The 1,153,433-nt window shown below is 42.0% G+C and overlaps 3 protein-coding genes and 1 pseudogene across 13 annotated transcripts; 1 reads left to right on the top strand and 3 right to left on the bottom strand.

Annotated features, from left to right (window-relative positions):
* The first annotated feature begins 19,243 nt into the window (after positions 1-19,243).
* ZCCHC24 (zinc finger CCHC-type containing 24) lies at positions 19,244-172,271 on the top strand. Its single transcript, XM_074958678.1, has 4 exons — positions 19,244-19,801; positions 44,256-44,456; positions 151,275-151,439; positions 165,003-172,271. Exons 1-4 carry the CDS (start codon positions 19,562-19,564, stop codon positions 165,114-165,116), a joined length of 720 nt encoding a protein of 239 aa, XP_074814779.1. The 5' UTR covers positions 19,244-19,561; the 3' UTR covers positions 165,117-172,271.
* Positions 172,272-211,175: 38,904 nt separating this feature from the next.
* Positions 211,176-227,595, bottom strand: PPIF (peptidylprolyl isomerase F). The gene is made up of 6 exons (XM_074958677.1): positions 227,428-227,595; positions 223,651-223,681; positions 221,597-221,685; positions 217,620-217,716; positions 215,539-215,614; positions 211,176-213,373 (listed from the first exon to the last, which is right to left on the bottom strand). Exons 1-6 carry the CDS (start codon positions 227,593-227,595, stop codon positions 213,238-213,240), a joined length of 597 nt encoding a protein of 198 aa, XP_074814778.1. The 3' UTR covers positions 211,176-213,237.
* Positions 227,596-259,717: 32,122 nt separating this feature from the next.
* Positions 259,718-737,903, bottom strand: ZMIZ1 (zinc finger MIZ-type containing 1). 11 transcript variants are annotated; one of them, XM_074958666.1, is made up of 26 exons: positions 737,692-737,900; positions 665,436-665,564; positions 661,480-661,516; positions 622,663-622,787; positions 579,278-579,357; positions 467,279-467,389; positions 444,276-444,389; positions 424,980-425,085; positions 321,903-322,047; positions 298,166-298,280; positions 296,222-296,439; positions 294,227-294,425; positions 292,899-293,189; positions 288,633-288,815; positions 286,786-286,960; positions 285,040-285,226; positions 280,952-281,162; positions 279,606-279,711; positions 278,291-278,451; positions 277,168-277,235; positions 276,184-276,252; positions 275,262-275,509; positions 274,783-274,863; positions 271,635-271,798; positions 265,280-265,528; positions 259,718-261,465 (listed from the first exon to the last, which is right to left on the bottom strand). In XM_074958666.1, exons 6-26 carry the CDS (start codon positions 467,336-467,338, stop codon positions 261,358-261,360), a joined length of 3,258 nt encoding a protein of 1,085 aa, XP_074814767.1. In that variant the 5' UTR covers positions 467,339-467,389; positions 579,278-579,357; positions 622,663-622,787; positions 661,480-661,516; positions 665,436-665,564; positions 737,692-737,900; the 3' UTR covers positions 259,718-261,357. The 11 variants fall into 11 exon arrangements, with proteins under 11 accessions (XP_074814767.1, XP_074814771.1, XP_074814766.1 ...); XM_074958670.1 differs by lacking the exon at positions 661,480-661,516 and having other exon boundaries at positions 285,040-285,181; positions 737,692-737,902; XM_074958665.1 differs by lacking the exon at positions 661,480-661,516.
* On the bottom strand, positions 655,318-655,458 carry LOC141991760 (U2 spliceosomal RNA; annotated as a pseudogene).
* Positions 737,904-1,153,433: the final 415,530 nt, after the last annotated feature.

The following is a 1,153,433-nucleotide window of genomic DNA, read 5'->3' as shown; positions in this document are numbered from 1 at the left end:
GTTGCTCAGGCCATTACACCAGATGAAGTCACTGGCCTAACAAACAGGGAAGGAGCAGTCATCTACTGCAAACTGGTACCAGCCTAAACATTATTGCAAACCCTTGTCATGGTCCTGTTAAAAGTCTGGACTAAAAACAAGTCAAAATAATGGATAAGGTTGCTACGGGAGAAAGATTTTCAGAAGAAGCGAAGTAAAGCAAAACATTCAGGTTTTACACCAGGACACTGAGGTGTATTTTTCCTTACATCAGAACTACAAATATCGCTCTGGTTCATTTAGTTATAGCAGGGGTTCTCAAACTTCAATGTACCCCGACCCCCTTTTGACAACAAAAATTACTACATGACCCCAGGAGAAGGGGCCAAAACCTGAGCCTGCCTGAGCCCCACTGCCCCGGGAGGAGGGGGAAAGCCAAAGCCCAAGGGCACCAGCCCCAGGCTGGGGGACTTGTAACCTGAACCCTGCCGACCAGGGCTGGAGCCCTCTGCCTTTGGCTTTGGCCCCAGGCAATGGGGCTCAGGCTTTGGCTTCGACCCCAGGCCCCAGCAAGTCTAATGCTAGCCCTGGCGACCCCATTAAAATGGGGTCCCAGCCCACAGTTTGAGAACCGCCGAGTTATAGTAATCCCCTGTGTAGATTTAATTTTTCCTTTTAGGGCTCATATGAAAAGATACAGGAAACCTGCCTTGCTAACAGTTCTCTGTTTTGCCTATGGCAGGATAAAACAGGATACTCATGCTGATGCAAACACAGATTTCATCAGACACAAGAAACCTGGCACAGGAGAATGCTTTGGAATAGCACCTTCAGAGCCTTTATCCAGTTATAGGATGGCATTTGCTTTCACAAAGCCTAGTCCACGCTTACGGGCCAGCACTGTGTAGGGTACGTGTAGCTACACACCACAGTGAAAAGCTGACTGCGTCCACACTGTCGTATGTAGCTACACACAGCAGTGAAAGGCCGTGGGACACTACGCTGCTAAGAATAACAGGGTAGAGGTGGGTGGCACTGCTTGGAAGTCTAGAGAGCCACGTAAATAGGGTATATACCCTCAGGTTCTGGCATGTCTTTACTCATCCTAGCAGTGCCTAACTGTCTACCCTGGTATTTATACCTGTGTAGTGTATGTACTCTACATGGCGCTGTAAGCATAGACACAGCCAGGGTACATTACCACAGAGAAAAGAATGGTGTTTTTCAATCAAGTTACCTCAGCTGACTTAACTTAACTTGGTCTAAGTTAACAACATGAGAGACAGAGTTTATCACTTTCTGGCCCTTGTCTATATACAAGAGCTGTACTGTTTTAACTATACCAGTACAGTTACGTGGTGTGATGTCCCCTAGGGTAGACAGTTATACTAGTATAGACGTGCTTATACTGGAATAGCTTATTCCACTATGGGAAGGAAAATAAGATATACTGGTGTAAGGCACTTTTACACCTGTATAACCACATCCATACTAGGGGTTGTACCAGGATAATTATTTTGGTAAAATAAATACATACTTTTTAAAAAATATCACACCCCTAGCCAAAATAGTTATATTGGTACAAAAAACCAACCAACCAACCAAACCTCACACGCATGTAGGCCAGGCCTAAGATCATTTTAGATGATTGTGCTGTAGGCTAGGCCAAGGGTGTTCAGGTGGGTTTTCAACTGAGTTAAGCTAATCCAATTGAAACATTTTTTTGCTGATGTATACATGGCCTCAGTGGGGTGATTAACATCTCCTACTTCAGGAATAAGAGGACAAAGACAATGCCATTAAGAAACCCTTAATTTTAGTTTCCCTTTTAAAATAATAATTAAAAAACCCAAGTGAGCCAGTAATTCAGAGCACCTCAGGAATACTGAACTAGACTGAATGGAGTATTCACCAAAACTGGAAGGTTTCCATTCCACTCCACTTCCTCACAAACATCAACATTCTCTGGCGGCCAAACGTCTTTCACTAAAAACATCCATTTTCTGTCCGAAGAGCCTTTAAATAATAACCCCTCAATTTTATCTTTTAAAATTCCTTTAGAAAAGTTTTCTACTCCTGTGCTGATATTTGGGAGCGGGTTGAGGGCTGATCTGAGAGCATCAAACCTGATAGGAACCACCCCTTCTGCCCAACTTCTTTTTCTCTCTGTGCACATAACTACCTGCTGCCCGTCAGGTTCAGCTTTGCTACTTCTGAGTACCCTTTTGCAGAGCCTGGTCAAGCCCATGCCAATGGGCTCCCACTAGACCACGGTGTGAGAGTGATGTCATTGTGCTAGGCATGAGACAGGAAGCCCATGTGACCATTTAAAGTACTGTCAAATGCACACAGTAAACACTGAAAAATTATCTTCCCCTCTGATCTCTCTTATGTATAGTAACTTTGGATGTTACTTGTGACAATAACAGGAACAAAATTTTAAGATGAAAATGGGATTTTTCAAGTTCATTTGGTTCCCCTAAATAACTTTTCCTGAGCAGCTGGAAATTTTGCAGTAATTGTTATAGCTACCAAAGCTTATGGTTTCTGGGTCCTACACGTGTGAAACCTGGGACAGTACTGGGCAAGGAGGGGCTGTTGGAAGGTATGCCTGCTACTGGCTAGCCAGAGATGTAGAATGGGATGGGTTAGTGGTGCTTGCTGGCCACTCCACCCCCTCTACCAAGGGACTTGTAACAGGAAGTGGCAAAGAGTCACTAGTTACACATGAACCCAGTAAATTTGACAAGCAGCGATAAGGGAGTAGAGCACGGATAAAGGAGAGACAATAGAGAACTGAGGGGGAGGGAATCAAATCAGCATCTTAGATGTCTGTGTACTAATGCGAGAAGTATGGGGAAAGAGCAGGAAGAACTTGAAATGCTAGTAAATAAACACAACTATGACATAGTTGGCATCACAGAACTTGGTGGGATAATATGCATGACTGGAGTATTGGTATAGAAGGGTACAGCTTGCTCAGGAAGGACAGGCAGGGGAAAAAGGGAGGAGGTGTTGCCTTATATATTAAAAATGTATACGCTTGGACTGAGGTTGATATGGAAATAGGAGACAGACTTGTTGGAAGTCTCTGGGTAAGGATAAAAGGGGTAAAAAACAAGGGTGATGTCATGGTAGGGGTCTACTACAGACCACCTAACCAGGAAGAAGAGGTGGACGAAGCTTTTTATAAGCAACTAACAAAATCATCCAAAGGACAGGACTAGGTGGTAGTGGGGGACTTTAAACCACCCAGACATCTGTTGGGAAAATAACACAGCAGGGCACAGATTATCCAACAAGTTCTTGGAATGTATTGGAGACAATTTTTTATTTCAGAAGGTGGAGAAAGCTACTAGGGGAAAGACCGTTCTAGATTTGATTTTGACAAATAGGAAGGAACTGGTTGAGAGTTTGAAAGTAGAAGGCAGCTTGAGTGGAAGTGATCATGAAATGATAGCGTTCATGATTCTAAGGAATGGTAGGAGGGAAAACAGCAAAATAAAGACAATGGATTTCAAGAAGGCAGACTTTAGCAAACTCAGGGAGTTTGTAGGTAATATCCCATGGGAAGCAAGTCTAAGGGGAAAAACAATTGAAGACAGTTGGCAGTTTTTCAGAGAGACATTATTAAGGGCACAAGAGCAAATTATCCCACTGCGTAGGAAAGGTAGGAAGACCACCCTGGCTAAACCAGGAGATCTTCAATGACGGGAAACTCAAAAAAGAGAGTCCTACAAAAAGTGGAAACTAGGTCAAATTACAAAGGATGAATATAAACAAATAACACAAGCATGTAGGGACAAAATTAGAAAGGCTGACGCACAAAACGAGATCAAACTAGTTAGAGAGACATAAAGGGTAACAATAAAACATTCTACACATACATTAGAAGCAAGAAGACAACAAAGGACAGGGTAGGTCCATTATTCAATGAGGGGGAAAAAAATTACTGAAAATGTGGAAATGCTTAAAGACTTCTACGTTTCGGTTTTCACTGAGAAGGTTGGTGATGATTGGACGTCTAACATAGTGAATGCCAGTGAAAATGAGGTGAAATCAGAGGCTAAAATAGGGAAAGAACAAGTTAAAATTACTTAGACAAGTTAGCTGTCTTCAAGTCACTAGGGCCTGATTAAATGCATCCTAGAATACCCAAGGAGCTGACTGAGGAGATATCTGAGCCATTAGCGATTATCTTTGAAAAGTCATGGAAGACAAGAGAGATTCTGGAAGACTGGAAAAGGGCAAATATAGTGCCAATCTATAAAAAGGGAAAAAAGGACCACCTGGGGAATTATAGACCAGTCAGCTTAACTTCTGTACCTGGAAAGATAATGAGCAAATAATAAAGCAATCAATTTTCAAACATCTAGAAGATAATAAGGTGGTAAGTAACAGTCAGCATGGATTTGTCAAGAACAAATTGTGTCCAACCAACCTGATAGTTTTCTTTGACAGGGTAACAAGCTTTGTGTATAGGGGGGAAGCAGTAGATGTGATATATCTTGACTTTAGTAAAGCTTTTGATACTGTCTCTCATGACCTTCTCAAACAAACTAGGGAAATGCAACCTAGATTGAGCTATTATAACTGGTTGGAAAAACATACCCAGAGAGTAGTTATCAGTGGTTCACAGTCAAGTTGGAAAGGCATAACTAGTGAGGTCCAACAGCGATCAGTTCTGGGTCCAGTTCTGTTCAATATCTTCATCAATGATTTAGATAATGGTATAGAGAGTACACTTATGAAGTTTGCAGATGATACCAACCTGGGAGGCGTTGCAAGTGCTTTGGAGGATAGGATTATAATTCAAAATGATCTGGGCAAACTGGAGAAATGGTCTAAAGTAAATAGGATAAAATTAAATATGGACAAATGCAAAATACTCCACGTAGGAAGGAAAACTCAGATGCACACATACAAAATGGGAAATGACTGCCTAGGAAGGAGTACTGTGGAAAGGATCTGGGGGTTATAGTGGACCACAAGCTAAATGTGAGTCAACAGTGAAATGCTGTTGCAAAAAAAGCAAACATCATTCTGGAAATGTTGTAAGCAAGACACAAGAAGTAATTCTTCTGCTCTATTCCACACTGATTAGGCCTCAACTGGCATATAGTGTCCAGTTCTGGGCACCACATTTCAGGAAAGATTTGGACAAATTGGAGTAAGTCCACAGAAGAGCAACAAACATGATTCAAGGTCTAGAAAACATGACCTATGAGAGAATATTGAAAAAATTGGGGTTGTTTAGTCTGGAAAAGAGAAGACTGAGAGGGGAAATAATAGTTTTCAAGTACATAAAAGGGTGTTACAAGGAGGAGGGAGAAGAATTGTTCTTCTTAACCTCTGAGGATAGGACAAGAAGCAATGGGCTTAAACTGTAGCAAGGGAGGTTTACGTTGGACATTACGAAAAACTTCCTATCAGGGTCATTAAAGCACTGGAATAAATTGCCTAGGGAGGTTGTGGAATCTCCATCACTGGAGATTTTTAAGAGCCAGTTTGACAACAACCTGTCAGGAATGGCCTAGATAATACTTAGTCCTGCCATGAGTGCAGGGGACTGGACGAGATGACCTCTCGAGGTTCCTTCCAGTCATATGATTCTAAGCATCTCTCTCAAGCTGCCAAGGCCCAAATATGGGACCCTGTGTGAGACAAAGACCCAAAATTAGGGACATAAAAAAAACCCATTGATGTAAGGAGTGGAGGAGCACACAGTTTGGACAGAGGCATCCTTTAGAGGAAGATCTATTAATGGGGCTTCTCTATATCCAATAAAGAAGAAAGGATAGAAGTTGATAAAGTACAGGTAGGAACTGAAGAGAAACAGTCAAACAAAAAAGAGTCCCATTCAATTACATCACATGAAGGCAAATGACAAAACAGTGACAAATTTGACAAGTGCTTGAATATAAATGCTAGAAGACTAAATACTATGACGCATGAACTTGAATGCCTCGTATTGATATAACAGGTATCACAGAAATTTGGTGGAACGACGATAATCGATGGAACATGGTAATAAAGGGTACAAAACGTATAGGAATGACAGAGTAGGTTGCACTATTTGGGGAGATGCACTATATGTGAAAGAAAAGCACAGAGTCAAACACAGTAAAAACCTTAAATGAATCAAACTATACCATAAAATCTCTATAGACTTAAATTTCATGCTTGAATAATAAAAGCAAAGCAATAGGTACTACCAACCACCTGGCCAGGACGGTGACAGAGACTCAAATGCTCAGGGAGGTTAGAGAGGCTACAAAACAAAAAACCCAATAATAATAATAATAGGGAATTTCAGCTATCCCCATTTTGATATGTATATGACTCATTCCCATATGCATAGGTAGACAAAATTTCTAGACACTATTAACAACTGCTTCTTGGAACAGCTAGTCCTGGAACCCAAAAGGGAAGAGAGAGTTCTTGATTTAGTCCTAAATGGAGTACAGGATCTGGTCCCAAGAGGTGAATATAGTTGACCCACTCAGTAATAGCAACCATACTATAATTAAATGTAACATCCTTGTGGGGAGGAAAATACCAAAGAAACCCAGCATAGTAGTATTTAACTTGATAAAGGTGAATTATCAAAAATTAGGAAGCTAGTTCGATGGAAATTAAAAGGAACAGTCACAAGAGCATAGAAACTTTTTTAAAACACCACAATAGAGGCTCGAACTAAATATATACCCCCAAATTAAAAACAAAAAACAAAAACAACCAAACAAACAAACCAAAAACAACCAGTAAGAGAACCAAAAAAAAAAAAAATGCCACCATAGATAAACAGGAGAGTAAAAAGGCAGTTTGAGGCAAAAAAGCATCCTTTAAAAATTGGAAGTCAAATCCTACTGAGGAAACTAGCAAGGAGCATAAACTATGTCAAGTCAAGTATAATTAGGCACACCAAAAAGAATTTGAAGAACAACTAGCAGAAGAACTCAAAAACTAAGAGCAATTTTTTTTTAAAATTACATCAGAAGCAGGAAGCCTGCTAAACAATCATTGGGGCTACTAAATGATCAAGGTGCTGAAGAAGCACTCAAAAAAGACCAGGCCGTTGCAGAGAAGCTAAATGAATTCTTTGCATCCCTCTCCACTGGAGAGGACGTGAGGAAGATACTCACACCTGAGCATTCTTTTTAGGTGACAGATCTGAGGAGCTGTCCCAAATGGAGGTGTCAATAGAGGTGGTTTTGGAACGAATTGATGAATTAAACAGTAATATGTCACGTGGACCAGAGGATATTCACTCAAGAGTTTGAAAGAAAGAAAGAGTTTGAAAGAACCAAAAAAGAGCCACCGTGGCTAAACAACGAAGTAAAAGAAGCAGTGAGAGGCAAAAAGGCATTCTTTAAAAAGCAGAAGTTAAATCCTAGTGAGGAAAATAGAAAGGAGCATAAACACTGGCAAATTAAGTGTAAAAATACAATTAGGAAGGCCAAAAAAGAATTTGAGGAACAGTTAGCCAAAGACTCAAAAAGTAATAGCAATTTTTTTTAAGTACATTAGAAGCAGGAAGCCTGCTAAACAACCAGTGGGGCCACTGGACGATCAAGATGCTAAAGAAGCACTCAAGGACAATAAGGCCATTGCGAAGAAACTAAATGAATTCTTTGCATCGGTCTTCATGGCTGAGGATGTGAGGGAGTTTCCCAAACCTGAGCCATTCTTTTTAGGTGAAAGATCTGGGGAACTGTCCCAGACTGAGGTATCATTAGAGGAGGTTTTGGAACAAATTGATAAACAGCAATAAGTCACCAGGACCAAATGGTATTCACCCAAGAGTTCTGAAAGAACTCAAATGAGAAACTGCAGAACTACTAACAGTAGTCTGTAACCTATCATTTAAATCAGCTTATGTACCAGATGACTGGAGGATAGCTAATGTGACATCAATTTTTAAAAAGGGCTCCAGAGGTGACGGTGGCAATTACAGGCCAGTAAGCCTGACTTCAGTACAGGGCAAACTGGTTGAAACTATAAGAAAGAACAATATTATCAGACATATAATAAATGAACATAATTTGTTGAGGAAGAGACAACATGGTTTTAGTAAAGGGAAATCATGCCTCACCAATCTACTAGAATTCTTTGAGGGAGTCAACAAGCATGTGGACCAAGGAGATAGAGTGTACTTAGATTTTCAGAAAGTCTTTGACAAGGTCCCTCACCAAAGGCTCTTACGCAAAGTAAGCTGTCACAGGATAAGAGGGAAGGTGCTCTCGTGGACTGGTAACTGGTTAAAAGATAGGAAACAAAAGGTAGGAATAAAATGGTCAGTTTTCAGAATGGAGAGAGGTTAAATAGTGGTGTCCCCCAGCGGTCTGTTCTGGGACCAGTCCTATTCAACATATTCATAAATGATCTGGAAAAAGGGGTAAACAGTGAGGTGGCAAAATTTGCAGATGATACAAAATTACTAAAAAGATAGTTAAGACCCAGGGAGACTGCAAAGAGCTACAAAAGGATCTCTCAAAACTGGGTGACTGGGCAACAAAATAGCAGATGACATTTAAATAAATGCAAAGTAATGTACATTGGAAAGCATAATCCCAACTATACATATAAAATGATGGGGTCTAAATTAGCTGTTACCATTCAAGAAAGAGATCTTGGAGTCATTTTGGATAGTTCTCTGAAAACATCCACTCAATGTGCAGCGGCAGTCAAAAAAGCGAACAGAATGCTCAGAATAATTAAGAAAGGGATAGATAATAGGATAGAAAATATCACGTTGCCTCTATATAAATCCATAGTACGCCCACATCTTGAATACTGTGTGCAGATGTGGTCGTCCCATCTCAAAAAAGATATATTGGAAAAGGTTCAGAAAAGGGCAAAAAAATGATGAGGGGTATGGAACAGCTTCCGTATGAGGAGAGATTAATAAGACTGGGACTTTTCAGCTTGGAAAAGAGACGGCTAAGGAGAGATATGATTGAGGTCTATAAAGTCATGACTGGTGTAGAGAAAGTAGATAAGGAAGTGTTGTTTACTACTTCTCATAACACAAGAACTATAGGTCACCAAATGACATTAATAAGCAGCAGGTTTAAAACAAATAAAAGGAAGTATTTCTTCACACTACGTACAGTCAACTTGTGGAACTCCTTGCCAGAGGATGTTGTGAAGGCCAAGATGATAACAGGGTTCGAAAAAGACCTAGATAAATTCATGGAGGATAGGTCCATCAATGGCTATTAGGCAGGATGAGCAGGAATGGTGTCCCTAGCCTCTGTTTGCCAGAAGCTGGGAATGAGTGACAAGGATGGATCACTTGATGATTACTTGTTCTGTTCATTCCCTCTGGGCAGCTGGCACTGGCCACTGTCGGAAGAGAGGATACTGGGCTAGATGGACCTTTGGTCTGACCCAGTATGGCTATTCTTATGTTCTTAAAGATGAAATTGCAGAACTACCAACCGTGGCATGTAACCTACTGCTTAAATCAGCCTCTGTACCAGATGACTGGAGGCACCAGAGGCGATCCTGGCAATTACAGGTCAGTAAGACGAACTTAAGTACCAAGCAAATTGGTTAAAACTATAGTAAAAAACACAATTAACAGATACATAATGGAACATGATGTGTTGGTAAAGCATTAACACACCTTTTGTAAAGGGAAATCCTGCCTCACCAATCTATTGGAATTATTTGAGGGAGTCAACAAACATGTGGACAAGAGTGATACAGTGGATATAATGTACTTGGACTTTAAGAGCCTTTGGTGAGGGACCTCATCAAAGTAAGCAATCATAGGATAAGAGGAAAGGTCATCTCATGGATCACTAACTGGTCAAAAGACAAGAAACAAAGGATAGGAATAAATGGTGAGTTTCAGCAATGGAAAGAGGTAAATGACGGGGTCCTGCAAGAATCTGTACTGGGACCTGTGCTGTTCCACATACAGTAACTCCTCACTTAAAGTCATCCCAGTTAATGTTGTTTCGTTGTTATGTTGCTGATCAATTAGGGAACACGTTTGTTTAAAGTTGCGCAATGCTCCCTTATAATGCTTGCTTTGTCCATTGCTTGCAGGAAGAGCAGCCCGTTGCAGCTAGCTGGTGGGGGCTTGGAACCAGGGTGGACCGGCAGCCCCCCATCAGCTCTCCGCTCCCCTAAGTTCCCTGTGCAGCAGGCTAACAATTGTTAGCAGTTCAGCTGTCCCTCCCCCCAGTGCCATGTGCTGCTCCTGCCCTCTGTCTTGGAGCTGCTCCCGGGAGCCACCTGCTTGCTGTGCAGGGGCGGCGGGTAAGAGGGAGCAGGGCCGTCCTTACCCAAATGCAAAGTACGCAGCTGCGTAGAGCACCAGAAAATTTAGGGCACCAAATTTCCTGGTGCCCTGCGCAGCTGTGTGCTGCTCCAGCCCCTGCTCTGCCTCTTCTCCATGGCCTATGCCCCAGCCCCACCTCTTCCTGCCCCTGCCCCACCCCTACTCAACCCTTCCCCAAAGCCCCCACCCCTGCTCCGCCCCGCCCCTTCCCCACCCCTGCTCCACCCCAGGCCCACCCCCACTCCCCTGAGGAGTACAACAGAGCTGGGCCTGCACTCACCAGCAGCAGGAAGTGCAGTGGCCCAGCCCTGACATATAGGGCTGCCGGTGAGTGTCGGGGAGTGGTTCCCCCTAGCCCCCCAAGGCACACCCCCCCCGCAGAGGCCTGGGGCCAGCCCCTACACCCCCACAGAGGCCTGCCCCTCCCACGGGGGGCTGCATAGGGCCCCAGAATAGCTAGGGATGGCCCTGAGAGAGGGCCTAATGTCAGGGTGTCCCCCTCCCCCCTACTCCTGCCCCCCTCTTACCCTATTTCCATTTAGAGCAGGGTGGGGACATGACAGGGCTCAGGATGGAGAGAGCTTGCTGGCCACAGCTGCGGTCTCAATTTCCTGATCTTTTTAAAGGCAGTGTACTTAGAGTGGGGTCAGCGTACTTAAAGGGGCAATGTGCATCTCTCTCTCTCTCTCCCACACACAGGGTGTGTGTCTCTATCTGCCATGCTGTCTCCCCTTCCTCCATTTGTGCTGCCTTGTACAGTGTGAGGCTACATTAACAACAATGCCAGAGTAGTGTAGTTAAATAGAGTAGCACTGTTTCAAAGAGGTTTATAAAGCCGATTAAAAGTCAATGCATAGGCCAGTGAGTATAGAACCAACATGTTTACGTTTTCATTACACAACCAAATGAAGGAGGGGAGAGGTGTCTAGGGGCCTATAAGGAATTAAAGTGTCAGGGATACAAAGCTGATTCTGAGAACCTGAGGGGAAGGGGCAGGAGGAAATGTTAGCATCAGTCATATCATTTAGGCAAAACCTTGTATTGATGCAGCGCAAAGTGACAGAATTCTTCCCAGAGCTTCCCAGTTCCCAGGATGAGTGAACCATCTTGATTTACCATTCCAGAGAGAGCAGCAAATTCGCCCATTCCCTGAGGAGGAGAGAGGCCATAGCAGTGCCTCATCCCCACACCTCAAGGCCCCTGCTCCGCTGTCTTGCTCCCCAGAAGAGGCAGAGGCACATAGGGAGCAGTCCCTATAATCCAGGGAGCGCAGGGGTTGTAATTTTATACCTCGCTTCTATTTAGGAGTGCAAGGCAGGAGTGCATCCTCCCCTCCTTGAGCACCTGGACACAATCTAGTCCTTATGCACCTGCAGCAAACAGTTTATAATATGCTAAATTAAATGCATTTCTTTCCAGATAAGGAGTATGTCTGACCTGCCTTCAGTTCTTGAGGCGAAAGAACTGCTGTATCTACATATCCAGGACACATGCCACTTGTATATCAGGCACTCCAAAAGCCACATATGAATTCGTTTTAAGGACTTAGATGTGTTTTGGAGAAGTCTTCTTATAATTTCAAGAATTTTATATGCACTTCCAATAGCATAATTAAATAATTTCATAATAAAATGAGAACTCCCCGGTCATGTGAAACCCATTCGCTTGGAACACTGCATGTACATTTTGGCTGCAGAGCCCAGGAGATGTTTATAAAGTCATATTATATATATAAGTCCACAAACCAGAGAATTACTTTGTATCTTGTTTATGTATTAGCACTGTTACGCTCACTTGCACATTTCAGGGTGCTTTATCCCTACCCCATTTTGAGACTCTGGTCTAATCTGGAGCCACATTAGAAATATAAATTGTGCATAATACATTTGGATGACCAGCTCTTGTAAAGAGACTATAAGAATACTGCAAATGGTCCATCTAGAGATGCAGATTTTTATCTATCATTTGTCAAAGCACATAGGCTAATCCTCTTGTAACATTTGTAACATCACAGTTTTTTATAACAGGCTGCTTAGGGTTCAGAGACCAGGATTAGAAGTCCCCAAATCCTATTCCTGGCTCTGCCACTGACTTGTTTTAAGATGTGGATCATGTCACTTAAGCGCTCTGCTCATGCTTTGATTTCAGTGGGACTACTCAGGAGAAAGGTAAGCAGGATTTGTCCCTAAAGGGTACTTAACTATCTCCGTGCAGTAAGGCTACATTAACGTTTGTTAAATTATTGCAATCCAAGGATCAGACACTGCTTTCAGTCCATAGAATCACAGAATCATAGAAGATTAGGGTTAAAGGAGACCTCAGAAAGTCATCTAGTCCAACCTCCTGCTCAAAGCAGGACCAACCCCAACTAAATTATTCCAGCCAGGGCTTTGTCACACTGGGCTCTAGAAATCTCTAAGGATGGAGATTCCACCACCTCCCTAGGTAACCCATTCCAGTGCTTCACCACCTCCTAGTGAAATAGTTTCTCCAAATAGCCAACCTAGACATCCCCCACTGCAACTTGAGACCATTACTCCTTGTTCTGTCATCTGCCACCACTGAGAACCACTGAGCTGCATCCTCTTTGGAACCCCCCTTCAGGTAGTTGAAGGCTGCTATCAAATTCCCCCTCACTCTTCTTTTCTGCAGACTAAATAAGACCAGTTCCCTCAGCCTCTCCTCATAAGTCATGTGCCCCAGCCCCCTAATCATTTTTGTTGCCCTCCACTGTACTCTCTCCAATTTGCCCACATCCTTTCTGTAGTAGGGGCCCAAACCTGGACTCAATACTCCAGATGTGGCCTTACCAGTGCCGATTAGAGGGGAATAATCACTTCCCTTGATCTGCTGGCAATGGTCCTACTAATGCAGCCCAATATGCCCTTAGCCTTCTTGGCAACAAGGACACACGGTTGACTCATATCCAGCTTCTCATCCACTGTAATCCCCAGGTCCTTTTCTGCAGAACTGCCACTTAGCGAGTTGGTCCTCAGCCTGTAACAGTGCATAGGATTCTTCCATCCTCAGTGCAGGACTCTACACTTGTCCTTGTTGAACCTCATCAGATTTCTTTTGGCCCAATACTCCAATTTGTATAGGTCACTCTGGACTGTGTCCCTACCCTCCAGCGTACCTACCTCTCCCCCCAGCTTGGTGTCAACCACAAACTTGCTGAGGGTGCAATCCGTCCATCATCCAGATCATTAATGAAGATGTTGAAAAAAACTGGCCCCAGACCCAACCTCATGGGCACTCCACTTGATACCGTCTGCCAACTAGACATCAAGCCATTGATCACTACCCGTTGAGCCCAATGATCTAGCCAGCTTTCTATCCACCTTAGAGTCCATTCATCCAATCCATACTACTTTAACTTGCTGGCAAGAATACCGTGGGAGACTGTATCAAAAGCTTTGTTAATGTCAAGCTACATGATGTCCACCACTTTCCCCATATCCACAGAGGCAGTTATCTCATCACAGAAGGCAATAAGGTTGGTCAGGCATGACTTGCCCTTGGTGAATCCATGTTGACAGTTCCTGATCACCTTCCTCTCCTCCAAATGCTTCAAAATAGATTCCTTGAGGACCTGCTCCATGATTTTTCCGGGGACTGAGGTGAGGCTGACCAGTCTGTAGTTTCCAGGATTCTCTTTCTTCCCTTTTTAAAAGATGGGCACTCTATATGCCTTTTTCCAATCGTCCAGGACCTCCCCTGATCACCACGAGTTTTCAAAGATAATGGTCAATGGCTCTTCAATCACATCAGCCAACTCCCTCAGTACACTTGGATGCATTGGACTTGTCCATGTCCAGCTTTTCTACATAGTCCTTAACCTGTTCGTTCACCACTGAGGGCTGCTCACCTCCTCCCCACACTGTGCTGCCCAGTGCAGCAATCTGGGAGCTGACCTTGTCTGTGAAGACCAAGGCAAAAAAAGCATTGAGTCCATATGCATAACTCCCAGGGGGAATTGTGCACATGGGTTGAAGGCAGTCCCTTTCTACAGTACTTTGTAGCAAAGATTGGGAGTTCCATTTTGAAGGGTCATGGAAGCCATTGCTCTTATTAATGAAACGTTGTTCTCTTTGATACTCCCTTTGTCTCCTCCTCCCACTTGTGATCAGGGAAGATTTATTTAAATCAAGGCAATTTAAATCACCAAGTGGAAATCCTCGATTTCAATCAATCATTGATTTAAAATCAACTTTTCCATTTGCACTTCAGTTATTCCTAAACAAAAGGTACATTCTCATTAGTTGATATAACTTTTAAAACACGTTGATTTACAGCTAAATAGAGCCTTTACACTAGATGTGGTGCATCTTTTTGCTAGCTAGGAGTGTATACTATATATACACACATTTTAGCAATTATATAGCTTAATATTTTCAGATTCTTATTATTGTATATTTTTAGTATGTTAGAAAATGGCGCATGATATATTGCTTATTTACGAGATAATTTTTTGCTCATGATTTGTATCAAGCTGCATTAGGGATGGTAACTGGAATTCAGTTAATTAAGGTAAATGTTACGTGCTGTTGGATGTGGTTTAAACAAAACAACCTTAAGTGTTTTGGATACATAAACTTCTATCAAAGCATGTTGCACATTTACAACTAGATGATTTAGTAAAGGAACAGAGGGATTAACTGTAGTCAATGAATTAAACTGATTATTTCAGGTCAGAGTAGAAAACTTTTCAAATATGCCTAAGTGAAAGTGACTGAAGCTTAAGTGCCTATTCACCTAAGTCTCTTGAAAATGAGACAAGAGTCGCCTAAGTCAGTGGTTCTCAAAGCCGGTCTACTGCTTGTTCAGGGAAAGCCCCTAGCGGGCAGGACCGGTTTGTTTACCTGCCGCGTCTGCAGTTTTGGCCAATCGCAGCTCCCACTGGCTGCGGTTTGCTGCTCCAGGCCAATGGGGGCTGTGGAAAGCGGCGGCCAGCACGTCCCTCGGCCTGTGCCGCTTCCCGCAGCCCCCATTGGGTCTGGAGCAGCGCACCGCAGCCAGTGGGAGCCGCGATCGGCCCAACCTGCAGATGCGGCAGGTAAACAAACCGATCCGGCCCGCCAGGGGCTTTCCTGAACAAGCGGTGGACAGCCTTTGAGAATCACTGTCCTAAGTTACTTCGTCTGCCTTCTGAGGAGCATTTTTCATAAGGTTGTTTCACTCTGACAACCAGGCCTTGCATCTCTTTTTTATACAATTTGCATTTGGCATGGGTTCCTTTTTACCCAGGGGTACAGGAATTTGCAAATATTTCCAAATAGGGTCTTTTATGACCTGCGCCCATGTCAGTTTCTTTCTCCTGTTCCCAGGTGTTGAACTGAACACTAGAAGCAGCACTCTGAAAAATGTGGTCCCTTCTTCCCACCAGCTTCTGCTTTGCCACAGAGGCACTCCTCTCTCGTGGCACATTCTGCTCCTTCTCCCTTATTACATACCTCCCCCACCATCCCACTCTACCCCAATTTCCTTCCCACCACCCCGCCCCCACAAAGAACAAATCAACTATCCAAGACTTCTGTTCATGAAACCCACATGTCTTTTGGCACTGCACTGTTGAGAAATCAATGGATTCCAGGTGGTTTGTATCTCTGCATACACAAGCAAAGAGAGAGCAAGGCCATTTACTTCAAGTGCCCAGAACCATCCACAAGGAAGGACTGGTATTTAGTGGGCCGATCAGTATTTCCCTGTGATCTGGAGAGTAAATTTCCACTGTGAGTGGAGTTACAAATATTCATAATTTGAGAACTGTGCCAATCAGAGCTCAGGTAGGGAGAAGCTATAAAACAGGAGTATGAGACCACCCCGGTGGACTCAGTGGATGATCCTGAGGATGCTGTATCTTTCCTCATGCTGCTGTGTAATCCTGGAATAGTCTCCTTCCTATATACCAGGAACTCCTCCCGCCCTCATGAAATACTCCTTCTATTTTCCTTGGAGAGCTTTGTGCATGTACTCTGGACAGCCACTTGGGTGCCAAAGACCAGCATTCTGAACAAGCCAGAAAAAAAGAAGCCCTAAAAAGCCAGAAGATGACTACAATTGCATCTGTGTGTCATGGGGTTGACTTGCGGTGCCTCTCCTGGCCACTCTGGAGATTAGCTCCTTCCAGGTCTGCATCCCCCTTCTGCTCCAAGTTCAATGCAGGGAATGAGTGAAGAATGCACAAGGAGATGCAGGGGGGAAAGGGGCTGGGAATGATGAGAGAAAAGATCCAGAACGCTGATATGAAGGGAAGATAGTGATCATGGTGTGTATTGCACTTGCTGGCAGAATAAGGATAGTGCCCACTGGTTAGGATACTAGGCTGTGATCTCCAAGATCCAGGTTCATGTCTCAGCTCTGCCACAGGCTTCTTGTTTGACCTTGGGCAAGTCACTTAGTCTCTCAGTGCCTCAGCTTCCCCTCCATACAATGGGGATAATAGCACTGCCTTACCGTAGTGGGGTGTTGTGAGGATATATACATTAAAGATTGTCTGGGGCTCATACATTACAATAATAGGGAATGCCTAAGCGCCAAAGACAACAAATAAGTTTCCAATTGGCTCACTGTATACCCCAGTGTATAATGTTATTCCATTATTCAGTTTAAAAAACAAGTCACCAGAGTTAGTGCAATGTTAAGTTTGACAACCCGGTCAGAACACAACAAAAATTAAACAAGTGCAACATTAAATCAGCCACACACTCTATATTTTTGATACTCATCACACAAGCCATGTCGTATCCATTTTTGTTAAGGACTCTCATTACCTTCAGTGAGAGGTCAAGATGCCAAATGAGGGCTGGATCTGACCCATGAACAAGACCTGACACCTTTTATTTATCCAGGAAAACTGGGACAGAAAATACTCCGTGTGTGACATGGTAATTAACATGCACAAAAAAAGGGAGTCCATTATACCAAAGACACAATTTCAAGCGCTCATCTGGGCTTCCGAGTGCACCGCTCTGCCTGCCTGTTGAAGTGTGAGCTCTTGAGGCAGGGACAGTATTTTGTGTCTCATTCACCCTTATCAGCAGATCTCAGTAATTCCTTATTCCAGAGATAATGGGCTTGCAGAACCACTAAGGCCTGCTTTTGTACTGGCATAACTATATTGGTTAAAGAGTGGTGTTATTTATCAGTACAACCACTTGTGTGAACAGCTATACTGGTATAAACGGTCCTTTCACCAGTATAGCTTATTGCTCTTCCTATACTGGAAACAGTTATACTGATATAAACCATTTTATACCAGTACAACTGCATCCCAACTGTGTGTCTGTGTGTGTGTGGGGGGGGTATTGTTTTAAATATACCAGTATACAAAACTGATCCAGCTTCTCAGCAGATAAGGCCTTTAGCATCTTGCTTCATTTTACAAACTCCACCATCCCTTGCTCCAAGCCTCTGGACTTTACAAGCTCCATCTTCAGCAACTGAGTTTATAAATTCCTGTAACCAGATAGCTGTGCAGTTAACTAGCTACTCCCATATGCAAAACACATCCATCTTTTGAGTTTTTAGCTGACAGCTTAATGGTATTTTCTACTGTGCACACTCAGCCCTGCATTTCCAAAACATTTGTAACTTTGCTTTTTCAGAACAACATTTTTCTTCCATGTGAATAGCACACATAGCACTCGTTAAGGCCGACTCATAAGCCAAGTCTGAAGGGTCAAAGTGTTGATGTTTTTCAGTTATCTAAGCAAAGAAAATGATGGGATTCTTAAAACCAAAACAAAGCAAATACATTCTGGGAAGGTGGTTGTGTTTTTAGCCTCTGATAACTCAAGGGGTTTTGCTCAAATGTAAATCGTTACCTTCACGCAGAGACTCTAGCTTTGAAAAAAGTCTTGGTTTCATTGCCATGGGATTTGTAGTGAGAAATGGCTACTCTGCCACAATCTTCAGACAGTACAGAGAAGGCAGGATGGAAAAGCTTTTGGAGCAGTAATTACCCCACTCAGGCACTTTCCCAAAAGAAGAATAACCCCTCTTCCGCTTTTCTGCTGTTGACTCCTTAAAAGGCCTAGGTAGTTATCCCTTCATTGTATGCTAACTGCACCATGGCTCCTCAAGAAGCCAATCCCAGTCTACCTAGCTGGCTTTCCGAGCTCACACCACTCTCCTGCCTTATTTGGGAAACCTTCACTCTGCAAGGTCTTGGCACAGCCTCAATAGCCAAGGAACCTTTTGCGGACCTGGCGTTTTGACAAAAATTGAATGAGACAGGCCCACCAATAATGAGTCCTTAGCTCTGGTGAGAAACAGAAATGAAGAGAAAAGGAGTACTTGTGGCACCTTAGAGACTAACCAATTTATTTGAGCACAAGTAGCTCACGAAAGCTTATGCTCAGATAAATTGGTTAGTCTCTAAGGTGCCACAAGTACTCCTTTTCTTTTTGCGAATACAGACTAACACGGCTGCTACTCTGAAACCTGAGAAATGAAGAGGGGACTGCAAGCTACCACGGCACCATGAAAACACCCTCACGGGACTGGAGTCCCGGCTGGTAGGCGAGCCCTTCTCCAGGAAGATCACAAAGGAAACCCACGCAGCGAGAGACAGACCCACAAACGCACGGTAAAAGTTTGCACATAAGATGCACGGACAAACACCCACACTTCGGAGCCAAGCCGCGCTGCGTTCCATTCCCTTCCGCCGCCACTCGTCTCGCGTCCGCCCCCCGCAGGGAGGGAAGGAGGCGGCACCGTCCACTGATTGGCCTGTAGCCTCATACATATTCAAATTAGCCAGTCCATTCAGCTTTCCAGGCAGCGCCGGACTTCCATCTCCCCGCCCCGGCGCTCCATATGCAGCGAGATGACCCGCGGACTGGATCGGCTGCTGTTGCATAGTCAATCAGCCCCGCCCCTCCAGGGCTGCCTGGGGGAGTGGGAATAAAGTCAGATAGCGGATCTGGCAGCAAAAGGAAAACGAGGGGGAAAAAAACCCACACAAGAAAGTTTCCTGCTAACTTTGCAGCCGCGGCAGCAGCTATGCCCGTGCGGTGCAGTGCCTCGGGGCTCGGGGGGCTCGGATCGCCTTAGGAAGGGGAGGGAGGGGGAGAGACGAAAGTGTGGGGCTGGCCGGATTAAAGCAAAATAAAGAGCAGCACCCCTCCCCCTAAGCGAGAAGGACCCAGCAGAAGCGCGTGGGGTGGAGAAAACATCCCGGGGAGAGCTGACCGGAGGCAGTGAGCGAGGAGAGGAGAGGAGAGGAGAGGAGAGGAGGGAGGGGGAACACAGAGACCCAGGCAGGCGGCAGAGTTTTGGGGAAAGATGAGCTTGTTGTCAGCCATAGACACCAGTGCTGCTTCTGTCTACCAGCCTGCCCAGCTCCTCAACTGGGTCTATCTGTCGCTGCAAGACACCCACCAGGCCAGCGCCTTTGATGCCTTCAGACCCGAGCCCTCTTCTTCCCAGCACCCCGATCTCAGCTACACCAAGAACAGCCCGGAGCTGGGCTCGTCCCTCAATTCCAGCTATCTGAACAGCTTCTTCCAGCTCCAGAGGAACGAGGTAGGTGCCTTTCCCCCTGTGGCTGCCGAGTGGGCTCGCTAGGCTGGGTGCAATCGTTTCGCACGCCGTCTGAGCCGAGCCGGGAGGGGGGACAGTGTCTCTGCTGCCAGAGGAGCCGACCTGCAATCTGTGATCGCTTTGCAAAAGAATCGCAGAAAGTTCACTCTGAAATTTAGCCCCAACCGCCATGATGTTTGAGAAGTTTCTCCCGTTTTTCTAGAGTTGGATTCCTGCTTTTTTAAACAAAAGCTGTCCGGACCAAAGGGAGCCTTTGCTTTTAATCGTTTTTGTAAAGTACAGGGGGAGGACTTAAGCGCTGGAGAAAGACTTCCCTGCTTCTAAATCGGTGAAAAATAACCAGTGCAGGATATTTAACCAGTGATCCTGGTTTGTCTCTCCAATTTCGGATCTTGCCCTAAAGCCCTCAGTTTTGTTGGAAATGGCTTTTTATTTTTTCCAACCAGTAAAAATGCAGCTTTAGCTGTAACTTTCTGCTGTTGCTGATGTTGCCAAGTCTGCGCAAATGAATTGCGCTCAGCATTGTGTTCAGATGGGAATGCAACCAACGTTGTAACAAAGTTTATTTCACTTTCAGGTTGGGGGTGGGTGGGGAATTACCGTTGGCTTCTGTGCGGGAGGTATGGCCTGTATTTAAATTATATATTTTCAAACCCCCTCCCCCCGGAGTGTGCGAGGCACACAACTTCTGTTGACAATCTGGTAAACGATTACACTGATTTATTTGCATTGCTATCCCGGAGCTGAACCAGATAGGGTATAACTACTAATAACAGGAGGGGGAGGAGGGGAAGGACAACAAATACATTATAACATTTTAAGTCAGTGAAATTACTGAAGTTTAAAACATCCCTCTCATGCTTAAAATTAGAACTGGAAATACAGGATACCATTGTTAGATACAGATCTTACTTAAATAAATAGCATGCAGGTGGTAGAACTGAAGCTGAACATTTTAATCAGTAATGATGGGAGACTGAAAACATTGGGATTGTTTACTTTAGAAAAGAGGTGATGAAGGGATGTGATAAAAGTACATAAAATAATGGTCTACAGCAGAATCTTCTGTTCTCCCTGTCTCATACCACAAGAAAAAGGGAACAGTCAATGACATTAAAAACTGATACAGGAAATCTGTTGTGTGGGGAAGTATTTAAACTGTGGAACTCACTGACCCATGGAATTCCAGAGGCCAAGAACTTAATATTTAAAAAGGGTTTGGAAATTTAAATGGGTATCAAGAATATGGCAAAAATTGTAAAAGAGATATAAAACCTCCTGGTTCGGGTTTTAAGACCCTCTCTAACTACTAGCGATCAGGACAAGACCTAATGTGGTGTCATTCTTTCACTTTCACCTGATGCTGCCCACTGTAGAAGATAGGATACTGGAATAGATGGATGTTGAGTCCAATGCAGTATGGCAATTCTTAGGTAATGGAGTTTCAGAACATTCCTGAAGCCTATTTAAACTAAGGAACAGCTTAAAAGGAGCTTCCACTTTAAAGTATAGGACTCTTTATTCTTTTATTATTATTTTGGCAGAGGAACCAAAGCTAAGGAATCTTCAGTTAAAATCAGCAGCCAAATTTTTGGCATAATTTTATTAATGGGTTACTAGTGATGCGATTAGGAAGAACCACCAAGGAAACAAGTTTAAAATTCAGTTAGACTTCATTTAATAATGGAATGTTTTGCAGAAGCAAATGTAGCCCCAAATGGACAAGTCTGCTATTTTTTAAAAGGAAGTTATTCAACATTGAGAAGTTCCATGTCCAAATTCTTACTCAGTGTAATTCCTTTAAAAAGGTGAAAAATGCAGAATTCAAAAGCAGTGTTCTTTTAGCAAAGTCAGCAGGCAGTGGGAGTCAAACACAGAACTGCACACCTGTCAGTTCCAAGTTGACTGATATTGTCATTTTGCATTTGAGTTGCACACATTCTGGTTTCGAGACAGAGTTGAGAATCCAGAGTTTCAGTCTTCGTAGTCTTTCTCATTAGGGGGTTGAGAACACTGTGCAGCTCAGCATTTGCTAATGTTAGAATCCATTCTGTTCAGAGTGAAGTGTTTTCCCCCTAATGTAAAACTAGCCAAAAGTAATGTGTGGCTGCAGCTAGGGAAGCTGGGAAATTGTGTCCCAGGAACAGAGCTCTTGGTAGAGATTTTTGGTCTTTGTAAGGTTCCTTCTTTCTGTGCCCACTGTACAATTTGTAACTAGGGTGTCATCCTTCTTTCCATCAGAAACATCACCCTCTGGGAAACATTTCTCTCTAGTTCTTTCTCTATGTCCAAAACCTATTCTCACCATCTCTACTTCAAGGCTCAGTCCCTGGGTTTACTAGGCCACTTCCAGATGGCTGCTTCTGTTGTATGTTGCAAACTACAGCTTTATCAACCCCATCCTCACCAAGCACTCATGGTGAGTCTGACTGCTAAATTTACCTGTGCTACATGTCTGCTAGGGCCCCCACTCAGGTAGGGAGCATGCAGATGCAACTGTGTTTTACTCCTTTCACTCTTGTAACAACTTCATAAAGCACTTCATTCACATCAGCTGAGAATGCGAACACTGTACAAAGTCTGTAGGATTCAATATCCAGGAAACATGGAGTCATGATTCCATGAGGATACTTCATATTTACAGAGGATCAGGCTTGTTTGCAATTTTCACAAATGCATTCTCCTGCTTCTGACAGCAATTGACCAGAGCATGCAATTGATCTGAGGCACTTTTTTAATTTCACATTAGTGTGTCTATTGTACTTGTTAATCAAGAATTTGCTCTTCTACAGCATCTTTCATTTAAGAATCACCAAAAATTTAGACATGCTGTAGCTCAAAAAAGCTCAAGCTGATACACTTCTCCACTCTGTCCAGAAGTTGGAAGCTTGAACGTTTCTTGGCAGGAAAAACCTCAAGAGGATTTCTTCCAATGTCATATTCTTAATTCTTGAAATTCTAATGTCTGTTTTTGTCAACAGTTTCAAATGCCATTAAGTACATACCTAGTAGTTAGACTGTGTACAATTATTTTCGGGAGCAATGGTGCCATATATTTCTTTTACATCAAGTGGGTTTGTGTGATGCCTTTGGAACACAAATAGCTTTCCAAAGTTAAACTGTTAACTGTTTTCAATATAGTGCTTACTTTGGTTGGCGATTTTTCCTCCTAGTTTTGAACTGGCTTGCTTAGCTTCAGGCTGAGCTGTGACAATGATTGACGCATAGCTTGTACACAATATTTGGAGAGTGACTTAATGAGAGGCCAAAATAGCAACAGATTGAGAAATGATAGGATCATAGGGAATATAATAAGCATGTGTACAGCATGTTGTCGTGCAGCTGAAAAAATTTTCAGAGGCGATCGCTTGGAAAAGTAGACAGTTCATGAAAAGTTGCTATTATACAGGACTTGCAAGTCTGCATGGTAGTGCCTGTGTATGTGACTTGCATGCTGACCAAAGGAACTGGACAGAAAAAAATGCCGGCATCCACAAAGTACTTGTGCACTTAACCAAGATTTTTGTCCTCCAGACTTTTTTCCACTACACTGGATGCCTTCTAGATAAACATGATGAATACAGCTGTTTGGTGCATAAAAGCTCCTTGTACCAACAAAAAGGCAACAATAAAGGTTTAAACAGTACATTGACAATGAATGTTTTGTTCCATCTGTGAGACTCATTTCACAAAACAGACCTGATTTTAAATAAAATTTTACTGGAGTAGTTATTGCCCAAGATATGAAATGAAGGCATTTTGGAACAGCAACGATGCTATTTAACTCAACTTAACTTTCATTATAACCTGGTTCTTTGGAGGCAAGTATTTGAGGTTTGTTGTAGGGTTGCTTACAAGAGATTTAATGTAGTTGAGAGTCAGCCGGGTAACTGTGTCAGTAATTGAGAGACCTGGGATAATGGTGTGGCCGATTTGTATGTTGTTTTCCATACTCACTTTCAACAGGCTGCCTACCAAATTGGTACAGAATGTGGTCCTGTAGAGAGAGCCACCATTACATAGGGACATGGGGTTTACCACACCATAACAGATTTGGCTTATCAAGTTCAGTGTCCTAACTCCAGCAGAGGCCAATCCTATACTTGAGAGGAAGCACCATGTCTTTATGATACACAACCATTTGTGCAGTGCTGTACATGGCACTGGAGAGAGGGGAAATCCTTCCTCTGCAACAGCCCTGCTACATCTGGTCTATTTACCATTATTTTAACATGCATAACTGCAAGTATTTACTGATTATAAAAGCGTAACTAGAAGATAACTTGGTACCCTGTGACCTCCCAGATCAACTTCTTACAGACAAGGAAGAACTAATTGGTAATGAGAAAACATGAGCTACATGAATTCACCATTGTAAGGAATGGATTCACCAGTTTAGAAAGGCAATTTATTTGGCAGGTGGCAGGGGGAATTAAAAAATCTAATGGATGTCCAGTGGGAAGTAGTACTAACACCTATTGTAATGGAAGAATGCTAGGTAGCTGAAGACCACCAGCCCATCCTCACATTAGTGAGGTTCCAAAGAGAAAAGGGTTAATGTTAATTAAATTAACAGGTATTATTAAACTGGGAAATGTGAATGCCAGTGAGGAGAGAGACAATACAAAGATACTTGAGGCCCTATTTGCTTAAAATCTCTCTATTTTTTTTCTACCTAAACATCAACTTTACTTGCCTCAAATCAGCCTGTATGTGCCTAAACAGAGATTCATGTGCCTAAGTGTGGCTAACAATATGAGCAGAAAGTAACAAAATGAAATTAACTATAGTAAAAGGTAAGTACATATACACCGGGAAAAGATACTCCCATGCACTGATATTCAGTGGGAGGAAGAAATATAGGTGTGATGGGGACAGTAGATCAGATGCAAACTGAAAATGTTACATGGCAACAACAACAAAAAAGTCCTTTGTAATTTTGACTGCATACAGACAAACTTTAATTACCTGAGGGAGTAGGAAATAGTCCTGTATATCTGTAGCTCAACTTGATTGTAAAATCTTTGGGGCCTTTGATTACATGTTTGTACAATGGGGCTTGGGCCTCTAGGCATTGCTATTATACAGATAATAAACTGTGTGTATGGTAACACCCATTGTTTCATGTTCTCTGTGTATATAAATCTCCCCACTGTATTTTCCACTGCATGCATCCGATGAAGTGAGCTGTAGTTCACGAAAGCTTATGCTCAAATAAATTGGTTAGTCTCTAAGGTGCCGCAAGTCCTCCTTTCCTTTTTGCAGATACAGACTAACACGGCTGCTACTCTGAAACCAGATAATAAACTGTAGCAGAAGTGTTGCATTTGCTGTAGTTAGGTGGCTCTGAGCACCTCATTCATTACCAGACAGAGAGCCAAAGTGGAATATGTGCAGATGATCAGAATGACTAATTATACTTTTAGCAAAGCAATGATTAAAAGTCTGGAGGAATATTACTGTATATTAATATGTGAAAGATGTAAATAGTAAGTATTGAGAGGAATTACTTATGGTGGTGCACATAAGAAAGTGGGATGAAATCAAAAAAGGGAAATCAAGGCAAAATATCAAGAATGGCTTCCCCAAAGTAAAGTCTAAAAGCTGGTGGATTTTCCCTTTGAAGGGAAGTGATGGGAGTCCCGTAGGTTCGGACTCTTCAAATTAAACTGAGCACTAGTAAAAACAGTGTAGGGACCTAACTTGTACTTGCAGGGGAATGGATCAGGTGACTTGTTATCCATCTCTCATTTCTAGGAACACCACACACTAACTTCATACTTTGTGAAGAGAGAGTTCCTTTTCTTCTAAACTTATCAGTTTTGAGGGAGATGGTAAGAAAAGAGACTGATGAGTTTTCACTACACTTTGTATTTTCTGAACATAGAAACTGCCATACACGATCATACCACTGGTCCAGTAAGTTCAGTATCCTGTCACTGACAGCAGATGCCTCAGATCAAGATGCTAGAAACCCTTCAATAGGCAGTTCTGGGATAACCTGTCCCTAGGGCAAGTTTCCTCCTGTTCCCCATAGAAGTTAGCTTATGCTCTGCAGCATGGGAGTTTATATCCCTTCCAGATCTCTTGTTTATTTAAAATTTTTACTATTCTCAATCTGAATATTTTCATCATCCATACTAATGTATAATCCCTTAAATATTTCAGTCAGATGTTTCCTAACGTCTCCATTTCAGGATAAATAAGTTCAGTTACGAGCCAACTTTTATTTAAAATCTGTTGTGGGAAAGGTGAATTGATAGCCACAGCCATGAAATTTAAAAAGGTTGTTTTCAGTACCGTAAAGGTGTGTTTTAAGATGACAAAAATAAGTATTTTTATTCATGCCAAAATCTTGTCATCCTTGAAGCAAATGCAAGAATTACCATTAGAGCAATGTCTTCAAGGCCCTAACCATAACGTACCAAATGGACTTCAGTAGGGCTACTCATGCGAGTAATGATTACTTACATAAATGAAGACAGCAGGACTATGCCTTGTGTTGGGCCACGGCAATAAGCCTCCTTGACGGCTCTTCTCTGGAGAGCTTTTCAGTTTCAGCTATGCCCATAACCTGTCTGTCGAGCCAGAGTAGTTTACCTCTTCTCTGTAGAAAAATAAATTTAAACAGCTGTAAAAAAACAAAACAAAACATGTTTTTCACCTATTTCCTCTTTAATCAAAGATTTGCTGGAATTTCCAGGTCAGTGGAAAAATAATTGTGGATATATTATGTTTATAACCCCAAAGATATCAATAACATTTGTAACACATTAAAAAGGCATTTAACGCTTGAAACAGTCTATAGACTGACACAGTGTTAAACATACGAACAGGCCTATGGGCCCAAAATTATAACAAAACATGCTGTAACGATGATGGTCTGTTTCTTATGCTTAATTAATTTCCTCATTGTCATTTTTCTCACTATTGTTCATTAATTACTGGCACTTGTGAACTGCACACTTGACATGATAGGCAAAAGCTCAACAATCCTCTGCCCTCTGATTCCTTTCAGAATAATAGGAGATGACTAACCATCACTTTTTTTGTAAATTACAAGTAGCTTATGACCATTTAAAGTAACAGTGAACTTTAATTCTAGCCAATTAAAAAAAAGTTAAAAATAGTTTCATGTACACCCCTCCAGCTACTATTGCCTGCTATTTTCTATTTCCCCACACAAACAGGGGAACCTGACAACACAGGTGAAAGAGTGAACCTTACTAGACACACAAAATATTGTCAAATAGACAAAGCAATCAAACTGGAACAAAATAACTTTTTGACCCTAACTTTTCAGTTCTATCATTTTTATCTGTTACTTGAAACAATAGGTAAAAAATTCCAGAGGGAAGAGAGATTGTTTTATGCTGACTGTGTCCCTTTAAATCTTTCCTTTCAGTAACCCTAGAAATACTGAATTCAAGCCCCCCCCCCCCCCCCCCCCAAAAAAAAAAAAAAACTTTTGAGATTTCAAGATACCAATCCCAATAACGTAATTGGGGCCCGGTATTAAGTTTATTTTTACATTTTCTTCATTAATGCTTGTGAAAGATTCCATTTTCCACCTGAAATCCTCCCTTTATTCACAGGCATTATGGGGAAGCAGCCAGGAGCAGTGCAAGCTTCCTCCCTGTTGCCCAGCCAGCATGCCCCAATACTCTTTAGGAGAAATTACCCCTAAGGGCGAGGAGGTCAGATTTCACAGTCTGTTCAGTGCTTAGTATCTCCGTTGAGATTTTGAACGAAACTGCCAATTAGTGCCAAATGCAGTTGTAACTTCTGTGGTGTAATGTAAACCTGAACAGGACTACAGGGGGTTGGACTAGATGATCTCCTGAGGTCCCTTCCAACCCTGATATTCTATGATTCTACTTATGCCACTGCATAAGATTTTGGATGGAAAAGGATTTTGGTCATTACCAACTCAGAGCAGATTTAAAACAACAGTCTCGATATAGAAGGCTCCAGAGCCCATTAACAGTTGCTTTATTTCGAACTCCTGTGTTGCTATGTATTTTTTGTTGTTGTTGTGTAGTCTCCTATGAGATGCACCATCCAGCTGTGTTAGAGGGAGGCAGTCAACTTCACTTACCAAAAAAAGAGAGACTGAATGAGTACGTCCTGATTTTTTAAAAAAAATCCTCTAAGAGATTTATAAGGGGGTTTCTGTTCCTCTGTTGATTTTCAGAAGGGTCTTTAGGATGGTGGGGCAAAAGCCACAGCACCAAACCTGCTCTCCATCATACCTCACCCGTCTCTTCATATGTCTGCTGCTGTCAGTTCAGTTTCAGTTTTGCTACTGCTGTCCTGGTAAACACCATCTTACAGAGTCTGGGAAAGAGCATGCATGCAAGTACCCTAAGGAATAGTGCATCGGATTGAGGCCATCATGCTACTGCATGAAACAAGAAGTGCAAGTGACCAAATTACACATTATGACACATGCCAACTCTTTCTTATTCTTAAAGCAGAGCCAGGATTAACCAGCAGAGCAGTTTGGCTACTAAAGGGAAATCCTGCTTGTTTTACTTAGTGGAGTTATCCCATTGAATACAATTGGATTCCTCTCCTGAGTAAGGACAGCAGGACTCAGCCCTAAATTGGTCCCAATGATTGTGAAGTAGCTTCAGCTGCAAAAGCCTTTCCTCTGTTGCTCCTTTACCCTCCCAGTTTCTGAAATTAACGCTGCTGAGTTAAGCAGTGCATATGCTTTTGCTTCATTATCTAAGCAGTTAAAGTTTATGTACACTTGGGCATTTACATCATGGCAACAAAGGAGACCTCCACACGGTGTTCCATAGCCACTTAATGTCATATCAAAGGCTGAACCACATTTGGAAAACTGGCAAGGGCATGAGAGAGCAGAATTAATTAATTGCAAAACCTAATTCAGCTCCCAGGAGAATTACATGGAACCAATAATTTATAGTTAAGTTCTTATTAATTAGTTTTTGAAAAGTCAGCAGCAGAGAAGAGCCCAGTTACATGTATTTTCATTCTGACAGCCAATGATCTTTCCACCCATCTCATATAAACAATTTGGAATTTTGCATTCCCAGAAACCCCTAATTGATGGCAGACTTAGCACTCATTTTCTGTCCCAACCCAGACTCCCCAAGATAAACCACATAAGACTTTTTAGTTAGGTTTTTCACACAGAATATGTAACACTGCAGTATTTATCTTACCTTGCATTCCAAAGGACCTGAACAAGCTGTTACTGTAGCTAAGTACCATGGAGTGATCTTTCATTCATTCTTCCTACAGAGATCCTCGTGGGGCGGAACAGTCCACAGGAAAACCACTCAGCTGTTTAGAACAGCAAGCAAAAAACAAGTTTGCTGATGAAATAGCACAGGTAATGTGGGTAGGGAGGTAGGAATTTGACCAGGACACTTGTTAACATGCCTGTTCTTGTGAAAAGTGACATGGATCTTAAATCCTCAAAACCAGATATAAAACCAAGTTCTCTTCCAAGATATGAAAACTTCCCCCCTGTTATTGTAAATTTTTTTTTGGGGGGGGGGAGTGAATGAAGGGAGGGGTAAGCATGGCTAATATTCAACAACTATCAGTAGTTGTACTGGTCCTCTGGAAGGAAAATGGACTTTAAAAAAATCACCATGTTGTCTCTGCTTACTAGGCCAGGAATAGTGCTAAAAAAAAGAAAATGTTTTCTAGTTCAAAGTTTCTGGGCAGTGAAGCCAAGAGGACACTTGATTTAAGACAAGTACAATGATATTGGATGTTTCCTTAAAACTGCTGCATCGTTCCAGAAGATATAAGAGTTAATATTTGCACTTCCCTCTTTATGTGAAATCTGAGACGCAATTTGATGCCCATTTTGCCACACTCAGGCAGTTCTATTTTAAGAGGACCTACAATGAAATGCTTACATTAGGCAGAGAATATTAGGCTTTGCTCCTTTGACACTATATGAAGGAAACTTCATTCAGCCATCGTAGCTCCTCTTGAACCTGAAAGTATTTTGAAAGTTTTGCAAAACTATTGAGATTCAAAAAATCTAGAAAGACAGGATTTCACTAAAATCTGATAGGACTTAAGCAGATAATGTTTCATGAGTGGCATGAGTTAGATAATGCTTTGACATGTGAGGTCAGTCTAATCTTTCATGTGACACAAAATATTGATATCTAGTTACAGAGGAAACTAACATAGATTCACCTGGGGAAGATAAGATGAGATACAGAACTAAGAGTTTATGCATTTTTATTTTTAATCCCCTAACCTATCAGGTCTGGAAGCAGATGTTTTATACACTTGGGAAGCCAAGATTATCAGCTTTCCAAGGATATGACAGTTGTTTCTAGCCTTGGTGGCTTGTGAGATATCACACTTTAAAACGGTCACCGATCTATCATGGACTTTTTGGCATTGGTTGAGTCTGAATATGTATTAACAAGTCCCAGATTTAGAACCAGAGAAATCTGAAATCCCTGCATATTGTAGATGTCTCATTCTGCAGCTCTTCAGGTCCCACTGAACTGCTGAAACTTACTGCATGCTCTTTACAACTAAGGAATTACGTTCTGCATTTCTTGAGACTGATCGTGAGTGAGGTAAAAGCTTTCTGCATGGCTCACAAAAGCGCTGCAGTCTCTTTGACTCCTGCAGCCTATTCTGAGGGCTGCTTCAGCCTTGTAGCAGCTGCATAATGCTTCTTTAGTCATTGCATGACCACCTGCATCCATTACCTTCAAAGGGCAAGAATCTGTGGCTCTGCCCCATCTGACAACCACATAACAGAGCAACATCTTAAGAGGATGTGGAGGCTGGTTCTATCTCAGCTACCTGCCAGCCAGCAAAGCATTTTAGAGAGGTACATAGTTCAGGGAAGGTTTTCCCCCAAGCTAACAGCTCCCACCTCCCAAACTTACCAGAGGGTGGGTGGGTGGGTGTGTTTGCAGGGGGAGTCCACATTTCTTCAGGCTAGATCAACAGCTAGACAACCAGGGTACATGTCTCAGAGCTATGGACCCCTTGGGCTGGATAGATCCAAAGCAGCAAAAGTTACTCTGTAGTTATCAGAAAGTTATTTTATTGATTGCATCTTAAATTGTGGGAAGCCAAACAAGTAAATGAAAGCTTAAACAAAAAACAGAACATGATTAAGATGTAAATGTGTACTTTCATCCATCCTTCCTCCCCCGCCACCCCTGTTAATTAGTTTCCATTTAACAGGGCAGACTTCGTACCTCCAACCGATATCATGGAAAATAAGCCTAGATTAAAAAAATCTTTAAAACTGACTTGAAAAGGAGACTGTTTCTTTATTAACGTGTAAATTAAGTGTTTGAGAGAGATCATATGGTAAAGGACTAGCTAACTTGGACTATAATCTGAGCAGAACTGCAGCCAATTAGAAGAGTCGTTGTAGACACAAACTATGCAAAACCTGGAGTTACCAACTTACAATTCCAGCCTACAGCTTCATAAACAGTTCTCTTTCTATTTGTGTTAATACAACATTTGTCTTACTCAAGAACTGGCGTTAAACCCCAAACATATTGTGAAGCTCAATCTGGCTGGACGATTTATTGTTTTCTACTGCTGACAGTGACCTGAGGTTTGTCTCTTAAACTTTGGCAGCCATTGTACAGGTTGCTGTGCCAAGAAGGCATTATTAAATCAAAAGTATATAAACAAAACTGTCTGAGATTTATGGGTTAAATTGAACTATAGCAAAATGTTTAACCATCAGATAACTGCACAGGAGGTAAATGCCTTCTTTAGTGTGTTTTAAACAGGAATTATTTTTCATGCATTTGGAGTGTCAGAAGACCCACCAAATAAAAGGAAACCTGACCCTTGTTTTTTTTCACTCGATAGGTCAAACTGAGACAAAATCTCCTGTAGGAAGGAGAGACGTTAATAGAATGTGACCATAGGTATTAAAGTGCAAAAATTAGAATATGTCCATCCGCTCCCCATATTGCTTTTTAACCTCACATCTTTGAACAACCTGCCCTGATGCCCATAAAACTCTGTGCTTATTTTTAACAGAGTAAGGAGGCACTTTTGAATCGAGCTATTGGCCAGAGATCTAATATGTTGCAATCCCTCTCCCCGCCTCAGAAGGTAAGGAAGATTAGTGGTCTGTAACTTGGGGAGATTCAGCTGCATGCAGTCCAGAGACAGAGGGAATGAAAGCTCCTGTGGGGATGTATAGCAGTAATTTGCAGTGTGAATGGTCTCTCTTGTCCCTAATATAGTGCTCATGTGTTAGAACATCTCTTTAGTATAAGTGGGCAGTTGTTTAGCATTCAGAAGATGAAAAGGCTCCCTGCAGAGCTTGGTACAAGAATTAGAAAGCTCCTTCAAGACTGTATGTCTGACCAGTGGAAATCTTTATAGTTGCCTTCTCATCCCTTACTCCCACCCTGAGGGCTTTTCCCGGGGTCACTGCTACACTATCATGGTGATTTGGGGCTCAGTGCTGCTCCCACTGACTGCGAAGGGTGCAGGAGCAGGCCTTTAGGTAGCAAGGGGCAGGGGAAGCTACTTGGACTTGGGAGTCATTTTGAGTACAACAAAATTTGTCACAAGAGCCCCATGTAGTTTTGTGGACTACTAGGCTGCGCATTTCAGTAGGCAGTCTGGGGCTTCTCCCCCGACCTCCCCAGCTGTTCTCTAGCCACTGGCACAGACTTAGGGGAGTTGGGTGATGAAATCTGATGGAGCTCTTTGCATGCCTGTTTCACAGGAAGCATAGAAGTGACCAGTCTCGGGTAGACTTTTTAGCTAATCCTCGCCAAACCAAGAATATCACCCCTTCTAATTTACAGATGAGGAAACTGAGGCACAGAGGGATTGGGTGGCTTCCCTAAGGTTGCACAGTGAATTATCGGCAAATATAAGACTAACTTCCATGCCCTTGCTCAGTGCACTAAGCTATACTACCCCTCTAGCTCCAGATCTCTGTGTCTGAAAGCACCATCCCTCTGGAGAATTCTTGCAATTCCTCTCCTCAAGAAAGGCATATCTAATTATACAGTGGTCTAGAATTCCTTTCCCCTCACGCTGAGAAGCTAAGGGAAGGAACAGCTGTCATAGTTTGGGGTCAGACACTGGTGCACCAGGTTTGATAAAATAAGCATCTGCCAGAATCTGACGGTAGGCAAGGCGTCTTCCTTTCACCCAGTTAAATTCACATCCTTATTCGCTTCTGCATTTCAGAATTCTGGAAGAGAGAAACTATGGGAAAGGCTATTGTCACGAGAGGCATAGCTCACTAAAGAGGTCCAGATCCAGATATTGAGGTGCTTCTCTGAATCCAGACCTGGCAGCTTTCTGATAGACACCCCTTGGGATCTACAATTTTTATGCAAAACTGTTTGCCTGAAAAGGGCCTAATATATCATTTAACAAGGATTTTTAATACCAGCACACCAGCATTACAGCAAAGACAGGAGTTTACACTTCACTCTCCCTCTCCCCCATCAAGGCAGCTGGAGCAAGCTGCAAAGAGTAGTCATCATCCTTCCCTGTGCCAAGGTGAAGGCTTATTTGGGGTGTAGAATTGTTCATTCAACAACAGTTCCCCTCCCCAACCTGCCTCCTATATTCATACTGACTATTTAAACTAAGTATTAGCTTCAAAAGTTTCTGGAGGTAACAGACCACCAGTGCATACTTTTTTAAAGGGACACCAACTCTTCATTTTAGTGCTGTGTACATCTTGGTTTTGCATGTAGAGCTTGTCAGGGATCAGGAAATGGAAATCATACCTAGTGATCAGAGCAGAGGTTGGGGGCAGATGCCAGAGCCAAGGATCAGAACCAAAGTCAGGAATCAGAGGTGAGGGTCTGATGAGCTGGAGTCAGAGCCTGAGGTCAGAGCTGGAGTTAGAGCCAGGTTACCTGGAGTGAGTGAAAACAAGAGCTGGGCTGGGAACAAAGGGCTGGGAACAAACAAGCACAGACACTATCAGAGCCTTAGAGGAATGTTTTGAGTAGCCAGTGCCTTGCTCCTGCTGCTGGTTTTAAGAGCAGGTCTGCTGATTCCCTCAGCTAATCAGGCAGCTTGGCCAATCAGGTATCTCAATTGGGGTCCAGCTGTTCTCATTGGGGTGCCTGGGCATTAAGCTAGCAAGTAAGCAGGCTAGCTGTGGTCTGTTATTCCTGAGAGAGCTTGATTTCTGTCTCATTCTCATATTTATCAAACCGATCATGTAAGGTGTAGGAGCTAGTTTAACAGGACAAATATAACCCCACGGAAGTCAATAGGGTCAGACTAGGAATGAAGTTGTCCTTGTCTTATTTTGTTATCTTTGTTTCTGTTGCTTAGATGCACAAACAACAATCACATGTAAGTTTAATCATGTTAAGTTATGAAGAGTGGGGTTTTTTTGTGACCATTGATTCTGGGACAGGAAATTCCTCAACGTTTAATTGACCCGCACAGAATAAAGGAATATTATTTTTCATTCCAGACAGAATTCCAGCTGAAATCATGTTCATTAAATTACAGCCACAGAAAAATATACTTGAGTGATTGATATAGCCAGAGCCAGCAGCCAAAGAGAAATGGTGCAACTCCTTTAAAATGTCTCCCCGGCTCTCTTCTCACCACTCCTCCAGTACCATCGGGTTGGACAGCCTCTTAATATGTCATTACTCAGCTATTAGTATGTAGGTATGGGGTAGTAAGCAGCTCTCCTTCCACAGCATAAAGAGTAGTTTCTTTGGCTATGCAGCCCAGGGTACCTGGGTAAATTCTATATGGCATTAGCCATAGAGGTGAATTTCTTCTGGATCAAAGCCTTAAAGGTCAGTTAATCTAAAATGAGAGTATAAAATCTAGCAGATAGGACACCAGACTAGGATTTATGAGAGCTGGATTCTGTCCCTGCCATTGTCTGGCTTTGTGACCACAGACAAGTCACTTTACCTCTCTCAATTGCTCCCATGTGTAAAAGGAGCTAATGATATTTACCTTCTTTTCTTTGTAAAGGGATTTGAGACCTACAGGTGAAGAGCCACATAAGAGATGGATATTTTTATGGATAATTATTAGTGAATTACCTCAATCACATCTTGAAATCTTCCAGGAGTGGCCCAGTGATTTAGGTGTAATTCTTCACGAATCTGGTCACTCACTTGAAGCCTATTCACTGTGTCCATCTGCCCGCTCTGTTAATATGTATAGTGTTCTATGTTTTTACCAAGTAATGGAGTAACATTCGGTGAGTAATTAGAAAGGCTGCTGTCTTGAAGCCCATGCTGGAGAGCCAGATCAAGCAATAAATCAGGCCACACAGTGCTCATTGCATGATGGAGGCCTGAATCTTCATTCAGGTGCAAACATTCCTCCTGAAGTCAATGGGAGTTGTGTACGCTTATCTGGGGGCAGAATCTGGCTAAACCAAACTACGTGCTTTCAGCTCACGTATTTCCAAATGTTTATTGCTACTTCTGAATTAGAGATCTTCTAAAAAAAGCTCTATCCTGACACTTTCTTGGCCTTGATAGCTAACATATCCTATTTTATTATTCGAGCCTGTTTGAACTGCTGTAGTTAAAGTGATGTCACAATTTCCATTAAAACCCCTATGTTCAGGGGTTTATTACTCAGCTAGAAAAATTCACTCTCCACTGAAAATTGGCATAGGAAAATGGAATCATCTCAGCTCTTTAGAGATAGCAGGAGCACAAAGTCACAGGTTTGAGGTGCTGTTCCCCACATACCGGTATTTCCAAAATAGCTCTTTTATTTATTGTTGTTAAAAACAAGTTCTTTTGGCTGTTAGTCCTTGTTGTGAGCAGGTGTTTTTAGGTGAAGGTGAGGACAGTTATAACTGGTGAGTTAGTTCATTCCCAAGAGGCCACTTGCACGCACAATCCTTCCCATCAACAAGAAAATTCAAGCCAATTTATTATGACTTGAGCATCTTTTGGCATTTCATTGCAAGACCCGTTAGTATAATCATTCTAACTTCTGTGACATGTTATTTGTCAGTTTGTGGTGTTTATCATTTCCAGTGTATAAGAAGAGGACAAGTGACAGGGAGAAACTTAAAGCTCTTTATTCAGCCAACCCCGAGCATCAAATAATCCAAGTGATTTAAAGTCATTGGGACAACTTGCTGCTTGAAATTAAGCATGTGGTTTAGTATCTTGCTGAATCAGGACAAGGATAACATCAGACAAGTGTTCTTTGCTGATTGCTTTTCAATTATAGTTTATTTTTGTTGTAGGTGGCATGTTGGACTATATTTTGTAGGAAAGTTAGTCATGATACCTCACTACGGCAATTCAATCAAGACTACAAAGAGATTGCCAGTATAGGTTTTAAAATGGGTCATTTAGTTAGGTGCTACTGCAGTTCCTTGTCAGCCTGCACAGCATAAATCAATGGTTTTTAATTTTCACCCCTAAGATTTCAAACTGGCCCAGTGCATTTGTAGTCAAATATACCAAGATATGGGAACTTTAATCCCATCCTTCAGGGCATAAGGTGAGCAATGCAGGAGTCAAGAGGCATTTCACTCTACCCCCATCTATTTATAGCACCGCACATATATCTTACTTTGATGGATGAGGGAGATCACGGGATTCTCTGACACAAGGTTTGTCCCACTGCTGGAAGCAGGATGCTGACTTAATGGGGTCACTAGCCCAATGGAATAGGGAAAATCCTATCTTCCCGAGTGCTTTTTTTTTTATTTTGAGGAAGCCACCCAAGCATGAGGGAACTGCCTCTCTCCATGCTGCTGAGAAGATGTTGGTGCTTCTCTCCAATGTCAGCTGAGGAATCAGCAGTAGCGGTTTTCAATAAAGGTAATGGTAAAGCCTGGGGACAGAGCTTTTAACCTTGCAGCAGCGCTTCCACAGTGCAGTGTCCAGTTTCACTTCTGTCTCTTTCTGTATAATCAGATCATTGCCCTGTGGAAACTGTATTCTTACGGTGTTGCACTGTACCTTGCCAAGAGCCCCCTTTTCCTCAGCACTGTTTCATTTTCACTGAAAGATCCTGCTCTCACGCCCTCTCTGCTACCTTGGCTGTCAGAGAGCAGCTCCGATGATCTCGCAGCAGTGCCAGTTCCAAAGAGAGTTTTCTCATGCTCAGTGACCTAACAACATAAATGGAATTGTAGGCAAAGTTATTTGGTCATCTAAGTGCAGTTCTTCATGGACAGTAGTTCACAGCACAAAAGCCACCATCCCAACTGGCCCTAATTGGACCCTTGCTTGCAGTCTTGGAAGATAATTGAATGTACATGGAAACTGAACTGCAATCTCATTCCTGGAAATCTCTCTCTAGGTCCGATTTAAGAGATATTCATGGAGAAGGGGAGGGGATGTTTGCATGACCACCTGCCTGTGCTGAACCTGTTCGGCAGGAAAAGTACTTTCCCTATCTGTGGAGCCATGAATCCAGAAGCACTCTCAACAGCTACAAAATATGATACTATTGTTCGAAGATTTCATTTAAGAAAAATAAATACTATACCAAAGAGAGAGAGAGAGAGACACACACTCTGGCAATGCGTCACTGATTAGAGAGAATACCTTCACTAGCCTTAGATCTATTTGCTGCTCTTCAAACTTATCAGTACTTGAGGGAAACACAGTAGTAGTAGACAAGTCTTCTGTTTAGTGGATATGGTTAAGATGTCCAGATTTAAACTTTTCACAACATCCACAGTTCTATTTCAAGAACTAGTATTGGTGGTTTCTCAGGCAGTTTCGGTGACTCAGCCCTCCAGCCAAGTCACACACACAGTTTGAGGGCTTTCAGCAAAACAAAACCTCTTCCAGGATAAACAGTAAAGTCTCGGTCCGCAGTCTTTAAACAGTCCTGGTGTTGGTATCGAGCCGTACTCCCCAGGCTTGCTCTCTGGAGGCAATTGCCCTTTCTGGCCCCAGCTCTCCAGTTGAGACACTAAATAGATTAGGTCCCCTTCCTGGGTTGTATCACAGTTCCATATTCAGTAAATTGATGACCCTTTTCAGGGTCTTCAGTCCTCTTTCTGGGGTTAGGTTCAATGCTCTCCTCAGGGAGTAATTTATTTCACCTGTGGCTGGTGGGGGGATCCGGGCCCACTCACTACTCTGGGTCCTGACCCAGGGACCCTATGAATAGCAGCAATGGGCCACTGCATACCTTTCAACTGCTCAAAATGCTGCTATGATTCCCTGGGCTACTTTCCTGTGGCCTCAGCAACTTCACCAACGCTTCACCCTTATTATAGGGCTGAAGTTTTTTACTTTGTATTTTATTCTATGCTTTCTTTCATATATAGTGCATCTCCCCCATCAGCTCCACCTATTCTGTCATTCCTGTGTTTTGTACCCTGGTATTACCATGTCTCCTTGATTGTCCTCATTCCACCATGTTTCTGTGATGCCTGTTATATCAATATCCTCATTTAATACGAGGCACTCAGGTTCACTCATAGTATTTAGGCTTCTAGCATTGTATATAAGCACTTCTGTCACTTTTTAGTTGTCTGCCTTCATGTTATGTAATTGAATGGAACTCTTTTTCAGTTAACTTTCTCTTCAGTTCCTACCTGTACTTTTCTCAACTTCTGTTCTCTGCTCTTTACTAGCATATAGAGAATCCCTGTTAATAGATCCTCCCCAAAGAGATGGCTGTGTCTGAACCATGTGTTCCTCTGCACCTGTTCCACCAGACCTTTAGTGTAAAAACTCCTCTGTGACTTCTTTAATTATACATACCAGGAATCTGGTTCTAGTGTGGTTGAGGTGGAGCCCATCCTTCCATCCTTCCTCTGTAGGCTCCTCCTTCTCCAAAAAGTTCCCCAGTTCCTAATAAACCTAAATCCCTCCTCCCTACACCATCATCTCATCCACACATTGAGATCCTGCAGTTCTGCCAATCTAACTGGCCTTGAGTGTGGAACTGGAAGCATTTCGAAGAATGCTACCATGGAGGTCCTGGACTTTAATGTCTTGCCTAGCAGCCTAAATTTGGCCTCGAGAACCTCTCTCCTACCACAACCACTGGCTCCTCCCCAGCACTGCAGATAAGTCTGACTACAAGTCTCGAGAAATCTGCAATCTTTGCACCCAGCCGGCAACTGACTGTGTGATTGTCCCGGTCATCACAAACCCAGCTATCCATATTTCTAATGATCGAATCCCCCATTACTGTTACTGTTTCTTCCTAATAACTGGGATTCTCTCCCCCAGACAGGTATCCTCATTGCAAGAGGATACCACAGCATCATCTGGAAGGAGGGTTCCAACTATAGGATCGTTTCCCTTCATTCCAGTTTGATGATGTCCTTCCCCAAGACTTTCATCCTCTTCAGCAGCACAAAAGCAGTCAGACTACGGGTGGGACCACACTGTGTCCCAGAAAGTCTCATCTTGTACCTCTCTGTCTCCCTTAGCTCCTCCAGTTCAGCTACTCTGGTCTTAAGAGCCCATACTTGGTCTCTGAGGGCCAGGAGCTCCTTGCACTGAATGCACACATATGCCACCTGGCCCACCAGGCAAGTAATCATACATGATTAGGGTTAGGCTATCTCTCCCATCTCTGCTGCTGGACTTCTGCCTATATTATTTTTATTCCTTCAGCTTTTTTGTGGGGAGGTGTTGTTTTTTTTGGCAGGGGGTGGTGTGGGAGTTGTTTATTGTCTGAATGTTAGGTGTATCTGGTTCTCATGCTCCCGCTCTAAACCCCCTCACAAAAAACTCTCCTGTTTGGTAGCTCCTCTGGTCACTTAGAAGCTGGCTTTTTAAACCCCGGTTCTCCCTGAGTAGCCCTGCCCCTGGTTAATGGATCCTAAAGGATGAGGGATCAAAGCTTCATCAAGAAGCCGTCAGCCTTGCCTAGCGGGCTGCTAGGTGCAGGCACTGCCCCCCAAACAGGCCACACTATATGCTAAAATCAAACAGCGAGCACACAACACACAAACAAACTCACCTCAAAGGTCACGTAGTCATTCCTCCTTCACCTGGAAAACTCTCTCGCAAAACTCCCCGGCTTGCCCCTCTTGTTCACTAACTCCTCTGGTCGTATAGGAGCTGGCTTTTTAAAGTTAAACAGGGAGCTGCTCCGGGGAACTCTGACTCCTGTTGTTTCATCTGCCTGGCTGTTTTGGTCCCCAACCCTGGGAGGCCTTGACAACAGTAGGTTCTTCTCCCATGGCATCTCCCATTGTTACTAGAACTGGTTCAACTCCACGAACAGATGACAGGGCACTACCAGCACTTTAGCAACTGTTGTCAAGGTCTGTTCTGAGCAGGACTCATCATGATACAAACACCAGAGCCTTGTCTATGCTAGCATTCCCATCTTTGCTCACTACCTTTAGACCTTTTGGTGCTAGCACCAGCTCAGGAAGTTTTAGAGGGAAAGTGCAGCATAGACACTCCGAGCTAAGGGCCTATTTTATTTTTATTATATATAAACATAAATTGTGGTGGTGTTTCATCTTGTTCTTATTGCTGCCCTGGTCTCCATTTTAAGTAACTGGAGAAGCAAATTCAGATTTCGTGGTTCTCTAGTCTTCCTTTTGGCATGGGAGTCCTGAAAAGAGCATAGGAGGTGGTCTCTGCCAAGGAAGGAGCAACCCAGATAAGATTTTCAAGGGTGTCCAAGTGACTTAGTAGCCCAAATCTCATTTTCAAAAGAGACTTTGGCTCTTAACACCTAAATCACTTAGGCATCCTTGAAAATGTTACCCAACATGCCTGTGTAGGCTTGAATAAGGAGGCTGGATAGGACTACAGCCATCCCTCTCACACATGGGGTCACCAAATATACAGAGTTAACCCTGCTTCTTACAGCTGAGCTAATGTACTCAGTTAACGAGCACTTTACAAAATAAGTGTATGTGAGTTCTCTGACTAGTGAAAAAGCCGCATACCCAGACAGAACCAGGACACAAGGGACTTGAAATCTGATTGGATGGTGCATCCACACTCTGAACATAGACAAACTTTTCTACAATAGGGGACTTAAACTGAGATTTCCAAATGCTTCCTTCAGCTTAGATCCCCATGATTCAACTAAAGCAAGTCAAAGCTTTGCACAGTCATTGGGGGAAAGAGACAGACAGGCTTTGCCAACTAGCATTTTCATCCTCTCCCAACCAGAAGACACTAATTCCTAACACCAGTTAACCCACATCCCTGATTCAGCCTGATAGGGAACTCCTTAATTCACCACAGCTGGCCCAGCCCTCCTACCCTCACAATCCTTGTAATTAGGACATGTGGCTGTGGTCTTTCCTCTGCGTGGGGAGTGAGAGTTAACCCTCTCACTGCCAACATCTGATGGATTCTATACATCTCGGCACAGCTCAAAGGGAATTTTCCAGTGATAGGTAGTGTTTGGTGATTACAAAGTATGGTGGTCAGTATTAGACCACTGACTCACTGTGGGACAAATTGTGTGCTCTCTCAGTGATATTCACTGCTGCAGGAGAGGGTACAATGTGGTGCTAGTGGAATGGCCAAGTAGGCTCCCTCTGCAAGCCCTAGGGTAGCACCTGCCTACACCAACATAAAACACAGTCATGAGGCTCCAGTAGCTCATGGATGGGGAATGGAAAGTGGCCACCTTTGGAATCTACAGGCCCAATCAAGTGCCCATGGGAGTCAAATGAAGGACTCCTCTTGTCAAGAATGGGCATTGGATTGGGTCCTATGAGAAGAAAAAGCACCCATGTGCGGATTGTACTGTAGCCTCGTGTCCTCCCCATGAGTTGCAGAGGACTTGCATGTGACCCAACCCAAGGAAGATCTGTGGATTTCTGCTGGTGGTGGAGGGAGTGGAATTTCTCACTCGCTGTACGTAAAGTCACTGATCTGTAAAATGGGAATAATATAGCTATTTCACAGGGCAGCTGAGGAGCTTAATTATTTAATGCACATGAAACACTTGGAGAGTCCTCAGTCAAAATGTGCTATTAAAAACATTTCATATTATTCCAAGTGTGTGTAAGTGAAAGTGGCTACTTGGGAGAGAAGAACTTCTTGAAGTCTCTTAATTAACAACAGTCTGGGTTCCATGGCACTTCTCCTTCCTCTTACCAATTTGTTGCCAAGATTTTCTCATTCCTACGGAATTCCATAATCCTAGAAAATAAGTGCTGATGACTGTTATAGTATCTTTAGTCACTTGACAACTGAAGCAGTTAGAACTTTTCAGTCACTTGCTGGGATAATTTTCATTTTCAAAATGTACAGAATTAACCCCGAAGACAGAGGTCCCAAATCTTCGCTCACCAAATTTATGCCATGTGCTATTATACTAATGTAGCTCCTCCTGGGTTACACTGGTGTAAAATGAGGGGAGAATCAGGTCCACCAGGTAAGTATAGATAGCGACCCCCAACGGAGATTAGGACTCTTTGTGCAGGGCACTGTGCAAACACACAGTACAGACTGTGCCACCCCAAAAAGCTTCCAATGCAATTGGACAAGACAAAGGATAAGAGGGAAACTGAGGCAGAGAGTGTTGCAATGACTTTCCCAGGGTCACAGAGCAAGTCACTGGTAAAGTCAGGAACAGAATGCAAGTCTTCTGACTCCCAGTCCAGTGCCCTATCTACTAGACCCTTCATCAGTTGTGTAACAGGTCACTTTTGCCTCTGGTGTGGCTAAAGGAGATTGCAAAGTGTAGCTTGCACCTAATTTTCACTTGCATATCCAAAGCCACTGTCCTAGGATGTAGCGATAGCTTCAAATTATGCAGAGATCCATGTTTGAGTCTCCATTATTCAGCTATCCCTATGTGACTCCTTTATTATTTGAGCATCACATCAGATGGACAGAAATCATGAATATCTGAGGTTTTCAAAGATTAGTGAATTAATTTCACAAACTCACTAAATCTCAGCTTCTAGCATCTATTTATATAAAGGATTTTTTAATTCATTTTTTTGGCCCTCATTAAAAGTTTCTGATTGACAGCGCTGAAAAAAATATGGTCACAGAACAGGTCTGATTCTAGTTGCATATCAGTGTAAATTAGGAGTAACTGCACTGAATCAGTGAAGTTACAATAGTGTGAGAGGAGAACCATGCCTAATAAGTACAAGTGCAAATTCCTTACGTTACCCTGGCAAATGTGTCCTCCCCAAACATTGGGTGGGAACAACTGTCCATGCTGTGGTCCTGTCTGCACAACTTCCATGTTGCAAAACCCAGAGAAAAAGCTATTCTTTACGTTTTAAAGCCCCTATCAACCAGTTACTATTCTGTTGTGCCCCAGGGCATTAAAGAGAATGAATACTTGTTATCACTTTTCAGAGTAGCAGCCATGTTAGTCTGTATCCGTAAAAAGAAAAGGAGGACTTGTGGCGCCTTAGAGACTAACCAATTTATTTGAGCATAAGCTTTCGTGAGCTACAGCTCACTTCACCGGATGCATGCAGTGGAAAATCTCCCCACTGTATTTTCCACTGCATGCATCCGATGAAGTGAGCTGTAGCTCACGAAAGCTTATGCTCAAATAAATTGGTTAGTCTCTAAGGTGCCACAAGTACTCCTTTTCTTTTTGTTGTCACTTAATTTCTATGTAGACGATTATGAGTTTCCTGCTGTTTTGAAGCTTCAGAATGGCAAATTGGGCTTCCTTTAGTTTTGATTTGCTGGTTGAAGAAAGTGAAGATCCCTTGCAGGTGAAAGATAAAACTGGGTATTTTCTATTTATGAGGAAATAGTTAAATCACAGCAGTTTCCCCCGGATCTGAGCACTTCTTATTGTTTGACTTTAAAACTCAGGACACTGTGTTTATTGTCTCATCAAGCGGCCTGCAAATGAACATTTACATTTTTATTGGTGTTCTTTTCATTTCTCTGGTTTCAATATTGTCCCTTCAAATAGTTGTGGACACCAGAAATGTTCCTTTTTGTGGGTCACTCTTCAGCACTTTGCTTGGAAGCTCTAACCACTCCATGGCTGTGGTAGGGTATCACATAAGAAAGCAATCATTGTTTCGTGGCCAGGCTGGGAGGAGTGAACTGTGGTGAGCTCAGGTTTCAGAGTAACAGCCGTGTTAGTCTGTATTCGCAAAAAGAAAAGGAGTACTTGTGGCACCTTAGAGACTAACCAATTTATTTGAGCATAAGCTTTCGTGAGCTACAGCTCATTTCATCCGATGCATCTGTAGCTCACGAAAGCTTATGCTCAAATAAATTGGTTAGTCTCTAAGGTGCCACAAGTACTCCTTTTCTTTTTGTGGTGAGCTCAGTACTTTCTCCACCAATGGGATAACCTGATCCATCGTGCTATCTTTAGGCTTACAACCAAGAGGCCTCTGTATTAATGACCCATATATTGCTTTCACAAAGTATGCAGCCCTGTTCTTAATGAAAAGACTCTCTCCAAGTTCCTGCTGCTATTTTTAGCCTGCTGCTGTTCAGCTCACTCTTAGAAGAACCTTTAGTACAATACTATCTTTCTTTCTTTCTTTCTTTTTTTGCAGGCGCTGAGTAGCAGTCTGTATAAGAGCGCTTCTCCCTATGGCTCTCTTAACAACATAGTGGATGGGTTAAGCTCACTCACTGAGCATTTCTCTGACCTATCCCTCTCCTCGGAAGCCAGAAAACCCAGCAAGAGGCCACCTCCTAACTACCTATGTCACCTCTGTTTTAACAAGGGACACTACATCAAAGACTGTCCACAGGTAAGTGATGTGTGATGGTCTGTAAGAGTCTTCACCTCACCACTCATCTAATGAGACAATTTCCTGAACTTGACTCACTTTTTTTTTTCAGAGCAGCTTTGCAGAAATGTCTTGACAGTTTTACCAGGCCAGACCAAGGTTCTTTTCATCCACCTGTTATCATGGGGCCTGTTACCATGACATTTTACTTGTGTGTCGGCCCCACCTACCCATAGGTGCTGGAACTAGGGGTGTGGGGGATGTCGCCTCACCCCCTGGCTCGAAGTGGTTTCCATCATATACTGGGTTTGCAGTTTGATTTAATGACTCTCAGCACCCCTGCACCTACCCAAATGCGCCTACCTCCCCTAAAAAACACCTCACTCCAGGCAAGTGAGTGAGTAGATTTTGGCAATGGTAAAGGTTATTACTGTGTAATTTTCCATTTTGAAGATTATGCTAAATTCATTTTAAAGCTGCACATTTCTTAGTTATTTTGGATATAACATTTAATAAAAAATATAGCAAGTAATGGAAGTACCCAGCACTAAACACTGTAAGGAAGGAGAAAATGCTATATCAGATGAAAACCTTAAGACACTGTTGCAGGAACCCAAGCTCCAGGTATAGCTAGTGCAAAATGTTCCTTGCTTGATATAGAAGAGGTTTATGCTACTTGACTAGAGTTCTTGATGGTTCTTGGCTTAGCAGATTGCCTTTGTAATAGCAAAACTGGTAACATTATTTCCTTAAAGATGTGGGGTACCATAATGTGCACTAAAACCATATACTAATTTGCATTTCTCCTCTGAAGAGCCAAAACCCAGCGTGCCAGGTTTTCCCATCTTCTCAGGTTTCAGCTTGGCATTGCTAAGGTGCTCTGGTTCCCATAGAAGTAGAGACGGTTCAAACTTTCACAGCTCCAACAAGCAATGTACTTAGAGTCCCGAGGCAAAAAAAATGCTGATGGCGTTCCAAAAATACAGAAGTGCACGTTTAGTGGCATCCTCTAGATCAGTTTTCAACTCCGCTTCTTAACATGTAACCTTTGTTCTCTCAGTAAACTTGACTACAGTCCATGGCAGCTAGGGGTGTCAGACATATAAAAGCCAGAATTGCAGGCAGAAGGAATGTCTGCCTGCTAAGCAAGGTCCGCATGAAACTGAGTCTAAAGTCAGATGAGCTTTAACTGAGTGTGTTCCTGTTGCAGTTGGTCACAGAGGTGTGAACCAAAGAGGGGGTTATCTCCATGAAGTTTTAGCTGCATATCTCCTTCTGATTTTAAGGGAAGTTGTGGGACAAAAATGCCCCATGCAGCTCGGCAAACGCACTTCAAAATATTGTACATTGTATTGTTTCAGAATACACTGAATGGAGCGTTTTGTTCAGGAATGAGATAAAAATTATTTAGAAATGTGTTTTAATTTTTAATTGACTCAGTTTAGCATGTACTTGCAAAATACACAGAAATGATCGTGTGATAACATACATTGTTCAATACTAGGATAGAAATATACTATCTGTAACTGTACTGAATATACCCAGCAGTGGACTCCAATGCAATATTGTGTGAGATAACAGTGCAGCTCTGGGTATGTATGAGAGAAATGCAACAGGTTCCCTAACAATCAGTACATTTCGGGCAGTGGCTTGTGTAGATTGTCCCCAGCGAATGATCAGCAATATCTTGAATGGAGATTCAGGGTTAGTTAAGGAAAATAACTTAAAAAAAAAAAAAAAGAAAATCAGTTAATGCCAATTAAAGCACAGCACATGCAAAAGTTAAGGTTCCTACAGCAAGGTTAACTTGACTGTGTTGTACACTCTATCCAATTTTTGTATGCATGTTGGCCCAGATCCTCAAAGGTATTTAGGCATCTAACTCCCATTGAAATACTATTGAGGATCTGAGTTATTATGATTTAAGCAATAATATATTAAGCTATCCGTTGAACCAAAACAGGAATGGAGAATGCTACCTATAGTATGTGCTCTGTGGCTGAGTTGTAATATTATATAAACAAATATATCTATGTGCCTGTGTGTTTGTATATCAGTGTATACTTTCAGATCATATTTAGGGGAGGTGGTATGAAATTAGGTCAGTATTGTGTGTAATATCAAAAATAAACCCTGATTCAGGAAAGCACTTAAACACAAGCACTTTACTGGGACTCAAGCCTGCAGTTGAGTGCTTTGTTGAATAGTGATGTACTTAAACCTGTGCTTAAAGTTAAGCATGTACTTAAGTGCTTTGTAGAATCAGGGTCTTATTTTCAAATGCCTTGAATCTGGTATCGGATCCACATGGGCCCATATGGCACCCCACTGACTTCAGTGGGACTCAGTGCAAACTTACGGGTCCAACAGCATGGATCCAGTTGCAGGATCGGGGTCCATGTTATAAAACACCTTCATTTTACCAATCCCTCTAACTGTAACTGATTTTGGTTTTTAAAATGATTAATATACTGTGTAATAGCTGTAGGGTTTGGTGGTTAATTCCTCCCAGTGTCATCGAAAACAAAAGCTATTTTGAATATGGTACAATGGTTAAAAATATTACTCCGTATTTTAAAATATGTTTTAATTTGGACAGGGGGAAAGATAAAATAATCAGACTTGGACAATATGCAAACCAGTAAATCACATGGTATTTATATTCTTGTTCTTTCTTTTTTATATAATTGCCTAATAAGAAACAGATTTTGTCATGGAGTTTCTTCTACATAATAAAAAAATTACCTAACTTCAGGACTTTTTAATCCTCCCTTATTCTCCTTATTGCAAACATAACAACATACTGTTTGCTTTTCCTACTGCCATATGAGTTGACGTTATACCATTCTGACAGAAATATAAGTACTTATTTCAGATTACACCTTGAGAGATGACCCAGTCCAGAAGCATAAATCACAACAGGTAAAATCTGATTTTCTAGCACCTCAGATATCCAAAGCTTCTTTTCATTTGAAATTCCATCTCAATGCATTTGTATCAAACCTGAAATATGATTTTACAAAGGTTTTTGGGATCCCTAAAGACTGTTGTAAGATCATGGTTACTGTCACTTTTTTGGAGTATGTAGAAATAGGGTAATATACCTTTAAATAGTTTGTGAGCCATCTAGTGGTGCTCAATGTATTCTATGTTTTAGAAGCTCCCTGAAACCAGGAAGAGCAGTAGTATGTATGTAGCTAGTCACTGTAGGTTTGTGTACATTTAGTAAACCCAATTATTTGGGACCCAGCTGTTTCCGTGTGGTTTCGTCACATTGTAATTGTGCCAAGAGGACAACACTTTCAACTAATCACTTTTTCCCATCTGTTCCTAGACTTGCTCTGAACTAATTTTTTGACTCCAAGTAGCCAAAACAGCTAAACTTCCACTCCAGTCAGGCATCTACTATTCTTTCAAATGCAAAATTCTCACTGATTTCAACAGGACTTTCAATCATAGAATGACTACAGGATTGAGGCCAAAAGCATCACACCTCAATTTAATTTGGATCTCTGTAATTATATCTAACAATGGCAAACATTCAACATAATTAATTTAAAATGATAGGTAATGTGAGAACTTTTTTCTTTTTTCACAGATGGGCATATGCACACACATATTAATTTGTGTAGAAGCGTCTTGTCCTTGTTATCAAGGTCCTACACAATTCCACCCTAACCTAAATCTCAGATCTTGCCTCTGACCTCACCCTCTACATCTTCCCCAAGACAGGTAATATTCAGTCTTGGGCCAGTAACAGCTATCATATAGATAAAATGTCATGATTTTCTAGTCAGATATCTCTCAGCCCTGCAAGGCTAGAAGTGGGAGACAATACTCACTTTCCAACAGGAAAGATCCAGAAATATTGAAGCTGAAAATCAGTCTGGGGGGATGGGGATGTGTAGAAAATCTATTTTAGGTCATTTTTAGAAGGTTTTACTGCTTCCCAGGTGTTATAGTTGGAGTCTCAATTTTTTTTGAAAAATCTACAATATTTGTAAAATGGTATTCCTCCCCAGAGATATAGATGGCATATACAAAATACATGATGGCACGTTGTGATATAAATATCTTACTGGCATCCATTTGGGATAATCTGGGTAACTCACTCACTGCTTTACCACTCTGGACTTATACAGCTATCCCAAACTCAAGCCAATGAAACCGTAAAATCTCTTTACCACATCACACTATCATGTATTAACTGTACTAGTTTTACGTGTACTTTTAAACACACACACTCTCGCTCTCTCTCCCTCCATCCCCCTCCTCCCCCACCCCCCAACTTCCGGGAAGTCACAAAATGCTTGGGCTCCTGGACTGTTTTAATTCCTTGTTGGGAGAGGAATGAGTGGACGCAGATTCAGGATAGTCTTTCCTAGGCTATATTTATAATTTGCATAGTTCCCTTTATTGCTTTGAGCAAGGGTGGATTAACAGCAAAGGCAGTAACAAAGCTAACAGAGATACAGTTCAATCTCAGGGCTCCAGCAAAACAGGTCTGTGTTCAAAACTTCCAGCCAAACCCCTTCTCTGTCTGCTGCTTCTGCCAAGCACTGATTCCAGCTGCTCGGTCTCTGTGTCCCATCACTACCCAAATGCCTGCAAGACCTGTTGTAAGACTACATGCATGGCCTGTGAGGCAAACATCATCCCACGTTTATGGCCTCAGCCATGTGGTTCTGAATGCTGGCCAAAGAGTTCTTCTGACCCCTTAGTCGTTGCCAAGCTGTCTAGAACGGTCTTGTCAACAAAGAGGGAACCATTTGAACTCACTACGTTGGAAAGGAACTCTCATCATGGAGACACTATGTAAGACGCCCTGGAAAATATAGGTGGTGGTCTTAATTCCGCGCTCAGGTACTGTAAACACTGAATGCATTAATCCCACCCAAGGAGAGTTGAAAGGTACATAAACTTGTGTTTGAATATCTTCCACCACCTTGTTTATATTTTGTGAATATATATGTACGTATATGTAGATGATAGCTATATACATACAGAGGTGTATATATATATTTACATAAATATATATGTACCAGTATAGACACAGGCATAGTGAATAATGACACTTGCAAAGCATTTTGAGATCTATGGATGAAAATCACTATATCGGCATGATTCAAAGTCATTGCAACTAATAAGAGGAGTATTTCCATGGGCTTTGAATCAGACCCTATAAAAGCTATATACATATTCAGGTCAATGAGAGTGACACTCAGCATATCTGGACTGAAATGCCTAATTTCAGGCACTCAAGTTTAGACATTTTTTCCATATGGACTGACCCAGATATAGACCACATCAGTTATAAACTGAGCTTAATCCCACACTCTGTCCATTACTTAGTCCACAAGACCATGCTGCCTCATGCTATTGAGCTGTCTCTCCTTGTGATCAGAGATCAAGCTGGCTGCTCTGCAGCAGAGTTGGGTCAGGAGGCAGCCCTCTGGTTGGGAGCTTGTAGTGACCCTCGGACCATAAGTGGTAACCTGAGCGGTACTGCTCCCTACAACAGTCAACTGATCTGAAGCGTGCCCAAGATTCAAAGGATGTGTGGCTTTTGTTTTTTAACAGACATCAAAGGGCAGCCCTGGGTAGCTGTGATAGGGATGGTGAAGAATCTAATCTTTACAAAAAAGTGACAAGCTGTCAACCCCAGTGGTTGGCGTGTGTCAAGGCTCTTCATAAAAAGAAGAGAAACTTACTTTTGTTTTTAAGTGAAAGATGAGATCCTCCTTTACCTTTATGGTTCCCCAGAATCAGGTCAGGAAGTCAGAGACTGTGAGACCTTAAAACCAGCTCTAGGTCATGGAAACATCAGCTAATTTAAGGTTACAATCATCCACACATACCCTGAAGAAATCCTAAACAAATACATAGACTCAAAGAATCGCAAATTTTTTAAGGCCAGAGGGGACCATCATGATCACCTAGTTTGACCTTCTGCACATGGCAGGCCACAGAACCTCACCCACCCACTCCAGTAATAGACCCCTAACCTCTGGCCAAGTTACTGAAGTACATGATGACAATGCATTGGGGTATTTTTAGGAATGATCACAGAAGGATCTCCTTTTGACTTGGTGAATATATCTGTGGCTTACAAACAAATGCACACGTTCTTTCTGGCAAATCAGGGATTGCAGCCCTGGGACTGTTATTCAGTCAGAGGATTTGGGGATCAGATACATTATCCCCATGATTCTGCAAACCCTCAAATGCAGAGCAAGGGCTTTCAAAGCTAGCTGGCATAACTCCCCCATCTTCTTGGGTTGGAGACCATACGTATGGGCATTTGTTGTTACATATGTCTGGATTTCACAAGCTGCAGTCCCCAGAATTTGTGAATCTCTTAGGATCTGGATCATGCAAGTTCTAGTTAGAAACAAATGGCATTTGAACCACCAGCCCACGTAGTATTTTACTTACATTGGGTAAGTGGACATTCTGTGATATACATTCTACAGGAAGACAACAGACCAAATTCAACCTGGCTGTAACACTATTGACTTCTTTCAGACCAGGGATGATTCTGATCCAGTGCATCTCTATCCAGAAATGAGAGCGCTCTTCACCTGTACTGTATGGGAGTATATTAGCATTCTGGTAGAAATTAAAAAGGATTCTCCAGATCTGGTTCTCTCCTCCACACAAGTCTCTGCTATCAAACCTCTATCTTTCTGAGTCTTACATATGGAAAGTTGGGATATTTAAATGTCCTACATGTGTTTGTATATAATGTGAAACAAATATCTGGTTTGTAACAAAGAAATTAGCCCCCTTTTACATCATATAATATCTGAGAGAGGCAAGGTGGATGAGGTAATATATTTTATTGGACCAATTTAGTGATAGAAACAAATTTTTGAGTTTCACAGAGCACTTCTTCAGATCTGGAAAAGGTAAAAAAGAGCTCTGTGAAGCTCAAAAGCTTGTCTCTTCAACGAACAGCCATTGGTCCAATAAAAGATATTACCTCACCCACCTTTCATATCCAGGGACCAACATGGCTACAACAACACTGCAAACAACATATATGGTAAGAAAAAATAACATACACTTTTAATAAAGTGAATTAATTTGTTTTAGTTGTATATGTTATGGACCAGATTCCCAGCTTGTATAAATCAGTGTAGCTTCACTGAGTTAAACATAACGAAGACAATTCACATCCGCCGAGGATCTGGCCTTATATCTTTAAAATATACTGTAAGCAACCATTTACGTAAGACATTTTTTCCCACATACGTACGTCTCTGGAAGCAGAGATTAATTCTCAGTTTGTGATCTTGAAAACGCTTATGCACATGTTTAACTAAATACTGTGTTTACAATATCATATCCTAAGTTTGCACATTTTAATGCACTGAAACAATATGCAGTTTTCAACCTTAAATTTCATTATTGCATATTAACTCTGTTCCTCTTTCTATCTCAATCATACTGTTTTTGTTTTATGTGATTTGAAACTGGTTCGGGTTTTTTCACATGTATTTGTTTAAATTCTCTGCTTGAAAAAAGTAAATCTTAGTTGATTTGTTTTTTCTCATGGGCTGTTTAACTTTGCACTGTGGGTTTTAGAACTGTTTTCAGATTGTTACAAGTTTTGTTATGAAAACGTGCAGATGTCTTGTGTACAATAACTCAGTGCAGTGGTCTGTGATTTTGTAACATCCCTTTCAACACTGGAAACTTAAGCTGGTTGAGGGTCTGAGATATCGAAGAACACTCACTGATGTCTGCATTTTGAAATTCTGAATAACCTGTGTGTGTTGTGCCTTCAAATCATTTAGCAGCGCAGCACGTAACTCAGACTTCTGTATGCAAGCAGAGAAGGGCCTATCGTGGCCACATTTGATAGCACATTAGTCCAAACAGTCTGTGCTTTCATAGTAAGCTCACGGAGTTCCAGTTTGAAAATTCTATCTGTAGCAGGGTCCTTGAAATTTGGATTAAATGTTTGATATTGTTTTGAGAAAGGATAATGGATCCTAATCCAAGCACATGAGAGTGACTACACAAAGAGAGAGAAAATAAAGAAATCTCCAATCGACCCCTTTGATTTTTATTATGCCACTTTCCTGTGTAACATACTTTTTGATTCTGCGTATGGGTTCCAAAAAGTGCACCAAACCAGCCGAAAACAAACACTTCCTGATGTGCTGTCTCTCAGACAGCCACCTTACTTTTGCTCTGCTAGTGCTATGAACGTTCTTAGTTTGGGGAAATGGAATGTAAACAGATATTAGAAAGGGAAATGGTCTAAAAATAACATACGCTGCTATTTTAGAATTCTATTTTAGAATTCTACGACAGGTCGTTCTAGATCTTCCATTGTTGGTTATGGTGCCTTTTGACTGGAGCTTTAGCCTTACATGTTAGTCTGTTTTTATTATACCATACTAGATTAGAGCAAGAGGCTACTTCACAGGCCCATTGTCACTGCCCCAGGATTTCCTTGGGATTGGTACTGTGGCATCACCCTTCATGGAACTCCCATTCATGTCAGTGGAATAGTGAGTTCTGTAATCACAATTTCATTTCAAAGCCTGTTGCCCATTGACTGAGATCAAGTGGGATGGAGATAGGGTGACCATCCGTCCGTTTTTTAAAGGGACAGTCCCGTTTTTGGGTTTTTTTTCTTAGATAGGTGCCTGTTACTTCCCACCCCCGTCCCATTTTTTCACAGTTGCTTTCTGGTAACCCTAGATGGAGAGAAAAGGACAGTGTTAAACATAGGCCCTAATATATGCATCATATTTCAATTGATTAAGAGTGTCAGCATATGTTAATAAAATACTTGGTTACTATAAACATGCCAAATTAGATTTTAAAAAATCGTATACCACAGGCCTGATCCAAATCCCATTGAAGTCAATGGGAGGATTGCCACTGACCTCAGTGAGCTACAGAGCAAGCCACAGGTGCATATCCATTGCACAATTCCTAACACTGTTTACTAACAAAATGATATTTGCTCAGTGTGCAATAAATGTCTTAATAAACCTGAATTAAATACCCAGCTGGGAACTTAAATGTAAGCATTCCCTCTGAGAGGCACAGGGTTTTATTTGGTAGAACTGAGAAGTATCTGTTTTCTCACTCTCCCATAAGGTGACCTATAGACAAAGCAGGAGGAATATTAGGGCAAAACTATAGCTTTTATAAGTTCCTTATTAATGTTAATAAGAGAGAGGTCAATATGAGCAAGGTGGAATAGATCATGCCCTCCCACTGAAAAGCCTGTGGGATGGGGCTGGAAAGAAAAGCAACTCCTCCAAGCAGACTGTTGTTTCATGATGGGGAGAAGGGTTGGGGGGTATTGAATTCATTATCAGTATGAACTAATCTATTTCAAATTAATCACAGCAACATAAAACAAGCACCTTCTATGCAACACGGGCAGGATAAAACATAACACAACTAGCTGCCAGCACCAGAGGAAAAAAATTCCATGGGCTTTTCACCAAATAAGCAGAGGCTTTCTATGTATTTGTATGGACAGTGTGATGTATTTTGGGTTACTTTTATATTTAAATAACTACATTTTCATACCTCCGTACTGATAGTGTATTGACTCTTTTTCAAGATCTCCTCCTCTATCAGATCAAACTGCCACCAGAGCCGGATTACACCATGACCGTGCCTTTATATATAATAATTAATTACAGTGCAATATTGCAAAAACATAAAAGAGCAGCAAAACCCCATATGCATTATAGCAAAAATGCATATACAGTAAAACCTGCAAAAAAGTGGGTTGAAATTTTTGAGACAAAATATTTTTCCATTGGAAAATGTAGTTTCATTGACATCAACATTTTAAATGTCAATGAAATTTTCCAACAGGAATTTTCCATGGGAAAATGATGACTTCAGCAACATTTTTCAATTTTCCAATTGTGATAGCAAAATGAAAAGTTTTTGTTTTAAATTGACGTTTTTTGGGGAGGGGGAGGAATAACACTTTTCATTTGAAAACAAAGTATCATTTTGACATGACAAATTGTTTTGTTTCAATCGAAAATGGCAACATTTTTGTTTTGATGGTTCAGATTAGAAACTTTCTGGAATTTTTCGTTCCATGAAATTTATCAGTATTTTGACACTCTTCTGATTCGGAATGGAAACTAATTTCAGCATTTCTTATTGGATGAAAATTCCAGTTCTACCCACAAATAAAGAACCCCAATGAGGCTTGGGCTTGGTTCAGATTAGCGTCCTACAGCCTGGCTGTTTAAAAGGCAGGGTTGCCTTTTTAGGGGTGCCAGGTTTGTTCTCTCCCCCCTTTTCAGACTCACCACCCTTCCCAGCATCTTCCTTCTCTCTTCCTCTTCCGTAGTCACTCCCTGTACTGTGCCCTCTGTTTCCTCACTTCACCAGCTATAGTGTCTCTCCCCTTTCTTCCCTCTACCCGAGAATCTCCCATCTGCATGGTCCTTCTTTCCCTATTGAGTGACATCACCAGGATTTCAAACCCCCCACCCCCCCACCCCGTGCCTCCTTATCTCTTCCCCTGCAGGCTGGAGCTGCTGCCAAAGCTGAGGGGATGGGGGCGGAATGGACTGGCGCCTTCTCTGCTTCCCTCCTCCTAATGCATAGAGCAGGGAGCTGGGAAACGGGTAGGGAGAGAACAACAAGGAAGCAGCAGAGGAGGCAACACCCCTCTACTTGTCAGCCGTGGAACCAGCAGCTTCTAGTGGCTAGAGCTGACAGCTATTGCCCAAACCTTTTGCTTCCTTTCTGATTTGCCCAGGACAGTCTGGGAGATTCTGGGGACAGAGACAAAACCCAAACATTCCTCTCTTTCCAGTTATCATCCCATCCCAGTGGGAGTAGACAGCAAAATAAATGAGTCAGTCATACCCCTCCCTCCTGTTGCCCTATCCTCCCTAAGCAATTCAGACTTTAAAGGTAATTCAATCAACCACTTACCTCCCTCCTGATGTCCAATCTATTCAACTAGATTTTGAAATCAGAGGTAGACAGACACTCATCCACCACTCTCCTGATGTTCTGCCACTCTACCTGCATTGTGCCATTGGGAGCCACGGACAATCATTCCCGTCTTGTTTGTCTGGAGCTGCACCACCCCGTCTGGATTATGCCATTAGAGATAAAAGGAGCCACATATCTTTGGATAACCACCACTTTAGCTGTAGCTGTAAAATCCCTGTTAACGATGGACATCAAGCGCTAGTACATTAAGTACGAGCTGCATCACGTAATATACGCCATCAATGAAGTATTCCAGGCGATGCTGTCTGGAGTAGAGGTATTACCTGTGCAGTGCGTGTTTGCTTACATGCCAGTCAGCCTTCTTGTAGTTCCAGAGGGAGACTCAGGGATTAAAAGATTTTGTTTTAGAGATCATTGTGCATATTAGAAAATAAAGTGTTGGCTCTTGGCTGTGGCACTTCAAGGGCTTGTTTAACGTTCATAGTTTATCATCTTAAAAAGTCACTGTACATACAAAAAAAAAAAAAACCTGGTCATTAGTCCTTGGAACAAGTTTGATTTGGCTGCAGTTTGCTTCTTGCACTGTGAAAGTCACACTTTATAACTTTAAATTAATAGTGTTCCAGAGCAAAGAACTGATTGAAGGTTCTTGGTGCAGCAGCACCACTCAGTGCATACCTTTGAAAAGGACAGTGCCTCTGTACACTTGCTGAAATACATCCTTGAAGACCTGTCAGCCCAGCCATGCTAATCTTCTTGTAAATCCAAGGGCAATAATTTCATGAGAGCAGCTCCTTTGCTTGCTCTGACTGATTTTCAACAGAGGCCATTCTTAGTGCTCTGATCTTTCTTACTAAAATATTTGACACCCTCTTAATAGTATTAAAGAGTCACTTGTGCCATATTTTTGCTTATGGAGGGTCATTGTGCATAGAGAAGACGGAGTTCTATTTTGTACATAACACAGGGATTCATCCGCTTTGTTTTGTATGAAAAATACAATGCATCTTCCCCAAACTTACAGCACTTACTCTTTGAGTACAGAATGAATTCTGTGCAAATTGACCACTCTGTTAATTGGTTTGAGCTAATTAATGATCTGTCTTCCATCCAAGGATCTCACAAGAATTAATTAATTAATGTAACTTCACAGCACTCCTATGGACGAGAGATGTATGGTTATCCTTATTTTACAGATAGGTAAACTGAGGCACAGAACGGTTTAGTGATTTGTCTACTCACGAAATGAAAGAGCTTGGAATAGAATACTGATTCCAGTCCTGTGCTTTAACTACTGGACTATGTTTCCTGTTTGCATATTTAGTGAATGAAACTTTGGCAACAGGTCTGTCTGTATCTTCAAATTCCAGAAAGCAATGCTTAATATTCTCATAAACATCCTTTCCTGGATCCCTAGTAGCAAAAGTACACTAAGCAAAGCTACTAATCAAGCTTAAATTATAATCATACTGAGAAGTTATATAATCTTTTCATTAGCCTTTAATACTAGGTACTGGAATCAAAACTGATGTATTGTTAATGAAATATTGTAGTTTAAAAAGCTATTACCAAGGTTCATAGGTCCAAAACTGGGCCTATCTTTTCTTTCCAGATCTAGTATTTCCTTCTATACTTCTCCCCCGCCCTTCCAGAAGAGAGAAGCTACAGTGTTCTTTTGGTAATTAAAGAAAAGAAGGAAAGAATTTTATACTAGACACTAATCAATGCCAGTTTAATAGCTAACACACCAGAAACTTGGGATGGACTACCGATTAAAATGTTAGGGAGTTTTACCATCGTTATTGAACATTCTGGGGGTAACTCTTTCTTGATTCATGAATCAATTCTTAAGCTATGGTTCTTGATTTTCTATTAAACTGTTACGCACATTTGTTTCTACTCACTTTCTGACTAGCGAAATCTGAATAAGAGTTTGGAAAATTCTGCTGAGATCTTCATCTCCATTAAACAGAATTCAGTAGAAGATAGACTTTTTTAAAAAACACATTACAGGTTATAGACTTGGACCTTTGGATCTCAGCTGGGTTCAGAGCGGAATCAGAATTTTCCCCAGGTTCAGGGGCTTCAGATGCAAAGCATCAGTTTGAAGCTCACTGTTAATTTTAACCCATGTTGCAGGTGTCCCTACAAAGAAATCGATGAAACTCAGCAATGGCCCAGCCAGTCAATATTGCCACTTTAGCATGTGTATCTACCCACTTATGCAACAGTTCAAATGGTGCAATGTCAGGCAGCAAAGTAAGAGGCCCAAACTCAAGCCGCGATTCAGTCTTTCACCCTCACAAATATTTGTAGCATGGGTTTCTAATCCTGCCACAGCACAGGGAGATGGACTACACAACCTCAAGGTCCTTTCCAGCCCTACATTTCTATGATTCTGTGATCTGCTCAGTCTGCTTTGCATGGGTAGGTGACGGTTGAAATGGTCATATAAAAGTCATATACATATTCCTGTCCCATGCAATCACTACATGGGTTGGGAAGATCGGTGAAACAGTCAGGCTGATTCTTGGTAATCACATACATCGATGCAAAGTGGGCATAAAAATGCAACCATTTTGATTCGGTAGCATTTTACTCTCACTTTGCACTGTTGCAAATGACTACACAAGGCACATGACAATGGAGAATCAGGCCCGGTATTTTTCACTTTGTCTTACTACATGTTACATAGCATTGCTGTGTAATAGCTTCTTCATTTCAGCCCGGAGGTGGTCACATGGATGTGACAAGTGAAGTGTTCTCTGTGTGTATGTATGTAAAATAGCATGTCATGAGTTTTTAAAAATTGGCTTTTTGGAATCTGTGATTGAAAGGTTCTGTCTATTTTTTGTTAGCATTATTATTGATACGCCTGGCCTTGATATGATGGACTGTAGTGGTTTCCTCTGCTCCCATGGGTACAACTGCCATGGATGAATGCACACTATGCTGAGGTGCAGATCTTTGGGAAATGCTTCCTTCTGAAATGCATAGTGTAAAGAGTTGTTAGGCCTGAACCCCACACTGAGCTTTTCTCCAATATCTATCATTTGACCTGGTTTCTTTGGTGGGGCTTTTTGATTTGGGGTTTTGGTTCCTTATTCTAGACCTGTTTCACCTTTTAAATCTGGAGTGAAGTTTTTGTTCTTTCCTCTTTCTCAGTGTGCTTCAGCTTGTGGCTCAGTCAGAAGCACACCCAAATCTCCCCCCCACAGGCTGACACGTGTCTTTAGAAAATGGATCTCTCTTGAGAAATGTCATAGTCAAAGGTGATGTGTTTGTTTGGGGGGGAGGGACAGATGAATGTTGTACATCTGCAAGCATCAAAGTGGTTGACTAATTAACAAAAGATAAGATATAACAAAAGACAAGAAGGATTGCACAGAGGGAATGTTTGCATAGCATCACATATAGGCCTGACACAAAGCCCCTGTTTATATTGACATTTCTGTTATTCAGTAACTAGAAGGTTATGGTGATTAGCAATACTGTGACTAAAACAGCCACTCATGCTGCTGCCCATGACACTTTTAATTGCACAAATCCACCCTATTTATGATACCCATTGGTATCATTAACATCCAACTCCGAGGCAGCAAGCTATAGCCCTAGTTTGGCGGATTAGTTCCTTTCATACTGTATTGAATCCATTTCTGTAGGAGACGGGAGTTTGTAGCTTCAGACTTGAAAGGTGCTGCTATTAATGTGAAACTGTGGCAAAGGCTTTTTAACAGTGACGATAATAAATAAATAATGTAATCTGCTTTGGAGCAATCTGGGGGACTGTATCCAAAACGGGCATAAATGGGAGCAGCTATGAGGACGATTAGCAGGACCTGCATCACTTTATGGCTGGGCTGAATTTGGCCCATACTTTTATGGCTGTGTTTGCTGACTGGGTGGGGGTAAGGAGGGGATAAGGCAGTTTCTTCAGTGCTAAAAGACTTAATTCTCATCTGCTCTGGTCTGAGCTCCCATTCCTGATTCAGCACGCATGAGACTGCTAATGAAATCCAGATGTCAGACAAAAAACCCAATAAGCTCTCCCACCCATCTGGTGGCTCAGGTTTCTTGGAGATTGAGGCATGGGGCGGGGGGGGGGAGGAGAGATTCAGGAGAGATTCCTAGAACAGCTGAAACTTTAGATTCCAGTATTCAAATAGTTTTCAAGGAGAAGGAGCAGCTGGGGGAGGGGGCGGAGATAGGCTGACAGCAAATCAAGATTTCCCCACAAGGCAGGGGGACAGGAAACAGAAGGGGGATGGTCTTAGTTCATGTTATGAACCCTAACAGGCACACAGTGCCCACTCCTTTTTGTTACTTAGTTTCTCTTGGGAAAGGGAAGTTTGGAAGTGTTGTAGCTTGTTAGTTGCCAGAGTCCTGGAAAATTATAGTGAGCATCACAGATGGCAATTTTGAGTCAGAAATAAAGGCGCAACATGAAGTAAACTAGTCCAACTATAAAACTGGCAGCATGGCTCTTTTCTTCCTTCATTTTGCTGGATGTGGGCCTGGATGCACAAACATGCTTTATACTCTACTATATTTCATTCCTGGAATGTTTGAAACTGTCACATCTTAAGCACAGCTGTGAGAAAAGTCCAGAAAATGTTGTACCAAAACTTTGGTAATGAAGTGAGGGGAAAGAATGGGGGAATTTTCTTCCATTTTGGGGAAGGAGGGGAAGAATGAAGAAAAATACATTTTACTTTAGTCTGGTGTGAGGCCACCACTTAACACAAAGGAAGTGGGAGAAGACACCTTTTAGGAGGGGGCAGCAACTTCACACAGACAGTAGGTGGGTAATTAAAACAGAAAGCTTTGCTTTTGACTTTGTGCTGACGTTGGGATGGATTTCCAAACAGGTTCCAACAGAACTTCAAGATGCAGATCTTCATAGGTATACCTCCGGCACATGGGGCCTGATTCTTTATTTCAGTGGAGCTCTACTCGCTGCAGAAACATGCCAAAAGTTACTTTATGCTGCCTTTAGAGTCCCTGTACTCTGGAGCTAGTGAGAGGCTGATTCATATCCTGATGCAATTGAAAGATGTCTCAGGGCTGCTTGGACTTCAGCCTGGCTTCCCAAAGCCACCATTCTGATAGCTGAGAATAGCCAGAGTGCAGCAGAGCTCTGACCAACCCGATGGCCTCTTACTGGGTGAGATTGGGAGAGAGGTTGGCAGAGTTATTCCAGGTCTTTCCTGGCTGGAGAATCCTCCTCTACAAGGACATTTCCCAGAAAGCCGGGTAAGCCAGCCTTATGGTGCCTTTGCTTCAGGAGGAGAATTGTATATATAGCGTCGTATTTTTTTGTGGGGTGTATTTTTTTTAGTGTGAGAAAAGGCGGGTCAAAGAAATGCCCTTTGCACATGGCGTGGAAAATGTTGATGTTCATGACAGTCCACAGTTCATTCCCCAGTCTTGACCAGCCCCCAGCTAAACTTAGTCTCCTATACCAATGAGCTTTACCCTGCTGGTAGAAAGTTCCATTGTGCCTGAGGAGCAGAGTTGTTGACCACTGTGCGCTCCCCTTTAGCTGTGTTAGGCCCAGGGCCTTGAAGCTAAGGACCAAGACTTTGAACTTGATTCTGTGGGAAGCCAGTGTAAAGATCAGAGGCCAGGTCTGATGTGTTCATGGTAGACCATGTTGCTGAGGAGATGCACCGCAGCATTCTGTAGTAGCTGGAGTTTCTGAGGGCTGATGGCTTCCTGCCCAGGTATATTACATTGCTGCAGTTCAGAGAGAACATAACAGTGTATAAGGCCAGGTCACCGACTGCAGGGATGGGACAGAGTCTCTTACCCCATTAGAGGTGGTAGAAAGTGTTACTTGTGAATGCTGCTAGATGAGAGCTTAGGGTTGGGGAGAAATCCAGGAGCACTTTCAAAACTATGGACTTGAATTGACCAATGGTGGGGGGTGTACCTTCAATCAAAGGAGACTGCACTGGGGCTGCAGTCTCTTCAAAGCGCCTTTCTCTGCCCACCAGCATCATCTCTGACTTGCTTGGGTTTAGCTTCAATCAGCCGTTCTTCATCTGAGCTGGTAGTTTATGGTGAAGAAGAGGTAGATTTGGGTCTCATCTGCATATTGGTGGCACTTGAGTCCATGTTGTCTGACCGGTCTGTCTAGTGGTTTCATGCCAATGTTAAATCCTTCAGGGACTCTGCAAGTGATGGGGCTAGTGGCGGAGGTGTGATTTCCTGTCATTACTTGTTGGGTGTATGACTCGGACCATTTCAGTACGTTCCCTTGGAACACTGCCACCTCTCTCAGGAGGAACAGCAGTATCTCATGAGTATCTCTCTCACAAGCACTTCTTGGGTGTCTTCTCCCTCTGCTCCCAAACCTCCTCCCACGTACACCCCGTATACGTTTGGTTGTTGTGTAGGTTCAAGATCAGAAGCTGGTGGAGATAAGAGTGAGAGAAGTGTGAGGAATGAGGGGAGACAGAGATGCTGAGAGAAAGCTGCTGCTGACCAATGGCTCGGCACTAGTGTTAATTCTGTGTGTGCCTGAAGCCAGAAGATGCAGACAGGTCTGTGTGTAACATTCATTCCCCTGCCCTACACAGCTACTTTTAGAGCAGTAGTTCGAGTGCACAAGCTTAAGTCCATTGACTGGGGCTGGGAAGCTCACTCCCGTGGGCTCAAAAATGCTCTTTAGACATACCCTAAATGTACTGCAAAGCAGGAAAAAAAACATGACTCACATTACCAGATAGATGGCAACTCTTTCTCCTGGAACAGGGTAGGGCCTGGGGGAGACGGTCTCCAGGTCAAGCCAAGGGGCTGGCAGAATTCAGCCTCTTTATATAGCTGATATGGGAACTTTACTCAAGGCATCTAGTGAATCTTAGATCTTCTGGGAGATGCTCCTGACATGTTGGATATAACCTGAGGAAATACACAACTGACCTTGGGTAAAGTTATTACCCAAGGGGAAGTTTGGCTACCACAAATTTCACTTTCCCTGTCTCCCATGTGGATTAAAAAATGCCACGACCACTCAGTTTTAACTTTTAAGTCATAACAGCTGCACTGGGGTTTGCATTTTAACAGCCTTCCTGTCTATTCGACTCCTGCCAGAAAAAAGTGCTTATGCTGCAGTTTTCACATTGCAGGCACCCAGTTTTCGACTAGTTCTTCATTTTAAATGGAATCGCAGGGTTAGGATTTCTGAAGTCTACTCCTCCATCACATCTGCTTCTCCTCCCTTTCGTCTGCCTTCTACTGGTGTTACCTCAGAACCTTCCCCACTGCCGGAGTTTTCACAAAGCTGTCTCTGTTCAGCCTTGACGTGGTAGACTGACAGATCTCACAGCTGTTTCACGGGATAGTGTATATAGGGACAGTTTTATTTTAGTCAATGAAGGTGCATCTGTTTACACCACCTGAGGATCTTGCCCACAATAACTATTTGCATTACAAATAGAAAGAAAGTTCCAGGTGACTCCTTCACTGAATGGGAGTCCTTAGCTAGCATGATGTTTTGCCTTTATTTTTTATTGTGGTTTAGCCATTACCCAGCTTCACCACTGCACAGAGGGCTATGTCCTAGTGGTGCTGTATGTATATCGTTTGTGAAGTGCTTTGAGATTACATTTATACAGAGCTTTCCACATGCAAAGTATGAATACTACTTCTATGAATCAAGCCTTCTACAAAATTGTGCAACTAATATGTTAATTTTATATCAGTTAAAAATGGCTACTTAAAATCAAATCTATTTTATTTTTTGGGTGGGGCAAAAAAGCCTTACTTTGTCTTGTGCATTCTGACCCATTGCTACATGAAGCATAGCCATGGCAACACCGTTGTGGCTGACACCAGGGATCAAAACGGGGGGACCTCCACAGCTACAAAAGCATAAGTTGCTACAGCTTGAGCTAAAGAGCCAGACTCCTAACCTGAGAGCTGGAACTGACTCCTATTTTCTGTTGATGTGACCCAGAGAAGGATGTCTACCGCATACTGAGTGCATTACAGGAGCAGGGTCAGTGATTGATGCTCTATCCCTTTTCAGACATTTCCCCACCCATTCTATTTGTGATTTATATTTTACTTAAGCAGAGGTGGCAGGCTCAGTGTGAATTAATTGAGAGTGTTTTCTCTAGCCAGTAGTCTGCTAACAGGACTGGTTTGTGCCTTACTGTGGCTGCTGCTCAGTATCATCTTTCCATAGGAAGCTAATGATCCAAGCAGCGGACCAAATTCGGTGATGAACCCTGGTCTCGTGCTGAAATTCGGTGATGAACCTGAGGCATGCTGCACATATGCCAAATAGTAGTGAAATAAAGAAAAAATGTTGCCTCAACGCTAAAATGTTCTGAACCGTGTTAAATTTCTGCTTTAGGATTTGCTAGCCCCCCCAAAATCTTCTTTGGGGAGCAAGAAAGGCATCCATTACATCCAGTTCTGGTCTGTGTATGAATCAGGGAACGGTTAATATTTGGCGCTGAACAAATCATCATTGACAAAACTTAAAATTGCCTGTTACAGGATCTTTTAAAGATGCAGTATCTTAAAGTTACGATGAGAAAGGTTCAAAGGTGTTCTGGCTCTTTTCTTTTCAAAAGTTATGAATGTTAAGTTGTGATTTACAGTAACATCAGTAAACCTCTTTGCACTCCATTATTTAAAATGCTGATAACCTGCCCTTGGTGATAGGACTCCGGCTTATATAAGCTGCTAGTAACAATATACCCCCGCAAGGTTTAACCAGGAGAGTCAGTGAAAAAATGTATTTTCCACAGAAGAGTTTGAATGAGACATTGTAAATCACTACTTAACATTCACACCTTTTGAAAAGAGCCAGAACACCTTTGAACCTTTCTCATCATAACTTTAAGATACTGCATCTTTAAAAAATCCTGCAACAGGCAATTTTAGGATTTGTCAATGATGATGTAATGCTCGTAACTTGATAGTCCAAGGAAGAGTGTTGGTGGGTTGAGTTTCTCTGGAATTAGAATTCTCTCTTCCCCACACACACCCGTCTTGCTAATGCAGTTTCAATCAAGTTGAGTAGACTTAGGGGGAAATCCTGGCCCCTCTGAAGTCAAAGGCAAAGCTCCCATTAACTTCGATGGAGCCAGGATTTCCTAGGGCCTGATCCTGCAAACACTTACACACCTGAGTAACTTCAATCACATGAGTAGCCTCAATGAACTAAATGTCAACACACACTGGTGTTATTTTTCTAACTTGCCTCTGGTCTCTAAAATATTCCTTTCAACTTTGTATCTTAATGAATGGTAGTTTAAAGGGAGTCAAAAGTTCTGAGGAGTGGGCATCGGGGAGTGGTTACAGTAATTGTATTTTGAGTGTTGCTTTTCTTTTCCATCCTCCTTTTGGTTACAAAGTGCTATTTGACTTCTCTCCCTTCTCATTTCTCCTCCCACTTCCCAACTTCTCTTTTAACTAACACTGTTCTACCATACAGAAAAATGCCAAGAGAAAGAGTAAAGAAGAAATCTCAGAAAGAGCCCACCTGGAGCTCAACTGCAAGGAAGAAGTATAACTCAATTCAGTGCTTGGCATGAACCATTACAAACTGGGCATCTCCTCCCAGCATGAATCTGGATGCGTGCTGCGTGGAAGCCTTTTCATTCCTGGAGTTTTTTCTCACCCCTCATTCAAGTCAGCTCTTCAATCTCAAGTTGCTAGCCCAGTCCAGCTGAAGAACATTATGCAATCTTAGAGCCTCTTTGTGGCTTATATAGATCTGGTTCTCTCGGTGTGGTTAAGCCTGAAGCCTCTACAGGGATTCCTCTCACAATTTCTCCTTCCTGGAGGACTGCCTCTTTGTGCCCAAAATAGTCATGGACTCTGGAGTCATGACTTCAGCTACTGTGTGTGGGATTACAATTCCCTGTGGTGTGTCACTGACTAGGCCAGTCTCGGGGGTGGGAGGCACATTTTGGGAATTCCTGCCTGCAGGAACACGGGTCAGTTGCAGAATGTGCTCTCCCCATCAACCTGTGCAGTTGGCCGAATGTGCTCCCCCATCAACAAAAAGGCAAGTGTCAACAAACAGGGGGGACGACCCACAGTAGCTAGCCCCTGACAAAGCTATGCAGTTCTGCTTGTGTTTGAAATCACACTGGCTCTCTCTGTGAGCTATGTACCTTTAGAGGACAGCTCTTGGGCAGCTAGGCTTGGTCTTCAGAAACTCTTGCCTGGAGAAAGGAGTCTGAAGCCTTCAATATTTCCTTACCTGGGAGTGCGCTCACTTGGTTTTCCCCTACAATAACTGGTTTGCAAAGGGATGGTTGATTAAAGCATTTGCAGTTATGTGCCATCATCTGGCACTTGTTCTGTTCACTCTCCAGGCAGGCAGAGACAGGTCATCCAGATTCTTGATTAGGAGCAGATCCTGGTAAAAGAGATACACACACAGACAGGGAGACTCCCAAGGATCCTGTGGTCTGGAAGCATGGGGTATTGGGTCAGACAGGAGATTGTAAATCACCTCCACCTTATCCTCACCCGTCTTTTTCAGTGTTCTCATCAGTAGGGGAACATCATGTACACCACTTGTCTTTCCCTGGGTGGCCTGTCTCTGTCTGCCTAGAGAGTGAAAGGGACAAGTTAATAGCTAACTAGTTTTCCTAGAAGTGGAAGCTCTTAACAAACCACATACCTGTCCTACAAGGCTCATTTTTTTCAGGGTGCTCTGACCATCTCTTCTTGTCGAAAAAGGCTGAATACTGAGGTCATTTGCTACAGGGCAGCCATGTTTTATCTATTTAAAGCTTTGTTTCCTATCACAAGACGGGCCTCTTTCCCATCTTTTCCTTTACAGTCAGATCCTTCTGAATTCTGCCACGGCTGCAGTAGCTTTTGCCAGATGCATTGTACAAGCAGCTGGGTATGGTAAATCCTTTTCCTTTTGTGGTTTTCTGCTTTTCCCACCCTGCGTCTCTTCCGTCCCTCCCTCATAGTGGGGTGTCACCGAGGGAGTATTTTTCTGTATTACTTTTCTGGAGTTGAGGCTGCTGGGGGAGTACTCAGATTGCAGGGCATTGGATGGAGCATGACCTAATGTAAACCGGAGTGACTGACAAGTCTTTTGCTTCCTGGAAGGAGGAGTCATAGCAGCACGCTGTAAGTAACAGGAAAGATGGAGAAGAGGAGAAAATAACAGCAACAAAATTCACCAGTAAGTTACTCACCCTCCTTGGAGAAAACTACTCCAAGTCTCTTTTGAAACCCTGTCTCCCATGTGGCTCAACAATTTGCTAATGGCTCATGGAACTGGACCCTTGTGTGCAGCTGTAGGCTCCCCTGCTGGTGAACTTTTTGAAAGCTACAGCAGCCCTTCTGTTTTGTAGGCTAAATACATTTATTAGCCATCTTTATAAAATACAGTCTCTGTCTGTCTCTCCCCCTCTCCCTGCTCCAAAGTAATCTCCTATTTAAGATCTGCACCACTTCCTGTTTTGATGATCCACCCTCAGAAGTTAATGGGACCGGACTACCGGAGCACTTCTAGAGAGCTTGGGCGGGCGGAGATATACTGTCCCTCACACAGACCATTCCATCAGTGAGTCAATAGGAATTTAAAATAATTCTGGGTCCTCAGCTCTCAATGAAGTGGACCCTAGGTGTCTTCCTCTCCTCCCCTTAGTTTGGAGGTGTTCTACCAGCAACAAAACAAGATGGGAGATGAGTGCAGCTCTAGAGACAGGAGTCTTAGAATAAGATTGCACTACAGAGAATTGTTGAAGACTTTGGTGCCCTGCATAGTGAGCACAGTATTTCAGGCGATTTGGCAAAGCTGTGTCACCAAGTTCGTTAACTTGTGATTAAACTACTCATGTGGTCTTACAACAACAAAAAAGATGATTTCATTATGATTACCTGCCTTTAATGACATGTTTCTATATTTCGTTACTCTCTGGAATATTAAATATCAGAAACAGAGCAGGCAGAGTTCCTTCTTAGTCCACTTTAAAGAAATAAGTATCCTAAGAAAATATAATTGTTTCAAAAGCACACATTTTCATAAATCCTGCATGATTTTTGACTGTTAGGATTAGGATCGGTCATTGTTAAAGTAAACAAAAACTTTAATAGCCGTATGACATCAGAATTTCAACTTCAACTGCACTATCTTACAGCCCAGGTCTGTTTATACTTCCAGTGACAGGCCCAAGTGGTTAAAATCTAAATTAAGAAAATAGACGACACCCAAGGAAAAGGGGAGGGGGGGGAAGGGAGGAAAAGGCAAGGGTGGGGGTGGGGAGAGAGCATATTGACTAAACTTCCTTAAAAAGGAAATCAAAAGTTAAGAGTAAGAGAGGGGTTTCCTGCCAGCTGTGGTGATTTATATAAAGGGGATGTAGCCTTCCTTGCAGTTTGCTGATCTAAGAGTCAGAGAACTTCCCTTTGGTCTAGTTCGCCAGCCGAGATAGGTCAAATTTGTATGCAGGTCAATCTCCCCCTGAGGTACTTCCGTACAAAACGCAAAATTTCAGTGGAAGTGAAATTTGATTATAAAACTTTTGTTTGATATTGAAAAAAAGTGCTCTCTGGTGGCCAGGGGAAATAAGATGATGGTCTCAGTCCAGTTCCTAGTGGGCAGGTGTCCACATCACAGATGCCACTCTCATGATTGGCACAAACTGATACCCTTATTGGCAGCCTCAATAGAGAGCCAAGCATGGAACTGGGTCACAGAGACCCTCGCACTTATAAGGGATGTCCAGCCAAGCCAACAGGCTGGTGTGGGGAAGTTTGCACTACCACAACCTGGGCTGTACCTGTTATGTGGATCAAGACAGAGCTTTACATCATTCCTGCACGTACCAGTCTCTAATTGGCAGCACAGCTGGGTATCATGTTACATTGTTGGAGGATGAAGGATTGATGCTATCACATCTTTCTGGAAGGTGTATCTGAAATCTCAGGTACATTAGACATGAGGTCAGAGCATAGCAGCAGCACTACCAGGAAGGTGGACTCCTAAGTGCACTGGATATTTTGGGATAGCAGTGGGTGTCCAAAAGGATGGGTAAGTTCGATATTTGACCATCTAGTTTGTTATCACTGGAAAGGAAATCCACTTGGTTCACAGATAACAGTGCGACAGGCCCATTGAAACAATCTCTCCATCCAAACGATGCTAGCTCAACCAGTACATCCCTCCCATACTTGTGGCATCCAGCCACAGGGCTTGATAGCAAGAATAAGTCCAATAGCAGCTGAGAGGAGAGAGATTATGAAAGACATAACTGTGTTCTGTTTAGTCCATCAAAGGGAAATCTTATTTGTTACTGGCTTGGAGAAACTCTGCAGCTTTTTAGCAGGATCTAATGAAAAACATGGAGGTAACTGGGTGCCACATTGGCAAACTGAAGGAAACGAAGGATCACACATAATTTGTATCCTGTTGCAGGGAAACTCCTCGTTATGTGGAAGTGCATCTTCGGGAGACTATTACGATGATTATTTATTTGTATACAGTAGCACTTAGAGTCCTGAACCAAGATCTAGGACCCATTGTACTAAACATAGTCAATATACATACTTACGAAAGTCCTAGCCCTAAAGCATTTATAATCTAAATAAGCTAGACAAATAAAGGATGGGAGAGCAGGTCCCTATTTTACATAATGGGAACTGAGACACACAGCAATTAAATACTTGCCCATGATACCATGAGACATCTGCAGCAAAGCCAAGGGATTGAACCCAGATCTCAGGAGTCCTAGTCTTAGCCTTAACCACAAGATCATCCTTCCCATCGACAGATCCCTGTCAACAATGCTTTAGCTAGCTACTTGAATAAAAGTGGAACTTTACATCCTTGGGTCTATCTGGGCTGCCCCTCTGTTGAGGGGATCTGCAGGCCACAGAATAGAACTCCTTCTGGCTGCCTTTAGCCCTCTAACTGATCTTTGAATTCCACTCACATATCAAAGCGTAGATAGTTGGGTTTTACTGCAGTAGTTGTGGGACAGATATACACCTAAGGAAGATAATCCCATTTACTATTCAGTGAAGATAGTTCCAGTTGTGTCCCATTCAGCTATTGTTTCTTGCAATGTCACATATTTGCCATAGTAACACAACAGAGACATTGTGTGGGGGCCTCTCTGATTTAGCTGCAGTGTGCAGTATACTAAGGAATTTGTCACAAAGAGCATCCTTTTTTTTTTATTTATTTACAAGAAGGCGGTAATGTAACCGTAGAATCCAGCCACATCACGTGAAACAGAGCTGTGTTTGTTCTGACTCATGGACTTTGTATGGGCATCTTTCTAGTGCTCAGAAATATATTCCCTGGCTCTCCCAGTTCGCCCGGAGGTGTTGTAGTGCCCCGTACATTCTCCCTAGGGAGCACATGCTTTTCAAAACTGTAGCCAGCTCCTCCTTGGTAAATACTAGTGCCCATGGAACTTCAGTCTACCCCGTTGCTACTGGCTACAAGTCCTAGCTATAAAATATATAGTGGAAACAGCATGGGCTTTTTGAGTTGTTTCATTAATGTAAAGATTCACTGGACTGTGTTTCTGCAGTTCACTCAAGACGGTCATCTTTGTTTGCTCCTTTGGGGACTCCCAAGGGGAAGAGGCCTTTAAAGGGAATCACATTAGACTGCAGCAGTTCGGTATAGCTGTCTCCTAAAAGGAGCAGAACATGGGTTTCAGAAACTGACAGTGAAGTTATGGACAAATTCCTGTCCTCAGCCCCTGAAGAACTGAAGAAAATGACTTATATTGCTGAGTCAGCAAGCTGTTCTTTTTCTTTCCCTTTTTTGCAGCTCCAGTAGAAATTTGCAGTCTGACACTTTACAGAACTACAAATCCTGGAAGGTAAAAACCATGTCCCCCTCCCCCGCCCCTCCTCTGCAGGTCAGGTGCAGCCTTAGCAGTTTTTGGACCTGAAAGTGGCATTTTTTGACTTCTCATAAGAACTAATGTGGGTTTTGCTTACTGTCCACCAGAGAGAAAACTTGAGAGCAGCAAGCTTAAGTTGTTGAAAGGAGCAGGGTTAAACGTGAGCTCAGTGGTAAGAGGCTGGAGCCCAATCTGACTCCCTCAGAACTGGGTTTTTAAAGGTGTTTCCAGTTCACTGTTAGACATCGCACAATGTCTGGGTTATCTGTTTTGAGAAAAAGGATGGTCTTGGGTTAAGGCACCAGACCGGGACTCAGGCAATTTGGTTCAATTCATGTCTCTGTCACCGACTTCCTGTGTGACCTTGGGCAAGTCATGTAATCTCTTTGTCAATTTTTTTTCCATCTATAAAATTAAGGTAAATACCACCTTTTCCCCACCTCTTGTCTATTTAGATTAAGTTCTTAGCAGCAGGGAGTGTCTCTTCTGAGTTGAGTGTACAGCCGCTGGCACAAGGGGACCCCATCTTTGGAATTCTGTGCACTACTCTAATATAATGATAATTTTGGGACAAAGGGAGAAATAGCTTCCTCACTCCCTGATTTTCATGCATTTGGGGACAGCAAGACGTTAGTACATTTCACATCTCACCGATTTGCAGCAAGCTGACTGTTTACAGGAGTGATGGTGAACCGAAGAAAAGTTCAGTTCAGGTTCAAAACTTCCACACAGAACCTCTCTCAACCTTTTGGGGTTGCCAAGCAGGGCTGGAAGGCAAACAGGAACAGATTTTTCCATGTGATTTTCCTACATCTGGTCAGGCCAGAAATTTTGCAAGAGCTGCTATTCTCATGGTATTTTGACACCTCTGCTTCTGCTCCCGGCTGGAACCCAGAGGAGCGGAGCCATGAGAAACTAAAAACTCACTGAGGAAGCAAATTAGCCAAAGTTTTTTGATCTTCAGCTACAGGCAGCAAAGTTCATACTAGTTCATATATTTTATTTATACCCAGCCCTCATTTGCAGGCTCAAGTTTTTACATTCATGCACCCTCTCTTACAACTGGGATTATGGTACCTCACTGGGGGCTTGATCCTGCCCCACTGAAATCCGTCAGGGTTTCACCATTAACGTCAATCAGAGTAGGATGAGGCCTAAGGCAAAACCTTAATCTTAAGAAAGGTGCCTGCCTTTGGAGAACTGAATAGTGCTGGCTGTTCAGCTAGCACTAAAGCCCTCCTGCTAGTGTAGTGCCAGGGGAAGAAAGAGCTGGCAGAAATACTGCTTTGAAAACCAGTAGTGTGCAATCCGGCTAGTGCATATTGCCAGACCACAACATAGGCTTCATGCACCTATTGCAGTCAATGAGAGCATTGCCATTGACTTAAATGAGCAGAGGATCAGACCCCAAATGTACGAGTCAGCAGACTTCTAAAAAGTGGATACTGCGACTTCCTTTTTCCCCACCCTTCGTCCATCTTGTCTATCTAGCACAGCAGGGAGTGTCCCTCAATATGTGTTTGTACAGTGCCTAGCACATTGGAGCCCTGATTGCATGTGGGATCCCTAGGCATTACAGTAATACAAACAGTAAACAATGATGGTAATATCATTACTTTGTCCCTTTGGCAATGCAGTGGCTGGTCACCCTGCCTAGTCCTGTCAAATGATAGGTAGGAATACTGTTCTGCTTCTGCATGGGTGAGCTAATGCAGGAAATAACAATTCCCCTATCCCAGCGCATCCACTTTACAAAGGACAGGATCTGGCCCCTGGTTAGCAAGGCCAAACAAGATAATTTAGACCAGTCTGATCCTACTCCCCTCAGTCTTTTCTTAGGAGTACTAAATAGACCATCCCCATGAGCATCTTATCTAACCTGCTCATGATTATCTGTAGTGTTGCCGTAAATGCAGTGATGTTTGTGCCAGCGTGCCTGCCTTATTTCTCTCTCTCACCCCGTCCATCTGCAAACGCTCCTTTCTGTGCAATAATCTGTTAAAAACAAAAGTTGCAGCATATTGAGTTTGATGGTGAGCTGCCTTTGAGTTGATCCCTTTTTTTTCCTCCACAGTCATTCTGTCTTTTTTTCGGTGTAGCACAGAGGGTTGTCCTCACCTGGTTAGATTCACCCAGGAACATATGTGCACATATCTGGACCCACCACAGAGACTCTGAGTGCACTCTGGAGGCAGGCGACGGTCCGATACCAGGCTACTGAAATTTCATTTGGTCTGTACTTTTTCGTAACTACCGCTGTTTCTCAGACTGTAAAAATAGGCTGCTACTAATGCTGCCTCGGTTATCTCTTTATTAAAACAAGACGCAAAAACTGAGCCCTCTGCTCAGCTGTGATATCCAGCGGCGGGGAAACCAAAGCTTTTTTCCTTCACAATTATTTGTTTAAAATGTAAGCACAAAGCTCAAACCAGCAAACCCTTTCACGGACTTATCTAGATGTGTGCTCTCTGGCTGGGACCAGAACACAGTGCAACATGCTGACGTTTACACAAGGCTCTCGTTTCTCTGAGATGTTTAAATGAAAGAACAATTCGTTCAGTTCAAGAAATCTGTGTCTTAATGGGAAGAACAACAAAATGGTGGCTTCTTTGCAGTCCTTGATGACACATGCCAGGCAACCATTGCACAGTTCTGTATGATTGCCAGTTTGCTAAAGGGGAGGTATAATAAGTTGCAGAGTAGCAGCTGTGTTAGTCTGTATCCGCAAAAGAAAAGGAGGACTTGTGGCACCTTAGAGACTAACCAATTTATTTGAGCATAAGCTTTCGTGAGCTGTAGCTCACTTTGAGCTGCAGCTCACGACAGCTTATGCTCACGACAGCTTATGCTCAAATAAATTGGTTAGTCTCTAAGGTGCCACAAGTCCTCCTTTTCTTTTTACTGGAATAAGTGTTGATGCTGTGATAGCTTTGTAGAGTGGTGTTTACACAACATATTCACTGTCCTGGGCTCTCAAAGGGAATCACACTGATTTTTGCTATTTTTTTTATTCCTTTATTTTAAGTAGGCTTGGCAGGACCACATTTTTATCAGTATACATTAATTTCACTGTACGCAAAAACCGATAAAAAAATATTTCCATTGATAACAGATGGACACACTTATGTACAGATAAGTGAAATAAGAAAAATGCTTCTTGAGAATTTATTTGGGCTTGATTTAAGAATATTATTTTGTATATTTTGACATGCAGTGTTGACAAATTGTGTTTTAACAGCTATAGAGCTTTAACTTTTTGAATCTCAGCACTTTACTGTCACTAGTTCTTTCAGTGGCATTCACGTTTCCTTAGTATAGTGAGCATCCTTTAGGGTTATTTTGCATTATTATGGGGGCTTTATAGAAAGGAAGGGGTTAAAGTTCTGTTTTAGACTGGCAATGAGAGTGTGTCCCACAACTGCAGATATTTCTGGGGACTTTAAGACAATATTTTTGTCTGTCCCAAATATCACTAGTTGGCATGAGAAATTCTTCTTTTAAATTGGCTGCTGCCATGATTGAGGACCATGCCAGGGATCAAGGCTCAGGGGAGAGTTCGGGGGCTGGAAGCACTGAGGAATCTCTTGCTTTTCCAGATTGCGAGGGTGGTGCAGCTCATGCCGGTTCCTTGCATCGCTAGAAGATGGCTGTGGAAGAATTTCTTGCAGCAAGATGAGCCACAGGAATGAGTGTAGCTATTAGGAGTTGGGAATGGTTGATGAACAAAATTAGGTAAAATAGGAATGTTTCTTCAAAATTTCTGTCTGAACCAAATCCCAACTGACCTTTTATTGAGGATTGAAAGTTTGGGTACTTGGCTTTTTCTCATCGTGTTTCATCATATACACCTCTGCTGTATTGTTCCAGCAAGAATAAGAAGCAGACCTGCTGAGTACAGGAAAAGTTATTATGGTATAACCATCCCAGAAGGCAGGAGGTACTGAAAATCTGAAGAGAGTCCATCATCTAGACATCTCCATCTTACTTTCACATATTTAAGGGGTTTGGATAGGAATCCAGACTTGGAGGTGTTAATCTAAACCCAACCTCTGAAACTTTTTTGAATTTTGCTCATCATCAAATGGGAATAGATGAGGGAAACAGGTCAGCCCAGACTAAAATAGCGGGTGGCAGTCTCATTACTAACCCCTGTCCGAGCTGGGCCAAATTCCTTCAGTCATTACCCTAGGGAAGAGAGTATCTTGGATGGCTTGGAAGTGAGTTTATACTCAAATACTACAGCCTCTTGGCAAGACACAGTAGAAAAAAGGTGAACTGTTTTCTATAGACACTACACACATTTGATGTAACTGGAGCTCTTTTATCAGGAGGTACTCCCTGACCCTGGAATCTGGATTAGTACTAAATGTGTAATGTTGGAAAGAACAGAATGCATTTTTAAAATGTATGATCTGTGTGATGAAATTTGGTAGTTCACCCACCTGCACTGTCTTTTGCCATAGGACAGGTCTACACTATAAACTTACATGGGTATAACTACATCACTCAGGGGGTGTGAAAAATCCACATCTCTGAGCAATGCAGTTATACCGATCTAACCCCTGGTGTAGACAGTGCTATGTCAATAGGTGGAGGGGGGTGCTTCTCCTGTCAACATAGCTACCGCCTCTCGTGGAAGTGGATTAATTTAGCTGATGGGACAAGCTTTGGAGCAGCTGCACCACTGCAGCATTTTAAGTATAGACCTGCCCTTAGTCTGGCACAATTTTATCTAAAAACAAAGGTGTTAAAACTGCCATCAATGTGTGCACACTTGTGATGTCATGTCCCAGGCTGTAACAATACCTTCATCATGTGACATGGCCTATATCCATCCTCTTGGATCACTGAGATCTCCTCTTGGGTCATCAGTAATGTGGAAAAGTTCTTCACTACACACTGGAATGTTTTGTTTCACTTTGAGTCTACAGACAGCTTTGGCAAGTTTATGGAATCTGTTTTAGAAGCTAATGGTCTTGCAGAGTTACAAGTAAGCTGATCAAGAACCCTGGATAAAGTGTGTATTTACAGAAGGCTGCATTTAAGGATACTCTGGAAAAGGCTATAGTCCCAGTCAGTGAAAACAGAGATCATGCATGCTCATTACAGCTTTGGAAAGGAGAAGTTTCCGCTTTACACCTTTTCTTTCCATTCTGAGTCTAAGTTACTTGCAGATAAATTCCAATTACCTCCGTCAGCTCAAATTCTCTATTAAACTTTGTTTTAATGCCTTTTGGGGTTTTTTTGGCTGTTGTTTAGGAGTTCCAGAGTCTGCTGTTCAAATTCTCTGCTGTCATAACTCCCCTGAATTCATTAGAGTTACCCCAGCAGTGAATTGCCACTTCAGTTTATACTGAAGTCTTTTATTATTTAAGCGCTGCTGTCTTGTGTTTGGTGATGTATACTACCAGAATATAAATACAGTCCCTGTCCAGAAGAGCTTACATTAGAAAAGAGAAATATAACAAGACACCTGAGGAAACTGAGAAATCTTTCTAACCAATCAAATGTCCTTTCCTGGGTTGTGAATGAGGGTACAGTCCCTTTCATGTTATTTCACATATCCTCTTGCAAGGTGAGACAACAGTAACTATGGCTGGAAACAGCAAGCTACAGAAACGGTTTCTCCAGGGCTAATTTAATACCAGTCAGCGTTGCTTGGCTGTCTTTCTCATTAGTTGATACACGAACATGAAATTCCCATTAGAGAATTACTCAATGGTTCAAAAATGCACCATTTTGGGAGGATGATCCACTTTGAAGTCTTCATGCTATTCTTTAAACTCTCAGGTAGTAAAACAGATTCCTGAGTTTGTCACCATTTCAGTGAATCATAGATTCCTCGAAATTCTAAATGGAACATACTTATTGGGTCATCTAGTCCATAGTACTGCCAGTAGTAGATTTTTCCCTGAACTACATTCTTTAATAATGTCCAGTTTAAAATGGATCATTGACAAGGCTTCCACAACTTCATTTTAAATCAGTTCCACAGACTAATTAATTTATCTTTCTTGCTTTGGGCTTTCTACTGCTGAAAGAGAACTGCTTTTGTAAACCATAGCACAGAGCAACTGCACTATTCTGGCACGGAGAGATGGAAACATTTCTTTCATAACCTCTCTCTGGCTGCGGAGGTCTTTGATCCTATAACACTTGCACTGTAATAAAAATAAAAGCAGAGGCAGGTTCAAACCATTAGGCACCAATACAACTCAGTAAATCCAATCACGCAAATCTATGTGACCTCAAAGAGAGAGAAATTTTGATATTTGTACCAACAAACTTTTTAAAAAAAGATCAGTAGAAAAATTTCCTTGGTTTTGTTTTTGGCTGCGTTATGAACTTGAAACACAATGCCATTGTGTAGTGTAGTGCAGAAGAATCTGAAAGTGTAATTGTCTAGAACCGAGGGTGAAACTGACTAGTCTATATTCCATGTCCAAGGCCCCATTTCAGCAAGGTACTTAACCATGTGTCTGAACTACTCATTTGCTAAAAGTTTGGCACTTGCTGAAGTTGGACCAAAGCTGAGAGAAAGGCAAAAAGTAAAGAAATGGCATAAACAATGAGAAAGTAGAAGAAATCTTTTCAAAATCCTTTCTGGTTTGTATCTTAAAGTGTCAGTAGTATAGGTAAGGAAAAATGTATTTCCTCATAAAAGACCGGAATCTCCATTACCCCCCACACCTTGTTGTAGTCATTAACACCAGTGCCAAGTGAGTTCTTTCCTCTCAAGTACTGAGTCTGGTGTCTTGGAAGTTGAAGCGTGATCCCTAGTTTCTCTTGTCAGATTAAGTGCCATTTTTGGCAGCTCTTTATCTCTCTGCACTCATTGTGATATGGGGAAGCAAGGGGAAAACAAAGTATCTACAAAGAATTTCATGTCACTTAGCCAAAGTAGTGGTTTAGCCGCAACTTATCTTTTCAGCCAATGGTGTGGTGAATGTCTGACCAATATGGCAGGGAAGGGTGCAAAGAAGGAAGAGGAGAAAGAGCAATCACAGTCAGAAATAGAAAGGGCCTACTAAGTTATTTTGACATCCTCTTGCTGCTGCCAGACTATTCCACACTTACTCTTAAGTCCCTTGTCCAGTATAGTTTCAGATATCATAAGCAGTGGTGATTCTACCACTTCCTCTGGGAGATTATTACCCTAATAGACCTCAGTTATGATGAAATTGAGCAAAGGGAAATTTAGGTTGAACATCAGGAGGGAAAAATCCTATTACTCACATTTGTAACCCTGGGATTGCCTTAAACAACTCCTCGACCTCCTTGGAGTTTATACCTATAAATATATGTATAAGGGTATCGTACCACCTCCTACATCCACTTAGTCTTTGTTTAGCTAATCAGTACATATTTAGACGGGAATTTTTGTAGCATCCTAAGGGAGCTAGGTGTCCAGTTCAGTTAGTCACCTCCTAGGTCCATCAATGGCTATTAGCCAGGATGGGCAGGAATGGTGTCCCTAGCCTCTGTTTGCCAGAAGCTGGGATTGGGTGACAGGGCATGGATCACTTGACAATAACCTGTTCGGTTCATTCCCTTTGGGGGATCTGCCGTTGGCCACTCTCAGAGGACAGGATACTGGGCTTGATGGACCTTTGGTCTGACCCAGTATGGCAATTCTTATGTTCCTTTAGGCTCTCTTAAAGGCCCAGCCATAGTTCTTTTAATTTTTCCTCTTTGGTCAGTTTTCCAGCTCTTTTGTTTTATCATGTTGTTGCTTGCAGCTAGCTTCCCTCTAATATGGCAATAAAAGAGGTTCTAACCAATAGACATCTCTTGTGGCAACAAATCTCATCATAGCCAAATTCCCATCATCCCAAATAGTGATCACCAAGATATTTTTTAACCAGCTGATCCAATAAAGTCACATGGCATTCCACTGTTTTGATGATGCTTTGGGACTCCATTGCTTTTGTGACTGCAAGCTACAAAATTCCTATTTCAGTATTTATTTATATCCCCCATTTCAACAGTGTCCTTTCCCAGTAAGCTTTGTTTCTTAAATGATTAAACAGTCTTTATAGTGTTTGTTAAATCTCTGGCACAGAACAAGCAGACATGGTCTATAGTCTAACATTTTACAGACAATTGCAAGCTTTCCCCACCTAGGGTGACCAGATAGCAAGTATAAAAACAAATCAGAACACTTTTCCCCCCCAGGAGGGTTGGGGGAGGGGTGGAATAGTTGCATATATAAGACAAAGCCCCTAATATCGGGACAGTCCCAATAATACCGAGACATCGGATCACCCTGTCCCCATCCCATTGGGTGAGCCTAGATACAGAGGAGACTGGAGAAGGGTGAGAACAAAGAAGTAGTGGGAGAACTTACTCTTAAAACACAGCTGCATGTGCCGGGTTCTGAAATCACCAGTGATGTAGACAATAATAAAAAAATAATTATGAAAGCTCTTGCTGTGAAACCTCTTGTCCCCATGTGTTTCTAAGAGTATATTCAGCTCTGAAATATTTGTGTGATGGCCAGTGGTAGGCTGCATAGCTCCATGAGCCTGCCAGAATATGCAACTCTGTATAAAGACTTTTGTGTTTATTTCAGGGCAGTCTTTGGGGTCAGGGAGCCATGTTTACTCATGGGGGTGCTGGCGGCTGCTCCTTATTAGGGCCCCTGTCTCTAAAGGCATATTTTTTCAGTACAGTCAGCGCAAACATTTTTTAACTATTACTTACAAAACAGCAGTGACTTCCTCAAGGCCAGATCTTTGTTTCTTTGTACAATGCTTTGATTGTGTAAATGTTCTTGTGTAAGCACTTTGGCCCACACTGGAATTCATTTATTCTCCTTTATAGCCTTTCGCTGTTGTTCTTGTATGGCGTATTTGTCCCTTCACTGGCTTGTCAGAAATCCATTTCTGTTGCAGGAGAGAACATGGTTTTCCTGTTCTGCTGACAGGAGAGAATATGGTTAAGTCTGGCCTTCAAGTTTGCAGGGGATCTAGACTGGTGATTAGTTTCTTCTCTTCTTGGTGCTACTGCCAGAGACAGAGAGGTGGACAGCCTGTTTCTCAGTAGTGTTACAGAACTGCAGGGCTCCCAAATGCATGTGGTTTAAAGCGATTGCTTGCACATGTTGTGTCTTAAGAGTAGCCCTGGATGTGCCTTATGGCTGAACAAACTATCCTCCAGATTTCTTTGCAATAATGCCATTGTGAGATGAGTCGTCATTAGTTAATCCAGTGTATAGCACAGAGCTCTGCTGCATTATCTATGCTTCTCTCTGTGTTATTTTTCATAATACAATTGCATTTGCCACATCAGCACAGAACCAAAATGATGACATTTAACTCATGACCTTAGATCACAATGTCTTATGGTTGGAGTTTGGATTGGCTGAGCTCTGCAACTAGAGCTCGAGCCCAAACTTCAGGTTTCCTTGCCACTTACAGGCTACCGATCTGAATATAGCACCAGAGCCTTCACACCTCATTTTGCAATTGCAGGATTATCGCTAAGACTGCAAATCTTTCACGGAGGTCACGGATTCTGTGACTTTCCAGGACCTCCATGACTTCCACAGCTGCAGCGGCTGACCCGGCGGCCTAGACAACTGGTGCTGGGCACTGCCCTGGAGCAGCAGTCCAGGAGCAGCAGTGGCTGCGCCTTCCCTCCCCCTCCCCGCCCCACTCCCCCGGGGCATCAGTGGTAGGGCCCCAGGCTGTCCCCTACCCCCAGAAGCAGCAGCAGCTGCTGGAGCACTGCCCCCCTCCCGCAGCAGGTAAGATTTAGTTAGGGGTATTTTTAGTAAAAGTCATGGACAGGTCACTGGCAGTAACTTTTTGGTTATTGCCCCATGACCTGTCCGTGACTTTTACGAAAAATACTGGTGATTAGATCATAGCTTTAATTATCACCAATAATAAAGATTCTTCAGCCTGATTCTTCCATGAATTACCCTTCAGCAACTCCATTGTTTTCAGTGGCATTGCAGAGAACTAACGAGGAGCCAGATTTGGCTCTGCATTAGTATCAGTTCTGTTGCTGCTTTGCCAGCAGGAATATAATCCAGTTCACTCTCCCTGTAGGTGTGTTGGTTCTATATTACAAACAGTAGCAAAAAGAAGTAAAATCCTATTGCTGTCACTCAGTAAACCAGGCATGCCTCTGAATACACCCATAAGGTGTGATCCAAAGCACATGGGAAGTCAGTAGACTCCCATTGGCTTTAACGGACTTTGGATCAAGCCGATGGAGGGCAGATCTGCTGAGTAAGGTGCTATTTGTACATAGTAGAATCACCTTAACTATTGCAGCTACCATCCAAGAAACAGTCTATTCTGTGTAAATACAATAAATTAATTTTAAATTTTATATTAAATTTTAAATTTTATAAATAAATGAGTTCTACTAATTAAGTTTAATCTACAGCATTTTGGCCAACCTACAAAGAAAATCATACATAAAGGGTATGAATGTTCAGAGTACAGGTCAAATGTCAAGATCAAATCATAGACCTTACTGAAACTATATGGAAAATGAGCTTTCCATCGACATATGGCATGATCTTTGACTCTGAGTAATTTAGGAACCCTTTGCATCTTAATATTCATAAACTATATAATATGATTTTCAACAACAGCGCCCAGACTGGCTGATGGTGCCAAACCAATGTCAGGCTATGTTGATCTTGTCAAATGCAGAGGCATTAAGAAGCCTGAAGTGGGATGGAAATATTTTTCTTCTCTTTGAATGAGGTCACCCTGATTTCATCACTAATTCTCACACCTTTTTTTGGAAATCAAATCAAAGTGGTCAGTTTAAAGCACAAATACTGGAAATAAAAGTAGGACCCGCTGTTAGTAACAGTTGCCGAAGGTGGGTTTTTTCAGGTTTTGGCTTTGGTTTTTAATTATACAAAAAATTGCTTTGTATTTGTTTCTGATGTGCTGAAAGAGCAACAATTAGCATTTCCCAAAATGCTTAGTGAGACTCATAGTGAGAAATCCTCTTGCCAATAGAATTAAAACCGAGAAGAAATACACTGACTGGCTCTTCTGGCATATGTCAACTTGATTGACCTTGAATAAATAGCCAAGCTAAATGTTTCTGGTTCAGAACAGAATCTGAAATCCAACACGACGGCACGTCCCATAAAGGTACCTTTGACAACATGCTATTACTGACCCCCAGTCTAGGTTAGTGTTTGGCACTGCTACATGGGAGAGCTGAGTTCCGTCACCAATATGTGGGACTTAACTAGGTGGGAGAAAATGTCTCATGCTGTTTATTGACAACCTTTCAGCACATCAATTCACTGAACGTTATATAATACTTGGCTCTTCACTGACCGAATCATTACCTTAATCATGACGAGTGCCCTCCTCAGCCACTGCCAACTAGCAAAATTTTCTCAGCCCACATAAGCACCATGATGACAACTTTCCTTCACAACTGCTGGGCTTTTCTGCTAACAACAGAACAGCAGCAGCTGTGGTTATAAAACACTGAGATTTGTATTTCTCTATCTTTGTTTGAAGCTTGGCCTCCTGTGATTCCCTAGTAGAGATTCTCACCTCCACAAGTGGGGAGAGGGGGAGGGATTGGAACCTCTTTGTGGGAACTAGGGGGTGGAGAGAATTGGAAAAGCACCTATTTGGTCCTACTAGGTTCTCCACAATTGTGAGAAGTTTGGAAATCTTCACTCTGTATATAAAAAGACTCAAGCTACAGTAAAAATTGTAGCTTATGGCGTTCATCCTGGACTAAGTGCACAGTGAAGGCAGGAATGAATTTAAGGAAGTAGAAGATCTCGAGTATACACAAGAATGGGGGGCCACCAGGGTTAGAATGATACCGAGGCTTTTGAGAAAATGTGAGGTGCCTATAACTAACTAGTGAAGCGATCCCAAGACATGACATGAGGAAGGCCCATGGAAGACAGAAATGGTAGGAGGATTGGTCCTCACTGCAGTTGCAGGAACTGGATACCATTTGATAATCAGTGGTTCTCAAACTTTTGTACTGGTGACCCCTTTCACATAACAATCCTCTGAGTGCAACCCCCCCCACCTTATAAATTAAAAACACTTTTAAATATATTTAACGCCATAATAAATGCTGGAGGCAAAGTGGGGTTTAGGATGGAGGCTGACAGCTCGCGACCCCCTATTTAATACGCTTGTGACCCCCTGAGGGGTCCCGACCCCCAGTTTGAGAACCCCTGTGATACATCCACTGAATCCTAATGGGTGATATACAAGTTGGAGAAAGCAAATGCAAGTTGCACTGTCTCAGTAGTGCATTCCCCCTACAACCAGTCTAGTTCGGCACAGAATGGAACTTGGGTAGCCTGAAACCCTCACTTGCTTGGCATGCCGTGAGTGCAGTGTACCCATGTACTAAATAGCTGAGCTAAAACGTGCAAGTGCAGTTTGCAAGCAAGGGTTTTTGAGCTGCTACTTAGGAGTTAAAAACACACATCCAAGTAAATGTACAGAGCTGATTCCTGTGTGTAACTCTGAAAGGAGGAGCCTGGAATCAGGGAACTGAACAAAATTTCTTATCAACTTAACAGTCAAGGTTTTTTGGATTGAGCTCAATTTGTGGATAAAGATGTAGCTGTGAAAGAGGTGTTAGCACTTTTGATTTCTAGGTTGACGACTTTGCAGGTCTGTATTACAGAAGGGAGCTAATGGAACGCTGACATCCGAGAGATTTAAAAGGAAAATGCATGCAGTAATTCGGTGGTTTGAAGCTTTTTTCTGAGGTATCTAGCACATAGTTTACCTAATCAATTGCTGAATAGTTAATGTGGCAGGTCACTAAGCGAATTCTCCAAGCAGCAGAAAGTTGAGGAGTTAGACCCACATTTGTGACAAAGAGTAGAAACAGATCGCGTGTTTCTTTTTGGTAAAATTAGAAACTAAGTTAACCCTAAAACAGATCTAAGTTTTCCAGGGTTCTTTGTCAGAGTGGTGTCCTGGAAGCTCTTGTAAAGAAATGGGAAGATTTTTCAATTTATGGGCACGAGTGGAAATTTAGAAACTGGGATTTAACGTGATGTGAAAGTAGCCTGGTATAGAAGAACTCTGCACTGATTTCAAATACACATGGCACTTTTTTTTTTAAACAGTCTAGTGAGACTGACTGTAGAAATTCTGACTCATTTATTGTGAATAATTGAACTTGGAAAAAAATAAGAACACTGCAAACCGATGTAGCAAGCAGTATGGTCACGATAACTTCGGCAGCTAGACTTCTGTACCACTGAACTTGTTTAGAATCCTACTGCATCTTTAATCATTTTATACATTTTACTTATACACTGTAATGTTAAGTCAAGATTTTTGGAGGTCTGAGGTTCTCTTTAACCCTTAGGCCCTTCCAAAATATCTCGAGTGTGAGAGAGCTGAAAAATCACTGCTTTCTGTTAGGAAATACAAACTAGAACCAGAGCTGATTCATGAGCCACCAGGTCAATCGCCAGTCACAGTGAGTACACTTGCAGGGAACTTCAAGCTCAGCATTTGTTTAATGTTTGGGGCAATGGTGAGGGCGAAGAAGCTGCAGATGCATGTATGCGTACATACATGCCTAAGCCTAAATTTCCAACAAGGGTTGCTGATTTTGGGTGCTCACCCCTGGGATACCTGGGCCCTGGTCTTCAGCTGAGCTCCCATAGTCCTCCACTGTGTTGTGGCAGTTTAGCACTTCGGTGGAGACAGAAACATAGCAGACAATGTGTCAAGTTGGGCTCTGAAAAAAAACCACTTGCCACTTTTGAAAATTAGGGGGCATTTAAAGTTGGTTTGGTGTAAAGACATTGGCTGAATGGCGTTTGGGAGGGGTCTTGAAATACAAAGGGCACAAACCCCATATGAAGTGAATGATTCATGCAGATGCCTGCAAACTGAACCCGGTGAACTTTGCAAAGCTCTCATTCTTTACTGCCTCTGAAATGGCCCATCTCATTTGCGAGAGAGTGGCTAAAGGGACAACCTGCCAGCCTAAGCAATACAGAGACGGATGGACATTTTCACACGTTAAATCCTCATTCTTAGAAACCCTGTAGCAATGCAATGGGTGGCACAGTTATCACTCAGTGTGCATCACCACTGCTTTGAATTGAGCATCAGTTCTTAGAAATGGTTGGTGATTAAATTTAATCAGTTCCTGCATGTGTGCATATACGCGAAACAGAGTTGCCAATTCCCACACCATTCCCTCCATGCCCACTGTGTCCACTTTATATAGGTGTGATTCCAAAAGGTGTCAAACCCAGGAGCTGCACCTTCTGTCCAGATGCAGAGGAGGAGAATTGCTAGCTATCCCTTTCTCCTTGCCCAAGTCTGATGTAATAGTCTCTACACGTTTTGCTTCTTCTCTAACATCTGACTGAAACATCCAGATGTCAGCAAAACCCACAGACCAAGCCGGGCTCAGAGCTGCACCTAGGATGACTCCAACCCTCCAGGGAGCTTTCATTTCCCAAGACACAAATCTCTGTGTCTGGCCGGAGTCCAAAGGAGGGGTTTGGGAGGAACATAAACAGCATGCAGGCGGCTCAGCAGGCCTGGGGAAATGGTGGTGTCCTAACAATCTGTCTTAGTTGTGAGTAGAGGGCTACTCCCTAGAAAGACAAATAAGGTGACTTGGAGATCATGACCTATCAGCTCTTTTCTCCACTCTCTCTCTTTCCAAGCAGAGACTTCCTTTTAATAACATTTCACCTTCCAAAAGAAACAGTCCAAACATCCAGACTCTTCAAAAGTAATTTCATTATTACATTGCCTGAGGTCTGGAAGAATACAGAGTAGGCAAAGGTTTATAATCCAAGGGGAAAGTGGGTAATGAGATCATTTTAATTAAAGGGATTAACTTGATGATGTCAAACATCTGTAAAATAAGTTAAGTGCTTTGGGGAATCAGGGCCTAAACTTTAGGCACACAGACTTCAGCTGACTCGGGGCCTTCCGTCTGAGGACCTGAAAGCACTACGTGGACATGAATGAATTAATCCTCACAACATCTATGTGAGGCCAGGGAAGTATTATCCCTGTTTTACAGATGGGTTAACTAAGGCATAGAGAGGTAGTCTCTTGCCTGAGGTCATACAGGAAGTGTATTCCAGAGAGGGGATCGGAAACCAGCACTCCCATGCCTTAACCGTAAGCCCATTCTTTCCCCCCAAAGGGGTTTTCCCCTCATAATATATAAGTTTTATATATTTTTATATATTTTTATAGTCTGTCCTTTATAAATTATTGCACTTGTCTATTTTGCCCTTGTCTAAATTATTGCACCTGCTGGCAAACTGAACAAAACAATGAGGCCGGTAGGACAGGGCTGTGAATTTCCACAAGGACACAACAGAGAAACTGTTGTTGTTAGACTGGGTGTTCTGGCTTTAAACTTTTCTTGAATGCCAAAAACATTGATAGCAGACCCTTGAGCGAGAACCACAAAGGTGGCAGTAAACTAAAGAGCCTCCAGTCCCTTTTTCTGCCTTTTCTACCGGGACTCTAAAATATCTGCTTAGAAACTGCCGCATGCCAGAGTTAAGAGGGTGAGGGGACATGCATGTTCGTAGATACCTGCCTACCAAAAGAATGTCTAGTACACAGAGGAAATACATCCCCATTCCTTATTAAAGTCATAATGCTAGACACTGTGGCGTGCAAGAGCTTTTTGTACTATATTTTGAGCCTATCCCATGGCTTTTCTATAAAGGATCCTCTCACTCTGGCATTGGCAGGTGGCCATGTAGGGATTCTTAGGGCTTCACAGATGAGTTAAGCTTACAAAGCGCTTCCTTGTGAGTCCTCTTCCCAGTCTGGAAAGAGGACAGATTTCTCTTTTTGTTTTGTTCTCAAGCCCAGGAGCCCCACCTGCTCCTGCAGCTCACATCCCCTGAAACCAGACCCCCGTCCGGCAGCTGCATAAATCATTAAAAACAGGCCTGTACTGGGGTGTCAGGCTGTTAGCAAAACATGGGGGAGGTTACACCCTTCTCCCCTGTACTCCCCCATCTTTCCCCAGAATAAACAACTGCAGTCCCTGTGAACTTTTAGCATTGTGACACTGCACAGTGCTGGGCTGCAGCTGTGCAGTGGGAGCCTTGCAGAGGTCTCACACGTGAGAATATCTAGCATTTTCTCTTCTCCCTTCCGAGTCTCCAGTAACAGAATTCTTCACGCAGGTCACGTGTCCAGACTAGGAAAAACGTCATGTTAACTAACATGATGTTAAACGCTGCTTAGCACTTACTGTAGAGATGGCCACATTGTGTGTGGAAATGCGTTTACCATGAGCTAACACATTTTTAAACATGACTGCCCTTGTCAACACTAGCACATTTACTAGAGTTGTTAAAATGTGTGAGTTAACACAACTTAAAACATGTTTTGGGGGTGGTGGTGGTGTAGTTTTTATTTTAGCACAGCAAGCCCTTAACAGTAAACAAAATGCAAAAAGAAGCACCAATCAGTCAAGCTGCAAAGCTCAAATCTGGATCACTCTTAACTTCCCCATAGTTTAGTGATGTGGACAAAAATTTTCAGGTCCAGCCTATTTCTAAACAACATGTTTTAGGGTTTGATGTTATCAAGGGCTACCCTTTGTCACATCTGAGGAAACCATTCCCTTAGTGAAGAAATGATCGCACAGCATAAAAAAATAAAAAGAACTGGTGGTCGAGAGATCCACGCTGAATCTGTCCATTACTACCCTGCAGACTCTTCACAATCCCAGTCATGATTAGAGGAATTCTTCATGTCTCACCCACACAAGAAATCCTGGGACAAAGCCAGCTCCAGGAAACAGCACTGCAATATTTCTTTCACATAATGGAAGGCTTCCCCCGTCCCCTTTCATTATAATGATTTTTGTAGCCAGAGAGAGGACCAGAAGCCAGCTCTCCTAGCCTGATGCCTTAACCACAAACCCATCCCTTTCTCTCAAAGCTTCCCCCCATCGCTGTTGGCATGTTTAATAAGCATTGAAGTTTGTTGCACATTAATTTCTTAGTCCATGATCAGAAATTAGCCTGCCCTGGTGGGTTTTTAAACTCTATACAGGCCTGAGCCTCCGCAGAGTGAGATGGGCACCAATAGGAACACTCCATCTGGAACTCCTCCATTCCCAAAGTCTGAATCTAGATCTAGACTTCTCAGCTCAGGTGTATCATTATAATAGGCTGAAACAAAACATCCCAGATTGGGGGAAGTTTGGCTCTGAATCCAGATCTGAAGTTCATCACTTGGGCTTCTTCCTAATCTATGTCTAGAGCTGAATATCTCTGCATTCCCAGGCTCTAAACAACTAAAACTAATGTGTGTGTCAAGGAACAGAACCTGGCAGGAAGAGCAAAAGAAGTCAAGCAGAGCTTGGAACAGAAAATGTAGTAACAGGAGAAGAATAACATCCTATAACAATGCAAGTGTGAGCTCTCAGGAAAGTGAAGCAGTTCTAGTGGAATTTAAAATTTTACTGGTGTCTGAAGTACAGACTCTGTGTACTGGTAAATTCCACTATGAATTACAAGGTCTCTGAATTTGAGCTTTGGTAGGTTAGAAAGCTCAGTAGTTGCAGGGTGTTCTGTTGACAGTGTCCTTTGGGCTCTGTGGAGGAAAATCTCTGTTTAATTTTTGTTAATTGTAAGTGTCTAGACATTTTCCTGATATAAACTGATTGCAAAAGTGGATTGAGCAAGAGCTAAATATTCCACCCCCACACATATACATGCAAACATGCTTTCAGGTAACTATGGGTTTGTGATTCACCCCCAAAAGAACCATCTCACTAACCCCCTCCCACATGCTAAATGTGTACTGCATGTGTGCATGCACACACAAAAATTGTTTTGCAGGCCCACTCCAAAATGCCAGCTGTTAAATTGTTAAAATGTCCAGCCCTCTTTGAAGGTGGAATTAAGCCAGCTGCTGCTCACTAATTCCCCGCAACCACCACCATGTTACTTTACCAGCAAAAGTCTGCCTTCCCCATTTACTGGCGACTTCAGTAGTGCAAGAGGAGAGGAAGAGGCAGGGTCAAGCTGCTGTTGCACTGAGTGGAAGCTCTGCTCACCCCGACACCTTCCACCTCCATCTAGGGAAACAACCCCACTAAATCCACCCCCTCCTCCAGACAAGAACAGTGGTGCCCTCACTGTCCAGGAGAGCTACTCCTTAACCGACCCCATCAGAGAGGGAGGAGAATAGAACTGAGAGATCTTTTTCCCCCCACTCAGGGAATTTCACCTTCACTGCCAGCCAAGAGGGACAGTTTTTGAGGCAGCCCTTCTTAAAATGTTGGCAGCACCTTGCCAAATAGCACTCACCAGCTGTGCAGTCATTCGTTCTGTCATTGTGACGCTATGAGATCCTTGGCTAAAAGTCACTATACAAAACCCGAATATTGTCTTTATGGCATGTGTTACTCATGCACTTTCTTTGATCAAAGCAATCTCATTGAAGGGCACTCCCCTCCTTGAGTCCAGTATAAAGCCCGACTGGCCACAATGGCTATGCGCCTCCAAGGCATGACCTCCCGCTTGCTTCTAGTATATCATTCAAGGACTTCAGCTATTTTTGAAGCATAACCTAGTATCAAAGATTACAGGGTACTCTAGCAAGTAGGCCGAAATGATCCTCTCACACTTTGTTTTCCTCAAGGAGTTGTGGTTTCCATGTAAATGCTTCTGTGAATAGGCCTCTTGAGATGGGCCTGGAAGAATATATGTTCGGCTAGGACATATCCACGGTGTTTTAGCAGTCTGGAAACCAAATTCTGCAGCCAAACTGAACTTCACCTCCATCACCTCAGCCTGACTGATTTGATCATGAGAATAAAGAACAAGGAAGTGTGTGTGCTGGGGGAGGTGGTGGCTGATACAGAAATAACAAAGGTTTGAAGGTATCCCTTCCCCACCTGCCCTCAAGGTTAGTCTTTTAGCTTTAGAAAATGCTGTGGTAAATGAGGCAGGAGATATCATAACTCCTTATGGTGCTGTTGCATTGCAGTGGGCATCTCATAGTCCTGGCTGAAGTTTGAAAGCAAAGAACAGTTAAAAAGAAGAATAGAGAAAGGTTGCATAACTCTCCCACTGCATTCTCAGGTGCTAGACATGCTCTTGTTCATGAATTGTTCTTCCTGCAGTGAGTAATGTGTTTCATGAGTGTCAGGCATCTCTTTCACTCTTGCCTGTGTGTGAAACAGTATTTTCTTGATTGTACAGCACACACTGTAGATCAAATTTTTCACATTCCAGGCTCAAGATGCCTCTGTCACCTGACGTGTTCCACACTTGAGACAGGCTACAGTGCCCCAAAACAATGGAGCAACATCTAATATGCATGCCATGCTCTGAAGTGACATGCGTTAACCTACGGATTGATGCAATTGATTTATAGAGAAGGAGCCTCCCCACATCTGCTGAGTACTTGAGTCAGATATCTGTATCACTGTGTACTGTACAAGACCATTAGTGCTTATGCCAGCATCTGTAAGCATTAACTGCCATGACAGAGCTTGTACCTTGTCTTTGATTATACTTATTCTGATAGTCATGAAAAGCATTTCCCAATGCACTGTTCTCCTATCCTTAAGACTGTCTTTATGCATGCCTGTACATGATGTTTCAGCTAAAATGATCAGCAGTGACACATTTAATGTTGACATTTAAATTATCATTAGGTTTCAAAATCAACAACCCGTAGAAACGAATGGGGCAGTTTTCACCTCCCTGTGCTATTGTTTCAGGAGATCTGCACGTTCAGGCAGTTGACACGGCACCATTTGACATTAGTTTCCTGTTTGACAAGTTACCTTTGCAGTCAGAAGGACTGTACAGCTCTTCTCCCTTTTAATTTGAAGCTTAGATTCTGCAGCAGAATTCTGCAGCAGAAGGCAGGTTCAATACAATATTCTGCAGCACAGTGAAAATTCAGGGGCAGCATAAAATCAAATTGTTGAATAATACAGGCGATATTGTCCTGGTTATATAATTCATTTTCATACTTAATTCAACACAAATCTGCAATTTTAAATTGTATCAGAAGCCAGTCTGCAGCACTAGAGTACTGCACAAACCAGAGCACTTGCGGCAGAATTTAGGCAATCATCCCACAATTTATGCAGGGCTTTGTTCCTACACGTACATTTCTTACCAGACATGACCTCCTTTGAAGCCCATTGGTGGTTCATATGCCGGAGCAATACAATCAGGCCTATAGAGGATGAAAGGTGAAATCTAAATGCAAGCTATTGTCAGAGATGATTTTGACGCAAAATCCCTGATTTGAACATCTCTGAACTTTGGCAGGGTGAGGGGTTCAGAATCAGAGCCTTAACTCAGGTCTGAATTTCACAGCTGGCCCTGTCTATCTAATGGTCTGAATCTAAACCCTGGATCTGAATGCCCATGCGTTTTGGAGCACTCAAAATCTCAGGATTTGAATTCTGTAGCCTAGGCCCACTTCTAATCATTTTACTGTTATTCATACAATTCATGTCACTAAATCTGTTAGTTGAGTTTTTTCTCATGTGCACTAGGTCATAATCTCAGCATGCTATTAAATATTAGTAATGCTTATTAAGCTAACCGGCCAGCTGTACATAGCTCCCATGACGAGTCTGGAGGAAAGCACTGAGCTCCCATCCAGAAACTCCCAACTGCGGCACAAGGGAAAAAAGGCAACCCTGGGATTTACAATTGCAGGATGTTTGTCTTTAAGGTGTGCTCCTGCAGCAGGCAGGTTCTGAATTCATCTTGCACATAACCATTGACGTTCTTCCCTCAAAACAGAATAGCCATTTCTTGTGCCAGTTGCACAAAGGGGGAGACATATAGGGCGGAAGATAGTGGGAAAACGTGTGTGCTCGCAGTGGGACCCTGAAAATGCTCACACTCTGGTCATCAAGAGACACAGGGACTGCAGAGGAGAAGCTGAAGCCTAGCACTACGTTCCCACTGTGATGGGATTCACTTTTGAGAGGGCAACATTTTGAAGATGAAATTGTTGTCCAGACAATGGCCTTTTGGCAAGCGACTGGGAAAGTTCATTTCCGGAGTGGAAGTACAAGCCCTGGTGCAGCTCAAATGGTCTATATTTCTTTTCTCTCTCGCGCTCTCTCTCTCTCCTGTTGGCCTCTGCTTTGACGCTTCCTGGCAACAGGCATCTCCAAGCAGGAAGCTGCACTAACTGTACAGGGCAGAGGCAGGGTTTCCAAAAGAAAACTCACTAAGGCCATTTTAGGGTTTGGTTGTTTTTAAAACAATGAGAATGAGAAGCTAATCCTGGGCCAAATGCTGAAACCCACTCAGCCCTTGGGCCAATGAGCACTGCTCATTCCTCCTGCAGGCTGTGGAGGATGCAGGAACTGAGAATCTCTCAGGACTTGGCCCATGAGCTCCAAAGAAAGCTAAAGAAAGACTAAGATCCTGAAAGGGGTTGAGCACACACAAACCCCAATGAAATCAACTGGAGGTGTATGTGATCATTGTGGTGTTTAGATGTTGCTTGTAATTATTAGAATTGGGAGCACTGGCTGTTGGGAGTCTGAAAGGACAGGGAACAGGAAGGAGGGGGAGGAGTTGAAGAGGCTGAGGGAGAGCTACTGAGGGTGCAGCAGCAGCTTGGAAAAGACGTTTCCACTTTAAAAAATAAAGTCCTGTTGAAGTTTGTTAGTACCTTGCCTTACTACTACAACAATCACCATCTCTCATTACCAGGCCATGAGCAAGGACTTCAGGGTTTGTCCCTCCTCCTTACGTTGTTTCTCTGATAGCGATTATGTGCTTGGAAAGCTGGTGGGACGTCACAGGCACTGACTTAATAGACTGAGCGGAGATTTTCAAAGGAACCTGAGGGAATTAGGCACCCAAGTCCCCCTGAATTTCCCACATTCCTTTTGCCTCCAGTTTGCCATTCTTGTGATTGATATGCCCCCCATATCTGTGTTGTACTCTGCCTGGGGCTCTGGGCATTTCAAGTAGCATACATCCTGCTGTGTAACTACCCTTTTGATACTAAAGATATTTCCTGTCATATTTTCTTCACTGCCAAGTGTTGATTGTTGACATAAGTGTTTCATTTATAAATATTGCTAGTGTGTGTGTGTAGGGTGTGTGTGCGTGTGCGGGGATGATTCAGCAGTGTCAGGGGGGCATATGGCACCAGTCCTAACAGGAAGAAAAAAGTGACTGCTTCATAACAAATAAATCAGTTGCCACATCTAGAGGAACAAGGGAAACTTTTTTCTCACAAGGTTTTTTTGCCTTGGCTAAGTATAACTCAGGATCACACACGTAGAAAAGAAACCATTTTTCAGGTGAGGCTACAGTCCTGTTAACTTCTGGGCTTGTTTCTTAAACAAACTCTAGACTGCTGTAAGTGATAGTGTAGAGATGGCCTCCTCCCCAGAGCTGAAGCTTAAGCTGTTTTAGTTCATTTTAGTCTCATTTCCACTTTACTGCACATGATGGCATCGAGTCCGACAGGAGAGCAAAATCCTTGTGGGTAATGGGTATCTTTGCTTCCATTGCAGATGCAGCACTGAGAGAAAGTCACAGCAGTGGCAATCTTCAGCCTCTGTAACCTACGTACAACATTCACACAAGATAGCCTAGTCAGAGACCCATGGCCAATTCTGTCTGATGTGAGCGGCAAATCATGAATTCTATAGCTGCCTGCAAAGTTTCACTTTCGGACCAGGCACTTGCTTATGGCCAACTTTTAGCTGGCACTAAAAGCTACACAAGTTAGAGGGTTTGCTACATCTTAAGGGAGGTCACAGGCAGGTGGGAAGGGGCCCGGAATGTGTGGGCACATGGAGTTGGGGGAAAACCTGTCATATATGGGTAACAAGCTAGAGAAAATCACGCTTCTTTTATTTTGCACAGGGAGTCATGAAGCCATTTCTACCCTTCCCTTCCCTACCCTCCCCCCCTCCACACACACAGAGCAGTGGGAGTCGTAAGCACTACCCAGCTATTGAAAGAATTCATTCCGGAGGATCTTCTTCATGTAGGTTTACTCCCCACAAAAGTTAGGTTTAAAGCACCAAAAAAAAAAAAAATCTACTTCTGCAAAGCCTAGGAACAGGCCCACAGATAAAAATTCATCAAGGAACCTTCTGGAATTCACTAAGGAATGAACATGTATTGAGCACAAAGGTTTTCTAGTCATTTTTTTTCATTCTGTCAACTATAATTACTAGGGTTGCCAATTTTGGTGGGATGTATTCCTGGAGATTTAATCACATGACATAATCTTTAATTAAAGATTAGTCTTTAATTCCTGGAGACTCTAGGTCAATCCTGGAGGGTTGGCAACCCTAATAATTACCAATGTTACTAGTGCTTTTTCTTCCATTGGCCACAATCATAGTAAAAATTTTAAAAATCTTTATTTACCAGAGAAATTGGCCTATGCACAGTCCATGAGGTGCCACAGAGGCGGTTTGTTTTTAAATCATTCCCTACAGTTAAGGGTGACAGGAGCCAGTTTAATTGAGACCAAGACTGATGTGGCCTTTCAGACATAAGGAAACATGCTGGGCATGTGGCCCACAAATTCCTGGGCCTGTTGCTTTCAGGCGCCTGTTGGGTCGGTATTGCTTCGTTTTAAATAAAGAAAATTAAGAACAGGCTACCACTGTTAGAGAAATGGGGGAGGCTGTCAGAGAGAGGGTTACTTGAAACTTACTCATCCTGATAGCTATATACCAAAAGGGGAATTAAACATGGGAAAACAAGTGTGAAGATGAGGCTACCCAAATATATTTAATACTCCTGAGTTCTGTCCCTTATTCTGACACCTGCAATCCTAGGGAAGTCACTTAATTTCTCTTCCTCCATTTCCTCGGCGGCAGGAGAGGGATAATAATATTTACCTAACCCACAGGGGTATTATAAGGAATAAAGAATCAGTTGTGAGGTTCTGTGGAGATGAAAACAACTATGCAGGTGCCTTAGGATAAATTATATGAACGGCCAGGTTGTGAGCCCCTTACCCTGGAGAGCTGGCGCTCACACCAATAATCCCATTGACATCCTGGGAGTAAATGCTCACTAAGAGGGAGGTGTTCACAAACTGACCCTAAATGAATCCCAACATTTAAAAATGAATGTAGATTGCAAGCTCCAAATGCGTCACAGAGTCTAAGACCAGAAAGGCCCACCAAATCATCTTGTCCGACCTGTGTGTCACAGGCCACCCTGCACCACCACCCAGGATCTGCACACTAATGAGATAAAATACGTTTGTAATAAGGGTTTATTTCAAACTCATGTAAGGTAATTTTGCTACATTAACGTGGATTAAAGTTCCATGAAATCCCAACTGGAAAGTGGCTGAAGAATTAAACATTGTTTTTATTAGACAAATATCTGGATAAATATATAGCTGAAATCCTAACTGGTCACATTACCATTCCTCTCTTTGGTTCTTTCTTGGCATAGCTGGGTTATATTTGCAGTGGTGTTTCATGATTTAAGATGTGTTAGCTACCAGGAACAAATGTGTATTATTCTGGTAAGCGCTCAGAAAAGCTGCAGAGCATCCATATTTGTTACCTGATGGAATTTCTGAAGCACCAGGGACTTTCTGGTCCAGCTTATTGTCCCGGAGGCTTAAAACATTGAAATATGTTTTTTCAAATTGCATTCCCGCCCCCAACAGTGGAGCCAAGTTGGACCTCTAGGATTACTCTGTGCTCTTACTGGATGAAAGTTCTGTTTTTTTAATTGATTTAGATGTAAATATTTAGCTACAGGCTTTTGAGAGTCTTCATTTGTTTGGGTTTGTCTCTTACTCCACCGCGTCACAGTGTTTGGCAATTCTCATCCCTTGGGGGTATCTTCCTACTTACAGTATTACACAAAGAATGCATTTTCAGGCTGGATTTCCAGTAAATTATCCTGTGGTTCCAGGATATGGACTAAAACAGAAGCATGCATGCAGTACAATGCCCCTCTAGTTGAGTTCAAATCTTTCATGCAACCATTACTCTCTTTCACTATTCTGGCCACATCACCCTCCTCTTCCCCTCCCCCACAACATTTGAATCTTTGCTGGCTTCCTTTTCCTTCAAGCATAAAAGGTAGAGCTCCTTGTGCTCACGTTCTGGGAGCTGCACAACCCCATCCTTGCTGACAGCTCTGCTCTCATTTTACACCCAATCTTGCTTCTAATGTTCTTCCAGCTGTTTCCAAAGTCACCTTTCTCCCACGCTCACCTTTACATCTTCCATGTTGGCCCCTGTGTTTTGGACATCCTCTCACTTCAGTCCTGTCAAACATCTTCTTTCAGGGATTTTCCTTAGAGAAAGCCTTGTTTAACATGGAAACATGGGAATTGCCCTGCAGGATCAGACCAGTTTTCCTTCTAGTCTAGTACCCGACAGTGGCCACTCCCAAATCATTCGGAGGAAAATGCAAGAAACCACCTAATGATCAATTATGGGATAATCTGAATATAGAATAAGTTTCTTTCTAATTCCCCATCAATTAGTGGTTGACTTATGTCCTGAAGCATGACAGCTTGCATCTAAAAATGTTTTTATCTTGTCTAATATAACAGCCTGTTCTCACTATTATAAAAGTCAGATCCTGTTTTAAATCCTACTAAGCTGTTGGCCTCAGTGATGTCTTGTAGCAATGAGTTCCACTGGTTAACTATGTAGCGTATAAAAATATATTTCCCTTTATAAATTGAAAAGCAACACATTTAGAATTTAATTGAATGTCTCCATGTTCTTATGTTTAAAAGGGCCAGCTGAAGCTTGTGATTCATCTTCTCTGCATTATTTTATGTACTTCTCTCATATACCATCTTATCTGTCATGTCTCAAAGAAGTTCCAGTTACTTAAATCTCTTTAAAGTCATTCCAAGCCTCTAACCCTTTTTGTTGCATCTCTCTGGAGATGTATTTCTGGATGACCAAAACTGAACACCATAACCCATGTGAGCGAATCCCATTGATTTATACAATGACCTAGTCTCAGTTATTTTCTAGCCCACATTTTATACATCCTATCATTTGGTTTACTTTTTGCAGAAGTTTTCATTGATCTGTCCACAATGATGTACAGATGTTTTGTTCCCTGAGGTGTTACAGTTAGTTTGGACTCAGGCAATGCGTTCGAATAGCTCAAACCAGTCTTTTCCATGGACATTACCTAGCATCTTAATTAATGCCGAGAAGAGGGAGTAGTTAGCAGGCTAATGAACTCTAGAGGATAATAAATTTGGCCACATTGTTAGCACCCAGTAAAGACAAAAATATCAGAAGTGGACCTCAAGAAGTTAAAACGTTGGTAGAAAATAACAAAATGAAAATCAGCTTGGAAAAATGGAAGCTAATAAGTCTAGGGAAAAGCAATCCACAGCACATAAACTGGTGGTCTAGAGGATCTGGTGGTCCATTCTGGCCTTAAACTCTGTGACTCAATGGGAGGCAAAAGCCTCAGTACCAGTATAGTACCAAGTTGCGGAGGGATGTTAAAAGGTGAGTGCCCCACTACACGTGCCTCTGAGCAGCTAGGTTTGGTATCACAGTCCTTTTCTCACCCCTGATGTCTGCTGTAGGTTGCCAGCCAACCTTGGTGAGTCTTTAGTGACTTGGTCATCCAGCCAAGTCACAAAATCCAAGTGATTCCCTTCCAGGGCAGTCAAGAATCCAATAATGGACCCTTTAAATTCAGACCTTTGTTTGGGCTCTCAAATAAGCCCTGTCCCCTTCTTGGGGTTTATGCCACTGTGGCTGAACGCAGTAGTGGGAGGGCCTCAGTTCCCTTTTTTCCAACCCAGGGACCCTGTAAACAGCAGCTACACACTACACAATTTCAGTGTGTTGCTGCTTCTTCCCTAGGCCTCTTCCTGCCTGGTTCCTTTTAGCTTCACCCTTAGTTCAGGGTTAAGGTTCTCAGGTCTTCTCTCTCCCAGCTTAAGCAAATGCAGCCAGAATCAAACCCTGGTTTTTCCTCAAGCTCCTTTGGCCAGAGAGAGACACCCTTCCTCACCCCTCTGGTCCCAGACAGGCACTGCTCTGCTAAGGCCCTTCAGCTCCTTTTATCTGAGCCTGCTTGGCTCAGATTTGCGTCTTCCATGAGGCCTCTCTAGGCATGCTTGGAGAACCCACCTTCTCTGATTCTTTCCCTTCACTTCGTGTTTCCCAGGATCGTAGGACCATGGGGTTTTCTGTAGGGAGCCAGAAAGGCCAGGTACACCCCATCGCAGATGGTAGCAGATAATAATGAGGCTGCAGATCAAATACTAGAGGAAGGAAATCTGCATAGCCAAAACAAGATGACTGTAGGCTGTTATCTGAAAGGTTATTTTCATTGATCAGCAATGGGCAGATTGTCAGCTGGTATAAATTGGTGTAGCTCTTTGACATCAGTGAAGCTATACTGATTTGCACTGGGGATCTGACCCATCAGATTTTTTTTTAAACTCCTGAATTTTGAATTTAATGAAATAAAATGACCCCTCATCCCAAGAGAAGTCTTGGTCATGGTCAGTCTTTCTATGAGGGGGGAACATTTAAACTCCCCTTGCTTTGTGTTTATTTCCTTTGTCTCTGTCTCCTCCCTTTTTTTTCCCACCACTGCCACATGAATGAATACTACTGTTTAAAGAGAGTAGAAGAACTGAGTTTGAAAAAACAGTTAGAAGAGAAAAGAGACATTACACAGATATTCCTGCCTAGCCCCACTAGCCACCATTCACTGAGTCCCTCCACTCAAACTGTAGCATAAATCTTTTCACATCTAGTTGTAACGCAGGGAATGACATTGTACTGCTCCATTCTAAATGAAAGAATGTCACTGAGACAGTCTGCTCTTGCCGTTACCTTAGTCCCAGAGGTATGAAAAGAGAAGGAAGGGTCAAGAGAGAAATTGATTGGATTGCTACACACATTGCTGATGAAGAGCAGTAGAACCGAATGTGAATTGCTTTTACCACTGCCCATAAAGGAGACATGACGGCAGCAGGGCTGGGTGATCCACGGGCATCGCACCTGCCCTGGACAGACCAGAATGCCGGTTAAAATGGGATACTCGGCTGTTCTCAAAGCCAAAGTGAGAACAAGGCCACTCGCTGTACAGCTAGACGGGCCATCCAGCCCAAAATTTCCATGATGGTCATGAATGTCTGCCTCACATCAGTAACACTACAGGATCCTGTATGATCCATCTCACTAGCTGTTACAGCTCTGTTTTTAATTGCACCCCAAGTTTAGTCAGCAGAAAAGTCTCTTATCTGAATGTCTAGCCAATCACATCACAACAGGGCCAGGACAGCTCCTATCTGATACCAGCAAGTCTTGTCTCATGGTGTTGCTAGCTCATCCGGAAGCAAGACTTACAAGTTCGTTTCTCGCAGGCTCCCAATCTCGATGACCCCAACTCAATACCATGAGATACCTGGATACATTTAAGGTAGGCAGCCACATTTTTGTGGTTCTCAGAACCATAGAATCAAAATGTTTGCCTACTAATAGCATCCATTTGACTTTAGGGGATAACCTGACATGAAATATAAAAGCAGGCTTATCTGCAGTTAAATTCCTAGCACAATTTATCTCAGACACATTTATGGACTCTCTGTAGCATTTTATAAACTTGGCAGCTGTGCTGTCTTCTTAAATGGGAACATAGATGCACATTTGTCTTGGAAGCTCCCAACTCCCCACATGCTGCACAGGAAAGAATGGGACAGGAAATATCAGGGTTACTGGGCTCTTTGGCTGCAGCTGTCCTTTTTTTTTTTTTTGGCTTTCACACATACTTTTATAGCAAGACTAGAGCCATTTTGAGTAACAGAAACAGAGCCCCATTCACTTCTGATTCTTTTCTCTCTTGTCTGATAAAAAACAGAGAAAGTATTAGGAAACGTAACAAATGCTGACTCTCTCCACACACACACACACACACACACAGAGAGAGAGAGAGAGAGAGAGAGAGGAGGAGTAAAACAGAGCTTAGATAAGGCTGTTTTCTTTTTTTTCCCCCTATGTGGGGAAAAAAAGTTATAGTTAAAATTCCTTAAAATCAAATCTCCCTTCACAGCACTAAGGATGTGAGCCAGGAAAGCACATAAGCGTGTGCTTAACTTTGACATCAGAGGGACTTCTCATGTGCTTAAAGTTAAGCATATATGTTTAACTGCTTTGCTGGACTGGGATCTATGGTAGAATGGATGGTTGAACTAGTTATACTAGATCCATGCATGCAAACTCCAAGTTGCTTTTTAGTTCACATGGCTATAAAGTGGCCTAAGCAGGGCTATGTGTGTGTAATTCATTTTCACTTTCCAGAAGAATCATAGGTACAAATAAGATACACAGCCAAATTCTGTGGTCCTTAAATCAGCACCATGGGAGCTTTGCTTGGACAAAAGCACATACTTGGGCCCAGTTCTGTTAATGGTCTTGGGTGGGTATGAACTCAGTGTGGCTAGCCCCTCCTGCAGCTTGCACCACTGCAGCTACACTCCATTTTAGCACACTAGCTCAATCACCATGGTATTTAGCACCTCACAATGATGAATACAGTTCTCCTTATAACTGTTTCTGTTAGGCTGTACTGTTATCTCCATAGGCAGTGGCGGCATGTGCTAGCAGCCTCAAATATGTACCCCCAGGCTTTAGGCGGGTTTTTAGTCGGGATGGCTAACATCATACAACCACTCCTACGGCCCATGCGACGACATTACTGGTTTTAGCATGCTAGCTCAGATGAGAGCTTGTATGAGTGTGTTACATGAGCTGGGAATTGCACCCCTAGCTTGTAGCATAGACATAGGCTAATGGTGCCCAAGAAGGCAAACTTGAGTATTGAACCGAGATCTGTTAAGTCCCAATACAGTGTCAGTGATGTCAGTTTGCCTGGTTCATGATCCCCCACTAAAATATGTTGTACCGTGCATCCAAAATAGATTGTAAATGGTTAATATGAGAAGTGGCAGATTATGGCACATACCGAGATGGACATAAGTCATTAGCTTTGGGCTTCATTCTCACAGTAAAAGAAATATATCATGTTGCAGTAACTGTTCGTACTTTAAATGTGCGATATGTCCTGGGGACAGACCTGGCTTGTAAGTCTGGAAAAGGATAAAGATAAGTGTTTACCATAAGAAAAAACAAAATTCAGTAGCAATGATGCAATGACAAAACATACACAAAATGACTAAGATTTCCAGAAGTGATCAGTGGTTCTGGCATCTCTAAGGTATCTAAAACTGTACACTCATAAATAAAGGTCCTGATATTCAGAGGGGCAGTGCTCCATATTTTCACAAGAAAACAGACCTTTCTGAGACCTCTGAAATAAGATATCCAAAATCTGAGGCACTCAAATCACTAGCCACTTTTGAAAATTTTGACCATTAGTCAAACTTATTCAAATATTTTGTTAGTGACTCAAAAATATTTATGAATGGATTGTGATATTTGTACAATGATTCAAAAAGTACCATGATAAGAAGTGCAAAGCATTATTATTGTTTATAATATCAAAGTCAGTTCCCAAATCCACCCTGGGAAGAAAAATGTAGAGACCCTAGGCATTTATGGACCTATTTTCAGCTCCCCTCCAAACAGACCCTGATTGTGAGCTGAAAAATTTGTTTCCATTTGCACACACATAAGGGATGAAATCTTGGCCCTACTGAAGCCAACAGCAAAACCCACATTGACTTCAGTGAAGCCAGGATTTCACCCAATCCTGGTGGGTAGTTTGATGATGCTCCCTTTCCTGTTTGTTCATGCACTTAATTTGATGCTCAGATAGATGATTTGCATGCACAATGACCGGTTTGCACATCTAAAATAGGTAAATGCACACTTCTGTAGATGCAAAATCAAGGCCACAGTTGAAATCAACAGGACTTTTGTGCAAGACCAGGCTCTTATTGTGTTTGTGTGTTGTGAAACTACTAATGTTTGCAGTAAACAAATTAACTTGATAAATATGTCAAAATTAATAGGTGAAAATTGCTGGTATTCTGATGACATTTTGACATTTGATCCAAGGATTGTGTCATATTGTGTAAAAATGTTTAGAGCCAAAAGGACAGAAGACTCCTCAGAAACCGTGGCACTGTTACAGAAGAACATGCATTGTAGAAATCTGCTGCAAATCCTCCTCTAAATTTATGCTTGCAGCCAAATCCACTTCACTTCCTATGATACTGAACATGCCGCAGCCCTCTGAGGTCCACCACTAGCCATAAATCCTAGAGAGGAAACAGTTCTGAGGCCTAGGAGGAAAGACAGCATTTCATTTTCTAAAGACAGCCCAGAGCAGCGGGGTCAAGCAGAGCTTGGCCTTGAAGCTCTCGAAACGCAGGATATAATTTTGGATGTTTTTGTATTTGTTTTGTTACCGGTGAACCATATGCAACAACTGAAACAATTTTCCATTCGTCTTCTCCTTCTGTAACTGTCTCTTTGGGAGCTGATCCTTCTATAAACTATAGCTCCCTAACGTGAAGATATCTGCTACGTCACTTGTATTTGAAGGGAGTCAGATGCTTGTGAACAAGCACAGTTCCAGCAGACTGAAGTCATAGACCAGTGCTGAAGATAACCTCTCCCATTCACTGCCTGTCACAGTGAAGCTGCCCTCATATGCACCCTCACTTAATCAGACCTTGCTATTGAGAATGGACCCAGAGACCTATCTTTTGCAGCTATAGGGCTGGATATGTGGTGTTGTTCGGCAATTGGCTGCTTGCAGATTTAAAATGTTTAATCAGTGCACTACTATATAGGGTTACCATACGTTCGTATTTTCCTGGACATATCTGGCTTTTTGGTTCTTAACTTGCCATCCGGGAGGAATTTTTAAATATCTAAAAACGTCCGGGATTTTGCCATTATTATTTTTCCCCAAAGAAGAGTTGATCATTCAAGAAAGAGAGTGAATGTTGATCATTCGAGAGAGTGCCCGCTCCCAGCACATGCGCTGCAAAACAGCTGTTTCACGTGGCTGGGAGGGAGGGGAGAGGAGGGGGAACATGGTGCGCTCAGGGGAGGAAGCGAGGCTGGGGTGGGGATTTGGGGAAGGGGTCCAATGGGGCAGGGAGGGGGTGGAGTTGGGGCGGGGACTTTGGGGAAGGGGTTGGAATGGGGGCAGAGAAGGGGTGGAGTTGGGGCGGGGGGGCAACGAGCAAATATCCCCCACCCCCGTGGAGTGTCCTCTTTTTTGAATGTTCAAATATGGTAACCCTACTACTATAGATGTTTAAGTTGTAAACTATGATAATTGCAGGAAAGTTGATGCAAGATAAAATGCTAGTTTCACATTAAAGGGATTGGGTCTCAAATGTGGCCGCCCCCCCCACCCCCCCTTGTCATATGGCCCAGATTTTCAAAAATGAGTGATTTTGGGTACCCAACATTTAATGAGGGATAGGTGCTCAGCAATCCCTGGAAATCAGGCCCCTTTAAGATGTCTCAGTTTGGGCACCCAAAAACTGACACCCAGAATCGCTAGTCCCGTTTGAGAACTTCGGATGGAGAACTTTCTTTCCATGTTTTTTTTCTAAACAGATCAAATGTTTTGGTGCTATGTGTATTAAAAAAACCTTAATGCCAGCATTCACACGCAACCCTCCAATAACGAAGCAGTGTGTATAGGTAACAGAAGAAAAACATTTTTGGTAAAGAGACATATCTTGCTTTCAAATCTCCTTTGGGTTGTTCTATACTGAACAGTGAGAAACAACCCTTCTAGACACCCTTTTAAGTAGCAAAAAGGAAATGTTCGTTTGAAATAGCACCAGAAGAGCAGTGAATTTTTACAGTAAGGAAAATCTTCATGGAAGAACCGCACAGTTCAGAATTCAAACTTTGCACACATGAATGCCAGCTTGGCAGCTGTTAAAAGTGCAATGGAATTGAAAAGTTTCCACACTGCCTTTAAGCTTTTCCATGCTGTGTTTTAAATGTTTCTTATTAGGCTGTCAAAGACAAGCAGCACCAAGCATACCATTCATTAGAGCCAGAGGGGGATGACCCTTATTCTGGTACATGGAGGTGTAGAGGGCACATGCGACTTTCCACCATGTCTGGCACAGTGCACATAAAGGCCAGCCATGACTGCAGTCCCTGCACTTACAGTAGCTCTGGAACTTCTCCCACCGTGCATCTACTCCACTGTCTCTAGCTTCCGTTTTAAACTTCCTTGGTCAGAAGGGTCACCAGATGTCCTGATTTTATAGGGACAGTCCCGATTTTGGGGTCTTTTTCTTATATAGGCTCCTATTACCCCCCACTGCCTCTCCTGATTTTTCACATTTGCTGTCTGGTCACCCTATTGGTCAGATCCTCAGCTGAGAACCAGGCCCCAAACATTTCTCCCTCTTCTTCTGAGCTTCTCACATGCCGACAATACCTTATATTAAATATCCTTTTACATCTTGTGTCCATTTTATCCCCTATCCCCCCATTTGCTTTACTGATTCTCTTACACGTGTACCAAACTCCATTTTGAGTTATATACCTAGTTCATTTCAAAACTGCCAGAGAAAACAGAAAACATTAAGGAGGCTAGTTCAAAAACTCTCCAATCTGCCCTGTGTCCCAGTGGGGCTATAAGTCTGTCTGTAACCATGTTTACTGCAGTAAACAAAGTTTAAAAGAAAGAAGAAAGAAATGCTTAAACAGGTTTGCTGTGTTAATTAAAGCATGAATTACAGTCTCATTTCCAGAGTATTTTCCTGCATCGTACTTTATGTCAAGCTACCAAGTCCAAGTACTTTCTCTCAATTTTCTTTTAAGTGCTGGTGAAAGATGTCGGCTTGACAGCCCTGGAGAATGAAGTCTTCTGTTTATCCACAGAGAAGGTATAACATAGGTAGCAGCTTTTCAAGTTTCCCCACTTCTCATGTCTGACCTGAAGAGACCCACTATAGGTGTCTCAGTCTCCATTCCCATTCTATCCTTGGCCCCTGTATTAAGACCAGCACAAAGGGAGATATTTATGGTAGTGGCTTTTGCCTTGGGAATGCTTGTCCTCTGGGAATTGGACAGAAACCACAATACAACAGGCCACGAAACCAAGCAGTATATTTAAACCAAGAAACAACCTGGTTGAACCTTTGTAGAGAAAAATAGATGCCTCTGTAAACAAATTAGTGCTAAGCTGTGATCAAAAATACCTCTTGATCCTACTAACGCACAAGTCTAAGTAGAAAAACCTTTCTCCCCTGACTCCAAATAAGACACATTCGGATTTGATCTGCATCCTACTGTGTTAGAGGGAGATGAGATGAAGGAAAGAGATAATGATTGCAGTGCAGTGTTTTCCCCTGGAATTGAAATTAGGGGGGGTGTTAGGGCCAATGAGGGGTGAGACCAGGAGGGTGAAGGTGGCTCTATGGCACCATAGTAAAAACTGAAAAAATGTTTCATGACCCTTTAATTAGATTTAACTCCTGTTTTAAAATCATCACAAAAATTAAAGTTGGCTACTCAAGCCTTCTATGAAGCACTACATCTTTATCCTTCTTGTTTTCTTGTTATAATTTTGCACAACTCTGTTAATGAACTTCTTGAATGCAATGCGTTAATCTTTGATGGCTTCTCGTGTGTCCGGTACTTCCATTCCTTCAATTGATATGCTCATTAGATCATTCACATGATCAGGCAGAAGGCCACTTCTTTCAGAACACAAAATTCTATTCAATGAGGCAAAAGAACGCTCAACTGTAGCTGTTGTGACTGGGAGTAACAAGAGATGAATTCCTACTTCTTTCATCCCAGGAAACACAGCACAAAGATTGGGTCAAGCCACTAGTTACGATAAAAAAGAAGTAAAATCTTCGTTCATTCGTCATATGATATTCTACTGGGTGTTCAAATTCTCTATTCTGTCCTGAGCACATGGCAGCCCCATTGCTGGTAGTGCCTCACTCCACTCAACTGTTGGTGTTTTATAAGACAGGGATCTGTAAAAGCTACGCAGAGGTTGAGTAGAATCTGTAAGTTGCTGTTGTAGATTTTTAAGAATAAAGTCTGTGTACTTTTTCAGTTGTCTTAACAAACACTTCTTGTCCTCTTCACTTAAGGATTCAATATAAATGCCTTCATTACTCAACTTCTGGACTGAAGTCTTTGCTTCTTGCAGTACTTTTTCAAGGTAAAGCTCTCTGATTGATCCAAATGTAGCTTCTATTGCTGGACAAAGATCTACTACTGTTGCAGCAGATGCCTGGATGGCATTGTTTAATGACCCAAGTGGTTTCAACAGTAGACTTACAAAGGAGAGAATGGCAATAGTCTTCTGTGAACGTAGTAGCAAAAGCAATCCACCTGCCTCACTACTTAGATCCATCCCATCTTGGTAGATACTTTCCAAAGCCGGTAATAATGGCTGGAGTAATTTTAAGACAACAGCCAAGGATCACTCATGAGAAAGCGAGAGGGTTTTCCCAGGTTGGACTAATTTGAACTTCAGTCCCAGTGTATCTTCTAAATTTTCCAAGATATTCAGTCTTTTTTGACTCTTTCTGAAAAAAGTATATAATGAAGACATTAAATTTATAGCTTTTTAAAATGTCTTTTGAAGAGTCTGCAGCCTCGTACTAGCGCTAGTTGGAGTAGAGGGCCTCTGCAGTGTGTATAGGAGAGATAAGGGTTATACTTTTCTCTGAGCAAAGCTTGTACTCCACCATGTCTTCTAGAGAAGTTTGCAGCTCCATCAAATGCACAAGCAGCCATGTTTGGGGTCCAATTGACAAGCATTTAACTCTTCTAAGATGGATTGTCACAGATGCAGCCGATGTGTCTTCTATATCTCGAACATCTAGAAATGCATCTACTGGCCTACCACTGACATCAAGATAACGTACACAATGACTTAATACTTGATGCCCATTTGCATAGGTGCATTCATCAGCCATGTATGCAAAAAAATTTTGTGGTGAGAGTGTTCTTCACTTTTTCAACTGTTGAGTCTTTCACTGTTGCACCACATGCTTCTAGCCAGTCATTTGAGTTTCTTGCAGAAAGATAGTGAGCATTTGCTGGTCATGTTCAGAACCAGTGTTCAACTTCAGGATGAACAAGTGACAATGTACTTAACATTGGCCTCCAGTTGTAGTGTGCGGTATCTCTTGCTTAAATAGAAAGTAGGATGCCACAGCCATGTTTGTTCTCATGAACTGTATTGTGTCTCCAGCATTCTTAACAGCCTCATTAATACTCACTAGTGTTGTCCTTAGTCAGTGGAGACTCAGAGTTCAGAGGTGGTTTCACATGAGTTCACCTCCCAGGTGGGGGGCAAGAAGGCACCTTGCTCGTTCCTCCAGCTGCTCACTGTTCGCTCTGGCTATTGTTGTTCGTTGTGCCGCTGTTCACTCCATCGCTCTGTTGCCAATGGCCCTGCGCCGTCACCTTCTGCTGCCACCTGCCACTGTGACCTTTGCTAGTTGGTCTCTTGAGGTTCCACCCAGCTCTCAGTGGGAGAACCTCGCTGCTAGTGCAGGCGGGGTCGTCTCTTCCACAGAAACACTGTCCCACAGTAGGTCTAAGCACTTAGACCTGATTTCAGCTCTAGTGGTCACTTAAAAGACTATCTATGGAGCCTAATCAGCTCTGTCTTTAAATAGTGGAGCGGGGCAGGTCAGATAGTATTTGTGACTCAGGCAGACCATCAAGCGAAACACCTGTCCCCACCCTCTCTCTTGATGCCCTCAATCAGCACAGGCTAAGTACAATTCTACTGCCCTTTACTCATACAATAAGAACAGCAGCATTTCATTCCTCCCTCCCCCGCCCGCATTCAAGTGATTTGTAACCCAACCCCAGCCAAAATCTGTCACTTGGGCAACACAGCTCTGTTTGCTGGATACCTAGGTAGATTAGGTGTGAGTGTAAATACAATCTAGTCCTGAAGCCTTTCCCCCCAGCCCCTAGGTCATCACTAGCTGTCAGGGAGAGCTCATTTAGGCTTTGCTTACAAATCATAATTTGAAATTATTAGGTTGGCCAACATCACTGAAATGAATGCACGGACATTGTCATAAATACAACAGCTGTATAAGGAAACTAATCTAAGTTTATACTTTTCAATTCTATTATACTTTTTCAGGTAACACGTATTTTATCATACACTGTGTATGCTTTTATAGTGTGTATTAATGTTTCAATTTCAATTCAAATTTCCAAACAATCACTAAATAGGCAACACTACATGTAACTAGTTCACAAAACAGGAGGGGTGTGGGGAAATCCCTCGGTGTTTTGCTAATTGTTTGGTACTTAGCTTTCTCATTAACTGCTAGCATTGGAGCAGGAAAGACTTGTTGTTTGGTTGTGCCTTTTTTTGCATACATCTGAACCATGACTAAATGCTGCCATTTAGTCAGTGTATTTTTAACACCACTATTTACTCACTCGTTTCTTTATAATTTGTGCTCTCTGCCACCAGCACTCTTGGATGATTTGCTCCTGTGCAGCATTCTGGAATAGCATTTGCATATGTACAAAATGAAGTTATAGGGCCAAATTACTGCTGTCTGTTACACTGGAGTAAATCAGGAGCAACTCCGGTGGAGTTACTGGATTTATAGCCGAGTAACTGAGAACAGAATTTGGCCTGTATTATATTGTGAAGTTGAAACCATATTAATGATTTTAAACTCTTTGGGGCAGCGTAAGAGTGGACTCACTGCTAGCATGTCCCCTCGCGGCTTCACGGCATAGCATCCTCTCCTTTTCAAGTGCCCCCTGCCGACAGCCACTCCCACCCTGCAGCAGTCTGCCTCTTCTCTCTGGCCAGGTGGCTCAGTCCCACCCCTTCCAGGTAAGCAAAGGGTCTAATACTCAAACTCCTCCCTCCCTACGTCGGCTCACTCCTCCACAGACTCTTGATCCCTTCCTAGGCTCTGCAGGGTTGTTCTCCCGCTCTCATACGGAGCAATGCCTCCCAGGGCTTTCTCCCGAGAGGCCGGGCTCCAAACTCAATAGCCCTCCTCCGCGTGTATCAGGGTGTTTCTGCACCGCCTTTTCCAATGGACCAGTGGGGGAACCAAAGCCCTTCATCATCCAGTCCAGGGATTGTGTGGCAAGCAGCTACTGTCTGCTCCCTCACACTCCTCACTGCCTTGGATTTCCTTCAGACCCTTTTCCACAGGCCCTCCCTGGGCTTACTATACAACTGCCTCTCTCTTGGCCTCTCTAGCAACTGCCGCCTCCTTCTTCCCTTTATGCTCACCACCCAACTCCTTTCCCATCTTCACCTTCACTTGGGCCTAGCCCACCCTCCAGGTATAACTAGGCACACTAATTGCTCTCTAATTGTGTGGGGGTAGATGGTCCCTGCCTGCAATGGGCTATCTTCTTGTTATATGTTTGAACAGCATCCAGCACGGTAAGAATCTGATCTCTGATTGGGGGGAGGGATGTCTTTACTGTACTACAGAAAATAATAATAGATTTACTCCACAGCTTGGGTGCAGAGCAGTAAATTACCAGTTCATTTACTAAATATTGTTTGAGCACCAAGAAAGAGTCAAATATAAACCACAGAAAACTCCCTACTTTTGAATATGGTTAAGGATTAATGTAACACACAGAGTAAAAAAATTCAAGGCTGTGGCTGCCTCTCTTTGCCTTTTTTAACTCGCCCTGTTGGGTATTGCCATTTCAATATGTGATGTTCCTTCTCTCATATCTTGTACTGGCATGTAATTTTCTTAGTATGAAATGCTCATTAGCTTCAGTGAGGCCACCCTTAGCGTGCTAGTGTTAGCATACTTGAAGTAAGGAAGAATAATTCTCGTTTCATTGGAGGAATGAGTGGATGAAATTCTATGGCCTGTTCAGCAGGAGGTCAGAAGAGGTGAAGATAATGGTTCCTTTTGGCCTTAAAAATCTATGAAATCTAAATGACAAACAAATAGAAAATCCTCAGAGGTTAATGTGTTTACATTAGCTCTTCTCCCCTTGGAAATTTGTCTCCTGCAATGAACCACTCATCTGAATTTCTGAGGGATCGACTGAATGAAAATCAATTTTAAACGGAAAACTCTCAAATTCCAGTAGGAACAGACCTTGGGTCCATTCTTAAATGCTATATATCCATGAACTGTGACGCAAAAAGAAGATCATTCATACTCTTACTGCACTTCAGTTCTTGACTTCCTTGTTTTTACTAAAAGACTCTTTTAGTTTTTACTAAAAGACTCTTTTGAGAACTGAATGACTAGAGTAGGACGGAGGTATCACAATAGGCTGAAATCTGTTTTCCCAGACTTCAGATGACGGGGGAAATGAATATTGAGTCAAGAGGTTGCTTTTACACAGGTGATTTTACTCACATGAGTGAGTCTAGATTCAGGCTACAACACTCTGGTTAAAATGCTTTATTCCATTTTGGAGGGTGGCTTTTATTAGAGCCTGTTTAATGGAGACTCCTGACAATGAATGCTTGCAGAAAGAGATTTTCTCCCAAAAGACACAACACTCCCTCTGTCTCAGCTGAGGGCTGGGAGAACTGTAGCTATGATGTCACTATAGCCGTTCTCCAAAGAGGTCCTTTCAGTATAACAAAAGAAAGGTCAAGGCCTGATATTCCCATTGAGTTCCACCGGCTTTGCCTCAGGCCCCAAGTCACACACACAATGTAGAGTCTTATACATCATGAAGAATAGTCAGCTGCAGGAATCAAACCAAAAAATCCCCCTTTCCTTTTTTGGTAATTTTTCAGGCCCTGAGCCTGTAATCAGTTACCAAGGAATAACTTTACTTCAGTTCACATGTTTGGTTGCAGGGTAAGGGCATTCAGGTGTCAAACTTAAAGGTTTGTTTCAAGATAGTAGAGGTGGAAGACACCCTTTTACAGGTCTCTCTCAGTAACCATGTAATGAGTTGAAACAGTTATTTACCAAAAATTGAGAAGGCAAGGCTACGTGAAGTCCACACTGCCTTGTCTCCAAACAAAATCAAAAATATGTTAAGCACATTTAATAAAGTGGGGATCGGGAAATTGTTATTGCATGTTACAGGGCTTCATGAAAACCTGATGGTGTCTGAATGATACTTTGTGCTGGGGTTTGTGCATTTCTTTTCAAAGCCATTGCAATATAAGCTGCAAAGGCAGATAAATAATAATACGCATTCTGCATGTTCGTAATATGGGTTGTGTTTGGTGTACTAATTTTAATATATATTCAACAGCACACAGTACATTGTCAGGGGGGTGGTGCTCTGAATACATATTTATCAAGGCTACATGTCTTTGTGGGGCCATAGTTCGGCATTCACAAGTATCATGGGTACAGAATGCTGAAGGCACAAAATCAGCATCCAACAAAGTCACTGCAGAAACTGTGATCGATGCTTTTGGCAATGCACTTTGTAAAATCAGTTTTATATAAGTGAGACTCACTTCCCCCATGGAAACGTGCCCAAGGAGGTGGACATCCTCTTGAAGGAGAAGGGTCACAGCAGAACAAGGTGTCTGTAATTGCTCTATAATCAGGAGCTCATAGCCAGCCAGGGCAATCCGAAGGGTGAGTAGGGCGTGACTGATTCACAGGCTCTCCTGGGCAGACTCCAACAATTGGGCTATCATAGAGCCCTGATGGGCCATTTAAAGCTGCCCCCACCACTTTCCCATGACACAGCAGGGCTCACTTCAGCGGGAAAGGGTGCACTGAGGTGCAAATGGTACATCAGGTCCCATTAATCTACATATTGGACTGATGGTAATTTTCATTTGCAAAAACTGTGCTCTTATTTAGCTTCAGAACATGCATTGTGGTCTACCAGTCAGTGCAGGGGACTAGGAGACCATGTTCCTGGTTCTGTTCCCTGCTCCACTAATAACTATTATGTGACTCTGAGCAAGCCACTTACTGTAGCCTGTCCATGTACCCCTTTGTAAAATGGATGTAATAATATTTGCCTACCTTTTGGGGATATTGTGAGGTTAACTTGAGATTCCTTGAGATCCTAACAATATAAGTGGAAGATATTACAGTCTAAAATTAGATTATGAACTTTTCAGGGTGTCTTTCTGTCTGTTCCGTAAAGCACCTAGCACACTTCTGCATGGTGTAAAAAGAAAAAATGATAATACATGGGGAAAATATTTGAAATGGGTAACTGTTTCTTTCTTCCTGGACTCATGTAAGTTAAAAATGGCTACATTAATTTTTCAATAATAGAAATAATAATAAAATACACATTACCCTAGGTTGAGACCTTCCCTTCTGTCCTCCTCCTGAAGAGAGATTTTGTAATGTTTACTGTAAAAATCTTGCTTTGTGACATAAATCCATAACAACAGCATGCTACTGGCCATTTCTATAAAATCAAAGTACCTAAGTGAGGGCAGTATTGATTGTACTGGGAAGATCTTTTATTGGTAGCCACATAAAATTCCAGCTTACAGATGGAGATCCATAATTAACATTTGTTTTATGTTTAAGAAGAATAAAGGATTTATCAGTCCCTCCTTACTCAGGTGACAACTGTCATTGAAGTTAGTGAAGTGTGATCGGATTGTAAGTGCTTGTCTACATTCAGAAGTTGCACTGGTTTAACTAAAGGTATGTTAAATTGATTTAGGGAAACTGGTGCAGCTTGGTCTGCAGACACTTTTACATTGATTTAAACCTGGCTTATAGCAATTTAGCTCACACTTTATAAATTACAGGAGCAAGATGAACTGCTGTAAGCCAGATTTAAATCCATTTAAGAATGTCCCCCATACAGAGTCGCACTAGTATAAATCAGTTTAACATCACACTTTTAATTAAACAAGGACAACTTGTGTATAGGTCATGCCTATGACCATGGTGCAGACTAACTAAAGCAAGTAAAACCAGAGTTACAGTTGATAAACTGGGAAATGTGAAATAAATATTAAAGTAAAATATTTTGGTTAAAATTAAAATAAAATACAAAAATGTTGCCCTTCGATAGCCGCTTAATCAGAGGTCGTCAAAGCCTTTACCAAACATCAATTAAGTCTCACAATTTCCGACACTATGAGAAAAGGAAATATTATTCCTGTTTTACATCGAGGAAACTGAGGCACAGAAAGGTTAAGTGATTAACATAGGAAGTCAGTGGCAGAGCTAGAAATACAACATAGGGTTCCTAACTGCTAGAGTCCTGCTGTAGTCAAAAGACTTCCTTCTCTGACTCTTCAGTATTCTGGGGCTTATGAAATATTCACCTAATTGTTCTCTGCCCCATTTTTTTTGCTGTTTCACTTCTATCCTTCCTAGCTGTGCCTGGACCAGACGTGAAAGTGCCTGAAATCATGTGGGGGGAAAACAAACCCTTTGGTCTGATGAGATTTCAAGCCTCCCCCGCCTCACCCTCCCCAATTAAATGTTTGGACAAGCTTTCATAAGTATCTGAACTTCTGAGAGCTTTGCCAACCAAACTCAAACTCACAGCCTACGGAGGCTTTCCCATCACTTTTAATAGCCTGACAGAGACGTGTCTGCCTCAGTGTTTTACTGAGATTTTCAGTTCTCCACGATGTCGCACATACATGATGCTACAATACACACATGCAACAGGATGAGCTAGGGAAACACCGCAAACACTTTGCATTGTCTTGGTTAGCTGCATTACAACTTTAACTACACAGCTACTTAAGCACAGAGGTAGCGTGCATGTGTCTGTTTGAGAGAGAGGTCTATAAATGAAGCCGTTTTTACTGAAGTACTGTCTCTTTAAACATAAAAATAAAAAATCCTCAATGTTTTCTTTAGTCTTTGCCATTCTTTGGCAGAGTCCCAAAGATTTCACTGTCGTTGTCTCCAGCATCTGGAAACCATCAGTGTAAACAATAGAGTGCTAGGAACTGGAACCCCTGCTTCAGCTCCCAGGGGACTTCACTCCAGAGAACATGAGAACACAAACCATTGGACACCATGTGGTCAATTACTTCAAACTAACAAATCTGTGCGCCTTCCTATTTTCTGTTTTGCTTGGCACCACATGACCCTTTCACAATGGAACCCAGCTGCTGGAAAAGCCAGCCGTTTTCTGTGTTAACCTCTTGTGCTTTCTGTCCATCGCAAACTGAGGATTAGCATGTGCCCGAAGTAAAAGTGTCCCATTTGTTAAAATTCTGGCTGGGCAGTAATGTTTGGCTGTATTAGTCAGTAGAAAGGTTGACAGCATTAATGTAAGAGGACACTGAAACTATGTTACTCTAGAGCAGTGGCTCTTAACCTGGGGTGCACGCACACCCTGGGGGTGCGAGAGGCCCTTTCTGGGGGTGCGAGACACGCCAGATTTTTTTCGAAGGTAAATCATCAAAAACACAAATTAAGCACAGGCATGTAAGTACAATTACTTTGTTTCATCAAACCTATGTACTGTTTTAACATTATACATTTTTTAACGACTACTGTAATACACAAACAAAAAATATATCTAGGTTTAAAGAACTGACCTACTTCAACGATTTTTGATAAGGGATGCGAGAACATATTTTGAGAACCAAAGGGGTGCAGGCTGCAGTAAAGGTTAAGAACCACTGCTCTAGAGCAGTGTTTCCCAAACTTGGGACACCACTTGTGCAGGGAAAGCCCCTGGCGGGCCGGGCTGGTTTGTTTACCTGCCGCGTCCGCAGGTTTGGCCGATCACGGCTCCCACTGGCCGTGATCCAGCTCCGAAACCTACTAGATTATTGTTCAGCATTAGGCTAGTTTATGAGTAGGTCACCTTGACAAATTTCATTATGACACATGATGCGTTATTTACATAAAGTTCATGTGGACCTATATTAATACAATTGTGCAATAAAAATCGGTGTATTATAGAGATTAATGTTACAGAGGAGCCAACCATAAAATAGGTGAGTGCCATACAAGTATAATAATCCACACTTACGCAGCATGGCTCTCTGTTCTCCCCTAGTGGCTGGAGCGCAAAGATTTATGTCTGCTTTAAGATAACAGAGTAGGATCTTTCAGCTCATGCAGTAGAGGCTCACGGTTTTAGAGTCAGCGGTCCCAAGTTTGATCGCTGCTGACCCACTCAGGCATGTGGTCTGACCGAAATTCTGTCAGACAACTCTATCAGGTGTGATCAACTAGTGCCTCCATAGTGACCCTCTTGTGCTAGTCTTCTGCGAAAAGGCGGCCAATTGTGCCAGTCTGGGCAGGACCTGGTGTTGGTGCTGCTGTGAGGAGCACAGCTGTCCTCCAGGGATTTGATCGAGGCAAATATAGTCACATTATTTGTGTATTAAACCTAGTTTACACCCAACTCTCTAAACAAGAAGAGCTATTTAATTAACTGCTCTATCAATTATATTAGCTGAATTCTTACCTTCGATGGGGGCTCACCGTAAATTATATAATGCATTAGAGGGTAGGGAAGTCCTTATTTTTGCATGTTTATTTCAGCGGTACAAAGTGTTCCCAAGGTGGGTGGGTCTCGAAAAAAATCACCAAAAAATGTATTATGTAATTTATGGACAGCCCCAGAAGTTCAGGAAGACCAGCAAACCTGATCTCCAGGAAGCAATGTTTGAGTTTTGTTGATATTGCATCACAACCCTGCACCCGTGTCACTTTAATCCATCATTGTTCCCACCAAGAGAATCGCCTTTCGTTGCTCTTTACCCAGAGTTTAAACAACTTCTTACAATAGCGATTTTTCCCCTCAATTAAAACTATAATTTGTGATTTTTTTAACAAGCATCCTGAATACACTGGGAAGAACAGTTTTGATACAGGTTTCAGAGTAGCAGTTGTGTTAGTCTGTATCCACAAAAAGAAAAGGAGTACTTGTGGCACCTTAGCATTCTTACAACTACAATACACACCTGCTGAAGAGAAGAAAAAGCTTGACAGAGCCAGAAGAGTACCCAGAAGTCACCTACTACAGGACAGGCCCAACAAAGAAAATAACAGAACACCACTAGCCATCAATTTCAGCCCCCAACTAAAACCTCTCCAGCGCATCATCAAGGATCTACAACCTATCCTGAAGGATGACCCATCATTCTCACAGATCTTGGGAGACAGGCCAGTCCTTGCTTACAGACAGCCCCCCAACCTGAAGCAAATACTCACCAGCAACCACACACCACACAACAAAAACACTAACCCAGGAACCTATCCTTGCAACAAAGCCCGTTGCCAACTGTGTCCACATATCTATTCAGGGGACACCATCATAGGGCCTAACCACATCAGCCACACTATCAGAGGCTCGTTCACCTGCACATCTACCAATGTGATATATGCCTACAGTTAACATTAGCAAATCCTGTGATTTGTGTTGTTTTCATTAATGCTCCCACCCTGCAAGCTTTGGGTAAGGCATTGTAAGAAAACAGTGAGCTGAAGTTCTAATGGGGGCCCAATACTCCTCTCACAGCCCAAAACACTATGCAGCAAAGGGGCTTGAGAATTTCTTGCTTTGTAGGAGGCTTATGTTCTCTTAGTGCTATACAACACTAAATACACTGGGCCAGATTTTTGGCTGCCATTAGTGAGCATAGTTCCATTGACTAATGGTGCTACATCAGTTTGCAGCAGCTGAGGATCTGGCCCATCATTGCAGCACTCAACAAACAGTACAGATTTTCTTCCTCTTTCTTTCTTTCCTTAGTAAACCATCAAGAACCTCTCCAAGGCTCTAGGCACCTTGGCCATACATTAAAAATACAATCCAGCTAACACAAACAAATGAAACACAGCAATAATGTAATATACACACACACGCTGTATGAACTGCAGCTGTTAACTACAATCAAAAATGGGGGTAAGTCCAAGTTTAAAGAGACAAAGAAAACAAACGAACAGTTCTCTTTGGGAGACTGAAATAAATAGGGACAGTCGCGGTGTTACCTCGGATTTTGTGAGACCGAGACACAACACTGACTGTGGTGGCAGCTGCTATCTGGATATAGCCCGTGCGGCTAGCCTGCTATATTACAGTGGTGGCCAAACCAGCTCGTGAGCCACAAGTGGCTTTTTTACAGTTCAAGTGTGGCTCATGAAGCCCCTCAACCACCCACCTATTCTCTGGGGGGAGCTCAGGGCTTCTGCCCTGCGGCAGGGTGGTGGGGTTAGGTGTTTCTGCCCAGCAGGGAGGGGGGTCTAGAGGCTTCAGCACTGCAGGAGGCACCAGCCGAGGCTTGGGGCTTCAGTCTTTGGTAAGAGCAGGGTTGTAGCCCCTAACCCCACCACCCTGCCACAGGGCAGAAGCTCTGAGCCCTGGCAGGTGCTCCTGGCTCTCAAACTTCTGAAGATTATTGTATTCAGCTCAGTGGATCAGTAAGTTTGGCCACCCCTGCTATATTATATAATCTGTTTTCTTGGTTGGATCATGTTCCCCCTCAAAATGAAGTGCAAAGTGGTGTTTACAGACTTATTTTTATATATAGTTATGTTTCCTTTTAAGAGAGAGAGAGATTTAGATAGACCATTAAATGTGTTTGCTGGAGGAACTCTTACTCCAGGAGCTAGGCTTTGAGCCATTTTGTTTGTATCTAATAACAATTATTCAAGATGCTGTTTGCAGTTCAGCAGTAATACTAAGGATGCTTTCTTCCTTTTACTGCCAGAAGTTGTTTATTCCCAAATGTCTGTAGAACTGATTAGGATGACACCGAGGCAGGTTGAAAGAATGCAGTAGCAACTTAAAATGATAAAATGCATATTTAATCTTTTAATAATTATGGAAGAGTTGTTAAATCTATGGTATAATTCAGCCTGATCAAACGTTTACAGGTGTACACCATGGATTGGACAGATTGAGGTCAGGCTGACAGATTTCAAGTGCTCCACAAACATGCATAGATCAAAAATGTAATTGCTCAAGGGAACATTTTGTCCATGGCAATGTGTAATTCTCACAAGAGTTAAGGCTCTGCCCCTTTATTTGACTAACATTCTAGATCCAGCATAATCGGGATTCAGGGCAAGACACAGAACTGAAACCGCCTTAGTGGCACTCACAGACTTTAAGGCCAGAAATGACCTCCTGCACATCGCAGGACACAGAATCCCTCCCTCCCACCCCTGCAATAGGCCCATAACCTTTGGCTGAATTATGGAAATCCTCAAATCTTGATTTAAAGATTTCAAGTTAGAGAATCCACTGTTTACTCTAGTTCAGACCAGCACTGATGGATGATCTCCATCCAGTGGATAAAGGCAACCATCCATTCTCATCCTCCTGGAACTTTCTGAAACATTCCATACTATCTGCCACAAGGCACAGCTCTCTTACCTGACAGAGGTGGAAGGGGTCCAGGGTGTTGCAGTACAATGGTTTGAGTCATGCTTGGAGGGATGCACACAACAAGTAGTGATCGGAAACTGCGTGTGGAGTCCCACAAGGATCAATTTTCTCTACAGTCCTTTTCAACATCTAAATGAAGCCAGTAGGTGAACTGGTTAGATGACATTGACTCAAGTGCCAGCAATAAGCAGAAAACACACTGCTCTACATATCCTTCACTGCATACAACCCTACCATTACCACCAAGATGGCCCAGTGCTTGAATGAGATCAGCTTTTGGATAAAGAAGAGCTGGCTGAAGCTGCGCAAGATAAAGGTGATGCTCCTGGGCAGAAGAAAACATCCTGAAGAGCTGAAGGTACAAACCCACAAGTGTTCAATTCAGTCCATAGCCTAAGAATATTCTTGGGGTATGTCTACGCAGCCCATGGGAGCAAGCCCTCTCACCAGTCTGGGTGAATAGAGTTGGGCTCACACTAGTGCTGTAAAAAGTAGCTCTGTAGACAGCACTTTGACATTGCAGCTCGGGCTGGAGCTTGGGCTCTGAACCCCAGGGATGGGGAGTGGGCTTCAGTTATTGCCTTTAACACCTCTTAGCTGGACTACAGCAATATACCTAGGCTTGGAGCCTTCAGCACTTAGGTAATTTCAGCTAGTAGAGAACATTGCCATGCATCGCCTCAGCAACATAGGCTCCCACACGCACATGTTTTCTGCTCTCTACACTGGCTTCCCACGTAATATTCAAGTGATTCAAGGTCTGACTCCTGATCTTCCAGCGCTCCATGCCCTGGGCCCAGGATATCTAAAAGACTGCCTAAAGCTCCGAAGTGAAGACCTTGGTCAACAACTGTGCTTCTCTGGCACAATGGCACTCTCTGCAATGAGAATAAAGCTCATCTGGGCGGTAGACAGAACTTTCTCAGGAGTCTGTCTGCGACTGTGGAATCAACTCCCCCAGGAAGTGAGGTGCATCGCAGACCTTACCACCACCTTCCACTCCAAGTGCAAAGCACATTTCTTTGACCTGCCTTCTCGCCCAGAAATACGTAGCAACATGTATATTTATAAAAGGAAGAAAAAGGCGACCAAAATATGATACTCCACTGCACTTAGTTCTTTCCCTGGGGAGAGAATGAGGGAACAAACCACATGTGACAGATGTTAGTCATGTTGTTTCATGCACTACTGAAAGGTGCTCGGATACGACAGTGATGAGTGTGGTGCAAAAACCTATATAGTACAGAATATGTAAGTGTTTTTGTCCTATTCCTGCTTCTGAACAGTAATGGTTCGCAAGACGCCTCCAGCTTGCATACTACTTTATACTGTGTATTTTAAAATGTGTGTTACATTGACATATGTCTTAGCTGAATAGATACACAGGCATTTGTGTCACCAACCTGCTCTGAAGGAGATGCTTCTTTTCCATAAACTGAGAGCACAGTTGCCTCTCCAGCCAGGCATAGGGAAAAGCTTGCAACTAGGCTATTACAGAAGGAGAAAAGCCGGTTCCCTTTTCAAGTTCCCTGCAGGATGTTTTTATTATAAACAAGGCTTCTGTCTACACTCGTTTAAGGACTGAAGTTCAAAAAACCCAAAGCCGCTGCCACTGTGTTTGTACAATATTTCTCCTACTACTTCAGTTTCTGATTTCAATGGGAATCTCCTGATAAGTACTTAGTGGAACTGGGTGAACTATTCAGAGCAAACAGCTTACTCATTGGGTTTTGGCTTATTTTTTCCCCTATTTGCAAATTGTGCGATTTCTTTTGTGGATTTATTCATTATTCATAACTATTAGTCTACCTGTGTATGCAAACAAATTCCAGTTAATGGGTTGTTGGTGAACTACTTTACTTGTATGTACTCAAAGCTCATCCTTAGTAATCACCAATCTGTGATTGGTTACTATAGCTTCTGTTTCTTAACTGGATGAATGTAATTGTAACAAAGAGAATGGCATATGATCAAGTCACTGGAGTTTTGATTCTTTCAAGGGCAGACTGGGAGCAGCACAGAGTTAAGTTGACAGAACATGGGGATTTAAGGAAATGTTTAGTCTTTTTTCTTTTCTGGGCCACTTGAGTCAGGCCTTGTGTGTGACAACACTGCTACAGAAATATTAGGGTATGCTGATGGCAGAGTCTGGAGCCACATTCGTGCAAATTAATTGCAAGTGCATGCCTGGTCCCAGCCATTGTCACCAGTTCCTTCCCTGGCTTATTTAGTCACCTCTGACTTGGGGAGGTAGTACTAGCTGTGAAGTGTGCAATTGCATACTCTGGTTAGTCATACTTACCTACCGGAATCCCAGTGCTCTGACCTCGGTTGTGGGAGCAGAGTCCCCAGAGTGCTGTGTTGGTGCTAACCACTGTGTCCTGTAGATAGCAGAAATATTGCTGAAGGGAATTGATTGAATTCACCCATCTGCAGTTTCCTGCCCCTGATGCCCAGTCACCACAGCCATTGTCCCAGACTAATGAATAATTGCACCATGGCTGTCTGTACATGTGTAGTCCAAGTTGGTGGGATCACATTCCTCCAACAGCCTACATATCAGGACTCTGGCCAAGAGGTTGAGGAATATTTTAAACAGTCCATCCTCCTGTTGTATTAATTCCTCATTGTCCCGTCGTAACAGCTTTTGCTGGTCATTACACAAGCAGTGAACAAGAGCATTGGCTGTGGAGGGAAAGAGAGGTCTCCTCAAAGGACACGTTTAGGTCCTGTCCAGAGACCAAGTGACAGTCTAAGCATCAGCACTAGCAGCCTCGTGTCACCCTCTCAGCTGGCACTGTTAGTGCCACACCACAGCAGTGAGCTGCCCGGGAATCTGTCTAGCACAGTCAGACTCAGACTGAGACTGGCAAGTAGTCAGAGATGGGGGTTCCCCAGCTGAGTACACAAGATGTGATGCTGATGTTTAACTGGAGAGAAGGTTTCATTGCATGAGACATATGTCATAGTTTTTCCACAGAGTAGAGCTGGTCAAAAAAGAGGGGGAGATATTTCACTCTTTTTTTCCTCCTTTTTAAAAAAAATTATATTTGAAACATTTCAACCAGCTCTACTGCTGAAGAGGAGAAAGAAAAGGGGAGGAAGGACTGTGAGCATCACAGCAGGAAAGAACTGGACCCAGAATAGGTGCTGCCGGCCCCCTTGGCTTGAAGTGGTTTCCATGATATACAGGGTTTACAGTTTGGTTCAATGGCTCTCAGCACCCCCCACTATACATATTGTTCCAGCACCCAGCCCAGAGGAGGAGAATAACTTGGAGAGGCTCAGTGAGCACTAATATATGCTTTATTTTCTGGAAATTATTTACTTTTGGTTTGGGGACAGTATGGGTGTCCTTACTCAGACATTAGCACTTGGCAGACTGATAGCACAGAGTTCAACCTAGCACCAGAGCCAATGAACAGGTCAGAATTTTCTGTTTCTTTCTCAATGTGTATGTGAATTTTTGTTGTTGGTTTGTTTTTCCTTAACCACACAAAAATTGCATTCATCTTCACGTATGAATGCTCAGAAGATCTGCAAGCAGTTTAGTTTATGACCCGTAGTACAAGATTGAAATGTATTCCATTGGAAGATCTGCAGTCTGCTGTAGAAGTGTATTTGCCTGGCTTAACAGGCCATACCACACTGGAGCTAGGAGGGCACCAGACCTTGAAGAAAAAAGGGGTTTGTAATTGACACCTTCCCTGTATGAGGAGGAAAAAAAGGATGTTTGTGCTGCTGTTCCTGCTGTCACATAGTTAGGGCTGTACCAAATTCACAGTCATGAAAAATGCATCAAGGACCATTAAATCTGGCCTCCCCCTGTGAAATCTGGTCTTCTGTGTGCTTTTACCCTGTGCTATACAGAGTTCACGGGCGAGACCCGTGTTTCTCCAGTTGGGGGTCCTGACACAAAAGAGAATTTTGGGTGGGGGGCACAAGGTTATTTTAGGGGGCATCACGGTATTGCCACCCTTACTTCTGCACTGCCTTCAGAGCTGGGCGACCGGAGAGTGGCGGCTGGTGGCCAGGTGCCCAGCTCTGAAGGCAATGCCCCACCAGCGGCAGCACAGAAGTAAGGGTGGCAATACCATACCATGCCCTCCTTACTTCTGCTGGCAGTGATGCTGCCTTCAGAGCTGGGCTCCCAGCCAACAGCTGCTGCTCTCCAGCGCCCAGTTCTGAAGGCAGTGCTGCTGTCAGCAGCAGCACAGAAGTAAGGGTAGCAATACCGCAACCTTCCCCCCCTCAACTCCTTTTTGGGTCAGGACCCCTACAATTACAACACTGAAATTTCAGATTTAAATAGCTGAAATCATGACATTTAAGATTTTTAAAATCCTATGACAATGAAATTGACCAAAATGGACTGTGAATTTGGTAGGGCCCTACACATAGTATGGTGGAATGTAATTTACAGGCCTTGCCTTACATGGCAGTCTACTTCCACCTGAAATGATCTTTACGTAATTGCAAAATGAAGTGCAGCTCGGGGCCCAAAAATCACAAACATTCATCAAAAATCTTGCTCACAAAAATCGGATACACAACCGAGGCAGATATTGCAAAGTGGAATTCAGTGTCAAGTTGGCTGAAATGGTAATGGGTCATAACCCTTCACTATTTGCCCAGCTCTTGTACTGACACACTCAGGGTAGGGCTTTCCAAGGGAGTAAATGAAAGTCTCTGGGACTTGGGTGCTTAATTCCATTTGAATATCCCATCCTCTGTCTTCATTATAAGGTTCTGTGTTGAATCTGTCTGTCACTTGGGTGTAGGTGTCACCCCTTTGCTTATAATTATATTAAAACCCCATCTGAACACCCTAAAAATTCTACCACCTCATTCAAATACTTGAAATGCTCTGTGCTCCCCAAGAATGAGGAAACAAAAGGTTTGGGAATGTCAAGTGTCTATTTCCTAGAGAGAAAAATCCTTTGTCTGCTATTTATATGCTTTTTACTGGCAATGTCCCATTCTTCCCTTTCATCCTCCCCATTCACTGATGCAAAGGCTAAAATGATCTACTCACAGCTGTTATAATCACCAAACTGCTCCCAGCCTGATCCACCCCAGGATAGCTTCTACCAGGCATGACGCAGCCATTGCAGCCTGAATTCCAAGCAATCTTAGTCATTGCTTTTCTTGGGATCAGCTTTAAACTGTTTTTGAAAGAGCTCTGTATTGCTACCCAGGAGCTGTGTATATATTTCTACTTTTGTTCTTTGTGCTAACCGTGAGATGAGTTAGCCAAAAGAGATCTTTCTTGTTGGTTGTTCGTTAATTGTAGCTTAACTCGCTTTTTGTGACCTCTTGATATAGCAAAACTCTGTTTATAGTGAAGCAGAATGCAAATCCCACATTGCACAAGTGCATTTCAGCAGGCCAATCACAATTCCAGTTAGAGCCAACTTGCACTTAGAGGGAAACTGTTAGGTGAGGAGAAAAATAAATGACTTCAGTGTAACAGAGTTGCCTTGAACATAAGGCCCAGACCTCCCTAAACCATGTTTAACATGATTGTGGCACAGTTCTCCATCTCCCTCAACAGGGATTTTTTCCTAGCCAAATAATGTTACACTGTAGCCCTACGTGGTAGTTTGCAGAATGGATCTATCCATCTATTCTGTAACATCGACTGTGTCAGGGTGGAAACTGATTTATAATACAAGTGTACCCCTAACACAGCTAAAATAAGGTTTGGTCTTGTAGTCAAGGTTTGGTCTTGGACTCAATACAAAGTTTAACAGTTGGGTTTAAACACTGGTCCATGTTGGTCAAGGAAGCCAAACTCCTGCTGCATCCAAATACAGTTATGCCTAGCGCAGTTACCACCTTTCTGTGGACAGAGCATGCTATGTATTTGCTCTAGGGATAGAAATGATCTGCTTGTTTGGAGGCTGTCATAAATATAAAGGGAAGGGTAAACCCCTTTAAAATCCCTCCTGGCCAGAGGAAATCTCCTCTCACCTGTAAAGGGTTAAGAAGCTAAAGGTAACCTCGCTGGCACCTGACCAAAATGACCAATGAGGAGACAAGATACTTTCAAAAGCTGGGAGGAGGGAGAGAAACAAAGAGTATGTGTGTCTGTCTATATTCTGTCTTTGCCGGGGATAGACCAGGAATGAAGCCTTAGAACTTTTAGTAAGTAATCTAGCTAGGTACGTGTTAGATTATGATTTCTTTAAATGGCTGAGAAAAGAATTGTGCTGAATAGAATAACTATTTCTGTCTGTGTATCTTTTTTGTAACTTAAGGTTTTTGCCTAGAGGGGTTCTCTATGTTTTGAATCTAATTACCCTGTAAGGTATCTACCATCCTGATTTTACAGGGGGGATTTTTTTTTATTTCTATTTACTTCTATTTCTATTAAAAGTTTTTGTAAGAAAACTGAATGCTTTTTCATTGTTCTCAGATCCAAGGGTTTGGGTCTGTGGTCACCTATGCAAATTGGTGAGGCTTTTTATCCAACATTTCCCTGGGAAGGGGGGGTGCAAGTGTTGGGAGGATTGTTCATTGTTCTTAAGATCCAAGGGTCTGGGTCTGTAGTCACCTAGGCAAATTGGTGAGGCTTTTTACCAAACCTTGTGGTTTTGGGAAGTATTTTGGGGGGAAAGACGTGTCCAAACAGCTCTTCCCCAGTAACCAGTATTTGTTTGGTGGTGGTAGCGGCCAATCCAAGGACAAAGGGTGGAATATTTTGTACCTTGGGGAAGTTTTGACCTAAGCTGGTAAAGATAAGCCTAGGAGGTTTTTTTCATGCAGGTCCCCACATCTGTACCCTAGAGTTCAGAGTAGGGGAGGAACCTTGACAGAGGCAGCATGATACAATGGGTTTTGTTTTAAAACTGGAAATCAAACAAGCACAGAAGAGAACAGCTGCCCTGATCCTTTTCCTTGGTATTTGCTGTGCGGATGTTCTCTTTATGGAGCATTTTTATTTATTTTGCTGTTGCTTCAAAAATATTTTGTTGTCAGAACCTTCCAGCCAAATATCATTGCATCTCTGCCCCCCACCACAGCAAAAAAAGTTTTCATTTCTAACACACTTCCCATAGCACTCTAATGATTTGGTGCAAGTGACATGCTCAGTTGTTCACACCAATCTGTGAGCGAATCCAATGATCTTGGCTTTCTGTACCTGGGGTAATCAAATATCTTGTTTGGAACAAGACAGTTCTCTTGTGTTGTTACAGCTTTCTGGCATCATAATTAGCTTTTCTCCAGTATGATAAAATCCGTCACAGTAGAAGGCTCTTGACTGGCACAGATCCCCAGGAGGTAAGAGAAACAAACCAATTAAGTGGTCATCTTGACTTAATCAGGAACTCCCAGGAATTTACCAGTCTGGGAGATGTGCACTTTATTCCACTAGCCTTATTCAGAGCCTGAAAACATTTAAGAAGTATAATACAGTAAGATCAGTCTGTTTAGTAACTCCAGTAAAGCATAGAAGCAGCCCAAAGAGAACAAAGAGGGGCATGGTGGGAAATTCATTCTAGTAAACTCCAGTTCACATGGTTACCTATGATTTGGTGCATACACAGTCTGATCAGATCATTTAAAAGGGACTACACGCAGGCTGTTTATCCATTATTTAGTGCCAAGGAAATGTTTTTATACCAATCTACAGCAATCAATGTAAATAAACAGATGTGTTGTTTATCAGGGGTGAATTCATGCTGGACTCCAACCTTGCCAGCTCCTTACCATCTATCTTAGAAACATATTTGGCTCTTGTTACCTTAGTATCTGAGCATCTCACAGTCTTTAATGTATTGATCCTCACGGTCACTGTCATTAGCTTCAGTGGGAGTAGGATTGGGCCCTTAATCCTTTGTTGTTAATACTTTTAATTGTCTAGTTTTCTCTGTCTGTTCTTCTTAAATCTCTCTCTTCTCTTCAAAGCACTATTTTCTGATACTATCATTGTTCATTTTCCCCATAAATATATTCCCTTCTCTCACTCCCGTTCCCTATCCCCCCCCCCTTTTTTTTTCTTTCCTTGTCTTTTTTGCCTTCTTTCCAAATGTTCTCTTTCCTTCATCCACCCCGTGCAGAGCTTAGAATGCTTAAGCACCAGGCTGAGAATGCATAAACTTCCACAAACACAGGTTCAAATCTGATTAGGGTTAACTCAGTCGTGCATCTTTTTCAAGCAGATAACAGAATATCAGGCATATCAATAGGGATGTATGTATTCTGCATAGTTTGCGAAGCGCTTTGGGAGGAAGTGGCTATATAAGCCTGAAATATTACTGTTATTATCTCAAAGTGTTTTATTACTAAAATAAGAATCATTTGATCTTTCACTGAAATGCAGCCACCTCTGGAGCCAGCCAAGGCGCCTGTTTAACAGAACACAGCACCACTACACAACCATTTAGAACAGGAAGTCGAGAATACCTTAACCAGCTGAACCTGCAAGGGGAACACAGTTTGCAACATTGACTACTTTATACAAAATCTCCATTGTAGCAACTCTAATTATACCATCCCCACCTCAGGATAACGCACCCAAGTGACTGGCCTCCCGAGGGTGGTGATTTCAAAGAGGACACGGTATATTATTGTACCCACTCCACTCATGTCTCAGTTTGAGCATTTTAAATTCCTGTCATCTGCTTGTAATACAACAGAATACTGCTGCTAAAATATAATGCTAGCCTGGGTCATTTACTGTGATTCACAAGCAGCTCTCAACACTGCGTGAGAAACATCTGATACTTTTTGTTAGAAGGAGGTCTGCTGATGTACGGAGAAAAGCTGTAAGAGGGCCTACATCTCTCTCTCTCCCCTCTCAGCTTCAGGTTGATGCCTATGCAGTGGGAGCTCTGCACTGAAGTTCCAGCTGTGCACGTGCTTTAAAAGCACTCTTGAAAGTATCTTGGCAGTGATTGCCAGGTTGTTCAAAAAGTGCAGGCAATTCTCCTTCAAGTCCTGCTCCCCATCACGGAAGCGTGGCCTAGCCCTAGCCATTCTGCTTGGACCCCTCGTTGGGGAAATGCAAGCAGCGTCAGTGTGAATAGAATAGGGTTGATGGTAAATCCATTTTACATTGCTTTAATTTTGTAGAGTGAACTAGTGCCGTGGGTGCACAAATGGTGGAACCCCTGCTGTGCGTGTGATTTCCCAAAATCTCTTTCCCAAAGAGAGCCACTTTGCCCTGTGAAAAGAGAGACTTTGTTGCCAGTACTGACTATCTGAAGGACTTAAACCTCCGTTAGTCTTCCTGAAAACACGGTCTGAATGAGGCACCACACTGTCTTCAGTTCAATCAAGCTTCAACACAAATGGCAGCTCCTTTGGAGTTCAGAGTTTGATAGAAGAACTTTTTTTTCTTTCCCCTTGCAGGGTATTTCCTGAAGCCCTTTGTCTGTCTCCTGGCTAAATGAATACTCTCGTTGTTCTCATCAACTTGACAAACACCAGTCTTGCAGAATAATGATGACATTTCTGCTGTGACATTAGGTTTTGAGAGAGGGGATTATTCTGACCAGAGCTGGCTGAGAGACAGTGCAGAAAGGGAGACTACAGGATGAGATTATTTGTGCTATGACAAGGAGGCCCTTGGATGAAGCCAAACACAAAACCTGAGTGTGGGGAGATGCTCGCCCACCACCACCCCACACACACACAGGCATTGTCTGAGGCCAAGTTTCTTACTTCATGGCACACCTGACATTTTGACAGTTTCCTTCTGAGCCCTTTTTATTACATCCTAGCCTATAAAGAGACAGCTGCACTTGTGATCAAGGAGCCCAGAATGCTGGCTCAGCTAAAGACCGGAAACCAAGACCGGCTTCTCCTTTTGTTTTGTTTTTTTAGTCAAGGGCTAGAGTTGAGTCTCTACTGGATAATGAGCCACTCGCTAAACACAAGTGAACTGCGCACCACACTGAAACCTGCAGGGCGGATCAAGCTAACCAGTCCTCAGAAACACAGAAATGGAAGGGATTTTTTAAAAAGCATGAGTGCTAGTGACAAGCCAGAAGTCTGGACTTCTCAGTGTGGATGCAGAACAAGTTCAGCCCCCAGGAATGTTAGCACAGTTTTCACCACGTCGCCCTGTTTGGGGGGGGATCACCCTTATGACTGAGAAAGTATTTCCCTGTCCCTGAACAAAGACATGTGGGCTTCACCGATTGCCATTCATCCCATGGCACCCTCTCAACACGTTTCCTTGGATATGAAATGGTTTGGATTCCGTGGGGCTTTAGGGCAGCCTCCTCTCCTGCCGGTAATAGGAGGCATGTGTGATGCCAGAAGCCTCGGAGGATAGCATCAGGCCCTGAAAACATTTTTCTCTGGTATGAGCGTAACAGTCGGAGAATAACTGTGTTGCACAGTGCTTAAACGAAATCATGAAGGTACTTTTTTCAGACTATACCTCCTATGCAAACAGAACAGAAGGAGGTGTAAAACCTAAGACATCAGGCTCCAATGCTGTGACGTTGCTGAATGAAGTGCCCCAGTGCTGCAGATAGAAGGAAAGGGGGGCCCTTAATGTGAAAGGTGTGATCGAGGGAGGGTGGACTCCTGCTTTAGCAAGGAGAAGGCTCGCCCAATGTCAAAGATGGTTCTGGAGGAGGTGTTTATCAAAGATTTAAAGACAAATTCATTCCTGGAGTTACCACGGAGGCCAATGGAATTATTTCAGGGATGAATTTCTCCCTTGTTTGGCATTGTTATAAAACCAGGATGTCTGAGTGAGACAGAGAAGGGAAGAAAAGTAGGGAAAGGCTAGAGGGGCTGGGGACCATAACTCCTTTCTGCCCGCATCTTCACCCTGACTTCCCAATGTTGTTTTGTTTTCCTGTACCATCGCTCTGACCAACATTTCAGATTTCTCCAGCTGAAGTCCTGTGCAATTTCATTTTCTGGTATATGTGCTGGCATTAAAAAGAGAAATAGCATCTAGTGTAGACAATTTGCAGTGGTCTGTTCAGCGTCTCTCTCAGGAATAAATGGCATTTACTTCAGAGAAGCTGGACTTGTTCTTGCTCAAAAACTTGTACCCGTGTAAGTGCTGAACAACAACAAATGGCCTTGTCATACCTCCAGAGCCCTGCAGTCCTCTACTAGGGTCCTCCGTTTTCTTATTAAAAACATTGATTCATCTTTTCCATTGTTTAATAATGAAGTGTGCCACGTTCCCTGCTGACTGCTCGTGGGCGATAGTGCTGTGGCACGGTCCGTAAATACAGCAGAGCGAGGATGGAATCAGATGTTCCAAACAGGGACAAGTGGATGAAGTATAATTAGCTGCTCTGAAACAAAACGAACGCCTCTGGAGAATTTATGATGGCCGACTACAGCAGCTGTCCCTTGAGCTTTTTCAGTGCAAGATGTTCTCAGCTAGCAAGACCAGTACAAAGTTGTATGTCATTTTGTTCCTTAATACATAGTGTGTTCTTCCTAGTCCGTACGGCAGATTTACCTCCACGGTTTGCAGGGTGCAGAATAGATGCATGAAAGTTGTGATTGTCTTGAATTTTGGGGCATTTGGCAACTCTAACACACAACTGCTCTTGAATGCCTGGGGTGTTCTCACAACGTGGCATAGCCTCGGGTCAAGCTCAGAGGGGATGGGCACAAAACAGGAGCAGCTTCCTGGCATCAAACAGGTCTTTCTTTCTGGCCTCCATTAATCTCTGCTTTTGACTGTGCTGGGCTGTAGAAGTGACTCGAGTGGAGTGTGTGTGATAGGATAGCTGAAATCAGGGGTAAGGCAGAACCACACAAGAATTGTGGATGGTCACTTCCAAATCTCATGAAGTGTGCTTAGGAGACAGAGCTACAGCAGGATCAGCGTAAATCAGATCAGCTTCCCCCTCCTGTGGCCTGAATCACCAGAGGAAGCCATGTAGCCTGAGGGAGCCCCCGCTTTTGAGTCTGTGGTCACCAGCCAAGTTTGTAGTCTTTGCTTAAGTAATGTAATGAATATGGGGGCCAAAATCATCGTTCCTATTTTCACCGATCTTAGGTCCTTAAAATGAAGGAAGTGAGGAGACCCAGTCTCTCACTGCTCTATCAGAAAGACTTTAGTGCTTGCAAAGGATGCCTGATCACCACTGCTGGAGAACAAAGTCTTCTGGGTATCTATAGAACAGGTACAGCCACACAGCCGCACTGCAAGCTGGCCCACAGCTCTGACACGGAGGGGTGCCTCTTGGGACAACAAGGCTAGTTCATTCCCTATGGCCCATTCAGTTCTCGGCTTCAGTGTGTTTGGAACTAGACAAAGGTATTCCATGAAGTACCACTACCAACTGGCCTAAGACTAGTGGCCCATTTTCACATAGGCCACCAAACAGTCATCAGCTGGCAATAACTATGGGTCACTGCCACCAACGAGGAAGATTCAGAAGAATGACCGAGTGGGTGACAGGCTTCCAATAAAAATGTCTGCATCGGTTTTGAAAGAAATCACATACCTATGCGTAGATGCAAAGTGGGGACTCTCATGTGGTCAGATTCTAGGTATCAATGGCAAGGAAACTGTGTGTGTCTTTGATGGGAAAAATGTTTGTTTAACACAGGAAGAGCAATCTGGGCTACTGTCCAAATACATTTTGAAAAGTTAAGAGGTGCTGAAGTGGAGGGGGTTTTTTTAAAGGAGGAGTAGGGAGAATAGCAGATGAATAAAAGTACTAATGAGGAAATCTCAGCCCACTTGCTGCCAGGGTCTACAACTCAAACCTTTGTCCAGGAGATTGAAGGCTGGTCATTAGTGGAAAGATTTAATACAAAAATGGTTCATCCCTACTGTTTAATTCCTTTTCTGTTCCTTGGCCATCTCTCACCCCCATTCCTGCAAACTCTGGCCTCCTCACTTCTCACCTTGCTCCCTTTCACTCCATCCAGAATGCTGTTGTAATCATCTTCTTTGCCTGCCATTTTGATCATGTTGCCCCACTCACTACAGATCCTACTAGCTTCTCTCCCCCTCCCCCCATCCACATCAGCTTCAGCTTCCTTATCCTCAGCTTCAAGGCTCTCCATATGTCTGAATGTGACAGTGTGTGGAGTTACACTGGGAATTAAATTTGACCCATCACCTTTTGACAAGTCCTTTATTTAAATTTTAAGAGTTCCCAAAATACTATGGAGATCAACAAATTTTGATTATCAGAAAGCTTGATTAGTTTATGCAGCTGCCAGTGGACTCTAGTAGCCTGACACAGACAGCTCCTCAAATGATGCAGGCTAGTTTTGTATCCATGCTGTGGTAAACTGTAGTAGAACTTTTAACCGCAATAGGAGGAAAGGATGGGACAGCAGGGGATTGCAAACTCTCCCAGCACTATGCTTGCACGCCTAGATAAGGGCAAGTTTTGAAGGCAGGCAAGCTTTTGAGACAGGGTGGTCTTCTATCTAGTGCTGATGCCTGTTGCTCCAAGCCTTTCTCTCAACTAATGAGACAGTTAAAACCTGCACTCGCCCAACAGAGCAGTACAAGGGAATGAAGAGTGGAGAGTTGCCGAGCCAGCTAGCAACTATATGAAAGATGGTTCAGATGGGCTGGGGGCAACATGCACTGCAGTGCATCTTGTTGCTACTCCAACAAGGAGCTCCTTCCTCACATCTGCACCAGAAGGAAACGTGCACTGGAGTCCAGGTCCACCAAGCCAGTAAGCCATGCCCATTAGTGTTGTCATGCATGCTAGCCCTGACCAGCTACTAGGACTCAAGGAAACTTGAGTTGGATTGTAATCATGCCTGGCAGCTGCACAGAGGGGTTGAGTTGTGAAGGGAAGGGGCTTCCGCTCTGCAGCACACTGTTGCATGACAGGGCAAGGTTTTTCCAGAAGAAAGCGGTTAAGGGCAGAGGAAGATATGGAAGAAGTACTTGACTTGCATTGTTAAATGCCATAAACATTTACTCATCTCAGGATGATGGCAGCAGCCAAAGTCAAGGTTCATATACTTGGGGTGCGCATAGCGTGTATTTTTCCAGGCTCAGAAAGAATGCTGTAATTTAAAGCAGGCTGACTGACTCAACTGGTGTTTTCATGTATCATCTCAGGGAAGGGGGGAAAAAAGAAGGGAGGGATGGAGGTTACTCATCTGGTCTTTATTTCCTTTCCCTTTTCTTAATAGTTCAGAGCAAAGGGCCCATTCCAGCTGGAAACAATGAGTCTCTTGCTCATTTCATCCTAGAGAAGGACAGGCTGCAGCATGAGTACGAGTGTCCCAGCATGCACTGAGCCTCTGTTACATTTCCTTAGGAAGTGGAGACTAGGTGGGAGTTGGAAGTCTTTGTACTGATTTTGGGGGAAGTAAGTGTGAGGAAAGAGATGATACTCTGTCTTTAACATGAAGGACTCATGAGTAGAAATCCTTCAAAGTGACCATGTATCTACATATCCCATCTTCTAAAATGGGAATGCTTGTTGAAGTGCTGCCATGGTGGACCTCAGGTCCTAGGATTTACAAAGAGAGAGAGAGAAATTGAGAGAGAGAGGCATCAGTGGAGATGGCACAGATGGTTTTGAGGAAAATGAGAGCCCCAGCTACTCCAATCAATTAGTTGTAAGGAAAAGAGAAAACGTATGAAAAAGAAAATATAGGTGCACCAGACGCTTAAAATAATGCAATATCAAGAAGTGAGGTCAAATTCACTGGTATCAACCCTTGGCTAGCATTCATTTAAAAAAAAATACCTGCCAGAACTTTACATAACTCAACAGTCTCTTCCATACTGCTCAGCTCCATAATATCAGAGCACCTAGCGCACATCAGTGAATATATTTTCACAACATGAAATAGAGAGACATGCTATTGTTACCCATTTTACAGATAAGGAACTGAGGCACAGAGAAATTAAGTGATTTGCCCACAAGCTCACACAGGAAGTCAGTGGTCAAGCTAGGATTTAAAACCAGATCTCCAGAGGCTCAGTCCAGGGCCTTAACCTCAAGACTACTCTTCCTGTTGGCTGCTTTTCTTGCTAAAACTCTACCCTTTCGTATCCTAAGTACCCAAGTTACACCAACTTCCACTCATCTATATCAATTTACCAATATAATTTAAGTCAACATTTATGTAACTTTTGAATCTGGTCCAGAATTCTAAACCCAGGACTTGGCAGATAAGAGGAAAAGCCCATTTAAAAAGCCTAGGAAGGAAGAAGGCAGAACTCTTTTAGCGACATCCTTTCCTCTGAAATCCACCTGGCCCGTATCACATTAGCAGTGTTTTCCTTTGCTTTCCAAGATTTGTTTTGAAGAGATAAAAACCTTTAAAAGAATTTGAAAATGTTTCTAATTCTAAATGGAAAGTAATCCTTGTAATAGTTCAAACAGATTTCTAGCCAAATGCATAGGACAAAAAGCAGCATTAGCCAGTGTTGCCATCAGACTCAATCATCCTGTAATGTGCAAATCTCATTGACCCTCCATCTCAATTAGAGGGTCCACATACCACCCCTCCACATTTTCTGGAGGTTTCCTGCAACCAACCAGAAGCCCATCCATCTTGCCTGGCTTGGATCTTCAGCAACCTCATTCTTCATCCATCACCTAGTCTCCTAGTCCAGGCACTTAATAAAGAAAGAAACTGAACTGTTTGGGTCTAATGGAGACAAAGATGTGTCATATGCTGTTATATGCTGTTGATAAATTCCAACCCAAACGGTCTTCCCCTGGCCGGTGCTTTACATATACATTCTCTGGAGCAATGGCAGAGGAGAAGAAACTTCCCCTTTTTTCCCCTGTATAGGAGCATTATGACCTGCACTCATGTCTGGCTTCCTTCCTATCTGCTTTACCTCTGGGAGGGATCTGTGACCTGTAAGAAGGTTGTGACTGAGCTTCTATATTGCTAGTTAAATGAAAAAAGATAGTCCTCATTACACCTGCCAAGTGATCATAAGAGCAGTGCCCCAGCTGCACCATATTAGCCCTTGGGGAAATCTGAAACACAACCTGAGGCCACCATTCTCCAAGCATAGCCCAATTAAACAGGTCCTATAAGACCAAAAACGTGAGCCTTGATCTCAGTCTGGAGGAGGTCAACTCTGATTACAAGTTAGATTACAGCAAGGATGTGGTCCTCGCCACTCCCAAACTCTGATGCCAACCATAAAGTCCCAGTATGTTTACCATAGCGTACGTGTGGGGTGAGGGATTGCCACTGTAAGTATTCAAGCACCATATGAAGAGGGAGAGAAAAAACCACACATCAGGAAGCTATTAAGGGGAATGCATTCCTAGTTTCTTCATAATTAACTCGGTATGGGCCGTTTTGTATCAGAGATGGGGAAAGACTTCAGCTACTTACTTTTATCTCAAGCTATTTGGAACAATATGATTTTGTAACACCGAGGGCCCCATTAAAAAAATAAGAATATGCCTGACTTCACCCTAGTGTGCAAATACAGTGTTAGCTGTTGCATATGCTAACCCGATACACAAGTCCCCATGTTTTATAGGACACATTAGACCTAAATTATATGGCAGGACCCAGATTTATGTAAGCACCACGTCTTCCTCCCAGCCTCTCCCCCCGCACGAAGCTTTCCTTGTGAATTAAATATGAAAATAAATAGCACAATCAATACAGTATTTATTTTCCCTCAAAGCTGTTTTTTCAGTTGTCTGTTTGCTTCACTGTGTCAGCTAAATTTTGGTTCATAGTTTGATGGTTATCTTCACATCCATAAGGGCCAGAGGTCTACTTTTTATATTATTGAAAATTTAGATTCTGGATTAGGTTCAGTTATATATTTTCAAAAAGGAGGGAAGTTAGGCAGCCAGTTACATTCCTGGATATACATAGGGTCCTGCTGGTATGTGTGCTAGACAAAAGCCAGTTGTGCATGCAACTGGCTATTTGAAGGCACACATAGCTGATTTGGGTGTTCATTTATAGTAACTGCACATGCAAATTATATGTGGAGTTGCATACACACAGTTTTGTATATCAGGTCCTAAATGTCAGCACTTAATTAGATCAAATGCAGTGGTTTCACATACAGCGGCACTCATTCAGTGTTATTGATATGGTATTAGAGGAAAAAATCAATTTGAGCTTTTATGCAACCAACCAAAGTGGTTCCTTTGTCGCAGAGTGCATGTCACTAGAGGAAAGAACATGTGCAGAGAGTCAAAAACCATTCCTTCTGGACATATGGTTCCTTTAGCTTATTGTACTATGCAGGTTGTGGTCTGAAGAAACCTTAATAGAGAAACTCCTTGGAAAAGGTGTTTCCTCTGGCTCAGAATACAAGTCATTGCCTAAAGCATCTCCTGGACAGAGTGAGTCACCCTCTCCAACCTCCTTTTAGCTCATCCTCTCATGAGACTGAGAGAGAAATTCTGCAAAGTAACACAAAGCCCACAAATTAACGCAGATCACCACTGTATACTGGGTATTGCCGCTCTCGGTTCTGACGACAGTTTGATGCCAAACACTATATTTTTGTTCTTCGTTCTTAATTTGCTTACTTTAGTTACCTAACTTTGTTGCTTTACGTGCACTTCGCCAAGACAATTCATGCTCAGCTTTCCTCAATGTAGTGTCATTCCTTAATAGAAAGGCTTGATGAGAGGAGTAGGGAAAGTCTAGCAAGACAGGTTTCAGAATAGCAGCCGTGTTAGTCTGTATTCGCAAAAAGAAAAGGAGTACTTGTGGCACCTTAGAGACTCTAAGGTCTCTAAAATGCCACAAATACTCCTTTTCTTCTAGCAAGACATTAATTCTGAGGGAAATTTTCGAAGGCACAGGGGGACTCAGCCACCTCCCCTTTGTGCCTTTGAGAAACTTGCTCTTTGTCTACCATGGTAACAGCTCTCAGCCTTTGCCTGGACTGTATATGCCATAAATATAAGCATAACATCTGAGCTTCCAAATGAGAAGCACCAGGCACCATTCCTGAGAATGCAATCAAACCTGAAGTAAGATAAACTCTCTTTGAGGTTAGTTCATATTGTGAACCTTTGAGGTTAGTTAATATTGAGAAGTTTCATCGGCAAGCCCCATCCAAAGAGATTGACTTTTCTGCTCTGTACACAACAGAGACAGGATTTCATTTAGTAGTGATAGGTTTGATTAATAATTTAGTAGTATTTATTGTGTGTATTCCAGTAGCACCTATGTGACCCAATGAAGGCTGAGGTCCCATTGTGCTAAGGATAAGACACAGTATTGCGGATAGTTGGAATTCAGCAAATGCCGCTCAGAAGTCTTATGAAAAAGGAAGAATTGACTTGCAGGGCACATTTTAAGGGGTTCAGTGGGCAGTGCAGGTTTATGGGCACTGGAAGGGAAAGATAATGGAAGAAGAACACAAGGCAGAGAAACAAGATCTTAGATGGATGATGTGGTAGCCTACGTGGATCATAAGGACTATTCATCTACTAAGAGATAAGCAGCGAATCAGAATGGGCTACTATGCTTGTACACATCCTGTAATAGAGATAGGCACAGAAGAAGAGAGAAACCCTGCCCTGAAATGCCTATAGTCCAAATAGAGGAGACACAAAAGCGAGGGAAAGGAAGTAACATCATCCTTATTTCACAGATGGGGAACTGAGACACAGAGTGATTATGTGACATGCCCACAGTCACACAGGAAGTCTGGGGTAAAGCAGGGCATTGAACTTAGGTCTCAAAAGACTGGCCTTCTTTTCAAATAATTGTCCATCTGTATTCATTGTGCAGTGCTTCCGTTGTAAGAGTACCTCCAGCTTTTCTTCATTATGACGGCAGAGGCCTGTGAAAATAGCTTACCACTGTACCATGGAGAAAATATTTAACCATTCTTCCTGGGGATTTTATAGTAAATTAGCAAACTACATGCCTCTCTCCCCTCCATCAAGATGTGGTGGGTGGGATTAATGCTGAACATCAACAGAAAAAACAGTATCCACACTCCTGACTTCTCCTGGCACTAGTGACATTTGTTAGTTGAGACATCAGACAGTAACAAATATTTGGCAGCCCAGCTGCTGCAGTGCTTAGAACTGAACACTGTCTGAAGGTTGCTTGTATACCTTTCACCCTGGGATGGCTCTAATGATCAGCTCAACTGAAGAAAAATCTCTGTTCCAAAAGCCTGGCTAGGATTTTGAAAGATCTGCTGCACAGATTTGATTTAAACAATAGAGCGTTTGTCAAGCCAGCTTCTTGGATTTCTAGACTTTGATCAGCTCATCTGTCACAACCATGCCTATCATTTTAATCAGCATGAGAAAACATGTGTGTTCTATTACTGATGAATGCTGCTAAATCTTACCTAGGGTTTATCATTGTGGAAACCAGATCCAAATTTCAGTTGTGATTACGGTAGGTTGGTGATTGATTTTCTAAGCAGCCGGCACTGCAAAGAGACATGCTTACTCACACATCGAAGTGACCTATGGTAAAATAAGTCTTCTGACATTTCAAAACTACCTGTAAAAGGTCCATTGACACTGCTTAATAAATGTAATTTTCAATTCAATCCTAAAGATTAAGTCTATTTGGGCACTCGTAGTATATTTGCAAGAGAGCATGGATAGGAAACTTGTAGAAGGAAAATAAAAAGGGAGTGCAGTTTTGGGTTGCATGATGGGTAAGTATCACATCCCACTCTCTAAGGCTTTGCTCCTGGAACACTGCATTCTGTTCTGAGCACTACCTTATTAGAAAGACATTGACCAAGAGGAGGGATACCCTAGAAGAACAATAGAAACCAACAGGGACTGGGGGGAATTACTGTCATAAGAGGAAAGATTAAAAGAACTAAGTATGCATGCCTTGGGTAGGGCAAAGCTCAAATTGGGGATTTTGTGGAGGATGTGATAAGAGTCTGTAGCAAGGCCGAGACTCACCGGTGCAGCGCCTCCCGCTGGTTATCCTGGGAATTAGCTCTCCTGCCTCCAGAGCGTTCCCTGCAGGCCAGTGTCCCACTTGCCTCAGGCCCCTGTGTCCCTCCCAGACCCCGGTGCCCATTCCCTCAGGGTTCTGCCCTTTGCAGTCCCCCCGCAGTCTCTGGGTCTCCCCACCTTGCCTCAGCAGCTACTTCCAGTCCTCGTCTAGCCCCCGCACACTGGGCGGACTACAGTCTGTACCACTCATCATCGGCAAGGAGGGTTTGTACCTGTTGCCTTTGCCTAACCTTGGGCTACCCCTCTGCAACCCCAATACCTGCTTTAAGCCTTCAGCAAGGCCTGCAGGCTGGGGGTTTTCCAACCTGGAACTCCCCAGCTCCTCTGGCCTTTCCCCAGGCCTTTCACTCTAGGTACCCTGCTGAGCCCACGCAGCCAGGCCCATCTCTCTCTCCACAGCTAGAGAGAGACTGCCTGAGCTCCTGGCTTACAGCCTTTTATAGGGCCAGCTGTGGCTTGCTTGGGGCATGGCCCCAGCTGTGGCTGCCTTCCCCATTAGCCTAGCCTTTGGCTTGCAGCCCCAGCCCTCTCCCAGGGCTGGCTGTAACCCTTTCAGGCCTGGAGTGGGTGACCACCCTGCTACACAGTCTAAACCTTTTTGTAGGGTGCAAGCATGGGAAAGGAATTACTTACAGTGTCACATGGAGGTATAACTATGAGTACTGGGATGAAATTAAGGAAGAGATGATTTAGGTCAACACTTCCTTGCATATTGGGCCATGGAAACATTTCTCAAAGGGAAAAGTAGACTCCTCATTGCATGAGACAACGGAAAAACTCGATGGAACAACGTGCTCGTAAGCGTACTGTAGGCCAGGGGTTTTCAAACTTTTTTTCTGGCGACCCAATTGAAGAAAATTGTTGATGCCCGCGACCCAACGGAACTGGGGATGAGAAGTTTGGGGCATGGGAGGGGTTCAGGGCTGGGGAGTGGTAGGGGGTCAGGGCTCTGGGGTGGGGCTGGGGATGAGGGGTTTGGGGTACAGGTCTCGCCTGGAGACACCGCCCCCCCGCCAGCTCCTGGCCAATGGGAGTGAAAAGCTGGTACTCGGGTAGCATGTGGAGCCCCCTGGCTCCTGCTGATGGCCGCTTCCAGGGTGTCAGAACAGGTAGAGACTAGCCTGCCTTAGCCAGGCAGCACCGCCGATGGGAATTTTAATGGCCCGGTCAGCGGTGCTGACCAGAGCTGCTGCGACCCAGTGCCTTACATTCCGTGACCCAGTACTGGGCACGACGCACAGTTTGAAAACCACTGCTTTAGGCAACAATCCTGCACTGACAAGGAAATGGACTAGAATGATGGCTTAATATGTCTTTTCTACCTCTAATGTATATGATTCTGCGTGAGGGCCATGCAGCACCTTCAGCCACTCATTCCCCATTTTCCTATCCTGACCCCTCGTCATCAGGACTGGAAGAGGTGGTCCTGCTGGACTGTGTGTAATATGCACTCAGCCTCCTACTCACCACTGCAGCAGGACTGGAGGCAAAAGCCCTGCTTGTTTTATGGGGTGCCTGCCCTAGCTTCATTATTTGGGACCCAACAAATCAGAAGATTGTTGCCTGGACAGGTCAGATTATAAGAATGGTAATGGTAACTGGGGTGACATGAGGAGAGCAGGAAACTGAGAGCAACATATCCAAAACAAGTTCCATGTCAACGATAACTAACAAAGTCAACTCTATCAAGTGCAATAACTTCAGTGCATTTAACAAACTGGATCTAGAAGATACGCAGAAAGGGCAATAAGCTTGTGTTATTAATGTGATTCTATAAGATCTCACACACATCCAGGGATGTCAAGAGCATACACCCGAACCAGTGATCACAGAATCAGAAATGGCACCACCCCACGGTGTCATATATGGGATGAGAGCTGAATGGGTCTCCTCTATTTTACCCCCACAAAATACCTGAGGCCTCTCCTGTAACATTCCCTTTGTTTGTCACTCACATGTTGCCCACATATTGTGATTTAGTGTGTCAAACTCATAACTCCTTTGACCAGCAATATCTGGATAGCTCACACTATGTGTTGTCCAATGAATAGGATAATAGATGTTTGCCATTTGAATAGCAAAGCTTTGGTTAACCGTTTGGTTTCTAACACTTACCCCTCCTTTCCCATAACATTCCCATATCAAATAATAAGAATACTCATTATGCTACTGCTTACTAGCTATGCCAGAAACTAGGATGCTCACAGCAGTAGCCTCAAATTGGTTTCTGTAGCATGTCTCTTGTGTTATATACATCATTAAAAAGATATGGGTATATAACTCAGTTAAATACTTCAAAAGCAACAATGTCATCCAACACAGACCTCACATAGCCACAGAAAATAGATAGATTATATCAGGGACATTTCTGAAAGGCACAATCTGTGCATCAGACTATTTGTAACCTAGATTTAAAATAGCGAGAGAATCAGGTAAGTATGAGGAAAAGCATTTGACAAACTCATGAGCTAGGCTCATCTGCCAGCTTGGCATTACTCTTGCCGAGCATGGCCATGGGTCTGGGACTACAACCAGACTCCTCGCAGAAGCTCTATCATGAGATGACCCTAATGGATAGCATTAGCGCTGAAAGGTCATGTCCCATCCCAAAAGATTGTGCAGAGAAAAGTCAACGAGAAGTTCAGTGAAACGTCCACGGTCACGCAGGAAATTGGGAACAGGACCCCTGGATTCCTGCTTCCCAATGCTGCAGTTTAATCACAGGACCATCCTTCCTCCATTTTCAATCCAATTGCCTCTGTATGTTCTATACCATGGTAGTTTCTGAACATGAGCAAGACCACTCTGCACTTCCTCTTTTCCAAAACTACTCAAAGGAGTGCAAAGCAGAGATTTTTGGTGGTTTTACCCCCCCACCCTTTTTATAATAATGTTGGCTTTATAGGTTGTAGAGAGCTCAAATTCCAAGATAAAGCTCTGCCTCTACCCCCACTTCACAAAACACTGGTTCTCTTGGGAGTTAGTCAGTGGATCAAGTTAGTGGTTTTTGTTATTACTCTTATATCACAAGGAGAGGAATTTATTTGATCAAGGGACCCCTACACACAAACGCTTAAGAAGCCCTCTGGGTAAGTCACACATCCAGTATCAGGCTGACTTTCTTTTGCTGCATTCTGTACCTTTTGGATATGTAACAAACTGCTGGTCCCTGGAGCACATGGCGTGGGGGGAGAGGGAAGCAGAGGGGGAAGGAGTTTAATAAATTGCTCCCTTTACATTTTCTTTTGAGACAACTTTCTGCAAGTTGTTTATAATGAATCCAGTCTCAGAGCTGGGCATTGGAGCTGGATGTTTTGTTCTTTGCTGAGTGTGCAAACTGATACTTTGGCAGAATTGTCCAGGGGAAGCAAAGAGACCTTTATTATGTCCATCATTGCCAAGCAATTTGGCAGGTTCTTCCATGAGATGCATGATCTGATCGGTCCTGTTAGAGCTCTGCTGGCCAGTTACCAACAGAAAAGATTAACTTAAACACTTTTAAAATCTCATTATGGGCAATTTGTGGTTTTGGCTGAAGAAAGGAAAGGGATAAAAAAAGAAAATGTGGAGGAATGCCGCGGGGAGGGGTTCTGAAATATCGATGCCATTTTTGTTGCTTATGCTGCACAGAATAAGAGGCCATGGATCTGTGCATATGCTAGATCTCGCTAAAGGAAAGACATCCATTGGATTTTAAAAGCCAACATTTGAACCAGACAGATAAGAGAATTTAGTTGGTTTCCGCATTTCTGTATGTGTCCTAAATAAAACATTATTGTTAAAAGTCAGCTGATGGGAAGTGTCAGGAGTCTGTGGGCCAGATCCTTGGGCCAGACTAAGCTCTACTTGGCACAGGACCAGGTGTGGAGCAGGTGGTTTTGTGACAGTTTTGCTATTCCCTGATCCCAGGGCCAGCTATGGTCCCGTTCAGCCCTGGCAGTAGTGAGACCAGCTTGACAGCTGCTCTAACTTGTGCCCTGTTCTGTCAGCAACCAAAGGAGCCCACTGGCAGGCAGGAATCATCCCCTCCACTGGGGGCTGTGAAGGTGGTGACGACGCAGGGCCGGCATGGCAACTGTGCTACCTGGGGACTCCTTTGTTTGAGGGGAATTCCCAGGAAACTCCTTAAGCCAGAGCAGCACAAAGGGGCCACGGTGGGGTGGCAGGATCTGGATCCCTAACTGGAATGGTGACAACACACGAAGGTCAACAGAAGCAAATTGTTGCTACTTGTTAATCAGAGGTTGGATCCAAATGTATGCGGCCAAGCCCTGTGGGCAACATTAGATAATATTTGAAATGTTGGCATGGTGGTGTATTTAGACCCTGTACGGGGAAAAAGTCAGATACTGGGGGAAAGACTTGGAGATTTAGGAGGGAGTAGGTCTGTTTATCAAATTCAGGGTTTAAAGCCTGGGACAAGCTTCCCAGCTACCCAGATGGGAGACAGCTGAAAATACTCAGGCCTTGTCCATGCTATGGCTTCAATTATTTTCAAATACAGTTATAGTCTAACAGCTGTAGCACGGATTGGATTCCACACTTACCATTTACAACTAAACGCAGAAACCATGCTACAGACTACCTGGGAGAAAGGGGAGAAGAGTGTGTGTCTAGCGCAGTTAACAACACAATCCACCTCCATAATGGGCAGGGGCACTGTGCTAGCTACACTTAGCCAGGTTAAGCCAGGGGCCGTGTTTTAGCACAAAACTGTCTGCAATAATAGACAAAAAGCAGAAAGAGGAGAAGGTAAAGTTTACTGAACGAACCACAGGATGGAAAGAGCAAAGTCCAAGTGGATGATCATTGTGCTTAACTTCACACTATTATGTGCCTAGATGTAACAGTTGTTGGTGCCCTATAAATGCCACAGGATGGGGCAAATGCTGTTCAAACCATTGCGTAACAGGAAACTAGCGTGAGGGGGAAACGAACTGGAGGCCAGCTGTCTAGGGAAGTCAAACCCTGCTGTTTGAACGGTGGAAGGGGGCTTTGGGCTCGAAAAGCCAAGAAGGTCCAATGAGGAGAAGCACATAAGTGTGTTTCTTCTTGCTCTTTCTTAGTACTTGGCTAAGGAAAAGCTGTGGAATCTGTTTGAGTAGAGCCATTTACATGTTACCTTTGGACTGTGGCTGAGAGACTCCTCTGGTCTGGAAGGGTGAGGAGCTTGCAAGCCCCTTGGACATGAGGGAGCATTCAATTTCTTGGAACCTCCTGTTTGACTCAATTGTCCTGCTCCCAGCGCAACCCATAGACAAGAAATGTGTGTACTAACAAGCAAGAGGGCCTGGAAGTGACTGTCCCAGGCTCTCTCTCTTGGTGGTTAGCATCCCATCAAGATCATCACATTTGGGTTTTGCCTCCACACAAGTGCATGTTTGTGAGCATTTGCATATTTGTTTTGTCAACCTCTTCAGCTTGGCTTGGGCAGAACTGAAGGCCAGAGAGTGTTCGAATGGAGCCTCTGCTGCTGTCACAACTGCTTAAGTCTATTTCTAACTAGAGAAAACTGGCTTGTTTGTTTGAACATCCAGATTTCCTTTGATGCAGCGTTTAGGAAACTGAAGATACGGGGAGGAAAATAATATCTGTGACAGCATCAAACTATAAACATCCATAAAAAACAATATCAAAATGCCTGCAGCGAATGCTGCAGTTTTGCCAGCAAACTAATTGAAATTACTGACAGAGAGGAGTTGTGATGGCTTAAAGGTTAAAATAAAAATAAAACAAATGTAAATGTAGTCTAGCAATTAAAGCAGGAAATTACCACCAGAGTCAAGACTCCTGGGTTCATTTCCTGGTTCTGTTTCTGATTTGGGTGACCTTGAATAAGTCACGGAGGCCAAATTTTCAAAGTAGACTCTAAATTGGAGTGCCTCCGTGTTTTGGGTGCCCAGCGATGGACACAGAAGTCCTGATTTTCCAAGGGACTGATTATCTGTAGGCCCCGCAGGATTTTCAGGAATGCTGAGCCCTCACTCCTACAGCTGAAGTGTGTCTAAAATTGGCTACCTAAAATATGAACAACCCTTCATTAGAAGCTCCTTTTGAAGTTAACATTTTGATCTCTCATGTTTCCCAGTCTATAAATGTAGATACTACCATACATTGCAAGGGTGTCATGAGGCTTAGTTAATTATTGTTCATAAAGTGCCGTATTAATTTTAGAGTCAATGGACCCCATTACCTGCACCTTACTGCCACAATTACATCCATACTATAGTTCCTCATGAGCAGTATATCCAGGTCTACGTGTAGTAAGATTCTCTGGCTAAGTAGAGATGCCACTGAAATTCAATGAAAGTTAGCTCTGCCTGACTTCCTTAAGTTCCTTTGAAAATCCCAACCTCAAAAACTAGCCCAGATTTTAAAAAAATAGCATATGGTTTGTTATTAAAGTACGTTAAGAAATTAGAAGAAAATTCACTTGGGTTTCTAATGTTCAATAAAAAAGGCCTGGCTGAGTCTACAAAGAAATGATTTATGAAACCTCTAGATCAGAAGAGATCTCACAAGATACCCTAGGCCCATCCCAAAAGAGTTCTACACAAAGGACTCCTTTTGACTTCCATGAGGAATTTTGAGTGCACTGAGCCTGCAGATTCACAGCAATCTATTGACTTGAACTGTACTATGAAGTCCTCTGGACCCAACCAATTAAGTGTCCCAAATAAAGATGTTCAAACAAACTGACCCAAAAAATGGTAGCTGCTTTTGTTTTGTCAGAATCATTTTCTTGCCCCTCATTTAATTTTCATCTTCCTTCTTTATCAGAGGAGACTGTGAATCAGAGGATTAAATTTTGGGTGCATGCCAGTACCCATTTACACTTGGATGTCCAGTGATTTCTCATTACACACACAGCTTCTCTGTACAATACTGCTGCAAATTTACTATTCTGGTGTAGTGTCAATTTCAGGTTTTTTTCCTGTTACAGTTGCCAGTCAGATTTCAGGGAAGCCCTGTAAACTGATTATTTTAACAGCTTGGCTGTCAGTCAGTTCAGTTCATTCAGGTTACCTTTGTTGTCTGATCTCAGAAGCAAAAAATTATTGCAACACCAAAGAATAGAAATGTGTAAAAAGCAGTCAAGGTTGTTCACTGATAATCTTCTCTTCATAGATATTACAGGTAGAAAAGGTCAGGCTAGTTATGTGGTCCGTCTGTTCCCCTACCTGTCTTTCTGCACTATGCAGGATGGAATATGCTGAATGTACTGTTCCCAACTGCTCACACGTGCAACCATTGAAATAAAACAGCACTCACAATCTCCATCAGCCATGGGAGTTGGAGTCCCAAAGTTGTTGCCAAGTTCAGGTTTTCTGCCAAGCACCTGCTTTTTCTACATACAATTATACATGCAGAGCAACTTGGACCTGCACACTGAGAAACTGTACAAGCAAAACAAACCCTTTCCCAGAGTGATGGACCCATTTTAATTCTGTAAACTTAATTTGGGAACTTTGTAAAATGTCTCAGGAGGGTAACAGAATGTCTATCACATGAATGGATAACAAAGAACAGCAGCCCAGGAAAACCTCAGTGCCGCTCCTCAGTCTCTCTCAGGCCCTTCCCTCGGGGCAGATTTTATTAATTCAAACACAAAACTCACTAAGTAACACAAAACAAAGCCATTCCCCATGCCACGCAGACTGTAAGGGCTTAGAGGCCTTTCACTCTATATCTCCCTTGATGTTCCAGGGCCAGGCCTAGGAGCCAGCTCCCCTCCAGATGAACTCTTTGAGCCCTTTAAAGGCAGCCCTACCCCTTCCTGAATGGGACTGGTAATCAAACAGGGCCTTAAATGGGCAGATTGCCCTATTACAGCAACCCTTTGATAGGTCACTATGCCCTTCTGACAGGGTATGACAGAAAAGTCACTCCCATTAGGCAACAGTGGACAAAAGTTAGTGGCTACACAGGAAATATGCAAGTGTTTCCACACCTGTTTGAATCGCCTCTGGGAATGAAACTATCATCTTTGGAGAATTTGACCGTATATTTTCAAAGCATGTATATCCAATCTTTTCATCTTTGCCTTAACATGCACACATTATATGCTACTGTCCTTAAAGTTAAATACATGTTTGTATTTTGTACTGAGTGTACTTCGGGGAAAAAAAACCTAATACTCAACCAAGACCATTCCCCAACTCTCAAATAGCTGCCCTCCCACAATTGTCCTGTGGAGCCATTTGACCAAGGGAACTTCTCTCTGGAAATGTTTAACTTTCACACGTCAGGACAGTCCATGATATTTCATTATCCCTTCTTATCACATCTCTCTTTCTAGATGCAAAGTATACATGTATGCAGTAAGTAACAGATACCTCACAAGTTAACCCCTTCACAAAACCCACATTATTCCACCAATCAAAACCTTGGCTTCCCACCTCTTCCATGCCAAATTTGCATTCTTAGAACATAAAATATTTGCCCCCATCTCTCTTCATTCCCCCGTAGTATCTCAGGATGCTGGGAAATATTTTGTTTGGTTGTATTAATTCTGGTGCCTGCTCCAGAAGTAGTCCTCAAAAACAAAGTAAAATTATAAATACATCTATAGGAGCAGATCTTTCACACAGGCAATGGGGTCACTGATGCCTTAATTTAGCCCACAGAACCTTTATAACACGTGATAATGCATGAGAAGGATAGAACAAAACTTCCCTGAGCCCACGGTAAAGTTTGCAGGAATGGCAGTCAGAAGAAGCCTCTGTTTACTTGCAATATGAGTATTTTGCCATGAAAATCACTGAGACATAATAAACATGCTACCCCACAACGAAATTTTTTGCAAAGTTGCTTTTCAGCACAGAGCTGCATTTTAAGCTTTCTGTATTAGTTAGAATATTCATTGTGTGTGTTATCTTCCATCATGAGCCTGGATTTAAATATAGTTAAGGATTTACTGGCATTACTACAACATATACTTGAAAGTTGAGGAAACACAAAAACATCAGATGTCAATGCATAACTGAATACATCTAGCAGGATAGTCCAGTACTAGTTTTGACACAAGCACCATGCAGACATGCTATTTAAAGATTGCTTTGGTTTGTCTGTTGAGTTTGTAATTTAATGAAACCCTATGTTGGGAGAGGCAGATGTTGTAAATTTCCCACACAGCCTGTCCAAAAATGACAGACAAAATTGCTCTCTCTAGTCTTCAGCCTTTCAAAACTAGAAAAACACTATTGCTATCATTCCTGAATTGTTGCTTTAGCCTCTAATTCTTTACCGTCCTGAGAGTCTCAATACCGTGGCTTTCTGGCATTAGGAACAATACAGGTGAAGGCCATATAGTCATGGCCTGTGATACTATTTTCAAACCTAGTTACAGTCTAACGCTGTTGTTGTCACACAGTTTGTAACTGTACTGATCATGGATTCAAACCATTAGGAAACATTCTGCACAAGCCAGTGAGTAACTTAAAAAAAAGTTGATTAAAAAATATCCATCTTGGCACCATTCATAATTATTGTACATAGAAACCATCCTTGCAGGACCATACTGGACAACAGCTAGCATCATTCTGTTCTGATTGAGGAGATGGCCTTATGCTACTGTATTTATTCTGACACACTACAGACTGTGCCATATTCAACATAAGTTATCAAACACTGTTGCATCCTCATTCCCAACCCCTCAAACTGGGTTGTGCTGAACTTAACATGGGTGTGATGTTGCAGTCCATAATGTTTTATAGAAATATGCTTATGAGTGTAAATATGATGTAACTGGAATATGCTTTATGCAAAAGGTCTCTTGTAAGGTATCATTACAAAGCTTATAATCTACTGAGTGTGTTCATCCTATTTGTATGTGTGTATCATTCTTGTATCTGAAGTTAGAAATATAAAGTATAACGCTGAAATACTATTGTAATTATGCAAAGTGTGAGCCATTGATGATTGATGACTCCCACTGACTAGGACAATTGGTTGTAAATGGCTCTGTTGACTTGCAAGCCTTCCACTGTTCATGTAAACCAGCCCAGGAAGAATGGTGAAATCCATCTGAAACCTGGTGCTTTTCCATTTAGAAGGAGGAGTGGGGATCCAGAGAGACAAAAGATTCCCGCCTTGTGCCAAAGCTATAAAAAGGGGGTGGAAGAGAAAAAGGGGGGTCCCAGTCATGAGAAAGCTCCTGCTTTTCACCTAAGATGCCTGCTGGAACTAACAAGGACTGTACCAGGGGAAAGGATTGGGCCCAGACTAGGAAGGAGTCTAGTCTGTGAAAGAAGCTTATTGGAACATCGCTGAGGGTGAGATTTACCTGTATTCAGTTTCTTAATGTATTAGGCCTAGACTTGTGTGTTTTGTTTTATTTTGCTTGGTAACTTACTTTGTTCTGTCTGTTATTACTTGGAACCACTTAAATCCTACTTTTTATATTTAATAAAATCACTTTTGTTTATTAATTAACCCAGAGTTAATACCTGGGGGAGCAAACAGCTGTGCATATCTCTCTATCAGTGTTATAGAGGGCAGACAATTTATGAGTTTACCCTTTATAAGCTTTATACAGAATAAAAAAGATTTATTTGGAGTTTGGATCCCATTGGGAACTGAAGATAGGTGAGCTGCTGAGCAGTTTTTGGTTAAAGTCTGCAGCTTTGGGGGCATGGACCAGACCTGGGTCTGTGTTGCAGCAGCCTAGCATGTCTGGCTCAACAAGGCAGGGTTCTGGAGTCCCAAGCTGGCAGGGAAAACGGGCTCAGAGGTAATTCCAGCATGTCAGGTGACAGTCCCAAGGGGGGTCTCTGTGACCGAACCTGTCACCTGGGTATATCTAGGACTTGGTAATTGGTGTGGGGAGGTCCAAACTGTGTTCAGTACCTCCCATCAGATGTGTGATTAACTCCTGTTAGCATGTGGGGTTGAACGAACTTTCTTACAGCAGATGCAGACCAGCAGGACAACCATTTACAACACCAGCTTGAAGGTGGGGAGCCCAGCTGCATATGACACTTAATACCAAGCAGGGTAACTGTGGTAAAGTGTAGACAGCCTCTGATTCTTCCCTAATACAATGAAGGTTTGCTGGAGATTGCAAGGTTTGAAGCAGCAGAGTTCCCTTTTGGACACTTGCACTGAGCACAGCTTCCTTCTCCTGTTTAAACTGGTATGATTTGAATTGTAGTGCTTCTCAGAATAAAAAACAACTACTAATGGAACTGACTTGACCCAGCCACAACGCAGACAAGTGTTGTTCAGGGTTCCCCACACACCAATACATGTCCATCCTAATCTTCAAGACCATCTACGGTTCTAGTCCTGGACCTTGCTGTAACAGCAATTATGAAATGCACTAGAGTGAATGGTGGTTTCATGATAAGAATAAACAGGCATTTAGGATGAGACCATCATATTTTTATATTGTGATCTACCGTACTACTTTATTGGATTACATATAAATTAAGTGTAGTTTTCACTTGTAAATTGCAACAATGGACATAAATAGATTATAATAAAATAGAAAGAATGCTGCACTACATGAAACCTGCAATTGAAAGTTTTCTGTAAATATTTGCAGCATATCAATCACATAGATTCTAGCTACTGGACATTATATATGCATGGTTTGGATACTTAAGGTTATGAATCCCAAGTTTCAGTACGTTTTTAAACTAGAATCTCCATCCATCCATCCAACAATGATATAACAAATTAATGTATTTAGTGAAGGAACAGTTTAGGAGGAGGAAAAAAAAGCCATGGAATCCTATAGAGTATTGATCATATGGATGTACTCTAGTGTGCATGCATTTTTATACTCCTAAATCTTGCTGAGAATACTTAAAACCATCCTAAGTAATAGCGTATTTAACATTGTCACATTTTCGCAATATTGTAACATACAAGAAGGCTTAATATTCAGTCATGTGGAAGAAAACCCACACCAGATCAGAGTTCATCAGCATCTAAGTTCTGCAGGATTTCTACTGATGAGACCAGAAGCAAACAGATTCTGTACACAGCTGAAGTTTTATTTTTACTAAGTACAAATTTTCTTTACTGGGATGTGTGTTGCCTAAAAGCATTCAAGTTACTCTGTGGCTGTTAGAATCCATCAGAGGATGTTAAGCAACCTTAAAAGGTTACGCAAAAGAGTAAACATTATTATGAGAGGCAATGATGTAGTTATCAGGCTACACAGAGAAAAAACATGTCAGTCCCACAGAGAAAAACATGATTCACTGTTTCCAGGATTTGGGGTAGGAGAATGAAAATCTAAAATGGAAACCATGTGGATCTCAATACTTTCTAGATGATGGGCATTTCAATCATTACTTTCTGCCCTTCCTTGTGAGTCATGAAATGAAGGAAATATACTCAGGAGGGTAATCAAGGGAAATAATGACAGGTTTCACAGTATGCATCCGATGAAGTGAGCTGTAGCTCACGAAAGCTCATGCTCAAATAAATTGGTTAGTCTCTAAGGTGCCACAAGTACTCCTTTTCTTTTTAAGGGAAATAATGTAATTTATGACCTAACATATTAACAGTTATCAGAGAATCCCCCTACGATGCTTTACGCCACTAATTATATTATTTAGAGTGATCTGCCATTGAACAAATCCTAACCAATTTAGCAACTTATTGTGAGAGCCAATTAATTACCTAAAGGATTTCCTTTAGGGGCACTGTAAGACAGACTTACAAACGAATACAGACTATCAAACAAAATTGAAAAACTTTCCTAACTACAGCTAGCAAATAAATACAGCAATGGGGAATGGACCAGGGTTTAATAATGGGATATGGAGCCTTTCACTGCTAGGTCTTATTGGAAAATCCCGGGAAGTGGGTGGGCAAGCCCACCAACTGCTAAAGGCCCCTCCCCCAGCCTAGCGGGAGGGACCTTTCACTGCTAGGTCCCTCCCGCTTTCACTGCTAGGTCACCTATCCGAATCCCATCTATGGCTCGTAGTAAGTTCAGATTACCCACTGCTGACAATTTGCTGGCTAGTATGAAATAAGTCCCAATCCAGTTCCTCATAGATAAATTATGCATTTCAATGTAATAATTGACACCCTTGTTCTTAGAGTCAGAAGAGAGGTCATGAGTCAAATAGGAATGGAAGCCCAGCAGCCCTCTGAAGATTGAAGCCCATTTAGGGCACCATCCGTAAGAGCTGCTGGGTGCTCAGTGCTTTTGAAAAAAATAAGGCAATTTATTTAGGTGCCAAAGTTAGGAGCCTAAGTTTAGGCACTCATTTTTGAAACTTCTGTGACAGGTACTGTGTAAGCGCTTAAGATATATGACATACTTTGAATAAACAATGCTGACTAGCAGTTAAGAGCAGCTATCTGGGAGTTCAGATTCATGGAGCTTCAGCTTTGCTATGGTCTCATTGCATGAATTTGGGTGATTCACTTAGCTTTTGTGCCTCAGTTTACCTGTCAATAAAATGGGAGCAATCCTCTCTCTCTCTCTCTCTCAATTGTTTTGGAAGTGCTCTGGTATCTGTGGATGCAAGGTGCTGAGGCTATGCAAAGTATTATTATTATCGTAACATGGAGGATGCACTGTACAGAAGAATCATAAGTGTGGTTTGGTTTGATTTATTGTGTTTCCTAAGAGAAAACTGAAGATTGGATTGAAAAGTTGATGGAGTATCATCAGACACTATCCTGCTGTAATGGGATAGATATTGATATCAGAGCAGTAACTGCAGAAGATGCTGTACACAGAATTCTAAATGTCCTTTTAATGTCATTTTGGAGCTATCTGGTGAGCCCTGCATCTCTATTAGCTCCCTCAAAACTGGTGAAATTGAAGTTTTGTGTATCACTAACCATTTGTGGGGGTGGGGAGGACTGGGTCCAACTTATATGAACTTCCTGGTTAAATGTTATTTTCTATTGATTTGTTCTCCCATCATTACTACTTATTTTTCCTTTTTGTAATTTAGGCTCGTCCAAAAGGAGAGGGTCTGACCCCGTACCAAGGCAAGAAACGCTGCTTTGGTGAATACAAGTGCCCTAAGTGCAAGAGAAAATGGATGAGTGGAAACTCCTGGGCTAACATGGGACAAGAATGTATCAAGTGTCACATCAATGTTTATCCTCACAAACAGGTAGGGTAGCGTGGGCAGCGTGCCACTGGAGATACAGGCATGAAATCAAGAGAATTTCAATCTGACTTTTAAATCAGGGTAGGCCCAAAATGTAACTTGGGGTAACAGTGTACAGACAAGTCTGATCAGCTGCAGGTTTCTGTTCCTAGTGAACACAAACAAGCGATTTCTATTCATCTAGGAAAGGATTTGCAGCACAAGTGTAAGCAAATATTATCGTGGGTTTTATGCCAAGTTCTATCAAGCAAGATTCTGTGTCATAGAGTTTAAGGCCAGAGGGGACCACCGGACCATCTAGTCTGACATCCTTTGCTCGCGGTCTTGACTAGCTTGCCTATCATTGTCTCAGGGTTTCAAAATTTGGGTACCCTTCTTTTCATTGGAAAATGTCTCCAGATCAGAAGTACAGGTCTGTCTCTGTACAGCAACCAGCACAATGGGGTCCCAACCCTGAGTAGGACCTTTAGATGCTATGGTAAAGCATAAAGTTTAACAATAACAGGCCTCCTAATATTAGTGATTCTCCACTCTCTTACACCAATTTTATTCCTGTTTAACTTCACTGACACCAGTGAAGTTATTCCTGATTTACACCATCGTTAAGGAACATGACATTCTCATTTCCATGTCAATTCATCTGGACAATGTTTTAAGATTAGTGAAGGAGACAAACACAGAGATGAGCCCAACATACTATACCCTGGGGTTAACACAGTGACAGTGACACAGTAAAGCAACACAGCCTGGGTGTAAAGAAAAAGGTGTCTTGCTTTGGTATTAATAAGTGATGCGGCAAGCAAGCAGAGTTGTAGGAAAGAGAGCTTTAGTAAAAGATGCTGAGATTCTAGAGACAGCAATAGCAGCCTGGTCCCAACTCATATTTGTGAGCCCCCAGCATCCCATCAAAATAGCATCCCATGAAAGCCTCCTGAAATGTTACTCTCCTTCACTTCCACTCATCACACTACACTTCCATCCTGTACGAATGCTAGGAGTATGCAACACATAGTCCACTGACAGAGAATTACAGTTTTCAAGTGTGATTAGACACAGATCTAATTTAGAGAAGGGTTGAGAAAATGGAGCTGCAGTGGCAGTGAGATTATATCAAAGCTGCAGAAAGAAATGCTATGAATATTTTCTGATGAAACTTGCGTATGTAGGAAAACCACTCGCCGGACTTGGAAATTAAATTTGCTTGACCCAGTAGAAACGAACACTTAAGTTGGTTAGGGGAGACTGGAAATTCTATATTGTACCTCCCACATTTGAGAATTCAGTTCACACAGGTCTCTTACATGTAAAATCATTTCCTCATGAGCCCAAAACATTGATATTAGAAGATTCTGATTACTTTGATATCGAATAGGATACTGACTATGTAAAAAATACATTGCTAGTGTTCGTGCAGAATTGTTTCCTTATGCAGCCAGACAGAATCCGAGGCTACTCCTGGCCTCATTCTTGGAAGTAAGTCAAGTATGAAAACCACAGTTGACACTGATCAAGATCTAGGATCTAGTTATTCCAATATAATTAGACGTGAAATACTTATTAGAGCAAGTATCCAAAGACGCAACACCACAGTTTCTTACTTTAAGATAGCCAATTTGGAGTAAATGCAAGATACCTCAAGGGGAAACGTGATGGAGATTTTATAATTTTGGGGAACATTTTTGTAAATGGAAAAATGGCAATTATTTAACACACTCCCAGGGAGGTGGTTTGCTGCAGATGTAATTCACATCTTGGCCGAGTCTAAACAAGGCATAGAGCACTGTGTGATACGAAGAGCTATATAAGGTTTAGGCAGAATGTGGAACTATCTAGTGAGGAGAGAAGACATTTCTGTAAAAGAAGTAGAACAAGCTAATGACTGTGAATCCGTAAAATTTGAAGAGCAAATCAAATTACCAGCTGTCCAACCATAGTAGAATTGTTCAGACATATGATATATGCAATAGGTAAAAAGGAAAACTGATCCAATACAAATGAGGTTAGACACTCCACCGTTAGCAGCCTGTGATGTCATGGAAGAGACTCAGGCCCAGTTACACAGGCACAGTCTCTTTGGGCCAGATTTTTAATGGTATTTAGGCATCCAAAGATGCATCTAGGCACCTAATTGGATTTTCAAATCCAAGTTGAGCCTCAGAATTGTTTGAACAAAAATAGGGAGAGCTCTGGTTCCTAACAAGAGGTTATAAATGACTCGTATGTAAGTGTTTTAAACGCAGAACAAGCAGCAAAAGACAGCTCACATGGACTGCATCCGTTCAACATGCTTCCTACTATCATCCCCATACATGACTTAGAGTAGTCAGTTGTCAAAGGGGCATCCAGGATATGTGGCAGACTACACATCAGGAAGGGTAATAGGGATCTGAAGCTGTGTAGTGGGTCCTTGATTAAGGTCCTTAATACTTTGTGGACAACAACGTATATCCAGTTACTAATCCTCTGATCCAAATAATCCAATAGTTTTCAAGAGGTTCGTAAACAATTTGTTGTTTTATTTTTTTAATTAAAAAATTAGTAAATCTAAACATTTAGGACCTGATTTTTTTAAAAAACCCATATTCCAAGGCTGTGATCTAAATGTGCATTCTATCTGCACACACAGTTACAGTTACAGTTACTATGTTCGAACGTACAAATCAGCAGTTTGCAAATGGTCAGTCAGTCACCTAAAAGGCAAATGTGAGTACACTTGTGACTGGCTCTGGGCTGTTGAAAATTGAACCCTAAGAATTTTAACACATTTCCATACAAGTAGATACTGAACAGGCCATGAAATACAGACAGTAAAATGTTTTTATGGCTGTAGGACTATTCAGTTGCTTTTTATTATTTAATTGCTTGCATACACACACACACACACACTCTAAAATACCACTGTTATAAATAGTTTCACATTATTAAACCCATCTTAAGTTTGGTCTGCTGATTCAAAAACCAGGACTGGGAGCTAGTATTTTGGAATTGCATTGTTGGCTCAGACACCAATCTACTGCGTGACTTTGGGCAAGGAACTAAAACTTTTTTGTGCCTCAGTTTCCTGATCTGCTTACCTCCTACAAATGTTGTTAGGCTTAAATTAATTAAATATTGGCAAAGTGCATTAAGATCTGTGGACTACATGGGATACATAGAACAACTTGTAGGATACATAGAAGATGCAAGCAATACATAGAACACCGGACCCTGAAGCCAGGTTTTGTCCTTTTCTTCCTTCCTGGTCCAGTTCTTGTTTTTAAAATAGCGTGAGATTTATAAATCACCATATTTGATGGAGTTGAAGAAGCCTCCCCTCATGCCGAAGCATATGGACCTGTAATCACAGCTGTCATTTTTTAATCTTTGCTATGCCATTCTGATAGAGGGGTCATCATCTTAATAAAATTGTGAAGGGATTAAAGTGATCTGCAGTTTCAGTAGCTTTGCAAGTGCTTTCAGTCTTCATGCTGACAAGCTTCATGCTTCATTCAAGACATAAGCAGATAGAGTGAGGATGAAATCTGTTCCTCCTCCCATGGGGCAATTAGGTTCAGTGGGCCTGAACCTGTGCTCATTGAAGTCAGTGAGAAAATTCCTATTGACTTCAACAGTGTAGGATCAGAGTAATATAAGGGATTTGTGCGGTGCTCTGAATCATTTAACATTGGCCATGTCTACACTGAAGTAAAACGCCCACAGCTGACCCTGTGTTGGCTAACTCAGGCTCGCAAGGCTTGGGCTGTGGGGCTATAAAATTGCAATGTAGGCATTTGGGCTCAGACTGGAGCCTGGACTCTTGGACCCCAAGAGTGGGGAGGGTCCCCGAGCCGAGCGCCTACACTGCAATGTTATAACCCCACAGCCCTAGCCCAAGTCAGCTGGCATGGCAGTGTAGACATACTCTACAAGACACAGACTACTGGGCTGAACTACTTGGGAAATTCTCTTGTGAAATTAGAGCTGGATGGATAACGGATTTTTCAGTTCACTGGCAATTTCAAAAAATCATTTGGGTCAAACCAAAAATGATTTTTGTCTAATGTTTCAGCTAATCAAAAGGGCAAAAAATATCATTTCAGGTCAAACAAAACATTTTGTTCCACCCAAAATCAAATGTCTCATTTCAATTTAAAGCAAGTTATTACATTTTAAATTTTTTAAAAATAAATCGAAAGGAAATTTGAAAATCAAAAATAATTTTGAATGCTAAAATCAAAAATGTTTCTTCTGGAAAATGTCAGAACAAAATGTTTCTTTTTTTTGGAGGGGGGGCACTTTGACTGAAACAATTCACTAAAATTAATACAAATTCGTGAAATGTTTCAGTGTCACTGAAGCTGCATTTTTTGCTGGAAAATGTTTCAGTTGAAAAAATTTCACTCAGTTCTAGTCCAAGTACTTTGTGGTATTACTGGGTACGTCCCCTATTCAAAGTGTGCTGTGCAAATGCTAGTTTATTCAAGTAGAGGAACCAAATTTACTATACTCCAGCGTCTGTTCTTTCACTGAAAAGTCACCACACTTCAAAATGTCATTCGAGGGATACATCCCTATCACTCAGAATTCCCTTTTTTAAGAAGAAGGTATGCAGCAAGCCTTAATAGCACCAGCTGTTTGGAATCAACATCCAGAGGTACTGGCCCATAAAGGAAAAATAATGGCCAGTGCTCTGCTTCAGTCAGTATTTGTCTTTTAAAAAAAATAAATTGTTGTTGTTGTTGACAAGATTGTTGATGATGCAAAAATCTCAGTATCTGTTCAGTGCTTCTTATCTGCAGTATGGGTTTAGCATCCTAACCCCCTGCTCATTCCTATCACTACCACTTGTTAAATGTTTGATTGTGACCTATAATGGAAAAGGGCATCTTGACATGAACATAATTAAAAGCTCAAAGGGCCATATCTTCAACTGGTGATATAGCCATATTAGCATAGTCTCATTAAAATAAGAGCATAGTCTCATTAATCAATGTACACCAGCTGAGGACCTGGCCTGAAAGTAGTTACACAAAATCACTCCTAACTTCCATTAGTTGGAACAGAAGAACGCTATACTGGGTCAGACAGTGTCCTGTCTTCTGACAGTGGCCGGTGCCAGATGCTTCAGAGGGAATGAAAAGAACAGGGCATTTTCGAGTGATCCATCCCATTGTCCAGTATACCAGCTTCTGCCAGTCAGAGATTTATGGGTTGAATCCCTGACCACCTTGGTGAACAGCCACTGATGGACCTATCCTCCATAAACTTACCTAGCTCTTTTTTTAACTCAGTTGTAGTTTTGTCCTTCACAACATCCACTGGTAGCAAGTTCCAAAGATTGACTATGCATTGTATGAAGAAGCACTTTCTTTTGTTTGCAAAAAGAAAAGGAGTACTTGTGGCACCTTAGAGACTAACCAATTTATTTGAGCATAAGCTCCTTTCTTTTGTTTGTTTTAAACCTGATGCCTACTCTTTTCATCGGGTCACCCCTAGTTCTTGTGTTATGTGAAGTGTAAATAACACTTCCTTATACACTTTCTCCACACCATTCATGATTTTATAGACCTCCATCATATCTTCTGTTAGTTGTCTCTTTTCTAAGATGAGCAGTTCTAGTCTTTTTAATCTCTCCTTATATGGAAGTTGTTCATTTTGTTGCCTTTTTCTTTACCTTTTCCATTACGAATGTATCTGTTTTGTGATGGAAAGATGAGAACTGCTTGCAGAATTCAAGGTATGGAGGTACCCTGGATTTATATAGTGGCACTGTGAAATTGTGTCTTATTTTCTATCCCTTTCCTAGTGTCAAATACAAACTAGTTGTTCTCAACTTCAAAGCTTGTTACGACTGTTCCCACCTACCTTTCTCTTCTTCCATCCCCTCTGCTCCAGTGCCGCTGCTTGTTTCATATGCTCCGAAGTCTCTTTTTGTCTTCTCCCATGCACACGTTTCAGCATTTGGTCCTTTCTGCTTGGAACAGCCACAATTCCACGGGTTGGCCACCTGCTCTTTGTTTCTTACAATCCATTGAGTTCCAATGCCAGCTGCCCACAGAGAAGGTCTCCATTCAGTCTTGCACTGTTATTTCACATACCTATCTGTCCCAATTAGATTTGAATCTCTTTGGGGCAGGATAAGTCTTCTCAATGTTTTTATATCACTGTGTACAAATAAGGCATTCGAGCTCTGTAAAAGAACAGATGGAAGAATTTGTGTAGTAAAAGGTGTTGCCGATGCTCCCCAAATAAAAATTATAATGAATTATCACACACAGTTTGGTTGGATCTAGGCAGTGTCAAAGCTTGTCACAGGTGATGTCGCTTCTTTTGATGGTTTCTTTTTGCTTTGTGTGAAGCTCCCCATGTCTTAGGATTTTCACTCCTCGATTGTTTCACTGCTGGTCCTCCACTCCTCCTTCCTGTGCTGCTGCCATGAAATCCCTATGGACCATCACAGGAGAGCTGGGACATGGGGCAGCATGAGAGGCTTGTGTGGCGCAAACCTCACCACGGAAAATCAATACAACGTATCACACTGACAGAACCCACCCTGACACTGCTCCAGAGGATTTCCTGGACTGTCACTCGAATTCTGTTTTTGAAAAAATATTAAAATTGCCTTTTTACATAAGAAGGTAGTTGTAAAGCAAATTTCCCAGAGGCACTTGATCCTACCTTCTCTTCTTGCTAGTGCATTGGATTTTGCTGCCATTTATGTTGCTTGTCCTAGTGCTCCAGCAGTAGATCCAGTCCTCACAGCCGCTCATTTGGCATTCTTGGCAGCATCACAGTCCAGATGCCAAGCTCTGAATATTCATTTTCTCCCCTTATCCTCTTGTAGTGGCATCTGTGTCCATGGTTTCTTCCTGGTTGGCCTCCTATCAAGCCATGTCTTTGACCTTCTGGCTTGTTCCATTGCTGTCTATGACAGCTGTTGCACTGGTACAGAATCAGCCAGCTGGTTACTGACTCGTCTTGTTGGATACCATTTTCTTCCAGATGTTAGGAATTTACTCCCTTGGACCGAAAATAAATTTATTGTGTAAACAAATTCTCCATGGAATCCAGGCTATTGCTTGTATGGATCACCCAAAAAAAGGTAATTTTGTCAGTGGGGTTAACTTTACTCTTTACTCTAAGGGCATGAAGTCAGGAGTAAAATTGCTCATGAGTAAGCTGCCTTGATCTAGCTGAAAAGAAATGTAGGAAGCTGGAAAAAAGTACCATCAAATGACATTTTGAACCAGAATTACTTTTCTGACCATAGCAGCACCTTAATTCCACAGTTGTCAGGAGATAGCAGTGGAATAACATTAATCAACATATAGCCATACTGACCCAATAGGGCATTAACAGCCAGAACCACATCTCACCTTAGTTGTGCTAACATATGGCCTAACAGCATACTAATGTTCTGTTTTCCATACACAAAGAGTAACCAGATACTTCCAAACTGAATGACTTATTTCAGCAAGGAACAAGAACAAGAATTAAAGTAACCATCAGAGAGCACAGTGTGTGTATATATCACTCCAAATTAACAGGCTACATCAGCTCTGCCTCACAAAATGCCATTTCGGTTTTGCACACAGCAGTCTTTTGTTATTGTTTAACATTTTTATTGTGGTACTTCCTAAAGGACACAACTAAGTTGGGCTCCATTTGCTAGGCACTGTACAAACTGTACAAACATACAATCGCCTCAAAGAGTTTACTTCTACTAACGTAATGGTGCAATCCAGTGAAAATAAGACTATTATTCCAAATCTACTTAGAACATAAGAAAGGCCATACTGGGTCAGACCAAAGGTCCATCCAGCCCAGTATCCTGTCTACCAACAGTGGCCAATGCCAGGTGCTCCAGAGGGAGTGAATCTAACAAGTAATGATCAGTGATCTCTCTCCTGCCATCCGTCTCCACCATCTGACAAACAGAGGCTAGGGACACCATTCCTTACCCATCCTGGCTAATAGCCATTAGTGGACTTAACCTCCATGAATTTATCCAGTTCTCTTTTAAACCCTGTTATAGTCCTAGCCTTCACAGCCTCCTCAGGCAAGGAGTTCCACAGGTTGATTGTGCGCTGAGAGAAGAAGAACTTCCTTTTATTTGTTTTAAACCTGCTGTCCATTAATTTCATTACTTGTACCATTAAAAATGTGTCACCCTAATGGGAATGCATAATTAAACACAGGAGAACATTTTTTATCTGTTAGTAGAAATGCAGAATTATGTCAGCTATATACAAACTGCCGTTCTCATTAATATTACTTAAACTTCTGATACGATTGATCATTCTTATTTCCTTTTGGTTTAGCACAACACTTCATAATTTCATTCTCGGGGCTAAATTCATTACTGCATAACAAGACTGATAGAGATGTACCACATGGGCAAAATGTAGACTGACACCACAGACACAGTGTGTATACTCTGCATAAGATTATTAATTGCATTTAAAGTTCGCCTAGGAACTGCTGTCTTTGAACAGGCCAATGATCTGACAATGGCTAATGCTGGATCCTTCAGAGAAAAGCAAGAACAAAACCTATAATTAATTATATACTTGTAATACCAGTGTCATGGGGGAAATTTCTGACCACTTGAGGATCGCAAACCCTTGTAATTGTTATCCTATCTGATGTAATTTTAGCGTCTATTTTAATTCATACATGTCTAATCCTTTATTTAAACCATAATAATCTATTTACCTCATTAAGACCTTGAAACAATCCCATGGGTTAATTACATGCTGTTTGTTCACTTGCATTTGAATTTCATTAAATTCCCCTTTATTATGAGCCAGGCCCTGGCTGGCCTTCTCTCTCTGTCCTCTTATTATTTCACAGCTCTCCTCCGCATATCAGCTTGTTCTCCCTTCCAAACAAGGTAATTTTAGGCTTAAAAATACAACTCTAAGAACAGGGCAGATCATTCCAGTCCATGGTACAACTTATGAGGGGGGAAGTGAACTTCCATGAGGACCCTCATGTGGAGATTCCCTCACGCTATCCCATGGGAATGACCTTGAAGCATGCCTCCAGACAGGAAGAATCTCTCTGGATCTGCAAGAGACATTTTGTCTCCACACTGGCTCTGCACCTTAATGCTCCTATCAACCCCATATCCTTGGGGGTACAGCTCCAATTGGAAAGGAGCTGAATTATCTCTCCTAAGTACATTTCATTCTTCTGGACCAGCTCTTCCTTTCTCCTGCATGTGCGGTCTCCAGCCCTCCTACAAACACAGACTTAGGGACCCATTGAGAAGCCTCCACAGGTAGGGGCTGAGGGGGAGGGCCTCTCTTTCCATACAGACAGGGAAAGATCCACAAACAGAGGGCTGTGAATCTCAAAAGGGATGATCAAAGCCAGGATATGAACTCTGTACCATATCTTTGAGACATAGCACAGAAAGCTTAGATCCATTACAGTATGTACATCTGTGACTGTAAATTACGATGGACAGTGGTGCATTGTCCCTGGTATTACTTCCATTGCTCATGCAGACTCACCTTATTTTTCTAACAACTCATAAGGTTTCATTTGGGGTTTTTGGGGGGGTTTTGTTTTGTTATTTATTTATTTAGCGGGGTGGGGATTATAATCAGAAAAATGCTGAATGTGGGTTAGCAAAAGGCTTCAATTAAAAGTTAATTTGGGAAGCAGGCCTTGCTGTTTAACTATAGAATCATTTCATCTTTATTCCATGCAGGCAACAGGATAGTCACTGCAGCCAAATGCCTTCTCAGTAGAGATAGTCAGAATTTTTTTTCCCACTCCCCCATTCCACACACACAAAGAAAACTTTATGTGAAAAACCAGATATTTTTCAATTTTTATCACTTACAGAAATGGGTTTTCACTGAAAAAACAAAACACCCAAAACCTATTTTGTTTCCGTTTAAAACAGTTTCCGTTTTTCAATAAAAACTTGAAAAATTTCAGTGAAAAATGGATATTTTTTCCATGAAACCATTCATAAACTGAAAAGCAATTTTCCCAATGGAAATTTGTTGACAGTTGTTTTTTTTTTTGCTTTACCATCTCTACTTCTCAGTTTCTTATTTTTCCAGCAACCAGCACCTGTGACCAAAGAAACATAAGTGCGATTCCCTGATGGGCCTCTCAGAGGTGCGTCACAGAGCTTGCAGCCCAGGGAAGAGGGCTGTGGTGTCTTTAAGCCACCTTTGTGCCCTCCAGATTTTGGGGTGTTGAAGAGGCTCTTGACATAATTTAGGCCTGATCTACACCTAAAACCTAGGTCGACCTAGCAACATCACTCAGGGCTGTAAAAAATGTCATGCTGTGTGCAACGTAGTTAGGTCGAGCTAACCGCACTGTAGATGCACCTAGATCGATGGAAGAATTCTTCCACTGACCTAGGTACCATCTCTCAAGCGGGTGGATTTACTCCAATGACAGAAAAACTCCTTCCATTGCTGTAGTGTTTATATTACAGCACTATGACAGTATCGCTGTAGCACTTGTACTGTAGACATACCCTTAGATAGCCCTGTGGGCCTGTCTGCGGTACAGCAGCTAGCTCAGAGTCTCTGCAGCCTGCCCTCAATACATCCCTCCTGCCATCAACCCCTTGTCCCCGCGGTACACCTCCCAGAACCTCAGGAGGCAGCCTTATAGCTGTCCTGCACCATGCCTGTGCTAGGGGAATTCTGCTACAGCTGGACACGGGGCTTTTAGGGCCTCTTTACACCACTCTGGGCCTTTCACATGGTGTAAGAAGGGTGGAGCAGGAATGCTGTTCTCATCCTATAACTCTCCACGTTGTTTTTTTATTATGAAATATTTGTTTTATCATTACTAATGATAAAGGAATAATAGGAATGGGGCAGATTAATTTTTACAGCAGATAACTTAGCTACACGCCAAAGCCAAGCCCTTCAGTGCATTTAAATATTGAAGCAACACTTCTTTTTTTTTTTTTTGATGCAACCTCTCGATACACAGTGTAGTTTCTGGAGATGTAGCTCTCTAGCCTCATCAAAAAAGCAGCCCTAACACTGCTTTGTGCCTTCCAGCTGGCCCCAAGCAACCTGGTTTCCTGTGTTCATAACCCTTCTCTCCCCAGCCTGTATGTCGTAACGTGCTGGTAACAATAACATTTCTGAAATCTAAGTGGCTCCCAGGCCAAAAAAGCTGAGCTCAGTCATCACAGGGGGAACGCAAACCATGGAGAGGTATTGTTTCTGACAGCAGTCCAAGAAACTCTTGGCACTCCGAGGCATTCCCAACGTCCTTTGCACTATTTCCAGGAAAAACGATTCCCGAGGCCTTGTGTTTAAAAAAAAACAAAAAACCCTGGCTTATTTCAATAAACATGATAACTGTTGTATTTTTCTCTTTAATCAGAGCACAGCTAGTATATAGAAGCAATCAGAGCTGTGCCGAATGGCTGCTCTGTTTTAAGTGTATCATTTCAAAGCTTCCAGGAGCTCTCCTCTTGGAGCACAAATTAACTCTTGTAGTGCCTGAACCTCAACTTAGACTGTATTGCAGACGGGGGTCAAACTTCAGGGAAAACACGTGTTATCCAACACATCTCCTTGGGTGACATAGGAAGGAAATATTTGCAGGGGTGGGTAAGGGGAGTGTGGAGGGGGAGTTGACAGTTTTTCCCAATTGAAAACAGACCTTACATTGCTTATTCATCTTGGTAACTTGGTTGGTTATATATATAAACTATCCATTACTAGACTGGCAGAACTACTGTGTGGCCTAGTGGAATGAGCACGGGGCTGGAATCCCAGTTCCGGAGTTCTAATCCCAAATTCTAATGCTCTGTTTTTAAGGAACTCATTAATAGCCTGATCCAAAGCTCTTTGAAATCAGTGGGAATCTTTCACAGGCTTTGGATGCTGGGAACGCTGTACTTGATCCAGCTAAGTACTGAAGTTTGTGATTAAGTTTAATCATGTGCTAGTCCCTTGAAGTAAACTGAACTATGCGCATTTACACCAGTTCAGAATCTGGTGAACAAAGCATTGGGCCATGTACTGTAGAGAAAGGGATGAACAAACTATTGGCAATCTCCACAGAATTAATTCCATTTTGCTATTATTACTATCTGTGAAAGGCAATAAGTGAAAATGTTCATCTCAGGAGTCAGAAACAAGAATGAACACAGCAAGAAGTTGCAGGTATCCTTTCTTGGGCTAAGTAGAATATATTAGATTTTGGCTTATTTTATTCTTCTTTTAGAATGCAGTAAAATGTACCCCTTCAACTCTGGGTTGTTACTACCTGCTCTAAAAGTTTCAAATGGCCTTTTCGTTTTGATGCTCAGTATTTTAAGAGGGTTACCCTGGAATGAAGAGCAGACATTTAAATTCATAAACTCATAGACTTTAAACCAGAAGGGACCATTGTGATTATCTAGTCAATTGTTGTTAATTTAGAAATCTTGATAATTTAGAACATCGAATGCTCTTAACATTTTATCACTTCAGGCAAGATTGGAGCGAGGGTTTGGGAATGGGAAGTGAACAGGGTTAAATGTCTACTTTATATTTCTCCACTTCCCTCCCCAAGAACAATATTTTGAGATGATCAGCAAGAAGCTACTATTCCTCAAACAGTGGAAAATCTTCGGCTTGTTTTCAGATTTCACCCAATTCGCTGTCATTATCCACAGTACAGTTGAACACTCACAGCCACCTTTATTGCAAATCATCGAGCAACCAGACTGCCTTTTAAGTGCACTCTTAGAAAGCCAGAGAAGTTATACATTTTCATGATTCCACTATAAAGTGCACATTGTATTGTTTCATCTTTATGTCTCTGTCACCTTTGTACCCATCAGACCTTTCAAACAGGCAGTCTTGCTTTGATATACAGTATGGGTGATTTATTTTTTAAATGAATGTGAAAGCTTTTAGATGTCAGGGAAATTTAAAGTACAAGATCTAGTAAATCTGAGGAATTTTCACTCCCTGTTTTACTGATTCCCTCCTCTGTCCCCCCGCCATATCTTACCCAACTGCTATTACAAATACTTAACCACATAACTAGTTGAGCAGTTTTCTTCCCCCACTTTGCAGCTGCTGTGTTCGGGAAATTCCAGCTCTCCAAATATGGAGGTGCGTGTCAGGCAAACCTCTGTCACTTGTTTCATAACCGTACATTGGCAAGATGGCTTGTTGGTATTAGCACTGAATCCTAATAGTGTTAACCCCCCTGGCATGCCTGGGGCAATGGGATGCCTATGTTCTAAGTGCTAATGTCCTTTGGGATATAATCACTGGGGGCAAGTCAATAAATGGGGCTGTTTTATAGCATGAGGTTATAAATTAAGTCTTTTTTCCGCAGTACAGCTAGAATAAGGGTTTACAAGACCTTGTGTGAAAGGGAATGACATTCATGCTGTCGAGACAGTTCCCACCATTGCAGAGCCAGGTGGTTGGCAACATGTTTTGGCTTTTCAGGGAAAAAATATAGCACCATTAGCTGCACTGGGAGAAAGCCTAGCAAAATAACCTAAAAAGCTGGGTTTTGTAGGCCTAGACACAATCGATTGTCAGTGACATTTACTAGAGCATACTCTATTCCCTTTCTTCCCTGCAGAGACCCCTGGAAAAGCCGGATGGCCTGGATGTTTCAGATCAGAGCAAAGAGCATCCTCAGCATCTGTGTGAGAAGTGCAAAGTTTTGGGCTACTACTGCCGTCGTGTGCAATAAACCTTCAAGGGTGGCCTCTTCCGTCCCCATCATCCTGCGAGATCCTTTGGCAGCACGCGGTCAACAGCGACTCAGAATCCAAGACAAAAAAAAAACTAAAAAGATTGCCAATTTTGCCTATCTTTAAACTAATAATATGCCTTACCATTAATAGAATGTAACACTTTTCCTGTGTATGTGTATACGTGCAAGATATATTTATAGGACTATGGTGTGTTTTATATATCGATCTATCTATATATCTATCAAACAGTGTTACTGATAGTGTTCACAATGGAACCACTGCTGTGGTTTCTGTTGATTGTTTACACAGTTCCTATATCATGGCCAGGTGAAATGAAGAGAAGTGCTGTTTGTTAGGCAAGGTATAATGTTCACTGGGGAGTAAACATTATGAATGGCTTTTGCAGGACTTAGGTAACCTGCAAGGCCACTAATTGGGAGTGCTTGCTAACCCCATGAACATTATTCCTGCTGTACGACAAGACAAGGGAAGATTCAACAAGCCACAGCATTAAAGAAAGGAAACTGTCATATTTTCCTTGCTTTGGAAGATTTGAAAGTTCCATGCTGCTGCTTTCTTGGACTTCCATTGCTTAATGTAACTTGGGTAGGGCGTAGGTGGACTCAGTGAGGGTAAAACCAAGTGTATAATTGTTTGAGGGAGTGGTTTTTTGGTATGGAAATGGAGAATAGCAACTGGACAGATTGTCAGTAAGGATTCCAGCATCTTTTGGGAGAGAATAGTGTTTTTGCTTTCTTTGGGCTGTGATTGACTGAAATCCTTCTCTTGTCATATAATTTCTTTTAAATGGGCCCTTTATGTGTATTTGCTATTCATTAGGCCACAAGCACACTAAATTTACTGTGAATAATGGGGAATGAGAATGATTAAATTTGTCCCCAAACCCTAATTGAGTGAGTAGCCAGACTTAATATTTATACTAGTTCGAAAGCCACTTTCTGGAAATATTTTTATGTCCTGTTTTCTACTGTGCAAATTTATTAATATAAAAGTATATACGTATGTAGCCAAAGGGGTTGTATGGGGCATGAAGAACATAACCTACCCTCTTCTCTGTCTTTCTAAAACACCTATATAGGTTAGGAGAAATGTAGTAATTGTATGTGGTTGTCCTATTTCAGGTAGAAGGAACTTTGTGCAGAAGGATCCTGTTACAAAGGAATATATATTATCAGAGATTGGGGAATGTCATGAAATGAAAGTACCTCAAGACAGTATTCTGGTTTTGTATGTATTTTTAAGAGTACATTGGCAAAAGGACAGAATGAATAAGACTTGTATGTGTCATCCACTTCTATAGAAAACTACAGGAGAGTGTTTTTTTAAAATCAACCATTTTTTATTTTCATGAAATTTTCTTTAAGAAATGGTTGTGTGTGTTATTGTTATGTAGTGATGTTTTAAATTGGAAACACTCATAGTAAGTTAAAGCTGTTTCAAAGTTAAATTTGATAGATACAATCCAGAGTTATCGCATACCAAGGTAGGATGAGGTGGTACCAGTACAACCAGTCAGAGTCTTGTAAAGCAGATTAAAAACTTGTAGTAAGCATTCCCACGTGAAATGTGAAAATCTTCACAAAGTTGATCCAGAGTGAAACTTTTGCCATTTCCATGCTTGTCTGTGAACAGGGCAAAATGTCGACAGGGCAAAAATGATTTGTTTAGAAACTTCACACAAAATTCAATCTTCACAATTTATGGGGAACCCAAAAATTCAAGTAGGAAGTAATGTGGTCTACTAGTTAGAGTAGTGTACTGGGAGACAGGACACATGGATTCTGTCCTGGGTTCTGCCAGTGGGCTGCTGTTTGACATTGGGCAACTGTCTGAACCTCTCCATGCCTCAGTTTCCCCATCTGCAAAATGGGGATAATAATACTTAACATACCTACCTCACAAGGGTGTTGTGAGGTTTATTTAATGTCTAAAGGCATTTTGACATTGTTGGATGAAAACTGCTATATAATTACAAAATAATATTAAGTTAAACACTCTGAGACTAATTTTGCCCAGTTAGCAGTACCATAATTTAAAATAAAAATATGACTGAAATTTAACACTAATCACAGATTTTGATTGCCTCCATCAAGTGAGACAGTTAGCGTCTTCAAGTGGGAATGCATTCTTAGCTGAAGACTGAAAAGTACATTTAGGGACAGATTTTCTAAACAAAGCTTCTTAATTTGCCCATAAAATAATAACATTTCTGCATGCCAGTTTAGAGGTGGGTTTTTAAAACTTGGCATCAGTGTTAATTTTGACCCATTGTTTAGTGTGTCAGTAATTCAAAGGGAAAGACTGCAAGAAGGCCATACAATAAACGGGCTATAATTTTTTCCCTTGAGCACTTAATGGTATATTAGCAGCAATTTCTTTGACACTTAATATCCAGCTAAAGGAAAAGCTAAGAAATAGCACCAAACAAAAGCTAAGAGAAAAGCCATTTTCTTCATAAAGCTAAGAAAGTAGCAACCAACCTACCCCTCCATTTCAAAATAATTTCAAATTTGTGGCAACCAAGACGACATACTGTTGCTGAACATCAGCACTACAAAATATGTAGCTAGATGTAGCTATAATTATATGCTATAATTAAGCCACTGCAGGATCTTAACATAGACCAGTTGAAGGACATTATTAAACAAAATTGTTGCCTTTTTCACATTAGTACCATTTTAAATGTTATTTGTTCAGGTTCACTATTGCATTACGGTGCTTTTAGCTTATAGATTTCTAGGGAATGCTTTAAACCAAGGTTCCCAAATATACATCCCGTGTGGCTTTAATGCAACTACCATTTGCATATGCATAGAATAACCTTTTTTTTTTTAAACACATACTTGTTGGAGGTTAAATACTCATGTCATTATATTATCCTACATGTTAGAAATGTCAACATATTAACTGAAGACACAAATCAAATGCATTTGGGTCCTGGTCCAACTCCAGATGAAGTCAATGGAAAGACTCCCATTGACCTCTCTGGGCTTTGGAGTTTCCCCTCCCCACCCCACCCCATTTTAGTTAGTGACTTGAACGCTCTTGAAAGGAAAGGATGAATATTGCTTGCTGGAACCAGGCAAGGACTATGCAAGCTTCCCTACACATCTCTATCAGTGAACCCCTTTCATGACCAATAGCATCCCCCTCTTATTGTAGTCTTCCGCCAGTGGTGATTAAGCAGTTACCACTTAAACTTGCACAATATACCCAAATGAGGTGTAGAATGAAACACACCAAATGTACTGACACTGGTGACCTAGTAAGTACATCTTTAATTAATACTTAGTAAGCACATTTGAAATAAACAAGGGGTGAATGGGATCCTCCTCTCCACTTATGCTGGAGAAGAGGGGCCCAGAAGCAGGCAGCGAAGGAGCTAAGACTGTGGGACAGCAGGAAGCAACACTCCCTGGGCCTTCTCCCCTCTCCCCAGAGTCCACAAAAACCACTCCAGATGATGGGGGCGCCACAGATATATAAGCCAGGAAGAGGGGGCAGAAAGGGAAGCAGCATGCTCTTCTCTGAGCCTGGTAGGGGTAGGTTGTTGCTTCATGCAGAATTTATTCTTGCCATGCTTTCCATCTGTATCAACGAAGCAAGATATACGGTGCAGTCCATGGGGTGTGGAGGAAGAGTGAATAGCATGAAATGCCAGAGAGCTGGAGAAGTCAGCTCACAATGCTTATTGCCCCTACTTCCACAGGGATGAAATTTGGCTTCCCTCTGGGTTTTTTGGGCCATCCAGACTCACTGTGCGTTATCAAAAACCCCATCCCCCCAAGGGGTGGATCTGGGGAAAAGTCCACATGGCCAGAGTTTCAAGTGAACTCCTTCCCCCTCCTGACGGGATTATTAGGACTGGAATGTTGAGCTCTTGGTATTTATCCTTATTGGTAATATCCTATTTGTATATGGATTTATACATCAGTAGCGGAACATATTTCACTGTTAATCTAAAGTAGTTCACAGTTGTTAGTCTTTAGTAAGGGTACAGTGTTTAGTAAAGGTTTAAATTTTCTGAATTTCAGATTTACGCATTTCTTTATAAAAAAAATTAATTTTGACTAAGACAACATGATTTTTGCTTTTTTTTTTTTGATAAAAATTCATCCCATTTTTGACCAGCTGAAATTTTCCAGATTTGAAAATTTTCATCAAAATTTCTGATTTTGACCCAGAAAATATGGGATTATTTTTTCCTCAAATTTTCATGACAAATTTCTACCATTTTTTCTTTGATCAGCTCTAGTTTTTTAACTCATCAACTGATATTCCCTGAATTGGTTTTAGCTGTTTTACTGAAAGTCAAAAGCAAGTCTTAGTGAAAACATTTGTAATTCAGTGAAAATTAATTCAGTCTGAATTAATTAATTCTGCCTGAAGGAACACACACTAGTTGCTTCACTGAGTCTGCTGATAGCAGCACACATGAAAGCAGGATTTGACCCTCTGGATATGTTTGGGAAACTTAATTATAAACATTAGAATGTTATCTACCTGTGAACTGAACTGTGCACCACACCCTATTCCTTGTTTCTTCTGGAGACTTTTAGCATTCATTTTTTTCCATGTAAGCCATAATTCTTCCTTCCTTTAGTCAATCAGAACCTTCATGTATAACCTATCTTCGGGATCACTATTGCTCAGGAAGAAAAAAAAAAGTTGACAGGGCTACATCAGTTTGCACCAGCTGAGGATACTTCCCCCACAATAATTTAAATCTTGGCCCCAGGTTACCCAGTTTCTGCTGCTGCTTCCCCATAATACATTATGATGCCACCTGAGCAAAATCCAAGGCCTTGGTGTCTCAAAATTGCTTTTTAATTGCAAATAAATACACAAAAGGTAAATATTATTTCTGCAAATAAGTGTATTTTAAAGTTCCCCATTATATGGGACCTAGTCTGTAAACGATAATGTGAAGTTATGTATATCGGAGGAGGCCATTTATAGAAGGATCCTCTATATTTTACCTTTTTGTACAACATGGAATTTAGACTAGACATGAATTGCAGACTCTTGAAGCTATAGCCATTATTCCAAAATGAAACTACTTAAACCAGTAGATGAAAACTAAGACCATTTGAAAGTATTAGAAATAAATAGATTAGTTCTCTATGGCTTGCAGTTAAATCGTGTGTGTGTCCAGTACATATTCCAAGTGCTCGTCAGTGAATAGCATGCAATAATTCATCAACATACAAGCATTGTTAAAATGAAGTCACTCAGCATGTTTCTCTCACTTGCTTCTGCCAACATAATTAGAAGTTTGATGGAATTTTAGCCCCTCACAATGTTGTTTTTTAAGACATCACTCCACTCCTGATTGGATATCAGTGCATATCAGTTTTACATCTGCAAAAACCACTGCTGTCCATTTATATTGCTTAAGTGCTCAGAGGGCTGATAGAGATATTAGATGTATGGATGACGGTTTGCGTTTTTAGGATGAATTTCAAAGGGACAATCGTGTGCAGTTACTAGATGTAGTTGATTGATATTAATGTTTACCCCCCTGTATGAAGTATTTTACAGTTTTACTTGCAGATGTGTATTTATCTTGAGTTATACTTGACGGAGTTCATTTCAGTTTTTGTTTTGTTTTAATACTATGTGTGTATTTTGGAAACCTTTTTAGATGTTAAAATTTTTGAATGGTTACAAATATTTCTTGTAATACTGAATTATCTTATCTGGAAACTCTTTGCAGTAACTTTTTTGTATATATTTGAGGGCCTTTTAAAAAAAAGAAAAATAGTATTGTTTGTTTGTTTTTTTAAAAAAGTGTTTTTACAACTTGGAAGCTTTCAAAAGGGCCTTGCTCTCAACTAGAATACTAACAGAGGTAAGAGTTTTCTTAAGTATTTTGCAAAACTAAGGGTATATCCTCAAGAAAATATTTATGGAAGTAATTTACATTTTTGTTTTTTTACAATGCTTTTGTTTGTATAAAGTATGCAACAGAACTACATTAAGAAGGAAATATTGTCTACATAGAATATTATATGAAAGTTGGTACATAATTCTGACAAAAAACCCTTGCAATTCTTTAAGCCATATTGTTTTTGTTTCCTTGGATGAAAATATCAGTATTAAGTAACCAATGTATTATTCAAGTGCATAGACTTCTATTAATGAGCTTATGCAGTTTATTTATATGTGTATTTTGGGAAGTATTGCCTCTTTAGGAAAAGCTATAACTAGATGTATTCGTGAGTAAGGATCAGATAATATTATACTATCACTTTATGTCTTGTGAGAGACACAGTAAATGCTGAAAGCACAGTAACTATTCAGCTTTCAGAAATTATGGAACACAGATATCCAATTTTTGTATTGTAGGGTTTTTGTTTTCATAAAGCGAGGGTGGGTGTGTGTGAAGGTTTGGTTGGGGGGGCATCATTTGACAAACTGACATTCATGGCAGTTTGCAGACAATAAACTGAGAGCTGCTACGCAATACTGGCTAAAGCAATATTGTCAATCAAAGGACATAATGGAAAAGGATCAAGGTAGATTGTTGTAGGGATTTGTGTCTATTTTAATTAGAATTCATAGTGTGATAGAATATGCATGTGCATGTATTTGAAGCATTTTTACACTTTACGTTTCATGTAGCTTGATTATGTAATGGATTTTGTTTTTAAACCATGCTTAAATGGAACGTTTGCCTAATCCTGTACTGGACTTTTGTTTCCTTTAAAAGGTTATTTAGTACAGCAGTCACTACATTGTATAATAGTGCTAAAACTGTATCTTCTGAATTTCTGCAGCTTTAAAAATTAGCTTAATTATTATGACTTTTGTTTGTTTTTAACCAGCTGTACCCACGGACCTTGTCAATTTTAGTTGCCAATTTGTATGATTTTCTTTTCTGTAATTGTTAATAAACTTGTACAGCTTAAAAACAAAAACGTATGGACACAGGCCTCAGAGGGACCAGTCCTTCCTCAGCAACCAAGATGACAACTCACTCAACTAGTGACTGTGTTGCTGAAAAGACTGTAAAGCCTCTGTTGTGGATTGTCCATAAAATGGCATTCCGACATGTGCCTTATTAGCTGGATAGTATACAGCTTTCCTCTAGTATCATAGCATTTTAATGCTGTATTAAAATATTGCAACAACACAGTGAGAGAGTTGTGTGCTTTTGTTGAGAGTTGTTTGTTTCAGGGTTTTAACATAACTTGTGTTGGTTTCTTGGTAATAATGCACAGACCGTGTGCTGGCAGTCGTAGCGTGAGCTTGTCCCAACAACCCAGACCTTAGAATGAGCAGATCACCACGCCAGTTCTGTCCTTCAGCCCTCTGCTAGTTTGGTCACATTGCAATTTAGCAGGGTTTCTGTTGTGAGCAAGTCTTCTCTGTTGGGGACAGAGTTACGACAGTGCATCCAGTACTCGCAGTTGTATCGCCAATGTCACAGTCTCTATTGCTTTTCTTAAAGCCCTCTAGGGTGACCAGATAGCAAGTGTGAAAAATTGGGATGGGGTGGGGGAGTAATAGGTTCCTATATAAGAAAAAGCCCCCAAAATCGGGACTGTCCCTATAAAATCGGGACATCTAGTCATCCTAAAGCCCTCGGAATCATATTCGTACCCGAGAATCTTCACATTCTTTAAAAAACAGAAAGGGTACGTTTCTAGCCCTCAAGGTTGCAGAGAAAAGCTGGAAAATGTGAACCCTAAAACCTCCAATGCCAGAAGGCAAATTAAAAAAACAAAAACATTATTTTAAAAAGTCTTACGACTGTTAAGTCAATCTCGTGATTGCGTGGGGGACAAACTAATGATTTGTAAATATGTAGGGTTCCAAAGCTGAGATCCATTCAATTCACTGCTCATAAATAAGGCTACAATTTGGTCATGGAGGTCACGGAAGTCAGGGAATCCATAACTTCTGCAGACCTCTGTGACTTCAGCCCGCAGCCGCTGGGAGCTGCAGGGTACTCCACCTCCCGTGGTGGCTGGGAGCTGCGGGGTACCCTTGTCACCACCGGCGAGGGGGAATCCCCCAGCAGCCCCCCAGCTGCCACTGCAGGCGGTGTGGGAGAATCCCCTGGCAGCTCCCCAGTCCCCGCGAGCGGGTGTCCCTCCCAGCCACAGCAGGGCAGGGTGCTGGACCCTCCTCCCTGCCAGTTTTGTCATGAACATTTTTAGTAAAAGTCAGGGACAGGTCACGGCTTCTGTGAATTTTTGTTAATTGCCCATGACCTGGTCATGACTTTTACTAAAAGTGTCCATGACAAAATCGTAGCCTTACTCATAAAGCCACAAGCCATTCTTGCAACCTCAGCCAAAGTTGATTTCTCTATTAGAGTGATTTTCAACCTTTTTTCATTTGTGGACTCTTAAAAAATTTCAAACAGAGGTGCAGACCCCTTTGGAAATCAGATAGTCTGCGGACTGCCAGGGGTCCATGGACCACAGGTTGAAAACCCCTGCTCTATTAAGCCTGTCAGAGATACCTTAGAGGTATGAAGTGTTAAAAATATAAATGGATCATTAAAATTAATTCTGTTAATTAAATATGCTGCTTCTAAAATAAAACCTTCCCTTTATTTTTAATTCCAATTCATATTATTTGAAAAACATGTAATACCTTATAGATGCATATACTTGCCCTAAGAAACATGGTGCAGATTTGATATCCACAGTATTATCATTAGGAGATGCAATGTATACTGTAGGTGTAGCTTGATCTCCGTGGAAAGGCGTGTGCAGCTATCCTCATTCAGTGACTTTGAACTCCTCAAACTTTAAATTGTAAGGAGTTTTTGACTGGCTAAGTAATTTCTACCGTCATTTGGAAAACCAAGTGGCTTCTTCATTTTAAATGAAAGTTATAAAATAGTGCTGCTACCCCACAAAAGTGGCTACAAAATTGCCTGCTAATCTATAATCCCAAGGAGAGTTTTGCCCTTTGATAGAAAACTTACTCCTCGTACTCATAATGTGCTACACGACAAAAACTCAGAGGTGAAATAAACTGCATAGTAACCCAGCCCTCGATTTATACTCAGGAATTATGTAGAATCCTGCACCTTAAATGGCCAACATGTCCTTTAAACCAAAAAGCAGAAGATAAACTACGTAGAGTAGACAAACCATGCTGTTATATACTTCCCTCTTACAATGCCTCATTATAGAAATGGCTTCCTATGTTTAGTACACTAAACACTAATACAAACAATATTTACCGTTGCGTTAACAAAATGAACACCGACTACATTTTCCAGAAGACTGCAGGATTGAGGTCACACGTCAAAGTAACCCACCCCCAAAGTAGTACCTCTGTAGCCCAAACAAACAGGTAAGTAATAGGCTCTTCATATTAATTGTCCATACTTTAGATAAGCAGCACAAATATATGAGAAAGAGAGAGAAGAAATGTTTAAACAACATTGAAGTCTTACAATATTTGTTGTTACCGAAGCCCTTTGATTTTTAAATTCAGTTTTAGTACGCAGAGGTCAAAAGCTCAAAAACACCCTTTCAAAACACAGTGAGATCACATTTTAATAAGTTTTTTCACTATTACAGTGGTTTATTCTATTTCACTATGGGGTTAAGTATAAACTATATGATGTATGCCTAAATCTGCTGTCCAGCAAGAGAAATGCATATTCAAGCTTGTGCATCCCTGTGCATAGCAAACACATACAAGCCATCTAAGATTATTACTACCTCCAGTATTGCATTGTACATCCAGTAAATCAGCAAGTAAAAAGTCTCCTTTTTATCTCTATCCCCAGATATAGGGAAGGCAAAGCAAAGGGTAGAGAGGAAAATGAACCACCAGATCCCAGAATGTTGGTAATGCTTAGAGTATGTTGTGTTGATTCATAGCAGCAACTCATAAAAAGTATCACATAAAGAACATATAAATATAACAAACGAGTAACTTGCAATACATGTCCAATTCCATTGTTTGCTAGCATACAGTTCTGGGTGAATATAAACAGATATCTTTTGGCCCAACATATTGATAATCTCAGGGATCAGATTCACAATTGACCCCATAGTGTTTAGCGTCTTGAAAATTAACACAATTATCTTCACTTATTATCTTTGCCTCAAACCCATCTTAAACAAAGGTTTTGATGCTTGGCACAGCCTTCTTAGAAAGGACAGACCCTAAAAACCATAATTAAAACAAAATTCCCCTTCAAAACATCATAAAATCTAAAAGGTTGTTGGTGGTGATGTAATGCAATGGGAAAACCTACCTCAATCAGTACTGTTTAGTTCTTTCTTTAATGAGCTGAAATGCAAGTCTCAGCAATCAGATTAATGGATGTCAGAACCTCCCTGAGTTACACGCCAGGTCCATTGCTTCTCTGCAAGAAACAAAAAATGATTGACCACCTTAACTGTTTAAGCACAATTCAGAAATATAACAAACCCAAACTGGCAGATGAGCAGACCATGGGAACAGCCATGACCTTGGTCATTCTCTGTAGACACTCTGTGACCCATGCTGGGAAACAATGCAGTAATCATGGACTTAAAACGATTGAGATTGCCTACCCGTCAAACATGGCCCTACTTTGGAAAACTTAGATTTATTTGGCTTCCGCTCTCCTTAGACTAAACCTTCATAGTTTCATCCAGATTTTGTTAAAGCATCATGACTTCTTTAAGAATGGGTGAGCTGAAATGGCTTTTAAAAAGCCCAACCCAATAATCAAAGAAAACCAGAGCCAAGCCTTTTTAGAGGTTTTCAAAAGTTTGGCTTGCACCATTCACCAACTATTTTTCATTTTTCCTCTGCCCTTTCTGATTCCAGCTGAGATGAAAAACAAAAATGTTGATATACCACAAGGAACTGTTCCCTAGTGTTATTTCTGGCCTGACCTAGAGTGGCAGGTACCAGCAGTCCAATATTAGCCAGTTTTCATAGGTTTCCAGTCCAATTTTGCAAACTTAATGGGCAAAATCCAGATGTAACATAAGCAAGTGCAACTCAGATGACTTCAGTAGAATTGGACATAACTTACACTGTGTCTGAATTTGGCCTACTGCCGTTGGGAAATATGTGAGTACACTTCTGAACTTTGGCATAGTACTGTAGTTTGAATCAAAGCCTTGAAATAAATTGGTTTATTGGTGTCAGACCAAATAGCTGGGCTGGCTTCTCGTAAAGTACAAATAAAACGTGCTGTATCAAAGTAGGGAAAATTGCATATATTTGTCCTTCCCACCTTGGGGAAAAAACTTCCAAAACACCACACAGCCTAGATAATCAATACCAGCACAAAGACCCTGGCTTAGCAGTCAGAACTAGATACATGCTACTGTGAGCTTTCTATCTTTCTTAACATTCCCTACTGCTAACTTATTGCATCTGACTCTTCCAGACACTGGAAGCCATCATCTGCATTAACTTGTCCACAGGTGTGTGTGTTTAATTTGCATATTTGTCCTTTGCTGCTTTTCTTAGAAGGATAGAAAATACTGCAGTAAGAACAAAGACAACTACTATTTTTCACACTTCATTTATATCCCACTTATTCACATATACAAAACAAAAAAACCCAGAACAGCAAACCTGAGTGCTTAAGAGAAAAGTGAGGTGAGACAGATCACTCTGTTGTAATTAGGAAATATTGCTCAGAAGCTTTCATTTTCACCATAATTAAAAGCAACACAGAACAGTCTTGGTCAGCTATAGAATTTTCATCACAGGAAATATGCAAAAGTAAGATTTTTTTTAAAAAGAAGTTTTAGTGTAAATACTTTTTAAAATGAACAGAATCAAACTGCATCTAAACTCTCTTGTGCATTTCCCCCCATAAGTACAAAATTGGGTAGTTAATGTTTTCCACATTTATTGGGTCTGAGGTCTGCATGTGCTTTGTTTAACTTATGCCTTTTTGCACAGGTTTAACTATGTAGTTAGCCAACATAATTAAATCAGTGCAACAAATGCAAAGGCAGTTTCACCACCAGAAAAGTGTCATATACCCTTTTATTTCAATATAGCTCCATGCACACTAGGGAATTGCACCACTTTAATTAAGCCAATTTTTCCTACAGAGTTAATTAAATCCTTGCAAAAACTGGCATGCTCTTAGACTCGCAACAGCCTTACAGATGAGGAAACCGAGGCACAGATTTAGGGGATGCACAGGATCCATCTACACTGCAATAAAAAAACCAATGGCACCGAGTCTCAGAGGCCAGGTCAGCTGACTCAGGCTCACAGGGCTTGAGCTGTGAGATTAAAAATTGCAGCGTCGATGTTTGGACTCGGGCTAGGGCCTAGGCTCTGAGACCCAACCCCCTCACCAGGATCCAGAGCCCAGACTCCAGCCCAAGGCCCAATTTACACTACAATTTTTTGCCCTGCAGCACAAGCCCAAGTCAGCCTGGGCCAGCCACAGGTCTTTTATTGCAGTGTAGACATACTCTCAGGTGCTTAACTCTCATTAATTTTCAATGGGAATCAGGCATTCCACTGTCATTTGAAACTAAAAGTGTCCCCCCCTAAAACGGACTTGCCCAAGGTCACACAATAAAGGTGTCTAGTTAGAGTCTGTGGTGTGATTTTAACTCAAGTTATTAAATGCTCATCTAGATACTTTACAAACATTTGTGTATTGCAACAAACTTCTGTGGAGTGTCCAGATTAGTATTTAAATTGAGTCAGTGAGCAAATAACTAATTAAAATAGCACTGTAAACTGTAGTCTAGAAAAAAATGTTGCACCAGTTTAACTAAAGTCAGAGTTTAAAAATCAGTGCAAGACCTTGTGCAGACATTCTTATTTGAAAAATGAATCAGTTTAAGCTTAATCAATACAAACCACGTTTATATTGATTGAAGAGTGTCCACACAGCCTTTTGCTCTGGTTTAACTCAACGCTCCTTCTCAGGCATGGGAAGGGTGAATAATCAGACTGGCTGGGGAAAAGACAAGCTAGCCTTTAAGGTGCTACTACAGGGAAGGTGAGTGTCTTCTTTTGACCACCCCTCCCTTTCCTGTGCCTCTTTGCACATGGGGGTTGGGTGAAGACAGGATGAGTGGCAGGGAGCTCCACCTCTTCTAGCCATCCAATTGCTAATTCAAAGAGGGTTGGGGAGCTGACTGGCTCCACTAAACCCCCTTTCCTGGGTGTTTAAGCATTGCTGGGCACACGACGGCAGAAAACTGCCTTACCCTATAGGGGTCAGCGTAGGATTTCCAGGGTCACCTTTTGTAGTCAGGAAGGAATTTTGCCCTCTAGGGAAAGTGTCAGGTGGAGTTTTATGCCTTCCTCACTGCATGCGGGAGACCTGGTAGGTGGGGTTAAGAAGGAAGAGATGTTACATCTTAAAAAATAAGAGGAAGCATGTACAAATCTCAAATATTGTCACAGCTGGCATCCCGTGTAAGAGGCTTCAAAGGGCCCGTTCCTGAGGTAAACCTGTGCACAGGCCCTACGTTGCACTCTGTGCACTGAGAGGTGCTCTTAAAGTTCCCTCAGACAGAATTCCCCTCATCTGTACTTTCATTCCCCTTCATTGGCCAGGAGGCTCATTAGTGGAGTACTAGGAGGGTTGGGTTAAGTGAGCCAACCCTCCTTCCTTGGTTGTATGGCTTGAGGCCATTCAGTCCTGCTCTGGACCTGATTAATGCCAAGTTGTTAGAGGGAGGGGGTTAGACCCCTCCCTTTCAAGGTTAAAGTTTAATAAAGTTGTGGTCTGCCGCTTTAAATTCACTCACATGAGTGCCAGCAATCTCCTGATGAACTGATCTTAAATCACACCTTTAGTTAAGCTCGTGGTGGAACAGTGGGTGTAAACAAGTCTTTAATCTGCAGTAGAGGCGGTAATGGGATCTGTCTCTCCCAGGCCTATGCCTCTTTTGTAAAGGCAAAAATGTACAGTAAACATGAAAAAACATACATGCCTGATACTGCAAAGGCTGGATTAAGAAACCATTTAAAATGCGGCCTCTTCCTCTTCACAAATCTCTGTTCATCTCACTCCTATGAAAGGAAGTGTCAGCCTGAGCCAGATAGAAGCGTTCAGACACAAGGAGTTACATCTGGAGGCTTTTGTAAAATAAACTTAGCCACGAGAAGAACTTGAACTTTTTATCCCCTACCACTTTCCTTCCTACATTCAGAGTCTGTATGCTTTCTCCTTAGAATTTAGCACAATTGCAGGAGAAGTAGACATTCAAATCAAGATTTATAAACGGTGAAGTTCAGTCTGGTATGTGTGGTTTTGTCCCCTCAAGGACTATACATGTGAAATACAATTTAAAGATTTTAAAATAACAATTTAATGTGTTCCATAAACTCAGTCTTCCTCTTTAACACCTTACCAGAAAAACCTGGTAGTCTTTAAACAGCTTTCTAAATATTGCAAAGCTTGTGAAACAGGAGAAATTTGTCAGCTGAGATCATTCTGTAAGCAGAGAGAATACAGCTGGTATCATTTTAACTTTACAACAATGGGTATAAAAATGCAATTTATCCTATGGAAGGTATTTTTGTTTTCTTAGGAGGTAAAGCTCCCCTCCCTGTGGTCATATTCCTTAAAATTATTAGCAATTCCTTTCAGGAAAATTTAATGGTCAAATAAATAAATAATCTGGTATTAATTCCTTCAATTCCTCTCTCCCCCAAGCGAGGTTTCTCTGTAGCTAAAGTTTTAAGTGAACATCTGGCTAAAATCTTCCTAACCACAGTAATGAGACAGGTAAATTTAGATTACAAAGTTTATCAATTCTGATGGAGGTTCCTTTCTCTACAGACTTGCTGGTGTGGGTGTGTGTTTACTGAAACTGTAAACTCTTAAAAGTCTATAGATGCCTCCTACCCATTTTCTCCCTGTATCCCCAAAATAATATGTGCTTTGTTATAGCTGGCATACTAACTTGTCTCTTGTGGGCCTCTGTACTTTAAATCTGGGTTAGTTACACTCTCTACCCTGCAGTTTCCTTGATTTAAGGCTGAAGCCACAGCATTATTATTTGTATTGCAGTAGTGCCCTGATAGGCGCCCCCATTGTGCTTAGCACTGTACATACATCAACCTAAGTTAGACCCTGCTGCAAATCGCTTATAATTTAAGTAATACAGTAGGCCTTCCTAGTATCATGCTGAATGTGCTGTTACTTTTCATAAATTGTTTATTCTGCTGTATTTAAGTTATTTTAACAGGGTTTTTTTGTAAGTAATAAAAATAAATCAATATATTGCTATTTATCTGAAGAGAACTGAAAGTGCCATGTTTCTTACAATTTACATGTAGTTACAGAAGAATGACTTTAATCTATTACTGAAATGCAGCCACCTCCTAGGTGTAGCTGTTTAACTGTACATTACAAAAATAGACAATATTTTAGGTCAGGAAATAAATTGTTCTGTATCCAATGCAAGCAGCAGAAAGGAGAAATGTAGGTACATAATGTTATTCCCCAGGTTGGAATTTTACCAGGTTAATGCTATGGCTCTTGCATAAAATCTCATGATCATAAGTTATTGGCGGTTCTGGTGCATGTTAAAAACCAAACAATCATTCCTCCGGCTGCACCATGGCCTTCAACGCTATGCTGGTCATTGGTACAGAACAAAGAAGAGGCCACCCGTTGAATCACTAACACTACTACTTTTTCTGTGTGATTAATGCGTTATTGATTTCCTAAAGACACAGACACTGAAAAGTACAAAAAGGTAAAGACTTACAGCTTGTATACCACGCGCTTTATGGGATCTCCAATAGAAAGATGGAATTCTACAACTAGTCAAAGCTGCAAGACAAGATAATACACAACCAGACAATACTACATAGACGTGACATTTTAGGGTGGCGTAACAGTAATAAAATAGGAGAAGACAGACATGAATAGGAAAAGGAAAGTGGAAGGGGACCGAGGACGAGCAAAAAGGATCAGTTAGGAGGAAGGGAGGTCTGGCATTGAGTAGGTCTGGTGAAGCATGTTCCACACGTGCTGTAAATGACAGAAGAGATCCTTGCTCATGATGGATCCTAGATTTTTCCATTGAACAAATAGAAGTCAGTTTTGCCAGTTGAGTATAGCGATTAAAGACCAACTGGCTGCAGCCTGCACTCTTTGTGAGAGCTCTTGATCTAATTTCAATCGCAGTGATTGGGATGATATAATTCGAAAGCCAGCTCAACAGAGAAAATCTGCATGTAGCCACATAATATAGTATTGTGGTCCCATGTCCCAAACATATCAATATTATGAGGTACTTGCTACAGGAACACAACACCAGAATGGGGGGGGGGCAATAGAAAAAAACCCATCTAGAAAGTGGTTCAATAAGACCTCCCTATACCAGTAAGTGATCTGCAAGATAAGACCTTCTGCGTCATCTCTGTAATCAGTCATCTGTAAAACCCAAAGCTCTAGAAAGGGGTTGAAGTTCATAAAGGTTTGTACTGAATGGTCAAACCTGAACTTCTTAGGCTTCTCTGCCCCCTACAACAGTTTCCCAAGTAGTGGTAAGTTGTTTGGAAAACCCCCTGCAGTTTGGGTGGGAGTTGGAGACATGTTACAACATCTGGGAATAGTTTCTGCCTTTTTCACTAATCCCCATCCCAATGTCCACCACTGCCTGCTATGGTGGTACGAGTGTTCAAAAAATGCATATCTTTTTATAAGAAGAAAAATGCACTGTTCAGCCAGTTATGTTCAAATTCTTCCCATTTACAAGACTATACATGGAAAATTTCAGAAAATTATGAGCAACACCATGAGCAAAAGTGGGTTTAGCATAGAAATGCTTAAGCAACCTCTAGCTTTTAGTAATACTACAGCTATAATCAGTTTTTTTAGAATGTTGTCCTCAATGCACCAGGCGATACAATGGTAGGTGGCACACACTGTGAAAATTAAACATACAAAATCAAAACATGAGTGAGTTGCTAATGGAGGACAAAATCCATGAATCGGAGAGGTGGGGAGCTGGAAAAATGATACAAGGAGCCGAGAAAATATTCATACTAGGTTGCCTTACTCAGTTTAGTTGCAAAAAGAAAAGGAGGACTTGTGGCACCTTAGAGACTAACAAATTTATCTGAACATAAGCTTCCGTGAGCTACAGCTCACTTCATCGGATGCATTCAGTGGAAAATACAGTGGGGAGATATTTTCCACTGAATGCATCCGATGAAGTGAGCTGTAGCTCACAAAAGCTTATGCTCAGATAAATTTGTTAGTCTCTAAGGTGCCACAAGTCCTCCTTTTCTTTTTGCGAATACAGACTAACACGGCTGCTACTCTGAAACCTATCAGTTTAGTTGGTCCCTTTGATCATCCCTTAAACTTTGCCACTCATCATTCCCTCCTCACCTGTGGAACTAAGGATACAAAGTCAGGTCTTTATACACTGCCCTCTCACCTAGAACATAAGAATGGCCATACTGGATCAGACCAATGGTGCATCTAGCCCAGTATCCCGTCTTCCAACAGTGGCCAATGCCAGGTGCTTCAGAGGGAATGAACAAAACAGGCAATCATTGAGTGATCCATTCCCTGTCATCCATTCCCAGCTTCTGGCAAATAGAGGCTAGGGACACCCAGACCATGGGGTCACATCCCTGACTATCGTAGCTAATAGCCATTGATGGACCTATCCTCCATAAACTTATCTAGTTCTTTTTTGAACCCAATTATAGTTTTGACCTTCACAACATCCCTGGCAACAGATTGACTGTGCGTTGTGTGGAAGTACTTCCTTATTCACTTTCTCCACATCATTCATGATTTTATAGACCTCTATAATATCCCCTCTTAGTCACCTCTTTTCCACACTGAAAAGTTCCAGTCTATTAATCTCTTCTCCTATGGAAGCTGTTCCATACCCATAATTATTTTTGTTGCCTTTCTCTGTGCCTTTTCCAATTCTAATATATCTTTTTTGAGATGGGCGACCAGAACTGTGCAGAGTATTTAAGGTGTGGAGGGTACCATGGATTTATACAGTGGCATTATGATATTTCTGTTTTATCATCTATCCCTTTGCTAATGATTTCCAACATTCTGTTCACTTTTTTGGCTGCCATTGCACATTGAGTGGATGTTTTCAAAGAACTAGCCACAATGACTCCAAGATCTCTTTGAGTGTTATCAGCTAATTTAGATCTCATCATTTTGTGTGTATAGTTGGGATAATGTTTTCCAATACTCATTAATTTGCATTTATCAACACTGAATTTTATCTGCCATTTTGTTGCCCAGTCACCCAGTTTTGTGAGATCCCCTTTGTAACTCTTCTCAGTCTGCTTTGGACTTAACTATCTTGAGCAACTTTGTATGGTCTGCAAATTTTGCCACCTCACTGTTTACTCCTTTTTCCAGATCAGTTGTGTGTAAATCAGGTGTAATTTCACTGAAGTCAAAGAACAAGTAAAGCAAGAATTGAGCCCCCGGCTGGTGCCTGCTACCTCACTTCTGCTTTGTCCCCAGCTTCACCTAGACTGCAGTGCTTTCCAAACACTTTATGCTTGAAGCCAAGCTATTTAGGGCTTTCATATTTTATTATGAAAGACAGCTTGGGAACATTTTCCTCATTACTTGGAAGCAGCAATTGCTACAGTACATTCTGCACCCCTTATTGCAATGCTTGATTCATTACACCATGTATTACGTTGCAATGCTAACAATGTGCCTTTAAAAATATGCGCTTTCTGGGGCCTGTTATAGTTACCCTCACAAGTCTTTTTTTTTGTAAATCAAACATCTTGATAGCTCCAGTGCCATGTTATTACCTGCTCAAGGCTACATCAGCACAGTAGTGCTGTAATGTTTCTCTAGGAGACTTTTGCCAGACCACCCCAGTCATGGTGTTATTCTAAAAGCCAAATGCAGTCCTGACAGGTACATTTACTTACAATGTTCATGTATTTAGCTTGCCAGAATAAAATGGTTTTCTTGTTGAGGTTGAGTTTTGAAGCAAGTTTAGATTTTTATTTAAGAGCCTGGAAGAATCCCTTGGAGGAGCACTTATTGTTCACACCCTGCACTGCTATTGCATTGAGAAGCTTTCCTGGTCATAGCAGGAGAGATCTATCTCTCCAGGACAAGTGACCAACTGGATTTACCAGAGAGAGAGAGAATACTGCAGCACCGGGACAGGTCAAGATTCAGCATGCAACTTTCCAAACCCCTCCTCTTTCTCAAACTGCCTGAGGACAGGAGTCCGGCTGGAAAGAGTAGTAGATGTGTCTAAAAGTGCTCTGTGCCTATGGTGAGGCGGAGAGACAGGTGTTATGGAACTTTTTATGCTGGGGATACCAGAGGGATACCACTGCAGACTAGAGAAGTCTCAGGGGCTGCTTTGACTTGTGCATGGCTGCCCCTGGCCCTTATGGGTTGTTGCAACAGCCAGGAATAGCCTGAGCATAGACCCTCCTCCAGCTTCTGCTGGGATAGCATAGCTCCAGTTCCACTGATTTTATGCCTGGCAAGTACTCCCTATAAATCAAGGAAATTCATCAGGTAGCCCTTACAGCTCTTTACATCAGGGTAGCCAGGGCGCACTGGCAAATCAAGCCCACTGGGCACAATTTCCTCCTATTGCAGCTGATGGTGTGAAAATAGTATCCATGGAAGAGGATCAGGCGAATGGCATTTAAGTGGGTGTAAGGTTCTTCCAGTTGTGTTCCTCCTGTTCTTACTACGTTTTGTAGATTATTCAGTCTTCAGTCACATACCTCATGATGCACAAGGGACCATTTCTTCTGTGACCTAGCGACTGCTGCATTGAGCTGTTGTTACCACTGTTATTTTTAAGTACAAGGGAAAACTTTAGTATCAACGCAATATTCTGTGGAAACGATTGACAAACGCTGATTTCTTAATGGCAACGACTGTAGGCTAATTGCACCTGAGATCCACGTCTAGCTGTTATACTAATTTTGCCTGTTGGTTGGTTATGAAACAATGTATTTATAGTCTGAGTAATATGGGTGTTTTGAGGAGAGCTGCTTCATAAATAACCACTGGACCAGATGTTGACATCAGTTCTCTGGCTGCTACCTAGTTCCCAGAGCTAAGGGATGAGATCAAAACAGTGAGTGAGACTTACTCGCTGGCAGGCTACTTGAGTAACAAAAAAATTAACATCTTTGGACATCTCCAGGAGCAATGAAAACTAATAATTCTTCTGGACAGGATGGATTTCCTGTTGACCTTCATAACAAAAGTTGGAGACCACAGTCTGGATACTTGCTGCTTTGAGATAACCAGCCAGTAAAACAGCATTGATAATTTTCACTGCAGAAAATTCATACTTGACAGCAGACATTTATTCTCTAGCTTCTAATTATTGTTTTTCTTTTTGCAAATATTTATAGGGCACCCATCACCATGGTATTTCGGCTTGGAGAATATTAATTAAAGATAAAAACACTATAGTGGCATAGCTACAAAACCATACCTGTGCCAGCATAACCCCATAGCGTAGACACAGCCTACAGGGAGGAAAGGGTTTTTCCATCACTGTAGAAACAGACCTCCCTGAGCGATGGCAGCTGTGTCTACACCGGGGATTAGGTTGACATAGTTACAGCACTCAGGGGTATGAAAAATACTGCCAGATTTTAAGTGTAGCCCATACCTTATTCCTTTGCCAAGGGACATTGTCAGAGTCACAGTGTAGTCCTTAGTGTCAGATCCTGTCTTGTATTTGGAGTAAAGGGTGTGTGGGAGGTGCAATTCTCATTGGGATCTACATAGATAGAGAAAAGCAGAAAGAAAACCTGCTGGAAGGGTGGCAAGTGTAAGCTCTTTAAAACCGTGTTTCTTCTCATACAGCCCTCAGTCTACCTGGTAATGGGAAGACAGTCAACACAATATGCTGTGAGGCAGCTGAAGATGAACTGAAGCTTCATAGAGAAGATTTTAAAAACACATTGTACTGGGAGGAATGGATGACTCAAAGAAATATAAATTAGATTCCAACCTACTTCTAGAACAGTTGAATAGTCCAAAGAAAAACTGCCTAATTTTAAAAGATTAGAAGCATTTCTGATTACTGAAGCAGACTCAATTCGCTCACTGTCAGGACCATCCCCAGGGGGGTGCAGGGCCCAGGGCAGAAGTGACGGATTAGTCTCTTCCGGGACCAACCGCACCGGCCAATTGCACCGGCCTGCGGAGCCCCCCAAAGTGTGGGGCCCAGAGTGGTCACCCCAATTTGCCCTACCCAAGGGGCGGCTCTGCTCTCTGTCACACCTCTGGAATCACAAATGACATCTCTTTTCCAGCACTGGGGTCAGAAATGCCAATTGCTATTTAAAAAAAAAACAGCATAAACAAATGGGTTTCACAGTTAATTCATTTTGACAAGGGCTTCTTACCCTTTGACCCTTCCTATGACTGGTGGGAAAAAACAACCCACGGTTCTCCTTAAAGTCCAAGGACTTCTGCCAGCCTATTCAGTGAAGCCCTCTCCAAGTCTCCATCTCCTGAGCAATCTGCTATGCCCACAAAAGAAAGCACTCTGGGACAGATCTTCAGCTGCTACACCCTGGCATTGCACCACTGAAGTCAGTCGAGCTATGCCACTTTACAGCAGCGGAGGAGCTAGCATTGCATGTTTACTTTTCATCATCTAGGATTTTCCCCCTTTTCAAAATCCATGCAATTAGTTTGTCATGCCCATCTGTAGTAACCTCCAATCAAAATCATTGACTGTCCTTGCCAACAGACTCTAAACAATCCCAGAAACCTTCTCTGCAAGAGTATTGCATTTGCTAGTGATCAACTCAGTGGTGCTTTCCAGAGGCTCATCTCTACTGAGGGAGACTAAATGAGGTGGGGATGAAGGACTAACAACTCTTTTCCATCTTGAGTCTGGGTCGCCCCAGGCTAAAATTAGCCCTTTGATTTAGATGAACTGATCTCACTTTCTGCCATGTTATAATTGGTGAAAAATACATAAATAGAGGGCAATTTTGCCGATCTGTAAATAAAAGTTCGGTGGTGTAGCAACAAACACCAATCATCTTTAGGCCTTCCCAAATCTAATAATTACCATGAAATGGAACTGGCATGATGCAAACAATCATCTTGTGTGAACTCTTCCTCTTCCACTCCCTTTGCCTGATGGTATCCTCCCCCAGCGTCACATCAGATTGCATCCAAACAACAGTAGATATTCAGTGTCTAGGGGCAAAGGTGGTACCTTTTATGTTCTCTGTACAGCTCCGTGCACGTCTGTGGCACTATGCAAGTGGTAACTAACTATGATAATAATTCATGATAAAGTTCCCCACAAGCTGAATCAAGCAGCAGAGAATCTTTTTTGAATAGCTACGGTACCTTTTACTAAATAAAACCCCAATCCTGCACACTGGTTTGCACAGACAGACCCATGTACATGAGCAGATCCCTAGTGAGGTCAATGGGAAATCTGTGCATGCACAAGGGGCTGCTCATGTTGATCATTTTGCAGGATCAGGGCCTTAGTAACCATTAGCAACTAATATAGAAAGAAAAAATAAGTCAGTGATCTTGTTATCAGTGTAGACTGAAAAACCGTAATATCTGGATAAGCTGGGAGCATTTCCCACTACAGAGCTACCATCAGGCCTTTATTTATGACTGTCTTAAAAAAATATTGCATTTCAAGCTGTCAGCTTTTTTTTTTAAGCTATCTCAGTTTTGTTACCAAAAAAATCTAGGCAGGACTGCTGAATATTAAAAAGCAGTGCCAATAAAAATTAGCCAGAAGACCAAAATTCCTTAAAGAATCCACAGTAAAAATAGTTGGAGATGAATATGACATTTTGGAGCATGGGCACGGGAAATTAATACTTTCAGTGTAAATTATTTTTTCAGACAGAACAAAACATCAATGAATTATAAAAAATTAAAATCACTGATCCCTGCCTGGTCTGGGAGGAGTTTAAAAGGAACCACAAAACTAGAACAGCTTCAGACTCCACTCTCCACAGCAGGAGTTTTGCCATTTACTTCAATGGGCTAGGATTTCACACACAAGCTTTACAGCAATGATGTTTATGAGTGCCTTTAAAAAAAAACATTGACGCATATTTTAAACAAGCTGCAAAGTCCACATATAGATCTACCCTTTCCAAAGTTCAGGGATGTTCAGATCCAGTGGTTTGATCTAGGCCCATTTCTATTTTTAATAGGCTAGTGCTTAAAGCACAGGAAGGGGAGATGTAGAACATGGGAAACTAAAGTATACCATTGTATAGTTTATAGTATACCTGCAAGGTAGATAACTGGTGTGCCACTGGTGAGTATTAGTAGTTGCTGGGATCAGAGGTGGAGAGAGTAAGGGGTTCAGTTTATTTTTGGTTTTTATTCTTTTCAATTCCATTTTAAGGCATCTTTGCACTGCATCTTGTGGCGGCATTTGCACCAGTACAAAGTGGTTATAAACCACTACTAATCTGGTAGCGTTTTTACACCCACTTTGCACTAACCTTGTGCTGGTGTAAATGACTACACACAGGACCTGCCTTTACACTGGTGAACATCATTGACTTCCATGGAGTTACTCCTGATTTACTGGTATGAGAACAGAATCAGGCCCAAAGTGCAGATCAGTGGGAAGCGGGTGTCTTAATTGCCTTTCTTGTTTCCATTTAGTGTAATTAGTTTATCATCCAGACACATTTTTTTTTCTCCCAGCGCTATTGAGGGCTTGACTGACTGAAGGATATATGTTGAAGCCATGGTTTTAGAGACAAGAGAAGTCAAATAATTAAAACACAGGATAACAAATGACATCACTGGAAGATGAACAATTTGGGATCTTGTTAAACCTAGGGCCTTAGTCAGCAATTTCATGCTGTGGCAATATTGTTATAAGCTGTTTGACTCCTTGATATAGTATTCAGTCTATTTTTTTTAGGCGCCTACTCTCAAAAGAGTGACATGGAGTAAGTTGATGTATCTGCAGGGCTGCTAACAGCCATTGCAAACCTGCCTGCTTCATTGCTGGGAAATCGAGACATGACTTTCTGGAGGTTGACTAAGCCAGCAAGGAATGGTGCTTCAATTCCTTTGCAATGTGAAAAGAAGGAACTGAATCACTCTTAGTTGATGACACACAATAATGGTTGCAACTGAGAATCCTCAGTGATATAAAGGAATAGCCGTTATGCTGTAAATGTAAGATACATCTAAAGGATTAAAGGGCAATTCTGCAAGCTATTCATTATTTCTCATGCCTGTGGAAGGGATCAGGCTGACATTCCTGATATGTGAAAGAACACAAATTGTAAAGGCAGAAGGTGTTCAAGTTTCCCCAGCTATGTATCTCAACCCTGAATTGAGAAACACTTCCAAGGATGAGAAGATAGTTTCATGGCCATTCAATCCACAGCTTCTCAGCTGGGACTGCCAACAAGGGGACAGATATTTGTGATGTGGACCACATCCAATAGGAACTAGACTGAGATCAGCATCACCACGGAGTTCTCACTTACAAGACATGACAGTGCTGTACGGCACTAGCATTTGTGCCGAGTTCCAATTCGCTGGAGGCACATTCAGTTCAGATGTCAGGGCAAACTTTGATAGGAGAAAAAAAGCATATTACAATAAATATTTAAAAATACAGTGGACCCACCTTAAATGGCCCCATTGGTGCATGTCTGTACCAAGGCTCTGCTCCTGCATTGAAATCAATGGAACATCAGGGGGCCACCGATATAGAATTCATTACAGGAGCAGGGCCTAAGTAAGGAAGCCAGAATGGTCTACTGGTTACATGTTATACATTGCTTGTACTTGCCATGGTTTAGGGGGCCTTTTAAGATGCACTGTGCCATGCCATCATCTCAATGTGTAAACTACTATGCCACAAACCATAGGGGAAACAGCCTCCCCCCCCCCAAGTACACCGATCCAAAACACATGGGAAATGTCCACATAGCAATCATCTCGAGGAGACAAGGAATAGGAATATCCCCCTAGGAGTCATGAACTCACTGTACCCCACATATCCACGTGGTCTGTCTACATTTCTTGTCTGCCTGCAGACTCAAACATGTATCCTGTTTAACCACCGAGAAGAATTACCAGCCAACTTCAATTCATTTCTGTCATCTTTTTTGCCTACTAAGATACACAGCAAGAGACCAAGTTAAAGTATATCTTGTGTTACTGTTGGCCCCTCCTCTTTAGCCAGGACCACATCCACTACTATCTCTTCCGTCTGTTTAGCGTTACTTGTAATCCAGCAGCAGATTTGGCATATAATAATAAAACCTAACTCTTCTGTAGCACATTTCATCAGTAGATATCAAAGCGCTTTACAAAGGGTCAGTCTCATTATCCCTCCTTTTACAGATAAGAAAACAGTGGCACAGAGAGGGGAAGCGACTTGCCCAAGATCACCCAGCGTTAGAGCTGGGACTAAAACGCAGGTCTTAGGAGTCCCAGACCAGCATACTATCTTCTAGGCCACGTTGCCTCCGGAGTTCTAGCACAGCTTGCATCAGCACCCTTCCATTTGTACCGTGCTGCTCATGGGAACATTTGTGCATGCAAAATATAAATGACAAAGAATATACGAGTCTTCCCTCCCCTATAGTCTCAAGTGCTATTGAAATAGTTTATATTTTTCATTAACAACAAAGGATAGAGTTTAGATTACATTTTCAGTCTGTGATTAGATTGATGGAATGCATCCTGTGACCCCTATTCTTCTGAGTCATTCAGAGGCTGGTGTAAGTGAGCAGCAGTGAGAAGATGTAATTGGCCTCGATTAAAATTTTACACGGATGACTGGGCTGCAAAATTGAGAACCAAATTTTGAAACCCCCGAAGTTCGAGTCTGTTCAGATCTGGTCTTTGGTTCACCCATTATAGAAATAGGAGCTAGCTACAAATTTTGGGATTTGGATTTGAATATTTAAACACCCGCAGACCAAAAGACATTCAGCTCTAGGGTTCCAGTTAGGGCTCCATCTTTACTGTATTACATTAAGTTCAAATAAGTGACATCAGAAATATACACAGTATCTATAATAGATGGGGTGGGGGCGGTGTACATTTTTTACCAAATTCTTTCATGTCATTATAAGGGTATAAAATATTTTCTTCCAATCATTCTGAAGCCAGAATGGTGTGGGGAAATAAGACTTGGAGAGCAAGTTAAAAATAGTGTGCACTTTCCTTTAATCAATGTTAGGCTAAATCCCAATCAAAATCAAAAATATCTTCACACCAGTTCCAAATCAATTTTCACGCATCCATAATAAAACAAAACATAATCCCCCAATTTATGCCAGAAATGAGGTCTTCATTCCATTTAAAGGAAACATCTTGTTTTCTTTCATTATGTCCTGCTGCATATGTGTGCATGAATACTATTTTCCAAAGCTTAGAAGCATCATGATGACACAATACTTGGAAATGAAACAGAATTAAGACAACTGGAAAATGAACTGCTATGTCTTGACCCAATATGACTCAGTTCATTCCAATGAACTATTGGTAGAAACATCCACTTCAAAATAAAAGGTAAATAGTCCAACAGTTATGTCTCTGCTTGGTATAAGACAAGACAGCCTGCTTTTCTGCTCCCACTGAAGTCAATAGGATATTTGCCACTGAGTGAAATGGGTGCAGGAAGAGGCCTTGCATTATAGGGCCAGTTCCTCAGATGGTATAAATCAGTGCAGCTCCATTGACTTCAGTGACTTGGAACAATGACCTCCATTGAGCCATGTAGATTTACACCAAGTGAAGATTTAGCCCCATATTAGCTCTGGTGGGACTCTGATTGAAAGATGGTCCTAAGCTACAGAGACATTCACGTCTAAGTCCCCTGTCCAAAGATACTTCAATGACATAGGTGGCACGGATTGGTTGTCTCTGTCCTATTCCTAGTGGACCCACGTGCATAGCACACACCTGCCACCACAGCTGGCACCCTTATTGGCAAACACCATTGAGGTGCCAAGGTCTGAAGGAGCTCAGATACTGAACCCCACCCCTTTCCCTCCTAGCAGCAGGCCTTCTGAATTAAAGGGTGACGTTCTGGGAGGAAGCTTGCTCAGTAATTTGTTACCCATGAAGATCCTGTGCTATGGTTAAACAGAGGATTTCGGTTTCCAGCATTGCCAATCCAACAGTTTCCAGGTGCACTAGATTTGCTTTAAAAAATTTAAATGAACTAATAATGGTAGCGTTGACCTGAGGACAGTGAATCACAGGAAGTCCAAGAATCTGTACTGCCCTTTGTCTTTGTGAAAGTAAGGAATTTACTTTAAAACAAAAGACTCTCATTAAGATTCAACTGGAAGTTTCACTGAATCGAGTGGATTTGAAGTCACCACAATTAATTGCATGTTTACTTAAAAAAAAACAAACCATTGCTTTTAATTGACTTGTCCTATATCTAACTGTGAAGCTGCATCTGTTCCTGGCTAATCAAGCTGCAATGGGAACATTCTGTACACTAGCAGCTGAGGGCAAGGATTTTTGCCAAACAGGTGGGTGTCTTCTCCCATCATGATGTGCTGCCCTTGCTGACCAGTACATGTAACTGCCTGCAAAGGAAAGACAGGACTAGCTACGGTCTACTACACCTTCCATTATGAGATGACAGGGAACCACACCTGCCTAGCCCGGAGTCTTTGGCCTTGGACTCAGGCCTCCTGGGGATTCCTTAGGCCTCTCTCCAAACTCTCAGGGCTTTTGGCACTGCAGCTGTGAAAATGATGTTGAATAGATGAGAGGCTTAATAGAGAGAGAGATGGCATTAGAGTACATCCAAGCTTTAAATAACACAGTTCCTGAAACTCTCCATTGCCCTTCCTTCTCAAGGCTAGGCCGGGCATGTATCTAAGGCCAGATACAGAGCTGTGATGTGGCTAGCTTCTGGTGCCCTGTTAGTGTAGAGACGCCCAAAAGCCAGCTCTCAGAGAACGATCCCAGTGCTGGAGGATCCTCTGGGCGTATAAAACTGGGGTAGCAGTGTCTACCACATTTCACCTCCCTGCAGCCAGTGTAGAGAGCATGGGCGTTCCTGCACCCCAGTGATTATTGGCTTCCATATCCACCTACTGGGACTATTGGCAAGTGGTCCAAGTTAGAGCTACCCTCAGGCTGCCTGCTTGGTCTCCTCCCTCAGAGGACTGGCCCAGCCCATAACCAGCCCAGGATCAAGATTTTTGCTGTCCCCTTCCTGATTTGTTCTGTGCACTCATTGACCCCTGACAATGATCTGAGCCATTATTGTCCAGATTTTTAAAAATGTTTTATCTTCTTCTTCCCATATGAGAGAGAAACGGTGTGTGTTGGCGTGAGAAAGAGAGAGAAATAACAGTGGGCTTTTGGGTAAGCCACAGAGAAATCTGCTGGGTACTTTTTCATTCCTCCTTGTAATGGGATACTGAAGAGAATTCAAAACAACTATTGTGGAAGAATTGTTGCCATTAATGATCCCATGACTTTTTTCACTGATGGGCTGTTAGCATCAGTGCCTGGATCAAATTCCAATCTAAGTTATAACCAACTATTTGAAATACTGTACTGCTTTGGATATACATTACAGTTCCTATACAATACCATTATGTTTTATTGCTCTGTACTGTAGGACTCAATCCAATGTCTGCTGAAGTGAATGGAAGCATTTCATTGACTTCAGTGGTCATAGAATCAAAAGATTAGTTCATAAATGGCTGCCGTGTTCCACCACAGAAGCAGCTGTAATTTAGTGGTGGCAATTCCTGTATAACTTAAGCTACAATTAGCTGTTCATTCAGGTGCACCAAGTAGATAATGCCTGTTACCAAAAGTGGAATAATGTGTGGGTCTTGGTGCCAACTCAAGCTTTAATGTACATAATTTAAGGACTCCAGAAAGACAAGGATGGTCTCGCTGTTAAGACACTGGGTTTGATCTCAGTGAAATCTGGGTTTAATTCTGAGCTCTGCCACTGGCTTGCTATGTGACCTTGGACAAAACCTTTAACCTCTCTGTGTCTAATTTCCCCATCTATGAAATGGGGATAATAAGACCTCCATTCTCCCACTCGTTGTCTACTTAGATTGTAAGCTCTTTGGGATAGGGGGCTATCTCTCACCATGCATAAATACAGAGTCCAGTATACTGGCGCCCCGGTTCCAATGAGGGTCTCTAGGTGCTACTGTAATTTAAATAATAAGTGAAACGGACTGCATGATCATAAAGAGTAATAAATGCACACACCGTTGTGTGCATGATGTAACAATATGCATTGTTTTTACAGCATTGAACATGTGTTTAGTGTTCGCGAACACAAGGGAGTCAACAGTGGGTGAAGACATGCATAATATCATTTCATTTCACACTTAGGGTGTGGAATATAGGGTGTAACTGTGAGCGTTGGGTGTAACTTGAATGCTGGATCCAAGTTACATCTTCTTCACCTCTTTATAGCCAGCCCTCCCCCACCCAGCTAACACACATAACCATCCAAGTGTGGCTGCACAGCCCTTGACGTGCTCAAGAAAAACAGATCAGAAAATATTTCACTCATGCAGTTTGAACAAGAACATTGGTAATACAAAAAGGAAGCACTGAAAGCTTTCTGAGAGTTTGGCAGTATGGCCCTGTCCTGTGACAGTCTGCAGCAGCGTGGTTATGTGCTGGCATCCCGTGACTCTTAACGTACAGAGTTACACAGTTCTTTTAGAGGACTCTGCACTTTATTTGGCCTTAGCAATCATCAATCTAACAGCAACATCGCTTCCAAAAAAATAAAACCCTAACCACATACTGACTTTTGGCAGAAAAAAAATATCCAAGACACTGTCGCATTTGGACCCTGTGCTGGTTAGCACGAATGTACAATTTATTACTCCAGCAAACCCTAAACATTAGCAGCTGCCTCCTCATCGCACTCCTCCGTCTCTCAAAGGACCCCCTTACATCAGCTGTGCCAGTGGTGGGGCTGGATTAGTGACTCCTCTGAGGTCCATGCTAGGCCTTGTCCAGAGCCCCTCCTATGGGCTGAGGTCCCACTGGAGGCTCATGTTCCAGCTGACACACATCACAAACAGATTACGTCTGGCTCTTCCAGTGGCTGTTATTAGAGAGACACCAGTGACTCTACAGCTTCTCTGGAGGATACTGCAGTGAGTAGGGGATGAGGCAGAGGTGGATAGAGAGAGCAGGAACACCACAAAACACTTGCGCCTGCTAAAAATGATTTCCGCTTGGTAATTTTAGCCGCTGTTGTGTCCTTCTGCCCACCCTGCTGGATACGTTTTAAGTAAGAGGTAAGTGAAAATGAGAATTGTGACAGGGGTTTTTCCCTCAACCTCTGTCTCCACACATTGCAGTTTCTCAGTGACCTCTTCTCAAAGACACACACCCATTTTTCCCAGCCACATATTTTTGGTCCAGGTGGGTGAAAATAGCTGGATATTCAAACTCCTGTGTCTCAAGTGTGTTGAAAACAATGACACTTGAGCGCTAGAATGAGCTGAACAGCTGCTCTTGGCTTGTCCTGTCTCCCCTCCCTCCCCCGACTTAACAGGAAATTTCAGTTTTAGGTGTTAAGACTGGATACAAATGAACAAATCTGGAGCTTTTTAAACAAGGGAATGAGTAAGTGCAAGCTAAATATATAGCATCACATCCTGTTGTGGTCCTTAATAATGGAATCAGTCTTCAAAATAAACAACACAGAACCATCTAGGTCAATGCACTTGGATTTATTTTCTGCTGGTAACCAATGCTAGCTTTAATAGCTAGCTCCAGGCTTATTGCTTTTGTCTCTTATCTGCTCTCTCTCAAATCCATAATATTTCACAGAAGTGAGGAAGATTCCATGACATGTCTGTTATCAATTATGAACAGCTATATGTAAATGTAGATTGAGCCTACATGGCAAGTATATAGCAAGAAATCCAAGATATAGTCCCCTATGATACAAAGACTAACATGCTTGCTTAACTTTGTTCACTGACATCAAGGCTTCCACACAGCTCAAGTTCCAGCTTCATTTACTTGATTTGCCAGGGAGCATGTCATGCCCAGCACGCTGCACAGCTCCCAGGGACCTCTAGCAGCTAAACGATACGCTACATGTAAACATCATTACCAGTCTGTCGGGAGCCAGAGGGTAAAGAGCCACCCCCTCAGCCTGAGTGGGCGGGGCCAGACCAAGCTTACACCAATCCCCAGAAGGGGAGGGGTGGGACAGGAAGTACAAAGGGCGGGGCCCTTTACCCAGTGAGGGAGGGAGACACAGGCTGCTCCCTCAGACCCTGCTGCTGACCCAGGAGGAACCTGACCTGGGGGAAGGACTGAGGCAACCAGGACTGCCAGCCGCCGAGTACCTGGAGGGGCCAGGCTGTAGCCAGGGCCAGCGTGAGCCCGACACGGAGGGGGAGCTGGAGCTGCCAGCAGCTGAATACCCGGACGAGCTGGAGGGACCGGGTAGGAAGTAGCCCAGGGGCAGAACTGCACCGTGTGGCGGGTGTATTTGGTCAGCGGGGCGCGGATGGTTCTCTGCTGACCCAGCGGCGGGACCCTCTCCTCCCGCCACTGTCAGGGCCCTGGGCTGGAACGCAGTGGAGTTGGGTGGGCCTGCGTTCCCCTACCCTGGCCAACCCGCCTTGGGTAGCAGAATCCCGAGCGCTGCAGACCCATGCTGGCGCTCCCCCTGCCTGAAGGGCGCGCTGCAGAGTCTGGCCGGCACACCTTCTCTGCTAATTCCCCAGTGCCTGAAAGGTGTGACTAAGGCCTGCCAGTGGGACAGTAGCTCTCCATCACCCCCTAGAGGCTGGGTGGACCAATTTAAACCTGTCACACAGTCTCTTCTTGTTCAAGTCATTGTATCCAAGGGAACTTATCTGTTTTCATCTACCATTCTGAACAAAAGGGGAATGGGGGCTGGTGCTGAATCATTAGGTTGAGTGCTCCTATAGGAATCAGGTGGTTCCTGTTCATTCCCCTGAGGGTTGGGCATCCTGCTTGGGACAGGTATCTCCTTGGAAGTGGTGGTGGTCTCCCTCTCCAGTGAGGACTGGATACCTGAGCAGAGATTGACTTGCATATAAGCCAACTCTTCAAAAACAGGTGTATATTTTCAACCAAAAAGCTGGTTTAAGCAGAGCATATACAGTATGTAAAATAGTTTTCTACTAAGGATAATAACTGAGCCTAGTATTCACCTATTCAACAAGGAAGAACTGGCAACAGGGGCCAAAAGAGCGCTGTTTTCAATGCCCTTTGGACAACAAGGTACTGAAATCCTAATGCATAGCTACACTTCAGCTTTGCTACCTCTAGAACTGCACACCTCAACCCTCAGGCTGCTGGTGTGTTTTAGACTGACCCCCCTAATGAGTGTATATGTGCATAGGGGCATACCTTGTGTATTTACACGCGTGCGCACACACACACAGAAATTGAAAAGCCAGAGATTTTCCTCCTAGATGTTTCTTGCACCTTTTCCCCAAAAGGTTCTGTTTGATGTAAATTATATCAAATCTCAATAACCTATTCCCCCACTTTAGGGTGAGTGTGGACCTACGTCTCAGAGCTCAGAACTGTCTCCTTGGTATTCTGCCTTAACAGGATTTGTTTGTCTATCCCTCCTCTGCTCTGTTCAATGTCACTTTCACAGCTGTAGCACCAAGACTCCTGAGATTTTGAGAGACAGAATGGAGAGACCTCTACAAGAGCCTGAATCTTGGACTGAAAGCCTAGCATTATGCAAGTGTGGGGCTTAAAGGCACACACATTAACACAATCACAGCACATGCTACAGTTCAGATTGTGATGTGATTTCTACTTTAACCACTCCTTTGCGCACTACAAACTGTGCATCTATTTGTAATCCCCAACAAGGCTACACAGTGCAGCTCGGCTTGTGTGAGTAAAACAAAATGCATTGCACATTGCTAGTGGAGAGGAAGTACTACCTCTTGAATGGATTATGCTGAGGGATGGGATGCAGTTAATTTTGTCTACATTCAGTTTATCATCTTGGATTTGTTGCACTTTCAAAACAAACAGTTGAGACCTGGGACTTTTCCTAGAGCCTTATTGACTGACCAGGAGCACTGATAACAAGCAGCTTTGCTTCAGTCAGTTTGAGCTAAAGCCTCCATGATCAGCTGCTTGAGTTTTCTTTCAATCAAACAATAATGTGGGAGCAGATTCATCCCTGAAGTAATGCCCCTGAAATCAGGTCCAAGACACAAAAACCATTTTGTTTCCAATATCAAGAATGGCCCAGGAGCTCTCCTGCTTCAGCCCAGATACATTAGCTACTAACACTCTAAAATCAGGCCCCACACAGTCCTTTTCCACCCGGTCATGTGATATGACCTCATCCTACCCCTTTCACCCACTCGTCTGTGACAGAGAATTTCCAATCCCCCATTTCCTGTTCTTTACAATGTCCACAATAAGCTTTCTAATCACACCTGACGCTTCTCCAAAGCCTCTGCCCCATCCAAAGCCTAAAGATCACTCCCAGTTAGGCTCTCCTGGGCCCTCCCCGACCCTGCCAAATTCCAGAGGCTCATCTTTAGCCCCTTACTTCTAAATCACATTTCTTCCAGTAGATTCTCCTTCCTAGAGGCTGTTTTTTTTGTTTTTGCCAGAGTTGTGGTCAATCCACTTACCTTCTTGCTGCCACTCCCCATACCACCTTCTGCTTTTTCCATCGTGCTGGACCTTCTCCATCCACAAAGCATTGCAGTCATCCAGGCCTGCGTCTCTGCCAGCTCCCACTGTTGGTGGCATCATGAGGCAATATGGGGAGGAGACATCTTGTACAATAAGAGCATACTGAACACCACTAAGACATGAAGGTGGGAGTGCCCCTTTCTCTAGGAGTTGGGCGTGAGGTAAAGCCCCATTTGGGGGGCATGTCAGAAAAGGGAATAACCAGTTTGAATACCACATTTCCTGTCAGTACTTTTTTTTTTTTTTTTTTTTTTTTTTCAGTTGGCTGAGAAACCTCTCTGCCTTTACTCTTCTCCATGTTCCTGGAGGTAGGAGCTGCTAGACTGTACCTCCCCTATGCATCAACTGAATAGCATCACTGTTGTAATTGCTTTTTGTTAAGCTCTCTGGTTGTATCCATGGCACTATATAAAACAGGGTCTCTCCCCTGAAAAGAGTTCTCCTGATATGCTGAGGCTATGTTATGATATGCTGAGGCTACACTAACTGCATTGGAGAGGGGTAGCATGACTGGTGTGGGAGGTTGTCCTGGCCTTTGGTCTGCAGGAGACTTACAGAAGAGACAAGAAGAAGAAGAAATCCTTCAAGAATGAGGGATTTGACAGAACAGGTGCAGAACATGAAAGCCTAACATAGCTGCTCTTAAGCACTTGGGTGTCTGGAGCTGAGGTTTGGTCAGGTAACGAATATGTGGAACGGCTACCCCGAAGGGAGCTCTCAGCCCTAACAAAAAAAGGACTGTATGCTGGCTCATGGTAATTGGTGCCTGAGGTGAGTGTAGCTATGTCACTTCTCTCTCCCCCCCGTGCCCTCCCTCACCCCGATGGCCTTCCCTCTTTCCAATCATACCTTGGCGCTCCCCTTCTAATCCAGCTGTCCACTTGTTCCTGTGGCACGAGAGAGAAACCCACGTTAACAGCTGGATGGGTGTCTGTCTAGTGGTTAGACCAAATAGTAAGGTTTGAGAGACTGTTACTGCCTCTGAACTAATGTACCTGGTGGGTCCTTTAGCTCAAACACTAGACACTCATGCTTTTGATCCAGAGGACCCATGTCCAATTCTCACTGTTGATCCACACAGGAGGTGGTTACATGAGCAATGTTTATGCTGCTGTCAGTGCATCTGATTTATTCGGCTCCTGCTGATTGGCTCTACAGCTATTGGTAAGGGGGGAGGGGAGCATGAAATGGACCTCATGTTGTAGAAGAATCTTGTGCAGTCTTTTCCAGAGGACTTAATGACAGCATGATATCAGGACACCCTTAGTATACTATCTCACAGTAAGTGTACTAGAAAATGGAGGGTATTCTCAGAAATGTCAGTTTAAAATTAGAGAAGGCTGAAGAGGTGGTTTTCACTAGGACGTTTTAAGATTTTCAGCTGGGTTCCGGTTTGGATTTGACAGTGCCAAAATGCTGTGGGATCTTCTAAAGATTTTGGCCCAAAGTTGCATAAATCTTCTGAGATCAATTGATCTCATAAGACTTCTGCCATCATGAATGGTGAAAATCTCATAAATTCACCTATATTGACATGGTGCCTTCCTTGAACTGGAACTGGGAATTAGGCTCTTTCTTGTTTTGGATCAAACTCCAAACAGGTGGATTGAGATCTGGCGATTTCAACTTCAACTCTTTCAAGATTCAAAGGGTTGCAGATTTGAGGCTCCAGTCTGAACCCATCTAGTTTTAATCTGCGGAGAAGTGCTTCTTACACTGGGAATTTTCATAATGTGGAACTGAGCAAAGTGGGTTCTCTTTTAAAATCAAATAAAGTGATCATTGCAAATTTGTATAAATACACTTTGCTGAAAGTCCTTAAATACTGAAGTTCTGTCACCTGCTGAAATCCAACAGGATCATGAGAGAACAATATTTGCGTTGTGGGTGCCTCTTCTCCAAGTATTTTAATTTTTCCAAACAAGAGGACAGATCCTGAGTGTCGCAACAGTAAAATCAATTTACATCAGCTGTGGGTCAGGAACAAAAAATTACATCACAAGGCTAAACAAAAAGGCTTGCTGAACAGCTGGAACAACTTTAAAATCTGATCTTATTTTAGCGGGGAATATTTGGTAATACTAAAAAAAAAAAAAAAAAAAAAAAAGGTTTCAGAGTAGCAGCCGTGTAAGTCTGTATCCGCAAAAAGAAAAGGAGTACTTGTGGCACCTTAAAGACTAACAAATTTATTTGAGCATAAGCTTTCGTGAGCTACAGCTCACTTCGTCGGATGCATAGTAAAAAAATAGAATCCTTAAAGGATGTTTAACACACGTGTATTGCATTTGGAATTACATCCACATTAACAAATAACACTGCCCCTTGTATTCTTTTGTTGCGTTCATATCTCATGCCAGAAGAATTCAGCGTTGGCTACAGAGGGCATAATAAAATATTCTTTCAGTGTGAAAATCCTCACCATAAATATCAAGGTATAAACTTCTGTCCTTAAGAGCATGGAGAACCTTTCTTAGCACAGTTTATTAACAAAACTATCTACAATGTCTTTTAGAAGCACTCTTATCCTTTTTGAACAAGGAAAATTAGAATTGCTCAAGGCTTTTAGAAGATGAGTCAAATCAAAAAGACTCTTAGCACATGTATTTCCACTGTTATAACATCTTCCATATCATCTTTACGTTAGATTATGATAATGTAGTGGTGCAATTGCACTTAGTAAAATTTTATTAGATTAATAACACTGTCTGACCCCTGCAATGCCAAAACACTAAACTAATCTACACCTCTTCTTAGCAAGTCATGCAAATCAAAATGCAGACGCTTTTAGTACCTCCGAAGACTATACCAGTGGGATGAGATGAATGCAATGTAACTGAAGGAGAACTAAGAGCATTACATAGAAAGAGTATTAGAATTTTACTTAGAATTCAGATGCATTTAATAAAAGCTGTATACTGTGACTTCAGGGTTTCTGCTCTGAATGTTAATGAAAATGCATTTCATTGGGACTTGCTCTAAGCAGCTGTCAACTGAGCAAGGGACAATCCTTTGGTGCCACCTAGTGGTACAATAAGACTAAATAAAACCTCCCTTTGCTGGCAAAGCCTATAGATTTAGGATCATAAGGCATTAATGGGAGCTCATTGCAAAGGCCTTGGGTAGTAAGCATCACCTCTTGAAAGAGTTATATGAAATGTGCTATGGGACAGCTCAATAAAAAGTAGGAGGGAAAATTAGTTTATATTTATGAAACTGATCATTAAGATACAAGTTCTATACAAGATATTTTAGATAATTTTAGTCTTCTGCTAAAGCAATATTGTACCAGCCCACAATCAGTTCATAAATAAAAATGCATCATTGTATAACAATCAGCAAGTTGAACACAGCATTGCAAGACTATCAAATGCACCACAGCCACAGAACATACTACATCTACAGCAGAATTGAAACCCCAACTCAAATCCCCATCTTTACAATGATGCAATTGTGAAGAAAATTCCAAGCCAAGACTCAAAATTTTAACTTGACTACTAAAATCTAAATACATGAAAAAAATTACCATATCTGAACTAGTCACTAAATCCAAAGTAATTGCGCTCCTGTTATTTTGTGGAGTATTTAGTATTCCACTCTGTTCCCAGTTCTGCTGCAGGATTCCTGTATGACATTGCACAAGCCACAGTGTTGGGAGCTGTAGCTCCTTTGAAAAATATATCACACTTCAGCTCTACTCTTGCAAGTTGTCACATGCCTAATTTAGGTGAGAAGGCTAATTAACTTCTATGAGACTACACATGTGCTTAAAGTTAAGCACCTGCTTAAGTGTTTTGGGGATCAAGGTATTTTTCAGGTACTTGAGACCCAATTCAGGACCGCATGCCTATCCGGGACAAAACTTAAGGACATGCTTGACTCCCATAGCTGTCCCGAATACAAAGGGGCTTAAACACATTCTTAAATGTTATCCTGAACTGGGCCTAAATATTGATTTAATACTTAAACGTTGCACACCCAAGTTTAAAGTTTCTGTCCCTAAGCTTCCCCCTCCCTTTCCCTATTTGTAAAATAGGTGCAATACTAGTTATCTACCTGAGAGGAGAATTGAGACCCCTCTATTCATTGTCTGTAAAATGCTTTGAGATCCTCAGGTATATCTTTAATTCTCACCATATCACCACACCCAATATGCTTTCCAATTAGGGATTTTACCTTCTACGTGCATTTGGACAAATGCATGAGGTAGGGTTTTAAATCTCACAATTTAAATTAATATCCATGTTGCACATTGGGGTACTTTATTACGGTAACAACCATTTAAATATCCAAAATTACTTTTATTTAAAGCTCCGCAACAGCTTCAGTGACTGATATCCTCTAAGCACATAATAGATCTACCAGAAAGGGCTCGGCCACACAAGAAAGTTACACTGGTTTATCCTAAGGTGTGAAATTAAACTAATGTGGTGAACCTGGGGTATGGACAGTCTTGTTTCAGTTTAAATCCACTGGGAACAAGTTTAAGCTAAATGAAAATCAGAGCATATACACAGGAATCTGCACCAGTTTAACTGTAAACGATTAAGCTGCTTGTTGGTACTCTACACATCTGAAAATAAAGCAACTTTTATTTAGGTGCGTAAATTTAGGTAGCTGTTTGAAAGTTTTGGCACCAATGTTTTGTCTTCTACCATGCTAATTTCCTATGTAAGGCTAAGTTTGTAGATAAAAATCAGAACATGATGACTGCATTAATCGCCTGGAACAGATCATATTTTTCTTTGAATTTACGTAATCATCCCTTTGTTTTCCAATAATTTACACGTGCAGAGCTGAACTAATCTTGCCACATCTATTCATACCACAAGGAGGCCTTGACAGAGTAATGAATATTTGTTAAGCACTGAGCTTCTCAACTGAAATATACATTCCTTAGTAATTGGCATTCTTTATTAATGACACCATTACCTGTTTTAAAATTATTAATAACTCAACCACAGCACCATCCATGAATAGGGATCAAAGTGCTACTGAACTAAGCCAGAAGGGGCCTAGAAGTCTGTTCCAGACCCCTGACTCAAACCATGGAACAGAATGAGTTACCCCTTGAACACGGGTCTGTGTGGAAAGAAATACTGTAGCGTATTATAGGGGATTTCATTATCGGAGACATACCCTGGAGGTCTCATGCATCCAGTTGTAATTCATTAGAGTTTCTAAAAATAACTGAAAGTTTCTTACATAAATGGTATTGAGCCCAACCCATGGTAACTGTTTTGAACCTCATTATCACACATGAAGATGAGCTAATCACTGGACTGGAAGGTGATAGTTGTCTAGGGACAAGGGATCATGACCTGATTACATTCAGTCTGGGCAAACAGAGGACTGCATCCATCAGTATTACATATACTTGGTGCTTCCAAAAGGACTAATATCTCAAAGCTGGGAAAAATTATGAGTGAAATTGACTGCGAGTAAAAATGTAGACCAAAAAATGTGAATAAAAATTGGGAGTTCATTAGGTTGCCAAAAAAGCCATGATTCCACAATCCAGAAAGAGCTCTTTGGCAAAAAGCCCATGCTGATTCAGTGGCATAGTGAAAGTAACAATTTAGAAATAAAGAAGCAATATAAATAAATGAGGGAAAGTGGAAATCGATAGTAATCAATATAAATTAGAAATTATGAAGCACAGAAAATTGATAAGGGAAGCTGAAGATATGTGGGGGGGGGGGAAATATCCATGGCTACGAGGGCTGAGCACAAGAAAGAAGAAGTTTATGTATATTAGGTACAAAAGAAATCTTAGCAATGGTATAGGCCTATTACTAGATAAAGATAGTAAAACTGTTAACTATGTAGAACAGCAGTTCTCAAACTTCATTGCAACATTCTGACAACAAAAAGTACTACACGACCCCAGGAGTGGGGACTGGAGCCTGACCCTATCTTTGCCCCGCTGCCCAGGGCTGAAGCCACAGCCTGAGCCCTGCCACCCAGGGCTGAAGGCTTTGGCCCGGGAAGTGGGGCTTGGCATTCAGCTTCTGCCCTGGACGCCAACAAGTCCTAACTGCCAGCCCTGGTGACCACATTAAAATGTGGTCCCGACCCACTGTCTGAGAACCACTAATATAGAAGAGAGAAGTGTTCAATAAATATTTGTTCTGTTGTGACAGGTTCGGTCACAGAGACCCCCTTGGGACTGTCACCCATGCTGAAGTTACCTCTGACCCCATTTTCCCTACCAGCTTGGGACTCCAGAACCCTGCCTTGCTGAGCCAGACACACTAGCCTGCTGCAACACAGACCCAGGATCTGGGCCATACCCCCAAAGCTGCAGCCTTTCACCAAAAACTGCTCTTCAGGTTACCTGACTCCAGCATCCGGCCACCCAGTTCCCAATGGGAGCCAAACCCCAAATAAATCTGTTTTACTCTGTATAAAGCTTATACAGGGTAAACTCATAAATTGTCCGCCCTCTATAACACTGATTGAGAGATATGCACAGCTGTTTGCTCCCCCAGATATTAATCACTTACTCTGGGTTAATTAATAAACAAAAGTGATTTTATTAAGTATAAAAAGCAGTATTTAAGTGGTTGCAAGTAATGACAGACAGAACAAAGTCATCAAGCAAAATAAAACAAAATATGCAAGTCTAAGCCGAATACATTAAGAAACTGTTTACAGGTAAAATCTCCCCTTCAGAGATGTTCCAATAAGCTCCTTTCACAGATTAGACTCCTTCCTAATCTGGGCCCAATCCTTTCCCTGGTACAGTTCTTGTTAGTTCCAGCAAACATCTTAGGTGGAAAGCAGGGGTGTTCTCATGACTGGCAGCCCCCTTTGTTCTGTTCCACCCTTTTATAGCTTTAGCACAAGGCAGGAATCTTGTGTCTCTCTGGGTCCCGCCCCTCCTTCTAAATGAAAAAGTACCAGATTTAAGATGGATTCCAGTGACATGGCCCCATGTCTTGTGAGACCCCAGCCTCCATTCTTCCAGGGCTGGCCCACACTCACCCAGGAAGGTTTGCAAGTAAACAGACCATTTACAACCAATTGTCCTAGTCAATGGGAGTCATCGAGATTCTAAACCAGCATCAATGCACACTTTGCATAATTACAATAGGACTTCAGAGTTATACTTTATATTTCTAGCTTCAGATACAAGAATAATTCCTACATACAAATAGGATGAGCACAGTCAGTAGATTATAAGATTTGTAATGATACCTCACAGAGACCTTTTGCATAAAGCATATACCAGTTACATTATATTCATACTCAAGCATATTTCCATAAAACATTATGGAGTGCAGCATCACATCTGTATTTGGAAAGAAACAGAATGATGCACTTGTATGCGGATGAAGTACTTTCCCATCCATTAGGAACAGAAGATGATGTATATCAAATAGGGATAAATATTTTAATTTCAGCAAGCCGAAAAAGCTTGCACCCAAGATTCTTAAAAGAACTGGTTGAGAAGATCAGTGGTCCACTGATTTTTTTTTTTTTTTAAATAAATCTTGGATTACTAGGGAAATGCCAGAAGACTGGAAGAGGGATAATGTTGTGTCAATATTCTCAAAGGGTAAGTGGGATAACCTGGTAATTATAGGCTAGTTCAGTAGTTCTCAAACAGTGGGTTGGGACCCCAAAGTGGATCACGACCCTGTTTTAATGGGGTTGCCAGGGCTGGCATTAGACTTACTGGGCCCGAGGCCGAAGCCTGAGCCCCAGCACCCGGGGCCGAAGCCAAAGCCCAGGGGCTGCTGCCCTGGGACGCGGGGCTCAGGTTACAGGTCCCCTGCCCAGGGCTGAAGTCCTTGGGCTTCGGCTTTGGGCCCCCCGTACAGAGTGGTAGGGCTGGGGTAGGCTCAGTCTTTGGCCCCCCTCTCCTGAGGTCGTGTAGTCATTTTTGTTGTTAGAAAAGGGTCGTAGCGCAATGAAGTTTGAGAACTGCTAGTTAGCCTGATATCAATTCCAGGCAAAGTAATTCTTTATCAGTTGAATCATGTATCAGCTTTTCCATTAAAGGATAGGAACAGAACAATGTTAGTCAATATGGGTTTTGAAAAAGAGATCTTGTCAAACCAGATTTCATTCTCTGAGATTAAAAGTTTGGCAGATAAAGGTAACCATGTAGACTTTTGTAACGTGTTTGACTTAGTACCACATGATGGATTTAAAAATGAGCACTACATCAATAAAGCACATGGATTTCAAGAAGGCAGACTTTAGCAAACTCAGGAAGTTCGTAGGTAAGATCCCATGAGAAGCAAGTCTAAGGAGAAAAACAGTTCAAAGGAGTTGGCAGTTTTTCCAAAGAGACGTTATCAAGAGCAAACTATCCCTGTGTAGGAATGATAGGAAGTATGGCAAGAGACCACGATGGCTTGACCAGGAGATCTTCAATGATGTGAAACTCCAAAGAGTCCTACAAAAAGTGGAAACTAGGTCAAATTACAAAGAATAAATATAAACAAAGAACATAAGCATGTAGGGACAAAATTAGAAAGGGCAAGGCAAAAAACAAGATCAAACTAGCTCGAGACATACAAGGGTAACAAGAAAACATTCTACAAATACATTAGAAGAAAGAGGACGACCAAGGACAGGGTAGGCCCCGTTTCTCAATGAGGGGGGGAAGCAAACAGAAAATGAGGAAATGGCAGAAGTGCTAAATGGCATTTTTGTTTCAGTTTTCACCAAAAGGGTTACAAGTGATTAGATGATGTCAAATATAAAGGGAAGGGTAACCACCTTTCTGTATAAAGAACTATAAAATCCCTCCTGGCCAGAGGCAAAACCTCTTCACCTATAAAGGGTTAAGAAGCTAAGATAACCTCGCTGGCACCTGACCAAAATGACCAATGAGCAGACCAGATACTTTCAAAGCTGGGGGGCGGGACAAAGGGTCTGTCTCTCTGTGTGATGCTTTTGCCGGGAACAGATCAGGAATGTTCTTCAGAACTTCTATTAAGTTAGTAAGTAATCTAGGTAGAAATGCGATAGATTTCTTTTGTTTAATGGCTGGTAAAATAGCTGTGCTGAATGAAACGTATATTCCTGTTTGTGTGTCTTTTTGTAACTTAAGGTTTTGCCTAGAGGGATTCTCTATGTTTTGAATCCGATTACCCTGCAAGGTATTTGCCATCCTGATTTTACAGAGGTGATTCTTTTACTTTTTCTTTCATTAAAATTCTTCTTTTAAGAACCTGATTGCTTTTTCATTGTTCTTCAGTTCCAAGGGTTTGGGTCTGTGTTCACCTATGCCAATTGGTGAGGATTTTTATCAAGCCTTCCCCAGGAAAGGGGGTGTAGGGCTTGGAGGGATATTTTGGGGGGGAAGACATCTCCAAGTGGGCTCTTTCCCTGTTCTTTAACACGCTTGGTGGTGGCAGCACAGGGTTCAAGGACAAGGCAAAGTTTGTACCTTGAGGAAATCTTTAACCTAAGCTGGTAAGAATAAGCTTAGGGGGTCTTTCATGCAGGTCCCCACGTCTGTACGCTAGAGTTTAGAGTGGGGAAGGAACCTTGACAGATGTCTAACAGTGATGTGGTATATCTTGACTTTAGTAAGGCTTCTGATACTATCTTGCATGACCTCATAAACAAACTAGGGAAATACAACCTAGATGGAGCTACTATAAAGTGGGGGCATAACTGATTGGAAAACCATTCCCAGAGAGTAATCATCAGTGGTTCACAGTCAAACTGGAAGGGCATGTCAGGTGGGGACCTGCAGGAATCAGTTCTGGGTGTATTTCTGTTCATTACCTTCATCGATGATTTAGATAATGGCATAGAGACTACACTTAAAGTTTTCAGATGAAACCAAGCTGGGAGGGGTTTGGAGGATAGGATTGAAACAATGTGGCCAAATTGGAGAAATGGTCCTAAGTAAATAGGATGAAATTCAATAAGGACAAATGCAAAGTACTCTACTTAAGAAGGAACAATCAGTTGCCTGCATACAAAATAGGAAATGACTGCCTAGGAAGGAGTACTGCAGAAAGGGAACTCAGGATCATAGTGGATCACAAGCTAAATATGAGTCAACAGTGTAACACTGTTGCAAAAAAAGCAAACATCATTCTGGGATCTATTAGCAGGAGTGTTGTAAGCAAGACACAAAGTATTTCTTCCTCAACTGAAGGACTGTGACCAGTTCTACGCGCCACATTTCAGGAAAGATGTGGACAAATGGGAAAAAGTCCAGAGAAGAAAAACCATTATTAAAGGTCTACAAAATATGACCTGTGAGGGAAGATTTCTCCAGACCAAACAAACCCAATTTTTGCAGAGAAGACAGGGGGGACATGAGAACAATTTCCATGTATATAAAAGGTTGTTACAAGGAGAAAAATTGTTCTCAAACACTGAGGATAGGACAATGGGCTTAAATGGCAGCCAGGGTGGTTAAGCACCGGAATAAATTGCCTAGGGAGGTTGTGGAGTTTCCATCATTGGAGATTTTTAAGAGCAGATTAGACAAACACCTGTCAGGAATGGTCGAGATAATACTTAGTCCTGCCACAAGTGCGGGGGACTGGACAAAATGACCTCTCGAGGTCCCTTGCAGTCCTACGATTCTATGATTCCACGTTAAAAGGATTAAGAACTGGCTAACTGACAAATCACAAAAAGGTAGTGGCAGACAATGGGGAATCATCACTGAATAATCGTTTCTAGTGGATTCAGCAGAGATTAGTACTAGGCCTGACCCGATTTGACATTTGGGATTCAGAAGTAAACATATAATCACTGCTGATAAAATTTGAAGATGACACAAAGATTGGGAAAATGATAAATAATGAGGACAGGGCAGTCATACAGTGATCGCTTGGTAAGGTAGGCCCTTTCAAACAAAATGTGTTTTAATGCAGCCAAATGCAAAGTTATTCCTCTAGGAACAAGAAATGTAGCTCATACTTACAGGAAGGGTAACTTTATCCTGGGAAGCAGTGACTCCAAAAAGGATTAGGGGGTCATAATAGACAAGCAACTCCCCCATGACCTTCCAGTGGAGTACTGTGGCAAAAAGGGCTAATGCAATCTGTGGATGTATAAACAGAAGTAGTGAGTAGGACCAGGAGGGTGCTTTTACCTCTTCATATGACAGTAGTGAGAGAGAGATAGTGGAATACTGCATCCAGTTCTGGAGTCCATATTTTAAAGAGGATGTTGAAAAATTGAACGCTGCAAGAAAAACAAATCATTTGAAGGCTAGGGAAAATTCCCTCCATTAAGATAAACTGAACAAGATTGAGCTCTGTATCAAAAAAACAGAGAGGCGTATAAGTATCTTCACAGTGTAGAAGTGTATTACAGAGTATAAGTACCTTCACAGGGAAAAAAAGATACTAGATCTCTTTAATCTAGCGGAGACAGGGATAGCAAAGAACCACTGACTGGAAGCTAAATCAGACAAATTTCAAATTAGAAAGAAAGCACTTGTTTAACAAAAAAAACAAAAAATTGTGAGTGATTAATTACTGGAACAAATTGCCAGGGGAAGTTATGGATTTTTTATCTCTTGATATTTTCAAATCAATATTGGAGGCCTTTCTGGAAGTTATGCTTTAGTCAAACAGAAGTTACTGAGCTCAGTACAGGGATAACAGTGAAATTTTATGTCTTGTGTTATCCATATCAGGCCAGATGATCAAATGATCCCTTCTGGCATTAATCTCCCCATGCACACATTAACCCATTTTAGAAGAGCTCTCTCTCCAGTGTAAGACAATCATGAAAGTTTGACTTGCTGACTACAACGAGTTTTGTGGTTCTGAGTATCTACTAAATGAAGAAGTGGCAGCTCTGAGGACCATTGATATAGACCGGGGTGGCCCACATGTGGCTCTTCAGAGGTTAATATGCAACTTCTGGCATAGATACCAACACCAGGGCTGGAGCTACAGATTCCAACTTTCCAGTGTGCTACAGGGTGCTCACTGCTCAACCCCTGGCTCTGCCCCAGGTCCCACTCCACCCCTTCCCCAAGGCTCCCACCCCTTCCCCGGAGTCTGCTGCACACCACAAAACAGCTGATCGCAGCAGGCGGGAGGCGCAGGGATGGAGGGTTAGGTGCTAATCGGCAGTGCAGCTGTCAGGTGGGAGACACTGGGGGCGGGGGGGAAGCGGGCTGAGGGGAAGCTGACGTGTTATTGTTGCTCTTTGGCAATGCACACTGGCTCCTTCTCAGGCGCAGGTTGGCCACCCTTGATATAGACCATATGACAAGGGGGAATTTCAGAGAATAGCGCAGCTCGAGTGAAACACAACCAATGCTGTGATATTTCAGCTGTTCACATGCCAGTTTTAAATCAGTGGGCAACATTAAACTCACATAAGAAACAGACTTCTTTTTTAACCAAAAAATGTATTTAATGATTTTCCACACACAAATGAAGAGAACATAAAATATTTTATATCAACATTCAACATTAGCTAAAATATTTTTTAAATATTTCAAAAGAAATCAATAGTGGAACTATAATAAAAAGCGGTTCAGTCCTATTTTCTGTGATATTATACTTGAAATTCCATCACACACATACACAAATGTATGTAATCTTCAATTAGCTAAAAAGACATCCATCTAGTGCAAGATGCATTTTAAACTTGCATACTGTTGTTCTATATGATGGACATTAACTCACACTTGGAAAGAGCCTTCACATTTTATTTTTATTTCCTGAATAATTACTGTACCAGCCACCAAGACACTTCCTCCACCACTTATATATAAATATATATATTTAGCAGCTTAAGTGACTCTAGAAATGTCATTGTAAGGTTTTATTACCATTATTTCTCAATGCTTCCCTATCAGATGCACACAGTTTACGAGTGAAAAGATGTATTTTCTAACTGCCAGCCCTGAAAACTCTTGATGGACTCCCATCAGTCCATCTGGATTCCTTCCCTCTCACTGAAGTAACCAATTTTAAATTAGTAATTCTGTTGATGCACCAGAAGAAATGGAATCCAGCTAATCCCCAAGATAAGTTGGCTCTGACAGGCTAACAGAAACAAAAAGCAGTAAAACTTATTTGTCATTTGGGATAGCATTCTGAATACACACAGAAAACGGATCTGCTGCTATTTTTACCTAGTCAGGTTTCAGAGTAGAGCTGCACTGCCGGTTAGTTAGCAGTTGCACTACAAAGAAGGTCACTTGATCAGTTCTGGTTATCTCTTGACTCTATCAAGTAAATGACTGGAGCTGTGGTAGCATGCCCACCAACTCAGTTTAATATAACTGAAAGCAAAAAGTTAATTTGATCAATTAATTTAGATACAAGATACTTTGTGGGTACGTCTACACTACCTGCCGGACTGGCAGGTAGTGATCGATCCCCGATCACTCTGCCGTCGACTCCTGTACTCCACCGTGGCAAGAGGCGGAAGCGGAGTCGACAGGGGAGCGGGGGCAGTCAACCGTGAGGACGCGAGGTAAGTCGACCTAAGATACGTTGACTTCAGCTATGCTATTCTCATAGCTGAAGTTGCGTATCTCAGGTCGATCCCCCCTCCCAGTGTAGACCAAGCCTTAGTCTTAGTTTTCCCCCTTTGTTAAAGAATTAGCAATGGTCCAAGACAATAGAAATCCATGGATTTAAGTTGCATTGTAAGTTTTGTCATCTTTTGCAGAAAGAAGATTCTAGCCCTTCTGGTTGCAGAGATAGCCTTGAGAGCATTAACTAATTTGCTTTATCAGTACAACTTCAAGTCCGCAACCAGACGGGAATGAAACATAGTACCAAAGGAAATGCAGCATTCTTTATTTCATCTTAATGAAGCATTTTAACCCCAATTACAAAAGTTTAAATGCAACATCCTTAATTACTTCACTGTTGATCCTACTGCCTGAAACATCCAGCTAATGAATTTATCCACTGAACCTGGATGGATTTTTGTCAAACACTAACTTTACATTCATTTGAAATAGAGAAGGGTGCAAACTCTGACTAGCCAAGTCGACAACAGGATAATCTTTCAAATATTCTGATAAGGCTCACAATGTTCTTTGTAATTTATGACAAAATTAATATTCATATTGCTGCCCAATACAGTGTTGAATGACTGCACTTCAGCTTGCAGGATACTATGGGGTTCTCGGTCAAGCTTGGCCTGACAGCCTCTATTTTGATAGTTCAGTTTAACACGCTAATACATATTTTAAGAATATTCTCATTGTTGTGAGTAAATAATATTATACAACAATGTAAAAGTAGAGCCAAGTTAGATAGAAAATGTGGACTCTCTAGACCCTACCCACAATAAAATGGAGATTTTTAACTAAAATTCCTCACATTTCTACTGTCCCTGATCATAGCATCTTCAATGAATTATCTTGAACAGACAAATATATTTTCACATCAGCAATTAACAACCCTAAAAGTGAAATCAGACATGCTTCTTCCTCATTTTTCTTTGTCACAGCACCTAAGTTCTCCTGAGTTACAGGCAGTGGGTTACGACAGCTGACCACAGTCAGTAATGACAATCTTTTTGGATGTCTTTCCATTCTTGGAACCAAAGCTCTCGATTTTTTTCACAACTTCCATTCCTTCCTTTACGTGGCCAAACACAACATGTTTTCCATCTAGCCTGTGATATGAATAATAAATAAGTATAAGTAAAAGCAATATTAAACTAAATACACACTGAAAGTAAGGGGGATGCTGAATATGAATGAATATTCAGACTAGCTGATGACATTCTGATCAACTCTACTTACTGAAAAAGTAAAAATACAATACAGCTTTAGGACCTGATCCTACAGGCCCTTCCTCACATGAATAAACGTTAGCAGGATAATGGCCTTATCTTGCGTAGTGCCCATTACTTAAGAACGTAAAGCGTTTCAGGTTGCAAGCCTTAAGTAACAATAGCAGAAGGAGATGGAGATAGAAGGGAAGTGGTATAGTTGGGGAGGGAGGGCAAGGGGAACGTCTTAAATATGGGAGCAAAATGTACTGACATGATGAGGCAGAGAGCTACAGAAAAGGTATTCCAAATGACAGGAGCAGTAGAGAGAGAGATGTGAATAGCAAAGGCTGTTCTAAGTGGGGCTAATCCAAAGCTCACTGAAGTCAATATAAGTCTCTCGAGTACAATTGCATCTGGGTCAGGCCTTTCGGGACTGTAAGGCAGCATGGTGTCTAGTGAAGCAACCTGACCTGGGAGACTGGAAGCCCCAGGATTGACCAAATCACTTAACCTTTCTATCTCCACTTGTCAGTAAGCATTCTACACATCCTGGGGCTACAGTGAGAATTTGTTCGTAGAATCTTTTTGCATGGAGGGGAGGGGAAAGCATACATTGCATTCATTACTGTCCTGCAGTTTTGTAGGAGGTCTCAATACACTTACAAGATTGTTGTAATTGGGGGGAAGAGGAGGAGGAACGGGGAGGAAGAGATGCATGAATCTTCAGCTAACCCAAGGTTTTATATTTTTCTAACTCACATAATGCTTAGTGAAGTAGTCCCAGTGTCCAGACTCACTTGTAATTTCTTTAGAAGTTAAAAAAAGTAAACTTTTTAAACATGCAAGGGAGAGCAGTCCTCCACCCATGTTCATCCTATTAACTTATGTTTAGAGCTTCTGGCTCAAACAGATTATTTCCTAGGAAGTGATGGAGAAATTTAAAGTCACAACTCACAGGGCAAATATTTGGTTAAGGCTGACTCCTTTTTCTTAATTTCCACTCCTGACCTATGGCTTCACCCTGCGCTACCAATGCTAATCAACTTTGGACTTGGAAGAAGCAAAGGCTTGTTCCAGCAATGATGAAGGTATTACTGAAGTATGCTGGGAACAGCAAGAGGTACATTACTGCATCCAAAGAAAATGAGAATAAAAATAAAAGTGATGCCTTCATTTTATAATAGGAAAATGAAACCACTTATTGGATCCATTCAAATGCACAGCGCAACATCAACTGTTTGATTTATCTCCCTTATGTCCTCATTTCCTCCAACCTCCCCAAATCATAGAAGATTACGGTTGGAAGAGACCTCAGGAGGTCATCTAGCCCAACCCCTGCTCAAAGCAGGACAAACACCAACTAAATCATCCCAGCCAGGGCTTTGTCAAGCTGGGCCTTAAAAACCTCGATGGATGGAGATTCCACCACCTCCCTAGGTAACCCATTTCAGTGCTTCACCACCCTCCTAGTGAAATAGTGTTTTCTAATACCCAACCTAGACCTCCTGCACCGCAACTTGAGACCCTGCTTCTTGTTCTGTCATCAGCCGCCGCTGAGAACAGCCGAGCTCCATCCTCTTTGGAACCCCCCTTCAGGTAGTTGAAGACTGCTATCAGACCCTTCACTCTTCTCTTCTGCAGACTAAATAAGCCCAGTTCTCTCAGCCTCTCCTCCTAAGTCATGTGCTCCAGCCCCCTAATCATTTTCATTGCTCTCCACTGGACTCTCTCCAAATTGTCCACATCCTTTCTGTAGTGGGGGGGCCCAAAACTGGACGCAATACTCCAGATGTGGCCTCACCGGTGCCCAATAAAGGGGAATAATCACTTCCCTCGATCTGCTGGCAATGCTCCTACTAATGCAGCCCAATAGGCCATTAGCCTTCCTGGCAACAAGGGCACACTGCTGACTCAAATCCAGCTTTTCATCCACTGTAATCCCCAGGTCCTTTTCTGCAGAACTTCAAGACTTGTAATGACAAAGGAATTAATGTAGATACATTTTTAAAAACTGCAGAGCCATGGGGTAAGTGTTACCATATGTATTTCTACGGAAAACTTACCAGTCAGTTTTGGCAGTGCAAATGAAGAACTGAGACCCATTTGTATTGGGTCCTGCATTGGCCATTGAGAGTATACCTGCAAAAACATGAACATATTAGCGATGTATTCATCTGAAAAATGTGCTGTAGAGAAAATGCACTTTTCCTTTGCATACATAAGGCTAGTAGAGATGCGGAATAGGGCGGAAGGCATGTTGCTTCAACGTGGCTGCTCACGTCCCACCCTTTCTTTCTCCTGTCCTCTCTCCTCCAGCAATGGTAGTATTGGGATAGTTCATCTGCCATTGGGACCAGTGATGAGCTGCCAAAATCTTAACAACTGGTTCCCTCCTCACCCCACAAGGGGGTCGTGGCCCACCCCCTGGGACTCCTGCCCCATCCAACCCCCCACATTCCTTGACACCCCTCCCAACCTTGCCCCATCCACCCCCCTCCCCTGTCCCCTGACCGCCCCCGGAACCAGGCAGGAGGGTCTCGTGGGCTACCGTAGTGGGTGCCCACCGTGCCCCGGCCTTAAGAGCCAGAGGGACCTGCCGGGGGGCGAGGTGGGGAGTCCCGGCGGTGCTTACCTGGGGCAGCTCCCGGCAAGCATCCGTCAGGTCCCTCTGGCTCCTAAGTGCGGAGTAGCATAGCTGGGGAGGATCAGGGGGAGCGGCTGCTCCCAACATTGATCACATCAAAAGTGGCACCTTAGGCGCAGACTCCATGGGTGCTCTGGGGTTGGAGCAGCCACGGGGAAAATTTGGCGGGTGCCCCACCGGCAGCTCCCTGCCCGGCCCCAGCACACCTACACTCCACCTCCTCCTCTGAATGTGCCACCCCACTCTGCTTCTCCACACCCCTGGCTTCCCGCAAATCAGCTGTTTGTGTAGGAAGCCTGGGAGGGCTGAGAAGCAGGCAGCGGCTTCGCGCTCAGGCCCAGGGAGGCGGAGGCGAGCTGGGGCAGGGAGCGGTTCCCCTGCGTGTCCCGCCCCCCCCCAAGGTTACCTGCTGCGGTGCGGGCGGCCCTCCTTGTGCCCCCCCACCCCAGCTCACTTCCGCTCTGCCTCCTTGGGCCTAAGCACGAAGCAGCTGCTTGCGTCTCAGCCCTCCCAGGCTTCCCGTGCGAACAGCTGATTCGCGGGAAACTGGGGGGGGGGGGGGAGGGGACGGAGAACCAGAATGGGGTGGAGCATAACTCAGGGGCAGAAGTGGAGCAGAGGTAGCTGGGGGCGGGGAGGGGAGCTGCTGGTGGGTGCTCTGCACCCACCAAATTTTCCCCATGGGTGCTCCAGCCCCAGAGCACCTACGGAGTCAGCGCCTAAGGTGCCACTTTTGGCCGGTTGTTAAATTTAGAAGCCCTTTTAGAACTGGCTCCAGCTCACCACTGATTGGGACCCTGGAGGTGGCTCCTACCTTGTAATGTCTATTGTGGCTTGCATGGTAAAATAGGGAAAACCAACTGACTTGGTCCCCATGATAAATGGAAGTGTCTGATATGTTAGAATTACATAGACATTTCCTAAGTATATGTTCCTAGATGACTGGGTTCTTCCCCCTCACCCCTGCATCCACCTGCTCTTTTGACTATAGTTGGTTATAATTGGTCTGTTGGTATAACCGATCTTTTGGCTAAAAGCTTTTGTGCTCCCTTCCACACCATCTAGCTGGTGGACAGCCAACACCATGGTGACCAGTCAGATAGAGTGAAATGAAGTGGTCATGGGTCTGAGTAAAAATTCAAGTCAGGAGATTCAGGAAACAGAAAATGTAGCCAAATTCCATTCCATTACAAAAAGTTGTTCCACGTTTGGGACAGTTTGTAAACATAAAATAGAACAAACATGTTAGGCTATGATAATTTGCATAGCATCCACTTAAAGCAAACTGCAATAGGTGTGATGATCTGACTGTCACCCATCATAGGCTGTCTACATGATGTGTATACTAGCACAGCTGAACTAGTAACACCTCAATGGACCTTTTTGTAATGATCAAGTACCTCACCCACCTCAAATATGTGCTCCTTAAAATGACATTTTCTACAGGTACCAATCATTACAAATTACTCAGCAGAAGGGAAGAGGAATAAGTTTATTTACCAGGTCCAACATGCTTAAGTATGAAATTTTCATCTGGAAATCGACTGCCATAAATGGATTTTCCTCCTGTGCCATTGTGGTTGGTAAAGTCCCCAGCCTGAAACATAAGTGGTTTTTAACTTTACTAATGTACAGGTTGCATTTTATACTAAAACAGGTGCTATTAAAAATATACACACTGTTGTAATTAATTTACATGGAATATACGGGCCCAAAGGAGTTAATATGACCCTGTCACCATCCAACATTAAACAACATTAAGCAAGGTTCAGGCTTTGGTATACAGAGACTTCAGCCTGCTTAGTACTACAGCAAACACATGATTAAAAATTTTAAACCTTTTCTTAAAGATATAGAAATGAAGGAAAAACAATTAATACTTTATATTTCAAATGCGTTAAGTTGAACTTTCATTTTAACATCGTGTTCCCTTTAGCTGTAGAGAGTCCTTAAATGGAAAAAACCCAAAGCCATCGTTCAACAGTCTTTTAGATAGTATTAAAGATGGAAATAACTTCTCTTTTTCCCCAAAAAAGACAGTTAATTAAGATAGGCTGGTGCTGTTTTTGTTAAAATCCCAATCCTGATTCCTAGAAGACAAAATAAGACAAATACACACAAGACGGGAGAGAAAAGAATAGCAAAGATACAAAACACAGCTTCTATCTTGGGTCAATGTTTACTTGCCACCTCACTGCTGGAAAAACAAATACATGGCACTTGGTCTTATTAGCCACTCTGAGACCTGGGAAACTCATACCAGCATCGACCCTTATTAGACAGAAGGCAAAAGGAGAGGGTTAGGAAAGAGAAGAAATAAAGTGGGGAAGAAAAAGGACACGTGGGTGGGAGTGGGGATCGGTGGGAAAGTCTCACATCCTAGTTAGCCAGAGCCACTGAAGGTGACTATGTCATCTGGGTCCCCCTCTCTCTGGCCTGGTCAGGTCAGGATTAGGATGATGAAGGCTCAACAGTGATGTGGTGGATCCCAGGGTACCAGGAAATGATGGGGGTGACAGCAAGGATCATATACCTTGCTCCTGTCCTGTCTGCCCATTTCTCAGTCTGCAGTTGTCAGACAGCTTCTTCTGATAATTTTCCCAGAAAGTCTTCTCATCATTTGTTATAGGTTCTTGTAATAATTTTATAAACTTTCACTCACTTTTTCCAGTTGAGCTCACAATTAGGATAACTTTGCAGGAAAGGTCCCCAATGGATACTTTATTCACCACTTCAATACAGAGGTACTGAAGACTCACCTGGTGATTATGCAGTACTGGCAGACTTCCTACCCTCAATGGAAGAGATTCCGATACTGTGGGAGTCTTAATCCAAACATTTTGATTTTGTAGTTTTAAATTTGGAAAGAAGATCTGATTCTAGTCACACTCAGAGCTGAATGGGAGTTTTCGCAGAGGCAGCAGGATCATGCCCCCGATAGTTTTTCTTTTACAGGACAAAAATTGTTAGGCAATTAATCCTAATTCATAGGATCACCTGATGTGTCGTATGTCCGACCTGTTTTATCTGCCTTGTAACTACCATAGGCTGAACGTTCCTCGGGACACAGACAGAGTTCTTATGTATGTACAGTGCCAAGCACACTGCTGCAAACGAAAGCTAATCCTTGCAAACAGAATGTTAGGGACAATTAGGAAAGGGATAGAATATAAGACAGAAAATACCATAATGCCACTATATAAATCCATGGTGCGCCAACTGTATCCAGTACTTCAAAACCCATCTCAAAAAGGATACGGTAGAACTGGACAAGGGTCAGAGAAGGGCAAAGGTGATCACAGGTATGGAACAGCTTCCATATGAGCAGAGACTTAAAAAGATTAGAGCACTTCATTTTAGAAGAGGGATGACATGATGGGGTCTATAAAATTATGAAAAGTGTGGAAAAAATGAATAGAGAAGTGTTATTTACCAGGGGTTACTTGATAAAATTAAAAGTTGGCAGGTTTAATACACGTAAGAGGAGGTAATTTTTTACACAACAACTAACCCATAGAACTCGTTGCCACAGGATGTTGTGATGGCCATAAGTATAACTGGATTCAAAAAAGGACTGGAAAAGTCCATGGAGAAATAGGTCCATCAATTGCTATTAGCCAAGATGGTCAGATGCCACTCCATGCTCGGGGTAGGTCTAAAACTTCTGACTACCAGAAGCCGGGGAGTGGAAGACAAGGGTGTATCACTTTATAATTGCTCTGCATATCTCCCCAAAAGCTCTGGCCCAGGACACTATTGGAGATACAATACTGGGCAAGACGGACCATAGTCTAACCCAGTATGGCAGCTCTTATGTTCTTTGGAATCATAAGATATTGTGTATGACATTCACATTTTCAAGATTGCCTTGAGCTGCCCAAAGTTGTGCTTTACATAATAGTGTGGCAATTCTTGTGTAATCCCAGAAGCATGCTTTATGTGCTGTGTGTCATCAAGAGGCATCTGAATTGCAAAGTAAAGTACATGACAACCTTTAATTAGGTGTATTCGTCAGGCTGCATCACACTAACATTGCACCTCCTACAAGTGGAATGGCTTTCACTATTTCCACCAGCTTTAGAATGTTAAAAGAAAAATTGTCCTAGAATTATTATATGGTCCTTGAAGCATATAGTAGCAGTTACACATCTGCAAATACAGAGCACTTTACAAACACTAACTCATCATCTTAACACTTCTGAGAGACAGGCAACTAATTTTGGATAGAACTATGTAAGTTAGTGGTGGAGCAGCAATCAATATTTTCAAGTTCCTGACCCCCAGATCATAGTCTAGACCTTGCTTCTTTTCCACCACCACCAAAAGATCCAACGCGTATTTTCAAAATAAAGTCAGTCTACTGCAGCATATTTGTCCGCTTTCCCTTATCAAAAGTAGGACAACATGAGAACATTTGATTTTTGGTATTTTTTAAATTTTAAATGCAGTTTTTTGCTCAAGATGCAAGTGCCTCCAAGGTTATTGATTAAAAACAGCATTTACATGTTTATAAAGCCTTTCACCTCAAATAAATCACAAAGCCATTCAAAAACTCTATAAATACGCTACTGTTGAAATGCAGCCTTCACTGGGGTGAGAGAAAGCAACCAATTATCATGCAGTCCAGTACACTGCAGCAATTGGGGGTGGGGGGGAATTGTGTCCAATGGAACACACTCCTTCTGTCATGCAGAGCATCATGGAATGTTAATACAGCATCCACACAAAACAGGTAGGCTATTAATTTCTCTTCCAAAGTGTATATACACTTTATTTTAAACAGGATCACTGTCATGTTTGTGTATTATTTATAGCAGTTTAGAACGCTTCAGTCTTCAAATTAGAAGTAATTGCCACATTCAGAATCTCTTAAGACACCAAGTATTCTTTTGGTGAGTCAGCCTATTTACTTGGAAAACACAGTGAGTATTCTTTTTTTCCCAGGTGAGGAGCTCATATGAAATCTCCGATTGTTTTCTTTTAAATGCCTGTATATCAACAGCAAACATAATATAGCTTAACAAGATGTTGTCAGCAAAGAAAGATTGGGTACATTGTTCTCTTATGTGCTACATTGCACTGATTATAATTCTACACACAGACTGTTTTCCTTACCAACAGCCATTTTACTGAGCACGCCACTTGTTAAAATACATCACTACACAAAAGCACAGCTCCCAAAGTCAGGATTTCTAAAAGCAGTCTGGAGTGGCATTTGCATTTACTTGTACAAACTGATATGCTACACAACAGCCATAGCAACAGGATCAGAAATGCAAGGCACATTGTCATATCTTCCTTCTGCTGTTAAGAGGTTACAACAGCAAAACTATTTAAAAGTCAGTGTTAAACTTGTGTTCTAATATTGTACAAATAAAAATCATTCTTAAATCAGATATCAGAATTCAGTATAATAGATCCGCCATAATATGTTTCCCAAAATAAAAGTTTGGTGAAAATACTGAAGGTTACATTACCTGGCACATAAATAAAGGAATCACTCTGTGAAAGGTGGATCCTTTATACCCGAAACCCTTTTCACCGGTACAAAGAGCTCTGAAATTTTCTGGTAAAACAAAAACATATATGAACTACTACCATGTAACATCATTATACAGTACCCTACAACCAAATTAAAATAAATGGCAGGTAATTTAGGTCCCACATCAGTTTTTTTTAAAAAAAGTTTAAAGCACATTCTTTAAAAAAAGTTTAGTCTCCAACAGTGATATAAAGTCCTATTAATTGTTTTTAATTCTTCTATTGTGCATGCTTGAGAGCTTTGTATTAGTGAAAGGTACTAATAAGAGAGCCCCAAAGACAGAGTTTGTTTACCCCCACTACCGTGCAGTATTATAGGTAGCCACAATGCAACGTTTGTCATTTCACTTGCATTCTTTTAGCCTAGTCTACGTTACAGTTAAGTTCCATCTAAGCTGCCTATTAAGCCCCATGGTCAGGGGAGAGGCACCTCTCCCGCTCCCAGCCTAGGTGCTGCTGCGGGTGGAGAGAAATCTGTGGGGAGTCCTCTCTCCCTGCCCACCATAGCCCCCAGGCAAGCCTGCACCCCAAACCCCTCATCCCTGGCTCCACCCCAGAGCCTGCACCCCCAGCCAAAGCCCTCAACCCCCCATGCCCCAGCCCTGAGCCCCTCATCCGTGGCCCCACCGCAGATCCCTCACCTCCCCAGCACACCCCAATCCTTTGCCCCAGCCCTGAGCACCCCTCCCACACTACAAACCCCTCGGCCCCACCCCCACCACATGAATTTTGTTATGTGCACCAATATGGAGGGGTTGCCTCACACCTCCTCCACATTGGTGCACATAACAAAATTCATTCCACTTATGCGTGGGAAAAATTAGAGGGAACACTGCACTACAGTTAGGTCGACATAAAGCAGCTTCCTTCGACCAAACTCTGCAAGGGCCTGCACTAAAACATAGCTCCCACCAATGTAACCCACCAACTACAGTGACTTAACTCCACCTCCGTGAGTGATGTTGCGCTGAGGACTACATAGTTAGGTCAATGCAGTGTCAGCACAGACACTGTGTTGTTTACATTGACTATTGTTGCCTTTCAGAAGCCATCCCACAATGCCCCACACTGACAGTTAAATCAGTGCAAGGGGTCCTGGTGAGGACACACACTTCTGACACAAGGAGAGTAGTTTGGACATGCAAAAGCAATTCAATCACTGTGGTGGCTGTACATCAAAATTAGGTTGACTTAATTTTGTAGTATAGATTTGCCCTTAATCTCAGTTTGAAATAACACCTCTAGGAGTGAGATTTCAGTCTCCATGCCTTTTAAACCTTTGCTCTTGCTTCATTTGTGAAAGCGGTATTTTTCCCATGGACACTTGTCTACTAGGAATGAGACCAAGACAACCAACTCAGACTCATAGACTAAGGTTAGAAGGGACCATCATGATCATCCAGTCTGACCTCCTACACACTGCAGGCCACAGACCCTCATCCAGTCCTGTAACAGACCTATAACCTCTGGCTGAGTTACTCAAGTCCTCAAATCATGCTTTAAAGTCTTCAAGTTCACTTGGGTCAACGAAGAGCCCTCAAAGAAAAACTTTTGATCACTAACAGGGTAGGAGGATTAAAACCATCTTAGAGGTGAAAGGGAGAAAATCTATGTCCCATTACCAATCTCCCAAACCACACTGTCCCCACTCCACAATTCCTCCAATTTGCTGTTGCTTTGGATTTCAGTGAAAGAAGTGTATCTTTTATATTTGTTAAACATTTTTGTCCAGCGTCGGTAACCAAAACACATAACTTTCATGCACAGGCAAGGTAGTGAACTCAACTTTGTCAGGAAAAAAATTAGAAAAATTGGTGACAAAACATAATGAATATTGTCCTATTTTTCAATCAACTATTGAGCTAGTTAAAGTTTTTGTGAAGCTTTAATTTTGAATGAAATTGGAGGGGAAAATGCAATCCCCCCCCCCGCCCCATCTAATCTAAATCTTAAAATCACAAAGTATGAAACTTTCAAGACACTTTCTTACCAGCGGTCTTTGGAACCACATCAGCTTTTAGCTGTGAAAGAGAGAGAAAAAGAGAGCACAAAAAGTGAGCTTTTACATAACAAAATACACACATGAAAAAAGTTAAAAAGATACCTACATTGGTTTCATGAACTAAGCCAATCCAAAGGGGGGGGGAAGACCTGTACTAAGGATGACCTTGTATATAAAATAAGCAACCCCATGTCCTAAACAACCATTTTAACATAGCCTAATAGTTTAATGTGGTTTGTCTGTAATTAAAGACCACCTCTTTGAAGCAACTCTTTCTTGTTGGGCCTCTGGTCTGTCACTTAAGACTGACTGTAGTTGTATTTAAGAACTAAAATTAACAATACAACATGAGATTCAGGAAGAATTTGAAATTTGACTGGAAAGACTCAGGATCATTGACCAAAAGTATTTTGGACTATCGTTGCAATTAAATTACTTCCAGCAAAGACTAATCTTTGAAGCCTGCTTAAAAATAGTTATATTACGGAAACTGAGGTAGCAGGAACAGAAAGAAGAGCGTACATTGCACACCTAAAATTGATTCCCAAAGTCACACAGTGTCAAATTATTAAGTCTTCATTTCTGAAGATTTCACAGGAAGTTACTTTTGTAGACCCTACAAATCTCTTCATAACAGCCAGCGTGGATTTTTTAGACTAGTGACCATCTGCAAAAAAGTGTACATGATTGTTCTCAGGTACATATTGCCCCTCAATCAACTTAGACCACAAATTAGAGCAGAGAGATATCCTTGTGAAGATGCAGGCATTGCCAGATCCACGAAGGGAGTGTATCGGATCTGTAAGTGCCATGGCAGTTATCTTGGCTGACATACTGAACTGGGAGCCTTTAGAGCTAAAAGCATGACCAAAGCTCTCTAGCTGGGGCTTTAACAGACTCATATCCTATGCAGTTCAGCACAGAGGGGGACCCTGTAATATGATCTCAACAGTTACTCACAAGGATAACACTATTGCCGCACAAGTACAGTCACTGGAAGACCATGCAACCATGAACATGCTACAGCCAAGCATGTTGCCTTCCTCCTGTTGCCCTAACATTCAGTCACAAGAAGGTGTGACCTTTATAATCCCATTAATTTTATAGGAATGATTTTATGATACCAAAGAGAAGACTATCTGGTAATGAACTCCTTGCACAATGGTATTTTTACCAGAAGTCCCTCAAACAGTTCAAGACAACGTGAAGACTATTTGGTTTTGGTTAGTTTTCACAGCAATACTTTCAACAAAGGTTTTGGCCGCATGAAACCCTTCTCAGAGCACATTTGAGCCTTCATGTGCTACATCAAAAGAGTCCTAAGGATGGGTGGGCAAGAAAGAAGCTGTGATGAACTTTCTATCAATATCAATCAGAATGGAACATGACAGTCTTTCTTGTCTTCATATTCTGAAACAAACATTTCAGTCCTTCTCCTACACAGTGTGTTCACAAACAGGTACTAAAGATACAAGGGACATATCGCTATTATAGATTCAGCATTTGTCATGACTATCACAGGAGTAATACATGGCATGATTTTTCTGTTTCTGTTTTTCTGTTTCTATAATGGCAAAGATTTTTCAGTATTTGAATCATTATGAACTAGCAAGCAACCAGTTGGGTGGTTGAGTGGATGTGAAAGACAGCAGCTGCACAAACTTGTGGAGAGTGATCCTGCAGGAACCTAATGGAAAGCATAGGAACTGGGACAAAACCTCCAGGAAACAAGATAAGGAACCAGAATGGAGAACTCTGTCCCCTTAGCCAGAGTACAAAACAAACAAAATAAAGGAAAACAGGCAACCCTAAAACTTTATGGAAGTATTTTTAACAAATAAAGAAACTGAAAACTCAGAAGCCTAGGATAAAGAAAGAGACATTAGCTACATACCCAAAAGTCTCAAGTGTGTTTACATAAGCTATACTGAGGATTGCAGCTAGAAAGGTAGTTTTGGACAACTGAAATAGAGTTTCCAAAATAATCAACACCAGAAACACTTTGCTTATTTTACGCAATTTAAGCATAATTTTCTAGAGACATTTTGTTTTTAATCAATTTAAAAATTCAGAGTTTTTCTTCAAAGCATTTTAGTCCAAACTTGCCTCTTAGTTCAAAGATTAACAGTTGAAGCAAACCAGTATTACTCATTTCTCTCCATCTCTGAATGCATTATTTAACTTCTCAACAGAAAAGTGAGAAAGCAAAAACAGATGGATCATTTTCTGTGTGTATTACAAACACGTACTCATTCCCAGGACCTTTCATAATTGTCCATCTCCCCACAATTTCTATGACTCTTTTACAGGTATTTTTCATACTTCACCTTAACAAAGCTCTTTAGCTGTAAGAAGACAACCACCACATATATTGCTAGAAGCCTAGCACTGAAAAGTTCTCAACTGCCCCATCCGGAAGTTAAATAATAATAGCCACATACAGGAAGTGGGCTGTTTCACTTTCATAACGATTTTGGGAGGAGTAGGAGAGGATCCAAAGTCTGTGGAAGTTACTAAAACTGTACAGCTTGAATTTCAGTAGTTTGAGTGATTCTACAAAGGAGAATTTTACAGTCTTAACTACTCCATTGTATCAGTATTTATGTACTTTCATAGCTGAGTTCCTGAAGACAAAGTAACAGTTCTTTGAGTGCTCAATATGTACCCAACCAACACCAGCTGAGGGTTTTGCTGTTTGAGTTTGGCTATGGAGTGTACACTTGCAATCCCCTACTCAGTAACATTTCCTGTTCATTACATTTTGCTGCTCTCCCTTGGTAAATGACAGTTCTGCTCATGTGGTAAAGTCTGCTCCTCTGCCAGTCCTGACCTTGCCTGTGTCACTTTCAAAACCAGGCATTCATTTCCTCTAGGACAGGACTTTTTTCCGCCGCATCATCAATTTAGAGTAAATCAACATACAAATAAGTCTGGATACCCAGCTTTGTCTGAGCCACTTTATACACTAAACATGAAACCAATTCCTCCTAGAGTTCCTTCTGGCGCTGCCTAAAAAAGGCATTCAGCAGCGGGAAAGGGGACTGGAGGGGACATATTATATTGAAAGGATGCATGGTCTAGCAATTAAGGCACAGGACTGGGAGTCAGGATATCTGGGATGCATTCCCAGCTCTGGCCGGACTTACTGTGTGACCTTGGTAGGTGCAAAGTAAATAATAAGAACTCAGTCTGCCAGTGATCTCTAAAGGGCAGTGATGGGGACTGTCCTGTTGCATAATTTGATACTCGACAATGTCCCTACCACACACTCTCCTTGTGCGTGCGAGACACAGGCCTGGAGATTTCAAAGGCGATCGGGAAGAGTTTTTAGATGGCTATTTATAAGGCAAATATTCCTGTAGCAGCTCGGTACGATCCAGGTGGTTCAGATCTAGAGCAAGCACTATTTCCAGATAACAATCCTCACTGAATCCCGATTGCCAAAGGGCTTTCCACAGCTGCCCCCGTCCCCCTTCTGAGCTCCTTGGCCAGGCGCAGCGAGGGGGGCGCGCTCAGGGAGCAGCCGGGACTCGCCCAAGGTCACACCGCCAGCCAGTGGCAAAGCCAGGAACCACCCCTCCCCCCCGCGGCTTCCCAGGCTGCTTCGGCCACCATCACCCCGAGCCGGGGTCTCCCTCACCCTGCGCACCGCCCCAGCCCGCTGCCGGAGCCTGGCTCGGGGCTGGGGGCTGCTCCGGCTGACCCCCAGCCTGGGGCCAGCAGAGCCTCGCCGGCCGGGAACAGGGGACCCCAGGGGGCGGCTACCTCCAACACGACGCGCCCCAGGGGCTGGTTGTCGGCTCCCACGTCCAGGTAGACTAGCGGGTTGGGCGGGCTGGCGCTGCTGCAGCCCCGGCTCCGGGCGGCGCGCGGGCAGGCGAGCCGCGGCGGGCGCAGCAGGAGCAGGCGGCGGGCGGAGCTCAGCGCTGACATGCTGGCGCGGCGGAGCAGTGCGCACGCGGCCGGCTCTCTGCGCTGCGAAAGGGGGCGGGCGGGGCCGCAAAACACTGCGGGGCCGCCGCCGCTGCGGCGCTTTTTATGGCCTCCGCCGGGAGCCTCCGCAGCGCCCCTAGAGGCGGAAAGCGCCGGGAGGCGGCGGCCAGGTGAGAGGGCCCGGGCCAGGCACGTGCTGCCGGGAGGCGGAAGCAGGAAGAAGCAGGTAGGAAAAAGGTTTGAGGGGAGCCAGGGAGAGATGGGCAGCCGGGGGAGCTGGGCTGAAGGGCAGGGAAAAAAACACTGTGACCGCCTTTGCTTTGCTGCCTCAGCACCGGCTGGCCCAGCACCCAGCCTGACCAATAGCCCTACCCCACCCACAGCCCTGAGACCCTGCGCTAGTAACGAATACGGCATCCTTCAGACTTGACAACGCAACGGTTTAGATCTGAGGTTCCCACACAGGGGGCTGTAGCAGGCTGGCGGGTGCCATGGTGCTGCCCACGTCTGCCTCCATCTTTCCAGCTGTGAAATCACCTCAGACAGTTAAAACACATTAAATACTTTCCGAATGCTACTTTTCTATGGAAGCAAATGCTAGAGTTGCCACTGCATTTGTGACTAGGAAAGACTAGGAAACCTTTGTGACTAGGAAAGGCGGCTGCGATGAGACAGTCTAGGTAGTGAGGCCTGGGTCATGCTATAAAAAAAAAAGTTTAAGAACCTCAGACTGAGACCATCAGTGTTTTGGAACAAAGAATATGTCCGAACTGGGAGTAGAACGCAGGACCATAAACCAACCATAATTCACCTCCGGAAAGAGAACCAGCACCACTTAAAGTGTTCAAAATAGGTTGCGTTTCTGGCTGGTTTCCACATAAAGGGACATTGCCAAACTGAAATTTAGGGCCTGATTCTCATTGCCGTACACCTCTTTCTTGACCATTTCTGTCATGATCACAGGAGATGTTTAATTTCTTAACATACATACATAACTACATTCTTAAGAGTTGCCACTTAGAGGTACAAAAACTTTTAGAAGGGCGATTCATCTTATTAGTTCACAAAACTGAATAGTCATCACCATTAAGTGTTAAGAAGGGAATGTATATACTCTGCCAACTAAAACCCCAATTCTGCAATTGACAGCCCACCAGCATGCAGGGTCAGGGCCTAAACTAGTTTAGCTGACCAATATGTTTATAATAATAATTACTTTTAGTGTGCCCAAAAGTGAGATAGGCACTCAGCTATTTATTTTTTTTTGTTGTTTTGTAAACTTCCCCAGGAGGTGCTTTAACTTTGGCATGCAATGACCATCTCAAAGACAGGGTACTCCTTCTGAGCCTATGCACAAGGGTGAAAGTGGATTTTGAGAGAGTTGGCAATCTACCCTCTGGGAGCTAAAGAGAAGCCATCAACTAATTTCACGAGGCCCAGAACAACCATGGGATGAGACACACACTTGGAGCACTAAGATGTGAAATGCAATTAAATTGGTTATTACCACATGCATTGGGTAGTGTGATGAGCCACAAGGTCAGAGAAGAAAAGTAATTAGCTACCCATGCTGTACAGCAACCCTTTAGAAATGCATTGACTGGAACATATTATTACCTATTATGAAATAGTATTTATAAATAGAAATAAGTAAAACAGTCACACACAGGTGTGTGATGTGACTGTGACATCACAGATATCCAGAAGGCTCCACAGGTGCCCAGGATACTAAAGTGCTTTCCTAATCCTATGTAGTTTCCTGTTGTTACCTGAGAGACTATTACAACGATACAGTATGTCATTGTACCATGTCGTGGTGTTCCAGGTTCTGCTGGTTTATAAAGGAAAGTTGTGTTTCTGTTTAGTAAGATTAACAGTTTACAAAATAACAAAAAGCTACCGTCTGGCAGCTTAGTTGCAGTTCCTCACCCTAAATTAGTAAAATTTAGTTCAACAATATTTACTAACACATTACTAACTTTTTTTTAGCAAATTTCAGCCATTATTTTAGAATTATTGCCATTGAGTTTCCATATTCTGTTCATTTGCCAAAATTTTCAAAATCTCCTGCTACTACAAGCCCTCTTGGGACTCTGTTGTACTCTGTTGAAATCAAAGGCAACATTTCCAGTAATTCTCACTGGTAGCAGCATGCAGTCTCTAGTAAATCTTTCTTTTTCTGTTTTTTAAAAACATTGCAGTGCAGTTTCCATAAGGGGAAACAGTAATTCTCAGACCGGCTAAAGTTCTCTGAAATAATTAATAAAGTAACCGCTAAAGATGACTTGATTGACATAATGTACCTGAATTTTCAAAAAGCTGTCAACAAAGTTTCTTCCAAAGTCACTCTGAAGAAAAATATAACTATGGGATAAGTGGCAAGGATACAGTATAAAACTATGAAGGATTATGAGAAATCCTCTATGGACTCGAGCACATTAGGTCAAATTTGTCCCTGGTTCACTGCCCATTTCTTCAAGACATGTATTCCCAGGTACCATCATATAATGTAAAGTAAGTGAAGGGGCACCAGAGTGAAATGAGTCAAATGCAGTGTTGTATGCTAAGTCAACAGTTGACTTCCTGTTGCAATGGCAGGTAAGTAAACTCCATATTCATCCTCCATAAGACAAGCCATACTGGGCTAGACCAATTTTTCCTTCTAGCCCAATATCCTGTCTTCCAGTAGTGGCCAATACCAGATGCTTCAAAGAGAATGAAAAGAACAGGTCAATTATCAAGTGACAGTCAGAAGCTTACGGACACCCAGATCATGGGACTGCGTCCCTGACCATTTTATAGTGTTGGCCATCAGAGCATCCCCTGGTAAGGAGTTCCACAGGTTGACTGTGTGTTGTGTGAATAAGTACTGTCTTTTGTTAGTTTTAAACCTGCTGCTTATTAATTTCATGGGGTGACCCCTGTTTCTTATGTTATGTAAAGGGGTAAACAGCACTTCCTTGTTCATTTTCTCCACACAATTCATCATTTTATAGACCTCTGTCATATCCCCCCTCATTCATTTCTTTTCTAAGCAGAACAGGCCCAGTCTGTTTAATCTCTTTTCCGATTGAAGCCGTTCCATACCCTAAATCATTTTTTCCATTTCTGTATCATTTCCATTTCTAAAATATCTTTTTTGTGAGGGGGCGACCAGAAGTGCATGCAATATTCCGGATATGGTCGTACCATGTGGTAGCATTATGACATTTTCTGTCTTCTTATCTATCCCTTTCCAATGTGCATCACTTTGCCTTTATCATCACTGAATTTCATCTGTCATAGAATCATAGAATATTAGGGTGAGAAGAGACCTCAGGAAGTCATCTAGTCCAATCCCCTGTTCAAAGCAGGACCAACACCAACTAAATCATTCCAGCCAGGGCTTTGTCAAGCCAGGCCTTAAAAACCTCTAAGGATGAAGATTCCACCACCTTCCTAGGTAACCCAATTCCAGTGCTTCACCACCCTCCTAGTGAAATAGTGTTTCCTAATATCCAACCTAGACCTCACTCACTTCAACTTGAGACCATTGCTTCTTGTTCTGTCATCTGCCACCACTGAGAACAGCCTAACTCCATCCTCTTTGGAACCCCCCTTCAGGTAGTTGAAGGCTGCTATCAAATCCTCCCTCACTCTTCTCTTCTGCAGACTAAATAACCCCGATTCCCTCAGCCTCTCCTGGTAAGTCATGTGCCCCAGCCCCCTAATAATTTCCGTTGCTCGCCGCTGGACTCTCTCCAATTTGTCCACTTCCCTTCTGTAGTGCGGGAACCAAAATTGGACACAATACTCCAGGTGTGGCCTCACCAGTGCTGAATGGAGGGGAATAATCACCTCCCTCAATCTGCTGGCAATGCTCCTAGTAATGCAGCCCAATATGCTGTTAGCCTTCTTGGCAACAAGGGCACACTGCTGACTCAAATCCAGCTTCTCATCCACTGTAATCCCCAGGTCCTTTTCTGCGGAACTGCTGCGTAGCCAGTTGGTCCCCAGACTGTAGCGGTGTATGGGATTCTTCCTTCCTAAGTGCACAACTCTGCACTTGTCCTTGTTGAACCTCATCAGATTTCTTTTAGTCCAGTCCTCCAATTTGTCTAGGTCACTCTGGACCCTATCCCTACCCCAGCGTATCTACCTCTCTCCCGAGCTTAGTGTCATCCATGAACTTGCTGAGGGTACAATTCATCCCATCATCCAGATCATTAATAAAGATGTTGAATAAAACCGGCCCCAGGACCTACCCACTGGGGACTCCACTTGATACCTGCTGCCAAGTTTTGCTGTCCTTTTGTTGTCCAGTCACCCAATTTTGTGAGATCCCTTTGTAATCTTCACAGTCTGCCTTGGACTTTACTATCTTAAGTAAAAAGGTCGTAGAGCATTAAAAAGGTCATAGAGCAATTTTTAAACTAAGGGCTGGAGGAAAGCTGACAGGTGTGGAGGACCACATGGTTTGGTAAGAGACATCCCTTAGGGGAGGATCTATTAATGGAGAATCTCTATGTTCTAGTGAGGACAAGAGGATGGAAAATCATAAAATACAGGCGGGGTCTGATGAGAAATGGGCAAATAAAAAAGAGTCCCATTCAATTACATCATGTAATGGCAGACAGCTAAAAGGAGACAAGTTTTTAAAGTGCTTATATACCAACGCTAGAAGTCTAAATGGGTAAACTAGAGTGCCTCATATTAAATGAGAATATTGATATAATCAGCATCACAGAAACTTGGTGGAATGAGGATAATCAATCGGATACAGTAATACCAGGGTACAAAATATATCAGAAGGATAGAACAGGTTGTGCTGGTGGGGGAGTGGCATTATATATGAAAGAAAGTGGAGAAGTAAATGAATCAAACTGTACCACAGAATCTCCATGGATAGAAATTCCATGCTCTAATAATAAGAATATAGCAGTTGGGATATATTACCGACCACCTGACCAGGATGGTGGATAGTGACTGTGAAATGCTCAGGAACATTAGAGAGGCTATTAAAATAAAAAACTCAATAATAATAATGGGGGATTTCAGTTATCCACATATTGACTGGGTACATGTCACCTCAGGATGGGATGCAGAGATAAAGTTTCTTGACAACTTAAATGACTGCTTCTTGGAGCAGCTGGTCCTGGAACCCACCAGAGGAGAGGCAGTTCTTGATCTAGTCCTAAGTGGAGCACAGGATCTGGTCCAAAAGGTGAATATAGCTGAATATATTAAATGTAGGTGAATATATTAAATTTAATATATAGGTGAATATAGTCAATTTAATAGCCCTGTGGCAGGAAAAACACCACAGCGGCCCAACATTGTAGCATTTAATTTCAGAAAGGGGAACCACACAAAAATGAGGAGGTTATTTAAACAGAATTAAAGGGTACAGTGCCAAAAGTAAAATCTCTGCAAGCTGCATGGAAACTTTTTAAAGACACCATACTAGAGGCTCAACTTAAATGTATATCCCAAATTTAAAAACATAGCAAGAGAACCAAAAAAAAGCCACCTTGGCTAAACAACAAAGTAAAAGAAGGAGTGAGAGGCAAAAAGGCATCCTTTAAAAAGTGGAAGTTAAATCGTAGTGAGGAAAATAGAAAGGAGCATAAACACTAGCAAATGAAGTGTAAAAATACAATTAGAAGGCCAAAAAAGAATTTGAGGAACAGTTAGCCAAAGACTCAAAAAGTAATAGCAATTTTTTTTTAAGTGCATCAGAAGCAGGAAGCCTGCTAAACAACCAGTGGGGACACTGGATGATCGAGGTGCGAAAGGAGCACTCAAGGACGATAAGGCCATTGCGGAGAAACTAAATGAATTCTTTGCATCGGTCTTCACGGCTGAGGATGTGAGGGAGATTCCCAAACCTGAGCCATTCTTTTTAGGTGACAGATCTGAGGAACTGTCCCAGATTGAGGAGGAGGAGGTTTTGGAACAAATTGATAAATTAAACAGTAATAAGTCACTAGGACCCAATGGTATTCACCCAAGAGTTCTGAAGGAACTCAAATGTGAAATTGCAGAACTACTAACTGTAGTCTGTAACCTATTATTTAAATCAGCTTATGTACCAGATGACTGGAGGATAGCTAATGTGACGCCAAGTTTTAAATTATAGGCCTGTAAGCCTGACTTCAGTACAGGGCAAACTGGTTGAAACTACAATAAAGAACAATATTGTCAGACATATAGATGAACATAATTTGTTGAGGAAGAGTCAACATGGTTTTAGTAAAGGGAAATCATGCCTCACCAATCTACTAGAATTGTTTGAGGGAGTCAACAAGCATGTGGACCAAGGGGATCCAGTGGATAGAGTTTACTTAGATTTTCAGAAAGTCTTTGACAAGGTCCCTCACCAAAGGCTCTTACGCAAAGTAAGCTGTCACAGGATAAGAGGGAAGGTGCTGTCATGGACTGGTAACTGGTTAAAAGATAGGAAACAAAGGGTAGGAATAAAATGGTCAGTTTTCAGAATGGAGAGAGGTAAATAGTGGTGTCCCCCAGTGGTCTGTTCTGGGACCACTCATATTCAACATATTCATAAATGATCTGGAAAAAGGGATAAACAGTGAGGTTGCAAAATTTGCAGATGATACAAAATTACAAAAAAGATAGTTAAGACCCAGGGAGACTGCAAAGAGCTACAAAAGGATCTCTCAAAACTGGATGACTGGGCAACACAATAGCAGATGACATTTAAATAAATGCAAAGTAATGTACATTGGAAAGCATAATCCCAACTATCCATATAAAATGATGGGTTCTAAATTAGCTGTTACCATTCAAGAAAGAGATCTTGGAGTCATTGTGGATAGTTCTCTGAAAACATCCACTCAATGTGCAGCGGCAGTCAAAAAAGCGAACAGAATGCTCAGAATAATTAAGAAAGGAATAGATAATCGGACAGAAAATATCATGTTGCCTCTACATAAATCCATGGTACGCCCACATCTTGAATACTGTGTGCAGATGTGGTCGTCCCACGTCAAAAAGATATATTGGAATTGGAAAAGGTTCAGAAAAGGGCAACAAAAATGATTAGGGGTATGGAACGGCTTCCGTCTGAGGAGAAATTAATAAGACTGGGACTTTTCAGCTTGGAAAAGAGACAGCTAATGAAGGTATGATTGAGGTCTATAAAATCATGACCGGTGTAGATAAGGAAGTGTTGTTTACTACTTCTCATAACACAAGAACTATAGGTCACCAAATGAAATTAATAGGCAGCAGGTTTAAAACAAATAAAAGGAAGTATTTCTTCACATGACGCACAGTCAATCTGTGGAACACCTTGTCAGAGGATGTTGTGAAGGCCAAGACCATAACAGGGTTCAAAAAAGAACTAGATAGATTCATGGAGGATAGGTCCATCAATGGCTATTAGCCAGGATGGGCAGGAATGGTGTCCCTAGCCTCTGTTTGCCAGAAACTGGGAATGAGTGACAGGGGATGGATCACTTGATGATTACCTGTTCTGTTCATTCCTTCTGGGGAACCTGGCACTGGCCACTGTCGTAAGACAGGATACTGGGCTAGACGACCCTTTGGTCTGACCCAGTAGGGCCATTCTTTTGTTCTTATGAGTAATTTTGTATCTGCCTTTTCCACCCCACTGTTTGCAACTTTTTTCAGATCAATTCTGAATATGTTAAACAGCACTGATCCTCGTGGGACCGTGCTATTCACCTCTCTCCACACTGAAAATTGAGCATTTATTCCTCTCCTTTGCTTCATATGTTTTAACCAGTTACTGATCCATGAGAGGACTTTCTCTTACTCTATGACTGCTCAGTTTGCCTAAGAGCCTTTTGAATGGGACCTTGTCAAAGGCTTTCTGAAAGGCCAAGTATACTATATCCACTGGATCACTCTTGTCCACATGTTTGTTGACCCCCCTCAGAGAATTCTAATTGATGGGTGAGGCATGATTTCCCTTTACAAAAGCTGTGTTGACTCTTCCCTAACAAATCATGTTCATCTAGGTGGCTGATAATTCTGTTCTTTATTATGGTTTCAACCAATTTGCCTGTTACTGCTGTTAGATTTACCAGCCTGTAATTTCCCAGATTGCCTCTGGAGCCTTTGTTTAAAATTGACATCACATTAGCTATTTCCAGTCATCTGGTACAGAAGCTGATTTAAGTGATAGGTTACAGAGCACAGTTAGTCGTTCTGCAATATCATATTCGAGTTCTGTTAGAACTCTTGGATGAATACCATCTGGTCCTGGTGACTTTATTGTTCAACTTATCAGTTTGCTCCAAAACCTCCTCTATTGATACCTCAGACTGGGACAGTTCCTCAGATTTGTCACCTCCCTTACTAGAAACACAGCAGATGCTTGCAGGCGGCATCAGGTCTGGTTATGAGAGGTTCTGGGTGCTAGCCCCAACAGCTATTATATACAGTAATTGGACCACACACCATTTGGACTTAGTCTACCACCCCAGACCCATTTTTGACACTAAGATGTAACTCATCAGCAAAAATTTTTTAATTGTTGCCACATGTTAGGCATATGTGTGGTGGTTATCACCAAGGTGGATGAAGATCTGGAAATGATGCAGTTTTTCTTTATCACTTAATGTTTAAACATTATTGAGCACCAAGTCTGAAAAAATCATAAAAATCACACAAAGGGCCATAACTCATAAAAACATAGTTTAATGTTGGCCAAAATTGGCAGATAGCTTCTAAATACAATCTATAATGCAACTACGTACTCAAAATAGTACTGTTTTGGAAAGGTTGAGAAATATTTAGCCCCAGGTAATATATTTTGTCCATTTTCCCATACTTCTTTCTGTCCAGTTAAAGCAAAAGTCTGTAGTCATACCACAGTGTGAGCTTGTTTGTACCAAGCAATGCATCAAAATATTTGTCATTATTTGTAGAATGGACTTATTTGAGAACAGTTTTTTCATCTGCTATTTTTAATGAAGTTATGTAGATAAGACTCCTGCCCCCTAATTATAGAACTTTTTTATGTTATCTGTTCAGCTGGAGTCATAACGCTAAAGCATACATAGTACACCTATAATTATTTTCTTTGTATTACTGAATAAAATGAAAATACATGTAAACTACTTATGTAACAGTAAAGACTCTTAGTGGAAGGGCTATAGAATGTCTTGTATGAATAGGTCACGTGAATAACAAAGTGTAACCATGTGTGGTTATGTAACCCCTGTTGGCATGGTGCCGAATTGATGTGGCCATACTGAATGAATGGTCAGAACATGGCTTGACATGACTGAACACCAAAAGAGGATTCTGGGAGCAGAATCCTTCTCTTAGGATCAGGCAGATGGCGGAGGTGAAACTGACTGGCTCCATGCTGCGGATATGATCAATACGGATCTTTGGGTCAGCAGATATGTCCACTTGAAAGCAAGCAACACGTGTGGAACATCCTGAGTGGACTATAGGCTGACCGGGGCATCTCGACCCTGTTGAAAGACATCATGCAGGGGGCTGAAGTGAATGATTGATAAGGGAGTGAATGTGGGGTAATGTTCAGTTGGCACCACTCTGCAGTCTCCTCCTAAAGTATTAATTAGGCAAAAATGAGTAGCCACACACCCACTGGGCATGCTTGTAAGACATGTGACTCCTTTGAGGAAAAAAGAAGATAAAAATCAAGCAAATTAAATTACTGTTGGGAATTCCTTAATTAACACTTAAAGAAGCAACACTGCTCGGCAGAGTAGCCAAAACTCTGCTCCGTGGGCTCGAGAAGGACTGTGAGCCTGAGGGGTTTCCAGGTAGCCAAGGCCTTGTCTCGAGGGAATCCGAGACAAACCAGAGGGCTGAGGAGACCAGACCTGGAGGGAAGAAATCTTCCATAGAATTGGTAACCACCTTCTCTGTTTGCCAAGCAGGAACTGTGTGAGGCTAGCACAGGGCCTGTGTGTGTATGTTTGTGAAAGAGAGGCTCACTAAGAAGAATGTATATGTAAGGGGACTGTTGCCCCCTTACTAACATTCAGTGGGAGTGTTTTAGTTGCTAGCTCCCAGTGCTAAAAGGGGAAGGGTCCATGGGGAATCAGGACCCTGAGACTGATCGTCCCCAGAAACAATGGGGAGAGGCCAATGCTCCAGGTCAGCCTGAATGACAGGGCGGGCAGACTAATCAGGGAGTCAGGAGGCCAGGGAGGTCCCATCCTCCGTGTGAGCTGGAATTGCCTGGGTCAGACATAGTGGGGCCAAGCTAAGGAGAAAGCAGGGGCACAAGCTGAGCTGGGGAGCAGAGCTGTGCCAGATCCAGAGGGAGCAGACCCTGTCCTGGGAGCAGAGCTGCAGTCCCAAAGCCAGAGGCACAGCCCAGAGAGAGGAAATTGACCTGGGAGGAGAGCTGCAGCAACCAGAGCCAGAGGGGCCAGAAAAGCAGCCCACGAAGCAGGTCAGTGCTGGGAGCAGAGTCATAGAAGCAGCCTGCAGAGCAGACCTGTCCTGGGAGCAGAGCTGTAGCAACCAGAAGCAAAGGGGCCAAAGAAGCAGCCCAGGGAGCTGGAGGCAGAGCAGCAGCAGTGCTGATGTTGGATCATATTAAAGAAGTTCTGTATTAAAATCACAAATGAGTTTGATTCCCCATAGTTTAAATTCCAGGGTATTACTAATTAAGAGGTCTCTTGGTTTTTGGTACCGTTTCTCTCCCTGTGTGTGTGAAACTTGCAAGCTGCTAATTGTGTTAGTACATTCTAAGACAGAGTCTGTTCTCAAAGCAATTCTTTGTAACAACTACTCACACAGAGAGAGACTCAAAGCAATACTCTGTAACAACAGAAACAGCACCCAGAGACTCCCCGCCCTTTTGTTGTATTCATCTTGCTTTGTTAACAATTGTGATTAACATAGAGATAGAGGATGTATGTGGATGGATGCTTGGTGTGGATAATAACTGAATGATCAGGGAGGTGCCAGCCTAAGAATCCAGTGTCCATCAGCTGAAGAAGGCTGTCCTAAAAATAAAGGGAAAATCCCTTTAAAATCCCTCCTGGCCAGAGGAAAAAGCCTCTCACCTGTAAAGGGTTAAGAAGCTAAAGGTAACCTCGCTGGCACCTGACCAAAATGACCAATGAGGAGACAAGATACTTTCAAAAGCTGGGAGGAGGGAGAGAAACAAAGGGTCTGGGCCTGTCGGTATGCTGCTTTTGCTGGGGATAGAACAGGAATGGAGTCTTAGAACTTTTAGTAAGTAATCTAGCTAGGTATGTGTTAGATTATGATTTCTTTAAATGGCTGAGAAAGGAACTGTGCTGAATAGAATGACTATTTCTGTCTGTGTGTCCTTTTTGTAACTTAAGGTTTTGCCTAGAGGGATTCTCTATGTTTTGAATCTAATTACCCTGTAAGGTGTCTACCATCCTGATTTTACAGAGGTGATTCCTTTACTTCTATTTCTATTAAAAGTCTTCTTGTAAGAAAACTGAATGCTTTTTCATTGTTCTCAGATCCAAGGGTTTGGGTCTGTGGTCACCTATGCAAATTGGTGAGGATTTTTACCAAACCTTTCCCAGGAAGTGGGGTGCAAGGGTTGGGAGGATTTGGGGGGGGGGAAGACATGTCCAAACTACGTTTCCCAGTAAACCCAGTTAGAGTTTGGTGGTGGCAGTGGATATGCCAAGGACAAAGGATAAAATTAATTTGTACCTTGGGGAAGTTTTAACCTAAGCTGGTAAAAGTAAGCTTAGGAGGTTTTCATGCAGGTCCCCACATCTGTACCCTAGAGTTCAGAGTGGGGGAGGAACCTTGACAAAGGCGTCAAGTGGAAATAACCAGAGGACCCCCAGAGGGCAGACTGGAATCCACCCAACAGCCTCAAGGATGGAAGAACCAAAGAACAAGATAACATCCGGCAGCACGGAGCTGTCAGGAATGTGCCATCTGCTGATTGATTCAGCAACAGCATGATGAAGCAATTCCCACAGACTGGCATAGGAAGAAATTCCTATAAAAATGGACTCTAAAAAGTGAGAACTTTGGGGTCTGATTCTGCAAACCAACTTCCAGGAGCATCAGATGTGCATCTGACAAGGCCCTGCTCCCTCCTCATGTCCAGGCCACCTGGCCAGTGGCTTGGCATGAGCAACTCTAAGCCTGGTAACTATGATAACAACCTTGCAGAACCTGTGTGTGTGTGTGTGAATGAATAAATATGAAATTGAATGGAATGTTATAGCTATAAATAACTGCTTACTATGATTCTTTCTGTATTCACAATAAATGTGGTATTTTGCCTTTTCCCCTTTAATAAGATCCTGCTGGTTTTTATTTTATTGGTATAACACTGAGACCGAGTGGTGGAGCTGGGGCTGGAGCAGTCTGAAGCTGGGTGCAGTGAGCAGCTTGGGAGAGAGAGGGAGACCTTGGGCAGCGGGCCCAGCACAGGGAGACGCCTCAGCCAAGAGGTTCTGCAGGCCAGGCTTGGATCGTAACCCCGACAGGGCAGGGGCGACACTGGGAAGAAGGGTCCTACCACTTAGAGCCTGAGAGCATGTGGCCACCACCAGAGCAAGTGTCCAACCCACAGATCCCTGCAGCACAGCCAGGGCCTGAGAAGGAGGCCTGGGACTTACAAGGAACAGACTGTGAACTGCCCGGACATTCCAGAGACACTGTTTGTGATGTTCCCAGCCACAGAGCGGGTTGATGTGTTTCCTTTAATCTTTCCCATTTTTCCTTATTCTTTTTAAAATTACTTGTTGATTAAATAACTTGCATTTACTTTAACTTGTATGTAATGGTCAGTGGGTCAGAGAAGTGCCCAGTGCAGAGAGAGTATGCCGGAGTGGGGACACCCTAGCCCCTGTCCTAGGTGACCACAGCAGGGTTGTGGGTCGAGCCCCCCAGGAATCGTGGGCCCAGCCTTGTTGGGGTTACGAGGACTCTGCGAGACAGGAGAGTGGAAGGGGAGTCCTCAAGGGCAGGGAGGCCACTGGATAAAGGAAGTGGGAGCAAGGACTCAGTTCCTTTCGCTAGCCCACTTCACTGGGGTAGTGCAGAAGCCAGGAAAGTTCCCCACAATAGCGGGACTATTCCCCCGCTTAGATATAGCTCTTACTGTATAGTTCTTTAATATCTAACATAGGAGTTATATGCTTAATGTAACCCTTTACCATTTGTGTAATTCCTTCTTAAATAAACTGCATTGTATGCAAGTTAATTACTGTGGACCTTTTTCACTGGTATGACAGTAATCTACTCTTCTGGGAGCCATTACTGATCCAATCAGGGGTAGTAGCCCCTGGTTTCACAACCCCTACATATAACTATGAGCTACTGAATGTCTAATGCAACACCTCTTCAAGCTGTGTTTACTCACAAAAATATCACAGTAATTTGCAGATAGTTGAAACATTTCTACTCGCCCTCCGAACCTGTGTCTCATGAGTACAGTTCTCTGTTGCTATACTTGTCACTGTCACAACTGCATGCATCAGAATACACCAAATCTTCTCTGTGACATTTGCATCTCCTTGCTGCACAGGTACTCACAGTGCCACACCGCACAGAGGTGGGGATGGCTTCTGGAACAGGTGGCAGCACCATTATTTTAGGAACAAGATGCCCTGGGCTATGTACCACCCATCCAGTGTTCACAGGGGACACTTGAAAATACTGAACTGTTGCACGAGTCTATATGTATGACTGATAATTTGCACGTTTCAGGTACTGCCTGAAGGAGTCCATTGTTGATGGAAGTTTCTCACTTGTTTTGTTTTTCTTAGCAAACAACTCATAGTACACATTATCCAGAGATGTGTGTTTCTTACCACAGTATAATAAAGATACCAGTGAGACAGAGAGAGGAATAGACAGAATTAGTCTGAGATGCACTGCTCCCAAGATCCTTCAAACCCTCCTTTAGCTCTGGGTGTTCATCTGCTGTCTTCAGTCATCGTTTTTCCCATGCCACTGAAAGCTGAAGTAGAGTCAGAGCCATTGACTGTATGAATGTTTGGAAGAATAAGACACGTCCATTCTTAGCTCTGTAGCCACTCCATGCATGGGAATGAATCTCTTCTTTTGGCCAAAACCTTTTTTGAATAGTTACCCCAGAAACGGAGAAATATCTTGGGCAGATAGATGCACCACCTGTGTCCAGTCTCCACATTAGCACCCTGTTTATTCTGACAGTTTGCTTTGTGTGAACATGCAAAAACATGCATGAATCTGCTTCCTCGTGAACTGCCTCGAGTTCTCCTATTGCAGAATGGTTGCCAGGCACTATTTTCACTGCTCATGCAATGTCGTGAAAGCCAACAGCAAGGTATACTTCACGATGAGGTGACAATCTCCATTCACACTCCGTGACCCAGTCACTGAGGAGAAAGTTTGCAATATTTGGTTTATTCTTTGAATTTGATATCTTTAAGCATTGCTTTGATATGACGTAAACAAAGTGGGGTTCTGAACTTCTTGCAGTTGGACAATGCAGGCTCTCTCACTAGATTTGATTGATTCATCATTGGCATAATTGTCACCACCCAACAGCAGTGTATTGACATTTTAGTCCAAGGATAATGGTCAGCAGCTGATCGGACAGCTCCCCAAAAGTTTTACATATTACACTATTAGTGCACATCATCTGCAGAAGATCTTGAGGTCAATAATAGCTAATGTTGGCTCATTGGATGGTGGTAGCTCAAACATTGACAGATTTTTCTCCTGCTAAGACTGTGTTGCTTTTTTGAGTCTTTCTTAGAGATCCATTCAAGTTGAAAAGGAAAAGGTGCCAACTTATATTTTGGCTGTCAACCTCTCAGCACTGGGAAATAACTGTCAGCTTGCTGAATAGCTAGCGATCAGTAGTTATTTCTTGTGCTGTCTACTTCAACTTTTGTTTGATTATTTTGTTGAGATTTCCAAATGATTTGAGATTATGCCTTTTTATGGAATCAAAGACCTCTTCCTCACCCCTTTGCAGCCTACTGGTTAAGAACTACTTCATTTCTTGTGTGCCATTCTCTCTTATGTACAAACTTTCTGCAATTTCAGGTGTGGTCACAGTAGATGATGCAGTGTCCGCAAGTGGCATTCTGTTGTCTGGGATTGTTCCAGGTTCAATGCTAAAAGGATTTGTCATTCTTTTAGTCACAGCGTTTACGATCTCTTGGATAGGAGTTTCATCTGCAGCAATGCACTTTGTGGTAGCTTCTTTGGTACTGAAGGCTGCATTCTGCACATTTGTTAAGTCATAGCTGTTACAGCTGGTTTAAAATGCGCAGTCTGGTAATACTTGGTCAGAGGTTTATCTTTCATGCAAAGATGTTGATGAGTCTCACAGTCCTTGTTCAGAAATTGCTTGATGGCCACATCATGCCGTACACCACTGAAGGGTCTGGCAATTCAGTATGCTTCTCCTTGACCATCAGCTAGAGCATGATTTTTATCCATCTTCTGCTACATTTATACAATTCACATGACCATACGGGAAGTCAAATGGAATAATCTCTGCAAATGTCTCACGCTCCACAGACTTGTTTTTATCTCTCTTTGCTACCATGTAATCCATCAGTAGTTGGGAGAAACCCATTCGATAGTTTTTCCAGAACAGAAGTGTATCTGAATAGTTTTTTCCCTTGGGAAATTTAAATGTCCATGAGCTGCTGGAGTGATTGGGTATTGTTCATGAAGTTTGCCAGAGCATTTTAAACATAAAAAACATTTTATAATTAGGGGTTAAGGATCTTAGTTGCATTGTGACAGATTTTCATTACCAATCTGCCTGGGCCACAGTTGATCAGGCTGGGGCCACAGGATCTTTTTTGGGGAGGAGATGATGAGGCATACTAAGTGTCTACATTTTAAAGCTCTATTGATAAAATAATAAAATAGCAGAGAGTGCTGGGAACGCTCCCATGTCACTCAGGGGAAGAAAGAAAGCGTTAATGCCCCAAGCTCTAACCCACTTTCATACTCACACACGCACGACCCAGACTGGCCAAGTCTGGGTGTAATGTCAGAAGAAGGGGGGGAGAGGGTGGGGAAGGTGTACGGGAGTGCTGTCCTGGGCCCAGGGCGTCCAAGGATCTGCTGTGCTCTCCAACTTGCTTTGACTCTCGGGAGGGTTATAAGTCCTGGGTTCCTTTGGGGGTGTTTTCATCCAGGGCCTTCTGTTCCTGGTGCTCTTTGTACCAGTCCAAACAGGCTTGCTGTGGCCTTCCCGGTTTCCCAAAACATGCCGGCTCCGGAGATTGTTTTCCCTTCTGTTTTTGCCTTTGCTGTTGCTGTTTCATTCGCTCTCACTGTTCTCGCTGTTATCTCTGCAGCTTTGTTCCACTAAGTTCTTCTTTTTACACGGCTGGTTGGGGTGGAGGGTGGCGAGGGGTTGGACTTCCCCTCTTCTGTCTTGGCAGGTAGCAGCTGGCCTTGGGCTGGAATTAGCTTCTTATCTTCAGACTGAGCCTGCAAGCTGCAGTGTTGAATTAACCCATTCTCTGCTTTCTTCTTTTCCACCGCCCCCCCTCGGCCTCTCGTACTCCTGCAAAGGAATCTTCCACTCTCCACTCACAAACCTTTAGCCCTTCCCAAAATACTTCGTGATGCTTGCAACAGCATTAGCAATATACAGTGCTGATCTACCTTCCCAGGGGACTCCATAAGGGGAGGGGGCTATTGGGTTGTGCCAGCATAACTTCATGAAAAAGAAAAACTTCTCAGATCGGTCCATTCTTCAAATAATGACAGATATTTTGATGTTTGCCAGAAGTTGGGAATGGGCGACAGGGGATGGATCACTTGATGATTACCTGTTCTGTTCATTCCCTCTGAAACATCTGGCATTGACCACTGTCGGAAGACAGGATACTGGGCTAGATGGCCCATTGGTGTGATCCAGTATGGCCATTCTTATGTTCTTACGATATATTACCTGGTACAAACAAGCTCATACTGTTGTGTGACTACAGACTTTTGCTTTAATTAAAAATATTTAATTTAAAAATATAATCTCGCCATAGCTTATTTAGGTGCAGTGTGTAAGGTTACATCTTCAGTGCAGTGACCCATATGGGCACCACAGCACTTCACCAGACAGTGATGTAGCAGTTACTTGTAGATTTTTGCCAATATAGCCTTCCCCAAACACACAGCAGCTTGCTGCACTACTGTATTTTAACAGTCAGGTAAATCTGATGCCTGCATAGGACTGGGAATTCACTCTACAGAGCTGGGGTGGGGAGATTTGAGGGGTTGGAAGCTCTTCAAGTAGGTACTGATTTTTCCTCTGTCCTCCAACATAACTGGGTCTGCAGCCCAGTCTTTCACAAAGCTTTAGCATAGCAAAGCTCCCAAGCTTCACCAAAGCAGAACTTCTCCTTACCCCAAAACTGAATAATGTGTTAGGCCTACACAGCAAAAGATGTGCACGGGCTGGACTACCCACCCTCGCTTGAATTCAGCTTGCATGTATAACACTATGAGCAAAGATAGAGCAGCGTGGGCTTCAGAACAGGCTAGTGGTCTGAGCATGTACCTATGGTCCGTGCCAGGCTTGTACTACCAGTGCTGGAGGCCATGTTGCACTGTCTTCATGGCTATTGTTACCCACACTAGCTAGATTCAAAGTAGCCCAGGTAGGCCAGTCCGTGCACAACTAGGACTCTGAAAAGATACCGTGCCCAAATGGCATCTCTGAGTTTCGTATTTAACATCTCCATGTTTTCTATATCACATTTACCAGAAAGGAATTAATCTCAGTCTCTCCCAGTTGTGTTGGCTCTGCAGTACTAAAAACTTAGCTTTGTCACTCAAGGGGATAAATCTGGTTTTGAATGCAGAGGGAGCAGACCTGCCCCTAAATGGACACTGGGACGCTGTTGAGTGAGAAGGCACTATTTCTGCACAGTCTATTTAAAGCATGGGCCACACCTTAAACATTCCTTTCCCCCTTACAATATGATTCTTCTTTAGCTGTGCTTTTTGCCAGTATGTTAATTGGGTGTTTTCTCCTACACTAACCTTACACTGTAACTCTCATTCCTTTCCCTCAACAGGAAGCAGTTATGCAGACAGTCAGAAATTACAATTATCTAACGAATAGTTTGGCTCAAAAAATCTGATGCAGACCGATAAACTCTACCGCCAGCCACGCTGACTGTCACAGCCCTGCAGGGTTCTGTAAAGGCAGTCAGCTATTCAAAATGTATACACATACCCTCGCTCCCCAACCACCACATATACCCATCATCTTATGAAGTGAACCTGCCACGATCCAAAATACAATCTGTTACAGTCAGATGGAGAGATTCAACAGTTGTTAAAATGCCTGATCCTTTGGGGAATGGAAGGGAAGCTTGTAAGAAATATTGTGCTTAGGAAATAAAAATGACTTTCCATGGTATATCCCTTTGTACGTGTATATCCAGAAGATTAAAAATCTAGCAATGTGTATGTTACAGAGGATTTAAACATACCATTCAGTACATTTGAAGGAAAATATTTGGAGAACATTTCTGTATATTTTCCTTGAAGCAAAACACTATGTCTTCATATATTTAAACAGCACAAACAAATGCTGTTACTGCAAGAAACCAGCTAATTAAATATGCCAGATAGCTGATTTTACACTAATTGCTGGAATAATTGCTACCATTGTTCTGAAGCAAAATTAGAACATTTTGTGTATGTAACCATATAGCCAACTCAGTATTTACCAAATTAATCCTTGTTCTTGGCTCATCTATATTTAATAAGAAGACTATTATAAAGACTATTATACTAACCTCTAAAAGATCATATAGATACGTACTACACCAAGCTAATTGGCTCACTCAGCCATATAGGAAAGATGGTGTGACCTCTATTATGCTAACATGTTTATTCATAAATATAAGGTCCGTTTTGTTTTGTTCTAATCGCACTCCGTTGTGCCTCACTGTGTTAGCCGGGCTCTTGAATGACTATGGACAGGATACAGGAGAGACAGTGTCTATCAATAAGGCAGTGGACTGCGAAGCGAGAGCTAGGTTCTCTTCCTTCCTCCGCACTGACCTGCTGTGCAGTCACGTCACTTCACCCCTTTCCACTCCCACCCTTTGACCATTTAAATTGTAAGCTCCCCAGGGCTTAATGAGCATCTTAATGTCTCTTAAAGAGCAACTGTACAGGGTCTAGCGAAATGGGACCCTGATTTTGGCTGGGGCCTGTGGCAGGGCACCATACGCTGTGTGCCCCCTCATGGAATGGCTCAGGTACCTCCTAGTTCTCCCAATAACTTACTTGTGCCCCAAAGTACTTTCCTTTTCTAGGGATCTAATTATAAAAATAGAGTCCCCCTTTGGCCCCTCAGACGCAAACCCTTCCCTCTTGGGGATTCCAGTTCACTGTTGTTCCAAGGCTTCAGGCGCACAGTACCCATACAGTTCCTCTGAACAAGGAAGCTCTCCCAGTCCCAGGACAGCCCCTGGCTTCTCTGAAGAGGCTTTCCTGCTGGCATCCTTATGCCCTGGTCCCTGAGCTCTCAAGTGTAATTTTTAGAAATATAGAATATGTACCAGTCAACGTACCTTCTTCTCAACGGATAGAAGGACACATGACTATGTGGTAAGATATGCTGTATTTATACTTATTTACTTCAGTTTCCCTTGTTTTCTGATTTGTCTCAGATCCAAAGTAGTATTTTCTTTCAGAAAAATCAATCTGATTCAGAAGTATGTACTTCAAGTGATCTGCCCTACTTCTCAAGGGGAATCAAAATACAGGTTAAGGAATTCCAGAGCCCTTTTCTTGATGGGGTTATGCAGGCTTCCTGTAGGGAGCCAGGGTGGCTCCCCTCCGAACCAGAGGGTAAAGAACCACCCTCTGGGTCTGAGTGGGCGGGGCCAGGCCAAGCTTCCGCCAATCCCCGGAAGGGGAAGGGTGGGACAGGAAGTACAAAGGGCGGGGCCCTCTGCCCAGTGAGGAGAGCACCAGGGAGGGAGACAGACACAGGTGGCTGGCTGCTCCCTCGCGATCCTGCTGCTGACCCAGGCGAAGCCCTGGGCAAGGAGGAGCCTTACCGGGGGGAAGGTCTGTGGCAACCAGGGCTGCCGGCCACTGAATACCCAGAGGACCTGGAGGGGCCTGACTGCAGCCCGGGCCAGCGTGAGTCCGAGACCGAGGGGGAGCGGGGGTGGCCCGCAGCGGAATACCCGGAGGAACCGGAGCTGCCCGCGGCGGATTACCCGGAGGAGATGGAGGTTCCGGAGCTGCCTGCAGCGGAATACCCGGAGGAGATGGAGGGACCGTAGCGACGTGCCTGAGAGAGACCGGGTAGGAAGTAGCCCAGGGGCACAACTACACCATGGGGTGGGTGTGTTTGGTCAGCAGGTGCGGATTGCCCCGCTGACCCAGCGGCGGGACCTTCGCCTCCCGCCACTGTCAGGGCCCTGGGCTGGAACACAATGGAGTTGGGTGGGCCTGCGTTCCCCTACCCCGGCATTCCCCTGCCGGAGGGGTGCGCTACTGACTCTTGCCGGCGCTCCCCTGCCTGAGGGGGTGCACCTCCCCGCTAATTCCCCAACGCCCGGGAGGTGGGGCCGAGGCCTGCCACGGAGACCATTGCTCTCCATCGCCCCTAGGGGCTCGGAGGACCGACCGACACCTGTCACACTTCCCCAGCTCACCAGGATCTGGGTTCCAGCCCCACTACATGGGGGTGCCCTTTGTCTAACACACTTCTTCCCTTTGGTTCAGTGCCCTCACACCCCTCCTTCTAGGGCTATGCTACAGTTCAGGCAGGCTTCCCCATCCCTTTCATTCCCACCCCAGGGAGCCTAGCTGACTCAGTGTTCCCAACTCAGCGTTCTTCAGGCTATCTGCCCTCTCTTACCTCTTCCTAGCATCAGCTAACCTCTGGGCTTTATCATGTTCAAGAAGCAGCTCCCTGATTAACACCAGTCCCCTAGTCCCCAGTTTGTCTGCTGTTCCCTTGAACACCTGTTTCCTTAAAGGGGCCATGTCATGAAACAGGGTTTGGCTGGTCCTGAGTTCCACTCTCTCTTAATGAGGACACACCATGCTGTTACAGGGCATTTAGGTGCTGCCATAATGTAAAGAATAAATGACATGTCCCAGAGGTTCACAGGGGCCAAAGGGAGGTAGAGAAGGGCTGGGGGGGGGGAATGGATATGAGCTTGAAATGTTATTTATCACCTAAAAGGAAATGGATATTTGGATTTCATTTAGTTCCATTTCAGTCTAAAAGGAACTCCACACCAAAAGGCACTCAGCCAAAGCTCTTGGGGCCCTTGACATGCCTTTAATAACACAATCATACTGGTGTCACACAACATAAAATGGAGCAGGACTTTTCTTCCCTCCTACCATGTATCTTTTAATTACCAGTCATGAGAACCATACAGCTAATGAAGAAGTATTAATGAACATTTGATTTCAGTGCAAGATAGAGACAGAGAGTAGACAGTTGGATATTTGGAAAGGACATCTGAAAAAGCAGCGTACAACCTGTGTATAACTTCTAACATCAGCAGATCAAAGGAAAGGAGAAGGCTCCTGAACAGCTGGCTGAGGTGAGCCTACTGAAAGGGTTGACATCTTTACTTCAAAGTTGGGAGGAATTATAGAAGGGGTTGTGTGACTGAGCAAATGTGACATGCTCCTTACAGCTCTGAGAAAGTGCCAAGGCTTTTACCATGTATGGGATAAGGCAAACAATCCACTCAGTCTCTAACGATAATTAGCAACTAGGCAGAAGGTGCTTTTCACAGTAGCTGGAGCAGGTGTGTATTATCTGCAGTGATAAAAAGTGGAATGAGAAGGCTTGGTTACAAGTCAGGACAGGTAAGTTGGCAGAGTTATTAAGGAACTTTATATAAGCACTAGAAATTCCATCTATTCAATGGGATCGTGTCTAGTCCTGGCACATGGGCACAAGGTGGGAAGTAAGAGGGTGGAAGGAGCCTTACTTGCACAAGGTCGGACACATTTGGCCAGCAATGCCCCTCTGCCATGTACATTGGCCAAATCGGACAATCTCTACACAAAAGAATAAATGGACATAAATCAGACATCAAGAATTATAACATTCAAAAAACCAGTCGGAGAACACTTCAACCTCCATAGTCACTCAATTTCAGATCTAAAAGTCGCAATCCTCCAACAAAAAAACTTCAAAAACAGACTCCAATGAGAAACTGCAGAATTGGAATTAATTTGCAAACCGGACACCATTAAGTTAGGCTTGAATAAAGACTGGGAGTGGATGGGTCAGTTTTACTTTGTGTAATATTTCCCCATACTAATTTTTCCCCCTACAGTTACTCACACCTTCTTGGGCCGTCCTGATTATCACTACAAAAGTTTTTTTTCTCCTGCTGATAATAGCTTACCTTAATTGATTACTCTCATTACAGTTGGTATGGCAACCCCCATTTTTTCATGTTCTCTGTGTGTGTCTATATATCTTCCTACTGTATTTTCCACTGCATGCATCCGATGAAGTGGGTTTTAGCCCACGAAAGCTTATGCCCAAATAAATTTGTTAGTCTCTAAGGTGCCACATACTCCTCGGTTTTATTTGGCCTTAAGTGACTTGCCCCAGATCACAGAAAGTGTCTTTGGCAGGGTGGTTATTAAAACCTAGGAGGAGTCCCAGATGCCTGCTTCCTGCTCTACTCACTAGCCTACACTGTATTTACACACATTCTGCTTATGAGATGGGATCTTAAGTTATTTTAAAAAATTACTTAAAAATTCAATTCCCCTTTTAAAGTCTGCTTTCTCCTTCTTTGATACTTCCTCCTCTGTGGCACAGCCAGAAAAGTGTGTGCCCTTGAGAAAAAGGCAAAGTGAAGTGAACAAATGACAACTACTTTCAGAAAAAAGAGACATATTTTTCCAGCACGATAAAACAAACCACAAAAGCCATCCATTTAACAAGACTTGTCCCAGAGATTTTTAGTTAGTTCCAAGCCTCTGTCCCCCAAAAGGCAATACAAAATTATATGAGTAAACAACATAAGAAACCAACAGGAAGGCCTTACAGAGGGGGCTTATAAATGGACCCTGGATAAGACATATTAAAAAAAATCCCACAGGGAAAAGAAATCAATGTAGGGGGTTTCCAGTTTTTTCATATGGTAATATCAGTATTTAGTATTTATACAGTGCTTTTTGAATTCCAGGCTCTTTACCCATGTGAGGTAGGTCAGGAAATAGTACCCCCATTTCACAGGTTAAGTGACTTGCTCAAAGCTACAGAGGGGGTAAATGCAGGAGCCAGGATGAAAAATCAGGAGTTCTAGTCTCCAGGGACTTAGAAGTGGCAGATAGTCCAGTAGACAGGGCACTGGACCGGTAAAGGAAGGAGATCTGGATTCTGTTCCTGACACTGGCACTGACAAGCTCAAAAGCTTGTCTCTCTCACCAACAAAATTTGGTCCAATAAAAGATATTGCCTCTCTCAGCTGATCTCTCAATATTGTGGGACCGACATGACTACCACTGCACTGCATGCAGACCTGGTGTGTGACCTGGGTCAATTCACTTCATCTCTCTTTGCCCAAGTTTCCCCTCCCACACTTTGTCTCTAGTTTAGGTAGAATTTGTGCATTTCGGGGTAGGGACAATCACTCACTAGGAGTGAATGCCTCACCCTATTGAAGTCAAGGGGAGTTTGGCCTTGAGAATATCAAATCTAGATCCAGACTCAGATTCAGACTAAGAACTAAATCTACTGAGAATTTATTGAGATGTTTAGCTAGGAGAAGAGTAGATGACAGCATTTTAGTGAACTTCTAAACAATGGGTTTGGCTAAGAAACTCTACTTTGCTCCCTCATTTAAAGTGACACATCCACTGAGGCGGTTGTCCTATGAGGTAGTGGATGAGTACAGATGGTTGCTCAACACCACATCATCTACTTTCTTCTCTAAAGCTCCAATTGCAGAGAAGACATGCTCTCAACTGAAAGGCCATGCATTCTTAGCAATGACTGAGCAAGTAGAAAGGATTTTCTGGTATGGAATCCAGAGCCAGAATGAGTGGCACTGAGTGAAAAAATTTTGACAAATAGATGGGCTGACTCAAAAGAAACCAAGAAAAAAAATAATTTTGCATCAACCTGAAATATTTTGGTCAATTTGAAATGAATTTCTTTTTTAGTTCTTCAACTTTTATTTATTTATATATATAAAGGTGGCTTTGGTTCAAATCAAACTGGATTTTTTTCTTTTAGTTTTTGATTCAGTTCCTGAAGGCTCTGCCTGACCCAAACTCAATATCTAGATGAATTTGGGGCTTTGACAAGAGCTAGCTGGCTGCAACTTGGTACAGCTAAGCCTAAAGAAATGTTGGTGGGTTGATGAAGCATGCACAAGTATCGAAGTTACGAAAACAAGAACTGCTGTATTGGGTTAGATCATGGTCAGCCTTGCCCAATATAGCATCTCCAAAGGTGGCCTATACTAGAGCTTCAGGCGTGAACAGAACACGGCAATTATGGAGTGATCCATCCCTGTCTTCCATGTCTGGCTTCTGATGGTCAGAGGATTAGGGTCACCCCGAGAATGAGGTTGCGTCCCTAACCGTCTTGGCTAATAGCCATTGATAGAGCTATCGTCCATGAAATTACCCAGTTCTTTTCTGTACCCGGTTATGCTTTTGGCCATCACAACATCCCACGGCAATGAGTTCAATAGGTTAGCTGTATGTTTTATGAAAAAGTACCTCCTCTTGTTTGTGTTAAACCTGCTGCCTATTAATGTCATTGGGTGACCCCTGGAATTTGTATTGTGTGGAAAGGTAAATAATAATTTTCTGTTAATTTTTTCCACACAGTGCGCGATTTTATAGACTATCATCTATATGATAGATGTCTCAAGACATCGAGATAGACTTATGTGCAGTGCTGGGGAGGTTGTGGTACTTGTAGGTACCAGTGATATAGGGAAAAATAGGAGAGAGGTTCTGGAGGCCAAATTTAGGCTGTTAGGTCAAAGGTTAAAGTTCAGGACATCCATGGTAGCATTCTCTGAAATGATTCCAGTTTACATGCAGGTCCAGTTAAACAAGGTCTCAATGTGTGGATAAGACTATGATGTTGGGAAGAGGAATTTAGGTTTATTAGGATCTAGAAAACCTTTTTGGAAAGGAGGAGCCTATAGAGGAAGAATGGGCTCCACCTAAACCAAAAAGGAGTCAGATTGCTGGCATGTCAAAGTAAAAAGTTCATGCAGGAGTTTTTAAACTAAGGGCTGGGGGAATGCCAGCAGGTGCAGAGGAGCACACAGTTTAAACAAAGACATCCCCTAGGGGAGGATCTATTAAAGGGGATACTCTATATCATAGTAAAGAGGAGAAGATAGAAGTTGGTGGAGTCTCAATTACATCACACAATGGCAGACAGCTAACTTGACAAATTTTGTAAGTCCTTAAATGCTAGAAGTTTAAATACTAAGATGAGTGAATTTGAGTGCCTCGTATCAAATGAGGATATTGTTATAACAGGCATCACATCTTTCTTGGGTGGTAATAGCTAGTTTAGAGTTTTTTGTAGGTGTAGAGTTGGGGTATTTCTCTCCTTCCCCACAGTGTATATTAGTTTTCAGTTCTCAATATTGAGCTATACTGGCACTCCTAATACAGAGAGTCCATCTGCTCTTTTATAATGCAAATGCATATGTTAGGTATATTAATAGATCTTGGGTCATTCCCAGTAGCAGCTGTGTCCAGAAGCACGTTCTTCCACCTCTAGTTGGTGATAAGAGTATGACCATTTATCTCTGACGTGGATCTAGCCCCAGTTATCCACGCCTTTGGCACTCTGAGATGAGATTGCTGTGACGTGCTCTACCTTGGCCTACACATTTGAGACTCCACAGGAAAGAACCCTAATGCAGACTGCAGAGATCTGTTTATCAAGCACCATTTCACATGAGAAGCACATGACCCCTGTGACTTACGGCCTGCACTGCCAGGAAGTAGGTTTCCAATGTGTTGGTTTTAACATATGTCTTGGGACCTCCAGAAACTGTGTCAAGGTCATGGCAAGTTTTAAAGGGAGTTGGCTGTTGGCAGGACATTACCATTAAAAGGTTCTCAGCTTTGCAATTATCCCTTCTTCCACCCTTAATCTGCCAGAGCCTGGAACTGTTATCCTGCGGGGCATACTATAAGGGTCATTTTTCTCCCAATGGTTTGAGGAGGATTGGCTGAGAGTGGGTGTGGTATTAATGTCTGCTATCTAGAGCTTTTATTAGCTGGTGTGTATTTTGTTCATTAGTTGGTTTGGCATGGGAAAAGAGGGTGAAATAGTGGTCCATCACATTCAGAGATTGTGAAATTAAACGATGTAAGAGCCCCCAGCGCATGAAATGGGACACACGTGTGTTTATAGATTGAAAGAAATACTAATAAATATTTGCTCTGATTAATAGGTCTATTCCTCGACTTCCTCTTACAAACATGCAGTGACCTGTCTTGCCTGACAAACCTTCTCTCGGTCACACACTGTCCAGAAAGAATGGAGTTCCCCACATCATATTAATTACCTGCAAAAAAGTATGAGAAAAACCTCATCCTCCTACTCATGCTTCTTATTACCATGATTAGGCAGTTTGGTTTCAAGTGTACTGAATGACGTTGTGGGCCTGGAATTCATTAGTCGACCTGCACTATGTATCATTTTATATAATGCCTTTAGCTAACCCCAGAATGTCTTACAGGGGTGCTTCCCAAACGGTGGTCAATGGAACATGTGGTCTATAAAGCAGTTACTAGTGGTCCAAATGAGTTGTCTGGTCACAACGGGCCAGTTTTTAAAAAGGTTCTTCATTGCCTAAAGATGCAGATAGGTGCCCAGTGGGATTTACAAATACCCATTAACACCTACCTCCTGTTAAAAATCAATGAGTTCCAGGAGCACTTGTGGGAGGGGAAGAGGTCTGCACAATTGTTAATGAGAAGATCCAGGAGATGATCTCTATTAAGACGAGGCCCCATTCTGTGAAAACATTTGGGAATCCCTGCATTATTGAATTAAAAACTCTACATGTCAAGGGATCCATTCACTTTACCAACTGTAAAATACCACTTCTGACGTGAGAAGCAGCTACCATTATGATAGAACCAGCCACACTAATTCTGGAACAGGATATGAACATTGCCTTATCCAGTTGAAGCAAGAGGGGAATTGGGGGGTCAGGAGGCAGAACGCAGTTAATCAAAATGGAAGTGGCCCAGGACTTTTACAGAAGGACAAAGAGCTCTTTAATGATCATGAAGACTCAGTTTCCATCCCACAGGATGGCAGAGCCAGCACTACATTGCCCCCCAGCACCATACTAGGACATTACTACACGACTGACTCAAATGGAAATGTGCCAGCTATTGCAATACTACTTCTTGCTGCACCTGTTTTTCCCGTCTGTCTCATCCAGCAGCTCTACTGACCGCGTCTCAACTTGATTATATAAGGATACCTGATGACATCACAACCGGATGCTTGTCAACACCACATGCTATATTAGTATCTACTGTCAGAAACATATGCGTTAAGATAAAAAGTGCCAATATATTTTGAATATATTAAGATTGTCAGAGTGGGGCTGTAAAATTGCAGATTATGGCAGCTGTAAGGGGCTAATCTTGTTTGCAATTTAAATAGACAAGACAGAGAAAAGGTAGGAAGGGAAACAGAGGCACACAAAGATGAAGTTATTTGCCCAAAGTCACACAAGTTTGGAGCAGAGCCGGAAATGGAACCCAGGACTCCTGAGTCGCAGTAGAGTGCCCTACCCACTAGATAACACGACCTTTTGCTCGATGTTGCCCTATGGAATCTCTGTCCCACGGGAAATTCCAACATTATGAAATTGTCTCATCCCAAACCAGGACAAAAAGTTGAAATCTTGGAATTTTTTGCCAAATGAAATGTCATATTTTATCTTGATCTTATTGAAAAGTTTTGTGTTGATAGGATCAAAACATTTTGTTTCTAGGTGATTGTTTCACCTGTTTATTATATTATAGATTGTATTACAATATAAATCAAAACAATGTCAAAATGAAATATTTTGATAGTTTCCCATTGACAAGGTAATGAAATTGATATTTGCTCATACAATGTTTGATTTAATCAAATCAGCATTTTCCAGTGGAAAATTTCTGATCAGCTCTACTAGATATCCAGACAATATAATTAAATCCTTTGTGGGATGGGTTTTGATACTACCTTCCCCAGCATATTAGTCACCCACCCTCTTTCCTCTCTGATCCCTTCTCAAATCTCACTTGGCCCCACAAATATTTCATAAAAATATCAACCACCCATCTAAACAAAACCAAACCTTTCAAGACAGACACTTCCTCTGAGCCTCTCAGTGCATTTTGCATGGTGGCTACTTCGACTGTAAGCTCTTTGAAGCAATTCTTCCACTGTGTCTTGTACAGCACCAGGCAGCCTAGCAATAATAATAGTTTTGAGGCAACTGCTCTTGATCCCACGGAATTACAGCAGAAATCTATGAGCTAACAATGGCTAGTAGAATTAGGTACTAGTTCGGAGCAGAGTCAATTAATCCTGGGGAAACCTACCTGTAATTTATTATTATTATTATTATTATAAAAAGGCAGCTCCATTAGTCTTGCAACAAGACTTTAAAATTCCAACTAATTCTTTTAACATTGAAGTCCATCCTAGAACGACATATCATGATAATGTCTCTGCTTCCTCTGTTCTTAGCTCCACTTTTTGCTATATAAAAGGACTACCTTTCAGTGTTTAACCATGTTAGCCTGCTTGCCAATGCACTGCTTTACGACATACCTCGATGACAACCGCATGAGGCAATTCACTGGATGCGTAACTCCTCACCTGTTGTTCTGGTATAATTGTCAAGAGTACATTAGTATCTGTGCCACATGTATAATTTCACAACAGGTGATAAACAAGATTTTACAATGAAACGTTAAATAGAATATTTAAAAGCACAGGGTAAAACTTTAATGTGTGTGTGACTTAGGAGCCTAAAACCTTTTGACTCAATGTTTTTCAATGACACTTTTATCCTCAGTCATGAAATAGGAATCTGAAAATACTGTTTTTTCCACACGAGGACTGAAGTTCGTAATTTATACGGCCAGTGGAAAAAATTAAGTTTTGTAAGCATTTATTCAAAACAAAAATTTTCCATTAAAAATATCATTTCTTTCAAAACTTCCAGTTTTACTTTGAAAAACCTCAAACTGAATATTTTTTTGTTTTTTCCATTGAAAAACAGAAAAATTCCATTGAACATTTTGAAAAAAAGACTATTTTGTTTCTTTCAAAAATGTTCACGGAGAATATTGGCCCTCCCTGTTCTCACTTTTCCTCCCACAAAAATCCCATAATAGAGTTACTTTTAAATTAACATACAAACTGGGTTTTGTTTGTTTAAAAAAGAAACTTCAAATTTACAAAACAGCTGCCAATTAGCCAAACCTTAACTTTGTAAATTTATTTCGGAAACAAATTAACATGAACAAATGAGAATCTTTCAGTGTTACAATAGAATATATAAGTGTCTAGCAATTGTCAAATAATTTGATTTTTAAATACAAAATAACCACATGAACACTTAATATACAGGTTTCATCTGAATACATATTTATTAGATAAATATTAGGTTGTCACATCATCTAACTACATACAGTTCTGCAAGACTAAAAATCACAATTATTTTTTCTGACCAGTTTAAAGTATGAAATGATTGCATTGTACTGTACATACAATGTACAAACAAAGACAATGGCCATTTTTGCATGTTACTTCAGATTGTACTTTTTTTTAAATTCTCCTCTGATCATGATATCAAAAATTGTACAAAGTATGAATTTGGTTACAATTTTTTTAAATCCCCTTATTTTCTTCATTATTTCTGTAGCACCCTAAAAATACACAGGTGATAGACTAGTACACTTAAGCTAATTATTACATGTAGGTAAAACAAAAACAAACAAAACAAAAAATTCTTTCCACAAAGGGTCAGAGTATATTACAGAAGTGAAAGTGAAACAAATGCTGAGACTTCACAAATGCTAACGAACAGGATTCATTTTCCACATAAGATGGAGCTTCAAGCTTTTTTTTTTTTTTTTCCTGCAAAATAAAAACAATGCACATTCCAAGGAAAATGAATGCGTTTCTGTTAACATGTCTCTATTCATCATTTACATATGTACAGATGTCCCTTGAGTCTCCACTGCAGACATCGGTGTGTATCGGTCAGTCCTATAATAACGTCTTGGCAGCAGAACTGTAGATTGTTGTGGGTTCTTTCCCAGATGAGCTTCCATAAGGAAACAATTTTTAAAAACCAAAAAACAGATTAAAACACTACTGGGAATTTGATATAATAATTAAGCTTTAAAGGAAGATAACTGTGATTATCCTATTTGGTAGGTCTTTCCCTACATTTTAAAATTATGGCAGTGAACAGATTAAGAATTATCCATGTTTTCATTTAGAAGTTTTTTCATACTGAATCTATTGTACAGTACCTGACGTCAGCTGACGAACAGTTTTGAAACTGTCTCAAATTTCTGACAGTTTGACGATGGCTAAAAATCCTAGTGTCACTTTTGCTTAGGAACCAAGTGTTTCTTTAGGCTTAAAATGTTCATTTAATTCTCTGTTATTAATGTACAACGTAGAAAACCACCCCACCCACGTTGCTGTTCTCTGTGGGTTTTTCTGTTTATGTTTCCCAACAGGTACCTCTACACGATACAGTTAGACGACTACCAATTAGCAATAGATTGATTCTTAACATATCTGGTTTGAAAAGCATAGGCTCATTTTAATAGACGAATCATTTCAGGTGACTAATTTAGCCAGCTGCTCGAGCAACAATGGGGTAGAGCAATTAAATAATCATTAACAGAATCAATTACAGAATCCGAGCAACCAATTCCAACTCAGAGTGAGAAGTGTTCTTTATTCCAAGATCTATGACTAAAAACCCCCAAATACCTAAAGGCAATACAAAGTCAGTTTATCATTATCCGCCCATGCAAATGACTTCAACACCTACATAAATGATGCAGCAAAAATACAGGGGGAAAACTACTACAGTAAAACCGGCTACAAAACACATTGGTAACTGAAGGATGGTCTTTCCTACTAATTGCGTGAGAGTGGCACTACACCACAACCACGTCACCATGTATTATACCAAGATATCTTTAACATTCTGCAGAGATCCTCTACAGGTGGTCAAGTCTAGAGAAGAAAAAGACAGTTCTAAGCAGAATAAAACATACTGTACTGTTTCCCTGTCCCACCCACCAACACCCTTAAGTGTTAGCTCCAGTCTCAAAGGCTGGAGGACCAGAAAATGATATACATATTGTATCTTATATACTTCCTGCTTGCCTTAGGGCAAGTTTACTTGTTTTCAGGGCTGGCTCTTTGGGTTCTGCTGATTTAGGCAAAATGTCTGCCGCTAACCAGCCCATAATCACCCACACAGACAATGAAGATTATTTTTTGCCCCAAGAAATTATTATTCAGTTTGCATGACAGAGCTGGAACCTGATTGCCCAGGTACTGCCTGATGTATCAAGTCATTTGAGAAATGGATATGAAAATTGGGCTAATTTATTAAAGAAAAAAATGCTCCCTCATTCTGTTAAAGAACCCTACTTTTTTTTTTAAAGGACCCCCCCCTTTTCCCCCCCAGACAAGGTATTTAAAAACACCAGCAAAAGGATAACCAGATGATGAAAATGTTGAATATAATCAAAGACGATCCTAAAATATTCACAAAGATATTTACAATAGCAATTCTTAAAATAATTGATTTTGCATAATGAACAGCGCCTTTAAAAAAACCCATAAAACAGGAAAAATATAAGCGTGGAAACACCTCTACATAAAATGTTTGACAAATTCAATACGCCTATTGCAAAATAAAAGAACTAAACCGCCATTTCCTTTAATATCTACAGCAAGGTGCTGCGGACTAGCATATATATATATCACGATGCATGTACAGCAGTAGTGGGAAATGTTAACAAAAAATACGCAAAGAATTTACAAATATTGACTTTGGTGAGGAAAGCAAATCCAGAACTGTAAGCATGTGTCATGCCATTTACAGCGTTGCAAACTAAAAGAGAAATGGGGGGGGGGGGGGAAAGCAGGGGAGAGGGAGGGTGAGAGATTACATATTCAAACGGACAAAAAAAAATCCTAACAAAATTCCATCTGGCAGTTAAGTTTAAAACATATTGTTCAGAACAGCTACGGGACTATTTGATGGGATGTGGGATGGGATGGTGGTGGTCAAATTTGCTTTTGTAATAAAGAAAGCAATAACTGTACAGTGGGCAAAAGCTGAAATGTCGCACCACGAGGGCAAAGTTGGCACACATGCACTTTTTACACGGCTACTGTACATAATTTATGAGAGCGCGAGAGCGCGCGCACAAAAATGGGCACCGAAGCAATAGGAAGCTCATGCAGGAGAAGCAACCACACAAGAAGCACAGATCACAAGGGCAAGACAGTGATTGTGGCAGCAGGGTCTCTTGAGGGCAGTAGTAACCTACCAACAATTACTTATTCTCCCCAGGCCCATCCTTCTTGAAAAATAAAACATCCTGGGCTGCTAAAGAGTTAAAAAAACAGGGCGGAAAAAGGCTTAATTACTTGTAACAGTCTTGTAAACAAAACACAAAGCAAAACAAAAGAGAAGCTCTAAGGTGTCTGTCCAATTTCAATGCTCCTTTCAAGCTCTTAAAAAAAAAAAAATGCCAAGAGTGATGTCACTCTCCCCATCCGGCAGTGAGCTCTTCCCCACCTTCATCCAGCTTGTCCTGCTATGTATTGTGCAGTACAGAGGATCTAATGACACAGAGATGGAACACACTGAAGGCTCTGGGAGACAGAAAACTTTTTACACTCCCTCCCCGCTCTTTTTCTGCTTTGAATGGATATATGGGATAAAAATAATCATGGCAACAATTGGATAACAACACAGTCACAAATGGTAGTGATTGGAAACCAAAACCCCCACAAAAAACCCCAAAACAAATTTAAAGTTTTTTTTTCCGAGTCTGTATGTCTAAGCAGAGGGATCCCTTGCAAACAGGTGTCGCAGATTCCTACGCTTTATAAACACAAACACACATTGTCTGCAGCCTGGAGATTCTCAGGGCTCCTCTACTGAAGACAAACATTAGTTATGCAGATGTCTCCCTTTGATTCATTTCTTCCAGACTTTTGATTTTTATTGTATTATTTGTGCTTTTTGGTGATTAAGATGTTTGTTTGTTTTCTTTTAAGTGTGTGGCCAATACAATTTGTCCAACACAAATCTGCAGTTGAGGGGGGGAAAGAGGGAAAGTGGGGGAAGGGTTTCAAAAAAATGGAAGAACACTCGTTGGAAGGACATTCTGAGACCGGTCAATTAGGACAGTTCCATTCTTTTGCCTTTTGTTTCCTTGCCAAGATTGGTTCTTGCCAGTATACTTCACACTATGTTTATCACAGAACTCTCTCTCTATAGATTAACAATGAATGGGGTTTCCATTAGCTGCACTATTGTCTATGCTTCGTTGTGAGATCATTGCATTTCTTTCTTTTTTCCCCCTCCCATTGCTTTCACAGTCAGTGAAGCTGACAAAACCAGTTCTGAGATGAGGAAAGCAGGGAGTGCACCATTCGATCAAGTCTGAGTTTGTTGGTTTTTCTGTGGGAGTGTGAAGATTCTTCTTTGTGCAGCTACCCACGTGTGGACAAGTGAGGGAGTGGGGAAAATACATAGGGTTTCAGTTGTTCTCAAAGAGAGAGAGAAGGTCATCATTGCTATTGCTTGGCAGGTCGGGAGGATCTAGGTATGAAAGCAGCTCATCTGGATTTGTGAGTTCTGGAAGCAGCTACAAAATATAAAGTTAAAAGGAAAATTAAAGGTAATGGAAACAGATTGGCAGAACAAGGGATTAAAAACTGCACATACCTGGAAACTGACTGTAATGTATCTACATCAAAACAAATCCAAAGCATAAACAAGACAAATTAAGATGGTGTAATATCAAGATTTTTTGGCCACTTCATACAGTATAAGGCTAGAAGGAACCACTGTGATCATCTAGTCTGAACTCTTGACTGGGCAAGTCTGTATAACCCACTTTTGGCATGAGAATTGCAGTCATCCCAGTATTGTGGCAATTACAGTCTCAAGGCCAACATCCTTAACATGAATCACTTTTGTGTAGGGCAAAGTGAGTTTATTCCATGGGTTACAATTAATTCCCTGGCTGGTAATATTTGCAAAGGTTTTTCTTGCCCATGTATACGACTTTCTTATAGGGAGCACTCATAAAAGTTATACGCAAATACATACTCTAAATATGCACTAAGTTTGATCAATAATTACCTTTCATCTTTAAGTAGGTAAAGTAGGATTATGCATATCTGCATGGAAAGATGAATCGGCAGCAGTATCTTATGGGTGACCCAAGCTGGCTTAATGACTCAGAGGCACTATACCCCTGTCTGACAGCAGATTGCACTCACTATTCACTACAGCTCTTGAAGAGTAACAGCAGAAATATTTTGAGATATATTTACACTGACATAATGCTTCAAACAGGGAAAATTATTTCTTCTTCAAAATTCCATTCAGATCCCTTTTTGGTCTGACATATACCCAGGAATCCTAACTATTCCGTTTCACAATCAGGGACATTTTACAGTTTATTCTGCTCCTAACAGTTTCTTGGTAAAAAGCAAAAATGACAAATTTAAAGTGTGGCAGTGAAAAGGAGTATGTAATAAGCCCTTTTTATATTCAAAATTCTTTTAGTGCCAAGATAAAAAATATGGATTACTTTAACAAATGGAATAGCAGCTCAGATGCACACGTGTAGTTGCTATGTGTTTATCCGATGCTGTAAAACTAAAAGCTAGACTTTAATATATTACACTTTGTATATTAATATTACACTAATATATTTTTAGTATTCTTATACAAATATAGTTTCATTCCCTAACTTTAAACAGGTACATTGATCTTGCGATATTTTAAAAATGAAATGTAAATGTAATCTCTAAGTTTTATGAGAAACACAAAGATTGTACTTTTTTTATTTGCTGTTTAAAAGTATGATTGCAATGATTAAAAAAGTTACATCTCCCAGAGGAAATAATTGTTGTTGTTCTTAAAATATCTACCTTCTGTTCAGGAACATGCATTAAATGTAAAAAAAAGCATGGTCACCAAGGGCCCTGTTCAGAACTGCAGCCCCACCGTGCAAAGTGCTGTTCAGAATACAAGGCAGCCCCCACTCTCAAGACCTTACAATTAATTAATGCTAAAGAATTAACGGAATGTTGTTGAGGCTCACTGTTTGCATTTTTTGGAAGGGTGGATTTAAACAATCTCTCTCTCCCCTATCCTGCAAGCCATACTTTTCCAAGTTTGGGGGTGCATTTAAAAAAAAAAGGCAGTTGTAAAAGATCAGGGAGTCATTGGCTGAAGCCAAGCAGTTATACGTGTGTGGCCCACAGTGAATTATTGTGTAAACATAATCTTTGTTTGGTTATTTGTGCCAGTTATTTGGTATCTTTGCACACTGTCTGAGCTTGTAAAAAGAAGACTTCTGAAAACTAGAGTGTCTTGAATTGCTGTATAAACACAAAAACAGATCTACATCTATATCTGGATAATGTAGATCTTTGTACAGAAGAGAAATTCTCATGTCATGGGAAACATCATATTGAGCCACACTGAAGCAGATTATTCTGCCCAACAATGAGTACACCATGCTAGATTACTAGCCATTGCATATTTTGAAATTATCTTTTAGTTCACTGATAACAAACACTAAATGGCATTTTTATCCAATCGTTACTTCATAACATGTTCACTGAAGACTAAAGGAATCAACTAATGAATTTCTACCTATGTTTCAAAGAACTCCCACTGCACATTCTGCAGTATTTGTCTCATTACCTAGGTAAAGCAATTTCAGGGCCTCTTCAAGAATCCAACATGATTCTATCGGTGATAACCATCTCTATCCAGATTTTTATACTCTGATTATCCCCAAAGAAAGAGTGCCTAGTGCCTCAACCAAAAGAGCATTCTCTATGTTACCTAAACATTTGTATGAGAAGGAGCCTAGCTGTTTATGCGACCCATTCACACTATTTGAATGTGGTTTTTAATGGCTTTGTTCAGTAGCTGTCCCTCAAAGTGCATCCCCCAATGGCTTCAGTGTGAGCTTGCTATGAATGGCAGCAGAATCTGGCTCACAGTAAGGCCATGTCTATACTAGCACTTATATGGACAAAACTTTTGTCGCTCAGGGTGTGAAAAAACACCCCCCAGAGCGACATACATTTTGCCAGCATAAGTGCTCGTGTGCACAGCGCTATGTCAGCAGGAGACGCTCTCCCACTGACCTAGCTACCGCCGCTCGTTGAGCTGGTTTTATTATGTCAATGGCAGAGCTCCCTCCCGTCAGCATAATGGGTTACAGGAGCGCTCTCACCATAGCACACATGTATCAGTACAGCTGTGCTGCTGGAAGCTTGTAAGTGTAGACATGGCCTTAGAAACTGACCCGCCTAGAACTTTCATCGTTACTAGAGGAGGAACGACCAGAATGACGTGGGTCATCCTGTCTCCCCTACTTCCACCCTTCCTCCTTTAGTATGGCTACTTAAAGACACGGTGCTGTTCTGTGACATTTAAAAGCATGAGCAATAAATACGTGTGCAAGAATGCAGCACAACAGTAAGCACTTCTTTGGAAGTTATAATCACACCATGTATTGAGTTCACACTAGAGACTGCAAATATGAGGACAGGAGCAAGGTATTCAAAACCAAACCAAACAACCAAACCCTAGCGTTAAGAAATGTATGTTTGAAGAAGTGCTTGGCTGACCAAAAGGATTCCTGGAGACAGATAAACTAACTCCTTAACCTTGTTTGAAAGAGAGGATTACGATTTGCTTTGAAACGGATACAGCAGTAACTCAGGATTCAGTCATGAGCTGCCTTAAGCAACCAAACAGGGGAGTAAAGGGACAAAAGGCATTCTCTTAGCTTGCTCCCCTGCAGTGGCTACCCTCAGGGCTGGTCAGTGCATGGTGAGGGAGACCAGCCATTGCAGGGCTGCTATTGCACAGGTGGGTGTGGGTGGAGAAAAGCTTTCACCCAGACACCAGTTAGCATGGAAAGGGATGATAAGTGATGCCAGGCTGGCGCAGATTACTATGTCCTAGGAGCAAGGGGGGAAGCAGGCTCTGAACTGTGACTTTCTCAGTACAATTCAGTCCATGCACCTGGGGCAGGGCAACTGTGCCCTGCCCCTTACTCAGGGCCTGTGGAAACTTCAGGATCTAGCCCTTAATATGCAGGCTCACCAGTCCAAAGAAGAAAAACAAATCAGATGCTTAAATGATCTATTGTCTTGAGAAAAGCTTGGCCCCATGGAAACACCCTCACTAGAACGAAGATATGGCTTGTGTGTCATGCAGCTGCTTACAACAGAAAGGTTTTCTCAGCAAGCCAAGAGCGCCTGCCATCTCAGCTTCAGTGATTACGTTCATGTAACAATGCATGAAACGATGATGTGCTGTGAAAGCTGTTTCCCCTTCCCTCTCCCTGCCCTCCCCCGCCATCTCTCAGAAATGTAAAGCACATTCCAAGGCAGGCAGATGATAGTATGACACAAACTTACATCCAGTGAGGGCTCCGGCATGTCAGATGCTCCCTGTCCACCAGCCTGACCTTCTAAGGCTGAGGAGGGGTTAAAAGTCAGGTCACTGTGTGGATGGTTGCTAGAAGCGGCCTGTGGCGGCTGCCGGGACTGCTGGGTAGGAGGACCACTGTGATGTAATGGCTGCCCTGACTGGCTGCTGGGGTGAGGTACGTGCAAACCTTGCTGCATGGAACTATGGGATTGATCAGTGCTGCCAGGATGAGGGATCTGCGAAGGAGGAAAAAAGCAGGAAAAGAAAGTGAGGCCACAAGGTACAGTGCTCAAGGTGTTTGAAGAAAATGAAATTCCTCAACTGAATGTTAAAACAAACAAACAAAAAAAAGCCATCAGAAAAGAGAATCCCATATCCCAATATCAGAGGAAATGTTTGTCTCTTTAAAGGTTTTCCGCAAAGTGGGAAGGGCACTGGATTTGTGCTATTTATTTGCTTCTTCATGATGAGCAAACAAAGCCTTAAAGGTGAGAAAAGAGCAGGGTGGGAAGGTTCTGCTTATTTCTTTGCATTAATAATCCAGGTATGGATGACCATGTTTTTCCTGGAAGGGTCTATGGATGTCTGGAGAAATAGTAGGATGGTGACATCAAAGAAGGTAGTCAAGGGAAACCTGCTTAACTGAGAAGACAAGTGATCGTTATTCAGACTATTTTGGTTAAGTAGGCAATATTAACAACACTCTACTCCATTCTGGTTATTACTTAATTAAATACACCTGACAGAAAACCTTTCTTTGTCAGGGATCTCTGTCCTTCAGTTAAAGGCTGAGAAAGTTCCCAGTCCACCTCTGAGTCATCCAAGAAGTCCTCTTTCAAAATCCGAGAAGGTGAGGACTTGCCAGTCCTGACATTTCGATGTGCAAAAAAATTCCAACCCCCCAAATTAAACAAATCTTCAAAACTCTGTTATTGGGGTTTTGGGGAATGGTCTTCTGTTCTTCTATTCACATCATAAAGAAGCAATCAAAGGGCACAAGCCCTATTTTTCCCCCTTCCTTTCCATGCTACCTTTAATGTTGGAGTGTTCCTGTGAATTTGACCTTGGTGCCATGAGAAAAAAAGTGCATGAATGTTCATGGAACCACTATGTTCACGTCAATTGGGTAGATGGATAAGCAAATGTGAACATTTTTTGAGGAATGCTACATATTGCCACAAAGTAGAGCTGAAATAAAAGAGCAAATGCAAACAACAGCATGAAAACAATCCAACACAAACCAACAAAAGCCAGCAAAACTCTGTCAGAATTGACCCTTTCACTTCAAAGGGAATTGTCAGGTTATTTAGCTGGAACATTTTAATTTTGGAAAGTAAAAGGGAGGTTTATTATAAAAGCCTATGTTAATAGAAATATTTTACAACAGTCAAAAACCAGTCATTTTTATTCACATATTTGTCTACAATTCTGTATTTTAATTTCCAGTGGGCCTGACTGTCATTTACACAGAGGTCCCTTTACAATATTCTGGCTATGTAAATGGTGCTGAAAGTGGGTGTAACTGTAATTTAGGTCTCTTTATACTGCCAGAATAGTGCAAAGAAGCCTCAGGCCTTGTCAACACAACACTGCACTCCTTTACTTATACTGGTATAGTTAAAGTGGTGTAACCCACTCTAGTGTGGGCTTTTGTTATGCCAGTATAATTATTCCCATACAGGAAGAGGAATAAGCTCTATACTAGTATAAAGCACCTTTATGCTAGTATAATTGTGTCCACAGTAAGGGTTCTACTGGTATAACTAGATCAGTTAAAAAAAAAAAAGAAAAAAGAAAAAAAATTCATACCCCTCACTGATGTAGTGGTACCAGTACAGGCCCTACTGTAAATGAGTGTCAAAGCTAGTAACGTTATGAAATGCAAGAGAAATTGGACAGTCACTGTCTATCTAACAAAGTGAATAAATGTACACCAGATGTCTGGGAAAGTAAGCTAGATTTTTTAAAAATATATTTATTTTTAATAATTCAAAGTAGTGTTGATAAAATGGGAACTTTTTTTTTAAAATATGATTATCTTGGACTCCGGTTTAATTTATGCCATTTAAAGCCCACAGGCACAACAGTATGAGCATGCTGGAATAACTGCAAGAAATTTATAAAACCAATTCTTTAAACCAAGAGCCATTCTTATGTTCTCAGATAGACACACTTCAAAGCAGAGAAATATTTTAGGCAATATGTGAACACCACTGTTGACAAATGATATTTCTGACTAGTCAGATAAATATTTTGGTGACTGAGCTATTTGCTGGATGGACAATGATTGTTCAGAACAACATCAAAGGACAGGGAATCCAAAAAGGCTGCATTACAGACCAATGTCTAACTCTACATTTGAGTGTTGTTTATAAGGTGAACTTGTGTCTCAGACAGACATTTTGGGCTTTAAATTCACCTTATTTAATGTATTATTTACTCAAGACCATAAAACCCCATAAAATCTACCAGTGAAAAAAAGCCCATGAGGATGCAAAAGCAGGATGCAGCATTTCTAAACATCACTCAGACATCTTTAATTTCTTCATGTCCCTATCCTTTTATCTTAAAAACACTAATCCACATTATAAAAAAGCAGGCTGCACAGTCTAACAAAACTGCTTTTGTTTTACAGCGTGGCATGCACACCAAAGACTTCTAAGACCACAAACTTTTCTGGGTTTTTGTACTCCTATAACTTCAGCTGGAGATGTACACAATCTATACAATAGCAGTTTATCCACAAATAGGGATGCAAGCCCCTTCTCCAATTTAATGTCACAAAACAGCACTGACCACATTTATAAGACTGACACTAAGTTCTAGGAATTTTGATGTGAAGTACACCTGTATAGCTATTTTGAAAATGCCAGCCAAAACCTAATACTCCTTTGACCTCAATAGAAAATTGACGGTGGGAAAAGGACTAAGATGTAAATTCAGCAGCCCATCTTTGGATCTCACCACAGAGAGTCACAGTGCTACTGAACGTACGTTATTATTCTGGGTACCATGTTCATATGGAATTCTTCTCCTCCTCTGCTTTTCAGAGTAATAGGCTTGAAATTAGTCTGAAATAACCTTCTCCTTAAAACTTATTTGCAACCGCTGAAATGTTATGAAAACATATAAATATGAAGGAATTGCGCTTACTATGTTGCAGTCTTATCTTACATTTGTAAAGAGCCTTTCCCACCACAGAGTACCAAAACTCTTTATAATCTAGGAGCTTATTTCTCCCCTTGTAGCCTCAGGCTGGATTGGGGATTGATTTTCTCTTCTTGCTACATAGGTGGAACACCCCTGTTGACAAATGATATTTCTGATGATCGAATTCACGGTTACAAGAACCTATGTCTCACCACACTGTATCTCCATTTCCTGGAGTGATCTACATGATCTGTGAAGAAGGATCAAGTTTCACTAGCTTCCCCTCTATGCAGGCTACTCTATACAGTCCATTAAGGGATTACTTGCAACTTCCTCTGAAGTATCCAGCATTCATTGGTCAATGTTAGTTAGATACAGGACACTGGCCTAGATGGCCATTGGTATGGCAATTTTATATTTCTATATTCAGTGAGCAGCAGAATAATAAACAAGCTATCTGTATAGAGCTAAAGGTAAACAGCATACACAAACTACTCAATGACCATTTTTTATGTTAATACATCTCTTATCATGCAGTGTGTTACTTAGTTATTTTAATGTATTTATGTCCAGTTCAGGTATGCACTTTATGAGTCTGTGCAATGAAATGCAGGTACTGAAAAGCTGTGGGTTTAAAGTAATCTTTCCTGAATGCTTGCTATAGTCAAGTCAAGATTTATCATTTTAAGGGAGGGAAGAGAAAGAAAGACAAAGGGATAAAAATGGATACTTTATAATACTCAAATAGCTAAATTAGAATCCTAACATACCGTATATACTCGTTCATTAGCCCATTCGTTTATAAGCCGACCCCCCAAGATGGTTAGGTAAAAACTGTATGACCCTTTCATAAGCCGACCCTGTATTTCAGGGGTTGGCAAACTTTGGCTCCTGGCCCATTACGGTAAGCCGCTAGCGGGCCTGGACATTTTGTTTACCTGGAGCGTTCACAGGCATGGAGCCCCTCAGATCCCAGTGGGCGCGGTTCGCCGTTCCCAGCCAATGGGAGCTGCGAACCGTGGCCAAAGGGAGCTGAAGGGCTCCATGCCTGCAGACGCTCCAGGGAAACAAAATGACAATGTATTAGATAGTCAATTCAATGATTCCATAGAGTTTAAAATCATCAAATTTTGGTGTAGACTTGTTTATAAGCCGACTCCCGCTCTTTGATGCATCACTTTTTTACCAAAAATATTCAGCTTATGAACGAGTATATACAGTAACCTCTTCTACAGGAAATAGCTGAAGATTGAGGGAAAGATTCTCTAATCCAATCTCATTTCCTTGTGCTATTCAAGCAGCGCAAGGGAGATGGAATCTGGCCATAACTTGTCAGCTGAGAATCCCCCTCCTGTGCAGGAAGGAACTATCAGCTGATATAGACCTGATGGAGCCTACTTTAGTGCCATCTCCCCTCCACTAGCATAGGGTGCATGTCACGGTGAGGAGGAAGCGAACCAAAGCAAAGCTCTGTTCCATCCGTTACCAACTAGTATGAGTAACTAGCTCACAAACTGACCACAGTATCAAGGAGCCATAAATAGCTCCCTAATTGCCCCTTCAGTCTCCTGCACCAAGTGAAGGCCAGAGACTGGAGAGAATTTTGCCCTTCATATTTTCTCTTAGCTTACCGAAGGCCACACACCTCCTCAAGCTCTGCATTCTAATATCAAGCCACTTGCCTTTTGAATCTTCCGCCACTTGTCATGTGAAATGTCACTGGGTCAACTAGAGGAGCAGTGACATTGCTTAACTCTGATGAACTGGCTGGCTTAGGACTCTTGTTCGAAGAGTTGCATAGCTGGAGGCAAAGCAGAAGTCCTTGCAGCCTTTATACAAAGGGATAGTTGCTTTGCATGGAAAGTTCTTGCTGGTAGCAAATCCTCTCTGTATTATATTTTAGGGCTATTTCAGTTGACTCTGATACAGATAGTCTGGATGGTTCAACAAGCTGATTTCCCAAGGCTTGTACATATGCCTTGCACTATTGCTTGTTTAACCTACAATTCATGAAGTTGCTATGGTTTCTGGACTTTTCCTCTGCTGCCAGCCTTCTGTTGGGGCACTTGGACCTGTTCTAACTTCCCTTTTCTCTGCTCCCTTTATTACTGTCTTCCTAATTCCCCACCATCCTCTTTCAGAAAAACCTGCTGCCATCTAGAAGAGACCTGACCTAAGCTGCTGCCACCACATGTCCACGTTACACACAGTAAATGTGCTTCACAACACTCACTAAAAAAGCAGCACATCTGACATGTCAAGTTTTGCGTTCTTCCGTTGCATGTAACACAGTGCCAGATGATATACAGCCCCTACCCTGTTACTTACACAAATACAGAGGGGGATATATATACATACATTAAATTTTACTGCTCTGCTTAAAACAGATGATTAGCCAAGCCTAAAAGCTCAGTGTTGCTGGTAGGTTTTGTACTGCTACTGTTGCTGAAGTGCTGTATTTTCTGGATATAAAGTTCGGTACATGAAATAATCACAATCCAGTGTTCTGAAATGAACAAACTCTGTTCCTAACCTGCAGTCTTGTGTCTCCATCTGAGATATGAGCATCCTCTGTTTTTTTCTCTCCTCAACAACTGATGTCCTTTCAGAGCAGAGTTGGCATCTATCCTTGAAATCCACAGGTCTACCTCTCCTCATCCAAGGTACTCTCCTATGTCCTGCCAGACCAGTTTACAGGCTGTTTACCCTCCTCCCCCCTCAGTTAACCTTGGGAAGGATACAGTGTTATAATGCTGTGATGCAAAATTCTGTTCCAAAGGACAAAGGCAGACAAGATAGCACCAGTGCCATGCTTTAACAGGCTCTCTGCTGAGCATGAGTATTTACAGACCCTGCTGCCTAGGGAATGAAACACTAGAATGAAATCTATATTTTCCATGTGCCAGTGCAAACCACTACGACTAACATACTGGACCAGGCTGTCTCTTTCAGATAGACAAGCTTAACTGACAGCTCAAAAAGCTCAGAACTGCTGCTTCACAGGCCCCAAACCAGACACTAAAAGTGGCACTTCTGACTCTATTACCAGGACATATCTTTTTTAAGAATTGACAAGGGGGAATCCACTAAGAGCTAAGAACAGCTCACAGTCCAATACAGACTCCTCTAGTGCTGCAAGACCCGCAACCTGCATAAGGAAAAATCGGAAAGATCTGGTGTAAGGTTACTTACTGATTCTTGCATGGGGTGACTGAGGGGTTTGTCAAGAGCTGCCATGCTGCTGGGCATGTCTGGAGGGTGAGACAGCTGTGGCCCATGCATGAAGTCATTCATAGAAGTTCCACCAGGATTCCCATGAGGGAAATCAAAATTGCCATGACCTTGGTAACTGTTGCCTAAAAAAAGCCAAAAAAGAATTACCATGAAAGAGACTCTTAGCTTTCTCACACTGCTCCCTCAACAGTGCAATGCAGTGATTTGGACTCTTACTGTGGAATTTTGTTCTGTGTACTAGAGCAAAGTAGAGGAAGAGAAACAAATACCAAACCAGCCTCTTATATGTCGTCTTCCACAGAAAGGTAACCATTCACCGATTGATAGCACATAGTTCCTATTCTATGAATAAGGGGAAACTGGAGCAGTTCAGATACATTCATGTAGTAACTCGGCAAATGCTGGTATTTTAAATGGCAACCACTTCAACTTAGCACATTCATTTAAGAAAGGAGAAAAACAATACACAATAGTGAAGACATAAAATCCTGGAGGACATTCCACTTCTGGGGACATGGGTTCAAATTTGACTGATGTCCAAGTCCAAAAGTATGTGGTGGTCTTTGTTCCTAAAGATTATTGTCTAACTAGGATTACACGCTTGTTGCAATTCATCTGGTATCTTATTGGCAGAACTGCATAAGGAAGTTACTGCAGTGCGTGCTCACAGTTGGCATCTATTTTACTGCCCCCTCTTTGGAATAAACATATAGCTTCCTTTAAGATTAATACAGAAGAGGCCTCAAGGCTCAAGCCTGTGCTATCATATTCCTTGTTTTCACAAAACTTAATAAAATTCACTCAGTCATTTGGAAAATTGAACATTAATGATTTACCGTTTTAGGCATTCATTCTTTTAATTTGCAGTGTTACAATCTGACTGTGGCCAACATTTTAAAACACAAAGTGCACATTCTGAATGGAAGATTAATGAATTTCCAAAACTAAACTGAGGTTGGTTTGAGTCTGAGTTCCTTGAAGCACAGAAGTTCCAGGGGTTTTCAAAATAAATCGGTTTTAGCCCTCACTCACCTAGTTTTCGGTTTTAGCCCTCACTCACCTAGTTTTAAATGAAGTTAGAGCTGGTGCGGGATGGGGAATTGCCATATCTAGAGAATAAAATCCTCTATTTGTCTGCAAAAAGAACAGGAGTACTTGTGGCACCTTAAAGACTAACAAATTTATTAGAGCATCAGCTTTTGTGGGCTACAGCCCACTTCATTGGATGCATAGAATGGACCATATAGTAAGAAAATATATATATACACACACACACACAGAGAAGGTGGAAGTTGCCATACAAACTGTAGGAGGCTAATTAATTAAGATGTGCTATTATCAGCCAGAGAAAAAAACTTTTGTCGTGATAATCAAGATGGCCCATTTAGACAGTTGACAAGAAGGTGTGAGGATATTATCACTACAAAAGTTTTTTTCTCCGGCTGATAATAGCTCATCTTAATTAATTAGCCTCTTACAGTTTGTATGGCAACTTCCACCTTCTCTCTGTGTCTATATATATATCTTCTTACTATATGTTCCATTCTATGCATCCAATGAAGTGGGCTGTAACCCCCGAAAGCTTATGCTCTAATAAATTTGTTATTAAGGTGCCACAAGTACTCCTGTTCTTTTTGCGGATACAGACTAACACGGCTGCTACTCTGAAATTTGTCTGCAGATAAAGTACTGTATGGTCAGGACCAGTGTGTTTTGCTCCATTCCATTCCAGCCACTGTGCTCCAACTCTCTTCTGAACTGATCCTCTATAGGTGTACAGATAAGTTCACCCTCCATATCCTTTTCTATCCTGGGTGTCTCTGTTAAGACTTCCAGCTGGGCTGCCAACTCTGGTGGTTTACTTGATATGAACAGTCGAAACTGAACTAAAGCTACCAAGCTATCATATAAACCACTGAATGGGATCATATTGAGCTCTGAAATAATACAACGGCTTTGGAGCTTGTTTGCAGTTTGTCAGCTGAAGTAGAGCAGCTTTAAATGTTCAAGTCAAGCAGGTAGTTTGACAAACTGAAGTATCTGCATCATTTGCTTCTCAGCACAGCTCATTTTAAGCAGAAGTTTAATCTCAGAGGAATAGAAGTCATTAGCCATGTAAGAGTATTTCTCAAAGAAGCTGGGACTTTGATCTATCATGTAAATGCTGTAGAGCCTTGCTAATTCTCACTTTGCTAATCTGCAAACCGGATAAGTCTCACAGTACACAGCTGGTCTCACCCCACTTCTCAGGAAAGATTTAGTAGCAGGGAGCTGGAGTGAGGTCTCATACTGCGGTGTGTTTACTGCTATACTGGAAAATATTGCAATAAATAACTACAACTAAGCTACGAACATCAAAGAAGTACTATTACTACGACTTTGTCCTTCTACAGTGCCTTTCACCAGAGGACATTAAATGCTTTTAAGCACTCAGCCTCACTGCACGGCTATTGTAATGAGAGGAAAAGAGGTAATTTGCCCCACGTGTCACAGTCAGTGGGAAGAGCAGGGAGCAAAACCCAAATTAAGTGACTCCTGGTCTCATGCTCTAACTACGCTTCCTCCCTATTGACTGAGTGAAACACACTTTGTGATGGAGTACCCATTATATTGTAATAGTGTTTGTTCACCTACTTGATAATTCAAAAAGCTGGATAATCTGTTGTTGGTCTCACAATCATTGGAGCAAATTATATATATACTCTCTCCAAAATGCCTGAAAGAAGCACAACTCGTCTTGTAATGACATTTTCTGAAACTATTGAGAGTTGTACTGAGAGTCATATCATACCACTGCAAAGATAATTGTCTCTAGTTTACAACAATATCATGAGAATTTGAGCTACTACCTGCTCCTGTAATCTAGTCATTCCCAATATACCAGGTCCTTGAACAGATACCTCCACTGCCTGCATTTAGTCCAGTGTTTTCCAACCTTGGGGCATGTGGTGGCGGAGAAATTTGCATGACTCTAAATCTGACTTCCTAATGCAAAAACACTCCTGTGCTTCTCAGCAAAGTGGTGTATGGTTCTTTAAAAGTTGCCCACCTTCTGTCCCTACACCCACAGTGGCCCTTAATGAAGCTGGCCAATGGAGAAGCTTACATGTACAGGACTGCAGGCTCAGACGGCAGCCCACTGGCCCAAGCTTCTCCATGGTTATCACCCTCAGCAGTATGTGGCCTTCTGTAGAGCGGGAACAGGGAAAGGAAGTCACCAAAGGGAGGGATGGAGGAAATGGACAGAAAGCAAGATGAAGGGGACTGTGTTGGGGCATGACACAAGCAGACATGGGAGCAGCCGCTGCCCATCCATTGTAGGGGGGATAGAGGTGCTTTATCATAAAATGGGTGAGAATAATTGATTTACTTCATTAAAGATTTTTGCCTAAATACATTCTAAAGTGAAAGGGCTGCTTTAGTGTTTCTTATCAGTAGCTGTATATTTTCTTACTTGCTCAAACAATCTTCCATGCAAGGGCATTCATAGATTACACTGCTACGCACATGGATCACAAAAACTGACTGAATCACTCAACCATTTTTGGGATATGTTTTCTATACTCTTGAAACAATAAAACCAACCTTGGTTACCATACTCAGTGGAGTTATTGCCCCCTGGTGGAGGTGGAAGGGATGGGTAAGGTGACGGGCCAGGACCCAAAGCTGCAATCATCTCCATCACATTTGGCATGATCATCTGGCTGGGACTCATGGTTTTAAATCTCTTGGAAGGAATGCCATCTGGATCATCTTTGATGTGAATATCTGACTTTATAGGGACTGGCCTCCAACTGCATGTTGGGTCGATTGTAACTTCTTCAAACTCAGAGCTGTAAGACAGAAACAACTTACAATATCACTGGCTCTTGCTTTGCTATCAGTTCTCTTGAACTTCCCACAAAAAGCTGCATTGTAACTTGTGAATTCCATTTGCCCCAAAGACAATACAATCTCAAAGTGTTTCCTTTGCAAAGAGCGTGTAGGCAGCACTCTTAAAAGGTGATAGTTTCAGAGCCCTTGAAAAATGAACTCCTCCCTTTGTCCACAAGTGGGTACAGTAGGACTGCAGCATTGCAAACATCTCTGTACGGTCCTGCTTAAAGTGGCACCAACCCGAGTTAGATGGATCACTTCTAGGAGCGAGAAAATAGTTCATTCCCCATTCCATCTTTTGCCTCTCTGATGAGTCTGCCATCAAGAGTGCCAATTAGGAACCAGGTCCATTAGCAACCAGACTGAGACCAAGTTACTTCTCCTAAGCTACCAAAGAACCATCAGATTTATAATGAATTTAATTTACTGCTAACCTGCCCTGGAATTGAACAGGTGACAAGCTTCACACTCAGTAACCCAAGCTATTCAGTCTCCCCCTTGCAACTTTCAGAGCTAATACTTTTAAACAGCCCTAATCATTACATACAACTGGGGAAAGTCTTTTTAACCCAAGCAGAGAACTGAAGCAGCTGGTCAAAACCAAAACCGGAAACAAAAAGAGTTCACTTACTTTTGTATAGCATTCAGAATACCCCACATATACTGGTCGACCTCCAAGCCCTCCAGTAGAGCAGTTTTACTAGAAAGGAAGAACCCTAAATTGTAATAGCTGCATGTATGTATATAGAGCGGAAGGATGGTTTAGGGGGTAAATCACCAAACTGGGACCTGTTCAGTTCCCGGATGTGCCACACACTTTCTTCAGGATCTTGGGTTTTGTGACTAGCCCATCCCCAGGTTAAAATATTACAAGGAGCAGTGCATTACTGTTTCAAGCTCAGTGTAGATTTCCTCCCCCACTCTACAGTAGATTGATTCCCACCTCTAAAACGTGACCTTGCCTATATTTCCCCAGTGGGGGTACTGAATGGGAGCACTTTAATATCTATTCATCTGAAGTTCAGTCATTTGTGAATTACAACATAGAAGAACAGAAATGCAATCTCAGAACAGACCAGAAGACCTTCTACTCTGATATCTTGTCTCTGATTGTGGCTTACGCTTGATGATCCAGAGGAAGGCAATGAACCCACAATTCAATTGTCCAATGCCACCACTGCTTGGTAGAGAGTTTCTTCCTTAATTTACTTGGAGTTCATGCTGTGGTGCATAAGGAATGACAGCCTTAGTAACTATTATCCTAGCTGAAATAACCCGGTAGGTACCAATCTTATCAATATAAAGGTTCAAACCTCTTCTGAATCCTGCACAACTCCTTGCCTCATTAATATCCTGAATCAGTGATCCACAGGTTATGAATTGCAGGGGAAAATATTTTCTTTCATTCATTTTAATTTTGTTGCCTTTTAAATATCATGGAACGTCCCCATATTTGTATAACATGGAACAAGATAAACCAAACATTTTTAGTGGCCTTCTCCATTCTTTTCAACAATTTTAAACATATCTATCCTATTGCCTCTTATTGTTTGTTCTGGAAGATAACTTAGGACAAATTCTATGCAACTTGCATTTGACATAATATTTCACTTACTTGCATACAGGACACCTCCAAGTTCCTCGTTCACAGTTCAGTTGCAAGTAAGATTCCAGATCAAAGCACTGCAAGTCAGACACACACACACACACACACACAAAGAGACCATATTAACTGAGCCAACTGAGCAAAAATAAAACTGCAGACAGTGGAGAAACAAGACTGCAAGCACTGAGACATAAATCTACAGAAGCGAGAAGGTGGCTTACGGGAAATATCCTTTCCCCTGCTGCATAAAGGCACATAAGACTTTCTAACATTTCTCCCCTTGGTAAAAAAATGAAGACAAAGAAGGGGGATCGTTTTCTTGGATAGTGATTGATAAGAGGAATTGTTCAAAACAAGCAGATGCATTATGTTTGTTTATTTATTTACATTTACAAAATGCTAAAGCCAAGTGCTGACCATCTTTTCTGTGGCTTAAAAATACATCACAAATAATTCCTTGAGTGCAGCAGTACAATTCAAGAGGACCCACAACCAATAAAACTGGGTAACTTAAAAACTCAGTCCCCAGCTGATCCCTCCAATAATTCCTCACCCCATTTTCAAATGCCTGGGAATAAAGATGAGCCAAGCCACCAGAGACTGGACACAGAGCATTTTGGGCCAAATCTGGAAGGCCTTACTTTTTTAATTGATGTCCTTACTTAGTTTTTACTCTGTCAATGAAGTCAGTAGCAGCTTGCCTGTTTGCCTACGTAAGGACTCAGGCGCTGTTCCTCCAAACACATACATGAGTAGTTCCACTGAGTTCAATGGGATTACTGACATGTGTAAGTGTTTCAGGACTGGAGTCTCAGTAGCAACCTCAGGATCTGGCCAATGATGGTATTATTCACGATTACAAGTGAAATGTTATGTGACATTTCTTATTTCATTCATCTCACTCCATGTGATTTTGCAATAGGATAAGAGGAATTAAAGCTTTCATCATCAGTTGAACAACTTAGCATTTATTTAAAAAACAGTCACGCCCTTTGGTTGAAATTAGACAAATTTAAAATATAATCTTGAACCACAAAATCTATATGAAAAACAGACAAATTCACAAAACCACTCAAAAGACATTGTGATGCACAGCATAGGGAAAAATGTCAGGACACTGCAATGCACTCACTTGTACATGCTTGCAATCATGGCCTCTTGCTGGGAGCTGGATTCGCCGGAATGTGATTGGACATTTCAGAGACACTTTAATAGCTGTCTGCTCCACTCCATCCTCACCATTTAGTGTTGCGTTGCCAGAGGAGGCTGCCACGCTGCTGAAGTTCCTCTTGACTGTTTAGGAAGATGGTATATGTATGCGAAAGAAACCACACATGCACTATGGTTTCTAATGTAGCTGCTCGAACTCTAGCTGTGCAAATAGTGCCTTCCCCTGCCCTGATAAACTGCTCTCATGAGATGGCATAGAATCCTATATACTTAAGTTAGGTATTGTGTGCACAACTGAATATGAGCATAGGTGTGATAAAAATCAAATTTAGAGAAACCATCACATACTGAAAAGTTACAGGGCTGGGCGCTCAGCCCCAGTTTGTCCAATTTGTGCTGCAAAGGGGATAGAAAGCAGCCCTAAATGGACAGCTAGGGATTCCCCCAGCTTGGGAGGATCTCTGAGTGATAAAAAGCTGACATGGCTAGGGATTCCCCCAGCCTGACAGAGTTCTTCAGTTGTGTAAAGCGGACATCATTGGTTGCTCTGCCCCATTTCCCACTCTAGAATCAGAGTATGCCAGGGAGGTAGCCAAACAGCATGATGCTCTGGCAAACCCAGGCCCGTGTTATTAAAAGTTTCAACAGGTGAGTAAAAATGGTGTAGGAATAAAATATTATAACTGAGTATAAGGCACTCTGGATAGTCTTGGTTAATACAATTAATACAGTTAATACAGTCATTGTTTGCAGTGTTGTAGCCGGGTAGGTCCCGGGATATTATAAAGACAAGATGGGTGAGGTAATATCCTTTATTGAACCAACTACTGTTGGTGAGAGAGACAAGCTTTCGAGCTTACACAGAGCTCTCCTGAAGCTGGGAGCATGAGGCAGGGAGAGAGGAAGCTGCTGGACTGTAATCCTGTTCTATGTTTTCTTACAGAATACAACTTTGTTCCTGGTGGTTTGTCTGAGTGGGTCTGGTCTGAGTTCAATACACAATGGCACACAAAGCAGAGTACACTGAGGAACCTCAGGCCCAGACCCCCAAAGCTGTGTAAAAAGCCACAAGGCAGACTTATCCTGCCTTGAACAACTCCACGCTGGCATGGTGGACAGGAGGGGGTTACATTTTTTTTAGCTGAAGAAGAGCTCTGTGTAGATTGAAAGCTTGTCTCTCTCACCAATAGAAGCTGGTCCAATAAAAGATAATCCCTCATCCACCTCGTCTCTCTCTCTCTCTCTCTCACACACACACACACACACACAAAACTCACTCTTAGTGATACAATGTTCCGCGGGGAGAAGACGTTTCTTTAGCAAGCCTTGAAGCACAGAACGAACTGATGGCCGGTGCACTAACTGCAACACGAACAAGTGTGACTGCAAAAAAAAATCACTGAGTTATTAACAGAACCAAGCACGTTATGTTGTTATAGACCACTGGGTGGCGCAGAGTTCTGCCCTTGGATGGCAGGTGTGCAGCTCTGCACTGACTCCAATGGAAACCCTGCAAATACATGCTAGAGCTGGTTTTGCTCATCTGAGTTAACACACTCCCTTTAAGGGTATTCTGAAGTTGCAGTCTAGGATTGCGTAACACCTATCACCTGGCCACACTGCTGTTAAGAAAAAGTAGCATTTGCGGCACCATTTTCCCCTTTAAAGTCCAAGATGTGTTGTGATAATCTGTTATTTATGGGGTATGTCACAGTGACCTCTGGATTTTCTACCCCTGCCCTATTGCCCACTTGCCCTGCACTCAGAATAGCAAGGAGGGTTGCTGAGATGACCTCTCCTCCTAGCCATTGGATAAGTGGTCCACCACTACACTGTGGGGCAGAAAACAAGGCATGTGAGATTGTGCAAGGAAGAAGTCGTCTGAAGTAAAACAATGGGCATAAGCTTGAGGTCTCTCTTCAGATTGTCTCAGACTCTGACTCTGGGAAAGCTGTCCCCAGACTCTCTGCCCTTGCCAATGGCAATTAAATGGCATAAAGCCCTGACTACGAAGTGTGCAGGCCCTCTCCATTAAAAGTACAATCTATGCTAATTGTAATTGAGAGCTATCAGTGGGAGGCAAGTTGCATGGCTCAGTGGACTGAGTAATGGGATAGGAGCCTTTCACCTTTATCTCACTGGTTTAAACCCAGTTCAGAGTCACGGTGGCAAACGAATGGCAATTTGATGCTCTGTGTGAAGTAAGTTTTTGGCCTCAGTCCAATTCCCAGTGGACAAGTGTCCACAGCAAGAAAACCATCCACCATCACATTACTTGCCTTGCTATCAGAATTGTTAGATAGGCAAGTACTGAACGGGCACAGACATCTGATGCACTCTCCCCTTCAGAAGTGGGTCCTTCTAGACACATTGGCAAAGTAGCTGCTCTGCCCATGCTGCCCTAGTTCTACAGCAAAATATGACATGGTCAAAATATGATCTGGTCTTTAGCACTATCACTCTCGCCCTGTCCTGTCACCAGCGCTACAATCAGTGACACCTCCCTGCCACCAACAATGAAAATTTAAAAAAAAGTAAAAGTGAGAGAGGTAAGAACTGCTGGCCTAAGTGAACATTTCCAAACCTGTAGAGTCAGTGGCAGCAGCAAGCCTCATGTACTTACACAACAACATGCTGTGACTGTAATTTGAATTGTGTTTCTTCCCGGCTGACAGACGTGCTTTAGGTGCAGAGGTTTATGAGATGTCTTGTTGTCGCCACGTTCAATGGTAAGAGGGGTTGCATTAACGCTGACCTGGACCGATGCTGGCCAGTTTGTGTTCATTTGTCTGTCTTCGTGGTGGTAGCACTTGAACTGCAGCTCCAAGTCAGACCTGTAGCGCAAGGCAAAACCTGGCTTAAACTCAGTTTTCATATGACTAAAGAATCCTTTTTGGATGCTAGAAATTCTATGCCATCCCACCCCCTTCACTTTTACTCTGCTTTGCTTAAGTCTGATTTTTTTTTCTGGAAATGCCTCACAAATAATAAATGCGTAACACATGTTCTCCTCATAAAAGCCACTAACAGAAACAAGACAGGATGGCTTACACATCTGAAATTTGAGAGAATAATAATAATAATACTTTACACTTATACATGACTTTTCATGTGAAGATCTCAAAGTGCTTTACAAAGGTGGGTTGTAAGTCGGTGGAATGACTCAGCAGAAAGGAAAAAGTTGCAGTCAGGTAGGTCTTTCCTCAAGCATTAGTGTTTATAACAAGAAAATAAAGCACGTTAACACATTCAGAGAGTAAGCAGAACTCACCCAGCCTGGGTATCACCTCAGTAGCAGAATCTAAAAACATATGTCCCACTCTATCTCCAAAGCAACCACTCTTGATCTACCACAATGATAGATAATACCAAGCTGAGCTGACGTTAAGTCTTGAGTAACTGAGGGTATGTCTAGGCTACAGTAGCTACAGTGACATAGCTAGAGCTCTGCAATAGTGTCATAGCGTAGACAAGTCCTACATTGATGGAAGTTGTTTTTGTAATTCATCTCTCTCATTTTCCATTAACCTAGCTGCATCTACTGTGGGGGTTAGGTCGACCTAACCATGTCGCACAGAGCACAAAATTTTTCACAGCCCTGAATGATGTATCTAGGTCAACCTAAATCTTAGGTGTAGACCAGGCCTCAGTAGATAGTAGCGCACTTGCACCCCATCACATTGGTATTAATCTCATTTTACAAATGGGTAAACTGAAGTACAGAGAGGTTAAAGGTGGACTGGAAAGTTAAACTGAAATTTTGGGGTTTTGTCCTTCACTGTTTGTTTACTATGAACAATGACTGCCACAAAGTCCATCGCTGACCATCTTTTACATAAGAAACATCAGGTGCTCATTCCCTTCTCTTTGCTGGACTCTCCTGTAAGACCTTTGAAGGACATGAAGAGTGATGTCATATGAGACCATAATCCGAGATGCAGCAGGTGTGAAGAGGATCCAGTTGGTTAGAGTCTGAGAATGGAGGCCTTGTGCTGAGGCTGTTTCTTAGTATTGGATAATTAAAAAAAAAAAAAAACCAACGGGCAGCCTCATGTTTAGACTGCTTTTACTGAAAGCTCAGATAATTTGTACTCAGTTTTCCCTCTGTAAAGGTCATGTTTTATGTCCTGTACTGGTGGTGTGGTCATGTTAAGAAATTCAGGAGATTTAGGTCAGAATCACAATCTCTATTTTTGGGGAAGGAAAGCAACTCAGGTGAAGATCTCAAGTGACATCGCTATTCAGGGCCTATGGAAATCTAGTTAGCACAAAAAATAAAAAGCGGGAAGCAGGGACCTGATATCTCTAACCTAAAAACAAGTAGATTAAAAAAAACAGAGAGAGTCTTTATACATTACACAGACACTGTAAAGGACAAAACTGCCTCCCTGACCCCTCTTAAAAAGTTTGTCCAAGGTCACATAGGGAGGAATGGAAATATGGAGAATCTCGTGTTCTGGCCATGCTGCCCCACAATGATAGATAATACATAAATTGTGGTGAGCAAAGACTGATCCACTGTTAAGGCAAAATTCTCCTGGTTGATTTTGTCTCCATTCTTTTGCTTTGTAAAAGCATGGAGTTCCCAGTAGGGAGAAGAATATTTGTGTCGCCATCAGCTGTGTGATTATGAGAGGGATGTTTTACTCAATATTTTAACTAGCATAAAAATAATCTAAAGATTTGGTCTAGAATTCACGTGACTAATACGTGTATTGGAATCCATGCAGTCCAAGGTAAACGTCATATTACTTCATTATAATTTCAACGTGCAAAATATCTTAATGCCATCTAATATCTATTCTCTTTTAGCTGAGCTGTTGTACAACAAATGCTGAAACAACCGATGCGCCACACACAGCTCACAGGGCAAGAAAAACAGTATGGGCATTTTCTATGTGGGTGTAACTGTGTGATCAAGGAGAGAAAAATGAGCAAGATAAGGATGACAGACACAAGACTCAGTTTTCTGAGTGTTCAGGCTGCCCCTGCCCTCCCATCACTAACAAGTTTTTCAAGGTGGCAAACCTGAGCACAAATTACCGATAAGTCTTCATTAAAATGAATTTAAATACAAGTCCAAGTCAGTGTGCTAAAGAATTTTTTTTTTTAAAAAAAAAGATCAGGTATTAAGAAACAGCTTTATGCCTCAGTGCAGCTCTATAAATCAACAGAACTAGCCTGCACAATCCCCAACGGTGATTACTTATTAATAAGAACCAGCAAATAACTGCCAAAACTCCCTCTTGCTGTGAGTACTCCAGGATAATGAAATGCAAGTAAGCAATAACTGACCTCAAAGTTAGGCATTAATTATTGGATGTCGCCTATTTGAAATCTCTCACATTTCTCATTCCTAGGCTTGAGACTACCAACACCATGCAGACAAATAAGTATCTGTATCCTAGGTCAAATCTCAACCAGGAGTTGTGATGCCCAGGAGGTTACAACCACCCACCCTTCCCACTTTACAAAATTGGTGGGTGATCACAGCTTGTTGGAAGGAAGGTCCCAGTATGGAAAATGTTGAGGTCATAACATTATTAATCCAATGATCCACCTAGCCCAGGCTTGAAGGATGACTTAGAGAAACTGGAAGAAGGGGAATTCTGGGCACACTGGAAAGTGTGTTGCCAAGAAGAGGTTTCATTTGCTCAGCTATTTCATGTGTAACAAAGAAAAGCTCCATACAATAAGACAAGATAATGAGAAACTAAATTCTCCAAGGCACACAAGCACAGATTCAAAACAAGTCCACCCTACAGTATTTGGAAACGTAAACAAATCAAGGCTTTGGTTTTGATTTAATTTCATGCCATTTCATTCCTTGTCCATATATCAAAACCGGTACAGAATCTGGAATCATTTTATGCAAGTTTGAGTTACAGAGCTGCAGAATATAATCCAGAGGGACTATTCTCTCTCGCTCTGATGAAAAGTAATATATACTGTAGGTGAAAGAGCTTTGTTGTGTGGGGAAAGCTGCACTTCAGCCGCTTGGCTCATTTCTGTTCTGGGTAAGTTAGAACAGCTCTCTAAAATCCACCTTCTCTCTGAAATTTGGGCCTTAACCTGAGAGGGGCTTAGCACCTATAACTGCCACTGAATTTACCATCTCTCTGAATCAGGTCCTTAATTTGCTTACTATTTTTATTTTCAGATACCTTTACACCTCTGTGTTCCAGCTGAAAATAGAAGCAACCTTGCCAAGGTATTGCGAGAAAGCTTATCACAGATTGTCCAGGCCAAGTACCAACACAGGACCAAAATATCACCTCTGGATGATGCAAGGAGTATGCCTAGGTCAGAAATATTCCATGAATGATCCTTGCATGCTGGTCTCAGCTACGCATGCTCCTAGCACTTTTACTGGAATGAGTAGAAGCAAGTCAAAAGGTACATTTAAATAATTATTTTCCAGACATTGCCCCTTGCCCCATTCACATTGATTCCATCAGGTTTGCTTGGAAGGATGGCATACAACTTGGCGCCAGCAAACGGCTTGGGAGCTGAATCAAGAAGTATATTATTGCACTTTACTCTCTGAAAGTTGAGGGTTATTCACATATATGTGAGCTAAAGGGATGTTTTTTCCTATCCAGACCATATTTCCTAATGTCAAAATCCATGACTGACCCAAAGAAAGCTCATCTGACCCACCATTTTGCTTTCAGTCACACAAGATTGCCTCAGAACACTGCTCAAACCTACCTCCACATCAGCGTCTGATGGACGGTTGGCCGTAGGTGAAAGACATGGTTACTGACTGCCAGGTTGTGCTCCAGCCGAAAGGGCTCCAACACCACCCCATCTCTCACAGGGAATGTCAGACGCAGCTCATCGTTGTGGTTGGCTGGGATCGAAGAGGGAGAGAAAGTGTGAACTTTCCCTTTAGCATCTGCAGTGCAATAACAATGTGTATATTTATACAGAATAATGACAAATGATACAGTGATCTATTGCTGGGGTTAACCTAGTAAAGTCACATATAGAAAAGAAAATGACAAATAACTGTATAAGTGGATTTCGTGCAGGTGATAGGGCACAGACTGACAGCTCTGGAGACTGATGTCTTCTATTTATATCCACAGATAAGGTTTATGAAAGGAGCAGCAAAAGTGCCTCTCACCACAGACGTGCCTTACACCTGATGTGGGGGGGACCATTTTTCATTGTGAGAGATTAGTTCAGTCACCATACTCATTCAATCACCCTGCTGAGACTGCCAATTAGTGCCAGTTGTGGTTGTGCATTGCTATTTGTTTTTCTGTGATGTGGCTATTTTCCCCCTAGAAACTGGGATTGAGATTATCCAACTCATTTCAAGTGTGCCAGTAGATGGTAATGACTCTCGGTTCTAATGGTGATCTGCAGATGGAAGGCTCAGGTATTCTATTACCAGTTCCACAAGCCATTCAGTCTCCCATCATGAACAGCTTTGCTGCTTGTTATGCACAATTTATGATGGCCAGCCATTTTCAGCAGATATGTTCTGGCTGAAAAAACAGGTTTGTTTGAAGTGATTCTGAAGCAGGAAGACCTGGAGTATGAAAAGGTTACTGCTGTCCATTGTAATCACTGGATTTAAGATTGTGTTTCTTCTTCACTCATCAGAAACAGAAGCTGCTGTTCAACTCTTACTTAAAATACTCTCCTTCCTCTGAAGCTGCTGAAGCTAAAACAGTACCAATAACCTTAATCTTTCAGATCTCCATGAACCCTAAAATGCTGGTTGAAAAGAGCTAACACAACAGAGGTCTTTCTATAGAGAACATACTCCTTCTTCCAGTGCCTAACTTTTGATTACTCTTTAGTCACTTTTAGACCCTAGACAAATTGTATGAGTACACAGCCACTGAGATGGTGTTATTCCTGACTCGCTCTCAGCCAAACATAGCTGTGAGGTTGAGTGGCTTTGAAAGGAGTATACATTATTTTTATGGCACACTACTGAATATTTTTAAGAGGTCTGCATGGACATAATAGGAGTACCATTATAAATATTCACCCTTTAAGCTATTCTTCCGTAGTATTCAATAGCTTTGCCCTTGACCAAAACACACCACATTACTATTGATGGAGTTTCTATGCAATAAACAAACCTAACAACATGAAACAGTTGAAAATTAAGCGTTTCATTCTGAGAAATCAACTACAGGAATATTTAAGGGGCAAAATCCTTAAGAGTTTAACTTTGGAGAGAGTTTTCCATTTGCCATTTTCCAATATTTTGTTTGGAAACAAATATTCTTCTTTCCTGTTTCCTTCCTCTCTGAGTAGCTTGCATAATGTGGTTGGTCGACGCCATATATCAACTGGCAATCAAAATTTCTCTCCATGTCAAAAAATAGCCATCAAGATGCTATTTTTAAAGCATCACTTCTGGGTTGTGTGATATGCATGGCAAAGGAAGGAGAGACAGTAAAAGACTGAGGGACCGCTCCATTTGCTACTCACTTGGCGGTGGCGGTAAAGCATTGATATTTGGCTTAATGTCAGGTGGGAATGGTGGTTTGACATCCTGGTTAGGTGACAGGTATGGTGGAATACTGCTCCCTGGAGTCATGGGTGGTGTGGGGTTTCCTGGAACCGGTGAGTGAGGGTAATTTGCCACAGGTACAGGCCTTGATGGCTAGAAAATAAATAATACCAAGCTGTTATTGAATTTTGAAAAAAAAAAAAAAAAAAAAAAAAAAAAAAAGAAGCCCTAATCATATGTATTGCTATTAAAGACTGAATCTATGTATCGGTACTGTGGCTTGGGCCTGGCACTATTTAAAACGAAATGAGTAGGAGAGCTAAAACTGAAAACCTTAATTATTTTTTTCTTTGCATTTACTTCTCATTTTTAAAACATACAGTAGTTTAGATTTGAGGCAAGGAGTTGCAAGCCTCAGAAACTGCAGATGCTACACTTTTTCATTCTTCCCTGCCTCTCTATCCGGTTTTCCACCTTTGAGCTCTCCTACTTTTGCCCTAATTTTCTTACTCTTCTCCTCTCCTCTTGATGTAGCAGTAAATAATATAGCACCTCATCTTTGGCTGAGAACATTTTATCTTTGGTCACTGAGCAATCACAGGTTGAAAGGCACTACAGACTATACCCATTCCTGTCTTCGCTGAGACCAAAGTTCCTCACAGTTCTCAATTCATCAAGTCTCTAGTCTCCACAGTCTTCAAACTCCAAAGACCAGGTCATCTATATTACAACTCAGAGCCCTGCCCCTTAGCTGGGAGAACTGCCTTTCTCCATGAGCTCATCTTGTCTATTCACCCTGTCACCACATCAATCTACATTTCCATGAAAAACATGCAACACAGTTCAATAGACCAAGGGTTGGTTCCCCTTTCAAATTTTGTTATTATTTTCTTCTCAAACCAAACTAAGATTCCCTTGTACATAGCCCTGGATCACTCCCAGGAAAGGCTATTTTGTTCCTTAAACTGCTTTGGCTATAAAACAAAACAAAATTTTAAAAACCCCAACAAAAATAAACAGGATAAAAATATATATAAAATCCTTCACCTTTAAAACACTCGTGACTGATCCTCAGCTGGCATAAATCGTTGTAGCTTCAGTCACTGCAATGGAGCTACACTGATTTACACCAGCTGAGCATCTAGCCCCTTGATGCATTCATCTTGACAATGTGGGACAGAAGCTGCCACAGTATAATAAAAATTGCTTTAGAAAAAGCAATGTTTCTAGACATCCCACATCAGGCAATAAGTGACCTGACCTGTATACAGATGTTCTGTGGGAAATGATTCCTTATTCTTTTCCAATAGTGCTGTCATCTCAAACAGTACCCACCTTCCATGCAAATAATGACAAAATAACCCCATTTCCAGAACCATCTTAATGGCCCTAAGATTCTTCTGGCTCAGAATCCAACACCAGAAATGACTTGACTACTCTAATCTTAAAGCAGATCTGATCTACCAGCTTTACTGCAATTTTCTCAATTAATCCAAGAACCGTGCAGTGTGTGCCCTCATTTTGCTTTGCCACAACTAGAAATGTCAAACCTCAAAGGTGGGCTCAATTTGGCATTCACTTTTACTTCTGGCCCACCATTTAGCTAAAGTGCCCCCAAATTATGATGTGGCATAGCTTACTGTACTATGGGCTTGATTCTGACTCATCAAAGGCAATGGCATAACTTCCATTGCCTTTAATGGTGTTTTATCAGGCCCTATCTAGGGATCCTATGATATTGCCGGAGTTTCATTTTATCCACTAACACAGAAGAAAGAACTTTCACCGGCACCAGATGAGATAACTAATGAACCCAAGGTCTCACCTTGTAATACTGTCCCATGTTGACTGTTGGAGGTGGGTACTGCCCTGTATTTTGCTGGGTAGGCATCCTCTGTCCAGGATAATTAGGAGACGTAAGAGGTCTTGGAGGGTTGGGAGTTGGATACTGACCAGGCTGGGTAGGAAACTGGCTATTTGGTCCATACTGCTGGTTTCCGTAATTTGGCTATTTTACAACAGAGATGAAACAAAACAAGAAATAATTTTGAACTGAACTTTGAAATATAGAATTAAAATGAAAATAAAATCAGGCTGATGTCCCCGTCTCATGAACGCTTTGCCCAGCATTTTCAAACCTGGGTGCCTGGAGTTGGGCCTCTGAGGGACCGGGGATTGCGGACATTCAAAGGTGCTCAAATCTTATTAATATTCAGTCTGGGGCACTCAACCATTTGTGCCTTTGAAAATCTCCACTCCAGGATGCCTAACTTTAGGCCCTTAAATAAGTAGCCATATTTTTGGAGGAGTTGAGCACCTGCATCCATCCATCTAAAGTACTTTTATGGTCCCATAACCACAGTATCTGAGGGCCTTACCATCTCATGTGTGTAATGTTCACAACACCCCTGGGAGACAGGGAAGGGCTATTAACTACATGTTTTACAGGTGGGGAACTGAGGCATAGGGATATTAAGTCACAGAGCCATAGAGCTTAAGGCCAGAAGGGACGACCAAATCATCTAGTCTGATCTCCTGTGTACCACAAACCACCATCCAACATACACACTAAACGAAACAACCAAAATGAGACGAAAATTATTACACCCCCCAGGAGATAGACTATTATGTCCCACAGGCAAAAAACAGGAGGAACTGAGGAGCACCAGTGCCTGAGGCCACTTCAATGGCAGGGAAAGGATTAAGTGAGATATACCCAGATAATCCTTGCAAGGACCCACACCCACATGCTATCAGAATTCTTTGAGTGGGGGTCAACAAACACATGGACAAGAGTGATTCAGTGGATATAGTGTACTTGGACTTTCAGAGAGTTTATGACAAGGTTCTTCACCAAAGGCTCTTAAGCAAACTCAGCAGTCATGGGATAAGAGGGATGGTCTTCTCATGGATCAGTAACTGGTTAAAAGACAGGAAACAAAGGGTAGGAATAAATGGTCGATCTTCAGAATGGAGAGAGGTAAATAATGGGATCCCCCAGGGATCTGTACTGGGACCATTGCTGTTCAACATATTCATAAATGATCTGGAAAAAGGGGTAAATGGTGAGATGGCAAAGTTTGCAGACCATACAAAATTACTCAGGATAGTTAAGTTCAAAGCAGACTGTGAAGAATTACAAAGGGTGACTGGGCAACAAAACGGCTGATGAAATTCAATGCTGATTAATGCAAAGTAATGCATATTGGAAAACATAATCCCAACTATATATACAAAATGATGGTATCTAAATTAGCCATTACCACTCAAGAAAAAGATCTTGGAGTCACTGTGGATAGTTCCCTGAAAACATCTGCTCACTGTGCAGAAACAGTCATAAAAGCGAACAGAATGTTAGGCACCATTAGGAAAGGGATAGATGATAAGAGAGAAAATATCATAATGCCACTATATACATCCAGAGTAGGTTCACAACTTGAATACTGCATGCAGTTCTGGAAACCCACCTCAAAAAAGATGCATTAGAAATGGAAAAGGTATAGAGAAGGGCAAAGAAAAACAATTAAGGGTATGGAACAGCTTCCATATGAGGAGAGATTAAAAAGAATAGGGCTGGTCAACTTGGAAAAGAGATGACTAAGGAGGGAATAAAAAATGATGAATGGTATGGACCAAAAAAAAGAGGAAGTGTTATTTACCCCTTCACGTAGCACATAAACAAGCAGGGTGTGTGTGTCGCCCAATGACATTAATAGGTAGCAGGTTTAAAATAAACAAAAGGAAGTACTTCTTCACACAACACACAGTCAACCTGTGGAACTCGTTACTAGGGGATGTTGTGAAGGTCAAAGCTATAACTGGATTCAAAAAAGAACTAGATAAGTTCATGGAGAACAGGTCCATCAATGGCTATTAGCCAAGATGGTCAGGGATGCAACCCCATGCTCTGGGTGTCCCTAAGCCTCTGACTGCCAAGTGCTGGGACTAGATGACAGGGGATGGACCACTTGATAATTGCTCTGTTCTGTTCATTCCCTCTGAAGCATCTGGCATTGACCACTCTCAGAAGACAGGATATAAAGCTAGATGGACTATTGGTCTGGCCCAGTATGGCCGGACTTATGTTCTTTTGCTGCAAAGAAAGGCTAAAACCCCCCAAGATCACTGCCAATATGACCTAGGGAAAAATTCCTTCCTGACCCCATGGATCAGTTAGACCCTGAGCATGTGATTAAAAATCAGCCAGCCAAGCACCCGAGAGAGAGAATGCTTCATACCACATCAGAACCTTGGCCCTTTCTGGCCAATTTTCCATCCCCAGCTGTGGCCATCCTGGATGAAATAACCTTCCCCAAAACTAGAATACATTGTGGAGGAAAAATCCTTATAGGTGGCTGGCTGAAACGCTGAAGCAAGTGACTTGCCCAAGTCACAAAAGAAGTCGGTGCAGAGTAGATGACTGAACCCAGGCCTCTTAAATCCTAGGCTAGTGCCCTAACTCCTGGACCTAAGTTCCTCCCCATTTTCCCTGCAGTGGTCCAACAGGAAGTCAATGGGCATGGTTATTGCTCAGCACCTTTAGGGCGAGGTCAAGAATATTACTGTTCTGATGGCAAATCTATTTATGAATATTGATTACTTACAACAAAAACAAAATAATTCTGGAGCAAGCTGATTTATAACAAATATCCCCTTTATGAAATTTTCATAAATCAATAAATAAATAGCATCTACTAAACTTACACAGCACCCTTACAACAAGCATATGATTTTATAGCACTGTAAAATGCATGTTACTTGAGAACATTCTCGTATTCACTTGTGATGAAAAACATGCTATTGAAACAGCGAGGAGGGATTCCCAATCTTCCACAAAGGTGTGAAATATGAAATATAATGATACAAATAATCATCTGAACTATGCATTTTTTGCTCAATTGGAAAGGAGTGATAGCATTTACAGAGTAGAAAAGCCTTGTTAGATAAGCAACTCCTGCAGCAGATAAGTCATTTTTGATGCATAAGGTAACAACAACAACAGAATTCATTTACAGACCAGGAAACGTTGCATTTAGAAAAACTGCAAGAAACTCAATAAATATTTGTTAAATGTTGGATATCAGTGTATATTTTCTGTAAACTTACATTGCCACTATTATATTTTGGCCAATAAAATGCTAGTGTAAACTCTACTGACTAATAGCATAGCATCAGTTTAGTATATGTTGTGATTCTATCTACAGTTACAGACTAAGGGCTAGATTTATAAAGGTATATAGGCCCCTAAAGATGAAGATGGGTGACTAGTGGGATTTTCAAAAGCATCTCAGTGCCTAACTCCCATTGATTTCAATAGAACTTGCCTGAAGTCATACAGCAAGCCAATGGCTGTGTGATTTTGATTACTACGTCTTGGGAAATGCTCACATCCTATGCTAATCTTATAAAAACCTGGAGAGACAAACAGATATAGACAGACAAACAGGAAAAGAACTCAGATAATCTTCACCCCAGACCAAAAGAAAATTACCTAAATGACAACGTGGGAATTTTCAGAGATGCTGAGCTCAACAGGAGTTTTGAGTATTAGCACCTATGAAAATCAAGCCATAGGAGGTTTGGAAAGCAATGGGATTTTTAAAAGTTTCACATGCTTTTTGTGTTTATGCAAGGTGCTGCCCCATATTTCTTTCAAACAATAAAAAACCCAGAATAAATAAAGCATATGGTCTGCCCATGACAAATTTATTTTAAGCATTCAGATTGAAATTAATCTCTGCGCAGAGAGTCTGTATAAGACCTATGAACTTAAACTCTATTATGAGGGCTTCAAAGTGATATTTTGAGGGCTCAAGAACTTCACAGGGCAGTTTGGGCTTGGTGGCGGCCATCTTGGCTGACACACCAGGGACTGAACTCTGGGGACCTCCAGAGCTAAAAAGCACAAGCAGCTACAGCTTGAGCTAAAGTTCCCTAGGCAGGGCTACTATTTGTGGGCTAAGCACAGAGGTGACCTGCTACACACACTCACCAGGGTATTATACAGGTTTTCTGCACAGGGTGAATTTCATCTGTAGCATAACTGGTATCGTTTGTAAGACAAAAGGAATAAAGAAGCGAGAATACTCACCTCTCCTGGGTACGGTCTCTTCATGCCCTGTATAGGCAAAGACTGGGGGCGTGGACCTGGGTAAGCTTGCTGCGGCATCCTCTGCCCATGGCTGCTGAAGGGGCTTATCCCAGGGGGCCTCGGCTGGCTCATACCCATAGGTGGCCCGCTCATGCTGGAAGGCGTCATTCCGGCTCCCATGCTCGCTGGGTTCATGCTGCCTGGCATAGAAGCAGGGCCGCGAGGGCCAGGCTGATTCATGAACTGGCTGTTGTAAGCCTGAGTTGGACCCATCTGGAAAGAGGAACAAACCTTCAACGGAAGAAAAAAAGAAAAGAAAAGAAAAAAAAAGAATAAAATGCGACATGCATTTAAAATGGGAGTGGGGAGCTTAACATGTTTGTTAGCAGGGGTTGGGGGTGGGATTATGTCGCATTTTCTTTTTATGTTCTGTAACCTTCTGTGAGGGGTTTTGGGGTTTTTTTGGCATAATAATAATTCAACTGCAATTCTAAAAGCAACAGGAGAGAAAAATAATAGTTTAGTAAGAGAAAAACGGCTTTAATATGAGCAAATAAAAATCCACTGACGTGACCAGTCATCTTCCCCAAGGTAATGGGCCAGGATCCTCAGCTGGTGTAATTCAGCACCCCTTTATTGACTTCAAAGAAGCTTTGCTTATTTACGCCAGCTGAGGTTCTGCATGTGCCCCACCCTTAACCCCGATGCTTAGAAACACTACACGGAATGGAAGCGGTGAGAAAAGCAGCTGCCACAGATGAAACACTCATTCCTTTTTCATTAATAGTTAGTACAGGAAATAATTGTGTGTTGAGCTTAGGGTCACCAAAAATGGATGCTTCAAATTGCTATTCTCACAGATAATACCTTAAAAGGTGGGGTTTTTTTTTACTGTATTTAGAAAAACTAAACTGAGTTGATCAACATAATTAATTAGAGAAACAGCATAGGCCCTAAAATAAAGCTTTAGAACACTTACCTGTGTGCTAAAGTTTGGGGAAGGGGAAGTACTAATGCATCCCATTAGAAGTGGGTATAAAACTTTGCATACCATTTTTTTTTTTAACTAAGGGATGACCTCTTTGCAATACAAATGCACGACTAGTGCAGGTAACAGGGATTCATAAAGATAATGTATTGGCCACTCTATGTCATTATCATATACATACATATCCCTGCTACAAGAGATCGCTTGGTCTCCGTCTCTTGTGCAAACAGACACACAATACAGCTGATACCCGAATATCTTACATACTAAATAGGGGCACTCACTTCTCTCTAAAGGCAGAAGTCAGAAGGATACACGTTTGCAAGATCTACTCTCTTACCGGTCCATACTGGTTCATGTCCTTGTTCTGGGTTTCCTGAAGGGCTGCTACAGTGGCTGTAGCTGTAGCTGTTGCTGTGGCAGCTGCAGCTGCAACTGCAGCTGCGGCGGCAGCTGCAGCCGGCTGAGTGAAATCTGCAGGCGGCCTCGTGTGTGGAGGGATCCCCATTCCCGCAGGAGTATTTGGGCCACCAGGGTAACTATCAGGTGAAGAAAGAAAGGAATATTAAAATGGGCCGAGTGTTTTGAGCCTAGATTTGGGGCCTCAGTCTGATGTCATTTGGAACAGTTCCAAAACCATGTATAAGTTTCTCTTGAAAACAAGCACTCTGACAGAAAGAGAGAAGCAGGCATGTCAATGAGGATACAAGAGCAGCTCTGGCATAGAGGGAAGATAACGGCAGCACTTTTCAATGGAGTTAGAAACTACAGTTTTCAGGAGTTTCTAACTCATGTTTAATACTCTGTTCTACCACGCTGCTGGACTCAGAGGCTGTAAACGGACGTGTGCACTGATTATCCACAATTTAGGGGCAGCATGGACAGTAGCATCCATTGTGAGCTTCCTCCACAATGAGCCATCTATGTGCCTCAACAGTGGAATGCATCAGCTTTTCCAGGAGTAGAAAAGGAAATCTGTCCCCACTGAGATCTCAGGAAAGAGGCCGACAGGGGCTATTTGTTATCGACAGTGACCGACAGCTGTCATTTGGTGGCTCTTCAGAGTTCTGCATGAAGCAAGTTGGCTGTGCCTGCATACTTCAGGTACTAATCACAAAACTACCACTAAGTAAGTAAGTAAATAAATAAATAATCTAGAGTACTTCACACCTGTAGATCTCAAAGGTCTTTAAAAAGGTGGGTCAACATTATGCCCATTTTACAGGTGAACTGTACGGAAGTACAGAAAGTTTAAGTGAGTGGTACAAATTCATGTACAGTGGCAGAGACAGTGGCAGAGATGAAAACAGAGGCTAGGTCTCCCATTTTCCAGGATAGTGCTGTTTCAGTCTACCATGTTGGTACCCTTTGCGGCAGTAACAACAAAGGAACCCAGAGATTGACTAGGTCCGGAGACAGAGCTACACTATCACCACAGAAGTGCATTCAGGAAAAGCATTAGGAGCGTGGGAAGCTTGCATGCTTACTGCCTGTGTTTACCTTTTAACGGCCCACGCCTGTGTTTTGTAGATAATCTGGGCTATTAATTTGGCACATTTCACAAGAACTGCACTTACCCCACAAAAATAAACACATAACTTAAAATTTAAGACCAAAGCCCTGTCCCTCATTCATACAAAGTGCTTTATAAATTCCTGCAGTAAGGGGTCTGCCTATTAGCTTTGTAGTGCTGTACCCTTACTAATATTTGAGGTAATTTCCTCATATAGACTGATGGAAGTTGTATCACTGATACTTCTCACATACTAGCCCTACTGAATGTTAATCATTCCTAGGACCTTGGTTTGTGTCTTGTATTTGTGGTAATTAAAACTTTATTTCTGGTGTTTGTCAGGGGTAATTGATTGACCTAATTTGCAGATACAGTGATGAATGTCCTGCTCTTTGAGTAGCCAATTTTTCGAGCAATGGACCCAGTATGCAATTTAGCTAGGCCTGATGAAATAACCACCAAGACTTGGGGTATTTCTAAGCACTCGCTGGGAGATGTGATTACCAGAGCAAGTAAACATACATGTGCTAGCCCTGCTCAAGCTAATAGCAGCGTGGCTGCAGTGGCCTGAGTATGTACCCAGGAAGTTGGGTGGCTTGCCAGAGCAGCTGCAGCCATGCTGCTATTTTTAGTACACTAGCTTGAGCAGAACTAGCCCATGTTTGTCTACCCAAGCTGGGAATCACACCATCCGGCTGGTGTGTAGACTTACCCTTTAAATAACCAAAGGGAACCTATGACACATCCAGTAGATTGCTATGCAAAGCTAGAACACCTTGAACTATTCACATCCAATTGCCATCCCATACAGACTCGTCTTACCTCCCGCCAAAGCCTCCACTTCCGGGATAGTTGGGTCTCCCGTACATGCCCTGCTGCATATAGGGTTGAGCGGAGCCTGCCTTGGCTGAAAACTGCTGCTGCTGCCCAGCAAACTGAGGGGAATTAATGCCAGGGTTGCTTGTAGTCATCCCAGAAGCCATGGGGTTTCCTGCTGGGTTCATAGGGTTATTGGCATTTGCCATTGGGTTTCCCAGCACCTGTGAGGAGAAATATTCAAAATAAGGAAAAAGCCCTTAAAGCTATGGCTGTAAACAATGTTAGTTTGCTACAGACATTAAAGTACAATCAACTAACTTATATACTTGCACTCAAATGAGTCTTGGGTTCATTATGCTGTATGCACCTAGGTATGTTAATTTCTTATGATCTCTCCCTTGCCATTTTCTGATCCCTACCATAAGATTAGTCTCTCACTGAAGCTTCTGAAAAGTTATAATAAGGAACAGCAGACATCACATTTTTTTTTGTCATGTGGAGAATCCATCTGATTAAGTGAAGAAGCAAGAAACAACTGTGTTATTTGACAATTTGTTGGTCTGCAAGATGACAATTTGATTTAAAAAAAATTTTTTCCCCCCAACATAATGTCTTTGATGTAGGACCTCAAAATGACGTACAAATACTCATTAAGCCTCACAACATTACTATAAAGACGTATCTCCATTTTACCGATGACCAAACCAAAGCTGTCTGCACTATGAGCTGTGGTGTGATTCTCTTGCCCATGTAACGTGTACTTGTGTTAAGTCTCTTCGAGCTATCATGAGTGCTGCTGTGGCTACAGAACTATTAATACTCGTGCTAGGTCGATGAGACTAACACAAGTATGCTCACACGAGATGGGGAATCACACCCGTAGCCCATAGGGTAGACATAGCCTAAGGCATAAAGCGGTTCAGTGACTTGACTAATGTTCTTGGATCCAGCTCCTTTTCAAGTAAAGGGAAGTCTTTCCACTGGCTTGAACATCAGTTGGATGGAGACTTGAGTCCTTCACATAGAGAACTGGTTGGGAATTTGCCATCTGAATGATTTTCCAACAGAAAATGGAGTTTTCACAAAACTGAAATTTTCTGTGGCAAAATTTCAATTTCTCTGAAAAATATCAATTTTCCACTGAAAAAAATTGAAATGACAGCTCTCCAGCTATCTGCATGGAAAGTTCATGTCAATTTTGCCTTCAAGAGAAAGCAAAATGGACAAGAACATTCCAGTCAGGCAGCCAGACAAATGTAGCTGGGCTGGGGGAGAGGTGGAGAGCCAGGTGCTTGGCCTCTGGCATTTTGTTTGGAAGGTTCTGGTCCATTTCACTTTCTGCCTGCAGGGAAAAAGTGAAATTGACAAGAACTGTCCAGGCTGGCTGCCTCCAAGCTAAAAAATTCCATTTCAGTTCTCCTGAAACCAAATTTTGTGGAAGTCCCTTCCTGTAAAAAGTTTTGCATTTTGGACTTTTCATCACAATATGAGATGACATTTTGTTCAAAAATACAAAATTTTTCATGGGAACAGATTTCCATTTTCTGGACAGTTATACCCTGGCACTAACCACTTAGCTCTTGCCTCTGTCCCAATGCTTCAGAACATTGCACCAGGCTAAATGAGAAAAGTTTTCCATTAAGGACTCAAGAAAAATGCTGTGATAAACATGTTAGGTCTGATAATCACCCCTCTCCTGTATAGAAAGTAAGTGATGCTTGCAACTGCCACCAATATAATCTGACACTTCCACCCATGTGTTACCAACTCAAAATAAGTGAAACCCTAATATGTAGCCATTGTGCTGCCAGAAGAAGAAAATAAGCAGGGAAAAATACAGTTTTATGACAGTCCTTTCCCCTCTTTTCTCTATTTTTTTTTTATTTTACTGACAAACATTTAACCAAAATGCATAACTCAGGGTAGGGAGCATAAAATGAAGCTTACCTGGCTTTGGGAGGTATTAGTCACACCCCATACTGTAGTGACCACTGATAAAGAACCTGGTGGTTGGTTGGTGTTTTGCTGCCAAGGAACAGAGTCATAGGGGAAAGACCCATCACTGTAAAATACAAACACACCAGAGAGTCATGGTTTGGAACAGTTTAAATGAATGATGGTTGGGGAAGCGGGGATTGATCTCTTAACTGACAAAGGCAGATGGAGTAACCTTAACTCTTCTCCAACTCATCAGCTTTATAAGTATCTTAGTATGTTTAAGAAGTGGGCAGTTTCTGTTTGGTTACAAGCAGAGCGATCACCACAGCATCAAAGCAGAAGGGAAATTAAGTTAATTCATGACACATAAACCCATGTGGTGATGGATGAAATGAAGAGTTCACCCCTAAAACTCTGCCACCTGCAGAAGTAAAAATAAACTCTCGGCCACAGCTTTCAACAAGAACATTAAGCTATCTGGATGTTTGGAGGCATTCATTTTGCAAAAGTCATCCATCTCAAGCTCTTCAACAATCATTGCTTCAGCTGTCTCATTCCAATTCAATTAGGTTTTGAGACTAGACTGCAGCCCCATTGTCTGCAGTTGGAACCAGCATAACCAGAAGAGCCTTTAAAGGAATAGCAGCCCAACAATAATTTTCAAAAAGTGAATTAAAATCCAGATGGCGTCCTACCGCACGATGGATGAGCTGTATGCCAAAAAGTATTAGCTAATCAGTATTCTAGAAAATCAGCTGCTGAAACTAAAAATGCATCCTTTCAGATAACTAAGTGGGGAAGAGCATTGGGTTTTTCCATAAACTAAACAGATACAAGCAAGAAGCCTGTCACATACAAGTCTTGGTGCATACAATACAGAGAAGGAATATGTATATGTATATATGCAATATAATTACCGAATACATCAAACTCAGTTAAATAACCAGAGGTATAAATACAGTATTTTTTCCCCACATATCTTATTTAACATTATTTGGTTCATGTGTTATTATTTATCACTTTTTAAAGTTGATTTTACGTTTATGATTTTTTCCATGTATATACAAACTATTTAAGGAACACATATATAGTCCTTTTATTTTAAAGAGATACTGGCAAGCGGTTTAGGCCATGAATTCATTTTTAAACTAAATTACAAATCTGACCCTGCAAATGCTTATCTAGCTATCTAAGGAACTCATACAACTCCCATTATCATAGAATCTGAGTTCCTCAAAATCTTTATCCTGCAAGGCAGGGAAGTTTTCCAGCTGAGACACAGTGGGGCATCTGTGCTGAACAGGGAATTGAACACGGGTATCCAGCTATCACTCTAACCACTGGACAATCTTTCCGTTCCCCTGGGTCACAGGACTACTCAAGTGTAAAAGTGAGCTAATATGTATGTACTTGAAGGATCAAAAGATATAAATATTTTCCTTTTCAAAACTTGGGGTCTGGGATGCCCTTGTGTTAAGTAGTGTGCATGCATGCTCCTTGCTCCCAAAGAGACTACAATCTATTAACAATAAAATTAATAATATAAATTAAAATTAAGTAATTAACATACATTTTAAAAAGGGGGAAAAAAATCTTTAAAACTGTGATTATCCAATGTTTTTAAAAAACTTTCTCTTGGCCAGTCTGGAAGTCCACCACCAAATCTACATTTTCTGTCTCCATACAGTACATCACAATGTTGCCTCACTGCACAATGTTTCAGCATGATGCAATATTTCAAATACATGCAGCAGCAACATCCCTCCATCAACACTGCAAAAAGCATATACGGCCAGGGATGGGAGATCTTCAGGGTCTGGAATTAGGGGCTGATTTGGACTTCTGTTGTAATGCCTTCCACTTTTTTCCCCTCTACCCATGTGATATTTGCCACTTTTACTTCTTTCCTTTCTCCTTTTGGTGGATGTCTGCACTGGCCTTCTGTAGTCATCCTAATATTTGAAGAGAAATCCTCCCCACAACATTGTTCTTGTTGAACAGCACAAGGGTAATTAAGTCTTTTCATTGCACCCTGGAGGGCAGTGAGTCAGCTGGAGTCCACTAAAAGAGTACTGACTAATTTAAAACAATGTTAATGAACCACCACATGCTAGGGGTCAGCACTGAGGCGGACCAAGCAGCAGAGGAAGCCATCAAATGAAAAAGAAGAGAAGGAGGGATATTACTTCTCAGGCTATGATGTAGTGATGCTGCAACCATTCAACACAGTGCAAAGAAGAAAGATATAAAAAAAGATTTCCTAGCTGCTAACGCATATTGAAGCCAATGGTTAGTCAACGCTGATGTCAAAGAGGTAAGTGAGGCTTTAGGTCTAAATAACTTTTTTAAAATAGTGGGATTCAAAGAACAAACAGACAAACTAACACCATGAGTTGGTTTCAGATTTCCATATCAGACCCTGATTCACTTCTCTTCTCGACTCCTCTTCCCGGTTGACCCAGGGTCGCAGGTTCCCATGATTCTTCACCACGCTTTCCAGTCCATGGCACAGGTTCATAGGTCTTGGAGTTCCAGTCCTTTTCTCTCGACAGTCTTTCCATCGAACCTTTGGTCTTCCATGTCCTTTCTTGCAGCCCTCTTCCTCCTATGTTTTCTTTGCTGGTCATTCTTCTCCCAATCTTATCACACCCAGCCCACCTCAGATGTGCGCTCTCGGCCTATTGCGTAGATTCCCAAGTCCATCTATCCCCTAATTTCTCCCTGGCACGTGCTCTACCCTCCTCTTGCCTGCCATTCTCCTCAGTATATTATTTTCTACTACCTGTATCTTCTTTTCTTCCAACTCCATAAGGCCCACTGTTTCCAAACCATAGAGCAGGCAGGGACAAACACATGCAGCATATATCTTTTCTTTCAGTTTGTTACTTAATTGCCAGTCCTGCAATACTCCTACCACCTTTTTCACTGCCTCCCACGCACACTGGGTGCTTATTTTCAGTTCTCCAGATCTCCGTCTGATGGCACGAAGTGTACTTCCCAAGTACACTAATTCTTTCTTATGATTCAGCTTCTCTCCTGAAATTTCCATCAATAGCTCTTCTTCCACTTCTTCAGTTTTCTTTGTGTTTACCTTCAGAGTATGATCTTCAAACACAGATGCCCACTTTGATACCAATTTATCAATTCCTCTTTGCCGTCCGCAAAAAGGGCTAGATTGTCAACATGCATTAGTTTTTTCTGTCTCTCCACAGGCTCGGTTCTCCTACTAGTTGTCTCCATAACTAGGATGAAGTGAAGTGGACTCAGCACACTGCCATGTCTCAATCCCACCATCACCTCAAAATGCTTCAAAATTCCAAGTGCTATTCACCACATTTCCTGACCCTCAATACAACTCCTTATTATCTCCACTTCTTGAAGTCCCCCTGCCATCCATCTCAATGCTCCAAATACCAACTCCTGCAGAACCAAGGCATAGGCTTTCTCAAGATCAATAAATGCAACACAGCAATTACACCCTCCATTTGTCATTCTTTCAAACTTCTGTCTCATTGCAAATATCCTTCCCTTCCAAAAAACATGTTGCTCCTCTCCTACATTTTCCTCCACCTTACCCCTCAAACTTGCCTCCAAAACTCTCTCAAGGAATTTGAGGGTTGACTTAACAAAGTGATGCCCCAATAGGCATTGGTATCATTTACATCACCCTTACTCTTCTAAAGAGCCACAATCAATCCTGTTCTCCAGTCTGGTGTCCTTACTTGATCACAGTAAACACACAGTAATCTGTGAAAGCTCTTTACTGCAGTACTTCCAACTACCTTGCTCATATCAACAATTATGTCATCCTCACATCTGCTTTACCATTCTTCATCTTATTCAGTGCTGCTCTACTTCATGTACAGAGATTGATGTCTTTTGAAACATCCCCATAATTGCTGACAGTGTTTGTGCTTGCAAATCTTTCTTCTCATTTAACAACCTTTGAAAATATGTTTTCCATACCTCTACTAACTCTTTAGACTAAGTCACTTATTTCTTCATCTGTTGTGCTTCATTGTTTCTTTTTTGCCAACCCAAAACCCAACTTCCTGCCATCATCTTCCTCCAGCTTTCTGTACAAATTCCTCTTCAACCTCCAATCTTGCCTTAGCAACTTCCTTTTTTTCCTGTTTGAATTTTTGATTGTTTCATTATCAAAACCTGCTTCCTCAAACTTTTTGAATAATACTTTTATTCTTTTTAACTTCTCTGGTACATCACATTCTATCACCACCTTGTTCTCCGAAAGCACACCATCTTTCTACTCATTCTGCCACATATTATCTCCATGAAAAATTCCTCTGTTCTTCCCCCACTTACTCACTGCCGTTGGCAATGCATGAAAGCCTTCACTGACTTTTTAGTAAAACTTTTCCTTTCTCCCCTCCCTTACATAGCCACCAATGCAATTTCTTCCTCAATTTCATCTTCTTTCCTCAGGTTGCAGTCAGATTCCAGCTATTAATAATTTATGTTGTTCTGCTACATATTTACTTTATATTTTTAACCATTTTCATATATTCTCTTCTTATCAAAGTACAGTCTACACAGGCTTTACTTTTTCCACTGTAGTATGTTACCAGGCAGGATTCTCCTTTTTCAATCCATGTAGTCACCACTGAAAACCCATTAAACAAGCACTAGTCAATTCACTTCTCTTCTTCTGCATTTCTTTTACCAAAGCCAAATTTACCCACTTCTCCTTCTACTGGGCTCCCTTCACCAAAATTACAGTTAAATCTTCACCAACCACTAACAAATTATTACTCTCAACCACACCAGTCATCATGTCTGACATGGATTGTTTGTAAATTCGCTATGAGAAGTCACTGCATGAAAAATGAGGTTTACGTGGTGAATAGAAACTAGTGACTTGCAAAAAGAAAAGGAGTACTTGTGGCACCTTAGAGACTAACCAATTTATATGAGCATCAGCTTTCGTGAGCTACAGCTCACTTCATCGGATGCATACTGTGAATACTTTGTATTATATGAATTATATTGTATTATATGAATAATTGCATACTTGCAATGATTCACACATGATTTGTGGCATTTATTTGGAAATACTGTGTGTATGTGTAAATTAAGATTTATTTTTAAAAAAAGTTTACACAACTGAAACTAATTTGTTAGTTCGCTTGTTAATGCAAATGTGTGTGTGTATCGGACACTCCGTTTACACACGTCCACTTACTGAGAGAAAAGCGATTCACATTGCTTTTTGTGCACGGGGAGGTTTGTTTAGACAATTACTTTATGTTCATAAACTATTTACCTTAATAAAAACAGTCAGTTTAAACATAGCAAATACATTAGCTACAGTATGTAAATGGACAGCTTTGTTCATGAGGTAATAAACATATGATTTACATCATCAAGGATTTGCAAAAGGTAATCTAACAAAGAATAATAATGAAGATGTATGAAAGATTTTTTGTTAGGTATTTGTTTTAGCATAAAGGACAACTAGTGATATACAGATGTAATACAAATCTCACAGCAAAGTTAAAGTGAAGGAAGGGGAAAGGACAGAGTAACTAACCTTTAAAATGTTTCCAGTCCATGCATATGCTGTGAGGAACATACTTCTCATTACCTTTTTCCCGTTTTACAGTTCTGGGGTTCCCCACAAAGCCCTAAAGGCTGATGGACACACAACCCACATGTACTTTATAGCACTAGGCATTAGCTTTCCTGAAAAAATTTCACCACTTTCGCTTCAAAGTTAGGCTAAGGTTATGAATAAACCCAGCTATTTCATGCAATTAGGCTCCCAGCAATTTCTTTCCATTGTTTTCCCCCATGTCTGCTCTCTAGTTTTGGTGGAATCTCTGTCATTTGAGGTGTAGGTGCTCTTCTTGGCTTAACTACAGTATCTGCAAAACTGCTAATACATAAAAACAGTCCTTTAAGTATACTGCCTGCACCAGTGATCCTTGGAATGACAGTGATGTGGATAGATAACAGCCATCACAACACTCACTGTCATTTCTCCCATTTCCTTGTCTGTTAGTCACCTATGGACACCTACAGAAACACTTGGTTGCAGGCAGTGAAATTCCAGAGTTCAAAACTAGACCAACTCTCTTGGCTCCTTTTCACTATCATTTAAATGAAAGCAGTGTGCTCTAGTAGATAGTATGCTGGACTGGGACTCAACAGATTTGGGTTCTATTCCTGGATTTGCTGTTTGACAGTGGGCAAGTCACTTTGCCTCTCTATGCTTTTGTTCTGCCTTTTGGCTGTCTTATAGTTAGATTATAGCTCCTTGGAGCAGAATCTGCCTCTTATTATGTGTATGTATAGTCCGTAGCACAATAATGATCTCAACCTTGGTTATGACCCCGGCATGCTATTACTGTAATACAAATTAAATAATAATTATTAATAATAAATATCCTCCCCCCCAAAACCCATAAAACAAAAAAAAAACCCATTACACCTACAATGGATAAATACAAGAAGTCAAGAGTGAGAAAACTAAATAAACCCTCAAGCCTCTCTTGTACCAATCAAAGGATTTCTTATTATATGCCTATAAATTTAATAGCTTTTTGACTTTCTACTTTATTTTATTTAATGTTTACACGAGATTCTCTGTAACTGCTATATAAGTTAACTAATGACATATTGCCGGCAGTGAGCCCTCTTAGTCAAGTCACCATTGTAAACTTAGTGTCAACTTATTTCAACGGTTTCTTATTGTAGAAGATATGTTATATTACTAAACACACACAAACACACACTGAATTCCAACATTCTTTAGATTTTTCAGTGTGCTCACCGCATACTGTGGATGTTAGTGTCATTAGGCTTCTCTGCTTCGTTCCTTTTGCCAACATGAATAGAATCGTCTTTAATAAAAATGAAATTACAAAACTGGACAGAACTCCATTAATACCTTAGTTTTGATAACAGTAGAAGGCTTCAGAAAGGAACTCAGGTTGTATCTCACCACAGCTCTGAAACTGGAAGTTCCTGGTAACCTTTTTAATATATACTACAGGGAGGCAAAAATTTTCTTCAGAAATTATTTTTGGATGAAGAATGGCTTTTGTAGTGGTCAACACAGAAATTCCCATGTAAAATAGCTGATTGTGAGAAAATTTTGGGAACCCCAAACTTGAAAATCAAGGTGCTTCTGCTTTTGGCAATCAAAAGCAAAACATTCTCAGGTTTCAGTTTTTCAACAACCCCCTCTCCCCCAAAACATCTGAAGAAACTTTTGACATTTTCCATTTTGTTGAAATTATTCACAGGAACAAAAACAAACTCCCAAGTAGCTGGAACACACACGTGTGGTATGTATACAGTGCACCGTTCATTCAGCAGAATGTAGAGTACATACCTGCAAAGTCCCCCTAGCACAGGTATAAACAGCACTGTAGCTGAAGGGGCATGGCTGAGGCAAGGAAAGACACACCTGAAGGGTGTGGGTATGTATGCAAGCACATATCATGCATGCTCTCTACTCGCCCAAACCATGTCTTCCTGTCTCCTCTGTAGCAGTGTGGTGTCCTCCTGCCTCCCTCCTTCTGGACCCTTTCCCCGCTACAAGGAAAGACTCCCACACTAGGGAAAGGATCTGGTTGGGGGAAGGCAATGGAGAAAGGCTTAGGCAGCTCCTTGCCCTGGAGCCTTTCCATGCTGCAGGAAGAGGCTCTGCCACAGCCTTTCCCCCCCACAAGGAAAGTCTCCAGCTGCGGGGAGCTGCTGAAGCTTTCCTCCATTGCCAGAGCCTTTCACTGACAGATGCAGCTACACACTACAGTGTGGACACAGCCTGCTTTTCCCTGCAGTGTGTAGCTACACATATGCTGTATGCCACTGCCAGTTGGGTGCAGTGAAGATGTAGGCCCTCCAAAACCCCCACAGATGGAGTGTCCCAATTTGGAGCTTTTTTGGTTTAGATTCAACTTTTTTTTTTTTTTTAAATAAAGCATTATTATTAACAACATTTTATCAAAAGTTACATGTAGTGAAGTTGTCACATGTCCTTTTAGGCTATCTTTTATGTGGATTTTAAAAAACACTGCATAGCATACATAAACACACAAATACATATTTACATATAAGCATATATAGTCTTAACTTTGAAGACCGATGCATTTGAAGCTTGCCACAATGAATGAGGAGAGTTGTAATCAGATGCCTTTCTGTACGGGGCTGGCCAGACTCTGAATATATTCAAGGTAGGGACCAGCATGCAAGCAGTGGCATGGGAATGGGCATGAGGACCACAAACATTTGATTAATTCATTTTTTATTTAGGGTTTAGCCTGGGTGGCTATAAACGATTTAGGGTTTTTAGCCTGGGTGGTCCAAGCCAACAGGGACATCTAAGGAGTCATTGTAAGGACAACAAATAATATCTCAATTTATGTAATATCCTCCAAAAAATGGTTTTACTTGTGTATATATATGATAGAGAGAGAAAGAAAAGAACCCAAGCATGATGGTGTTGTGGTGTAAAGTTTTGTATTAGCATAAGTTTGGGGTGGCTACAATACTTTTGACTATTGAAGCGATAGTGAATTCTGCAGCTCTTCCTAAAATAAGAGTCAATATTTACTTAATATTGTCATTTGTATTATGGTCGTTCTTAGTGGCCCTTATCATGAATTTGGACCTCACTGTGCATACAAATATATAACAAAGAGATGGTCTCTGCCCCAAGCACCATAAAAACTTTATCTCATGCCACATCACTGACTATTCTGAATATGCCACATGTTATAGAAAAGCTATTTTAGAAATGTTTCAAAAGGTTCTTGTTAGAATATTTTTTGTATAATCTCCACCAGACTTTCTTAGTAGCATGAGTATAAATGCACAAACCACAGAGGGCAAGACAAAATATAATTTTTTAAACTTCAAAAAATGACCCCAAGATGTTTTCTATACATAAAAACGTCTAGTCTGATATCTCTCAAACTTCTCAACAAGATGCATGTGTTGTGTCTCTCTTTGGAAGGCCCTGAATCTCCCATTTCCAATGGCATTAAAGCAGGCATTTCTAGCTCTGCCTGGTTGACAAAGATCTGCCTGAACCCCACTGTTCCAGGACTGAATGTTGCCTATATTGGGCCACGGACCAGTGTAAATTGGAAGGGAAGGGGGTTAGGAATTCCACTTTTGAGTGGAAAACAAGGAAGAGTTTTTCTGGCTGGTTGTTTGTGGGGGAAAAAGAGTAGCTGATCGAAACTGCTCTAGGCAGACCATTCATCCGGTTTTAAGCGGGACAGGTCTGTTTTTAAAATGGTTTGTCCCCTGGCCAGTTCTGAGACAAAACCAGATGTGGTTTTGTAAGGTATCACAGATGAGGGCTGCCAATTTCAAGAGTGTGCTGCTCTGCCCCCATTGTGACCTTGTATACATGATGTGTGCAAGGTCACACCGGTTGGGGCTTGGTGTGCTCTTCACAATCGTGTCCTCCATGCATGCAAGGTCATGCCAGTGTGGATGGACCCACCCATGCTGTTCCAGGAAGTACTGGAATGTCTGGTATTCTGGGAATGCAAGAGTGGCCACCCTAAAACTGCTCTGAGGTTTGGAATGTCACTCCCAATACAGATTAGTCAGTAGGCAGAAGGCAGGTGACATGTGCATGATAAATGCAGTTCATAACATGGCTCTGTAATTTAGCACATGGCTAACACCACCACGTGCACACAGATGTTCATTAGCCACCATCGCTCCTGAACTTCAGCTATTCTTTGGGTGGAATCTGGTGGATGTTTAACACCGCAAAATTAAACCTGGAGGTCGGGGGAGGATAGCATCTCTGGATGCGGTGTGACTTGAACATTTTTTCTTTGAGATGTGCAATGGCCCGAGCCTGTGAGGCCTACACAGCTTATGTATCGCATTGGGTGGGAAAACCGCCTTCCATTTCACATTTGGCTTTCTACAGGGCAGACAGGGATACACTTACTCATGCTGAGTTGCATCTTACACCACAAGCAGTCTCATTGTGGTTACTTGCATAGTAAGACACTACTCAATTTGAGTTAGGGCATTGGGATCTGACTCTCTATATCTGAATATGAATCAGGCCCGAGTAGTTCCCTTATAAATAAATTCACGTTTCTCAGCCTGAGTACAAACTACATACAGAGTCCTGTTATATTAAATATTCCACATGTCTAGACACATGTGCATGCAAACATACACAGCTATATGCAACTTATTTCTGGTTGTGTAGAACAAATTACATCAAAGCTATGCAGCTAAGAAACAAACACACTCCCTGCATCAAAAAGAAGCTGGATGGGGTTATCACCATATGACATTGTGGGACTACAGCATTCATTCTGATTAAAGAAGAAAGATTAAAGCATCACATCCAATTCTGTCTATTGTTATACAAGTAGACCATGCAATGTGCTATCACAGTCACAGATTACAGTTACAAATTCCACCACTAATGGCCCTGTTATTAACATGCCACCTGTTACCTTTTCTAAGATGTTGAAAAATATCTTAAGAACATTTTCAGCTTGACAAATGCAGTTTAATTTTTATTGCCTTTCATAGTACAGCCAGACCCATGTCTCATTTATCTCACATGTGACAGAATGCAAAACCAATTCCTCAGTTTCCCCCCCAGTCAGTTGCAAGGCATTCATTTTGCTCTGGTTTATCAATATACCTGGGATTCCATATCCGATTGCTCCTTTGCAATAAAAAAAAAAAAAAAAAAAACAACAACACACCCACCCAGTATTCTACCATTGCCTGTTGCCTTGGTAATCCAAATGCCTGGGTACTCGCTGATTATCGGAGAACGAGACTCGCATTGTTCACACCGCAGCGCGTCTGCTATGTTAATGTGAGATAATGGCAGCCAGAAGACTCCTTTTGTTCCCAGCTTTGCTGTTTATTCATAATGCCTGGAGGTCAGCGACTGCTACAACAACCCAGGAAGGAACCGCTGAAAGCGTGAGCAGATTCCACTTCTGCTTTTGCCTCTGAGACAGCGGGTGGGGGGGATGCACAGAAATAAGACTACTGGAAGATCTGCAGAGAGTCTGACTCAGAGAGAAGGTGCAGCAGCAACCAGGAGGGTTTGATGGAATTGCATTTCTGAGATTACAGATGAAGCTAATTTACTCTCCCCAAAAAAGCAGAAAAATTGCTTTCTTTAAAAACAAAAAACAAAACCCTACTGGAACTGATGAATTATTTTCGATGGAAAAGTCACAATGAGATTAGCTTGGTTTTGAATTTGAATTTCAGACGCGAGTTCAGGGGCTGATCGATTTGCAGTTCAGATACCTGAACACGTCTGATTAGAAGGAAATTACTGAATGAGCAGCTTGTGCCTTTTGATCGGAACCACTGAATGATTTTTTTTTTTAATTTCAATTTCTAGGACAGAACAAATTGGTCCATGCCCAGTGGAAGAGACTGAGCTTTTAGAATGAAGCAAAGTAATTAAGTAAAATGTGTGGATGGATTTTCCTTTGTTTTACCCTGAGATGCAGTCTGTGGACTAATTCCTTAGTAGTCTTGCAAGACAAACACAGCATAGTGTTTCCACAGTGATCAGGGATGTGTGTATGTTGCGTTAATACAGAGGTTCAGATTAGCCAGGGTGACTGTACTGGGGTGGTTCAAAGGCGGGTGAGGGGGAAGGGGGTTGTGGGGGAAAGCCTTCCCTATGCAAATACAACTTCACTGTTCTGGTGTGACTAAACTTCATGGCATGTAAAGGACATGTCTGAGAAATGTTCACAGAAGTATTTAATACTTTGCCTGTCAAAATTATTTGGAAAATGCTATTGCTTTGAAACAATGACAGTGGCAAACAAACTATCACATCATATCTCCTTTGACATGGTAAATGGTAAATAAGAGCATGAACAGGATTACTGCACCTTCCCTGAATTCTTTACTTAGAATGGTGGGATATGAGCAAATTGAAGCAGCTCCCTTGGCTAATGAGTTTTTCCTCACTCTTTTAACAGCCTCTTTATTTGAAGAAATAACCAATGCCCATTAAAGGCATTGTCAGTATCTAATTAATTTCACAGATACATCTGTACAGGTTATTGATGTGCTCTGTCTATTGAACAGAGTCTTTGTTGTTATCACTAATGAAACACAGGCAGTGATTTTAGCTAGAGTTCCTACCCACTTTAATTTAGGGGAACCATTAGAAACACTTTCCATCACTTCAATTACTAGTGACTACTTCCTTTTCTTCCCACTGTGAAATTTACTGAAACTTGAGACCCAAGTGTATGAGAATGTTCAAAAATTAGAGTCATAGATCAGGAATTTACTCCTTTTATAATTTCCACCTTAACTGAGTTAACTTATTAGACAGGGTCATTGAGGAGATTCATATTTTCATCAAAGGGAATTAATTACAGGTATTTTTTAAAGAGAAGGTGTCAGGATAAAAATCATTAAAATTCTCATAGGTGTTACTACTAACATTAGAGCAGGGGGTCTCAAACTGAGGGTTGGGACCACTCAGGGGGTCATGAGGTTATTACATGGGGGGGGGGGTGTCACGAGCTGTCAGCCCCCACCCCAGACCCCGCTTTGCCCCCAGCATTTATAATGGTGTTAAATATATTAAAAAGAGTTGTTAATTTATAAGGGGGGGGGTCGCACTCAGAGGATTACTATGTGAAAGGGGTGACCAGTACAAAAATTTGAGAACCACTTCATTAGAGTATTAACAAAGAATTCTAAGAAACAAATGTACTTTCTACTATTTATGTTTTTTTTTAAATTTTATTTTATTTTTTTTTAAACTTTTTGCACTTCACTTAGATTTGAAAATGAAGCTAGATTGGAAAATTCACTTTCCATTCAGAGTCCTGTCACTTCCGGGTTTTCAAGCAAGAATGTGATGCTAATCAAGTGTCTGGGTTTCCATCACTTCAAACAGATCTTTAAATAACTATCAAAGCAACAACCATTTCTATCAGTAACACCTCATTTAGAGAGCAGCATGTTGAGCAAAGGGAAGGCTGCACAGAACATTTGGGGAAATCATTTCCTAACAATCACATCACAACCTTTTCTGTACAAAGTTTTCAGGCACGAGTGGCCACTTTTACCACAGTTTTAAGCAAACAAACTCTAGGCACCGCAATGCTTTCCCAAAGTCTTACTACTCAATCAAGGATTTATCATACAGAACCCAACAGATTTTGGACTCTGAACTTTTCTTTAATCTATTTCCTTCTGATGGTGCATTCCACCACCTCCCCACATGATAACACCCCTCCCTCCCCCCAGTTCTTGCAGAATCAGGAGTAGCATAGGTTGCCTTACTGGACATATTCCTTTAAATTAAGCATTCACCATCTGTTAGTCCTGTTCACATTTTCCTCACAAAAAGATGGAAATGCTTTGAAAGTCTGCAGATGTTTTCTCTTAACAATGCCGCATTTGTGTAGATTTTCCCCATGTTTCAAGCCCAAGCTAGGTGTGGAAAGTACCCAAACTCTCAGAACAGAGGTTTACATAATATAGAAAGGTTTGTTTTCACCAAAAAATGGCCTCTGTTCCACTGCTTCTACTTTTAAAATTACTGGACTTGGAAAGTGATTAAAGCAGCTATCTTCATTGTTAGTCAAAACTGCCAGAGATAGTGATGGAGGCAGGCTCTCCAGTTGCTTCAGAAATGACTCCATCAATACTCTGGAACTGGATGACATCTAACCTTAATGAACCATGCACAGGGCAGGACCCTAAGTGCACACAAAAAATTTAGCTGCAGAATTATCTCCAACAAGCCACAAACACCTCCCTACAAAATACTTCCATTACTGGCTACATTTAAAATGGAAAAAACCACCACCACGCTACCTACCTTAAAACAATTTTGAACAATATCGCAAGTGCTATTTTGGAGCTATGGCTTAGACAAAAAATAATAATGATAATTAAGAAATAAAGTGCCTAAAACCTAACTGAATTACTGGTTAATCTGAATGTCAGTTTAATTTTATCACAACCTCCAGAACCAAATCATTTGTATTAAAAAATAGCTGTATCCCTTTATTTCAATCAATTTTGATTGCTCTAAGCAGGCATTATTATAATCCAATCCCTGGCTATAAGAAAGCTGCCATTTAATTAATATGGAAGGCCAAAATTCAAAATGAGATAGAAGATAAAAAGAACCAAAGGAAGATTCATGGTAACATATGAGACTACAGCAGCCAGCTGTGTGTTTTCAGACATTGTTATTGACAGTGTAATCATAGATATGCACTGTACAATCTGTAATATGCACCCTGGCACTTGTACAGAGTCAAACTCGTCACAAGCAGCAGTAACATGTAGTCCCACACACTTCGAAGAAAGCTGTGCCCATTTAAAGCTGGGCTTAATAAGGTCCATGTAGAACAAGGTAAACCACTTAATTCAATAAATGCGGTAAGTATAGACTTGATCAAAATAAGAGGAAGATACTGTAATAATAATAATTTGTATTTACACAGCACCATTCCCCCAGGATCTTTAAGTACTCTACAAATATTAATTAAAACTCAACTACCTTGTGTGATAAGTATGTGTTGTTATACATGTTAGCACAGATTGGGAAATTATAGTGTATGTCACTTGCCCACAGTCACACAGTACGAAATTTACCCTATACTGAGGGCCAACCCCAGGATTATGTGCTAAATCCCACTTAAACTCTCACAGGAGGGCTAATTTGGGACTTAAGTGATGGACAGGTCTCATGTTGGTGCTCTGCTCAGGGGTGGATTTTCATTAACCATTAATAGTGTTGGGAACAAAATTCATGTGTTTATTATCCAGTCTTGCACTAACTACCGCACCACACTGTGTTTACTGAAATATTAAATGAGTTATTTAAGAGCCAACAGATATCTCAGTCCTCCATAAAACACAGATGACAATTCCTGCCACAAGGAACTTACAATCTAACCACATTTCCATGTTAAACCAAAAGCATGTCTTTTTTCAAATTGAAGTCTTTATTTTATTGAACTGTTTGGCTTGCATGCAACGGACTTAGCACATAATCGCCTCTAATCTTTAAAAGACAACATTCTGTATTTATGAAAAACCCAAGCATAGAGGGATTTTCGGGATCTGTGTGCTCAGAACCACACAACCAGAAGCCAATGCTAAAACCATCCAAATATATACCTTTTAACATAAGAAACTTTCAGCCTTGCTTTCTCCTTCCCTTTGCCCTATGTTTGACCTGAAATATTACTGCCAGAGCTCTCTTGGCCTAGTCATTTCAACTCTTCACCAACCCAGCTTAAGCTTTCAAAAAACAGTTGGACTATACACTAGGAATCGGACAAACCTGGAATCTTGCCCCTGAGTTCCTTTGACATTCATGTGCATGTATAAGTCACTGATAATTCAGATGAAAATTATCTTGAATGTTTTGATTCAACATCTTAACAGATAAAAACACAAGATGGGGTATTAGTTGGCATATGCTACAGACCACAAAATCACACTAGAGAACAGGATGATTGCTTCCTTATGCATCTATAAGGTACAGGGCAAAAAAAAAAAAGCTGTATGATAATGGGAGATTTAAATTTGAGTGACATAGGCTGGAGGTCTCATGATGCCAGTATTAAAACATCCTTGGAATTCCTAAACATTATAGATGACAATCTCCTAACTCAAAAGCGTTGCAGCCAACATGGAAGAATTCTTTATTAGAGCTTGTCTAAAAGAGGAACAGATCACACAACTAAAAAATAATGGTAGCTTAGGTACAAGAGATCATGACTTGATCATATTTATAATGAGCAAGCAGAATAAATTCCAGACCAGTATATACTTGGTGCTTTAACAGGGCTAATTTCCCAAAGCTGAAAACAATTGAGCCAGATCAGCTGGAAGGAAGAATTTAATCAAAAAAATGTGAATGATCATTGGGACTCGTTTAAGAAAGCTTTATTATATCTCCAAAACCCCAAAATCCCAGAAGAAGGCTGTACTAGTTAAAAAACCAACCTGGTTTAGAGGGGAAGCAAAGGCAAATTTAAGGAATAAAATATATTACAAATGGAAGAATGGGGAAGTTGATAGCTCTGAATATAAATCAGAAGTTAGGAATTGTAGAAAATTGATAAGGGAAGCCAAGGGACACAAGGAGAAATCTATGACCAGCATAGTTAAGGAATGAGAAGGAGTTTTTAAAACATATTAGGAACGAAAAGAACCGTGACAATGGTATTGGTCGATTAGTAGACGTAAGTGGTAGAATTATCAATAATAATGCAGAAAAGGCTAAGTGTTCAATAAATATTTTTGTCATGTATTTGGGGAAAAACATGATATAGTCTCATCATATAGTGATAACACTCTTTCTATTCCACTAGTATCTCTGGAGGTTGTTAAACAGAAGCTATTAAAGTTAGACTTTTTAAAATCAGTAGGTGAATATGACTTGCATTCAAGAGTTTTAAAAGAAGAGCTTCCTGGACCATTAAGGTTAATTTTCAATAAGTCTTGGAGCACTGGGAAAGTTCCAGAAGACTGGAAGAAAACTAATGTTGTGGAAATTTTTTTAAAGGGTAAATGGAATGACCTATTTATAGGCCTGTCAATCTGACATCAAGCCCAGGCAAGATAATGGAGCGGCTGATATGGGACTCTATTAATAAAGAATTAAAGGAGGGGAACGTAATTAATTCAAATCAACATGGGTTCACGGAAAACAGATCCTGTCAGACTAACTTGATATTTTTTAATGAGATCACAAGTTTGGTTGATGAAGATGATAGTGTTGACGTAATATAGTTAGACTTCTGTAAAGCATTTGGACTTGGTACCATGCATTTTGATTAAAAAACTATGGCACACATTAAATGGATTAAAAACTGGATAACTGATAGGTCTCAAAATATAATTGTAAATGGGGAATAGTCATTGAACAGCTGTGTTTTCAGTGGGGTCCTGGATGGGACTGGTTCTTGGCTCTACACTGTAACATTTGTATCAATGACCTGGAAGAAAACATAAAATCACCACAGATAAAGTTTGTAGATGACACAAAATTTGGAGGAATGGTAAATAATGAAGAGGACAGGTCAAACCGATATGGATCGCATGGTAAACTGGGCTCAGACAAACATTATGTGCTTTAATATGGCTAAATGTAAATGTGTACAACTAGGAACAAAGAATGAAGGCCATACTTACATGATGGGGGACTCTATCCTGGGAAACAGTGACTCTGAAAAAGATTTGGGGATTGTGGTGGATAGCCAGCTACCAGTGTGATGCTGTGGCCAAAAGGGCTACTGTGATCCTGAGATGCATAAAAAGGGGAATCTCGAATAGGAGTAGAGAAGTTATTTTACCTCTGTGTTTGATACTTGTGCTACTGCTGCTGGAATACTGTGTCCAGTTCTGATACCCCAAATTCAAGAAGGATGTGGATAAATTTGAAAGGGTTCAGAGAAGAGCCGTGAGAATGATTAAAAGATTAGAAAACATACCTAATAGTGATAGAATCAGGGAGCTCAATCAATTTAGTTTCATGACAAGAAGGTTAAGGGATGACTTGGTTACAGTCTGTGAGTATCTACATGGGAAACAAATATTTAATAATGGGCTCTTCAATCTAGCAGAGAAAGGTATCACACAATCCAATGAATGGAAGGTAAAGCTAGACAAATTCAGACTGGAAATAAGATGTAAATTTTTAACACAGAGGGTAATCAAACAAAGGGACAATTTACCAAGGGTCGTGGTGTATTCTCCATCACTGATGATTTTTAAATCAAGATTGAATGTTTTTCTAAAAGAATTAGGAATTATTTGGGGAAGTTCTATGGGCTGTGTTATACAGGACTAGATGATTGCAATGGTTCCTTCTGGCCTTGGGATCTATGAATCTGTATATGTAAGGTGCTTCAGATAGGAATCCTTGGAACCAGACTCTCATGGATATAGCCCATTTTCCAGTTGAAAGAACATAGGAACATAGGAACTGCCATATTAAATCTTGTCTGTCTGAGACCTGTATCAAATATTAGACAGTGGCCAACCCAAGATGCTAAAGAAGAAGGTTCAAGAAGGTCCATAATGAATAATTTGTGATAACCTACCTATAGAAAACGTTTCTTCTTGATCAGAAACAATTTAGTAGTTGGTTTATGCCCTGAAGCATGAAGATTAGCATTCCTTTTTAAATCCTAAATAATGTAACTGTGGGTGCTCTCATTATGCAAGTAAATATCTAATACTTTTATGAACCTTACGAAGCACTTGGATCCATTAATTTCTTGTGGCATTAAGTCCCAAAGCTTGAACAAGCATTATTCTGGTTTGGATGCAGACAAAATCTCATAAAAATGGCTTGTGAGATTTTGGCACCGAGTCAAGTTTTTTCAACGTTAGCATCTATGTAACCTCAAATCCAAACCAGAACCTAATCAGGATCCAAAAACTGCCTCCTCAACCCAGTTTGACTTTGTATCCGTGAGGGAGAACTTCATGGTTGCCGTTGGGCCTCTTTTTTAAAAGGCCAAAAAAACCCCAACCCCCAAAAACCCCCAAACCAAAAAACAACCCAGTAAATCCCCACTCTATACTTAATTTCTGTTTTATGAGTTCACTGAAGAACAATCATGGAAATGTACAGCCTCAGCAAGGACTGCAAGGCAGTTGCAAATCAGCTATATCTGTCCTGCCATCTGACATATAATTTACAGTGGTCAGATTAGGGTCCAATTTAGAGCTGAAACGAATGCACATTCTGAAGTGATTATACAAATACCCAATGGGCCTCAAAGACTGCTGCATGCCATTTTGTTAAATTGCACTCGTACAAGAAGATATGCCACAGAAGTGTTGTTTCCAGAGGGACATCACAGCATTGGACTACTCTGATTTGGGATTTACCTCATAGTACCAGCCAAAGTAAAGCTTTTTTTTTTCCAAGGCTGTATTCCAGGCAAAAGAGAGAGAAACGTGGGGTTCAACTGAAATTGGATATGCCCACTTGTGAACATAACTGGAGGGTATGTGTTAGCCCAGGCAGTGACCTATTATGGGTACATGGAATACCCAAAGACTACAGTATTGATTTTATAAAGAGAAAAGGAGTACTTGTGGCATCTTAGAGACTAACCAATTTATTTGAGCATGAGCTTTCGTGAGCTACAGCTCACTTCATCGGATGCATACTGTGGAAACTGCAGAAGACATTATATACACAGAGACCATGAAACAATACCTCCTCCCACCCCACTCTCCTGCTGGTAATAGCTTATCTAAAGTGATCATCAAGTTGGGCCATTTCCAGCACAAATCCAGGTTTTCTCACCCTCCCTCCCCCACAAACTCACTCTCCTGCTGGTAATAGCCCATCCAAAGTGACCACTCTCTTCACAATGTGTATGATAATCAAGGTGGGCCATTTCCAGCACAAATCCAGGTTGTCTCACCCCCCCACCCCCCTCCAAAAACCACACACACAAACTCACTCTCCTGCTGGTAATAGCCTATCCAAAGTGACCACTCTAAACATTAGATGTATCAGTATGGGTTAGGGATTGTATTCTAGCCCCATGGAGGAGTTACAGGACTTTCCTAGGGGAACAAAAAATCACTGCCGGGAGGGGGAGGGGGGTAATACAAATTCCTAGGACAGTAACCTCAACCCCTGGGGGAAACTGCATATACTAGTGTAGTCTGGTTTAAAAGACCTGACACACAAAGAAAGGAGAACTGTGTAAAGTCACCAGCCTGACATAGAGAGGGTGGTCACTCTCACCCAATATAAGAACTGACATGCTGAGACCAACAGGGACAGACCCTGTGGAAGGGGTCTGAAGGACTCTGAACCCTGCCAGGGTCTCCAGGTGGGAGAGGGATGTCTGCCTGGTAAGCTGTTTACGGGTTTTAAGATAAGTTTTCTCTGTAATGCTTATGTTAGGAACAAATAATAGTTGCTTTATAAAGCACTGGATAACCCTGGTCATTGCCTCTGAGAGAACAGGACGGGAGATGCTGAACTGAAGTCAGACTTGCTAAGGTGTTCACTGTGAATTGCAGAAGGAATTATAGACTAACTCCGTGGTCTACAGGGAGAGTGTTGCAGGACTTTGCCTGAGAAAGGTGACAGCTAGAGGCCTAAGACTTAAGTGGGATGCCCTCAGAGAGGCCACAAAGGGGTCAGAGGTGCAATTAACTCAGGAACTGTGACACAAGTCAGTCAGGTATTTCAAGACCTAACAATCTTAGAATCTAAATTTAGCCTTTGACAGGATATATTATTTACACTGATACATAATGGGCTGGTTCACTAGACAACAGCCATAAAAGATTATTGTTGATTGCCTTTGCTATCTCTCTTAGCTACTCATATGGTCTCCATTACTGTACTATTTGAGATCGTCACAAGATTTAACGTATTTATCCTCACAACACTCCTGGGAGGTAGGGCAGTGCTATTATCTTCATTTTACAGATGGGGAACTGAGTCACAGAAAAATATTTTTTCCATTAATGAAACAGAAATATACCAAAACAAAAACAAAAGAAAAACACAGAAACCCAAACCTCAAAATACAGAGCCAAACACACTAGCATAAAGTGGAGTCAACTCCAGGTACTCTCGCAAAACAGATCATAGTCTGACCCAAAGTTCAGAATGTATTGTGTAGGTCTTACCACGGTGTAAGGACATGAAGAATTTAAATGGCAATTTGACTTAGCGTACAGTGTTATAATGGTTTAATAATAAAAGTTTCCTACATTTTGGTTATAAACTGAGCAGCTGTAGAAATTATTTTTGGTTTGTGATGTTAAAAATAAATAAAAACAGAAATATAAGGGATGCAGTTCCAATGCCTGATGTTGCCTACACGAATTCTCCTAATCTCTCATTGACCTGAAGTAATGCCACTGCTCTTCCCCTAGCTAGCTGGGAACTAGAGGTTTCAAATCCTGCATGCTTTAGTCTCTTCTCAGACAATCCTTGGGGCTCACTTTTCCACTCAAATGTGATAACTGTTTTATGAATTTCTCCTGACTGATGACATTAGAGTGCAGTGAAGGTTCTCATTTCCCTGATTAACCCCATAAATATTACCATCTTGATGCAACATCCAATCTACTCTAATCTATACAGATATTTCTAATGTAACCATCACCATGGAACCTAAAAGAAAAAAGCTTCAATAAAATGTTTGCAGGCCAGAGAAAACGCAGTGTTCTTTAAATATTCCATGGGAAAAAATCTGATGAGTGATGCACAGCAGTGTTGTTTTAATTAATGTCAGTACAGTTTGCCTCCTTAGGGTGGGGCTTAAGGCTTGATGTCTCAGGGGGCCAATTACACACTGCTTTGCTAAACCTGATCTCAAGTTGGGAAATAGAAAAGTCACATCACCACATACTGGGTAGTTAGCAATACTGAAAATTTAGCTTATTTAGTATGTGCTGGTGTCTCTAGTTCCAATCGGTGAATGAACCAATCTAGCTATTCTTCGTTACAGAATCATAAAAGTGGAGGACTGGAATGGACCTCAATAGGTGATCTAGTCCAGACCCCAGCGCTCAAGGCAGGACTATGTAACAACTAGACCATTCCCAAGAGGTGTTTGTCTAACCTGTTCTTAAAAACCCCCAATGATGGAGATTCCACAATCTGCTAGGAAATTTTTTCCTGTGCTTAACTACCGTGATAAAAATTTAAACCCATTGCTTTTTGTCCTATCCTCAGACGTTAAGGACAACAACTTTTTACCCTCCTCCTTGTGGCAACCTTTTATGTACTTGAAAACTGTTACGTCCTCCCTCAGTCTTCTCTTCTCCAGACTAAACAAACCCAAGTTTTTCAATCTTCCCTCATAGGTTATGTTTTCTAGACCTTTAATCATTGTTGTTGCTCTCTTCTGGACTTTCTCCAATTTGTCCACATCTTTCCTGAAATGTGGCCCAGAACTGGACACAATACTCCAGTTGAGGCCTTTTCAGTGCGGAGTAGAGCTGAATTACTTCTTGTGTCTTGCTTACAACACTCCTGCTGATAAATCACAGTATGATGTTTGCCTTTTTTGCAACAGAGTTAAACTGCTGACTCATATTTAGCTTGTGATCCACTATGACTTCCAGATCCCTTTCCACAGTACTCCCTCCTAGGCAGTCATTTCCCATTTTGTATGTGTGCAATTGATTGTTCCTTCTTAAGTGTAGCATTTTGCATATGTCCTGATTGAAGTTAATCCTATTTACTTCAGACCATTTCTTCAATTTGTCCTGATCATTTTGAATTTTAATCCTATTCTCGAAACTACTTGCAACCCCTCCCAGCTTGGTATCATCCACAAACTTTGTAAGTGTACTTTCTCCGCTATTATCGAAGTCATTTATGAAGATATTGAACAGAACTGGACCCAGGACTGATCCCTGAGGGAACCCACTCAATATGCCCTTCCAGGTTGACCATGAACCACTGATAACTACTCTCTGGGAATGGTTTTACAACCAGTTAGGCACCCACCTTATAGTAGCTCCATCTAGGTTGCATTTTCCTAGTTTGTTTATGAGAAGGTCATGCAAGACAGTATCAAAAGCCTTACTAAAGTCAAGATATACCACATCTACCGCTTTCCCCCAACCACAAGGCTTGTTACCCTGTCAAAGAAAGCTGTTAGCTTGGTTTGACATGATTTGTTCTTGACAAATCCATGTTGACTGCTACTTATCATCTTGCTTGCTTGCTTATTTGCTCCATTATCTTTCCGGGGACTGAAGGTAAGCTGACTGGTCTGTAATTCCCTGGGTTGTCCTTATTCCCCTTTATATAGATTGGCACTATATTTTCCCTCTTACAGTCCCCTGGAATCTCTCCACCCTTCCAAGAATTTTCAAAGATAATTGCTAATGGCTCAGATATCTCCCGAGTCAGCTCCTTGAGTATTCTAGGATTTTATCAGGCCCTAGCAACTCAAAGACAGCTAACTTGTCTAAATAATTTTTAGCTTGTTCTTTCCCTGTTTTAGACTCAGATGTGACTTCATTTTCCCTAGTGTTTACTATGTTAGACGTCTGATCTCTACTAACCTTTTTGGTTAAAACTGAAACAAGAACGGCATTTGGCACTTCCGCAATTTCCATATTTTATATTATTGTCTTTCCCCGCTCATTGAGTAATGGGCCTACCTTGTCCTTGGTCTTCCTCCTGCTTCTAACGTATTTGTAGAATGTTTTCTTACCCTTTGTTACCCTTTATGTCTCTAGCTAGTTTAATCTCGTTTGGTGCCTTGCCTTTTCTAATTTTGTCCCTGCATGCTTTTGTTCTTTGTAATCTGACCTAGTTTCCACTTTTTGTAGAACTCTTCAGATAATTGAAGCTCTCCTGGTTAAGCCATACTTCCTATTTTTCCTATGCAGTGGGATAGTTTGCTTTTGTGTCCTTAATAATATCTCTTTGAAAAACTGCCAACTCTCTCAAATTGTTTTTCCGCTTCGACTTGCTTCCCATAGGATCTTTCCTACCAACTCCCTGAATTTGGCCAAGTCTGCCTTCTTGAAATCCATTATCTTTATTCTGCTATCTTCCCTCCTACCAGTTGTTAGAATCATGAACTCTACCATCACATTATCACTTTCACGGAAGCTGCCTTCCACTTGCAAATTCTCAACTAGTTCCTCCCAGTTTGTCATGGCAATAAGCATTTCAGTTAAAAGATTTCTCACTGTCATGAATTTGTATATGCATCTACTCTCGTAATAGCAGGCTTGTGTGACTCACCTATGAGAGAGCGTGGGTTTCATGGAGCTCATAGAGTTCATGGGGGGTTGCATGGGTAGCTTCCCGGGAGGATCGTTTTGCCGGCTTTTCTGGTGACGAAGCAGCAAGAGCCGTCCCAACTCCTCACACCACGACGAAAGCAGCGCTGTGCAAACAGAACAAAATGAAGGTGTACAACTCAATGAAGAGTGTAGCTGTGTTGAGATAAAGGATATTTTAACCACATTAGTCACTAACTGAATGGACACACCCCAGTTCTGAAAACTTTCCCCATGAGCCACTACCATCATATGAAGAATATGTTGTTACACTAAAAGGGGGAAAACCATGGGAAGAAACAGGGACGAGATCATTGGTAGATAAGAAGAGAGGGGAGCAAGAGAAATCAAGATCTCTTTCTAGTCTCCCACATCCCCTTCCATCGCTAATGTTAATAGGCAGCGGATGATAGTTTTAGTTCTGCTAGTTATTCTAGTTTGGATTTAGTTTATTAGAGATACTCGTCACAATCAGCATTTCTTAATTTAGCCAGTCTTATATATGATTTATTGTGATGGCTGTTCTTTGCCTTCTTGCATAACTAAAATAGTATCATTCCGTACAATTGACAATATTGCAATTCCTTTGTATTACATTTTATTGCAGAAGACACAGATTACAAAAGAAAAATCAGGTGTTGGATTAAATTTGCAACATTATATTACCTACCCCAACTGTGAATGAGCTTACGAAACAGAATGGCCAAGATATTCAAACTTTGGTGCTTAAAGTTAGACACCTGGATCCATATTTGGGGCCTAATCCAGCAAAACACCTAAACATATGCCAAACTTTAAGTATGTAAATATTCCTTTGGTCAATGGGACTACTCATATATTCACACATCAGCACATGCTTACACACTTGGATAAATTGGGGCCGTGGGCACCTAAATAAGTGGCCTGATTTTCAGAGGCACTAAACATCTGCAACTGCCACAGAAATAATGGGACAGGTCATTTAAAAGGGACCTCACCTTCTTCCATTATACACTCAAAAGTGGTGTAATTGATAATTATCGGAACCATTTCAAAGGATGTAATTGGAAAGTTACACTGTGAAAAGTGTAAGATTACCAGATTTTGACAGGAACACAGAAAAATATGTCTCTATATAAAAACACTAGAAATGAAAAAAAAAATCAACTGGCCATACCAGAGAAATATTTAATAAAACCAATACTATTAAAGAAAAGTAAACACACATCAGGGTATTGAGGATGTAGTAATTTCTTTGTATTTACCACATGCAAGGTCAATAATGGTACTTTGGGAGGTGCTTTAGAGTCCTTCTGTGACAAGAAGGGGATACTGCTTCTTTATATAACTAAATATGGTTACTCTGAAATTGTTAGTATCACATCTAGCCTATAGAAAGCATTCTCACTGAGCTCCGTGCCAAAATGTTCTAGCAATGAGTGTCATTCTAAGCTGCTTCTCTATTAGCCAAGGAATCTGTCAACAAGCATTTGATCAAATTATACTCAGCTTTTATCCCTGGCATATCATTACTTATGTGCCAGTGACAAAGGGTCTTCCCCCCACCCCTTTTTCATGCTGCCTGCAGATAAAAATCACTGCCTAACATAGTTTCCTCATGCACACTATGGCTACTTGAGTTCTGAGAAAAATGAACAAAGTGTTCTGCCGAGCTGTAAATGCAGCCATGTCAGAATAATAGCGGATGCTGAGCACTTCCACAGCTGATTGTAATTACTATGGTGTCGAATGGAAACCGTCCATCTTAAATGTGGCTTTGATGTGAGGAGGAAGCTGTTCCTAGTGCACACATATAAGCGCTTGACAAATAAAGATAAAAAGCAGCCGCCTAATGGATTTGAGGACATGAATTTGCAAACAAAAGCCAGTACCTGCTTTGAAAAAAACAGAGTTAACTCCTGGCCAAATAATTTGCAATGGAAATGAGATAACATCGCATTGAGTAGGGAGGGAAGGTAAGATATTAATGAGTTATTATTATTATTACTAATATCAAATGCACACATTTGTAAAGGTGAAATGTAAATGTCAGATAATGGCCAGGCTTTTGAGATAAGGGAGACAGTTACATGCTACAAATTATCAGGAAATGACTCACATTTTTGGAAAGTAAGAATTTGAAGGTATAAAACATAACAAATATACTCATCCCCATCTCACTGCTCATTATTGAGAGGTTTAACCTTTCCTCTCCTGGGACATTTCCCAGTCATGTACCATGTATAATAATTATTTGTGTTCGTGCACTGAATGAAAACATACCGGTTCAGAACTGTCTCTAAAAATGTCAAATCACCGTTATCTCCATCAAAGCGAGGGAGACAAAACACCCTGGGTATGCCTACACTGCAATGTAAGCCCTGGGTAATTGGAACTTGAGGTAGCCGATCCTGGATTTGTTAACCTTGGTACTTGAGCATCTACATTCAAACCCTAGATTAGGAACTGCAGAACCCTTGGGTCCCAGCCTGAGGATCTACATTGCATTAGGCAGGCCTGAGTCCAACCACCTGTATCCCAGACTCCCAAGCACTCTCCCAAAATGTGGTCACTCTAGCCTTGTGTTTGTGATGCAGTGTGGGAAAACTTTACTGTCCAGAGGACAAAGAAAGTCGGCTGGTGGAGTTCTTTTGTTGGACTCCCAGATCATGAGTCCAATGGGGTTGTGTCTTCACAGCAAAACAATTGGTCTTGAACTCTGGGTCCCGGTTTGACTCAGGTTCGGACCCTCCAACACAGTGGGATCCTTGGACCTGGGGTCCGAGCCCGGGGTTAGTGCAATTTTTGTGTAGACTGAAGAGGGCTTAGGCTTCAGCCTGAGTTCAGATCCTGGGCTTACATTGCAGTGTAGACATACCCTCAGCGATTTTACCATTGTCTGTCTCAAATGTTGCAACTTCCCCCCACCCCCCTCTTATACTGGTTTGCACTTAGTATGGTGAGATGAAATGCGCCATACAAGCATCTGGTACAGCTGGATTCTGAAGAACATTACTTCCTGTGACTATTCAAGTAAGATGAAAATGAATTTACAGATTACACTATTCATCTTTAGTGTACGTAGTTTCAGCTTTTTGTGCTGACAGTATTAGGCACATCTCAACTCATTTAAACTCAAAGCAAGAGAAATTCAGCATCACTATAATGAACAGATAAAGAAGCAAGCACAAAGGACAGCTACAGATGGTGTCAACAGTCAGTCTCTCCCTCTCAGAGAACAGCCAAGCAGCTGCTTTTTCTCTCCCCCCGCCCTCTAACCCCTCCTCCTTGTAATACGGAACACAGATTTTGCAGATGGACCATCCACACTACCTCTCACAGCCTCTTTCTGCTGCAGTTTAATGATTGATTTAAATTGTGTTCCTATGCTGCATTGCTACAATGCCCCTTGAATATAATAATGTAGCTTGCTTGTTAAAATAAAAAGTCAATGTTTGCAAGGGTAGAATAGGAATTCTTTATACCTCCACATCCCCACTCCCAACCCAAATATAAAGGATATTCTGGTTAAAATACTAAAATTGACATTTCCCCCCAATACTCAGTCACACAGGCTTTGCCAGCTCATACCAAAGCAGCATATACAGGCAACCAAATGACGGTTTTAGTGTATTCCCCATTTCTTTTGCTTAAAGGGACAGTCTCACGGTTGATTGGCACAATATTTGACCTGCTTCTCTTTTGTAAAACCTGTATAATTCTTCATGTGATTATTTTATTTTAAGGATTTCAGTATTTTTATTAAAACAAATTAATGCTAGCTTGCTAAATTGGATGACAGGAGCAACCCAACACCAAACCCCACAGCAACAGGCCTGTATGTTTGTGAAATGGAGAAAAATGGAATCAGTTTTAAAAAAAAGGGAGCGGTTTTATTTACAAGCAGCCAAGGAGTTGTTGAAAAAGTGAGAAAAATATATCTGAAAGTTAGGAAAGGTACTTTCAATAGTGTCAGCTCCTGCCATCTAGCCCTATTGTCTTACTTTCATTCTTCCGGGGGGGCTTACAAATATAGTGCCACATGATGCCCTCACATGTGCATACCTGAAGGCAGAGTTTGACCCATATCTCCTCAATATTAAAATCACGTCCTATTACATCCATTTTATAGCCTTTTGCATATTTAAGATCCATTATTGCCAAACCCTCATATTTAAATGAGTTAAGCCTCAAAAAATCATGAAGAATGTTTTAAAAACATTATATATATATAGACACACGTGGTGTTCTTTTAATCTTTTAATTTCCTTCTGACTTTTAAGAGACACTAGAATAACATCTCTCTGCAGTCATGTGGGCTACAAACTTACAAAAACACTGAGATTTTTGTACAATCACTTGAGTCTAGAATCTGGGGCTTTGAAGAAAAACACTCGATATCTCAAGACTTGTGATAAAAAAATCTTGAGCGTTGGCAACATCCCTTAATGTTGTTCCTATCTTCTTAGGCCCCCTTTATACTGATAAGTTGCCCACACTGTGCAATATTGTTTCCACCAAACATACTCCGGTGTATTTGATCAAAGTATTGCATAATTATAAGTGATCAATCATTGTCTTGAAATTAAAAACATGTTTTTCAAAAGTATTTTAATAAAATATTGATAACTATGATCTTAGAAAGTGCTATGCAAGTTCATGTGGACCCAGGATGTAGCACAGTCATTGCAAGTGCCTATATATGCGCTGACATGACCAAAAAAAGACAGTCACGTTCCTGACCGGTCACTAGGTGGTGCAGGAGAAATGGGAAAAGGAAGCAGCCTGTTTGGAAAGAACAGAGAAATTATTCGAGGAATGACAGAACAGGAAGGGCTCATGGGTAAAATGTATGCTTCCGCATCAGTGCTCAAAGGTTGAAAGACTAGTACAATTTAATTAGTAAAACGAGTTTAGTGGTCCTGACTCAGCCCAGAGCGATCACCTGTTACACAGACAAGGGATGCTCCAGACTGAAGAACACATCACTATCTGCCCTGAGGGCAGCCTTGGCTTAGGTCATTAACACAGAACAGATAAACAATACTTTTGGCTAATTAAAGATCCATAGTCTCCAGAAAAGCCAGACTCTTAAGAATGTAAAAGTAATTAATCCAAGATGGGGAATCCATGGATGAAATCCAGAATGCATATTCGGTTTTTAACACCTTGCTGCAAATGATCCAACTGTACTTCAGATCATTCAAAACCACAAAACAAAATGATGATGCATTTCAAAATACATAATCATGGTACTGAATAATGGATTCTGCCCATTATAACCCTTTTATTGGGGAGAGATGTTGAGGGAGAAAAGAAGAGATCCTAAACAATAAATGCTATCCGATAGATTCACTAATGCATTTCATTAGCTTTATACATACAACCATCAATAGCTACAATCCTGGAACTGATTTAACTCGATGTATTGCAAAGTGCTGTAGTAAGCATCTACAATGAATGAATGAGCCAGTGGACTCCCTGGAAAGCAAAATACAGAGAAGCACTGTGCTAATCTATTTACCTATTATGATACCCTAGTATTAGTTACAGCTTATCACCTCAGTAAATCACCTCCTCTTGTTAGGGAACATGCTTAAAGGTGCAGCAAACTGTTATTTATAGGCAGAAACTATATTTACAGCTACAAAGGCAGGTGAGGAAGGGACAAGACAACTGCTCAGTAATTTCAATGCCTTCTGCTTCCCAGGAGACTGCTGTAGGAGCACAATAGGATTACTGTTTTCTTGCTGCAGTTAAGCTGCAGCAGATAGTTCAACAGGCAGCTTGGCAGACTCATATTTCTTACTCAATGAAAATTGAGTGCAACGAAAATTGTGAAGAAATATCTGTTGAGCACCATCCCCCAGTTTGTTTTGTTTTTTAATCTCAGCAAGAAATGCAGCAAGGTGCTCAGGCTTTTGTGGCAGATGCAAGAAAATCCAACGTCTTTCACAGATCTACACCAATAAATCACACATGTAGCTTTTAAAGGAAAATTCACATTTTCTGTATGCAGAATTTTTTAGACCTTTTAGGTGGTGTTGTATCTTCTGCTACACAAGCAGAGTCTGCAACACTCCTTTTGACAAATCATCCTGGCAGATAATTTGTGGCACTGGGGGAGAAAGAATACTGTGCTGGCTATTTATTTATTTCATTTCTCTCCTCACAAGGGACAAATAGGATGCAGAAGATACAGTCACATCTCTGTCTATATGAATGCTAGATAGATTTCAAATCAATATTTAATTGTCACATACCAAACATAGATTAAAGTCTGATGATCATCTTCAGTCATGATTTTGGAATACAGCAAAATTGAGTGTTCTCTCTCTTACTTAAAAGGGTGGCAGGGTTTGGGGAGCTGGAGAAGGGAGGGGCAAGTGTGTGGCCCAAACTACTCAATTCACTGATTAAAGACCTATTCTTCCAGCTCACCACTATGGTCTGGAAATCACTTTCACTCACTTAACAAACCTGGCTAGGTTCAAATCAGTGACCCAAAGATGAGAAGCCGTGTTTCCCATTATCAATCCTCTAAGCTAGCCAAGTACCACAACAGCATCTTCTGAGAAGCATTTTTGTTTATGCTAGTAAGTATTAGGAAAGGTGTTTGATGCTTATTGTCTAGCATATGGGAAATCTATGCTCTGTCACATTACTATACACAGCTATTCAAAACAAAGATTTTGCATTTGAGCAAAGTTTAAGTTTGAATTCCTTGTTGTCTTTTGTTTTTTTTCAGAATAATAATTTTACTTGAAATCTATAACATTTCAGTTATAGAATAAACAGCGCTCTACAAAGATCAGTAAACTAAGCCACCCAACAAACCATTGGTGACTAAATTTTAAAGATGGAGAAACTACAGCATAGACAAGAGAGGGGAATTCCTCAAGGTCACATTGTTAGTGGCAGAATCAAGAGGAGAACCCAGGAGTCCAGATGCCTAGGAGACCACACTCCCTCCTCTCAGTGGAAGGAAAAACCACACCAACCACATCAAGGTTAATTTTCTAACCCCATATTTTCATACAACAACCACAGAACATCTGTACATGCTTTCAAAAAGGGAGAAAAAATATGAAAACAATGCAGCCAAAATTTATGGCACAAATGTATTTCCTAACTTAACATCATGCTGCCAGATTCCCGCAGAAGACCCAAAAGCTATTTTTGGAACTTTTGCTCTGAGGTTTTGCTTAAGGCTCAGCTTAACTTGAATTTTACACTTTTACCTTCTGTGTAAAAAAAAAAAAAAGTTTTATTATTAGATAGCTACAGAAAATATTATTTTTGAGCAGAGAAGGATAAGATCATTTGGTCCCAGACGATTTTACTGAAATTGTTAAAAAAATCAGTCTTGAAATCTGTCGGGTGTGACATGGACACCTGACTACCTGAACTGAGACATCCACCCAGTTCACTGGGGACACCTGATTTGACCATCACATCCCAGTTTCCCCTTGTCTTTCATATGCAAATAACTGCAGAAGACTATTTAGCCTAAAAGAGATTTGAAGTTAATCATAATCCTAATGATGCAAGGTAGCTAGAATGATGCAGAACATGTGTAAGGGATATATAGAACAGATATGCCTTGATTGATTAATAACTACTGATTCCTTAGGCCCTTAAAAATTAGAAGAGCTATTCAAAGCTTCTGTTTATTCCTAAAATACGATCCACCTACAAAGAGAAGAAAATGGCATGCATCACATGAGACACTTTGTCGAAGGACCCACAGATCAACCAAAGTCAGGAGTTCTCCCCAAGAATAGAAACTAAAATGGCTAAATGAGAGTATCATTAATCACCTAGGCAGGAATCTCAGAATTTGCATATGGATAAAAGCTCTCTCTCTCTCCCAATCTAGCTAAAAAGAACTCCAAGTCTTTCACCCCAAATTAGAATCTGCACATTTGTTTCCCTTGTGAGTCAGATCTACATCCTTCTACATGTGGGAAATGTCTATTGTAAGTCCTAAATAAGGTGAACTGCTTATGTACTTGTCTTAATATAAGAATGGCCATGCTGGGTCAGACCAATGGTCCATATAGTTCAGTATCCGGTCTTCGGCAGTGGCCAATGCCAGTGCTTCATCTCCTGTCGTCCAGTCCCAGCATCTGGCAGGCAGAGGTTTAGGGACACCCAGAGTATGGGGTTGCACCCCTGACCATATTGGCTAATAGCCAATGATGGACCTATCCCCCATGAACTTCTCTCATTCTTTTTTGAACCCAGTTATAGTTTTGGCCTTCACAACACCCTCTGGCAACAAGCCTTCCAAATATAGAAGATTATAAGGATTGTGTTGGTTATCACTGTAAATAATTGCACTGTAGAAGTAATAGGAATTGTCTGGCACTGGCACAAGGAAAAAGAAATGTTAAAACATATAAATTAAGGTATAAACTTTGGGATATTAAGATTAATTGCTTAAAAGGAGGGATCCCAACTGATAGTAGTGGCTAATAATGAAATAGAATCCTTGAAATGGATCAGACTTTAAAAGCCTCCGATAAGAAAAGGATTGAAAAAATCTGTTATACACAATCACCATCTACTGGATAACAATGGAAGCTGCAAAGCAACTGAAACTCTAAAACCTGAGAGAAGCAGTACTTGTGGCACCTTAGAGACTAACAAATTTATAAGAGCATAAGCTTTCGTGAGCTACAGCTCACTTCATTAAAACCTGAGCACTCTCTCGGCATGTTTCCAGTAGCAATGGGGGTAGGGTGGGTAGGTGATGGGAGTCCCTCCTACAAGACCTGAAACCAGGTTATATAAACTGAAGTCACCATGTGCTCAAGAGAGTTGACTGCGAACAATGCCTGTGGGAAAGGTCCCTTCCCCCATCCCAGGGTGAACAGGATAAGAAGTGGCGAGATTTCATTTCAAAGACTATACTCGCTCCTCTCCTTTTTTATATAAATAACTAAACATTATCTTGCTGAGTTTACATTCTCTAGTGATACCTCAAGTAACCGTATTTTAGATTTAAACTCCTTTATAAGTCCAAGCAAACTGGCCTAAGAAAAACTGAAAACAATAACTTTAAGCAATTTGTTTTAATATTCTAAACTTGTCCCTTTGGGATTCATCTAGTCAAAGAGACACAACCACATGCTTCAAAGCTCCTTAAAGACAGGTATACCCATGGAAGTGTGATAAATGTGTTAGGTTTCACAGTAGCAGCCGTGTTAGTCTGTATTCGCAAAAAGAAAAGGAGTGCTTGTGGCACCTTAGCGACTAACCAATTTATTTGAGCATGAGCTTTCGTGAGCTACAGCTCACTTCATCGGATGCAACTGTAGCTGTAGCTCACGAAAGCTTATGCCCAAATAAATTGGTTAGTCGCTAAGGTGCCACAAGCACTCCTTTTCTTTTTATAAATGTGTTAGGTACTAAAGAACTGGGAACTCATGATCATATATACGTGTAATAAGAAATCTTGGTAATTTGCATTGTTTCTTGATATAACTGCTGAGCCTCAACTCCAGTCTGTGATAATTGCTCTCAAAACTGAATTGTGCGTGTAGTACACACAGTTGGCTGCATTTACTTTTGAGTGGTGACCTGGTGATTGTATATTAATGCGGTTCTGGGTGAATTAATAAATTGTTGATTGGTTAAGAATAAACAAGTGTCCTGATTTAAGAAATACTGTTCGAGTTAGAAGTTGACCTGAAAAAACCTAAGCATTAAAACTATTAAGGCTAACCACTCCCTAGACTCAATAAAGAAGTGTCATCCTATTGGATTCGATTACATATTGCCAAACCGAGTTTGCTAGATTTCATCTATAAAATCTAAATGACATCTTGGCAAATTCATAAATTGACCCCCTTTTCATGCTTACACATGCATTCATCGTGTTTATCTACTGCAATTCAACAACTTCTGTGTTTCACCTCAGAGGTGGCTGCATTATACTTCTGGGGTATTGAAAATGGAATATATGATTTGTTATATATTCCAAAGCTTATTTTCCACAAATATGGCAAAGAAAATAAAGGTATTTTCTTCTATTTAGGCTTAAGCTTTCAAACCTGGGACCTAAAAGAAGGAACCAAAAACCTAAATACACACCAACTGATTTTCACAGATCCTAAGTGAGCACACACAAGCCTGAGTGAAATCATTGGGAGCTACACATACTCAGAACTTTGGAATATCAGACAGTTATTATTTGGGAGCCTAACTTTAGATAGCCTGATTTGGAAAAAGTTGGTCTTTGTCTTCAGTGGAACACTTATTTTTTCCCCCCAGGTTACAACAGGTTGTATGGGGAAATGGAAGAGAAGAGAAAAGAATGATCATTTAAGGATGAGGTGATTACATTTTGTTATGCACATCCAGAGAAGAAGCCAGCGACAATCACAGCCCATTCTAATTTTTTACAATACCCTTTATTTCCTGCCTTTACAAATAAAAAGGTGGGGAAGGCTATTCTGCAATCATCTGATAGTTGGAACATTTACAAAACGAGCCATCGATCTGAATTCTTGTGGAGGGCATCTGGCCCTGTATCGCTGCAGAAGAACACTATAATTTCAGCTCTGAACAGTGCTAAAAGATAATGCCATCACTACCCCTACCATCTATAAATAACAGCTGCACTGGATTCAGCAGGGTCACGTGGAAAAGCTGACTAAGGATATATGTATGTGTGTGGGAGCACACATTTGGAAACCAAGCTTTAGCGTTCCAAATTTAGCTCTGGTCCCTTCACTCCCTCTGGTCTGCAGAGAAGTACCGTTATTTATTTATTTTCCAATTCAGCTCTGCCCTAGGAAGCTGCTGAGTAGGATATTAACAGGGTATTGTGTAAAATCATATCATGTGCTGCTGTGCACAAGACCGCTCAGAAAGGCAGACAAGAACCAATTCCTGAGGCAGCTCTGTTAACCCTCCCTCCCCTCTAATTGACACAGTATCTCAACCACTGAAAAGGCAAATCGGCCTGAGAGACGCAGATGAAGGAAAGGGGTGGGTGGCATAAAAGAGCAAGCATGCACAAGACAGCGCAGAATGGATGCCACACAGTAAAACAGTTTTGCAGTCTTGCACTGAACTGCAGAGTGTCTCCCCGCTCCCTCCTGTGAATATTTCAGAAGCAGGATTAGGACAACACAGAAATGAATAAAATCTGAATGAGTCAAGAAATCAGATCTTAAGACCAATTTTATCTGGCAAAACTGGTTGTAGAAATGCAGAAGAACCAAATGATTTCATCTGCTTTGACTGCTTAAGTAATTCTACGGTATTAGTAACAAAGGTAGATAGGAAACCATTTCAAACAAGTTATACATGACTCCTCAGGGTTTCTCTTCGAAAATGTTTGGAATAGAAGTTGACATGGTCAATGCAGAATGAAAAAGATGTTTTGTTTATCTATCTGTAATAACCCCAAGTCATTAACAGGGGATAGATTTTGATATTTGGAAGAAAATTCGGGGCAGGGGGGACAACAACAAAATAGGATGTTCCCAAGGCTTCAGTTCTGTTATTTCTACAGAGCTGTTGTTGTGTGTGGAGGTGTGGGATTTTTTGTTTTTGTTTTTAACATAAACACGGACAATCTTTCTGATATCTTATTCTGCAGGAAATCAACAGCTCACATCACCACTGATCATTCTCTCGGACTAGAAACTAAATATGTGAGACAATTCAATGGCATCTGGAGAAAGAGAAACAGAGGGGATATCAGAACACCAAGTATTACTACATGACAATTTGGAGGATGCTATCCAAGAACATAAGATGGTGAATAACAGTTCCAGTTTCTTCTTGATCAGCACAATTCTGGATTTGATCCTGCTCCTAGTAAAGTCAGTGGAAGTTCTGCAATTGACTTCAAGGGTAGCAGGACCAAGCCTTCTGTTACCTCTGTATAATGCTGACAGTTCTGATCCTTCTATGGGGACATACAGTCAGACGTCATGTTGCAAAAGGCATTTCTATTCTTCAAATCAGAGAAAACTGTAATCTGCTGGTCTGACATTTTAAAACTTTAGTGACAAGATCATATAGCTTATGGAAAAAATGACTGAAATGGGGATGGGAAAAGAAGAGAAGAGAGAGCAGAAGGTAAGAGCTCTATAAAAGTGGAGAAATACAGATTTTCACCAGTGTTTGGAGATAGCACTCCAGTGAAGTTATCAACTGTCTTTGGACTGTTGTGCGCATACATGGCCCTTTACAAATACAAAAGACTTGGTCCCTATTCTGTTGAACTTGAAACAAACACAATACGTGGGATAATAATTCAAAACAAGATGGCTTGGACAAGGAATTCTCAAGGAGTCTAATGTAGGAAAGTTTCCTGGGGCAGTGTGTGGGGGCGGGGGGTTATAAAAGGATTGAAAGGGAAGAGGGCTTTGGAGACAGGAAGTGGAAAACTCTTCCAAGGGTAACAGCTTTGAAAGGAGTGAAACAGGAGAAAGAAATGAAGAAAGCCCTAAAGAGCAGAGAGGAAAATAGGGAATGAGAGTAGCAGGAAAGTAAAGGCACTGGTAAAGGCAAATGAAGGATGTGTAACTAAGCCTGTTAAAGTAAAAAGAAATTAAAAGATTTCCCCCAGTTTTGGGTTTGCATTTTGTTTTGACAACTAGCTAGAGAGGGCAGGGACAGGTGTTCCTACATGTTAGAGTGGGCTCTGCCTCAGGAGACCGAGACACCATTTGACCTTCCCTTCTTCACTGTTTAAAGACAGAGCTGATTAGGCTCAGTTGAGATGTCCTGTTCTGAGCCATTCACCTAAGCTGATAAGTTTCCTTACTCATGGAATAGAGGCCAGTAGTAAACATTAAATCTGCCAAAATGCAGCCATTGAGATAATAAAGGCATGAACCCCATTCTGTTCTCATCTTTTACAACGTAAACACACCTATACCATGAACCTGAAGTTTGGAGCTCCCAAATGTCTGGAATAATGCCCAGAAGCTGGATACTGCAGCCACTTGCAAAAGAAAGCGGGAGAAACCACTTCAAATATCTTGTGATTGACCTGGGGAAAGTGTTGCACAATAGAATTACACCTGCTCTTATTCCAGATGATTGTTCATTTTCAAAATAGCCAAGAATAAACTATACACAGGGAATCTGGCCAAGCTCCCATATTGGTGTAGTCCCACTAAAAGAGAAGAGCAGGGTTGATGCCTAGATTCTTCTTGATGAGGATATCAGGAACATGGATCTGCACATGTACAAGCATCTACTACATGTGGGTGGAATGGGATCAATGCAGAATACTGGCTCAAGTTCAAGTGCCTGCCATCCAAAGTCTAAAAATTAAAATGAGAAAAGCTGCTATTATGGTATGGTCACTGTGGTTCAAGTGTTGCAATGGCCAGAAGACTAGTATCAAGATTACCCTGCACAACATACCTTCTTCTCCCTGAGTCTTCTGAGTCATATCCACTCATGCGACTGACAAAAGCCTTGCAGGGTCAAAACCATTATGGAAGAACAAGATACATGTTGTGCTCTCTCCTGCATTATCAACAAAATTATCAACTATGTTATAGCTGCAAAATCTGTATTGCTAGAAATGATAGAAGAAGCAGAAGGAACATCTTCATTTCAGGTTCCGGTGTGACTTTGCAGGACTGGACAGCTGGGAAAAAATAACTTCTGACTTGTAAACAAGGGACAATTGATGTGGAAGATACTGAGGACAATAAGGTGCCTATCTAACTCCTTTTTGAGCTGATCAACACTTCAGCAAGGCAGGGACGGTGTCCACTTCTACTTTTGCACATCACTCATCGTAGTGGGACCAGAATCCTAACTGAGGCTCCTGGTATTATCATCATAAAAATATTAAATTTCAATAATAATGTGGAATATTTTCAAACTAGGAAAAATATCAGGATTAAGAGGGCCGTATTCAATTCTGCTAATACTCAGCATTTCTTTTATTGTTTTGTAATATTTACACTGCAGCAGCATCCCAAAATAGTTACTTTCCAAACAGAGGAATGAGCAGTACCTCTGTCAAAGATCATGTAGTACAACAGAAATACATGTACATAAAAGCACTTTTCATCTTTAAGTCACCTGATGAACACTCGCAAAGCTGCACCTAACCTGTGAAGCGTGCAGCACCCTAATTTTACAAAGGGAGAAACTGAGACAGCGAGGTTATCCCTTAGGAAAATGGCCAGATGGATGTGCTGTAGGGACTAGTTAATTTCATGGCGGGGTCTGGTGAGAACCCCATAGTGGACACAGCACCAGGGAGAAACAGCAGCCTGTGGCTGCTGGGTGGTGGTTCTGGGGCAGGACTCCTGCCTACAGTCTGTTTGGTCACATTTCTGCTATTGTATTTCTTCTATTGGTCACATTTCTTCTATTGTATTTCGGTCTCCCTTGTTGGGTAAGAGTGGACATGAGGAGTACAAGGGAGACATAGAGCTTGGCCATGCATATAGGGGAGGACTCTTCAAATTTGGAAAGAAGGGAGGGAACTGTGCTGGAGGATGAATATGCTTCAAACTCAGTATCTCAGTGTCAGTTCCTGAGGACAAGCATACTTGACCATAGCATCCTAAAAGGCAAGGACATTGCTTAAATCAGCATCAGAGCTGGAATAAAGACTCAAACTCCTTTCAGGTCTGTGCTCAGCTCACTAGACCATACAAAATTGTTTTTAATGTCTTGCACTATCACTGGGAGAGATCCTCAGCTGGTTGAAATGGGCATAGCTCCATCAACTTCAATGCCATTCCATTTGACTTCAGTAGAGCAATCCAGCTGAGAATCTGGACCCTCTGTTTCTTTGGGGCAATTTAAAATATATGAACTAATAATTATATGGGATAAAAGGGAAAGATACAAAAGAAACTGAACCCTGCATGTCACAATGAGTTCTGCAAAGACAGATGGAAGAGTCACAAATGTAATATTTCTATTTCATAAAGGAATAATTGTAAAAATGTTCCTAGCGTGATGAGCACACCAATGAAGACTTGTAAAGAAGTAAAGGCTGGAACACTAATCTTTCTTAATGGGTGGGATTCCAGGAATACCCTGAAATTAACGGAGGTTAGTGCATGTTCTTGGTATAATGTATAGATTTAGTTATACATTTTGATCAACACCAATAAAGATCAAAGGCTATTCTGGTTTTAGTTCTAGAAAGTAAGTCAGGTACATTAAAAAAAAGGAGTAGAGGCTGAGGAACAGGATCTTGCAATCAACAATATAAAATGAAGTAGGCTAGTTCACTGAAGTATACATGAAAGGCAGCACCTCAAGAGGCCTGGACTTAAAGCTTTCAGAAAGTACAGAATAAGCTCATGCTATTAAAGTCTGGAATAAACTAATATAGAAAAGTAGGATATGTTTAAGGAAGCATTAGAATGGCAGTAGTGTAAATTCATCCAGGTAAAATCTAGGAATCAAAAAGGATAGCAGGACGCAACATGGCTAAGCCAAGATAAACCGTATGTAAGATAAAAGGAATGCATAGAAAAGGTACAAAGGACTTGGTATAAGGGAAGACTGGAAGAATTATATGGTCTACAGCCCATAAAACTGAAGATGACATGATGAAATAAACTTAACATTCTGAATAAGAGAACATCTTAACTAACTAAATGGTTCCTCATGAACAAACAATAGATGATTTTTTTTTTTTTAAAGAGGACTAAGATGAGGAAGAAACTGAAGATATGAAGAATAGTCACTAAGCAAGAACAGTGACTCTCTTTATAAATGGAGAACACTTGCCTAAGTCAAGGGTAAGATGTTTAGGCAAGGAGATGAGAAACTATTATAACAAGAGATGATAGAGCAATTAACAAACAAAGCTGGAAGTTTTTAAAACTGATAAAACAATGTTTATAGCACTGACGTTGCACACAGCAGTTTGCAAGACATGACATCACTACTAGAGAAATCTTTGCTCATATGGGAAGCTATAGTGAATCAGCCAATTGGTTCAATAAGCCCAGTTTTCTTCATCGATAAGTGGCCAAACTTGATGCTTTAGAGGAAGGAGAAAATATTTCCAAGACGTTTACTTATTCAGTTGTGTTTTCCAGGAATTCCCAACTCCCGCGGTGCACAGTTGAAGCCCAGACACATGAGCTTTGACTACAATTTTCTATGCCCACAGAACTAGAAATATAACTGGTCACAAAATCATGCTCAGGTAAGTTAAACCTAAATTCTGAATAGAGTCTTGAAATATATTAAAAATTCCTTTTTAAGTGGGTCATGCAGCAGTTGCTTCTAGAATTATTTTATCAGTGAATGAATTTTATCAATGTAATTGTGTTCCTGTTTGACAGTGTACTGGAATCTTTTTGATCTACTAGAGTTTATATATTCCATCCAGGCAAAAACCAGATAAATAAAAAGTGTTACTATAACTACAAAAATGCACAAGTGATCTATCAGATAATCAGAAATGAGTGGTGAAAAGAAATCACTATAAGTAAGTGAAAGGACTAAATTAGAAATCTGCTTAGCTCTTTGGAGCAGGGAACGTGCTACGTACGGTGATAAGGAAGGAGTGTGGATCCTTAATGTGCTATCAGCTAAAAAACGAGGTGATCTTGCATAAATCATGAGAGTTCACAATGCAGTCTACATTGCTACAGAAAACTTGTAAAATCCAAAGGTGCCCTGAATGAGCTCACAAACTGCACAATGGGAACCCAGCAATTTTGGCATGGCATGCTGAATAGTGTCTGAAGCCTTATATAAGTCGATATTTAACTCTTAATATCACAAAAAGGTGAAAAATTAAAATCAAAAGCAAGTCAAAAGTGGCAAGGGGCACAAGACACAAGCCACAAACAGTTTAAGCAGGAAAGAGCCGACAAGAACGCATCAGGTGCATCAGTTCTGAGAGCCAGTCCCATTCTTCTACGTGAAACCATGTGGCCGCTGGCTACACAAGTTTGGCATTTGACTGCAGTTAACTTAGTGTCCCGAGTCGAAACAAGCCATGCTGTATATTTAAATAAGTTGTTTAGCTGCTGGCAACAAAAGGAGAATACATATCAAAGTTTCAAAAGAACATTTATTAATTGGGAGGCAAAGAAAGTAATGAGAAACAATCTAGTCAGCTACAGGAGAACTTTAGATAATTATGTCTTCTAGCCCAGATGGTACATGCAATTGGAGAAGGTAGATAGATATATATCTGCGAACTATATGCCAAAAGAGAAAACAGGTCAGTGGACAAAGTGCTAACAAAAAATGACCTGTAAGCATAGTGGGTAAAAAATGTGATTTACATGTGCTTAAAACATATTGTGACAAAGTACAAGTAACAGAAGGGCAATGTTCAGTTTATGCTTGCAAGGTTATTGTCACACCTAAGGGCTAAAAATATACTTAAATCAAAGCTTATATTTTGCGAACACTGATAACACTTGCTTGGGAAACTTTCCTTTTTACCCCTACAAAGGAGGAATGTTCAAGCCCTGCAGCAGGAGTTCATTACTACGCTGTATAAAAAACTCCTTAGACATTCAGTTCTACAGGACACTGTTGATTAGTATGTTAGACACTTTGAGGCAATGTAACGATTAGGAAAACAGCTCAAATATTTCAGAAGAGAAATGCTGCCATTGCTTCTAGAGTTGTTTCTCAGTGAAAAGAAATGAGTTAGGGGAACTAAATACTTCTGCTTTCTACTACTGAAGATAATGAATGTGATCTAGGCAAACATTTTATATTGCAAAACCTGCTTCCCAAACAAATTGGGAGACGTTGACCAATTAGAACCCTATAAGCAAACAAGATTTCTGTATAGCTCATTCACAAAAATGAGAGAAAGTCACCACAAGGGGCTACTGAAGCACCAATATCAGTCTATCAGTTCATGAGACCTACAGTAGATGTGTTTCGAGACAAACTAGCCTTCCCTTCCAAAACCTCCTACCCTTGCCACTTCCTCTCCCCCAGACTCCCAGTCCCAGATTCTCCTCCTTGTCCCTCTTTACTCCTTTTCCTTCCCCCAGTCTGGCTTTTGTCCCCGCTGTGTCCAAATCAAGTGGCTTCCTTCTGCATGCTGCCTGAGTGCCAGCAGGGGGAGTTTTGAGACCACAGGAGAGACAAGCTCCCTGCTCTCAGCTGTGGTTGGTACCTGTCCCCAGGCCCAGAGTAGCAGGGACCCTTCAGCTTTGCCTGCACAGGAGGGAGCACGCTTTGTCACTCTGTCACATCTGTGGGGATGACACATGCAAAGTCCTGTTACACACAGGAGCTGTGAAGCGATGGAGCAGGCAGAGGGTTTGTCTACACTGGCACTTTACAGTGCTGCAACTTTCTTGCTCAGGGGTGTGAAAAAACACACCCAAGTGCTGCAAGTTTCAGCGCTGTAACGTGCCAGTGTAGACAGTGCACCAGCGCTGGTAGCTATGCCCCTCATGGAGGTATGCCCCTCGCTGTGCTGCGACTACACAAGCCATGTTAAAGCGCTGTCACGGCAGCGCCTTAACGTTGCCAGTGTAGACAAGCCCTAAGTCACTCTGTGGGGAAGAGTCATGTGTTGTCTGGTCAACACTAGGAGCCAAGAGAGGCTTGACATGCTCAGGTGAGGCCAGAATCTTTGGCGATTTAGCTGCTAAAATCGAAGAAGTTGCTACTGAGCCTCTGCAAACTACATTTTTCCAAAGGCTTATGATTGGCCAAATTTGGGGAGATTTTCAAGGGGATGGCCAAACGCGCATACCTCTCACAAAGGCCACCTCCTGCTGAATTTCAAGTCCCTGATTCAAAGCATGGGGCGTTAGAGCTGTTCAAAAAAAAAAGTCACCAGTTTTTGTTTTTTTAACAAAACACATGTATTTTCGTCCTAGCTTTGTTCACAGAAATGGCTGTACCATTTTGGCTAAAATTCGTGTACAAGACTGAGGTAGACACTCATCATATAAAATTTCAATCCTAATGGTTAAAGTTTGGCAAAATTATAATAAACTAAAATTAGGGTCTAATAATAGGTAGTGACAGGCTACCTTAACAACAGGCAGGGCCTACCAGCCCTACCTGCAAAATAAATATACGAATTGAATGCTCAGAGTTTACCACTGTGCCACACAAGACTAAAATGATGCCAACGATCCTTTGTCAAAAGCTTTAAACCAAAGAAAGCTTGATGAAATTTCCCTCTGTAACTGCTAATGTCATTTGGGTATTAACATGCAGCCTAAAGCGTATGGCATAAAGCACTGATACAGTTTACAATATGATGATTTATTTTGGTCAGGTCAGCCTTTTCCTGCCTACATGAAAAAATGGTCGATGAACAGTGTATAGGAAGCGCGCACACACACACACACGCACACACACACATACAGAAGATTTAGTTTCCTAAGCAATGAAACTCTTCTACTATAGAATGATTTTTTAACAAGGTGAAGTTATTATACCAAAAAACCCTTAAAATATGTTCTTTCTAGCCTCATTCCCCCCCCCTTCCCCGCACTGGTGAAATGTAGAATAACTTGAATTCAGGCAGTCTAAAAGCCTCATTTTTCTTACAGGCTATGACATTTAGTGCCACTATCAGCTACCCTCAAGGGTGCCAGAGTCACTGAACTTTTTCTTAATGTGAATTTAGGGGCACATGAAAGGTTCTGGAGTGACAATCTTGGGAGACTAAGGCCCTCTATTTAACCACAGAAAAGTTATAACACAGAGAACACACATGAGCTTTTCTACATGGCCCACCAATATCCCCTTACCTGGAAGAACACTGCATTTTGGGAGGGAGGGCACTTCAGTCCAATACCCATTTAATCACTGGTCTCTTTATTGAGACTACAACATGAGTGCCAATTGTAATGGTAATTTAGGAGGTGCAGACACCTGTTCACTAGCAACTGGAGTGAGATCAATGGCTTATTTGAAAGAAAGCATCAAATCGCTGTCAGAGGTCAGCTACTTGAATTAACTCTCTCCTTTATGAGAGAAGGGAGAGAAACTTAACATTGCTTGGTGGGTTTTTTGTTTTTTGATCAGGAGCTCAGATGCTCCAGAGAAGAGTGGATATAAGTAACACGATAGATTAGAGATCTTAAAGTTACAGATAATGATGTTAAAGGTGTCTTTTTTTCTTGTACAACAGCTCATTCTTTTTTAAGTGGCATAAACTGTTTAGGTGCAATTTTTTCAGCTTTAACAAATACTTTTATTTTTTCATTTTTCAAGAAGTTCTTTCTAATCTTCATATATCTTCACAACTGTACTTTGCAAATGAATAGGATACTGAAAACCAGTTCGCCCAAGCGTACAAAACTGCAACAGTCAATAAATACATTGACCCCTCCCCTACCCAACAAATCAGCACTCACTGGAAGCATCATTTAAGTGCTTCCCCATGTAGTTAGAGATTGTGGTAAAAGTTAGCAAATGGTATCTTTTAATGGATTATGTTGCACAAGTTTCTTTAAATGAAAAATAATTAATTCCCATCCAGATGAGGCAAGAAAGTCTTTTTTGCATTCCCATTTTAAAGCTGGGAAAGCTAAAATGCAGAAAAACAAATTCAAACTTGGAATAAGCAGGAAGGTGCAATTACACTGAAGTCGGTAGGGTTGTACCTGCTTACCCCAGGTATGAATTTGCCCCACAGTCTAAAAATCAACATTTTCTAAAGTGGCCTCTGATTTTTAGGTATCCAAGCTGAGATGCATAGGGCCATATTTTCAGAGGCACTAAATACCTATAGCAAATTAACTGACTTCTGTTAATTCTAGATGGAATCAGAAGAGGACACAACAACATTTTGTGAGAAAAGGCTGTTCTTGCATTATTTACAACTCTGCCAAGAGGCAGCAATAACTGGGGAACAATAGTCTGGAGACCTGAATTCTATTCCCAATTGCCTCTGACTTCCTGTGCAATCATGAGCCAGCCACTTGGCCTCACTATGCCATAGTTTCTCTGTCTGAAATAGACAGATATTTGAAATTTACTCTGATTCAAAGTGCAATACAAGAATAACTAGCATTATCATAGCTGTGAAGCACTAACCATCTCATTATGGGAGACAAGCTATTCTCACGAGGTACGACATTCCAGGATGCCAACCAGACCAGTAAGCGGCTATGTCATGTTTGCCTTGCAACCTGGGGTGCTTCACTTGGCTTTGCTGCTGTAGCTCCCACCTGGGCCTCTCACAAATAGTCTGCCAGCATGCAGGTCACATCCCTGGTCCAGCAGCTCTGACCCCTGCAACCTGTCAGCAAACATCAGCCACACTCTGGCTTCCAGCTGTCTTGGTTACTGTTTGCAGGGTGATCCCAACACACAACTCCAGTCTCAAATTTTCCCCAAAAAACATGTGTTCTGCACCGTCCAGCTGTCTCCTGGACAGTTTAGATATATTAGGTCTGTTGCCCCTCTAATGGGATCAATATACTACAGTCTGCTACCGTAAACGGAGTTACCCAAAATTCACAACACTGGATAAGTTTTAATTAAAGAATAAAACAAGTTTATTTAACTACAAGGAGATAAGTTTTAAGTGAGTACAAGTAAAAGGCATGAAAGTCAGAAATGCTTACAAGAGAAATAAAGTAGGACTGTCAATTAACTGGAGTTAACTCATGCGATTAACTAAAAAAAAAACTAATCATGATTTAAAAAATTAATCGCGATTAATATCACTGTTAAACAACAGAATACCAATTGAAATTTATTAACTATTTTGGAAGTTATTCTACATTTTCACATATTGTATTCTGTGTTTCAACTGAAATCAAAGTGTATATTATTTTTGATTACAAATATTTTCACTATAAAAATGATAAAAGAAATAGTATTTTTCAATTCACCTCATACAAGTATTGTAGTGCAATCAATTTGTCGTGAAAGTGCAACTTTCAAATGTAGATTTTTTTTGTTACGTAACTGCACTCACAAATAAGACAATGTAAAACTTCAGAGCTTACAAGTCTATTGAGTCCTACTTGTTGTTCATCCAATCACTAAGACAAACACATGTGTTTACATTTACATGAAGTGAGAACAGGCATTTGCATGGCACATTTGTACCTGGCATTGCAAGGTATTTACCTGCCAGATATGCTAAACATTCGTATGACCCTTCGTGCGTCGACCACCATTCCAGATGACATGCTTCCATGCTGATGACGCTTGTTAAAAAAATAATGTGTTAATTAAATTTGTGACTGAACTCCTTGGGGGAGAATTGTATGTCCTCTGCTCTGTTTTACCTGCATTCTGCCATATATTTCATGTTATAGCAGTCTCAGATGATGACCCAGCACATGTTGTTCATTTTAAGAACACTTTCACTGCAGAATTCACAAAACGCAAAGACAATGTGAGATTTCTAAAGATAGCTACAGCACTCGACCCAAGCTTTAAGAATCTGAAGTGCCTTCCCAAATCTGAGAGGGACGGGGTGTGGAGCATGCGTTCAGAAGTCTTAAAAGAGCAACACTCCAGTGTGGAAACTACAGAACCCGAACCATCAAAAAAGGAAGTCAGCCTTCTGCTGGTGGCATCTGACTCAGATAATGAAAATGAACATGCATTGGTCCACACTCCTTCGGATTGTTATTGAGCAGCACCAGTCATCAGCATGGACACGTGTCTCCTGGAATGGTGGTTCAAGTATGAAGGGACATATGAATCTTTAGTGCATCTGGCACATAAATATCTAGTGACGCCAGCTACAACAGTGCCATGCGAACGCCTGTTCTCACTTTCAGGTGACATTGTAAACAAGAAGCGGGCAGCATTATCTCCTGCAAATGTAAACAAACTTGTTTTTCTGTGGGATTAGCTGAACAGGAAGTAGGACTGAGTGGACTTGCAGGCTCTAAACTTTTACATTGTTTTATTTTTGAATGCAGTTTTTTTACATAATTCTACATTTGTAAGTTCAACTTTCATGATAAAGAGACTGCACTACAGTACTTGTACTAGGTGAATTGAAAAATACTATTTATTTTGTTTTTTACACTGCAAATACATGTAATCAAAAATAAATGTAAAGTGAGCACTGTGCACTTTGTATTCTGTGTTGTAATTGAAATCAATAGATTTGAAAATGTAGAAAACACCCACAAATATTTAAATAAATGGTATTCTATTATTAATTTTTTAATCGCTTGACAGCCCTAAAATAAAGATAAAATGCTCCCTAGGACTAAAACTTAAGAAGCTAAACAAGATAAAATTCTTACCACATGCTCCCAAATTTCAGGTCAGGATCTCTCCCAAAGTCAAATGGGCTGGTTTCTTTTGTGTTCTTGGGTGAAAGAGCGAGAGCTGGTGTTTTTGTCCCTCACTTTTATAGTTCAGTCACTCTTTAAAATGCATTTTCCTGAAGGTTACCCTCAGATAAAGTTCATTCATGCTATGAGGTTGAAGATGAGGAGTCTGGTGGTAAAAGAGGTTTCATGCTGTTGTTAGCTAAAATACAGATGTTTGCTCTTGCCCTCCTTCCTTGCCATAGAATGGACACTTGACAGGTGATTTTGTCCCATTGACTTTGAGGACACCTGGCTACAGGCATCGGCTACAGGCATCAGCTTGTCCTTTGTCTTTGAGAAACTGGTCTACCCACTGCCCAGACTTCTCTGGTAAATATATTCATTTTCAAATGATACTTTCAAGGCTTATTTTGTACAAAGATTATTACAATCATCAGTGTGTGGGGTGTGAATACAGAGGTGCATTCAGTCTCACCAAATACCTGTCAGGATCTCAGCTGCCTCCGGGCAGAGTCACCTAGCAACTCAATGAGCTCATCTGAACGCAGTAAACCCTCATGAAGTGACTGTGCTCCCTGACTGAGCACAGAAGAGACAACAATGATCACTGTTTAAGCCCTGTTGCAACAGCAGCACAGCGGCTGGTCAATGCGTTCCACACCCATAATTGTGCCAGACCTGCTTCCTGTCTGGCCCTTGCTCCAACCTTTGCCTGCTCTGCTCCAGCCCTAGTCCCTACCTACCTCTGAACTCCTGATTCCCGGCTCTGACCACTGGCTTGTCTCCTAACCATGACTCTGGTTCTGCCCTTTGGTTCTGTTCAGGCTCCTGGCTCCAATCACTGGCTTATGTCCTGACCCCGCCTCTGGTTCCGCCCTCTGATTCTGCTTCGACCATGAGGCCAGACTCCTGCTCTGACCATTAGGTCACACTGTGATGTGTGACAGTATGCACCTCAAAAGAGGATAATCCAAGTAGTTGGTTCGCAGCTAGGGGGTCACATGCTGGCATGGCAACCATCCATCTCAAAAGATATGGTGTAAGCACCAAAGCAATTCAGACACTATGTGTCATGTTGCAGGATCATGAATGGCTAAAAAGCCCAATTCTTGAGCAATAATCCTTGTCACAAATAGTGCAGGCATAAGGCACAGGGTCAGCGGATGAAGCCACCACACTATGAGAGTTTGAGGCCTGCTGAGCTTTCCTCTTGCTTTCCTCTCCCTCAAGCACCTCTCTTCATCCTCTGACTCCCTGACACACTGCACTTTCCAGCGTGACCTGTTGCTACCCATATCTTTCCAGCTTCTGGTGTCTATGTTGGAAGTTTTCAAGTGCCTCTTCCAAAATGTCCTTGAACCTGAAACCCTGAACTTGGGGTCACATCCCACAGAAAGGGGTTTCCCCTACTGCTAAATGGGAGATGAATACCAGGTAGATCCTAGCTCTATGGGAGGATGGTCCCAGTATGGGAAAGCTTGAGAGTCAATGATCTAAGATAAAGATAAACATAAAATCAACTGGACACTTACCCTGTTGAATCCTCAGACCTATTTAAGTCCATCTGTTATTATGAAAACAAGTTTTGTAAGTGTACCTGGGGAGAAAAGTCCTAGCTATATAACTTTGTCTGATTGTCCAGAAATACAACCTAGTTTGCTCACAAGAGAAACTATTCATGGATAGAAAAGGCAGTGCATAATTTGTAAGTCTTTGCAGGGTGTTTTTCCCCCAAGGTTCCCTTGTCCTAGAAACAGCATGAGCGACACAGAGCTTTGCTCCCCCTACTAGTCTTGAATGAGTGAATCGTAAAGAACTCTAGACACAAAGTTCAGTATAAGTAACTCCCAAGACGGAAAGCACTCATTACTAATTTAAAAGCACCCTTTGTGTGAATGACTACAGTAGGGAATGTTGAATTAAAAAAAAACAAAAAAACTACACATGCAAAATGAACAGAGTCCATCTATCCAACACAGCATAAACAGCAGTCAGACACTACTTTCTCCTTTATCTTTTTTCTCAAGCTGACCTTGTCGATCCACTAGACCGTGAGTCAGTGCACTGTATTTATAATAACAGAGAGCGCCAGCAGACAGCTGACTTCCACTAGAACGTCAGCAAAACGCCAGCTTTTTCCTTTGCCTTCAAGACTCCCTTCTGACCGCCATGCAATTAGAGCTTCAGGAATAAAACATTTTAAAAGTTTGCTCAAGGAGTGCCTATCAATTAATACTTAGTACTACAGACAATTACAGTATCATAGAATAGCTCCAGGAAGTAAAGGAAGGGTTTTTATTGCAGTTCGAACCCAGTGACAGCCATCAGTTTACAATTATATACTATAAATCATTAACATTCTGTATTGGCAACAATTTATTATGCTTTAGACTGAAATGCAGTATCAACAAATTTTCCCCTTCTCCTCATGTAGAGTCTGTTACATACACTTTGCAGGACATTTGATCTAAATCCGCCCTTTAAAAAGAAAAAGCAGCAGAGGTATTAGGGGTCATCCTGGGAATTTCAGAGCAGTAGACCTTGCTTCAGTGCCAGGGAAACCAGTTGAAATGGTAATTAAAAATACAAGAATAAAACAACCAGATGAGAGAGGTAAACTACTAGAATTCTTTGAGTATGTCAACAAAATAACACGTCAAACAGAACATGCTCAGATAATTTGGGTTGGGACTATTTAGTTTAGAAAGCAGATGAATAAGAGGGGACAGAGAGGTATACAAAATAATGAATTGTCCAGAAAAAGGAAGTTAGGCACTCCTGTTTCTCCTTTCACATAATCCAAAATGCTAGTGTATGGAACTAACATATCACTGACGCCAAGAGCACAGCAAAATTCAAAAGGTGATTAAGTGCTTATGTGAATAATGAGCATGTCTACAGTGATGTTAGAAAGGATAAAAAAATTGGGACACAAAGGGACCGTTGGCATTGGTATTAGCCAACCACTAACTTGCTTGGGGCCCTTATAGCTATCCAGTGTGTGTGCATTTGTGCACACATTCTGACTGTGTAGTGATGTTTGTAGTTTTTAAGAACTTAAAGCACAGAAGAGAATAAATCATACCATTTCATCTATTTGCGGAAACATGGAATACCATGGAAGTTCAGACCCATCAAATTAATGTTACTTAATATTCTACTTTGATTTTCACCTCCACAATGAAAGTAGCATGTCTAAATCTCTTGTATGACTAATAGCTATAAAGGACAACAAATCAAATCAAAGGATCAGAAAACAAAGGTTAGCAAATCAAGGGTCAGAAAAAAGAACTGCATTATATAAAACCGTTGCCTATACAGTGTGCTGGACTGGTGCATTTCAAAGCAAGCTTTTCATTCCAGGCAGCATGTACATCAAGACAATTATTTGTTTTCATGTCTCCAGTGTTTAATCACCACAAAAATGTAACTCTGCGCCTTACATTTCTGATGAAGCTCATAAAAAATTAATAGAAAGAGACGAAGGAAACATGATGTGAGGTGATATTACGTCCAGATGACAAGACGACAATTGCAAGCCTTGTATGCCCACCACAAATAGTAAAGCTTGCTTCGTTTCTAAAGGGAAATTGGGTATCATTTTGAAACTACAAACTGAATTATAAAATACACAGCAAAATTTGTTAGCCATGACGACAGAAGTATATGCACTGGTCAAATATATTGATTTTATTTATTAGGTTCTTTATAGTTTAGTTTTTGGGAGACACAAGTATAGGAGAAGAAAAACTCTTGTGGTGACATCCCAACCCCACTGAAGTTTATGGCAACACTTCCATTGACTTCAGTGAGGCCAGGATTCCACCCCTTTGGATGAGATTCTGATTGTGCCTCTAAGACGGGGTGGGCCAACCTGAGCCTGAGAAAGAGCCAGAATTTACCAAGGTACATTGCCAAAGAGCCACAGTAATACGTCAGCAGCCCCGCAGCAGCTCCCTCCCCCCACCCCCCACTCCCAGCGGCTCCCACCGGCAGTCAGCCTCGCCGATCAGCGTCTCCCCCTCCCTCTCCATACCTCCTGATCAACTGTTTCGTGGCGTGCAGGAGGATATGGGGTGGGGAAGGGGGGAGGAGCGAGGGCACGGCAGGCTCAGGGGAGGGGGTGGGAAGGGGTGGAGTGGGGGCAGGGCCTACGGCAGAGCCCGGGGTTGAGCAGTGAGCACCCCCCAGCACACAGGAAAGTTGGTGCCTCTAGCTCCAGCCCCAGAGTTGGTGCCTAGACAAGGAGCCGCATATTAACTTCTGAAGAGCCACAAGTGGCTCCGGAGCCACAGGCTGGCCATCCCTGCTCTAAGAGATGCAGCTCAGAACTCATACTCTAAAGGTGGCTTTAAGCCAACTGCATCCTCCTGATCCTGGAATGCTCTACAGCCCCCGGCCTAATTAAGATAAGGCCCCACCCAGAATCATTGCAGAGCTGTGTGCTGTGGCCCTGCCCCTGCCCTAGCCCTGCATTTCCTTGCAGCATTCCCTGGGTCAAGAAGCTGGAAGTTTCTATCAGTTCTGTTATCTTCTGATGCAAGACTGGCTAGTTACTTATTTACATATCAGCGATAGGCAAAGATACTCCTTTCACAACAAACACTCCTGCTAACTTAGAGCAACCTAATACAATAGGTGGGCTTGCTGTACTTTTTCAGTATAGTTATACTGTACTACTCTTGCAATACTGTGCTAAATCGGAGCTGCAGAGTCCCTGCTTACCTTCATAGCAGTAGCCCTGCACATAAGAGTACACTGAAAATGTTATTATTTCCTCCTGAAATAAAAGTGCCATCACATAAATGGCAACAACACATCAGATGAAAATCAGTGACACAGAATATACATTAGAACTGAACTTAAACCATAGGACTTAACTTGTTTCAAAGGGGATTTAACTCAACTGTAGAAAGGAGATTGTTAGATTTCTTATTTATTCCCTCTCCTTGACATTCAGATAAAATCTGGTCACTTTACAAGACAAAAGCTGATTCTTATAACTGTTCTGCAATCTTGCCCTGGGATTTCAAAACTCAACTGTGTTTTTTGCTCATTAACACCACTGCAAGAGGGAAAAAGAGTTAGAATTTAGTTGGTGATTCATGAGAATAAAACCCGGTTCACTCTCCAAAGCTGTATTTTATCTTCAAGGCTAACAGTAGTAAAGCAAGTAGATAAGAACCCAAAAGAAAACAGCTATGAAGAACTGGAAGAGGCTGTTTTCAGTTAGTGACTTTTCTGACTAAAAATTACAGTTTAAAGTTCCAAGCATTAGATTTAATAATAGTACAGAAACACTTCTGAAACTAAAAGAACTACCTTCCTGAGTGGAGAAAATGTCATGCTTAAAATGATCTGCCCTACCTCCTCTAACATTTTGACAAACTTCTGATACACATTAAGCAAATTTTGTGTAATTCCACAGTAAATCTTGCAATTGTTTTTGGATTTATTGCTGTAGTGTACTTGTCTACACAATTACATCTCTGGCTGATATTTTGCTACTGTAATTGTAAGGTAATTCCCTGTGTGTTTACGATTGATGCTTATAATGCTATTGTTTTCTAAAGCACTATTTAAAAAAAAAATATTTACCTCAGTGAGTTTGTACCCCTTGTAAAAATTAAATTAAATAGAACAAAAACTTGTTGTATGGATCCCTCTGATGAACAGACTGACTGGGGCTGTCTACTAAACAGATCAGCAGCATCCTTGAATCATATTAGTAAGCAATATACAAGCCACTAAGCTTAAAAGGGATGGAATTATAAATACTAATGAATTGTAAGAAGACAGATAGCAACTGAGATTACAATTCGATGAAAACTACCCTTCCATTAACAAGGACAATGGAAGAAAGTGTACAGCACATACTAATTCAGTCCCCTCACAAACTGGTGCTCTGCAAGACTACTTAAGAGTGTCAAGATTAATCATTTGATTCTGGTTCAGAATCATGCCTCTGCTTATGTCATTTTGCTTTTCACATCTGTCCTAACTATTATATACCTGTTTATTTAAAGAAAAGAGCATATGGCACTGGAGAGACTCAAATAGCAAATGCAGACTAATGGGTACAGCTGTGATGCAGAGAAGTCGCTCAGGTACATTCACCCATCTGTCTACGCAGACCTAGCATAACATCGGGCAGCCCCCTCCAGCAAAAAAGAACAGTTCTGAAAATGAGAAGGTTTCTTAAACTGTAGTTTGAATTGTATTCGCCTTTCACATTTTAATTCAACAAAAGTTTTGTTTTCAGGCTAAAATGACAATGAAAAACTCATTGTTTCCATTAAGTATTAACACGTGCAGCAAAAAGGGACATTTGGATACCTTATTATGGGGCTTGTTTCCCATCTCATCTGCACTAGTACACAGTTGCTTTGACTTATGGATTTATTTCTGATCTGCACTGGAATAAGTGAGATCCGAATCTGGTGCTATCTGTTCCATAGTTATACATATCGGTGATTACCCAGGTCCTCTTGACTTCAACCGTAATGACTGTAGTTTGGTGGGTGTTCCATTGTTTATTTAGCCGTGATTATTTTGGAATCAGATTGCTAGAAGCACCATTTTTATATAGTGCAAATAGACTGGGTTACAGATTTACTGCATCAAACAATTTTCTTCACTATATTTATTCACTTAAATGTTGCTTTTCCCTATTTCCCTATTTATTTTGTATTGTTTTCTTGCTGTGTTTTAAATACATTTTAATGGAGTAGAAAACATCTTGTGTTGATTTTTCTGATGGAAATAAAGTATTACTAACAAAAAATGATTAAAGACTTACATACAATCTTCCTCTCTCCCGCTGACACACACAACCTTACTTTAGTGCAAAGGAATCTGCACACACAGAGATCCCTGTGACTTCAGTGGGACTATGTGTGGGGATAACGGCACTGCAGGGTCAGGATCCTTGACGGTATTAGGCACCAGTCCTGCACTGAATTCCATTTGCTTTCAGCCCATTGCAGGATTGGTGCTTTAGTTTTTGTCCGAATTTTTGTTTTTGTTCGCTTTAGTGAAAACAGAAACTCCTAACACTCATTCATGGGAAATGAAAGATGGGATGCAATTCATAAAACCACTGAAGATAAGACTTAAAATATCAAAACAAAAACATAAACAAACCACTGATTATTTCAGGAGTTCTCAAACTGGGGGTTGGGACCCCTCAGGGGGTCGCCAGGGTATTAAATGGGGGTCGCGAGCTGTCAGTCTCTACTGCCAAACCCTGCTTTGCCTCCAGCATTTATAATGGTGTTAAATATATTAAAAAGTGTTTTTAATTTATAAGGGGGGGGCACAGTCAGAGGCTTCCTATGTGAAAGGGGGTCACCAGTACAAAAGTTTGAGAACTACTGGATTATTTGATTTTGTTTTACTCCAAGATGTCACTTTGAATAAATGATACCCAAATAAAAACAAGGAATTAATTTTCAGAAGGAAAAAAATATTGAAAGCAAACTTGCTAAGATAAAAATGGCTTGAATCTGCAAGTTTATATTGTTGCAGCATACAGGAGAAGTTGAGCACAGCAAAAACAATGCGTGTTTGGGTTTAGTGCAGATAAAAGGATTAGGTACGCTGAAAGTAGGCTCCTTGATAGGAAGAATTCTAGTCCTATCCAGTACAATGGGCTGGTCAATCACTAGATTCATATTTTATGGCTTGGATTCACTTAACTGTAACATCAATAGTATATTATCGCTGGATTAACGAGGAATTAAAAAAAGATAAACATAATATTCCAGGCAGAGATTATAAAATGCTTGAAATAATGATCACGCTTAATTGGACCTCCTGAATATGGAGAGAGGTTCTACCAAAGATTAGATACGAACAACTGATATTTACTAATCATTATAAGATAAGTAAAAGGTACATGATAACATTTTCTAGACAAGTAAGCCAACAAAGAAAATGGGCAAGAAGAAATGTTGATCTTTACAAAGATCTTTTAAATATATTTTTTTAAACACAGCCAAAGACAGTCTCGAAAAACGGACCACATGAATTTTGGTCTAGAAGGCATTACTGCATTTCTATTAATTTACTAAAGCTCCATAGATGTGGTTTAGACCAGTGTTTCTCAAGCTACAAGTATGTCTTGCCCTCATACGCGTCAATTTCTTCCAAGAGGTGGGTCTAAGTGTGGGAGTGCAGAGAAAGCACAGGTAGTACAGGGTATATGTGAAAGCATTTTCACTCGGGGCTCCAGCAATGTGAACTATTTTCTTGAAACCAGGCTGACCTGACTTAGTTTTCAGTATAGTTATCAAAGGAAACTCAGGCCAGGTTGTCCAAAGAGCAAGAAGAGATTGAATGACCTAGGGTCAAGTCTTGAGTGACTACAAATTCAGATAAAGAGAATGTGAAACTCACTAGTTACAATCATTAGCAGAGCCAAGCCTGTTTCAGCTGAGTTCTGTTAAGAATTTTTTTGTTGTTCTTTGAACCAGAAACTTGAAGTGAAACTTAGGGTGGGATCAAATCCATCCAAACTGAAACCTCCAAATTATGCTCAGCTCTACTAGGACTCATCTTAAAGGTGACCTGCAAAAGGGAAAAAAAAGTTGATGTTTTTTAACGCTTCTTTATGATGTCAGGAAGAAAAAGAACAAGTCTGAGAAGCTGCTCTAGTGTAGTTAAATCACTTCAAATCTACAGATCTTTTCTTTATCTCTTTGCAAAATTGCAGAGTATTCAGGTTTACTGGCACAATACCATTACTTGTGACACTAAAGGGATGTCACAAGATAAAGGAAAATATAATGCCACAAGGAGAATGGCTATTTCTAGCTAGATATTGAAGAGTGTCCACAGGAGACTTTCTAGGAATGAGTTTTATTTTTCTTTTGTGGGAACCTGAAGAAGCAGCCTGAACTAACCTTACAAGCTTTTAGAGTATATTCATAATTCTGACATTCACTAACGAACAACAGGGAAGATCTAAGTATGATTACTCAGTGTGAGAGACAAAAAGGAGTATAGAGAAACCAGTGATTGGTGAGACCTCAAAAAAAAGTTTGCAAGTTCAAATCAGCCCTGAGAAGTTTAGGTACTCCCAGAATTTTAATGCTTCTTGCCTCTTTTGCTACTTGAGACCATTCAAATAAATCTTCCATCCACCCAACAACCCTAGAAAAGGTTTGATGTAAATATACCAGCAATTCCTCCTAGCATAGATGTAGCTTAGACCATGTCTAAACTGCCACTTTACAGCACTGCAACTTTCTCACTCAGGCATGTAAAAAAAACACTACTCCCCTTGTGGGGGTGGTTTTTTGTGTTTTTTTTTTTTTTTTTTTTACAGTGCTGGCACTGTGACTACACAGCCACATTAAAGCGCTGCTGCTGGTAGTGAAGACATACCCTTAGACTGTCAAAAAAGTGCCTTTTCCAGTATAGTTTATACTGGTTCCCTGATCAAAATAAGCTATATAAGCAAAAGCACTTTTTTGCCAGTATAATTGCATCTATACTGGGGCTTGGCCAGTATGGAAACGTCATTAAAAAAAATCACACCCCTAACCAACATTACTATATTGGCAAAAGTTTTAAGTTTAGACCCGTCTTCTCTTCCCCACCCTGCAAAACTCCTCATCACTACAGCTTACCGCCTCTGTCCCAGGCCTTGGAGACATCACTTTATCAAGATTCAGAGTACTCCCGAAAAAACCCCATATCCCAAATTGCGTAAAAAACTGGAGTTCAGTGGGGAGGTATAGAGTTTCCGGAGCTGGGGAAAGGAATCTGTAACCCTGTTGGAAGTTATGCAAAGGCAGGGTGGATGTGAGGTGAGCAATCATCATCTTGGTGGACTGATTCACTGCCAAACCTATTATGAACTTAAAAATGGTAGTAAAATCCCATATTCCCCCTCAAAATGTAGAACTGATCTGTCATGCTCAGTTTAGAGCTATTCATCAAGTCTGGTCCCATAATACTGCGCTGCGATTGGAATGGATCATTGTTTTGGTAGTCTTTCTTCTCTCAAGTCAGATCAGGGTTCTACAGTATTTCTGTCTCACTTCACGGCAACTATCCCTGTATTTCCTCTCAGGGGATCAGTAAGGGCACCCGCTCTCAGGCACCTAACTCCCTAGCCGTTGCCATTCTTGGGTGGAGACCTATGTCTCTCTGCCTTCTGACTGGGGTATTTCCAGTCTGCAGTTCTGGGCCTTCATTGTGTTATTCCCAGCAGAGACAGGCTGTCTAAGCACACTTGCTTGCTTTCTCTTCAGAGACAGTTAACAGGTTTCAGAGTAACAGCTGAGTTAGTCTGTATTCGCAAAAAGAAAAGGAGTACTTGTGGCACCAATTGCTACAGTTATAAGTACCACACAGTTCTTATGCATTCTTAAGGTAAAAGCATTTCAGAGAAAACATTAAAAACAATAAAAGAACCTACACACATGCTGATACGTTTACCAGAGATCAACCCAACCCTAACACAGATTCTGGTGGGCACAGTTCTTCAAATCCCCAACCACAGGGATTCCCTGTGGTAAAAAGTTAGTAGGTAGGCCTAGTTCTTCCAACCCTACCCTAAGGATTGGGCCCTCACAGAACCAGGAAGGTGGTCCTGAGCCAGTTTAAAACCAGGGTATTTATTCAAAAAAAATTTTTTTTTTTGTTGGTCTGTTGGTCCCTGGAGAATCCAGTTCGAACTAGTATATGCACACCTCCCTGAGGGGAGGTGTGGCTTCCAAATGATGATGGTGGCCTAAGTACATTAGCAACACCCTCCTCCTAGAGAAGGTGCATACAATGCCACAATAACACATGCACGAAAGCTTATGCTCAAATAAATTTGTTAGTCTCTAAGGTGCCACAAGTACTCCTTTTCTTTTTGCGAATACAGACTAACACGGCTGCTACTCTGAAACCTGTTTTAATACAATGTACCCCAAAGGTGTTAACCTGAATTCAATAAGGTTTAACTTCACTCAATAAAGTTCATCTTCATTCAACAAGATTCGTTGAGGATATTACAGAACACTGTCACTGTCTGTCACAATTTCCTATACGAATTTACACCAAAAATTAAGTGGAACTATTTTCAAGCTTGTAAGAGGGAAATTGTCAATATGAAGGAATGAGCAAGACTAACACCAGCAAAGACAAAAAGACTTGAGAGCGTGCTTTCATACAACAAAACTACATTACAAAAACATGACAAGCATCTTCAGTGTGGGAAGTATAAAGGTGGATGACCCTGTATCTTTAATTCACCCTGGTGTACATAGACATTGCAGCACATATGGAATGTAACACTAGTTTTGACCCCTGCCCTAAGTAAGTAAAACTGGGTAAGTAAAGGATAGGCTGGACGGGTCTCAATCTTTGATGAAATCTGAGCAGAAGCTTCTGGAGTTCACAAGTTAGATTTTCTCCCAGGAAACTTAGTTCATGCATAACCAGTTTCAAAAGAGATTAGCAGGAGGTAGCAAGTACAAGTGGGAAAGCTCTGCTGTAGATTCTTGTTATAGATTATGCCAGTGGGTAAAATTTTCAAAAGAGCCTTAGTAACTATGGAGCTTGAGTTCCACTGACTTTAAATAGTATGTACAGTTTCACTGCTTGCGCTGGGTAAAATTTTCCAAAGTGCCTAAGTGACTTAGCAGCCTAACACCCAATGGAAGTTGGGTGTTTTTCAGAATTTTACCCAGTGTTACCAATGGAACTATACAAAAGATCTAAATGGCATAATTAGAAGGGTGGTATAATGACATGAAACTGAGATCCACAATTATCCATAGCTAAAAGTATACAGATGCTTTCAGAAAGAGATTTAGTGAAATTCTGAAACCTTCTGATATGCTTTTTGAAGATTAAAGACTTTTCAGTGTCATGTTAACTGATTAATAAATTAATATTACTTCCACTCTAAGACACTGGCTGCTATATTTCAGCTCCTACAACATTTTTACAGCTAGGTTATCACATAAATGTAGGCAGAACCTAAAACTAAAGCTGTATGTAGATAGGACTGAATTACAAAAGAATCACACTGGCTTTATTTAGGACTTCACTTTAAAAATAAAGTGTTTAACTCACATGGTATTATTCTGCAATCAGATTCTGCCTTCTTGAAATAAATTCTCCCGTTTCAATCTGCTCTGGGTCACCCTGACACCTTCTGCAATTTGTACATCCTTAAACTGATTAAATGGCTGGAGAACAGAATGCATATTTCAAGTAAAGTACCTGTCACCCAGTATTTCGGATGATTTAGGCAAACCCTTTGAGTGTTCAAATGGGCTGCGTGCATGTGGGCTAGTTGCAAGGAGGGCATGTATAATTGACAACTGTGGAGCTGTGAGTGAACACTGGGCTCCTGTTGGGTGGGATTTCAGATAAAGAAATCTTAGTACCTACAGTGATCTAATACATTGTGCGAATCAGCCCTGTTGGCTTCTAATCTAAATAGTCACCGTGCTGCCAAAATTATAGATAAAGATCCTGTCTCCAGTGGTAATCCACAGAACTATAATTCTCCTTCTAGAAATGCTGAGCATAGGCCGTTCACATTCATAACAAAGGCTTTGAATAACATACACATTTTAAAATAATGTATTTGAAAAGTCTCATTAATTGTTTTCTTGGTCATTAATAAATATGAAGCATGTGAGACAGGGAATAGCTTTTTTTTTTTTTTTTTTTTTAACATATAGGTCCAATTTTCCACTGGGTTACACTACTGATGTGACTCCAAGGAGAGTACAGTGGACAATCAGGTGAATTTGATACTGGGGAAAGTCGCAGTGGCAGTGCAAGCATCCCATACACAACGTCTCACTATAACAGTTCAGCCATATTCGGGCATGTCTCTTGCCCCTGTGCCTTGGACTACGTGCTGGTGTGATTTCCTCTACAAATGAGAGAGAGCAGTTTCAATGCTCAGGCAAATCCCTGGTGTCTCAGCTATGGCTGTCAATGAGGCTGCAAGTTAGTGCAAGCTGTGATGGTGGTTCTTGTTGTACAAGTGCTGGCACACAAGGAAGTGGATTGACTCCACCTGTTCATTTTACAGACGCCAAAGAACAGCCATCAGATGGCAATGAGTAATAATGTCAGGTCACTATTGACCCAGGACAGATTTCAACAAATGAGAGAGATGAATGGCTGCATACTGCACTGGTAGGGTCAGTGGCTCATTGCAGTAAATTATATGAAAAGTAATGGTCTGATCATGGGGAAGAAAAAGGTACAAATCAGAAATGTATAGTTAAGTCACAGATTTCCTGGTTTCAACCAAAACACCCTTCATTTTGCAACTTGGGGAAGAAACCCCCCCACAAACAAACAAAAAATAACCACAGAACACCCCTTGGTTAAGCCCATTCCATTCCATAACATTTAATCAGCATCTTAAACCCACTGAAAACCACTAGCCTGGGGTTTGGGAGTCCAGTGCTGTAGCAGCAGTGTGGAAAGTTCCTTTTCAGAGCTGCTTTCCTGTCATCTTTGCAATGGAAGCAGGAGCATTGCACAGACTCCTTTTAACCCAGCTATGTAAGCGCTGGGTCTGTATTTAGCATAAACCTGAGAAATCACAGAAGCCCACCAATGGCAACCCATTAGTCCCTATTCATTTGGGGAGGGGGTGGGGTCCATCTCTCTGTCAGATGAGGATTTAACTCTAATCCACACCCAACATTCCCAAAATGTCAAATGTCAGACAATTATGTTTAAATATGAAAATCAGAGAACGCACTACTCTTGTAACAAAAAACAAAGCAGTCGCCATTAGTTAATCCCCTGATGCAGCCAGTCACCCGGGATAATATTTTACAGTTGTGGGTAGTGCTTCAAAACATCAGTTCTGATCAGCTAGCAGCAGCAGACGGTGAGCTAACCTCACTCACTCCTGGACTGCCAAGGATTGAGAATAGTGCTTTGACAGTGTATTGAAGGGGTAAGCCATCTCATAACACTTGCCAGTGTCCCCTGCTGGTTGACTTCAGTGACGTAACCACATCCAGTCGTACACTGTACGGAGGATCGTTGTATAGTACGTTTTGGGGGCCTAAGGAGAATCCTCAGGACTAGGACTCCCTAAGGAAAAGCAGCACATCTGTTTTATTTTAAAGGTCAGGCCCTTGAGCATTCCTAGTCACCACCACAGGACTCAGAATTGAGCCTGAGTGCTCCTGGAGGCTCCTGGAGACTTTTGTCAGAGAAGCAGGAGCAATTTCCCCTCCAGAAGGATGTATATTCTTCTATTTGTTCCCTCATTTTGCGCCATCCCCTGCCCCAATTAATTTCACCTTTAAACAGCCCCAAGCTGGCCTTTTACTACCCCCAAAATTAGATTGGATGAGAGTTCAAGTGTAAGGACCATATTTTCTTTTTCTTTTTCACATCTTAATCTGCCTGGCTGTAATGTTATACGAGAATAATGGAGATGGGGACTGGGTGGCTTGGGAACTGGAAAGCAGAGCTATTCACCTCGACGACACCTATTTGAAAACATTCTACTTTGGTAGTGACTTCAAGCTGTCACCAGCTGCTTACTGGCTTGTGTGCAAGGATCCAGTAGACTCAGTCTATTTCTAGGTGCGAACAACAAGGTGGGAGTGGTTTTTATGGGCAATATCAGCAGTGAAGCAAGGACTGAACTAGCTAAGAGTAGATTACCCTGTATCTGCAATTTATTCCCTTGACCTCAGGGCAAGGCATGCTGGTGATGTAGTGTGGGGAAATTTGCACTGCTACCGCTATACACTTGCACTGCAGATTAAGCAGATGACATCAGTTGCTGGAGCTGTCAGTTTGACACCTTCCATAAGCACAACATTGATTTTTAAAAAACATACAAAGCAAGACTGACATTCCATTCTAAGTCATGTCATCATGTGGTGTAAATTGACTGATAAATGCATGTGCTGGAGTGTGGTTATTGCTTACTTAAGGGGCTATGCTCCCATCGAAAAACCTGCAGAACGTCCATTACTGCTAACGGGAGCTCTACAGGTGCAGTGAAGGGAGAAGCGCAGGGAATCAAAAAAATACTGGTGAAACTGAACCAAGGAGAGGAAAGCCTGTACAGTACCTTTTCTTCCATATGGAAAGGAAACTGGTTCTTACAAGCTTTTAAATAAGAATAGGGGAGGGGACCTTTAACCAGGTCAAACGTATATTCAAGTGGAGGTAAGAAACCACTTAAAGCTCTTATAGGATTCCCTTTGACAGCTCTGATTATTTTAAAGGCTTAATTCCATTACAGTATCTGGCAGCCTGAAAGGGCATATTTTACTAACTATAGGTCATACGGTCATGATAGATGTTGACAGAAAACATTAAAGGTTAAGTAGATGCAAGACTATAAAACATTTCAAGCTGTACCATGCCAACCACATTAACTAGGAAACATGCAGATACTTAAGAGAAAAAAAAATCTATTCATCTTTTCCAGATTTAAGTTATACTGACTTCGAGAACAAACAGCATTTCCGTGAGGGTTTGCAATGGTTCTTGACGTATGCATAGTTCGTGTAATATGGGACATGCTTATACTTAAGTAAATACATTCTTCATTACATTTAGGTGTGTGACAATACTCCACAAAGGACCGTATTTTTACAGTTCAATCTACCCATACTACACACACACACACTTTAAAAGCTTATTTTATGTACATTTAGATGAGATAGGATGTGGAGCTTTCAAGTGGTGCCATAACCCTGTAGGCAAGGTGAAACAATGGTACCCAAAATGAATGGGGCATTTTTTTGCACAGTTTCAGAAACATGGCAACATGACTAGGACTACAGTGTTTACTGTTTAAGTTATGTCAACACCTTAATATGGTGTTTATTGGTCAAAGCTACCAAACAACAATGTATTAAAAGATTTTTGTTGGTTTTGCATGGACAAGTATTTTCCCCCCAGAAATGATTAAACTATTTAGCATGTGGCAAAAAGGATATCAGCATTTTGCAATATACTAATATGAGATGCTTTCACATTGTACATTCTTAATTGTCAAAATATCTCACAAGTGATTACAACAGTATTCTGTATTTTTAATTGAAATTTTCTGACCAGATCAGTCTCACACTGAAGGTTGTGTACCAGAAGCAGTAGATTGTATGCCCACAGTTCGTAGTGCATACTGGGTAGATATAAATGTACGTGAATTCCTAATGTAATGCTTCTCCATTTGTAAGCTTTTGTACGTACAATGTAGCATCTAGTCTGCCTATGCATGCAGTACTAGCCTTTGAAATGTTATAGAAACTAGCTTTTTAATTCAGTGACACTTATGCACAGGTCAATATTATGTTAGAGGTGACAATACACAGCTTCATATTGGGTTTCAAAGAGCTTACTAAACAAATATTCTATTTTGATACTAACCTCTGGATCTAATTTATATCTAATTTAGCACAAGTCTGTATATGTGTACAAAATGAAAAGTGGTGGTGGTGGGCATGGTAATGCTAACAATATACTTCAGGAATTTTACTTCTACAGGAAAGTTACTGCATATGAAGACATGGAGGATACAAGCCCCTCAAACCTTACATCAAGGAGAAAAAGACTCTCCACAAACTTTGAAAAATGTGTTATTTGTCAAGAAATTCAAAAGAATGCAGAAACTGTCAAAAGCCACCAGTGCCAGAGAGAATTGTGATGCTGGTAGCAGAAACCAGGAGAGATTAATTGTACTGGCTGAGTTTTCTAATTTAAATGATGTGTCACCAATATTCTATTGCAGGGGCTGCTTTCAGAAATACACAAGCGAGTCGGATTTGGCACATGTCAGAACTGTATTGAACCAAGGAAAGAAAACAGAAATCAAAAATCTAATCAGAGAGCATCATGTTGACCTGCTTTTATAGCCACCAGAACAAGCACATCCTCCAGCGATTAGTCCTGTTGTATTGTTTGCCTGAGAAACACACACAAAACAGACAAGAACCTTCATAAAACAGAAAGATTTGAAAGAGCAACCAATCTAAAGGAGGCAGCTCTTCAGAGAAAAGATGACATGCTGCGCAGAATACCTGTGGAAGACTTGATTGCTAAGAATGTAGTTTATCACTCACCGTGCCTTTCTTCCTACTTAAGTTAAATGAATCTAAGCAAAACCTCTGCAACAATACAGTCACCTTATTCATTTTATCAGCTGATTGAAGACCTAAAAATGATCTTATATACAAAAGGCTCTTCTCCTGTCCTAGCTGCTACCAAGATATAAAGTCCTACTTCCCTCAGATGTAGAAACTGCAAACTATTCCAGTAGCAAGTTACAGGCAAGATCAGAAAAACATTATGGTTCTGCAATTTTGTTCCGTGCACAACAACATTAGCTGATGCTATCCAAGCTGCTCGTAATCTGAAGCAAGAACTTAAGTCATCCAAATGTTTATGGACGTTTTTCTGGCGAGTGAGCCTGATAAACAGCTTTCAAGTAAACAAGTGGTTTTGTACAATGTTGCTTCAATCCTTTGGTCTGAAATAGCCAAAATGAAAGCCTCAGAACATTATCCAAAGCCAGGTGACTGTCGTTTACAGAGGTCAGCTACTTTTGTGCCAGAGTTTCTCTTTTGGTTGATATACAAAGAGGCATCTAATTCAGCCAGCAATGTGTATCATCCTTCCGAAGACATTCAAAGAAGTCCCTTTCAGCTGCGGAGCATGTAGTACACCGGACCCTCGCTAAAATGCGGGATTTGGGATCCATGCATGGTACCGCGTTAACGCGGGAACCGAGTTAAAATGAATTATAATTAAGGTAATTAAATTAGGGATCCATGGCCGCTACCACGTTATATGCGAATTCGTGCTATATAGACGTGCGTTCTAGTGAGGGTCCAGTGTATGTAACAGTTGCAAAATTATCACACCACTGCACATAACCCTTAGCGCACAGCTACACCATGAGTTTGGGTCTTGCAATGTAATTGACATAGAAGAAAGAAGCTGGCCCTTGTCAGATTGACCCTCACAAGCCATGTTCTGTGTGAATATGCAAAAGTTTTGAGGGAAAGAAGTGACCTAACAAGAAGTAGTGAAGTCAAGTCCAAGAGTATTACTGAAAACAGCAGACCTTGGTGAAGAAGAAATGGGAGATTTGTGGTAGGTGCATTTGATTCTGGTGATTAATGTAGCTTCTTGAGGCCCAGTCAAGAAACCTGGCAGCAAAACATTTGCTGACATGGCCAAGAAGATCAAATTTAAATCTGGCAAGGAAGGGACAATCACAGCAGCCAACAGTCCAGAAAATTGTTTTTCGCAGAGCCCTGTCCTTAACAAGATGCAAAGATGATGTTTCAGTGGCAACTGTTCTTATTCATCCAATCAGACCTGTATTAGGATGGAACAGTGAGAAAAACAGACAAAGCTAAATTTGGGCATCAAGCTGGAAGTTCAAGCTAAAAGAGTCCTTGAGCTAAGGATACGTAAAAAGAAACCAGAGTGTACATCAGAGATGCCATGGCTGTCATACAAATGATGGCTGGACACAAATTCCACACATTTGATGAATTGGCTGCTGAGTACTTGAGGCAAGGTACTAAAAGGATTTGACAAAGCTAATTCTGTAACTGACTCTTTGAAAGATATGACAACAGTAACTCTGTGAAAACTTCAGAAAGACAGCGCTGGACAAGATCTAAGACTGGATTCAAGAAATACCAGGTGATAAGTGGACACCCTGGAAAAAATTTCTGTATGTGGCATCTAACAAACAATCACTTGTAAAATTCCTCTGTGAATATATGGTTCAAAATGCACCCAAGTGTGTAGGAGTACACCCAACACAAACACTCCTTCTTGCTGGAGGTTTTTCCAATAGTGAAGTAGTAAAGTCCATCACCAATAGGGGTGTTGAAGAAACCCAAGTCTTTTACAGTATTATAGAGGAAGCAGACACAGGATGCTTTTGCATACCGTATGTGCCAATATGAATTTTCTGTCTCTTGGTGTCCGAGGAACCACATTAATTAGGTCACCAGATACAGATGTTTTGGTTCTTGCTGTTCACTACTTTCTAAAAACGGAACACACAGAAAACATGTGGATTGAAACAGGCACCATTACCAGCACCAGTGACAAGCACTGCTTCATACGCAGACGTGCAATCTGTGATCCACTCACTCCTGACTTCTGCAACATACTTTCTGCCATACACGCATTAACAGGACGTGACTCTGCATTATCCCTGTTCGGTACTGGGAAAAAAATCTGTGTTTAATATTATCAGAACGAAGGGAGCTTACCACTTCAGCGATCCTGCCAAATTAGGAGAGAGTGACGGACAAGCCGCAATTTCTGCAGCAAGGATGTTGGGAGCAGTGCTGTATGACCACAGAGAGAAAGAAAAGGAGACCCACAGACACCTGAATTGTTTCTGCCTCAACCTAGCCATCAAAAAGGACAAGTCACTAGCCAAACTCCCACCATGTGAGGACAGTTTTGAAAAACATGTCAAAAGAGGATCTTGGCAATCAAAAAGTTAGACGTCTTCACACGTACCTAAACCAGATATTGGATTACCATTGCAACATACATGGAAAAATGTGGATGATGAACTGCTTCCTGTATTCTTCAAGGGCCCAATGGCATCTGAGCTTCTACAAGATCTCATTTGTGCCTGTACCAGTAGGAATCGCTGCACAATCAACTGTGTCTGTAGTCAGAACAATCTCCCCTGCATCAAACTGTGTATATACTGAAGACAGTGGTAACCCACACACTCTCAACAGAGATCACAATGATGAATAAGATGATAACGTTGACTAGAAATGTCACCAGTACTATTACATTTCACGGATACCTGGATAAATTTATTATTAGATTTTGATTTACCCTTTAGCTTGTTGTTAGGGGTGATTTGAGGTCACAGAGGAATCCAATTTTATGTTTTGAAATAATACATAGAGATATTAAACTAACAGAAACAAATGTAAATATTTCAAAGTGGTCATTTTAACATGTTGTTAGTGTCATTGTTTATTCCCATTTCTATGGTAAAGGCACCATTTGACAGTTCTATATCACACTTCATTTTGAAGTAGACATAATAAGCTTTCAAATGCATGTAGACAAGGTACATTAAGTTAATCAAATCGGTGATGTCTGCCACTTGACTAATTGAAGTCTGAACACCATTTTAAACTCACTGTGTACAAGTACAAGCTTATATTCACTTTGCACAAACCACTATCTGACACTTATTCAGTTGAATACACCAGTTTGCTTTAGTCTATTCTTGAGGATGGGCTTGTATGAGTAAATTAATAGGTTGATTAGAATAGAAGTGTTGAGCTCCCACAGCAGGGAGTTGCACGTTCTCAGAACTCTGAAAGACCAGCAATAATATACAACCAGCACATAACCAGTGAAGATACTTAGTTGCAATTGTCAGAAAACATGTATTGTCTCTATTGTTACAATACCATCATATCATTTTACCTTCGAAAGGTGAGGCTTAGAACAACACAGTGATAACCCAAAAAAGAAACCATGTTCATTTTTCTACTGAACGCACTACAGAACTATATGCGTGAGTAGCAAGGCAAAATAACACTTTAACAGATTATAGAGCACACCTCACGCCTTTTGTACTTGCATAATAATAAATAATATAATAACAACACTTCACACTACTAACACAACATTGACTTATCGTCATTTTGGTTATTGTCTCTTGCAGGTCCTCAGATATGATGGAAATGGGCACCATCATAAGCTGATGAGATAGATAGAAAGAATAAATGAAGTTGAGCCCTTCTACTATCCATAAAAACTAACATTTCAACATCCCAAATGGGTTCAAGGAAAAGAAAGCTCCTCAGATAGTCTGTGTCTCTTGTTTCAGAAATATTGTAATGTACATGTAAGAGGCTTCAAGTGCAATATTTTCATCGATCTTTATTTATGATCATATTAACAAACAATTACTTCAGTTTTTAAAAAAGGTCCTCTTCTGATTGACACCTGTCTGGATAATAATTTGCCTCCATGATAAACAATTACATTAAAAGCTGTTCAAATGTGAGGAGTGTGGGTGAGAGGGGGAGGTACCACCCCCACCTAACGTGCAAATAGCTTGTTAGTTTGTCAGCCAAAATAAACAGAATGGGCGTGCAATAGATTTAGTTAAATGCCTGAGGAATAGATGTCAAATAAATCACTTAGTTAGCCCTATCTAGCATGCTAAATTATAGTCATTTAACAAGGAGGAGGATTTCTTTTGTTAAAGCTTTTTTCCTACTCAGAATCCATCAAATGTAGCTTGTATCAGTTTGAAGTCCATATTAAACAGTAGGGGCAGTTGGTGTCCAGAATGGGTCTTTTATGCTTTCTTACAAACACTTAAAAAAAAAATCTAGAGAGAATAGTGTCTTTATGGGCTTTTTCAACAGTTAGGTCCTATTCTCCACCTAGTTCCTCAGCCCTGATTGGCAAGATTGTGGCTTCCCACTGTGGTTCTTGGGGGAAAAATGCAGGGTCCAAAATTACAGCAAAGGAGTGCATTAAACTTTACGAATGATCAAGATGTGGCACCATCGTGAGAGCCACAGTAAGTTCTCTATGTGGGAGGGGAAAGAAGAAAACCTAGCTCAGAGAAATGAAGGCAATATTCTAATCTGATTGAGAACTTTGAGGAGCTTGCAGGGGAGGGGCAGGGATGGACAGCAGGATACAAGCCTTCAGTGCACTGCGGTACATTGCCCACCTGGTCTTTTTATACCCTCACAATTCTATAGCTAAAAAAACTGCTGCAGAAATCAGCCCCTGGTCACTGCATCTCCCTGCTGTGCTAGTATCTTCTCTGCCCTCACTCTCCTTGTCATTACTCTCCACCTACAGGGAATGTTTTCCTCCAAGCCCACAAACTCATGTTCTGCCTTTTCTTCCTGCTAGACCCTATATATTATGCATCTTTGCAGCACCTGTGATAGGTTCTTACTGTCTGAGGCAGGATCAATAGAAGGTAGGCACATGGAGTGAATGAAGAATTGGGACCAACGTAAATGCATTTCATGTGGTTGCAGTGTCCAGAGACTCTTTGGCTCCGAGCTACAGTACATGGAATTGATGGGCTGAATTAAGAATGCAATGGCAGTTTTAACTATAAATATCTTGGCTTTAGTGGATTTAAAGTTAGCTTCAGTATAATTTTCCAGTTTTCTTATATTTAATTTCAGCTGATAGAGCTCTACAAATAAAACATTCAGGAGCCACTAGCTAGGCAATGTTCCATGGTTATCTTGCTGATTCTGAGCCATTGCCTCCTGCCCAAATTATGGCCACAATGTAACATAAAAGACATGCCACTAAACACTGTATGATCACTAACGCTTAAGATGCAGTTGGTTATGGATATTGGGAAGCTTGTTAATGAGAAGTCTAATGAAGGTCAAAAAACATTTGCTAGTCAATGTAAGAAATGTTGCCTCAGGAAATAAAAAAAACATACATCACAGCACATGCTGAAAGCAAAGAAAGCTGCTCTGGAAGTTCAAAATTACAATTATTATTATTTTCACTCTGAATTAGAGTGGAAATTAACAGTAATTACACCCCCCACCCCCGAAACTATTTTATTGGACCTTTTATGCTAAAACATTGCACAGAACTATAGGTAAGTAAATTAATGCACCAGGAAAAATCTAATTGGGGGTTCAAAAGGAACATAGGTTTATCCAGAAATAAAACAGAAGCACAACCATCTAAATCTCTTTTAAGGCTTGAAAGTGAATCTTGGAACCACAAACAAATTTTACTTGGCAAATCTCAAAGAACACATTGCAACACAGGATTAAGACAATCAGCAAGATCTGATGGACTAAGGCCATCTAATAGCTTAGAAATAAGGATCTCAGTTTTTAAGCAGAATGCAATGCACAGCCCAGTACATTCTTGACAGCCACATTTTGCTCTGTGGAGTCAATGTAAAGCCTTTGTAGGCAAATCAGCCATTAAGAAATTATAATGTTTCTTCCCTGAGGAGCAGAAACAAAACAGGGATAACCAGCAGGAGATCTGACTGAAACAGAAAAGAGCATACTCTAGAAATGCTCCCTAAATGGTCAGAAGATATAGGCCAAATGTTTCTTCAAAGACAACCCTTCATTTCTGTACAGCTAGAAAAAGAATATGATTTCAAACAAAAGAAATATTATGTAGTAGCAACAAACCAACGTGATGTTTAGGGCTACAAGCATTTCATTTTATTAGAGCTAAGACAGAAGGAGTTTTCCAATACCCAAGGCCAGATAGATATCTGACAGATAAGTGCACTGGAACCAACAATGATGTATTGATAAGAATAGACAAAAATCTAGGAATAAACCCAGATTACAGCTATAGTGCTTATTAAAGGTATAATCACATGTAGTAAAAGGCATGGCACACTGAACATAAAGAGAATCAGAGATCAAACTATTGACAGCAACAAAATGAGAATGTAGAGAAATATAAGAAGTAAACCAAGTTAACAGCACCTGGGAGACCTAAAAGTTGCTCAAGGCAGTCAAATAACATTCTGTGATCAATAGAATCAAATGCTGCTGACAGATCAAGCAGGATCAAGGCTACCTAAGCCACTGAAGTTTGCACGAACAAGTAAATCATGATGTGCTTTACCAAAAGTATTGGTGTTATAGCTAGGAGTGAAACCAGAGTGAAATTTCCCAAACGGTTTGACAGCTGCTAGATAAGACAGTGCAAGTAACTGCACCACAAACACACTTCCTAGAGATGTGGCCAAAACACAGGTAATTCATTGGCAAAGTTTTCTCACAATGCACATTTTTTGCTTCCTAGTGATGCCCAGTAAAGAGATAAGATAACTTCTGACACTTGCCTAAATTTATTATATCATTCAAACAAACACGGGACCAGACTCAGGATCTGACTTTAAGGTCAGAAGAGACTATCATGATCTTCTGATTTAACCTGCTGCACATTGCAGGCCACAGAACCTCACCCACCCACTCCTGTTTAACAAGGCTAAATGAAGTCTGGAGGGAAAGTGGTGGGACAACCGGCCTCTAATAATATCAGTTTGATCTTTGAAAAAAAGAATGACAGCCACTAAAATATTAGTAGTGTGATTTTTACATTGAGCGCTGTCCTAACTCTGCTGCCATTGAATTCAATCGGAGCCAACTGAGGCCAAAGCTGAGTGCTGTTGAAAATCCCACCCGAGAATTTTAAAATGTCAAGTATTTGAAAAAGAAAAGGACCTAGTGATGTTAACACAATCTAAAAATAAACTACAGGAAGCTCACATTTGCCAAGGCTTATATGTTTTTGTTCACTTCCTCAATGGTGCCAAGATAAAATATAACACTCATAGATGGATGAGCTTCAAGCAAGAGGTTGAAAGATACTTGGAGTCGTAGCTAGAAGCCTTCAAATCTGGTTTGAGGAATTAGGTTTCAAGAAAAAAAGCACAGGTATCAAGGTTTGATTTCTCACAACATTTTTGGGATTTACACTTGGACTATAATAGACAAAAATTAGGGACATGAATGGGTGGCTGAACATTTTTTTTTGTACTAATAAACATAATTTATGCTTCGGTGACATAGGTGGTTTGGGCTAATTCTCAACAGAAGGAGTCTTAGTGAAGTGGGTATCAGGATTAACAGTGCTGTGGAGGAATTGTAAAATATCGGGAATGACCTATGTTAGTGAAATGCAGCATGATTACAGGTATGTGTGTCGGAAACATTCGATACTGATGAAGTAACTACTGTTTCAATGTATCCGATGAAGTGAGCTGTAGCTCACGAAAGCTTATGCTCAAATAAATTGGTTAGTCTCTAAGGTGCCACAAGTACTCCTTTTCTTTTTACTGTTTCAGCGTCATTCATTTTCATCCCTCTGTTCTCAAGATTACTTTGTCTTGATACTGAAGGAGAAATTCTTAAAGGAACTTCTAATTAAGAGTGAAAAGATGGTATCAGTGTTCTGGGCTTTGCTCTCTTCAGTGAGTCCTGAATGAATGATCCTAGTTGTGTGCCAGATGGGCTGCGTTTCACATTGACGATGAACGATAGACACACTTCACCACGATTTAACAGCAGTTACTGCATGATTTTATTGTGCATTTGTGTACCTCTTATCATTTTCGAACATTTACATTTCATAAGGGCTCAACCATCTTTTAATGTTACACTGATTTCCTGGCTGAAGGGCTTGTTCAGCCAAACACATTTGATTCTTGGCCAACTGTTTGCAAGCTTTTATTTATCCTGACAGGCCTTGATTGCTCTGCCCAAAGCCGTTCTTGGGGTCTGTCCCAAAGTGACCCACAGATGCCATTTTGATTGGGGTATGTCTGTGGGATGACAAGGGCAGATGCAGGCAGTTAATTCTCATTCATCTCCAGTACCTGTCACCCAAGAGACAACTTGGCACAACCATATTCACTTGACTTATCTATTTATCTCTGGGAACTCAGGATGCTTATTCCAAGGAGAACCCCCTGGCTTTATCTACAGGTGTTTTACATTTTTGGTTCCACTAGAGGAAGAGAAGGCTTTCTAATTGTCTCTCTCCCCCACACTTTTGCACACACTAATCATGAGGAGCTTTTTGATCGCAATACTGTTGTAATAGAATAGAAGGGCCTTATTTAGAGTAGCGGAGGGGGAAGATCAACTCATCTGTGCCCAGTCTCCTATTCCGATCTCTATCTAGGATACTTATTAGGTGGGGAGTAACACTGCCATAGTGCTAGAAAAGCTAAGCGATGGATTAGTGTTGTGTAGCAGTATTTCTTAGGCACTGATGAGAAAAGATGTGCTCACTTTTACTAATTTCACCTCCTCTCCTTGTCTGTGTAAACTGACTTTCTGTGTCACTTTCCAAACCCTGCTACAAACTGGAGTGGGAAACTTTGCCATCTTTTCTGATGGTTTTTTTCTCTGTATTTTTCTATCCCACTGTTGAAGCACCACAGAACAAGGGATTCATTGGACCTGAAGAGGATCTGGGGAGAAGGACTGGGGGAGGGGAGAGCAGTGAAAAAGAATGGGGTAGCTATGTTTACAGCACTCCAACCCTATGCTGAGATGAGGCTTGTTTCTTCCAGCCTGTCTGAAAACTGCAATGGGCCATCCCTACAACCCAGCTTGTTGCAGGCTGGTTGATGGAAGTCTTCTTCCATGAAGACTGTAATGACTTTCTGTATGTTTTCTGCATAAGACACCCAGCAGTTACCGCATTGATAGGGGCAGCAGCAGAAGAAGAAATTACACTGTCAGACTCTTTTTACAGACGTTAACAGATATCTCTGGAATGCCAATTTGTGTCAATAACTTTGCAAATCGTAAAAATTTATTTTGTTTGCTGACATTCCTAAAGCAATAAAAGGTGAACAGGAAAAGTAAACTTGCCTCCTGTCTTAACACAGAATTCGATCTTTTCTTTTGAGGGAAAGAGTATGAAATCCCACGGGGTGAAACTTCCCTGCTGGTTGAACTCATATAGGATTTCTTTTTGTTCAGTAACATCCTTTTGCTGGTCACCTGGCTATGAGAAAGCATGATCTACAGTAAGACACCCTTGAGATGCAAAAGCCTCGGTGGCAACTAACACACAGACTTACGTGCTATCAGTTCAGCTTGTAACATACAGAGCAGCAATAAATAGCTTATACGCAGATTCTTATCCCTGGTTAAACGTCTTGGGTAGGCCACAGCAACTCTTAACCTAATTGTTATGCTAACCTTTAGCACACAAGAAGCCCATGTTGCCAGATCTCTCTCTCTAAATTACCTCACTATAATTAAAACCACATAGCTACTACATTGACAAGCGACTTATTAACCCCCATCCCAAAATGTACTCCCCACATTATTGTCTCGCTGTTTTTTGTATTCCCGTCTTTCCGTAACCCTCTGTTATCTCTTTTCTTATACTTAGATTGTAAGTTGTCTGGGGCAACGACTGTCTTTCTGTTCTGTGTTTGAAGAGCACCTGGCCTGTTCCATGACTGGGGCTTCCCTAGGTGCTATGGTAATACAAATTTTATATGCGTGTCACTCAAGCACATTCAATGCAACATTTCTCTCAAGGCCATTCAAACAGAGATGTGGAAATTTTATGTTTGCACCCATTCTACTACAGAGCTATGCAAGATCAAAGACTTTAAGACTCAATTTTGGACCCCTCTTAGGTAAACATTTTCATTTCCTACCATAAAATTGTCCCTTACATATTCAGATTGTCACATGTTTCATAAAAAGATACGATCAATGCAGTTACATTTCCCCCAAGAACTTTCTCTGGTGGCTCCTTCAAAAGGGAACCTGCTTCTCCCTAAAATTAATTTTAAATGTTTGTAAGCAATTTTTCACCTCAATTTCAGCCCAAGCACTTTGCTCCAGAATGCCATTTTGATATACAAAATAAACCAAAAGAGAAATCAAAAAATTGCAGAGCAGTGTGGCACGAGGTAGGAAGAGAATGTATGTTTTTGGTCATTTAAAATGCAGCATCTACTTCTATCTATTATAAAACCAAGACAAAGTCAACCGACAAGTGACTTCTGTGACCGAACCCATTCACATCTACAACAAGATCCACAGCAACAGATGCTTAAACAAATCTGATTAATAAAATTGTAATAAAGCTCTAGGCAAAAAAAGAAAAAAAGAAAAAGACTGGGTAACTATGAATAATTTCTTTGAACTTTATTTTTAGTTTAAGAACTACCACTTTTCAAATGGCATATTGCTCATACGGATGAAGTTTGTCATCTTGGCCCAATTAACTGCCTAACCTAACCTGATCAAGATATCACTTCTTAAAATAAACCTGGCTATTTCATTTTCAGGCTAGTTCATAGTTTCATCCTGCACACACAAGAGAATACATTTCTACTTATTCGTCTTCAAAAATTAAATCCATAGGTTTTCACAGCAATCTCCCTTTCTACAGTTGTGTCATCCTGGCATAGGGCAACATGTAAGTGGTTGACAAGAATCACTATAATTGCTCAGTTCAAGCCACTCTGGACTGAAGGCCTGATTCAAAGCCTGTTGAAGCCAATGGATTTTGGATCAGGCCTAAATGGAAACAGTTCTACTGCGTGTCTGACCCTGGATGCCTGAAATCAATAGGTGCTTTGCTGCTAACTTCACTGGACACAGGATCAGGCTCAAACTACACAAGACAAAACAGGATTCCACAGGATCAGGAGAGTTGTTACATACTGTACTACTCTCCCACCAGTAAATAGCTGGAAGCATGCCATTCTTTACACCCATGTCGTTGATGTTTATTAGATGCACAGTTCTGAGTTCCGAATTTATACACTGCTTCATCTCAGAGATCTTCATCTCTGCATGACTAATTTCTGTCCAGATTTAACTGAGACTGGTTTATTTCACTGTAAAACTATCACTTGCTCTGCTCCATGTAATTAAGAACATCACCAAGGGACTATTTAGCAGGACTTCAAATGCTTCAGTGTCACTAGTTTTAATTTCCAAACTTTTGAAATACTCTTTCAAATGTATCAATGGTGTCCTGTATTTTTTTTAAATAAAGCTAAATATCACAATTAGTATTGAAGACTGCATTCCACATGGGAGGAAAGAATACCTGTCAACTTTAGAACCTGAGATTGCTATTGACGCCACCATGTCTGTGCCAGTTTCCTTGAAACCACTTGCCAGGATGCATGTTAGTTGTAAGTTACATACAGCAAGGTCTTTATGAAAGCAGCGTAAATGAAATGGTGACAACACTTATAGTATTTGCTGTTTCCAGAATATCTTTTGGAATATACAACATTCTGACAGTAAAGACAGTTTAAGGAAATGCCATCAGTGCTTGATGCATATTCTGCTTTTATGGTTGCAGGTAAAAAGAAGCAAAAAAAATCTTGTAAGATGTCTGCTTACAAGTCAACATTTCACCCTCTAAAATAACAATGCCTAAGGATCAGTCAATCAAATTAACAAGATCTGAATATCCCCCAGCTTCCCAAATTCTCTTCAGGGGCAAGCACAAGGAACAGTAACTTATGCAAATATGTCCCAGTTTCCTACTCAGGTCTGTCTTTCATCTCCTTATTCTGCCTTTTCCATCTGACAACACGCAGCATGGCTTTTCCCACAATGCTCTGTCTCTCTCTCTCTCTCTCTCTCTCTCTCTCTCTGTCACACATACACCACACACACAGTCTCAAACAGACTGGAGCAAACACACACGCGCACGCTCACACACATCCATACACACTCCCTCCCCCCAAAAGAAACCAACTTACCCACAAGTTATATTTCATTCAAAAACTAGTCCTCCTCTGCTCCCCCTCCTCTGTTTTTTCTGCCTCTCTTCTGTTGCAGAAAAAGGCCACATATGTCTGAAAACACTTCTAGGCAGAAACCATCTAGTGCAGAACAAAGACAGCCAGGGTTGCCTTAATCTCAGCATAAGGCAGCCAGTAGCTATTTTCAAGCTTGTTCTCTCTCTCTCCCCCCTCTGAGGGCACCCTGCGCTGCTCTGTTTCTCCCTCTCTCTCTTCTCTTTGCCTGTCCAGCCACTGCACAACACACATCAATTATTCATTGCTTGTCTCCCGGTTTCCAGGCAAAACCAATCACAGATGGAGTCTTGCTAATGGGCTCATGCCGTACTTGCCAACAGGCTATTTGTGCTCAAGCTACAACCCTCCAGAGACAATAAAGAGAATCAGGTTAAGCTTTAAAACTTCACACATACACGAACAGACCTGAAACAGCGATGTGCATGTCAGCATCCATATGACATTGCTTAGGAGCATGTCTTCAGCGCCCAGGATGCAAGAAGGCTGCTTTAAATCTTCTGAAAGGGTTTTAAGAAAAATCAAACACTCAGAAAATCTCACCTCAGCTGCATGTTACTGATATGGCTGGTTTTCTTTTCTGTGTCTAGTGATCCATCTCTCCCATTACACACCTCTCTCTCATCCATATACACATCCCCTTCTCTCTCTCTCTCTCTCTCACACACACACACACCACACACACACACACACAAGCAATCACAGCCACTTTGCCCAGAAGGGAGAGAGAGAAAGGAGGAGGGGAGGGGGAAAAAACCCAGGCAGCTCACATTTCAAACTTGCAAGGAGGGGTGGTGCTTAGAGCACTAGGACAAAGCCTCTTTATTTGGCATCCAGCCAAAATACTAAAATAAAATCCCTTGATCAATTAATTTGAAGCAACTCTAGTTCGAGTGTGTATAACAAATCCTTAAAGGTGCAAAGGCTGAAAAGCCTTCAGAATTGGAAAAATTACTACACTTGTTTCCCCTCCTCCCCTGCTCAGAATGCTGTTGACTAAATTCATCAAACTAGTCATGCTAATTAGCGCCAAGAGAAGCCTCTGCATTTAGGCAGTGCTGGTGGCTTCCTATGTGACGAGGAATCAGTCCACTGGAGGCAGAGTGGGAGGAAGTGAATGGACAAGTTTTCTAGTCGGATGAATGTTAAATATGCATCAGGGGCATGACTGATCTGAGTTACTTGTTGAAACACAGAAAGGTTGGTTAGTGCCATTTTATCAGCACCTATATCAGAATTTCTTTTTGGGGGGGGTGTGGGGTGGGTTGTGAGGAACGAAGGAAGGACTGTGTTACTTGAGACTTCATTTTTATTTAGCCTTGATAATCCAAGATACTGCAATAATACTGAGCATTTATGTATCATTTAAATATACAAAGCAACATCCAAGTATTTAGCCCTGCCAAATGGATAGGAAATATTATGTGTAATTTACAGATGGGGAAACTGAGGCACAGAGCAATGACGACTGTGCTTTCAAAGGAGCCTAAGGGAATTCAATGGAAATTCTATGGCCTGCTTTGAAAATCTCACTCAAATGATTTCCTCAAGACCACAGAGAATGGCAGGATTAGAACGCAGTTCGAGCCCCCTCAACTCCCTACCTGTGGCTCATTCTTCTTACTAACTCCAATAATTTTCCATGTAACATACTAAAACCGTTTAAGTTTAAAATTAGACTTGTGCGCATTTTAAGTCAGTTCAACACTTCAAAGTATTCTTTACAGAGAAAGAAAGATATTTCAATAAGCTCTTCTGGGTAAAGGCTTTCTGTATGGAGTTGACAATATAAAAGATAAGAAAGAAACGTACAGGAAGTGTATGTGACTTTTTTCCCCTCCTCTGAGGGAAAACTGGCAGTTTAAGTTGTGGCTGACCAAGAATCAGCCTTTTCCTGACATCGCATCCTGTGGTAAATAGCCGCTTCCTTCCCAGGCACAACCTTCACAAATGTACCTCCACTTCTTAAAGGGGCACTGGGACATTTTAGCATAGAGCTCACTGAGTTAATATGCTGCCGCTTCCATGCCAAAAAAAGAAAATGGACTATAAATTAAAAAAAAAAAAATACTAGCAGATCCACCTACATTCCTTTTTGTTAAAGAACCGAAAAAGGCTCTGCATTTGTTTCCAGTATTCACAATTACTCACCAAACCATGTTTTAAATAAATAAATAAATAAATAAATTAAAAGTGTCTACAACATGATCGATAAGGTCAGCAAACTACCAGAGATACCAACATGTGGTTCTGCTTTGAAAAGTGATTTCATAAAAATGACATTGTCAGGTTCAGTGTTTATTTTTTTTCCTGTGAATCCAGATCACACAAGTAAAAATACATTTTATTTTCACTAACTTCCAACCCTGAAAATACAGCTTCAGGTCAGACAGTCAAACGGGGTTCTCTCTTCCTCTCATAGTTCTGGCAGTGTAAAAAGGTGCTTGCTGCAAGTCAAATTCTCCTCTCAGTTACACCTCCGCAAACCCCAGAGCTGCACAAGTTCAACTAACAACAGAATTTAAAAACAATATGGTTTACACAGGTGTCACAAAGGGCAAATTTGGCTTATATAAGCATTAGTATTGATGCATGTATGAGATGGAAGGAATCCAGCTAGATTCTTACAGCCCAGAGAGAGAGTCTGCAGGACTGATAGAAAAAACAAACAAACAAACAAACCTCAAAACAAAAAATATTTTAATTTGCAAACTGATCAAATCTGAGATGGAGGCAATGAGAGAAACACACAGAATCTCATGAACCTGTTTTTATCACTTTTCAGAATAGAACTGCACTTTAAGAAGATGTGAATTATATTGATTGGCAGGCAGAGAAAATGATAACATGCCTGAGTTTCAGATGACAATGTTATTTGGAACTGGCAAAACTATGAGGAATTTAGGATGATAATCCTGAACAAAGACCAAATTCCTTGCTGGTGTAACTCCACTGATTTCAGAGTCTGAAATTATGCCCGACGAAAAAATTAACCCAAATATTCACTTTATTTATACATTTTATATATACAATTTAAAAATGTAAATTTATATGTACATATATACATACGCAGAGTGCTGTGCTGGTTTCAGATTTTATTGCAATTACAAAACTTTCACATAGCTCTAATCCCAATGTTGTCATATTGCATAGTAAAAAAAACAGGATTTTTTAAGATCATCTGGAGCAGCCTTTTCAAAATCAAGATTGACTGCTTCCCTGCATGAAAACCACACTGAAATCTGAGTTTTCAGAAGAAAATATATATGGATATAATTTCCACTTTGATATGTTTACACTTTTTTTAAACTTTCATTAAAAAAAAGATAACTATTTTTTTTCTGCTATTATATTCACTTTCCAGTGTCAGAGCGTAGGTTTCTCTTTAAACTGCCTGACTTTTCAACGGAAGTGGTTTAGAGTAGACAAATCATTTATCTAAAAATTATGTACTTACTTCTCCTTTGACAAATCTTCAGCAGGTTTTAATCCCACCCTGCCACTTGAAATACCACTTTCTGTGATGTCTTTTGAGTCACAGTTGTCAGAGGAATCTGGCACTGTAGTCAAATGGATTAAATCATACTTCATAGCCTACCGTATTTTGGCAAAGAAATGGTTTATCATTTGTAGAAATTAATCATAAGAGTTTTTTCTGCAGGGCAAATTCCCAATCATTTTTAAGATTACTATGTTTAAGCCCCAATGACAGCAGTTTGTCAAATTACATCATAGGAAGGGTTGTCTCGTGCAGTGATAACTATTAACAAGACTCACTGAAGTCATTTACTACTGGGAGGAGTGTATGTCTGTGCTGGGGAAGCCATTTTTAAAAACCAGTGTAGGAGAGCAAGCCCAGTGGCTGTGCTTTGTGTTGCCATTTGGGAAAACACAGATTCTACTGCCAGGAAAACCGCCTCACTCCTGTGACTAGAGAAGCCTGGTGTCTTTTGGACTCTCAGTGTCATTCAACCCTTGAGGGAAGAGCGATGAGTGCTTTATTTGCAACACCTCTAGCTGATTAAGGAGAGATGGTGATAGGCTCCCAAAGGAGTACTGCCCAGCACTTATATCTACCTTGAACTATAAACTCTTTAAGGCAGGGACTATCTATTTTTGCATACTGTGCAGTGCCAAGCACATTACTAATGCTAAATAAAACCTAAAAAAATAAACAATAATAATAATAATAAACAAACAACAATAAACATTTCTCAGCAAGCAGAAGAATGAAAGTAAGTGGGCTGCAGTGTCACTACAGTGTCAGACACACACCATCAGTGGTGCCCAATGTATTGGGGTATCATGATACTCCAGTGTGGTTTCATTATCGTGGCAGGCCAGACACTAATGTGGAGGGGCAAAGCAGTTTAGAGACATGAAGTGCAGGGCGTGGAGGAACCACTTATGCTCTTTGTCAAGCAGCAACGATGTCAGTTATTCCCAATTCTGGAATAACATGACACTTTGTATAACTAAAGTATAACTGCCGACTTGGCAAGTTACCCATAATGAAAGAAACAGAGCATCTAAAATTATCCAAAGGCCCAATCTGGCAATCCTTATTCAATGGGAGTTTTAGTGGAGTAAAGTCTTTAACTGCAGGATCGCTCCCTTAGTACATTACTTCAAAGATTATTTATCTAATGCAGACAGAAATGCCATTGCTGTGTATACCTCTTAGCACTGATGCAATGGCTTTTAAAAACCCTTTAGAAGAATTACAATTACATGTTAAAAATACAGAGATTACATGGGTCAGTGGCCTTGTGGTTTTTTTTTAAATGTCTCACAGTAGACGGCATCAGTAGAAGCTGTTATAAATCACAAGGCTGCATCCTCATCAGAAAGCAGCAATAGACTTAAAAAAGAAGATCCTTTAACTCAGCATCAAGTGCCTTTCATGCATAATCCACTTTTCCAAGATCAAACCAACTCAATCCAGAGAGGTATGAGAGAAAGCCCAGCATATTAAGCAAGGAAAACAAACTCTGTAAGGTGGTTTAGTCCTGTTCTTTTCTCTAAATCAAAGGTTGCTACACTACACATCTCACTATGCCTAAAAAACTACAGTCCATACCCCTAGAGTCCCCATCTCTGCCAGGTGTCTCCGAGAGCAAGGCAGAAAAGTTCCAGAATGTAATGTAGCATCTTGACTCACACAGGCTCCCTCTTTTCACCACAGCTACCCTGTGCTAACTTGCACGGACTCTAAAATTTTAATACTCTGAGGTACCAAAGAATACTGGAAATACTGAAAACACTGCCCTTTGGACAAGCACACCCTATATCTGTTCAAGTGGACTTGACCTCTTCATATTTTCTTTGACAATCTCAGGTGCCATTTTTAATGTTTAAGACCTTGGACATTTTTATGTTCTTGTACAACCCCATTATGAAAGAACCTTCTCTCCGCCAACCCTACAGAGGGGTCAGGATGGCCTGTGATTATGGATGCTCAAAACTATTGTAATGAGGAAATATCTCCCCTTTTCCCTTTATAATCACCATCATCTTCGGGAAGAGGAAGCCCACCTTACAACCCCTAGTCACTTATTAGTGTAGGATTTTGCTACCTTCTCATCTCTTTTTCTTTTTTATTAAATGTCTTTACCATACATAGACCCAAAAGAGCTATGACAATTACAACGAAATATGGAAAAGTACAGAAAGATAGGAAAAAAGCCAAATTCATCATGTTCATACATTTACATTTTATTCACTGCTATTCACTGTAAGAAAAAAGAGGGGAAAAGGAACCAAAGCAAAGAGAAAGGAGGACACAAGGGAAAGATCACACTCCCAACATAGTGTGGCAGACAGAAAACATACCCTGCAGAACCAGAAAATTGCTATACAATGACACCGTCAGTCTAGAACTGTCTCCAGTGCTGTTCCCCATCAATAGAGCTCCCTGTACACATCGCTATCTATCAGACAACTCTAAAAAGACAGACTAAATATTCTCAAATCTGTGGAGTTTTTTCCTTCTTTTAGTCTTTCAAGAGCTACTTTTTCACTTAACTCACCGGGACAGTTTTCTACCATTAGAGGTGTAGGTGACTTCCAGCATGATAAGATTAGACGTCATACCGTTAAGAATAATGAGGCTCACAGGAACCAGCATTTTTGTGAATTCATCATGTGGAAGATTTAGGTTGGGGAGTCCCAATATAAACATTTCTGGTGGCAGTAGAAGAGAAGCTCCTACTAGTTATTAAATTCTTACATGTCCCTACTCACCAATGCTCCTAATTTGAAGACAGTCCCATACAAACTACCATATAGGTGGAAGCCAGGAATGTACATCTCCAACAGTCATTTGCATCTCTAATGCCTCCTTTGGACACAGCAGTTGGAGTCCATTGCATGCAAAGCACTTCTGGTGAATTAGACAGAGACAGAGATTCATTGAGGCCTTTTTGTACCAAGTCCAATTTTGTTACACTGTTGCATGATCAAGGGGATTCCCAAAACCAGGCACCATTTATTTTCAAATATCTCTGTACTTTTTTCAGTAGCCTTCATTAAGTAAGTAGATACTTATGCAGAGGGGCTGGCAAGCTGCCCCAATTTTCCTTTTTTACTTCAGTAAGTCTAGAGATGCAGGGACTACTTTTAGATGGGGGCAAATATGATTGACTAATTCTAATGGGCTTATATGTTATTTAAAGGATAAAGCTCCCTGTTTTTGCCTATGTTTATTTCACAAGACCACCCTTTTGTGCCTGCCTAGTCTAGCATTATATATTGATGATCATTCAAGCTCATTAGAGGCATCACTTGTTTCATTTTCATGTTGTACCTTCTCCAGCATCTCAGCACAACTCAAAGCCCACCATGCCTCTCCATAAATGGGAGACCAGTTACATCTAGGAGGTAGCTTTGTCTCTGTTTGTTAAGCACTTGGGGATTAGAGTAACTGTCTATTGACTTCAGCTGGAGCAGAGTTAGACCAATGCTAACCAGGCATTTACTATTTTTTATTTGGTTCCACTCCTCTATTTGTTTTGGATTTGCTGTGTGACATCGAACTCAAGCCACACCTTGGCACAGGCATGCAGGGGGTTAACTATAGCTAAGCTTCTTCCTCTCCCTGCAAAAGGTGCTCAGGGGTGGATAATGAGGCAGGTCTGGAGACAGCAAGCTAAAAAGAAAGAGGACAGGAAACTCCACAAGGAGGTGGCAGGTGGGGATGCCTTGCAGTAAAGAAAATTCCATCCCCAGTCACTCCAAGACTAACAATAAAAACCCTGGTCTGGGTTCTGTTTTTTATTGGCACTGTAAGACCATTTTGTTTTGTTTCAGCTGCTGTCAAGGTTGCTCTCTAAGACCCTCAGGAAATAAAAGCCTTCAGGAAAACAAGCTCAGCCTAAATGACTGTTTTCACTTTGATTATTACAAACATTTCACTACCACATATCATACCATACCTTATATCACCAAATGTCATCTCCTCCTCATTCCATCCCCAGTCCCCCACTCAGGGCCATTCAAATGGTGCTGTGAATAGGGGCCTCAGGGTTTGCTTGTACTCACCTCCTTGAGCCTAATCATGTTACTGTCTGACGAAGCTGAGCTCCAACAGCCCAGGGGAATGCAAAGGTTCCCTCTCAAGCCCAACTCATTCACATACAGCCACAAGAGCGAAGCCAAAGTGTTTGAGGGACCAGAACTGAGAAAGAACAAGTGATGCAAATGCACTGAGGGGGACATGAAGAAGATAGGAAAAAGCTGAGGCTATCCCCTCATCTTCCCACAATGGTTTGCACCTTCTGCATTGGAAAGTCAACAAGAGAACACCAGTCCCACACTGAACGTGAGTTGTTAGAGCATTAGAATTCAAATGTAATGGGAAAGCTGAGATGAAACTGATCTGATTGCATTAAAAAACACCGAGGACAACGTTGGATGCCCCTCTCCCAAGACCACCATCAAATCATGAAAACCATCACAAATGCACACAGCTCTCTTACTGGTGCCATATAGCATATGCTAGAGGAAGATGCAGAAGTTGTCAGAAGGCAACATTATCCAGAATCATGTAAGGAATAGCATCAGGGTTTTAGGCCAGAAACACTGACCTATCTTGAGAGTGGACCAAAGTCTGGAAAAGCTTTCCCTTCTACATGCAAAAAGCGTGTGTGTGTGCGCGCGCACGTGCGCACAATTCTTTTCGGAAATACCACTACGTCTTTTGCTAACTGTCTACAAACCCGTGCACATATGCCATATACTTGCTTTTCATGTTAATCTGACAGAAAGCCATCCAAAATTGCTTTTAGTGGATACTGAGATGAAATATGGATCAGGTGTTTCAGCTCAATAAGGCAAATTTTTCTTGATGTGGACCAAATCCAGTTGTCACTTTTTTTCTCCTTGCACCAATCTGACTTTAAGAGCATCCCTCAATACCCATATTTGACTGTACACTAAGGAGAATTACAATATTAGCAAAACCCAAATAGAATTATTAAAGTTTTGTGCTTTTCTGCCTATTTTGAAAGTGAACATATGCAGTTACTGCAGAAGAAAGGGAATGGACCTGAATGTAAAGCGGTGTAGCTCAGAGGAATACCAAGAGAACACTTGTAGGTAATTGCTATGGCTACATAAAGAAGAGTTTCAGGGATAACAGATATTTACCAAATTACTCTCTACAGCACTCTGTTCAAAGCAGGTAGTTCGGCAAAATCTGCAGGCCCTTATTATAAGAAAGTCCACAGCTTAATCTTGGTATTTCAATACTATGGGCCTGATTCTCATTTACACTTTATGCCACCTTGGCAGTCTAAAGGAGCCTCAGTGTGTGTGTTTCAATACTGGAAAGGCATTTCTTATAGGTAAAAATGTCTTAGACCCCATTAGCTTATTCAGAATCTGAAAAAAAGATTCACTTCAACATTTTTTGCTGAGGGGAAAAATATCTGTAACAATTTATGAGAACAAAATTAAAAACAGCAATTAACACAGGCTTCTTATCTTTAGTAATTATTCATATACCTGTTTAGCTGATAATAAGTCGTAGCTCCAGGCTGTCTGCCTGCATTGCTAGGACGCAGACAGCAACCTTTGCTAAATTGACTCTATTGGTTACACTCATGCTGCAAGAGCTGTTTTCAAGGACAGATGTACAATGTTATATGGGTAAAGAGACAAGCAAATTAGAGATGGGTGCTCTGTCAGAATCTAACTGAAAAACTTGTATCAGCATTTCCCTACATTAATAAGGCCTTACATTTTTAACTCTTCACCTTCTAGCTATTATGGAGATGCAAGAAGCATCTATACCCACAAGTACAATATATAGCAGAGTTTTGTCTTCTAAAATACATTTATTTATTTAATCCCTGAAATGTAATGGAGGGTCAAAAACAAAACAATAGCAAGAGTATGAAAAGGTGTACTATGGGGATTCATAAGGAGCATTTAACCCCAATTAGATCATGGTGCATATTATATCACAGATTATGGATTAAGCAAATTTAGAACAACTGAGCAAAGTGACAGCAAATTGTGGTTTTGCTATTAACCACTAAAATACAATGAATTAGAGGTGGTCAAAAAATATGACAAACATTTTGTAAAAATTTTTGTAGCCAAGTTTCTACGAAAAAGATGTATATCACAATGTTGGAAATTTTTCACCATCTCTATTCTCAAGTCACAGGAGGCGCTGTGCTGCCTAGTAGATAGAACACTGGACTGGGATTCAGGAGATCTGGTTTCTATACATGGCTCTGCCACTGGCCTGCTGAGTAGCCTTGTGCAAGTCACTTTGCCTCTCTGTACCTCAGTTTCCCCATCTGTAAAATAAGCATGATCATTACCTCCTTTGTAAAGTGCCTTGAGATCTACTGAAGAAAAGCTCAAAAAGAGCTAATTATTATTATTATTATTATTTATGAACAAATGAAGGCAAGCAACAATCACTTAGGCCTACACTAGAAAAGATTTGCCAGTATAGCAAACCCCTTCTAGGGAGACGCAACATATCAGCAAAAAAACAGTGCTTTGGCCAATAAATAAACTATACCACCCCAAGCCCATTTTTGCCAGTGTAACTGCACCTATAATAGGGCGTTTGCCAATATAGAAATGTGGTTAAAAAAAATCACCTCCCTAACAAACGTATCAGCAAAAGTTCGTCGTGTAAACCTGGCTTAACTAGAGGATGACGGCATGAGAGACTGAAATCCCCTGAGAGACTGGTAATGAGGTTGTTGTGACCAGAGAAACTGGAGTCAGAGGGCCCACATTCTCTGGAGGGGCTGCTATTGACAAGACACGAGGAAAACAAACACCATTCAGAGTTAGACTAGAAGCAACTCAGCCACATGGAGAGGGCAGTGCAGAGGGCTTAATAAAGTTCCATTTGTTCAGCTTAGCCTGCATTTAGCTTCACTCTTTGCCAGAGGTGAAAGTAAGCTGGTCCGATCCGGTCTACCAGCAAGAGCTTCCCCAAGCTGGTGATTTAAAGGGCCCGGGGCTCTCAGCCGCCTCTGCAGCTGGTAGCTCCAGGGGTGATTTAAAGGGCCTGGGTATTAAAGGCCCCACCTCTTCCGGTTGAGGCCACACCTCTTCCGGTTGAGGCCACGCCCCCTGCTCAGGACTCCGGTGTACCAGTAAGTCCTTGAAGTTACTTTCACCCTTGCTCTTAGCAAATGAAACAGGATAGCATCCTTCACCTGTGCCAGTTTTCATCATCATGTTCCTATTATGCCTCTGGCATTTAGTTCAGTGACAAAGCTCCTGTTTCTGGCAAGACTTTCAATGGTTCCCCAGCTGTGCCCCAGGTTTTTCAGCTCGGCTTCCACAGCTCTTTGCCAAGCTGTTTAGGGGCAGCCTTGTTTTCGCTTGCCTTCAGGTGTCCATCTTATTGCCACTCTGGTGATGGAATCAGTTTCCATCCGAAGCGCATGACCGATCCATCTCCAATGCCTCCTGGCAATAATCGCACACAGATCCTCTTGGCTGCACTGTGTCAATAGATCTTGGTTTGAGACTATTCAGGGCCAAAAGATATGGAGGATTTTTCTGAGGCAGGTTGTATGGAATGAAGAAAGTTTGGACATGTCATAGTTTTTCATTCTCCAGCATTCTGCACTATAAAGTAGTGTTGAAAGTACACAGCTCTGATAAATCTTGAGTTTGGTTTTGGTGTTGTATTTTGAGGATTTCCAAACTGTATTTAAGCTCCTGAAGGCGTTCCTGGCTTTATTGATTTTGTTCCGGATGTCCTGGCTTGTTCCACCGTCCTGGCTGATGGTGCTGCCCAAGTATGTGAATGTTTCTACATTGGTGAGAAGATAATCCTCTATCTGTACTGGTGATGGTGAGTGTAGTGGGGCGGCTGCAGGAGAGCAGGGGTTAAAAGCAGCCCTTGGAGAGGGCTGTGGCTGAGACCCAGTTAGAAAAGGGATTAAGAGCAGCTGAGGGAGGCTGGCTGGCTAGCTGGCCCCAGGTGTGGCTAGCTCAATCAGGGCACAGCTGGCCCTGATAAAAGGGCGGTGAGCCAGGAGACAGAGAGTCCCACTCCACCCTTGCAGTGGGAAGGACCTAGCTGCCTGGGAGCACAGGGTACCTGAAGCAGAGCAGTGCTGGGGAGCTCTGACCTGGCGAATCCCCAGGCTGAGGCCTTGCTGAAGGCCAAAGGAGGTACTGGGGCTGCAGGGAGAAGCTGGGCCAAGAAAGGCAGCAGGTCCAACCCCCTTGCCAGTGATGAGTGGCCATTACAGACAGCAGTCTGCCCCAGAGAAAGGGGGCTAGATGATGACTGGCAGTAGCCACTGAGGCAAGGTGGGCTTAGAGGATTGGGGGTTCCCCGGGAGGGGAGACTCAGAGTGTGGGGGTACTGCTGTGGGCAGAACCCCAAGGAAAAGGGGCACCGGGGTCCGGGAGGGACAGGGGCCTGAAGCAGGAGAGACACTGGCCAGCCGGGGGGCGCTCTGAGTGCTAGAATCGAGCTAATTCCCGGACGAGCAGCAGGAAGCGCTGCGGCAGTGAGTCTGCAATCTGCTGCAGTGAGCCAATATTAAAGGTCATGATATCTGTCTGATTGTGGTTGATTTTCAGTCCAATTTGCTGGCTGAATGCGTTGAGTCAAGTTGTTTTTTCTTGTATTTGTGTATGTGATGGGAGAGCAACATCATCTGTGAAGTCCAGGTCTTCAAGGGATGAGAAGAGTGTCCATTTAATGCCTCTTGGCATGTCTTCTGTTGTACATCAATTACCCAGTCAATGGCAATGTTGAAGAGGATTGCAGACGTGACACCCCTCACATACTTCAGTTTTGACTTCAAAACTGAGCTCACTGCATGTAAAGTTGCAATAGAAGCTTTTGATTACGTTGATTATATGGAAAAGAATTCCATATGCCTGCAGAATGAGCCATAGGATGGTCCTGTGAATGCTATCAAAAGCCTTCTCAAAGTCTATGAAATTTATGTAAAGTTGCCATTGCCATTCTAAGCACTGTTCTATTATGTTTCATAGAGTGAAGATCTGGTCTGTGCATCCATGCCCTTTCCGAAAACCAACTTGCTCTTTTCTGAGAATGATATCAACTGCCTCTGATATACACTGGACTATGATCTTACAAAATACATTGCTTGGCACAGATAAAAGAGTGATAACACGCCAGTTATTACAAGAGTTCCTTTCTTTGGTATCTTCACTATAACCCCATTGGTTCACTCATCTGGCACTTTTTCCCTTTCCCAAACTGATGTAAATAGAGGGGCCAGGAGAGATGCTGCTAATTTAGGATTTACCTTGAACAATTCTGCATTCAAGTGATTCTTGCCAGGAGCTTTTCCATTTTTTTAAAGATTTGATGCCTTGAACGATCTCTTCCTTAGTTGGGGTGTCTGTGCTGATATCAAAATCTTCTTCTGCCTCCTGGATGTTTGTTTCCTCTGTAGGTGGCTCCCTATTCAGCAATTCTTTGAGATGCTCTGTCCAGCGCATTTCTTGTTCTTTTTCGGTTGTTAGTAGGTGTCCTTGTTTGCTCCTGATAAGAGTGTTTGTTGGTGTCTGCCATTTACCACTGATAAGCTGCGTCATTTTTTAGACCGTTCCTTGTTCACCATGAGCAACTGCGTTGTGTTGCCAGATTATCAATATAATGCCGTTTGTCCGCTCTCACGAGGCGTTTGACCTCCTGGTGTGCCTTGCTATACTGCTTGCAGTATTTGTCCTTTATCTTCTGGGATTGTGTGTCAAACTTTTTTCTTCAGGGCTTGTCTGGTTTCTATGGCTTTCCATGTGCTGGGTGTAATCCACTCCTTCCTTCTCTTCTGCTTGTAGCGTAGACAGGCTTCACTGCTCTGATAATAAATTGCTGTTACTTTGTCCCACTTCTTGTTGATCTCCTCATCTGCATTCCCCTCCTCTTCACCAAGGTCTGCAAGTGCTTGAAACCTGTTCTTTAACTGCAGAACGAAGGCTTTCTGTATTTCAGGGAACTCTAGCTTGTCAATATCATAATGTCTATGTCCCTTGTTTGGTGGACCCACACTCCTCAGCTTTAGCCTGATGGAGGCTGCCACAAGGTGGTGGTCGCTGCCAACATCTGCACCTCTTCTCACTTTCACATCTGCCAGTGAGTGTCGCCATTTGCCATTAAGAACATAGGAAGAACATAAGAATGGCCATGCTGGGTCAGACCAAAGGTCCATCCAGCCCAGTATCCTGTCTACCGGTTGGCCAATGCCAGGTGCCCCAGAGGGAGTGAACCTAACAGGTAATGATCAAGTGATCTCTCTTCTGCCATCCATCTCCACCCTCTGACAAACAGAGGCTAGGATCATGATATCGTCAATCTGGTTCTTATCGCTGCCATTTGGAGAACACCATGTCAGCTTGTGAATTTCACGATGTTCAAATAGGGTTCCACCAATGACTAGGTCATTCATATTACAGAAATCAACAAGCCTTTCTCTGTTTTCATTCAGGGTGCCCAGGGCTGGCTCCAGTGTTTCTGCCGCCCCAAGCGGCAAAAAATCCCAAACTTGCCACCGAATGGGGAGGTGAAATCCTGCCCGCCAAACACGGAGGTGGAGCGATGGTGCGGCTGCTGACTTGATGCTGGCGACCGAAGAAGAGTCACGTCTCTGCCGCCGAGTGCGAAACGCGCTGTGACAGAGCGGCTGCCGAATTCCCACTGCCACTGAGGGCGGATTGCCGCCCCTTTACATTTGCTTCCCCACGCACCTGCTTGGTTTGCTGGTGCCTGGAGCTGGCCCTGAGGGTGCCACACCCATGTCTTCCCATTGCTCTGTCGTTGTTTGCGTTATCGTTACCAACCCTTGGCATTCAGGTCTCCCATGACGATAGTTAGGTTGTGGCGTGGTACTCTCTCTAACTCTGCCTGTAGTGTAAGGTAGAATTTGTCCTTTACTTCTTCATCACTGTCATTTGTCGGAGCATAGCACTGAATCAGGGTGATATTATTATGTATCCCGTTCAGTCTGGCTCTCATAAGTCTGCTGCTGATGGATTTCCATGCAAGCAGGAACTGCTCCACTTCCTTCTTCAAAACGATGGCAACACTCTCATGTTGTTGTCCATCATCCCATCCAGAGTACAGCAAAATTTCTCCTGAGGCTGTTGTTAATCTTCCTGATCCTGTTCACTTGCTCTCGCTGACATCCAGGATGTGTAAGCAGTAGCATCTCATCTCTGCTGTGACCTGAGCTAGCTTCCCTGTTTTGTACATTGTCCGTACAATCCAAAACACAAGTTTGGTTTTTGTCTTGATGTTGAGCACTTCAGTCTTCATGTCAATGGCTTCCTTTCGGCTTTCACCACTGGCAGTCATATGGGTCATTGACTCCTGAAGGCCATCAGACACAGTAATGGGCGATTTCTCCGTTGCTGTTTCTGTAACACATTTTGTTTTTTATGGGACAGGGTTGTTAGCCCCATGCCTAACCTCCAACCTGGAGGATCAGGGTGTCTGTCTTGTCTGGCCCCTCCCCTACAGACCAATCCGGCATGGTTGAACCTACCAGGAACAAAAACCCCTGCCGACACAGATTCTGGGGATTGTTAGAGCATGCAAGCTGTTCCACCACGACAAGGCACAGACACCAGAGGACAGACTTGTTTACATGGCATTATAATAATGCATATTTTTATTAAACAAAAAATGCTATTTTACTTGGAGCAAGTAGCAAGTGTGCCAGTTTTAACCCATTCCCATCTGATCGCTATGCAGGGCCTAAGTGAAATCAAAGTTGTGATCCTAGTCCATTTTCTAGTACACAAGTATTCATATCGCACACACAACCCTGTTCTTGTAGATGGCACCTCTGATTGGCACTTTAAGGGTCTCACAGGTTTAACTTCAGTGAGGCCTAGTGTATAAAGCATTAGACTGGGACTCAGGAGCTGTGGATTCTTATCCTCAGCTCTGCCACTGGATTGATGAGTGATCTCAGGCAACTCACTTCATCTTCCTTTGCTCTCAGTTTCCCCATCTGTAAAACTGGAGATAATGATGACTACTTCCTCTGTAAAGTACTTCGAGATCAACGGATGAAAAATGCTATATAATATTATATAGATGTGTATTTTGTGCTTGGCTATGTCTACAATACAGCTGGGAGCATGCTTCCCAGCGCAGGTACATAGACACACGCTAGCATACTAAAAATAGCTTCATGGCTGGGGGGTAGCACAGGCAGCCTCCTGAGTACAAACCCACTTGCACTCTGTGGGTATGCACTTGGGGAGTTAGCCCAAGTCACCGCACATGCTATCCCCAACTACACTGCTATTTTTAGCGTGTTAGGTCAAGGAGACTTAGCACGTCCCCGTCTACTTATGATGAGAGGCATGCTCCCAGCTGCCGTGTAGATGTACCCTGTGTGCACGTGTAAGGACTCTCCCACATCATTCGGAAATGGGTTACTGTATTTTGGTTTTATTTGTGCCTGCGAATGTACAGCTAAAGGTTAAACTGATGTAAGTCAGGTTTTAATCAATATGAGCATGTCAACACACAAAGTTGCACCGGTCTAACTAACTCACTATAAAATTACACCCCTAACTATGTTGTGCATAGACGAGGTATAAGATCAGGCAAAGAACAGAATGGGCATTGAGACTGTGCCATCCTTCCATGATTAGAAGTTGTTCCTGTAAGCCAAGGTTTACACACATTGGTACAGAATATTGGGGAAGCTCAAGTTGCAGGTGCCTACATTTTCCCTGTTTGCACAAACAGAAAATTAGGAAAGCTTTTCAGGTTTTCACCTGGGATATCTTATTTTCTGGAAATAGATATGAATCTAAGACGCATTAAACATTGCAAAGTAGTAATACAAAAGTTATTGGGTATGTTCCCAATAACTATGATTAATGCAAAGTTGATGCGCAATAGACAGTCAGAAGGTAACACAATACGAAATTTTCTTCTAAATGAAAATGCGTTTGTGGTAAGAGAGGTAAACTTCCTGTGCAGTTTCTGTTATTTTGTATTAAACAACAGAAACACCCCAAGATGAGGTAACTCTTTAGGGTAATGCAAGGGGTAAAACTAGGTTCCAACCAGATGAATTGAAAATTTAGGCTATTAAGAAAAGAAACCTTCCTAACATTGCAATTGTTCAGGTTTTGGAATAATCTGCAACAGGAAGTGGTAAAAACCCCATTGCTTGCAATATTTAGAACTACACTGTTGATAGCACTGGAAAATACACTGTTAGAAGCAATCCTCTTTAGGCAGAGAGTTTGACCTAATAAGTCTTTTTCCAGCCCTAATTTCATGAATTTTTGGTTTCAGAGAGCAAAGAAGCCGCTCATTAGGAGCTTGTCTTAATTCCCGCCGCAAAAAAAACAAACCCCAAACAAAAAACACCTTGTTTGAAGATACAGAAATAAATATTAAAGTTCATAGTTCAACATTTTGAGCATTTTCATCCATTTGTTAAATAATTTATGCGTTGCATGTACATGTGTCAATAGCATAGCTACGAAAGTACATATTATGCTATAACCTGGAAACTATCCATCAGTGTATAAACTATCATTTTTGAATTTCTCATGCACTCATGAGGCCTGCACAAAAGTAGACCGTTAATGATTTACAGCCACTGGGCAGGATTCCTGTCCATAATAAGACATTCCATTCAATTGGCTTGAACAAGTCAAAGACTTTGCACTCAGACTAACTGATGTTAGCTGGAATTTGTCCCTCCTGTCTGGCATATACACACAATGCAAAGCCCTAGCACGGTGATGATCTACAGAATGAAACATTTTGAGAACCAAGTAATAGGAGACTGGATCTTGGGAGAAGAGGCTGGATCATGAAAGGATGCATTTTAAAACAGGCCTTCACAGTGGAAGTTGGAGAACTATACCCCTAGCACGCGCAACTCTCTCAAACAGCTTATGTGTTTTTTCCCTCTTTTCCTTGTGTTCAAACTTCTTCTAAGTAAACGTTACAGAAGAACGTATCTTATATTAGCTAGAACAAAGACACAGAAGACTAATTACTCAGAATTTGGGTTCGTAAACCATGCCATTTTTGGCAATAAAAACTGTCAGATACAATGCACTACCCACAACCTTGAGTGTTGGGAGACTTTGTCTGGTCAGAGAAAGAAAAGGGGCTGTAGCCCCTTTAAGGGTTAAGGGAGGGACAGTGGGGACATCATCTGAGCTGGAGTGGACTGGAAGTGGCACAAGTAGACCATTGGACCATGGGCACCTGTCGAAGGGAGGGTATCTATACCATGTTCCTGCCGGACAGAGCCCCGTTTCATCCCAGAGCAAAAGCACCCGGCCTCCCACCCACGGGATTAGAGTAGGACTGGGGGTTTTCAGGTCTGTGGGGACGAGAAGAAAATTTGCCCTCCAATTTGTCACCTCCTCTGTAAGCAAAGTGAACAAAGTCTCTCAGTGAGCTTAGGATCCTTAGATCAGGAGATACGGAGGAGGGAGATCTAGGGAATGGTCAAGTTGGTTCCCTCACTTGTAACTGTATTTCTCCCATGTAGGTACCAGCTACTGTCAGTCAGTCTTGAACTAGTGAGTTTCCTGACCCTAATCCCATGCCACAAAGATATATCTCCTTTTTGGGTGCCATTAGTGATCAGTTCCCTCAGTAGCACACTGGGATAACACTGCTGAAATCCAGAGCCCAGCTGTTCACGGTAGGAATGCATAGGCTCTTCATACTGGGCTCGTCATTAATCCAGGCAATATTCTGGGGCTTTTTTTTTTTTTTTTTTTTTTTTTTTTAAACACTTCCCCTCTTCCTCTTGGCCTAGCAGCAATTGTTGTAGGGAAGGGGTCACAGAATGATTCTGAGGGAAGAAGGCAATTTCCTCTACTCAATGCTTTTCTGGTGGCTTCAGTGGAGCCCAGCATAAAATGAAAAGGCCTCCGCTCCGCACTCAGCTCTGTGCACCTGTTATTGTTGTATTGTGGTAGTGCCTAGGAGCCCTAGTCCAGCAGCACCCCACTGTGCTAGGCACTGTGCAAACACAGAACAAAAAGACAGTCCCTGCCCCTATGTCCACACTGAAGCTAGGAGCATGTTTCCCAGTGTGGGTAGACAGACAAGCACTAGCTCTGCTCAAGCTAGTGCTCCAAAAATAACAGTGTAGTCAACGCAGCACGGGTGGCAGCTCAGCCTAGCTGCCTGAGTAGATATCAAAAGGGTCCGGGCAGGTTTGTACTCAGGAGGGTAGCCCAAGCTGCCCCTGGCAGCTACACCGCTATCAGCTAGACATACTCTCAGTATTCACAGACAGTCTGGGTTTTTCCTGCAACTTAATCTGCCCATTACTCAACATGGCTTCTAAGAGCAAGAGCAGGGGACGGGTCCATCAGAGGCAAATGAAATGCCCACGGAGTTGGAGGCAGCAGGTAGCTGAAGCAACAAGACACACAAGACTAGTTTCCTGTGATGTAGGAGTTGAGGTGCAGCCCCCCATCAGGCCAGGTCTGACAGTAAAGCAGTAACCACATGGGACAGGGTAATGAGCAAATCCATTTTTAAAAATAAAATAAAAAAACCCACAGGCCGGGAGACACCAATTAAACTGAAGGAACTGCAGGTGTGATTTAATTAGTAGTAGTATTAGCACTTATTGCTGGTATTATAGTAGTGCTTCGTAGAGGCCCTAATGTAGATTAGGGCTCTATTATGCTAGACACTGGAGTGCAAAGAGGAAAATGCATTTAATAATTTTTACTCTTAAAACACAGACAGACACAAGGACTTATTTAATTCAAATATAAGAATTATTTTCATGGATATCTAATAATTTAAGAAAAACGACAATTCCAACAGGAAAACCGTAATTCATATGCTAAACTTTGGAAGATAGGACTAATGTAAGTTATCAAATATTTATATTAAGTTAAACTAAGTAGAAAGCAAAGTATTGATTGTGATGTCTGATTATTTCAAACAGATAAAAACAATTCTTGAAACAGTTACACTGGATTATAGAAGCGATCCTTTAGTGATTCAATATGTTTTTAGAGTAGTCAGTCATCTTCTAGAAAGAAACATGCAAAGGTAAGACAAAACATGGGCAGGCACCACTTCCATATTTTTATTACATAATCATCCTCACTGATATGTGCATGTCAGCCAGCTGCAATGCTAACTGGAGGATACAATCCAACACAAATTATAAATCGTGAAAAAAAATCCACAATCTTTTCCATTTACACCTGCAATGCTTAGTAGCAGCAAGTGGATTCCTTTGTACAAGCAACCAAGACACAGAGATCATCATCAGCACTCTACTATAAACGCTATTCACTGGCCAGACATGCTTGGTGAATCAAGGCAACTGTGATGTGTGATCTACTCAACATGGAATTCCTGGGGGTGGTACCAAATCCTCCAGGGTAACCTGGAATGTTTTTCACTCTAGTTTGTAAACATAAACACCTACTTCAAAGAAAGTCACAGGAGAGATCACATTTTTGCCCTTAAACTTTCCCTTTAAAATACAAAAAAATAAAGCCAATCTCCCTACCCATCCCCAGTTTACAAGCAGCAACCAGATGCAATACCTTAATTAGCTTAAAATATACACAGAGTCCGAGAACTGAGGGGAAAAAAGAAAGAAGAGAGTTCACCGTGTTGCCATTTCAGCAGGAGATGAACACATTAACTGAATCAATTATATTAACTCACCATTCATTTGTAATCCTGACAAATAAGGAATAAATGAACCAGAGGTCTGCTGACATGTCTGATAGGTAGTGTGTTGGGAAATCACCTTGCTCTGGGAGACATTTGGAGTTGGGCACAGATCAGGAACTCTCAGTTACTGTGGGTAGACTAGCTGCCTAAATCTATGTTACCAGGAGCTGTAACTTCCTGTTTGTGAGTCCTCTGCTGACAATATCCCTTCTGTTGGGATGGCATCAGAGGTGGCACCTTTCCCTTACAGTGAAAACTGAAAACTTCCTTCTCCACTCATCTATTATTATAATTCTAAACTAGCTCCCAGGAATCCACACTCCTTAGACATTTATAATGGCTCATCACAGAAATACCCTGTAGTCTGTTCTCTATCTCCCATCTTCAGAGAGGAACTCACAGGGGTGACACATTAGTTACAGTCACCCTAAAATCACTCATAAGTAGGAGTCTCCACTGCAAATGCAACGTTTCCATCACTGCCACAGACGGACTGTCAAATTCGATGGACACTTTCAGGATTATAGCAAATTCTTTATTCCGATCCTCCTACAAAGAGATAAGATCTCACCAGGGAAAATATGATCTTGTGGTTATAGCATTAGGCCGAGACTTAAGTGATGGTGTGCAATGCCTTGCTCTGACACAAACTTTCTGGGTAACCCTGGTTAAGTCATTTAACCCACTCTGTGCCTCTTTCCCCCATCTGTAAAACAGAGATAATACTGACATTCTTCCACCCTTTGGCTGCCTGGTCTATTTCAATTATAGACTCTTCAAGGCAGGGGACTAACTATGTATGCATACAGTGCCTAGCACAATGGGGTCCCAATCTCACTAGGGCCTCTAGACATTATTAACACACAAATAAAAAACAACAGCAGCATAACAGCCAAGAGACTCTCTGCATAAAATAGGGTAGAAAATATAGTAACACTGTTATAATTTTCCAATTTTACTTTTGATAAATGTGGTAGATGTTATTTTCTTAGCAGATGCAGTATTCCCTTTCCTTCCTTATACTACTTATAGGAAATACTTGGATATTGTAAATACTGATGTTGCATTATTTAGTTATCTAAGGAATTATCTAAAGGCAAGCAAATTTTTGGTTGCTTACTTCAAAGGGGATTACTACATATTTAATAACGAGAAGGGAATTCAAAATAATTTTTAAAAAAGGTTTCATTGTAAGGGTTTGTCTACACAACAACGCAGTCTATGGGGGTGTGAACTGCAGAGTGCTCTAATGTGTTGCACTCCAACTGCCCCATGTAGGCTCTTCTGTAGCAAACAAAAAAGATGCCTAGCATGCATTAACCTAGTCCTGTTTAAAATGGGACGACATCAGTGCGAGCTAGGTACCTTGTAGTTCACGCCAACAGGGTCTACACAAGGCAGGGAGACTGCAACATGTAAGAGCACTACCTGTGTGAACTCTATATTTCACAACTCATACCCCGGATGGCAGTGCCATGCCATAAGTCCCATTTTTTGTTTATTGGGATAAAGCAGCCTTTCAACTATCCCATCCAGTTTATCTTGTTACCATTGATGGCTGTTCAGTGGCCTATGTGAAACAAACACAGTGGCCGCAGTCTAGTTGCCAGTGGACAAGTGTCCACATCACCAAAACACTTCATCTAAATCTGGCAACTTTGTTGTCAGCCTTGAAGGGCTGAAGGGCCTGGATACTGAGCTCTAGGGATGCTCTCTCCCAGATTAGGTTTGAAACGCATGGGCAGGAATGACAGGGATAGTTTACAATGCCTTTTCCTATGCTGTACCTGTCCACTGGATGACTAGAAGACTGCAATCCTGGGGGATTTTGCTTTGATCAACATTATATTCACACATACAGCTGGAGGCAGTCTCACTTTTCAGATGACACCGAATGTCTATGGCCTTGTCTACACTATAAAATTACTCCGATTTTACAGAAGTCGATTTTTGGGAACAGATTGTGTAAAGTCGAGTGCATGCGTCCACACTGAGCACATTAATTTGGCAGTGTGAGTCCACAGTACCGTGGCAAGCGTCGACATTCCAAGCGGTGCACTGTGAGTAACTATCCCACAGTCCCCGCTGCCCATTGGAATTCTGGGCTGAGCTCCCAATGCCTGATGGGGCCAAAAATCTGCCGCGGGTGGTTATGGGTAAATGTCGTCAGTCAACCCTCCCTCCATGAAAGCAACGGCAGATAATCATTTCGCGCCCTTTTCCCTGGATTGCCCAAGCAGATGCCATAGCACGGCAAGCATGGAGCCCGTTCAGCTCACCGCAGCAGTTATGACCATTGTAAACACCTCGTGCATTATCGTGCAGTTTATGCAGAACCAGAACCTGAAAAACCAGGCGAGGAGGCGACAGCAGCGCGGTAACAAGAGTGATGAGGACATGGACACAGATTTCTCTAAAACCGCGGTCCTCGGCAATTTGGAGATCATGGTGTTAATGGGGCAGGCTCATGCCATGGAACACCAATTCTGGGACCGGGAAACAAGCACAGACAAGTGGGACCGCACAGTGTTGCGGGTTTGGGATGATTTCCAGTGGCTGTGAAACTTTCGCATGCGTAAGGGCACTTTTATGGAACTCTGTGACTTGCCTTCCCCTGCCCTGAAGCGCAAGAATACCAAGATGAGAGCAGCCCTCACAGTTGAGAAGTGAGTGGCAATAGCCCTGTGGAAGCTTGCAACGCCAGACAGCTACCGATCAGTCGGTAATCAATTTGGAGTGGACAAATCTACTGTGGGGGTTGCTGTGATGCAAGTAGCCAACGCAATCATTGAACTACTGCTATCAAATAAATTGGTTAGTCTCTAAGGTGCCACAAGTACTCCTTTTCTTTTTATCAAAGGTAGTGACTCTGGGAAACGTGCAGGTCATAGTAGATGGCTTTGCTGCAATGGCATTCCCTAACTGTGGTGGGGAAATAGACGGAACGCATATCCCTATCTTGGGACCGGACCACCAGGGCAGCCAGTACATAAACCGCAAGGGGTACTTTTCAATGGTGCTGCAAGCACTGGTGGATCGCAAGGGACGTTTCACCAACATCAACGTGGGATGGCCGGGAAAGGTTCATGACGCTCGCGTCTTCAGGAACTCTGGTCTGTTTAAATGGCTGCAGGAAGGGATTTACTTCCCAGACCAGAAAATAACTGTTGGGGATGTTGAAATGCTTATAGTTATCCTTGGGGACCCAGCCTACCCCTTAATGCCCTGGCTCATGAAGCCGTACACAGGCACCCTGGACAGTAGTAAGGAGCTGTTCAATTATAGGCTGAGCAAGTGCAGAATGGTGGTAGAGTGTGCATTGGGATGTTTAAAGGGTCGCTGGCGCAGTTTACTGACTTGCTCAGACCTCAGCGAAACCAGTATTCCCATTGTTATTGCTGTTTGCTGTGTGCTCCACAGTATCTGTGAAAGTAGGGGGGAGACGTTTATGGCGGGGTGGGAGGTTAAGGCAAATCGCCTGGCTGCTGAATACATGCAGCCAGACACCAGGGCGATTAGAAGAGCACAGCAGGAAGTGCTGCGTATCAGAGAAGCTTTGAAAACCAGTTTCATGACTGGCTAGGGTACTGTGTGACACGTCTGTTTGTTTCTCCTTGATGAAAACCCACCCCCTTGGTTGACTCTAATTCCCTGTAAGCCACCCGCCCTCCCCCCTTCTATTACAGCTTGCTTGCAAAGGAAATAAAGTCACTATCGTTTAAAAACCATGTATTCTTTATTAATTGATTATAAAAATAGGGAGATAACTCACAAGGTAGCCTGGGTGGGGTGTGGGAGGAGGGTAGGAGGGAAGGAAAAGGCCACTTCAAAACTTGTTGAATGACAGCCTTCTGTTGCTTGGGCTGTCCACTGGGGTGGAGTTGTTGGGTGCCCGGAGCCTACCCCCTCCGCGTTCTTGGGCATCTGGGTGCGGAGGCTATGGAACTTGGGGAGGAGGGAGGGCAGTTAAACAGGGGCTGCAGTGGCAGTCTGTGATCCTGCTGCCATTCCTGAACCTCCACCAGATGCCGGAGCATGTCCGTTTGATCCCGCAGTAGCCCCAGCATTGCATCCTGCCTCCTCTGATCTTCCTGCCGCCACCTTTCATCTCGATCATTCCTCCTGTCCTCACGTTCATTGGCCACTTTCCTGTACTGTGCTACTGTGTCCCTCCACACATTCTGCTGAGCTCTGTCAGTGCCGGACGACTGCATGAGCTCAGAGAACATTTCATCGTGCGTGCGTTTTTTTCGCCGCCTTATCTGAGATAGCCTTTGGGACGGAGGAGGGAGGCTTGAAACATTTGCAGCTGCGGAGGAAAAAAAGGGAGTGAAGTATTTAAAAAGATACATTTTACAGAACAATGGCTATACTCTTTCACGGTGAACAACACTATTCACATTACATAGCACATGTGATTTCAGTACAAGGTCGCATTTTGCATCTTATATTGAGTGCCTGCGGCTTTGGTTTTAGAGATCACACATGCAGGGCCGGGCAACAGAATTCGGCTTGCAGGCGGCCATGGTAAGCCATAGTCTTTCAGCTTCTGCAACCTTCATAACAGCAGCGCCCTCCTTTCCCATACCAAGCAAAGCCTGTTGAGTTGGCCATTTAGTGCTGTGGTTTTCGTGTTAATGTGCAGCAGCAGAAACCAAACTAACCACTCCCCCCATCCAATTCTCTGGGATGATCGGTTTACCCCTCCCCCCACTGCGTGGCTGGTATCAGGGGAGATCACTGCTAGCCAAATGCGAACAGCTCAGCGCCAATGCCGCCGCCGGCCGCCCCCCCCCCCCCCCCGGCTAACTGCGGGGAGGATTTCTTTTCAGCCACAGGCAAACAGCCCAGCAGGAATGGCCACCTCTGAATGTCCCCTTAATTAAATTCCCATATTTCAACCAGGTTACCATGAACGATATCACTCTCCTGAGGATAACACAGAGAGATAAAGAACGGATGTTGCTTGAATGCCAGCAAACACTGGGACCATATGCTGCCAGGCTTTGTCATGCAATGATACCAGATTACTTGCTACTAGCATGGTGTGGTAAAGTGTCCTACCATGGAGGACGGAAAAGGGCTGCCTTCCCCAGAAACCTTCTGAAAAGGCTTTTAGAGTACCTCCAGGAGAGCGTCATGGAGAGGTCCCTGGAGGATTTCTGCTCCATCCCCAGACACGTTAACAGACTTTTCCAGTGGCTGTACTGGCCACGAATACATCCCAAGTCCTCAGGGCAAATTAATAATTAAAAAACGCTTGCTTTTAAAACATGTATTATATTTAAAAGAGTACACTCACCAGAGGTCCCTTCTCCAGCTTGGTTGGGTTAGGAGGGTACTTCAGTCAGGGTGCTAAACAGATCCTGGCTGTTGGGGAGAATGGTGTGCTGTGTGCTCTCCTCAAGCTCGTCCTCCTCCTCCTCATCTTCCCCATCCGCAAAATCCTCAGACATGGCGGAGAGTACTCCATCATCGCAGCCCACAGACAGGGGTGGGGTAGTGGTGGCGGCCCCCCCTAGAATTGCCTGCAGCTCAGCGTAGAAGTGGCAAGTCTGGGGCTCTGTCCCGGAGCGTCCGTTTGATTCTTTGGTTTTCTGGTACGCTTGTCTAAGCTCCTTAAGTTTCACGCGGCACTGTGTTGCGTCCCTGATGTAGCCTCCGTCCATCATGGCCTTGGAGATTTTTTGAAATGTTTTGGCATTTTGTCTTTTGGAATATAGTTCTGATAGCATGGATTCGTCTCCCCATACAGCGATCAGATCCAGTATCTCCTGTTCGGTCCAGGCTGGAGCTCTTTTTCGATTCTGGGACTGCATGGTCACCTGTGCTGATGAGCTCGCCTGGCCAAACATGAAATGAGATTCAAAAGTTCCCGGGGCTTTTCCTGTACACCTGGCCAGTGCATCCAAGTTCAGAGTGCTGTCCAGAGCGGTCACAATGGTGCACTGTGGGATAGCTCCCAGAGGCCAATACCGTCAAATTGCGTCCACACTCACCCTAATTCGAAACGGCAATGTCGATTTCAGCGCTAATCCCCTCATCAGGGAGGAGTAGAGAAATCGATTTTAAGAGCCCTTTATGTTGACAAAAATGGCTTCGTTGTGTGGACGAGTGCAGGGTTAATTCGATTTAACGCTGCTAAATTCGACATAAACTCATAGTGTAGACCAGGCCTAAGAAGCTTTGGGAGCGGCCATCAGCCTTAAATAAAAGCCTTAAAATAGCTACTTAGACAGACAGTAACGGTCCTGTCATCATTCTCTTGTAAACCATTTGCACTTCTGCAGACTAAGATCTATGTAACAAAAGAAACAACATACTGTGGAATCTTATCACGAATCTGACACCACCACTTCTTGCTATTAACACACACACACACACACACACACACACACACACACACACTTACTTTAATTCAAGTTAATTTGCCACCAGACAAGCTTTTATTTGCGAAGCTGCTGAACTTCCATCTGCAAAGGTTTATGTTCGGGTCTATTTGCTTTTTTATTGGTTTCTCCCTCATTGGATAAAATTAAGGTTTTTTTTTCCAATTTCCTCATGAATGCAGTTCTCCTTTTAATCTTCCCTCCTTCTCCCCTAAGGCAGTCACCACTCAATATTTCACTTCGGCAAGGGAAACTACAAAAGCATTTCTAGCTGCCAACCTCACTATCTCTCTTGCCAGTTAGAAGAATGATGTCCTAATATGCCATAGCCCCAATTCATACCCCCCACAAAGCCCATGTCCCCCACTTCCAAGACCTCTGTGAACTCGGTGGTCAAAGAATGTGACTGTCACGTGCGTCCCAGTTTGCTAGCATAGTCTCATTGCACCATGCTCGGATTTTTAATTTTTTAAACAGCGAACCTCTCATTCGATAAAACAGTCGAAGCTAAGAAAACCAACTAGCTAAAATTGCCCTCCTCCTTCCTGATAAAAAATTACCACATAAATCCACGTTATCATCTTTCTTAACCTGACAAGGCCCAAATATAGGATGGGAAACAGACAAAAATGAGGGAAACAGACATTATCCATTTAACTTTAAATGAGGTGAGATTCATTCCTTTAGCCTAAATAACATTCTATATCCCCAGCTTCATGATTCTTTATTTCTGATGTAAGTAATTTTCAATCACAAAAGTGAGGAGAGGCCAAATGTGTGTGGAATGTGGGAACTTTGGGACGACTGAGTAATATCCCTTGAAATCAGAGACAACTGAGACATGTGTATGTCACTAACAAAACACCACAGAAGATACACAAAAAAAGAACTTTACTTTTTAAAATGTACTTAAAACCACCACTCTGTCTCTCCCATGGAGTTCAATAAGTGGAGCAATTTCTCACCGTCTGTGCATTAAAAGCCAAGGCAGAGGGAGAAGTTTCCATTTTATCTAGTAAAAAAAAAACCTGTTTGCACAGACATGGGCCCTTCAGACATATGCAGCCCTACACTTCGAAACTTTGTGGCAGATGTTTAATTGGAAGGAAGTGATTTTAAACATCTGCAACCAACATCTGAGAAGGTGGTTGAAGACCACACAGAGCCTAAAGGAAATTAAATTGTACGCAATTATGTCACTTCCTAGACTGTGTATTTAGGAGAATGAACATAATAAACAAAAACAGAAGTTTCAGTGGTGAGCCATCAACATTCCCCCCAACTCCCCCTCCCGGCAACAGAAAAATGATGGTGCTTTAAAAGATACAAAGTCATTGAATCATAGCCACATTTGATGGCAGCCAGTATTTGACCAACAGAAGATGCTGCCATCCATAGAAATTTGCCCCCTGGGGAAAAAGGAAAATATAAACTCAGAAACAATTTAGTACCAGGCCCTTAATTCCCTCAAGGAAGCAAATTAAAATAGACAATATTTAGAAGATGAAATGCAATGGATCTCAGGTACGTCACAAGAATATGGTTTGGGTGGCTGAAGATGTAGTATATATAAATATTGTAAGGCTTTTCACCAAAAAGGCAGGAGACAGTGTCTTACTGCAAAAACAACGAGGAGTCCTTGTGGAACCTTAGAGACTAACAGTGCCACAAGGACTCCAGGTTGTTTTTGCTGATACAGACTAACACGGCTACCACTCTGAAACCTGTCCTACAGCAGTTCTCTAACCACACTGCAGAACCTTTGCTGGTGGCCCACGCAAAACTGGCAACCTACATGATACTTGCTCCTTTCCCTTGTTGTTTCCAGCTACATCTAGAAAACTCTAGGCTCTTTATTGCGAAGAAGCACTGGAGATATTTGTAAAACCAGCTAGTAGCAAGGGAGACTAATCAACCTAGCTTTCTCTGCTAGGGTTGCTATTACCTTGGAGGAAGAGGACAGGAAATCAGAGTGGATCACAAGTACTGGAGACAGCAGCAGGACAGGGGCTGCTAAACAAGTAACTGTGAAAGGTATCCGCAAGACAATTTTAAGAATTCGTCCACATTATACAGTTTAACAAGCCCAGGTGTAATAAATCCATCTCCCAAGAAACATTTTCTGAAGTTTTTATTTTTCATCAGTGCTTTGAAGATTTTTTTGTAAGGTGACTAAACACAGCAGCATTTGCAAAAAGCAGATTTGTACTGAGAATGTTGGAATGGTTTTAAATTAAGAATATGGATGCTTTCTTGGTCCTTCCTTTATGTCAGTAACTTCAAAAGTCCTTTGCTTGCACCTGTGTTTTACACTATTAGGATCTTAAGTTATTTTAAAAGAGAATAATATTCTAAGCAACTTATAGCTTTCCACTTGAGTCCCAACCACAGTGTAAAAGTTACTCAGTAATATCTGTATTAGAGTAATTTTTAAAATATACATTATTTCACCAGGAATGTATAAAAATAACTGTCCCATGGTTGGAGGTGACAGGAGTTAAGAGTTGTGGGAGCTCAGCATCTCTGAAAATGAGACCACTTAGCTCAGTGTCTAATATAGCCCTAGATGCCCAACTTCAGACAAGTGTGAAAACACTGTTTTATCATTCCAATAGTTAAACACACATCAATAATTAAATGGATAGCATCACTGTGAAGTTTTGATTTGATTTGATTTTTGAGACTACTAAAATGCTGAAATCTTTAAACTGAATTAGGATCAAGCCAATTGAATGGCAAAGGCTGAACTTACACAGGGATATCGTACAATTTCATAAACGAAGTAAGTGACCCATAAATCTTTTCTATAAAACCGTTTGATCACTTAAATGTTCTGCAGGGGGAAACCAACCCTTTTGATCGGCTCATTGGGAGCGATGAGCTACTACTTAGAGTGCCCTGTAAATAGCACTGGTAGTCTACTGGAGCTGGGTAATATCAAAAGAACATTTCAGGATATGTGACCTACAAAAACACTGGAGTGATGCCCGGGCAGAATCTGAAGGAACGGGAGGCAAGTATGCTGTGCTCTTGCTGTAATATTCTCCCTTATATAGCTGATATTCCTTGACTTCCCACTATAAATCCTTTCTTAATCTAATGGAGAGTCAAAGACTTTGAAGATAAAAACAAAGAAATTCAGGGCAACCCAAAAGGGATGGCATCTCTGAGGAAGAGATGACTCCACGCCATTTGTCAGCCCCCTGTCTTTACTCGTATATGCAATACACTTTTCTCTAGAAGACTGATAATTTTATAGTGTGGAAAGAAAGCCACGAATCCACTTCTGGGCTACCTGGAAACCTTCACAGGCCAGTGGTCACAGGTTACCAAGCTCACACATATTGGACAATGTGAAACACACTTTGGTGGAAAGCACTGTCCACTCTTTATTCTGAAAATTCTATGAGCTGGAACTGTGCCTTTCTTCCTCCAGGAAAAAACAAACAAATAGTCAATCCCAAGGGTAACAGAAGCAGAGGAAATAATTGCTTAAAGTGATGTAAAAAGGTCTCATTTTGTCACAGACAGAATGCATAGTTCTTGGCAATGATGGTGTTGCCCCAACTTGTGGCATGTACCTTCATTTTGAAATATTAAAAATATTTTTTTAAATTAACCGCTGAGAAGGAGCAACTCAAGATGGAAAAGCATGTGCTTTCTCCCCTCCAACAAGTTACGGTGGCCCACTCATAGCCACCTAAGGAACTAATGTGGTTGTTTTAAGAAGCAAGATAGCAAAAGATTAAATCTTTGCTAGCTGTTAAGACATCAGTTTCATCACTCCTGTTCTGTATTCCATAATCTTCCCAGATTATGGGTTTCACTTCATTTGTGGCAGAAAACAAACACTGTGTTTTTGGAGTTGGGGGGAAATTCAGGATCCCCACAAACAGTCTCAAAATGGAGTTGTTGAGGAAAGAAAAGGACTCAATATTTTTGTGCATTAAAGTGTGTTAAACCAACTCCTCCCCTTATATGAGGAATTCTTTGGGTGTCTTGAAGCAAAAGCAAATTGGAATGTGCCACACTGACATGAAAAGTGAGGATGTGGGAAATAGCTGTTGTTAAGCACTGTACTGAGGCAGTACAGTGGATCTTATCATTATTTCCAAAGGAAGACACTAAAAGTACCTGTTGCTCCTCTAGGAAATCTATTATTATTGAAAAGGGCAGATTTTTTCAGATCAAAAGTTGTAATTTTTCCATGTAAGCTCTTAGTGTTACAAGAAACTGTGCATATAATAATGGTCAGTGAGTATTCTATGAATAAGAGCCAGTCTCTCCCAAAACATAGCACATCCCTTCCTCTCTCTCCCCACCCTGAACAAAGAACAGGCAGTTCTCTGAGATCACATGTTCACAGACAAAGCTAGTCCCACAGTTAAATTCATCCATCCAATCACTTAACACTTATTATAGGGTTTGTCTTCACTGCAGAATTAGCCCAGATGATCGGCACCTGGCTCTGATTCTTTCCCAGTGAATAACGGGAGAACTTGTTTGTCCTCTAGGTAGACAGTAGGGAATTGTGGGATGGCATTGGAGTACTATCAGCACTGCAGTGGTTTAGCCTGTGTCCTCACTGCAAACTAGGCAGGTTACCAGCCCAAGTGAATGTGGAACCCCGGCTCTAACCCATTACGGCAGCCAAACTAGGTAGCCTAGGTTGAAAACACTAATAAGCTTTGGATAAGAAGTTTTGTGTATGAATGGAAGGGGGTTAGGGGCAACGCCCAAGTAAAAGCCCGGGCTAACTCTGCAGTGAAGACATAGAGGAGGCCAGCCAACATGAAGCACCCTCCTGTTGCATGATCCTGCCAAGGCTCACATATATATATTGTAATTATTGATTTCAGTGGGACTACTTCAGGGAATGAAGTTAAGCACATGCATTAAATGTTTGCTGAATCATGACAGAATCTAACAGAACTGACGAGCAAATGCGGAAATAAATAGAAATAAAATTCACGGTCACCAACATTTTTCAATCAGTCCCTTATAAATAACTTAAATTTATCGTCTTCTGCAATAGTCAAAACTAAAAAGGGAAAGGTATATATTGATTTTAAAGCGAGCAATTTGAATGTGTAAGCAATCCGAATACAAGGAGAAATGTGCACAACAGGACTTTTGATGGGATAAATGCACTTTACAATGTGGTGGGTTGTGTCAGTGGGTGTTTAAAAAAATCCTAAGTTGAATTTTACATGTAGATAAAAATACATACAAAAAGAAATACCAAATATATAATGAACCAAGAGCTTGACTAAAATGTAAAATTGGCCAACAGAATGTAAGAAAAATTATTAAAGATTCATTTTATACAGTATACGCAAAATACTTCTATTAAGTGTGCTATATTAAGCTGTAAGATTTGCCATATTGAGGCAAAACATAAATCTGTATGTTCACAGTTGATAGCATAACATCTCTCAAAGGAGTAAGTCTAGAAGATGGAATAGATCCAATGGTTTATATAAGGTTGTGTAGCAACTTTCCATTAAAGAAGGATTATTTCAATGGATTCATCACCTTTCATCTCTGCACACTCAGTTGAAGTATAGCAAAAAGGTAACCACAGAAGTTTTCTTTTCTCACATCACTTGAAAAAACAGTGAGGTATATTTCCTTCTTTTTAAACTTTAAGGGCCTGATTTTCAGAGGTGCTCCAATTGAAGTTAATAGAAACTGTAAGTGCTCAGCAGAAGGGACCTTTAGTTTTTAGCCACACACTAGGGTAGGCACGGTCAACAATATGCTCCCGGGCTGTAGTTGACCTGGCTTAGTTCACGCCTCCTGATAAAAATGACAAGTGTCTTGTTTCCACTAGGATTTTACAGCAGGATAGCTAATGCACATTCATTATCCTGCTGTAAAGACCCCACCATTTCTGCAGTGAAGTCATAACCTGAGACTGTGAACACAGCTGCTAGCTGGCATGCAAGTAACATTTCTGATAGAGATATACATTTGCTGAGAACCTCTCCTCCATCAAGTCATCTCACAAAGACAACCAAGCAACTTCAGAAACCAACAACTTTCAGTGGATACTAACCTGAAGAATTCAATGCAGAAACCTGGAAGGGAAAGGTGTTTATTTTCTCTGTTTAAACATACACACACGCAATCATCAAACATGGTGCCTCATTTCCAGTATCTTAGGGCAGCCTATATTTTTAATCTTGTAGGCTCAAGGAATTACCAGGAAATAAGGATTAGAAGATGTGTGCATCTGATCAGAATATCAAGTATATTTTAAAATAGAAGTCATGATTTATTTAGCCCTCTTACCTGCTTTTCCTTTCTGAATTAAATGCTGTTGATAACTTTATTAACTTCCCATGCAGCCCATCAGTCCCCATGGCAGGTGTTTTACCAAGTGGAAGAAATCTGATCTTTTGCAGTATACCTACTTGATTAATCCCTTGCTAGTACATCGGGGCAAGTTTACTGTGTTATTTAGGCAGTGAGCATACTTAAAAGCTCACAATCAACCCTAGTCATTTAGGAAGCTTTACTGAAGGTCCCACGTGTACATCTCCATGTAAGGAGTATCATGTTTTCCTTTACATCCCTTTGGGGAAAATTTCTACTCCTTAATGATCTAAAACCAGCAAATGGTATGACATTAAAAATAAATAAATCAAGCATAGAAAACCAAAAGAATAAAATCTTCTCACAAAAGACAAGGAATCTTCCTTTAAATTATTTTTCCCCTTACACCCTTTCCTTGGTTCCAATTTTGTAATAGAGGCGGCTGGGTAATTTGGTTTCAAAGCATGGGCAAAAAGAGACTCATTTCAAAAAGGAAATGAAAAAAACAAAGTTGAAGAGATCAGTGTGTCAGGCACTACTCTTCAGGATACCATGAGGAAAGGTGTGTTAAGGATACCATGAGGAAAGGTGTGCTAAAAATACCTGAGATCAGTCACACATTTCATTCCGTTCTTACAGTATTGTTGACTTAAATTAGGAAAAACTCAAAGACACAGATGCCTAACATTGTTTCACAAGGGAATTAACTCCAGAAATACATCATAGGGACTGTTAGAGACTAGGAGAAGGTATTGGAACACCTTCCCATTCACAATAGTGTATGTTTCACCAATAACCATTTCCTGTAACTCAGTGGTTTGAATACAGCTGATTCACCAAAGAACTTAAGCATTTGCCTAAATTTAAGCACTTTAAACTAACTTTGATATCAATGAAACTACTAGTATGCTCAGTGTTTTACATGTTCTTGATGAATCAGAAGCCATCTCAGCAGAATTTCACTGATTCTGATTTGGCCACATATTCCCTTCTGCTGCCTCCTCTCCTCCTTTATCGTTTGCAATAACTGAAGGGTTAGTATTAACAGCTTGATTCAAGAAAGCACTTTAAGCAAGTTCTTATCTACAACGGCATGCACTTAAAACCCACAGAGTTCAATGGAAACTAAGCATGTGCTTAAATCTAAGCATGTGCTTGTGTTTTTCTGAGTAAGGATGATTTTATGATTGGCCAATTAAGTCGATGACAAAAATGGGGCAGGATTACCCTTTTAAAAAGCTCAACAGCACCAATTCTTTGGCAGTGACAAAATGTCCCCTTTTTACTTATTTAAGGGACGAGCTGCAGACTGATACAGCTTGCCTCCAATGAAAATAAATTTACAAGTGAGTAGATACATTAGATAGAATTTGATTCCTCTGTAGGAATCCTTTTCTAATTTTGGCGTGTACCAGCCTGCTGTAGATCTTTCATTTACTGAACAGAATATTGTTTAATTCTATATCCATGTTAATTCTAGAAACATTTTAACAATTTAAAAATAATAAAGTATTAATTAAACAAAAGCAAACAGTTCTAATAGTGCTGAGAACATAAACAAACCTTATCCAGACAGCAGAAATAGCAACGGGAATCCCTGGAGGTCAAAATACAGCTAGCTGCCTCTGCAACACAAAGCATCAGGGCAACGCAGCAGGATCAAAACCCAGACTCCCATCAGACTGCTCTGCTAAACACTTCCACAGGAATATCTGATTTCTTTTTACATGCCTCTGCAATTTTAGTCGGCACACAGAGACCAGCTCAAACAAGCCTCTAAGGTTATGTCTACACTAGAGAGCTTACAGTGGCTGCGCTATAAGATCTCTCGTGTAGCCACTCTATGCAGACTGGAGAGAGCTCTCCTGTCAACATAATGAATCCACCCCAACAACCAGTGGCTTATGCTGCCGAAATTTATAGTGCTGGGGGGGGGGGGGGTATTCACACCCTGAGCGACATAAATTTTGCTGACATAAGTGGTAATATAAACATGGCCTTAGCTTTGATAATTCAGCCCATTCCTCTCTGTTTACGGCCATTTTAAATTTAATTTGATGGACTATATGACAACCATTATTAAGTGCTGCAGTGTTGCAATGAAAAGTGGATGTGGAACAGTACAGATTGTGAGGCGGGGCAGGGGAAACAGTAAACATATCAAGCAAAGATGTAACTTCTAGACTGGTAAATTTTGGTGCAACTCAGGACTGTTTAATGAAAAATGTAACAGAAATACAAATATTTTCAAGTAAACAAGGCAACAAACAAATAGAACAGTTATGGAGTGATATACGTCCTTTAGTCTCACCAGTCTGCAGAACTCACCTCCGGTGTCCCCAGAGGCCCGCACTCAGCAAGGTACTTACATGTTACCACATGATGGGATTACTCACACGGTTAAAGTTAGGCACATTCTTCACTATCATGCTACATCAAGGCCACAACTGCTGACAATATTACTGTTGTGTAGAGCAGCGGTTCTCAACCTTTCCAGACTACTATACCCCTTTCAGGAGTCTGATGTGTCTTGTGTAATACAAGTTTCACCTCATTTAAAAATTACTTGCTTATAAAATCAGACATAAAAATACAAAAGTGTCACAACACGCTATTAGAGAAAAGTTGCTTACTTTCTCATTTTTACCATATAATTATAAAATAGATTGGAATATAAATATTGTACTTATATTTCAGTGTATAGTATATAGAGGAGTATAAACAAATCATTGTATGAAATGTTATTTTGTACTGACTTCGTTAGTGCTTTTTATTTAACCTGTTGTAAACCTAGGTATATATCTAGGTGAGTTGATATACCCCCTGGAAGACCTCTGTGTATCCCCACAGGTACACGTACCCCTGGTTGAGAACCACTGGTGTAGAGGAACCAACCAAGCAAGCACGAGTTGTATCCTCTGTGAGACTGTCGCATTAGGTGTGCATGTGGGGGGAGGAGGGGACATACAGGTTGAGATTTTCCTGTAGCGGATTTAACTATGCATCTTCGGTGACTTTTAATGGAAGACGTGTGGCTAAATCCCCTACAAGGCTTTGAAAAATTGCAATCTCAATTCCCATAATCTTGTGATAAAAATCAGAGTGAGTAAAGAATATACCAGCTGAATTTTCAAACCAACTAGCTTTAAATAGTCAAACTAATATAATCCATTTAGGGCCACCCAATCTGCAAAGCTGGGCCAACATTCTCATCTTGGGCGGTGATGTAAAATGAACTTCAGTTAACTAAGAAATTTTGGTTAATTAGTAGTTTTGTTTGCTTTTTAACCCAAACATGTGATAGTGAGAGCCAGAAGATTAATTGCAGAGCTAGCAGCTGATAAATTGCATTTATCATGTATCTTTTGACTACCTCACCTGCACTCTGCCCACTAATCCATCTTCATTGTTCCAAGGCCTGTTCAGTTGATCTCATGGTAGCTAAGGCATGTGGCTCTGCACATTGATACGGGGAGGTGCCCCAAAATAGTACATTTACAATCCTCTAAGAACTTGACTATATGTATATTTAGTTTGCAGCAGGCTGGGGTGTGACTTTACCCCGCAGTAGCCAGCCTACCATGCACTGACTGTCCATGCAGATCTTGCTGATGTGCATTAACAGTTCCTTAGTGTGCTTTAATCAAGGCAGGCTAGTGACAGGTAGAGTCACAATCCAGCTAGATGCGAACTAAGTGATTAGCTAGACAAGCCCAAAAGCATTGCTATCGGAGTTTTTTCCTCTAGTATAAGTGGCATACGCAGAATAAGAGCTTTAGTGGTATAGGATGTGTAATTTACTCACCTGAGTAGTATGATCATTCAAATTTACAGCATGCTTACAGAAACTTTATACCACACTCAAGCACAGGGTATTTACTGTATAATACACATACACACACTTCTACAAATCCCCAGATTTGTATCCAAAATCCTAATCTGTTCCCAAGATTATATGGAGGGTATCACCCACTTGTGCATCTCAACATTTTGAAGCGGACAAAGGAACCTCTTTGGAGGTACCAATTACATTGCTCTGTCATCATTCTATCCAGTCTAAAACACTTACCTAACTGTTCATTGATTGATGAGCTAAGGTTAAATAAATGTGTTCAGCACATTTATCCATCTCCCCCCACGACCACCATACATACCCCTTCATGTTTAGTGCTTGAGCCTCCCCCCCTCACAGGACAGGTTTTGAAAACAAATCACTCCATTCTGAACAATCCCAACCTCTCTCAAACCTGAACACTTCTCAGTGAAGTCTCTAAGACATGAATTCTACCAGATCACAATGAAATGAGAGAGAGACAACATAGCCTTTAACAAAACAAAAGGCTAGCAGGCTCCGGAGCTCAGTGAATCAAAGAGGGCTGTGTCATAGGAAATTGTAAAGATGGCTCTGACTGTTGGGATTCTTCTCCATTTTTCCACATATCATTTTCGGTGTTTCTGTTTCCCCTCCTCATAATCAAAGCTGTCAAATATCTTGAAGTCCTTCATGTTCCCTGTAATAGGTTCTAGAGTGCATGTGCTCTCACAGAAGTTTATATACTTAGGCCAAATTTCAGAAGCGCTTTGGAAAGAGGCAATTTGATGATACTGAGCTAAGGGAGAAGAAAAATGCTGACGTGCCAGAGAATACCCAGCCTTCAATGGAGAATGTGTTGAAAACTGTTCCAATGGGGAGTCTTACCTTCCAGCCAGAAGAGAATGCTGCCGCACTTGAGGAGCAGCTAGTCTGCATGGGGTACAAGTATGACTCCCACAAAATGTGCATGCACTAGAAGGACTGGCTGCTTCCCTTTGGTCAACTGAGTCTCTGCCCTTGGATGTGGTGTGGGTTCCCATATTTGCGCATAAGGTGATATACTGTATCTGAAGGTAAAGCACCCTGAAGTAATTTTAACATGCACATGTGCAGGTTAATTTATATACAAGCATATATAGAGTAATCAAAGCCTCCCTTTGAGCCACAACTAAGAAGTACCTGCCCTCTTTTTATAGTATTATTTATGTTACTGTAGAGGTTTAACTATTGCAACGTGGAGCCAAACTTTTGCTAAGCAGCATTCCAAGGATGTGGAATTTGCTCCACTCAGAGCATCTGCCTCAGCCCATTCTTCTGCTCTTTGGAAAATAAAGGACAATCTCTCTCTCATCCTGGGACACTGTTAGCTCCTCCTCCCTTTGCTCACTTACGTTCCTCTCCTTGGTATTTTTACTTGTGCCATGGGGGTTATTTTTTATATTTTGTGTAATGTTGTAACCTATGTGCTAGAACTAGGGGTGATGCTGCTCCCCCTGGCTTGAAGTGGTTTCCATCATATACAGGGTTTACAGTTTGGTTCAATGACTCTCAGCTCCCCCACTATACAAATTGTTTCAGCACCTTCTGTATTTTTAACAACACCCCAAACAATTTAATGACAGGGCCATATATTTAGCTCCCGGTGTAGCACTCCAGGTGACTGACATGACCAGGGCAGGGCGTGTAGGTTTTGTAACTGTACTTTTGTTGTAATGATTCTCTGCTAAGATTTTGTTCCCAAGAAAACTCCATCTTCTCCCCACCCCTGCCCCACACGCCTTCCTGCTTTGTTGTTTATACTTAGGTCAATTCACAGTTCTTGGGGTTACTGCTAATTATTTCAGTGAAAGACAGATACACATTTAACTGCAGTATTTAAAAAAAAAAAAAAAAAAGGCCATGAGTCTTCCAAAGAAAACCCTTCCCTTTCACACTGCTGTCTGGCATTTCAAGGCTATAAGGCCTGCACAATAATACCCAGTGGGAGACGATGACTATTACAAATTCCCAACAATTTACGTCTACCAATCTCATTTTTAGACCTGCGGTGAAGCATTTTTCATATAGAGAATCTAGAGGCCACTACAATTCTTTGTCTTAATGAAATTGCTTCTATAGTTAGCACACTAAAACATGTGATTTGTTTTTACTATGATGAAAAGGCCTTACTTTACAAAGCAAGTAAGATGAATATGATTTGGGTCCAGCCAGGCAACTGTAGAGGAGACCATCAGACAAAACCCAACCACTCTGTTCTCAGAAGTTCAATATTACTTCCTGGGGACCGTTCAGATTTGTATGTTTAAATGACTCCAAAGTAAAGAAAGAAAGAAATAAAATTGACTATTAAAAATATTTTAATATATGAGGCACTGCAAGAGCTTGCATTAGAGGTTTTCAGGGCTCAGAGTGATCAGCTGGAATTCCAGGTATTGGTTTCTATTTGTAAAGCCCTAAATGGTTTGGGAAATGATTACATGCTTAACTTCTCTTTCCTTGTGTTAAAATGCCATAGTTGTGATCAGCAGAGATGCACAAGCCAGTGTCTCCTTGGTTTAACCAGGACAGGGGGCGTTGGCAAGCATTTTCCACGAAAGCACTTAAACTTTGGAACTTGCTCTCTCCAAACCTGGAATCTGAGCGGCCGGATTGATCAGCCTCTCAGTTTCCATTCCATCTGGGGAGGGAAGGGTCAATGGGCTAATGAGACTTCTGTGTGGGGTTTGATTTCAGAGGGGTTTATGGCAGCTTCATGAATTTGTTCATGCTTAACATTATTGTATGGAGTACAGTATAACGTTTTGTAAAGTGCTGAGAGCGTGAGGCTGGTGCTCTAGAATCCACATACAAACTGACTCAGCTTTAACAAAGGGAAGCAATGGCTCTTCATACACCTGCCTAATTGTTGCAAAGTGAGGAATGAACTAATAATGTTTAACATTAAAAAACACTTTTACCCCACCTACAAAACGTGTCACAAGTCTTAAACAATTTATCCTCACAATGCCCCTGTGTCGATATGTAGGTAATAATCATCCTCACTTTACATATGGAGAAAAGGGGGTCAAAAGTCTTGTCTAAGGCAGCTCAGTGAGCCAGAGTTGCGATAAAGTCCACTAGGGATGCTGCCACCAATCCACACTTTGGCTACACATACATACACACCCACCCCCATTTGGTAACAGATGGGCTCAAGCTATTAAGTTCAGATCAACCTGCAGTTGGAGAATGTTGGTTACATACAGGGGTTTGATTCAGGCCCCCTTTCTAGTTTTAGGTCCAAATCAATCTTCATGCTGAACACTAATTTATTTTTGTAAGTGAAAAGTTATTTCTCCCCTTATTCCTTAATTTATTTCCTACCTATAACTGCTACATACAATGATTTAGCATGCTCGGATGTCAAGAATACAAAAGAACAAGGGGATTTGTTAGAATTAAAAGAATAGGTCAACAAAATAAATAAATAAATAAAAAGCCAATCACGTAAACAAACAAATAAATAAATAAATAAAATAAGGCAGTTTTCTCTCTACCTGGAACACCTGCAGAGGAAACACGCACTGATTGTTTTCTTTATGAGTTACTAAAAAGTGAAGTAAAATGGAAGAAAAACAGTGTATATAAAGAGAACAATCAAGGTGCATTTTCAAAGATGGACAAATTTACCTCCGAGTTTCATAGAAAACATAGGTTTATACACTGTAGGGAACAATCTTTCACCGATGAGGGGAATATATGTTCTAAAAGGTCGCTTCATATCTACTCTCCTTATCTAATTTCTATTACCCTGGGACATTGCTCCTTTACTTCCACTTCCATATGATGTCAGAAGGATATGGTTTAAAAATCAGCATAATTTATTAGACTGGATCTGCTTGATTCTTTGATTATTCTTTAACTGATGTTTAAAATTATGTTTTATCACACAGCACCTAATCTAAATTCTTTGTTACAGGTGTATTATATCTGGGAAGAACTAAGAAGAATGAAAGGAGATGTAATAGTAAAAACTATTAAAAAAATAATACTTCTCTGCAGGGAAATTAACCTAACTCATAATTCTTCTCTGAAAATAAGCATTGTCTACTAACCTTTATACTGGGCAATACTAGTTTCCTGTGCAAGGGGTTAAGAGCAAGAACATTCTTTAAGGCTAAGTGACACAGGAATACAAGAATTAAGAAATGGATTTGGGATTTTGACCAGCAGAAACTCAGTTGCATATATTGACTGCACTTGTTATCTTGGGATAGAAGAGCTGATTTGCTCATCCAATTCATGCTCCTGTAGTGCAGCACATCAGTGGCAAAAAGCTATCAATACTATTGGAAGCAGCTAATCCTACTGTCCGGGTGGCTGGACTCCCCATGAATTTAATTGAATGCTCTCAATACATCCAGACCAACAGAAGGGCACTGGAGTGACCCACTGGTGTACATCTGGATGAAGCACAGCTGGAAAAGGATAACATGCCAGACTGTATTACAGCTCAGAAAGGGCACCTTGTGATGGGCAAATGTCACTATAAAGAATTTGCTTACTTCTCTCCTCCATATGCATATATGCATTCCCCTATCTTCCACCCCTTTTCCTTTCAGGTTTCTGCTGGACAGTTAGGTCACCAATTTCTTCACTTTCAAAGTGCTTTACAAGCATTGGGCCACGGTCAGCTTAGGTTTAAGTTTGTCTCTACCACCAAAAACCCAAGGGCAGAGTCACTGAAGCAGAGGTTCCACTGAGGGAAGGATACAGTAACAAAAAGGGGCTGAAATCTTTCCACAACCACTGTCAGCTCCAGCCTAGCCTCAAAGTGGATTATACTCATTGGGAAATGAATGACAGGATGAGCTAATTCACTGTATTCTTTCCATAGTCTATGCGGATGGGGTGCCCACGGAGCACAGACACAAGCTACAGCTGCTCCCCCTAGGTAGCATTAACACTGGCTACTCTCCCACGTGGTGAATCACTCTGGTGTGCAGGAGGCCAGGCTGCGCAGGGATGTGGAATTGGTGAACCTAGCCCATTAATCTAAACTAAGTAGTTAGGCATGAATTACCTGCTTGTGTGCTGAAGCCACTATAAATTGTTGAGAAGGAGATTCGTAAATTTAATAGAGCTATATTTCTTGGATCTGTACTCCAGCATAGAATTATTATTATTATTGGAATTCTAGCAGTGTGTAGGGGTCCCACCTGTAATCAGGCCCCCCTGTGCTAAGCACTGCACAAATATAGATTTAGAAGCAGTCCCCGCCCCAAAGGCCTCTCAATTTCAACAGACCAGGTGGGCCATGGGTGAGAGAAAGGGGGCATTTTAATCCTTAATTCACAGATGGAGAGCTGAGGCACTGAGAGATTGACTGATTTACCTAGGGGCACAGAGTGAGTGTGTGGGAGACCTGGGAACTGAACCCAGTCCAGCGTCATACATACAAGACAACCTCAAAAGGTGAGACATAAAAGCAAATACCACCCTTATTTAACCACCCATGATCGCTGTTCTCTTTTAGGATACTGTATATCTAGACCAGAATCCACATATTTGCTGGAAGTGTAGGGAAGAGCCAAGAGTTCACTGACTAGATAACCTGTGTTAAAATACAACTCACCCTGTCCACACCAATGTTTTAAGTCACATTAGCTAACACACTGAACAAGAAAAAGACCTTTTATCCTACTCAAGACAAACCCTTTGGCTCCAGCATCATGTCAAGGCTATGTCTTAAAACTGCGACTTGCCAATTCACTTAACTGCAATATAAATTGGTTATCTCAGGGTCCTTTGTACTGATAACTTTGGTATCTGACCCACTAAAAGCACAGCTTAATTACTCTTACGTTAAGCCATTATGGTCTTAAAAGGATACCCCAAAACCAAACAAATCTTAATACACAAAACCCTAATGACATGAAGTTTCATACTTTATTTAATAAAGTCCATAATTAAGAAGATTAAGTAGTGTTATTGTTTAACTGCAATACTAAAGAAAGCCAAACAGAGCCAACTGTGGTTGAAAACAAGCCAATCACAGCACTCTATCAAACAGAAAGAGTTGCTATCTCTGCTATCAAATGTCTAACACTTAGCCGCCCATCCAGGCTGTCACAGGATTCATTTGCTGCAGTTTCTCAGTGACTGCTGAGGTACTTTCTCTGCACAATACTGCCCTCAGGCCTCTCTCAGTGCAGAGATATCGAACACTGTCTTTTTCCGACAACGCTCCGGTATGATCTCATCCTGTTGTCCCCTTGTCTGGCCCCAGCTTGGCCTACTGACAAAAGCAAAAGCTACTCTGGGAGCAAGGAAAAGTTCAGCAGCTTGTTAAAGTATTTATGAAAAAAAAAACCTGTAGCAAATTATTTCCTTCCTGACTTACCAAAAAAAAAAAACCAAACCACATGATCTGTGAACTCCATTTTACTTGCATAATAGGCCTTAAAATAAATGCATTATACAACTGAAAATGCTGGATTGGAAGGGCAAAAGCAGCCAAACTCATGCTCCAAAGAGCCTTCATTTAAATCCTGGAACCTCTAGGGGTCCCAATCAGCACTATGCTGCAAGGAGAACTCAGGCCGCACTGAGGGAGGAGGCATTAAGAGGAGAGAAAAGACAGGCAAACACAAAGGCATGCAGGTAGCCTGTAGTTCAGAAGCAAATGAGCATGTAACTAACCTGCTGGGCCATTCCCTATAGGTGTCAACAAGTCAACAGAATTTACCGTTGATATTTTGGGAGCAGCTGTCATGAAAAGAGACAAACATTTATTTTTAAAAGCTGTGTCATCTGTCTTCAGGGTGGCAAATGCTGCATTTGACCTGCTACAGAGACAGTGGCCCAGACACAGCAGCATGGGCTATAAGAGGTGCAGCCATTATGACAGGTTAAATGCCAAGAAACGGAGGCAAGAGGCACAAGTCATTAAATCACCATTACTACTGAAAAACCACACAATAACTTTTTAATACTTTTCATGCCAGACGGGTCTCCCTAGGCACCCTCCAGAACAGGGGTCTCAAACATGCGGCCCGCGATTTTCTGCGGCCTGCCAGCTCCCCGCGGCCCCCCAGCGTTTACCTAGAGCGGCTCTGGCCTGGCGCGCACAGGGGGCAGGGCAGGCTCCCCGCCTGCCTGCCCTGCCCCCGCGCTGCTCCGGGAAGAGGCTGGGACCTGGGGGGGGGGGGGGGGGGAGATGGGACACCACAAAGGCCTGTGTGTTGCCCTGGCTGCGCCTCCAGGTACCTCCCCCGAAGCTCCCGATGGCCATGGTTCCCAGTTTCCAGCCAATGGAAGCTGCAGGGGGTGGTGCCTGAAGGCGCAGCTGGGGCAACACAGAGACCCCTGTGTCCCCTCCCCGCCCTCCAGGTTCCGGCTGCTTCCCGGAGCAGCGCGGGGGCAGGACGGACAGGCAGGCAGGCAGGCGGGGAGCCTGCCCTGCCCCTCGTGCACGCCGGGCCGGACCTGCCCCCCGAAACCTTCCTGCACCCAGACCCCCTGCCGCACCTCACACCCCTCCTGCACCCCGACCCCCTGCCATAAGCCCCCTGCTGCACCCCGCACCCCAACCCCCTGCCCTGAGCCCCCTGCCGTACCCTGCACCCCTCCTGCACCCGGACCCCCTGCCCTGAGCCCCCTGCCGCAACCTGCACCCCTTCTGCATCCCAACCCCCTGCCCTGAGCCCCCTGCTGCACCCTGTACCCGTCCTGCACCCCCTGCACTCCACGCACAAAGGGCTTCGGCCAAAAAGTGGGGAAAAAAACTACACAAGTACACTATGTAGGAGCTGTGCCAGTAATGGATGAACTTTAGAAGAGTTTGGGGCAGATATTTTCTGCAACAATAACCTAACAGGCTTTGTTTTCACTAGGAAAAAAAAATGTATTCTCACCTTACAGCAGCTAACACGTGGCAACGAACATGGAAGTAAAAGTCCTAGGGAAGACAACGCCGTTTTTCGACTAACACATGTTAGCAGATCAAGATAAACCCTAGGCTCCCAGGGCCGGCGCAAGGATGTTTCGCTCCCTAGGCGAAACTTCCATCTTGCACCCCCCTCAGCCCCCCCGGGAGCCCTGCGGCAGCTCCCCACCCCTCCACCCTGAGGTGCCCCCCCTGCGGCAGCTCCCCCCCACCCCCTGGCCCCTCAGTCTGGGGAGCCGTGCGGCAGCTCCCCACCCCAGCTCACCTCTGCTCTGCCTCCTCCCTGAGCACGCCACCACCGTTCCAACTCTCCCACCTCCCAGGCTTGCAGCACCAATCAGCTGTTTGGCGCCGCAAGCCTGGGAGGGAGAGAAGCAGAGTGGAGCGACATGCTGAGGGGAGGAGGCAGAGCAGAGGTGAGCTGGGGCGGGGAGCGGTTCCCCTGCGCCCCCTGCCCATTACTTGCTGCAGGCAGCCCTCCCCACGCCCTCCTGCCCCAGCTCACCTCCGCTCCACCACCTCCCCGGAGCGCGCTTTTGGCCTCCCCCAACCACTTGGCGTCCCAGGCGGCCGTCTAGTTTGCCTAGTGGTTGCACCAGCCCTGTAGACTCCCAGAGTCTTCACCCTGACTGCTAAACACATGTGAAAACTACAAACTGCCTTCTCTTCACTAGGACTTTACCTCCTTTTAGTGGCAATGCATTAGCTAATAAAATGTAAGAACACACCTTTTAAAGATGCACCCCATCAGAAGCTTCTCCTTCCCATCACACCCAATGAACCATCTTCCTTCATCTCTGTCCTTCCCCCTGCCGCTTCCTCCTCCCTGTCATTTCAGATTGCCACCAGGACTGGAGACCTCTACATGTTGCTCACATCATTACTCTGGCAATGACTGGACGCTCCAGAGTGCACACCACATATACACACAGTGCTCTGGGACACAAGTCGATGGAGGGGTCTAAAATCCAGTGGGCAGCAATTCAGAGCTAAGCAGAGAAAACCTAAGAAATGATTTGCCCCAAATTAAAATGTTAGGGGGATGGAATAGTAGTGTATGGTGACCAGACAGCAAGTGTGAAAAATCGGGATGGGGGTGGGGGGTAATAGGAGCCTATATAAGAAAAAGCCCCAGATATCGGGACTGTCCCTATAAAATCGGGACATCTGGTCACCCTACAGTAGTGAGAGGAAAGACATAGTGGCTGCAGGGCTTAGAGAGGAGAGGAGGCAGTGAATGACACTGATCTGGACCAATCCAAGCTTCCAGAAAACTTTGGAAATGATTGACATTTGAAGCCACTTGTTATCTGGCAAAAAGTCGTTTGTTCATCCCTATAGTATACACAACTCAATGAGTAGTTTAGCAAATTAATTTTATTTTAGTATGTCATTTACCTGCCCCTGTCCCCAAAAAAGGAAAAATAATCATAGTTCTAAGAAAACGGGATAGATATTTACAGTTGGCACCCTCATTTTTGAATGCATATTGTCTTATTGCCAATGTAACAGTAATCTCTTTCTTTTTTTAGGGTGGGGTTGGACATGGGGGGAAACAGAACTTTATAAACACATTTAATGTTTGTGAAAAGTGGCAGAATGAATTTTCTCTTCATCCACAGAAAAGCTGCAGCACGAACAGCAACAGTGCCGGCTTCCTAACACCACCTCCTTGAAGTCCCTCAACCATACTGTGGAGCGTGTCGGTATAAATTCCAACTCTGGCCTTATTGTGAACTTGATACTAGTGTAAATTGTTACGCACTTCTTCTACAAGAGTGAGGGACTTGTGTATTGCAAGAATTCTTGTATTGTGATACACAAAAAGGCCCATTTATACATAAGGGTGATATCCTGGTCCCACTGAAGCCAATGGGAACTTTCTTTTCACAGAAGGAATCAAAGATAATAGCCAGGATGTTTCAGGTCTTGTGGGACGCAACGTTCTTGCAGTGTGTCTGGTGGGTCAATCCAACTGTTCAGCTGCCTACACAATACAAACCACTGCACTACACATTCCACTGCATTGTCCCAACATTTGCTCTCTTGTCTTTACTTCACAAACTGCTGTGGATCCTCTGGGTTTAGAGCCCTCGGGTATTGTGCCTCTCCGATTTGCCAGTCACTCTTTGTTAAGGGGAGCTATCAAACTAGAACAGGGAGACCAGACCCTTAAATAAACTAAATACAAATTCAATACAGAAAAAAAAGATTTGCACATCTTCCAAATCTAGTCCCACAGTTTATGCTTGCAAAATGCTTTAGGATCCTAATATGAAAAACATTACCAAAGGGCAAATAGTTAACAGTCATGTACTTTTTCTTAAACACAAGACTGTTAAAATATTACCCTTTGCATTACAACAAATGGATGGATCAATTTAGACCGTTAAGAATTTGCATGTGATAAGTTTGCTCTCCAAAATTCCATTTTGCACTGAAGTCATTTGGAGTCTCACCATAGTATATGAAGACTCAGTGTTAACTGTAAAGAAGACACTCCTAGAAAAGGAAATACTTTCCTAACTGACAGGAAGTGCCAATACCAACCCCTTTAACCATAACAAAGTGCCTGATTCTAGTAAAGCAATTCCAACTCATGAAGGGAAAAAAGTTCAAAATCTGCACAATAATAAAAAGCAGATCTTCAGCTCTCAAGACATTGGATTGCAAATACAAGAAAATGCCTCTGTAAAAAGGCTATTTTAGGGTACCATATCTAGCCTCTCAATTATATCCAGATTAATTCTGCTCAGTTTAAAAGTAAAAAAAGATGTTTATTCTAACTACCAGCTCTGCAAACTAAATCTGAGAACTGAAATCAAGCTATGATTTTCCCCACTTACATCATCCCAGTAACAAAGATTCTGCCGTTAGAAATTAGCTTACAATTTGGCCACTGATGCATGAGTCAGAATATACCCCAGCTTGATCTCCGAGAACTGTATGTCCTGTATGGCAATACTCTAACACACCCACACAAAAGAGGTTTTCAGTAACGTTAGCAGGTATGATTTGGGGGATACACACGCAGTAAGTACGCAGTAAGGGCAATTTTAACAGTTACTTTTCTAATTGGAACCTCCTTTGAAAAAAGATTCAGCTAAGCCCTTTAACTTATAAAAAACATGTTGGCAAGAAATTACTACTAATGGGAACAACTTTATTTTTTAAGGCAACACTTGACTTTCCTAATGATTTCTGTGTAACACATATAGAAACAATAGATAGGGGATACATAACGAACCATTTAATAATCACTGCATCTCATATTTTTGGATTTTTACACATAAAAAATGAGGGTCATATTCATTTTAGACCAAATAAGTAATCTAGAAATTATGGGCTGGAGAGGGGTTTTCAACAATTTCTGGTTACCTCTCTCTAATGAAATTTTGCTTATCTCACATGTCAAAGTGGTGGACAATATGGAATAACAGCATTTATAGAAGTATCTTTCCTTAATAACATTAAAGTGTAATTTGTAGGAATGGACTCAAACCCTTGCACATTCCTCAACATTAAGTCCAGAGAAAGAAAATACTCCAAAAAACTATTTGATTTTAAAAAATCATGCGGGATATACATCAGCACATCTTGGGAGTAGGAAAGGGGGTCATTCAGATAAAGTTTTGAAGGTGTCCTAAAGAAAATCAACAAGCCAGGCCGGGGAAAAAGAAAATGTTATTCAGAAACTACACATGCAAGAATTCTTGACATAATAACTGAAGTGAGTCATGAAGGGAGCTATAAATACTGAGGAATATAGAGTACTTAGAAAGATCCAGAGAAAACACTGAAGGAGAAAAGGTAGTGTCAAGAAATAACTGACAGAAGATCTTAGCGGAAGTTGCATGAGGGAGTAGAATCATTGTGGCTTAACAGACCATAAAGCAGTGGGGATATTTGAAATTTACTATGAACCTCTCCTGTCAGAATGATTAGGAGTGACCTTGCTTTTGTAACTCGGGTCTGCCCACCTTCCAATTTCCCCACTTATTTTAGTAGCTCTCACATGTCTGCCATGTGAACATAAGCCCTTCTGGGCACGGACTGCGTCTACTGATGCAACTTTTCACAGATTCATTAATAGATGCCCATGATTATGCTCCTACTCTAGCAAATTTGGTAATAAGGGCGATTGTGAAAAGTTGATGTTTATGGAAAAGGAAATGCAAAGATTATTGGTGAAACACAAGGCAAAACAGGCACATGTCAAAGCAAACACCTCAGGTCATTGGAATTAAAGGATGAAGCTGTGTACATGAGTAGGAAATGGTAAGCAAAGGAGGAGAGTGAAAAGAAGATTCTTACTATCATATGTTAAGCTAAAAATTAAAGATTTTTATTCCCAAATACATAAAGTTACAAGCAGCTAATGACAGAGACAGCAATACCTTTCTGGGGTTGCAAGGGAAATGCACTGAGTGAAGACAGATATGACTAAAAAATAATTATTTGCACAGACATAACATTTCCCTAGAAGGAATGAAAAACTGGAGGTTGTCAAGACTACGCAAGAAAAGTGAATCAAGAAATGAAAATGTCTGAAGACTGACAACCTTCCCTCTGCCAGCACCGTGATGGGATCCACATCAGGAAAAAGTTGCAAAAGAAATTACACGGCACCTTTAGTAGGTCTATTTTAAACATATTTAGAAATAGAGGAATCTTAATGCACACAAAGCTGGATTTAAAAAGCCTCCGATAAGATTAATCAGGGAAAGAACAGACAGCTATCACTGGAGATAATTCACAAATGGGAGATCATGCCTAATAAATTGGATAGAACATTTTGAAAGCCAATAAATATTTCATGGAGGTGCTTAGAGGAGTGAAAATCATGGACAATTTATTGGACATTTAGCAAAATTAATAATCTGGTAATCACACAAAAGGCAAATCTGTGAAGTCAATGAGTATGACATAAGGCATGACCCACTATTTGATAAGGAACTGCCTTGAACACTGAAGGCAAAAGTTACCCATGAATGGAAGTTTGGCACCAATAAGAATCAGTGGTAGGATCCAATCAGTTCACTATAAGAATTATTGTCTTGGAAGGAGGTAACATTTGCTGAGGTTGTGACTGTGGTGGCATGGCAGTCAATACTAAGCACGAAGGCAATACAATTAAGTATGTCCAATTCTGAAAAGGAGCAGTTATCTGCTCATTTTCCTAGATTGTGTGTGCTATATTGACACTAGTCAACTAAGAGAATAGGTGAACATTAAGCACAGTAAATAAATGTAAGCAAGTGCGGCAAAAAGACACAAAACAATGGATTCTTCATCTCTCCCACACAACGGTGACATGTCAAGGATCCATTATTGCTACTTTGGTAGAAAGCTGTAGTAAAATAGAAGTGAATGCATTGTTTGCCAGACTATTGGAATGGTGGTTGCATGGTATTATATAGGTTAAGAATAGGTGGGAATACTACCAAACAGCACGAATTACAAGAACAAGTGGTACTCTTTTATACAGACACCTATGGCCCACACAACAAAAAGTCCACACTAGATACAGTTAGGATTGTAGAAGGAATTTGAAGGAATGAGACAAATAGACACATTATAGAAAGGCAATGCGAGAGATTAAGAGTTCACTAAAATGGTGGGATTGGGTGTATAGGTTCTCCCTGAGGGATTTTTTTCCATCTCAGGGTTATAGAATATTAAGGACCTTGTTTCTGGAAGTAACACTAACTAGGCGGAGCACCAGGGCAGCGAGTGACACTTTTTGGAGAGAATGCAGGGGTTCCCAGCATCAGGTATCCCTGGCTCATGGCCAGCACATTCAGTAGCTATGATGGAGCAAGATACTTGGTGATATTTGTGCAGAATTTGACCCTGAAAGAACCATTGATATAATGGAAATAGCCTTTTCCTACCAGCTGATTTTGGAGTGAATTTGTCCCTGTTGGCTGCACATACGGCCAGTAGCCTGTATCCAAGATCCAAGTCAAATCCTTGCTGTGCTGCCACTCGACTAACAACCTGTGAAGGGAAAGAGAAAGCTTCAGTGGGGGTTACTTCTAGCTTCTTGCAAAGTCACATTAACCTGCACATTGACACAAATGGTACACAACTGTCTGCTGCTGTGACATCCATAGCATATACATGGGGATGAGGCATTGTTCTCCAACAGCTTTTCAAACAAGCACAGAAACCTGCACTTTTGCATCTGTTATCTGTTCGTTCCCCTGGAGAGGCAAAGCTTAATACAAACAAACAGAAGAACTTTCATATACACTTAAGCATGACATATTTTATTGTATTTAGGAACTATCAGACCAGATCTTAAACACTGCTGCACAGACATTAACAAGCACAATGCACTGTTCTTAAGAGCACTGTCTTGATCTTCTTGATTAAAAAATCCTCTCACATCACTGCTATGCAACACGCAATGTTCTGGTCAGCTGCCACCCTCCACCCCAGAGGTGGCTGCACTTCAGTAGCACTGTATACTCTCTGGGAAATATCTTGGGAATCCTTCTGGATAAACAGGATCTCTAATAAAAGGTCTATATAAACAAAGTATTATCCAAACATATATCATACAAGCTGAAAGGAGAACTTAAGTAAGGTGTAGGCAATAGAGACAGATTTATTTATTTGTATTGCAACAGTACCAAAAGGCCCCAGCCACAACTGAAGCTCTATTGCACTAGGTGCCATGAGAGACAATCCATGCTCTCAGTAGCTTACAACCCAAAAAATAAAATATTCTTTTTCCTTCCTTGTCTCGGGATCAAATCCACTCGTTAAATTAAAAGACAGTGCACATTCGTGTGCAATTATCTGTGTCTAGAACCGGCTCTCAAAAGAGCAATGGTACAGAACAGAGTTAGAAACCAAGATACACAATAACCTATAAATGGTAATGATATGTACCATTCTGTGTTAAGTAGTCAGTTCTATCACATGAATCTTCTCATTCCAAATTGTTTTCCAGTATCTACTTTTCCTAATTAACAATAAAGAATCAGATTTCTTTATTAAGAGAGTACTACTACAGATAATGCTGCAGTTTATGGATAGATTTTTGTTGATGTTAATTTGGAAACTAAGATTTATGCAACTGCATCAGGTGGTTTCCCCTTCCATTTTCTTTAACACTTCTAATCTCAAAATCGAGCACCAGTGATCTTCATGACAAACAAATAAGATTAAATTTGGAATAATCAACATAATAATATACAGGTTTGGAACACTGCAGCCAGCCCTTTTACATCCAGTTTATCTATGTTAGTTGAAGAGATAAAGTAAAATTTTAGATAGGAAGAGAATGATCATTTAGGAGAAAAGGCCTGTTTATTTTTTGATAAATCATGAAACATTTTGAACTCAGTAAAATAATCTTCAAACCCCTACATGAAACAGTATAGTTGTTAGTATTGGTGTCTTTGTTAAGATTCAAGGTCTTGATCTTGCAAAATATTGATGCAGTGGGACAACACATCTGCATAAAGTTAAGCTCATGCAAAAGTTTTCACAGGATCACAGGGCCCTGGAGACATTAACAAAACCCCCAGATGACTCATGAGCGGCGAGAAGCCTAAGCCCTTTTGGGATGGAAGGCTGTCAGACAGATATTTGGAGTTGGAGGATACTCACATTTGGCGGGCTCCAGATGTTTGCACCCCCTAAACGGAGTATCACCAGAATCCAAATATTAATCTATTTGCCCATTCATACCGTCAGGTACATGTCATGAAAGAGATCTGGAAAAAGCAAACTGGAAGCTCATTTTTTAATCTTGTTAAAGGCTCCTGAGAGGGATGTCCTGTTATTATGCAAACATAATTGAAACTCATTTAGGCACCATCTATTCTAACATCACACACTAGCTAATTTAAAGTGCAGCTCACTTCATTGAGATAAGAAAGAGAACGTGCCTCCCTGCCTTTATTAAAATGCTGTTTTGACTGGCACATTATCTGCAAGCTTAATATTTTGAAACTGGATAGGAATGAAAGCGGATACGTCTGTTCACCAATGAAACTAGAGTAAAGTGTGTTTACTTGCAAAATTCATTGACATTTTTATGCTTGGTTCTGTTTAAAATATGGACGTATGGACACAGATGCTGCTGGCCAAAGGCCAAGTAAGGACTTCCAACCAACATCTTGCTAATTATGGAAAAAGTTCTCGACATTAATTCAGGAAAGACACAATCATAGAGCCTGACCTATGACACACAGTCTATGATTATAGTAACGTTATTAGTCAGATCAGAAAGTCAGGGTCAGTTTAAGCCTAAATGCAGAAAAGGCACAATCCGTTATGCTCATTATTTGCAACCAATTTTTATTTTATTTATTTTATTTATTTAACTAATTATAGTAAATATTCTTCTGTACTTGGCATGATCTTGATCTGAGAAGATGACTGGGTTTAAGGCCTCCAGGCTCATCTCTGAAACTGATCACACCTCTGTGGCCGTGGGCAGGTCATATTGACGTGTCCGGGCCCAATCCAAAAGTGATGTATAAAGTAATTTCTGTAAGTAGCAGTCTGTGAATCAATCTATGGACGTGTAAATAATAGAATTGGTCCAGAAATAATTTTTTCCCTACATGAAAAATTTCATTAAAAAATATTTTTTTCCAACAACAATCCAGCATGGGTAATCAAAAATGGACATTTCCTGTGGAAATCTCCATTTTGACAAAGCAGCCATTTTCTACTGGGGAATTTCCCTCCCCCCCGCCCCATTAGTTATACTAAGTAGAGGGACCACCCATTCTGTGCCTGATGGTGGATGCCCTGCTAGGGTCTACAAAATGGTCTGCTCAGATGTCCCTCTGGGCTCCCCTCCTCTCCTCTGCCCTTTTGGCTTCATGAAGCCACACCTATCTCTGTTTTTATTGGGCATCTAAGTTAACATGAATAGGGCAGTTCCCACCTCTCAGAGCTTTTGTCCTAGGCTCTCTGCAAATTCACATAGACATCTCTGCATTGATTACATTTGGTTCACATTTTTGATACCTTCTTTGCAACTGTAACAGCTAGAGAGCTTTTGAAAGCTGCCACCGCCACCAGAGCTAGAGACTTTCTTCTCTTCCTTCTTCTATTTTAAATCAACACCTATTCTGGAGAACAAGATGGCAGTCTCGGAAAGAAATACTAATTTGCTGACTGGTACAACCCAATCCAATTTGAATCAGTTTGTCTGCATTATAAAGTTTTATTGTGTTTGAACCCAACTGCAAATTAAAGTGAGCAGATGCAAGTTAGATTACACAGTGTGACCACAAGTTAGTGGTTAGGTTAGGCCAGGATGAATTGTGATCAGCATCATTTCAACTAACTCTGTAGGGTTCAGTCATGATTAGCTGATACACAACACCAGCTGCAATTTGTCCTGGCCTACGCAGACTGCGAATTCATGTTCTGCAGTGAGTCAGCTAACTCAATTGTTTACCACCGTGGTCATACATGATGTAATTTTATAATGTAGAAAGTGCATCCCTGCTGGGCCATGTACAGCGAGCCATAAAACTGGATTTAAAATGAGACCCATCTCTTATAAAAGGTGCAGCTGATAGTTAAGCCAAGACCAGAAACTGAGCCCGGGGTCTCCTTCATGGTGACGTAAAAGCACTAGCTCAAAGACATTTGGCCAGCCCAAGGTCTGTATTTAAAATTTTTCTATGGAATTTTATAGAAGTCCTTAGGACATTCATAGTTTGCTACATGAAATGGTGAGGTTACTTTAGTTTAGATGTGTTAACAATTTCAAAAGGTGTTTTTAGGAGAAGTACATTGCACATTGCATTCGTGACTGAACCACCACATTTAGCCGCTGTGACATAGTTCAGCAGGGTTCCGGCAGGCTGGAATCTCATGGGCATCAATAATGAGCAAAAAGATATTAGTGTTGGGTTGTAATAATGGGAAACTGATACCAAGTAAGCACAGAAATGCAGCTATCAACTTCTCTCATTAAAAAGTAGCACTGCTTTTCTTCCCCCTTTTTCTCCTTTTTGTGAGGCAAAGGGCATGACTTGCTGTAGCTAGCTCCACTCCCTGCCCTTCTTGTCATCGCAACATGAAGTACCGGAACAATGCACCTCTTAACCTAACAGGCCTGTTAATCAAGAGAGCTTTATGACTGCTTATTACAAAAACTCCCTTCCCATTATGTTGCACTTTCAATGAATCTCTTAACTGGCAGCAGTCAAGAGCACCCCCCCTGCTGGCATCAGAATGAATTTTCCCAATTCAATTTGCCAGCTTCTCAAAAAAATAAAAATGCCAACTGATTGCTAGTTCAGAGGGCTGTGTGTTCAGCCACTTGTGTACCCTTGAAATTATCTGAATACAGTTTGAAGACTACAGCAGAAATTTTGTAATTACAATTCTGCAATGTAGATGGTAATTCTCTCCCCCCGCCCCTCCCAGTACCAGAGGAAGATCAGATAAACACGAAGCAAATAGGATTTTTGCAGCATGACTAGAGAACTGCTTTAAAAAGAACAAGAGGGAAGGGAGGGGAGAGGAGGTGAGTTACCTTAGTGATCTCAGCACCTGGTTTGACTAAACTCAGAGACACAAATCCAGCAGGTTTGCCTTAGCAATTCAGATAGCCAAAGTAGGTAAGTAAAATGACACACAATTTATTAGTCTTTCACAATGGACCTTAAAACTGAGATCGTGCCTATTCTCTGTGGACATAAAAGAGTCCATAAAGTCCCTGCTCCTTAAAGCAGACATTTTCCACATTTCCCTCCCTCCCATCACATGGATAAGGATCATGTTTTGAAAATCAGACCCTGCGACCCTTGTGGCAACAATGATTAGCATTGCGAAATATTTGATTGCTCTGCTTCCTGGCTCCTTTTTTTAATCTGCTCCATTTGGAATAGTTCCACCCAGAGCAGTGGAGTGGAGCTCTGCCTTTGCCCCACATCTGTCCCTCCCTTCCCTGCTCTCTATGGTTCTGGCAACCACAGAGATTAGTTAGGGAAAGGAAGGACCTAAGATCATGTTCCCAATGTTGTCCCCTCAGGGGCCAAAGCAGGGATTTTTGACTACAGGGTAATCAGCTCATTGGACTCATTGCAATATTGTCACCTGTCACATTATGACGAACTTTGACCTTGAACAGTGGTTTGTGAGTAATAAAGTGAGATAGGAACACACAAAGCCTTTTAAGTTGGGCTAGCAGTCTACCTCAAACACTTTCAAGTGGTAAAATACTCAAACATTTTGACTGACAAAGTGAAAGAACAAAATAAGTGCATAGGACTCCAAGATCTCATATGAAAAGACAGGACTGACCCAGTAAAAGTGGGATTTATGGGTGTCTTTATGCTCCTGCTGTTATACAGGATGTTCTGTGCCTGCTGGCTGCCTTTTGATGGTGCAGTATGTCCAAAGCAATAAAGTGCTTTGGGATCCTTTGGGATGAAAGGCACTATATACATTTGAGATGTCTATATAACTACTTGGTTCATTGGAAAACCTCACGAGTAGGTAGCACTGACACAGGTAGCTCCCCTTCTTTTTATCTCTTCCCTCCTTTTCAATCCATATGCATTAGGGTTTGCACAATATATCCCCTCTTGGCTGCAGCCACACATTCTGCCCACAGAAGGCAGTGAGTGCACTGTATACACACATTATGAGAGACCAGGAACAGATACAAACCTGTCCTAGGACAGATAGTGCTCTGTGTTCTCCCACCATGCGTATGTGCCCAGCTGGCTTCTACTGAGTGGAATGTAAGCGCCCGCTCATAAGTTCAGCATGATCATGTAAGTGACAGCAGTCTACAGAAGATATGAACTCTCATACTACTTCATAAGCAGAGCTGTTTCACAGGTAGTTGGAGTATTATTAAAAGGTGTATTAAATAAAATCTTAAAAAAAGAGAAAAATGGATAACACATCTCAAGTCTGTGACACTGAAGCTAGCGATGAGAATCCCGTGGTAAAACTCAAAAATGCTAGGGGGAGATATGAATTCCTTTGTCAACCTCAGCACCTCACTACTTGGACCAGCAAGGACCGGGCATGCCAATGAGGACCTCCAGCCCCACCCCCCACTCCTCACCCCTGGAGGGAGTGTCTGACGTTGCGTATACACTAAGCAAACTTCCACTGACGTAACTACATCGATGTAGCTACCTAAAGTGCAAACCCCAAATGTAGATGAGCTGCACTAGCACAAAGCAGGGCTTACCTCTAAGTAACACACTGAAGTCAGAGCTCAGGAGCAACACCCGCTGATAGTTAAAGACTGGTACTGAATGAGCATGAGGGAAATCTTCCTATCTTGTCATCCAGAATGGTGGCCATGACACACACCCCTGAGAGAGATCCTGAACTTAGCTGAACACAGTTCACCACTTGAAACACACAAAAATATTTGTCTAATAAATGTGGGGAGAGGACAGGATGGAATCAGAATTTCTCCTCAGAAGCCTTAGAAGCAAGTCAGTGTGTGCCATCCTTAAGGGTCTGCAGGCTGTCCTCCTGTCCTTTCATGGGTATAGATGTGATCTTCTATCTGTAATTACTGTGATCCTGATCAGATTTGAAATCTGATTTTTGAAGTGTCACATGTTGATTTTCGATTCTGTACTTCTCTGTATTAAACAGAAAGAGCCCAGCCAGGCATGAAGTCAATTTAGCAGCAGATACCTTGCAAACACATTAGCCTAACTTTGTTGTTTCTGCCATCTGATGCATCCTGTTTTGGAAACCTGACCTCATCCAAACGTATGGTTCTTGTCCTTTTTGTTTTTAATTAAATTTTTTAATTACACGTTTGATGAGCTAAAATGGGTTTCCATATCACAAAACTGACAACAGCTTTCCCATTCTTAAAATGATCTGAAAAACGTCAAGAGCCTTGCTTCAAAGATTTTTTTCAAGGAGAAATGGAACTCAGAAGGTTATTTTGCATTGTAAAATGACTGAGCATACGCAATATCACAATCACAAATAAATGGCCCAAAGCATTGTTCCCTTGGACATTTTAATACAACCACTTTTGAATAATGCTTCTCTTTAGAGTATATAGAGAACCCCAGATTACAGAAAGGATACAAATGAAAATGTAGAGTTTCAGATACAGCATGACCAGAGTTATCAAATAATTTTATGTTTAACAATCTTTCTGTCATTTTAGTGCAGTCATACCACCTTGGTTATGACTCCATCAGGTCACACCGGCTAAGCAAGGTTGAGCTGAGCCATTATTTGGATAGAAAACCTCCAAGAACACCTAGACAACAAAAGAAGTGTTGTGACTCTTGGGGTATCACTTCTCTCTCTCTCAATGTTTAACAAATACCTCAGCATAGTGTTTGTGGGCAGGGTGGCAGGGGAAGTGACATCTGTCAGATGAGATGAGAAACCAAGGTCCTGACCATTTGTGGTCAGCAATCCCACAACACTTTTGATAAGCAGAGTTGCATGATGCCAGTGTTTTGACCACAGCCCATTCTGGTAATTACATTTGGCCTACCTAAATTCCTCCTGACATCCAAACATATGCCATTCCTTTTCATACCTATCCAGAACTGTTAAACAACTGCAGTATTCCACATCAGAGATGACTGTATGAAGCGGTGTGTCCCTCTCTTTGAACTGCCTTGCAGTCATGTTGTGAGCCCTAAATAATGTAAAGTACTGTGTATTCTCATATGAAAAGTGCTATAAGAGTGCAAAAGTACTGCTATTATTGTTCCTTGCCAAAAGCAGTCAAAGACAGGCATATGGATACGTCCAGTGGTCTTAGTTCTCCCCCTCTTATTACTACTGCTGGAACTCTCTGCTCCATAGCATGACACAAGATGGAAATCTCCTCAACATCATCATTAATATGCCAGGACATTTGTCAATGGTAGAATAAAGTGGTGGATGGATTTAAGAATGGGCGAAAGGGAGAGTTACAACTCTTGACCAAATTTAAGTTTTACCTGATATAGTGGTCTGAATTATTTTACTATTGGCTTAGTTTTATTTGGGGGGAGGGAAGGAGCAAGACAACAACCTTCACATGGTGCTCTTGTTATGTGTTACTGATTAACACAATGAATGTCATCAATTTCTTAGGAGTCCTTGTTTGGGACTTCATTGAACAACCACAGGACCAGTTCTATGTATGTACCAACTCAATACGAAGGTCGGTCACATGCCAAATATGCAGTGTACTTGTAGCCGTATTGGTCCCAGGATACTAGAGAGAAAAGGTGAGTAAGGTAATATCTTATTGGACCAAGTTCTGTTGGTGAGAGAGACAAGTTTTTGAGCTGCACAAGCTCAAAAGCTTGCCTCTTTCACCAACTGAATTTGGTCCCATAAAAGATATTACCTCACCCACCTTCTCTCTCTAACATGCTAAATATGACTATCTTTCAAGAGTTCTCAAGGTGAATAACACTGATTTTGCTCAACAAGAAACTCATACTAACAGGCTACAAGCAAGCAGCAAGTTACAAAATTCATACCTATGAATTAACTGCCACTGTGAACAACGCAAAGTATGGCCTCACCATGTACATCAGGCATGGTCTTAAAGATGTCTCATTCTGGAGCAATCCAAGACCATGAGAATCTCTACTCCTGCACCAAGAATTGGACAAATGACTATAATGAACATCTACAAACCTACATACTTTGAATGTTCAAAGGCCATGTTACCGTCTTCTCTCCACCCAGCCATGCAAGTTAGTGACTTATAGCTAAGGCTATGAGTCTGTCACGGAGGTCACAGATTCCATGACTTTCTGTGACCTCCGTGACTTCTGCAGCGGTGAGCAGCAGCAGTTTGGGTGTGTGGGATGGGTTCAGGGCTAGGGAGTTGGTCGGTGTGCAGAAGCGCTCACCTTGGGGGCGGGGCTCCCTGGCTCCTACTGTCATGGTCCTGCAGCTCCTAGGCGGCGGAGGGGCCAGGGGGCTCTGCGCGCTGCCCGCCTCTTCAGGCCCCGCCCCCACAGGCCCCACTAGCTGCGGTTCCTGGACAACGGGAGCTGCGCAGCCGGTTCTTGTGGCGGGAGCAGCGCGTAGAGACTCCTAGCCCTTCCGCTGCCTAGGAGCTGGGTAGTGAGCCCCTGCCAGCCCTCCTCCCCCATCACCAGCAGGGTCCCGGGCCACCTTCCCCAGCACCCGCGGCACCCCTGCCCCACACCTTCCTGAGCACCCACAGCCCCCCGCCCAAGTTTTAGTCACAGGTACTTTTAGTAAAAGTCATGGACAGGTCCTCGGCCATGAATTTTGTTTACTATCTGTGACCTGTCCATGACTTTTACTAAAAATACCCCTGACTAAAACGTAGCCTTACTTATAGATACCACTCACAACAGGGCTATGATGCACCTCGTGAGTAACTCACACATTGGCCTTGTTCACAGCTGTCCATCTTCTTTTCGACCCTAAATGACCAAGGAATTTTTGCTCAACCAGAGGTACCACAGTACACGTACCTGAACTCTGCTTTCTGATGAAAGACAATAATTATGTTACCCTGCAAGCTTCACAAACAGTGGTTGGTAACTTACCTTGCAGCCAGTATTGCTCCACTATTCTGCATGTCGGCTGTGGAGTTCTGCTGACTGAATTCAATCCAAAAACTTCATTGAAATTTTCGCAAAGCAAACTGGGTTGCACATATTGCGTAAGTTGAAGACTGGTGAATTGTATCTAGTTGAACACAGAAAACTATGGCCACTTAGTTCACTATCTTATCAAAGCAACTGTGAAGCTCATTTCCCATGGCTATCATAGGTCTACACTCCTTGCTTGGCAGATGGAGACAGAAGCACTCTTCAAAGAGTATGAGAAGAGTGGAGATCCAGACACAACAAAAGCACTAAGAGACTTTGAAATATGCCAACTTAAGATATGGAATGAGACAGTGGAGGGTCTTGACTTCATGCATTCCCATTGCAACCCTGGCACTCCTCCATAAGCTTAAAGTTGCTGACCCAGCAAACACCGACAATCAAAAGTGACGGTCAGTGCCACTGCCTCACACTTTCTCTGTAGCTCAAAGACAAAACCTGATAAGCTGACTAGAAAGAAGATTCAAAAAGAGCTCTTCCTAAAAGTCTGGCAAAGTCCTGCCTCTATGATCACCATATACTAGAGAAGAAATAAACAAGACCCTCATGGCCACTAAAAGCAGAAAAGCTTCTGGCAAACATGGCATTTATCCTGAATTTCTTAAGAATTTGGAGCCAAAGAGATGAGCATGGTTGGTCAGTCCTATTCGCTGCTGCAATTTGATGGAGGAAGACACCCAAAGAGGTGATAGTCATGAGGTAATCATCATTGCCCTCCTCAAACATGGGAATCCACCAAATCATGCCACCAGCTATTGCCCAGTATCACGCCTTTCCACAACTTGAAAGAGAGGGTCTCACTGGCTCATCTCACCCCTATCTTTGATATCATCCTGCCAAAGGAATAGGCCAGTTTCAGAGCAGAAGGGAAATTTCTGCAACCCAGCTCTCACCATTACTAGTCATACTGAAGCTGGCTTCCAGCTGAATCTTAAAAGCAAACCAGAACTGACAGATTTATCTGCCACCTACAACAGTATGGAGATATGGCCTGTTGATCAAGGGTCATCCAATACTGTAGCAGTGTACAACTCCTGGCCACGGTGTTGAACAACCATACATACCACATCCTTCTGAATGGGCCAATCAGTAAAGCACACATCCCTAACGATGGTCTACCTTAAGGATCCATGCTGGCTCCTTTACTATTCAACATCTACACTAGTGACTTACCCAGCACAATTTCACACAACTTCACTTATGTCGATGACATTGCTTTTGTGGTATAAGGCAAAGACCTCACCAGCATTGGTGACATCCTTTCAGCACCTCAAGATAATGGTGAAATACTTTTAATACCGGAAGCTCTACCCCAATGCCTCCAAAATTTTGGTAATAGCCTTTCACCTAAACAACAAAGCTGCTAAGGAACCACTCAGTCTCACCTTTTACAGTCAGCAAGACTGAAATGAGCCCTATCTGAAATACCTGTGTGTAACCTTGGCCAGAAGCTTGGACTTTTAAACCTTATTTGGAAAAGGCATGAAAAAAAGTAAAAGCAAGAAATAGTTCATCCAAACACTTGCAAACACAAAATAGGGTGATGGTGAACACACACACACACACCCTGAACAGCGACTCTAGCACTGGTATACTTGATCACTGAATATTGTGTACCAGCTCACATATATTAAATCTCTTGAAGTGTAGTTAAATGCCGCAAGGAGAATCATAACTGGAACATTAAAATCAACACTCCTTCAATGGCTGCCCACTTTGGCACATTTAGCCCCATCCAAAATTTGGACATGCGGATACACACACAACTGGTGCATACGATCAAACCATGGCCAACTAGAACTTACCAATTCATGAGGACCTCCAGAACCTTCCAAAGACATGCCTGAAATCTCACAAACCTATTTGAGATCGAGCTAAAACTCTTGAAGCAGCCTCATTCAATCCCGAGGCACACTGGAGAGAATTTTGGGATAATGCGAATGTCTCGAAAAACAAACACCTGATTGCCGACCCCACAAAAAAAACTTCCAGGCTTCAACTTGCCCCAGAAACAATAACTCTCATTGAACCATTTCAGAACATTGAACAGCAGATGCTGTCAGATGCTGTCATCTCTTCCACCTCTGGAAAATTGATGTCCACAGTCACATTGTGTGTGTTACCAGTCACAAACTATGGACCATACCATAAATCGGTGATGCTTCAATCGTGTGCCTGTGTTGTCTCATGAAGCCATTTCCAAAGGTACTCAGCGGCCCACTAATCTGGACTTGGTCATTTGAGGTTGCCATGGTTTGGGAAGATAGTAAGTACAGCTTCATATATACTATTATACATATTATACTAATATGTATAATACTAATGAATATTCTTATGTTTATAGAGCATAAAGATTATTACTCACATAATGTAACTTTAGTTTTATAAAGCAGATTTAATTCCAAATTGCTTTACAAATTTCACACCAGCTATATTTAGAAAATATTTCTCCTAGCAATGAAATGCAGCCACTCTGGGTTACAAACCGGCAGCTATTTTATTCAGTTTTTTACAACTGTACACAACAGTTAGTGACAGACAGAGAAGAATACTACATCCAACTGAAACTTCAGGAATATTAACAGGATAGATACAATTTCATTTATAGACAGAATTCAGGCTTCAGAATACAGATTCTCAAATCTGATTTGCAAAGTAACCCTTGTGGAAAAGCTCACACAACACCTCGTTTTCCTTTGCAAATTAGAAGACACACACAGGTTCTCACTAGAAGAACACAAATATGTGTTTGCATTTTATGTATGTTTCTACTTATTTCCTCCAAGCTGTTTTCTGTAATCTCTCTTTGGAGTCTGTGGCTTGCAAGGAAAAAAAAAATGTATGCAAGATTTCCCTCTACCTCCTTGCACGTTCTCTATCTGTTTAAATGGATTTCTGTTTAAAATTACATTAAGCTCTCATTTCAGGAGTTTTCATGGGTCAGATATAAAAATCAGCTCTAGGATTACTGTGAGATTGACATTATTCTGCATGGTGGTAGTGCTCGTAGGCTAAGGTTATATCCCCCTAAAGAAAGTGTCCCTTAAAGGGTCTTATTTAACAAGGAAAGGGTATTTAAAAAGCTAAATCTAGCTCACTATAGGTCTAACAAAAACCTGTCCATTTTCTTTTCTGGCAAAGTTTCAGTAGCTCTCTGACAAACTCTGATCTTACTCTTAAAATGAGAAAGCCAGACCTGTTATCTCCAGTATATTCTCCTGGCTCCTATAGGAGCAATTTAAACCTGAATAATGCCAAGTGCAGATGCACAAAGGCAAATCTATTCATTAGCCTAAAATGTGGTCACTGGGAGAAAAGAGATACTGTGAAAATTATGTTTTGCTGTTCCACGCATGCTATGTATCCGATTCACACAGTTTACCAGTCAAAACAAGATTTCCATAACTGCTGGCACTTCAAACTCAATCTAGGATCTGAAAATCATGGGGTGATGGCTTTCTGTTTCTTACATCAACAACAGTGATTTCGCAATCAAAGCAGGCAACTTTGCAGATGACGCACAGAATGATATGCAGCATGTTCTTTTGCAGCTATATTGATTCAGTGGGACTGGCAGAAGAAGAAAATAATTGCTTTTGTTATTAAGCTAAGAAGAGCTAGCTAAGACCGTACACAGGAAACTGGGGTGTAGCCCCGAACCTACCATTTTCCAAGAACCACTGTTTGGATCAAAACCACAGTTTGAGGGATTTGAAGTAATTTATCTTTTGTAAGGGTAGAGCTCTTATTTGTTATTTCAGCAAAAATATTGGTTTTAAAGTGAACTACCCAGGGAAGAAAACTGCTGTTCATGCAGATCTGCCAAGTACATTGGACGGGCTTTTCATAACAGCACACAGGTCTGTGTTGAAGACCTGTTCTTGCATCTCACATTTCTAAATTTTACAGTTTGTGAATGGATGTTCTGCTCATTTTAGAGAGAGACAGTCCTTTGTTCGCATTTTCTGAATACTTTAGGATTGGGATGTTGCCGAGTGTTTCCTGAGTGCTATCCTATAGCACAAACTCTACATTAGAAAGTTGTTCTTTCATGTCATTTATGTGCTGGGAGGAGTAGTTGCATGTTGAACTTTTTTTTTTTGCAGTGTGCAAAGAAAATCATGTCTGTGTGTTGTGTGAAAAACTTAAGAACAAAAAAATTTCTTTACGCATGGAAAAGGAGGAGCCAATACTGCAAACCTTTCTAATGTTTTGTAGAAATTCCTGGGTCATTTATCAGTGCGCGAGCTGCTTTGGAATCCCATGTAATGCAAATGTTCTAATGATGCCAGAGGCTAAGTGCTTTTTAATTTATATCCCAAAAGTAATGAAGTTCCAAAGTAATTTGTTTTCAAAGGTCATTTTAGGGATTGAAGAAATAAAGAACTAATAATCCTGCTGCAATGGAATGAATAGGCTTTGACACTTTTGGGGGGGGAGGGGAATCATAGTATAATACCCCCACAAGGTAAAATAATTGATAAACATTTCCAAAGATAAGCAGCTTTGGCTCTAAATATCAGAATATGCAGTTGCTAAATTAATATTAATTTTGCTTATGACTAAGGCCCTACTTGAATTGCGGGATGATTGTCAAATAATTGCGGCTGAGTTGCGGACAAGACATGGAAAATCATGGAAAGTAATAATGGGCCTTTATTAATTGCGGTAATTTGGAAAAGCCAGAGAAGTCCTATTTTTTAAGAAAAATTTGCCGGAACAATATAAACATTTAAGTATTATGCTATGCCGGCTAATTTTTTTTGATAACCAGACGTTTTGCTGCAACTATATTACAGTCAGTGCATGGGGCTCAGAGCCCGAGCCCCAGCCACCCAGAGCTGACAGCACAAGCCCCACCCGCTATCAGCTCGGATAAATGGCTTCTACTGTATTAATGAGGAAAGAAGTTGTTGTAAACCTAAAAAGATATGCAACATTGTGGACTATGCAAAGTGAGCTAATTAAAATAAAATTGCGGTGGAAACCTAATATTACAGGATCCACAATTTCCACAATATTGTAAATTAAGTAGGGCCTTACTTATGATTGCTTTGTTACTGAAAATAAGGTACATATTCTCAATGTGGTCACGGTGGAATTTGATGCCCTATCAGCTGCATCGACTGCAACTTGTAAAGAGGTTGTGGCCACTAGTTTGCCCTCATCAATAAGGGCTTGAAACTGAGCCCTGTCCTTCTGAAGCAATGTGTTCCTGACGTCCAGGAACTTAAAAGAGTAATTCAAGAAATCGTATTTGGCGTGAAGGGCCTGAGAGTCTGAGATTTGATACTGCAGGGATGGTATATGTAAACACCTTCCACCCCATAAGGTCAAGATGCTTGGCCTCCCCATCTGCAGGGGCGGCCCTTGGGTGCTGTTGCCAGGATCATTCAGTGGCTGCCTGGACCAGTAAGGAGTTCAGGGAAAGGTGGGTGAACAAGAACTCTGCTTCCTTAGCTGCAACTAAGTATTGCTTCTCTGTCTTCTTGGGGATGGGGGCACAGTCCTTAGTCAGGATCCAAACGCAGAGCCCAAAGCGCTTGGTTTTGGCCCCTCATACTGTTGTCTGGAGACGCCGTGTTGGTTTCTCCCCTACTTGTGATTTTTACAATGTAAATGGATCTTCCCGCACTCCTTGATGCCAACGTATAGTCCAACGTTTTTGGCTAGACCTGGCTTGAGATGTTAGCCTCTTTTCTTTGTCTGGAAAAACTGTTTATCAACTTCCCCTGACATGTCTGATTTAAACACATTCTAGTCACATATGTCCAGCACATCTGTATAATTCTTTGTAGGTTAACCATACATTCATCATGCAACCAGGGCCGTCCCTAAGGGGTTGCAGGCCCGGGGCAGAAGTGATGGATTCGTCTCTTCCGGGACTGGTCGTGCCAGCCAATCGCACTGGCCCGTGTGGCCCCACAAAGCGCAGGGCCCGGAACAGTCTTCCCGATTCACCCTACCCAAGGGAAGGCTCTGTATGCAACAATATATACCAGTGAGTTATAGTTTTCCAGTGCTCTATTGTGTGCCATCTTTTGGATTAATATCATGATGACAACAGTGTGAGAGACGCACAGAGCTGGCCAGGTCAGGCCATGACTCACTGCTACATAGCCGGGGGCTCATGCCATCTGGCCCTGCAGTGCTCTTAGAGTCACAGCAACACAGCTCCTGCTGGTTCTCATATAGCTTCATTTACTGGAAGTGCAGCCTGACTGGAGCCCCTAGGCTGCAGGATATCCAGGAGTTTATGCTGAGGGTCCTGGATTTCCTCTAAAGAGATTTGGAGCTCTTCCGCCACTCTCTGTAGGAGCTTTTGAAACTGTCTATGATTATCCAGGGGAAAAGAAGAGGCTGGCGCAACCACCTCATCCAGCAACAATGATGGAACCCGTCTCAGAACCAGTGTTACCAGCTCATCTTCCCCTTCTTCCATGGGCTCAGGGGATTCAGACTGTCCCCTTGGAGCAGAAGGGTAGTAAGATTTCCTGTAGGAACAGATGGATTCTTGGTAATGTGTGTAAAGATGCCATGGGCACCAATAAGGCTGGTATGAGGAGTCGAAGGTAAGTTGTGACGGGACCACCTGTCCAGATTAGGAAGTTCCTGTCTCTGTGGTTGAGGGTGGTTCCAGGAAAGTCTTGATCCCGTCTGGGCTGAATTCACTGAGTGGAGGAGAAGCTGGTTCCACTGGTACATCTGTCTCTCCCAAAGACGTAAAGGTCAGATCCTGGTCCCTCAGTGGTGCTGACAGATCCATGGAGAGGAAACCGCTGCTCGTGCACAGCACAAGGGGACAGACTTCTCCCAGAGTCCTGCACTCCCACAGGCATTTGTATCTCCCTGGTGTGGACTGGTCCCAATAACAAGGGAGATTGTGGGACCCGGAGGACGAAGGTATCATCTGGAAAGGTTGTGTCTTGTCACTTCACATACCACTAGAGTAGGTATAGACAGCGGCCCCTTGCAGGAACGTGATGGTACCATCAGTGAATGAGTCATCAACATCACAGTTTTCAGTGGTACCGATGGGTCCCAGTCCTTCAGGTCCCAGTGTTTTATTTAGGTGGTACAGCAACTGGTGTTGAGGTAGATGCAGAGACCAGTACCGAAGGAGACTTGCTCCTTGGAATCTTTTGAACACAATCGTGCGCCTTAGGAGTGCCTAAGTCCTTATGGCTTGGGTGTGAGAGCTCACCCCACTTAGTTGGGGCTGTGGAGGAATCTCTCCTCCTACAGGAGGGAGTCTGTGGGAGTGCCCCTTCTTCTAATGAGATGGCCCAGCCAAAAGTTCCTTCCCTCTGCACTCCTATCCTTGCCAACTCTGGCCAATGCACAGGGGATCTCCCGGGCTTGGGTCGACTGGAACCTTGTTGCATGCTCCACTTCTGAAACCAAAGCTCTCATGTTTGCGGTGTTCTGGTGGGGGAAAGCAGCACATGCTGCACTTAGTGGCGATACGAGCTTCTCTGAGGCAGTAGAGGCAGAGCTGGTGGCCATCCAGGCCAAAAAGGAGCAGGGGTAGGAGATGAAGTTTTTGAAGCTCAGTAGCCAGGGCATAATCCCAGGATCAATCCCTTGCTGGGAAGCCAGGAGGGTTCCCTGGGGTGGGAATTCTAACATACACTAATGTAGGGATTACCAAAACACTAACAACAACAAAACTAAGACCAATACAGAATTTGAATATTTACAGGAAGAAGAGAAAGGAGAAGCTCCAGACACTGGAAGATTTTGACTTAAGCCAGGAGGGGGTAAAAAGGAACTGGAGAGGCGGAGGGTCTGCCCCTCTTTTATGTGACGAACACATGGAGAGCAGGGGCATGGGCACGGACCAGTGGAACTACTTGCAAGAAATCTCTGGCACATGGAGTGCATGCATGCCCACAGTGAAATACACGTATCCAGCACTAGAAGAGGGAGGCCCTAATCCCAACTGAAGCCTTGGGGGCTTCAGATATAATATTATATATGTGTGGCTTTGTGTACATTGTAAGTTTTTTGGGGCAGGGAGCATCTTTTTATTTTGTGCTTGTACAGCACCTAGCACAGTAGGGTCTTGGTCCATGGCTAGGGCTCTTAGGTGGCACAACAATACAAATAATAAAAAATACACAAATGAATAAATAACAATAAATCATTCCGATGGGAAAAAATAGGCAACTGGTCATGAGTGGTATCTTGGGGTCTAAATGGGTGATTCTCTGTCACTTGCACAGAGCTGAATCAATCAAATGAAACAGAGCAGGGTGAGCTTGGCGTTCCTTTTCTTTCTTGCTCTCTTATTGAGCTGTCTTCAGCCATGAGGTCAGGTGGGCAAAGTTAACCCACAGACACAGGAGTCTACATGAGTTCATAATGCGCCAGTCTTTCATTTGTCTCCTTTTCACAAGCACCAAACTCAGACACAGTGTTTATCAATAGCCAGATACAACATAAATTTATAGGGACAGTATAACTATGGCCACATTACATCATGTGTATATTTTGATAAGTCAGGGAATTTTCTGAAGACAACTTACAGTTTAAACATCATCAGAAGTCTATGGAGTCCAATAACATTTATAATTCTCTCAAAAAATATTTCCTGCTTGGAAGTATGATATGCAATTTCTTATAGATCACTAGATTCATTCCGTACCTTGACAGAGTTCTGAGAGATGCTATACACTTCAACACATTAAGATGGAGCCATTCCTTAACATTTGGAGTATTACAGCTGAATCTGGCTCTTAGTAGCTGCTATATGTATGCTCTTTACAAACTGTGTGAAACCAATTCGTGTATTTTTGCCTGGATAACAAGCATCTGTCAACACTTACGCTGAAGAATGGCATAAGCTATCTAGGTGATCTATTTGTTTGTCTTGCTATTTTGTAGGCTTTTGTTTTAATTTATCTTTATTATATAATGTTATGAAAATAGCAAGAAAGCTTTTGAGTACCCCCACCACACAGTGTTTACTTGCTTTTGTGAATGTTTCTGGGCTGGATTCTAAATCTGCCAGGCAAGCGGCACCGTTCAGAACAAAAATTGCTGCTGTTGTAGGCCCTGAAATGTACATTCTGCATTTGATCGTTGCTATTGGACCAATCACCGCTCATTTGACTCACACAGGCAGTCCCATTAAAGTCAAAAGCACTCTCACAAGTAGTAAGGCAGGATTTGACCCACTTCAGCATATGAAACAGGCTAAGCCAAATGAAATGGATTTCTCTAGAGTGCTCATCAGCAGACGGACTAGCCCTGGTTACCTCAGAAGCGTGTCCACCCACTTCCTCAAAAATAAGCAATAGGAGAGATTTGTCTGAAATTTCGATGGCTCCCCTCATTAGTGGCTCAGTTAGTGTATATAGAGAGATGCAGTATAGCTATATAAGATTTCCCCCTCCAAATGATTAATTTCCTATTACCTTCTTATGTTGCATGTTAAGTAACATTAGTCACCCTGATTGCTATGAAATAAATAGATATTAATATGTGGGGATTCAGGAGTCATGTGCTGTACAAAAGCAGTGACTAACTGCAGACTCAGTTACCATTCTTTGACAGACAGCACACAGAGAGGAAGAAATGCCATCACAGAAAGAGTTGACGTACCGTCAAACAGCCCATCAGACTCTGCTCAAAAGGTCTCTGGAAAGCTCTCGGGTCTCCACACCAGTCCAGGAGCTCTGTAGCTGCATTATGGAAGTTTGCAGGATTCTGTAAGTGCTGAAAAGGGGGGAAGATTAAACAACATGGTAAATAAATAATGTTAACTGCTAGATGCATTCTCTTCAGCACACTATTTCAAAGCCAAAAAACCCAGGAAATGATAAGAGATCCAGTCACATGAGTGGATGAATAGAGTAGACCAACTTAATTCATTCTCTATTATCTGTATATTGCTCCTAATTTAATTTTATTGCGTAGAGGTAATGATGCAACTGAAAGTCCAGATCCAGTTCCCCAAAACTTGATGAATTGTGCTCAGAGATGTAATGAGTTGAACTAGGATACCAAGGCTCACCAACCCCAACGCTGGGCAGACTTGAATCTCATTCTGCATTTCAACTCTTTTCCTCAGGCCCAACGTCAATTGCTGGAAAGGTGGACACAGAGCCAGCAATGCTTTTAGAACAGCTAGATTTCAGTATCTCCCCGCTTACTGAATTTGGCCCGAGTGCCTTGCTATGGACATTGCTGATACTTATTAAGCAGTTTGACAACTGTAGCTAGCCTGTGGTTGCAACAAATATTGAGACATTTACAGCGCTGTAGCTCAGGATAACAGCACATGGAGGAAAACACTGACACCAAGGTATGGCTTTGACATTGCTACAACTGAAAATACAAAAGCGTGTAGAGTGTTGAGAAATATCCAGAGGAAATCTCACAACCCCTGCAGAATTTCATTAGCCGGCACAACTTGGAGAAAGAAACCCATTTAACTGCTGCTCTCTCACCCTCCCCTGCACTGGCCAAATTACAGTCCTGTTTTGGGAGACACTTAGTAGTATTATTTACTTGAACTGAATTCCACCCCAGGCTAAAAATTTGTAAAACTTTGAAGTACTCGAAAACCAAAATGCTCCAAATTTTTAGCGTGGGGGTAGAATTCATACTTCAAAGTACTTGAAAACCAAATTCTCCAAATTTTTAGCGTGGGGTGGAATTCAATGTACAGCAAGACATTAGCCACTACATCCCCTGAGAAGAGAGCATTATTTGTCTGGATTTTGAAAACAACTGACATTTACATATATCCATATTCCTATCTGGATTTGTATAAGGTCACCATCAACATGATGCCTGTGTGCCTACTTACTGGTACAATGCTCACATCCAGGATGAGGATACATTATGGGCACAAGAGAGCCACATGGTACAAGTCTTTGCTTGTCGAGCCTTCATTTGTGAGGTCTTTGGGGAAAGGCCATTTTTTATTTGGTGTAAAGCACCGAGCACAGATCAGGCACGATAAGAATTTTTGTTATTGCTGTTAATAATTAACTAATAAATATTATTATTAAAACAACAATAGAATTAAAAGAAGAATAAAATAAGAATTCCTTACTAATGGAGACAATCAGTTCCATAGCATATGAGGTGTATAAAGGGTTTCCACTAGTCTGTGGTGAGATGGCCTCGAGCTAACAAGCCAATGCTTTCTAGCTGTGACTGTAAGGCTCATATCCTCTGCAGATTGGGCATAGAGAAGGCCCTGTAACATACACTCACCAGCAAATTACGTACTTTCTCTGATCAAAGGAAGCTCAACTTGACCTCTGAGGCTCATAGTCATCTGAATCCCAGATAAGCCCCTATTTATGGCTGCCATCTTCCTATACTTCCCCCTTTTTATGTATTCATTTATCTAAGAGCTGGAGGACATATTCTATGTCCAGGAGAACAGCACCTGGTTATACCAAAGTTCTGTATATTATATCTGTCCTTCATACCTTGCAATGGAAAATGCAAAACAAAAAACCCCAAAACCAAACCTCATTATTGAAGGACTACACACTATATGCACCAGGAAATTGTCAGCAATTCCTAGAATTGCCATTTTCAGGAGATCGGACTGGCCCATACAGTTCATCAAAAGGGTGACCTATTAGCGTCCTCTCTGGCATATCCAAATATCCAACATTGAGAGTTAACCAAATTTTTTCAAGCCCTTTGGCTTTTTGCTTCACAGATTTTGCATGAAGGGGACTTCTGTCAATGTAAAACTTGAAGAACTCTCCAGCTCAACAGAGCCAGCAGTTTTGACAAAAACGAGTCGGCCAGTGATGACCCAAAACTACTTTACTCAGTTTATACAGGTTCCAATAAGACTTCACAGTAATTAAAAAAATACTGATATTAACTCTAAAGATTCACTTATTTCCTTTCCCATGTGTATCATCATAATCTCTTGTAAGTATCTTCCCAAACAGGCTACATACACAGTGATGCCAGCTCTCGCAACAGGTGTGATGTTCCACTTAAAGACCAAACTTCTAGAGACAAGAGCTCACATGGGAAACTCAGCTTGATTTTTAAAAAGTAAGGTCCAAGCCTTTGTGGTTGAAGAGAAAAGTCTGAAAATGTGCACCCAGAAGACTCAAAACCCAGAAGGCAAATAAAAGGAAACCAATCATAAAAGGAATTTATAAATAATAAAAGGAATTTACTAAATTCTCGTTATTTTTAAGCCAATCTGATGATTTTTGGGGGGTTGTTTGACTCATGATTTTTGAATATTTGAAGTTGGCACTGCTATAAACATATGTCCTACACACAAAATCTATTCACATTAAAGGCTATTCAGTTCTCTCCCCCTCTTATTCTCATGCCAGATAAACCAAATAAATTAGCTCCAAGACAGTGGAGTGAAAACAAGTATCCTCCCATACCAGGGTATGACAAGCTCTTATGTCTGTGACCTTTTGGATCCTGTTACACTAATCCTTCTTCTATGGAGGATCTTTGTCAAAAGCCCTTACATTGACAAGAGATGACTGGTATGTGGGACAGCAAGTTTTAAAACAATGGAAGAATTAAAAAAAACAAACAGACATTATGCAACATGGTATCTTCCTACTAAACAACATGGAGCCAAATTTATACCAACTGCGTGACTTCCTCTGGACTGTATTTTCAAAGCAACATTTCCATGCCAGCTCAATGAGAGGAGTCAAAGCTCTTTATATACTTATGAATATTAGCATATCCAGCTAAACAAAGAAAAGAGTGATCTTTTATGTCTGTTATAAAAACCAACTGGCCAAGTAGTTTAGGTTATTTGTCCTGACTGTGGCAAGCAGAAAGGTGAGAGATTGGGAGCCTTCAAAGCTGCAAATGTCTGTTGCAAAAGCTCTTAGTATCTACTGTCATTTCAATCCTCCATTCTCATTCAGCAGAAAAACACAAAAACCAGCTCAAAACCCCTTTAGAGCATCATACTCCAAGGACAACTTCTCCTGCGATAATGCGTCTGCAAAAATTGCAGAGAAAGAAAAATGTGAGCATAACTGGAGCACAAATCATACTGTGATAATCACGTGCTGCAGGGCAGCAAAAAGATTGCATGTTGCAACCTCAATAACACAAAACCAACATTAAATATAATAGAGAGGAAATGTGGTGTGGACGTGTTGTTGGGCATTGTAGGTTTCGCCACCAAGACTAAGGCCTGGTCTACGCTGGGGGGGGAGGGGCATGGAGCTAAGTCGGTCTAAATTATGCAACTTCAGCTACGAAAATAGCGTAGCTGAAGGCGACGTACTTAGAGCTACTTACCGCACTGTCTTCACTGCGGTAGGTCAATTGCTGATGCTCCCCCGTTGACTCCGCCTACGCTTCTCGCTCCGGTGGCGTACCGGAGTCGACGGGAGAGTGCTCAGCGATCAATTTATCATGTCTTCACTAGACTCAATAAATCGACCCACACTGGATCGATCGCTCCGGAGGTAAGTGTAGACATACCCTAATATATATTTTTAATCATACATGGTTTTGTAAGTGATATTTCCATTGGACACATCCTGCACTGAGAGAAAAGAACTCACCAATCCTGAACACAAAGCACAGAAGAACATGGCTATTTTTTGTTTGCGGTTTGAGATCATTGGGCACAAAATGCATTTCAGTATCACTTCACCAGCTCCTCCTACAGTGACCACACTCAGAATATGGAAAAAAATAATTATTTTTGTTTTACTGATCAGCAGGTAAGTCTTGTGGCTCAACTTTTGGGTGCTGAACTTGAGATATCTTAAAGGGGCCTGATTTGCAGAAGTGCTGAGCACCTTCCCTCTGAAAAATCAGGCCTCCTTAAGAAGTCAAGTTGGACACCCAAAAATGGAGGCACTCAATCATTTACCATTTTTGAAGATTTAGCCACCATTAAAGAGGCCTTAAACATGGGTTCAGTTTTCACTTCACTGTATCATACACTGACACCTATTTAATGTGAGGCTATCAAAAATCAATATGCTTTTACAGGAGTAAAGGACAGAAATAAGTTTGTTTCATTTTTAAACTTCACTCTAGAGATATATACTCATCTCAATGGAATATGTCACAGCAGAAGCTACCTCAAAGTGAAGCTACTAATGCAATGTCGATCGTGACTTGGACTTCAATTAATTATACGTTATGTAACTCTCACTCAAGTCTCCATCTTATCAACCCATTGCACTTAGGCTTTTTTTTTTTTTTTTTTTTGCATGGTCAAGCACAGTAGGGACCTATCATAAATCAACCACTAAAAGATGGGTCTCTACAAAAAAAACAATTTTATATACACACACAGCATGCTGAAAACTTGACATCCTACACAGCAACTGTGCTACTGAAAATTAATTTATAGGTTAGTTATGCAAGATGAATAACCCCCCGCCTTTGTCAATTCTGTCAAAGACAAAAGTCCCAACTAATCTAAAGGAAGAAAAGTATTTGCCAAAACATTAATGGGTTAGATCTCCATCCTCTTTCTAATTTTCTCAGAAATAATTTTTAAAATAAATGGGGGGGGGGGAATTCCCTGAAATTTCTCAGGATTACAGAGACCAAAGATGTTTTCTGTGGGTGGGAATGGGGAGCTGAAAGGAAACCACGCATGAACCAAAATGTAAATATGAAGAAGAGACTACATCCTAGGAAATGTTGCCTTATGCAAGAAAACATTAAAAACTACTACTACAAAAAAACTGAAGACTTCAGCACTCGCTTTGGGCTACTACGTCTAATACAGTAAGCACACAAGACATTAACAGGCTGGCAGAGCTCTAAGCCCAAAGATTCTACAAGAGAACCACAATGTTTAACCTACAACCATGATGTTTAAATACGTGTTACTTATTATTTTTTCATCACCAGCAATTTGCTCAACAGTGCAGAAGACACTTGTATCAAGGTAGTCGCAGGGAACTCACAATCTAAAATAGAAACAAACAAACCAAGACAAACTGTAAGAATCAGTTACTTACAAGACTGATCTTCAGTATTACTTAATTTTACTATAAAACAGCTATTGAAAAAACATCACAATGTCATTATTTCACAACCTATCAGAACCTTCAAGTGAAGTTTCCAGAACTGAGTTGTTATAATCAAGTGCTTCTTAGGACTCCAGGTGACTTAACTCAATGAAACTGAAAGACTCAAATGCACAAAAATCAGCGACATGCGACTATATATTGTTATGGGCAGGAATCACCAGGTGGTGCTGCCAGTCTCCCAAGCTTTTTCTTGCAAGCAAATTTTATTTATTTATTTATTGATGCAGTATCTTGCGCAGGAGAGCTATGGCAAGAAGCAAGGGAGTTCTCTCTCTGCCTTAATATCTCACTAACTTCTTGAAGCAGAGTTGCTCCCTGGGAAGTAGGAATTGGTGGTTGGGATGAGATTCCTGAAAGAGAGAATTATCTATAAGTTGTCTGTGAGCACCTCTGCTTTGGAACTGGTATATATGTATAAATAAAAGAAGCTGCATTAAGATTATATCTAAACTCTGCATCACTGATTTCTCCTTCAATGGGAATTCAACCTGCAAGGCCCTGACATCTGACACCGCTCATCTGTGGGCCTACAACAGGGATAGGTAATTATTTTTGATCAAGATTCACATTTCTTGGGCAAAGATATAGTCAAGGTCCAAACTCCATAGAAATAATAAAAAAAATAACACCAAGGATAAGTAAATAAAAAGATTTGGGGTCCGTCCAAAAGCATCTGGCAGTCTGGATCTGGCCCGCCTATTGACTACCCCAGCCTACAATATGTAACCACGTGCACATCAACCTGCACACACACATCAATATATGACGGTTCATGCACACATATGTGCAAGACAGGCATATGTAAAAAAGATTTTTAATTTTCAAAGGATCCCAAAGCACTGTCAAACAAAGTCATATACCCTTTATATACTGCGTTCTCTACACCCCCACACCAAAATGCATGCCTTATACAACTGAAACCTTGAAAAAAAAATTTAGGAAGACAGAAATCAGTTACCTGGAATGAAATACGGCTAGGATACCAGGTATATCTCTTCTAAATATAGAAGATTACAACCCAGATGTATACCAACATGTTGTAGATATAGGAATGCAGTAAATACTAGGACAACAAAATTAAGAGTAATTACAGAGGGTTAAAGTTATCATGCATATATCAAGACGCCACTACATGACAGCAATAATATGGAAAACAAAATAATTTCAGTGCAGACTCTGTGTTTTTATATGTTGCTGTGGAAATTAAACGTGGAATTTTAGTTTACAAGCTTGCATATTTTTGAGGGGGGGAAATAATTTTTTTCTTTTCTTTGAAACATGCCTGGCTCTGAAAACACACAACTAATTTACCATAGCTTAACTGTTGCTCAAATTGGATGTCATGCAAACAGGGTGCTTTTGAGTAGCAAACTGCTTAACTATGCTAAACAAGTTATTGCATTTATTTATGTGATGTCGCACCAAATTATGAAGGCTGACTCAAGTCGTGTGTTTATTTTACCCAGTTACGTCTGCTCTGTGTCTCATGTCTCGCTTTAATTGAACTTCTGAATGATAATGTAACTAATCACACAGACGCTAAGACATGTTGCTAGATTCTAGGTTAATTAACAGTGGCCTAGAGTCACTGCACTTCTCACATGGATAGCCACTTTGGCCCCTGCCTGCTGTCCGGCTTCACTAGCCACACGAAGCCTTGCAATTTTGTATTAGAGTAGAAGAAAACTACTACCAACAAATGGAGATTGTCACTGTTTGGAAAAAGACATACAGTATCAACTTGCTCCAACTAGTCATATGTTGCCTTTTCTACACTCAGAAACTAACCCATGACTCCAAGAACTGGGGATTAAAAAAGATATCCACCAAATATCATGAGACTCTATATTAAAATCTCAAGAGTTGGCAACACTGAAATCGGCCTAGTTCCTTTGCAGAGAAGTCAGTTAACACCAGCTGAAAATCTGGCCAAACTTATCTACCTCTAAAAGCATTTTCTCCATCTCTGGCACTCCCTAAACCTATTCCTTTAATAAAGAAGACATGGAGTCAAGCTGCTTTTGCAGAGTCCACCAGCCAAGAAAACTTTTTTGGCTGAAAAGATCAAAAACTATCATTTCTATCTAAAATCAGTCAATGTTTTCTAATCATTTTCTCCATCTTAATATTCACCTGGACTTGCTTTTCGCTGTGTTTAATGAAAATATACTGCACCCTTGAATACACACAGAACAGCAAAAAACAAAACAGGAAAGCTGAGAAGGATTCTCCGGAACTTAAACAATACTGGAGCAGAATTAGTGTGGTCCTGTGTACTAGATAAAGCAAGCTTAACGCCGAAATTAAAATAAATTGCCCGTCTGAATAATGTAAACATAACTCTCATTCAGACACCCTTGCAATTGACTAACTGATAGGAGACCAGGCAGTTCTCTGTGTATAGCATATAAATATGTGGCTATTAGACCTATATTGGATAAGTCACTCAGCACTACATGCAAAAAGCAAAGGACCTGCATATTAGCCATGATCATTCACTGTAATTCATTAATACAGGCTTTTATTAGTCTAAAAGCTCAAGCGGCTCAGTGAGTCAGCCCAGCCATGATCCCCTCCCTCTCATGCATGGATAACTGCTGTGGTTCTTCATTCATGAATTAAGTCCCTTTCTCACTCCCAGACATGCCCTTCATTGGCTCTTATGGAACTAAAGTGTTGTAGAAATATCAGCCACTAATTGCCGATGTGCTTCTAAAACGGAAAAAGCCATGACCCAAAATAGGTGGTTTTTCTCTTTTGTGACGGCTAAATAATGTGATTATACATCTGAGAGTCTGTATACGTAAGGAACTATACTTAGTAAATTAAAAACACAACTGAAACGAAGAATCAAAATGTCCTCTCTTTCTTCAGGAGGATAGAGGGAAATATTGAGCTATTTTCTTTCTTCTAGGGAATTGAACTGTGCTTATCTACATATAGCTATACATAGTGCAATTCTCTAAAAGGAATAGCTCTACGGACTCCTTCCGGAGCAAAGATTGTTTTATATTTAGGCAAATAAAAAGGCTCAAGCTGTGAACTTTGCATCCAGATAGAAACTTTTCCAACATTCAGATGCTTTTCTCATTCAGACTAGTCTTTAAACAATAAGAATATCTTGCACTTATATGGAGCATCTTTCATCGGAGGCTCTCAAACTGCCCTACAAATGTTTATTAAACTTCAAATACTCCCTATTATCAATGGGTAAACTGAGGCACAGACCGATTAAATGACTCATACAAGGCCACAGACCTAAGAATTAAATCCACAGTTACTAAGAGAAGATACAGTGAAAGCAGACCGCCTTTGATACATTTCAGTATTTGCAGTTCCCATTTCAAGGGAAGGAAAACAATAAATAGTGAGCAAGGAAACAACATCTTTATCGAGAGCATTTATATGAAAAAAAGTCAGCACAGACAAGCAGGGTCAAATTCCAATGGGTAGGTATGTGCCACTCCCATGGAAATCTCTGAGCAAAATTCAGCGTTGAAAATAGGCACAAGGAACTGTATAGTAATCAATGAGGCAGCGTAACTTACACTGATGCAGAATTCAGCAGACATGCAAAGTGTTCTCAGTGTACAAACCAATGGACCATACTGTGGGTTAAGAGGAAAAGCACCGAGAGTGTACAAAATAAAGCAATGCTTCCAAGCTTAATTATCCCCCCGCTTTCCTATTACACCTTTTCTGCTTCTTAACCTTATACGAACACATTTATTGCAAAGCCCGATTTGCTTCTCCACCATTTATAAGTGACATTCTTTTTTTTTGCATGGCCAATGCACACCAAATCAATTTCTAGGGCTGCACAAATATTTTGGAAATTTTGACAAAGAATTTTTCAAATACTGTTGCTGGGTTTTGTTCAGTTTATAGAGTGGTTGAAATTTTTCAAAAATTTGAAGTTTCAGCTAAAGAATGTTCATGGCAAAATGTTTCACTACCTTTTTTTCTGAAGTTTTCAACAAGCTGTTTTCCAACCTGCTTGTCCCCAAACAGGTAACTGACCCCACTCTGTAGGTCAGAACTGAATCTGGCCCACACTGAGTCTTCCCAACTCATGTTAAATAGTCTATTCCCATGAGAATATTGCCCCTGTGGGCAGGGGATCACTTGCAAAACAAAGACCACTCTCACAATGATACACAGATGTTTGCAGAATTGATTCCAGAATTTATCCAATTTATTTTTCAAAATTTAAATAGCAATGTCAGCTTAACCACTTTGCCGTGTTGGTCCGTTAATTTAGTGACCACAAGATTTGCTTTTGAGCTGCGGAGGGAGAGTAGGGGTGGGGGTGGGGGTAGGGGATAATGTGTGTCTGGGAGCAACTCCATCTTATCCACCTACTTTAAAAAGCCATAGTATGTGTCAGCAATATATTCATCATGAGGCTGTTCTTGAAAACCATTAGCAGAAGCTAAAAGAGCTGAAATGAGGATTACTGTTTGACTTTGCTGATCAGAATTACAAGGGCTGCATCTCTTTTCTGGGTTATATGCTTAGTATATAAATAGCTGCAGTACACACTGAATATTTACAATAGAACCTTTGTCTCCTATTAAGGCAGAAAACAACAAAAGCACCTTCTCTATAACAAAAATTATTGGGTGCTGTTGCGCTATGCTCTGCCCTGGCCAATGTGCTTTTGCGGTTTAAGACCTGAGCCTGGTATCTTATTCTCATAGCCAGCAGAGAAAACTGGCTCACTTTAGCGGCAACAGCTCATTTTGCTCAATAGTAATGCATATATCCAGTTACAACAACATTTGCCAATCCAGTCTTTAGCCATGTCACCATCACCACCTGAGGAATGGTAATACTCAACCTGGAGCTCTCAGATCAATGTGGTACATGTAAGGGAGGCCTGATTTGTGCTTCCCCTTCTGCCTATTCTAAGGTGGAACAAGAGCGATGTTGATCATAAGAACACTCCATGACACACAAGGCCCCATGGAAAGTGCTGGACATCTGGATTATCATTATGGACACTGCTTCTTGAGTCCTTCCTTCAGAGAGGAGAAAAGTACTTTCCTTCCCAACATCCCTGGGAGGGGGAGAGTGTGGCAAGCAAAAGAGAAGCAAGAAGCCACAATGAGTCTCAAGATAATCAGAGCATAGTTATTAAGTTGCATCTTTAATCATATTTTCCTGACCAGGCATAATGATACAAAGCTTCAGTATTACAGTGCAAACATCAACGTGTAAAGTTAGGATTTTCTGGCACAACTATTTGGTGGCACTTCAGGACCCTTTTTAATAATTATATGGTTCCTCACATCTTCATGTCTAAGCATCACTGCCTAAGATTATTAATACCAAAAAAATTATGACAACTAGTATGTCTAACTGGTGCACTACACTCATATAGAGAATGAAACTAGACTGGTCAATTTCATTTTCTAGCCACCTTGACCTGGTTCACATGTGCTAGTTCAAGGCACTAGTACTTGGGATCATATAGCACTTCTGGAGAACTTTATGTATACTTACACATTTACATCAAAAATATATTAAAAATAAAATGCCTGTACATGAGTTCTAGGTGCCCCAACAAAAATTAAATGCACAGTCTCTTAGAATATCACTCATAAGTTAACATACCCACAAGAAAATACACAGCAAAATATACTGCCCCTTCCTATTCCACACAAAGCCCCAAAACTTCAGCAGCTCCTATCAATTATGTACGATTTTGCAGTGTCCCCAGAAGGTCAAGAAATGTGGGCCATTTTGGAGCAGGAGGGGTGGGGGGATGAGTTCCAGAGCGAATGGGCTTTCAAATAGAACACACTCTTTACTATGACCCTCCGTCTTATGCTGGGGGACAAGCTAGAGCACCTTTGCTGATCTCAACTCCAGAACAGTGATATGGAGAAAGGGGTGGGTCTCTCAAGTGGGCAGGTTCCAAGCCATTTAGATCTGTGAGATCCTGTCTGCTGTGAAATTTAAGTAAGGCTCATGAAAACATTTGTACTCATATTGGACTCTCCCCCTTCTCCTCCATTTGATTTCCAATATAAAAGGTTATAATAAAATACAACACCATGGGTGGGTGAGTCAAACATTTACCCCTTTCCATTCTGGGTGGGTGAATACTGGATATTGCCCACTCTAGCCAGGCTGTTTACACAAAGAAAATTCAGCAAAGGTGTTGGGGCGCTTTAACCAGGAACCGATTTAATGATATAGGAACTTCCATCTGCAATGCCTGTGCCATTTAGCAAGGCCATTTGAGTTCTTAAATATCTCAACGTGTTTCTGAGTTACCATTCTCAAGGTATCTATCAGCCGTTCCCTCCAAAATATACCAGGTCGCCCTACGTGGATAACAACCTAAACCTTTACTTCAGGTGAAGTTGTTAATGTATTTTATTGACGGAAGCTGATTTGTTCCACACACATGCTTACTTGTCTTGTTTACAAGAATCTACTTGCACAATGTATTTTAAAATAGGATATATGGAGACAACAGGTCAGTAGGGTCCTCGGTCTGCAAAATTCCACATTAGGAACAATTATATAATTTGAAGCTGAAATGACAGCATTTTGAATTATCTGGGTTTATTCATAAGTAATGTCTGAACAGATTTTGGAAACCGTAGATTGCTACACAAGTGCTAAATACAATTGATAAGTAATTCTATAGCACCTTCCACTGGAGAATCTTACCGATTTACAGATGTCAATGAAGGTCACAATGCCCCGAGAATGATAGGAAAGTATTAATCCTTGCTCTTTCCAATGGACCAAACTCAATTTTTATTCTATTTTCTCAATTCTAGTGGCATAAGGGCAGGGATTTTTTTGAAAAACAGTAAGAAATCCACAGTCAACAGTCAAATTATGTACACTGTATTGGGTTTGACATGTACTTTGTCAAAGGTTTTTTACTCATTTACCGAACACTTTTAAATATTTATCATCTGTCTTCCTTGTATTTCAGTGTTTTAGCTTTATTATTTTAATCTCATAGTCCATACAGAATGAACAGAACTGATGCCACTCTAATAAGACATACATCCAAACATGTCCTACTCTCACCAGCTCCTATCAGCAACCTATACATTCTTAACACGTTTCAAATTCGTACATAAAATGTCTGCATGGGAATGATTTTTCAGTATTCCTAGGAAAGATGAAATTTGCAATACTCATTGAAATAAAGATAAACATACATTCAGAAAGCCTCTGGGCTATTTTTAGAAAGGGCCACGTATAGCAGGAGGTGCATGTAATTGATTAACCTCTTCATTGTTTTAAATGGCCAACCTGAAGGTTACAACTAACACTGGAAATTAAAGTTCCATCGCCAATAGCAATTTTACGATTTCCAGTACGAAGGAGCATTCAGTGATGATTACCCTGAGAAACAACACAAGACATCTGAATGTTCAAACTTGATAACCTGATAAATTTAACTTAATTTCTCACATTATGATCATTTATAGGGTGACTGTTTCAGAGATTCAATTTTGAGGGGTCAAATTCCCGAGACCATTAGATTTATAACTCAGTACTTTTTTTTTTTTTTAAATCATCAATGTCCACTCCAGTTTCAGGAAGAATATTTGTAATTGGCATTGCAGGCAGCTGTTCAGAGTTTGATTTAGTCTTCAAAAAGTCATCAATTTCCTTTTCATGAAACCCTGAACAAACATTTAAAAATGCTTTTGTCTGACCACAAACAGTAGACAAATACCCCATAGAACCATTAAGTGTCCTTAATTTTCCAGGACACAACAATGACACTTGCCATCCACCTTCCTGAAACCTAGAGTCCAAGCATCCACTTTCCTTCTCCTCTTCTTGTTTATCCCTATCCTAGTCTGGAAAAAATAGGACTGATAATTCTGAAGGGGAAAAGGCAGGCAGCAATACCAGCCAGGAATGCACAAGTTTGTAGGCATATACCCCGTCTGTTCTACTCTTTCTGTACCTCCAACAGAGGCTCCAATAGGGCTCTTTTAGTTACAGTCCTATACATTTTGCCCATTTCCATCTGCATTTACAGTTTTCAGTGTAGGACTGCTTCAAAACAGAGTAATAAATAATTTGGGATCCTGGATTTTTATATAAGCTAAGAATCCCAGTAAGCATCATATTCAAAAAAAATCCTTTTCAGGATTTATTTCAGACTCTCAAGTTTGGAGTGAAATGAAAACTTGTCTTTAATTAAAGCTCTACCAGGCACTGCACTGATGCTTCTGAATCTTACTTCTGCTTTCAGACAGGAGGAGAGGGAAACTGACAGTTAAGATGTCCTCTCCCTTCCAATCCTGCTGCCAAAGGGGAAAGCAGGCTGGCCCAGGAGTTCCTGAGCTAGAACAGGAATGCAGTGTCCCTGAAGACCATGACACCTGGAGGTCTTCTCAGTCACTTGTGCTACAGGGCTGGGCCTGTTGGATATGCCCCAAAATAACCCTCATAGCCTGCTGAGTCATCAAATGATGCTCTCCTTTTAGTTGCTCCCTCCTTTCTATCCTCTGGCTTCAATTTCAAGTTAAACAAATTGCTTGTTTACTAAGCTAAACTGGCTAGACAACATTACCTGTCCAATGCACTGCTCCAAAGCTTGAATTGTTTGTAGTATCACCTCCTCCTCATTTTCTGGCTGTGAGAGGCTGACCAAGAAGGGATAATCAGTTGTCACCGTACCTCTGATTCCAACCCCCATCTCAGCAAGTCTAGACTGCTGTAACAATAACTTTGTAACTGGAGTAACCGCCAAAGTTCTGACCTCAGATTCCTGCGCAGCCCTACTGACTCTCTTCTTGGGAGCCATAATGCTTCCCACAAATAGCGAGAAAGGGAAGAGGAAAACCAGGAATCGTCAAATGCTCAGAGTAGCAGAACTGCACCTCCTGGTAGGTAATCAGACAGCTGAGGACACCGAGACCCACCCAAAGAAAAACAGTTGCTGTTGGAAGTCAAAGTTTCAGCAGCACTATCTCCCCCACTGCTTCTGTAACCAGTTCATCCAAATAGGAAGTGACCCTCCCCCAAGGAAATTACCCTTCTCCTTTCCCTTCCTTACCCCATGTACTTCTGTGTTTTATGCATTTGGGGGAGGAGGGCAACTCTGTGATGTCAGCTTCTTTTTCAGTTAGAAATCAAACAGCTCAAATGCGGGGAGGAGGGCGGGAAGATCTCTGGCAGCTAGCCCATACCAGCTAAAGAAGAAAGGGTCCATTATGCCATGGAACACCATGATGCTGTTAATATAAATGGCCATTATGTCTGCTTGGAAATAACAGTGTCTTTCCCCTACGCTGATCCAACATTTAAAGAACCTGATGGAAAATAAGTTACTTCAATTGGCATCATAAAAGCTTCTTCCCTCCTCCTTAGCAGAGCAGAATGTCAGGGCTGATGGGAGACTTTTCTCAGGGCTTGTCTATGTGGAGAGCTAGCGCATGGTAAGCTGAGATGTAAATCTGTAACGCTCTGGCCTACCATGCATTGACTGGTCATGTGGACTCTGCTAGGTTGAAGCAGACTCTGGAATTTTTAGTGCACAATAGGAGGGTCCACATGTGCAGCAGGCTAGAGCGCTGTAGATTTACGCCCCAGCTTGCTGTGCACTTACACTCTGTAGAGACATGCCAATAAGCATTTGTGGAAACTTACAGACACCTGGGGACTTGCCAGAGCAAAAAGGAACATAGGGTAACATTTTCAAAAGTGCCTTAGTGACTCAGGAGTCTGTTGGCCATATTTCAAAGGTATTCAGGCACCTAAAATGAAATCAGAGTTAGATCTTGTTGGAAATCCCACTAGGCATTTATCTGCATCTGTAACAGGCACCTAAGTACCTTTAAAAATCTGGTCCCAAGTCCCATTTCCAAACGTGATATAAGCACTTAGGGGCCTAAGTCTCATTGAAAGTTAATGGGATTTCAGATCCTAAGTACTTAAGTCACCTTTGAAAATAGGACTTAGGACCCCAAATCAATTCTGCGCTTTAAAATATCTAATCAGCAGACTTTTTTCTGGATATTGGAATGGCCCACACAATACCCGTTATTAACAGCAATAACATAACAGATTTACGGACTTAAACAATTCATACACTGATTGGGTTTGAACCATTAAGTAAATGAAGGTCAGGCTAATTTCTCACCTAGCAAGCAGGACATATTCCACAGTTGTGCAACTGACTCCATCACCCAAAGACCTAAGTCAGGTACACTAACCATTTGCATGGTAGATAGTGCATACCTAGTTGGCACTAGAGAAAAACAAAGGCCAATGTAGCGAACAACCAACATACCCTGGGGTGCAGCTCAAGGCTCAGACACAACCTCCAGTTTGAAGATGCATAAAAATGGCGAAAACTTGTGTTTCCTTTTAAAAATCGAATCTCTCTGCAGTTACCCACTTTCAGAACCGCAGCATGCCCTTTGCCCCAGCACACCTACACATGTTTCTGTGTGGTTTAACCAACATTCTGAAACTGCATTCAGTATCACAACGTGCTGTCTTGGTGCACTGCACATTAATAAATGAGAATGGACTTTCCTGTCTGGTGTACGGAGGAGCACGTTCCACCATCACCGACAGAGTTCTCTTTCAGTTTTAGTGGCAGAGATGTGTGAAATGGAGGGACCAGGGTGCTAAAAGAGAGACAGTAAGAAAATTTTGAAGAAAAAAATTGATAAAAAAACATTATTCGGTATTTAACCCTCCCCCCATTTTTGGACAGATCTAATCTAATCTAGCTGTCCATGGATAATATATTAATTGTATCCATTGTCTGAAGCACATGGTTTCATTACTGTACTACCACATATAAGCATATGAAAGGAAATAAGCAGAACCTTGCTCCTGTGAAGATATTCAACTTGACGGACAAGACAAAAACGGGATGTCAAAAATCAGAGACATGCTACCATCTGTATCACATATTTATTGCAGAGTGAAGGCCAGTTGCTAATCAAAGAATTCCATGTGCATGATTGACCCATAGCCTTTTGGATTTCCAGTATTGTTAAAATTATAGCCTTTATTTACCCATGAAAATCACATGCCATTTTCAGCAGTAGGTCAGATGAGATAATTACGTGGAAGAGTAATATTCTTCCTAATATTGTAGACTTTAAAGATTAAAAGCTTTGAGAGCGTACATTCCCTCTATGAAAAAATCACTCATCCCTTAAAAACAGGTGCTACACTAAAGCAATTGACAGAACTTGGGGAATAGGCACGCTCACCACTAGCTGAGCTCAAAGAGTTGAAGGATCATATTCAAGAGGCTGCACCTTTCATAAACCCAGCCAATTCTCAAGTTACAAGCCACACAAATTCTGCCTTTGACACAAAGATGGGTACAAAGCATATGTTTCTTTCCCTGGCCTGTTTAAACCATGCCACATCTTTTTCTCTTTTCCTCACATCCTGACTGCCCACATCAGAAGGGCAGCCTACCAAGATGAAGGATCAAAGATGGTAGAAATGTTGATTGATAAAGTCTATAAATGGGAAGACTTGAGAAGCAAGTCTTTTCCTAAACATATTTGCCCACAGCAGAGAGATGTTCCAATGACCGAGGAGGGAAGCATACAGGCCTATATGTAACTATACAAGCCTCAGGAAAAATAGGAGCAAGATAGATAGTAGGACACTTTTGATGAACAGACCAACCAATAATCTACAACAAACATGACTTTTTTTAAGGTAAAGAAAGGACCTTTTTCAACCTTATCTTTATTGGCATAAGCTATTGGATAATTCAGTATTAAAAACAGCAGTAGCTACATGGAACTACAACAACTAATAAGAAGGTGTTTCTGCCCAAATATTCTCTATGGCAAAATGCCATTAATTTTTAAAATTAGTGAATTATGCAACTTTCAAGTATCTTTATCTTTTCAAGTATCTTTCAAGTATCTTTACACCATTAACCCACACCAGTCCATATTAAACACTATTAACAAAATACATTAATAGTGTAGTGCTTTTATGCTTATGAGTTGGGAACACCGACATTAATCTCCAACAAGAGATTTTGGAAAGTAGGAAGATTTTTTTTCAAATGGTTTCAGGATTTTCATGCTAACAGAAATTATGCAAATATGTGAAGAATCCAACTTTCCACCAAATGGCAAGCTACAAAAAAATCCAAGCACTGAAAGCAGAAAAAGAAAAAGTCTGGTTCCAAGGTTAGTTTGCAAGTGCAGAAAGAAAGAAGCAACACAAACGCATACAATTAGACTTTTTAGCATACATCTGCTGAATGGCCAGCTAGGCAATAAAAAGCATTCAAACCACAGCAATTCAGCAAGCTCCTTCTTTGAAGAGAAGGGGAAGAAATGCTAATCTGCTTCTAGAAATCAGCAATATGATGTGTGCTTCCCATTAGGTTGGGTTCAACGAGTGACAGAGCATCGCTTGATGTGATATTGCTCAGTGCACCCTGATGTAACATGACACATGCAGCGGAAACAGCACTCTCCACTCCCACCACAGCAAAATACTCCAGATACCAGAGAACCTCCAGATACTTCCTTTAACCTATTACTGGAAATAAACGTGGCTATTTCAACACAACTTTAACATGCATCATGAAGGCAACCCTCAATCCAGTATCAAGATATCAGGTGTATTTTGAAAGGGGTGATTTCCTTGTAATTTTTACATGGAAAGATTTTCTGACCTTCCTCACTTCAAGAATTTCACAAAAGCCATAAAAAGCTATATGCACACAGAGCCAGTTCAGAAAGCAGTAGACAGCAGCCAGGACGTCTCAGGGTTGGGGCAGCTTTACGTTTTGGATCTAGATATTTTTAAGGTTACAGGGGTCCAATCCAAAGACTTTGCAGGAGGCCTGGAATTTGCTCGTACTGCATAAGAAAAATAATGGATGGTATGACTCAAGTCATTATTTACTTGGCTGAAGTATCACAAGGGTATTATGAGGAATGAATAAAAAAGCAAATACTACAATGGGGATGACAGGATTGTTGGGGGTACTGGTCATGGGATATACAGTCAGTCTTTTATTATTATTATTATTCTCCTAGTGGCTAGCTCATATCCAACCCAGTTGTTTGGCAGTTACTGAAAGTTACCAGTGTGAATAAGGCTATTGGGTTGCCTCCCAAAATACACCACAGTGTTGAGCACTCATTGGGCTGTCCCAGCAGAGGACTGAAGGGGAGCATGGAGACTAAACTACCCTCTCACCCCTGCGTGGGCCGGTCAGACCAGTGGTTCTCAAACTTTAGCAACCCAAGGATCCCCATTTTGATTTAAAAATTTTTGGCTCCCCCCCAAGTCTCCCCCGCTCAGCCCCTTCACCCAAGGCCCCACTCCACCCCACTGGGAGGGAGACGGAGAAGTTGATCAGTGCGGCCAGAGACCTCAGATATGACTCACTGACTCCCTGGAGTACCCTTGCAGACCTCCAGAGGTCCACACCCCAGTTTGAGAAACCCTGGGCTAAGCTATATTAGCCAGATGGTGTGGGGGATCTGTCTGTGCTGTAAGTGTTCTGTGAATAAACAGAGCACTTCAGTTTGCAGGGGCTATCAGTCCTGCACTTTTGATGAGCATTTCGCTTAAACAAACATGTAAAAATGTAACTATGGTTTATTCCGCACCCACCCACCCCGCCCCCTCAGTTCACCCACAATTCTCCTTTGTGACATGGTGAACTAATTGTACATACCTAGGGAAGAATATCACTTAAGTTTTTCTACTGAACACTGAAAAAAATGTACCCTTGATTTTAGAGAACATACTCCCATGTATGCTGTAGTATTCACACTGAGAGACCACACAAGCTGTTACAGTTTCACAGAAGGCTGGTAATTTTTTTAAAGAGCTAATATATTTCCTTGTCTCCTGTTTGTCCTGTTTTATCTACTCTGAAACATTTTTGTTACTAATACACCTCATTTCCTCGCTAACGGATCAATATACAGGTTTTTGTTTCCTTTTTTAAAACGCAAAAAAATAAGGAGAAAAATCACAACTTTGATCCTGAAACAGGAGTCAATGGAGTCAGAAAAGGATATTGTCTGAGTCTCAGAGACTGGGAAGAAAGAAACCTGCGCTGACCCTCTGTTGTAACCCGATCCAGTTAAAGAGGTATAGGGATTACCATTTGTAGTGTTTCTCAGGGGTTGGGGTGAGGGGCAGGGAGTGCAGCAGACAGTTCTCAGTCTGGTTGCATGGGCCAATAGCTGCTAGAAAGGTTATAAAATGTGTAGACACTGGACGCCAAGGAAAGATTTTTGATGGGGTGGTGGGTTTTTTTTTTTGGCATTGCCTTTCGTGCTCCTGATGTGTTAACAATCTCACAAAGCACACATCTTTCTAGGAGGGAAGGGCAATGTTACTTTTTGTTTACTAGGTGGTGGGGGTGGAGTGGAGTAGATAAGGTAGGGAAGGATGTCTGACACAGGCATGATTCCCAACTGTCAATACATAGCACAAAGTATTATCAGGCTCCCCACATCAAGGAAGCTGTATGTGAGTAAGAGCAAGGGGCCCGACCCTTAGCTGCTGTAAAGCAACATAGCTCCACAGATTTATACCATCTGGGGATCTGGGCCAACCGACGGGCAAACCCAGTTAACATTCTGAAGCAAGGACTCTTGATACCAGGAGGGCATTTACAAATGCATGGGCCAAAGATTCCCAGCATTGAGGCAGTAGGGCAGGGTCAGTTTATGTGATCTTTTCCCACTGTTATAAAAAGACATTGTATAGGATTTTAAAATTGCCATTACTAAAACTGTGAAAAACTAAGGGGCTATTTATAGGCTAACCTTTTCACGGAAAAAAGTACATTAGTCTATATAAAAAAAGCCCAAACCAAAGAAGCTTATGCTGAGGAACTAAACTCGGTGTGCATTCTCTGCATCCAGCTGCTGGCTTGCCAGGCTACTGTTGTTAGTGGGTGAGGGTAAAAAAGCAACCATTTTCAAATTTAGATAGCCAGAACTCTTCTACTTCCTCCTCTGTAGGAGGTGGTGGGGCATTCTCACTTGCCAGGGTCGCCACTTATCCTCCTGGTGTCTGGCAGAACAAAAATCACTGTGTTTGCTGGGTTGTGGCACCATTCCCTAACCTACACAAATGGAACACAAAGTCTCCTGTTAACTCATCTTCCAGACAGCCTCCCTTCCACACACAATTGGGAACGTCCTATGAATGCCGGGAAGGTAATTGGCTTTCCTTCCTTCCTCCTCTTTCCGGTCACTAAATTGTTTCATAGAAACACAGGTTAGGTAACTAATTCAAAGCAGCAGTGTTTGGGTGCAGTATTAGTGGTTTAACTGACAAATTATCCACTATGGAGCCAAAAACTGTTCTTCTGAAAAAGCTTCATTGTGTTTTGCCTTGGATTATTGCAAAAAATATATGTGAATTCTGGCGCCTCTGGAGAAAGAGACCCTTCATTTACCCATGGAATACACAGAGAACAGCATCTTCCATCCAGCCCCATCTGTCTCAGCCTGACCTGGAGGTCTGCTTCTAGGGCTGGGAAAGCAAGGTTGCTCCCCATGCTCCACCTGCTCTTGGCCTCTCGGTTGGGACTGTCAGGAAGCAGGCCAATTAGCGCCAAACAAGATTGATTTGGGGGATGTGGATACTTATCCCCAAGGAGCGGGGCTGAGGCCCCACAACTTAATTTCACTTGGGCCTCTGTACAGCCATGAGATAACTTTCAGGTCCCTTGACTAGGACTGGATTTGGACCAACTGAAGTCCATGAACCAGACTCATCGGATTTGTCCCAGCATCTGCGTTTATTAAAAATTGTGGGCGGGGGGGGGAAGCACGGGGGGGATATCAGCTGTTTTAGACAATCTTCTAACCTTCCCAAAACCAGCTGTTTTCAGCTCCCCACGTCAGTAAAACCAGACTAGAAAATAAACAAAAACTTTCAGAACCAACGCCTCCAGCTGCTTTAAAATAATTGATTTGTATGAAAAAAATATCCTTTAACTTAGAAAACATAATCCTCGGCTAACAGCCACATGCCAGATAGTGCTGCACAGTGTGATGCTATACAATGGTGGCTATTTCTAAAGCTAAGAGCAAGGAAGCAGATAAAAGCAATAGAAGACGATGTTTCAGAAGTCTAGGTGTAGCCAATATACCACCACTTGTTCTTACTTTAATCTGAGCTTCAAATGAGGATTTAAGTTAGGGTACTAAATTCTCACTCCACCGTGCAAAAGAAAGTTATGAGGGGAGAGAGGACCACAGCATGAAGAATGTTTTTAACAGAGAGAGATTTTTATGCTATGAGGGTAAGATTTCATACATAGTTAACACACACATTAACCGGGGATCCTACTAGAATTATTTATTATTTGTATCACAGCAGTACCTAGAGGCTAGAACCCCATCATGTTGGTACTGTATAAACATATAATAAAGACCGACCCTGCCCTGCAGAAATTAAAAAAATGGAAGCAAATAATCTATACTGGCCTCTGGATCATCATGGTGACAATTGTTCAGGAAGTATTATGAGAGGTGAACTGGTAAAAAAGGGGGGAAATTGTGGAAAGTGTTATGAAAAATGTGTCCCCTTTTTTTGGTTGTAATTTGAAATTTCACTGAAACAAAAATTCAGAACATTTCATCCAGCTCTAATGAGTGATATTTTAGAGTTTATCTCGTGGGATCCATTTGGGTTAAGAGATCTCCCGAATACATTTTTAAAAGGCCACATGGTGGGGTGGGCGTGGGGGTCCCTATTCAAATTGGTTGGAAATAAAATACAGCAACCTTTAGCGTCATCTCAAATTGAGAAACTGCACCCCCACCATCACCCACCCACAGCGACAGATTCCTGTCAGAGAAAGTATGCAGCTGGAGGGCGGGAGTCAGGCAGCACAGCTCACAAGGAGGAGTGAGCAGGCAGAGATGGTGTCAGCTTCTTCTGCCATCAATTAGACAAGCATTTGGAACTACTTCTTTCCTCCCCCAGTAATTCAGAGAGGGTAACATTTTAAAAAGCCCCAAAGGAATTCTGGAGCCTAAATTCCATTTTCAAAAGTGATTTAGGTATTTAGGGCCCAGATCCTCAAAGCAACTAGTTCCTGCTGAAATCAATGGGAGTGAGCCTAAGTCCTATAGACTTTCAATGAAACTTAGGCTCCTAAGTGCCTACGTCATTTCTGAACATGGGGCTTAGATGCTTATGAAAATTTTGCCCCAGTCTTCAGTCCCTAAACCTCAGCTTAGTTATTTAGCCAGAAACATATTTAAAAACCACACATTAAGAACAAACATCAACTGACTATGAACTCATTCATTTGGTTTGTTCACCACTCTCTGCTTCTGGGGAGCAAACTGATTAACCCAAGCAGACGACTCTCTGGAATGGGGAATTTGAAAGGTTTTGTTCTGTGGCGATCCTTGCAGGAGACGTTTGTCTACTCAGCCAGATTAGAAGGTTCCCTCCACACCCCTTACAAAAAGATAAAGAGGATGATCATTATACAGGCTCCAAAAGCAGCTATGTGCCATGCCAGGCAATGCAATGCCGTGGCTGCTCTAGCTTTACTCATAGTAGTGGTCTCCAGTTTCAGCTTACCTGTTTTATGCACTGCAGCCGGTCATTGGTCTGCTGTATGTGCCTGTCCATAGAATTCATTTTGATTGTCTCCACTTGGCTTCTACCTGAAAGCCATTAAAATCCCTCAATCTGCAAGATAAAAAGAAGAGGAAAGATCACTGAACAAAGTTCATGCACTTCTGCCAACTCTACTGACAGAGAGACCATGGATGTTACACATCACGGGGTTTATCCTTCCTTCCTGGGGATGATTTTTTTTTCTCTTCTGGTTTGGGAAAGGGAGCTCTGTCAGGGGGCCCACAAGGTATGCACAGGCAGAGGCTCTGTATTTTAAATTCAACAATGACATTCCAAAGTCACATGATGACACCTAGCTAGGTGAAGCAAACTCCACTGGGAGCTTTTGTGAAGTCAATGACAAAGGTTCCTTTTACACAAAGAACTACAGAACTACTTCACCAAATGCCACTAAAATGAAACAGCAAAACTGCTGGCAACGTCCAAGAAGTCTGGATTTTATGAAGACATGGACATAAAGGATTTGCCCTCCTCTTTCTATGGGAAAAAATACCTCTCGCTCTCACAAGTATTTTGGATGCACTGTACTATTACATGGCCAGCAAATAAGGACTGGGATTACACAACTGAGCCTAGATATACTTGCCTAAGTATTTGTTAGGAAAGCTTTGGATCTCGGTACTTTCAGTAAGAAAGAATGCCTTGATATAAAACATCATTTAAAAATGATTCCGGAAGGAGCTGTGGTGGCAGTGAGCACAGGACTGGGATTCAGGACTCAGGCAAGATTTTCAAAAGTGACTAGTGATTTTGGGTGTCCATCTTGACATACCTTAAAGGAGTCTGATTTTCAAAAGTGCTGAGCAACAGACACCCTCTAAAAATCTGGATCCTTTAAGATGTCTCTCTTTAAGCCACAAAAACTACTAGTTGCTTTTGAAAAATCTTTGCTTCTGTTTTTATCCCCAGCTTTGCTTCTGACTTGCTATGTAACCTTAGGGAAGCCACAAACTCTCTGAGCCTCATTTTATGCATCTGGAAAATGAGCAGCATACTCCCATCTCAAAGAGGTGTTGAGAATTTTGATTTGCGTGGGTATAGCACGAGGAAATCATCACATGAGAAACACCACCAAGGAATTATGATGATATAAACAGCAAAACTGCGATCTGTTGGCCCCACTATTAACACTCAGCATGTTGAGCTATGTTTGCGAATGTAGGCAGCTATCAAGAGAAGCCAGAGTTAAATCGGTTTGTTAACCCCTTTTCAGAGTCAGGCTTCATGCTACCCTGCACTTGCACATTAGCATCTCTGGTCAAAATAATGAATATATCAGCACAGAATTGTTTTTCAGTGGTGGTGAAATGCAAGTAAAGAATTAAGATCAGTGACCATGCTAGGGACATGGAAGGTACTGGGTTAGCAAGTAACCTCTGCATCTCATTCTGGATTCTATTTTCTAAATCCTTCTTATCTCTGCCTCAACCCATCCCACAGCTAAAAGCTATGCCACTTATGGCTCCATCCATTTTAGAGACAGGGATAAATATCCACTTGGGATTTTGCTCTGGCCTTTCAACTACTGTAGTCAACACTAGGCTTGGCATCTAGGCCAACTGGAATGCAGTACAAACAAAGGTAACCCACTGAGCCCCACAGTCCATACGCACTGTCTGTGGATTGAGTTTAACAGAGTCCCTCTTGGCTTTATCTGTTCTTTTACTTTAGTGGCAGAGCAGTTGCTTGGAAAGACGGAAACTTGGATTCCAACCAGCAATTTCTGTCCATAATTCACAATATCAACTGCTACACACTGCAATTTGTTTAAAAGCAGAACTGTAACAAGGCTCTAGCTATGTATAATTGTAAGTAACAGGCTTAACAGTTTTAAAGGCTTTTTTCTAATACTCCTTTCTCAGGCAAGGGTGATGAGCCAGCCAGCCAGGCCACCCCCCCCCCCCCTTTCTCCTAACCCCTTTCATGACACTCTGAGCGGACACGGAGTGAATACTGTGTCACAAAACTGGTCTTTGCCCATATTGATTTCTCTGTCCTTGCAACACTGTGATAGCCAGCTTGGAAGAACACTGTAAGAGGCTGCTTTCTCACACCCAATGACTGGGGCGGGGGGTTGGGAGAGAGAGGAATATTAGGATATTGGATATTAGAAAACACAATTTCACGAGGAGGGTGGTGAAGCACTGGAATGGGTTACCTAGGGAGATGGTGGAATCTCCATCCATAGAGATTTTTAGGGCCTGGCTTGACAAAGTCCTGGCTGGGATGATTTAGTTGGTGTTGGTCCTGCTTTGTGCAGGGGGTTGGACTAGATGACCCCCTGAGATATCTTCCAACCCTAATCTTCCATGATTCTATGAGAGGGGAAGGACAGATTCTGCACAACACATTCTCATGGCATATTTACATGAGTGCAAACTTTATACTGGCACAACAGGATTCCAAGTTTGCACTCCAATGTTTGCCATTGTGAATTCTAGTTTCATTCCTATCACACCTAGCAGTTTGTTTTGTTTATCATAGCTCTGTCCCTGAAAGTCTTCTCGCTCTCCACACACAAATGAAAGAGAGGGTGGATTTTTCTGATGCTTGTTCTCCTAGGGAAGCTAAAACCCTTCCCCACTCCCACCTCACATCACTTTAAAGCCCTACAATTAGACCACCTCTAAAAGTCTGCAGTGTGAATGCCCAGCCCCCAGAAAGGGAATTGTGCTCCCCTGGATGGAGATGCTGAATGCATCACTGTCACAGCACGATGGATTCCAGACCATGGCATCCGTGTGTGTCCCACGCACCCTAGCCGTCTGAGATTTCTGTACCTAACTGATAACGTTCTCTCATGGCTCCTGCCGGATTAGACTCCGGGAGAGAAATCTTTTCTGCTAGACAGCTAAATGAGGTCTTACAACAGCAGCTCAAGCACCTCATCCCCACACTCCAGACACAAGAGGGTTCAATAAAGCACTCCTGTCAATAAATTATAATACTCATGGAATGGTAAAGCCAGTTTCATGTACAAGTATCATTATTAGACTTTGCCTGCGCCACCTTCTCAATGGCAGGCACTGTCTAAGAACCCTTTAGAAAACGCAGATTCATATATTTTATTAAAAATGAGTAACACATTCTTATCTACTTACAAGACCCCAAAACAACCTCAGTAGCCATGGCGTTTAATCTTTCAGTGGACAGCAGAGGTATTTATCATGAGATAAGCTAGCCCAGACATGACACCACTTCAGCAACGATCCATCTTAAGAACTGGAATACATTATCTGCATTTTAATTGCTCATTGGGACAGAAGGAAAAGAACTCTTTACAAACAAAACAAAAACAGTAGAAATTTTCTTAACCAGCCAGTAATCACAATGCTGTGTTTAAGCTGCTTTTGGAACAGAGATAAGTGCCCCTTTTTGGCATTATTTAGTTAACCCTCTCACAGCTATAGAACCCTGAAGAATCCAATCTCAGAAAACAACTCTACTCCAGGCAACAGATTCAAGGACATCCCCAATACCTCCAGAAAACATGATTCCCCTGCAAGGCTGCATGTACCAGGCACTGAAGCTGTCAGCTAATAACAACAGAAAACTCCTGTGGTGCTGTTGGCAGTACAATGTGGGGCTGGGAGACTGCAGGGGGATTCTATAGAGATAATGATAATGACTTGCATTTATGTAGTACCATTCATGCCAGAAGATTGCAAAGAATTTTACAAATTGATTTATAAACTGTATATAATACACCTCCAATCATCTGACTTCCAGTTAACCACGTGTAAATGACGGTTGATCTCAGCTACCTGAACCATGCATTACTCTCCCATTTGTCCAAAACCACATCTTCCCCAACAGCGGTAAATTTCTCAGAAACTTTTAGGAAAATCAGGGCTGTACAACATGCAAAAATAAACCATGAGAGTCATGCAGCTACCTCAGAGTAAAATGGAAGCTGTTTCATTGCCCATACCAACACTTAATGGTTTTGGATGGGAAGTAAAGAATACCATATGCACATGAAATTGCACAGAGAAAAAAGAAAGCTGAATAATTCCCAAGGTACTGAGGGCTGGCTACATGCGGAAAATTAAAGGCACGACTATACGAGTATAATTACACTACTATAGTTATACCAATAGACCTCTGTGTGTGGACACACTCATTCTGGAATAAGAGTGCTCTTTTCTGGTTTAGTTTATGTCTCTTTGAATGAGGATGCAACCCTACTGAAGATTAGCCGTAGTACTGTACCTTACTTTGAAAATAACAGTGCTTAAGCAAGGGCAAACTCAACAGACTGGAATGGGACCAGCCTTCTATTATTTAGTTAAGTGCTGTATCAGGTCACAAGTGAAAATGACTTTGTTGGGTCTCATTCTAGTCTCTTGTATATCAGCGTTAGCAAACCACAGCAGGATTCGGCACAACAACCAGCCTCTGTTCAGAGGGATAGCAGCAGGGGTTGCTGATCAGGATTAAAGGGCATCAACAGAGCTGTGGGGAAGAGGAAGCTTACTTGGTGCCTTAAAAAACAAAAAAATCTCTCTCTCTCACACACACACACACACACACGTGCAAATAAATTACTACTGTTTTACATGCTAACTCCATCTACAAGGATGAAAAGAATTGTTCCTGTTCCCCTTTGGTAATATTGTTCCGTGCATAGAGAATGTATTCTCCTGTTGTGTTTCTGAGGCATAGACCTGCTCTCTTTTAAAGAAAATATTATGTACATTATTCTTCCCTTCCCTCCCCACAAGCATGTGAGTTTATAGCCCCAGGCAGTAATTAAATAGACCTCATTTACATATTTATGATGCCTCAAAAGGGGGAAAGTTTTTTTTTTAAAGGAACAGATGTATTGACCTATTAGACAATGATTTTTTTTTAAACCTTAAATGTATTGAATCTTTCTCTGGTGAACTACAGTTAGAAATATGTTCTTAAGTAGGGATTATGTAGTGGATAATAGAAAAAATGGAAAAGGGAATTTCACATCTTGCTGTTCTAGTTCGTTATATTGGTTGATATTCCCCACATTTTGAGTTTTCAATTAATTTTTTGTCAAAAGTTTGATTTTCAATCAAAAATATTTTCAAAAAGCATATCATTAAAAAAAATTAAGTTTTTAATCAGTTTTAGAGCTGTTTGAAACATTTCAAAAGTCACACATTTCAACAACATTTCAAAAATTTGAGATTTTTTAAAATGAAAAAGAATGATTGTTTTGAAAAAAATCGTGACTTTTTTTTATCATTGATACTTCATATGGTAGGTTATGACATGAACCACTATTAAATCAATCACAGAACAGATTCAAACTTCAAAATTGCATGTCATTTGTGACATAACTGAGAATTGCTGGCTGGTGACCTTTAGAATGACTAGGGTGCCAAGTAGATTCAAAAATATTGTATTTGGCACTTTACATCCATGAAACCTCACAATACCCCTGTAAGATAGGTACGTGTCAGCCATATTTTACAGGTGGCAAAACACAGTCAGAGCTGATTGACTAGCCCATTGCCATGTGGAGAGTCAATGTCATGTAAGAGTAGAATTCCTGAGTCTCCTGGTCCCAGGTATGAAGCTCACCGGCAGATTGGTGGGAGGAAGTTGACACAGATTTTGCCTTACAACTGGCACGAATACATGTTGTTAACCACTCACTTTCATGAGCACTCAAGCTGCTGACCAAATTCCTTGCTCTACGCATACACACAAAGCAGCTATCAACATGTACACTACTGTATCAGACACCATAAAGAGTAGACAAACTGGATTGCATAAAATAAGAGCAGACCCAAGTCATCAGCTAAAACCTGAGTCCAACCTTTTTGAGAGGTTATCAAAATTTGGGTCCCTTCTTCACTCAGTGCTTGTGCCCATACACACTTTCATACCTCTCCACTTTCTGGTTTTGAGATGCAAGTAGTACTGAAATACCATAGGAAATTGCTTATGCCTGATCAATGGAAGTAGTAGTAACTGGGAATGTCACAAGAAAGCCTATTCAGTGAGTTTCTGCCTTATTTCTAGACCACAGAGGCTCACATAATACTTGCGCACACCGCCTGGAAACCATTACCCTCATTACCATTACCATATAGGCCCAGCATATAAACCAAAGAGATCAATTTATAAACAATTACTAACTGATTAGTTTTGGCAAATAGATGGGAGATCCTTTAACATACAGGCAGAACTAGAGAATGGAACCTGTCTCGAAAGTAAACAATGTGTCAGCATGTATGATGGGTAATAAATAATACGCCATTTTGTAATTTAATTACTTAATTCATGTAATTAACCTAACCGTTGATTAGAACGTCACTGACAAATGAGATGGCATTTTTAGACTCAAGAGATTAGTGGTAACATAAATATAAGTAAATAAATAAATAAGTAGAGTGGAGTAATACCCACGAACAAAAAGTAATTACCTGAATTTAAAGTTAATGTTTTAAGAATTAAAGATGGAGTTACAAATAGATAACAAGATAAAGGAGAAGTTTGGTAGGAGTGCACTCCTCTTAACTCACTGCATCTCATCTATTGATTTTTATCCCTTCCGCTCTCCGAGACGTAAAGGAACATCCACCACAATGTATGTGCTCAGAACAGCTAGTGTCTAAAAGGGAGAGAAAATAACTGCTGTGGGGCAAACAACAAGGGCCTAAAGATGTTGTCAGGTGAGAGCTCAGTGGGTCAAGATACTTGGTTTCAATTTTACAAGTTGAGGGTATAAGGAAGATGCACTCTAGCAGCCGCCATCTGGGAAATCATATGTTTGTTATCAATAAAAGGGTCAGACTTGGAGCCACTTGGAACCAGTCTACTGAAGTGGGAAATTTATTGAGAAAAGAAATCACACTGGTGTGGTGTACTTCATTTCTTTGTTTTAACCTTAACGAGGTGCGAGGAAGGGAAAGAAAACAATTTCCAAAGCAAGGATTCTACAATACATTTAAAATAACCCTGTCTCCCCTCAGTATCGGATGGTAGCATTGGATGAAGCACAAACTGCTGGTGAATGCTGTTGCTATGTACTACTGATGCTGTTTATTCAATCAGATACAATGGAATAATTTGTTATATGTCTCTAATATGCTGAGAGTCATAAGAGAAGGCTAAGAAATTTTTTAAATCTAATAAGTGTCTTTGATCAGGCTACAAACCAGGCTATGAACAGGATGGGAGGGGATTACGTTGGCTAATGAATCAATTAAGTCTCAGCAAAGAAGTGGCTCAAGCTATGGTGTTGAAGTTTAACACAGAGATGATTAAGATGAGACATTTGTATTGTACCATTAACACATCAGGGGGGTTAAAAACAATTAATTTGCCTAACATACCATCTCTGTCAGGAGAGCAGCCAACTGAGTGCTTCACCTATACAAAAGGAGTTTAGTTTCTGCACAAAAACTTGGCCAAGGAAGATCATTACATATTAAGATGTAAGCATGGAGGATTTAGCACCATTCGTGATTTCACAACATTTGCTGTTCAAATATAAAGGTACTCTATTTACTGAAACATGCCTTGAAATGACATGCACTGTTTTCACTTTATACGCACACATGTCCTATATTGCTACTACATATGTTGGTTTGTAGTATACATCTATATTAATAGGAAAAACAATGCTAAATGAAATTATTTCATTTAAAAGTACTTAAATAACCTTCCTGTTGATTAGCTGTGTTGAAGTGAGATTGTAGGTCTGTTTTGATTAACAAAAGTACTGCACGTATTTCCCCCCCTCCTAGACAAACCAGCAGATGTCTCCCTTTTCTACTAAAGCCGAGAGAGCTCCATTCCTTTCTCACACAGCAGTCTTGTGTTTCTTTAAGCCTTTACAAGCCCCTACAAATCCTTTGCTGCTGCTTCCTAACAGGGAGCACTAAAACTGACACTGTCTGTCTGACCTTGTGGTTATTGATTAACTATCTCCCCATTCGCTGCCATCTTTCACACCTCCAGAGCTTGCAAATAGAGAGCTAAGGAGTTGCAGTCATACTCCCTGACAGCTATTCTCAAAAAGGGCTGCCTTTGGAGATGCAGAGAGAGAACACTGCTGTTTGATCAAATGCGTTAATGTCAAGACTAAATACCAAACAGGTTCTGACAGCGCGTACCGTTTAATATAAATTTGTTACAACAATTCAACACAAATAGGAGAAGGGGAAAAAAGAATCCTAAACCCAATTATTTATTGGTTTAAAAATATCCACTGCACTTTCCTTTCACAGCAATATGCTCCCCTAAAATTCAGGGAGGGGGGAACAGGGCAGAAAACCACTGGCATGCTAAATACTGAAAATGGTCCTGGATACCATATTCTAAGCTATCCAGCTTTTACAATAGTTAGATCACAGAATATTTTTCAACATTTTAAACACTGTATTACTCCAATACAACCATCACTCTTAAGCCTCAGGATTAAATAATGCCCGCCATAGGCTCAAAACATACTTTCCAATTACAGACCAAGTAGGACTGTTTGAGTGCTAAGGTATTTCTGTTTCCTTCTGAAAGAAACTGAAGGAAACCACTTGTCCTACTAAATATTTTATAAACTATAAAATTTTATAGTAGGTTTATGTATGCTCGAGATTATAAACATTTTAAATAAACTATAACATTTTTCTTTATTGAAAAGCATATTTAAAAACAAAGTTACGTCCTGAACTATAGGTGTGGGGGTGGAGGGGCAGGGTTGAGGAGTGGTGGTGGCGTATACACACAGATTATATATTACTTTCATTTTTAGGTACTTATGCTAACATCCTTAGGTATTATAACAAAAAAATGATGACATATCGACCTTTGGGCATAGGCACCTAAAAATAAGATACAACATATAATGCTTTGTGCATACACATACACACAAAAACATTAAAACAGCGTTGTTTTTAAATCTGCTTTTCCAAAAAAAAATTCAAAAATGCACTTAAACATTGTTTTCATCTAGAGAATAAAACTGCGAGAAGTTTAATATCCATCCATGACAACTATTTTATTTCCCTTGCTAGATCAGTACTTCAAAAAATGAGAAGCATGAAATGTCAGGTGAAAGGCCATTTAGTCATTAAACACTTGAAAAAGGAAGTAGTTTTAATAAAGCTTTATTTACCATAAGCTGCTAAATAGCTACTGCTTTTGGCTTTGAGCTATTAAAAAGGGCCAGATGTGAGACAAAGCAGCGTTTGTTATGCTGGGCGAGGAAGAATAGATATTTGTGCAGTACTGCTTTCCATTGTTGCTGTATAAATGTGCAATAATCCCCCAAAGACTTTCTATCATCTTTGAGGGAGAGAAAGCAAGAGAGAGAGAGTTTGTGTGCATGCATGCCGCCAATACTCACAGCTTCAGTGAGGGGTGGGAGTGGATTTATTTAATTTATGGTGGTTTGAACGGTGAGCGCTGGCAGTTATGTTGGGTTAAGAAAGCTTTCTCCACAGCCATGTGCTTCAGAACATGTTTATATACATGGTCTATTATATACAGACATGTACACAGACACACACAAAACCAAATCCACACAGGCTTTTGAAAAAAAAAGACGACGACATGACAGCTTGCATAAGCAAGCCTGCTGGACCCCTCTGGGAGGAGGAGCGGTGGTGCACAGAAATTATTCAATCATCAAGCACATCTGCAGCCTGATTACAAAAGCAAAGGTGGTAGGGTTGTCTGGGGAGCGCACAGCACTGTGATCCGACCTGTGGGGGGTGGGGAACCACAGACGAGTGGGATCAGAGGGACAGAACAGTATCACATCTCTACCCAAGTGTAACACTTCTTTAAATCTCTACACACTGATCATTGGCCAGTACAATAAACTTAAAGCACATGAACGGTCTTTCACCAGTGGCCCTCACCTCTGGCCCACTGGCTGAAATGACTGGTTTCCCCAGGCCAAATACAGTATCTGTGCAAATCCAGTTTCAAGTAATCGCCCTGCTGCATGCTTATATTATAAGGTTGGTTTCCCTACATTCCACCTAAGCCCAAGCATCAAAAACTCTGTCAAGCTTCTTATATTTAGAGAAGGTAGGGGGAAAGATAGACACTGCAGTTTATAACAGCAAGAAGTAATAAGACAAAATTAGAGGAAAAAATGCTTAAATGTGTGCTCCTAGGGAGCAAGAGCTGACAGACCTGCTGTAGCATCCTCAGAGGCTTTGCACACTGCCATGTAGACAGATCAGCCAGCACAAACATTGACAGTTCCACAGCAAAGTCCACTGATCCAGTGGTTTATTAAATATACTGTAGCTTGCAGGAAAGAAATGCTAATCTGCACAGGGACAGCTACAAGCAAATGAGCCATCTCTAACAAGTGACCCTGATCACTCAGCTAACACCACTACCATCAAAAGAAACTCCCCAGGAAACTTGCAAATGCCTAAAATGAGAGGGGACGGGACTCCCCTTTCTCCAATCCATGGTCCCATATCCAAGAAAGAAAGAAAGCTATTTTGCGTAAATTAAGTGGACGTTTCTATGCATTGGAACGAAGTGTCTTTTGAGGCAATAGGTCCCTTTAAGAGGGGAAGAGAGCAAGGAATGGGATTGGTATCCGAACAGGACACCCTTCACTGGATGTTCAGATCTGAAGTTAGGTCTGTAATGACTAAATGTTTTTACCATTCTATGGCCTCCCAGATTTCTCAACAGAGCGGCGGCCTCCGAGACCCCTAAGCAGAAGACAGGACTGAGCAGACTAGCCACCTCGTTAGTGATAGAGCTGCATTTTCTCTCCAGAGATCAGCCTGCTCAGTGTCTGAACACTACAGCTGAGGTCCCCCGTTGGTAGGCTCAGTGGTGCGATTCGGGATGGAGTGACTACAGAGACCAATCCCAGGTCTCAGCAGGTAAGGATGGACCATAGGCACACTGGAAGTGGCACAGGGAAACTTCTGCTGCTGCTGCCACATGTGCTGTACGTGTTCTGTGGGTAAGGGCCCCAAGCTCCAGAGATGTCAGTACGGTGCCTTGGCACTGTGGCTATAGAGGCTGTCTTGCTGGCCAGTAAATTACAAATAAAACCCCAACTGGGTTGGACAGGTTCACCCAGGTCCTCTTTGGCTACAGGCTCACAGATGCTGGGTTTTGCAACAAGAACAGAAGCAAAAAAAGCAAATACTTTTCTAGGTACCAGAGTGACCAGCAGCGCCAAAAGCTTCACAGAGAGGACTTCAGAAAGATGGAAAAGAGTTAGTACTAGCAGCAAATGTTAGTAACAATTTAACAATTACCTATCAGAAACTGAAGATGCTGCTTTGTGTTTGCTCTACTCTGATAATATCTCTGCTGGACCAGACAGTCGACAAGATATCAAGCAGAGAGAGGTCAAAGCCTCCTAGGCCCAGCCAGCAGAAACGCTCCTAGCAAGGTAAATCTGAAGTCCACCAAGAATGAAAACTGAGAAGGATTGCACTCTGACATGAAATGCCTTCTTGTTTGTTTAATGTAACTAGGCATGTTTTGGAAGCTGCGTCATAAAATTTGAAGGGAACATTTGTTGACATGAAAGTTAGCATTTGTTAAAAACTAAAAACAACACTGTACCATCAGGCATTTTCTTGTATTCCCCAGAACCCATTAGCAGTACGGAGTACTTGATCTCTCTCTTCAAAACCATATTCCACCCCACACACATACACACAAATGTGGACAGATTTGGATCATTTTTTTTTTTTTTTGGTCACTAAAATTAAACATAACCCAGAAAAATATATAATTAATTAAAATAGCCAGCAATTTCCTTTTATGGTCCATAAACACAACACAATTTATTCTGTTGCTCTTTCATTCTAGGAGAACTGAAAAACTGCTCCCAAAACCAATACTTTCTGGTTAGCCATCAGGGATTGCTTCACTCTTTCAGAAAAAACCACCGGGGGTAAAAAAGAAGAAAAAAGAAAAGCATTGCTGCAATTAACAAAACCTCTAGAGAACAGAGAGAACTGAATAGCTGCTGTGGGACATGGATGCTAACAACTTGATCTACCATTATCCTGGTCTGTTCTGATGAAATTTAAGTAAAGATTTACCCAATTTCCCAGAATGGAAGAACAGTGAATTCCAGGGGGATGGGCAAAACCCATAAAAGCTAAACATAGCTGAAGGAAGAAGGTAGAAATTAGATGGCTGAGCAATTTTTTTTTTTTTTTGAGCCAGAAAAACAAAGTAGTCACTGGCTGCTGAATTACATTTTCGACATTGCCTTCCAGTATTTATGGAACGTAACCTCTCTGTAGTCCACATTTATCTCTGCTTACTAGGAGTTCTAGCATTTGGGGTGGTGCTTGTTGATAATGACCGAAGCACAGGATATTAAACATCTACACTTCCTACACCATGAAGGCGTTCTCACACAAAATTTTTTGGTGGCCTCAGAGTGTGGCCACCAACTTCCCCTCCCTCCCCCCTCCCAATACTTAATTAACTTTAGAAAAAACAAATAAATATGGACATATACATGTCCACATCATAATTTATTTATGTAGGTTTTTATTGCAGACTCAATAATAAAAATAATATACAGTTGTATCTAGTCTTTACCAGACCTAAACAGAATAGAAACAAATAATTTGCTTGGCACGGTCTTGTCTTTTTGTTGTTGTTTCTTTTGCTTTTTTGGTTGGTATTTTTTTTAAAAGACTTGCTAGCTAATAAGTCTGTTTCTGTGAAAAGTGTATATCTGTTAACACTGCTTTGCCTTCCCAGTGACCGCAAGGAGGCTGTCGCTGCGCAAAAAGCTCCTGGTGGCCACATTTGAGAAACGCTGTACCTAGACCTACAGTTTTGATACCTTGTATGTTCAGCTTAACCCTTCATCCTTCCCAGGTACAGAGGTCCATGCAGTTTACCATGTGAAAGTTTTTGGAATAAGACCTTGAAAACAATGGTCTTTGGTCATGGTCCATTTCCTCAGGTCCAAGTGGCCACATCTCAAAAGTCCCAATTGACAGAAACGGACAGCCTTGTTCACAGCCTTTGCACAACCCCCCCCCCCCCAAAAAAAAAACAACAACAACAACAACAACAAAAACCCAAGGGTTGAATGGGCAAGAAGAGTAACTAATAACATCCTTAATGTTGACCCTTGCTGGTCAGGAGTGAGGCACGCTATCAGAACAGTGCAAGGGATGCTTGGGCTGCCACTGTCACAGCCATACCTATTCTGTGGATAAAATATTTCATTTTCCACAGCTGTCATTCAAGCACACTAAGGGGCAAGTTCATCCCTGATATAATTCCTCTGAAAAAAAATATTTAGGACAGGGCAAAGTCCAAGATCCTGCCTGTTCTGCATAGAAATTAGGATCCTCTGGTACTTCTGCAAGAGAAATAGCTCCCCCTTGACTGTCCTGGGTCAGACCACGCCTGCCATCCACTCTCTAATTTGCCATGTGTTGCATGTCTTGTTCCACCTCATAATTAGCTCTCTCTCCAGAGGTATAGAGAGTCCTCTATGTACATAGATTTCAAAACCTCTGCATAGATGCAAGGCATTCTAAATATCTTCAGTTCCAAAGCATTTTCCAAATGTCACATTGGGTATCTTCTGCTTCAGGAACACAGGTAGGTCCCTAACCACTTTAACTAAAAGAAAAATCTCATTTGGCTGTAAGTAGCCATAGGGCTTTTATCTTCTCTAAACCCCCCGTCTCCAGACATTGAAGGGCCATGGTGCACATGCATCTTCATGGCACAGATATGCTTGATAAGGTTCCTCATTCTGTAGAAGCAAGCAGTACACAGGCCTACTACCATCGTGAGTAGGCAAAATGGATAGCCACAGGAATAGCGGAAATTGTTGCGGTTCCTTTTTGGTGTCAAAGGGGGTGGGGTGGAGAGAGAGAGAGCTGTACAAAATCCCATTTAAGTCTAATTTCCTTTTCACTATGCCTATGGACTTGACATTAATGTCAGAAGGAATTACACACAAGTGTGCAGATAGACCCCCTAAGAGCACAAGGAAACTCCCAACAAGTATGAACTTTTCAGTTTACTTGGCCAAGCAATGACTGGCTCAGGCATTTTTAAAAGAAAGTGCTTTCATATGCGAGATTCCACTGTGCGCGACAATATATGAGGGCACTTCATCAAACTGGGAATACCAGCCCATGAAGCCATTGCACATTCTGAGGTTACAGTTCACATCACCAGGTGTCTATTGAAATAATAATGCATTTCACCATACAGATACTACTTTGTATATAGAGCAGAAATTACCATAGTGTAGATGATTTGTATTGTGCAGCAATTTTGAAAAGGGGACTGCTCTCTAGAAGGAACTGAGAAATAAATTTCATTTGTGACCTCCACCACGTAAGAATTCATTCTAAGAAATTTAACTATTCTACTAGTAAGGTACAGATAACACATGTATCACTACTAACACGTCCTGTCCCACATATTCTCTAATCTGATCTAATAACATAAAGTATAGACAGATATTAGTGTTAATGAGCCAACAAAGAAACTCCCAAATTCAAGATGTAGAATTATAGTGAAAAACATGATATCTGGTAAATAAATTTTACAGCCAACCCTGTTTCTAGAAGTCTGGACAATTCCATAGCAGCAGATTTCTGGTCACAGCAGCTGCATTAAAATTCTGCCTCATGGGCAGGTCTAGAATTCAGCACTTTTTGTTCCAAGAGGACAGAAGATCTCTGCTAGCTATAATTATATTAGAACTTGTAACTTCTGTAACCTGCATCATGTGACCATGTGAACAGTTATGAGATGACATGCAGCAAAAGACTAGTGTAGACACTGACTAGACAAAAGCATTAAAAAGCCCCCAGGTATTCAGAAGCATTGTGATAGGGAGTCTACCCTACACAAGCCTGATGGGGTACATTAGGACAATTAACATATAGGCATTCCTGGAGGAAAGCCAGAGAATGCTAGGGCCTAATTTGCTGATGAAGTCCAGCTGGGGGAGCAGCTGGGCCGAGTTTATAAAGCTAGGAAGCTGGCAACAGACAGGGGCTGCAGGGAAGTAGGCTGCAGTCACTCCCTGGCAGAAGGGATGTGTGTTGCGGCTAGAGCAGTGATTCTCAACTCTGGTCCACCGCTTGTTCAGGGAAAGCCCCTGGCGGGCCGGGCCAGTTTGTTTACCTCCCACTGGCCACGGTTTGCCGATCCAGGCCAATGGGGGCTGCAGAAAGCAGCGTGGGCCGAGGGATGGGCTGGTCGCCTTTCCCGCAGCCCCCATTGGCCTGGTGAACCGCGGTGAACCGCGACCAGTGGGAGCTGTGATCGGCCGAACCTGTGGACGCGGCAGGTAAACAAACCAGCCCGGCGCGCCAGGGGCTTTCTCTGAACAAGCGATGGACCAGAGTTGAGAACCACTGGGCTAGAGAGAGTAGTCAACAGTTACTCCCTGGGAAGAGGGATATTGAGTTAGTACATCCAGAGAAGTGGGGGAACCAGACACAGTAGGAAAGAATCCTAGAGAAGAGCAACAATGGCTGAGGCAAGCAGACCGAAAGTGCCGGGTACAGCATCCCTGGACTGGAAGTAGTGGGCGAACCAGGATTCCCCTACCAGCCACCGGGAAAGTGGCACCATCAGGACAGTGCTGAAGAAGACTGCCCGAGACTGTACAGAAGGACTTTGGGTAACACCCGGAAGGGGACACCATGTAGTGGCCCGACTGGAGGGCCAAGTCACAAAGAGGAGGCTGCAGTTCCTGGAGCAAGAGGGGCCGCAGGATGAGACAGGACGGGCGAAGACATTGCCAGAGGAAGGATGCCTCTACGATGCCTAGTAGAGCTAATATCCAGGACAGCCAGGAGGAGGTGCAACCTGCAGTGAGTGGCCCCTGTCACAAGCATTAATTGTACAAATGCCAACTTGGGTCTTGAGCAAAAACTGACACAATGGAAGGTTTCAGAGTAACAGCCGTGTTAGTCTGTATTCGCAAAAAGAAAAGGAGTACTTGTGGCACCTTAGAGACTAACAAATTTATTTGAGCATAAGCTTTCATGAGCTACAGCTCACTTCATCGGATGCATACTGTGGAAAATACAGAAGATGTTTTAATACACACAAACCATGAAAAAATGGGTGTTTATCACTACAAAAGGTTTTCTCTCCCCCCACCCCACTCTCCTGCTGGTAAGAGATGGAAGAGATCACCAATCCCCAATTAGTCACGTATCCTTTCTTCAGGAGATGGCACAACCACCATTGTTCACCACCACCATCTCCATTGTCCCTGAAAGCCTCAGAATTCTAATTCAGAGGTTCTCAGACTGTGGTCCACGGACCAGCTCCATTCAGGTGGTCCATGGATAGCTCTAAGGTGTGCACCTGGGTAGCTGCACGTGAAAGAACGAAGGGCCACCCACCTAATTAGTGGAGCTGCGCAGGCGTGGCTCCACTAATTAGGTGCCTGGACCCTGGAGAAGATGCACATGTAAGGTGAGGTGGTGGTGTTGGGGGGAATAGGGGGTGAGAAGAGGGGGTGGGGGGATTTTGGGACGTGCAGGGCTGCGGTGGCCAGAGAAAGAGGTGACTTTCCCCAACTCCAGGGCTGCGGCTGCTGAGGAGAGATGGCCCTCCCTCCCAGCCTCAGCTCTGTGGTTACTGTGGTGGGGGAGAGACCCCCCTCCTTGCCAGCCCCAGCTCGGGGGCTGCCGCATAGGGGAGAGAGGGCACATTCATGGCATTAGAAAGGTAAGACTACTATATTAAAATATGAGTTATGTGTTTTTATTTGTAGAACAAAAAAACGTTCATTATTATAAATTAATCTGTTAAACTCATATTGCACATGCACATGATGTCTGGAATAAAGTAATGTGGGTCCAGATGGCAGTTTCTTTTCCTCTTCTCTCTACCCCTCCTTTCATAGGGTTTTCTTTTCTTTTCTTTCAAAATGCTCATTATGGCATGACACGGCACAACAGGGCTCAAAACGCTGAACACTTCTTTTTTGTTCTGAACTGCAACACTCCACACTCCAGAGGTCAGCTTTATAGCCTTCACATTTTTCTGAACCCCTGCTTGATTAGACACACACTGCAGTGAGTAACATGCATACAAAGTTGGCAGTGCTGTAGGCATTAGTAGGTGCAGCATCTTATTCTTTGAAACAATACACAGTTCTACCAAATGTAATAACAAGGATATGCCTTTGAATTAGAACTATCTGTACAAACACAACATCGGATACACTTTGTACATAGACATATGTAACTGGCCTGTAGTGCCCCCTGCTGACCTAGTGTAGCACTGCAGACACTCCCTCAGTTTCACTTCTCTCAGGGCCCCTGTATAACTCCAGACGGTCCAAAAGGGAGTGAGACAAAATTCCCCCACTGGGGTTCTACATTCTTAAACACAAATTACTTTGAAACAGACTCTCTGCTCTTGGATGCAGAGGTTGCACAGCCTTCCTTCTTGGGGCCTGGGGTCTCTGCAAGCTCCTCTCCCTTAGAAGAGTTTCTCTCTCTTTGAGCACCTGGCTACAACTGAGCCCTGATGGGCTTTTATCAGGCCCACATACTCATTATGCATTTAACTGCTTAGATAGGTATGTTCCCCTTAAATTAGATCACCGTGGGTCCAGACTCCCTTGAAAGGGGCCAGTAACCCCATGACACATATACACCACATTTTCATGCTGATAAAACTCCTTTGGGGACATGCCGTTGGCAATTCCTAACCACGTCATCGGTAACAAGTTCTCTTTTCTTCTCTTTTTGCTCCCTGGAGGGGCTGCTCATTTTTCACTGTGCAACATGCTTATTTCTGCCATTAAATAAAAACACCGTGCATAGTGTTTATTTCTGCCAGTAACCAGCAGAGCTGAAATTCTGTGATATTTAAACCAGTTCTACTAGCCACCTTGAACCAGGCCTATAAGGAGTTACCCAGTTCCTGCCTATTACATGGCTGGGTTATCAAAGAAAAGGTAAGACTGGTGCAAAGGAGGCATAGAAAAAGGGGATGGTCTTACTTCTGCCAGCTGGCTGAAGAGGGGTCTCAGATGGCTAGTACGCAGTAGTTAGAGTTGATTTGTTCTAGTTTTGCAATGTGTTTTTGGATATAAAGCAAGCCCTGAGGAAAAGTATGAAGTAACCTGTAGCTGACATTTTTATTTTTCCTTCCCCACCAGCTGATGCTGCCTTTGAGTCAGGCAGAATTCAAAACTAAGGTCAGTTCCTCCATCAAGCCACAGTGTACTCTCCTGACTGGCCTATAAATGAATGACCCTCCACCATGCTGGCGCCCTCTTCACTCCCTTGGCACAGCTCTGGAATGAGGAGATCTGCACTGTTTCACCCTTTCCTGGCTACTATATTCTTCCTATCAGCTGGCTGCGGGGTGGGCAGGACAGCTCCATCTTCCTCTTTTGGAGGGAGAGTTTCCCCCCGCCCCCCAAGGTGGTGATGTTAGGTGAAGATTTCTGGTGGTGTCTATTTCTCCCTCTAAAACTCCTAGCAAGAAAGAGAAAGGACACTGCAGTTCCAAATGAATCACGATGTTTTGTCCAATGCTAAACTTCCAATTTGGCTTCGTACAGAAGTCAGAAGCAAAACAGAGATTCTCTCTTTGACCAACAGTCTGCTTGATCAGCACAAGATCAAGCACAATGCACTCAGTTCACAGGTCTCATGCAGTGTAGACCACTGCGTATTTGACAGAGGCCTTTGAGACTAGGCCAGGAGGGCAAAACCTAAGAACTTTCCACTTTGCCCCAAGTGTAACTCTAAATAGCTTCAACTTTAAGATTAGAGAATGTCCATGAAAAGTCATTATATGGCTTGAATGGAGTTGCAGAAATATTAATATTCAACAGGAATATTAATTTACTGCCCATTTCAGAAATCATGGTACAATCCTGTTTTACATTTAGTTTGGCCAGCAGCCTGTGAGCATTCACTTGCAGGACAATGAAATAGACTGGACTTTATTTTGGGCCTAAGGATATTGTGTCAAGACATATGGAAGAAAAGTTATCACATAGCAGTTCAGAATCACAAGGAAAGGGCAGCAGCATCACGGTACAATTATTTTATGTCACAGAACAAACAATGATAAAGTCGTTGATCTCTCTTCTAGTTCTGAACTCTTAAACTTCTAATTTCACCTTTCAATCTCTAGGCAAGCAGACACATTGCAGGCAGTAAGACAATACGTACAGCGTAGATTTTCGTGAATCTCTTCCGTTCACCAGCCAATGTCATGGCCATTTGCAAATAGCAAATGGCTGAGAGATCAAAACAACAAACCACAAACTGAACTTCAGCTGCAGACAACTAAAAATATATATTTTTAAAAGGAGGCTGTAGGAACGAAACAGAACACACTAGCTGCTAGCACAGTTCTTTCACCTTGCCATCAATATTAGGGGAGATATAAGCAAATGGAAGGTCTATGGTACAGTAAGTAACAACAGGCCAACTCTTTTAAACAGTGCTGTGAAAAAACATATCTTCTATTTTAAATCACTGTTAATCCAAAGGTGGGACACTTCTCTCCTTTTTAAATGATACTGAGTAAATCTGGTTGACATTTTTTGATTTTTCAAAAGTGTGTTGAAATTTGTCCTGGAAAAATTAGCATATTTTTCAACTTTTTAAAAAAATTTCAATTATTTTTTTTATGAAATGTTCACCATTTTTGACCAGCTCAACTACTGAGCTTGACTATTGTATGTGGGGATTTCATATTCAAGATTTATGACAACAACATTAATGTTTATTTTTATGTATTGAGCCCAAGCACTTTACCAGGACTTTTGGGAGAGGAGACAGAAGAAGAGGCACTGTTTTACAAATAAAATTAACAACGCAGTCCTATGCTTTTCAAAGGCTAGGAACAAATGCTCATTCCTCACGTGTTAGGTGCCTAAAGTTGGGGATGATTCTCATTGTATATGCTTAATTACAAAGTCCTCCTAATGCCAACAACAAGAATTCAATTGGTTGTGTGCTATTACCTAAATCTTAGCTACAGTATATAGGAGTCGGCCTCTCAGAATATCATAACCATTATCCCTTTCCCTTAGCAGTTTTAAATTCTATATATAACTTGTTTAAAATGATAGAAAAGGTCAGCTTACACTACTTGTACTTTAAGTTTCCTCAAACTTCCATATCACTTGTATAAGCACTTTTATAATACCAATCCCTGTGCTGCAGTTCAAGGAATAACTCATGGATGACATCCAAACTAGTGTTATGAAATGAACACATGCAAAATCCCTGTGATCATGCTGAGAAGCAAAGTTGTACAAAGCTTTCTGATTTGGATGAGAAAAACACCTCGTCCTTTTAGTGTTTTCAGCATAAGTCCTGAGCCCAGTTGGGGCTCAACCAATTGAGTTTAGACTTGAAATGTCGGTTTTGGTTTAAAAAAAATAAATCTGGATGGACGAGTAGGGAACACATATAGATATTTGTAAGAACAAATACAAACTTTACAAGGTTGAACATCCAACTGTAATAGCATTTTGGTAGTGTCCGAAAGGCTGAAGTTTACTAAAATGATACTGACCAGAATTTTTTCATTGTCCACAATGAATGAAATGCACAAAATGAAGCAACAGAAATGGTTTAAATATATTAGGGCCACGATTGTACACACTGTTCTGCCTGTGCCAAGCAGCTTGCAGAACGGCCTACATTTTTGCAAATCATCCAACGTGTAAATAACACGAACTAAATTTTAAAGACTCTATGATAAATATATTTTTATATTGCCAACATCCCAATTTTTAAAATCTGGAAAAAAAGTACAATACAGTTGGATTTTTTTAAACACTAATTTAACAAACTATGTTCAAAAATTCATGGAGAAATATATAATCCGCAAACCCAGTTTACCATTGGCAATGACCTGGTAGGCCCCTTTATGGATTCAGTGAATGATAAGGAAGAAAGAAATTATGATGGTATCCGGAAGGGAGCCTCTTACAACACTTACTGGCAAGGAAAATATCAGAGTTGGAAGGTCATATAAATTGCTAGACAAGATCTGTCAAAAAGACAAACTACCCAGCAATTTTAGCCTATTGACTAGAGCTGTCCATGTCGACATAATGTTAACATATATTCCAACCCCATCACAAAAAAAGCTGTGTAGTGAGAAGAGAAGCTTCATCCACTCTCTTCAGATAGAACAGACCTGCTTGTAAGAAGTGGCTTAAGGAAATATTTTCTCCTTAACCATTTGATTTCCCCCCGCCTCCCTAAAATTTAAAGTTGTAAATGGAGATTTATTACTGAGGTAAAAGCATCCAAGCTGAGTTCTTTTACTACTACAGGCTCAGCTGGGGCTTCCAATATGGATTCCTGTAAGTGTAGATGGCCATTTTTAAAAAATTAAAAATAAAATATTTAATAATATGAAGCACTGCATTTTGTTGCCAAGACATTAAATAATTTTTCAACATTTTAAATTTATTTGCAATGTATTTGTCAAACACACACACAGTGTAAAATGCAACAATGGAGCTATAATTGGCACCTCCATAATATACTGCTATGTTGCTGATGTCTCTACTGATTCGCAACGGGTGCTATTTGATGGTTTTACTTATACTTTATTAATCAACTGCAAATCTGTCCAGATTGAAACTGTCCTTCACCTGCACACAGATTGCCCTAGTCCTCCATTGCCCAATACCATTTTATTGCTTTTTGTCACATCTTCCCCCATGCGTTGTTTGGATCAGTATTTGGAGGAGAGGCCTCCAGGAAGGGCTAAAAGGAGTAGTGTTAGTGTGAATTTAGTAAGTCAGATTCTTCCCTGGGAATCAAAATACTAAACAAGCTCTCCAGGGGGACTGTAAGGGGGACTGTGCTGCGAGGGTGGTTTTGGAGCATGTGGATGTGTGGGGTTTTTTTTGAGACAAGGCCTCTCCACTCAGGAATTCATTGATCCAACAGAGCCAGCCAGTTGACCTTCAAGAGGGGGTGGAGTCCTGACTCACTGAATTCAACAGCAAAACTCCCATTGATATCAGCGGGATCAGCACTTCACCTATGCCATACAGCCCATCCTGAGTGAATAGTTTTCCTAATGGTGTACGGTAGGACGCATTTTAATCTTTACAACTTGATTTTAGTGTGACCAACTACAAATAATGCAAAATTAATAATGAGATTTCAAACCAAAGACTTTGAGTTTATGAAAAAAAAAACAGGTTGAAAACTATTACTCAGAACTATGGAACTTGTAAGTTAAAAATTAAAAAAGCAGCACTAGCACAGGCACAATTTCCCCTTAACCCCATAAACTGCTATCCCCAAGCTCATAAATCTTTTTTGATGCTTGAAAACATCAACTACCCCATCTGGTTAGCTACTCTTTCATGAGCCAGACCTTACGGCTGTAAATGTACACAAGTTACTCTATAGCTGCCAACTATAGCAGTTTCTCATACCTTCTTCTGAAGCTTCTACTATTGCCCACGGTCAGACAAGTTACTACACTAGAAGCACCACTGGCCTAATTCTATATGGCAATTCCTACCATTTTTCTCAACCTTCTGACCTTGCAACGTGTGACACAAGCAACTGAAACGTGTGGCAAATGACTGAACTGTGGATCACTTGGCTTTTGTACCATGTCTGCCATAATTGGCAGGTAACAGATTTTTAATGGTAAAACCCGCCTTAAAGATTGTTTCTCTCACTCACTGACTCTCTCATGCACCAGATATTTTTTTTCCCCCTTAAGGAAACTGAGAAAATGGAAATTCCATCATGGGATAATTATAAGTCCTGGAAAGTCAGCAGGGTTTGAACTCTGGATCTTCAGATTTCCAGAACAGATCTCTACCACTTAAGCCAGTGGTAGAGCAACATTTCACCAAACATACCCAAACCAACAAAAACAAAATTTCCACTGATAATAATCAACATTTACAGATAAGCAAAGTGAGAAAAATGATGCTTAAGAACTTATTTTAAGAAATTTTATTTTGTATATTTTGACATGTGGTGTTGACAAATTGTCTTTTAATGGTTACAAACGTTTAACTTTTTATATATCAATGTTAAATAACTATTATCTGATCTCCAGCCCTCTAAAGTTCCTGCACACATCTCTGGAAAGGGTATCAGCGGGTTTGTGATGATGGAGATGACACTGACTTAGGAGTCTACATTACCTAATTTATACCTAAAACCATTTCTGTGAATATTTGTTGAGGGGAAAAAAATGAATCCACTTCAGCTGTGTTTGTTTTATGTTAATGTTACAGCCAACAATTGTTCAATAGCATATATTAAAGGAATTTTAGAGGGTATTAAACTCGCATCTCTTGAAAAAGGCAAATTTCTGGTACATGAGTCGGCACCATATTAAATGCTGCTTTTCATAGATCAGGAGCACTACGCTGTCTAAAACCCAGACTGAGTGGCCATACCTACACTAGAGAAATTTCTAAGGACTTTCCACCAATGCTAATATCCATTCAGTTGCACCAGTGGTAGTCTTAGCAAAAAGGGATCTCTGGCTACCAAAGACACTTTATCAACTACTGTGTCGTGTTCTTCTGTCTCTCTGATGTGGAATAAAAAAAAATACATGAAGCCCGTCTATACTAGGGCTGCTAATGATGTTAACCCCAGTGGAGATGAACAGATATTGGTGATTGTACAAAATTGTGACAACATGGCCTGCAAGGCTTCACTTATGTGACCCAATTTAAACCTCATCCTTACCCAGGTCCAGTACAGACAACTCAGTAGCACGTCTCAAGAAAGTTGATTTGACTGAGTTTATATCACTGAACAGAAATGTTGTTTAGGAGGAAAAGCCCTACGGCTTAAAGCTTCTAAGCAAAATAATTTAAAAAAAAATTCTTTATATTCTACCGTATACATAGCACGGTAAAGAAAGCAAAACTGACTGATTCCAAAAACTAAACGACAAGGCTTTACACTGCTCAGTTTTAAAGATATCATATAAGACAACAACAAATAGGTTGGGCTTTACACTGATTCTTTCTTACAGAAAAGAAATAACAAAGGTATTTAAAATTAAACAGGACATTCACAATTAATCTGTTTTTTAATTAACTTGCTCTGCTGCTGTAAGTGATTCTGCATTTACTCTCATTCTTTTGAAAATTCCAAGTGCTATTTCTGACCTGTGATTTACTGTTGCCATACATCTTTATAAGCAGTGCTTTAGTTTAAGTGGCAGTTGCATATTAATTACAAAGTTAATTATGTGCTGTGTAATCATGCTGCAATTCATTAGTTTACTGTACAGTGTGAAAGTATAATGCTAAACAGAAGACCTGTTGCAAGGTATTTCAGTCATTTACATTTCCATATCAAATATTCAAACTATTAACTAGAAAAAAACCTGTTCATTCCTGAGGAATCCTTCACACAAATTATCAGCCTGACTCTGCTAACACTTACACATGTAACTTTTCTCATGGAGGAAGTTACTCATGTGTGAAAGTTAGCAGGACTGGGACCTACATCTGAAATCAGTGAGTTTACTTCCTTACTGTACAGAAGATCAACGGCCAAAACTTTCATTAAGTGATAAGTGATTTTAAGTGCCCAGGTTGAGATGCGTGAGACGGGTCTGATTCTCAGAGGATGGGTGGTCAGGTCGTTCTGAAAAATCAGGCTCCTTCAACACCTAAAAATCACCGGCCACATTTGAAAATATAGGTCACGGTCTTTTGCCATTCTCAGTTGTTGACTTTTTGCACATAGTACTCACCACTAGATACTTTATTAGTGGGCCTGCCTGGAATGTACTAACAATTAGAATTGACTTTTGCAATGGTCTCTAATAGGTCTCTCACCACAGAACTATGTTTGCCAATAGAAATATTGAACACAAAAGTAAACAAAATGTATTTAAGAAAAAGATAATGATTTCTGGGTGAAAAATTAACTATGCACAATGCCATAAAGCTCCCTCTCTCTTCTCCCCACTTTCGTTATCCCTGGAACTATCTAACTCAACCTAATCACTCACCGAAGAAAAATTAATTTTTACAAAATTACTCTTAGTCACGAAGAGTTCTTCTTCAGCTTTGAACATTCCCCTCCCCCCCTAAAGCTAACCCAGTATTTCCTATTCTTCCTCAAGGAGTGCTGTTTTCCAGGACTAATTATCATAAGTTTTAATCTTTGTCTTTCCCACAAGCTATAACTGCTTTGCAAAATGATGCTCTTTATGTGGCATTTAAAAGCAAACTTCAGTAAGAGTATCTCTTCCTGAAAGAACCACCATAAAATCCACAATAAAAAGCAGCTCTGACTCTTTTTAGTAAACCATCACTTAGTGTAAGACTACAGTCAGAAAAATCACTATATAAGAAAGTGACATTCTTAGATCACCTATCTGCTCTCTGTATGTTTGAGCGATCGGTGCCTACTTTACTAACAACAAATAAATTAAAAGCAATTTTTACTAGTATTAGCCCTGCAGAATCAAAACACCTAGTGAGTGAGCTGGATTCTATTCTGGCTCCGGCATCAGAAACAGAATTGTCAGCTAACTTTTGATTGCAGAATCTTTATTACCAATTACTATATTCGAAGGCCAAAGGAAAGTCAGCTTGATAATCAGATCCAAGTTTAAGTTTGCAGCACTGGATGTTACAAAAAGTGCTTTTTCTCTTTTGAACTGAACAAGTCTCATTTTTATCACTGAAAAAGGATAGAGATCCTGCACTGTTTTTTATAGAGGAATTGTGACATTTAAATTTAGACTGTAAAGTGTTTTCTATCTTCAAATTGTTATCATTTGATGGGGGAAATTACAACTGGGATCGAAATATACATATATAAATATACACTATATATTGTGTGTGTATATGTATCTCAGTTAGTTGCTGCCAACACAAAACACATAACTGATTTCTTATTTTTACTTGGGATCTACGCAAAAATGTTTTAGATTATTTTTTTTTCAGACATTAGTGAGCATGGACGTACGCAACCCAGGAAATACTTTTTAAAAACTGTTAATTTCAAGCTCTTTTAGAAAAAGGAAACAATAAGTGTTTTGGGCAATACAGAAGAAAAAAAACAAATCTGTACAGACATTCATTGCACTTTCACAGTTGAATGAAATATCAAAATAGCTAAGAAAAATGAAAACATGGGACAGTCTCTCATTTAGAAACAGCCACAAAAGTTTCAGATTTATATATGAAGTAGGTATATTGCTGAACTGCTTAATATAATTCTGGTATACAAACAGCTGGTTTACAGATACTACATATTCACAGCTGCCTTCGGTTTGTATTTTGGATCAGATACCTGCTGCATATTCCTAGAGAGCACATGATGTGGGAAGGCATATATCTAAATTTTTAATAGAGAACCCAACAGTGTGTGACCTAATGATATGATGCATGAAGATACCTCCAAAATACCAAAAACAAAAACAAAAACACATCTTTTAAATGATCTAAATGGTCTATGACAGGAGATATATTAGTTCCCTATCTTGCAAAAGATGAAAGTAAATGGATGAAGTCTGGGGTGTTCAAACAAGTCTAGGGGAGCTAGGTGAATTTCAGGGGGATTCGGGTGTCTAACTCCCTTAGGCTTCTTTGAAAATCCTGCCCCTATTTTTGACTGAAAGTGACAAATTTTCATTAATGAATATTTCTCTCTACCTTTGTAAGAAGCAAGTTTATAAGAACTCTAGGGAGGCTGATGAAAATTATTTCACAAAGAGCACCTAATGAGAAGTTATGTGGGACAACTCAAGAAACCCATATTCATCACAGCTTTTCTTTTGGACATTATAATCTGTAGCAAGATGCTGTCTCTTAGCAAATCCCAACAATGACATTCCAATCTGAGGCAAACTGAAATGAAGTTTCAAACTGTTTCAATGTACCAACTTCAGCTGTAGTTAAGGTGTCCTTCCACACACGTAGCAAGTTGATCTATAAAACCAAAAAGAGATTATACTCTAAAAGAAGAATCCCAATATATTTCTACTTAAATTATTTTATTAAGAAACACACATCTAAAGAAGCCTCAATTCTAATACCTCTGTAGCCATAGCTTCCTATATACTCGGGTTCTTAAACTGTACAAAGCACTGTGACATTTGAGCATATAAACGTTTCAAAAACAGCTAAGTAATTTAGGAGCCTACGGGCTTGTCTACACTTACAACGCTGCAGCGCATCAGTATGGCTGTGCCGTGTAGCACTTCATGAAGACGGGAGTCGGCATAGGTACTCCACCTCCACAAGAGGCAGTAGCTATGTCAACGGGCGAAGTCCTCGCTTCGACATAGCAATTTCTACACCATGGGTTAGGGCGGTATAACTACGTTGCATAGCGGTGTGGATTTTCCACACTCCTGAGCAATGTAGTTATACCGACAGAAGTTGGAACTGTAGACCAAGCCTAGGTGTTATTGACTTTTAGTGAGATTTAGGTGCCCAAGGCCCATATTTTTAAAGATATTTAGGTGTTGCTGTGCTCAGACTTGCAATGCTTAACTGATTTAGGGGCCTAAAACTCATTTAAGTACCTAAGTGACTTTTGAAAATGGGAATTAGGCTCCTAAATCATCTTTCTGCTTTCAAAATTTTTACCCATAGTTCACAAAGGAACTTGGGAAGCATTGCGACATTCATTCAGTAGAATTAGCTCTACCAAAATAAAAATTAATAGAGTAAAATTTCTGAAAGAAAAGGATCCTAAAGGAGCTGAAAGAAAAGGAGCCTGATCCTTGGTTTTCAGTTCAAGGGAACTAAACCTCAAACCTGAAATTTCCTGTTTACAATTACAGAAATATTTCTATTTTAAATATAAATGAGCAAAATTCTATTTGCCCACTAGTAAAATGTAAGTACTATTTATTGCCAATTGTCATCATGGTAAGGGGCTGGTGACTAGACTTTGTTCTAGAGGTGCTAAGTTTTACAAGGCATATACACAAGATCATCATATATTATAGGGTGAGAAGAATCTGTCCAGCAGTTAGGATGCTACGCCAAGGATTTGGGAGACAGAGCTCCGTTCCCAACTCTGCCTTTCTTTGTGACCTAGGGCACATCTGTACAGTGAAGCAATGTGCACTACAGGAGTGTGATTTGTAAAGTCCACTAAAAGTTCCCCAGAACACTTTGGACGAGGGAACTTTTTGTATGCACCAGCAGGGTCGAGGTGAACCGATTACTGCACACCACAGTGTGCTTTAGAAATCATACCCCCATCGTGTGCATTGCCACACTATGCAGACATGCCTTCAGTCTTCCTGTGCCTCGGTTTCCCATCTATAGAATGAGGATAATAGCACCTTCCTACCTCACATGGGTGTTATAAGAGTAAATACATCAAAGATTGAGTATCAAAGACAGATACTACAGTAATGGGGCGAATCTGTTAAAAATAGATACAAAGTTGAATGACAAAAATTCATTTCAACAGAATTTCCTACAAGTAAGTTGTTAGCCGAGAGTGCCGCCTATACATTTTTGTAGTCCCTTATGCTTTATTAATTACCTTTAATTACACAAAAATTGAAGGCGCACAGATTATTCAGGCCCTTTGCCCCTATCAGGGAGGTGATTCTAGTACAAATTTCCAAAGAGCACAAAAAACATTGAAGTTTGGGCATAACCATTAAGACATTCTATTTTTGCCAGACTATACTCTGAACAGCGGACAGTACTGCTGATTTACAACTCTAAAAGTAAACAGAATTGCAAATCTCTCACACAAATCTTCCTTATCACCCTACTAGGGATGTGCAGGCATGTAATGAATTCCCTGGAATAGACAGATCACCACCTCCTCTCACCTTCCCGAACACAACACTTGCGCTTCTAATTTGCTGGCGGATTGCTGCTTAGCTGTCCTTCTGTGTCTGTTATGCTCAAACGGTTTACAGCTCATTCAAAGGAAGTCTAATATACACCAACTGCTGTTTACAAAGCAATCTTTAGCTCTGTGCTGATTACCAACCACTGGGCAATCAAGTTGATACACTCTTTTACTTAATTATTGGCATCTGGATGAGCAGCGTTATTGTTAAACAAGAAAGGGCTCTGTTGTTTAGCAGTTCCCAGTGAATCTGAAATGTTAAGATATGTTATTAAAGGACTTATTTCCACTAATGAAACTCTAAAACCAATTTTCCCCTTCAATCATTTTTAATGTTAACTAGAGTTAGGCCCAAACCACAAATCTGGATCGGATTGCCTCAGAATTGAAAGGTTTGTGTCCATTTCTGATATTGAACACGTGAGCTGCTGCAACTTAATTTCTGTCCACTATGCATCTAGTTTTTATTCGCATTCAGGTCGCTGTTGCAATTCAAAACTAGAAGGAAGATGCAGTACCTGCTGCATGGAACTTAAAATCTAAATTATACAGCTGGAATTGTTCAGACAATATGCAGTATATGGAGAACTGGCAACATCATATTCCAAACAAGAGAAGCACATTTCTTATCAATTTAGGAAGTCACCCCTTTTACGATGTGATTTTATGTTGAAATTATTTTTGCTAACACTGCTGCATTAATCCCCCCGTCAAAGCCTTCTCCATAGGCCTGACTTTTCCTAAGCTCTTCCCATCATGCTTGGTAGCTCCTAGGGTTTCTTCCCTCTTGAGCTCACTTTCCCCAGAGATCTACTGCCACCAGCCTTACATAAAAGGTGGAGTCTAATAAGCCACTTCTACCTCAATTTAATTAACCTGTAGTCTACTACAGAGCTCCCTCACCCGCTAAGAAGGTGATGTAATAGGAGAAACATTTCACTCTCAAAACGTGCGAGTGCCCTCTAGTGAGAGTCCCCAAAGAGGATATCATACCCTCCACTTGTATCAGCTGAATGTGTATGAAAGTGGCAGTAGTCTGCTCTATTGGGTATGCAATTATTATAATATTGTCCCATAACGCACCATGAAGCATGGGAAAGCATTACCAATCATCAGTGGACTCTATAGATAGTACTGATAGCTCAGAGAATTGGCACTAATATCTTTTGTCTGGTTAAAGAAACCACAAAACTAATGCAAAGTTAAAAAGAGTCAACATGGACCCATTTTACTGCTGCATAAGGGCTACCTGCTGAGCAATGTTGGAAGCCTAGGCTCAGGATGTATATAGAAACACAGGACATAGAACTGGAAGGCATCTCCTGGGTCACTGAAACCAGTCTCCTGGGATCATAAGCAACTGCATCATACAATCCCATTCATAAATTTATCACACTCCATCTCAAAACTAGTTAGGTGGTTTATACACACTATTCCTATTGGAAGGCTGCTCCAGAACCTCACTCCTGTGGTGGTTTATATTGGTTAATATTAGGCTTGACAGAATTTGATTTTTTAAAATAATTTTGATGGATAATATCAATGTTTACTTATAAGCCTTTTTATTTTTATGAATTAAAATTTTCTCAGTTGTGGGAAATTATTTGGAGGGAGGAAGAGCCAGACAATGACAGAATACATTCAAAAAGTTAAAGCTTTGTAACCATTAAAACACAAACTGTCATCATCATATGTCAACATTTTAGCCATAATTATACCATAGTAAGTTCTCAAGCAGAATTTTTCTTACTTTGCTTACCTATAAACTACGTTTATTATCAATGGAAATATTTTTTCATTGGTTTTTGTGTGCATGGGAAATTGACATTTATCGACATTTACCAATACAAATCTAATCCTTCCAAGCATAGTTAATGGGATGCAGTACTGGTTAATACGAGTAAAAGTTTAATAAGAGAGACATATGCACAAACTGGTACACTTCTTCTCTTCATACGAGACATTTTGTAATGCTCAACTGTAATCTATCAACATACCTGATCATGTTGTGCAGGAAAGTGAAACTATTATTGTGTGAACAGATGCAGATAACACACTAAGCAAGTAAAATGTGGTGTATGACTGCCAAATAGGTAAACTGAGAAATTCCATGTCTTACTGATTCAGGCTCCAAAACTGCTGATCCATCTATTTATACACTTACTGTAATCATGAATCTTGTAGTATGCCTGGCACTGCTTGTAGCTGATACCTCAGGGTACTATTCTAACTTACTGTAGATCTTTTTCGTCAGCTCGAAATGGCAGTACTTTCTAGACTAAATAGCATCCATATCCACCCTTGTTAGTAATGTATAAATAAAAATATATGAATATTTTAAACTAAGAACTTGGATGGATTGGGGAGTGTGTTTATCTGTTTGGACTGAGATCTAGAAGAAACACATGAAAAAAAATAATTATCTAATGGCCACTAATAAACATGGTTTGAGCATTGGCCTGCTAAACCTAGGGTTGTGAGTTCAATCCTTGAGGGGGGCCATTTAGGGATCTGGGGGAAAAATTGGGGATTGGCCCTGCTTTGAGCAGGGGGTTGATCTGGATGATCTCCTGAGGTCCCTTCCAACCCTGATAGTCTATGATTCTATAACCGTACTCTGGGAATGGCAGTTACACCATTTGCACAAAGGAGCAATACAAGCCATTATACACCGACAGTCTTTATGCTCTACATTTTATGGGAAGGTGTGGGGTGCCAGGGAAAGCTGAATTACAGCAAGCTGTCCACTGAAGAACATGGAATAACTCACACATGTAAGTGGTGGGTGTTGAATCATTGGATGGGTAACAGAATCTCACAGGTGGTTGTGCAACTGTATACATGGTGCTGGCTGGAAAGTTTCTGTGCAAATGATTTTCATACAGAAAGCGCATTATCTGCAAAATCAAAATATTCCAAAGGAAATATTCAAGTTTTCCTTGGAAAAATGTCCCCAGCTCCACAGCTCCTCGGCAGCTCACCTGGACTTCCAGGCTGCCTGGCTCCAACACAGCCCACTGGATAGACCGACTTGGAGCCATGGCTCTCAGTGCTCCCAACTCCTTAATATCCCGAAAGTCTTAGGAGCCCCAGCTCCCAAGTTCCCCAAGCTCCCTAGCTCAGGAGCCTTGGAAACATTTTGATGTTGTTTTGGCTTTTTCTAAACAAAACTGCAGAATTCCTGTTTTGTAGAAATTTTCAAATTTTTGGTTTTGTGTTTTGTTTTGGATTTTTTTTTCTTTTATTTAATTTTTGAATTTCCCATGTAACAGGAATTCCAGTTTCTGTCCAGGTCTAGGTGTAAACCACTTCTTACGAAGCTGTTGTATAATGATGCAAACTATCAACTGGATATTTACTGGACTGACTGAAAGGAAGGCATCCAGAAACCACTGTCACTATCAAAATAGCAAAATTAGGCAAGTCCCCAACACACTGAATACCTTCTAAAAAGTGTAAAAAATAGCTAAACCTGTTTTTCTGAAAATCTCCTTTTCAAAGGGAAGGATGGGACATTTTGCTCTTTAGATGGGACATTTTGCATCAAGCTCTCACCAAACGTGAATGTTCATTAACGTGTAACTATCTTACAACAGGAGGGCTTATGACAGGAAAAGTTGACAATTTTAAACTATAACTATGGAGTAAACCAGCGGTTCTCAAACTGTGGGTCACAAGCCCATTTTAATGGGCTCACCAGGGCTGGCTCAGACTTGTTGGGGCCTGGGGTTGGGACCGAAGCCAAAACCCAAGGGCTTCAGCCTGGGTGGCGGGGCTCAGGCTACAGGCCCCCTGCCTGGGGCTGAAGCCCTTGGGCTTTGGCTTTGAGCTGCCCCCACCCCAGGATGATGAGGCTCGGGCTTTGGCCCTGCCACCCGGGCAGCTGGGCTCAGGCTTCGATCCTCTTCCTGGAGTCATGAAATAATTTTTTTTGTCAGAAGGGGGTCACGGTGCAATGAAGTTTGAGAACCTCTGGAATGAACAAAACAAAGTCTTTACAGCTGAAGGAGAAAATGCTTTTCTGCACTGCATACATTCATGCCCTACTTGTGTTATGTATTTCCTAGGCTGGGTATCAGAATAAATGTATTCAATTGATGGCTCATGGGATCTTAATGGGAGATGGAGGCTTTCACTTCTAGGTCAACAGTTCAAATGCAGCCTAAGTCAGCAGTGACCAAACATTGTTACCATCTGCCTGTTCACTGGCCTATATGAGATGAGTTGGGTTGATGGCCTCTGTTCTGTTCTTAGTGGGCCAGCGTCCATGTCACAGAAACCACCATCACAAGTGGCCCTAACTGGGAGTTGCAGCAGAGAGGTCATGGACTGAACGAGTGCAAAGGTTGAATGCACGGATTAAGGATGCAGGCTGTGACGCATGGCTAGAAAGGCTGAATGCAGGCTGAATGACCCAAAGTCCACTTTTAAAGTCATGTTAGAAAGGTATGTGAATGATAATTAGGGCCATTCATGTTAAATAGGCTAGAACTTTGAAATGCAAACCTATATTGTTAGAAGTAATATTAATTGTGTGTATCTTAGATGCTACCCATAAACAGACAGTTCCTGTCTCTCACTATAACTATTGATTCAGAGATCAAAAGGGAATATTAACATTTAGCTGAATCATGGGTAAAATAATGTCACTGTCTATATGTCTCTTTAAAGTTTGTAATAGACTACCTAATGGATAAATTGCCCTATATTAATGTGTGTAACTAATTACTGGTGGTGTTTAGAAAGCAAAAGGTTACATCAAAAGCCTATTGTTTAACAAGGACTGTGTGGTCAAGTGGATGCTAGTACACTGTATAAAAAGACCCTTGGGTCCTGATCCTGTTCATCTCAGATCTGCTTAAACTTCATCAGGGGAAGTTTGAGTCGCAAGACTGAGGTTCCAGTTACGCTGGTACACCCTGAATATGATATGTGGACATTGGACTATAACCTATTAACTCAATTCTAAAGGAACTCTTCACAACTAAAAGCTCACCATCTCTGCTATGAATCTGAACCTCAATGGATTGAACTCATGTCTGTATGTATAATGATCTTTAAACCATATTCTCGCTCTGTTGTTTTTTAATAAATTTTAGTTTAGTTAATAAGAATTGGCTGTAGCGTATATTTGGGTAAGATCTGAAACATTCATTAACCTGGGAGATAATGTGTCTGATCCTTTGGGATTGGTAGAACCTTTTCTTTTCTATGATGAAATAAGATTTTCAGAAATCATATTTGACTTAGGTACCTGGATGGAGGCCTCAGGCTGGATCACTTTAAGGGAACTGTGTTGCTTGGACTTCTGAATAACCAGTGAGGTGATAAAGAAGCTGTTTTATGCTGGCTTGGTGAATCTAAGTATGGGAATATCCACCAGGCTTTTGGAGTTTATCTGCCCCATTATTTGCAGTTCACCCTGAGTGACATAGCTGGCCCCCACTAGGACCCCGGTCATACAGGCCCTTTAGATCAGGGTTAAGGTACTTGGGTTCTTGTTCTCTGGATAAAGAGCATTTCAGTCTCCTAAGCTTACAGTGACATGCCTATCACAAGAACGGAGTCATATAAAAATGGAAACAATCGAATAAAGGAAGTTTATAATTTAATTTAAATTTAGCCATTCAATAGGTACCCATTTCCTTTATAACCAGCTGGGGGTATATGTATGTGTAGGCCGATTTTATGTCTTACAAAACCACATCATTAAATATCAACACCATGCCTCAGATTTCATCCAGCTTGAAGGACAGAGGAATGATGCTACAGACATGTTAACATGGCCACAGCCATACCACAACCACTACAAACCAAAGCCACTAGGGTTTTATGTAGTAGGCACTGAAAGTCACAAACACAGCTGAGATTTAAATAGTCAGTCTTGGAAGGACTGGTAGTGAAAATACTAAATATTGAGCCAAAACTATTTGTCAACCTCCTTGTAAAATTTACCATAAATTGCTGCTTATTGAAGTTTCACTTAACAAAACTACACATAAGGTTAGGGGGCTGTATTCCCTCAGGAAAGAAAGAAAAACTAATTATATTTTCTCTGTCTGTACTTGAAGCCTGTAATTCACTTCCTGGAAAATGACAGCCTTTCAAAGATTTGCACTGTCTTTGGCGTGGCAGCAGATGGATGAGTGCATATGCTGGAAGAAAGAGGAGGAGCCAACAAAGGGAGTCAGAAGAGGTCCTCACAAACAATGGAAAATTATTTTAGCCAACAGGTTTTAATCTCCAATTAACTTGTGTTTCAAGACAGGCTGTGGAGAAACAGCTATGGATAGTTCAGATCCTTTAGAGTGGATTCTAAAAAGAGAGTGGGTCAGTCCAAGGATGTAGGTAAATCACTAACTTTTTAATGTCCTGCCCACGTAAGTACCAACCAAAGTGTAGGTGTGTCTTGTCCACAACACATATTGGAGGCCAGATCACTCCTCCCCTTCAGCCTTTGAGCCACTTACTGTGCAATTCTTCCTTACCTCACTGAGTGAGCAATTCCTTTCCCAGTGAGTCTCATTCACCTACTGTAGCACTGGGGCTGCCAGTTTTGGTTGGATGTATTCCTGGAGGTCTCATCACGTCACATAATCTTTATTAAAGATTAATCTTTCATTTCTTTATTAAAGATTAATCTTTCATTCCTGGAGACTCCAGGCCAATCCTGGAGAGTTGGCAACCCTATATGGTACCATCTGTCCTGCAGCACCACCCTAGTTAATTAAGATTTCCTAATTGCCAGGAATGCAGTGTAGTTTCATGATAGGACATGATACTGGAAGACAGGAGACCTGGGTCCTGTTCCCAGGTCTGCCACTTACCTGCAAATCACTTCACCTCTCCACCCCCATGTTTCCCCTCCCACCCTTTGTTTTACCTAGACAGACTATAAATTCTTTGGGCTCAGGACTGGCTCTTGCTAGGCCTTTGAATAGAGCTTAGCACAATGAGACCCTGATCTTAACTGAGGCCACGAGGCACTAATATTATATGAACAATAATGTTATCTGTACACCATCTCTCCATTGTTAGGTCACAGCATAACCTAAATCGATGCCCATAATTCACTGAAATTACTAGGGTAAAGAGAATTGTGAAAATCTCTGCATCTTTAGCAACCACCCCCAAAAGCCTGTCTACGGGGCATTCAGCACTCTAATACTTACCTTACACTGAGCTAAGAAGCCCCTCTAAGATTGCCGGCTCTCATTCTGTGATGAACCCAGCATGCGCTATTGCTGGTGACAACACATCAAACTGGGAGCGCCTCTGAGTAATGAGTCAGCCATTTTCAGTCTGGGCAATACAGCATAATAGTGAACACAAACCCCTCCGAATAAGGGACCGTGTTTCAGCAGGGGACCATGGTGCCTGAAATTGTCATCAGTGCTGTGCACACTGGAACATTATACTGAAGTAGGAGACAATGAACCTAGTGAGACCGGCTGTCACCGAACCTAGGGGAAAAAAGGTGATTTTATGGGAGTGTGTTGAATTGCCTCACTTAGCTTGGCTATTGGGAAATATTCAATATGTACTGCTAAAGGTGAGGATATTCAATTTCCAGGCCACCTTTAGAAATAAGAGACACACTTCTACCCTTTAAAATTGCTCCCAGGAAGCTAGCCCTTTTTACAATGCTCATCACTCATTACACAAAGTTATGATTTTCTGTCCTCTAGTAACAGTACCATGTAGCCCCTTGCTAAACCACCAGGAAACACACAGTATTAAGAGTTATGTTTAAATGTTCAGCTATTTAAACATCTTTGCTGTTTTAGTAAAGCAAAAGAAACCAAAAACTGCACACCTAACTAAGGTCCCACATAGAAAAGTGCATCATCAGCTGAATATAATCCAGATACAGACCCATTATCGCACCCCTAAAGACACACAAAGGTGCTGCAGGTAAGTCTATCAAGTCATTTTATTGTAGTCTGCTTTTGTATTTACTGGGAGTTAGCTCACTGAGGAGCCAATACTGTGGTGCCAAACCAAGCAGAACATGTGAATTGCTGAAGACACAAGTTAATTCTGGAGCCTTAGCTAGCTGGTCACTTGTATACTGGCAAGGTGGGAGACCTCTGATAGACAAGGTCCAATCTACGCTACACAGTCAACTGTGTTTGCAGCTTGCAGCATGTTAGACTGAACTGTGTCCTCCAAACTGCGCTAAAGTCTTCTAGTCTAAGAGACAATCCGTTTGACCACAGCACATTACATTTGCCGACCTCCCACCAGCAAAATGCCTAATGTGATGAACTAGGAGATAACTGCATTATTCTTATGAATATAATCGGTGGTTCTGTTTCCCTGTATCAATTTGCCTGCCTGAGTGCACAAAGTTTAATCAAAGGAGACTGTAAAGGGGTTGTAAGAATCGAGCAGGAAAAGTGAAACAATGACAGATAAAAACAGCCTCAGGTACACAACTGAAAAACAACTGAGGGAACAATGGGGCTATCCCAGTGGCTGAGACCCTAAAGATCAAAGGATCTTGACCAGATAAAAGGTAGTCCTGGCAGAAAAAAAGGGGGAGGAGGAGTGGTCAGCATTCCATGAGGCTGACACAGAACTGGGGTAGAGGCAGGAGCTGCAGGCGGGCAGGCTCTCTAAGCAGGACCTAAGCATCTAAGCCAGGAGAAGCTAAAAGGCTGGGTAAGGTCCATGAGGTTACGTCTCTTTTTGTGTTGAAGCCATGTCTCTCACTACTGTAGTCTTACGGGTAACATTAAACAATACTGTCTGGGAAGTCTATGTAATCCCTGTATATTTTGCACTAGGCCAAAGAGAAGTCACCAATACAGTTCAAACACCAGTCGGAACTACTTTAAGTAGGCCTTGTTGGTACTTAGACTGCAAACTTACCATCTTCTGTGCCTAGTGGCACAGGACCGTTTTCCCCACAGCTGTCTGTCCACAGCAAGATGTCTGACTCCATCATAAGTTCTCTCGATGACAGCAGCATCCTTTTAGATTGTCCTGTGATAGGTCAGTTTTTGTCCTCCATGCCTTCTCTTTCCTTTAGGTGGAATCCAATCTAAGATGTACCTTGTGCTTCTGTGACAGGCTAGCCTGATGACATGGCCAAATGACCATAGCCATTCCTTTCTAATTACTGAATCCACAGTTTGCTAACCCATGCAGGGCAGCACTTCCACAGTGGTTACACAATCTCTCCAATACGTTTCCAAGATTCTGAACACTTGTGAAACGCATTCAGCTTTCTGTTGTGTACTTCCACCTTCTGCCACATTTCTGAGAGAGACAATAGTATTTTAAGGACAATAATCATTTTAGTGTGTGGATGTATCTTCTTAAGCTTCCAGGCGTTTGACAAATGGAAAAACGATCCACTGCCTTCACTTTTTTAGTGAGTTGGCCTTTAGCAGATATTGTACTTCCAAGACAAACAAAGTCATCAACTCTTTCGTACTCTTCTCCATCATTTACACATACACCAATGTAAACAACATTCTCTCCTATCTCCATGGCTTTGGTCTTCTGCACATTGATGTAAAGTCTCACTTTAGCAGCTTCTGCCTTTATGCTCCTGAAGAGTCTTTTCATTCCATCCAATTTGGTATCCAGTATGACTATATCATCTGACAAATCCAAGTCTCACAGCTTATCTCTTGCCTGAATACCACCAGTGTCCTTGGCAGCAGCCATTGCTCTTCTCATCACAGTCTATGACAATACCGAAGAGAAGTGGGGACAGTATGCAATCTTGCCGTATGCCAATAACAATCTTAAACCATTCGGTGTCTCCATTCTGTATTGATGTAGCACACAGACTCACTGTTCGAAGCTTTTATCAAATTAACCATATTTGCTGGAATTCCTTAGTGTCTCAGGATCTTCCAAGGTGCTTCTCTGAGGACAGTATCACTTGCTTTTCTAAAATCAAGAAAAAACATCTTCTGCTGGTATTCTAAGCCTTTCTCAATAAGTCATCTCCAGATGAAAATCTGGTCTCAACATGACCTACCAGAGTGAAATCCAGCCTGTTCTTCTCTGAGTATCAGAGTACCATCACCAGCAGTTTTCATCCTATTAAAAATGATCATGCAAAACACATTTACAGGAAGAGATAAGAATGTCATCCCTTTCCAGTTATCGCAAATAAGATGGTCCTCCCTCCTCTTTTAAGAAATTTTGCGGATAACACCTCTTTTCCAATCTTTAGGAGAAATCGCCTTCTCCCAAAACAGTCCATACAACCTGCACGTGTAATTCACCATCACTTCCTCTCTAAGTTTTAACATTATAGCATCTCTCTTAGCACAGCCTGGTGCCTTAACATTCGTCAGTCAGTTTATGGCCTCAGTTACTTCCTCAAAGGTGATTACTTCTAGAGATAAAGGTAAGTCCTCTATTTCTTCACATCTCTCACAAAGTGCGTTAGTGGTTCTGACTGGTTGAGCAGAGTCTGGAAATATTCTATCCATTGGGCTCTCTGTCCTTCCTCTGCAACACAAAGTGTGCCATCTTGTGCCTTCACAGTGCCACAATGGTTTGAGAACTATGACCTCTGTTGTTTAGAAACTAGAAAAACCTTTTTAGAGCTCCCTCTCTTCTATGTCTCCTCAGCTTCTCCTGCTTTATTTTCCATCCATTCTTTCTTATTTCTTCTGGCTCATCTTTTAAGTTCCATGGCTTTGTCTGCAATATTCTTGTTGCAGAATAGCTCTTTTACTGCTCTCTCATTCTTTTTGAATTCTCTTCTTTAATTTTTGCCTCTCTTCACCAAGCCTCCATATATTTGGTTGGAGACATTCTTCTTTCTTAGAAGCCCCACTGTGGTCCTGGCTGCATCCACACTCGCTTCTTTCTTCTTTTTCTTCTTTGTCCTCCATCAGTGTTTAACTCTTCAGATCCATTGTTAAGTTTCAGCTTGAAATGTGCCTTAACTGTTGGATCTACTAACTTCATAGTATCATGCATACCCTCCCCACCTTGTGTGGTGTTACTTTCCTTCATTTTATTTTGATTAACCCAGTAAGAAGATGGTAGTCACTTCCAACACCGGCAGTCTTACACACCCTGGGATCCAACAGTGAACTTCTCCAGTGCCTATTAATGGCAACATGAGCGGTTTCTGGATAAAACCATCATGTTTATGACCATCAGTTTATGACTTTCCTTGTGTGGAAATAATGTACCACCAAAGCAAAGACTGCACAGGCCAAAGAGTTCAACAAAACATTATCCATTGGCAGCCTGCCCTGGGTTGCCATATCTGCCCATAATGCGTCCATACCCCCAGTATTATAATGACTAACCCTGTGCATTTAGATCTCCCATGAGGATAACAATGCCAAATTACTGATCTTGCCAAGGATGCGCTGCAATCTTTCATAGACATAATCTTTGACCTGTTCAGCGCTTTCATTTGTTGGTGGATAACACTAAATCACCATTCCTTTTTCATGGTTTGTCACAAGAATTTATCTGATGGGTCCCAGCATGTTGTAACCCATGTGCTGCTCTAAGAGTGAGTGAACTGCAGAATTCTATCCCAGGAACACCTGTGGGGGTAAACTTGGTGAGACCCTGCGAAGGGAGAGCGGTGCAGCTAACCCAGTAATTGTGACACACACACACACACACCCATGCAATTTAGTCCAGTATCATGTCTCAATAGTGACCAGAACCACAAACATCAGAGGCAGGTGTAAGAAACCTTGTAGTGGATAATACTAGAATAAGTAGAATAAGCTTCAGGGAGGCTGGGCAGAAACTATCACTGAGAGAATGGCATAAACCATATGATTTTACATAAACTCACATTTTTCAAAAATCCTCCCTAATGTAACTGTACACGTCCATATTAATGTTAATACCTAACCAGTTTCTGAATCCGGCTAAATTATTTGACTAATAATCTTGTGGCAATGAGTTCTATATGTTAATTATGCATTGTGTAAAAGTGTATTCTTTTATCAGTTTTAAATTATTTTGCCTTTCAGTTCATGAACTGTGCACCCTTCCTGTAGTATGAGAGAGGGTAAGCAGGAGGGCCTGATTTACCTTCCTTAGGTCATTCATTATTTTGTACACCTCTATCATATCCCAGCTTAAGTGTCTTCCTATTCTAAACTAAACAGTCCCAATCTGCTATTTCTCTCAGTTTATCAGTAATCCTTTTCTACTACAACTTTTTGATGACCAGAACAGGACACGTTATTTCAGATGAGGATGTACCATTGTTTTATTAATGTCATTATGCTATTTTCAGCATTACTGTCCATCCCTTTACCCAGTTCAAAGTCACCTAAGTTCCATTTTCACTACTTTCTTGTAAGGTTCTTACATGCTTTTTTAACTTCTATTCTTAATTAAGAATCCAATTACATTAACAAAAACCCCTCTTCATAAACACTCACCTTGTTACAACGTTCGCATGCTTTTTAATGAGAGACTTGAACAAACAATGGAATTTGTCTTTGTTGACAATGACAACCTGTGACCTGATCATACTTGCCCCCTACATAACTAGTAATTAGAGTGCTACAAAGTACTATATCACTACTTATGCTGGAGAGCTTCTTTGGAATCTGTCTGGCTACTAATTATGATCTCCCCCTACCCTCGGATATACAGACTCTATGAAATATGGAAGGCAAACTAATTAAAATTTGACAGATTCCATCTTCAAGACAAGCCTCCCAAGATAACAATTTTCCTATTATTACTGAGGAGCTTGATCTCTCTTTCACAAAGGCACCTTGTCTCCAACTCCCCAAATGTCATAGCAAGTGGTTTATGTTATCATGCCGTCTGATTTACCTATGCGGTACCATGTGGAGAGATTTCTGGGTTTTTTTAAGCCTACCTAATATTAAAAAAAATTGCTTGGATACCTTCCAGAGTGGGATGTAGGGGTCTGTTTTAGCTCTCAAGATAACCTCCTGCCAAGAGTGGCCACTTTAGATAAAAGATGACAAGTCTCTGAGATAACAACTCTCTCCAAGTAGGAAGGACTCAAAAGCAGACTCATTTCTGAACTTAATGCCTGCTCTTTTGATTCTATTGCTGAGCCTGGTTATTGGTTAGTGCCTGTGCTACTTTTACACACTATAGCTACTGCATTCTGTTAGACCCGAAGCGGAAGCCAGCAAGGACCCCTTCCTCACTGCCTATACTCAAATCTGCAGCTCCCATAGGAATCTTTTCAGCGTGCTGCCAATAGCATACACAATCTGCCGATGTTCGTTTTCTAGCCTCACAGTCCCCCTACCAAATAGCACTGTAGTTATAACATTACCAGTGTTTATTTAAATTTCTTCCTACAACTAGGAAGAAAGAATATCCTCCCTCTCTCGCGCGCACACACGTGCACACACACACACACACACACACACACACACACACACACACACACCCCATTTCTAATTCAATAGGAACATTTCACACTCAGCTCCTTGGTCTGTTTTTTATTACATCAAGGCATTTATCTCAACTCCTTGATTTGTTTTTATTTTATTTTATTTATGTGATGTGTATTAACTCTAAGCAGGGTTTATGTTGACTATTTCAACCATTTTATACACAAAAACAGTCATTTACCAACAACAGAATGATAAGACAAATGCATCTGAACTTTGGACTTAACTTGAAGAGTTTTCCAGTAAATCGCTGAGGCAGAAGACTGAAGTCAAATAATTCAGCATCTTTGGTCATAATCTAGAACTCAAAATACATTCCTTCCCCACCCCAAAATGAGCTCCTCTATTATAATATGCTTTCTGAATGGGACTACTCTACCTTGGTTCTCCAGCACATTCAATGACATAATTGCCCTGGTTATAACAGTGCCTTCTTTCAAATGTTCAAAATGCTTGGCTTCATGATTGCTGGGGTTATAAAGAGGGTGCAATGTAATTACAAATGCTGAAACCACAACACCAGCTTGTGTAGACAAATCATCGTTGTCTGTTTCAGCTCTCTTAAAAAAATTACTTTTAAAACAGAAAGTCTTTAATGCTATACCACCAGGCAGAAAAGTTTAAGATTATGGTAATTTTCTGTTACTATTCTATGGCCATGTCTGATACTTTCTTATCTACATTTCTCTTGCTAAAGACATTTGCTGATCTTAAACCTGGCTTGAATGAATAGCAATTGTTCCCTTCTGGTTTTGAAGGTACTTTGTTTGTCTACCCCATTCACTGGCCTGAAATCAGCAAGGCCTCAGATGGCTGTTGCTATGGTAACTCTGTTCATTCAACACTGGCATATAATGAAGACAATGTGTTTTCCATTTAGATGAGTTTTAGAGCAAAAGAGAGGAGACTCCTGCTTAACAGCCCCCTAGAATGCCAGGGTAATATAATCAGGTTTTCTGTAGTACCAGTTAAAGCATGATGTGTGACTAAAAGAGAGAAAGTTACACTGATATGTACCAATAATTACAGCATTGGCCAAATTAATCAACAGTGCTTCTGCATTTATGTTTATGTTTTAAAGACTTCTCCCTTGAGAACAGAAGTAAAATGCAGTCACAACCAGAAAGCAACAGCTGTGCTCCTACTTTTTTCTATTAATATGACATTTTATACCTCACTGACTTGAAAATGGACTCTTTGGAGCTTCTCTTTAACCCTTATTACTTTCTGCTTCTTTAAGTAGAAAGGATATTTTAAAATACAATCACCATGTGATTATACAGGTAATTTACTTAAAGGGAATTCTAGAAAGATAGTATTATTGATAAAACAGAAACCTGATTTGCTTGGATCAATTCAGTACACAAAAAACAGGACTCACCCACTAAAATAATAAAATCAGTACGGGCAGAAATATTTCTTTGATTTGATGCATTTTTCATACCTATGCTGTAAACTATCTTCCCTAGTTTGGTTTTGTTAATAGTAAGTTGAAGAAGAGAATAAACAGTGTATCATGAGAAAGGAAGAAATAGGGACTCTTCCCACAAAGAGCAACAAACAGCAGGAAAGGCTGTTTATTCAATCCACTTAGTATTTGCATGGGATGTACAGCTGAGTATTGTTATTTTAAGTCTATTACTAAACAGGACATTTTAAATGGACATTTGCAAACACGGACACTTGCTAACTCAGCCTTCCCCCGCCTCAAAAAAAAAAATTATATAGCAGAAGTTAGTTTAATCCCTTGATAGATTGTAGACCCCCCCCACCCCATGAAAGCCTTTTTCCAGCTTTTATACTACAGCTTCTTGTCTATTTGCTTTTAAATCTCTTGTGGACTTCACTCAGGAAAGAAAAAAGGGACTTTGAGATCCCCAGTAATAACAAAGTGGAAAATGGAAATGACACGTAGTTTTTCTTCTATTTACAGTGGAAACAGTGACTTGAAAATGTTTCACTTTTCCACTGTTTTTGCAGAGCAGTAGGGAGCAAACACTTCCTGAAGGGAAAGCCAGTTTTCCAAGCTCAGATGAAGTCCAAGATTTTACAATTCAAACAGGAAACATCATGTTTCCAATTTACAAGTTCTACACTTAATCAAGTAAGTCCCCCTCCCCTTATTTCACTCCAGAGTGGCAGTGCTGGTGGCAGGAAGGTTTTATTTCTTTTAGGAATCACATTCAGGCCATTTTTGTTTTAAGAAAATAAAGTGGATTTATGTAAAACAAGAATGTGTGTACAAGATTCATGTTTTTCTCCCTTCAAGTTTTGTTCCATGCACTCTTTCAAGCCTCACACATACGAGTAATCTTGACTTTGTCAAGTAGCCCTCATTAAGTAAATTGGATTTTGTGTGTGCGCGTAGGGAAGGGTTACAGAATCATACTCCAAGTTTTGAATTGTGTGAAGGTAGCAGATATTCTGCTTGGTTTAAATAGCCAGTGTGCACAAATAATCAGGTTTTGTGAAGCTATAGACATTTGATGAAATGCTATAATAGTACCAGAGTTTGGAATGTCAACAATCACTGTGCCACTACCTTGTTTAAAATTCCTGAAAACAAAAAAATATTCCTCACCCATGTCCAATTACTCATGTCAAGCCAGGTCTACAATATACACACAATTGTCTCCACACTAAAACCTCTGCCATTTCTAATTGGCTCCCAAATATAAGACCTATATGGATGGATCTAACTAGTATTTCACGCTGTTTTCAAGGGAGCTGGCTTTGATAAATTAGGAAACCTAGTGACTAACAATATATTTTGCAAGACTACCTAAGGAAGAGGAAGATGTGTGTCAAGGTCTGTGTTTGTTCATTTGCACTTCTACAGTTGAAGAAAGCAGTCCTGTTAACGTCTGTCAGATCTTTTCTGGCTCTTCACGCGTGCTGACAGTCAACAGCCTTACTTCAGCCCCTACAAAGCTTAAAACCTGCAGCTGCACTAGCTGGCATGCCTTTTTTTTAGTTCCTCTCCCTCCCATTCCCCTCCCCTTTATTTCTAACTTTTTGTGCCTAGATCAAAAGAACAAAGTCACAAAACCTGACTGAGCTCCAAGTACAGACAAAGAGTAAATTTTAACAGATGACTGTGTGTACATATTTATATATAATCATTTTTTCCTTTTCTCTCAATTTCAAACAAACATTCTCCTTTCTAAGGGGTGACTACTTCAGTGATCTCAGTTACTGACAGAATACCAAAAAGCAGACACCACTTACGCAAGGAAGACAGCAATATAAATCAAAACAACCTCAGTGTATTTGAACATAGAACTATTGTCATTTCAGACCTTGAAATATAGTCCTTCGTCTCCTGCCAGCTCAGTCAAGATTCAAGGCTATGACCCTCTGGATAAAATGTCAGACGAACCCATTCTGTAGAACCAGCCCACTGAAAATATATATTGGTTTAAAAGCAATAGCTACAATCGCTTACAAATAATTTAATACTTAGTTTCTAGAAGAAAACAGGGGGGTTGAATAGATTACCTGTACTTATGCATCTACATAGACAGTTTTTTAAATTTCAGTGTCCACATGAAGATCTGTAATGTTTAGATATAAAAATAATTATAGCTTAAAATGAAATTATGGTGAATGTAGCTTGATAGGAGCCAGAGACAAACTTTCAAGCTAGCTTGACAAACTAGCTTTAAAATCCACCCAGAGTAACATTGTTCAGGCCTAACAAACTATTCAGTACAGGATTTTTTCTCTCTCTTCTTTTGCGGAGAAATGACTTCAGCTTTACTATACTAATTAGAAATAAAAAAGCATATGAAAAAACTAGACAACAGCATATGGAAGACATCAGTAAAGAAGTAGAACAAAAAAAAAATCACAAATAAACTAGAAGAGATGAGAGAAGAAAACTTGAAAGGGAAAAAGGCTAGAAACATCTCCCTGTTCAACAAACATAACCAAAACAACAGCCACAGCAAAAATCCTTCACCAAAAAACATTTAACAAAACAAGTTTGAATTGCTATATTCTAAAATGGGACTGCATATATTTAGGCCCTGATTCAGCGATGTGCTTATGCATTAATATTATTTGTATTGCAGTAAAACCAAGATAGGTACACTACCCATGGACCAGGACCCCACTGTGCTAGGTGCCGTATGGGCCGAACTTTAAGCATGTGAGTAGACCTTTGACGTGACTCACAAGATTAATGGTAGGTACATGCTTAAATACCTTAGTGTTGAGAAACTACTCCTGAATTTTGCAATTCATTGGATTATTACTGCTAAAATGTTTAGAGGAATCTGGAGTCTGAAAATATCCTAATTTTAAGAAACAAAATGGGCAGGTCCTCAGCTGCTATAAATGTTAATAGCTACGTGAAGATAATGGAGATATGACCATTCACACCAGCTGAAGGTCTGCCCCAAGTTATTTTAACAAAAGAGTATTTGCCTTTTTTCATATAAATATATATATATTTTTTACTTTTCACCATTATGTGTATGAACAGCAACTAGCACCCTGATCTTAGTTGTGGTGCTATTATAACACAAATAAATAACAGGAAGAATTTGTGCTGCTTACTTATAATTCTTCATTTAGTTTGGACAATGAAAATTAACTAGTCTATTTGAATGTTCTGGTTTTGCTTAACTGATTAACAGTAACAACAATTAATAATACATAATAGCAGCAGCTCCATGGTGCAATCTTTAGATTTCAAATGCTGCAGGGAATGTTTAAATATAAAATAACAAATTTTAAATTCATTTCCCCTGTGTGTCCCTTATATAGATTAGGCCCCTGCACCGCATTGGCTTCTGCTAGCACAGATCTATGCAGCTTCTCACGGCACAGAACTACATGCTAGTGGATCCTTTTCTAGAACAGAACTAAAGCTTTCATGTGCAAATGGCTTTGAAAAAATAACTGTGTCCACAAAGCACATAAATAATAGTTTCTCCCATTATAAGCTATCTCCTATGTACTCCTATTAGCTTACACATACTGAATAAATCAAGAGGAAGATTTTTTTTAAATGACAGTATTTAAAATATATCAGTATAGAGGCTGACAAGTTATGCATGCTTGTTTATGACCTATTAACAAAGTTTATGCCCTACACACAACAGAGTTCTTCACACTCTAGATTTTCCCTAACCATAACCTTAACAAACTATACACATTTGCAGCAACAGAATGGAATTTTATGGGAGGAGATTTACTTGGCTAAATGTCCAGTAGTTCTTATTTTGCCCTTTCTGTATTACACTATTGTTTATCAGCTGAGAAATGCTGTTTAATAGAAATATCATAGCACAAGCAAACACCATGGCTAAACTAAATCCTAATGTAAACTTTAGTTAGACGGCTTTTACATTGCTTTCATTTGCTGTGTGTGTACAGTTGCAGACTTTAAGATAATAATATTGCTCAGTAATAGCAATAGTTTAATTTCATGTTGTAACACCCTAATGACTTTATTGTTTCACTCCCATTCGAATTCCAATAGCTATTACCATTTAAACACCTGTATTATCAAAGAGTTGTGCATGAATGCCTTCCAGATAATTTACTTATGTTACAAAAGACTAATTCAGTGGAAGCCTATATGTTTCTCTAACTGTTGCACCATTTATCTTCTCTAGCATAACTGGAATCCATCAGAAGAACTGCCTAAGATTAAAACAAGTCATACTTCAGCTGACATACAGTTTTTATTTCCTTCCATCTGATAACCAAACACAGCCAGAAAAATAAAGATCAATTTTAATTTTGGAGACATGTATAAAATATTCCATGGTGGCAAATTCATTGCTACATACAATTAAGAAATCTAAGCTTCTCAGACTGTACAGCTAAACAATACATTTAGGCTGACAATTTAAGATTAACCAGTAGAGGCTCAACTATCATTTAGTATCTGAAGAATGTAGTTGACTCCTCCACAGAGTAAACTAACAACATGAGACCAGTGGAGGGCATGTAAGTCAAATGTGGGGATGTCACTAACTGATTACACTGTCAGTGCGACATCAAAGAGGAAAAAATGACCAATAAGATTAAATTACAATTTATCTGTTAAAAAGTGACCCATCAATCTAACATCATATCAAATTATGAGAGCTAGTCAAAAGCTTGATAAATTTTTTGTCCCATTTGTCAGCAAAATTCAAAAATTTAATGAAAAACGTAATTGAAATTTCAAAAATTTTCAACTAGGTCTACAAATTATTGCTTGACTCCCACTACTAGCAACATGTAAATGAAGAAAAGCCTCCAGAAGAAATGTGGAAGTCATAACTAGAGACAAGTACTTGAACTATATTTCCGTATATAAATACTTTCCAACAAGTTAACTCACTGATACTTCTGTGCATTATCTAGTGTCCAGACAACTGAATGTGGAATCTCTTGGGGCAAGAATGGTTGGAATGATGACATTTAATGACTTGCAGCAGCCAGGTTACATGCAATGTGATCCTTTAGGCCCTGTCTTGAACAAATACCGCCATGTTAACCTGGTCACAACTCAGCTGTCTCGTAATCTGGTGAGAAACATGGTTCCAATTTGTACTAAAGTCTAGACCGTAACGGTGATTCGTTATCAAGCTGAAGCATCCTTTACTAACACTTCAGTAAAAGCTCTTTAGAGTGGTTATCAAATGTTACTATGGTCCAAACGTCACTAAAAATTACATCCAAGACCTTGCCCCTGCAGTGGAGGTAACTGTGGGACCAATGCCCATAAACAGGTTAGGAGGCAAAGGAGTTGTAAGCAGCTTCCCTGCCATGGTGGTGCTTGTAGTCATAATCTTAGCTCCCTCTGCTCTCCCATGTGCCTTTTTATTCATGACTTTCTTGGTACCTCAAATGATTCTCATTTTACAGATTACCATTTATTTACACAAATACACCATCTACTTTAATCATAGGTGTGTTGCCAAGTGTTACATCAAACACGCGTTCAACAGACAAAACAGGGCGCTCCAACACAACAGCACCTGTAGATCTTACAGAAGAAAAAAACCTCATGCCAGCTCTTCCCAACCCCTCACGTTCCACCCAAGTCTGACACAAGGGCCACTTCTATGCTGCTTTCCTGAAAACTTTTCCATCTACAAGACCAGAGTTCATATCAACAACAAATCTACATGGGGAATCCTATAGGAACCATTCCTGTAGTAAGCCTGAAGTGTAACAAAGTATTCTTTAATTTGAAATTCTCTCTTGATTTTTCTATTAAAGATACCCAAGACCCCTTTAATAAAACAATTAAATATAAATATGCATTTCTCTGACACACAAAACTGTAAAGTGTATTCTTCATAGCATATAATGAAAAATACTTCTGCACTGAACCAGCTCCCCATGCAATATAAAGAATCTCTCTCTCTCTCTCAAACACCAAATATTTGGTGACGCAGACAAAGACCTTGTTGTCAAAATCCATTAAAACCAGGCATGCCAACATAATTAGTCTGGCCTCAGCATGGGTGGGATTGCTTTTTGAAGTCTCTTCTAGTCCTACATTTCTTTGTTTCTATAATGTGCATATTTCTTAATCATGGAGGAAATAATAAAATATATATATATTTTTAAAACAAGGTTTTCACCTATAAAAAGAAAAGCAAAAGTTGAAAATAAGAAATATGTATTTCAACCACTGCAAGGAAATGCACAATATAACAGCACTGATAATTTTATTTTAGGGTTCAGATGACTCATGGGATTGGTAATTCTATATGGAACTTCTCTGATTTAATTTCCCTGGCACAAAGTTGGTCTATGTTTCAGAAGTAGTCGTGACCAGCCACTGAGACTTTGTAAAGGTGTTTCGTGGCCTATGTGAATCAGCGTGTGATCTCAGTCCAACTTTTACTTAGAGCTATCTGCAATACAAGAAACCAGCACCACAACCAAGACGTGTTTGCTGTCTCAGTCAGGGACTGCATGGGAATAGAGACTGAATCATCATTACACCCTAAGGTGTAGGTACCTTTGAAGTCAGGATTGATGATCTTTGGGAGGACGTTTGTGGGAAGCTTATACCACTAGAGTTGGATCTATTCTGTGGATACTTCAGGGATGCGAAGTTAAATTTTGACATTATTGTATATACTGTATAAACATAAGGCTTTATCCTGAGAATACTATGGCATTTGTAAGATATGGGGCTGAAATGTATCCTAAGTAAAAACAGAAATGTTTGATATTTTTAATATAGTTTAACATTTCATGAATTGTTCATTAGCACTAGGTGTTAATGCAGAAATCCTCATTAATGCAAAGATTTAGGTTCAGTGTAAACCCTAATTAAGAATGACACTATATTTTTTCCCCTTAGAGGAAAAAATTGATACCTGCATCCCCTGTGTATTATAAACATAAATATCTGTGCTTGAAAGCAGATCCCCTCTGCTGATGGGAATCATAATGAAGTCTTGCTTTTGTGATCTTAACATACGATTCATTTTCCCTGTGGTACAGAGACACATTTTCCATGTGAAAGACTAAAGTGGTTCCTTTCTACATTCTGTGTCACATACGAACAGGCCATTATTTGCCGATATTGTGCATTATTTTCTTTAAAAAACAAAATATGCAATGAAAAATAAAGGCTGTTTTTCTGCTCTCCACCAAATATTCCACAAAAAAGAAATAACTTGGAATATTATTATTAATTATTATTATTATTGCTATTATTATTGGTGGTAGCAGGGAACACACACACGCGCGCGCACAAAGTGGCAAATTAAATTATTTCTATGCATGAGATACAAAAGACTCAACATGAATTTGTGAAGAGAGAACCAGCAGTCATGTCCATTAAGTATTATTTCAACAGTAGAAAAACAGTAGACCTGCATAGTATTTTTTGAAGAAAAAAGTTTTTAAAACATGACTAATAAATTTCATTGACAGGCACTGCAATTAAGATTTTTGTCTGTGTATCAAAACTATCATTTAACAGACCTCTTCTTTAACCTCTTTAACAAGTCAACTTTCAGTCTATTTAGGAGGTAACATGAGTGGAACAGCTCTCACATCACAATCTTCTGCTTTTCGAAAAATGTTCAGTATTTATGGAGATTCAACAGTCCTAACACTACTTATGTCCACACAGAAATCTTTCCCATTTAGCTCAGAACTAAGGGCCTTGAACCCTCAGGGGCTGGAGGATTCGAGCCCAGGCCAGGCTGGGACCTGGGGTTCAGGCCCTATTGCTTTGTAGGGTAAACATAGTTCCCTGACTCGGATCCTGGGAGTCCACCAAAAGCAACACAGAATCCCATAGGCCGACTTCCTTTGTCCTCTCTATCCCAAGGAACTCCAGCAGACCCGAGGGAAATGGGAGCAGGCCCCCTTGGTGTAGTGCAGCAGCTTGGTGGGTCAGTGTTTAACCCTTCCATTGTCTTCTGAACACCAAGCTGCTAACAAACCAGCAGAGCTTTCTGTGATTGTAATGGAGATTGAAGAGAAGTCTTCTGCAAAGCACGCTGCACCTTGGGCAACTCTCTGACATCATGACCACTGCATGATGAGTTTGACCAGATGCTGGGCACTGTGCCAAGCACAGAGGTATCGGTGGTGCACAGTGACCTGCTCAGCCGAGATGGCGTCCTGCTGGCTCCAGAATCCAGCATGGGCACTGATTGGGAGCCAGCAGCAGGCACTGAGTGAGGACTGTGAAGTGCTGTCTGGTGCTAAAACCAGTCTCAGAGGAGGTTTTGGAGTAGAAGCAGCAACAGCACATCCTGGGACCATACTCAGAGGAGCTGTTTAATGCCCACCCGTGACAAAGTGGGACTGTTCTTAATGTTCCCTCTGAATACTGTAGGGGTGCCTCAGTTTCCCCCATGCATTTCTTAAGTCTCTAGGTGGTAGGATAAGGGGGTGTAATTGTTGCAGAGCAAAGGGCCAGTGTACATAAATGGCCGACACTCTGTCTCCTGGCAACTGATGGCCTGGGCCCTTCCCCCCGCAAGGTGATAGCTAAAGGTGTTGGAGAACAAAGGAATGAGGTGACCTCCTGGCCCGGGAAAGGGACAAAGCCCAAAGGAGGAGGGGGTGGAGAGTGAATCAGTTGGGGGCTGGCTGGGGATGTGGAGTGAAGTGCAGATGTGGTTGTCTGGCTCATTGTCCCCCAAAATGGACCCGGCTGTGGGGTCCTGTTCTCTGTACCTACAAGCTCTGTTTTAGACCTGTCATCTAATAAACCTCTGTTTTAGACCTGTCATGCTGTCATCTAATAAACCTCTGTTTTACTGGCTGGCTAAGAGTCACGTCTGACTGTGAAGTTGGGGTGCAGGACCCTCTGGCTTCCCCAGGACCCCGCCTGGGTGGACTCACCATGGGAAGTGCATGGAGGGGCAGAGGATGCTGAATGCTCCAAGGTCGGATTCCGGAAGGCGGAAGCCGTGTGAGCTTCTTGCCCTGAAGACAGTCTGCTCACAGAGAGGAGACTTCACCAGAGTCCTGACTGGCTTTGTAGGGAGCAGTTCCAGAGCATCGCCTGGGGACTCCGTGACACCAACCCCTGGTGAACAGCTGGCTGCAGAGACTGCAGCAGACAAGAAAGTGATCGGAGCTGCCCCTGAGCTCAGTAAGTTTCTGGCTCCATTTTAATGTTTATTAATACAGTAATGGGAGGGATTTCCATTCTATGAACCAATTCAAAATTGGAGGCCCCACCTAGCAGCGTGCATCCACTAATGCCAGATTGTGTGCCACCAGCAGCCTGGCTCCTCTCACTCCCCATTAAAATGGTGACCAGGAAATGAAAACAGTAAAAATGCCTTGAATGGGAATTTTAATTTGAGATGGCATAGATTTTTGTTAGAGCATTCCTGTTTCTTAAAAATAATAACCTTACGTTGCCATGCCTGTAAGTACACTGTGCTGTAACCACTCAATAGTGTAACACGCCACATGACAACAGTGAGTCGAGGTGAGGGGAGGTGGAAATGTTTTCCATTTACAATCTCGTCCATTTCAGTTAAAGGCAGTCCATAGGTGACAAAATCGTTTCTGGACAAAATTCAAACCGCAGTTGAATTTGGCACAACGTGGTGTGGGGGAGGAAAGGGAGTAAGGAAGATGGCTGTGGAGTTCCATGTGTTTGCATGTAACCATAAGTCTCAGCCATGTGGAAGCTAATGCATCATCCCATTGATTCCATCAAGAATTGTGACCCAATTCTGGGGGCTCAGAACTGCAAACTTTTCCATATTGAAGCAAGAACTCTAGATCAGTGCTACTCAAAGTGGTGGTCTGTGGACCGGTGCCGGTCCGCGAGCCATTGGCTGCCGGTCTGCGCACACATTGGAAAAAAAAATTGCCAGTCCCCCACATCAGATAACTTGAGAAGCACTGCTCTAGATAGATAGTCACATTACGAAGAATGGCAGATTTTCCAGGACCAGCTCAATAGTTGACCAGCTCACTCTACTCATAGATGTGCTGTTCAGTCATTATACATTTGAATACTTTGATTGCATCCACTACAGGTTTCCCAACAGCAACTTGGAATAACATCTCCCTTTGGCAATTGGGCACAACAAGAACTTTTATGTCTTCCAAAATGCAGAAGTCCTGAAATGATAGAAAAAGCTTTTGTAGCACAGCCCCCTGCAAACAAGTAATTTTGCAATTTTTAGAAAACAAAAAACCGTTTGAATTTTAAACTTACCACTGTCTCTGCACTTCTCTCACTGCTATTAACCAGGCTGGGTTCAGAGAGCGTCTGTGATCTGAAGCATCCCTCTCACAGTGTACAGAAGTTCAGTTTGGAAAAGTAACAATTTATAACCTTGAAATTCAACAGGTATTTATTCTGTGCTCCTCCACTGAGCTCTTTAAGACAATAACCTTGCCTTTGTCTTGTCCTATTCCTGGCTCCTCGACCTCTACTGGCTGCCCACACTGCAGCAGCAGAAGGCTGGGACAACATACCTTCACAGATCATTCCTTACATCAATCCATACGGTGCATTAACGCCCCCCCCCAACTCACACACACCCCGCATTTGATAAGTGATCAAGTTATTCACAAAGGACTTTGCAATCAACCTCCCACAAGCACATTCATAAAGGTACTATTCCCCCTCTTCCATTGGGTCATGCAAGTCCATGATGTGGGAGCATCAAGCATCCCTGACCTCAAGCATCAAGCTCCACTTGTGGTAGGTGCCCTTTCTGGCTGTACCAGAACCAGCAAGTTCAGCAGCCCCTTGCTGTCACAGGTCCATTCAGGGGAAAATGGCTCACCTCTGGCTTCACAAACATTGGAAAGAGCACAAAAAGCCACAGTAATGCGTACAGTATTGATGCTACTGGACTACAAACAGGTCTGTAGACATCTCTAACGGGATTTCAATCTGCCAAAAGCACACTAAACTACTGAGAGTGTAATTAAAGCACCTTTTTCCAGGGCCTCTTAAATCAGGATACAGTTTAAATAAGCCAAGGTAAAAGGGTGTATTGTGGGATCCCCCACAATAATGGTGGGTATAGTATCTCTATTTATGCCAATTTCATTTGGTAGGAATAGTATCAGAGCCTGTCCATGAATTCAGATTCCCAATCAGCAAAAAACCCTGGCATCATGAACTTTCCCAGTGCAACCCATGCTGACATTCATAAATCGCCCTCTGTAGTCCATGAGGGCCTACATAACAATGGAGTTGTACCCTTTGCAGTTTATGTACTCATGTGGTCCTTGAAGAGGGCAAACCATGGGCACGAGTCACATCAGTGGGCCTGGTGCAGTTTGGAAATCCCCATTCTCTGAAAGTCAGCAATTATACTGAAGTAGCAGAGAGGTTATGTTGAAAAGGAGATGCTTCATTAAGCATTTATTGGCTTATTGCAAAAAAATTTTTTTACATCTACTGTGACAAAGTTCCTCCTCTGTCTTGGTGGGTCCTGCGCTTATTGGCGGATTTTCTCGCTTCAGAGGTTCACGGCAGCCCTCAGTTTGGCCACTTTCATGGCTCAAATCTGCCGTTCACTCAGTTAGCCTCATCACTGGCCAGCATGGGTAAAGGAAGAAGAACAATCCCCGCAACCTCTGCTGATCCACCTAGTGGATCGGGGAACAGGCCAGAGACCTTCCCCTCTGGTGGAACCCACAGTCCAGGTCAACGCCTCCGGTATCAAGTAGGGAGTTGGGGGGATGGAGGGATGGGGGGAACCTGGGCCCGCCCTCTACTCCGGGTTCCAGCCCAGGGCCCTGTGGAATGCAGCTGTCTATAGTGGCTCCTGTAACAGCTGCGTGACAGCTACAACTCCCTGGGCTACTTCCCCATGGCCTCCTCCCAACACCTTCTTTATTCTCACCACAGGACCTTCCTCCTGATGTCTGATAACGCTTGTACTTCTCAGTCTTCCAGTAGTATGCCTTCTCACTCTCAGCTTCTTGCGCCTCTTGCTCCCAGCTCCTCGCACGCACACCACAAACTGAAGCGAGCTCCTTTTTAAATCCAGGTGCCCTGATTAGCCTGCCTTAATTGATTTTAGCAGCTTCTGATTGGCTGCAGGTGTCCTAATCCGCCTGTCTGCCTTAATTGTTTCCAGAAAGTTCCTGATTGTTCTGGAACCTTCCCTGTTACCTTACACAGGGAAAAGGGACCTACTTAACCTGGGGCTAATATATCTGCCTTCTATCACTCTCCTGCAGCCATCTGGCCCGACCCTGTCACACTACCCATAAATTAAATATGTAATCGTTTCCCTAACCACTTTCTTAGGTTGGGTGTATTTAATAGATAAGCAGCTGGTGTGATGAGGCCACTGCATAACCTGGTGACCAGCACTGTCTTTTTATTTCCTTGTGCTTCCCCCCATCTGTTTGTTGTATCCCCATCGGTTGTCTCTTGTCTTACACTTATATTGTAAGCTGTTTGGGGCAGGAACCATCTATTTGTTATGTGTTTGTACAATACCTAGCACAATCCATTCCCCCACTCATGACTGCGGCTTCTCAGTGCTACTGAAATACAAACAAATAATATGTAAGTCTGAACATGTTTGTGCATACACTATGTAAATTGCAGACGTCGGGAAAACTTATTTCATGTGTTATTTGCTCGTTATAAGAGGAAAACTAATCAATTTGAGTTGGTCAATGTTAAGGGACTAGTGGATGGGGGTGGAGAACAGTTCTAATTAGAACAGCAATGTCGTTTTTACTTCTTATTAATATACCAAAAAATTAACACCATGCTATATTGAATGGAAAGTGTGTGAAATGTCACTTATTTGATGACGATTTTGCCTTTCATTAGAATGTTACTGAAAGACTCCACTAAGATTTTGTAGGAAATACATGCCCACATTCAATTAATTACTTTGAACAGAACAGCACTTAAAGCAGGACATCTTATCAAGATGTAGGAGTAAGAGGATACTACTTGTTTAGGGTGAGATTGAGTTAAATATAAGATCAATGAAAAGAATAGCATTAGAGCTGCTGAGCTCTGGAATAATAACACTGCTACCCCATTAGCAACAATATCAATGTCAGCACCCAAGATTTCCAACAGGTGAATCTCAGCCCAGAAGCAGTCTGCTTATCATTTGGTTGCTTTGCCAGCCACTGCACTGGGAGATGGCTGCTTTAAATAAATAAATAAATAAATAAATAAATAAATAAATACATAAAAATTACTAAATTGAGTTTGCTACTGTTTGACTGACGTCACTTCAAATGATTTTTCCAGCATGGCAACATTAAGGAAACTAACACATACTGAACAGCGCACTGTAAACAAAACCAGAGTCAAATTCTAAGCAGGGCACCACAACCAAATCTGCAGCTTTCCTGCTCTCCCTGAGCCAATTCAAATACTGGATTTCAAGGTATATTTGCTAGTCACCTTGGCATACCCATCAGAGAGGCCTGGTTAAGCTTCAGATGAACTTTATGGTGGGACAATCTACACTCACTAAAAGACTTAAGAGTGGCAATTCTGCAACAGAAAAGCTTCAAAAACAGACTCCAACGAGAAACTGCTGAGCTTGAATTAATATACAAACTAGATACCATTAACTTGGGTTTGAATAGAGACTGGGAGTGGCTGGGTCATTACACATATTGAATCTATTTCTCCATGTTAAGTATCCTCACACCTTCTTGTTAACTGTCTAAATGGGCCATCTTGATTATCACTACAAAAGTTTTTTTCTCCATAAAACCTTATGTTCTAATAAATTTGTTAGTTTCTAAGGTGCCACAAGTACTCCTGTTCTTATTATGGAATAGTAATTCATCCAAGAAGCACATGGATGTGAAAAATAAGTGTATGCTGGTAAGAAAGTCTGGAATAAAGATATAAGGAAATCATAAGTGAATATGAACATGTTTATACAGGTAGCACTAAATCTAAGCATGGGGACAAATGGGTGGGGGAGAAGGGGAGGAAATATCCTTGATATTGATAAATTCCTGATTCAGGATGTACACACTCTTTTCTCCTCGCCCTGATCTCTAGAATAACCACTCTAATAACAACATAAATTTGCAGGTGGCAAAACATCTGACAAACACTCTCATTCTACAGCACTTTATCTATTCATGATCCTCCTTCCTGACTACGGCCAGTCCCAGTAACACTGGAAAACCAAGAAGATGATTATAATTGCTGGTGCTTCTCAAACCTAACAAAATACTTGGGTGACCACATATAGCTAGCCTGATTCAGTTATTTCAGAAGCAGAATGCATTGACTCAAAGTAGGAGAAACCACCACAGGTAGGAAAGCCAGGCAGAATTTTAAATGCATGATTGTGTTAATATCAACCAAAGTATTTTTTAAAATGCTGGATTCAATTTAGCCATTGCATCCAAATAGATATGACAGTAATTTATAATACAGTAGATGGAAAGGACAAAAAGAGAACAATCCGAGACAGTTCAACAATTACTTCTGTACACAGAAATGGATCTTAACCTTGTTGTAGCATCACAAAATACAAAACAATGTTTCCTCTTCAATTTACGTTACCCCTGAATTCTCACACAGCAGTATGTACATAGCTGTGCTTTAAGGTCAAGGAATGTGCACATTATTTAGTATATGGTCCAGGCCAGAAAGGACTCTACCAGCATATAGTTCAAAGCAGTTCACACTTGACAGAGAAAGGATGACCCGACTCCAAATGGTTATTCCTGAGCCCTGGTCTACACTAGGACTTTAGGTCGAATTTAGCAGCGTTAAATCGATGTAAACCTGCACCCGTCCACACGATGAAGCCCTTTATTTCGACTTAAAGGGCTCTTAAAATCGATTTCCTTACTCCACCCCTGACAAGTGGATTAGCGCTTAAATCGGCCTTGCCAGCTCGAATTTGGGGCACTGTGGACACAATTCGACGGTATTGGCCTCCGGGAGCTATCCCAGAGTGCTCCATTGTGACCGCTCTGGACAGCACTCTCAACTCAGATGCACTGGCCAGGTAGACAGGAAAAGAACTGCGAACTTTTGAATCTCATTTCCTGTTTGGCCAGCATGGCAAGCTGCAGGTGACCATGCAGAGCTCATCAGAAGAGGTGACCATGATGGAGTCCCAGAATCGCAAAAGAGCTCCAGCATGGACTGAACGGGAGGTACGGGATCTGATCGCTGTATGGGGAGAGAAATCCGTGCTATCAGAACTCCGTTCCAGTTTTCGAAATGCCAAAACCTTTGTCAAAATCTCCCAGGACATGAAGGACAGAGGCCATAACAGGGACCCGAAGCAGTGCCGCGTGAAACTTAAGGAGCTGAGGCAAGCCTACCAGAAAACCAGAGAGGCGAACGGCCGCTCCGGGTCAGAGCCCCAAACATGCCGCTTCTATGATGAGCTGCATGCCATTTTAGGGGGTTCAGCCACCACTACCCCAGTCGTGTTGTTTGACTCCTTCAATGGAGATGGAGGCAACATGGAAGCAGGTTTTGGGGACGAAGAAGAAGATGATGATGACAAGGTTGTAGATAGCTCACAGCAAGCAAGCGGAGAAACCGGTTTTCCCGACAGCCAGGAACTGTTTCTCACCCTGGACCTGGAGCCAGTACCCCCTGAACCCACCCAAGGCTGCCTCCTGGACCCAGCAGGCAGAGAAGGGACCTCCGGTGAGTGTACCTTTTAAAATACTATACATGGTTTAAAAGCAAGCATGTGAAAGGATTACTTTGCCCTGGCATTCGCGGCTCTCCTGGATATACTCCCAAAGCCTTTGCAAAAGGTTTCTGGGGAGGGCAGCCTTATTGCGTCCTTCATGGTAGGACACTTTACCACTCCAGGCCAGTAACATGTACTCGGGAATCATTGTACAACAAAGCATTGCAGTGTATGTTTGCTGGCATTCAAACAACATCCGTTCTTTATCTCTCTGTGTTATCCTCAGAAGAGTGAGATATAATTCATGGTCACCTGGTTGAAACAGAGTGCTTTTCTTCAGGGGACGCTCAGAGGAGCCCGTTCCTGCTGGGCTGTTTGCCTGTGGCTAAACAGAAATGTTCCCCGCTGTTAGCCACGGGGAAGGGGGAGGGTTGAGGGGGTAGCCACGCGGTGGGTGGAGGCAAAATGCGACCTTGTAACGAAAGCACATGTGCTATGTATGTAATGTTAACAGCAAGGTTTACCCTGAAAGAGTGCAGCCAGTGTTTTATAAAATGTGTCTTTTTAAATACCGCTGTCCCTTTTTTTTTCCTCCACCAGCTGCATGTGTTTCAATGATCACAGGATCTTCTCCTTCCCAGAGGCTAGTGAAGATTAGAAAGAAAAAAAAAACGCACTCGAGATGAAATGTTCTCCGAGCTCATGCTGTCCTCCCACACTGACAGAGCACAGACGAATGCGTGGAGGCAAATAATGTCAGAGTGCAGGAAAGCACAAAATGACCGGGAAGAGAGGTGGCGGGCTGAAGAGAGTAAGAGGCGGGCTGAAGAGAGTAAGTGGCGGGCTGAAGACAGGGCTGAAGCTCAAATGTGGCGGTAGCGTGATGAGAGGAGGCAGGATTCAATGCTGAGGCTGCTGGAGGACCAAACCAGTATGCTCCAGTGTATGATTGAGCTGCAGCAAAGGCAGCTGGAGCACAGACTGCCACTACAGCCCCTGTGTAACCAACCGCCCTCCTCCCCAAGTTCCATAGCCTCCACACCCAGACGCCCAAGAACGCGGTGGGGGGGCCACCGGCCAACCAGCCACTCCGCCACAGAGGATTGCCCAAAAAAAAGAAGGCTGGCATTCAATAAATTTTAAAGTTGTAAACTTTTAAAGTGCTGTGTGGCATTTTCCTTCCCTCCTCCACCACCCCTCCTGGGCTACCTTGGTAGTCATCCCCCTACTTGTGTGATGAATGAATAAAGAATGCATGAATGTGAAGCAACAATGACTTTATTGCCTCTGCAAGCGGTGATCGAAGGGAGGAGGGGAGGGTGGTTAGCTTACAGGGAAGTAGAGTGAACCAAGGGGCGGGGGGTTTCATCAAGGAGAAACAAACAGAACTTTCTCACCGTAGCCTGGCCAGTCATGAAACTGGTTTTCAAAGCTTCTCTGATGCGTACCGCACCCTCCTATGCTCTTCTAACCGCCCTGGTGTCTGGCTGCGCGTAACCAGCAGCCAGGCGATTTGCCTCAACCTCCCACCCCGCCATAAACGTCTCCCCCTTACTCTCACAGATATTGTGGAGCACACAGCAAACAGTAATAACAGTGGGAATATTGGTTTCGCTGAGGTCTAAGCGAGTCAGTAAACTGCGCCAGCGCGCCTTTAAACATCCAAATGCACATTCTACCACCATTCTGCACTTGCTCAGCCTGTAGTTGAACAGCTCCTGACTACTGTCCAGGCTGCCTGTGTACGGCTTCATGAGCCATGGCATTAAGGGGTAGGCTGGGTCCCCAAGCATAACTATAGGCATTTCAACATCCCCAACAGTTATTTTCTGGTCTGGGAATAAAGTCCCTTCCTACAGCTTTTGAAACAGACCAGAGTTCCTGAAGATGCGAGCGTCATGTACCTTTCCCGGCCATCCCACGTTGATGTTGGTGAAACGTCCCTTGTGATCCACCAGAGCTTGCAGCACTATTGAAAAGTACCCCTTGCGGTTTATGTACTCGCCGGCTTGGTGCTCCGGTGCCAAGATAGGGATATGGGTTCCGTCTATGGCCCCACCACAGTTAGGGAATCCCATTGCAGCAAAGCCATCCACTATGACCTGCACATTTCCCAGGGTCACTACCCTTGATATCAGCAGATCTTTGATTGCGTTGGCTACTTGCATCACAGCAGCCCCTACAGTAGATTTGCCCACTCCAAACTGATTCCCAACTGACCGGTAGCTGTCTGGCGTTACAAGATTCCACAGGGCTATTGCCACTCGCTTCTCAACTGTGAGGGCTGCTCTCATCTTGGTATTCATGCGCTTCAGGGCAGGGGAAAGCAAGTCACAAAGTTCCAGGAAAGTGCCCTTACGCATGCGAAAGTTTCGCAGCCACTGGGAATCGTCCCAGACCTGCAACACTATGCGGTCCCACCAGTCTGTGCTTGTTTCCCGAGCCCAGAATCGGCGTTCCACAGCATGAACCTGCCCCATTAGCACCATGATGCATGCATTGGCAGGGCCCATGCTTTCAGAGAAATCTGTGTCCATGTCCTGATCACTCACATGACCGCGCTGACATCGCCTCCTCGCCCGGTATCACTTTGCCAGGTTCTGGTGCTGCATATACTGCTGGATAATGCGTGTGGTGTTTAATGTGCTCCTAATTGCCAAAGTGAGCTGAGCGGCCTCCATGCTTGCCTTGGTATGGCGTCCGCACAGAAAAAAGGCGCGGAATGATTGTCTGCCGTTGCTCTGACGGAGGGAGGGGCGACTGACGACACGGCTTACAGGGTCGGCTTCAGGGAGCTAAAATCAACAAAGGGGGTGGCTTTACATCAAGGAGTATTTCAGGCAGGACTTCACGGAGGGTTCCAATAAGAAATGGTGCACCTAAGTTATTGTTCTTATTGGAACAAGGAGGTTAGTCTGGCCTCTGATTGATACATGGCTAGATTTACCTCGCTGCACCTTCTCTGTGAGTGACTGTAGTGTGACCTAGAGGAATGAGTCCCCTAGATGGGGGAGGAGGCAAATGAGTACAAAACAAATCTGGTCTATTTCTTGTTTTGACCCACTCCATCTATCTTTTACATCTTTGGCTGGCAGCAGACGGTGCAGAAGGACTGCATGCCATCCACATCTCATGGCTGCTCGGCAGAAGATGGTGCAGTAGGACTGCTAGCCATCCTCATCTCTTGCCTGCCCGGCAGAAGATGATGCAACAGGACTGCTAGCAATCCGTATCGCCTGCCTGCTCACCGTAAGTCGATTCAATAGGACTGATTGCAGGACTAAAGAGAATGACTTGGTCAAGTCACTCCAAATTTAGTCCCTGCGCCCACGTCTGCCCAGGCGCTCGTGGCCGACATGGCCAGGAGCACCTCGGACATGACGATGATGGCTACCAGTCGTACTGTACTGTCTGCTGCCAGAAGGCAATGGGTTGCTGCTACTGTGTAGCAATGCCGTACCGCATCTGCCAGCACCCAGGAGACATACGGTGACGGTTACCTGAGCGGGCTCCATGCTTGCCGTGGTATGGCGTCTGCACAGGTAACTCAGGAAAAAAGGCGCAAAACGATTGTCTGCCCTTGCTTTCACGGAGGGAGGGAGGGAATGGGGGCCTGGCAATATGTACCCAGAACCACCCGCGACAATGTTTTAGCCACATCAGAGTGCTCCATTGTGACTGCTTTGGACAGCACTCTCAACTCAGATGTACGATTGTTTGCCGTTGCTCTGACGCAGGGAGGGACGACTGACACCACGGCTTACAGAGTTGGCTTCAGGGAGCTAAAATCAACAAAGGGGGTGGCTTTACATCAAGGAGTATTTCAGGCAGGACTTCACGGAGGGTTCCAATAAGAAATGATGCACCTAAGTTATTTTTCTTATTGGAACAAGGAGGTTAGTCTGGCCTCTGATTGATACATGGCTAGATTTACCTCGCTGCACCTTCTCTGTGAGTGACTACAGTGTGACCTAGAGGAATGAGTCCCCTAGACAGGGGAGGGGGGGAAGCAAATGAGTACAAAACAAATCTGGTCTATTTCTTGTTTTGATCCACTCCATCTATCTTTTACATCTTTGGCTGGCAGCAGACGGTGCAGAAGGACTGCATGCCATCCACATCTCATGGCTGCTCGGCAGAAGATGGTACAGTACGACTGCTAGCCATCCTCATCTCTTGCCTGCCCGGCAGAAGATGGTACAATACGACTGCTAGCCATCCTCATCTCTTGCCTGCCCGGCAGAAGATGGTACAGTACGACAGCTAGCAATCCGTATCGCCTGCCTGCTCACCATAAGACGGTTCAATACGACTGACTGCAGGACTAAAGAGAATGACCTGGTCAAGTCACCAAAAATTTAGTCCCTGCGCCCACGTCTGCCCAGGTGCTCCCAGCCGACGTGGCCAGGAGCACCTCGGACATGACGATGATGGCTACCAGTCGTATTGCACCGTCTGCTGCCAGAAGGCAATGGGTTGCTGCTACTGTGTAGCAATGCCGTACCGCGTCTGCCAGCATCCAGGAGACATACGGTGACGGTTACCTGAGCGGGCTCCATGCTTGCCGTGGTATGGCGTCTGCACAGGTAACTCAGGAAAAAAGGCGCGAAATGATTGTCTGCCCTTGCTTTCACGGCGGGAGGGAGGGAATGGGGGCCTGACGATATGTACCCAGAACCACCCGCGACAGTGTTTTAGCCCCATCAGGCATTGGGATCTCAACCCAGAATTCCAATGGGCAGTGGAGACTGCGGGAACTGTGGGATAGCTACCCGCAGTGCAACGCTCCGGAAGTCGACTCTAGCCTCGGTGCTGTGGAAGCACTCCGCCGAGTTAATGCACTTAATGCACTTAGAGCATTTTCTGTGGGGACACACACACTCGAATATATAAAACCGATTTCTAAAAAAACGACTTCTATAAATTCAACCTTATTCCATAGTGTAGACATACCCTGAGTAGCAGAAGCCTTTTGGGGGCTGTGATTGGGTATCATACACCCCATATTTTATTCAAGAAGCAGTCTGGGTTTTCCCAGAGACAGAAGAATGATTTCATATGGGGTGACTATTTATTTCCCCCTTTGGTTTGCCAGACTGGCAGTCATGGAGGCAGAGCCCTCAGTAGAAAAGGTAAAGCACAGCTACCTACGGTGCAGCACAGAGTGTTTCAACCTGATTGTTTGGAAAGCATATGGAGAGCTTTGGATGGTAAGAGCTGTGTAAATGCAATGTATTACTATGTATTATTTAATTATTGTAAGGGAACCAGTGACAGTGCTGATAAGGCACTTCAGTCCAATTCAAACTTCAACCTCCCTGGTAAGACTGTGACAGGCTCCTTGGTTTGCAATCGTAATGTCTGTGACATAAATAGCTGACCACTAGCAATGGAATCAGAATCGTACAATCATTTCACAAAGACCCAAGAACAGTCAGACAGTGATAACATTTGGTTGTTATCACCATGTCTAGGCTACAGGGGTTATAGCAGCATAGCTATGGCACCATAGCTGAACCGGCATAACCCCTTAAGTGCAGATGCAGCCTACAGCAACGGAAGGAGTTTTTCCATTGATGTAGAGACACTGCCTCCCCTCAGTGAGGACAGCTAGGTTGACAAGAAGCATTCTTTCATCAACCTATCTGCGTCTGTAGCTGGGCATAGCTAGTTGCTCAGCGATGTGGATGTTTCGCACCCCTGAGTGCCATAGTTGTCAACTTAAATTTCAAGTCTGGACAAGGCTTTTCTTAGGATGGATTTCAACCAGTGAATCATTTAGAGGTGAAAAGCTTCATAGATCCTTGATCACTGAGCCTTCCAGAATTAGGCATTTTTATATCTGGTCATTAGAAGGGCACTTCTACTAACTGGGGGATACACTATGGATATTATAAAATGGTTTGATAGTATTAAAATTTCATTTTTAAATGCATGTACTGCAGAAAACAACGGTAGGCAGTGATGTAAATATAGAGATGTGGTTTCCCTACCAAGGCCATATGTGTATATCTAGAAGTAGAATGAAAACTGAACAGAAATGTCAGTGTAGAACCCACATAATAAATACTACTTTGATTAAGATCACATAACTTGAAAAAAAATAAGGTGTTTATAAGATGATACCTGTTTGCTGTTAGACATGATACTTACTTACCAGGCACCATTAAAAGAAACAGACCAGCTTAACAGCTCCCTTAATACTTTAAGTGTTCTCTTAACCCTTGGCAAAGACATTTAATCTCTCAGTGCCTGGTAATATTTCTGTAGGCTACCCAGCCCTTTATCTTTTGACATAGCTGAAATTTTTTATTAATATTACCCTCAATCATAAAGAATGCACTTGTTCCTCCTCATTTCCCATTCCCAAAGAAGAGGTGGAGATAAATTGCATACCTGTTAAAAACAACATGATTTAAAACTTTACGACAGAACAAGGCTCCTGTTGTACCATCTGGTTAATAAGCTGTCTGTTCGCTTATTAACAACTGTATAGATCTGATAGAATTTGGGGAAAAGGGCTGACAGCCCATCATATTTCTAATGGTAAGGTACATCCTGTCTTTCAGTTCATTTTGAATAAAACACAATTCCACATGCCAGCTTTGCAAGTGAGCTGCACAAAGAACAAAGACACTCCAAGGGAGGCTTGTAAAGATCCAAGGCTCTGCAGTGTCTAGAGAAATTTATCTATAACGAGGCACTGAAGCAGAGTCTCATTCTTCCCCCACCCCGTGATTTCTCCCCTCCCTCCTCCACTCCGTACCACCTTCTTTAGAGCAACACTGTCTGAAGGAAGGTTAGCAGAAGGTAATCAGTCTTCGAGGTTGGGAGGAGGAGTGGGGGATGCCTCATCTGAGTGGCTAAAGGGAGGAAGCTGATCTTAATGGATAGCATCTGTAACTGTTCTCCGGTTGGCTTTTTCAGACTCACTGAAGAACAAAAACAACTCTCAGCTTGATCTGAAAGAAAATGGAGGGGACGTAGGGGAAGAGAAAACCCTTAAGAGTTGTGTTTCACTGCAGTGTAAAGTAGTCTTTGAAAAGAGTTCTTGCAGCACAGAAGCTAAAAGTAACAAAGGTAGCTTTTAGTGCCCTTCCTGGATGTTTTATTACCTCCTCACCAGGGTCTCCATTAAAATCCTATTTAAGTTTAAGTTGCTGGCTGGTTGCAATGGTAAAGTGGCACCCCTGGGATGCTGCCCGATGTGATTAAAAAGCACACCGCAGAGTGTCACAAATTGCAGCTTTTTCGATTGAAAATACTTCTGGTCAAAAAAACCCTATGTTTAGATTGAAATCTAGTGTGTGTAAAAACAAACAAACAAAAAAACAAAACTTGTGTTATTGGGCTGGGGGAGGGCACAGCACAAAGTAGTGGGACCCCAGCTAAAGACTGGACAAGTGGTTTGTTTTGATAAAATACCATTTGCCCGCTGAAGAGCTTACCTGCCAAATAAGCAATAAAAGGGAATTTTCAACATCAAGGAAAGGCAGCCCTGATTCTCTCCGGTCTTGACTTTTACCTTCTTTTCCTGGATGTTGACTGCGACCTTCTGAGACTTGAGGAAAAACACCATAATATCTATTGATAATTATTTGTTACTTTTATTACAGTAACCGTGAGAGGCCTCAACTGGGCATTGTACAAACACTCCAGAAGGGAGAATCCCTCCCCAAAGAGCTCACAACCTAGTACAATGATCCTGCAAAGGCTTAAGCACAAGCTTAACTTTATGCATCAAGAGCAATGCCAGCATGTGTCTATCTTTGCAGAATTGGGGTTAAAATAGACGTATTCATCAAAGGGAGACTATGAGAAAAGATGTGTTAGCACAGATGGAGAACTCAGACACGGAGAGGTGAAGTGACTTGACCAAGGTTACACACGCAGTATGTGGCAGAGCGAGAAACTGAACCCAGAGCTCCCAAGTCCCAGTCCTGTGCCTTTATTATTTTATTTATAGTTTCACATTTTTAAAATACAGCCATATTCACAAAAACATCTTTTCTCTTAATTAAAGTTTAGTCAGCCCTGTTCATGAATTCTTGGCTGTGAAACACCTTGAACAGTATAGGTTGTACAACAAGTTTAACTTAAAAATGTTACAAAAATGTCCCCATTTTTAAAGTTGATCTAAATCAGCAGTTCTCAAACTATGATGCTGGCTTACCTAGGGAGGCACGGAAATGTGTCACAAGAAGCGCAAGCTGTGTGCCTTTAAAAAAAAAAAAAAAAAAAAAAAAGAGTGCTGGCTGTAAGCCCCAGGTGGCTGGGGCTTGTGCAGAATGGTTGTGCACATCTGGGAGGTGAGGATAAAGGGTACAGCCAGAGCCCCACCAACCTGGGATTGACAGCCTGCAACCCAGGCTCTCCGCCCCCTGTCCCAATCCCCCACCAGGAGGCTCAGGCTCTGCTCCCCAACACACACAAAATCCCTCACCTGGAGCCGGCCGGGCTCTGGATGTGACAGCAGCAGCGCAGAAGTAAGGATGGCAATGGGGCACTAAGTCTACTGTGAAAAGTGATATTGACAAATATCACTTTTCACATTGCCACCCTTACTTCTGTGCTGCTGCTGGCATAGCGCTGCCTTCAGAGCTAGGCACCTGGCCAACAGCGGCTGCTCTCTGCTTTGTCTTCAGAGCTGGGTGGCGGTGTATGTACTTGTGGGGGCAAGGGTGTGTGTGCGTGCGTAAAGGATTACAGACACAAAGGGGGGGGTGATCAAACAAGTTTGATCTAATTGATAAATACTATATTCAATTTCAAAATTTATTTTTTCTTTGTGGGGGTGGGAGGAAGGGAAGGGATAAGAATCCAGTACTGTTACCTAAATATATATATATATGGTACTTGATTCTCACAATACCTACTCTGTTATGTAGGTATTATTGTATACCCATTCACTGATGAATAAAATGGAGAACCCCAAGAAACAAAGTGAATGAGGGGCAGAACCAGAAACGAGACCCTTTATTCCAGAGTCCCCAAACCCTGTTACTGGCTCTTAATTAATATTCTCTGAATATACTACGGCCATGGTAACATTTACATAGGCCCCAAGCACAGATTTAAAGAGAGTTTCCTACACAGCTTTGAAAATCATCCCATTCTTCCTAAAATGTTTATCTAACCCTTGCCCTGCTCCTGGTGGCTCCTCACCAGCCCCATCCTTCAAGTTCCTGCTGGCTTTGTCCCTCACCCAAGTTTCTCTGCCCACTTGCATTTGAGGTTAGTAAAGGAAGCTGCCATCACTGTCTACCACACCCTAGAGTGGGTGGCTGCCTTATGTGTGCTAATCCCTTGGCTGGCTGCTCCAGGGGCCACCGCATGGGCTGGTGGAAAGGAAAAACATGAAAGCAGCTACACAAATATTCTGGCAGTGGAGGGAACTTCCTACAGTGACAGCTGAGATCTGGCAGCTTTCCTCCACCAGTTGTAGTCCTACCCTTCCCCTCCACCATTCCCTGCTGTTCCTCCTCTGCCACAAAACTTGGTGAACTGGGCAACAAAATGGCAGATTAAATTCAATGTTGATAAGTGCAAAGTAATGCTCACTGGAAAAAAGAATCTCAACTATATACACAAAATGAGGGATACTAAATTAGCTGTTTCCACTCCAGAAAGAGATCTCAGAGTCATTATAGCTAGTTCTCTGAAAACATCTGCTCAACGAGCAGTGGTAGTCAGAAAAGCTAACAGAATGTTAGGAACCATTAGGAAAGGGACAGATAATAAGACAGAAATGATTATAATGCCACTATATAAATCCATGGTATGACCACACCTTGAATACTGCATGCTGTTCTGGTCACCCATCTTTAAAAAGCTATATTAGAATTGGAAAGGGTACAAAGAAGGACAAAAAATGATTAGGGGTATGGAGAAATTTCAAAGATTAGGATTGTTCAGTTTAGAAAAGAGACAACTAAGTGGGGGGAGGGATATGATAGAAGTCTATAAAATCATGAATTGTGTGGAGAAAGAGAATTAGGAAGTTTTATTTACCCCTTCACATAACACAAGAACCAGAGGTCAACTGATGAAATTAAAAGGCAGCAGGTTTAAAACAAACAAAAGGAAGTACTTCTTCACACAACACACAGTCACTCACAGCCTGGAGACATTGTAAAGGCCAAAAGTGAAACTAAGTTAAAAAGAGAAGTATTTAAATTCGTTGAGGATAATTCCATCAATGGCTATTAATCAGAATGGTCAGAGATGCAATCCCATATTCCGGCTGTCCCTAAACCTCTGACTTCCAGAAGTTGGGACTGGATGACAAGGGATGGATCACTCCAAATTGCCCTGTTTTGTTCATTCTCTCTGAAGCATCTGGCACCAGGAGACTGGACACTGGGCTCGACGGTCTATTGGTCTGACCTAGTACGCCATTCTTATGTTATGTTCTTTCACCACAGGCAGTCAGCTGTAGAGGGAGCCTCAGTCTTTCTGCATTTACCTCCGTGGCAACAGTTGCTTTCACAGGGCTCCCTGGACTGGTAGGTCCCCATACGCCACAAACCCTACTAGAGTAGGGTTTATTCTCCTGTATCTAACTTGTACAATTTTTCCTAATATTACAGCGCTGATTCAGCATAGAACCAAAGTATGTGAAACATGTGGTCAACGTTAAGCATGCATTTAACTCCCATTCAAGTCACATGCTTAAAAGCTTTGCTGAATACAGCAAAGGTTACTCTTGTGCTTCAAGTTAAGCATGTCCTTAAGTCCTTTTCTGAAATAGGGCCTATCCTGGAGATTTTCTCACCATCTCATGACTTTTGGGAAGCATGCTTTTTTTCTCAAAATCCATTCACTGGTTATAGCACCTCAGATATCTATAATGAATAAGCTCTGGGTGTTGTGATACAGCATGGCCAGAGGGCAGCACGAGAGTGTTAGAAGGGAGCCTTATTCCCTGTAGAGGGGAGAAAGTTTGCTATAGATTAATTAAAGCACCTGAAGCCAATTAAAGCACCTGAAGCCAGTCACCTGATAAACCCCCCCTGCTTCAATCAGACAAGGGAAGGAATTGAAGCAGAGTGGATTGGTGTTGGAGCAGAGAGCAGTTTGGAGGGAAGCAGAGGAGAGTTTGGAGAAGTGCTGCGGTGGGCTAAGAAGTCCAAGACCCTAGGTAAAGGGACATCTGGTTTGTGAAGAGGGATGGCAGGAAGACCCACAAGCTGAAGGGCAGGACAAAGAAGTAGCCCAGGGGAAGGAACCGCTAGTTCAAGTGGTTTACCGCTGTCCCTAGGGCCCCTGGCCTGGGACCCGGAGTAGAGGGCGGGCCCGGGTCCCTCCCTCTCCACTCCCCTCCTCTAGGACACTAGTGGGGCAGTTAATACCCCAGTTCAGGGGCGAGAAACGGTGCCCTGAACCCTCCCTAAGAAGAGAAAGCGCAAGACCCATCAAAGTAGTGCTGGCAATTTGCCACAGTGTGCAAAATGTGTTTCTAGAAAAAAATCTACACTACACCAGTTCCTCGCTGGTCAGACACAATCACCATATTTGTTTAAAACACAGACAGTACTTGCTTTGTAATACAGATTTGAGCATGGCTCCTTTATTCATAACCATAAGTAATACACAAGGGACTAAAAATGTAAAGTCATTTTTATCATTGGGCATTATTTTCCAACACATTGCTCTACTCAAAATTGCAGTTTATTCTCTTCCTTAAAAACAGAATAAATGGTGATACAGCAGAAAGGAAAATACATCAGCTCTCCCTTAGGTACTTGTGTTTATTTTTCAAATGTAAGCTTTGTAGCAGAGAGCTGATTTGGGGAAACACACGGCATCTGAACACTTTGAGCTGAATAAATGTAGAAATAAGAATCAGCAAATTTGGTTTTGGAATTTAAATTAATGGTAAGTCTCGAAAAATGTTAATTCCACTTCTAAAAGCCTGGTAAAGCAAACAGGCTTACCAAAAGCCTGGTAAAACCTTCAAGGAGCATGTCATGGTGGGGGAGGGTTTTCTTGGAGTTATACTTTCCCTTCAAATCCACTGGGACCTGCAAGACTCAGACTTCAATCAGAACACTATTAAATAAAACTCATGTTATATCACACTAAGCTGAAGGTTCTAGAGTGGCTACAAAATCATCAGTGAAATACGATAAAATGGCTTTAGCTCTCATTTTCTAGACACTCCTGGAAAGCCACAAGGCATCTCAATGTTGTCCTGTCCCTGTTCTCTCACCAAGCTCCCATTTGCTTGAATGAGAAAATAGGCAAAAGTTCTAATATCAATAATCCCACTCCACATATATTTATTGCTAGTCTCTTGGACACTAGAAACCCGAAATATGAATGCTGCACTGCTTCCAAGAACAATCCATTTCTTTTCTTAAACATTAAAAAAAAACCCAAACAAACAAACAAAAAACGCAAAGGGACTCTCTGGTCAGGCGGCTAACGTCTGAAAGGCAGGTTTTTTGATTAAATTGAAATTTTGAAAAGCCTAGTATCAATGAAAACTCTTTAATAAGCATTTTTTAAAATCTGTGATGATAGTTCTTACTTCACTTTCAGAATTTGCTAATGATATAAAATTTTGCTAGTGTAGAAGAACCAGCAAGATAAACTGTTAAATGTCTCTCTGTTAAAAACTGGAAGTCAAATCCTAGTGAGGAAAATAGAAAGGAGCATGAACTCTGGCAAGTGAAGCGTAAAAGTATACTAAAACAGACCAAGAAAGAATTTTAGGAGCAACTAGTTAAGGACACACAAACTAACAGTACACTTTTTTAAGAACATCAGATGCAGAAAGCCTGCCGAACAAGTCAGTGGGGCCACTGATGGACCGAGGTGCTAAAGGAACATCCAAGGAAGTCAAGACCTTTGCAGAGAACCTAAATGAATTATCTGGATCAGGTCTTCAATGCAGAAGATGAGGGGGCGATCCCCACACCTAAGGCATTCTTTTTCTATGACAAATCTGAGAAACTGTCTCAGACTGAGCTGTCAATACAGGAGATTTTGGAACAAACTGATACATACACCAGGAACAGATGGATTTCATCCAAGAGTTCTCAATGAACTCAAATGAGAAACTGCAGAACTACTAGCTGTGGTATGTAACCTATCACTTAAATCAGACTCTGTACCAGATGACTGGAGGATAGCTACTGTAACACCGATTTTTAGAAAGACTCCTGAGGTAATCCGGGCAATTACAGGCCGGTAAACCTAACTTCAGTACTGGCAAATTGGTTGATGAATATGATATGCTGGAACAGTCAACATGGCTTTTGTAAAGGGAAATCATGCCTCACCAATCTAACAGACTTCCTTGAGGGAGTCAACAATTATGAGGACAAGAGTGATCCAGTGGATATAGTATACTTGAACTTTCAGAACGCTTTGACAAGATCTCTCACCAAAGGCTCTTAAGCAAAGTAAAAAGTCATGGGCTAAGAGGGAAGGTCCTCTCATGGATCAGTAACTGGTTACAAGATAGGGAACAAAAATAAATGGTCAGTTTTCACAATGGAAAGAGGTAAATAGCAGGGATCTCCAAGGATCTGTACTGGTACTAGTGCTGCTCAACATATTCATAAATGATCTGAAAAAGGGGTGAAAAGCAAGGTGGCAAAGTTTGCAGATGATAACTATCTTGAATAATTTTGTAAGTCCAAAGCTGACTGCAAAGAGTTACAGGGGATCTAACTACACGGGTGACTGGGCAACAAAATGGCAGATGAAATTTAGTGTTGATAAGGACAAAGTAACACATGTTGGAAAAAGAATCCTAACTATACATACAAAATGATGAGTTCTAAATTAGCTGTGCCACTCAAAAAAGAGATCTAGAGTTATCATGGATAGTTGCCTGAAAGCATCTGCTCAATGTGTAGCAGCAGTCAAAAATGCTAACAGAATGTTTGGGACCATTAGGAAAGGGATAGATAATAAGACAGAAAATATCATAATGTCACTGTATAAGTCCATGGTACTCCCACACTTTGAATACAGCACACAACTCTCATCACCTCATCTAAATACATATATAATTTATTATATATTAGAATTGGAAAAGATGCATAAAAATGATTTTGGGGTATGGAACAACTTCCATAAGAGGAGAAATTAATAACACCGGGATTTTTCTTGCTTGGAAAAAGAGACAACTAATGGCGATGATGATAGAGGTCTATAAAATCATGACTGATGTGGAGAAAGTGAATAAGGAAATGTTATTTTCTCCTTCACAGACCACAAGAACTGGGGGTCACCCAGTCAAATTAAAAGGTGGCAGTTTAAAACAAACAAAAGGAAGTAATTCTTCTCACAATGCACAGTCAACCTGTGGATCTCGTTGCCGGGGGGTGTTGTGAAGACCAGAAGTATAAGTGGGTTCATAAAAGAACTTGCTAAGTTCATGGAGGATCAGTCCATCAATTGCTATTAGCCAAGATGGTCAGAGATGCAATGTGCACACGCTCCAGGTGTTTCTAAACCTCTGAATTCCAGAAGCTCGGACTGGATGACAGGAGATGGATCACTCAAAATTGCCCTGTTCTGTTCATTCGCTCTAAAGTATCAGGCACCGGCCACTGTCAGAACAGGATACTTGGCTACACAGACCACTGCTATGACCCACTATAGCCATTCTTATGTACTTATAACTAACTGAAGAGAAAGTGGAATGAAGAAACCTAGTATCAGTCTCCAAGCTGGAAATTAAGGCATGCACCATTAAAGTCAATAGGAAACACAGAATGATACTTTAAAGCCAGAAGGGACCACCAAATGATATAGTCTGACTTGCTGTATATCACAAGCCACCTACACATTAAATCCAACAATCAAAAGCTTTGTCCTTTATGTCCAAGTTCAGGATCATGGATTTTAGCATTGATTTTTTTTTAAATCAATGAGGGGCTCTGATCTTTCAAGGAACTCTGTACAGTGGGACCCTGGGCCTGTGCAGAGCTCAGTGTTAGATCAGGGCCTACAATAGTATTAGTAACACAGGTGAGGAAATTTCCTAGCTTGAACCAGTCCATGTTCCTGAAGAAAAACCAGATTGCTAGTGCAAAACTGGAATTCCTTAATCAGATAATGGATATGGTCATCATGTTTTTATACATAAACATAAATAAAACAAGGTCAGTGGAGAAAGAACCAACAGCCAACCCTGCACCATCCTATCTACTTGCCAGCAGTAAACTGGGGCCACTGTTCTGGGCGAAGACAAACCTAGGACCTGGATTCTTCCCAGAAGACGAGCATGCAACTCTCAACGATTTCAGTGGGAATTGCATGCACAAATCTCCAGAGGGTGATCAGGCCACTTAGGCTCAATTAACTCTGACTAGCTGGTACAATTCAAATGAGCGCAATCAGAATTTAGGTCAAACACGCAGAAAGTACCAAATACATAGTATCATCATCTTTTATTATTTTTTAGTAGTAATGGGGTTAAAGATTAAAAGAAAATACTTTCTCGAATAACAGAGCAGAATGCAGCTTTGCATCTTGTGCTTATATATAGCTGGCTCTCACATTCTGTTACTGCATCTGCAGTAGACATTTCTTAGAAATTTCCCACCACTGTCTTTGGTGCAGCTCCACTGGTGGTACAAACAGTAAAAGAACCAGGGCAGATTGCCTGGTGATACTTTAGCCATCTACTCAAAGCCAGTGGCTAAAATGCAAGCGTGCCAAGAGCACCCTTGCTTCCACTGGTGCAGCTGTATCAGATACAGCAAGAGAGGAGATCTTTAAGAAGAAAAACCCAGGGTAGTGAAGACCCAAATTGATTAGTTTCTCATCCCCAAACCACTTTAAAATCTAGTACATTTTACATATTGTTGAAAGTTTCCTGTTTTTCAAAAGCAAAACATGCATCAGCTTTTTTTGACATCATTAGTAGTGACTAGCAAACCTCAAAATTCTCAGAGGTTTTGGCTTGTATTGACAGCTGACATACCTACCCAACATCTTTGATCTAAAAATCCTGAGAGAGTTCCAGTTCTTCCTGGTTCCAAACTGGTCCGAAAAATTTCAACAATAGACCTTTCTGTGGCATTTCTCTTTCTTATTCCAAACAAAATCATTAAGTTCAGAGGCATGTTAAAAATGTTGCAAAAGTTTATCTATACCTTTTCCAAGCTTCTAAAAAAGGTTCAGTAACATTTTTGGATTAAGACTTCCTTTTAGAGTAGGACATACACATGATTATTAGGTGCTGTTGAAACAGAAAAAAAATTACCCCAAAGGACTTACAGTCTAAGTTTAAGACAAAAGACAACCAATGGATCCAAACATGGGGGAGTACGAGGAAACTGTGGTACAGTACTGGTTAGCATGATAGGTACAGGTCGTGCCAGCAGCCTAGTTGTCATCACATACAAATGTGACCCATAACAACTACAAGGTATGTTCAATGCAATAGTTTATTCTATTGAGCAAATGGGACGTCCATGTAACAGCCTTTTAGGACCAGTTAATGCATTAAAACCCTTCTACAGCAAAGGTCAGAATCTCAACAGTGTCAGCAACTACTCTGCATCATTTACAATGTAGATATGTTTATGTCCATACTTTCCCAATGGAGTTACTCAAGCCCATAGCTGATCTGTCCCTTTAATTTTCAGTTAACCTTGTAACAATGCAGGCGCCCTGAAAGCAATCAGGCCTTGCTATTCATTGATTTCAGTGGGAAGTAGATTTTGCACAAGGATGCATTATAATCTCAAGGTTGAAAAAGACTTATATAATGAAACTTTGATAAAAATCGACTCCTAAGAGTAGTTACAAGAGAAATCAAAGGCTCCAACTATTTGACGCAGCAAATAGGCTTCAAATTATGTTCAATTTAACACCTGCTGGGGCCAAACATTGGATGTGTGTCTCCATTAATTTCTACAGAGCAGCATCTGCTTACACTCCGACTAAGTCTGGAGCCCTATATTAAGGGATGACCTAATGATCCATTCTGGCACTAAAATCTATGAAACATTACATCTATAAGAATAACTACATTTTGTTTTACAAATGGCTAAATGTTTGGGAAAATTGTTTTTAACAGTGCGACTATTCTTGTTTCTGATTACTCTACATTCGCATGTTGTATACTGATGGTGGCCAGTTAGTAGCCTATTGAAATGATTCCTGGTCTCAGTTTGGTTGTGTCCTCAGTGAAAGGCTTCATCACACTGGAATCCTTCAAAGATAGTCTCAGGCCAACGACTCAATGGACAAGGCTGTTAGATATCTTCTCCCCTTTAAGGATTCTCTTCACTACAAAACACAACCCAAATTCGAGGGGCCAAGTTTAAACGTGTAGCTTGAACAGTGTCACGGCTGGGTTGTGTTCCCAGTCAGGCACAGAGCCTTAGACACAACCAAAGCTTTAGCTCAGTTATGTAATATGGATATACGTTCACCATGACATAGCCGTGTCAGGGAACAACTATGTTGTAACTGGGTTCCCCCAGTTTTATTGTACTGCAGACAAACCTGCAGGGGGGGAGTCTATCCCAAAAGAGCACTGGGGCACATTGCCAAGACTGTGGAAAGAAGCGGATATTAGTTCTGCTGCATCTGTTCTGTGGACAAACAGCTGACTTCACTCTCCAAGCCTGTTGAGCCGGTACTTTTTCACAAGCATGTAATTCATTCAAAAAATATTCACCCTCCTTCCGCAAGGCTAGAGATGCTAACTTATGTTATGTTATTTCCGCAGCCTGGTTACAGAAAACATTTACTGCTTACATAAAAGCTCTGAAGAAAATCTTAGAAGAAATAAGGTAGTTGTGTTTTCCATTACAACAAGGACCTGTCACAACAGGCAAACTGATCATAGTTTAACATCAGTGTTATCATTATAACCATTAGGGTGTGGTCTATCTACATCAAACCATATTGTAATATGGTCAGGGACAATCCAAAAAGATGAGGGATAGGAGAAAGGACGTACTATTGTCCCCCTTTTAGACAAGAAGAAACTGAGGTGCAGTAGGATTAAGTACAGTGCCCACAGTCAGACAAGAAGTTTGTGGCAGGGCCAAGAATTGAATCCAGGTTTCCTGAATGCCTGAACCACAAAACCATCATTCTCCCTGCCATCCCATAGGACGGTCAGTCTACCAAGGTAAACTTTTCATATCTCTCCAGTTTGATCACAGGTCTCCACTTCTGGAGAAGTGTTGTATCAAATGCTCTAATCTGATGGTCACGGGAAATTGGAAGTGAGGAGACTGAAGTTTATTAGTAAACCAATTAGCACCTCGCTAGCACCATGTTCATATTTAATTGTATTTGGAAGTAATTATCAGCATAGGCCTTTGCCAATATCCTCAGCACTGTTAGCAAAACCATGCCCAGGGAGATAAATTGAACAGTTTAACCACTTGACTATTACTTTTTATGCCTGCCGTACACTGGTCCTCTGCACATTTTAAATGTTTTTTATTGCTGTATCCAGTGATTGATCTTTTTAAAACATTGATAAATAAAATATAAACTTGATGCAGAAATTACTGCTTGAGGTTCTGTGATCTGAGTTATGCAGGAGGTCAGACTAGATGATCACAATGCTCCCTGCTGGCCTTAAAGATCTATGAATTGATGAAAATCAGACTTTCCTCCCACTATCAAAACACACACAAACTTTCTAAAGCTACCTCCGAGGCCTCACCTGCACTAGCAATTTGCACTGGTTACATCTATCGGTGCTAGCTCCCAGGGCAACTGAACCAATCTAAACCTTTAACGGAAACAGGTAAGGCTACAGTTTGCCCCATCCAGCTCGCCTGCTTATCCAGCAGGGATGAGCTTCACTGAAGTGCAAAACGCCATTTATAGCAGCTTTGCCCGTCTGCACTAGGGGGTTTCCACGAGGAGCTCCTATCACTGTCTGAAATCTCCAATGCCGACAAGGCCTCAGAAGCAGATTTCCCACAGTGAGGGAGGAAACCGTTCATTCCCCTGTAGCGTGAGCCCTCAAGATCCCAGGAGAAGACTGATCTGTCCTATCTACCCAGCACTCTGCATTGTTAAAAGGGCCAGCTGAATTCCCTGTGCATGCAGTATGCTCCGAAGACTGTACGGGCTAGTTGCGACCGTAGTTTGGTATGGCAGTAATAGCAGTCATCATCTGAAAAAAGTTACTGAATTGCACTGATGGGAGGGACTGTTTGATTTTATCATGATGTTAGCAATAGTTGATATTTACTTAAGTCACAGCTCCTGCAGACAAGTGATTCTTAGACAGAAATCTCAACCTTTATTAAAAAAAAAAGTTACTAACCCACACAATTGTGGAGAAAGGCTTAAATATATGATCCAAGCAAATTGTAAAGGCTCAAAAACCAGAAGGCAAATAAAAGGAAACCCAAATGAATTTTATCTCATGATTTTTAAAGCAATCTTATGATATTTTGGCATCTGACACATGCATGATATTTGAATGGTTGGTATTGGTAACTCTGGGATTATTAATTTTATTTTAAAAAGAGACATATTACAGCATCTAATTGATACTAGAAGTTCTAAGTGTTTTAGTCAAGTTCTTCAAGCTTTTCTGTAGGGGAAGAGGTCAGAGAAGGTACAAGCAGCTAAGATTTTTTCCCCCAATGAAACATCTTTGATGCTAATGCTGCAAAACACAGGGCTATATTTCCACATGAGCCACACACATGGCAAATCAAGCTCTATGTGAGGCAAGAGAGCAATCTTCTAATAATGGCTGGTTGTACTGGTAAAACATTTTGACATGACCTATTATGCAACAGGATATTTTTCTACACAGGCCATGGGCTAAATAAGAACAGCTCAGCAGCTTCACAGCATCACAACGTAAGTAAGTGGCCTGGACACAAGTCAATCATCTGGAGAGGCAATTTCCCTGTGAAGATTCTTCTCCGGCATCAACAGAGGCAACAATTATCAGCTCAAAAAGGGAAAGTGTTTGGAACCAGAGCTTGATCATGTATAATAATCCAGTTACTACGCATAAGTAACAAAAGCCAGGCTCATGATGACGTTTATATGAATGCAGGTAAAGTTATGACTGGCTGGCTGCCTTCCACTAAGAATGCATGCATTGTGCCTCCAAGTCTAATCACCAGCCAAAGAGGAAACTGCCAGTAAAAACTGCTACATTAGTAGAAAACACTAGTGATATTTATTTTTGTACGTACTTGTGCAAAACTTTTGGAAGATCACTCAATTATTCCATTTATTTAATGCAATCAAGTGGCTATGGAAATTTCTTTAAAAATAACATAAGCAGATTCCTCTCTGGCAAAAATCAAATCAGGAAAGCAGCAGTATGTAGGAGACTCTGTGTAGCTACTTTCTGCAGCAAAGTGGGGATCTAGGTTGACACAGCAGCCTTGAACTCCATACAAGTCAGAGAACTGCAAAGGTATATGGCCAATCAGAGGGGAAGGTCTTCTGAGCATCCCTTGACAATCTAAGCAGCAGTTTTTAAAACTTAAAAAAAAAAAGCAGTCGCTATAGACCAGAAGATACTGGGAAGCAGATGATCATTTCCAAGAATGAAGTGTTCAAGCGTGTGACACAAAAGGGCCCCCTTATTATTGTCTATATTACAGTAGCACTGAGAGGACCCAACTGAGACTGAGGCCATGATATACTAGAACCTGTACGAAAAAAAAAACAAGACAGTTTCTTCCCCAGAGAACTTACATTCTCACTAGGCAAGACAGAGAGGGGAAGTGACTTTCTTGCAGTCACACAGCAGGCCAATGACAGAAGCAAGAACAGGAGGAGAGGTTACTCACCTTGTGCAGTAACTGGAGTTCTTTGCTATGTGCATCCCTTGGGGTGCTCCACTCCAGATGTGCATGAACTCCATGTGCCTTTGATCAGAAATGGTTTTTGTAGCAATGCCCGTTCAGCCCGCGCATACGCCGTACACATCCTTGTGTCCTGTACCAAGGATATAAAGGGCTGCACTGGAGAACTTCCCTCAGTTTCTTCTCCACCACAAAGACCCGGAGAGGAAACTCCAAAGCAGAGAGGAAGCGGGGTAGGTCCTGAAGCGTCCTTAGGGACACACTTCTCAAAGGACTCCAGTTACTACAGAAGGTAAGTAACCTCTTCCCGTCTTCTTTCAATAATATCCCTATGCGTGTGCCACTTCAGGTCACTTCCTAACGGTATCTCTTGTTAGGAGGAGGGGGCTTCAGAACAGGATCCAACACTCCAGAAAGGACTGATGTGATCTAGAGACAGCTATCAGAGCATAGTGTTTGGAAAAGGTGTGCACTTATGCCCACGTTGCAAGTTTTAGCAATTAGAACATCCTTTCTCCCAACTGGGTATCATCTGCAAATTTTATAAGCATTCTCTCTACTCCATTATCCAAGTCATTAATGAAAATACTGAACTGCACCAGACTCAGGACTGACCACTGTGGGACCCCACTAGATATACCCCTCAGTCTAACAGCAAACCATTGATTCTACTCTTTCAGTATGGTTTTTCAACCAGTTCTGCGCCCATCTTATAGTAATTTCATCTAAACCATATTTTCCTAGTTTGCTTATCGGAATGTCATGTGGAACTCTGTCAAAAGCCTTACTAAAATCAAGGTATATCACATCTACTGCTTCCCCCCATCCAGTAGGTCAGTAATCCAATCAAAGAGATGCATAAAGAAGGACCCTTGTTCAAGGGATGAGGAAGGCATCTCAAAAAGAATGAGGAACCAGACCTCCTCTTGAACAGAACCTTTTGCGCTTCCTGTTGATGGCAGTTGGGAAAAGATCCACATGTTGAAACCTCCATGTCAGGAATATCTATCTGAGGATCTGAGTGTTCAATTCCCACTCATAGTCCAGAGAAAAATGTCTGCTCAGAATATTGCTCATGGTATTCTGTATGTTTGGAAGATAAGAAGCTGAAATGAGAATGTGATTGGCTATTCACCAGTTCCACAGTTTTATTGCTTCCGCAACAGAGAAGGGAACTTTGACGAGCTGCCTGTACCAGAGACATCTGCTGCCCCAGCAGTAGCCTTTCTGGAACATGAAGTCTCCAATTTGACTGTGACACAGGCTTCTTTGAGGTAGGTTCTCTGTGAGGAGATAAAGAACTCCTCTTCTTGGAAGCTCTGTGAGAATTATCAGAGCTCTTACCCAGTGAAAGTCTATGTTCTGAGGTTAGTGGGGCACTGTGTTTGCTTGGAGGTCAATGTCCAAGGGTGGTATCCAGGCCTGGACCTCAGTCAGGTCACAGGGAGCATTCCACCATGAGAAGCATAAGTTTAATCTCCCAGTTCTTACAGGATCTGCTTTTAAAAGCTGAGCAGATCTTGCTCTTTGCTGGGATGTGGTATCACCCACACAGCAGACCCAGTGGGAATGTCCATGGCTGACGAGGTAGCTTCCAGGCAGTCAAGACAGCATCTGAATCACAGAAATCCCAGGATACCAGTATGAGATTGCTCCTGAACAAAACCCCTCCGAATGGGGCAGGGTGGGTGGGGGGCGAGAAATGGAAATGGAGTCCCTCAAAATAAAATCAAAGTTAAATCAAGGTAAACTAAACTACACTGACTAAAAATCAAATTTTAAAATTAGAATTTGAGGCTATAGCTATGAAGTAGAAGGCGGTCACTGCCAGACGCTCCACTGTAAGCTATAAGGCAGTTGAAAAGGAACTGAGGGCAGTTCACCTGTGCCACCTTACATGTAATCAGTGTGGAGCACAATGATGCATAGGACCCATGTGCAGGCTGAATGGGCACTGCTACCAAAAATCTCCGATCAAAGGTGCATGCTCATCTGAAGTGGAGCACCCCAGGGACGCTCCTCAAAAAAGAACTCCTGTCTCCTGACTCTGAGGCCAGCACCCTATCTACTAAACCACATTGCTTCACTGAAGCTTGAAGAAGGAGTGAGCAAAGCGCTAATTCTGGCTGGGAAGGAAGGTGGGTGAGCATCCCCCCGATGTTAAATCATGCTAAATTGTGCCCTCACTGCTGCTAAAATATAAATGCTTCCAATGAAGCCATGAAGTTAACATCTCTGAGGTGATGTGGAAGGGCTGGAGGTAAGGTTCTTGAATTTGTGTTATTGCAAGATGAATGTGAAAGTTCCTGAATTACATCCATAAGGTTACTTTCAAATGGACAAAAGAAACTTTTAATTAAAGCTTATGACCCTAAAATCATAAAATCTGAAAAATTCTTCCTCTTGAGATGTTTATTGCTGCTAATCTTCTATGAGCAACATTTTAGGGAGAACTAAAGTAATAAGAAGCATAAGCAGAAGTACTATCCTCCTTCCCTGCTTGCCTTTGTTTACCATTTAAATTGTCACCCACACACTTTTTTATACAGAACACTGTGGGGTGTTATACACCAGCACAGAAATTCAGCAAATGAGGTTCCTGTCCCCAGCAGGATAAGGTTATGCCTGGCGTTCTCGCTCTTTAAGTCATATAAATTTATTTGGGGGAACAGAAAAGAGAGGTCTGATAACAGTCACTGTGCTAATCTGACTTTCGCCTAATGGACTGGGCGAGGTGAGAATAGAAAACACATAGGAATTAGCTGATTTCATACAAAGTCATTTTTAGTCACATGAATTCCCATTTTATTTGGTTCCTTACCAATATGTATAGCCTACATATTTCATTTAGAATCTGACAAGGTTTAAATAACCCAAAGATCCAGAATCATATAGGTTTCAATTCCTTGAGCAATGAGAGTTGTGCATGAGCATCAGAGTTGAATTCATCCCTCAGAGTATAACAACTTTTCACTTTTAAAGTGCTTTAATAAACACTACATCTCACAATAACTTGGTAAAGTATTACCCTACCCATTTTATAAATGGGAAACTGAGGCACAATTTAATCAACTTGCCCAGACACGTCAGTGGCAACTTTTGCATCTTCTCCCAAAGATTTAGTATATGTAGGTTAGACACACCCATCCAATAGAGAATTTTGATCCATTGATTAGGATGCTCCCCTGGGACTTGGGAGACCTTGATTCAACTCCCTGCGCCAGAGCAGATTTCCTGCGTGACCCGTGGGCAAGTCAGTTTCTCTGTGCCTCAGTTCATCATCTGTAAAATGGGGATAATACCACGTTCCTACTTCACAGGGTAGCATAAGTACATTAAATACTGCAAGGCCTAGGCACTTGTACGTTGTAGCTTGGGGGGGAAATAACACTTTGTGCAAAGAGCAACTTTTATCCTAAAAGCACTTCATAAACTTGGGTTTTTACAGATGGGGAAAACTGAGACACCAAAAAGCTAGCCACTGCAGAGCAAGAAACATGATCATTGCCTCCTAACCCCTACAACTGACACACTGCTGCTTTTGCAGCCCTGAACACATGTACCCAGAAAGTCCAATATATCTGTATCTATTTAGATATAGATACAGATATACAAACACACACGTGCGTATGTTCTGCTTTAGTAAACCCCTAGCATTACTGCCTTCCTATAAAATTGCGTGATGAAACACATGCCACCAGGGCAGGAAAGAGTCACAAAGCAACTTAATTCAGATTGCGTCTCCAACCATTTCCAGGTATTGCTTGTCAAGGTACCTCAGTAATAATCTTTGGGTAGCTCATATAGACAGCACAGGAGCCCCTTCCAGGTTTCAATTAGTTCTTACTATCTGAAAGTCTTCACTTTTTTGAGTGTGTGTGCATGCACGTGCAGTGAAATGCTTTGCCATTAAGCAAAATGGAGGATTAGAAGTAATTACTATTAATGGAGTAAATGTTTGTATAATGAAATCATGCTTGTATCTGCAAACAAAGCAAGACAATGAGGATAGCCTTCCCCATTACAGATTTGCTACTGTGTAGCCTCAACTATTACAGAAAAACAATTTAGAGTGAAAGATTATTCTCCGGCTCTTGATCTGGTGTTGTGTTTACGGGGAACAAAAAGGGTCAATATTATCCCAAGTGACATACTTAGCATGTTCAGAACTTCCTTTCTTATTCTGCTGCCTATTTCTTTCCCTCCCTGCCACCTTCTAAAAAAGAGAGCTTGTGGAATACTTTAGTATTTTTAAAGGTCTATTTATTCCCATCACAGAACAATTTTCAAGCTGATGAAGTACGGTGTTCAATACCTAGTACAGCCTGTTTCAATGTGATCCCAAATTTCTCATTTTACAGACCACTTTATAAGAGTAAGACCCTCTTCTGAGACACTTCTCCTTCCAGTCCCAATCTTCCAGTATTTAGTTCTCAAAATATTCCATTCTATGGGCCACCTAAAAGAGATCTATGGCCTAGTGTGTGTTCAAATTTTACAAGAGGGCTATATTTTCAAGAGCCAGATTCTGCCTCTGATGTACATAGGTGCGATTTGCATTGAAATCCAATGGGAGTTGTGAGGACAGAATTCAGCCAGAATTAAAATTCAAAGAGAGTTTGGATGATAGAAATTTCCTGGGAAACTTTTGCAATTGAAGCTGTGTTGGAGAATTTTATTCAGATGGGTTTACATGCAAGTTAAGTTCTGAGTTGCCTTGTGCACATGAGAGCATGATTTTTCACAAATAATTATACTAATTGCACAGTTATTCATACAATTGCCATGACATATCATAAAATATTAGGTCACTTATTTCATGACATGAGTGACATGATTTATCCTGAGTTAGTGAGTGTATACCGAGCTATAGCTACAGAAATAGATATTACTCCCAGCCATATTATACCAAAAATATGATTAGGACATGAGGAAAATCAGATTTTGATGTTATTGATTATTGTGCACCTCTCTAGATTGTAGATCTCAAAACTAAAGAAAAACACCTGGTTCTCACTTCTCTGATCATAAACTGCATGACAGAGTCACGCCTAATTTTTGAATCAGTGATTACTTACATTACTATTAACACTTTTAGATAGTTAAAACAGACATTTAGAAGTCTAGTTTAGTTCGCATGGTTTATGTCAGTTACTTGTCGCACTTATCTTGGCAGTGAAACTAGACTGGTTTGTTTATATTCAGCTTAATGCGCTGGCCCAATGCTGTTGTTTTTGGAATCCAAACTCTGTAAGTAGATATTTAATGGTATCTCTGGGGCCCTCTCCTCCACAGCCCATGCAACAGGAAGGAGCACTGGGACTCCCACCCTCCACTGTGGCCAGGGCTCTTTCCCTTCTTCTTTCCATCGTCCTCTGCTCCATTTCTCTGCCTCCTTTTCCTAAGAAGCATATGAGAAGGGTATGACACTGAGGAACTGTCCAGGAAGGGAGACATGACACACACTGGGAAGAGATCATGGGCAGAGGTACGGGTGATGCTTAGAGTATGGGCCTAAAATGGGAGATTAGCACCATTTTCCCCATAACGTGAACCCCTTTTTCTTATATATACACATTCCTATGGAATGCATGACAATATCCACATGCACGTAAATGGGGATTTGCCCTCATGTGTCAGAGGTCATAGCCCAGAGAAATCACTGAAGATTACCCTTCCATGAACGACACGTCCTTACTGACCCAGTTCATGTTCAATCACACCGTATTTCCTCAGAGGCCACACCTTCAGTTATTCACAGGTGAGTACTGCCCCCAAAATGGCATCAATGCAATTACTGAGCAAGCAGCTGCACCAGACCCTCATAAGGGAAGAATTATGTCAATCTTGTTTGCTATGTAGAATGTAACGCTGTGCTTTTCATTAAAGACCTTCCCTTCCAGAGTGGAGTGACAGCAGTTTGTACTTATAGTAGCAGGCTCTGTTATGGAATTAGTTAGTAGGTTTAAGATAACAATCTGTATTATTTAGGCAACTGCACCTGTGGACTGGTCAGTGTTGAAGTTAAACTGTTTTTGGTTGTTTTTTTTTTTTGACGGAAGGAACACAGTCAAGGAGATGTAGATGCTATAACCTTCCAAAGAGTCCCTAGCAGAGCTCAGGGAGAAGTGAACAGGGGGATACAGTGCAATAAGAGGAGAAATAAAAAGATAAAAGGAAAAAAGGAGTTTCACTTTCTTATCTTTATAATGTTAAACAAACTTTAAAAACAGACATACAGTATCATGTAAAGGAAAGTCAGACACTATCCTTCTAAGTCTAAATCAATATTGCTACCCTTGGCGTTTTAAAATGTGTTCTTAATGATCTTTAAAGCCTAAGGCTCAACTGACTTTTTTTTTTTTTTTTTTTTTAAACAGTCAATTTTCTGATCCTTGGAAAGATTGGTTATGTACAGTATTGTATCTTTCATCCACGGCTCCCAGTTACTGCATCTCACTGTTAGTTAACCTATTGTTTGGTCCCTTGTGTGTTGATAATTTCTATCCTTTCCTCTGTGCATGTGCGGGTAGAACGGTCAAAATATTGTATTTTAACTATACAAAGAACACTCTTCTGCTAAATCACATTTATGTCTCAATTGAGTGGCAGAACTAACCACCATTTTTATCTTATAATCAAATATTTCACTTGTATTTTAAAAAACTGAAAGGCATTTTTGAGCAAAACACTCCCTCCTTCATCCCTCCCTCCCTCTTACCTCCTAAAGAGCCAAAAATACATAGAATCTACAGACATATTAAGACATTAAGGTTTTACGCTTCTCCTTGCATACGTGCGGGCAACACTCCACTCATGCCTTTAACTGATAAAGTAATACAGCTGTCAGAATAATGGTTCAGCCTGTAATAAATTTCTTCATATAATATTTGCCCTGGGAAAAAGTACAACATACCTCAGGCTGCAATTCAACGTCTTCCAACACATGTAAGAGAATGGGAAGAGGGGGGATGGACATTGTGTTAAAATGCTTGATTTATCCTCTAAACTATTGTAAACAATTTTTTCCTCTCAAGGAATCCCAGAGATGCACCTACACTTAATTATACTGACAGCATCCCTGTAGGTTTTATTTATTGGGAATGGTGTGATTGGAGAGAGTAGAATTTCCTAATGCTTTCATTTAAGGATAGTCAATAGTAATATTACACAAAGTGCACAAAATTAAGGACTGATCCTTTTCATGGCAGGTCCAAGATACCACCCTATCACCCTTACTGGTGAAGATGGGTCTATGCCACAAAATTCTCCAAAGTCCAGGGGCATTTATGTCTGAGGCTTTGGTTCAAACCCATCCTTCGTAATTAATAGTTAAGTTTTAACCGCCAACCTAACACACATGCTCTCAGATGTTGAATGGAATGGTAATATGTGGTCACTTTATCAAAATTAGATTTGTGCTGTTGCTTAAATCTGGATTTGTTCAATAGCACATGCAGAACAGCAGCAGTCTGTATCTGATATCACCGCTGATATCCCAGGTGTACAACCTCAAGCAGGCCAGACAACATGGCAGCTGGCTCCCTGAGTCCCTTATAAGAGAAGCCAGCCAGCTATCCCCAACTGTGGGAGAGGAGACTGCCAGCTGCCCCAAATTCTCCCACCACCAAGAGAAGCCTGCAAGCAGACTGTCTCCTGTTCCCCATTACAACTTGGCATATACATGTTACTGTACTAGTCGTTAGGCACTGAAGTGCCTATGAGACCTATGAGATTAAGGACTTCAGGGTATTTAAAGAGATACAGATATACTAATGGTTTGTCCAGAGACATTACAAGTCAATTTTACAGCTAAAAACAGCTCCTATGGCTGTGTACATTACCTTCTAGCTTTGGCCAATACTGGATATATCACAACCTCAAGAATAATTTCTACAGATGAACATTTTTTTACTGCTATTGTCTTCTGAATTATTCACCATTTCCTCGGTCAAATTATTTGTGGCAAATACATGCTTTGACAAATTTAGCTGATATTTTGCTGACTGTTCATGAAAGGATCTTGAGTTCTATGAATACATTTGTTATTCATCAAAGAACAAATTTCAGCCCATGTGTTATGAACAAATTTCAGCCCATGTGTTATTTGTGACCTGTTCACCTCTACTATATGCTATTCATGGTATTTTTGCTGCTCTCTGATCTGGCAATCAACTAAGGAAGAACAGCAAATAACATGCTTCCAATTTGAATGTTCAGGAGAATAATTTGTGCTAAAATTTGTGGATCTTTCACATTCACTAACATTTTCACGAAAAACACAGTTTTTGCCCAAACACTTGATTACTCTATCTGAATGTCTGTAAAATTCCTCTGTCCTTTTATTTTTCCAAGTACTTTCTGTCAGGGTTTGAACACTGGCAAAAGGTATGTAAATTTTTATTAATCCATCAGTGATAGCAGTGGTGGTGCGTTCTAGTTTTTCGTTCTGACTGCAAAGCAAAATTAAAAGCTGCATTTTGCAAATTTACGCATTATACATTGCACTGGCAGCTGGTGGACTGCTGCTGAGACAGACCGTCTTTTCCTTTTCAGTCCCCTGTGACCGAGATGGAAGAATTACAGGACAGCAATAGCAGCTGCTACTGCCACCCCACAAGCAGCAAGCCAAGGTCCCGGGAGTGGGGGACAAGGAGGACAAAAAGGAAGAAGGCAGTGCCAATGCTGGCAACACAAAACATTGCATCTTGCTCACAAAAGAAACAACAGTGGAACTGGTTTTGGCTTCCCCTCAGCTGACACAGGGGCTCTTGCAGTGCTATTGACTTTGAAAACCCTGAAAATTTTGATCAGAGCTTTTAGGAATCAATGGCATTGTTCTCTCCTCTAGATGATTGAAGCAGCTTGTTTTGGGGCCCTCGGTCATTCATAGCCGAGAGGTGCCAATTCTGGTTGGACGTATTCCTGGAGGTCTCATCACATCACATAATCTTTAATTAAAGGTTAACCTTTAATTCCTGGGGACTCCAGGACAATCCTGGAGGGTTGGCAACCGTAGCATAGCCCCCTATTAAAAATACAGCATAGCATAAGGAGCTACCCTTTGTTTAAGATAGGACAATTCAATGGAGTGCCATTGAGTAGTGATGACATGAAAACCACATTAGGTACATCATGTCAGCAACCGCTCCCCCACTCCAATGATAGGTAAGCCCCACCACTCCTGCCATGAAATAATGGCTAAGCCATACCACTCCCTCCCTGCAATATTGGCTAAGCCCTTTCAGCCATACCATTCCTCTCCTGTAGTAATGGTTAAGCCATCTTGCCGCCACCCCTTGCCCCCAAAAAAACCTCATGCCCATGTTTGGTCATCGTTGCAGTGCCTTGGCACAGGGAGACAGCACCTGCCTGTGCTGCTCAATGCACTGAACACCAACAGCATCTGGCAGAGACAAACAGCAACCTGCACAAACACAGTGACCAAGCAATGTCGGCAAGCTCCCTGTGCCCACAGTACAGACCCAAGTTTTAGCCCAGAGCATTCACAGATCTTAATGGATCTGCCAGAGGCTACAGCTATCCATTCACAAACTCTGAGCCATCCCCACTTCAGGCAGCTGCAGAAAGAGACCTCCTGGAACACTCGAGCGTTGTCAAGCGATTAAAAAAAAAAAAAGGAGAGAGTGAAGAACACATTTTTCTAAGGTCATTTTCACTATAGCACAACTGCTCTAGTGATTCATATATTCACAGAGATATGATTACAACTTATATTACACAGGACAAACACGGTCACCCTTGCCCAAAGTCGAAAAACAATGTTCCTAAGTACTCTCTACAAATAAGTAAATACACAAATCCTGTTCTATGAACTGGAGACTGCTTCATTCCCACATTTTTGAGGACAAGGAAAAAAAATATCTTGACTAACCCCAAGAGAGTCAAATTCTAGGAAACATTAGGTTATTGCTTTCTTTTTACATACTAGGATTCTATGCAGGATCTGTGTAGCCAGATGAGCATAAAAAACAGATTCAAATTATCTAAATAATTTTTGCCTGCATAGAAGAACTGATTTGCTGTTTAGGTGTTGATTTTGTGTCCTTATCTTTTAATTGTAAGAGCTCTTTTTCCCAGAATGTTTGGTCATTCAAAAAAATAAAAACGTCAAATCCTCTATGAATGAATCCTATACACATAAACTAAAGGATACTTAAGGTCACAAAGTAGCAGCCGTGTTAGTCTGTATCCGCAAAAAGAAAAGGAGGACTTGTGGCCACAAGTCCTCCTTTTCTTTTTAAGGTCACAAGAAACCACTGGCGGTTGAAACTGTTTTTATCAGTTTTGTTGTGTGTCAGAACCCCTACAAGATAAGCGCAGAATTTGGAATACAAAAAACAGGCAACATTATAAACGGATACAGGCCTCTCTCAATGCTCCAACTCCATGTTCATTTTGGGAAGCTAAGCCAACGATTATTATCTGCTGAAACAGCTTTTGAAATATCATCAATTTCCTGAAGAATGTATCAGTTTATTGAGCAGAGTTTTTCAGACTCCTAGTATCTCATTCGATAGGATTATGCCTCGCAATTTTTTATGAACCGTATTTAAAATATTGATATGCCTGCACAAGACACTTATTTCCCCAACAATCTAACCACTGTTATCTGCTGTTAAGACTGTCAGGGGCTCACCCTGTTAAAAAGGTAAAAAAATAAAATAAAACCTGTCATCCGGTCGTCTGAGCGTATTAGATGAAATCCTGTCCTGTATCTAAATCCAAAGAATATCTAGTCAAAACACTTGTTCATGTGTCAGAGACTCAGCCTATTGTCGTTAGTTTTTAAATATACATATGGAAGCACTCTCAATAGCATTAAGTCATTTTTTTCTGTCATAAACCCTTCAGAGCTCCTTCTGCACATACAGGGCTTTACTAAATACACCTACAAGCCTTTGTCCAGCAGCAAAAATTTCAGCCTCATGTCCGCACAGTGTTCATTATGAAACGTCTTTCAGATTTAGTTCTATGGTGGCACTGGAAGTCTGCAACTCAAAGTAGGTACCATTTGATGCCTGTTGTAGGGCCACTCTGAAACAAATTGTTCATCTCAGTCCAGCTTCAAGTGGACACGTGACCACATCACAAACTAGTGACACAAATGGCAGGAACCAGCATCCTTTCTGGCAGGCTCCGCAGAGGAGCCAAGAACTGAATCACCCTGTTACTCGTAGCGGGGTCTCTCACGATCAGGACTGAAGCACAATGAAAGGACACAACTGGGAATACTGTTCCCCATAGTATCAGAGTAAGACATTCTGCTAGTCAGCCCAGTTTTAAAGATTGGGAAACAAAGTTCAAGTACAATAAAAACTTTTGTGCTCCTGAGGATGCAGACACACTAAATTGCCATGGATATCCTAACCTGGCCTCACTTGCATTTTTCTCGGCTCTCCTGAAAACATGGGGAACTTAATGTGTTTGGTACCTCATTCTTACAATTAGCATTTTCAGAAACAGAACACCTGTGCTCACATTCTTAGCACGAAGCTTCAGGAAGATAATGGGTTGTGTGCGTGCATGCAAGCGAGAGAGAATTACAAAAAGCATTCAAATAAAATCAATTGTAAGACTGAAAAAAGTTTTAAAACAATAGAATCTCAGTGACAAAATGAAGTTATTCTAATAACAGGAAACACCTTTAGGTGCTTCTCACATTATAGCAGTGATGATGGTAACTTATGGTATTTCATCCATGCTATAAACACAGACACAGACACAGACATGGAAGACTGAGGCACGTCAAAACAAAACAAACAAAAAACAATAAACCAAAGGTTGGATTATACTACAGGTATATGCTCGGTCATGACACAACCCAGACTCAAGTCTCCTTTCTTCAGACAATCCTAATGGCTTCATTTAACAAAATAGGTCAGTTTGGTTAATTCTCTGGGGACACAGAATCATAGAAGTGTAGGACTGGAAGGGACCGCAATAGGTCATCTAGTCCAGCCCCCTGCACTCAAGGCAGGACTAAGTATTAATTAGACCATTCCTGACGGATGTTTGTCTAACCTGTTCTTAAAAACCTCCAGTGAGGGAGATTCCATAACCTCCCTAGGCAATTTGTTCCAGTTCTTAACTACCCTGACAGGAAGTTTTTCTTAACATCCAACCGAAACCTCCCTTACTGCAAATTAAGCTCATTGCTTCTTGTACTTTACTCGGAGGTTAAGGAGAACAATTTTTCACCCTCCTCCTTGTAAGTACCTTTTACATACTTGAAAACTGTTATCATATCCCCCCTCGGTCTTCTCCAGCCTAAACAAACCCAAATTTTCAATTTTTCCTCATAGTTCATGTTTTCTAGACCTTTAATCATTTTTGTTGCTCTTCTCTGGATTTTCTCCAATTTGTCCACATCTTCCTTGAAATGTGGTGCCCAAAACTGGAAACAATACTCCAGCTGAGGCCTTATCAGTACAGAATAGAGCAGAAGACTTACTTCTCGTGTCTTGCTTACAACACTCCTGCTGTATCCCAGAATGTTTGGGTGGGTGTGTGTGTGTGTGTGTGTGTGTTTGTTTTTTTTAAACAACAGTGTTAAATGGGTGACTCGTATTTAGCTTCTGATCCACTATGACCCCCAGATCCCTTTCCGCAGTACTCCCTCCTAGGCAGCCATTGCCCATTTTGTATATGTGTAATTGATTGTTCCTTCCTAAGTGGAATAGTTGCCGAGTCTCCAGGAATTAAAGATTAATCTTTAATTAAAGATTACGTCATATGATGAAACCTCCAGGAACACATTCAACCAAATCTGGCAAACCTATGCATTTGTCCTTATTGAAGTTCATCCCATTTACTTCATACCATTTCTCCAGATCATTTTGAATTTTAATCCTACCCTCCAAAGCACTTGCAACCCCTCCCAGCTTGGTATCTTCTGCAAACTTTAAAAGTGTACTCTCCATGCCATTATCTAAATCATTGATGAAGATATTGAACAGAACCAGACCCAGAACTGATCCCTGCGAGACCCCACTCAACATGCCCTTTCAGCATGCCCGTGAACCACTAATAACTACTCTCTGGGAACGGTTTTCCAACCAGTTATGCACTCACCTTATAGTAGCTCCATCTAGATGTATTTCCCTAGTCTGTGTATAAGCTCACAAAGGCAGCAGGACAGAAACCAAGCTAATCACTGGTGAACCACTGTCTCTAACAAGTCATAATTTGTTATTACCTTAACACCACTCACACTGAGCAACTAAGGATAAACATTCAAAGATAACTCCAAGGAGGCTCCTTACTTCTAAAAAGCTCTGAGGGTTAACCCATAAGGCTGTCCCCTGAGTAAAGCACCCTCCTCCTTCAAGTATGAGCTGAAAAGTTAACTTGGGAACAGTGCAGCCAATAAACTTTGTTAACATTCAGACTCATTTAAGAGGACTATCGGTCTTCTTGTTGCACACAACTTCCATTCACACTAATGGGTATGACATGGTTGTATTAATGGGGGAATTTATGCCTCTTACAGTTCAATACCTTTTTGAGAAGCTCAGTGGGAAAATGAGTATATACAGGGCTAACCTAGCCATATTTTTGAAAAATTGAAAACTAGATCCTCAGTCTTAAGTGTTTATAACTTTTAAATGGAGACCTTAATTTGTGATGTTATAGCAGTGGCCAGAATCTGAAGTGGGGCAGCCTCTGATCATTCCAGACAAGTCAACTGGCACGATGTGAACCACACTACCCATTGGAAGCTCTCCAGAGAAAAGCTGCATTGAGGTTTGTACTTAAAGCTGGATTCAAATCCCTCTATTTCATATTTTAATGATCAAGTTCAGTCTCCAAACATAGCACAATAATTTTGCAAAGGATGTATGACATCTGCATGTGATTTTTGTGGTAATATTGCTACTAACTTTTGCCAAGGAAATATTTTAAGTGATCTCTTTTTGAACAATTTCCCTGAGACTCTAAAAATGTTGGGGGGCCCTCTTGCAAAGAATCACAGTCCCTCCAAACTTCTCTCACACACATATCCGTACTTTAATGAGATCCCAGACATGGGCCACTTTTCAAACATTTAACTTAATCATAAGAAGATGGAGTCTGAAACGCTAGATTTTAGCTTCTATTTTAACATCTAGCACCTTTAAATATAATTTCCCCAAATGCTAATAATTCTCCTATGTATCCATCACTATGCAAATTGGGTATAATATGTTAATATAAATGCATCAACAAGACTTCACATCACAGAACATTGCAGACATATGTAGACTTGCGCACACCACCTACCCACCCTTCAAGTCCAGAAACTTATAAATTATAAAAATGCCAATACAAACACTATTCTGTGTAATTATCATCCAATTACAGAAGGAATCAAAGGTAATTAGTTGCAGTCCAAGTGCAAGAACACTTATCCATAATTTGAGTAGCATTTATTGCTACCAGTAACCTAATATTTTTAGCTGTTTGTATTAAGCCACAACTGCAGAATGGACCTAGGATAAACTGCTATATTTTGCGGGAGGGGGGAAGAAGTAGAGGGGCAGTATTTGCTGTAGATGTTCCTCTTCCTCAAAGAATAGGCTTAATTTGTACTTGACAACGTACTTTTCCCAGGAATAAGACCCTTCATCTCTGGAAGCTGCATGTGGTGTAAGATACAAGAGAATAAAAACATGCATATCTAGCAGCCTTTATAATGTACCACCAATACGAATTTGCATTATTATTACTATAACTTGAACTCTCACACTATCCAGTCAGCAGCGTACTAGGTGCTGTACGAATTTATAATTCAAGACTATCCTCTCATTGTTCCACCAGTATTCTGATGATGTCATTTCCGCTGGCCCCAAAATCTGCCTATAAACATAATGTAACACTTTTACCAGTGTTCCTCTCACCAGGACAATAGTTGGAAAAATTCCATCACATTATGTTGTCATGGGTTGCTGCCTGGCAACAGATATGAAGACATATGACAACATGATATAATTCCCAGTTTCTTACATAAACCTCTATATATTGCCTGGAAAAAGCTTTAATTATATAAACATATGATCTTAAATTATTTAGCAACTTCACTTAGAAACACTTTCCTTTTTTTTTTTTCTTTTTTGCCTAAGAGCCTTACAGATAAAATGTTAGAAATCTCTTGGATGCCAGCAGAGCAATGCACTATCCACTGATCTGTAAATAAAGATAAACTAAACTGACAGCATAGTCAACAAATTTCACCAAGCCAGCACAGGGCATGTGTGCTACCCTCTCCGTATCTACATAAAGAAGCATCCAATTGACTCTGTAATAAGTAGCAAAGCCTGTTAAATATGTATAATCTTATATAGACATTTGCGTTTGTTATCAGTGGTGCTATGCTCACTACCTCCCTAACACTCATAAGGGCTTAATGAGCTGTAGGTGTAGCTGGTTTAGTTTATTGCACTCAAGCTTCATTTAAAATCTAGTTTTAACAGTCAGACAAGGGAATTTAAGCACAGTGTGGCAAGTTTCCAGACCAAATACTAGGCCAACACTGTTTCAAAATTAGTCTATCCAAACAACCCATGATGGGTGAAATTGCATGTCACCGAATGCCAAAGGAGTTTGTATTCCAGATATCTGCCTCCAGTGAACTAGGGGGAGAAATAATTTTCAATTATTTACCATCAGAGGGACTGGCAAGATTATTTCCTGCTTTGACAGAAATTTTCAGTGGCTGGATCATCCGAACCCTAAGTACAAAATGTGAAAACAGGAGTTCGTCCTGCCACAGATATGCTGTAAGGGCAACTGAACTGGCATGGTGACGTTCAGCAAGTAAAAGCAAGCATTAAACGCCTGGGGCGGAACAGGGTTAAGGTTTCTGCCCAGCCTGAAGTGTGTGCTACTTCTATTTCCCTGAGGTGTGCCTGTGCCCTTCAGGCAGGAGCAGGGTTAACAGAAGGTCCCCAACTTTATTTCAGGCTTGTGCAGGGGTTCTCAAACTTCATTGCACTGTGACCCCCTTCTGACAACAAAAATTACTACACGACCCCAGGAGTGGGGACCGAAGCCTGAGTCCATCCAACCCCTGCTGCCCTGGTTGGGATGGGGCCAAAGCCAAAGGGCTTCAGCCCTAGGCCAGGGGCCTGTGACCTGAGCCCCGCTGTCCAGGGCTGAAGCCCTTGGACTTCGGCTTTGGCCCTGGGCAGTGGGGCTCAGGCTTTAGCCCCGGGTGGCAGGGCTCAGGCTTTGGCTTCAACCCCAGGAAGTCTAAGCCAGCCCTGGTGACCCCATTAAAAGGGGGTCGTGACCCACTTTGGGGTTCCAACCCCACAGTTTGAGAACCGCTGGGCTAGTGTAACATCATGTTACACTTAACCCACTTAAAAATCCACTTAAAAAATATCAGCCAATCTAATAGCAGTTTCTGGTCACCCATTTGCATTTTGAAACAAACACAGGAAATATTTATTAATCCAATAAAGGGAACAACATCAGATTATTATGTATTTTGCCCTATTTTTTCCTAAGGGATCACTATGCTGACACCTTTCTTACATTTAAGTTTTACAATGAATGTGTTAAGTTCTCTATTTTTACTCAAAAATGACAGCTGGTGATTAATCACCAGCCTCCTAGGTCACCAGCCTCCTAGACCATCCCCACATGAGATCTGTCTATCTAGGGAAATTTCTGAAAAAACACCCACTGACTTTCACTTCAAAAATCCATCCAACGTGAGAGCAACATGGAGCAGGAAGCTAAGGTCATGCTGCCCATTTTAAAATGAAGGCTGATTACTTTTAAACCATCTCCAAAACTGTGAAATGACCATCTGCTCTGATTTGGGTGGAAATTACCTCTGTGCAGAGGGCCAGGACTAAATCTATTTATCACTTAAGTCCTACTTAACTTCTGTTACAAGTGTTTACGTGATGCATAAACCATTCATGATACTCTGACATGGGTGAATTTAATCCATTTGTAAACCCAAATCATTAACGTGATCAAACCCAAGGTTTCCCACTCACACACAAAAACAAACACAACATATTTAATTTCTTTAGATTTGTACAAATCCTAATAAAGGACACCTATCCATATGTTCTAGGTGGGGGAATATAAGTTTTGCAATGTATCCTAAAAATCAAAAGATTCACGCTATTTTGGACAGAGAAGGGGGTGGGAGAATGCATTCAAAAGTCAGAGCCCTCACACACAACACCCTGCCCACATCCCCTTGTCTTTACATCATATTCAATTCTAGCAACACTGAACAGCTGTTATTAGTTTCAAATATAGGTTTATACTAAGATACCACCATCTCCATTACATTTGGAGAATGCAGTGTCTCAGACATTCAGGTGTGCTAGCTGCTGGTAAATGCTGACTTTCTAATGGTGATCATTATATAGTATCACAGCTTACACTGTATTCTGTTCTTGCTGCAGCAAAACATTAGCAAAAACTACAGGTGCTTGGCAAGAATCACACATTTGACAGGTCATGCAAATTTGCCATGTTCTGTTGCAGAGGTTAAGCCACGTAATGGGCTTGGGTGGCAAGATCTTGCCATCACATTAAAAAATATGAACTTTTTAAATGTTACCTTATCTCATTCTTCTAATTTATTATTGCAACTTGCTTTAGGCTGCAACCTTCTCAGCCACCAGCATCCTATGCACTGCTTATAGGATTGACAAGTGGCCATCAGCACCGCTCCTGACATTTAAAAAAATTTCCAATCACATGGAATGTAGCAAGAGGGAAACAGAGTTGCCATACTGTACAGAATCTATCTACTTAGGCCAGAGGTGGGCAAACTACGGCCCGCGGGACTGTCCTGCCCGGCCCTTGAGCCCCCGCCCCCTCCGCTGTTCCCCCACCCCCGCAGCCTCAGCTCACCATGCCACCAGCGCTCTGGGCAGCATGGCTGGCTCCTGCCGGGCAGCGTGGCAGCACAGTTGCTAGTCCTGCTGCTCTGAGCAGCATGGTAAGGGGGCTGGGGGTTGGATAAGGGGCAGGGAGTCTCGGGGGGGGGCAGTCAGGGAACAGGGGGAGTTGGATAGCCATGGGAGTCCCGGGGGGGCCTTTCAGGGGGCAGGGGTGTGGATAGGAGTCGGGGCAGTCAGGGGATGGGGTGTGTGGACAGGGGGTGGTGTTCCGGGAGGGGACAGTCAGCGGACAAGGAGTGGGGTGGGGGGGTGGATGGGTCGGGAGTTTTGAGGGGAGCAGTCAGGGGGCAGGAAGTGGGAGAGGACAGAGGCCAGGCTGTTTGGGGAAGCACAGCCCTCCATATACAGTTTCGCAGCCACAGTGTGGCCCTCGGGCCAAAAGTTTGCCCACCCCTGACTGAGGCCAAGGTAAATAAGTAGCTCAATTTTCAAAACTGCTGAGCACCTAACATGTCTCACTGAAGTCAATAGGGGATTCTGGGGCTCAGCATTTTGAAAAATCAACACACCGATTAAGTTGTCTAAATATGAATTTAGAGGGAGATTTTCAAAGGCATGAAGGGAAGCTAGATGCCCAGTTCCCATTGTGCTTTCAATATGCAATGGGGGCCTAATTGCCCTTTGTGCCTTTCAAAATCTCCTCATAAGGAAGCCAAATTTAGCCTTGTATGTTTGAAAGTCCTGGCCTTTGTTCTGAACCTTGACAATATCTGGTGCTTTATAGGAAGACCAAATCTTTAATTATGCACCTAGTCACTGACTGCTTAGATTAGATCAGAGAAACTCTCAATAAATGTAGAATTATCACTTGACCTCAACAGAGAAAATCTTTAAGCAGATATTCTTAGTAAAACTGGTCTGGATCTGAAAATCTCTCAAATCCAGGTTTTCCCAATTATGTCATCTAGCAGCTGAAATGTCTATCTAAATGGCCATGTTTCTTATTTCCCGTGTCGTTCGTGCGTGTGTGTGCGCGCACGCGCGTTACTTAGAGGTACAAGTAGCAGACAGATGATCTTCTGGGCTGAGGCAGAGGAAGCGCTTTGGTCCGTTAGGTGTAATTGTTTTTATAAAACCTCTAATCTATGTATTTGGAGAGGCAAAGTAAACACAGTTTATACAACTCACCCTTGACATTCTGCCAAATATCCTCAATCCTATAAAATGCCTCCTAATGACCTGAATGTAATACTGTGGTGTTATAGTGTCATTTAACTACTTTAGGGTTCTTTTAGTAGCAGCACTATCTGCAGACTTAATATGAAACGTACAGGATTATGCTGCCACTAAAATATTATTCAATGCTGCTGAAATTTCAAATTAATTCCATGAGACAAATCATTATTCAGTTCTGTCTTTAGCACAGATACAATCCCCCAAGTTAGTTTAATAAAAGCAATTTTACAACTAATTAAGGTTGATATTGTCTTTTTGAGGATAGTGGCTAAATGGAAAAATTACTTTTTAAACAGCAAGTGAGTTAGTACCAGCGATGCATTAAGGTTTGTGTGCGACACAGAAAAACTTTGGAGGAAAGAAATAATTTGAGGACCATTGAATCGAGTTACAGAAGAGTTGGTATGAAATGTGCTGAGGAAGCATTTTGTTATTTCATTAAAAAACTAGACTGGTCTAGCTTTCACTAAATGTTTCAAAATTTTCTCTCTCTCTCTCTCTCTCTCTCTCTCACACACACACACACACACACTTGCATGCACATTCTCTCGCATACACACATCTTCTCTACGCTGGCAACCCCCCACTGCTAGTAACATTGGGAAATTTCCCAAGAATTACCAGCCACGTATGTAGGGACAGAGTCTCAACTGACGTAAATACATGTAGTTGCTGCTAAACCTCCTGAACTAGGCCAATTCATGGCAACTGAGGATGTGGCTTGCAGGCTTTGTTGTGATATGGTTTTCCAAAGCTGAATACACAAACTCTGGCTTTTCAGTTTTGTTTTGACATAAGTCCTGTTTCTAGATGAGTACTGCATACCTTTAACTTTTTTCATAAGTACTGGCACTGAGGGATACTAGTCTAGTACTCTCCTATTACCAATGTATAATTCAGCGGTCAACATTTGCTAACAGACAAGCAAGGGCATTCGTTACAGAAAGTAGTCGGGGCAGAGGGTTGAGATCAAGAGCAAACCTTTTCCCCTGTGGAATTCTGTGGGTTTCTAAACTTGTATTTTAGGTTAATTTCTCTTCTCATTCCCCAGTTAGACATTAGGCTACTCACCTCCCTCATAATGAAGCAGCTTAAATATGAGATAAAATACCCTGGACAAATTAAAGAAAAAGAGTGTATTTTGGTAGTATTCTAAAGAACAGGAGAAAATGCACTGAAGCCAAAGACGGGGAATGAAAACCATTTGTGGTGGCAAGCCTACATCTGGAATAATCAGGCCTTTTCCTCTTTAATACTGCTACCTGCCTCCTCATTCATTAGTACTGTCCTAGTCCACTCACTCACCTGGACATAATATTTTCCCCTCCCCATACACACAGTTTTCTACTATTGGCAGACCCTTTCATGTCCTGATCTCCTGTGTAACTGCTCCCGACTATTTTGAGCCTGTTTCTTTTCTATTGCCTGCCAGTGCATAGACACTGAAGTGCTCCAAATGCTACTACTGCATGATTGATAAGAGAAAAGCTTGCTGAGGCTTACTAGTGCCTCTACAGACAGCATATGGAAGAAACAGGGACCACTGGCACTCTGGGGATTTCAGGGGAGCTGCAAGAGCTAAGGCAGCAGATAAACAGCTGTGGGTATAGGGATGGGAAGGAGGAGATGGCTCTGGGGACTAGTAATGGAAATAAGGAGCATTTCACCTCTAGGTCATCAGTTCAAACCAGGTCCAGGATGCTAATGTTTGAAAGGCATTACCATATGACAGATGTTCGATGGGCTCAGGCCAGCTCCTAGTGGGCAGAAATCAATATGACCAAACAAAGAAAAACTACACCCTATTTAGCAGCCCTACTGGTCGTCTCAGCAGAGAGACCAAAGGTGGAATGAGTATGCAGAATGAAATATCTCATATCACACTGGAATGGAGGTGCATACAGAAAGAATTATAATGCCCCTATGGAAATCAATGGTGCAGCCACACCTACTGTACTCTGTGCAGTATTGGTCACCCTGTTGCAAACAGAATATTGCAGAATTGAGGGGGTGGGGGTGTCAGAGAAAGAAAACAAAAATTAATAGGGCCTGTGGGTCTCCCAGAGCCTCATGGGCTCGTGTTTTGAGACTGTACCAGAACAGAAGTAGGCAGAAGGAATAATATAATGGAGCCCTCCTAAAACGTATGGCCCTGAACTGTGTTTTGGGATGTGTCTAGGGCCTATCAAATTCATGGCCATGAAAAATGTGTCATGAACCGTGAAATCTGATCTCCCCTGTGAAATCAGGGCAGAGCTAAAGGTGCCCCCATCAGGGCTGCTACCATGCCTTGAGCTCCAGCTGCTAGTCCTGACGGGGCTAGGGAGGTATGGGACTTCCTCTTCTCCTGCAGAGGCTGCTCTGCATCCCTGTCCCACTTCCTGCCCCATCACTCAGGTCACTGCACAGGGAGAAGCCACGAAGCTTCATGCAGCAAGGGGGGGTAGGGGAGGTTCCCAGCAGGGGCGGGGGGGGGGGGGGGGGGTCTGACCTGGCCCTGGGAGCGGACCCTGCAGGAGAAGAGGAAGTCCCATCCCTCCCCAGCCCAGCTGGGATGAGCAGCTGGAGCCCACCCTATGGCAAAAGCCCCCGGCTGGGGCACCCCAGTCAATGGCACAAGAATGGGGGAGTGGCGTCATCCAGGGGACCATGTCACCCACTTTTTAACATGGGCTTAGTTAAGAATGAAATACGAATGAAATAAGAATGAAATACGCGCCCCCCCCCCACCCCAAACTGCAAGCCTCAGTCAAACGCAGAGTGGCACTGGCATGGGCTACAGTTCGTGGCAGAGGAACTGATAACAGTGATCAGCTCTATGCCTGCCCAAGGTAGCAGTTTGGGGCGGGGGGGGGGGGGGCAACACCTCCCGTCCCCCAAACTACACCCATGTTAAAAAGTCAGGAGCATGGCCCCCAGCCCTCCTCGGTTCTGGCACCAGTGGGACCCCCCCTCACTTCTACAAAGGCTCTGGTGCCCTTGCCTCCAGCCTTGCACCTCCCTGGCTCCAGGCCCTGCACTCAGGGGTCAAAAGGGCCTTGGGCATTCTCGGGGTGGGGGAGGAACCGCGGTACTCCCTTGACCACAAGGCCTTTAGCAGTCGCCCACCTGTAAGGCTGGTCCTGCCCGCCACCCCCGTCCAATACCAATACCTCACATCTGCACTGGCCATTGCTCTCCGACTGCCCAGCTCTGAAGGCAGCGCCTCAGTCAGCAGCAGTGCAAAAGCAAAGGTGGCAACACCATGACTCCCCTACAATAGCCTTGTGAGCCCTCACAGAACCCTCTTTTGGGTCAGGACCCCCATTGTTATAACATGGCGAGATTTCAAATGTAAATAGCTGAAACCATGAAACAGATTATTTTTAAAATCCTATGACCATGAAATTGACAAAAAATGGACCATGAATTTGGGAGGTCCTAAATATATCCCATCATCTTTGCAACTCTCCAACTCACGGAAAGCTTGATTCTCCAGAGCACTCCTTATAGCCCAACGCCACATTATTCAGCAGGAAGAGCAGACTGCCTGCAGGGATAGGAGCTTGGCTTAGCAACTTGGCTAATCTGGCAGCTAAAGAGCAGGTAACATTTCAGAGAAATGGGGCTTCAGACATATTTGAAAAGATTTGGCCTGACTTATTGGAAATCCTTGGTTAATTTCTGGCTCATGGAAATCAAGATGTCATTCTCCTTTCCCATCCCTGCCCCATTCCTTCTTTTCCTTTCTCTTCCTTTCCAATACCTTAACTTTTTTATTCTTTTTGCCTGTTTTTGTTTTGTTAATGTGTAATAAGACAGAGGAACTCTCTGCCACATGATGTCATGCTTCAGGAATCAAACCGATCTTTAAGTAACTATTAGGGAGTACTAGACACCTAACATAGGAGGCAGATTATCCGACATCTGCCTAACGCAACATTTCTTGCATATTGTCCGAAGCATTTGGTTATATTGGACATTAGATGGACAATAGGTCCAATCCAGTCTAGTCCAGCAACTTTCAAAACTGTTGCGTCCACACGCACACCTCTTCTTACCTCATTTGTAAAGTACAATTTTTAATGTTAGTTTTTATTTTTGGCTTTATACTGCATATGTTTCAGGGTAGAAACCAGTAAGAGGCAATTGCCTTCTGCAAATAAACCATCAAGACGACATGATCTTTTCTTGTTACCATTTTTAAGCCGCATTTTATTTATGTTCATTTAGGAGATTTCAAAAAAGGGATTTTTTTGTATGTGGGGACGTTTGATGTCTCTCTAACTCAAAAAGTGTCCTTTGAAAATCCTGTGGGGTAAAATAGACATTTTCAACAAATAGCTGATCTACTTTGAGTTGAAATCAATTATATTCATATGTTAAATTACATTCACATGTTAAATCAGTTACGTACATTCACCAACCTTGTCTCTCTTCCATTCACATGTGTAGCCATATTACATAGCACTTTGTATGTGTAAGTGTATATTATATAAATAGAAAAACTGCAATTTACATATCTTTATGACATTAACCAGCATTTACATGAACAGATAATTAATGTGCACTTCAAATGATTTCCCGCTTCCCTCCCATTTGTACATATTATTGTAATAAATCTAGAGGAAATTTAAGAATACAAACTAGATTAAAGTGACTAAAAAAAGATTAAAGGTAAAAAAAAAAGATTAAAGTAAGGTTAACAGACATCTCTAGATATACACAAGGGAAGGAAATTCAGAGTTAAGATTGAACTCGCAATGTGCCTGTGTATCAAAGCTTATATGATATAAAGGTGGTGTGAACAGAAGTACATTTCAGCATCCAGAATCTAGTCCATGTGTTTGTATTATGCTTTTAATGCATAATTTAATTTTGTTTATCTTTGTTTAATTTTATAGAAACATATGCCACACAAGTCATACTACCCAATTATCCCTTCGACATGCATTTCTCTAAAACATGCCAATTGCTAGAACAGCTTATGAAAGCCCCCTAGGACAATAGATTTCTGATAGCTGGAAGAACACTCTGAACAGAAAAAAAGATTAAGAAAAAAAGTAAAAATGTAGCCAGTTAGCCAATAAACTGTTTTTATATAGCAGAAAAAAATAAAGACGTGGGCAGTATCTTATTTCTTTTGGAAATATTTCTCTGCACACAAAGAAAAAAATGCACACTAACACCCTTTAAAAGGGCATGAAAATATGCTTGGATCTTCTCCATAGCAAAATAAAATGTTTTCTAGTATAGGATACAGCAATAACCATCCTGAAAGGTTACATGATGATAAGAGTATTTGAAAAATTGCTCTTATTCAGTCTTCTTTAAAGCAGAGCAGATAAAAAAAAAACCCAAACAGAAACAAAAAACCCCACAAGAAGCCCTATTTTCAGAGGAAGATACACCAAACTAAGGGCCTGTCTACACTGAGTTTTTCTTTTTGCACCTGCGTAGCACAAATCCCTGATGTGGAAGTGCTACACAGTATAATTTATCCCAGCCAGTATGGAATCAGCACATAGCGGGTCTACATTAGGGGGTTTACCCTGGTGCAGTTATGTCGGTATAACTTTGACAGTTCTAAGAACGCAGGGTCAAAAATAGAACCTATTCTGCTCACTTTGCGTTACAGTGAAGCTCCATCTTTCCCAATTGCTGTGAAATTCAATGAGGAAAGTATAGCTCGTGCAAAGTTAGTTTCAACTGTGAATCCCTTTGGTCTACCGTATACAAGATTTCCTTACAAAGGCTTAGAGGGCTTAAGATGACTTTGGATGGCTAAGTCTGTGCATGAAAAATAGCCTCCGAAAAATAAACTTCCGTTAAACGAAAGTGAGCTGCAGAAACTCCCTTTGGTGTTCCCACTAAGACACAGCTCTCAGACAATGGCAAGATAAACTAAGAGACAAGGGAAAGCACTGAGACATTTTACCTCCAGGAAATGAAACTCATACAAATGTTTGCACTATCTAAAAAGTCATGTTATTGTCTTTTTTTCCAGTTGGGCATTTAAGAGGGTGTTACATGTGACAGCACAACAGCTCAAGTATAAGGTTAATAAAGGTTTATTCAGTTCTATCTGATACAAAGTTAGTTGCGTATTTCTCTATATTTCTCTGTGTTCACTTAGAAAAACCTAGTATATGCAGATAATTCTGAATTGAAAACACATTTCTCCTCTGTATCAAGCTTTTCTTTTGAAGGAAATATATACCTAAAGTTCTGGCACACTTATATTTAACCTGGTTAAGACAGGATTTGTTTCACATGTAAAAGACTAGAGTTATTTAAGGAGTCATTTTACCTGTAGATTGTTTTTCTGTCACTTGGCTTCTCTAGTCACAGACCGATGGGTATTCCCGTTCTAGTCTATGCCAGTCCAACAGAGGCAACCAATAACCTTCATATGATTTTTATGCCTCAGGACGCAGTAGTTTTCTCTGGATTCCTCAACTGAAAATCCTTAGGGGTATGAAGGAAAACTATGGTGCACACTTCGAAACCCTAAATGAAACTCCACTAGGGTCAGGTGAGTAGTCTTGCAACAGGTAAGACCCAGAAAAAAAAAACAGAACATTAAAAAACCTACCCATTTTTAGATTCAGTGCAGGCATCAACCCAAACTTATGGGTTTCAAACACTGAAGCAAGATAGGCTAAGGAACCAGATGTGCTAACACTGCTGCCCAAGGTAGCGCTTGCTGCAGCCTGTCTAAATTTACAAAATTTAATGAACTCAAGAGAACACTTCCAAAACAGTCACTGTGTACAAAGGGAATACAGCCCAGGTGCAAACTGCTCTTCAGGTTACAGGAACTACATAGCTTTCTGACCTGCAAACCTGCCTGTTGTTGGCTTCTATTTCTTAGGTCATGACAAACCTACAGACACTGTCTCTTTCTTGAGATGTCTCAGAGGACAAACTAGGCATGACTTTTACAGGCCAATCAAGAGCTTTGGAGTAAAACTTAATATTAATTCACTGAGATTGCCTTGTACGCCATGTTCCCCTTCCAAAGAGGAATTGTAGTCCCTTCCCAGGCAAGGAGACTTCCCTTTCTTCATTTCAAGCTCCACTCAGGAAAAGCAGAGCAGAACCAGTTAGTGGTGGGCTATAAAATATGGCATACAGTTTCTTTACCCTCACAACCATGGTACAGCTGCTAGAGCAGTGCTTCTCAAGCTATCTGATGTGGGGGACCGGCAATTTTTTTTTTCCAATGTGCGCGCAGACCGGCACCGGTCCGCAGACCACCACTTTGAGTAGCACTGTGCTAGAGGTTAAAGCCTTGATAAGTAAGTGTAACAAGCCCTATAGTTTCCTCTAAACCAGGCTAAAGTACCCAACAGAAGCCGAAAAGTCACTGAATATAACCCGCAGCCTGCGCTGAGTGTGGAGAGAACTCTTCTGATCTAAAGGCATTCCTGGACCATTTCCATTTCCTGAACATGTCAATTGCTTTTCAGGGACCAATCTACAGGAACAGCTAAACACATCTGCTGTGGTGACCTCTTGATGGTAGAGGGGAGGAGAGATAAGAAACATCTGTTTATCAAGGAAGAGTATTTGACCCAAGCCCTCTTCTATGCCTGTAGATCTTTCCAAACACCCACAGATCTGACCAGCATACTGTGGCTAAAAATAGCCTCTCAGAAGGCCAGAGTGACATGTGGGATTTTCTAACTGTTCTCTAACACTGAATACATACATGATTATTTGAGTCTCTTTTTTGATCACTGATCTTTAACAGTGATGTTATCACATGATCCCTTAACGCTCGCCTTAACAATTCAACTCATCCAATGGTGCACGCTGCAGGAAGACCTAATGAGACCCTATTTGCTGAGGTAGAATTATAAAGGTAGAGCTGTGAGCTGTACTTCCATTTGGTCTTGGGGAAAATAATGGAAGAGAAAACGAATAGCATGACACCCATTTCCAGTTCCAAAACCCAGAACTGCTGTTACTTCCCACCCACACTTCCTGCAGCCTTGAGACCCAAGGTTTGGTACATTTACTTCTCCCTATACAGGTTACTGGCTCCTGCCTTTCATGTAATATTTTCCTCCTGTGAGCTTTGCTTTTTTTTTTTTTTTCTTAATCTCTTCCATTCATTTCCTCCCTCACAGCTCCTACTTCTTCTTCTCCTTTGCTACTCTCCTTCTTTCTTTCTCGTCCATTATTGTCCTTTTTTTTGTTTTGTTTTCTCACCTGCCCACCTGCAGATTGCCTCTCCCTCTCTTCCCCATTTACAGCTCTTCTCCACTCAGTATCCTTTATTCCCTTCTGTCAGACTTTCCCAACGGACCCTGGACACAGTCACAGGAGTTCAATGCTAATAGCTGAGACAGACAGGTGGCACCTGGTGTGACCAATATCCCAGAATTTATTGGAACAGAAAAATATTCCAGTTTCAATAAAGCCACTGAGACTTGCAGACCAAGATAGTCTCATTCAACAGAAATATCCATTCACTGCTGAAGAAAAGCTGAACAGAGAAGGATGGTTTGTGGTTAATGTGCTGGTCTGGGGTGCAGGAGCTCTGGGCTCGATTCTAGACTCGCCTATAGACTTCCTCTTTGACCTCACGCAAATCACTTAATCTCTTCTTGCCTCAGTTCCACGACCATGACATGGGGGTAATGCTACTTCTTTTCTCTGTCTTGCCTCTTCTGAGTGTATGATCGCCAGGACAAGGGCTGAGTCTTACTATGTGTAGCATCTAGCACCATGTGTCCCAGACCTCTCCTGGGACCTCTAGAAGTTACCATGTTATAATTTAATGGAGCATGTCAAAAGCATTTTTGTTTATGAAAAATGGCCCTCCATTTTTAAAGGTGAGTATTTTCACAGAATTGTTCAAAATGTTCTAATTTCAATGAAAACTGAAAAAGTTACAGTTTTTTTCAAATCTATTTTTTTCCCCAAACAAAAAAACCCTGACAATTTCAGCAATATTTTTAATCAAGTTTTTTCATGCATTATACTTACCATTATCCAAACAGCACTAATGAGAGAGTAAAATATGACGGAGAGTTTTCAGAGAAGTCCAGAGAACTCCTTTTTAACAGAAGGCAGATTACTTCCTCTACAAGAAGGCTGTGTTTGCTATTCTTGGGGCAAATGGCTCTTCCCTGGCTAGACGCATCTAACTGTATGAAATTTTGTAATGCTGTTTCAACACAGTCCTTGAGAGCGGGTATATTTTTGAAGTTTAAACAATGCCACGATGTTATATAGTGCGATTACAATGGGACCAGTATGTTCGCCTCTAATTTCATCACTCATCACTAATCTCACTCATGCATAAAGCTGTATTGATATGGCTATACAGCTTCCACAAATCATTGAATCATAGAATATCAGGGTTGGAAGGGACCTCAGGAGGTCATCTAGTCCAACCCCCTGCTCAAACCAGGACCAATCCCCAACTAAATCATCCCAGCCAGGGCTTTGTCAAGCCTGACCTTAAAAATATCTAAGGAAGGAGATTCCACCATCTCCCTAGGTAACGCATTCCAGTGTTTCACCACCCTCATAGTGAAAAAGTTTTTCCTAATATCCAACCTAAACCTCCCCCACTGCAACTTGAGACCATTACTCCATGTTCTGTCATCAGCTACCACTGAGAACAGTTTAGATCCATCCTCTTTGGAACCCTCTTTCAGGTAGTTGAAAGCAGCTATCAAATCCCCCCTCATTCTTCTCTTCCACAGACTAAACAGTCCCAGTTCCCTCAGCCTCTCCTCATAAGTCATGCGTTCCAGTCCCCTAATCATTTTTGTTGCCCTCCGCAGGACTCTTTCCAATTTTTCCACTTCCTTCTTGTGGTGTGGGGCCCAAAACTGGACACAGTACTCCAGATGAGGCCTCACCGATGTCAAATAGAGGGGAACGATCACGTCCCTCGATCTGCTGGCAATGCCCCGACATATACATCCCAAAATGCCATTGGCCTTCTTGGCAACAAGGGCACACTGTTGACTCATATCCAGCTTCTCATCCACTGTAACCCCTAGGTCCTTTTCTGCAGAACTGCTGCCTAGCCATTTGGTCCCTAGTCTGTAGCGGTGCATGGGATCCTTCCGTCCTAAGTGCAGGACTCTGCACTTGTCCTTGTTGAACCTCATCAGATTTCTTTTGGACCAATCCTCTAATTTGTCTAGGGCCCTCTGTATCCTATCCCTACCCTCCAGAGTATCTACCTCTCCTCCCAGTTTAGTGTCACTCGAGTGGAATGTCCCCATCTTGTCCAAGATTGAGGCCCTCACACTTCATCCTCCAGCCCAGTCTGGATTGGTGTTTACAGAATCTCAGAAGGAATGTGTGCTCTTCTTACAATGAGAAAGAGCAGGTTTGCATAATCTTAACTGCAGGATCCCAGGAGCCAGAACTAATTCAAAGCTCTCCTAATTTGACTTGGGGATTCTACACTGTGATAGCAAGACTTAGGGAATGGCTCTTCTCTATAACCTTGTTTGAGTGATCATCTTTTGTTTCGATTACTCCAGTTTGCAAGATGACAGCTATCAAGACAGATTCCAGAATGCCTTTTAAAATGACACATGTCAAAAGTGAACTGTTAAGAGCATCTAAACAGAGGGGTTTGCGTTAATATTTAGCTTCCCAAGAATCAAATTTCAATAACAACTGATTTATTCTCTCACACAAGTGCAACAACAAAAACATTGCCTGACACTGCTTTTCTGATTTTTCTTTAAAAACATGAACTTTAAGGCACACTTGTATAGTTTATAACAGAAACTCCTCATCATTTGAGCTCTTAGCACTCCCAGATTGTAATGTCCTTCTGCTGGAAAAAAATAAAAAACCTGCTCTTTCTCTGTGTTTATGAAGCCTCCGGAAATACCATAGCAAACATTCCTGCTCTACAGCAGTGAAACCATGTGATCTGAAGGCACAGCCAAGAACTTCTTTCCCCTGAGTTTCTTCATGGAATGGAAAAAGGAAATTTTTCCTTTGAAGCCAGAATCCATGGCCAGGGCAGCATACACGAGGTTGTTTTTAAAGATTATTTGGCTGAATTCTCTAACCCATGGCTGGACACATCATATTATTTTGTACTGAAAGGGTCAAGTCTTTAGACATATATTCAGATGTAGGGCACAAACCCGAACGTACCTTTTAGGAGACTGCTACAAAAATATTCCCAGGGTATTCTAAAGCAAGGTTTATCATTCTTGTTCTGTGCTATTCTATTTCTTGGTATAAATAATTAAGACGTCTCCCCCCCAGCAATGAAGACTTGATTCATTGGTCTCCCCCTTTTTTTTTTTTTGGGTCTTCCCATTTTTCAGTTTGGTTTTTGTTAGTACTGTTAATGAATGGATTTGCCCATTCAAGTTCTGCTAAGTGTGACCAAAGATGACTTGAAGCATAAGCCTGAATAATAGCCTTCCATTTTTATCAGTATTTGTAAGTAATCATTCATGATGTAGGAGGAAGAGGGGGGTCATAAAATGCTAGTTCTATACCAGTGAATATTTGTTTTCTTGGTTTAAAAGGAAAAAAAACAAAACAAAAAAGGAAGGCAGCACTGCAGTAAAAAAGTACAGCAAATGGCAGGCACACATCACTAACTGGTTCTAGTGGCCATGTCAGAAATGTTTCTAATTATCAGAGGCAAAACTGGGATGGCATTTTCTGCTGGAAGCAAGATTTACACTATACCCTCCTTCCCCCCCTCTTGGTGTATAAATATTGGTCAAACAGTTTTTTCTCATTTGGTTCTTGAAATAAGCAGGTGGGTGGGAGCAGGGGTGTTTGGAGGTGAGGCTGGGAAGAAACACTGATGAAGAAATGCTTCAGATCAACAGTCTGCACCTCACCAAGATGTATCACTGAAATGCTGGGGAGAAATATTGGTAGTAATAGACAAGGGAAGTCAATTCAATCATTAATGCCAATCCCTCTCAAAGTGGGCTCTCAAATTATGATCCCTGGACCATTGGCTGGTGAGCTGCAGAAAGCTGGATGGTCACGTGGTACTAACACCTCCTCCTTATTTCCAGCTGCTAATTTGCATTAAAAACAACTGAAAATACATTAAACATTTCCCTAAAGTTACTTCCCCACCTACGCAGTGCCACATAGACATCCTTGAGAGTTGAAGTGGAAATGGTCCCCATGATAGCAAGTGAGAGGGCAGTTGATTCATAAGACAAAACATGAACCACGCTGCAAAAACACTTGAAATCCACTAAGGTACTCTGGAACTATGCCAAAGGCAGAGACACAACAACCTATCATCTTATGGGTTTTAAATACTATAAAAAATAGATTGAACCAAACAAAGAGAGTAGAACAAGTTTGAAGGAAATAACTAAATATGACAAAAACAAATAAACAAAAAAATACTTGTTGTGTACTTTTCATTTCTCACTACTCCTGGATATAAACACTAAACACTACTTCATTGAAACTACTGTTGAATTTCTACTAAGGGACTGCTAGTTTGTTTATTATAAGTGCATGTTTACTGGGAGCGTGCAGAATATGCTGTTGCTCTATTTTACAGCTGGAAAGGCCAGTGCACACGTAATTTGTTTGTACTGTATATTAGTATCAACAGAATTAAACCAAGGTAGCCAATGGATGTTTATACCAAGGGCTTTGCTTGCAGTGTTTTGTCATTGTCATCAATTGAACTGCTTCTCAAAAGAGCTGATGAACCTTGATAGCAACCAGATGAGTAGTTAAAGCATAAACCATGATGCACTGGCTGGAAAAGACAAGAGGCCCATAGGTATTTTACCAACTGAGAATAAAAATCTTCCTACCTGAGTTCCACAAGTGCCTTCTTCCTCTCAGGATCTGATGACTATTTTCTCAGTGCCTTCACATAACACGATCCATTTTCCTACAATGAAATATAGATGCATTACCCACACATCCTCATCGGTACAACGAAGCATTTAAGCTGCTAAAGCAGATCTACAAAAACTCATGGAACTTTAAAAGTTCTAAAAAGCAAGATGTGGGGGCAAAGGATTAAGATTTGGGACCCCAGCTTCTATAACCAGCAATTCCACTGATTCGTTGTGGGACTAGGGTGAACCACTTTATCAGTCTGAACCTCAAAGTCTGCCCATCTGTAAAATGAAGATGAGAAGCTGTTAGTGAATTCTACTAAAGTGAGTATCCAGATTTATTAACCTGAAAGGTAAATATTTTTTCTTCAGTTAAATGCCATGCTGAACTCTCTTTCATTCTCTTAATGGAGACTCTTTGCTGAATGTTATGAACTATCGTTTAAAAAAAAAAAAAAGCCAACCCTGAACTTTGTTTAGGTGGAGGAGACAAAATAACAAAATACCACAAAACACCACCCTGTCTGAAGCAAAACAAAGCAAATTTACAGATTACTTTGGCATGGCCCCTTGACTTCTAGGAAATGCTGTTTAAATCATAAAAGAAATACTGTAAGGAGGGACAGGGGAATGTTTACTGGCACATGGGTTCTGTTACATGCTGTCTCAGCAGTCAAGCAAGATATCCTTATAGGCTCCTGTTAATAGGCACTAAAACTCAGAGAATACTGGGCAGAAAAAATGAAGAATGTTTACACACAAACACAGTTTGTAATCCTTTTTATTAATTTTCAACTAACTTTTACACAATGATTTTTTGTTTGCAAGAACGTTCATGAAAAGCCAGTCTTCCGAAGCAGAAAATACCCCACGTGATTTCAGTGCCCAGTCCATCAGCAACCGCTAATGATCAATTATCAGGAGTTGAAACCAGAGAGTTAGGAAACAACTCAGACGCTGCAAAATACCCAGATTCAGGGTTAGATGACAAATGTAGAATAATGAAAAAATGTAAGTTATGATTACTTCCTATTTGGATTGCAGGAGTATTTAGTTTGTTAATGGATAATTCACAAAAAGTAAAAAAGCTAAAAATGAAATTATTTGCTAAGAACAGCATCCTCAACTGAAAGAAGTATATTTTCATAAAGACACAATCTGCCTCAAAAACGGATTTGGCTGTATTTCTTGTCCAGGTAAAAAATAACCATTTTAGGAAGCCTGCATTTTGACAGACACGATTGGTGAAAAATTGATCTTTTAGTTTCAATACAATAAGCTCTTCAAAACTCCATTATGTACTTGTTCCCTTCCACAGATACCTTCCCTCTCCCCCCACAATTTTAACTTCTTTCCACTAGAGCTTAAACTTTTGTTCCACCCAGTAGAGGAGTCAGGAGTCCTGGGTTCTATTTCAGGTTCTGCCACTGACACACTATGTGATTCTGGGTAAGTCACTTCACCTCTCTGGTCCTCAGTTTCCCCATCTGTAAAATGGGAATGATGCTACTGACCTTCCTTTTTAAAGTGCTTTCAGACCTATGGCTGAAAAGCATTAAGCATTATTAATGATCCCACATTATGGATTCTCCATCGCTTTTTTAAAAAATTGGCCCAAACCCATCTCTTCCATGCTACCCGTATCCTATACCCCCACTGACACTCGCTATCACCAGTCCATTGGTTCAGTATCACAAACTTCTCTCAGTCCTTCTGTCACTTTCATGTAAGTACTGCACTTCCAGTGAGGCAGTTGTATAAGCAGTGCACTGTGAAGAGGAACTGTGTTATACGAACATGGACAATCTCTCCTAACAAAGCTTCCAGTTTGCATATCAGCACTGTCAATGCAATCATGGCTTGCAGAAGACAGTGTATGTCTGCTGCTCCTGTAGAGCCAGCAGAGGGAGCACAATAACCAGTTTGTGGGACCCAAAGAGACTTTTTTTTTTTTTAAATAAAGTTTCTTGACTATGAAATGCTCAATCATTAAAATCCAAGGCATTTGGTATTAGATTATTTCTAGTACCAAAGGCATGTGTGGTGCATTACAAGTTATAAAAGACTAAAATCTCTGCTCTGAGGCGATGACGGTCTAAGATCAATATGTGAAAGGACAACCAACACATTACATACAGACTAGGAAAGTTGTGGGGGTGATGGAAAGACAACAGAGTTGTCTGCCAATTCTTGTGATTTTATCACAAGTCTGACAATATGTCGTGTTTTTCTTTAAGCCTCAGCTCCCGGAATCCTGTGATTACAAGAAAATCTCTTTTAAAACGGAAACAGAAAGGCAGTTGTCCAATTTCTAGCCCCCATCGTCGTGCAGAAAAGTTCAGAAACGTGACCTGAGTGCACACCCCAAAGGCTCGAAAAACACAAGACAAATAAAAAGAACCCAAAACACGGGGTGGGGTGACAGCGCGTGGTTTATAAGTATGATGACTTTTAAGCCAATCATAATGTTGGGCGCCCGACTCATGGTTTTTGAACACTTGGGGCTGGTAATTAGCAATTCTGCAAGAGTAAACAATGGGAAAGGAAAATATAGCTTGAGAGTGCATAGGACACACACAGAGCAAACCATGCACGATGGCCAGTTTAACATATTTCTCATTTAAATGCATGTCCTCGGTGGCTTATTGTCAGGCCTTATGGAGCAGGGTTTTTTTAAGGAGGGATTAGAACAAAGCCTGTTCCAAGCACAAAAGGGCAGCAAGGAAGAAGGTCTGAAGGCAAGAGTGGGAGAAGGATACACAGTGAGCTCTTAAACAGGAGGGGCTTGTGAAGGGAAAAAAAGAAAGAGGTGAGCAGAGAGAAATAAGCAGTGATTTAGCCGGAGAAGAGTTGAGCAAAAGCTTGGAAGGCCAAGGGAAGCCAGTGAAAGGGTACAAATAGGGAAGTGACACAATCCAGTGTTAAAAGAAAAGGAGGACTTGTGGCACCTTAGAGACTAACAAATTTATTTGAGCATAAGCTTTCGTGAGCTACAGCTCACTTCATCGGATGCATTCAGTGGAAAATACAGTGGGGAGATTTATATACAGAGAGAACATGAAACAATGGGTGTTACCATACACACTGTAAGGAGAGTGATCAGGTAAGGTGAGCTATTACCAGCAAGGGGGGTGGGGGGAACCAGTGTTGGATCTTAAAATCTGAAACTACTGATGCAGCTCACAAGAAAAGAAGACTTTCCCTTCCTTCTCACATACAGTGGTCTGACAACACAGCTACCAGCCTTTTGACACAGGATGGTCAAGACTTCTTCTCAGAGCCAAGCAACTCTGCTCCATAGTCATCCAAAGAGGTCACTGCTGAGGAACACAAGATATTCCTCCTCAGCCAGAAGAACAATCACATCCCCTCCCCCGCCCCGGGCAAACCAAAATGGCCTCAGTTAGCCCCCAAACCTGCAAAAACTTACACATGTGCCTTAAGCACACAACCACAGTCTCATTGAGACCTAAATTACTGTGGGTGCAACTAAAAATTTCATTCTGGTTTTAGAGTTATTACCGATTCCACTAATATTCTCATTAAAATGGATGATACCATTCAAATCAGGAATACCCCTAATACCAGAATGAACTGTTTAATGTGCCAGAAGCTTTGCCTCCTCATTCATAAACACCGTATCTGGTATTATGGTTGTATCCCACACCGGAAGCATTCAACAGACACACTTCCTAAATAAGATTGTTAACTCACAAGTGTACGATGGTATTCAGGAAAACAAACAAATATGTACAAAATAGCGTCTTTAAACATCAAATATAACCTTCATTATGCAGACTGTGTTATAAGTTAGTTAACTGAGCCCTCTATAGGCTTGCAAAGTTTTTGCAATTTTATTGCTGCAAAATTTGGTGTAGCAATTTATATTCAGCATCATTTAAACTCTCTACATATTTCTTAGGCCCTTACAGAGCTCCCACCTAAAAAGGGGGAAATGTCTGCTAGTTTTATAGTGAAGAAAAGCCTAAGAACCTAGTGGTACAGATTTTAAGTGCCATACTGGTAAAGAAATAATGGATATAGATCAAAGAGCCCTGTCACAGCATAGATGTAATAAGACCATTTATTTGATTTAACTAACCTCGTTAACTCTTCTTTCAAAATGCACATGGGTGCTTTCCTGTATAGCAGCGCATCATCAGTCTGTGCTCTCTCCAAAGCACAAGCACTGCTCCCTTTGTGTACCCCCTGTACAACACCTTAAAAACAGGACAGGCTTAGATACCCCCCATTCATCAGCCAAGAGAACCGGCTGGCTGCACAGGGGCCACAGGCTGTCTCTTTCCCTGTAGTTGTGGGCAGACCCTGCTGCATGCTTGTGAGCTTCAGGGAGGCAACCTGTTTTCCCTGAGCTCCCACTAAGGGCAGTGATAGCTCTATATCCATTATTTCTTTACCATTATTTCTCCTCCCAGCAGAGGGCTGGTGCCCTAAAGGCATAAATGAACCCTTCGTCAACAGCCATGTGCTACATAATTTCTCTTCCAACAGGAGCACAGGGTTCTGTAGGTGCAGATTACACAATGAGGCAGTGATTATGAAGCTGCCTTAGCTGTACACTTGTGTGGCTTATCCATGCTATCAAATTTGCACTTTTTATGTTTACACTGTAACATATTACTTAAAAACAGCTTACTATGTACTTTTCTCCTAAATGACTATAACCGACTGCCTAGTGGGTGCAGTACTAACAGATTACAGCTGGTCAGGAATGGATTTTTTTCCCTTGTGAAAAACTGATGCATTTTTAAATTTTGTCAACATTGTCAGGTTTTCAGTGGTTTAAAACTGGAAATTTTTGGTTTTCAATGGCTGAAAAATGTTCCATTTTGTAACAAAACCCTGTTTTTGTTTAAAAGTAAGTGGGCAATTTTTAAAATATTTTTTTTTCATTTTGTCAAAAACAATTTCCATCACAAAATAATGAGGGTAAATTTTCAACTAGCTCTGTACAAGATGCTACACCTATGTATAGAAGTTTATACATTGGATTGTATTATTTGAGAGACAGCATCTAATCACAGACGGTACTGTACTGCGTATACATGCAGGCTTAACTTTGTAATTTCCTGACTTCTAAGCGCCTAACAGTGCAACCTTAACATTCTGTTAGTTTTTTATGAAAGCGTATAAATCCTCAGACTTCTCCATGTGTCTTAAGTAGTCTCCTCCAGCCCATCAAAATACCCAGGCTCTGCTGCAGTACAGCCACTCCCAGCCAGTTCTGCAATGATCCCCGTATTAGCGAGGCAGGCTTTTCAAATCTGTTCCCTGACCCCCTGCTGTTTGAGGACCTGGAGGCCAATGTTCTAAGACCGTGACCCATGCAGCCTGGCTTTGCAGTTCAGTCAGATCAAAATGCCATGTCCAAATTACCCCTCCGAGAACCACCAACCTGAAAGGGCTACCACCCGGTCAGGTGCAGTGCATGTGAAGCACCGTTTGTGTGGAGAGCACTCTAATACTGACTATCACTAGAGCAGGTTCAGCATTTTTCAATGGCACAGGTCCAAGAAGAGAAACAAAGAAAGACATCCCAAAATAGCCGATAGCATGGTGGTTAGGATACTCGTGGGATGTGGGGGACTCAGGTTCAAGTCCCTGTTGAGAACCAGGCAGAGCAAGAACTTGCATTTGTTTCCCCCCACATCCCAGGGGAGCGCCCTCATCACTGGGCTATTGGCTATTCTCTCTCTCTCAAAAAAAAATTCTTTTGTTTTTGGAAAGGTGTCAGTTGCATGTAGAACAGGGAAATTTCAGAAATTCTGTGAAAATTTTCACATGGTGGCAAAAATGTTTCCTACCCATCTCTAGTCATTACAAAACATTACTTGGCTGGAGCTGAACCACTGAAATGGGAGAGCCTGCACTGTATCCTGTTACCAGAAGCACCAGCCATCCACCCCCACCGTAAGCATTCTTAGTCTATTTCATATTTCTAATTTAACTGAACTCTTCCCCGCCCCCACAACTGTAGCTAAACACACAAACTATCACCCAGTCTATCAGAGCAATAGAAGTGGTTTGTAGGCACAAAGGTTCTGCTTCTGTCATTAGAGGATCAGATTCTTCTTTACGTATGGCCACTTGCCCAGGGAACACATTTGCAGAGAAGCAGAAGTTACTGATTTTTTTGGTGCATGTGTTGGATACCAAATAACCTGTAGGAAGAAAGGAATCCCTTAAAACTACACTTAAAGGAAAGACTAATGATATAGATGAGTCACCAGGTAGCTCAGCAGCTATTACTGCTAAGAGAAAAGGTTTCAGCAGGATAACAAGGAAAGAAAGCAGTATGTATGAACAAGACTTACATACAATATCAAATACAGGGAGGAGGTAGGGAGGAGAGAAAATGTCTTCAGTACTCCTAAAGTAGATTATTGCCGCATCCAGCAGTGAGCCTCCCACCCAAATATGTGCTATAAAATTAATTCTCAAATGACAGTATCGCTACTGGGTGCATAAACACTGAGACAAGATTAGACATGCTTGTTTTTAACCATTCATTTCTCTCTCCAGTGAAACGCTAACAGCATAACTTTACTATCGAAATTATTACCCTTCAGAATGTATGCTTTTAACTTATACATAGCAATTATGTGTTCCTAGGTTATTAATGTAATGTGGCAAAAAAAAATCCAAAATGTTTCAAAAAGGACAAATTAACTTGGTGAGAGTCCAGAAACAATCCATCATGCACAATTCATAGGATGATTCTGTAATCTGGACAGAAACTGAGTTGACACGAAAGCCATTTTAATTGTGGATTAAATGAAATTTAAAGATATAAAATACCAACATCTAATAAATTTAACACTTTATTTGCTGGGTCTAGTAAATCTATCATAGTAGTTCTGGCCACACATGGATAGATTTTTAAAGAGCCTCTGGGATCTCCACTCAAGGACCACAGAGCAAAACAGTGTGGACTCTCCAAAGAGTTTAATATATAAGTGCACTTAGCCAATGTGTTTTACTATAGCTGACTGAAAAAGAGAAGTATATTTCATTAAAACTATTGAAAAAAGAAACATTCGTTTTTTTCAGAAATGACTGAAATAAATGATTTCTCATTTTTTTAAAACAATTTGCTAATCAATGGAAAAATTTGCTTCATTTTGGTCAGGAAAAAAAACTCTCCCACTCTGAAGGGGGAAGGGGGAAGAGCGGAGAACTGGAGGGAAGGGGTGCAAAAGTGAGAGAAAACAAGAAACTAAACCAAAAAGGAAACTAAGTGTTTTGGAAAACTGCCAAATTTTTATTCAAAAAAGTGAAACACTGAAAAAAAAAATCAAAATATTTTCACAAAATATTGCTGTTTTGGTTAAATTGAATTTTTCAACAATTTATGCATGTGCGGAAATACTTCAGCCAGCACAAGGGCTTTAGTTTTGCATCAGATAAGAACAGGATTCTTTATTTAGGTGAATTATTTATCGGGAATTTATTTGAAGGACCAAAAAGTTCTGTTTTAGTTCAGTCTCTCTCAAATAATGATATGACTAGGTTTCGTCATTTTGCAAAGTTTAAACTCCTTCATTCTTGTAGGGAAAAAAAAAAAAAAAAGAATGGAGAATGTTAGGTGGTAAGCTAAAGGCCTGCATTAGCAAAAACAAGGCCTACCTGCCAGAAGAAAATCATAATTCTGATAACTCAATTTTGCCGCCAACCAATATATATTATTATAAGTCTATATATCATCCACTAACCTCATTGGTTAGCAGATATGTAAAAGCCTTGACATATCAAACTGTATCCTGAAGCTGGGTATTTCACACAAGAACATCCAAACATTGCTTGCATGTATACGTGCACAGCCAAACCTTTTCCTTCTCATTTTTCTGTGAGGCATCTGCAACTTTGGCTCACCACAGCAGAAAGTATTCTAAATTACAATACTGTATCCATCTCCTTCTGTTGGCTGTATCACTATACACAGCACAGAGCAGTAGAAGGTTTGATTTTGCAGCCCTTACTCATATAAGTACTCCCATTATTTCTGGGAACAAAGGAGCAAAAGCTGCAGCATCACAACCTAAAGGAGATACAAGCACATTATCTAGTTTGATTCTACAGTTCCAAGCCCTTTACTCTGCATTAATGTCACATAAATCCAGCACTGAAGAAAACAACTAGTCACACAACCATGCCCCAAAGGAAAAACCTTCATATACAGGGGTTTGTTGGCTAGAAGCAGAAGGCTTGAGGGTTTTTTTCCCCCATTGCCTTCCAATTTGTTCAGTTACAACAAATGATGGTCAAGAACTCTCCTCACTGATTTAATCAAATAAGCAGTTATGCAAGTACTCCCAAACCGGTAGCCCTAGATCTTGGGTTTCTGATCATCTTGGAGAGCTTTAAACTAGGATCCAGGTCCTGCCCTCATGACAAACCCTGTCAGCAGGCCCACGCTGAAATTCTAAACTATCAACAACACAGAGAAGCAGTTAAAAGCAGGAAACACTGCAAAATCTCTGTCCAATGTGCAGAACTGACTTGAAAGACAATAATTCCAAAACAAGCTGAAGTTTGCCTCAGGATCTTTGAGGTTTTACTACAGGCTCTTCCTAAACTCTGCCACTGATGAGGATGGCAAAATTCAGTTAAACTGTTGTGGCATTTAAGGGCAAAAGCTACCTCCTTGCATCCCATTTCTCACACCCACCTAAACAGTTAATCTATATCATTGTCTATTCCCTCCACAACACAAAGGGCCTGATCCTGAAAAGTGACGAGAATTTGTCACTCTCACTGAAGTCCATGGACGTTGTTAGTCCTTAGGACCTCTCAGATCAGCGGCTGTGGCAGCAGAAGATGCAGCTCAGCTAAGGTATATTTCCACAAAATGAATATTCCCTATCCAGGGGATTCCTCCCCACCCCCACTCACACTCCCTGAGCAAACAAACATATAAAGGGGATCGGGAGGGATGAGTGAGAGAAAGGAAACAAGCAAAACAAGACCCAAGCATTAAATATTTACATTAGAATGAAATGTTTCATTAATTACATACAGAATCAATTTGCAGCTATTTTCCTTAAATTTCTCAGTCAAACCCACAGATTTGCAACACTTTGAACTGTGCTGCACCAGTAATTGTGGATGAATATTTTAAATCAGTCTTGAATCACTGTATTGCATTCACCAAATGAACTAATAAGTTGCTCATGTGTGGACTACTAATGTCTTTTTTCTTTCCTAGACAGATGGAGTGCAGTCCTGAAATCAGTTGCATTTGCTATTGGGAATCTTCAGAAAAAGACAAAGAAATTCTTAATTTTTCTGTTTTATTAAAAAATACAACTCTCTAGCCTGTGTGTTAAAAAAGGAAATTATAACAGATTAAGAAAAGCTCAAACAATTTGCAAAGATAGGACACAAGTGTTAGAGTGATATAATTCATCAGAACATTGCAATCTTCAGAGAGAGGCAATTGTGAAATACTATTATAATCTATCTAAGGGACGGACATTATTGCCAACTATGGCGTACATATCCCAATATTTCTATTTATAGCCAGACAGTTAAAATGACATACACTGGCACACCAGTTTCCCAAATCTGACAAATATGTTCCAAGCAGTTTACCAAAAGAACAGGATAGTAAATTGTGCCTATTTTTGAGGTGGTTTCAGACACAATAATCTAAATCCCCAAATTTAAAGCAATTTTAAAATTCCCTATGGATTAACCTCCCATTCTTAACTAGAATTAGGATACCCACCCATGCTCCACAGACATTAAATGTAAGTGTGAACAATACAGAAAACTTAAGGAATGCTTTGCTCCCCTCTTTGCAAACACAGTCTTAACTGTAATGCAAAATAATACAGTAGAAAAAACAGCATATGACCCTCTGCGTAATTAATGCCACTTCTATTGACTTGATACATTATGCAGGATATTACGCTCCAAAAAGGAACTTCCTTTAAAATAAGGGACAGGTGAATACCCTTACATCACATCTGTAGAAGGGTGATATTTGCTTTTTTTCACTAGGTGTCTATAATGCTCTCATTGCTATAATATGAGAACCACACACATTCTAAAAGAAACACACAGGGGGCCAGATCCTGGGGAAGTTTTGAGCCAGTCCCTCATTCAAAGACCTAAACCCATCAGACCTGAACCCTTGAAAAGAGACACATACACACACCCTGTGAAAAGTTTTTTTTTTCCTTAAAGTGATACAGAGTCACAATAGCAGCTCCCATATTACAAATCATCCCCCATCAGTACTACCTCCCTAGCAACCAGAGTAGGAGATGAGGCCAAGTATCCCTGTACCCGGATAATCTGTAGGTGCTGCAAAAAGCCACTGTAGATTAGGGAAGCCTTTGAGCTGCTCTAATTTATACCAGGGGTTGGCCCAGCCACAGGTGCACAGGGACAGAGACATGGTTTAATACCATATTAATCGCCCTCCTCCAAAGCTGTGCTGACTGCTCCTTGATTGCATCTGAGGATCTGGACCAGGATCTCAGTTTCTCTCTCTCTCTCTCCAAACAGCAAATTATAAAAAACGTAAACTAAATACACACACCGTGTTGTGTGAAGCCTGCATGTGTTTTACAAATCCAGAGCAGCAGCCTGAAAACCTTTAATGCTCCCAGCCCCAAAGTTCACGAGAAACTTCTGAATTCACAGTTATATCTTTATTTTCACATTGGGTTAGCAAACCTCATTTTCAAGAGAGGGATATAAAACCTAAATTTAGAGTTTAAGCCAACTTAACAGTATCTTTTTAACAAGATGAAGATAGGTGCACAGTCCCTCTATTGATTGGATATCACTAAATCTGTATGCTTTGTGGCTTACAGATCATTGGGTTTTCATGATGAATCTAAATCAACCTAATATTTGATTTCACTAAGTAAGTGATCATAAGGCTCAGGTGTTACTTAGTAACCAAGAACTCAAGGATAGAGATACCAATCTTCCATCTGTCTTTTGTTTTTTCTATAAAACCTCAACTGACAACCCATCTTAGCCACTGTAACAAGTACATTATTCTTTAGTACCAAGGAAATCAAACCTAAAGTGAGAGTGTAAAAGTTGAGACAAGTCCTGTTAACACGGCCAAGCTTTAAAGAAGGTACCTCGTCATTTAAAAGTTACTGCATATCCTTTCACTGCTGAATTAAACTAAGACTGCTGTCTCAGTTGCATTAAATTATTAGCTAATTATCCCTGACTAAGGACAACAGAGTGTTTGTGCTGGCAAGCTGTGAAAAGAACACTTCAGCAAAGAAGATCAATGGCATTTTTGTCTGGCTCACAATAAGAAAACTGCTGGCTCGGGTTATGAGTTTAAGCCATCTTTCATTTGGCAGACAAGACAGCCCTAGTGACAGATCAATACAGTAACTTTATGATAGGCTGCTGCTCCTGCAGATGGCAGAATCATAAACAGGCATCATATTAAAGCCATGAGCAGTGTATTACTTGGACAAAAACTACCTGACCTTTTGTAATACTTACACATTTTTTTCTTTTTATGTAGCGAAGAGATATAACTAGTATGATTTGTATCCAACGCAGCACAGTGACATCCCTCCAAGATCAGATGTCCTTTAAGGGGCGGGAGGAGGGGGAAATTTACTTGTTAGTAATTCATGACTTACTAGGGACAAACTGGGATTTTTTGAAGTAGCAGATAGGTATGTTGCTCTGGTCAATTTCACAACTCTTTGAGTGGCTGCATATTTTACTGTCTAAAACCCCCAATGTGATGTAAACGCTGCTGGGTAGCAGTGTGTTGGGAAATCAATTTTTTTGGTTGTGTGCGTGTGTCTTGTCCCTGAGTTATTTGATCTGATCTGGAGTCACTGATGAATCTGTTTATTCGTCTATTTTTAAAATATTACCAAGGTTCCCCAGAGTGCTAGAGGGACACTCTTTCATTGTTGTTCAGTCAAAATTTGACTAAAGAAATTTTCACATGGTCATTTTATTCTTTACCGCTCCATAAGTACAAAGCATTTGTATGTTAGTTACGCTCAACATCAATACTGGGGTTTTACTAGGTATGTTGCTGCTTTTTCAAAAAGATGACTGAAAGCAAAAGAAGGAATTCATAATTCTATTGCATAAATGATTAGCTCTGAAACCAGACAGCTAGAACATGAAAGATAAGACTTTAATAAACTCTTTAGACCAGATTTTCAGCTGGTACAAAGTGCTGTCACTCCTCTGAGGTCAATAGCGCTACACCCATTTACACAAATTGATCATCTGGCTTTTTGTTGATAGTAAATTTTTTACCATAAGTATGGCGTCAACACGGTAAATGGTTGACGCCATTTGGTAAATAATCCCTACATACAGATGGCTTTCCTTTGCCTCCATTCCTGGGACTGTCTTCTTTTAATAACAGCAGCATCTGCCCAAGAGGGAAACATTCTAAAAAAGCACACGGCCATTGGGAGCTTTCATCAGTTCTTTTTGGTCTCTGCAAGCGATTACAATTAAACTCAATACAAGGGTGGGGGGAAGGGAAGCTATTAACGTGCATGATGCAATAATTGAGCTGGCTGCTTCTTCACATATGGCACTGTGGTGCGAACAGAGCCAATTCTATACTACATCCTGGACACCTGAAAATGAATTATTAATTTGATCACTTATTTTACCTCAAACCTGAGAGAAAACAGCACTGTTTTTCCCCAGATAAAATTATTTAACGATCATCTCTTAAACTGTTAACTTTATGAAAACATAGGAGAGATAAGGCACTGTTTTTCTAAAAATAACTCCAGTGGCTAAATCACCCAAAACTCTACTTAGTCCAAAAACTAAATCATCAAGGTCTTCTGTAAAACACTATAGGGATCAGGTTTCATTAAGGCAGGGACGCCCCATATTTAACGTACTTCAAAAACAAATCCAATTTTGTTATGCTAAAGGGAGGGGGAGAAAGGTTTGAACAAAGTTTCACGTTTATAATCTCACTTCTTTGCAGTCTAAATTTTCCATGGTGCTGTCAGAGTACACAAGGGTTCTTTATACCCTGCTGCAATTAGACATTCTGGCTGCCAAGCCTGCCAACCACCGACATTTGGTTTCAACCCAGAGACTCTGCCAGTCTACCGCAAAATTACTGACACATGACATTGAACTGGCACAAACACACACAACTGTGGCCCAGAATGCTGGTTCACAGGACACTAAATACACTTGGACAAGATGCCTTCATGTTTCCATATAAACAAGACGTTTTGAACTAGCAAGTTTTGTTTGTTTGTTTGATATTCATCTTCTAGGTCTCTCAGAATCTAGGTTTTTGTATGTAACTGGTATACACATTTGAAAAAAATATAGATTATAGCATTTAGAAATAAAGACGGATACAGTGTATCAATAATATGGTTTGGCTTTTAAAAGAATCAAAAATGTTTCACTGATACCAAAAAGCCTCAGAAACTTAAGTCATATTGAGGCAAGAAGTGTTCTTGCACTAAGAGCTCCAAACACATGAACCACTGCATCAGCCCTTCCCCATCCTTCCCAGCTGACTGAAGCCTCAAGCTTAGATCGGCATCTCACTGCCCACGATCCCCAAGCTACGAATGGGGTCTGAAGGAAGGCCCAGCCATGCAGTTCACACTGCTCCAAATCTCCAGGGTACCTGACTACCTCAGAGGAGAGCATTCACAAGGGAAGCCTACTGTACTCGCCTGGCATACCGTCAAGATCAGTAAATGGCAATACTGCAAAGGCATAAAGAAACCACACGATCAAACAAAAATATGAGGCTACATTGCCACTTCCTCCTACCACTCCCCTCATCATGTGCCCTCTGCAGCAACACCTCAGTGTTTTATCTGTTAGGACAATGATACATAAGAATTCAAGATCATTTTCTTCTGAGGCACCAGTGACTTGGAAAAAGGTCATTTTTGACAGAGTGCCATTCCCTCTCCCCTTTTCCCACTTGATCCTTCCTAAATACATTGTAACCACTGACTTTAACATTCCACTCATGTGAATCATCCCACCAGGTTTCAGTAATACCAACTAGACTGAAACTATGCTCATAAATGAGCAATTCCAATTCCTCTTGTTTGTTACTTAGGTTCCTAGCAGATGAAGAAATTCTTGAATTGCCTTTTTCATATCCTTTTGGTTCCTTGATTCATGTAGTTCTCAACATCTTGATGTTGTACTGAGTGTTCATATCTTCCCTCTTTTTACCCTCCCTTTTGGTTCTTAATTTAATCCCCTCCTGACTACTGTTGCCAGCCTACTCCCAAAGAAATTGGTCACCCTTGTATTGAGGTGGATGCCATCCAAACTAGTCAACCCTTTCCCAACAGAAGATGGGCCAGGGTTCTGCAAAACCAAAACCCTCCACCCTATAGCATTTACCTAACAAGCAGTTCACATCCACAATCTACCACCTTCTGTCTTCCTTTGCTTGTGGGACAGGAAGTATGTCAGAAGATTGCTTCGACATTCTTTTTCTTCAGCATACTTCTGAATTCCCTGAAGCCATCTATTGTCTATGAGATATCCTGCAACACAGTGTCATTACTGCCGATATGAACCATCACCAATGGATCCTTGGCCCTCAACTTCAGAAGCCTATACAATCTTGGAGTGACATCTCTTGTCTTGGCTCCAAGAAGGCAGCACACTGTCCTGTAATCTGCCTGTTCCTTGCAAAATGTTCTTTCAGTTCTTCTGAATACTGAATCTCCAACAAGGATTGTCTGTCTTCCTCAGACAGCTGGATAACTCTTTGCACACAAACTTGATTTTCTTACAGATTGGCCTAACCTGCCATCCACACGTGTGCCTTGTGTATCTCTCCGTTCCCTTAGACCGACTTGATCTTGAAAGGAATCTTCCAAAGTTTCCACGTTGATACCCTGGTATAGATTTGAAAATTCTGTCTGTGTGGAATTCCTCCTGTTCCTCTTCTCTTTGGTAGCCTCCCCCCCCTCACCTGTCTCCCTCTGTGTAGAATGCCGCCATGACCTGCTGCCTCCAGTGGAGGCCATCTGATCTTATCACTTATTTCCCCCAAAATCTCATTGAAATCAGGGCAAAGACTCCCACTAATTTCAGACCAGGCTTTTAAATGTTCATAATATTTAAGATCTGAAGCTAAACAGGAATCTCCTTCACATCAAGGAGGAGAAATAATTAGTACATTTTCTCCATTTCCTCTTTTAAAATATTGTGTCAGCATTAACTACTGTATTTAACAAAATACATTTTGAGGAAGCTTCTCCCCTTCTTTTCAGAGCTACGAAATAATAATAAAAAAAAGAGAGATTTTTAATACATATAAAACAAGTACAAATTAAGTACACAAAACAAATAGCAGGCTAAACAGTTTAATCCTCAGAGGGCAGATAAAGACCATAAATCATGGCTTTCATACGGATGAGATGTGGGTCTATTCTTTATCAGTGGAGATAAATGCTCCCTTCCTCAATCTGTAATATGTTATTCTTACATAACTATGGGGTACATTTCCAGGTCAGTCTGTGGGAGATTTAGATACACAATGTTAATCCCAGGGCTGAAAACTGAAGCGGCACGAGCACATTTTCTAAGTGGCACACAATGTTTTTGCCACAAGTAGTAACTTCCATTAACCAGGACACCATCAAGATAAATATCATGTATTACTAACCTCCTCAGGGCCTGATCCTGCCAACATTTAAATACATATAAAACAAACGCAAACAGAATTGTCTACTAGTAGGTATTGGCAGGATCAGGCCGTAAATAAGGATTTTATATATGTTAAACTTACATTCAAGCGAACATTTTTTAAAATTCTAATGACGTGTTCATCATCTGTGCTGCATTTCACTCAGACTGCACAATGACACTAATCGGATCAGTTTCTCCCCAATTTCACCACTTGGTTCTCACATAATTACAATGTTGTTCATATCTGATAGGAACATTTACACTGAAGTATACCTTTAATTTTCAGAAGTGACTAGTGCCTTTCAGTGCCCAAACTGAGACATACTGAAGACGCCTGGCTTTCAGAAAATACAGGGCGCAGTCTGCTTTTGAAAATCAGGCTCCTTGATGGCGTCACAAGCTGGGCACCTAAGAACTGAGACACTCAAAACTGGTCATTTTCAGACGTGCAGACCTATACTTCTGACATTAAAATAAACAACATTCTTTTATCACACAAAACCTAAATATTGGGCATTTATTTGCACAGGGATTCTGTTAATTTATATATGCCACGATGAAAGCCAGATACATCATGTGAATCAACACGGTCCTAAGCTATTTAATAACGTCCCTTTAAAATGAATGGGAGTCACGCAACTAAATACACTGTACAAGTCTGAAATTATGTTCTTATGTCCACTTTTCCCCAAGGTAAAGCACTAAAATAATCACCATTGTTGTTACATTTGCTGACAATGACGCTCACAAGGTGATAACATTTTGATCTCACTTGATTAAATTCTTGTTAATAGATCCTAATAGAAATACAAGTAAATCCTCTTTCTTATCACTCACTCTCATTAACTTCAGCAGTCACTGTAACTTAACCTGTCAAGGGCCTTAGAGCATACATTGAGCGCCACTGAAGGGGAACTCCTACTGCCTTACATGCTTCATATCATTCTCAATGAATTAGGATACCTTTAAGTGAAGTGCCCCCAAGTATCCAGATAAAGTGGGGTGCAGTGTTCCAGGAGGAGATAATCCTATTAATTACTGTTTAAGCACTGACAGTGTGCTCAACACTGTACAAGAGAGAAAAAAATCCATCCAGGCCCTCTACCAAAGAGCTTGCAATATAAATAAGACAGACTCAAGAATAGACAAGATGCACTGGGAAGCCCATAAAAGAGAATAAATAGGATTATTATTATTGATTTACTTCTTGTTGGCATCATGAAAGAACTGAGTCTTTAGGAGGGATTTGAGCAAAGTGAGGCCATAGTGACTCGACTTATTTGGAAGTGCATTCCATGCATAGAGGTTGATGTGGACAAAAAGAACGAACACTGTTGTGGGAAAAGTGGATGAATGGGGCATCAAGACTTGCACTGCCAAAAAGAAAGCCTTCTGGCAAGTACAAGTGCAATGCATTCAGAGTGTCCAAGAAAGGTATTGGAGAGTGAAAGAAAAGTGCAAACCACATTGAATGGCTGCTGTTTATGCTTAAGCCACCCCTTAGAAAATAAGACATCCTGACATCAGAAATCAGACTGGCCCATAAATGAGACAACTGTGCTGAAATCTGGTTTAACTGCACAGGTCAGGGAAGCTCATCAGACAGCTGGTCTGCTATGAAAGTGTAACAAGACACCCGCAGCTCTCTGCTCCTCTGGCGTAATTGCACAATTTTGCCCTTTGTAATAAAAAACTTACCACCTATACAGTGCTACAGAGACATAACTAATCCTCACAGATCCCACTGAGAGGCAGGTGAATACATATTATCACCCCCATTTTACTGATGGGATATATATATAATAAAAGGAACACATTCCTGACTGGCATAATGTGATGCAATTCCATAGACCTGCATTCACAGCAGCACTAAACTTGGCATGAAGAAGTTGAGTGATTCGTCCAGATCCACAGAGATGTTTAGAATGTATTCCTGGCTCCCAGATCTGTGCTCAAGCCATTAGACCAGTGGTGGGCAGCTCCCATTGGCCGGGAATGGCGAACCACAATCACTGGGAGCTGCAGGAAGCCATGCCTGTGGGCGGCCAACGTCAGCAAAATATCTTGTGACTTGCAATCAGATTACCCTGACGGGCTGCAGGTTGCCCACCACTGCATTAGACCACGTTGCCCACCTGGAAAATACCTTTAATAAAAAATAAGTCACAATGAAGCATATAAAAAGTTGTTTAGGCTAAAATAAAGATAGAACTTCGCTCATTATCCTCACAATGGAAAGAAATTTGATCTTCCCCAGCTCCACTTATTAAAGGTCTATCCTGTAAACAACTATTTATTATTATTACTAGACGATCTCCAAGTCACAGCCTCTGACAAAGACCACAGTAGGGGGAAATAGGGAAACATACAAGTGACATGCAAAGGGGGTACTAGGCTACATTAGCTAATTGGTAGTGTTCTTGCTACACTGTATTTCTTCACTTTTCTTTTCCTTGGTTAACGTTGAACTATATTGATTATCCCCAAATGCCCAGGACTGTGCTATGATCACCTGGTTAGTTCCTTATTGGCAATGCACTAGGTCTGGATGGAGCGGAGGGTAGCTGCTTGGCAGACTATCTTAGGAGGAGTATCAGAGGGGTAGCTGTGTTAGTCTGGATCTATAAAAGTGGCAAAGAGTCCTGTGGCACCTTATAGACTAACAGATGTATTGGAGCATAAGCTTTTATGGATGAATACCCACTTCATCGGATGCTTAGGAGGGACATTCCACGATTGGAGCAGTATAGAAGCAGATGCAGAGGTTCTTGTTAAAGCAGGGGATCATAAAAAGTGCTTTGAGGCTGGCATTGGGAAAGGGACAAAGATGGTGAAGCCAGGACTCATCCTCAGCCATGAGCACTGTGCCTGAGAGTAAGTGTGTGCAGGATTGTGCCCTTGATTTGTAAGTTCTTCTCACCATGGTGTGTATCTTACTGTGTGCCTGTGAAGCGCTCCAAGTTTAAAGTGATTTTTATTATCAATAATGCTTCCTTTTCAAACCTGAACAGTCAGCATGTAAGGAGACTGTCATCTGAAAAAAACAAGTTTATAATTTTTGTATTCATGGGTTTAAAAAAAAAAAAACCTAGCTATTTCAATACCGGCAACCTCAAATGTTCATGAATAATGAAATCAAGCCTCCTCCCAAATTCATATTATTACAAAATAATACATTTGGGCTTCTTTTTATTTGCCTTAGTTTTTGAGCCTTTAGGATGTATTGGGGTCATATTTTTAAGCTTTTCTCTGCAACCAGACTGGTTAGAAACTTTGGCGTTTTTTAAATGACACCTGATATTCTCTTATAGTCACATGACTCCAGGAACTGGGGCTTTAAGTAAAACAAAGCATCACAAGACTCATGATAAAATCACTAATGTTGGCAACACAGCAGTCCAGCTCTATTTCCCAGTCTCTCTTCAACCAACGCTGATGGCAACTGGGGCTTGATTATGTATTGTAAAACCTTTCCTGATACGGTTTTATTGCACTGTTTTTGTGATCAACAAGACAACATCTGCAAAACAGTTTTGAATCACAGCTTGAAGTTCTAGATAGATTCATATAAAGAGACTCCAGTATATTCGATGGTTGCTAGCCCATACTGCTACATCTTCACTGCCTGTGATAGCTAGATTAAAGCTAGCATGGGTATACCTAGCCGAGCTGCAATCACACCTTCACTTGCAGTGTAGACATACCCTTAATCATGTTTACTTTCAGCCCAGTGATTTAGGAAGGGGAAGCAATGGCATTTCCTTTATCATCAAAGGTTTCCTCTCAAATCATTTTAAATTTTGGTGGAAAGAGGAGAGAATGGGAGTTTTGCTCCAAAATTTCAGTGTTTCCTATTAACCACCAGTCCTCCGAGGAAAAGTTGTGGCTAGAGCTGAGATTGAGGTAAGGATTCCTATGTTCTGGTCCCAGCACTGCCACTGGCTTGCTGAGTAAGTGGGTCATCAGCACCTATGTCTCTCAGCTTACTCATGCATAACATTGACAATGCCACCTAGCCTGCAGGGAAATCATGATATTTGCATGTTGCTTGCAAGAAGCTTTGAGATTCTCTGTTGAAAGACACGATAAGGGGTTCTTATAGTGTAATCTAGTGCCACATTTCTGCCTATTCTTTGCTTGAGGATTCCAGCTAGACTGACGTCTTCTTTGATTGTTAACCAGTTTACTGTATCTATATGTCAAAAATACATTTTCCTTCTCCCTTCGTAGAGACCACAGGATAAAATACACTTGCTGCAACTAAATTTAGCAAAGATATGAAGGTAAATTATCTGACACCATACATACCAAAACCAGCATTAAAGCAAAAATAACTGTTTTGGGTAATCAATCCAGCCTGTTCACTAAACTAGCTGGCTAACAGCCAGAAGTTAGCAGTCTGAAGGGGATTTATACAATCACTTCCCCCAACCACCCAAAAAAACAACAAAAAACCACACACCACTTTTCCAGAAGAGCATTCACAATTCACCAATTCCTTCTCAATCAAAAGGAATGAGCAGAAATGCTTCTGTTCATTTTAGAATTCAGACACAGTTCTTGTGATCAGTCTCCTCTCATGTTTACCCCCCTTTTAGGTTTCTGAGTTACAATTTACCCGTGAGTTTTTATGGATTATGTAAACAGTTATTAATAACATATGGTTTCAACTAGTACAGGAAAATCCTGGATGAAGCAGTTTGCCAAATGACCTTTTTTTTCCCCATTACATTCAAGATTAAGTCTTCTAATGAGAATATCTACTCTTTAAATTACATTATTCACTAATAAAGAAGAGACCTATTCAAATCTTTTTTTTTTTATTTTAAAGCAGCCAGGTTCATACAAAACTACGATGGATTAGATGGCTGCTTTAGAGAACACCTAAACAAATTAATACCAAAGTACATGAAAAATGGATGCACAGATTATAAGGCCAGAAAGGCTTACTGTGATCATCTAATCCAGCGTCCTAGGTGACACAATCCACAGAATTTCACCCAGTATTTATGAATCAAGCCCATGACTTGTTGCTGAACAAGAGAATGGTAGGGTCACTTTATATTAAGTTTCCATTGTATATTAAGTTTCCACTTTATATTAAGTTCTGTATAACTTTATAAAATATCTACTATCATTTATTAAAATATCTACTAACCATTTCTTAGTTTTTATTAACTATTTATTTACTATTTTATTAACTATTTATAAATGGCATCTGAATATAAATGTAACAATATAAATTGTAGAAATGCCATCTTATATGCTACTATCCAAAGGATCCCATGTGCTAGACCTAGCTACTGTCCAAGGGGGCTCTACCTACTGGTTAAAGGGAACCAATGCCCCCATGTTGCCAACCCCAGGGGTGATTTAGGGGTGATTTTGACAAAACCTGACATTGCAGCAGGGCTCCCAGGTTATGGAGATACCCAACCCAGGTACAGATTGAAATGTTAGGGTGTGGAAATTATGGCCCACTCTCCAGAACCAACTGAGGCATAATACAGCCTGCTTTGCACAACAGAGCTCTTGAGGCAAGAAGTTCTTGCGCATTCAGGGTGTCTTCCCTTTTTATCATACCCGTGGCTGGGGGGGGGGGGGGGGGGGGCACATGAGGACACAAAAGACAAGTCACATAACCTGTCTGCCTCAGTTTTCCCAATTGCAAAACTGGGACAAAACTCACCTACTTCTGAAAATGTTCAAAGTGCTTTGCACACATTAATTAAGATGAAAATACACTTTACTTCTAGGCTCTGCGCTACTGCCCTCTACTTCACAGAACTCTCAGCAGCTGGGAGCTTCCTATCCAACTGGATATAAAAGAGACACCGCTCTCTTGACAGCTCTGTGTGACCCACATCTCCCCCTTGAGCCAGCTGATGTAGTATCTAAATGTCAAAGAGTTTATCAGTACATAATTGAAATGCTGTGGGGGGTGGCAGGAAGCGTATTAGTGAAATTATGAGGCAAAATTTATGATATATAAAAAGTGCAGCTTATTCAGACTAAATTTATTATAGACCATTTGAGATGAAACATCAAGTATGCATGAAATCTTAACACTAGCATAATCCAAAAGGGAGAAGAAGAGAACAGAAGTCACTGCACGCTTTTAAAGAAGAATCTAATTCTGCAGCTTACCAGGCAAAACCATAACTAGCTTCAAGTTTATATTTGTCCTATCCAGGTATCTATAACATATAAATAAAGTATAAAAATGAAGCTCTGGAAATTAATGGGTGGAAACTATAGGAACAAGATGGCAAAGAGTGGATATCAAATGTATTTTCTGTTATAGTCTATGGGGGTAAAAGCATAATGATTCACAAGAGATCAGGACTGGGACTCTGTCTTATGTGTTTGTACAGTGTCAAGAAAAAAACAGATGGCTGATCGCCGTTGGGATTTCCAGGCATTTCTATAATAAAAAATAATGTCTGTTTCCACATCAGAGGTATGTACTTCAAGTTGTTTTCAAGTGAAGTTTTTTGGTCCATTCCACGAGTGGTGCTGAGAAGCTCTGGAGGCTGCTGTCTTAGCCCTCCTCTACTTGAGGTTATGATCTGCCACAGATCTGCCATACCTGCCACATCTCTGAAGGCAGGTATGTAAAGGGAGGAGAATAAGGGACAGAAATCTGATTAGTCTTCAGTCATGCAAATGGCTTCAGTAGGTGGAGAATCAGGAGCACAAGAAACACAGCTGTGATCACCAGTGGGCCAGAAACTGAGCTAGATTCTCAGACCTAGAGAAGGGTCCCTTTAGGGTGTGACCTCAGGGTCTAGGAATGTCACTCTAGTCAGTATCATAAATACTACAATCTAGTTCTTGGCACACATTCCACCCAGCTCCTCTCTTAGCTCACTATTTGCACCAGATGAATACACTACAATTTTAAATACTGGTTTACATGGAACTAGATCAAAGCAGCCAATATAAATTGACCAGGTCACTGAGGCATTTTAAATGATATCCTTTTTGAATGCTTTATTTTCCAGATTAAGCAACAATCAAGTACATTGGCATGGCAAACCAGAGCAGTCTTTGGTGCCAGTTAATTAAGGAGTCTAAAGAGGAGGTGACACAAGAGAAACAGAACTGACTGTTGTGTTAAAAATCCATACACTCCACTATGGCCAGCCAAAGCCTGCACATCAAACTGTAATAGTTCCAACCATCAATATGATTGCATCAACAGCACTCATGTTAACAACTCCTTCAGAACTCAATGGTATAAGAAGTCTCACCACCTCCAGTGAGTTTTGTTTATTTATTCGCTTTAATAGTAGTACTGGGAAAAATAATTACCCCACAAAGTTATATTAAAATTAAGGGCCTTAATCTGAAGAAAGCAACATGTAGGACATATGAGAATACACTGCAAAAACCTATGCACAATGGGGTGAGTCGGGGCAGAGGTTAACTGAACTGTGATTCCCCCTGTTTTTACAGAAAGGTTTTGTTTTTTTTTTTTTACAAAACCCAGTATGAAAACAAATATCATTAAATGTAAACACACAAAGCAGGTTCGTTTTGGTTACATTTAAAAGTCCTCTACAGCGTTGGAAAATATGAAACTGCCACCACAGAATTAATACTAAAGAACAGTAAATAATAAATGTAGGATTCCACAAAACAGTAAATGTACAGTAAATTGCTGCTAAATAGTAATTAGCAATTATTTTAGTAAAAAATAACTAAATTTTCCAAAGTAACTACTGATTTTAGGTGCCCAGCCTCTGAGACCAATTCTGGAATCGCTGCCATCTCGCCATAATACCACCTGCCTTCATGGAGCTGTAGTGAGGCTTAATGTTTGCATAGCAAACTGCAAGCCCTGGAAAGAATATACTATGAAAGTATTACGGGGGTGGGGAGGAGAACAATATTTCAGCAGAAAACAGCGCTCTTTGGAGTTAAATTTAGAACCTTAATACCACTTTATTACACAACATGAATGCAGGGTCTGCCTGGGTTTAATAACTATACTAATTATTGGCTACGGGTATGAAACTTTATATCAAGATCAGCTAACAGTGTAGAACTGCAAGGAACAAGTTGTTTCATACTTTAACACACTGGTTTGAGCAAGTATTCTTCAAGCAAATACAAAAATCCAAAATCACATTGGCCAGTGGCCATCAGATAGAAAACACAATGAAGAAAGTTATGGTTGAGCAGTTACACAAGTTTGGGGTTTTTGTTGTTGTTGTTATTTCTTTTTTGGGGGGTAGGGTGGGGTGGCGGTGTTAGTTAAAAAGAAATCCATACCTCTTGAGCAGTTTTCTCTGCTGGAGGTTTCCTAATTCACCCGCAGGCAAATCATGCTTTCTTTGAATTTTTACTGTGAAATTAACTGCTCATAATTTTATCATGGCGTTTTTCTTAAAGCCCCAGCATCTGGATTCAGGTCATTATTTGAAAATTGCAGCTTTCACATGTTTTAAAAAATAAGATTTTAACTCTCACTGTTGTTAAGAAAAGCTTAAAAAGGGTAAAGGGTCAAAAACCAGAAGGCTAATATAAAGGACCCCAATACGTGTTTTCTTTAAAATCTCAATTTTCAAGGGTCTGACTTACGATTTTTGAATGCTTGGGGTTGCTGATACTATTAACCAGAGAAGGCTGAACCCATTTACATAGTACAGGAGTGGTTAACTATGGTACTGTTCTAAAATGCCTACATGGAGTAAAGTGTCAGTCCACTGTTTAACTTGAGGCTTTACTGACATTACAACAGCAGATTCTACCATGTTCCTAACTTAAGGATCACAGTCAAACAGACAGCTTATAACTACTCTTCTAATTTTAAATGCTTATATATGAGAACGTATCTTTTTTGATGCTCTCCCTCAAGCATGACAACCCTCCCTCTTACCCCACATACACAGATACTATGATTTGTGCTAAAGAGACAGAAATAGCAGTTTGACAGAGGCCCAAGTGCATGATCCGACACGTGCAGCTGTCTAAATAGCACCACTCTTGGCTTCACTGTGTGCTAATGGCATTCCTTCCGCTTGGTCTCCTCTCTCCACTTTTCACCGGAGCTTAAAAAGTCAGCCACTTCCAACTCCACCAGGACTGAAGTGCTTACTTAACAAATAGGAAAAATAGTCACACAACTGGGTAAGATTTCATTCACTTTGGAAGAGATTCAAAAAATCTTTGGTCATATGGCAGCAACCCGACTGTCTGATTTCTATAGCTTTATGGAGTAACTGTTTGACGGTGGGTTTTTATTTTCTTTCCATCCATAAGGTGTCTTTAGAAAAATAGCCATTCATATTATCTATATTTGAATGAAAAATGCAGAGATGTGAAAATAATGGCAGAGAGATCGTTAGCTGTCTGGCTGTCATTTTCTGAGTCAATTTTTTATAGTAAAAACAAGACTTCTGCTTTTGTATGTGCATGCTTTTCTTAGGTGTCCCTTTGAAATTCTACATAGTCTGGAACAGTTTTAAAAAAAATTAACATGAACTATTCCAGCTAATTTGCTAACCTAGCAGAGATATGTCATGACTTTGTCGCTGTTTAGGCAGACACTTTACCTAGATATAGAGTGGCAGGGAAGAGAATAAGTTCCAGCATTCCTCTTCTCATATTTTCAGACATATCCCATCATTGGCGGACTTGAAATCCTGACACAATGTGGTGGCCCAACATTCCTATCACTTAGCTTCCCTCCCCAAGCAGCAGCGCAACTGATGAGCTTCGAGAGCTAAAAATATCAGCCAAAAAATTTCTCTTCTCCAAAGGATTAGGTGTCCCAGAGAGAAAACCCACTGGATGACAGTGAAATCCAGGTAACACACAATTGTATGTAGGCCTTGGGAAGCATCTAAAACTTGTAAAATTGAGATATCATAAAAAATGAATTTTGGGTTGGATGTGAATTTCAGACAATACAGATATCTGGGGTTTGGGGGAAAAAATAAAAAAGGCTTTATTTGTGATGTTGTAGTCATGGCTGAGTATTCACTAGACATGGGCTTTGCAGGAACAAATTATGAGAAACTACCAGCATTCTTTACCAACCAACAAGAGAGAACCCTTTCAAAGAGATGACAAGAATCTCAAATGTCACTTCAAGAGATTGCTAGCAGAATATGGACCTCTTATGCCTCTATCACCAGATGGAATCCAGCCTTGATAGCAAACAAAAGTTATCCAATCCTATTTGGTGACCTCAGCGCAGTCCCTACTGAGCTAGTATTCACATCACATAAACCCCCATCTCACTTAACAATCGTACACACCCAACTTCAGTGAGAGGGAAACTTGCACCATATGTGTTCTGTGAATACAAAGGAGGCTTTAGTCTCCAGGGCTGTCAATCTGGGACTTTTCACCAGCACTCAATTCACTAAAATGGAAACCATTCCTTCAAAGAAAATTAATCCTAGTTATCAAAAGAGATTGAGGAGACAGAGAACATCACTATTACAAAATAAAGTGATGGAATAACATCTCTAAAATGCTTCCAGAGTCCATAGAACTCTGATAGATTTATAGATTACAGGGTGATTAAAAAACCTGACGAGTCTTAAATGTTAACTAGCGTACCTAGATACTGTTAAAGGTTGAGCTGGTCTAGCTTTAGCAATTAAAAAAAAAAGTCTTCCTTGTGTTTGCCAGTCTGAGCACAGAGCACTAGATTTCTGCTTGGCTCCACCCACAGAAGAGTTTATACCATTGATGAGGAAATTAACAGGTGTAGTATTGGGTTTGAGTTAGTGACGGTTTCGCACACCTGGAGGACGGGGGAGGTGAAGTTTGAGGGAAATATCAAACATCTGCACAAATCAATGAGTTCAATTTAATTACCTGCCAACAGAAAGATTAAATAGGGTGCAACAGGTGATGTTGAATCTTCCTAACCGATTCCACTCTTTGAGGGGATTGCTCATCAAATTGAACTTTTTTTAAATGATGTAAAATCAAACATCACCCACGAGATATTGTTACAGTTCCCATCTCAAACTGAGTATATTGTATATAGAAATGTGGGGGGGTTGTAGGGAGCCTTGGTTTCCTCATCTCCCTCCAGTGCTCTAGTTCCGCTGTAAATGAGGTCTGATGGACTAGCATTGGAATAGTAGCTCCAACTCAGGATGAAAGATATACAGGCATACTATTGGTAGGATTCTAAAACAACTCATCACACTGGTATAGCTCCCATTAACCTGAAATGGGAGAAGAGGTAGGCCAACACTTTGAAAGACCACCCCATATCTAAGAACAAATTTATGAGTATACAAGTGACCTCCACAGAATAGATAACTCGTGGTAACCTCTCTCTGATACAAAGACAGAGATCCACATTAAGCACACGTAAAGTATGTCCAGTACCACTCTTGATTCAAAAACATGCCAAGTAGACACAGGGACTTTATATGTTCCATTCTATGCATCAGATGAAGTGGGCTGTAGCCCACGAAAGTTTATGCTCTAATAAATTTGTTAGTCTCTAAGGTGCCACAAGTACTCCTGTTCTTTTTATAGGGACTTTGGTGTAAGATAGTTGAGCTTACATCCTGGGTAGATAATCTGGGTAGATAATCTTTGGTCTCTTCCCTCCCCTTCCATTCTCATGTACTGTTGCAGGAGACTGAACCAGAAGGCAGACACAAGAGTGTAAGTTTCATTCCACCAATCCATCATCTTACTTTAATACTTAAAATATTTTTAAATGTTAGGATGTACTGCCCAGTCTGATGAAGTAAAAAGGGGAAGGTGATATCCGCATTTTCAAGAAAGCAAAAAGAAAGCCAAACCCTAAATTGTGCCATGTAACCTGGGAGTTAATTTCATAAATTTGCCTTGAAAATATGATGAATAAAAGCAGACTACAACATTAAATAGCAATTCGTGTTTCACACTACATTGTTAGAGCAAAGATTTTCAAATATCACTCATGATTTTGGGTGTCCAAACTGAAACACCCTAAATGCGCCTGATTTCCACAAAGTGCCTATAACTCAGCTTCTGAAAATCAAAGCCCTTTAAATCATCTCCAGTTGGGGACCCAAATTCTGAGGCACACACAGTCACTTTTTAAAATCTTGGGCTAGATGGAAGAAGAATGCTAAAGCATACCCTCCACTGCATGTTTTTGCTGAATATATTTATTAAAAGGTCACTGAAGAAACTAAACAAGTTATATTCTTGTTTCCTGGAAGAGGCTTCCTTCCTATCATGAGTGCAAACAAAAAAACAACTGTGACCATTTCAGGTTCATTTTTACTCAATACGGATGTTTCAAAAATGCAACTTGACAAGTTCTATCGGCACCAAAGTGATTTGTAATTTGACGGGTTGCCAAAGAAAGATCCATTTATCCATCAGAGCCTTGTGCTGGGCAAGTGTTTGCTGGGACAATTGTTATCCATGTCAGAAAGCCTCAACCCTAATCATTAAATGCATTAAGTGCTAAAATGCATCTGATATTTCAAATGAAATCCAAGTGCTGTTGACATAAAAGGCTCACTGAACAAGAGCAAACAAACAAAAGATGGCCATATGAAAAGGGCACAAAAGATGTCCTTGGAATAGCACCATTACACCTGTTCAATCAATTGTATTTCTTTGCTAATCAATAGATTAAATACAATATTTCCAATATCAGTTTTGTGTAACTTTTCCTCCTTCTATCATGCATGCATGGAAGGAAATCATACTCATCCAGTCTAAAAGTGAAGAGTACATTCCATGTCAGGTCAAAAAGTAAAAAGGGAGGGAAAAGAAGAAAAAAAACCACACCCTGCACAATGTTAAATACCTAACAGGAAATGACAAATCAAATTGGAATTACTGTAGTAAAAACATAATTAAAAACTTGATTGAAGTTAAACAGAATTTACATAACACTGCAAATTAACTTTACTCTGAAAGTCTTCACTGAGAAAGCAATAAAAAGGCATTTCATTAGTAATCTATATTTAAACAATACACACAATAGAGCTGTTCTAATGAGAAACATAGGGTTTTTAATAACAGCCGTTTCCAATGGCTGCCAAGAGACATTGCTATCACTAAGACTGCTGTGTATTAGCAAACAAGCTTTGGGGATATCATTTATGGATTATAGCCACAAGAAACCAATGGACAGATAAATGCAGGTTCTTTCTGTACAGCTATTATAAATGAACTGAGTTGAAAACAGGAGTACAAAACCCTAAACTTAATACACTGGGTGAAATCCTGGTTCCATCTTAGTCAATCGTAACTGAGACTTCAATAGAGCCAAGATTCTACCAATTTTTCTTAAACATAAGCCTTCAGGAAACCACATTTCTATTGGCTACACGTTACACTTCACTGTAAGTTCTTTGGGCAGTGATGTCGTTTTGTTATATGCATAGACAAGTATATTCCACAAGGAGGCCAGAAAACAAATATTAAATGGAAATAATACCATTTTTATAAAGTGCATCTAATCCCTGCACAATGTTTAGCTAATGTGAATTTTTCTCAGTTCAACAGGACTCATCACCAAATGAAATAACCAAAATGCCAACAGGATGAGGAAGAAAAGAAATGTACTACAACTACCCAATGAAAACCAACTTGAAAAACATGGTGCAGGACATTAATTCATCTTATATTTCATTTGATTTTGTGGGTTTAGTTCATTTTAACTTTTGTCTTATTCTTTACAATGGAGGAACACTGGGTCAACTTTTATTTAGGCAGCTCCGACAATTCTTTAATGCTGTTCATTTTGGCAGTTTACAACAATAGTTTTATTTCATTTTTCTGAAAAAAGTACTGATTTTCAATGCTTTTAAGTGCCTAAAGATGGAGATAGGTACTTTTGTAAATCTCACAAGGTGCCTAAGTGTTTAATTTGCATTTTGGGCTCTTTATCTTTAGACACCTAAAAACTAAAAAAATTGTCCCTGAGCTACCAGGCAACAGGTACTATAAAAAAAAAAAAAAAGAATCCCAATCAATACATCAAAAAGCCAAGACAATAAAAAACATCTTGTGTAGATTTCAAGGGTTTTGGATCCAGACCATGCATTTTTATGCCCTCTGTAAAATGCCTGGCATGCCTTTCAGTTATCCAATATACATATACATACTACAACAATGAAGTAATAACAATGGGCTCCATGGCATTATATAACAATGATCCAGACATGGGCAGAATTCAGCTGCCCGGCAGAGGCATGAGGAAATAGATGACCACTTCATCATCATAGCTGTAACAGACACTGAGGTTAAAATGGAGGCCTAGAGTGAGAAGAAAGAAGGGAACTCACCTTCTTTGTTCCACTTGTTTTTACGTGTTATTGAAATATCCTTACTCCAGGTAAAGCATGCCAATTATTTTTAAAAATAGAACTTCTACTATTGCACCCATTACTTTCTGCCACCATTGGCATTTCACTTCATGGTCATGCCAGCTTCTACTCTTCTCTAAAAAATTAGCAACTAACGTCAGAAAACTACAAATTCTCCCAATTTACTTTTTAAACAAGAAATGGAAGCTAAAAACCCAGCATAGCCACAGGGTTAAGCGCCAATTAATCTTATAGCCTTGCAATTAGTTCCATTTAGTAGAGCAACCTAAGAGGGAAAGGAAAATTTGTTTTAAATAGTCATCCAGCAACTTCACCTTCCCATTGACAGCCAGGACACTTCCACAAGGAAAAAAAACACCCTACATTTGGAGAGGTTCAACAACCATGAGAACGACTGTCTATCTTCTCCCCAACCTGCTTAAATATTCATCCAAAAAATTAGCCCTCGTTATTTTTCATTTTCAGGATCTTCTTGGTTCTTAGGCCTATTGCCATCTGACAGCAGTGAGCTAAGCTGGTGGTAAACTGGGATTGCTGCAGCTACTGTGCATAACATGTTCCTGTTAACTTGTTCCAATTTTGTCTATGTCTTCCACCTGCGGTACTTTGCCATAATTCTGGATGGCGAGATCTGTGAGGCTGGGATGGTCTAATTTATAAGCATCTAGTATAATGGGGCCTAGGATCCTGGACTGGGGCCTCTGGGCACTACTGTAAGACAAAATACCCAACAATGAAATGAGAAAGGTTGTTCCTGGGGGATTTATGGTACACACATGCATATTTAGTACATAACTGCAAATATGGAATGACACAGTCCCTGCCTTGAAAAGCTTCTACATTCTATGTTCTTGACAGGCCAAAACAAGAGAGGATGACAAACAGCGGAGATGGAATCAGGTTAGGAAGAACAAGGAGTTATGTTAGAAGGTTCATGTCACTGCTCAAAATATAGTCACATCCACATCAACGGAGGTGCTCCCCCCTGTTCACTGACATTAGTGGATGTAAGTGACTCACTTATTGTGGTCACCCCAGAGGAAGTGCTTTCATAACAGACTTAAATGATGAGAGTGCAGTGGTTGGCAGATAAAGGTTGGAAGGGCATTTCATTTATTGGAGGCTGGATAGCCATCTGTCTTGGATGGTTTAGACACAGCAAACCCTGCATCTTGGCAGGGAGTTAGACTAGATGACCCTTGCTGTCCCTTCTCACCTATGATTCATATAGAGTAGCATGAACAATGGCATGGAGATACTTGTAGTAGAAACAGATTAAGGTATCAAGGCTCATGTTGCTGGCAGAGCAGAGGGAGTAAAGACAACACAGTCAGACTAGGTGAAATACATAGGAAAGTGTCAAAGTGACATAAGACCTTTAAAGCAAGGGCAAGCCCTTTAAATCAGAGGTGATGGAGAAAACAGAGCCAGTGGAGTTATTCAAAGATGATGATAATGTGGCCGGATCAGTAGGCAATTTTACAAGCTGCATTTTGTATGGCTGAGAGGGGATGATGTGGATGTCTGAAACACCAAAGATCAGGAGGTTGCAGTAATCAAGATATAAGATGATCAGTGCATGGATGAAAGATGGTCTGGACAGAGCTACAGAGTAAAAAAATAAAATCTCATTAGAAAGCGCTGTGGCAAAGTGTATTCACAGATGGCACAGCTGGAAGACTTGTTCAGTTTAACAGATTGGGATGCAGGTAGGGACTACCAGGTTGATGCTCCACCCAGATAATACCTAAGTAGTTCTTATAAATGGTGAGATAGCAACTGGAAAGGTTGGAGATTATAGTCTCATTCCTGATATCAAGAGCTTGTCCATTTGTTATAAGAACTCTCTGTTTATGGGTCTTGTTGGATTTCCATATGCTGTTGGATGACCAGATAGGATCACTTGCCAGGAGTGTCACCGGCAGTTGCCAAAGAGGCTGAAACATTTCCCTTTGAATGAAGACCATGCTTTTGTGACTCAACGTTGGATTATTGCAATGTATTCCACATGGGATTATATGTTTGGACTATTCAGAAGCTTCAGCAAGTGCAGAGAAGGGTTGCACTACGTGATACTCCGCATGGAACACATTACACCAGTGCTCTGTGAACGGTATGGGCTACTGTTACAGATTGATTGATGTAATTCATAGCACATGTCAATATTAAGAACGAAAAAACTGCATGGGAGATTTACCAAAAGTGGCACTGCCAACCAAAGTAGTCTGTGAACGGTTGTATCTGAGATATCTTATCAAGTCTTTGAAAGGCAGCTACTCATCACTGTCTAGGGTTTTCTCTTCACAATGGACAATCTCCTAGAAGGTAGAGAATGAAACTGTTTTACTAATGTCTATTGTGTGTCTCTGTCTCCAGAAAAGAGTTTGGAAAAACTTGTTCCATTTAAAAAATGTAATAAGCATGTCCAGGGGGGAAATTGAGGTTTTGTTGGTATCTGGACAGTAATTGATGCTGACAGTCAGGCCAGACTAGTGAGAGAGGGGATTGCTTTCAAGAGATGTAAGCAATTCACTTTTTTCCTCACTCGAAGATAAGACAACCTTATACTGCTTATGAGAAGTGTAAATCTAGAGATATTAAGCAAACTATTTATTTTGTTTTAATTCCACCTCCTCTCAAATAAATCTTACTTTTGCTAAGATTACTATTGAATGGGTAATTTCATGTAATTGCCCCCAGTGAGAAAAGAGAGTACTCCATCTCCTCTAAAGAGATGCCGAGGAGCAGGGTCAGCTTGAAAGGATTAAATTTTTATCAGTAAATATTCGTAAATGTCGATTTCACCATGCACACACAAACCTACAAAAAATATTTTGATCGATAATAGTAATTTGCACAAAGACAAATGCTCCTTGAGATTATATTAGAGTTTAAGGATATTTACTTTGTATATTTTGACAATTTATGTTTTAACGTTTATAAACCTTTAACTTCTTGAATCTCAATATCTGTTAATAAATAATTATTGTCTGACTCCCCCATAATTTCCAGAAACTGTGAAAATTTAAACTTGAAAAAATATTTTAAAATACTTAACAATAAAAATTGATAGCTATAAAAATTATAAAAAAAATAAAAATTGAATTCTGCCAAGTCTACCTATAACCCACCCCCTTGGGTCTCAATCAAGGCATATAGACAAACGTGTCCTCTCCCAGCGGTTTGGTTTGCCATCAGTCTGCAACAGGAGAACACAAGGGGAAAACCCAAAAACACCAAGAGATTTTGCAGTGGTGTTAGTCACAGCTCCCTGCTGATTTCCATGTCACGATTAAGGTGTTGGTTTTATCCAACAAAACCTTAAACAGTTTGGGCTCTGTCCATTGTAAAGGCCTCCTCTTTTCATGGCAGTTGTGATCAATGCTAAAGTAATCAAGCTCTTACTCCCTTTGTGTAAATGAGAGGGGGATGAGGATACTGCTCTCTTCAAATGGGCCTTGGCTCTGGAAATTAATTTCCTTTTTGATCCATCAGAGCCTTTTTTGATAACTTTTAGGGCCCATTTGTCCTTCCAGTCTTTCCTGGGAGATGTGATTTTAAAGAGTTGACTGCTGGCTTTGAGTCAATATGTAAATGTTTTTGCCCAATTACTGTTTTACAATATCGGACACAATGCTTGACAGAGTTATGAGCCCATTTAAAATTATTTAAAGGAAGAAAGATACAAACTTCCCAACATCATTTGTTTAATAATATTGCCCACCTCTCAAATCTTCTCCTTTTCCCAGACCCTAATGTACTCTAGACCCACTGGTTATTACAATTAATCATGTCCTACAGGAAAGCACACAACATGTTCATTAATAGAACATGTACACTTTAAGAAGTGGCAATAAACCAATAACTACAGACTGACTCTTGTTCCTCTAGGACAGCGGTCCCCAAACCTTAGAGGATCGCACCCCCGCTTACTCCAGCAGGGCCGCAGCTCGGGGGGCGGACGGGGAGGTGGACAGGTGTAAAGGGCTGCAGCTGGGGATGGGTCTGGGTCTGGGAGCGGGGCCATGGCCAGAGGCAAGGCTGGCACGGGGCCGTGGGTGGATCTATGCCGAGGCTGGGGATGAAGCCAGGTGCAGGAGCAAGGGGGTGCACCCCACACTTTGGGGATCTCTGCTCTAGAAGATGACACTTCAGAAGATTATTCCAACAACTACCCCACAACGCCCCACCAACTCAAAAAGCAATCACATTCTGCTAAATATGATGTGGAGCCAAAACTAACTTGTGGTTCTTGCCATCCGTGTGTACCTTGTACAGAAAAGTCACTCCTCTCAGCCTTTCCTGCTCTTGCCCACTGAAAAATTAAGAGCTTAAAGCAGCACAAAGTTATGTTTTATTCTAAAAGGGCCTATGGCGAAATAAAAAAAAATTGTCTGGAGAAGGGATGTTTGAGGAAAGGCCCAGTAACTACTGAGAGTGCTTAAATCATAGAACTGACGGACTGAAAAGAGAAGCTCTAGACAAGTGGTTTCCAATCACTGCTACACAGATACTTAGGCTTCTTCTGATTAGTGCTCTATGCTTTCCCATCCCCACCTTAATGATCTGCTTCTGTGCTAGGTCACCCCAGCGCCATCTTCCAGTTCAGCTGTTTATACTCTTCCCCACAATGGCACATGGGATTCCCACAGTCATGGTATGGAACAGTCCAAGCTCATTTGTGGGTGACATAACTGAATGGAAGGTGGTGGGCACTGGCTGAGAAAGTTGAGCAGAAAAGCTATGAACCAATGCTCAGTGTAGTATGTCATGAGGTACTTGTACTGCTACTGATTTTGCCACTGGACAAAAGTTATATAGGGGAGTGTTTTCAAAAGGCACAAAGGCACCAAATTCCCACTGAAAATCTATGGCAGCCAGGGGCCTAAAGCCTACCTGTGTCTTTGAAAATCTCCCCCTTTGTGACTTGCAATTCTCTGCAGAGAATTGTAACAGCTTTTCAGTAGCAATTAAAGTGCCTTTCTCTCTTCAAGGAGAATTCTACAGGATAGATGAGGAAGAGGACCAACGCTTCAGAAAAACAAACCAACCAACCATGTGGTGGCTGGAACCCTACAGTTTCCATCTTTTATTTGGATTTCTGAATGATAAAATGTACAAGGTACATGTTCATTAAAAACTCCACAAAGTATGTAAGTAACACATGTTTCGGACTGACCAATGTCACGTCCAAAGGTGTTTTCTGGAGCAGAAAGCTTGCTTTCATACCATGGTGATGGGAAACCTTAGAAAAAGACAGATTACATTGGAAAATCCACCCAGGTTTTGTCTCCCTGACACAGGGAGGGAGCATGCATGGCACTCTTCGAAAAATTGTACAAGCACCAGTGACTCAAGTGGCCAGGTTATATGTTTCTGCTTTGCCTTGGGTAATGTTTCTTGAAAATCTTTGCACACAATAACCTGTTTATTACACACTAGTTTTTATGTAGAATTGAATAAATTAAGGATTTTTCACCCAGCTGAGATTTACTCAAATTAACTTCTCTGTTTCTCTCCATTTCCCATTTCATAAAATGGGCTCCTTTTGGAGGAGAAAATGAAACAAGCTATAATATAGGTCAGGTGAGAAGTAAAACAAGTGGTACAATAAACCTAACACAAATCTGTGTCTTGGTAAGAAGATAATCCCAGAAGGTCTGCTTGTTACTCTAAGAGCTGATTTCTCCAATTGGCTGGGGTAGGTATTGTCCCTAGACCCACTCTGGAATGATGATCTCAGGAGAAAGGAATCATCACCATCAGTTCCAAGAAGAGGATCAACACACCAGAAAGCATGCTCCTCTCAGTGCTTTTCCTTTTATACTGTGATATATTTATACCCAGGAGAATGCTGCTCACGTGCAGCATCTGCTCTGGCCAGGGAGGCCCCTGCTGTTACCCAGTTTTACAACTGAGGCACAGGGAAGTCTTATGCTGGCTAAAATCCTCCCACATATTCTATAATCACAAGAAAACACATGAGCCAAGGAGGGTTGGGTTGTTTTAAAAAGTGTTCCTCAAATCCTGATTAAGCACCCGTCACATAATACATACATAATCAATAATAAATGCTTTTCATCCCTAGATCTCTCAGTGGTTTACCAAGAAGATCTGTATCATTATCCCCATCTTATAGCTAGGGCAAAAAAGTGACTTGACCAAGTTTACCCAGCAAACCAGTGGCAGGAGCTGGAACCCAAAGCCGATGCCCAGCACTCTATCCATTACAAGACACTGCCTCTCTTACCAACGTACATTTATATGGTGATCTGTCCATAGAGGAGCCTTGCAAAATTCTATTTGTCTAGTAATACATAATTAGTCATTTACATAATCATCATGTTCCCCCACCTTGGGTGGGCAAGCAGATTTTGTCCCTGGGCGTTCATTATAATTTTACAAGGCAGCCGTAGAGTAGGCTTCCAGGATTTTACAAACAATGGTGCTTTATTTTAGCTCATCGCTTTTCCAGCCTCTGCCCCCTCACTCCGTGTTTTAGACAGTAATCTCCTTAAGGTGCAGCCCATGTGTCTCCTATGTTCTATAAAGTGCTGTGTACATTTATGGCAAATATAAAGGTTTAATTAAATACATGACAATGAAAACAAGATGAGAAAGGGGTGCTGCCCTCATGCTGGGTGCAGCCCAGCTCCTCAGGACATGGAAAAGAAATGCTCCAATAAGAAATGCTGGAACACTGGTCTAGTGGTTAAACATTGGATTGAGAAAAAGGAGACCAATGGTGCATTCTTGGGCCTGTCACTGACCAGCTGTGTGACCTTGGTCAAATCAATGGATCTCTCTGTTCCTGTTTCTACTCCCAGCTTTTGTGTGACTTGTCTATTTGCACTGAGAGTCTTTTTGAACAGAGACTGTCTCTTACTACGTCTGTACAGTGCCTAGTAAACACAATGGGGGGCTCCCAATCAGTGTTCCCTCAAATTTTTTACATCATCACCTTCATATTGGTGGGGGTGGAGCTGAGGTGTTCGGAGTATGGAAGGGGCTCAGGGTTGGGGCAGAGGGTGGGGATGCAGGCTCTGGCTGGGGATGAGGAGATTGGGGTGCAGGAGGAGGCTCAGGGCTGAGGTGTGGAGGGATGAGGGCTCCAGCTAGGGGCGAAGGCTCTCTGGCGTGGGGTCAGGGATGAGGGGTTCAGGGTGAGGGAAAGGGCTCAGGGCTGGGGTGCAGATGATGGGTTTGGGAAGCAGACTGCCCAGGGGCTGCAGTGGGGAAAGAGGACTCCCCCAGCTGTCTCTCGCACCAGCAGCTCAGGGCTGGGGGAGAGGCACTTCTCCCCGGCTGCAGCAGCTCCAGCGGACCTGGTCCAGGCTGAGGGAGGGGCTCCTCTCCCCAGGCCGCAGCAAGTCCAGGGCAGCTCCACGCTGAGGCCGGCAGGGAGGGACGCCTCTCCCTGCCACGGCCAGGGCTGGATTAACTCTCCTGTGGGCCTGGGTTTATTAGATTTTGTGGGGCCCCTGTATACAAGTCTTTTTTCTAATTTAAAACAAAATTATCACAATTATGGCATCGAGGCTATTAATTCTATACTAAACTTGCCTTTTAATTAACATAAAGCCATTCTGTGTTTACATTTCAGTCTTAAAACATGTAGAATATAGTTAAGTTAATTCAAAATAGTCTACTTCATACCTTAGAACAGCTGTTATATTAGTTTCTTTCTGGGAGGGAGTTTGGGTGCAGGAGGGGACTCCAGGCTGGGGCAGAGTGTTGGGGTGCAGCAGAGGGTGAGGGATGCGGGCTCTGGGAGGGAGTTTGGTGCAGGAGGGAATTCTGACCTGGGGCAGGGGTTTGGGGTGCAGGATGGGGTGCGAGGTGTAGGCTCCGGCCGGGAGGCGCTTACCACAGGCGGCTCCCAGGCAGCGGTGCAACATGGCTCAGGCAGGCTGCCTGCCTGCCTGCCATAGCCCCACACCGCTCCCGGAAGCAGCCGGCTGCTGACACGTTTCTGCACACCCCTTGGGGGAGCAGGACAGTATGTCTCCGTGTGCTGCCCGTGCCCGCAAGCGCCTGGCCAATGGGAGCTGCAGGGATGGTACTGGGGGCGGAGAAAGCACACAGACCCTCCTTCTGCCTTCACCACCCCCACCAGGGGCCGTACAGACGTGCCAGCAGCCAGCCGCTTCCGGTGTGGGGCCATGGCATGCAAGCAGCCTTGCTGTGCCACTGGACTTTTAGCAGCCCCGAGATCACGATCGACTGGCAGAGACTCCAGGATCGACCAGTCTATTGCAATCAACAGGTTGGTGACCACTGAATTGTACATAATTATGGATTTATTTTTGTGGGGCCGCCCCTTAGCCCAAGGTCCTGTGCTGCAGCCCCTAAAGCCCCTGCATTAATCTGGTCCTGACAGCTCTGTGCTGGGGCCAGCAGGGAGGAGCGCCTCTTCCCACCGCAGCCCTGAGCCCCTGCGTGGGGCTTAATAGGCAGTTGCGTTGCCGCACATCTTAGAGGGAACTTAGCTCCCATCTCAATTGGGGATAAGACAATAATAATAATACTATGTAACAACCTTGCCTCTGTTCTTATCACCAAAGACCGAGTTTGAGAAGGGCAGCTACAGCAGAAAGCAGAAATACAGATTAGATGGAAGAGCACCAGTGACTGGACAGGCACTCTTTTGACAGTAGCACGGAGAGTGGGAGAGAGCCTCTGTTGTCTCAAACAGCCCCAGGTGGGGCTATACAAAACACTATACAGTTGCCAAGTATTATTGGTAGGAGTAACATGAACTGTCACCTGATTGGAAGTAAAGGAGAAGTGTAACCACTGCTTCTGTAGAGTTCTCCTTTTGGGGCCCAGAGGAGATGAAGACATTCCACATCCCATTTGCAGCAGCCAATGACTACACGCACATCCCACCAGGCATTTCATATGGAATATCTGCAATTCACTTTCTCTCACTGGCACCTGAGGAGGGACTGATAACTACAGTGTGCCGCACTGCAATTTGCCAAATTTGGGGGGTTTTGAAAAAAAAAAATTAAGCCAAAAAATAGGTGGGTGGGTTGAGCTGGAAGGTTTGACCAGCTATTGAGTTGGTCAGAATTTTTTGATTTCCGAAAAAATAAATAAATAAATAAATAAATTCAAAACAATAACAAAACTTAAAAAAATTTCATGACACCCCCCCCCCAGCCAATCATTTCTAATTGTTAATTATTTCTGTTTGAGTAAAGCCTAGAGCCCCCAGTCAAGACTGGGAGTCCATTGTGCAATGCACTGCGCAAGCACATAAAAAGAAACAATCCTTACTCCAAAGAGTTTATAATCCAAACAGAAAGGACAAGGGTGGGAAGGGAAGGAGAGGCACAGAAAGGTGAAGTAATTTGCCTACAGTTACAGAAGGTCAGTGGCATTGCCAAGAACAAAACCCAGATCACCTTAGCTCCCAACCCAGTGCCTTTAAATTGTCACAGTACTAGTGTCCCCGTTCATGTACATTTTGCTTATTTCAGGAGCAGGGTACGAGCCATTAAAGCTTTCCATAAATATTTAATGTTAAAGGAGTTTGTGAAAACAAAGTGTAATTTGGATGAAGCTGTTGCGTCCCCCATACTATCTTTCTGGGCAGAGGGGAAGGTTCTCAGAGAGCTGAAATCAGCAGACTGGCAGCTCTCTGACTTGGTGAAGGTAACGTAGCTGTATGTCAGCAGTGCCTGACAGCTTCCAGAGCCAATACCTCTGACAGATGGGCAGGACCATTTTAGACCTGGACTAGGAGAAGTGACAATGGAACCAAGGCGCCTAAGAGACTTAGACATGTTTTGAAAATGTTACCTGGTATAACTTCAGCCAGTGAGGGAAGAACATTTGCTAGAGTTGTTTCAGATGGTTCAGTCATGTCAGTATTAGGGGTGTTTGTGGAACGCAGGAGAATGTTTCTATGTGCTCATAGGGTCTCATAATTATTCAAAACACCTACATATTCTTGTTTAGATGGACCAACAGATACAGAGGTTAAGTGATGTGCTCAAGGGCACACAGCAAGTCAGTGCAGAACCAAGGTCTAATAACAGAACCCTGCCATCCTGACCCCAAGCCTCCTGCTCTGACTAGTAGAAAATATTTCCTTTAAAAAAATTAAAATTTACAATTCTAAATATTGAAAATACATCCTAGTACTAGCATAACTCTTTCAATGACTTACACTAATTGCCCTCATTTTTTCTCCTTATTACTATTACACATTTGTTCCCCATTTCAGAATGCTTGTGATTTTTTCCATAGATTCCTAACTCAAGACAATTTGCTTTTAAAATCCTGACTGTAATTAATCAATACAAATCATTAGCTAAAATCTAGCCAACCTAAACAAAGAGCATGAAATATTTACTTTACTACAATATCAACATATTAATAAGCAGACAATCTGGTGTAGGCTTTTGGGATTTTTCCTCTTTTTAGGCAAATTGTCAGGGAAAATTAAGTTTAAAAAACTGCAAGCTAGACAAACCAATATACCTCCAACCATGAAATTCCTACCTTTGAATTACATTCAACCATAGCATTTAAAAATATTGATTGTACCTAAATTCCCTCCTACACGAAAACGATTAAGAGAAGTTGGAGCGCTGAGAAAAATACTAGTTCCTCAAGAAAATGAAAGACAGCATGAATGGCAAGATCCTGACACCTTCACCCGAGCAGTCATTCACACTAGTAATCCCGTGTTAATGAGACCCTCTGATAAATAAGGTTTGCAAGTTTGGATTCAAAACAAACCTCTAAGGACAGGTCTACATGGCAATTAGACACAGGGGGCTGGGCAGTGCCAGCTGACTTGGGCTTGTGGGGCTCAGGCTCGAGGGCTCTTTAATTGCAGTGTAGCCCTTTGGGCTGGGGCCGAACTCAGGGACCCTCCCAACTCGCAGGGTCCTAGAGCCTGGGCTCCAGCCGCAACCTCGACACTGCAATTAAACATCCTCTTAGCCCAAGCCCTAAAAGCCCAAGTCAGCTGGCATGGCCCCAGCCTCGGGTTTTTAGTTGCAGCGTGGACATCCTGTGAGCCCCATACTTACTCCTGAGCGCTGATATGAATACAACAGAATATCATGCTTCCTGCCCCATTTATTTTATATGTAAGGTGCGTGGTGGGGAAGGGGGAGGGGGGGAAGAGCAGGGAGAGCGTTGTATGAAATCCTGCTCCTTCATTAGGATCTATTATCGTAATTTATCTGTGGGATGCGGTCACGCAATTCCCATTACAGCTGATGTGACCTATGCACAGAGGGGGGAAAAACAGACATGGGAGCATGCAAGTGATGCCACACCGGGCAATTCTAACTCTCAGGGGATGACGTTTCTGATGGCTATTGGCAGATGCCCTTGGCTCTTCATCAAGGCTCCCATCATTATTAACACATTGCTTGATCTCTTTAACATGCTCAATCATTGCCCAGATTTTAACTAATGCCAGGTCTACCATGGGAAGAGCTGGGGGGTGTGGGGTAAACGTGGTAGTTGGATCAGCCAATGTGGTGAAGGACCAGACTCCTGTGATACCAAAACCCCTTGGAAAAGGGTCCCCTGTTCTTTACAAACAACTTTCACCTCAGACCTGACAAACTCACGACAGCAGACACACGTCTTTCAGGATATTTATCCATAAAGGGTAACATGTAAGGTAGCTACAGAAAGCTCATAACTTGTCAAGATTCATAATCATTGTGAGATGTCTGTACGAATAACATTTAAGGAATAATGTCTTTCAATATAAAGTGTACTTTATGGACTTTGAAGTAACTGCAAACAATCAAAACCACTTGAAGGTAAAAAAGGAACTTTGCAAGACAGGGGTTCACCTTCTGTTAATGGGAACATAAGGCTGTTTTCAGTATAACACAGAGGGGGGAGAAGGCCACTGAATCCTTTCACTGAGGAGCCATCTTGAGGAGCAAGGTGTTCTCAGAAAAAATTGTATCCTAGTTCTTGAGAAACCAGCCAGCTCTGTATCAGAATGAACTTGATGGGGAAAACCTACTTTATTAGATAGGAAAGGTAACTATTAATAAAGTATAGATGCAGGTTCGCCTTTTGATTTTGTTTTGTATTGTAAACATTTGTTTCCATCACTCTCTCCTGTTTCTAGTTAAATCTTTATTGTTTCTTAAATAAACTGACTTTTGTTTTATAAATAAGTGCTCACAAGCACTGTGTGGTTCACAGGAGTGGTGGTCTAAAGTAAAACCAGTAAACTAGGGTATGCTGCACCTCGGGGAGCAGAGGATCTGGGATCTCTGTGAGTAGCCAGTATCAAGGGCTAGATAGCACGAGGGAACGATTCAAAGGCACTTGGGGATGGGGGTGCTCCTATTCTTAACCTGCAAGGCGAAGGTAGGGCTGGCATAGCCCAGAGGAGAGTGCGTGAGTAGCTGAAAGGCTGGTGGTGTCAGGGATCTGACATCCAGTCAGACACAGGCAAGACTCCCTCATGCTGGGGGGAGAGGGTAACAAGGTGACCCACAGTCCTGGCTGCCCCAAGAACTGTCGCAGTCCCCATTTTATTAGGAGGTCATGGAGTTAATTGGTAGGATAGCCTGGAATAGAATTCAAGTCACCTAATTCCCCATCCTGTGCTATTATTCAGGTTGAACATCACTGCTTCCCTCCTTTAAGGCTCACCTCTGCCAAGTGCTGAGTACCTCCTGCAAGGTGCCATGTGCTCTCAACATCCATTGACTTCCAGAGCAGCAGTCAGGTCACACAGGCATTGTTCAGTACCTTGCAGAGCCAGGCACCTCATTAGTATCTGAGCCAATCCACTCTCTCTCTATCTTGCTGGCACTCGTATCACAATTCACATTACTACTGCTTGGCACTTAAAATAGCACTTCATATTTTCAAAGCTCTGTACAAGCATTAACTTGAAACTAGCTCCATGTATGTACTAATATCAAAATCAGGACCAGCCCTCACTCAGCACAGCTAGTAACAACATAGAGTTTCCTCTGCAATCCAGAGGAATAGATATTTAGCAGAAATAGAAGTCCTAGACAGACTTTGCATAAAGATAGGTCTGATCAGTGGCAGAGAAGATTAGAGAGTTCCCGCCATGTGTCAATAATTACAAAAGAACAAAAGGCATCTGAAGTAAACATTGCTTCCAGGAAATTGGCAAGTACCAAGTGTGGTGTCCCTGAACTCTCAAAATCCCCAAAATTTTCTTTTCCTTTTTATACTAGATCTGAGCAGCCAGAGACAAAACATAGCATCCACACTCTCCTGTGTGCAAGTGAGCTACTTAGAAGGGGAATCAAAATGGATGTGGAAACATAACCCAGGCACTTTTGTAACTTCTTCAAAAAGAGAAAGTTTTACCTTTGCACTGTTCAGCGTTTAGGAATAAACTATGTGTCTGGTCTGAGTCACTGGTCGGACACTGCTGGCAAGACGTGTAATTTGACGACAAATGGATCTTGTAGAGCAAATTGCTCGCACTCTCTCTGCAAAAAAAAAAAAAAAATTAAGAGGAAAAGCAGATTTTTCACACAAAGTAAAAAAATGAGCCTTTGCTTGAGAAAAGTGACAGAAAAAGCTAGAGTTGTTCTCTCAAAAGAGAGAGATCTGTTTGGAAGTAGATTACACATCATCTTCTTATGCAGGTAATCTATGTTTTCATTGAGCAACTCAATTGTGCTGCAAGCACTTTTGCATGAATTGAAAGAAACTTTGATTTATCCAACTTGCCAGGTTTTGTTTAAGAAAAACAAAGCCATATCTTGCCTGTGAAGATGATAGTCACTATGACAGGGAAAGGCCAGTATTTTAGCCAAATATACAAAGCCCTTGCTGTCTGTCTTTCTCTCCTCCCCTTTCCCCCCCCTCCCCCAATCACCAGCCCAGCTTCAGAATGATCTCACATAGCATTGGTTGCAGCAGCCACTTCCAGCGCTGCACTTTGACCTGCTGTAAAGTTCTTTACTAGCTATGAATTACTTAGTAGATTCCTTACTGAGACTGTGTCTGCGCACACACGTGTGTGCACACACATCTGTATTTCCACTTTACACAAGACTTGCAAAATAAAAAAATCACTGAGTGATGTGGCAAAGGCTGCTTTTAAATTAACTCTCCCCCCGAAAAGCTTACAGAAAATAATTTAAACTCAACAGTCCTTAGAAATCATGTGTATGAGTTAGTGCATGTTTGTTAATTCAAAACTTCTTCTACACAGTCTAATATTTAATGTTGATTTCATATACAGAGGCCTCCATTAAAATCTGTACAGTTTTACTTTTCACAAGATTGATGCTGCCAGAGTATTTCCTGTACTTGGTATAAGGAATACCACTGCAATGTTAATTACCTGCAAACAGCAACTGCACAGTTTTTAATGGGGAGCACTGTCAGTCATACAAGGTTTTAACCAATTCATGCATACCCGGGTCACTTATATATCATTTATGTAGAACACCCTTTTTCTGCACCAACCCAGACTAAATTAGATCCATTCAACACTGAGGTTAATAATTACTAGTTATGGGGGAGAAAAAGAAGCAGAGAACTGGACTAAAGGTCACAAAATGATGTTGCACCTGGCTAGTGTGGTGACACAGAAATCATATAGTTTCCCCTAAAACTAGAAATAGTCCACAAAGCCCTGACTGACAATGCTATATGCTCGTAACGTTGTTTCAGACTACTGAAATCAAGACAGAGGATGTAGCGTCTAATGCCTTCCAGTTGAACAGAGGGGGCTGGGGGGACTTTTAATTAATTGAAGCCCGGATTCTCCATCTATGGTCTGAAGGCCATTCTCTCATGAGCCACAACTGACTGAGAACACCACCGGAGAAGAAGGAGTTTGGTAATTAGGAGGGCAGATAGGCCAGAGAGGGTTGCTCTCTGATGAACTGATCCACAGAATGACAGGTTTCAGAGTAGCAGCCGTGTTAGTCTGTATCCGCAAAAAGAAAAGGAGTACTTGTGGCACCTTAGAGACTAACCAATTTATTTGAGCATAAGCTTTCGTGAGCTACAGCTCACTTCACTCGGAATGCATCTGATGAAGTGAGCTGTAGCTCACAAAAGCTTATGCTCAAATAAATTGGTTAGTCTCTAAGGTGCCACAAGTACTCCTTTTCTTTTTAGTCTCTAAGGTGTCACAAGTACTCCTTTTCTTGATCCACAGAAGAGGAGGATGACGACAATTTCCCTTTCCTATTACCTAGAACGTTCACAAATATTTTAGTTGTGTGATGAAAAAGCCAAGCAGGAGGCGGGACCAGGAGAGTCAATGGTTTGGGAGTGCTTTAAAGAAAAAATAGGCCTACACCCACTGCTAGAACTCTACTGCTCCCTAAACTTTGGATGTTCCTACATGGAGGTATTTCAGAATTTGAGTTTTGCATCTTTGCCCTCTCTCCCAAAGGCAAAACCCAAATCCTGCCACTCCTGAATTCTGGGTGACAGAACAAAAAAAAGCATCCTCTACTGAATCAAGCACATATCTCTTTTAAAAGCCTTTACAAAATGCAAACATCCATAAAATCAGGAGATGCACAACAACTAACATTGATCTTAATCTCCACTGGAGGTCAGAGGAAACACCCTCAGTTTTAATTTACAACGAGTGAAGCAAACCAGAATGTTACACCAGCAGAGCTCCTCATTTTAAATCGGCCATGCTATTGCTGTTTGCATTAGAATTGAAAGAAAAAGGCATTGAGACATATCGGAATGAGCATGGGGTGGAAGCTAGAAGTTCCCTATCTCAAAGGCCTGCTTCTTCAGTAGACGTGACCAAGTCAATCAACCTCTCTGCCTCAGTCTTCCCCTATATAAAATGGGAGTGATAATCTTTACCACATCGGGACATTGGGAGGAATAATTAACAAACATCTGCAAAGTACTTTTAAAAAATGTCAAGCACTACATAAATGCTAAGTATTTCACATTATAATTATTTAAAATGCTAAATGGTTTAATTTTAATAGGGGAGAACGTACAACTACAAAGAAATTTGAAATTTCTTTTTTTCCACTTGCACAACGGTCAAAGAAAATCCTAGCCAGAGTCAAGTAAAGCCTCTCTTACTGCTCTACCAACCAGGATGGAGGAGATGACACACGCGCATGTGCAGTGAGAGGTGGTGGCAAGGGGAGGGGGGAATGAGGAGAAGGAACGTTGCTTTCCAAGGACCAGATTGGTTTACCACACTGAGCTGAGTCCTGGACCGCACAGCTGCAAGTTATAAATGTCCAGGGAGGCAAACATGAGTGGCATCCCTTCCAGCCTGCCAAAATTCCAAGCAATTAGAACAGCTAGCACTTTCAGCTCTTTTGCAGGTTGCCTAGATGGAGCCTCAAGAGCAGGGAAGAATGGAGGGAGGGAGCGTTGTTTTAAGAAAATATGTTAAATCAATTTTATTTTTTATTTCCACTGCTGAATATTACTTGGCTCTCTCCACGGCCTTTATGCATGTTTGCCTTACGCAGTAATGCATTTGCCAGAAATCAATATCCTCTTATCCTCACTAACTAGTAGCCAGTGTCATCACCTTTGCAGCTGCCCAGTGCAGTCGGAACAGGAGAACTGGTTTCTTACTTGTCTTATTTCAGACAACTCATAATGTTCAACTTAGACACCAGAGATAAATACTCCTATTGCAGCTGGTTGCCAACAGCTTTTAAATCAAATTCTGTGTCTTTCAAATGCACTTTTCCACTGAGTAAATATGGAGGGGCCATTCCAGGACCTCATTTTAAAAAAATAGCTCATGACCAGAATATGGGGAATTTTAAATTGACCCACCGGGATGGAAAGTGAAGGGTTCTTACCCTTAGGAGATGTGGGAGGAAGGAAGGGACAAAGCAAGATATTTCAAGTGCTCCCATAGAGTGCAAATGATAGGAACAACAATTATTATTTGTACAGTAGCAATGCCTAGAGGCCCTGATTGTGCTACGCACAATATATACCTGTAACAGTGGGCAGTCCCTAGAGATAACAGCTCACAATCTGAATGGACAAGAGAAATGGTGAAAGGGGACATGGAGGCACAAAAAGGTGAAATGGTCCCAAGGTCAGTGATAAAGCCATCAATCAAACCTAGTTGTCCCATGTCCCAATCCCATGTCCTAATCACCAAACCATCCCACTCCCTCAGTCATTCATGGTCCCTCAGCTCCAGCATTTCTGACCACTAATGCAAAAATCAGAGAAAGTCATAGAAATGGGGGTTACAAATTTTATAAAAGCCTATAACTTTTTTCCTCGGCTACAAATCTTCCCAACACACGAACAAATGCTTTCTAGATCAAATTTGTAATAGAATGGTATATTCCCTTTGTATTTTAATCTTGCCTATGCTCTGCATTTTCTGTCTTGTAAAAAAGTGTTAATAACAAGCTATCATTCTAATTCTCTGCAACTCCATGCGCTGGGTATGTCTACGCGAAGGAAGCATAGCTCCATCGTGTAGTGAAGACACAGCCATCAGTATAGGAGCACCACCTTCCCAAGTGACAGCAGCTAGGTCAGTGGAAGCATTCTTCCAGTGACCTAGCTGTGTCTACACTGGGGGTTAGGCTGGCATAGCTACTTTACTCAGGGATGTGGATTTTTCACACCTGACTGAAACAGCTAAGTCAACCTTAATTTTCAGTGTAGACTAGACCTCTATTTAAAGTTTATCCTCCCAGAGCATTGAAGATGGAGTTATTCCAACACCCATCAGCTGGGTAGCATCTCAAAGCAATCCCAGACCATTGGGACAACAGTCTGACTCAAGATAAGCTGGGGAGACTTTACCACAGAGCAGTTCAACCCTGGGTGCCTTTTTGAGTGCCTTCAGGCTCCACCATTTGACAATCACTGCATGGAAATGGTATCTATGTGCCAAGGAGAAAAGTTGTGGCGCTACCTCAGACACAGCCGCCAGTCCTCTTTTGGAAAGGATAATGCAGAAATACAGCTGTCTGAAAAGCATATGGGATTCTACAATGGAAAATAACAACCTTTAACGATCAGGCAGAAAAAAATCCCAAAATTCCAGACAACCTAATATCTTGCTTCCGGGAAGCATGTGCCACACATCTTGGTATATGCCCCTTGGATTAGTCCAATCAGTGATAGAAAGCCTGTATTGTTAAAAAGTGGGAAGTGAGGGCTATTTCCTCATCAGCACCGCTAGATAAACGAATTCTCACCCGAAACACCAGTGACCCAGCCACATAAACACTGCCCAATTTAGGGTCAAAATAGCAAGTAGCCAGGAGGCTGAGAGGGAGCTAGTGGATATTTGGGGGGAGGCTGTATAAAACGCAACTCACTTAACACACAGTTGTGTGAAGACTGCATGAGTGCCAGCATGCAATGCTTGATGTTGCCACACACTGCATTATAGAACTGTGTTTGACACACACACAGTACAGTACAGGCTACATGGAACCCACACCCACTCAGGATGGTGCTCTGTCTCCCTTTAGTCGTGGCTGGGCCACATATACAAGTTGATGACCCTGCTGCAGCCGTGGTGAAAGGAGCCCTGTCATTTAGCTCAAGCCACAGAGACTCACGCTTTCAGATCCTAAAGTTCCTAGTTTTCATTCCTGCTGCTGACATCAGTCGGGGTGCAGCGAATTGGCCACCCCAATAGAACATAAAACCCTCAAGACATTATAAGCTAGTCTGTTTATATGCTTGCCTCCTTACACTCATCTCTTGGAATTGAACTAATCAGTTGTAACCTTTATATCAGTATTTCATCATACAGATGCTGGAAAGGAAACGTCAGAATGCTGCTGTTGGAAATGCCCCCTACATTTTCCTCCCAAAAGGATTTAGTATTGCAGTCTAATACTTTCTTCTAAATGGGCAAGTGCCAATTTCGACTCTGTTAAGACCAGTACATTTTATATTTGTAATGCTTGGTTGCTAAAAAGAAAAACAATAGGCTTGTTCATGAAACACCAAGGTTGGTAGTACAAAATAGTGAAGCAAGAAGTTGCTTATACCAAAGCTGGATCCGTCATTCTGGTTTTATATTATACCTCTTCAAAACCATAAAGCTGCCTCTATGGGGAGAGATCCATCATTCAAACAATAGCTTGAAATAAACCACAATCTGATGACTGTCATAGCCCCTTTGACACCGCTGCCTACCATCTCCCAGCGTTTATACACTAATCAGTTTAGTCTTCCCACTTGGATGCGTGTGAGGCAGCTGTTTCTAATGGCTTGTATTTTCTTAAAGCCTCATAGAGCAGACAGCCAGGGCTCTACAGTTTCCTCTGCTCTCTCGGCACAGACTGCCCCAAAGGAGGAACAAAACAACAAGAAAGAGGGCATGGAAAAAAACCCATTCATTTTCATGCTTCCTGAATCATGGAAAATCTCAGCTCATTTCTAGTTAATGCTCAATTGTTCTTTTCCAGCGTATTAAAGAAAAGCCTTTCTACAAATTTGACAGTTATCTATTACTAAAGTTAAAATTCTATCGCAGGTCTCTTCACAAATAGCAAAGAGTTTTCTTTTCTTTTTTAATTAATATATTCAATTTTTAAAAGATCTTGCCAGCAGCTGAACTTGATGCACTTGAAGTATATGTGTCACTCTTATTTGTAACTTTGTTTTATAAATAAATTATATAAATAGGCTTCTTTGATTGCTCAGAGCATCCAGCATTAAGTACTGGGGCATAGCTTTAGGCATAATTGTACTACTGAATTCATCAGCTGCCTAATTATCATTCATTTTGCATCTATTTCTGCTAATTAAAAAGAGAAAAACTCTTAACAACTTTTACATAAATACGGTATTTGTTCTCTGTAAAGACATGAGGTTAATTTACCAGTGATTAACAGATTATCTAATTTTATAGCTGTCATTCTGCAGAGGCCAGTACCCCACAGCCTTGGCAAAAGAAAGCAAAAAAGGAGAACTGAAGTTCTTTCTCTTGCTATAACCCCCCATTATATCCTACCTAATCTTAAAAAGAAAAGGAGTACTTGTGGCACCTTAGAGACTAACAAATTTATTTGAGCATAAGCTTTCGTGAGCTACAGCTCACTTCATCGGATGCACACGAAAGCTTATGCTCAAATAAATTTGTTCATCTCTAAGGTGCCACAAGTACTCCTTTTCTTTTTGCGGATACAGACTAACACGGCTGCTACTCTGATACCTAATCTTAGTCACGCTCATTTGCTGCATCATTTCCAACTTTGGATTGTAAGTGGACCATCACCAGGGACTGACCCCAGGGGCTGTCCCAGAGCTAACAGCATGAACCTCCACACCCTGAGCAAAAGACGATTCACATTGAATTCAATGGCTCTTGGATCAAGCCCTAAGGGTCTACATAGCAATTAAACAACCACAGCTGGTCTAGACCATCTGATTCAGGCTCAGGCTGCGGGGTTGTAAAATTGCTGTGCAGATGTTGAGATTTCATGAGCTCTGGGACCCCACAAGAGGGGAGCGTCTCAGAGCCCACGCTCCAGCCCGAGCCTGAACGTCTACACAGCAATTGTTAGCCCTACACTCTGAACCTCAGTTAGATGACCTGGGCCAGCCGTGTCACGCCATGGTCTTTAATTCCATTGTAGATGTACCCTAAGTGGCCTAGCTGGGAGCTGTAGTAATCTCCCCTGTGGATCAGTAAGAGAGCAGGACACAAACACACTGGGTTCTTTGGAGCAAGGTCTCGCTCTTTCTTTATGTATGTCTACATGGAAAAAGAGAGTGTGTTCTTGACTTGCATTAGCTAACGCATTTTAAAACACCAGTGAAGACACATCACTGCCCGATAGGGCAGCCTGGGCTTGCTTGAATTGGAATTGCTAACTCGAGCTTAAGGACAAGCTGCTGTATCTTCACTGATATTTTAATCCAAGTTATTTAACGTGGATTAAGATAACCTGAGTTAAATTTCCAATTTCAGGAAATCATGGAGAGGGTCAGACAATAATTATTTAATAACAGTAGACACATTCAAAAAGTGAAAGCTTTATAACTGTTAAACACAAATTGTCAACATCACATGTCAGAAGATGTAAAATAAATATCCTTCAAACCAAAAACTCTAATACATTCTCAAGAAGCATTTTTCTTGGTTTGCCTCTCTGTAAATTGTGATGATGTTCATCAATAGAAATATCTTTTTCATTGGTTTGTGTGAAATCGACATTGGCCAACATTTACGGTTAAATGTCTACTTCTTCCAAGCCTGTATATAGATAACAAAGAGTAGCAGCATTCCCATTTTCCCCAGGGGCTGTCCATGATCCTACCTAGCCACTCCAGGCAATGGGAGCTCCAGCCAACCTCACTGGTCTTGGATGGGGACCCAGCAGCACCTTTCCCTGCTGTTCAGTAATCCTCTCCCCACCTCCTCTGATTACTACCCTAGGGCTTGTCTACACTTGCAATTTACAGCGCTGCAACTTTCTCACTCAGGGGAGTGAAAAAACTCCCCCCTGAGTGCAGCAAGTTTCAGAGCTGTAAAGTGCCCGTGTACACAGTGCCCCAGCGCTGGGAGCTACGCCCCTCGTGGAAGTGCCCCAGCGCTGTGCCGTGACCACACAAGGCACGTTAGCATTGCCAGTGTAGACTAGCTCTTAGCTGCAGCAGCAAGAGCTGCCTGCCTTCCTAAGGGTTGCCTCTCAGCTGTGCTCAATGGGATGCTCTGACTGAAGCTGAGAAGCAGCTGCTAGCACTTACTTTAGGCTGAGAAGGCTGCAAAGCCTGCACTTCATGCTGGCATAGAGGTCTGTCCCAGTTTGAAGGAGGGGAGAGAGAAATGGAGCAAGAGCACAAAGTGGTCAGCAGTGAGGGTGAATGACCGGGATGAATAGCCAATGTAACAAGACAATTCTGACACAAACAACCCAGAGATCTGGGGGCAGATGGAAGACTATGCGCATTCAGGTGAATTTTAGTTCTCTCTTTCTTTCTGCCTTTTCCTATCACCATTCTAAGGAAAAAAATAACTTAAAACGCACTCAAGTGCACACAACCCCTTACAATGGTTGGTGGTGAAGACCCCCATGCCTTCCACCCAGCACCTCAGCTAACTTGGCAGACTGTCCCTTTCAAAAGACGGCTGTCAGCATTTAAAGCCAATTCCTCCTCTGAGCAGAGGATGCACGTAACCTGATGGAAGTGGAGGGAAAAAGGAGAGCTGTCTCAGGTACATACCAAATCCCTCTAGTCGGCATATGAGCTACCCAAACAAAGGGATCAATACCCAGCCAGCCTCCACCAAAATACAGGTCTTTAAGATTGGCTGAAGGGCATTTAAAGTAGGGAGCCATGCATCAGGATGAAATGAAAAGTGCAGTTAATCCAGGAGGGATGAAGTTAAATTCCAAAACTACAATTCATTGGTACACCCCCCAAAATAATGTTTAAGGGCCAGATCCTGAGCTGGGGTAAGACAGTGTAGCTCCATTGACTTCAGCTTGCACTAGCTGACAATCTGGCCCTTATTCTTTAAAGGCAGACAATGCCAACAAAAGTTCAGGCAAGAACAAACAAGGTTGATCCCACCAACTCAGGTTTTGTGGGCAAGCTGCATTTTAGCTCCCCATAAATCTTCTGTTGGTGCATTAATTATAAATATTACCACTCCAGAACTCCTCCCCTCCCTGCAGGTAGTAGCTGGGTAGCCAAGTTGCTCAGTTCAAGAAACATGGGTAGAAGTTTTAATTAAGATTAGACACTACTACTTAGGGTTAGTCACTCTGTACATCAGAAAAAAGGGGAGGGAGTGTAGACATTCATATATTGACTTTTGAAGGATTCTAGTGGGGATAGATAGTATTTAATTTTTTTATCTGAACTGAAATTTAAAAAAAAAAATTCCATGAATACCCATTAGAAGAAAAAGAATCCCACCAGACCACAGAGATGTGTAGACTACTATACTATTAACAAACTGTACATGCAAGAGCTAACTGAGTATTCAGGAAGATGTAAAAGATTCATTTCACAACTAGCAGGACAGCCAGTTGTGGGCTAGAAGTCACCAGCCATACATACAGAGTGTTAGATTGAATCATTTCATCTGTTAATAGGTAGCTAAACATTTGGGTTGGCTCTTTTTATTTGCCTGAAGTCTGAGCATCCTGTGAGTAGCTATACACAGGAATAAAATGGAAAATGTTGTCAGAGGAAAAATGAATACTCTTCACCAGTATCTGGAGTTCTACTGATTCAGAATAATCCACCCTATTAACTGTGGTGTGTTCATTGTTTGGGTTTGGTTTTAGGGTGGGTTATTTTTTATGTTTCTCTTGAAAAATTAAGAATAAGCTTAAAAATAACAAGATTAAAATTAATAAAAACTGGGTTACATTGTTTGATCTAAGCTAGTCCCTTATATTATAAAACCAAACAAATGAATTGGCTAAGTATTTCTTTACCTCTGAATTTTATTGAAGGAGTTCATGGTATTAAAATGACAAACTAGATCATAGAGTTCAAAAGGCAACATATACTTTATATAAAAATAAAATGTTATCTTCATGCCTATGGTGTACTAAGAGGGCTAGAATAAATTTAGATAAGATGTCTACCAATGGAAATGGGATTTGTGATTACAAAGCCAAATAATGCGACCCAGTTCTGCAGAGACTTACACACGTACAAGTAACTGTACGCACTGTGAGTAGTCCCATCAAAGTCAGTGGATCTAGTCATAGGGGCAGATCCTCAGCTAGTGTAAACTGTCCCAGCTCTACTCAAGTCAATGGAACTGTAACAACTGAAAACAGCTGAGGATCTGGCCTAGAGTGCATAAACCTGAGCAGGATCAGAGCTAAGGGTATATATTTGGAAAGGCGATTTGTTATCCCCATGTTTAACCCTACCACTGAAAACTAGCTCACTTTACTAGTCAATGAAACTACAAGCCAAATGAATGTACATAAGCCCATCAAAGCTAAAGAAAGTGGCCTCGTAATTAGGAATTTAATTAAAATATGGAACAAAGCAGTAGGCTCTCTAAAAGAAGTCAGTTTTTTAGACAATATAAAATATAGAAATTATTTCAATGCACCTTCAAATGAACATTGTTAACTGATAGGAAATAATACCTTGTCAGTTAGATATAATTAATACAGTACTAAAATTATTTCAAAAGCCAAAATTAGAAGAGTTAAATTTAGCATTTCATCAATATTTACAGATGAGACAGCGCAAATATTTTGGACCAGATTTATTTACAAGTTTGGAGAGCTCTGTATTCCACCATACAGAAATCTTGTCCATAATTCTGATGATTAAAAAAGCTCTACAATATTTACCAAAACGTAAACTAGCAATGGCTTCAACATCCATTTTATGGATGAAAGAGTAATGACTAAAACCTTAATTGAAGATATACTGCCTACAGTTCTCAGATCAATTAAATATCCTCTACAGATACTACTCTAGAATGATTAGTACACTTTCCTAGATTCTTTTTTCATATCTACAAATGTAAAGTGACATTGGACAATTTATTTTATATGCTGTGTTCTTGTGTTTCATTAAGAAAATTTTCACGTATGTTGTGAACGTGCTATACACAGTTACTCAAGTGGTCAGACCTTCATGCCCAACTGTATGTATGTCTGGAATCTATGTAACCATGCTAGAATGAAGAACATAAGGAGAAGTTTTGTCACATGGTTTCATAGGTAGCCAATGAAGCAGCAACATTGACAGTTCTGTGGTAGAATTCTTGAGCAGTATTGTCTAGTGGATAAAGCAATGGCCTATGACTCAGGAGACCTGGACTCTAGTCCCAGCTCAGCCACTGGCCTGCTGAGTGACCCTGGGCAAGTAACTTCACCTCTGGGTCTCAATTTCCCCATCTGTACAATGGGAATACGATGGTTGCCTCCTTTGTAAATGGCTTTTGAGATCTACTAATGGCAAGTGCTATTTTAAAGAGTTATGTATTATTAGCAGTAATCTCATTGTGCCTCAGTTCCTGCAAAATGGGGGAAATATAATCCACTCTCTCTCACTCATCTCTTTAGACTGTAAACTCTTTGGAGCACTGACTGCCTCTTAGTACATATGTGTACAGGCCCTAGTATAATGGTGTCCTGACCTCAGCTGGGGCCTTAAGATGCTACTGGAATACAAACAAACACCAAATGCAAAATTGCTGTCCTTTGGAAATATGGCAGATTGCCTAATATGCTTTCTTGATTTAGTTAAAATATTTACTATTTCTAACTGGAAATTATGTGACAAGGCATAAGGTTAAACATATTTTACTCATCTGGCACCCATAGATAGCCACTTAATTTAAAGATTATATGGTGTAATTGTGACTTTACTCAATGACAAGAACAACAGAAAGGAAATTTTGGACACAACTAGCAGGACTTTTGGTTTCTGTCACTTCCGTGTGTGTGTGTAAATGATAAAATTATATGAATGAATGTATTACAAATAATTGACAATTATAGGAGGTACACACATTTATTACTGGCTTTATTATAACTGCATATAATCTGTGCAGGGAGGGGGACTAGATGATCTTTTGAGGTCCTTTCCAGCCCTACATTTCTATGATTCTGTAGCAAATATAAATTGAGATATTTCAATTTATATGTAATTAATCAGAAGTAATAATATTCATGAGCATTTTATTACAATGTTCTTTAATGGACAGAGATCATATTTAATATAACATAATTTGAAATTGAATAATAGTATTGTTAGAACTTATTATGAATGGTGAACAGAACAATTTCTGCCTCAGGAATTATTTCAGTCACATTTTATGTCATAAGATATTCATACACCCCTTTTTGTATTTTTATTACTAAGTTCAATCTATAACATTTTTTAAACAGCCAGGCAAAACCAGAAGCTTGTCAGTGACACAATAAAATACATTCAATGTTGAGTAGTCCTTTTCTCACTAAATTTTGCAGATTACAGAGAAAGGGAGGGGGAGAGAGAGGCACAAACATCTGGAACATCTTCCCCCTTTCTATTAATCAAGAAACCTTCTTAAAACCCTCTTCTTCCACCTCATCCTTCATCTCTCAAATCCAGTCTGCCCCCACTTTCCCCCTCATCTTTTATTCCTTGTATTGTAGCTACCTGAGTTAGTCTGTAAGCTTCTCCGGGTAATAAAGGGGTTTCTTTTGAGTTTGTATAATCTAAATTTGAGAATCTGGCTCATTGAAGTCAATGGCAAAACTCCATTGACTTCAACGGGGCCAGGATTTCACCCGAAGTTCTCTGTAAATAGTCACGCTCTCTCCTCTCTTCTCATTATTTACAAGTGGCAAAGCCATTCCTGGGTTACGCATGTCTTTCCAACAGGGGTAACAGAAACCCCCAAAACTTTATAGTAACCCCCCACAGCCCAGTCATCTATATTGTTAAAATCACTGTCTCCCGCTGAGTTTTCCCATTTGAAGTCTGTTAGGTAGTGGAACAGTTGGGGCGGGGGGCTGACGCTGCTGAGCAACATTTGCATTTGCAGCACTAACTCTGTTTTTAGAATCATTTGTAATTTAAGCAACTGTTTGTGAAAGAAAAGAACCATCACAAATGCTTATACCCATAGACTGGTATGTGGAGAGCAAGTACACGCCCACTCCTACACATTCAGTGGGGGGAAGCACAGAGGAGCAATCAGAAAGATGCCAAAGTTGCAAGGGTTAATATATCTGCTCTTTATTTATATACACTGAGAACCAGCAACACTCTTGGCAACATATAGAGTCAGTCTGTGAAAGGCACAGGCATCCATAACCTCTCTTTATATTCCCCTTTTCAATGCACATTCATGTTTTAATCATTTTGTTTTTAAATTAAGTTCACTCTCAAATATCCCCCCAGCCCCAAAGCCCTCTCCCCCACCACACACACACATTCAGCCCTTTATTGCCTGGTTAATATCGTTCATACACGAGGGCAGGCCTGGGAAGCATAATTACATACTACCTGGCTGTATATGAACACTCCCAGTGATAGGGGGTTCATTGCCAAATCTAATTTGTGAAGAGCACAATTTGCAGCAGATGGATAGAAAAGGCCCCCGCATGGGGTTGCCTTTCATTCTGCCCACTGGCCTCAGCAAGAAGCCATTCACTGCCTCTTCCCAAGGCTAATGATGCAGAGCATTCTGCGCAAGACTGAAATAATCCTCGTCCAAAGATTCCAGCATTAGCCTTCCCTTGCAAAAGGAGCACAGTCATATTATAAGACAGAGAATGGCCGTAACTATCACAGCTATCATCTAAGGAGATTCAGTGTATAGTATATTAGTCACCTTGCATTCCTTTGCAGCCTCTAATAGCTCTCTTTAGGCATGTCTACACTGCAATTAAAAAACGCTGACTGTCCCGTGCCAGCTTATTTGGGCTCATGGGGCTCAGGCTAAGGGATTGTTTAATTGCAGTGTAGAAATTCAGGGACAGGAGCCCAGGCTCCAGCCCAAGCCGGAAGGTCTACACTGCAATTAAACAACGCCTTAGTCAGAGCCCCATGAGCTAGAGTCAGCTGGCACAGGCCAGCCATGGGTTTTTAACTTTAAACAAGTCACAGAATGTCTGATGTATGGATACAGTCAGTTCCCCACTGTGTATGTATACACTGAGTGCCCTTACAATTGTATTATTTTAAAAGATTATATGGAAGTTTTGCTAGAACTTTCAAAATGGCCCAGCTTTTGCTTCCAATGGATATTTATTTATTCACTTGTGGGATTTTTTGAACCACCACAACCAATTCAAATATTGTACTACTGCCCTTTGTGTCATGCTTCCTTTTGACCTCTTAGCTTTTTCCTGCCAATACGCTTGGAACAACCGTGTTCCAAATACTTTCCCATTCCTTTAAATGAGTCCTTTAAAAAAAAAAAAAATCAGCACATATCCTTTGCAAACACACAATGAAATCACTGACATGTCTGATCCATTGTCCTGTGTATTTTTTTTCTGCATTCTATTATAAGGAACTTGGGGCAGAAATTTGATCTTTACATGCCTTATAAGTCACTGCATACACTTTTTTTCAATTTTAGAATTGCAGAAAAGGGTCGGCAGGCAAAATTCTCCCACCAGTTCCTCTTATTAATTCTCACTGTTCATACCATGTAAAAGCGGCAAAGAGTCCTGTGGCACCTGACGAGGTGGGTCTTTACCCACGAAAGCTTATGCTCCAATACGTCTGTTAGTCTATAAGGTACAACAGGACTCTTTGCCGCTTTTACAGATCCAGACTAACATGGCTACCCCTCTGATACTGTTCATACCATGGTTTCTCTACATAAAGAGAAGCCAGATGGGATTCCTGCTTTCCCTCTCTGTGCAGCACACCTTTTGGCGTTTCATTTATACAATGATTGTTAAAAGAGAAAGCAGAGGAAAACATGTATGGCTCTTGTTTTGACATAAAATTGCCAGGTGGGCCAAATGCACATTTGCTGTGAATCGCCATTTGCTTTTCATAAGTTCAAGCTTCATGATGCTAGACATCAGGGAAACACTTTCATTTCGTAAGTGAGCGGCTTTGTCTGGAAGTATCATTAGCAAAAAGAAACCTATGTTTCCGCTTCACTTTGTCTCATTATCCAAAATACCATGTTCCTTTTTTATTAAAGTAAGACGCATTGGCACTCCCAGCAGTCATCCTGCTGCACTCTGCCAACTGATTTTTAAGGCTCATGGGGTACCAACAAATATTTAAGCAAACATGGCAACCCCCTTGGGTAGTCATATTAAGAAGTCCTATATTTACTTCTGTATTTCAAGCAGCAGAGTAGTTCCCTGCACAATATGCAATACTCCATAACTTGTTGCAGATGAGAGGTAGTCTATTCTTAGAACTCCTGGTACTGGTATACTGTGGTTAAGCAATGTAAGCTGGAAAGGTCTCAGTAGCAGGATTCTCTATTGCAGTGTAAGGATGGTTCATTTCAGATTGTCATCCCCAGTGTGTAAAAAAAATTTCAGAGACTGGAAATTAAAAGGTATCTTATATGGATGATTGGTAAGACACAGTAAGCAATGGCCAACAGCAGCATAGCAGTGCTGTCAGAATCTGCACAGCAGTCCCACTGCTACTATATTAAAGTACTGGAGTGTTTAGACAAAGAAAGAAAAGGAGTACTTGTGGCACCTTAGAGACTAACAAATTTATCTGAGCATAAGCTTTCGTGAGCTACAGCTCAAATAAATTGGTTAGTCTCTAAGATGCCACAAGTACTCCTTTTCTTTTTGCGAATACAGATTAACACAACTGCTACTCTGAAACTAGACAAAGAAAGTAGTAGGAGGGAAACGGTAGGGAAGGTAGGAAATTTACCAGAATCAGATTTTCAATCAAGCTAACTACGCCTGCCGTGTACGCACAAAGCCTAAGCTGATACACTTTGCATAAGGGAAGCAGAAAAAGGAGAAAATCAGAACACAAAACAAAAGCACCCAATGAAGATCAAGTAAGAGTCAGTGCAAGTTCACACACAATTGGGAGAATTTTCCTCTTCCTAGTGTTGTTTTTATGTTTTCCTGGAAGCTGAATTTGCCAAGAAACAGTTATGAAAATGTTGTGGGGAGGGGAAGAGTCAGCCTCACACACCAATTACTCTGACTCTGAGTTTACAAAATGTAAACAGTGAGGTCAGATTGTCAGAGCAAGTACAGGATGCTCACATTCCAATCAGCCGGGCTGCTGAGGATTTGGTTCTCTTTGGTGAAAGATTCAGGTCTGATGAAGTTCACGCCCTGGTTAATAGGGCAAAGCTAACCTCAGCTACAATATTCTCTTAGTAAGACAGAGAGTGTCTCTTCCACCTGTCCCCATGAAAGCTCACATTCCCTTGTGAGTGTCATTTTATTTCTATCAGGATCCCAGCTTGTTCCCACTCAGTGCCTAGCCTTGATGTGCGCATGTGTGTGTGCGGGGGTGGGGGGGTGAGGAGCAGGGGTGTTGAGAAGAGGGCAGGGAGAAAGTGAGGTGGGGATTAGTCGTGGTTTCTCCAAGCTTCCACAAAACGCATCTCTCCAGAGTTATCCCAGTGCTATTCATCAACTGTTTTTCAGGGCTTTGAAAAATCAATGAGATTTGTGCTGCAAACTGATCATTATGACAGGAAAAACTCTGCAATGAAATTGATTTGCTTAAATATAATAATTTAACAGTGAGTTGTAGGAGGGGAAAACCCTCAAGATCTCAGACAAAAAGTGAGATAAGCAAGAAACCTCCTTGCTATGCTAACTAAACGGAGGTTGTTTTTTTTAAAAAAAATAGGCTTGAGAGTTGTTAAAATGGAGATTCCCCATTCCAGCTAACACAATGCAGAAAAAGGATAGCCAGGGCAGCCGAATCACAACATGCCATTGGCTGGGCAAACAAATGAATCAAAAGATTTTAAATGTAGGGTCAACTAAGATTTTAATGCCAGATACATTAGTGCATTTATAAATTACACGCAGCAGCAACAATTAAAGACTGTGAGCTATTCCAGTATAATACAATTCCAATCCAGTGGATAGAGCTCTGGACTCAGAGTCAAGAAATCTGGTTTCTATTCTTGGTTCTTCCACTATACACTTCATCTCTGTAGGCCTGTATCTCCTTTCCCATTCTGTATTATTTGTATTACCGTACAAATGCTCCTACCTAAGTCAAAATTCACTGCTCCTGTTTCTTCTGCTTCTCTTGTTTCCTTCAAATTTTAGCTTCATCCAAGACCTAAATCACAATACTTCATTATGATGTGAAAACCTCTTATTTCTCAAATCTAATCATATACTTTCTTACTTCTTAAAAGTAAACAAAGATGGTTTTGTCAATCTGGACAATGCTTACAATATTGATTCCAAAAATGAGGTGATTTTTTTAAAAACTTGACTATCATTTAATATTCAATTAATGATTATTCTAAAAGTAATCTGAACTATTACTGTTTGAGATTAATATTATAGCTCCAAGATGAGTACATTTCTCTGTTCTTCAAGATGTTTGGTGACTTTACTTTTTTACACGATATGTGGGTATGAACTATTGATATTATAATCTTTCAAAATTCCATCCTTTGCTATCAGTTGTTGTCGGAATTGGAATAAGTGATTTATAATAAGGTATCCAAGTTACATAACCAAGGTGACATCCTAAGAGCAAAGTGCACACTGCTTACTAATTATTATGGTTTCAAAAGCCGGATGATACAATGGTTAGGATGTTAGCCTTGAGCTGGAACACCCAATTGCCAGCTCTGCCACATATTTGCTTTGTGACCTTGGGCAAATCACTTAGGCTTGTCTACACTGGGAACTTTCATCGACAGAAGAGTTCTTCTGTCAAGTGGCTACCACCTCTCAGGAAGGTGGATTACTTGCACCGACAGAAGAACCCCTCCCATCAGCATAGGGAGTGTGCTGCTGTAGAGGTTTAAATATAGACATTGTATACCCACTGTATCGCAGTTCTCCCACTATAAAATGGGGATAACAGCACTTCCCGACCTCATAGGGGCGTTGTGAGGATTACTATATTAAAAGATTCTGAGGCACTCAGATGGAATTGAGGGCCACAGAAAGTATCTAGGGCAGACAGACACTACATCTTATTGACCAGTTTGGTGCTACCACAACAACAGTAACAGACTGCTCCCACCCTATATCCCCTCCCTCACCCCAGTCCCACCTCCCTCCTTTACCTTCTACAATGTGCAAAAAGTAAGTGCCTCTCCCGAGTTTCCTGATGCCTTTGCTACTCCAATACTCAATCACCACATCTGGATGCCTCCAGCAAGGAGTGGTGAAAAGCCTTTATATATTCAGCTTGGAGAATCCTCCTTAAAACCACAGATGACTTCTCTTGTGGTTGCTAAAGTCCACTTGGTAATAAGCAGCTAATTTCTGTGGTTGAAGCCCATATTGCTGCTCCACAGAAGTCCAACACAGACCCATCTCACTAATGCCCACGGGATCCAACAGCCAGCCATACTTTCAATGGAATAACTGTTCACTCAAATACATGGAAGTCTCTCCTTGCCATTACAGGACTAGCTTCACTGACTCTTTAATCTACTGAGAATTAATAATCAAAGATCTCTGAAGCCTCGATGTCTCTCTGTGTGGTGTGTGTGTTTTCTTTTTTTCTTTCTTTGTCCTCTCTGAGCAATACAAAGTCTTCAATTTCCTGACCAGAAGAATGTCAGACCAGACATACAAGGATGGTCTACAATGGACACAGGAAGTGTTAGTGAAACAATATGTACACTGGCACATGTGTACACAACCCCTCTGCCCCCTCCCACCACCACCACCAAAACAAAGACAAAGAGAAAAAACACCCTATGCGCTCATTGGGCAAGAAATCCAGGAACAGAAAGAAATTACAAGAGTTTTGCTCAGAAACTTAAATGAAGACAAAAAGGAAACACTAAACAGAGCTCCCTACTCCCCAAAAGTGACCAGCTTTCCTGCCCGATATAATGCAATGTCCAAGACCATACTCCTTCAACAAATAACGCTGGCTCTGATGGTGCCCTGGCAGCTGTGCTCTTCACCCAAATCTGGTCTAACTCTGGTTTACCTTTTGTGAAAGGAGATTATTCTAAATGAAAAACCCTGAACAGGATAGCTCCTCTGGGTGATTGATTCCCACCTTGAAAGATGACACTTCAGCATGATAATTTCCAAACACACAACCAAATTCCAAAGTCACAGGACAAAGAATCACTATCCTGCTTGCTCTTCCATACACCACTCTTCAAAACATATATAAAAGCAAGAGAGTCAATTGCAAAGATGGGAGCCTACGGAAGACTTCACCAGAATCCCCCACAAGGTCACTAGAATACCCTTCTTGAAAGCAACGGAACTCTTTGTTAGGTACGACTGTAGTTCAACTCCCGGCTGATTTCATTTGGCTGACTGTCAATACCGTACCCCTTCTGCCAAGTATATTGGTCACAGAAGTTTTGCTCATCACTTCTGAGCCAATAATTCTTGTCTCCCCTGTGATACATGCTATCCAAAGCTGGCAGAGAATTCATAGTAAACAGCTTCACTAACTTTCCTCACTCATGCTAACGATGGACATAGGTCTCTAGCCATTCTAACCAATGAAGCATGTTTAGTCTCCTTCTGTGCTCTCAGAGAGTTTTCAGGCCCCAAAATATTATGTTATTCCATTTGGGAGAGATTTTTCAAATGTACCCATGAAAGTTAGGCACCTAACTCACTGAAGGAGAAGGAGAATTAAGTACACAATTCCCATTTGTGCTTTTGAAAAATCTCCCCTTTCCTTAATTGGAAAGAACATCATCACCTCCTACTCCATTCTGTGTATTTTCTTTTTAATAGGAAAAAATAATTTTCAGAAGTCACAGCAATTGGGATTTCATATTTACAATCACAATAGGGCAAATTAATTCACCGTGTTATTTCCCTCAAGTAGGCAGAAGCCAGAGGCATGATGGAGCAGTCTTATCACAGCAGCAAAACATGCCTAGCTAAATGACTACTCCAGCAGCTGCAGCCCATCTATTTGTTTTATTTGGCCTTTTGAACATCTGCATAACTTGCATGCTTCAAATACTGGGTTACTGTTTTCCTTCTCTCCAGAAGAAAAAAAAGGGGGGGGGGGAGGAGGGGGCGCAAAAAAAAGCACAACCTTGGTGTTTACCTGGCTTTCAGATTCACAATATGTGGGTGAAACCCAACACTCAAACTAACACCATAATATGCTTTAGAAGCTTTGTTTCCTTATATAGAACCAATGTATGGTGTTTCATCCTGGCTCAGGTTACATCCATCAATTACAAAGTTACTAGAAAGAATGGTTTTAGAGTAGCAGCCGTGTTAGTCTGTATTCACAAAAAGAAAAGGAGGACTTGTGGCACTTTAGAGACTAACCAATTTATTTGAGCATAAGCTTTCGTGAGCTACAGCTCACTTCACTCGGAATGCATCTGATGAAGTGAGCTGTAGCTCACAAAAACTTATGCTCAAATAAATTGGTTAGTCTCTAAGGTGCCACTAGTACTCCTTTTCTTTTTACTAGAAAGAATATCCACATAACTAGATTCTTTCCAATTTAAAGACTACCAATCATTATTATTCAGCCCCTTAGCTTACTTGATAACATATTTGTAGTAAATAAAGACCTTACGACAGATATATTATTTAGAACTATTGAACCCATGTTATCACTTAAAGATCAGATCAAATGAAGTCACCTAAATTAGTTTCTTCCTTCCCGCCAGCCAGTCCTCCACGTTCGCTGTACTACCTTTTCCATTCTGTCTGGTGCACTAAGATTTTAAATGTAGGGTCAACTAAGATTTTAATGCCAGATACATTAAAAAAAATAACTGGGGGGAAAGGAGGAAGAAGGAGACCAAAAGTGAAAATTCATGTATCCTGCACTGGCAAAAGAGGATGACATCAACTGCACAGTGAAAAGTTTGTGTGGTCTAGAGTTTTGTCACGGAACCAGTCCTTGAGTTATGGTACCCACACCTCTTGTCACATCCTGAATCTGGCACCCTAGGCACTGCCTAAAGCTGCCTCTGCATAGAAATCAGTGTTGCGTTAGCGAGCACTGCCTAGTTGCCTTAAAACTGGGTCACCATGAAAGATACTACTACATGCTGAAGTAAGGTGGAATTTAATGAGGGACGAGTTGTAGTGGCCAGTCTATGGGTCAGATTCTCAGCTGACAAACTAAACTGAAGTTAATGAAGTCATACCAATTTACACCAGCTGGTTATCTTGCCCTGTAACCAAGTGATGCACAGCTTTTAGAGTCCCTGAGATGGACTAGCAAATGCACCATAAGCAAAAAGCCTTAGGCTGGGCAATGTTGGCAGTGGGGGAAGGATCAGAGGCATACCGTAGAAATAAAGATGCTAAACTAAAATCATTTGTCATTTTTTTTTTAAAAAGGTTTGGTCTTGTTTAAACTGGTTATAAAATTAAAGCGCTCATACAAAATACGTTTCCCAGTATAATCTCCTCAAATTGATCTGTTTAGGAATAGTGACTATTACAGTGGTTGCAGCTTTTTCTATACCATCACCCGCCCTCCCGCCCTTCCCATTTGGGCATAAATGCAGGGTGGTCTTGAGCCACCGGATCTTTGAAAGGGGCTGTGGCATCCAGGGTCAGAACCCACAGGCTACTGAACTGGGATTAAGAAATGTAACTGAGATCAGTTAGACTATAAAACTGATATGAATTATATTAAAATATCGTATCAAAAGTTATTTAGCTCACGTGCAAACACACCCATTTTAAACTGAATCATTTGTTTTGGATTTATTTCCAAACAAAGCAAGGAAAAGTGAGCCCAAATTCTTCCGAAATTAAAAACAATGTATTACTACTCATTTCCCAAGTATCACTTCAATCAACCAATCTAGGAAAAAATGAAAAAGCAATCAGGTGGGAACGTATCAAAATAAAATATTATTCCTGTTTCTTTTCATCTGGCAAAAAGGTAATGATTTCGTAAATGTATTTTTTTTCTTACAGCCCAAGGGGACTATCATGGAATTTAAGTGAAACCATCTCTGGATATTACTGAAAACTATCCACAATTGTACATTCTATTTTGGTTCCATTCACTCACAAATGAACATTTTTCTATAATGGCTGTTGAGACAATCCCTACTACCTTCCAGAAAAAAACATTGGTATTAAGTGTATTTTAATCAGGCACTTAAAGCATACTACAGACGCCCACCACTATATCACAAGTACGAATCAGTTGGATAGATTCACTCTTGGTGAAATTTACATGAATGTCAAAAACATCTGAAAGTAAGTATCAGTCTCAAGATGTCACTGAGCTTGCATCAAAAATCAGTAAAGTAAAACCTACAAATAACCCTAAAATAAGTCTTCTGGGCACATGGTCCACCACTCTGCCTGGAGTTTCCTATATTTCTAAAATAAGAAATCAGCAGCAATTCTCACTCTTTTTGGCGGGGGGGGGGGGGGGGGGGACGGGACAGAGCAGGGCAGAAGAAGCGGGAGGGGGAAGAAAAAGCAGAGGGAAATTTAACTTTACAGGCAATCAATTCATACCATCTGCAAAGCAAGTGAAATTCAAAATTTCTAAATGGGCTACTTCCTTCAAAATGAAAATGGTAATTTTTCCCCCATTAGCAAAATCTGGACCTCAGTGCTGTCTGTTAAACATATTCAGACATTAGCATTTTGACTTATGGTATACTCAACAAACCTCCACTCAGTAACACTTAGGGAATTAAATAGGCACTTTAAATAAATTTTAATTATTTTAATTATAATTTTAATTAAATAGACACATCAATACATGTCAAGTTGTGCTTTTCTGCTTCTATAGACTTTCCTCGCTTTTTGCAATGCACCATAACTGCGGACCTTATCTTTCTGATTTCTTGTTATAAGAATATATATATGGCTAATTGTAACTATTTATATTCCGCTATGTCCCCTGTTCTATCTATCTACTATAACATCATAAATGGAAATATTTTGGAAGGTTCCATCTAATAGCGATATATTTCATTCAATAATTTTTAGCTAAGATCAAGTGTAATATCAGATAGGGACTTCAGCTGATGAACTATATCCTGTACATATACAGAGATGGATTTGATTATCTAACAGGTCTGTTTAATCTCCAGCCATGTTATAAGTTTGATTAAACTGTGTTCCTGGTTGCAGACTTTCACTAAATGAAATTTATAAAGGATTTTTAGTGTTCCAGTCCAAATGAGTGTAATATTTGTGTGTGTGTGTGAGAGTGAGAGTATGTGTGTGTGAGAAAGAGAGAGAGAGAATTTGAAATAAAATATAGGATAATACTGACAACCCCTCATTAAACAGACTCACTCTGCATTCTACAAGAGAACTATGTTCTTATCTGCAATCACATTAAAAATTGCATGTCACAGAATTAAAATCAGTGTGTAGTCCATAAATAGAAAAACAAAATCAAAACAGCACACATGTCATGAGCACTATTTTACTATTCTGCTATCAACCCACACTAGAAATTACCATCAAATCCATTCGATGGCAGAATTAGGCCCATAGTTTGTAAACATCTGTCCCTTTAGAGGGTGGAGGCCTGACATGATGACGGTTGTTACTGGTGGTTACACTTTTAACAGATTTATCATTTGGCACAAGTTGTGGAGCTGCTGCTTTTTGGCTCTAAGGTCTGGTCTACACTGGGGGGGGGGATCGATCTAAGATACGCAACTTCAGCTACAAGAATAGCGTAGCTGAAGTCTACGTATCTTAGACTGACTTAGAATCACTTACTTCGTGTCTTCGCGGTGCGGGATCGACAGCTGCCGTTGACTCCGCTTCCGCCTCTCGCCCTGGTGGAGTTCCGGAGCCGACAGCAGAGCGATTGGGGATCGATTTATCGGGTCTACAGTAGACGTGATAAATCGATCCCCGATCCCGCCGATCCAGCGGGTAGTGTAGACATGGCCTAAGGGACTTTGTTTCCAATTTCAGGGACATATTGCATGCAAATTAATGAAGACTGAAAACCCTGGTGCAGTGGTGTGATCACATTTCTCTTGAGAGTGGGGTAAGGTGGAGATGCATCTAACCAGGTATTTGTACAGTGCCCTACCACCATAGTTATCGGCGCACTGGTCTCATTCAGATACCTTTAGTCTTGCATTCTATGCTTTCTATGAGTTTCTTCATTATCAGCCAAATTTTGCTACAACAGATAGAGCTACGTGTGTTAGATACTGACTAGAAGGATTAAATAGCCATGGAATAGATGAACTAATAGAAGGGGGATGTGTTCTATTTTAAATGCAATCCAAACAAAATCATCTCAGCTATTGTAAATTTCAGCCAGTTATACCACCTCTAAAATATAAGGGGTGCAGGAAAGGGAATAATTATCAAGAAAGTCACGTCAACTCCTGGCAAGAAACTTTTTATCCCATTTAACTAGAAGGACTTACAACATTTCTGATCTACATTGTCACATTTGACACTAGCCAGCTTGAAGGACAATATTATTATATTTTGTATCTATGAATATTATTTAATCTAATGATTAAATAAATTTCACAATATAAATAATTTTGGCTCTCTAACAGAATTCCATTTGTAACCCTAAGTAGTGTAAAATACAAGAGTTAATTGCCTGTGCAAATAATTCAGGGTAGTGTTTACGTAATCAACAGTACATTAAGTACCAGAGTTGTGCTCGCTGATAGGTGAAAGAACAAGTTTGAAAGGCAACTGCATTGCCAATTAGCTTTCAACAAATATGTACACAAGCTGTGCTTGCAGGCTTATACTTAGCTTCCTCATTCTCTGTAGGATGCCAGCTTTTAGAATAGCTGATTCTTCCATTCTGAAACCCTTAGTTAGCATAGGAGAACTTGAACAAAAGTGTGTGGCAAATTTTGGTCAACCAGAGGTCTAAAATGTCAGATTTTAAACTTCAAGTCTGAAGCATGGTTTCTGGTCATGAATACTGAAGCCAAGGTCCGAACGGGACAAAACCCCAAACCAGAGAAACTTGTGCCTTCAGGTTATCTTAATATCAGGGTCAGTCCAAAGAGGAAGACTAAAAATTGCCTATCCATCCAATGCCTTTCTATCCCTAGAGAAGAATACACAGATACCCCACTTCCTGTACGGCCTCCTACAGTCCTCAGATCTTCTGTGTCTTCCAGGTATCTCCATTCAAAGCACTATATCCCACCAGTGGCCAACTGGCTGGGCCAGATGTTTTTCTTAAAAAACACACCACAAGACTTTCATGGATGGCAAGAGACATTTCATTGCCAAGGTGATGGTCCATATTCCTTCTACCCTTTTCCCACATTCCTAACTCCCCCCACTCATTAGGGGGCCCCTCAGGGATAGCTCATGGAGGTTGGTTGGGTGGAGAAAGGGTAAAAGGAGAACACCCTTCAGATTGTACAACTCCCTATCAGAGCAGTGGAACAGGATCTAAACATCATCAATAAGCCTAATGAAGGAAGTCCACGTATAGAAAAATGTAGCAATTTCTCTCCCAGGCCAAGTACCTCGGATGCTGTGGGTGTGGGCAGAGATGCAAGATATAAATAGCCCAGGTGTCCTTCAACAGAACAGTTTCCTTTGAAGGAGGATTCATGCTCACAGAGATTTATATTTGGATCCAAAACTGCCCCCAAACTCCGCCCAATAGAACTATTAGACTTCATGGAAGGACTACCTTACTACTTGTTTCTAAACATGTCCAATTGTAATCACAGACTAATCAGGAAAGAGGTTGTCTTCCATAAGGATGTCATTTCTCTGCATTTTAGAATATGTGCCTTTTTCCACATGGCACTACAAATGCCATCACTGGGAAAAAATGCAGAACAACCGGTTCTACCCAAACATTTCAACTGCACTGTATTTTATAGTGAATACGGTTCTCCAACACCCGAATTTGCTTATTAAGGGACTGAAGGTATTCCATTCATGATTCAAAAAAATGCACTTCTGTTTGGCCATGTTTACAGATTGTAAATCCAGTATATCAAATTGGGGAAACAGGGAAACCCAGCCATATACCTAAGCAAGTCCACACACAAACAGATCTTTAAACTCTTAAGGGCTGAATCAAGTTTTAAAAGCTCTGTGTTACACTAGCAAATCTTTAACAGCCAGGAATGGTGACAGTGAGTAAACAAAGGATTTTTCTAGTAATTCATTAGCTGGGTTATGTGACTAACCCACAGATTAACAACAGTCTATTTTACCCACCCCCCTCCTTCCCCACAGAGCCTCTGTGTGTGTGTGGGGGGGGGGGGGGTTGGGGGAAGGGAGAAACATTATAACAGGCTCTTGAAGCCGAATCATTCACACACTGCTATTTCCACTGGGGATGTAAGATGAAGGTGACAGCTTATGTCCCACACACGCTATACTTGCCACAGGAAAATTTATTTAAAATACAACTAACTGCTTTGATGCCCTCTTCCAGATAAGAAAGAGGCTTAGCAGTACATCCATAGTTGCTCATGATTTAAACACACACACACAGAGCTTGCTTTTTCCAGTGAAAACCTTGAAATACACAAAATTCTACTAACCAATAGAAAGAAAAATTACACACATCAGCAGTATATGCCGCTCCCTCTCCACAAGGCACTGGCGATATTAAGAACGTTTTCTCCTGCAAAATATTCTTTACTGTGCTCTCAATCCTCTTTGCAAAAAGGGGACTTTCTACTGAGGCATGTGCAATATGCAATAAAAGGCTCTGAAATGGGCCATCAGCTCTAGATCTAATGGTAGCAATTTGCTACTACTGTGCAAGGGTTCAGGGTTTGATTTGCAGAGTAGGGAGCTTGCTCTCATGACTGGGAAGTTCATAGAAACAAACAGATTGAACCAAGGGAGAGAATGGATAGGATTAAATAATAGGATCTCTGCCTCTCTTGCAGTGACCCCCACTGGTTTATCAGGAATGACACAAACTCAGAGACAAGAGACTATAACCAAAACAGAAATTGTGGGAAGAAATATTTTATATTATCTTTATACAAAATTAAACTGTAGACAGAACTGGTTTCCCTGGGATCACCATTCTCCCAAACTTCTTTGCACTTTTTGTTTTGCCCTTTTATAGCAGTAATTTGAAAAAAAAAAAAAAAGAGATAAATAATCTCCACTTTTATTTTTAACATCAATCTGAAAGTCAAGATTGAGTCCTACGCAGATCTGCCTGCCACTGGGGTCGTTGGGTTTTTCTTTTATTTTTTGGTGTGCACTTACACTCACTCATGGATGGCTAAAATGTATACCATTTTGTTAAAATTGGTCTCTGTATTGTACCAGTTTGAGAGTCACTTCAAAGCCAATTCCTAAAATGGAACAAAACCATTGAGACAAGTACTGCACAGGTGTTTTAAGATAAGTAAAAATGATGTGCTGTCTTTACTAAATTATATTGAAACCACGCAGCTCATCAATATTATAGATTAATACTGGCCTTTGCTCTTCTGTTCACGTATTTCTCCAGATATATTTAATGGCTATTATCACACTTTCATCTGAATTTCAATTTATCAGCTTTCAAATTTTCTCCTATCACCCCTTTCTCATAGTGTCCATAATCCGTGGAGAAGAGATTGCTGATGGTGTTATCACAGGCAAACAGAATGAAGTTAATGGTAACAGGCACTCCTTGCTAGGTAATTATTATAGGAGAAAGAATGCAAATGAGACCTAATCTGTCTCTCACAATGGTAGAGGCCTTGGATTTGCATTAAACCTTTTGCAGCACTCTGCTAGATAGGAGACTTTACAGATAACAATGCATCTGGAACACAGACTGCTTCCTTGGCTCATTGCTGTTTATTAAATTGTGCCCAAGCAGGTACAGTTGTCCCTGAATGCCCTTCCCCGCATCGCACTGCAATATTCCCCCCTACACACAGACCTTTCGTGCAAGAAGCTAACTGTGCATGCCATTTCTGACCGATTCATGTTCACAGGGCATAAGAAGAAAACATTGTCTAGTAATTCTAGCAGGGGACTGGAAGTAAGGAAATCGGGGTTCCATTCCCAGTTATGCCGTTTACTTGCCATGAGACCCTGGGCAAGTCATTTAAGCTTTCTGGGTCTCAGTTTGCTCATCTATAAAAAAGGCAGAAGGAACATTCACAGGTGCCCAGGGCCCTCCTGGGCCTGAGAATGATATCCACCAAAAAGCTCCCAAGACTTCCTGGAAGGGCTCACAACCAGCTCAATGGAATGCAGACTATGGGCCCTGTAGGAAGGGGGTACTGCCTGTCTTCTCTGGCTGTTAATTGGTTTCATGAAAACAATATCTTGCCCCTTGTTTCACAAGAATGATCCTCCAGACCCTTCAAGGAGGATTCCCCCCACATCCCCAGTAACCAACTTTGGTTACTGCGTACAGCTGTCCCAGGGTCTTCTGCTGGAGTTTTCCTCGGAAGGAATGGGAATAGTTAGACATGCTGAACCCCTCACCAAGGACCCTACTAAACAGAGAGACAATTCTCTTGCGAACAGTCAGGGGCAGCTACACAGTGCGGGTGTCCCAGTCCCATTATTGTCAACCTCAAGAGAACAAATCTCTTGTTAGTCCCTGCCCTCCCCACCCCCAACATCATGAGTTTTTTTTTAAAAATTATAGGGTGTGTTTTTTTATCTGTTCTTTTGATTTTTGAATTCCACCTGCCCCTTCCCAGCAGCAGTGTATGACTGACAGCTAGTGTTGCCAATCCACCGTTATTAGGTAAAATGATTTTGGTCCCTGCCGCAGGAGCACCCCTTCACAACATCTGCCCATCCCCTGACCAGCAACTAATGCTGCCTCCCAACCAATCCTGTCCCCCCAGTCCCTGCATCAATTCTACCTCTCAGCTTCAACTTGGCTGCTCCTGGGGTTCTTCCCCCTTGTCCCAGGCCTGATGTGGGGCCTGGAGTCGTGTTCCCTGCCGCCCCCCGGGTTCGGTGCTGCAGGGGGGAATGGGGAAGAGAAGAGAAACTCTTCTGACCTCACTGTTCACAGGAGGGGTAGAGGTAGCAGAATCCCTGAGCTACTGGGCTCTTAGCTCCCTCTCTCAAGAATGCTTTTGGGTTGCTGAGGGGAAGGGGAAGAGACAGAGCTCTTCCTATAGCAGCTCTGATTGGTAGGAGGCACGCAAGGGGGGCAATCAGAAGGGGTTCCCTTTTCCCCCACAGGCAGGGCTCACAGTCCAATAGAAGGCTCTCTCCTGATACGTGGCCCCCCTTTTCCTGTGTATCATGTGACCAGTAGTAGTATTACCTCCACCTACTGGAGACAGCAAAAAGTTTGGTGAGCTAGCAAATCCCTGCCATACAGGGGGGATGACTTTCTCAAGATGAGACAGAACACTGAATCTACATGCTGGCAGAGAGGAACTCGACCTAAACCGATATAGGACAATGAAGAATGGAATAACCATGGCATCATAAAAAAAGCAACCAGTATATATTTTGAGGACAAGTAGAGGCAGAAGGGATGGCAATCAAATTATAAACACTGATATTCTGTACTGGGTGTTGCTTCAAAAGCCAACATAAGCAACAATTCAATATTAGGTCACCACCTAATGTCGATATTTCACCTAAAGGGCCCACAAAAACAGTACATGTTTATTCTTTAGTTTGTATCTATAAAACTTGCAATATGGAAATTATTATTATACTTTTTAAAATTTAGATTTATAAACAGGCAGGGGACATGCACTGCAAACCTCAGATTAAAATATTTTTTGAAATATAAGTTGCTCACTCCCAAGTCACTGGTATACAGTATTGCCTTTAAGAAAGACACATGGAAAATACATTACCAGCAACCATTCAAATATAGCATACCCTATTGCACATTATTTATATTAACAAAATAAGAAACTTAAATTTTTGCTAATACTAGAAATTTAATTTAATATACAGTCCTCAAATAAAGGACATATCAGATATTAAACTGATAAGAACAGATTTAAAATTTTTATTAAAGTTAATGTTTAAAATCAAATTTACACAAGAGGGAAGGTACTGTACATCTGGGGTCAGGCTTGGGTTAAGGGGGATTGCAAGTATCAGTTACAAGGTTCACGAGGTACATGCATATCACATAACCAGCATAGATCCAGATTGGGGAGTGGGAATTTTTAAAGCGTCAGTGGATAAATGGGCTCAGGTACGCCACCCATGAAATGTATTAAGAGTCCATGTCAGTACTGGTGCAGAGAATAAGTACATGGGTGGGGTGCGTCTCTCGGTTCATCAGGGAAGGAAGTGGGTTATTTCCCTGGTCAGCGTTCTCGGTTACTCGACCTGATACTGGCGGTGTCCTGTGATGTGTTCCATGTAGATGTCTCTGGACCACCTGATGGTGTCGGACACCATCAGCTGTCTCATGAGCTGGCGGTAGTGCTGACAGACTCCGCACGCTCTCAGTACCAGCTCGTTGTGGGGGTCCCATGCACCCAGCGCTCCCACGACCAGGGCGTGGATCTTGACCTCGTAGCCCTGGGCTTTCAGGGTGTCGGCCAGCAGGGTGTACTTCAACGCCTTCTGTGTGCGGGCGTCATGGAAGGCCAGTGACCTGTTCTCAAATGGCACCGTGACGTCTACCATGAGGACCTTCTTCTTTTCTGCGTCAGTCACGACAATGTTGGGTCGCAGTCGGTTGTCTGTCCCGGGAATGGCAGAGTCGACAGTGATCTTCCCCAGGGACGGCAGGATGGCTTTCACCAGCCAGTTCTGGATGGCATTGTGGCGGTGCCACCAGGCTCCGGAGTGCTGTTTGCATCCACACAGGACATGGGGCAGGATCTTGTTGGCGTAGCCGCACTTCCTGCAGTGATTGTCCCGGTTGCCGTGGTGGATGGCTCCTTTGAGGGGAACAGTTGAGTCGGGCCCAGTGGACGAACCGCCAGTCGGCGAACCTGGTGATGCTGCCCCCAGGGAGGAAGTGGTTCCTAGCGTCCCACTTGCTGGACACCTCAAACACCTTGCCCTGGTCCGCTTCCACTTGAGGTTCTCGGCATAGTGGCAGCGGATGGAGTCTTTCAGGGTCCTTCCAGAATCGTTCCGGCGGTCGGGGTGATGATGGTGTGGTCCGGGATCTTTATGCACGGCACCAGTATTCCCAGCTCCTGGCGCTCCTCGCACCACTCCCAGCAGCAGCTGATCCTCTTTTCTAGGCATCTTGAGGTGTTGCGGGTGTGGGACCAGAGAGGACAGGTCTCCCCCTCTCTCCCAAATTCAGCCTCCAGGGAGCCACTGAGGTAAGTGGCGACATCCTGCTCGGAGGTGGCCCTGGCGATGCGTTTTCTGACCACATCCCGTACGGCTTCCTCCACGATGCTCCTCACTGTCAGGTCCGGGCATGTCAGTAGGTGGAAGGCCTGGGTGATCACCGCCACATCGCACAGGTGGCCCATCCAAGGTACACTGACGCTGCCCTGCCTGTGGGAAATGTAGATGATGTCAGTGCTGGCCCTCTGGGGAAGGTAGAGCCATTTCCTCACCAGCTGCCTGATGGTGCTATCAGCCTTGTTCAGGGGGACCTTGGCCACGGCTGATCCCCTGAGGACGAAGGAGATGTGGGGGATCAGGAAGGTATTGAGGGCATTGATCTTTTGCCACGGGGGAGTCGATTTGGGCCACATCCTGCAAGATCTCTGCAATGGTGTCTTCGGGGGTCTGTCGGACGCGGACTCCTGTGAGTGTGCCCAGGTGTTGCTATACTTCTCTCTCCTCGAGGGAGGCCATGGGCTTGCCCTGGATCAGGAACCGTGACGCCCGGACCAGAGCCCTGGCGCTGCCTTCGACATGGAGGGAGGCCCACTTTTTGGGGTTGAAGCGAAGGCCCATCCACTCGGCGGCTTCTCTGGCAATGTCGAGCATCCGCTGGAAGCTTACCGAGCTGTCTGCGACAAGGACCATATCGTCCGCATAGGCCAGGATGTTGATTCTCTTGCTGTGCAGGTCGAAGCCAGCTGAGCCGCCGGAGACGGCTCGGATGAGTGGTTCCATGGCCAGGTTGAAGATGATGGGGCTGAGGGGGCAGCCCTCTTTCATGTCGCAGCGGATGGGGATGGTGTCCGTCTCTCCGTCCGTAGTGCGGGTGGTGGTGGTGCAATCCTTGCAGAGATCCTGGAGGATCTGGATGAAGGTTTCTGGAATCCCGAACTCTCCCAGGGTGGCGAATATGTGGTGGTGGGGTATGGACGCAAAGGCATTGGCTAGGTCGAGCCATGCTATGGCGCTCTGCCTCCTGGACTTCCTGGCTGCCTGCATGGCCATCTAAAGAAGGAAGCTGTGCTCGTAACATCCCTCGCAGGACATGAAGCCCTTCTGTGCTGAGCTGACCACGCCCTCGCCCACGAACCAGTCCATGATCCTTGCCGCGAGGCAGCTGGCATACAGCTTGCAGATGGTGGAGCAGAGGGAGATGGGCCTCCAGATGCCGGGGTCATCTTGTTCACCTTTTTTGCGGATGAGCACCCTATTTCACATTATTTATATTAACAAAATAAGAAACGTAAATTCTTGATAACACTAGAAATTTAATTTAATATACAGTCTTCAAATAAAGGACATATCAGATATTAAACTGATAAGAACAGATACTACACTTGATCTTAGCTCAGTTGTTCTAGTTTCCTGTACAGTAAGAATAAATTAGAGCTGGCACCTGTGTAGGACTATGACTGTCCACTGAATGCATCCGATGAAGTGAGCTGTAGCTCACGAAAGCTTATGCTCAAATAAATTGGTTAGTCTCTAAGGTGCCACAAGTACTCCTTTTCTTTTTGCGGATACAGACTACCACGGCTGCTACTCTGAAACCTCTCACACAAAATGCAATTCCTGAGTTACTGACTCCAGCTTCTCCTGAGTAGCACCTTCTCATTTCCCTGGTTCAGCTGTGCTTTCAAGGCTCTCCCTGGCCTTTCCCCTACCATTGTAGCTAGCTTTTTGAGAGTTTGTCTCACGATAGTGGAATTCTTTAGTTCGGTGGACTCATCCTTTCACTTAAGCCTGCAATATCACTTATACCCTTGAACCACTAGGGACCTCAGTTTCTCCTTTGTTGCTAGGGGATTCATACTTGAGTGACTGTAGGCAGCTTAGTCTTTTAAATAAATTTTCTTTTACTTGCTTATGTCTTACTATCAAGCCACTCAAATCCATTGGATACATTTCTCTAGTTCACACAAGCGTATTAACTTATTCTACAAAACTTTGCATGTAAAGCAACTCAGGAACAAATTAATAGCATGAGTTGTGCATTAAAAGCCCTGTTAAGTCAACTTTTATGCCAGCCTGAAATATAAACATTTAAAACAATGTAGGATAGCTCACAGTAAATTTGCTAATGCCACCAAGAATACACTTTTCCTTTGTAAGGGGGAAAGGTTCCCATTTGTTATAACTGAAATGACTTTTCAGTAGATGGCAAAGCTTCTCAGCCATTTGCCTACTGTAATTTGCATTGCCATTCATATCCCAGAACACTCTCTTACAGTTTCCACAGCATTTCAGGAGACACCACTGGAAGGAGCCCAATGGTTGAGAGGCACTGCTGATGGCAGACGATCATTTGGAAGAGACTAAGCAAATCTACTTCAGTTTAATAGCCAAACACACACTGACTCATGACCCTCTGAGTCTAGATAAATAGCTGGTAACTCCCTTGTGGATTACTACCCAGAGGTTGTGAACTCCCCTAGATTATGTAGGCAATCATGTGTTGGACCAGTTTGGGATACATCAACATTAACTAAGCAATACCAAATTGTTTACTTTCACATATTCTACTTACATTTGTGAAGCTGTGCAGTTTTTTTGTGAAAGCCCACTTACCTCCAAAGGCAAAATAAGTATCTGAATTATCAGGGCCAGTAATTATTGGCCTCTGGCATACAGCAAAAATGTACAAGGAACAATTTATCTCTTTTTAATTTAATTCCAGTCCCCTATTTCCCAGCAATTGCACATGGCCACACATTCTAAACACACACACACCTAACTCACCGTGCAACAAAAGAGGCTAGTAATCTCCAAAGCCAGTGCCTCGCTACAGGCCCAATCAAACGCACATGTGGAGGAGACCAAATATTTTGCATTTTGCTTACTGCTAATAATGCTGCTTCACTTCATTAAAAGCAGCTTATCATTTTATCTACTCTCTCTGATTAATTAACCACTGGTTAAAATGAATGAACACTTGATTTCAGGATGCTATTAATGTGTCACTGGTGAGCCACTGCTTACATATTTCCATTATTTTCTTTTTATTCCCTGATCATTCACACCACAGTAACATTGTTTTTCAGACCTCTCTGCTTACTGTCCCTCCCCCTCAAATACGCCACAAAAATGCTTTTTCTTTTTCCCTTGGGGGGGGGGGTGGGGGAGACAGGAGCTGTAACCTAAAACTTTCAGGAAAATGCAATTTAATGGTCTGCATTTTAGAATAATTTCCATACTGACCACAAGAATAGAAATAAAAGAATGGGAGCAAAGACCAGGCTGGTGAGGGCAGGTCAAAAGATACCATTAACACATGCAAATCATTTAGCTATCAGGAGTAGGATATAGTTTTACATGGTAATCACAAACAGTAGCTCCATTAAGAAAACCTACATTTGGAAAGAAGGAAAGAATTCCCATCCTGAGCCAAATTCCATGTGCTGTATATGAATAGAGACCTGCTACCGTATATACCTGCAAAGTTCACCATGGCACGTGACCCCTGTGTCTAGATTTCTAAGAGGGAAAAAAATAAATGAAATCACACCATCACAATTAAACTAAGTATTTAAGAACTGCAATAATCCCATTCAAACTTCTGTCTGACAAACAGGACTTCCTGTCACACCTCCAAACCCAATTTTACTCTTAGCTACAAATCAGATCTACATTTTCTTTCCCCTCAATTGATTATATTTATACAACAAAATGCCAAAGAGGAGAGGGCAAAATGCCCTCTTCCTCTTCATTGAAAGGTTAAGCATTCCTTCCCCACACATAAGGCCCACAGTACATTTGACCACCAAAGGGAAATCAGCCCCCTTCCAAAACCTAAATAATAATGGTCTCATGATTTCGGGGACGAAAGCGGGAGGAAATTCTTCTGATCTCCACCAAAAATTAGATATGAAATATTTTAAAGATCACGACTACTCAGGTAAGTAATCCACCCCACCAAACAGACCAGGATTTTTTAATATTTTGTTTCATTACCACCTAGAGGTCTCTTCCAAGATTGGGGCTCCAGAGTGTTGGCAGCCAAACAGGAGTAAGAGAGTCCCTGCCTGAACAAGCTTACAGTCCAAACAGACAAGACAAAGGGTGAGAACGGAAGGACTGAGAAGTACAAGTGATTTGCCCAACATTACATAGCAATTTAGTAACCGAGCTGGGAATAGAAAACTCTGGCCTCCCAATTCCCAGTCCAGTACTTTATCCATAAGACCACACAACCTATTGGGTTAGTTTATGATTTTTGAATCATACATTACAATTCCCCTTTGACTTGGTATTTGTGAATGGGCAAGTTATTGAAATGTACAAGAATCTCACACACTTGTATATACAGAACCGAAGAATGGAGCAATGTGTACACGCACCAGAGCTTCCTTAACAGCAGGGAACAATTCTGCACTAGAGGGGGAAAAACCCTTTTCATTGCTAATTTCCACAAATGGGATTAAGCCTGACTGGGCCTTAAACTTTCCCATTAGAAGTAATGTGGAACATAGGCAAAAGTAATGACAAAAACTGTCATACACACATGTATACATATACGAACATATAGACACACACACATACACTTTTCCTCCCAGTCACTGATTACAGATTAGTTCCACGGGCACACTTTAAAAACTCCCTTCTGTGGATTGTTAGGTTGCACTCTCACAACTCTGCTGCAGTCATCGCAAAGCATATTAGTCACAGCTCCTCTTAGTGAGAAGACAATGTACAAGAGAAAAGACTTTAAATGTATAGCTCTGCGGGAAACTCTTTTCCTGGCCTGGGAAATTTTAAAAATTTAGGGGGGAAACATCCCATTCTAAATCGGACAAAAATTTGAAATCTTGAAAATTTTCGAGAACCAGCAATGTGAAAAAATTGATTTGGATAATTTCAAAATATTTTGTTATTATTTGGACTTCTTTTTTTACTGTAATTAGTTAAATTGCAAAAACAAAGTCATTTCAAACAAAAAAACATTTTTTATCTTAAATTTTTTTTAAAGTATCCAAATTGTCAAAACAGCCCATTAGAACAATTTCAAAACATTCCTCTTCTCCCCTCAAGTTTCTTCTAAATGACACATTCATCAAAATCTATCCTTTCCCATTAACAGTTTTGGATTTGATGAACTGCCGTTTTCTGACAAAATGCATTTTCAAAAAATTCCTAACCAGCTCCTTTTAAATGTAAAGTCTGAAAATATTTGTTATTTTTACTTCTTTATTTCAAAGTCTACTTAGTTAAGATTCATAAAACAAATGTAAGAGACACAGATCTATTCCACTAACTCTGAGCTATGTACTTTATGATGCTGATGGCCAGCCATCATATGTCATGCAAGTAAAAAACTTAGCTCATCTGACAAATTGTCTTCCTCCACATTCTGTGTTCATTTTCTTCTCTTCACTCCAAGTTTTCTCTATCTATGACCTGTCCCCAACTCCACAGACGACAGAGGGGTCTCCTCTTCTTTTATATCAGGGGTGGGCAAACCTTTTGGCCCGAGTGCCACATTGGGGAATAGAAACTGTATGGCAGGTGTGGGAGGGGATGAGGGCTCTGTTTGGGGGTGTAGGCTCTGTGGTGGGGCTGCAGATGAGGAGTTTGGGGTGTAGAACGGTGCTCTGGGTTGGGACCAAGGGGTTCGGAGAGCGGGAGGGGGATCAGGGCTCGGGCAGGGGGTTAGGGCATGGGGAGAAGCTCAGGGGTGCAGGCTCCGAGCAGAGCTTACCTCAAGTGGCTCCCGGAAGCAGTGGCATGTCCCTTCTCTGGCTCCAATGTGGAGGCATGGCCAGGCAGCTCTGCATGCTGCTCCATCCGGAGGCACTGTCCATGCAGCTCCCATTGGAGCTCCCTTTGGAGCACTTAGGAGCCAGAGGGGGGCCATGGCGCAGCTTCCGGGAACCACGTGGTGTGGCCCTGACCCTGCGCCCTGGCTGGGGCAGCCCCCCAACCCAGCGCCCCGGCCGGAACAGGTATGAGCCGTGTGGTGTAGCCCCGACCCTGCGCCCCAGCCGGAGCGGGGCCGAGCTACATGGTCCGGCCCCTGAGAACCAGCGCCCCAGCCGGAGCACCGGAGCGGAGCCGAGCCGCGTGGTGCGGCCCCTGACCCCGCTCCCCAGCAGGAGCTCACGGGCTGGGTTAGAACGGGTTGCGGGCCATATCCAGCCCACGGGCTGTAGTTTTCCCACCCCAGTCTTATATGGTATACCAAGACTTAGCAGAATTTGACTTTTTTGAATATAATTTTACATTATCAATTTTTATTTCAAGTGTTTTTTCCGATTTTAATTTTCAAAGCTGTGCAAAATTACGGGGGAGGAGGTCAGCCAATAGTTATTTAATGACAGTGGACACTGATGAGATTCAAAATGTTAAAGCTTTGTAACAATTAAAATGTCACAACAGATGGTCAGCATCACATGTCAAAATATACAAAGTAAATATCCTTAATAGGTTAAAAAAAATTCTCAGGCAGCATTTTTTTTTTTACTTTGACGATCTGTAAATTTTGATTACTATTGATAGAAATATTTTTTCATTGGTTTGTGTGTGGAAAGTGAAATTGACGTTTACTGATATTTACCAATAAAAATCTAATCCTTCCAAGCACAGGCATAACTCAGCGCTTAAAGAGAGCTCTTCAGGCAAAGAGAAAATGCAAGCCTCTAGGAAGTGCTCCTCCTCCCATCCAAGGAGTGCTGCTGAACTATTACAGGTTTCAGAGTAACAGCCGTGTTAGTCTGTATTCGCAAAAAGAAAAGGAGTACTTGTGGCACCTTAGAGACTAACCAATTTATTTGAGCATGAGCTTTCGTGAGCTACAGCTCACTAGCTCACGAAAGCTCATGCTCAAATAAATTGGTTAGTCTCTAAGGTGCCACAAGTACTCCTTTTCTTTTTTTGAACTATTACAGGGTCAATGTGTAGAAAGGCCCCAATTCAGCAAATAGTTTAAGCATGTGCTTAAGTCCATCCCTATTCATCAAAGTACTTAAGCACACGCATGTGCTTAAAATATAGCATAACTTAAAGTTAAGCAATGCACTTAAGTGCTTTGCTCAGTGGTGATGCACTGTTTAATCAGGATTTAAGGCCTGTGAGAAGATTAGGTCTCCAGAGACTGGAACTCCTGGAAACACAAACTGTTAATTCATTCTCACTCATAAGTCTGACTCCTGGCTGGGTGCTGGATAGCTTCATAGCTTTGACACTGGATATGTTTCCTGTATTAGAAATCCTAACTCAAAACCGACCTTAAAAGCTTGTTGTTGTTTTTTTTTTAAAGACATTTAAGCAAATATCCTGCTGAAACACTGCTCAAAGTCTTGAAAACTGTTAACTTGATTTATGTGTGAAAAGAGAAATACAAACAGAGTAAGCTTACCACCGATAGATAAGCTATTACAGACACCGCTTAACATACCACAGCGTCACCCACCTGAAATATGTTAGCTAGAAGCTGTATCACCTTTTCTCTGGAGATGGGTCACGAGAGAGGGAAAAAAAATAAAATAAAGAGATGACTTTGCTGCAATCTTGAAAGCACTTTTTTCTTCTCATTATTCTAAGTGTGTCAATTATGAACAGGATCTCAACTTTGTATATGATTTATACTTTCTAGGAGCGAAACATCTTTGCCCAAGTTTAATTGAAGAAAGGACAAAAAAGGTAACTCCACATATAGCAATGAAACAGCAAATGTTTGGCTACTTAACAATCAGACATTCCCTCCTCCCACGCTCACCCTCAAAAAATACTTAAAAGTCCAGCAAGAATACCTTCCCCCTCCCCCCCAAAAGGTTTCAACCCAACAAACTTGGAAGAATTTCCTTTTGCTTCATTTCCCAAATATCACTACCATGTCCCACCTCTTCTCCTAAAGCTTTTCACCCGAAGGGATATACACTGGGTGATAGCATTTGATAGCAGACTCTGCTGCTTAAATACCATACATAAGCAGACAGTTAGAAGCACATGCTGCACTAAGGCACTGTAAAGGAGCTTAACAATGTACATTTCTTGGAGTCTGACACATGGAAGCAGTTGGAAAAGGACAACATCCAAAACCAGCATGATCTCCCGAGACCTCTGACATGTTGGCCAGGTGAAGAATAAAGAAAAGAGGGGCATATAGGGACATGGGGCTTATGCCTGAGCTCCCAGCGTAAGCAACAGCTGAGGAGGGGGGAAATATCTCTGACTTGTTACAGTAATGTGAGCCAGCAACAGAAACAGAAGGGGTTATCCAAGGAAAAACCCAGTACTATGCTGAGGTAACAGAGGCACAGACGGAGTATCCTGGCCTAAGAGAAATGGCAATAGTCCTGAAGCAGGGCCTTCACAGGAAGAGACTGGAAATATAGGGTACATGCAAAGTTTCCAGTGGAAAAATCTAATTGATTAAAACAAAACAAAACACAAACAGAAGGCTAATGAGCAGAGGCCCACCAAAAAAAAACCCTCCAACCCTGTGAGATTTGGGTTTACAGGTTTACATTAACCCAGTTCCTGCGAGTTTTGGGGTCTGAAAGAACCCTGAGACTGTAAGCAAGCTCAGCTGGAACTGCCAGGTTTTGCAGTGGCTTTCGCCCAGAACTCCAGGTCAGACCAGGCTTGCAAATCTCAGTCAATTTGCTCCAAGTTCTGGGTTTGAAATGAACATATCCCACAGCTCTAATAAAGAGTCTGTCTGGGGGAAAGTGAATTTAGGGATTGTAAGGTGGCTTCTGCTAGTCTTCCTTCCCTATCAACTCCTCCTTTCTTACCCGTATGGCTAATTCAGGGAATACATGCCTGAAGCAGTCAGGAGATTCCCATGATTTAGTCTGGCAGCCATGGAGAAAGGTTATCAGCCATTTTTAAATGATTTAGAGAGCCAAGCCAGCTGGGTAGCTGGTGCCATTTTTAAAAGGTGAGAAACGGAGGAGTGAAACTTACCTTTCTACAGTAATAAGGATTAGTGGTCTGGGAGTCTGGCACTCCTCCCTCATTAAAAGATAGGAGACAAAGTGATAGACAGGTAATTACCTAGAAGGAGCCCGAGGGAAATTCCAGGAGACTCCATTAGAATGCTTCAACTGGTCTGTATGTTTCTGCTTGTCTCTTAGTATCAATTGAAGCGCCCCAGAAAAGTAACCCGAAAGGTCCATTGCTTTGTTTCAGAAGGTAATCAGTCACCCAGTAGGGGCCCTTCTAATAAAGGATTTGCTTTCTTCCCCACCGTCCGCAGCACGGTGGCAAGCATGGGACAGAGCTGCTCCAGGCAGATTTGCCTACCTGCAGTTTGTCATTTGGTCAGCAAGTTATACCCTGCAGTATCTGCACTTAGTCTGAGGTTTTACATTTTGCACCAAACATAGTCTATGGGACTATGGATGCCCCTGAATCACAGAGCTAATGATTCATTTAGGAATCAGTTATCGTAGGATACAGAGAGCTAAAGACTTAACAATGGGCTTTCCAAAGGAGCCTAAAGGAATTAGGTGTTCAAATCAACTTGGCTCTCAATGGAACTTGGGCACTTAACTCCCTTAGCATCCCCTGAAAGTTGCAGCAGGAAGTAACAACATTTAAAAACATGTTCTAAAATAGGTTCATCTAAAATGCTTGTAAGGATAGAAACTGTTTTGCAACCATTAACTTGCAGGGCACTGGGGACATGGACTATAAACCATATTCCATATAAACCATATTCCAAGAAGTGGAAAGATAGGTGAGGATTACATGAGGTCACACCACCATTTATGGCCATGGAATTTATTACATAGAGGCTCACACATACCATATTCTGGCACTTCTGCCTGGAACTAGAAGCATTTAAATACATGAAAAACAAGTTCAGTTGGAAGGAAGCACAGCCTAGTAGATAGGGCACTGGATTTGGGCTCAGGAAACCCGGGTTCAATTGTCAACTCTGCCACCAGTCTCCTGGGTGACCTTCGGCAAGTCACATCCACCCATGCCTCACTTTCCTCATATGTAAAAAAGGGATAATGATACTGATTCCCTTTGTAAACCGCTTTGACATCTACTGATAAAAATTGCTATGTAAGATCTAGGTCGGGGTGGGCAAACTATGGCCTGCGGGCCAGATCCAGCCCCTCAGGGCTTTGGATCTGGCCCATGGGATTGCCACCCCCGTGGCGCCGCATCACTCCAGGAAGCGGTCACACCATGTCTCTGCAGCCCCTGAGGGTGGGGGTCGCGTGGGGGAGCAGAGCGCTCCACATGCTGCTCTTGCCTGTGGGTACCTCCTCCAAAGCTCCCATTGGCCAGGAATGGGTTGCCGCGGCCAATGGAGCTTCAGGGGAGGTACCCACAGGCGAGGGGAACACGTGGAACCTTCTGCACCACAGCAACTCCCAGGGGCCGCACAGGGACGTGGTGCCGGCCACTTCCCGGAGTGGCGTGGTGTGGCATGACACGGGCTGGGACAGGCATGCATGGAGACTTCCCTGGCCCCGGTGCAGGCTGCTGCCACCCCGGAGCCGCTCTAGGTAAGCGGCGCTGGGCCGGAGCCTGAACCCCTCCTGCACCCCGCACCTCAACTCCCTGCCCTGAGCCCCCTGCCACATCCCGAACCCTTCCTGCGCCCCAACTCCCTGCCCTGAGCCCCCTGCCACATCCCACACTCCTCCTGCACCCCAAACCCCTTCCCTGAGCCCCCTCATACACCCCTCCTCTGCCCCAACCCCTTGCCCTGAGCCCCTTCCTGCACACCGCACCCCCTCCCACACTCCGTCCCTGCACCCAAACCGCCTGCCCCAGCCCTGCAAGCCATTTCCCCACCCAGATGTGGCCCTCAGGCCAAAAAGTTTGCCCACCCCTGATCTAGGTATTACAATTATTACCCAATCTTTTCCAAATCTCAAGGAAAGATGTGATTCAAATGTAGAGTTATTCAAATGCAGGTGATTTTACCTGAACCAGTATTTTGCCCAATGGGAGACCTTTCTCCCCTGGAGACATAATGGATGATGGAGCAAGAGATTATAAATGACCAAAGAGGACCTGGGGTGGAGGGCGAGGGCCAAGGAGCTAAGCTAATGCAGAGAAGTCATCATTCCACCAATGCACTGAGCATCTTTTAAAAAAAATATGTTTCTACTAACATTTTAAGCAAACCTTTTCCTCCGGTTGCTCAAAACTAGCTCTCTGTCCTACACATAGAAATAGGCACAGGACAGGACTGTATGCATGAATGAACATACACAGAAGCCTCTCTTTGCATGAGTACATTGAAGAGGATGGAAAACCATCCTGATCAACTTGGAGATGATCTAAGAAAATAAAAATTCCACACTGACAAGCTTATTCTAAGCTTCCCCTCCTTTCCCACCTGCTCCAAAAGATGTTTAACAGGCAAGACACCTAAAGCGGGCAGATAACAATTACCTTTTACCTCTCTGAAGAGGCCGCCGCCAATTAGCACATTCCTGGAGCTTCTAATTCAGGCAAGAAAAAAAAAAGGGTGGGGGGGAGTGAGCTGGGATTGATGTCTCTGTCTGTAACACACAGTATTTCCTAAGAGAGAGAAAAAACAGAAAAGGGGAAGGTAAATATCAGCTTTCTCATCCTTTGAAGGTGCAGCAGATTACAACAACTCCTCAGCATAGCTATAGTCCCTCCCCACTTCTCCAGCCCCAAAATAGCCATCTGTGGCTGTACTGATTTGCTTGCCATGCCAAGGTCCAGAATGTGTAGGCCAAGTCAACTGCTAATAATTATTAAAAAAAAGAGCATGGATTGAGCTGAACTGTCAGATATCTTATCCAAACCAAACGTTTGTGGGGGCATGGGGAGGGGGGTGGTGTTGTGTTCTAAAGAGCAAGATAGTGATCCTAAAAATAACCTACAACAGGATAATTGCAAGGGAGATGCCAAAATATATCCGAGTATTCATTCAAATGAATTTGCCTCAGTCACGTTCAGGTCCATTTCTGTAAAACATTCACATTAGCTGCTTTTTCTGGCAAAACAACAGTAGCGGATTTTAAAGTCACACGCCCAAGTGTTCACACACGTGCGTGCACACACACACAGACTTTTAAAATCACACATACAAATGCTTGTGTGCTCATCCCATCAAAGAACATTAATACCAACACGTGATGCATCTGAATAACCACTGCACCAATTATAAATATTTTTATTTTTTATTTTCATTCCAGTGTATACAAACACCCAGGAACTCCAAATCCAGGTTATGTTCTTTGACAAATACTTTAAAATACAATCCAAAAAGATGAGGAACAACCAATAACCAACCCTTCTCCAGACTGAAGAAGCCAGTTCACAAAACAGAAACTTTCCCAACTCGGCTCCCATAAAAGCTTAATCCCTCCCCTCAGAGGGTCTCTGGCCCCATCTGCCACAACTTGATGTCCAAGGAAGGTCATCTAAGGCTTTGTCTACACTAGCATTTTTGTTGGTCAGGGGTGTGAAGAAACAGCCCCCTGATGCACACAAGTTTCCCCAAGAAAGGCGCTGGCGTAGACAGCACTATGTCAGCAGGAGACGCTCTCCTGCCGACACAGGGCTTGGCTACACGTGCGAGAGAGAGTGCATTAAAGGAGCCCTGGGCGCACTAGCTCACTACCCGTCCACACTGGCAAGGCATGTAGAGCGCTCCTGGTACTCCACCTCGGCAAGAGGAATAACGTTTGGTGCGCCCCCACTGAAGCGCCAGAGCGCCAATGTGGACACCCTGGTCTGTTAATGCGCTCTGATCAGCCTCCAGAAGTGTCCCACAATGCCTATTCTAGCCACTCTGGTCATCACTTTGAACTCTACTGCCCTGCCCTCAGGTGACCAACCATCAGACCCACCCTTTAAATTCTCTGATAATTTTGAAAATCCCCTTCCTGTTTGCTCAGCCAGGTGTGGAGTGCTCTTAGCGAATCTTTCCAGGTGACCATGCCTCCACGCGCCAGGCGATCCCCAGTATGGAGCAATGGTGAGGTGCTGGACTTCATCAGTGTTTGTGGGGAGGAAACTGTCCAGTCCCAGCCGTGCTCCAGCCGTAGGAATTATGATACCTTCGGGCAGATATCAAGGGACATGATGGAAAGGGGCCATGACCGGGACGCATTGTAGTGCAGGGTTAAAGTGAAGGAGCTGCGGAATGCCTACCACAAAGCCCACGAGACAAACAGCTGCTCCGGTGCTGCCCCTGAGACCTGCCATTTCTACAAAGAGCTGACGCGATACTTGGGGGTGACCCCACTTCCACTCCAAGTACCACCAGGGACACTTCAGAGCCCAGTTCAACAAGGCAAGAGGAGGAGCAAAGCAGGAGTGAGGGTGCTGAGGCTGAGGAAGACACCCCGGAATCCCTAGATGCATGCAGCCAGGAGCTGTTCTCAAGCCAGGAGGAAGGTAGCCAGTCGCAGCAGCCAGTGCTTGGGGAAGGACAAACACCAGAGCAGGTGCCCGGTAAGCAGCTTTTATTTTGGGAAGGAAGTTATTTGGTGTGGGCTCTCTGGGCGAGGAGGGTTAGGGCTGCATGCATGCCTACATGCGGAATAGGGCGTTGATGTGCTCTCTCACATCGCAATAATCGGCCTCAGTGATCTCTTCAAAGGTCTCATCCAGAACTTGGGCAATGCACTTGTGCGGGTTTCTCAGGAGAGCCACTGTGGTCCTTGTCCCACTAAAGCTAACTTGTCTGCGCCACAGTACCATGAGGGGCGGGGGGACCATTGCTGCACACAGACAAGCTGCATATGGGCCAGGGTGGAAGCCGCATTTCAGTAGAAGTCCCTCCCTTGCTTCCCAGGTCACCCTCAGCAGCAAGGTATCTTCCAGGACAAACTCCTATGGAAAATGTGGGGACAGTGTTCAGTACAGGGGCCCCCTGCAGTTGTTGGCTCTCCTCAAGGCACAGAAACCCAGAGGACAGTACAGCCATGAAACAATCAATCACACTTGACCCTGTGCTTACTCACCATTTTGGGGCTCCCGTGGGTTGTGTGCGCTTGCTTTGGGATGGGCAAATTATGCTATTGATTAGACTGTGCTTGCCCTTTACAGATGCAACCTTGAGATCTCAGCCGTCCATGTTATCACCAGCCAAAAGACTCCAAAGAATCAGAAAGAGGCCATGTAGAAGCAAGGAAGACATATTGCGTGAAGTAATGCAGCATTCAAGTAATGAAAATCAAAAACTGCAGGAGTGGCGGGACAGTGAAAGGAGGATCCGCCAGCAGAATGAGGAGCGCCGGCACAAAAGCGCGGTGCTCGGGCAGCAAAGCACGGATCAGCTGATAAGCATAATGGAGTGCAAAGCAGACTCTATCCAGGCGCTTGTAGCCATGCAGGCGAAGCACTACCATGCCCGCGCCCCCCTGCAGCCCTTGTCCCAAAACTCTTTCCCTTGTGCCCCCATGTCACCTCCAACCCACTTTCCCTTGTGCCCCCATATCACCTCCAACCCACTTTCCTTTGTGCCCCCATATCACCTCCAACCCACTTTCCCCAACATCCGGGTTCCAATGTTCCCTCTAATTTTTGACAGGCCGTGTGCAAAAAAAATTTCTTCTGTGCAAATTGTTGTACTTCTGTGCAAATTTTTGTGTGCGCGGTGTTTTGCCATGTATGCGGGGTTTAGGATCTGTGTGTGCGCATATGCGCACAGCTTAGAGGGAACAGTGGTTCTTACCACCACCAGCTGCCTCCAACACCTGTAGCTTCACCACCCAGCCCTAAAAAGTAGGACCATTACACACTGCACTCAACCCCCATCACCATGCAGTATAGCCATCCTGAAGTGCAGCACTCATTGCACAACACTCCAAACAGGAAGGCTGAGCATGATAACAGGACATATGCAAATCTGTGATTGTACCGTTCCCCACCCCACCCCCTTGCCCTGTTTCCCAAGCAGTTGTGTTTCTTTTCAATAAATGGAATTTTTGGCTTTGAAAACATTCTTTATGATTGCATAAGTAAAAGATACCTTAGCCCAGGAAAGAAACAGGCACTGCAAGTCAGCATAGCAAATACAGATTCCTACTAACATTGGAACCACTGCACTTCACTCCCGTGCAGGGCACCAGACATTACTGGTGACTTTCAGCTTCAAATTGCTCCCTCAAAGCATCCCTAATCCTTGCAGCTCCACGCTGGGCCCCTCTAATAGCCCTGATCTCTGACTGTTCAGATTCAGCCTCCAGGTGTTGAACCTCCGAGTTCCATGCCTGAGTGAATCGTTCACCCTTCCCTTCACAAATGTTTTGGAGGGTACAGCACACGGATATAACTGCAGAGATGCTGTCATCGGCCAGGTCCAGCTTCCCATACAGAGAGCACCAGCGGCCCTTTAAACGGCCAAAAGCACACTCCACAGTCATTCTGCACTGGCTCAGCCTGTTGTTGAACCTCTCCTTGCTGCTGTCAAGGCTCCCTGTGTAGGGTTTCATGAGCCATGGCATTAAAGTGTCAGCAGGGTCTCCAAGGATCACAATGGGCATTTCGACTTCCCCTACGGTGATCTTCTGGTCTGGGAAAAAAGTCCCGGCTTGCAGCTTCCTGAACAGGCCAAAAGATGCATGCGTCATGCACCTTTCCGTGCCAGCCTGCGTTAATGTCAATGAAAAGCCTACGGTGATCCACAAGCGCCTGGAGAACCACAGAGAAATAGCCCTTCCGATTAGCGTACTCGGAAGCTAGGTGGACTGGTGCCAGAATTGGAATATGAGAGCCATCTATCGCCCCTCCACAGTTACTGAAACCCATTTGTGCAAAGCCATCCACAATGTCAGGCACGTTACCCAGAGTCACGGGTCTTCTGAGCAGGATGCAATTAATGGCCCTGCAAACTTGCATCAACACGATTTCAACGGTCTACTTTCCCACTCCAAACTGGTTAGCGACCGAACAGTAGCTGTCTGGAGTTGCCAGCTTCCAGACTGCAATAGCCACCTGCTTCTCCACCATCAGGGTAGCTCTCAATCTCGTATTCTTGAGCCGCAGGGTGGGGGCCATGAAAGTGGCTTTTCTCATCCGAAAGTTCTGCAGCCACTGTTCATCATCCCAGACTTGCATGACGATGTGATCCCACCACTCAGTGCTTGTTTCCCGAGCCCAAAAGCAGCGTTCCACAGTGGTGAGCATGTCTGTGAATGCCACAAACAAACTCGTGTCATTTGCATTACTTGAGTCGATATCGTCGGAGCCCTCGCTGTCACTTCGGATCATAAGGAATAACTCAACTGCCAAACGTGACATGCTGGCGAGACTCGTCAGTATACTCCCCAGCAGTTCAGACTCCATTCCCGCAGACCAAAAGGGAAGACAGAGCGCGCACTACAAAAAACGTTGAAAGATGGTGCCAAATGTGGACGGAAGCACAGGGATTGCTGCGATGCGAACCAATGCATCATGGGGCGTTGGGACAGGACCCAGAATGCCCCACACCCCCGCCTCCTTCCCACAAGCCACAGTGCCAGAATGGGAAGAGGTGCTCTGTGGGATAGCTGCCCATAATGCACCGCTCCCAATGCCGCTGCAAGTGTCGCAAATGTGGCCACGCCAGTGCGCTTGCAGCTGTCAGTGTGGACAGACTGCAGCGCTTTCCCTGCTGCGCTCTACGAAGGCTGGTTTAACTCAAAGCGCTCTACATCTGCAAATATAGCCATGCCCATAGCTACCACCGCTCATTGTGGGTGGTTTAATTATGCAGGTGGGAGAGCTCTCTCCCGCTGGCATAGAGCTGCTACACAGGAGACCTTACAGCTGCGTAGCTGCAGTGGTACAGCTGTGCCACTGTAAGATCTGTAGCGTAGACATAGCCGTAGGCAGGCTAAGCATAACCGTTCGCTGAAAGAGAAACTTAAAACAAGGAACCCAATGCTCAGCCTCCGTCTCCACCACCTAATAAGCTTCTCAGAGTTTCACTCATTTCTGTTATCCCAGCCAGGACTCTTGCCCTCCCTCCACATACCACTGTCAGAAAGAGAGGTGTTTACAGCCTGTCCCATTCCTTCCCCCACAGCTACCACCAATGTTAGGGAGTACTCTAAGGTGTCTCAGATTTCATGGTCCTCTTTCTCTCACTGGTGGCTAGCCTCAAATGAAAGGCAAACAAGTTGAGGGCGGGTGGGGGAGGGGAAGGGAAATTAAAGAGATACATATGAAATAAATTTGCCTGATTAATATATTTGAGGAAATGGCCAACTGCTCCCTGCCCTTCTCTGACCGAGGGTTTATTTAAAGAATTTTCCCTGGAAAATCTGAGTATGAATTGTCTGAACACAGAAGAAACTAAGATTACCCTTTTCCCCAACAAGAAAAAACAAATGCATCTAATACCGAACAAAGAAAAAAGAAAAGGAGTACTTGTGGCACCTTAGAGACTAACCAGTTTATTTGAGCATGAGCTTTCGTGAGCTACAGCTCACTTCATCGGATGCATAGCATATCGTGGAAACTGCAGAAGACATTATATACACACAGAGACCATGAAACAAAACTTCCTCCCACCCCACTGTCCTTCTGCTAACAGCTTATCTAAAGTGATCATCAAGGAAGGCCATTTCCAGCACAAATCCAGGTTTTCTCACCCTTCCCCCCCCCCCCCACACACACAGACACACATACAAACTCACTCTCCTGCTGGTAATAGCCCATCCCTCTTTGAAACCTCTCTTTATAATGCGCATGATAATCAAGGTGGGTCATTTCCAGCACTAATCCAGGTTTTCTCACCACCCCCCCCCCCCCCCACACACACACCCCCCTCCAAAAACCACACACACAAACTCACTCTCCTGCTGGCAATAGCTCATCTTACAATGTGCACAGCAATAATCCAAGTTTAACCAGAACGTCTTGGGGGGGGGGGGGGGGTTGTAGGAAATACCTAATAATACCGAACAGTGGCTAACTGTGCCACTTGATTCTCATCTCTCTGAAGAAGTCATTTTTATCTGATGCTGGGGAACCTAACAGGGAGAAAAGGGAAGGCAACCTCATCATAAGGAAATCTGTTCTTAAAACCATTCAATGCACAGTACAGTTTCTTCAATTCCAAAAGGCCACAGCTTCTGCATCTGCCAGGGGGACTAAACCCCCACTCTTCACCCTTTTCTACCTTCGAGGCAGACTTAAAGGTGCAAGGATAATTTTGACCAGCTTCCCCTCTAGATACGTGGTGGCCTAAAAAAGAATTCACTAAGTAACAACGGTAGTGTAAATAAACAATGAAAACCTCAACAAAGATCCTGGAGGAAAAGACACAGAGACTGCACGCGACAGGAGAGAGAGAGATAAAGAACAAACAAGATCAGTGGCACAAAATGTCTCCTGTTGTGCCCTGCTACATCTGCCCATTGAAGTACCCAGACAAAATAAACCAGTGATCCAGAATCATAGATCCTGAGATACAAAAGCATCATCTAAACCTCCCCAACGGCAGACTCTCCCACATAGTAGAAAAGCACAATTATATACAGTTTCCCGATTTGCATCTCTTCTACACATCAGGTACCATGGCTGTTTGCACTAAATTGCCTTGAACCAATTTCAGACAATAAGTACAGTACTCAAAATGTGACACTTTTTCATGCAAAGGGGAGTAGGCTTAGAGCCCTGATTGTGGAGAACCGAAAAGAAATGACCCTCAATGAACTGGTTGTGACACATGTACTTCCTGAGGCAATGCACTAATCAATATTTACTGACAGACTCACCACAGACCATGTCGGGAAAGACAGCAAAACAAATACACACACACACACTTATTTTGCATTCATCAGTGATACAAATCAAATACATCCTTCTTTCCTTTTTCATTATTAAATCAAAGACACGCTTTAGGCAGCATTATGATGAAAAGTCTGTGCGGATGATAAAAAAAAAAAAAACACAGACACCAGTCAGGTGGAGCCAGTTAGGAGTTGCTATACTAGTTAAATGTCATCATATGTTTTAAATACATATTATATATCAAAATCATACACAGTTTCACTCTTCTAAAACAGAACAGGAACATGACCCTTGGTCTTCCACATACCGGGTAAGTATCCTAACCACTCAGCTATTGGCTATTCTAGATTTTTTTGGGGTGGGGTGGGGGGGAAGACACAGGGAGGAGGCATCTCTTGCTTTCACAATTCCATCCTGGTCCAATTCCATCCTGATCCAAATGGTTTCCTGATGAATGGTTTCCCTAAACTCATCCTTTTGCAGGAAAAGCTTTGGATCAGAATTTTCAACAAAAAACAGTTTTCTCAAACATTTTCCGACCAGTTCTAGTCACAAGCCCCACTGAGGGCCACAATCAGGACTCAACAAGCACTGCTCTTACAGAGATATCTATAGTCCTCTTCCCACCACCACCATGAACAAAAAGAGAAATGGGACCTATGGAAAAGCAAAACATCTGCAAAGCTCTCTCGTTATCCTCCTTTGCCATAATGCTTACAAAAAACTTGACGCAGAGAAAAAAGGGAGTTCTGTGTAGTATTTCTTTTTATAAACATCATATTCCCCCTCAGGTTATCTGTGTGGTATTAACTTGCCTGCATGCCAGGAGTCCAGGCAGCTGGCAAGGGAGGCACAGCCAAACCAAGAAATCCCAAAAGTCATAAAATACATTTTTCATATTCTTTTTTATTTCATTGATAAAATATATACAGATTTAAGGACAAATTGTCACTGGGCTTAAATGTCATAACTCACTCTTTCCAGCGGCGAAACACAATGCCAAAAACTCTGAAGAACGTAGTGCCACGTGAGACTCAAATCTTGGCATACCTAATAGTGCCTCAAGAAGTTGCCTTGTTACCATAGCAATTTACAACGCCCAGGAGTCACTTTATAATGGTGTTGCTGTGGTAACCACTGCTTGGTGAGGCCATGGCAGCTTTGTAGCAGCCTGGGCCGCAGGAGGGTTGCGGGCATGGGGCCTACACCCTGCGCCTTTTTGGCCCCATGTGTGCGCGTGAGGAGCTGCCATTAAGCCCTGTGCCTGCCTTATGCTTGGCCCCCGACCCTCCCATGCTGGGCTGGGTAGTGGCTCCAGCTCCTGGGTTCACCTGCTGCTTCTTCACTGTAAATAAGGACAGCTTTTAGTAGCTATTCAATTAAACATTGGGAAGCTTATTTTGTGATTTATGCCTCACCAGTCAAAAACCTCAGGAGCAACCAGTAGCCAGGAGTTAAATCAAAAGGAGGCTGTAAAAGGAAATGAAACCATGGCAAAGACAAGGGTCTTTGAGGGAACAATTTGGAGAACACGCCTTCTGGCTCCACCCATCCCAGAATGGATGACTCTTCCCAAGGGTCAGCCAAGGGAGTCTGCTGCACCCAGAGAAGTTGCTTCTCCATCCCAGTTAGATGAGCTGAGAGGAACTTACACCTTAAACTTTCTTTGCTAGCTGTTGTAAATATGACCCAAGAGGCCTTTTATCTTTTGCTCTTCACGCTTTGTACCTTAGAGGAATGAATAAATGATGCTTTGTTTTGATGATGCTGTTTGTGTCACCACATACTTAAGACATGCCTGCACGACAACAGCCACACTGGTACAGCTACGGTGTCGTACCGCCATAGTACAGACGCTTCCTCCGTTGATAGAAGGGGTTTTCCTGATGCAGTAGTTAACCCACTTCTCTGAGCGGTGATGCTTAGGTTGAAAGAAGAATTGTTCCATGAACCTAGCTAGATCTACAGTGTGGGTTAGGTTGAACTAATTAGGCTGCACAGGGCGCAACATTTTTCACAGCCCTGAATGATGTAGATCTAGACATTAGACTACGCCTTATTACGGTCACAGGCGCCTGAAGGTAAACTATTACAGGTGGCAAAGCCAAGTCGGGCTTGTGTTATTAACTCGGTTGGAAACTGGGTGGCTGCAGCCCAGATATCCTGTCAGAGGGGCTGGACTAGTGAGGTGCAGGAAGGCAGGCTTGTCACCTCAGAGCTACATTCCACAGGGACTAAAGCGGTCTAAGGCACAGTTCACCCTGCAGCCATGAAACGTGACTCCCCCATGTGTGTCTGCAACTATTATCACTGGTCTTCTACTTCCAGTGTGAACTCGGGGGGGGGGGGGGGGGTGCGGACGGACGACACCATCTTCTTGTTCTGTTTGTACAGCGCCTACCACAGTGCAGTCCTGGTCCATGACTGCTCCTATGGGCTATAGTAGTACAAATATTAATAAAAAGGGGAAGCCTAACCAAATGACCTGTATTATATCAAGAGGCTTCATAAAATCCCTGGCAAGACCGAAAGGATAATTTGCTTACAAAAATGTCAAGCATTTTTATATACACACAAACTACAGCATAGTCTGAGAATATAGAAATGGAGAACGGAGGACATTCAGTACTGATATGGAAACGTCAATATTCACTGTAATCAACAGTAACTGATCCTAATTGAAGGGAAGATCCACATATTCACAACACAAGCTTTCTCACAAGAGCTGTTGATAAATTCATCAAGGATTTATTCCAATAATTTATCAAACTTTTAATAAAAATAAGCCTACAGTCAATGCAGCTTGAGCTGCAGTTTCATTAGATCTCAGCCGAGGCAAGATAATTTTAGGTAAATACTAAGGCTATGGGAGAACTGTTCTACTGCAGGCGCCATACATATCCCACCCATTTCTTATCATTCAAAAATCTCATCATGCCTGCAAGAGTAGGAGTATCAACCTTGGTTGTTCTGCCAATATCCATTCCAGAGAGCTATACCATTCTGCCTACCTAAGCTGTCCAAATGACAATTCAGAGGGAAGTTATTCCTCGTCATTACCTGACATATATTGCATTACTGGTCCAGACTGATCACTTGTTCCCCCCCCCCCGCCCACTCACACACACACACACACACACACACACACACACACACACACACAGCCTCGGTGCCAGGGCTTTGGGTGGAGAAGAGATGATTTGAGTAACTGTTCTCTTAAAGGTGATTTGGTTTATAATCTGTTTTTGTTTCTTGATTATTTTAGACAAAGCCCAAAAGTTTATTATTTCTGTTACAGTAGTACCTAGAGAAATCAACTAAAATCAGAGCCCCATTGTATTAAGTGCTGAACATAAACATAGTAAGAGATTATATATATATTCAGTTTCTCCTCCCTTGGTGTTCACACCTCAACTGCTAGAAGAGGGCCTCATCCTCCCTGAACTAACCTCATTATCCCTAGCCTGATTCTTGCTTGCATATTTATACCTGCCTCTGGACATTTCCACTACATGCATCTGATGAAGTGGGCAGTCACCCACGAAAGCTTATGCTCCAATATGTCTGTTAGTCTATAATGTGCCACAAGACTCTTTGCTGCTTTCATAGTAGGAGACAGTCCTTGATCAAGGGGTGCTGACTCCGTGGGTGCTCGGGGGCTGGAGCACCCTCGGAAAAAAAAATAGTGGGTGCTCAGCACCCACCAGCAGCCCCGCCGATCAGCTCTTTCCCCTTCCTCCCAGCACCTCTGGCCCGCCTCGATCAGCTGTTCTGCAGTATGCAGAAGGCGGTGGGGGGTGGGGGGGGCGGAGGGAAAGGAGCGGGGGCAGGAAGAGGCAGGGGCGAAGTGGGGGTGGGGTTTGGGGTGGAGCAGGGATCGAGTACCCCCTGGTAACACAGAAAGTTCGCGCCTCTGGACAAAACCAAAAGTTTCTAACTGTAAAAATCAAGAAAAAGAAAAAAAGACACTAGGAGGGAGGGGACACAAAAACAGATGATGAAATGGCAAAAAGTGCATGAACTTTTCCCCAAATGCATACCCTTACAAGTTGGAGTTCAGTGTTCCTTACAACATTATTTCATGTTTCTGGGAGATCTGTAAATTCAATAATAATGTCTCTAGTCTCTGTCACTATTCCCCACATCCACCGCCAGTCACAAAGAGCAGCAGCCATTTCACAAAGCACCAGCCAGTTAAGCATCTTACTATGAAACCATACACAGCTCTGCGCTGTATGCAGAGTTGGCTCCATAGGCCAGTTGTCTCCAGCCACTGTTCTCTCCAACTTCTATGGCTGTCTACACTGCAGACATATTTCTTTATGTTATAAGGCTAGTACACATTTCACATGTCTCTGATGAAGGGATCTTCACCTTTCTGGAGCATGTTCCCTCACTGCTCATTACACAGATGCTGTATTTATTTTGAAATCACTGTCCTAGTCTCTCCTTGCTTTCTAAAGCCTACAGTTTGGAACAGGTGTTTGCAAACATAAAAGCTTCACTATAAATATCTGTGCAAACAGAAAAGTTGCAAAAACATTTATGGAAATGAAAACAAAGGGTAGGAGCATGGTCAGATGAGTCAGGAGGATTTCATTAATAATGTTTTCCCATAATCTGACCAACTCCAGTGAACACACAGGTTTGCCCGTTAGTAGAAATCTATAAGACACTTTAAACTTCATCTGTATGAAAGGTACTAAATAAAAAGTATTATATATTTATAATAACAATGGCTTGGATTGAGTAAGTTCTGAGTGTAGTAAATATCCTTTTACTATTTTATTTCGGGCATTTGAAGAAGCAAGAGTGCTTTTTACGAGGGCTGGGCAGTAAATTGTTTTCCTGTCCTGGGAACAAATGTTCAAGATGACAAAGATTTTTCCCATCCCGAATGGGGATGAAAAGTCAAATCAACAACTTCCACAAACCAAAAATTCAAACAAAAATTTGGTTTACATCTCTCAACTATTCTTTTTAATTTTAATAATTAAATGTTTCAAACCTAAAACGGAACTTTTCATTTTGAAAGCATCAAAACAGAACATTGCCATTTCAACTTTCTTCAAAACTGGAAATTTGTTAACACTGCAGAAAGTTTCAATTTTGTTCAATCAGCATTTTTTGACGGAAAAACATTTCATTAAAAGATTCCCAACCAGCTCTACTGCTTACATCGTTATAGGTTTATTTTGGTCATTTTCATGTTATACCTATATATACTTCCCCCAAATACACCCTAAGAACTATTGTTTCTTTCTTAAATGTTTTCTAACCTGGAAAAAGACAAGAAAACCATTTGTCAATGTGAAACAAAGTTTAATACTTATAATCATATTTATACACACACACACTTATATAACAAACATTAAAATTTACCATGCCAGGCACTAAGTTTACTCGCACAGCCTTTAACCACAATAACCTACAATAAGAAGAAAGCAAATTATATTGACTATTTCATCAATCTAACATACACCCAGGGCAAGTAGGATTTTGCAGTGTGTTTATATTTTATACACAAGGCCTGGAGGACCAAATCTAGCAACGTGCCAAGTGCCTTCCATGCCAAAAGATGACAATGGATGAAGACGCTCATCATTTTATAGGACTGGTGCCTTCCAGAGAAGCAGAGACCCAGTTATATCAGTCCAAATATCTATTTTCCCTTCTCTTTAATTCAGGGTTCCCACATTTCTAAGTGCTGGTAACTGGACCCCATGGGCCTCACCGCCTTCCTTGCCTCTTGCCCCAAGGTCCCGCCGCCATCGCTCATTCCTCTCTCCCACTCCCTCCGTCGCTCGCTGGATTGTCTCAAGGAGCCTCTCTGCAAGAAGGAGGTGGTCCTGGCTCAGATGGGGCAGGTGCAGGTTAATGACCTGGTGCCTCCCACTGCCCCGCAGTCACCAGACTTTTGGTTTGGGTGCCATTTAGGGTTGCCAGGTCCCCTTTTCAACTGGACTTTCCAGTCAATAACTGGGAACCTGGCAACCCTAAATGGCACCCCGGACACAGAAGCCAAAAACGGGACAGGTGGCAACCCTACTTTAATGCTTGATGCAGTTTTCGGTACCAGGCTGAGGCAAATGATCCCTTCTCTTTAATTCAGGGTTCCCACATTTCTAAGTGCTGGTAACTGGACCCCATGGGCCTCACCGCCTTCCTTGCCTCTTGCCCCAAGGTCCCGCCGCCATCGCTCATTCCTCTCTCCCACTCCCTCCGTCGCTCGCTGGATTGTCTCAAGGAGCCTCTCTGCAAGAAGGAGGTGGTCCTGGCTCAGATGGGGCAGGTGCAGGTTAATGACCTGGTGCCTCCCACTGCCCCGCAGTCACCAGACTTTTGGTTTGGGTGCCATTTAGGGTTGCCAGGTCCCCTTTTCAACTGGACTTTCCAGTCAATAACTGGGAACCTGGCAACCCTAAATGGCACCCCGGACACAGAAGCCAAAAACGGGACAGGTGGCAACCCTACTTTAATGCTTGATGCAGTTTTCGGTACCAGGCTGAGGCAAATGATCCCAGGAGTTACATCTAGAAGTAATTCCCTCTCTTTTTTTTTTTTTTTTTTTTGTAAATGAATTTGATTATTGGATGCAGATAAAACATATCAAATAACATTTCTGTGTCACTTGAGCCCTGGGTTAGAATATAAAAGGCAGGAATGTCAGGCACATGGATACACTCTCTCAAGTGGCGTTCTCTTGGGGACCCCTGTTAGTTACACCATGTCAGGCTCCTGTGCTTTCCATTATCGACGGGCAGCATGCTAACATGACAGCAGACACAGGTTCTTATTTAGCTTTGAAACGGTTTTCAGCAATTCAGAAAACCAGCTATCTTGCTACAACAGAACTAAAGGATACTGAAAAACCAGAACCATTTGTTTCAAGAGAAATGCCTCTACCTCATATCCCCAGATTTTTTTTTAAATTAAAAAGGGAAAACCTCTAGCTCCTCAAAACAACATTTGTAAAGCTTGAATCATTTAACCTGTGAAACCCAAGCCTATAAAATGGGTGCTATTTCTTAAAAACATACAGTAAGTGCATTAAATTATTGATAGCCATTAAACAGGGAAAAAATTAAACAGCTCTCAGCTTTTATCAATCATTAATGCAGTTTCCAGAGCATCTCACTGGGTAGCTATCACGTAGCACAGTGCAAAGACTACAAATCCTGAAGGCATGAATTTGTTTGCTGTGGATGGAGAAGAAAAAAAAGTTCTGCTGGGAGGGGCTGAAACAGATAGGGAAAAGGGAGATTTTTGTCATTAGCAATACAGGGGACTGGATGATTTCATAGAGTGGTGACAGGCTATCCACCTCCCCTCATTTAAGGTCCAATGCGTAAGGTGGCAAGCACCCTCCACTCTTATTCGCTCAGTGGGTGCTGAAGGCACTTAGTATCATCCAGGAAGCATTCATGAACTCAGAGGATCGGGCCCTTTGCTCTCTAGTTCAAATCTAATCTATCTCAGTAGCAACCAGGGGTGGAATCCTGAGTCCACTGACTTCAGTGAGGCCAAGATTTCACCACACACTGATAACTAGCTGGCAGCCAATGTAAAATGGGTTGTTCACAAAGCCAAGCCACCCCCACCAACAGCAACCAGTAGTCTCAGCACAAAAGCCAAGGGTTAATCAGAATGGAGACAGATCTCTTTCCCATATATGAGCCCTCCATGGTCAAGGCTGCGGACTACAGCTGAATGGAAAAAACTTCAAGGGATCCACCATCCATTAGAGAATGTAGGTGGGTCTAAGATGAAATGCTATGCAAAACTGTGTTCCTTTCACTAACATTTTGTTTGAGGGGGAAACAAAAACAAAAACATTGTTCCAAAAATATTGGTTTGGAAATGACTTAATAAAAACCACATTTTGATCAACCCAAAAGGAACTTTTTTCTCTGAATTGTCTTCTGGATAATTTTTAAATTTTCAGGTTTCATTCCTAATCAGAACAAAGAAAAATGTCTAAATCTTTCATGAAATGCAATTTCCATCATCTGCACAGCTCTAGTTGTGATATACTGGCCAGGCAGTGATGTTAAGCCTATAATGCCAAGGCCCATGGTGTAAATAAAAAGGAAGACTTCAATATTCCACTGTCAGCCTGCATTCTTTCAACCAGCACAAAATCCACTGAAGTTCTTTTTTTAAAAAATTCAGTAAATTAAAGCAATTAAGAACCACATACAGGCTAGATCCACTAATGTGCATTATTATTTGTGAGCCTCTGTTCCCATTATCCAGAACCCAAGTAGAAATTACTGCCAGGAGAGATTCCTGATGATCAGAATGCGGCATTGCATGTCAGTGTAAAAACTGAAGTAGAACATTTCTCTCCATGTAAAAAAGATAATTTAGATGTTACAATAGAACTATGCTTAAACACACACAATTTAAGTCTATTTGCTCCCAAACCTAAATCCTAAGGAGTTTTTCATTGAAAGCAATTAAAAAAAGCAGAGTCAAGCAATGAAATGGTGCCAAATATTTGATATCCAACTAGCCAGGAAAAGCTGCTGTCATAACAAAACATTTGTACAATGTTTGTTTACAATCAAAAACCGTCATCAAAACCCCCCCACCAAACACATTTTTTTTTTCAAATCATCGGTGCAGGCACACAAACTTCTTTAAAATTTCTCTTTCCAAACCAACTTATAACTCATACGATAATGAGTCTCGTGGAAGGTAAATACAATAATACTGGTAAAATGAAAAGGTATGACAATGTTGAATTAGTGATTTTATGTTGCATCACAAGCACTCATTTACAATCAATTTCAGTACAATATTTCATCCTCATCTCTACACTTAACTACAAGAGTAATAACTCAGATTATTAACATAACAAGGTGACAACCGCAAGCTTTCACACTGAGCCAGGCACCAGTGTCAACCTCAAAGTATTGTGCTAGCCTATCCTCAGGCCATAAGCAGTATACCACAGTGCTAGCTAACTGCAAAGATAAGGAGGATAAAAATCAGGGTGGGTCCAACAATTCACTGTGCTTGTAACCGTTCCATGGTATGCATGCCAACAACACTGCAGTTAAATCACACACAAGCTGAGCAATCAAGCTGAACAAGGGACATTATAGGTAGCTATATTCCTGCCATCCCAGGCCTTGCCTCCTAGACCTATGTGTTGAAATCAACAGGGCTTGCCTGTCTAGAGAGGTATCTTTTGTCCTGTGCCACCTTTGCAGCTCATGAAGTCATTTGTTTAAAATGGACAGTCCCTGAAGCTATGGCACTATTTACACCTCCATGTCTATGTGCTTCAGGTGTGTGAAGTTAGACATTCTGCATTACTCTTCTTTGGATACAATACATTTAATTTACTGGAAGCAGAGGAGCCAATTATTAAACAAGTCCTGGGGTCCTCAGGAGGACGGGGGAACACCTCATGTTCCTACCATGAGCCAATACGATAGACAGCACAGTATTCCATGCACCTTCCCATACATCACCCATTACTTTGATCCATAACAGGAGACAGCTTTCTGTTCCCATTAATTTATAGCATTCTATATGTAACCCATCATAGCTCGTCTGCATTTAAGTTTCACTGAGAACGCATGGTTCAACGTTATTATTTGAATGCATCTGACTCATTAGGATAAGCTTCTTGCACCTATTTTTTTCTCAGTTCCATGTGCTTAGGTTTATCAGATTTGTTATATATCTTTAAAGTTACGACAAGAAGTACCATAATTGATCTCCATCTCCTCTGTTCACTCTGATGCTTTTGTCTTGTATATGGTACTGTTTAAATGCCGTTATCTATCGCTGGCATTTAAGTGCCTTAAAAACTGCTTTAATATTCCAACATGACTCCAAATAAGTGATACTGATCTGCACAGGTATGCCATGGGGAAGCCTACAGACCTCATACCAGTTCATCTACAGGAGATGGTGCATTTAGTATATGGTGAGTTTTCCATCATAATGTTTTCTGAATGGAAATTGCAATTTCTGGAAAATTTAGGTTTTCCCCACAGGAAAATTTTCCATTTGGAAAATCAAAAAAATTTTGTTTTGGGTTAGTACAACAATGAACTGTAGCTACTTGAGCTGCCGTATAATGCCTCCTGGGAGCTGTAGTTAGGGTACCTCATGCCTCCATTTTTCTCTATAGGCCGAGTTCCTCTAGAGGAGAATAGGGGCATGAGACAGCTCAGTGGATAGAGAACAGATGAATGTCGAACCAAAGTAAAACATTTCTTGATCTGAGAACATTAATACAATCTGTTTCAATGGGAAAAGGCTACATGAAATGTTTAGACATTTCCTAATACATATTTTTCAGAACTTTCCATTCCACAAAAGAAACGGATACTTTGCACTTTCACCCCAATTCAGGTCAAAAACAACATTTCGAAATATCAGTTTCCTGTCGTACAGAAATTCCAATTTTCAACCAGCTATAGTGCTAAGGTTAAATATATTATCACTGGAGCCCACTCTCCTTCTTTCACAGAATACACATTCAAAGAGACCAAAGCTTCTCTCCATTCTGTGAAGCCCACAGCACAGTGCTGGAACCCAACAACTGTAGGTTTATCTGGAATTTCTATTCCTATGCTATATTTGAGATTTCCCCTAGTATTCCTCTTTCATGTCTTAAAGCAGCTCTCATGGAGAGGAGACACAGCCAAAGGTCACAAAAAGTTCAATTCTCCAAGAAAAACATAATATGAAAATGATCTACAGCATCGACAGTTACCTCGCCTATGATAAATGGGAAGGGTGCTCTGTGAACCAATAAATAAAGGCAATGAAGTCCTCATGCTTTAGGGTATAAGCAAATTAGACAGAATTCATACCCTGTTCCACTGTGACATTGCACAGTTAGCTGCGCTATCGTGGGTCCACATCTGACATTGGCCTCTTTCAGAGAGAGTGTACCCATTTACCTTTGGACTTCTCTCATATGGCTGTACCAAAAAAACTTTGGTGTTCCAGAAACTGTTACTACATTTTTAAAAGCGTTGGTTTTCCAGAAACTGATCCCTTGACAAGAAAGTCTTGGAATAATGAGGCCACTCATTAGAGCAAACAATTGCCAACCGATTGCTAATTTGATACTTAGAGTAAGGTGTCCTTTTCATTTGTCATTTGTTGATAAATAAAACTGGTCTGAACACCTGGAGGAAATTACAAGCATAAGAGACAAAATGTAATTATCTGTAAACAAAGATCATTTGGCAAGAGCATCCCCACTAGCAAGGACTTCTAATGGCATTGTCACTTCAAACCATTGCATGTGCAACAGAGGAGAGCTGTTTAAAATCTATGGGTCAGTTCTGGTTTTGCAATATCATAATCAGGGCAATTCTGCTCCGGATCCTATTTTACCCGAGACTCTCTTAAAAGTCACAGGGTGGTGCTGGCAAAGAGAGAAGAGGATCCTGCCAGTGGGTCCAGTTGCATTTCTTTGCGATATATAGGGAAATTCACCTCAACCAGATCTCTCAATTTTCTGATCATTTCAACAGTCTGGAGATGTTAAAAATGTGGTGACCTTAAAAGCTGAGGGGATACACCCTAGCCTGCTCATTATCCTAAGTGTGTTAAAACAAATTACCACCTTCAGAGAAAGTACTATGACTAACAATGACAGGTTTCAGAGTAGCAGCCACCTTAGTCTGTATCTGCAAAAAGAAAAGGAGTACTTGTGGCACCTTAGAGACTAACAAATTTACTATGCATCTGATGAAGTGAGCTGTAGCTCACGAAAGCTTATGCTCAAATAAATTTGTTAGTCTTGAAGGTGCCACAAGTACTCCTTTTCTTTTTATGACTAACAGTGCTTCACTTATATACCTTCCCCCTCATCCTTTCTACATTACACAGGTAATTTGAAGCGCTCACTGTGTTAAAATACTTGGTTCTATTCTGTGACAAAGACCTGTACGTTTACCTAACAGTCATGTGTTCCTTGAAGTTTCAATGTTTCTATAAAATACTGTTGGCCCTTTTTCTAATACTAGGATTCCTTTCTGACACCAGCATCACGTCCTGCCGAACAGCAGCAGATGGCCAGGGCCTTGCTGGCTGGCTGGCTGGCTGGCTTCCCAATGGAGGAGAAATTATCAGTTCATAGTCTGAGTATATTCTTAATGTAACTTATTTTATTGTTACATATGCACCAGCCCTGGAACAGCAGCAATCCCTACAGCACGCAGGTAATCCCATCTCTCAGGAATCTCACCCCAACACCAATGCCTGGTTCCCAAAGTGTAACTCAGCCTCAAGAACGGACTCTAATTAGAGACCAGGCAGAGAGCAAACTCTCCTGTTCCCACTGCTCCTCCTTCCAGTAACTACAGCCTCTGCACAGAAATTTGCATTACCCAAAGCACCACCACTCTGGATTGTCTTCCTGGTGCATGCACAAAAAACAGTGCCACCCGGTGATGCCTGCCATAACTCACTTTTATGAATTAAGTTGTTTTCAATTTTTCTAAATTGGAAATATTTTCACATTATCCTATTTAAGCTAAAAACTTTGCTGCGATCACTGATTTTAAAATGAGGAAATAATTGGAGCGGGGATAAATTTCAAGTAAGGAATATTCAGATGGAATTTGGCAATTTTGGATTTGGATACATATTTGTAAATGTTGGGGGGGAATCACTTGGCACGTTGTATTACTTATGTTAGCACGTCCCCTTAGAGCCCTAGAGATTGATGATAACCAAAATTTCCATTAGAGATAAAACAGGTGAATGGTTTTCATTTTGTGAAATTGCATCCAAAAGAATAATTCTGACCTCCGTGTTCACTTATAATATTTATATTGGGATTTTATGGCTTTCCAAAAGCTTCATATGGAGGAATATGAAACCTGAAATATAGAAATATTCCTAGCAATTTAATATTTTTAAAAGGTTACTAGCATTATTATTTGATAAATAATTTAACACAAATTAAATTTGTGATCAACTGAAAGCAACAGAACTAGTGTTTCAAGGAGATTAGCCCTGCTGGGGTTTCTCATACTATCGGGAAAGGCTGCAGCGAGGAGAGGAAGTTAGGGACCAAAAGAGAAATAGCCAGCTCTCAGTAGATTAATAAAATCCAGGGGTAGGCTACATACAACAAGCATTGCAAAGCAAGGCCCTGATGCTGTAAATAAAATCATGCGGCTGGATCCTGATTTCAGTGGGGCTTTGTGTGGTTTTATTTGCAGGATTGGGGCCCAAGGGCCTGCTCCTGCATCTCTTACCCATGGGTTAGTCCTTACTTTTTTGCTTCAATGGGAATACTCATGCAAATATGAGCTGCAGGATTGTGCCCTTGGAGTCTGAGCAAATCCAAAACCAAACCCATTGAATTTCTCTGAAGCATGCATGTTTTTTTCCAGCCAGCCACCGCAGCTCTTCTGCTCTAGCCTTTCCCCTATATACTTTCTCATCGTTCCCCTCTCCTGGTAGTAGCAACAATTGAGTGCTATAGGTTGACAGGGCTCTGCGGTTTGCTGCATTTTTACTAGTGTCAATTAGGCCTGCTCTTAGCAGTGTTAGATAACATGATGTTAAAAGGGCCCCAGTGGTCACAGGAGCCCCTCTACTCTAGCACTCTGATAGTGGCAGTAACAATGGGGAAATTTTTCAGGGGAAAAAAGACTAGTGTAGATACAGAGTAAGGTGTTCAAAAGCACTTGAGACTTGAAAACCTAAATTCCAAGTCATTTAGGCATTTTTGAAAGTTTCACCAGTAGCCCATATTTCCTGTCTGCCTTTTTTTCCCCCTTTCACTCTTTTAAAACCTGCCAGAATAAGGTATTAGGACAAACTCTTTACCCTTCATTTAATCAACAGTCATTGCTTGCTAAAACTCTCTTTTTTTTTTCTTTTTTCTTTTTTTTCTTTTAAAGCGTGCATTTTAACAGCCACTCTGAGGGAGAATTTCCCATCACGGTGTGGTGTGTATGTAAAGCTTCAGAGCAGATTGTTCCATGACAATAGATTTGCGAAGCAAGATAGGGTGACCAGACAGCTAATGTGAAAAATCAGGATGGGGGTGGGGGGTAATAGAAAAGACCCCAAAATCAGGACTGTCCCTATAAAATCGGGACATCTGGTCACCCTAAAGCAAGAATGGAGGGATTATTTGATTCGTTCCTAGTCAAGTGGCCAATTCCTTCAGCAATCAATACTAATAAACGGGCTGGTACCTTGCAAGAGAAATCAGACAGTATTTGAATCCTTCCTTTGGCAGGGAGCAGCTCTCTGAGTAAACCTTAACCTTCTATACAGATACTTCACTGCAATTTCAGAAAAATGATTTTACTTAGGACTGTTTAAAAAAAAAAAAAAAAAGAATCCAAGCAGAACAACTAACTATACTATGCCTATGGAAAGTATTTCTTGCTCAGCACCTCCAATCTATATTTTTATGTTAAAACATATGGCCAACTAATGGCATCTATTTCTAACTGGCAATTTGGTTTCGCAAATGAAACCTTGAGGTGACTGCAGAGGGAAAAATTCTGGAAATGTACTATTTAAAAACATGTACCTTATATTAGAAATACTAGGGATTTTAATCTCTTCTATGGTTTTCCTGGGGAGTCAGATGTGGACAGTACAGCTCTGTCAGTTCATAAGGGAAGGAGAGTGTTGAATCTTCAGCAACTGCTTCACCTCCCCTCACCCCCACCCCAATGTTTGTAGGGTGATTGAGTTAAACTGGTCTTTTAAAATACCCAAATAAACCCAACCATAGTTTTAAAGTAAAAACTGCCATCTCTCATGTAAATAGATTTCATTTCCTTGTGATCATGCTATGTTATCATAACCCCATTAGTGATCCACTATGCCAAAGAATCTCCCAGGTTAGGCAATACCTAGTTCTCTAATTTTTTTTAAAGCAGGAAATTTAAAAGAATAAAGATTTGCAAGTTGTTCCTTATGTAATTAAGAAGTGAAGAGAGGCACAAATCCATTTTTCCCCTTTACAGGTCACTTACAAAACTGTCGCAATTATTAAGTTATCCTTCACATAGCTAAAATCATAATGACTGAACCACACTGGAAGAGTCATACAATTGGGAGGCAGGCTGTCTACGCAGCATTCTCTCCTCCTTACTTACCGCCCCTAATCCAGTGAACACATTACTTTCATGAGTACAAATACATAGCCATCCCTTGAGAAGGGCGAATCGGGGCAACCGCTCCAGACCCTGCAGGCCGGTGCAATTGGCCAGCGAATCACTTCTCTCCTCCCCAACCCTCCACTCCAGGCCCCATGCTTTGGGGGGCACCACAGGCCATTGCAATTGGCCAGTGTGGTCGGTCCCGGAAGAGACCAATCCGTCACTTCCACCCTGGGCCCTGCGCCGCCTTAGGGACAGCCCTGACCATATACCATCATGTACGTAATTACTAGAGGACATTACTTTGGATAACAGGGCTTTTTAGCTAATTGAGATCATATTGCATGGCCAAATGAAGTAAAAAGCACTAAAATTTGGGATTATTAAAAAAAGTTTAAAGAAAAAAGGACAGTTTGGTTTTACTAAAAAAGTCAAAAGCATTTCAGGCACACGTTTAAGTCGAGGCTCTAAACACTAGTGTTCAGCTTCTGTTCTTTACAATGCACCATCACTAAGCTGATAGTACTCATAATATTCAAATTTCATACCCTATTCTTCTTCAGCCATACAGAATACTAACCTCATTCCCACCAGTCTCCCTACAACGCTTGTTATGCTGTAATACAAATAGTCTCTAAAACAAAGTATCAAATCTCTTAATTATGTATAATGAAATTTAAAATATAGCTATGGAACATCTCTCTTTATTTGCATGCACTCTCCATATAGTCAGACTTGTTTATGTAGAGTAGAGTAAACATTTTAGAGGAGACTGAGTTACAGTTCTTCCACCAGGCAACAATGATTAAAACTTGAATATTTCATACTGGTGGATCACATCACCAAGTCTCTAGGGACTTGAGCAATTTGAATTGGCATAAACTAATGTTTCCCCTATCTGCTGCAGCTTGTATAAGGAGTTGTGTTCCAGCCCTGCCAATCATCTCCTTGAACACAGACATCCTCTGCAGCTTGATAGCCGAACCCTCCCCTCACCAGTGCTGGGAAGGCTGTGTTTTCACAAACAGAAATTGCTGTCGTCTCACAACCAAGGCATAAGCACTTTGAACCTTTCACCTGAGCCCCCTGCGCACTTCCTCAAAGCTTTTCCAGCTTCAGCTCCACAATGCAAGGACAGAGAGAAAGAAGCCATAGCTGAAATCCCCTGCCTCCTTTCAGTTTTACCTTCTTAAATCACTGAATACACAATTTAGACAATTTCAATACCGGAAACAAGGTTTAGCTTCGCTCCTCTCTAAAACACCCACCTGCTAGGTTTTTCGTGGGAGAAGGCTCCACTTAACAAGCCCCTAGAAATGTAACACTGATCTCAAAACACTAGTCTATTCCCCAGCTGAAATAGGTTTACCTCACCAGAAAGGGAGGAAGCAAGATGCCATGCACAGATTAGAGGGGTTGAGCAATAGGTAATGACTAGAGAGCTGTGTCAAACGGTGGTTACAGCAACTTTTTCTTTTTTGGTGTGTGTGGGTTCACACACTGAAGTTTCGCTTTGAGTTTACTGTTTGAGTGAACCTGAACTTCAACCAAAATTCAGCTGAGAAAACCAGTTGGGTTTGAGACACAAACCTTTTCTTTGTAGCACCCACAGAGAAGGAATTCTTCTGAAGGGTAGGAGAAATCCTGGCAAACCTAGGCCTAATTTCAGGTTAATAACCAAACCATCTGAGTTTGAGTTGTTTTGGGGTTTTACTTAAAAAAAGATGCAGACAACTGAGCATTTAGACTAACTAGAGCTAACAGATGTTAAATCAGACACTGCTAAAGTGAGTTAATTCCTTCTTCCCCTCCCAAAATATGACATCTGGCCTGTGAGGCTTGGCCAGGAAAAAACACCTTGCAGAATCAGACCAGATCTATTGTATTTACACAGTTAACCAGTCGTCACACCACACACCTTGCTTCTATATGGGCTACAGTAGCAGAGACACACACTGCAAAAGTATCTACATTGGACTTTCTGAAAGTCTCCCACAGCTCCTCATAGACAGGGTCCAGCATTTTTGCCACTGTCAGTTAACCCTGCTCAGAGCTAGCATAAGCAACACAGTGTTAAAAATTCTGGCAGGCACCTCTCCCCGGTGAGTGCTCTCCCCTTTATTACTATCAGTAGAACTACACTGATAGGAGACTTAAAATAAAGGAAGCAAGTCTATGCAGAGACCGAGCCAGAGATCCAAAATGCAGTGATGATGAGGTGGAATGCAAACATGCAGGTATATAATATAGACAGGGCACTTACCAGTATGGCACTGTGTGGCATGCAGGCACTCCAGTAAGCGGTCTCTTGGGACCCAATCCAGCTGCCATTGAAATCAAAGGAAGTCTTTCCATTGACTTCAATGGGAGCTGGATCAAGCCCTGGAAACTCCAAATTCAGTATGCAAACTGCCAGGAGTTTAATTTTATTAAATCTACACAAAAGAAAAGGGGTACCTGCGATTAAAACCACCAGAAAACACCTAGCGAGAGAGTTAGAAGCCTTGCACTTTTACACCAATTCCCAGTACCACAAATGCAAACTGCTGTCCATTATGCCACTGATTCCAAACCCTCCCCTACACACACACACACACACACACAGCCATCTTGACTGCTCCAACTCCACCAGAGCCACGTAAGGGGAAGAATCTGGGACACCCCAAATAACTTTCCCAGGAGGCTTAGCTCCACAAAAGAACTTTATTTTCATTCCTTCACTACTTTTGAGCCCATCTTCAGATCATGCTTTTGAACAGATTCTTCTCTTTTGACATCTTTTCAGAAGGTGAAAAAAAACGCAACAACCTAAAGCAGTACCACTCTTGGGAGAACTTTAGAAACCTAAATAAAACAAAAATCCTCAACAGGCGCATGTAACCCAAGTCCTGCACCTACACTTTTCCTTTTCCCAAGGGCTAGTCTTTGAGTGGGTTTATAATAGCATTGGATAACAAGAGTAAGAGGCACTATTCTAAAACATGGTTAGGGACTTTGTTCATCCATTAACCATACCAGATCGCTCCTCAGGCATCCCTAAAGCAGATTATTTTAATTATTATATATATTGCAGTATTGCCCACATATCTCAACTGAGACCAGGGCCCCACTGGACTGGGCACTAAAAAAACCATGGTGTATAAAGAGATTTGTTTCCTTTAATTTCAAAATCAGATTTTTATTTTATGTTTTACACATTGCTAGTTCCTTTGTTTCTATTTTACAGTATTAAATTGTTAAAGTGGAGGTTTTGTTCTTGTTTCTCTAATCAATCCTGATTATTAGCAGAATTTCTGATTTTACAGTTTCTACTAAGAAGTTTCACACTCAACATGTTAATCTATGCTGGAAAGGGCAAGTGCAATGCCTCATTAGCATCCTTACTGCAAGAAGATCATAAACTCTAAACTCATAAGCAAAAAGCCTGGACTATATTTGCAACCGACACCACCTTCCAGTATATTGAACTGCCACATGTCAAAAAGGCTGAAATTCGACAACCAAGCCAAACTCTTCCATCACGGTTTCCATCTGGAGGTCAATGGGACTGGTGCTCAAATCAGTTTGGGCCTGTGTACAAAAAAGTGCACAATAACTTCACAAGTTTATTGAAAATCTAAATAGCTTTTCATTGTTAATGCTAAAGCATTTCTGTTTTGGATTGATAAAGACGGTATGCCACTAAATTTTTAATAAACATACAATTTTAGCCTCTGATGCTGCTAACACTTATGCGCATGTTTCACTTTGCTAACAAGGATAGCCCTGTTGACTTCAATGGGACTACACATGATTAAATTCATGTATCAGTTGAACAGTGAAATCCTTCCAGTGATTACATTGATTTCAAGTGTGTACATGATCAGGACAATAGATTTTAGTATTTTCTTGTGCCTATTGCAGTTGTGTAAAATTCAAGTAAGATACCACAAAAGTAGTGGCATTTCAAAAAACCCTAGCGTTTATATTTTAATTAATTGTAACTGTTAATCTAAAGTGGCAATAGCACAAATTCATTTTACAAAAGCCACACCCTGATTTAAACCATTTTTTAAAAAATTAAGATTAGGTCATGGTTTAAATGGCCTTAATTCAATTTGCTCTACCCTGGTACAAACACATGAAGACACAAGACATCCCTGCCTTGATGAGTTTTCAATTTAAACAGATCAAGGGTGGGAGAGGAAACTGAGGCACAGAGAGGCGACAGTGACTCGCAATGGTCACACAGGAAGTCAGTGGCAGAGCCAGGAATAGAACACTGATCTGGGACCACTGCCCTATCCAACAACTAGGCCACGCTGCCTCCTTTGTAACATTGTAAGCACCCATGTTTTCAGCATTGGTAAGTACCACCATTAATGAGCTCGGTCAGCATTCCAAAGTCAGCAGAAAGAAGGTTTTCACCCTTATACTTCTTCATTAAATTCTATTACTTCATATTTTCCACAGGGTTTTTTTGAACCCTCCTATCAGTATAATTCTACAGGATTTTAGGGTAAGTTTGTGGAGCTTTATTTTCACAGTGCCAGTGTAGAGGGTAAAATGGGTACTGACTTAATTTTTCCCTTTTACAACAAACCCGTTTCTGGGGCCTGATCCAAAGTCAGTTAGTATAAATGGAAAGACTCAGACTGCCTTCTGTGGGCTTTAGATCAGGACCATTCTTTCACTGGCCTTGGAACGCACCACACTATTAGCCCTTTTTTAATATCCACCAGAAGACTTTTGTTGTCCAAAAACTCTGGTGCATTTTAAAATTTTAACAAGCCCTGAAACCATATAAATAAAAATTACATGTACCTATCTTTTTTGGGTAGAGCCAATGTCTTCTCTCTGTACAGCGCTGAACATTCCCGCATCAGTGCTCAACAGATGTTATGCCAAACTCTCCTACTCTACCACTTCCACCATTAAATCAGTATCTGTGCAAAATATCACCACTGATTATTTTCTTGGAATAGAGTGTGGGAAATATAGAAAAATATCTAATCTAATAAAAATAGAATAACCAATGATTTAATAGAAAGAAATTCTATATAGATGTTCTCATAAAAAATACCGCAGATTTTCTACTTACCTATTGTGGTTTTAGCAAGTCACCAGAGCCCCTTAATGGAATTGTTCTGCATACAGAAAAGGAATTAACAACTCAAAAGGAACAACAAAAATTAGTTGTTTTTACTCTGTGCGTGCACATATTTGGGGAGGGGGGGAAGAGAGTGAAGGGGGAAGATACCAAAATGTCAGTCATTTAAAAAAAAACCAAATTATGTTGCCAAAAAGCCCAATAGTTCTTTGAAGGAAAACAAAAATAATCTCAATTTTTACTAAAATATTTGAAGACGAGACTTACCATTTTTCAATCATCCCTACTAAGTAAGCCAACCTAGGTTGGATGTGGATTACTTTAGCTGGACATTCACTATTGTGATTAAAGAGCTTGTTGGACAAAAGATACTTCGACATTTGGTTATTATTTATACCATACTCAGACAAAGTACACTTCCCTGCCAAAAAAAATAAACAAAAAACAAACCAACACACCTGTCCAGTTTTTTTTAATATTAACATTTGAAAGGCATGCCTGGTTTGTTAAATATAAGAGATTTCACTCAATTTAAGAAAATGACTAGAAATGATGTGTCATGGGCAGAATAAAGATGCTCACTCTGCAATATGGAAACAACCTGTTTAAAAGAGAGCTCTGATGATTATATTCCTGTGTAATATTTCTCTAAACCAGGGGTCGGCAACCTTTCAGAAGTGGTGTGCCGAGTCTTCATTTATTCACTCTAATTTAAGGTTTGGCATGCCAGTAATACATTTTAATGTTTTTAGAAGGTCTCTTTCTATAAGTCTACATGCAACAATAGTTTAGTTATATTTTATAAAGTAAATAAGGTTTTTAAAATGTTTAAGAAGCTTCATTTAAAATTAAAATGCAGAGCCCCCCGGACCGGTGGCCAGGACCCAGGCAGTGTGAGTGCCACGGAAAATCAGCTTGCGTGCCATAGGTTGCCTACCCCTGCTCTAAACACAAGCTTACTGTTGCAATGATATGATGTAAGAAAAGGAGTACTTGTGGCACCTTAGAGACTAACCAGTTTATTTGAGCATGAGCTTTCGTGAGCTACAGCTCACTTCATCGGATGCATGCTATGCATCCGATGAAGTGAGCTGTAGCTCACGAAAGCTCATGCTCAAATAAACTGGTTAGTCTCTAAGGTGCCACAAGTACTCCTTTTCTTTTTTCTTTTTACGAATACAGACTAACACGGCTGTTACTCTGAAACCAATGATATGATGATTGTACTGTCTCTGATATTTACATAGCAAGAATTTATAAACCTATTGAAACTTCCTAAATAAATAGTTAAAAAAGCTTGTTGGATTATATTTTCAAAATAATTTATAAGTGAAAACTAATGCACATATGCCTATTTCCAGTCAAGATTTTAAGCAAGTGCTCAATTCCTAGCGTGTGAGTCGTCCTCCTGAAGTCAAGGGGGCTGCGTGTGTGATTCAAGTTAAGCATGTGCTTACATGCTTTGCTTGAATGGAACTACAGCTCCTAACTGTATCTTCTTAAAAAAATTAGTCTCAGATCGTGCCACTGCACAGGGGGAAGGGAAAATCCACCCACAAAGTGACCAGGAAATTCCAGTGTTCCCTTCATCGACTTTCCACCAGATGGTTTCATCAGAACAGTGGGGAAGACAGAAAGTTTGCTTTCCAGCTTACAATAAACTCAAAAAACAAAACAAAAACCTAAAAAACTAGATTGCCATTTATCAGAACAACAAACTCTTTAAATAGTCTCCATTTCAAACCAACACCATTTTATATAAAACTAAAGCCTTCAAAGTAACAAATGATATAAATTAACTTTAAGATGCGCATTCAGTTAACAGCTTTAACTTCATTACAAACATTTCTGCAGCGTTCACCAAGTAGCCACAACTGTACCATGACAGCTAGTCTGCAGCTGTCTAAGCCTCTGTTGAAATGTGCCCACATCTTAGTGCTGCATTTGGCTACGCTAACACAATTAATGGTCCCATTTCCCTCCTCTTCTCCCATTCATTCTTTGAGGCAAAACTGTTCCAACTACAAAACCAAAAAAATAATCATTTATTTTTAATAAGATGTAGAGCTACTGCAGATAAGAAGAAAATAAAGCTTTCACATGCAGAATCGTCACATGCTGGTCGTTTTAAAATATGCAAAATAAATTTTGAAAGGGCTGCCAATCACGTGTTAAACCCCCAGACTTTTTCTGAAGGGCAATCACACAAATAACCTGGAGCAAAAATTACAGTTAACAGGCCCACTGAAACATAGAATAGCTATTTTTATGGTGCCATTAGAAAAAGCCTCCCATACGGCATCTTTAACAATGATCATGCTCTGTATTATCAGTAACTGATTAACTGAAGATCCCTCATAGTAATTTTTTAAAAAGATATTTAATGTCAAACCAACCCTCTGAACATTGAACACAACTGCATCAATAAACACAACCCTGATGTCCAGAGGAGGGGAGAGTCTCCAAGCTGTACAAGGACAGGATTAGTCTCTCTAGCAGAGTGGTTCTCAACCTTTCCAGACTACTGTACCCCTTTCAGAAGTCTGATTTGTCTTGCATACCCCCAAGTTTCACCTCACTTAAAAACTTCTTGCTTAAAAATCAGACATAAAAATACACAAGTGTCACAGCACACTATTACTGAAACATTGCTTACTGTCTCATTTTGTCTGTATGAAAGTTTAGTTTGTACTGACTTCGCTAGCGCTTTTTAAGCGGCATGTTGTAAAACTAGGCCAATATCTACATAAGCTGATGAAAGACATTTGCATACCCCCAGCGGTATGGGTACCCTGGTTGAGAACCACTGCTCCAGCATGTCTCACACCCCAAAGTGAGGCTGAATGATGTGCCCAAAACGAGACTTCTGCCCTTCCTCCCATACTCCCACACTACCAACCTCACGTCAGCCAACATGGAGGGTAGCAGTGGGAGCAAGCCAAGTGAGTTCAGCAGTCCATCCCTATTCAGCACAGCATGTACTCTTACAAGCTTTTCTGAATAGGGATGGAGTTAAGCTCGTGTTCAAATGCTTTGCTGAACTTGGGCCCTTACGTAGCTCCACGGGCCCTAACAAACCACTAAAGTAGCACACAATGGGTGGGTTAGTGGCCACATAGGATGGAGGAATGTGCACTGCAGCCTTTACCCTGGGATCTCACGTACATTTCACCTCTCCTACCCTCTCCCACTTCACCCACAGAAGTGAATTGCACCAACTGGTTGTTAAGTGTTTAAAGGGAGGTATTTTCAACCTTACGGGAAAAAAACATGATAAGATTCCATATCAAGGAGGACACTGGTCCTAAGGATTATTAGATCAAGACAACAATCTACCTTTTAAAACAATAAGCCATTTTAAAACTGCAATCCAAGGGACGCATTTCTTGAATAAGAACAAACCTCAACCTCAACTGACCCAAGTCAGCATGTTATAGTTGGGAAACCCACGTAAGGTCTCACAGTTCCATCAACAAAATTAATCTCATGAAACAAAGTGGAAACAAACCAAAGCAATGCTGGACTACAGTTGGATGTTAAACAGGTTTTATCATCTGTATGATTATAACAGAAATACACCCAACTGAAAACTCATTCCACAAAATACCCTTCGTTTATGGAAGAGCATGCACTATTTCACCAGTTGGGCAGTATCTGGAAGGCACACCCAAAAGCTGTCATAAGAACATAAGAAAGGCCATACAGGGTCCATCTAGCCCAGTATCCTGTCTTCCGACAGTGGCCAATGACAGGTGCTTCAGAGGGAATGAACAGAACAGATAGTCAACAAGTGACCCATCCCCTGGTGATCAACACAAATGAAGCAAATGAGATGCCAAAGCTATTCCTCCTCTTTGTCAAGTAGGATCATTTAGTGGCTGAACATTAAAGAAAAGCTAACACTATCTTCTGAGAGTAAAAAAAAAAAAATCTGAAAAAAATTAAGGCATAAACAAAGCAAAGCTGAGTCTCATCTTCCTCCTTCTGTTTTTTCTACTGGAGAAGTTTGGTCTTTAAAACAGCTCAGCCTCTTCACTTGTTACCATTCCTTTTGTCTTCCCCTATCAAGCAGATATGAAATCGGATGTAATTCAAAGCTAAATCAGTCTCTAATTAGTTTGGGATCTTACTGGCCTTGATCCTACACATTAATTCTAATTTTTAACACCATGTTAGATACTTCACCGGTGTCCCAAATTCTTCCTAATCTGGATCGGCTGTTTTCAGGAATTTTTAGTAAAAGAAAAAATGAGGAGGTATCAAAAAAAAAAAAAAAAAAGTTAAACAGATTTGCTTGTGACAATGCTCTAGAGAGCAGATAGATAAAAACAAGTGGTTTCATTTATTTAAGTGATAGGATTTATTTGTCTTCTGGAAAGAGTTACGGAAGATAATCTATTACCATATTAGCCCCTATGGAACCCTAACTCTATGTCTGCTTTTAACCCCCCAAAAGGAAAAAAAAACATTATTAAATAAATGGTTAGACACTGCATTTGAGAAAGGCAGAAATAAAACAGTTATTTTTTAAACCAGCAGCTTTTTTGGTGGAGCCAATTTATAACAGAGTAACTGAGAGCACAATTCTGCAGATTAGATGAGATATAGAGGATACATGAGTGAATGGGATAAAGGCTCTAACAGCAAGAATTATGCAAGCCACACCAAACACATGCCAATAAAACCTATAAACCACAGCAATCTGCATTCTCTATATTTAATCACATCTATCAAATTCTGCCCTCAGTTATTGCACTGTAAATTAACTCCAGATTTATACCAGCATATCTGAGGGTAATATTTGGCTATATATATTCTAAGATGTAACGTTCTCAACAGATTAGTGTCATCTCCATAGAGCAGAGAGTCAGTGTAACAGCAAAGCTCTTTGCCTCTGGGGAAAGTTTATGCCCTGGATCTGACCAGCGGAAGCCAGTTTAATATCCATGTCTTCATCAACACCATTACAATACCACCACATAGTTATCATGATCTTCATAAAAGGGGACCAAAGTTAAACAATATAGATAGTACAGACCAGAATTGAGAAGCACTGGCAGATATGTTACAGTGAAACTTGCCCAGAATCTGTCCTGGACTAGGCCTGGCTCAAATTAATGCTATTAGTTTCCCATTTTTGTGAGGATGACAATCACAAGTGGGTGAAAACTGGACTCAGCGATTAGAGCCCAGAGCCAAGAGTCAGTCAGTACTCCTGGGTTCTATTTGCAGTTCTGCCACCCACTCACCTGTAGCAATTTGTACAATACCTACTTCAGTGGTGGAGTGAGACTTAACAGTCTAAATCAGTGTAGCTCCATTGAAATCATGGTTCTACACCGATTTATACCATTATAAGATCCAGCCCTACACATTTTTAGAATAACGAACATAATGTACATGCTGAATTGCTGTTAACCAAAGCCTTAACTCTAACAAAACTGGGTTCTGCAGACCCCTACAAAAGGAGGAAGGGCGAATGGGTATATCTACTCAATTGAATTTGTTACTAGAAACAGGACTGCATGTTTTCCTTCACAGAACATTCACAACTCAGTGTACATTTTTAAAGAGTGCCAGAGGAATATATTTCTCCTTATCTAAAACACATCACGTCTAGAGAACGCCAACGACAGTTTGTGTTGAGTTTCTACAATAAACTAAGAGGGCTGTCAAGTTTGATGGCATATTAGTTTGTCACTTGTAACAGGCAAAGCTGTGTGAGCAGATTAGACAATGCTACATAATTTAATAATTTTATCATCTATTCTATCTGACATCACCAGCTATTCCTCATCACTCTCGCTGCCTATAGTAGCCTAAGTGCCAGATGCAGAACCTCCTTAGCCCTGACTAAAATAAATATGTTCCACACACGTACAGTTGCCTATTACAGAGAAAGTCCATTTAGCTTTACACACTGTCAGAATACAAGCTCTGTAATTTCTGGAAACTATCAAATCTATCAGGTCAGAGCAGCTCCTTTACACAGCTACTGTGGAACCAGCTCAACTCATGCAACTCTAATCACATTAAAATATATCACAGGTACTATAACACCCTAATCAAATTCATAGGAACAGAGCCTTAAATGCTCACCCTCTGCAGGAGAAGAATACAGGGACAAACAGGAAGGTCAAATGGTATGTAAAAAAAGTTAAAAACTCTATGGAATGAAAAGCATTTATTTGGCTGCAATTTGTTTCGAGAAAGCCAGCTACCTAAGAGATATCATTAGTAACATGTATATTCTATTACCCTGAACTAAGAAGAAATGGAAGTATCAACAAAAGGAGGATTAGAGTGGGCACCTACATTTGGGCCAGCAGGGACATCTGAAAAACAAGTAGCAAATCAGCCAAGTCACCTCGCATGAAGTTATCTGGTTTGCTTTATAGTTTTCTTTCTAAACACAGCTGCTAATTCTACAGCTCCAGGGAAAGTAGGAACAGATGAGTGGTGAACAGATATATGTATATATTTAGGACCACAGGAGGAGTCAAAGATACTTAGATTAAACTAGTTGGAACCAGAATTAGAGTCTTTTCTTCTACGAAATCCAGTTTCCAGTCTGATGATGTTTCTGTATCTCTGCTTTACCTCCCATGCCTCCAGTTTCACGCTGTAGGAGTAATAATCAAATCTCTCACCTTAAGTATTGGGCACTCACCATAATCTGGGAAACACACTATTTTATTTTTATTTGTCAACTATAGCAGCTCTCCTTACTTTAATAAAATACCTTTAAAAGGCGTGGGGGGGGGGAGGACAGCTTCTCGGATGTGCTTTTAATAGGCTTATAGTCCTGTATTTATTACACATTTGTAGAATTCTTGGGGTTGACCAGCACCCCAAACTCATAGGCCAGGAGCCTTTAGAAATTAGGTCAACTACCCAAGCTGCCATTCACAGAAGTAGCAATCTGTCAGTGATCAGAGTTTCAACTCTGCTTTAAGCCACCTGTGTGCCCACTCAACGCTGAAGACAACAGAGCTGTTCTAACTCGGATGAACCCTAATCACACCCCCTAAGGGGCACGTGTTTTAGAAGCCATTAAACAGCTCTGAGCCACTGGCAGATCCCTGCTTACACTGAGGTAATCTCCCTATACACCAGCTAGAACAGCTTTATATCCACAATCTGCCAGAGGTGCAATGCAAAGCAACTGCAGCACGGGAAGAATCCAGGCCTACAGATTTTTAGAATAATTTTTTACTAGATTCCAACTAATTTTCTATAGAACACTATCATTATTAAATTCTATAGGACTTCACTACATTGGATACCACTCATACCTTCACGAGGTGAGAGATTTGGTTATTACTCCTTCTACAGGAGTGATTGTAGGGGGAGATTGAAGTTTTATTCACACCTGGGCTCACTTGAGGCTTTATCCCTTTCTTTCTGAGGAATGTTATATTTTCCAAGGACTTTGGCATTTCCTGCCTTTTTATTATTATTTGCTGTTTGATTTAGAGGTTTACTTCACCCCATCAGAGTGTTTATCATCAAGGTGATCTTTTAGTAATGTGGTCTGTGAAGTTTGGCCACAAGTTTGTTTACACACAATTCAGAGAGTGCGATTCAAAGTATCTGAGGCTCCTCTTTTGAAGTTTTACCCTCAGCTAGGTTTACAATTTTGACAGAGCTTCACAGCACAGAAACAACATCACTTTCCCCTAATCCTGTCAGATTAGGGATCACTGACAATCTCATGCTGTAAAACAGAAGGGGAATGCCCTCCTTGAGGTTATTTTCAAAATGCAACAATACACCTGCCTTAAACGGCTTTCAAGTAGTTTTAACAGCAAACACTTTTAGGCCAACTTTGTCTCAAAGCCACCCAAAAGTCCCCACCGCCGCAATACACAGTTATAAACTTTTCCCTCTGGTGGCAAGGACCCCATTTTTGTTTATGGAGACCTCTTTGTGTTATTGGATAAAAAGGGGGAACAAGGCTTTAATGAAAGTATGAATCAGAGCAGTCCCTAAGGGGAGCAAATCCACCTGGCTGCGTGTTCCTTACAGGCTGTAAATGGATATTAGCTCTCTTATCAGTATTTGCTTTAAGCAAACTAGTTTGTTTATTTTTCCTTAAAGTTGCAGATATTTGCACCACTTTCCATCCATTTAGTCTCTGCAACGTACCCATTTGATTTTTGAAGTAATCGCAAGAGGAGCAGGTGGTCTAGAATGATTTATTTAAAAGATAAATCAGAAATTATCAGTATTAGACGGTTCAAAGCTTGAATGGAAAGGAAAAAAATTCAGAGGCCAAATAAAGAGGAGCCAATCCATCAATCGGCTCTTTGGGTGCCTCTCCTAGACAAGGTGGCTAATTAGGATACTAAATAACTGACTTGCTGTTCTATGTGTGTCACTGGTAGTTCTTAGCTGACAATTCGGCTTCCAATTTCCATCAAAAGTCTTTTTACTGATAACAGATACCTAATCGTTGCCAATTATAGCGTTACGTTCCTAATGCTATGGTACTGGTATAATCAAACAACATATTGAAAACACAAAGCTGGTTCTTCCTTTAAACAACGTTCCCAACACTTAATATTTAAAAAAAGCACAGTTAGCATTTCAGCCACCAACAGAAATGGAAAGGAAGACCACAGATGTAGTGAGCACAAGAGACAGAAAGGACAAAAATTGATAAAAACTTCCTCACATGGCTGACACCCCATATATCAAAACCCTAAATCTCATTCTCTGCTTGCCTCCAATTTCCATCAAAGCCTGCCAGCTGCACATTTATTGAGAAGTTTGTGATCTGACAGCCACTGTATTACCAACATTAATGATGCATCAGTCTCTAGAATTACTGGGGAAACAGTCCAATTGATTTTATTATTATACAGAGTTCCTCACATTTCATTTCAGGCAGCTTCCTACCACAATTTTTAGCAATAACTAAAAATGCGACACAGCTGACACACAATACACTGAGGCTAAATATGGTTAGCATAGCTTCATTCCACCCCATTCTCTCGCCAGGAGAGCATGGAATCATTCATACACCACTGTGTTACCTATGTGTTATTGTTCCATATCTGAATCACTTATACGCTGTAATATGACAAATGGCACACACTAACATTCATTCATTTGGCCAAGAAAGCCAAAAATAGGCCCATGATGGCTTCCTGCACCAAGGAAGCCAGTTTTACTACAGATGACGGCTATTGGTATGAGATAAAAATTATGGAAAATGAAAAAAGGCATACATAATGGTTGAAGTTAACCTGCCACGGTGGAAGAATTGCATTTGCCCCATTTTGCCTCTCTATATTCTATAAAGAAGGCCTTAAAGATTGTCTTCAAATTAGAAATTCGGGTCTTGTCTGCCCTTTTCTCCATGGACAACTATTCATGAATGGTGAACAAATGGCATGACAACACCACAAACCCCAAGAAAGGGTAATGTGACATGTCAGACCATTAAAAGCTATTTTAGTTAATAACTATTTTATTCAACATTCTGATCAACATTTGGAAGGTTAGATCTCGTTGTGAAAGTTCCAACACCCATTCCTGTTGAATTATGAGCTCTGAAATCTCCCAGTCCAGTTCTCTGGTCCTCCAAGGGGCCCTCTAACAAAAACACCTAAGATAGGACTTGCTATTCCTAATACTTCTCAGGTTAAAAAAGACACACATGAAGTATTTTTGTGAGCAACACTTTTCAGGATTTCAGCTCTCCTAAAAAAAGGAAAGAAACCTAAACAGCACTAATAATTTTCCTCCCCCATTCTGCAGCTCTGCTTTAAGCTAGTTCTGATTTTCAGTATTCAAAAGGCAAAAATATCTCTCAATATAAAGACACTCTCCTTCCTTCCCCAGACCTGAAGAATATCTGTGTAGCTCAAAAATTTGTATTTTCCACCAACAGAAGCTATCTTTTATTGGGCTATTTACCTCACCTACCTTGTCTCTCTCTACATATATGTAATTAATACTGGTTTACTCATACTTATATGTATTTGTAATTACTTATATGTAATTAATACTGGTTTTCAACAGTAAGGGACAATCTACAACATGACAGTAAAAAGTGTGCATATGTTAAGTGGAATAAACAAGACAAAAGCAAAATGACACTCTTTCCCACTTTACAATACAAATGTCATTTACGTGACAAAAGTAGGCCGAAAACTCTGACTGCATTGAGTACAATTAAAAATTGAATCCAAAGAATTCATGTCACATATGCTTTCAAACAAACCATTGCAATTTTGTGACGAATGATACCATTATCTGTTACACTAACTCCAGCTATCTGGTTCCACAGAAACCCCTCCCAGCTCTGCAGCAGGATCTCAAATTACAACCATTGTATATTGGAAACAGAAAACTCTCATTGGCCAACTCACTGAGAAGGCAGGAAGCTGTTTTCAGCTGGTTGTGGAAACACTGGCTTTATGCAAATTAACTCTAAGGAATGTCACACCCATTGTTTCTCTTAATTTAATATTTATGAATGGGAGATACATGAGAGATACATGCAATTAGATGGTTTCTAGATTGAGAAATGAATGCTGCAGTATATTTAGTCTCTATCTTCCCCCTCCACAAGGCTCGCCTTATCCTCTCCCCAAGCACACGGCTATGAAGGTGAATAGATTTGGGTTGAGGTCTTGTCTCTGTTAAATTCTCTTCTTGAATTTGAGCATATACCTTTGAGTAAGGGCAGCTGAATTACTTGTTTACTCTGAAGCTATTAACATATTTAGCAAACATTCCCCTAGATTCATACTACTACTTCAAATCATACAACCATACCCTATAGCATTCACTTTTGGGACAGGTATAATGACAAAAATTTTTCCCCTCATAGATACAATGAAGGTTCTTTGGCTGATGTTCACTGCTAACTGGGGAAAGTTTTCAAAAGGAGATTGAGTTTTCCTATTGCATGGGATTTTTATTCCCTTGTATTCACTCCCATTAAACAGAGTAATTTAATATGCTGGAACTCCCTACAGAGAAAGCAGTCTGTATACAGGAATGCATGGGGAATATTTCACCTCTTTTCAGAAAAGAAAAAAACAAGAAGGCCCTGAAAGCAGAATTTCCCAGTATTGTTTCCATGGTACTAAATATGCATTTGAGCCACCATATTTGGATAAAACTAAATGTACCTCTGAGGATCTGGGCCCATCTTACATTTTAAAATCACTTAATACACCGATTGTCTAAAAAACTTCACAATAGTTGTTTTGCAATACTTGTAACAGCCTGAAAGTGTGCAACTCTAATGGATACTCCACTCAATTGGGAACAAACAGGTCAGCAGACACCCAACGTGCATTTACAGGTTTATTCTTGACTTACTGAGTACAACTATCTCTAGGCACTAACACTGAAAGCCTGAAAAAACAAGTAACTTAAGCATTTCAATTACAATCGGTTACCTAATTGTGTCCAATGTGTTTAAGAGGGCACACTGGATGTATAGTCTATCCTCAAATTCTATATTTAGTATCAAGAATCAAAGTGACACGCTTTGCTTATGCTATTTATTTGTACACACTGCTGACTCTGTGTGGCTTTTAGATTTAGTGGTTTTCCAAAATGCAAATTGACTTATTCTATAGGTCAAACACTAGCATGTGCAAGCTGATAAACATCACCCTAAACTGAGACTTTTTTCTCCCCATACAGCTTGCATGGAGACAGACATAGTAACTAATGTTTTGGACTATTTAAAAAAAAAAAAAAAAGAAAGACTGCTTAAGTGTAAAGTACTTAATAGTCATAAAATCTCTTTAGCATCTGATTAGTTTTCTGGTGCCCCCACATGCTTGATTTACTGCATTTTTACCAGGTCCAACAGGAAGCTATGTAACACACCTTTATTATGTATTTGCCATACACTCACCTTACCATCTAGGAAATGGATGTATCCTACTGGAAGTTTGAAAGGGGAAGTTTATTTGCCAGAGAAACTGACTGAAATGCGGTTCTGTGCTTTGCTTTCAACTCAACCACCAAGTTCACTTTAAAGTTAACATATTAAAAGCAAGTTACACCAGGATAATCTGGTCTGATAAGCTATCATTACATATTATAATAATAATAGGCCTCTCGGGAAGGAACAGGAAGGATATATAAATGGAAAATGAGCCCTAAGAGACTTCATAAACCAATAAAAGCCTTAGACTTACATCCTTAAAGTTACAAGTTCAAATGCTGTCATGACAACCATATGCAGATAATCTGATGTCACATAAATGACATCACATTAATGACATCTTATGTCAAATAACTGACATAAGAGAAAAAAGCTAAATAACTAGACTCTGGTCTTTGAAAGATGCAAGAAAATGTTTATCTTGTGAGAGTAGTCGCACTGAATTCTACTGAACCAGTCACATAAATAATGTTACACATACATTTAAAGCATTTACAGAATTCATGTACTAAGAGCATTTTCTCCCCTTTTAAATTATACTCCTTATAATTTAAGCTTTAAAGGGACACTAAGTTGAAAGTACAACTATTTTAACAAGGTGTCTTGGATTGTTAAAACTAAAAGTTCTTTTTTGCACTTCTTTAAGTTCAGGCAATGGAAAAACAAGCAAGTCAGTTTCATATTGGTTTATAATGTTTCTTTACTTGGTTTTAAAAATACCACACACAAAAAACAAACCTTTCCATTGGAATTTTTAAAACTCCACACCAGCATTAGGCCCTACTGTGACGGTGCCCCCATAAGGCTTTATGGAAATATGCTTATGAATGTATATATATGACATAAGTGGAATATGTTTGATGCTACATATGCATGTAACATATCTCTGTAGAGGTTATGAGCTACTGAATCTATTAATCCTATTTGTATGCATGTATCATTTTTGTATTCAAAGTTATGAATATTGGCTGTATACCTGTCTGATTCTAAGTAGGTTTTAGTGAAGCAGTTGGTCAGCTTCCTGAGAAAAGACTATTCTCAGTAAGTGCCCAATCAAGAAGCCCTTAAGCCAACAATGAACTTGGAGACGCCAATCTACATCTGAGCTTTCCCAGGAATGTGGCTTGGCTGGTAAGGAACTCAGTCATGCATGGACATGTGACTTGCCCAGGTGACTCCAAAACTCCATTTTGTACCTGGACTTTGCATAGGAGAGAGGAAGGGGTCTCCACTCATAAGAGAAAGTCTATTTAAACCCCTGGGAGGCCCCTCCATTTTGTGTTCAGCTGACTAAAGAGATAGCCTCTTCACCCCCAAGGATACCTGAAAGAAACTGGAACAAACTACAGTAATTACAGCGGGTGTGACTGCTTGCTGGACCCAGACTAGAAGGAGGCTAGTCTGTAAAAGAGGCTTATTGGAACATCTCTGAGGGTGAGATTTTATCTGTATTCAGCTGCTTACTGTATTAGCATAGATTTGCGGGTTTTATTTTATTTTGCTTGGTAATTCATTTTGTTCTGTCTGTTACTACTTGGAACCACTTAAATCTTACTTTCTGTATTTAATAAAATCACTTTTTACTTATTAATTAACCCAGAGTATGTATTAATACTTGGGGGGGCAAACAGCTGTGAATCTCTCTCTATCAGTGTTATAGAGGGCAAACAATTTATGAGTTCACCCTGTATAAGCTTTATACAGGGTAAAACGGATTTATTTTGGGTTTGGACCCCACTGGGAGTTGGGCATCTGAGCGTTAAAGACAGGAACACTTCTGTAAGCTGCTTTCAGTTAAGCCTACAGCTGTTAGGAGACGTGGTTCAGACCTAGGTCTGGGTTTGCAGCAGGCTAGCGGGTTGGGCTCAAACCAGGCAGGGCACTGAAGTCCTAAGCTGCCAGGGCAGGAAAGCAGGAGCAGAAGTAGTCTGGGCACATCAGGTGGCAGCTCCCAGGGGGTTTCTGTGATCCAACCCGTCACACCTACATTAGTAAAATCTGTTATCAATAGGATGACTAGCATTAGCTAATTGTGCATATGCTTAAATGTTTACAGGATCAGGCCCTTACTTACCACTACATTAAAGAAATAAGCTTCAGGAAAAAAAGTGAACATAGCCTACCTTATTTTTGCTCCTCAGGCACCACAGTTGTTATTAGGGATGGCATTCAGAAGCACGCATGATTTATTTTTATTATTAAAGACCTAGTTTTGACCTCCGACCTATTTATACCCATTCTATGAAATTATTTCCTTTCAGAAAGCCTAAAATGTGAATAGAACACTGCACAAACTGTGTTCCATTCCTAACAATTTACATTCACCCCAAGTCACACGTTTGTTGTTATATTCACTTTTCCAACCCAGTGATGATAGACTTCACTAAAACATCTCAAACTAGCCCCAGATAATCCCCTCAGATGGAAAGGTGGTCAGTGAATAGCTTGCCACACTGTATAACACAAAGTAAGTTTCATTAGCGTCTACTAAAAATAGAACTGGACCATATATAAAAGAAAAACCCATAATTATTACTCTTTATTTGAGAGTAAGGAGCCTTTATCCTATACTGTCATGTCTTCTCGGGGGGAAGAGAATTAGCTAGAACAGTTTCATATTTTGAACTCCTCAGCAGTACTAAATAAGACCTAAGAGTGTTGGCAAAGTTAACCACAGTCCTGGGACCTGATCCAAGTCTCCCATGACAATAGGAAAAACATTAGAACTATAACATTCAAAATATTATTTAACTTTTAAAATCTTTGCACAGTTCAAAGTCTCCTTTGTTCCAGCTTTGCCTTTGAAAATGTCAGTTACATTCTGGAGACAAATTATTTCCTCCTAATTGTGTACAATATTATCTGAGTAGTCATAAGAACCACCATACTGGTTTAACCCAATTACCCACCTAGCCCCATATCCTATCTTCCAACACTGGCCAATGCCAAATGCTTCAGAAGGAATGAGAACAATAAGCAATCTGTCAAGAGATCCATTCCCCGTCATTCAATCCCAGCTTTTGGCAGTCAGAGGCTTAGGGACACCCAGGGCATGGGGTTGCGTCCCTGACTGTCTTGGCTAATAGCCATTGAAGGACCTATGCTCCATGAACTTCTCATTCTTTTTTAACCCAGTTATAGTTTTGGCCTTCACAACGTTCCCTGGCAATGAGTTCCACAGGTTGACTGTGTGCTGTCTGAAGTACTTCCTCATGTTTGTTTTAAACCTGCTGTTTTAAACCTATTAATTTCATTGGGTGACCCCTGGTTCATGTTTTATGTGAAGGAGTAAAATAACACTTCCTTATTCACCTCCACACCATTCATGATTTTCTGTGATTATATCAGGTTCCCCCCTTAGTTGTCTCTTTTCTAAAATGAGCGGTCCCAGTATTATTTTTAATCTCTCTTCAGATGGAAGCTGTTCCATACTAGGGATGTAAATATCATTTTTAGAAGTATCCATTTAAACTATTTAAATTATATTGGTTAACCGTTTAATCGTTAACAAGACTTGGGAGGAGGGGCCCACCTTGCTGTCTCTCCTCAGAGGTGGAGTTCAGTGGGTTGGGGCATCATTTACATGTGTATGGCTGGGCACTGCGCGCCTTGCTCTGATCCCACCCCTTGCTCTCCCAATTACTAGGCACTGCACTAGTTTGGCGGATCGTTGCCAGGAGAGCAGCGGTGCCAGGGAAGATCCAAATGTTCTGGCAGAGCCAGTAGTTCCCGGGCAGACCCACTGCTGCAGCCAGCTGCAAGAGAAGCAGAGCCGGGGCAGGGGGGAAATGGAGCTGTTGTGGGGCTGCCCCCAGCGGTGTCCTCTCTGCCGGGCACGGACTGATGCAGCGGTGCCCCAAGCTGCAAGAGCGCTGCAACCTCCAGCGCTCCCCAGGTATTGCTGCGGCATTTTTAATGTGCACATTAGATATTACAGTGTCATGAAATCATTTACCAATCTGTTTTAAACATTAACGGTAAGATTAATACTTATGGGTTAACTATTTAACTGTTTAATATTTTACATCCCTAATCCATACCGCTATTCATTTTGGTTGCCCTTCTTTGTACTTTTTCTAATTCTAATATATCTTTTTCAAGATGGGGCGAAGAGTCAGGATTTCTAATAAGAGCACTAGACACTCAACAGAACTGGGGGAGGGGGAAAAGGGAGGGAAGAGAAGGTGCTTAAAATGATTGCAGAATTCTTAAAAGCTGGTAAAAGGTTTAATCCTGTATAATGATTTACAAAGTGACAAGTAAAATAGATTTACTGTGACAGTTTGAAAGGAGACCAACATAAATAAAATTACCACTCACGTGGTCACAACCTCTCAACCACCCTTTTTACAGCTAAAAGCATATACAAAAGGAAGTGCTCGACCAACCTATATAATGATTCTCTCCCCCCACAGACAACACACACAATCCAGATCAACAGGGGGAAGAGAAAGGAAAGCCCAATAAAGCATGAAAGCTGTATTAAGTAATTGCTTTTTAAACTAACGGGGGGTGGGGGGTATCAAAACACTGAACAGCTTGTTGATCACAAAAATGCTGCAATTTAAAACTAAAAGATATTTATATACCAGAAATAGGCAACCGGCGGCACACGAGCTGATTTTCAGTGGCACTCACACTGCCCAGGTCCTGGCCACCGGTCTGGGGGGCTCTGCATTTTAATTTAATTTTAAATGAAGCTTCTTAAACATTTTAAAAACCTTATTTACTTTACATACAACAACAGTTTAGTTATATATTATTGACTTATAGAAAGAGACCTTCTAAAAACGTTAAAATGTATTTACTGGCACGCGAAACCTTAAATTAGAGCGAAGACTCGGCACACCACTTCTGAAAGGTTGCCGACCCCTGCTATATACTATATTCCTAAGTAAAAACTATCAATGCCCCTCCCCCCAAAAACTTAATACTTAATGGGATTTGAAGATAAAAATCCATTCAATTGAACTTGAACATCACTGTAATAGTTTTACTGCACAAAAGAGGCAAAACATAGCACACAATATTCATAGATTAAGTGTCCTAAATGCTTCCCTGGACAGTAAGTGCAATACAGCCACAACACAGCTCAGATCCTCTGGCATTGTTTGCACTGCTTTTACCATCGAATGCCAGCTACCAAGGATTCAATGTTTGCATTCGGTACCCTGGGCAAAAAACACATACAAGGTCTTACACTGTCTATTCCTGCCACTCTAATCCACAGAATAGAGCCAACCTCTTTCACTGAAACACAACAAAAACATAAAACTTTACCAACTTGTATAAATACAGTTCTCCCTCACACTGTACTTCTAATGTGCAAGTCACATTTCAGTTTCTTTGTCAAGGCTGTTGTCTCTCAAACTGTGTTTACACAAGCACCAAGGGCTGAGTTTTCTTCCACTGAAGCAAACTCATTCAGCTTCCAGCTGTGCAGCAAAAAAAAGCATTTAAAACACACTGGCTAGAGACCAGCTGCTCTTCTCTGCCTGCATTGAATTTCTGTCAGCTGCACTCGGCTTCACAACCTTAATCCACACACAGAGCAGATCGCAGGGCCCCAGAAGGACCTGATCTTCAGCCACAGAGCAAGGGGATGCTGTAGCTTTGGCAATGCCATTTCTCCTCCAATTAATCCCTCTGCCTTGCACAGATCACGAGGAACTGAATCTGCACTTAAGAGGCTCTCTCTCCTTCCCCTCCCCCCATACCTATCCCTTTTCCAGCCTCCTCCCCCATCTTTCACCCCCTCGGCTCCCCTAGCTCTAGGGCACATCGCAGCCGGCTGCGGGAACCCAGCTGATGCTAATCGTGTTTCCATCAGCGGTCCCAGACTCCCCCTCTCTGGGGGTGGGAGGGCGGAAGAGGAGAGACACACATGTTTCAGCCCCTTTGCCAATTACATCAAGCCCCAGACTCTTGCTGTAGCTGCTAGCACTAGCAGCCCATCCGTGGGTCCAAAGCCACACAAGCCAAGCAGGTCTCCCATCCTCCCCTCTTTTCTGGTGGGGCATCATCATGGAAAGAACACCCCCGCCCAGGTGCTGGAACTAAGGGTGCTGCAGCACCCCTGGGGTTTGAAGTGGTTTTCATCATTTATAGTTTACAGGGTTTATAGTTTGGTTCAATGGCTCTCAGCACCCCCACTGTACAAATTGTTCCAGCACCCCTGCCACACCCCTCCCGCCCAGATGAATTCTCCCCTGGATGCACGCTCCTTTTATACCTCCTCCTTCAGCGGCTTCTCAAAACTAGTGTCTAGCATCTGTTTCCTTTATGTGAATGTACAGAATCAACATGGATAATGCCCACTTCCCCCACAAACCATCTCAGAGACTGTAAACAGGTCAATAACTGCCAAGGGCATCTTCCTTGCAAAAGAAAAATAAAAGTGTGAACATTAAAATAATTATGTATATGAGAATCTTAAACAGCATCTTGGTGTTTACAGCAACCCTGGGCTTGAGGACACATTGGAAGTCATCTGATTCAACCACATGACTGAGTAAAATTACTCTTCATTAAGCAGGTTTTGGGAAAATTCACTCTGATTTCACAACTTGCAAGGAAACACACACAAACACACACAGAGTTCTCTGCAGAATTCCCATTATTTAACATAGTCTCTAAATACAAAGCACTGATTTGAACTGAAAGCCTGCCACCATTCCCTCCTCTCCCTCTCCCCCACAACCCAACTCTCCCCATCAGCTCTGCTGGACCACACAGTGCTGCATCTCTGTGCGGGATAAGCATAGGTAAATCGAAACACCTGTATTTATCCAACAGAATTTCCCCCTCTCCCTCCTGCGAAGAGCATGCATCTCCATCTGAGTCTTAACTACTGTCCACAGACCTGTAAAGTCCAAGCAGAAATGCCTAATGAGAATCCGATTTGGCATCCAAGTGTTCTCCCACCATCCCTCTCCCTGAAGGGCAGTTTCCTACATAGCACACTGGTTGATGTTATAATTTGCTTGCCAATCCTCCAAGGAAGGAAGCAGAGTGGGGGAACTAAAATCAGTGTCACATCAACACATGGCTGCTGGACTCTCGGGTTTCCATGTGCTGACAGCTTTTCTCAAAACACATAATAGCACCTAAGAACTACCCACAGAAGCAGTTACCACACAAGCCTTTCTCTGAAACCCAGGGCACCTGAGTATCCTTAGTTCTACTGACTGAATTGAGATTATTCATAAAGAGTTATTTTACAATAATACCTTGAGGCCCCAACAGAGATTGATGCTCCATTGTGCTTGGTTCTGTACAAAAAATGAAGGAAGGCAATCCCTGCTCCAAACAGACAAGTCAGACAGAGAATGGGACTGCTATTTTCCTTTTTACAGATGGGACACCAATTTCCAGAGAGTTTAAGTGATTCACCCATGTCTGTAGTGCAGGACAGAATTGAACCCGGACAACCGGAATCCCAATTCAGTCAGTGCCTTAATCCCGAGACGCTCTTTTCTCACTCCATCCAGTAGAAATCTTTTATAGGACTGGGTCCATTGTTTCCAGAAAAAGAGTATATATACACATATTTCTTTAACTGTGTAAATATATACGGCTCAAATCCTCCAAGGACTTACGCATGGTGCTTAATTTTACAAAGTGAGTAATCCCAACTCCCATTGTGGGATCAGGGCCTGGTAATATATTGTGCATTTGACAGCGCTCTGTAGAGTCAGTTTCGTCATTTCATATGTCAGTTTCCTCTGTTTATGTCTTATACATACCAACAGGGGAAAGAAACACTTTTGTTTTTTTTTTAAAAGGGGAAAGTATGACTATAAAGCCATGCAAATTGGTAGGGTAACTCAGCTGTAAATGAAATACTTGAAACAATTTTTTTTAACTGACTAGATTTCAGATTGGTATCTCTTTAATACTGTAAATGAGTTATTAATGGCACAGGTAAAAAAATTATTAATTTTAATTATGAGTGCCACTTTCAATGAATTTCCTACTTTGTGTTATTCAAACAACAATACAGTGAACCCTCAAAAGTAAGATTTAGTAATAATTACAGATTTTAGCATCTACATATTACATTCCCTTTGATAGGAAAAACGTTTTCATATAAAAAGGGGTTCTGATGACATTCTGAGAGTTTAAAGATGAAGTCCTCTGCTTAAATATTTTAAACAATATGATTTGACTTAATTCAATCTGTATTTTTCAACAGATAGATATCTGAAAAGTGTTAATCAAATGTGTGTGTAATCAAGGGTGCTGGAACAATTTTTATAGTTGGGGTGCTGAGAGCCATTGAACCAAATTGTAAACTTTGTATATGATGGAAACCACTTCAAGCCAGAGGGTACAACAGCACCCCCAGCACCTCTACTTCCAGCACTTATATGAGTAACGTACAAATCTCTAAGGCGGATCCTTTTGAAATAGAGGGGTTTCAACATGAAATTTTGTCCTGAGAATTATTATTAAAGCAACCATTCATGAAAGGAAAAATGACAAATTCTATGCACAAAGAAAATGTTTGCGCTACATTTTCAAAGGTGACTAGTGATTTCGGGAGACTCTTTTTGGGTGTCCAACTTGAGTTACCTTAAAGGGGCCTGATTTTCACATGGGAAGTGCTTAGGACATACTAGATTTGGGCCACTTTTACAGAATCTCATTTAATGGACCCAAAAAACTAGTAACCCGGGAAAATGTGCAGAATTGGTCAGAAAAATGTTGTCCAAACCAACTTTTGATGGAAAATTATGGGGAAAATTACACGAAGATGTGTATGATTTTTGTGTTTTTTGTTTTCCAACCAGCTGCAATTAGTAAAAAAAATTTTAAAAAAAATTACTTAAGTTTGAGAAGCATGCATAATTCAAGGCTCTATGAGAGGTATGGGAGGCTTTCCCGACAGCAGCTACAGAGAATGTGTGACAGGATCATTCTTCTGGGTTGTTTTATAATAAAGGCTGAAAAGAGAGGACAGTTATTCTGTTTGCAGCACTATTCTAGTGAAAAATTTTACACAACACAGAGATGAGCCCTAGCCCTGATCCTGAAATGCTTGTACACATGCTTAACTTTGTTATTAATGTATTGTTATTTGTTATTTGTATTACTACAGCGCCTAGCACTCCCAATCATGGAGCAGGACTGCATTGTGCTAGGTGCTGTACAAACACAACATAAACTAGTTCTATTGACTTCACTGAGACTACTCAGAGTGCCCAATGTTCAGCACGTGCATAAGCGTTTGCAGGACCAAGTCCCTAGTTTGTGTACATTTGTTCCATCTATTTGTTCTTTAGGAAGTTGAAGACATTTATTCAATTTATTTCTATTCTCCATTTAACATATGCTTTGTGCCTCCCATTATGCACATCAGTGGAGGAAGAGCCCCTTAAATCTCTCTCTCTCACACACACCTCCACACACACACGTTTTATATAATCAAGAGAAATATTTCATTCCCAAGGATTCTAAAGCACATGACAGATATATTACCTAAGCACCCACAGAGTAATCCTAATGACTTTATCCATCAATACTGAACTGATGCAACCACCTCTAGGGCAAAACCTGGCAGCTGCTTAAGAACGCACAGAAGCAGTGCGTAGACTACACAACAGTATTAAAAATCAGGGAGCAAAGAATATTGCACTCGGTGTTTCTTAGGGAACTTAAACAAGCAGATAAATTAATATCAATTGGATATTAGAACTAATTTCTAGGTTGACACTAGAGATTATTATTTATTATGTGTATTACTAAAGTGCCTAGGAGCCCCAGTAAGGGACCAGGACCCCATTATGCTAGGAACTGTACAATGTGCAAAATACCAAAACCTCAAACTCCTCCTGTAGTACTTCAGCCCCCCTCCCTGCCAATCTAAGCTTTAAAGCTTCAAAAATTGAACAGGGAGTTGGTCAAGCAAGCAGCTAAGGGATTCGGCCACTTGGCCTACTTGACAGCTAGTCCCTCCCAAGAAGCAGCTGACTGTACTGTACTGGTTTTGTATGCATGAGTGAGCAAGGTTGATAACTAGCGGCTGGCCCGCAAAGAGGCTATGAGAGCTGCTGGTACTGCAGTTCTCCTTTAGTTCAGTGAGTAGGGGCCTGTGTTTCTGGAGCATGAGAACCAGGGTTCTAGTCCCAGCTGTTCATTTATTGTAACAGAGGATTTATTCCGTAACTATACCTAGGGCCCAGCCAAATTCACAGTCATGAAAAATGTGTCATGGACCGTGAAATCTTATCTCTTGTGTACTTTTACCCTATATTACATATTCAAACTGGGGTCCTGACCCAAAAGGGGGTCGCAATGCTATACTAAAGGGCTCATGGGTATTGCCCCCCCCTTACTTCTACGCTGCCTTCAGAGCTGGGCACCCGGCCAGCAGCCACTGCTGTCAAGGCAGCGCAGAAGTAAAGGTGGTAATACTGCGACTGCGACCCTGCTCCAATATTGTTGTGATCCCCTTTTGGGTCAAGACTCCCAGTTTGAGAAACACCATTAAGTCTCAAGGGCTTTTACATGTTAATATTTTGCTGTTTTAAAATACATATTCATGCTTTGTTACAACACCGTGAAATTTAAGATTTAAATATCTGAACCCATGAAATTCAATATTTTTAAAATGCTATGACCATGAAATTTACAAAAATGGACCGTGAATTTGATAGGGCCCTAGCTATATCCCACCTCAAAGGTGTCAGGACATGGGCTTCAAGGTCATACCCCTGTCTCTCACCAAATTTCTCAGGGAAAAAGGTCCCAGGAAAGGGGAGACTAATAAATTGCCAGTTTTATAGCAAAACTCAATGTGTTTAGTAAGATTCACATGAAGATTTTGGATCTGTGGAAATATGAACTTCGTCTGAACCAGAGGAACTGAACTGGTTGTTCTAGAGAAAACTAAATGACTAAATCTGTGTTAACTAAATCTACACTTGCCAGAATTGTCATGGAATCTTAAATGGCCATGAATGCTCAGGACCTTGGCTCTATGGCTCATCTAAGGGTATGTCTACACTTAAAATGCTGCAGCTGTGCCGCTGTAACGCTTCTGGCCATGTCTACACTACCACTTACGTTAGCAAAACTTATGGGAATATTCCAACCCCTGAGCAATATAAGTTACGCCGGCATAAGCATTAGTGTGTACAGTGCTATGTTGGCCAGAGAGGTTCTCCCCCCAGCATAGCTACCATTGCTCGTTGGGGGCGGATTAATTATGTCGACAGGAGAGCTCTGACCTGTCGGCATAGAGCAACTACATGAGAGATCTTACAGCAGTGCAGCTGCATCAGTAAAGCTGAGTCACTGTAAGCTCTTTAGTGTAGACAAAGCCTCAGTGTAGACACTAACTATGGCAACAGGAGGGGTTCCATCGACCTAGCGCTGTTTACATTGGGGGATAGGTCAGTATAGCTACATCTCTCAGGGATGTGAAAAATCCACACCCCTGAGAAACAAGTTCCTAGTGCAGACCAGGCCTTAGGCTCAGTATCTTATAGAACCATAGTGTAGCATTTGTTGAGTACTGACAAAGGGAAGAATGACACATACTGAAGAACCAAACACAATTTGCCCTGCAGCACCAGTTGGAGGAAAGAGGGGGTTCTTTGGAGATTTCTCCTTTGTACTGGCCAGGCTAACCCAGTCTACTTTCAGAGGCATGATCGGATCACAGCCTGAAGTGGTATGCTTCAGGCAGAGTGTTTCCAGCATCGTTTCAGTACTCCGAATCACTTCACTGAAGATCAAAAGGGTTTCGGCCTTCTAAGTTCATAAACTGGACCAAGGGCTTCGAACGGGAATTGGCTACAGTCAGTAAGTCTCACTGACTGGCAGGGTTAAGTTCTTTGTCTGTGTTTGTTTTGTTCTTGGTTTTTCTTGGTCCCTGATGATTTCCATTGGCAGCAACGGCTTCTTAGAACAGATTTACTGTGACTTTTACTTACTCCCTAATAATAATGATGCTACCAACCAAGTTGAAATGTTACCCTTTTTTAGAGCTTTATACCAAAGTGATGTTAGGAAAAGATGACCTCTGTTTGTCAAGGCTTACATGGGCCATTTACACATGAATGACTACATAGTAGATATGTAAGTTTCTTACCCTGTCAGCTTTAGAAGAGAAAAATATGTTAAAGAAAGTGTTTCTTCCCTAGAAAATCCATCACACTGGATTTGAAGACCTCCAAATTTACCTTCTTCAGAGATCTGACAATATTCCTTTGATTTTTGCTTTGGGAGTGGTGTGATGTGGTTACAGGCTAACTTTTGCTATTTCTAGACTTTTTTTTTTTTTAAGTGCATCTTGGGATCTGTAGTTTTGAGCACACATGATTCTGTCTGCTTTAAAAGCTGTCTGTTTAAAAGAAACATTTCTCTTAGGATATAGTGTTTGTCTTTATAATTTTTTTTTTCCAGTAGCGTAGTGCAATCTGGCACCTTTCATATGATTGCCTTAACAGACCTGGAGTCCAGTGACTTGAAGCCACAGAGCAGGTATAGCAAAATTTAAGTATCCTCACATCTGCTTAATTATTGTACCTGTACCCTCTTTGGAGATATGGACTGAGTGGTCAGGAGAATGCATCTAAAGGTAGTTCACTCCGGCTATGTCTACACTGCGTACTCCACAGCAGCTGGGCTGCTGTAGCACTGTAATGCAAACATTTATTACAGAGACAGAATGGGTTTTTCTGTCACTTTCGTTAATCCACACCTCCAAGAGGCAGTAGCTAGGTTGACAGCAGAATTCTTCCATCGACCTTGTGATGTCTACACTAGTGCTTAAGTCATCTTAACTTCATCTCTCAGGTAGGCAGCCCATTCATCCAGTTTTAAGCTAAACAGTTTTGGTTTTGTATGGTTTGTCCCTGTCTGGTACTGATATGTAACCGGACATGGTTTTATCTGGTATCATCATGGACACACTGAGGATTCCATTTTGCAAAGCGCAGGCTCCACCCTTGCTGCCACGACCTGGGTGACGCTCTCTTCAAAATGGCATCCTTATATGGCGCGACCTTGCACTCACCATGCATGTGAAGTAACACAGACTGTGGTAGGCTCATGCCATCCTGGAAGTTTGTGCAACTGAGATGATGTCCTGTATTCTAGAGATGCATCAGTGGCCATCCTACTCTTGGGGGCAGTGAATTTTTCATACCCCTAAATGACATTGCTTGGTCGACTTGTGTTTTAGGTTTAAACCAGGCCTAAGAGCTTTGTGACACCTGTTAGCAATCCTAGTGTAGACAAAGGCAACTGTTGTTGATACACCTCTCAGCTGGTTGAGGTAAATCTTAGGGGTTGGGAGCCTACTATTTCCCTCAGACAGCTAACATGTTAAATCTACAATTTGCCTTGTCTACATTAGGATTTTAACAGGTGTTACTTAATATGTGTTAGCACTTTTTTCCTAGTGAAGTCAAGGCCCCTAGGTGTGAATACAGATCATTAGTCTGCTGAAATCTCTATCAAGATTATTGGTAAGTGATAATTGTAATGATTTTTTTTTTTTTTTTTTTTTTTTTTTTACACTGTGGACATATAGGTCTCAGAATTAGACCAAGATCAAGCTCATTGTAAATAGGTACTAAAATGAGACAGCACTAAAGTAACACTGATCTGAGCTAAAATTAAACCTATGATGTGGCAAAATGAAAGCAAATTAATGGACAACAAATCAGGAGATTTAGATTTAATTTAAATATAAACATCTGTATGTTAAAGTCATGTTCTGGCACTTTAATCCAGTATGAATATAACCTAATTAAAGATTATTTTATATGGGACATGCATTTTGATACTCCAGTTTGTGGGGTTCAAAAGAGACATTCTAGTCACTTAATTCTTTGACAGACAACTGTTTTACACCATCATTACACACACAAACACACAAAATAGTTTTAGGTTTTTTTAACAGTAGAATACACGCTGGCTTTCTATAGGATGCATATTGCCATCTCATTTACCTACATGGCTGCATTTTCATCTTTTTCTACCAAGGCAAAAAACCAAAAACCACTCACGTGTGCATTATCTCTCCTCTTCCCCCCCAGTCCCACCCCCACAAGCTAACAAAGTAAATTGGTTTTAAAACAGTGGAAAACAATCCATTCTCTTCAGCTGTCAAGAACTGTTCTCCAAAGTCTCTTAGGAAATTAAGTAAAATAACTTCTCTGATGGAAAGGCATTAGGATTTTCCTCATAGAAACAGAAAGCTCACACCTGAATATGCCTCGGATGAAAATGAAAGTCCATAGTACAGAATGTATATGACACCCTGCAAAACAGTTACCACACCAAGTCAAACTACCAGAACTCTATTGATTACATGACCGTGACTGGCAACGCAGCAGGGAAGTCATCCACATATAAGGGCTAGAGGTGTATTCTGAGTACTTATCAGAAGCCAGTGCAATAATTCTTACCTGGAAAGTGCTGTTTGCAGCTGCTCGTTGATTTGTCAGCACACATACTGCTCTCTCCTCATGATTTATGATGTTCTAGCACTGAGACTTCTATTATTGTCCTCATTTATTGCCTGCAGCTGTCATTCTTACCAGCAATTCTACAGTTGGTTTGTAGGTGAAGTACCTAAGGTATTTAGAGCGTACACCTAGAGGTGCAATTTTAATCAAACCGATTCACAAGCTGCATTTAGATGTTGGAACAACGAACAGAGCACAGCAATTAAAGTGGACTTGACCGACAGAGATAAAGTCGTATCTCTCTCTCTCTCTCACACACACACACAAGCAATTAAATACCTCCAACAGTATTTGTATCTAGCAGCACTATGGATTTATGTGCATTTGTTAAATAAAAGGTAAAAATTTCTACAGCTCAGACTCTCAGAGCCCCTGACAAATATTTAAAAATGCAATATATATGTTATAAAGGTTACAAATCCAGCATTTTCACTTCACCCTCTCTCTTCTCCCACTCTCGCCCAAAATGACCAAGCAAAAGGTAAACAAACAAAAAACAACCCCACTCACCATTTACTATTCCCTCACTATTCTTCCCCCTTTCAAATGGATGGACTTTCCAACATGTCCTATAAGTCAACAGATTCAGGCTATTTCAGACTAACGGGTGTGGGGGCTGAGCTACGTTATTTCCCCATATAGAGATCCTCCCATCTGAGGAAGAATTTTCTACACATCTAGAATTTGAGTTTCAAAAGGTACCAAGCCTCCACAGCTGCCACTTAAGTCAGTGGGAGCTGCAGGTGTTTTGTACTTTTGAAAATTAAGCCCCCAGTTTCGTAAATAATTGTTCATAAACAAACATTTCAGAGACAGCAAACTGAGGCAAAGTGTGAGATAGTGGACTCAAGCAATAATGAAAATCTCTTTTTTTTTTTTCTTTTTTTCTTTTTAAATGAAAGCAAAGGACATTTCTAGCCCTGATGGTTGTGGAGAAAAACTTGTAGGCATGAATTCTAAAGGAACGAAAACCAGAAGGCAAATAAAAAGAACCCCAAGTGAATTATTATTTACAACCTTATGATTTTGGGCGGCCTGGCTCATAATGGATGAATGTTGGACGTCATCAGTTCTGGATTCTTGACACCTAGTTGTCTGCTTTAATCACTAGACAACACCGTTCCTGTCGTACATTCACTCTTTCAAACACTATGCAAACTACACAACCTAAAACTACAACACGCAAGTCAAAAATGTTAATCATCAAGTTACAGAAGGAGGGTGCCTGAAGGCTACCATTTCTGTAGTCAAGCATTATTTACATTTTAAAAGAGGATAAAAAACACAAAAACCAAATTACAAATGACAAATTAAGGCTCTTGACCTAAACCTCTAAAAGCAAAAAGAAAAACCATGCTTCGGCTCATACCATCATATTAAGGTATTGTAGGACAGCTGGAGTGTAAAACCATGTAGTATTCAGATATTGATCAGTCACATTTGTGCAATCCTATTATCACCCTTAGAAAAGTTTGGTCTGATCATATCAGTGTGTATTTCCAGAAGTGTACAGAATTGAACCTGTCGAATAATGGCCCCTAAAAAAACAATTAGTTTCTACACAGTAGTCTACTTTCCAGGTTAAAAAACAAAATCAGCTTTCAAATAGGTTTCAGAGTAGCAGCCGTGTTAGTCTGAATTTGCAAAAAGAAAAGGAGTATTTGTGGCACCTTTGAGACTAACCAATTTATTTGAGCATAACCTTTCGTGAGCTACAGGCATCCAATGAAGTGAGCTGTAGCTCACGAAAGCTTATGCTCAGATAAATTGGTTAGTCTCTAAGGTGCCACAAGTACTCCTTTTCTTTTAGCTTTTAAATAGTATGCTAAATAGAGAACCACATGCTGTTCAAAGTTGTATGATGCTCAAACTATTTTTTAGGCTCACCATTCCGACATTTACATCTGTATTAAACCCCTCATCCTCCAGCTAACAACATTTAGGAAAAAAGTTCAGTCTAAAATTAAACCTGCAGTTTTTTAGGGATAAAAGTAGCCACCTAAAAGCTAGCCTAGCTTTTAATCGATATACTGTATTCTTTACAAATGGAATTTCTCTCACATGCACTTTCGCTCCCTTTTCCTCCATCTCTGTGTGTAACTGGAAGACACTCTTTCTCTCTATCCTTCTCGATAGATGTTACAACACACAAATATACAAGGACACACAAATTTAAAGGCTGCTTTCAGGCTGAGGCTGTCCCTGCGAGCTTTCAGCTTGGAGCAAATGTTTCTAGTTAAATTAAGAAAATCACAAATACTTAGTCTCTCTCACACACGCTCTTAAGAACAGTGGGAGCCACAACTGAAAAGGGGAGTTTGTTCCAATTGCCTAAAATTCACCTGATGTTGTCCTGATCCACTGATGTGGCAGAAAGACACAGGTGGAGAACTCCAACTGTTGAACTGAACTCTTGAAGTTCCTCATCCTAGTCACTCAAAAATAGCAATGAAAAGCTAATAACATTTGAAGCATCCCTCATTCGTTAAATTTTCTTAACATTGGGGCAGGAGGATTTAAGCATTATCAACATGGAAAAAAAAAACACATCTCGGAACATTTTCAAACCTGATCCACTTACAAGTATTGTTTAAGCCAGGGGTCAGCAACCTTTCAGAAGTGGTGTGCCGAGTCTTCATTTATTCACTTTAATTTAAGGTTGCGCGTGCCAGTAATACATTTTAATGTTTTTTAGAAGGGCTCTCTCTGTAAGTCTATATATTATATAACTAAACTATTGTCGTATGTAAAGTAAACAAGGTTTTCAAAACGTTTAAGAAGCTTCATTTAAAATTAAATTAAATTAAAATTACACCGCCGGACCACTCAGCCCACTGCCAGCCTGGGGTTCCGTTCACCTAGGCCGGCAGCAGGCTGGGCAGGGCCTGCAGCCGGGACCCCAGCTGGCAAGGGGCCGACAGCCAGAAACCCAGACCGGCAGCGGGCTGAGCGAGGCTGGCAGCCAGGACCCCAGACCGGCAGTGGGCTGAGCAGCTCAGCCCGCTGCCGGTCTGGGGTTCCGTCCACCAGCTCCTGCCAGCCAGGGTCCTGGCTGCTGGCCCCGCTCAGCCCGCTTCCGGTCTGGGATCCTGGCCCTGCCCACATAGAGTGGGTACCTACCTTCTCCCTGGTTCTAGCCCATTCTCTTCCCCTCTCTCTTCACTGAGCTGAGGGTGGGAGTGCACTGAGCACAGGGCTGGGGGTGAAGGAGCAGGCTGGGGGTTGGAGTGTAGGGTCTGGCCAGGAGCTAGAATGAGGGAGGGGGCTCAGGGTTGGGGCAGGAGGTTTGGGTGTGGAGTGCTTACCTGGGCAGTGCCCATTTGGTGTGAGGGGTGCAGGTAGGAATGGGGAGGGGGGCAGGAGCTCCTGTTTGGTGCTCAGGGTGGGGGTGAGAATGTGAGGGGTGCAAGAGTCAGGGCATGGGGTGTGGGTATGCGTGGGGGGTGCTGGAGTCAGGGCTGGGTCATGGGGGGTTGCAGGGGTCAGGGCAGAGGGCTGGGTGTGTGTGAGGGGGGTGTAGGGGTCAGGACAGAGGGCTGGGGGTGTGGGCTAGGGTTCTGGGGGTGCTCCCAGCCCCCTGCCCAGAGCAGCTCACGGCAGGGGGCTGGAGGGGATATGCCCTGATTCCACCCCCCTTCCCCAATGCCCCGTCCCCACATCTTCTCCGCCTCCTCCCCGAAGCAGCAAGCACACTGCGGCTCCACTTCTCACCCCTCCCTTGCAAGGGCCATCAGCGGATCGGCAGCAGTGAAGGAGAGGAGATGGGGCAGGAACCCCGCACACTGGGGGAAGAGGCGGGGGAAGGGGGACCTCGCCTGCCCTGCAGCAGCAGCCAGCAGGAGCAAGCTTCTTCACCCTGCCACCATGGGCCCGGGTGGGCAGGATTTTTAATGGCACGCTGCTGCCTGCCGGAGTCCCGGCCTGGGTTCGGCAGCGGGCTGAGCGGGGCCGGCGGCTGGGACCCGGCAGGCAGCAGCGTGCCATTAAAAATCAGCTTGCGTGCCGTCTTCGGCACGCATGCCGTAGGTTGCCGACCCCTGGTTTAAGCCATAATTTGTTTTTAAGACATAAATCACAAATCTGAACTTACTTCCTGGCATGAAACCTTTAGGGCACAATCCTGAGAACATTTAAGCACATATCTTTACTAACCCAAGCATCTAGGTGTACTTAGAGCAACTTAAGTTGCTCATCCGCATGTGTGGGCAAGGGCAGGCCAATATACATTAATTGTAAGTGTTGAGACCCAGATTTTTAAAAGTATGTAGACACTCCTGTGCTCAGTGTCACAACTCTATGTGATATAGAAGACTAAATCTCATTTTCAAAAGGGATTTAGGCACCTGGGGGCTACATTCAATCAACATTTAGGCTCCTAAATCAGTTAGGCATTGCAATGTTCAGCACAGCAACACCTTAATACCTTAAGAAAATTGGACCTTAGACCCCTTAGGGTTTTAAAGTAAATGGAAAGGGTATGGTAGTTATATCAGGGAGTGTGTTTGTATCTCAAACTAAAAATATTACACATTCACAAAACAAGCCATATCTATCTTCAAACACAGCAGTTGCCAGAGAACACCTGCCTTTTCAGTGTTGTTTATTAGGGTTTTGTATTTATTTAAGAAAGAAGCCAAGCAATCTTTTAAAAGGGATTGGCATATGTGTAGCTCATCTTTAGCCTCCTTTGAAAATGTTTCCGTATCCACATTGGAAGTGAGGAAAGAAACTTGGCTCCAAATTCTTTGCTTCTTCCATAAAAAAAAAAGTCAGATCACTGTCCTGCCTTACCAATTTCTGCCATAAAATAAAGTGAGAATTCACGAGAGCCTGGGGGAATAAACAGAAAAATATAAGTATTTTAAAATATATTTAATGCGCCAGGAGATATGAACTATGTTTCATCATGTTGTGACTTAATACACTGGGAAACTACTAGGACAAGATGCTGGCAATATTACAAATATTTTTATTTTTCTCTATTGAAAGACAGTTTCAGACAACGGGGAGCTAAAAATGACATGCCAGGCCTCTGTTTTTCTTTGTTTAAACGAAGTTCAGTGAGGTACAAAGTACTAAACTATACAGCAGTCTCAGAAATACTTGAAATTCTTCTGCAAAGAAATATCAGAAATTTTGACCGCGCTTTCATGACAGGACTATTCCCAAAATAGGAACTGGACACAACAATTTCACAAACCGTTATAACGAAATTTATGCACTGAGAAAATAATTTTCATATTCTTTCAAGACATGTCACATCATAATAAAGTCAATAAGGATTGGAGTGGGCAAATTACTTGGAATCTATCAGGGTGTTTTCATTTTTTGCATTTAAGTGTGAAAGGAATCTAGTGAAACAATTACATGAAGCCATGATCAAAAACCTATTGTTAAGCATCTCACTTCGCCTTAGTAATGAACTGTTGCAAATGGAACAAAATTAGTATATATTCATGTGATTTTTTTCCCCTCCTTACTTCAATGATAAATACATTCACCTAGGGTTGCGAAGCATCCAGTTTTTGACCAGAACACCCAGTCAAAAAGGGGCCCTGGCAGCTCCAGTCAGCACCGCCAACTGGGCCATTAAAAGTCTGGTCAGCAGCGCAGCAGGAGCCTGGGTCTAAGGCAGGCTCCGTGCCTGCCCTAGCTCCGCGCAGCTCCCAGGAGCAGCCGGCAGGTCCCTGCAGCTCCTAGATGCATGAGCGGCCAAGGAGGCTCTGCACGCTGCCCCCGTCCCAAGGGCCGGCTCCACAGCTCCCATTGGTCGGGACCCACGACCAATGGGAGCTGCGGGGGCAATGCCTGTGAGCACAGGGACAGCGCACAGAGCCTCCCTGGCTGCCTATGCATCCAGGGGCGGCCAGCCACTTTCTGGGAGCCGTGATAAGCGTCGCCTGGACCCCATATCCGCTCCCCAACCCCCTACCCCAGCCCTCTCCTGCACCCCCAATTTCTGGCCCCACCCAGAGCCCGCACCCCCAGCCCATAGCCCAGACCCCCCCCCGCACCTCAACCCCCTGAGCCAGCCCAGTGAAAGTGAGTGAGGGTACGGGAGAGCGAGCAACAAAGGGAGGGATGATGGAGGAAGTGGCCTCGGAGAAGCTGCAAGGGCAGGGCCTCAGGGAAGGAGTGGGGCATAGAGTGGGGCAAGGGTGTTCTGTTTTGTACGATTAGAAAGTTGGCAACCCCACATTCACCTAACGGCACTGAGTAGAGCCAGGCAGGGTACTACGAGATACAGCGCAAGCTTGTGGGACAGCTGTACTACATGAATCAGTGTTGTTGTTGCATCTAACAGATCTAATATCAGTTAAAATAGGCAAGGAACCCCTATGGCCTAAGATAGCACTGAACCCAGATATCCAAAGATTAAAGATAATGTATTAACACACTGCTCCAATCAGTCAACTTACATTCTAGTGCAACCCATGGAAATATGTCCAATCTTCAACACAGATGCTTAACATCTCTGTGTTTTAGTTAAGGGAACTACAATAGTAAAACCAAATTGAGCACATTAAATATTTTGTTGCAGACCTCTTCTTATTCCTGAGCACAAAGAGGTATTTTCTGGCAAGGCAGGCTGAGAGAGAAGTGGAGGGGGAAAGTTGTAAGAGCCAGTGGATCTGTACATATTTTGGCAGATTTACTTAGTAAATTGTTCTGGATAAACATTTAAGACACGTTATTTACTGTTGTTGAATCTGCCCTTAAATGGCAACTGTAAGAGCATGGATAAATAGACTAAGATGTCATCTATCCAGACTACAGTTCCTACAGAGCAGTTTACTTTCATACCCTCTGCTTTTAATCTGTGTCAATGATATTACCAAATCAGTGCCACTCCCACTTATTTAAATCAATGCCAGATAAGGTCCTAGTTTTTTAGCTTCCTAAATAAATGCTTCTGAGCAAATTTTTCTCCATCTTCTACAGCAGAACAAATTATCACAATAAAGCTGCAACATACGAGGGCTCTTGCCTTTTCTGGTCCTGATCCTGGAATTCGACCATCTGCATGCACAATTTCCTTTAAAGTGAATCGGAATCCTGCATAGAGGACTTCCAGGTTGATGAAACCAAAAGATCCAGAGTTTAAAGCACAAAACATACATAATGCAAAACTGCATACACAATACTATGCGCACGCACACAGGGAATATATGATGGTGTGTGGTCTGATTTACAGATTTTATCGGCAGGTGGTTAAGATGTCCTCATTATTATCAAATGGCTTTGCAACTGGTCAGTTATGTAGGTCAATTCAAACCAGTGCCAGTAAAAGCTACACACCACACCACTGTGTATTCTGACAGTCCTGACAGAAAAATATTTATTAGTATTTCAGGGAGTTTCAAAAGAAAGTTACTAGAATTACTATTATACCCCTCTGCCTGTCAAACCAGTGGTCTGAGTTAAAAGAGGCCTGATTTTCTGAAATACCGAGAGCCCACATCTATTTTAATCAACTGCAAGCTCTCTGGGGCAAGGACTGTCTTTTACTATGTGTTTGCAGAGTGGCTATCATAACGCAGTCCCAATCCCCAATTTCAATTTTAATACAAAACACAAATAATAATCCTAAAAATAGGTGCCTATCACCTCGGAAAATGTAATCCTGTAAGTCCTAGCACACAGACCTGACATGGAAATTACAATTCAAAGTCACCAGCACAGGATTTTAAAAAATATTAGGCTTGTGTCTGCCTCATGCTTCTTTATGAAGTATAAACAAAGTCTGAATGGGTTTTTCTTTGCTTGCACTTATACCTTAGACGCTAGGTTCCCTGTAAACTGCAAGGCCACGCAGCAGGCTATTTAGGGCCACACATGTCCCATGGCCCGGCCCGACCCAGCCCCTCTGGAGCTGCTGGAGAGAGGAGCCCCTCCCCCAGCCCAGTCCGGCCAGAGCTGCCATAGTGGGGAGAAGTGCCCCTCCCGCCCCACCGCACCCCCGGCCCAGGTGCTGCTGTGGGGAGAGAGAACTGGGGGAAGTCCTCTCTTCCCGCCATAGCCCCAGGGCAGCCTGCATCCCAAAACCCTCATCCCCAGCCCCACCCCCAGAGCCTGCACCCCCAGCTGGAGCCCTCACCCCCTCCGCACTCCAACCCTCTGCCCCAGCCCTAAGCCCCTCCTCCCTAGCCCCACCCTGGAGCCCGCACCCCAAGCTGGAGCCCTCACCCCTCTCCATGCCCCAATCCTCTGCCCCAGCCCTGAGCCCCTTCGCACACTCCAAACCCCTCAACCTCACCCAGCCACATGAATTTTGTTATGTGCACCAATATGGAGATGATGTGTCACACATCACCTCTATATTGGTGCACATAACACAATTCATTCCGTACATGGGTCGGAAAAATTAGAGGGAACACTGCTTAGAAGTATCAGATATGATTTTGCTAGAAGACTTCTTGTAGGCCTCGGATGACTGAAGTGAGCTCTTACACTATAACTGAAAGATGTGGGTGTGAGATATTTAACAAAGATGTCATTTCTCCCAACTGTTCATTGTGCATTAGAGCTTTGTGTGTGTTAACAAAAAACAAAAGTTTAAAAAAGTTTGACCAAATATTTCTTCCCCATTCAGTCTCTTGATTTTCAATACTCCTTACACAGGTCATTTGAAGAACCACCACAAGCAGTTTTAAAAGCTTGTCAGATAAGAGGGCTATTGGGGAGGAGCAGCAGAAAAGATGAATTGGGTAGGAGTGCACAAAGATGCAGATTTTATTATGGTGGAGCAGCAGGGAGTCCACAGTTAAGTTGCATTAGAGTTTTCAGTAACTGTATACTCTATCTGCACCCAGCGTTCACAAACAAGGAACTACTTCGCAGTGCCTCAGTTTCCATAAAATGGGGATAATACCTACATAGCAGTGCCATCATGAGGTGTACTTAAAGTTTATAAAGTTCTTTAATAAAGTTGGATTGAAGAGATATAATAATCAAAGAAGCATTGTCAGGAGAAAGTTCACTAAACCAGGTTCCTTTTAGAAGGAGCATTGCAATCTTAGATACAAATTGTTAAATCAAATGTAAAAGTGCATCAACCTGCAGCAGAACAAAAAGAGGAAGCTTTCTTTGAAAGTGCTTGGGGGAGGCACAGGGTTGCTGCAAGGACAGCCAGAGTAAGCTGTGCACCTGTTGTAAACAAATTAACTCCTGTGATCCTATTGTTGGGAAAAGAGTTATAAGAGCATTAAACAAACATAGAAATTGTAGGAAGGACACAAAGAAATCAGGTAGACCTTATGACAGTCACATCATTCTTCTTTCCCTCTGCAAACTGCAGCAGAAGAAACCCTCTCTCTCATTTATAATTTGTTCTATTAAGAACGTAATGCCACTGAGGAAGTCTCAAAATTATTTTTAATGTTTTTTTCCCCCTTGGGAAGAGGAAAAGACAGCCAGATGGGATTTCTGTTGACCTATGAACACTTTCCCGCTTTTAACAGTGATGGCTCTTTACTGTCACACACTTCTTACCCTGGTAGCCAGCATTCTCATACTGCCTCTTAACCAGAAACACACTCTACGCAAATTTTTCTTATAGATAAGCATTCCAATTTGTGGTCACTAAGGCGGCCAAAATCTTATGAGCAACTACAATCCTGTGGAATCCTTAAGGTTTGTGTTGAGACCATGCTGTGTGTGATACTTAATTGAAAACATTACAGCTCTTGAAAAAAGAGCCTGTTCCAGACTATAAAGGCTTTGTTTTGCTTTAACATTATTAAATTTGGAGGCAGAAAAGGCGAGCTCTTAAAAACCTCACTGTGAGAAAGGAATCTTCTCATTAAACCCAACTTAAGTCACTGTCCAAAAGCTTCCTTAACACAGTTAAGGTTGCCTGACAGTGCCTCATTCCTTTCCAGAACGTTGAGTGCACCTATCCTGAAACCTCAGGAAACCAGGGAATACATAGTCAAGGTACACACCAATCCCTCCCCACAACCTCAGTTCTGCCCCCTGGAGCTGGCAAGAGCCACTGGTGATAAAGCGTAAGTATGTTTCAGCCAGGGCTGCACTTATAATAGGAAGACACTAGGAATAACTAAGTGAATATGCTATTTTAAGTGGTTGGCTGTGTCCCACAGAACTGTATTCTCTCATTTGTCTGCACGCTGCTCCAACAGCTCTTCAGTGTGGTATTAGCAGTTGTATTGACTGGTGCAGGGATACTTGCTCACACTGTGATATGAGGAGAGGTGCATCTGCACCCAAATGGATCCGGGGCCCCTCCTTTCTGTGTTGAGTTATGTCGGTTGTGTGGGCAGAAGAGCACAATGGTCTGTTGTTGCCATAGGGATTTGTAGCAAGCTGCAAGCATACATGATAATACATTACAGGAAAGAGGTAAGTTCGGGTGATGTTCCAGGTAACATCTGCCAACTCTGAGGTGGTTTGTGCTGAACGGGTGAAATGCTAGGGTATAGGCCCGGCACGGCTAGCTGGTGTTCACTAAACCCACCCTAAATATAACTTTTGCCTTAATGAGGACACAGTATCACATTTTCTACTGCTGTACTCAGCTCCTATCCCTGGAGTGTTCCATATCATCTGGAAGGACAGAGTGCTGCAATATTATCTGTCGGGGTGGGCTGGGGTGTCATTCAAAAGAGGGCAGAGTTAAGGGTGCAGGGCACAACTGGCAGTACTTTAACTCTGTAGTTCCTCTTTTTCATAGATTAAAGTATAGGTGCATTCGACTTCCTGATGGGGTAAGAGGCACTCTGGTCAACCTCAACCCTGCATTAACCCATTTCTGGGCAGTGAATTACCCTTGTTTTTTCAGGAAATGGTAGCAGTGAGGGGGCCATGATGGGAGGGCAGAAGGAGATCACCTGGGGAACACCTCACTGCTACTCAAACACTTTGTATCTGTAATATCCTGGAACTGGCCTGGCTACAAGAACACTGTATACCTCACTGCCATTCATCTACCTGCTCTGCCCTCTTCCTGGCTCCTTCATGCCTCCTGCTATAGCAGGAGGTGCCATGAGGATGCCAAACTGAAATCAACTGCAAGTGTGTGGTACCAGACTGGGGAGGATCAGAGACATCATTTGAGCTTCAAATATGTGTGTCTGTTTGGTGGGGCATTAAGAACTGTAAAATTTTGAATCATGTGATTTTTAGGAGGCGGGGTGGGGACTGTATTTCAGGAACACCTTGCTCAAAAGATCTCAGATCTGGACCTTTAACCCTCCCTGGATTCTCATGAGGCACACAATTTTCAAGACAATCCAAGTAAGGATGTGGATTTCAAAGCACTTAGAAAAACCAGCTGTTAAACAGTAAGCTAGTCTCAACCTTATAAATCTCCTCACTGTATTTTCCACTGAATGCATCCGATGAAGTGAGCTGTAGCTCATGAAAGCTCATGCTCAAATAAATTGGTTAATCTCTAAGGTGCCACAAGTCCTCCTTTTCTTTTTGCGAATACAGACTAACATGGCTGTTACTCTGAAACCTGTCAAATAAATTGGTTAGACTCTAAGGTGCCACTAGTACTCCTAACCTTAACTATAGTAGCACTATCACCCAGTCATGACCTATTAACAGAGGAAGGCAGAAAGCTCAGGCTGACTGTATTTGAGGAGGGTGGGTGTTTAAACAAGGAAAAGAGAAGAGACGCTTACACTTTAAAAACTGCTGGCTAAGGCGCAGAAGGTGTACATTTCAGAGCACGCTGAAAAGCTCTTCTGTTCTCAGAGGGTAACAGGAGCACAGCCATGAGACAAGCAGATATTTATCAGAGGAATTGTTTTTTCCTACTAAATGGCCAATTGAAGCCCTTACCATTCTGTCGTATATCTGTGTCACTGTAGCCCCAATAAATAAACTGCTCTGATTAGTTATGAGACTATCTGGAAACCCCTAGGAGACTGATAACACTGGCTTTGTCAGCCAGTCAATCATCATACTCTGCAGTCTCACAGACATGCACAAACAAATAAACCCCAATGCGCTTCTCCATTTATTTCACCCCTCCAAGTCCCCTCTGCCAACAAGTGTGTTAATCTGTTAAGCAAAAGGTCCTTACAAAACAAGGGCAGATAATATTTCACCAGGTACAGAAAACTGTAACAAGATCAGGGCACAATTTATCTACACTGTATGCATTTGTGTATTAAGCAGATAGACCGGTTAGTACCCCTCAATTAATACCATCCTGGTCCAGATTGACTTATGCTTTTGAAATAACTCGCCAGGAGACTGTTTACACACACAGCTCCTTCCCCTCTCCCCCTCTCACCCCCCATTACCTCCTCCAGTGATTTCTTACACATGGTTTACAATAGCAGAGGCAAGAAGCAGTTTCAAGAGGCCAGACACAGTGATTAGAAAATTACCATGTTGATTTCATATCACACTGTATGGAAGGTATATAATGTCTGCTGGCTTCATTCTCATGCTAATTTTCAATAGATACATTTATTAATGTCTAGTTTGGTATTGCTCCCAGTTCCTACCTTACGTTAAGCTTTCAGGAAGTAGTGGCTGCTGTGGAGAGTAGTAAGATAAAAACATGTGCCCTTCACAATCAACAAAAATCTGAGCATCCAGTTGAGTCTGCACCCACAATATACATGGAAGCTGGGCCAGCCAAAGTTAGTTCTACCTCGCCACGACCTTAGCACGGTAAAGAAGGCTCAGAGCAACCAAGAATGCCTCTGATCTTGCACTCAATACAGTACTGAGAAACTGAAATATGGTTCTATTGCAAAGGAGATAGTAACAGTTCTGCCAGCAGGGCAGGGAGCCACAGAATAGTTTATGAGTGGTGTATGAAAAAAGAGAGAGAGAGAGAGAGAGAGAGAAAATTCAAGGCTGCATATATCTGGAGAAGGACGTCTTAGTATTATGACATCTGTTTTATAAATCGACTCTCCACCATCCGCTGACATATAAACATTTAGTCAGGAGAAAATCAAATAGCAAGCTCCTTACACAGACAAACAGTGAACAGTAGGGGCAATCCAAATCCACAGATTTATGGTACTTCCACAGATATCTGTAGTGCCATGAATAGTAAAGGGATTTTATATTTAAAAAAAAATCCTACCTAGATTGAACCAATAGGCTCACCTTTACTTTGTGAAGCAATTCACTGCATCTTTGTAGAGTCAAAGAGACACAGTATCAACAAAAGGATAAATTTCTCATATTCATTTTAATGAAGTGTTAACTGGATAGTTTAGATGTGACCACTTGAATTCTAACATTATTAAATAACAAAACACCCAGCCTGAATTATTGAACTATCATTACAAAGGCCATATGGATCTATTTTGTTTTTAGCCCTTTACAGCCACCTTTAAAAAGTAAGCTATCATCCCCTCACCTCAGAAACAATTGGAGCCAGCTGTTCCAGAATTGAATGATAGGAATATAAGCTACTGTTTTTACCCCATATGCAGGTTTGAAAGGTATAATTATCTCAGCTGATGCGAACATAAGACAGCTTGAAACAAATGAACATTTCTGAGTTACGCAGAGGGGTATGTTCCTTGCAGATTTGGGTTGTTCCCTCTGATTAAAGTTAATTTATATTACCATGGGCTGGATAATTCAGCTAGGCAGACTACAGACCTACACAAGACAGTTTTCTCTCCTCCACTCGAAAAGTACTGTCTACAATATTTTTCCTCCTTCTCTCCTTGGGAGAAAGTTGTACCACTGTGCTCATATAATCAGAGCCCAACATTTGCAAGGAGTAAAAACCACTCCATTTTCAATGCATCTCAACCTATTAGAAACAAAGCATCACATGACCAAGCCTAAGACCATCTCTATCTACTCTCATAATACACTACTGCCTCCAACAGTCAAACTAGGATGATCCATTATACCTCCTCACCTGGACATTTCTCTTGCAACCTACAACCCCTTTAAAAACCTTCTAAAATTAACCAACCTAAATGCAGATTGTTCTATAAAATCCAATGTAAACAAAAAAAAAATGCTACATAAGAAGTTTTTGCTTTGGGGGAAGAGAGAGGAATAAAATCAATATGACAAAGTAACACTTGGATTTGCAAACCTTTTGTTTTTAAACCAAAAAGACACCCATTTGAAGAATAAATTATTCCTAGCTCCACTAACACTGCCTAGCCTTATGTCAGCAGAGAAGTTCAGATCCACACAAAGATCAGTGAAACAACAAAATGCTCCTACCATATTGAACTACTGGATACACCCCATGCATATTTGCTTTGTACTACATCTTGATGAAATATGCTTCCTCTTTAAAAAACAAACCAACATCTTAAATGGATAAAGAAGTCTTGTCAGCACAGTAGCTGATGAGTGCAATCATAAACCAATTCTCAACTCTGCAGCAATATTCTCTCCATGTCTCTACAGTAATACTGTATAGGATTTCAAAGAAATTGGCATAACTAGGAGGAAACAAATTAGTCAATTGCACAGTGGTCGGATTCACTACCACAGGCACCAATTGCAGTCCTAGGTATGTATAAAACAGATTTTACAGGTAGAACAATAACTAGATTACTCTCTGCACTGTTTGATTCCCCAAGTTGTTATGCCATGGCGGCCAAAAACTAGTGGATCCTGGGCCACCCTTATGTTCACTCCTCAAGACACACTGTACTCCGGGTAACTTGGAAATACACGGCGCCTGTTGCCTCCAAATGCTAGGGCACATGTTAGCAAGAGAGAAGGCAAAACAAAAAACCAAATTAACAAACTTGTCAGTTTTTCCGGTTTACAGTGAGAAACCAAGCTTTCCTGGCAGATAACACACATGTCAAGTTGCTAGGGACCAGCCAACTTTGAATCAACTGTAGTGTCACTGATGTAATTACCATCCATGAGTTTGGAACCTATAAAAAGTGGAAGAGATATAGGGAAAAGGGCAGGCAACTCCCAAGAAAAGTTATGAATGGAAACATATGGTACCTAGAATTCCATCACTTCAACTCCTTGTAAACCTTTCTGAGTATTAAAAAAAAAAGTCCTTTAAGTAACAAGAAAAAATAACTATTATCTTTTGTGTGATACAATATTTTGGAAAACAAAGTTCTACACCACACTCATATCCAGTTTTCATGATTTCAGACGCTACAAAACATGCACTGTATAGATGTCCGGCAACATGGTTCTTTCCCCAACAAAGTTTTAACTGTGCCTTTGCCATAGACTCAATTTTTGAAATCATTACATTTTATTTAAGGTGTTGTGGACCTTAGCCACTGTAAACAATGAAAGCATCCATTCATGTTGACATGCATGAGACAGACAAATGAAATACTAAATTCACTGGCTCTGTTTTTTATTTTTAAATGAAAATAAAATCTCCTTTAAGCTTAGCCTACAAAGTAGACAAGAACTACTTTTAATATAGGGCAAAACCACAGATCCAGCAATTAAATCCTGAGCAATTTTTTATTTTGTTCTTCTTTTTACATCCTAAAAAGGCAGTTCTAGAATTTCAGTTCTCTTGTTCCTTAAAACAATTTTTATTTTTTTTAAAAATATACAGGCTAGATACTTCAAAATTCATATCATTTTTGCACTCAGGAGGAAAACATTGTAGTCTCTTTCCTTAGCCTCAGAATTTTGAAGAAACTAAAAATGTAATGATTTTTAACAAAAGCAAAATTGTGTCCTCTAATTCGGGGTGTTAACATTATTTTAAGTCATTTTTTTCCACAATCTCATTTTAATAAATGGCCTTTTATCTCCCCAACTCCCACCCGAACTCAGAAGAAAACAGTGTCACCAAATGCACTCAACCAGCCTCAAAGTCACACGTGCTCTATTGCAGATCTTGCTTTCAATGTGTCTTTTGTTTGATGGCTGGTGTTTCAACATCCTCGACTTGAACAGAAAAAGGTCAGCGCAAGTCTTCTGGCATTCATAAACCTGAATCAGGCCCCGCCAAGAGAAGATTGATGCCATAGTAAACTTCCCTCGATCAAAAGAAGGGGGTGCAAGTTTGAGGCAGAGACCAACTCTGTTGTCTGCTAGATTAAGCCTAATTCTCCCAAAGACTGTCAGTAGTTCTAAGTGTATAATTTTGCTGAACCTCTTTGTCAAACTTTTCCTCGGTTGCCTGTATATTAATTTCGGGTTAGAACTTTTGCCACAATGCAAAATTATTGCACAAGTATTATAGCTGGAATAGTCTTTCATTAGCAAGAGCCCTGCCTAATCATTTATCATGGGGCTTTTTTTTTTTTTTTTTACCTTTGCATCCATATCCTATACCCACCCCCCATTCTCCTGTCTGGAGAGGAGGAGACTACATCATTAACCTTCCAATTTACAAGGCCAAGTTCCATATTGCAGCTATAGAGAAGCTGTTGCTAAAGATTCCTTAAAAGCTCTGGCACTTCAAGGCAGTTGGAACTACTCAACCAGAGGCCAGAGCCAAAGCTTTGCCAAAGCATTAATGGGCTTTTGCCCTTTTAAATTTTATAAGCCTGTCGCCTTTCTGATGCACACAGTTCTATTCAGGGTTCTAAATGGCCATTTCATATTTAAAAGAAAGCTTGCATAGGTAGCACCCTAAAACTACCCCAGGTCATTCATCTCCCACCGACTCTCTTACTGTCTCTTAGGAAACCTTTGATAGAGCATTTGTTCAGGCTGCCAAGTTAAATCCTCCTCCCTCATGTCAATGCATTGAAAAAAGCAGTCAGAATACCAGCTTCACTCAGGCCTGCTGAAGTAAATGGAGAAAACCAATTCGTCTGTCACTACACAGAGCCATTAAGCCGTTTGCAGATTATTAACTGAAGCAAAAAGAATATACACTCTGCACAATCAGACAGTAATGCAGGGCTATTGCTTAAAATTATCTTCAGTCTCAATAAATTACCTATATGTGGTAGTTTCTAATTCTCAGTCCAGCCGCCTGGACCAGTTAGTAAGACCCACAATCAGAGCAATTTGTTATGTTTTCGCCATTATACAAGTCAGTTTTATTAAGCATATGAATGAGGTCTGCAGTTACAGAAGGAACTTAACTCAAAAAACTAGTCTTATGCTTCCCACCACAGACTCCAAAGTAGGATTGAAATTAAACTATACACGTGTAAAACAAAAGTTTGCAGTGTAGAAAAATGGGTATAGTAACAACTTCCCCGTTCCTCCTTTTACATCTCCACTTTCCCACCCCCACCACAAAATCAACCTGGAGAACCCCATCCCAGATGATTAGAGCAAGGAATACAGCATGACTAGATGGCTCCTATTTTTATGTTTACATTCCTTAAGTGTCTTTTAACTGGCTGCCATTCTCCCTTTTACTGCAGCTAGCTCAACCAGTCTCCCGTGAAAACGATTCCCTCCTTTTTCTTTTCACAATGGCAAGAAAGCAGGAGCTGGGTTCTTTCAATCGGCCCCTCTCCCCCCCTCTCCCCCCAGCTTCCTGGACAGATGTACACAGGAGAGAGAGAGAGAGACTACTCCTGCCTTGTGATTGAGAGAGGCCCCAGTCCCAACTGGCTTTCAAAACCCAGACACAAGGAATTTACACTCAGGCAAGCTTCCCAAAGCCCGGAAAACATGCCCGATCCCCCCTCCACACACACAAGCTTTCTCCCTCCCCCCCGAAAAAATACTTTGTTATTGCAACCTTCCTCTCCCCACCCCTTACCCCCAAAGATTCTTCAGTGCCAGCTCGATTGACTACGAGCCTGTCGGTGCACAACCGGAGCAGTCAGGAAAGGTAAACTGGCCAGAAAACAGAAGCTATCCGGATTATTTTAAAATCTCCTTTGTTTTTATGGCACAAGATCGCTCGCTCTCTTTCTCTCAGGCATGCCTAATTCGCCTCATTGTTTCAGCTTTTAAAACTTAGATCTACAACACGAAAGATCTTCCCCCCTTCTGCTATAATTTTCAAGGATTCCTCCTTTTACAGTCACTTCACACAAGACACCTATTTCCCCAACACTAGCCCCTTCCCTCCCCAGCTCAGAGGGGTTGGGGGAGTGATCAGAGCCCCACATCCATAATATAAAACACTCTGGCTCCGTAATCTCTATTCGCTACAATCACAAAAAGGCAAGGAATTTCCTTTTCCGCTGGATCTCCTGTTTTCTTTTTCTGTCTCATTCCCCCTTCTCCTCTCCTCCTTTTCCAGACACACAGATACAACCTGTCCCTTTAAGAAGTCTTCACACATTTTCTTGTCTTACAAAAAACAAATGTTCTCTCTCTCTCTATATATATATATATATATATTTCCTTAGCTTGGTTACTCCATTGTTTCGCCTCATTCAAGACACAATCCTTGCCCGGTCACAAACACAGGGAGGTGTGAACGTAAGACTGAAATAGACACGAAACTTACCTAGATTGCACAGCAGGCTTGCAGTAAGAAATATAATAAGGAAGCAGGCAGCAAAAATCCTCTTTCCCCAGCTGATTGGCAGCTCTGTTCAGGTGCTTTTAAAATATTTTTCATTTAAAAGCGGTTTCTCTCTCCTGCTCCCCCCCTATACAGACAGTGAAAAGGAGCTCAATGTTAGTGGGTGAGTAAGTGAATCAACTAGCAGAGAGCACAGCAAGTTGAAGTGTCAAATTACATTGGCTATTCTATTACCAAAGGGCCATGCTTTGTGGCTGTTGGCAAAATCTGTCCCAGATTCCTATCTGAAAGGGAGCTGCCTCCTGTAGGGATGTTCTGTCCCTCGCTCTCTATTCTCGCCCCCTCTCTTCCCTCCCCGCATCCCATAAAGTTAAAGTTAAAAATGAAAATATTGTTTTACACGATTTAAAAAAAACCCCACAAACTTCCTCTTAATCCTAGTGAATAGCGTGCAGTGCAAACCATCCCAGATTAGAGAGTGAACGCATGGGACTATCCTCCCCTCTGCGTTTTGATATTGCTGAAGAGGGGGGATCCCCACTCTGGAATTTATGTAATTAAAAGCGTGCAGTGCTGCCCCAGTTTATGTTCTCCTCAACGGGGATTTTTGCCCGGGTTTGGAGAAAGACTGGGTGGAGGAGACAGACTACTCAATGGCTGGTTGCAAGGTTCAAGCTCTTTTGCCTTTTTGATGCGTTTCACTTTACATTAGCTCTGTGGGTTTTTATTTTTAAGGCGAGCAGCACTAACGATTCAGGAAGGAAGGGATAAAGGAACCGATAGAGAGGAGCGCTGGATTCCCCTCCTAGCCCCACGGAGAAAAGACTCTCTGTTCTGGTGGGGAAGGAGAGAAGCTTTTCGAGGGTTAGCAAGAGAATAGAATCGTTCCTTAGGAGAGCTTTCTGACTGCCAGTAGCAGCCCCAACCAACACAATCTCCAGCCCGAAGAGGAGTGGCGGTATCACTACACGCACAAGCTTCTCCCAAGAAGGACGGCTTAGGGAAGAGGGAGGGGAAAACAGAAAAAAAGAGGAGGGGCTGTTTTTTATTTTAAATGCAACCACTCCGGAGGCGGGTGTCCAATTGTCCCTCAAAGTTTGATCGTGTTCCTTGCCATCAGTTCAATGAGTTGTCCTCCCCACTTTTTGACCATGTCACTGCAAATCTCGGGGCCTTAAGATGGGCTCTCAGACCTTACTGCTAGGCGGATCAATCCAATAGCAAAAATAATAGAGGGTGAGTTGTTTTGTTGTTGTTTTTTTAAAAAGAGCAAATCCAGCGTGATTTCCAATAAGAAAAGACAAGGACAATTTCTTGTTATTAGCAGCACCAATCCTCTAAATACAACTCCCCCGACTTCTCTTCCCCCTGATAAAACACTTCCAGGACAATCAATATTTTATGATGAGTTGTTAATAAGCCTAATATATTCATTCCGGTTCCAACGGGGTTTGTTAGATTATGCAATTAAGATAAGCAATTTAAACAGGGCCATAGAGCTCTTCATCGGCTCGGATTTATTTTGTTGTTGGAGGAGGAGAAAGAGATCTAGTATTTAAAGGATGCCGGGTTACTAGAAGGGGGAGGGACTATGTTTTTATCAAACTGCACTCTATTCACATTGCACTATTTACTGTGGAAACACTTTTGCACTTATGCCGCCTAACGACTGCAATTGTTTCCCTAACCCATTTAAGTGGTGCTTATTTATGGGGGTGTTTTGTCTGTAAGGAGAAGGGCGAGTAGGAATTCAGGGTTGATTGGTAGGGGAGGGGTCATACCCTTAACTGCTACCTTCTCTTCTCCAGCCTGCTTCCTAATACATAAATCCCGCATCAAACCAAAATTTAACCTCCTCCTGTTCTTGTTGCTGTTATTAACTCTCAAAAAGTGCAGCCCCATCTTCTCCCGCCCCCACTAAAAATCCGTCTAACCTAGTGTTCTTCTCCCTGCTTTTCATTCCACTTTAACTAATGCTGTCAGGACCTGATCCAAAGTGCATCATTGAGGTCAGTGGAAGCCTGGGCATTAACTTCGGGGGGCTTTTGATCAGTCCCTGAGTGGTTTTTTTCTTGTTTCCCCAAAGTAACCTCACCTGAGCTCCTCAGTGCTTTTCCCACGTTCCTCTCCCAAATGTACCCCACCGAAGGAAAGGTCTTAGTGCTTTCCCCTGATCCCAACCCAGTGTGCTTTCTGCCTCCCCTTACCCCTCTGACCGTGTTTGCAGCAGACCAACCAGACGGCGTAGAGAGCCTTTAATGCACAGAGCGAGCCCCTTCGGCCAGGGACTGTGTCTCCTGACGCGCCTGCAAAGCGCCAGCCACATGCAGCTGTGTAAATAATAAATCCCCGCCAGCAGGTCCCCTCTATAGCTAGGGAAACTTGGAAAAGAAATACGGGGCGCAGAGCTCGGCGCTATTGCAACGTACAACAGGCGGGGAGATCCGGAGGGCCCCAGCGGGGGGGGAACGAGCGGCATGTTGCTAGAGGCCCGCGCTGTCGTAACGGGGAGCAGCGTGCGTGGAGGAAGCTCCAGTCCAGGTGCTGCGGGGCCACTCCGGGCGCCGCGTTTTGCAGGCAGCCGCCGTGTCAGCCGGAGAGCGCTGAATAACAAAGACAAGTTTGAGAGCAGCGGCAGCCGCAGCCGCGGCGGCAGGGCTGGCGGAGTGACGTCAGGGAACAATGCCAGTGCCAGCCGCGCTGACACACGCACCGCGCCGCTGCTGCTCCCCCCTCGGCCCCACCGCCACACGCAGCGCGGGGCTCTCTGCTGCTCCGCGCCTTAAAGGGGCCGCGCCCCGCTGCCGGACCAGCCCCGCTGTGCCTGGCTGCCACTCACACCGGGGTGCGGGAACCGACCCGGCTTGGGGCTGTTTGGCGCCTTGATCTTATTTGCTCAAGGCAGCTGCTGGCGCTGCATAGGCCTGGAGGCGGACACAGTTCTTGCCCCCAACGGGTCCGCTCCTGCAGGCTCTTACTCACCAGCATAAGCCATACCTGTGAGCGGGGGGGGGGTGCAGCGTCGGGCCCCACCTCGGCCACCAGCCTAGACTCCAGACACCACACACCAGATGGCCCTAGATTATTTGATTGTTGAAAAAAAAACATTGCAGTAGTTCCATTAATTGCCATGGTGCTCATTCCACAGGGTGCTTGCTGTGAAGCTCCTTTTTTCCACGTTGCTCTGCTGGGTCAGTAACAGAAAGGGAGGATGATGCATCTTGTGGTCAGAGCATCTGAGTAGGACCTAGAAGATCTAGGCTCTTATTCTGTGTCACTCTCTCCATGTGCGTGACCTTGGGCTTGGCACTCAGGAACCCCCTGAGATAACCCACTACCTTCGGACCCCTTAAGCACCTATTCAGCTTCACCTGGCGGTGTCGTTGCTTACTGACTTCCAAGGGCAAAATTTCCAAGCATAAAAGTGTGCGCAGCAGTAGATTTAAATTTTGAAATGGGTCCTCTGAGTTTGGGTGCCGCAGTTGCTGGGTGCCATTTTGGAACACCCAGGGCCTGAGTGTCAGAGGTGCTCAGTGCATAGAACTGATCCAAAGCCCCATGAAGTCAAGAGAAATATTTCAATTGACTTCAGTGGGTTTTGCATCAGCAACCTGCAGTTCTCATAGGCATCAGTTGGGGGGTACTCAGCCCCAGAGGGCCAGATTTTTAAAAGGCATTTAGTAGGGTTGCCAACTTTCTAATTGCACAAAACTCAACACTCCTGCCCCTGCTCTGTCCATTCTCTAAGGCCCTGCCAACGCCCACTACATCCCCCCACCTCACTCACTTTCACCAGGCTGGGCAGAGGGTTAGAGTGTGGGCTCTGGGGTAGAGCATCTGAAAATTTGGGGCACCACTGGGAGAGCAAATAAGAGCGGGTCAGCTTCCGCACACCCAGCACACACTGCAGTCTCCTAGGCAGGGGCCATATTCACAGAGCCTAGTGTGCCGGCGGCACATTCTGCGTGAGGGAGAAGGTACGGGGGTCTCTGTGGGGAACTGTGACTCTCCGCTGCTGTGAGGCTGGCCGGAGGGCTCGGTATCCTTTGCTGCCTCGTCACTCCCCCGCCCTGGGCTACAAGTCTGGGTTGCCACAGTGTCTGCTGTGTATGAAGCTCAGTGTGGGTCAACAATGGGGGGGATTCTTCTGGGGGTCTTCGGGCGGGAGTGGTGGCTGTGTCCCAAGTCAGGCATAGGGGCACCAGTTTAATAATACTGCGTAGGGCCTCATAAATCCTAAGGACGGCCCAGGTTGCGGTTCCCAGCCAATGGGAGCTGTGGAGCTGGCACTTGGGGCGGGAGCCGTGCTCGGAGCCTCCCTGGCTGCCCATGAGTCTAGAGGCTGCGGGGACTTGGCAGCCGCTTCCAGGAGCCGCGTGGAGCTAGGGCAGGTAGGGAGCCTGCCTTAGCCTCAGGCCCCCGCTGCACAACTCACCGGACTTTTAACAGCCTGGTCAACAGTGCTGACCGGAGCCACCCGGATCCCTTTTCGACTGGGCATTCCGGTCCAAAACCGGACACCTAGCAACCCTAGTATTTAGGCGTGTAGATTGTAAGATGTTTGGGGGGCAAGGATTATCTTGGGTCCCCTTAGCACAATGGGGACCTGGTCCATTACATGGGCTGCTGGATTATTATTATTTGTATTACCACAGCAATAATACACAAACAAAAAGTAACACCACTACTAAGGATCTTCAAAACATGCAGCTTCCTAACTCCCATTTATTTCAAGGCACTTTTGAAAATCCCCCCAGATTCCTACTGCCTTTAATAATCTGGTCCTTAGTGGCTCCAGCTGGGCTCCCAAAAAGAGTGATGCTCACTTTTAAAAATGTAGTCCTTAACCAACTTATGCTTCTGTTTCCTTATCTGGAAAATAGGAATAATCATCATATATTACCTGCCATGAGGTGTTTTACTTGTGACATCATCTGAAAAAGATGGAAGGCTCCCTAGAAGGAAAAAAAGGAGTGTAATTTTATTTATTATGCTAGAGGTGCAAAAATGTCAGTGTTATAGTGTGTTTGCTTCATGTTTGTAAAGAGCCACATAAAGTCTCATAAGAAGAGTACTAATAGCTTCAGTGGATTTTCATTGAATGGCTGTAGGGACAAAATGTGTATTAAAGTTGGATAGGGTGGTTATTTTATATCAATTAGGATTAGACAGGCTGTTTGTGCAGCCTTTTAAAAATGTACAGTAGTTTGCAAGTGCTAACCATTACCAATAAAATTAAAATATTTTAAATAACATGTTTTTAATTTGGGAAAAACAAGGGTTTCACTTCCTACCACATTAGAAGGGTCCCTGCCACAGAAACAGGGTTAATACTGAGCTGGATCTCTTGGAGGGTGAGAATGCCTGTTTGCAGAAAGCCCCATATGATTTTGGGACAGCCTGAGGACAAGACCATCAGCCCCAATGTGTCTTACCTTCCTTTACATATGATGGCCCCTTTGCCTCTCATTACCCTTCCTTTGAGATCCACATAAACCCCAATAATTTTACCCAGCAGTCCAGAGATTAAAAAGATGGATACTGTTTAGTCAATGCAGCCCATAAATCATTCTGCTCCCGAGCCTGCGTTTGATGCCCATTATTGAAACGTGGGCTGCATAAACCCAGCCTTCTAAGTAACTAATGATGACATTGTACCCATGCAGTCATTTCATTATAATCACACAGATGATATGTCATTAGCATCACACCTTAATAGTGGATTAATTAGCAATTAATTTCCTCTTCTTATTAAATGATCAGCTTGCTAAGGAGTCAAAACTTTTGTTGTAACAGTTCACAAAGGCAAAGGCCAGAACTAGGTTTAATGTTTCACATTCTAAAAATTAATGGTTTAGAACTGTGCTGGTTGAAGGCAAAAGTATTATAAAATTAAAACTTAAATGTCTGTCTGGGATGGAAAAAATGTTTACAAGGCCATATTCTAACCTCTATACTTAAACATCATTTCCACTGATGTCAACGGGATAGAAAATGGAAATTGGAAGCTGTGTTATTGGTATGTTGTGTAGTAACTGGTTTAATTCTTAAAGATTCTTTGGGACGTTGCCACCAAAGAACCCCTGTATCACTGCATTGGGTGGGGTTTTTAATCAACCGTACCACCTTGTGCTGTGATCCCGCAGTTTTTACCAGTTAAGCAGATGTGGACTGGATTTGTAGGGGGCTGGGAAAAGTCAAGGTGTTGCAAGAAGTGTTAGTGTTGATTTAGCAGGTGTTGTTCTACCCTCCCAGACTGTACTAAATATCAATTGTCCCCGTACAGCGTTAGGGCCATGGTCATGCTAGGGGTGCCATGTGCAGAGACATAAAACGGAGGTCCTGGCCCCTTGTAGTCACTGGAGATCAAACTCTTTTGTAAGATTAAGGGTGTAAACCAGAGGTGGGCAAACTACCGCCTGTGAGCGACATCCGGCCCGCGGGACCATCCTGCCCGGCCCTTGAGTTCCTGGCTGTGGAAGCTAGCCCCCGGGCCTTCCCCTGCTGTCTCCCCTCCCCCGCAGCCTCAGCCTGCCAGGCAGCGCAGCAGCAGCGTGGCTGGCTCCAGCATGGTAAGGGGGCGGGGAGCGTGGGAGTCCCGGCGGGGCCTGTCAGGGGGCGGGGGTGTGGATAGGGGTCGGGGAAGTCAGGGGACAGGGAGCAGGGGGGGCTGGATAAGGGTGGGGGTCCCGGGAGGGGGCAGTCAGGGAACAAGGAGCAGATGGGGTTGGATGGGTCGAGAGTTTTGAGGGGGGCAGGAAGTGTGAGGGGGCGGAGGCCAGGCTGTTTGGGGAGGCACAGCCTTCCCTACGCAGCCCTCCGTACAGTTTCGCAACCCCAATGTGGCCCTCAGGCCAAAAAGTTTGCCCATCCCTAGTGTACACCATAGTGCTTGGCCAAAAGCCAGCTGTTACATTCTGCCTAATACCCACCTGAGAATGCACTGGGGCAAGATATCATCCTTTACTTCCTCCCCAACTGTTGCTGTGTTTAACACTAGCCATGTTCATCCCAAAGGGGGTTTTAGAGGTCCATTTGTAAGGTATATTTGGAGATTATTTTAAGTTTGTGAAGTTCTTTGGGATGAGAGGTGTTATATAAATGCAAGATAAGAGATAAAGCGGAGAGTCTGAACTGGTCTGATCTGTGCTCAGCATAACTGAGGGAGCTGCAAAGGTGGCTTTACAACAGGGTATATTCTCTACCTCACATCCCTCTGATTCTGGGGCCAGCTTGGGGGACTGGGTCAGTCCTAAGCATGAAGCAGAGCAGCCCCAAAACTGCTCAAATTTACATCCAGCTGCCCAAGGGACAATTCTGGTAGTTGAGGTTTACCCAGGCACAGGGATATCGGGGGGCTCAGGAGAAGGGACAATGTAAGAACCACTACAGTGGCCTCATGTCATCTGGAGATTTCCAGTGCAGGGATCAGCTTCCTTTCCAACTTGTTAGCACTGCCAGAGCAAGACAAAACAGCATTTGCAGGGCCAAGGCTTAGGCCCAGTGTTTTGGTTGGGTGGTTTTTACATTGGAGGCTGCATTTAGCAAGCGAGTACTCTTGACAATTAAAGACTCACAGCAGTGGCTATAACCAGCCTTCACATGGAAACTGTGCAGACTTCAACAAATGCACCTCAATCCTGGCTTAACGTTATAATGCTGAAGTACTAAAACCTCTCCTAAGAAGAGAGAGTTGTTCTGAATTATGTTGCACTATGTGGTAGTCCTGTCCACAGGGACTAGACTGAATCTGCTAAACTCATTTCTCTTCTATAACCCAAGGCAGATTTGAATTCCATTCTGCAGGGGATCGAGTACTAAACCAGGGCATCACCTCACCCTCTACAGATGTAGTTTAAATTATTAGTTTTTGATGCTTCCATAATTCACATTGTAATGAAAATGAAATTGATCATGATTACATGCAGGAACCTAGGTCACCATGATAATCTCAGAACACCACTCCCTGTTTGATTCCTTTGCTCTATAACTATCACTGATCATCATTTCTCATTGTCCAGCATGGTTTTAAGTCAGGATTGCTTTATTTTCTTGCTCTTCGCTTATTATTCTGGACCATAGATTCTAAGGCCAAAATGGACCACTGTAATCATCTTGTCAGACCTCTTATGTAACAGGCCATAGAACTCCCCCCAAATTATTCCTGGTTGAATTAGAGCAGGTCTTTGAGACAAACATCTAATCTTGATTCAAAAATTAACAGTAATGGAGATTCCACCAGAAGTGGGGCACCATTATGCTAGGTGCTGTACAGACACATATGAAGATCTTTGCCCCGAAGAGCAGTGCATTGTTCTTACCGTTCAATCTAGATTCCAGGGAACAAAAATCTCATCATGTATCAACATCTCTCATATGTGTTTCTCTATTCATTACCAGCCACTTATAGAGGTTCTCCTGCAGATACTCAGTCATGTAAATAGTCCCACTAAGGTTCAACTAACATTGCCTCAGAGAAAGGATGTGGACTCAGAACCTGATTCTGATCTCATCCCAATGTAAATCAGGCCTAATACCATTGAAAGACAATGAAATTCCACTAGTTTGAAACTAATCTAAGGGTACGTCTACACTGCAGCTACTGGCATAAAGTTGTCAGCTGGGGAGATGTAACCGTGCTAACTCTGATGGAGCTAGCGTGCTAAAGACAGAAGCATCGTTGCAAAGATGGACAGGTTAGCTGTCCCGAGCATGATCCCATCTGAAACCTAAGGCAAGCACTCAGGTGACGAGGTGGTTATTGCAGCTCATGCCGCTGCAGCAATACTGTTATTTTTAACTCAATCAGAGCTTGGATGGGTATATTTACTCAGGCTGGAAATTGCACCTTAAGTGTACACATACATTAAGCGAGACCAGACTCAGGCCCTGTGTGTTTCACTATGGCCATGAGGTGTACAGTTCCTGCCGTGACGAATGTCTGTATTTTATCTTTGTCTCAATAATGTAGAAAATGGGGCTTATTTGGATTTTTCAGGGAGAGATTAAATTGCAGTGCAACAAACATTAAGTAAATTTGCAGTTATGCAGTTGGAGTCCTAGAGGAAAAAAAACAAACAAGTTTGTCGAGAAAAATACATTGAAAATGATTACAAGACATTAGGAGAAGAGAGGTTGAAGTTCCCTCCCCCCCTTTCCCTTCTGAAGCTTTTAAGACATTTGTATATTCTCAGGAGATCGTGTCCTCCTTTTGTTCTTTTTAAATCTATACTACCTGACAGTCAATCTTCAGCAACAAAAACAAGGGACCACATTTCTTCAAGAGGGCTCCAAGGGTACAGGGAAGGTGGAATCTGTTGATCAAAACAGCCAGCAGACACCAGGCCCAGTCCAGCCCGGCTTGCACACATAAATTAAACTTCTGCATCTTCCCCTAACCTTGGTCTTTCTGAAGTTGGCGTTTAAATCCCAGTGCCACACATTGCTCCACATAGATGGATCCCTGCACCCACAGGGAACCACATTGGCTTCACAGGTGCCTGTGTAGAGCAGTTTGCAGGACTGGGGCCTAAATGGCCAATCTTGCAAACAAACACTTATGTATGCGCTTAACTTTTAGACATGAGTAGTTCAATTGAACTAATAGAGACTGCTCATGTACTTAAAGTTAAACATGTGTGTGGGAGGGGATTAGGGTCTCAGTTTGGATCATGCTTATGGTTGCCAGCCCTCCAGGATTGTACTGGAGTCTCCAGGAATTAAAGAGTAATCTTTAATTAACAATTATGTCATGATGAAACCTCAAGGAATACATCCAACCAAAATTGGCAACCCTCCTCATGCTACATTAGATGAGAAAATTTGATAAGTTTGGCAATAAAAATAAACTTTTATAAAACAAATTCAAAACTAGGATGTGGCAAGAAAGCATTGAAATCCAGGATTTGAATGTTGAAGATTTAGGAGTTCCATTAAAAAAAATGTCAAAAATTAAGCCTGAGTAAATAGGAAAATAAGGCAAGTCATTAGCATATGAGGAGGGGCCTGGCCTACCTGCACTGGGTAAATGCAGTGTGACTGGCTCACTCCTAGGCTCAAAACAACCCTCTGCTGCATCCCCAGTCAGGTGTAAAAGACAAAATAATTTTATTTGGTTGCTGCCCCTTTCAGGCAGGGCACTGCCTACAGCGATGTTATTGAGCTACAACAAGCAAGTCACTGGTAGCAAATCAAACAATAGTCCTGTATCAGGCTACCTTCCCGCAGAAAGACTCTGGCAGCAGCAATGGCCTCTACTTAGTTTTTGGCCCTTGCCAGACTTTCTTCCACAGAATGAGACCCAAGAGTCTGTCCTCCCTCGAAACCAGTTCCTAAATGTGCTGGACTCTCCCCCTTTTAACTCCTTCCTCTAAGACAGACACCTATTGCAGATTTAGCAGGGGGTGTCCCACAGCGGCTCATTAACCCTTTTCTGGCCAGTGTGGGATTTGTAGATCCCATCATGTGCAGCATCATAAACATTTTATTAGTGTGTCCAAGATGTACATTTAAAAAGACATCCACAGTAGTCATTGTTATAGTGCTTAGGATCCTTTATTTTAAAAAGATCTCAACACACACTGTCAGCAATTTGGCCAAACCAAAGTTTCAGATCCAAACACCTTCTCAGTTTCAAGGAAATTTAAATCTAGATTTGGTTCTCGTTAAATCCCTTCACTGGCCCCAAAATCTTGGATCCAAACACACCTGAACAGTAGGGAAATTTGGATGCAGACTTGAAATGAGAGATTTGGGCCCCACTGGTACTATTTCACTTATTGTTTCAATAACACTTCACAACTTTGTAGGACAGGAAGTGAAGGAAAATACCTGATGCGATTGAAACTCAGGCGAATGTAGGCAAGCAGAATATAATTATACATATTGGAATCTGACCAGGATACTATGCCTAACAAGCCTGCTCTTACAAGAAGAGCCAAAAAATCTTTAATGACCACAAGTGTCAGGACCTTGTTTTTAATCTCCTCCAAATGATGCAATCAGGTACCGCCCACAGAACCAGACATGCATACAGCTTCCTTGAAATCATTCTAGTTACTATGGACCCGATCCTCAAAGCTCTTTAGGCACCTGAATCAATGGGAGTAAGGCACCTAAATCTCTTTGAGGAGTTGGGCATGTATATGAGGTGCCTGTGATGTATGTTCTCACTTTTGAGAGGGTGCGTTGCGTCTGTCTCTGTGACACCTACTGTCTAGCTGGAAAAGGAAGCAGAGCTGATTTTCAATGGAGAAAGGGAATGAGATTTAAGAGGAAACAGACAAACATTTTTGCTTTGCAAGTGGCTATAAGTCTGAGAAGTTCTTTGCCTCTGCTCTGGATCCTGATGTATGACCTGGACCAGGCAAAAAGGCAAATTACAGGAAAGAAGCCAGATGTTGGTTGTGGGAGGTGGTTGTTGTGAGAATGAAATAGGAGATGGGAACTCCCCGGACGCTGGGGGTGTTTAGATCAGGTTTTGGTCAAACCTAACCCCTACCCGCCATGACATAATGGGATATCAGACTACACAAAAGTGAACCAACGTTAGTGAAGCCTAATAGCGAATGAGGATAGCCCCATTTAAAACAGCCCCAAGATACATCGTATCAGTGACAAGGCTAATTGTGCTAAATAAAATGCAACCTTGTCAGTGAGGGAAACTTGTTTATGACTTGCTTTCCTATGGGTATCTAGCATCCTTTACATTTTTCATTGCCTGTATTTTGTGCCACAAGGGAGATGGTAAGTCAAATTTGTAGGAAAAAAAATACTTCACAAAATCTGAACAAACAAGTTTTTCTGAGGCATTAGGTTTTATGTAATAGCTGCTTAATGCAGATGAAGCACAAAGTCTGACTTCCATTGAATCTAAAACTGTAACAATTAGCTTCCCTTAATCTTCAGTGCTTCAACAGATACTAATGGTTTTCTGTTCGCAGGCCAAACAAAAATGCCGACTTTCAAGTGTGACAAAACTCTTTTGAATGACACGTGTTTGGGGGGGGATGGGACGTTTCACATAAAAGCATTAAGGTTTAAATAGTTTCTTGGAGTTCAGATAGCATAAAAAATAGGTTCCTTTCTTTATGAAGATCAGATAGGCTGTGTAAGTCAGCTAGGGTGAGAGTGAGTGATGAAGTGCTGTAGGGCAGTGAGCTCCTTTTCAAATTTTTTTCCAAGCTTCCAAGATGAGAATGAGATGAAGCCTGCAGAGGTTTAATTTTAGTGACACTGGTTTCCTTCTGGACAAGTTACACTAGATGGGGATTGAAAATAGGGTTTACAATGGGAAACTAACTTCAGCCCTACCTCTGGAGTAACTAACATTGCTATACATTTCTTACAGAGCCATACACATTTATAAAGGAGATTAACAATTTCTAGCACTTATGTCCAAGTTAAGATGTCGATCTAGAAATTCAGACCTGGCATTTTAAGATACTTGTTTAAGAGCAGAACAACTAAGTTATTTAAGCACTTCTTAGAGTAATTAGACTGCATACGAGGGGTGAAATCCTGGTACCACTGAAGTCAATGGAAGTTTTGCCCTCGACTTCGCAAGAAGCCAGGATTCTATCCTAAATCTATTTCACTTATTGAAGAATCCTTCTCATGCTGGAAACATAACTGGGAACTCTTTCTTCTGTTTTCAGAATGTACCAAAGATCTCAACAAAACAGTATATTTGACAGACAGCTCATGCTGGTGGGGACTGATTACTTTTGGTGTCTTCAAGTTCCAACTATTTTGAACCAGGAAAGAGACATGGAATTTTAAACACTGTATCTGAGCACAGACAATTTCTGCTGCTAAAGTTTAATAAGGATTGTTAGTACACCATTGTAGCTGGTAATTGTATAGGTACACATGGTAATTGCATGTATTTGCATAATTATGCAAATGCACCATAATTGAAGCTCCAAGGTTTTCATGGTAAATTTTTGAGACACACATGGATTTGTCATGGCAAAAATGTCAGAAGTCATGTAAACTGTGGGAAAAATAAAGAAAAACCAGGGATTCGGGCCCCTTCAAAATTGAAGATAGCAAAGCTCTGTTTAATTGCCAATTAAAAAACAACAACGTGCCTCATGTTCCTTTGGGTGCCTGGATGCTGCTACTCTTTAAAAAATGTCCTTTCTGAGTTAGCCTATTTTCCATTTTGTTTAAACTTTTTATGTTTTAAATATTGGGGGGCAAAACTTAACCTTTGGCCCTTTTCCTCTGCTGAGTGTCCCAGTTCTTCGCTGTTTGTTTAGGGAAAGGCAGGAAGAGGAATTTTCATTGCTTTTTATTACTACATTCAACCCCCATATTCCCAATAGCCACCCATCTCTTCCTAAAGACCTGATCCAAGTCCACTGAAGAAGTCAATGGAAGGATTCTCATTTACTTCAATGGGTTTCATTCAGACCTTATACCAGAACACCAGCAGGATGTGCTGGCTTTTGGATGTTGTGTAAAAACCGGAGGTTCATCTCACTTGTGATTATTACAGATATCAAGGTACTTTTTTCAAGAGTAGACGTTTTAAACTTTGGTGTCCTGGCCACATTCCAACTCCTTTTTCCTACCTAATTTCTAGAGATGGGCTTGGAGCAAAACTCTAAAGACAAACAGCCCCAAAGACCGGGGGAATGTGTGTCCAAATTTATTGGGCTTTCCTCCTATAATGGGCCAAACCCAGGCAATAGATCTGCCTCCTAGCTTCATGGGGGTTGAGTTCCAGTTTTGTAGCAGAGGCCTGTATCCTTTAGACTCCAAAATATTGCAACACTAGTAACACAAAAAGATGCTTTTCACTTACCCTCCTCCAAACACTGTTGCATGGCAGTGCTGGGACAATTGCTGCAGAGATTCACCTCAGAGGTCAGTAAATAGCAGATGAAATGATCCTCTGGGGCTCGATGGAGCCTTCAGGCTCAACCCTGAGCACAGGGTGACATGTAACTGCTCCATCCCAGAAAGGAATTGGGACTCAGCGAATGGTAATTCCTCCCCTAATCAACTGATATAGGAGGAATGTACATCACTGCAGCTCTTGAAAGGGTGAAGGTTCAGGCCCAGATGAGAGAAATTTGGGCCCCTGTGCACTATGGAAATCGCCCCCCCCCTTCCTTAAACTAGACAGAGCACGTGATATACAAGACATACAATCACCACCCTAGGCAAAACTTCAATATGCGACCCCACCCCACTCCTACCCCCTAGAATAGAGTTCCTCAAATGGGGGCGGGAGAGAGGGCACAGTCCTGGGACAGCATGTTGGACTTTCACAGGGGTTGTGGCAAGTCTTCTGGACAGTTTGGTGGTTGGGTGGGGGGGATTGCCAATCACCAGGTCACAGTGCCACTTGGGTTTGACCCTTCATGATGGTGGGGTGGCCAGTCCAAATTTGAGTGAGTTGTTATGACCAGGCATATGGGGTAGCAGCATCACTTAGTTTTTTTCCTCCATTTGTCAGGCCGCCTTGAGATGGGGGCCCTCTGCAAGTGCACACTGCTTAATCTAGGCTGGTGCAGCTTCCTTCCCGCTCCCTCGCCCCCACATCTGGCTAGCGAGCATGGAGGTACACAGGCAAGGCTCTACCTACTCCATACCCTCGTACTACTTTTTTGCACCCTCTTGGTGAGAGGGGCAGAGAGTACCTGGAATACAGAGACTGTGTTGTGCACCAAGCCTGGGCCCAACATCCAAAGGCTGTATGGAGCCTTACTGTGCTACTTGGCCTACTAAGAGAAGGACTACATAGCCCTATCTGAGTAGTCTGGACAACTTTGAGATCCATCTGCATGAAAAATGCTCAAAATATGCAATTGTGATCAACCCTCAAGTGTACTGGATGTTTCACCCTTAAACGAACTCCTTAGTTGTTATGAGCTTGACCATCTTGAGGCCAAAATTCTATTCTCCTTTTCCCCCACTGTAAAGTAAGTCCACTGAATTCAACAAGTACTCCAGATTTACACCAGTCAAAGTAGAGCAGACTTCTCCACCCCACCCCCACCCATTCTGTCGCTATGTAAAAAAAATATTTATCTTTGGTCTCTCTTTTCCTGCATCTGAAGTGTGCCTACCAATTAGCATAGCACCATTGGGATTGCCATGTTTTTCAGGTAAACATGTCCATAAGTAGGTCCTTCTCAAACTAATCAGCTCTGTTCTCTCCTCTTAGAGAGTTAGAAGTCTGTTAGAGACAGAATTGGGCCCATCATGTGGATCGTGATCATGTATGTGGGGTTGAGGTTCGCCTCTACACAGGTTGGTTGTCCCATGTGGCACTGGGAAGGGAATTTACCCCAGATTTGGAATAAAGTTTTGATTCGAGCTGCTGCATTACTTTAATGTCACAAGGAATTAATGACCTCCTTCCAGGTAGAGAATTTGAATAGGTTTGTTTAGACTGAACTAAAGGACCAGGAGAAACTAAGGCCTAGATTCTAACATCCTCACTACCACTGACTAATAATTCACTCCATAAATAATCCCATTAATATCAGTGGAACTACTCACAGAATAAGCTACTATTAGGTGTGAGTAAAAGCATCTGTCTGGCTCTAGGTAAGTAGTAGTGATTACTTACTAGAACTGTGCAAAGCAGAAAAAGAATTCACGAGAACTTTAGCAAATTTAAAAACATTTCTCATGCCACTGCATTTTGCAGTTGTCTCATTTTTTATTTTCCACATTTTCTGTGTTTTATTTAAACAAAAACAATCATAAATTTTCAAAAAAATTAGAATTAGAAATTTTTGAAATGAGTTCAAATAAAAAAAAATCCACTATGTGATACATCTGAACAAACACTACCGGCAATGTTGAAAGAAAAAAACCCAGTAATTTCTAGCAATAATGGGATTACCTTTAAGCAAAGTGAGCTCTTTGGGACAGCGACTATCTTCTATGCTGTGTTTGTACAGCACCTACCACACTGGACTCCATTCCTGGTTGGGGCCTAGGCACTACCATAATATGATAATATTTGACCTGGTTTAAGTGTAGCAGAATATAACCCAAAGTATATTTGCTAAATTCAATAATTTCCTATTTTTTCCTTTAACTTTAAAAAATTAATGGCAGGTTTTCATACAAATACAGTTTTTGTTTAAAAGGAAAAGTTATTCAAACAAAATTCTGACCAGCCCTGTTAATTTCCGGCACTTGATTCACAACTGAGTTCACCTGTTACTTCAGCTGAGTTCTACAAGAAATTGCTTCATTGCTAGAATTCAGAGGAAGTATGGTTTGTGGTTAAGGCACAAGACTTGGACTCAGGAGACCTGGTCTCTGTGTGTAGGTCTTCAACAGATTTCCTGTGTGACCTTGGACAAGTCACTTCAGTTTCCCCATCTTGAAAGTGAGGATAATTATAGCTTCATAACAGAGGCACGGCAAGGCTCAGCTAATTAGCATCAGCACTAGAGAAGGAGAGAGTGTTTTTTTGTTTTTCCTCTAGTGTGGTCTGCAAGATCTCATAGATGTCTATTTGTGGGTGCAGCTTTGGTGATGCTAAAGGCATGGTCCAAAGGCATGGCTATGCCTATCTGATGAACTGCAACCAAAGGAGGCCCACAGGGCCTGATCTTCCAGTGCCTTGTGTAAGGGGACTGTTGCCCCTTACTAACATTCAGTGGGGGTGTTTTAGTTGGCTAGCTCCCAGTACTAAAAGGGGAAGACTGACAGTCCCCAGGAACAATGGGGAGAGGCCAATGCTCCAGGTCAGCCTGAATGACAGGGCAGGCAGACTAATCAGGGAGTCAGGAGGCCAGGGAGCTCCCGTCCTCCGTGTGAGCTGGATTTGCCTGGGTCAGACAGAGTGGGGGCTGAGGTAAGGAGGAAGCAGGGGCCCAAGCTAAGCTGGGGAGCAGAGCTGCGCCAGATCCAGAGAGAACAGACCCTGTCCTGGGAGCAGAGCTGTAGCCCCAAAGCCAGAGGCACAGCCCAGAGAGAGCAGACCCTGCCCTGGGAGCAGAGCTGCAGCTACCAGAGCCAGAGGGGCCAGAAAAGCAGCCCACAAAGCAGGTCAGTGCTGGGAGCAGAGTCACAGAAGCAGCCTGCAGAGCAGACCTGTCCTGGGAGCAGAGCCACAGCAACCAGGGCCAGAGGGGCCAAAGAAGCAGCCCAAGGAGCTGGAGGCAGAGCAGCAGCAGCTTGATGTGCTTGGTGCAGTGAGCAGGTTGGGAGAGCCAGGGGGACCCTGGGCAGCGGGCCCAGCACAGGGAGATGCCTCAGCCAAGAGGCTCTGCAGGCCAGGCTTGGATCGTAACCCCGACAGGGTGGGGGCAACCCTGGGAAGAAGGGTCCTACCACTTAGAGCCTGTGGCCACCACCAGAGCAGGTGACCAACCCACAGCATCCCTGCAGCACAGCCAGGGCCTGAGAAGGCGGCCTGGGACTTACAAGGAACAGACTGTGAAGTGCCCGGACATTCCAGAGACACTGTTTGTGATGTTCCCTGCCACAGAGCCGGTTGATGCGTTTCCTTTAACCTTTCCCATTTTTCCTTATTCTTTTTAAAATTACTTGTTGATTAAATAACTTGCATTTACTTTAACTTGTATGTAATGGTCAGTGGGTCAGAGAAGTGCCCAGTGCAGAGAGAGTATGCCGGAGTGGGGACACCCTAGCCCTTGTCCTAGGTGACCACAGCAGGGTTGGGGGTCGAGCCCCCCAGGAATCCTGGGCCCAGCCTTGTTGGGGTTACGAGGACTCTGCCACACAGGAGAGTGGAAGGGGAGTCCTCAAGGGCAGGGAGGCCACTGGGTAAAGGAAGTGGGAGCGAGGACTCAGATCCTTTCGCTAGCCCACTTCACCGGGGTAGCGCAGAAGCCAGGAAAGTTCCCCACAATAGCGGGACTATTCCCCCGCTGTGGCAAGTGGGTGTAAAATACTACCACTGCATTGGGGAACAAGATACAAGTTGGAAGATAATCTGTCTGGGACCCTGGAAGTGTTGGGAAGAGACTATCCCACAGGTTTGGTGAAGTCCCAGAAATCTGATGAATCCAGACCTCATTCAGCCTTAAGCCATTCCTACTCCTATCATAGTCCTACATTAGTAATAATACCCAGTGTTTACCTATTACTTTCCATCTCCCAAGCTACTTTACAAAGAGACTATCACCACGCCCCTTTTACAGATTGAGAAACAGAGGTGAGGGGACTTGCCCAAGGTCAGCCAGCAGGCCAGTAGCAGAGCTGGAAAAAGAACCCAGGTCTCCTAAGTCAGAGTCCAGTGCTCCATGCACAAGGCCACACTGCTTCTTGCTTTGCAAACTTATTTTTGTTTCATAGATCTCCAGGCAGTGGATGTATTGTCAGTCCTGGCCTAATTTATAACATTTTAGTTTCTGCTCAGCTACCTGATTTTCAGCAGTGTTTCTCAGCCACATCACGTACTGATCTTTGCTCTTTCAAACTGGGCACTCAAAAACGGAGGCATCTTCAGTTAGTGGCCATTTAAAAATTTAGTCCCTGATTGATGAAACTCAACTGGCCCATCTGAACAATGGAAATAATAATGCTTATGGTTATCACACATGGCCTTTGTGGAAATAATTTCTTGCTTTGAGAACTTTGCATAAAAAGTGCTATAGTGACAGGTTGTTCAATGCTCAAAGAGAGAATATTTGAACAGTGGCTGCTCAGCACCTCTGCTGCTCAGGCATTAGATGTCTCAAGTTGAGTAACCAAAATTAGCGAAAACTTAAAAATATAGGCCAAACTGGTTTGCGCAAACTCATTCAGCAAGAAAATGGCCGAGGAAGGAATAGAACTCGGGAGTCATGATGACTAGGCTCTTGTTCTAACTACTAGACAACACTTCCTCCCACTTCCCCAATAGCTTCAATACCTACATTAAAGAAAGGTTTCAGAGTAACAGCCGTGTTAGTCTGTATTCGCAAAAAGAAAAGGAGTACTTGTGGCACCTTAGAGACTAACCAGTTTATTTGAGCATAAGCTTTCGTGAGCTACAGCTCACTTCGATGAAGCTGTAGCTCACGAAAGCTTATGCTCAAATAAATTGGTTAGTCTCTAACGTGCCACAAGTACTCCTTTTCTTTCTACCTACATTAAAGTTACTGCAATTTAAATGGAGGTGAAACTATGCATAGTCTTCTCCGATCTGCTGCAAAACTGATATTATTCTTCCTTTGAGTAGCCTGCGCAGCAAATTCACCTGTTCTCTTTTGAAACAAAGTTAGGTGGTGATTTCCTATCTGATGCATCACAATATATCTGTCCAAATGAGAGAGTACCTACCTGACCAATGTATTTTTGCCCACTGATCTCTGCTTGTATGGAAGAAGAGAAGTGATGCTATTGTTCGAAACTAAACTGTACTTGTTCCACTTTCCCTCACATTTCAAAAAATTTCAGAGCAGAGAAAACCATCTCTTCATCTTTCTCTTCTGCTTTTAGGGTTCATTCTATTCATTCATTTTTAAAAGCTATTTTGCCATGTACATTCTGACAGCACCCATTTTGTTTCCTGTGATTGTTAACAATTCAGTTTTGTACAGAGGCACTTTAATTGATGGCTTCCTGGCTTTCGATGGTGTTCTTTTGTACCAACCTTACTTCTCCACATTTCCGTTCTGAGAATTTTTCTTTTGGCAACTGGCATACTGAATGCCTGTCAAAGGCAATAACACTCTCCCCCACATGGAGAAGTCGATTTAAGAGCACTGGCTATTGCCTAGACTTGCCTCTCACAAACCTAAAAACCCCCAAAGCCCATCTGAACCGATATGTGGCATGTTTAGCTATTGTGTATGACCAATGCCTTTGTTTTCTGCGTAGTGCATCTTCATATATGTAATCCTTCTGCCAGGTGGAGCCAGCAGCAACTAGGGCCAGGTTCATTATCTAGGGGTTCCTTTTCAACAATACAGCACAAAACCGGCTCAAGTCCCCACCCAGTAACCTGGGAAAATTACATACCACCCCTGGGCACCTCCGAGAGGCAATACTTCCCCACTTGCAAGCACAGAGTCTGAGTTAGAAAAGAAACTTTTAATGAAAGGAGAGAAGTCACCCAACATTAATTAGGGAAAATGCCACAAGTAGGATTCATAAACATAAAACTGTGAGCAGGACACCGATGCCACGGTGCGGGAGGCAGAGTCTTCTGCCTCATCCTCTTGAGTTCTACAACCAAAAGTTCCTTTACTGTGCCCTCCTTTGCTCCCTCACCATCCCCCACTCACAGTGGTTGTCCTTGGTCAATAAGGACCCAGGTTTCAGAGGTGCATGTCTGTGAGTTCACCTCCCACCCAGGGAAGAAAGCACCTTGCTTGTTCCACCAGCTGAGCCCTTGCTCTGGCTGGCTGCCCCCCAGCCGCTTGTTGCTCACCACCTGGCAGCCCCACCAGCCAGTCCACTGCTTGCCACTTTTGCCAGCCACCTGTCTGTTACTGTCTACTGCCACCTGCCTCTTTGCTGTGACCTCTGTAGATCAGTCTTAGTTATTTTTAGCTCTCAGCAGGCTGGGCAGAAACACTGCCCCACCCCAAGTGATTTCAGATCTTATTAAATACTTGAAATAACAAAAGGCTCCTAATCAAGCCTATTTAGCTCTATCTTTGAACAGTGGGGAGGAACAGGTTAAACCACTTAGGGAGAGTCCACACCTCCTGGCTAGAACACCAGTCCCCACTCCTCGTTTTCACAGGGGTCTGACATTCAAGCCTCTGGCTTAGCGAGTTCGTTTCAGCTCAGGGCAACCCCTCAATCAGGAGAAGCTCAGCATGGATCTGCTCCCTTTTAGTCATACAATGAAGATAACATTTCACTACCCCATTCAGTACTAAAGTGATTTGTAACCCAGCACCAGCCAAAGCTGATCACTTGGAGCTACACAGCTCTTGTCTGCTAGATATCTATGCAGAGTAGGTGTGTTCATGTAAATAGAGTTTGCTCCTGAAGTCTCTCCCCCTTCCCAACTAGCTGTCAGAGGAGAGTTCATTCAGACCCTGATTGCATATAGCTAGGACTCTGCAGGGAACTATACACAAATGACTACCAAGCACAGATTGCAGATAAGGAGATGCATACTCTGTGCTCTTTAAGGGAGATTTGGCTTTTGTCCTTTGTGTATAGAAACACATACTATTTAAAATAAAGTTTACTGACTTCTGTCATGCTAGCCTCACAAGGCTACAATATGCTTTCATAGCAAGCGGTAGTGAGCTCACTGATAACACTACAGATACTGTGCTCAAATCCTCCAGCCCACACCAGCAACATAAATGGACTGCAATGCTGGCTTCAACAGCCAGCTGATGATTCCTCTGTGTTGGCCAGTTCTAGGCCATCCCCTTGCATTCCTCAGCATAGAGATCATGGCTGGAGAACTGCTGTACTCAAGAAATCCTGAACTAGTGGCATACAGACCAACTGCAATTAGGCATAACTCAGAGCAGCCCTGAGACTGCTGTAGGGTGTGTTGGAGGCTGAAATGGCTACAGTAGAGTCACACAACAGTTGAGAAGGGGGCGTGCAAAAGTGGAGTAAAGTCACCCTCCCAGCCAGGCACTACACTGAGCACAGCTTAGCCAGACTCAAGGGTGAAAGACAGGGACAAGAAAGGCAGGGTTGTTATGCCATCATAAAAAGCCACCACAACAGTAGTGTGATGGGATATACCACTCATGGCTAGTTTGGCTTCTCCTCCTGGCTGCTCTGGGGAGTAGCTCATCAGGTCAGTGCTCCTTTCCACAGTTACATGCCATCAGTCTGTCACTCTCACTTCAGGAACCGCAGCACCCTTTTCATGACTCAACCCTCCAGCTAGGTCACTCAGTATCCTCCCTTCCAGCATATATCGAAGTCTTTCGTTCAACAGTCAGAGCCACTGTTCCAATTCACTGCCTCAGGTGCCATTCCTTTAGTGGCTGGTAGGGGAACCCAGGCCCACCCTCTACTCCAGGTTCCAGTTCAGGGCCCCTCTAGTCAGCAGTCAAGGTCTGGTCCACCCCATATCTTGCTGCATTTCCCTGAGCCCTTTCCTAACTTTCTGGCTCTCCCTTCCTTCTCTGGGTCTGTCAGTTTTATCACTCCCTTCCTCCAAGGAGAAACTACAGGTTACATATCTCCACAGCCGCCATACTCTCTTTTCAGGGAGTGACTGCAGCCTTTCCCAGCAGTCTTTTTTGTTGCCAGCTTCCTGGCTTTGTAGGTTCTACCTATTCCTGCACAGTGGAATGTGCTTGCAATCAATTCTCTGCTCCCTGGCTCTTCCTCCAGGTGCAGCCTGTGGAGTTAATAGATCTACCTGGCCATCTTATCCCCTTCCAGTCCTGTATGGACACCCCATCAGAAGTAGACACAAGTTACCTGGCAGTCTTATAATGCCAGACATATTACAGAGGCTAAAGAGTGAAGGTGCATGGAGACTGAACTGTCCTATCACTTCAGAAAGCCTTTGTCAAAGTCCCTCACCAAAGGCTCTTACGTAAATTAAGTTGTCAGGAGATAAGAGGGAAGATCCTCTCATGGATTGAAAACTGGTTAAAAGAAAGGGAACAAAGGGTAGGAATAAATGGTAAATTTTCAAAATGGAGAGGGGTAACTTAGTGGTGTTCCCCAAGGGTCAGTCCTAGAACCAATCCTATGCAACTTATTCATAAATGATCTGGAGAAAGGGGTAAACAGTGAGGTGGCAAAGTTTGCAGAGGATACTAAACTGCTCAACATAGTTAAGACCAAAGCAGACTGTGAAGAACTCCAAAAAGATCTCACAAGTCTAAGTGATTGGGCAACAAAATGGCAAATGAATTTTAATGTGGATAAATGTAAAGTAATGCACATAGGAAAAAATAACCCCAACTATACATACAATATGATGGGGGCTAATTTAGCCACAACAAATCAGGAGAAAGATCTTGGAGTCATGGTGGATAGTTCTCTGAAGACGTCCACGCAGTGTGCAGCGGCAGTCAAAAAAGCAAACGGGATGTTCGGAATCATTAAAAAAGGGATAGAGAATAAGATGGACAATATCTTATTGCCCTTATATAAATCCGTGATACACCCATATCTTGAATACTGTGTACAGATGTGGTCCCCTCATCTCAAAAAAGATATTCTGGCATTAGAAAAGGTTCAGAAAAGGGCAACTAAAATGATTAGGGGTTTGGAACGGGTCCCATTTGAGGAGAGATTAAAGAGGCTAGGACTTTTCAGCTTGGAAAAGAGAAGACTAAGGGGGGATATGATAGAGGTCTATAAAATCATGAGTGGTGTGGAGAAAGTGAATAAGGAAAAATTATTTACTTGTTTCCATAATATAAGAACTAGGGGGCACCAAATGAAATTAATGGGCAGCAGGTTTAAAACAAAAGGAAGTTCTTCTTCACACAGCACACAGTCAACCTTTGGAACTCCTTGCCTGAGGAGGTTGTGAAGGCTAGGACTATAAAAGGGTTTAAAAGAGAACTGGATAAATTCATGGAGGTTAAGTCCATTAATGGCTATTAGCCAGGATGGGTAATGAATGGTATCCCTAGCCTCTGTTTGTCAGAGGGTGGAGATGAATGGCAGGAGAGAGATCATTGATCATTACCTGTTAGGTTCACTCCCTCTGGGACACCTGGCATTGGCCACTGTCGGTAGACAGGATACTTTGGTCTGACCCAGTATGGCCATTCTTATGTTCTTTACAGGTTAGCCAGCACACGGGGGAACTTGCACTGCTGCAGTCCATGCCATTTCCATTCCACTATTGCCAGCTCTCATATTTGGGGTTTCTCCAGAAGCCCCAGCTCCTGGAGTCATGTGATTATGTGATTTAAGGGGGGGGGAAGAGCAGAGAGGGTTTCTGGCCCTCAAGTGAACAGAAAAAAGCCAGAAGGCTTGATCCCAAAAGGCTCAAAAAACAGAAGGCAAATAAAGATGTTGTTCCTGTGACAGTGGCAGACAATTGCCAACTCATGCCAAGGTTCCCAGGCCTCAACTGAATACTGACAAATACACCTCTGAAATCAGTCTGGCTCATCTGAATTGTTAAAATAGGCATTAGAATTATAAGAATGTGTTGAGCATTTAGACTGTAATACATGCAGCAACTGACAAGCATTCCATAATCTCACATTTAACATTTGTAGCCCATAATATAAGGTAATATTTGAACATTTGCATTGTAAGCCTCTGTAACTGTGTAACTCACCAGACAGGAAAGAGAGCAATTAACTAGTAGATAAAGTGCTGATCACCAACGGAAGGTGTTTCATCTCGCCGACAAGGAAGTCCCAGCAACACCAGTAGGACCCGAGTGGAACGTTAAAGAGGACAAAAGACTTTGTTGTTTAATTCCTCCTATCCCCTATGAAGATGAGTCTTTCAAGGAACTGTTCCCATCAGCTGAGTTTGCAGCTTACATCGGAAGGGGTGAAGAGAGGAATTGTATCGTTATGATGGTTGGATTGGTGGGGACGGGACAAGATTTTTTAGGCATAAGAAAGATCCCCAGTGCTTAGCCTGGGTTAGCCCTAGAGGACATGTAGAGCTTGTTTATCATAGCAGCTTTTAGTAGTTTGGAAACTTAAGATTGTAACTCATTTGTATATGTAGCGGGGTGGTCACCCACTCCTGCCTGGAAGGGCTTAAAACAGCCTGGGGAGAAGGCTGTGGCAGGGAATGAAAAGTGGGGCTGATTGGGAGAAGCAGCCTCAGCTGGGGGCCATGCCACAATCAGGCTGCAGCTGGCTTAATCAGGGCCCAGCTGGCCCTTATAAGAGGGCAGTGGGCCAGGAGCATAGACTCTCCTCTAGCTGTTGGGAGAGATAGGCCTGGTTGCTGGGGAGTGCACTAGGGTACCTGAGGTGAAGCAGGGCTGAGGAAGGCTAGAGGAGCTGGGAGGCTACAGACTGGAAAAGCCCCAGGCTACCGGCCTGGCAGATGGCCTTAGACTGGGTACTGGGGTTGCAACAGGGCAGCCTAAGGGTAGGTAGAGGCAGCAGGTCCAAACCTATGATGATTGGCTTATACAGACTGCAGTTGGCCCCAGTGAAAGGTGGCTAGAGATGGTGACTGGCAGTAGTCCATTGGCTGAGACAAGGTGGGGGTAGAGGGTGGGAGGGTTCCCAGGGGAGGGGAGACCCAGATCTGTGGGGTATTGCCTGGAGGTGCAGCACCCCAGGTAAAAGGGCACCAGGGTCTGGGAGGAACATAGGGGCCAGCGATGGTGAGACACTAGCAGAGGGTGCTCTGGAGCTGGTAAAAAGAGCTAATTCCCAGACAGCCAGCAGGAGGCACCACAGGGTGAGTCTCTGCCCCATTACAGTATATTTACCTATTTTAGCCTAGTAAATAACTGTCTAACTTCCTTTTCCTATGAAGTAAATCTTTAGATAGTTTATTATAGGCTACAAGCTTGTCTTTGGTGTGAGATCTAAAGTGCAATTGATCTAGGGTAAGTGGCTGGTCTTTTGGGACTGGGACTAACCTGAATATTGCTGCGATCTTTGGTGTAACAGCCGTGTTAGTCTGTATTCGCAAAAAGAAAAGGAGTACTTGTGGCACCTTAGAGACTAACCAATTTATTTGAGCATAAGCTTTCGTGAGCTACAGCTCACTTCATCGGATGCATACTGTGGAAACTGCAGAAGACATTATATACACAGAGACCATGAAACAATACCTCTTCCCACCCCACTCTCCTGCTGGTAATAGCTTATCTAAAGCGATCACTCTCCTTACAAAGTGTATGATCATCAAGTTGGGCCATTTCCAGCACAAATCCAGGTTTTCTCACCCCCCCTACCCACCCAATAAGTGAGTTTGTGTGTGTATGGGGGTGGGGGGGTGAGACAACCTGGATTTGTGCTGGAAATGGCCCACCTTGATTTTCATACACATTGTAAGGAGAGTGGTCACTTTGGATAAGCTATTACCAGCAGGAGAGTGAGTTTGTGTGTGTGGTTTTTGGGGGGCGGGGTGGGGGTGTGTGTGAGAGAACCTGGATTTGTGCTGGAAATGGCCCAACTTGATTCTCATACACCTTGTAAGGAGAGTGATCACTTTAGATAAGCTATTACCAGCAGGAGAGTGGGGTGGGAGGAGGTATTGTTTCATGGTCTCTGTGTATATAATGTCTTCTGCAGTTTCCACAGTATGCATCCGATGAAGTGAGCTGTAGCTCACGAAAGCTTATGCTCAAATAAATTGGTTAGTCTCTAAGGTGCCACAAGTACTCCTTTTCTTTTTGCATCTATCACAAAGATACTCTGACCTGGGGGCAAGATGGATCAGAGTACCCAGGGGGACTGTCTGTGACTCTGTTAAGGCTGGTATAGTGCCTGAGGAGTTTACACTTGATGATTGGTTGGTGAAATCTAACAGCCAGTGTGGGGTTTATGCACCGGTTCTAGCAGTCTGCCCTGAGGTAAGTACTCATGCTCTTTGAGTGCCCTGTCCTCCCCAAAACTTTTTTTTTCCTCCTAACTCCTGATTTATGGGCCTTGACTCATGCTTTCTGAAATATGGACTGGCGAGCCTGCCCTTTCCTCAATAAGATGAATTCAACCTGAGGGCCTGGAAGACTTGACACTTTACCACAGCTGAAGTCATTTAGTGTGACTATATAACAAGACATGTAAGGGGGGGAAGGTTGGATACATATTTGTTTTAACTGGGAGAGTGCTAAGCCTCTCAGGCTGAATATAGTTAAGATATTTTGTAAACATCTTTGTCTCTTGGGGAAAATGTATGCCAGGAAAGCTGGCAATTTGGCCCAATGGTATATATTCCAAGTATTGTAAAATGTACATAACAATAGGCTGCTTTCTTCCTCAGGAAAGCAGGAAGAGCAATTGTCATAAATATAAAAAGGGAAGGGTAAACCCCTTTAAAATCCCTCCTGGCCAGAGGAAATCTCCTCTCACCTGTAAAGGGTTAAGAAGCTAAAGGTAACCTCGCTGGCACCTGACCAAAATGACCAATGAGGAGACAAGATACTTTCAAAAGCTGGGAGGAGGGAGAGAAACAAAGGGTATGTGTGTCTGTCTATATTTTGTCTTTGCCGGAGATAGACCAGGAATGAAGCCTTAGAACTTTTAGTAAGTAATCTAGCTAGGTATGTGTTAGATTATGATTTCTTTAAATGGCTGAGAAAAGAATTGTGCTGAATAGAATAACTATTTCTGTCTGTGTATCTTTTTTGTAACTTAAGGTTTTTGCCTAGAGGGGTTCTCTGTTTTGAATCTAATTACCCTGTAAGGTATTTACCATCCTGATTTTACAGGGGGGGATTTCTTATTTCTAATTACTTCTATTTTTATTAAAAGTCTTCTTGTAAGAAAACTGAATGCTTTTTCATTGTTCTCAGATCCAGGGGTTTGGGTCTGTGGTCACCTATGCAAATTGGTGAGGCTTTTTATCCAACATTTCCCTGGAAAGGGGGGGGTGCAAGTGTTGGGAGGATTGTTCATTGTTCTTAAGATCCAAGGGTCTGGGTCTGTAGTCACCTAGGCAAATTGGTGAGGCTTTTTACCAAACCTTGTCCAGGAAGTGGGGTGCACGGTTTTTGGGAAGTATTTTTTGGGGAAAGACGTGTCCAAACAGCTCTTCCCCAGTAACCAGTATTTGTTTGGTGGTGGTAGCGGCCAATCCAAGGACAAAAGGGTGGAATATTTTGTACCTTGGGGAAGTTTTGACCTAAGCTGGTAAAGATAAGCTTAGGAGGTTTTTCATGCAGGTCCCCACATCTGTACCCTAGAGTTCAGAGTGGGGGAGGAACCTTGACAGCAATTCCATGGGGGAGAAAAGGGAGGACAGTCAAACTTTCTTCCATTTCTTAGTCCCTTTCCATTTTTGCTTCAGGAAATTAAGTCCCCAGTCCTGCATTGACCGCTTCACAGGCAGACATTGGCCCCCAGTAACTTAAATGGAACTCCCCCTTCCTTGGGAATCAGGGCTTGAGTCGCTTCTCCTCCCATTCTCTCCCTCCCCTTGTGTTTTGTTCAAGTGTTTTTATATTGTGTGAATGCAATTATAGTGGACATTTTTGGCAGACCCTTGCTTGCCTCCTGAAGATCGGCATTTGCTTTATAAATACATAGATTATTGGGCCCAATTCTACCAAAACTCTGCATATGGAGCACCTGTTAACAGCAGTGCCAGGATTGGGTCCATTATTGGTAATAGAAGAAAAATTACCAATTTGAGTTACACACAGAATTCCTGCAAACCCACAGTTGAGCCTTAAAAGGTACCCAGCAAAACTACGATGTTCCTATGGCAAAGAACTCAGAAATCCTGAATCCCAGTTTGAGCTCCAACCACTAGATCACATTTCCTCTTCCAAGATCAGACCACTAGCTTGTTGGAAAACAGAATTTCAACACCCAGGGCAATTCTGACACCTTGAAATCTGTTTGTGTTCTGAATTGGAATGAGAAGTGGACATGTAAAAATTTCCTGGCAAAAGTAACCACTGAAAAAAATCCATTTAGATAATATCCTAATTATAGAGATTTAAACGTTCAAAATGGAATGTAGCAAAATGAAAGTCCAAGTGTAGCATTCTTTCCTTATGGTAATGAGGGTTTCAATGATTCATTTAGATTTTCTTCTATTAACTGTGTGGAAATAAACACATTCCTGAAAAAATGATTAGATTAACAAAACTACATTTTTCTGAGCATAGATGTAAGCAGAGTCAGGATGGGCGCCACCCTGACATCTGGTGGTGAGGTGTGGCAAGTAGTGGAAAAGAACTTCAGGGGCTGATCTCAATTTGCATAGGCACACCCACCCCGCCTAGAATGAGGCCATAACTGCCCAAATGGTCACTTTGGCTGTTGTGGGATCCCCAGTGTCTTTGTTATTGGGGCAGGAAGAGTAAATTGTTATTACCCTGATTATGGGAACTGTGCTTGGAACTGTACTTGGCCTTTTGTTATGATGGAGGGACTCACCATCAACTGAGTAGCACTCGCTAGGCAAGGGACATGGGTTCCAAAACTCTGTGAAGGGGGAGAGACTTGAGACAGGTATTAGTACCTGGTGGTGTGGGCCCCTTTGTGAGGGCCTGAAGCACCAATTGCACCTCTGTCTCTCTCCACTGTGGAATATCAGAGCTAATTTTGGGTCTATTAAGAGTCTTGCTACAGGTACTGTGCTGCATTCACTTTGGCCTTATGGTGCACCAGCACTAAGGCCCCCACTACTATGAGCTGAAATCACTGAGAGCTGAAATCACTAAGAGCTGAAATCACTGAGCACTGTGTCAAGTAGTGGGGAGCCGGAAGATCTAGAGTGCAGTGGTGCTGTTCGTGAGACGGCGAGCTGTGCAGAGCGGAGCCGTTTGCGAGACGGCTAGCTGAGCAGAGCTGTTCGTGGGACGGCGAGCTGTGCAGAGTGGAGCCGTTCGTGAGACAGCGGTGTGTTCGCGAGACGGCGAGCTGAGCCGAGCTGTTTGTGAGACGGCGAGCTGTGCCGAGCGGAGCCGGTCATGGTGGAGCGGAGCCGTTCGTGAGACGGCGAGCTGTGCAGAGCGGAGCCGGTCGTGGTGGAGCGGAGCCGGTCGTGAGACAGCGTAGCAGAGCAGAGCCCTGTGGGGCAGCCAGCTTCAGGACACGTAAGGTACCCCTTACCTCTTTCCCCCACACACAGGCACATTTTAGCCAGACTGGGGAGTAACACTCTGCAGATGAACTTTTGAACTCCTGGGGCTGGACTTTTTGGATTTTGGGTGATTTGAGGATTGCTGGACTCAAGAGACATTTGGGTTCTGGGACTCAAGAACCCGAGGGAAAGGATGTGGCCCAATTTTCTGGGGTGGGTCTTTGCTCATGGTTTGGTTAATGAACACTAGTTGTGGTGTTTTCCCAATTTAATGCTGATGTCGTTTACCTCATGTTATTAAAGATTCTCTACTACACCGAGACTCCGTGCTTGCGAGAGGGGAAGTATTGCCTCTTCGAGGCACCCAGGGGGTGTGTAAGATTTTCCCAGGTCACTGGGTGGGGGCTAGAGCCAGTTTTGTATTTGCTTTGATGAGAGGGAACCCCTGTGTACTGAACCCGGCCCTTGCTGCTATCAACTTGGCCTGGCAGAAGGGTTACATAGATACTGTTGGGCCAAAACCAGCTTTATTTGGTACCACTCTGTACCCACGTTGTTTACTTTTGCACTAGGGGCAAGTGACTGCATAAGGGGGAAAGGAATAATATCTGGTGCTCTGGATTTATACCAGGAGAGCAGAAGAGGTCTTATGTATTTATCAACACTCATTTGCAAACTGTAGGGATTTCAAGATGTCCAACTTCCTAAATGTGTTAGGCACACTAGGAACATATGAAAAGCTGGAGTAGAAAAGCCAGCCTCACTACAAATAAATTCTTGTGCCTCTTTAATTACCCTTCTTCACCTATAGGTGGACTTTTCCACTCAAGCTGTTTCAGAAATGAGGATGTTAACCTGGGAAGAGATCTGTGTGTGTCTTTGCACAGCAGACGCTGGCTTGGTTATGTGGCTCGAGTTTGATTCTAATGATTTCCTCAGTTCGTTCTCCTATACCTCAGGGAAGGAAGAGGTGATCCTCCTGAAAATTCATATAATTGCTTTTATTTGATTTTTATAAAACCTCACTCACAAATAATATGATGGCTTTCTTTATTATCTTGTTCATCACTAGGGCATTTTAAAATTTTCTTTTATAACACAGAGTTTACTGAGCCAAAGGTCTAATTCAAGGATTTTAGCAGAGAGGGGGAGAACTGGGAGTTGGGTGGGGTGTTTTGTTTTTCATGCCAAATCTTTTGTAAAAGGGACACCTATCCTCACCCCCACTTTGTATAGCAATATGCTTGCTTCTTTGCAGGCCCCTACCAGCCACGCTATTTTGCCATTTACATAATGCTTTACACATATTAGGAGCCTGCTTTGCCTGTCTGCATAGGTAAGGGCTGCCTATATCACAGAGCCTCATCAGAGGTACTACTCCTCCCCTCCCTGACTCTGTGCAGACAGGACAGGTGTCCTTACTTTACCCAACTCTCTGCCAGCACACCAGGGGGGATGCATGATGTGCCAGGTATAGGTCTGTTGCAGAGGACATCCCAGCAGCGTGCAAGGGCCCGGCACCCGGAGGCAGGTTGTGACTGAATTACAGTCTGCTTCCCATGCAACTCAACAATAGGCTGCCCCTTTTACAGGGCTCATGGAAAAGCCATGGTTAGGCTCTAAGTAATTAATCCTTACAACAGCCCTCTGAGGTTGGTAAATACTATTATCCCCATTTTACATATGGGAAACTGAGACAGAAGCAAAGTAACTAGTCCAAGGTCACTCAACAAGTCAGTGGCAGAGCCAAGACTAAAAACACTCCATACTCCTATCATCAGACCATGACCTCTGCAAATTATCTAAGGCTACATCTACACTCTAGCACTTAAAGCAGCACAGCTGCACCGATGCTGCTGTAGTGCTTGTGGTGGAGATGCTCAAAGCAGACAGGCAAAAGCTCTCCTATTGGCTTAACTCCTGCCTGTGCAAGAACAGGGGTAGCTATGTTACTGTCCATACTGGTGCTTAGATTATGTAAATCTTATGTTGCTCAGGGGGGTGGATTATTCAACCCCCTAAGTGATGTAAATTATGCCGAAGTAACCTGTAGTATAGACAAGGTCTAAGATACCTTCCTCTTCACTTATGAAGCAGTCACCACACAATCTAGTTGTACAGAGATTATGAATTACCTCACCCACTTTGCATCTCTATCTAACTGAATAGATAGTGTAATTTTGGACCAACTTCTATTAGTGAGAGAGACAAGCTTTCTAGCCACACAGAGCTCTCCTTCAGCTCTGGGAAAGTTTGTGAGCTTTTGAGGGGGTAGTACAATTATTTTGGTGGCTTGACTATTTATTTGATATGCTTCATACCCCTTGTCACTGTTCCTTTCTCTTTACTCTTAACTTCCCAGGAATAAAGTACTTTGATCCTTATCTATGGGTTCTTGACTCCCTACAACAATAATTTGTAACATCCTAGATGTCATAGGGGTTGTCTTCTAGTTTATGCACCTGCTCACTAGGTGGAAGCACAGAGTGCAAGCAACTTAACGTCCATTAGTCACCAAGCCCTGAAGAGGGAGAAATACGGGAATATATTGCTCTTTAGAAGCAATGAAGTCTACGTATGAACAGTCAACAAACAACCCAAAGTTGGGTTCCCATTGACGTTACTCTGAGATCTCAGAATGACATTACTCATCAGATCCAGAATATGCAATAGAGAACCCTACATTGGATTGGGCAATAGAATTTTTCCATTCTTTTGGATGTTCCACCTCTAAAATGGGACTGACCATGAATTTTCTGTAATTTTGGTAAGTGCAGTTTCTCCAGTTGTTCCAGGTTACCATTCACAGAAGTAGGGGCAACACAGCAGTTTTCAACACACAAAAGGTTCTTGAGGGGCATGAACAAATGTTAGTGAGGAGTGAGTCTCAGAGGATTCAAATTTATATCCAAAATTTTTTCTCTGCAAACCTCAAACATCAAGTGTTTCAGAAGCAGGTTTTCACAGAGTATTTTAGCACCTCCACTGCTACCAAGAGTGGTGGAAGGTGAAAATTTTCCCCATTAATGTTCCTCTTCAGCCTAGGCCTGAACTTCAAAGTGTGTTCCACTTCGGTTAGGGTGAATGTCCATGTGCGTATCATTGAGGAAGAATAGTAAGAGGCCAACAGGGCTCCATTAGGAGCTCTTTAGTGACCTGGCAGTCAAAAAGGAACCCTACAAAAAGTGGAAGCGTGGATGAATTGCTAAGGAAGACTACAAAAGAGTAGCACTAGCATGTAGGAACAAATAAGAAAAGCTAAGGTGCAAGATGAGTTAAATCCAGCAAGGGACATAAAGGCAGGGAGATGAGGTTCTATAAATAGATTAGGAGCAGCAGAAAGACTAAGTGTAGGTCCTCTACTTAGTGGGGAAGGAGTGTTAATAACCGAGGACATCAAGATGGCTGAGGAGTTTAATACCTATTTTACATCAGTCTCTCCTAAAAAGGTTAATGGTGACCAGATACTCAACCCAATTAAATGCTAACAGTAAGGGGAAAGGAACACAAGCCAAAATAGGAAAAAAGAAACCAGGTAAAAGAATATTTAGGTAAGTATTCCAGTTGCCAGGGTACTTAAGGAACTAGCTGAAGCTATCTTGGAACTGTTAGCAATTATTTCTGAGAACTCATCTATTACAGGTGAGGCCTCAGAGGACTGGAGAAGGGCAGACAGGGGACCTATCTTTAAGAAGGTGAACTATAGACCAGTCAACCTGAAAGATACTGGAACAAGTTATTAATCAATTTGTAAGCACCTAGAGGATAAATAGGGTTTTAAGGAATAGCCAGAATGGATTTGTCAAGAACACATCAGGTCAAACCAATCCAATTTCTTTCTTTGGCAGGATTATGGGCCTAGTGGATAGGGGGAAGCACTAGACATGATATAGCTTGATTTTTAGTAAGGTTTTTGACACGGTCCCATGTGACATTCTCATAAGTAAACTAGGGAAATGTGGTCTAGATGAAGTCACTGTAAGGTGGCACAAGGGGTTGAAAGAGAGTACGCCAAGGGTAGTTATCAATGGTTCGCTGTCAAATCAGGAGTGTGTTGTTTCTCCTCAGGGGTACGAGGCACCTTCCCCGCCACTTGCCCTTAGTGCGAGAGTCTTGTCTGTGTATCATTTCTCTGAAAAACACCAGCCTCTGGCAGCGCGAGCACAGCCTTCCAAGCCTCCGCAGGCCTCACTCTGTCTGTGTGCATTAGACGCAGGGACGCACCAACCCGAGTCCTCTGAGCATCATTGTAGTGCTTAGCCCCTGTTCCACTGAACACTCGCAGAACTCCTAGATCTGCTATTGCCAAAGGCATAGTACACACCAGCTTGTAAGAGTCGGCTCAGGATCTCCACTTAACACACAGCGCTTCACTTTTTATTTTATATACAGTGAAAACAATTATTGAACAGAGATTCAAGTGACAGAGTTAGAATATTGGAAAGAAATGGTTACATAGAAAACAATCATAACATTTCTCTTCTAAAAAGTATGTAACTAACAAGACTTTCCCCTGTCTTCTGCAAGATAGCTTACCTAAAGTCCTTTCCCCATCATTTTCAACCAGTTTGTCTGAGACATCATCTCATAAGATGCCTAGGGTGACCAGATAGCAACTATGAAAAAACAGGACAGGGGATGGGGGGCAATAGGCGCCTATATAAGAAAGTCCCCAAAACCAGGACTGTCCCTATAAAAATGGGACATCTGGTCACCCTATCTAGTCCCCTGGCAGCTTGTCTTCACTGATTGAAGGAACCAGGCTGCACCTCTGTATCCCATAGTTATACCCGCAAAAGTTAATTGTCCTTACTTGTAAACAGGGTTCCTCCCTGCTGATTAACTTCTTCCTGTAAATTTATTCTTTGAAGATTTCACAATCCTTCCTTAGCACTTGGCTCAGACTGTAAATGGAGGCCCATTGTGAACCATACAATACTTAATTTACATGTAAACAGACAAACATTTCTTGCCTGAAACAAGAAACTGTACAACTAGATCAAAATGCCCAAATTTAAACTCACCAGTGAACTTCAGTTCTCTTAGCATGTTTTCACGTGGAAGCTGAACTTCATGTGGAAAGGGGAGTATGTAGTTTGTGCCAGTTTTCTGGTCTCTGTAAAAGGAAGGGAAGCAGGACACAGTCAATTCCCTTGTATTTAAAGAGGAACTCCACAAGAAAAAGATGCTATCCAATGGTTATGAATATTGTATGGAACACAGTAATATGTTCAGTACTACCCTCTGTTGGATGGATTCAGTACAGCTCAGTTGTGTCAGAGGCCCTCTACTGCTGCTAGCCAATGGAGATTCTTCTTTAACTTAAAGGAGTAGACCCAATGTTTTTAAGCAGAAAGATCAAAGAGTCAGCAGAAATAGAACTTTAAAGTTCTGAGTGTCCACTGCCTGTAGAATACTTGCAATCATGAAGTTCCTAGAGGCTCACAGATTTGTTAAAATAAGACAAGTGTGATTGATTGATGAAAGATTATGTTTGTACCAGAATGTAGAATATGTTACAGACTCTAGGGAATCTTTTTTGAGGCCTGTATGATTTGGGAATTTGATATCATGAGACCACAATCAGAAGGATTCCAGAGATGGGCATCCGTGGAGATAGCTTTAAAGAGTCATGAGCCCCATCTCCAGATCTCTTGAGATTACATCATGCAAGAATGAGCAGCTCCTGTTTGCAGCTGCCTCATCAGGACACAAGGCAGCAGTTGTTTATTATTTAAGGCCTTAAATATGAATAAATCTTGAGTAACTTCCTGGATAACAGGCAAGTAGCATAGTTGGTGGAGCACAGGTGCCAAGGGCACTCACAGATAAGGGTCCTTAAGTCATGAAGCCACTTTCAATAGCTATCTGCAACCTGTAATTTGCGTAGGAGGCATGAGTGATGGGTTGGATCACAGAAACCCATTGGGACCTGCCACCTAATGTGCTGAGACTACTTCTAAGCCTGATTTCCTTGGCAGCTTGGGACTTCAGTGCCCGGCTTGGTTTGAGCCAGACACACTAGCCTGTTCCAAACACAGACCCAGGTCTGAACCACATCCCCCAAAACCTGCAAGCTTAACTGAAAACAGCTTAAGAAGTGCTCCTGTCTCCAGCACTCAGATTCCCAATGGGGTCCAAGCCCCAAATAAATCAGTTTTACCCTGTATAAAGCTTATACAGGATAAACTCATAAATTGTTCACCCTCTATAACACCCATAGAGAGAGATGCACCGCCCCCACCCCCAGGTATAAATACATACTCTGGGTTAATTAATAAGTAAAAAGTGATTTTATTAAATAAAAAAAGTAATAACAGACAGAACAAAGTGAATTACCAAGCAAAATAAAATAAAATACCCAAGTCTAAGCCTAATACAGTAAGAAAACTAAATACAGATAAAATCTTGTCCTCAGAGATGTTTCTATCACAGACTGGACGCCTTCCTAGTCTGGGCACAATCCTTTTCCCTGGCACAATCCTTGTTCCAGCTCAGGTGGTAGCTTGGACATTTCTCATGACTGCAGCCCCCTTTGTTCTGTTCCACCCCCTTTTATATCTTTTGCACAAGGCGGGAATCCTTTGTTCCTCTCTGGGTTCCCACCTCTCCTTCTAAATGGAAAAGCACCACGTTAAAGATGGATTCCAGTTCCGGTGACATGATCACATGGCACTGTAAGACTTGATTACCCACTTGTCAGCACACAGGTATACAGGAAGACTTACAAGTAAACCGAGCCATGTATAGTCAATTGTCCTGGTTAATGGGAGCCATCAAAATTCCAAACCACCATTAATGGCCCACACTTTGCATAATTACAATAGGCCCTCAGAGTTAATTTCATATTTCTAGTTTCAGATCCAAGAATGATATGTTTATACAAATAGGATGAACACGCTCAGTAATGATACCTCACAAGAGACTTTTGCATGAAGCATATTCCAGTTACATTATATTCACACTCATTAGCATATTTTCATAAAATCATGTAGAGTGCAACGTCACAGCATGCTGCTTTAATACCTACAACCAGGCATTGATTTAAGATTGAAAGAGTAAAGACAAGGGACATTATTCTGGAAGGCACAAGGCAGCAGACAAAGAAGAGTTTCTTTATGTAGCACCAGCTACTCCAGCTTCATCCTCTTGGACTTCCCATGGGGAAAGGGGCAGTTATTTCATACCACATAGGTATGAAACTTGCTCTCAGTCCTCCTCCATCATATATATATTATCAGCGAAAGGAGAAACCCAGTGACACATTTCAATTACGGTAGTACCCAAAGGCCCCCTCTTGAGATTAACGCCCCCTAGTGCTGGGCACTTATAAACATCAAAGAGAGAGAACCCCTACCCAGAAGGGTTTATACTGTAAAGAACGAACTCAGTCTCTACCCATTGCTCCTCAGATTCATCAAGAAGACATCCACACCCTGGATCATGTTCCTGACATTACTTATTTGTTGGTGTACTGTTAGTAAAGAGAACTGAAAAATAGGACTGCTGCAACCAAAATCAGGTGGTAAAGAGAGGAGAAAAAATATAAAGAATGAAATGAAAGAACACGACTGGAAAACACTGGGATATTTCAAAGAACTTAGCTGGGGATATGTTTGTATTATCATACACAGGTGTTTGCTAGCAGACATCTCATGAGCCTCTTCTTGGTAATTTGCTTTCCCAGAGAAACACTTATTCTAGGACACCTTAGTCTTAAATAGCTTAGTGCTAAAGTAACCTTCAGAGAGACTTGGACTTTCACATCATGTAATGAATTCCCTTCCATCTAGAAAATAGCTGGGTATCTTTCAACTTGAGAACTGAATTGAATAGTCTCTACAAAGCAGACATTTCTTAAAAAAAAAATAAACCTATGGACAGTTTACAATTTATTGTCAATAACTTCTTAATTTCAAATCCAAGAGACCAATATATGAAGAGATGAAAACCCAAGTGCTGAGAATCTCTGTCTTATATAAAAGCGTTTCTTTGGGGATAAAAGGTAATGTTTCTTTGTAACAGACATTTGCTAAAAGTTAAAAAAAACTTTTGCCAATTTGTGTGTTTTAAATCCTTTAGAAACAGTAGCACTGAAATTTGATTAATACAGAAATCGTACATAAGATGAAGGCAAGGAAATCTCTTTGCTTTGAATCTAAGTGCTTGTCTACACTGGCAAGTTTTTTTGCCAAAAACTGGCTTTTGGCAACAAAACAGCGACAGCGGACACACTGCAATGTGAGTTTTTTCCAAAAAAACTCCTAGTTTTGGTGACAAAAAACTTCCACTCCTGCGAGAGACTTTTGTCTTTTCCCCTCCCTTTACTGTAGACAAACAGACTGTTCAAACTGTGCAGCCAAGCACTCTGCCTCAGTGCTCCACACCTGAGCAAACATTTCACCCTTAAATTCACACAGATTATGCAAAGTGCAGCACGCGGCTATGACCATGGGATTATTATCCTCGGTAAGGTCTAGCCTGCCATTTAAACACCTCCAGCGAGCTTTCAAATGGCCAAAGGCACATTCTACTACCATGGGGCACCTGCTCAGCCTGTTGTTAAAATGCTCCTTGCTGCTGTCCAGGTGCCCTGTGTAAGGTTTCATGAGCCAGGGCTGTAAGGAGTAAGCCAGGTCTCCCAAGATTACTATGGGCATTTCCACATCCCCCATTGTGAACCTGTGGTCTGGAAAGAAAGTCCCTGCCTGCAGCTTTCTGTACAGGCCACTGTTCCTGAAGTTGCGTGTGTTATGCACCTTTCCAGACCAGCCTGCACTGATGTCTGTGAAACTCCCCCGGTGATCCACAAGCACCTGCAACACCAATAGGAAGGGATACTTTTCCATGATGTATTCAGAGGCAAGGCAGTCTGGCACTAAAATTGGAGTGTGTGTGCCATCAATCGCCCTGCCACAGTTAGGGAAACCCATCTCTGCAAAGCCATCCACTATTTCATGCACATTTCCCAGAGTCACGGTCCTATGCAGCAGGATGTGATTTATTGCCCTGAACACTTAGAGTAATACATTCCCAACAGTGGACTTTTCTACTCCAAATTGATTCACGACTGACCGGTAGCAGTCTGGATTCACCAGCTTCCACACAGCGATTGCAACACACTTCTTTATTGAAAGGGCAGCTCTCAGTCTGGTTTCCTTGGGCTGCTGGTCGGGGGACAGCTCAGAACATAGCTCCATGAAGGTTGCTTTATGCATCCTAAAGTTCTGTAGCCACTGGTCGTCATCCCACACCTGCATGACAATGCGATCCCACCAATCAGTGCTTGTTTCCCTAGCCCAAAAGGGACGGTCTACCGTATGCAGCTGCTCTGTGAATGCAAAAAGCACTGATAAGTTGCTGCTGTCCATATCACACTCGGGTGCCTGCGATTCATCCTCTGCTGACTTTGCAAATAACTCTGTGAGCAGCTGTGCGGCCATGCGCGAAGTCCTCATGAGAGCTAACAGCGCATAGGAGAGACGTGCGGGATCCATCCTCTCTGGCAGGCGCTACTAAAGAATGACTGTTCGAAAAATGGTGCTAAAGGAAGCCAGAGACCTTCGGAGGGATGGGACACAAAGCGGTGCATGATGGTACATTTTGCACATCCCAGGATGCGCCGCACTCTGTTTCCACATTCCCACAACACCTAGAGACGGATGGTGTTGCCAGGCACTGTGGGATACATACCCACAGTCCATTGCTCTCGCTGTCAACAAAGGTTCCGTGAACGTGGACACGATCTGTCGACAGAGAGAGCAAATGTAGACACGCTTTGGTGACTTTGTTTTTGTTGAATTTTCCTTGGTGACAGTAGTTGCATCGAAAAAAACTTGCCAGTGTAGACAAGCCCTAAATGTTTTGTGTGTTAGCCTGATGTGATCTAATGGGTAAAGCTCTGGACCCCTAACTTGCTGCAAGGCCTTGGACAAGTCATTTCACCTCTCTGTGCCTCTATTTCCCCTCCAACTCTTTGTCTTGTCCATTTAGACTGCAAGCAATTTAAGGTAGGGACTGTTATTTACTGTGTGTTTGTACAGCATCTAGCACAGTGAGCCTGATTTTGGTTGGGACATCTAGGTACTACCGTAATAGACATAATAAACAGAATAGAATCACAGAATCATAGAAATGTAGAGCTCAAAGTGACCTTGAGAAATCATCTAGTCCAGCCCCTTGTGCTGAAGCAGGGCCAAGTAAACCTGGGCCTTCCCTGACAGGGGTTTAGTTTTGAGATGTAGGCTCTTTTCTCCAAAAATGCAGAGAAACAGTTTAGGATAACAAGTGAAGAATGATATCACACCCACTTGCTCTTGAAGGGGGAATTTAAGGAGGCGGAATGTAACTACCCAACCTGGAATTTAGCCAGGACATTGGGACTATCATCTGCCATGTGATGATCATCAATGACTATTGTAGAAAACTCTAGATTTAATACCACAAGGTAAATATTATCTCTGACCAGGGAGTATGCTCATTGCAGAACACATGGATGAAGTCATAATAGAACGTTATCTGAACTGAGATTGTGTGTGAGTATTATTCTTATGTAACCACACTCCAGCACCAACATTAATAATTTAATCACATCGTTGCATTCAAGCTCTGCCTACATTTAAGAATGGAGTTCTCTGACATTTATTTTTCTCGTGAGGATAGCATCATACTGCTAGAATTAGCACAGATGTATGAGCATGGTGGCCTGTTTTGGGTGCTATAGAGATGTAATGAGGCAATCAAAGCTTCCAAACAATGTAAGGTTTGAAAAATTGCTTGTGGATAACTCCAGAAATGAGGAGCTGGTCTTAAGATTTCATGGAGACCAGGCTGCTTGTCCCTTTAACAATTGCTGTATCATCCATCTTGTTTTCTGTCATTCCCCTAAGGACTGCCCCCAAAAGCAATAAAATTTCTCAGCACTTGTATAGTGCCTTTCATGCACTGAGCTTACAGTTGAACAAACAATAATGAATTGAGCCTCATAACACTCCTGAGTGGCAGGATAAAAGATATACAGCGATTACTACACCTACTACTGAAATGCAGGAGGTGTTTAACAGCACACAGCAACAATGGACATGAGAAATACTGTAGTCTTTTGAAACACTGAAAGGTGAAAGTAGGTGAGAATTCAATTACTGTGCTAACATTTAGCCAGGGCACTGAGCCTGAAACCCTAGCCTTATAAAAATGCCATGTGATATTGAGGGCACAGTTCATCAGAGCACTTAAGCATGTGTTTAAGACAGTGGTTCTCAACCCGCGGCCTGATCAGCACACAACTGTGACATCCCCAGGGCCATAGAGATAGTATATATATTGTGTGGATGTGGCCCACACGACACAGAGAGCAACATATGTGGCCAAGAATGGTAAATAGGTTGAGAACCACTGGCTTAAGACTTATACTTAAAAGCAATGTATACTTAAGCAAGCCTCTAAAGAATGTAGCCTTTTATATTCTACATGTGTGTCTGGCCCAATTAAGGAATGCATCAAAAGAGAGCCAGACCACCCAGACACTCATCTAATAACAAGGCAAGTCCAGCCAGGGCAGAAGTTGCTACCCCTGTTACCATCTCCTGAGAGTAAGCTACCAACAAAGTGGCTAGGACTTCATGAAGTCCTGAAGAAGGTACGCCCTCTCACCTATGAAATCTATGCTAGGCAGAGTAATGAAGCAGCTATCATAGAATGGGACCTTCCTAAAAGAGGAGAAGGAGAGAACTCCTATTACTGACAGCTAAAGCATATTTTTCTTTTGTCATTATCAGCAGAGCTGCCAATTTTGGTTATGAAAGTTGCTAGATTGAGTTTCAATAGGGAGAGACTAGAATTTGTATGGCAAACACCCTGAACTCTAAAATTGTTGGTTTCAGAGTAACAGCCGTGTAAGTCTGTATTCGCAAAAAGAAAAGGAGTACTTGTGGCACCTTAGAGACTAACCAATTTATTTGAGCATAAGCTTTTGTGAGCTACAGCTCACTTCATCAGATGCATTCCGAGTGAAGTGAGCTGTAGCTCACGAAAGCTTATGCTCAAATAAATTGGTTAGTCTCTAAGGTGCCACAAGTACTCCTTTTCTTTTTTCTAAAATTGTTCTCTCTCAGATTAGTATGTTTGAGCCCAAGGTTATGTACAATACTTCTTCTATTGACATTGATTGGAGGCTTGTGCATCCAAGAGCAAAAATTAGACTCCTAGGCTTTTAGTTACAGAGCTGCATTGTCTTACAATTCTTTCCCTGCTATCTTTCCCACTAGAGGCTTGCCACTCTAGCAAAAGTCTGATATGAAATTCACCAGTGCAGGTGCAACCTGGTGTTAAAAATTCCCCAAGTCCTGGCTATACTATACCTCCGACTGTTACAATTACCAATGGACCTTCACTGGTAGTGATTTCTACATTCAGTTTGTCAGTGTAAACACATCCTAGAAGTATCACTAGTTGTTCTCAATTCAAACGTGAGAGTTTAAAACTGTATTGGATTGTTCAGATCATGTCCAGAACAATAATTATGTACCTGATGTAAGTATTTGGTAATTAGAGCTGGTTTAAAAAGATGGATTTGTGTGCAAAAAACGTGTCCCTGTTATTCAGTGAAAATTTTCCCACCAGCTATAGTTATAATGTGATTTATCATTTGCCTCATTATTTTATCTCCCGGAATATATTACTGGAAAAAGAGGATATACCCCAATAGAACTTTCATGGAGAGTAATGTTAGCTAATAAAAGATAAGAGGGCTGTTGCTACTTTGAGGAGTTCATAATCAGTGCAAGTCATTTGACACCTACTTAAATGGGTATTTCAATCCTGTGTGGACAGAGGACTTGTCTACACGAGGAACCTGACCTGAGGAACCATAGCAATACAATTACAGTGCTATAGCCATGCAGGTATAACTCCACATGTGGACACTCCATTCTGGAATCGGTGACTTTCTTTGGTCTAGTTTATTGCTATAGGGCAATCTCCAGCTGGGTCAACCTCCAGCCACAGGCTGCAGCCTGATGGGAAACTGAGGCAGGTGTACCTCTTTATTCACTTATGCTAAGGAATACTGTCTCTTTCAGTGGCAAATTAAACCCTTTTATTCCTATAAAGAGCTACATTTTGCAGATCCCTCATAGTAACAACAACTCCTCTCAAAATCTCAAAGTAGAACAAAGTTACAACATAGCAGCTTTCTAATCCCATTCAAAGTCACTACTCCCAGGTCACTCACCCGAGAGTCACTAACCATTCCATCCTGGCACCTTTAGCCCCTGTGCCAGGAACCCTCTCTCCTACCTGAGAGTTCCAAGACCTATTTCTCTCCCTTGAGTCTTTTGCAGCCCCAAGTCATCTGCCATCAGAAAGTTCCATCCACTGTTTCACTTCCCTAGGCCTCCTTGCCTGTGAGTCCTACCTCTGCTTCTGGGGACCTCCCTCCAGAGTCAACTCCTTGCTTCCGGGCCTGGCTTACATGGACCAAGCTGGTTCTTCCCTTTCTTGCATGCTGGGATAGTGGTCTCTGTACAAGCCTTCCCATAACACAGCAGGATTCCTCAGCCTAGTCAGTCCTCCTAGCAACTCACAGTTACTGTTCTCCTTCAGATCTTTCCCTCAGGCAGTTATCTGCTGTTCCTTCTGTATCTCCTTTCTTCTCAGATAGCTGTCACCTACCCCTCATGACTCTTTCAGTCTCCTCTCAGGCAGGTTGCATGTTCTCCTTCCTGCCTTTTCCCTTTTCAGGCCCACGTGCTCTCTCAAGTCCAACTGGGAAGTGGCTGACGAGTCACAGGTACACTGGATCCTGCTCCATCTTAAAGGGAGAAGTCACCCTGTGATACTTATGCCACTTCAAGCATGAAGATAAATAAAAACAAAACAATTGAACAGAATAATTGAGATAAAAGAGAAGTCTTTAAACTCACTGTACCAAATTCCCCCTTGGTATAACTCAGAGTTAAATTAAGTTACATCAGGGATGAATTTGGCCCATGGTTAGTCTCTAAAAGGAGAGACATCAGGACATATAATCCCTGCTTTGAAGAGTTTACAAGGTAAGGGTTAGATTCTGACATGGACATGGCCCATGCAAGGATTTAAGGGGGAGTAAAAACTCCCTTATATTCCTGTGTGGGTCACTGGACTTTTGTTCTAGGTGTTCAGTAGTAAGTAGGCAGTAAAATCTGGAGCAGGTGAGTGAGGGAGAGGGTGGAACTTTTGCTCTAACTCTCAAATCAAATCCTGCTGTGTTGTGGGAAGGCTTGTACGGAAGCCCCTAGAAAAAAGGGGAAGAATCAGCTTGGTCAGCTGAAGCCAGGCCCAGAAGCAAGGGGTTGACTCTGGAGGGAGATTCCCTGGAGCAGGAGTAGGACTCAGAGACAAGGAGACCTAGGGAGTGTAACTCTTCAGGGAGCTCTCTGGCAGAAGGCCTGAGTGGAAGGCTGCAGGAGGAATCCAGGAGCAAGGGGCTGGTCCTAGAGGGAGGTTCCCTGGAGCAGGGGTAGGATTCAGAGGCAAGGATACCTGGGGGAGTACAGACAGGGAGCTTTACAGGGAGCTTTCTTGTGGCAGATGTGACATGAGGCTATAGAATACTCATGGGAGAGAAATGGGTCATGGAAATGGTGAAGAAACAGAAGTATGTGTTGGCCTGAACATCATTTTACAACAAAACCTCAAACTCCTGGAAGTCAAATGAAGTTTATCATATTTAAATCTCCAGTATTATCATCAGTGACCATATTATAAATTACCAGGTTCTGAAGCTCCTCTCATTTCCTGGTAGATAAACATGCTAGTTTTATAGAGATACTGAAAAAGTGGTACAGTAACTGACATTGCATACTCCAGCATTGACAAACAGTGGCATTCAACTGTATTCTCTACAACATGTGACACATGGAACACATGGAACACTAACTAGATGTTAGCATAAACCACTAGTGCTATTACATACATCTTATAGTGCCATTCACACGTAAAGTGAGGCATAATGGCTAGATGCAAATGAGATGCACTATCACATTCAAACGGAGGTGATGAGTAGAGTGACTTTTGAGCATAGACTGAAGCATGTGTCATGTGCTGAAGTTTGTGGCAAATAAATGAAATATAATCAAATAGAAAGGTGAAATTTAAGTTTGGTTTTAAAACCAAGATCCAAATCAGGGGCACAAATAGACTAGGGGAGGGAATTCTAAGGGAACATTTTATTTTGAATCAGCTTCCATTCTGTAAACCAAATTCAGTGACGTGTCCATTGCAGGTTATCGATCTGTGTTTGCTTTATTAATATAGGTATGTTCTCCATACATTGTCCGATTTGTGATAGCAGAAGACCCCAGTGTAGTGCTGTAACTCTAAACTAGCCAGGTGACTGAATAGAGGAAGAGGTTTCTAAAATTTAACCTCATTTTAACTTAGATAACAATAGAGCAATTCTATTTTCTGAATCTCTATTTACTGAGAGGAAAAATGCAAACAGATAAATGGAAATTTTCTGGTAGCAAATGTAAACTCTTAGGGCATGGCTACACTTGCAGATGTAGAGCTCTTTGAGTTAAACCAGCCTTCGTAGAGCACAGTAGGGAAAGCGCTGCAGTCTGTCCACACTGACAGCTTCAAGCGCACTGCCGTGGCCACATTTGCGGCACTTGCAGCAGCATTGGGCACGGTGCATTATGGGCAGTTATCCCAGCATGCAAGTGACTGCAACGTGCTTTTCAAATGGGGGAAGAGGGTGGAGTGTGACAGGGAGTGTGTTGTGTGTATGTGGGGGCACAGAGCGTGGGTTTTTTGGGGGGGCTGACAGCATGCTGTCTTGTGAGTTCAGACAGCAGCAGACCTGCCTCCCCCACTTCTCTCTCTCTCTCTCACACACACACACACAGCATTCCACACTAATGGATGCTTTGTCTCGGAGCAGATACGCAGCCAGCTGTCAGAAATGGAGCTTTCAAAGGGCATATCCGCATTCCTCAGTGATTCAAAAAACAATGACAAGAGTGGCCACTTGACTTAAGGGGATTATGGGACGCTTCTGGAGGTTGATCAGAGCCCAGTAATGCAACACCTCGTCCACACTGGCACCACGGCGCTCCAGTGGGGGCGCAGCAAACGTTATTCCACTCACCGAGGTGGAGTGCTCTAGCCATGGAGTCCGAGCGCTCTATGTGCCTTGCCAGTGTGGATGGTAGTGAGCTAGTGCGCCCGGGGCTCCTTTATTGCGCTGTAACTCACAAGTGTAGGCATGCCCTTAGGGTTCCATTTTATAAAGGCAATTGGAAGTCTGCACTGTGTAATGAATCTGTATTAGGGTCTGAAGTTACTGTGATTGCATATGAAGACAAACACCATGGATCTCTGCTTTATATCCACAGCTATCTGCAGACCATTTTTTGCGCAGCAGGGATCAGATGTGGCTACAGATTGTACGTCTGTGTGGGGCTCTATCCTTAACTGGCAGAAAGGGTGGACCAGCCCCTAATTTGTATAGACGACACCCTATTTCCTGCCTGCACTACCCACCTCTGTCCCAGCCCTGAGCAAAGGGATTTAGCGCACAGTTGCACTAACACTGAATTGCACCAGCTTGCACATTGCACTTCCATCTCACTTATTGTACTCGTCCCAGGTAGATATTTTGTCAACAACTAAGTCATTACACCACTCCTTACATGGTGAATGAATCAAGCCCTTGATACTATTTATGATGTTTTCCTCCCATCTCATCCTTCCCCCTGCAGAGTGTTATGCAAAGGATTCTAAAGCATCTTTATCAAAATGTAACTCTCACTTAAATTGAACTAGTGCAAACAGGTCTGACTTTGACTGATGAACTTCAATTTAACTTGAAATAGAACAGGGACTTGTTAGACCTACCTGAACCATGAGATCAAGTCAAGAGGCTAATCTGCCAGGCTCTTACTAAACCCACTGTATGCCTAATCCATTTTAAATTCCTGTAAGTAAATGGGTATTCTTCTACTATGCTCAGATCTGTGAATGTTTCCATTGGTAGATGCTGCTGGTATCTCAAAGACTTGGGGTTCTTGGAGCATTCCCTTTTAATGAGTAGGTCACAGATATTCATTGTGTTTTCATCAAGTTTGGTCCTTTTCTAAAGGTAAGTGATGACCCTACCCCCTTGAGAAAGAACAGTAATGTTAAGTGAACAGAGACTTCCCGTACACTGTATCTTATTATATTCTGATTACACCAGCAAAAACCTGATAACCTCTCTGCTAGTGAATGTGCTTTCCCAGATAAGAGCTCCTTCTTAACCTGCTATAGCACCCAATCTTTTGTGCAATGAGACCTTAAATTCAACTTTCTTTCCTGGTTCAGTCATAACAAAAACTGAGACAAGGTGGTTAGGGGAATATCTTTTATTGGACCAATTTATTGGTGAGAGGCAAGCTTTCAAGTTTACATAGAGCTTGTCTCAGGTCTGAGAAACATACTCAGCTGTTAAATTTTGCTTCCTTTTTCTTTGTATTGTGGAGTTTCAATTTTTCTATGCGTTATACATACCCAACACTGCATATAACAAAAGCTGTAGAGGGTCACCAACTTCTGCATAACAAGGTTTTCTTTCCAGGAGGTGTAAATTATTTATATATGGTTCATTAAATCAATGGGAGTTAGGCATCTAACTCACTTAGATGCTTTTGCAAATCCCACTGGGCACCTAAATACCTTTGTAAATCTGACTCCTAGCTTCCAGTTTGGTGCATAGACATCTTAATAGTAGCTCAGCTGATCTACACTTGGTAGAAACAGCCAGCCTCATTTTCCACATTGTTACAGCAGTTTTAGGATGATGTAACTCCAACAGGCCCTGTGGGGTGGTCCAGATAAGACAAGAAAGAAGTTATTTTCCGATTTTAAGATAATTTCTCTCTTCCGACAGCTTTCCTGGAAGGGTTAAAGATTTCTCACAAAGCATTTGGCTTCCCTGGTTCTGATGCTAAGAGACTAATAAACATGGAGAACAGAGCTGTGTAGCAGGGAGGTTCCCTGCTCCGGCCCCGACAGGGCTGAGGCCAGCCCTGGGAGAGGGCTGGGGCTGTGGGGAAAAGCCCAGGCTGATTACGGGACCAGCTGCAGCTGTGGCCAGCTCAGTCAGGCCCATCTGGCCCCTATGAGAGGTTGTGAGCCAGAAACCCAGTCAGTCTCCCTCTGCCTGTAGGGGGAGAAGGGCCTGGCAGCAAGGTACTGAGCAGGACACCTAGATTGGAGCAGGGCTGAGCAAGGGCTAGAGGAGCTGGGAGGTCTGGCCTAGAAAGCCTCAGGCTGCAGGCCTGACTACAGGCCGAATAGGTGCAGGGTTGCAGAGGGGCAGCCCATGGGTAGGCAGAGGCAGCAAGTTCAAACCCCCCTTGCCTGTGATGAGGGGCGTATACGCTGCAGTCTGCCCTGATACAAGGGGCTAAGCAGGGACTGGCAGTAGCCCAGACTAAGGTGAGGTGGGGTTAGAGAGTGGGGGTTCCCCTGGGTGGGGAAACCCAGAACCTGAGAGAGTGTGGGGTACTGCTGGGGGGCAGTACCCCAGAGAAAGGGGTACTGGGTCCTGGGAGGGACATGGGGGCTGGCAGTCAGGCGGATCACCGGCCTGCAGAGGGTGCTCCAGTGGCTGGACAAGCTAATTACTGATGACTACCAGCAGGAGGTGCCACAGGGGTGAGTGCAAACCCTTACAAGCTGATTGCAAACTTTTAAAACAAAGCTTTTGTGTGCACACACCAAAAAACCCACAAGTGTTGTTTCCTTTAGAATATTCAGAATATTGTACTATTAAACCAATCAGTTTTATGAAACAGCCCATCTGAAAAGAAATTTTTGTAGTTCAAGTTTTTCCTGAAGAAACTGCTCTCCACATTTTCAGCCAGCCTTGACACAGAGTTACTAGCCAGCAGAAAGGTCTGGAAAGTCTTAGGCTGTGAACGGAGGCCCCCAACCAGGTGGTAGTTTTTTTTGGGTCCCCTCCTCCTTTTGGGACACTAGTTCTCATAGGATGCTGGGAAAGAGGAGGACCTGCACTCTCCAGCCTCATTGTGGGCCGCAGGAAAGAAAGAAGACCATCCTTTCCTCATGCTATTACATTCCCATCATCTGGCTCTGTTAGAACATACAAACAATTTATTGCTATTCTAATTATGCATGTGCTATGATCAGAAGGTTGTTCACCTATGGAAGGTAAATTACATATGAACTCATGGCCGTGGGCCATAGAGTCTATACCTTAGAATGTGCTGATGCAAGCGAAGTCTTTGTGCTAACTGACCAGGTTTACACTTACAAATGGATTCTTCAGCATCCATGACAGTATCTGATCACGTGTGACCTATCAACATTTTCAGCTTGATATCTATGCCCTGAAATGGTGGTTCCTTAAACATTGCCTTATGTATGTGTCAGATTGCTGGCACTTAAAATTAAAAAGGTCAGAGAGCAGCTTTTAAAGTAAGCACTGGGGGAAAAGCAGACAGGTGCAGAGGAGCACGTGGTTCGGACAGCAACATCCCTTTAGGGGAGGATCTATAATGGAGATTCTTTACATCCTAGTAAGGAGGAGAGGATGGAAGACAATTAGAAATAGTCAAATGAAAAAGAGCCCCATTCAATTACATCCTGTAATGGCAGACAGCTAAAAGGAGACAAGTTTTTAAAGTACTTATATACCAATGCTAGAAGTTTAAGTAATAAGATGGGTGAACTAGAGTGCCTCGTATTAAAGAATATTGGTATAATAGGCATCACAGAAACTTGGTGTAATGAGGTTAATCAATGGGACACAGTAATACCAGGGTACAAAATATATCTGAAGAACAGAACAGGTCGTGCTGGTGGGGGAGTAGCACTATATTTGAAAGAAAGCATAGAATCAAATGAAGTAAAAATCTTAAATGAACCAAACAGTACCATAGAATCTCTATGGATAGTAATTCTATGCTCTAAGAATAATATAGCAGTAGGGATATATTACCGATCACCTGGCCACGATGGTGATAGCGACTGAAATGCTCAGGGAGATTAGAGAGGCTATTAAAGTTTTCAACTATCCCCATATTGACTGGGTACATGTCACCTCAGGACGGGATCCAGAGGAAGTTTGACACCTTAAATGACTGCTTCTTGGAGCAGCTAGTCCTGAAACTCAAGAGGAGAGGCAATTCTTGATCTAGTCCTAAATGGAACACAGGATCTGGCCCAAGAGGTGAAAATAGCTGGACTGCTTGGTAATAGTGACCATAATATTAAATTTAACATCCCTGTGGTGGGGAAACCACCACAGTAGCCCAACACTGCAGCATTTAATTTCAGAAAGGGGAACTACACAAAAATGAGGCTAGTCAAACAAATTAAAAGGTATAGCGCCAAAAGTGAAATCCCTGCAAGCTGCATGGAAACTTTTTAAAGACACCATAATAGAGGCTCAACTTAAATGTATACACCAAATTAAAAAACATAGTTAAGAGAACCAAAAAAGTGCCACCATGGCTGAACAACAAAGTAAAAAGCAGTGAGGCAAAAAGGCATCCTTTTAAAAAAATGGAAGTTAAATCTTAGTGAGGAAAATAGAAAAGAGCATAAACTCTGGCAAATGTAAAAATATAATTAGGAAGGCCAAAAAAGAATTTGAAGAACAGCTAGCCAAAGATGCAAAAAATAGCAAATTTTTTTAAGTTCATCAGAAGCAGAAGCCTGCTAAACAACTAGTGGGGCCACTGGAGGATCGAGATACTAAAGAAACACTCAGGGACAATAAGGCCATTGCAAAGAATTCATTCAGTTTCTCTGCATTGGTCTTCATGGCTGAGGATAGGAGGGAGATTCCTAAACCTGAGCCATTCTTTTTAGGTGACAAATCTTGAGGAACTGTCCCAGATTGAAATGTCATTAGAGGATGTTTTGAAACAAATTGATAAACTAAAACAGTCCAGAATACCATCTCGTCACGTGGACCAGATGGTATTCACCCAAGAGTTCTACAGGAACTCAAATGTGAAATTGCAGAACTAACAACTATAGTCTGTAACCTATCATTTAAATCAGCTTCTGTACCAAATGACTGGAGGATAGCTAACGTGACATTAATTTTTAAAAAGGGCTTCAGAGGTGATCTCAGCAATTACAGGCTGATAAGCCTGACTTCAGCAGTGGGCAAACTGGTTGAAACGATAGTAAAGAATAAAATTGTCAGACACCTAGATGAACATAACTTGTTGGGGAAGAGTTAACATGGTTTTTGTAAAGGGAAATCATGCTTCACCAATCTACTAGAATTCTTTCAGGGCGGTCAACAAGCATGTGAACAAGGGGGATCCAGCGGACATAGTGTACTTGGATTTTCAGAAAGCCTTTGACAAGGTCCCTCATCAAAAGCTCTCAAGCAAAGTAAGTTGTAATGGGATTAGAGGGAAGGTCCGCTCATGGACTGGTAACTGGTTAAAAGTTAAGAAACAAAGGGTAGGAATAAATGGTCAGTTTTGAGAATGGAGAGAGGTAAATAGTGGTCCCCCAGAGATCTGTACTGGGCCCAGTCCTATTCAACATATTCATATATGATCTGGAAAAAGGGGTAAACAGCAAGGTGGCAAAATTTGCAAGTGATACAAAGTTGCTCAAGATAGTTAAGTCCCAGGCAGACTGAGAACAGCTACAAAAGGATCTCTCAAAACTGGATGACTGGGCAATAAATTGACAGATGAAATTCAATGCTGATAAATGCAAAGTAATGCCCATTGGAAAACATAAGCCCAACTATAAAATAAAATGATGGGGTCTAAATTAGCTGTTACCACTCAAGAAGGAGATCTTTGAGTCATTGTGGATAGTTCTCTGAAAACATCCACTCCATGTGAAGCTGCAGTCAAAAAAGTAAACCAAATGTTTGGAATCATTAAGAAAGGGATAGATAAGACAGAAAATACCATTTTGTCTCTATAAATCCATGGTAAGCCTACATCTTGAATACTGCATGCAGATGTGGTCACCCCATCTCAAAAAAGATATATTGGAATTGGAAAAGGTTCAGAAAAGGGCAACAAAAATTATTGGGGTATAGAACGGCTGTCGAATGAGGAGAGGTTAATAAGACTGGGACTTGTCAGCTTGGAAGAGAGATGGGATATGATAGAGGTCTATAAAATCATGACTGGTGTTGGGAAAGTAAAGAGTGTTGTTTACTCCTTCTCATAAGACTAGGAATGAAATTAATAGGCAGCAGGTTTAAAACAAAGTATTTTTTTCACACAACACAGCCAGCCTGTAGAACTCCTTGCCAGAGGATGTTGTAAAGGCCAAGATTATAACAGGGTTCAAAAAAGAACTAGATAAGTTCACAGAGGATAGGTCCATCAATGGCTTTTAGCCAGGAATGGTGTTCCTAGCCTCCATTTGCCAGAAGCTGGGAATGGGTGACAAGGGATGGATCACTTGATGGTTACCTGTTCTGTTCATTCCCTCTGGGGCACCTGGCATTGGCCACTGTCGGAAAACAGGATACTGGGCTAGATGGACCTTTGGTCTTACCTAGAATGGCCATTCTTATGTCCTTAGGCCAACGTTGAGCCCTTTCAAAAATACCACTGAAATATGTGAAGTTATTTGTGCACATCACACACATACACCACTGTACAACCATGCTGTTAATGTCTTTTTTTACACAACAAGATCAGACAGCAGCATCCAATTCCATAACTATAGGCTAATTCTGTTTCCTCATGATTTCTAGATTTTATTTTGGTGCCTTTATAGTACATAGGGAAATTTCATTGCCCTGCTCTGAATTGCTGTTTTCACTGTCACTTGGAGTCTCTATTTAGTCAAATGTGTCTTTTTTCCCCCTTCAAAAAAGGTTCTTGAATTTACCTTCCTAGTAGCTGTACCTTAACTTCTTCTGCACAGCCATCCAACATGCCCCATGTGCCTGCTCTTTTATGACAGTATATCAGCTGAGCAGCCCAGCTAACTACAGTGAGAGCATCCTAACTTGCTTTGGAGTCTTTCCAGGGCAATACCTGCTTTTAAACTTGTTAGTTCCTCTGCCATCTTCCCGTAGCTATATCCATCACCTTTCTCAGTGTATTGCTGTGTATCAATAGCTACAGTTCTGGTGTGTTTCTTGTTCATTTCACCCCTACCTGAGTCTGTTCTGTGAAGCAGAGTAGGACCAGGAGCAGAGTTGGACCTATCCTTGGCCCTGATTTAGCAACATCCTTAAGTTTGAACATTAAACACAGGAGTAATCCATTGACTTCAGTAGGACTAAAGTTAGACATCAAGACCCTGCTGAATCAGGGTTCTTCTGCAGAGGGTTTGCAGATGCTACTAACACCCCGTAGCAATGGGGCGGGGGGGATCAAGGCACACTTCTGAATCTCCCATGTTTGTATAACTTTGTGCAGAGTCTGAGTTGTGCTGTGTATAGAGATCAGGATTTGGCCCTTTATGTCTGGTGGAGTGACTGCTTGTTAATAATTGGTAGACCTGCAGTCACAGTGAAGTGCTATAACCTTGAAATGCGACTGAAGTATTCAAGCAACTATGTTCCTAGAGTTCAACAATTTTTTAGTAGGTTCAATCATGCTCTCTGCCAAGTTTGTTCTCTTTCAGAGAAGCCAGGGATTTCTTCAGAAAAAGACACAGTATCCTCTGTTCAGCAGTCTGCTCTGGAAACCATGCTTGCAAAGGCTTGCTGGCAGCTTAGAAAAACACAGCAACTTCTTTATTCACTCAATATGCATCATGGCTCCGCCTTTGGATATAATAGTTTGAGAAGTTGGGGACTTCCCAAGTTTTAACCAGAAATAGAATCACAGAATCATAGAATATCAGGGTTGGAAGGGACCCCAGAAGGTCATCTAGTCCAACCCCCTGCTCGAAGCAGGACCAATTCCCAGTTAAATTATCCCAGCCAGGGCTTTGTCAAGCCTGACCTTAAAAACCTCTAAGGAAGGAGATTCTACCACCTCCCTAGGTAACGCATTCCAGTGTTTCACCACCCTCTTAGTGAAAAAGTTTTTCCTAATATCCAATCTAAACCTCCCCCATTGCAACTTGAGACCATTACTCCTCGTTCTGTCATCTGCTACCATTGAGAACAGTCTAGAGCCATCCTCTTTGGAACCCCCTTTCAGGTAGTTGAAAGCAGCTATCAAATCCCCCCTCATTCTTCTCTTCTGCAGACTAAACAATCCCAGCTCCCTCAGCCTCTCTTCATAAGTCATGTGCTCTAGACCCCTAATCATTTTTGTTGCCCTTCGCTGGACTCTCTCCAATTTATCCACATCCTTCTTGTAGTGTGGGGCCCAAAACTGGACACAGTACTCCAGATGAGGCCTCACCAGTGTCGAATAGAGGGGAACGATCACGTCCCTCGATCTGCTCGCTATGCCCCTACTTATACATCCCAAAATGCCATTGGCCTTCTTGGCAACAAGGGCACACTGTTGACTCATATCCAGCTTCTCATCCACTGTCACCCCTAGGTCCTTTTCCGCAGAACTGCTGCCTAGCCATTCGGTCCCTAGTCTGTAGCGGTGCATTGGATTCTTCCATCCTAAGTGCAGGACCCTGCACTTATCCTTATTGAACCTCATCAGATTTCTTTTGGCCCAATCCTCCAATTTGTCTAGGTCCTTCTGTATCCTATCTCTGCCCTCCAACGTATCTACCACTCCTCCCAGTTTAGTATCATCCGCAAATTTGCTAAGAGTGCAATCCACACCATCCTCCAGATCATTTATGAAGATATTGAACAAAACCGGCCCCAGGACCGACCCCTGGGGCACTCCACTTGACACCGGCTGCCAACTAGACATGGAGCCATTGATCACTACCCGTTGAGCCCGACAATCTAGCCAGCTTTCTACCCACCTTATAGTGCATTCATCCAGCCCATACTTCCTTAACTTGCTGACAAGAATACTGTGGGAGACCGTGTCAAAAGCTTTGCTAAAGTCAAGAAACAATACATCCACTGCTTTCCTTTCATCCACAGAACCAGTAATCTCATCATAAAAGGCGATTAGATTAGTCAGGCATGACCTTCCCTGATCACTTTCCTCTCATGTAAGTGCTTCAGGATTGATTCTTTGAGGACCCGCTCCATGATTTTTCCAGGGACTGAGGTGAGGAACTTAACAGTAAATAAGTTCCAGTTAATATATATGTGGGACTCTGGAGCTAATGTTCTGATAGTGTGGACAGCACCTCCACCAACAGATAGTTTACATTAATGTTAAAGTGGTTGTCTTGTTTATGTTGTATCTGATTGGGAGGTGGGGTGGTTTAGTAAGAAGTTATATTCTGCCTGGCATGATATTGTTACTTGTAGTGTACCAATAAATCTAAGATTTCTGAGCAAGTTTTATACTAAAGCCTTCCATAATCAGTGGTGCCAACTCTATTTTGTCTTGAGTCTCATGGTATTTGGTGTCCCCCCGCCCCACCCTAGAGTTTTAGCTCCTGGAAACATGATTAAGTGAAAATCTCTAGGATTTTATTTGTTTTTAAAATAAGTTTCTGGTCATCATGCTTCTGGTGAAAAACCTTGAAAAATTTGAGTAAAGCCTCAAGACTCAGATCCAAAGAAAGACAACGCAACATTAAAAAAAAGGACATGATTTTTTGGGACTTGACTCATGAGTTTTGATGGCTTGGTGCTGGCCATACTGCAACCTTTTCAGTCAGGCCCAAGCAGGTTTTGAGTCAGAGGATTTGGGACAAGTTTCACTGAAGCTGAAAATATAGATGAGTGCGCGTTGGCCCACTCTATCAAAGCTAGATGGCTATAGCTGGCAGAATGACAACAATCTGCTTTAGAGAAAGTTCTTCAATGATCATTCTGAAGGGGAAAAAATCAGATTATCCTGGAGGCTTCCAGAGCCTAAACAATGTAATGTTTGCTTATTGCTTAGTGGTGGTGAAGAACTGGATGAAAAATTGAGGGGAAAAAAATCAGTTTCCATCTGGCAGAGTTTAAAAGCAGATCCATTCTTCTCTTTATTCTTTTGCAAAGTTTAGTTGAAGTTGGTCAATTTTATTTCAAAACATCAAAGGGGTTATTGACTCTGTTTGCTGAAAAGCAGGTTCAGGTAAACAAGTTTAGATGACCTTTTCTACATTTATCCAAACTGTTCAGTGTTTTGGGAAAATTCTTATTTCTTAAAAACCCTCCCCGTCATTTCATGTGAAAGATTTTCAACCAGCTCTACTATGTTAGGGGCCTGAGCCACAGTCCATTGAACACTATGGAAAGACTTTCATTGACTTCAGTAGGTTCTTAAGTGGTTTAAGTGGGCAGGTCCAGGTAGAATGAGGTAGTTTAGAAAAAACACACCAAACAGCTTTGGGGCAATAGGTAACTGACCACTTGAATGGATTCTCAGGAGCTGGATTAAGTTCAACCCTGGAGATTATCTGTCCCTTAGATGTTTGAGGTAACAAGAACTCACACCTTACAAATATCTAATAGGTATGTGGTGCTGGTCCCTTTCTGTGGTCATACTGTTACAGTGGAAAAGGGAGATGTGATGTTTGAAACTTGTAATTCATACCTTTGTTGTGTACTGTGTCTAACATTTTAGTAACTGTGCAGCCATTTTGTTCTCCAGTACTGTACCCTGGTAGAATATTTACCGTACCCTGTCATGATACAATTTGTTCTTGTTTTTCTTAAATTTTAGTCTACAAGAATATTTTGCTACCAGTGTAGGAAAATTTAAGAGCAGTAGAGCTGGCTAAAATTTTTTTTATATATATCACACACACACACACAAATAGTCTCTCTATTTACAAAGATTTAAGACCAGCTCTGATTAACTGGTGAAGTTAGTTGGTTCTTGTTCATCAAGTACCTTGACTTCAAGAGGTTTCTCACAATGAATATGAGACAAGAAAAGAGACCTACAGATTTCCTCTAAAATTCAATGATTTAGGTTTTATATATAAGAAATGCAAACTTTGTCAGATGATACAAAAATCCTCCTTCAAACCTTTGCCCAAAACTCAGATGGAACACTGAGGTTCATAAAGAGTTTTCTAAGTCTCTTTGCATACAGATTATCAGAAGCAGTAATCTGCATATGACAAGAGAACCTGTTCTCCTAAAACCCAGTAGGGTGGGGGTGAACAGCCAAGCTTTGAGTGCTTTTCTTACACCAGTTGTAAGAATTTGGGCCTCTAGATTTTTATTACCTATTAATATGCTATTTTTCTGACTTAGCATAAAAAACCCAACCAGTTAATCATGCAAAAAAGGCTTACACTAAAGAATTACTTTAATCAATCCCATCCCCAACTTCTTGCTTTGTTCTTATTCCACCATTCATGATAAGGCTCTTCTGGCAAGAGGTATATTTTAACGCACTCATCAAGTGTAGAACCCAATCATTGCGTAATTAAGAAACAGGGCTTGTATTACAAGTCACCACATGACACAGGAGTGGCAAATATACAAGGGATATTTGAAGTCATTTATTGTGCAATTGGTAGTAACTAATATGGAGATTTTTTTCAAAGTGCTTGCAAGGTGTTTACAAGGGCTCGCTTTTAAATATTGGTGGTTGGAAGTTAATAAATGTAACAATTTAGGGGCCTTTTTTCCATTTGATTTAAATGAATTGCTCAAGGTTTTTCTGAACAGTTAATCGCTACTTTCCATTGTTTAAAAAAAAAAAGAGGCCCATAATATATTTATTGTGGACTATGAAATACATTACCTACCTGGTGTTATCCATCCATGGAGAAAGAAAGGGAAAGATAACTTCCTTCAAGTCTGCCCAGTAATGTGCCCTCCTCCAGGCTTTGCAGCCAAGTTTCTGTTCCTTATGGCTTAATTTCCTAATTCACTTAATGCAGATATATCAAAGTTCAAGTGTTTCATCCAAATGGTGTTAAGCTAAAGAGATCTAGTAGTGACGTGGAAGTAAGTAAAGCGACAATATATGGCACTCTAGTCCATATAATATGGAACACAGAAACATTAAGGACCAGGAGAAGAGCAACACCCTCTGTAAGCACTAGGCGGCAATATAGTACTGGAGGCAAAAATGGCACTTGTAGTTCATGAAGCTTTACAGTGAAACTAAACGGTCATTACTGTAGTCTAGATGGGAAAAAAGTGATATGTCTTCAGCAACTAGCCAAAAAAAAGAAGGTAAGTTGGCGGAAATGTGCACTTGGGAGAAGAGGCAATGGGTAAGGGAAGGCAAGTTCTTTAAGAGGCATTAAGTGTCACATTGGTGAACAGGGGAGTGAAATTAAACAAGCAAGAAGTTTGTGACATCACTTTTTAATAACAGGCATTGAAATCAATGGGAGCTGTGGGCTTTTAACATCACAGGATTTGGCCCAACAATAGACTAGTATTTAATAATACAATTTACAATACATTTACCCCACCAATGTGCCAACATACAATTAGAGGTGCTAATAAATTAGGAGTATTGTAATTTGCTATTAAAGCTGAGTGAATTTTCTTTCTTAAAGAATTCTTCCTAAGAAGAGTGGATCCTTTTAGAGACATCAGGGTCTCTGGTTCCAGTTCAATTGCTGAACTGCTTTTGCAATTTTCTATCTGGACTGATGGCAAATACTTTGTGTATTCAACATTTGGGCTGTGTTGGCTAGAGTTGCTGAAGAGGTCCTTCCTAGATAAGTTAGACTTCCTCAGTAAAATGCATTATCTGGGTACAGAGCTAAAATTTCAGTTTGTCTTGTCACAATAATATATAATGATTACATGTGTTTATGGTTCTAGCTATGATGGGTACAGTCAGATGTTTGTGCCAGGGCTCCGGTGAGGGGTTTTGGGGAGAATGCTGTCTATTGGGTTCAACAGCAAGCATCCCATCTTGCATAGGTATAGCCTATACCAAGTGCATAACATTTCCTGGTTTGTAATCCACAGCACAGTCACTTGACAAATTAACTGCATGTGCATATGTAATTCTAGTTGCAAAGAGTTAAAAAGAACAGTGTCAGTTTATCTGACCATACATACCAGGAAGCAGTTCAAAGGGGAGGCCTTCCTTGATTAGAAGTTTCAATTAAAAACAAAAGCTGGCTACTGAATCTGGGTGTTCACCTTCTAATATCACTGGAACGAGCATGAAGATCTAGCAGAGTAAAGAGGGAAATCTTAGGAAGGAAATAGCGTTCTGGGAATGATTAGCTGACAACACTGAACATGTTTTGCCCTGAGCTGCATGGACAGCCGAATTGCGGTCAGCAGTGTATCTGCCAGCTGGTCTCTACATTGTGTACACAGTAACTTTTTAGTTAAGAATGCCCTAGAGAGGTAACATGCACTGTGGTGTAACTATGGCCAGTGAAGGAATTTGCTAGACCTTCTGAGGTTCTTTATATGGCACTTAACCTTTAATGGCACTTTTATTTTTGAATACTCTGCTTGATATTAAAAAGAGATCAGTTGAATCAACATCCCCAAACTCTAGGGTGGGAGTGGGTGTTTTGAAATCCAAATTTAGATCCCAAGATCTACCTCTACAATGAGCCAAAACAAAACCTCAGATCCAGACACCCCTGAATCTCAGAAGATTCTCAGACCCCGGCAGAGTGTTCTGAACAAAGGCCACATATTTGGACTTTCAATTCGGGCTATAAATTGTTCTCTCTTCTAGAGAAGAGTGTCTTATTCTGCCCATCACAAAGCCCTACCTATGGCAGGCAACAGCAATAATGATGCAGTGAAATTAAAGCAGTAAGAATGCCCCATATTGTTTCAATGTCTGTACCAGTTGCAGTTCTAGTTACAGTTATGTTCTGCGAGGGCAGGAAAAAAGTGACTATGCTGTAAGTGTAATTATTCAGCCAAGAGATGCTTCTAATTTTTCATCCCGGATAAGCTATGCAATGTGATTAAATTAGATTTCTTATATTGTTCACTGACTTTTGGTAAATTACACCTTTGATTTCTGGTCCAATGGAAAGGTGCTAATTACCTTTTTAAGTGCTCATTTAATGTTCTGCAGTGACATAAACCATTCGTGCAGCAGAGTGCATGCTGGAACCTTCGAGAGGTTTCCCTCTGGCTGCTTTCTTTCATCAACTCTTCACTTTTTTCTTCAGACCCTTCAAGGTCCCCCCACAAGTACTAATTCTTCTGCAAATGAACAAATCTACAACATTGTTTGCTACAACTAGCTGTATTTTAACCAAGTAAAAAAACTGTATCCTGTCTAGAAGTCTGTCACTGCCCATCTCAGATTGTGATTATTCTGCTTGCAGGAGACTAATAAACCCCATGCTCTCAGTGCAGCCACCTCCTCTCACTGCAAGGAGATATGGCTTTCTTCAAGGAAACCCTTCACTCCAGCCTTGCACAGCCTTCTGCAAATTATGAATGCAATTTATACTTTCTGCAATTTATGAATACTTCCCCCACTCTGGTGCTGCCTTATCTGAGTCACTGGTACTAGAAGGTTGAGATATTTACATGAGCAAATCCCACTGAAGTTGTTGTAACCACCTGGCCCAGTCCCCCATCTTGACAGTCACCAGTCTATTGCAGGTGTATCCAATTGCTGGGTTTCAACTTCCATGTGCTTCCAAGCCAACTGGATCCAGGCAGAGTCTAATCACTGTTTCTAGCTGTGGGTCTCTAGGGCACACTCCCAGGCTGAGACCACTTGTATGAGCCCTTCCTGGGAACATGGGACTGTGTAGTCCAGCTGCCGCAGACCCCGTAACCAGTGCCTCAGGCCTCCTAAACCCCCTCATAGTTCATACATTCTCTCTCAGCATCCCACCTATGCTGGGGCACTCTGGATTCTCATTTAACCTTCTGGGGACAAAATAGCTGGCAAGCAAGGAACAAGCTGTGCAAAGGAATTTCTTAATCACATTTATTCTTAAAGGCACTACAGAGTAACAGATGTTTGCAAACAGAAAGTCTGAGACACACCCCTCCTTAGTCTGACTTCACCTCAGATCTCACCACACCTAACTTCGTAGGTCCACTGCCCCTCTCAAACCATCTGTTATCAACAGACAGGCACTCAGATACCACAGAATATGGTTTGAGGAGGAAGTTTGGGATATACACCGTAACTCTCAAACTGCCATTGCAAGACAAGGACACTTCACCAGAGAAGTAGATCACATTATGAAATGGGCCACCAAAATACCGCAAGAGACCATGCTTCAGGTTCAGAAATAAAACCCCCTCAAACCCCACATCCCTAGTTGTCACCTACCTACAGTGCATCAAACAACTATAACCCATACTCAATGGGGACCACATCCCGAAAGAAATCTTTCCTAAACCCCTTCTTCTGGCCTTCAAACAAGCCCCCAGCCTCTCCAAGGTAGTAATCAGAAGCAAGCTCCCCACAGCCCAGGACAGACCAACTCAAAGCAGCACCAGACCCGGTCACAACATCAGATGCAAAATCTGTAGACATCTCCACTGCTACAATGATCAACACCCCCCACAACACAACTTTCAAGATCCATGGGTCTGACATATGCCAATCACAACATGTGGTGTAACTCATCCAGTGCACTAAATGTCCCTATAGCAACTATGTGGGTGAAACCAGACAATCACTACACCCTTGAATGAACTGACACAGGAAAATGATAAAAGACAAAACCACCACTTGACTTGTGGGTGAAGACTTCTCACAAAGTGATCACTCTGTATCTGAACTCTCAATCCTCATCCTCAAAGGAAACCTGCATAACACTTCTAAAAGATGAGCCAGGGAGTTTAAATTCATAACTTTGCTAGATACTAAAAATCATGCATTGAACAGACACTGGATTTATGGCATATTACACCGCTATAAAACCTACTAACACCCTCCCTAGTCTCCCCCCACTTTCTTTCCTCCCTATGACTAGAGGGATGTTAATGGGCCACTTCACCTTGATCCTTTGAAATATGTTTACCATAAGCGGTTAACGCAATCTGTTCCACATTGTATTTAGCTGTGACGTGAAGCAATTTCCCAGATCTGTAGAACTCTGTGTAAGCTCCAAAGCTTTTCTCTCTCGCCAACAGAAGGTGGTCCAAAGATGATATTGCCTCACCCACCTTGTCTCTCTAGTATCCTGGGACTGACATCTACAACGCCACTGCATATTCACTCCTTCTGTGAGTCTGAGATCTTGTCAGCATTTCAGACTAGGCAGAGTCCCTCCTGCCTCCTCTCTCCAGCCTATTCTTCTTGCACATGGTGATGGAAAACTCCTCACTGCCCCTCCCCCGGCTTTCTCGCATACCCAAACTGAAACACTACAGTTCCTCCAGCCTTTGTGGTGCCCCTGTGCAGAAAATCCATTGTTCCATGAGGTTGGGCCTGCACCTGAAAATGTGACAGTCCAAGTTTGACTGAAAAGTCATCACAAAGCATTCAGTTACATGTCAAAACACCTTTTGTGGGCAGGATGGCTGTCTGGAATACGTAACAGCATTGCTGTGGGTGAGGTTAGACTTGGGTTGCCAACCCTCCAGGATTGGCCTGGCGTCTGCAGGAATTTAAGATTAATCTTTAATTAAAGATTAAGTCACATGATATCTCCAGGAATTCATGCAACCACAGTTGGCAACCCTAGGTTAGACATGAGTTCATCACATAATACAAAATGGTTACAGTACAAAACTAAAGGTCACAATTTGTCCCAGACATATTGCTCTCTGTCACAGTTGTGTTTTTAAATCTTCTAGGTGATTCTGGGTTCCATGGGTCACAACTGAGAATACCAAATTCAGGACAAATTGCTAAGAAATAGGGCAGACACCCCCCAAAAAAAAACTGGTGGTTATTCTCCCATAAGATATACCAAACCAGCAACAAAAGTAAACTTGTCTCACCATACTTGCTAACAAGAAATCAGAAAAGCAGCCTCCTTAGGCATTCCAGTCCTTATATCACCACCAAAAACACTAGACTTAATGATGAGTGGTTATTTAAAACCAATTTCATCAAATAAAAGGTTCTTCTGATCCCAAAGGACCAGCCATACAACCAGGTCAATATATCACTCAGATCTTACCCAATAATCACGCTGTTGCCAATCCTTTAGTATCTAAAATCTAAAGCTTTATTGAAAAAAAGAAAGTTAAAATTGGCTAAAGGAATCAAATATATAGAATAATTGCAAAGTTCTTGGATCAGGCTTGTAGCAGTGATGGAATAAACTGCTTGCTTAAGTCAAGTCTCTGGTTGCTTCCAAATCATTGGAAAGTCCTCAGTCCCTTGGTTAGAATGCTCCCATTAGTATAAATTCATTGTTCAGAGGTTTGAGCAGGAAAGAGGCAAAATGGAGGGGTTACCAGGGCCTTTTATAGCTTCTGCCAATTGAAGGAAATCCCGTTGTTCTCACTGTGGAAAATTACAAGGACCAAGATGGGATTTGGAGTCACATGGGCACGTCACATGTCCATGCATGATTTCACTTAGTCACAGCAGATGCCATTACCTATACTCCAGATAGAACGTTCACAGGAAAGTCCATTAAGTGTAGACAGGCATCGCCCATGGTCCATTGTGAATTAAGTGCTCCTTGATGAGCTATTTAATTTGAATAGTCCCTTCAAGATGTGCAGGCTAAATATGTTGTGGGTGTTACCACAGGAGCAAACATATTTGAAATATAGGTAAAGAGCCAATACTCAACTTCCAATACAAAAATGATACATGTATACAAATACCATAATCATAACCTTTCCATAGACACCTTACTTGACATACTTTGTACAAGATTTGTTGCAATTATATAACAGTGATCTACATGGTCACATTTTATCACATAACATCACACCAAATTAAATTTGTTTAGTGAGTTAATAAAACAATTTTTTCCCTAACAGCCAGCCTTGCAAATGCACCCTGGAGTCTTGTTGGGATCAGGTATAACTAGCAATAATAATCTGGGAGTCCAAATGACCTGTTCATTGACAACTATACACCCCATTACCCTTTAGTGGGATTGATGGGTATTGCCGAGGATAGGATTTGGCGACAATGAAATTGCACAGGTGTTATTGTGGACAATTGGCATACAGAATCTTTAGTACTAGTATTGTGTGAGAAGTGAACATCCCAGTTAAGAAAAAAAGCTACTTATAAACTGCAGAAATCAGAGGTGGAATGATTGACACACAAAGCCCAGCGCTCCCAATGCCATTTTAAAAGTCTTTTTTTCCAAAGCAAAACCACACCCAAAGTTGATAAAATGCATAGTTACACCATGAGTGGACTGGACCCCCATTGTTTTACAGTAGATTTTCCTTCTTTTAAACATATTTCGGGCTTTGTTTCTCAGCACAGTTGTCAGACATGAACATGTGGGCTCTGCTCACAAGGAAGGTGCACAGCCATTCTCTTGTGAACAGCTCTGAAAAGTAAGGCATGCATAAGTCAAACATAGCAATAGTTCAGTAGAGCTGACTGGTGTGTACCAATGTCACTTCAATTAGAGTGCCCTTTAAAATTAGACCAGCTTATTTTTTGTTATCACTTCCAAAGGAGATTAAATATGTCCAAATTTGAACTGGAAGAATTATTTTAGTCACACTGAAACGCATCCCTTCCACTATGCAAAATCCCAGGACTGTGAAGCTGTTACATGAGACCAGGATTTTGTTCCTGATCTCCTCCCCACAAAGCCCCACTTTCTAAAGTGTCTAGTCCCTTGTTAGTAGCCAGAGCAAATATTCCGATGGGCAATAACAAAGGCCATTAGAAAAAGAAAATCAGAGCCCTTTAATGTATCTGTTATTCCGCTTGAGGTCAGGCCCAGCCAGCATGCTTGTTTTTATGTTTTTCCTCATGATAGTTTTTATGGAGTAGAGCCTAGTTGCTCACATGCCCTCACACAGAAACCCCTGCTAAGTGAGGTGAAAGAAAATTCTTTGGCATCTCTTTGGCAGTTTTCCACTTAGTATTATGTAATGCCTAGATGCCTCAAACAGGAGGCCAGGCACTGGGCAAACACACAAGAAGAAACAGTCCATTGGCCCATTGAGCTTAGAGTTTAAAAAAAAAAAACAAAAAAAAACCAAAAACGAAGCAGGGTAGATAAAGGGTGGAAGGAAAGAGAGGTAAAATGACTTGTCAAAATTCCCAGAGCAGTCAGAGGAGGGAATTGAACCTAGGTCTCCCAAGTCAAAGTCTTGCACCCTATCCATTAGGCCAATCCACTGCTCCAGTTATCCTTATCCCATTGGTATAATTGGTCAGGGGAGCTATAGAATTTGGTGGGCATGCCCACATGGATCTTGTGGATTCATGCAGGAGGGAACCCACAGCAATAGCTCTTACTCCACTCAACACCCACCCCCCTCTTCCGGTATTGCTTCCAGTTCAGATTTCCTTGTGGACATCTCCCGTCCTCTCCCACACTTGACCCTTAACTTCTGAAATCCCTACCCCCTTGTCATGAAAAGAGAAGGAGAACCATGAATGGGAAGTTCTCTCCATACATGGATCACTACAAGACGACCCAGACCTTAACTTCTCATTTTGGTACCTTTGGTAATAATGCAGCTGAGGATTTTTTCTTCTAGAGTGGGGAACAGCGTGGAAGAGTTATATTTCCAACACTGATCACTCCTTCGTACTTATTCACTTAAAAAAAGTGAGAGAGATGGGGTGGAATGGTTTCAGGAATAACTGTTCTCACTAAAAGTTTCATGCAATGCTTATCTATTCAATTGTGTCATTCAGTTTAAAGGGATACCATGAAGGCAATTCATTCTTTCAAAATAATAGTACTACTTCTCACCATGGTGTTGAGAGAGCTAATTCATTAAATACTCATCAAGTGTTTTGAGATATGAATGGGAGACACTATGGGCTCATTCCAGTTCTCACTATAGTCATTCCGCTTTATCTATTAATACTTTGCTTTATATAAAAGGCACAACAAAACATTTGAAATCTATGAGAGTCTCTCTCGTCATCAATGCAATTGGCTTTGGCCCCTTTAGATGGACAAAATATTACTAGTTTAGAATGTCTTTCCTCAGGTTACTAATACATTAGATTATTAAAAATGGAATTTTAAACATCAGAGCAAGTGCTCACATTAATTATGTTTCCTTCTTGCATTTCATTGAGCTTGGACAATGAAAATAGTCTGGTTTCAGTTTCCAGGTGCTGTGGTGTTTGGGTTCACAGCACTGCAGAGCAGTGGTTAACAAAATATTTACAATGAAATAAGTGAAGAGAATTTTGAATAGAAATGTATCCTTTTTCGTCTGAGGCTTTGGTCACATTTCAGCAAGCTATTTAAGCACAAGAGTAACTCTAAGATGCAAGTAGTCCCACGTGCTGCTTGAAGTTTCACGGGTACGTCAGTACCTTTCTGAATCAGAGCCTTAATACCAGAAGAGTGCATGCATGCACGTGAAAGCTCTACTGGTTTTCAGTGTGCTGCAGCCCTTGCAATCCTGTTGTAATGTAAACAGCTGGTAGCGACTGAAGTCTTGGCACAAACTAGGTAAAGCCATTGTAAGTAACATTAAATAAAGCAATTACAGAAATGGAAGCAGGTATTGCAACAAGCTCCTAATGTCTTGTGGTTAAAACTCTGGACTAGGACTCAGGAGAGCTGGGTTCATTCTCAGCTCTGCTGCAGCCTTCAAGTGTGACCTTGGGCAAGCCAATCTGTGTCTCAGTCCCCTAGCTATAAAACATGAATAATAATGCATCCTTTCTCCTACTACTGCATATTTAGATCAGAACAGGAATGGTCTCACTTTTTTTTCCTGCACTGCCTAGCACAATGATATCAGCTATACCTCTACATGCAACAGTGGAAGTAGGGGTGTAATTGAGTAAGGAAAAATGCACACGCTCAGCATTTTGCAAAACCTGGAAACATGAAGGGGTTACCTTACTGAGGTACAGCACTTGTCTCATACATTTTGTTTTCTTTCAGTGCCTCAGTTTTCCTCCAGCTGTCTAGCTGTTTGAAAATAGTCATTTTTACACTGGGAATGTAATATTTTAATAAAGTGTTAAGTGAGCTTTGGAGAATCATTAAATCTGTTTGTGGAAACATTATTTCTCCATATATTTATATTTTGTCCAGAAGCTGGGAATGATTAGTTCTGCAGTCAGGTCTCTTGTTACTTAAGATGAGCCTAACTAAACATGGTTTGCAGAACCCTTTGCTCTGATTTTTCCAGCAGCCATCTAAGGGTATATCTACATTGCAGCTGGGAGCATGTTTCCCAGCATGGATAGACAGACATGTGAGAGCTCTGCTTGAGCTTGCATGCTAAAAGTGGCATGTGGCTATGGTGGCACTGGAGATGGCTCCGGCTAGATAACCAACTACCTACCCAGGAGGTTGGATGGGATTGTACTTGGGTGTCTAGCCAGCATCACTGCAGCCACATTGCTCTGTTTTGTGTACTAGTTTATGTAGAGTTAGCTCGTGTCTGTCTACCCACCCTGGGACATATGCTTCCTGCTGCTGTGTAGCTATACCCTAAGACTGAAGGGTATTCCCTTTGGATTCTCATGCTAGAATGTCCTAACAAGGGCATTTCTCCCGAGCGAAGAATTTCATCTTGCCCCCACAGAGAGTGAAAACCCTCTGCAATGCTTCTGCTGGCCTGGGCAGAATTCAGCTGAGAAAAGGGAACTATCTGGAGTTTCCAGATGTCTGCGGAGAGTTGCTATTAGTCAGTGATGCTTCTAGGTTAGTTCTAATGGGCTTTGTGATAATTTATTCCAGCTGCACGGCTCACTTGGGAGTCAACTAGCCCTTCAGGGCCTGATGTGATGTCCACTGAAGTCAACAGGTAGGATCCTTTTGTCTTCACAGAGCACTGGATCAGGACCTGAAGTACTGTATATTCTTGAAATTAAATGTAGTTCTGGTGGACAGTGGTGGATTGGCAGTCATAGGGATGTTAGAGACCAGGTTCTGATACTGATTGCATGTGTCTCAAATCTGGAGTAGCTGCATTGTCTTTTGTGGGGTTACTCTGGCTTTACATCAGTATAACAGACTCAGAATCTGGACCATGCTGTAAGCTAGTCAGAAAGGCAGTGGTCTGTAAGTGCAGGTGGCGGCTTTATTTGCACTAATTTGTCATTTAGCAGGAATCTAATTCAGTCTTTGGGTGACAGGGGGCAACTGCAACTCAAGTAAGATTAATCATAGCAATCTCCCAAAGGGAAGTGTAACACTGGCAGGCCAAGTGCCAGCTCATGCCAAGGTCCACATGTCTCAGCTGGACACAGAGATACAGAGCTGGAATCTGTCCAGCTCACTTGTGGGTTAATATTGATAAAATAGGTATTGGAATGATAAGAAAGTGTTTAGTGTTTAAGCTCTACTGAATGCTTATGAGTTGCTGCCTGCATTAATTTTACTTGTAATATCTGTGTTCCATGCTGTAGTGTAATATTTGAGCAGTTGTATTGTGAGCCTCTGACCATATGAATCACCATTCGGGAGAGGGCTATTAATTAACATGAAGAGCTGCTCTTCGACAGAAATCATCACTCCCCTGCCAAAAGAGGAGACTCATCAATGCCAGACAGGCTATGGCCAGATCTTACAACTGGAAACTCCCGACGTCTGCTTTGAGGAATCATCAGCCAAAGGACTAAAGACTCTTGTTGCCATTCTGTTCTTCTCCCCATGAGGATGAGTCATGCAAGTGGATTCCTCCCATCAGCTGAGTTTGCAGCTCAGATCACTTGGTAGGAGGGGGATAAAAACCTCAAACAAAAGAAACTAGGTATTTCTAGGCTACTTGGACTCTGGTGGGACAAGGTGTGTCCAGGCATAAGAAAGATCCCCAGATGCTTAGCTTGGGTTAGCCCTAAGGGACAAAATTTGACCTTGCTGAGCATAGAAGCCTATACTACCTCCTTCATGTGTCTATGTTTGATCGCTTTAATCTTGTAAATAAACTCTTTTCCTATTTAATCAATCTTCATCTAGTTTACTATGTCATTGGCTACAAGCTTTGTCTTTGGTGCGAGACCTAAAGCGCAGTTGACCTGGGGTAAGTAATGGTCCTTTGGGATCAGGAGAAACCTGAATATTGCTGTGATTCTTGGTCTCGGGCCATCTGTCAGTGGTACACTCACCTCGTGGCAAGACAGACCAGAGTACCCAAGGGGACTGTCTGACTCCATGTTAAGGCTGGTATAGTGCCTGAGGAGTTTGCACTTGGTGAAGTTGATTGGTGAAATATAAGTTTAGAACTCATAACCAACTAGAAGTGTGTGCCCTCGTTTCTAAACAGTCTGCCCTGAGGTTGTTACTCATACTCTTGTATAACCTTTGGGAGTGTTACGGGAAGTAATGTCAATGGGTATTGCGCCTGATTACCCCAGAGCTGAATTTGGCCTGGAAGCATTTTGGATGGTGAATCATAAGCTAATGGTCCTCTCTTAGCTGTTTTTCCTTTTGGAGTGTAATTTATGCATTTTGCACACCCACTAAATGCCAAAATAGTGCAAGGTACACTGTTGCCACATATACCTTTTCTGATAATCTTATGCTGACGTGCATTTCTCACTGTTTACATGTCTGCTGAGTTTGGCCCAGAAACGTCAAATGAAATTCCACTTGCTAGCTCCTGGTTGCATTTGGCCCTATGTCTTGCCGTCTCTGATTCTAGTAAGAATTTGTGATGGTGAAATTGACTCAAAACAGAAACCACAATGGCTGTTTATAACAGTTGAATCAGAAGACTTAACTGCTAGAGATTATGTTGTGGCTTTGAAGCCACAGCCTTCGCTGAGTGGGAGAGGAAGGCTTAATCAGTAGCTAGAGTCCCCTATCATTCTGTCTAACCCAACCTGAATTCCTCCAGGGGTTCTGAGAAAGACACACGCTTGCATGAGATTTCCAATATGCTATACAGGGTGCAGTAAGGTGGGAGAAGTCTCCTTGCACACCCTCCCCTTTACACACCCATGCAAAACCAAGCCTTATGGATTTATTTTAGTGTGAGCAGTGCTTTGAGCTTCAGTGCTTACTGAGCCATATCCAATGAAAAGATTGTTATACCTGTACTGTACCTGTATTACTGCTCTGTGGTCCACAGCACTCACTCTAGGCTCACAGCTCCTCAGCTGTCACTTTTTGGGCAGAGACCTGCATATCTTCCCCTCCTGATGGTTTTTTTTCAGGCTGCACACTTCCCTGACTGCACTGTGAGTTCCCCAGGAAGTCTGACTGCCTAAGCAGGCCTGCTTAGGCATTCTCCTCAGAGGCTATAAACAGCATAATTGCACACAGTTAAAAGTTACCACACAGCCCTTTCTAAGCAAGCATATTAAGTCTCAAAGTGAAAGCGTTACAGAGAAAACATTAAAAATAAATTAAAAATCCTAAACACCTGCTAATAAGCTTATAAGGGATCACCCCCCCCCCCCAAACTCCATAAAGGGCTCTGGTAGAATTCAGTCTGTTAGACCCCAGCAAGGGGGTTTTCTGTGGTCACAAGTTCTTAACAGCCTTAGCTCAGAATAAGAACCCATATGCATAGGTTAGCCTTTCCTTTATGCAGCCTGGGGCTCTGATCTGCAGAGACCATGAATAGGTAATCAGCTAGACAACACTTCTCACCTCTGGGTGTAACTTCAAAAGGTTGAGTCTGGAGGTGGGAATTTGCAGTACTCTCCCCCCAGGTATTTCCTAGGAACTCCATTTACCTTTGTTGGTCCTGAAAGTTCCTTCTTGTCTGGCACATTGTTTAAAATAGTCCTTTGATGCTCCTAACACTTCCCAGGGTTTACATTGGCCACGTCTCCCCCACTAGAGAAGTTACATACAGTCTGACAATAATACATAAACTTTGCATTTCTAATACAATGACTCCAAAGCCAATTCAACTTAAGATCTCCCAAAGATACTGTAGGAAATGGCCATATTTGTCACAAATATGTCTCAGTCTTTAGCAGCATGACATGATTATTTTATTGCTCTGTTAGCAGGTGTTAGCTCCATACAAAGAGCTGCAGTTTAGCAACTACGGATGCTGATGCGGCTATTCAGATTTCATCCTAAAGAAAAAGGCAGGTCTCCCCATCCAAGGTGAGGTTACTGTGGCCTTAGGACTAAAGAAGCCTGGAGAGAAGGCTTAGGCTCGGGTGTATGTAGAGTTTAAATGATCTTTATGTTAATACACCAGACTCCGGGAGGGGATGGCGGTGACTAGTTCAGTCACCAAGACCCCCTTGGGACTGTCACCTAATGTGCTGGAATTACCTCTGAGCCTGTTTTCCCTGCCTTGTTGAGCCAGACACACTAGCCTGCTGCAACACAGACCCAGATCTGGTCCACACCCCCAAAGCTGCGGACTAACCAAAAACTGCTCAGCAGGTCCCTTATCTCCAGCACCTAGAAACCAGTTCCCAATGGGATCCAAACCCCAAATAAACTTGTTTTACTCCATATAAAATGGATAGAGATATGCACAGATGTTTGCTCCTCCAGGTATTAATCACTTACTCTGGGTTAATTAATAAATGAAAGTGATTTTATTAAGTATAACAAGTAGGATTTAAGTGGTTTCAAGTAATAACAGACAGAACAAAGTAAGCCACCAAGCAAAATAAAGCAAAACATGCAAGTCTAAGCCTAATACATTAAGAAACTGTTTACAGGTAAAATCTCACCCTCAGATGTTCCAATAAGCTTCTTTCACAGACTAGACTCCTGCCTAGTCCTGGACCCAATCCTTTCCCCGGTTCCGTCCTTGCTAGTTCCGGCTCAGGAGGTAACTAGGAGTTCTCTTGTGGCTGGCAGCCCCTTTGTTCTGGTCCACCCCATTTTATAGCAGCAAGGTGGGAATCTTTTGTCTCTCTGGGTCCCCACCCCTCCCAAATGGAAAAGGACCAGGTTTAAGATGGATTCCAGTACCATGTGACATGGTCACATGTCCTGTGAGACCTCATTCTTCATTACCCACGGGCTGGCCAGCATGTACACTGGAAGGCCTGCAATTCACAACCAATTGTCCTAACCAATGGGAGCCATCAAGATTCTAAGCCACCATTAATGGGCCACACTTTGCATAATTACAATAGAACCTCAGTTATATTTCATATTTCTAGCTTCAGATACAAGAACGATTCCTACATACAAATAGGATGAACACACTCAGTAGATTATAAGCTTTGTAATAACTTACAAGAGACCTTTTGCATAAAGCATATTCCAGTTACATTATATTCACATTGATAAGCATATTTCCATAAAACATTATGGAGCACAGCGTCACAATGGCATTTATTCTTTGCAGAAAGGCTGCAGTTTGTAGGAGCTGGGTGGGGATTCCACCAGCTGCTGAAGGCCAACAGGCTGATGTGCATGGCTGTATCTGCACATATGGCATCTCATGGAACCTGAAGAGAGCATGTTTTTGCAGGCTTTTGCCTAAAACACAAAGATTTACATTTGTTTCTCTCCCTGCATTCCAACTGTGTATACCTGGGATAGTTGTTTCCCGAGTTACTAATCCTTATGCTTCAGAGTCTGAATTACTACCTTGGATCAGGAAGGAATTTTTACCCTCATCGTATAATATCCTGCTAAGCAGGGGCTTTGTGGGATTTAGTCTTTATTCAGAGTGTCAGCCACTGGCCAGAGCCCAAGACAGTGGATCAGATCCTCAGCGGGCCTAACACAACACTGTTCCCCTGACTTCAATGGAGAGATGCTGATTTACGCCAACTCATGATCTGACCCAGAACCTACAGTTTATGCGCCTGGTCTAGCAGTTCCTCACCACCTCACATTCCAGCAGCATGAATGATCGTTTAGTAGGCACTTTGTTTCTTACTGCCGTGGCTTCAGCGCTCTGTTGGAATGGGCACAAAAGGGCAGAGGGCAACTGCAGAGCACAAAGATGACAAAATAAAATGGGGAGAACCTGTGGGTTGTTAGGATCTTAACAGAGCCCAATGACAAAATGCAATCAGACAGAAAGGACTTGGTTTCAGATGTAAAGTAAGCTACATAGGTGAAAGGGTTCTCTTTAAACTGTCAGCATTAATTTAAGCCAAACTTAATTAAAAAAATAAACCAAAACAGCTGGATCTAGGAAGTGGTTGATTGACCTCAGCACTGGCCATTTTCCTTTTCTCCTCTTAAACCATTGTTTGTCAGCTTCCACTTAAAGCAAACCAGAGCTGTCAGGCTAACCACAATCAAAACCAGTGGGTTTGCTTCCATCTATTATTTCTCTGCATATTTGACATGCATTAAGAAAAAGTACAAAGCATTACTGAAAAATCTTTCCTCCCCATGTAAAAAGGTGCTGTATTGTGCTGCTTAGGTGGAAATCCCAGCAAAACATTTTACACTAGCAAAATGTTCTCTTGTACCCCAGAGAACCTCAAACTGCTGTGCTTACTGAAAACGACCTGCCGATTATAGATGAGGGTCTGTGCAATCATTGTACCTGGGAAGCAGTATTGCCTGTGCTTAGGGTACAGGACTGTGATGCAGCAAATACAGGTTCTACTCCTGGCTCTACAAACTAACTTGGTGAGTGAACTTGGAGTTGCATCTGCTGTCTCTCTTTTCCCTCCCACCCCTTGTCTTGTCTAGAGAGAGTGTGAGCTGCTTAGGGCAAAGATTATCTCTTACTATTTACTTGTACAGTGCCTAGCACAGGAGGTCCCCAGTTGTTGTCTCAGCCTCTCTAGGCACAGCTGTAATACAAATAAATACTAAACTCAAATGAAACTTCCTTTGAGGTGAAACACGGCAACTGTATAGAAGTATACAATAGCATATATTCAACATGGATGCGGGGTGGGAGGACTTAGGCAGAACACAATTGCCCAAACAAATTTGGCCAGGACACTGGATTTAACATCCCACCTCTAGTGGAAAAAGCCATAGCCCCTGGTTTGATTTCTCACCTTAATCAGCGCTGATGATAACGAGAGAAACAGCCAGCTCTTCAAAAAGGTATTTAGGTGTCAATCTCATTGAAGTCGTTGGGAGTTGGTGTTTAAATACCTTCGAAGATCTGGGCCAAATTAAATTAATAACTGGTGTTATTCATCACATCAGTACTGTAAAGCCTACCCAAAAGATTAACGTAACACTGGTGTGGTTGGTGATGGCATTCAGTCTAAAATACTGCAGGGTCAATGCTTTCTCTACACCCACTCTCAAAGCATCTTTTCTCAAAGTATCTGGGCTACCTGTGGGAAAGCCAAATTGTGTTTCTTCAAAAAGACTGTCACGTGATCAGTGTCACTGCCACTCATTCAACCTCCTGGAGGGAACTCACTCTGGTACTGAAAAATAAACATGATCATGTTTATTTTCTGAGCTGTTTCTCAGAAGCTACTAAAGGATGGCAAACTGTTTACTTACTCGACTTCCTATTGTGGGACTTTCAACATTTCCCCCATATAGGTACAGAGTGCTGGTACAAGGAGCATTTATTAACACCTGAGTGGGTGACTGGATGGTTCAAGAAATTACTAACATAATACCTCTCACTCCTAGGTTACCAGTTTAAGTCCAAACAACGGAGTAGTGTCTAAAAGGTGTTATCCTATTGTTTGTAAGCAAACCAGTTCAGTTCAGTTCTGTCCCTAGTAAACAGTTGTGGACAAAACCCATTCTATTAACCTCAGTTGGATTATTAACATGCTTAATAATTTAGACATGTGCGTAAGTAACCTGCTAAATCAGAGCCCAAATCTAGACAGACTTTAGAAAACAACAATTATCTGTCAAAGTGGTTGTTCACATAGTGAAACAGTATCTGGTGCTGAGGGAGTGTCTGAAATCTATGTATGTATAGGATAATTTTGCAAAGTACAAAGCCAAAATTTTAGAAAACATGAACCTAAGATCAGATTCCTGAGTTCATATTTAACTTTAGACTCCTATTCATAGAGTCTTGCCTAAATGCTTTGATTCACTGGTTTTTGTTATTTTATTTGACCCGCATCTTGAATACCACAACAGTATTGAGAAAATGAAGTGTATGGCACAGGCGTTCTCAATGGCTAACTGTAGGGAAATCTGAGCAAATATAATGAATGAGGGTGATTTGTTATGAAATATTGCTATCCCTCCTTTAAATATTAGGAGGGCATTGTGTCAGTATTTGCATTAGAATAAGAAATGATTTGATGTTTAGTTAGTTGTATTTTGAAAAATATCTAATAAGTAACTAAGTAACTGTTGGCTTTTGTTTTAGTGGAAATTTGTTGATTTAGCTGGTTTCTGAAATGGCTCTGGTGAGCTGGCCTTATTTCCCTTTGGTACTTCAGAAGGAAGCCTAAAACTCTGGGGTTGATTCGGACCTCACTTACACCAGTGTAAGTTAAGCATAACAGCATTCTAAGTCAACAAGTGACACTGGGGAAAGTCAGATCAAAATTAGGCCCTCTCCCCCTGCCTGTGCAGAGCTGTATCTGCATCCAACATTCAAGCCAAACTGCCACATTTGACATTTGAAAAAGTTTGGTTAACTTTTTCCTCAGTGTTCATGGCCTTTACATTTCTAGATTCTGTCCAGCACCAGAAGCTCCAAATTGCCAGCATAAAGGCTATTCTTGCAGTGTTTTTGAATAATCAGATTTCTGGTGCAAGAGGTTCATATAACTGTAATAAGCATCTCCCACCCTTTGAGTGCTTATCAGAAGCAAATTGAATAAGGCACCATTATGTTCTAATACACAAAGAGTAACACATTCAACCTTGATGGCCTGTATTTCACTTTATGAGGGGGTGGGGGGAAAACCAGGAAAAACTAGCATAAGTTGTCCATGGGAGAGAGGCCACAGTGACTCATGAATCAGAATGACAAAATGGTGGCAGCCTCACAGCTACTTATGCATCAGACAGGAAAACTTACAATTAAAGAAAACAGATGTCGTCTTTTGCCACTGCTGTCTACATAAACCGCAGCTGAACTTTGGATCTGAACTTTGCTGCTGACTCCTATTTCTATAACCACCCAAGCTAAAACCTCCAATCCAAACAACCCCAACTGCTGGAAAAGCTTGGCTCTAACCTGGGCCCATCTCTGTTCTCAGCCTTTCAGTTTACTAGTCTCATACAGCAAGGGAGTAAGAGTTTTAGTCCTTTCAAATTTAAGAGTCCTCTCTCTCCCTTTCAATTTTGTCGTAATTAATGCATTTTGTATCTCAGTGACACTTGTCCCAGACAACTGTCATGGACTAACAGAATTATCAAATAGCTTTGAAGAGCTATAGTTTGATGTCTGGATAGTTTGACACATTTAAAAGGCTTTTTATTAACCTATGATTTAAAATTTGGAGGGAAGTTTATTTTAAAAAACAAATCCAGCCTAGAACCTGTGACAGTGCATCCATATAAAGTGTTCAATCTCTCCATTTTATTACATGCCCTTGTCTCCTACATTCCTGTTCTATATGCCCCTCTTTCTGCTTCAGCATTGTGGTTGTCCTGCTGCTTTTTCCTCTGACTAACAATGAAGAGATCAAGCCGAAGATACCGTAGAGATGAACTGAGAAATGCACAATATATGGTAATGAAAGATGGCCATGAGAGCACTTTGTACTGTATTAGTGAGATTTTCCTTCCTCACTACGCTGGCTGTGAACCACCTACAATGAGCCCAGGGAGAATTTCCCTAATGCAGGCACTGTGTCATCATAGGTGACCGTACACTGTCCTGCTTACAAGCTCCAGCAGAGGGGTTACACCAGGGAATGGAGGGGCACCAATCAGCCTCACCTCAGTCCCTGGAAAAATCATGGGGCAGGTCCTCAAGGAACCAATTCTGAAGCACTTAGAGGAAAGTGATCTGGAACAGTCAGCATGGATTCACTAAGGGCAAGTCATGCCTGACTAACCTACTTGCCTTCTATGACGAGATAACTGGCTCTGTGGGTGAGGGGAAAGCAGTGAATGTGTTATTCCTTGACTTTAGCAAAGCTTTTGATATGGTCTCCCACAGTGTTCTTGCTAGCAAGTTAAAGTATGGGCTGGATGAATGGACTATAACAGGGGTAGGCAACCTATGACACGCGTGCCAAAGGCAGCGCATGAGCTGATTTTCAGTGGCACTCACACTGCCCGGGGTCCTGGCCACCGGTCCGGGGGGCTCTGCATTTTACTTTAATTTTAAATGAAGCTTCTTAAACAATTTAAAAACCTTATTTACTTTAATATATAACTAAACTATTGTTGTATGTAAAGACTTATAGACACAGACCTTCTAAAAACATTAAAATGTATTACTGGCATGCAAAACCTTAAATTAGAGTGAATAAATGAAGACTCAGCACACCACTTCTGAAAGGTTGCTGACCCCTGCACTATAAGGTGGGGGGAAAGCTAGCTAGATCGGGCTCAACGGGTAGTGATTAATGGCTCCATGTCTAGTTGGCAGCCGGTATCAAGTGGACTGCCCCAGGGGTCGGTCCTGGGGCCAGTTTTGTTCAATATCTTCATTAATTATCTGGAGGATGGCGTGGATTGCCCCCTCAGCAAGTTTGGGGATGACACTAAACTGGGAGGAGTGGTAGATACGCTGGAGGATAGGATACAGAGGGACCTAGACAAATTAGAGGATTGGTCCAAAAGAAATCTGATGAGGTTCAACAAGGACAAGTGCAGAGTCCTGCACTTAGGATGGAAGAATCCCATGCACTGACTAAGGACAGAGTGGCTAGGCAGCAGTTCTGCAGAAAAGGACTAGGGGTTACAGTGGACGTGAAGCTGGATATGAGTCAACAGTGTGCCCTTATTTCCATGAAGGCTAATGGCATTTTGGGCTATATAAGTAGGAGCACTGCCAGCAGATTGAGGGACATGATCATTCCCCTCTATTCGGCATTGGTGAGGCCCCATCTGGAATACTATGTCCAGTTTGGGGCCCCACACTACAAGAAGGATGTGGAAAAATTGGGAAGAGCCCAGCAGAGGGCCACAAAAATGATTAGGGGGCTGGAGCACTTATGACTTATGAGGAGAGGCTGAGGGAACTGGGATTATTTAGTCTGCAGAAGAGAAGAATGAGGAGGGATTTGATAGCTGCTTTCAACTACCTGAAAGGGGGTTCCAAAGAGGATGGATCTAGACTGTTCTGAGTGGTAGCAGATGACAGAACAAGGAGTAATGGTCTCAAGTTGCAGTGGGAGAGGTTTAGGTTGAATATTAGGAAAAACTCTCTCACTAGGAGGGTGGTGAAGTACTGGAATGGGTTACCTAGGGAGGCGGTGGAATCTCCATCTGTAGAGGTTTTTAAGGCCCAGCTTGAAAAAACCCTGTCTGGGATGATTTAGTTGGGGTTGGTCCTGCTTTGAGGTCTCTTCCAACCCTGATATTCTATGATTTTGTACATGCTTTGAAAATGAAGAAGACCACATCAACAAAATACCTATCACCAATTTCCATTCTCAACTGGGAGAGCCACAGGTCTCCAGCGTTTGACTAGCTGCTTGGGTTGAAAAGGGGCAACATGATATAGGTATCTAAATATGCAGATGGCTCCTAGGGGGATTTTTAAGGAGTTAGATACCTAGACGCTGTTTAAAATGATAAAAGTCCTGTCTGCATCTTCAGGCACCTAAATACCTTTCAAAATCTTAATCTGAGCATCTTTTGCAGCAGGATTAAAATCAGTATTGCTAATATCCCTAGACCTGTCTGCATGAAACCTCTGAGGAAACCACCTAAAAATCTGCTAGTAAGCAAAGGGTAAATCTGACTGTAGGAAGTCATTCATGACCTCTTTTTGACCCTATAAGACAACAGTGACAGTGGAATTACTCCCTGATTGCAGACTCAGCTTCTTGCTGAAGAATGGAACAGTTTTCTTAGAGCTAAACATTTTCTAGATTTAAATAAAACAGATCAACCCCTCTCCCTCCGATTCAAAATGGACTCCACATACTGTCAGACTTCTCAGGTCAGTTCATATCTCATGATGAATCTAGGCGTATTTGCAGCATCCTCTTGACATACAATACACTGGATTGCTAATTGCTTTCTTCTACAGTGTGTGGGGGCAGCCATTTTTAATTGTTTTCATAATGACAAACAGAAGCGCAAGGGCCTGTCATTAGATTAGCAAGATGAATGTATCAACATTCAACTTCTATTCTAAAGACCCCAGTAAAAAAATAAGAGTTTTTCATTTTTGTATTGCATACTTTACACTGCATCAGTTTGCTTTTATCAATCTTTCATAAAAAGAATACAAAGTGTTTCCCACATGCTGCAAGTTAATAGTTATGGCACCCCAGAAAACAAGAGACTGCACTCCCATAATTAACATTCCCTAGCACAGAATCCAGGAGAACTTGCTGCAGAATTACAGCTTAAAATGCATTCTGACAGCAGTACCAACACCAGCATATAACTGCCATGGCCATCCTTCTCCAGTGCATGCCACATGCACTGTTAACACTGTCTGTTCCTCTAACCAGTATTGTCTCATGGTTTCCTTGTACTTCCCTGTCTGCCTCCGTATTATCTGTTGCCCTAGACTTAGACTGAAAGCTCTTTGGGTCAGGAACCAACTGTTTGTCCTGTGTTTGTTCAGCACCCAGCACAATGGGGTCCCGGTCCACCCCTGACGCTCTTAGCCAGTATGGAGTGGTTATTATAACAGCTTAGGAAAGGCTCTTTGAAACACAGAGAGAGGGAAAGACAGAAATTATGGCATATAACTGCAATTTCTATCTGAGTCTGGAAATTGAAGAGGGCCACCATTTTTTATTTGTGCCACAAATAGCATTTGGAGGCTATAACCAAAATAGCTATACATACACATGGTAAAGAGAGTCCTTACTCCTAAAAGCTTACAGGCTCAACAGAAAGACACAGAGGAAGCATTCTCCCTATCTTAGAGAGGGAGGACTAAGGCAGAGATAGCTGAAGCAATTGCCAAGGGGATATAGAAAATCTGTGGCAAAGGTAGGAATTGAACCCAGAGATCTCCAGTCTCAGAGTCATCTCCTCCTCTAAGAAATGGGTCCTACATACTTTTTTTTTAAGCTTACCCTTCAGTATTTTAAGTTCAGGACATCATCATTACCCCTGTTGATTAGTTCATTTTTAACATGGAATTAAAAAAAATTGAATATATTTACACATTTATTTATTTTTTGGTAAGTTATTGAGTTTTCTTCCTTTGTGCCAAATTCAGGAAGTTGAAACAAAACAAAAACACACCACCATTTTACCAGAAAGAGTGGGGCTGGGCTTTGATAGCATGTACACTAAAAGTTAGTGATTATGCTGCAAACTGACTTATCCAGGGCTTTTTGTACACAAACTGAAACCCTGAATGTGGAGAGTACATGGATCCAAAGCAAACTGTAGGAGGCTGTAATGACTCAGGAGAAGGAAAGAACCTCCCCCTAGCACAGCTACAACCAGCAAAAGCTTTGTTTCTAGAGATAATAACAAGAAAGCAAAATAAGTTATCATAAACAGACTAGACACTCCCTACCTTGAGGCTGAAACTAGCTTGACAACTGCAGACAAACTGACCAATCCTCCCCAACATACACTCAACCCCAGTGCTTTTAAAGCAACCAATTTATAGTCCTTATCCTAAGCACCTGTGCAGGTAAGGGAGTAGCTGAACTGAGATTAACCCCTTGTTTGCTGGTAATGCCCCTGCATCCTGTTACACAGACATGAATCGGAGCAGGAGATTGTGTCAGAACTGTACTCCTCTTTCTTCTCAGCGCAACTAATAAAAGGCATGCAAGACAATATCTGTTCATGTTTTGTGCAGAGATGGATGTAACATGGTCACGCAACCTAGGCAAAATCTATGCTATGAGCAAGGGGTGTGATGCCCCTGCTTGTGCACACATACTTGTGCTAGCTTGATGAGAGCTATCACAAGCATAAATAGTAGCGTGGCTGCAGTAGCACAGGTAACAATAGCTTAGCCCTGACAAGTACAAATACACCTGAACCCCGTGGGTACATGCTTGGCTCAGCTAAGCTGGGCCTCCACTGCTGTGACCCATGCTACCACGGCTACCCTGCAATTTATACTCAAGCTAGCTCAGTGACAGCTAGCATCTGTGTACATGAGCAGGGGAATCATACCCCTAGCTCATAACCTAGATGTAGCCACAGAACTGTCCCAGTCCTGATTTCTCTCTCTGGCCCCCGTTATCTTTCATTCCTGTGCAGCTCTTCACTTGCAGGATCTTGCAGTGGACATGCCAAAACAGAATGAATAAAAGGTTATTTATGGGTTGAGTGCATTCACAAAGTACCGGGAATCTTGCAAGAACCCCCATTAGCTTGAGATTTCTGAACCAATTCTGGAGAGCCAAATTCAGCAGGTTACTTCATTGGAGTCATGGCTGAATATGATTCAAAATTTTGCATAGTTCAGATAACCAGCCCAGCTTCTGGATGCTGAAACCAAAATCAAATGCTAAACCTTCTGGGATCTACAGTATTTTTCCTTTGCCCAATAGCCAAAGTGCTAATTCGCATGTGAATTCCAGCTATTGGTCTAACTCAGGACAACCACAATTTGACAAGTAGTTCAGATATTCTTTGTTTGGATTTATTTAGAGATGATCCCAAACTAAATTCCCAGATTCAAAGACCCTTGAATTTTGAGGCAAGGTCAGTGTCAGAGATGGAGCTGAACTTTGTGTCTCAAACCCATCTTTAGATTCACAAGATGAGTTATAATCAAAATATTTGTTCAATGCTGGGACCCCCAACCACCCTTTTAAAAAATGCCCTGCGAATAGGCTAGCGAGATCTAGATTTCAGATGTATGGAACAGATCATCCACTGGTATAAATCAAAGGGCTGTGCCACTTTCCACCAACTGCGAATCTGGCACTACGAGCATAAATTAGTTTACAGTCCTTACCGGATGGGTGTAAATATATTTGTCTCTATGTTTATATATTTAGATCAGGATTAAAGGTTTGAGTCCAAGAAGTTCTAAGCAACTGCACCTTGTGTTTGCAATCAATGAAAGCTGTGAGTGTTCAGCACAAGTCTGTGAAAGTTACAGTTCACAAAAAATGTCACTGATTCACTCGTTTGCGGGATTCCTGGATTACTAACCACAGCATAATGTAACACGTGTGTGTGTGTGAGAGAGAGAGAGGGCTGGGGGATAAAGGGAGAGGGCATCAGCAGCTTCTAAATATACCTGACATGCTATTGTGCAACTGCAATTTGCTTTGGGGTTTAAGGAACCATATCCCAATGGGCCAGGGCTGGATACAGCTATGTGGTTTGGTAGATTAAGACGTGCTGGATATCAGTCATGCAGACAGAGGGTTGTCATCCCGGTGGGGGTCTGGAGCAGGAGGATTGTTCTCCTAGGGAGGAGATAAGAGCAATAAAGCTGTTTTGCTCTTATTGTTCTGTGATTCAATGGTCAGGAGCTATTTCCACCACTGAAAGGTTCAGGTCAGACAAAAGCCTCTGGCAGTATTAGCCCGTGACTTCATGATGGATTCTGCCAATGTCCTTCACTTCAGATAGGTTTAAATTGAAACTATCCGGCAAAGAAAAAACATCAAGTCACAATTCAATAAAAGTACCAATCAGAACGCTCCCTCCTCCCCACCGGTTTTTTAATGAATGCATAGTTATAGGGTGACTAGGCTAGCTCACTTTTCTGGTGTCATTAACTGAGAGGAGAGCTAAAAAAGTGTCCCCACAGAAATCTTATTCATGTGTTTTATTATATGCTCTAGCACAGGCACCACTTTAGTTTAATGGTGTGTTGGATGATGGTACAAATTTATAGCCAAAGGTTTACCTCACAGACAGCTGGAATGAATAACAATAAATTAATTTAAAGTGCTACGAAAGTGCTCCCCATAGTATATGGTGCTTATGTGCTCAAGGCTAATAATTTATAAATGCACGTCTTTTATAATCCTGATCTAAAGTCTTGAAAGCAGCTAGTTAAAAAGCAGTCACATGACGTGAATTATTTTTATTCATATTTCAAATACATGATTAGGGTGGGCACCATGGTCATTAGCATTAGACGGCTTTCATTTATGACCCAAGGGCAACAAAGCCAATAACCACACACAGACACACTAGTCACAGCAATGACACAACAACCATTATGGCACTGGGGATGTAATATACCTATATTTTCCCACGTTCTATATGTTATCAATCCTCTTGGCTTACTACCTATTATTTCCTTATCTCATGTTCCCCTTCCTTTTCCTGAGGTATCATGTTCACCCCATCAAATACTCACATGGCCCCCAAAATAAAAATACATGCTACCTCAGATAGCCAGAAACAGTAATGATCTGCTGTGTAATATTAATTCTGTCAACAAAGGCTGAACATCAACAGTGCATAATGGAGTTGGGTGACCAGAGGATGCATTAATGGCAGCTCTGTTAACTTAAACACTGATCTAAAAATAACACACATACACAAGGTAAGCAAACCTTGCTTGGCTGAGAGAAACTACTTTAAGGTGTTTTGACATGCTTTGAGAGGGCAACACCATTTCTGGAACAACGTCAGAAATATTAGAGAAAAAAGTCTTGCCGACAGGCAAACAAATCTTTGCAGGAGAAAACTGAGGGACTAAAGCCAAGTCAGAAGTTTGCATTTTTTTTTTTTTTTTGGTGGAGGTGTTGGTGTTTTTCTAAAGTAACCAAATACTAATTGCAGTCTTTCAGTGACTTCTCTAGTGAAAGAGTATGTTGGCTAATGCTTGCCATTTTAAAAGAGCAGCTAACTGAGGTCTACATTCTGCTCCATTTACTGACATGGAGTAGCATCCTATTACACAACGTACTTCTCAAGTGTACCACACTTGAGGGAAGTCACCCATGTTAATCCCAAAATTACCTTCATTCCCCACATATTTGCCATTCCCTCACTCCTCCCGGGGAAAACCATTTATATGTGAAAGGTATAGTCATGAAACTGAGGTTAGAGACACTGACACTAAAAGAAGGGATCTGCATGAATTATTTTTGCGTCCTTCGTTTTGGGCCTTTGCCACATATATTTGCAGACCCATTTGGGCCCTGGCAGGTTGAGCTGTACGCTTCCAAAGGCAGTCCTGTTCGCTTTGGTGGTGCTGTCAGTGGAATAAACTGCTAGACAGTGTGTATAGGCAGGTTTCCTAAGCTGCCTATACACACTTTCTCCACTTTCCCTTGGCAGAAAGATAGCTTTCTTCACCAAATTATGAACTTTTGAACTTGGAACCTCTATTTATTTCCCAAAGCTTTGCAAAATCTTCTTGTCCCTTTCACAAAAGTGACACCTGCTTCCTTTGACAATACGATGTAACACCAGACATTTCCCCCCTCCCATATGTGCACCTTGGTATAGTCTGAACTCTTACCTCCAGCAAGCCACTCAAATGCAGAGGACAGTATAAATTAATCAGAACCATGTAATTATCTCCTAACTACTTTAAGAGCATGAATGGTCAGATAAAAGCATCAATTAATGAAAAAAAAAAAAAGAGAGAGAAATATATGAAACTTTAAAAAAGGCTAGGATTATACTACCTAAAGAGGTTTGAATTGGTAAACTAAAGCATTCTGCATGGAATAAACAGCTAATGTGTTTATGTGCAGCACTGAGGTGATAAGGGGATTCAGGGGACTGTTGTGCTGAACAGACTGCACTCCTGGAGCTTCCGTTTCCCTGGGACATATCACTTGCAAGTCACTACCCTTAGATGATAAATAAGCATTTCCCAGGGTGTCTTATACAGTCAGTGATCAGGGCAAACCAAATCCAAAATTATTCAGTGTCTAGAACAATGGGACAGTACCAATGCTGTTCTGAATTGAGTTTACCTGTGTTTCAGTCCATGCTCAATCAGAATTTTGGGTGGCCTTTCCTTTATAGTAATAGTGACATGTTTGCTCTCAACAATTCCTGCTCCTATGGGGTGGGAAAAAGAAAAAAAGAGAAGAGCGCACTCAGCTATGTTATGGATTATTTTTTTTAAAGCTAGAAAACATTTGCTGTACAGAAGCACCAGGAAGCATTAGCACTTCATCATTAACTGCAACACTGGAAGAAAAACTCCTGATAAGCAGATGTTTTGCAAGCAGCTCAGCTGGGCAATATGATGAGCATACGCACACGCGTGTGTGTGTGTGTGCGCGCAGAGAGAAAGGGTATGTGAGAGAAAGAGAATCACATGTGAAAGCAAAAGTGAACTACAATATTTTTGTATGTGTGTCTAAGTAAGAGAAGGCAAGAGGAGGAGCAAAAGAGAAAGAGAGAGAGCACACGGGTGAAAAGAGGAGGTAGGAATGACCAGCTAATAGAATGACTGGAATGGCAGCAGTGCAACATAAGAAAACTAGACAGCAGGGAAATCAGTTAAAGCCATATTGATTTGCTTTAGAGGTGAGAAAAAGCAGATGCACTCAGCTGCCAAGGAATGGCTTTTACAGGAGCTACAGCCTCTTGATGTTTTCTTTTTTTAATGACTTTCATTTCACTGAAAGACCACAATGTAAAAACAAACCCGCTCACACCCCTTGCTGTGTTTCCCCCCACCCCTTAGTAATAGGAGATGCAATCAAAGCATCCCCAGAAAAAGGAAGTGCATTCAGAAAGCCAACTGTGCCCTGAGGCAACAGAGGAAAGAAAGACAGGTAAAGAGAGCAAGAGAAGGGGAGAGAAGGTAATCAATGTCTCAAAAGCAGCTCCAGTGATTTCCGTTAGCACTGCTGTCATAATAAGCTGCAGAGCATTCAGCGCTGGGTCGTAGAAAAGAGGTACACATCAGATCCAAATCTTTTGCTCAAAGATGTCTTCTAATGAGAAATACTCTCAAAGCTTCATTTCATCATCGGTACATATGGCAGGAGGGTTCCTAAATCATTCCATTACTGGTTCCTATGGTACGAAGGAGGGTTCCTATGGTACGAAGGAGGGTTCCTAAATCATTCCATTACTGTTTAATTCTTGCATCCAAGTAGAGGCCCAGGCAGAAATATTAATTAGTTGAACACATTGGAGCATGTTCTGCTTTCAGCTACACTGCAGTCATGCCAGATTTATGCTGGTGTAGCTGAGTGCCAAATTAGCTCCACATTGTTTATTTTCAGCATGCATTTTTAACAAATATTTATTTTGATGACGAAAAGTAGCATTTGCATACATGGGGATGAAAGCAGACTCTTTCTTTACATCCGATGAAGTGAGCTGTAGCTCACGAAAGCTTATGCCCAAATAAATTGGTTAGTCTCTAAGGTGCCACAAGTACTCCTTTTCTTTCTTTACTGCAACAACTGGGGCCCAGTCCAGCAAAGCACTTAAGCAAACACACAACTTTAAGCATCTGAGCTAGCACACACAAGTCACTGAATCCCTTTAAAACTTGGCTGAACTGGGGCCTTGGAATCATTACATTAATGTGTCTGAAAACCTCCTAATCTTTAATATATTTGTCCTCACAACCCCCTGTGAGGTTGGGCAGTGCTATTATCCCCATTTCACAAAGGGGGAACTGAGACACAGAGAAACTAAATGACTTGTCCAAGATGTGGCTGTGGTACATCAGATAATTGAATCCAGCTCTCCCATGTCTCAGGCTAGCATTCTAACCACTAGGCCATCCTTCCTCTTCAAATTACAACCGTCCTTGAATGTAATCTCATGGGAAAGGGAATGCATGTGTGAACTGGGATTCTCACTAGCGCCCTCATTCCTGAATTTCATTTTAACACTGTTTTATTTGTGTGAATTATGAGTCAGATTTAGAGCTGGTCAAAAATTTGCCACCAACATCTGTTTTTCTACAGAAAATGACCTTTCAATTAAATGAAAAATATGTGCAAAAAGCTTCCATTTTCATCAATTTTTTTCAGGTTTTTGTTGAAAAACCCAAAAGATTTCCCCCCCCGACCCAGGTTTTTAGGTTTTTGATGAAAAGTCCCCTCCCCCGCCAAAAAAAAATTAGAAGAAAGTGAAAAAAAATGTTTCCATTATTTTCTTTTTACAGAAAAAAAACAAAACAAAAAAGGATTTCCAACCAACACTAATCAGAATCACCTCTTGGTTACACTGGGAGGTGTAAATCCAGAGTAACTCCATTGGCCTCAGCGATGTTACTCTGGATTTATACTGATGTAAATGAGATTAGAATCTGGCACCACATGCTTGGATCTTGTGATATGTATCTTTCCCTTCTGGATACATCTCAGAGAATCACTAGACTAGATGTTTTCAGGGTCAAGGCCATCATAGGTGGTTTATTTTAGCTACAGCTGGTCCGGAAGCTTTGAAATGTGAATTTTTGACGAAAATGAAAAAAATAGTCTGAATGTTTTTGTGGAAATCCACTCCCCCACTTTTTTCTTTTTTTTGGGACCAACTCTAATTTGACAGCCTGTGACCTGGATACTACTATCCTAGTTTTCATAAGGCTGGTGGTCCATGTCATCCTGGAGGACACTGAAATTCTTGAGGGGGCCATTTGGGATCGGGGGCAAAAATTGGGGATTGGTCCTGCTTTGAGCAGGAGGTTGGACTAGATGACCTCCTGAGGTCCCTTCCAACCCTGGTATTCTATGAAAGCATACTGAAATATCTTTTGGGCTGATGATGGATGGTAGTGTTTGCCTTACAAGATCATGTGTCACAATGTGTATCCTACAGACCAACATTAAAACGAACCTTCATAGATCCTTAGTTCATTCATGGGCCAACACCATCTCTCTTTCAGTCTCTTACCCTTTCTTGTGATTTTTTTTTTTTTTTTAAAAAACACCTTATATTTCAGAAATTGAAATGAGAACTCACAGTGTAGGGATAAATTCCCCACCTTCAGACAGCCATGAGCAACTCGCAGTGAAGTCAAACAAAATGTGTGCACGTGTACAGGAGGACAGACTAGCTCTGAGCCAAGTCTGTATATTAAAAATACCACTTCACTGTCTGACATATAAATGCATGGGAGTTCCCACACCTCTCTGAGTGGAGAATTTAGGTTGTTAGTGTGCATGTGCTGCTTTTTAATTTTAATTCACTCAGTTCAGAGGCCAGCTCATTTCTGCTAGAAATATCAGTTGAAACCACTATCAGAGTTGCACCACTTTTGGCTGACAGGTACAAACACGAGCCGGAATTCTTCAGCTTAACTTTTAGTTGTTTTTTTCATGTTGGATGCCAGTATTTTTAGAATTGATTGAGAGCTAATTGTAGACAATTCTGGTTTCCAAGGCAAATAAACAATCTATGAAAAACACCATGAGGCCAAATTCATCCGTGATGTAATTCCACTCGACTCAGTGAAGTCAAACTGGAGATGGTTTAGGAGTAAGATCTATTACACAGAGAATAACACAAATAGTATTAAATAAAAAAGTAACTTAAATCATGCCAGAGGCACAGTAGTTTAGTTAAACAATCCCAAGTGTTTGTTGTGAAAAAATTCCTTCTTTCTTCTCCAGTGTTCCAGAGAACCTAGCAAGCGGTTTATTTACATTTTTTTCAAAGAGTTTAAATAAATTCTCCCCATTAGATCAAAACTCAGATTTTCTTGTGAAGCTTTTTATCACAATAAATTTTCATAAAATACATGCTCATGGGATTTTGGGGTCACTTAGTGCAAAACTCCATGCTGGGTTTCTTTGAATCCTGAACCCTTGGCGACAGGAACATTTTGCCACTATGCATACAAACATGATTCCCATCTGAGGCAGAATTTGGCCCTTAATTTAACACAAATTGACCCTGATTTTGCTTCCATTGAAGTCAATGGGGGATTTCCCCCACACTACAATAAAACAGGCTTAAATCCATTATGTAAATCCTAATTCATAAAGCTGAGCAGGAACTGGAATTTCCATTGTGTGGGAAATTCTCCGATTTTGAAATTTGTTTTTGTTTCAATTCACAACATTTGACCAGCTCTGCTTATTAACATTGATATGACAATCGAGGTTTTTCATTCACAAATTTTCATGAAGAGCCCGGTTGTGATTTCCATCCTCACACTGATAGTACTTTACAGCATGAGCATTTCCACTGAAATCAACACAGATATTTTTGGAATATGGTGTTACTTAAGGTTTCACAATCTGTGTCTGCCATACAGTATTTATGATACATGTAGCTAAGAAAAGTAAAAGTGCAGTTACATATTAACAAAATAAATACAGATGGGTTATATCAAGTATTTCCAAATGATGGGATGGAATGCCATGCATTTGTTTTACAATATGGACACCAATTTTATAATTACAGGCCCAATCCTGAATTTGTCCTGGAAGCAATGCTTATTACTCTTAGGGCTTGTCTACACTGGCAATTTACAGCACTGCAACTTTCTCGCTCAGGGGTGTGAAAAAACACCTCCCCTGAGTGCAACAAGTTTCAGCGCTGTAAAGTGCCAGTGTAGACAGTGCACCAGCTCTTCAAGCCGCACTCCCAGCACTGGTAGCTATGCCCCTTGTGGAGCGCTTTAGCGTTGCCAGTGTAGACTAGCCCTTAGTAACCTCTGTCCCCTGCCCCCGATGTCAATGTGACTATTCTTACTACGCTGGGTAATATGTTTTGGCAGTATTGGAACATTAAGCTTCAATCCTGCATACATGCGCACACACTTTATCCACGTGAGTAATTCCATTGAAGCCAGTACGCCTGTAAGCTCTGTGGGCAAGGCCTGTGTCTAAGTCTGTCCCTGTTTTATACAACACAAAGTACACTGATGGCTATCAACAAAAGATAAAAATAGAATTTTTTACCAGTCTCTAAGCAATTTGTACATAAATCAATCACCTCTTCATTGCACATTTTTAAACAAGTAACGTGTGACAAAGTTCCTCCTCTACCTTGGGGGTCTTGTGCTTATTGGCGGATTTGCTCACCTTGGAGCTTCACGGCAGCCCTCAGTTTGGCCGTTTTCATGAACCCACAGTCCAGGTCGACTCCTCCTGTGTCTGACCAGGAGTTGGGAGGTTTGGGGGAAACCAGGTCCGCCCTCTACTCCGGGTTCCAGCCCAGGGCCCTGTGGAATGCAGCTGTCTAGAGTGCCTCCTGGAACAGCTGTGCAACAGCTACAACTCCCTGGGCTACTTCCCCATGGTCTTCTCCCAACCCCTTCTTTATTCTCAGCGTAGGACCTTCCTCCTGGTGTCTGATAATGCTTGTAACTTCTCAGTCCTCCAACAGTATACGTGCTCACTCCCAGCTCCTCACATGCGCACCACAAACTGAAGTGAGCTCCTTTTTAAACCCAGGTGTCCTGATTAGCTTGCCTTAATTGATTCTAGCAGCTTCTTGATTGGCTGCAGGTGTTCTAATCAGCCTGTCTGTCTTAATTGTTTCCAGAAGGTTCCTGATTGTTCTGGAACCTTCCCTGTTACCTTACCTAGGGAAAAGGGACCTACTTAATCTGGGGCTAATATATCTGCCTTCTATTACTCTCCTGTAGCCATCTGGCCTGACCCTGTCACAGATGTTTTGGAGTAATAATTAAGTTAGCCAAATGCGTGCATTAGAACTGGTCAAAAGTTTTAAAATTATGAAATGTTTGATAAAATTTCACAAACAGATCAGGGCATTTTTGACTTTTTCACAAAATGTTCCCTCCATTTTTAACCAATTACTGAGCTAGTAGATTTTTTTTCAATTTTAAAATTTCTGATTTAAGGCGAAAAATTAATTCTGGTTGGCAGTATTTTTCATGATCCCAACCACCCCCCCCCCTTTTTTTTTAACCAGCTCAAATGATCATGTTTGCTGAGATTAGTTTAGCAATACATCTAATATTGCCAGTCCTAAACTTTCACAAGTCAGGTCTCAACAAAAAGAGATTTGCTTCTAAATGATAAGATTTAAATATATAAATATTGGGTTCTTTTAAGTTGCCATCTGGTTTCTGAATCTTTTGGGGGGGGGGGTGCATTGAGATCATGTCCTCACAATTTCCTCCACAACCATGAGGACCAGAAACGTAGTTTCCATTTGATACAAGTGAGATTCTCACATATTCACATGACTCCAAGGAGCTGGGACATATATGCCAAATACCATAATACTAATGATAACATTGTGAGAGTTGGCAACACTGGAAAACACTACTTCATTCATGAAAGTCTAACACAGAATTGCAAATAGATACAGCCTGGTTTTGGGCTGTTGCTCCTTCATCCCTCTTAAGAAGACTTTGTCAAATAACTGTTAACCTAAATATCAGAGAAATTTTTAGCTGCTAGGATACATGTATTAGGTGCCTTGATACCATGATGATGTACGTGGTGCAAGTATATGAAGGGAAGACAACAGAATATTATTTCCAAGTTAGCTCTGTGCCTACAGTTGATTTACAGGCTGGCATTGCTGCAGTCATGCCATTGTGAGCATACTCAAGGAGCAGCTCGGTCCATTTTGTAACTAGCACTGGACTTCTACAGTCCAAACGTTGCCATTCTACAGGTCTGTTGACACACAGGCCTCTTTTCAGAGTCTGTCAGCCTTCATGTCAGTGTGAGGGAGGAGGTCTATTCATCATTCCACTCATCACTTTTCCTGATCTCCCCATCACCCCCTCACTTGTGTGCACAAAACTGCAATCACAAATGTAAAGTCTATTTCAAAGATGGCCCTTAATGCGTAGAACTTGGTAGGACCAGATGCAGCAGCCTGCAACCAGTCAAAACTGTTGATCCCAGTGCAAATTGAATATAGGTGAATAAAAACAGTAGAATTTGGATCATAGTGATTTGTATATATATTTTTATATAATAACTTGGGGATGAGGGGGGAGGGGCATATATTTAATTAATTAAATAAGTATTCCAGTTCACCCTTTAGTTCCAGTGGATCCTATTAGTCTCATTAGAACCAGAGCGATGTGACAGCATTAGGAACCTTGCTTACAGAAATGCTTTTGTCGATTCCATTCAAGACCCCAGCTACATTGTGTATTAGTTCAGCAATACTTCCTTCCTTCTTTTCTTCATTGTCCTGTTCCCATCAACGTACTCATGCCTCATTTTCCTTCTACTCTTTAATTTATTCTCCTGGTTCAGCCTTCAAGGTTTATAGATTCCGTTTTGATTGACAGTTGTGTATGTAAAGTTGATTTATTTTGTTGGCATGGCGCTGAGCCAAAGTACAGGCCCTCTGAATGGCCAAGCTGTTAAGAAACGAATTGTATGATGAACTGCAGTTAGAGTGGTGCCTTTACTGTTTGCTTCATCTAATCATATTTACTACCAACAATTTCTCTTCTTTGTGCCCCACCCACTTTCCATTATTTGAATTGGAAACATACTGGAGTTACACCAGGGATGAACTTGGCCTGTTGGTTTCATGTCCTTTACCATCAGTTTGTAGGTGCCTTCAGTTACCATGAATGTTTCCTTATTTTCTCATTTTGGCTTGGAAAGTTTTTTACCTGCCAAGATCTAAGCTCGGGGAGCTGTGTTTGTTCTGCCTGTGTTGATGAAATCACTAATCTCGCAATAAAGGGCAACCAGCTTTAAGTGATAATGATTTCATCATCTGTAACAGGAAAAACGCAATCTCTGAGAAAATTATGCAGGAAGATGACTGCAAAGGGATGGCGCCCCAGCTACAGCGATGGGCCAAATCAACACATTCCTCAGCTTCCCCTTGGACCCTGCCACCCAGTTTTGCCCAACCACTACAATAACCCGCTCAATGGGTGTGATGCTCTGTATCTCAGGGGAACACCCAGCAGCCCTATGTTCATCTTTATAAAATGATTGTGTGGTATCCAATGCAAAGTTTGTCATGTTGGGTGTCTTCGGAAGGCTCATGATGCACTGAGCATGGTTGTTGTAGTGATGTTATAGTAATTGTTACAGTGATGTTAACGGTTATAAGTTCATATAGATAGTTATAAAGCTGAAAATGTATCCTCATGGCTTAAAGCAAGCCCAGACAAAAACTCTCCAGAAGCAGAGGGCCAATTCACACCTCATCAGAGCATGGATGGGACAAACTCAGCCCAGCCTCACAGGAACAAAGGGCGCTGTCCTAGGCAGCAACAAAAGAATCTGTTAGACTCTCAGGGAGTCACCCCACTTCCTTTGGTCAGTTTGGAACTGCGATGAGGTAATGCTCACCTGACTCTGAAGGGGCAGCAAAGCCAAGAGGGAAGAAAGGACAGGATAAAAGGGAGAGACATTTGCCATGCTCTCGCTCTCTCTTCCACCTATATCTACAGACACCACCAAGGGACTGAAGTGTTGATTAAATGGGAGAGCCTGGCTGAAGAGCAACCACCCAGCCTGTGGTGAGAAGCATCTAAGTTTGTAAGAACATTGAAAGTGTTGAGATCAGCTTAGAATGCATTTTGCTTTTATTTCATTTGACCAAATCTGACTTGTTATGCTTTGACTTATAATCACTTAAAATCTATCTTTATGGTTAATAAATCTGTTTGTTTTTTCTACCTGAAGCAGTGCGTTTGGTTTGCAGCGTGTCAGAGGCTCCCCTTGGGATAACAAGCCTGTTACATATTTGTTAATTGATGAATTTATATAAGCTTGCAGTGTCCAGTGAGCATAACTGGACACTGCAAGATAGAGGTTCCTAGGGTTGTGTCTGGGACCGGAGATATTGGGTAGGTTAGTTCAGTTGCCAGTAGCTGGGAGCAGCTTTCGTGCCAGAGGCTGTGCGTGAACAGCCCAGGAATGGGGGTTCTCCCAGCAGAGCAGGGTAAGGCTGGCTCCCAAGTCAAGGACTGGAGTGACCTAGCAGATCACTGGTCCAGATACCACCAGAGGGGAACGTCACAATGGGGAATCTATACCTCTGGGGCTCTGTGCCCAGGGATGCTATTCTGTTATCACAGGGGTGGGCAAACTACAGCACAGGGGCCACATCCGGCCCTTCAGATGTTTTAATCTGGCCCTTGAGCTCCTGCTGGGGAGCGGGATCTGGGGCTTGCCCCACTCCAGCGCTCCAGCTGGGGCATGGGGTCAGGGGCTTGCCCATCTCCATGCGTGCCGTGGCTCCACAGGGCTCCTGGAAGCAGCGGCATGTCCCCCCTCTGGCTCCTATGCGTAGGGGCAGCCAGGGGATTCCACACACTGCCCCCGCCCCAAGTACCACCCCTGTAGCTCCCATTGGCCAGGAAACACGGCCAACAGGAGCTACAGGGGTGGCACCTGTGGATCGGTCAGCGCACAGAGCCGCTTGGCCATGCCTCCACGTAGGAGCCAGAGGCATGGCCATGCCGCTGCTTCCGGGAGCTGCTTGAGGTAAGCGCCACCGGATCCTGCACCCCTGACCCCCCTCCCACACCCCAACCCTCTTCCCAAGCCCTCATCCCTCTCCTGCCTTCCGAACCTCTCCTGCCTTCCGAACCTCTCCGTCCCAGCCCGTAGCACCGTCCTGCATCCCCAACCCCTTATCCTCAGCCCCACACCAGAGCTCACACCCCCAGCCTGAACCCTCCCCCCACACCCTAACCCTCTGCCCCAGCCCAGAGCTCCTTCCTGCACCCTGAACTCCCCATTTCTGGCCCCACCCCAATGCCCGCACCCCCAGCCGGAGCCCTCACCCCCTCCTGCACCCAAACCCCCCAATTTCATGAACATTCATGGCCCGCTGTACAATTTCCATACCCAGATGTGGCCCTTGGGCCAAAAAGTTTGCCCAAAAGTGTTATCATTTGTGATTTTTAACAGTTATGTGAAATTTCCTTTACCTGCAATTGATGAGCACATTTCCAGTCTTAGATAGGGTTTGCCCCAAATTTCACTCTGAGATTCAAGTTCATAGGGCTCAATCAAAACTAATGAGCTTCCTATCAAATCTGAATTTCACATAATTCCAGTGCAAAAATGCAGGATGGTCCTAGACTCACTCAAAAGCTTTTGTGGGAAATGTGCACTGAGTTCTGAGTCCCCCCCAGCTCCCAAATTTTGCATGATGGCTAATTTAATGATGAACATTTGGCACAGCTTGTATTAGAGATGGTTTTAAAAATCAGTCCAGTTGTTAAGTCATTTCAGTTCCCTTTAACTTGCACAAGCACATTTCAAATTTAACATGTAATTTAGAGCCAAATTCTCAGCTGGGGTAAATCAGCTCTCTCTCTTGCAGGAAATGGACCTACCCTGATTTACATTGGTCCTTAGGTCCAGATCCAAAGCCTATTGAAGTCCATGAAATACTCCCATTGACTTCACTGGGCTTTGACTCAGACCTGAAAGGCCTAAGAGGTTCCCCCCCTCTCTGTTGTCCTAGCCCATAACGATACATTGGAAGTGCTGCACTTAAGCAGCATCACTGAAGATTGAGAGATACAAACTGTCAAAAGCCACAAGCTTCAAAGCAGACTCTGGCCTTCAGGTGCCTATGAGAAAAAACAACAACCAGAGGGATGACAGCTTGAGTTAAATGCAGAACGTCAGCCTTAAATTTGTGTCATATTCTTAAAAGAAAACTCAATCCAAAACTTTTGTCAGCTAAGACCTTATTTCTGCTCTCTGTTTCTTCTGCAGGGATAGAATAACATCCAAAACAGCATTTGCCACTGTGTTAGGTGGTTGCCACTAGGAGCTGTGCAAAATATTCACATCAAACCCATCTCAAACTGAGCTTTGGGCTTACAGTTCTCTAGATTCATGAATTTCAGCCCATGCTTGAGAAAGTTCAGGAAACAGGTTGATTTCCCCCTACACGTTCCTCTCTTCCACCACACATGGAGATGGGAAGCTGGCAAACTTTCCTCTTCCCAGCAATAAGTTACAGGGTGACTTGGACAATGGAAGTACTTGTGAAACAAGGTACTTCTCCATGTGAGTAGAGTATGAGAATCCGACCCATTGAAAGCATCTGTGTAAGAAATATATCTGCAGTGGGGATTGTTGGGGAGGGTGGAAGAGAGGGCATAAGTAGAGGTTTCCTCTGAATTAACCAAACTCTAAGCTTCAGGTGAAGTTGCGGGTATTGGTTTCCTTTGAACCACTGCAAATTGAAGTGCAAGGACTGGTTTGTAATCCCCTTCATGAACTGAACCCTACAGGGTTCTCACTGCCCTAGCTGTGAGATTAACTCTTGGAGAGAGACAGACTGGATAAATAGGCCATCACCAGATATGTATAGCAGAAAACCAGGATGGGAAAAAGATCCATACTTGCCTGACAAGCTCAAGATAGCAGACTCAGGTTTCCTGGTGACTGGGGCTTGTCACGTCACTGTAAGCTACCCTGCAGGAATTTACCACCGCCCATGCCACTTTACTGAAGCAGCTTTGAAGAAATCTGATCAATATATTTGATTTTTCCTTCAAAGTTGGCACCAAAAGCCCAGAATGTGTGGACACAGAGCAGCTCATTTTCCACCACTGATTGCAATGCACTCTTCTCCAGCCCCCTGCATAGGATGAGCTGCACATACACTCCACCCCCCCAAAACACTTACTTGCGGGGAGAAGTCCTGATACTGCTCTCCTGCCCTCTTTCTGGGCTTCTGCAAAAAGCAGATTGTCATGGCTACAGCAGTTTCCCTCCCTCTTTGACATGAAGGGGACAAATTCATCCCGGATACAGTTCTCCTGAGATCCAAGAAATTAGCAGAGGTGCTTTTGTCCTGAAAAGTGACCCATAAACCATTACTCCAATTCCAGTGTCACCTGCTCTGAAGAGCAACAGGAACTAGTGCAAAGAATTTTGAGCTGCATCCAAAGATAAGTTGTGAGTAGCCAAATGTGGAGATCCAGGTGTGAAAAAGTTTGAGAAGCCCTGACCTAGAACCAGGCAAAATAGGAGTAGAAGCGTCCCCATTTTCTTTCCCCCTCCTTACTCCACACAAGCACAACACACTGCATCACAGCCTTGACCAATAACATGTTCCATTCCTTCTGATAACAGATTGCCAAAGTGGGGGCGGGGGTGATTTTGGTGATGTGGAAACACAAATGTCCATTGGCAGGGATACTGAGAGTTCTAAACTCATTTCCACATGTAGGAAGAGTGTGAACTATTGATTCCTTGGTTAGTTTGTTGGTTTTTTTTAAAAGAAGGAAGTGATTGCTAGAGGAAATAAAAACCGCAGCTGCCTAGGCTTACATTGCCTCCTCCTTAGAGTTTGGAAAGCTAATCGAGAAGTAAAGCCCTGGAAGCTCGTCAGAGCTACAGTGCTTGCACATCACACTCTGCCTTGTCTGTGGTTTTCTCTTTCTACCTTTTAAAACAAAATTCTCATTCCTCAGGAAGGACAGGGCAGTTCCTTTTTTTTGTTATGAGGGGATAGGGCAGGGAAAATCACCACAGAAGCCAACTCTTTGACTGTAGAGAAGTTGAGATCAAGGTGGCCAAGTGTCTACCATTATTCAGTCGCTGCTCTATCTGTGGGAACAGTGTATTCCTTTAAACTAATGAGTGGTGCCAGATTCAGTGTAGACAGGCCTTCATCGAAGGAAAATCCAGGCACTTCTTTTTGAACTAAAGTGTTCTCTTTCCCATGGTAACAGCAATTTATTTTTGCTCATAAGGAATCTCGACTTCTACTGACACTAGCACAATAATAATCTTTCTTCTCTTTTTCATTTTCTTTTTGACTTTCAAAGAATCCTTTTCACCCATTGTCACATGACCCTGCTCTTCCCGTGACGTATGTACAATGACCTCTCTTCTCCTGGATCCCATGCAGCCTAATCCTTTCCCTCCAGTATCATTTACACAAGAATCCTTTTCCTTCTGTGACACAAGCACAAAACTCCCTTTCCGCCACTGTCACTTGCAGAGTAATCCATTACTTCTAGTGTCACACAGAGAGTAACCCTTTGTGTTCTCTGTCGCTTACAAAACGATCTTCCTCTTGCACAATAATCTGTCTTTCCCTATGGCATGTCCCTAGGAATCTGTCCTTTACGTTAATTCTGTTTGCTGCAGCGAATCCACACTACGGTCCTTCTTTTCCTCTGTCATTTACATACTAGCCCTCATTCCATGAGCTAGTATCAGGTGGTGTGGGTAAGACAGCCCTTTGGAAAATGGGAAGTAGATCAGAAACACGTTTTCATAATTTTGAAAATTTTCAAGAAAAAAATCCAAAGTTTTCAGATATTTGGACAGAAAAATAACTGAAAATTTGAGCATTTTTGTGTTTTCCCCATTTCTCTTCTTTTTCCCTCCTTACGCTTGCATCCTTTTAACCTTTGTGTGGATATATTTGTACTGATGTAGAACCACCCTTGCAAATTTACAGAGGCTAGCTAAACCAACATAAGGCAGGTTTCAATCAGTTTATGCATGTCAACACACACAGTGGCACCAGTTTAACTAAACTGATTTAACATTGCAACTTCAGTTAAACCAGTGCAACTTTCTTGTGTAGACACGTCACAGCTATGTCTGCATTGCAATGATGGGTCACAGTTTCAGTTCATGGGTGTAGAAATACCCAAGGTAGCTTTAATTTAACTAGCTGAAATACTAGAGCAAAGAAGAGGAGCAGCATGGACTTTACTGCAGGCTGTACAAGCCTTCCTGGGACTGTGGGTAATTACTCGGGTAGCCAGCCTGCACTGATGCCCATCCTATTGCATCGTCACTGCTCCAATATCCAAGTTAGCTAGACTAAAGCTAACTTGAGTATGTCTACATGAGCTGAAATTGTACCCTGTTATTGCAGTGTAAATATACCCTTAATCTGTCCATCTCTAAAATGCAGATAATACCTTTCTGGATCCTATGGGAACCTGTGTTCATAAAATGCATTAAGATTCCTGGATGAAAGATGCATTAGAAGCTTACAGTATAATTATGGTGATCACCTCACCTTAGTACTATTCTTACCTGCATTACAAAAACATCACATGACTCTATATGAATTAATTCCTGGCCTGGAATAATGGAGGTGTAGGTGCAAGGAGAGGTCAAGCTTGTGAACTGGTGGGTAAATATATTTTCTCTGGTGTGTCTGTAACCCTGCATTACACATGCACCATAATTCTTTACCTCTGTTGTCCCTTGCATGGCAGTTTTTTTCCTTTCTCCACCCTTTATGTCACATGTGCATTAATTTTTTCTGACACAAGCTACATAAACTCCCCCTCCCATGCTTCTTCCCTGCTTCCCTACATATGCTGGCCTGGATTATGTAGTTAAAATTTTTTTATCGCTAATAAAAAAACCCCTAATAATTGATGCTGCTGCTATTGTTGCCTCCATTTACCATCAAACATATGACCCAGAACTGAATAATCAAATAGGTATTGTGTGTCAGCATTTCAATGCTGATCAAACCCATTAACTCAATAGCGGGTGTGACGGTGCCCCCCATAATGCTTTATGGAAATATGCTTATAAATATATATGACATAACTGGAATATGGTCTATGCTACATATGCCATGTAACATATCTATGTAAAGGTTATGATCTGCTGAATCTAATAATCCCATTTGTATGCATGTATCATTTTTTCTATTTGAAGTTATGAATATTGGCCATGTACTGGCTTGATTTCTAAATAACCTTAGTAGAGCATTTGGTCTGGAGAAAGGAATTCGCAAAGTTAAGTGCCCAATCAAGAAGCACTTAAGGAACAATGCATCTTGGAATGCTCCAATCCACATAAGAAGTCCTCCTGGAGACATTCAAGATGCCATGTGGGCAATGGCTTCTGCCTGTAAAAACTGTGAGTCATGCATGGACATGTGACTTGCTCAGGTGACTCCAGAACTCCATCTTGGAGCTGGACTTTGCATAGGAGAGAGGACGGGTCTCCACCCACAAGAGAAAGTCCATTTAAGCCCATGGGAGACCCCTCCATTTTGTCTTTAGCTGGCTAAGGAGATGGTCTCTCCACCCCCAAGGATACCTAAAAGAAACTGGAACAAAGGACAGTAACTACAGTGGGTGTGAGTGCTTGCTGGACCCAGACTAGCAGGAGACGAGTCTGTAAAAGAGAGCTTACTGGAACTGGTGAGGTTTTTATCTGTATTCAGTTTGATTAGACATAGACTTGCGTGTTTTATTTTATTTTGCTTGGTAATTCACTTTGTTCTGTCTGTTACTACCTGGAACCACTTAAATCCTACTTTCTGTATTTAATAAAATCACTTTTTACTTATTAATTAACCCAGAGTATGTATTAATACGTGGGGGGGGGGGGGCAACAGCTGTGCATATCCCTCTATCAGTGTTATAGAGGCTGAACAATTTATGAGTTTACCCTGTATAAAAACTTTACAGGGTCAAATGGATTTATTTAGGGTTTGGACCCCACTGGGAGTTGGGCAACTGGGTGTTAAAGACAGGAACACTTCTGTAAGCTGCTTTCAGTTAAGCCTACAGCTGTTAGGGGATGTGGTTCAGACCTGGGTCTGGGTTTGCAGCAGACTAGCGGGTCTGGCTCAAACCAGGCAGGGCACTGAAGTCCTAAGATGCCAGGGCAGGAAAGCAGGGACAGAAGTAGTCTTGGCACATCAGGTGACAGCCCTCAGGGGGTTTCTGTGATCCAACCCGTCACAGTAGGTCCTTCCACTAATAGACACAAGGCCCTTGAATTTCAAACAGTGCTGAGAGTGAACTGCCGCACACAAGGACTGAGTTGTGGGCCAGCCCCTTTAAAGAAAATCTGGAACGTTGTTTTGGCACTTAAGGTTTTGCACTGTGGTGCAAGCCGCTTCTGCTCTCCCTTCACTGTTTGGCCCCCCTTTCCTGTCCCCCCACAGAAATTTTAAAAGACATTCTACCTCAATAAAGTTTCGATCATATTTCATACTTTTTTTTTTTTTGGTACTTCTCTTCTCCTTTTCTTTCTCAACACTAAGGACATTTGCATGAAAGAGGATCTTTGTGGTTTATGGGCTTGTCTGCTCATGCTGCTTTTCCACACTTAAAGTCACCATAATACTCTCTGTAGCCCTATCCGTTCTACAAATAAAACTCTGTTAACTGTAACCAGCCTTGAACATGCTCATGAACATGGATACAGCTGAGATAACATGTGTCCATGCATCTGATTGGCAGCAATATTCCTGGCACAATTGTGTTGCCTTGTCCACGCCACCGAAGCTGTACAGCCAGTTATGGGAAGTTCTGGGGACATCTGGGCAGCTATCCCATACTGCCTCCGCTGCCGGAGTTGGAGGCAGAATTCTGTGGGTGCTTTTCACCTGGTGCCATGTTGCTTTGGGATTTCCTCCTGGACAGCTTCCGGGGAGGCCGGGTGGCAGGGTAACTCAAGCTAGGATTCCATTTTGAGCTCTCATTGAGCTAGTGTGAGTGTAAATAGCAGTTGAGCTGTGGCAGCATGGGTAGCAGCCGCAGAGGCACGACTCAGGACAAGTACAACCCCGCCTGAACCCGGTGGGTACATACTTGGCATAGCTCAGTCATACTTCTGCTGCCACTACCCGTGTCACTGTGGCTAGACCACTATTTATACTCACGCTAGCTTGATGGGCGCAGGGTAATCACATGCTAGCTCGTAGTATAGACATAGCTTCAGTGAAACGGACATGGATGGGGGCCCTTTCTGCACAAAAGAACAATTGTGTTAGAACCCATTTACAGCTTGACACACTCGTTTGAGATCAGGGGCAAAACACCATACCTACTTATGGAATATAAGGCCAGAAGGGATGATCATGATCTTCTAATCTGACCAGCTGCATAACACAGGCCACTGGATTTCACCCAGTGATTCCTGAGTCAAGTCCAACCCCTTCTGGTTGAAGTGGACTCAGCATCTCTTTTTCAGGAAGACATCCAAACCTAAATTGAAATTGATGGGAGAATTTTACCACATCCCTTGGTCATTTGTTCCAAAAGCTAGTCAGTTAATTCCCCACTGTTCTCATGGCTAGGAACCAGACTGTAATCTGGCTGCATGGGGACACAGACTGCATGTGGAGTCAGCAATGCTCAACGGGGGTATTTACATGAGTAATTGGGGTGGGATCAGGCTCTGTGCTAGGCACATTGATTCAGGAGCTATGGAATCTGAATCTTATACTGGAGAAGGAGTGACACTATTGCTTGGTACAGGTTGCTCAGTGTGTAAGAACTTGTATCCTACTGAATCATCTCCACTCTTGGTCTGTGAAACCGCAGACTGTTTCCTAACACTTAAATCTACTTACCTAGCAGTCTGGAGGGTTAGGAGATTGGACAAATATAAAGGCTTTATTGATAGTTACTTGGGCACACCTAAGAGGTGACATCACTGCTATCTGCTACTAGCTGTGTGATGAAGAGGGAAGATCACTACCACACATCAGCCAAAGGCTGAACTCACTCAAGCCAAGAGGAGTTTTGCTATTGACTTCAGTGAGACCAGGATTTGACCCTACATATTATTTACTCTTTAATATTCTTTATACATTTAAAAAACCCATGTAAACACAATCTGAGAAAATGAAATATAGGATCAAAAATGAGAAACCTAATATGAAAAAATCATGAACATATTTGGGATTCTGGACATATGTCCTCAGTCAATAACAAAAGCAGGGGAAAATTTTTAAATGAACTCACCTACATATGTATAGTCAAACTCCCTAGAATATAACTCCATTAACTTAAGTGGCATTATGCCAGCATGAAGTTTGGCTCATCGTTTAATTTTTAATTTCAAGACATATTCCAGGATACAGTGTATTAATATTTAGTTCAGATGTTACCACAAGAATATAATCACTGCCATAAAAAATCTTTTTAAACGAGTCTTTGAGAAACCTCAAGGACAAAATCCTGAACAAGAGATTAATTAAACCATTATTTTAAGCTCACAATGCCAGATAAGTAGGAGTTGACAGCCGATGTTCAAATTTCCTTCTGGTACCTTTGGGAGAAAATCAATTTTAGGCCCAGATCATCTTCTCAGCTGTTCACGGGCATAAGGCTGCACTAGAATGGAGCCCCATTTGCTGTGCATGGAGCTCAGTGCAGGAACAGAGCTTAGCTCAAGAAGTGTGGAAATATTTGCAAGTTTGGAGCCTTTGATTTTAGAAGTCTCTTGCATCACCCTAATTAAAAGACCTGTATTTTACATTTCCTAGAATAACTTGCAATTGAATGTGAATACATTCTGATTTTAATCAATCTCATTTCCTACTCTGATATTTAACACATCTATGTTACTCCTTAAAAAAAACCTACTTGTTTATTTCTCTCTCTCTCTCTCTTTGGCTTTGTCTACACTGGCAAGTGAAAGACAAAACGTTTATCATTCAGAGATGTTAAAAAAACAGACAAAAGTTTTGTCGAGGAAAAGCGCTGGCATGAAGAGCGCTTTGTCAGCAGGAATACTCTCCAGCTGACAAAGCTACCGCTGCTCATTGGGGGTAGAAGTTTTCAACAAACAGCAGCTACACTGTGTGCGTTTTAGCAGTACGGCTGTAGTGGCACAGCCGTGTCACTAAAAGCTGCGTACTGTAGACAAAGCCTTTGGGCAATAGATCGGTCCTGTCCCCTAGGAAGAAACAATAATTGTATACGGACTAGTATGTCAGAGGGGTACCTAGTGGTGTTCCCCAAGGGTCAGTCCTAGGACCAATCCTATTCAACTTATTCATAAATGATCTGGAGAAAGGGGTAAACAGTGAGGTGGCAAAGTTTGCAGAGGATACTAAGCTGCTCAACATAGTTAAGACTAAAAGCAGACTGTGCAGAACTTCAAAAAGATCTCACAAAACTTAAGTGATTGGGCAACAAAATGGCAAATGAAATTTAATGTGGATAAATGTAAAGTAATGCACATTGGAAAAAATAACCCCAACTATACATACAATATGTACTATACATACAGTATGATGGGGGCTAATTTAGCTAAAACTAATCAGGAGAAAGATCTTGGAGTCATGGTGGATAGTTCTCTGAAGACGTCCACGCAGTGTGCAGCGGCAGTCAAAAAAGCAAACGGGATGTTCGGAATCATTAAAAAAGGGATAGAGAATAAGACTGAGAATGTCTTATTGCCCTTATATAAATCCATGATACGCCCACATCTTGAATACTGTGTACAGATGTGGTCCCCTCATCTCAAAAAAGATATTCTGGCATTAGAAAAGGTTCAGAAAAGGGCAACTAAAATGATTAGGGGTTTGGAACGGGTCCCACTTGAGGAGAGATTAAAGAGGCTAGGACTTTTCAGCTTGGAAAAGAGGAGACTAAGGGGGGATATGATACTGGTTTATAAATCATGAGTGGTGTGGAGAAAGTGAATAAGAAAAAGTTACTTACTTGTTTCCATAATATAAGAACTAATGGTCACCAAATGAAATTAATGGGTAGCAGGTTTAAAACAAATGAAAGGAAGTTCTTCTTCACTCAGCGCACAGTCAACCTGTGGAACTCCTTGCCTGAGGAGGTTGTGAAGGCTAGGACTATAACAGGGTTTAAAAGAGAATTGGATAAATTCATGGAGGTTAAGTCCATTAATGGCTATTAGCCAGGATGGGTAAGGAATGGTATCCCTAGCCTCTGTTTGTCAGAGGGTGGAGATGGATGGCAGGAGAGAGATCACTGATCATTACCTGTTCGGTTCACTCCCTCTGGGGCACCTGACATTGACCACTGTCGGTAGACAGGATACTGGGCTGGATAGACCTTTGGTCTGAACTAGTATGGCCATTCTTATGTTCTTATGTGGAGAATCACCTTCTCTCCCAGAAACTATTCTAGAACCAGAAATCTTGGCTGTTTAATGATACATTTTAGGACCACATCCTCAGCCCTGCTAAATCCCCATTGTGCAGCTCTGGCCTTGCTTTAATGGTCCTTGGAATATATTTAAGGCATCACTCCTTAAACCTAGGGTGACCAGATAGCAACTGTGAAAACACAGGACAGGGGGGGTAATAGGCACCTATATAAGAAAAAGTCCCGAAAAATGGGACTGTCCCTTTAAAAACCGGTAGGGTGACCAGATGTCCTGATTTTACAGGGACAGTTCTGATATTTGGGGCTTTGTCTTATATAGGCACCTATTACCCTCCACCCCTTGTCCTGATTTTTCATGCTTGCTATCTGGACACCCTAAAAACGGCACATCTCATCACCCAACTTAAACCAGCCTCAGAGATAATGTAAAAAGGTGAAAGAGAGGACTAGAAATTCATGAAGATAGGGAAGGCTTTTTCCTTATGAGATGCTTCCAGAATTACACCTGAACTTGGCTTTAAAAAGAATTCCAATGATTTAGGCCCCAGATCTGCTAGCTTGGACCCCAAGACCTTTACAGAGTCAGTGAGACGCAGACTCTGATACAGGATGAAGGCCTCATTGTATTTGTTTCTAGTTTGGAACAATTTTGTCAAACTGCCTTCTCAGAAATGGAAACCCTATAATTAAAGAGGCAAAGGCTAAACCAACAGAGATTCACACAACACTCACCAGAACATATCAAGTTTACTCACTTGCTGCAAATTGATGAAAGGTGTTCTGAATATTTCTAATTGACCGAACAAGCATAGAAACATATTTGGCAAATGTAGCTGCTGTTCTTAATCTGTGTAGGTGCTTGTAGGGCTCCCATCACTATCCTCACAACACTCCTGTGAGCCTGGGGAGAATTGTCCCTATTTTATAGATGGGGATCAGAACTGCACAGAGGAACAGATCCACAAAGGTTTTTAGGGAACTCTCTTCAGGCACCAATTCCACCATTTTTGTGCCACTGATTTTTTTCCAAACCACACCTCAGCTGTCCTCTAGCTCCCTACTTGCCTACATTCCCACCGGTCAGCATTTGCAGAGCTGCCTGAGCCCTAACGCTTGACCCACATCTACTGAGCAGCTTGAAGCCCTAGATCAAGTGGAAGCTCTGGAGGCCCTGAAGCAGGGTTTTCTCAGACTAGATGGGGGAATGCCTTTCTCACCAGTGGGGCCCGATCCTGTAGCTGTACTCTGAGCACACCTCAGACCTGATACTGATCAGACCCTACAGCTGAAGGGCTAGATGCAGGACACCGATGGGTAGAAGTGCTGCACGGCAGCCCCACAAAAGACAGGTGGGGCACAGGGAAGTGCAGGAGGCGCATGAGAGATATGAAGCATGAGCTGAAGAGAGAGAAACACAGTTTTGGCTCCTAGTCCATGTGTTATTGCACCTAACCTGGCTTAGATGCTTAAATCCATGAGAGGGTTTGTGGCTGAGGATCTCAGACAGAGGGAAGTACCTATCTCTGCCTCATCAGCCAGGCACACCAGGTCAGCTGCTGAGCTCCAGCCTGAGTGGAAATGTCTACACTGCTATTTTTAGCCTTGGTCTGTTGACCTGGGCTCTGAGACTCACTACTATGGGTTTTTTTTCTTTGCAGAGTATATGTACCTTAAGGGTACGTCTACATTGCACACAAAGCCTGGGCTCTGACTCAGGTTTGAGCCCAAGCCCCCTGCTATTCACACACAAATCAATCTGACTTAGGTCAGCAAACACTCAGGATCCAGGTCCTAGCACCCTATTTGGGGTGGCGGAGTCAGAGCCCAAGTCCTACTGTAACTCAGGTCTAAGCCTGTCATTTTGCAACATGGATGGCGTTCAAGTCATAGACCTGAATCAGAAGGTCTGTAAAGTACAGTGTGGATATGTTAGCCTGGCCGTGAAACCCAAGTCAAGCAATTGTTAACCCAGCTTTACAATACAGTGTGAATGGTGAAGCATGGACTTGCAAACACTGAGTCCCACAGATCCAGATTTACAATACAGGGTGGACATACCCGCAGTAACTCACCCAATGCCACACACAGCAAATCTCTGACATAGAAAGGAATTGCATGCTGGTCTCCCAAGTCCCAGGCCAGGGCTGAGCATTTCTCTCTCAAAAATAGGTCAACATCACCAGACAAAGAGAGGATAGACAGCTACAGCAAGAATCACAAACTCTCACATACATGGATTCTCTTCAAGAATCTCACCAATCCTTAAAGAATGTCACCTGAGGCAGACTGCAGTGACAAAGCACCTCAGCTGAACAAAAGGGGACCCTGATGAAAAACCAGCACTTTCGACAGTGTGCTGCTTATTTCTCCAAATCACCCATTCTTATTAAAAACAAAGCAGCCTCAAATAATGCCCTAAAACAGCTGAAAGAACTAGAGACTGATTCCTAAAGGAAGCCTGGTTTCTATCCTCCCAACTGAAATAATGTAAACGGAAATCTTTTAGCTCCGGAGGTCCTTGGGTTTAATCCTTTGCCAAGATGACAGTTGTGGCACTTCCACGTCTGGTGATATCAAAGATGTTCTTTACAAGGTACTGCCAGCAGTGGGTGTTTCAGGACACAGGGATGCAATGGATGCTCTGCAGAACACAGGATCAATAGGAGGTGCCTTAACCTATGGAAAGGTGACTTATGGTTCTGCAGGACCAAAGACGAATAATGAGAGCCCCAGCATTCTACATCACATGTTCTAATGGAAGATTCGGAAAAAGAAGCAATAGTAGTTCCTGCATATTTCATAAAGGGAGAGTTACAATCTGGGAAAACGTTCTATAGGGTGGCATCCCTATAAACACAATCAGCAAACAGTGAAGGGCAGAGGCAGTGGAGTGGAATCATGGCACAGTTGCACATGCAAGTTAATCTGGTATCAAAATATTAAAGACTAAAATAAACTATCCCCAACCTTAAGGACTGTAGATAATATGCAGCAATAAAGTTTTTATCTGTGCTGAAGTGCATATTTTTTATGCAGCTAAAGCTATGTCACAGATGGTCTTCACTAGAATAGATTTTGCCTTTGCTAATCCTGTATTAATCTGCTGGTCGAGCTATGTCTGCATTATTACCATCAGGTTCCTTACTGAGAGGAGCTCTGACTCACTGATGGCACAGTCCCTTTGCATATTAGTTTCTTGTGTTTTGGTCCTAAATTCAAGCTAGCCTGATTGTGCCTGGGGTGCAATACACGCACAGCCCCGAGTTCATTTACCACTACAACAGTGCTCTACCAGGAGAGGGAGCTGGAAGTCTGATATTCTGTAGCCTTTTATGTTTTCTATTCACAAATCATGAAGGTGTTACTGTTGTCCAGTATAAATACTGTACAGGGCTTCCTCTCTGACTGGATACTCCGGAGCCAATGATTTTGCACATGAGATTGAACTGGGAGAGGAGAAACATATTGTAAAAAGGATTTCAGTTTGCTCTGGGATCCCAAAGCACTTTGCACATTGTGGATCAGATCCTGAGACCCTTAGTCATTTTTTCTGAGCCCTTCTCCAGGTCAACTCCAAGGAGAATTTGAGCTCAGGAAAAAGGGAATGTAGAGCTCAGAATTTGGTCTAATGCTGTGACACACATACAGGCCCACTGAAATGCAGTCAGCTCTGAGGCGGCAGGAAGCAACCAACAAACCCATGAATAGCAAGGCAAGCAATACCTAGGAGGAAGGGAAAATTTGGTTAAGGGCACCAGGTGGTATATGGATGTTGGACAACATCTATTTTAGCAGGAAAAACTCAACCTTCTCCTCCCCCCCACAGTGTATTTGTTTCATTCTGAACAGGCAATGAGCAGCCTTAGAAGATGATAGGTCTCAGTGTCCAGCATTAGAAGATGATAGGTCTAAGTGTCCAGACCTTGCAACGGCAGCAGAATTACCTGCCTCATATTTCTGTCCAACTTCTTTTTTATTTTGTTGGCCTCACATCAGGATATGCTGAAGAGATGTGCCAGCAAGGGAATAATCACAGCTCTGAGATGTTTAGCATGTAGAAAGAAGAGTTAAACCCAAGCTGGCATAGGTGCAAAGCCACTTATCTGAGTCCTGGCTGTAGTTGGACTACCAGTAAGAACACAGAAAATGAATCATTAAAAACTTGAAAAACAGCTGATGCTCTGATGCAGTGCTCCCCGTTCAAGTGTCTGAGAGTGCTGATAAAGGAGGGCATGCGAAGGGAAAATGTCGTATTGGTATCAAAGCCCCTTCAGTTTTATTTTTGTTTCACGTTACTTTAGCAGCTAGATTCTGGCCAAAGGATGGAGAATAACCTAATTCTTTTTTATTGTTGAAATGTGAGCATTTACCATTGTTTCCTTCTGTTGCACTGGGTGTTCAAGGTCATAATTTGGATATGATGGGACTCAGGGCTCTGAAGTGCTTTTGAAGTACTTGTAATATTTTGTACTAGAGCTGAAATTGGGAACAGAGCTAATCCCCATATAATCCTCCTAGAATGTTCACTTCATTGGGTGCTGTTGGGGAAAGTGGAAAACTTTGCCTGGCTTCATTCATTTCTAGGATGGAGGGATAGCTCATCAAAAGCTGCAATGCACTATTATCCAGTAAATACATAGGAACACAATAGGAGCAAACACCCATCTAGGCAATAAGTTGGTGTAACAGCTGGGTACATTCAGAACTTTTAGGTAGAGTTTGCAGTGTTCTGTACCATGCAGAGCTGTGAAGGCTTCTCAGTTTGGGTAGGGTAGGTTTTGCTGCGTCTGTTCACAGTCAGATACAATATGATCTGTACCTGCAGCTATCAGTTAGCTCTAGCCCCTATTTTCTACACGTCAGTTTTGGCTGCCCACTTTGAGGACACCAGCAGCTGCTGCAGAGCACTTGCTCACAGTTTTAAAAATGATTCTTTATTCTGGTTCCCACGAGGACAGAGATTGGGGTGGGGATTGTTTGGGAGGAAATGTTTGCTGGTAAAGGCTCATCCAAAATTTGCAGTTCTCATCATTATGGGAGCTTTCCTTTGCAACTCCCTCTTCTTTGCAAGGGTTCGATGACAAAGAATAGATGATGCTGAATCTTGCCGCTTCTGTGGTTATGGTTCCTCTTTGCCACACCAGCCAACAAGTTATTACATAAATAAATACCTCCGTGGCTGTAGCAGTATCAATCCCAGAGGCCATTTAGTAGTACTGGCACAACTCATTCCTGTTAAGGAGCCCATGCCAAATCCTTCAGAGATGAGTGGGAATCTCTTCAGGCTCTTGGAGATGGAAGTGTACTCAATGGAGAAAACACTGATACTAAGTCATATTTATCACCATGTCAGTTAAAACGTGTCGGCAGTTAACACCTTTTCTAACACAACATGTTTTCTGAGCCTGAAAGGAGGAGACAAGTTCCTTTTTTTCCCTTCTCTATTCCCTCCCCCCCGAGATATAACTCGTAATTCTGATTTACTTCTGAAATTGCACAACATACACAGTGAACGGCTGTCTGTGGAACGTCCGGGGATCAATTACCCTTTCATGTGTAAACTGATCTTAATGCATCTATCAGTCTCCAGGAGATGTGTCTCACTCTTGAGGACAGAGAAAACACAGGAAGCTGGGAATGGGAGGTACGCTCCTCCTAACTTGATTTCTAGGAGCATGTGTGAGGGGGTTAGGGGTGGTGGGGAGGTTACTTTTTTATAAACGACAACAAAATCACAGCCATCAAGGAAAAGATAAAATGTACCTTCCAATTGACTTCAATCATTTCCTTCATTTGCACACACCTTACTGTACCTCATTCTTTTGTTTGGGATGCAACTATCCAGTGGGAAGGACAGAAGGGTATTTTTCTAAAGGCCTTGTCTATACAGAAAAGTTGCACTATTTTAACTGTACCAGTTTGGATGCAGTTATACTTGTATAAACGTGCTTATAACAGTATAGCTTATTCTCATATGGGAAGGGCAATAAGCTGTGTACAGATCTAAGGCATCTTTCTCTCTCTATAACTGCTTCCACTCTTGTACTGGTATAAGTATATTGGTGATGAAAGTCACACCCCTAAGGAACAACGCCCGTATTAAAATTGTCCTTAGACCAAACCTAAGAAAACTATGGATTTCATTTTTGGTGGGAAGGGGGTTTATGGCTTGATTCTTCCCTGCCATTAAAAGTTTCATGCTTTGTGAAGACAAGGTATTTCACATGCTGATACACCGTGGTAAAGTGAAAACAAGGGGCAATGCAAAATTGATCAGTTCATTCATATTCAGCTATTAAAGGGACATACAATAGACAACAGGCTCTGTTTCACTCCTGTTAATTAGGGGCTGGTCTACACACAAATCCTGGCTTCAATGAAGTCAACAGAAGTTTTGCCATGGACTTCTATGGGGCCAGGATTCCACCTAGTTTTTGTACCACTGTAAATATATCAGTTTCAAAATCACTGTAATCAAAGTAATACGATCTCCAGTGTCGGTGCAATTACACTGGTTTAAAAGTGCTTATCTTGGTATAGCTTAATGAACTGATACAGTTATAATGGTAATTCTCAAATAACACAGCCCCAATGGTCCCAGTTCCAGGTTCTTAAGATTTCCGTCAGTTCCCTTTACAATGCCAGGTTTGCTTGTGCCTAAAATCTTCTGCTCCCTGAATGTTTCACAGAGCTTCCCAGTCCTATGTCCCTGGCTGCTTCTTGCTGTTTGAAAATAAATAGTAAAGAAATTCAGCTGGTGACTCTTTGACTGACTACTGAATTGTCCTTCATGTCCTTTTCCCCAGCTCCTGCTACATTTCTTTCACTCTCAAAGTGCCCAGGATATACTCTCTAGTTCATTTTTATTTAAGACAGATAAACTTTAACTAGACAAAGGGAGTTTATGTTTACAAACCCCAGAGAATGGTTTGTTATATTTGCATTATATTTAAGCCATGAAAAAAGGGTTACATTTTTTACTAATTCAAAGCAAAATTACCCTGCAATGCCACCTAGTGATAGAGAGAGGAGTGAACTAGCAGCAAGCTTCCTAAGCTGTCATAGTAAATTGGCACAGACAAAAAAAGTCAGCCCCAAAGCCACAAGAAACACACTGGGTAAGAATGCTAATTCTGTCAATTATTTTTTTTTAAATAGAGTAAGAACATTTCCAAGTTATATCAGTAGAATGGAAGTATAAACTTAACACACAAAATCTGTCTAAGCAAAACAAAAAACAAAAAAAACCCCTTGACCTTGTCCCATTAATAATGACCCTGATAATGAAGATAATTGACCAATATTAAATGTTCATTTCAAAAAGAAAAGGAGTACTTGTGGCACCTTAGAGACTAACCAATTTATTTGAGCATAAGCTTTCGTGAGCTACAGCTCACTTCATCGGATGCTCACGAAAGCTTATGCTCAAATAAATTGGTTAGTCTCTAAGGTGCCACAAGTACTCCTTTTCTTTTTGTGAATACAGACTAACACAGCTGCTACTCTGAAACCTGTTCATTACGAGACTCTTTATTACAAATGAAAGCTGATCTATGGTTCCTCTTATTTTTAACCTTGTTGGTTTCAGCAATGGAAGTTCCTTGCACTTCACTCATAGTTAGCTCCTCATCGCTACAGCCATTTTTGCCTCTTTATAATTGTGAGAGAGTTTAATGTGCTTGAACAGTATCAGACTGACAGCTACAGTGCTTGAAGAAAAACCTGACGTATTTCTCTGTATGCCCCTTTGCCTGGCCACATAGGACAACAGCGGCATTTCCATCCTTTCTGGAGAGAAGTGGTATCTACTTTTGCCCCTGCTCTGTACACTCACATCCTTTCCATTGCTGGGTGGGCCACTCAGATGTGATCTGAACAAGAGAGCACATTATCAGAATGCAAATCCAACTGGGTAACGAACAATTCCTGACCGCATAAACAGCACAAAGAAAAGGTGATTTAAAAGCTTACAGTGGTGAGTCTCAGAGTGTTGACAGCTTATAGAATTAATATGCAAAGACTCAGTAAATTTATTGGACTTATCTACGTTGTCTGCATTTTCTATCTAGAACTCACTGAAAAAGTCCTATTCCAACTTTCAAAGGCTCTTATGTAAAACCTAGGGCAGATTCGTTAGGGAGATCTTTTTTCTGTTCTAATTTTCCTTATCATGACTATACAGGGCATCTTTCCAGGAAATTACACTGAGCATTTAAAACTTCTCTTATGTGACAAGTGGAGGAGAAAACAATATTTTGGCAACTGCCAGGCTAGCTTTAACCCAGAATGCCTCTGACACTAGTGATACGGTCAGACTATTGTTCTTAAAGTTCATCAGCATGAAAATGAAAACATCTCCTTATAAGCTTCCTAATTCGAGCAACCGCTCAGAGGAAGGAGCTTCCTACAAATCCCTAATTAAATTCAGGAGGGCGAGAACATTTGTGTGTGTCTGGCATCCAACTTTACCTCCTAACTCTCTAAGACATTTTTTCAGTGTGATTTAAATGTAACTCTGAAAAAAATCCAGTAATCCAGCAACCTGGGAATCCAGCAAAAAAAGAGCATGTGTGTGTGTGTGAGAGAGAGAGATGGAGAATAAAAGTGGAAAAGGTCCAAAGAAAGTCTCAGAAATGTAGACACAATTATGCAATATGCATGATAAGGACAAAGAAATCTCCACATTCTGATTTTGATAAGTGTAGACACTAACTTGAGAAAATGAACCAGAGAGCAAAGCATTCAGGACCACGTTAGAATGGAGAAAACCTGCCAGCAATCTCGAACCCTTCTATTCTGCAAGGCTTTGCACGTGCCCCAGTGTCATAGTCCTGGCTGAGCTTCCTCTTCTGGATGCTCACCAGGCAGCTGTGTATAGATCCACACACTGGATCGGTATGCTTCTAAGTTCCCCTGGCAGTCTCTAGCCAGTCTCTGGTTCTGGCCTTGCAGGCACCTTTCCTAAGAATAGACTCTGCCTGGTAACATTTTTAGGGAATGGGGCCCCATGGTCCAGCTGTCCTGGGGCACCAGGACCAGTACTGGCCCTGCAAGTCACCCCAATCACTCACACGCACCCTCCCAAGAGCTTCACCCACATACAGTCCAGTTTATAGTTTAACCCTTCAGGGACAAGTATCAGCTGAAGCAAGTAAAAACACTTTGCAGAGGAATTTCTAACCCAATCACTCTTTACTCAGGCATATGAGACACACAGATCTAAGCAAAATAACAAACAAAAATGTAATTCCCGCCTCAAAGTCCTCACCATTCTTGAGTTTTCTTTGGGTTTTGGTTGGCGCCTTCAGGGATCCCCATGTATCATCTCCTGGGTCCTACTCCCCAAGTTCAGTCTTCTCTCTCCAATTATGGAGTCAGCTCTCACTCCTGCAGCAAGCTCTCTTTAGCTTGTTCAGGTCCAGCGTTGAAAGGGTCCCCAGCTAACAGAGTATGTCCCTTTGTCAGTGTTCCCTGAACCTCCCAGAATCTGTCTTTTTAGAAGTCAGTTCTAACACCTTGAGTCTTCCTTTTTTCTTCTTCCTGGGAATTTCCCACTGATCCAACCCCTCCTCCTGCAAGCAACCTGGGTAGAACTGATTCTTCTGTAGATTACAACAATCCCATTGTTCTAAAATCCTCCCATTTGAATGGAAGCTATTCAGGTTAAAGCCTCTCCACTGTTCCAGGCCTGGGAGACCAGACACCAACTTCAGTAGCAAATGACTGATTCAATATACATCGAGGCCTTCAGTGACACAGCAACTTCACAAAATCAACCAAAATTCACAAATTTCACGGAGACAGACTTCTCAAACTATCACATCCAGCAACATGATTACAGAACACCCACTGAGATCCAGGCAATGCAAGATTGTAAGTGGCCTGTGCAGCTACACTGAAGATGCTTTGGCCCTGGGGAGTATCTGTGTACCTAGTCCAATGTGTATGTGTGACTATCAGGGGCTCTAAATACTTAACTCACAAAAAGTTACTGGATGAAGCAGAAGCCTTCTTAGAGGAATTTGTCTCTTTCCAGGATTGCACTTCAAGGCCAAGTCCAAGTCTGTCTAGCTCAGGCCCAAAGCCCCTAAAATTCTCTGTTGTAAAGTTGTTCTGGGAATTGTCTTGGGAAAGATGGAATTAGTGTCTAGGAAGCTTTGAGTGACAGACTTAATAAATGACAGACTGTTCAAGAGTTCACTGTAGCATAAATTTCTAGTGGAAAGGAAGGAGGGAATCTTAGTTTCATTGCAATACTTAGGAAAATAGGAAATCTGGAATCTTGTGCTCTGGTTCAGAGCAGACAGGCATTAGGGAAAGAGTGTCCAGGAAGCCCTGAGAAATGTGCGCAGGGTAACCTAGGCTCTATTCTATATATGTTTTTATACCACATTGATCACTGTAGTAGTTGAATGCTTTCAGTGGTGTGTTATGCAACATGACTAAACATCTGTCACTTGTTTGTTCTCTCATTCTTTCCCTAGAGAGAGAACTGTGTTCAAGGGAGTATCTTGATTTGGTGGGGGTGTACGTTAATTAAATATATATATCTGTTGCTGTGTGTTTATATTAGAGAAAACAAGGTCAAAGAAATGTGCCTTGCACTTGTGATGGTCCTTAGTTCCTGGAGAAGTTCATTCTAGTCTTGGACTGCCCCCAGAGAAAGTTCTATCTCCGGCCTAGATGAGCTTCTCTCTTATTGTTGAGAGATCCATTATGCCAGAGGAGTGTAGTTGTTGACCATGGTCTTTGTCTCAGAGCTTTAAATGGACTTTCAGATATCTTGCGCACAGGGAATGGAGCACTGTGAAGGACTGAGACCTTGAACTTGATTCACAATACTATGGGAAGTCAGCACAGAGAGAAGAGGACAGGTTTGATATGTTTATGGTAGTCTGTTTTGCTGAGCAGATGTACTGCAGTTGGAGTTTCCTAAGTACTGAATTAGTTGGAGCTTCCTCAGTAAGTGTTGAAGACTTCATGCCCAGGTATACTGCATTGGTATAATTCAGACAAGAAGTGATAAACAGAATAACTGAAGCCAGGTCTTGGTCTGCCAGAATGGAATGGAGTTTCCTCGCCAACCAAAGATAGTAGAAATCATTACTTGCAGATGCTACTACGTGAGAGCTCATCATCAGCAAGGAATCGCAGATTACTCCTAGACAACATGCTGAACTGACCAATTGTGGGTGTGTACCTTTAACCAGTATGAGACATCTGCTTTGTCTCTTCCTTAGCTAGAACTATCCTGCTCCAGCCAATAGCTATAGAACCAGTCCTGGTTCACCCTTAACACTTATAATCAGAAGGAATTGTAGGGGCCTCCTTTTGTTAACTGGGTTTCCTGTCCTGCCCTGGGAAAAAATCCCCACCCCTTTTCTTCTTCATTATTGGGTTTTGTGCTGAATCAGGACTTTCTGGCTTATACAACAGAAGCATGTGGCTTGTTCCTTGGAAACAGTCAACTAGTAGGAGGATCCTTTACAAAAGGTTATGTGAGGTAATTCCGTCACAACTTCCTGTGATGAGAACAGAGCCAAAGGCTGCAATTGCTACATCTTTCAGCAAAGATGAACAGCAGTTTTTTTTCTTTAATTTCACTTTAGTTTTTCCAACCATTATGCAGACACAGATGTAACTGGTTGTACAGCAGGCTCTGGTGATGAAAGGAACTCGTATACAACAGGTCAGATTCATGCTTGCTCATGGAGAGGTATAAGTTACAACTCCCTGCATTAACCTGACCCACTGCAGCTTAGGAAGATGCACCGAAGAGGTAATGTCACCTACCCTACCTCATGGTCAGCATAGGGTAGCTTTAGTTTCTGCTGGGGCCCTGGCCAAGGAAGCTGCTCAGGGGGTAGAGTGGAGGAGGACATCTCTTGCTACTATAACTCTGACTTCTTCCAGGCTGGTGTTGGCTCCCTCCATACCACTTTGGAAGAGATGGAGGCCACTTTGCACAACCGCATCCTCCTCCCTCCCTGTCTTTCCACTGCCTGAAGTACTGCAGCTGTGGTTATGCCATCATAAACTATGCGGGATTTCAGCTCTCCAACTACTCCATCACAGAGAGCCCAAATACACATGCTCATCATAGTGGGCCATATTTGGTTCTCAATTACACGGGTAACTCCAAATCAAGGCAGTGAGGCTGCTCCAGATTTACACCCATTTAATTGATAGCAAAGATTGGCCCGATCTCTTAAGGCCCAATTCGCAGTATGTCTAAAAGTGTCCGAGCAACAGTCACATTTACATTTACGTATCGTTTTTCCCCAGGATACTTCTAGCCCAGGTGCCCCAAAAAGGTATTTTTTCTTGGAATCATGGTAGTTGATTCATGCTACCACCTAGCCCCATGGGTGACTGATAGCATAGTTTTCAGAGAGGAAAAAAATCCCTGTCCATAATGACCAGAGAAACTGCCAGCAATAGAGGTGATCAATATTGTGCAAAAGTCAACATTTGATGCAGTTTTCCATCCCAATATTGATGAAAAAATGTTCACAATTCCCACTCTCAACATGTTTTCAATCAACTTTAACTAGCAACAGCCATGTTTAAACATGGTTTCAACAGTACTGTGGCCGGGCCATCTATTTAATGATTTTTGACATCCAGACAGATTTCCAGAGATTTCCATCTTTACTTCTGTTGATCTATTTGCAGCTTTATTTCCCACTTCTAGGATTCCCTCATATTTTAATAGGTTCCAGAAGGTTCCATGGTGGCTTTTATTGCACTGTGAGGAATGGCACATGTCCTGGTAATGCTCCTCTCTACAAAGTTTTCCTGGAATGTTAACACCATATACCCTGATATATAGGAATGTACTGGAATTACTGTTAGATCTTCCTGGAAAAAAAAAGAAGTTTACAGTAATGACTGTAACAGGGTGGAAGAAAATCTGAGCTCTCTAAATTGTAACTCCAGCTGGGCATTTGGTTTTAATACATCTTGGGTGTTCCTCATGTCTATATTTGCTTCCCATGTCTGCACTTGCCTTCACCCTATGTCAGTGCCAGCCTGTATTCCATGTGAGTTGATAACTTTATGAATGGTGAATTTGCACTCTGAGCCATGAGTAAAAGCAACACATATACATCCCCACCCCCAATCAATTCAAATGTGTGAAGTCTTTTGCAGTGCAGCAGGGCTTTAATCATGTGGTTAATTTAAGAACTCAAAACTGACATTCTAAAAGCTTCTGCAATTATTCTTTACCCAAAAACTGTGATGTGTTTTCATAGCTTCTTGCTGTGTCTGACAGAGAGACGCCTCTCAGACTTTGTCTTCACCTTTTGAAAAGTTCAAATACGAAAATAAATAAAAGTGAATTAAAAATAAAAACTAGCCACCCTCAGCAATTCCTCTCTCCCACTCAAACTGGCCTAACCTGCTTCTGACTTACAGAAACCTTTCCTTATTGCATAAGATTCTTGCCATTGAGATAACACCTGGATTTCCTCCCGGTTCCAGGGCTTACGGGTTTTCTTTGTGCACCCAGAAAGGGCTGCCTCAGTGTCCTCAAAGATTTATTAGTCAAAGTTGAAGAGACACTAAGGAAGGAAGGCGATTTCCCACTGAACTAAAAGACAGTGAACATTAACAATTATAGTAGTAGTATAGTAATTCAACACGAGCAATGACTGCAGTACGAGTATAATAACTGAACACTAGTAACAATTGCAGTGGCAATAGACTGAATACTAGTTATGATTCTAGTGGTGCTAGTTTTGGCTTTGATCCTGCTGAGTATTCTGTCTCTGATCCAGCAAAGCCCTGAAGCATATGCTTTAAGCCTGTGAGTCATGCTTGAATTCAAGCATGTGCTTAAGTACTTTGCTGAAGCAGGGCCAGGTGCACCGTGTAGAACCATGTCCCCATTGTAATTTTAGTAGGGTAAAATTAATCTCAAAGCCTTCTGCACCAAGTAAGTCCCACACAGAGAATGCAAAGCGGGGTTCTACTGTTCAGCCTGCCACATGAGCGTGTATATAGTTGCATATAAGTGGACAGAATGCTATAAATTTACAGAACAATTTAGTGCTCTGAACAGTTTATAATCTAAGGGCCTGATTGTGCAAACATGATCAGAGCACTGCTAGCTACCATGAAGAGTCCCATTGAAAAGCTGTATAAATTTATAGCAAAATAAATAAGACCCTTAATAAATTAAGTTAATGGGTAGCAGGCATTGCATCGGATAATAAACGCTTGTAGGGTTGGGCTCTAAGGCAAATATAAGACAAAGACAAGACAAGACATGTTGCAAGTCCCTCATTAAAGGATAATGTGTATGCTCAGCATTCCAGCCTATATGTTTATATACGCTACACTTTAATCTTGCAAAACATCACAGCCTACATTTTCAAAAGTGACTAATGATTTTAGGTGGCTCCGTTCTCGGGTGCCCAACTTAACACACCTTAACGAGCATCTGATTTTCAGCAAGTTCTGACCACCCACTGTTTGAAAATCAGGCCCATTTTGAAGTGTTTCAAGTTGAGCATCTAAAAATTCAAAAAGTTAGTCACTTCTGAAAGTGAAGGCTCCATCTTTACAGGCTCAGTTATACAAAATCAATGAAATACAGACTTGAACAGAGGAGGTCCTTACGCTGCCTTTCCCTCCTCCCCTCCCCCCCAAAAAAGGAAGAATGGGGTGTGTGTGTGTGTGTGTGTGTGTTTGTGTGAGTATAAGCAGTATTGCCATGATTAAGCCTTTAGCAACCAAGAGTCAGTCCCCTAAAAATGATTAGCCTGGCTTAAAAATAGTGAGATTTTAAAGAATATAGACTCATGTTAGGGGATATCCTGGGCCCAGGTACTGAAGATGTGTTCAGGATGGGCCCGGGAGCCAGGGCTGGCCCACAACATTTTGGCACCTGAGGCAGGGCGCTCAAATGATGCCCCCATGCCTCCTTGGCTTGGGCCAAAACTTTGACAGTTCTCAATTCTGCCTTCTTCCTTTTCTATTCCTCTCATGGTACTGCTCTGCTACCTACCCCAATAAAGAACTAACAACTTAAAATGCCTTGTTCAAAAATTTTAAGTAACACTTACTTTTCAAACGCCTGAATAGCAAATGTAACTTTTCTTGTCTGCATAGTAAACACTGGCATTTTTATCTGTTTGAATAATCAAAGTGGTGCTTTCCATGCCTTCTTGGTTGCAAAGATTTGAACTGCTTCCTGCTGAAGGTCCACAGTCTGGGCCAGCTCATGCTCTATTGAGATGGTTGCAAGGCCGACCAGCCTCTCCTGTGTCATTGTGGAGCGTAGATGTGTTTTTATTAACTTCAGCTTGGGTTCTTGGGTTTTTATTAACTTCAGCATGTTGGGTTCTACAGGAACAAAAGACTGGAAAAATCTGGCCAGAAATCTGGCATGCCATGAGAAGCAGCAAATCACCAGAGAGCATTCCATAGGTGTAAAGAGCTTGAGATGAGACTAAGGTTAAAGGCCACCATAGATGATCAGCATCAAGAGAAGTTTGCACAGTCTCTCTTTACTGGCAAAATATTCTGAAAAGGCTCATTGCCATTGTGAGAATGCTTGCTACCCAAAACCTAGCACTGCGTGGCACTTCAGATCAGCGGTATGTGCCAAACAATGGAAACTTCCTTAAAATTGTGGAGCTGATAGCTGAGTTTGATGCTGTACTCCAGGAGCACCAAAGAGGAGTCACCACCCAAGAAATGAACAAACACCACTACTTTGGAAAAACAATTCAAAATGATATCATACAGTTACTAGCAACAAAAGTCAAACAAAAGATTGTGGCAGATCTGAAGTCAGCAAGATATTACTCTGTTATTCTGGACTGCACATCTGACATCAGCCGTACGGAACAAATGACTTTAATGGTGCGTTTTGTAACAACAACAGAACTAGTGAAAATGTCCCTGCAATGGTGACTGTCAGAGAGCATTTTCTAGAATTTATTGACATTGATGATACTACAGGAGCTGGTATGACAAATGTGCTTCTTAAAAAGCTGGAAGATACGGGAATTGCGATAGCTGACATGAGAGGTCAGGGCTACGATAATGGTGCCAACACGAGAGGAAAGAACAGAGGAGTGCAGACACGGATCTGAGAGTTAAACCCTCGAGCTTTTTTGTCCCATGCAGTTCTCATTCATTGAACTTGGTGGTCAGTAATGCAGCATCAGCTTCTAGTGAGGCTGCTGAATTTTTTAATGCAATTCAAAGCATTTATGTATTTTTCTCTGCATCAACTCATCGATGGCAAATTTTGAAGCAACATCTGGGAACATCCTCTCTGACACTGAAACCACTGAGTGCCACATGATGGGAAAGTCAAGTGGAGGCGATAAAGCCTATCAAACACCAGACTGGGAACATAGATGATGCCACAGTTGCCATTATGGAGGACAATGTTATGACAGGAACTGTTTGTGGGAGTTCAGTGGCAGGGGGAAATGGAATCAGCAGAAACATACATAACTTCAAATTTCTGTGTGTCTTAGTGTTGTGGCATGACGTACTGTTTGAAATAAATGTTGTAAGCAAGAGACTCCAAGGTGTTGACCTTGATATATCTGGAGCAATGGAACAACTGGACAAAGCAAAGTCCTACCTACAGTCTTACCGGTCAGATGAGGGATTTCAAAAACGTTCTGAAGAGTGCACAGAAGTTGGCAGAGGAACTTCACACTGAAGCCATTTTCCCACCCATTCAAGAATACAAGACTCACCGAAGAACACGACATTTTGATTACGAGGCCTGGGATAATCCCATAAGAGACTCCAAACAACAATTCAAAGTTGAATTCTTTAACCAGGTGCTAAATTGTGCAATACAGTCAGTTGAAGGTACTTGCAGCTCAAGGAACACAGCAGTATATTTGGCATGTTGTATGATATTCCAGAACTCCTCACTATACCCGAAGAAGACTTACACCAGCAATGGAGGGCACTAGAGACAGTGCTGATACATGATGACATGTGTGATATTGATGCGAGTGATTTAGGCGATGAACTGAAAGCCCTTTCAAGATACATTTCAGCAGGATCAACTCCAAAGGCTGTTCTGGAATATATGTGTACACATAAGATGACCACCCTCTTTCCAAATGCTTTTGTTGCTCTGCGCATACTTCTAACACTTCCTGTAACAGTTGCCAGTGGAGAACGCAGCTTCTCCAAGCTGAAGTTAATAAAAACACATCTACGCTCCACAATGACACAGGAGAGGCTGCTCGGTCTTGCAACCATCTCAATAGAGCATGAGCTGGCCCAGACTGTGGACCTTCAGCAGGAAGCTGTTCAAATCTTTGCAACCAAGAAAGCACGGAAACCACCACTTTGATTATTCTAACAAATAAAAATGCCAGAGTTTACTATGCAGACAAGAAAAGTTACATTTGCTGTTCAGGCGTTTGAAAATTAAGTGTTACTTAAAATTTTTGAACAAGGCATTTTAAGTTGTTAGTTCTCCTTTATTGGGGTAGGTAGCAGAGCAGTACCATGAGAGGAGTAGAACAGGAAGAAGGCAGAATTGAGACCTTTCGAAGTTTTGGCCCAAGTGAGAGGGTATGGGGGCGTCATTTGAGCTCTCCACCTCAGGTGCCAAAATGTTGAGGGCTGGCCCTGGCAAGAGCAGGAAGCGGAAAGACCTGGAAGTGCGTCTGCTAAATGTGTTGGCAGGCTAAAATGCTTCTGCATAGGGGTTTGGGAAGGACAGACAAGTTCTCCCATGATGCACCACAAACCAAGCCCTAGAGTGGCTCCAGGCAGCGAGGCACTAAGAACCCTGGAATGCACCACCCAGAAATCCTAGCTCCAAACACATGTCAAAGCAGTACCAGTGTGGACACAGCCATGCAGGTATGAGATGTGTGTAGATCTTGCAGTATGGATGCTCAAAGGTGACAGGCATGGGTTTGCAAGCCCAGGAGCAAGTAGTACCCTTTGCTACACTATGCCCCAAAGGCCTGATTTTTAAAGAGGCCTTAATCAGACCTCTGTTTCTGCACGTACCTGCATCTTTGTCCCTACAAGATGCTGGATGAGAGGCTAGGTTTTAAAGGCGATGGAAATTAGCATGATGTGTGTTGTGAGCTGTAGTTTAACCTTAGAGAAACACTGTTGTATGGTACAGTTTTTTTGATTAAGGTGGAGATTTTCAAATGAGTCTAAGGGATTTGGGCACCCAATTCCCTTGGACTCATGTGAGAATCTCAGTCTATAGCTTTCAAAGTGCTGCTGCTGGAATAAATCAACAAAGTTTCCCAGCCTCTGCGCCGCAAACTATCTGACATGTCTTCTCTGTAATTGTATTTGTTATCTAATCACATTTCATGACAGGTATTCAAGAGGGGACACATCTAAGGAAAGAGTGGATTTGTAACATGTCTATTATTCATAGTATATGGGCACTGTCATAAATATAAAGGAAAGGGTAAACCCCTTTAAAATCCCTCCTGGCCAGAGGAAAAATCCTCTCACCTATAAAGGGTTAAGAAGCTAAAGGTAACCTCGCTGGCACCTGACCAAAATGACCAATGAGGAGACAAGATACTTTCAAAAGCTGGGAGGAGGGAGAGAAACAAAGGGTCTGTGTCTGTCTGTATGCTGTTTTTGCCGGGGATAGAACAGGAATGGAGTCTTAGAACTTTTAGAAAGTAATCTAGCTAGGTATGTGTTAGATTATGATTTCTTTAAATGGCTGAGAAAAGAACTGTGCTGAATAGAATGACTATTCCTGTCTGTGTGTCTTTTTTGTAACTTAAGGTTTTGCCTAGAGGGATTCTCTATGTTTTGAATCTAATTACCCTGTAAGGTATCTACCATCCTGATTTTACAGAGGGGATTCCTTTACTTCTATTAAAAGTCTTCTTGTAAGAAAACTGAATGCTTTTTCATTGTTCTCAAATCCAAGGGTTTGGGTCTGTGGTCACCTATGCAAATTGGTGAGGATTTTTACCAAACCTTCCCCAGGAAGTGGGGTGCAAGGGTTTGGAGGATTTTGGGGGGAAAGACGTGTCCAAACTACGTTTCCCAGTAAACCCAGTTAAAGTTTGGTGGTGGCAGTGGAGATCCAGGGTCAAAGGATAAAATTAATTTGTACCTTGGGGAAGTTTTAACCTAAGCTGGTGAAAGTAAGCTTAGGAGGTTTTCATGCAGGTCCCCACATCTGTACCTTAGAGTTTAGAGTGGGGAAGGAACCTTGACAGGCACATTAATGGTAACAAGATCTGAAACATGACTCAAGGAATATTGTAATATATTTCAAGTTAAATGCATTTTATAGGGTTTTAAAAATCATTTTCATTAGTTTCTGTGATACAAAATATTGTTGGTTTTGTGAATCACAATACTGTCAGATAGACAGCACTGTAACATATAACAATCGCAGTATGTATCTGCAATACAACCTCATCTGGGTTCACCAGACATTGGTCACTCTTCTGGGAATGCACAAGGAAAGAAATATCTTTTTTCCTTTTAAATCTGTATTACAGAATTATACAATTCTCTAGTGGAGCCTCTAGTCAGTTTCATGCACCTCTTTGTTTCCTGGCTCCAGGGGGACATAAAAAGAGCAGCTAACAAAAAAAGAAATATAACGAGGAGGGTAGGGCCTCTTAAAATATTCATTGTCTGGGGAAAGAGGGAGGGAAGGGACTCATCTGACCCTGACCATCCAGCTTTTAACAGTAAAAAAGAATTTCAAGCCTTTCTGTTGAAGATTTACAGTGTAAAAGGATCATTGGAATTATCCATAGAGGCATAAGTCATAAGATCACCACAGAGGCATAAAGGAGTATAAAATTCCCTTCCTTCTCCCCCAACACACCACAGTTGCTTTTGCATTTCTAGAAACATTATGTGAATTGTTTTTGGAATTGCATTCTTGTTAGTATCTAAGGAATTCCTGGCTGAACACACATAACCTCTCTCCAGATTTCTCCTATTTCTCTTATATGAGCCTTGCTTCTAAAGCCCCTGTTTTCAGCCAGTTCTGTGCCCTTTTTAACAAAGGAACCCATTACAAAGAGTCTGTCAATAGTGTAATTAACACATTGAAGTGATGGTTTCTTTTGAACCTATATATACCTAGCAGGTTTTCTCATTTTGAGAAAAGTAAATATTGTGGGCAGGTGTTGCAGTCCTTGAGCTCCTGAAAAGTTGCCAATGGTGGCCAAGTTTGGATGCCTCTGTACGGTGCTAGTATTATTTGCTGTACTGTAGCATCACTTGCAAACTCCAAACAGGATAAGAGCCCAGTTGTGCTGGGTACTGTACACACTGACATGCTTTAAATGATGTTGTCATAAATATAAAGGGAAGGGTAAACACCGTTAAATCCCTGCTGGCCAGAGGAAAAACCCTTTCACCTGTAAAGGGTTAAGAAGCTAGGATAACCTCACTGGCACCTGACCAAAATGACCAATGAGGAGACAAGATACTTTCAAAGCTGGACGGGGGGGGAGAAACAAAGGTTCTCTCTGTCTGTTTGATGCTTTTGCCGGGAACAGAAAAGGAATGGAGTCTTCGAACTTAGTAAGCAATCTAGATAGATATGCGTTAGATTCTGTTTTGTTTAAATGGCTGATAAAATAAGTTGTGCTGAATGGAATGTATATTCCTGTTCTTGTGTCTTTTTGTAACTTAAGGTTTTGCCTAGAGGGATTCTTTATGTTTTGAATCTGATTACCCTGTAAGGTATTTACCATCCTGATTTTACAGAGGTGATTCTTTTTACTTCAATTAAAATTCTTCTTTTAAGAACCTGGTTGCTTTTGCATTGTTCTTAAGATCCAAGGGTTTGGGTCTGTGTTCACCTATGCAAATTGGTGAGAATTTTTTTATCAAGCCTTCGCCAGGAAAGGGGGTGTAGGGTTTGGGAGGATTTTGGGGGGGGGGGGGGGAGACGTTTCCAAGCGGGCTCTTTCCCTGTTATATATTTGTTAGATGCTTGGTGGTGGCAGCAATAAAGTCCAAGGGCAAAAGGTAAAATAGTTTGTACCTTGGGGAAGTTTTAACCTAAGCTGGTAAAAATAAGCTTAGGGGGTTTTTCATGCAGGTCCCCACATCTGTACCCTAGAGTTCAGAGTGGGGAAGGAACCTTGACAGATGTCAATACATGTGTCAACACTTCCAACTTTATCATAGAACAGCAATAATTTATAACTCCTCAATCATTGATAGGACAAGGACTTCCCCCTGTCACAACTGACTTTTCTTAGAACTCTTTGGGGGCAAGGCTGGCCGTCTATACACAGAAAATTTGTTTTAATCAAAGGCTACTTGAATATTGAGGAAACTATTGCAAAGACGCCTAAAACTCTGCAGCATCTGAACATCAAATTCCAGTGCCAAAGATAGATTTATACAGGATTATTTTTGTGGTGAAAACAGTTTACTGCAGTTCATCTCTTGTTGGAAAAAACACCCTCGGCATGTTTGCCAATACATCAGGTGGAAAGGGATTCTGAAGTGGTTTTGGAACTCAGGACTGTTCCACAAGCCCTGCTTAAAGACATGGAATTCCCTGAAAAATTAGATTCACCTTGCAAATCCTTAGTTTACACCTGGATTAAAATCATTAATCTCTTTCAGACAGATCACCAATGCCACTGGCCTGCGACAGCTTTTGAGTACTACCATCCTGGTCTTGATTCAAACCAAAAGGCAAAATATTTCTATTAATTAAAACATTATTTGTCACCATTGTGTGAGTGCAACAATGCCCTGAACGCTGTTGCCCCCTCGGCTTTTCTGCTAACTTTATCTCTTATTATCTTCATGGAGAAAATTTGCTCATTTCCTTAAATCTCGCTATTAAATATACATATTTTTGGGTTCTTCGGTTCCCTTTGTCATATCAATATGAAAGCCTAACCTGAGGATTGCTTCTTTGATCACTTAGGACAATTCATTAGTGAATAGAAGGCTGCAGTAGGGCAACTGTTTCCGTGTGTAACAAAAGATGTTGCATAACCTTAAATTGACCTCAGAAGGTTAACAGAAGAACCAGCAAATAATACAACACAGCATTATTATAACTTGATACTCATTCACTTTTATTCTTAAAATGCATCCATTTAAATCCTACCATGGCAGATAGGTCCAAAGGGCTCTGCCATATTGCTCTGCCATGGATTTTTCACTCATCAGTGTATGAATGTAATTTTCTTTTCTTGCCCAGTGTCTGCTAATATCTCATCGTACTACTCTTTGGAGAGTTTGTCAGGTTTAGTTTCTCTTTCAGGTTGTTACAATTTTGACTCTTGAGTATCATAGTGATTTTTTTTTTTTTTTTAACAGTTTCAGGATCAGTCATTTTCGTTTCTGGTTCCACCATACAGCGACAGTTTTGGAACATGCTACATTAGGACACAATGGAATATTCTGTCATGCTTTTCTCATGCAAGTTATTGCAAAATGCTTTAGGAGAAAGCTGCCAAGTTCTGGCAGTGCAGTAATGGCGTCGGCAAACTGAGGCAGATCCTGCATCTCCCACTTTGTTACAGAACACCTCACATGCAGCATACCCACTGCACGATCTGAGTGGATCGCACAGAGGTTTTCTCCATCCCTGCATGGTTCAGAACCCAGCTCCCTGCATTAATGCTGAAGAGTAGGGTATTTGAAGAGGGCCTGAGGCGAGGTCAGAAGTTCTGCTGCTACCTGAAATTTCCTGTATTCTCCAAACCCCTGGAGACAGCAAGGAAGCAATTGGTGTAGAACCTACTCTGCTCCTATTTCATAGCCTTGGTCCAGTAACCAGCCAAGTTATTTGGCCTCAGCATTGGCCATAGGATTTGGGCCATTAAGCAGAAATTCTGGCTTCAACTGCATAGAGCTTCCACTTTACTGAGAGCTCATTTGTGCCTTCAAGTCATGACTAAGTTGCACAGCCCCAGGGGGAGCACCAGGAAGAATTATCTCCTAGCATACTTTGAAACATGCCTGTTACAACATCCCTCCCGAGGGTGCAACATGCTTCTGCCCAGCAACCTCTACTGCCTCCCGAGAAGGGAGGTTGGAGCCATGGTGGTCCCTCCTCTTTCCCTCTCACACCTCTTTTGGGGTATGTTGATTCCTTGGGGATCCACAGAGGGAGCAGCCCCTGTGCTCCAGGTCTGACTCCTGCGCGATGCAGCTGGGCACAGTGTATATGCAAGAGAGGATGCTGGCTAAGACACTGATGTAGTCTCCTACTCTATGCAGCAAGTGCTTGGGCATCTGTAAGAATCATCTGGGCAGCTATCTGAGCCAAGGGGTGTGGCTTCTGACTCGATGGCACCCCTCGTGACAGCCACTTTAGTGAAAGTTGGACAAACTGAATTCTATTTGCCATCTCCACGTAACATTGACACATCTCTGATCTCCTACTGATCAAGTTTTCTGAAGTCTACGGCTTGTGTTTGTCAAAGTAATAGAGGAGGAAAATGTGACCCATATTTAGAGCTGGTCAAAACTTGATATTTTAACCAAAAAAGAGAAAAAAAATGTAACATTTTAAATTCTGATTTGTTGGTCAAAATTCTAATTTTTGACCTAAATAATAAAACAGGTTAACATTTTTTTTGTGAAAATTATATACTATTCTCTACCAGCTCTGCTTATAGTAAAAAGATAATCTGGAGGGGAGGAAAAAAGATGGGAATCACCCACCATTCCAGGTCTAAGAAAGGAAAATAGAAAAGTAGCCGCCACTATTTACATCAGACCTACACAAAAACAAAGTTGTGTGTGCTTGTGGCCATGCAGAGGCAAGGTAAACTAACAAACCCTGGTCCCCGAACAGTGTCTGGCCTTTGCTGATCATGCTGACGAACAACTAAAATAGCAAACAAAAACCCCACATTAATTATCAAGCTCCAACAGGAACATAAGGCTGAAGGGAAGCATGGGGAAAATTCATATTTGCCAAATGGACTGGGGCAAAATTGAAACTGACCTTTGTTTTCAAACTTTTGAAAGGGTGTGACTAAAAAGAGATAGAGGGAAATAACTACCAGGGAATCCAACTACATTAAAAATGTTTCTCCCTCCCCTGCCTGAAAAGCAAACTTCCTAGGTAACTCCTGCTTGTCTATAACAATTTGCCATGGGATTGTAACTGAATTTAAGAGTTTGATGCCCATGTAATAGAAAGCTGTCACAGGTTGATAAATGCCCAGGATTAATGATTAGACGTTATCTCCTTTGCCTGACGGAAGATGATGTAATGACAGTTTTTCACTGTACAGGGAGGTCACCAAAAGGTGTTTTCTGCCTATGGTAAATTTACCGTGTGACCATGACAAGGCTCATAGAGGAACATCAGCTACCTTGCAGCCTGATAGTACATTTATCACACAGGAAGATTGTGTTTTCTGCTGACCTTCACTCAACCTCACCTCCATGCCCTCCGCATTGGCTCATGATACTGTATCCCTCTCCCCGATGCAGCAGAACTGCACTGGTTGTTCCATGTGAAAGGCCCTCCCCACCTAAGGGATTGTAGGCTGGGGCAGGAGTTGTATTTTGCCACACATAAATCCAACTTCTTGCACATACAAAACTGACAGGTTTAAAAAAAAAAATGCCAACATTTTTAGAGAATGTTTTTTTAAAAAATTTGACCCTATGTGTTAAAAAAAAATAAATAGGGATTTTTAAATCACAGCAGCAGCACTCTGCTTCTTCTGTGCTCTAACATTATGTCTAGTGCTACTCACTGCTTAATTTCAAAACCAACTCCCACTCTCAAAACAATAACATCTAATATACAAGATGACTATTTGTTAGAATGGACTGTTTTTAACAGGCCATATTTCTCTCTCTATAGCCCATAATTTACCTCACACACTCCCCACTACTTGAGCTAGGATTTCTTTTAGATCTGGAGAAGTAGTAATGGAATATGACACTAATACGCAAACAGCTCTGTTAATACTTACAGCTCATAGCAAAGGTCTGGTCAGTATTTCCTTAGTTTCCTTGAAACAGTCTTTTCTAATTCAATAAATAAAAACTAGACATCCTTCTCAGACAGAAGTGCACCTTGCATTGTTAGGTAATCACCAAAGGAAAGATTATTTTTCCCTCTTCATTGTTTTCATCTCTATTTTTTTACATGGGTATAAATGTGCCATAAATAGAAAAATATGCCAAGTATTAAAAGGTTGGAAGGTTGAAACAGACCATTTTTAAATGAATGTTTACAACAAATGAAAAGAAAAAAGATGTATCTATGGGATTAAGGTAATTTGAAATGTGGTTGCTTAAGGACTTGGATTATGGTTCCATTCACACTGGTTTAACATTCTATTGTCTTCCTTCTGATTTGCACAAGTGTAAGTGAACTCAGAATCAGGTCCTGGTTTTCTTCTGATTGATTAAAGGGTCATTATCTCGCATTTTATCTCTAACTTCACTTTGGATTGCTTCGCTGGCCCATAGCAGTTGACACAAGTCTGCTATTATTATCATTTAAAAAATGATAACGCTTATTCTCAGCCTTTTAAATGTAGTTTTCATTTCCAGACTTTGCCTGCCTCTTGGTTGTAGGTATTGTCTGTGCATCACGCTACTGATTACATGCCCAGAGCAGCTTGCAGGCGGTGTCCCGGCTGGTAGGATGGGAGATTGTCACATGTAACTCACAGAATTCCCCGTTCAGCTTCTCTCCCCTGAAGATCAGATTGTGAGAAGGGTATTCTAAAAATGATCTGGTGTGGGGGAAGATGTTTTCTGGGGAAGTGCTTAGCGATGTGAAGAGTAGGCTGTATAAATAGCATTAGCGAAATTCCACTATGAACCTGACCTGGTGTTTACAAAGTTTGCCTGTAACCTGACCAAACCTTGGTTTGCAGGGTCCAGGTTCTAGAATAATTGTTTATACTGCTCATGCTCCAATTCCCACTGCAGTGGAAAATAAACATGAAAGAACGAACAAAGAACCAGATTGGGAAATCATTTCCAATAGATATAGTAACCTTAAAAGCAGCTTCCTTGGATTAAATGTATTTGATATGCTAATTCCAGGCTATTTTGCACTTGAACTGAGCTGTCATGAGACCATGGCTAAAAGTTCCATGTCAACAGAACAGACATCCACGAGCATCACTGACCTCAGCTGAGCAATGTTGTTATAAAACCATCACAGTAAGGTATAAGCATATTAGTTACCGTTATTATTGGCTAAATTCAGATAGTGTGTTTATTGCTGTGGGGCACATGGAGAATGACATGGATCTTGTCCAGAGGAATTCCTACTACAGAAAATAAAACCCTTCATCACAAAATATTTTATCAGAACAAAAAAGGAGTAATTTTTATAAAGACTGACCTACCAAGGCAGATTACATATGTAAATAGGCCTCAACATTTGCCCTCCACTAAGATCAGATGTGGGTTTTTTCTCAGGTGAAATGGGATAATTGGCAAAAAGTCATTTTTATTTATTTATTTATCATTTAGATTATGTTAACACTTAATGCCTGCAGTCAGGATTGGGGCTATTCCACTAGGTGCTGTACAAGCACAGATGATCTCCATCCCCATAGAGTTTACAATCTAATTTAAGACAAGACAAAACAAGCAATTTTAACAAATTATAGAAGGAAGACAGCAACAATGGAGATCACTGCAGACCCAAATAGAGGAAACCATTTCATTTTCTAGAGTGAACATACAGCTTTCAGATGCTTGTAAATCCTGTTTGCTAAAATTGATAAAGCTAAAAATTCAACCCAACCCAAAACAAATCTCAAGAATGTTTATTTTCTTAACCAACATAGGCAGGTAAATCATGATTCCTAAGAGAAGGAACTCACTTTTATGCTAGACCTTATTTTGGAAACGAAGCGCCTGAGTTTAATAGTAATCGTAATAACAAGAGATGAAAATGCTGCTACCTATTCTCCATAAACGTGTTAGGTCGTTGCTGGAAATATCGGTTGCTCTGTCTGTACGCACGCGCACGCGTTTGTATTATATGGCACCATTTAACACCCAACAACTATCACAGTTTAGCATGTGGATCTTCAAAAGAAGAAATTATACCACGTGCAGTAGTAATTGACTTAGCTATGTAATTTTGCACAGAGCAGCCAGCATCACTTAGATTCTAAATACATCCTGATCTTGTTGTATCATCTGGAATCAATACTTATGATAAAAGCAAAGCAAAACGAGTCATTGGAGAAAAAGGTACATACTAACAATCAGAAATGTTTTAAATTTTGAAACTGTGTAAGTGAAGAGTGAGAACAACAATTTGTCAGAAGGTAACTGGCAACATTTTCAAGAGATTTAATTTGTGTGTGTCAACTCCTTAGAGTAATTCCAGTCTGTTACATTGACACAAGGTTCTAAGCTATTTTATTTGACTTGTGAGTTTTCTGAGGCATTAGCCTATCCCAGGTAAGTTAAATGTTCTCACATGGAGATATTGGCTAACGGAGATATTCGTTACGTGTCACAAAAGTAATCTGAGCAGATATTCTCTGTAGCAGTAGACAGGCTATTTTAATGCCACACATAATAGAAAGCTTTATGAGCTCTTAGAGGCCAGGGAGGCAATGAAACGTTCAAGGTAGAAAGCTGGAATCATCGTTCACCTTGAATTTATTTCAGGTTTAGTCATTTTCCCCATGTTTCAATCTGTCTCTTCCCGTCTTTCAAGACCACCAATGAAACATAGAATTAGTGCACATGAATAGTTTGATGTAACCATACACCATATGTGAAAGCAAAGGTCAATAGGAAAAACCAACTTGACACAAATACACCCGTCTTTGCAACTTAAATGCCATATATTCCATAGTTCTGATCTAGTGTTATGTTAGTGTGATATTCACCAGCTTAATCCTTCTATCCCAATGATCTGCTCAGACTTTTTCTCATGCAATTTCATGTTGCACTGCCATACTGCACTTTAGATGTTTTATTTAGTCATTTTCAATATAGTTTTGGAAGGTTTTATAGATTAGAAGAATGAGATCTTTGTCAACTCAGTGAGTCCACATTTTTGTGGGGAAAAAATCCTCTTTAAATATATTATTGTGTGATTTCTAATATTCTCTCCCCGCCCCCCAAGAACTAAGAGCTGGTGAAAGGCAGAAGAGTGACAGTGTTGGAGACATAAGACCTCTGTTCATCCCATGTAAGCATCCCCACACTGCGGCCAATATACCTTACTCTTTACACAGAGCACATAGGCACAGATATCCTTACACACCTGTAGTTGTAAAATGTTGGTTTAATTTCCACGCCCATTTTACCTTAAGCTTCACAGCTGAACCTGCCAACAAGGAAACTGCCATGACCCCAACCATTCCTCTATGACAATTGCAGTTCCTGCAGTGTTTGCTGGTGGTGTATTGTTTCATGCCTACCGTGATGCTTCTGCTGTGTAAATTAGTGGGCATGTTATCAGAGGTTTGTCTCCCAGACCACATGTCTGTAGTCAGATGCCTGTGCCTGCCCTCACAGCTGTCAAGAGTATGCCATGCGGCAACTCTGAATTGTTGGCAAGACCATGGCACAGGCTTTTCATTGGGGAAAAACTATGGCATGGCACTTGCCACTGGGGCTCATCAGCCACCATCAATTTCCAGAAGCTTTCTACCTCTAGATGGGGGAAGGGCAAGAAGTCACATGCCATCATCCTTGCATACATAGTACTCAGGAAAAGGCCTGAGCGTACACGGTGCTATATGGTGCCCATTCTCAATGCTGGCTTGCCATTTCACTGCTACTCATACATCAATATGTTTGCCCTGACATGAGGAAGTCTCCACTCCATCTGAGCCATACTGGAGCCCACCTTTTTTTTCTGTATGTATATATTCATCTAGAATTACTTGACATGATTTAGGGAGAGGAAATTATTTTGAAGAGGTTGCAACCATGGTACAAACCTCCATTGGCTGAAGATACACACCGACAGTTGGTCAATTCAGTCTGCAGTCTAGGAGTACTCTTGGATTCCTTACGGACGCTAAGCTCTCACACAACAGCATCCCAGATAAACACTTTCTACCATCTCTAGTTGGTAAGGACATGCCATCTTCTCCTGTACATGAAGACCTGGCTTCAGTTGTACATGCCTTCATCACCTCTTGGCCAGACTTCAGCAATGCAGTATACCTGAGCATGAAGCCTTCAGCATGTAGGAAACTTCAACGAGCACAGAACGCAGTAGAGCATCTCCTCAGAAACACGGACTACTGCAAATAGATCAAACCTCCACTCTCTACACTGGTTTCCCTTAGAATTTCTAATCAAGTTCAAGGTCTCCAGTCCTGATCTTCAAAGCACTGCATGGCCTGGGCTCAGGATACCTAAAAAACCTGGAACTCCAGGATGAAGATGATGGTAGACAACTACACTTCTCTGGCACAATGGAACGCTTAACAATCATTATAAAACTCTTCTGTGCAGGAGACAGAACTTTCTCCGGTGGTGGTTGGAGACTGTGGAATGAATTTCCCCAGCAACTAACGTCTATCACAAACCATACCAACTTCTGATCCAAGTGCAAGACACATCTCTTTGACTGCTTTTCTAATATAGACACATAACAGCAAGTGTATTTATATTAAGAAAACCCAACGACAACAAAATCCACTACCAACCCAAGACACTCCATTGTTCACACTTCTCTCTGGGGAGAGGATGAGAGAACAAACAACTGTGACAGATATTAGTCATGTTGCTTTATGCACTATTGGATGGCATTCAGATTCCACAGTGATGAGCATGGGATAAGTTCCTATATAGAAGAGAAGAGAATAGATTTTGCAGAGATAAGGTCCCCAACTGTTTGGGTTCAGTTACACATTTAAGCATCTGATGTCATATCACATTGAGTTGTGGTTTTGTATCAAAGGTACTAAGGGAAAAATAGTGCCACACCCATGAGTCCAGTTTTTTTCTGTTTACCCAGTGCTGCTGCTGGAGGCTGCCTGAGTGGAGCAGTAGAGACAGCACCAGTGGGCACCTTCAGTGCCCTTACTAGTTCGTGTACCCTGTCATCTTACAGAATGCCTAGGAAGAACTTCGCACATACCCCACCACCTCTATGGTTGTATGCGTGCCTTCTCTTTGGATCTGGTGAGTGTCAGATGCTAGTGACACAGAGAGATTATATTTATGTAGGTATTTACTTAGATTTTTAAAGTGACTATCCTAATCCTAGGTGCTCAGACTAACCATTATAATTATGCAACCAAATCAAACTTTCAAGACAAGTTACTGCTGCCTCCCAAACAGCAATAATAATTATAGTGCAATCCAGTTTAAGTACCTTGACAAATCCAATAATTAATTCCTGCATACAGCTCCCACAAATGCTTATCTCATCTTTCCAGAAAGAGATGAGCCTTGTAATGTGTCCTGAAGGTCAAGAAATCTGGGTTCTGTTGAACTCAAGAGGGAAGTAAGTCCAAGTCTAGCAGACACAGATGGATTAAAAACTGGTTAACTGATAGATCACAAAAAGTAAATGAGGAATCGCCATTCAGTTTCTAATGAGGTCCTGTGGGTAGCTGTTCCAAGCTCAATATTATTCAATATCTTCATCAGTGATCTTGAAGAAAACATACAAACATTCCCGGTAAAATTTGCAGATGATACAGAGATTGGTGTCTGTTTCAGAAGCCAGCAGAACCCTGCTAGACTAGCAGTATATCTAAGCAGCTAGGCCTTGCATGTTGTATATAATTAGTGTAAACAGTTATTTGGAACCCACTGTGATCATGTCATTCCTTCACATTATGTTTGACAGCAAAAAAATACACCGGGGTAGGTGGTAAACAACCAACTAATAAGCTGCCAGTGCAATGCTGTAGATAATAGGGTAACACACCCCTGGGATGCATAAGCAGGGTAATATTAAATAGGAGTAGTGATGTGGTATTATTTCTGTGCACATCATTTCAGACCATTGCTGGAATACTGTGAGCAGTTGTGGCACATCCACATTTCAAAAATGATGTGGAAAAACTAGAAAGAATGAGAAGTGAGCTACAAGAATGATCTGATGTCTGGAAAACATGCATTACAGAGAGAAATTTAAGAAACTCCATCTATTTAGTTTATCCAAGAGAAAGTTATGATTTGGTCATAGTCTTCAAGTACCTACACGGGGAATAGATTTCTGATAGCGGACAGCTCTTTAATCGAGCAGCAAATGGCATAACTAGATGAAATGGCTGGAAACTGAAACGAGAATCATTTGGTCTAGAAATAAGGTTTAAATTTTTAATAGTGAGGGTAATTAACCATTGGAACAACTTACCAAGGCATGTGGTAGATTCTCCATCACGAAGTCAGAATAAAGACTAGATACTTTTCTAAAATGTAAGCTAGAGCTGAAAGAGAAGTTATGGGCTCCATGCAGAAATTATTGAGAGTGAGGTAGTATAGCAAGAGCCAAGAGTAGATGATAACGCTCCCTTCTGGTCTTCAATCTGTAAATCTCTGCTCAGTTTCATTTCACTGGCTCCTTGTGCTTCTCCTGTCCTAATTGCATTGACCTCCTGTCTCATATGTAGCTCTCTGGGATAGTGTCCTTCTCTTAGTTATATGTTTGTACAGTGCCTATCATTACAGGGCCCTGGCCTCTAGGCATTACTGCAATACAAATAATTAATAAAAATAATAAGTGTCGAGTACCATTCCTGGGATTTGTTTTCATTAGAAAATTAGGTAGTGGTAGAACATGACCTTGAGGAGTCATGTTAACTAACATGATGTTAAATATGACTTTGCAGTTAGTGGAGACAACAAGTTGTGTCAGCCCAGCAGGAGGCACGAGCTCAAGTGTCTCCAACTATAGCAATTGGCATGGTGGTTCTCAGCCATTGCACAAGTCCCTTAGATAGTCATAGCCCTATGGAATTTAGAACTTTATGCTGGGATTGTTGAAAGAGCCTAAGGAAATTCGGCATCTCAATCCTCTTGAATGTTCCATGGCTTTGAAAATTCCAGCCCTGTAGGTCAAAAACAACGTCTTAAATTCTACTGCTATGACTTCCTGAATAAAAACACGTTGTATTCATAGCAGATCTTTATGATCTAATTGGTAACATGAGCAATACAAGTTCTATCCTACAGCAAAGCCATAGAATGTTGGACACATTCAGTTCTCTGTAACAGCATTATTGTGTGTTCCAGCTTTTGTACTGAAATATTCTACAGCTTATCTGTCTCTTACCTTGAAGACCTAGCTCACACAAAACATTTGAATAAAATATCTTGTTTATCTCCAGGAAGATTGTGCCTTAAGGAATAAAAATTAATGTGAGGCATTAATAATCTGAAGGAAATTTGTGAAAGCCAGTCACATTTGTTTCAGGGGATTTTTGTTTTTTGTTCAGCTGATATGGGGATGTTATTTAGCATTTTAAGTTTGCAGATAATTGAAGGGAAATAACCACAATAATGAAATCACTGCTGGATCACATTCTGATAGGTGACAAATCAATTCATTTATGATACTTTCTTTGTCATACTGAGCCATTTTACTGCTCAGTGGAAACCTCTTAAATTAATAAAACTGTTAAATCCATAAAATCCTATGTACCAAGTAGCATATCATGGAAAAAAGAAGTTTGAGTCATTAAAGGAATAAAACTGATAAATGCTCGCTTGAGATTGTCTGAAAAAGAACCTTGCTTTTAAGGATACACTATAATAGTAATAAACTGCAATATATCCTCACTATATCTAGCAGAATGGTTGGAAGAAGGTACCATTTTGCATATTACTGAGAGACTGAGCATGGTGAATTCCAAGCAGTTGCATCATATGCTATTTTAATACTGTTTTGCAGTGGGTTTGCTTTTTAAATAAAATATGATTTAACAGCAAGAAATAAAGCTTTCATTAGACTCCATCTAACATGATTTAGCTCAGTTGGGATTTTCTAAAGTAGCTACACTTGTGTACAAAGGAAGAAGATTAGAGAGACTTTAAAATTACATAATACATTAATTCAGAGTCCCCCTCCAGATGCTATATACAGCACACTCATTTATGTTGTCTGTTATTCTTGAAGACGCTGATGAAGCTATGACTTTAGTTATCTTGTCAATGATACCAACTAGACAACTTTGGCAGTGAAGAACAAAGTAAGAGGCACCAAAATGTTGACCTTACTATTGAAGTTATTTCTTTATCCACCACTAAAATTCTGCCACTTTGTAAGGGTGAAACAAGTAACTTGTTCAACAGTGCAACGCAAAACTGCACAACAGTGCTAGAATGAGAAGTGCAGAGGAATACCTTCTCCAGAAGAAAGAGTGATAGAAATTTCTGATAGGTTTGAAAGAATGAAAGTCTGGCCATGATATCCAGGTTAACACCTTTACTCTTTTAAAAATGCTATTGGATCTTCAATGAACCCGAAGTGCTCAGGACAACAGCTGGTCAAAATTTTTCAACTTTTCCCCCCTCATTAAATGGCCTGAAAGTTTAACTATATATATATATAAATATATATAAAATTTTAAGTATTTCTAACAAAAACTGAACATTTTTTGCTTTTTATTTTTCAGTTTAGGATTTTGGGGTTCTCAGTATTTTCCCTTCTTTTTTAATTGCAAAATGGAAAAAGTGGTAGGAGGGAAGTAAAGATCAAAGGAGGAAAGGTTAAAAAAACAAACCCAACCAAATATTTTCAGTAAAACGTTGAGAAAAAATTTTAAGTTTGTTTTTTTTTGTGTGGATATGGATAGAGACCTCTTTATTATTTTTAATGAAATAAATAGTACTGGGAATTGTGTGATTATGGGAGACTTTAATTTCCCAGATACAGATTGGAGGACAAGTGCTACTAATAATGGTAGGGCCCAGATATTCCTGGATGGGATAGCTGACAGATTTTTTTCCACCAAACAATAACTGAACCAACAAGAGATGATGCCATTTTAGATTTAGTATTGGTCAGTAGTGAGGACCTCATAGAAGAACTGGTTGTACAGGCCAACATCGGTTCCAGTGATCATAAGCTAATTCAGTTTAGAGTAAATGGAAAGATAAACAAAAAATAGGTCTAAAACTAAGGTCCTTGATTTCAAAAGGCCAAACTTTAAAAAAAATCAAGGGAAGTAGCTATGAAGTACACTGGACTGATGAACTCAAGGATCTGAATGTGGAGGTGGCTTGGAATTACTTGAAGTCAAAGTTGCAGAAACTATCTCAAGATTGCATCCCAAACAAGAAAAAAACTTAGTAGGGAAGGGTTACTGACCAAACCGGATGAATAAGCATCTCAAGCATATTATTAAGAGAAAGCAGAAAGCCTACAAGGAATGGAAGATGGGATGTAGAATGGAAAACTACTACTTAGAAGTTAGAAAGTATAGGGGAGAAGTGAGAACTGCCAAAAGCCAAGCAGAGTTGGACCTTGCAAAGGAAATAAAACCCATAGTAAATGGTTCTTTAGCCATATAAACAAAAAAGAAAAAGAGGAAAGAAGAAGTGGGACTACTAAGCACTGAGGACAGAGTAGAGATTAAAGATAGTCTAGGCATGGCCCAATACCTACATGAATATTTTGCCTCAGTTCTTAATAAGGGTAATGAGGAGCTTAGAGGTATGGCAGGATGGCTAACAGAAACAGAAATTACCACATCTGAGGTGGAAGTCAAATGCAAACTCAGTTTAATGGGACCAAATGGGGGGGGGGGCCTGGATTATCTCCACCCAAGATTATTAAACAAAGTGGCACATGAAATTGCAAGTCCAATAGGAAGGATTTTTAATGTATCTGTAAACTTGGGGGGTGTGGGGGGGTTGTACCCTATGACTGGAGAATTGCTAATATAGTACCTATTTCTAAGGGTATGTCTTCACTACCCGCCAGATCGGCAGGCAGCGATCGATCCAGCAGGGATTGATTTACTGCATCTAGTCTAGACGCGATAAATCGACCCCTGAGCACTCTCCCGTCGACTCCTGTACTCCAGCACTGCGAGAGGTGCAGGCAGAGTCGATGGGGGGGAGCAGCAGCAGTCGATTCACCGTGGTGGAGACACCACGTTAAGTCGATCTAAGTACGTCGACTTCAGCTACATTATTCACGTAGCTGAAGTTGCATAGCTTAGATCAATCCCCCTCTCCCCCCAGTGTAGACCAGGGCTGAAAAAGGGAAAAAAAGGTGATCCGGGAAACTACAGGCCCATCAGTTTGACCTCAATTGTATGCAAGGTGTTGGAACAAAGCTTGAAAGAGAAAGTAGTTAAGTACTCACAGGTAAAGGGTGATTGGGATAAAATACAACTTGATTTTACAAAAGCTAGATCATGTCAGACAAACCTGATCTCTTTCTTTGAGAAGATAACCAATTTTTTAGACAAAGAGAATGCAGTAGATCTAATCTATCTGGATGTCAGAAAGGCATTTGATACAGTTCCTCTTGGGAAGTTATTAGTTAGATTGGAGAAGATGGGGATTAATAATATGACAATTGAAGAGTGGGTAAACAACTGGTTAAAGGGGAGACCATACTGAAAGGTGGACCATACTGGACCATAATGGACCATACTGAAAGGTGAACTGTCAGGCTTGAGGGAGGTTACTAGTGGAGTTCCTCAGGGACTGGACTTGAGACCAATCGTATTTAAACATTTTCATTAATTATGTTGGCACAAAAAAGGGGAGTGTGCTGATAAAATTTTTGGATGACACAACATTGGGAGATATTTCCAATACAGAAGGAGGACCAGAATCTCATCTAAGAAGATTTGGATGATTTTGAAAACTGGGATAATAGAAATGGCATGAAATGTAGTAGTGCAAAGTCATGCACTTGGGACTAATAATAAGAATTTTTGCTATAAGTTGGGGACAGTTATATCAGTTGGAAGCAACAGAGGAGGAGAAAGAGCTGGGTATATTGGTCCATCACAGGATGATTATGAGCCACCAATGTGATGCGGACGTGAAAAAGGATTATGCAGTCCGAGGATGCATTAAGTGAAGTATTTCCAGTAGATACTGGGAAGTGTTATTGCCATTACACAAGGCACTGGTGAGACATCATCTGGAATACCATGTGTAATTCTGGTCTCCCACATTTAAGAAAGATGAATTCAAACTGGAACAGATGCTGAGAAGGGCTACTCGGATGATCAGAGGAATGGAGACTCTATCTTATGAGAGGTTTCAGAGTAGCAGCTGTGTTAGTCTGTATCCGCAAAAAGAAAAGGAGGACTTATGCTCAAATAAATTTGTTAGTCTCTAAGGTAGCACAAGTCCTCCTTTTCTTTTTATCTTATGAGAGGAGACTTGAGTAGCTTGGCTTGGTTAGCCTGACCAAATGAAGGCTGACGGACATATAATTGCTCTCTATAAATACATCAGAGGGATAAACACCGAGGAGGGAAAAGAATTATTTAAATTAAGGACCATGGATATAAACTGGCCTCAACAAGTTTAGACTTGAAATTATATGGAGGTTTCTAACCATCAGAGAAGTGAAGTACTGGAACAGCCTCCAAAGGGGAACAATGGGAGCAAAAAACCTCACTGGTTTCAAGACTCAGCTTGACAAGTTTATGAAGGGGATGGCATGATGAGCCTGCCTACAATGGCATGTAGCAGATCTGTGATTACTAGTAGCAAATATCTCCAATGGCTGGAGATGGGACACTAGATGAGGAGGGCTCTGAGTTACTTCAGAGACCCTAGGTTTTGTTGTTGTTGCCTTCCTCTGCAGCATGGGGCATGTAGTCTTTAAAGGTTTGAGGTAGAGTAAATTCTCTGTAATTCAAAGTCATTAAATCATGATTTGAGGACTTCAGTAACCCAACCAGAGGTTTGGGGTCTATTACAGGGGTGGGTGGGTGAGGTACTGTGGCCTGCAATGTGCAGAAGGTCAGACTAAGGCTAGAAGGGATCATCATGATCATCTAAACACTGCGTGTCTATAAGCAGCAAAGTCCCAGTACAGATCCAGAGGGAAGAGCAATAGGCCTGGACCCCCAGACCTTTTCTTAGCCCACTGGGCCTGTGCTGCATTCTTTTGCCTGCATGCAAAGTTAACATCTGAGCCTCTCTCTGCTGCCCACCAATCACAGCCTGTGAAGTAGGCCTGACTCAGGCCGCTCACAGAGGTAAAAGAGTCTGCTAGTGGTTACTGCTCATTCCTGCTCTACAGCGCACCAGAGCTGATGAAGTCAACTGCTCTGCTCCACAACCCCCCTGGAGTCCTGCGGCCCACAGCCAACTCACAGAACAGAAGCCTCCTTCCTCCACAGCCACATGTGTGCTGGAGAAATTTTCATGGAGGTTTGGAGATCAAATTGTGGAAGGACACAGATGGATTGGAGGGGGGACAGATCAAGAAGGAAGGAGGCAGGAGGCACCAGATGGATCGTGGTGGGGTGAAGAGAGAACATGGATTTTTGTGGGGAGAGTTGACAGAAGCAGATGGATTTCGGGAGGTCTGGGGGAGGAGGAAGAAATTAGTTTCTTCTGGGGACGGTGGGGAAAAAAGTGATGTATTTCTTTGGGGTGAGGTGGGATTTGAACTAAATTATTATTATATATCTCCTCCCTCATATTGCATCTTTCAAATGGTTTGTTTGGACAGAATTTGGGGGAAGCTCAAAGGACTTTCCCCTGACCCTGCTTGCCCAGCCCTGAAATGTGCTTCTCCTTCATGCAATAGCTTCACTTCCTGCAGCACTTCTTTGGGGTCTCCCATCCAAAATGCTGTTTGAAGGCAACCCTGCTTACCTAGTATTCACAGCACAAGGTGGTACACAGCTGTGCTAACAATAAATTAGACCTACTTTTGAATAAACTTAAAAATGGGTTAAGATGCCCCGACTACATCATTATACTATTGTCAGAATATAAAGCTCAGTACTGACATAAAACATTTTCCAAAAATGTCTCCACACTGGGCAACAAGAGGTTAAAGAACTGCTCTGGGCCCGGCCAACCCCACCCCGCCCCGCCATACCTGCAGTAGACGCATTAACTAGAGGAGGAGCAGCTCATTTGGTGGCAGCACAGGGAGAGAGTAGACCTGTGACCTGCTGCCCCAGGAGAGAAGAGCTAAAGGGAGGCAAAATCTCTCCATAAACAACTGCCCAAAGGTCTCTCCCCTCAGGGAGTGTGGACCTGACACAGAGAGAGCCTGAGAGAGGGAAGCATTCCCCTCTCCCTCTCATATGGACTGCCCCAGTGAGGGAAGCCCTGCGATGGAGGGCCATACTGCAGGTGGTGGCAGTGGCTGCCCAAGAGAGAAAGAAAGAGACCTCACTACACGCAGCCACCAGAAGATACCTTGTGGTGAGCAGACAATCCTCATGCCTCCTTAACCCAGACAGCAACCTTGGGACAACTGCGGCAGGGATAGGAAGTGGCCCAGGGAGAGCAGCCTTAAGCAGCCCCAGCTGTCACAGCACTGACAGCCCTCCAAGGGCCCTGGATCAGAGCCCGGTGGAGTGTCAGGGTCCGGGCTCCCTACCAACAACCCCCCTGCGTATCACAGACCTAAGCCCTGACCACTAAGTGATGCTACCCTACCAACCAACCTCTGAGCCAGGACCATCACAGTCATCAATACAGGGAGGAAGAAATACTGAGCAATCTACAACTAGGCTGTGGAGTCCATTGTGCTGTCAACTGATGTGGGATGTATACTGGTTGCTCCCATCAATACTTGTGTGCAAAGACCACTGATCCTCAGAAAGGCCCAGTAATATCTCTAGATGGCAGGGACTCTCACATCTGTTAGAGGCTCTTCATGATCCCTGTCTTATCAGGAGTTCTTGTATTCCTTTTCATGGTTTAAATTTCTTAAAGTACTCTTTGAAACAGACATGTACTGTTTGACACTGGCACATACCTAAGTTGAGGTGAAAGAGATGAAATGATTGCAAGAGCAGTTTTTCTACCATATGTGCAAAAATTCTCCGTGCTAGTAGAAATAACAGTAACAAATGTTTCAGTGGGCTTGCAAAGGTGCTAACCTTTTTCATAAATAGAGAACACCAAATTTCACAACTATATACTTGTAGAAAACCTGATAGCATCACACTGATCAGTTAAAAGGTGCCCAGCCTGCACCCAATCACAACTTTCAATGAAGCCAACAAATTCCTCAATAGGGACTTCAGAATCAAGTCCTGAATCAGCTAAATAAGACATACATTCAACGGATAAAGGAACATCCAGAAAGATTACAGAGTTTTGAGGTGGTTTGTTATTAAACTGACTGACTGTTGCAAACCAGGCTTTATGCAACACTAAAAGAATCCCAACCCAGTTTCACAAACACGGACTCAACTCATATTGAGTAGAGGGAGATATTGTACCCACAAGCATCAATAGGCATCTGGCACACCACAGAGGGTGTTATTTCTGGAGATATGTATCTTCAGCCTTCACTGCAGAGAGGGCAGCCTGAATTTCCATAAAGGCTGCCTAAGGGATGCTCTGAGGTTCTGATCCCGCCTCCACTAAAGTCAACAACAAAACTCCCATTTAATGGCCCTGAATCAGCACCCCCCTACCCATTGTGGCTACACACTTCAACCTGAGGGAGTACCACTCACTTTCCAAGCCTGCTGTGGACCCTGGGCAAGGCAGCGCATCGATTGCAGGTACTTTGCATCTCAGGTGGACCTGTCACAGAGCCTTGCACCTTAGTGGGTTATATGTCAGCAAGCATAATCCATGGTTTGACACATCCCCATTTCCAGATGGCATCATAATAAAGGACATGTCTTTAATGTTTGCTCATTTATGCAAAACAAACATTTCTGAACACAGTTGAATACAACCAGTTATTAGGTATTTCTCATGTGTCTTCAGCTGATGATGCCGTACTGGTAATTGATCTGATGCTTTCCAAATTCCTCTCATATAACCACTGAGCTAAGAGTTAAAAGACGTGGAAGCTTCACCTGCATCACTCATGACAGTGATCTGAAGGGGAGGTAGCAAATCGACATCTAATGAGACAAATGGTTTTATACCTGACAATCTTTTACATAAAAAAAGTGTCAAGAGTATTTGACAGCATGAAATGAGACTAAAATGTTAGCATTAATTGCTAGTCAGTGCTATATTACCAGCCCCACAATCCAAATCAATTATAAGGATTTGTACTGGTTGTGAGACAAAAGAGATTTCGGAAGCCTGTCAGCTCTAGGATGTCATTACTTAATGCTGATATGACTGCTCATGGTTCTGATGAGAACAATGAGAGTCACAACCACCCACTTTCAGGATTGCTACTGAAATTGGCACAATTGGAATGTTTTAAAGGGAAGTTGACAGGTATACTGCTAAACATCAAGTGTTTGAATAGAAGCTGTACTTCTCACATAGGGATCTCAGTTTGCTCAATTGAAAAAAAAAACACAACACAGCAGATTAAATGAGAGCTACTTATGTGTTTTGTCTCAGTGGTTATCAAAAATGAAAGAGACTTAGGTTTATCTTTTTAAAATTACGTATTTTTGGTCCATTTCCTTGCAGGAACAATTATCATGCCTACCCTTCATTCAAATATCTGCCTCAATGAATTAGTAGGATGGTTACTTATTAGTAACTTACTAGAAAATTTTACAGTGTGTATTTGTTAATGAAAGGTCAAGCCATCCTCTATGTTGAAAACTATAAACCTAGGGAACAGCAAATGGAATTTCTGCATTTTGTTCCACAGGGGAAAGGGTACTATGTTAGAAGGGAAGATAAGAGGAGGGTGTTGCTGTGTGTGTAACAGATCTAGGTATCAACAGGAACATGAATATTAAGGACTAACTCTCAGAAATGCCTCGGTATGTAGTTAATGACTGTCCAAAAAGGGATTTCCTATGCTTTCCATGGTGCTACAGAAAGACACACAGGGAAATGATCAGGGGTTGAGCTCTAAGTGAGACAGACACCCCAAACAGAATACATGGTGGACTATCCTTCACTACAAAGAGTGCCCCTTTGCCACCAGGGAATGCAACCCATCCAAGTTGCAAACATCCCAAAATGTTACTGCAGATGTTGATCCAGACCTCTGTGGGCAGGTGCCTCTACACTGCTCTTTCTCCCCATCTGCCTCATCTCCTTTGAGGGACATGTGTCTGAACTAGAGGGAACCAGGGGGAGAAAATACTGATTTGGGCAAAATGATTTTCTGAAAGGAAATCCTGCAGAATGATTGGGGCGGTGGTGGTCACAGTTGCAGTGAAGGGTCATCTACTAGTCCTATGCCCTCCCACTCTGAGCAAACCCTCCTTCATAAACATTGAGTCTCCCTGAGTGGTCATGGAGTGACTGTGTAGAGCAGCTGTCACTGTTGTGAAAGGATGCGGCGTATGGCTACAGAAACAAAAGTTCGTCTTCCATTTTGGAAGTTTGGGCTCCAGAGTGCCGGGAGAGATCAGGGAACCATAGACAGCTCTGTTAAAGTGTTCTATGATATTAACTAGAACAAATTGTGATATACAAGCTTTTTGGTCCTTACCAAGAACAACACAGGCACATCCGCAGGATAAAGGGGAAGGGAAGAGATTGCCACTGCAACACACAGATTTCTCCCTCTGTTTCCCCCTGGATTTTGGTCCCTCCCACTTCGGTGCAGCAGGAAGCTTTTGGGCCTAGATATGTAATAAGATGTAAAACACATTTAGAGAATTTGAGCATTTCTGTCCCAGAACTAAACCAACTAAACAAGAAAAGCAGAAAACAAAGGAGCCAAACGAGAAGGGGATGATTTAGGACCAAAAATTATTTTTCTCTCTCTCTCTCTCCAGCGTAGAGGGGTTTGGAATTTTAGATACAAATATTCTGCAAAGAAAAATTGTTTAACTTTTTCCTTCCTAGTCTCAAAGGAGCTATTAATAATCTTTAATGGGAAGGCGAGAAGAACTACTGTGTGTTCTTCTTCTGGACTCTGCTTCAGTCTGCCACCTAAGGATATTGTTGGGTTTGTTTCCATTTCCAACAACTCCAAAGCAGAATGCAGCATTGCCATAAGCGGTTTGATTCTTGCTCCACAGGACAGGGGCCTGATTTGTCAGCTGTGATTGGGTCATCAGCATTTGCCCCCCATTTGTCCATTAGCAAGTTGCCATACTTTTCAAATGTTGGCATTTAGTCCTGGAGGACTCCAGCAGGAACAGTTTTTGAAGTTCCCCTGCAGTGAAGGACTAGTAAGTATGTTCTGTCTGCCTCAGTTGTCCTCCTATAACTGAGGTTAATAGGATTTATTATTAGCAGGTATTTTGGTCAGCCCCCCTGCCCCCAAATCAAATCAAGAGCCATATAACTTCTTATGCTCTTCAGTGAGAAAAGGAACATCAGCTCATCACACGATGGAGCTAAGTTAATTCTTATGTACTTTCCAGTGGGTTTCCTTCCATATGGAGGCTGTATAACAATCAGGCCCAAACGATTTGATTTTTGCCCCTGGAAGCCTCTAAACAGACTAGCAGAACAAAATATTGATTGCTGAGTCTTTGTGACAGCTGGGCTCAGAGTTTACTACAAACCTTGAGCCCTAGTGAAAATTGTGTTTATTGAGCTACATAAAAACCAGATTTAGCAGGTTTCCCCAGTTCTGAACCATTTCTCTTTCTTCTGAAACACAGCTCTCTGAGGAAATTTCTCTCACAGGAAAGAACAAGCAGTTCATGGGTTTGAACAGGGAATTTAGTGGAAGGGGTCATCACAGAGTCACCAGGCGATGCTCTGGAACTACTCCGTATGAAGCCAATCAGGACTCTGGGGGACATGTCTACCTATCTCTGAGCATACTGTCACCAGGGCAAGAAGCTTACACAGTTTGACCTTCTTGGATCTGACCTTCCCTACCCCTTCTCCAAGGCCCTGCCCACACTCACTTCATTCCTGCCCCCCCACCGTCGCTCATTCTCCCCACCCTTAGTCGCTCATTTTCACCTGGCTGGCTCAGGGGGTTGGGGTGTAGGAGGGAGCGAGGGCTCCCACTGGGGGTGCAGCTCGAGGGTGGGGAACTTTTTTTCTGTCATGGGCCTTTGAGAGACAGAACAAAAAAAAAAAAAAATCAATCGTGAGCCACTGACCTGCCTGGAGGGGCCTCAGTGGCTCAGGGCTTCCCCTTGCAGTGGGTCGAGCTTGTGGCTCCAGGGGGCCCTGGTGCTTGGGGCTCCCACCAGGGGGAGAGGCTGCGGCCCAGCTGCTGTTGTGTGTGGGTGGGATTTATCACTCATCCAAAAGCATTCGGGGTGAGGGTGTAAAGCAGCTTGCCCAAGCTGGGGGAGAGCAGCAGGGTCAGGGGTGAAGCTCCCATATCCCACCCAGGAGGAAGGTCCTGGGGGCAGTGGTGTTGCTGCTGCTGCGTGTGTGTGTGGTGGGGGATTGCTGCTACAACTGGTGTGCATGTGATATCACTGCCCATAGTGGGGCCTGAAGTTCCCATTCCAGGGCAAGGGGCCATGAAGACACAGCATCTGAGCATCTTGACCCTTGGAAAGCACTTGGTGGGTATGAGCCCAGTTATGTGCCTCCAGCCTGGTTGCAATAATTCGGTTGGAAGCAGCTCCATATTGCGTGTGTTTGTCCCTTACTGTACTGCAGGCTTTCAGATTGCAATAGCTTGTGCCCTATTAACCCTAATTTCTCAGCCCTAAATATGAGTGTATTTTATTTCTGGAGGATTCTCAGTTAAATCTAGTCTCTGAGGCAGGGCCTTCCCTAGCTGTTCTGGGACCCTACGTAGCTCCCCCGAGGGGGGGCGGAGAAGATGTGTGGGGCCCCAGGCCTCCACGCAGAGGGGGTGGGGGCTGGCTTGGCAGGGGGATCAGATTAATGAGCCCAAGCTGGTTGGAAAACCACTACAAGTAGGAACACAGCACCTCTCGGATCTCTGCCTGCTGGGCAGGGGTTAGCTGGTCTGAGAGAAGAAATGATTCCAGTGGGAGGCTGGCGCCTGTCTCAGGGAACAGACCAACCAGGGGATCTTCCCCCTTCTCCCACTGTCCACCCACAGCCAGTACCAGCCTCTGCCTGTCACAGTACGGCATCATCATATTGACATGGTACACTTGGTGGCTGTGAGCCTGGCTGGGCAGTTCCACCACATAGTTCTCCTCAATCAGTTGCTTGATGACCTTGAAGGGACCGTCCCTGGCAACTTTTAGCTTATTCTTCCTCACTGGGATGAGTACCATCACCGGGTCCCTGGTGACATAGGAGTGGGCACGTACTGAGCAGTTGTGCCAGATCTTCTACCTCCCTTGGGCCCTGGCTAGGTTCTCCCTGGCCCAGCCCATGAGCTCCACAAGCATTTTCCCAGAAAGTCAGTTCATACGCCACCACTGATACTCCATCTGGGGAGGCCTTCCCCTCCTATTGGTCCCTCACCAAATCCAGGGGTCCCTTCATTCTCCTCCCATACAGTAACTGCAAAGGAGAGAACCCCATGGATTCCTGGGGCACTTCCCTGTCCATGAACAGCAGGTGGGGTAAACACTTGTCCCAGTCCTGCAGATGCTGGCCCAAGAAAGTCTTCAGCATCATCTTCAGGGTCCAATTAAATCTCTCCACCAGCCCATTGGACTGAGGGTGATATGCCGAGGCCCAGGTGTGCCAGACTCCACACTTCTCCTACAAGCATTGGAGTGGGACTGACACGACATTGGAGCCCTGGTCTGTAAGGACCTCCCGGGGGGAACCCCCCTCTGCTGAAGATCATCAGTCGCATGTCCAGCACAGTGTCTGCTTCGATGGAGGACAGAGCCACCACCTCTGAGTAACGGGTACTAAAATCTACCCCAACAAGAATGTATTTCTTCCCTGCCCAGGTCGCCTTGCTGAGAGGCCCCTCTATGTCCATGGCCACCTTCTGAAAAGGCTCCTCTATGACACGCAGGGATCTCAGGGCTGCTTTCTCCTTGTCCCAGGCCTTCCTCACCCTCTGGCAGGGGTCGCAGGACCTGCAGTACTGCTGGCCTGCATCACAGACTCCAGGCCAGTAAAAGTCTTGTAGCAGCCTCTGCCTGGTTTGCTGGATCCCCTGGTGTCCCGAGAGAGGGACATCGTGGGTCAGGTGCAGTAGCCAGCGGCAGTACTTCTGGGGGACCACCCAGACCCCCCATAGTTCCACTTCCCCTGGGGGAGCTCATTCCCGACACAGTAATCCCTTCTCCCACAGGAATCTTTCCCTGCAGCCTTCCCCAAGGGGTTTTGCCATGCTCTGGCCAGCAAGTTCCCTCAGCTTCTCTAAGGAGGGGTCCTTCTGCAGCTCAACCTGGAATTCAGCGGCTGGAGAGGGAAGTGAAACCAGTTCCCGCTCACTGCCTGCAGTCACAGCCCTCCAGACTGAAGCGCTAGGATTTGGGCTCTTTTGGTGAAGACCCCCCGCCCTTCTTGATCTTGGCCACCCTCTGACAAGGTGTGTCTGTCACCAGCAGTGCCCTTGTAGCAGCTTCCCCCTACCCTGAGGCCTCTTGCACCTCTAGACAAGGCAGCCCTAGTTGGTAGCTATTCCACCCTGGCTGTGGTTCCCCACACTAAGCTGGGGTCTCTGATCCCCCCAGGCTCAGCTTTGCCTCTGCTATCCCAGTGAGGGCAGGCAGCAAGCCCACTGCTTTGCTCATAGCATCAGAGCCAGCATGAGCCCTCTCCATGATGTTCAGGGGGGTGGGGAGCATCTCTGTACCACTCAGCTCCAGGGGTCTGATTACAGACAGGCAGGACACCTGAGGTTAGTAACTCTTCCCCCATGCCAACGCAGTCATTTGCATTAACGGCTTCAGTCTCAGGTGATTGGTTCCCGGGATTCAAATTCAAATCCTCAGCTTTACAGGAGCAGGGCCTGGATCCTGTCCCGAAGAAAGACAGTCATCCCCCAACAGAAGGTCACAGCTGATATCTTAGAGAACCCCAACTACCAGCCAGCCCGACCCCTCCTATTTCTGCACTGGGATCTGGGCCATAAGCGGGGTGAATAGCTTCATCCCTGGGACCTTCACCCAGGTCACACAGCCCCTCAGCATCTAGTGAGGCTGCACCACCCGGGGCCTAACAGTTCTTTCTGGCCCAGGATCTTGACAGCCCAGGAATGTCTCCCCATTGCCCACCATCTTCCGCTCCCACTGCAGGTCCAAGGGGCCTAAAAGTCAGGAGAATCCATGCAGACATATATGCTGGGGCCAGGAGTGGGAGCGAATCTGCCATCCTGCCCATCCGGCTAAACAGCTTTATGGCCTTGGGACACAGAAAGGGGGCTAGACACTGGAGCCTATCCACAGGGTTAGTCTGGTTCCAATTGCAAGCCTTCCCAAAGGCCGTGAGACATGCATCTATATCTCCTCCCTCTTTAACCTGGCACAGCAATTTAGTGTAGAAGTTCCCTGCAGAACTAGTACCCTGGGGTCCATCCCCATTCACTCCTGGATGGGTCCCTCTGCCTCTCAGCTCAGCCAGTGCCAATTCATACTGCTGCCGTCTCTCCTTCTGTTCTGCTTCATACTTTCCCTGTCTCTCACGGTCCTCCGACTCCTTCAGTCTCAGCTCCAATTCCATCCATCTCAGATCCACCGACCGGGAACCCAGTGGAGACTCCCTGCTGGTTGGCAATGCGGGTCTCGGGGATGCCCGGCTGTTCCCAGTCTCTCTCGTGGCCCCAGCTGGGTCAGGACCTGATGCAGGCCTTGGGGCTGCCTGGCTGTTCCCAGCCTCTCTCGCGGCCCCAGCTGGGTCAGGAACTGGCTCCTTAGAGCGATCCTCCTCTTCCAACGAGCAATCAGCTGTGCCTTGGTGATCTTGCCAATACACAGCCCTCTCTCCCTCTGCACAGCTCTACAATGTCCTTCTTAAGGAGATGGTTATAGGCCATCTCTTCAGTGTTCCCAAGTTGTTGAGGACTCTCAGGCCTGTGCGCTCTCAGCTCCCCACAGTCCCTAGGAGGAACCCCTTCAGTGTGACAGACCTTCTGGGGGGTCCACTCTCCCTCAGATTTAAGCTGTAGGCTCCTCCACCTCCTGGAACCACACCTCTCTTGAGCCTTCAGCACAGCTGTCTCTTGCTAACACCCCTTCGTTTTACTGCTCCCCAGTCACTTAGTGCAGGATGCTCTTTCCACGGGGTGCAGTTTATCCCGCCTCTACCACCAGTTGTCACGGAGTCACCAGGTGATGCTCTGGAACTACTCTGTATGAAGCCAGCCAGGACTCTAGTGCCTACCTCTCTCTGAGCACATTGTTGCCAGGGCAAGCAGCTTGCACAGCTTCGACCTTCCTGGATCTGACCTCAGAGTATTCAGCATCCCTTTCCACACCGTGCGCTTCCCACAGCGAGTCCACCCAGGCGGGAAGCCAGAGCGCCCTGCACCCCAACTCAGCAGTGACTCTCAGCCAGCATGTAGAACAGAAGGGTTTATTAGTCGACAAGAACACAGCATAGAACAGAGCTTGTTAGCACAGAAATCATTGACTTTCAGCCAAGTAATCCCAGGCCAGACACCCTGGACTCCCCCCTCTTCCAGTCCCCCCCAAGCAGACTGGCCAGCTTCCAGTGACCCGACCTCAGACCCCCGCATTGCTGCTCCTCCTTGTCTTTGTCTCGCTTCCCAGGCAAAGAGTCACCTGGTCATCACCTGGTTGCATCCCCCTCCTGAGTCACAGGTTAGGAAGGGCACTGGCCATAGCATACATGCAGACAGCTGGAGCAGCCTCACCTGCCCCAGAGGGTCTTAGCCAAAGTCACACACTTTTATTCCCACCACCGAGGTATTGGTGCAGCATACAGGGAAACTGAGGCACACATAGTATTCATGCAAAACAGTAAAACTCACATAGGCTCACATTCAACATAACAAGGGAAAATCCCCACTTCGTCGGGGGGCGGGGGGGCAAGGGGGAGGAAGAGGGAGGAAAGATCAGAAAAAGTGTGCATGCTTAACAGCCTTTCAACTTCAGGAAGTATGGAAGGAAAGTTGTAACCATGAGGGAAGAAAAGAAAATTCACATTTGTGGTTTCAGAACTATGTGATTAGAAAATAAGTACATGGATGAAGTCCTGGCCTCATTGACTTCCCTGGGGCCAGGATTTCACTCTACATGTAGGCTCACCCAGAATCTGATTAGGGTCTGTATACACGAATATCCCGCAATACTATTTCCACTAAACACGTAGCTAGATCTTTGCTAGATTTGGCCCCCCTTTTGTAGTTTGTCCCAGGTGATCACCATTGTCCCCATGTTTTGCTAATACTTTCTTGTTGCCAGTACATAACCACTTTTCCAGAAGGAGGAAAGAACCCATAAAGAACCCATCCCCAAATTACAGTGAGATTCTTTCCTGAGACAGTCTAAGAACTCTGTGGTCTTTTTGATACGTGTTTTTAATCATTATTATGTGGTTTATTGGGTTATTACTTATCTTACATGCCTTATGAGAGTAGTATCAGATGTTTTTAGCAGTTCATAGGCTCTGAACCATTCTCCAGTCTCATATCTCTTTAAATAACAATGTGCACTAATGACTTTCCCCTGTGTCTTGAGTGTTTGTTGGCATTCTGCTAATCAAGGACAGCTTCAGGCAGAGGTAACATCTTGTTATAGACTCACAAAGAGTTTAGTGTACTGAGTTACATCTTCTCACCAGCTATTTTGTGTACAACTGTTTTCATCAGTAATTCCCAACCCTCTCTAAGGCTTTCTTTAGGCCTTCCAAATTTGTCAGTTTAGTTCATACCTCAAGGCTCTGAGTTTAAAAAAAAAAAGCCTTACAGTAAATAGCTGATCATTATGAGGTAGAATCACTCAATTCAGTTATTTTTACTTGCAATAAGAGGGTAGATTCTTTGTAGTATATTATCCTCTCTTTATTCTTAAGGTTAAGGACTAGTACCAGCTCCAAAGTACAACTTTAGATTATGTTTTCCAAAAGAAGACGAGACATCCATGCTGTGGAAAAAAGTTCAGAAATACGTCCAGTTACATGAAATTGACATGTAATACAATTTACAAAGTATAGAATCTCAGAGATAAGAAAGAGAGAGTTTGCCTGTAATATCCAAGAGGCTTACTAACAATGTTACAAAGGAATAACTACACTTCATCTTTTCATTATCATGTTGAAACTACTCCATCCAAGGATGCTGGCTCTTCCAATACCTCGGTTTTAAATCAAGACTTAGTTAAGGTGTTAGTGTCAAGATACATCCAGCATTCATTTATTTACAAAATCTAAGATTTCTTCTGCTTTCGGACTGAGTACTATTTTCCCCTTTCTTGAGATTCTTGTTTCTATAAAACTTAGGGTCTGCTCCAATGTTCAGCTAAGACAATTGGAGTCTTTCCATTGCTCCCAGTTCTAGGCACCACACAGAGGCAGATACTGATCCTACTACATGCCCAATGTCGCAACCTGGCCCAGTCCCCATTTGTTGCTAATGTATTCAAATATTGAATCCCACATGATCCTAAGTTAACTATGCCTGGGCAGAGCTGGGTCACTGTTCCTCATCCTGGGTCTCAGGAATGCGCCCAGGTGCATACCTCATGTTTGTCACTCTTTCTTGGGACATGGGGCTCTACATCCCAGCCACCTGAGACCCCCAACCCAGTGCCTTAGACCTCTTCAACACCCAGTTGTTCTTATATATTCCACATTGCTAAGGGTGTTCTCAATTAACACCTTCAGGCAGAACATAGCAGGCAAGGAAAGAACACAAGGGAATTTCTTAACCATACTCACTCTACTCTTAAGAAGCACTAGGAATTACAGATCTTTGCAAAATAATGCATTCCAGATGTGCATCTCCCCCTCCACCCTTACTCTGATCTCACCCCAGTGTGCAAGTCTGAGGTTTGATCAGCATTTCAATACTATGCAGAGTTCTTCCTGCTTTCTTTTCTCTCTCCAGCCTGGTGTTCTGGCACTTGGCAGTGGATTTCTACCATTCTCAGAGAGCATCTACCTTAAATACTGTCTCTCACCCTGTTTTGCCTTGAGCCCAAGCTGGGAAATTCCAACCATTCCAAAAGGTGAGTCCCACATGAAGCAAACCCATTGTCCCCTGAGGTGGGTGAGTCACAGAGTCATTCAGGTGGATAGCTCTTGATGGCCCTCTCATTGTTAGTCCTCTCCAAAGTGTCCCACCCGCATCCATAACAGGACAGCAATCTGGAATAGATTGACCTCATCAAGATCAGGCTGTTTTTTCAACACAGAATGGCAAAATGCCAATTGGCACACAAAATGGAAACTAGGATACAAAAATGGAAGACACATAACAAGATGGAGTTCACAGTGTTATACAGTCATAGTCCCCCATGTCACACCAGCTACTCCTGAAAGCTTAGCTAGGAAGCATGCTTCCAGCCCCACGAAATAATCCATCTTATCTTGTAATTCTAGGTCTTCATTATACTTTGTTTGCTAGTGTTGTTGTTTCACTCTACAGCCATATCGCTACCTCAAGCTGTGCCTTGGTCAGATCTAAAACAGGATCAAGCCTGATTATTACTTGGATGAGAGAAAGAACCCTGCAGTCAGGTGTTATTGGAAGTTAGTAGTGGTTGGATTCAGTGTGTGACACTTCCTCCCAAGTCAGGCTGTGTATGGCACCAATGCCTTCAGCACAGTGGGAGGAAGAACTGTGATACTGGAAGTGCCAGCTTTCTAGATGAGATGCAGAAACAAAAGTCCTGACAGTAAAGAGAAATATTCAATTGTGTTAAGCCTGTGAGCATACCTAGTGTGGATGAGATGTGTTCAGAAGCATGGGCAAAGTCAGCCTGAAATGGTTGCTTGTGCAGTTTTAAAAAAAAAAAGCGTTGTAACTTCTCAGATGAGTGCTTGCTGAACATTACATTGACCACCTGTGGTCAGTTAAAACAACATGGCACGGGTCTCATGAGTATTATTGTTCTAGTACTCTGGTCAGATTCCCCTATGTTAAATGACATTCTGCCTACCTGAAATTCCCCTCTCCCACTTCAACTGGATATGGTATTTGTCTTCACTTCCTTCCCAGAACGACTGTTGCCTTACATTGTAAATAGCTACCCACATTTGATGCCATGATATGTGAAGTGATTTCTATGTCATGCTTTGAGATCCTCAAGATGAAAGTGTCTCTACATTCCTAAGTCCGGAGAATTTTGAAGTAAATTGCTTCTATGCAACTGGCAGTTGCGTAGACTTTCATTCACTACACTACGACCTGCACTAAAGGACTGCTGCCTTTAGGTCAATTGGGTAAAAGGCAATATTGTTAAGATTTTAATGGCAACCACTAGAGCTGGCTGACTAGTATTAATAAATAATTCAGCTGTTTTGCCCCCTTCCCATTGTCAGATAATGTATTTGTGACTAAATGTTGCCTATTATCCAGTCAGCTCTGCACAAAGGATTACTATTTATTACTGTAGGGTTAACAGGTCTACAATAGTGCCCCATTGTGCTAGGCACTGTACAAATGTAACCCTGTAATGTCATGGAGGTCACTCCAGTACACTTTCTGTAGTCAGATGCAGTGCTGCACGTGAGCCCCTGCCTCAGTTTCTCCTCACCTACAGTATAAATAAATTCAGGATAGCTTTTTTGTATTAAAGAGCATCCTCTTCGGAGGACTTTATTTATTTAATAGTAAAAGCCAGCACAAAAACAAAAGCTTCAGTCAGTTACTCCACCAGAAACTCTCCACTCCTGGGTTAAATCAGTTTTATGTCTCGCTTCTGTAGTGCTGGAGCACACTCATGCTGAATTCCCCAGCTGGAGCTTGGGCCTCTACTGAGCCTCCATGACAAACCCACATGCTTTATATTGCAGTGTTTGATATATATATATATATTTTTTTTAAAAAGTCCAACAAAAGGTAGAGAAGCAGTAGGGCGGAGACGTGGAGTTTAGTTGGAATCCTCTATGGCAACTGAGCTAGGAGGGCTCAGAAACATCCGGAAGCTACTAGACATGCCCAACACCTGTGTCTGCAGTTGCAGAAGTTTTCGTTTCAGGGAAGCAGTTTTGCAGGTCCCACCCATGTTTGCCATTTGAGAGCTGAGCTAATCAGACCCCAGTGGGGAAAAGTAATAGATACGGGAGTTAGAGACAGCTCTGTTAACTCTGCAGCTGATTCATGCAGGACCAAGAGATGTTTCTGCTGAGACGCTGGGTCCCAGTCCCTGTACCACTTTGGAAACATGAGCATGTGGCTGTTATTCCATCTTTACTTACAAGGCAAGTCCTACATTTGGATAATATTTGAACCACTGTAGTGTGTTTTCTGGACTGGGAGGGCAAACTGGGAGGGGAAGAATTTACCATCCCCAGAGCTATGCAGCTTATGGGACTTACATTTAGTAATTAGCTAACGGCCTTACATTGAGATTTGGTCCCAGTTCAATAGAGAATGGTGAGGTGAAGGTATATAAATAATATTCTTAAATATTATTTAAGCTGGGTTTATGGACAAAATATAGGGCTGAAAAAAGGGATTGTCAGAGTTGAGCCTAATATTACCTCAGCAGCCCTCCCTTTAAACACAGTACAAAAATATAAAATATGGTTCCTGCTAAAAAGCTTACAGAAATTTGAGCAACCAGCAATTTTTTTTTAGCATTTTCCCTATTATTCAACCAGCTCCAGTGACCAGTGTAATTTTATAATTCCCCACATATAACAACAACAGTGAAATTGCAATTCATCACTGTGTATATCTGTTACTTCTGTGAAGGTCTGGGTATGTTTTATTTGGGTAGCATCTGTCAAGTCATGAATGCAACACATTTTAAATTCACCCTACTACTTACCATGTTTTAAAGACATGCAATATCATGTAATCATACAGCAATTGTGATGTCATCAAAGCTCCTGTGATTGAAAGGACTACTCCAAACTGTCTGGTTAGAAACGTTTGTACGAAGATATGCAAAAAAGAAATCCATTGCAAAATTCAAGGACCATGAATAAGGAACATACAGACCCTTTTGAAAAAACCAAGAGCTACTCTGGGCAGATCATCATCATATTTATTATTGTAACCATGGAAACCATATAAATTCCCATCTGCCAAGGTATTCAACACACTGTACTCGATAGGGGTATGAAACAGTTACAGCCTCAATAAGCAGCCAGAATTATGATTCTGTTCAGTGAAAAACTTAGAAGAGAGCTCGAAGAGTATGATTTAAAGCCTTATCACATGGTTGGAATGAAACCACAAATCCTGGGACACTTGCCTGATTCTGAAGTTTTGTGACAAACTAGAAACTCAGATTCTGTCAGTGTGAAAGTTCATGCTCAAGTTTCTGAACCCGGGGCAGTGTTGGACAGTTTTACTGTGTGTGGGTGAGAAAGAATTATGCCACGCCACGTGATTTTAACATGAATCCACGTGAAACTTAGTGACTTTGACTTTTGGGCTCACTCAAATTAGAGACAGGTCTGAAATGGAACGTCAGATCTGAACCTCAGGCTGAAGTCCCAGGACTCTCAAAACCCAGTTTTGGATTTGAACTTTGTGGATTGAGCCTTTCTGTGCAATGGATTGAACTGGAAGAGTCAATCTAAGCACCCAAGGATCCACAACCAAACTGTGGGATGTGGGGCTATTTCTGGCTCACGGCTTAAATGAAATCTTCAGTTCTGTGTTTATTTATGGTATTGCCCATGAAGTGCTAGGCACCTTCCCAGAATTCAAGAAGGAATCATCTGTGCTCACAATCTAAGGACAAACAGGTAGATAGAGCTTAAAGGAAGAGCAGCAACAAATGGGGATTGTTTATACAACCCACTAGATTCACTATAAAGAGGCATGGAAGAAAAGGGTGTTTAAGAGACACACTCAGTTGTGACAATGTAGGGGGGACTTGTGAATGAACACAGGGAGATCCTGCTGTGCACCCACATGGAAGGAGACACAGAGGAGGCTGAGAGAGAACTTTTTGCAGCTTTATCTGCGCAGCACCGACATCATTCTGGTTAGTATGCAACAGCAGCAGGAACACAGGTTCCCGTTGGATGGAATTGGCAAGATGACAAATTTGGAGAGGTCTCCATCTAAGTGATAAATGATCACAGCTTTCAAATGTACTGCTCACTAGTTTTAATGGGTAAATCCATACTATTAACACTTCCTCTACAATAACTGTCCCATATGAGCAGAAGAGTAGTGAGTCGGGAAGTATTCAGAGGGTGCCAGTGCTTAAAATGACACTACTGAAAATCAAGCAAACACTTGATTTTCCATGCTACATTTTTTTAAAATACCATCTTTCCTATGATGCTTTTCTTTGAATAACTCCTCTCCCATCTCCCCATTCACTGATGCTATTGAGTACTAGAGTTGTGCTTAGATTTTGCTCACTCTTCCCTTACATACTTTCTTTCAGTCAATATATTTCTCTGAAAAGTAGACTAGGAAAGTATAGCAATAGTCAAGAAAGCAACTATGCAAACATGGCACATTACACGCACAATATTCTGCTCCCTATATTGCTTTGAGTAATAAGTGAGGAAAGAAGATTTTACTCCTGAGTTTTGAGCGATAACTGAGAAAACACTATTTTACTCATTAGCCATGCAGAGCCAAGACAACTATGGACAAGTAAGCTGGATTTGGTTCTGCCTCCCACCCCAAAGGAATTGCCAGCTGAGATCTGACTGCAGAATGAACACAGTTTGTTTTTCAGATTCTAGCCTGAGTTTGCAGAGCTGGACAATTAGGAAAGATCTTTGGATTTTGGAATGGAACAAACTTGATATGGAAGCCATTGAGAAGAAATAAATGTGGAATCCCATATATCACTTGGCACAGTAAACAAATAAAATTGTCCATTTAATACTAGCCTGGAAACTACTCCTGGATTCACTGCTGCAGTATAAATTGTTAAATTCAAGCCACCAGGGTACTCCAAATCAGCTTTAGTTTGAGTCTGACATCTATGCCTATTAACTGTGGAAATGTTGAGGATTATATTTTTGCTCTAGCTGGGTATATTTTTGTGTGCGCGCTTGTTGGGATAGATCACATGATAGAAATTACATGGTGTTTCTCTTATAATACTGGTTCTTTGAGCCCATTCTGTGCAACCAGGAGGGTCAGCACAGTTCAGCAGGAGTAGTTTTCAGATGGCATCTCATAGATAAAGGCTAAATGCATATCCCTGAACATCCAACTGCTATAAGCTGGGACTGGGCAACAGGGGATGGATCACTCAAAACTGCCCTGTTCTGACAGTGGCCAGTGCGAGATGCTTCAGAGCGAATGAACTGAAAACAGTATACCAGGCTAGATGGGTCATTGGTCTGATTTTCTTATTTCACCTGAGCCCATGAACCATCTAGAAATGACTAGTGGGGGGAAAAAATTCTCTTCTCCTTAGTCCCTATGTGTGACTGACAAGAACTGGCCTCAGGTATTTATTTCCTTTTTATAATTACCATGGAAACCATCTTATTTTTATTTTATATTTTGCCTTACACAAGCTAAAATGTATTTGTTTTACTGCTATCGGAGTTCTCTTGTGACATCACACAGAGGCCTATACTGGATTTTTCCTGGACAGAGGCCTATACATACAGAACATTCTTTCTATAATTCCCCCAGTCAGTGGGAGGTCACTTTGTTTTCCTCTTTCTTTAATATTTTGTCTGATATACATTGTCTCACAGTTTGACAAGGTAAAATTTCACTGATACTGGAGTTTTCATGTGTCACCACGTACTAAGATTTGGCTTCAGATGAGGGGAAAAAAGCTTACACACCCCATAAGCTTGCAATACAATGAAATCTGGGTGAACAAGTGCAACAAATTTTCCATAAATATTCATTTCAATTTTTGAATAAATTCACCGTGGGCTACATTGTGGCACCCTCACAGTGAGTACCATCTTCCTCCACAAGTAGCACCATGCCTGTTGCTCGGTTTCCTGAACACGGGCAGATGCCATAGCCACGGGACAGTCCCAGGAAGAAGTGGTGGAGCCATGAAGATGGTGTGGACTCCACATCCATGCAGAATTGGGGAGATCCACAGCAAGGGTCCTCTTTGAATACAGATGCCCTTGGGTTAGTGTGGCTCATATAACTTCTTAAGGTGGACAAAGTTACAGTAGACTCAGGGCTTGTCTACACCACGCAGCTTTTAGCAACAAGGCTGTGTCGACACAGCCTTGTCGCTAAAAGTCAGCATGTGTAAACGCACTTTATCGGCACTTTTGCCAATAAAATACTTCCAGCTCCGTGAGCGGTGTTAGCTTTGTTGGCAGGAGACAAAGCAGTGTTCATACTGCCACTTGCGTCAGCAAAACTTTTGTCTTTCACGGGGAGGCTTTTTTAAGTACCCGTGAAAAACAAGTTTTGTCCACAACTTTGCAGTGTAGACATACCCTTAGATACCATATACCCATTAGGAAATTAGAAAAAGTTTGCCTTAAATCATTTGGCAAATTTTACTTTGGGCCTTCCTAAAAAACTCATAAGTGTATATTTCTACATTTTGTGCACATGCAGAATGAGCGTTTATATGTGGTAACTGTAGTTTAATGGGGAAAGACGCATCTGGTGAAGCAACAGCAAATTTTGTGGGCATATTTAAAGGATGCTAATTTAAAAATCTGTGCTATAAACGTTTGCTAATTTCAAAACAGAGCATAGAGAACAGTAAAGTGTCAAACACAAAACACTCAAAAAAAGAAAACCAAAGAACACATCAGCTACGCCCAATGAACATAAACAAGTCCATTAAACATTTGTCATAGAAAATTGTCCCCAATAATTTTCCAAGACTGAATCAAAGAACACCTTGAAGCCATCACTTAGCAGCCAGTCAGGATTGGTTTATTATGTGAGGGAGGTCATGCTTAACTAACTTTGTAGAGATTTCTCTTTCCAGTAATATAGTTGCTATGGTAGACATGGGAAGCATATTGTATACTTGGATTTTCTAAAAGCGTCTGACATTTAGTTCCACACCAGAGATTATTGGCTAAAGTATGGAGTCATTAAGTTGGGGATAAGACTGCTTGTTTGATAGGAAATTGCCTCAGAATTACTTTTAGCAGCAGCTTTCTTGGTAAGAGATTAAAAGCAGTGTAATTTCGAGTCAACCTAAGGACCTTTCCTGTTTGTAATATACATCCATGATTTAACCAAAAGGATTAAAAGTATGACAGAGTTGTAAAGTTATTTAGGATACCAACATTCAAGATGTTTGCTATATGCAGAGTTTGGAATAATAGCAAACACTGAATGGGAATCAGGATTTTAGGAGACAAGGCCTGCAAACAGCAAATTCAATTTAATGTCATAGGTGAAATGCGAGATGTCTGGACCCCAAATATCTTCAGTAGGGGCATCATACATGCATTGGAGGGAAGTATGTAGGCCCAAAGATATTCTGTACCACTTTTCATCCAAGGATTTCAAAGCATTTTACTGAAGTAGGTCTGAAGAAACAGGCACAGAGAGGTTAAACGTGATCAGAGTCAGTGGCAGGGTGGGAACTAGAATCAGTGGAGGCTTCCTCAGGAAAGGCACTGACTATTTGCCTTGAATTAAACATATTATGAACTTTATTTGCTACTGTCAAATAGATTCTAGTTCCGAGTTCACCCTTACGTGCCAGTTTCAGCTGTGCACTGTCACATCTCATCAGCCTTGAGTAAACAGAATCCGAGTCCCTGGACTCTCAGTCCCCTGCTCTCGCTGTGGTCTCTTAAAAGGTTTTCTAAGGAGTCTAAATATTAGAAATAAAAAGTAACAACATTCCCTAGAAACAAAAAGCATTTTACTCCACTGAAAGGTCATGAACATGGAGGGTTAGTAAGAAGTTGTGGTTTACCATGCCTCGTCTCATTTTGACTGACCTCGACCACCTACCTTCTTTCTAACTAGATTTTCTCCAATTTCATAAATATATTTGGTTACCTCTTAAATCCATTTGTATTACGTCTGAGTGGCTGCCAGTCGCTATTCTTTCCTATTACTGTACCCTACATGACAACTATTCAGCCTTTAAAGCAAAAAGCATGCCTTTTTTCACTCTATGTATTCTGTAAAAGTTTTGAACATAATATTTCAATTGTCCAACTTCTACTCCTCACCTTAAGAGGGTTTTTATTAATTATCTTTAAATATTGGCACTTGGACTGTATCGTTGGGAGAATGAACTTTCATCCCTCTCTCTAACAGTGGCATGTAGACATTAAACGAGAAAGCTGCGAAAGACTGTCATAAAATCCAAACCCAGGTAAAATTTGGCTGGATTAGAGTTTGACTATAAATGTGAAGCTTGGCCCAACTTCAGACTAAAACAAATCAGAAAAATAATGACAAACGGCGCTTCAGGCAAAGCTAGCGTATGTTTAAGCAAACCCATTCTTGGGTTTCCTGGTGGAATTCACAGTTTTTGTCAGAACAACCCAAATCAGCAGGTATACAAAATGTTGACATGAAAACAAGCAAACTTTAGCAGCTTTGGTTTCATTTCACTTTGAATTTACAGGTGTGAGCAAGCCTAGCTAAGCTACAGGTAGATCCTGACAGATTATTACAAAACTCAGGGTATGTCTACAGCACACCACTGGTGGGCAGCGTGTGGGATACGTGGCTACACATTGCAGTGAAAGGCAAGCTGCATCCACGTGTGTTGATGAAGGGCTCTTGCATGGGAGCTGTGGCAGGAAAGTCTTTCTCCACTGCTGGAGCCTTTTGCTGTGGCAAGGGAAAGCTCTGGCAGCTCACTATGGTGGGGAAAGGCTTTGCAGCAGGACACTACATTGATATTTTTAGCTGTGTAGATGGGAGAGGTACTGCTTGGGGTTGTACAGAGCTGTGTAGGGTACATACCCACAAGGCTCAGCCAAGCCTTTACCAACTTAAGTAGTGACTCACCATCTACACTGCTATCTACGCCCGTGCTGGGGCTTTATGTGCAGTGTCTGTACTCTACACACCACCCTAAGGAGTATGCAATGTAGATGTACCCTTACAGATCTCAAGCTACTGTATTTTAGACAGATAATGTTAGCAGAATACTGAAATCAAAGAAAATACCAAGAGATACTGAATATATCATAGCTAACACGCTCACATAAGCATCTACTACTACACAATAGGAGTCCAGAGAAATATCTGCTCTACTCAGTCACACGCTTCCCCCTCAGTTCTACAAACAGCACTTTTATAATTCCTAGAGCTCTCCCAAGAGTCTCTCCGACATTCCTCTGTTCCTGTGGATAACCCTAAATTAGCTGTAAGCAGTTACTAATTTACTGTCTTATCTCCTGCCTTGTTCTGGGGCTATTCACTTTCCTACAAGGGTTTCTAAAAAACAAACAAACCAAACCAAAGAAACAGTGAAGACTTCAGGGGTTTATTTCCATAGGGTGACACCCAGTATGTCCTATTTCTGTCCCTTCCAGCTAGACAAGGATTTGGTTGTACTCTTACATAATCTGGGGGAGAAAGGAGAGGAGAAGCTCTTCATAGCACTCCAGCTCATAAAAAATGTATTATAAGTGAAGAGTGGTAAGCACAGAAGAGACCTAACTCTGCTGCCTGAACCCATAAGAGCTCCCCTGAGAATGGAGGTTCTTCTTTACTTTGAACATCTGCTGCAATACAACCCAAAGTTCTTTCCTGCATCCCAGTGGATTACTCAACCCTTATCTCAAGCCTGAAATTCAGAGTCAAACACAGGGGTTACAAAGCAGCTGGAACCAAAAAGAAAAATAATTGGCTGAGCCTTATGCTATCTGGGAACACTGGACTTGGCAGAGCACAAGTTGACTGGTGGAATTTCTCTGCTGTGCTCAACTGTCTCTGATGAGTCTGCCAAGCAGGAAGGACCAGATCCTCAATAGTATTTGGGCACCTAACTCCTCCTGAGATCAATGGATGTTAGGCACCTAAATACCTTGCAGAATCTGGTCAAAGCTCCCATTCCAAACAACTCCTTCCCTAGTGACCTAGGGTCATGGTCCACCTAGTGCTACTGTGTATTTTATGAGCTGTGGTGCACCACAGCACTGAGCTGTATTAAATACACAGCTGGAAGAAGTGGGATACTGTTACATTCCAGGTGGGATGAGACCAACTGATGGTATTGGCTGGTAGAGTTTACAGTGCAAGAGCCATAGGTATGAAGTGACAGGGTAGGGGTGTGTGTGTGTGGAAAATGTGGTGGCCCATTTTCATGCCCAAAAGATATATTGGGGATGGCTGAGGCTGAGCCAACTGGATCAACCATTCTGAACAAACTGCAAGAATAAATGACTAGAATGAGGCCACCAAGATGACATTTCTTGGTCTGCTGCTCCAAGACAAAACACAGGAGGCAGTTGAAGGATGGACACAGGATACCCAAGGGGGATATACCTCTGTCAGAGGTGCTGTATAGTCGTCTCTGGACCAACCCACAGACTGAGTGAAACTGAGCACCTTTCAACCACTGGAAACAAGTTAAAGAGAAATCCATCAGTGCTTTTGATTATGCTCTCTGACAGCTGGTTAGCAGTGCATTTTTGTAGTGCCTGAAGTACTAGCCGCACAGCAAGGCACTTGGAAAGAAGGGAGGTACTGAAACAGACTGAACCTGGGAATGAAACAAGTGGGGGTTGAGGAGGAGGGAGTCTTTCACTACTGAGAGCAGCTCAGAACCTTCATAGAACATTACTTCAATGCACAGGGCCGACATAGCAATGGACTGAGATTGGGACCATGGAGGATCCCAGTCCACCACTAAGTAGAGGTCAGAAAACAACTGCAACAGATAGCGGAAAGAGGTATCACGTAGCCCTCCATGAGCCCATGACTGTACCCACAGTCTCAATAAGGAAGAAGTATGGAGGGACACAGGTATGTGCGGACGATCAATGGCTGGATGACATTACAGTGAGACACAGCTGTCATTCCTAGGACTGATTATATTTCAGAATTGCAGGAGGAGGCCTGTTGGTTCTCCAACCTGGACAGTGCCTACTGACAAGTAGAAGTTCATCCAAACCATGGATAGAATACTGCATTCACCATCTAACAGGGCCTCTGAGTTGAACATAATGCCTTTGGACTCTAATGCTCCTGGAATGTTCCAAAGAAGCATTACAGAGCACTTCTTGCCTGGCAACCATAGATGCTCTGGGAGAAAAATGAGCCATCCAGAGAACTGTCCTCTATAATGGGTAGCTATGCCTGTCACTGATGGGTAAGTCAGTTCATTCTCATGATAGCAGACTCATCACAGACCACTCCAGTAATATTCTTGCTACTACAATATTGTACTGACTCATTACATCAGCCTCTCTGGTTCCTGAGGTTTCCTTTTATTCATAATGGAAAAGGAATGAACTAATAACTACTTTTGCTAGAAGTGGCTAAAAGTAGCACGGCTAATAACTAACCCCTCATTACTGAATTACAAAGGACTAAACTTCATAGGACTGTTTAAGATTTACCAGTCCTGGCATCAACAACTTTTAAAATGTGCCTTATCTTGAAAGAAGAAAAAGAGAGAAATGATTATGACTCCATTGTTGTTTTTAAACAGAGGGGATATTGCTTTGAATTTCTCTGAAAACCCTTAGTCTTCCTCCCACAATTTAAATAGGTGCTACATGAGATGATACATTGAGAGCTTGATATTTTCCAGGGTCAGTAGAACTTGCAAAAATCTTAGAAGAGAAAGATACAGATGAGTATTGTGCAGACTGTTGCATTCAGATCCCTCCTAGAAACAATAGTGCTTGAATTAAAACCCAGGTCCAACACAGTAATTAACATATCTTAGAAACAAAGCTAATGGACCATACCCTTACGGGATGTAAATTGGTGTAGCTCTGTTGGTGCTTTGTTCTAGTTGAGAATGTGACCCAAATTATTCTGTAAAATACACCAAAATTGCCATACTAGCTCAGACACATGGTCCATCTGCTCCGGTATCTTGCCTCTAACAAGGGCCAGCACCAGATGCTTCAGCGGAAGATACAGTATCCCACAGCAGGCAGATGTGGTACAAACTGCCTCCCATGAATAGCTCATCCTAATTCCTAATAGTCAGAGATTGTTTTAAACCTTGAAGCATGAGGTTAATCCCCAGTCTATTTTGTTTAGACACAGAAGTGGTTCTGTGCCTAATTAATTTGGCAGGACAACATGAGACTGGAGGAAATACTACCTGTGCAAAGCAAGAAAACACTTTCTTAGAGGAGAATGGAAGTCTAATCATTAGAGTAAATAAGCAAGACCAATGATTATGTTACACTGCTTTTATGTTGGTGTAATTTTAGAATTAAAACCAGGACCTGTGACTTCTCCCATTTGACTTTATCCATTATCAAACCCACCTTTTTTATTAGGCATGAATACAAATGGGTAGAATATGGGAGTTGGTTTTGGCTCAAGAATAAGAAGAACTTGAAAACATGATGGCTTGTTATTCCTGAAGCTTGGCAAAGAGGTAGTATTGTATCAGCAGGAAGGAACTTTTTGACATAATTAAATGTATTGACCATTTTCACCAAGAGAAAAAATGTGTGGACAAAATGGATTATACAATTTTACAATCCCTCTTTAAACTGAAATACTCTGAGGAAAAGCTACATAGTTAATGGAAATTTCAGAAATAAGATTTCAAGCCACTCAGAGTCTTGGAAACATGATCAGGCAAGTGCTCTGCCTAGACTTCCCTATCAAATTTTGGGATTAAGAAAAAAAAATGTTAGCAATGCTAAAAAGAATGATTTCATTGAGCAAAATACAGCTGAGAGGCCCAAAAGCATCAGCTTTTCATCTGGATCCACCCTTGGAGGAGTTTACTATGTTCCCCTGCCTCAAATGACTCTCTTTCTGTCACGATGGGTTTACGGAATGGCATGCCACTATATTTTGCAATGTTGATTAAATGACTTCTTATGTATCAATTTCTGGTGGTCATTTCTCATGCAACAAACACACAGTTGTTTTCATATATACATATAATGGACTAAAGTTTATGAAAAAAAATCACAGGTGCTTTTCACCTAAGTACCCACATCAGTGTTGAGGGAGGCAAGCCAAAACAGCTAGACACGTCAATGCATTCAATGTATTACTCTTGTGAGTCATTTGGTCATGCAATCAGAGCACAAAATATCTTAGCATGCCAGGGAGTGAAAGCCTGATCCAAAGTCCACTGAACTCAATAGGAACCTTTCCATTAACATAAATGGGCTTTGAAACAGGCTGTAAGTCCACTGTACTCCACTGACTTTCAGTAAAGTCATGTTCCATTTAATGTGATAACACATGGCGACCAGGATATTGTCTTGTTTAATGACTATCATCTATTCTCTTGTGTGATACAATCCATTCTCTAGTTTGCTCTTTGGAATTTCTTCAAATCAGGCTTTTATATGTAGACCTTAATTCACGCTGGAGAGCCACCATATTTCCATTTATTTAACATGAGAAAGATCCCTTATTAGCCCAGAGAGGTGACTAAATAAGGTTTAGAGGGGGAAAAAGTGAGTTGCACCAGTGTAATTTATTAGCTTTCCCCACAGACAGTTTCTCAGATCATTTTTCTTGGCTCCCAAGTTATTTTCAAAACTAACTCATCCCATAGTATTTTAGATATATTTCTCAAAGTGAAACAACAAAGCTGTTGATTGCATCTCTTGAGGCAAACTTTCCATTCAATTCTCCATAACTTTGGAAACAGTTCATTTTAAAAGCACTCAGAACTCTAAGTATCACAACAACTAGCTACTTTTATTACTACCATAATACATCTGCATTTTCTAAAGGATTGCCAGGAGGCACATGTACTAAATTTATTAAAATATTGGTGTTTGGTCACACTGCTTTGAGAGGGTACCCTGAATTTATTGTACTGTCTTGGTGGGAGGGATAGGATCCAGTCACCACTTTCCAAACTGAAGACTTAGGGTATGTCTACATTATGAAGTTAGATTGATATTATAGAAGTCATTTTTTAGAAATCTATTTTATACAGTCAATTGCGTATGTCCACACTAAACGCATTAAGTTGGCGGAATGTGTCCTCACTACTGTGGCTAGCATCGACTTATGGAGCGGTGCACTGTGGGTGGCTATCCCACAGTCCCTGCTGTCTCCGCCACCCACTGGAATTCTGGGTTAAGCTCCCAATGCCTGGTGGGGCAAAAACATTGTCGCAGGTGGTTTTGGGTACATGTCATCAGTAGCTCCTCCCTCTGTGAAAGCAACGGCAGACAATCATTTTGTGCCTTTTTTCCATGCAGATGCCATACCACAGCAAGCATGCAGCCCGCTCAGCTCAGCTCACCGACACCACCGCTGTTGTGTCCTCGGTGCTGCTGGCAGCAGACGGTGCAGTAGGACTGCTAACCGTCATCATACACTGCTTCCGCTGCAACTCTGCTCTGCTGCTATTGTCTCAATAGCGAATTTCTCCATGTTGTCTGTCATGGGCTCCCGGGTACGTGTGTTCTTCCTCAGGAAATGTGCGCAGTACTAACTGTTGTCCTCCACCACTTCCGCCGCAGCTCTGCTCTCATGAATCCACCTCACAGGTCCTCTATAAATATCTTTTCTCATGGCATCCGTCTTTAGCCAACGCTTCTGCTGCAACTCTGCTCTCCTGCAGACGCTAGACCATGGCAAGCATGGAGCCCGCTCAGATCACCGTGGCAGTTATGAGCATTATAAACACTTAGCGCATTATCCTGCGGTATGTGCAGAACCAGAACCCGCAAAAGCGGGCGAGTAGGCGACGGCGGTGAGGTGAGTGATGAGGACATGGACACAGACTTCTCTCAAAGCACGGGCCCCAGCAATTTGGACATCCTGGTGACAATGGGGTAGGCTCATGTTGTGGAACGCCGATTCTGGGCCCGGGAAACAAGCACAGACTGGTGGGATCGCATAGTATTGCAGGTCTGGGATGATTCCCAATGGCTGTGAAACTTTCGCATTTGTAAGGGCACTTTCATGGAACTTTGTGACTTGCTTTCCCCTGCCCTGAAGCGCAATACCACCAAGATGAGAGCAGCCCTCACAGTTCACAAGCGAGTGGCGATAGCCCTCTGGAAGCTTGCAACGCCAGACAGCTACCAGTCAGTCGGGAATCAATTTGGAGTGGGCAAATCTACTGTGGGGGCTGCTGTGATCCAAGTAGCCAACGCAATCACTGAGCTGCTGCTATCAAGAGTAGTGACTCTGGGAAATGTGCAGGTCATACTAGATGGCTTTGCTGCAATGGGATTCCCTAACTATGGTGGGGCTATAGACAGAATACATATCTCTATCTTGGGACTGGACCACCAGGGCAGCCAGTACATAAACCACAAGCGGTACTTTTCAATGGTGCTGCCACTGTGATCCACTGGTGGATCACAAGGGACCTTTCACCAACATCAGCATGGGATGGCCAGGAAAGGTACATGACACTCACATCTTCAGGAACTCCGGTCTGTTTGAACAGCTGCAGGAAGGGACTTACTTCCCAGACCAGAAAATAACTGTTGCGGATGTTGAAATGCCTATAGTTATCCTTGGGGACCCAGCCTACCCCTTAATGCCATGGCTCATGAAGCCATACACAGGCACCCTGGACAGTAGTCAGGAGCTGTTCAACTATAGGCTGAGCAAGTGCAGACTGGTGGTAGAATGTGCATTTGGACATTTAAAAGCACGCTGGCGCAGTTTACTGACTCAGTTAGACCTCAGCGAAACCAATATTCCCATTGTTTTTGCTGCTTGCCGTGTGCTCCACAATCTCTGTGAGAGTAAGGGGGAGACATTATGGTGAGGTGGGAGGCTGAGGCAGATCGCCTGGCCACTGATTATGTGCAGCCAGACACCAGGGCGATTAGAAGAGCACAGCAGGAAGCGCTGTGCATCAGAAAACCAGTTTCATGACTGGCCAGGTTACAGTGTGACAGTTCTGTTTGTTTCTCCTTGATGAAAACCCGCCCCCTTGGTTCACTCTACTTCCCTGTAAGCCAACCACCCTCCCCTCCTTCGATCACCGCTTGCAGAGGCAATTAAGTCACTGTTGTTTCAAAATCATGCATTCTTTATTAATTCATCACACAAATAGGGGGATAACTGCCAAGGTAGCCCGGGGGTGTGTGGGAGGAAGGAAACACCGGGTGGGGTGGTGGATGAGGGGAGGAAGGAAGGACAAGGCCACACTGCACTTCAAAACTTATTGAACGCTAGCCTTCTGTTGCTTGGGCAGTCCTCTGGGGTGGAATGGTTGGGTGCCCGGAGCCCCCTCCACCCCCGCCGCATTCTTGGGCGTCTGGGTGAGGAGGCTATGGAATTGGGGAGGAGGGTGGGCGGTTACACAGGGGCTGCCGCAGCGGTCTCTGTGCTCCTGCCTTTCCTGCAGCGCCACCAGATGCCGGAGCATATCAGTCTGATCCCCCAGTGGCCTCAGCATTGCATCCTGCCACCACTCATCTTGCTACCACCACCTCTCATCTTGCTTGTCCCTCCTGTCCTTGCATTCATTTTCTGCTTTCCTGGACTCTGCCATTGTTTGCCTCCATGCATTCTGCTGAGCTCTTTCAGTGCGGGAGGACTGCATGAGTTCAGAGAACATTTCATCGCAAGTGCATTTTTTTCACCTTCTTCTCTGCGCTAGCCTCTGGGATGGAGATGATAGGGGGAACATTGAAACAGTTGCAGCTGCGGGAGGAAAAAAAGGGAGAGTAGTATTTAAAAAACCCACATTTTAGAGAACAATGGGTTGACTCTTTCACGGTGAACCAAGCTGTTAACATTACATAGCACGTGTGCTTTCGATACAAGGTCACATTTTGCCTCTTATATTGAGGGCCTGCTGGTTTGATGCGAGAGCTCACACATGCAGAGCCGGGCAACAGAATTCGGCTTGCAGGCAGCCATGGTAAGCCACAGTCTTTCAGCTTCTTCAACCTTCATAACATGTGAGAATGGTTTCAAACAGCAGCACCCTCCTTTCCCATACCAAGCACCCGTTGGGTTGGCCATTTAAAAAGAGGGGCTGTACTGGCCACGAATGCATCCCAAGTCTTCAGGGCAAATTAATCATTAAACACGCTTTCTTTTAAACCATGTATTATATTTACAAAAGGTACACTCAGCAGAGGTGCCTTTTCCGGCTTCTTGGTCCGGGAGCCCGCCTTGGGAGGGCTGGGAGGGTATTGGCTCCAGGGTGATAAACAGTTCCTGGCTGTCGGGGAGAATGGTTTCTCCACTTGCCTGCTGTGCGCTATCCTCCTCCTCATCCCCAAAATCCTCATGCCTGTTGCATGAGACTCCCCACTTGCAGGTGTCCATGGACAGGGGTGGGATAGTAGTAGGGGCGCTCCCTAGAACTGCATGCAGCTCATCACAGAAGCAGCATGTCTGGGGCTTTGACCCGGAGCAGCCGTTTGCCTCTTTGGTTTTTTGGTAGGCTTGCCTGAGCTCCTTAATTTTCATGCGGCACTGCTGCGGGTCCCTGTTGTAGCCTCTGTCCATCATGCCCTTGGAGATTTTGGCAAATATATTGGCATTTCGTCTTTTGGAATGGAGTTCTGATAGCACGGATTCGTCTCCCCATACAGCGATCAGATCCAGTACCTCCCGTTCGGTCCATGCTGGAGCTCTTTTGCGATTCTGGGACTGCATGGTCACCTATGCAGATGACCTCGTCGCACTGGCTAACCAGGAAATGAAATTCAAAAGTTCCCGTGGCTTTTCCTGTGTACCTGGCTAGTGCATCTGAGTTTAAAGTGCTGTGCAGAGCGGTCGCAGTGGAGAACTCTGGGATAGCTCCCGGAGGCCAATACCATCGAATTGCATCCACACTACCCCAAATTCGACCCGGCGATGTCAATTTCAACACTAATCCCCTCGTCAGGGAGGAGTACAGAAATCGATTTTAAGAGCCCTTTAAGTTGACAAAAATGGCTTTGTCGTGTGGACGGGTGCAGGGTTAAATTGATCTAATGCTGCTAAATTTGACCTAAACTTGTAGTGTAGACCAGGGCTTAGAGAAAGTAAACGAACTCTATCACTCTATAACAGCACTCAATATTTAGAACGTACTGAGAGGAATTTGAATTAAAAGCCCAACAATCAGACCTACATGGAAGACATTAGCTTACCTCACTTTTTCTTTAAAAACAAAAATATTGTAAGTTTTTAAATTAGTAGACATCGTGTCAGAGTGAGAGTGCTGGACTGAGATCATATTTGACTCCAGATCCAAATTAGATTGGCACTAGAGTTTAAATTCAGGTTCAATGGCACTGGCACTGAAATCTTACAAACTGTTCTCACATGCTTTTGGCCCACCAGGCAGATATTTCTTAAGATCAGCTGATTTTTGTCAAAGTTTTGCCACGTTGGACAGAGTCTGAACAGAATCTGGAAAAGAGACCTTTTCTGTTCTGGTTTTGGCTCTGACCAGGGGTCAGAATTCTAGGGTTGGATTTGGAGATGAAGATTTGAGTCTGCCTTGCCTACCTACTGGTGAAGTTAAGTGTGGTGGGGCAGTCAATACAAGGTTCCCATTCTCTGGAGTCTAAAAACACACATTTATTGATAACAATGAGCTGGTTCCAGCCATTTGTCTCCATATATCTATAGCCAGAAGAAATAGACTCAAAACAAATAAACAAAAACATGAAGAGCTAGCTTGAACGTCATTGTCCCAGTCCTTCCTTAGGTGGTTGTACAGCCAAGGGTTTGGGGCGGTGCGGGGAAGGGGGAGAGGGAAAGAGGAGAGTACTCGAGACATCCTGCCTCTTCTATCCTCTCCCTAGAATCCCTGACCTGTACTGGCTCGTTCCCCTCCACGAAAAGGGGAAGGGAAGCAGACACCCTCCTGTGTCTGAGCACCTATTTTGTTTTAACTTTAGAAGAATGGTTATTGGCCCAGAATGATAATTTATTTGCTACACAGAATTCTTCATGGGAACTCAGAGTTTTCCAGTCAAAGGGATACCCCGCCCCACCCACCCCACTCCCCATATGACTCTTTATGATATCTACACCTTTAGGACTTGAACCTGTTATCACTAAAATCAGTGTCAAAATTCCCTGCAATGAGATGGAGTTCCCACACTGCTTTCAACAGAGTACATGCTCACCATGACTTGTCCACCCTTACTCTATTCCTCAGGTTTGGCTTTGTTGTTTACTGAAATTAAACACCACCATACAGACCAGCCTAAGCCTTCCCCTCAAATGTCATTGCTCTTAAGTTTTTCCCTGAAGGACCTCCTCTATCTCAGCCCCAAATCCTCTCTACTTCTGAGTGGGACCCATCAATCACTTTTACTTCTTGGTTAGCATTACTGAGATCCATCTTCTGGCATAACTCAGCTAAGCTACTTCTGCATCTCTGTGTAGACTTAATACACCCCCAACATCAGAATAGGCATGCAGAATGCTCCTGCTTAGTCAATCAGGGTCCTATAATGTGCTACCCTGTTATATCTCCTGTGGCTTCAATGGCAGGATCAGAAGTTAGGGTGAAATGGGAACAGGTGATGGAGTGTTGCATTGACATTTCTCCCCAGCATCACTTGATTATTAGGTAATAATGTCTGCTTCATTCATTCAAATGAAAAATAATTTAGTCTCTGCATTTGGAAATGTAAGAACAAACATTGCTACAGACAGCCTCACAGTGTTGAGCTCCTTAGTAATTGCTAGTGCACATACTGACAGTGTTATGATTCATTTCAGATTGCTTGGTTAAAGCAGGTCATTTATTGGCAGAGGGCAGAAAAAGCAATTTCTTAACATCCCACCATATGGAAAGCAGTCAGGAATAAAATAATGAGGCAACATCTCTTTACAGTAAATTCTGTTGCAAACAACTGCAGAGCACCCGCTTAAGGGTTAGGCAAGGCTACTAGAATGATGAATTTCAGTGGATGATGGTTTCGCCAAAAGATTGAGCCTATTTTCCATTGGCAAATCCTCTTCGACTAGTTATTTTGAAAACATTCAGATCAACTTTTTAAGGAGTGGCCAGTTATTTTGGATGCTCAATTTGAGAAGCGTTAAATCATTTTCAGATGGTGGGACTTCAGCACTGTCTAAAAAAATCAGGCCCCTTTAGGGTGTGTCAAGATGGGCACCCCACAACTAAGTCATCCAAAGCTCTAGTTACTCTTGAAAATGTATGCCCTAACTGCAAGGGAGGAGACTATAGGAAGTGCTGTCTATAGACCTTCTTCTGCTACACTGAAGTCAATGGAAGTTTTACCACTGACTAACAGGAGCTAGATCAGGTGCTAATTGGACAATTTAAAGGAGACTGTTTAGTTTCAAGAGCGATCTTCATTTACCCTAATGCCCCTTTACATCATTCTGCAAGTGCAAAGGGTCTTATAGTAGGAGATACACATATAATTGACTTATACACATATAATTGACCACTTTATACTGCCAGAGTAATGTAAAGGGGCCTTAGTGTAAATAAGAAATAAGCCTCAAGTGTGGTGTTGGGTTTTTGGTTTTTCTGGAGGCGAGGGGGAGGAAGAAGGGGCTTTCCAGAGCTATAAAAGATAGAGGAATTTAATTAGGCCTGGCCTGACTTCACGTTCATTGTGTACTCATGCAAATGCATCCTTATTTAAATTCCTCTAATTTTTAATAATTGGGGGAGTAAATGAGCACTAGGTTATATTGTTCAAAAGCGATGGAAGTAATTAAGCTTCAGTTAATAAAATCATCAAGGAGAGGGAAGCATTAATGACTGCTGCTCCTTTTTTTGTGAGGGAAGGAGGATGCACCCATACATTGGTGCTCATGTACCACTGTGATCAGCGCAACATAAAAATGAAAGTGCTAAGATAAGTAGCAGACCACAGATTGAAAACTTCAGACTTAAGACCCCAAGCTACAATAATATTCACTTAAAACCACTAGGAAACGGTAGCATGTCTGGTTGGTGAGGGAAGAAACATTTAAAAGTATTTTCCATCATCCAAGATGGAAAGGGTGTACATTAAATTATTTTAAAATGTAGAACTGGTTGAATACTGACCAGCAGTGTTTGAGAACGTTTGAATTCTTAATGACTATTCATTTTGGTCATGCTTGTGCCCTCTTTATTCTATAATTACAACTGGTTTAGGGAATGGTTGATATTTATATGAACATCTTGTTTGTACATGAACAAATATATTCATTTTTACCTACTTACAGCTTGTCAGCTCTTTGGGGACAGCGACTGCCTTTTTGTTTTGTATTTGTACGATACCTAACACAATGGGGCCCTGGCCCATGACCGGGGTTCCTAGGCAGCACCACAACACAAGTGATAATGCTATTAATGAACACGCGTATTCGCTATTGACCTTTTGCTTTTCATTTTCACTAAGACAGTTGTCATTCTCCTGTTTAAAAAATGTTTACCATCCAGTCAGGAAGTAGAAATAATACCATGTGACTCAAGCTAATAACTGCATACCACAAATGTCAAATAGAGATAGATCAGCAAGATAATAATTCACAATTAAAGCGAGGCTAGATATGCAGAACCAGCACATTAAGAACAAGTTTATTTCCTTCATTGCAGTGGTGGAATCCCTCCACTGCCACAAAAACTGTGCTACCAATCTCTTTATGTAGATATTAACAGGTGCTCAGATACCACTCTACGAGGGTAATGCAAGAACCTGAATTGAATTCAAACCCCATTAGTAGAAAAATATTTCTTTTTTATATTATCTAGAGGTTGTGTGGCTCTATGGCCTATTTATTATTTTAGTTAGAGATGATGGATAACCGTAACGGATATTTACATCTATGCCAAAGGCACTGGGCATCTGATGAAATACAGCACATGATTATAACTAAAAAGGTCAACTGGCCTAGTGGTCAATGGGAAGGTTAACAAAAAGAGACAAAGGAAAAATTCAGACCTACTCCCAAGCTTAAGAGTAAAATGCAGCTCTCTTCCATTGGACATTAATTGCAAAGGAAACCAAAATGCAAAAAGCCCAATGCAGAAGGATGCCATACGTCTTCTTTAGTTTGACTACAAGAGTCATGGACCACTGAAGAAGGAGCTCTCTCTCGTCCTTTCAGGATTATACAGTGAGATGGCCAGCAACTCCACCTTTACTGACTGCAGTTACCATGCTGGGATATAGTTCCCTCAGATACCACTAAGACCTATCGGAGAGCAAAGTGAATAGCAGACTGCCAGTGGAGGCGTGTGAAGGCCTTTGAGAAGTCTTGTTGGCAAGCAGCACTCAAATGGTTCACAGATAAAGTACATAACAAGCCAAACCCACTGCAATGGCCACGAAGGCATACACCATTGTGGCTAGGTCCATGTCTAAAATAGAGAGCTCAACGTCTAATATTTTTTAACTAACACAGCCACTGTAAAAACCTGGACTTCAGCCCATTGTGAAAAATGGCACATAACATTTTGCAATATATCAACTTTCCCTCGGCATGCCCCATTAATCAACAAGAATTGATTAAATAGTGAGATCCTCCAGCTTTTTTCTCCCACCAGTAAGACCTCCTTGTCTGGGTTCAACTTCAACTCCAGTTTTTTGCACTCGCACAACTATCCAACGCACAACCCTACATTTTATGAACAGTTCAAAGCATTTAAAAACTAAACAATGAAGCTAAATATAAAACAAGCAAACAAACCCATTTGTTGCAGAGAACAAGTGGTACCTGAATTATGAGAAGAGGCTTTAAATGATTTCTTAAAAAAAAAAAAAGCTTTTATAAAAATTAAATGTTGATATTTATGCTTCTAATATGTTGAAGAAACATCAATACATTTGGCATAGATGTGACCATTAAGAAAATGCACTAAGACCATGACATACATCAATGTTCCGTGCGATAAATGTCAATAATAAATTCTCCATATTTCTGGCCGAATGGCTTGGCGCATGTTGCATGGCTAGTGCATAAGACATGCTATTTTCTCTTGCATGGTGCAAGAGATCAAACTCAGAGGCCAATGGCCAGATTCTGATGTCAGTTCCAGAAGCATATGATGGAATAACTCCGTGGATTGCAGAGTTACTCTGGATATGCATCAGAATGCTTGAGATCAATATCTGTCCCTACAAGTGCATCAAGGGATGATTTTCCTTCACTTGATGTGCAAAGCAAAAGGGGTCATGCTAGGAGCATTGATCTCCTGAGGGAAGACAAGAGCAAAAAACAACAGTGGGGAAGTGTTTAATCTTGTAGCATTAAGGCGACCCATCAATTTGCTTAGCACTAGTTGTCACAGTGTACAAACTGGCAGTTGTACCATTGCTTATCCAAACAGATGCAGCTTATTTTGTGAAAAATAAGGATTCTCATAGCACCATGGAGATATGTTGGATTAAAGTAATGGCTGAGGTTGCAGGATTCCTCTCTCACTTGTATTAAACAACGACTGTCTGTCCAATGATGATGTCTCTGAATAGCTAAGGGCTTGTTTACACTACAAAGTTTTGTTGACAAAACTTATGGCAACACCCAAAAGTCAACAAAACAAAAATTGCCAAAGGGTGTTCACACTTGCTCCCCTGTCGACAGATCACGTCCACATTGGGGACACCATCATCGACAGGGTGAGCAATGCACCATGGGTATGTATCCCATAGTGCAGTGTTGTGGGAAGGAAGAGCTGATTGCTGCGCATCTTGGGATTCACTCCCAGTTCACCCACAGCCCCCTCAGCTGCCGAAAGCAGCATCATGAGTAGCTCTGGGAGCTTTCCATGCTGAGGAATGACAAAGCAGCACAGCTGTCTGTCCCCCGCCCCCTGCAGCAGCAGTCTGCCTGCTGCCAGGGCTGGCCTTACCATGAGGCGAACTGAGGTGGCCGCCTCAGGTGCCAGACTGGGGTGTGTGTGAGGGGGGGGACCACTAGGACCCAGAGTGTAGAAAATTGTGTCTGCTGCTGGTGCATATGTATTCTCTCTGCTCTAGATGCACAGAGATGGTGGAGTGCTGTGCTGGAGGAAGGAGGGCACAAGAGACATAACAGGCAGGCAGGAGAAAAGGTGAGAAGGAATAACAGAAAGCAGCAGGAGCTGCAGGGAGAGAGAGGAGATGAGCTTCTTATGTACCTCTCTAGCATCCCTGGATTGATTAACACCAGCTTCTCAGGGAGCTTCCTGTTTCCTACTGCTTCCCTGAACCCACTTGAGGAGAACACGCAGTCAACTGAGTCAGTTGGATCAGTCAATAGTTGGAGTCAGTTAGGCCCTTAAGACGCTGATATCTTCCCTCACTCAGGCCCTGCTACCAGCCTGCTTATTTGTCCCCTTCAACTGAGTGTTGAGAGCCACTATAGCTGGCACAGAACAGCAGTCATGAGTGAAAGAAGAAAACGTCCCTCTGGGGCGGCATTCAGAAAAAGAAAGAAAGCAAAGGAAGCTTTTCTATCTAAGCAGGAAGGAGCTCTCCTGAGAGACAGACACAAATGTTCCAAGTGAGCCTTCCGGCTCCAGTGAGGATGTGAGTGGTGAGAAGATGCCTGATCTTCCCATTAGTCAGAGTGCAGGTTACTGGCAGCTACAGCAACATCCATATCTCCATCTCAAATGGATGTAACCATGCACATTCCTGAAGAAAAGTGTAGATCAGAAAAGAGTGTGGTGGAGGCGCAAGAAACAGCTGCTGCTGAGTTTAGTTCCTTAAATCTAGATGATCCAGGACTGTGGCCCCACTTGAGCAGCAGCCTGAGGGACTTCCTTGTACTGCCTGGGCCACAGCAAGTGAAAAACTTCATGTTCCTCAAAGACAACGAAAATAGAAGTTGCCATCCAACACATTACTGGTGTGAAATCCCCAGTGGTGACAGAGTGGAGAGGCCATGGCTTATGTACTCAAAAACCCAGAATGCTGCATACTGTTTTTGTTGCAAACTCTTCCAGTCTAATGTTCCAGCCACATTGGGTTCTACAGGAACAAAGGACTGGAAAAATCTGGCTAGAAATCTCTCATGCCATGAGGAGGCAGCAAATCACCAGAGAGTATTCCATAGATGGAAAGAGCTTGAGATGAGACTAAGGTTAAAGGCCACCATAGATGATCAGCATCAAGAGAAGTTTGCACAGAGTCTCTTTACTGGCAAAATGTTCTGAAAAGGCTCATTGCCACTGTGAGAATGCTTGCAACCCAAAACCTAGCACTGCGTAGCACTTCAGATCAGATGTATATGCCAAAGAATGGAAACGTCCTTAAAAATGTGGAGCTGATGGCAGAATTTGATGCTGTACTCCAGGAGCATCTAAGAAGAGTCACCACCCAAGAAATGTACACACACCACTACCTTGGAAAAACAATCCAAAATGAGATCATACAGTTACTGGCAACAAAAGTCAAACAGAAGATTGTGGCAGATCTGAAGTCAGCAAGATATTACTCTGTTATTCTGGACTGCACACCTGACATCAGCCATATGGAACAAATGACTTTAATGGTGCGTTTTATAACAACAACAGAACCCAGTGAAAATGTCCCTGCAATGGTGACTGTCAGAGAGCACTTTCTAGAATTTTTTGACATTGATGATACTACAGGAGTTGGCATGACAAATGTGCTTCTTAAAAAGCTGGAAGATATGGGAATTGCGATAGCTGACATGAGAGGTCAGGGCTACGATCATGGTGCCAACACGAGAGAAAAGAACAGAGGAGTGCAGACACGGATCCGAGAGTTAAACCCTCGAGCTTTTTGTGTCCCATGCAGTTCTCATTCATTGAACTTGGTGGTTAGTGATGCAGCATCAGCTTCTAGTGAGGCTGCTGAATTTTTTAATGTAACTCAAAGCATCTATGTATTTTTCTCTGCATCAGCTAATCAATGGCAAATTTTGAAGCAACATCTGGAAACATCCTCTCTGACACTGAAACCACTGAGTGGAGGCGATAAAGCCTATCAAACACCAAATTGGGAAGATAGATGATGCCATAGTTGCCATTATGGAGGATAATGCTATGACAGCAACTGTTCATGGGAGAACAGTGGCAGAGGGAAATGGAATCACCAGAAACATACATAACTTCAAATTTCTGTGTGGCTTAGTGTTGTGGCATGACATAGTGTTTGAAATAAATGTTGTAAGCAAGAGACTCCAAGGTGTTGACTTGGATATATCTGGAGCAATGGACAACTGGACAAAGCAAAGTCATACCTACAGTCTTACTGGTCAGATGAGGGATTTCAAAACGTTCTGAAGAGTGCACAGAAGTTGGCAGAGGAACTTCACACTGAAGCTATTTTCCCACCCGTTCAAGAATACAAGAGTCACCGAAGAAGACGACATTTTGATTTTGAGGCACGGGATAATCCCATAAGAGACCCCAAACAAGAATTCAAAGTTGAATTCTTTAACCAGGTGCTAGATTGTGCAATACAGTCAGTTGAAGAACGTTTCATGCAGCTCAAGGAACACAGCAGTATATTTGGGATGTTGTATGATATTCCAGAACTCCTCACTATTCCTGAAGAAGACCTACACCAGCAATGGAGGGCACTAGAGACAGTGTTGACACATGATGACATGCGCGATATTGATGCGAGTGATTTAGGCGATGAACTGAAAGCCCTTTCAAGATACATTTCAGCAGGATCAACTCCAAAGGCTGTTCTGGAATATATGTGCACAAATAAGATGACTACCCTCTTTCCTAAGGCTTTTGTTGCTCTGCGCATACTTCTAACGCTTCCTGTAACAGTTGCCAGTGGAGAACGCAGCTTCTCCAAGCTGAAGTTAATAAAAACACATCTACGCTCCACAATGACACAGGAGAGGCTGGTCGGCCTTGCAACCATCTCAACAGAGCATGAGCTGGCCCAGACTGTGGATCTTCAGGAAGCAGTTCAACTCTTTGCAACCAAGGCGGCACAGAAAGCACCACTTTGATTATTCAAACAGATAAAAATGCCAGACAAGAAAAGTTACATTTGCTGTTCAGGTGTTTGAAAGTTAAGTTTCAGAGTAGCAGCCGTGTTAGTCTGTATTCGCAAAAAGAAAAGGAGTACTTGTGGCACCTTCAAGACTAACCAATTTATTTGAGCATAAGCTTTCATGAGCTACAGCTCACATCCGATGAAGTGAGCTGTAGCTCACGAAAGCTTATGCTCAAATAAATTGGTTAGTCTTGAAGGTGCCACAAGTACTCCTTTTCTTTTTACAAGTTAAGTGTTACTTAAAATATTTGAACAAGGCATTTTAAGTTGTTTGTTCTCCTTTATCGGGGTAGGTAGCAGAGCAATACCATGAGAGGAGTAGAACAGGAAGAAGGCAGAACTGAGACCTTTCAAAGTTTTGGCCCAAGTGAGAGGGCCTGAGGGCGTCATTTGAGCTCCCTGCCTCAGGTGCCAAAATGTTGTGGGCCAGCCCTGCCTGCTGCTGTGTTCCTAGTGCAGGGCAGAATAGGAGCATTCTGATGATTTGCTCTTTCTTTGTTCCCCAAACGGAGCAGCACACAGATACTTCCTGGAGCTTTGAAAGGAGAGGGGTGCATGCCTGCAGGGCAGCAAAGATTGAAACACTGAGGAGAACAATCAGGGCAGGCATTGTGGGATACTGGCGGAAGCCAGTTCTTTCGACAAAACAATCAGCAGTGTCTGCACTGGCTCTTTGTTGACAATAAAGGGAGGGGAAACGACAAAAGTCTTTTGTAGGGGTGGAAGTTTTTTGTCGCCAAAACTGGGCGTTTTTCGTGACAAAAGTCCCGTTGTAGTGTGTACTCTATTGCTGTTTTGTCATCAAAAGACAGTTTTTGGTGACAAAAACTTGCCAGTGTAGACAAGGTTAAGAGTCAAAGCCTGTTCTTTAACAACTTGGGATCTGGAATTAAAATCAGGTTTAATATAGAACGCAGAAAGTTGGTTTGCTGGATTGGTTGCGGGAGGCTGTCCAATTGACAGTGGGACACACACTTCATCCCACCCCTGCATGTGCAGAAAGACCCAATAGACAATGGTGGATTCATTGGCTGAACGCTGTGCAAAGAACAGATACAAAAGGACATTGTGAGGGAGCTATGGGGATGGACCCTCTGTGATTGTACACATGCCATATACCCAGAACAAACCTCGATGGGCACAGACTCAGATTTACATTTTGGTTTAGACTCTCCGTGACCATAATGAATTGGACCTCAGATACCTCTCTGAACTCCTGGGTTCCACTGTGCCCTCCTGGCCCCGGGGTAGAAGGGGGTGATATGGATGGAGTGGTATATTGTCTGCACTCCCAGGGCTGTGGACTGGCTCTGCCTTTTCACTAGAGGAAGACCATGATATTGACCTCTTTTAGAGCAGGTTTAAAAACCTTTTTATTTACAGAGGTTTTCAGCCTGCCTCATTGGTTTTAATCTGTGGCTTTATGCTATTTTCATTGATTTATTCTTCTGACAGTTGGACTCATTTTACCTGTATTTGTTTTATTGCAGAGCACCCAGGATGATTTAGCAGATATGTAAATTGTTGGAATATAAATAAAATTATGATGATTTTTTGTTCATATCAGACATTTCGATTTTGCTCATTATAACAAAAAGGGGACATTTGCAAAATTCAGATCCAGATGTGCATTTGGATTCAAAATTGTATATTCCCTTCAAAATTGTATATACCCTTCAAAATTGTATATTCTCAGCCCCTGAGTTTGATTCAGGGATTTGATTATTACTGTTATTATATAGTATTATTTAAACCACAGACACAGTAATGAAATATTTAATTTTCCATGCATTGTGTCTTAAAATATTGAGAGAAATTAATGGTTTAAAAGCAACGACTGAATTTAATCTTGTTAATTTTGCAGATTTTATAAGTATGCTCTCCACCTAGGGTGATCAGATAGCAAGCATGAAAAATCGGGACAGAGTGTTGGGTGTAATAGGCACCTTTATAAGAAAAATCCCCAAATATCGGGACTGTCCCTATAAAATCAGGGCATCTCCACCCCATTATTCAAGTAATTAATAAAAATATTGACTAGTAGCAGAGCCAGGACACAGAACTCAGGGATCCCACTAGACATGTCCTTCTAGTTTGATAGCAAACCACTGACAACTACTCTTTGAGTTCATTTTTTTTCCAACAAGTTGTGCACCCACTTCATAGTAATTTCATCAAAACTACATTTGCCTAGTTTGGTTATGAGAATGTCATGTGGGACTGTGTCAAAAGCCTTACTAAAACTGAGATATATCACGTGCACTGCTCCCCCCATCCAGTGGGCCATTAACTAGGAGAGAAAGAAATGAAGTTGTTTTGACATGATTTGTTCTTGACAAATCCATGCTGGCTAATCCTTACAACCCTATTATACTCTAAGTGCTTACAAATTGATTGTTTAATAATTTGTTCCAGTATCTTTCCTGGTATCAAAGTTAGACTGGCTGGTCAATAGTTCCCTGGGTCCTATTTGTTCCTCTTTTAAAATATAAGTATTAGTTTTCCCTTCTCCAGTTCTCTGGGATCTCACCCACCCTCCATGAGTTCTCAAAGATTATTGCTAATGGTGCTGAGATTTGCTTCAGCTGGTTCCTTGACTTGCAAAAGGGGAATAGCACAAAAATGAGGAAGCTAGTTAAATGGCAATTAAAAGGAACATTCACAAGGGTGAAATGCCTGCAAACTGCCTGGAGACTAACACCATAATAGAGGCTCAAACTAAATATATATCCCTATTAAAATAAGAACCAAAAAACCCACCATGATAACCAGCAGAATAAAAAAAAAAAAAAAAAAGTCTGTTAGAGGCAAAAGGCATCATTTAGAAACTGGAAATCAAGTCCTACTGAGGAAAATAGAAAAGACTAATTAACTCTGATTAGTCAAATGTAAACCTGTAATTAGGAAGACCAAAAAAGAATTTGAAGAGCAACTAGCAAAACACACAAAAACTAGCAGCAATTTTTTAAAAGTACATCAGAAGCAAAAAGCTTGTCAACCAACCAGTGGGGCCATGGACAAAGTGTTAAAGGAGTACTCAGGAAAGACAGGGCCATTGCAGAGAAGCTAAATGCATTCTTTGCATTGGTCTTCACTGCCGAGGTTGTGAGGGAGGCTCCCACACGTGAGCCATACTTTTTAGTTGACAAATCTGAGGAACTGTCCTATACTGAAATGAAAATAAAGGAGGTTTTGGAACAAATTGATAAATAGTAGTGAGTCACCAGGACCAGATGGCATTCACTCAAAAGTTCTGAAAGAATTCCAGATATGAAATTGCAGAACTATTAACTATGGTATGTAACTAGGGTGACCAGATGAAACGGGCAAAATATCGGGACACATGGGAGAAGCAAAAAAAAAAAAAAAAAAAAAAAAAAAGCGGCCGGAGCCGAGTTGCCAAAGCAACAACAACAGGTGCTGGAGTGGCCAAAGCCGCAATATCGGGACAAATGGCATCCCGACCGTGCATCGGTCGGGATGCAGGACAAAGAACTAAAAATCGTGACAGTTCCGGGATGTCTGGTCACCCTATATGTAACCTATTGCTTAAATCAGCCTCTGAATCAGAAGACTGGAGGATAGGTAATGTAAAACCAATCTTTAAAAAAGGCTACAGAAGTGATCCTCGCAATTTATAGGAGGATAAGCCTAACTTCAGTACCGGCCAATCGGTTGAAACTATAATAAAAACAACAGAATTATCAGACACATAGATGAGCATGATATGTTGGGGAAGAGTCAACACAGCTTTTGTGAAGGGAAATCATGCCTCACTAATCTATTAGAATTTTTGAGAGTGTCATCAAGCATGGGGAAAAAGGTGATCCAGTTGAGAGAGTGCACTTGAACTTTCAGAAAGCCTTTGACAAGGTCCCACACCAAAGACTCTTAAGCAAAGTAAGCAGTGATGGAATAAGAGGGAAAATTGTCTCATGGATCATTAACTGATTAAAAGATAGGAAGCACAGGGGAGGAATAAATGGTCAGTTTTCACAATAGAAAGAGAAAACTGACCAAAAGAAAACTGGGCCAAAAGAAACCTGATGAGGTTCAATAAGGATAAGTGCAGGGTCCTGCACTTAGGACGGAAGAACCCAATGCACAGCTACAGACTAGGGACCGAATGGCTAGGCAGCAGTTCTGTGGAAAAGGACCTAGGGGTGACAGTGGACGAGAAGCTGGATATGAGTCAGTAGTGTGCCCTTGTTGCCAAGAAGGCCAATGGCATTTTGGGATGTATAAGTAGGGGCATAGCGAGCAGATCGAGGGACGTGATCGTTCCCCTCTATTCGACATTGGTGAGGCCTCATCTGGAGTACTGTGTCCAGTTTTGGGCCCCACACTACAAGAAGGATGTGGATAAATTGGAGAGAGTCCAGCGAAGGGCAACAAAAATGATTAGGGGTCTGGAACACATGACTTATGAGGAGAGGCTGAGGGAACTGGGATTGTTTAGTCTGCAGAAGAGAAGAATGAGGGAGGATTTGATAGCTGCTTTCAACTACCTGAGAGGTGGTTCCAGAGAGGATGGTTCTAGACTATTCTCAGTGGTAGAAGATGACAGGACAAGGAGTAATGGTCTCAAGTTGCAGTGGGGGAGGTTTAGGTTGGATATTAGGAAAAACTTTTTCACTAGGAGGGTGGTGAAACACTGGAATGCGTTACCTAGGGAGGTGGTAGAATCTCCTTCCTTGGAAGTTTTTAAGGTCAGGCTTGACAAAGCCTTGGCTGGGATGATTTGATTGGGGATTGGTTCTGCTTTGAGCAGGGGGTTGGACTAGATGACCTCCTGAGGTCCCTTCCAACCCTGATATTCTATGATTCTAAAAATAGCAGGGTCCCCAAAGGATCAGTGCCGGGACCTGTGCTGCTGTTCAACATACACATAAATGATCTGGAGAAGGGGGTGAACAGTGGGTTGCAAAGTTTGCAGGTGAAACAAAATTACTCAAGATAATTAAGTCCAAAGCAGACTGTGAAGAGTAACAAAGGGGTCTCACAAAGCTGTATTACTGGGCCACAAAAACAAAATGACAGATGAAATTCAGTATCGATTAGTGCAAAGTAATGCACAATGAAAAACATAATCCTAATTGTACATACAAAATGATGAGGTCTAAATTAACTGTTACCACTCAAGAAAGAGCTCTTGGAGTCATCATGGGTAGTTCTCTGAAAACATCCGATCAATGTACAGTGGCAGCCAAAAAAAGCTAACAGAGTGTTAAGAACTACTAGGAGAGAGAAAAATAATAAGACAGTGTGACACAGAGGCCCAATGGTGGTTCATTACTCACGTCAGCAACTCTCATCAGGCATGACATACTACACTTAATGCATGGTTGTCATGATATCTACCCAAATGGTATAATGTAATATATCACTGGAAAACTAATAACACACTAATAATTAATGTTGTTGTGTATAGGTTGTGTAATTCAGTAGTATCTATGGAGTTAGTGGGTTTGGATCCATATCCAAAATTTTGTGGTGTTTAGATCTGGTGTTTTTGTTCTGCTCAGATCGCTAATAATTACATATAGGATAGAGCATTGAACTGAAACCCAGGAGACCTAGTTCTATTTGTGGCTCAGACACTGACCTGGTGGGTGACCTTAGGAACTTAACTATTTTGTGCCTCAGTTTCCCTATCTGTTAAAGGGGTATAATGCTACTTTAAAAGCACTTTGAAGCCTATGGATGAAAAGAACTATTTAAGAGCTAGGTATTATTATACACGCATTTGAAAGCAAGCGGGCGTTGTGCATTATGAATTGGTTGTTTCAAAATACATTTCTTAAAAAGTCCCCAAGGCACACAACCCCCCTGTTTAAAAAAAATATTCAAAATTGTCATATGCATAGGGCCAGAATTTGTTTACTGTGTCACTGGAGTAAATCTCTAGTAACTCCATTAACTTCAGTGGAGTTACTCTGAATTCACTTCAATGTAACAGATCAAAATTTGGTCCTGTACATTAAGTACTGTAATTGGTACCTGTTTTGAAGAATCCTTCAATAAATTTCTATTAATATTTTATGAAGCCTCTCCATATATTTATCTCAAATATTACAAAATTAGTCAGATAAATACTAAGGGAATCTGAGGAATGTGATTAGAGACTTTAAAAAAAATCGCTATAAAGAATATTAGAGTTACAGCTAAGAGTTTGACTTTTCAGAATCTCCTTGCTTTGAGTCTGAAGCTCTGTTCTGACTGTCCTTGACTCTGCCTAATCATTGCAGCACATATGGTATGTAAAAATCACCCACTGCTTGGAGATCCCTACCATCTAGACCCAACAGGAGCAAAGGACAATGTCAGAACAGATATTTAGCTTTAACTTTGCAATACTGTGCTTCTGTGGGTTTAAGACTGAAAATCCATTCCTCTACCCCATCTGCAATTCACCACATTGCACCTATTGCAATGTATTTCAGGGGGCTTCAAACAGTGGGTGATCTTACAGACCATATGTGCTGCAATCCCTAGACGCATTGAGGCACATTAAGGATGGAGCGTCGGATGGAATTTGCAGACTGAACTCAGTCGTCTTGTTTTTGTAGGTTCAGCCTAGACCCCAAATGTTACTTTTGTGTTGCTTTAGGAGGGTTTTTACACAGATGGCACAGAGTTAATCAATCAGGAGCTTATGTTCAATTTCTCAAAATGACTTTACGAAACAGTTGAGACGACAACAACCCACCAAAGTATCAGGGTTGAAAACAAACCTCAGTGGGCTTCTATTCGACTCCATTTTAGATCACTGGGAATGCAACCTGTACAAAGGACTGCCGAGTCAGGTTATTGTTGAAAAAGTCACTTCCCTGGAATAGTTCAGGTGTAAACTGAAAAATAAAACTAAGGAATTTCATCAAGTTTGGAACATTTCCATCTTCCAGATTGACACAGTAGTGCAGGACACCTAGTCTACAGTATTCACTTATTGTGAGGTTGTATCCTGGCACATATAATTGACCAAGGGTACAAAGTGCCTGTGGCTTTGTACTAACCAATTTGAAGGAATGAGTATTTGTATGAAGCCTTGTCCAATTTTAGAACCAATCTCTAACCAAACAGCTTCAGATACTTTCCATAAGCTTTAGAGAAGTCTCTAAATTGTGCCAGCCTCTTTGAAGTGACTGCAGCTTCAGTCTGTTGAATATTCTAATCCTATCATTGCATCACAGAGGTGGGCAAACAAAGGGCCACATATGGGTATGGAAATTGTATGGTGGGCCATGAATGCTCATGAAACTGGGGGTTGGGCTGCAAGAGGGGCTGAGGGCTCTGGCTGGGGATGCAGGCTCTGGTGTGCGGCCAGAAATGGGGAGTTCAGTGTGCGGGAGGGAGCTCTGGGCTGGAGCAGAGGGTTGGGTTGCAGAGGGGAGGGCTCAGACTGGGGATGCGAGCTCTGGGGTAGGGCTGGGGATAAGGGGTTGGAGGTGCAGGAGGGAGCTCTGGGCTGGGCTGGAGGGGTTCGGAAGGCGGGAGGGGTTTGGGGTCTGGGGCAGGTTCAGGCTCCAGGTGGCGCTTACCTCAGCAGCTCCTGGAAGCAGCAGCATGTCCCCACTCTGGCTTCTATGCGGAGACGTGGCCAGGCGCCTCTGCGCGATGCCCCGTCTGCAGGCGCTGCCCCTGCAGCTCCCATTTGCAGCAGTTCCTGGCCAATAGGAGCTGCGGGGGCGGCACTTGGGGCAGGGGCAGCGTGTGGAACCTCCCGGCTGCCCCTGTATGTAGGAGCCGGAGGAGGACATGCCGCTGCTTCCGGGAGCCGTGCGGAGCCATGGCACACGTGGAGAGGGGCAAGCCTCTGACCCCACTCCCCAGCTGGAGTGCCAGAGCGGGGCAAGCCCTGGATTCTGCTCCCCGATGGGAGCTCGAGGACCGGATTAAAACGTCTGTAGGGCCGGATGCAGCTCCCAGGCCGTAGTTTGCCCACCCCTGTTGTGTTGTCTTTTTTTTTTTCTTTAAAAAAAAAAAAGATTAAAATGGACTAATCAACTTTGGAGATAGAGGAATATCTGCTCCAAGTCTAAGAGTAGAGCCCTAATATATGCGCATACACACTTCTGATAGGGGAAAATAATTCTAGTAACAACAAGTTACATTTACAAGATCAACAGGGCACTGTTGTTACCAGTTGTATTACCATAAATGTACTAGGCACTGTACAGACCTACAGCTAGTTACAGTCCTTGCCCCACAGAGTTAAAACACTGTGGGTGAAATCCTGGCCCTATTGATGTCAATGGCAAAACTATTTTCAGTGGGGCCAAATTCTGCCACCCTTACTCATATTAACATCTTGCTCCACAAGTAATCTCCTTGATTTCTATGGAGCTCTGCTCAAGGGTGGCAGAATTTGCTCCCATTAGATTACCAGTAGTTAAGAACATATTTAAAATAGCAGTGAACCTATTCCTTTAATCAGGTTTACGTGTCAATACAGACTGAGCACTGTGAATAAAGAGAAGGAGAGAATTCCATAAGGGAGGAATATACAAACAGAATGCTCTGGGTGATTTTGATATGAGATTATAACCTGGACAGATTAAGAAACAAGATAATTCTGATATAAATGAATGTTCAGGAGTAGGGTCACTTGCTAATTAAACTAGACCATATCCATGGAAGGACTGGAACACAAATTAAAGAATTTTAGTCAACACATAACAAGGATAATTTTCAAAACACTGGTTTAAGAGTTGGACACAACAATAATTTTTCATGTAATGTTTTAGGTCTCATGGAAGAATATCCTACTCAGCAATGTCAACATTTTAATGGTCTGCCAATTTTTTTCCTCTCTCTCTCTCTCCACTCTCCCTCTATGCTGAAACCCTAATCTGCACAAATTTGTCAGAGTAGCAGAATCCCATATTACTGAGATTATATTTGATTTCCCCATAGTCTTGATTTTCAAACACTTCTAAACATCCCAATGAAGGAACCCTTTGTAGTTTATCAATCCAGGGCAGTGGACAGGCTCACACCACTAATCAAACTGGGAATTACACAAGGGCCTGATCCATAGCCCATTGAAGTTGACGGAAAAGCTTCTAATTGGGTCATGCCCACAGTGAACATGCAGTATATGTAGACAAGATCAGAACTTGGTTACATCCACTTTCACACTCAATGTGTCTGAAAGCACTTTACAAAGCAAAGAGTTAGATACTGACAGCACATTGACTATGTAGGTTAATATGGCACACTGCATTAACACGCCTAACACCTTGCTTATTGAACATTTTCTGTGGAAAGCATTTCTTGCCACGATATTAGGATTCTCTTACTCTTTTTATGAAGTGCCATGGGATCATTACCTTCAGTCTCAGACACCATGGTTACAAGTGTGGTATAAGAACCCAAATAGAATGGAACAGAATAGGACTCCTGTTCCACGTTTATTCTGTAGGGAAGCATTCCTACCAATGTAGAACTACACTAGGATTACATTTCAACATCCACACAACATATAGGAAGGAAGACACAACCATATGACCAAAATACCAGAGGGCCACCAGCTGACCTACTGTAGACTGAACCATACCATATCTCTTGCTTTGGCAGCTACATACATGGAGATTTGATGAAGCTGTTTCAGTAGGCCAAAAGAGTTTTACTAAATGAAGCCCTTAGTCAGTTTATTACCATTTAAGGACTCTACTGTGTGTTCAATTTTTTAAAGGATGATTCTATGCACTGATAAATGTGAGGATTTAGTCAGCATCCGTTTGGTTATTACTGAGCACTGCAGGAATTTGTGCCAAGGAGCCAATCAAATCTACATACGCTAGACAGTGATCTACCCAGGGACATTTCTCTCCAGCTTAATTATTTATAAGGCATTGATCATATCTAAGCGCTGCTTAGATATTTGGGAGTCCATCTTATTTACAGAAGTTGTAACAGTAATTTTTGCTGAATGCATGCATTTTGGCAAGATGCCTTAAATATTCTGTATCTGACCCCCCATCCCCCCTCCTCTGCCCTCCCACAACACAGAATGGGGCATTTCACTTCTTTCCAGGGCAGAGTGCAAAAATCTAATGGATATTGTCAACTGAACATTAAACGCATTGTTAATCATTAAATCAACTTTTAAAGCACGCCAAAAGAGTGCTTAAAAAAAAAAAAAAAAGTGAAGACACAGGCTGTACCTTCTAGTTTCAGGCCTCAATCTGCAAGCTGCTCTATGCTCATAGTCACATGCAGCTTGCTGGTGTATGGGTTTGTCCTGGCAGACTAGCGCTTTAATTCAATCACACAACAAAGAAAAATGGGAAGAGTGGAGAGAAAGGACAAGGGTACAATAGTGCCACACAGTTAACCATCAAACCCTTCACATACCTTGGCAATTCCTTTAAGTTTGCTATATTTTATATATAAACTTCTTGAAGGCAAAACAACCTAAGCTAGCTTTTAGGAGGGACTTGAGGCCCTACTTCAGCAAAGCACTTAAGTGTTTGCTTACATTCATCAATAATAAGCAAAGTGCTTAAACATGTTCTGAAGTACCACTGAAGTCAATAAATGGTCCAAGCGTAAATTAAATCCATGGGATTTGAGCAGGTTTAGGGAGGGCACTCCATGTATAGGACAGCATGGAAGAAAGCACTGGGTCTGGACAAGGCTGATTTTAAGTTACAGTTCAGTTCTCATATTTATGGTATCATCATAAATAATATTTAAACTAGCTATCATAGACGCACATCCTCAGCTGGCCTAAATTGTCAGTGTTCCATTGGCGTCAACGTGGCTATGACTGTTTAGACCCGTTGAAGATCTGCCCCATATAAGAATTTGAAACTCGATAAATTCAGACAGGAAATAAGGCCTAAGTTTTTACCAGTGAGAGTAAATTAATCACAGTAACAATTTACCAGGATTTGTGGTAGAACACTGGCAATATTTAGATCAACACTTGATTTTTTTCTAAAAAGTTCTGCACTAGGAATTATTTTGGGGACATTTTATGGCCTGTATTATACAGAAGGTCAGACTAGATGATCACAGTGGTCCTTTCTGTCCTTGGAGTCTATGACTCTATATCAGGGATTGGCAACCTTCGGCACGTGGCCCGCCAGGGTAAGCCCCCTGGCAGGCCGGGCCAGCTTGTTTGCCTGCTGCGTCCGCAGGTTTGGCCGATCGCAGCTCCCCCTGGCTGCGGTTCGCCGTTCCAGGTCAATGGGGGCTATGGGAAGCAGCGGCCAGCACATCCTTTGGCCCACATCGCTTCCCGCAGCCCCCATTGGCCTGTGGCGGCGAACCGCAGCCAGGGGGAGCTGCGATCGGCCGAACTTTCGGACGCAGCAGGCAAACAAACTGGCCCGGCCAGCCAGGGGGCTTACCCTAGCGGGCCACGTGCTGAAGGTTGCCAATCCCTGCTGTATATTCTGCTTTAACTTTCATGTAATATTTAAAACTATTCTGTTTAGGGGTTTACTTTTAGAACATTGGCTTGTGACAATTGTTGGAAGAGTCAGCAAGCTCCCCCAAGCCACATATGGTGAATAAACTGTAACCTTTTAAGATTTCCAACCAGTGTGATAAATAATACTGAATTAATAATGCAGAGAAAGAAAGGCAATGTTTATCTTATTATTCTGCTTCGGGGGGAAGAAGCTAGGTAGCAGATTGTCATCTAGGTGAGCTTGTTGCTCATTTTTAGTTTTTCAGGGTTGTTTGTTTGTTCTTATGGGTCATAATAACGTTTGTAAGAGAAATAAATTGCATTTTCATGGGAACCCAGAGCCAGGGTGCTAGGTAAATGCAAAAAGTGAAGATAAAATTTGGATTGGGCTCACACCATGCTTTAAGTCTTGAGAGTTTAAAAACATTCCTTTAACACTACAAAAATTCAGTCCTGGCAAGCTGGGAGAAAATAAATTGTACACAAAATTATTCTGATTTGATTTATAGTGCTTTTTCCTATTGGAAAACTTTATTGTGAGACGCTTGCCAAGGTCAGTGCTTCTGTTTTCAGATTTCTTTATGAAACAGGAAGAAGCAAGCTACATTTTCAATTTTTACAGTCTTTGGCACCATGCCAGCCAGTAGGCATTCAAGAGGTGTTCTGTAATTCATTCAACTATAACAAAGTTTTGTTAAAGGTATGCTAGCAGATTCTGTTCTAGGTTGTGTTAATAAGTAACGTTCCATTAAATCAGCCACTGTCATGTTAAAGGAAGATCTACGCGTTCTGTACACCTTTGTAACAATAATACTTGACAATAATTATAGTGACACCTAACTGTAGGTGGTCCAGTTAGCATGAATAGCACAATATTTCTTTTTTATAGATGCTTGAGCAAACTTGTTAGAGCATTTTACTGAGGCTTGAAGGAGATTATGATAGGCTAAAATCTCATCTGTTTTCAGTTCTCTCTTAAAATTATCGTTTAAGAGAATGCCTATTCCTGCATATATCCGCGCGTACACACACACACACACCGCATTGAAAGAACTACAAAGGCAGAATGCTCAGCCCAGAGAGAAAATGGAATGTGGTGTTGTGCTCTGTAGTGGCCTGTACCTGTACCAGCCTGTTCTGGAAGCACTATCAATAACCTAGAAAGCTATGCTAAGTGTTCATCTGAAGGGGTGGCTGCCATGATGCTAGGATTCTAGTAGTATGGGATTGCAAATCAACTTGGGGATTTTCAAAAAGGGAGTTACGCACCCAAATCCCATTGAAGTTGAGTGGGAGCTGGGTGCTTAGCATCCTGTAGCGCCTTGGAAATTCCCAGCCCAAAAACTCTTATGACAGCCATGTTATCATGCGGCCAGTTGGCCATATTCTTTTCTGGTGTAACTCCACCGATTTCAATCGGCAAAGAATTTGGCTCAGTATTTCTAATAGATGTCTGTAGTCCCGATCATACTTCCTTCCAGTAGATATATATATGGATGGAACCTTCTGCACTGGCATCCTGGTCCATTTTGACAGCTGCTTTTGAGGCAGAAGCCTTTAGCCAAGGGGCAATGCTTCCAGGGAAAGACAGCACAAAGAGCTGGAGTGAATAGTGGGGGACTCAGGAGCTAGTGCAGATTTTAGGGGAACCACAGATCCTGGGTATAGAAGCCCTTTTTGGATTCCATATTTTTCCCCGGGGGTGGGGGTGGGGGGAGGAGGGGGAGATAAAACCAAGCCTCTGGCAGAAGAACTCAGAGGAAACCTTGAAGCTAATCTAGATGGGTGCTCTGCTGACTTCTGTGACACTATGCATGGACACAGGGATTGGCCAACATGGAAAAATTGCAGAATTAGAGCCTTTGTGTGGGGAATCAAGTTTTCCTCTGCCATACTCTTCTCCTGAAGGTTCACCATGAAGGCACAGTCTGTGCATCGATGTGAGTGAAATCCTGGCCCTACTGATATCCGGTTTTACCATGGACTTCAATGGGGCCAGACTTTTACCAAGATAATGCCAGTATTTCTGTTGTATTTCCCTGGCTGCACCTAAGAGGTGTATCTATCATAACACTGCAAACTTATTAACTTGCTCTACCAATTCACAGCCCAGGAATGAATTTGTATAACCCTGGTTTAAATCAGTTGGCACTTTCGATTTCAGAGGAGGAATCAAAACTGTATTCCGGCCAGTTCCAGACGTTCTTTCCTCTTCTTAAATCAATCCTGTAATTAAAATTGGCTGTGTTGTTTGCTTAATGAAATTTCATATTCCATAGTCAATAATGCAAGCATGCTGCTTTTAGCATTCTCTGAAATCCAAAACAGCTGAGTTATTAATGTCAGAAAAGCAGTTACTGCTCAGACTAAGCAACTAATACTCCTCATGATGTTCATTGGCACTAACCATATATTATGGAATCATTAAGAATTATGATAATATGCCAAGTCTCTGTCATTTCTTTGCATGTATTTTCTCCCATGGCTTTGTATATGCTGTACAGAACTTGCAGCACAGCGTACTGCTATCCAGACATGTACCACCCCATCCTATGTTAATGCAGTGTTAAGACGGAACTGAAATGGGACAGTTGCAGTTCTCACCACAATGTGTGAGCTTGCCCAAACGGCGCATAGCTTCAATAATGTCCCTCTCACACTCTGTCCATAAAGTCATTTTCTTCAGCCCTCTTTCTGACAAGTCACCCTTTCATGGAAACCCTCCACTGACTCCACATTAGCTTTCCACATCAAGTTCAATTTCTTGTTATTGTTTTCAAGGCCCTTAAGCATTCCACCAGGACTTTCATCTCTGTCCTTGTCTGCTATCATGTTCCCTCTCACACTCTTCACTTCACCCATGACACCAACCTTGTTTCTTTTCTCACATCCTTACCTCCCCACTGCCTTTGTGGATAGAACAATTTCCCAACCCCTGTTCACCAAGATTCCTCCTTCTCCTCATGCAATTCCCTCCTAAAACCCCACATCTAAAGACTCACCTACAATCAGTGAGTTAATTCACAGATTTTTTTGCAACCCCCCCCCCCCCCCGAATTCTTGAAATTTTGATGAAATTAAAGCCAGCTCTAATCTAAATGGTGACTGACTGACTGGTTACTTCAGACAGAGACATATACCACTAAAAGGGGGAAGGAAAAGCATGTGTCATTTTGAAGTCTTTTTTTACATTATTATGAGGGAACAAAGCAAGTAAATTCCTTTTAAGATCAACAGTATTTTTTCCATTCAGCAACAAACCAAAAAAGGCTGAACTGAGTGTCCGTAAACTTTCCACAAATATTTCCCTTTGGCCTAAGACAGAGAATGGAAAGATCTCCTAAAGGAGATTAGTTAAAATGAAGTAGTTCTGAGTCACTGAGAAAGAGATAGTTTAACTACTGCATTCACTGTGGGCTCCATTCTGATCTTGTCAATGGGCAGCAAGTTTAGTTAATGGGAGTCTCATCACTGACCTTAATGGGTGTTGCATTGGGCCCACTGAGCAATACTTTACTCTGTAAATATATTTATTTTGACAGGACTACTCATAGAAAAAGATAGCCATCCTCAAGCTGAGTAGTATCAGAATCTGACCCTGCATCACTTCACCTACCACAGAAATTAATGCAGCTACTTGCAGGGTGGAAGGTGAAAGACCAGGAACACTGCATGAGAGAGTTTTAACGAGATAGAACAAAAGTAATTTGTTCAATTAAACAAAGAAAATATAAATGTCTGAGTAGAACTTAGCCAGCACATCCACCCTCAAACAGCCACTCTTGTGAAGAGGGCCATGGGATTGTCAGTGACTAAAAGGGCTCAGTGTCTTGATTTTCCTTATCTGAGCCTGACATATCTCTAGCACTATATCAGGGCATTGGTTCAATACAGATTCACAGGGAAGAATTCCACATGCTGAATCACAGGCCCCTACTTCAGCAGCACTTTGGCTTCCACTAGAGTTCTCAGTGCTGATCAGCACATAACACAAGATCTGATCTGGACTAACCCTTCTTAGTTTATAAGATCTGACAAGTTCACAGCCTGAAGTGATGTGGCCATAGGCACTTCTGCATGAGTGTTCTCTCCCCCCTCCCCAACCCAGCAGTCCAGCATAGAATTCATCATTTAAGCTTGTGACAAACTGACAAAATCCAGTAAATATCAAACCAAGCCTTCCATTCTGTCCTGAACTCACCCTGTTATGCTCAAGCATTACAGTATATATCTGCAAAAAGAAAAGGAGTACTTGTGGTACTTTAGAGACTAACCAATTTATTTGAGCATAAGCTTTCGTGAGCTACAGCTCACTTCATCGGATGCATACTGTGGAAACTGCAGAAGACATTATATACACAGAGACCATGAAACAATACCTCCCCCCACCCCACTCTCCTGCTGGCAATAGCTTATCTAAAGTGATCACTCTCCTTACAATGTGTATGAGAATCAAGTTGGGCCAGGAGAGTGGGTTTGTGTGTCGGAGGGTGGGGGGTGAGAAAACCTGGATTTGTGCTGGAAATGGCCCCATCTAGAAGGAGCAGGGAATCTATTCCCCATATGGGAATCTAGCCAGCTTCTGCAATGGCATGCAAAAGAGTAGGGAGGAGGTCCTTGAATTCATTCAGCCACATGGGAACCAGTCAGCGTTCTGCCCTGCTTATTAAAAACAGTCCTGCTAGCTGTAACTGGACTTCATATAATGTTTCATGAGCACTCATCTTGTTAAAGAAATATTTTCAACAACAAATAAAAAAAAAAGCAATCTTGTTCTCACCACCACTTCAGTCCACTCACAGGGCACAAGACAGCATTCTCAATTTTATTTAGCTAAAATAGGGGAGGGAGAGAGAGAGAGAGAGAGAGAGAGGATGCACTAATGATTCAGGAAACCTAGGGTCTATTCCTGGCATTGCCACACATCTTGTCTATACAGATTAGCCCTGATTTCCCCCTCCACCCCACTGCCAGCAACTGGTGTAGCTGCATCAGCACAAAATCTTCGTGTAGACACAGAAAACCATGTTTTGTGTCCCTCATGTTTGAAATCAGAATTAGCTCAACTGGTGCAAATCCTGGATTTCCTTTGGGTTTGGTCCTTTGGTGCTGTAATGCCAATGGCTGCAATTGAGGTCAATGCTCAATTTAGATAAGGCCACAGACTTCCTACAGCCTGCCTCATCCGTAAAATGGGGATAATAGCAAATTTTCTGTGAGACTTAACCACGTCTGTGAAGTGCTTGGGGATCGTGAGATGCAAGGTATTAGAGAAGTGCAAAACATTCTCTTTTTTATTACATAGCCTTTCAAAGGTAAATAAATGTCTAGGTTTCCAAGAGCATTAACTTCCAAAGCCATTTTAAAAAAAGGGTGAGTTAAATAGTGTATTTCAAGATGGAAGTGGTCTCTTTTGATAATGGCATATTATCCCCCTACCAAGAAAGCTCAGATTCCAATTAGATGTCCACACTTTAACAACTTGTGAAAAACCTTAAATGTCACATTTTACACATGCAAATGTTGGATATTGTTTAAAAAACAAACAGTCACCTCCTAGCATATGAGCTCAATACGTTTTACGTCAAGGAAGCGAAACATAAATGGCCCTATTCTCCACTCAATTCGTGCACGTAACTCCCATTGACATGAACGGATGCCGCATGCATATCTGACTGAGCTAACTATAGCACTAACAAGAATCTTACAATTATAGACAATTACCTTGGGTTTCTTGCACCTGGCATTTACAAGAAGCCTTTGTTAGCTGGATCCCTTGAAGAAGGGAAGATTTCCCTGTATGTAGAGGCCTCCACGCTCCTCAAAATTTAAAAAAGTCCTATTAAAAAACCCCTCACCTACCTTTAATTGCTTGAGAGAAGGATCTTAGGCCTTCTTAGCCCAGGAAAATGAAACATTCTTTTCCAAATTACATGGAAATCCTTACTGAAATTATGAGCTTGATTGCCACTAGTCCCATGCAGGTGTGTGAGATGGAGACATTTCCCCACATTTATGCCCTGCACATAGCTAATAACCGTGTCGAGTCAGTACTGAGGCAACTCAGAGCTGCTCTAGATCTACAGAGTAGGCATGGAAGAGCGTGGTGAAGGTAAGGGGATAGTCATGTTCCTGTCCTCATTATTTTATGGGCAGCTGGTAGTACCCCTAAAATTTAGGGTGCATTAAACTTTCCATTATAAAAAGATACTTATAACTTTTTTGGAGAAGCAGTAACACCTCTCATTGTTTGAAGCAAGCCTTTGAAAGTCAGCAGGGACAAAGCCCCGAGTTAGAGATATGCCATTTGCTTTTCATATGAAATCCTGTTCAGGTTTGACTGAGTTATTCACTTTTGAAAAATGAAAAGTCCCTTCCCTCATGAGAGTGCCCCAGAAAATTTTTGGCACCAAGCCAAAACAATAATCCAACAGGTTTCTGATGCCAGGGCCATGCCATCACCAAAGCAGCAGAAGCACCACCACGACCACATGTTACATTGAAAACAACAGGAAACTGCTGGAACAGCAGTGATCATAGAAGGGTGTGACGAAAAAAAAAAAAAAGTCAGAGAAAAGCTGGGCTGAGCTCTCACCCCTTTTTCAACCACCCATAAACTTGGCACATGGCCACAGTAGCCCATTCCCACATCAGGCAGAAGACCCCACTCTTGCGCGACAGAGCTGGCCTTGGCTTCCCCGATCAACCCTCAGACCCAGTGGCTCACAGACTCCTCTGGGATAATATTGCTTGCACACATGGATTACGGTGACATCCCCAGGCAATGAGTTCTATAAACTGACTGACTGTGTGTTGTGTGAAGTACTTGCTGATGTTCGTTTTAGACCTACTGCCCGTTAATTTCCCTGGGTGACCCCTGGTTCTTGTGATCTTGTGTTATGTGAAAAGGCAAAACACTTCCCTATTCACTTTCTGCACACCATTCATGCTTTTGTAGACCTCTATCCTATCCCATCCCCCTTTTCCAACCTGAACTGTCCCATTCCTTTTAATCTCTCTGTGACGGGTTGGATCACAGAAAACCCCTTGGGAACTACCAACTGATGTGCGGAGACTACTTCTAACCCATTTTCCCTGCCAGCTTGGAACTCTAGAACCCTGCCTGGTTGTGCCAGACACGCTAGCCTGTTACAAACCCAGACCCAGGTCTGAACCACGTCCCCCAACAGCTGCAGGCTTAACTGAAAACAGTTTAAGAAGCGTTCCTGTCTCTAACACTCAGATGCCCAGCTCCCAATGGGGTCCAAACCCCAAATAAATCAGTTTTATCCTGTATAAAGCTTATACAGGGTAAACTCAAATTGTTCACCCTCTATAACACTGGTAGAGAGAGATGCATAGCTGTTTGTCGTCGTCTCCCCCCCGCCCCCCCAGGTATTAATACATACTCTTGGTTAATTTATAAATAAAAAGTGATTTTATTAAATACAAAAAGTAGGATTGAAGTGGTTCCAAGTAATAACAGACAGAACAAAATAAATTACCAAACAAAATAAAATACGCAAGTCTAAACCTAATACAGTAAGAAAGTGATTACAGATGAAATCTCACCTTCAGAGATGTTCCAGTAAGCTTTTTACAGACTAGCCTCCTTCTAGTCTGGGTCCAACAATCACTCACACCCCCGTGGTTACTGTCCTTTGTTCCAGTTTCTTTCAGGTATCCTTGGAGGGGGAGGGGGTGGAGAGGCTACCTCTTGAGCCAGCTGAAGACAAAATGTAGGGGTCTCCCAGGGGCTTAGATTCTCTTGTGGGTGGAAACTGCCCCCCATTCAAAATCCAGCTCCAGGATGGAGTTTTGGAGTCTCATGGGCAAGTCACATGTCCATGCATGACTCAGTTTTTACAGGCAGCAGCCATTGCCCACATGCTATCTTGAATGTCTCCAGGAAGACTTCTTATGTGGATTGGAGTCTTCCAAGATCTGTTGTCAGTTAAGTGTTTCTTGACTGGGGACTTATTTTGCACATTCCTTTCTCAAGAAGCTGACCAAATGCTTTATTAAGGCTACTTAAACTCGAACAAGTACACAGCCAATATTCATAACTTCTAATACAAAAATGATACATGCATACAAATAGGATGAATACATTCAGTAGATCCTAACCTTTGCAGATCTATGTTACATGGCATATGTAGCATAAAACATTTCAGTTATGTCATATTTACATTCATAAGCATATTTCCATAAAGCATTATGGCGTGCAACATCACACTCTCCTCCTATGGAAGCTGTTCCATAGCCCTAATCATTTTTGTTGCCCTTCTCTGTGCCTTTTCCAATTCTAATACATTGTTTTTTTGAGATGAGGTGACCACAACTGCACACAGTATTCAAGGTGTGGGCATACCATGGATTTGTATAGCAGCATTATATTTTCTATCTTATTACTTATCCTTTTCCTAATGGTTCCTATCATCACTAGCTTTTTCAACTGCCCCTGCACATTGAGCAGATGTCTTCAAAGAATTATCCACAATGACTCCAAGATCTCTTTCTTGTGTGGTAACAGCTAATTTAGACCCCATCATTTTGTATGTATAGCTGGAAAATATAATCCCAATGCGCTTTACTTTGCGCTTAGCATTGAATTTCATGCCTAGTCGTGATCATGACCAGGACATGGGAAGTCTGACCTAGTGGTCAAAGCAGATGTCAGGTCAGATACCGGGAGGTCCCTTTTGAAAATTCAGACTTGAAATTCCTTCACAGACATGAATTTATAGGCAGATCCTCATCTGGTGTAAATCAGCGTAGCTCCATTGAAGTCAATTAGTAATATAACCAGAGTTTTAGGTATTGTACGAGCACAGACTACAGCTAAACCAATTTGTGTCAGCTGAGGGTCTGTCCCTTAAAGTTTGCATTTTATGGTTATTTGTTGCTCTCTCTCTCATATATATCACACCTTGAGAAGTCTTGCCACCATAAAATTCTATAAGTTGAAGTTGTTGCTATACCTTGCAAAGCAGAAAAGTGGAATAAGAAAATAAGAAACACATTTGGCCAAAATAGGCCTATTTAGATCTTTTATTACCCTTCCCATTAAACTCTTGGCTCAGAAATAGCATTTTTTAATGTGACTGTCTCAGAGAAATTGTCTGCAGATTCCAGGTCAAGATTTTGAGTTTACAAACAAAGCTTGAGGGCCACTCAGTGTTTAGTCCATAGCTTTTTGTTGTGGTTGCTAGAAACGGCAAGCTCTATTTTTGAGCTAGCCAGCCTGATGGGATTTAACCTTTCTTTATACTCAGTTCACACATTTCTGAAAATGGGGGCTGCTGGTATTATTAAGGTATAAAAAACAAGAGGCAGATATTCACAGAGCTAGCAATATCCTAGTCTTTGTGGAATGGATATTAAAAAAAAAAAAAAAAAGAAGCCGCTATAGGGAAGTCACTTTAAGTGACTTGTACTGGATGCAAAGTTCTGCACCCAACTTCAGGATTAGTTTCAAGTAATGAAATGTCTGAAGATGTGTAGCTGCTCATGCTCACTCTCTAATTACTGGTGAACCTGAAAAGGTTTGGGGGGTTCAATACAAATGGGCACCCAAAATTTCTAAGCTCCACCCAGTTTGACTTTTCAGTTTGAAGAGTTGGCCTAGAAATCTTGCAACAACAGGCCTTTTCCCCCACCCCCTTTCAAAATTCACTGTTGCTTCCTACTCTGGGCAGGCTGGAAATATTGACTAAATACAAGAAAACAACATGCAGAATTAAAAAGGGCTAGATTTGGCTGCCCTTACTCACAATGAACACCACTTTCCTGCTCATGTAGTCTCACTGAAATCAATAGGACGACTTGTCAATAGGAGGCTCCTCAACCAGAGTAGGAGTAACAGACTCAGGCCCCATAAGACTCAGAATTCCGTTTCTCGTTAAAAGATTGGATTGGTCAAACAACAAGAGTGAACAAGAGTCCAGTCTCCATGGGAGAACAGTTCGCGTTCTCCTGTCTGTACAAAGGACTTCTGTTTCTCTGAGCACAGGGCCCCATCTACAGATTTCTGCTGACATAGCTATGTCAGTCAGGGGTCTGACCAGATGTGCCGGCAAAAGCCCTGGTGCAGATGCAGCTATACTGAGAAAAAAAAATAGTGCTTATGCTAGAACAGCTTAATTCGCTCAGAGGATGTGGGGAAGGAGGCTGGAATAAGCGATGCTGGGAAAAGCACAGCTTTTGTGAGTATAAGCTGTACCAACACTACATGTGCTATGCTGGTACAGTATGCTAGTATAGTTATACGGGCAAGGTGCTTGGAGACCTACCCATTGACAAAGTACACATTCTGCTTTCATAGCTAAACGTACATCAGAAAATCTCAAAAGAATGAAGGGCCAGATTCTGCCACCTTTACTCATTTTGCACATTTAATTTTTACTGTAATACAATGACATAGGACATGCAAAGAGCGTCCCAGAATAGACAGTTATGGTGGACCCTTGTTTGTATCCTAAGCAATGTTTGATGGCATATGAAGTATTCAGATTGAGTAGAACCAGACCCTTCAAATAATTTGAGGCTCATCCTATCACCAATTGCTGGTGGGGTGCATCCTTTCAGGATAGAAAGTAGAAGAGTACAACTTTTCAGCCAGGCCACTGGCTGACAGGATGTAGCATCTCATCAGTATGGATACAGGACTTACTAAACAAACTCATGGCCGACTAACTAGCCTTTTTGAATTCTGCCTTATAGAACGTTCCCAACATGGTAACCCCCATGCAGTCACCACAGCTTTACACTTGTACTCAAAACCTCTCAGGAGGTGCTCAACATTTTTGTGAGGGCAAGCCCAATGTTCACAAAAGCACTTCTCCTGGACTTCAAGAAGCAGCTCCTGTGGATTAGTTCAGAAGAACAGAATTTATTTTCCAATCAATAGATCCTCAACTGCCTTTGATGGCGCTACACCAGCTGAGGATCTGATCCTACATGAGGGGAGAAAGATTTCATTTTAGTTTTTTTCCTAGCTGTATCTCTGTGTGTGGGATTTCTCATGTATGACAATGGACTAAAAGGCAGAAAATAAAAGAATGCCCGACGCAAGTATCAGTTGTCACTAGCACATTAGTACAACCTACAATATGTAGAGATCTTTAACCTAAAGTTAGGTATTGATTTGCTGTCATCTTTGGGAGCACAGTGTATGTGTGTGTATGGGGGGCAGGCTTCAAGTGGATGGAATTTGTGCTGCTAATCCCCCCCCCCAAATTCTCTGTCCTTTGCCTTCCTTTCAGTCCTTGTCTCTGCCCAAATAGCTAATTCTCCCTGCTAAAATAGCTTAAAAACACAACAGTCACAAGACAGTCTTTTCCCCTCAAGAGAAATTCATTTTTAAAACAATAGACTATATAACTGGATTTATGTTTCTATTAGAAATTAAAGTTCTATTTCTGGCAGTGGATACAAGGGAAATGGGGTACTGAAAAGCAAAAATATAATTCTTCCCTTGACTTTAGTCCCCTCAACTTTCCCTCCTTTTACACATTACACAGTGCTTCAGTTCAAAGGCAATACACACAGAGTCAGAAAATCTTGTATTTTCCATGTATTTACATTGGGAGTATTTGTATACAAGCAGTAGTGAATACTGGTCAGGTGCTGGGGACCAGCTTTCCTGTACCTCTGCTAAAAACCCTCTGACAGCTGATAAAACAGGAATTCCCTGCTGCTTGTGAAATACAAAGTGTTGTGAAGAACATGCTTTCCTTTAGGGGAAATATGAGATCAAGTGACCCCCCTGTGATGTGCTGTAATCGATATTTGGAATAACGTAACAACTCCAACCTCTTGGGCTAGATTCAAGAAAAAAAGTCAGGTGTAAATCAGGAATAATTCCATTTAAGTCACTGGAGTTACCAACTGGTGCTAGTGGGAGCTGACAGAATACCTGGTACCACCCCTGCATTGTCCACAGTGCAATCCAACAGATCAAGATGCACTGGGTGATCTTATCCACATGGAAGGTTTCAGGAAACTCTTACCATTGATTTTGTACCCACACAGTTCCACGGGTGACAGACAACAGGAACACGAGTGTAGTTCATCTGCTGGCATTTTTATCACAATGCTGACAACCCTCAGACCAAGTCTTGATGGCAGGGTGGTAAAACCACGACTGGTTGAACTCAGCTAGGGCTCACACCATTGCTAGCATGATGCTGGTGTTCACAGCTGACATCGAGCAGGTCTTTGACTAATGGAAAAATCACAGATTTCGGCCAGGTCTACACTATAAACTTACATCCGTAGTGTAGTAGGAAGAGAGCCTGAGATCTAAGGCCTTGTATCAGAGGTCTGGCTTGAGGCCTGAGCTAAAGTAGCGGGCAAGCTATGCGGATATAAAGCAAAGTTAGCAAAAGTCAGGCTGTGAGCAAACCTCAGGTGCTGCCTGTTTGCAAGCTCACAGAACCTGGCAAGAGCGGGGCTGATCGTGCAGAAACCCACTTTCCTAAGAGGTGCTAGGCATAGAGCACTTGCGCCAACATGTTCCAGAAGCGTGGTACCAGAACACCTGACATCAAGGATGGTACAAAAACCTTCCCCAAGGTTAACAAGAACACACTTGACCCCTCCTAAAAGATAAGGTCAGGATGACAGTGTGATGAAGAGAGATATTTAGATCAAACCAACATGCACAAGGAGATGGGTAATAGTTACTGCCCCCTGATGTGGCTAGTTATGTCAGAGGGGCAGTATGTAACTTGCTTGTATCAGGGTATAAAGAGGTATCTCTGAGAGAGTGTCTTGGTCCAGCTGAGGGGAGTATGAAAAAACCCACCATTCAATGCCATAGGCATACATGTCTTAGTAACCTCGTAGAGTCTGCCAGGTGCTATCACCGTGCTTTGTCAAGAATAAACCTGGCCTGGTGTCTTTGTACCTTAATGGATCTTGTGGTCATTGGGTGGTTCGCTCGAGGTCTGCTGTGCCAGCTATCTGCACAGAACTGAGGCAGCACACAGGGAGAAAATAGGCATGCAGCTGAACATCTTAACAACAAGTATAACTACGTTGCTCAAGGGTGTGAAAAATGCACCCCCATGCGTGACACAGTTATGCCAATTTAACCCTGGTGTAGACAGTACTATGTCAGCAGGAGGACTTCTCCCAATGACATAGCTACTGCCTCGGGGAGGTGGATTAACTATGCTGATGAAAGAAACTCTTCCATTGGCATAGTAGCATCTTCACTGAAGTGCTGCAGCTGCACTGCTACAGTGTTTTAAGTGTAGATCTGCCCTAGATTAAAGCCAATGAGGGCACTAAGCACCCTTCTTTCAGGTTAAATGGAAGGAGCAATCAAACCCCTTTATGGAGTGAAATAGCAGGAAACAATAGAAACCACTGTCCAAGGCAATGGGACCAAATGGGAAGTCCTGATCAGAAGCTTAGTTCTGTGGACTGAGGGGCTCCCCGATTGCAGATACAGGGGCTAAGAGATTCTTTTGGCAAGCAGCACATGTGTTAGAAGGGAGAGAGAGAGCGCGCAATCAGCAAAATAAACAGTTGTGACTATGGCTCCGAGAGGAAGCAAAGAGACAAAGATCCTTGGGGCACAACACTGACCGGAGAGACAGACTTAGAAATTGTGAGCAAAGAAACTGCCTGCTGTTGGTTTCCACTGTGTCCCGGAAATAGGATTTGGAGTACATTCTTTGCAAATTAACAGGATTGAACCAAAGAATATACCTGTCTCACATCATCCATTTCTCCTCCCAATGGGAACAATCCTTCCAGGCCCCAAATATTGGCTAACTGCTTGGCCAAAAAGGGCAACGCTAGCATCCGCGGAGTTATGCCTGCGTCAGAGCAATGAGTGGTGAATTCCCTAAATCCTACATATTCTATAGCCTGACTGAGGAAGCTGTGGCTTTGCAAAATTTGATGTTCCAGGAAGAGGCTATGCTGTTGCTGTGCAGGGTAACCAGAGTGCGTATTCAGTTATGCTTCCTCAGTCAGTCAGTCAAGCAAGGAAAACTGAGGCTCCTGCCTCATTTGGACCTAAGAATCCTGTGTTAACTAGCTGTCATTATTTCAAATGGAAAGTCTGACCCATGGAACTGTTTAGTAACTTGTATTGGGCTGTCCTGTTTATGACGGCTATGTTATCTTGCAACAGTGCCTATAAATAATGTTGCCCCAAACTATAGTTATGTCCAATATTGTGTTAATCCTGGAATCCTAGCACGGTAATGTTATTGAAACAGTGCTTCTCTTTCTTTTCTCGAAGGAAGAAAAATCAGAAAGGAAAAAAAAAATGAATATGATAAGGTTTCTCTTTTCCATCCTGACTTATTTTTTGTCAAGTACAGTGAGTTGTTTGTATTCCGGAAAACTGGCCGCTGCTAGCTGGTGAGCTCATTGCTGTTTGTCCTCTGAAGAGACGCTGAGCCAGATGTGCAGCCTGTGCCAATCAGCGAAGCGTCACTGGAGTAAATAGAGCTATGCTATCTTACACCAGTTATGTACTCTCAGCCATTGCTGAGCATTCCAATATGGAATCTGCTGCAGAAGCCGTTTGCGAGCGACAGATAAAGCAGCAATTATCCAGGAAAGAATACTGTGAGAGTCCCCAGTGCACAGAGGGAAGAACCTACAGTTCAAGGATATGTTGTGAAGGGGCTGAGAGGTAGGCATCTTGTTACACCAATGAGCTTGCTGGCTTCTGGAGAGTCTTCAAGAGGAAAAAAACCCACATATGGCTACACTCTGCCTGGCTAACAGAGCCCTGCACTGGAGTTTAGAGGGACACCAGCCAGGAGGGCCTCAGAGGAATAAAACCTCAGAATGCCTTAAGATGCTCATTGGTGCACTCAGGCTGTGGGGAACAAGGTAGAGTACAAGCTTCTTCACCTGGTGAAAAATGCAGCATACTTCTGCCCATGCATGGAGTAGAGCCCCAGCCCTGCTTACTCCCCCCTCCTTGGGACAGCACATTTCAGGAGCAGCTCTGTACTCCCACAAGGGCACAGGCTGTCTAGACCTGATGTGGCACCAGGAGATCTAGAGAAGCTACTTGTTCCCTTCAACAGCTCAGCTGCCAGAGAGCTGGACAGAACCTAGCCATGAATGGGTTGTTTTTGTTCTTGTTTTTTAAAAAAATCATCATCTTTATTATTAATGCCAGACTATTAAAAAAAATACACAGATAGAATTGTAAACAGATTTCTTCCCTGTGTTTGGGCTATGTGGTTATGTTCTGTGTTTGTTTGAAGCCCGTGTAGTCAAGTGCACTGCCTAACATTCATGATCTATCAAGATACTATTGGATGAGGGTTTCTAACACTGCCAAAAATTAAATGTAGAAAAAAATGTTTTCATTGAATTAAAAACCAATTCATAGTCATTAGCCATGCAGATTTGCTTTCCATTAATATGCCAGCATTTGAACTTAAAATTTGCCTTCGCAAGTATGCACAACTAATATAGCTCACTTGCTAGAATATTCACTCAAAAGCAAATGCAAAAGGATCACACAAGTGAATTTATTTAAAATCAATGGCACCTGTGATTTTTATCCAATTCCTGCACTGAAACAACATTTACACCAGGGCAGAAATGGGGTTAATATTGCTACATTGTGGCATGACAGCATCAATCTGCAGCATGATGTAACATGACAGTGTCATGATATTGCATCCCAGTGTGGTGACACAATGTGAGTAAGTCATGATAAATAATCACACTTTTTGTGTAGCACAACACACACAATCAATCGTAGAAATGTAGGGCTGGAAGGGATTGCAAGAGGTCACCCGGTCCATCCCACTGTGCTGAGGCAGGATTAAGTATACTGTTATGAACTGGGTTAAACCTTGTTTTGGGCGGAGTTAAAACCTAGTTGAAAATGAAGTGTGTACCTGCCCTTCATTTAAGATCGTTGTAAGAGACAGTTAGTGGGACACACCTAACACAAGGCATAGTGGAGTTTTACCAGAAACCAGAGGTTTGGGGCTGGAATCTACAAGAGTATTCTTTTGTTTCCAATCCCTCCTGCACTCAGAGAAGCAGAATCTCACACGTTCCTTGTAAATAAATAAGATTGCAAAGAAAATACCAGACTGCATCATCAATTTAGACTCCCATCTGGAACATCTCCAGAGCCCTGAACATTGACTAACCACTCAGGTCCAAAAGGGGCAACAATACCTAGGCCGTCCCTGTCTAACCTGTTCTTAAACGTCTCCAGTGATGGGGATTCCACAGCTGTCCGAAGTAATGTAATGTATCCTATAGCTAGTAAATTATTCCTAATATCTAATCTAAATCTCACTTGCTACAAACTAAACAGATTTCTTCTTGTCCTACCTTCTATAGCCAGGGAAAACAATTGATCACCGTCCTCTTTTAACAACCTTTTACATATTTGAAGGCTGAAGTCCTTTTGCAGCCCCTTCTTCTCCAGGCTAAACATGCCCCAGGTTCTTTTAACCTTTCATCACAAGTCATGTTTTCTAAAAGACAGTTTCTGTTGCTTTCCTCTGGACTCTCTCCAGTTTGTTCACCTCTTTTTTGAAATGTGGTGCCCAAAACTGGACAGCTACTAGAGCTGGTCAAACATTTTTGATCAGAAAACAGTTCCACCAGTTTTCCATCAGAAAATGCGGTTTAATCAAAATTTAATCATTTTACAAGAACTCATCGATTCTGACAAAGTTTCCAACAGGAAGAAGTCAAATAATTCCGACTCCCATTTCATCTCACTTCATTTTGTTTGACTTATATTACATTATACAATAACATTTCAATGTTATCAAAATGATTACATGGTTGAGCATGAAAAGATTTTATATCCGTTTTGTTGAAAATTTTGGCTCTTTGTTCCAAATCGGAGCAAAGACATCTGAAATTCCCACAGAATGGAGATGCTTGTTTCTGATCAGCTCTAATAATTAGTCTCCTAAAAGCGCTTTCAATTCCTTAATCTACCACAGATTTGTTGAATAAACTTGCACAATTCACACAAATACTCTGTACCTCAGAGCTTTTCTGGAATAGAGAAATTTGTATAACTTGAAACTATATACAATCACACATCCACTGTAGATAGATGACATTGGTACAGTGTCTACATTAGGACGTCGCACCATTAATTTACACCAATGAGCATTCCCCTGAGATAGATAAGCTTTCAGTTTTCTCTGCTGCAGTAAAACGGGGATAAAAATGCTCCAGAGAGCTGGTTAGAAAGTTCTGATGAAAAACAGTTTTTCCAGCTAGCTCTAATGCCCTGAACTATAGGAGCACACATGTAATCTCCTCTAAAGCTTGTAGATAATTGTATTGTCTCTTTATACTTTTCTGTGGTAGATAGTTCACAAACCTTCTGTACTATGTGAGAAAATAGGCAAAGAAAAAGTAAGGAAGTTCAGTGACTGTGTGCAATTCCAGAATTAAACTCACTGAAATGGCTAATACACAGCAACAACAATTTCCTACCAATGGATAGGGTGTGCATGCACTTGCATTTGACAACAGATGGGGGAGGGTGCTGAATGGCTGATGGTATTTAAATACAGTTGTCAAAATGTGTTCTTTTCAGCTGACTGTGAACCGTAAGGATGTTACAGCTTCAGCCTGCACAGCTAAAATGCACCCCCTAGTTGTTAGGATTCCCCTCTGGGAACACAGACACAAGAGCTGCAGGTTTAGATTGGTTTTCCAGCTTGACTGAAGACTTCTATTAAATAATGCTCTACATATTTGTTATCAAATGCACCTTGGTGAAAACACTTCACCTATTAACAAGAGCATTAGCGGATATTACTCATACAAAGAACAGAAGCTAGTGAATATTATACATACATTAGGATACCAGACATTAACTATACTGAGTTTATGCAGTATATCTTCCCACAGCTTGCCTTCTTTAAATGCCTTCCTTGAAGTGGTAGGCTTCCATTCCACAGCTACCTGATAGAGATGCAAGCAGGCAGAGACTCTTGAAGTTGCAGCTCAGTGCTAGCCATATGTTATTTGCAGTTGCAGAGGACTTACCTATTAAAATTCAGAGCAGCTGTGTTCAATGATAACTGCATACGACCAGCATTACTTCTTTTCCTGGGAGCCATGCCATTGTCAACTCTATCAGGGGAAATAGCAGCCAAAGGGAAAGAAAGTCGCAGGCAGCTGAAAGACAGGCATGAAACCCCACGGGCTGGTTTCAACTGTAACATTTATTCAGCTCAGATAAAAAATTTGAAGACTCCTTAAAGCAAATACTATTTATCTAGAAGTCCTGACCACACTATTGTGTTAAATTAGCCTGATTTTCAGAATGGTTTCACTTCACTGTATGTTAAATGAAACAGCTCTCAAAACCAGTTTGGAATAATTTCCCTTTCTAGCAGCCATGCCACATGTGCTAATCTGAAGTAGAACCATGTCAGGACTCATACCGCACAGCTCCAGTAGGATTCAGGAACCAGGGATAGTTCAGTTGAAACATGTTGTGTGGATGCAACCCAGCTCCCAACTTTTATTAGGTGTTAGTCTGAGGAATGCTTCAAACACACAACAGGATCAGCCTCTTCCTGACAGGTCCCCAACACCTTCCCCATCTTTAAAGTCTATAGCACTATGGTATTCTCATCTCAACCATACTCCCATGTTTCCTCAGTTCTGGTTGCATCTCAGCCCACCATGCTTTGTTGGAGGTTGATCCTCTGCTGCTGCTGCTACTAGAGGGGCCAGGAATGGTCTGCCTGCCTTCTGCCCATCATATCCCTTTTAAAAACGGAGGTCAGAACTGGAGATAGGTCAAGGTCAGAAGATTCTGACCTGGATGTCAAATCTGCCAGTGTTTGGGGTGTGTATAGATCTGGGGTCCCGGTTCAGACCACTTTAAAAACAGGATTAACTAGTGCATTTTGTGAGGCCAACCAACCCCAAACTTATGGCTGGGCTGTATGTGCTCATGGGCTGATCCATCTTCACTGCAGTTGTGTGGTTTTCTTTAAGGATTGTCTCCATTACCAGAGAAAGCTGGGAAAATACGATTACCTCAACAAGTCTCTTTTTGGACATACCCTCATTCCTGCATTAAATTCCTCTGTTTACTTTCATTAAACTCTCAAAACAAAACCATTTGGGCTTACTAAGCACATGCAGGTGATATTCCCAAGCTGAATCAAATCAAGAAGGACGCTGCCATAAAAATCGCACATGGTGGGCATGTCAATGTTCCGTCTATGAGCAGGCCAAATACTGGGCACACTGCCACAACATACCACAATGGTCCAGACAGAGAGGTCCTTGCATGGCGGCACAGTGCTGGAGGGTCGAGCAAGAAGCTGCCCACCTAGAACAGCTGCACAGGAGCCACTCGTAGTAGCTCTGCCTTTGCTCTTGGAAGTTTAGGGACTACTTGTCCCTGTTCCTCCTGGGAAGCAAATCCACAAAACAGGGCAGGGAAGAGGCTAGATCATGTCCCACCTTGCACTCTCCAAGCCAGCCTGCAGTAAACTATACTAACCTAATGGATAGAGCAAATTGCACCCCTATATGTGGAAGAAGCAGGTTCTCTCCACACAGGTGGCTCAAAAGCCCAAAGCTGCTTAAAGACCTGAGCCAATGGCTGCTGAAGTCAATGGTTGTCTTTCCAGTTACTTCAAGGAGTTCAAAGCCTAAATTATTGCTACAACTGAAGGGAATGAAATCTCCATTGCAGACACTCCCTTGCATACAGCTGCATTTCAGCAGTCTCAGTGGCTGTGTCTACACTGCAGCTGGGAATGTGCCTTCCAGCCAGAGTAGAGTGTAACATGCTAGCTCTGTTCAAGCCAGTGTGCTAGAAGTAGTGTAGACATTGTGCCATATGTAGCTGCCTGAGAAGAAGCCCGTCCGACCACCAGGGTCCACACACAGGTGGCCAGCCAGCTGCCACAGCCACCCTACTATTTTTAGCATGGTCTCTCTCTTGAGTGGAGCTAGTGCATACCTCCCGGCTGCAGTGCAGACATACCTAAACATAATAGCTAGGCACAGACAATAAACACCAACTGGATTGTATTCATGTCTGGGAATCTTCTTGTTGAGTTACAGAGAGTATCTCAGACTCCCAAACCTCTCTTCATTTAAATCTATACCAAACACCCTGCTTGCACAAGGCCTTCAAACAATAACCCATGCCCATTTGCACCATATCGCCACTCCTGTCTCCAGCCTAAGATACCACCCCATCCTCCAAGACCCTTCGTGCACTGTTATCTAGCATTTATCTTTAAGACTGTAAACTCCCAAGAGCAGGGACCATGACTTCATTTGGGTCAGCGTTTAACCAATAAATACCTTATGAACCTAGGAACTGACGGACACATCAGATCTGTGGTTTGTCTAATCTAGTATCTGACAGCAGGCAGTTCTAGATGCTTCAGAGGGAGATGTGAGAACCCAACAAGCAGGCAGATGTTGAATAATCTACCCCCTAAATCCCTGAAGCAGGAGGTTAGATCCTGATTGTTCAAAATGATGCCCATGCAGGTTTAGTGGGACAATGGCATCATTACTATCAGAGACTGGCTGAATCAGAACCTTTGAGCAGTCATTAAAAACAATCAATGAATCATCCTCTACTCTCGGCAATTCCTGAGCGAATCCAACAGGAGTAATTTACACTTTGTTTCCTACTCTTTGGAGTTAGACATCCGGCTCTTGCATTTGCTACCCCTTCACCTCCATACTATAGCTCCCCAGTTCCTCCAACTTTCCCAGCATGTAGGAAGGATGTTGTTTCACATTTTGTGTGTTAATTAGGAACATTTGGGGGCGGCTTTTCTTCTCTGGCCTCATGCTAACAGGCCACAGAAAGCCATGCTGCAGACTGACAATGAAAACTCCTTGGCTTTTTTAACTCTCACTATGAGCTTTATCGCCTCACTGTGCCTGAACCAGACAATCAAGGAAAAGAAGAGTCCTTGGTCTGTGCCTTATAGGCAGGGCCCAGCATTGTTGCTCATATAGCGATTCACTATCAGTTCAGAGAATTTTGTAAGGAAAGAGGAAGGGACCAAGAAGTGTGTTTAGAGCAAGGGTAGCAATAAAGGCCAATCAAGTGAACAATTAAGCTAGTCATTGCAAAGCATGACTCATGTCGGAGCATAACATGCATGTCGAGAAATGCACTAAGTCTAAGAATATATATTGGTTGGGAAGGGAGGGAAAATGCTCCTTACAAGTTTGATCTCTTACCTTGCTTGGCTTTTAATATAAAGGCCTTTGCCTTGCAAGTTCAATAAATGTTCCCCCTTCGCCCCAGTTATATTTAAACATAATGTTCGAGTTAATATTGCATTTTGTTCTAGTTAATATTGATACATAGGTTTGCTGCTTAGGAGAGAGAGGAACACTGCAATCCTATAATAGACACAAAGGTTCAAATGCTTAAGACAAGCTGAAGGCACTTCAAGGCCCTATTGTCCACAGGCATAGGCCACTTTTCTTTCAGTGAATGCATAGCATCCGCTTTCTTAAAAGTAGAAGGAGGGTCTACTTCAGGGGACTTGATTTTCATGACTAACCGACGAGGGAATTTTGAGGCAGCAGCATGGAAGAAAGGATGGGACTTCACTAGAATATGAGAGCAGGACGGATGTAGGATGTGGAAAACAAGTTAAAAAATGCAACATGCTAATTATTCATCTTCTTTTCCTTCTTAGTATCTCTGACTATCAGCTTCTTCTTCACACTGTTCTTCAACTGTACACATATAAAATAAATATGCCAAATAGAAAGGTATGTTAATGGATAAATTTCTAAAATCTCTACATTTCTAAACAACATCTCTACTTTTGCAGTGTGCTTTGCGGTAAACACATACTCAATAAAATTTGAATTAAAGTTATACATAGGTAAAGTTCAGATCTAGGACTTATAAACAGTAAAAGAAGATGGATCAGCTTTTCTTATATGGGTCATTACAGCTTTACTACACAAATACTGTAAATCAAGCACTGGTATATTCCAGGGTTCACACCAAGTCAAAAATTTACTACCTATATTGTGGCCCTAGTCTTTTGTGAAGGATCCTGTGGAAGGATGTTACCTTATTGCATTAATTAGATGCAAGTGCTCTGACTTAAAGAAAGAAGATTATTTCTGGTTTTACAGTGATCTTATATGATCTGACTGACTTATTTGTTTAGCAATGTAGATGTTATGTACACAATACAACATAAACCCAATTTTATAGAAGTCTTGGGAGACATCCAAACCTTTATAAAAAAAAAATCAAGTATTTGCATAATTAGGGTACTGCAGATACAGCCTAAAGAACTGGCTAGCTAATCAGAAGTTGGCTGACTTGCCACCAAGAAGTTTAGAAATCAAACTCTACTATTGCTGATCTTAGGTAGTTTTCAGAAGCTGAAGGACATGGTCTTTGGTTACCGAAGTAGTGCTAAGAGAATGAAGTCAATGCAGGGAGACGCAGGTGCCGAAACAGTTGATAAACAATGCCTCAGATTGGGTGTCCAAAATTGCAGACACCCCAAATCAGTTGCCATTTTGAAAATCTTGGCCTTAAGTGCCCTGTATGCCTCAGTTTCCCAATCTGTAAAACAGGGACAATAACAGCAACCCTTATTTATCCCCTGGGATGGGAGGAGAGTGGAAGGGAGGTTTAATTTTTGTTTGAAAAGCATTTTGATACTGTTAGGTGACAGGCACTATGAGTGTGAAGCCCTCTGTGGTTATCTATTATGCTGAAGCATGCACTATTTTTTCTTCAAAGGAAGGCCTGAATTGCTCTTGAAAGAGCATTTGCTAACTATAATAAGTTCATAGGAGCAGCAGTTCAAGATGGAAGAAACCCATTAGGCCTCTGAGCCCATACCTGACACCTTAAAGATACACAGCAGCCCCCAAAATGGAAGATCTCAGATTTTGATAAGTCAAAAGCTAGGGTTAGTACTAAGTACCAGAAACTCAAGCTTAGTTGAACAGGTGCACGCTTGGCTTTTCAGAGCATAGTCAAACCACCAAGGAGTTTCCCACATTCAAGGTTTTAATTGAAAACCATGGGCGTAGATGGGGGGGGGGGGGAGGGGGAGAGCAGGAAGGAGTGGGGTTGGCCCCCAAACTGCAAGCCTTGGACAGGCACGTAAATTGCACCCCCCATGCACGGTCCCATTGGCCTGACTGGAGCTGCCGCCCCCAAATATAGAAGTCAAACTATGCCAGTGCACCTACTCCTTTGATTGACACCAGTAAAATTCTGCCCAAAGAGTAAGTGCACCATATGCAATGAAGATCCAAGGAGTAGATCAGAGATGAGACCTTTGTTCTATACACAAAGGATTCACTTCAGCATCCACTGGAATACATCTGCCTTGGAGGTGGAAAACAGCAGCTGCTTAGCAGAGCACAGCAATGCTATGCCACAATTTTAGGAAAGGAAGTTCAGAAAAATTTGAATTTCTATCACCTTCTAGTTTACATAGAATGATTTCTTCACTGCCCCTAAAATGACACGTTTGACAGTGCAACATATTCCACAGCAAGTATCTGTGGCACATCATCAGTCCAACTAGCAGGGCACCAAGTTAAACGGCGACTAATACAACACTAGATGAAACAAAGATCAGATTACCAACTGCAATAGCATTCTTCCCTCTTCTTCCAGCGTGGGGCAATTTTTAATTAGTGACATACATTTTAGTGAAGTTTGATGTTTACTAAATGGAGGCACACAAATCAGTTTAGGATCATGCTCTCTGGTTAAGGCTTGTGGTGACTTAAACACCCTGTACCCCTGCCTTATATCACACGGCTCAGAAGAACAAATGAGCTGTGGGATCTCTCTAGCATGCAAGGTAAACTCACAACATCTGGCTAAGCAATGAGATATGCTCCCATCAGAACCTCATCATGCAAACAGCTTGCAATTAATCCAATCTGTTTTACCTCAAAACTGCCATAGCTCAGTCCCACCGTTATAGTCCTTGTTTTGTTTGTTTTCTTTTCATAGTCGGTACTTAGTTTCTTCATAAAACAGAGTCTAAGTTTATTTTGCATGTAAAGGGAGGGCTCTTTTTTTGGAGGGAAAAAAATCAGTGTCAGATGGCAAGAAAGTAGATAAGTGGGAATGCAGGAGGACAAGGATAAATAAAATTACACACAGAACTGCATTAGAAGAACATTATTTAAGGTTGCAAAGTCAAGCATGGAATTGTCAGGAAATGCCATAATTATGCTTACCTATTCATCTTTAATCTGGCTCCAAACAAAACAACACCCCAAAATAAAGTCAGCTAAGTCCAATTCAATGCTCTGCTTTTGGCAAGCCACTCCCAGCCCTACCTGACTGGAGTCTTGTTCCCCTGGTGTCTACAGCACTTCCCCTTCTTCAGCCTGCAGGACCTTCTAGCACTTTCCTGCTGTTTCCTATTCCTCTCTGTCCCTTTACAGAAGCCAGCTGCCCTCTATCAGCCCCCATCATGAGGCTATTAATGAGGCACTGAGGGGTTAGACCTGGTCCCTCTTAGAGGGTCCAGTTTAGGATTGGGCATTAGACTGGTCAATTCCCCAGTCAGATATTTTAAGGCACTAATTTATTAGAACAGTAACAAAAAAGAGTAAGACTTTATGGTCTCCAACAGGCTAAGCCTCAGATAGATACTTATGCCTAATTACAAAAAACCAGTTACGTGAGTGGGTTGTTTTTTTTTTTTTTTTTTTTTTAAAAGAAAAAGATTAGCATGACACAATCAAAAATGCAGGACACTGCCTACATCAGGGCAATCTTGCTGGAATATTTGACTGTGGTCAAACAACAGGAAGCTAGTTGTCATTGTTTGATCCATGAATTGACCAGACCAGCTTGACAGGCCTAGCCCAGTCCACCCTGTGACAGGAGCTAACAAAATGTGGTATCATTGATATGCTGTTGCATCCCCTTTTCCTCGCATTTTGTCTTTTTTAGATTATAAACTCTTTGGAGGAGGGACTGTCCCTTCCTATATAACTGTATAGCACCAAGCACATTTTGGGCATTTCCACAATGTTAGTAGCAATACTGAAGAGTATTTATTTATTTATTGTATTACCACATCACCTACGACTCCAAATAATGGACCAGGACCCGGTTGCACTAGGTGCTGTACAAACACAGAAGAAAAAAAGACAGGCCTTCTCCCAAAGAGCTCACAATGTGCATAGACGATAAGAGACAACAGATGGATACAGACAGATGGGGGAGTGTAAGGAGAACATGACACAATAATACTGAAGAGTCTTGTGATTAAGGTACTGCAGTGAATTATCTGTCAATTGATCTTAGGGACTTATATGGCCCCCATCAGTGCAGTATTTGAGCTCTGTATAATCTTTAATGTATCCTCACAACATGCCAGTGAAGTACTATTATTATCCCCCTTTTACAGAGGGGGAAATGAGGCACAGAAAGGCTAAGTGACTTGTCCAAGGTCACAGAAGTAGACAAATTCAACCCAGCTCTCCTGTGTTCCCTGTGTGTTGCACTGACTTCTTGTGCAGCCTTGGATAAATCATTTATGTCTATTCCTCAGATCCCTCTCTGTAAAAAAGGGATAATAATGTCATCTGTATTTAGATTTTGGGCAGGGGCTGTGTTACGTGTTTGCATGGTGCTCAGCACAATGGAGCCCTGATCTCAGTGGAAGCTGTAGATGTTACTATAATACGAATAATAGTGATAATATGGCATCTTCACCTCAACTGTATCTCCAAATGCCAGGGCCCTATCTCCCCATTTGTTGCATAGTGTTAAAGAGAGCAGAAGCTCTTCAGTCAGGTGGAAACAGACCTTACAGTGGAGAAAAAACTGACCAAACTCCAGTGTCCTATGTCGCCAAGTAGACGCCCATGGAATTTGTGTGAGGGAGCAGAGGCATGCCTGCACTGGGGCTGGAAGGGATAAATTCTAGCTTGAGGAGACATACTTGCACTAGGTCTAATTGAGCTAGCATGCTAAAAATAGAAGTTTAGCTACAGTGGCACAAACCAGCAGGAAGGGCTAGCTGCCCCGAATGAGTAACTAGGGTCTCTGATGATATACTCAGGAGGGGTAGCCCCTCCCACTGCTTGCACATCCATGACCACACTTCAATTTCTAGTGTGCTAACTAGATCAGTACTAGTGCAGGTATGTCTCCTTGAACTGGAATTTACACCTCCCAGCTCCAGTACAGAAATACCCCAGTACTGCCTAGAAGCATGCAGTGAAGGGGGCTTGATGGTGCAAGGCATGGTTCCATGGCAACGCATATAATTTATGAGACAATCTGCCATGTAAAAAGGTTTAAAAAAACCCATGAAAGTGCCCATTCCTATTGAATAGCTTCTGAATATCCTCAGAGGGGACACAAATGCCAGCAGGGAAGCCTATGGCAGGCCTGTAGAGGAGACAGCCATACAGTTGGCATTTGAAATTATACCCAGATCTATGGGTTTAGTACATAAATTTCCCTATAGATCATCTACTTCCAATTCTGCATCACCACTTGCTGAAGAAGCAGGGACTAGGGTCGGCCTAAAGCTTCTATTCTGAAAATGCTGCATTAACATAAGAGGAATGAAATAGAATTAGCCACGGGTTTTTACAAAGATAGTTTGATGGTTCAAAGCTTATCTTCATTCTGTGAAACATTTCACATTCTACGTGTGGCCAACTCTCGCTTCTGTATCACAAATCTTGTGATATTTAGTGTTTTTTTCCCCCTTCCTAAAATCCCAGCTCCTGGAGTCATGATATGCAAGAATTTCAGCTTACATTTTTATTTCAGGGTTCTAGCTTTCATGGTTGTGGAAGAAAACTTTCAAGTGTGTCCCCTAAAGGTTAATCAAGCAGAAGGAAATAGAAAGAAAGAACTTTAAATGTATTGTGTTTAAAATGTCATGGTTTTCAGAGGCTTAACTTATGATTTTTGAATGCCTGGTGTTGACAATACTGTGGTCTTATTCCAGCATCTAGTGTAGGAGAGTTCTCACTACAAAACGTGGCACACAAAACAAAAACCTCTGGCAACGTTTTGCTGACACTGGCCATGTAGTCTTGTGGAGAGACTGAAGGATGAACTAGCAAAGAAATATTCCCACCTACTAGCCTCCCACCCTGAGATAGAGAGACATTTTTCTCTTTGTCTCCAAGTCAAGATTGAGGTCACCGAGAAGTTAGTAAGAGAAAGTAAGTTCATATTGCTGTAGCCAGCACTATAGCTGGCCAGCAGATCAGAGAGAGTGGCTTTCTCCATCCCAAGCCCTGATAATTTAAGATTAGGGGTCAGATCATATCCTGAGGACATTACTCAGTAATGGTTGAGTAGCTTTTCCTTTAGGCTGAGGGACTCTTCAAAGTCCTGAGGATGTCAGAAATTTTCCTATGTTTTATCAGATTCCCCCCCAACTAAATTAAGACTTAAAGCACAGCCTGGAGTGCAGGGTGGTAAGCAAGTGGCACCAATCCAGGATCAGAATTGGGAGCCACTGCACCTCAGAGACATGATTCCCTTCTTGCATTCCCTTGGTTGCTGGGAGTTGTAATGTACTGCTGGTTTACATTACGCAACCCATGCTGTCTCAGCTAACTATTCTGACCAGTCAGTAAGAAATAGGTGGAGACAAGGCTCAGCTCATTTCCTGTCCACTTGCTCCATTGAAGAAGTAAGCAAGTGAATAGCTATCCTTACTCCTAGAAGGACAGACAAAGACCCAGTAGTCTGTATAAAGGGTCAAGGGAGTTTCTTCCTCCCTCACACGGACAATTCGTCCAAGTCAAACCTAGCCCTCAGAGTTTCCCATATGGTAACTTTCACCTTGGGAGAGGAGAAAACTCTCCTCGCCTGTTCTCCTTGAGCAGCTCAGTTGGACACTGAGGATCAAGTTCATTTCAGGTTCAATATTCACTTCAGCTTTGAAACCATGTTCTCTGCACACAGAACCCCAATGTATTTATAGCCAAATGGTTGTACTATTCCTCTAGGCCTTATATGGTTAATTTCTCTAGGTACAGTGATTGGGTACAGCGTGCTTGGGTAGTCCAGTGGTTAAAGTACTAACCTAGCACTTAGGAAACCTGCATTCAATCCCCTGCTCTTATAGACTTCTGTATGGTCATAGGCAAATCACTTATGGTGAGACTCCCATTGATTTTACTGGGAATTGAAAATCCCCCTCAGTCTTTCTGTGCCTCAGCTTCCTATCTCTAAAATGGGGATAAACACTTCCCTTCCTCGTGGGAATATTGAGAGAATAAATACATTAAAAATTACATTTAAATACATTAAAGTGCTCAGATATTATGGTAACGGGAGCATAAGTAGTGATAGTACGTAGGTAGAGCTTTTTGAAAGCACTCTGTAGACATTATCCAATCAAGTCTCATCATACTCTTGTGAGTTAATTATAGCAGAAAGCCAATTAGCCAGACACTTGGGCATCCCCAGAAGTGTAGGTTGAGTACTATCCCCGCTTTACATGTGGAGAAACTGAGGCACAGTGGAGCTAAGCAACTTCCCCAAAGATTAGAACTCAGCAATATGACTCTAAGCCCCACCTGCCAGACCAATAGACCTCATTATTTGGCTTTTCACATACATTCTTCTTTATTTTCTCCAACAATGTGAGTATTGTTTCTTTTTAAAAAGGATTCAGTACAATAGTGTTTGAATTAGCAGTCTTAGATTCCAAAGCCTAGCACAGAGACAAGGAGGACAACACAGCAATGTGAACAGAGTTATTCAAGCAGCTACAGATTATTTATGCACCACATTTCCAGAATCTATCATGTAGAAACACATGCAGTGCTTATAAAATATTAAACAGTTGACATTTTTCCACTCTGTGAGCTAGGTCTGATATTTCCTGTCTAACATGCATTTGGAAGCGTATTCATATCGTGGGCTTATCTACAGTCACGTTGCACTCGGTTACTTAAATAGGTTTTTAAAAAAACAACCTGATTTAATGAAACCAAGGCAAACCCCCATATGGGCACACTTGTCTTAGGAAACTTTGCTTATAGTGGTTTAGCTTGCTCCTGTAATGGCTGATCCAGCCCTCCTGAGATTTTCACCTCAGGTTCTAACTGTTCCAGACCAATATAAACCAAGTTTAAAATTGATTTAGGAATGTCCGCATTCCCAGTTGCACTGATTTAAAATAGATATGACTTCCTGTACTGACCAAGCCTGTGAGAGAATCTCCTTTTGAGAGACTTCCTCTAGACTGATTATCTGGCTCATAAGGAAAGTACTGCTAACAAAGCAGTTCCATGTCAAGCTTTTATTACTGGTACATGGCTGCCTAGCTCCTCTTGGCTTGAGTCCTCTCCCTACCAAACCTAATGTCTGTTCTGAGATCACTGCCAACATGCCAACCAATTGTGCATTGTCTAATCTGAATTGGATCTTATGCTATCGGGAATCCCAGTCTCACAAGATTTGGAAAGCTGCAGGATGTCATTAGCATTATAAATCGGCCACCGGGATCTTATCAAGATTGCACCATGAAGTGCTCCCAACGAGCCTGATTATTCAGGCGCACCATAGCTGTTGGATTAGAGATGAACAGGAGGCTACCAGAGACAAGGCTCCGAACCTCAGAACACAGGCTGGGCATGAAAATTGTTATTAGTATAGGGAGTTTGAGGATGTTTCTGATAAGGGATGCAGAGGTTGCTGGCTGGTACTTCAGAAAGTCTGGAAACCATTGTGCTAACATGCATATTTTTCTTGGTCATTCCATTAGACACCCAAACCAATTCCATCTTGTTTTGGAAAAGCATATTACTCCAACAGGTTACACAGCACTAAACACACCAGACTAAAGGCTTCTGTGAGTCTACAGTGAAAAAGATGCTTCTGAAATGTTTTTCTACATGAAATATTGTGTCCTCTATGACCTTAGTTCAACCCCATACCTGCTGTGCAGTGAATCTAGGCTTAGTCACCTCTGCTCCATTTAACTTTCCATTGATCCCAAGCCAGTAGCCTGTTGCGACATACCAAGGTACAATCCAGACTAATAAGCACCTGCCCTCTAACCTGGGGTGCCCTTTACAATGCCTTGCTGCTATCGCCTCCAGCCTGGACTGCTCACAAAGAGCTTCCAGCATGCAAGTCACTCCCAGCTATATCTGTGTGTATGCTGCACCTTGGATCTTACCAGCCTCGGTTATATTGCAGGGTGACCTCAGCACATTCCCAGTCCTAGATTTCCCCTCCCCCCTCCCCCAGAAGTGTATGTCCTGTACAGCCCAGCCCTCTCCTGGACAATACAAGTTTATACAAAGCCCATTTTTGATCATAAAAATAATATGCACACAACTTGCCACCCCAAATGGAGTTTCCCAAACACTTCAGTTTAAACACATTGGATTAGATAAAACAAAGAAACAAGTTTATTAACAAAGAGATTTTAAATGAGTACAAGTAATGAGGCATAAAAGTCAGAAATGGTTACAAGATTACAGTTAAAATGCCACTGGTGCCTAATTTAAACTATATCAGATTCAAGCAGAGTTTCTCACCACATGCTTTCAGCAGTCTTACTGACCAAACTTCTTAGGTCAGGACCCCTTGTCCCACAGTTTAACAAATCTTTCCTTTATAGCTTCTGGTGCCATGAATGCAATGGGAAGGGAGAGAGAGGGGGTCCCTTAGGTTGTTTGTCCCTCCTTTTTATAGTATGTGCCCCTGTTCTTGAAAAACATTTTGCATCCTGAATCTCAGATGGAAGTCTACGTGGAAGGATGTTCCTTGCTGCTTTTGCCTCACCTATTTGACCATCCTTTGTTTCCCTTCCTGCTTGATGACTCTGTTTACTGTTTAAATGCAAATTAAGTAGAGTACACATTCCTTTGTTTGAGTCAGAGCTGGTTTGCCAACATCAATTTGGAATGGGTTAAGAACACCATACAGTGGAATCTTATAACTTCACACACAATGTTGCCACATACATTTTATCAGGATAAAAATGATCAAATTACAAGTTTTCAAAGGAAACCTCACAGCATACTTTGTACAAATATTACTACAATAGTGTGTGGGATGTGGACACTGGTACATTCTGTCACACTTCTATCTTTTTCTGTGAAGATCATGTTAGTACCTTATGAATGTTTTCTCTCCCCATATAAGCAAGGGCTTTCAGCGACATTTTCTTTGGCTAGCATTCCAGGATCATGGGAAGTGTCCTCTAATTACTATGGGTGTGATGGCTTCTCCATTATCTAATGTCACCGGGAAATAAACTAGCCTCTGAAGCAAAAAGACTAGAGCATCTCATTTGTCGAACCTCAGTATACTTAATCTTTGTGATCTTGTGGGCTACAGCTCATGCAGAGGGAGATTGCATGTGCGTGTTCATGCATGAAACAGCTACCTCAATAAACCAGTGTCGTACATGCATATAGCACCTTTCATCCCACAGCACTTTACATAAATCCTAACACCAGAACCAAATTTCACTTATTCATGGAGTAGACAGCCACAAACCAGCCACCGTCAAGCACCCAGCACAACATGGCAGTAAGGAGACATTTTGGCCAAGGACACCTGGGTAAACCGCTACCCATAATACAAGTACCTTAAGATCATTAAAGTCCAGACCGTACCACAGTTAGATATTTTATACCAATGATGCTCCAACATACCCAGGTACTTGATAGGAGCTTTCGGTACTGAGGTTGATACAGGAAACCCTAACTCTATTGGCATTGCCTCACACACCCATTCCAGCTACAGTATGTTAAAATCGATAAACCTGTGCTTCGACTCCATGGCAGTTTAAGTCAAAGACTCCCACTGAATTCAGTGACTGGGCTTTGAATCTGACTCTAGATTCCTTACAGATGAACAAACAGATAAATTTACACACATCAAAATTCTGCCTTTGTGTTGCCTTGCAGAAAAACACAAAACCCTTCCAAAAAACAACCCCCCCAATCTTTTCCGTCTCTGAGACGGTCTTCAAGATTTCACCTCCATCTGATGACTCATGCCAACAATAATAAAATACGTCCATGTAAATGAAAGATTTTGAATAGACAGCTGCATAATGTAGAAAAGCCAGATACATAAGATACATGTTAGAGAGGTAGTGTGATCCAGTGGGTAGACAGGGCACTGGATGGAGAATCAGGACATACAAGTTCTGTTCCTGATCATGTCTGTGACCTTGAGCAAGTCACTTCACTTCTCTGTACCTCTGTTTCCCCTCGCACCATTTGTCTGTCTTGTATATTTATACTTAAGTCTAATTCAAAGCCCACTGATGCCAATGAAAGGACTCTGATTAGCATTAATGGGTTTTGGATCTGACCCTTAAAGAGTGGACTGAATTCAGCTTTGGTGTAAGAATGGATAACTCCCACTTAAGTCAACTGTAATTGTGTGAGGGCTGAAGTTGGCTAGCTCTCTTTATTTTAATGAACTGTGGGCATAAAATAGAAAGGTACTTTGTTATGCAGTTTCCCTTCCACAGTTTTATTGACTAAGACAAGCAAGTCAAAGTGCACTCAGCCTCATAACAGCTTATTGTTTTAAATACCAAGTGGCACATCTCCGCTCCAACAGGGGTTCCACCTTGGGTTTGAGTTTTGGCCAAGCTAGCTCACAGGGTAGGAGTAGGATTTCTAAAAAAGCTTTTAAAGCCACTAGAGAGTGGGAGCCAAAACAGCAGTGAATATTTGCTGCCTTTTGGCCCAACTTGTTATACAATTAATTTGATCCAGAAATTGAGTATTTACAGGGTAATTTGCAATCCATAAACTGTTAAGCACAAAATGGCACTCTTAAGTCATTAAACACAATTCACTTTCATTACAAGCACAGTTGGGATCCTTGGATTTCTTTTTGTGTGTGCATGAGCTTGGAAAAAATGGTTGTTGTCACGAAGATAACTTTTGTATAAGTTAATGGAGACTAATACCAAGTATAAGTGATCAAAATGATGTTTGAGCAACACCACAACCCACAAAATGCTCCTTCCCAACAAGAATCTGGTAGAACAAACTTAGCTCATTAATGCACACAGGAATTCACCTTTAAAGTGTAACTTCAGGAGCACAAAACAGCTAATGTGATCACAGTCAAATAGCAATTAGGTTTCATCAAGACTGAAATAATGGTATTTTCCTTCATGCAAGATAAACTGTTAGTTAAGGGATTATATCATTGTTTCACATGCTCTCTGGTTTTAATAAGCAAAGCACACAGACTCAAAGAAACCCAGTAGTGTCTGCTTTTCGGTATGTTTAAATTGTCACAAGTAGTAATTTCTAAATCCATGTCTGAAAAAGTACGCACTCTTAACTCTTCTGTTGCAGGATTTCAGAAGCGCAAATTTTATTTCTCTCCTCTCTCATGAAAACATACATAAAAGGCAAAGCAATATTTTTCCTAAACATCAAGGGCCAAAGACTTAGACTGACATCAGGTGAAGTCCTTGCAGCTATGTTGATTTACATCAGCTGAGGATCTGGCCCAGATTCCTGCTGGTAGACTCCCACTAGTGTTTTCTGGAAATGTCTGGGAAAATAGGCATCCTCATTTGTGTGCACAAGTCTTTTGCACAAATTGGGTAACTGCATGTATAAACAACCAGTTAGACGTCAATTAGTCATGAAATCACATGCACCAATTGCTGTGTGCACAATCTAAAGGCAAGAACCAGGAGCTCCTTAGGACTCACTTTTAAAGCAGAAACTTAAAACAGGATACTCCACCTCACTAACTCTCTAGCAAACACACTTGTTGAAATTCTACTTCAGGGTTGGGGGTAAACCCATGCAGAAAAAACAAAAACAATAACAGTTTTTATGATACCCAGACAATTTTTCTAAATTTGCTGCCTCAGAGAACCCCAACAATAGCAAATTCAGAGTGAGATGATTTAGTCTGGGAATTCTCCCAGAATAACTTGTATTCCTCTGAAATACCAATGGAGTTTGGATGAGTTTCTCATTCCGTGATAGGAAAAAGTGGATATAGAATGTCTTTACTTCCCTCTTGCTGTTTTGCGGCAGGGATTATTTGAATGACCCTTTAACAAGACCATTCAATACAATTTCAAATTATTGTTGTCCCCCAAGCTCCATGTTCATTAAAAAAAGGCAGTTAAGTTACCAAGATATTTACCTTTCATCATTTACAGAACCCAAGCACTTAAACAGAAGTGTCTGGATTCTGGTCTTACCTTGTACTTGTTTTACAAAGATGTTACTTCATTGATTTGAGAGACATTATTCCCTGGAATAATGCTGGAAGTGAGGTCAGAATGCAGCTGTTACAAATTCACAATCCCGCATGCAGCAAGAACTGGCATTGCAGTACTCTACTGTAGTTTCCCGCTCCCAGGCTCGTGAACAAACAAATTTCCCAAACTCCCTGTTTCAATAGCACCCTTCTTCAGGCTCTTTATAAAGACAAAGATAAGTCTTCAAAGTCCAAAGATAAAGTCCTAAGAGTCCAAACCTGACAACATACAACAGACCACAAATCATAACCAGAGGCTCTTCCACCTTCACCTGGGTTCCTCTTCCAAGGTAACCTGCAAAAGTGTTCTAAAAGTGTCCTTCCTAAAAGCAAGAAAACAAATTTGGCTCCTTTCCTGGGCACCCCTTTTATATGTGTGACATTGCACTTTATATGATTTTATGAAAATATGCTAATGAGTGTGAATATAATGTAAATGGAATATGCTTCATGCAAAAGGTCATTTGTAAGGTATCATTACAAATCTTACATAATGACAGGTTTCAGAGTAGCAGCCATGTTAGTCTGTATCCGCAAAAAGAAAAGGAGTACTTGTGGCACCTTAGAGACTAACAAATTTATTTGAGCATAAGCTTTCGTGAGCTACAGCTCACTTCATCGGATGCATTCAGTGGAAAATACAGTGGGGAGAGTTGTGATATATGTGATATATGCCCTCATGTGCCAGCAATGCCCCTCTGCCATGTACATTGGCCAAACTGGACAGTCTCTACGTAACAGAATAAATGGACACAAATCAGACGTCAAGAATTATAACATTCAAAAACCAGTCGGAGAACACTTCAATCTCTCTGGTCACTCGATTACAGACCTAAAGTGGCAATTCTTCAACAAAAAAACCTTCAAAAACAGACTCCAACGAGAGACTGCTGAATTGGAATTAATTTGCAAACTGGATACAATTGACTTAGGCTTGAATAAAGACTGGGAGTGGATGTGTCATTACACAAAGTAAAACTATTTCCCCATGTTTATTCCCCCCTCTCCCCCACACGTTCTTGTCAACTGCTGGAAATGGCCCACCTTGATTATCACTACAAAAGGTTTTCCCCGCCTCCCGCTCTCCTGCTAGTAATAGCTCAGTTTACCTGATCACTCTCCTTACAGTGTGTATGGTAACACCCATTGTTTCATGTTCTCTATGTATATAAATCTCCCCACTGTATTTTCCACTGAACGCATCCGATGAAGTGAGCTGTAGCTCACGAAAGTTTATGCTCAAATAAATTGGTTAGTCTCTAAGGTGCCACAAGTCCTCCTTTTCTTATTACAAATCTTATAATCTACTGAGTATGATCATCCTATTTGTATAAATGTATCATTCTTGTATCTGAAACTAGAAATATAACTCTGAGGTCCTATTGTAATTATGCAAAGTGTGTAATTATGCAAAGCCATTAATGGTAGTTTGGAATTTTGATGGCTCCCATTAGCCAGGACAATTGACTGTAGATGGCTCAGTTTACTTGTAAGTCTTCCTGTATACCTGTGTGCTGGCAAGTGGGTAATTAAGTTTTACAGTGACATGTGATCATGTCACCTGAACTGGAATCCATCTTTAACCTGGTGCTTTTCCATTTAGAAGGAGGGGTGGGAACTTAGAGAGGGACAAAGGATTCCTACCTTGTGCAAAAGATATATAAAGGGGGTGGAACAGAACAAAGGGGGCTGCAGTAATGAGAAATCCATTAGGTACCACCTGAGCTAGAACAAGGATTGTACTAGGGGAAAGATTGGGCCCAGACTAGGAAGGTGTCCAGTCTGTGATAGAAGCTTATTGAAACATCTCTGAGGGTGAGATTTTCTCTGTATTCAGTTTTTTTACTGTATTAGGCTTAGACTTGCATGTTTTATTTTATTTTGCTTGGTAAATTCACTTTGTTTTGTCTGTTATTACTTGGAACCACTTAAATCCTACTTTTTGTATTTTTAATAAATTTTTAATCACTTTTTACTTATTAATTAACCCGGAGTATGTATTAATACCTGTGGGGCAGGGGGGAACAGCTGTGCATCTCTCTCTCTCAGTGATATAGAGGGTGAACAATTTATGAGTTTACTCTGTATAAGCTTTATACAGGGTAAAACTGATTTATTTGGGAGTTGGGTATCTGAGTGTTGGAGACAGGAACACTTCTTAAGCTGTTCTCAGTTAAACCTGCATCTTGTGGGGGATGTGGTTCAGACGTGGGTCTGTGTCTGTAGCAGGCTGGTGTGTCTGGCACAACCAGGCAGGGTTCTGAAGTCCCAAGTTGCTAGGGAAAACTGGCTTAGAGGTAGTCTCAGCATATCAGGTAGCAGTTTCCAAGGGGGTTTCTGTGATCCAACCTTTCACAATATGCTCTTTGCCCTATTCTTGAGCTCTGCAGAGAGACCTTTAACTGAGTACTCAGGGACTACTGCAGAAGATTATTCTCTTCTGCAGCTTCTCTCCCCCAGTTTCCCCTTTCCTGCAGCTGTTTATAAGGAACACCTGTCTACTTCTCAGCATTATCTAATCAATGCACAAGATTGCCTGGGCCACCCTGTTACACTGGCCCTCTGTTTAATCCATGTAGTACGCAGTATATCAGATGCAGAATATGAAAGTTCTCTGTTCATGCTCCTGATAAGCAGGTGCCATTTTAAAAAAGACAGAGCTATGTGCTATCCTAATGAGTTATTTATGGAGCCAGCCTCTTCATTTTAAGTGTGATGGGGCTTCAAAGATTTGCTATGACCTGGACTATTATTTACAAACAGTTAATTGATTGACCCAGATTTGCATGCTGTAAATAGGTATGATGATAAAGGGGGAACTCAGCCCCCCCCAAATCTGTAACTGGGTTGATATGGGAGGGGGTGGGGCAGTGAACATGATGTACCAGCACCCCAAATTTCTTTAGATGGAAATGACTGCAAATTAAACTAATTCTAGGAAATTAATGAAAAACAAAAGACTTTTTTCCTTAGTGTTAGCAACTGCTATCTTCTGTGAAGTACTCCAGTGAGAGTTAAACCTAGTTTTATCTTGTATAGGTTTCCCCTTGCCTACCAGCTTCTTTCCAGACCGTTTCCAAGATGGATTTGATTTGGCATGTTTTTGTTAACCAGATCCAAATAGTACAATGGGTACAATCTCTTTGGCAGTATTCAATGTATGCTGTTTGCTCAAGCAGCTCTGCCTCACAAAACAATGCAACTGTGGTGTGGCCAACCCCTTGTGATTTTATAGCAAGTCTCACAATATTTAGTGGATTGGTTTCTTTTAAGCTCTGGCTCAGGAAGCATTTAATTGAGAATTTCAGCTATCCATTTTAATCCAAGTTTCTAGCCCCCATGGTTGCAGAGAAAAGCTTGAAAACCACATGGCAAATAAAGAGAAGCCAGTTTTTTTTTTTCTTTCGAATCTCATGATTTTTAAGCCAACTTCAAGAGGTTTTGGGGCCTGACTCATGATTTTTGAATGCTTGGGAGTGGCAATACTGCAACTGTCAGGAAAGAAATAGCAGCTATTCCTTACACAAAATGTTATAATTCTCAACACTAGCAGTTCATGTAAAAGGATGTCGTAACACAGGAAACAATTATATATTCTTCAAATAATACTTAGTGCAAGAATATTATCTGCTTAAGGATCAGAGATAGCTAAAAGGAAGCATAAAACCAGGGATTTGGGTGATAGGCTGTGCAACTTAGAAGTGATTCTTGCTTTTGCATTTACATAGTAGACTGTTGCTGAAGTTTAACAGGACACCACTAACTTGAAGTTTAGTTAATTATTTAAAAGTGGTAAATGTAGTTTCAGCCACTACATCTGCCTCAAGATTACTTCAACACAATCAGAAGCATTCTGTAATATCTTATCCTTATTCTGTGCTCCATACATTGGCTAAGAATTCACTCCTGTGAGGTAGGTATAATTTTATGACCATGTTAGAGAGAGGTAAACTGAGGAACAGGGAGGTTAATATCACCCAATACATCAGAAGCAAAACAAGAAATACAACCAGTATCCTCTATTTAATCAGTCAGCCACATTTCCTCCTTTATAGTGAAAAAATAAACCAGAGACTTCTTTATTCACTCTATTCTTCCTGATAGCCTAGAAAGAACTTTGGGTGAGGAATTGGACTCCAGCCTCTTGCTACGGTTTTCTGTGATATCATACAATAAGCACAAATATATAAGACCTAAGTCTCACCTATCTTTACCAAGCCTACCAATTTCGGGTTAAGATCCCTTATTGTTACTGGCCAGCAACGGCCAAATAATATTAATCTCCACTCTCCCCAGACATCTACAGGAGTTTACACAGAGTAGGGGAAACAATAATATATTGTTTACCCTGCTGTAGATTGAGGATGGTTTCATGCAGTGTTTGGTTCTTTCCGCTACTCATGCCACACCCAGCAATAGAAGGGAGAGTTTGCTATGCTAATAAGAGGCAAAAGTTTCCCTTTAAAGTAACACATACCCAGAAAAGATTGAGCTGCCATCACCAGCAGCTAGTAGAGAGCAAGTTCAATTCATCATCAAATTCTGCTATCTACTCACTCTATTTACACAAAAACATTATTTTTAGACTCTTTGGTATAGCTGAATTAATGAAGCCTAGAAACAGTCCTTCCTTAGATGCAGTTGTACTCTTTCCTACTTTAAGCCCCTGATTCAGCAGTCCATTCCTATTCAACAAACAACATGTGCCTAATTTTAGGCACATGCTTAAAGCCTGTTGAATTCAATGTGCTTAAATGCTTTGTTGAATTGAGGCCATATTTTCACCCAACACTTTTTCTAGAGGCTTTTAAAAGGTGAAAGCTTGTTCAAAGCATCAGAAAAAGTGATTGATTAACTGTGTCTTCCATGACCATGTACATACAGAATTGTAAAATTAATTTTACTGTAAACCACATGCTGATTTTGCATTTGTATCACATTACAACCAACTATTTTTGTCACCCCAACCAAATTCTAGTTGGTGTAACTACAATTTTTGGTCTAAATACTCGCTGCAGTTTCAAATATGGTATTCTTCACTCCCTGTCCTGAACTGTTGTGTGACATTTTTGCTATGTGTTTGTTACGTTAAATGGCTGCTTTTGCACTAGTCCACAGGTGGCTACATGAGGCAAAAGTGGTTCTTAATACATAATATATCATTCTATAAAGAACTTTGGGATGTATAATGTTAGATTTTATTGAGTAGCCTTAGTTCACGATATCTATCATCTTATTCAAAGTTTAATACATACTAGTAATTGCAGATTCTGTGAAAAACAGGTATAAACTCTGAAGCCTCTGTAAATATCTCATGAACTATACCATGTCATCTGGCAAACCTTGCTATAACCCAAATAACTAACTAAATGGGCTATTAATTCATAGAGCAGGGTGTGATACTAAATGCTCTTAAAATGAGAGTCAATGTGAATGACTGCTTTTCACATTTTAATGAGCATCATTAACTTCTTATGAAGGGTTATATCAACATTTACTTTGAAACCTAGTATGGAAGTTTTGCAATGCATCTGCCCAGTCTTAAATGCTTTGCTCAGAAATAGTGAACTAAAAGTGATCAACATGCAGCTCAAAATTAATTACAAAATGAAACTCAGTACCATAAGTGAGTATTGTAAAACATTCACCATTCCTAGGTTCTAATTACAGCACTTACCATAAGATGATCCCTTATATTCACTGGAGTTTACTCCACTTTGGGTATTTTCTTCCTTTTTCTGCTTCACATGGTGTAGAAACCCCTCCACTCTAATGGGATAAACCTATTAGAAGTCAATCATTAATTCCTAAGGGCTCAATTCAGTAAAGGAGAAATTACCTCCATGGTTGCCTGCTGTGAGAACTCCTGGATGTCTTCTGCAGCTGAAGAGCCTAATCAAAATAACTTATGGGGAATTAATAAAAGGAACACTTTGTAGTTATATGGCACTTTCTTATTTTAGAATCTTAGAGCATTAATTAGTGAAGCTTCACAACACTGTACGAAGTAAGTACTATCTGCATATCAGGCACGTGTAAACTGAGGCACAGAGACTTGAAGAGGGCTCTCCAAGGTCACACAGCAAGTCCCTGGCAGCTTTGGGAATATAACCTCTCGGGAAGATTGCTGGTCTGTCTATCATACTACCTAGTTTCTAATATGGCACCAATCTCTAGTTAGTGTCTGAGCAATTGAAATTGATTCCCAGGTCCCCTACTCTAACCACTAAAGATGCACCCTTTTCGTTTGTGCCTGAAGAACCCCAAAGTAGATGTTCTGTGCTATTTTCCCCCCGCCCCCCATCTCCAATCCAGTGCAGACCCAGTTCCATCCTGCCATTGGTCATGGCAAGTTGCTAAAACTCTCTACCATATACAACTCTTTCAGATCAATGTCAGGCCAGCAAGAAGGAGATTTCAAGGCACACAGAGTTCACAGAATGAATTAATATTAATTATACTTATTTATTCACACAGTGAAATGAAAGTGTGAGAGGCACTTTACAGAACAAATCTAGGATGTAGTCCCTGCCCACCAAAAACTTGGACGTAAAGGGCAGGTTTTTCCAGACGCATTCACCATTGGCCAATCTCTGGTCCCATTGAAGTTCATGGTAAAATACTCCTTGACTTCAACAGAAGCATTTTTAGGCTAACACCGAGCAAGTTACAGAGTCTCATACTTGCTGTCTTTCTGTCTGGCCAAATGATTTTTCATTATTTATCGACAAGTACAACACTTTTGATATGAAGCCAGAGAGAGTGGGGGAAGAGAGAAAGCATGGGAATGACTGTAGCCAGGGAGTTAGAATGCTCTTGTGGGAGACTCAGGATCCAGTCCCCCTGCTCCAATGACTTTACTCATTTAGCCACAGTGGAGCAGCTTCAATAGGAGAAACCGAGGGGCCCAGTAGCTAGAACACTCATATGCAAGGTGGCAAAGCCCTGTTCAAATCCTTTCTCCACTTTAAGGCTAGTTGAACTAGAGTTCTCCCACATCCCTAACCACTGGGCTAAAAGTTATGATGGAGGCTGTCATTCCCACAGTGTTCTCCATAAGCTCATCTATAGGGGGCTGATCCAGTAGGTGAGCTCCAAGCATGCTTACCACATTGGGCCCTGCAGGCGAGGTAGGAGGAGGAACACCTATCTTCTGGTTTGTGCCTCGCTCATTTGGATGTCTGGCATGGGGCCCGCAGTGTGCATGTGTAGAGGCAGAAACATAGGTGCCTAGGTAACTTTTACTGCAAACATTAGATGCGGAGTGATTTTAGGTGTCTATAGGGCTCAGGGGCAGCTCAGCAGGGATTTTGTGAATCCCACTGGGGCCTGATTCTGGGATTTAGGTGCCTAAAATGGGAATTTGGCACCTAAATCCTTTTGTGAATCCAGCCCCCAAACAGACATAAATGCGGGAGAGGGGTACCAGGAATAAGCTAATGCAGTAATTTAGGCTTGTTATGAACCTATCTTCATGGGCATGTCTTTTTGTGGGTTTTATTTTTGTAAATTCCACTTGCAATCTATGAGCTAATATGATAAATTATACCAATAATCACTTTTTAAAATAATAATATAAAATTTAATAATTAAATAATAATTGTAGGCCTGATTCATTAGATGAATTTTTTCTTATTATTGATAAAAATAACAATAATAGTGATAATTAGTACCAGTAGAATTCCCTGGGAGAAGGGTAGAATAGCCTCTCTCTTGCTATCAGGACACTTAGTTATAGGTATAGGCCACAAAGCTAAGATCTACATCCTAATTGTTAGATGCTGGCATTGTTTGCATCTTGGAGTTTATCTCAAGTTCACCTGTAGAAGAAATAAAGCACTTAGGTCCCCATATCAAATAAATGTAGCTATTCTGGAGTACTAGAATAGCACAGAGTTGGCAATATAAAGTGATAATTAATTTTTTGATAAAAGAAACGGCATAAGTGTTTTCTTGTTTAGCTGGCGATAAACATGTTAAGCCTCACTGTCCACACCTTGCTCCCTACAATGTGGATAGTTGCTACTTTTTTCTAGTAGGCAAAATTAGAGAGGAAAGATTTGGAAATATTAGAGGAACTTAAAGACCCTTGCTTTTCTTCTTCTCTTTTCCTTGTGGGTAAATAAGCAATGAATCAGTTCAGATAGAAGTAATGATTTAGTGATTGATCTAAGCACCAAGTCTGAAATATCTATTGCAGACTCCTTGAAACTGCAAGGTCAGCTCAGCCCTTCCTCCTTTGAAGGGAGAGAAATTAAATGCCAGGCCATTACATTGTACATGGGATTCTTCCCACCTCCTTGTTAGGACTTAGTTTACCAATATAACCCCCAAACCTCCACAGAAGGAGAGACCCTACATAGAGTGATTGTTTAAAAAGAAAGACATCTACCACACAACTAGCACCACTAAAGACCGTGGTGCAAAATTTTACTTTGAAGTTACAATATTAATACATCACAACAGTTTCCTGCTGATAAACAAGAAGTCCACATATCACTCTGTCTCTTGCATTTGAGATTAGGCTTTTTGGGCCAGATAGTAAAAGATATTTAGGTGCCTAAAAATGAATATCTGTGTTTGGTGGGATTTTAAAAGTGCATACACAGAGTAGGTGCTTAATTCCTATTGAAATTTATCTTTAGGCAACTAAGTACAGCTTTGAAAAGCTGTCCCTTTTAGCATAAACAATTTACATTGTAGGGTATCAAAACAACATTGAGGGGATTGACTGGCTCACAGGGGTAAAAGAACACAGTATAGGGCATTTCATCTTTGGGTTGTTGCTCTGACTATAATCTACTTGATAACAGACAAAAGTCTTTTCTATCTGACAGGTGTTGAGTGACCTATATTAGATTAGGTGACTGTTTTAATCCACCTCACAGTGACCAGATAAAAACTGGAAGTGTTGGAAGCAGTCTCAGGAGACTGGCCAAGGACTAAGAGTGAAGTTCACCCCTGCACAGAGGGCCAGCATGAACCACTCAAGCCCAGTTTTGAGTGGGGCAGACATTGTTTTGGCCCTCTACATAGGGTGAATTTCTCCCTTGATAAGCATGGAGATTGAACTAGATGTGGTCCCCTCCACTTTAGGGGTCAGAGACACCAGGGTGGGGACACTTTTACTGCTCTAATCCTCTAACTTTCTGCTTTACTTGGACTGTAACCTCTTTTGGGGGCCAGGCCTGTCCATCTGTCCCCTGTTTGTACATGGCCTAGCACAATTGGGTCCTGGTCTATAACTGGGGCTCCAAAGTGCTACTGCAATAAATAAATAAATACGAGGAAATCAGTCTCTAGAGCTGCCAAACCCTCAACTTTTTCCTTCCAGCAGTAAATTCACTAATGACTGTGTTTTTTTTATATATATAAAGAAAGAAAATCCACACCCAACATCCATTTCCCACTGAAAGAAAAACAAAACATCCCAATGCAGGAAAATTAATTTCATCCCATTTTTATAAGAAACTAAACAGTGGAGAGAGTTAAATAAGCAAAGAACACTTGTCATAATCGCTGCCAGTTATTTTGTCAAGAAATCAAAGCAAGTTTGGGAAGCGTGTTTCTCCACTACTCAGAGTTCAGCTGAAGTAACTGTTGCATTAGCCAACACAAATCTGTGACTTGTATCCACATGTCAAAGGGAGCATCTGCTCCTGTGATTTGCCGAGAATGAAGAATATGGCTTAGTGCAGGGGGAGGTTTATAAGTGAGTCACGAACAAAGGATACAACTATTTGAGTGCAGGAGATGTCTGGTCTAGTTTCAGTTTAATCTTTGATCTTGTGACTTTTTTGTTTGAATCTATCACTGCAGAGGGGGGAAGAAAGAGTGAGCGAGCTCCATTTAGTTTTAAAAAATGAAAATCATCTACTGCTGAAATTCATTTAAATTGCAATCTGCAGCACAGAGGAGGTGGCTATAGGATCAGAGGGACATGTTAAAAGGAATCATAGCAAAGATGTGTATACTTTTGATCATAGACAAGCCCTGAATTTTTTCCATATATCGTCTGTACTCTGTGTAAGTGTGCTACTTCTGAACGCAAGAGACTAGGAACATTGATTTGAGCCTGGCATAGAGCAGACAAATGCTGTGCAAGTTTCCCATATACACAGCTCTGCAGGAAACCTGCATCAGTCCTGCTAGTCTAAACACGGCTTCTGGAGCTGAACGCAGGGCTTCTCACTATCTCTAAATCAAATTCAAAACTGCTCTTCTTGTTTTCAAACTCATTCTATCCCCTTCCCTTTGGCCCCATATTCGCTGACTTCCCCTCCTGGTCAAAACCACATGCTAATTTTGGCCTGCTCTCTCTTTTCCTGAGACCCCACAATTAGCGATCATTGCTGTTATGTTGTGCTTTCCCATTTATCTGCAAGTCGCCTTCACACCCCTTCTCCCACTGAGTTATTTCTCATTTAAAACCTTCCTGTTTGCTTTAACCTATGACCGATTGACTGTATTCATCCTTTCTTTTCCCTCCCTTCTATAATTAGCTTGCAAGAAGCCTGCTTACTTGCATCTTTCCCTCTCTGAAATTTCATTCTCTTTCCTTGCCCTCTCCTCTACTGTAAGCTATCTTCCCCCTTCTGTTGGTATGAGTTGCTGAACCCAGTGCTGCACACTTTATTTTATGTATGAATTGATTTTGATGTTATGACAAGGTAAAGGCAGTCTGCAAAGGATTCACAGGTCCTGGTCACAGTATTGCTGAGGGAGGAGTATAAAAATAAAGGGAAGCTCTTGGATCTTGGAGGGAGAAGCACAGGTTGCAGGAGGGAAGAGTTTGGAGGAAGCACAAAGAAGTCAGTCTGTGTACACATGGTTAGAATGCTAGCTGCAAAGTGCATCATATCTGTAAATAGTTCTCTTAATAAAGACCCAGCTTAGTTTTAAAAGCATGGAGTCTTTCCATGTTAATACCCAGCATATGGTACATAAAACAGATGGGTCAGAGAGCAATTATGTTGAAAGCTGTGTCCTCTCCTCATCTTCTTCAAAACCTCTTAAAAAACCCCAACTACTTCAAGGCCCACAAGAAGCAAGTTTATGACTTTTATAAATCCTGTTCCCCACTAAATCATCCCCACTTCTGCATTTCCTACTGTCTCCTATGTCTGAACTTGCAAATCTTTAAATAAATAAATTTATTTCTAGATGAGTTCTCTCCTACCTCCACCTGTCTATGTCTCCTTTTGCATAAGCCCTTAAAGATCTAATTTCAGGTCTTCAAAGTTTGGATGTAGCCTAGTTTACGCTATATAGTGGAATAAATTAAAAAATAAAGGCAGATATTAAAATACTTCTGTCATACAGTGAGCTGGGCCTGTAAGAGGTTAAGGCCATTGGATGAATTGCATATGTTGAGTCAGTCAACGCTACTTTCTGATATCCATGGCCCTAAACATCCTATTACCTTTATTTAAATATATTTCTGCATTGTCTAACCAACATATAATTCATCCTGCTTTTAAGCAACAAGCTATCAAGAAGAAATGGACAAAGAAAAATCAGGGAAAAGCGCTTATTTTAAACTGCTTCCAGTCACAATCAATTAGTGCCAGAGACTGAAGGCCAGATCTTCAGCCGGTGTAAACTGGTGTTCCTTCATTGAAGTTGATGGAACTATGCCAATATACACCAGCTGAAGATCCAGATCTAAAACAGAATTGGCATCTTACCCTGTGCAGCATTGAAACGCATGCACATTTCCTGGTGTGCATTGATACAGATAGAAAAATATTTTATGTGCTTTGAAGATACCATGACTTGAGCAAAAAGCGCACATAATGCTTTTGAGTTTACATATGAAACTGCTTTGTGGACTCATTTAGTTAGATTTATTTCACTGCAACCTCCCATCCTGTACATTCAGCCTAATACTGTAAAAATCAAACCTATCTTATTGAAAGAGTTGATGTCCTCCAAAGAAATACCTGGAATAAAATATGATTAAAAAGTCCTCTCCTCCTCCTTGAAGCAAAATACTAAATGGAGCCCATATTTATTTTATAAACTTATTTTTTTTCCAGGCAGCTCCACCAGTTGTTTTTATAATATCCTGTGTGAGCAGTAAATTTTATAACCACAGATGGCTGTTATTCCATTTGAGTCTGTTTTAGGGAGAAAATAAAAGATTGCACAGCCTAATTGCCAGTAGGTTAGCAAACACTTCTACTAAGTAAATAAAGAAATAAAATAATGGAAAATAAGATGATAGAAATTCCCCATTAAGTGTGTTCCTTCTGGACTTTGAACATTAAACTAATGTGGGATATGTTGCCAACACATCAGCTGACTAGAAATGAGACAGGAACACTTAGTCTAAAGAGTGGTAACAGATTAGCAGCCTTTCACTATCTGCATTAAGGATAGGTGAACTGGTTCAGAGACTGGGCTCACCCTCAGACCTCTCAACTTGCCAATGGATGCAAGGTATCACAAAGATCCAAAACACAGGTTTAAAAAAAAAAATCATTTCAGGCCCACCTTCAGCAAAGCAATTAAGCATGTGACTCATCCCATCACTATTCAGCCAAGCACCTAAGCACATGTTTAACTTAAGGGGAAAAACCTTGCTCTACTGCAGTCAATGGGAGCTTTGCCTTTGACTTCAATAGGGCCTGTATATCTCCCTAAAGCACTTTAAAGTTCAACATATGGTTAAGTGCTTTGCTGAGTCCTGGCCTCTTTAGGGAAATGTAAATGCTCTGGGATTCATTCTCTTGGTGTGAAGAACTAGTTTAATGACTTATGTCCAAATAAATCTGTTAGTCTTTAAGGTGCCACCGGACTCCTTGTTGTTTTTGTGGATACAGACTAACACGGCTACCCCTCTGATATTTAATGATTTTGCATTTCTAGTGTATATAATTTTCAACAACAACCAAAAAACAAAAGTGAAGGAGACACCAGATTTGTGTGGAACATACACCTAACGTGAGTCATGTCCCTGAGGCTGAAGAACACTTGAGTGATGGTTAATCGCATACTGAAACTCGAACCAAAGTGAACTAGACTCCTTTTTTTGGGCATGAGTGAGTTTGTGTACGGTTGTGAATTGTTCTGTTTTATGGCAGGAGTTTCACAACTTATGTCATGAGCAGAACCAATCAAATAATAACAACAATTTGTGACTATTTTAATTAAATAACCAAGCTAGAGGACTCTCCCGTTAATTTGCTGGGTCATATTATTGATTCTACATGAGTGTTCAGATAACTGATGGTTTATTTGAGAAAATGTTGGCACATGGTAAAAGTTTAATGTATTTTAAGTGTGAGTAAAAATTCGGCCCAGAAGAGTGCTGTAACAGGGTGGGCTGCCCCTTTAAGGGCCAGGGAGCAGCTGGCCTAGTTCTGGAAGGAAACCCAGCAGGTAGGTCCTGGGACTCACTTAAAAAGCAGCTAATGAGTGGATCTGATTCCTAGCTAGAAGATACAAATGAGGACCCCAGCTCACTGAGGGAGCCTGAGAGCATACTCTCCTGTGGCTGCAGCAGAAGACGGCCAGAAAGCAAGCAGATTCCCCTAGGCTGGACAAGTCCAGACCTTTCAATTACTGGAGGCCAGTCTCAATAGTCTCAGGCCTATTGCTTTTGTTCTACATTTCTTTATGGTTTTGTGTTGAAGAATAAACTGACAGAGCACTGAAGAAAGGGCCACACATGGAACTGGGCATGGCTGACTGACCCAGGCTGGTGATCAGATCTACCAGTTTACATGTGCTAATCACTATTCACTATCAGTTTTTCTATAATCAATAGCTCAGTGTTTAAAATATTCAGTCATCCCATCAGGGAATAGAAACAAAACCATGACCATCACACACTGTGAATATTCAAAATGAACAATTTGCAAACAATGGATATATTGGAATTTGTTTAGATAAACTGCCTGGCAAATACAGAAAATGAATACATTCAAAGAAATCAAGCTATTTATGAGCAGAAAAAAAGAGCTATATTCATATAATAATTTATTTGCAACGGATAATTCAACCAGAAGGTAATGAAGACAGATAATAAAAAAAAATGTTTTTCCCCCCTTAAAATAGGACTGCATGGTTATTGCTTCTATAAATTAAAAACAAAACAGAAAGCCCTTGATTATTCCCTGATGCCCAGTCAATGGCAGCAGTTACTGTAAAGTGCTTTAATGAACTAGCCATATCATAAGTAAAAAAAAAGAGAGAGATTTCACACAGACACATACTACAGCCATCGTATTGCCTGAGTCCAGAATGAAATAAATTGGTTAAAGTACGAAAAGAGAAGAGAGAATGGAATGAAAAATGCTGGGTTTTTATCATAAAACCTACTGAGATGAATATTCTGACTTCACAATCAAAACATGCTATAATTGCAAACAGATTCTTTTAAAGGAACAAGGAAAAAGACAGAGAACACATTAAATACCTGCTGATCACAGCAGGATCATACTTTACTATCTTCCAATCTACACAGTCCTGTTATTGCAGATCAATTCTTGTATCCTTTAATTCAAGCAATGCACATCATTAAGATGTCGCTGTACCATTATGCTGCTCTAATTACTCTCTAAAACTACTATTCCAGCACAAATGTCTATTTCTCAAAACACACCCCTTCACAAAACAGTGACCAGATGAGAGCTTGGCGATTCATTGTGTGTATTTTATTTGGAAGTAAAACTCCATGCCAAAGAACGCCCATCCAGAGTTCTAACCACCCTTGGCATAGATTTCGAGATACAACACAGAAAACTTTCACATTCCAAGCATCAGCAGCCGCCCTTCTCCTTCCTCACCCCCAGCCATGTCTCATGCCAAGCAGCAGCTGGCAGACCCCCTAGCAACTAAAACTGCCACGCCACAGATGAAGAATCTGTATTGTGCCTCCTGGAGCCCGAGGGAAGGCAGCACAAAAATGGCTTTAAGCCACCAATGTGCTTGACTGACTCTGGGCTGGGACTCTGCTCTGGGAAACAGGTGCTGGAAGAAATTTTATAGTGGGGGTGCTGATCATGGAAACCTTATATTTGTTGTTTGTTATTACTACTTCAAGCCAAGGGGTGCAGGAGCACCCACCCAGTACCCATAATTCAAGCACCACCGCTGGGAGATGGTGCAGGTCACAGAACCCCTCACATGCCTAGATGTCTAAGGGTTGGTCTTCAGCCCAAAGCAGCTGAGTGTCCTCATAGATGTGTTTGCTATAGAACATTGGTTTTCAAACAGTAGAGCGCACCCCCTCCTGGAGGTGCAAGGAGGTTATTGGGGGGTCGGGGGGGCATGAGGTAGGGCAAGGGCTGTAGCTGGCCTGGTGTCTGAGCTGCTATGGGGAGAAAGCACAGGGAGCCCGCAGTGGTCAGGAAGAGGGGTGGAGTGCAGCCCAGCCCCCCCTGGCAGCAGCCTGCTACTCTTCTCTTCCTCCCCTCCCTGACTGCTGGGGACTCCCTGTGTGCTCTCCCCACACCTGCCCTGCCTTGGCCTGGCCACAGACCTGCAAATTTTAAACCTTCCGGCATAGGTGCTGGAACTAGGGATGCTGCTGTACCCCGTGGCTTGAAGTGGTTTTCATTATATACAGGGTTTACAGTTTGGTTCAATGTCTTTTAGCAACTCCACTATACAAATTGTTCCAGGATCCCTGGCCGACAGGAGCCAGAGGCTCTGGGCAGGGCAGGTGGAAAGGTGAGGAGCCCTGGTCTGCTCTGTGCTGTGCTTCCATGGGCTTCTTTAAGGATGGAGCCAGCCAGGTCCTGCCACCACCCTGAGCATGAGCTGCCCATTACCCTCGGTGAGTCACTTCCTGTCCCAGACAGGTGGGAGTGTGGGGGTAAGGTAGGAGTTTGTTATGTGACTCCTATAGAGAAGGGGAGCACAGCAAAATATGTTTGGGAACCTCTGCTCCTGAGAGCCCTCCAGCATCTAATACACTGCCTCCCACCCCGGCGCACGCCCTATGTAACCTATGTGCTATCCAGAGCCTCCACTGGAGAAATCTCCCCAGACGGGTAAAGGGCTTTCATTGCCCCTGTTTTCCTTTGCTGAAAGTCAACAGGTTCAAGCTTTTTGGATCAAAGGGCAAAGCACCCAAAGTAAAGGGGCCCAGAAGGAGAACACCAACCCTAAAGTGTATTTTCATATACTATAGCTTCTTTCTTTAATACAAATTTCTTCTGTTTTTATACCCTCTTCTTTTCAATACATCCAAGCGATGTTTGGAACTCACAGCTAATTTGTTATGGGCTAAAGATGGATGAATTAGCCATGCCCTACCTTCCTTATGAATTGCACAATCATCAAAGCTCCCATTGTGATAGATTCTACCTGATTAAGGATGGAATATGAACTGAAAAACTTGGCCTATGGCACTCAAGTTGTCTTCACAACATAGCTTTGATCCAAGAACACAGCTGGTTGAAATTTACTCCAAATTTGGAAAAAAATCCAAATTACTAAAGTGGGAATTAAAAAACAAAACAAAACATGGATTTTTTCCTCTTTTTTCAAACAGCTCTATCAAAAATGTGTCTATTAAGATTAGGAACTTCCTCCTCCTTTTATTAAAGCCAGTAGCAAAACTCTAGTTGATTTCAGTGGGAGGTTGTGTGCCTGTCTTGGAGTTACAGCTATTTACTTTTCCTGAGAAAATCAAAGGGCCTGATTCTCTATGGTCCTGCCACTTGTGTCATCATTTTCACCAATGCAAAGAGGGTGTAACATGCAATCAAGCCACCACAGGAGCATTTTATACCCTCTTCGCACTGGTGTAAGTAACTACAGAAGGTAAGGGAGCTCCTGTTAGCCCTGCTGAACCAGTTCAGTAAGCAGTGAGCTAGGGCTTTATTCTTGCCTCCTGCAGCAGCAGCAAAACTGTCAGTGAAGATTTTGACTGCAGGATTGCTCTTACTTGGTGATGCTGTAAGAGGCACTAGGAAAAGGGCTCTGGTTTGCAGATCACTGTTTGAACTGGAATTTTTTTTTTTTTAACTTCTAAAGTGTCAGAATCCTGGGAAAAGGAAGGCAGGGCTAGTGGCAGGAGCTTGGGAACCAGGAACCAAAGCCCTGGGTCAGAGCTGAAGTCAGAGTCAAGAGTCCAGCTGAGACTTAAGCTGAGGGTCAATACCAGGTATCTGGGTCAGTGTTAGGGTTCGGGGTTCAATCAAGATTCAAGTCAGAGCCAATGTCAATACCAATAATTCAGAAGCAGGACAGCAACAACAGCTAGTTAGAGATCCACATAGTTGCATGGATATTTGTGGGTATGCCCCCATGGGCTTATATAGGATCCAGGAGCCAATCAGGGATCTCTAAAACAGCTGTCAGTTGGATCACTTGAGGTAGAACTTCCTGTGGCATTCAGCCTCTGTGGACTGTGGGTTGCACAGAGAAACTAGATTAGAGCTGTCACAGGGCACAAGTGTGAGGCAGTTTGTGGCCTAGTAGTCCTACAGGCCTGGGTTCAAGTCCTGCTGATCCTTAGATAAAGAAATGGAATTTGATGTTAAAAGTAGTTGAGAGAAAATAGCATGGAGAAGGAAAACATTTTGCTCAGTTCATCAAGCTCACAAGTTTTGGGTGAGATAAAGTAAGCAGAAGTCAGTAGAGAAACATAAAAAGAAGGGAAATAACTAGGATGCTAAGAAGGGAAACCTGTTCAGTCATGTTCTCAAATCAATATGAGTTTTGCACCAAAACTGGCAATATGTCTTAAAACCTGCCTAACCGTCAATAAAGCAATTAGCATATGGCATATTCTGCAGGAGGATCACCAGTGGAACATAAATTCATGTGCCTTTTTAGTACAGCAGCAGTTGGGCAAAGAATTGGGAGATCACTCATAGTTGTTGCAGAATAAGACAAAGAGAAAGAAAGAAAGTAGTCTATGTCTACTGGGATCAATAATAACCTCATTTCATAAGAAGCTCATTGCTTGAGTCAGAGCTGTTCTATATGCCATTTCCTATCCTCCCCCCATTCTGAGTCTTTTACTGTATAACTGGGGAAGATGTAGAGAAATAGTTTTTGGACAGAATTTGAAGGCTACAGATATTTCCTGCTTTGGAAAGAGCTTCAGTTCTTAGAACATTTTGCTCAGTATAAAAGAAACAACATGCCATGGGCAGGTATTAACATGGATCTGTGTTCTGTTTTGAACATTAGAAACCAGAGGGCTGTTGTACCAGATGCACTGATGTTGCAGGAGTGTAAATATGCCATTATGGCTTATAGTGCTATGCTCACACTTATACTGAGCACATAGCCAGATCCTGTTATCACTTATACTCACAAGTATCTGTACCCACACATGCAGCCCAAGTACAGCAAATGGGACGACTCCAGTGAGTAACGTTATCCAGGGGGTGTTTGCACAATCCTGTTAGCAGAGTGAATGGACTTTAATGTAAAGTATGTGACACATCAGTAATACAAGTTCCATACAGCTGATAATTGTTTATAGGCGTGTAGACTTGGATATAGAAAAGGATGGGTTGGAGTTCTCCCTTCCCTTTCTATACAGTATAAGAGCAAATTCAATTTAAATAACTATTTCTCAAGGAAATAGCTGAATAGAAACCACCATGCAGAAGGGACACATTTTCATAAATAAGTGTCCTCCTTTCCTCCTTGATTACACGCCTGTTCTAGTTTGTACCTCCTCCCCCACCTTAAAAGTAGTTTTCATGTAATTTCTATTGTGCTAACTTCCAGACCATTATCTTATAACTTAACCAGTGTCTCTAAATCATTTGTGATTTAATGCACTATATTTCAGTTCAAAAGACAAACCAATTGATGCCCACACAGCAAATGACAATGTCCAGCAAAGCCCTCCTGTTGGTAACAGACTCAGGGTCCCAAACTCTGATTCAGCTGACAAAAAGGATTCCAAATCACATAAACATTTAACAGGTTTCATGATGCTTCATGGATATGTAGCTATAGCTATTTACAGTTAAAGAGCTATATACATAGTTTGTTTATAATCTAAATTCACGTGCAGTCCACGATCACTTTATTTTAGAATGAGATATATATTGGTATTTATAGTTAATTATTGAACAAACCATGGACTGTTCACCCTGGCACAATTGTGTACCGTCACCGGAAATGCAACTACACACCTAGTCAGAGTTTCTTAACATTGCTTTAGAAACAAAATTTGATTTTCCTCAGGCCTGTCTAAGAGCTACCAGCCATCAGAATATAATTATTGGAGGGAAAAAATACATCTTATTCCCAACAGCTTCTTCATTAGACAACACATCAGCTTTCACTAGTAAAAGACACCTTATTTTGGTGAAGCAAAATAATATACAATATTTACCCTTCTATTACATACGCAGTTTTAGTATACCTGATAATAAAAGGACCCTGAGGGGATCCCAAAGCTTGCATAGCATATTTATGCATATTAAAGGTATCATCTGTCTCAAAAAATCCTTATCTGTATAAAGATAGAGAGGATGCTGGGAGCTGAATTTTAAGTTTCATGTTTAGTGTCTGCATTTTATATCAGACAATATTAATCAAGCTTTTTTCTTTATTTCTTCTCTAGTAGTTACCAGGAATTTCATGTAAGATTTTAAATCTTAACCCAAGAGAATGTATCCTGGCACGTTAAAACCCTGATGTTGAGGATGGCTGTGGATTTATACTTTACCTGTTATGACTACTTATCCTGTCTTTTGTGTCTCAACATCTTGCAAATGTTAAGTGAAAATGTTCACAGAACTTTTAAAATTATTTTGTCATATGTCCCTTATCGCAGACCTGCCTTTGCAAGACTCACATTCTTCTTAAATAAAGTGCCTTGTGATGGTGCTTGTTCTATACATCAGAACAGATCAAACTTTTGAAGGTGTTTTTAAATCACATTAAAATTAAATTGATTTTAACAGTTACATTGCCAAAACCGAATGACACCCACAAAGGGACTACTAAATCTAACATGGCATTGCTTCAGTATTATGTTGCCAACTATTTGTATCAGTTCCAGTCTTCAGATTATAGAAAAACTTCTCTTACTCCTGTGAGAATGACAGGTTTCAGAGTAGCAGCCGTGTTAGTATGTATCCACAAAAAGAAAAGGAGGACTTGTGGCACCTTAGAGACTAACAAATTTATTTGAGCATAAACTTTCTTGAGCTACAGCTCACTTCATCAGATGCATGCAGTGGAAAATACAGTGGGGAGATTTATATACACAGAGAACATGAAATAATGGGTGTCACCATACACACTGTAAGGAGAGTGATCAGGTGAGGTGAGCTATTACCAGCAGGAGAGCGGGGTGGGGGCGGGGAACCTTTTGTAGTGATAATCAAGGTGGGCCATTTCCAGCAGTTGACAAGAACGTTTGAGGAACAGTGTGTGTGTGTGGGGGGAGGGAAATAAACATGGGAAAATAGTTTTACTTTGTGTAATGACCCATCCACTCCCAGTCTTTATTCAAGCCTAAGTTAATTGTATCCAGTTTGCAAATTAATTCCAATTCAGCAGTCTCTCGTTGGACCACACACCAAAACCACTAACCCAGGAACCTATCCTTGCAACAAAGCCCGTTGCCAACTGTGCCCACATATCTATTCAGGGGACACCATCATAGGGCCTAATCACATCAGCCACACTATCAGAGGCTCGTTCACCTGCACATCTACCAATGTGATATATGCCATCATGTGCCAGCAATGCCCCTCTGCCATGTACATTGAACAAACTGGACAGTCTCTATGTAAAAGAATAAACGGACACAAATCAGACGTCAAGAATTATAACATTCAAAAACCAGTCAGAGAACACTTCAATCTCTTTGGTCACTCGATTACAGACCTAAAAGTGGCAATTCTTCAACAAAAAAACTTCAGAAACAGACTCCAACGAGAGACTGCTGAATTGGAATTAATTTGCAAACTGGATACAATTAACTTAGGCTTGAATAAAGACTGGGAGTGGATGTGTCATTACACAAAGTAAAACTATTTCCCCATGTTTATTCTGCCCTCCCCTCCTCCCCCCCCCGTTCCTCACACGTTCTTGTCAACTGCTGGAAATGGCCCCCCACTCTCCTGCTCACCTTACCTGATCACTCTTGTTACAGTGTGTATGGTAACACTGATTGTTTCATGTTCTCTGTGTATATAAATCTCCCCACTGTATTTTCCACTGCATGCATCTGATGAAGTGAGCTGTAGCTCATGAAAGCTTATGCTCAAATAAATTTGTTAGTCTCTAAGGTGCCACAAGTCCTCCTTTTCTTCCTGTGAGAATGACAGTCAAGCAAAACATGAGCGGCTCCATTTTCAGGTAAAACTGTAACAAACAGCATATATGGTACGCACACTGGCAATAGCACTCCAATCACTAATTCCCAAACCAGCTTCCAGTTTGCAACCTTTACACTACTCGGTCATGCCAGATTCAGTTGACATAGCTTTATAAAGTTCTTCATACAGCCTGGCCTAGATTAATTGGCTCTTTGGAAGTGCCTGCTATTGTTATCATAGCTACTGATCTAGGATAATTTTTTTCTTCCCTGTAAAATCTCTTCCTCCACTGAGGCTCTGTTTGCTCAATTAGCTCCAGAGAGGGAGATCCTCATGCCTCTGTGTAAAGTTAAGTTTCTGAAGCCTGCAAATTTGTTGTTTTGTTATTATAGAGCTGGACAAAACAACAATTATTTTACTGTGAGAAATTTCAGAGGAACTATTTTGAAATTTCCCGTTGAGAAATTTCATCCAAAAACACATTTTCCCCATGAAAAAATTATTATTTTTGACAAAAATCTCATTTTTCAGAGGGATAATTTTCAGCTGAAAAATTTCAACCAGCTTGTGTTATTAATACTAATCAGATGGTCTCACCCTTCCAGCATGGATGGGGTACAGCATCTAACTTGAGACTCTGTGGTACCATTCCCCAACATAATCCCCCATGAAAGCTGTGGCAGTTCCATGAAATCTCTGTGTGAAAGTTGTCCCCAGTTTCTGGGGTTGGGCCTGTATTAAGGAGGAAGTGGAGTAGCTAAAGTCCCATCCTTCTATGTCACCATCCCCTGCTCGGCTCTCATATTTCCATGGCCTTTTCTGAGGTGGGAAAGTGATCTGGCCAGTGGGTCTGTCGAGCAATGAAAAAAACAAACAAACAAAAAAAAAACCTGACAAAATTTAGAAATTTGATTAGCTTTTCAATAAAAATACCAGAAAGAATAGGCACAAAAATTTTGTGGAAGATGAAAACATTCAATAACAAAAAGCCATTTTTCTGATTACATACAATCCAGCTCAGCTAGCCCTTTATTTGCACTCACAATAGGCCTAAACCTAACCACCACTGAAACCACCAGTAGTTTATCCATTCATTTCAATGGGTGCTAGATTGTGTCCATTGTATCTTTCATCTGAGCTTCAAAACTTTTCACCAGCATTAAAACTCTCATTGTCCTTAAGAATCAGGCAAGCATTATTATACCCATTTTATATGTGGAGAAACGGAGAATAAGGGACAGAATGTGCCCACTTACTAACACTAAATGATAGCTGCAAAAAGAAAAGGAGTACTTGTGGCACCTTAGAGACTAACAAATTTATTAGTTAGTCTCTAAGGTGCCACAAGTACTCCTTTTCTTTTTGCGGATACAGACTAACACGGCTGCTACTCTGAAACCTGTCATAAATGGTATCTGACTCTCGAGGAACCCCACTGATTTCAGTGGGATGACTTCCAGACTACGTCCAATATAGATAAGTGTGGCAGAATCTGTCCCCAGTTGATTTTCCCAGGGCTTCTGCCTAGAACTGGGCAAATGCTCACAATTTTCAGTTTCATGGAACTACATATCAAAATAGTTGCTGTTTTGTTCTATGTAATTTTACATCACCCAAATTCTGCTTCAAATGGATATTTGCTCCATTTTTTCCCTCAACCAGGCCTGTTGCCACTTGGAAAATGGCAAATGGGATTTTTAAGAAATTGGGCCCATTTTTATGTTTACCGTGAAATGAGGAAAAACAAGCATTTTGAAGAGGTTTGCATTTACCATTCCTGGCTTTGACACAGATTCTGTGTGAGCGAGGGAAGTTACTTAACTTAATTTCAGTCACCCTTTTATAGTGATTCCATTTATAAAATTGTTTATAAAGGGTTAATAATCCTGGCTTATAATAACCATATATAACAGATACTCCTCATATCTGCAACATACTTGTAATGTGTATTAACCTTTAGAAACACTTTATAAATGGAATATTAATATGAAGTGTGACTTTTATGTCTATTACAGTCGGAGCAGCAGTCAAGGACTAGTGCCCTGCTGCTGTAGTACACAGACAGGTAACAAGGAAGACAGCCTCTGACCCAGAGAACTTACATGCTAAATGTCAGACAGGACAACTCAGATTGACAAAACAGACAAACAGGGTGGGGGAGGGTGGGAGACTGAGGTAAAAAAAGAAAGAGTTCTGTGCTTCAATTTCCCCCCCTACAAAATGGGGATAATACTTTCATATCTCACAGAAGTGTTGTGAAGTTCAGTTCATCAAGGTTAGTAAAGCACTCTGAGGTTCTTGGATGGAATTTGCTATTGAAGGACAAAGCTGACTTCATCATGACAGTTTTGCAACCCACTGGTCCTGAGGCCCAGTCCTCTGCTCTAACCACTCCTTCCCATATTGCAATTTTTCTTTACACAGTACATTCCTGATTGAAATTTAGACAGAAGAAAATGACCAAGAGATTTATTTGTGAAATGAGGATATAGGCTGCTGAAATGTCTTAGAATTTTTACATATTTTGAAAGTGTTCCAGTGGTGGTCTGAGTCTAAATCTTCCAAACTCTCTCTCAGACTGCTTTATAAGGGTGGTATAAATAACTGGCTGCATTCTGGTCTCTTTGAAAAATGCTAATGTGATTCTGATGGTTTTATGTGGACATTTGTTTTTGTGTAGGACACATCTCTTGGTTTATCTTTTGCAGCTTTGTGGTTTATAATTGAGTTAGCAATTGAAAATCTAAATCTGATAACATGGGCCCATCACTGGGCCAGATAGCACTAAACTGCAGGAAAACCTGTGTGTGTGTGTATGCGCGCGTGCGCAGTTGATGGGAAGAAAACAAAAACACATCCAAATTCTTCCAATGGGGAAGAGGACTTTATGCCCAGATATCATGGATCCCTGATGTCTGCATACATCTCAGAAGGATCCACTGGAGACACAGGCCTAAGCATCCAGAGGCTCTGTGCCTCTGCACCAGCTACAGAACTCATTGCCTCTTACTGCAATGCTGGAGTCCTGCCGAATTAGCTGTTCCTAGGAGTCTGGAGTGGAATGGCAGGTACAGAGAGTTAATAGACCCTGACATTATATTACTGGTTTCAGAGTAGCAGCCGTGTTAGTCTGTATCCGCAAATAGAAAAGGAGTACTTGTGGCACCTTAGAGACTAACAAATTTATTTGAGCATAAGCTTTCGTGAGCTACAGCTAACTTCATCGGATGCATACAGTGGAAAATATAGTGGGGAGATTTTATATACACAGAGAACATGAAACAATGGGTGTTACCATACAGACTGTAACAAGAGTGATCAGGAAAGGTGAGCTATTACCAGCAGGAGAGCCGGGGGGGGGAGGGGGGGAAGTGGCGGGAAGAAACCTTTTGTAGTGATAATCAAGGTGGGCCATTGCCAGCAGTTGACAAGAACAGTAGGGGGGTAAATAAACAAGGGGAAATAGTTTTACTTTACCATCCACTCCCAGTCTCTATTCAAGCCTAAGTTAATTGTATCCAGTTTGCAAATTAATTCCAATTCAGCAGTCTCTCGTTGGAGTCTGTTTCTGAAGTTTTTTTGTTGAAGAATTGCCACTTTTAGGTCTATAATCGAGTGACCAAAGAGATTGAAGTGTTCTCCGACTGGTTTTTGAATGTTATAAATCTTGACGTCTGATTTGTGTCCATTTATTCTTTTACGTAGAGACTGTCCAGTTTGGCCAATGTACATGGCAGAGGGGCATTGCTTGCACATGATGGCATATATCACATTGGTAGACGTGCAGGTGAACGAGCCTCTGATAGTGTGGCTGATGTGATTAGGCCCTATGATGGTGTCCCCTGAATAGATATGTGGACACAGTTTGTGGTGTGGTTGCTGGTGAGTATTTGCTTCAGGTTGGGGTGCTGTCTGTAAGCAAGGACTGGCCTGTCCCCCAAGATCTGTGAGAGTGAGGGATCGTCCTTCAGGATAGGCTGTAGATCCTTGATGATGCGTTGGAGAGGTTTTAGTTGGGGGCTGAAGGTGACGGCTAGTGGCGTTCTGTTATATTCTTTGTTGGGCCTGTCCTATAGTAGGTGACTTCTGGGTACTCTTCTGGCTCTGTCAATCTGTTTCTTCACTTCAGCAGGTGGGTATTGTAGTTGTAAGAACACTTGATAGAGATCTTATAGGTGTTTGTCTCTGTCTGAGGCGTTGGAGCAAATGCGGTTGTATCGTACAGCTTGGCTGTACACAATGGATCGTGTGGTATGGTCTGGATGAAAGCTGGAGGCATGTAGGTAGGCATAACGGTCAGTAGGTTTCCGGTATAGGGTGGTGTTTATGTGACCATTGCTTATTAGCACAGTAGTGTTCAGGAAGTGGATCTCTTGTGTGGACTGGTCCAGGCTGAGGTTGATGGTGGGATGGAAATTGTTCAAATCATGGTGGAATTCCTCAACGGCTTCTTTTCCATGGGTCCAGATGATGAAGATGTCATCAATGTAGCATATTACTGTATGCATGTATTATATTACTGCATATATATCAATGTAGCATATTAGTGTATGCAAAGTAGGATATTACTGTATGCATGTATTCCCTACAGGCAGCAAGAAGGAATTATGTGCACCAGCTATCCTGAGCCACCCCTTTCTCAGGCATAGATCCCTGGGCCTGCAAATAGCCCTCCTCTGAGTCTTAGGACTGTGCCACATATATGGCTAACTCCCCAGTCCACCTTACAGACAGGATGGAGATATGCCCTGAGAGAGCTGCCACTGTGCACAGCCTCAGAGGGTGATCGGTCTCTCAGACTGCTCCACCACTGTAGTTATGTGACACCAGGAAATCAAAAAAGTAGCCTGAAACATGATAGCAGTTGCAAAAATCACAGGCCTGATCCAAAACCTAATGAAGTCAATGGGAGCCATTCCAATGACTTAGTGGACTTTAGTTCAGGTGTTACACAAACCCAATTCCCAGAAAGTTTTGCAAATGTAAATCGTTCTTTCTTTCCCCTTAAAAATAAAGGTACTTTCTCAGATCCCTTGTTAAGTGGATCAGAGACGTCATGTCAAGCCCTTGATGGAGACGTTATAAATAATTATTCTAAATTATTAATGTAAAACATTATGAAATTTGACCTGTGGGCAGCATGGGCATGTGGGACAGAGCTATTTGGGCGATATGTTTGGTGAAGTCTGCTCATTAAATGCATCAGTATTCATGAGTCAGTGAGTAAGAGCCAAAGGAGAGTCGGTGCCCAGGAGAATGATGGTGAAAGTTTAGATTTGAGAAATTAGAAGACTGGGAGAGCATATGAGACAATCTTTTGGGTTGGATGACACCATCCGCCAGCATTGTTAAAAGAGAGTGCATTCATGGGGAAAAGCCAACTGTATTCCAAAGGTATTAACTGAAAATAATGAATATGTATTTTTTAACATGTCTATGACATTTAGGAGCTGGGATAGAGTTACTTTAAAGTTCAAAGCAACAATGTGCCCTTACAGTGCCAGATTATCTGTTGCAGCCAGTACCACTAGGCATAGCAAGGGGTGTACAAAATGAAAAAAATTGTTGATACCCGTTCCAAGCCAGTTGCAGCTTAGTTGGCGCCCATCCTGTCTGCTGGCTGGACACTGCTGGAATGCAGTATGGTCTGGTCAGACCCTCCACGCTGGCCACTGCAGCAGGGGTGGGGCTGTAGGAGCTGGCTCCATCAGTTGTATGCCACCATGCCAATGCAGTGCCTAGCTGGAGTGAGCTACTAGTTTCCAGCACCTTTGCACGACTGCAGTGACACAAACGTGTAGGCGTTGGGAAGAAAATCTGCCCCATAGAGAACCTTCTGCTTGATGCTACATGATCAGTGGAAACTGAAAACCCAGAAAAATGACTCACACAATATCTCCTTGCAACGTAATCTCAATGATAATTCAGAATGTTATGACAAGTCCAAACAAAGGATATTGCTAACAAAGAGTTAAGGTTGAAAGTGTATTTCAGTGGAGTCCGGCTAACATCCAAACACATGATACTATAATGTTCTTTATAACATTCTACCCTTTAAAGAGAATCACAAGTATTAGAATGTCTGGAAATGCTGTTCAACACCTAGGAGCCCCAGTCATGGACCAGGACCCCATTGTGTTAGGCACTGTCCAAAGAGAACAAGAAGGCACTTCCTGCCCCAAAGAGCTGCCAATCCAGCCAGTTTCCCACATCCAGAGAATCCTTTGTCACTCATTATTGCCCCACCTGCCTTACCCTTTCATTGGTTCTCCCAAGTTCCCTAACAAAGGGAGAGAACATCTGCGGGAGAAGGCAGCAGGACAGCTGCATTCAAAAGCACCTATAAAGAAGGCAAAAAGAAAAGGAGTACTTGTGGCACCTTAGCGACTAACCAATTTATCTGAGCATAAGCTTTCGTGAGCTACAGCTCACTTCATCGGATGCATCCGATGAAGTGAGCTGTAGCTCACGAAAGCTTATGCTCAAATAAATTGCATCCGATGAAGTGAGCTGTAGCTCACGAAAGCTCATGCTCAAATAAATTGGTTAGTCTCTAAGGTGCCACAAGTACTCCTTTTCTTTTTGCGAATACAGATTAACATGGCTGTTACTCTGAAACCTATAAAGAAGGCAGTCTTGTAGGGAGGGGCTGCAGTAGGCAGAAAAAGACTCTCCACTTCCTGAAGGAGTATTCCAAAGGTGTGTACTTTTGTTTGCTTATTTGGCACTGTGGACCTTGCTTAAAGATGCAGCCCTAGGAACTCAGAGCCTTTATGTAGGGGCTTTATTTTGTTATGGCTCTAAAATGAACAGGTTTCTTTGCCAATAATATTTCTTTGTTCTGTGCCAGACAAGTGGGTTCTGTTTGAGGGAGGGCCATGGGATAGGGTTCTGCAACTCTCCTCCTTCCAATACCTGTTAAAGGCATCAGTGTCATAGGCAGGACTTTAGAAGTGGCTTTCTCTGCACAGCTGAGTGGAAATCATTATTTGTTCTGAATGCTCCTTGCAGATGCTTTCTTTGTGCTTCCACAGTGTGTTTACAAAGCAAAAACCAAAAACCAAAAAAACAAAACCGCCCAAAATTAAACCTAACAGCTGTTTGTTTAATTGACTACAGGGGTAGTCTCCAGTCTGGTGTTTATCTGCCATGTTTGTGTACACAGAAGGCGTTTAGATTTGCAAGTGCAGGGGTTTCCTGGTCAGAGAGACCAGGTGCAGTATTTTTGCAGCTGGTTGCCAGGTAACGCTCCTAAACTGTGTTGGTGACCAGGGAATCCACTGGAAGTTCAGCCGGCAGGCAAGGATCAGAAAGTGCTGCTCTCTCCCAGGGACTATTTAAATTGTACCACAATCTCCGATCTTTGCTCAGGTTTCCTGAGGTTGGAAAAAATAATGGTGTGACAACTAGTTCTCTCCAGTAAGCAGATTTTAACCAGAAGAAAATTAACCATGTTGTTGCAGTGTGCAGCTAGGGTTAGGACTATTTACATATTTCTAGTATTGCAACCACCAGCATCCAAAAATCAGGCAGGCCCCAGAATATCATGAGTATGGGTTAAAAATCATCAGACTTTTCCTTTGCCTTCTAGTTTCTGAGCCATTAGGTTGCACTTGTGTCATGTTCTCAAGCCTTCCATTGCATCAAGTTGACTCAACAGACAGTGTAGCCTGCAGAGTGACAATCCTGGAATCTTATTATACAGATAATATGTATGTAATGTAATTATTTTGGGGTAAATGTCAAAACTGCTATTAGCAGTGATCGATGCTGAATTGCAGTGTTGCTAGCTCTGCAGAGCATGTGGTATGTTGCCAGTGACTTCCCAGATGGCTAATTCCCCACAATGCCTCTCAGGGTAGATTCAGATGATGGTGAAGAAAGTGGAAAAATTAATGCTAACCAGTATTGTATTGCTGCTAAAGTCCCAGGGATTTGGGGATTATATGAACATGATGTTGAGAGTGGCCATCAACCCTCCGCACCAATCCTCTCCTGCCTCAGCCATGGAACCTGATACCTACTGGAAGGAGGGGTTTCCCCAGCGTCAGAGTGCCCTGCTCACCCCAGCACAGATTCACCAACTCCGAGCATTCAATATGAGATTGGTTTAAACATATTTTAAAAAATAATGAAGTGGGGATTCCTTTTATTTTCCTTCTGGATTTTAATCCTCATTTTCAACTTCTGTCTGCAGCCATGAAGGCTAGAAATTTACTTTTTCTTTTTGTAAATGTAAGTTGAGATGCTAATGTAACCACATGCTTCTGAGAGCTAGGCCTTTAAGAAAAAAGCCTAATGATTGTGAGACTCATCAGCAAACTCACAACTGTTGAAAACAGCGAGATTGTGACGGAACAGGGGTTGTCAAGTCGATAATCAGTAAAACTAAATGAAGAAAATAATCCTCTTTGTACCTTTGGATAATTGAGAAACATTATGGTATTTGTATAGCATTCATAGCTGGGCACTGATTTTTAATTTTGCAAAATAAATTACTTTCAACATGTTTAATTTGCTTGGTGGGGTTTTTTTTTTGTTCCCACATATGTAGCATTCTTTATATAACATCCCTCTCTCTTGCTATGAAAGAAGAAGCATTACGTGTAGATAGAATATCATTTTTAGTCTGTTGTAGAGACAAGAGTTTTCAAAGGAATACACAAAATGGCTATGTACTGTACAACATAGCGTCATTGAAAAGGCAAGGAGAGCCTGGATTTTGGGATTATCTTGGTAACGCCCCTCACCCTGAAAAACTTGAACGGTGAGTGCTATGGGTTTAGATTTCTAGTTTCTTTTATCTGGATCAATGGTTGTAAGCATGCCCCCCACCCCCTTTATCTTATAACCATCTTCTGTGCTTTCATCCAGATATAACTTCAGATAACGGTTTCCATGAGGGAAACCTCCACCCCCTTTTCAGTGCCGAGGAAGAAGCTAAATAAGAAAAAAGGCAATGGGCAAATCTACGAAGCTCATGTTAGTAACTTAAAACAACAAAACAACCCCCACCCAAAAACCCCCCAACCTGACACCCCCAAAAATCCTCTAGAACTTATACTAGTAGTTCATAGTAACTTACTATTTTGTTTCCAATGTCCATAGTAACTACCCTAATTATCATGGCAACAACCCTAAACAAACAAATACCATCCATCTTTCTGCCCCCAAAATTCACACATTTAAGGCTGCTCTAATAACTAACAGTAGCAGTTCCCCAGCTGTTTGCTCACAAAGACATACCATGGCAAACATATTTTCACTGCACCTCCCAAAATATGCAAGCAATTGTTGGCGCTTAATACATAATAATAATAATAATATAGATGTCTCTAGTCAAACAATTGCATTTCATTTAGTAACACAGGTACTTTTAACAGTAAGTAATATATGTCGAGGAATTAGCATTTCAGCCAGAGAGGGTTGGTGAACTCATTGGCATGGCTTATCGGTATGTCTGACAGTCTGAGAAATTAAAGAGCTGTTTAGCATGTGCATGAATATCTGTCAGAGGCGTATTATGTGATTAACTTATGATTGTAAGGAAAATAAATGCCTTTAAAATTATTCTAATGGAATTTTCTCTCCAGTCACGCAGCTATTTGGTGCTTTTCACCTTGATCTGTTCAGCAGTGTTATTACTGTGGCAAATTGCCGGTATGATTATGATGGGTCCGTGCTTCCCCTTCTTGGGGAGGGTTCAGGGCACAGTTTTCTGCCCCTGAACTAGGGTATCTACTGTCCCACTAGTAACCCAGAGAAGGGTAGTGGAGAGGGAGGGAACCCAGGCCCACCCTCTACTCCAGGTCCCAGCCCAGGGGCCCTAGGGATAGTGGTAAACCACTTGAACTAGTGCTTCCTTCCCCGTGGCTACTTCCCTCTCCTGCTCTTCAGCTTGTGGGGCTTCCTGCCCTCTCTCTCTGCACAAGCCGGCTGTCTCTTTACCTAGGGTCTTGGTCTTCTAGCCAGCCACGGCACTTCTCCAAACTCTCCTCTACTTCAACTCATTCCCCTAGCTGATTGAAGCAGCGGGGTTTTATCAGGTGACTAGCTTCAGGTGCTCTAATTGGCTTCAGGTGCTTTTAATTAATCTACAGAAACCTTTATTCCCTCTACAGGGAATAAGGCTTCTTGTCATCCTGGGACTTATCACTCTCCTGCTGCCTTCTGGCCATGCTGTATCACATAACATATTTCATAATTTGCTCTGCCGTGTGATTTTTATTTGGTAGTTTGGTCATGTAAACCATTAATTGTCTAACATGAACACACAGCCCTTTACTTCTGCTTCGTTGTGCAGTGTGAGCTTCACAAAGGGTTTTTATAGTTGAGTGCCCACCCATCCCCACATTTCTCATTCCCATCTAAGGGAAATACTCCACAGGAGGCGTGGTCTTTAGCTGGTAGGTGGAGAGGGAGGCAAGGAAAGAGACCAGCTGGGGCTTAAGGGGTGCAGCTGGGCAAACAAAATAACGCACGTTTGCAACATTTTAAAGAGGACGACTGGAGTTTTGCAAACACATTGAACCTTGAATCTAGGGACATGCTTGACTGGGTTGCAGATCAGAGGTAAATATTTTGTTTAGTTCTATTTGGTAGCTCCTTGGCTCTGGGCACGACACGATGTTCCTGCACTGCAGTTTTGCATGACCTCATGTTGTCTGGAAAATGCTTCATTTGCATTCTGGGCTGGAATCAGAAAGTTGGTACAGAAAGGAAATATTTGTTACCCATGATTTTTTTTCACTGTCTGGTTCAGTTTACCAAATGTTGACAGTTATTGAGCGAGAATCTGTTGTGCTGGCTTTCAAAGGTAACACCCAGGAAGCAATTTCCATTGCAATGGGAAATAAACTTCCTTCCAGGCAAACTCCCTACTATTTTTATAGAATACACTAGCAATAAACTATTGACTCAGCACCTGTTCCTACACTAAACATTATGCAGATGCAAACCAGGAAGGAACTTACCAATGTCATATGGCCATTGTCACTTTAGTTTTAAATGGCTAATGGCCAACTCAACCACCTGCCATTTGGTGAGTCACACTGTAATGTTAAATAGACTGAAAAGCCTTGAGAAAACAAGCAGCCTAGAAATGGAAGATTATTCCTTTTATTTCTGAAGTTTCTTATCCTTTCTCCCTGGTAGTCAATTACAGCCAACTGAGGCACCTGCTCATTCTCCTTAAGTTCCTGACTACGGCAGAGCAGGGCTCTCACTGTCAAGGATCCTCATCGATGGATCATTCCCCACTGGAGTCTGACTGGCTGTCTTCAGAGCCTGGTGCTTGTCCCACTTATTTCACCAGCCTCTCCTTTGACTGTCTTTTTGAGCTTCTTCCCCTGTTTGTTTGTACGTTGCAAGCGAGGGCCATTGGGAATTGATTCATTTCACCTTATGGGGTATCCTACCTGAGGGCTATGGTGTTTGCCAGGACCAGATCCTTTGGACTGATTGGATGACATTTAGGCTTCTGCAATTTTAAGGCTTTGTATGGATTTTTATCATGTGTGTTTGACTGTTTAGTGACAGCCACGTGCTTTGCAGCTCAGACCCCTGCGAAAAAGATAGAAGAAAGGAGCACAAAAACATAAGAATGGCCATATTGGGTCAGACTAATAGTCCATCTAGTCCAGTATCTTGTCTTCCGACAATCACTAGTTCCACATGCTTCAGAAGAAATTAACAGAACTGAGCAATTATCGAGTGATCCATCCCGTTATCCAGACCCAGCTTTGGCCGTCGGAGGTTTAGGGACACTGAGAACACAGGGTTGGATCCCTGACCATCTTGGTGAACAGACATTGATGGACCTATCCTCCATGAACTTATCTAGTTCTTTTTTGCACCCAGTTATATTTTTGGCCAGCAATGAGTTCCACAGGTTGACTGTGCATTATGGGAAGAAATACTTCCTTATGTTTGTTTTAACCTGCTGCCTACTAATTTCATTGGGTGACCTTGGTTCTTGTGTTATGTGAATGGGCAAATAACACTTTATTTACTTTCTCCCCACCATTCATGACTTTATAGACCTCTGTTATATTCTGCTCCCCAAGTCATCTCTTTTCTAAGATGAAAATCTTAGACTCTTTCTAATCTCCCTTCATATGGAATGTTAGAGAGCTTATTCCTTCACTCTCCCACTTCCCTGGTCCTTCTCGCATGAACAGAGAGCAACAATACCCGAAGTCTGAAGGTGCAAACAATTCGATGTTTATTGGGGTGAACTTCCAGCAAGCTTAAATCCAAGGTCCTTTTTCCTTATTTTCGAATCCCAACTTACTTCCTAAGCTTTTGTGAGCTACAGCTCACGAAAGCTTATGCTCAAATAAATTTGTTAGTCTCGAAGATGCCACAAGTACTCCTTTTCTTTTTGCGAATACAGACTAACACAGCTGCTACTCTGAAACTTACTTCCTGTTTGCCCCTAATTTATATAGTAATATTCTTAGCTATACCTTAACCAATCATTCTACTGAAATTTACCTAACCAATCCTAACATATTGTAACATGATTAGCTAACCAATTATATCCCACCACCTTAAATAGTTTACACCCAGCAAAATTAATTATACAGAAGACAGAAACAATCACAGAACCAGACAGAGACCATGCAAATAAACAGCAAAGTGGGAACTATAATGACAAAACAATCCAGAAGTGAGGATTTCACAACTACATCTATAAACACATAAGGGTTTCCCAGCTCTGTCTATTGATAAGCGAGTTCTTACCAGACAGAAAACTATCAACCTAAATTTCCTTTTACGTCTTCTAGGCTCTTCCCTTTCTCTGGAGGTGATAGATCGGATCACCTTGCTAACAGCCCCATACTGACTAGTTTGGAATGTGAGGATGTGACCGTACGCTTACCAGCTTATGGCTGCCTCTGCTGCTTAGCCAAAGGCATTGGCCTAAGAACAGGGCCTCAGACTGTCACAGTGAGAGAAGGCCTTGCACAGATTCTTTCTTGTATACCTCTATTACTAGCTAAATGATAAACATATACCTAAATTCTTAAAGTATAGGCCTTTACAGGCAGGCCTGAATATCTATATCCTAACATGGAAGCTGTTTCATACCCTAATGATTTTTGTTGCCTTTCTCTGTAGTTTTTCCAATTCTAATACATTTTTGAGATGGAGTGACCAGAACTGCATACAGTATACAAGTGAATGTACCATGGATTTAAAATAGTGGCATTCTGATATATTCTATCTTATTATCTAGCCCTTTATGAAAGATTCCCAACATTATCAGCTTTTTTGACTGCCACTGCACATTGAGCAGATGTTTTCAGAGAAATCTCCACAATGACTCCAACAGCTCTTTTTTGACAGCTAATTTAGATCCCATCATTTTGTATGTATAATTGGGATTATGTTTTCCAATGTGTATTACTTTGCATTTATCAACAATGAATTTCATCTGCCATTTTGTTGAGCATTCCTCTTATAAGGAAGAGTATCAGAGGGGACCCTTTTTAGGGAGCAGAGAAATTAATAAAATGGCAATCAAATCTTTGTATCTTTCTGAACCCAAAGTAAAATTCAACATCTCAATTTTCATAGCACCTTGCTAAAATTACCGATAGGTACTCAAATTCTACATTAAAGGGTGTTTAAGAGTCTAAATACACAGAAAGAAAGTTGACATCCACACATCCAGTTCATATACACTCTTGAATGCTCTCTAGCCAATTTTCCCAGAGTGAGTTTGTGTGTGTATGGGGGTGGGGGAGTGAGAAAACCTGGATTTGTGCTGGAAATGGCCCACTTTGATTTTCATGCAGGTTGTAAGGAGAGTGGTCACTTTGGATAGGCTATTACCAGCAGGAGAGTGAGTTTGTGTGTGTGGTTTTTGGAGGGGGGTGAGGGGGTGAGAGAACCTGGATTTCTGCAGGAAATGGCCCACCTTGATTATCATACACATTGTGAAGACAGTGGTCACTTTTGATGGGCTATTACCAGCAAGAGAGTGAGTTTGTCTGTGGGGGGGCGGAGGGTGAGAAAACCTGGATTTGTGCTGGAAATGGCCCAACTTGATGATCACTTTAGATAAGCTATTACCAGCAGGAGAGTGGGGTGGGAGGAGGTATTGTTTCATGGTGTCTGTGTATATAATGTCTTCTGCAATTTCCACAGTATGCATCCGATGAAGTGAGCTGTAGCTCACGAAAGCTCATGCTCAAATAAATTGGTTAGTCTCTAAGGTGCCACAAATCCTCCTTTTCTTTTTGCGAATACAGACTAATACGGCTGTTATTCTGAAATCAGCCACCGTCTGTTTTCAAGTCTCATAGTACTGCCTTATCCACTGTCCATCAATATTCTACTGAAGGATCCACAGTTATTCCAGATTTATTCTCCAGTTCATTTGACCAAGCTCCCAGGCCTTCAGCTTTTACCCTGGTGCTGGATAAAGTACTTTAGCAATCATGACACAAGTACTTGTCAGCAGTTCAGGTAAGCTGGGTGCTTAGCAAGGTGGTGCCACTCTCAAAACAGAGCCAGAAGATCTGAAGACGACTTTTGCAGCAGTTCATGTTCCCTCAGTTTGTCACTCATTTCCATAGGGTTCCAGAGAATAGATCCAATAGTTATGGAGGTTTCCAAAACAATTACAGCAGAGAGGGATAAATGACTTCACCATAGTGGAGGCCTCACAGTGTGATTTTTTTTTTTTAACTTGTTCCCATGACCACCAGCTTTTCTGACATTTTCCTGGTATACATAGAAAAAATGTTGGGGTCTACTTGGGTGCTCATAAGCCTTTGTGAACCAGTACATACACCAGGGATGTTTCCTGCTTGGTATAACAATATATGAGAATCTGGATATCTGGATCACTGAAATGACTAAAGTGACTCTTTTAGGCAATAAAAACATAGGATTTACCATACCAGATCTGACTGCTGGTTCATCTAATCCAGGATTCTGCCTCCAGCCAGATGCTTCAGGGGACAACAAATCCCCTGTAGAATACACCAAGCCAGTTGGGCAATGCTGTACATGGGGAGAAAAAAAATCCTTTGAGCCCTTCAGCAAGCATCCTACAACCTGAGATTAGGTTATTCAATATTCTAGAATGTTTATTAGTGGTGCTAAAATTAAGCAGACCCTTTTAAAGTCCAACAAACAGTATATGTCCTGATACCTTCAATAGGAACAAATTCCACAGTTTGGCTACACAGGCATAAAGAAGGATTTCCTTTTACTAGTTTCTAATTTACTGCCCTATCAGTTTTGTGCATTGTCTTCTTGTGCTTAAATTGTATCAAAACTGCTACGAAAACTCTGACAGCTTGGGGCCAATGTGCATAGGTCAATGTTGTTAGATGGTGCTATATTATTATTAGTTTGTGTTACATAGAATCTAGAGGCCTTATTCTGATATCAGGATGCTATTGTGCTAGGAGCTGTACAAACAGAACAAAACCAACACATTTGCTTAGGTTTAATAAAAATATAACTTTTGTAATGGAGTTTAGTTTTTATTAGCAATTATCTGGTTTTGATTTCTGTCTTGGCAAGTACGTCCCTTGGCCCACGCCGCTTCCAGCAGCTCCCATTGGCCTGGAGCAGTGAACCGCGGCCACTGGGAGCCACGATCGGCCGAACCTGCGAACGCGGCAGGTAAACAAACCAGCCCAGCCCACCAGTGGCTTTCCCTGCACAAGCGGTGGAACAAGTTTGGGAACCACTGCACTAGATATTAGTTATGCAATCCAACCCTAAAACTGATTCAGTATTGGTTTTAATACAGAAGCAGCGAAAAGCCCCAAATCTTCATAGGTAGCATTAGCAATAATAAAGAAAGGTAACAAGCTTTCACTCTATTGAAGCTGCATTCCTTGAAAATTTCATTCATCAAGGTCTCTAGCAACTTATTCCTGGCCAAATCCCTTTGTCTATAGTTCATTTTTACCCCAGGTAACCTTGTAGCCTCATTGGTGGTTGTCCTGAGCATCATGCCCCTACTCCTTCTTACTGTCTTATTACCTTTCTGGTAAGTCTGTCAAGGAAAGACATTGATTATCTTTTATCTGTATTGTAAGGTACTCAGCATACTCTTAGTAGCACTGTACAATAACAATAATCATCCGTGGTAAATGGCCTGTAGGAAATTCAGGAACCGAAGAACAGGAGGAAGACCCAAGAACCCGAGGAATGGGATAAAAGGAACATTTTCAACACAGAAAAACTGAGGCTGTAAAGTAAACTGAGAAATACTTGAAAAGCTAGGAATGGGAAAAATGGGGATAGGATTGTGTCCTGATTTGACTTCATGGAATTAAGATTTGATCTTTTCCAGAGACACTGGAAACTATCCAGGGGATTTTATGATAATCTGCTAAGAATCTGGTGTATTTCAAAGTAAAGTATTTTGCTCTGAAAATCTGCAGCTTTAAACTGAATATTTTTATTTTCAGCTCTTTCCAAGTTATTAAAGTTCAAATGAAGAGGGCAGCATTTCTAGCATACGTTGCTTTTATTAACCACCACCAGGAAATTTTAACTGTAGGAGAAACAGATTACAGCATGGCAGAACAGTGAAAAATTAAGGAAGAACTGCATTATCCAATATTAGCCACGTTTTGAACACTGTACCACAAAGAAATCTTCTCTTAATGCTTCTCCTTTCCAGACTAACCTTCCCTGCCTGGGATCTTTCTATAACCAGCGCTGGATTCAGGAACTGAGATAATAAGTATTCATTCATTATTCATCCACTCATTATAATGTCATTATAATATTGTCAGAGTTTGAAAAGGCTTAGTGAGGAGTCACTAACACCAGGATACGTATTGTAGTGACTAGTAATTATTTTTTATGCCTAAGAAGCTAAAATAAACATATGAAACAACAAAAGAATCTAAGAAGTTACCCGCTGATATAGAATTGCATTCCCTTTTGCATAGGGCTTTCTACTAAGTAGTGCTGCTCCCACATTCCTTGTGCCTCCAGTACAGACACAATTCAAAAAGGAAATACTCCTCTGAACCACTACCACAAAGCCCACTCTTTATATCCATGAAATTACCCAGAATCCCACACCTTAAAGAACCAGCCTTTCCCCCCTACATAAAGCTGAAGATAAATTCTATGCCATTGATTGGAGCTGTACTCAGTGTGACAGAGGGCAAAATTTGGCATCTTGAGCATTATAGACAAGATACAGTTCATGGCACTATATGACCCAATCATAGAAATAACTCTTCTCCTTCCTCTCCCTTTGCATAGGTGCATGGGAAAGAGTTAGGGCTCCTGGGCACAGTGACAGATGGGAAGAACGCCCAGGGAAGGCAGGGCTCTGCATTAATCAACTGAATCAAATGCTAGGTTGGTGATTATTGTTCATGCCAGATCTCCTGAGTCACAATCCAGTGAAAACTAAATTAAATGATGAATAGAATTCTGCTGCATCACCTCTCCAGTTTACTGGCATCCATCAACCAGTGGGCCACATCCACAAAGCCAAAGATGAAAATAATTTCCATGATCAGGATTCAATCCATGGCCCTGCTGGTTGCCATCTTTTGCTCTTTAGAGGGAACCCCAGTTATCAGAGAAGGGAACAAATTAAGTAGTAAGGCTTTCTAGATGTCACTGAGCATATCTGTGTTTTAAGAGAGACAAACAAAGAGAGAGAAGAAAGTTAACACATTGTATATGAGGTTAGAGAAATAAAGTCACCATAATCTTTCTGGGCATTAAGGGCAGCTGTAACTTACCTGTGTGGGACATTTGCTGGTACAATGGAACAGGTCTTGTACTGGTGTGAATGGGTACAAATGCATTTACTTCAGTGGAGCAATACCCTTTTACATCATCTGTGGATCAGGTCCATTACTTCCCCAAACAGTGAAAATGCAAACTCCCACAGACAAAGATCTTCTTAGAGGTATGAGATCTGTTTATAATGACCCTTCCCAATGTTTTTCCTATCAGATGTTAAGGAGTTATGTTAACATAACTCAGGGACACTCAAGAAAGCAAAGAATGTTTGCTGGCTAGCAAAAGAGCAATCTGCATTCCCATGAATATTGCATACAGACAAACAATGACTTGAGATTACATCCAATATTATTGCACACAACCAGGGATATATAAGCATAGTGTATACTTACTACTCTTTCCTATAAGGTAAAATAAATCCAGGATGGGGAAGATTGCCTCACAGCATCCTTGAAGCCAGAATCTCTTTTAGATTGTCAGATAGCAACAGCCTTAAATGTACTGTTTCTCATGATCTTCTATTTGCTCTGGAAATGGTCATAAACACTCATATTTTAAAAGATTCCCAAAGAAAACAAATACAGTTAGAAGCAAACTAGCTAGGTGGAGACCCATGCACTACAATTGCTTTTGCATCCCTTGTTTAATGCAATGGATTTGCTTTTTCAAAAGCTGCTGCACACAAGGCAGATATCTTTATTCAACTAGCTTGATGCCTCTTAAGCCTTTTCCCCACAGAGAATCATGTAAGTTCTTAGCCCAGTAGCATGTAACAGTTCAGACTATTTTTAGCAATGAGCTTCACTTTCCCTTTACCCAAGTCAAATTTCAGCTTCTATTGTTCTGCCCACTGCCTGCCATGTGCAGCTCCATCTGTTTAAACCCACATGTTTCTTTGCAGCCTTCACTGCTATAGAAGAGATGGGGCTGACATGGGTCCATTTCTGCTCTGGCGTGTTGCTGAAACTTCATATATCAGAGATTTAATGGCCTGTTTTTTGCAGCAGTGTCAGCATGGCCTGGCTGCTGCTGGGGCTGTCTCCTCTGTGGGGATTCCTTAGAAACGCTCCAATGCTTCATTGTTGGCAAAGTTGCAGAAGGTGGCACATAGGTTTCGAAGGTGGAGCATGATGCCGTCCCTGGAAGCAGCCCTTGCCCAACCACGGGGCTGGCCCTTGGCACTGACACCAGACCCAATTTGTGCTTTCTGTCACTGCATAGCCAATGCTATAGAAACAGCTAAGAGAGATGCAGTTGCTGTTGTTATTTTGGCAGTGCCTGAGACTTTAAATTTGTTAGTGCCAGCTGCTAATGCTTCCTCTGTTATGAATACAGAGAAGCTAAGGACTCAATCCTGTGTCCACAGGAGTCAGCCACAACTCTCATTGCCTTTGGTACGTTTAGGAGTAGACTAAGTTAGGGACTCTGGGACCCGATCATCCTCATGTGAGCTGCGTGACTGTAGTTTTTGCAGGAATAGATGCTCCATTTTAGTCACAGAGGCTTTAGAACGTGGAGAGGGAGAGGCCGCTGCACTTGCTCTTCCACTCATCATTTGGATAACATTCAGACTTTTCCAGCCTTTGGGAATCAATCCTGTTGCCTGGCAGTTTTCTGAAGAGGGAAGCATGAGAGGGAACTGCAGTCCGATGGATGATTAGGACTGGTTTTCTCCTTTTCCCTTCTCTTTTGCCCATCCCAGCATTTTTGGTCTGTCTCCAAACAATGACCAATAAAAACCCTACACATTAATTGCACTCCATAATAGCCATGGGCGGTGGGTATCATAGGCTGAGGGAGGCTGAGCCTCCCCAAACAGCCTGATGTGGCCCCACCCATGCTCCATCCCCAGGAGTGCCTGTGAGTTCCTGCTCTTTCATGGCCCAGGCTGGGGCTGGGCTGGGGCTGGATGGCCTGCTGCCGGGACTTGGGGAAGGTAGGGCTGGTGCCTGCCTGGTGCGCTGGCCGGGGGTGCTGCGCTGCCACCACCCGCCTGGTGCTCCGGCACTGGGGTTGGGGCACTGCAGCCACACCAGCTGCCCCAAGTTCTGGGTCTCTGCCACTCTGAGCTCCAGTGGGGGAGAGGGGTGGGGCCTTGGGAAGAAGAGGAGGAGAGGCCTCAGGCGGAGGGGGATGGGACTAGCTTCCTCCAACTGCCAGTTCACCTGCTGCCCATGATAATCGACATTCATGCCACTTACCCCCACCTCCTTCCTTCCCCAAGGAAGCGGATACCGTATCTTTTTCTGCCATGCCCTAACTAGTGTACAAGACAGCTTTCTCTGACCCCCTGCTTTACCGTAAACTGCAGCCTCCCTCCGTTCTCTCTCTTCTCCTTCACCGAGAAACCAAGACAGTCACAGTAACATTTACAAGACCACAACTTCTTTAAAATAGTGATTTTGCTGATTTTTACACCATAGGAACAGATGATGATGCATAGTATGGTATTCCCCAATAGCCTGATTGCACCACCCTGATTTTGATGGGACAACTCCTGTGAGTAAGCAATCACTGGGGTGAGTAAGAGTGCCACGTTCACAAGTTTGTACAGCACCTAGCACAGTGCAGACCTGTTCTGGGTGCTACTGTAATACAAATATATAAATAACGATCCTACAGATTTTCTGACAAGATGGCAACCTGAGCTCCCCCCGACACTCCCCCACCTTGTTATGATCTGAATGCTACATGTAACCAGAGTAAGATTTCTCCCTCCAGGAACTCAGTGCAGCAGATCCTTGACCTCCTCATTCACTTTGGGTAATACAAAAGTTATGGGAAGTTTTCAGGTTTTTTTTTGGGGGGGGGGAGGGCAAAGAACTAAAAGGAGCAAAAGAGCAGCTTCATTGGGGGGGAGGAGGACAGAATTTTTAGGTTTATAGCAAAAATGAAACCAACTGCAGCTGTCTGAAATGGATGTCTGTGTCTTGCCATTTTGCACTGAGGACAGAAAAGCAAGCTGATCTTTGCTGCTTTTCCTTTACTTATCAAACTTTCCTTTTGGCTGCCGCTCCAGTTGTTATGCTGTTCCTTTAATAATTACATTGTTTCTGTGTGGTCAAAAGGTGAATAAAAATGTTTGGAGTTTGGAAGACGTATTGCTCGCTGGGGATCAGGGCTCATAATCCATACTAGAAACAGTAGTAAAATTAGAGACCATCTGGCCTATTTACCTGCTCATGGTAAAGCAGCGGTCCCCAGGCCAGCTGGAGCTCTGCTTGCCAGCATTGCGGAAGTCCCAAAAGCTGAGATTAATGGCCAGATGTTCACGGAAGTTCAGCATCACCACCCTCTGCTTCACAGTCCTCACACCTTTTGGTCACAGATTTAGTTGGCCTTTGGCCGCATGGGCTCACAGAAAAATGGCCACAAACAGACTTCCTAAGCTACGTCTTGTTTCTTCCTTGAATTAGCTGATTTTACACAGTAGTAGAGAATGGCTGGACTGTATCAGAGAACCAGAGTGTCTGCCGAGACAGGCCTTTGGCAAATTGCAGTCTCTAAAGTAGGCTGAGTATTTTGAGGGCTGTACCTTTGACCTGGTGACCAGGCATTGAATGATGCAATTCAAAACTATGCCTAGCAGCAACAGTTTTGTACATACAATATCAACAATTCCTGTTTAAGCTGGAGACGTTTTTCTCCCTCAGACCTTCTAGGTCCTGCTTTGGAGGCCTGTCACCTGCAGGTCTCCAAAGAAACTCTAAGAACAGTAGTTTGCATGTTATCCAAATGCTGTTTGAGTGGCACCGATTCCTTCAGGAGACGGTCCATCAGTGATGATGTAGCACTTGGACAGCAAGCATGCCATGTCTTGCAGCAGGAGGACATCAGCTGCAAAGCTGGGCTGCATTTGTTTTCTCAAAGCAAACTTTTGGCAAGTACTGTGTGCGCGCCATCACAGTACTAGCCACCCTATGGGGACTAATCTGCCATGCCATTCATTGGAAGGAAATTAAAAAAAGAACAAGCCCATATGTGATTTGTAAAGTGCAGAAGGGTCACTCAGTCTGTGGGCTTTTCCGTTGGCCATTTCCTTGGAAGCTATTTCTGGTAGTGTAGAAATTCCTACCCCATGGGAGGCAGAATCCAGTGTCTGCTGAGTGACCTTGGCTGCTGCTGTAAATCAGCAAGAGCTGGATGCTCAGCGCCTTCCTCGATCAGGCCCATAGATAGCAAAGCAGGATCTTGTGAAAATCCTTGGGCACCTATGCACTGTACCTGGACAATTCATGTTTTCTTTCAGAACGATATAGGAGGAAGGCTTCTCTAAGCTTAAATTTGATTTTCCCCAATTCATAGATTCCAAGGCCAGAAGGGACCACTGTGACTATTTAGTCTGACCTCCTGTAGAACACAGGCCAGAGAACTTGCCCCAAATAATGCCTCTTTGAACTACAGCATCTCTATTTCCCACCACAACTTTGGTAAATTGTTCCAGTGGTTCATTACCTTTCCTGACTGCTGGTTTGAATGTGGCTCGGGTTAGAAATAAATGAATGCTATTACTACATTTAATGGCCTATGGGCAGTAAGATGGTGGTCTTGGACCTAGTGGACAGGTATCTCCACCTTCACAACAGTTAGCACCATTGTTGACAATTTCATTGGAGACACCAAGAAATGAATAGGCCTAGAAACTCTTACTCCCTTTCTCACAGGACAGGTCAAGGTTGAGGCAAACTGGAAAGATTAATATGGGGAATTTTGCATTCTTTCTCCTTGTTCTGTAACTATTTGGTGAAAAAACGGAATGCCTTAAATGTCCTGGAATGTTACTTTGACACCTTTCGCCAACACCAAGGCAGTCTCTCAGTTTTTCAGTGTCTTATAGATTCATCGATACATAGATACTAAGGTCAGAAGGGACCATTATGATCATCTAGTCTGACCTCCTGCACAACGCAGGCCACAGAATTTCACCCACCCACTCCTGCGAAAAACCTCTCACCTACGTCTGAACTACTGAAGTCCTCAAATCGTGGTTTAAAGATTTCAAGGAGCAGAGAATCCTCCAGCAAGTGACCCGTGCCCCATGCTACAGAGGAAGGCGAAAAACCTCCAGGGCCTCTTCCAATCTGCCCTGAAGGAAAATTCCAAGTAATGCTTGGGATGTACCATCCAGTTGCCTCTTCACCTATGAAGGAGTCCTCCCCCATGGCATAGCCATGAAAATCTCCACTGCTGTCCACTGGCTTGCCTACATCATCCCCACTCCCTAGCCACCCAAGTTAATCTACGTAGCTTATAAAGACCCACCTCCCATAAATGGAGCAAGAATCCAGAATTAGGAACCAAGAAGCAAACTTTCCGAGAGTTCAGTAAGGAGAGAAGTCAGGAAATTCAATTATGTTTGGCCTGATGGTCCTACAGACTGATGGGACTGAACATGAGAAACTGGAAATGGCATACCAGCTGCCCACTCACTTGCAGTGCAGGATCCCAGTATGTCTACATAGATTCTGATCATCAGGAAGTTGACTAACGAAGACGCACCCAAGATATGAACAATGTCTCATACTCTTATAACCCACTGGCTTCCCTCAACAAGTTCAAATCCCACAGGGTTGTCAATGTGTACATCCTCCTATATGTAAAACAATATGAATGATCATACATTTCTTAAGGCAACTAATGGTTGTTAGTGAAGTATATTCTGGATCTCATAAATTCCATCGTAATATAAACCAGATTGTATCACTAAATACCCATAGAGAGCACCCACTTTCCCTCCATTTCAATCAGTTCCAAATGTTCAGAGCTTATCAGAAGGCATATGGGGCATCTCAGCTTCTTCCCCATTTGGTAGTACTTATCCAAGTAAAACATGAAACGCTGGCAGATAAATCAATGTAATAGGGGAAAAAGACATTAATAACTCCAAAGCAGCTTGTTCATATTTAAGTCTGGACATTTTTCCTTTGCCTGTGCTTGCTGCTTCCTTTGCCCAGGCACACCTCCTGCTAGATCAAGAAGTGAGAGATTTCAGAAGCTGGCCTGAAACTGCATGAACTGGAAAATAGTATATTTGTCTAATCATATCACCATATCTGTCACGGTAGCCAAAAAGATACTTTCTGCAGTATTACAGTGAGTGGTTCAACTTACCTATGGCCTGATCCACAGCCCAGGGAAGTCAGCCGGAGTCTTTCCACTAACTTAGGTCCAGGACTGATGAAGTGGTGAATTGTCATGTGAATCACAAGCCACCATGTGCTTTAGGCATATGTCAGCAGTGAGCGCAGTCTTATATTGCGGAAAAATATGCACTATGTTCAGTTGACCTCATGGTTGTGCTGTGTGTTGTTTGCAAGTTAGCAATCTGGCTGAATTTCAGAAGTGGCTGCATGTCAGTGGTAGGTAAAATGATTCAGACTCTGCCTGCCCTTATGTGGATGCACGCTGTTTAGAGAGGGTACCAAGATGGCAGGGCTCCATGCTCTATGTCCCCTGAAGGTACAGTGCTCCAACAGGGTGTCAGCAGCACCTTGGCTTCTCTCCGATCTTCATATCAGTCCATGGGAAGGAGCAGGACATGATGGGGAGCATGATGCACCCCATAAAGACATGCTTCAGCAGGTTTGACTCCTTTGCATGCTGGGGACCTCTAGCAGACAGACATTCTCCTTGTCTGCAGGTCTCCCCTTGGGTGGTGCTGTTCCTCTCTGCCCCCAATGAAGGGCTTTGCCCGAAAGAGACAATTGAGCTCCTGGTTGGAAAGCATTTTGATCTTAGGGAAGAAGGGCACAATAAGAATGAAAAAATATTCATATGACTCTATTGTCTTAATTTCATCTGCAAATCGAGGGGAGGGTAACTAAGACTGTGCCTACCAGACTTGCCAAATGATGGATCAAAAGAGGAATCTAGTCTTGAAAAGATGAATGGCCTGAATTCAGGATTGATCCCATTAGCTGTGTCAGGCATTATGAATGTATTTTTTTCTGCTTTAATTTATTTCTCTTCATAAAAAAGCTTGCAAGTGGCTGTCCTGTGCTCTAGCTGGCCTGTCCACCCCTGACTTGGTTGAGACCAGACTAGAGAGCAACCTACTCTTCCCACATAAAAAGAAATACTGTTTAATAATTATCATGAACATGAATGCCCCCTATAGCATAAAGAAGTCACCAATATGAGGCATCTAGTAGTTCACAACAATCCCTTCTGCCCACCTCCCTTCAGGTGGGGTCTGCAGCATCCCTGGAACATTACCAGATCTGAGAACTGATAGACCAAAGGGGAAAATTCATTCCAGAATTGAGGGGTCTTTAGAAAGATTATCCAGTAGACAACCCCCTCTGTTTTATATTGAGAAAGCTCCAGCTGAAGTGCCTCTGCTGATCACAACTGCAGTAGTACGGCATGGTCTCAAATCCTTACGAGCTTTAGACATCAATATTAGCAACTTGAATTCCACACGGAAAGGCAGCCCGGGCAGCCCCTGAAGCACTAGTGTTATGTGCAGTAAGTGTGAGCCCCAGTTAATAAATGGCATAGAAGATGACATCTGCTTAGGTCTCTGATTGGCCATAGCCCCCCAATAAGAATTGTCTCATCTCGATGTGACAGAGGCATTGAGGAGTGTAGCAAAGTCTGCACACACAAAATGGTTGCACTCGCTTCACCAAGAGCAGATGGAAAACACAGGGAGTTGGGTTTGGCAAGAATAACATTTGGTAATAATGAATAAAGTGTTTAATCTTACAGGAGATTGATTAGTTCTGCCCTCTAGGGAAACATGGGCCAATGAAGAAAATTAAAGATACATAACATGTAATTCTCCAGAAGAAATATACATTGATGTGTACACATTATATGCCTACGAGCACATGCACACATAATATTTAATATGTCAGCCCAAAATCCTACCTCAGACTCCAGTTCATCTATTCTCAGGTCATCATTTCTTGAAACACAATGTATCATTTTAACTTTAAAAAAAATCAGCCAGGAGGAAAAAAATATGTTGCAATGGATGACATTTAAGTTCTGTTTCATTCAGACATTTCATTCCTGGATGAAATCCAAGTGTAAATTCTCCAAGTGTTATAAAAGCTTTAACAAGGCCATTATCGGGTTAGTATGTTTGTTTCACACATACACACACTAAGAGGTACGATCAGATTGGATGTAAAGTGTGGAAAGAAAATTGTAGAGGCCTTTGAAGCAGCAGTGGCAGACTGTCAAACTGAACAGGGTAAAGTACCATATGTGAGACAAGAAAAGGACATGGAGTTGAGATTCTCAGAGTACACCAAGGGTATGTCTGTAATCCGATAAAAAAACTCATGGCACGAAGTCTCAGAGACTGGGTCAATTAACTCAGACTTGTGGGCTTTGGGGCTAAAAATTGTAGTGTAGTAGACATCCAGGCTTGGGCTTGACCCCAAACTCTAAGACCCACTCCCTTTTTGGGGTTTCAGAGACCAGGCCCCAGCCTGAACCTGAACATCTACCCTGCAATTTTTAGCCCTGAAGCCCAAGCCAGATAAATTGGACCAGTTGCAGCCATGCCATGGGTCTTTTACTGCAGTGTAGACATATCCCAAGAGGTTTAGCTACACAACACTCAATTAACTGAATAGGAGTAATGTGGCGCAATCTTCTATTTGTCTTGGAAAATCCTCAGTCTGGCCTCTCATGGTACCATTGGCTCTTATTGAGCCCAGTGACTAGTGAACGTTTGGGGCCCTGTGGGTGTTCCAGTTGGGGCGATAGTCGGGTATTTCTTTGATACAATTGTGTTTATTTACAGAAAATATACAAAGTCCTGTGTCTCTGAACACAGGAGTAATCAAATAGCAGGCAACAGCTTCTTTTACTCACAGCACCAACAGTGCTCTTTCTTTTCGGCCTGGACCTCTGGCCCAAAGCCTCTCCCCAAGTTTCTTCTCGAGTCAGTTCCACATTTTTTTGCTGCTCCTTCAGGCTGCCTCTGCTTTTGTCTAACGTCAGCTTGTGTGTGTTCTCTTTCCACACATACATACCTACCCCAAACAAAAGCTCCCGGGGTGTGTGTCACACACATTTTGTCTTAGGTGGGGGCTTATGTTTACAGTTATGTTAATTGAAGGGTGAGTTCATGCCTACCAATCTCAATGAGGTTTTATCCAGCTCATAGCAATACATACAGTAGTTAAACTTAATTTCCAATTGACATTTTTTTAAATAAAATGCAAAACAAAATATGGATTCCCAAAAAAATTCTAGAAAAAAATTGAATTAAAGCTTCTAAAAGCCTATTTTCATGTCCATAATATTCATTACCCCCCCTTTTTTCCTTTAGTGGACCAAAAAAAAAATAAAGTAACTTAATATTTTTAAAACACTGGGTTCCAAATGTGATTGGCAGCAGTAGATATGAATTTACTTTCATGAACTTTTCCATTCAGTAATTTGCATCTGTTGGTACTCATTAGAAGTACATGATCTAAACACATCTGCCTTACCCAGTCTCCACCGGCTATAGTGGCAGCAGAGCTCAAAGAAGCTGGTTGCTGGCTCTGTGCTGGTCATAACACAGTTTAGAGCAGTCTGTGGGATGCTGTAAACTACACCAACCAGTAATGGTCCCCAAACTGCTGTCTATCTGCTGAAAATGGCCAGAGCACAGAGACATTTTGATATTTCCTCCTGCCCTGGCATACACCCTACACGAGGGCTGATAATGAAGGAGCAGCCTCGAGGTCAACTATACCATTTCTGTGCCAGGTGAGGACTCCTCCACACCAGGGGAATTCTCAGATGTTGAGATTTAGATTCCTCAGTGCTAAGGGGCCAAGACATTTTTTCAAGTTTGTAAAGGTAAATTTTATAGGGCTTGTGAAATGCACCACACTGCCAGTGCTGAAAAATCAAGTTCTGTTCTTTTGACAGTTCTGCTATGAGCAACAAAGCAAATTTCCTCATGTGCTAAGTATTATTATTTTATTCTCCTGCCAACTCTGACCTGGAGGGACCTATAGGACTGAAACAGTAGTTCCATCTCCAGACCTTTTCAGTATTTGGCCACTCTGCTAAGACTGCCAACACATGATGTGAGTTAGTGCTAATTGTGGTAGTGGTTTATGTGGTGTGGGCAGCTGCTCACTGGGAACCGGACTGAGTCTAACTCATTTTGTCACATAGGCTACTCAGTGATTATCAGACAGTAATGAATTTCAAACACTGGGCCAGATATTAACCCATGACCTAGAGATGAAAGGCTCTGTGTCCTATGTTCAATCCTTTGAGCACTGTCTACGCACATTTGATATGCAGAAGAGGCACCAGAGAGATCCTGGCTCTTTGCAGAACTTTTAATAAATTCTTCTCCACCCCTTTGGGGTCAATGATACCCTAATTGTCTTCCTTGCACTTAAAGTCCATCACTGAAATTTTGTTTTCAGAGACACAGCTTTCACAACTCAAAGCTTCCACCTGTCTATTATACAGTACTTTTATATACAGTAAGGCCATATTAAGTTTCATTGATGACTAAGAGACCCTTTGCAAAATACTTGAATTTACCAGCAAATAAATACATTAAAATGAAACTACAGAAAATGCAACTCAGGGCAAAACATACTTTATCATGCACAGATAGTACATGAACATTTAGAGGAGATGAATGCATTATATTAATTTTCAAGCTTTACAAAAGGTTGTGAATTAACAAGTCGTGAAATAGTAAACAGTGTGTTCATCTTTTGACCTCTAATAGATGCACTTTTATGCCTTTTTTTTAAAATGCCCTCTGCTGGTGATATCTAAATGTGGATAAGCAAAACAGACACAAAAGTGGGTCCAGAGCCACTTAATAGCAGCGATAAAGACCATGCCATGTCTGCCTCAAAACTGGATAGGCAATTACCTATTGCCAATAACAAGTAACTTTCACTGTCCTGTTGCAATAATGTATACTTTTAAGGCTTCAAACATCTGTACTCCAAGAACTCCAGCATTGCTGGTATTACTTATATTGTGATGGCATGAGGAACTGTCAATACATACAGAAAGATACTGTCCCTGCTCCAGACCGTTTGCAGTCTAAGATGATGAGTAATTTGGACAACAAGAATCTGGTCACCTCTCTGAGTAAAAAAATACCAGGAAATTGACTCCTGTGCAACACAGCCAAGACATAAAAAGGTGTATGGAAAGCTAGTGAACCTACTAAATGCTTGGTCACTAAGAGGATGGACTATCAAAAAAGAACCATAGCGAGAAAATGAAATAAAAAAGCTTTTACTTTTAATGGAATACCCTTTTGCCAATTATATGAGTGAGGTCAATCTATAATAGGATAATATGTTATATATGCAGGCAGGAATAAAATTTTGACCAGGAGGATAACGGCTACATGCTTCAATTTAACAAAATCTAATGAATGCTTGGAGTCTAATTCTGCCCTTGCTTGGGTGTAATTTCCATTGACTTCAATGCACAGTGTTTAACCTGTAGAATCCTTTCTTCTAACACATACCTGATTTTAACTCCTGGATTTATGGTGAAATCTTCCAACTCCTGCTGGAAGAGTTAGGCCTGGGTTATTAGATTGTATGTATGTCCTACTTTTCTCCATTAGGGCTTGGTTTAAGCCCATGATGGAATTTTATCCCTCCTGTACAACTTTGCATAATTAGCCAGGTGTTGGCCACTGCCAGTGATAGAATATTGGATTTGATTGTCTGAGCTGGCATGGCAAACCCTGGGTTCTCTCTTTTCAAACACACAATAGAAACTGGTTGCCATGTGGTTCTTTTTTGTTCAAAAGGATCTTTTCTTCCTCCTCCCCTCCCACCACCAAAACTGTTGTCTCTTGTGTGTCTCTGGTACAAATGTACAAAATCTTTGTAGCTTTATATCTCAGATCTCTTGCTTACCTTTTTTCAGTTCACATAGGTTCACAGTATCTTAGTTTCATTTGTTCACTGAAGCTGAAACCACCAAGTTGTATATGGTTTAGGGTTGACACCATGAAAAACCACTGAGTTTCACATGTTTTCCACCCTGAATCATAAATCGTTGCTGGTTCAAGGAAAGAATCCGGAACCGCTGATCTTCTTACAAAGCTTGTCTTTCTTTGTAACTAAATACCAAAGCAGAGAAGTTTCATGTGATTTGTCACAAGTATTTTGCACAGGTCCATTAATGATCAGATCTAATTTTACATTTGTTTTACCTTCACTTTCTGAAGGGAGAAGGCTTCTTTTTAGTCCCTTGCTGACTCCTGAAAAATGACTCTTTGTACTGCAGCTAAAATTCACACCAACTCACATTCATCTTTATATTTGCATCAATAAATGTATCACTTTATTGCTAATTGTAATTGTAATTCATTGTAATTCATGTTTAGGCAGAATGAGCAGCTTGGTATAAATAGAGAGAGATAAAATAACTTTCCATATTTTGTGGAGTTCTTGGAATGTAATTATTAATAAAAATCTAAGGGCAGAGTTGTCAAATGAGGAGTATAAATCCCACTGAGTTTCCATAGGACAAATGTGCCTAATTCCCTTAGGTGTTTTTGAAAATCATTTAAATCTTTAACATTACAGATAAAAATCTAAGAGTTCTGTAGAGTATTTTTCTTCATTCTGAAAAGCAATATGCTATGAGCTTGTTCAAAGGGATATTGGACTTAATGGAAAAATGACACAAATCAATCTTGTGCTCTTAGTGTCCAGAAGTTACAGCATCATTGGAGGCAAGTGGCCATGTCAGCAGGTTTTCAGGTATTAGTCTACATCTGGAGAAGAATTATAGCACTGCAGGACACCAGAGACAGCTGTGAATGTTTTCCTTTGTATGAGGTAAGGACAACTGAGGAAAATGGATGAGATTTTTCTTCATTTCTGTCAAAGCCCATGCACAAAGAAAACATTTCATTTTTGAACAGAGTATGAAGCAACCTGTCTAAAACAAACAAGACTGGCTTAAAAAGAAAATCAGATTTAAGATGGCAGGGACTCCTGCTGGTACCTTCAAGGAATGATTCTGTACAGTGCGTAAGGTACATTTGAAATGACAGGACAAGATAAATCTTGCTGGATCACACCCATCCCCACTGGCTCCCAGAATATTAAGCTTTAGAGCAATGTTTACCTCTGCTGTTGCTACAGATGGTCTAAAATGAACCCTTTTATGACCAAATGTTTAGAGGAAAGGGCTGGGAGAGGGAATTATTCTGCTTATGAATAACATACTTGTTTTCCCAACTGCAGTGATCTCAATTAAAATTCCTCTCCCATGAATGAGTTAATTGTTTTAACTTTCATGGCAAAAAATAAACCCTTGACATTAAGATTTCCTAGAGAAAGGAGCTTACTTTAGGGTTAATGGGAATTATACACATAAAATAAATTCTCCACAAACATCAGGGGGACAAGAAACTCCAACATTAGCCTTTAGGGATAGTTAGTTAGTGATTTGTTGTATAGATTTTCCTGTTATTAAATTTAAGGGTCTCATACAACCAGTAGTGTGATTATAGCATTGAACTAAGATTATGCCCGGCATTTTGCACATTTTCTACAATTAGTGCACATCCAGATGCCAACAGCTATGAACTGGGATTTTGTGGCCCAAGGAAGGCCCATAATGAACAGAGACATTGGAAAAAATGGATCTTCCATCCTTAGTGGGAATCATTCACCTGGGTGCAGAGCTAACTAGTATTAGAATATGAATCCCATTGTAGTTGCTTGCACCATGCCCAAAGTGTGAATAGCTCTCCAAGAGAAGCAAGTCTGTTGATTTGCTACACTATTTGCAAAAATGAAGTAATCACAATGTCAGTAGTGGTGGAATTTCTTGATAGATATTGCAAGGCAATTTGAGATTCGAAATCTATGCCAAGAGTGAAGCAATGACTTCAGAAGACCAAAGAGATAGCTTGATCACTGTCTATAAGTACCTACCCGGGGGAAAGACAGTGAGTAGAGAGTTTTCATGTGACAGACAAAGGCATCCCAAGATCTACTCACTGGGCATTATGGGTCAGATTCTCAATGATGGCCAAAGTGCACACAGCGCAAATTAGCTTCAAAGGTGACTTGACATAAGGGAGTTGGATGAGACACCACATGAATGAGTTTGACAAAGGCTAGGGCCAACTCTATGTTAATGGCACAGCGAGAGTTAGCTGGAGAAGTCTCAACCAATCTCTCCTTTCAAAATATCTTGTGATACAGTAATTGAGAAATGGCTCAATACATGTTTATTCCCCACTTGAAGTTGACTGTGATTTTGTATGTCAGATGCTCCAAGGTTTGTGTGCAACCTGCAAAATTGGATATTTCACAGCTTTTTGAAATTGTGAACATTTTAAAGGTTCACTTCAAATTTGGGGAAGATACAAAAGGGGAATTTGTAGAGAAAAACACTTTGTGTAATCGGGGCAGGGCTTCTTTGGTCTTCTGAAGTAATTGCTTCACTCCAAGAATAGCTCTGGAATTTCAAATTGCCTTGCAAATCTATCAAGAAACTCCACGACTATTGACAGTGTGATTACTTCATTTTTGAAATTACTATAGCAGATCAACAGTAAAGCTCCAGACCAGATGTAACGATGCTGCCTTTGGTGGGACACTTCTGAGAGTATCAATTGAGGACAAATTGCTTAGAGCAGGGCAGTTACAGCCAAAGGCTGGGGTTTCTCCACTTCTCAGGCACACCAAACCAGCCAGACAGAGAAGACCATAAGTCACACAAGCAATTCCCTTAGACACTCCAGTTTCCCAGTATCACCACCACTGCCACTCGTTATGGAGACAAATGGTTATGAAAACCAGTACCCCAGTAAAAGAAAAAGGTTCTCCCAATCCCAAAGGACCAAGCCCCAGACCCAGGTCAATATACAAGTCAGATCTTACCCACAAATCACACTGTTGCCAATCCTTTAGAATCTAAAGCAGGGGTCTCAAACACAAGTTACCGTAGGGCCAATGCCAGTCCTCAAATCCTCCCAGCAGGCCAATAATGTCACTCATGCTGCCCAGAACCTGCCCCCCAAAACTCTGCTCCCCCAAAACTCCGCCCCCACCTGCCTACGGCTCTGGGTGGGGGAGGTCTGGGGTAGGGGATTAGAGTGCAGGCTCTGGGAGAGAGTTTGGGTGCAGAAGAGGTGAGAGGTTGGGCTCTGGGAGTGAGTTTGGGTGGGGGAGGGGAGGTCTGGGGTTCAGGCTCTGGAATGGAGTTTGGGTGCTGGGTGCAGGCTCTGGGCTGGGGCAGGGGTGAAGGAGGAGGGGGTGGAGTTGCAGGCTCTGGGAGGGAGTTTGGGGGTGCGGTGCTTACCTGAGCTCCAGGGTGGGGCAGGGTGGGGGACCTCCACATGCTGCTGCCCTGAGGCACTGCCCCCATAGCTTCCCACTGCCCACAGGGGCGCTCGGGGTGGGGGCAGCACGCGGAGGCACAGCCCCACCCTGGGGCCACAGGGAGGGGCCAGCAGACACGCGGAGCAAGCAGGCATGCTGTTCAGCTCTGCTGCCCTGCCAGGGCCCTGGGCCATTTTAAATCGCCTGGGGGTGGGGAGTGCCCGGAGGCGGCAGGTGGGGCCAAGGGGGAGACCCGGCCCCAAAACTGCTGGAGCCCCACAGGCCACATTGGGGAGGTTCACGGGCCACAGATGGCCTGCGGGCCATGAGTTGGAGACCCCTGATCTAAAGGTTTATTCATAAAAGGAAAAAGATATAGATGAGAGCTAGAATTGGCTAAATGGAGTCAATTACATGCAGCAATGGCAAAGTTCTTGGTTCAGGCTTGTAGCAGCAATAGAATAAACTGAAGGTTCAAATCAAGTCTCTGGAGTACATCCACAGCTGGGATGGGTCATTCAGTCCTTTGTTCAGAGCTTCAGTTTGTAACAAGGTCCCTCCAGAGGTCAGAAGCAGGACTGAAGACAAGATGGAGGGGTTTTCAGGGCCTTTTAGATACTCCTCCCCTTGGAAGGGCCCTCTTTGTTCTTACTGTGGAAAATCACAGCAGCAAGATGGAGCTTGGAGTCACATGGGCAAGTTACATGTCATGCGTGACTCAGTTTGCAGGCCGACACCATTGTTTACATGTTCACTTGAACGTTCCCAGGAAAGCTCAGATGTGGATTGGCGTCTCCCAAAGTCCATTGTCAGTTAAGTGTTTCTTGATTGAGCATTTACTGAGAATAGTCCTTTCTCAAGAAGCTGACCAAATGCTTCATTGAGGGTACTTAGAATCAAATACATTTGAGATACACGTACATAGTCCATATTCATAACTTCAACTACAAAATTGGTACACACATACAGATAGCATAATCATAACCAGCAAATCATGACCTTTTCATAGACACCTCACACGACAACCTTTGTACAATATTTGCTGCAAATATATGACAGTATTTGCAACAATGATCTATATGGTCATACCAGGAAAATTGGGATTTGAAAAAAAAAAAAGTGTGGTCCCCATCTCCTCTTTGGGCTTCTCTTGCCCCTTCCCATTTTACAGAACTTATTGCCAGAATGCTGGCTTGTATTATGCCATGAGATACCCCAGTAGCTTGCTCTGTTTTCAGGTAGATCTAGGACTTGTAGAAAGAGTGTGAGGCTCTCTTGCTCCTTCCTCTCTCTCTCATCCAGATATTTCATGCGGGCCCCAGATCTACAAAGCTGACTAGAGCTGGGCTTCACACAAGTTGTTTAGTTGAGTAATGAGGGATGATGACAGGGAAATATTCACAACAAAAAGCTGCATCTGTGGCTCAAGTGGCAGAATGATTCTACTGGGAAAATCCATTTATTATTTCTATAACTGTAGTGCCTACAGACCCCGACCAGACCTACACATAGTAAGAGACAGATATTAAGAGGTTGCAATCCAAATGCACAAAGAGTGGGAGAAAGGAAGCATTATTCCCCATGTTATGGATGGTCAGCTGAGGCTCAGAGATTAAGCATCTTGTTCCAGGTCACACAAGGGGTCTGACACACGAATGGGAATTGAGCTTACATTTCCCAAACCTCAGGCTAGTGCCTTAACCACAGGACCATCCTTCCTCATAATCACACTCAGGAATAAATGAGCTGTTCCATGAGAGTGGTCTCAAAGAGCCTGATGATCAATTTGCACAGGAGATACATGCTATCGGGTGGCCTATTCACACTAAACTGTGAATTCTGGATACAATTTTTAAAGGAGTATTTAGAATGGCTGATTCGGTTTCAAAATTTTTTTGAGTGTGGCCTATAGCAATTTGGAGGAAATGAGCAACAATACTGTTCTGGAGAATTCAAACACACTGCTTGAAAGAGACAGAAACCTCTGCTGAACTACACACTTAAAATACTCCTCATAAAAGGTAATAGCAAAAAATATCAGTCATGTGTATTAAATTTAGTCACATAACCTTTTCACCTTAAAGAGCTACCAGCTAATTGAATTTAGGGTTTTTAATGTGAGTATTTGATGTATTCTCTCTACCACTAACAGCTACAGTGATATATAGCAGAGAACAACTTGGCTTTGTTTTAAGTGATGATGCTCCTTTTAAATTTAATTCCCTTCCTTTTTTAAAAAAATGAAAACGATCCTCCAGTCAGAGATTTCTGCTCAAAAATAATTTTCTGCCCACATAATACATTACCTCCCCTCTTTTGCTCCCAGGTAACAAGTAATATATAATACTGTAGCATTAAGAGACGGACCCAAAGAGAATTGAAGTCAGTGGAAAGACTCCCATTGACTTCAGTAGATCAGGCCCCAACTGAATTAGAAACAAAATGTTTCTTGTTATTTGCATCAGGACACAGACATTTGTTTAATATATATAAAACTATTCAGTAAAAAGGAGTTAAAAAATTGAGATAAAACAACCTGGAACTTTGCTCAGTTCTCTTAACCTCAATGCTTTTGGGGACTTGGAAAAAAAAATTAGCTTATACCCACCCATTATTTTTCACTAGGGCTGTCGATAAATTGCAGTTAACTCATGCATTTAACTAATCACGATTGATGACAGTTTTAATCAAGGTGTTAAACTGTAGAATACCAATTGAAATGTATGACATGTTTTTGATGTTTTTCTACATTTTTAAATATATTGATTTCAATTACAACACAGTATACAAAGTTGACAGTGCTCATTTTATATTATTGTTACAAATATTTGCACTGTAAAAATGGCAAACAAAATAAATAGTATTTTTCAGTTCACCTCACACAAGTACTGTGGTGCAATCTCTTTATCGTGTAAATGCAACATACAAATATAGATTTTTTTTTGTTACATAACTGCACTCAAAACCAAAACAATGTAAAACTTTAGAACCTTCAAGTCCACTTAGTCCTACTTCTTGTTCAGCCAATCGCTAAGACACACACGTTTGTTTACATTTACAGGAGATACTGCTGCCTGCTTCTTATTTATAGTGTCACCTGAAAGTGAGAATAGGTGTTCGCATGGCACCTTTGTAGCTTGCATTGCAAGGTATTTACATGCCAGATATGCTAAATATTTGTATGCCCCTTCATGCTTTGGCCACCATTCCAGAGGACATGCTTCCATGTTGATGATGCTCATTAAAACAATAATGCATTAATTAAATTTGTGACTGAACTCCTTGGGGGAGAACTGTATGTCTTCTACTCTGTTTTACCCGCATTCTGCCATATATTTCATGTTATAGCCGTCTCGGATGATGACCCAGCACATTGTTCATTTTAAGAACACTTTCACTGAACATTTGACAAAACAAAGAAGGTACCAAAGTGAGATTTCGAAAGATAGCTACATCACTCAACCCAAGGTTTTACAATCTGAAGTGCCTTCCAAAATCTGAAAGGGATGAGGTGTAGAGCATACTTTCAGAAGTCTCAAAAGAGCAACACTGATGCAGAAACCCAAACCACCGTAAAAGAAAATCAACCTTTCTTCTGGTGGCATCTGACTCAGATGATGAAACTAAACATGCGTCGGTCCGCACTGCTTTGGATGATTATCAAGCAGAACCCGTTATCAGCATGGATGCATGAATGCATGTCCTCTGGAATGGTAGTTGACACATGGAGACGTATGAATCTCCAGCGCATCTGGTACATAAAATATCTTGCAACACCAGCTACAACAGAGCCATGCGAATGCCTGTTCTCACTTTCAGGTGACACTAAACAAGAAGTGGGTCGCATTATTGCCTGAAAATGTAAACAAACTTGTTTGTCTGAGCGATTGGCTGAACAAGAAGTTGGACTGAGTGGACTTGTAGGCTCTAAAGTTTTACATTGTTTTGTTTTTGAATACAGGGTGGGGTTTTTTGCATAATTCTACACCTGTAAGTTCAACTTTCATGATAAAGAGATTGCACTATAGTACTTGTATGAGTTGAATTGAAAAATACTATTTCTTTTTTTACAGTGCAAATATTTATAATACAAAATATAAAGTTGCATCCGATGAAGTGAGCTGTAGCTCACGAAAGCTCATGCTCAAATAAATTGGTTAGTCTCTAAGGTGCCACAAGTACTCCTTTTCTTTTCTTAAAGTGAGCACTGTACACTTTGTATTCTGTGTTTTAATTGAAATAAATATATTTGAAAATGTAGAAAATATCCAAAACTATTTAAATAAATGGTATTCTATTATTGTTTAAGAGTGCGATTAATTTTTTTTAATAGCCTGAGAGCCCTATTTTTCACCTTTATCCACCTCTATATTTCCAGCTTCTAGGTTGGACCCATAGGGGAAATATAGAAAAAAATGCAAGACAGTCTCTTTGCCCAGTATATTTCTCGTCCAGCTAGGAGCTGGAAATGAATACCGCTATTATTTATTGAGCAGTGTCAATTATACACAGCATACATAAGGATCTAAGACATGCATAAGACAAGTTGTTCTTCTTTGCACTAAGGCGGGGATGGGGAGAGACACTGCACCAGAGTTGGGATTCACTCCCCCAAAGAGAACAGTGGTGATTACACTGCTGGCCTGGTACCAGGTGTTTCCCTAGGGAAAGGCAGCTTTAAGACGCTCAGTTACCTTGGTGATGAGTACAGTATGGGCCTGGTTTTCAGAGGTATTCAATCAATAATCACACCAAGAATCAGTGGATGAAATTCTCTGGCCTGTGTTAGTGAGGAGGTCAGATGAGGGATAATAAATGTCCGTTCTGGCCTTAAAATCTATTAATCATGGGAAGACAGTTGGAAATAGAGGTAGTCAACCTTTTTGAAAACCAAGCTCTGGATATACCCAGATTGGAAGAGAGGAGGCCCACCAGCAGAAGCCACAGACAAGAGTTAAGGGGAACCCCTGAGTAGTTCTGCCCATTTTTTGAAGTGGAGTTGACTGGGTTCCATCATAGCAGAGGATGGGGAGGGGCTGTGGTTTGCACTGCTTCAACTCCCATCCCCCAGGGAGGACTTTCTGCCATTGAGGTTTGGAAACCTGCCAGCCCATAGCTTGCAACCCATGATATCGTTTTCTAATTTTACCTCTCTTCTTTGTGTTGGGAGAAGGAAAACACAGGATCCTCTGTATTCAGAGATACCTTTTGTCAGGGCTTCACCAGGGAATGCCATAATTACAGAGGGAAGTTGATCCAAGGTTTTCTGTCTTCTTCCACTACAATTCGTGAACACTACTGGTTTTTTTCCCTCTGATAGCAAACACCTCAAAAAATAAGCGAGGACTGGCAAATCAGAGACGTACCATGCTCATATCAAACCAACAGTTTTCTGGCTCCAGAGGAACCAGCTCCTTCAACAGGATATTCCTGCACAATTATGCTTTTAAAAAGCTATATATTGTAATTATATTCCCTAAGGCCTAGTTGGAACATTTGCTCTAAGTCCGGGTAAGAGGTGGCACAAAGCTGCTGACATTTCAGAAAGAGCCCCTGGAGGGAACTAGGTGTCTCAGAATCACAATCTCTTTTGGACTCACTGGGATAGCAGTCAGAAACGGATCTTGACTTTACTCTTGCAGGAGGTTTTAAGGGATCTTAACAGAAGTGGTAACCTTGTAGCAGTGATCACAACCACTTTGTGTGAAACTGTCCTCCTCTAATAATATCTGGGACAGTTGGTGAGCCTTGCTATACCTTGGCTATAGCCACTTTAGTTCAGACAGTAGAAGCTAATGCTTTGAGATCCCAAAACCCCCGGTTCGATACCTGCTGCCAATGACATGCCCAGGAGGGCAGTGTTACCTCAGGACGTACATTTAAAAGCTAATTTGAAAGATTTTCTTTCCACCTACTGCCATGCTGTGGCTGCAGCTCTGTCCTGATTCCTGAAACGGCAAGAACACCACCTAGAGAGGAAATGCCGCCAGTTGCTACAGTGGTTGTTGCGTGGGGAAGATTTCCATCCAAGGACTGATCTAGTCCTGTTCAGCTTGTGAAGTCTGACTAGAACCCTTGCCTGAGGAGCTGTGGCTTCAGAGAACATTGCACAGAGGACACACTGGCAGTTATTAAGCTGTCTGCTTCAGCTCTGACTGTAGAAAACGTACATGTCACATGAAAAAAGGAACTTCACAAAAACCTGGGAATGGTAAGTGTCAGCCTTACAAAATTGACATGAAAATCGACTTGTTCACAAGGATGCTGATTAATGAGTAAAAACTACTATCATACTCTCCTGTCAAAGAAAGTGATTTGGATTTATACTTTTCTATTTACACAAGACAAAAGGTGCATTAAGAGGAGGTGTTGCCATATATATTAAAAATATATGCACTTGGACCGAGGTTAAGGTGGAAATAGGAGACAGACTTGTTGAAAGACAAGGGTGATGTCATGGTAGCAGTCTACTACAGACCATCAAACCAGGAAGAGGTGGATGCGGCTTTTTTTAAACAACTAACAAAATCACCTAAAGCACAGGACTTGGTGGTGATGGGGGACTTCAACTACCCAGACATCTGTTGGGAAAATAACACAGCAGGGCACAGATTATCCAACAAGTTCTTGGAATGTATTGGAGACAATTTTTCAGTTCAGAAAGTGGAGAAAGATACTATTGGAAACACTGTTCTAGATTTGATTTTGACAAATAGGGAGGAATTGGTTGAGAATTTGAAAGTGAAAGGCAGCTTAGGTAAAAGTGATCATTAAATGGTAGAGTTCATGATTCTAAGGAATGGTAGGAGGGAAAACAGAACAATAAAGATAATGGATTTCAAGGCGGCCGACTTTCACAAACTCAGGGAGTTGGTAGGTAAGATCCCATGGGAAGCAAATCGAAGGGGAAAAACACTTCGAGAGTTGGCAGTTTGTTTAGTCTGGAGAAGGGAAGACTGAGAGGGAACATGAGAACAGTTTTCAAGTATCTAAAAGGTTGTTACAAGGAGGAGGGAGAAACATTGTTCTTCTTAACCTCTGAAGATAGGACAAGAAGCAATGGGCTTAAATTGCAGCAAGGGAGGTTTAGTTTGGACATTAGGAAAAACCTCCTAACTGTCAGGGTGGTGAAGCACTAGAATGAATTTCCCAGGGAGGTAATGGAATCTCCATCATTGGAGATTTTTAAGAGCACGTTAGACTCTTGAGATCCCTTCCAGTCCCATGATTCTATAATTAGAAAGAAAATGAAAGCGAACAATGGAGCCAAAAATAATACAATAAAAATATGCTGAAAGCGGATGGAGAAATTAGTGACATTCTACAGAGAAACAGACAAAGGCAACAAACCTCAGTGTAAAAGAAACTCTGATGTATTCTAGGATGAGTAAAAATACCATCATATGTGAAAAGTCAGCTGCATGGCTTCGTCAAAGCGTCTTCTGGAAAAGACTTGCTACAAATTACACCTCTGTTCCCTACTCAAGCTTCATAAATGAAGTATAGGATTTTTAAGAGACATTTTCTCTTTCTTTTGTCAGATCTGGAGTCATTAAACAGAGATTAGCTGGATAAATAGAGGAAGTGATTTTTAAACTGTTTGCAAACTTAATGTGAAGAGCCCAGCCTTGCAAATTATCATGTCTAATCAGAGATGCATGCTTCACTGCTCCAGTAATTGTACTAGTATTAGTCAAATTCTTGTTGTCTCCTCATTAGCCATGAAAAGGAGACTCAAGATGTACTTCATTAGAGTATCCTGAATATAAAATGTTAGTGGAAGGAGAGAGAGAGAGAGATGCACTACATACCATACGGTATATGGAAGAAACAAATATTTAGAGCAGAAAGGATCTGGTATCATTCCATTATTTTATTGGATATATGTATTTAACAAACAGCCCCACTTTAAACTTTATTCATTTCCCCTCCCCCCCCATCTGATCTTAGACTGGGTCAATTCATAATTGATGCCGAAAAAATTAAGTTAGTGTATTATATATTCTTTATTGCTTCCTTAGATGGCACGTTTCAACTAAAACAAGAACTGGTTGTTTTTATTAGTGATAGGTGGTAAATTCTTGGTCACTGCAGAACAGGTAAAGACAATCTAATTTACTGTAAACATGGCTCTAATTAAAAGGTTTAGGCCTCAATTCAGCAAAACATTTAAGCACATGCTTTAGTCCATCCCTATTCAACAAAACACTTAAGTGCATGCTTAATGTTAAGTCAACAGAACTTAAAAGCATGACTAAAAGCAAACACGAGCTTTAAGTGAATTGAGGTCTGAAAAAAATCTTGCTCAAATAGGTTTTTCAAGCGGGTCTATAGCAATGGGTTGCAAGTTACAGTTAAATAAAAGTAAAAGCCTTTCAGTAAATTTCATAGGTCTAGAGACAGAAGCAAAGCAACTATTCCCATCCATGTTTTCATAACTTACTATTGGTGCAAATCTAAATGAGTTTCAGACATTCATACTATTCAAAGTGTTTTGAAACCATGAATGAGTTATGCAGGGCATCCTAAATAGATGCCAACAAATTCTTTATTTTTTTAACCACCCCTTACCATACTGTATTGAGGAGATGGTAAAGTTGCTATAGAGTTTACAGTAAAATTATTTGTTCAATGTTTAAGGGTTTTACAAACTGTTATTTTTGGTTTTACATTTTTGTATCCCGACACCTATAACAATCAGGTACGAAGTTACCATAAGATCAGCTGGCTCAGGCCTCAGAAGATGAGAAACTGCCCAAAATAAGCTAATTAGAGACAGGTCTGGTAAGTGCTTTTGTGAGAAACCTGGTGTGCAGAGCGAGGGAATAACAAGGAAGCGAGGCTGGTGATTCAGTAGGCAAGTTCTCTAAATCCAGAAGCCAATTCCCCAATGGGGTGTTAGGGAACACACTGTTGCTACTAGAGTGCTGTTATTCAGATAAGATATAAAGCTAAGTCACAGACCCCTTGGGTTCACTAATGTGCCTATGGCACTTTTCTCTAGAGTAAAGGTGTTCATGTCAAATTCCATCTACAGTTTCTGTTGCCTAGATTAATCTTTTCCTCATGTGCCAGATTGCTCTGTAGTCTTGTTATTAAATAGTGCCAATGTCCCACTCTAGGGCTGGTGATGTGATTCTACTACCTGAAAAATACTTTGGGCTCCTTCTGTATCCTTCCACTATAGACACAGGTTTCAATTTAAATTATCTTTTTAATGCTTTATCCCAATGCTTGTTGTTACAATCAGACATACAAAGGAAGAGATGATGAGTGCAATCGTAAGATTTAAAAAACCTCTCAGGGGTCAACCCTATCAAAAATAAAACAAACCGGGAAGAATTAGTAGGGAAAGCAAAAGTGGATGGGAACCTGGGAGGCAGTGACCATGAGATGGTCAAGTTCAGGATCCTGAAGGATCCACAAGGAAGAAAGGAGAGCATCAGAATACGGACCCTGGACTTCAGAAAAAGCAGACTTTGACTCCCTCAGGGAACTGATGGGCAGGACCCCTGGGAGAATAACATGAGGGGGAAAGGCGTCCAGGAGAGCTGGCTGTATTTTAAAGAATCCTTATTGAGGTTACAGGGACCAAACCATCCCTATGTGCAGAAAGAATAGTAAATATGGCAGGTGACCAGCTTGGCTTAACAGTGAAATCCTTGCTGATTTTAAACACAAAAAAGAAGCTTACAAGAAGTGGAAGACTGGACAAATGACCAGGGAAGAGTATAAAAATATTGCTCAGGCATGCAGGAGTGAAATCAGGAAGGCCAAATCACACCTGGAGTTGCAGCTAGCAAGAGATGTTAAGAGTAACAAGTAGGGTTTCTTCAGGTATGTTAGCAATAAGAAGAAAGTCAAGGAAAGTGTGGGCCCCTTACTGAATGAGGGAGGCAACCTAGTGACAGAGGATGTGGAAAAAGCTAATGTACTCAATGCTTTTTTTGCCTCTGTCTTCAGGAACAAGGTCAGCTCCCAGACTACTGCACTGGGCAGCACAGCATGGGGAGGAGGTGACCAGCCCTCTGTGGAGAAAGAAGTGGTTCGGGACTATTTTGAAAAGCTGGATGAGCACAAGTCCATGGGGCCGGATGCGCTGCATCCGAGAGTGCTAAAGGAGTTGGCGGATGTGATTGCAGAGCCATTGGCCATTATCTTTGAAAACTCATGGCGATCGGGGAAAGTCCCGGACGACTGGAAAAAGGCTAATGTAGTGCCCATCTTTAAAAAAGGGAAGAAGGAGGATCCGGGAAACTGCAGGCCAGTCAGTCTAACCTCCGTCCCTGGAAAAATCATGGAGCAGGTCCTCAAGGAATCAATTCTGAAGCACTTAGAGGAGAGGAAAGTGATCAGGAACAGTCAGCATGGATTCACCAAGGGCAAGTCATGCCTGACTAATCCAATTGCCTTCTATGACGAGATAACGGGCTCTGTGGATGAGGGGAAAGCAATGGATGTGTTGTTCCCTGACGTTAGCAAAGCTTTTGACATGGTCTCCCACAGTATTCTTGCCAGCAAGTTAAAGAAGTATGGGCTGGATGAATGGACTATAAGGTGGATAGAAAGTTGGCTAGATTGTCGGGCTCAACGGCTAGTGATCAATGGCTCCATGTCTAGTTGGCAGCCGGTATCAAGTGGAGTGCCCCAAGGGTCGGTCCTCGGGCCGGTTTTGTTCAATATCTTCATAAATGATCTGGAGGATGGTGTGGATTGCACCCTCAGCAAGTTTGCAGATGACACTAAACTGGGAGGAGTGGTAGATACGCTGGAGGGTAGGGATAGGATACAGAGGGACCTAGACAAATTAGAGGCTTGGGCCAAAAGAAATCTGATGAGGTTCAACAAGGACAAGTACAGAGTCCTGCACTTTGGACGGAAGAATCCCATGCACCGCTATAGACTAGGGACCGAATGGCTAGGCAGCAGTTCTGCAGAAAAGGACCTAGGGGTTACTATGGACAAGAAGCTGGATATGAGTCAACAGCGTGCCGTTGTTGCCAAGAAGACCGATGGCATTTTGGAATGTATAAGTAGGGGCATTGCCAGCAGATCGAGGGACGTGATCATTCCCCTCTATTCGACATTGGTGAGGCCTCATCTGGAGTACTGTATCCAGTTTTGGGCCCCACACTACAAGAAGGATGTGGAAAAATTGGAAAGAGTCCAGTGGAGGGCAACAAAAATGATTAGGGGACTGGAACACGTGACTTATGAGGAGAGGCTGAGGGAACTGGGATTGTTTAGTCTGCGAAAGAGAAGAATGAGGGGGGATTTGATAGCTGCTTTCAACTACCTGAAAGGGGGTTCCAAAGAGGATGGATCTAGACTGTTCTCAGTGGTAGCAGATGACAGAACAAGGAGTAGTGGTCTCAAGTGGCAGTGGGGGAGGTTTAGGTTGGATATTAGGAAAAACTTTTTCACTAAGAGGGTGGTGAAACACTGGAATGCGTTACCTAGGGAGGTGGTGGAATCTCCTTCCTTAGAAGTTTTTAAGGTCAGGCTTGACAAAGCCCTGGCTGGGATGATTTAGTTGGGGATTGGTCCTGCTTTGAGCAGGGGGTTGGACTAGATGACCTCCTGAGGTCCCTTCCAACCCTGATATTCTATGATTCTAATAATACCTAATATATCAACATGATCATATATGGTAAATGTGTGTCAGGGCACCTAGATCCATGGCTACGTGTCTTTTAGTTATTTATACTGAAATAAACAAACAGAAGATATGGAGGACTGGTAAGCATGGATTTTCACACTGCTCAATCCAGCTGGAAAACTTGAGCCCTCCAACCTACTAAAATATATATATACTATATATATATATATATATATATATATATATATATATATATATAGTACTGAGTTTCATTATGTCCCATATTCAGTGGGACTACTCATGGGAGTAGAGTTATGCAGGTACTTATGTGATTTACTGGATTGAGGCTGGTTTCAGAGTAGCAGCCGTGTTAGTCTGTATTCGCAAAAAGAAAAGGACTACTTGTGGCACCTTAGAGACTAACAAATTTATTTGAGCATAAGCTTTCATGAGCTACTGTGATTCCTGCCCACTGAGGTCCATCAAAACACTAAGCTACCACAGCTCATGAATCTGCTTCCCTCCAATATACTTAACATCTTAGGACTATCATTGATTTTTATTTTCTGTATTACTGTAGTACCTAGAAGCCCAATTTATGAAGCAGGTCACCATTGTGCTAGGTGCTGTTCCTGGCCAGTGATCCCTTCGGGAAAAAATAATCTGAAATACTTGCTGGTTGTAAAATTGTGCCTCTTTGAACAATATTAAAACCTTTCAGAGAGAACTAACATACGAACCAGCATCCACAATACAGTAGATCCCTAAAGTGGTTTCCAGAATTTAATTAGACTAACCGTTTTCCCGCCTTCATTGGTACCACTTTATAATAAGTGCAGATCATTATTAATTCCTTTGGTGTTCACTGTAACAACATAAATCATGATGAACTCTTTTGGTAGTAATGCATATGTAATTCCATAATAATTTAGCATTGGTTAATATTACATTGAAATTAATTTATAAGATACACTGTTTGTTAATACATAGTGTACATTGATAAAATAATATTTTTATAGTCATTAGTATTAAGATTACCTGAATGAACAGCATATATGGCTGGAGCAGCCCCCTTGTGGACCTTTCACGCACCCCAACACAGCCACAGGACTCTCTGTGGGGGAAGAAGTTTGTCTCTTCTATACATTGAGATGGGCTCTTCTGGCCCACAGGCTAGTTGTCTCTTCTGTCTCATCCTCTGCTGGAGGATTTGGGGAGAGAGGTTTAGCCCCAGAACATTCTACAACAAAAAGCAAACGTCACTCAATACTGGGCTGTCCCCCAGTGGGGTGTCCCTGCCCTTTCCTTTGGGCTTGGTTCTCAAAACAGTCTTTGATTCATGTATTGCTTGTTCCTTGGGGTCTAACTCCTGTGGCTGCTCCAGCCAGAAGGCCCATCTCTCCCTTCAGGCAGAGCTCCATCCTCCTTCCTGGCTATCCAGCACTCAACTGAGCTGGGTTCTTTTTATTTCCCTTCCAGGCTTGGCATTGGCTGCAGGTACAGTGGGGGCAGGGCTAGCTGGGCCATTAGGCTCTCCTTAACCCCTTCTTTACGGTGTGGGGCTACTCTGCTCCCATCACAGACTACATAAAATTCATAGGTACATGGTATACAGATAACTGTTAACAATAGCTTGTATTTATTCATAGAACTAATGTCATCCCCAAGTGTTTTACAGAATGTACTAGGGTGACTGTAACAATGATGGTGGAGGTGCAGTTCACGATTCCATAGTTAAGACTGACATGAGTTCTGCATTTAAGATTATATAATTGGGTTTGGGAATGAGATGTAAAGTATAACTTACAGATTCATAGATTCCAAGGCCAGAAGGGACCCGTTGTGATCACCTAGTCTGACCTCCTGTATGACACAAGCCATAAAACAAAATAATTCCTAGAGCATATCTTTTAGAAAAAATCCAATCTTGGATTTAAAAATTGTCCATGATGCAAAATCTATCACCACCCTTGGTAAATTGCTCCAATGGTGAGTTACCTTCACTGTCAAAAATGTATACCTTATTTCCAGCTGGAATTTGTCTAGCTTCAACTTCCAGCCATTGGCTTGTGTTATACCTTTCTTTGCTACATTGAAGAGTCCGCTATCAAATAGTTGTTCACCATGTAGGTACCCGTAGACCAGGGGTGGGCAAACTTTTTGGCCTGAGGGCCACATCAGGGTTCCGAAACTGTGTGGAGGGCCGGGTAGGCAAGGCTGTGCCTCCCCAAACAGCCTGGCTTCCGCCCCCATCTGCCCCCTCCCACTTCCCACCCCCTGACTGCCCCCCTCAGAACCCCTGACCCATCCAACCCCCCCGCTCCTTGTCCCCTGACCACCCCCTCCCAGGAACCCCTGCCCCTAACCACCCCCCCGGGACCCCACCCCCCATTCAACCCCCCTGCTCCCTGTCCCCTGACCCCTATCCACACCCCAGCCCCCTGACAGGCCCCCCAGAATGCCCACGCCTATCCAAATGCCCCCTGCTCCCTGCCCCCTGACTGCCCCTGGGGACCCTCTGCCCCTTATCCAACCCCCCCCCCGCTCCCTGCCCCCTTACCATGCTACTCAGAGCACCAGGACTGGCAGCCGCGCCGCCTGGTCGGAGCCAGCCACACTGCTGCGCAGTCTAGAGCACCGGGGCAGGCTGGCAGCTCTCGCAGCCGTGTTGCCCGGCAGGAGCTCACAGTCCTGCCACCCAGAGTGCTGGCGGCACAGCGAGCTGAGGCTGCGGAGGAGGGGCAACAGCAGGGGAGAGGCTGGGGGCTAGCCTCCCTGGCCGGGAGCTCAAGGGCTGGGCAGGATGGTTCCCCGGGCCATAGTTTGCCCACCTCTGTCATAGACTGTGCTTCAGTCACCTCCAAATCTTCACTTCGTCGAACTATTAAATGACAAGAGAAATGCAGGTAAAAAGAATTTAAACTACAGCTAGAGCATGCCAGAAGAAACACTCATGCAAAGTTTCATGGGGTGTTCAGTAAACAAGTGATCAGGACTAAATTGCATCACCCCTGGTGCACTGTCTTGATATTGATTCTGAAAGAAGAGTGTCTTACTGAAATGCCCTAACTACTGCCTGCAGTACTTGGTTTCCATTGATAGGCTACTGCTGAGGTACTGACCATCAAGATACAATCAGAAAGAATAATTCAGAGAGAGTCATTTATTCAAAACATTTTGCCTATTTTTCTATTCACAAGTTGTCTGTGAATGGTCTATGATTTTCTCAGAGTGGTCATTATTCCATAATGTTCACTGAATGACTGAAACTCTTCATCTGTAGACTGATCATGAGATGTTTGTTGTGAATAGTTGATAGTTCACATTCTGGGTGTGTTAGTTTTGACTGGAAACATGAGTTACATGGTATTAGTTCTGTTCCCTGATTGCATGAGAAAGTGAATGAGTAACATATCTTAAAGGTCAGCTTCTAAAGTTTGCAGAGGGGGTGGAATAAAAGTGTAATTAAAAAGGTGTGTGGTCAAGTAACATATCTTGTGATTGTAAATGACAAAGGGATTAAGTTTAAGATATTATCAGACTTGAATATATGGAAACATACTCAGTACGTGAAAACTGAGGAAACAGTTTTGTCTTTCCATGGATTTTCTTTAATCACTGGACAATACAAAAGCTCTGTGTTAAAAATTCACAAAGCACGCATTTGGAATTCCTTTAATCTGTCTGAAGTACATTATGAGGCACTGATCACCATGTTATCTAAAGGTACTAACAAAACAGTTAACGTTTATTACACACAGAAAGATTCCAAAGAGTGCAAGATCAAAACAGACAACTAACCAGCTACAGAAACTCACTTGCTCTTTCTACCCAGAAGCTGCTCTCAGGACAACTCTAAAGAATTGTTCAGGGCAGAGATCAGAAACAGTTAGCAATTTTCAACTTTGCTGGGGCCCACATTTTTTAAACCAACAGGAACACCCTAATTTACACGGTCTGCAGCTTTGCCCAGCTTCATACATGGTGAAATCATTCACTCTCTAGTTACTGGACTAAGCTCTAGTTCCAGTTCTGAAACCAGACATCTGCCAGTTTGAATGCCATGTATATTTTTCCTATTTGTAGAAATTAAGGCCATGATTCAGCAAAACACTTAAGCAAGACCAATTCATTTTAATGGCACTTAAGCATGTGGTTTGCTCAATAGAGATGGACTTAAGCAAGTGCTTAAGTGCTCTACTGAGTGGTAGCCTCTAATCTGTTTGCCTATCTCTTCCCATTTACACACGCATAGCGCCATGCTGTTACTCTTGATTTACACTGGTGTCAGTGATGCATCCGATGAAGTGAGCTGTAGCTCACGAAAGCTTATGCTCATATAAATTGGTTAGTCTCTAAGGTGCCACAAGTACTCCTTTTCTTTTTACTGGTGTCAATGAAATCAAGAATGAGGCTCTGTAAATGTAGGCAATACTGGAGGGCCTCTCCAATCCTTTACTAAAAAGCTGCTAGGTATGTTTAGTATTATAAATAATTATTTTTCCACTAACCCTGGAACTCATGTAAAAATGAGTTATTTAAAATATTTCTTTCAGTACAACATGTAGAACCATATATTGCTCTCCATGACCATTTACAAGTCTCATTTACATCAATGGGAGATTCCACCTTGGCACAAGGGCAGGGCATCTATGTGTCTCATCTGTTTCCTGGAATAATTTGATGATAGATAATGGGGAGGAGGGAGGGATTGCAGATCCTCAGCTGGTGCAAACTATCAGCTAGCAGTCTGTTCCTAGAAGTATTCTCCTTTTGTGCATTATTGTTACAGGAGCACATCTGTAAGTAATTACCCCCATTATAGAAGCATCAGTTGCAGTTCTCCGGCTCAGTGTAAACTGAGTTTTGCATTTTAGCAGAGAATCACCCACTTTGTTATATATGAAGAATAGAATCATAGAATCATAGAATATCAGGGTTGGAAGGGACCCCAGAAGGTCATCTAGTCCAACCCCCTGCTCGAAGCAGGACCAATTCCCAGTTAAATCATCCCAGCCAGGGCTTTGTCAAGCCTGACCTTAAAAACCTCTAAGGAAGGAGATTCTACCACCTCCCTAGGTAACGCATTCCAGTGTTTCACCACCCTCTTAGTGAAAAAGTTTTTCCTAATATCCAATCTAAACCTCCCCCATTGCAACTTGAGACCATTACTCCTCGTTCTGTCATCTGCTACCATTGAGAACAGTCTAGAGCCATCCTCTTTGGAACCCCCTTTCAGGTAGTTGAAAGCAGCTATCAAATCCCCCCTCATTCTTCTCTTCTGCAGACTAAACAATCCCAGCTCCCTCAGCCTCTCTTCATAAGTCATGTGCTCTAGACCCCTAATCATTTTTGTTGCCCTTCGCTGGACTCTCTCCAATTTATCCACATCCTTCTTGTAGTGTGGGGCCCAAAACTGGACACAGTTACCGTGCATCCTTGCCAAAGTTACGCTCACTCCTTGAATGAAGAAGGAATTTTCTGGGAATTTACAAGTAAATTGGTTAATACTGTCTGTTAATTGCCAAATGACTTGCATTTGAAGAGTCTCTTGAGACCTGTATGCAGTTTAAAGTTTGAAGAATTCTATCTAAGCTTATTCTCAAAGTCCTAGAGCACCCTGAGCAATTAAAATTTTCTGGAGTGATAGCAATTTCCAAAATTATGATATTGTTCCCCCTATATATTGGACATTTAAATAATTCTTCCATGCAGAAGTGCTGCCACACTGAAGAGCTCTTTCCCGAGAGCTTCACTCTGCGCTCCTTTTTGTGCATCTCTCTCATCAGTGTTTCGATTTAACCACCAGAATTAGATAGGGACAACTTTCAATTGGTCTGACCCCACAGTAGGAGAGGTAGCAGGGCTCGTTCTTGAACTACCACAGTTTAGCATTCACCTAATTCCAGCGCCATTTCTTATACTTTCTCTCTTGCTTGCTCTGCTGTTTTTCTTAATCTTATTCTGTCATTTTTCCTCTTGCTCTTTTCTGTCATTTTTTTCCCTTTACAATTTGCATCACTTTCATTTCCTCTCCTTGTTCTTCTATTTCCTCCTGAATCCTGTATCTAGCCTTTAAATCTCTCTCTTCCTTTTTCTTTCTTCCATTTTTCTTTTCTCTTCAAAGTTTCCTCTTTGATGCAGACCTTCCTGTCCCCCTCTCCCCATCAGCAGGTAAAATGAGAAACCCCAGCAAATTTCCTCTATGCACAGACTAAGTCGTTCTTTAAACAAACCAGTTTTTATTGCAACTAGAATGTGCTCCCACTGACTGATACTACGACTTGAGTCGACTCAAGTCATAAAAAGTAGTTTATATGTTTTACCAGGCCAGTGGATTTCCACCGTTTATTCTCAATAGATGTAAGCCTGCACCAAAATTTCCAATACATGGCAGAAATCATGGCTACCTGCTCGAAAGGAGTGTCTAGCGGTACTCCAAGCAACCTCATGGCCCCGTCATTCCCAGAAGGTGGTACTTTTAGTGCTGATATCACCGCTGAAGACAAGTAACATTTGAAATCCCAGTCCTAATATTTTGTGTGTGCTGTATACAAGCAGCTTTTACCTCACAGAGTACCTTGGCTCTTTATCAACTATCCCTATGCAGATCCCTCAGGAGTGGAGGAAAGCAATCAATTGTCGCACAGAAATTGTAGGTGGAACAATTTTAGCTAAGGACACGGGGTCAAATTCTTACTCAAAATGATACAACATCTTTAAGATACAGAGAGATTCGAATTTTGAAGTCTCAGAAGAAATACCCTACAACCAGTACAGCCCGTGGTACTCTGGATGTCTGCCTCAGAAGAGACTAATTTGATAATGCGGGGATTTGAACTTAACATGTCAGTGAGGAAAAGTGTTTGACACCTGCTGCCACTGAGCTGCCGTTCCATTAATATGGAGTCTGCTGGTACCTTCTTAGGGAGAGAATTGCAAGGGCCTGATTCTGAACTCATAGCAGCATAAATCAGGTGCGAGTACACTGAAGTCACTGGAGTGAAACTGGTGCGAGTGAGATCAGGCTCAAGCACTAAGGATGAAATCCTGGACCTAATGAAGTGAATGACAGTGGTCCCATTGTCTTCAATAGCGACAGGATTTCACCCTAAATGATTTAGACAGTCCATTATTATCTACACTCCTCCCGCAAGCTTGTGCAGTCCCCTGCCTGCATGGATCTGTGAGGCATGACCTGAGTCATAATGTAAGAATCACACAGTCATTCACCTTTAGTATTTATATTTGTGATCAGCAGCTGGTAGATAAACATGCAATCATTTTATTAAATATAAATTATATCCTTATTTGAGTGACCTGATTGATCCTCGGCTAACCAGGGGACCTGACTGGCTTCTGGAATAACTTAGAGCTGTGTAGGTTTACTACTTCTCTAGCTTCTCTTTGGGATACAATCAAGACAGCAACTGTGAAAAGTCTGAAGTGATGTTAAACTGTTACAACTGTTCAGCAAGATCTAAATGATTCACAAAGCATTCTACAGCTCTGGGCCAGATTCTCAGCTGAAATAAACTGGTTGTAGCACCGTTTGACTTCAATGGAGCTATGCTGATTTAAAGCAGCTAAGGAACTGTCTTTTGTTTTTGAGAGGGAGAAGTTTTTTATGTTTAATAATTGTATAATGTAAAAATAAATGAAAATCAAGCATTTTAGATGTATATCTTAGGTCTCTTGGGAATTAATTACTTGGTAATGACATGAATTTGAGCATCCCTTTTTGTATAGAAAATGACACAAAATGAGAAGATGCACTCAAATATATAAAGAAATTGGACCATGTAACATCCACACCACAGTCCTCCTGAATACAGTTTGCAGTGGCCTGGCATATGAATGAAACATGATGCCTTCAGAATACCCTGGGACAGCCCTCAGCGGGTGAAAATCACCACCACTCTTGTGTTTTTCTTTACATTTAAGCAACAAGAGTTATATGTAAGAATTCAATTATTTGATTTAATCATTGAACACCAGCATCAGCCAGAACTTGCTATAAATGACATGCTCCCACTGTCTAAGTGCCCCTGCAGTTCAGAGCCTTGATGGCCAAAGTGGAAGATGGCCATTGCTTTCTACAGCTGCACCCACTCACAGACACAAATGACAGCTGATCACACAGCTCTGCCAAAGTTAGTGGAGCTGTGACCATACACACCAGTATAGGCTCTTTGGATTTCCATAAAATATCAGAGAAATTAAAGCTGAGTGCCTTTCCTTTATTTGCCCACTGCTTGCTCTACCTTCTTCAGAGATCTGTTCCTTTTCAATAGGACACGGGGGCGGGGGCATCTGCCTGGAGATCATTGCAGGATCAGGACCTAAGATATGCCTTGGGGGATATGTCTCTAGCATGGCGATTTTCAGAAAGGAAGGCACCTCTATCACGGGCTGTAAGTACATCCGCTGGTCAAACTGTCTTTTAAACTGGAGAAAATATAGTATAGGCACACAGCTCTTTGGAGAAGGGACTACCTTCTCTCTCTCTCTCTCTCTCTCTCTCTCTCTCTCTTTGTGTGTGTCTTGCTCAGCTGGGCTGTGATCCACGATGAGATCTCCCAGGCACCACTGCACTACAAATAATTAATAATTATTATTAATCATCATAACAAATGCAGCATTTTTATGAGGAAGAGAGTTTGCTCCATGCACCTTAAAAGAATTAAACCATGTTTATACTTTTTAAAACTACCACTTGATTTTCTGTTTCAGTTTAATTTGCATGTTACAAATGCCAGTTGATTAGCAGCAGAGACAAATGCCCACCTAATTGTGTATTTCAGCTGCAGGATACATTCAAGCAACAACTCTGCAAGTTATTATCAGAAATCACCTAGAAAAAGCAAACAGATTCTTACCGTCAGCATGGAGATGGGAATGGAGTGAGGGAAGGTGGATTTGTTGGGTTCCTCTCAGCGCACCCCGACAAATTCCTACCACCAGCAGGGAGATGGGAGGGCAAGGTGGATTTGTTAGGTTCCCCTTACCCCACCCTGACACATCTTTTAATAATAAACTAATTCAGATGGAGAACATAGTCCGATTGGCAACCGAGTCAGCGTACCAATGTATAACAAAGATTAATGTAAGTCAGTTTGATACTGTCAATTCACATTTTTTAAAGAGCCATGATGGGAGCTAAGGTATAAAACCACTTGCTGTTCACTCACCCAAAAAAACACAACTAGAAATTCTTGCAACATTCAGCAAAGCCTTTACTATATGGCTGCTCTTATCCTCGGGGACAGAGTAGCAAAGGTATTCGCTTCTGAATATTTTACTGAAGAGACGAGCTCTCACCCAGACCTCCTGCAAAGTCCATGATGTGCATGCTCTAGGAGTTTTCTAATGAGATAATATGGCTCAGTGAGTAGAACACCAGTCTCTGGGATACATGAATATGGTTAAAAAGGCTCGGGCTCATTCCCAAATCAGGGACTGCATTGTTGGGTGGGCTATTTTATAAGTGGCAACTTCTCCTTTGATCAAAGGGATATTAAACCACTCTCCTACACATCTCAGGCTGCTTTCCAGGAAAAGTTAATGAGCCCATGGTATATTTCCATAGAGAGTCATGGTTACGTGTGAAATCCATGCGTTCCTCCTCTGAGAGGCTTGGTTGACATGATTTTGACATCCAGGAGTATCATGCTGAGTTCTGTTGTTGTGTACACCCACAAATGCAGTAAAGCTTAAACCCAAAGCCAACAAGCCTAGGTGAGCTTTGTCATTTTAGCTATTAAACAAAAGGAAATCACCTGAACCTCAGAGATTCCCATATCCTCAACAAGCTCTAGTTTTCCCTTTTTCCTGCTGCTGGGCAGTGGTAGGGTGTGTGGAAGAAAGAAATATCCTGCAACTCTTTTTCCACCCAATGAAGTCTCCTGGAACTTTAGGAGACATCTAGGTGGGTTGTCCATCTCATGCATGGCTGGCAAGATAAGTCCTTTCCTTCCACCCCAAATCCCTGTCATTACCTGGAGAAGATGGGCTCCCCTGCACTTTTCTGTAACAAAGCACAAAGGTGGCAAGTGTTCTTAGAGTTCAGCTGCTTTCACTGATAGGTTTTTACGTCATTCTAGGGCTGTGACACCCCATAATACGCCATGCACACTCTCTGGGTATAGCTAGCAAGATGATGGCTAGAGATGGGCTGGTCATGTGTCTATAGAGGCAAAACACTTGCTCCTCAATGGTTCTGAAGAGTGTTTAAGAGTGTAAAGAATCATTTTTTCATTGTTCTAATAATTGGTGCTTAACACTCATATGAAAATCCCTTTTAAAAATTCAGCAGAGATTACTGAAGTATCATCCATTTGCCATTAATAGTGCAGCTCAATGGGAAAAAAATACTGGCTTATGTCCTGAAGCTTGAGGGTTTATAGTCCTCCCAAACTCTTGTTTATGTTTAAATAGTTATTAGTATAACTCTGGATATTCTTGTGATGTGTATACATATCTAATCCCTCTTTGAATGCTCTAACTCAGAATGGCAGCTTTTTACACCCACTTTGCACTGGCGTGAAGGACTACCCAGAGTGCAGGGAAAAAGTGAATTGGGCACACTGTGGGGAGAGGAAAGGGAGCTAGTAGGTCTAGATAAAATGAGAACTCCCTCCGTTCCCCTCCCCCCCCATCCCCCACTTGAAACTCTGCCCCAAACCTAAGGAAATTCTGTAGTTTAAAAGAGTTTGACTGCCTTTTATTTTTCTACTGTTTCCATTATTTTTGGAAGGCCCTACACTTATGAGTTCTAAGTGAGGTCATACATGTGCTGAGGGCTGGACTCTCCATTGCCCTCTCTATCTTGTGTACTCTCAAAGCTATGTCAAGTGAGTGTCAAATGCTACTATTTGAGCACAGGTGCACACGATAACCCAAGGTGCAAGATGCCAGAGGTTCAGATTCTGTGAGAGACATGCTGCCAGCTCCACAAGAAGCAGAAAACACTGGATATCTTACCAGAAAGCCTGTTCTCACAAGTATTTGTCTGCACAGTTTGGTAGATCTAAATAGTTTAGGTACATCTGATAAGCATCCAAAGTATTGGTCAATTGCTCAAACTGAATCCAAACCCTGAACTCTTTAAACACATAGCTTAAGAGGAGCCATTGCAAGATATTAAAATGCTCAGGCTGCTATGCAGGTGCTAAAATTATTAGTAGCTTCCAGGGTGTATTTCTAGTGAGTATGCCGCCTCCTCTACTCTGCCATTTGTGCCACAGAGATTAAGCATATCAAATATGCAGTGCAAAGACAGCCACCAAGCCCTGCCTCCTCCTGAATGTGTCTCTCCCATTTTGCAGCTGTTATTGCATATTTGCAGGATAAAAGCATTAGTGCATCACACAGAAGTTTCTAATCCAGAGGTTGTGCTAGATGCCAAAGAAAGGACCAAGACAATTGAAGCTGGTGAAATTCATTCACTTCCTGTCAGATTCATTTAAATTGCTCCTGCATAATCCCCTCTCACTGATGGTACTGACTGCTGAGGATTTCAGCTTCTCTGTGTTTCTGATTCTCTCATATTCCATGCTGCTACGTCCTTACTAAAGCTGCCACTCTCTCTTAATATACTGCTGCTATCCTATACAACTAAGCTCCACTATATAATATAATCCAGGGGGTGACAAAATTAAGAATAAAATTATTATATTCTCTTCTAAACCATTTTATATTAGGGTTTTTTTACATTAGGGGGAGGAATCCTTAATTTTGTAGAGGATGCCCCCTCCCCCCTGCAATCCAGCACCTTAAATGAATCATTTCCCACAGTGAAATGAACAAAGCAACCACCCATAGTAAAATTATAGCCAATGTCTTCAGTTTCAATCAGCTAAATTCTGGCCAGCTGACTGATGGATCCACTCCAAAGAGGAGCAACATGACACAGTTTACAACCTTAAGGATTATAGTAGTCCAGATGCTATCATCTTAAATGGAAAAAAAGGTTGCCAACTGTCCCTGTTAGAAAATAGAAGGATGCATTGTTGTTATTTTTATGCTTGAAATTGCTTCGTGTTGGCTATCAGGCTTCTGTCCTCATCTCAGTTTGATCAGCTGCTCTTTAAGAAGCGGGGGGAAAACCAATAGGTGGGTTTTTAGATACAAGAGTTTATAGAATAGGAGCACCGTGCCTCTCTAGTTTTCCCACTAAAAGGGGGGATAGAGCTCTTTTCAAATATTTAAGTTCACCCTCAGAAACAGACTGAGCTCCAGCCTGTGTGTCAGTAAAATAGTCACCACCCAGGATCAGACTGATCACAAAATCATCATCACCCTGAGCCAAGACAGGAAGGATGGGCTTCTGGTTAAGGTACTAGCCCAGCCATCAGGAGAGCTGGCTTTGATTCCCAGCTCTACCAGGACTTTCTAGTACCGGTCTTTCTCCATCTTAGGTAGTTCTGTGCCTTCCCTTGTCCCGCCCCCTTCCAATACCACAGTATTGGAGTGCCTCCCTATTTTTAATGTATTTACTTTCACACCATTGTGAGAAACTATTATCCTCATTTTACAGATGGGAAACTGTAATCGCACAAAGTGACTATGTGATTTGTCTAACATCACTTAAGAAGTTTGTGGCAAGGCAGGGAATTAAACCCTTGAGTCCCAGGCCACTGAATTATCAATCCTTTCCGAGGCAAGTCACTTAATCACACTGTCTCCATTCCTCATCTATAAAATATAAAACTTCCTTTCTCTCACCCTTGTTTGTCTGGTCTATAAAGACTGAAAACTCTTAGATTGTAGACTGTCTCTTCCTAGGGGTCTGTACAGTGCCTCGCAGTAGGGAGCCCTGATCTTGGTTGGGGGGAGATCACACTCACTAGTGTAAAATGCCTAGTAAATAATAATTCTGGCTGCCCATCTGTGGGTGAAAAGGCTACAGAAAAACCTTATTTGAGCCCTTCATCCAGGTGCCAAGCACAATTTTCTTCCTTGTGCACAAGCAACTCCTAGAAGAGTATGGAAAAGACAAAACTTTGGCCCCACCTTTTCCCCTTTGCACCAACTAGCTGCAGACAGAGTCTGCAACCTAGTGCAGTTCTACTCTAAACGGTGAGTATGTAATAATGGCACCTTCCTACTTACTGAGTGTATTCAGAGTCTTGTCTAATGATGCTAGTAGCTAAAAGAAGCTTTTAGGGTGGAATCTTCAGAAGCACCCAACGGAGTTAAGGAGCACTAGCCCCTTTGACTTTCAATGGGATTTGTGCTCCTAACTTCCTTGGGTGCTTTGAAAATCCCCTCCTTAATGCTATTTTATTCCTGTTAGTCCTGCAGAACCAACACGGCTAAACAGGGGTGAGCAGGATTCTATTCCAGATTCCATGTCACCAGCAGAATTACCTATCAATGTTCTCATCAAAGTGTCGCTCAGTTGTGACTGTGCAATGCCATTGAAGGTCATGGAGGTGCACAGGTGAAAACAAGGGATGACCCAGGTGTAAATGAGGGCATTGTTGGGCATATGGAACCTGGTAATGATAGAATGAAAGGAAACAAGGCAATTTTGGCTTAAAGAGCTTGGGATAAGGTTGTACAGCTGGGGACAGGGAATCATCTTTTTATCAGTAAACTGAGAATATCAGATTTGGAATTACTGAGGAACAAAAGATGTGGAAACCCCAGAGGCATTTTTGGAATCTTTTTTAGATTAGAGTCTCATTTTACTGGGTGGAGCAACGAACATGCTGTCCTGCAATGCTGAAAAGCTCCGGAGGTATTATGGAGCTGTGCCTATAAGGCACAATTGAGGCTAAAATATATAGAGGGTTACTAATAACCAGTACAATAATAAGTGGTGCACAGTTGCTAAATAAAGAAGGAAATTAGGGGGAAAATAGGCATAAAATAGCAAATCAGTGAATCAAATCCAATCACTCTGGCCTATGAGTAAGGCTACAATTATGTCACGGAGGTCACAGAATCTGTGACTTCCAGAGACGTCCATGACATTGTCTGCTCTGGGGCTGGAGCTGTCAGCAGACAGCCACCCCGCAGCTCTCAGCAGCCGCCGGGCAGCAGGGGGATCCCAGAGCCCCCAGCCAGTGTGGGTGCTGGACTCTCCTTCCTCCCCATTTTGTCAGGGATATTTTTTAGTAAAAATCATGGACAGGTCACAGGGTTCAGTGACTTTTTGTTTATTGCCTGTGACCTGTCCATGGGTTTTACTAATATCCATGACAAAATCTGAGCCTAACCTAGGAGTTTAGTCTAGCAATCACGACTCTGGGATACTGTTCTCAGTTCTAACTCTGACTCCATGTGTGACGTTTAGCAATGAATGGAGCAGCTGGTATTCTGGTGTAAGGTGATGGCTGTAGATGTCAAAAAGGTCTTCCTTCATGTTGGAGGGTGGGGCTTTGGACTACAGGGCAGAACAGATAGCTGCAGGCTCTGGGGTCAGCACTGGTGGAGTTTTGTAAAATATGAATAAAAGAATGTAATGGGTGAGTACAAACTCTCCTAGCTCTCATGAAAAGAACATCCCAAGCAAGTCTGCAAACCTCGCTCTGCCCCAGCCGTCCCATGTGTAAAGTGGAGCTAATACAATTTACGGGTCTTATAGTCCTTTTATTTGAGATGTCTTTTTCTGTTTATGGTCAAGCTGCATAGACCAGCATGCCTGGGTTGGGCCTTTTTTCACCTTTTTACAAACTCATTGAAGGTATGTTTTAGAGTTTCTTTCCTAGCCGAGGGGAATTAGAAAGAAAGGTCTTTGGAGCACATGGGCTGAGACAAGGAATTGGGTGAAATGGGCAGGCTGGGCAAAGGGTAGGGAAGCATCATGCTCTGTTGGAGAAAGATGAACTCTGTAATGGAGTTAGATTCAGTGCTACCATTTGGCTAGGAGGTACATTCACATCAACAGCCTGCTCTGGAGCCAACCAATTTCTCCTCTTGTGCTGCACTACGTTGCCAAGTAAATCATACTTCAGCATGTTGGTTCTCTTCACAAGATGTCTGACATCTGTGGCTGTATCGGAGATGCCAGCTTGGTTTTTCATGAGTCTGAAAAGCTGCAGGAAGTCCAACACTTCACACTTTTCCTTGCTGAATGATGATGTCCTGAATAATTAGTGGGCTTTTTTCCTCCCTTCCTTTTAAAATCCAATCCAAACATGAAACAAACAAAAAAAACTGAGCAGAAAAAATCCTATAGATTTAAAAACACAACAACTCTAATTGCAGCTCTTTGAATGAGCAAGCAATTATGAAGACAAGCACTGGGTCAGATACTGTTTCTATTGTTAGCTGGAATAGGAAATATTATAATTAAAAAACTTTCCAAAACCCTTCTGAAAGTTCTCTAAGTTCGGCAGGCTTGGGAGCCTGTGATGAGCTTAACAAACAAACAAGTCTATGGAGATTTTTTAAGACAAGGAAAAAGAAACATGTTATTTTAAATTAGGTTGCAGACAGCAACCTCCCCATTGGACAACCCCACCTCCCGAGCACCTTAAGTAAAGGAGTCTGCATGAGGCATACTCTGCCCGATGGATCAGCAGTGACACATCTACACGGCTGTCTTTGATTTGGCACTTGAAAACCAACCAGCTTCCAGAAAGAGCGAGGAGGATGTCACCCACGGTTGTTATACAGAGAGAGTGAACAATCTAGCACTACCATTTTACTGCAAATACAGAAAATAACGTCTGACGGATCTGCTGTGTTAGGCTTGGACCTTTTCCTCCTATCAAGAGCTGAATATTTGAAGCTATTTGCTATTAAATCTAACTTGGAGCTAGACAAACCGTTTAATCCAGGGGCTATAATGTCTGACAGACATGAACTGAGGGGCCATATCTCCATCAATCACTTTTCCTAGTCAACACAAGACCTCTGCTTTGTTCCTCCTCTCTTATTTCCTTTTATTCCTTCCCCATCTCTACTTTTCCTCCATTCCTCCTTTCTCTTGTTCCAGCTCTGTCTGTTCCTTTTCTCTTTTTCCTCTCTTCTGTTTCTAATCTTCACTGTTTCTTTCCCTCATGTTTTCTACATGGACAGAAAACTAACGATGGAAATCCCATTTGCTGTGCTCTCCATTAAAATATCAATATTTGTCAATAGACACCACCCGGTTACCCACTTTATTTCCTGTTCTTAGGTAAATTCAGATAATGCTTTATGGTAGCTGTTGGCAAATCCTGATCTGTTCAGTGTAAACCACTGGAGCGTTACACATACTCCCTTCCCTCTATGCGTTAGCTGTAGTGTTGCTGTTAACATTAAAGCACATGAGCAGCGTCTGTTCCTTCTATGGCTTTTAAAGCTACCAGCACAGGGCAGCAAAAGCACATGGAGATGGCATGAAAGTATTAGAAAATTCTTCATGGTGTAAGCACTGGAAAAGTAGATTAATAGAATTTGAGGCAAGAAGGGACCAATAGATCATCTAGTCTGAGCTTCCATAGAACACAAGCCATCAAACTTCATCTAGTTACTCCTGTATTGGGCCCAGTAACTTCAGCCCTATAGTAAGCAAGCCTACAAATACAAGTATTCCCCAAGATGTGAGGCATATTCAACCTTTGAACCGAATCTCTCAAGCGTTGGGTGTAAGTAGGCTTTCAGAGGTGCCACTGTGATGGCTGCTATCTTGGCTGACACACCGGGGATTGAACAGAGACCTCCAGACCTAAAAAGCATTAGCTGCTACAACTTGAGCTAAAGCTCGCTAGGTGGGGCTGGATCAGGCACACAAGGAGACCTATAAACACACACTCACCAGTGGGTTACACTGTCAGCACACTGCCCTGCAGGAGGTATGGTTATGCTGGAAATAGCACCACTATGGATACCACTCTACCAATCTATTGACTTCCGACTTCTCAGAGAGAAGCCAGGGAACAACCTTTAATTGCTGTGTTTGACACTTGTTGTGTTGCTGTTGATATCCTTGAGTGCAGTTAGGAACAGCAGCAGTAGCTTAGTGCCTTCTGCATCTGCAGTTAGGTGCACACAGTGTAAGAGCCAGTTCCAGGCACAAGGGAATGTTTTCAGCCCAGCTGCTTCTGAGAAGTCAAATGGCAGAATTAAGGTGGGTGTTTATACCCTAAATGCAAATTTCCACTCTTTGGGATGTTGTCTTTAAATAAACCCTCAAACGCTATGACATTGTTTTATAGCTGGTTTTATCAAACCCTCCTCTTAAAGTTAACCAAGTTTGCCTGTGATTTTATTCATGTGGTTCACTCCTATTTGGAGATATTTGGGTTAATCACCTACTCCTCCCAACCCCACTTGCTTTTCTCCTCTTGTTTCTGCTTCTTGCACATTCCCAACGGAACATGCAATTGGGCTTTGAAGGTGCATCCTCAAACGCAGCGATGAAGCTTGCAGTGTGGAGCACTGGAGGGAATGTGTTCTTGCGCGTTAAGTGTATTGCCAACTCAAGATTACTCAAAAATAGATGATGATTGAAATCTGGCAAGAAAACAGCTATTCCAGTGGAGTAGTTGCACAGCCATGTCTGAAAAGAAACTGCAACGTAGATCATAATTGGAGCAGATTGAAAAATGTTCCCATTTTTCAGGGAACAAGTTTGCAAAAAATTTGTTCTATTTTCTCACTGGAATTTTGAAATTTTCCACACATCTATATAGCTGGTCAAAAAAGGATGACATTTTTCAAGGAAGTTTTTAAAAACATCTTTTATAGTGCAAAAAATTTAAAAATGTGGACATTTTTGACGAGTGCTAATAAAGCGATAGGTTTCCCTCTCACCCTGAAGTAAATCAGACACAGCTCTATTAAAATCAATGGAGACACTAGGGTGTACTACCAATGGGAGCAGAATAAGATTCATGAGCTACTGATAAGTCACTTCGGAGAGAATTTGATTATTCTCATACTAAGAGTTTTACCAGAGCCTTCATAAAGCCTTGCCCACTTAGAGTAGCTTGATTAGAGATGCAGTAAGTACTGGGGCTGCTGGTTGGATAGTGCTCATGGAGGACACCAACACAACACAGTCCTTCAAAACATTCTTAATCCAGTCAAGGACAGGAGTAGAAAAAAAGCAATGGGCCTTGCAGTTTTTTTCTGCATTCTGCAAATTCTAAGTTAATAACAAAAATCTGAACTTGCTTTGGCCCCATCTCATTCTCTTCAATGAAGGCTGAACTTCAAGGACTAAGTGAGGCCGTTTATTAAGCAGTCATCTGTTAAGTGCACATGCACACTATTGGCCATATGCAAATGAAAGACCCACAGGAGGGAGCTAAAGGAATCATCTCTGCAAGGTTTTCCCCATGAAGATTTCTTCCAAGTTGTCCCCTGCCCCCACAGAACAGGCCGGGGGCCAGCATATAGTCCCAACAAAATCCAGGGAAACAGCAGGAGACCTCTGCCAATTCTGTGAGCCCTGGCAGGCAGGACTCTTAACTTGTGGCTGCCCCTCAATTGGCTCCCATAAAAGGGGAACCCCACTATGAAGAGGGAAGTCTGCACAGCCTAAGGCTATTTTGGGCCAGATCCTCAGCTTCAATGGACTACACTGTTCCAAGCTGATGTAAACCACTGCACAGAGGAAGCCATCTGTGGTTGCACAGCAAGAGGCTTTACTGGTTCTGCAGAGCTCTCGACTGTGCTACATGTTCTTGAGTGCCACCTACTAGCACTGTAGATATTAACTATATATTACATACACACACAGCACTCTTGTAATCAGGGGTGTCATTTGATATAGAGCAAGGGGGGAAATTGACCCCCGCCCCCAGACCTTGGTTTGCCCCCTCCCAGTTTTTTCATAGGTCCATATGCTCCACTTCTCCCAACCCTGCCCCAGTTTTGCAGGACATAATATTACCACATACAATGTTCTATATGCTGACACAACTATGCCTCCCCCCTGCCGCCAAGTTTTTCTGAAGTTACATCCTGGCTCATAACAACAGCCACCCAAGGAGCTGGACCTACGGTCCTTAGCTACATTCCTTAGCTCCATAGGCCTGGAAGTGAGGTAGTCTGAGTCCCCAGAAAATCTGTTGACCCACCCAATTCCCATCTCCCCACCTACATGAATTATAGGGAGGGGGCAGAGGGTGTCACATGGGAGGGGTGAGATTGGTATGCGGAAGCTCCATTCCATCTCTGGACATAGGGGGTCCATCGTTTTTTGTATCCAATATGCAGAAGCTTTTATGCTGTGTGTGGGGGTGGGGGAGGGGAGGATTTTCCATCAGAGATTTACAGAAAACCCAACTACAGCAAGCATTCTACCCTCCTTTAACTATACAGTAAAAACCTATAATTGCCCAGCAACGTCTCTGACAAATTCAAAACTACATGGGAAAAAGCTAAATCTATTTGTATATGGAACAATAAGAAAGCTAATAATTATAATTAATTTGTTTGCATTCAGTGTCTCTGCTAGAAGTGTCTGATTGCTAGAAGCTGGGACTGGATGACAGGGGATGGATCACTTGATAAATTGCCCTGTTCTGTTCACTCCCTTCAAAGCATCTGGCACCAGCCACTGTCAGAAGACAGGATACTGGGCTAGATGGACCACTGGTCTGACACAGTATTAGCATTCTTATGTCTAGAACAGAGACATTTGCTAGATCTTTTGCCTGCTCTTCCCTATGTCTGTCTATACAATGGGTAGAATGCTAGGGAGATCAGACAGGCTTACTTTTCAGAGAATAGTTGGTTGTGATGTTGCAAAGCAGAGACATATTTGAACAGGACCAGCGGCTGAAAAATACAGATAACTTGTAAGAAGCTTAACGCGCAATAGAGCTTGATGATAAGGGTGAAAGGGAGGGCATTGGGACAACCAATTCCTCTGGTCTCTGTATAGTCTCCCTTTTATATAAAGATAGATGATCCCAAAGAAAGGCACATTATGGGATGATTATATTTAAATTATTTTGAAAGCTTAATTTATGTTCTAACAACACTTTCTAGTGATTTCTAGAAACCTCTCCCACAATGTCAGACTCTAATGAGACATTTGCAGCATACAGGGCTACTCTTGTCTGGTCCATATTCTGTAGGAAATTTATTATGAGGCAAAAGATTGTTTTAATCCCTCCTCAACATGAGAGAGGCAGCAAGGAGTTTACTTAATATTTTTGGTGTCTATTGCACTGATTTTTGTGCATATTATATTTAAATCTGGCACAGATATGAGAAAATTCTTCTTTTTCAAAGTAATCCAGATATGTATCTATGCAAATTAGTAACATGTTAAATCTTCTGACATTTTTTTAAAATGTCTCCTACACCACAGGTCAAATTCAGTTACCCCAGAGTAAATCTAGAATAAAGCCAGGAGTAAATCTCGAAGCCAGGAGAGTTACTCCACGTTTAAATTTGATTTACCTGAAAGCAAAATTTGGTCCCACATCATAGACCACACAACTGACCTGAAAATTGATTATACAAAGTGAGAGGATTGAAGAATTTTACGACACCAATGGAAGTGGCATACAAAGTGGGTGTGAAGTATACCAGATCAGAGCAGTAGATTTTACACCCACGTTGCCTAGGTGGAATGGAATGACTATGCAAGGAGCAGGACAACAGAAAATCAGGCCCATAGCATGCAATTCAGTGTTGCTAAAGGCATACGGCACTCTGCCTATCAACAGTGGTGTATCTTAACCATAATGGTGTATTAACAGCTGTTTGTATTGTTAATCAGTTAGGCCCCACTCCTGCAAAGACAGCGTTAATTCTGTGAATATGAATAGTTTTCTAACTCCAAAGTTAAGCAAGGGCATAAATCTTTGCAGGATTACATGCAAAATAAGGAACAACAATACCTCTTCTTTAGATTGCAAGTGGTTGATGGTCATTAAGGGCCCAATGTGAAGCTGAAGGTAATTATAATCAGGGCCTTAGCTAGCAGATGTATTAAAAGGCTAGTCTGTATTAGTATTCATAAGCCTAACTCTTGACAATTAAAAAAGGAAATGCTTTCTTTTCTTAAAGCAGGAGGTCCATTTCCTTTGCACTCTCCAATGTTTGGCCACTGGCATCACAGAAGTTTAGTGCTGAATTTCAGAAGTATAATTACAGGAAAGAGCAATGATAAGTGTAGTTGTTGATTGGAAGTGGCTAGGAGCCAATAGGAGTGACACACCCCTCCACAGTCTTGTCTCTAGAGGACAAAGAGTTATAAAGCTTTTGTCTGGTGTCTGATTTGCACCAGCTAAGGATTGGCCTGCAATGTGACTTTTCATCTGTGAGATAATTAAGGAGTATTAACGCACCAGTGGGGATGTGGCATTCCAGCAAGTTCATAATTAAAACTCTCCAAGTTTTTGCCGTTGTAAATTCAATCCACGTCCGTCTACCTTTAATTTAAAGTCATACTGCAATTAGTTGTTTTCAGGGACAAGGCTTTCCATCGGGAGGAGGAAAGGATGCATCCTGACCCAGAGACAGTCACAGAAAAAAAAAAAGATTCAGAGCTGCAAGTTGGGCTGCCCAGGCTACGAGCAGAGCCAGCTAGTAAGAGCACCAGATGTAGCCACTGGTAGAATGTATTGTAAAATTTGGAACAGAGCTTTTAGTTTTGGCAGCACTTTATATTGCTCAGTCCAACTCTACCCCTTCTGATTGCAAGTCAGCTCTTTTATCTCTTATTGGAAACCGAGTAGATAGAACAAGGGAGAAAGGGAGCCAGCATAGTCTGGCACCCCCACTGATAAAATGTAGATAAAGCAATCTGCATTACACACATACCGAGCCATATCCAACCTTAGTGAAAGTCTCCATGGAATTCAGTTAATTTACTTCGGGGCTGAATTTGGTCCACAGTGCAAAACATTGCTAACTGGCTCAGTATTTAGGACACCAAACCATTATTATAATAAGAGGAAGGACCAGGTCCTCAGTGGACTTGATGAAATGACCTGGATTTACACCAGCTAAGGATCTGGCTTATCATCTTGATCAGGAGATGGTTGAATTTCTTTTGCCTAATTTTTCACTCGTTTGGGGGTTCAGATGTCGGACTCCAACCTGAGCATCACTGAGCTTGTGACCTTCTTGGGAAAGAAAGTGAAGAAAGGATCAAAGGGAGAGAGAAAAAATTAAGCGTGAAAGAGAGAGCAAATATCAGGCAGAGTGAAAAGCTAATCCAGTGAGGATGTGGGAGGGAAAAAAGGGAGTACAGCAAGTGAGTTGGGGAAGGAGGGAGAGTGTGTCAAATGAACAAACCTTATAAAGTGTCTTATGCCAGCTAGCTTTCATGGGAGGCTTCTGTCCCTAATGATGGGTTTTCATTTTAGCTTGAAAATCTTTTTTTTCCAGTTCAGTCAAACTTGGGGAAAAAATTACAGGGGAAACTAAATATTCATAAATGTCAACCACTTCCACTCTGTGAGCCTCAAAATGGTTTGCATTGTTCACAAACAACATGAGATTCACTGGTACCTAGTTTTAAAGTAAAGGTGGATATTTATAGTCAACCCAATAAGATATTTGGAAAACTTTCTTTTGTTTTACAGGACAAAGGAGAACTATGAAATCATACACCATTGTGAAACAACTGGCTCTTTCCATTCTCAAGAGTTTGTAAGGAATTGCATTCAAAGACTAAGATAAGATGCTTTCACCTTTATAAAGACTCCAGTATTGTGAAAAGAAAAGGAGTACTTGTGGCACCTTAGAGACTAACCAATTTATTTGAGCATAAGCTTTCATGAGCTACAGCTCACTTCATCGGATGCATCCGATGAAGTGAGCTGTAGCTCACGAAAGCTTATGCTCAAATAAATTAGTTAGTCTCTAAGGTGCCACAAGTACTCTTTTTCTTTTTGCGAATACAGACTAACATGTCTACTACTCTGAATCCAGTATTGTGGCATGCTGAGAATTCCTTGGATTAAATGTTAAACCGCTGAGGAATATTGTGCTCAGAGGAAATACGCAAGTACGGGATAGTGATGGGATGCACAGTGGAGACAACACTAACAGGGAAATTCATAGGCAGACATTATCAAAAGTGGCCACTGAATCTGAGCACTTAGTTAACCTGGGGCACACTGGATAAAACCCAGGCCCCACGGAAGTCAATGGCAAAACTTCCATAAATGCTGAGCATTCCCATCTTCAAATGAAGCCAGTGAGAGCGATGGATACTCAGCTTTGAAACTCAGGTATTATGGGGGTGAGTACACAAAAACTGAGCACCAAAATTAGTAAGTGTTTTTCAAAATGGTGATTATACTATGTTTAGAATAATAAAGGCCATACTAAATGTTGAAACAACTGTTAATACTGTGACATTGCAAGATAAAAGGACCATCCTGATTAGCGTTATTGGGTTCCTGTAGGACAGTGGTCTGCATTTATTTCCCAATACCATGCAACTCTGATAAGGAATCAATTTTCAACAAGAAAATGAATAAAGGGTAATTTAGGTTCATGAATATAAGGAAAAGATTCCCAGTAGTGGGGCCTATCAAACTGAAGAATAGTCCCCAAAGAGAACCTGTGGGAGCCTCTTTGCTTTGTTAATTTAAGTTGGATGGGACAAAGCACTCGAAAATGTTCTGTGGGGAACAATCCTGTATTGGCAGTGGGATGGACAAAATGACCTAGTAGGTCTTTTCCATGTGTCTGCACTCCAGCCAAATGCTCAATGCTAAAAATGTTTGTCCAAGGATGACTGATTAGTAAGCGGAGCTGCAAGTGTTTGGGAAAACCTGCCTCATGGACACAGTCATTTTAAAAAACAAAATAGAGCCCAATGATTGTGCAGCATGGAAAAGTCAAATTAAAGTTACCTGAGACATTAAAAAATGGCAGGAAAAATTAAGGCAGTAGGAACACTAAATTGTGAGGAGGTGGAATTTTCTCTTCAGCGTACAGTGCATTTTCTTTCGAACCTCCCACCTAACTGACAACGTGCTACTGGTATGTAGCACTAATGAAGAGGGATGTCTGTGGATTGTTAACTAGGTTTGCAACCTAGGGATCTTTCTGGATCCTTTTCTGGTCCTGGATCCGTGGGTAGCATCACCACATATTGTATTTGCTTCTGGATAGGAGGTTGTTCTCTCTCTCACTACACTTACCCAGGCCCTTAGCTAGAGCAGACTGATGCAATGTGCTCTCCTTGGCATTACACTTAATGATCACTGAAAACTTCAGCCAGTGCAGAGGCCATAAACAAGCACATCACTTCTCCATAGACAATAGTGTCTGCCAAGTTCAATTCCAAGTGTAGTTTTGAATGTATAAAGCCTTACATGGTCTGGATTCTTATTTGCTACCTTAGGGTCAGATTATGACCCTACTTTATGCTGGTGCATGGAGGATAGTAAAAGGATACAACTCTCTCCTCTGCACACCATGCATAAGGGCCAATTGTGGTGGCAGTCACTGCTCTTGGCTGCCATTGTACTATCCCACTGCTCCACACCCCTTCCACACAGGCCCACAGACTGTGCTGGGCACAGCAGGAAGCTCAGGAAGAGATTGTGCCTATCCTTCCATTCACAGTGTAGTCCCTGCTACCTGCAACCCAAGCCGGTGTTTCAAAGGCACAATATGGACTTTGAGGCCACTTTTCTCCACATGTACCATCTCTGGTGCTAAGATCACCTGGGATGCCCTTGCTAAGTCTCCAGATGTAAAGGATAGTGGGCCTGAGGAAGGTGTTTTCAGTAATAGGCCCAGAACTCTGGAGTGCACTTCTCTCACATGTCCGGCAAAGTCTGGGTTTGTTCATTTTCACAGATCTGACTGATCAGGTTGAGTCAGATGAGACTCTGTGTGAGAGTCTGTGTTTAAGTAGGTGAACGAGGGAGTCCTCTTTAAGTTGGTTTGTCTTTGTTGTTTATTGTTTGATATTTTACCCCTATTTGTGAATGTTCCCACAGATCACTGACAGGTGCACGTTTTTGTGTAAGTTAAACACCATATATAGAGAAATATACAGATGCAGCAGGTCATGGAGAAGAAATAGTACAGTCCTTCTATAGTAAGATCACACCTGGTATATTTAGTGTTCAGTTCTGGGCACCTCATTGACAAAGGAACAGGGAGCTGGAAGGACAGCTCTCAGGAAAGATTAAACAAGCTAAATCTCTGTCATTTGATCTGCATAACATGGCTATGTAGCAAAGGGGGAAAGCTGTAGTCACCTGTATGTGTCTGAAGAGTGTTTTATACCATGAATGGACAGAAATTACTTAGGCCAAACCAAGGAGGTATTACTAGGGGTAATATGATGCAACTGGAAAAGGGAAAATTTAGGTTGACTGTCAGAACTATCTGCTGGCTGTGGAATAATCTCCCAGAGGAAACAGAGGTAGCCTTGCCACTTAGGAATTTGAAAATATCCTGACACATCACTAGAAAAATTTACCATAGGAACAGTTCTGTACTGGAAGGGGGATGGGCTAGCAGGTCTTTTCCATCTCCAGGGTCAGATCCAAAGCTGGTGTAAATCAGCATAGACTCCAGTCAAAAGAGCTATGCCAATTTATGCTAGTTGATGACCTGACCCTAAATTTCTATGGGCCAAATTATTCGACAGCCATTACTCAGGAGGAAGTTCCACTGAAACCTGTGTGAGGATCTGTGATTGCATGAAGATTCCCAAAACACTTAAAAGAATTCACAGGGAGATTGTGTGGTTGTTTCCTCCTAGGGACGCTGTATGTTGCAGTAAGAGATCTGATGTCAATGGGAACTATGTGAGATTATCTGATGGCAGAATGCAGTCCCTGGTCTTTGAGGGGGTCAAGAGGAGGTGGGATGCTTAAAACTGAGTTGAGACAATCATTTCTTAGAGCAAGACAAAAGAAATCTCAGATGGTACTGGCTTCCGTTTCGAAGCATTAATTTTTTTAAAAAAAGGACGGGGTCGGGGGGACACCCAATAACTCACTTGTTAAAGAGGAAAAGAAAATGCTTGCTGCAAAAAGCAGTTGATAGTCGGGTACTCATCGCAAGGCAATTATAAGTCTACAGCAAAGGCACTTCTGGAGCTTCCATGAAAATCTTCTGCCACTTTTCCACTGGTCATAGATCATATTTTACAGGCTCAGACATCAGAGGTCTGATAAGTGAGTAATCCGTAAAGAGTTTGCCTTCATCCTTTGCAGCCTGCTGGGAAAGGGCTTTGCTGAGATCCAAAAGCTCACTGATGGCAAATGGCTCCAGGCGAGACCCCTTTCTCAGGCAGTTTTATCCTCACTGCTGTAAAAATCCACTGCTCCTAGTACTTTATTGCTATTTGAAGGGGGGTGGGGGCGGAACCTGAGTTCTTTCTCCAACTCAGTGGAAAAGAGTGGAAATGCCTTTCCTGGAGATCCTTGGAAGTTGATTGCCATTTCACCTGCAAAATCTATTAAGGGCCAGACTGTGTCTTTGGGCACAGCCGTGAACAAGGGATAGTGTGTAAACTGCACCTCCATAGGACAAGCCCCTGCAGGCTCTGTTACTGAGACACCCCTTTGAGGTACAATTCCCTCCCTGCTCCAGACGTGGAGACAGCAATTTGCTGTTGGTCTGTACTAGCAGCAAAGATATGATCCACTTTAGGAATGTGGAGCTAAGGTGCTACCTATTCTTCATCCATCACCACCCATCTGTTGCAGAGGGGTAAAAAACAGGCTGTATTTCAGTGGTGGGCAACCTGCGGCATGGGGCCCATCAGGGTAATCCGCTGGTGGGCCACGAGACAGTTTGTTTACATTGACCATCCGCAGGCACAGCCGCCTGCAGTTCCCAGTGACCGCGGTTCACCGTTCCCGGCCAATGGGAGCTGCGGGAAGTGGCAGCCAGCACGTCTCTGTGGCCCGTGCCCCAGCAAACCGCGGCCACTGGGAACTGCGGGCGGCCGTGCCTGCAGACGGTCAATGTAAACAAATTGTCTCGCAGCCCAACAGCGGATTACCCTGACAGGCCGCATGTGGCCCGTGGGCCTCAGCTTTGCCCACCATTGCTCTGTTTCCTCCTTATTCTCCTCTCTTCCATTTAACTCCAAAGTATGGGTAGCTTATGCAAGGGTTTAAGGTGGGGTTCTCGCTCCCTCTACTCCCACCTGCCTGGGCATGTAGTTCAAGTTACAACGTAGCCCTGGTTCACGTTACAGAGAACACATCACTTTGAATGTTGCTGCCATGGCTGTAAATGTGGCCTTGTCATTTCATCACGGCTTCCCACACCCAATCCTTTTCTCCCCCACCCCCAAGCAAACTCCCACCATTTAGGAAAGGTTAGCAACATGTTAACAGAGTGCTGTTGCCAGCCCTCGTCTCATTATCAGCAAAGCTGTGATTTGTGATAATAGCAGCAAATGCCGTTGAAGGCAACAAATATTTTCCATTATCTCATGTACAGAATCTAGTACAAATGTAATGAAGCACTGAGTGCACCTCCTTCTAGTATTATCTCCCATTCAGTGGAAGTGTTCCCCCACATTTGAAATTTCAGGGGATATTCCTAAAGGCTATACATTGTGCTGCAACATATTCAGTTCTGCCACTTTAAAACTAGGTATATATCAGCTCTCCACCCACGGGAAGAAAGCTCTAATCTTGAGTCAGGTGCACAAAGAATTCTGATCCACAGCTGTGCTACTCTAGCTCTGTCAATAAGGTGTTAGTTGTTTAACTATGTTCCTAGTTATACTTCCTGAATTCCTGGCACATCAGCATATTTAAGGGGGTAACTCCTGAAACCACTCCACTGTACCAGAGAACAGGACAGTCAGAGAGAATGTGAGAGAATAGGGTTCAGGCATATTTTTCTATAACTTCTTTCTCCAGGGGAAAGGTTGTCAGTCGTCTCTGATTTCCCAGTAGATAGCTGGTCTTCAGTGAACAGTTCAAGTTGGCATCTCACAAGTCACATGTTGGGCTGTATTGTATGGAACACATTGGTTACTACTGTCATGATCATAACAAGGGCAGTCAGGACCAAGGGTCAGAGGTGGGTCTAACCTGAGGCTGGAACTAGCAGAGAAGTTCATAGGCAGGTTCCAGGCTAGGGTCGATACCAAGTGTCAGAGTCCAAGTCAGGTTTCAAGGTCCAGGGCAGGAGACCAAGTCCTAATCCAGCCAGTGTAGAAGCCAAAGGTTCAGGAGCAGGAACAGTCATGGCCGCTACAGGAAATCTACACTCTTGCCTGGACACTACCTAGAATGCCCCTTGGGTTTATATAGGGTGGGGAGCAATCAGGAGCCATGAGTCTGCTGCCTGTCAGACCCCTTGAGGTGGGACTTCCCATGGTTTGTCTCCACAGCAGGTCATGGCTAGTGGAGTGCAATCTTGTTATAGCTCCCATTGGGTGGCAGCATAGAGATGTCAGCTGCCTGACAGACCTGGGTTCTAAACCCATAGGGCCTTACAATTATTGCAGTAGAAACTAGACCATATCTTTAGTTCTGAGTCACAGAACGTAGTTGATCTATATACACATTATTAATTACTTGTTTTGTAATAGCACCCACAAGCCTCAGCCCCATCACACTGTGAACTGTAGAAACATTTAACAAAGGGACAGTCCCTGCCCAAAAAGCTTGCGATCTAAGTAAGGTTCTCAGATAGCTCCCATCACTATAGTATCTGAGATCAATTTCTGTCCATTTTGCCAAGAGATGGCAGAGTTACAAGTTGATGGTAGAGACTTCTTAGGTATGCTGCTTACTGGTTTCCAAAATGAACTGACAGAACAAAAGATAAGATATTTCAGCAGATTAACAAATGAAGTATTATACTCAAGATCTGGGGTAATGATAGTCAGTTACAGGCTATCATATTACATTTGCCTACTGGACTAAAAACATTTTCTTCATTCCAAAAAGAATGTATGCATAATTTCCCATGAGGCATCCCCATCTCTCTTTAGGAACACTGGTATATTTCTCTATCTAGTCTAATTCTTCCCCTCTCCCTCCCCCCTCCCAACCTAAACATGGAGTCAGACTCTTTAGTTGCTTGGAGATGAAGAGGTCTGCATTTCATGTTTTCCAAAGATTAGGACACAATTATTTTACTTGCTGCTCATTCATCGTCACCACCAAGAAACACCCCCAAAGAAAAAGCAGTTATGTTGTAGCAAATCCATTAAGGAATATTCTTAGAAGATGTGTGTGAATCCCAATTTGACAACTCCAAAAGGAAGTTTTCCCTAGAAAAGAGTTCTAACAAAGCAATAGAAATACACCACAACCATGTGTAGGAGGGAAAGTGAAGAATAAATTCTCTAATTAGAACTACAGGAGGAAATTTCACCCTATACTTTATGAACTGCATGGTTAGGTATAATATAGGTTTTTAAATGATCTTCCTCTTTTGGGAGGAGGATACCAAATTACATCATTTGACCTTTCCAGTATATGGTTTTTACATTCCTAAAATGTATGGATGAAACCTTTGCCCCACTGCAGTCAATGGAAAAGCTCCCCTTCACTTCAACAGAACTAGAGTTTCACTTTATGTATTTTAAAAAAGCAATTTCAAAGTCCCTTTCTCCAGAGACCCCATCTAGCAAAGCCAACTGCTATCTTACGTATCATTTGGAATGTGGTGATGTGATGAATGGTGTGAAGACAGTGAATAAGGAAGTGAAGGAATAAGGCAAGTCCCTGTACCCCGACCCGCTCCCAAACTGGAGCCCCAGGTTGGCTGAGTGGGGCAAGCCCCCGCATCCTGACCCTGCTCTTTGGCTGGAGTGCCAGGGGGGTGGAGTGGGGCAAGACCTCTGTGTCCCACCCCGCTCCCTGGCTGGAGTGCTGGGCGGGGCCGGTTGTGATGCAGGGGCGCCCATTTTTCCGGGGCCCCCTTGGCACAGGCCCCATTGGCCCAGTGGCTAATCTGGACAGAGACAGGATATTGGACTAGATGGCCAAAGGTTCTTATCCTATCTGGTAGAATATACTGCCCTTTATACAGTATCTGTATACTGATAGGAAGCTATGGAATGCTATGGAAATATCTAAGAGAGCAAAACACATGCTTGAGTTTGTTTCATTATAAACAGACCAAATACTATTTTGGTCATTCATTAACTCCCTAATATTTTCTTAATTTAATCTCTTCCTCTTTCAACTATAAAAGCCTTTGAGATTTGAGTTGTTGGTTAGGCATGGCGGTGCTTTGTGTAAGGGCCTTTTGCAATGGTTTAATTAGAAGTCAGAAGCTTAGCTGCTCTGCTTACAGACATTGTCATTATAAATGGTTATCCTTTGATACTAACTTTGGAGAAGCTGCATTATTTTGTCACTGCATGGTGCCCAGATCTGGGCTACTCCTGTTTTTTACCGCTCCCCCCACTATTATCATATCACGTTTCCTGTTACATAGTTTCTCTGCAAGCAAATCCTCCATGCCCTCCAGCTTTGAATACACTTAACTTGAAATATCCCAGACTACATTTGCAAAATTCATAGCTTTTAAAGCCAGAAGGGCCCATTAAATCATCTAATATGACCTACTGCATAACATAAGCCCATACAATTTCACCTGGTTACCCCTGCATTGAACTCAATAACCAGTGTTTGACTAAAGCATATCTTCAGGAAAGACATCCTGTCTTGATGAAAAGGCATCAAGCGGTGGAGAATTCACCACTTCCATTGGTAGCTCTAATGGTTACATCACAGTTAAAAATTTGTGTCATAAGAGAATATTCACCACCTCTGTAAAAAGATTTGAGAGGATTTGAATCTGTAAGCACTTGCACACAGAGCATGACACTTTCCACTGCCTGCATGATCTTCTTCAACTTTCATTGACTTGACATCATGGTATCCAGGACCACTGATATGGGTATTCTGCTTGCCTTTTAGCAAGAGATTACTAAAGCAATTTACTCCTTTCCTATTGAAGTTGGCTTTTAAAAGGATGGGGAGAGTGAGTTGGTATGGTTCTAATGAAAATGAGGGACTAATAGACTTCGCTTGACTTGGGCATAATAAAGGAAGGCACAGTGTGATCCCCACGTACAATTCAGCTTATGGCTCTCATGTCTGAGTTACATCATGCTTTCAGTTCCAGTTTTGAGCTGAATTTACCAGTTGTGGTAAAAGATGTTTGTTGATATCGTAACAGTGGACAAATGGGGATTAAATGAAGATAGTCTAAACTAATTTTCCTTTGCGAGTTAATGCCATGGTTTCAGGAGTCAGGTTTTCACAACTCTCGTATCATGAGCTGGGAGACCAGGAGCCTCATGGATGACCTGCTATTTCTCAGTTCTCTCAAAAGTGTCAACAAAAGTCTATTTTGCTGTTGTATGCTTGTAACTGGGATTTCAATCACCCCAGCAATCACTTTCAAAATTAATTTCTACCACCAATTACAAGCCCATTAAGATTTTATCACATCTCTGCTCCTCCATTGCTCCTGGGGGTAGTAATACATTGTTGGCCTCTACTGGTAATAAATTACTAGTTAGACAGGTAATCTACCTGCTCCAGGGAAGGGGTAAGCAGGTGCATAACTCTGCTTACTCTTGGTATCTGAACCCAAGGTCTGGCTAGGAAGGTAGGTTCTTACTCCGTCATGTGGCTGCACAGTCCCAGTTACTAATTAGCCCAAGAGCAGATCTTTTAGAAGAACATGCAATCTTGATTTAAAAATGGTCAATAATGGAGACTCCACTATGACTCTTGGAAAATTGTTCCAATAGTTCATTATCCTAACTGTTAAGCTGGTGCGGTTGGTAAGGTGTCTGAAATGTTATCTGCACATGTTAGTACCGTTTGCTCATCACAGTGACTGTGTGCACAGACTCCAGGCTCCCTCCTCAAAATGTGGTCCATGGTATGATCCTGAAAGATTTTGAGAATATTTTCTATAGTATTCCCCTTTCCTGTATTGTTTAGACAACAATTTCCTGGTCTAAAATTGTTATAATAAATGGTATACCTTTTCCCCACCATGTAAGGATGTGGGTCAAAGCTCACATTTTAAATCCTTATATAGTCATCCAAAGCATATATGAAATCAGTTTGTTACAATGTATGGCATTCTGTCAGAAAGTAGATGGCACAGTTTCCACTGAATGCTATAGATCTGAATAAACTGGCTGCATTGCAGTTTGGGTTATACACAAAGATTTGAATATGGTAGAAACTCAGTTACTCTACTTCCAGTTAACCTATGCTTAAAGGGGGTTGAAAAAAATTGAATTTTCCTTTTACAGGGAATTTCAACATTTCAAAATTACTTTCCCTTTTGAATCGGAATGCAAAGCTGATTTTTTTTGTGTGTGAAATAAAATATTACAAAAAGTTTTGGATCAGAAATGTAAAAGTTTTGCTCTTAATTAATGAATTAAACAAAACTATTTCATATGTTTAAATGACATTTTTTGTTTTCCAGTGGTCGATTTGAAATGACATTTTTTGTTTCAGTATTCCTGTTTGGAAAATTGAAAAAAAAACCACGCTTCATTGAAATTGACTCTTGGCTTTTTCCGCACAGAAAATTTTGATGAAACCATATTTTCTGATGGATAGGAAAACACAGTGTCTGAAAAATTTAAACCAGCTGTACTCACACTCTAGTTATCTGAAGTTCAGATACGCTAAGGTCATGAGCTAGGAAGGTTACTACACTATAGGGATAACACACAGCAGACATAGAAGAATATAACCCAGATAATGTGATTTTAAGGTCTGGTGTCTCATGAACCATAAATCTGGAAAAAACTGCTGTACATTATTGGAAAGCTGGGGTAACATGTTTCCAGCCCCAGTGGCTCAGAAGACATCAGTCTCTGAAATTGTCACTGGTACTTCAGACAAAGCTAAAAAGCTTCAGGCCATCACAGGCTATTTTCCAGAGAGGTCAGGATGCTTTTAACATTCTAAGCATCATGGACCTGTGTGCCTGGTATTCCCCAAGCCCCTCAGTTTGCTGCTTTTGCTAGCTGGCTGAAGACGAGGGGAAAGAGAAGCTGCTTCACTGGAGTGGCTGGGGAGGAGCTGGTGTCTCTGCTGATTTCTGTAAGACCAGCTTGCTAAAGAGGCGAGTGAAAGGGAGACAGAAGCCCATCCATAGGCCAGATCCTGAACTGGTATGCACTAGCATATCTCCACTGAAGTCAATGGAGTTACGTGGAGTTTCACCAACTGAAGAGCGAGGACCTTTTCTTCTGGCCAGCCCTTGAGAAGCAAAGTTGGTTGATTTAAAGTATAGTAACAGAGTAAGAACACAAATAGCTACACGGATTAGCATGATCAAAGGTGGTACACTTTGAGTGTGAGATGTGGGAAGCTGGGTCTGAGAACTGCAGGTCTAGGAGTAAGTTGCCTTCTCCCTTCCAAACAGCATCATAACAAGGCAGAAGAGGGGCCACTGCTTACATGGGAAATACAAACAATCTAAAAGGTAGTAGGCATGATTACACACTTCATTGCCATTCAATCTTTGGCCTCTCTGCTGAGATTGCCACAAAGAGTGACAGCGATAGCCAGTTGGTGATGCATTGGAAACTTCATGCAGTCAGAGCATACATATTTTATCCTTACATGGCTCTACCTTTTATTAAATATTTTAATAAGGATTATTTTGGCCACTGGACTGCTCAAAAAGTTAAAAGCAATTGTTCTCCTGCTAGGAGGAAAAATTAAACGTCTGAGCACCACAGGTAGCATATTACTAGCTAGTTTATCTGTATGTGTGATTGTGATGACTAAAATGACTGGCTTTCCTTACAGACTGTACCACTGGGGATAGAGTAATACAGGCAATGGCTACGGTTTGTGTGTCTGATGGTAAAAATCAATGGTTTTCCTCATTGAAAGGTGCCCTCAGGGGCAAGAAGCAGTGAACAGCTTATTAGTTTGTGTGTGCATGCTTGCAGATGCTAAAGCAGCATTGAAATCAGTCATACACCATAATAAAATACCCATCCCCATCTAAAAGCTAGCGTGTTCTTATATCTCAGGAGAATATGCCTCCATTAACCCAAACCATGCAGTAACTCATCTTTAACCACAGTAAGGGAATGCAGCAGGAAAGCAACCGATAATGATTTCTTAGGGTTACTGATGCAAGAATGTAAAGGATAAATTGCTGGAGTTTGGGCATCAGATCTTCAGCTGGTATAAATTGGCATAGTTCTATTTAAGCCACTGAAGCTATGCTTATTTACAATGGCTGAGGATCTGGCCCCCTGAATGCTTTCCTCACTTGTCAGCAAAAGAAAGGAAAAAACCATGACACACAAGCAATTAAGAGTATAGATGCTGTTTTTCTGATGTAGACGGACACTGCTTTGAACATTCTCTTCAGCTCATGATTCTGACACATCAGAACCACCTTCAACAATTATATTGTTACTGAAGTGTTTATTGACATTTAAATGTCATTCCAGGCAGTTACATATCATGCCCTGGAATCCTTTGCTCTGACCACACACACCTGTACAATGCCAATATTGCCTACAGCACACATAATAGTCATTTCATGTGAAGTTCTCTCTTGAGGTTACTAGGGCGGATCAGGAAGAAGAAGCAGAAATGATGATTTCTCTTGGTTGCAAGGTGGAAACATTGACTTAATGCTTCCAACCCTGTTTCCATGCTTTAAACTTGGAACTGCTGACCACATCTGTTGGGCACAGAAGAGGCTTCTTGTTAAACCTATGGCACCATAAATATGTAGTGTTTTGTTCTGAAACTTATTGAAATGATGGCCATGTCTGGCACAAAATTTCCTTTAGGTGGAGAAACTAGTATATAGCAGTCATTAAGCAGATGGCTAGAGACATGTACATCCACATATTCAGATCTGTTAATATAAAGATCACGAAGCTAATATGAGCAAGCCAAAATATGATGGTAGTTATGCACACTCTCTGGAGGACATGTCATCTGAGACCACATGGAACTATACTGTCATCAAATTGTTATGGCAAAAGGTGGTAATCACTCGCACATTGAGGGTCACTGTTTTATAGGGTCTGGGATAAAACTCGAAATAGAGACAGTTAAAGATGCCCTCCAGAACCCAGAAGGTCATTATGGACACTGACTGGGGTAAAGCACTCTCCTTTTGCTTAGACGTGTCTGAATATTCTTTGTGTCAAAGAGCAGCTGCTGACTAGTTAGTGGTCAGGTGACAGAGGTCAAGACAGCTACTTCTGGGGAGAGGGCACAGGTGCTTGACTTGAAGCTTCTGACAGAGGGAGTTGTCCGTGTACAGTTTGTTGCCACTGCTGCTCAAGGAAACAGGACGTGGTCATTTACAAACTATGCAAAAATTACATTAAGAGGAATACCTGAGTCTACATCACCAGTTTCTGCTCCACACAGGGAACTGGCCCAGAAGGCCCTGAAATCTTCTACTGCTCAATAAAGTGGCAACAATATAAAGGCTTGTCTACATGATGTGTTACACTCCTCGAGTACAGATTATATTCTAATGTGTCACACTCTGTCCCATCTGGTGTCCAGCATAGGTTCCGTAGCATGTGTTAATGTAGTTGTGTTTCAGTCAGTACTACATCAATGTGCACTAGGGAACGTTTAGTGCCCACCAGCAGGGTCTGACGGGACAGTTAGTGTGCGACACGCTAGTGCACATTAGACTTTACACCACTCAGGTACAAACTAACAGACTCTGTAGACAAGCCCTAAAACACATAATCCTACTTTCATACATTTTATCCAAAACCAAGGGAATTTGTACCCAGGTTCTTCATACTAGCAATCAAAAATATCCAGAGACTCAGCTGATAGCATGAAATAACAGCAAAACACATACCAAAGAGAATAATCACTTCCAAATGCAGGCCTATGAGAGGAAGACTCAAATGGAAACCATCATCAACTAACTACTATCAGGCTCAGATACATGAAGAAACACCACATCACGTCAGGATGGAAAACGGCATCCTTTTGATAAACATGGGCAACATTTTTCAAATGCAACTTTTTAATCAGAGGAAAAAAATGCAGATTCTGCAACATCAAAACATTTTTTGAATGTGTTGCTTGATTTGTTATGTGAAACCACTTTTTGCTTTGAAATTTCCTTACATTTTAATTTAAAAATGTAAAGAAATTGCTTGAAATCAAAACATTGTTTGTCATGAAATGTTTTTCCTTCATTTTTTTCAGAATTGCCAGCGAATTGAGCTCTAAATATGACATAGCAAATCAGTAGCTAGTCAATGACCTCTCTCTTTAGCTCTGCCATGTACCTGCTAACTTGTGGCACAGAACAGCCTGATTTGCCTATCAGCACACACATCATCTTTGTCCCTGACTTTTTGTGTCACTGACATGCACAAGGCATGCTACAAAGGGCTTGCACAAGGCATGCTACTGAAGAGGTGATGAAGGCTGGCCTTGTGATTAAGGCCTTAAACTAAGCCTCAGTCTCCAGCTCTACCATACACTTCCTGAGCAAATCCCTGAATCTCTCTATGCCTCAGTTTCTCTAACTGTAAAATAGGGATAATAATACTTCCTTAGTTGGTCTTGTATACAGATTGTAAGCTTTTTCAGGCAGGAACTGTAGAAACCCATCCCTCTTTTGAGGTAGCTGTCTCAAGAAAGCTGTAAGGATGCTCAATATACACTGCCAGCTGTCCAGCTGTATGGGCTCAGGGTCATCCCAGATGTTCCTTTTTTTGTACCTCAGAAGATGCAGCCCTGCCATAATATAAATGTGGTAGGAGACCAACTGTTTGGTGATGGTAAAGAGATTTGACAGAAAAGGGTACAGTGGAAGAATTACATGCTGCATCCTAGATCTTGCTGTGCTGACCCTTGTCTTTCTTCACTTCCCTCAACGCTTGTTGTGCCAACTGTCATGTCACAGCTAAAATCACATTGGAAGCTCTTAGGGTCAGGGATCTTTAGTTTCTATTGTGTGAAGTACCTACCGCAGGGCGGAAGGATGGTCTAATGATTTCACTGTTAGCCTACCAGTGCATAAACGCTGACTTCAATTCCCTGCTCTACCACAGACAGAGACCTTGAGCAAGTCACTTAATCTGTTTGTGCTGCAGTTTCCCATCCATAGTGTGGCCATAATAGTACTTTAATGCCCCCAAAGGGTGTTGTGAAAATGGATACATTAAAGATTGTAAGGCAGCTAACATGCTGTGGTAATGGGGCTACATAAAGTACCTGAGACATATAAATATTAATGATATATCTTTATTCTATGTGTTAGAGAAAATATGTTTGGAAAATGTCATAGTTTGACTACTCCATCTATCTTTTATTAAAACTGCTGTGACACCAGGCTTCCAGAACAAACATGAAAAGATTTCAGAAAGTGGCAGGTGAAGGCAAACTAAGGAGTAAGAAAGCAAGATCAGGGGTCCTTGAACAGAGAAGATGGGCATTAATCTACTCACAGACGGTTATGTGCCAACATGTGCTGGTCCCTCTGCTGGATCTGCAGCAAGTAGGTAAAGAGGGATCAAAAATTTTAAAAAAGGAGCCCACTGGCCTTGATTTTGTGCTGAGATTTTTATACAGGAGAAAGTGCCTCCTGCTACTTATCAGCATTTTCCCCTGGTACTTCTTGTTTCATGTACTGCCTGTTGGATAGTAACATGCTTGTAAAATTAATAAAAAGAACTATTTACAAAGGCGCTGCAACTGCAGCTAGGGTGACCAGATATCCCGATTTTACAGGGACAGTTCTGATTTTTGGAGCTTTTTCTTACTGCAGCTAGCATTCCAGCCATGTACATACAGACAAACATGCAGATGCCTCCTCCAAATTATTCCCTCCTGGAGCCTGTGCTCCTTCCTCCAAGTTCCATGCAGGTTGCTCTGCTTCTGAGGTGGTTCCATCACAGACTCTGGGATGGAATTTGGGGAGTCTATGCTGGAAATATGGGCAGCTCTTCGGAGCCTTCCCACAAATCAACTGTGATTCAGGGATTCACAGATAAGTAGCAAAATCAGCTGTGTTGCACGTGTGGGTTTGTGTAGCAACTGCTCCACACAATGTCCACAATAATATACGTCCATGCACGAAGGCAGCATCAACCTCTCAGAATTGACTTCCTCTGAACGAGAAAAAGAGGCTGAAGGTTTCATCTTAGAATCTTATCCAAATCCCACTGAAGTCAATGGGAGCCTTTCCAATGACTTCAGTGGGCTTTGGATCAGGCCTTTAGTTTTTTCTGGGCATTTGACTATAGTCACAAACCACTTGGACAGTCTAGTACAATTTAAGAGGACTCTGCACAAGAGTGGGGTGGGCTTGGAAAACCGAATGGGCACCGTAGTCATGGTCTAGTTTCACTGGCAGAGCTGCATGGGGAGGGGGGAACACTTTCAGAATATTTGCCCGCACGTTGTTTTGCTTTTGGTAGTCCTGCATGTTCAGGAGAACTAAATTCACCCAGAGAAAGGGAAAAGAAAACAATAAAAATACTTTAGGCACCAAAACACTGTTCCCTTCTTCTAGAGATATCATCGTAAAGCTATCCTGATGCCCCAAGAAAATGAATCTGATATCTCTTCAACATGAATCTAGACCCCTTCTAGATAATAATCCACTTCCTAACATCATTACGAATATTTTAGCATAATGGCAGCGTCTTTCCTCAAAAGGCAAAGAGGTAAGGTTGAGGCATTTGTAGAGCAGTGTAAAAAAAAAAAGAAAACAACAACAAAACCATACTGTAGCTGCCTTGGCACCATGCGGGCTGAGTATAAATAAGGAATTTTGCCTTCAGATGTGCTCAGTCTCTTACCCTTATTCAGCACAAATATTCAGGAAAAACAATGATACTACCAGTTGGCATTTTTTTTAGAGTGCTAAGTCAATGCATAATTACTGGGAAGTATTTTTGACTGAATTTTAGATGAGCATTTTGACAAAATATAATATTGGAAACAATCTTTATCAAACATTCATGTGTAGTGTGAGAGATAAAAACAGGCATCCATAATTCATACTGCACAGTGTATTACCAAGTGTGAATAAGAGGCTGAATTTAAATGAGGAGGTCTCTACAATATTTTCTGCAAGGCATCTGCTTTAATCATTTACATTATTCACTAGACTTTCCAGAACAGCAAATCTTAAATATATATTTGTTTGTGAGAACGTGTATGTAAATACACACATAAGCACACACACACATATATATATATATACAGAGAGAGAGAGAGATACACACACAAATATAGACCTGTGAATATGTACACACAGTCTCTCTCTCTCAAGCCTGATACAGACATACACACACTTAAGCCTGATCCAAAGCCCATTGGAAAGACTCCTGTTGACTTCACATCAGATCCTTACTGTGTGTTTTTGTTTATTTGTATTTTAAATGGTGACTACAGGATGGGTGTGCATATGCATAAGCACAAGCACATACAGGAGTTGGCATTACAAGGTTAGCTCATAGCACAGCTCCTGAGATACTGGAGTTATTTCTTATTCAAAGTAGAGGGAATATTAAGGGGTTTCTGTTGATAAGTGTTAACTATTGTATAGCACTCCTCAAGCACATATCTTAACCTTAATATCAACCTTAGCTTTATAAAGGAGATAATTCAGAATGGTCCCATTCAGCAAAACACTTAAGCATGTGCTTAACTTTTAACATGAGATGCCACATTGAAATCAGTTGAATCAAGGATTTAGTTGTGTGGCTGAGAATGATCTACATTTTAAAGGTGCAGTAACCACACACAATCACCAGTTTAGAGCTCTATACATCCCTCAGGACAGTGCAGCTGTCTGTGGAAAACTTGTGCCTGGAACATGAGGACGACTAGGGAACAACACCTGCACAGATTTGTGAAACATTTGAACCTGGGCTTGATATTCACAAATTCACCTGATTAGGGAGGGTTCGTCTGTGCAAAACTGCAAACTTAGCCCAAGTGATTACATTCTGTCCAACTTGAATTCCTTATGTAATTTCACATGTTCTTTAATACCTGTCCTAAACTGTTGTGTAGTAGTTCTGTAAGTGATCAGATAGCTGTCAGATTTGGGTGCATCTCAAGGATGGGGTTTTCAAAGTAGGATTTCTAGAGCTTTTAGGCATCATTAGGAGTAAAAGGCTCTCTGTAAATGAAAAATACTATTATTTATTATCTTCCACCACTGCATAAGTTGTCTGTTGACCTACAAACTCACAGAGGAGTCCGGGGACATAAGAGACCCCGTTACTGCCTTTGCGCTGGCTACCTTGTGCATCACAGGAAGCAGAGGACAGAGCAGCCTCCAAGGAGCCACAACTTCCCATCTCATGGAGATGGGCGAAGAGTGCAGGGCCAAGATGGAAAATGAATGAAGCCCAACATACCAGCAAACAGAGCTGAGCCAATGTGGAGGGTGAAGCAATCTGCTACTGGAATAGAGCAGTAATAGCTTACCTCCCCTCTGTGGTCAAGTGGGAGACAAGGGAATGAACAGTGACTGTCAGAGTGACGATTAGTACTGTGGTCTTCTCCTGCGGCAGTTCTGCACTCGATAATATGGGCTCCAAGATCGCCTACGTACAGGAAAAGTGTACCTTCTTCGTTTCTTCCAGAGTTTATTAATGATTCCCATTTTTTTCCAGTGGATTGCTGGATTTTGCCTTTATCTCCCCCACCATCTCTTAGAAATGTGTTTCTTGATTCTAGAGAATCTGTTTGCCTGGTGCCAGGAACAGTTGGTATTTCTGTCTGGCAAGCTGTGTTATTGTTGTTGGGTTTTTTTGTTTTTTTGTTTGCAGAGGAACAGCGAACACATGACGGAAAAAAAGGAAAACATTGAAAAGCTGTCTCAACAAGCTACTAACTGAGTTACACAGGGCATATTACAAAATTCAAATTTTTTAATTATATCCAGCAGACAAGTCAGCAGGGAATCATGCATGAAATCCAAGCACTCTGAAGACCAAGGGGGGAAATTTCACCTCTCTTTATGAAGCAGAGTCCAAATGATTAAAATGATAGTGGCCCATCATTTTAATTATCTTTCCAGTATGAATGCTCTCTCCCCTGCTTTAACACAGCGAGGCATTAATTCACTCCTCCCATTGTGGTGCAAAAGGAAAGCAAGAATCAAGATGTCCCATTCTGCCAGTATCTCATTCACAAGGTAGATTACAGTTACCCAACTTTCTCCTTTGACTATTTTACACTGGTATCCCAAGTGAAATATCAAGTTCCCATAATTCATGATTTGGGGGGACATTCTGATTAGAGTTTGGGGTTGGGGAAAAGTCAGAACATGAAAAGCATGTTTAAAAGACAGACACGCTATAAAATTTTGTGAATTGATTCTGAACGAAGCACCACTGAGAGGACAGGGAAGGGTGATGCTATGGGAACCAGAGTACTCCAACAAGAATTTCTTTGAGTGGGAGGTATGCTCTTTTGGTTAAGGCACTAGACAGGGATTCAGGAAACCTCAGTTCTATACCTGGCTCGGATACAGACTTGGTATGTGACCTTGGGCAAGTCACTTAGCCTCTTTCTGCCTCAGATTCCTGTCTATAAAATGGGGATGATAGTAATACATTCAAAATGGGCAAGACAGAAAAAAAGTAAGCTCTTCTTGGGAGGGACTGTCCTTTGCTATGGTTATGTACAACAGCTTGGAACCCCAGTGTCTGCGGGCGCTTCTGACTGCTCACATAAACAATAATACATCTCTTGCCAAGGTACTAACCTTAAGAATGGGGTAGAAGTTCAATATCAATAGCTCAGCCATGCCTTAGAGATGGGTTAACCGCCAAAGGATTGGAGGTTTTGTTCAATTAATGCTTCTAAAGCCTACATAAAGCTTATCAAAATTCAGCAAGCCTTTGTAATGATGCTGCTTTAGAGAGCATCTCCCTCACCCTGAGTTAATATTCTGACATTTGATTTAATGCATTCTTAAATGTGCCAATCAATAGGTTTCTAAGTGACGTACATTAAAACAAATATAACTTAACAATTTATACAGACAAACTTTCCCAGAAGATCTGGCACAAGGGTAAACCTGACAGCTTTCAGTCAGAGCACCCCACCAGACAAAAGAGATCAATTAACATATCACCATAAACAAAGAACAGGTTTCTCATCACACTGCCATCCCGATCCCAGGAATTGTCTGTGTATGAAAATAAATGGTGCAACATATAATAATATGTGAAATTCCAGCTGCTCAGTTGGTTGAGTGCAATAGGTTTGTGTTTTCTAATATTTATGTATAGGTGCCCACATTTACTCTGTGCTGGCTTCAGGCAGCAAGTGGGCTGCTGGGAAAACACAGGAGAAGAAGCCTATTCTTATAATTGGCAATACCCTGGCTGCTCACAGGAATGGGGTTAGGCAGCCAGCGTGGAAGGGCAATGGGACACACAGACGTGCAGATCAGCAGAACAAAGCTGATGCCTTTAAAAGTTGGTGTGACGGGGGACGCTCACCTCTCGGGAGCGCCTCCCATCAGTTGGGTGCGAACCTGCTCTCTCTCTGCTCATGGTGCCCCCGTTGGCTGTCAGCCTTATCAGGTGGATCTTCAGTGGCTCAGCCCTCTGGCCAAGTCACAGTCAAATGCATGAAGGAACCCCTTCCAGGGTAAATGGTCCAACAGGCCTGTCCCTGTGCCCTCGGTAATGTCGGCAGCTCTGCTTCTGACTCAGTCCTCAGACTCTTCTGGGCTAGCTTTAAGTCCGCATTTGTCCTGGTACAGAGTAGTGCCCCCAGGCCTGTCTCCCTGGGGACTCTAAGTCCTGCCCTTCACTTGGGCCTCTAAACAGCCTTATCCCCTTCTAGGGGCTTAGGCCACCCTGCCAGTGGGGGATGAGGGGGACCTAGGCCTATGGACCCAGGGACGCTATAAATAGCAGCCATGTGCTGCTTTCTAGAATGCTGCTGCTATTCCCTGGGCCACTTCCCACATAGCTCCTTCCTCCTCACCTTTCCCACAGGGTTGAAGATCTCAACTCCTCTCCTTCCTCACCCTTCCGGTCCTAGACAGCAACTGATCTGCTCCTGCCCTGCAGCTCCTTTTAACTGGGCCTACTGTGCTCGGATTGGCTGCTTCCCTACAGCCTCTCTAGGCAGGCCTGGATAGGGTGGCCAGATAGCAAGTGTGAAAAATCGGGACAGAGGGTGGGAGGTAATAGGAGCCTATATAAGAAAAAGTCCCAAATATCGGGACTGTCCCTATAAAATCCAGTCATCTGGTCACCCTAGGCCTGGAGGACCCACCTTCACTGTTCCTTTTCTGGGGTCAGGTGTGGTAGGACCATGAAGCCTCCAGCAGGGGGCCTCAAAAGGTCCAGCACATCCCATCACAGTTGGTTTCCCAGCTTTCACAGAGTCCTCTAGACTAGAAGAAAGCAAGTTCTGAGCTGTGAGCCAGCAAACGTATTACCTATAAAATTAAAAATCAGCAAGCACAATTAAAACCCTAATAGTCAACATTTAAATATATTGAAAGTCACTTTTTTTATGTGGCCAGTTTCTGCTTAAAGAAACAAATTCCAGCATAGCTATAAATTCAAGAAAAACCATGATTTAGAATAGACATTCTGATACAAGTTTAACTGGAACAATGCTAACAGGTAGCTCTCTAATAAAGATTCCACCAGCATAAATGATGGCTTATTGCAGCCTAATAAACCTTCCCCTCCTACATAATTACTTTTGAAGCGTAATGTGCTGCCCTGGTCCCCACCCTCCTCCCCATCACACTCTCACACATATTTTTCCCTTTGTAATTAAATGGAAAAAAGTCTCTGTATTCGTTTTCTTAACACTTTATAAAATAACAGCGAGATTAATTAAGAGGTCTATATTTCTATTTCAAGGTTCAAATGCTTTCACTAAGTGCGTTGTGCTCTCAGAATCCAGTGTCAGCAGAATCTCTGACTAAATATACAGACTTTTTTTCTTAATCTCTTCCTCCCTATATACAATTTCTAAATGAATGTGAGTGGTTAAGAGCCCTGGGCCACATTCTCAGTTGTAGTAAACCACCAGAGCTTCATTGAAGTAAATGGAGTAGGAGCCAACAGTAGTGTCAGAGGAATATCGAGTAGGACTAGACAGGTTATATTATGTCTGTATGTGCAACTGGTGCGACTGCTACTGGAATACTGTGTCCAATTCTGGTGTCCACAGTTCAAGAAGGATGTGGAAAATTTAGAGAGGGTTCAGAGTATGATTAAAAGATTGGAAAACCTGCCTTATAGCAATAGACTCAAGGAGCTCAATCTATTTAGTTTATCAAAGAGAAGGTCAAGCTGTGACTTGATCACAATATGTCAGTACCTAGGTGGGGAACAGAAATCTGACAGAGGGCTCTTCAAACTAGCAGACAAAAGTAGAACAAAATTCAGTGCCTGGAAGCTGAAGCTAGATAAATTCAGGCTTGAAATAAGGCAGAGATTTTTTTTTAACAATGAAGGTTACTAATCACTGGGACAATTTACCAACAGTCATGGTGGATTCTCCATCATTGAAAAATTTTAAATCAAGATTGGATGTTTTTCTAGAAGATATGCTCTAGTTCAAACAGGAATTAATTCCAGGAATGGCCTCTGTTATGGATGAGTCAGACAAGATGATCACAATGATCCTTTCTGGATTAATAATCTCTTAATTAAACTGGAGTCCTGAGATTGGAACACTTCCAATTTTGGGCCAATGGGCACAGCCAAAATGCTGCAAAAGAATGTCTATGCAGCAAAGAAAAACCCATGGTTGGCCCAACTCGGGCTTTTGGGGCTTGGGCCAGGGGGCTGTCTCATTGCTGTGTAGACTTCTGGGCCTGAGCTGGAGCTCAAGATCTGGGGCACTCCCACTCCACAGAGTCCTAGAACCCAGGCTCCGGCCTGAGCCTGGAAGTCTACAGCAATGGAAACAGCCCCACAGCCCAAGCTCTGCGAGCCCGAGTCAGCAGGCATGGGCCAGCCTGGGTTTTTCTTTGCTGTGTAGACATACACTAACAGTCTTTGGTTCAGTCTTTCTTTCTATAATGGGCTGAGCTGGAAATTCAAATAAAAGACCCCCTGAACTTTGGATAGAAAGGCTTTGAAATCCAGACCCAGACCTAGTTCCAGATGTCTTAGTTCCCATCTCTAATTTGGAAGTATGCTGCTTCAGGTATAATACATCCTCTGCAGCTCTCAGCCGCTCCGTTACTCCTCATCATACACAACTTAGCAAAACAGAACTAATCTTGGTTTCATAAAACTGGCTACTTTGCTATAGTCTTTGTTGGAAATTCAGAACTCAAACATGCTGCCTACTGTCGAGGTAGAGACACACACATTTAAAAAATGAATATATTTGTTTTATTAGTCATTCAAATAATATTTTTCCTTTAGCTTTACACACATTAAAAAGGGCTCCTATTCATATGCTCCCGGGAGATGCACTTGGCAGACCTTAAGTTACACATATCAAAAGTAACCCTAAAACCTACCTAAAGTACACTAGTGTCATTCATATAACCTTTCACTAACAAACAAGGCAAATAAAAAGCTAAAACAATCCCCCGACCATGAAAATCCACCACTCTCATAATCCTCTCCACTTTTTTTTGCACAAATTGGATTCCCACATTGAAGTGATTGTTTCCCTGGGGCCTAATCCTGCAAAAATGTATGAGTGTGCTTAATTTACGTACACGAATAGCACCATTGACTGTAAAGGTTTGCACGATCGGGGTCTAAGTGGTTTAATAAAATCAGCTTCAGTCCTGGTTCAGCAAAGCTCAAACACATGCTTAACTTTGAGTACATGCTTAGGAATTTTGCTGAATATGGATAGACTTAATCATGTGCTTGAAAGTCAAACACATGCTTAAGTGCTTTGCTGAATAGGATCCTCATTGTAAACTGAAAAGGAGTACTTGTGGCACCTTAGAGACTAACACATTTATTTGAGCATAAGCTGAATGCATCCGATGAAGTGAGCTGTACCTCACAAAAGCTTATGCTCAAATAAATGTGTTAGTCTCTAAGGTGCCACAAGTACTCCTTTTCTTTTTGCGAATACAGACTAACACGGCTGCTACTCTGAAACCTGTCATTATTGTAAACTGATAGCATAAAAGAACAGAATTACACTATCTTTTACTTGTGCCTGCAAACCTCTAACAGATTCGTTAGAAATGTCTAAGATGGCATATAATGCATTTAATACCCTTCCTTAAAATTACTTCACCCTTTCGCCGACTGCTGTATTAATATACTGAATATTCTATGAGAAAAGAGAAGGCTCATCATATCTTATCTAACAGAAGAGGATCAAGATTTTGGACCCAACTCTGTTTCAGCATTTTCTGCGTAGTGGATCACCCTCAACTCCCTCTGAGGTCAATGGGAGTTGAGGAGATTCAGTCAGCAATAGGAAGTACTCAGCACTGTGCAGTATTAGGCCTCAGGGACAAGGATCTCTAGCTGATGCTTTTAACCACAGAAGTTCCCCAGGAGTTAGGCTTAAGGTCAGGGTTAAGAGGAAGAAAGGAAGTCAGCCAGATCTCTCAGCAAATCAGAATCTGAACAAAATTCGACACCCTTCCTGGAATATGTTTGACCCATCACTAAATACTAGGAAATCACACTTTGAAGTTTTGGCAGTTCTTACAGAAACCTTCAATGGCTGACACAGTCAAGATACTGGGTCTCTAGGAGTGGAGGAAATGCTATGATTTAAAAAATATATACTGCTGGAACAATTGATCATTCTGAGTTGTGCTCCCAGAGGAATATGGTCTCTGGCTGAATAGTTTAATCATAGGTTTAATTTACATGATATTCCTGACAAAGATTGAATAGGATGCTGTACTTTAAAGAGGTATATCTAAGCATTTTGTTTTCAATGAATCACTTGTAGTTCGTGACAAATATGAAACATTGATATTGTGCTATAAGATCATGTGCATTTTTGTATTTGTTGGAGATGTAACTAATTATAAAGTGAATATATACCGTATGAATAGAGTTGTAGCCAGATATATGATACATAACATATAGGGCAGATTTCCAAAGGAGATCAGCACCCAATCACTCCCATTTTGGTACCCAACTTTGTCTAGAATAGGATAAAAACTGTGCTGTTGGCAATTTCTAATATTTTTTAACCTCTAGAGGTGAACCTAGTCTTTAACTCAACAAGCTTAGCACGTGTTAAAATGTACACTGCCTTTATCTATACTAGACTTTTCAAATGTGTTAAACATGCAAGCTAGCACATATTAACAGCCCACCTTTAGGTTCTAGTCTAGATAAGGCCTACGTGGTTAAGTTTTTAGAACAGTCCAGCTCTTTATTTAGGCACAAAAATGAAGTGGCCAAAATTTCAGAATTTCTAAGCATCCAGCAGCTTCCATTGTTCTGGTGCAACAACTTGCAAGTTCTGGTGCAAGAACTTTTAAAAATCTGGCCAATGCACAATTAGAAGACAAGGACTACATCAAGGCAGAATTTTAAAAAAATCAGGACTCACAAAAGTTAAGCCCTGCCTCCTGGGTGAACTACATGTCCCATGATGCAGCACTGTGGCTCAGCAAGATGGGGGACCTTGATGCATCTTGGGAGACCTTGATGCATCTTGGGAGTCTCTGGCCACAATTCAGCATGTGAGATACAGTTCAGCTGAGGAATCCAATCCATAGTAGAGAACATGAGCATGAGGCAGCCAATTAACTCCCATGAAGCATCACAGAGGCATTTCCAAATAAAAATATTTCAGTTTTCATGCATTCAATTTTTCAACAAAACGTCTAAATTTTCCATGGAGAGCAGAGTCTTTTTGTGAAAAATAATGTGTTGTGGGGAAAACAGAATTTCCCATTAAAAAAAACAGTATGATAGAAAATTTTTGACCAACCCAAAATGATTGACATTTCGATTAGGTCAATCCCAGTATACAGCAATATGCTGCAATGCAAGAGCCAGCAGCTTACTTGGTCTGCATGGCTCCTGAGGGAACCGAACAGTAAGATCCTAAGGAGACAGTGTTAGGGGAAGAGGTTGTTTAAGTTCTCTTCTTGAAGATTAGAGAGCCACTTGGCAGCAGCTGTCCTTGTCAGTGAGAGAGGGAGGTAGAATGCATTCTTATAAAAATAAGTTTTTATTCTTAGAAGTAATAATATTCCCAATGTTTATGCAGATTAATTTTAAATGAGCATGTGTAACTATAAGATTTGGTGCTTGCACTAAGGAACTGTTAGAACACGTATATTTAATTTACATAAACTCATTTATGCTAATTTAATTAGTTCTTTGTTTTGTTCTTGATTCACCACTGAACTGTGAGATGCCCTCTGTCACAGATCTTCAGAGAATGGGGGATGGGGGATATATACAGAGAGGGACATCTACTGAACATGTCTAGATGGGGGAATAAATAGAATCCTGGGTTCCTACAGACAAACATCTGTAATCTCCCAGGCCAAAATCTCAGAGGGAGCATTTCAGTGATTCTCCCCACTCACAAGAAATATTGGAAAAAAACTCTTCCCCATCTCTATTCCCACCAGCACATTCCATATTCAAGCCTGATAACATCAGTCAGTCTTCATGGGCCATTTAAATCTTTACTGCTCTACTGAGTCTGCCAGCAGGGATGCCAGCTGAAGAGTGGTGGTTTTTAAAGATGAGACTATTAAGCCATGTTTTATTAAAGACTTCTCAATGCAAACATTATGAAATCACTTAAAAAGTGGAAATCTGATAGAAAACAGAACCAAATATTCTGAGTCAGGAATATCCCAGGTGGCCTCAGTCAATACATGTACAGCACAGATTTTGATACAGATTTTCAGTTATACCCCTTTCCACATATGCAAAACTGCAAAGTGCAAACCACCGCTGGTTGGCATGACTATGCATGCTATGTTCAAGTGCAACTCATGGGTGGTACATCTAAAGGCTCCTCAGCATGAAAGAACCAATGTCCAAGCTGATCCTCCAATTTATGTGGGCATATTGTGGTCTGGCTATTGGAAAATTAGACCCAGAATGTTCCTATGGTAACATATCTAAAATGATCGGGGCAGGGGAGGAGGAAAACAATAAACAATCAGAGATAGAGAGAATATCCTCTATCTCTAAAATATCCCATTGACAGGGGATGGGATGGATCAGGCATTTAGCAGTGGACTATGGAGCCTTTCATTAATAGTGATTATTAATCCAGCTCAGATGGTAGTGCACAAAAATTATCATCATCTGATGGCTGTTCAGTAACCTACGTGACACAAGTGGAGAGCTTCACTCCAGTTCCATCCGCATCCAAGTGTCCATCCACATCAAACACCTCACAATCAGTACTACCCAAAAAGACTGAATAGACATGGAGGATGAATTACCCTCTCACCCCAAAATGTGAGGTTACAGAACAAGGTGGAGGTCATAGGGCAACGCGAGGAAATTTTGCATGGCAAGCTCCTGTATATGTTCAGCAGATAAACTGAGAACTTCACATCCAAGGCTGTCAAATTCAGCACCTTTCCCAGTATTAGATTCACTCTTAAAAGTATGTATATTGTTTAATGATCTTAAAGTGTTGTGAAACATTTGGAACATTAAACAAATGTGGAGCTCAAGAATAGCTGAACTGTCTTGTATTTTCCCAACTCATATTCAGCATACAAGAAAATTCATCTTTTGGGTATGTCTACACTGCATCAGGCAGTGAGTGTCCAAGCCCAGGTCCATGGCCTTATGTTAGCATGCTAAAAACAGCTGTGTAGATGGAATTTTGAGATTGTGACTCCAGCTGGAGCTTGGGCCCCCAAGACCACCCACCCCACAAAATTTGAGACCCCGAGCCAGGATGCCTACACAGCTATTTTTAGCATGGTAGCCCCGTCCTTGCTAACACAACTCTGTGGATGGTGTGGGAGGCTGACTCTCAGAAGTAGTGTAGACATACTCTTTGTTTTCCAAAGCCTTATCAAACTTTACTCAGCCCTATCAGGTTTCACAGTGCCTCTGCATGGCTAACACATGGATTAATACATCTCATAACACAGTGAAACTGGCACCTCATATACCATCTCCTTTGACAGCTACCCCTCAGTTGTAAACCCCACCCTGCCGCCACAATCTCTATTCCTCCTTCATCTACTTGACTGGCTTGCTCTGGCTTTCTACAGGCACTTTGTCACAGAGCCAGCATGTGATCAGAGACTTGAAATATTTCATCCCACCCTATCCAAAGGCTCCCCAGAGATGATACATATTTTAGCTTCGGCTCACTTTCACGAAATGCCACAGCTGTCTGCACCTTGGGTGAACATCTTTCCATCAGTGGATGAAGTGGTTGTGAAGTCAGTCTTTCAGAATTTGGGTCTCAACTGTCTCTTATCTTCCAAGCATGGTCTTAAAGTCTCCAATGGATCATTCCTTTTAAAACCCGTGTTTTAGGGGAGAAAGGAGAATGGAGGTTATTAGTCATGATTTCCGGAAGGGGGGACCCATCCCCCCCATCTCTTCTCTGGCAATGCTTCTGGGACTATCCAAAGCCAGGTTTCTCCATGTTGTTCAGCTAATGTACCTCAGCCACAATGTGCAACAGCCCAAATATGCTCCAGTCCCAAGGAGATCTGGCCAAACACATCACATGGGTGGACTTACTGAGTGAGAATGTTGAATTCATTGCAATTGTGTTGTAAAGCAGATTCAGACCTAAGTCTCCAGCTGAGCAAGGCTGATGCATTAACCCACAATGCCCACTTGACACTCTCCTAAGGATCATGATAGATTTCTTTTCATCTGCAGAAGAAAATAAATTGCTGGAGGGGGAAAAAAAAAGATTTGGGCTCTTTAAAGACTAATCACTTTCAGACACTGTACAGCAAACAGTGAGATTCAGACTGAATCCTTTCACAGCATTACTTATGACAGTTTACAACCCAGACGATTAAACATTCATCAGTAAAAATTTAACATCCCATCTTCCCTTTGATATCCTCAACTGCTCCCTACATAAGACAACAAGGCAGCTTTCCACAGCTCAGTGTGATGGCAGGACATCAAAGGAGCCTCCACAGCGAGCCTGCTCCGAAGAGTTTCTTGGATTTAGAAAGTAGAGATGTCACATGGGAAGGGAGAGAGTGACACAGGAGCTTCTCTCTGGCTTGAATATGTATAATCCCGCCCGAGGGGTGCAGTATGCCCACATTGTGTCTGTGCTGCAAGTCGCAATACACGTTTCTCCTGTTAAGTATCCTGCAGATCACACAGCACCAGGGAAAGAGCAGTTAAACAGTGTGTGCTCTATGAGCTGCTGGGAAAGCGGAGAGGACGTTTATCTAAAAACGGAAGGGTTTTGTTCCGTCTCTTAACTGACCCATTTGCTGTGGCTGCTGTTCACGAGGGGAAGGAATAAAACAAGATCTTGTAAACAAATAAATCTCTTTGTTTTCTTGCGGCCTCAGGAAGGTGAGTTCACGTGATTCCTCCCCAGTGAAAAAGGCAGGCAGGGGATAGCCAGAGCTTGAGAGGTTCAATTTGGATGACCACTCCAAGAATTCAGATGCTGAGCCAAATGAGCTGTGTATTTAGATCCTGAAAATTAACCTGGAAATTTCAGGAGCACAGTGTAATATGCAGAAGATGATAGGCATCTTCTCCAATGATACTGCAAACACATCCTTCTCTTGTGATGTTTTGCTGCTCCTGTTTCTACTTCATGACAAGTTTCATTTGGGGGCTGAACAAGGAAAGAGGGTGTTTAAAAAAAAAAACGTGGTCTGTTTTTAACGGTCGTTCTAAGGTTTTCGTTCCTGGGGAGGCTTGAGAATAATATCCGAACTAATTGGTTACAAAGTGATCTCAGACCCAAACCCCGGGGTCTTAGGACAATAGAGAAATCAGTCAGGTTCTTAAAAGAAGGATTTTATTTAAAAAAAAAAGGTAAAAATCACCTCTGTAAAATCAGGATGGAAAATAACTTTACAGGGTAACAAAAGATTCAAAAACACAGCAGAACTTCATCTAGGCTTAGTTTCAAAGTTATTAACACAGGAATAAACCTCCCTCCAGCAAAGGAAAAATTCACAAACAAGACAAAAGATAATCTAACACGCCTTGCCTGGCTTTTACTTACAATTTTTGTAATATAAGAGACTTTTAGGATGGTTTATAGGAGAAGGAGTTTTCTGACCTGTTGCTTCTCTGCTTCCCAAGAGAACACACAAAACAAAGCGCCCCCTCCCCAGATTTGAAAGTATCTTCTTTCCCCATTGGTCCTTTTGGTCAGGTGCCAACCAGGTTATTTGAGCTTCTTAACCCCTTACAGTTAAGGAGGAATTCTAGGCTACCCTTAGCTGTATGGTTATGACAGGGCCCGCCCCTTAAGCTGCTTGGGGCCCTAAGCGATTGCTCAGTCTGCTTATACCTAGCACCAGTTCTGGCTGCAGCACCGTGGTGGTCCCTGTTTCAGTAACTTGTTCCTCCAGCCAGGTCACCGTTTAGTCCACCCTTCCTGAGTAACAGTAAATTCAACATAAAACAGTCCAGGGCCCTAACAAGAGGGTCTTTGGCCTCAAGTACAGTCCCTGCGGTCCTCACCTCCCTGCCTCTGGGCTTTCCAATGTCTTATCCCCGTCTATCAGGAGAGGGTTCATGTCACCTCCTCCAGTGGCTGGCAGGGGAACCCAGACCTTCCCACTACACTGTGTTCCACCCCAGGGACCCTACAACAAGCATCCAAAGCCTGCTCAGTCCCACTCCTTGCTGCTGTTTCCCTGGGCTTCATCCTATCCAGCCTTCAAGTCTTCTTCCCTGCCCCCAGATCCAGTTTAATGCTAGCATTATTGCTACTATTTCAGCTGTCATGACAGCCTCAAAATCAGATATTCTCTTAGATGTACTAATTCCTAATTTTGGTGTACAATATGCATCCCTTTTTTGGACCCATCTTTATATATTTGACAAAAACGACTCCAGTTTTCATCTCTATACTGATACACTTCATTTTTTATATCTATTGTCTCCTTTTAATCCTTAAATATATAAAATAAATCTTAATCCCCGTTTGGACATGTGGCTTTCCATCCATAATTAAATTTTTCCATGACTAAAGATTGTGACTTCGTTTAGCTTTTCCTTGTCTTTCAACTCCTGCATTCTCTAACAGCATGTGGACTTCTAACACTGTGTGCTTTAGTTCACCTACTGAATTCCCAATAATCCTCATAAATTTGTTTGGTATTTTCATCATTGCAATTCCCATTAACTTTGGCCCAGAAAGTTAGGTCCAGTCATTTCATTCGTAGTATGACTGGCATTTCACTAGCAGCTATCTGTAGTGCACATATGGATATTCCCCATGTTTATTTCCCCCGCTACTGTTCCTCACACATTCTTGTCAACTGCTGGAAATGGCCCACCTTGATATTATCACTACAAAAGGTTTCCCGCCCCGCTCTCCTGCTGGTAATAGCTCACCTTACCTGATCACTCTCGTTACAGTGTGTATGGTAACACCCATTGTTTCATGTTCTCTGTGTATATAAAATCTCCCCACTGTATTTTCCACTGCATGCATCCGATGAAATGAGCTGTAGCTCACGAAAGCTGATGCTCAAATAAATTTGTTAGTCTCTAAGGTGCCACAAGTCCTCCTTTTCTTTTTGCGGATACAGACTAACACAGCTGCTACTCTGAAACCTGTCACATGGATATTGTAATAAATACACTGCATGTAGCTAGTAGTACCTGTGCTTGTATTAAACCTAATTTTTTAAAATTCTGATTTTGATGCTGACCCCTAAGCATGGCAATCATAGTTGAGAAATGGTCTGATTAAGGCTCTTTATACCATCAGCAGTGTTTTCTTATCTGCTCCCCAGTTAGTCCCAGCAATACTTTAAGCAGGTTGATCCTTCCTTTGCATTTAACATAGTCTATATGTAAAAAGAACAGGAGTACTTGTGGCACCTTAGAGACTAACAAATTTATTAGAGCATAAGTTTTCGTGGGCTACAGCTCACTTCATCGGATGCATAGGATGGAACATATAGTAAGAAGATATATATATACACATACAGATAAGTTGGAAGTTACCATACAAACTGTGAGAGGCTAATTAGTTAAGATGACCTGTTATCAGCAGGAGAAAAAAACTTTTGTAGTGATAATCAAGATGGCCCATTTAGATAGTCAACTGTCTAAATGGGCCATCTTGATTATCACTACAAAAGTTTTTTTCTCCTGCTGATTATAACTCATCTTAACTAATTAGCCTCTCACAGTTTGTATGAGGAAAAGGAGTACTTGCAGCACCTTAGAGGGTAACAAATTTGTTAGCCTCTAAGGCAAAGGTGGGGAGGGGAGCCCGGGCCCACCCTCTACTCCGGGCTCCAGCTCAGGGACCCTAATAGTATCAGCTATGGTAGCTGACCTTTTAAAAACATGACATGTACAATTCCCTGGGCTACTTCCCCCACAGCAGCCCTCACTTCCTCAAGCTCCACTTCACCCTTACCTCAGGGCCTCCTTCCTTGTGCCTGATATGGTGTGTACTACTCAGTCTCTCCAACAGCACAACTTCCTCCCACAGCTCCTGACGTGCACACCCACCTGACTGACTGGGAGGCTTTTAACTAGCTTCAGCCAGCCCCTGATTGGCTTCAGGTGTCCCAATCAACCTAGCATTCTCCCTGCCTTCTGGAAAGTTCTTAATTGGCCCCAGGTGTCTTAATTGACCTGGAGCAGCTTCCATTTCACTTAACCTGGTACCAGGGATTTGTTTAGCCTGGAGCTAATATATCCATCTCCTACTACTTTTCTATAGCCATCTGGCCTTGCCCTGTCACAGTATGTATGTATGTATGTGTGTCACATACATACATACAGATAAGTTGGAAGTTACCATACAAACTGTCAGGTTTCAGAGTAGCAGCCGTGTTAGCCTGTAGCCGCAAACTAACAAATTTGTTAGTCTCTAAGGTGCCAAAAGTACTCCTTTTCTTCATACAAACTGTAAGAGGCTAATTTAGTTAAGATGAGCTATAATCAGCAGGAGAAAAAAACTTTTGTAGTGATAATCAAGATGGCCCATTTAGACAGTTGACTATCTAAATGGGCCATCTTGATTATCACTACAAAAGTTTTTTTCTCCTGCTGATAACAGGCCATCTTAACTAATTAGCCTCTCACAGTTTGTATGATAACTTCCAACTTATCTGTATGTGTGTATATATATATCTTCTTACTATATGTTCCATTCTATGCATCCGATGAAGTGGGCTGTAACCCACGAAAGCTTATGCTCTAATAAATTTGTTAGTCTCTGAGGTGCCACAAGTACTCCTGTTCTTTTTGCGGATACAGACTAACACGGCTGCTACTCTGAAAATAGTCTATATGGTCTTTCCAAAGTAATTTAGTATCAAATATTACCCCTATGAATATAAACCCTTTAACTATATCTAATTGCATTCTTTTGTAGCTTTCCTTTTTGTAAAGACCAGTCCTTTGGTTTTGGCAATGGAGAAGTTGAAACTCCATGCATTTCCCTAGTCTGAAGTCTCTTGTAATGCTTTGCCGATTCACTTTTTGGCCACCTCAGTGTTCCTCCTCTAAACCTATAGAGTACAATCATCTGCAAATAGAGTGACACCTACCTTGGAATGTATTCATTTTGGAATCATAATATTCAATAATATCAGGCTGATGACACTGTAGCTCATGAAAGCTTATGCTCAAATAAATTGGTTAGTCTCTAAGGTGGCACAAGTACTCCTTTTCTGTTTTCGGATACAGACTAACACAACTGCTACTCTGAAACCTGTCATTTTTATTATATATTTGTGACATAACTTTCCCAACTCTTACCTGCATGGTCCATTTACTCAAAAATTCTCTAATCCATCCATGTATTCTTCCCCTTATCCCTATTGTACTCACTTTGTACAGTAAAGCCTTCCTCGATACCACATTATACACTTTTTGTAATACCTAGGAAGATGGTTATCACGAACCCTTTGTTTCTCATAATTTTTTGTAGTTCAGTTTCCAACTTAACAATATGGCCAATGGTGCATCATCTTCCTCTCCTAAAACAACTGTACACTTTATCTATAATGCCATTGGTTTCCAAATAGGCAACCAATCTTTCATTCATTATTCTCTCCATAATTTTACGCAGAAAGGACATAAGTGTAATGGGTCTGTAGGCATCCACATCAGTGGACAGACTGCCTGGTTTTCAGATTGGAGTAATTACTGCATGTTTCCACACCACTGGTATCACTCCTTGTGTGCAAATAGCATCATACAATTCCAAAAGAACCCTCAAACTGATTTCAAGAAGATATCTAAACTTTATGTCATATGTGATGTTCACCTGGAGATTTATTTTTTAGGGCTGTCAAGTAATTAAAAAATTAATCGTGGTTAATCACACTGTTAAACAATAATAGAATACCATTTATTTAAATATTTTGGATGTTTTCTACATTTTCAAATACATTGATTTCAATTACAACACAGCATACAAAGTCTACATTACTCACTTAATATTTATTTTTGATTACAAGTATTTATACTGTAAAAACCCAAAAGAAATACTGTTTTTCAATTCACCTAATACAAGTACTGTAGTGCAATCTCTTTATCATGAAAGTTGAACTTAAAAATGTAGAATTATGTAAAAAACCCTTTGCACTCAAAAATTAAACAATGTAAAATTTTAGAGCTTTCAAGTCCACTCAGTCCTACTTCCTGTTCAGTCAATCGCTAAGACAAACAAGTTTGTTTACATTTGCAGGAGATAATGCTGCCCACTTCTTGTTTACAATGTCACCTGAAAGTGAGAACAGGCGTTCTCATGGCACGCTTGTAGCTGGCATCACAAGATATTTACGTGCCAGATGCGCTAAAGATTCATATGTCCTTTCATGCTTCAATCACTATTCCATGGGACATGTGTCCATGCTGATGACGGGTTCTGCTCAATAACAATCCAAAGCAGTGCGGATCAATGTATGTTCATTTTCATTATCTGAGTCAGAAGCCACCAGCATCTTTTTTGGTGGTTCGGGTTCTGTAGTTTCCACATCGGAGTGTTGCTCTTTTAAGACTTCTGAAAGCATGCTCCACACCTTGTCCCTCTCAGATTTTGGAAGGCACTTCAGATTCTTAAAGCTTGGGTCAAGTGCTGTAGCTATCTTTAGAAATCTCACATTGGTACATTCTTTGCATTTTGTCAGATCTGCAGTGAAAGTCTTCTTAAAGTCAGGTTTCAGAGTAACAGCCGTGTTAGTCTGCATTCACAAAAAGAAAAGGAGTACTTGTGGCACCTTAGAGACTAACCAATTTATTTGAGCATAAGCTTTCGTGAGCTACAGCTCACTTCATCGGATGCATACTGTACAAAATACAGAAGATGTTTTTATACACACAGACCATGAAAAAATGGGTGTTTATCACTACAAAAGGTTTTCTCTCCCCCCTCCCCACTCTTCTGCTGGTAATAGCTTATCTAAAGTGATCACTCTCCGTACAATGTGTATGATAATCAAGGTGGGCCATTTCCAGCACAAATCCAGGGTTTAACAAGAACGTCTGAGGAACAGTGGGGGGGGGGGGAGATAGGAATAAACAAGGGGAAATAGGTTACTTTTTATAATTAATCAACCATTCCCAGTCTCTATTCAAGCCTAAGTTAATTGTATCCAATTTGCAAATTAATTCCAATTCAGCAGTCTCTCGTTGGAGTCTGTTTTTGAAGTTTTTTTGTTGAAGGATAGTCACTTTGAGATCAGAAATCGAGTGACCAGAGAGATTGAAGTGTTCTCCGACTGGTTTATGAATGTTATAATTCTTGACATCTGATTTGCGTCCATTTATTCTTTTACGTAGAGACTGTCCAGTTTGACCAATGTACGTGGCAGAGGGGCATTGCTGGCACATGATGGCATATATCACATTGGTGGATGTGCAGGTGAACGAGCCTCTGATAGTGTGGCTGATGTTGTTAGGCCCTGTGATGGTGTCCCCTGAATAGATATGTGGGCACAGTTGGCAACGGGCTTTGTTGCAAGGATAGGTTCCTGAGTTAGTGGTTCTGTTGTGTGGTATGTGGTTGCTGGTGAGTATTCGCTTCAGGTTGGGGCGAATACTCACCAGCATATCTGGCATGTAAATACCTTCCCATGCCAGCTACAAAAGTGCTACGCAAATGCCTATTCTCACTTTCTGGTGACACTGTAAATAAGAAGAGGGCAGCAGTATCGCCTGTAAATGTAAACAAACGTGTTTGTCTTTGCGATTGGCTGAACAAGAAGTAGGACTGAGTGGACGTGTAGGCTCTGAAGTTTTATATTGTTTTGTTTTTGAGTGCAGTTATGTAAGAAAAAAATCTACATTTGTAAGTTGCACTTTCATGATAAACAGATTGCACTACAGTACTTGAATCAGGTGAGCTGAAAAATACTATTTCTTTAGTTTATCATTTGATTTCAATTACAACCCAGAATACAATATATATGAAAATGTTGCACTCATTTTGAAAATGTTGAAAAATATCCAAAATATTTAATAAATTTCAATTGGTATTCTATTGTTTAACAGTGCTTTTAAAACTGCGATTAATTGTGATTGCTTTTTTTAATCGCAATTAATATTTTTGAGTTAATCGCGTGAGTTAACCGCGATTAATTGACAGCCCTAGTATTTTTGCTTAAATCAATAGCTTTCTCAAGTTCTCGTATATAAAACCTTTCATTCAGTATAGTATCTTCATGTTTACCCAACTACATAATAGTTCATGCCTTTCTTCAGTGAATTGTCTTTTAAACTAGCAGCAAACTGCACTTTGATTTTCATTGTTACTCACCCCTCAGAAAGTTTCTGTGGCTAAAGCTTCTGCTTTTTTTGTTATCAGAACTGCTAACTGTTTTGTTACAGCAACTTTCTGGTCTGAACTTCCTCTTTTTTATAGTATCAGAGGGGTAGCCATGTTAGTCTGGGTCTCCAAAAAGTGGCAAAGAGTCCTGTGGCACCTTATAGACTAACAGACGTATTGGAGCAGAAGCTTTCGTGGGTACATGCATCCGACGAAGTGGGTATTCACCCACGAAAGCTTATGCTCCAATATGTCTGTTAGTCTATAAGTTGCCATAGGACTCTTTGCCTCTTTTATATCGTTATCAGCCTACTCCTGCCTAATGATGATGAACTAAGCATGGCTCCCCCTTTAGGCACATCCTGGTATGTTAATTGGCCTCTGAGGCCCACATGAGCCCATTCAGGCCTGTGGGGTACAAACCCCATCACACCCTTATTAGCCAATTATCCAAGGGCCTGGTTCAAAGTCCATTGTAGTCCATGGAATAATTCCTTTTGACTTGACTGGGCTTTGGATCAGACCCTATATTGGAAAAGTCTTGGGGGTTTATCAGAGTTATGCAGTTAATTTCTTGTCTCATCCAATATTCCCTTTCATCTTTTCTGTTAGACCCTAGCACAGAGAATTATTACTCCTTGCTGCTCAGCTGTCATGGACTGGAGTTTCATGAATCTCACCCTGCTCCTACCCTAGCTGTTCTAATAGATAGGGGTGAAGCAGGTTGACAGAGAAACTGGAAAGAATAAACAACACAGATTTTGAAATACTTTTGACCTTCTCAGTCTCAGCTACACCAGGATGAAGGAGCCAACAGGGAGGAGGGCAGCAAAACAGAGGAAGGAATGTTCTTTGTGTGTTATGAACTTATTTTCTTTAACTATTGAATTCCTTCCATTTTATCAGGTGACTAGTAGCTTACAGAACAGATGACTCAGCAGACACATCCTAAAATGCTGAATGTAGATCAGTCAGCCAAAGCAATTATATTTTGGCCACGTGGAGAGGGTGGAGAGATTGTTACATTAGACGGTATTTGACAGTTATGGTCCAAAGCCCTATAGGAACATTCTTGTCATATTTGGCTCTGTTCTCCAATCCTTATTCAGGCAAACTTCCCATTAACAATTAAGGACTGTCCCATTGTCCTCTATATAGGAATAAACCATGTCAAGGAGAGAAAAATCAGTTTTAACTTTCAAAGCATTTCATTTTTCCATTTGAGGTGTGCATGTGCGCATGTACACTCCCACACACCCTGCTAAAGAAACTTAGATCCTCCTAGACAGCTAGTCCAATCACTTTGAATTAGCTTTGCTTTCTTCCATGCTGATGGAGCTACAGAAGCTGAAATGCAGAATAACTTTGGGGAAAGCCATTGTTCCATGGTTTTCAGATGAACCCCAAAATCTCATAAATACCAAAATCTCGTAAGATTCCCAACCCAATTTCTACAGACTTAAGACTTTTAATAGTGGGGATAAGCATGCAAACTTTTGGATATTGAGATGAATTTTCAATCCTCCATTCACTACTGTTCATTAGGAATGGATCTGAGCTGTGGAATGCAGACGCGGATACAGATTTTGCAAGTCCCTGTGTTTGTGATATTTGGATCCAGGCCCTCAGTTCTGGCCCATCTATACATTTTAGGTTTGTCACTGGCTCTTCATCTGAAATACAAATACCTGAACAATAATGCTATGGCCATAATCTATTAGGTTTTTCCAAAGGCTGTGAGTGTTCAGATCTGGGATTCTGGTTTGGAACCACACCTAACCTTGAGGGAAATGAGGTAGATAACACTGACTGCTGCAGCTGAGAATTCATCCTTTTATCACAGTGCCATTGGAAGCATTAAATTTGGAACTGGAGGCCCTGTTTAATGGAGACAGCTCATTGATTTGAGTCAGCAAGTGATGGCTCTGTAGTCCCCAGTACATGAATCTGGGAGTTTCCTTGAAATCACTTTCTTTTATGTACGAATAGTTTCTTTTGCTAAGGCCCTTGTTTCACTAGGGACATTTTTCAAATATTTCCAACTGCTGCTAACGCTGGTTCAGCTCCACTGATGTCAGCAATGTCAGAAACCCTCGTCTGTAGAGCCCGCTGGCTGCCAACACTGTTTTAAGCACTCTTCTTACTGAATGGGGCTTGGAAGAACAGCAGCAGCTGATGGACTGACTATACTCTGGTTCCCATTGTTGCATAAAGTAGTGGAGTTAATATAGAGCCTCATCAAGACTATCTTGCTTCTTACTTCCACATTGTATTATTATCCAAAGACTTGCACTTTGCATTGTTCAGACTCAACTGCACTAATTGCATAGCAATTGTGGCTGCTCACACGTTTCGCTGTGGCGTTTGCACTTTCTTTAGTTTCTCTTGCCTTCTAACACCCCCCCCCCCGTCCTCCCACCCTCCATCTTCAGTGCCTGGAACATTTAGCAGCTTATCAACAGTAAAATGAAAAAAATTGCAGTCCTTTAGGACACAGACACAACATCTCCTCTGCCTCTCTCACATGCCTTTGCCTCTCCTGTGGTATTCTGAGGACTTGTCTTTAAACCCACTTCCCAGTATTTTAAAATTTCTAGTGAGTAGCAGTGGTCATTGGTACCATTTCAAAGTGGATGGGGTGTCTCGTTCCTGGAATGAAGTATGACGTAGGTGCTGGGACAATCACTAGTTAAAGAAAATTTAAGAAGTTGAGGCTATACATTATCCCCTCACTTATTTCTCCTCACTTAAGAAGCATTTGGCATGGCAGTTTTGGAAACCTTTCTGTACAGTTGTCCAGTATCTGTTCTAAAGGTTATTAGATTAGTCTAACATCTACCACAGTAATGGGCTTTTCTTTTCTTTTTTTAAATCTATCTAAAGACTTTCCCTTGAGGAATGACTTCCAGGCGTTACGAACCGGCTAACACAGGGCAAGCTGGCAAATGAAATGGCCTAAGCAGAGCCAGAGCTCTTGTTTGCCTTTGTGAGCTAAGAAGGAACAGAGCAGCTGAGAATTAACAAACACTATAGTTCAGTCAGAGGGCCAGATTCCAGCACTCACTATGACCCCTCTGTGCTGCTCCAGTGGTGTAAATGAGCTGTAAAAGCGAGTTCAGTTTTTCTGCTGAGCACATGCCCTTGCTGGCATCCCCAAGGATTATACAGCCTTCACAGCTGGCTCTGGGCCACCTTCCACTCTCAGCCCTTGTATAAGGGACATGGCTGGAGTACTACCGCAGTTTGGTGATCCCCCTCCCCAGTTTGTATGACTTGCAGCAATAGGAACATAAAAGTAATGTGTAGCCATATTCACCTACCCTCTCAGCTCCTGCAATGCTGCTAGCTGGAGTGGACTCAAGCATTAAGCCCACAGTCTGTAATGAACCCTCTACCCCTCATTAACAGGGTGGAAGGCAACTGTATCTTTTAATAGATAGGAGGAAACATAACATGCCTGCACAGTGTGTATCACATCCCATTCCAGGGACTGGTCCACACACAAGATACCAACCTGTTACAGCTACCAGCTAATGGAGTTCCTCTTATAGATCAAATAATTGTGGTCACTGTTACGGAGCTGATGATCCTAGGTGCAAAACCTACTGGGAATCCATGTTAGGGGTTCTTTGAAAAAACAGTGTTGTATGGAAGCTATTCTCCCAAAAAGGGAAGGGGAAATGAGTGTTAGTGGTTGGATTATGGGACAGAGGCTAGCTAGTGGGTGGTCTCCAGCTACATGTGGAGTTCTGTGAATAATAATGTGAATAATCCCATTTGTTTCCATGCTGTGAAGCGCTACCTTTGTATGAAGCAGTGTCTCTGAATGACTCCACTTTCATGACCCCTGAGAGCCCTCAGGCAGAGTATTCCCATCCTGGGGATTCTTTGGCAAAGGATCAGAGCCTTTTCCTCTCCCTTTCCCCCACAAGAGCTCTGCTACCTTCGTCATCCTAGCCCAACAAGTCTCTCCCTTCTTTAGATCACCAGTGGCTTCCCATCCAAATGCCAGCAGATCCTACAGGCAGGTGGCAATGGTAAAGGATCAGAGAAAGAGGCATTTTCTTCTGACGCTGAGAAAAGGAACTTTCTTAGAATGAGGAATACAGTGTTATCCCTAAAGCTACACACACTCCCCCGCTCTGCTTCAATATAAAACTTCTGCCTAAAGCAGTGGTTCTCAAACTTTTTTTTCGCGGACCACTTGAAAAATTGCTGAGGGTCTTGGTGGACCACTTAATGATCTTTCCAAATGTTGTTTGTACCATTAGCTAACTATTGTAAAGCGCTATAGATAAAAGCGCTACATAAAAAACCCTTAATAATAATTAACATTTTTTGTTCTACAAATAAAAGCGCACAACTCATATTTTAATATCAGTAGTCTTACCTTCCTAAGGCGATGGATGTGCCCTCTTTCCCACGCCGCAGCAGCCCCCGAGCTGAGGCTGGGAAGGAGGGCCATCTCTCCCTGGCAGCCGCAGCCTGGAGCTGGGGAAAGTCACCTCTTTCTCTGTCCCCAATTTTCCCCACCTCCTCTTCTCACCCCACTGCCGCTTCCCACCTGCCTCCGATTCCCCACCGAGGCCACCACCTCACCTTACATGTGCGTCTTCTCAGGAGCCAGGCACCTAATTAGTGGAGCCATGCCTGTGCAGCTCTACTAATTAGGCAGGTGGCCCTTCATTCTCTTGTGTGCGGCCACCCAGGCACTCACCTTAGAGGGAACTATCCACGGACCACCTGAATGGAGCTCGCGGACCACTGTAGGTCCACGCACCACAGTTTGAGAACCTCTGGCCTAGAGCCTGCTCTAGCCCTTCTTGCCTGGCAGAATGTCACAATTTTAAAGAAAAGTACCCATATCCTCATACCTACCTCCCAGCAGACCAACCTCTTTATCCTGCCAGCTCACCTATCCTTTTCCTACCTGCAGCAAGTTACTCTGGCCAGCGAATCTTTCCTTTCCATCCACCTGTAGCCTCAGTTCCCAGTCTGTGACCTGTGTTGCTGAGCCTGAGAGATGAGTCAGGCTCCAGAGGCAGTGAGGTGGCCAGTCATCTTGGGGTTCACTCAGCTCCAGAGTCCTGACATAGCCCCACCTCTTGTCAGCTAGATATCATCCCTCCTTCATAGGACAGAGCATGCTAGCAGCTTGGCTCTAACTCTCGGAAAGGGGCCAGCCTCCAACATATTCACACCAGAGGGAATTTGTTCAGGGGTTAATGTTACTGTTTTTGTTGTACAAGAAAGCAAAATTCCCACTGGGGGAAGCACTAGTCTTGCAGCTAAAAAACAGCTTTTTGCAGCAAAACAACATTTTTTGGAAAAGCAAAACAAGCCCCCACAAAATGTCCAGCGTTTCTATAAATGAGAATAAATGTGATTTCTTCCAGGTGTCAGTTTCACTGCCAGTGACATTTCCACTCCACCTTCCCCTTTGGTCACTATACATAAATTGTTCACTGGTCTAATTGGTTTTAAAACCAGATACAGCTATAGGGTAGACCCAGTTTAAGTGGGTTAAGGAGCCTGATTCATCTTTACTGAACCCATTTCAGGTAGTCTTGAAACCCATTGAGTAAAAAAGGTCAGGTCATTTTAAATCTCCTGAAATGGGGTCCAGATTATGGCATTAACCAGTGTTATCATCTGTGTAGCTGAATCCTTTTTAAAATGTGTTAGAAAATACCCCCTTGTAGATAGGCCCTAGGACTCCTTCTTGCCCTTTCCAGCTGTCATGGAGGGTGAAAGAAGACTGAAAGATGAGAAACCTCCTCATCCCTCTACCCCCTGCAGTCAGGTGGGGTAAGTGCCAGACAGGAGGAGAATGGGACAATAATATATCAGACGGAGTTGCAGAAAACCTACCACCTATTCTCGGCACAAAGTCCTGACATGATGGTGTGACTGAAATGTGATGTACATCAATACGTGATGTGACAAAGTTCCTCCTCTACCTTGGTGGGTCTTGTGCTTATTGGTGGATTTGCTTGCCTTGGAGCTTCACGGCAGCCCTCAGTTTGGCCGTTTTTGTGAACCCACAGTCCAGGTCAACTCCTCCTGTGTCTGACCAGGAGTTGGGAGGTTAGGGGGGACCCGGGCACGCCCTCTACTCCGGGTTCCAGCCCAGGGCCCTGTGGAATGCAGCTGCGTAGAGTGCCTCCTGGAACAGCTGTGCGACAGCTACAACTCCCTGGGCTACTTCCCCATGGACTCCTCCCAACATCTTCTTTATCCTCACCATAGGACCTTCCTCCTGGTGTCTGATAATGCTTGTACTTCTCAGTCCTCCAACAGTACGCGTTCTCACTCTCAGCTCCTAGCACCTCTTGCTCCCAGCTCCTCACATGCACCACAAACTGAAGTGAGCTCCTTTTTATACCCAGGTGCCCTGATTAGCCTGCCTTAATTGATTCTAGCCGCTTCTTGATTGGCTGCAGTTGTTCTAATCAGCCTGTCTGTCTTAATTGTCTCCAGAAGGTTCCTGATTGTTCTGGAACATACCCTGTTACCTTACCCAGGGAAAAGGGACCTACTTAACCTGGGGCTAATATATCTGCCTTCTATTACTCTCCTGTAGCCATCTGGCCCGACCCTGTCACAGTGATGATGGAACGTCAGCACCTCATGCCATGATTGTTCTATATCTCTGTGACGTATCCTTCACACTCCTAATGACTGCGTTGTGGAGAATGGAGTTCCCTGGCCTTCCACTAGTCTTGACTTTAGAGTGGGACAGCAGGCACAATCCTGTAGCTGGCCCTGCTACCATGCGGTGGCTTTGAAACAGCCATGGTGATAGAACATGAGCCACATTTTAGTGCACTTACTGCTGAAATGCATAACATTCCTGCCAGTTCAGTCCATATTAGGCTTGTCTCAGGGACAGGAAACAGGGCCTGACTTAATGATTCTGTCTGATCTTTGAGTGATTTTCCCCTCTGGTGCCAAGGTACAATATTTATGTTTTTACTAGCTGTAGGGGTTGTGCTTATTTTAATTCTTGGGTGCATGTGCTCTTTGAGGACATTTGCATTCTTTGAACAGAAATTCTTTTGAGTAAAAAATGACTTCTCTCTAGGAGTCTTGCATTTCTCTTAGTTTCAGCCTTGCCCTCACAAAAATCAACCAGTAGGCCCATAACGATGCCCAACAGAAAGTGCAGGAGGGACTTAAGTAGGCAAAATGCAGTTGGAATTTGGCCAGGACACTGAGGTGAACACCTCTAAAACCTGTGCAAAGTGCCACAGGATCTTTAGTGACAACAATTTTTAGGGCCTCAGTTTTACATTTCATCTAAAAGTCAGCAACTGGCAAAGTTTTGCAACACTAACAGGCTGGAGAAACGGTTCAGTAGCCACTCATAAGAAAGAGAACCAGCTGGTGCATCATCTCCTCCAACTTCTCTAGACATTCCTTGGCAGTCTCTGAGCCAAAAGCTGGCCAGGCTTATTGGAGGTTAGTGTGTGAGAATGCTCATTGCTGGAGGTGGCGTGGCATTGATTTAAGAACACCTGGGTTTTACTTATTAAAACTCGATTGAGTGAAAATTTTATTTAAAGCATTTGTATTAATAATGATTTTAAATTCATTTTATATTAGAGGGCACTATTCCACAGTCAAAAACTGGCATAGTGTGTGTGTGTGTGTGTGTGTGTGTATAAATAGATATAATAGGATATATTCCTAATGTAGCGATTACTTGATCTACAAAGTAATGTTTTGCTGCATGACAGTACTTCATCTGTTATCACAAATATGTAAGCATGCTTTTTAAAAGCAAAACTATCCAGTGGTTGCACAATGATCTTTCCACTGGGGCTCATTCTAATCTATTATCTGTTCCAATACTATTGCCATTCTATTTCAGTGAGTGCTGAACACTTATGATGAAATTCACCCCCATGCAGAAAGACAGCACAAAGCCAACATGCCACTCAAGTCTCACTTAAACTGTCTGAATTTTACCTTTGCTGAACATCTGCTACTCAGCCAATGAGAATAGCAGGCACTCAGTACATCTCAGAACCAGAAACATTGTTCAGGGAACTTATTCATTTAAAAGTGTCTAACTTCTGTGAATGCTGAAAGGAGAATCCTTCAGTTTGTAATCAGAAACCTTTACTTTAGAAAGATCTTTAAAGCTACTGAGTCACTGCTCTGGTAACAGCTGAAACTTACTTAGAGGGAAAATTATAGCTAACTTTACAGGATATTGTCAAGTTTCCGCCCTGGCATTAACATCAGGAAAGGTATATTTTGCTGACTGTAGTGAGTAATTTTAAGCTTAGATGGTAATGATGGTATTATAGCAATATAATAATAACAGTGAAGCCATAAAGCACTAGTATTGGTATGCTGTTATTAACACTGACTTTGACACGTCTGTAATAGAAGTAGAATGTAAAGATAACAGGTGGCAATTACCTACAGTACCACTCGTGGAATGGGAAAAAGTCTCTGTCAACCGTGTTCTTAAAACTGGTAAAATCAATTACTTTCCTCAGTCTGAGAAGCAACAGGAAAATCCATGTTAGGACAAGGCTGCTAATTTTCTTTGTTAAAAATGAATGTATTGGTTATGCCCAGTGGCATATTGGCAACCCCATGAACATAACTTCTGTATATGGGCCTGATCCTAACCCCTGTATAAGCAATGGAAAGAGTCCCATTGTGGTCTCTGGGAGTTGGTGCAAACTTCATAGTCTCTAGCACACACACAGTATGAACAAGCACTGCAAGCTTCCCACATGCTTCAAGCCTGATTTGAAGAGAACATGCAAAAGGAGGAGATGGCAGTTCAATCTTCACATCCATTCAGTCCTCAGCCCTACTTCTGAGACAGCTAACTATTAAAGTCAGCCAGTTGCTAGCAGTTATGATCATGACCCTTTATAATGTGGACTCCTGTCCTTTAGAAACTCGACCAAGTCCATTAACTCATTTCACACACATGAAACACAGAGGAGCCATTTTGGGCATAGTGGCCTTACTACCCTTGAGATTCCCAAATAGTGTGATTCTGTTTTCCCTCCAGGTGCCACTGAAATTTTCAGTGATTGAGGGGCTTTCCATCAATCAAAGACCATCATCAGTTAATTCTGCCCCTATATCTTGTGTAGCTGTGAGATGGACTTTTTGATTTCTGAGCTACAATTGTGACTTTTATGTCCAACTTAATCACAGAGCCTCATAGGGCATCCCTGTGTTGCAGAGAGTTTTCAGCTTCCAGCATTCAATAATTTATTTCCTGAAACAGCTAAGTACTATTTACTTTAGAAATTTTTAGAAAAAATAGATTAAAGTATGTAATGATACTGTAAACTTTTGATGCTTGCATTTTGGGAAGCAGAAGTGGGGAAAAATGATTTATATTGCACTATACCTGGAATCTCTTCCTGTCCAAATAAACAGATTCACCTCAAAACTTTTATATGACTTTAAACAATAAAACTTGTAACAAATTATGCCAAATCTTTGAAAAAATTCTTAAAATACAATTGCACCATAACAATACAAAGTAAATGGAAATGCAGTAATTTTCCTTTTAATGAGTTATGAACATTTACTGGCAAATTAAAAAAAAAATCAAAAAGCCTGGTAGTAAAAAGGCATAGACTTAATGGTTTCTTGAGTCCTTCAACTTAAAACAAGAGTTAAGAAGCACAAAATAACTTCTGAACAAGCATTAATATTAGTTGAAATGTAGACATATTAGGGTAACTTAGAAAAATAATCTGGAGAATAATTTTTAGTCAATAATGTATTTATTTCCTGTTTGCAAACTGTTCACAAATGGTTCATAATTTCCTCACATTTGTTACTCAATATTATTCGCTGTAGATTATGCATGAGCAGGTCATTGCTAGTAATAAAAATTCTAGCTGTTAGAGCCTTTTGATTGAACACAGCTGACATGGTATGTTTCCTGTCCCTTGATTGGATGAATTCAACTCAAAGAATCAGGCATGAATACTTCCAATTTATGAATTCAGAGTCCACTATCCATAAATACTTTGCAATATTTGCTTAAAATGCACTGTTTCTGTGAACATTCCCACTAGTAAATTCATTCAGTAGAATATGTACATAAAGTGAACACAAAAAAGGCACAACCAGATTAAAAGTGAATGCATTTAAACATTCAAACTATTATATAGGGCAAATGTTTTGCTTTTCATCCTGCTCTATTTGGAACCAACTTACTCTCTGTACACTGGTATAAATCCAAAGTACCACTCTTCTTTGTATGATAATTCTAAATAACACATCCCTAGAAATTTTCACAACCCCAATGCAGCAATTAGAACAGAGACCTTAAGATCAGAACAACACTTTATGTGAGTAAAAGTGAGGCTATCAAAGTGAAGAACAATCAAGGTAAGATTAATATAGCTACTGTGCTATGAAAGACAACTATGCCTGATTCAGAATGCCAAGCACGCTGGGTCAGGTGAGTACATTGCATACAGTATTGACACCCAATAGCATGTCTCAGGAAAATCAATCAGTTAATTAACAATGCTAATGGACTACTGTTCCTTCCCACTGGGGTTGCATCCCTCAGATGACAGAGAAAGGAAAACGAGCAATACAAAATCCTGTATATCATCAACCAGGCCATTGCACGTCATTTAACCTCAGTAGTGATCCCACTACATCTCATTTGTGGGAATGTTTGGTCTGGAATATTGGCGGTGCTCATTTGAAGTCTGCAATAGGACATAAGCAATGGTGTACTCCTGAGGGTGACTGCTCAGCAACAGAAGTTCACAGTGTGGCCCTTAGATTCCCTTTAAAATTCTTGAGTTGAACGATGCACCTCTTACTATGTGTTTGTACAGTACCTAGCACACCGAATGTTGGTTGGGACCACTAGATACTATGGTTATACAAATCCAGTAAATAAACAACAATGAGATTTTTTGGGCCAGTTTTGCATACCCTAGATGTTCAGCTAGTTTTGTGTGCTTATTTAAAATCGAGCCAAATAACTAATCAACTTGAATTCAGTGTTCAGTATTAAAATGTTACAATGCAACTGTGTAGAGCTCTATGCTAAAGAGTTTTTGTGCATTCTTGGCCATCACTCATCTCTAAGATTCTCCTCAGGTATTAAACTTGACATAGAACCCCCTAGTGTAGTGTACTTGGCCATTGTTGAGTCCTAAACATTCTCTGAGTGGGATTTCAGTGACAAGATCGCAAACACCGCAAAGAGGAAAAGTGCCTTTATTCTTCCCTATAGAAATGGCTAGATAGCAGCTAGTTAACTCAAAATATCTTTCTAGTATACACATATATATAAAATCTAATGGTAAGAAGAACTGTGAGTAACAAAATATGAAAGTCAGAGACAGTGCAATATGCTGACCAGCTCATTTTAGTGTTGCTTTGAACAACAAATGGTGGAGCCAGTGGTTAACTACTGCTCTTAACATTTTATAGACGTATCCCAGGGCTTGTAATAAACACACGAAACCTCCTGCAGTGAATGGTGTCCATTATTTGTTGAAGCATCACTTCCCATATAGCCTGGAAAGGGAAAAGACAGGCTATACACGAGTAATGATGTTAAAGCACATAATCACAGACAGGCCGAGTTACAGCTGTATATCTAGAATGACATGTTGGTCTTAAAGGCACACTGTCAACATAAGACTCCATTTTTAAAAAATAAATCCTGACTTGTCTAGTGCTTAAATCAGGAGAGTGGAAGTTAACTTAGGCGATTCCTACACTGTGAGCTAGCCATGTGATTTTTCTGGTCATGTCTACATAGTTGTGGTAGTTCAGTGAGAGCTAGCGTGAGTGTAAATAGTAGTATTGCCATGGCCGGCCTGGCAGTGGTGGTGCACACATACCCACTAGGTTCAGGAGTGTTTGTAGTTGGCACAGCTAAGCGTGCCATCACTGCCCATGCCATTGGGGCTACACTACTGTTTATACTTTCACTAGCTCTCATTTAGCTACCTGAATCTGCGTACATGAGCAGGGGACTCTCATCCTTAGCTTGCAGTGTAGACAAAGCTTTAGTCACGCTTTACATTTAGTTTCCATGGTTTCCAGCAGGTCAATAAATGATTCCTAGATGTTTAAAACATGCTATAGACATGATAACATGTTACGGTCATAGACACTTGTCGATGGATATAGACACATGGCTACAAGCAACATTTTGACCTGCTGAACTCTATAACAATGGATTTAATGGATTAACCATTAAAACATCTCCTAACCATTTATTAACCCTTCATAAACTATAAATGAAACTATTGGCTCTGTCACTGACTTGCTGTGTAACCTTGTGTATATCACTTAGCTTTTCTTTGCCTCAACTTACCCAGCTACAAAATGAAATAACATCTAACATCAGAAGTTATGAGCTTGATGTAGAAGTTACTGGAGGCCAAACGAGATGATCATAATGGTTCCTTCTGGCTTTAAAATCTATACAATTACCTATCTCACAAGGTTTTGTAAGACTGAATTCTTGTAAAATAATTGGACATCCTTGGATGAAACCTGCTGTCTAGGTAACTAACATATTATAGTTACTTATTTATTATGTATTAAAGTAAGCAGACAAGCCAGGCAGAATAGGAGGAAAGACATAATCTCCATTTTATTCACAGGAAATTGAGGCACAGAGAGATTAAGCGTTGATTTCCCAAAAAGCCAACCACCCATATGTTCCCCATTGATTAAATGTAGAGCTGTGAGTATGGAGCAGCTCTGAAGAAAAGTGTGGATGAAAGGGACTTACAAAGGGTCACACAGGAAGTCTGTGACAGAACCCAAATTTCCTGCATCCCAGCCCAGTGTCTTTACCACAAGACCATCCTTCCTCTCTTCACAAATGCCAGAGGTGAATTTAGACAAAAAGGGAGTCTAAAACCACCTAACCTTTGGGTATCTTGGACAAATTTCTTCCCATCCTCCCCATTAGCTTTTTGTTTCTGGTATTGCCAACTCCAAATGCTAAAAAAATCACAAGTCTGGTTGCAAAAGAAAAAAGATTTTAAAAATAATGCATTGGGAATTCTTTTTATTTGCCTTCTGGTTAATGATTTGGGGTTCGCATTGATCCAGCTTGTTCTCTGTTACCATGGGAGCGAGATACTTACTTTGTAAACCTAACAAATATTGCAAAACTCAGGATAACAATCACAAGAGTTAGCAATGTTGTTTCCCCTCCCCCCTCCCCATTCTTGAGCCCATGATCTTTTCCCAACTGAAGCAGTCTAGGAATCTGGCAATAATAAACCCACCAGCTCCTGCTCTGCAGATGATTTGCTCAGTATTCAAGTTCCTGATCCCAGGAGGATCGAAGGATCTTGCCTTTAACATCCCTCCTAAGTAGAAAAGGCTCTCCCAGCCTGATTTTTGCTACATACCGTTAGAATAGCATATGTCCTGGCACATCCCGCTCTGCTTCTAGGCAGGCCCTGGAAATGCAAAAAGGCCAAAAAGAAAAAAATAGCTGCATTGTTTTGAATATCAAAAAAGCTTTGATCTGGGTTTGGCTCAGGTACGGGGTAAAGTTTCACATGGAGCGCAGGTCTTATACTGTCCAGACTGGATTGCATTTCCCTTCATGTGATATTAATGAGTAACAGGGGAACCTGAAACTCTGCTATCTAAATTGTGTGCACATTTGGGTTAGTTTATTTGAGTCTGAAGAAGGATTAGTAATTGGGAACTCCAGCTCTACTGAAATGTGAAGTTGCATTAACAGTCTTATATATAATGCTAAATTGCTAAACTTGTCCCTGTGATTCTCAGATATCTGGATACATTTGAGTCCTCTCTCAAACAATTAAACTGTACACTTAAGTTGCAGCAGAACAGAAAGGAACCAAAGTCACTTTTCAGCTTTTAAGCAAAAAAAGAAAGGAAGAAAGAAAGAAAAAAAAGCTCATGTACTGTGTTATACATACTGGAGACACTGCTTTTAAAACGTCTCAGAATGATGCAAACCTACACTTTTCCCTGTTAAGACAGCCAATACTCCCAGGGCTTGTCTACAGGGGAAATGGACCAGCAACATTATTCTAGAAGAGCTCCATGTGTGGATATACTACTCTGGAATAAAAGTGACTTATTTTGGAAGAGAACGTCCATATGAGGACCTATTCCAGAATAGCTGTTGTGGAATATCTTATTCTGTCATGGGTATTCCAATCAGTCAATTTCCTCCTGTAAACAAGCCCTTCGGTTTCATGGACTTTTGTCAAATCATTAAATCCCATTTACTCCTCTGTCTCACTTGAAAGCCATAGAGAAGTGACTCTTGCTTATTCCCTCACATCTTTATATCATAAATGGGAATTGTATAAATTTAACTATTTCTTCAAAGGGTTTCATCTTAAAAGGTTTTAAAGTAACTTGTTTCCTATCAAGAGGAAAAAACTTCTAAAGCTAAGCTGTCTGACTTATTGGCTAGTTCCTAACTATACAGATTGCAAAGAAGAATTGCAAGAAGAATGATGACATCTGTTCATACGATGTTCAAGTTTATTTTTAATTTTGTTGATGGATGAAGGTTGAGCAGCCGGCTATTGCCAGGTCTTTTCAGGTAGTTATTTCTATAGTATTTTAGATTGGACTTGCTGTAAACTGGTGACCATGTCTTCTCCAGGCCTTTTCACACAGACAAGGCCATGTCAGCTTCTTCAGAAATGATCTAGTGTTTTGTATTTTTGCTGGGATATGGAAGACTGAGAGCTGAAGAGTTCCCACACTCCCGTTATCTTATTTTCCCTTTTTCTATTTTTGTCTTTTGTTTTGATTAGCTGGCAGATATCCTAGCCTTTAGTTTTTTTATTTTAGGATGTGAAAGTGTGATTGTGTGTGTGCATAGGAGCAGGAGCACCTGCAGACTCCACACAGGGAAGGCACCAGACACAAAGTTTTAAACAGCGCTAAAACATAGTCTCAAAGATACTTGGGAAAGTGCGTTTGCTATTCTGTGCTTAAAGTATCCTACCACTCTTAGAGCGGTCAGTTGTGAACTGCTAAACTACAGCCATCAAACTTCCACTTAACAGAGTGCACTTTGAAGGCCTGTGTTCCAATATCTCTGTTGGGAGGTGGTCGTGAAGGAAAGTGTTAGCCAGCACAATAGTCCTGAAATTTAAGGAGGAAGCTTTATAATTAGCTCTGAGTCTGTGGTCCAGCTCCAAATTATAGGATTGATTTCCTTGGGTAAAATTCTTTAGTTGGGGATTGTAACATAGACGGACAGCAACCTCCTTCGAGCCATGTTTGGAATTTATAAAGATTGATTATTTGTTTTAGTCACCTGATGATTTAATTCCACTTTAACATTGAGAGTAACTTGTTGATTTGACCTTCTTTAAAATCTTGATTTGATAGTTGTATTGTTTTAATCTTAGGGCACGTCTGCACTGCCCCGCAGTTCGGATGATGGGGGTCGGGGGTCGGGGGGAAGGGGAGGAAGGAGAGAAATAGCAGTGCATACCAAAGAGCTGTACTGCAACTCCCCTGTTGGACATTGCAGGCGTAAACTAAAAGGTTCCTAGTTCACATGATTGTAATCCTCCTCAAATAGGACTGTGAGATAGTGTAGACAAGCCCTCATTAGTTCAAGGTTTGTTAACAGAGCTTGGTTTTGGTGCTATGTTTTCTTGATTTTATTACTGTTTAATAGCTTTAATAAAAATGTATAAAATTGCTATTGAGTCATATTTATTTCAATAAGCAACTGGGGTCCAAAACCTTAGAGGACTTGAGTAGACATTAACTGATCAAGCTAAAAGCATGACCAGCTTCCCGTAATTAGCCTTTGGTTCTCATTGTATAGTGTAACACTATAGCACCCACCCCACTATAGCCGTGCATTCTTCTGAATACTTCTTCAGTGTGAGCACTTCTACTGATGTGGTAAGGAAAAGTAAGAAAGGATTCAAATGCCAGACTTGTTTCCCTGGTAAGTCAAATATCTACATTAAGCTTTCTTTTGTCTTGCCCAAGACCACACAGTCTCTAAAATACACCAGAGATCGATATATTTAGCTCATGGGATGCTAAAGAAACAAAATCATGGGCGTCAGGATTCATATTTTGCATACAACCAGTTGCCTCAGGCCACTAGAGGCTACTGCAGGCTAGGAGTAATACAAATCTTCCAGACTGTTCTGTCAGTTATCAATGTGTGGGGGTGGTGGGGGTGAGGCGGATAAAGGAGACTATCAAAACTAGGAACTTGACAAATTAAACATATAGGGACACAGATGAGTTTTAAGAATGTGCATCTACTCAAAGAGATTTCTGTCAAGGCCAAAACAATGGCATTTGCTAAAAGCTTCAACTAAATGTTTTGTAACTTTTTAAAAGCACGTATAATTCTTGGTAATCTTTTGTCTTCAGTCTAAGAGCAATATTCAGAGTTTTCTTCGCCCTTCCCCGAAACACACCCACACAAAACAAACAAACAAATCAACCAAAACCCTGTTCTATTTTATGGTATTTTCACAGACAAAGAAATCTCCTATAAACCAATTCACTGTTTCCCTGAGCCGTTTACAGTCAGTTACACCACTGCACAGTCAGTGTAAGGTACAACCAGTTGGAATGGGAGCATTTCACACCCATTTTTCGCTCACACTGCACTTGTGTAAACGGCTCCATGTGCAGGGCTGGCTCCACGCACCAGCGTTCCAAGCAGGTGCTTGGGGTGGCAATCTGCAAGGGGCGGCAGTCCGAGTGCCGTTAGGGCATTTCTGCGGCGGCGGCAATTCTGTGGCAACCTCTATCTTCAGCTGCGCGTGGTGGCAAATCGGTGACAGCTTCGCGGCGGCGGCAATTCTGGGTGCTGCTTGGGGCGGCAAAAACGGTAGAGCCGGCCCTGTCACGTGGTACACAGCAATGGGGGAAGTCAGCCCACATATCTTTTTATTCCTTTTTCTTAAGATTAGATAATTCTAAAGCAATACTACTTTACATTAACTCAAAGGGGAAAATGAATTTACACAAACTAAAATCTAGGCTGATTGGCTCAGTACCTCTGTAAATCAGGCCATTAGTATATAAATAGGCGGGAAGGACCAGTGTCATTACACTTTCGGTGGTAGTTTGGTGATATTATCATCTGAGATATGATTTTAGGCCTTGGCCAATGAAGGTAAAAGTAATACATTAGTAGTACCGAGGACTGACCATCAATTCGTGGAATGCATCTAGTGTTGGCTCTTAAAGGAACTGCTATTTAGCCAGAGATACAGACTGCTGCAGACATTAGTGGGGTGACACGCAGCACAATAAAAGATGGGAGAAATTTAAAAACCACTGCCTCAAAAGAAAATTGTTACTTCAGAGTTAGCATTTTGTACCCAAAGCCACTGTGAAAGACACAGTTTCTCCATCAGTTTTAAAAAGGCTATTTCATTTTTATATTGGAAACTTTACTGGGTGACTTTTCCAAAGCATAATCTGTCTCTCCCCTTAGGCTTGTACAGCAGCCAGGGCCCAGCACAGTGGTGTTCCAATTCTGATTGGGGCCTTTGGGCACTACCATAATATAATTTAATAACCCAATTACAACAATAAATTTCACTAGTACTTGTTGAAACTTCAGTTAGGTCCTGCAAACTGTTACTCTTTACTCAGGCAATTAGTCCCATTGATTTTTTGACAACTTCTGTGCTCTGAATTACTTAATTCTGCTGTTCCCCAGAGTTCCCAATTCACTCATCTAAGGCAGCCAATATTTTCTCTACATATTTTGTTGTCCCATTCAGTGTCACTCCACATTTTCAAGATCCACAAGTTAACCTGGGCCATATACGCAGTAGTGGCAAGAGGTCTGCCTTAATACTCTTGAGGTCCAGAGCTTGTCAGAGTGATGCTAGAGAAAGCAGAACTCCACTTGGGCAGGAATTTGTCACTACACTGTGGCTTTTGGTGTCAAGAGGCCTCAACGCAGCTGCATATCCCTCTTGGTGAATTCCCACTGGCAGAGGGCAGGCACAGTGCAGCTATGCCTCCACAGAAATTCCTCTAGTGAATGTCACTGGCATATCAGGGGTGGGCCAGAGGCAGGAGTAGGTGGGTAGCCAGAGCAGACTGACATTCCATTGATTTCCCACAGCTGTAAGACCGTTAGGGGCTGTAATAGTGGGAAATCGGCTGGCCACCCTAGCATGCACCAGCGGCAAACTAGTCCCCGAAACAGGGTTGGTGCAGGCCACCTCCCCTGGGACTTGATTTGGAGGCTGAAGACATCTTAGCTGGAAAGCTCTTTCCCATTAAGATCCAATTTCCCTCTTTATTTTCCACCCCCATGCTGAGCCAATCATATTGCAAGAGGCCCTGCTTCTACTTTACCACCAGGGGGAAAAAAGTTGAATTCATAAATTAGAAAGGGTTATATATAGCACAAGTTTGTCCAATTCTAAAAAGGTAGGTACTTATAGAATAAAGGGAAAGGACTCAAGGCCAAGGCTCACACTTCTGCCTGTGCTCATGCTGCACCTCAGTGTCCTAGACCATTTGGTTTGCAGTATTGAACAGGTGCAGAGTGATGGGTGCCTCATGCTGCTGGCTCACTTAATCTGGAGCCGATCCAGAGACACCAGATGGCTGTGATCTTCAGTAGCCAAGAGGAAAAATTCCATCTCCAGGAACAGATGTCTGTGATGCAGAAGGTTCCAAATAAAGACTATATGCACCTATGTATGGTAATGGGTTACACTGTGTCTCACTAGGATCTACTGAAGAGGTGGTCTCCAGGGTGGAATGTAATCCCAGTCTCAGGGACCAAACCTGAGACATGCTGTTAGTTTTCATTTCAGTATATTTCATGAAAACTGTTGGCTAAATTCTCTGCTATTGTAAGTGGTTGAAAATCCAGTGAAGTCACTGGAGCTGCCAAACTACATAAATGTCTTGTCAGCCTAGATCTTATTGCAAAGTAACATACAGAGAGAAGAATACTTCTTTGATGACTCACATCCCCGCAGTAGTATTCCACAGCTCTCCTAGGCCCTGTCTCATGAGTCCATTGGTGGATTCAATGGTGTCGGCCTAGCTGGTAAATGCCTCTGTCACCTGTTCATTCTGGAGTGTTAAAAAGTACTACAATAACTTCACAGCAGCTCTGTTTTATTGAGAGTATAAGATGTATCTGATGCCACCTGTAGACCTTTTAAACTGTAGTCTCCAAACACAGCAGGCAATCAGCCCACTGGCAGGCTAAACAGAATGGCGCACGCAGGAAATCTGTGGCAAAACCAGGAATAGACTCCAGATCTTCCGATTCTGTCCTGAGTCTTCATCAAAACACCATTCTATGAAGAAACTGTTGCATATGGAAAGACTGACACTTTTGAGATCAGGAACAGATGCCAAACTTGCAGCAGGAACTGGAGTTTCATAAGTGTTTAAAAGGTTCTTCATAAAAGCTCCTGTTCCATGGGACACCCGGATGAATAGGATGTCTGGTTGTGAGAATGCATCTGGTGGCTTTATCTTATTTGTAACCCGGATGAGGATAAAGGTCATACTTTATAAACTGTTCATAAATGGAGCCTTAATATAAAGGATTAAATGATGGTCAATAATCTTTTCATAAATGGTTAATCAATAGTTAGAGTCCAACGATTGCTTAAAATTTGTTTTATAAACATATATAATACCTTCAGTTGATGTCCTCATAACCATCTATACACATATGCAGCCGTGCAAATAACCAATTTTTCAATTTGCTGGCTGAACCAAAAAAGTTAAAAAAAATAATTAAGGATTGAACAAAACAGTTCATCTGAGGTTTTTCTTAAAGCCTTTTTTTAGCTTAAATTGAAGTACAATTCTAAACAAAAAACTGTTTCAAATAAAAACATTGAAATATTCTGTTTAAAAATGTCAAAATGAAATATTTCAGTTTCTTCAGAATTTTGTTTTTGTTTGTTTTTTGATCAAAACAACGCAGTGCATTCAACACAAAGTCGTGACAAGTTTTGATCGACTTGAACCTATATTTTTTTTTAAAAACTGTCATCCAAAATTATTTGCCCCACTGTAAGTATATACTCCTCATACCTGTAACATCTACTAATCATTTTTAACCTTTCATAAGCCATTTATAAATGGAATAGAATAAAGTATGCCCAGGATTAAGGTTTATTTAAACTGAGGAGGAACATTGTGGCTTCATTGAAGGCCTGTACAAATGAAGATATTTAAAGGAGAGTACACAGTTGGTTCTAATTTGCCCTATATTTTATTTTACAGGTCTTACAATGCTACTAACAGTCCTTCTAGTGTAGTTCCTTCTCTTTTTGTGATCAAAAGCAAAATATCTTCACATTCCTCATGCAACTTTCACAAAAGAAGTATTTTCAAAAAAGAACTTACTCTTCTGAATGAACCTTTCTGGAGGGACATTCTTTTCAGTTTTTCAGCTCTTTGCAGATGTTTCTTCAATTTAGAAGTATTCATTTTTAGGGCTCTGTTGTATTATCAAACATATTTTGAGTACTGAACAGAAAATGTTCTTTAGTAGGTCACTTATTGCAATTTACCTTTAGGCAAATAGGAGCTTATATTACAATGTTCTACAATGTTTGGTTTGTTGCAGATAAAAAATTATTTTTCAGCCAAAATTTTCGTTTCCTGGTATATTTATTCTAGAAAGGCCCAAGTGCTGGAGATGAGACATACTTCCACAAGAAAAAGAACAACTTGCCCAGCAGATAAAAGGACTAGGCCTTATCTTAAAATAAGGAAACTATGTGAAAGGATTAAGTCATGTGGAGAAACACTCCAGTCAAAATAAAATTGTCCTTTTGCAAATTACTTTGTCAAATTGAAAAACAGCTTATGTTGTCTTAATTCTTTTGTTTTAAATGCCAACTTCAATGAGCATTAAATATAAAGTAAGTCTTTTGATTTCAGTTACATAAATTGTACATGGAAATTACTATGAAGATGGGGTTGAGGGGAAATGTAATTTCAAACATCTAATTGCAGCTTGGAACTAAAGAGTTCCGGGGATGTTCATGTTAGTTTACCAAAAGTGTCCCATTGTTTATGATTAAGTTACATTTTTCACATTAAAATAGAGATTCTTTATGTCTGGAACTGCAATTTGCAATATAGTGGAATATAGGAATTTCATTCTACTTCATTCCCACCTCAGTATTGCCTCAATTCAGCAGCCCACTGTTATTCAAGATAGCACTTAAACATGTGCTTAACTTTGTGTATATCTTTATGTCCCATTGACTTCAGTGGGTCTTAAGCATATGTTAAAGTTAAGCATGTGCTTAAGTGTGTAGCTGAATAGGGGTGGAGTTAAGCATATGCTTAAATGCTTTACTGAATAGGGTCCTATAACAGTGGAATTAAATTTCAGTGGAATCCATCAAAGTCCCCTGAACTATAAATGTACTAAATTTGGAGAGTAAATTCAAATAATTAAATAGTGAAACTGAGCGATTTAACTGAAAAGCTCAACTACACCTTAACTCTGGAGTTGCCTATGAACACATCCATCATATAGGCATTTATAACTGAGTAACTACCATCACAATTAATTTCTGTGTTCTTGATGAACTAGAATCTTCAAATAGAGTATTCTCATTTTTTAAAATGTTTGTGTATATTAGAGATAGAGAAAGCCTCGTGTTGACATCTGAATTTTCAATCACACGTCACGCAAAGTCCAACAGAAAATTTTTATGATTTCAAATGCCCAAGTGTCCTACAATCTTGAAATCTCATACACTAATTCAATATGAGCTAGTGACTACAGGAACAAAATCCCTAATTTGGAATGTGACATTCTTATCATAGGTCCCCCAAAGATCACCAGTTTAACAATTTACAAATATTATATTAATTTCTTCTTAGTGGTGCTGGGAACATTAGACCACCAATTTGGAGAAGTTCAAGTTATGTGAAATCTCTGGTATTTATTGGATTGTTCAAGGTGAGCAAATACATCATGGGTATTTACATTAATAGCTACTCTCACTTGTCAATCAATAATAATGGCCTAAACCACAAAGATGACAAATAAATTTGGGTGCCTCAGTGCTTCACAAAAGGGGCTCTCCCAAAAATCACTAGTCACTCTTGAAAATATTGGATGGTAATAATTAGGGCTCCATGTTTGTCATGGAAGTTGCAGAAGTCACGGATTCCCTTTCTGTGACCTCTGTGACTTCTGCAGGGACTAATATGGCTGACCCCAGAGCCGCTGCAGTCTGTGGCCCCCAGATGCTGGTGCCGCTGGCCCTGGGTTCCGCCTCCCAGCAGCGCCCCCCGCCCCAGATTTCCCACACAGTGGCAGTCCCCCCACTCTCCTCGCATCACCAGCCTCCCCTCCTCCCTGGCCCCCCATGCTCCCAGCTATGATTACTAAGGCTACATTGTAGTCACAGCTATTTTTAGTAAAAGTCATGGATGGGTCACAGGCTGTGAATTTTTGTTTACTGCCCGTGACCTGTCCATGGCTTTTACTAAAAATACCCGTGACTAAATCGTAGCCTTAGTTGTAATACATTCATTAGTTCTATTTATATGCCAAGATTTTCAAAAATAAGTACCTCAAGTTAGGCTCATAACCTTCAACAGGAGCTCCTTGAATGCTCAACACATTTGAAATAAGGCCATTTATTTAGGAACATAAGTATGAACTTGGGTGCCTTATTTTAGACACCTATTTCTGGAAATCTCTGCTGCACATCTTTCCATTCGGAAGGGTCTTTGCTGACTTGTCAATATATAAAGGGATCATGGAGTCAGAGCTTTTACTAAAAACAAATAATTTGTAAAATGTTAAAAATGCAGGAGAAAAGTCAGCAATTGTAGGCCTTGTCTACATAAAAGTGCTGGCCCAATCTCAGCAATTAACCAGTATAGCTGCACCAGTGCAATTGCTCAGTGTAGACAAGTAAAGCTGCAACAGTGGTGTTTCCCTAGGTTTAAGTGACTTTTCAACTCCAAAAAGTGGCTTTGCCTACCTAAAGTAGGTGTTTGTACCCACACAGCTACACCAGTGGTTGAAATTGGAGCAAATTCCCGATGCCGACAAGGGCTTAATGTATCTCTGATATTTGTCACCACACAGCTTAATGGCTCTTGAACAACTAAATTACTACAGTGCCATGCCATTTATAGTATACAATGTTAACAATATCCACACACATTATTAATTGAGCTTTCTGGGTTAGATCCCAATACAAAAAGGACTAAGAAAGTAAATCAAAATGGAGGAAGAAGCAGTCCATTTGGGGGAAAAAATCACTGATCAAGTCTGACACTAAAAAAGAAAATGTGAGTACCAGGAAACGTGCCAGGATAACATACAAGAGGAGGTGAGGAATGGCATGTAGTAGTTATTGAGGTTAGTTGCTGGCTTTAGTTAAAAATCAGAGGAAGGAGGAAATTGAAGTTGCTTTTTCAGAGCAATTCCCTAGTTGAATCATAACTCACTCTGAGGAAAAAAGTTTAAAATAATATACTATTATTACAGAAAAACTTACAGTACTAGAGAAAAAACAACCCTTTGTTTACAGTGATGGTTATTTAAGTAGTTGGATCTCCATAAAATTTTTCTTAATCATTTGTATCACATTACCACATATCATTGTGTTTGACTAGGGTACTTGGCTCCCAATAGGAAGAGAAACTTATCACAATCAGTGCCACCACATCCTAATTCATCTTGGACGTAGGAGGACGATTTCATAATTAATATTGCTGGCAGACATTCATGTCTGGGCTAAACATGATTATGTATGTCCTGCAAACCTTCATCTCTCGTTATGTTTGCTGGTGGCCCTTATTTCATAGTCTAAAGACAGATTTTCAAAAGGTTTAATTTTAAATGAAATTGGGTGACTAAATTTCTTACTTGTCTTAGAATAAGTACCAAAGGGCTGAGGTTTTCAGTTTGTCAGTTCCTGTTCTTGCTAGATACTCAGGCAATTACCACTAGAGCTTCTTCATAATCTTCACAGTTTCTCTCACTCTCACCATTGGTCTACTTGCCTCCCTTTTACATATTATAGCAGTTATCAATACTATATTTTAATGCTTGCTTTACTGTCTATCTCCTAGAATGCCCATTTTTCTACATAATATGCAATGACATATAGTACAAGATGATAAAAACGTACTGACTTAGTGTGAAGAGTTATTTTTCATGATGTTATTACATCTTCTAGCTTTGTATTTCATCACCCTGTTTTGGATGATTTGGCCAAGATAAACATACTCCTTGGCTTTTAAATTATTTTCTATCAATCTATTTTTGTTCTATGTTGGACTGAAAGTTTGTCTTCTGTACATTCATCCCAATTCCGAGTTCTCATACCATTCACACTCAGTTTTCTGATTAAGTTCAAGGGTTTTTGAAATCTGTAGAACTGAAATGACCCTGTAACTCTGTGGATGTTGATGCTTTCTTTTTCTCTTTTAAAGGGACAGACTCCTGGCCCATTACCAGCTGCTTTGTGTTGTTCTGGTGCAAAGTAGCTGGAAACCCAATGGATGTGGTCTCCTGGCAATTCTCCCAGCACAGGGGACATCTGTGGGTGCTGCAGAATGGCTGAAGTGGCACCCTACCACCACTCCTTGCAGCCTACACAACTGCATTACTGGCTAGGACAGCGGCTGCATTCCATGGATCCCTTATGGCTGGAACTGCCTCTTATGGCAGGTTTCAGAGTAACAGCCGTGTTAGTCTGTATTTGCAAAAAGAAAAGGAGTACTTGTGGCACCTTAGAGACTAACCAATTTATTTGAGCATAAGCTTTCGTGAGCTACAGCTCACTTCATCGGATGCATACTGTGGAAAATACAGAAGACGTTTTTATACACACAAACCATGAAAAAATGGGTGATTATCACTACAAAAGGTTTTCTCTCCCCCCACCCCACTCTCCTGCTGGTAATAGCTTATGTAAAGTGATCACTCTCCTTACAATATGTATGATAATCAAGGTGGGCCATTTCCAGCACAAATCCAGGTTTTCTCCCCCCCTCCCCCCCCCCAAAAAAACCCCCACTCTCTTGTTGGTAATAGCTTATCTAAAGTGATCACTCTCTTATGGCAGTGAGCAGCAGAATATGATTTAGAACAACCCTGAAGCTAATCCAAGTTATTCTTGGGGCTAGGATGTCCCCTAGCACAGTGGCCTCCAAAGTGGGGTGCGTGCACCCCGGGGGGGTGCACAAGACAATCGATTGGGGGGGCGCGGCAGGAGGAGCACTGCCGGAGGGGGAAAAAAAAGGGGGGGGGGCAGCCCTGAGTCCTCTGGCCTGTGGAGGAGCAGGGGCAGCCGCCGGAAAGAAGCGACACTTTGCCCTTCAAAGCCGGCCGGAGAGAAGCGGCGCTTTGAACTGGAAAGCGCCGCTTCTCTCCAGCCGCTGGCTGCGCGGCTGCCCCGGCTCCTCCTGAGTCCTCCGGCCCGTGCTCGCAGGGCCGCATTCCGAGAGGGACTTTAGAGCTGCAGGCCGGGGCCCTGGGGCCCCCTTAGCCCAGGGCCCTGAAGCCCCTAAAGCCCCGGCGTTCCGGGTGGCCCTGCCTGGGGGGGGGGCAGATCCCAGAATCATGGATCCCAGAATCGTGGCCATGAGGGTGGTGCTGCGCTGCACAAAGCCACCTGCACACCCCCTGCACCAAACAGGAGCTGCGCCAGGTAAGTGCTCTGCACCTCCCGCCTGCCCCAGCCCTGAGCCTCCCCCCGCACCGCCACCCTGAGCGCCCTCCCACACCCTAACTCCCTCCCAGACCCCGCACCCCACCCTGAGCGTCCACTGTATCAAAGTGTTAAACCAAGATTTTCAAAAATAATAAAGCATATTCCTTCACATTGCTCTCACTAAAAATATGATTATTAATAATTTTTTTTAGTGAGAGCAAAAAGGGTTTTTGTACCGTTAATAAATAAAATAAAATAAAAAAATTATTTTAAAAATATTGTTTATTTCATCTTTATCTCATCGTTTTTTAATTTCTATTTTTTGAGTATGTTTTATAATTTGCATAATACATTAGTACAGTAGTACATGTATATAATTTATACAAAAATAAATATACATATATTGGGGGTGCATGCTCAAAAATTTTTTACTGATGGGGTGCGCAATCAAAAAAGTTTGGCGACTACTGCCCTAGCTAACCCAAGGATCAGGAAGCCACCAAGATGACGTACAGATACACAGTCTACCCAGTCCTCAGCCGCATCAAGTACAGCTTGTCTGAGTCCAAGGCTCTGTTTCATACAATCTAAAGATTTTCTCCAAATAGGAAATGATACATTTAGTGGAACAGTGTCACCTTTCCTAACTATTGTCTGTGGATAGATCACAATTTTGACAAATTATTATTCAATATTGTTCAATGAATCATTCATCTAAACATATTCTAGACAATCAGATGTAATGAGGAGTACAAAAAATACACGTATGTAGGGACAAAATGAGAAAAGCTAAGGCCTTACACTTAGCAAGGCAATAAGAATAGATTTTTAAAATATATTAGGAGCAAGAGAAAGACCAAGTTATGTGTAGGTCCTCTATTTAGCAGGGAAGGAGAGCTGTTAATTAATGACAACAAGATGGCTGAGATGTTGAATGCCTATTTAGGTGGAATCTTCACAAAAAAGGTTAACGGTGACTAGAAACTCAACACAATGTTAACAACCAGGGGGAAGGATACAAACCAAAATAGGGAAAGAACAGGTTAAAGAATATTTAGATAAGTTAGATGTAAAGTCCCCGTGGATGTTGAAATTCTTCCTAGTGTATCTAAGGAACTAGCTGAATCCATCTCAGAACTGCTGGCAGTTATCTTCAAGAGTTCATGGGGAATGGGTGAGTTCCCAGAGGACTGGAAAAGCGCAAACATAGTACCTACCTTTAAAAGAGGAACAAAGAGGATGTGAGGAATTATAGATCAGGCTACCTAATTTCGATACCTGGACAGATACTGGAACAAACTATTAAAGAATGGAGCGATAATTAAGGCTGCGAATCTTTCATGGAGGTCACGGACCTCCGTGACTTCCACAGCTGCAGTGGCTGGGGCAGCTGACCCCAGAGCGGCCCGCCTGAGCAGCTGGGGCGGCCCAGGGGCCAGCCACATTGCCCACTGCTCCAGCGGCCCCAGGCAACTGGACCCGGGCGCTGCCCCAGAGCAGCGATCTGGGAGCAGCAGCAGTGCCACAGGCTCCCCTTCGCCCCTGCGATATATCTTGGTTTTAGTAAGGGAGTAAGGCTTTTGACTAGGGCTGTCGATTAATCACAGTTAACTCGTGATTAACTCAAAAAAATTAACTGCGATTAATCGCAGTTTTAATTGCACTGTTAATAGAATACCAATTTAAAATTTATTTAATATTTTGGATGTTTTTCCATATTTTCATATATATTTTATTCTGTGTTGTAATTGAAATAAAAGTGTATATTATTTTGTATTACAAATATTTGCACTGTAAAAATGATAAACTAAAGAAGTAGTATTTTTCAGTTCACCTCATTCAAGTACCGTCATACAATCTGTTTATCGTGAAAGTGCAATTTACAAATGTAGATTTTTTTTGTTACATAACTGCAGTCAAAAAACAAAACAATGCAAAACTTCAGAGCCTACAAGTCCACTCAGTCCTACTTCTTGTTCAGCCAATCACTAAGACAAACAAGTTTGTTTACATTTACAGGAGATAATACTGCCCTCTTCTTATTTACAATGTCACCAGAAAGTGAGAACAGGCATTTGCATGGGACTTTTGTAGCTTGCATTGCAAGGTATTTATGTGCTAGATATGCTAAACATTTGTATGCCCCTTCATGCTTTGGCCACCATTCCAGAGGACATGCTTCCATGCTGATGACACTCATTAAAAAAAGAATGCGTTAATTAAATTTGTGACTGAACTCCTGGGGGAAGAATTGTATGTCCCCTGCTCTGTTTTACCCACATTCTCCCATATATTTCATGTTATAGCAGTCTTGGATGATGACCCAGCACATGTTGTTCATTTTAAGAAGACTTTCACTGCAGAATTCACAAAACGCAAAGAAGGTACCAATGTGAGATTTCTAAAGATAGCTACAGCACTCGACCCAAGCTTTAAGAATCTGAAGTGACTTCCAAAATCTGAGAGGGATGAGGTGTGGAGCATGCTTTCAGAAGTCTTAAAAGACCAACACTCCGATGTGGAAGCTACAGAACCCGAACCACCAAAAAAGAAAATCAATCTTTTCTTTGGTGGCATCTTACTCAGATAATGAAAATGAACATGAATTGTTCTGCACTGCTTTGGATTGTTATTGAGCAGAACCCATCATCAGCATGGATGCATGTCCCCTGGAATGGTGGTTGAAGCATGAAGGGACATATGAATCTTTAGTGCATCTGGCAGATAAATATTTTGCAACACCGGCTTCAACAGTGCCATGAGAACGCCTGTTCTCACTTTCAGGTGACATTGTAAACAAGAAGCGGGCAGCATTATCTCCTGCAAATGTAAACAAACTTGTTTGTCTGAGCGATTCGCTGAACAAGAAGTAAGACTGAGTGGACTTGCAGGTTCTAAAATTTTACATTATTTAATGTTTGAATGCAGTTTTTGTATATAATTCTACATTTGTAAATTCAACCTTCATGATAAAGAGATTGCACTACAGTACTTGTATTAGGTGAATTGAAAAATACTATATATTTTGTTATTTTTTACAGTGTAAATACTTGTAATCAAAAATAAATATAAAGTGAGCACTGTATTCTGTGTTGTAACTGAAATCAATATATTATAAAATGTAGAAAACATCAAAATATTTAAATAAATGGTATTCTATTATTGTTTAACAGTGCGATTAACTTTTGACACAATCCCCCATGATAGTCTCATAAGCAAATTCGGAAAAGTGGGTCACAACTGGTTGAATAAAGGTCTTTCAAAGAGTACTTGTCAATGGTTTATTGTCAGACTTGGAGGGTGTATCTAATGGAGTCCCAGAGGGGTCAGTCCTGAATCCAGTACTATTTTCATTAACGACTTGGATAATGGAGTGGAGAGTATGCTTATAAAATTTGTGGGTGACACTAAGCTGGGAGGGGTTGCAAGCATGTTGGAGGACAGGATTAGAATTCAAAACAACCTTGACAAATTGGAGAATTGGTCTGAAATCACTAACATGAAATTCAAAAAAGACAAGAGCAATGCATTACATGTAGAAGGAAAAATCAAATGCACAACTACAAAATGGGGAATAACTGGCTAGGTGGTAGTACTGCTGAGAAAGATCTGGCAGTGGATCACAAACTGAATCTGAGTCAATGTGATGCAGTTGTGAAAAAGTCTAATATTCTGGGGTACAGGAGTGTCATATGTAAGACTCGGGAGGTAACTGTCCTACTTTACTCAGCACTGATGAAGACTCAGCTGGAGTACTGTGTCCAGTTCTGGGCACCACATTTTAGAAAAGAAATAGATTAATTGGAGAGAGTCCAGAGGAGAACAACAAAAATGATGGAAGGTTCAGAAAACCTGAACTATGAGAAAATGTAAAAAAAAAAAAAAAAAAAAACGGGCAGGTTTGGGTTTGAGAAAAGAAGACGGAGGCGAACCTGATGACAGTCTTCAAATCTGTTAAGTGCTGTTAATAGCAAGGATGATGATCAGTTGTTCTTCTTGTCTACTGAAGGTAGGACAAGAAGTAATGGGCTTAATCTGCAACAAGGGAGATTTAGGACAGATATGAGGAAAAACTTTCTAACTGTAAGGATATTTAAGTTCTGGAACAGGTTTCCAAGGGAGGTTGTGGAATCCTCTTTAGTGGAGGTTTTAAAAAGAACAGGATCGACAAGCACCTGTCAGGGATGGTCTAGGTTTACTTGGTCCTGCTTCAGTGCAGAGGGCTGAACTTGATAAGCTCTCGAGTTCCCCTCCAGCCCTACAGTTCTATGATTCTATGTTTGCAAACCCTTCATGGAGTATATTTGATATTCGGGATGCAGAGGTATTATTCCATTTCTTAACTGAATGGACCCAAACTTTATGAACTACTTCTGCTTTCACTCAAAATTAATTTTGTTTTGCAAAAAAAAAGATTGTTTCATGATCAAATAAATCTTGGTTTCTGGCCTGAAATTAATTTCTGCAAACATTCACACAAACAAAACTTTGGTGACACCAACGCAAATTAAATCTTTCTTTTAAAAGGGCCAAACAGAACAGATGCTGGTTGAAAAGGCAGCATGGCTGAAACCAGGACAGAATTCATAAATTAGTCCACAAATTCACTTTTGTCCCTCACACTTTCTCCATTTCTCCGTAATAGGCACTTTCCATCAAGCTGCAAAGCCAATAATCCAGGAAGTGGCCTGGCATGTATGGGTTGCAGACTGGAACGTGGGGCGGGGATGGGGACATGTCTGTTGAGTTTGTTCTCGAGTTCTGAGAAACACCTCCTCACCTCACTTTTGTTTTTTGCAAAACTATCATGAGGTATTATTTTGTAAAAGTTGACGTAAAGTACAAAGCCAACCTGACTTAACTGTAGGCTGTTCAAACATATTGTGTTTTTGTACACCCACTTGATTCACACACTGGTTTCTCACAACGACTACCTCTTGCGCATGAGTAAGCAAGGCTGTTGGTATTTTCATTACACTTACAATAACAGTGAGACAAAGGGCAAGAACCACCCAATCACAGCCAACCTTCTTACTGTGTAATTCCTGGGTATCTGCCATACAGATTTCAGATTTGCTCTGTTACAATAGAAAATCATGATTTAAAACAAACAAAATGCTGACGAATCAGTACTAATTAATCTAAAAATAAGGAGCACATGCTCTCAGCCTTTATTAACCGACTGATATGTTTCTTTGATGAAAGCAATATAACAAGCCTTTTGTTTTCCTAGTGTCTGCCATTCTACAGCTTTGAGAAGTAAAAATGATTTAACTGAAGTAATGAAAATATTAAGAGGTTTGTTGTTATTGGGGCTGGAAAATAGTCTGATTTACTAATGTAAGACACTACCACAATTGTTACATTATATGATATCAAGGCTATAGACTTTGAAATCTTGAATGGCTGTTATAATTAAACATGACACCCGTTCACTGGGGTAATGGAAAAATCATGATTATGAACAGAATGGCTATCCAGAGGAGAGGATAAAGAACTGCCAGTAATACAACAGACAGTGTCACTGAAAGCCAGAAAGGCCCACCCAAAGAGATTTTGCAAGGGGAAGAATGACTCATAGGTTAGTTATACAACTGGATGTTGCCTACTGGCCCAAGAGAGACAGTGGGTAAGCGAGAGAGACTTGACAAATAGCTTGCAAATGCAGAAGCAAAAATTGCAGCAGCACTGTCAGAAGTTAAGTGGAAGCTTTCATTATTTGAGATGTGTATGTTACATGCTATTGGAAGCAAAAGGCATTGCAGAATAAAATCTCAACATCAAATAATGAGCTGAAGTATAGCTATGTAGCTAGTTTGCAATATTGGCGGGTGAGGGGGTGGAGGTGGGAAGGAAGTAGTATTAAGGGATATCAGTTCAGCTCAACTTCCAGAGATAAAGTCCCTGACTCAGGCAGAATGCCTCCAGGTTCACTTGTACCTCAGCCAAAGCAGCCCATTGCACCCTTTCAAAGGGTGTGAGTGTAGCATACACTACCTCTGTGCTCGCTCAACTCTGCTGGCTGATGGATACAGTGGCTCTGCCCTCCTCTGTCTTCAGCCTTTCCTGGGAGTCTGGCACAGCTGTTGGCAGTAGCCTAGAGCTGTTCTCTGCTGTGACTTTTGACTAATCCTGGTGCCAGGGCACAGGGAAGCTTGTGTGCTTGGGCTTTCTGCCCTCCATGCACACTTCCGCAGAGGCAGTCACAGCCTGACTCAAAATAGATTTCCAATTAAAAACAAAACTGATTGACACAGCTGGTCAGGAAATATTTCCCCCATGAACAGTATCATACAGCTGGGCAAAATTTTTCACCTAAGTGGCTGAAAATGTCCCATTTGCAGCTGAAAACTGAAAGTTTTGGGGTTCAGGCTTTTGTTTTCTTGATGACCGCCCCCCTCCCAACCCAAAACAAAAATTGACACAAAACAGATATTTTCCATGGAAATTTCTGTTTCGATGAAACAGCCATTTTTTGTCAAAAATGTTTTGACTAAAAAAATTCAACCAGCTCAGTGATCTCAGAACAGGAACTCTTTCTCTTGCTCTTTCACAATTGTGTCCAAAGAAGCAAAGATAACCTCTTTTGGTTACTCCGTAGTCCCCCTCTGTACCCAAACCACAGACTATATGCATCTGTTACGGCTTGAGTTACTAACTCAAGCCATAAGTCATGCTTGTAGCTCTGAAGGTCCCCACTATATCAGCCAATATAGCGGTTGTCACATGGACACCAATACATACTGCCTTCAAATGTAGTGAATGTGAGCTGCATGTGTGTATCCAACGCCATACACACACATACTCCTGGAACCAATTCCCTCACATGGTTGTACTGGTGTAAACTGGAGTAAGTCCATTTAAGTGGACCAGTGGAGTTACACTGGTGTAAAACTTGGGGGGAGAAGAATCAGTCCCATTCTTATTACGCTACATATATTATGATGTAACAAGTATGTGAAATCCATAAATGTAGTAAACAAATCTTTACATGAGGAAGGGCTAAATGTGAGTTAGGAGTTAAAACTGTTCATAGAATCATAGAATATCAGGGTTGGAAGGGACCTCAGGAGGTCATCTAGTCCAACCCCCTGCTCAAAGCAGGACCAATCCCCAACTAAATCATCCCAGCCAGGGCTTTGTCAAGCCTGACCTTAAAAACCTCTAAAGAAGGAGATTCCACCATCTCCATAGATAAGCCATTTCAGTGATTCACCACCCTCCTAGTGAAAAAGTTTTTCCTAATATCCAACCTAAACCTCCCCCACTGCAACTTGAGACTATTACTCCTTGTTCTGTCATCTGCTACCACTGAGAACAGACTAGATCCATCCTGTTTGGAACCCCCTTTCAGGTAGTTGAAAGCAGCTATCAAATCCCCCCTCATTGTTCTGCAGACTAAATAATCCCAGTTCCCTCAGCCTCTCCGCATAAGTCATGTGCTCCAGCCCCCTAATCATTTTTGTTGCCCTCCACTGGACTCTTTCCAATTTTTCCACATCCTTCTTGTAGTGTGGGGCCCAAAACTGGACACAGTACTCCAGATGAGGCCTCACCAATGCCGAATAGAGGGGAACGATCACGTCCCTCAATTTGCTGGCTATGCCCCTACTTATACAGCCCAAAATGCCCTTAGCCTTCTTGGCAACAAGGACACGCTGTTGAATCATATCTAGTTTTTTGTCCACTGTAACCCCTAGGTCCTTTCTGCAGAGCTGCTGCCTAGTCACTCAGTCCCTAGTGTGTAGCAGTGCATGGGATTCTTCCATCCTAAGTGCAGGACTCTGCATTTGTCCTTCTTGAACCTCATCAGATTTCTTTTGGCCCAATCCCTTAATTTGTCTCGGTCCCTCTGTATCCTATCCCTACCTTCTAGCATATCTACCACTCCTCCCAGTTTAGGGTCATCTGCAAACTTGCTGAGGGTGCAATCCACGCCATCCTCCAGATCATTTATGAAGATATTGAACAAAAATGGCCCCAGGACCAACCCTTGAGGCACTCCGCTTGATACCGGCTGCCAACTAGACATGGAGCCATTGATCGCTACCCGTTGAGCCTCTTTCCTCTCCTTGAATTACTTCAAAATTGATTCCTTGAGGACCTGCTCCATGATTTTTCCAGGGACTGAGTGAGGCTGACTGGCCTGTAGTTCCCCTGATCCTCCTCCTTCCCTTTTTTTGTTGCATAGCCTTGCAATTAAAAAACAAATTGCCTCCATCTGTGAAGAATTAAGTCAATCAAGGGTTTGCAGTGAGGTTTTTGCAGAGCAATGGTTGCCTTTGACCCTGATGGCATGTTGAGAACAGACTCTTGCCCGCTGATGAGGATGAGATTGTGAGTGAGGTTTCCCCAGCAGATAACAGGCATTAGCCCAAGAAGGGCTTGTCTACACTGATAGTTATAGTGTTAGACCATGTGTTAACTAGCACAAAGTTAAGATGACTTTGAACTCCGTGAGGACAGAGATTACTGCATTTAATCCGATCCAGCTAACAGTTCTTTTTTTAAGCCACGACAGACCTTATCTACAGAAAACAAGGCTGTGCTTTTCAAGGGAGTCTATGGGAGTTAGGTGCCCTGTTTCCTTAGTATCCTCTGAAAATCCCAGTTTCTGTATTTAACACGTATTCTAACACAATGTCCCTTCCAGCATGGAAAAGTCCTAAGGGTGTTACTCATCTTTGAGTGACACCGGAAATCATTCTCTTATAGAACCAGAAGGTTCCTATTCTTAATACGTTGGTGGAGAAACATAATTTTAAAGCTAAAATGTACATACAATTATATTTCAATTTGAAAAAGATGTCAGGACGTAGTCTTGATCGCTTAACTGTACCTACTGTATTTCAACATGATTGTTGCAGGTAATGACCTTCCAGCCACTCCTTCATTTTGAATGCCCTATCACATACAGCACTTGATACATAATATAAATAATCAGGTCATAGAGCAGCGGGACATAGAAAAGTGATGCTAAATATATAAACACATGCCACATCAGACCAAATATATTAAAATGAAGCTGCAGAGCACTGGGTGGGAAGGAAAGCAGTGGCTCTATGTCCATGAGCTAAACTGTAGTAAGAGATACTGTAAGCCAGCAGAAAACGTACACAGACTGACCAGAACAATGACGAACTGAGTGTCATCCAAAACTAGTAGCCGGACGTGTTATTACAAACTTCTAGAATTTTGCAGATGTGTAAATGCATCCTGGAATGAATAAATTCTAAGAGTCATAGTAAGCTGAAATTAGAACAAAAGAGTCGCTCTCATGAGCTGGGGCTTAGGGTTACATAAGATGAGTGTTCTCAGTAGATAGTGCACATCTCTGGAAATGGCTCATTTTGGTAGCTGGGCAGCTTCCAGGCACAACACAATGCCTATCTATTGTGTCAGGCTTTTCCGTGTAGAAGTTGATGTTAGTGTAAAGAGGTATGTGTTATAAGTATCGTATATAGCTAGAGACATTAGTTAATGGTACTGGGTAAGTGATGTAAAGCACTCTGATTAGGCATTGTCTCATAATAAAAGCTATGTGGATCTGAGATTGGTTAATACCTTGATAAGTGACCACCTGGTGTTTTATGCCTACTGTTACATATTAATAATGTATTATTCTAACTTTATATTAAAAAGCACCTTTCACCATGAAGAGTGACAAAGTCTTTTAGAAGCTTTTAATGATTTCTTAGAGAGAACTAGAGAGTAACTTGTAACAGATTATAGTAAGGGTATTCATAACGGCCTTGAATGCAGAAAGCACTTAAGCATGTACTTAAGTCCCACATTTAAAATTAAGTGCATACTTAAGTGCTTTATGGATGTTTTCCTTATACAGGGCCAGTTTGCACAACTAACTAAAGGGAGGTACACAAACTGTGGGATTATAAACTCTCCAACTCTCACTGATACCATAAGAAGCTCAGTACTTTTCTCTGTATAAACTTCTAACTGGAATTCTCTTTTATTCTCCATTTTTTACTTCAACCAGAATTCCGGACTAGCCTTATTTGATGGACCCTGGCACAGATTCTCTTTGAATATAAAGGCCATCTACTGAGTGCTCCCGCCACCTCTAGATAGCAGCCATTCTGCACCAGCACAGCTACACAGCACAGTGTTTTAGGAGGTGAAGTAAAGAGTACTTAGTCCAATTGAAACCATAAATGTGTGAATTTTGGCTAGGAAAAATGTTATGGTTTAAATTGCAGCTTGGCCTGGACGCTAGGAATAATACCTTTATTAGATAGTGAGAAATACTTTGGGATCTTTTGCAAATGTGGGAGTGCTGAGTGGCCAGTGCAAAAGATGGCATCTCATGAAGGAAAGCGCCTCCTAACATCATGCTGGTATATGAGATGGTCAGTCTTTCCTCACAGTCGAAATCTCTAAGAACAAGTCTTGCAGCACCTGAGTTTTCCTCGTCCTCCCTTCTAAGTATTAATGAGGTCTGGACTTGCTTAGCTTAGAAGATCCAGGACATTCAGAGCTCAAGATGATATGACTAAATGCCTTCTAGACAGATATAACAGGTATAGCTGTGTCATTTAATTCACTTAGGAAAGGTTGGCTCCTTGTAAGATTTGCCTTGGAGCCAGGCCTTGCTTTTACCCAATGTTAAAAGTTGAATTTATCAAGATACAAGAAGGCCAAATGAACTGCCTAAGGTCACATCAGGTGATTTAACTTAAACTAGAACTCAGAATTCTCTGGGGAACCAACTTCTCTCACTCTAAATCAGAAAGAGTAAGAACAGACAGCTCGGAAATGGAACAACACTAGGCCAGCTGAACTTCGCAACACTACTTAAATGAACACAGCTGCCAATGCATTATGAAGTATTAAACTTGTATTGTACTAATGCTCTTACCCGTTCCTATCATATCTGTCAGCTTCTGTCATTTTCATTTGAATCTTATACTTGGCAAATGCACAATAACCACGAACTTTTCACTTTTTATAACAAAAGTTAGACTTGATTTATTTATGAAAAGCACATTTAAGCAGTTCACAAAGTAGAGCAGTGACAAGAGTGTATTTATTTGGATTTAATAAAGGACCTTCCACAACCCTAGGTGCTGAACAAATAACACACATTCGGGGATAATAAGTCTCAATGACAAGTACAAGGGGCCTGATTTCAATACTAAGTATTGGTGTAAATCAGGAGTAACCCCACTGAAGCCAATGGAGTTATGCTAGTGCAACCTGGAGGTGAGAAGGAAAAATAGCTCAAGAATTCTACCTGCCAATATAATAATATTATTATAAGTTTTGTTAACTAACACAGTAAGTAATACAGTAAGTCCATAAGTATAATGTTATAATAAACCTATAGCATCAGACATATGTAATAATTAAAAGCCCACTATAAAAACGAGACTTCCCAACAAACCACCCCTAAATGCCTCATCCACTCCTCCTGGAAAATGTCTGGTAAAAAAAGAAAAGATACATCATGAGTGTGCGCTAAGAGATTTTAATTAAAAAAAAAATCGTTTAGGACCAAGAAGGGAAGCACGTTCTGGAATCAAAGAGCCAAAAATGAGAGGAAAAAAAAGTCTAACAGCAGCTGCTTTTTGCAACATCAGCTGGCAGTAAGCTTGATAATGTCCAGCGACTGAAACTGTCATTGTCTAACCCCGGAAGACAGGCTATCACTCGTGTGTAGTCTCATGTATGGAACTTGTGGATAAAATACAGGTCTTTGTAAATAAAAATCACCATATGTAGATCCATCCCCAAACTAGATTGGAAGCCAGTGGAGCGTAATGTGGGCTCTGCAGGAAGCACCACTTAATAAATGAGCAGGCAATTTCTGCACTATATTTGAGTCACCTTCAAGCGTAGACCTGTTACTGTAGTCTAAATCACTAGTGGATACTTGTAGCCAGGTTCACAAAGGAAGCACTGCATTCTTCTCACCTGGTGCAAATGAGAAGCAGTGATCCTAGCCACTGCTACAACTGCGGTACTTAACATGAGCCCAAGATTGTAAACCTGAGCAATTAAGAGGGATAGATATAGCCTCTGCTATTCCTTCCTCTGCATTTCCTAATCCGTAAGCATCAACTCATCTTCTCTAGGCTGAGTTCCAGCCAGCAAGACCTCATGAAGGCCCCAAGCAATTTCAGATACTTTGTAAGTCACTTAACTATAACTAGATGAGACAAAATGGAAATAGAGATGGAGACAGTCCGTTTAAAAAAAAAAATCAATAAAATTTTCACCAAAAAATCAATTTTTGACCAAAAACGTCATGAAAAGTTTAAAATTTTCATTAGAAATTTTTGAATTTTTTGACTGACTCTAAATATAGAGCTGGTGTTATCAGTGTATTGGAGGGAACTCTGCCCATATCTACTTATTAACAGTCATCAGACTCATTTATATATATATACATATATACACACACACACACACACACATACACACACTCTGAACAGAAGGGGTGCCAGGTGAGAACTCTTTGCTACCCTGCCTGAATGTCCTCAGGACAGTTGAGTAATCTCCTGGAATTAACATCTAGGATCTCCACTGTTTCATTGCAAATAAGGGATGCAAAAGGCAGGCAGAGTTGAAGGAAAGAGACCTTTACTGAGCACACTGAAAGGTCAGTTTAACATGCTGAGGCTCTAGAGAGTGTGATAGCAGCCTGGCCACATCTTGCACTTCCTGGCCCTTGGATCACATTAAATTTGGTGCTTCCTGAAACTGGGACCCTTTTTCTCTACTTCCACTCATCGCACTACAGTCACCAAAACCTCATGATCAGCTGTATCTAAGATAGCTAAAGTAATCAGCAAGGACACCTGATTTTCTTCCATCAGCAAGGGAAAACCATCAACTATTACAACCAGCACAGTTTCTTGCCCTACCCAGACCTAACTGTAGTGTTTTCCCTCTCCCTGACATGGCACTGCTATCCAAGACTGGAGAAGAGGTGAGCAGCCCAGCAGAGGATGCTGGGTGTTCAGCCTCCTAACAGTGTGGTGCCCATGAATGAATGAAGAACACAGACCCTAACCCTGTGATCGTTGAGGAATCTGTATATTTGATGAGCTAGCACCCAACTCCTTTAGATGTCTGACTGCTCCCCCATGGTTGCCTGGCATGCTTGGTCCCCACACAGACATTTGCCCCTGTGCCACAGCAGAACACAACCAACCCAGGCTATGGAGGGAGGTGGGGTATAAACTAGAATCAGAAATTTAGGCTGCAAGGAACTTCTAATGGACTTTGCACTACAAAATCATCTAATTAATGAGGATTCCAGGCCTCCCTGATACTCCTTCCCTCTGGTTTCACCTGCTTCCCCAGACTCCTTGAGCTCCAGATGGCTGCTGGGGCTGCCAGAACCTTGGGGCTAGGAGGGGATTCATTCTGTGTTGGTTCTATTCCCGTTCCCTCACCTTTAGAATATCAGCGTGTGATTATAGTCTCCTATTTGCCACAGAAGGTGGCGGGAGAGGAAAGGGGCAGAATTGTCACTTAGTGCTCTTTATCTTCTAAGATAAAGTCAAAAAGATATGAACTTGCCTTGGCATCCTTTATTTATTTATTTAAAAGCACTTACCCATCTGTACTTCAGCTACATTGTTATTCCCACCAGAATGCTGTGAAACCTTTCAAATTAAATATTGAAAGTGCAAATCTGGTATTTTTATATTTTGAGTTTTGAAACCTTTATTTAGGTTCCACCTTTTATTGAACGTCAGGGTTCTCTTGTCGTCTCTAATGACATTATATTGCATCAAAATAAAGCAGATTTTTTTTCCTGGGGAGCTGCATTATTTCTCATGACTTGATAATGTTAAATTCTGAGTCCTTTTACTGCTGATTAAACCTCTAAAGACTACAGCAAAATTTCCGCTTCACTGCTAGAAAAGAAGAAAACCGGCACAGTTTGTACCAAAGAGATCACTTGAAGAATGTTCGTAAGGTTACTGCATTTATGAATAAAGCAAAGCATTATCATTTTTAATAGGAATTAAACAGCTAGAGGGAGAAGTAGGGCAATGCTGTGATCAGTGCAAGGGAAAACAATCTAACAATTTTAATTAACTGTATTTTAATAGCTTTAGTTATAATTGAATAATTTAAATACCAAGGGAAACAGTTAAATCTCCTAAAAGCCTGCTTTTTATTTACATATTAAATACAGTTCACGGTGAAGAAATGACAGTGTGAGGGCTGGAAAGAAGAGGGGCAAAAAAAAAGCCCTTGTTCATTTCTGTAGCAGCTGGACTAACAGGAAGTATTTATGGGATCTTAGCTACTACTCTGCAAGAGCTTGAGAGCAAATCCTAATGAGTTTTCCACCTCCTTCCACTACAGAAATATTACACAATCTCTGGTGTTTTTGCCCTTTGACTATCATAGCCATAAAAACACAAAGGAAGAACAATGTGAAGCAAGGATTATCTAATCCAGTTTTTTTACATATGCACCAGAGAAGGGGATCACCACAGGAGAGAACTATGGAACAATGCAAAGGTTTGTTTGGATGGATTATAAAACAACAATCACATCGTACCATGTGTAAAACGGTGCTTTTTTCATGTCAGCTACAGAGATGGTTCATTTATGCGAGTGACACTGTGGAGGACAGATGTAGTACAGAGTTAATCTACAAACCCTAGGCGCGAGTCTCTTCTCACACTAGTTTTACGCCATCTTAATTCATTGAGTTCAATGGACTTTCACTAGTCTAAATTGGAAGACAATGAGATCATCTCTCTCTCTTGTTAACCAACCCATGCATGTTGTGGTGTCTGAGACCAACGCAGAGACAAACAATAAATGTTCATTTCTATTTAGAGTCGCCACAAAAACCAATGTGTGCAAATTATATATAAAATTATATATACAAATTTTAAAACTATGGAATTACTTGTAGATATGAGCCAAAACTTCAGGTCCAAACACCTTCAGATTTAGAGCCAGATTGCAATGCCTTTACTCAGATTTAGTGTTGTCTTACTCCATGAGTAGTACAGTGGGATTTCACACAGAAAGTAAGGTACTCCTTGACATAAACCCATAGTAGGTTGGTTCAGAGGCAACTATTTTGAAGGCAAGCAACACAAAAAGGTCAGAGGGAGGAGGCAACATAAAAACAAGATGATCCCTCTGCTGTGGGTTGACATTTTACAAAATTTTAACTTTTTAAAACCCAGCCCTTCTGGCTTTACCCAGATGTCTCACGCTTGAGGTGTTCAATCCTCTGTAACCACCCAGGTTAACAATCCCCTCCATCTGGACTTCCTTTCCCCTCCCCCCCACAGACCTTTGTGTTGCTGTTATGCACTGAAGGGAAACAGAGAGCTTCAGTTCCCATTGCTGTTTTTGAGCTCCATATCCTGCTGAGGGCAAGCAACAGCCTTCTCCCATAGCTGCCCTATCCTATGTCCTTGAATACCTCCTAAAACTAATAATAGCCTGGTTGTGGCAGGAAGTTCAGTTCAGCACTCAAATGTTCCGATTCTTGAGACTGCACAACTGTGCTGGAAATCTTATGAGAAAGGAGATACTAGACTCCCTTGTTTCACAAGTTTTTCAGGCATGGATGTGCAGGAAATAATGTATTACAACATAGAGTTCCCCTACTCCTTACAAGATTACACAGAACCTTTGAGCCTCCTACTGCATGGAACGGAGCCTGATTTAATGTACACCTATTCCTTGGTGACAGCAAGGTGCAAAAACATTACTCTAAACCACATTAAAATTCATTTGGTTTCCATACAAACTTGAAACTGCAATCAGGTTCATTGAAAGGTTTGTTAATGGTCACAAAACTTTCAAGAGACACGCCCCCCCCCCCCCCCGAACCAAGTCTTGACACAGTCTCTTGCATCAAAATCATGTGAAATTTAGAGTTTTTCATGGTTTCAGCACGAGATAAGTTGACACTTAGCAGTTGTACTTTGGAGATTTGAGGCTTGTTGATACTGGAAATTCAAAACCAAAGCTGGGATTATGAAACCAAGGAAAATGTTCCCATGAACCCCTTCAAAGTGAAACTGCTGAATTTTGTCCTGCTTTAGTCACACATCAACTACCATTTCTGCTTCAAATTTAACATGAATCTACGAGAGCATCCCCCACTCTGCACCCGGCTTTTTGCACCATCTCATGAAAATTCTTGAAATTAACAAACAAGTTAATGAGGAATTTAAAGTCTTGTGACTCTCTCCATTTCCCTCCAGTGAGTGGCAGTGGGTATCAAACAATAGTCTTATTAGGGAACTGGCATAATCTTGGATGACACATCTGGTAGGTGTGGGTGGCATTCATTATAATATGCTTTACAACAATTGATATGCTGAAGTCCTGACATAAAATATGCTTATGTTCATTATCCGTCATTTACTCTCTGCCAGTTCAAATGCACATCATCTAAAGAATGGCTTCAATCCATCCTGACATCTGAGTTACAGTGAAGAGTGATGCCAGATTTTGGATGTTAATGTGAAAGTGTATGTGTAAAAATGGCAAACTGAAATAATCATATGCTATATAGATTGAATGGTGGGAAAAGTCTCTGGCACATGGCACACCGAAGAGATGGCTAAAGGAATACAAGAATTATCCAGTCAGTCATAGACAGTACAGGGTCTAAACCTTCAAGAGAAACAGGTCAGGAGAACCAAGGGTAAGAAACATGAACAGCAATGGGAATATCCAGGGCCTAGCTGGAGATCAGTTAACAAAGGTCATTCTTCATCCATCTACCAATGGGAGCAAAGAACAAAAATAGAGTGACAAGAGCTAATTGGCTTCATTATCAGATTGTCCACCATGTACGCAGCAGACTTCATGCAGGCTCTACATCTCTCCTCCCTGAAGCTTGTCAGTAACTTGGAAAGGATAAGCATGGGCAGTGTTTGTAGATCTGTAGACACCATTAGCATGGAAAGTTGGACATGCTGAAAATAAGTCGATGATTCTTTTTGACATGAGCCTCAGAGGAATGAACGAATGTTTACAGTATGACTCTTTCATTGGGGAAAAATATTCTATATATGATCTAAGCTGTATGACAGATGTCAAAGAGATTGATGTGTGGGTTAGGAAGCTCTTTTAATGACATGCTTGCAGCAGCTGGAAACAACTTGTCAGATTAATGGCAACCATCTTTTCTGCAGGCCAGCAGAGGGAAATGGAAGGCAGAGCTCTGCTTTGGAAAAAAGGGAGTGAGACTTCCCTAACCACAAGCAAACATCAGGAAAAAAATGTACTCAGTGCAAGTTCTATTCTTTCCTGAGTTCTGACTGGGTGTAGCTATTTGTGTGCACGTGGTATGTATTCATCTGCAACACCAACATTATTCTGACTGTGAGAAATAAGGATATTTTCTTCTCCAGTGACTGTATTTGCTTCACAGTGCCCCGTATGAAAGAGGGAAGTAGTATTATCTCCATTGGGTATTAACTCCACAGATAGGGAATTGAGGCACAGAGAGACTAAGTGACTTGCCCAAGTCACACAGGAAGTCTACAGCAGAGCTAGCAGTTGAGTTCCTGAGTTCCATCCCAATCCCCTGACCACAAGACCTTCCATCTTCCTTGGGAGTGAGAAGGACATGTGTGTTGGGTAACTGAACGTGTATATTTCCTCCAGTTTAAATACCTCAGTTAATAATGGGGGAGACAAGAAAGTGGAGTAATATAGACTCATAGGACTGGAAGGGAACTCAAGAGGTCATCTAGCCCAATCCCCTGCACTCATGGCAGGACTAAGTATTATCTAAACCACCCCTGACAGATGTTTGTTTAACCTGCTCTTAAAAATCTCCAATGTCGGAGATTCCGCAACCTCCCTAGGCAATTTATTCCAGCGCTTAACCACCCTGACAGTTAGGATGTTTTTCCTAACGTTCAATCTAAACCACCCTTGCTGCAATTTAAGCCCATTGCTTCTTGTCCTATCCTCAGTGGTTAACCTGAACAATTTACCTCCCTCCACCTTATAACAACCTTTTATGTAGTTGAAAACTGTTATGTCCCCGCTCAGTCTTCTCTTCTCCAGACTAAACAAACCCAATTTTTTCAATCTTCCCTCATAGGTCAAGTTTTCTAGACCTTTAATTATTTTTGTTGCTCTTCTCTGGACTTTCTCCAATTTGTCCACATCTTTCCTGAAATGTGGTTCCCAGAACTGAACACAATACTCCAGTTGAGGTCTAATCAGTGTGGAGCATTGGAATATTGTTAATGTGTTCTTTCTCATTTTTTGATGTGAGATGTTCAGGGAAAACCCAGGTGCTCTGGGATATGATGTTAAGTAAATGGTGTTCTTTGAGTCAATACTGAAGCAATGTCACATCATGTTAAGAATGCTGTGTGGCTTGGGGCTGCTGTCTTTCAGATAACATGGAAATGCTGCGGTCTTCCTCAACACTTGACATCAGGATACTTTTTATGAAGAGTCAAGACACCATGGTATGCAGGCCAAATTCCAGTATGTTGAATTCTATTCTACCTACCCAAATCCCTCCATAGTCACAACTGGATTTGATATTCTACTTGGTTTCCTTTCCTAATTGGTAGTTTAAGGCTGCTATGCATTGTTAAACAAGTGGCTGCACTTTTACTATGTATGCCTATAGTAAAACACTTTGGAATCCTTGGAGATGGAGGTGGCTTTATAAATGTAAATTTTTTTTTAAAATAAAACTAATCATGATTATTGCAGAGCCCACTGCAATTCCAAGTGACCAGTCTCCCTCTTTAGATCCCTCACAAAATATGTACTGAATTTTGCATTCTATTTATGAAAGCTGTTAATGATCTGGTGCTTTAATCCCTCTGTCTCAACAATTATTCTTTATATTTTGCATGACAGAGGTTCCAACTGAGACCCAGGCCCCATTGCATTAGGTTCCATACAGACACATAGAAAAGAACAGCCAGTGCTGGATTAAAAAACTTTGGGTCCCAATGCACTATGGCAATTGGGGAGCCCCCCCTTCAATGTCCCCAGGGGGCTGGGAGTCCCAAAGGAGGCAATTGGGTCCTGCCCTTAGTGGGGCTGCTGGAGTACAAGTCCATCCTCCACTCACCCCAGAGCAGTTCTGGTCCCGTGAGCTGGCCCAGCTCTTCGCTCCAGCCTGTTGGCTCTCACCACAGCATGTAGGCAAGTCTCCCCTCCCATTAGACCCCCACCCCTTTCCAGAGCCTAGGTTGTTTTTGTTTGTGTGTGTGGTTTTTCCCACCCAAGCCTCAGCAGTAATGCCTCCTTCCCCACCCCCACCCGTGCACGTGAATCAAGTGCACATTTTTTAATCTAAGTCTGAAGACAGCCCCTTCTCCAAAGGCAAACAAAAAGACAAGAGAGGAAACAGCGGCACAGGGAACTGAAAGGACTTGTCCAAGCTCACATGGCAGACTAGTGCCTCAAGTGACAGAACTCAGATCTCTTTACTATCTCAGTTCACTGCTGCATCCATTAGACCATGAATATAAAACTCTACAATTAGTGAATTGCTGGTGCATAAATTACAGACCTCTCTGATCAACTTTAGATCATTGTTACCTCCCTATTCTAACAGTTATTTTTGTAAATAAACATGTAATTTTTCATTTTTTTTCCTAACAAAAAGGAAACTAATTTTTTACTCCTGAATTCTTTCATGCATTTCTCAAACATTGGGTGTATACAATAAAAATGTCAATTTTTGCTTGAGAAAAGTGGAGATGATGAACAAAAATTCTACATTTAATGACAGGTTTCAGAGTAGCAGCCGTGTTAGTCTGTATTCGCAAAAAGAAAAGCAGTACTTGTGGCACCTTAGAGACTAGCAAATTTATTTGAGCTCAAATAAATTTGTTAGTCTCTAAGGTGCCACAAGTACTCCTTTTCTTTTTACATTTAATGAGTTACTATCACCCCTACGTTTTTAACAGCTTGCCTGTGTGTCTAGTTGAATGCTCCTTTTAGTGGCGGTATCTGTCCCTCTGGTGAACCCCAGTTCATGGCTATGAAAAATATGCCCTTCAAAGCTCATCATATCTTTTCTTTAATGAGGAAAAACATGCACTAAAGATTTGACAGGAAGGGACTACAAAATATTTAATGAATCAAGCCAAACTTGACTAAATGCTGATGTCAGCAATAGACTAAAATAAATCTTCTGGAAATTAAAACCTACTTTCGTACTTAGCTTTGAGGCTTTTATTATAATTTGCTGTTGTCATTTCTGTGTAATGAAAATTTCTTTTGGGGCAAAAAAACATTCCCTAATTACAAGTTTACGTAACATATTTGCCATTAGACAACAATAATGTAATATGATTGTGTTCTGCTCTTATTATTTAAGAAATGGAACATTCCCTCAAAGTGGCTAACTGTTGCTCTGTGGTTAATATTCTCTTGCCTTCAGGCAAAATATGTCAATCTGAACTAGCAGGAAGGGGAAGGAGGGTCTTGTGGGTAAGGCAAACTGGGACAATGGAGATCTGGGTTCTATTCCCAGCTGTGTCACAGACTTCTTATGTGACCTTGAGCAAGTTACTTAGCCTTGCTATACTTCACAGCAACATCTGGAAAATGAAGGATAATACTATGCTGTGTCATTGATGATGATATACGCACTCATGTATGTGATGGACTCAGATAGTACGGTGATGAGCATGAAAGAAGAGACGAAACATAATACCCTGCATGATTATACAAGCAAGTAGATTTCTAGTAAATCAGCAATACTAGTGTATAAAGCCGGTCAAACTATTTATTGCAAAAATATATATATTTCATGTAATTCAGCCCTTTTCTTCCATTTGTGGGTAGCCTGCAAACATAGAGTTTTACTAACTTCATTATGACAGCACAAGCGTTTTCCTAGCATATAAATGTCTATACTCAACGGGGTGAAGGCAGATTTGCGAGGCAGTATAAAGTCTGCACTGCTGCTATTGTAGCTTGTCTCTGGATAAGTAAAACAGATCTATTTCTGAGCCTCTTAGTCCCATCCTTTTCATAGGTACTAAATTCACTTCAAATATTTTGTTACCAGTGATATCTAGTGGAAAAACCAAGAAGGATTCCCATCGGATCTAAAGTCCATTGAAGTCAGTGGAAAAACTCCCATTTTGATCAAGCCCTAAAAGATCATGCATAACACAGGGAAGAGCTTTCATTCATATGCTTGCTTTTACTTCTTAACCACATACAGAGAAAAATAATTAATGGAAGCTGTGTTATGTGGGGTAATAGACTGGGATGAGGGGGAGATGAGGGTTTGATCTGCAGTGTTTAGCATTATAATGATTTGATGGGCTTGTACTATGTTATTTATTTTAATCTTTCAGTTAAATCTGGTAAATTTAATTTATGGGAAATGCCTAGCGTGTTAGATACTATAAAATCAAAATTAAATAGTTAACTTGAAACTGGAACAATAAGTCTGAGAACAGAGCCTCAAAAAGAGCCACAAAAATGATTTGAAGGCTGGGGACAATGCCTTACAGTGAGAGATTTAAAGAGCCCAGCAGTGCATTAATTTGTAATGGAAGAGGTGCTTAAGCAATTTTTTTTTATTTTTGTAACTCATGCAGCAAGCCCAGAGGTGCCAGGGCTATGTACTGCCAAGCCTAGAGGTGTCGGGGCTCAGCCCTGGCACAAATTAAACACAGGAGCTCAGTCTGTTTTGCTTATCAAAAAGATTGAGAGTTAACTTGATTACAATGTATAAATACCTTCACAGGGAGAAAATACCAGATATTAAAGGGCCTTTTAATTTAGTGGGGAAAGTCCTAACAAGAACCAATGGCTGAAAGCTGAAGCCAGACAAATTCAAGTTAGAAATAAGGCCTACTATTTTTAAAAAACAATGAGTGTGATTATCCATTGGAACTAACTACCAGGAGAAGTGGTCGATTCTCCGCCTCTCAGAGTCTTAAGATCAAGACCGGGTGCTTTTCTGGGAGGCATGCTTTAGCCAAACACAAGTTATTGGGCTCAACTGGAATTTAATGGCCTGTATCATATGGGATTTCAGACTAGTTGCTCTAATAGTCCCTTCTGGTGTTAAACTCTGTGAACCCCTAGGAACTGAAAACTTCTGTTCATATCAAGTTCAGCACAAAGCTTTAATGAACTGCGCCCTGATCCTGACAACTGCACGGCAGACCTCTGAATTCAGTGGGGTTCTCAGGATGTGCAGGAGTCTGTCCCCATGGGTCTCAGTGTAAAATCAGGGCCTTAAGCTGCTTTGGTTGGTTCTTTTCTCCCTGTCCCCTCCCCCCCCTCCCCCCTGCATGTTGTACACAGATTCCATGCTGTTCTGATTGCAGAGGTAATCTTAAATAGAAGATGAGTTGCTGATGCAATCAGTACCGCAGATAATGTTTGAGTTTCTTTATGATGACCACAAGGCAGAGCTTGAAGACAATGTAATGGAATTCATTAAATAATATAAGATGACAGAGTGGGGGGTATCATCGTGAGGCAATTACACCCTACGGTTCTTATGAGACACGAGGCACAGCCAAGTGCCTCTCTGATCCCTAGGGGCATGATTATTTTATAACCACCACACACAAACCCTGGAGCTGCTGTTTGCCTTGTAAAAAAACAAAACAAAACAAAAAAAACCCTTCATTGTTGTTTGTGAAGGTGGGGGATATGTCATTGCTTACCAGTTAAAAGTACAAAGGTGGCAGTTTAAACTGTTAAGTGGCAGTTTTGGCTGGCCTGTGTCATTTAATGTGAATCAGTCCAGTCAAGCATGCCAACTACATGCCCCACGTGGTTCTATGTAAGAAACAGATGTATCATTGCAACAGACAGTTGACTAGCCCATGAGATGTGGGCTTAGTCAGAGATTCTGGGACTAGGTTCCAAGACTTTGCAGAGCACTTTGGATAAAAGGTCTCCCCCCTATAGAAACACATGCAAGTCATTCTTATGTAATGCAAATATTAAGAACTTAAAGGCATGAAAGGATTGGGGCTGTACAGTATTTAGAGATTTCAAAGTAGCAGCTGTGTTAGTCTGTATCCGCAAAAAGAAAAGGAGGACTTGTGGCACCTTAGAGACTAACAAATTTATTTGAGCATAAGCTTTCATGAGCTACAGCTTCACTCACGAAAGCTTATGCTCAAACAAATTTGTTAGTCTCTAAGGTGCCACAAGTACTCCTTTTCTTTTTACAGTATTTAGAGTCTCCTGAAAATCACCATGAGCAAGAATGACAAAATGTTGTCCTGCTGTGTGCCTTTTTATCAAAATAGCCTGTTCTCTGCATATATCACATTAACCCTAGTGTTTTATATAACTCAGTGGACATTGACATGAGCAAGCATTAGCTAGCTAGTCACAGACAATCCCAAATGTTAGCTGTCACACCAAACACTTATCTGTGGCTGTGAAGTCTGAATCTCCTTGCTGAAGAAGAAGAAATTTTCCCACACATACATTTTTGCATCCCTTTTTGGTTTTCAGAACTTTCCTTGCACTTTTGACTACTTGTCAAAGACAGCTGTAGAAAGTATTTTGTCACTTGCTGTTTTCCTCTCTGATCCTGCCATTTAATCACTAGGGTGGATTTGCTGTGTCAGTCATTTACATAACAAGAGACAATGAGGCCATAATTGCAAGGCTATTCTGTCCGCATTATATGGGGTCAAGCAGCAGGGCATTCTGAGTCATGGTAGAAGAAGATAGAATTTTCACTCAGATACTTTGAAGAACGACATCAACTAGCCAAATAAACTGGTTTTTGCATGGATGGTCTCTTTGGCCTAGTATGAAAAGCTTGCTTTTAATTATGGAGGAGATGTGCCTCTTGCTTCTATTAAAATAATGCAGTGACGGACAGAACGACAATCTGAAGAAAGAACAATTACACAAATGAACACTAGTGCTTGAGGGTTTCCTTCTTGGCTGTAGCATATAGTTGCCCATTATTTCTTATAAAGTAATTATTTAAACTCATATACTAATTATAAAACTATTATAATCTCTAACAAACAACCTCATACTTTCAGAACCACAGTTATAGGACTGTCCATTTCTAAGAGCTGTGCTTCAGCTACAGCTGCCCGCTCTATTCACTCAGGCTGCCTGCTATAGACCCTGGAGAGTCAAGTAGTACCAGAGAGCAAATGAACTAACAGTGATACCTTCTAATGGTGTTTTTCAAAATGCCCTTGATCAAATCACGACGAAGGATGCAGTGACTTTACTGCTGGAGTCTGTTACAGGCTTTAAAACCTCTATCTGAAGCAATAGCTTGAAATCTGCTTTCAATTCATCAGGTGGATTTTATCTCTTCAAATGACTCCAGTTTCCCCTCTCCCTTCCAACTGCGTCTTAGATAACTTCTTCCCCCTAATGGAATGTTGCATAATAGCACAGCAGAATTTCCTTTGATGCAATGTTTTAGAGTGTTCTGATTGACATCACTTATGCAGGTGGGAGAGGAACTGTCCCTTTTCCTTCTGGGAAGGATCACACTTTATGTATTCTTCCACCTTCTATCTAGCCATGTATGCCACAGTCAGATTTGAGGCTAACACCCTTGTTTTTAAAAGGACAATTGAACGGGTGAACTGAGCACTGTAAAACATTGTAGAAGCACCCAGAAGACTTCCTCCAACCGGGGTTTAAACTAAGAGCTCAACAAAAGATTATGCCACTTAGTGTCAGAGTCATGGTCAAACATACAATCAAATCTGCTTATGATAAGGATTTTAAATGAGTTTCTAAGAAGTCTTTGTGCAGTTAAAGCATGATCCCAGCAAAAAGAGAGATTCTTAGCCCCTGTTCTCTCTACTTTCCTTACAAAGCATCTAACCCCTAATATAAGACAATCCAGTTCTCAGGAGCACCTCCCTGTTATACAGTGCTGGGGAATTACTTAACTCTTGACAGCTGGGCCAGCCCAGCTATACTGACCATATCTGTACTTAGGGCATGCGGCTGTGGTCTTTCATTTCAGTGAGTGAAGTAACTCTTTCCCTGGCCAGAGCTTATATACTCCATCTGACACAGTAATAAAATAAGATCACAGCACAGACATCTCAAAAGACTTAATGCTCATCTTGAATAAGTTATTTGTAAAGCTTACCCAAAGCTTGACAGAATTTCTGCAGTTTTCAATCCTGGGCTGGAAATCCCTGGAAGAATTCCTCCATGACATTTCACAAACTTTTGGAAGGTTTGATACATTTTTCTTTGTTTTCAATTGATATGCAGATACAAATCAATTGAAACATAGCCACTTCTGTCTGTAGTGAAACACAGCAGACATTTTATGCCAGTAACTCCACACTACCATTTTTGGAGGAAGAAGGAAAAAATAAAATAAAACAAAACAAAGCCAACTCTTGAAACTGCAGGGGGATCTTCTCTGGAATGATTTTGTCCTCGATATTGAGGCTAAATTGCAACCTGGGCCAAACTTTGCATGGGGATGGGTACACATTGGGACAGAATCTGACCTCTTTACTGTTATGACATGTGATCTCCAGTGATCACCAGTGGTTTGGGATTTCATCCAGTATATGATGACCAAGATTTTTAAAAGTGACTAGTCATTTTGGAAGCCTCCTAGTTCAGGAACCCAACTTTAGACACCTTAATGGGATCTGTTTTTCAGAAAGTGCTCAGCATGTGCCCTCTGCAAATTAGGCCCTGTAAGGTGCCTAATGTTTAGAATGTGTTGTCTTTCAATTGCCTGGGTTGGCTCCTCCCTCTTGCATTATAATTAGCTCAAAGGGACTACTTGTGTGAGTAAAGTGACTCAGGTGCACAAATGTTTACATGATCAGATCCTAAGATAATAAGGAAAAATACACAAACACCTTTATTCCACCACACTGTAGGCTAACCATTGCTGAGTAACCATGCTGTCATGTTGATATCACACTATTCTTCCCTGTCGTCAAATGGTTCTGGACCAAAGCAACACATCCAATAGCCTACACATTCAACAGTAGAAACCAACTGGTCTCTATTGAAAATAGAGGAGTCTAATGGCGTCAACTAGAATTCCCACTCGGGTAGGTATGAGCAAACTGGACTGGCTATAATGGGAACAGATCAGAACCTTCACCCATCTAGAGCATTCTGAATATTGAGAAGCTGGAGATGTGAGGAATGCAAACTGTCCTCACTGCAGCCCTGCAAAGATAGCCGGAAAAACAATGCAGCCAGAGTTATATTACCTTTTTGTAGACCCTGTCTTCCACGGGATAGTGGCAGCTGGTGGAGGAGCCACCAAGGACCATAGCAAATTCAGAGGCAGAGGGCCTCTTAATGGATAGCTCTGTCCTCCCAGGGATCCCTGGGGCTCCACCAGGTTTCGAAGTTGGCCTGTGAGGGGAACAAACTCTGCCCTATCCTTGACATAACGATATAGAGACCAACTCTGTGTGGGAACACTACTCAGATTTCTATCCCCAGAGCCCTTGCCCACAAGTTTTTCCCTGAAAGGGGATGATCTAGATTGATGTTAGCACACGGAAGTGTTTATCACATGAGATGTGTTGAAATGATGAGTTTCACTACACTGCAAAAAACCCAAGCTTCTGAAAAGACAGAAATATGTTTAATAAATACTTGCCACATGGAGAGCTCCCTTCACCTCAGGATCCAAAAGTGCTTTACAGATGTTAATTAGCCCTCTCAGAAATCTTTTGACAATTGGGCAAGGTATGTAGGCGAGTTCGGCTGGGGCTCGTCCCTCTCCGGGGCGGCGGGGAACCAGACTGCCTCGCTACGTCTGTCAGGCGTGTTGGGGAACTAGCCTGGCTGCGGGGCCAACAGTCAGTAGCTCGGGCCCTCAGGCAGGAGCTGAGCCAAGGAGTCCAATAACAAGTCCCAGGCTCTGGGTCAGGGTGGGCACCAAACAGTCTGTAGCTCAGGCCCTCAGGCAGGCGCTGAGCAAAAGAGTTCAATAGCGAAGCCAGGGCTCCTGGCTCCGAGCAGCCTGGGAGAGGGGGAGACTGTCACCTGTGAGATGGGTGGCAGGGGGGACACAGGCCAACCCACTCCACTGCGTCCCAGGCCGGGGCCCTAGCAGCTGCAGAAGACTCGCTGCTCTGTCAGTGGAGTTCCTGGCTGCAACACACTGACATTGGCTCTGGCAGTGTTGCAGCCTCACTAGGGTCAGCTGCCCCCAGGCTACTTCCTATCTCCCCCTTCAGAGGTACCTGGGTCCGGCCGGCGTCCTCTAAGGGGTCACACACCATGGGCTCCTCGGGGTAACTGGCGCTCGGTTGGCTTGCCGGCTTCTCGGGGTAACTGGCGAACGGCAAGCTTGGCAGCGTCTCTGGGCTTGGGCTGGCGTCAGGCATTGGCTGGTCTGGCCAGTCCTCGGGTCGGCTGCCGTTCACCTTGGTCTCCCGGCTGGGAGCTCCGCCACATGCATCTGGCTTCTCCGGTTGCTGTGTTTCAACTGAGCTCTGGGGTCGGGCTTTTATACTTCCAGTCCTGCGCCTTGACCTCTGAGGGGTGGGGGCAGGGTTTGCTGGCTCCACCCACTTTGGCGTCCAGAGAGGCTCGTCCCTCTCTGGGGCGGCGGGGAACCAGACCACCTCGCTACACCCCACTCCCCGGTTAAGTCTGGCTCCTGCTCGTCGGGTCCAGACTCTTCCATACCGCCCAAGCAGGATAGGAAGTCAGCATTAGCATGGTCCTTGCCGGCCCTGTGGCAAACTGTAAAGGCGTAGGGCTGTAGCACCAGGTACCAATGCTGTATCCTCATATTATTGTCTTTCATTCTATTCAGACACTGGAGCAGGGCGTGGTCAGTGATTAAGGTGAACGGGGCCCCAAGAAGGTAGTTACGTAGGGCTTCAGAAGCCCATTTCACTGCAAGGGCCTCCTTCTCCAGCACCGCGTAGTTCTTCTCCCGCGGAAACAATTTTCGGCTCATATATAAGACTGGATGGTCTTCCCCATCTATTTCTTGGGACAGAATGGTGCCCAGTCCTACCTCCCAGGCATCTGTTTGGAGGATGAAGTCTCAGTTGAAATTTGGGCTGTAGAGGACCGGTTCATGGGAGAGACTTGTTCTGAGTTTCCGAAAGGCATCTTCGCATTCCTGGTCCAAACCACATGTCGAGGGCTGTCTTTGGTTAACAGGCAGGTCAAAGGGGTGGCGTTAGATGCAAAATGAGGAATGAAGTGACGATAATAGCTGGCAGGCCACCAGGGTCTAGACCGTTCCCATGTGGGGCTTCACTTGTCCGTTCCCTATGGAGTAGCCCAGATAAGTAGTCTCTCGCCACCCAATGCAGCATTTTTTTGGGTGGGATGTCAACCCAGCAGCCCGTAGAGATCTCAGGATGGCAGCCACCCATACCAAATGATCCTCCCAATGGCGGCTGTAGATGACCACATCGTCCAGGTAGGCAGCTGCATAATCTCGATGGGGTTGGAGGACACGGTCCATCAGCTGCTGAAACGTGGCTAGGGCCCCATGGAGGCGGAAGGGCATCTGGGTGAATTGGTACAGATCTGTTGGGGTGGCAAATGCGGTCTTCTCCCTTGAAGCAGGGTCGAGCAGGATCTGCCAGTAGCCCTTGCTGAGGTCAAGTGTGGTGAGGAAACGAGCCTCCCCTAACCGGCCAAGCAGCTCATCTACGCAAGGCATCAGATATGCGTCAAATTTAGAAATGGCGTTGATGCGTCGGAAGTCGATGCAGAAGTGCCGCGTCCCGTCGGGCTTGGGTACTAGCACTACCGGGCAACGCAATTCACTCTGTGAGGGCTCAATTACGCCCAGTTCTAGCATGGCTTGTACCTCTTCCTAGATGATCTGCCATATTCAGTGCAGCAAGGGCCTGGTCGCTTCTTGGATCACTACCCCAGGTTCTGTCTGAATGGTATCATAGACCAGGGTGGTGTAACCCAGCTGGCTGGTGAAGGTTCGCAGGAACGCCTGTAGGAGGCACCGGGTTTGCTTGCGTTGTTCGTCCGTGAAGGTCTCCACGAGCTGGGGCCCCTCAGTGTCCTGGGTCAGGGTTGTGTGGGGGCCCAGCTCTGGCTCCAATGGGTAGGGGTTAATTAATAAGCCCTTGCGCTCCTACCAGGGCTTCAGGAGGTTGACATGGTACCGCTGGGTTTTCTTACGTCGGTCCGGTTGATTGATCTCATAGGTGATGGGCCCCACCTTCCGGATCACCTCGTAGGGGCCCTGCCAGCGGGCCAGTAGTTTTGACTTGCTCGTGGGCAGGAGAAGCAGGACTCGGTCCCCAGGTTTAAAGTTGCGGCTCTGCGTGCCTCGGTTATATGTTTGTGCTTGAGCCTCCTGGGCAGCTCTTAAGTTTTCCCGGGTGAGCGCCCTGGGCTGAGTGAGGTGTTCCTGGAGCTGGAGGATGTATTTTAAGAGGCCCTGGGTTGGTGATGGAGCTTGTTCCCAGGCTTCCCGCATCAGGTCCAGGAGCTCCCGTGGGCGGGTGGCCATACAACAACTCAAAGGGAGAAAACTTCGTAGAGGACTGGGGCACCTCCCAGATCGCCAGAAGCAAAGGCGGGAGTAGCTGGTCCCATTGGCGTCGTTCTTCTGGGGGGAATTTGCGCAACATGTCTTTTAGAGTACAGTTAAACCATTCAGTCAAACCATCGGTTTGTAGATGGTAAATAGAGGTGCGCAACTGCTTGATCCCCAGGAGACCACACACCTGCCACAGCAGTCAGGAGGTAAAGTTGGCGCCCTGGTCAGTGAGAATCTCCTGGGGCAGGCCTACACGAGCAAAGACCTTCCCGAGCTCTCCTGCAATGGTTCAGGTGGTGATGCTCCGTAGTGGCACTGCCTCCGGGAAATGGGTCGCATAATCTACTAGAACTAGCACATACTGAAATCCAGCAGTGCTTTTTGGGAGGGGCCCCACCAGATCCATGGCCACGCGCTCGAAGGGTGTTTCGACGATGGGCATGGGGACCAACAGGGCCTTGGGTGTCCGCAGGGGTGCGGCAAGCTGGCACTCGGGACAGGAGCTACAATAGTTCCTTACTTCCTGATGCACGCCGGGCCAGAAGAAGAGTGTCAGTATCTGGGCGAGAGTCTTCTCATGGCCCAAGTGCCCGGTGGTCGGGATGTTGTGGGTGAGTTTCATTACGGCCTGCCAGTGACATCGAGGCACGAGTAGTTGGCTCTGGGGTTCTCCTGTACACAGGTCCCATTCTACTCGATAGAGCCGATTCTGATGCAGTTGGAAGTGGGGCCACTGCTTCGCCCGGTGTGGGTCAATTATGGCTCCATCGACCGTGGCTAGTTGTTCGTAAGCATGACTGAGGGTAGGATCTGCCCTTTGGCCACAACAAAAGTCAGTGTGAAGCAAGGGTTCAGCAGCAGCATCTGGTGGGGCATCCGTGGGTTCCTCTTCCGGTCCGTTGGGGTCTGGTGCCTCCCCCGCTCCGATTGGGTCCCAGGAAGGCCTCCTTCCAGTACTGGGGTAATGGCGGGACTCTCGTCAGCATTTAAGTGGAGGATTTCCGGGAAGTCTGGCCAGTCCTGCCCCAGGATTACTGGGTATGCAAGCCAAGGGGCCAGGCCAACCACCATCGATCACGTGACCCCTCCACGGTCAGCCAGACTTGGGCACTGGGGTAGAGTTGCACATTGCCCTGGATGCATTGTAGACAGGTCGTCCCCAGGGGTGGATCAGCCTGGAGGTCTAGGCTTTGACGAACCAGCGTCTGACCGCAGCCTGAATCAAGCAGGGCCAAGGTTGGGCAATCCCCGACAACCACTGGCACCGTAATCTTGGTGGCCTGTGGGCATCGGGTGCGGGTTTCTCCCATGCAGACCTGGCCGAAGCTGCAATCCATCTCGGTGCAGTCCCTCTGTAAATGGCCGTATTTCCCAAAGGAAAAACAGGGTCCGAGGTCCGCGCTCCCAGGCTGGGACAGTGTTCCTGCCTGGCCCCTGGGAGGGTTACGGGTGATCCCTCGGGCATCTGGTCGAGGTGCTGGAGCTTGACGACCTGGGACCTCGGCAGGCCGGGGTCGTGGCTCCAGACCCCATGGTGGGTTTCGTGGCTCGGCCCGGGGGGTCCCCCTTTTTTCTGGGTTAAAGCGTTCCAGTCTGGGTGGGGCAGCTCGAACGCTCAGTCCCACTGGTGCTTCGGTGGCGAGGAAATCCTCCATTAGTGTGATGGCTGCCATTATAGTCATAGGCCGATGGCGGAGGACCCAGGCCCTTCCCCGCAATGGGAGTATGTGGACAAATTGCTCCAGAATAAATTTGTTCAACGAGCTCATCTGGGGTCCTCCTTTCAGGCTGTAGCCACCGCTTGCATGCTTCCCTAAAGTCTTGGGCTACCATCCAGGGTCGGGGCCCCGTAGGATAGACCAAGCTCCGGAACCGCTGCCTGAAGGTCTCCAGACTAATGTCCAAGGCACCTAAGATTGCCGTCTTTACCTGGGTGTAGTCCCATGCCACATCTGTGGATAGACCCCGATATACGGTTTGGGAGGTCCCGGTCAGGTACGGGGCCAATATGGTAGCCCACTGGTCTCTGGCCCAGCCTGCAACTAAAGCCACCCTTTCAAAACTCACAAGAAAAGCTTCTGGGTTGTTGTTGGGTCCCATCTTTGTCAACCGGATAGGTGGGGCCAGCCTGGGTTGTCCAGCAGGCCCCGCAGGCTGGGGCTCTGCAGGATGGGGCAACAAGGTTGCCAACTGCTGCAGGCATTGCTACTGGTGGTCCCGGTTCTGGCTTCCCAGCTACAAAATCAGCTGTTGCTGTTGGGTCCCGAGCTGCTGGACCAGCTGCTGCTGCTGCTGGAGCTGGGAGGCCTGCTGCTGTTGTTGGCTTTTGGCTAGGAACTTAATAAGCTTATCCATATCCATGGTTGCTTGGGCACGCTCCTCTGTAGATCCCTTCTCACAAGGATCGGGAGATTGATGCCCGCATTCTCCACCACATGTAGGCGAGATCGGCTGGGGCTCGTCCCTCTCCAAGGCGGCGGGGAACCAGACCGCCTCGCTATGTCCGTCAGGCGTGTCGGGGAACTAGCCTGGCTGTGGGACCAACAGTCAGTAGCTCGGGCCCTCAGGCAGGCACTGAGCAAAAGAGTTCAATCGCAAAGCCCAGGCCCTGTGTCAGGGTGGGGCACCAAACAGTCTGTATCTCCAGCCCTCAGGCAGGGGCTGAGCAAAAGAGTTCAATAGCGAAGCCCGGGCTCCTGGCTTCGAGCGGCCTGGCAGAGGGGGAGACTGCCACCTGCGAGATGGGTGGCAGGGGGGACACAGGCCAACCCACTCCACTGCGTCCCAGGCCGGGGCCCTAGCAGCTGCAGAAGACCCACTGCTCTGTCAGTGGGGTTCCTGGCTGCAACACACTGACATTGGCTCTGGCAGTGTTGCAGCCTCACTAGGGTCAGCTGCCCCCAGGCTACTTCCTACCTCCCCCTTCAGAGGTACCTGGATCCGGTCGGCGTCCTCTAAGGGGTCACGCACCATGGGCTCCTCGGGGTAACTGGCGAACGGCAAGCTTGGCAGCGTCTCTGGGCTCGGGCTGGCGTCAGGCATTGGCTGGTCTGGCCAGTTCTCGGGTCGGCTGCCGTTCACCGTGGTCTCCCGGCTGGGAGCTCCGTCACATGTGTCTGGCCTCTCCGGTGGCTGTGTTTCAACTGAGCTCTGGAGTCGGGCTTTTACACTTCCGGTCCTGTACCTTGACCTCTGAGGGGTGGGGGCAGGGTTCGCTGGCTCCACCCACTTTGGCGTCCAGAGAGGCTCGTCCCTCTCTGGGGCGGCAGGGAACCAGACTGCCTCGCTACATATGGCCAAAGAATCTTTCATTTAAGGATCTCAAAGTGCTTTACAAAGTTAGGTATCTTGAGCTTCATATTATTGATGGGGAAAATGATTGGTTAACCAAGATTACACAGCAAGCCAATGGCAGAACTCAGGTCTCCTGTCCCATGCTTTAACCACTAGACATGCTGTTTGAGGAAATTAATTATGTGCTAACATGGCAGTTCCTATATAGCACTGTGCCAACTTATAATCCACCAGGAAGTATAGAATCAGGAGGAAGTAGGCTTCAGAGAGCCATGAAGACATGAAAAGTTCAGGGATTCTCCAAACTAGACACTGAATCCATTTAATCCATTATATTTTTAATGCTATAGGTAAGTGTAAGATTCCACTGAAACCTGAGATTCCCTCCCGCTCTGAGAGCAGAACAGCATAGGTGAAAGTTGTTGGCAAAAGTTTACAAGCTGCTCCCAAAAATGCCCTTTTGTACAAGGAAGCAGGTATGAACAAGTAATAGCAGACAAGATGACCTATCACCACTTCACATAGCTGGACAGTTTTCCAGTCATTTGACTTTGATACTAAAAGTGATCACAGTGTGATCCAGAGGTCAAAACAACCCATTCATGAGAGGTATGCAGAGGGATATATAAGTTAGGTGGAAACATTCATTCTTTCTTCCCTTTCTTTTTAGGAGTGGAAGAGAACTGTATCAGCTTGCGGAACGTGAAAGCTCAAAGAGCATGCAGTATTGTCCACTATATTGCGTGGAAGGAGAACTTAATAAACCTGGGAGTCTGCAGCATTAGTCCCTAAAGGAAGAACGTGATTGCTGTCCCTTTGAAATACCGTGGCCTAAAGAGTTTATTTGGGCACCTGAGCAGATCTGAGTGTCTGGTTTCCTGGGGATCATAAACCAACCACTGAACTGCTGTGCTCACAAAACATTCAGGGCCCCAAAAGTCTCAACACAAATGTTTTGTCTTGTTGCTTATGTTATTAAAAGCTCTATTTAAAACCTTGGTTGAAAAGGAGCTGTTGTTGTTTTTATCAGAGAAGCATGTACACGCCCCAACTGAGATGAGGTCCCCATTGGTGCTAGGTGCTCTACAGGGGAGACAGAGGGACACAGATGGGAAGTGATATGTCCACAGTCATGCCACAGATCAATGGCAAATCCAGCAACTGAAGGCAGGGCTCCTGATTCCCATTCCAGTGACCTATTGGGCCACAGTCTAAACAGTGTGTTCTGCTAATGTCCTACTGATCTGGGGGGTTTGAACCAGTGACCAAGATGGAAAAAGGCTTTTTTCTCCATTGCCAATCCCCTCATCCATCCAGTCACATTACCAAACCCAAAGTAACATACTTAAAAATTCCTTAATAAGATGTAGGGCGGAAAGTACACGACAAAAGATTCAGGCTGTGTGTATCAAACTGTAATCTCCCCGGCTGTGTTTGCGTTAGGCTTTATTCTGAAAAATAATTTCCCACACTTTCTAAGGCTGAGGCAGCTTCACTTGTGGGAGCGCTAGTGCTAGCTGGCTGCTGGCATCCGAAGCACTGGGCTGTCTAAACCTGCTCAGAGCTCAGTGGTAAAAACACTGACAGTAGCAGGAGCCCTATCATGTACTAGATGAATTCACACTGGTGTTAGCAATAGAGACACATTTTTCAGAAAAAGCCGAATTAAAAAAAAAAGTCTTTGCAGATAAAAGCAAATCAGCTAAACCAATGAAAAAAAGCCTGTAATCTGTTACTTAGAAACAGGCAGCCATGTTTCCCCTCTTTCAGACAGCAGCAACCCCACTGTCCAATAATTGCACCGGTGTCAGGGGAATCTGCTACCAGTTCATTAGAGGCTTTCCCTGCTGACAAATGACGGTGAATTGGTGCAGACCAAATGTTAGCAGTAGCTAAACCTCCTCTTACTGTTTCTGTTCTAAAAGCAAGAGAAGGTCAGCCCCCTACTAATGGGCCTGCATTTACTCTGGTGTGTAAGCTCATGAAAAGAAATGGGATGGAAATTCCCTTATGATTATCATACTTACCAGGAGGCCAAACACATAGTATCCTGCCTAATGTCACAGATTTTATTCAGCTATCAATGGAGGGCATGTTATTCTGTAGTCAGCCATGACTGACAACCTGAAACAGAGACCTGTGGAGAGTGGTTCAACAGCCAGCTCTAGAAAACTGTCATCTGCTCCTGTGCATCTAAGCTTCAACTGCCCATTTATACTGCAGATGGATTGTGTTGTATCACTGAATCTCTCTCTCTCTTTCCTAGTGGGGGTAATGTAGAATTGGACTTATATCCTTGTGTCTTCTGAATCAGACACTGGCTAACAACGTAGGAGGCGAGGTACCAAATGACATTTGATGCTGTGAGTATTTGATGTTAATCAATGGCAGGCTGGCTCAGTGGGAGTTTGCCCATTTTTGCCTTAGAGAGTTCAAGTGCTACACTCAGCAGCGCGGGGCGGTACTGAAACAAGCAGTCAATACTCTCTGCTAGGATCAATATTCGAAAAGTAATGCAAGCAACCCAAACAAAGTGTGAGGAGGAAAAGAGTGGGAAGCACTGTGTCTCGTGTGCTATGCCTCACGCCGGTTAACCAGACACAAAAGTACAGCTGGAAAGAGGATAGGCTCTTTTAAAAGAAGAGTCTCTTTGAACCCGAACTGACCATAATTCATTGACGGTAAGACTGAAGATTAAAAACACAACACATGAGCATCCGTGTCCACTGAGGCCCTGATTTAACAGAGCAGTGCTTAAATCCATCCCTATTCAACAAACCATTTAAGCACATACTTAAGTGTCATTAAAGGAAACTGGACAGAAGCCTGTGCTTAAGTGCTTTGCCGAATAGGGATGGTTTAGTTACCACTTTCCACCTTATCCTTCCTCCATCCATCCAATAGCAGCATTCGGCAGAGTTGGACCCTTTAATAACAACACCTAGCTGTTATACAGTGCTTTTCAGGAGTAGATCTCAAACCACTTTGCAGTCTTGAATGTATTTTTCCTCACAACACCCCACTTGAGGTAGGGAAGAGTGATTCTTTCCATTTTACAGATTCAGAACTGAGGCCCAGAGAGGCTAAGTGACTTACCCAAGCCACACAGGACGTCTGAGGCAGAACAGGGAACTGAACCCATGTCTCCCAACTCCTAGGCCAATTTTCTAACCATTCTCCTTCCTCTACTTAAGGCAGAGGGATAACTCCTTGCATGGTTGTGCAGGCTGGTGGGAGACAGAGGAGAGTGTGAATTTCAATAGTGGACCAAGGAGATTTCTTAATTTTTTTGCAAGAGCTTTATCATCGGAGCAGAAGAGTTTATCCAATGTGCCAATGGACAGGGTCCCTTTATCTGTCCTGGATCCTGATTTTACACCTGGGTCTTCATGTATGGATATAAGGGCTAGCTCTAGCAGCTCAGTCTCAGGGACAGAAGGGTAAGAGGGTACAGCAAACAGAATTCACACTTAAAAATTATTTCCATTTTGAATGATCCGGACACACTGATATTCTCTATACTTCACATGGGGAATACCAATAGAACCAGTACCAGCACTCATACTAGGATATAGTTTTAAAGCCACACTGAATCTCACACTGGCAGGGGTGAGAATCCTACCAGTTTGGGAGGATTGTCAAGTCTTCTCTTTTTACACACACAAACTCTCTCTCTCTCTCATAGGTTTCACTCCTTCTCCTGATCTCAGTGGCAAGGAGTTCAGGTAAGGTGACCAGATAGTAAGTGTGAAAAATCAGGACAGGGGGTGGGGGGGTATTTGGCACCTGTATAAGAAAAAGCCCCAAATATCGGGACATCTGGTCACCTTCAGTCCAGGAGAATATTTAGCTTCCTAGCATGCCCTGATTCCGCAAAGCACTTACATACAAGCTTAACTTCAGGAACATGGTTGTGTTCCATTGAAATTAAGCTGAGTGCTTTATTGAATTGGGTCTTCCAGGCATGAATGAGAAGCTTCAGGTGCGTGGTTGTTTGTAAGGGCTTGGTGAGAGGGTCTAGTTGGGGTTGAAATTTAGGTGCATTCTTATTTCACCAGAATAGGTTTTCCTATCCCTGCATGAAGTGCTCACAGTATATCTTGGCAGCTACACTACCTCTCAACCTTCTCTGTTCTGTTTTGGTGCAAAACAGCTTTAAATTCTGTTAAAAATAGTTCCCCTACCATGCAGACCTTGCAAATGCTTTAAATCTCTAAAGGCTATATGCTGAAAGTAGGAACTGGATATTTTATTTGGCCTCTGTATTGGTATATTTGGGATAAAGAGAAGGGAAGATATAAATATAGAAGGCGTACGTTCTGAATAGGATAATGTGTGCTGAGAGAACACTGTTTGCTTTTGTTTTTGCTTCTCTAACATATTTACTTTCAGAGTTGTTGTTTTCTTTTAAATTCCAATTTCAACTTGTAGGTGGGGCTGTGGGAGGAAAATCAAGAGGGAATAGGAGATAAACAAGAAAAAAAGGGATCTCAAGCACTCTAGGCTATGTTAAAAGTAACCTAAACACTGCAAAAAACAAAAACAATACCAAAAAAAACAAACCAAACGAAAACCTTCAAAAACTATGATAACGGCTGCCTGGGGCAGGCATTTTGTTAACAGCATATGAATAATTGATTTATTTGTTCCTCACTTAAGCAAAAATACCATAAATGCCCCCAAAATTCTCCTAAGATGTTTTTCTGAAAAGCACTAACTTTGCTCATTTTTCTGTTTTTTAAGTCATATCTTGTCTGTACTTGGACACATGGATTTAACCCCTTTACCCACCAAAACTTCATTTAGAAATAATGTTGTCCATGCACAAATGTAACATTATTTGTTCATTTAGCCTCTTTCCTTATTTTTTATTACTAGCGGTATTTGGGTGAAACTCAGATTTTTGGTTGTTTTTCCAATATTTGCAGGTCACATGCCTACTAACACATGAGGAAAGCTCTTTAGAAATGGATCAAACTGTTAATTCAAAGAAGTACAATTCAAAGTTCACAGCAAATCAGGCTAGTTCTATCTTATTTAAGGTAGCCCATCGCTTATTGGGAGAATGGGGAGGCACAGTCCTCATGTTCTCCAGGGCCCACACAAGGGATCTATGGATTTTGGAGGCCATACACAGAGACCGGGCAGGACCAGAGGAGCCATGGGGGATGCATGTCATCCTGTCAGTGCTACAGAAATTGGGAGGCACTGTAATCTAAGTGTGATGTTGCACTCCATATGCTTTATGGAAATATGCTTATGAAGATGACATAACTGGAATATGCTTTACGCTAAATACCCCTTGTATGGTACCATTAGAAAGCTTAATAAATTTGTTAGTCTCTAAGGTGCCACAAGTACTCCTTTTCTTTTTGTGGACACAGACTAACACGGCTGCTACTCTGAAACCTGTCATTAGAAAGCTTGTAATCTACTGAGTGTGTTCACTATTAGTGTGCATGTATTATTTCTATGTCTGGAGTTAGAAAAATAAGATATAAACTTGTATTACTGATGTAAACATATTAAGTGGAAACCATTAAGGGTGCTTCAGAATCAATGAACTGTGAAAGGGTTTGTTTATCTGCAAGCCTTTCTGTGTACATGTGGGCCAGCCCGTGGGTAATGAAGAATGAAGTCTCATTCACCTGATACTGAAATACATCTTAAATCTTGTACTTTTCCATTTAGAAGGAGGGGTGGGGGCCAAGCACAGACAAGAGATCCCTATCTTGTGCCAGAGCTATAAAAAGGGGGTGGAGCAGGACAAAGGGGGCTGCCAGTCATGAGAAAACCCCTGCTTACCACCTAAGTTGTCTGCTGGAACTAACAAGGACTGTAGTGGGGAAAGTACTGGGCCCAGACTAGGAAGGAATCTAGTTTGTGAAAGAAGCTTATTGGAACATCTCTGAGGGTGACATATTACCTGTAATTAGTTTCTTAATGTATCAGGCTTAGACTTGCGTGTTTTTGCTTTATTTTGCTTGGTGACTTACTT

The sequence above is a fragment of the Natator depressus genome, chromosome 7 (genome assembly GCF_965152275.1).
Source record: "Natator depressus isolate rNatDep1 chromosome 7, rNatDep2.hap1, whole genome shotgun sequence".
NCBI lineage: Eukaryota > Metazoa > Chordata > Testudines > Cheloniidae > Natator > Natator depressus.
The sequence above is the reverse complement of the archived record's forward strand: the minus strand, read 5'-3'. Positions and strand labels throughout refer to the sequence as shown.

Coding starts and splice junctions, on each gene's coding strand:
- ZCCHC24 (XM_074958678.1), top strand. CDS start 19,562: ATGAGCTTGTTGTCAGCCATAGACACCAGTGCTGCTTCTGTCTACCAG. Junction 44,457..151,274: donor ACATCAAAGACTGTCCACAG/GTAAGTGATGTG, acceptor TTTGTAATTTAG/GCTCGTCCAAAAGGAGAGGG. Junction 151,440..165,002: donor ATGTTTATCCTCACAAACAG/GTAGGGTAGCGT, acceptor TCTTCCCTGCAG/AGACCCCTGGAAAAGCCGGA.
- PPIF (XM_074958677.1), bottom strand. CDS start 227,595: ATGTCAGCGCTGAGCTCCGCCCGCCGCCTGCTCCTGCTGCGCCCGCCG. Junction 223,682..227,427: donor TGGGGCGCGTCGTGTTGGAG/GTAGCCGCCCCC, acceptor TCTCTTTCACAG/CTAAAAGCTGATGTGGTTCC. Junction 213,374..215,538: donor TGCACTGCCAAAACTGACTG/GTAAGTTTTCCG, acceptor TTCATATCACAG/GCTAGATGGAAAACATGTTG.
- ZMIZ1 (XM_074958666.1), bottom strand. CDS start 467,338: ATGAATTCTATGGACAGGCACATACAGCAGACCAATGACCGGCTGCAG. Junction 425,086..444,275: donor GTCTGATGGGCTGTTTGACG/GTACGTCAACTC, acceptor TTCCCTTCACAG/GTTGTTAGTCGAGTGGCAGC. Junction 322,048..424,979: donor ATTCACTCCAAAATCAGCTG/GTAGGAAAAGGC, acceptor CTGTTTGCACAG/CGCTGCTTTCGTCGTGGTGT.